General features: G+C 47.3%; 14 protein-coding genes, 2 long non-coding RNA genes, 2 other non-coding genes and 1 pseudogene across 38 annotated transcripts; 9 read left to right on the forward strand and 10 right to left on the reverse strand.

Annotated features, from left to right (window-relative positions):
* The first annotated feature begins 11640 nt into the window (after nt 1-11640).
* On the forward strand, nt 11641-211785 carry NTN1 (netrin 1). Of its 2 annotated transcripts, none has more exons than XM_060290120.1 (7): nt 11641-11665; nt 29052-30133; nt 147690-147878; nt 162800-162949; nt 166214-166267; nt 197881-197955; nt 211411-211785. In XM_060290120.1, the coding sequence occupies exons 2-7, from the start codon at nt 29116-29118 to the stop codon at nt 211737-211739; spliced, it is 1815 nt and encodes a 604-aa protein (XP_060146103.1). In that variant the 5' UTR covers nt 11641-11665; nt 29052-29115; the 3' UTR covers nt 211740-211785. The 2 variants fall into 2 exon arrangements, with proteins under 2 accessions (XP_060146103.1, XP_030717283.1); XM_030861423.3 differs by lacking the exon at nt 11641-11665 and adding an exon at nt 28304-28594.
* LOC115856234 (U6 spliceosomal RNA) lies at nt 45314-45420 on the forward strand. The gene has a single exon (XR_004040756.1). It is a non-coding gene; the product is annotated as a U6 spliceosomal RNA (small nuclear RNA).
* STX8 (syntaxin 8) lies at nt 209060-460794 on the reverse strand. 5 transcript variants are annotated; one of them, XR_009560247.2, is made up of 14 exons: nt 460665-460785; nt 453711-453810; nt 448442-448536; nt 439222-439332; nt 416063-416187; nt 396751-396843; nt 315870-315971; nt 215526-215691; nt 214391-214484; nt 213118-213246; nt 212788-212910; nt 210213-211552; nt 209974-210093; nt 209062-209750 (listed from the first exon to the last, which is right to left on the reverse strand). XR_009560247.2 is itself a non-coding variant. In XM_030861422.2 (8 exons), exons 1-8 carry the CDS (start codon nt 460679-460681, stop codon nt 220420-220422), a joined length of 711 nt encoding a protein of 236 aa, XP_030717282.1. In that variant the 5' UTR covers nt 460682-460785; the 3' UTR covers nt 220316-220419. The 5 variants fall into 5 exon arrangements, 1 of the variants encoding a protein (XP_030717282.1); XR_011377098.1 differs by having other exon boundaries at nt 209060-209750; nt 209974-210043; nt 212788-213246; XR_009560246.2 differs by having other exon boundaries at nt 209060-209750; nt 212788-213246; nt 214391-214553.
* Nucleotides 405235-405853, forward strand: LOC115856114 (ADP-ribosylation factor 1 pseudogene; annotated as a pseudogene).
* A 699-nt stretch (nt 460795-461493) lies between the features above and the next one.
* On the forward strand, nt 461494-497534 carry CFAP52 (cilia and flagella associated protein 52). The gene is made up of 14 exons (XM_030861420.2): nt 461494-461610; nt 467747-467946; nt 468333-468469; nt 471933-472061; nt 474611-474710; nt 475752-475868; nt 479204-479304; nt 482051-482221; nt 486696-486844; nt 489694-489839; nt 492466-492617; nt 493123-493225; nt 496184-496295; nt 497227-497534. The coding sequence occupies exons 1-14, from the start codon at nt 461532-461534 to the stop codon at nt 497400-497402; spliced, it is 1872 nt and encodes a 623-aa protein (XP_030717280.1). The 5' UTR covers nt 461494-461531; the 3' UTR covers nt 497403-497534.
* A 2201-nt stretch (nt 497535-499735) lies between these two features.
* USP43 (ubiquitin specific peptidase 43) lies at nt 499736-562147 on the forward strand. 4 transcript variants are annotated; one of them, XM_030861418.3, is made up of 15 exons: nt 499736-500294; nt 511361-511492; nt 519227-519330; nt 527577-527669; nt 529601-529736; nt 531813-531948; nt 533241-533376; nt 535505-535616; nt 539645-539748; nt 540864-540941; nt 541736-541862; nt 541967-542318; nt 544465-544623; nt 545583-545747; nt 560389-562147. In XM_030861418.3, exons 1-15 carry the CDS (start codon nt 499791-499793, stop codon nt 561432-561434), a joined length of 3384 nt encoding a protein of 1127 aa, XP_030717278.2. In that variant the 5' UTR covers nt 499736-499790; the 3' UTR covers nt 561435-562147. The 4 variants fall into 4 exon arrangements, with proteins under 4 accessions (XP_030717278.2, XP_030717279.2, XP_060146857.1 ...); XM_030861419.3 differs by having other exon boundaries at nt 541967-542303; XM_060290874.2 differs by lacking the exon at nt 545583-545747.
* Nucleotides 562148-568794: 6647 nt separating this feature from the next.
* Nucleotides 568795-586604, reverse strand: DHRS7C (dehydrogenase/reductase 7C). Its single transcript, XM_030862334.2, has 7 exons — nt 586534-586604; nt 586156-586315; nt 577902-578014; nt 575461-575674; nt 573477-573569; nt 570250-570405; nt 568795-569003 (listed from the first exon to the last, which is right to left on the reverse strand). The coding sequence occupies exons 2-7, from the start codon at nt 586307-586309 to the stop codon at nt 568795-568797; spliced, it is 939 nt and encodes a 312-aa protein (XP_030718194.1). The 5' UTR covers nt 586310-586315; nt 586534-586604.
* Nucleotides 586605-591101: 4497 nt separating this feature from the next.
* GSG1L2 (GSG1 like 2) lies at nt 591102-605321 on the reverse strand. Its single transcript, XM_030862333.1, has 5 exons — nt 605027-605321; nt 596723-596770; nt 595539-595691; nt 594162-594273; nt 591102-591360 (listed from the first exon to the last, which is right to left on the reverse strand). Exons 1-5 carry the CDS (start codon nt 605319-605321, stop codon nt 591102-591104), a joined length of 867 nt encoding a protein of 288 aa, XP_030718193.1.
* A 3652-nt stretch (nt 605322-608973) lies between these two features.
* Nucleotides 608974-659566, forward strand: GLP2R (glucagon like peptide 2 receptor). Its single transcript, XM_030861416.2, has 13 exons — nt 608974-609162; nt 615199-615286; nt 617223-617327; nt 620077-620198; nt 625390-625496; nt 627456-627609; nt 630767-630926; nt 631971-632031; nt 635217-635286; nt 645065-645153; nt 652442-652580; nt 656680-656721; nt 657726-659566. The coding sequence occupies exons 1-13, from the start codon at nt 608974-608976 to the stop codon at nt 658059-658061; spliced, it is 1662 nt and encodes a 553-aa protein (XP_030717276.1). The 3' UTR covers nt 658062-659566.
* Nucleotides 659567-663757: 4191 nt separating this feature from the next.
* On the forward strand, nt 663758-683275 carry LOC115855824 (uncharacterized). 7 transcript variants are annotated; one of them, XR_009560419.1, is made up of 6 exons: nt 663758-663983; nt 670221-672547; nt 672846-673231; nt 673682-673817; nt 674554-674720; nt 676511-683275. It is a non-coding gene; the product is annotated as an uncharacterized lncRNA (long non-coding RNA). The 7 variants fall into 7 exon arrangements; XR_009560423.1 differs by having other exon boundaries at nt 673688-673817; XR_009560424.1 differs by having other exon boundaries at nt 670221-670850; nt 672216-672547; nt 672846-673817.
* On the reverse strand, nt 664248-670840 carry RCVRN (recoverin). The gene is made up of 3 exons (XM_030861415.2): nt 670460-670840; nt 667310-667421; nt 664248-664363 (listed from the first exon to the last, which is right to left on the reverse strand). Exons 1-3 carry the CDS (start codon nt 670838-670840, stop codon nt 664248-664250), a joined length of 609 nt encoding a protein of 202 aa, XP_030717275.1.
* Nucleotides 675045-875491, reverse strand: GAS7 (growth arrest specific 7). Of its 7 annotated transcripts, none has more exons than XM_060290880.1 (15): nt 784955-785053; nt 784669-784755; nt 755049-755169; nt 732623-732703; nt 721803-721888; nt 712585-712638; nt 705712-705801; nt 701740-701855; nt 699133-699207; nt 694261-694339; nt 687261-687389; nt 686345-686468; nt 682763-682842; nt 681350-681448; nt 675045-680714 (listed from the first exon to the last, which is right to left on the reverse strand). In XM_060290880.1, exons 3-15 carry the CDS (start codon nt 755158-755160, stop codon nt 680601-680603), a joined length of 1239 nt encoding a protein of 412 aa, XP_060146863.1. In that variant the 5' UTR covers nt 755161-755169; nt 784669-784755; nt 784955-785053; the 3' UTR covers nt 675045-680600. The 7 variants fall into 7 exon arrangements, with proteins under 7 accessions (XP_060146863.1, XP_060146859.1, XP_030717274.1 ...); XM_060290876.1 differs by lacking the exon at nt 784669-784755 and adding an exon at nt 784505-784587 and having other exon boundaries at nt 784955-785035; XM_030861414.2 differs by lacking the exons at nt 784669-784755; nt 784955-785053 and adding an exon at nt 874943-875491.
* Nucleotides 736695-736767, forward strand: TRNAL-UAA (transfer RNA leucine (anticodon UAA)). The gene has a single exon. It is a non-coding gene; the product is annotated as a tRNA-Leu (tRNA).
* Nucleotides 875492-882009: 6518 nt separating the features above from the next.
* LOC132594295 (uncharacterized) lies at nt 882010-910027 on the forward strand. The gene is made up of 4 exons (XR_009560477.1): nt 882010-882099; nt 884488-884629; nt 892185-892330; nt 908854-910027. It is a non-coding gene; the product is annotated as an uncharacterized lncRNA (long non-coding RNA).
* Nucleotides 910028-946489: 36462 nt separating this feature from the next.
* On the reverse strand, nt 946490-991137 carry LOC115856196 (myosin-13-like). The gene is given in 37 exon segments (XM_070044509.1): nt 946490-946570; nt 948295-948406; nt 948408-948484; nt 949923-950018; nt 950113-950214; nt 950833-950835; nt 952320-952490; nt 952791-952916; nt 954762-954965; nt 955046-955348; nt 956230-956269; nt 956271-956352; nt 957557-957722; nt 958111-958295; nt 958630-958840; nt 960525-960643; nt 960733-960859; nt 961728-961925; nt 963968-964206; nt 966040-966299; nt 968239-968314; nt 969843-969921; nt 970016-970089; nt 973670-973979; nt 975918-976088; nt 976207-976358; nt 977061-977177; nt 979916-980054; nt 982749-982852; nt 982957-983055; nt 983147-983210; nt 984637-984729; nt 985762-985873; nt 986629-986656; nt 988463-988619; nt 988705-988848; nt 990877-991137. Coding segments are annotated over 37 exon segments (5082 nt in total).
* A 24541-nt stretch (nt 991138-1015678) lies between these two features.
* Nucleotides 1015679-1042867, reverse strand: LOC115855813 (myosin-8). The gene is made up of 38 exons (XM_030861397.2): nt 1042658-1042867; nt 1041821-1041964; nt 1041579-1041735; nt 1039202-1039229; nt 1038993-1039101; nt 1038817-1038909; nt 1038619-1038682; nt 1037856-1037954; nt 1037661-1037764; nt 1037144-1037282; nt 1035940-1036058; nt 1035713-1035862; nt 1034046-1034216; nt 1032842-1033151; nt 1032666-1032733; nt 1030940-1031027; nt 1030737-1030854; nt 1030253-1030376; nt 1030025-1030161; nt 1028288-1028543; nt 1026285-1026527; nt 1026016-1026192; nt 1025794-1025939; nt 1025619-1025709; nt 1025143-1025532; nt 1024585-1024711; nt 1024132-1024250; nt 1023809-1024005; nt 1022468-1022651; nt 1022218-1022383; nt 1021998-1022122; nt 1020744-1021052; nt 1019371-1019574; nt 1018264-1018389; nt 1018010-1018180; nt 1017721-1017825; nt 1017060-1017155; nt 1015679-1015828 (listed from the first exon to the last, which is right to left on the reverse strand). Exons 1-38 carry the CDS (start codon nt 1042865-1042867, stop codon nt 1015679-1015681), a joined length of 5814 nt encoding a protein of 1937 aa, XP_030717257.2.
* Nucleotides 1042868-1069391: 26524 nt separating this feature from the next.
* On the reverse strand, nt 1069392-1076233 carry LOC115855820 (histone-lysine N-methyltransferase SETD5-like). Its single transcript, XM_030861413.3, is given in 3 exon segments — nt 1069392-1072090; nt 1072092-1075587; nt 1075781-1076233. Coding segments are annotated over 3 exon segments (4401 nt in total). The 5' UTR covers nt 1075852-1076233; the 3' UTR covers nt 1069392-1071256.
* A 9608-nt stretch (nt 1076234-1085841) lies between these two features.
* On the reverse strand, nt 1085842-1105155 carry LOC115855815 (myosin-1-like). The gene is given in 42 exon segments (XM_030861403.2): nt 1085842-1085994; nt 1086790-1086885; nt 1086986-1087090; nt 1087175-1087345; nt 1087436-1087561; nt 1087890-1088093; nt 1088181-1088489; nt 1088863-1088941; nt 1088943-1088985; nt 1089077-1089242; nt 1089525-1089708; nt 1090459-1090646; nt 1090806-1090924; nt 1092726-1092852; nt 1093463-1093852; nt 1093939-1094029; nt 1094281-1094380; nt 1094383-1094422; nt 1094505-1094681; nt 1094774-1095016; nt 1097157-1097412; nt 1097508-1097644; nt 1097733-1097856; nt 1098155-1098272; nt 1098353-1098440; nt 1099508-1099578; nt 1099673-1099979; nt 1100075-1100245; nt 1100364-1100513; nt 1100604-1100722; nt 1100926-1101064; nt 1101218-1101300; nt 1101303-1101320; nt 1101416-1101514; nt 1102166-1102229; nt 1102368-1102460; nt 1102547-1102624; nt 1102627-1102666; nt 1103439-1103466; nt 1104442-1104595; nt 1104709-1104852; nt 1104952-1105155. Coding segments are annotated over 42 exon segments (5796 nt in total).
* A 6472-nt stretch (nt 1105156-1111627) lies between these two features.
* Nucleotides 1111628-1135508, reverse strand: LOC115855814 (myosin-2). The gene is made up of 38 exons (XM_030861401.2): nt 1135305-1135508; nt 1135072-1135215; nt 1133395-1133551; nt 1132378-1132405; nt 1132180-1132294; nt 1132001-1132093; nt 1131307-1131370; nt 1131089-1131187; nt 1130526-1130629; nt 1129813-1129951; nt 1129025-1129143; nt 1128787-1128936; nt 1127506-1127676; nt 1127071-1127380; nt 1126530-1126606; nt 1125584-1125671; nt 1125375-1125492; nt 1124601-1124724; nt 1124376-1124512; nt 1122290-1122545; nt 1120477-1120719; nt 1120187-1120363; nt 1119959-1120104; nt 1119785-1119875; nt 1119310-1119699; nt 1118050-1118176; nt 1117238-1117356; nt 1116900-1117096; nt 1115999-1116182; nt 1115752-1115917; nt 1115525-1115649; nt 1115049-1115357; nt 1114758-1114961; nt 1114304-1114429; nt 1114043-1114213; nt 1113855-1113959; nt 1113640-1113735; nt 1111628-1111780 (listed from the first exon to the last, which is right to left on the reverse strand). Exons 1-38 carry the CDS (start codon nt 1135506-1135508, stop codon nt 1111628-1111630), a joined length of 5826 nt encoding a protein of 1941 aa, XP_030717261.1.
* Nucleotides 1135509-1153433: the final 17925 nt, after the last annotated feature.

Genomic DNA, 1153433 nt, shown 5'->3' on the forward strand with positions numbered 1-1153433 from the left:
CAAAGTAGTGATAAATGTAAATGATATTTCTGCAACAACTGTAACGTGATATAAAAATACTTGTTAATTTATTGGTGATAAAGTCACAGTTTCTGTTTATTGGCACCCCTGTGGTTTGTTGCCTACATCCATTATTGAAGGAAATGCTCGATTTTAGTTGGCAGTGATTGAAAATGAAGATGTGTATTTTTCCCCTCTAAATTCAGCAACTCCAGGTTAAGAACCCTGAAGTGTGAATGGAGACTTACTCCCACTAGAGGGTGCTGGTATTTTAGAAAGAGGAGTTTATGCCTTTAGCCGAGGGAGAGTATAAACTACCCATGACAGAGTCTCCTGCCCTTTTCTCTGCCCAGACCTCACAGCCTCAGACCACCTCCTCCTCGCCTTCCACCCACCTCCAAACCCTCACAGGCACACTCTGTTGACAGTGGAGGTATAACTCTTGGTGTAATTGTCTGTGACATACACAGAGGCTTCCTGGGCATGAACCACCTGCCAGCCAGCACTCAGAGGGGTTTGCCAACACAGTGGGTGCCACTCAAGGCTGCCTGGGTCTAGGTCCTTGGCTGTAATGATAGTCCTGACTCCAGGCCAGCAGGGCCAAAAAATAACCCGTAGGAATATCACAGTCTCTGGTTCCAGTGCCAGCTGCTCAGGCCCTGCCATCTATCCATCTGTGGCTGGTGGGGTGCCAGGCCCCACAGGGGCAGCATCTGATGAAATCTAAGGAGGACCAGTAGCCTTCTAAGTGTTTTCTGTGTAACATGTCATTTAATCCACTAACAACCTTAAAAAGTCAGTACTATTATTATCTCCACTTTAGAGATGAGGAAATGGACGTCCAGAGGCTAAATAACTTGCCTAGATTCAAATGTTAAGTACATGGCAGGGCTGGGGTTTCTAAAGCAGGTGGGCTGGGGTCTGTTCCTTAACTACTCACACTGCCTCTCAAATGATTTCAAAGCTGATAAAGGCAAGATAAAGACTTTCCTCAAAAAACATAAACTTAGAGTGTTTATCACCACTATATCTGCCTTACAAGAAATGCTAAAAGGAGTTCTTTAAGTCAAAACAAAAGGACACTAATTGGTAACATGAGAACATGTGAAAATGTATAACTCACTGGTAAAATAAATAGTCAGATTTAGGATACTCTAATACTGTAATATGGTGGTGTGTTAACCACTTAATTCTAGTATAAAGGTTAAAGGATGAAAGTATTTAAGATAGCTGTGGCTACAATACTTTGTTGATGAATACAGAATATTACAATATGTAAATGAGGAAATCGAAAACTAAAATGGGGGGAGGGAAGTAAAAGGGTAGAGTTTTTGTATGCATTTAAAGATAAATTGTTAACAGCTTAAAATAAACAGCTATATCTGTAAGATGTTTCAAGTAAGCCTCAAGGTAATCACAAAACAAAATCCTATAGTAGATGCATGCAAGATAAAGAGAAGGAAATCAAAGTATACTACTCCAAAAAAATCATCAATTCACAAAGGAAGACAGCAAGAAAGGAAGAAGAACAAAAGACCTACAAAACAGCCAGAAAACAATTAACAAGATGGTAATAGTAAGTCCTTACCTATCAATAATTACTTTAAATATAAATGGATTAAATTCTCTAATCAAAAGGAATAGAGTGGCTGGATGGATTAAAAAAAAACAACTCTATTCTGCCTATAAGGGACTCACTTCTGCTTTAAGGACACACATAAGCTCAAAGTGCAGGGATGGAGAAAGATATTTCATGCAAATGGAAACCAAAAGAGAGCAGGGGTAGTCAAACTTATATCAGACAAAATGGATTTTAAGTCAAAAACTGTAACAAGAGACAAAGAAGATCATTATAAAATAACAAAGAAGTCAGTTCATCAAGAGGATTTAACAATTGTTAAATATATGTGCACCCAACATCAGAGCACCTAAGTATATTAAGTAAATATTAACAGACCTGAAAGGAGTAGTAGGAAAGAATACAATAATAGTAGGGGACTTCAGTACCCCACTTTCAACAATGGATCAATCATCTAGACAGAAAATCAGTAAGGAAACATTGGACTTGAGCTATACTTTAAACCAAATAGACCTAACAGTCATATACAGAACATTCCATTCAACAGCAGCAGAATGCAAATTCTTCTCAAGTACACATAAAACATTCTCCAGGATGTTATGTTACAAAACAAGACTTACCAAATTTTAAAAGACTGATATCATACCAAGTATCATTTCCAACTACAGTGGTATGAAACTAGAAATTACTAACAGAAAGAAAACTGGAAAACTCACAAATATGTGGAAATTAAACAGCACACTCCTGAACAATCAGTGGGTCATGATAAAATCAAAAGGGAAATAAAAAATATTGAAACAAATGAAAATGGAAACACAACATGCCAAAAGTGATGGGATGCAGCAAAAGCAGTGATAAGAGGGAATTTTATAGTGATAAATGCCTACATTTTATAAAAGCTCAAATAAAAAGTCTAACTTTACAAACTAAGCCCAAAGTAATCAGAAGGAAGGAGACAACAAAAATCAGAGTAGAGTTAAATAAATTAACTAGGAAAGCAATAGAAAAGATCAACAAAACTAAGAGTTGTTTTTTTAAAAAGATAAACAAGACTGCTTAGTTAGACTTACCAAGAAAAAAAAGAGAGAGGACTCAAAATTATAAATGAAAGATGAGACATTACAGTTGATACTACAGAAATACAAAGTCTCATAAGAGACTATGATGAACAAATTGAACAGCCTAGAATTCATAAATAAATTTCTAGAAACATACAACCTACCAAGTCTGAATCATGAAGAAGTAGAAAATCTGAACAGACCAATAACTAGTAAGGAGATTTAAGCAGTAATTAAAAACCTCCCAACAAAGAAAAACCTAGGACCAGATGGCTTCATGGGTGAACTCTACCAAACATTTAAGGAAGAATTAATGCCAGTCCTTCTCAAACTCATTTTATGAGGCCAGCATTACCTTAATACCAAATCCAGACAGGGATACTACAAGAAAAGAAAGAAATTGAAGAAAACACAAATAAATGGAAAGATATCCTGTGTTCACGGATCGGAAAAGTTAATGTTGTTTCAATATCCATAATACCTAAAGCCATCTATAGATTCAGTGCAATCCCTATCAAAATACCAATGGCATTTTTCACAGAAATAGAAAAAAAAAAACTAAAATTCTTATGGACCTGCAAAAGACTCCAAATAGCCAAAGCAATCTCGAGAAAGGAGAATGAAGCTGGAGGCATCACAATTCCTGATCTCAAAATGTATTACAAAGGTATAATAATCAAAACAGTATGGTACTGGCATAAAAACAGACACGTGGATGAATGAAACAGAGAGCTCAGAAATAAACACACACACATATGGTCAACTACTATTTGACAAGGGAGCCAAGAATAATCAATAAGGAAAGGATAGTTTCTTCAATAATAGTGCTGGAAAAGCTGGATATTCACATGCAGAAGAATGAAATTGGACTCCTATCTTTCACTACACACAAAAATTAACTCCAAATGGATTGAAGACTTAAACATAAGACCTGATACCATACAACTCCTAGAAGAAAGCATAGGGGAAAGCTCCTTGACATCAGTCTTGGATTTTTGGAAATTTTTGGATGATTTTTTAGATATGACATTAAAAGTATAAACACCAAAGCAAAAATCAACAAGTGGGACTACATCAAACTAAAAAGCCCAGCAAAAGAAACAACAACAACAACAAAAATAAAGGGCAACCTACAAAATGGGACAAAATATTTGCAAACCACCCATCTTTAAAGGGGCTAATGTCCAAAATATCCAAGGAACTCATACAACTCAATAGCAATAAACAATCAGATTTTTTAAATGTGCAGAAGACTTGGATAGACATTTCTCCAGAGAAGACATATAAATGGCCAACAGGTATATGAAAAGATGCTCAACATCACTAATCGTCAGGGAAATGCAAATCAAAACCGCAGTGAGATAGCACCCCTCATCTGTCAGAATGGCTACTGTCAAAGAGACAAGAGATAACAAATGGGGAGAATGTGGAGAAAAGGCAACCCTGGTGTACTGTTGGTGGAAATTTAAATTGGTACAGCCACTATGGAAAACAGTATTCAAAAAATTAGAAATAAAAGTACTATGTGAGGGGTGGGGGAAATGAGATTTTCGTCTAAGGGTACAAACTTTCAATATATGATAAATGTATTCTGGGAATCTAAGGTAGGGCAAGGTGACTATAGCTCTCAATACTTTATCGTATACTTGAAAGTTGTTAGGAGAGTAGAGCTTTAATTTTCTCATCGTAACAACAACAATAATAGCAACAAAACGGTAATTGTGTGAGATGAAGGGTGTGTTAACTAACCTTATTGTGATAAGTATTTCATGACGTACATGTATCAGACCATCACATTGTACACCTTAAACTTACACAATATTGTATGTCAGTTATATCTCAATAAAGCTGTGGGAAAATTAATTTTTTTAAAAAAGGATACAACTCAGGTTTCCCTGGTGGCACAGTGGTTGAGAGTCCGCCTGCCGATGCAGGGGACACGGGTTCGTGCCCCGGTCCGGGAAGATCCCACATGCTGCGGAGCGGCTGGGCCTGTGCTCCGCAACAGGAGAGGCCACAACAGTGAGAGTCCCATGTACTGCAAAAAAAAAAAAGATACAACTCTTAGAGGAAAACGTAGGAAAAACACTTTGACATAAACCACAGCTAGATCTTTTTTGACCCACCTCCTACAGTAACGGAAATAAAAATAAACAAATGGGACTTAATTAAACTTACAAGCTTTTGCACAGCAAAGGAAACCATAAACAAGACAAAAAGACAACCCTCAGAATGGGAGAAAATATTTGCTAATGAAACAACAGAAAAAGGACTAATCTCCAAAATATACTAACAGCTCATGGTGCTCAATATCAAAAAAACAATCCAGTTAAAAAATGGGTGGAACACCTAAATAGACATTTCACCAAGAAAGACATACAGGTGGCCAAGAGGCACATGAAAAGATGCTCAACATCACTAATTATTAGAGAAATGCAAATCAAAACTGCAATGAGGTATCACCTCATGCCAGTGAGCATGACCATTATCAAAAAATCTAGAAACAATAAATGCTGGAAAGGGTGTGGTGAAAAGGGAACCCTCCAGCACTGTTGGTGGGAATGTAAATTGATACAGTCACTATGGAGAACAGTATGGAAGCTCCTTAAAAAACTAAAAATAGAACTACCATATGACCCAGCAATCCAACTCCTGGGCATATACCCTGAGAAAACCATAATTCAAAAAGAGACATTCACTACAATGTTCATTGCAGCACTATTTACAATAGCCAGGACATGGAACCAACCTAAATGTCCATAGACAGATGAATGGATAAAGTAGATGTGGCACATATATACAATGGAATATTACTCAGCCATAAAAAGAAACGAAATTGAGTTATTTGTAGTGAGGTGGATGGACCTAGAGTCTGTCATACAGAGTGAAGTAAGTCAGAAAGAGAGAAACAAATACCATACGCTAACACATATATATGGAATCTAAAAAAAAAAATGGTACTGATGAACCTATTTGCAAGGCAGGAATAAAGAGATAGACATAGAAAATGGACTTGAGGACATGGGGTGGGAGGGTGAAGCTGGGGTGAAGTGAGAATAGCATCGACATACGTACACTACCTAATGTAAAATAGCTGGCTGGTGGGAAGCAGCAGCATAGCACAGGGAGATCGGCTCCGTACTTTGCGATGACCTAGAGGGGTGGGATAGGGAGGGTGGGAGGGAGGCTCAAGAGGGAGGGGATATGGGCTTCCCTGGTGGCGCAATGGTTGAGAGTCCGCCTGCCGATGCAGGGGACACGGGTTCGTGCCCCGGTCCGGGAAGATCCCACATGCCGCGGAGCGGTTGGGCCCGTGAGCCATGGCCGCTGAGCCTGCGCGTCCGGAGCCTGTGCTCCGCAACGGGAGAGGCCACAACAGTGAGAGGCCCACGTACCGCAAAAAAAAAAAAAAGAAAAAAAAAAAGAGGGAGGGGATATGGAGACATATGTATGCATATGCTGATTCGCTTTGTTGTGCAACAGAAACTAACACAGTATGGTGAAGCAATTATACTCCAATAAAGATCTATTAAAAAAAAAAAAGGATACAGTTTTCTGAGTCAAATGACCCGAGTCTAAATGCTGGCTCTGCCACTTTGTAGCTGTGGGACTTTGGGATAATGACTTAACCTCTCTATGCCTCCGTGGCCTCCTTTGTGAAACGGGGCTGACAATACCTTATTTCATAGCACTGTGGGCATTAGAAGAACTAATCCCTGTAGTAAAATTCTTGGAACAGGCTGGGCGCATAGTGAATGATCCGTAAGTGTTGGCTATTGTTAGGATTTTCTGACCACTCCAACCTGCCATCTGACTTCAGGCCTTCACCTGGGCTGTTTCCGCCCCTGGGAAGGCTCTTCCCCGCTCTCTTCACCTGGCTAACACCTTCTCATCCCTCAGGTTTCAATATGATGTCACCTCGTCCGTGACGCCCCAGTCCCCAGTCCCCTGTCCCACCCCAGCCTTTGTGATATACTCCTTCACGTGGCTCCTGTATTACTTGTAATGCTGATCTCAGCTGCAATCCCGTCGCTGTCTGTGTTATCGTTTACTGAATGCCTATCTTGTCCCCATAGACTGTACATCTTAGGAGAACAGGAACTGTGTCTGCCAGGTTCCCACTGCACCCAGAATGCCTGGCATACAGGAGGTGGTCGCCGAATGTCTAGTCACTGGATACACCATGAAGGCTTACGGCTGCAGGTGCATGGATGCCTCAGCGAGGAGCCATCTGGACTGTTTTCTGCAGAGCAGAAATACACCGAGTTACAGGCTCCTGACAGTTTCGTTTGATGACGGGAAGGCTCCTGGGCCCTTCAGCTGCCCTTTTAAGACCAGAGAGTCTGGGAGGGAATTCTTGAGGCGTCAAAACCTGTGTCGTAGATGACCAGCTGGCCCCGAGACATCAATCGGCAGGAGTGGTGGAATGTGTACGGAAAGATGCAGCTGCCCTGCTCAGGAGAGATCCAGTCCTGCTTTGCTAAACCAGCTGAATTCCAGGAATACCAGCAGCGGGATTGGGTCATGTCTTACCTGCCTCTTGAGACAAACAAGCTGAAAGCTGGGGTGGGGAGGCGGGGGCTGATGCCATAGCTGCCGAGAGAAAGGAAGGGCCAGATGCAAGGACCGGAAAATGCCCCGTAGCAGGTGGAGGTGGACATAATTAATGGAGCTAGTGAGCAAGCCCGCACATGCCAGTATGTCAGAAGCTTGTCCCCAGAAGCCCTGGGCTTGCTGGCCCCATCCCTGAGAAAGCAGCACAAGAATAGCTTGAGATTGACGTGCCAAGCAAATGTACAGCAGGAAGTTCTCAGAAGCCAGGGGTTTGCTCAGAGGCCCTGGCCCCTGTGGCTAAACTCAGGATTATGTCTCTGCTGATTTACTTCCCAGCTGGGTTTTAGGAAAAGCCTCAAACAGACCACTGGGTTGTGCCCGAGATTGGCAGGCGAGACCAACCTTCCTCCTCGGGCCTCCTCTTCCTGGACAAAGAAGGGAGACACTCAGAGGAAACAGCCGCATCCCACAGCCTCCCTCTCTCTGCAACCCCCTTCGAGTCCCCACTCTGGTCCCAGACAAGCGTATTTGTGTAGACTAGAGAAAAGCCAACGCCTTTGACAAGTTGAGCCCTAAGCAGATCGAGTGCTAGCTTTGCTGGAAATGCCCAAAGCAATTTTGACCCTGGACCAGTGGTTCTCAGTGGAGATGCTATTGTTCAATTGAAAATTTGTGGTGAAGTGGTTTTGGCTGTCACAGTGATGGGGGACACTACTCCTGTTTAGTAGTCAGAAGCCAGAGGTGCAGACATCTGCACTGCACACTGGGGACAATCACAACACAACTTCCCGTACAACTTTTAAATGTCCCACTGGACGTTCATAAAGACGAAAAACCATCTGTGCCCCGAGCCTAATTTTATTTTGTCTATGAACACAAAGGATTTGTTTTGTTTTGTCTTGATTCACAATTTTTACACATACTAACATTTCCAGGAAGGCAACTTGACCCACAACCGCTGACCACTTTGGAAAATCACGCTGCCCAGGGCAACGCTACTCTAGGTGTTTGAACCACCAGAGCAATACACCCCTATCAAGTGCCATTTGTTCCCGGGGTCCTCTTGGTAATTCTATTCAGAGCATTTGCCTATTGAAATGCAGTTATTTGACTCTACCTGACTTTCTTTTTCTTTCTTCCTTATATTACCATCAGGGCATGGTATTGACACAGAGGAGAAATTATGTGTTATTTGTATTGTCTAGAAATTTCATTTCAGGATGATAAGGGGGACTGTTACCAGATATGTGTAATAAAAAGGAGGAGGATGCTGTGAGGAAACACACATGGGCCTCACCGCCTTGGTTGGATGGCAGCACCTGAGCTGGTATGGATCTAACATTTTACCCAGACCATGCATTTTATTTGTACACATGCGCTGGTTTCTCTGGATAGGAGAGAATTTTTTTCCAGTGAGTGGCACTGATTAGAGAAATTTGCCGCACTGTAGGTGATATTACTATGTATAGTTCACAGATGGAATCGCAACCGCAGCTCTCCTTGCATGGTTTATCAAAGTCCAGAGTTAACCGTGCAAGGGATCCAGGGGGCCACTTTCGTTGTCCGAAGTGGTGCGATTGCGCCACCTAGTGTGACATAGGAAAGTAGCAGGTCTGTGCTTGACCCTGCCGATGGATAACAGTAATACCCCAGTAGTATCATCAGCTAACACTTATGATAGCCTACCACGTGCTATCATTTTACATATATTAACTCATTTAATCCTGCCATAATCCTAATTAAATAGGCACTGTTATCCCCATTGTGCACAGGGGGAAACTGAGGAACAGGGAAGGTAAGTGAATTGACTATGTCGGGTAGATAGTGAGAGGCAGGGCTGGGATTTGAACCCTGGAGGCCTGGCTCTACAGTTGCTACCTTTTTTTTTTTTAATTTATTTTTGGCTGCATTGGGTCTTCGTTGATGCTTGTGGGCTTTCTCTAGCTGCAGTGAGCGGGGGCTACTCTTTGTTGCGGTGCGCAGGCTTCTCTTGTAGTTGTGGAGCACGGGGTCTAGGCACGTGGGCTCAGTAGTTGTGGCGCACGGGCTTAGTTGCTCCGCAGCATGTGGGATCTTCCAGAACCAGGGCTCGAACCCGTGTCCCCTGCATTGGCAGGCAGATTCTTAACCACTGCACCACCAGGGAAGCCCTACAGCTGCTACTCTTAATAACTGTGCTATGGCCTTGCAAGTGACTGCTCTCTTGGGAGACCCTAATCTGAGAGTCAGACTACTGAGTCTGCAGGGCTACCTGCAGCCATTTGGAGGATTTCCGAAAGAGAGGAAGAAGAATAGAAAGTTAATACCTGTCTTAGGACAGATCCAGAAAAGTCTTGCCTTTGTCTGGCCACGGAAATCTTGGTGCGTAAGTGTGAAGAGGGTGCCTCGTTCCTTGGGCAGATTGTAGGGCTCTGAATCCCCCAATTATACTGTAAGCTTCATGAGAACACAGACACGGTAAGTATTTTGTAATAGAACATCTGTATTGAGATACAATTCACATACCATAAAATTCATCCCTTTAAAGTGTACAATGGAATGCTTTCAGTGTATTCACAGAGCTGTGTAACCATCACCACAATCAATTTTTATCCCCAAAAGAAAGCCCACTCCCATTAGCACTCCCCCCAACCCCCAGCCCCAGGCAATCACAAATCTATTTTCTGCCTCTATGGACTTGCCTATTCTAGACATTTCAGAGTAAATGGAACCATATAATATGTCACCTTTGGTGACATTTCTTTCATTTGGCATACTGTCTTCATCCATGTTGTCGCATGTATTAGTACTTCCTTCTTTTTATGGCTGAATAATATTGTATTATGTATTGTATTGTTGTATTGTATTATTGTATTGTATTATTATATGCCACATTTTATTTGTCCGTTCATTAGTTGATGAACATTTGGATTGTTTCCACTTTGGGGCTACTGTGAATAATGCTGCTATGAATATTTGTGTACAGGTTTCTGTGTGGAAGTATGTTTTCCTTTCTCTTGAGTATATACCTGGGAGTTGAATTGCTGGATCCTATGGTAACTGTCTGTTTAACCTTTTGAGGAGCTGTCAAGACTTTTCCAATGGCTGCACCAATTTTTTCCATTCCCACCAGGGATGCATGAGGGTTCCAGTTTCTCCACATCCTTGCCCACACTTGTCATTATCTGTCTTTTCTTTTATAGCATCCTAGTTGGTGTGAAGTGGTAGCTCACTGTGGTAGGACCATTGCTTTGTAGACTCCCGGGTCGTTGAAGCTGGATGGGACCACAGCAATCATGTAGCCCAGTTTGTTCATTTTACAGGTGACACAGTGAATGTGAAGAGAGAAGGGACTAATCCTAGGGCACAATTCGTAAAGAAGGCAGTAATACAGCCCATATATTATTTTTCTTTTAAGAAAGTAAACTAAAGCCAGCTGGCCCCCCAAAGATGACAGGCTCTGAATGATGTTAGTCTCTAAAACCTAGGAGAAATTTCTGCAACTATAAAAATCAGAAGATGATGAATCGGTTTCAGTTGTGTGAGAAATTAATCAAAATAAGCAACTCAGGAATGAGGAAGACGTTTACATAAAATAACGAAGACAGAAAACCTGAGTTAACTACTAATGCAGTTTGAAATCTCAACAAATGTCAAAAAATAATTTTTGAAAGAGAAGACACATGATGTAAAATTTTAATAATGGCCTTAAGCTAGAATCGCAGTTTATGCCTGCAAACGTGTGCCCTGCAGCGGCGGTGAGGTCGGCGGAGGGTCCCCAGGTGCCGGCCGCGCGCGTGAACTCGCCCCCCTGAGCTCGGAGGAGGCGCCGGGAGAGAGGGTTACTCTCTGCGCGTCCCGGGCCGACCCCTGCTTCTCGCCTGCTGAAGGTGGAGTTCCTTCAACCTTCCCTCGGGTCCTCTTAAACTTTTGTTTCAGGAGTGTGAATATCACATTTCCCTAGTTTCAAGTGGCGACAGTTCTCTATTTTATCGCTTCAGTCATTTCAGCGGTGACTGGGGGAGGCGTGTCACTCGCCATCTTGGATCAAGGGCGAGAGGACCAGTTTCGCTCGGACTTAAGGCGCGTCCTGGCGTGATGACAGTGAGGACCGAATCGGAAGTCCTCGGACAAGACTTCTCAGTCCTCGCCTCTCCCTCCCCCACCCTCAGCATCCGGCCAAAGAGAGATTCCTCCATCCACCATAGCTGGAGTGGGTAGGATGGGTGCCTTCCTCTTGAGCATCCTTGGGTCCCAAATCACACCCATCCTGTTCTCCGCTGGAGCGGGCGCGGCGGGGCGCCGAGTGGGAGCGAGCGGCTGGGCTCTGCCCGGGGCGGGCTGGGGAGCAGGGAGCCGGGAGGGCCCGGCCGGCTTGACACCACCTGGCGGAGTCTCGGGGAGGAGTCTTAAAGGCGCGCGCTCTCCGCGCCCAGCGCACTCCAGCTGAAGCCGCCGAGAGCTCGCCTCCCTCTCCCGCCCGGCGCCTCGGGAGGTAAGTGCGGTCCGCCGAGCCGGAGTCGGGGCCCGGTGGGGTGCCCGGGCCTCCGCGCTCGGGAAGCTTCGGCCGGGGCCACGGTGGCCGGGCGGTACCCAAGTTGCTTGAAGGCCTCGGAGGGCAGCTGGAGCGGCGAGCGCCTGGTAGGGGACGGAGGGGCGGCCTCGGGCCGGGGCCGTCTGGGGGCGGCCGTCCCTGGCGATGATGCCGGGGAGTTACCGGCGCGCGGCGCACGTTCCAGCCCCGGCCCCGCGCCCCGCTCACTTGGCGCGCTCCGGCCGCGCCCCCGGCGAGCCCAGCCCGCTGGAGCCGCCACCCCCGCTCCGCGCCTTGCCGCACGCCCCGGACCCCGGCAGCCCGCTCGCCCCGCGGTCGCGCCCGGTCACGCCGGCAGGTCGCGCTCGGCGGCCGGCCAAGCCCTCCCCGGCCCCGCCGCGCCCGCGCCAGCGCCTGCGCCCCGGGCCACCCCGCCCGGCCTCTCGGCGCTGCGCCCCTCGCCTTCCCCAGCTCCAGTCGCTCGCTATTTTCACACCTCCCGGTGCCCCGGCCCCGGCGCCTGATTCAGTGCTTAGTAATTAATTTGGCGTTTCAGAATGGTCAGCGGGCTGGATAATGGGCGCATTCATCCCCCGGGCTAATCTGAACAGAGGTGGGAAGAAAGGCTTTCACAGACAGAAAATGCCATTCGCTGAGCGCTCAAAGGGGCTGTCACTCCCTGAATAAATCGCCGCCGCGCCCGCCGGCTCCTCTGGCCATTTCCATACAGCCTGGCCCGCGCCGCGGACCCGCCGGCCTCGGCCTCGGCTCCCGGGAATCACTCACTCGACTGCCTTCGACGGGAAAGTCGAGCGAGAGCGAGACCCAGGCGGGGCCCTAGGGGAAACGGGGAAGCAGGGGGTTCGGGTTAAGGCCGCAGGGGACAAAGAGCTTGATTAGAAAATCAAATGCTAAACTAGAAGGAGGCGCAGCTAATCCGAGGCGCGGACTTTGGAGCTGAGCTGGGAGAGCGTCCGTCCCAAACCCCGAGGTTCGCAAAAGAGGACCCGCGGCCCAGAGCCGTCCGCGGCTGCCTGAGGTCACACAGCAAGTTTCTAGATCCCAAATTGCAAATGGAATCCAGTGCACAAGCCGAGATCCTAGAGACAGGGCCCGCTGGTGCAGTCGGGACCCTCACCAGACGTTTGATTTCGGGTTCCCCGCGACAACAGCTCTTCGCCTGCGGGGCTGGGGATGTGACACCGTGCCCTCCCCCGCCTCCAGCTTGCCACTCCTAATGGGACCCTAGGGTCTGCCCCGGAGCATCAGCTGAGCGGGTGACGGCGGCTTTATCCTCTCACCATGAGTCGCCCCGGCGAATGTTGGGCACAAACGTCTGCGCGCTCTGAAAGCTGGAGCCTCCTCCTGGCGGCGCCCCCTTCCTTCCGGCGAAGGAGGATTGTGCGCTGCAGACACAGCTCTAACCGCGACGACGGCGCCCCCAGCCCGGCTGCGGAGCCTCGGGGTGGGCAGGGTGGACTTGGCTCTCTCCAGGGTGAAGCTCCTGGCGCTTGATTTTCTTGCGGTGGGGGGGGGGGGGTGTCACCGCGCGTCCAGCTCGCGGGGCCAATTTGGCCCTGGGCCCTTCCGCCCAGTGGGACTTTCCCGTCGGGGGAAGAGAAGGAGCTCTGGCCCTAAGGTCCAACCTCAGCGGGGCTGAGAGGCTGGAACAACAAGGGAAGTAGCTAGCGCGGGAAGAGACGTTTCTGGAATGGCCAGATGGGTGTCCCAGGGTGTGTCTGGGATCGAATCCCGGCCACTCACCAACTTCTCAGCAGTCCCTCCTCCCTTCTGAGTCTCAGTTTCCTTGTCTGCAAAGCAAGGACGAAATGAGATCACCCTTGGCGCCAAGTGTAGGGCCCTCGGTGGAAGGGTTCCACACACCACTCACAGCTCCCCGGGCGCCTCCCCAAGTATTCACCAACACCTCTCCTCGGAGTTTAAGGACTCCGTCGATTTCTTCTCGGGCTGCTCCCACCTTTGCTGCTTCTGGGTTCTGGTAGCCAACTCTCCTTGAAACCACGCATTCTAAGAGCTGGAAGGGGCCTTTCGAAGATTCTTGGGCCATTGTACAGATGGGGATGCTGAGACCCAAAGTGGCTGGCAGGTGTCATCCAGCTAGTCAGTCAGAGGACTTGAACTGGTGGGGATTTTCATGCAGAGAAGTGAATCTCAAACCTTGAGCATCAGCTCCCCCATCCCCACCCGCAAGCTTCTGTAGGCCTGGGGAGGGGCCCAGAAATCTACATTTTCCACAAGCTTCCCAAAGCCTTTCCACCCTGGTGGGATAGAACCTATATTTAGGGAAATCCAGCCCAAACTGCACGCTTTCCTCAGCAGCCCTTTCCCTCCCAGGACCGCAGCCCCCGCCCCCCCCCCCCCCCCCGCTTTCTGTGGCTCATATTCAATGGGCAGAACAGCCTTTACTGTCTCCCACCCCCCACTGGAGGCCAGTGGTGGGTGGGGTGCACCTCTAGGAGTTGCCTCGGGATCCCCTGAATGTGCAGCCCATGCGGCATCAGCTGCGGGGGAGCTGAGTACCCCGCCAGACGAGGAATGGTCCAAGTGGGCCGCGGGCTGACTGGGCGTCGGACCCCCAATCCTAGGGGGCTCCTCTAACCAACGCGCTTTCACAGCTGGACCCAACTCTGTGCATGGCAGGCCCCACACAGACAGTACCAATGGGCCCAGGGGCCCCTCTTAGCCGGGCAAAGCCGGCCCACGCCAGGGCCAGAGCAGCCCGTCGAGCCGTGGCCCAGAACAGCCGACACCTGCCCTTCACCAGGCTGGGGCTCAGAGGAGAGAAGGCGTGAAGGGGCACAGGGGGAAGGCCTGGAAGAGGGGAGGAAAGTCGGGGGTGGGGGGCGGGGGAGAAGCTGTTAGGAACAGAGGGGGGCCGGGGAGGGGCCGAGTCCCTATTTATGTAAGCCGTTTGTAGCTGCGGACTGTAAAACTGGTCAGGATTCTCTGGAGTAATTCATAGTGTTTGGACAAGACAAACATTGTTCTGCTTTAAACAAACCTCCAGAAAGGTCAGGCTGGTTCATCCCTGTGCTGCGAGCTGCTGAGACTATCCAGATGATGAGAAAATCAGATCCTGGCCGAGGGGCCCAGGCAGAAGGCAGCGCCTCCCGAGCCCTTCGGATCCAGGGTGAGGGCACCCAGCCCAGGGAGGGTTCCCGCTGCAGAGGCCTGGCTCCAACTCTGCAGCCAGGAGACGTGGTGCGTGTGTGTGTGTGTGTGTGTGTGTGTGTGTCACAGGTTAGGGTATGTCGACGATGCCAGCATCATCTGAGTTCTTGAGCAAGGCCAACGTGACCTGAAGTGTGAATCTTCTTCAGGTGGGTGGAGAGTTACTGGGAATCAAAGGCTTATGGAGAGAGAATTCGATCCTCTGACCTCAGGTCCAGATAGGATCCTGGACACCAAGAAGTCTCCGCTCCTTCCCCAGGGACGCCCTGTCCGGGCCCCTCAGTGTTCCTTTAGCAAACGTTTCTTGAGTGTCCACTCTGTGCCAAGCTCTGTGCTAGGTGTTGGGCAAATAGTAGTGAGCGAGAAAGATGTTACCCCCAGTCGTGGAGCCTACGGTCTGCCTTTCCCTCCCTCCCCCGTATTCCCCAAGAATAGAATCTTCTCACAGTTTCCCTTCTAGCCTCTCCACCACCACCATAGCCTCAACAAGCTCCCTGGCTGAGACCCCGCAGACCAGTTCCCAGGCCAGGCCTGGCAGCGAGCACAGTGTTCTGTAAGTGCGAGCTGCAATCCTGATGGTGATTATGACTGTGGTCGTGACGATGGCTGTGGTTGTCATTATGGCTGTGGCTGTGATTATGGTTGTGATTACGACTGTGGTTGCCGTTACGAGACTCCTCTCTCGAGGGATCTACCTTGACCCCAAGCTGAAGTGGATACTTTTTATTGATACTTATTATTCATGCTTGTTGACTTATTATGAATATTAATTGGTAATTAGGAAAGGATTATTGATGTGCATTAACACCAAAGTCCACTCTTTCTGTAGTGCTAGTTGTCACCGTCCTATACATGAGCTTCTGTTGCCCGGGGCATTTTGTCATCCTCTCAAGAGGGTAGCATCCCTGTCATAACCATGGTGATGGTAGAGGCACTGGGTTAACTGGTTCCACAGGACTTTATGAAAATTATATTTGTCTAGGGCTTTGGACACTTCAGGGTCTTTTTTTTTTTTTTTTTTTTTTTGCGGTACGCGGGCCTCCCACTGCCGTGGCCTCTCCCGTTGCGGAGCACAGGCTCCGGACGCACAGGCCCAGCGGCCACGGCCCACGGGCCCAGCCGCTCTGCGGCACACGGGATCCTCCTGGACCGGGGCACGAACCCGCATCCCCTGCATCGGCAGGCGGACTCCCAACCGCTGCGCCACCGGGGAAGCCCCCAGGGTCTTTTGTATATGCTTTGATATCTATGGAAGAGATGGAAGGAAGGAAGGAAGGAAGGAAGGGAGGAAAGGGATAAATAATTTTACCATCCACATTTTTCAGAAGAGGAAGTCAAAGCTCAGAGGGGTGAAATGATTTGCCCACTGTCAGTTCAGGCTGCTATAAACAGAACAACGTAGACTGGGTGGCTAGAGCAACAAATGTTCATTTCTCCCAGTTCTGGAGGCTGGGAAGTCCAAGGTCAAGGTGCCGGCCGATTTGGTTACTGGTGAGGGCTCTCTTCTTGGTTTGCAGATGGCTGCCTTCTTGCTGTGTCCTGACATGGTGGAGAGACAGGTCATGTTTCTCATGTCTCTTTAAAAAAATTTTTGTAATTAAATTAAATTTTAAAAATGTAGATATAATTGACATGTCACGTTATATTAGTTTCGTGTCTCTTTTATAAGGACACTAATCCTATCATGAGAGCTCCATCTTCATGACCTAATTACCTCCCAAAGGCCCCACCTCCAAACGCTATCACATTCGGGATTAGGGCTTCAAATGAATTTGGGGGGAGGGACAGAACCATTCAGTCCCTAGCAACCGCTGTCACAGAGGTGTGAAGGTCAGGAAGTGTGTATGCCTGACGCACAGTCCAAGCCTGCACCCCCTACCGCCTACCCAAGCAGCTCCTGGCAAACAGGTCTAGGGACCTGGGATCCCCGGGATGCCTCATAAGCCAGGTGCTCAGCCAGAGGCAAAGAGGTAGCTCCCTAGGCTAGGTCATGTCCATCCAGCCTTGCGTCTAGTTTCTGGCATCATTCTGGGGGCTAGCATGGTGGTACTCCCTGCCTGATGGTAGCATCGGTGGAGGAGAGGTCACCTCCTTCCCCGCCACTCCTACTTTCCTTTAATACCTTATTTTAGTTCAATAATCCACGCGCTTACTCAATCTGTTTGGAATCAATAGTCCATATCGGTTTTCATCCCGCACTGCCTCTTGGAATTAGTCCCCTAAGTTTTCTCCCTGTGTGACGTGTAGACCAGTAATACCTCATTTTACTGACATTTGGGGAAAACAAGGTGTTCCACATCATTGATTTTTGCAGATAACAGAAGCTTACTCCTTGAAGCATAGAAACTTTTTTCTGTAATCATTTCCCCCTCCACAATCATGAATTTTTTGTCACTTCCCTGGTGGTCCAGTGGTTAAGACTCTGTGCTTCCAATGCAGGGGGCGCCAGTTCCATCCCCAACTGGGGAACTAATATCCCACGTGTGCGGCGCAACCAAAAAACAAACAAAACAAAATCATGATTTTTTTTCCCACCTAATTTAGATGAACTGAATTTAGCAGGTGTTCCCTAGGTGTGGTTGAAGGGGTGACCCACAGTCCATTCTGAGGAGTCATTCAGAAGACGTATTTTAGAGTATTGGCTCCTGGGCAATTCACTCAGCCTCCCTGCCTCAGTCTCCTTACTTGTAAACAGGGGAGCACGGGTGGATGCTCTCTGAGAGCTGCTCCCACGCTTTCCTAACTCCACTGGGCTCTCAGACGGTAATGCCCTTGGTAAGTTGGGTGGTTGTAAGACCTGCCCTGACCCCTGGGTGGTGGCTGGGATGAATTCTACTGTCAGCTGTCACTTCTCAGTGTGTCAGTGTCCCCCAGTCACCCATTCCCCTAGGATCCTGGTCTGTGGCTCTCTGTGACCCTGGAAGAACTGAAGATGCCTGACCTCATAAACACTTCTAAGTGAAGAACTCTGGCTTCACTGCAGACTGAAATCCCCGGATATCATGGCAACTCTTCTCTCAAAGGCCCGGGAGACTATTAACACAACCACAGCCATTCTGAATCGTAAAGGGATGCCGCAACCCTGGCCTCCAGAAAGGGGGGTTTATGCTACGTTAATACAGACGGCAAGCACCTGGCAAGCTTATGTTGGAGGCACTGAGCCCACTGGAGCCTTGTGGGCGGTAAAGAACAGGGCAAAGTGGTCACACAGCCCATGGGAAGAAGACCCAAAGGAAGACTTCAGGGGATTCCCTGGTGGCGCAGTGGTTGAGAGTCCACCTGCCGATGCAGGGGATGCGGGTTCGTGCCCCGGTCCGGGAAGATCCCACATGCCGCGGAGTGGCTGGGCCCGTGAGCTATGGCCACTCAGCCTGCACGTCCAGAGCCTGTGCTCCGCAACGGGAGAAGCCACAGCCGTAAGAGGCCTGCGTACTGGAAAAAAAAAAAAAAAAAGAGGATGCCAAAGGAAAACTTCAGGAATGTTTCAAAACCACACTGTTAGCGCTCCCTCTTTTTGTTCCTTTCATTTAACCCAAGCTCGCCTTTTAAGATTTGCAAGAGACCCGCTGAATCCTGGCATTCCTAGAATTTAGTGGTGTATTAGTTCCTATGGCCACTGTACCAAATTCCCATGAACTTTGGTGGCTTAAAACAACAGAAATTTATTCTCTCACAGTTCTGGAGGCCGGAAATTTGAAATCAGTATCACTGGATTAAAATCAAGGGCTGTGGTTTCTCCAGAGGCTCTGGAGGAGAATCAGTTCCTTGCTTCTTTCAGCTCCTGGTAGCTGCCAATATTCCTTGGCTTGTGGCCACATCACTCTAATTTCTGCCTCTGTCTTCACGTGGCCTTCCCTCTTCTATCGTTTCGGATCTCCCTTTCCCTCCCTCTTATAAGGACCTGTGATGGCATTTAGGGCCCACCCAGACAATCCACCGTGATCTTCCCATCAAGATCCTTACCTTAATCACATCTGCAAAGACCCCTTTTTGCCGCATAAGGTAACACTCAAAGGTTCCAGGAATTAAGACATAGATATCTTGGGGTGGGGGGTGGGGAACATTTTTCAGCCTACTGCAGTTGGTCACATCAACTGTCCATAATTTTGTGCTTGGATTAATTTTAATGAGTCTGTAGTGCACTCCTATTCTGTGCCAGGCAGTCTGTTAAACACTGGGGATTCAAAGGGAAAAGACACAGTTCCTGTCTCAAGAAGCTCATGGATTCGTCAGGGAAACAATATGATATTAAGAGCTATAGGAAAAGCCTCCACGGCCTTGGACGTACCCAGAATTCATCATTCAGAGTTCAGATTCCTTATCAACGTCTACAAGGCTCTGCATACTCTGGCCTGTACTGACCTCTCTGACCTTACTTCCCACCACTCCCCATCTCGCTCACCAAGCCCCCACCAAACTGACCTTCCTCCCGTTCCTTACACAAGTCAAGCTCTGCCTCAGGACCTTTGCACTTGCTGTTTCCTTTCCCTGGAACGCATGGTCCCCCTGTCCCCCCACCATATCCCCAAAGCTCCCTTCAGCACTCTACTGGATCCTTCTCAGAGAGCCCCCCCCACCCCCAAGAACCTTGTCTAAAATCCACCTCCCCTCCTGGCACTGTGTCGCCTCCCTTGCTTTATTTGTGTCCCTAGCTCTTATCGCCACCTCCACAAGCATTTTGAGATGTGATGACCAGAACTTCCCAGAAGATCCTAAACCCAAATGCATCCTGTTCGTATTGCCAGTTGTCTTACTTTTTTGGCCTTAGTGAGACATTGAGCTAAATTTCAAGTGGATCGGGCTGGGGCTGGGGCGGGGCCTCTTCTAGGAGGAAATTGTAAATGAAAGGAGCCATCTTTCATTGGTCACAATGACATGTGTGTGTGTAGGGGGGCGGTGGGATGTGACCGAGTGGCATTTAGTGGACAGGAATCAGGGATGCTGAATGACTATTCTGCCCCAAATGCCAACAGCACCTCTGCGGAGAAACTGTCTTAGGGAAAGAGTTTGTATTTGAGTCCTAAAATAGTACTTTTCAATTGTACTTGAGAACCTTTCACCCTAGAAGAGTATTTCAAATTATTTCTCCCCCAGTACATCACCTTCTGCTAAACCTGTCTGTGTCCCACGAACCACGTGCACGACTTCTAGAGATCCTGCAATTCACCATCCTCCTCCTGATGTCACTCCAGGCCCACCTCTACATTTGCTGGTTTCACTGAGGGGACCCCCTCCTTCAGATTTTGTGTAAATGTTCAGTGAGCCAAGCCCCAACTCTGGGCTCAGAGGTCCCCCACGATTTTCCCCACCCAGAGGATCATCCTTTTATTTGCACCCTTTGTTTCCCTCCTCCAAGGCCAGTCTTCCACCCAGGACAAAGCTTCCCCGGACGGTGACCCATTTTCTTTATTGTAACAGTGTTCAGGGTGGGACCTTGTCAAAAGCTTTGCGCAAATGAAAATAAATTACATCTGCTGGTTCCCCTTATCCACAGGCATTTTTCACCCCTTCAAAGAGCTCTGATAGATGAAAGGATTTGGCGGATTTGGGGTTTGTATGGGTTTCTCTGCCCAACTCTGGAATCCTCAACCAGGAAGCCGGCAATAGGGGAGGGCCTGAGCGAAGATGCAGATGAACAGCGCTGACGCAACGGACAAACCCCCCAGGAAACCTACACGCTATACCCGCTCGCTCTTACATGCTCTCAAACCCTTTCCGGAACAGTCACATCTCCTGACGTTCCTATCGAGGAACCTGGGATCCCTTGAGCAATCTCCATGAGGCTGATCAGGGGAGCTGGGCTCTCAAAGCCCCGAAATGAGAGGAGGCCCCTAAACTCTTCCAGGGTGAGTGATCTGAGGATTGAGTTAGTAGAAGACTAAAAAAAATCTCAAACACCCTCAACCATCGTATATTGAGCATCTACTCTGCCAGCTTCTTTCTTTTTACAGGTGCATCTTTCTAATCGCCCTGTCAAGCCTATAAGGTAAGTGTGATGACCCCCATTTCACCGTGAGAAAACGGATGGGTTTCCTCCTCGATGGCTGAAGCAACTTGCTCAGGGTCACACAATTAAGTTGTGAATTGGAATCAAGGTTTGTCGAAGTCAAGTTCTTTCTGTTTCCGAAAGTAACACAATCAGTCCAGACTCCATTGAACCTTCTGGGGAGGCCAGGTGCCTGTATCAGTTTCCTCTGCTGCTACGATTTCCAGTCTGTGTTGGAAGTCCTGGGAACCACTTCATTTAACGTGTGTTCTCTTAACCGGACCAGGTGTGCTCAGAAGCACTGTCCAGCCAGGTCACAGCTCATACTTCTGGTAGACCTGGATCCCCTCTCCTGTCTAGAGATGGCTGAGACCCATTTGTATCAGATAATGTCAGCCAAGCCCGTCTTACCCACAGGTGCTGACTAAGAGCTGCAAACACTGGAACCAGACCATTTCAGTTCAAATCCCTGCTCTTCTACTCATCAGTGATACGAGCTTCAGCAAGTTACTTTCCTGAGTCTCAGTTTCCTCCTCTGTAAAATGGAGCTAATAATATCCCTATCTCATAAGGTTCTTACACGGATTATGAGTTCATGACTGACAAAGTGCTCAGAAGAGGGCTTGGCACACAGCAAGCCTTATATAAATGTTTGACTTCAAAAGTAAAACCCTCAGTCATGCCCAAGGTGAAGGTCCCTCACGTCATCTCATTTCTCCAAAGCCCGGACTCTCCTCCTGTCCTCCTCCCTTGCAAACCATTAGCCTGTGCCATCTGGCGCCCCCCCATGATGGGATGTTCCCTCCCCTGCATCCTCACCCTGTTCACTGGTTGTCCCCAATTCCCCCGCCGCCTTCATGCTTACCCCCAAGCCTGGCCCTCCCCTGAGGCCCCACTCACGCTGTTCAGTGGGGCTGTGTTCTTCACCCGCACCACACACACCCAGTGCCCAGGCAGGGGGAACCGTTTTCCTCTTCAATCCCCATTACTCTTTCCATCTTCATGAAAACGACGGCAACCCCTGCTCCTTTAAGGCCAGAACCACACAGTTGTCCCCCCATCCACATCTCATCCATGCCATCTCCTCCCCATCGAGGTCACTCTTCTCTTTCTTTGAAGAGGTTGATGCCGAAAGCTCGGCCTCTGTGCACTGGTGCCGAATCGAATCTCGGAGACAGAGTTCTGGGTGAAGTAGCAAAGAATAGCTTTATTGCTTTGCCAGGCGAAGGGGGACATAGCGGGTTCGTGCCCTTCAAGAACTGTGTGTCCCAACCGGGGGAATATGGTGAGGAGTTTTACAGCAATGTTTCGAGGGCGGGGTTGCCGATAAGGATTAAAGGGCCTGTATTCCTTTAATCTGGCCTCAGGTGATCTGATCTCTGAAGAATGCTTCATCAAGTGGTTAGCGTCTTCCATTTGTTGGGGGTTTAGTTCTGCCAAAGAGCGAAGATATTGTTCTGTGTATCCCTTGAGGCGAAACCAGGAACCTGTCCCAAGGCTGCACTATTTTTTCTTGACTGCTACCCCCTTGTCTCTGCATCCCCTCCCTTCCATGATTAGCAACTGTTTGAACCTGCCCTTTGGAACTCAGAGGTCATGGAGGCTGAACAGAAAGGCTCTCGCGCCCAGGAGCCCCACAGGGTGCTGCTTGGTTTCAAGATCAGCATCTGGGTCAGCAAGCCCGGATGCTGGTCCTGAGGAACTTTTAGCCCCGGTGGGCAGGCCATCTGGTCAACCTCCCCATCTTCAGACACCTCCCCCTCTGCTTCCCAGCAGAAACCCCCCTCTTGCCCTTGGCGGGGCTTGTCATCACCCACAGCTCAGCTTTGTTCCACCTCTGGAATCCTCGGCGCAGGCATCCAGTTTGGGACCATGGTCTCCTCAGTTATTCCCACCTCATCACTTCTATCTTTCTGACCCTCTAGACCAGCTCTGTCTAACAGAACTTCCTGTGATGATGGGAAATGATCTTTTTTTTTTTTAATTAAAAAATTTTTTTTTGTCCACACAGCACATGGGATCTTAGTTCCCTGACCAGGGATTGAACCTGTGCCCCCTGCCTTGGAAGCACTGAGTCTTAACATCTGGACCACCAGGGACGTCCCAATGGAAAAGTTCTTTACTGGTGCTGTCCAAGTCAGGGGCAATGGAGGAACTTAGCTTTACATTTTATTGAATTTTAACTCATTCAAGCTGAAATGGAACATGTGACATGTGGTTATTGGCTACTGTCTTGAACAGCATGGGCTCTGGTCCCCGGCCTCTCTGTTTCTTCTCCCATCAGTGGCCTGTCTTCACCACCTTATCTCTTGAGCTTTGTCTCCATGGTCCATCACATCAGCCACATTGTCCCTCTGTCCCACCTCCTGGAAAAAACCTTCAACTCTGGATTAATCCAACGGTTCTGCTTTCTCCAGGTCTGCACAGGGGCCGCTGAGCACTGCTGGGGCATGACTTTGCTGGGTGGCATTCTTTCTTGTAGATGGTCACCAACTGCGATAGGTCTTTGAATTCTGCCCAGCAAGCATTATCCCCTTCTCCATAATGACCCAATCAAGACTTCCTGCCTTTCCAAATCTGCTCCCTCGCTCTCGGCAGGTGGCATTACTTCCTATTCTTTTGTAACAAGAGACGCTTTCGGACCACCTGACCACCTGTTTTACAAGGCTAGTTTTTATCCGTCTTCAACCTCCTTCTGCTTCCTATCAACATTCAGGCCTGTTCAAATAGCCTTATCTTATAAACAACAATAAAAAAAAATCCCAACCTTCCCTCAATCCCATGTCACCTTCCAATCACCCTATCTCTTTCCTGCCACTTGTTTTCACACTTCTGGAAAGTTGTCTATCCTTGCTATCTCCACTTTCTCACCTCCCATTCACTCTATAACCTGGGGTGGTCTGGCTTCTGTCCCCACCACTCCTCTGCCACTACCAGGCAAGGTCACCAAGGACTTCCTTGTAGTTCAATCCAAAGTACTCTTTCAGATCTTATCTTGACCTTGAAGGCATGCAACACCGCTCACCGCCCCTCCTTCCTTGGAACTTGCCCCTTGGTGTCTGGGACGCCTGAGTCTCCCCGTTTTCTCCCTCCTACTCTGGCTACTTCTTTGTGTTTTTTTTTTTTTTTTTTTTGCGGTACGCGGGCCTCACTGCTGGGGCCCCTCCCGTTGCAGAGCACAGGCTCCGGACGTGCAGGCTCAGCGGCCATGGTTCTCGGGCCCAGCCGCCCCGCGGCATGTGGGATCTTCCCGGACCGGGGCACGAACCCGTGTCCCCTGCATCGGCAGGCGGACTCCCAACCACTGCGCCACCAGGGAAGCCCCTACTCTGGCTACTTATAAGTTTTCATGAAACGGCCACATTTTTGTCTCGCACAGGCAATCCTCAGGCTTCCCACGTAAGGCTTGATGCCAAGAATGCTGGCTCCGCCTCCTGATCGCATTCCTGGCCCAAACACCTGGGAATGTGTTTTCTCACCCAAGAGCCTCACTGTTGTGTTTTGAAACACCAGTTTGTACTGTGACTCCTGCCACTCAGAGCCTGACACGCCTTTTTGGGTGTGTATTTATAACCCCCACTTTGAGAAGCTCTCACCACACTTGGACATCTGTTTTTTTGCATTTGTCCCCTCAAAGGGCAGTATGCTATAGGGACACTGAAGAATTAGAAGGCGTCAAGAGAGGCTGCAGAGCGGTTGGCAAAGTGTCCTGCAAGAACTCATTAAAAGAACTGCGGGGGCTTTCCTGGTGGCGCAGTGGTTGAGAGTCCGCCTGCCGATTCAGGGGACACGGGTTCGTGCCCCGGTCCGGGAAGATCTCATATGCCGTGGAGCGGCTGGGCCTGTGGGCCATGGCCGCTGAGCCTGCGCATCTGGAGCCTGTGCTCCGCAACGGGAGAGGCCACAATAGTGAGAGGCCCGCGTACCGCAAAAAAAAAAAAAAAAGAACTGGGGGACTTCTCTGGCGGTCCAGTGGTTAAGACTCCATGCTTCCACTGCAGGGGGCACGGGTTCGATCCCTGGTTGGGGAACTAAGATTCCACATGTCGCACGGTGTGGCCAAAAAAAAAAAAAAAAAAAGAACTGGGAACATTTTACCTAGAAGAAAGAAAACTGAGGGATGATAGATGGCTGATTTCCAACATTTGAAGAGGTGAAGAGGTAGAGCCTTGGTCAAGGCGGCTGTGTGGAATTGGAATGGAACCAACTGTACAAGTGGCAGCGAGGAGGGTTTTCCCAGAACGTTGTGGACCTCCATGATGCAAGGTGACAGTCCTACCCACCAGGATCCACTGCGGAAGATAAGCTTAGACCTAAGTGATCACAATAAAAGTGGAAAGTGCCCCACCTCCCATACGCACATGCTTCCTGAAGACCACTGACCTAAGCTCGCTGGCGAGGTGCACCCCAGGGAGGATAATTTCGAACTTGTTGCCACACAACGTCCATCAAAAGCTCTGGGACAGAAACAACATAGCAAGAAAAAGCTTCAGAACGCTGGGCAATCCAGTCTTGAAGATACTCCAAAGTAGACCAAGTTGGGTGGGCAGTGAGTGGGGTACCCCAGTGTACCTCTTTCAGACCCATCCTTGTCAGGATGTCTTCCTGACTTGTGTTTTGTTGTGATGCTGTTGGCTTACATTATGGCCCATCACAGAAACCCTCCGAGAGGTTTAGGGATGGTGAGGATGTTTGCTTGTTACCTCACACTGTGTTCTCTTTATGAGGCCCCCCAGGAGAAATTCCTGTCTGATTTTAGTACCAAGAGTAGTAATTCTCTTGAGTAATAGGTCTGTTTTTAACTCATGGACACTTGGAATTGTGTAACTGACATAGTCTCCTTTTCACTTTGGCTGTGGGAAAGCTTAGGGACAAAGTTGTGGCCCACTCCCAGAAGATGAATAGGGCATCCCAGGGAGGGTTTCACCTTTATTCCCGTCTCTACTTTGCCTTCCCTCTTGGTTTTTCTCCTCTTAGCTCTCCTTATTTTACTGTACACGATCAAGAACAGGAAGCAAAAATAAACAAAAATCACCAGTAATCTCACTATCCAGAGATACCCACAATTAGCAATGTTGTCTTTTTATGCATATTTTAAAAAAAATAAAAATGAGAGTATACTGTGCCTAGTGTTTTTTGGGGGGCATAGTGTTTTGTAATTTCCTTTCTTCATTTTATAATATGTCACGAACGTCTTTCCATGTGATTAAATGTTCTTCTTTAAATAACTTGAAATTTCTATGAAGAGCTAGCAATTTAATACTACCAATGAACATTTCTACATCCCCTTACTGTGTGCCTGGTTTTATGTACATTCACATATAAATTTATACGACAGTACACCCATGTAGATGATCTGAGTACAATATTTATTACACATATTATAAGCTATAATGTTCTTATGTGTTAACTCATTTGATGCTCACAACCCTGTGAGATAGAGATTGTTGCCCCCTTTTACAAATGAGGAAACCAAGGCACAGAAAGATGCAAAACTTGTCAAGGTCACACTCTGGCTCCAAAGCCTGTGCTCCTTGACTGCTGTGTTGCCTTTCAGTACGCCATTGGGATTTCACAGTCCACAGGGTTAAACATCAAAAAAAAAAAGAAACGTTTATCTCCTTCCACCTCACTTTCTAATTTATGTTATTTTGCCTTGTTTTAAGTACCTTGTAAGTCACCTGAAATCCCCCTCTGCCACAAGGCAAGGCATAGATAAATAGTGTGGAGAGTGGTACATGGCACAAGAAGGCATAGTTAAAATGTTACGCCAGGGGAGGGGATGAGTCCAGGCTGTCCTGCAATGGAATGGATTTCTTTCTTTGGGCTGCGGTGAACTCCCATCCCTGGAAGTTCACCGCAGCCCAAGGGTGCAGTGAACTAGGGTGGCTGTCTCTCAGGGAGGCTGGGGAAGGCCGTGGTCCAAAGAGACTGAGCTGGGCCAGGCTAGCCCTGAGGCCCCTTTTTAGATTCCCAGAGTTTATGAGAATACCAGTAAGACAAAATGAGGCACTCAGTGGAGTGAATGCAGCAAGTCAGCTGTTGGGCCAGAACCAGGACCCTGGGCTTTCAAGCCAGGTCTATTACTAGCTCACTCATCTAAAAGTAACAACCGTAATTCAGTTCCAAGCTCTCAGCCCCGTGTATTCTTTTCCCAAAGTGCTTTGGCTGCTGCTGCAAGATGGTCAAAGGATGCTATTACTGTCCTCCCCCCTTTCGTTAAGGTGGCAGAGAAGGAGGCAAGGAGAAGCTGGGTGGCCCCGAGGATGCCCCATGAGACTCGAATTGGGTGGGATTATCCATTTGACAAGTGTGAGGAGAGGAAGAAGCCAAGTTTCTATGCCTGGATTTGATGTTTACTAGCTGGCAGATCTTAGGCAAGTTTCTTCACCTCCTGAGACCTCAGTTTCCTCATCTGCAAAATGAAGCTTAATACCTACTCTGCAAAGCTATTGTGGGCTCCCACAAGACAGTATGGGCCACAGCACCCTTCAACACTGAGCCAGCAAGTACCTACAGGGCTGCCTCTGGATCTGGGGAGGGCTAGGCTGCCCCCAGCCTGAGCCTGACAGAGCCGTCTGGGAGGGGCGTTGGCCAGTGCCCAGGTGCCGTCCCGCTTTTTTCCCTCTTCACCCTCCAGCCCACCACAGCTCCCCGGGCAGGAAAAGGGCAGCTTTCCCGACAGATAGGCCCACCGCACGGTGACAACTGTGGGGAGGGGAGCGGGGGAGCAGCTCTTTCTCTCCGGACCCCAGGGGCTTCGGGCGGGAGGGGTGAGCCAGCGGAGGCTCCATCTTCCTCGGCTCTTCCTTACGATCCTGGGCTGTCTGCCCACGGGGCACGGCCCTGTGCGCGGTGCCGCCGGGGCCATCAGGCCGGGTTAGAGGAAGGCCCGACCCCGGCGCAGCAAAGAAAACAAACACAGATGTGTTTGCCTGGGACCAAGAGGGAGTAAATCGCCCCCTCCCCCCGGCCTGCGCGCTCCCCCGGGCGTGGGGCCGGCGGAAACCTGCGGGGCTCTCCGCGCAGCGCGGGGCCGGGGCGACGCGGACAGACCGCGGCCGGCCCCTCCTCCCTCCGCGGGGTGCGCGCCGGGCCCAGCCCCCTCTCCGGGGTTTCCCCGGGCGCTCTCCTTGCTTTCCCTTTGTCTCTGCTTCTCCTTCTCGGGCGCCCCGGTTCCCACCCGCTCGTGTCCTCGCTCTCTCCGGGTCCCGGGCCGCTTCCCTTTAACTTTCTTCTTTCCCGGGGTTAAAACTTTGCGAACGAGCGGGCGGCTGCTCGCCGACGTTATTGGCCGGCGCCCCGCCCGGCGGCCCCGCCCCCCGCCCCCGCGCTCCCCTCCGCCCCCCACTCCTTGCGCGAGTGGCGGCGGCGGCGGCGGCGGAGCCTTCGGGGGCGTGCGTGCGTGTGTGAGTGCGCGCCAGCCAGCGGGAGTGTGTGTGCGCCCCGGGCGCGGGCTGGGCGGCACTCGCACCGCGGCGGGAGCGCCGGGAGCCGGGCGGCCGCGTCGTCACTCGGGCGGGAGAGGCGGCGGCGGCGGCGGCCGGGCCGGGGCTGGGGCAGCGGCGGCCGCGCCGGGCATGGAGCTGGCAAGCCCGCGCTGAGGCAGGGCGCTCCTGCTAGCAGCCAGCGAGAGGCTCTCCGCCGTCCGGCGCGCAGGCTCCCCGGCCGGGGCCGGGCAAACTTTTCTTTCTCTTTTGCCCTCTCCTGAGGTAAAGTCCCGAACGCGGACTCGCCGGCGGGGGTGCGATATGGGACTGCTGAGCGGGACCCCGGGCTGCGGGAGGAGGGGGCTCGGGCCGTGCGGGCTCGGGGGGGCCCACGAGCTGTCCTGCGTCCGAGTTTGGGGTGCTGGCAGGCCGGCCGCGGACGGGCGGACGGGCGCGGGCCGGACCCTCGGGCGGCGTGGAGGCGGCGGCGGGGAAGCCGAGCGATGGCCCGCGGCCCCGGCTCGCCGCCGGCCGGGAAAGAGAGGCGAGGGTGGTGCGGGGTTGGGGCCCCCGGATTCGCCTGCCCCCCCGGGACGCGGGGGAGCGAGGCGGGAGTTCGTTCGGCCGCGGGCTTGGTGCGGGGGAAGCCGGGCACTCGCCCGCGCCCCCGCTCGCCGCCCCGCCGGGGGGTGGAGGGCGCGGGGCGGCCTGGCTGAGCGCGGCTCCTCTCTCTCCGCAGGCGCCTTCTGCGGCGGGCGGACCGACTCCTCGGCGCGGCGGGGCCGGGGCAGGCTGGACGCAGCATGATGCGCGCAGTGTGGGAGGCGCTGGCGGCGCTGGCGGCGGTGGCGTGCCTGGTGGGCGCGGTGCGCGGCGGGCCCGGGCTCAGCATGTTCGCCGGCCAGGCGGCGCAGCCCGACCCCTGCTCGGACGAGAACGGCCACCCGCGCCGCTGCATCCCGGACTTTGTCAACGCGGCCTTCGGCAAGGACGTGCGCGTGTCCAGCACCTGCGGCCGGCCCGCCGGGCGCTACTGCGTGGTGAGCGAGCGCGGCGAGGAGCGGCTGCGCTCCTGCCACCTCTGCAACGCGTCGGACCCCAAGAAGGCGCACCCGCCCGCCTTCCTCACGGATCTGAACAACCCGCACAACCTGACGTGCTGGCAGTCCGAGAACTACCTGCAGTTCCCGCACAACGTCACGCTCACGCTGTCGCTCGGCAAGAAGTTCGAGGTGACCTACGTGAGCCTGCAATTCTGCTCGCCACGGCCCGAGTCCATGGCCATCTACAAGTCCATGGACTACGGGCGCACGTGGGTGCCCTTCCAGTTCTACTCCACTCAGTGCCGCAAGATGTACAACCGGCCGCACCGTGCGCCCATCACCAAGCAGAACGAGCAGGAGGCCGTGTGCACCGACTCGCACACCGACATGCGCCCGCTCTCGGGCGGCCTCATCGCCTTCAGCACGCTGGACGGGCGGCCCTCGGCGCACGACTTCGACAACTCGCCCGTGCTGCAAGACTGGGTAACGGCCACCGACATCCGCGTGGCCTTCAGCCGCCTGCACACGTTCGGCGACGAGAACGAGGACGACTCAGAGCTGGCGCGCGACTCGTACTTCTACGCCGTGTCCGACCTGCAGGTGGGCGGCCGCTGCAAGTGCAATGGCCACGCGGCCCGCTGCGTGCGCGACCGCGACGACAGCTTGGTGTGCGACTGCAGGCACAACACGGCCGGCCCGGAGTGCGACCGTTGCAAGCCCTTTCACTACGACCGGCCCTGGCAGCGCGCCACAGCCCGTGAGGCCAACGAGTGCGTGGGTGAGTGGGGCACCGCGGGGACGTGGGCGGCGGGCGGGGACCCGGGCGGCTGCTCCCGGGCCTCGCGACCGAAGGTTCCCGAGGATTGCCCGCTTCGTTGATGTGGTGGGATTGGTGGGACGCGCGTACGTGGAAATCCTGCACCGCGGAGCGCAGAGAGCTGGTCCGCTCGCGCTCGTGGCGCCGGCCGTGGACGCTCGGGTTTGCGTTCACTGCGCTGTGCGAAGCCAAGATGCGGGGAGGGGGCTTTGCAGAAAATTTGCCGACCGGTCCCCCTAACCCCAGATCCAAAGGCGCACACTCTGTGCCTTCCCCTCAGTTTGGCGGGACCCTGGCGTCCACCTCCGCCCCACCGCCCCTCCCCTAGGGCTGCAGCTGCGCGCGCTGTTGGGGAACCCGGCCCGGTTCCCGGGAAGTTCCAGCTCCACGACCACAAATCCCTTGGGAGATGGCAAAGGGATTTGCAGTTTGGGGCCAATTCGGTACACGGCGACTATCACTCCTGCGTCCTCCATTTGTTTTTTATGGTTTGAAAATAGATATATATTTTTCTTTTGGACAGCCTGTTTGTGTTAGCAAAAGAATGATGTGATTTAAATTAATTACTATCTACAGATTACAAAAGAGAGTTCACTAATTATTTTAAACTAATTCAATCCCGCTGCAAAAAAGAAGTATACCAGATTTTTTTGTTGTTGTTAGCGTCAGGGTTCGGTGAAATTAAACAGTTCCGAATTAACTAAGGGCCCAGATTCTCGATTTCATGGCGTTTCGGTTCCTGAAAGAGAAATCTGACAAAACCGGCACTGGTGGATACTGGTTGGAAATGAGGCTTTAAAAAAAAAAAAAAAGGATCCGTTCTGTTTCTGAATCATACGACTTTGCTGCTGTAGAAACTCTGCGGCATCAGTTTCTCCCCAGGAGGACAAAAAAAAAAAAAAAAAAAAGGAGGGGAAAGGTAGTAAGACCATACTCTGCTTTTCCAGCATGAGATGTAAATGCCCAAATCTCATGTTTTATTTTAATGAAAATCATCAACGTCAATCGTCAATATAGTTGGTCAGTACGCCCTTGGGTGTTCATCTTGCGTGGAATATAGATGTTTCCTCCCCCTCCCCCCAGCCCCACACAGCCGGTGTGAGTCTCTTCAATTGCTTCGGCCTCTGAGGCACATTACAAAGTTTGCTGGTCCCCACAAACACACGTTTTGAGGTCTGGTTCTGATTAATTGTGTCATGTTGTTGTCGAATAGTTTGTGCCTCATGACTGTGGATGTAGACTTTTGGAATGGAAAACATGTTTTGGAGAAGCCCGGTCGGCGCTGAGGCCCAGGCAGGCGTCCTGGTCTGAAGAGGGCTGTTCTCCTGTTGCGTGGCGGGGCCTCCATCTTTGCACTCCAAGTGTACGCTTTTGCAGACCTAATTGTCCTTCCCCCTACTTTAAGGGATGGAACTGGTTGCCTGTTGGAAGAGACTTTTCAGGATTCGGTGGCGAGATAGTGGTTACACCCCGGCTTAGTCGTCTTGGAGAATTAAAACTCCTTTGATCTGCTCCATTCCTTCAGAACTGTTGGTTTTTCCCATTTCTTCTCTTTCTTCTCCCCTTTCCTCTTTTCTTTTCTTCCTTTTGTGCGTAAAAACCTTTTATTGAGATTTAAAAGACCTCCCAGGGTTTTGCTATCAGTTTTAGTATGTATGTGCATATGAAAGATAACTTCTCATTGTCACCAGCAGGGTCTGATTGGAAAAAACACAAGTGAATACATCGAGGCAGATAAACTGGCTATGACGGTAGCATTTTACTGGCTTGAAGATTCCTCTTAGCAGGGGTGGTATTGTTCAGATACCACCCACCCCCATCTCTCCCTGTCAGTTTATGTAACCCGCAATTGTTATAACAATGGCCGTGTACTTGAAATAATTTCTATAGTCGAGGATTTTGTCTTTTGACCAAAGCACTAACTCTGTGCACAAATTGGATTGACTGGGTTTTTTTTTTTTTAAACCAAATTGAGCAATCAACATATTAACTAACGTAATTAGTAAGCCTTTTTGTTCAAAAAGTTTAATTAGGCCTAATAAGTACATAATCTACATGACAAATAATCGGCTAGCAATATTTTCTGGTTTTTACTGAAGTTATTTTAATTCTCAGTAGTTAAAGTATCTTTAAATCTTGCCAATTATTCAGTCATCTCATAAAAGCCAAGCCAATTCAACGATGTTAAAGTTATTTATAGTTTCCTTTTTGAATAGATGTTCTGATACCTTGTAGATATAGCCTCGGGAATGTCAGGTTGACTTCCCATAAAGTCTTAATTGAAGTCTTAGTGATTTTTCCATCATTCCGCAAAAGAGAAAGCCAGCAAAGACAATTTAGAAGTGATTTACAATTAAAGGTCGAGCTTTTTATGAAAAGGCCCTGAAGTGGAGATATGTGAATGAATTAGTATTTGACAGGTGTTCTGAGACACTACAGGGCACTGTGCTAGGAAAAAGCATTAATGAATCCTTCAAACACTAACTTTTGTACTCTCAGCGGCTCAGATTTTTTTCCCCAACATAATCCCATCTTGTGAATTTCACACTGTTGACATATTAAGTCAAGCTACCCAGATTATTTACAACTAAGGCAAAGTCTATTTTTAATTCTCAAAATGAGTTTTGATTAAAAATGAAGCATTATCACGGTCTTTGCCTTTCTAAAATAAAAAGACATGACATAATAAAGTGGCATCGTTCCCTAGGTTAACCCTCTCATCCCCGCTCCCTCCCCCAGTCCTAAAACTTGGAAAAAAATCGATATTATTATTTGACTAAATGGTTCTACACAGGGCTGAGGTGCTTTCGGTTTACTAAGAAATGCATATCTCCTATCGGTTTTCTTTGGTCCAACTTTCTTTTGGGGGTTGTTTCAAGGTTAAGTTCTCTGTGGAATAAACATGAACTTTTGTAAGGTCCAATTTTATTTTAAATGCAATTTTGGACTTCTTCCGGAGAAGAAAAAACCCAAAACAATATGAAAGAGAAGACTATGTATAACGTTACGGCCTCGACAGCTCTCCGTGGAATAACTAAATACTTTCTTCCGCCCATATGTATCAGCAGCGTTCACATGCTCTTACACACATGTGCATTTATATTCATTGTGTAAAGAAGCATCCGTGCATGGTGGTGGGGGGTGTACGTTCAAGAGAAAATGCATGAACAGTTTTAAACCACCTGGGTTGCTAGGCCCTTTTACCCCTCTTCCTTTTTTTTTAAAAAAGAGCATCTGAAGACCATATTGTGTTTCATAAATTATTGACATCAGTTTTAATCAGTGTCCCCCTGACGTCGGAGCTGTGTTAGTATTTAGTGCCTGACGAAGCATGCTGTTTAATCTTACTGTGGGGATGTCAGCATGAACCCCTGCCTGGTTTGTGACAGGGTGAGCTTATGAAAACTCGTTTTGCGACTCACTCTATGGCTTGGCGTTGCCCAGCTGAAACCCAAAACCCACACAAAAGACGTCTCTGCAAGATGAGCACCGTGCTGGGCTGGCCTCCTATGGTCATGGGTACCTGCAACATAATGCTCGTAATTGTTTAAACATGGCTTTGGGAAGGGGTTCCCCAGGCTGTAAATGGCCCTGGTGCTCGGGCCTACCATCATCTTCCCCGGCAGGAGGGAGGTTATATGGGAGGCGTTGCCCTGAGAAATCTAATGCCCCGATAAAGACTCTTGCAAAATCAGAAGGCTAAAGTGATTTGCTGCCCAGTCTGGTACATAGGGATAGATAAGTGAATGCTTTTATAGTCCTAGTAATTATTGTCATAATAATTACATAATGTAATCATAATGTTAATTATGATAAACCCTCAATAATCATAATGTTAATTATGATTAACCCTTGAGGGCTTATTTTTTGCCAAACACTCAGATTAATTTAGTCATTTAATCACTGTGACTATGCTAGTAATAGGCCCTATCATTGTCCTTATTTTACAGAGGAGGAAACCGTAACTGAGAGATATTAAATGGTTTACCCAAAGCCACATAGCTAGTAGGTGGTGGATCTAAGACTCCAGTCAGATGCTTTGTGCTTGGTTTTATTGCATCCTCTGTGCTGCCTCCCCGTAGAACGGATGGATGGATAAATGAATGGCAGTTACATGTACAGGCCGACCTCAGAGATATCGCGGGTTCAGTTCCAGACCGCGGCAATAAGGCAAGTCACACGAATCTCTCGGTTTCCCAGTGCCTGTGAAAGCTGTTCACACCATACTGTAGTCTATCAAGTGTGCAATAGCATTATGTCTAAAAGAATGTACGTACCTTAATTAAAAAATACCTCATGGCTAACAAATGCTAACCATCGTCTGAGCCTTCTGAGAGTCACAGTAGTAACGTCAGAAATCACCGATGACAGATCACCATAGCACATATAATAATAATGAAAAAGTTTGAAATATTGCAAAGAATGACCAAAATGTGACACAGAGGTATGAAGTGAGCAAATGCTGTTGCAAAAACAGCGCCAACAGACCTGCTCGAGGCTGGGTTGCCTCACACCTTCAAGTTGTAAGAAACACAATATCTGCGAAGTTCAGTAAAGCAAAGTGCGGTAAAGTGAGGTCTGCCGGTAGAGGAGAATTCGAGGAGACTAGTCAGAACAGCCTGTTACCTAGCAAGCTTGTTACCTCTTGCTAGAATTGGAGGTGTGTTGTATTGCATGACGTTATGTCATATGATATCATATATCATACTCGTATTTATTATGTTCATACATATTTAAATATGAAATTGTATATAAGAAGTCGTCCTTGATTGTAGCCATCAGGCCTAGTGGGAGCTGGGAGTTGTTTGTTTTTTTTTTTTGCGGTACGCGGGCCTCTCACTGTTGTGGCCTCTCCCGTTGCGGAGCACAGGCTCCGGACGCGCAGGCTTAGCGGCCATGGCTCACGGGCCCAGCCGCTCCGTGGCATGTGGGATCTTCCCAAACCGGGGCACGAACCCGTGTCCCCTGCATCGGCAGGTGGACTCTCAACCACTGCGCCACCAGGGAAGCCTGGAGCTGGGAGTTTTTAGGAATGTAAGTGAAGAGGGTTTAAGCACCTTTGTGTGGGTTCTCAGCGTGCACAGGTGTTGCTTATGGCCAAGTCTTTCTTTTTTTCTTTTCTTTTCTTTTTTTTACTTTTTGGCCGCGCCGAGCAGCATGTGGGATCTTAGTTCCGGACCAGGGATCGAACCTGCACTGGAAGCGTGGAGTCTAAACCACTGGACCTCCAGGGAAGTCCTGGCCAAGTCTTTCTTGATTTCAGGGCCCATGATCTCTCTCAAAGGTGGTGGAACAGAGCTCGTAATCAGAAAATCCTTTCTAAGAAGCCCTTCTCCTTTGTCCCTAGTGTTCAGTATCCTGTTGTTTCTCTGGAACACACTGAAAAAAGTCTAGGAAGTGGCTAGGGAGTGTTGTTGTTAAAGAGGGGGGTTTAGTGGCGTATCCTGGTTGCCGGCGTGGTGCTGGTCGGTGCCGGGCATGTGTGTCAGCGGCACAGGACTGTCATTTATCGCTGTTGGCCCCGTGGCGGCTGGAGTGAGGGTCTCTGCTGGGGTCCTCATTAGCACCTGGTGGGCCCGGAGGCTGCTCCCCACTCTACCCAGAGAAGCCAGACAGAGCCGTGTCAACGTGCACCTTCTGGGGTGCGTCTGTGCCTTTCCAAGGCTTTGCCAAGGTCTCCTTTGGCCCTGCCCAGACTTCTCCCTGACTTCCTTCTCCTGTAGAAAAATGAGATCCTCGGAAAAGTATTTGAGACTTTATGGCCAGAGTAAACATTGGAAAGGCAGTGGGTTGAAATTCAGATGTTCCCTGGAAGGAATCCCCTCATTTTCTGCTCACAGCTGGTATCGATATTTCCTTCTTGAGATGAGTTGTGCTTTTCATTAAGTAAATTTTTTGTCTTGGGATTAAACCAACATTGTATTCTTAATAGACTTTTATGTTTACACTTCAAAAGTCCACTGGGTTGTTATTCGTGTTATCTTGATGGCTTCCACAGCGTCTGCTATGCACACTGGCCTCACCAAAATAAATGGCTCTCTAGGGAACTGGATTATAAAACGGTCTTATCTGTCGATGCTCTAGTACGGGTATTTTGTGAGCCAGTATTTTTTTTTTCTCTTCCTTTCAGAAGTGATAATCATACCTTGGGTTTCTGCAGTGCCTTTCATTAGAGGAAGACTGGAGGTCTCGAAGAGCTTTTGAAATGCTCAGGTTTTAAGCCTAATACTTGCAGAGTGGCCTACAGCATTTTGCCTGTCATCTGGAAAGACACACATCAGCCCTTGTGGTCTCCGAAGCCTCGGAAGATGTGGCATCGGTTTGGGCGGCCCAGGAGTTAGAATGCCTGTCCGGGGGGTGTTGGGTTGCATCCTGAAGGCAGACCACAAACCCCTACTAAGTGCCAGGCATCGTACTAGGTGCTTTACATGTGCTTTATGTCAGTGAATCAGATTTCCACGAAGGAAGCCTTTCGAAACCCGATGTCGCTGCCACCAAAGGGCAGTTTTTACACAAACAAAACTGAATGTAGACGGGGTACATCTTGGCTCGTTCAGTGGCGCTGTTGCATATACAGAGAGCAAGGGGTATCAGTGGCCCTTGTTTCGAGGGCTGATCACATAAAAGCCGTGTCCTATTGTAACCATCTCCGAGGGATGGTTCCGAACGGTGCCTGAAATCATTGAGCTGCCTGCGACAGTCCTTGGACACAGGGCTACCTGCCTCCACGCTGTCTGCTGTCTTGAGGTTTGATGTGTACAGCACGTGGGGAGTTCAGGATCGCATTTCTGTAGTCTTATTTCAAAAATGTAGCTCTCTTATAGACTCGGAATTAGATTTTCATTTGCCTTTGGAACATTATATAATTTATGTGAATTTCCCCTAAGTCAGAAGGCAGAGAGACCCATTCCACTTGTCAGTTCCTTGCCTGTAGAGATAATACTTCCTTCCCATCCCCAGCTCCTGGGAGGCCTTGGCTGGGTGTGTGTTCAGCCCTGACTATATTATTTTGTGCCAGTTCTGCTCTCTGACAGAGAGAAGGGACTGTGGTCATGGGATGGATGAGAAGTGAAATGCCTCTTGTCCGAGCCTTTTCCAACATTTAAGCGCCTGCCCCGAGCCTCCTTTTGCGATGGATGTTTCTATCTGCTGCATCCACTGGCACTCAGAGAACAAGGGAAGATGTCCTCAAGGAGACAGGTGTACCAGTCGTTCAGAAGTAGTGCCAAGGAATGGAGAAGTGTGGTCTGCCTTTGCCTCTGGCGGGGTCATTCCTGGAGATCCTGAGTCTTCTGCCATCAGGGTCATTGTATTAGCTAGAGGTAAGGTCATAATCACGTTGCAGTGCATTTGTGCATATAAAGACGATCCAGAAGAAAGATTTCCTCGTAGGTATGGCGGGCTTCTAGGTTATTTGAAGGGGTGAGTGGTTTTTCAGAGGTCAAAGTAAATTTGTTGGGTGAGAACCTTGAAAGGTAGAAAGTAACACTGAGAGGAACAGAAAGGTCACTATATCAACTGATAATCAATGAATCCTCCCAACCCAGCCTAGAAGGAGGCTCTAGAAGGCTGTCTCTGTGGGGCATTCAGGACTAGCCCATGTAAGATGTGCGAGGTATCAGCCTTCTGTGCAGGTGGTCCAGTTTTAGTTGAGGGCCCATTCATGCCCCTTCCTGGCTGGTGCTGTGGCTAGATTTTCTAAATTTTCCCTGGTCCTTTACCGCCTCCAGATAAGAGAGATTTTTGGTTGTCATGTCCAATTTTTCACACATTCCAGAGGCTCCACACCAAAGTTAGACCATCTGTAGGACCGCAGGCACCTTTAAAGGGGCTGGGTTTGAATAAATGAGTGTTAGGTAACAAGGAAATAAGGTAGATTCTCTTTTAGTTTCCTGAGCACCAGTATGTTGCATTACGTCCCATATTTGATGGAACATCCCAAAGGGATGGACACTTCCCACTGCCTGATTATGGTGGTTGCGGCTTCTGATTTCATCTGTTCCTGCTTGGAGTGGCTGTGGTGAGTACTTGGCAAACGCATCACCCCTTTCCAATTCTGAAACCAGGGCAGACATCACTAATCAATCACAGCACTCTTTTCTCCTAAGTCCAGAAATGGTCTTAGGGTATTAGACTCCTTTTCAATATAATACCTTAGGCAGCTGTTACTCCTTAGAGTTAGCCTAGGAGATAAAAACTAAGACAGTTTTGGTCCCGGGAGACCTTTCCCTGCTCCCCCAGCCTGCAGGCAGAGAAGTACACTGTAAGTAGACGTTTCTGGAGCAATCAGTGGTCAGGTGACTCTGTTGGGTCTGGGGATGTAAAGCAGTGGGAAGTGATGCCCTCCCCGCAGGTGGGATGCAGCCTCATCGGGCCTGAGGCTCTTCCCACCCTAGAAGTCGGGCCCTGGACCCCACACCAGGTCTGCGTGGCATCGGGAGACAGAACTCTACACAGGCAAGGACTCTGCTTACATTTGGGCTGACACAGAAAGTGCTGAACGATAACAGCGCCAGTCCCGGCATGAAAAAGGAAACACATTGTGTTTACAGATACGGAGCTTGGCCTCCGAAACGAGAAAGTACCTTTGGATCGGGTGCCCCAGGGCAGGGCTGTTGGACGGCGGCCCCCCTGCTTTGAGTCCTGCGGCCAACGCGTTTCCTCTCTCCGCAGCCAGACCTCAGAGGTGGGCAGGTCGATCGAAGCCAACTCCTTCTTCCCAGACCCAGCCCTGTCTCACTCCACAGCTCAGAGCTGGGGAGAATTCATTGTGAGAAAGTGCTCGACCTGCCCAGCTACCACGAGGAAGGAAATTGCTTCTCACTCCAATCCACAGAAACCCATGGGGCTTAAACCAGGAGTGGGGGCAGATCTGCCATCATTGCTACCCAGACATGCCAGGGGAGAATGGGACTGGACATCCTCTGTATTTCTCACCCCAGTTTGTTGTTGGAACCGAGGTGAGGGAGCTGTTTCTTGTTTTATCTGATTGTATTTGTTTTTTGTATTTTGGCCACGCCGTGCGGCATGCGGGATGGTTCCCCAACCAGGGATCAAACCTGGGCCTCTGCAGTGGAAGTGCCGAATCTTAAGCACTAGGCCGCCAGGGAATTCCTTGTTTCTTGTTTTAAATCGAAGGTGTCTGCGGAAGAATGTGACCCACGTTGAAGTGGAAAGCAAGCTCTGATTTTCCTGCTGCATAGAAATGGTTCAGTTCTAAAATCAGGATCAGAGAGCACAGCGTTCTACTGAATAATATATGAAATACCAAGATGTGTGTATTAGGCGCTATGGTTGAGAGAACCCACCTCCAGCTTCAGACTGCTTGGGTTGAAGTCCTGGCTCCACCCTTGCAGTGCGACCTTGGGCGTGTTATTGAAGTTCTCAGTGCTTTCAATGCCTTCTGTGCCCTGGGGGGCTCCACTGAAGACCACGCTGGTATATGGGGTACAGTGCCGAGTGAGAGGGGCCCTTGCATTGTGTTAGGGAGGGGGCTCAGAAGAGGGCCATAAGAAGGAGACCCCCGAGGCAGGGTGCTCCTTCTAGACTAGGGGCTTTCTTTTTTCTTTTTACTTTAAAAAATTTTTTTTTAATTGAAGCATAGTTGCTATACAATATTATATAAGTTACAGGTGTACGTATAGTGAGTCACAATTTTAAAGGTTATATTCCATTTGTAGTTATTATAAAATACTGGCTATGTTCCCCATGTCGTACAAGATATCCTTGTAGCTTATTTTATAACTAATAATATGTACCTCTTAATCCCTCACCTCCAAATTGCCCCTCCCCTTCCCTCTCCCCACTGGTAACCACTAGTTTGTTCTCTATATCTGTGAGTCTGCTTCTTATTTGTTTTGTTTCGTTATATTCACTAGTTGGTTGTATTTTTGTAGATTCCACATATAAGGGATCTCATACAGTATTTGTCTTTCTCTGTCTGGCTTATTTCACTTAGCACGATGCCCTCCAAGTCCATCCATGTTGCTGCAAATGGCAAAATTTCATTCTTTTCTATGGCTGAGTAATATTCCATTGTATGTATACATATATTTATTCATCTATCTGGTGATGGACACTTAGGTTGCTTCCATACCTTGGCAATTGTAAATAATGCTGCTATGAGCATTGGGGTGCGTGTATCTTTTCAAATTAGTGTTTTTGGGTTTTTTGGATATATACCCGGGAGTGGCGTTCCTGGGTTATAGGGTAGTTCTACTTTTAGTTTTTTGAGAAACCTCTATACTGTGTTCTACAGTGACTGCACCAATTTACATTCCCACCAACAGTGTACAAGGGTTTCCTTTTCTCCACATCCTCGCCGACACTTGTTATTTGTGTTCTTTTTGATGATAACCATTCTGGCAGGTGTGAGGCGATAGCTCATTGTGGTTCTGATTTCCATTTCCCCGATGACTAGCGCCGTTGAGCATCTTTTCACGTACCTGTTGGCCACCTGCATTTCCTCTTTGGAAAAATTAGACTTGGGGCTTTTTATCAGCACCCTCACTACTGCCATGCTCTGTTCGAAACATTCTGCAAATATTATCTTGTTTAGTCCTCATAACAGCCTTATGAGGTGGGTTCTGTTATGAGTATAATTAAGGCAGTTTCTTCACTGAAGTGTAACGTAATGTACAGAAAAGCACACGAATGCTTAGTGCACAGCTCAGAACTGTTCATGATGGTAGACACACCTGCATAACCAGCACCCCAGATGCTGCCGAGGGCCCCTCCAGTCACCACGCCCCTTACCCACCATGCGTTGAATTGACTGTTTTTGAACTTCACGTAAATGGAATCATATCCTGGCGGCTTAGGCTCAAGTAGTACGTTTGTGGGATTTATCCATGGGTGGTAGTAGTTTTATTCGTTTTCATTGCTATGCTGTAGTGTTCCGTGATACCCATGGATAAATTTATTTATTTGTTCCATTTACGGTGGACGTTTGGGTTGTTTCCACATTTTAGCTGTTAAAAATGGTGCTGCCGTGGCTGTACTTACCCATGTCTTTTGATGCCTATTTGAATGCATTTCTGTTGGGGATGTGTCTAGAAGTGGAATCTCGTGCCCTAGGGTAGGTATCCGTTCAGCTCTAGTACATTGTGTTTATCCGTTGGTCACACGTTTTGTAGAAAGCGGTCGTACACGTTTACATTTATGCACCATTTTGCAGGTGAAAAAATGGGGCACGCACAGGGTACAGGCCTCGCCCAGGGTCTCACAGCCGGCAGTGGTGGAGTTGGGGTTAGAATCTAGGCAGTGTGGTTCTGGCGTCTTGTTTTCCACCACTGTGCCTGACTGCCTGTCTCTTTCACCTGTATGTACCCTGTCAAGGAAAACCGTTAATACTGGGGGCAAAGGTGACTTTGGGCCAGTCCCTTCACTTGTCTGGGCCTTGGTTTTCTCTTCTGTGAAATGAGGGCTTGGGCCACAAAGACCATCTTGAGCACTCACATTTCTGTGCGCCAGTGGACGCACCTCCTTCCTGAGGACTTTTCCCAGCTACGTGACCCACCCCTTCCATTCCCATCTCCACCAGAGGCAGCTCTACAGTGTGAGCGATGTTATTTCCCACCACCTCCATTCCACTGGGGTGCCCTCAGGAGACCGCGCAGGCTCTGATTGGAGGACTCACTTGGGCCTGCCCTTCAGGACTTCCTGGAATTTCCAGGAAGGGGGAGGGGGAGACATGGGACCTTTGTTCCATCTTTGCCCTCTGGCATGTCAGCCACCCAGCCTTCTCTCTTCAGTCACGCGTGTTCAGCTGAATGAACGTTCACAAAATCAACTCCCTTGTGTAACTAGCGCAGCCGTCAAGAAATAAGATATTTCCAGAGGGCCTCGTCGTGCCTTTCACGCCACCACCGCATTGTGTAGCCAGCATCTTGACTGCTAACACCATAGAGTTCGTTTTGCCTGTTCTCGAACGTCACATCCGTGAAATCAGACTGTGTGTTTTCTTCACTACCTGGCTTCTTTTGCTCAGCAGTATTTCCTCGTAAGTAGTCGTAATCATAACTTATCCTCTGGTCCTTTTTAGTTTGATGGGTGAGCGCAGTTTCTTGGAGGTACTGATCCTTCTGCTTGTTCAGCCTGCGCACCTCTGCTCATGGTGAATGACTTTCCTCATGTGTTTGGCACTGACGGTGAGCTTTCCTTTATCTGGGATTTTGTGGAATTCCCACGGGTCTTAGTTCTGGAAATGTCCCTTCTGAGTGATTTCGCATTTGATTTTGCCAGACATCCTGGAGGTATCATTGGCTTGGGACCGCTTTTTCCATTAATTAATTATCTTAGAAATTCCTCTATCAAATGAGGAGTATGTATTTTGATTCCAATCATTTTCAGACCTGGGGTTTCATTTTCTCACTGAAGACTCTTTCTCCCTTTACTCAGGAGTTTTGAGGGGACTTCCCCGGTGGTCCAGTTGTTAAGAAGCCGCCTTCCAATGCATGGGATGTAGGTTTGATCCCTGGTCGGGGAACTAAGATCCCACATGCCGCAGGGCAGCTAAGCCCGTGCACCACAACTAGAGAAGCCTGTGTGCTGCAGTGAAGATCCCGCGTGCCGCAACTAAGACCCGACACAGCCAAAAAAAAAAAAAAAAAAAAAAAGTTTTGGGTAGAGACACACTTTTGCTGTCAGATTTTTAGTCCCCTTTTCACTTACGGTGCATTTGGAAGGTCCAGGCTTTGGCCACCTGGATTACTGACCCTAACGGGTCTCCCTGCCTCTATCCTTGTACCCCAAGCTCTTACTGGTAGTTCCCTCTGCCCAGATATCCCAATGGATGGCTTCCCTGACTCCTTCAAATCCTTGGTCAGCTGTCATTCCTCAGTGCAGCCTGACTATCCTATTTAATGATCCTAAAATAGCCCCCTCATCCGTGTCTGTCTGTCTCTTTCAAACACACACACACTCACAAACACGCACACTTATACTTCTCGTCACCTTTTTTTTTTTTTTTTTTTTCTCGTCACCTTTATCCTGCGCTACTTTCTCCTTTCTTCCCCCCACAATGCTTATATCCTTCTGGCATACTATGGGGTTGGCCAAAAAGTGTGTTTGGTTTTGTCCGTAAGATCTTACGAAAAACCCAAACGAACTTCTTGGCCAGCCCAATATTTGATTTAGTTATCTATTGTGTTTATTAACTATCTTCGCATCCTGCCACTTGCTCTGTTCTAAGGCACTTGTTAATTTACATAAGGGCAGGAATCCTTGTCTCTTGTTCACAGGGAGCCTGGCATATAGTAGGTGCTCATTAAATATGGTGAAGAAAAAGAATGCAAGGCCTCCTTTCTAACTCCTGGCCTTTTAAGACCCAAGGTCTCATCTCATGTGTGCAGGTGTTAAAAACTCAAGGCCAAAGCCATTAAGGCCTGTCTCCAGGTCTGATAGCCAGTCTTCCTTTCCCCTTATCTCTCTCCTCCTTCCCTTCCCTCCTTACTCACAAACACCCCATGGTTCCTCCAGCACTTGGGAATTTCCTTTTATTGCTTGTGAGATATACCATGCATTACATATTCTTAAAAATTATTTTCATCTAGTATTTCTGCAGTGGTCGGGCGTCTGCATTAGCTCAGTATACCTTGTTGCCAGAACTCAAAGTCTTATCTTTTAATCTTCGTCCACCTGGAATTAATTGTGACATACGGTGTGAGGTAAGGATCCCTTTTTTTCCAGCAAACATTTAGCCAGTTATTCAATGACAGTTGCTGAAAAAAAAATTATTCTCAGCCATTTGAGATGCCATATTATTAAATGCTTAAGTATTATATAAACTTGGATCTATTTTCTAGATTTCCCATTTTGTTTCACTGATCTCTTTTCCTTCCACTGCCTATCTGTTTGGATAGTGCGTTTCATTTCTGGTGGGCTCAGCATTTACTCATTTATTCTTTTTCATTTGTTCCTTTTGGTTATTCTCGTTGCTATTCTTATGTATTTACGTATGTATGCATGCATGTATAGGCTTTAGATGAGTTTATCAAGTTTCAGTACAGACACCATTGCTAATTTGGTGGCACTGTAGTTAAAATGAAGTTGGTGATAGTTGATAACTTTTTTTTTTTTTTTTTGGTCACACCGCATGGCATGCAGGATCTTAGTTCCCTGACCAGGGATCGAACCCGTGCCCCCTGCAGTGCAAGCACGGAGTCTTAACCACTGGACCACTGGGGAAGTCCCTGCATTTTAAAAATTGTGACCGTAATCAACATGACTGTTGTACTTAATGATTTCGTTATTTAAATGTCTCCATTAGGGTTGTTAGGATGCCAAAAGGGTAGGATGTTAAGTCTAAATAAAATCATAGATTGACTCTCTGCTGGATAAATTTTTAAAACACTGTTCGTTGAAATTCAGTAAATTGCACATATTTAAGGAATGTAGTTTGGAAAGTTTGACATATGTATTTACCTATGAAACCATAACCACAGTCAAGATAAAGAACGTATCCACCAGCCTCAAGTGTTTCCTAATGCTCCTGGGTAATTCCTTGCATACCTTCTGCTGTTTCCGTCACTGTGCTTTCTATCATTTTATATTAGTTTGCTTTTTCTAGAGTTGTATATAAATGGACTAATACGGTATGCATTTTTTTTGGTCTGGTTTTCCTCAGTTTTCAGGATTATTTTGAGACTTATCCATGATGTTACGTACCTCAATAGTTCACTCCTTTTTTCTGCTGGATAGTAGTCCATTGTATGGAAATACCAAAACTCATCTATTCATCTGCTGATAGACATTGGGTTGTTTGCAGTTTTTGGCTTTTACAGGGAAATTAGCAGCTGTGAACATTCTTGTACACATTTTTGCACGGACATATGCTTTCATCTCTCTTGAGTAAGTCCCTAGGAGCAGAATGACTGTGTGATATGGTAATGGATGTTTAACTTTTTTTTTTTTTTTTTGCGTTACGCGGGCCTCTCACTGTTGTGGCCTCTCCCGTTGCGGAGCACAGGCTCCGAACGCGCAGGGTCAGCGGCCATGGCTCACGGGCCCAGCCGCTCTGCAGCATGTGGGATCTTCCCGGACCGGGGCACGAACCCGTGTCCCCTGCATCGGCAGGCGGACTCTCAACCACTGCGCACCAGGGAAGCCCCTTTTTGTTGTTTTAAATCAAGAATATGTGGAGTGCTCGCTTCGGCAGCACATATACTAAAATTGGAACGATACAGAGAAGATTAGCATGGCCCCTGCGCGAGAATGACACGCAAATTCGTGAAGCGTTCCATATTTTTAAAGGAATTTTAATTTTTATTAAAAAAAAAAAAATATGTGGAATGTTAACCCTTTAGATATCAATCAAAATGATCATATAATATTTCTCCTTCATTATATTAAATAATGAATTACATTTATTGTTTTATAAAATTTTTAATAGCTTTATTGAAATATAATTTCCATACTATACAAGTCACCCATTTAACGCATACAATTCAGTGGTTTTTAGTGTGTTTATAAAGTGGTGCAACCATCACTAAAATTAATCCCAGAGCATTTTTGTCATCACCAGAAGAAACCTTGTACCCATAGCAGTCACTTGTACCCATAGCAGTACTTGTACCCATAGCAGTCACCCTCCCTCTTACCACTGTCCCAGCCCTAAGCGACCACTAATCTACTTTTGATCTCTATGGATTTGTCTATTCTGTACATTTCATATAAATAGAATCACACAATATGTGGCCTTTTGTGACTCACTGATTTCAGCTAGCATGATGTTTTCATGGTTCATCCATGTTATAGCATGTGTCAGTACTTCATTCCTTTTTATGGCTGAATAATATTTCAGTGTATAGACATGTCACATTTTATTTATTCATTCTTCAGTTAGTGGACATTTGGATTGTTTCCACCTTTTGGCTACTAGGAATAATGCTCCTACGAACATTGATGTACAGGTTTTTGTATGAACATGCGTTTTCATTTCTCTTATGTATGTACGTGGGAGTGGAAATGCTGGGTCATATGGTAACTCTATATTTAACTTTTGAAGGAACTGCCAGACTGTTTACCAAAGCAGCAATTCCATTTTACATTCTTACCTGTAACGTATGAAGATTCCAATTTCCCCACACCCTCATCTACACTTATACTCTTTCTTTTTGATGATAGCTGTTCTTGTGAGTGTGAGGTGCTATCTCATTGTGGTTTTGTGATTTTCTAAATTGGAACTATTCTAGCATTCGTGGAATAAAGTTTATTTGGTTATATATTATTCTTTGCTAATATTTTATTTTTGATTTTTGTATCTGTTCAAAAGTGTAATTTGTCTGAACTTTTTTCTCCGTATATTGCCTCTTGTATCAGGGCTGTTCTGACCTCATAAAATGAAGTGAGAAGTTTCTATTCTCTTCTATGCTGTGGTATCATTTAAGTAGCGTGAGAAATAACTGTTCCTTGAAGATTTGCTAGAATTAGCCCATCTGGGCCCTGTGCCATTTTTGGAAAGAGTTATTTGATAACCATTTCAGTTTCTTCCATGCTTATGTTTATTCAGGAATTTTTCAACTGCTTTCTGAGTCAAATCTGGTAATTTATTTTCCAAGAAAATGATGATTTACCCAGATTTTCATTTTTTAAGCATAGTTGTATATAGTAATCACTAAAAATGTTTTTTAAAACTTTCATATATGGCTATGTCACCGTTCTAATTTCTAACAATGAAATATTCTCACTCTCTCTTTGCCTAGATTTCTTGGTTTGTTTGACATTTTTGAAAATGATGATAATAATACCTGATAATATCTGTTGAACACTCACTGTGTGCCAGGCCCTGTGCTGAGTACTTTGTATGCACTGTCTAATGTTCAGAATCTTGACAACTTTGTGAGTTGAGTACTGTTATTCACATTTACAGGTGGTTAAGAAGTTCAGACATTTAACGTGCCTGATGTCACACAGTTACAAAGCCCAGAGTTGTAATTCAAACAGGATCTCTCTATTCTCAGTCAGAGCTCTTATATGCTATTTTAGTGTGCCACTTACTTATTAATGTTTTTTTTTTTTTTGTGGTACGCGGGCCTCTCACTGTTGTGGCCTCTCCCGTTGCGGAGCACAGGCTCCGGACGCGCAGGCTCAGCGGCCATGGCTCACGGGCCCAGCCGCTCCGCGGCATGTGGGATCCTCCCGGACCGGGGCACGAACCCGTGTCCCCTGCATCGGCAGGCGGACTCTCAACCACTGCGCCACCAGGGAAGCCCTAATGGTTTTTTTTAATTGTTTCTAATTTCTGTTTTATCTTTATTAATTTCTTATTTAGGCTTTTGTGGTCCTACTAATATTTTTAGTTGAATGCTCAGTTCAACTAATATCATTATTTTCTCATTCCTATTTAGCAGTACAACAATTTAGGCAATGACTTTTCATTTCTATAGTAGCTTTGACCACTTACCCTTGGTTTTGATTTGTACTGCTCTCATTGTCACTATTTTTCCAGTGACTGTGTCATTGTAGTTGTGATACTCTTTTTGTTTCTGGAGTTATTTATGAATTGGCTTTTCATTTCCAGGGTATTAAGTCCTCAAAATATATATTTTGTTATTAATGTCCAATTTCATTTTATTGTAACGAATACAATTTTTGTTTTGTTTCATTTTTAAATAATCTCATGTGTGTACCTGAGGTCCCTTCTGTTCCTGTTCCATGGGAACTGGAAGAGAACTCTGTTTTTAGGGTACAGAGTTCAATATATTTATTAAAATCCATCTTACTGATTATATTCTTCAGATACTCTGTATCCTTGTTTTATTTTTGCCTACTTGGAGCAAAAAGCCAATATTAGTGGGAGACTGACATACCACCCTAAGCGTTTTACAAATTAAGTGACAAAGTCATCCAACCTTTTAAAAATTAAGAGGTGGGCGAAGCCATATAAGGCTTTGAACACAAAGTAAAAGCAGGGGTCACAAAATAGTGTCTGAAATGTAGAGTTCTGAGCAGAATGCATTAGTAAGGTAAAGCTGGTTGTTCTATACTGATACCAGAAAAACTGCACCATATCATTGAACTTGAATGGAAATCACCTGGGCCTTGGTTTCGGTGGTGAAAAGAGATGATTTTTCAGCAGATGATTCCTAGTCTCCTCCAGCACTCTCATTCCATGAGGACGGTTTGGGGTTCCCTCCTAAGTGGCGTCAGGAAGGGAATTAACCGGGAGTTAATGACTTGAAGCAAAGAATAGAACAGGATGATTCCTAGTTGAGACTGGAGCAGTTTGAGCTGACAGCTGGGGCTGGGTTTATTGCTTTGGCTTATTCCTGTCTTTACAGGAGCATCTGCCTCATTGCCTCTTGGCCTGGCAAAGGAGATGTGCTAAAATAGAAATCAGTCTGCAAGGACAAGATGGTGAGGCCACAAGGACTCCCTGACATGGGGTGCCACCTCCTGTAATGAAATATGACCCTGATGGCTGGGTTTGGCTCTGGAATATGCCCCCTTCCCCCACCCCCGGGAGCTCTCAGCTCTCGGAAAGAGCATTTCCATAGACAGCTACCTGCAGGAAACGGGCAGGTTACCCAGCTCCATGCCTGCTTCTGTGTCCCCTCATCCTCTAGCCAAGAGATGATTAATTCATTGAACAAAGAGGGGAAGGTGAGGAGAGGCATGTGTTTCACAGGATACCAGGACCATGAGAAAGGCTGAAAATTAATGAGTTAAGTATCTAATTTAAGAAGTTAGGGAAAAATGAACAGAATAAGCCAGAACAAAGTGGGGGTGGGGAGGAGATTAAAAACAAGAGCAGAAGTCAATGAACTAGAAAACAGATATTCAACAGAGAGAACCAAAGCCAAAAGTTGGTTGTTTGGGAAGACTCATAAAATAAACAAATATCTGGAAAGATTGGTAGAGGGAAAAAAGAGAGAAGGCACAAATAAACAACATTAGGAATGAAAAAGAGGCATAACTAGAGATCTGGGAGAGACAAAACAAATAAGGTAATAACTATGAACAACTTTATGCTAACACATTTTAAAAGTATAACCTCTAGCATCTTGATCCAAACCCTTGGAGCATTTCTCATAGAATTGTAACTAGACGACCTGCATCACAGTCTTCTATGGAACCAAATCAAAAACAGAAAAAATAGACTTCATCAGAATTTGAAAGCTGTGCTTCGAAGGACACCATCAGGAAAATGAAAAGACAGCCCACAGTATGGGAGAAAATATTTGCAAATCAACTATCTGAAAGGGTCCAGAATATATAAAGAGTATCATATATAAAGAAATCTTAGAGCTCAACAACAAAAAGGCAAAATAAATTTAAAAACAGGCAAAGCACTTGAATAGCTATTTCTCCAAAGAAGATATACATACACACGGCCAATAAGCACATGAAAAGATGTCAGCATCATTGGCCATCAGAGAAATATAAATCGGTACCACTTCACACCCACTTGGGTGGCTAGAATCAAAAGAATAATAACAAGTGTTGAAAAGAATGTGAAGAAATTGGAACTCTCACGCATACACTGCTGGTGGGAATGTAAAGTGATGTAGCTGCATTAGAAAATAGTTCCTGAAAAGGTTAAACATGTGAGTTACCACACAACCCAGCAATTCCACTCCTAGGTATATACTCAAGAGAAATAAAAATACGGATCCACACAAAAGACAGTACACAGATGTTCATAGCAGCATTATTCATAATAGCCAAAAAGTGGAAACAACCCAAATATCTATCAACTGATGAATGGATAAAGTTTGGTGTACCCATACAAAGCAATATTACTCAGCCATGTGAAGGAATGGAGTACTGATACATGCTTAAACATGGATATACCTTGAAAACGTCATGATAATTGAAAGCCAGTCATAGAAGACCACATACTGTATGATTCTCCTTATATGAAATGTCCAGGATAAGCAAATCCATATAGGAAGCAGATTCGTGGTTGCCAGAGATTGAAGGGAGGGGTGAGTGGGGAGTTAAATGGGTGTGGGGTTCTTGTTGGGGTGATGAAAATGTTCTAGAATTAGATAATGGTGATGTACAACCTTGTGAATTGTCCACTTTGAAAGGGTAAATTGTATGGTATGGGAATGATATTTTTATTAAAAAAAAACTTGTGTGGAGTGGGAAATGTTTATTAAAGTGTGTATTTCCAAGCATTTCCCTGGATTAATGAAGTCACATCTCTGGGTGTAGGGTCTAGAAGTCTGCAGTACTTTAGATGCAACCAGTGCACAGAGAGGTTGAAGAGTCACTGTCCGCTTTTACTTTTAGTAGAATTCCCATTAATAAATGTAAAAAGGAGTGATGGAAATAGAAAATCACTCCTTGGGGAAAAAAATCCCTGTAATAGTCATAGAGAATCCCGATGTCTGCTACAGTTACTGAGTGAAAGTATGTTGAGACATAGAAAATTTACATAGTGTCAAAGTATCTCTCCACAATCTTAAAAGGAAAAATAGTAACGTTATAGTGAAGAAATCGGGCAGACATCACTTTAACCAAGTTATCAGAACTAAGAGAACCAATAGTGGGACAGACTGACATCATGTGTCACCCAATATACACACTGAGAGGGAAACAGCATTGCTTCCATGGGATCTTGCTAAAAATATGTAACCTGAATTTCATCCTGAAGAAACATCAAATAATCCCGAACAAGAGCCATTCTACAACGTAACTGGCCAGTACTCTTCAAGAGTATCAAGGTCATTAAGGACAGAGCAAAACTGGAGGACTGGCATATGCTGGAGGAGAAAAAGAAGACAGGAGACCTAAATGCAGTGTCCGATGCTGGATCAGATCCATCCTGGACCAGAAAAGGACATTAGTGGGGCAGTTGGTTAAGTTTGAATAAAGTTTATAGATTAGATTTCAGTTTCCTGGTTTTGATCATTATGGGATGGGTATGTAAGAAATTAACGTTTGTGGGAGCCGGGTAAAGGGGAGCTCAGCGGCCATGGCTCACGGGCCCAGCCGCTCCGCGGCATGTGGGATCTTCCCCGACCGGGGCATGAACCCGTGTCCCCTGCATCGGCAGGTGGACTCTCAACCACAGCGCCACCAGGGAAGCCCTGTTTTACAACTCTTTTGTAAGTCTAGAATTAATTCAAATTGAGAAATTAACAAGAAACCACCATCCTGGAGTGTCATGATTCTCAGTTTGAAAGCCATTGGTGTAGCAGGAAGATTTCTGGCTTTGGAATCAGACAGGCCTCAGCTGAATACCCTTACCATCACCTGCCATCTAGATCTTGAGCCTCTCAGTGTCAGCCTGTCATCTGAGAAATGGGATTAATCACGTCCATGCCCTAGGATTGTTGGAGGGTTCAATGAAAGGATGTAAGCAAAATACTAAGTACAGCCCCAGCCTGTATCAGCTGCTCAGGAAATGCCAGCCCTCCCCCCACGGTTCAGAGTGATTCTCCCACTCAATCAGCCTCAAGTCCTTCTCTGGACTTGGAGCGAGAGAATCGTTCCTCTGGGCTGGGCTGTTTGGCCGGGCAGGGCGTCTAAGCACCCTGGCTGGGCACCTGAGAAAAGGTGCATCATGGGAGGAGGCTGGGGGTTCGACTAAGGTTGAGATGGGGAAGGAGTCGGCCTGGGGAGCTTTCTCACAGGCTCCCCTTGGCAGGCTGCTTAAAGTTACAACCAACTTCAAACACAAAGGGTTTTCAGACACAAAGGAAGGCTCAACCTGGCCAGTGCCAGGCCTGGCTTGGCATTCGAATTCAGAAATCCAAGTCCTCAGAGCTCACAGACAGGCCAGACCATCCCAGTAGCTCTGCCCCCACTCCAGGAATGCCAAGAACCTTCCAGAGAGCTCCCCTCCCAGGCCTGCTCCCATCATTGACCCCCGGTCCAAATTAATTAGAGTAAAGTAAGAGCTGGTTCCCTGCAGGCGTTTATTCTGCTGACAGCTGAGACCTGGCCACAGGCCCAAAGGTGGTGCCCCTTCCACCTGCCTCCGTCTCTGACTCTCCCCACTTTGCAGCACGTGGGTGGGTTGTGCTGGCGTGGTTTTCTTAATGGCTTATTTTAAAATAAAACAAAGCAGGTCGTGTTAGTCTCCCATTGGGTCGGGAACTTTAGGTAGTTTTTCAGTCCCTGTTTTTACATAGAATCCTCCGTGGTCTGTCACTTGGGTCCCCCACGGGTGAGCTAGAGTTAAAGGCACCATCAGAGAACATTGGAAGGACTGAGGACATTTGAAATGTGCTCTCCCTGTGACCCGGCAATTCCATCTCTCTATGCCCACCCTAGAGAAACACACAGGGGCGCAGAAAGGTACCTGCAAGTGTTTGTCCCAGATTTATCTAGATCTGCATCTCTATCTATCTCTCATATCTATCTATCTATCATCTATCTATCATTATCTCTATCTTTATTATTTTAATCTCTATATATCTATTGTATATATCTAATCTATATCTATTTCTTTCTTTCTTTCTTTCTTCCTTCCTTCCTTCCCTCCTTCCCTCCCTCCCTCCCTCCCTTCCTTTCTTTATGTCTGTTTCTACATACACACAAAGAGAGACAGAGAGAACACAGCCTGCATGTCTATCAGTAAGGAAATGGCTAAATAAACTGGTCTGTTCACACCCTAGAATGTAATGCTGTGGGTGAAATCATAAATGTATGCATGCGCCCGGGGACAGGACTGCATGATATACGGTATGATACCACTTAGGTATCAAAACAAGATCCTGCCTCAGCCACCTCTGAAGTGTGGGTACCTCCTCCTCTGTCTAACCCTGTCATAGCTCTGGCGCTTTTAGAATAGCACTGGTTTCAGGAAATTTGTGACTTAATTGAGTTTGTTGTTATTATGTGGATTATTAATTTAATTTATTAAATTAATGAAGAACCAGGCCCGGAGGTGATTCCTTCTCGGTGCTGAACTGGACAGTGTCATTGGCGAACTGCAGCCTGTGGGCCTGTTGCCTGTTTTGTAAATAAATTCTCATTGGAACACAGCTACGCCCATTGGTTACAAGTTGTCTGTGGCTGCTTTCGGGACAACAGCAGAGTTGAGTAGTTGCAGCAGAGACCCTGCAGCCCGCCAAGCCTCCAACAGTTATTATCTGGCCCTTTCACAGAGAAAGTTTGTTGAACCTTATCCTAAACCCTTATCCCAGACCACCCCATTTCTTCCACGACCTGGGGGATATTGAAAGGAATTGGCCCTTCCCGCTGCTGCTGTATAACTCAGTGGGGTTTGGAAGAGCTGTTTGTAGAAGCCTAGACTAATGGATACTTTATTATGAATTAATCATTACGAAAGTCACTGCATCCCCTCGCCTCTCCAGCACACACAGCCCTGCAGCAACGCCTTATCCAGTGTAGGTCCTCAGTGGGCATTAGCTATAGGACTTCTGAAATGCACTGTTTCCTGGGTAGCCCCTTGAAGCAGACTCGATCCCTCCCCCAAGGACGGGCCTTTGGCGGTTATCCTTGTGTCCTCAGGGCCCAGCAGGATGCTGGCACGTTGCAGGTGCTTAATAAATTTATAGTGGATAAATCATCAATGAAAAGTGTTAAAAAAATAATCATCTTCAGTCTCTTGCCCCTGGGGTGGCCTATTCTGAGTGCGTTCAGCAGAAATTAAGGAACTCTGTTCCCCTAAATGAAATGACCAAGCAAATGGCTCACAGGGCTAGTGCTTCCTGGGTAAAAAAAGAAGCGTTTTGCCTCCTCTCCCCGGGGGGCAGATGAAGGCGGAAGCAGGCCCGTCTTGCCATGAATGCCTTGCCCCCCCCCCCACCCCAGGTCCAGGACACACAGGCTATCATGTTCTTCAAGGCTGCGGCCGTGCTTTCTCCAGGGACCTGTGGTCACCTGCTTGCTTTAGCAGGAATCCCCGTCAGGCACCTGACATCCTGATGTTTCAGGCCGGATATAGAAAATGTGAGGCTGCCATGAGAAAGGGGAACCCCACTGGATGGGAGCTAAGGGTCTCTCTCCCCGAGAAGCTAGCCACTGGGGCAGCCTTTGCAGAAGGGTGTTTGTCCGATCCTCAGGCTACTTTCAGCAGCAGGGTGGTTATCTAGAACAATGGGCCACACGGAGTGACGTCCCTGATGAGCTGACATGTCAACTTCGGGAGGAGTCACTTACTCAGACATCTCTGGAGCCTGGAGACACCGCTTACGTGTGCCTCCCGCCCAGGTCTGTCGCACCTGCCTCGAGGGGACGTGGCTTCTGCTTTCTCTTGGAACGGGGACGGAGGGCGCAGTAAGGGGGCGGCGAGAGAAGGATTAATCCCCTCCCCCCCGTTTGTTCTGTAATGAGGATATTCATCTTGCCTTGGCGGGGCGGGGGGGGGGGTCTTTCATTGGGATGAAAAAGTTTCCCTGTGCAGTATTTATCAAAAGACAGCGGAGGAGAGAGAAATTCTTCGGAACTAGAGTGGGAGAAGGAGAATACACGCTGCATATCTGAAATGAGAGCACCAGCAGGGTTTGGGGAGGGAGGAGGGAGATTCTGTCAAGTGGCTGGGGGTTCGGGGGCTGTGTTTCAGCCCGAGTGGCAGGCCCGGCCCCGAGGCAGCAGCTCACGGCCCCCCTTCCCCGGGGACCACCTCCAGCCGGGCAGCACACAAGAGCTTTGGGATGCTAATAGCCCTTTAGGAATGCTAAATGGAGCATTTCGGTCTCCACGAAGGGGCAAAATGAGCGGAGAAAGAAATTTTAGTTTTGAAGTTTCCTTGGGGGAGGACCAGTGAGGGTTTAAATGGACAGCGTACAAGTTTGATCTGTGCTGCGAAAAACGAAGAATCGAGGGCACATGTCCTCTTGGCAGCATCCTGGTTGGGTTAAGTGAGTACCAACGCGGATCAGCAGAGGCTGGAGCCGAGTCTGCTGGGTATCAGGGACCCCCTCCCCTACCCCTAGCGCAGGGCAGCGGGTTGAGCTGAGGACCACTGGGTGGGTGCCCGCCTGATCTGAGGCCCTTCTCCCTGCCTCGCTGCATTCATGCAGGCAGTCACCCATGCATGCACGTGTTCATTCTGCCCATTCCCTCACTTATTCATTTTCCCATTCACTCATCTGCTCCTTCATTCATTTGGCCAATGATTAGTTGCTGAACGCTGTGTCCAGGTATAATAGGGAAGAGCTAAATCGGACTCCACGAGGGATCTGCTTCTTTGACTTTAACCTTTGCTTCTCATTGCTTTTGTTATTAAAATCATACATAATGGCCGGGAACCCTGCCCCTCTGCTGTACCGCTCTGACCCTGCCCACCTGTGGATGGCTGCAAGAAAGAAGAAACTAACACTTACTCTCACCGAGGCTGGTCATTCCAGGAGATGTTTTGCAAGACCGATGGCCCTTCTACTTTACTTCCTCACCGCCTCTCCCTCTCTAACTCTGGAAAAGAAACTGGCGTCCAGACCCTGATAAGATGGTTTTTTGGAGACAGTAGTCTGCCATCTTCTTGGGTTTGCCGGCTTTCCGAATAAACTCGTCTTCCTTGCCTCAACAGCTCGTCTCCGATTCATTGGCCTGTCGTGCGGCAAACAGAACGAGCTTGGACTCGGTAACACAGGCGGTTCTGAAGGCTGCAAAAACCACAGTGGACAAGCAGGGTCTCTGCCCTCGTGAAATGAATGGTCTATGGGAGAGGCAGACGGTAAAGAAGTAAATGATGGGAGATCATGGCAGGGAGTGTGTGCAGGGCGGCGCCTGGGGAGGCCTCCAGAGCAGGAACATTGGAGCTGAGACCTGAGTAAGAGGAGGCAGCCTTGCGGAGATGGGCGGTAAGAGCATTCCACGTGAAGAGAGAATTCGGGCAGGAACTTGCCATGTTTGAGGAGCAGAGAAAAGACCAGCGGGAAGGAAGGGGGTGGGGTGGGAGCGGAAGGCAGGAGAGCCGCCATCAGGTGGGCTTTGTGGTCAGAAGCCTGGAGTTTATTCTGAGGGCTGTGGGAAGCTCTTGGAGGGTTTCAGGTAGCTGCTGGGGGAGGAGGAGGGCAAAGGAGAAGCAGGGAAGGGACCTGGGCTGGACAGTCCGATGGCTCTGAACCAGGGGCTGCTCAGCCTGAGGTGGAGGGTGGAGGGGGGCAAGCGATGCCGGGGCCGGCGTGGGGCACCATCGCTCGTGGCTCGGGGCACCATCTAGAGGAGGAGTGAGGCCATTAGCCCAGCTCATCGGGAACATGCTCGTGATCACGGAGTTTGAGACAGGCGAGCACTTAACCCAGCTTGCCTAGGCTCTGCCCAGAGTCCAGAAATAGGATTCCCACCCCGTGAGAAGCAGCCGCTGGGGCCAGAGCCCCCAGGGAAGACTTGGTAGGAGCAGTTATCAAGCATTGATGGAGGGAACCCTTTTGCTGAAAGTGAAGGGCAGGGTGATCCCACCTGCAGATCCAGCCCGCAGCCCCGTGCAACTCTCTCTTCACACCTCAGCCCCTGTTTCTATCAGACATCCCCTGCCCTACAGGGCACCCGCATGGGCCAGTAGGGAGGGGCTCAGGGCGCTTCGTGGAGCCTCAGAATGTAACTTGGACACGTTCTCTTCATTGGCCTTTCATCAGTTTCAGTGTGGGGCACCTGGGAGAAAGAAAATGCTCAGCTGCACTTCCCTGGCGGTCCAGTGGTTAAGACTCTGCTTCGAATGCAGAGGCCCCGGGTTCGATCCGTGGTTGGGGAACTAGGATCCCACATGCTGTGTGGCGTGGCCAAAAAAAAAAAAAAAGGCACAGCTCTCTGAGATGTGGGAATACTCGGAACACCTCTGCTCTTGGCCAGATGGTTGTTAAGGAGTTAGCCTGGTCCTGGTGCCCTGGGACCCTCTCTGAGGTCAGTGAGGATGCTTTAACCCTTTGGGTCACTCGTGACATCAGGAAAGCACGCTTCAGGCAAGTGAGGAGCATGGAGGCTAGACGGGAGGCCGGGAGAGCTCGCAGCAGGAAGGCTGGGATCCAGGAGATGGGCCAGGCTGGCCTGGGTCAGCGGCAGAAGGGCTGGGAAGGAAGACATGTGGTCTTTTGAAGAGGAACTGCTAGGATTTGGGGCCAGTCCAGTATCAAGGATGGAGAAGCTGGCAAGACAGTCCAGAAAACTGGGACAGAGCAGGGTTCTTGCTGCGGCCACGGCCACTCGGCCGTCAAGCAAAGACCCTCTGAGATATGATAGGTTTTGCCTTCTTTCCACACCTGCTTTTGGCCGTGCCAAGCGGCCTATGGGATCTCAGTTCCCTGACCAGGGATTGAACCCAGGCCCTCGGCAGTGAAATGGCAGAGTCCTAACCACTGGACCTACCAGGGAATTTCCCAGGATTCTTTCTTCATACAAAATCTCATGTGGAAACACAGTGTGGAAACCGTGTAAAAGTTGAGCTGCTCTGGTTGAAGGAGGTGTTGGTGAAGGGGGGGCTGGGGTGTATCATCCTCATTTCCCCTCCCCCCCATTCCCCCCTCCCAAAGGACCAAAGGACATGTAGGGCCCTGGGGGATATAGTTTGTAAAGAGAGGCCCGCCCGGGAGCAACTTATACAACCGTTTAATTTCGACCTCACTGAATTTACTGCGTAAACAGGCCCTGGGGTATGTTGGCTGAAATCATTTCAGCACTCGATCCTCGATTTGACGTGTGACTGGTTTGGTTGCGCACAGATCCCTGGCGACCCTCGAGTCTGTTTCCTAGTGATTTCCCAGGGACATCACTGTCTTGCTTGCTCTTTGCTTTTCTTGTCGGGGTAGGATCTGCTTCCCAGGGACAGTAGTGTGACCTGTCCGCCTCTTTCTGTCACTCTGCTTAACACATCTCCCTTCATCTCCCCGCCTTCATTGATTTCTTGGGTATTTTCCATTCCAGAAGACTTGGCCTGCTGTTCCTTCCTTGTTTTTACAGTTCACCTGCTGATTGCAGTTTACAAAACATCTCCACGAAGCCATCAGGTGGACAGGCAGGCTCACGACCAACTTGCCATGATGAGGTTTGAGAGCACCCATGTAGGAAAATTTTCTGGAAAATTACAGCCCCTTTAAGTGCAACACTTTTAATTTCATCTTAATCATTTTGAATAACAGTCTTTCTGAAATGCATCTTATACTCATCTGCCTTCTTGGACAGAGCCCCCCCAAACATAATCTAGCTTTTCCTAATGACTCAGGTCATCTGCACAGATGTTGTTTATTGCTTTATGTTGAATGCAGTGTACGGAAGCGTGTTGGACCCTAAAAGGTCCTGGATGGCCGTCTTTTATGTGTGTATGTATGTACGTATGGCTGCGTCGGGTCTTCGTTGCTGCGCGTTCTCTAGTTGAGAGCGGGGGCTACTCTTCGTTGCAGTGCATAGGCCTCTCATTGCGGTGGCTTCTCTTGTTGCAGAGCACAGGCTCTAGGGCACACGGGCTTCAGTAGCGGCACACGGGCTCAGTAGTTGTGGCTCACAGGCTCTAGAGTGCAGGCTCAGTAGTTGTGGCACATGGGCTTAGTTGCTCAGCAGCATGTGGGATCTTCCCAGACTGGGGCTCGAACTCGTGTCTCCTGCATTGGCAGGTGGATTCTTAACCACTGCGCCACCAGGGAAGCCCTGGATGGCCAAGTCTTAAGAGTTAGCGTTGTATGTTAAAAGCCTCACTTTTCCGATCCATAAAATGGGTATATTTATACCTGACTTACAGGATTTTTGTGAGGATTAGAGCCCATATAGGATACTTGACCCATGGTAGGCACTCAAAAAAAAAAAAGAAACGAAGCTTAAAGAAAAAGAATAAAGAATGGCAAGAGGGACTTCCCTGGTGGCACAGTGGTTAAGAATCTGCCTGCCAATTCAGGGGACACCAGCTCGAGCCCTGGTCCGGGAAGATCCCACATACAGTGGAGCAACTAAGCCCTCGCACCACAACTACTGAGCCGGAGCTCTAGAGCCTGTGCTCCGCAACAAGAGAAGCCACTGCAATGAGAAGCCCGTGCACACAATAAGAGTAGCCCCCGCTTGCCACAAGTAGAGAAAGCCCACGTGCAGCAACGAAGACCCAATGTAGCCAAAAATAAAATAAATAAATTTATTAAATAAAAAGAAACGAATGGCAAGAGATGCTAAGGAGGCTAGATGTTTTCCGTTGTGAAAACCAACTTACTGGTTTTCCATTTTACTGTGTTTGACCTGATTTTTTTTTTGAGCCCCAGGTATCAGGAACCCCAACCGAATCCCAAAGTGTTTGTCTTTTAGGAGTTGAGGGCAAGTGGATGTGAGACAGGTTGATGGTGTAGTGGCTTAAGAGCCCACACTTTGGAGTTTGACTCCCTGAGTTCTAATCCTGGCCGTGTCACTTCCTGGATGTGTGGCTTTGAGCAGGTTTCTTAATTTCTCTGCGTCTCAGTTTACCCATCTGAAAAATGGGGATAATGATAGTACCTACCTGGCAGGGCTATTATGAGCATTAAATTTGGTAATACACATAAAGCAGTTATCAAAGCACTTGGCACATAGTAAGGCCTCTGTATCACCATTCATTGTAATGCCTAGCTACTGTGTGGTAGTGCCTACCTACTATGTGGCAGGCCCAGGCCCCACTGGGTAGAATATGGTGTCTGAGGCATTGTTCCTGTCCACAAATAACCCTGGGGGAAACGGAGCAGTTCCAGATTGAGGAACTCATGCAGATATCTCAAACGATAAACAGAATTACCATGCAACCCAGCAATTCCATTCCTAGGTCTGTACCCCAAAGAATTGAAAGCAGGGAATCAAACAGAATCTTATACACTGAAGTTTATAACATTATTCACAATAGCCAAAAAGGAGGAAACAACCCAAATGTCCATTAGTGGATAAATGGATAAACACAATGTGGTATATATATATATATATATATATATATATATGCACACACACACACACACACAATGGAAAGTTATTCAACCACAAAAAAGAATGAAGTCTTGACACACACTGTAATGTGGATTGAACCACAAACATTCTGCCAAGTGAAAGAAACCAGATACAAAAGGTCACATATTATATGATTACATTTATGAGAAATATCCATAGAGACAGAAGGCAGATTAGTGGTTGCCAGGGGCTGGAGGGAGGGAGGGTGAAATGGGAAGTGACTGCTTAATGGGTATGGGGTCTCCTTTGGGCGTGTTGAAAATGTTTGGAACTAGACAGAGGTGATGGTTGTGCAATATTGCGAACGTTCCAAATGCCACTGAATCGTATACTTTAAGTGGTTCATTATATATTATATGAATTACACCTCAATTAAAAAAAGATTCATGCAGATGGGAGGACCCCAGAGGGTAAGTCCAAACCTCCAGGGCTGTGTGCCACTCCGTGAGTGTGTCTGTGAGCACTGAGGCCCAGGGAGGGGAGTGAGTGGCAGGGTGGCAGAATGACATTGGTCAGAGGAAACGGGACACACTGCACTCAGAGTGCACGTGTGTCAGTGTGTATGTGTGTATTTATATAAAATACTAGCCATTCGGATTAGGGTAGGATAGATAAGGAAAAACTATATTTTAATGCGGAAGATGTCAGTTGAAAAAAAATGCACAACCTAAAAGTTGAGAATTATGGGTTTTTTTCGGTGGACTGTCTAAGGATTTAAGCCCAGGAGACATCCTCTCAGATAGTTCTGAGTGACTGGTCCAAAGAGGTAAAGGAGGACTCAGGAATATATAGGAGTTTTTGCAAAAGAAACCCCAAACAAACTGGTAGTCTGAACATCAAAAGATAACTGCTAATTAAAGAAAAAACAGACACCTGAACTTAATGAATTTAGCACTTTTCTATGCACGGGAAGATGCAAGAGTCTGGGCTCATTGAAGTCATTCGTTTGATATTCACCTTAACCATCTAGGGCCAGTATTCTGTTTTTTTTTAAAAATTAATTAATTAATTAATGTTTGGCTGAGTTGGGTCTTTGTTGCTGTGCGCTGGCTTTCTCTAGTTGCGGCGAGCGGGGGCTACTCTTTGCTGTGGTGTGCGGGCTTCTCCTTGCGGTGGCTTTCTCTTGTTGCAGAGCACAGGCTCTAGGCGCGTGGGCTTCAGTAGTTGCGGCACGCGGGCTCAGTAGTTGTGGCACACGGGCTTAGTTGCTCCGCAGCATGTGGGATCTTCCCGGACCAGGGCCCGAACCCACGTCCCCTGCATTGGCAGGCGGATTCTTAACCACTGCGCCACCAGTGGGGCGGGTGGCTGCAGTGCCTGATGACTTGATGGCCGCAACATCCTTTGTTTACTGATATGGCAGGTAACATTCTCTGTCCACAGTTTGTTAACTGCCAAGTGAATGGTACCAGCAATGGGCTTTGGGACATGTGCCACCGACAACATAGGGTGTCACAGTGCTTTTTTTTTTTTTTAAACTTGTCTACTCTTGGATACGTCTCAGTTTTGTTTTGTTTTTAATATTTATTTTTTTAGGCTGCACCGGCACGCAGGCTTCTTAGTTGTGGCATGCAGGCTCCTTAGTTGTGGCATGCATGCGGGATCTAGTTCCCCGACCAGGGATCGAACCCAGGCCCCCTGCATTGGGAGCATGGAGTCTTACCCACTGGACCACCAGGGAAGTCCCATCACAGTGCTCTTTGCAGAACCCCGGGTTGCTCATGTGTTTTGTCGTCAGCTAGCCAGCCTTCAAGTGGGGAAGTGAGGAGCAGGCAACAAAGGTTTCAGAGAAAGTCATATTCAAAGCATAAAATGGAGAAAATTCATTTGCAACTAATTACTCTGCTGCATTTACCTTAACTGAGTCACCTTAGGTTGCTTTGCACTGAGGAAAGACGACCCCCCCCGCCCCGGGCCAACCAGGAGAGCCTCACGCTTCTCAGGGAAGTGGAGAAGGCCCGGGAGAAGCCCTGGGAAGGGCTCAGTCTGGGTGACTGAGTTCCCTTTCCTCGAACATGGAAGACTTGAGCGGCAGTGGGAGAATGGGCTGTGGAAGGTGGCGGATTCTAGGCAGGTGAGTGCAGTGAATGGGGATGGCCCCAAGGGAAAAGGTGGAGCCGGCAGTTTCAGGAAACATCCAGTCAGTGAGAGAGTCCAGCTATAGCACCTAGGCTGGGAGTGGGAGAGCAGTAGGGCTGAGAGCAGAGAGGTGGCACAGGCAAGATGGCGCAAGATGGAGGCCAGGTTAAGGAATGTGGGATTTACCTGGGCAAGTGGTTGCACGTGTCAGCAGGCATCGGACTCACAGATGGCTGGAGCCCTCCCCGGGATTCTGTAGGTCTGGGGTGGGGCCTGAGAATTTGCATTTCTAACAAGCTCCCAGTTGATGCTGGTCTGGGTACCGCACTTAGAGAACCAATGACAGGCAGTGTGGAACCAGGACCCATTGTTAGTAGGGGATAAACTTGGGAACCACTGGTGACCACTGGGTATGGCTGTGAGAGCAGTAACTTGTTAAATCAGGTGGTTTCACTGCTCAATCAATCTCAAGTCTCAGTAGATCTTTAGCCCCCAGATGCTCAACCTGCTAATGAAAAAAATCTCTGAGGCCGTTGTTATATTTTGACGACCACAGCCTTTCTTGGTATGAAGTTTCCCCAACTCCACATTAGGGGCTCTAGCCTCACAAGAGATTTTTATGTCCCTTCCAGGGCTGAAGAAGCAGTCTAGAAAAATGTTGTTTCTGTGCTTAAAGTGCTGAGACATTTGAACTCAGATCCTTTCCGGAAATGTCAGTGATTATTGGGTCAGAATGTTTCTCCAACTCTGGACACATTTTTAAGACCCCCACCCCCCATCCAATATCCTCCTACAGAAATACAGCTTCTCCAGGTGTGCATCGAACGCTTGCTTCTTTGCAGCCAGCCGAGTCTGCAGCTAAGGGAAAAAGCCGTCCTACCCTTGGTTTCAAAAGGTTTTGAAATGCTAATTCGCAGCCCTGAAATATTCTGACAGCCTTATTCAGGGCCATCAGGCACCTTGATTTCTTACAGTAGTATGAAAGGTAAATTGCTGCTACCCAGGAAGTCACCCTGCTTTTCATGAGAAAGCTCAGGAAAATAGCACATAAAATTACGTGCAGGCGTTACATTTCAGGTATCACGTGATGAGGATATCTGACACCCAGTGTATCTGTAGGTGTGACAGTGTCAGCTCATAGTAGAAATCTGATAGATTTGCCAGCATTGCCTTTCTGTTAGAAAAAAGATACAGGGTTGTGACGAACATTTTCAGAATTTGTTCCACGTTCTATCTAAAATCCGAAAGCGCATCTTTTTGAACTACTTTTCTATTTCCACTGAGAAATTCTGTTCCAGAGATGAGGCTATCAGGGCCTTTTTTTTTTTTTTTTTTTAAAGGAAAGACTCTAATTTTCATGCATCCTGCAGCCTTTTATAGATGTCATTAATGCCTTTTATAGATGTCATTAATGCCTTTTATAGATGTCATTAATGCCTTTTAAAGCTTTTTGATATTTTGCCACAAAAAGTACAAAATGGTGTTTCTGTATGGTCCAAGCTCAAAGGCGGGATTTAGTCCACAATCTAAAGGTTCCACTGCTCTGCTGTGAAGGAAGTTAGCCTGTGTGTTTAGCGGAGTAAAGACTCTCTATTTTTTTTTTTATATTTATTTATTTATTTGGCCGCGCTGGGTCTTAGTTGCGGCGTGTGGGATCTAGTTCCCTGACCAGCGATCGAACCCGGGCCCCCGGCATTGGGAGTGTGGAGTCTTAGCCACTGGACCGCCAGGGAAGTCCCAAGAATCTCTTTTAGCAAGACTGAAGGAGCCATTGTCATAGCCCAGTGCTCATGGGAACGAGAGAAATCCATCTGGTCACTTTGCCCAGGGGTTTCCAGTATGATTTAAGTATTTTTTTCAGTCATGAGTGGGATGTAATACAGAGCATCGTAAGTTACGAGACCCCTCATTGGGCTGTTTCTTGTTCAGGATCTAGTGGGTAGTTGTGGTTTGTTGCTGCCCTTGGTTGAGTAGGAAAGAGGGGTTATGTTGTCTTGTAGGGATGTAGAAACCAAGTCATTGGGGAGGAAAATGAGTGTACTGAGTAAATAATCCTGTTTACCTTGCTGATTACAGTAATGGGTTAGGGCTGTTTGCATATAAATCCATGCATACATCCATCCGTTTCCTGCCTAGCCGTCTCTCCTGGCTACTCCTCCTCTAACTGTCCTCCGCGTCTAGGAGTTCACCCCAGAGTTCTCTCCTCTCTGTGTGCCACGCCTTCTCTCTATAGGTGACCTCCTCCTTTCTCTTGGCTTTACAGCAAGCCGTGTAAAGCCTCTGTGTTACCTCTCTGGCCTGGCTTCTCTTCCAAGCTTCAAACCCCACCAACCCCGTTTTCTCACCTCCACTTGGCTATCTAATAGGGACCTCAGGTTGCTCAGACTACATAGGAGAGTTATCCTCAGTTCTCAATTCCTGGGAATTCCCTGCTAGTCCAGTGGTTAGGACTTCGTGCTCTCAGTGCCGAGGGCCCGGGTTCAATCCCTGGTTGGGGAACTAAGGTCCCATAAGCCACAAGGTACAGCAAAAAAAAAAAAAAGAAAAATCTCAATTCCTCTTTCTCTCTCACCCCGCACCCTCCAATCAAGTCAGCGCTGAGTCTGATCAGTACTTTCCAAAATATTTCTAAGCTGTCTATTTCATGTCGTCTCTCAGGCTACGCCCAAAGCCTCTTCCTTGTTCTCCTGCTTCCTCTCCTGCCCTGGTTTGATCCATTTCTACAATTGCAGCAGGGAAAATGTGAACCCTCTGCTTTAACCCCTGAGTGGCCGCCGTGGCACTGCCATTCAGACCCCTTCCCTGCTGGTGTGATGCCAGCCTCCGTCTGCTTGTGCCTTCCCCTCACTGCAGCCAGGCTGGCCTCCCGTCTTTAGACTCGCTGAGCTCCAACCTGCCGTTTTCTCTCTCCCTTTGGCTGTTTTTTCTTATTCCTTGGATTTCAGCTCAGATGCCTTACTAAGAGAGGCCTTCCCTGACCCCCACGCACCCAGATTGTCAGGGTGTCTCGTTTTCACCATCTGAAATGATCTCATCTTCATATTTGTTCATTTGATGCCTGTCTCCTGACACTAGACTGAAAGTGCTGTCAGGGCAGCCGCTGAGTCTACTTTGAGGTCTCTCTGTCCTCGTCCTGGGACCAGGCCTGGGTGCAGCGTGTGAGCTCAGTAAACATCTGCGCTCACCGAAGGAAGGGAAGGTGTGAATGGCCACGAGCAGGACGCTGCGCTGGGCGCCTGCCAACCTGTGGATTGTGCCCAAGTGCTAGGGAAGTATGTGGGCATTTAAACACTTTATCATTTACTGCCAAGTTCCAACCAAGGTGTGAGAGCCTGATTTAAACAAATCATGACAATATACAAAGTTGACCATAAATGCACAAACTTCTCATTTATCATTTTGCTAATCCCAGCTTCTCTGCTCAGTTATCTACCTTTAGCCTGAGATTATGTACATTCGTCTGTGTCTGGAGAAAGGGGGAGAATATATGTATACCTGTAGAGGAGTGCAGTACAACAGACACCTTAATGTGGAGGTATGCATGAGCCCTTAAAAACGGGTAAAGTGCCGTGAGATATTTTATTGTCTGATTAAGAAATTCGCTCGTTGTATTAAAGACCTCACAAGCTTGCACTGATGTTGGTTGCGTTCCGTGTGGCTCAGAGGAAATGCAATAGCAGATATTCAGAATGGTTGAATCGAACCCATGCATCGTGTAAGGCAATAGTCTGGAGAATGGAATATTGGCAGGGCTGCAGATGGACATGGCAGTGACTCTTAGGGTTTTCATTATAATAAAGACGTTTGTTAGCGGAGTAAGGCACGTTCGAGTGAATCACATGCTGCGTGCATTCATTCACACACCCGCTGTGCACTGGCACACTGCCACCTGAGTTGCCTTCTTCTGAGATTCTGATTCTCCATCCCAGTCTTTTACAGAATCACGTCCAAAGTCTTTTGTGTGGAATTGGAAGCCCTTTCCAGTCTTTCCCAAATGCCCATCTTTCTAACTTCATTAACTATCTCCTGTGTCCCACTGGGCTTGCGCTGCACAGGCCCCCTTGGTCCTGGGTCTGGAGTTCTTCCAGGCGGCTCTGCCTGGCTATAGCCCCTCAACGGGAGAGATGCGGGAGGGGGAAGAACGTGATGTCCATGGCCCCTCAGCCAGGATGCTCCTGCCCAGGTGCTAGATGCTCCGGTGCAAACGCACTCACTTTCTTGCCTCCGTGGAGCTCAGATTATGTCTTCCAGCACAAAATCTTTTTTTTTTTTAACATTTTTATTGGAGTATAATTGCTTTACAATGTTGTCTTACTTTCTGCTGTAAAACAAAGTAAATCAGCTATATGTATACATATATCCCCATATCCCCTCCCTCTTGTGTCTCCCTCCCACACTCCCTATCCCACCCCTCTAGGTGGTCACAAAGCACTGAGCTGATCTCCCGTGTGATGCAGCTGCTTCCCACTAACTGTCTATTTTACATGTGGTAGTGTATATATGTCCATGCCACTCTCTCACTTCGTTCCAGCTTACCCTTCCCCCTCCCCATGTCCTCAAGTCCATTCTCTACATCTGCGTCTTTATTCCTGTCCTGCCCCATGGTTCTTCAGAAGCTTTTTTTTTTTTTTTTTTAGATTTTATATATATGTGTTAGCATACGGTATTTGATTTTCTCTTCCTGACTTACTTCAGTCTGTATGACAGACTCTAGGTCCATCCACCTCACTACAAATAACTCAATTTCGTTTCTTTTCATGGCGGAGTAACATTCCATTGCATATATGTGCCACATCTTCTTTATCCATTCATCTGTCGACAGACACTTAGGTTGCTTCCATGTCCTGGCTACTGTAAATAGAGCTGCAATGAACATTGTGGTACATGACTCTTTTTGAATTATGGTTTCTCAGGGTATATGCCCAGGAGTGGGATTGCTGGGTCATATGGTAGTTCTGTTTTTAGTTTTTTAAGGAACCTCCATACTGTTCTCCACAGTGGCTGTATCAACTTACATTCCCACCAGTAGTGCAAGAGGGTTCCCTTTTCTCCACACCCTCTCCAGCATTTATTGTTTGTAGATTTTTTGATGATGGCCATTCTGACCGGTGTGAGGTGACACCTTTTTGTTGTTTTGATTTGCATTTCTCTAATGATTAGTGATGTTGAGCATCCTTTCGTGTGTTTGTTGGCAATCTGTATATCTTCTTTGGAGTAATGTCTGTTTAGGTCTTCTGACCATTTTTGGATTGCGTTGTTTGTTTTTTGAATGTTGAGCTGCATGAGCTGCTTGTATATTTTGGAGATTAATCCTTTGTCAGTTGCTTCATTTGCAAATATTTTCTCCCATTCTGAGGGTTGTCTTTTCATCTTGTTGATGGTTTCCTTTGCTGTGCAAAAGCTTTTAAGTTTCATTAGGTCCCATTTGTTTATTTTTGTTTTTATTTCCATTTCTCTAGGAGGTGGGTCAAAAAGGGTCTTGCTGTGATTATGTCATAGAGTGTTCTGCCTTTGTGTTCCTCTAAGAGTTTTATAGTGTCTGGTCTTACATTTAGGTCTTTAATCCGTTTTGAGTTTATCTTTGTGTATGGTGTTAAGGAGTGTTCTAATTTCATTCTTTTACATGTAGTTGTCCAGTTTTCCCAGCACCAGTTACTGAAGAGGCTGTCTTTTCTCCACTATATATTCTTGCCTCCTTTATCAAATATAAGGTGACCATATGTGCATGGGTTTATCTCTGGGCTTTCTATCCTATTCCATTGATCTATATTTTTGTTTTTGTGCCAGTACCATACTGTCTTGATTACTGTAGCTTTGTAGTATAGTTTGAAGTCGGGGAGCCTGATCCCTCCAGCTCCGTTTTTCTTTCTCAAGATTGCTTTGGCTATTCGGGGTCTTTTGTGTTTCCATACAAATTGTGAATTTTTTTGTTCTGGTTCTGTGAAAAATGCCATTGGTAGTTCGATAGGGATTGCATTGAATCTGTGGATGGCTTTGGGTAGTATAGTCATTTTCACAATGTTGATTCTTCCAATCCAAGAACATGGTATATCCCTCCATCTGCTTGTATAATCTTTAATTTCTTTCATCAGTGTCTTATAGTTTTCTGCATACAGGTCTTTTGTCTCCTTAGGTAGGTTTATTCCTAGGTATTTTATTCTTTTTGTTGCACTGGTTAGTGGGAGTGTTTCCTTAATTTCTCTTTCAGATTTTTCATCATTAGTGTATAGGAATGCAAGAGATTTCTGTGCATTAATTTTGTATCCTGCTACTTTACCAAATTCATTGATTAGCTCTAATAGTTTTCTGGTAGCATCTTTAGGATTCTCTATATATAGTATCATGTCATCTGCAAACAGTGACAGTTTTTCTTCTTTTCTGATTTTAATTCCTTTTATTTCTTTTGCTTCTCTGATTGCTTTGGCTAAAACTTCCAAAACTGTGTTGAATAATAGTGGTGAGAGTGGGCAGCCTTGTCTTGTTCCTGATCTTAGTGGAAATGGTTTCATTGCTTCACCATTGAGAATGATGTTGGCTGTGGGTTTTTCATATATGACCTTTATTATGTTGAGGTAAGTGCCCTCTATGCCTACTTTCTGGAGGGTTTTTATCATAAATGGGTGTTGAATTTTTTGAAAGCTTTTTCTGCATCTGTTGAGATTATCATATGGTTTTTCTCCTTCAGTTTGTTAATATGGTGTATCACATGGGCCCAGCCGCTCCGTGGCATGTGGGATCTTCCTGGACTGGGGCACGAACCCATGTCCCCTGCATTGGCAGGCGGACTCTCAACCACTGCGCCACCAGGGAAGCCCAACAGTTAGGTTGTTTATTTGAGATTTTTCTTGTTTCTTGAGGCAGGGTTGTATTGCTATAAAGTTCCCTCTTAGAACAGCTTTTGCTGCATCCCACAGGTTTTGGGTCGTCACGTTTTCTTTTTTTTTTAATAAATTTATTTTATTTATTTATTTTTGGCTGTGTCGGGTGTTCGTTGCTGTGTGCGTTGTTTCTCTAGTTGCGGTGAGCGGGGGCTACTCTTCGTTGTGGTGCACAGGCTTCTCATTGCGGTGACCTCTCTTGTTGCGGAGCACAGGCTCTAGAAGCATGGGCTTCAGTAGTTGTGGCACGCAGGCTCATTAGTTGTGGCTCCTGGCTCTAGAGCACAGGCTCAGTAGTTGTGGCACACATGCTTCATTGCTCCGCAGCATGTGGGATCTTCCTGGACCAGGGCTCGAACCTGTGTCCCTTGCATTGGCAGGCAGATTCTTAACCACTGAGCCACCAGGGAAGCCCCTCGTGTTTTCATTGTCATTTGTTTCTAGGTATTTTTTAATTTCCTCTTTGATTTCTTCAGTGATCTCTTGGTTTTTTAGTAGTGTATTGTTTAGCCTCCAGGTGTTTGTATTTTTTACAGTTTTTTTCCTGTAATTGATATCTAGTCTCATAGCACTGTGGTCGGAAAAGATACTTGATACAATTTCAATTTTCTTAAATTTACCAAGGCTTGATTTCTGACCCAAGATATGGTCTATCCTGGAGAATGTTCCATGAGCACTTGAGAAGAATGTGTATTCTGTTGTTTTTGGATGGAATGTCCTATAAGTATCAATTAAGTCCATCTTGTTTAATGGGTCATTTAAAGCTTGTGTTTCCTTATTTATTTTCATTTTGGATGATCTGTCCATTAGGGAAAGTGGGGTGTTAAAGTCCCCTACTATTATTGTGTTATTGTCGATTTCCCCTTTTATGGCTGTTAGCATTTGCCTTATGTGTTGAGGTGCTCCCATGTTGGGTGCATAAATATTTAGAATTGTTGTATCTTCTTCTTGGATTGATCCCTTGATCATTATATAGTGTCCTTCTTTGTCTCTTGTAATAATAGTCTTTATTTTAAAGTCTATTTTGTCTGATATGAGAATTGCTACTCAGCTTTCTTTTGATTTCCATTTGCATGGAATATCTTTTTCCATCCCCTCACTTTCAGTCTGTATGTGTCCCTAGGTCTGAAGTGGGTCTCTTGTAGACAGCATATATACGGGTCTTATTTTTGTATCCATTCAGCCAGTCTATGTCATTTGGTTGGAGCATTTAATCCTTTTACCTGTAAGATAATTATCGATATGTATGTTCCTATTACCATTTTCTTAATTGTTTTGGGTTTGTTATTGTAGATCTTTTCCTTCTCTTGTGTTTCCTGCCTAGAGAAGTGCCTTTAGCATTTGTTGTAGAGCTGGTTTGGTGCTGCTGAATTCTCTAGCTTTTGCTTGTCTGTAAAGGTTTTAATTTCTCCATTGAATGTGAATGAGATCCTTGCTGCGTAGAGTAATCTTGGTTGTAGGTTTTTCCCTCTCATTGCTTTAAATATGTCCTGCCACTCCCTTCTGGCTTGCAGAGTTTCTGCTGAAAGATCAGCTGTTAACCTTATGGGGATTCCCTTGTGTGTTATTTGTTGTTTTTCCCTTGCTGCTTTTAATATGTTTTCTTTGTATTTAATTTTTGATAGTTTGATTAATATGTGTCTTGGCATGTTTCTCCTTGGATTTATCCTGTATGGGACGCTCTGCGTTTCCTGGACTTGATTGACTATTTCCTTTCCCATATTAGGGACATTTTCAACTATAATCTCTTCAAATATTTTCTCAGTCCCTTTCTTTTTCTCTTCTTCTTCTGGGACCCCTATAATTTGAATGTTGGTGCATTTAATGTTGTCCCAGAGGTCTTTGAGGCTGTTCTCAATTCTTTTCATTCTTTTTTCTTTATTCTGCTCTGCAGTAGTTATTTCCACTATTTATCTTCCTGGTCACTTAACCGTTCTTCTCCCTCAGTTATTCTGCTATTGATCCCTTCTAGAGTATTTTGAATTTCATTTATTGTGTTGTTCATCATTGTTTGTTTGCTCTATAGTTCTTCTAGGTCCTAGTTAAATGTTTCTTGTATTTTCTCCATTCTGTTTCTAAGATTTTTGATCATCTTTACTATTGTTACTCTGAATTCTTTTTCAGGTAGACTGCCTATTTCCTCTTCATTTGTTTGGTCTGGTGGGTTTTTACTTTGCTCCTTCATCTGCTGTGTATTTCTCTGTCTTCTCACTTTGCTTAACTTACTGTGTTTGGGGTCTCCTTTTTGCAGGCTGCAGGTTCGTAGTTCCTGTTGTTTTTGGTGTCTGCCCCCAGTGGCTAAGGTTGGTTCAGTGGGTTGTGTAGGCTTCCTGGTGGAGGGGACTGGTGCCTGTGTTCTGGTGGATGAGGCTGGATCTTGTCTTTCTGGTGGGCAGGACCACGTCCAGTGGTGTGTTTTGGGGTGTCTGTGAACTTATTATGATTTTATGCCGCCTCTCTGCTGATGGGTGGGCTTGTGTTCCTTCTTGCTAGGTGTTTGGCATGGGGTGTCCAGCACTGGAGCTTGCTGGTCATTGAGTGGAGTTGGGTCTTAGCCTTGAGACGAGATCTCTGGGAGAGCTCTCGCCTATTGATATTACGTGGGGCTGGGAGGTCTCTGGTGGTCCAGTGTCCTGAACTCGGCTCTCCCACCTCAGAGGCTCAGGCCTGACACCTGGCCAGAGCACCAAGACCATGTCAGCTACACGGCTCAAGTTGACTGTGGAGATTTAACCTGCTGCTCCTGAGGCTGCTGGGAGAGATTTCCCTTTCTCTTCTTTGTTCACAGAGCTTCTGGGGTTCAGCTTTGGATTTGGCCCCGCCTCTGCGGGTAGGTCACCCTCTGGTGTCTTTTGGGAAGTCTGAGGTCTTCTGCCAGCGTTCAGTAGGTGTTCTGTAGGAGTTGTTCCACATGTAGATGTATTTCTGATGTATTTGTGGGGAGGAAGGTGATCTCCACATCTTACTCCTCTACCATCTTGAAGGTCCTCTTCCCAGCGCAAAGTCTTAGTGTTTCATTGGAGGCACGTAATAAAGGCATATTGGTTGGATAAAGGCCAAGGTAAAAAGGGATTGATGAGCTTATGTTAATACCTCTTTGGTGTGAATAGAGTCAGATTTATTCCCTAGTTAAGGCCTTTTTTAATAGGCCTTTTCTTTCTTTTTTTTTTTTTGTGGTACGCGGGCCTCTCACTGTTGTGGCCTCTCCCGTTGCGGAGCACAGGCTCCGGACGCGCAGGCTCAGCGGCCATGGCTCACGGGCCCAGCCGCTCCGCGGCACGTGGGATCCTCCCGGACTGGGGCACGAATCCGTGTCCCCTGCATCGGCAGGCGGACTCGCAACCACTGCGCCACCAGGGAAGCCCTAGGCCTTTTCTTACTCTAGAGCCTTGGGAAAGAACAGTGTGTCAACCTCAAGTTTTCAGAGGGTGATCTGAGATGCAGGAAGGGGAAGTGGCTGGTTTCCAGATCACGTGGCTGCAATACAGACAGATGCCTGGTTCTCTCTCTGGCTGATGCCCCACATGTGGACAAGTACCCACCTCTCTGTGACTAGAGGCGTAAGCGAGTCTGCCTTTCAGAGTAGGACGCTGACTTTTCCTATCTTCAGAAACAGCCTCTGACAACAAGGTCCTGCTGTGTAGCACAGGGAACTATAGTCGATACCCTGTGATAAACCATGAAAAAGAATGGAGATATATATATATATATATATATATATATATATATATATATATATATATATATATATATCTGAATCACTTTGCTGTACAGCAGAAATTAACACAACATTGAAAATCAACTATACGCCAATAAAACAAATAAACAAACAAACAGCCTCTGGCTTCCCAGCCTGGCTTCTTCCACTGCTTGGGAAGACCCCATACCAAGAGCTCCACGTTGATGGATTTCACAATCCTTTAGGAATTTTAGGCTGCTGACACTTTTTTCAACTGTTAAATTTGAACCTCTTAGAGGCCAAAACCTCACTTCCTCTCCCAGGAAACTTCCTATTAAAACGTTTGAAAGGGGTATTCAACTAGGTTATAGTTATGGGAATTTTTAAAAAAGTGAGTGGAGAAATCTAGAAAAGAGTGGATATATGTATACGTATGACTGATTCACTTTTCTGTACAGCAAGAAACTTACACAACATTGTAAAGCAACTACTCCAATAAAAATCACTTTAAAAAAATAAAATGGGATAATAATATGGACAAAAAAAAGAGTGGAAATTAAGTTTTTGGGAGATTTCTTTCTGGTCTTCTTGAAAGATCAGTTGAATTTCCACTTTACTGACTTGTTATTCCAAAGCAGAAGAATGAACATTCTTTTTCTTTCATATTTCGTAATTCAAAAGCCCTCAGCAGACTCTGCATATAAACTGTTTTGGTTTGAGTATGGATTAATCACTTTCACTTTGTTACAAACAAAATAATGGAGCCAAGGAGGTCATTTCCTTTTTGAGAAGAGTTTGAATCTTCTGCGTGGCATCCTTCCTGAAACTTCTCACGTTCTCCTTGTTGGAGGTCTTGCCTTGTCTGCATCTCAGGAACCTAGCTTCTTGTCACCAACAGGGATTTGGGGACAGAAGGGCCAAAAGGCATCTTTTTTTTTTTTGGCTACACTGTGCAGCACGTGGAACTTCCCCAACCAGGGATCGAACCCACACCCTCTGCAGTGGAAGTGCAGAGTCTTAACCACTGGATCGCCAGGGGATTCCCCAAAAGGCATCTTGAAGTAAGAATGTCTATAATGGAAAAGAATCTGAAAACGAGTATGTATGTATACACATATATACGTATATGTGTATATATATACACACATATATATAACTGAATCACTTTGCTGCACGCTTGAAACTAACACAGCATTGTAAATTAACTAGACTTCAATAAAAAATGAATAAAATAATTTTTTTAAAGTATGAAATAAAAAAATTATGAAAGTAAAATACTACTCTTAATTACTAGCATGAATTCAGTCCCCCCCAAAATGTTAAGGATAGTGACAAAAATCACTTACTTAGTAATGAGACTTCATGTGTTGCTCATAACAGATGAACATTGATTCTTTTTTCTTTTGTGGAATATTAATAAACGTATTAACAGAAAAAATAAATGCATGAACTCTTGGAAAGCCAAAATAGTTCAGGTATTAGCTCTTAAGCTGGAACCAATTTGTAAAAATGCCAGTAACTGCAGGAAAAGAGTAAGCCTAAGATAGGTACTAGAGGTTGAATATTTTGGTTTTCTTTACAGATGGTCTTAAATAAATTACTTAACATAGAAAAAAAAAAAAGAATGTCTAAGAATCCAAGCAGAAGTATTGCACGGGGCTCCCAGTTACTCCTGAGGAAGAAAGACTGGTGAGGTTGACCCCCCCGCAACGTTAAGAAAATGTTTGAAGTTTGCTCCCCTATTTATGGCCCTAATATGTTCCACCATTGCCTCCCTGGCTGAGTGCACCAAGACCCTGTGTCATGCCACTGGCAAAATGGACCATCCTCCTGGGAGGGGATTGGTGGACCACCGGCAAAATGGACCATCCTCCTGGGAGGGGATTGGTGGGTAACCCAGATAGAAGCCGGCAGCCTTTCGGGAGAAAAGAGCGAGCTAGTCCAGCTATGTTTCCACACACGTGGTCGAGAGCTGTTACGGCCAAAGCACATGGGGAATGTTATACTTGCATCTTCTTAGTAGGCTGTGTGGTCTCTTGGGCTTAGAGGTAGGACTTCTGTGCCAGAATGTCTAGGCTCGAACCTTACTTCTGTCACGTACTAGCTCTGTGATGTTGGGCCAGTGTCTCAGCTTTGCTGTGGCTCAGGTTCTCCTTCTGTCTATTGGAGGCGATAGTAATGCCCCCCTCAGATGGTTGCTGTGAGTTAAGTGAGTTACTGCTTGGGACAGTATCTGGTTCACAGCGAGCGTTCAGTAAATGTTGGCGATGAGACTTCTGGGTGGGTTTTACTTGAGCCGTTGGTTAGGACGACTCAGAAAATTTCGTCTGTGGTTGTTTCCCCCCTTCCAGAAAGGAGGTTTTGTCTTAACTCACTTCACTCTTTAGAGAGGTCACAGAGACAGGGGGATTGACACGCAGCAATCCCGGCCCCTTTAGCCCGACCCCCTGCAACTTTGGAAAAGTGCCTTGTGATGAAAAGTTGGCATTAGAACCTGAATCTCTCACCTCCTCGTCCAGCGTGTTTACCGCTGATCTGAGCTGCCACGGATTTGCAGCTCACTTTTCAGAGAAGGGTGCTTTGTGCATCGCTTGGTGGAGGCTAGACCCACCGTCGGGGCTTCGCCAGACTTCTGGGATGCTCTGTTTCAAAATGTCCCTGCTGTATGTGACAGCCACATGGCTTCCCCTGAGCGCTCTCCTGTGGTCCTCTGCTTACCCCGCACCCCACAGACGTCAGCTCCTCCAGCCTCTTGGAACTTTCCGTATGGAGAGAATTGCCACAAACCACTATGGCTGTAGGGCTCATGGCCCCAGCTCTTTTCCACCTCCGTCAGCTGCCGGAAGGAGTCTGCTCTCGGGGGACACAGATCTCATTTTGATGTAACATGGATTGACTGAACACAGATACCCTCGGACGGAGTGATTTTTCTTTAGTATTTCTCAAGCATGTGAAGGGCAGTCTCTGGAACCACCACATTAAGCTCCGGACATGGTCCAAGGTTTGCTCTAAGCCCGTTTTGATCACTTTTCTAATATAGTGATATCTTCACATTCTCACTAATTAGACTTCGTAATCCCTCTGTTCTACTCTGTTTGACCTTTATCTTAAATTAAAATTTTTTCTGTGAGGTGGGAAGACAAACAAAGCCCCTTTGAGGTGCCTGCAAAGACAAAAGTATATTAAAATGAATGATAGTTTCTATGTCCGGCGCTGTCATACCTCACAGAGGCCAAAAGACTTCGCTTAGCCCCGACTCTCGGTCTAAGGATGTGCCCACCTGCTTGCCAAGGCGGAGGGAGACCCCCATGCGTGCGCTTCAGCCAGCAGCCTGGTATGGAGGTTTGGGGGCGATGTGGCAGTCACACGGGGGCCGATTTCACTTGTGTTGTTTTCCCTACACCCTTGAAAGGGACATAAACTGCAAACATATGTCTCCAAAGTCACGTCTGGGCCTTGTTTCCCTCCAGAATTCCTGAGACACTCTGAGTCCCGGCTTGAAATCTGAATGGGTACTGGGGTTTGACCGAGTGGTGGGGTGTGAGAGGTTGCCTTATGTGGTCCCTCCGTGTCACAGCCCCTAGAAGATGTTGCCATTTCAGCACCCCTGAGGAGGGATCAGAGAACCTGGAGAGGCCTTGGGGCTGGGCGTGTGTGTGGTCTGAGCAGACAGGCAACTCTGAAAGATGGGAAGGAAGCCAGGGCAGACCCGGAGCTGTCTGCCCTTCACCCAGCCAAGGTCTGTGTCTCTTGGCCCCAAGGGGAGCACCTTTCCGTGTGACCCGTCACTTCCTGGGTGTCTGCACCCTCACCCCAGCTTTCCAGCTCTCCAGCCTCTCACCAGCCACCTCCCAGTGGCCCTGGAGCCTGGGTTCTTTGCTGTTTTTTCAAGCTAGCACCACACCCTTGGACTGTCTGCCAAGAAGGACCATTGTTCATGAGAATTCCTTGCGAGTTCCAGCTAACCCTTAGATGCACTGTTCTGGGGTTGGGCCCTGAGTTATTCCTTGTCTTTCCTAAGCCCCCCTCTTCCTGACTTACCTTCTCCGCAACCTGACGTCTCATCAAGCCTCCTTTGGTTGTCCGAAAAGCTTTAAGAGGCAGGCAGGGGTGTGGAGGTGAAGCCCTCCAGGGAAACCTAAAGTGGCTGCTTGACCTGGGCTCCAGAGCAGCTCTGCAGTCAGGCTGAGAAGGATGTCAGGTGGTTTCAGGGGAGGGGTCGGTGAGGAGCACCATGGAATGAGTGGAAGGGGGGGTGGGGTAGGAATAAGAGGAAGGTTAGGAGTGAAAACCAGTCTTCCCCCCCTCCCAGAATTGAGCTGATTAACCTGTAGAAATGGAGGCCCCGCCAAGCCCAACTTCCTTGTTTCCAGAAACCTTGACACAGAGGCCCCGTTTCTGGCAGAAGCCCGTCCCCATCAGAGGAACCGGCGAAGCAGCTGCTGTGATTTTCTTTTTCCTCTCCTTTCTGGCAATCCCGAGTGGGACTGTTTACTTTTTTCTTCCCCTTTCCTTCCCCACCCTCCCATAGCAGGGAGTTGGTTCTGGTTAATGTTGAAGATCATAACATGATTACCCCAAAGTCTCATGAAATTAAATCACTTTTCTTCAAAGAGAAACGGGTGGGGGGACCGTCTGGCTGGTAGGCCAGCGAGGGACGAACGGATATTGAAAGCAGGCTGGCAGCGGCGCTTTGCTCGGGAGGCCGGGCGAGGAGGAGGCTGCAGTGGCCATGCACAGGGCCCGGCTCTGCACACAGTGGCCTGGAGGGGCCAGCTCTCCCACCTGGGTCCCCGGCACCTGCCTCCCGAGTGCAGGGAACGGGGGCGGGAGAGGCCGAAGGAGCCTGCGGGCTGGTTCGGAGAGCTGAACCCGAGAGTGAGTCATCTGGGAAGAAACTGAACTCTTACAGCAAGGCCCCGTGAGGCTTCTCCATCACCTCCTGCCCTGGGAGTTCATTAGATCAGGGCACAGATTTGAGGGCAGCTTTCCCACCGGGAGAGCCTGGCATGGAAATCTCAGTCTTCTCGAGAAAGGTGCTGATGTCCCGTTGGTGTTAGGCTGGGGGCACGTATGTGTCTTTGCTTGGGTTAGATTTTCACAGACTCGTCACACTTTAGGGGTGGAGAGGTTGCTCCAGGTTCTCCAGCGTCTGACCTCGCACTCACTGCAGGAATCCGCTTTGCATTTAACCCCAACGAGGAACGCTCAGGCTTTGCCTCATCCCCTCCAGGGGTGCGTGTGTGCCCTCTTCTGAGGCCAGTTCTTGGAGAGAGATTCTGCGAATTGCACCTGTTGGTTCGGGCGTGCCTTCCGGGAACGTGGGGCGCAGTGGTCCAGGGTGATCAGGGACTGACACCAAGGAGGTGCTTGGCAAGTCGGTGCTTGCCGTGAACGTGGCCGCGCTTTGTCTTCTGTGTACCAGCCCGTTGGGGTTCTCAGTTTTCCTTGGTGCGGTGGGTTCAGCTCCCTCACTCCCCACCCTGGCTGTTTTCCTAAGCTGGTTCTCCCTCATTTTTCATGGGTCTTGCAAGGGAGACAGGAAAGAGGGAAGCCATTCTGAAACAGGACCTGGAAGACTCCTGATTCACGTTGCCAGGGGCCCAGGACCCTGAGTTCTTTGTTCGGGGACAGGGACCAGCTCGAGAGGCCCAGGAATGGGTGGAAATGTTGAGTGAAGACTTCAGATGGGTCTGCTGGCACCGAGAGCCAGAGGGCAACGCTGGGGCACCAAGGGGAGCATCACAGGGAAGGTAGTGGTGCCGGCTGCTCGCTCGCGACATTGACGTTGAACCAGCACAGGAAGGAAGGAGGCTGGCGACGGCGGTGGCATGTAAGTTCAGCAGTTGCATTTTCCAGAAGGATTAGGGATGGGACTCGGCCAGCTCACTCTGGTTGGAGCTCGGGGCTGTGACTCATTCCCGTCAAGGGTCACCGAGTGTCTCTCTGCACACGGCCTTGGGCTGAACCCCTCACCTGGCCGGCCTTCTCAAGACTGTGTCATTCCTTACGAGGCCGAGGCGTGGAGCTGGTGAGTGGGTGTGCACATCAGTGGAAATTCATCTCTGGTGCTGGAAAAACAACTCCAAGTTCATGACTCGTTGGCCTCAGAGGTGTGACTGTTAAGGAGGGAGCCGACTTTTTTGTTTTGCACCAAGCAGACCTGAGCTGACAGGTCCAGAGGCGTGTCCTGTCCCCTGGAGTGGTCCCCCCAGGAGGAGTCACACTTCTTCCACTGGCCCGGAGAGCCGTTTACCAGCCCCATGGGGCAAAGCCAATTTCGCACCTTTGTAGTCACAGTTAGGTTTTTTTTCTTTTTTTTTTTTGCGGTACGCGGGCCCCGCACCACTGTGGCCTCTCCCGTTGCGGAGCCTGTGCTCCGGAAGCGCAGGCCCAGCGGCCATGGCCCACGGTCCCAGCCGCTCCGTGGCACGTGGGATCCTCCCGGACCGGGGCACGAACCCGCGTCCCCTGCATTGGCAGGCGGACTCTCAACCACTGCGCCACCAGGGAAGCCCCACAGTTTTTATCCAACAGCAACTTCACCCAAGCTTGGTCCCTGAGCCCGTTCACTAGGTTTGACACCCAAAGCTCGGGGCTGGATGTGAAAATGCTGTCCAGCTCCCGGGGTTGAAGCTGCTGCTACCTGGGATATTCAGAAACCCCGAGGGCAGCTCCCCGAGACAAGTGTTGGAATAAACGAGCAGTCCTCACTCTGTCTCCCCCAGCCTCCAAGGATCTTACTCAAAGGAATGTGTGATTGTAGAATCTTCCGGCTTGTTAAAAAGGCCTCGCCGTGTTGTGGTCAGGCCTGGTTGGTTTGTGTACCAAGAATCGCACTGAGGGGCAGTGTAGCACAGTGATTAAGGATGTGGACTCCGGAGCCGGACGGCCTGCGTTCACATCCCAGCCCCATCACTTAATGATGGTCATGACCTTGGGCAAGTTATCTACTCTCTCTGTGCCTTAGTGTTTCCGTCATATAGAATGAGGCTCTGTAGGAGGCCTGTCTGGTTGGTATTAGGTTGAGTTGGCCTTGGTAGGTGACTCAGAGTTCCTTGGGTTGAAGTTAGGGAGACCCCCTGGGCTGGGCCATCCCTCAACCCCAGAGTAGCCGTCAGGATGATGCCAGCAAATCCTGGGGCCCCTGGAGGTATTCTAGAAACTGCTGGTCAAAGCGATGAAATGATTCCCCGGGTCACTCAGCTCGCCTCACTCACGGGGGCTGATGGGAGAGCCTGACACTGTGGATGGTGCCTGACCCCACTGTGTGCTTTGATTCTCGCAAGGGCCACGTCCTCCATGAATGAAAGGGGTCCTTCATATCGAAGTGGAATGGAATCAGCCCCGGTGAGCGGCCTGCAGAGTCCCCTGTCCACCCCACCTCACGTGCACATGCACTGGCCTCAGCTGGGAATTCCTTCCAGGCATAGCAATGGGAGTGCTCAGACCCATCCCCTTTACTTTCGACTAGTTCACAGTTACTCATCCTTCAGCGCATCTGACAAATAGAGTCCAAAACGAATACACAGCACCGTGCGTTTTGTGCTATTATTGGTGATACAAGTGATTTTTTTAGGGTATTTTGACAATCAGATATTTTCATCTCCTGTGTGACTTTATCAACCACCTGCCACCATCCAGGGCGGGGCCTCCCTAAGCTAGGGCTCAGGTGTCATGGCTTCACGCTGTCAGAGGTGCTTTCTTGCTGGGGAATGAGGCTCGCCTGCGTTTGTTCTAGGAGATCCGGTGTGGACCCATCATATTTTCCCGAACGGTGGTGATTTCAAGTACCCAGGTCAGAGTTTTGTGTCCCAGGTGCGGGTCTCAGCATTTTGTTCACATTGCATAGAACTCGGGTTGGGGGCAGGCGGCATTTTTGAAGCTGAAATGCTGGCCACACTGCTGCTTCTCCCCCTCTTTCCTGGAAGTGCTCCCTGCTCTGTTCTGCGGTAGGCAATGGTCACACAGTTGGGTGAACAGAGGATAGGCGGTGTTATCATTTTCTTTCCTGTTCTGGGCATCTTGGAATTAACAAAGGGAGAGACCAGAGGAAAGAACTGATAACAGCTGGAGATAAATTGTCTCCGAAATGTGGGCAACCAGCTCCAACTCTTGAGTTGGAAATGGAAAAAAAAAAAAGAACAGAAGTGGAAGAAATGAGGTAGATTTTGGCCAGGAAGGGGGACAAGGTTTGGGCTGCATGCTGTGCGAGGAGCAGGCCCAGGAGAACATAAGTTCAGATGCATTCGAGGTGACGGGGAGGGCATCCAGAGGCAACATGGTATTGGAGGTAGAGCCCTGGGCTGGGAGTCAGAAGACTTGGTTTCTGACTCAGGCCATACCACCAGCTCATGTTAGCATTTTGAGAAAGTCACTTCACCCTCCTGAGCCTCAGGGGCCTCACCTGTGAGATGGAGATAAGAACCCGCAGCTCCTTCATGAGGGAGAAGACGAAGACGACGCACTTTATTTTTAAGGTGTTACGTGAATAATAGTAAAAATAATGACAATGTATCTGGTAGAAACGAAGTGGGGAAAGGTTGGGCAGATGAGCTTTAACGGCTAGTAGAATATCCAGGAAGGTTGGTAAGATGGCGGAGGGGTCATTGGAGAAGATCTAAGGCAGAAGAAATGATGTATAAACCACCCATCTCTCTGGTCTTAGACAAGTCATCCAAACCCTCCCCCATACAGGAGAGCGGGTGTGGCAGGGCTGTGGCAGCCCCGCCATGGGCTGTAGGTGGTTAGTATTTGTGGAGGCTTTTGGGGCCCTGAGCTCCGTATGAGGAGTGTGAAAGTCATCCCAAGGAAGATGTTTTCCATAACAGGTTTTAGTATCATTACTCAACTCTGCATGCCCATTCCCAGACAGTGGTTAGGCTCTCCTTGTCAACACTCAGTATTCTGTTTGTACTTTTGCCCTTCCCTCCCTCCCTCCCTTCCTGTTTCCCTGTGAACCCTTTCTTGGGGGTACATAGAAACTGACTTGAGGGGGTCTGGGGTACCTCCAGCTGGAAAGAAATTGCACATCTAGGGATGCTTCTGGTGGCTTCTGTGGTCTTAATGGCTCCCCAGCGTCCCCACCACCACACACCAGCCTCAGGCCCTGGGAGAGGAGACCTGCCACCCAAAGCAGGGCCTGAAATGGCAAAGCAGCTCGTGGAATCCTTTGTGCTGCTGGAAGTGAGGTCCTGATGGAAGGGCCTCCCCTGCAGGCCCCCACCGCCTTGCTGGGGCTGTCACTCCTGCTGGAGGATGGTGGGATCGTCGTCTTCGGGTCAGCAGGGGCCCGGGCGTGAGCCAAGGGCGACTGGGCACCCCCGCCACCTCCCACCCCTCCCCACCCCAGCTGCCTCTTCAGTGTCTGAGATGCTTCTCCTCGAGCTCTGGTCCTGTTCCAAGGCCTCTGAAGAGTGTCCTGCATAGTGAGGTTGGCTGGGGAGCGTGGCTTCTCCTGCCACGTTCATGGCTGCAGGGTAAGCAGTGTTTCTTTTTCCGTGAACACCATCCCCTTCCCCTCACACCTTCTAGCTGCTTCTGGGCGGTGAAGGAGTGGTTCCCCCAGGCAGCCGTGACCCCTGGATCCAACCGAGGTATCCAGTGACCTTGATGACTAAACCAGGTGGCCCTGCTTGACCTCTCTGACCCCTTTGAAACTCCCCACCCTTGACCTCATGACCACGGTCTCTCCCCACACCCCTGCTCAGGCTTGTCTCTCTCCCTCCTTGTTGCCCTCGTTCCTTAACCCCTGGGTGTGTCCTGAGGTCAGTCCTGCTTCCCCCCTAGCCCTCCATACTTCTTATTGCCAAGACTCCATTTATCCTTAGAGCTGAGACAGAAATGGTTCCGAACTCTCCATCCATGTTCTGGCCTCTCTTGAAACATAAGAAATTGCTGTCTTGAACTTAGAACGTTTGAGATCTCATCCATAAACCAAAACGTACTTCCTCCGTGGTCGTCTCCATTTTTGCCAACGAGAGTCACCCAGGAGCCCCATGTTGGTCTTTGACCCCTCAAGCAATCCCCAGATCTTGTTGATCATCTCTTTGCAATGTCCCATCTGCACCTGTTCCTTTCCCCTCACACTGCCATCACCCAAGCTCTGTTTACTGGACATGTGACTACTCCTCCCCCAGCTAGTCTCTTTACCTGCCCCCTCCCCGAATCCCACCCCCTGCATCCCACCAAATCCCACGGGCCCGCATCCACACTCACGGTCATAAAGCACCTCCTTCCATCATGAGACATCAACGAGGAAGCAGACGTGCTGGCACAGAGTTCCAGGCTCAGCCTGCCTTTTCTCAACGTTTTTATTCCTTTGAGGAGAAGATGGATGACAGGCTGGTAAAGTTATGAATGGCAGGAAGCCGGGGTGTTGGGGGTGGGATGGCCATAGGGGAAGTCCTTTAATGTCCCACAGTGGAAGGCAGAAGTTGGCTGGATAATCAGGTAAGTCAGATAAACTTTTAAATATTTGATTTTAACTTCAGACTCGTAAATGTACGTCCATTTGCCAAGCTTTTGATGCGAGGCCAAGACGTTCTCTTTGAGGGTGCGTCTGCTGGTCCTGCGTTCTTTCTGACGTGGACGTTGCCCGTGGTACCTCATCTCCAGTTTCATTAAAGTGAAGGGATTCCTTAGAGAAGCTTGTGCAGTTATCTGAGTTCAGCATCTCCTGTTTTTCATAACTGCTCCCCAGTCTTTTCCAAATATCTCCTCCACAGCTCAGTTGACAGCACTTCTCTTGCAAACGTAGTGGCTTACTCTTGTGAGTCTTCCCAGTTGAGTTGTTCACGGCCCTTCTCATGCTGTTTTCAGTGGGCGGGGAACCTGCACATCTGGCCAGTGAGAACCAGGCCACCGTGAGCGGCGCTCACCTTGCCGTGGACGCTGGTTGGAGGGTCGCACGGAGAGAGCGCGAAGTGTAAGCTACGCCGGCGAGCGCACCGAGTCGAGATGGGTCGTGAGAGGTTTTCTGTTTTCTGTTTGGATGACAACCAACTGAGACAACCTGCTCAGATGGAACATCTGGGGGATAAATCTGAAGGCTTTGCCGTAGGTCCAAAAAATGAATGGCATCATTACATTGGGATGGACCCTTACGTTATCAGGGAGACTTAAGTATTTTAGTTGAAGGAAAGGTTGACGTGAGTCACCCATGGGATGTGGCTGCCCAAGGAAGCTAATGTAATCTTCGGTCACCGACCATCTCCCCAATACCTGTTCATCCCTCTTCCTCTCTGTACAGCCATGCAGCCCTGGGGAGATTGTCCATGCTTTGTCTAATCCAATCTGGGTGACTCCATCCTTCTTGGTACATAATCCATCAGCACAAAAAATTTCCCTGCCTGTAGGAATTGGTTCAGGAATATACAGGTGATCTGGTTTGGTCTGATGAAGCATGGGAGGACATTGGCTGGAGGCATTTATAAAATAGGTTACTCCTGTTTCTCTTATCCTCTTCTGGAAGAGATTCTGGAAGCTGGCCCTCTCTCTTACCTTGGATGGTATGATGTGTGGTTGTGAAGCCCGGAACTGCTGCATCTTTTTTGTCACCATGAGGGAAGCCCACCCAAGGATGATACTGGTACCACAAAGGCCAAGAGAACAGATAGAGGAAAATAGTCTCTGATGACATCCCTGAGTGAAACCAGCTCTACCTCCTGACCTTGCAGTCACCCAAACCCACAACATTCTCTTAAGCCATTTTGAGTTTAGTTGAGTTGGCACGTGGAGAATCTCGGTTGCCATGGAGATGAGAGCCCTTGCTTCCTACAGGGGTGACACATGTGTGTGGAATATTGCATTGGCTTCTGGGCCTTGGTCTTTCAGAGGCACATTGAGGAACTGCAGAGTGGCTTATAGAGAGCTTCTAGGCTGGGGAAGGGATATGGAATCCAGGTTTAAAAAGCATATACAATGGGGGTGACAATGCACTTTTATGTATAGATTCCTAATAGCACTTCTTTAAATGGAAAGCTCACCACATACAGTTTTTGAAAGGATAAGGTTTTGTAGCAACGCGGAATTGTTAGCTTTTCGAGAGAACATGTGTTGCATGAGACAAGATGTACTTGTAGCCTCCAGGAACATGCCGGGAATAGCAAGAGAACGTTTTCACAAAGGCATGGGATGATTTGAATGAAAAGAAGCTGTCTCGTCTAGTCATTTTGTGGGAGGGAAGCCCGAAGCCCAAAGCCCAAACTGTCATCATTCTAGTGTAGAAACAGCCACCGGAGTGTTGCTTTCACAAGATGCTGTCCGCGTGTGGCCCTTGAGGGAGCGGGGAGTGACTGGTTCTGGAGAGCTCCATCTGGGGAGTAGCATCCCTGGACCACGGGCTCTTCCTTCCCGCCGTGCTACAGAGCGTTGGTGGGAGGAGACCGCTAAACGTCCTACAGCTCATTCCCCAGGCTTCCTGTGGGCTTCTGTGGCTTCGGTCTTGTTCTCGGCACTTCGATGCTCCCTTTAGAGCAGCGTGGCTGCTTGTATCAGGGTGCTGTGGAGACGCGCAAGACGGATGAGCTACGTGACCTGGAGAGGGACCTCCTGGTTAGCTGTGAGCTTGGTGTCCGTAGCACAGAGCTCAGCACACACTGACTCAAGCAGAGCGGATGTTGATTTCTCTTTCACTTAATTGCTTGGAGGTAGCGGGTGAGCCAGGTTGAGCAGGCAGCTCTGCTCCATGGTGTCATCCAGGACAGCACCCAGCCTTCTGTCTCGCTGCTCCACCTTCCTGTGGGGTGTTGCCCTCACCTTCATGGTGGGAACCAGTCCCCCAGCACCCTGTCTACGTACCATTTCCACTCAACTCCCAGCTCGTCAGACTCTGTCAGATGGCCACACATAGCTGCAAGGTATTCTGGGAAGCAGGGTCTCTAGCTGGGTGGCCATGTGCCTCTATGACAAAAGGGGCAGAATGGGTACTGAGGGAAGTTGGCTTCTCTGCTACAGAGCCCCAGTTCCTGCATCCGCAGGGTCCTCAGGAGCACTCACAGTCCCTCCAGCCCTTGCCTCAACTCCTCTGAGCAAATAGGTTTGGAGTGCCTACTCGCTGTTCCAGGTTCTAGATATTCATCAGTCAACAAACCTGACAGAAGCCCAGTCCTCGGGAGCTCACACGCTAGTGGGGTGATAGTGGTGCCCACTCGGGGAGAATTGTCAGCTCTTCTAACCACACTCCTTCCTGGCTCTCGCTGTTACCAAACACGGTGTATCCAAGTCAGGGCTCCTTGTAAGAGTCTTCCAGGTGGTTTTTTGCAGTTAGTAATAGAGCCCATGTGAGATGCATTTCTGCTGATAATTTATTAAAGCCATTTCATAAAAACCGGGTAGCACCCCATTTGTATTCATTTTAAAAAATCACTATTTTCCTCATTCTTTTTATGAGGGCTATTTTTATGTTTTAATGGTAGCAAGAGAAAGTAGGTGTAAGGAGATGAATTGTCATGGTATTTCCATACATACAAACAAACAAACAAACATTAAAATCATTCAGTTACTATTTCTTAAGCATCTGTCTCATGCATTAGTCTCTGTGCTAAGTGATGGGAATACAGTGGAGACCACCACATGGGACCTGCCCTCATGGGAGTCACACTCTAGAGGGGCATGCATGCCAGCAGTTACAGTAGAGGGTGATAAGTGTCACAGGAGGGGTTAGAACAGGCACTGTGGAGGTAGGAAGAGGAGGCACCTGGGCCAGTTGTGAGGCAGGATGAGGGAAGCTTCCAGGAGGAAGTGAAAGCATCATGAAACAAATCATCACCATCACCATGTTCATTATCACCATCGTTGTCATCACCACCATCACACTCACTGTGAACATCACCACTATCACTGTCATCATCACTGTCCTCCTCATCACCATCACCATCATCACACTGCCCGTTGTCATCACCATCATCACTGTCCTCCTCCTCATCACCTTCACCATCATCATCACCATCATCATCACTGTCCTCCTCATCACCGTCACCATCACCATCATCACTGTCCTTATCATCACCATCATCACACTCCCCGTCATCATCATCATCACTGTTCTCCTCATCATCAGCTTCACCATCATCATCACCATCATCATCATCACTGTCCTCTTCATCATCACCATCACCACCATCATCATCATCATCGTCACTGTCCTTATCATCACCATCATCACCCTCCCCATCATCACCATCATCACTGTCCTCTTCATCATCACCATCACCACCATCATCACCATCATCACTGTCCTCTTCATCATCACCATCACCACCATCATCACCATAATCACTGTCCTCTTCATCATCACCATCACCACCATCATCACCATCATCACTGTCCTCTTCATCATCACCACCATCATCACCATCATCACTGTCCTCTTCATCATCACCTTCACCATCATCGTCATCAGTGTCCTTCTCCTCATCACCATCATCATACTCCCCATCACACTCCCCATCACCATGGCAGCTAGCATTCATTGAGCATCTTCTGCGTGCCTGGCACTGTGCTCTTTGCAGGCATTGTCTCATTTCATGTTCACTGTCACCCTAAGAAGTTATTATTCTTACGTCAGAGGTGGGGATAATGAGACCCATACAGGTTAAGCAGCTTGACCAAGGTCACATAGTGAGTTTGTCAGTGTCAGACTCAGCGTTCAAGCCCAGGCTGTCTGCCCCGGGGTCTTATCTGACCCTCCATGCTCGGAGGACGAGTGGGAGTTGGCCAGGTGGGATGGGGTCAGGAGCATTGCAGGGAGAGGGAGTCACAGGCACAGGGTGCGGAGATGACAGAGAGCTGGGGGCAGTGAGGACTCACAGAGGCTCTGTGTGGCTGGATGAGAGATGGGGCTGCACGGAAGGGCAGGGTCCAATCCGCAAGCCCTTCTTGGCCGTGTCTGGCATCTGGATTTTATCTGATGACAGCAGGCGGAAGGTATTGAAGAGTTTTAAACGAGAGGGCGTCATGACCGGCTTTGTGCTGTTGAAAGGACCACCCTGGTCGCAAAGTGAACAGTGGAGCCGAGGATGGGGGGACCAGGGCAGGGAGATGGCAGTCGGGGGAGCGTCTGCAGTTGTCTACCTGCCACATGCCAGAGTCCTGGAGCTGAAAGAGGGGGCACCCCTCTGAGTAGGCGGTCGTCCTCAGAGTCCCTCCAGGTGTCCTTCCCCACGCTGGGGAGTCCCAGTCGCCACTCTCCTCTCTCAGGGCAGCGGCCCCTCCCTTTGTATGGGGCTCTGGGCCTGTGCCCTGTTTGCCCAGTAAGCTTTCCAATGAATTCACCATCTGATGAAGAAAGCCATAGCTCTGCCTTCTATGTAACTTCCTTCGTGAAGGCTGAGGAAAGGGTCCACATTAAGCCAGGCTTGGGCTTCCTATAGAGTTGACCGTTTTGAGGATGGTGACCTCGTAGAACACGGGATAGAAGGGTTTAGATCCGGGTACTTCCCTGCTACTCCTGTGCTGTGGTCATGTGACCCTTGAACCTGGTCCTGGGTCCAGGGAGAGGGCAGCGCGTCTGAGCCCCTCCTCTGAAGTCTGAGGGTCTGGCCCGGGAGGAGCCAGCAGGGTCCCCGGGGTCCCAGGTCATAATGACGGCTCCTTGGACATCCTGCCCCAGGGAGCTTACCCTCTACTCAGGAGCAGATGTAGCAACCCCCCCACTGCACCAGGAGGCTGCACGAAGCCACTTTGTCCCTTGCTGTCTGCCACTGTCTCCTCTACCCCTGAGGCTGCAACACGGCTTTGGCTGACCCTGCAGGAGCATGGAAGCTGCTGTGTCCAGAGCTGAGGGCTGCACAGCCTCGCTGGATGGGTGAGCAGAACCCCAGCTCCGTCAGGCTGGCGTTGGTGGTGAACAGGCAGCCCCAGGGGGAGGCAGGGGGAAGGGGACAGCTGAAGGCCGTGCCGAGGGGGTCCCGCAGGCCCCAGGTGGGTGTCCATCTGCAGGCCGGCCTCAAGAGCCACCTGTTCTGCGACTTGAAATTTCCTGGCGTCCTGCTCTTGACGATTTGGAGGGATCCCTAGGAAGCTGGGGTCAGGAGTTCCGGGTCCCAGGCCAGGCTATATCCTGGCTGACTGGGTAATGCTGGGCCAACCCTTCGGCTCTCTGGGCCTCAGCCGCCTTTTTGAGAAACAAAGCGTTGGCTGTAGAAGTCGTCTGAGGCTCTCTGGAGCTCCTAGCACTCCAGTGACCATCCCAGGTAGGTGCCCCCAGACAGATGGGTGGACAGGCTTCTGGTCGGACCCCTTCACCACTCTCGGGGTGAGGGGGTGATGCGCATTTGAGGACTGAGACCTCAGGGCGGGCCCGCAAGCCTGGACCACGTTCAAACGTCGCAGATGGAAGCTTTTTCTGCTTCAGTGACCCTCTTTGCAGGTTTTGGGTTTTCAGGCCGGCTGGCAGCTTGACTGAGCCACGGTGACTGTTTCTCAGCTGGCTGGGAGCAGAGTGGAGGACCTCAGGGTTGCAAATCTGCTCCTGTCCTTCCGAGAGTTTGAACGATTTCAAATCCAGAGAAACGACCTCTCTCCGGGTTCCGTGTGGCCAACCATCGTGAAACCCTCTCTCGCACCTGTTCACCCTGCAAAGCGGGATGTGTCTGAATTATTTTAAACGGTTGGGTTTACTGATTAATTTCTCTGCAGCCCCATGCCTGGATCTTGGGTGGCCGCCACCGGAAAGGTGGTGACAGATGTGGAGTCAGGGCCCCCAGCCCGGGGGACGGGCTCTCCTCCGTTGTGGAGGACCGAGAAAAGCAGGCACAAGGAGTCCGATTTGCGCTCCAATTCTTTATAATTGAATTAATATACATACTCGGGTTACTCTGCAGTTTTATGCCTTGATAAACACATTGCGGCAGCCAGTTCTGAAGATGATCCTTCCTTGTCGAGAACACACCCTGGAATGAAATTTTTGCCTAAGTCTTTCTCACATGCTCCTCCTTCCATGTCCCTGGTGGGTTGCTCGCTGCTGGTTGACCCTAAGTGTTAATCGCCCCCTCTGGGAAGTCCTGCTGTGTCACCCCCCTGCCTCAGCCACGCCGGGACCCTCTCCCTCTGCTCACCCCAAATGCCACAGCGCTGGAGAGGGGGCCTCTGTTCACAGCTGCAAGCCGCTTGCCTGTGATCATCTTTTTCCAGTTGGGGGTTTCATCTCCCTTTTAGAACCTGGCTCGCCGCAACCAGCCTCCTGCCATTTCCGGCAAGCACTTGTTAGAGTGACCAAACAGATTTTTTTTTTTAACACTAGCAAAGCTATCTGGATACAGGCACTAGTTACTAAGCAAGACGAACACTGCTTCCTTCTGTGCCGAGAAATCCTGCAGCCCACGTGCCCGCCCATCCTTTTGAGGCCCAGTGGGGAGGTGGGCATTTGAGGACACAGTGGGGACCTGCCCAGGCCACAGGATGGGCCAGGGTCATGAGCAGAGGGTGGTGGTAATACCTGCCTCCTTCCAACTGTCAGGCGCTGATTCATCTTCTTGTAGGAACCGGGGGCCGCTGCCCTAGGCTGACTTGATTTCTCTCCCTTTCCCAAGCAAGGGAAGGACTCGCTCGGGGTCACTGAGCAAGGAAGTCACTTAATGTCTCTGGTCTTGATGAGCCGGAGGATGGGCCTGTCGGTGCTGGTTTAGGAAGGCGGATGGTGTGCGAACTCACTGGGGCTGGCTTCTTGCTGCCTGCCTTCTCCGGCCATCGGCCATCTCTGCCCGGGGACAGAAACCAGGCCAAGTGCCTGGGGAACATTTAGCTTTTTGTTGTGAGGAGGAAAGAATTAGAAAGTCAAATGCTCCTATGCACTGGGAGCCAAGAGAAGGGGGCAGGGAGGCTGGTGTGGCCTGGCGGAGGCTCAGCCACACCGGGGGCGGGGGAGGGGGTGCTGGCCCATCTTGGGGGGGGGTGACCATCCTGAGGCTGCTGCAGGGAGGGGGGTGGGGGTCCCTGCTCTCCAGTGGGACCTCTCAGCCCCAGTCCAGTGGGGCGGGGCTGACCGGAGGGAAATGGGTTGAAGAAATGCCAGCTCGAGCAGGGCACTTGGTGCCAGGCGGAGGAGTCATCGGTGCCAAATTAAAGGTCTCTGGAGTGTTGGTTATGTCTCACTTTCTATAATAACACCTCCTTTATTTGGCATTATCAGAGCGTGAGCTATTCTTCCTAAGCGACTTTTCTAAAGCACGGAAGCGCCTCCCCCAAACTTTAAAAATTGAACTATTTTGTGTGTCAAGTTTTTTTAAAAAAAACTGTGCTAAAGTACCCATCACATAAAAGTTACCATCCTAACCGTTTGTTTTTGTTTTTTTACATAAATGTATTTATTTATTTTTGGCCGCATTGAGTCTTCGTTGCTGCGCACTGGCTTTCTCTGGTTGCAGCGAGCGGGGCTACGCTTCGTTGTGGTGCGCGGGCTTCTCGTGGCGGTGGCTTCTCTTGTTGCGGAGCACGGGCTCTAGGCGCACAGGCTTCAGTAGTTGTGGCGCGCAGTCTCAGTAGTTGTGGCACACGGGCTTAGTTGCTCCGCGGCATGTGGGATCTTCCTGGACCAGGGCTCGAACCCGTGTCCCCTGCATTGGCAGGCGGATTCTTAACCACGGCGCCACCAGGGAAGCCCACCATCCTAACCGTTTTTAAGTGTACTTTCAGTAGTGTTAACGTGCATTCACGTTGCTGAGCAACCATCACCACCATCCCTCTCCAGAAGTTTTGTCACCTTCCCAAATAGAAACTCTGTCCCCATTAAACAATAACTCTCCATTCCCCTCCCCCAGCCCCTGGCAACCACCAGCTCTCCTTTCTGTCCCTGTGAATTTGACCACTCCAGTATCTCATAGGAATGTATGAATGGAATCATACAGTATTTGTCCTTTTGTGACCGGCTTATTTCACTCAGCATAACGTCCTTCAGGTTCATCCATGTTGTAGGAGGTGTCAGAATCTCCTTCCTTTTTAAGGCTGAATAATATCCTCTTGTGCGTTCATACAACATTTTATTTATCCATCCCTCCGTCGATGGACACTTGGGTTGCTTCCACCTTTTTGGCTACTGGGAATAGTGCTGCTGTGAATATGAGTGTACTCAAGCTTTCTTTTACAAATTAAAAAAAAAAAACAACCTTAAAAAAATCTTTTTTCTTCTTTCAGAAATATATTCATTTAAAACTTTAACAAAATGTAGACAAGTTAAAAGAAAAAAAATCACTCATAATTTCATAATCCAGGGAAGTCTTTGGTGTACATCTGTATACATTTTAGTATATGTACTTCTGTTTCACGTATTAATGCATATACACATTGTTTCTAAAAACAGGATTTTATATTGAAACATAAGCTATTTCGTAACTTGCTTTTTTAAACTTACTGCTATCTTGACTCTGGCTGCAACATAATTTTCACGATTGCTGAGCATTTTAAGTACATGAATGTGCCACAGATTCCGACCAGTTTCCTGCTACTTTTCCAGTTTTTCCCTGTTTCCAGCAGCCTGCGACATGCATCCTTGGAGCCAAACCTCTGTACACGTGTTTTTTCCCCCCCTTAATAAATAAATAAATAAATATTTATTTATTTATTTATGGCTGCATTGGGTCTTCGTTGCTGCACGTGGAGTTTCTCTAGTTGCGGCAGGCGGGGGCTCCTCTTCGTTGTGGTGCGCGGGCTTCTCATCGCGGTGGCTTCTCTTGTTGCGGAGCACAGGCTCTAGGTGTTCAGGCTTCAGTAGTTGTGGCACGCGGGTTCAGTAGTTGTGGCTCATGGGCTCTATAGAGTGCACGCTCAGTAGTTGTGACTCTTGGGCTCTAGAGCGCAGGCTCAGTAGTTGTGGCGCATGGGCTTAGTTGCTCCATGGCATGTGGGATCTTCCCAGACCAGGATTTGAACCCGTGTCCCCTGAATTGGCAGGTGGATTCTTAACCAGTGAGCTGCCAGGGAAGTCCCTGCACACGTGTTTAATTCTTTCTTTGGAGTAGATTCTTACAACCACAGTTGGTGGGTTAGAGGGTGTTCATGTTTTTTCAATCTTCTGAGTCATTTACGTGTATTGGCAAATTGCTTGTCGGATGAGTTTTGCTTATCTGTATTTTCATCAGCAGCACTGAAGAGGGTTTCCCCATACCCTCACTGACACTGAGTATTGTCCTTTAAAAATATCTTTGTCAGCTTGAACGGTGAAAAACAGCATCTTGGTTTAAAAAGCATGCATTTCTTTGAACGTTTTTTATTTATATATCTGTTAGCCATTTGTGTTTCTTCCCTGGGGAATTGCTTACTCATGGCCTTTGTGTATTTTTTTCCATGGGGGGATTAATATTTTCTTATTAATTTGTAAGAATCTTTGTATATCAAAGATGTAAATTGTTTGTTATATCAATTGCAAACAGTTTTACCCCAGTTTGCCGTTTGGTTCTAAGTTTTGCTTTTAGTGCTCGTTGATACTAAGAAAAAGCTTTTTACTTTCATATAGAGACATGTTTTCTTTTTAACTTCTGTCTTTGGTGTCATTCTTAGCAATGTACAGTGTTACAGATACTCATCTACATTTTAGTTTATTCTAGCACTTTCATAGCTTAATTTTTCACACTTAAATCTTGAATCCATTCCTACAATGATCTGATGTCTAATGTAAGGTAAAGAATTCAGCCTTACGTTATCTGAACATTGTCCTTTTCCTGTTGGTTCCATACACTACCTATGTCGTGTTAATTCTCACATATTCTTGGTTCTGTTTCTGGAGTTTTCTGTCCAATGATAGGAATCTATGTTCTTTTGCCAGTTAAACACTGTTTTAATCTTTTAATTATTTTAGGGCATGATTCCCACAATTATAAAATTTCTTTGGCTGTGCGCTTGCATTTTATTTCCAAATGAACTTTAGAATGATTTGGTCAACTTGGAAAAAAATTCCTCTGTGATTCTGATTGAAATTGCATTAAGTTTATAGATAAATGCTGAGGGAACTGGAATCTTTGTAAAATTGGATCTTCTCATCTGGAAGTTCAGTTTGTCCGTCAGCAGTTCACATGGTTTTCTCACGTAGGTCCCTGCACATTTCTTAAGCGTATTCTTGGGTATTTTGAATTGTTTGCAGGAAAGGTGAATGGTATCGTTTTCCAGTTATTTTCTAATTGTTTGCTGTTGGTGTATATAAAAGAAATTGATTTTCATATGTTTAGGTAGTAATTGGTCTGTTCACTGAACAGAGAGTCTCTCTTCCTGGTTTCTACAGGTAGATCGTCGTAGCACCTTCATAGCATCTTTTGTCTCTTTCTTTCCAGCATTTCTGCTGTTCAATCTCTTTTCTTGTCTTTTTGCATTGGCTACACTATCCAAAACAACTTTAAATAGTAAGGATGGTAGCAGGCATCCTTGTCTTTATTCTGACATAAATGGGAATGTCGCTAGTGTTTCAAATTTCTCTGCCTAAAGAGTGTTAAATGCAACCTAATCTTATTTTGATGTTTCAGAGGCATTAAAAATCGTCTTCTAATACAGTAATATCACCTGGGGTCAATGGATCTTACTTATCTATTTGACTTGTGGGTCCCAAACTTCTACTTTTCTCTTACCTTCATTCTCTTTCTTTTGCTTTACTGACTTACTGAAACTTTCCTTGGATCTCTCCCCTTGTTTCCAAGCTGTCTGTTATCAATTATTTCTGCTGTCACTGGCTCTGCTTCCAAAAGTTATCCATCTCCCCTTCTTTCTTTTTTTAAACCATTGTTTTAATTGCAGTCATAATCCATGAGCATGGAATAACATTCCCAGCACTACAAAAGTAAAAATTCAAAAGCAAAAGTTTTAAACACTGCAATAAAAAGTGTCTCCCCCTCACACCAAATACTTGTTCACTCCAAAAAAGGCAATGTTTTGTATCCTTACGGATATGTTTGATGCATGTACCAAGAGATATATGAATATATATCTTCGTATTTTTAATACAAATAGCAGTACACTATTCATACAATTAAGTGCCCTTTTTCACTTAATATGTTGTGACAATATTTCCAAACCAGCACATATGGATCCCTTATTATGCCACTGAATGCAGGTGATATAATTTATTTAGATAGTCCCTGATGTACCTAGGTTTTCCCAGTCTTTTGCTGTAACAAAAACAGCTACAGTGAACATCTGTATAAATATAAGCCTTTTCTCTCCTTTCCTGATTTTCTGCTCTTAATTGACTTACTCTGACCCCGTCAGGAAAGGAAATAGATGAACTATTCAACACTGAATGTAAACTGAGAATAAATAGGTTCTGAATGAGGGTCTGATGAGTCTGTTGAGCAAAGTGAATAGATTTTAGTCAAGGACTTTGTATTGTTCGTTGTGACTATGAAATGGATGTTGTGCTCATGTGTTAAATTGTCACCCGGCATTGTTTACTTCTGAGTTTGCCAGTTAAGTCATCCCTCCCACCCCCATCCCCAAAGATGAGGTCGATCTTGACCCAACCAGGATGTGACCTGCATCCATCATATTTGTCATTTATTCTCAGTTCCATCAGCATTATATACAAGGCAAGATGAGCCTTACCTGGCCGTGCAGCATCCCCAGCGAGGCAGCTGGGTACCCTGGGAGGCACCTGTGCAGTTGGAGAGTCGCGAATCACAGTGCGCTGAACCTTGAGCGACGCGGGATGAAGGGGAAACTGGAGTATGTCTTGAAGGATGTGGGAAGAGTCATTGCAGAGTACCCCACCTGATGCAGCAGGTGCAAACAGAGAGACTCGGGTGGAGCCAGAGCATCAGGCAGGAACCTCATCTACGAAGACATGGGGTCGGAAGATGTCTTCACAGGACCTGGGCTGGAGCAGCTCGTGAGATGATGCTGGGTGTTTCCAGCCACACCTGCACACAAAGAAAATAAGCACCGTCCATCACTTGGATGTGGACCAGGGATGTGGACCAGGGAGGTTTTAGTGAGATGCTGCTGGGGATCGAGGTCGTGGGGGAGCTTAGGGTTTCCAGATGGATAAGCAATTCTTTTCTCACTTTTCCCTCAGGCAGGACAGCTTTTGTTAACCACTAATATTCATTTCTTTCTGGTTCCAAAAGCAATGAGTGCTAATTTGAGAAATTTAAGAAAATATAGAAAATACATAGAAAAAACGAATCTGAAATCCTGTCCTCTAGAGAAAAAACACCGATAACATGTTGGCATACATTCTTCTGGTATTTTTTCCTATTCCTTTATACATGGATCTTTAAGCGAACAGAATTATACATATTTTTTGTAATCTATACTTTTTATTTGCTTCATTGGAAGTTTTTTCCATGATTTTAAATATTCTGTGACTTTTCAGTAGTCTCACACCATCTCACTTTATGAGAACTATAGCATAATTTATTTAAAACCAAGTCCCTATTATTAGATACTTAGGCTGTTTCCAGGTTTTTCCTCTCTCCCTCCCTCCCTGACTCCCTTCCTCCCTTCCTTCCGTCCATCCATCCTTCCTTTTCCACCTAGAAACAATCACCACTAACATTTTGATGAAAGTTCTTCAAGGGATCTTGCTGTGTGTAATTTTGCATACATTTAACTCCATGTCGTTTAGTAACCTGCTTTTGCTACTCAGCAATATGTCGTAGATATCTGGTCAGAAGAAGCTCTACATCATCATTTTAATGGCTTATTGTGTGAATTGCTAGCATTCACATAAACAACCCCCTTGGTTTACCTTATGATGCAAATAATTTTTTTCTAGTGTGATATTTGCCTTTGAATTATGTTTGTGGTTTTTTTAAATATAAAGGTTACTTTTTATATCATATCAGTACTTTTTTTCATGAGTTTTGCCTTTGTCATTCTACTACCAAGATAAAACTTTCTCTAGCCAGTCTCTACTACCCCGACCTCTTTGTTTTAGTTCATGCTGTTCCCCCTGTCCAGAGGGCCTTCCCTACCAGTTTCCAGCTGTTGAGATACCCTGCCTGTTGTTCAGAATCGATCTCAAACTCCTTTTTCTCCATGAAGCCTCCTTGATTCTCTGTAACCAGACATTTGCTCTCCATTAAATGCATGATGTCCCATCTGCATTCTGTACATACCTTACTTAGGACATTTATCTTATTCTGCCTTATGGTATAGTTATGTTCCTGTAGACTATAATCTGTCTGAAGGCTGCAATCATCTCCCACGTCTGTGACCCTAGCATCATGATCTCAGTGCTTGGTGCATAGTAGGGCCTCAATAATACTTGCTAGATTGAATCAAGTTGAATTTGGGTGGACCAACAGAGAGCAGGTCTAGCTCAGGGAGTTGGCTGGAATGACTCTTAAGCAAGACCAGACATGGGTTACTTTTAGTTCCTTTACTGATTGCGGAATTCTCCATATTTGTGGTGTGAGGAACTCATTGTTCCTAAGAATTGCACATTTATATTTGTTGGCTTTTTGCATCAGCCAGTGCCAACCCAGTGACATCTGGCACGTTTGGCAAGAGACCTGGCCCTTGGGACACTGTTATGAGCAAACAGTGATTGAGGAGCAGGCCGGCCGTGTCTAATCCAGCCCATGGCCCATGACAGTGACCTGGCCAGGTGAGTGGCGAACTTAGCCTTACCTTATGTAACACAGATCAAGCCTGGATTTCATCATGAGCCCTGGCTAGATGGGAGGCTTGGAGACCCAGCCATGTAAGACGTTGAGATCCCTGCTGTGTCTTCTCGTTGGGGGTTGTGACCTGTCCCTAAAACATAAGGCGGAAGAGTACATATGACAGGGTGCTCAGTTTCATTAGTCATCAGGGAAATGCAAATTAAAGCCACAAGGCACTCCCACTACATAGCCACCAAAATGGCTAAAATAAAGACGAGACTACCAAGTGTTGGTAAAGTACTCTGGTGGCAGGAGTATAGACTGGTCTAATCATTTTGGAAAACTGTTTAGCTTTGTCTACAAAAGCTGATATATGTATACCCTGTGACCCAGCAATTCCACTCCTAGCAATACTCCTAGGTATATAATCATCAGAAATGTGTACGTATGCTCACCTAGAGACGTGTTAGAATGTACATAGCAACACTATCTGTGATAGTCCCAATCTGGACACTGGCCATAACCCCCCATCAACAATGAAATAGAAAAATCAATTGTGAGATATCATATAGTGGAATGTCATACAAGAGTGAGTGTGAGTAACTCACAACTGCATGCAGCAGTCATGAAAACACAATGTTGAAGAGAAGTCACACACATACTATAGGATTCTACTTGTGTCAAGTGAAAAAACGGGGAAAGCTAATGTATGCTGTCAGGATATTGGTTACCCTGGTTGAGTGGGGGTAGTGACTGTGGGAAGGGGCGCAACCTGGGGGGGGGCTTCTAAGGAGGGGGGTGGTGTTCTGGTTCTCTGTCTGGGTGCTGTTTACACAGAGTTTTCAGTTTGAGAAAATTCCCGGAGCTGTATGCTTATCTGAGCAATTTTCCTTTTTTTTTTTTTTTTTTTTTTGTGGTAGGTGGGCCTCTCACTGTTGTGGCCTCTCCCGTTGCGGAGCACAGGCTCTGGACGCGCAGGCTCAGCAGCCATGGCTCACGGGCTCAGCTGCTCCGTGGCATGTGGGATGTGGGATCTTCCCGGACCGGGGCATGAACCCGTGTCCCCTGCATCGGCAGGCGGACTCTCAACCACTGTGCCACCAGGGAAGCCCTGAGCAATTTTCTGACAAATATTGTATGTCAGGAACAAGTTAAAACGTAATTGACAGGGTATATACCCCCCAAAGAATTGAAAGCAGGGACTCAGATCGATATTTGTGCCCCTATGTTCATAGCAGCGTTATTGACACTAGCCAAAAAGTAGAAGCAACCCCAGTGTCTGTTGATGGACGGATGGGTTAGCAAAATGTGGTCTCTATATATACTGGGATGTTATTCAGTCTTAAAAAAGGAGGCATTTGTGACACATGCTGCAGCTTGGAGGAATCTTGAAGACATTATGCTGAGTAAAATAAGCCAGACACAAGAGGACACATACTGTATGGTTGCACTTCTGTGAGGTGCCCAGCATAGTCAGATTCCTAGAGACAGAAGTTAGAAGGATGGCTGCCAGGGGCTGCGGGGACAAGGCGGGTTTGGAGAGTTACCGTTTCACGGGTTTTGAGTTTCAGTTCGGGAAGGTGCAAACGTTCTGGAGAGGGATGGTTAGTGATGGTTGCACAACGTTAAGAATGTATTTAACGCCACTGAACTGTGCACTCAGAGATGGTCAAGGTGGGCAATTTTACCGCAGTAAAAAAAAAATAGATGCAAATAACGATTGACAGTACAAAGCTGGCTTAGCTGAGGGGCCCGTGAGAAGCCCAGGAAGGGAGCTCTGAGCGCAGAGGGGCTTGGGAAACTGCTCCCGGGGTGGGGAAGGCCTGACATGACCTTGGAGGTGGCAGTAGGGTCAGAGCCGCCAGGCAAGCAGGCTGACATGTTGAAACTGGCACACTCGAGGGTGCTTGTGCCAGCCTGAGTGAAACTTCTCTCTCGCCGGCACATCTGGCCCAGTGTCGGCCCCCACGGCACCCGGGTCTGGCCGTGTTCTGACCTCAGTGTAGCATTCCCGGTAGGTCCTGGAGACTGGGAGACCTCAGAGAAGGTGATCTGGGCCGTGGCAGGGCAGGATTTCCCACGTGGGCTTTATTCTGTGGAGTGAGAGGTTGGAACCACAGTCCTGATGTGGTAGCCAGGGCCTGCTGCCCACAGGACATTTCAGAGTCAAGTTCTTCCACCCCAGGGCTGGACCGTGCCAGGCCCAGGCCCCGGTCACAGTGAGTGCCTCCAAGTGGGACAGGGCTGCGGTGACCCATCACTGGGTCTCACTGTGGGACAGAGGCCCTGCTGACCGTGTGGGTCTGAGCTGGGGGGCCCACTGGGGGCAGAACTCCTGCTTCCCATCTGGGCCAGAACCCTGGGGAGCTGTGGGCAGGTGTTTAGTTTTGAGTGTCCGCTTTGCAATGGGAAGGCGTGGTGATAACTCGTTCACCAGCAGGGACAGGGTTCCCAGAAAAGCTGCGTCCCGACACCTGGATTTCTGGGGCCAGCCTGGCAGGTCAGCTCAGGCCACTCTCCCGGTCCCAGGACAGCTGCCTCTCCACGGCCTTTTCTGGGGGGTCTCTGGAGCCAGGGGTATGGCATTGGTGGCCTGGAAAGGCTTAGGAACGTTTCTGGAATACAAAAGAACGCACTCAGCCAGCAGGTGGATGTAGGAGGCATAAATCCAGAATACTTTTTCCTGCTGAGACGGTTTTGTTATAAATCTATGGAGAAGTGGGAGGTCCTCAGTGCTCGTGATATTATCCCTGGCTTCTGTGTGGAAAGTGGCTGGGAGTGAGGGCTCCATGCTAAGGAGAAACAGGATTTGCACCTAAAAGATTTTTTTTTTTTTTGGTTCCTTGGGATCTGGTATCTCTCTCTCTCTTTTTCTATTCATGCTGTTGTTAGGGAACAGATAACCTATCTCTGGTTCTTTAGGAACTGTGGGAATCCTCCCCTCACCCCCCCAAACGCATGAGTGGGGTAGAAAAGGAGGCAGCCCAAAGGTGGAGGGGAGTGGGCTGGAGAGAAGGAAAAAGGAAAGAATGAATGGTGAGCAGATGGGCCCTTGTGTTCTGATCAAAGCTTGCTAGTCTGGGGGTGGGGGAACCGAGAAATCTTCTAGGCCATTGTTTCCCAAAGCGTGGTCTCAGGCTGCAGGAGCAGCACCTGGAACTTGTCAGCAATGCAGACTATTGGGCACCTTCTCAGACCCACTGAATCAGAACCTGCATTTTAACAAGATTCTCCAGGTGATTCATATGTGCCTTGAAGTTTGGGGGGAACACTAACTGGGCCACATTTCCTGGCCCAGAGATGTGAAATGGTGGTTAACCGCAGAGATGGGACTTTCTCCCTGCTGTTTAGATGAGATGGGGCAGTAGTATCTCACGTTTGGCGCTAAGGATTCCGCACCTGGATGAATCCATTTGCATTTTGTGGCTTGGGGACAAAAGTTTTGAAGTAGGAGACCTGCCTCTGAGTTAACACACACAGCTGAATACCCTAAGGGCTGTGGGCTTGGTTTTGATCCTTGATTTGACATCCAGTCACTGACATTTCAAAACATACTTTGTTCTTTCATCATCGTCATTACCAACACCACTACCATCATCACTATCATCACCGCCGTCATCATCATCGCCATCACCATCATCGTCACCATCACCATCACCACCACCACCACCACCCCATCATCGTCGTCATCATCACCACTGCCACTGTCATCATCACCATCACCATCACCATCATCACCATCACCACCACCACCACCACCACCACCACCACCACCAATCACCATCATCGTTGTCATCATCACCACCACCACCAGCACCACCGTCATTATCACAGCACTGACCCTTTATCAAGCGCTTACTGGGATCCATGCCCTGCGCTTAACACACAGGTTGTCTCACCTGTCACACCAACCACGTACTAATCTCATTTAAAACTGAGGAAACTGAGGCTCAGAAAGATATATACGTAATGTGCTCACAGTCACTCGTCTGTAAAATAGAAGAGATGGAATTTGGACTGGGGCCCATGTGACTCCAACATCACACTTATTTACAAACTCAGGAGGTTAGGTAAAACTGTAGTATGTTTTTGTATTTGTGACATACTCCAAAGTCTGTGATTCTGGGGCAGAAGTTATCCTGTAAGTGCCAAATTTGTTTTGTTATTATTACCATATGTTAAAGTGTATCAAGACATTTTATAATATAAACACAAATGTCTATGTTGGTTTACGTTTCCAAATGCAATTTTAATTGTATTTTAATTACAGACTGAAATGGAAATTCTATATATCTCAGCTAGTTGAGAGAAAAGAATCCTAAGTGCTCAAAAAAAATGTGATTTATGCTGTTGCCAAAAAAAATGTGAAGGACATGTGAGTACTATGTCCCTAGTTATGACTGTTTCCAGATTATACATTTTAAGAGAAAGAGAAAGTTGGGGGTCTGGGGGTGGGGGGAGCCCTGTGTGAACATGGAGACATTGGATTAGATTTATGACCCGTTCAGCTGGACATCGATGCCCAGGGTATGACTGACTTCTCTCAACTTCTCCACAGGTTGGGCTGATCGGCTTGTTGTATTTGTAGGCTATGGTGAGGTCAGTTGGCAAACTAAGTCCTTAGGCTTGATACCAAGAAACATTTGGTGAACTTGGCATTGGGCAGGGTTCTTAGTTGCAAATAACAGAATCCACTACTCAAGCACAAAGGGATTCATTAAAGAGTTTAGATAACTCTCAGAATTGTTGGGAGGGCTGAAGAAAAGATTCTAAGTGGACTTTCAGGGACAAAGACCCCAAATCTCTCCCAGAACAAGCCACCAGGGAGCCACTGTCTCTGCCACAATCAGGAAGTTGCAGAATCAGGCAGTGGAGGCATTGCTGCAGCCCCAGAACCACACCTCCCCTGCACTGCCCACCCCAGGGAAGGATGCCCCCTGCCCTGGCTCTCTCCCTGCAGATTCATACGGGAGCCTAACTGGCAGAGCTTAAATCACACACAGGCCTAGCTGCAAGGGAGTCAGGGAAGGGTTCCTGTTCTCCAGCCCCTGACTGTGGATCAGAAGATTTACAGCCACCACGTTGGTAACTTTGCCTTGAAAGATAAACAGAAAGTGTCCAAGTCTGTCACTTTTTATATTAAATTTGAGAACTTAAGACATTATTCAGTAAATACAGCAAATAGACTGACCCAGAGTGCCCAAGAGAGCAGGCCTAGGGTAGTATGGAAAACATTCTCGGACCTATCTCCAAATCTCAACCATCCCTCTTTCAAGGCTCTGTGCCACCTCCTCCAGGAAGGCTTCCTCCCAAGGTGGAGGTCTCTATCCTCTGCATTCTCAGAACACTTTATCTGCTCACTCTCTAGGAGGTTATGATAGTCTCCTTTATTTGATAGTTAATGTGCTTCCAAGTTTTTTCTTCCATGTCTTTCTTTTTGACTTTATTTTTTAAATAAGAGAATATTGCTGATACAGTACCTTTGAAGTACCTTTCATTCTCCTATTTAGTTCCATTAATCTCCGTTCCTCCCAGAGACAAATTGTATAGTTGATTTGTCTTTCCATGTTTTTTCAACTTTTACTACATATAAGTATCTGCACACAATACAGGGCGTTGTTTTATGAGTTAATGAGTTTATCTAAATGCTAGATGTATCATTTTATAACTCGCTGTGTTTTCGAGATGAATCCATGTTGCTTCCTTGGGCTCTACTTCATTTTTTAAAAAATTAATTAATTAATTTTTGGCTGCGTTGGGTCTTCGTTGCTGCACACAGGCTTTCTCTAGTTGTGGCGAGAGGGGGCTACTCTTCGTTGCGGTGCACAGGCTTCTCATTGCAGTGGCTTCTCTTGTTGCGGAGCGTGGGCTCTAGGCATGCGGGCTTCAGTAGTTGTGGCACACGGGCTCTAGAGCACAGGCTCAGTAGTTGTGGCGCACGGGCTTAGTTGCTCCGCGACATGTGGGATCCTGGACCAGGGCTCAAACCCGTGTCCCCTGCGTTGGCAGGCGGATTCTTAACCACGGTGCCACCAGGGAAGTCCTACCTCATTCACTTTAAGGGTTATGTGATATGACATTGTATAAACGAGCTACAATTCATTGATCCATTTCCTATTGTGGCCATTTAGCCTTTCCCCCTGTTTTCTCCTATTATAAACGTTGCTGCAATAAGCAGCTTTGTCTGTACTTCCTGGAGTCATGTGTGGGATTTTTCTAGGATGGACACCAAAACCCATAATTATTTGGCTCTTTCCAACGCTACTAGATGCTGCCCAATAGCTGTTCAAGATGATTGCACCAATTTCCGCCAGCTCTACAGGGAGGATTTCATTTCTCCCTGCCGTAGCTAACACTTGATATTGTCAGCCTTGTATATTTTTGCCAGTCCGATGGGTGTATTGTTTAAATTTGCATTTGCATCGTTCTTTAATTTGCATATGCCCGCTTATTAGTGAGGTTGAGCATCTTTTCATATGTTTTTTTGGCTGTTCAGGTTTCCTTTTCTGTAACATGCATATTCATAGCTCTTGTGTGTATGTGTGTGATCTATTGGTTTGTCTTTTTCTTGTTTATTTGTTGAGTTCTTTATATATTCGGGATACCAGTCCTTTGTTATGTGTGCTGCCACTGTTTTCCCCCAGTCTGTCGTGGTCCTTCTCTGCTTCTGTCCTTTGTATCCTCTGATGTGGTTTTGCCACATGCAAATGCTTGAATGAGGGCAGACTGATGTTTCCATACTGGCTGCTGCCTGGCTCAGAACCTCAGTGTCTATATCAGTGAGAAAACCTGAAATCCCTTTAGGAGCTGCCCCTTGAGGTGGGGGAAGCAGAATTCCTTTCCCTCCTTCCCACCCCCTACAGCTTTCTCTGTCTAGGTGTATTCGTTTTCCAGGGCTGCCCTAACAAATTACCACAGACTGGGTGACTTAGAACAGCAGAAATTAATTTTCTCACAGTTCAGGAGGACAGAAGTCTGAAATCCAGGTGTTGGCAGGGTTGGTTCCTTCTGGAGGCTCTGAGGGAGGATTCGGTTCCTGACTGTCTCCTAGCTTCTGGTGGCTGCTGGAGACCTTTGGTGTTCCTTGACTTGTGGCCACGTCATTCTGGTCTCTGCCTCTGTCTTCACATAGCCTTCTTTTCTGTGTGACTCTGTGTCTGTTCCTTTTCTGTTTCTTATAAGGACACCTGTCACTGGATTTAGGGCCCACCCTAAATCCAGGATGATCTCATATCAAGACCCTTAACTTTGTTACATCTGCAAAGACCCTGCTTCTAAATAAGGTCATATTCACAGGGACTGGGAATTAGGATATGAACATATCTTTGGGGGGCTATTCAATCCACTACATCTCAGAGAACAGCTAGGTTAAGAGGTTAAGGTCAGTGTGTGTGTGTGTGTGTGTGTGTGTGTGTGTGTGTGTGTGTAAGAGGGTGCAGTGTTGGGAGGATACAGGAGACGAAAAGTACATGCCCAGAGGAGCAGTATATTCTGTGAGGTACCATTCCCCAGAGAGGAGTGGCCGTACACGTCGGACATCGTAGTTTATCACATTTTCTATGTGTTCAGAGTCCCAGAAAACAGGCAGTGGGTATAAAGGAGGATGCCCCCTGGCTGAGCATCAAAACCTGGCCCACAACAGAGCTGAGCAGGTGGCCACACCCCTGCAAAAGTGGGCTGAGACGGGACCCAGCGCGGGTTACTCTGACCATTAACAGATATCGAACTTGTCCAGATCCTGCCCTTTTGAAGATCAGAGAAAACAAACAGGCCCCATAGAAAATACAGAGCAGAACCAAGGGAAAAAAAGGGTACCATTGATCGACCTTCGTTGTTTGAGGGTTCCTTACTACCTACTTGCTAAAATTTGTTTGTACCCCCAGAAACAGTCCTCACGGCCCTTTCACAGTCACCCTGGGATGAGCAGAGTGAGGAGGAGTCTGAGTCACCCCGAGGGCACATTCCCAGCTGAGGTTGCACAAGGCTACGCACCGCCTTCCTGTTTCAGCTCATGCTGTAAACATCGTCCTTCTTGCGGTCTACTTGGTGCCACATTTTTTGCATTTTTGTGCTTTTTGTTGACGATTTCACTGTTTAAAATGGCCCCCAAGTGTAGGGCTGAAGTGCTGTCTAGTGTCGTAAGTGCAAGATGAGCCTCACGGAGAAAATCTGTGTGTTGAATAAGCTTCCTTCAGGCATGCGTTACGGTGCTGTTGGCTGTGAGTTCCAGGCTAAGGACTCAACTATATATTCAATAGGTGTCTTTCAACAGGTACACGCATGCAACAAGGTTCAGCATTGATGGATCTGCGATAACGCTGCGGCCAGAGGCCCGTAGGAACCTAACGCTGTGCTTCCCTTAGGAGCAGTGGTTCAGTGTTTGCACATTCAGTGTTCCCGCAACCTTACAGAGCGTGACCGCCGTGAAGAAGAGAGGCAATTGTATCTGAAAAGCCCGCCTCTGAAAAGGATCAAACCACAAGATCCGGGAGCAAATGTCAGGAAGTTGGCACCCTCAAATGGCAAGGAGATACTCTCTGTGCAACCAAAGCCAACACTCCTCAGTCGGGGACAGTCTGAGATTAAAAGGCGGCAGGATAAGATGGACGTGGAGATGGAATATAGGGAACGATGATGAGAAAACTGAAATGTTCATTGCAGGATCCAAATCCGTTTAGCATGCAGTAAGGAGAAAAACACATGTCCAACAATGGATGAGTTAAAAAACTCTCCTATGCCTATAAAGTGAAATGTGTATGATTCAGCTATTAAGGTATTGTTGTATAATATTATATATAATATAATTTAATTCCACTATATCATATTACTTATTGACTTAAAAGGAGTAAAGGGAAAAGAGAGTATTTAAAATAGTAGAAGCATATGATAATTCTTAATTTTTTTTAAGATGTATATGTACTTACTTATAAAGGTCTGGGTGACTATATTAAGGTATTTAGGGTAGGATAAAGGTTACTTTTAGTACATAACATGCATATGTTTCTGTAGTGTTTGATTTATTGCAAATAAATGTATTGGGTTAATTAACTTGGGTTACAAGATTAAAGCTGGGAAGCACTTCATCCTCTGTTATCTCCTGGTTCCCACTTGATTGGCAGTGTTTATCCCATGGCTGAACCATCTGTGTCTGTGCCCGTCTCCCTCTTTAGACAGTGATTCACTTAAGGGGGCAGTCTTTGTATTTCTAGAAGCCGACACACTGGGCAGCTCACGTAGGATGCTCAGGACATTCTTCCTGGGGGAGGAGCCCCCCCCCCGCTCCCCCCCCACCGCGTCCTCCTGATGCTGCAGGCTGCCTCGGCCTCAACAGCCCTCCCTCCCTCCCTCCGCCAGCCTGAGCTTCTTCCAAGTGGGAGCACCTGGGCGGGTCCAGTGAAAGTGGGAAGATGAAGAACTAATGACTCGAGCTCATTCATGCTGGTGACCAGCAGTCGTGTAGAGGCTGCTTCAAGGCTTTTGAGAAAACCTTTGGAGTTTGGGATGGAGCGTGGGAACTGGAGGTAGTGTGGTGGGATTGGCCAAAGGTGCACTGTGTCGGTGTCGGCTCAGCCTGCCTCCCCAGGGACCGGGCACCCTGCTCACCTGTCCCAGAGCTTCCGAGAGAAGGTCATGCTGAAAGGGTGTCCTTGTCCACAGAGGTTCCTGGAGCTGGACAGATCCCGCTGAAGTCTGGAGCAGGGTTTGATAAGTGCTCTAAATGCTCCCACTCGTGTGTGCTGCAGTTCAGTTAAAAACCAGCTTCACAAACACAGTCAGGACGCCTCTGAGGGAGAGAAGGCGGGCGGGAGTGAGGTCTGCGTGCTGACTCATCTCCTCCCAGGGGTGGTGACACACGGCTCTGACATTTCCCGCGGCCGCAGCCCCCAGAGACAGCAGGCCTGGCTGTGCTGAGGTTCTGGACCCAGCAGCCTCTGATGGAGTGATGGAGGAGAGCCGGCAGGGCAAGTGGGGGCCAGGTACCCACTGGGCCCTAAGCCCTGCAGGGACCCCTGTCCTCCTCTCCCTGGACAGTGGGAGAATTTTCCTCCCGTAAACAAAACAAACAGGGGCTGATGGGTGGAGGCCCCAGGGACAGGCTGGGTGGCCCTTCCTTCAACCTCTGCATTTGTTTTTCTGGGGGGGCAGATCGTGGAAGCTTCTCAGAGGCCTGGAAAGCCGCCTGTGGGTCTCATCATCCCATTTGGATCATCTTATTTGGTTAACCGAGCGCCATGGCCTCTCGGTGCTGGCGAGGGCTCTGTTGTTTTTGGAGAAGAGGCTGTGAGCCTTTCAGACCCTTGTCCGCGCAGGCAAGCGGCCCTGCAGAGCTCGGAGCGAGGGAGCAGGTGCTTCCCGGTGAGGGCAGGCCGTGAGGTGTGGCGGGCAGGGCCCCTGCAGGCTCGGGAAGCATCCCTGAGTTGTGACCCACCTGCCCACCAACTAGCTGTGTGGCCTCTGCAGTCCTTCACTTCACTGGGCCTTGGCGGCCCTGCTTTTGCTCCATAAGGTCCAGCTAGATGGTCTCTGGCATCTCTGCTGGCTGTCTGCTTCCCTGAACCATTGCGGGGGCCGCTGGGACGGTGGGGGCTTCCTCCTGAGCCCCCCTCCTCCCCTGCCCCCCTTTCTCTAACCCATCTCTCCGACTTTCCCCTGTTTTATTTCCGAAGCTGAAATCCCAGGCTGTTCTGTGGAGGCGAGGAAGACGGTGCCTCTGCCTCAGCTTGAAAACCGGGGCCAGGAAACACTCCCCATCCATCACATTCCCGTTGTCACGTTAGAAAGTCCCAGAAGGTCAGCTTCCAATCGCCCCTCAGTACAGAGTCTTATTTGTATTGCCTGGGGGACTGCCTTTCACAGGGCTGGTGGAAAAATACCCCTTGTCTTCCCCAGAAAAGGTGTTAGAAATGTATTATTTTGAAGCTAGACAAGAAGTAGAAGCGGAGAGAACATTCCAATATATTAAAATACAAGGATGGGATATAAATATTTTTAAGTGTTGAGTGCATCCTATTTATTTATTGTTGATGGAGGATATCTTGTCTGCTTTCGGGAAGGATTTGTGGCCGAGGTGCAAGGGGTGGCTTCTGATATGAGAATGTGTTTTGTGACTCCCCGAGTGGGGTGTGGGAGAGAGGCTAGGGCGGCCCCCTCGCTTGACAGAGGAGGGGCCTCGGTCCAGCCCAGCCAGGAGCCACACTGGGGAAGCTGCAAGGCCTGAAAGGGTGCTTTTCGGAAAGTCTGGATCAGACATGATGTTATAGGAAAAAATGCAGCGTCTAAGGAAACAGCGCGTGAATAGAGAGAAAGCCGGGGGACAGGGCAGGGAGGCGGAGAGGACATAAAGCAGATTGTCATCAGGGAGCTGAGGAAGGGCGCTGCCTGGAAGCAGGGGCCGGGCTGCTGCCTGGAGGGGAAGTGGTAAAGGGCACTCTGCTCCCCGAGGGAAGGCCGGACATCGGGGTAGAGCGGTTGCAGAATAGCCGGTGATGCCAGGAGTCAGGCTCTGCATTTCTGAAGCATGAGGACTGGCAGACAGAGCCACTGGCCTTTGGTCTGTGCCCAGAGGAGTGAGTGACTGTGGCCTTGGCCAACCTCCCTGTGCAGGGCTCGTTGTGCCCCTTGACCCCCAAACCTTTGGGGTGGGGAACAGGGTCCACAGAAGGGAGCCATCTTGCCCAAGACCCCCTTTGGAAGGGACTGAGAAGGCTGGGCTCTGCCCCCCTTTGTCCCCTCCATGTTGCAGCTGAAGAGGGGTAGGTGTCACATCTCAGGCTGCAGGCAGCTTCCAGCAGGAGGATCATGGGTCATACCCCCGGCTCCAAATCCTGCTGCCACTTGCCAAGTGACCAGGGTGGGTGGGCAGGTTAAGCTTTATGCCTCAGTTTCCTCACCTGTACAAGGGGGTTAATAATAGTACCTCCTTCAAAAGGATGTGAGGATTAAGTGAATTCTTTTTAAAAACAACTTTGCTGAGGCATAATTCACATACCGTTGAATGAGCCCATTTGAAGTCCATAGTTCAACGGCTTCTAGTATATTCAGAGTTGTGCAACCACTCCGGTCAACTTTCGTCACCCCAGAAAGAAATACTGTGCTCACCAGCTGTCACTCCTCTTTTCCTCCCATCCATCAACCCCCTTTCCCAGCCCTAGGCAACCGCTAATCTACTTTCTGTCTATAGGTTTGCCTGTTCTGGACAAATTTCATATGAATGGAATTATATAGTATGTGGTCCTTTGTGACTGGCCTCTTTCATTTCCCATCCTGATTTCCAGGTTCACCCGTATAGTAGCATGTATTAGAACTTCATTCCTTCCTACGGCCAAGTGATATTCCATTGTATGGACATGCCATATTTTATTTATCTGTTTATCAGTTGATGCATATTTGGGTTGTGTCCACTTTTTTTTTTTTGAAGTATGCGGGCCTCTCACTGTTGTGGCCTCTCCCGTTGCGGAGCACAGGCTCCGGACGCACAGGCTCAGTGGCCATGGCTCACGGGCCCAGCCGCTCCGCGGCATGTGGGATCCTCCCGGACCGGGGCACGAACCCGCATCCCCTGCATCGGCAGGCGGACTCTCAACCACTGCGCCACCAGGGGAGCCCTGTTTCCACTTTTTTGGCTACTTATGAACATTTGCGAATAGATTTTTGTGTGGACATGTGTTTTCATTTCTCTGGGGTATATACCCAGGAGTGGAATTGCTGGGTCACATGATAACTCTATGTTTAACTTTTGAAGGAACTTCCAGACTGTTTTCCACAGTGGCTGCACCATTTTACATGCCCACAAGGAGGAATGCAGGAGGCTTCCACTTTCTCCTTATCCTTGCCAGCACTTGTTAATATTTGCCTCATCCGGGTGGCTATGCAGTGGTATCTCATCGTGGTTTGGGTTTGCATTTCCCTAATGGCCGGCGATGTTAAGCCTCTTTTCATGGGCTTATTGGTCATTTGTACCTTTTCTTTGGAGAAGTGTCTGTTCAGATCCTTTGCCCATTTTTAATTGGTAAGTTAGCTCTTAGACGTGCTTGGAGGAAGCTTACGGAAGTTATCGTTAGGGAGAGTCCCCGGGGCTTGGCATGCCAGACTCCTCACCTACCTGTGAGCAGGATTTGGGGACGGAAGGCGGGTGGTGACGCTGCATCAGTGGCCGGGTGTGCAGTAGTGGGTGGCTTTCTGTTCCCTTCAAATATTCCCCCACTTGGGGAGAGGCTGGAACATTTGCAACTCGCCACGGGCCACATACCCACCTGCCCCTTTCTGACTTGGTTTTCCCACATCCCTCTGGCAGGGCACCTGGCTGCCCACACTTGCTGCCTTCGGCAGTGACTTCCTTGCTGCTCTGGTTTTGGATTCTGTTCATCCTCAAGCCCCCAGGAGGCTGCTGGTAGGGGTGTTGGCAGTGATGGGCACCCCATCAAGATGCCCCGTCCCCCTCCATCACATCACGTTATCCCCGTGCTGTTGTGTACCAGCTGCTGGCTGCTCAGGTGGCCGCTGGGCTCTGTAGAAGCGTTCCTTTTCCTTTTCTTCTTGCTTAAAAATACTCAGGTTTTTCCGAGAGTTGATCCATCCTTGGTGATGATGGAACTCAGGTTTGGTTTGACCTCAGCACTTCAAGTACATCCTCTGTGCCTCCCTGGAGACCTGTGTGAACCTCAAGGGAGGAGCCCATCGGGGACCTTGAGGATTAAGTCCCCAGGCTATACGTCATCCCAGGTGGTGGGACCAGGAAGGAGGTCGGTCCTGTGTCAGTACAGGGCCACGTGGGGCTATGGGAAATTAGGACACCAATGGTCCAGATGGACACATCGGGCGGAGAGCTGGATGTCGTAATTAAAATTCCCATGAGTGAACCAGGTCCCCACAGCCAGCTTGTTAATGACCCCACTGGTGATGAAACTCCTGTCTGCTCCAAAGGATGGTTTTCTCCTTCTTTTCCTAGAGGCCATGTCTATTTAGATCCTAGTTCCCCGTGGCTTTCACTCCTTTTCCCTTTGAACTAGCACCTCCGCAGCAGCCGCTCCCTTCCTGCGCCGCCGTGCTGGGGAGAGTTAATTTTTCATTCCACAGTATAATATCTGACAGTTGTGTCTCATCCTATTTTTGGTTTCCTCCCCCATCTTCTCTGTTCATCCGTGCCTATTCCAAGCGTGCTTCCTCTGTGATTTCCCCCCGCTCCGTTCAGGCCCTCATTTTCTCTCTGGGACCTCTCGGCATTTTTATGATCATGATGATTCTGGCACCGGGATAATCTGTGCTCGCTCACGTGCGCTCTGCAGAGGCTCTGCTGCCTCCCCCCCTCCTTCTTGTGCCCTTGAGTCATTCAGCCAGCACCACCCCCCATCCCTTTATAGGAATGCGGTCTACAGCGTCCCACCCCTCTGGTCCGCCACACCAGGACCCAGCCCAGGATTGGCAGTTCTGGTCAGGAACCGTCTTTCCCTGGACACTTCGGAACAGCTGCTTCTGCTTTCACAAGACATCCTCCCCTCCACCGCCCCAGGCTTTTCTGCTTCCCCACCCTCCATGATCACACCTACTTCCTCAAACCAACCCTCCTGTGTGTGACCATTTCCAGACCTTTCGTGGTCTCAGTCACCTCCCCTGACACCTCCTAACGTGTCGGTGCCTCTCTTGATACGGCAGAGCTGGAATACGACCGACCCCGTCAGGGTCAAGGGCGTGTTGTCTTTCTTGTTTTGTATGCATTTGGGTTCCTCAGGAGTTTCAGAATTACATTCTTTTAGCAGCAACACTCACTCTCCCCACACCCCGAAATCCTCTCAAGTTTGGTTCATAACTAGCAAATGGTGACTTCGACGGGACAGTGGCTTTTATCTCCCAGTGGGCCTCCTGATCAGACTATGAGGATGCTGTGACCTTTGACGGAGAGCAGGCGAGAGGGTCCAGGGGAGCCTTACACACCAAGCAGTGGTCGGGTTGTCAGGGCATAACCCCAGCCTCCCAGTCTTGTGCTGTTGTTTCTGATTAAGCTATTTGTTTTACTTATTCATGTTACAAAGGCAATGCCTCTTCATGGTAGAAAACTTGGAAGACAGAGACTAGGAAAAGAAGAAGGACATGCAAGGGACAGTTAATCCCACCAGCCCGAGTGACTTAACATCCCAGAGCGTCTGTCACCTTGTAGACCTTTATCTACGCATGTATGTTTCTGTAATACGCAGTCATACTGCTTTTTAGTTCATATGTTGTTGCTGTCTTTCTATGCTGTTGAATAGTCCTATACTCCGTAGTTCTGTGTGGCTGCATAGTATTGGTATCTGTGGATGTACCACGACTTAATCAGGCATTAAAGTTGGACTTTTGGGCTGTTTTCAGATTTTTTGCACTCTAAGCTTTACTGCGTTGAGTATCCTTCTAAGTGGATCTCTGTGCCACTCTCAGTGTTCCCTTAGGAGAAATTCCCGGATGGGCCACAGTAAGTACATGTTGTAGCACGTGTTGTTTTAATACGTGCTGTGTCATAGATGTCCCCCAAATCATCCCAGTTTACAGCGTGTGGAGTGCTCGTCCTTATTTCCTCGTATGTATTGGGCACCAATTGCTCTAAAATATATTGGCCAACCTGGAAGACGAAAAGTGGTATTTGATTGTTTTAATTTGTATGTCTTCAAAAACTTACAAGAAAGGTTGAACATTTTCCCTAAGTTTATACTTTGTAGATTACCTATTGGGGCGTTCATACATTTTTCAGTAAGAGTTCATCTTTTTCCTTAATGTACTCTTTATATGCGAAAGATTGTAACGTTTAGTCCATCTTTTGTCTTATAGATATTCCTCTCAGGTTGTTATTGATTTTATTGTGATTGAAATTTTAACATTTGTGGTGCCTTTTGACATCGCGTTTAAAATTGTCACATAGTCAGATACATGTTTTGCAGTGTTTGCTTTTCGTGTCATCCTGTAGAAAAGTGATCTTGACCCCAAGAGTATATAACTACTTACTTTTTCTTCCAGTAATTTTTGCAGCCTCATTTCTTACATGTAACCTTAATCTGTCTGAGATACCTTGGTAGAAGGAAAGGGAGTAGAGTGTAGCCATTATACTTCCTGGATGGTCAACCAGTTGCCTCAACACCACTCACTCCCTAATCTGTCTTTTTTGCCTCGACTTTCTCCCCGTTTTTTGGATATAAACAGATCTTATTTTAGACTTTCTATTTGATTAGTTTTTCTTCTCTATTCTTATGCCAGTTCATTACCATTTTGACTCTCGGGGCTCACAATACACTTTAGGACTTCGGGAGGCTTGGTGACCTGTGCACCAGCACCAGGAAGCAAAGGATTATTCACGTTGTTGTACCAAGTTTTTGAATATACTTACAACCGCCAACCTTGCTGGTGAGAGTAAACATCTGTAGTTTTTGAAAGCTAGTCTCCAGGGATCCTGAGTAGTGACTTTGTCTTTTGAGCAGCGAGGGCTCGAATGTGTTGGCAGCGCGCGGTCCCCTGCCCCTCAGCCTTGCCCAGCGCCTGATGCCCAGGAAAGGCGGGTCTGCATCACCCCAGGTCCCTCAGTTCCCACATCTCATAATCACATCCGTTTTTCTTAAAAATCAGCAGTCCCACTCTGCTGACTCATGTTCTCTGACTCTTAGATGCTTTTCTTCCATAATTGGGTGTGCCAGGCACCATCCTTGCTTTTTCCTTTCCGAGGTGGGGAATCCAGGGTGGAGATGTGGTGGAGGACACGGAGGTCCAGTAAGTGAAGGATGCCCCTTCCCCGCTCCCCTCCCTGGGCCGTTGCCCTGACAGTCGGCAGGACAGACCGTCCCCTGGTGCCCTCCTCCCCAGGAGCCTCCCTCCGGATTCCACTTCCTGAGCTGCAGGGAGCTTGTGGGTGGAAGCCTGCTGGGTGGTTTGCCCAGACTCCCAAGAGCTCCGTGGCCACACCTTGGGCAGGGCCAAATGTGGGCCTGGGTCATACTCAGACTACGCTCAGCCCAGCTTTCTTTTCCGACAATGATGCTGACGATGACAGTGACCTCAGTGACGACCGGGCAGTAGCCGGATGATGAAGAGGAAATCCTGCGGAGGCCTCCTGTTCACAGATCATAGTTTAATGACTGAGCACCACCCTGTGCCCTTAACAGTGAGAGACGTGGTGGGGAGTTAAAGAAACCTGCTTGTACAGTGCCTGGTCCTGCTAGCTACAGCCAGACCCTGGGGCCTGGCTGCTGCGGCGTGAACCCTGACTCTGCCTCTACTGTGATACTCAGACGAATGACTTCACTTTTCTGTGCCTCAGTTTCTTCATCTGTAAAACAGGGGTGATGTGAGGATTAAATGAGTTGGTCTCTGTGGACGTTTTCCGGCGCCTGGCACATGCTTCGTGTCTACAGTTAGTATTATTGTGGTCGTTGTGTATATGCCTGTCTTTCCTACACTTCTAGCTACTGCAGGCTCTGTGAGAGCCTTTGTCCTTTATTTTTTTGTATTTTAAAAACTTTATTGAAGTAGAGTTGATTTATAATGTGTTAATTTCTGCTCTACAGCAAGGTGATTCATATATATACACACACACACACACACACACACACACACACACACACTTTTTCATATTCTTTTCCATTATGGTTTATCACAGAATACTGAGTATAGTTCCCTGTGCTACACAGTAGGACCTTGTTGTTTATGCATTTTATATATACTAGTTTGCATCTGCTAATCCCACACTCCCAATCCATCTCTCCCCCACCCACCCCTCCCCCTTGGCAGCCACAGATCTGTTCTCTATGTCTGTGAGTCTGTTTGTTTCGTAGATAAGTTCATTTGTGTCATATTTTAGATTCCACATATAAGTGATATCATATGGTATTTGTCTTTCTCTTTCTGACTCACTTTGCTTAATTGGATAATCCCTAGGTCCATCCATGTTGCTGCAAATGGCATTATTTCACTCTTTTTTATGGCTGAGTAGTATTCCATTGTATATATGCACCACATCTTCTTTATCCATTCATCTGTCGATGGGCATTTAGGTCGATTCCACGTCTTGGCTATTGTGAATAGTGCTGCTGTGCACATAGCGGGGGCATGTATCTTTTCAAATGAGAGTTTTGCCTGGGTGTATGCCCAGGAGTGGGATTGCTGGATCATATCCTCTGTTGTGTCTTGTATTCGCCATCACACAGCCTGCCGCAGGGTAGCTGCTCAGCAAGTATCTATGAATGATGACACTAATGCCAGTTATTGGCATCCCTTAGTGTGCTGGGCTCATCACATTATCTGATCCAATCTTCACAAAGTGTTTAAATTAAGTTTGCATCTGTTCTACAGATGAGAAGCCTGAAGCTCAGGAGAGTCTTAAGTCACTGGCCAGAGGTTGTCCAGCTGACAAGTGGCAGGGCCAGGAGTCGTCTGTGGTCAGCCTGGTTCCAGAGCAGAGTCAGGGTGAAAGGATGGGTGATGAATGGCACAGGGGCGGGGTGGGCGGGGGAGGAGCAAGGGAGACACGTTTGAAAGAGGTAGAGAATGATGTTCATTGAAGGAATTTTATAGGATCTAGTGAAGTGGGTGTCACAGGGGTGAAGGGCTAGTGGGCAGTCAGGAGGGGAGGTGTGTGGACCTCACGTCGTTTGGTTTGCTTGGGAAGTGAACAGCGAGGGGTGTGCAAAGAGCTTGGCATGACAAGGGGCTTGGACGGTGACTTTGGCCCCCACTTGGGCTTGTCTGGCTTGGGAATGGGGGCTGTAGCGGGGTGAGAGGTTGGAGGACAGCTCGGAGTTGGGCTCAGATGACTGACAGGAGATCTGGGGTCAGACGGGAAGGCGGGAGCCACAGGAGGCAAGCTCACACGGGGGGAAGGAGGGGACACCAGGGTGTCGCAGCCCCGAGAGCTTCCCGCTGCAGAGGCCACAGATCTCAGCTAGATGAGGAAGCTTGTGCTTAGGCAGTGCGAAGCCAGGGTGGGTGTTTGGGTGAGGTTCGGAGGGGCTCCTTTTCCCCCGGGGGGATGGGGCCGTGTAGCAGGCTGCGTGCATCCCACGTACACCCTGGAGGAGCTGGACACGACAGCCACGGGTGCAGCAGGTAGAAGGAGGGCAGGCAGGGGGACAGGGTCAGAGTGGTGGGCAGGGGCTGGGTGATGGGAGGCCAGAGAAGGCGTTTGGGTTTCATTCCAAGTGTGGAGGGAAGCTCAGGGTGTGTGTGGAGCTGAGAGGTGATCAGATCCTGTTTGCATTTTCGTAAGATCACCTAGCTGCTTTGGAGGAATCAGGGGAGAGGCCTTGGGGGTTTCCAGGTGAGAGATGATGGAGGCTAGGGGTGTAGAAAGGATGATAGGGAGAAGTGGATACATTTGGGACCCGTGTCCATTTGGCGGTCATGCCACCAGGACTTGGCGGGGTGCTTGTGGGAGCAAAAGGAAAGAGAAGGACCCGTGAGTGAGTCCTTCTCAAGCGTTTGTGTGACTCCGGAGCTTGTGACTCCGGTGCCACTTGTCAGAGGATGTGGGTCCCATGCAGAAGGGCAAGAGTATTGGTGTCTTTGTCCCCATTTTGTGGCCCTGGGAACATCGTGCAGGCTGGGGAGCAGGATGTTAGAGGGGGCAGCAGATGCAGAGAAGGAAGACCAGACCTTGTCACCCAGTTTCTCTGGCTGTGCTCAGCCTCCACTGGGCACACTTGACCTTAAAAACCACTGTGGGCTCCAGGGGTGGAGAGGCAAGTCTCGGGGACCCCAGGCTTTCTGCAGCCCGGCCCTGGGGAACGGTGGAAAGTCTCTTGAGAAAATGTGCCACCTATGATTTTTTGATGAGTGAGACAAGAGTGGCTTGGGACGGAGTTAATTTTCAGAATCAGGAGGAGAAAGCCCAAGTTCATCTAAGGGTATCCCAGCCTGCCCTGGCCTCTGTGGTCCAGCAGCAGGAGCTTCTGATCCAGTCCACCCACTCCAGAACTGTTCCTGCGGTTCACCGATGAAGTGGGAGGATGTTTAAGGATGGGCCGTGAACGTGGTGCTGCTGGCCACCACCCTGGACCGAGGGAGCCAGCGGGAGGGGAGCAGAGGTGAAGGTGGCTCCCTAGCCTGGCATCTCAACTTGGCCATGAATTTTCCGCTTGTCCCCTAGTGCAAGGCAGAGGAAATACTTCTCTTCCTCTCTCACATCCCCCCACCTTAGACTCTTGCTTTGGGACTAATTTTCTCCATCTAAACCTAAGGCTGCACCTGCTTGTTTTCCTCGGATTCAAATCTTGGGAGGAGGTAGAGCCCAGGGGCCTTGGCATGCCTGGTCCCTTTGGTATACCACCAGGGAGTCCTCTTACCCATCCCACAGAGCCTCTAGAATGTTCCATTTCCACCCTCTTCCCAAGGCGGTGTGGCTGACGTTTACATCAACCGAGTGCAGAGTCGTGACCAAAATCAGAATCTTCCTGGAATGTCCAGGCACTGAAAGAAATAGAGCAAAACAACCAAAATCCCATTGGACATTTTCAGAGATGCTCTAGACCAGAAGGAAAAGAATCTAAAACGTAACCAAGGGCCTGCAGCCCCGTCTTGGATGCTGCCCTGTGAGACCCTGGCCAGGGCTTGGTTTCTTCGCTTTGAAAGATCAGGGTGCTGGCTCTGTGATCCCCCAGCCCCTTCTGGCAGTAACGCTACCCGATGCCGTCCCCGCTCTCGTTACCTCGCGCCACACAAAGCGAGGGCCGAGGTGAACACCCTCAGTTACGTCTCTGCAGAACCCAGACTTGAGGAAATTGAAAAACACTCCAGCCAGCGTGGAACAGGGTTTACAGTGGGTCCACTGGAGAAACCATTCAGGGGATCATGACTTATAAGGCTCCAGAGCGGCCGGGGAGCCTGGGCCTCGTTAAAAGGCACTTTACCTGGAAGACCCCAGGAAGCCCGTCCTTGAGGAGGGAAGAGCAGAGTCAGAAATGAAGGTGGAGGGCTTCCCTGGTGGTGCGGTGGTTGAGAGTCCGCCTGCCGATGCAGGGGACACGGGTTCGTGCCCCGGTCCGGGAAGATCCCACGTGCCGCGGAGCGGCTGGGCCCGTGAGCCATGGCCGCTGAGCCTGCGCGTCCGGAGCCTGTGCTCCGCAACGGGAGAGGCCACAGCAGTGAGAGGCCCGCGTACCGCAAAAAAAAAAAAAAATGAAGGTGGAGCCGCCCGCCGCCTCTGGGCGGGCGCAGTGGAAAGAATGCCGCATTGTGGGTTTCAGGTGTGCCCCCGGGTCCCCCGCGCTGCTGCTCTCTGGTTACTTTCATTCCCCTGCCCGCTTTTCCTCTCTGGGAGGAAACGGTCCCTTCCAGCCCCAGCACGGAGTGACCTTGTGAATTTCACCACGCCTAAGGTTCTCTTGGGTCTAAGGTTTGTGCCTGAGCGATCAGGAAAATGCAAATGCAGTCGGGAACCCCCCAGACAGCGTCATGCTCAGCGTCTGTCTCCCCCAGTCTCCAGTGACTTCAGGTCTTTGGTGCCCCATCTTCTACACCATCACCTTCCTACCACGCGGCATGTTTGCACGCTCACGTGTGGCCTGTGACTGTGGAGTCGCCCCTCCTGCCTGATCGACGGTGGCTCCAAAATGCCAAAATGTAGAAAAGGGTGCATCTCAGCTTGTCGAAATACAGAAAATCTCGGTCCAGCAAGAGTTGGAAGCTGTGACTTGACTGGGCCAGCAGTGGTGTCTACCCCTCCTTCAGTGACCCCGCTGCTTGGGGGGTCCTAGAAGAAGATGCCTTATTTGTGAGGAGGTCCATATTTGTGCAGGTGCTCAGGGTCCCGGGGAAGTTATGTCTTTGTGCCTGAACGCCGTCGGGGGCTGGCTCGGACACCCACAGTGGGGGCCTGGGGACTCCTGGGTCAGGCCGGTCGATGGCTGTCTCTGCCGTTCCCTATCTTGACATGAGTCGAGCCAGCAAGTTTGGATTTCTCACCTCTGGGAGGCAGGGGCTGGGGTGGGACAGACCTGGGTTTCCTCCCCGCCCTGCCATTCCCACAGGTCAGCTCTGTGTGCTTGTCCCCTTGGCTATAGACGGAGGTTACCCTGAGGACTACGGGACATGGCAGGGAGACCCGTGCGTTGCTCACAGGTAATAGCTCACAAGGGCCGTGTGCATCCTCCCCTTACTTTCCTAGGTTCTGGGGCAGGTGGTGACAGATTGGGCAGGTGCCCGTCCTCCAGGAGTTTCTGATCCTGTTTGGAGACCTGTCTGTCCCCCAGACTCATAGCTGGGGTGGCCACCTGCCTCCTGGGCAGGCCTCCCACTGCTGCCTCCCAAACTCAGCCACTCAGGGCTGAATCTGCCTGCTGCCCCAGACCTGCCCCCACTCTGGGTTTTCCCTTGGTCCCTGAAGACCTCAGGGCGTCCCAGATCCTCCCCCTTCTTTACACGCTGACATCCAATGCCAATGCTGCTTAACCACCCCTACAGTGGCCGTCCTTCCCCATTCCCCATTGTCCCACCCTGATTCAGACCCCCGGCCCGCACCATCCCACCCAAGTTTGCAGGGCCTTGTGGCACAGTGGTTGTACTCACCTGTCATGGGCGTGTTATCCCCATTATCTCAGTGTCTTGAATTCTTTATTTTCCCATGAATATTGAATCTAGGCTCACAACCACTGAGGAGTTTTCTCTGTTCTCCCTCTGCGTGGGGCTGGGCTGGGTACCCCTCCTCTGTCCCTGCTGGAATCCCTTGTGTGTTTTCCAATTGTGGCCTCCTTGCCGTTCCTCCAAACTGCCAGGCGCACTCCTGCCTCAGGGCCTTTGCACAGGCTGCTGCTTCTCCTGCAGTGCTCTTCCCCTGTGCAGCTACATGGCTCACGCACCAGCTGTCTTAAGGTCTCCACTCACATGTCACCTACTGGGTGAGGCCTCCACGACCATCTCTGTGGCGCTAGCAGTGCTTCTCTCCGACACCCTGTCCTCCTTTCCTGCTTTATTTTCCTTCATAAGAGTTCCCATTTTCTCACACTCCCTGCGATCTCCCGTGTGCCTTGTGCCTTGTGTCTCCTGAATCCCTGGTGGCGGGGATTTTGTGTGTTCACGGCTGACCCTGTGCCTAGCTCGTGGGCTTTCAACAGATATTTGCCGAATGAATGAATGAATGTCGTGCATTTAGCCCATGTTTAAATGGTCCATTTTGGCCTCTCTACTAGATCCTGGCCTCGTGAAGGGCAGGGCCTCGTTCTGTTCGTTGTGGCCATCGTATTTCCCTGGTGCCTTTTTGATGGATGAATGATTGTTGCAGCCTCCGTCGGAATTCTCTCTCTGAATAGAATTCTGAGCATGCCACTTCGGTCTTTGAAAGGCCTACTTTTTGGGTGGTTTCTGTATACCCGCCCAGTCCCTTGTCACCTAGCCGCGGCTGGGTACCTGCTTCCCTCACCCCCAGCACCCCACACTCACACTCGGGGCTCGTCATGCTCTCGCTCTGCCCACCGATAAAGCCGTGTGCTTTCATGGACGTGATACCTTCCCACCTCCAAGCCCTGGTTCCTGCTGTTCCATCTGCTGGGCATGCCCTTGCCCTTGGCCTCCTGGCAAACTCCTAGGCATCCCTCACTTGCTTGGCACCCTTCTTTCCGGTGCGTCCGTCCTCCCAGCAGGGACCCACTCCCTAGATCATGCCTCCCTCCTTTGCTAGAATATGAACTCTTCAAGCCAGCTACCACATCCCGTGCTCCTTCGTGCCCTTGGGCCTGGCGCAGTGTCTGGCATGAGGCTGACCTGCATGTTTAGTGAATCCGCAAAGAAATGAATGATGCGTCCACATCGATAACACAAAGCTCCATGTGACCGAGGGTCAGAATGAGTGTGGTCCCACCCGACGCCTGGAGTATTTTAATTATTATTATTTTTATTGACGTATAGTTGATTTACAGTGTTGTGTTAATTACTACTGTACAGCAGGGTGATTCAGTTATACATTCTTTTTTTAAATATTCTTTTCCATTATGGTTTATCACAGAATATTGAATATAGTTCTCTGTGCTAAACAGTAGGACCTTGTTGTTTATCCATTCTATACATAATAGTTTGCATCTGCTAATCCCAACCCCCACTCCATCCCTCCCCAAACCCCTCCCCCTTGGCAACCACTCGTCTGTTCTCTATGTCCGTTTTTCTGTTTCTGTTTCATAGATAAGTACATTTGTGTCATATGTTAGGTTTCACGTGGAAGTGATATCATATGGTATTTGTGTTTCCCTTTCTGACTGACTTCACTTAGTATAATCTCTAGTTGCATCCATGCTGCTGCAAATGGCATTATTTTGTTCTTTTTTGTGGCTGAGTAGTATTCCATTGTATACATGTACCGCATCTGCTTTATTCCTGGAGTATTTGAAATGCCATTGGTCAAGGCATCTGGCCGAATCCCTGCAACATTATAAATGCTCACAGCCAGAGAGGAGTTCCCCTCCTCCCATACCGCTGACTACACGCTCACCACCAAGGGGGGCGCCAGCTTCTCCCAAGCCCTGGACAACTGTTTAGTCCCTTCCCGTCCCCCCAGGAGCCTCTGAGACCGCACCTCTCCAGTGGGGAAGTCGGAGTCCAAGGGGTACAGCGGATTGCGTCCTCTGGGGGCCTCTGCGAAGGCAGGTGCAGGCACTGAGCTGGCAGCTGTGGTGTCTTTCTGTGCCGACTCGGCCTCTGGGGAGGTGGTCTGGCTGCGGTGCTCACTCGCCGGGCCTGTTGAGTCGGGTGCCCGCCCGAGGATCTGGTGCCGAAGGCCCCGGGCAGCCCAGCAGGGGCAGGGCCGTCCCCCCTCATCCCCAGGCCTTTGGCTGTGTCTGGGCCTGGGCCTTAGGTTTATTCCACAGGTTTCCTCTGGACTCCAGGTGATCGTGGGGGCCTGTGAGCTGGGCCCTGGCTTCTTAGTGAATGTTTTTAAAGCCCCACCAATCCCGGAAACAGAGATCTCCCTAAGATACGTTTACCAGGACCTCTTTGTTCCCGAAAAGAGCTTTCCTCTCTCCCTCAAATGACTGATTTCTTGCCAGCCCCTCCCTGGCGACCGATCACTGTGCACGCCCTGCTCCCTGGGCTCTGCACCGCTAGGGGTGGCATCCACCTCTCCCGCGGACCAACCTCTCTGGATTACATTTGAGAAACAAAGGTTGGATGATCAGGGGGTCTCACTCCCTGTATTTTAAAATTACCTGGGAGCTTTTATTATTATTATTATTTTTCTTTTTTTTGCGGTATGTGGGCCTCTCACTGCTGTGGCCTCTCCCGTTGTGGAGCACAGGCTCTGGACGCGCAGGCTTAGCGGCCCTGGCTCACGGGCCCAGCCGCTCTGCGCATGTGGGATCTTCCTGGACCGGGGCGCGAACCCGTGTCCCCTGCATCGGCAGGCGGACTCTCAACCACTGCGCCACCAGGGAAGCCCACCTGGGAGCTTTTAAAAACTACCTACGCCGGGGCCACACTGGGACTAATTAATCAGAGTCTCGGGGGGTGGGGAAACCACACTTAAAAAACAAAGCTTCCCAGGTGATGGTAATATGCAGCAGAACTGGAGAACCATCGGAATAGATGATCGCTTTCCTCCAAAACCCAGTTATTCCTTCCGTGCAGCCCTGTGCTTTCAGGCGTCCCCGTCGGTGCACAGATGCTCGCGCCCATTGCCCTGCCTGGACTGTTCCGGGTGTGAGGGGAGCATGCACGCCAGTCCCTACGTCACAGCGCCCAGAGGTTAAGCCTGAGGCCTGGGGTCTTTCTCATGGTGTCTGCTTGCTGGCTCTTTGCAGACCTGAAATGAATCTTGCCAGGACCGTTCAGTGCTGGGTCCTGAGAGAGGTGAGAAAACTTGTTCCAGGACTTGACAGCAGAGTCTGGGGGGCTCCAGGCTCAGGGGGTGCTGTCTCCTGAATGGGCACTGCACCCACATGCTCCCTTCCAACACCTCTAAGCCTCAGAGCCTCAACCAAACCCACCCAGTTCTCCACCTGGACACTGGTGACCCCATATCCACTACGGGGACCCAGGAGAGCACGATGTCCCCCACTCCTGACTCTCCCTGGTCCCTCCTCTCTCTCCGTCCCCGCTCCTTGAGCTCAGGTCTTCATCGTGGTTCACCTTTGCCAGGCTTTTCATCTCCACCCACATCACCCACCTGATCTGGCCTTTACTCATCACCAGAGCACCAGTTGCAGCAGAAAGTGTGTGACAGCTGCTACCACCTGGGCCTGAATGTGCCCGGGCCCCAGTACCCCTTTGCCTACCTCTGTGCCGGTCTGCAGCCGCTGCCCCCATGCAGCCTTCCTGCTGACACACAGCACGGACATTCCTTCTCACGCGTGGCTGCTTTTTGCTTCTGAGCCTTTGGCGCAGTCACCCCTCGCCCCCCCACCCCCCCGCCCGACTTCTTGGAAGACTTAGCTTGTCCCCTGCTCGCAGAAGTAGTTAGTTCCTTAGCAACTCACAGGGGTCAACTATTGATACACAGTCCTTCCCGACGACCGTCAGACTCCCTCCTGACCCCAAAGCAGAGGATTCCTTGGAGTCATTACACTTCCTTTGGGGTACAGACCCCTGGCACTGCTGGGTTAGGTGGAGTTAGTGGAGCCCATTCTGTCTGTGGAGACAAGACTGAGTTGTTCTGGCACCATTGTCCCATCCACAGTTGAGGTTCTGCAGGCCCCTGGGGTACTCGCTTGGAGCCCTTGCCTGTAGATCACGCCCCTTGACAATCGATTTGGCTTCCAGAGTTTTCATGGATATGTGCATGCAACCCTTCTCTTCACTCCCTCCTGCAAGCTCTGAGCCTGATTCTTCACATCTTCCTGCTGCTCTGACCAATGCTGCTTTCTGGAATCTCCCTAGAGCCAGATCCCCCTGAGGAGAAGCTATCGTAGACCCTGGAAGGGACAGCTTTCCCTGAAAAGAGGGGCAGGAAGTTTTCCAGCTCCAGGCCACCGGCTGAGGTCAGTGGAATAATCACTCACCTCCGTGCTGCAGTCTTTACAAAACCAAACCAACCGAACCGAAATGTATTTTTTTTCCGAAATAGTTAAGAGGATAATATCACTGTTAGGAATAGAGGATGCTATGATAAATGCCTGTGTGCCCACCCTCCAACTTTATCAAATTGCAACATTGTGCTTTTTTTTTTTGCTTTATCCCTTTGTTTAAAAAAAGCATTTGGTCTTGATAAAGCCCCCACGTTCACCCCCGACTCCGGCCTTGGAAGCTGGGGGCGTGCACTGTGGGGTGAGGGTGAGGACCCAGCGGGCAGGCGCTCCCCTCTAGTCCTGCCTTAGAGAATGCAGGGTTCTTCTGCAGTGGCGGCCCAGCTCCCTATAACCCTTCCTTCCCAGCTCATCCCTGCGCTGCTCCTCACTTGTGGGCAGAAAATGGGCAGGGTGAGTGCAAAGGGAGACCCCATCTCTTTAGTGTGCAAAAAGGAATGTACGTGGATGGTAAGAAAAAAATACAGTGACTCCTGGCTCCATCTAATTCTCTGCTTCAGGGGTCAGGAGAGAGGCCAGTGGTCCAGACTCCCCATGTTGTTCTATATTTTTCCTGTACCATTTCCTCTGCCTGGAGAGCTTTCCTCCCCTCCCCCATAGACCCAGCTCCTATCCATTCCTTCAGACCTAGCTCGTATGACACCTCCTCCAGGAAGATTCTCAGCCGGCCCGTCGGAAATCATCTTTGCGTTTTCTAAGCCCTCTTTGCGCATAATCGGTGCCAGGAATCTGAGTTTCATCCACGCTTTGTCCCCTTCCCACCAGACTGTAGGCTTCTGGAGGCCAGTGACAGTGTCTCCTGTTCACTTTTTTTGTCCGCCACCCCCCACACCACCACCAGCCCAGATCAGTTATGACGTGAAGCTGGAGCGCAGGGAATGTTTGCTGAGTGAATATTTGTTTCCTGAGGGGTCCCCAGCACCGAGAGCAGATCCTGCACCTGGTGGGCAGTGCATGAAGGTTTGTTGAGCGAGTGAATGAATGAATGAACGAACACTCAGAGTGCCCTATCCCTGGGGCGGGCTTGTCTCCACTGGCAGGATTTGGTGAGCATTTCTGGCATATTCCGAGCTGGACTTGGATCTTTCCCCGGGTCTGATTCTGGAAGGAGTCGGGCGTTGTGGGATGCCTGGGCCAGGGGCCACGTCCCTGTAGTTAACTCACAGCGGTCCCCCTTGAAGTCCAGCTCCCCGTGCCCTCCCAGCCCAGCCTCCCCCACTCCCCACAGTGCGGCCAGTGGCCCCCTGAAGCCACAGGGCTTGCTGGTTTGCAGGAATGCCGGTGTGTTTTTCCCCAGTGAGTGGGTTTAAACCATCTTTAAAATGACTGCTCCACTCGCAGACCCCTGCAGGCGCGTTTCTGAGGTGATTTGGATCCCGCTAAGCATTTCATTCCTTTCCCCGATTTGGTTGTTATTTCATTTGCATAAATTTTAGCGGTGAGATACTGCCCCAGGCCTGGGAGGCTCAAACAGACCTCGTGGTGGGGCAGCAGAGACGGGCGGCAGGGTCTCGGTCTGGCCGAGACGTGTGTCTGCCGATTTTCTCAGGCCGGGTCCTTCCAGCTCCTGCAAGAGTGGCCGAGGAAGGAGGCTCAGCCCCGCCCGTCCCTGACCTTGGCCTGTCCCGCTTTCTCTGCACACGGTCACCCAAGGCCCTGCCCGGGAGGGAGGCAGAGGCCAGATGGACCCTCACTCCCACCTGGGCCCTGGCATCCCCGCCCCATCAGTCAATCCGTCCGCACGGACTTATTGAGACTGTCATACTGACGGCCAGGCGCTGGGTACTGCCGCCGGGAGACGGCGGAACGAAAGACGCAAGGAGATAAGACCCTTGAGTGGGGGGCAGTGCGGACAGGACAAGGCAGCTGTGTTAGGTGCCAGGGCCGGGGCCGGGCTGTCGGAGCTTTGGGGGCAGTGTGGGGGGTTGGGGGGAGAGAACTCGGGACCTGGGGGGTGAATCTGGGGACTTGAAGAGGGTCTTGAAGGTTGAAGAGCCAGGAACCCTGTAGGGCTGAGTTTCCCACCAGGTGTGCCCCAGGCGGCGGGTGGCTGGGAGCCCCGGCTGGCCTCCCACGGATGGGCAGACGCGTCCGGGGCTCCAGCCCCCTCCGGTACCTGACTGTCCTGTTTCTTCATGTGGCACGTGGTGGAGGAGTTTGAGCGGCTGCTCTGGGTCAAGTGTGTGGCCATCACAGAGGAGGAGGTTCAGTCAGAGGGAGGGGTCTTCAGAGGGAGTAAATAGTGTGGGCGGCACTGGCACCCAGCTTGCGGTAGAGGGGAGTCGTGGGGTGACACCGGCGCAGGGATCGGGGAGGTGGCGAGGAGCCTCGAACGCCGCACTAAGGAGTCCAGACTTGTCCTTTAGGTTCTGTGGAACCGGGCAGGTTTCTGATCAGACAAGAGTCCTGATAAAAGAGCCACTAATAGCCCCGTCGGTCAGGCAGTGGGTCCAGGAGGAAGCGGGGCGGCAGGAGCCCAGGCCTGACGCCACGGGGGTGAGAAGTGAGCAGAATGAGGGCAGAGGGAGACCCTCCCCCCGCCATGGGCAGCCCCGACCTCTCAGATCTGCCACCTGTGCTCACATCACCCTCCCCAGGGTTCAGTTTCCACTGAACCCTGGCTTTGGGGTCAAAGGTGAAGCTGTTGCAAGGTTGGACTTGGCCTTCACCTGGCAAGGTCCAGGTGCAAGGCTTTCTGGGACCGAGCAGATTCTAGTTCCAAGAGAAAAACGGTCCATGTTACACCTCGGGGCGTCAGTTTCCCAGTGATTCCCTCGCTCTGTCCAGAGACTCACTCAATCCCATGTCTCTCTGTGTTTGCCAAGAGTCCCCAATGAACCCAGCATGCTTCTATGCCCAGCAAGAGAATAGGAAAGAAGGAAAACACGGCCCTCGTCCTCACAGACTAAGCATGACCACATTCAACGGAATTTAAATGAAACATTTTTGGACTGTGACACACGGTGAAAATACATTTACCAAATGAATCATGACCCAATACCTCTATCCATCCATCCACCCGTCCATCCAAAAGAAAACTTTAATGAACGCTGGCTATGAGCAGTCCACCCTGATATTTTCTATTCGCTTTTGTTTCTGTAACCCTGTCCCACAACCCACGAAGCCCATCTCGTGATGCGCTAACGGGTTGTAACATCAGCGTGTTAGGAGTCCAGGAGAGTGGCGCGCTTCTTAAAAGATCCGTCTGGCGGGGCGGACTGTGTGCGCTCTGGGTCACCAGGAAAGGGAAGGTCCTCGCCGGACACATGGTGGCATCCCGTCCATCAGCGTATCTGCACTGCATATGGTGGAACGGACACCCTGCCTCTGAAGGCGACGGAAACAAGTACAGGATGGAATATTTTTTAAAGGAACAAACGAGGGGCTTCCCTGGTGGCGCAGTAGTTGAGAGTCCGCCTGCCGATGCAGGGGATGCGGGTTCGGGCCCTGGTCCGGGAAGATCCCACATGCCGCGGAGCGGCTGGGCCCATGAGCCATGGCCGCTGAGCCTGCGCGTCCAGAGCCTGTGCTCCGCAACGGGAGAGGACACAACAGTGAGAGGCCCGCGTACCGCAAAAAAATAAAAAAATAAGGAATAAACGAAAACACAAACTTAAAAAAAAAATGCACCACTGAGCTGGCAAGAGGAAAAAGGCATCTGCTGAGGCCCACAGAGTGAAAGTGGAATCATGGAGGTGTCTCTGGATGGAAGGTGTAGGTCAAAACCTGGTGACCTGGAGCCTCGGCTTCGTGGGACTCGGGACCAGAGATGCCGGCAGGGAGTCTAACAGGAGATGCACGTGAAGCTCAGACCCTGTAGGGCTACACTCTCGGTGTAAAGGCCCACGAGACACAGGCCTGCTGTGCAGAGGGGAGAGCCCAGGAGACCAGACTGTTTGGACCTTTTCATTGGATGGAGGGGAAAGATGGTCCCTCCAGAGAATTCGTAACCCCACACCAGCTCCCAGGTGGGTTTAAAGCCCAAATTCATGACCCCGGGCAGGTCAAGGAGGATGGTGACTTGGACTAAGGAATGAAGCGGAGGGATCTGGGGGAGATTTGGAAATTCAAAAGTAAACAGGACTCGGTGGTGGATTAGACTGTGCGTTGAGGAAACGGGAGGTGACAAAGGTGCCTTTTGCGTGTCTTGCTTGCCTTGGTGGGTGGATGACAGCATTGTGTCTTGGAAGACAACTGGATTTGGGAGGGAATATGAAGACTTTAATCTTGGACCACGCTAAGTTTGAATTGCCTTTAAGAGGTCCAAGATGTGGGGTGTAGAGTGAGATATATACATCCGACGCTCAAAGATTTCTGGGCCAGAACTATAAATCTGGGAGCCGTCTCTCCAAGAAGATGATCATTGAGTCGGGCAAAATTATCAAGGGAGATAGAATAGTCAAGTGAGAGGAGAGAAGGCCCACTTCTCCTAGAAGAGCTCCAGCTTTGACTCAGGGCAAGCCTGGAAGGGAGACAGGTCGAGGAGGAGAAAAGCCAGGCGCGGATGCTGCCGTGAACATCCGAGAAAGAGAGGGTTGCAGGGAAGACGTGGCGAGGGCTGTCAAAACTGCTGAGAGGGCTTCCCTGGTGGCGCAGTGGTTGAGAGCCCGCCTGCGATGCAGGGGACACGGGTTCGTGCCCCGGTCCGGGAAGATCCCACATACCGCAGAGCGGCTGGGCCCGTGAGCCATGGCCGCTGAGCCTGCGCGTCCGGAGCCTGTGCTCCGCAATGGGAGAGGCCACAGCAGTGAGAGGCCCGCGTGCCGCAAAAAACAAAACAAGACAAAACAAAACCAAACAAAAAACTGCTGAGAGATTGGGACTTCCCTAGTGTCCACTGCGCTTCCACTGTGGGGGGCATGGGTTCGATCCCTGGTCGGGGAACTAGGATCCCACATGCCGCGAGGTGCGGCCAAAACAGAAACAAAAACAAAAAGCAAACCAAAAAACTGCTGAGAGGTCGAATAGGAGAGATGGAAACATCGATTGCATTTGCAGTATCGCAGTTGGGGGTGGCCTTAGCATGGGTGTTCCCGTGGGACAAGGGGACAGAGAAGGCAGATGGAGAGTGAGAGGGAGGTGAAGCGCCGGCGGGCTGAGCTGCGAAGGCCAGAGGCAGAGCGGCTGCGGGGAGATGTGGGCTGGAGGGAGGGCTTTCGAGGGGGAGGGATGTGAGCGTCATTGCCAGGAGGATGGGAGGACGGGACGGACAGAAGGGAGAGGCTGAGTATCTGCGAGAGAAGGAACTCGTGATGGTGTGTGTTTCCTGCAGAGGCACCAAGGGTTAGGGTCCAAAACGCAGTGACTGGCTTGACACAGCGGGAGGAGGGAGGATGTCGGCCCTGATGGAGGGGTGCTTCCAGGTTGGGGGCAGTGGGTTGTGAGAGTTCTTGCTTCCATCTCCTCTGAGAAGCAGGAGGTGAGACCACCGACTGCACGTGTGGAGGTGAGGAAGGAGATAGTGGGGGCTGGAGGTTTAAAGGCTGTGGGGAGTGTTCGGAAAAGGGAGTCATTCCAAGGGGTGGGAGAGAGGGTTGACCTATCTCTAGGGCCCATTCATTCATCCATCCGTCCATTCATTCATTTCGTTATTGACTTGACAAATACGACTGTGTGTCGACTCTGTACCAGGCACTGTGTTCTAGGCCCTGGGGATACCTCGGTGGACAAAAAAGGAAAAAAAAAAATCCCTGCCCTCATGGAGCTTACCTTTTAGATGTGGGAAACATGGTAAATGAATGAACGTGTAAAGCGTCTACGTGCTGTAAGATGATATAAGAAGCAGAATCGATATGTCAAGTATGAGACTGCTGGTGGGAATGTAAGTTGGTGCAGCCACTATGGAGAACAGTGTGGAGGTTCCTTAGAAAACTAAAACTAGAGCTACCATGTGATCCTACAGTTCCACTCCTGGGCATGTATCTGGAGAAAACTCTAATTCGAAAAGATACGTGTGGCCCCAGAGTTCATAGCACTGTTTACAATAGGCAAGACATGGAAGCGACCTAAGTGCCCATCGACAGATGAGTGGATAAGGAAGATGTGGTACATCTGTACCACAGCGCCCCTCTGTTGCCCTCACACCTCATGTTGCTTTGGGTTCTTGCCTTGCCTGTTGTTCTGTCTTCCGCCTCCCTGCCAAACTCCAGCTCCCTCATCTTCGTGCTGTGATAGAATTCCGTGTAAACAAGAGAGAGAGGAGAATGTGGAGATGGGACCTTCTGGAACTAGAGCATCCTTCTTAGTGGAGAAAAGTGGTGACCGCTGTTTTGGCTGCTGAGAGAATTTTTTTTCCCTTCTGTATCGTTCTTGGCTCTGTTCTAGATAGTTTAGGTTCTAGAGAGGAAAGATGGTCACAGTGAGAATCCCTTAAAACTCTGGGTACACACCATGTCGGGCCACTGCTAGAACAGTCGTACCTTAAACCGCAAGGGCCCTTGGAGAAGAGCCGGCCTTGCTTCTCGAGGGACAGGGTCTCCCCTGAGGTGACCCCGTTGGTGAGCGTATTGCTCTCTGCTTTTGTTTCTGTCTCCCCACGAGGAGCCCACCCAGGGCTCTGACAGTCTCTTAACCTGTGTCCCTGCATCCAGATCTTTTATGGGTGCCTGGAACAGTTTGTCAGAACGATAATGGTAACTTCAGTTACTGGGCCCTCTGTGTCAGCTGCTGTTGACAGGTGGGCACCGTTATTGTCCTCATCCAGGTAAGGAAACTGAGACAGAGCGCTTAACAAACATGCCCACTGTCAAGTACACGTGCTAGCGTGTGACAGGCGGGATTTGACCTCCTGCACCTCACCCTCCTCACCGTGTTTTATGAGCCTTATCTCATCTGATAAGGGGATGCTCATAATTACTGTTCATTACAGACGCCACAAAGCTGGCCGGGAAGGATGCAGGCGTCTGGCCCAGGTGGTCCATGTGGAAGATTCGAGCAGGCCCCGAGCCCCTTCTTAGCACCCCAAGCTCCTGCCTCCGTGCTGCTGAGACAAACGGGTGGAAACCCAGTCTGAACCCCGGCCTAACGAATCACGGTGTGACAGCTTGTTTGCATTTGTTAGTTAATTCGTTTTCCAGACAGAACCACAGACCAGTGTCCCTGCCTCCTTGCCAGTGTGTCCATCCCGGGGGTCTGACAGCCGCCCCGGGCCGCCTCCAGCCCCCGGCTCAGCTGAGGCAGGAGAAGGGCTGGTGGCCAGGATGAGGGGCCCGTGTGAGGACAGCGGCCTCCCCTGGGGGCTGAGGGGGCGCCCAGCTCCCCGGCTGGAGCGGGCGCATGAAATCCGAACTCTGGAGGGAAATTTACTGCACAATAAAGGAAGAATGCCCTGCTTTGGGGACAATTAAAGCCACATTACTGTGGAATTACAGAGGACGCCTGGGGAATTAGCCAAATCCGAAGCAGCCAGAAGCACCAGCGCCAAGAAATGTGGGGCGTTTACACGCAGGTCCCCCTCCCACTTGAACAAGAAACCTGTCTGGTTCCCAAACCCCCTAATTTTAAGGCAAGAAGAAACATCCAAAGACTTCACCTGAGGGGAACTATCGTCATTAAACAACCCCTGCCCAGCCCAGCCCAGCTTGTGCCTTAAATAGTTCTCTTCTGGTTACAAGTCACTGGTGGAGGTCCAGGGGGCAGAGGTAAACCCCGCGGTTTGCAGCTGGGAAAGCAGGAGGATGCCGGGATTCCGAGCTGGAGCCAATCAGAGTTCCCTTCCAGTTGCCCCCTGGGAGCCATGGGGGCTCAGCCTGGAGCCTCGACGTCCTCACCTGTAAAATGGACGTGAAAGGCCCTGACTCATGTGCTCTTTGTGAGATGTCAGGTGGATAAAGTTTGTAAGATCAGGGACCTGGTCCTTCGCTTTTTTATTTTGTGACTTCCTTGTGTACATTGTGGGGCGTTTTGAAGAGCAAGCAGGTTTGTGTTAGTTTTCCGTCTGTGCCTCCCGTGGAGAGGAAGGGGGGTAAAGAGATCGTTTCTTTCTTTTGAAAAGAATTTTAGTGAATATAGTTGATTTACAATGTTGTGTGAATTTCTGCTCTACAGCAAAGTGATTCAGTTATACATATATATATATACATATATATATATACACACATTCCTTTTTCTATTCTTTTCCACTATGGTTTATCACGGGATATTGAATATAGTTCCCTGTGCTACACAGTAGGACCTTGTTGTTTATCCATCCTATATATAATAGTTTGCATCTACTAATCACCAAACTCCCCATCCTTCCCTCCCCCACCTCCCCTCCCCCTTGGCAACCACAAGTCTGTTCTCTATGTCTGTGAGTCTGTTTCTGTTCTGTGAATAAGTTCGTTTGTGTCGTTATTTTAGATTCCACATATAAGTGATATTATATGGTATTTGTCTTTCTCTTTCTGGCTTACTTTGTTTACTATGATAATCTCTAGGTCCATCCATGTTGCTGCAAATGGAATGGTTTCATTCTTTTTTATGGCTGAGTAATATTCCATTGTATATATGTACCACATCTTCTTTATCCATTCATCTATTGATGGGCACTTAGGTTGCTTCTATGTCTTGGCTATTGTAAATAGAGCTGCTATGAACATAAGGGGGCTGTATCTTTTTGAATTACAGTTTTGTCTAGGTATATGCCCAGGAGTGGGATTGCTGGATCACATGGCAACTCAATCTTTAGTTTTTTGAGGACCCTCCATATTGTTTTCCGTCGTGACTGCACCAATTTGCATTCCCACCAACAGTGTTGGAGGGTCCCCTTTTCAGGGAGATGGTTTCCTAAGTCACTAGTCGGGCAGCTTGGGCTGTCTAGGGCTGGGGCCCCTTCTGGAGGCCTCCACACCCCTGCACGCGCATCCCTCACCTCCATGGCATGCCTTGAGGGCAGTGTTGCTGCTTCACAGATGAGGAAATAAGGGAGACACAGCCTAGTAAGGTGCCAGGAGGGACTTCATGATCCGTGCCTCGGGGGACGTTGGGAAGAGTCGTGACAGCATGGGTGTCTGGTGTTACTTTGGTGCATAGACACAGCTCCAGGCGACTCCCCTGTCACTGTCGTAGTGGCCAAAGTGCTTCTCGATGGCCAGGTGGAAGCCGTTCCGTCTTTTGAGTACTGCCCTCAACTCCTGCCCCCTGCCCCCTGCGCCCCTCTGCCAGCGCGCCTCATCCTTCAGGCCGTGGCCTGGCGTTTGTTCTCTGGAGCTCCCAGGGGTCCCTCACCCCTTCTGGACACATCAGTGCTCTAGCACCCTCGTTCCTGCCCCACTTGGGGGTGAGGCCTGAAGGAGGGGACAGCCTTTTGTGTCAACACTGTGGGACTCCGTCCTGAAGCCAAACAGCAAAAGAGAGTCCAGCCACCTCCTGCTTCCTGTACCCTGCGGGTTAGCGGGGCTGGAGTTCCCACGGGGTTTTCGACACATCCGGGGGACCCTCCGCAGCCATGCCCTCTGGGTGCTGAGCCAGAGCCGTGCAGCAGAACCTCTTTGCTTGTTAGTGAGCTAGGCATTCGGCCACACTGTGGGCGCTGGAAACCATTTGGAGGAGGAGAGCGAAGGGGCTCACTTACCACAGCAGCCTCCCTTTTCCTGTGAGGGCCAGTCTCTTGTGTGATTCTCGCTTGGGAGCCTCAGTACGACAGAGCCAGCAAGCCACTGGGCTGGACTATTCCTAAATCCAGGGGAGGTGTTTAAAATGCACAACAGCCAGCACTTCCTGGCACCAGCCGTCACAGAGATGCCAGCTGCACACAGCTGCATTGGTGCCTTTCTGCAGAAGATCGGTCTGCCCTAAAGCCTTTGCAACCCCGAAAGAGTGGCTGGTTTTTAGATGAGCCGTTGCTGTCCTGCTGTCGCTGTGCTGATCCGAGAGCCCTCTCAGAAGGGTGCTCAGCTGTGGAGCCGTCATCCGTCCACGAGGAAGAGGTGGCCGTCATCCCCAGGCTGTTCTCCCTAGCTATAGCTGGTAACATGGGACCTCATTCCAGAAGGACCATTGGGATTTGTTTTCTGCAAATAAATCCGCCACGTTTGCTGGAAGTCCTTCTGCTGTCTCCTTCTGACTCAGGATCAGTTACAGACTGGAGGATTTCTCAGGACACCCCTTCCACTAACTCACACATAAGAATGTTAACAAGTCCAGTTGGAGCCTCAAACCTGGAAGCATCTCCCAAGCCCAGAGGTGGAACTGCGTCTCCGTTTAGGGTTGCTGAGTCGGAAGGGACTTTACCTGGTGCGCCCTCCTTCTCAGAGCCAGAGTCTCCTGTACTGTGTCCCTCTGCTTGAATGCCTCTACTTGCCTTGAAACGGCAAGATCACTCCCTCCTGGGGAGGGCCCATTCTAGGTCAGCTGGAATCAGCTGTTCCCTGTCACTCTCTCTGTCCTGTGGTAGGCCACCTACCTTCTCCAGTGACCTGGTGTTTATTTAAAGTCTTTAATTGTGATCTCATCAACTCTTGACTGGTATCTAAACCAATGATACCCACTGGTTTGATTAAAATAACTGGATTCAGAATTGGGGTCCAGAGTTTAATCGGTTCTACCACAAAGCATGTCCTGATGAAAACGGACTTTTTTGGGTAAAGAGTTTGGGCCGTTCTGATCATAACTGCCTTCTCCTCCTGTTTTTCCCTGGACGGTGGCGAGATTCCACGTGGGATCTTTGCATATGATATCGGGGCATGCTGGGGACCACCGGGCCCCTGGAGAGCCCGGTGGGGACAGAGCGGTGGCCTGTCTGCTCAGCATTGGTGGTGGTGTCCACCAAGAACACTTTCTGGGTCATCATGAGATAGGTGGGGACCTGGGACCTGGGACCCTTTGCTGCAGTCCTTGCATCTGGACTCCTCAAGCAACAAAATACAAAGAAACTCTAAGGAACTAAAAATAACTGCACGAATGCACAGCTGGGGCAAATTATGGACAGTAAGATACAAAAAGACCGAAAGAACCCAACTGCCGCTTCTGAAGAGTGGGGAGCAAAAGCAGGGCACTGCGCAAGCCCCCTCCACACAGCACCCCCAAAGGGATGGGCAGACTACCTAAGTCACCCCTCTGGCCCGACCCCTGGGCCCATCCCCACCCTCACCCCGTATGAGGAACCGGCCAGCCCTCCCCCTCGGGGAGCGAACAAGGGCACTTGTTACTAGTTTTCGATCCCTTGTGCTGCAGCGTGTGTCCCAATAAAGCCTTGCCTGAATTTCTTTTTTTAAACATCTTTATTGGAGTATAATTGCTCTACAATGGTGTGTTAGTTTCTGCTGTATAACAAAGCGAATCAGCTATACATACACATATACCCCCATATCTCCTCCCTCTTGCGTCTCCCTCCCACCCTCCCTATCCCACCCCTCTAGGTGGACACAAAGCACCGAGCTGATCTCCCTGTGCTATGCCTTGCCTGAATTTCTTGTCTGGCTTCTTATCAAATTCTATTGATTAAGGAGGCCAAGAAGCCTGGTAGGGGTTCAGGTGGGCAGGGTCTTTCCCTTCTCTCACATCTCCACATGGTCTCAGGCAGGGGATTTCTGTTCTCACGGAGCTGATGGAGAAAGAGAAGTGGTTAGGGCAGGACAGGCTGGCACAGACCACACAGGAACTGGAGAATCAGACAACCCTTGGAGTTCAGAAAAGCCCGAACAGCCCCCCTCCCTCCTGGTCCTGATGAATTGAGGGACCCTCTTAACCTTTTCCTGGATTTTCAGGTGCCGAGAAGATCAGAGCTACCTTTGATAAAAAGCTCTTGTGCCGAATCACACATCTTGGGCAAAGCACAAGTCTGACGGGGCTCCAGAAGGTGACAGGGACAGGACCACCCTGCAATACTTCGCACAGACTTCCACTCCAAAGGGCTTGTGAAATTCCAGTGGAACTGGGCGTCCTGTGTTTTTATTTGCTAAATCTGGCAACCCTTGCAGCCGAGGCTGGTCTCCGGAGCTTCTAGCCCAGGTCAAAGTTCACTGCAGAGTTGAATTCAGTAACTGGTCCGGCAGAGAAGTGCACGGCCGTGGCACGGTGGGGAAGGAAGTGGGGAAGGTATACCGGGAATCGCGTGTTTTCCTGCGTGGTGTCGGGGGAACAGAATCGGCTGCAAGTCATTAAACCGCCTTGCTGCCAGCCGCTGGAGTCTGCAGCCTGGCATGTGCCAGACTCGGCGATGGGACCCATTACAGATGGGAAATGACCCCGGGCAGTAGGGGCCAGGCTTGGCTGGCGCGGCCGGCGAATCACCCCTCGTATGTCTGTTTAGTAAAGGACAGCGTACACCACCTCTGGGGAACATGGGTTGGAAGGCAGCCCCCGTGCTGCTAGACAGGCATCTGGGCAGGGTGGGGAGGCCACGAGGAAAGAGAGCCCCCCGCAGCAAGCTGGGGGAGTTTCGCTCACTCTCTCCGCCTTTGAAAAGTCTCGGCCTTGGGGAATGAATTCCAGCAACCACGGGTTTATCGGGCTTCTTCCTGTCCACGGCCATGCCACCTCACAGCACTGGAGGTCTGGAAAGCGCTCCCTAACGAGTTCCAGGTCCTTGGCAAGGTCTCTCTGCCTGTTGAGGCCTCGTTTTTCTCATTTCTTCTGCGACAAGAGGGTAAACGAGTAAAACTTGGAAGCCCCCAGCAGCCCTTCGGAGGATGACATCTCCTTTCCCTACGGGGCTGCTGGATCTTGGGCATGGCCGGGGGTGTGGTGGTGAGGTGTTCATGCAGGGCCGGCCCTGTTAGAAGGGAGAAGCAAGACTCTTAGTCTCTGGACCTTTCTTTGGAAACCAGTACCCCTGAGGGCAAGGGAGCTGGCATCTTGTAGTCAGTGGGCAGGCGCGGAAGGTTCCAGAACAGGGTAGTGACAAGGTGAGAGGAGGGTTGGAAGAGGGATCTGGGGTTGGGAAGGCCACACAGTGGGCCTGGGGGAGCGGCCCGGGGCGGGGCCTTGGGAAGGGAGGATGTGAGGAACTGGGCTGCAGACAAAGAACTGAGACGACTCCTCCCGGCTCACCAAAGCGTCCCCGGCATTTCCTCCACCGAGAGAAGGATGTTTGTGCGGCAGGAGCCCTGAGTTATCCCTCGGCAGCAAAAAGCCTGGGGGACGTTGGGAGGGATCGTTTCAAAGCCTTCGGGGGAGGTGCGGCGGCCAAAAAAGGGCAGGGGAAAGAAAAAGCTACGATGTTTACAGAGAAAAAAAGTCAGTGGAAAAAATGACGGAGAGGTCAAGCTGATTCGGGGGATGGCCCTGTGCGGTCCCCTCGGGAGGGGCCGGTCGCCTGCACAGACCTCGGGGGAGAAAGCCACCAGGCCTCTCACCCTGTGACCCCGCATCCCGCCGGGGCCCCAGCCCAGCCCACGAAACGCCCCCTCCCGTCCGCTCACCATCAGCCTGTGCGCGGGGTTCTGTTCATCCGCCGGCTCGCTGTGAACTGGAGTTCACATTTCTGTTCGCAGACCTCAGATGCAGTCCACTCCCCCATCCCCCCATCCCCCCTCCCCCGCCGCCCCCGGCTCCCGCCCCAGGCCCTGCTCCAGAAGCCCAGGAGGGTCTGGCTGGGTGGGGACGACAGCTCCCAGCAGCTCTTTTGTCTGCTGTCTTGACAAAGGGGCCGGGACTTTCCCAAGCCCCACAGGTGTGAAGAGCTTGTTACCCTGGTGTTTGTTCAGCCCTATTAGTGGCCTGAAGGACTGTTGACAGAGGGTCCCTTTGTGTGCAGGCTCGGCTAAAGCTCTCTAAGCCCTTGACAAACACAGGCCACTTCTCTCCCGGGACTTTATCAGGAACCATCTAAAGCCTTCCTTGGCTGCTAGGAACTCCAGCCTCCTGGACGGACACCGGGGACTGGGTTTTGAAAGCATTTCCCAGTTTTTCTTTCCTTTTCATTTTTCCTTCCACCTTGATCCACCTCTTGTCCATTCTGTTTCTGATATCAGAGATAAAGCACAGGTCTGGAGTCAGAGAGTTTGTTTTCAAGTTGGAGCTTAAAAAAAAAAGTGTTGGGCTTCCCTGGTGGCGTGGTGGTTGGGAGTCCGCCTGCCGATGCAGGGGACACGGGTTCGTGCTCTGGTCCGGGAGGATCCCGCGTGCCGCGGAGCAGCTGGGCCCGTGAGCCGTGGCCGCTGGGCCTGCGCGTCCGGAGCCTGTGCTCCGCAACAGGAGAGGCCACAGCGGTGAGAGGCCCGCGTATCGCAAAAAAAAAAAAAAATGCTGTGGCTTTGCAGGCCTTCTGTCTCCCAAGAGGAGGTACCACCAAACAGACTTCCAGAGAGGTCGGTGGGCCCCTCCCTGTGAGAACTTGGCTTCGGGGGGGCTCTTGGCCACCCTCCAGGGAAGTTCCCTCTTGCTAACTACCCTCCTGGAAGTTTTTTCACCAAGGTCCCCCCATCAACCCACCACCCAACCCACATGCCCCGAAGTGGACCACCTTCTCCCTCAGAATGGTTTCCTCTGCCCAGTACCCTGGAGGTTCAGTCCTTCTGGGCCAGGTGGTCAGCACTCCTATCCGCTAGTCCCCTTCTGAGGCCGCTCCCCTGCTGAAGGCCCCCATCCTCTCTACCTTGAACTTGTGGAAATCTGCAGGATGACCCCTCAGGGCTGTGGTCCCATCATGCCCCATCTCTGACCTGCCCGCCAGCTGAGAATGGTCTTACTGCCCTTCCTGCCACCCTGCCACCCGCCCCACTCAGTCCCACACCTGTGGCTAGTTTGCAGCTGGAGCACACTCCTCCTGAACTCCTGAAAGCTTCCCTGCTGACTAGAATCTGCCCCTTATCTCCAGGAGTTTTGGTGTCATGCAGCCATAGACTTTTAGGGCCAGGAAAGAACTCAGAGATCATCAGACCCAATGTCCTCATTTTCCAATGAGAACACGGAGGCTCAGAGAGGCCAAGTGGGCTTTCCAGAGGCACACACCTGGGTGAGCCGCAGAGCCAGGACTAGCGCTTAGATCCCAGCTCTCCCACATCAGGTCCAGTTCTCTTGCTTCTCGTCCTTGCAGCCTTGTGGTGTTGTATCAGTTGTGTGCCATTTGAGTTTAATCATAACTACACTCACGTGTGAGACTCTAGGTCCTTGCCTTCACACATCTTTTTTTCTCCTCTGCACGTTCTGGACCAGTGGTCCTCAAAGTGTGGCCCTGGGACAGGCAGCGTCAGCGACATCTGGGAACTTGTTAGCAGTGCAGGTGTTCAAGCCCCACCTACAGCCTACTGAATCAGAAACCCATGGGCCTGGGGCTCAGCTGTCTCTCTTTTGGCAGGCGATCCGGTGATTCTCCGCACCCATGTTTGAGAACCATCCCACGTTGGGGTCTTGGGAGGGGATTGGTGGCTTGGATTGAAAACCAGAAGTGGAGAGAAGGAGGAGGCGGGCATAGTCTTGAAAGAGTGAAGTGCAGTGACATCAGCCCTATACCGGCTGTGCTTCCCGGCTCAGGCTGTCACATCGAAGGAGCTCTGTTAATATTCGTTGAATGAAGAAATGAACAAGCAATCGTGCGAAGCGTGCAACGTCGGGGGGTATCATTGGTGGCCCCGTCTTATGCCTTGAGGTGTCACGTCGTCCCTCTCGTGTTCTCTCGGGGAATTCCCTGGAGTCCCATGGCACACCCTCACCTCACCTGGGCACCGTCACACCCAGCATGGACATGTTGACTTTTCTTCTAGACAAGCGAGTTGTCCAGTTCTCCTGGCCATGTCTAGGTGGTGCATTCCAACACTGTTTCAGATTGAAGTTGACACAAGGCACTCCACAAGTGATTGCAAGCCCTTGAGCCTTGGCTGGAACCTAATGGCTCCTGTGAGATGCTTCTAGTCTCTTAGCGGCCGCCCAGTCTCTCTGGCTCACCCCAGCTGGTCACCGCTGTGTTATATGGGCAGCTGGTGTCTCTGGTGACAACCTTTAAGCCCTATTTTCAGGGGAAAGGGGTAGTCCTTGGAGTGAAGTGACAGTGACAACAGCATTAACCAGACTTTTTCGTACCAGGTATCTCTGCGAGGGTGGGGACCACCTCTGTCCTGCCCACTGTTCTATTCCAACACCTTGCCTGGTGCTTGGAACGTAGTAGGCGCTCAGTAAATATCAGCTGAGTGAATAAATAAACCCATGAGCTACCAGATTTGTCATTAGTAAAATGAAACCTACAGTCGGGGATTTGATTGTTTTGCAGATCTATCCACATGAGCGATCATTTCTCTTATGCCCAGCTCACCTGTAAGACACGAAAGGGTAGGGCCCCAGAAATGCTTGGGTGGGTCCTGCCTCAGCCCCTGTCCCAAAAGAAGCCCTCTGAGAGCCCAGTTCAGTGTCCGCAGGTGCTGGCGGGAGCCAGGTGTGTGGGGAGCGGTGACATCTCAGCCTGGTCATCTCACTAGACGCTGAAACTGGGCTCAGAGAAGCCACCACTGGGGCAGAATACTTAACATTTATAAACAAGGGTCAAACAACTTCTAAATAAACAGTATATTCCAAGTAGAGTAGCAAAATAATAAATAAAAGGAAATACAAACTGCCCCAAACTCTTAAAAATAACTCAAATATTTTTGTTATTCTGAACCAATCGTTTCAGAAGTCTCTTTTGAAACCAGACCTCTCTCCACTGCTCCATCACGTACGCCCCACCGTAAACTCTCCCCTTTACCTCCCCATGGGCTCTCTCTCCAAAGTGCCTTCCATTCCAACTGATTTCTTTTCAATTTAGTGCCAATTCCACCAACCTTAGCTGCTGACCTGTGGACCACCAGTGGCAGCGCAGACTCCCAGGCCCCCGCTCTAGCCCTTCTGAATCAGAATCTGCATTGGAACAGGTTTCCTAGGGGTCCCATCTGCATGTTGCAGTTGGAGCAAGGCCAGCAAGAATATTTGTCTGTGCTCTGGTTCTCTTCTCAGGCCCTGCCTTGTCCACCTGGTCCCAGCAGAACGGCCTCCCGACCGTCAGTCCCTATAGCTCTGGGCACAGTTGGAAATTCCAGGTCTACTGTGTGGTTACCAGACGGCTGTCCATCTCCCTTCTGAGGCAGAAGCACCCTGAGGGCAAGTGTCCGTCTTGTCTGCCGCCATATCCCCTGCACGCACACACCAGAATCTGGTCCTTTCATTTATTTTTATTTTTATTTTTTTGGCCGCCCCGCACAGCTTGGGGGATCTTAGTTCCCCGACCAGGGATTGAACCCGCGTCCTCGGCAATGAAAGCGCAGAGTCTTAACCACTGGGCCGCCAGGGAATTCCCAGAATCTGGCCCTTTTAAAGGCTTCAACTGGTGTTTGTTGAAGAAACAAATGGTCTGTCACTCCCTGGGCAGCATTTGAAGCTGCTGAGTTTGCCCTTAGAGGCAGCAGCAAAGGGTGTAAAGCTTTGCCTACCCTGCGGGGGGGATTCATGATCTCTCTAACCCAGGCTTTCTCCAACTTGGCACTATTAACATTTGGGGCGGGGGAACTCGTGTGGGCTGTTCTGTGCCTGGTAGGGTGTTCGGCAGCACCCCTGGTCTCTGTCGCCGAGATGCCGGTAGCACCTCCTTTGGCAGTTGTGGCAACCAAAGATGTCTGTAGAGACATTGTCAGATGTCTGCTGGGGGACGGAACTGCCCGTGGTTGAGAGCCGCTGCTCTGATCCCTCACCCAGAATGTTCTGAACATTCTGTGTGTGGTTGAGGAGGTCTTGTGGTCCTCATCCGGCAGCCACAGACCGAATTAGCAAAGGAATTGGTGAGAGAAGCGGCCCCTGTCCCCCACCCTGTAAGCTCCCCTCGTGTCCCCACCCGCCCCGGTGGCCTGGACTCGTGGCAATGCATCGCTGATCACGGTAGGTCTGAGAGCTGCGCTTACCCGGGCACTCGGGCAGCCCAGGGCTGGGGGCTGGTTTCTTGCCTACAAAGCCCCCAAGCCTGCAGATGGAGCAAACGTGGGCCAGTTATGTGGGGCGGTTCGGCTGCAGATATAGAAGTCCAAAGTTCCCTGCTGGGCGGCAGAACTAACCTGGGCGACCTTCTTGAAAGAATTGGCCTAGAAGGCAGGGGAGAACGTTAGGATCGATCCTGTGTGCGGGGAGGGTGGGCAGGACCCTGCACGAAGCCCAGAGCTCTGAGGGGGCCCATTGCCCAAGGCCCGTCCTGTTCCAGAAGAGCCCCTGAGCCACATGAAGTCTAGGGGAGTCAGGACCCGAGTGGCTGAGAGACGGGGCCAGGATCCGGCCTAGCAATGTCTGCCGATTCTTTCTGGGCCTGGGAGAGCCCTGGCGGGATTTGGGGGTAGCTCATCAGGCCTTTCGGGAGAGGGCCGGCATCTGTGTCTGGTAAACTCATCAAACCAGTGGATGCGGATTCAGTCCCCATTGTGTACGGGGTCCCAGGAGGAGTCCAGGGCATCCTAATGTGGCTTCTTCTCCTGCAGTCCGCTTGAGCAGACAGGAGCTAAATCAGTGAGTTAAAGGAGCAGGACAAGTTTAAAGTAGTTCAAAGCAAAAAAAAAAAAAAGTCACAGATGCCACGAGACTGTGCCTTGGTGGAGGGTGTCATCCTGGCAGACCACACAATCCTGCATCTGTCCTACGTTTCTACCTATCTACCTGCCTAATCTGTCCACCCACCCACCCGTTCCTCCGCCCACCCATCCACCCATGCACTCACCCATTCATCTACCCATCATCCGTCTATCCTCCCACCCATCCATCATCCATTTATCCATCTACTCAGCCACCCACTCCCCCGTCCACCTGTCCATCCATCCATCCATCCATCCATCCATCCATCCATCCATCCATCTTCTCTCTTGCTTTCTTATTTTTGCGCTCTCTCTCTCTCATTTGTATAATGAAAGTATATCGAGGTCTGCTCTGGCCTGGAGGATATAAGGGCAAACACTGTCCCTGTCCTCCAGGAACCAACACGGTTTAGGGGAGCATCTGTCCCATTTTATCTAAGAGCTGCTTCTGAGAGTGCCCCTCCCTCCCCTCTGTGAGACTGGGAGCCCCCGTCTCCGTCACGGCCTGTGGCACAGGACCTGGCACGAAGCCGGAGCACCTGCATGTGTGTTGCTTGAACTCCCTGGGGGTAGTGAGGGGGTTGGACAGTCCAGGTAGGTGGGAGAAGTTCGTAGACTCTTAAGGAATGGCGGTGACAGGCATATGTTAAAAGAAGACTTAGAGGACCTTTTGAGGGGAGAGGAAAGTCTCCTGGGCCCCTTTCCCTGCCAGGTTTCTGGTTGGGGGGATGGGGCGCTCGCTTCCCTCTCTCCTGACCCACGTTTTGCCCCTGGGTCTGAAATGCAGCCATTTCAGTGATGTGATGTGTCCTTGGTGATCCCCACGTGACAGCTGAAGGGGAGGGCACAGAGCTTGGGGGCCAGGCCAGATCAGCTCCCTCTGGGTGGCTGGGAGACCCCTGGACAGGACGCAGCACCTCGAGGGGCTCCTTATAAGCTGTGCTGCCCTCTGCCCTCCCTTCTCTCCCGGGCTGACCTCTTCGTTCTCACAAAGCTGCCCTTTCCTTCCCGCCTTGAAATCTGATAATGAAACTAATACCCAATATTTTTGCCTCCAAGAGAGGCAGGAGATAAACAGGAAGGCGTGAGGGATTAAGGTGTCTTTCCAAGGAAGGGGCAGGGGACAGGCTGGGAGCTGGGCGACACCCTGTGTGGAGCCAGGAGATCCAGATGTGAGCTGCTTTGCCTGACGCATTTTTCCATTTGTGCAGAGAAAATAAAACAAAGAGAAAAGAAAACAAGCCGTAAAATACTTTGCAGGAGGCTGAGCGTGGGCAATTGCCACTGATGTCCCCTGACAGCTCCAAGAAGAGGGGGACAGGGCGGGGGCGGGGGGGGAGCCCTGTCTTTTGATGTTCGGCCTCTGAGCTTTCTTTTGTGTGACCAGTTGTTTGGGAAGAGCTTTTGCCGGTGTAAGGTGCATATGGAAGAGAGATGCCAACCAGAGGTTCCCCCTGGGGTGGGGAAGGCGGGGTGCTGAGCTCCGAGGAGGGAATGGGGAACAGCTGGACTGACTTTACAGATGCGGATGCAGGCTTAGCATCTGCCTCCGAGAAGGGTCAGAAGATGCAGCTACTGAGGCCTTTCCCGTACCCGAAAGGCCTGAGGAAGTGACGCCCCGGTGATTCTTCCAGATCCCTGCGACTTCTGTCCTCGTAGGAAAGATCCAGATGCTAAGCTGTAGTCTAGGGCCAGCTGTTCTTTCCAGTGATGTGGGTCCTTTCCTCTGCGGCAGTGGGCCAGGAGCCAGGAGACCTGGGTTCTTGTCCTGGACCCCTCTTTACTGGCTCGGTGGTCCCTCTGAGCAGCCCCCTCTCACCCTAGTCTGGCCGAGTGATTCCACAGTGACAGTGAACTTGCATCTTTCCCCGTGCTGGTGGGCAGGGCGTAGCTGAACTTTCTTTGCACCTGACTGAACTCAGCCCCCAGGGCTGGAGGTGATGAGGGGACACTTGAAAGGCTCTTGGGGGTCATTCTCTGGCTTAATTTGGCTCCTGGATGCTTCTTCCAGACTTCAGGCATAAGCTGAGGTCTTTTCTCTTGTGTCACACACAGCATCTCCTCCGGAGCCCTCATCCATCTCTGCTTGTAAACTGTGTGTGATTTGGAGGGTGATTCTAGCAAGAATATTTAAAGAAGCTTGTCATAACAGAGAGAAAAATTACAGAGGCAAGATTTTTTTAAATCACAAAAGTAATATGTGAATAAGAAACGGGTAGAAATATTTGCAGCTCGGATATAAAAAAGACAAATGGTTTTTAATCCATCGTCTATAATAAGAGCACTAGACATCGTAAGAAAAGAACCCACCTTTTTTGCAATTTGGGCAAATGGCATGAACAGGCAATGCATACACACACAAAAAGAAATATAAATAGAAAAACAAACACGGAGAAATGTCCAGTCTCGCTGGTAATCAAAGACATGCCATGCAAATTAAAATTGTGTGTGTGTGTTTTCCAGATGAATGGGCAAAGGCTAAAAAAAAAAAAAAAAGAATGCTGATACCAAATGCATACTGTTATTCTCTTCTAGGGTGTGGAGAAATAGGAACTCTCATATCCTGCTGGTGGGAGAGTAAACTAGGACAGCGTTTCCTGAGGGCAATTGAGATCCCGAGTTGAGAACACCAAAATTTAACCTGGCGATTCTGCCCTGAGAAATTTACCGTACGACAGTCATCAGAGCAGAGTACAGATGTGCATGTTCACAGGTGGTTACCACTGTGTTGTTTGTAATAGTGAAAAACTGGAAATAACTACCCAACCTGGGAAGACCGTGCTTTTAACTGCATCCGCTTCTGATTCCAAGGAGCCCATTTCGTGTATGCATACAGTGGAGGACTTTCAAAACTATGAAGGACATTATCTGACATAAAAAAAAATGTTCATCATTATGAGAAGATTGGCTTGGAAGCGAGAGGTACAAGTATGATCCACGTGTGTAGGAAAGAATTAAATAGCTCCACAGCTGAGCAAATGTTAATTAAAGCCTGCAAGGAGAGACCCAGTATTAACAGCAGTGGGTGGAGATTTGAGTGTGGTTTTTTTTTTACCTTTCTGCTTTTGTTTTTCAAGTGTCTGGTATTAAGCGTGTGTTTCTTTAACAATTACATAAAATGCGATTTAAAGCAAGCTTAGCACAAAAGCAAGGGCAAATCGTGTCCTAGAGTGAGCGAGATTAGGCCAGATTTAAGCTGGAGGCATCCTGGAGTCAGAAGCCTAAAGGGGAAGCAAGGAACAGTGTCACAGGGTGATATGAAGAGGGCTGTGTAGGGGCTGTGCTGGATCCCTAGGGAGCTCAGACCCCCCTGAGTGCAAGCCAGGCTGGCCGGAGGCGAAGATGGGCCTGGACGTGACATTGAAACCAAGACACGGAGGTTGAGAAGGATGCAGGCAGATGAGGAAGGGGCTTGAGAGCAGAGGGTCCAAGGAGGCAAGGAAGGGCAAATGCAAAGCCACAGAGCGGACAGGTGACGGGTCCTCACACGTGGCATGCTCCAGAAACTGACAAAGTTTGATACAGCTTGAAGCATAAGAGGAGAAAGGGGAGTGATCAGAACGACGGCAGAGGGGCGCGGGGAGAAGCGGGACCCGTTTATTCAGAGCCCGGGAGGCCGTGTTAAATGATTTAGATTTTATTCAGTGGGGAGCCACTGAAAGATTTAGACAGGTGCTGGACATCTTCAGATACGTGCTTAGAACTCCTGCTCTGCTTACAGTGTCGGGAGCTTGGAGGGCTCAGCTCAGGTGACAGAGGGGCCAAGGCCTGATGGATGGAGAGCAGTGAATGGGTCTGGGGAAGGCGCCTTAGGGTCCACATAGAGTCCCCAAAGCAGAAGCCGGCAATGTGGATTTGGGAGACAGGAGCACAGAGGTGGGCACTGCCGTGGGGGGTGGACGAGGCAGACTGGGGACAACGTCAGAGTAGAGGGAAAAGGGTGCTGAGTCCAGAGGAGCATGTGGGGAACAGGTGGAGGGAAGCAGGATTAGTCAGGAGGAGGGCTGGGGGGAGGAGCTAAGGGCCTGTCCAGAGGACCCAGCAGCCAGGAGTGTGGGCCACCACGCCGTGGGAAGTCATGCAAGTTGATGGTGGGAGGGGAGACGGTGCAGCGGGGCCCGGAGCCCTCAGTGGCAGGAGGAGGCGTGGGAAAAGGGGAGTCCAGCCCAGTGGCTGGAGCTCAGGGAAGTGGGGAGCGTGCGTGGGTAGAGGCGCTGCTCAGAAGCAGTGCAAGTGTCTGCTCCGGCTGCGGTGATAAGTTGGCAGCCTCCGGGGTGCTTAACCAACACACGTTTATTTCTCATAATTCGGAGGCTGGAGTCAAGAGCAAAGTGTGGGCAGGGTTGGTTTCTCCTGAGGCCTCTCTCCTTGACTTGCACCCCTGCCAGCTCTCTGCGTGTCCAGACTTCCTCTTTATAAAAAGAGGACGCCAGTCAGATGGGACTGGGGCCCACCCTTATGTCCTTTGTTTGTTTTTTTGCGGTACGCGGGCCTCTCGCTGTTGAGGCCTCTCCTGTTACGGAGCACAGGCTCTGGACGCACAGGCTCAGCGGCCATGGGTCATGGGCACAGCCGGTCCGCGGCATGTGGGATCTTCCTGGACTGGGGCACGAACCGGCGTCCCCTGCCTCGGCAGGTGGACTCTCAACCACTGCGCCACCAGGGAATCCCTTATTATGCCCTTATTTTAATGTAATCATCTCCTTAAAGACCCCATTTCCAAGATAGGTCCTCTACCAAGATGTCTCCCAATACAGCCCCGTTCCAAGGTTCTGGGGTTCGGGCTTCAGCACATGAATGGGGTGGGAGGAGACACAGTTCAGCCCACAGCAAGCAGGATTTGGGCACAAGGAGGATGCCAGCCGCATCTCCCAGCTCTGACTCGTGTGATGGGTGTGTGGGCCGGGGGGAGTGGGGATCCTTTGAAGGAAATGAACCCTCTCCACTGGAGAGGGAAGCAGCCGGCTGGCGACGGTTCAGGTACTGCCAGGTGGTCAGTACCCGCTGATGAATGCAAACAGGTGAGCCAGGGAAAAAGCTCCCGGAAGAAAGGCTGTCTCAGGGTCGGCAGTGGAGGAGGGGCAGCTGGGGGGACGGGGTCTCCGGCGCCCCTCCCGACTCCGCTCCTGACCCGCGTCCCTGTCTCCCGTAGCCTGTAACTGCAACCTTCACGCCCGGCGCTGCCGCTTCAACATGGAGCTTTACAAGCTGTCGGGGCGCAAGAGCGGAGGCGTCTGCCTCAACTGTCGCCACAACACGGCCGGCCGCCACTGCCACTACTGCAAGGAGGGCTACTACCGCGACCTGGGCAAGCCCATCACCCACCGCAAGGCCTGCAAAGGTAGGCGGGGCGGGCCTGGGCCGCCCCTCCCTCCCCCCTCCCTCCCCCCGCAACCCTTCTCCTCTGGTGTTTCTTTTTTCTAGTCCCCACGCTGAGATCATCTCACGCACGCACGCACGCACGCCTCCCAGGTATCTGGAGGTGTAAGTCGGAACAAAGGGGCAGTGGAGAAACGGCTCCGGGAGAAGAAAGGAGGTGGGGTCCCCGCGAGGGTGCAGGGCTCCCGGGCCCCGCCCCGCCCCCTCCGTCGGCACAGGTGTGCCGCATACCACAGGGCGGGGGTCATGTTCAACGGGCTTACCGTCGGCACAAAGGACTCTCTTTCACCAAAACCAAGCAGATGCATTTCTTTGGATGTGTGCGCACCGCTCCCCCCGCCTCCAGCCCCCAACACTCACACAGATGCGCACCTTCACTGTGATGTCGGCAACTGGGGGGCTGGGGGGGGCGGGGCTCAGAAGGAACATTTAATCCACCTGCAAATAGTTTCACTTCTCAGGACAAAAAATTAAAGGGAGATGGGGGACTCTATTTTTTGTTCACTGAAGCAAGCAGTAATGTTTTAACTTTCTGCTGTTTGTTTTCTCCCACTAACAAAAATGAAGCGATGGTCGGATGACTCAGAGGAACTGATAAAAATGCCAGGGAATTTAGTGACATTGGGGGAGGGGAGACGTGCTCTCCCCCTACCCCCATTTGCTTTTGGGAATTCCAGGAACCAGGACTCTCCGGGTCCAAAACGTGAGGCCTAGCGCCACGGCTTCCTGTGAGCATGGCTTTCTGAGAACATATTTATCTTCTAGGGTTCTTGGGCCACAAGCCAGCATGGCTGGGGTCCTCACATGGGTCTGTAAAGACCCTGACACCGGAGAGACACAAGCCATGGGAGACTGATGCCCAGATGATGAGCTGCAGCAGGGAAACTCTCCTATGGCCACTGCTTAGCCTTGGATGAAGCCAAAGTATCGTCCTCTTAACAGGAAATCCACCAGATGTTGGGCACTTGTGTGCAGGACCGATTACATAATTCGTGGGCCCCGGTGCAAAATGAAAATACGGGGCTTCTTGTTCAGGAATTGCTAAGAATTTCAAAATGGCAAGCGGAGTTTCAACCAAGCGCGTGCCCTTCTGAGTGTGGGGCCCGTGAGCCGGCCCTGCTTGTGCAGGACGCTGTTCTCCAAAAAACAGCTTCCCAGTCTGTCTCCTCCTAGAGAAATCCCTTGGATTCCAAATGAGCAGAGATGAATAGGATGGCTTCCAACACACAAGCAAGCTCTCCTTCCAGATCCGTGGGCTTAAGGCTGCCTCTGGTGGTTGCCGAGAGAAATTTAAGCGTAAAGGTAGCTGGGCTGTTTCCACATTAAAGAACAACTGATCAGGTGAGAATCCCCCAGGAGGCTTTGAGCAGGGACTGAGAAAGCGACCTGGGCAAAGGGAATCCAAGGAACGTCTGCGGTGGCAGGAAGGCAGGGGCACCATGGAAGGAGGGCTTTGGGTTTTCAGAGAATGTAGTTGGAAGGTAGCCAACGCCTTGTGCCCAAGTGTTTGTTGTCTCTCTTCTACTGAAGAAACTGAAGTCAGGGTCTTGTAAACAACTGGTTGCACAAAGATTTCGTGGGGATTTGGCCAAGAAAATTTAATCAACAGGGGCCAGTCGGGTGGGCGGCCCTGTGCCCGCGGATGAGAAGGTCTGGGCTGTGTCTGGAAAGGCAGTGGTCACTTCCTGCCGTACCAGTTTCTTCTGTCAGAGCAGGAAAGGCACGTCCCCTGGAGAGTCAGGAAGGAGCAGGGCCTTGGTCATCTTGCCATCTGCCTGCTCTCCCTTTCCTCTGTTGCCGTGGGGAGGGATGAGGGCCGCGTGTGGCCCTTCACTGCTGGGAGCCAGCTGTCAGGAGGCCACAGGGTCTTGGGAACCTGCAGATCATCCTACAGGGCTCTGCCACTCTAGTTAAATGGTGTGGAGCTGCCGGCTTCCTTTGCTGGTTTCCAGGAGGGACAGATGCAGGCAGATGAGGGTGTGGTCCTGTCTTATTCCAAATGCTTTGGCCAGCCTCGGTGGCTGGGTCCTTTCTCCCAGCCCTGGACAGCAACTACTTTGGTGGGAACGCTGGGAGAAGAACCCATGGAAGAGGAGAAAATGTAAGGATGGAATCTGCTCAGAAGGACACTTGCTTATCCTTCTGGGGAAATGTGGCAGGAAAGGGCGGGACTCTCAGTGCCTACTGATTGGTGAGGAAAGACAGTGCTTCAAGGATTCTGCCTCCTGATTGGTGAGGCAGAGCATTGCCTGAAGGGCCCTGCTTTGTGATTGGTGAGAACATACAATGCCTGAAAGATCTGCTCTCTGATTGGTGAGAAGGAGAATGTGACCTGAAAGGTCTTGCCATTTCATTGGCGAGGGAAGTCATCTGTTGAAAGTTCCAGCTCTTTCCCCTCAGCTTTTTTTCCTGGTGTCACCCCCTTAGGGGATGTGGGAACTTTGAATCCACAGTTCCCCCACCAAAGAAAGACCCTGAGATCTTGGTGGGAACCAGCTGTAGGAGTTCAGATGCCGGCAGGGGGATGTGTACCCTTGAGATCTTCAGACAGGTGTCTCTCCATCACCCCGCCCCCGAGGAGTCCACTGTCTTGTCTTCCCAGGGCCGGATGGTTTAAGGAAATGGTTCCCTTAGTGGAAGCATTTGGTCCCAGCATGCTTTGCTCTCAGGGGCTTCCAAAATCATGGAGATGTGGAGTCACCCCCAGCCCTGGCCCCATTGTAGCTCTCGGGTGAAGGCTGTACTTCTTTGCTCTGTTTCAGATGCATTTCATGGGGAAATGGGACAAACCAGCAGCGCCTCTTGACTCAAGTTGGCCGTTGACCTGAGGGTGCTTGGGAATGGCTATTGGGGCCCCTTCACCCCCACCCCCGACCCGACTTCCCAGGGTCTGGGAGGAGCCCCGGGCAGGGGCTGAGGCCACCCATACACTGCTGGTGATTGGCTGACTCCCGACCTTGTTCAGCTGAGAGCAGGGTGGACCCAGACAAGGACAGCTTGGAGCAAGGGTATTCCATCCCAAACGTCATTATGCCGTTCCCCCATTTGGGAAGTTTCACAGCAACAAATTTGCTGGGTACTTTCTCCCCTCCCCTAGCTTACCAGACTGGGGCTGGCAGGGCCGGTGCACACAAAGGGCTGTAATCAACATGCCCAGGGAGCAGGCGGCTGCACTCTCCGCTATTCAGCGCGATTTCACAGCACTGGGAAGGCCTCATTATGGCGTGGGCTGTTGTCCTATACAAAGTCAGACGAGATGAATTTCTCCCCTTTCTCTGCGGAAGGGTGTGTGAATGATACTCGTTCTGGAATCTGTCAAAAGATAGGCGGTTTTGTTTACCATTTGTCTTCTTTATGGACTTGGGCCCCTTTCTCTTTAGAGCCGGCAAAGAAGACGTTACCATTTAACCATTTCAGCCATGCCTCCCTTTAAACGATATTAATTTATCATCTCCCCAAACCATCTGTGATGGATAAAGACATTCCAGGAGTCTCCCGTGAACCGAATTGTGATGAGAATGAAGAAATGACGCACCGCATCTAGCGCCCCCGCTCAGAGCGGCCTGCTTCCTTCCCTCGTTGACCTGCCCCCTTCAAGTCCACGGTCACCATGGCTGATGGCAGGCTGCTGAGAAGGTGCCCGAGTCCTCGGAAGATGCGGGTGGCAGTGGGCAGAAGCCTGAGATGGTCCACACCAGCTTTGCCAGGGCTTGCTGGCCGCTCCCATCCACCCGTTTCTTCCAGCAGCTCTGCCAAGGGTTGGGGAGGAATCGATCATTTTGGGCCACGCCCTGGCCTCCCCAGCCACTCTGATGTGTAGCCAAGGCTGAGAACCAGGGCGGTGGGAGAAAAAGAAATGAGTACAGTGACCTGCTCTTGTGCTGAGAAAGGGGATATTCACAGGTGACCTAGGATTTATCCTTTAGAGGGGAGAGCCTTATGTTATAATGGCTCTCTTGATGAAAACTGGGCAGAGGGGGGGTGTGTGTTTAAAATTGTGAAAATTTAAATCTTGCTGGTACAGCTGGGAGCTTAGTCATACAGTCTGATGCTCCAGTGTCCAGATGAAGGCTGGGATTGGACAGTCATTACTGCTTCATAGTGTGTGTGTGTGTGTGTGTGTGTATACATGTGTGTATGTGTCGATCTGGTGGTCTGAGGATTTAGTCACTGCACAGCTAGGAGCCTGGGACCTCCACCCCTTCCTGACTCTAAGCTAGTGTCCATGCAGTGGACAAAAGCGTAAAAGCCTCAGAGATGTCCTTTCGATGTGTGGGCTCCTCGTCACATTTCCTTTTCCTAGCATCATCTTGGGAGGTACAGGGAAAAGGTTTGGTCATCTTGGCAGGAAGGTTCTCAGTGGCTGGAGCGGCTCCCAGCTTACAGGGCAGGGACCACAAAGCCAGCACCCACAGCGAGAGAGGCAGTCAGAGGAGAGGAAATCCTCATGGAAGGGCTCAGCTCCAGCTGTGGCCTGTGTTGGTGCAGCCTTCCTTGTTCCCTGGGCACGTGGGGGTCAGGATCCTGATCTCCAGATTTGCTCCAGGCTCAAAGCCCGGAGAGCATCACGCAAGTCATGGGACCTCCCTGGACCTCGGTCTCCTCATCTATGAAATCATATTCAGATTTACGGTCTCTGAGCCCCATACAGCTTTGACATTCCACATAACACATCCTCTTTTTTTAAAAAAAAAAATCATAAATTAAAAAACATTTATGGGTCCCTGATCCAATAGGACAATGTCTTGTGTAAGTGAAGTTTGTGACCCGGGAACTTGGAAAAGCTGGCAGAGCCAGGAAATCGGGTGGAGGTGGTTTTCTCCTCAGGTCTCTACAAATGAAGAGAGTCTCCCATCTTGTGACTTGGCCCTTGCGGTGCCCTGCTCTGAAGTGGGGTCTCATTCCCCTGGGCCTACTTGGCCAGTTTCTTCACCTCCCTGGGTGTCAGTCTCCTTGTCTCTGAAGCTTGCTCTCATCCTGATTTTACATGAACTCTCCTAGAGGAAGCCCGGGGTCCCCGGTCCGAACAGAAAAGCCTCCTGATGTTTGCAGGCCCCCAGTTAACAGGGGCATTTTACTTGGGAAATACCTTCTGCTACTGGAAGAGCAGCAGGTTACCCCAGCCACAGGCTAGGGATGAAGAGCTTTTAAAAGCATGGAACTTGGAGTTATTGAGACCAGGGTTCAGATTCCACCTCAAGGCAAGGTATTTAGTCTTCGGTGCCTCAGTTTTCCCATCTGAAAATGGGGATAATAATAGTCCCTCCTCCCTCCTAGGGTTATGGTGTCGATTAAATGAGATGATGCAGAGGAGGTCCCCAGCACATGGCGTGCACGCCATACTGGTGAGCTGTTATGATTATTAGTACAAGAGGAGAAAAAGAGAGTAACCAGAGCCCCTGCCATTGCCAGTGTGCACACCAAGTGGATGGAGACCATTCCTTTGGCTCCCTGTGGCCTTAGTTCTTTCGGTGAGTGTGGTGCACAGGACAGCCGGCCCCTCTCCCCTGAGAGTCTCAGCCCTGGGACACGTGCACTTGAAGACCGATTCCCACCAGACTGGGCAGGGCCCCAGGCATTTGCCCTAACGCCGTTGCACACCCTTGATAAAGGATTTACACGCTTTGGGAGCAAAACTGACAAACGACTGGAACGGCAGAGATGGGTGTCCGGCAGCCAGCAGGCAGAGGCCCTGAGCGGAGAAGGTGGGGAGGGGCTGTGTGCATCCGGACGCAGTTCTGAAGGTGCTGCTAAGAAAGACCTGCAGCATCTGAGGGGCTCCCGATGGGTCTGGGGCTGAAAGGTGGATGCGAGGCCCGAACTGGTCCTCACTGTTGGCCATCAGGTGCTCCAGCACCTCCGCGACTGCGTTGTCCAGCCCCTGCCCGCCTACCTGAGCCTGTGCATGCAGACCACACACACACACACACACACACACACACACACACACACACACACACACACACACACACACACACACACACACACACACACACACACACACACACACACACACACACACACACACACACACACACACACACACACACCGGCCTGTAGGACCTGTGCCTTTCGCCTCAGCTGTAGATCAGGTGCAGGAGGACTGTAGTTAGCTAGATCACGGTGGTCGTAATCCAGTTTGGGATGATGGGGCTCCCCCTTTCCACTTCCTGCCGTCTGCACCTTGATCTGAAAGAGAGGTCGTGCAGCTTGAAACGTTTCTTCTTTTGTGCCTCGTTAGCAACTGCTGGGAGAAAGAAAAGCAGAGCCTCGGAGGAGGCGGACCCAGACAGCTGAGATGAAGCTTGTGGATTAATCTGTGGATTTAAATTATCCTCGCCCCCTCATTAGCACGGAGAATTTAGGAGTGGGGAGTGACCTCGGTTGTGAGGGGAAGGTCTTTGCTTTGTGCCCCTCCTACTTTCCTCCAGAGTCACAGGGTCCGTGAAACGGCCTCTTCCCCACGGAGAGGGCAGCACATCGGCTCTGAGCGTGTGCGTTGATTCAGCCCATGTTCATGGATCGCCTGCTCCACGTGGAACTGGGGGTACGGTGGTGACCAGGACAGACGCGTACCCCTGGAGCTTGTGTTCTGGAGGGAGGTTGATGATAGAGAAGAAAAAGTAAGCAGAGGATGATTACAGACTGTGGTGAGGTACGTGGAGGAAATAAGTAAGGTGGAAGGAGAGAGTGTAACTGGCGGCAGGGGAGGGGAGGGGGCATCCCGGGAGGACCTCTGGGGATGGGATGGACTTTGAGATGAGACCTGGGGTGTGAGGAACAAACAGCCAGGGGGGCACTGAGGGAGGAGCAGTACCATTGCCTGGAAGCAGGTGAGGGCTCTCTGTCAGAAGGGAGGTGACGAGGGCAGAGAGGAGGGGGCCCGTTCCAAGAGCAGTGGGTGCCACCGGAGGGCTGAGGATCAAGTGACTGGAGTGATGCGTCTGGCTTACCTTGTAAGAAGCTCCTGCTGTGAGACATGCCGCAGATGGGAGAAAACATTTGTGCATCGCATATCCGACCAAGGACTTGAATGCAGGCTGTGTAGAGGACTCTCAGAACTCCGCGATAAGGCAGCCAACCACTGACCTAGAAAGGGGCAGAATACTTGCACAGCTACTTAGCAAAGATCCAGGGATGGCAAATGAATACCCAGACCATCATTTGTCTGCATTAGGGAAATGCAGATTAAAACCACAGCGAGATGCCACTACCCGCCCGTTAGAATGTTGAAAATAAAAAGTCCTGACAGTCCCAGGCACTGGCGCGCGTGTGTAGCAACCGGAACTCTCGCACACGGCTGGGGAATTCAGAATGGCACAGCTGCTGCGGAAAACATTTGTCAGCGTCTTCCAAAGTTAAGCATAGACCTGCCGTGATACTCAGCAATGCCTCCCCTAGGTATTTATCCCAGACAAACGAAATCTGTGTTCACACCAAAACCTGCACACGGATGTTGATAACCGCGTTATTCGCAACTGCCCAAAACTGGAAACAACCCAACTGTGCTTCAGTGCGTGAATGGACAGCCAGCGGTGCACCCGTGCCGTGAAATCCGACTCGGCGATGCAAGTGAACGTGCTGCTGACTGACACAACATGGACGCATCTCAAATTCATTGGGTGTAAAGGAGGCCAAGCTCAAAAGATTACCTACTGTGTGACCTCACCGAACATACGGTACCGCCATATACTTTACATAGGGTACATCCCAGAGTAAGACGGTCTGAAAAGCTGTAGGGACCGAGAATAGATCCTGGGCCGCCAGGAGTAGGGACGGGGGCCTCACTGCAAAGGAGGAGCACAGGGGATGCATGGGAGACTTGGGCCGTTCTGTGTCCTGAGTGTGGTAGTGGCTACAGGACCCTGTGCATGTGATAAAGCCCGTAGGACTGGACACCACAGAAAGCGAACTTGACCGTGTGTGAATGAAAGGGTGATGATGACGGCGATGACGAGCTGCTTCCGTAGGGCTCTGTGATGCTGACTTTGGACCTCCTGGTCCCCTGTCTCCCGTTCCTCATGGCTCTGAGCTCACAAAGGGACCAGTCCCCCTGGGGTCAGCATTCACTCCTCCCTGCCCCACCCCCAGCCCGCCTCTCTGAGCCCCACCCACTGTCTGCACCTTACCCGAGGCCCTTCCCTTCGGGAGTCCCCAGCCATCTCGGCCAGCCTCCACGTTGCTCTTCTTGGGGTCCATCCTCCTTACCCTGCTGGGGAGCGGAGAACACCCCTTAGTGCCTGACATGTGTCCTTCCCCCAAGCGCCACCTCTGGGGGGGGGGTCCCACCAGGCTTCCCCAAAGAGGCCCAGCACACGTGCAAGAGACATGGGAAGCCTTTGTATCTGAACTTGATTTTCTCTGAAGATTCTGGCCCTTTCTGTCTTCATGCACAAACCCTCACCGGCACAGAGCACGCTGCTCTCCCTTCCCCTCCCCCCACCTCTCCCCCCCAACCCCGCCTCCCCCCACAGCAGCAGGAGCTCAGCCTGGTCCACGTAACAGGGCCCCGCCCGCCCCCGCTTTCTTTGTGGATGGTGTCCAGGTACACAGACAAGTGTCACTCCAAGCAGAGAAGGGTGTTTCACCCTAACCCAGTGCCACGGGCAGAGGAGGACCTCGGGCCTATAGGCTGCAGACCTTGGAGTCCCAGGGACCCCCTGACCGTCTCTAACGATGCTCACTGACGGCAGTGTCCCCAATTCAGGGCCGGGCGGTTTCTCTCCCTGACGCGCTCCTCTGCAGCCCCGAGGCCTTGTGGGCACTGGAAGGGGCGTTTCCGTCAGACCCTGGCTGGGAAGGGCTGCATGCAGCACCTGGCGTTCGACACTTTCTTCTTAAAGGAGGGAATGGCAGGCTCCCCGCATGCACGGGGCGGGCGAGGACGAGGCCGCCCATGGGCAGGGCCCCTGGAGAAGCTCACCGTGCAGCCTCGCTCCTCTGACCCTGTGCCAGCCTCCCGCTCAGCCCGGGCACCCAGCACGCTCCCCGCCTGAGGCCCGCGTGGGCCGCCCTTTCGCAGATGGCCCTCAGGTGGATGGGTCAGTGAGGAACTGTTGTGGGATCTGAGCTGGGAGGGACCCTAGCCGTCACGGAGGTCCTGATGTCTGCTCCGCCGGCCTGCTGGGGTGTCAGGGGCCCTCAGAGACGCGGCCTACCTGGAGAAAGCTTCCATCCCCCGGCAGAGGCAGCGACTTCCACAGGGGAGCCGAGGCGTGAGAGGGCCCCCAGGCTGGTTGGCCGAGTGGCAGGACAGTCTGCCTTCTCCTGAGGCCCGGGACGCGCCTGGGCAGAGCCCCTCGGGAAGAAGACGCTTTCCTGAGGCCGCACACAAGCTGTGAGCGTGCTCAGGGGCCCAGAGCAATGTCCCACAGGCCTGGAGCTCAAACAGCAGACATTGATTTCTCACTGCTCTGGAGGCTGGAAGCACAAGATCAAGGTGGCCGCAGGGCTGTTTCCTCCTGAGGCCTCGCCTTGGCTTGAAGACGGCCGTCTTCTCCCTGTGTCCTCGTGTGGCCTTCCCTCTGGGTGTGTCTGTGTTCTCATCTCCTCTTCTTACGCGGACACCAGTCATGCTGGATTGAGGCCCACTCCAGTGACTGAATGTTACCTTAATCCCCCCTTTAAAGAGCCTGTCTGCGAGTACAGTCACATCCCGAGGGACTGGGGTTAGGACTCCAGCATCTGAATTCTGGGGGGGACGTCATTCAGCTCATAACACGAGTTCACAACTGGCTGGAGGCCTGGGCGGTGGCCGTGAAGACATCTGAGGTGAGGTTCGGTGCTGTGGTGGTTTTCTCTCCCCCTCCTGTCTGGAGCTGCTCCAGAGGGTCTGGGTGCCAGGCCCACTCCCCTCTCCTCCACACGCATGTGTCCTGGGATCACTGCCATTTGAGGGCCCCTGGAGCTGGGTCCTCAGGAGAAGCAGGTAGATGTCCTGATAGGAAGCCAGGATGGGTTTCCAGAGCCAGGGCTTGAGCTGCAGTGGAGAGGGGCCAGCCCCAGGCATGCCTCTCCTCCTTATGGGAGCTGTGGGCCTTCAGGGATCCAGGACAGAGTGTCAGAGAGAGCAGGAAAGGCAGCTGCTCGGGACCAGCAACCAGGGATCAGAGCTGAGAGGGACCCTGGCCATCACGGGGGTCCTGAGAACTGCTCCACCGGCCTGCCTTCCAGGTCAGCTTTGCAGGGGCTCTCGGCAACCCTGGTACACTTCTCGTAGCTGACGACCCGCATCTCAGAGAGGAGATTCTGGCCCAGTGCAGCAGGTCGTGGTGTTGGGTGGGGTGGCCCATGGGTGTGGAGGCAGGGCCTGGTGTGTGCCCGGCAGCAAGAGCACTTTCCTAGACTCCTGGGCCAGGACACTGCAATGGACTGTGGCAGTCGGGGTGACGGGCCCAGGGGACAGGCCACTGCCCTGGATCTTAGCCTGTTGAGCTGGAAGCAACTTTAGTGCAAGTTATAGACCTCCTGCCTTAGAGATGAGTCACCCGAGGCTCAGAAAGAGTGAGGCACTAGCTCAGGGTCACACAGCATTACTGGCAGGGCAGGGTCAGACCCGGGTCTCTTGACACTCATCTGAAACCATCTGTGTGTCCTGAGCTGTCCGTTTCTGGCCGATGACCCAGAGCAAGGACAGTCTGTCTCCTCTGCGCCAGGAGGCCCTCCAGCCCACGTGTTCGTGAGAAACCTAATCCGGCCACCTTCTCAGGGGCCTGGGCTTCCGCTGGGTCTCACCTTCCTCTTCATGGAAAAACCCTCCAGTAGATTGTTTCCCAGGACCAGGTGCTGCCTGCTGCGTGCACACGGGTGACCTGCCGGGGAAGGGCCTGACCTCCTCCGTAAAGTAGTTGCTGACTTCCCAGGAAACGGGAGTCACCAAATGGGCTTCTTGTGGCAAAAGACATTCGGACCCAGACCTCGTTCTCGGAAGAATCAGAGAGGCTCTCACTTTGTCCCCTTAACCAGACCCCTGCCAAGGAAGAGCCTTCCACTTGCCTCACATCTGCATCCTCCCAGCTCAGCTTGTCCCCGTCCGCTCCCCTGCCCACTGTGGCGCTGTGTGTGCGTGCGTGTGTGCGTGAGAGCCTGTGGGAATCTACGTGTGTTTGTGTGTCTGGGTGTGTTTGGGGGTTGTAGGGATATGGCAGGATCCCTTTGCCTTTCTCTCCCTAAGGACCAGGGCTGGGGCCTCCTATGTGGGCAGCTCAGGCCCCCTTCCTGTGACACCGCTAGCTGGATTCCCTGGTCCAAGGCTGTAGAGGATCCTCTGTGGGCTGTTGTCATCCATCAGTTCTCCTCACACCTTGAAGCTCACCCTTCTTTGCACAGAGGGTATAAGTTAGGCTTTCCTTATTCATGGGCTTTTGGGAAAAGTCTTTACTTTGGGGCCGTTTAGCTTGGAATTGAGAGTGAGCGCAATGCAAGTCTCTGTGTTGGGACTGCATTCGGCTGCCCGTAAGGGATGTCACCTGGCCTGGGTTTTAACAGGGACGTGTGTTGTGTATTTCTCCTTGCAGAACAAGAAGCGCAGAGGGGCAGCCTAGAGGGTGAGGGCCCTCGGTGACGTGCTCAGAGGTCAGGCGCTTTCTGTCTCCCGGTCCGTGGCCGCCTCTGTAGGGTCTTGCTGATTTCACAGGCTGGTGTGAGGACCAGAAGCATTACATAAGGGAGAGTGGATGTGCTCAGGTGTTCCCAGGTGTCCGGGTGGCAGGCCAGTGCTGCAGGAGCGCTCCACCCCTAGGGATGGTCCCACCGCCCTGGAGGTGACCTGAGTAGCCTCCTGAGGCCCCCCACCCTGTGGGACCCTGCCGGCTTCTCTTCCTGGAACAGTGGTTTTCGAGGAAGCACAGTCAGCCTGCTGCCTCTGTGAGACCAAGGGCCAGTCGGTCAGCGTCTTTGCGGAATCCTGGGAGAAAGATGTGGAAACCACACAGCGCAATGCCCAGAGGATGGCCCTAAGGATGCGCCTGCTCCATGAAGCAGACGCCCTGCCTTGCCATCACCCGGGTGGCCCCCAGCCCTGCTGACCTCAGCTGGTGCCCGGCAGCCCACCAGCCTGGGGGGTTAAGGGGTCACCAGCTTCGAAGGGCCTCGGGTGAGGGCGATGCACGCTGCTCCCCCCAGATTCTGCTCCGGGCTGGCTCCTGCCTCAGTAAAGACGACCTGGGCCTGCGGGTGACTTGGCTCTGACCCTCCAGGGACCAAGGAACCTTTGGTGATCTCCTCCCAGCCAAGTCCAAGGCCCAGAAGTTACTGGCACGCAGCTGTGCTCTGTCAGCACGGAGGGGAGGACGTTTTGGCCCGGGTTTTAGGATTACCAACAGGCTTGCGAGCCCGGCCAAGCGAGGTCAGCTGGCAGGAGCCTCGGGACTCCACATCTGCCTGGTGCCCACAGCCGCGGCAGGGGCTTGGGACGCCAGGGTCCTGTGCTGTGGCCCTCTGCTGTCGCCAGGCCAGCTCAGAGACGCTGTCCGTGCCCCGTCACCCTTCCCATCACAGGGATGGATCGAAGGTCAGAGGTCGTCTCCCACCATCCGCTCCTCACATTATCATTCACAACATGCATCAGGACTGAGTGAAAAAAGGGAAGAAGAAGAAGAAAAAACCAATAGGAAATGAACTTGAATTTAGCGTAGATTTTAGGCACGTTTCTAACAGAAGGATTTGCTGCTGTCTACAAGGGCAGGATTGGGACAGTTCCACGTCCTCCCCCAGGCCTGTGGTCCCTGCCGTCCTCTCACCTGACACGGAGCACCCCGCGGCCAGGACCCCCCCCCCAGAGTTTCCAGAAGCTCTCACGTGTCCAGACACAACTTTGACAAACAATTCCTCACATTCCTCTCCCTTCTGCCCCCTCCCCACTCCTCCTTTCTCTCACTAACTCCTCCTCAGCCCCTCCTGGGCCCGAGGCCGGCTGGGAGAGGCCACATCTTCACCCACGGCCTCCTGCCCTCACGCTGAGCAGTGCAGCTGGGGAGGTGCTAGTTTAGCTCTTTGGGGAGCTCTGCTCTCACTTCTTCCCTAGCATATTTTTTTCCCATTGGGAACAGAAACAGAGCAACTCTGGCACCAAGTGAAGTTGCTGCAGGATGCCCTCCTGCAGACGACTCTCCACCCTCCCCAGGCTTCCCTGGGGAGAGGGAGTGGGGAGGGCAAGGGGGGCCCCAGGGATCCGGGGAGAACTTTGGCCTCCTTCATCCTGCCCGCGCTGAGTCCACCGCCTAGGTCCAGGGCGGCAGGTGACCTGTGTCTGCAGGTCCCACAGTTCTTGCCCGAGCATTGTGGAGTTGGTGGCAGTCTTACTCCACTAGCTGACATAGCAAGACACCACAGACCGGTGACTCGACAAGAGGTATTTCTCACAGTTTTGGAGGCGGAGAGTCCAAGGTCGATGTGCCTGCGGATTTAGTGTCTGACGACAGTTGCTTCCTGGTTTGCAGACCACTGCCTTCTTGCTGTGTAGAGAGATATCTTTTCTCCTTTCTCTTCTCGTAAGGGTGCTAATCCCATCATGACCTCATCTAAACCTAATTACCGGGGACTTCCCTGGTGGCGCAGTGGTTAAGAATCTGCCTGCCGATGCAGGGGACACGGGTTCAAGCCCTGGTCCAGGAAGATCCCACATGCCGCGGAGCAACTAAGCCCGTGCGCCACAGCTGCTGAGCCTGCACTCTAGACCCCGCGAGCCACTGAGCCCGCATGCCACAACTACTGAAGCCCGCATACCTAGAGCCCGTGCTCCGCAACAAGAGAAACCACCACTGCAGTGAGAAGCCCGTGCACGAAGAGTAGCCCCTGCTCAATGCAACTAGAGAAGGCCCGCACGCAGCGATGAAGACCCAAAGCGACCAAAAATAAATAAATACTTTTTTAAATAAAATGAATAAATAAACCTAATTACCTCCCAAGGGAAGGGCCCCCCTCCTAATGCCATCACATTGAGAGTTAGGGCTTCAGCATATGAATCTGCAGTGGGGACCCAGTCATTCAGTCCGTAATGGGGGGGATGTTCCCTCAAACTCCTCTGGCCATTTCGTCACTGGGATTGGGTCCTTGGAACACAGGGAGGGAGCCTCAGGGCGCGGTGTGATAGGGTGGGCAATCCCAGCTCTTCAGCCCGGTCCAAATTAGGAGGAGGAGTGTGGGGTACAGCAGCGGCTGGCCTAAGAATCAGGGCCTCGCGGCACCTCCCAGCTTGGCCATTCCTTTGCTGCAAGGTCCTGGGGGTTCCTTCACCTTCGAGTCTTCGCATTAAATCGGGGTCTTTCCATGATCGCTGTGACTCTTCCTAGCGCTACAGTTGACGGGCTTTGTGGTCCAGAAGCCTGTGTCTCAGACTCCGCCTGGCTGCCAGTCAGGGTGGATGGACAGAGCAGAGTGGAGGCCGCAGCCTGCGGGGGAGGTCACACCCCCTCGGTGACTCCCCTGACCTGGCAAACCCCGGGCCTCCATCACGTCCCACACTCTGTCCCTCCCACCCAGAGGGTCAGGAGCTGGCTGGGGCAGAGGAGTGACGGGGCACAAAGCAGCCTGTGAGGGGCAGGCGTACCCCCAGTTCTGACTCCTGCACTCACGCTCAGCCCGTGGGCTGTGTACATCTTCCTCCCGGGGCTTCGGAAGGGCTCCCCCACTTCACCCTTGCCCCCCAGATGGTCCTTTCAAGTTGGCCCCTTCTGATTCTCATTCCCCTGTTTCCAGGTAGGCAGGTGGTCAGGCATCGGAGCTTCTGGAATGTGTGCCGGCTTGGCTACCCCAGCCCTGCTCTTCCCCTGGGATGGGGTCCGGGGCGCCACTGGGTGGGGAGGACCCTGGGGGGAGGGTGTGCTCTGTCCACTCCCCACCCCCACCCCCGCCTCTGACCCCCCTGTCGTGTGTTCTCCACAGCCTGCGATTGCCACCCTGTGGGCGCCGCTGGCAAAACCTGCAACCAGACCACGGGCCAGTGCCCCTGCAAGGATGGTGTGACCGGCATCACCTGCAACCGCTGTGCCAAGGGCTACCAACAGAGCCGCTCCCCCATCGCCCCCTGCATAAGTATGCCAGGACGCCCTCCTCCTGCAGGCTGGGGTCGGGTGCGGGCTCGGGGCTGGGGGGCCCTTCCCGGACACGGGTCACCCGCATCCAGTGGGGGTAGTGCTCCCTGAGGTGGCCCTCTGCGCTCGGGGAGCCCGTGTGAGACCCCCAAGGCTGCGGGGGTCTCCACAGAGCCAGCCCATTTGTGGCTCTCTGTTCTGAAAAGACAGTCTCCTGGTCCCAGGGTGTGGGGTGAGGGGGGGGGAGCAAGCCCCTCTCCTCAGCCCAGGTCCTGTTCCCATGTTCCACCTTGACCCTGGGCCTGGGCCTGGGCCTGGGCCTGGGCCTGGGTTGGGGGGCCTGGGTCAGGGGCTGCCACTGCTGCTGCGGGAATTCCAGGATCCCCAGCCCCTGGCAGATTCAGAACTGAAAGGACGGACTCCACAAGGCCTCTGAGAGAAGGCGGCACAGCTCCCATGAGCCCTTCGGAAGGGTGGCAGCCCTCCATGAGGGTCCTAGAGGCCCTGGCAGGCCAGCTGTCGGCCCCTTAGTTGCTGGAACTTGAGGCGGGGCGTGAGCAAGATGTGGGGGTCGCTCAGGGGCCTTGGCTCGGAAGAGTTTTAACATCTTACAACGGGTAGGATTGCGCAGGTGTCATGAGCTGGGTTAGCCCTGGATGGAAGTCAGGCCTGGTTGGGTGCTGGCCCCCGGCCTCAGCCTCGTTGATTCCGTGTGCAGGGCTGACCCGCACCCAGAAAGGAGGGGGAGGAACGCGTGAATCCTAGCCTACTAGGCAGACACCGAGGATAAGGCTTTTTTTCTGGAGCAGGGGTTAGCACACTCTGCTCGGGGATTTGGCCCACTGCCTGTTTTTATGTGGCTCGATGGGGTTTTGGGTTTCTTGTTAACCTTTTTAAAATGATTGAAACAGAAATGAAAAGATGACTAGTTTATGACATGCGAAAATGATATGAAAGGAAAAGTTCGGTGTCCATAAATAAAGTTTTATGGGACCAGCCATGCCCGTGCTACCTGTGGCTGCTTTGGGGGTTCTAACGGCAGAATTGAGTAGTTGCAACAGAGACCCTACGACCTGCAGGGCCTGAAATCTTTGCGAGCTGGCCCTTGGCAGGAGAAGTTGGCCGACCCCTGCTTGTGGTTTTCCAGCGTCCTGTAGCTCTGGGTGGGCACTGGCTTCACAGGTCAGTACAAGGGGCTTGGAACAGACAACCCGAGGCAGAAGCAGGAGGGTGGGGACCCCTCAGCCCGGCACCTGCTTGGGGTCCTTGGAGTGACCCCCTAGATCTTGCAGGGAATGTTCTCACACCGGGCAGGAGCCTTAAACCCCCAGCACCTCAGCTGCCCGACTCGGGTGCGGCCTCACGTCCAGGACACGACGAGCCGTGTGGGTTCCAGCAGCTTTTCTGACCAGTTTCTACATCAGGAGATGTTTCCTTGTTGGCAGGGGTCCAGTAACAGCGGATAACGTAAATTCAAGCCACGGGAAATTGAGCTTGTATTCATCCAGGGCAGAGAAGGTTGAAATGAGTTTTCACGACATTTAATTGTCAGGGTCTCACAGCTTGCAAGTGTCTTTCTTTTCCGTCCATCCAAAAAGCTGCACGGTGAACATTTTTAGAAAGCTGGGAGGAAATTAGCACCACCATCTGGGCTTACGAAAACATGAAGGGAGCAAGTGAGGTCTCCCTTTTAAAGAGAGTCAGGAGCTGTTGGGTTTCCCAGAAATGGCTGAAACCAACATTTCAAATCCGCAGGGGGAAAGGCCTTGACATGGAGCTGATGTTTCAAAATTAGGAACAGAAACCTTGGGAGACTGGAACTGTCCCTTTCCAACATGCTCTGTACCGTCTCCCTTCCTCTCGCAAAGGGCGGGCTGACGCTGGGGAGAGCGTTCCCACCAAGGACCTGAGGACCCGGGTCTCCATCTGCCGGCATCAGGCTACAGGTGCCCAGACAGTGCCTCGGACACTTGTGTCTGGTTCGCAACAGCTCTGGGAGCCCCGGGGCCCTCTGCTCACGTCCCAGAGCCAGGCCGAAGGAGCTGGGCTTGGGCAGCCAGGGTGCCTCCATGGCCACTGGCCCCAGCCCCATTCCTGGACTTGTAAGATTAGGCTGGGCTGTCTGGATTTCTCTCTGGAATGTTCCTGCTGGGCCAGGTAGCTCAGGAAGGCTCAGAGAGGGCCTGCTAGGAGGCCCGGCTTCTTAATGAGCTGCTGTGACGGGGCACCTGTGGCTTGTCGCTGATAAAATCACCCGAGAGCAAGATTTGACTCCGAATTGAGGGCTGGGTCTTCTGCCTGTTCCTTCTGAAGGTGCAGAGGCTGGCTTCTGTGGGTGACCCTCACGTTTGCCCCCAGGCCCGGGTGTTCCATCTCGACCCCCCCAAGCCTCAGATCGCAGCTGATCTAGAGTCTGGGGGTCCGAGGGAGGTCTTACCCCTAATAGTCAGATGGTGGCCAGAATGAGTGGGATTCGTGGAGGCCTCTGTGACCGCCTGTTCACATGGTCACTCAGCAGGGGAGGTGAGCCCCTGTCCCTCAGGGACTTTCGGCTCGTGGTTTGGCCTTGTCTAGAAAGGAAGCCAGAGACGTGAAGCCTGGGTCTTCCCGGAGTCTGGCTGAAGTTCCTCACCTTTTCTGAGCACCGGGCGGGAGCTTGTAGAGGAGCTAGTTGCCCTTCTAGGTAGGAGAGGAATGGTCACGAAAAAGCACATGCTTCTGTCAGGCCCTACGGTCTTCTGTACTGTCAGTCTTTTCTGCCCACCGAGAAAATGCCTTAGCTTGTGAGATGCGAGATGTGAGCCCGGGGGAACTTGGGCCAGGGGTGCAGGCCCCTCTCTGCACATGGAAGACACCTCCCAGCCCCTCACATGCTACCCCTGCCATGGACCCCCTTCCCCACCAATGAGTCAAGGTCAGACCGGGCCACGCAGCCCCATCGTGATGAGCAGGGGGCCCTGGGGACCCCTCTCTCTGCCCCAGGGGCCGAGGTGAGTCAACAACACGCAGACAGCAGAGGGGTCAGGGTCCTGCCTTCCCCTCGCTCCTGTCCCTGCCAGGTGGAGGGATGGCTTCCAGAAGAGAACAGGTAGGGTGCCCGGGCCCTCACGCCGGCTTTCCCTTCCTCCCTGACCATCCTCTGCTGGGGCGAGGAGTGGGGCTGGGAGGGAGGGCCCAGGAAGGTTGGGAGGAGTCTGCACCGTGCTCGTTCTTCTCTAACATGTTCTTATTGTTTCCCCTTCCTCCCATCCTGAACCCCACAAAGAGATCCCCGTGGCACCGCCGACCACTGCAGCCAGCAGCGTGGAGGAGCCCGAAGGTAGGCTTCCCCCTTTGCTGCCTTCCTGCTTTCGCCGTGGGGTGGGGTGGGGCCTGGGGAAGGGGGTTAGAGGGGCCAGAGTCCTCTGAACCAGCATCGGGGTGCTGGTTGGTGTGGGTGGTGCCCCTGGGCTGGACTGAGGATGGTGGAGCTACAGGGCAGTTTTCTGCGATGTCCCTTCCAAGAATGGTGCCTAAGGCTAGCCTGTCTCCCAAGCCTGGGACCCTCAAAGCCACATTCCTCTTGCTCAGCCAGCGAGGCTAAGAAGCTGCCTTCCAGTCCAGGGCCACCTGAGCTGGGGGTGACTCCTTTCGGGGTTGCAGAGAAGGAAGGAGACGGGTGGTGGGGATGAAAAAGGCATTCTAGAGCACGGGGGTCCACAAACAGAATTGGGGGAGGGCATGAATCGGGACAGGAAGAGACTCACCCCCTCACGGTCCCTTCCTTCTAACTGAAATCAAGAGTTTCCTGGAAAAAAAAAAAAAAAAGAAGACTTTCCTGGTGGTCCAGTGGTTAGGAGTCCACACTTCCACTGCAGGGGGTGCGGGTTCGATCCCTGGTCGAGGAACTAAGACCCTGCCTGCTGTGTGGTGCGACCTAAAAAAAAAAAAAAAAGAGTTTCCTTTATTGCAAAGATGGGCCACAAACCATAGCCAGGCCAGCAACATCAGTGATTTGGCCACCAGCAGAAATCCCAGCCGTTTTCACATCACGTTAGAGTTGGTGCAGCTATCATGGAATAGTATTACGCTCACTAAATTGCTTCAGAGTGATGGAAGTTACCAGACCTGCTGCTAGGTCCTGACTTATAATCATTAATAAAGAAACACATACATTACGTAACTGTACCCTAAATCTGGGGTTTTGGAAAGATTTGGGTTAAGTGTATTTCAGTATTGATTAGTTTCCTTTGTAGTCCTATGGATTTTATTTCTGCATTTAAAAACATTACTGTGAGAAAGTAAAAATGTCACTGTGACGTCCGTGGACGTCACCAGTCCTTGGTACAAGAAGGGTCACCCAATCCTGGCTCTGGGTACAGAGAGGGCTCGGAGCCTGGCTGGAGGGGGCACCAGGAGAGCAGGCCATGCTGTACCCAGCGCCCTGGGCCTGCGGTCATATGGGGCTTTTGTGTACTGGTACTTGGAGTGGGAATGGGGGGCAGGAATGGTGACAGTGGGGCCCTGCAGGGACATCAGTGTCCGCTCTGGGAACCCCTTTGCTCCTCCCCAGATCCACCTGTTGGGGAGGTCTGTGCACCCATGTGGTCACCTGAATACTTTAGTTTTTAAATTTTTATTTTTGGCTACGTGGCACAGCCTGCAGGATCTTAGTTCCCTGAACAGGGATCGAACCTGTGCCCCCTGCAGTGGAAGTGCAGAGTCTTAAGCCACTGGACCGCCAGGGAAGTCCCCACCTGAATACATTAGAATAGACTGGATTTTTTTTGAATATTGGCCATGCGCTGGGAACTTGAGAGAAAACGGATTCAGAACTTGGATGTGCACCATCACCAAACAGCCCTCAAAGAGGAAAGGACAGAAAATTTCAGGGAGTGCTGGAGGCTACACTGGGGAAAACCAAAGATATTTTGGTCTTGGGTTGTTGGGCAGAGTCTTCTGTCACCTTTGGTTGAGCCCCGGGGGACACTTACAGGAGAAATAGTGCTGGGAAGGGGATGAAGGAAGCAGCATGACGGGTGCCTGGGAGGCAGGATGAGGAAGCTCTTTGGTAAAAACACAATAAAAGGAACAGCCCAGTTCAGCTCTCGGGTAGAGCAGTTTTGAAGCGAGAAGACACTTCCAGTTAATGTAGTCACGATTCGTGCTTCCTTGCTGTGACATGAGTCCCATCAGAACTCACCGGGGCTGAGAACACAGCTCATGCAAGGACAAGGCATATCTTCACCCTCTCTCTCTCTCTCTCTCTCTCTCACCTCCCATCTTTCTGGTCCTTGCAACCTTGTCTTTATGTTTCTTGCAGTGGTTTTGGCTTTTTCATTCCACCTTAGAAATGGGCAAATGGAAACAACAGTAGAGGAGAAGCAAAAAACAACTCATGAGATTTCTGTACACAAGAAGCTGGTATAAAACATGCAACGACCTCCGCTCAACCAGACAAAAGATTCCTGGGCAACTAACAAACACGTGTAGCATTTTTCTTTGAAAAGTGTTTATCAACTCCCAGTTAACTTTTCGGACTCCTTTTGATTTGATCACTGTTTATTTCCTTTCTTCTTTCTGGACGTTTAAAAACATGGTTTAAATGGATGCAAACAGTAAATGAACACCCTTTAACAAAGTGCTTTCTCCACAGAGGGGCTAAGTGAGCAGGTGTGATGCTTGCTGGGATGCTGGGTCCTTGGCCGGACCCTTTGTGACCTTCTCTGGGTCTCCGAATGGTCAGGATCTGTGCTGCTTTTTCTGGAGAACTCGGGCCAGGTCTAGACTACAGGCGCTGGGACTCTGGGGTCTGCCACCACAAAGAGGCCCTGCTCTCCTCATCTCAGCAGGAGGGACGTTGTGGGCAGGAGGCCAGGGGGCCCCCTGGGAAGCGGGGCCTGGGAGCTCAGTACTTCCAAGCCTGTCGATTCTTGCAGTGTTTGAATAGGGAAGGCCTCCGTGCTGGGCTGCCTGAGAAAAGCTTGTTTACTTTTGCCTGCGGAACAGAGGAGAATTAATAAGGCAAGAATTTGTCCTGAAAGCTGACGGACATAACCTCACCCTGAACCCATCCCCTTGAAGGGCCAGCTCACTCCGGGAATGCTGTCCACCTGCTCGCTAAGCTGGCTGGTACCCCGTCTCGGGGCAGGGAGGCGAGGAACCCTGGGGCCAGGAGGGAGATGGGGCAAACCGACTCTAAACCTATCTACTTGTGGTTGTAGAGGCCTCCACCGCCTGCCTTCCCTTGCCCTGCACCAACTCCGAGGTAGCTGTCGGAGTTTGGTTTGTGGGGGGCATATTGTTTGGTTCGTGGGGACCCCTTGGTATAGCAGCAGTACCGTCTTGGAGCCGGGAGATCTGGGGTTGGTTCTCCCCCGGCTCTGAGGCCTTGGACAGAGCAAAGACTTCTCTCTTCTGCTTCCTTGAAAGATGACGGGGTGGGACCAACAGTCCAGGGCCCTCCCCGCCCTGCCTCTCCTGGGAGGATTGAACTTCTGCTAATAAGCTTTCTCCTTCCTTGTAAATGCCTGCTTGCACCCCTCCCCCCTCTGCTGACCAGCTTCTTCCACGGGCCTTGCGGGTCCTCATGAGCAGAGGCACGCAGTAAACAGTTAACACCTGGCTGGGGCGGGGCCTGATGTATAGCATTTGCTGCTTTCCCTGGTGTAAACGGCTCCCACGTGAGAGCGCACGTGAGCCTCCCCCGGAGACGCGTGAGGGAGGAAGGGGCCGCCTCTGGGCGGGGCCAGAAAGACGTTGACGTCCGCTGGCCTCCTGGGCTGGAAGGGGTACCGCTGTCGTCCGCGTGGAAGCTGGACCCAGGATGCAGGTACGAGAGCGAACAACCGGCTCCTCTCCTCTGCCCCCACCTACCTGGGTCTGGGGGCCACCCTCTGGCCCAGTTGCACTCACCCCCTTTGGGGCCCCGAGTGGTGCCCTTTGCCAGCTGCTCCAGTGGTCCAGCGGGGGGTGGGGGTGGCTTCTGAGGCCCCCCGGCAGCCGTTCGGGGGAGCCTGGCGGCTGAACCTACGGGAGCTGCCCCGCCCCAGGTGTGGGGTGGGAGTGGGCTGAGAGATGTCACCTCTGGTGGCCTCGCAGCACCTCCATTTGTTGCATGGAAGACTATTGGGTTTTTATAGACCTGCTGCTGGATAAGCTTGGAGTGTTCTCGTTTTAGGCTTTGGTTTTCCAGGGTAGGGGGTAGCTTGGGTGAGTAGAGGAAACGAGCTGATAAGAGTTGAACGCAGTACTGGCCGAGTGTTCGGGCGGGGGGGGGGGAAGGGCAGTGAACTGGGAGTTCTGCTTGATCTTGTTTCCTCGCCTGTGAACTGGGGTCATGATAACCCTGTTGTGTACGGTTGTTGTGGGGATTAAATGAGATGCTCTGGATAAAGCCTTTGGTTCAGTGGCGGGCTTATTCTAAGTGCTCAGTAAAAAAGCAATGGAGGGGGCTTCCCTGGTGGCGCAGTGGTTGAGAGTCCGCCTGCCGATGCAGGGGACGCGGGTTTGTGCCCCGGTCCGGGAGGATCGCACATGCCGTGGAGCGGCTGGGCCCGTGAGCCATGGCCGCCGTGGAGCGGCTGGGCCCGTGAGCCATGGCCGCTGAGCCTGCGTGTCCGGAGCCTGTGCTCCACAACGGGAGAGGCCACAACAGTGAGAGGCCCGCATACCGCAAAAAAAGAAAAAAAAAAAGCAATGGAGGGACTTCCCTGGTGGCGCAGTGGTTAAGCAGCGGCCTGCCAGTGCAGGGGACGCGGGTTTGAGCCTTGCCGGGGAAGATCCCACATGCCGCGGAGCAACTAAGTCCGTGCACCGCAACTACTGAGCCTGCGCTCTAGAGCCCGCGAGCCACAGCTACTGAAGCCCGTGTGCCTAGAGCCCGTGCTCCGCAACAAGAGAAGTCACTGCAGTGAGAAGCCTGTGCACCACAACAAAGAGTAGCCCCTGCTCGCTGCAACTAGAGAAAAGCCCGCACACAGCAATGAAGACTCAATGCAGCCAAAAAGAAATAAAAAAAATTTTTTAAAGCAATGGAACGCCATGGAAAATACAAACACTGCAGTGTATGGAAGGGTTGAGCTGAGCTGAAGTCTCGTAGCTCCTCACCAGGGATGTGGGTTTGTGTGAGGACAGGTGGAGACAGCCAGAGGGAGGGCTTGTGAGAAGAACTTGATTGGGAACAGGTGGGGCTGCCCAAGGCAGAAGGTGGCCTCACAGACTGTAAGACCCTGTTAAAGACTGGAAATCAATTAAAGGGCTTGACTTCACAATAGCCAAAAGGTGGAAACAGCCCAATGTCTACCTTTGGGACAGAATGGATGGTGGCAGGATGGATAAACTCCATGTGGTATATCCAGAGAGTGGAATATCAGGCAGCCATAAAAAGGAATAAGTACTGACACATGCTATAACTTGGATGAACCTTGAAAATATTATGCTAATTGAAAGAAGCCAGACACAGAAGGCCACACAGCGTATGATTCCATTTATATGAAATGCCCAGAATAAGCAAATCCAGAGGCAAGATTAGTGGTTGCCCAGGACCGGGAGGCGGGAGGGATGGGGAGTGACTGTCTGATGGGTACAGGCTTTCCTTTTGGGGTGACAGAAAATTCTGAAACTAGAGAGTGGTGATGGGTAACATTGCGAATATACTTAATGCCACTGAATTGTACATTTAAAAATCGTAAATTTTATGTGTGCCTTACTACAATTTTTTTTTTTTTTTTTTTGCGGTACGCGGGTGTCTCACTGTTGTGGCCTCTCCCGCCGCAGAGCACAGGCTCCGGACGCGCAGGCTCAGCGGCCATGGCTCACGGGCCCAGCTGCTCCGTGGCATGTGGGATCTTCCCAGACTGGGGCACAAACCCGTGTCCCCTGCATCGGCAGGCGGACTTTCAACCACTGCGACACCAGGGAAGCCCCTTACTACAGTTTTTTAAAAGTTGAGTTTTTGAGGTCAGAGTGCAAGGGTGCAGGGAATCTGGTTTGGGGTGGACTGGGTGGAGAGCAGGAGCCCTGGGGACAGGGCGCTGGGGCTTGGGCAGCCGTGGGGAACATGCTTACCTTCCTGATCTCTTGCTTCCTGGGAGACTTTTGAGGCTGGGGGGCCACTTAGTACCTCCCCACTTCGTCTCCAAGCAGAAATAGTTCAGCCAACATGGGGGAATGGCGGACGCCCTCTGTTGCCTTCCAGACGTATGGCAGTGGCTGTGTTGCCTAGTGTTACGTTGAAAAGGTCTGACCTCACAGCCTGCATGCTTTTAGAGTCATCTGAGGAGGGTGTAGTTCCCTGGGCCCCAGATAAGGGAGCCATTGGTACTCCTGGTATAGGAGAAAGGGACCTGTGCGTCCATTGGGGGGGAGCTAGGATCACCGACCATAACACTTGCAAGCAGCTCGTGCCACTTGTGAGAAGGAGGTCTGTTAATTGACTGAGTGCTGATTGGTTTTCAAAAGATGGTGTGACACAGGAGGTAGGGCTGTCCGGGATCAGCTGTATGAGGAAATGGCTGTCAGATAAGTATTATCCCAGGAAGTGTTTGGACCAGACCAATGAGTAAAGGTAGATCGATTCTGGCTACATGAAGGAGACGACATTTATATAATGCTTGCTATGTGCTCAGCGCTCTTCCTGATTCTTAGCCATTTAATCATTTCTTCCATCCAGATGAGCTAGATACTGCTGTTAGCCCATTTTACATAGGAGAAACTGAGGCACAGAGAGGTCAGTGAGCTGGGATTCCAGCCAAGGTCTCCTGGCCTCAGGGTCCGCTAGTGACATTAACCTCCCCATCATCATTCTGCCTCTCAGTAGTCATGCTGGGTGGTCACTTTACGGTAATTTAAAAATATATATATATATTATATACACACACTTAAGTGTATACACACACACACACCTGACTCTGTGGTAACATCCTACCAAGAGAGAAGACAAACTTGTGTGTCCGCAGGGGACCTGAAACCAAGGTAGAGATGGAGTTTCGGCCAGTTAAAAAGCCACTGTCTTCCACAGGTGCCCGTTAAAGTGGCCCTTGGGAAGGAGGGTGGTTGGCTAGGGGCGCTGGCGTGGCTGAGGCCACAGGGTCTGGGCTTGGGAGAACCAGTTAGCAGTGACCCGTCCCTTCGGTCACAAGGCAGCCGAGGGAGACGGGCACACGGATCAGCTGATACCTGAAAACAGGTGGCGGGTAGAGGTGGGAAGGGCCTCTGTGCGTTCTCAGAGCCTTGTGTCATAACATGTGCCTGTAGAGAATCAGCTGAAAACTGTTAAAACTGGTGAGAGAATTCTGCAGGGAGACCATTACAGAATTAACCTACAAAGGTCAGTAACTTTTCCTGTGTATCAGCAATTACAGAACCATGTCATAGCAAGTGAAAAGCATAGAGTGGGATATCTGGCCTGTAGTTAAGTGTTCAATGAGTGTCAGTTTTTTAATGATAATGGAAACAAACTCCCAATTAGAACAGCAACAAAAATATCAACTACACAGAAATAAACGTAGCAATAAAAGTACAGACGGTATTTTTTTTTAAAGGGTAAAACTTTCCCAAGGGACACTAAAGATCTTCCCATGTTCCGGGAGGGCAAGATTCGAAATTGTGAAATGTCAATTCTCCCTGAAATCTGTAAGTTCAGCATAATTCTACTCAAAAAATCTCAGTAGGGTAGGATGTGATTTTTAATAGCCAAGAATGTTTTTAAAAAAGAAGAGTAATGAAGGGTGACTTGCCCTAACAGATTTTTTAAATATTGTAAACAGGATATTTACGTTAGTGTGATCCTGGCATAGGAATAGAGAAATCACGAAAGCTGAGTAGAAAGTCCAGAAATACACTCAAATATAAACATAAGAACTTGTGTATGATAAAGTTGTGATCGTAAATCAGTGAGAAAAGGGATGAGTCCATCGGTAAACGGTGCTGGGAACATGGCTATTTATTTTAAAATAATAATAAATTTCTACTTCATGCTGTGAACTCATAAATCCCAATGTATGAAATGTATCTTTAAAATGAATTCTTGGGACTTCCCTGGTGGTCCAGTGGTTAAGACTCCGCGCTTCTGATGCAGGGGGCGTGGGTTCAATATCTGGCTGGGGAGCTAAGATCCCACATGCTGTGGGGCGTGGCCAAAAAATAATAATTAAAAAAATAAATTCTTAAAAGTTCTAGAATAAAGCATGTCAGTATCAGTGTAATCTTGGGGTGAAGAAGGCTTTCTAGATAGGATACAAAAGCAAGAAATCATAAAGGGAAAGATTTTAACTAGATAAAAATAGAAAACGTCTATACTTCAAAAATCTCTATAAGCAACATGAGGCAAACTAAAAGCTGAAAAATATAAATTTTTAACATGGATGACCAGCGATTAATATCCTCAATAAATAACTTTTACAATTCACTGAAAAAGAGATCCTAATACAAAACTGAGCTGAGAAAATGAACTAGAAATTCAGAGAATTTGTACAAATGGCAATCAAGCGTCTGAAGTATTACACTTACTAGTAATAAAGCAATAGTATCAACAAGAATACCACTTTAAACACCTCATTAAATCGCCACTATTTAGAAAACAAAAAGTAATTCCCAGTGTTGAAAGGGTTAGGGAAACAGGCATCCACCTGCTCTGGTGATGGGAGGGCAACGTGGTGCCAAGTTCGTGAAGGGTGATCTAGCATCACGTATCAAAATGTATCTTTAGGCTCATCCTTTCACTTCTAGGAATTTAGCCTAAGGGAATAGTGATGTGTCGCAGGACTTTGCTCCGAGGTAGCTTATTGCAGCATTGTTCATAATAACAAAAGAGGGAAACGACCAAATGTCTTTCAGTAGCGTTTTAGTGACTCACGTATGGGATATCCATATAATAACGTTGTAGGAGAATTTTTGAGTATGAAATGAAAAGATACAGTATATGTCCGAAGCAGATTATACATCTAATTACACACGGAGGGTCAACTTTGGTGAAAAGCCTGGCTTACAGAGCATTTCAAAGAAACTCTTTCATTGTGCCCATATATTCCGGTAGTTCTCAGCCTGGGGCTGCTTTGCCCCCATGGGACATTTGGACATTACTGGAGATACTTCTGGTTGTCACAACTAGGGGGAGGGTGCTACTGGCATCTAGTGGGTTGAGGCCAGGGACGCTGTTAAGCATCCTGCATCGCACAGGGCAGCCCCCATGGCAATGAATTATCCAGCCCCAAATGCTAATAGTAGTGCCGAGGTTGAGAAACCCTGGTGTATATTACAGGATGACATCCATGTGCTCTGTCCAAAAGTATTAAGGCAGGATGCTACTGCTGCCTTGGACCCGCTCGTTTATTAGTTATGCATCGTATTGAAGTAGTTGCCGCTGAGGGCTTAGAGAGTGAAGTTTTCTGGAGTCAGCTGACGTCTCCTGCCTGATCACAGGAAGTGCTGTGCTCCCATGTAGCCAAGTGTTTGCCTGGTCCTTTCTCTATGGTGAATTTTAGCCCAGCCTAATACGACGTTTATCCAAAATTCTGAGCTTTACTATATATTACTATATTTCCAATTAGTGTGGTTTAATTGTGTATTAAAATTACTATATTTTCAATTAGTGTGGTTTAATTATGTATTAAAATTTTTATCATGAAAAATCTCGGAGCAGTGGTGAGAATAGAGTGGTTAGACCTCCACATTCGTATCGCTTCGATTTAACATCGTGTCCCATTTACTTCAACAATTTTTGTTTTTGCTGAAATATCTTCCAGGAAAAGCTTAGACGTTATGACATTTCACCCCTAAATATTTCAGAATTCCTCTTCTGAAAAAGAAGAACATTTCTTACATCTTCTCAACAGCATTATTACACCTAACGAAACTAACAAAAATTCTTTAATATCATCTGATGCCCAGTCCACCTTCCAACCTTCTTGGTCGTCCCCCAAATGTCTTTTACAGCTGGTCTACTCAATGGTTTAATTATTAAAACTTATGCAATCGTGAGCTACGCAAAGTATTATATTTAGAAGCGCATCAGAGTCCTCCTGGGGGGGAGGCTTGGGCTGCTTCTGAGGCTAGAACGCACGTGGAGTGACGTGTGGGATGAAAAGTGCTACCCAGGTGTTACCTATCGTCATTGTTAACTTCATGGTCTAAAGGAAAAGGCATGGCCACGTCTGGCCTGAACTTTGGGCTTTGGGGCTGGGGGTCGGGTGAGAGCTCTGGGCCTCCTTTAGGGGAGTGTCCCCAAGGAAGGGGCACCTCCACAGCCCCACAGAGGGGACAAGGGAACCAGTCACCATCATAAATCCTTGCCACTTCCCTCCGTGGGAAGCAGAGGGTGCTGGAGCTAAAGGCCGGTCAGCTGCGACTTAGGTGCCGGCGGGGCTGGAGAATTCTCGGTTGTGGAGCTGTCTTCTGTGTTGCTGGTGTGGCACGGCATTCTTGGCCTGTCCTCCAGACGGTTGCATTCGTCAGATGCGCTCTGGGGGCAAAACAGCCTCTGGTTGTTAAGCCCGGATTTCCTGACCTCAAGCCCAGTTCCCCAGAACCCTCCGGGAAAGGAACCAGAGGCTGAGCCAGGGCACATGGGGGCTCTTCTCTCGAGCGGGACCTGCCCACTCCACCCGCCCTAGCTGGAGACCAGATGGATCCGTATGTGTTGGGTTGGACCAAATGGAATTGTCATTTTATTCGACCATTTGTGACCCACAGAAATGGCGGTTTCACATGGTACGCGACTTACTCTTTCCATCCGCTCAGCCAGGAGACCCTGCTCTGGGTGGCCTGCATGAACCAGTTTCTCCCTCTGTCTGTCAGTCTGTCTGCCTGTCTCGCTCTGATTTTCGAGACTGTCTCTCTATCTCTGGGTCTTCCCTCTGCCTTTGTCTCTGTCTCTCTTCCCCACCGCCTTCCTTATTCCCTCACTTTCCCCATCTCCTCCCCCCTCCCCCTTCCCTTCCCTCCCCTCTTTGGGGCTTGCACAAAGGGCCAGGGCAGAGGTCAGGCTGGGGTGAGCAGGGCTGGGAGAGAGCCACTGGGGGCCTCCCCCGGGGAGCACAAAGGAAGCCATTTGCATGGGGGGTTTCAGGACCCGCATTGTTCCCCTGTGGCTGGGCTTTTGCAGGTGGAGCTGCCACCAGCCTTGGAGGAGGATAAAGGGATGAGCTGGGAGACCAGAGAAGCCTGGGGGAGGAATATTTAGCCCTTCTGGGAGCTCTTCCCACCGGGGACTCAAGAGGGATGGCAGATGGGAATGGGGCAAGTGACAGGTGTCAGTGAGAGGATTGGAATCCCCAGGACCCGCCCTGTGTCACGAGGACATCACAGGGTCCCTGACTGCAGAGGCTGGGGGTTGGGGGCGTGCAGGCTGCAGAGCTAGGCTGAGGCAGGGTGGACGCCGAGACCCCATCCCCACCCTGCAGGGTGGCCCCCTGCCCAAAGCCGTGCCCGGAACCTCCCTTGGGATTCCTGTCCAGGTCATGGGCTGGGCGCTGGTGGGAGGGGACACACAGTAACGGACTGTGCCGGCGTCACAGTCCGTCCCCTCTCTGGATTGCTGTTGGGCTCGGCCCCTGCAGAACCTCAGATGTTACTGAAGTTAGTTAATACCACCGCCCCCAACCCCAGAGGTGGTCCCTTTGATTTATTAAATACCCTGCCGGATTTAAAACTACTCCAGACTTGATAATAATAGTAGTAATGCATTAGCCCACTTGGGCTGCCGTAACAAAAGACCGTAGAATGGTGGCTTAAACAACAGAAATTTATTTTCTTAAAGTTCTGGAGTGTGTTAAGTCCAAGATCGGGGTGCCAGCATGGTTGGGTTTTGGCAAGGAGCCCCTTCTGGCTTGCAGACTGTCGACTTCTTACTGTGTCCTCACCTGGCGGGGAGAGAGCTCTCTAGTGTCTCTTCTTTCTTTCTTTTTTTTTTTTCTGCGGTACACAGGCCTCTCACTGCTGTGGCCTCTCCCGTGCAGGCTCAGCGGCCATGGCTCATGGGCCCAGCCGCTCCGCAGCACGCGGGATCCTCCCGGACCAGGGCACGAACCCGCGTCCCCTGCATCAGCAGGCGGACTCCCAACCACTGCACCACCAGGGAAGCCCTGGTGTCTCTTCTTATAAGGGCCCTAATTCCATCCTCATGGCCCCCACCCCCATGACCTCATAGAACCTTATTTACCCCTCAAGGGCTCCACCTCCAAACACCATCACTTTGGGGGTTAGGACTTCAACATGGGAATGTTGGTGGGACACAGTTCTGTCCATGGCAAGTGATACTGGCAACAATGTTAAATGCCATCGTTAAGAGCAGGGATTTTGAGTTTCTCATGACCCTCCCCCCACCCCAGTGACCCAGTTAAAGTGTCCTGCAGGCCGCTTGATAGCTTTGGGCTCAGTCTTCTCAGTGAAATGAAGGTGTTGGGCTAATGGTCTGTTCGGCCCCTTCCCGCTCAGTATTTCCAGGTCCCAGCTAGTTGGGAGACTGTGATCGCGGGGCCTTCTGGTCATAGAACCCAGGTGGTTGCCTTGGGGGCTCTTTCAGGGCTGTGTTGAGGGGACCCTGAGGGATTTGGACCAGGAATGGTGTCCAGACCCAGGGGAGGGAAGGCGAAGAGGAGGATGGGTGGGGCATGTTGCCTGCCCACTTAGGCAGGCGTCCTCCCTTCTGTGGACATGGACCTTCAGTGTTGGAAGGACCAACGTGGCCTTGAGGTGGACGAGGCTGCCAGCTGCCCCCTACCGTCTGATACGTAGCACAGACTGTCCCCACCCCCCAACCTACCTCCTGTCAAGCAGGACTCTTGCGGCTCCTAAAGCTATGGGTGTGGCCTATGAAACTAGGCCCACTCTGCCCTGAGGCGTGACCACACAGATCAGGGGCCTTGTGTCCTTTTCCCCCAGGGCAGGGCTTTATCTCAGAGCAGTGGATCTGCATCTGGGGAGGCGCAGTGGGGCACTGCCCCCTTCCAGTTCCTTCCATGGGAGAGGTCAGCCTCTCCCCAGCGAAGGTGATGGCCAGTGTGATTTGCACTGTTTTGTGGGCTCTGCTCAAGAGTAAAGTGTGTTGTAGGATCGAGGAAAGGAGAGAGCTGTTTCTTCTGCAGAGATGGGAAATGAATTGGCGTCTGAAACGAATTTATTCTGTGCTAAGAGGTACCTGAAAATCGGTGGTGCGCTGGGGCTGGCGCACACCTGCTCCCAAGAGCTGACGTTCGGTATCTCTTCCCAGCTCTGTGCTCAGGGCATCCTGCTGGCGGTTTGAAATTGGCCACGCTGGGAATATTTACACCTTGGAAATTGGCACAAGCTACGAATCAAGGCTTTTTCTTCCCAGAGAGCAGGTGGTTACACATTGCTCAGTGTTTCTCCTGAAAGGCCTCCTGGGAATGGAATTTTGTCTCTTGATACCAGTAGGAAACCTAGAGATAGCTCATCCGATCTGGCCTCCACATTGGACAGATGGGAAGACTGAGGCCCAGAGGAGAGCGACTTGGCCGAGGTCACACAGTGGGTTGATGGCAGAACCTAGGTGAGGACTCAGGTCTCCCATCTCCCAAGTTTCCATGGACCATGGTGCCTCAAGCCAGCATCCTTCCAAGTGGTAAGCTGTGGAGAGAAATCAGACATGGGGACTTGGAAAAGATTCCTCTTGCTGAAGAGAGGTGAGAAATTCCTAAGTGTTTGGGGCAGCAGATGTAGTGAAAGCTGCCTTAAAATTTCCTCCAAGCCGGGCTGGGTTAGATTTCCAGTCATTGCCATCCTGCCCGCTCCCCCAGCAGGTGGGACACAGCCTTAGTTTCCTGGCATTCCTTCTGTCCCGTGAGGTCACCTCCTTCAGTCCCAGGGTTGGAAAGTTGTACTTCATCTAAAATCTCCCTGCAGGCGAGGACATCTTCACCAGATGGAGAGACCTCGGAGAAGGTGGCGATCTACTCTTAGGCCCGATAATCTAGGATTGTCTTGGGTCTGAACTTCATCCCTGTCCCTCCCCCGCTTTGTGGCAAAGGTACTGCTGTGGATGGGGGAAGAGGTGCAGTGCCAGCCCTTCATTTGGGTTGTCAGGGGCCCCAAGACAGGGATTCTTGTGACATGATTTATTGAGAGGATGTTCTCAGGAGAAACTAGTGAGGGGGTGAGGTGGGCAGGGCAGGGGAAGAAGCTAGGAAAATGTGTGGGTTCACAAGTCTGGCCTCAGCCTGTTTCCATGGGCGGTCTAGACAGTGAATCACCCCAAAGAAGTTGCCCTGCTTACAAGCAGAAGGGCTGGGTGCCTGCCCACGTAGCTGGCCATTGGCTGTGGACTGCTCGCTGGGATGGGGCGTGTGGACGTTTCCAAGCAGAGCAGTTTCCATGAGCCAGGGGCAGGCCTTCAGAGGAAGTGCAAGTGTGAGCTGGTGGCCGCCACCTCCCACAGCAGCTCTAGGTGGCTGTACTGGTCCAGGAAAGGGGTTCTGGGCCAGGCACCCACCACGTCTGCTGTACTTGGTAAGTTACTTGGGGGGAAGGCAAGTTTTACTGGGTTTGGGAACCCCCTGTGGATTTCTGTTCACTCCCCAACAGCCCTGTGCTGTGGAAGGCCTGGTGGTTTTTCTCTGGGGCCCATGTCCTCCCTCTGATGCCACGCCAGTCACTCAGTAAAGACAGTATTGTGATCTCTCCTGTTATCTCTCTCCTCTGCCCTGTACACACCGCTGCTGCTGTCCTAAGTCAAACTCTCTTTACTTCTCACCAATGCTGTATTGGTCAGGGAAGGCTTCGTGCTGTAAGAAGCATCGCGACAGTCTATCGCAGGTGTTCGTGGCGGGGTGGCTCCCTTCCAGGCAGTGAGTAGGGGCCTGGGCTCCTTCAGTCATGTGGCTCCGCCATCCCCTGGGGCCTTGGAGTCATTGGTTTGGAAAGAAAGTGCCTGTGGGAACCCTTTTCCGGGCAGGACTGAAAGCGTCTGCATCGCTTCTACCCACGTCCCGTGGCCGGACTCGGTCACTTGGCCACACCTCACACAAGGGGTGCTGAGTAATGTAGTCTTGAAGCCCGGGAGGAAACTAAAATGGGGTTTGGAAACTATATACAGTCTTCGCCATAGAGCTTTTGTTCACTCTGCTGACTTCGGGGTGTCTGTGGCCACCTGTCGTCATGGTGCCACAGTTAACTGGCATCAGAAAGTGATGGTGAGCTTTGAGGGCCTTTTCTCTATCTAGGAAGCCGTTTAGCGCAGTCTTGGCCGGGGGGTGGCCATCCTGCCCGACAGCTGCCCAGGGTGGGTTGTAGCCCACCCAGGGAACTCAGCAGAGGCGTGACCTCGTCGGCACTGGGCTCACCGGCCAACCAGCCAGTGGGGTGGACACTGCAGGGCCACCAGCTTCCCTCTCTTTCATGACTTTCCCAGGAAGTCCAGCTTCGCCTCCTTCCCCCGTGCCACTGAATCACCCTTCAGCGCCGACGGCAGCGCCAGGCTGTGACCACTGCTGGCTCTTGCTGGAGAAGCGTGTCCATAGCCAACTGGATCCCCGTTGGGACAGCTTTGTTTCCCCTGCCGAACACAAAATCCCCTGTTCACTCGGAGAGCCGACAAGGAGACCCTGTGGGGCCGGCCCTGTGGGAGCAGAGAGCAGTGAATGCAGCGCCCCAGTGGCTTCAGCTTATTAAAGGCGAATACACAGGCTAACCCTGCCCTCCGGGCGGGAGACAGAAAGGAGGGCACAGAGCTGTTACAGCGGATTAGCGGCCGCAGACTGACGGAGGCAGGTGCAGCCTTTTCTGCAGTTTGGAGGGGTTTATGAAATACTGATCCCGTGCCCAATAAATCCTTCCCGTGGCCTCATCCGGGCTACAGCCTGAAAATGGGGATTTCTTGTTCAGCCAGGCTTGGGAGCGGTTTTGAGTCTCCCACCCCACCCCCAGCTCCTAGCGTTCCTTGGGAATTCCGACGTGAGGATTTGCGCACTTGTCCGTTTATGCATTTTCATTCATTCATCAGACGCACATTGACTGAGGGCCTGGTTTGGGGGCTGGGGTTCCAGAGACGATAGAACGTGGAGTCCTGAGTTCAAGGGACCACGGTTTACTAGGTGAGGAAGATGCCCGCATAGATGATTCTAAGTCAGACGGTTACCTGTTGGAGCGGAGCCAGGTGTGCGTGTGTCAGCAGATAGCCCCGTGGCTGTCTCCAGGCCCCCCAGTGTCAGGCTTTGCTAAGAGCCTGCTGGGTCTGTTCCGTACCCATGCAAAGCCTCAAGTCCCAGGCGGCTCGTCAGCCCTCCGGATGGGCTGCTGTTTCCTAGTGGCCCCGAGAGCAGATAAGGAGAACCGGTGACGTAGCTAGAAGTGTGGGGTCCTCAAGCACAACCTCTGAAGGTCCGTCTCACCCGGCAGAGCTTGCATCTTGGAAAATGGCCCGGGGCTGTATGCCTCTGGCTCTGATGACCGTGTGGTTTCCATGTCTTTCCCTCATAGCGATGGGGACCCTGCCCCCATCTGTCCCAGTCAGACATCCCTCATCCAGCGGGGCAGCGCATCTGCCACCCAGCAGAAACCTCTACCTGTGCTCTCCACCGGGCTTTACAGGCTTCACCTCCTGCAAGCGTGTGGGTCTTTGACAAAAGATGTTGGAACTTGTTACGTGGCTTGGGGTTTCAACGTGCACATTGTAGCGGGGAGAGAAGGAGGGGGGTGGTTGGGACCTCAGGGCTACGGTAAAGCCTGACGTCCAAGGGTGCAGGCACATGAGATTAGAAGGTTCTGAGTTAACTTGTCCCAGGGCCCAGGTAGCCGTTTCCCAGCTTCTACCAGGAGCTGGTGCTTGCGGGGGCCGGGAACACAGCTGAGGGGTGCCTCCCACAGATATGGCCTCGCCTGCAGGTGAGAGCTGGTTAGTCCGTTGACCACCAGAATTGTGCGGGAAGCTTCTCCCGGTGTGAACTTCCCAGGGGTGGGTCAGGGCAGCCCTGGGGGGATGTGTGGGAGTCACTGCCTGGCTCGAGCCCCTGAGACACACCCTTCTGTGGCTCCGGTACCCTTTGGTCTGTGGACGGTAGGTGCGAGTTCGGGCAGCACAGTCTCAGAGGGTGCCCTGTAAAATGGTGAGACAGATGGGGAGCTCCAGCTGGGAACCTTGTGTCTGGGGGGCTCCTGGAGACAGAAGAGATGAGTAAGAAACAGAAGCCTGGTATAAAAGATGACCTTGGCTGTCTTGTTAAAACCTAGACATGTCCAGGTGGGGAGGGCAGGGCAGGGGTGAAGTCCACGGGCCTTTTGGTGACCGTCATCCTCTAGGCCCTGCAGTGGCTCTTGGGGAGGACAGCCGTGCCTCTGCCTGGAACGTGAAGACTCCAGCCCCTTCCCTGGGGGACACGGGCTCTATGCTGACCCGAAGTATATCCAGAATTCTTTCCTTCCCCAAAGCAAACGTGGTACCTTCGTTCTCCACTTGAGAGGGTGGGGAGTCTGGACTTGACAGGGAGGGTCTCCGTATCTGCAGTGGTCCTTGCATTTTTGTGGAATGAGTGGCCCCCATAAATACGGTTTTCAGATGCCATAGTTTGTTGTAATGCTCCGTAACTTTTAACCATGTCGGATGGAAATCTTTCCCGAGTGTATTGCCAGCTTTCCTGCCATACTAAGTAACGCACATCGAGTGTGATTCAGCTCCTCAGGATAATGCAGCCATTGCAAAAAAGGGATTATACTGTAAACAAGCTTTTGCAGCCGTTTTAGGACTGTTGGCCTCTCTTCAGAATGGTCCTTATAGGTATTCTACATCTGCTTTTCACAGTTTCATAGTTTTCTGCCTCTTCCTTGCTCTCTGCTAGCCATTCCTTCTTCCTGCCAATGGGTAGCTCACCAGAAGGTCCCCCCACCTAAATACAGGTCCCAGTGTACTATGTTCTGGGAATGGTGATGACGACATTTCTTATCAGTGTTTATAAATAAAAGATAATTAAGCTGTGAATGAAGAGCTAAAGGGATTTCCTTTGTGATAGATACTTGGCTGCTTCTAACCTCTTCCTTCCTGCTTCTCACCTGTATCCCAGAGAACTGAAAGAAACAGACAAGGGACCTCCAGGTAGGTAGGGTTTTGCCGTCTGGAAGCATTTCCACACTCAGCATAGATGTCCGTAAAGTAAAGAGGATACTGGACTTGCCTCTTCAGTTCTCACATCAGACGGCTGAGGAACAGAGAGGCTAAGAAGTGGGACCAGTGGTGATAGGGAAAGCGTCCCCAGTGGCCATGACTTGGGACACTGAACATTGTGGTCCTGTTTTCTCATGTGTGTGATGGAAATGGCGGTCCTAATGCTACCTACCCGGCCTCCTTACCGGTCATTGTGCAGCGCACATGGGGTTGTGGGTGGAAAGTGCTTTGGCTGGAGCTGCCCAGGTGTATACATCACCGTCGCAGCTGTTCATGCTGAGGTCTGGTGGGAGCTCATGGATTGGACACACCCGCCCTCTGAGGCTGAGGCGGGATCTGCACACAGGGGAGAGGGGGACCCCAAGGCCTGTGGAGCTGGTGGCAGAGCAGGGCCTGGGACCATCTCCAGGGCAGAATGAATTCCCTCGGCGTAGTTTACCCCAGCTGGGAAGGACTGAGGATGGGCAGCTGAGGGTCAAGAGAAGATTCTGGATGGCCAGGCACTGGTTGAGCCAGCCGAGGTCTCCCGCCCCCAGTCGGGAGGGCTTTTGCAGTCCCCAAGGCTCTGGGCAAGAGGCTTTAATCTAATTACATGCTTTATTTGAGCCAATTTGTTTTCCAATCCATCTTGTTCAGCAAGAAGAAAGAGCGTGCTGGGGACTCCTGGCACCGTCTTGTTCCAAGTGGGGAAGAGAAGCTGCTGTCCTCACGTGGCCGGTGCAGCCCCCCGACCTCCCCAGCCCGGCCACCCCACCCCCAAACAGGCTGCAGGCAGCCCTGGCCGGCAGGAAGGGAGCTTGGGTGGGTCGACCGCTTTCCCCGGCTGCGGGAGGGGAAAAAGCCCGGCTTGCGGGTCCCCCTCATGAACGCCCAGCCCAGCCTGCCTGTTCCACGCCCCGCTCCACAGCCCATGCCCTTTGGGGGTCCCGGTGCTCCAGGCAGGACAGAAAGAGGAGCGGCTTCCAAGGCAGTGGCCTGGGATGAGGCTGCTCCTTCCTACAGGGCCCTCCCCACCCAGCTCAGCATCCCTGGCTTCTCCAGCAGGGGCTGCCCTCAGAATCCCAGGCCCGGGGTGTTCAGTCTGCGAATGCATTTTCATAATAAGGAAGCAGATTTCGAATCTCTGTTATTAAAGTCCAAACAAAACACCAAAGCCCTGCACACATCCCTGGAGAGGGAAGGTTTGCCGGCTCCCGCTGTCCTCCCCAGGCGAGGAGCCGTTCTTGCCAAGCTGCGGCTTTCTGTGTTTCGCAGCATTTTCCAAAACTCTTTTTCCACCCTTCTGAATCCTGCTTCAGGCCTTTGCTTTCCCGCTGTTTACACAGATTTGCTCCTCTGGGCCTGGGGTCTTCCACCCTTGGACTGGAGGAGGGGTGCGGGAATTGTCGGGGCCTCGGGTCACTTTGCCACACGGTGGGGGCAGCTTTGTCCCCCTTTTATTTGACAAATATGTATTGAGAGCTTGTAAGTGTCCTGGGTCCTGGGGAGAACAGTGGACAGGGCAATGGCCCTTGTCGTCAGGGAGGGAAGCAGACAATAAACAAACAATGCTGAAAAAATGTAAAACTGCCCTGTGACAAGGTGCTAGGAAGGAAACCAGATCCCCTAAAGATGAGTTTGCTTTTGGGAACAGCCGGCCGTCAGTTGGTACATGTAATACATTGAGTGAGAAATTAAAAAACAATTTTTTAAAAAAATCAGTATGCCAGGAGTATAGTGAGATTGGTTTTCTTGTCATGGCTCCTGAATTATAGGAAAAATAATGACAGCTGACATTTTTTAGTTTGTCAGGCTTCATCTCACTAGAACGTTGAAGGATTACACGTTCCTTCCCCATTTACTAAATGAGGAATCTGAGGTTCAGAGACGTGCAGTCATAAGCCCAAGGACACACAGCTTAAGAGTCGAGAAGCCAGTGTTTTGAGTTCCTCTGTAGCCTACCTGCCAACTGCTCCCCCATCCCACAGCCCTGAAGCCCATCCGTGTTCCCATCCGTGTTTTGAGATAGGCCATTCCCACCAGTGTACCAGATTGTATCCCAGCGTCCGGGGGGGCAGTCTGTCCCACGGACACTCCACACCCCAACGCAAGCAGGCAAAGACCTTGAGAAAAGCCCGCACGTCGAGAGGTCGGGGTGCTGCTTCCAGGTGTCAGCTGCGAGTCCCCACGGAGGCACCCTGATTTCTGGTGCCACTCAAACCCCCCCCCCCCAGCCCAAATCACGCCCTCGTTCTCGTCAGAGAGCTTAGCAGATCGAGAAGAGGCCTGAGCGCTTTACCCAGGCTTCCTCACGGTGTCCCCAGAATAATCGTGAGGGAGGCTGTGTCTTTGGCTTGGGGAGCCTGATCTGTAGGTCTGTCTGAGCGGTCTTGGTATCTCACAGGGCTTGTTTTTACACTATGTTTTTGGCCACGGGGGGACCCAGAGTTTACGTTCCAGCGTGTTCCTTGGGTGTTCAGTGGTGACCCATCCTGCGCCAGGTGCTGGGACCCAGGTCCGATTCCCCACTGGCTGAGGGGGCAGACGGATAACTCTGGACCATGGCCTGGGTTCTGAGAGGGTAGAGGGTGCCCCGCTGTGCTTGGGGGCCTAGAGGAAGGCCACACAGGGAGGTGACCCAGGAGTGGGGTCCAAGGAAGTTGGCCGAGGGGACCGAACCTGTGAGTGGCCCCCTGCGGAGCCTCTGGCTTCTCCAGCATCTGTGGGGTTAGGTCTCGTTCTTTCCAGATCCTCTGTGCATAATAGGGTTTACCCACTCGCACTCACATGGAGGAGAAGACGTTACAGAGAATGGAGTACATGTCCCCAGACTGTAGGCCTCGGGCAAAAACAAGGTCCTAGCTTTGGGCCCCGATACCCTCTGCATCCAGGCGCCTTCTCCCTCTGCCCGGCTCTGGGTCCATGGTACAGCCCAAGAAGGGGTCTTGGAGGCAGACGTGCTCCTGGTGGGAGACAGGGCTCCGTCGCCCGTATCTCGGTCAGCTGTATAGATTCTGCCAAGGACCAGAGCCGGCTCACTCCGCCTCAGGTCTGAGCTCTCCTCCTCTCCTCACGAGGCCCCAACTTTCCCACTGCTCCGCCGTCATTCACCCCCTCTTTGCGGTCACTGAGCCGGGGCCTCTGAGGCCGCCTGGAGCCTGGCATACCCTGTTGGCAGCCCCTTCTTATCCTTCAGGTTCCAGCTGAAAGGTCATCTCCTTGAGAGACCACCGCCAGCATCCCTTACCTGTCTCACCGCACCAAGGTTATTTCCTCCTGACTCCTATGAAGGGGCAGGACAGTTACTATCGGCATCACTACCCCCATGTTACTGATGGGGAAACTGAGGCTTGGAATGGTTAAGGGCCGCAGATCAGAGCGCGGGTGGTGGGATCCCTTTTTACAGGACACAGCTGCTTTCCCTGGCGCCCTTCGCAGGCGACTTCAGCTCACACCCTCGGGGCGAGAAGTGAGGGACGTGGCCGTGTGAGCTGCAGGGGAGTGTTGGAAGAAGATTTGAAGTAGGAAACACTGGGATTTGCTACTTGGGGAAGAAGAAAGATGGATACTGGGGTGGCCTCAGCAGATCTGTCAGACCCAGGCCTGATGGTGGTGGAGCTACCACAGCGGGGGCTCTTTAGGAGAAAGGGGGTGGGAGAGGGGGCCCTTGGTGGGCTGCGACAGCACGCCGTCCTGCAGGAACTTGCCTCCGCCCCGGCTGGCACGGCAAGGCGAGCCGCGTGGGAAGCTCTGAGTGAAGGTGGCCGTACTGGGGAGGAGCAGAAAGAAAGGACAGGGCTTCTCTGGGGGTGACCCAGGCCTGGCTAGAACCCTCGGGTGGCTTTGCATTACATTGAAACAGACTCCACACCTTATGCTGGCCCATCTGGCTGGTGTGCGTTTTTGTTTCTGCTCCTCCCCAACCTCAACTCTACATGAGGCTCCCTGGCCTGCATTCAGCCCTGGACTCTGCCAGGCTCGATCCTGCCTCAGGGCCTTTGCACGGGCCGTTCTTCTGCCGGGAACCCTCTTCCCGCAGATCTTCTTGCCCTGCCTCCCTCGCACTGTTTAGGTCTCAGCGCTGTGTTACCTCCTCAGGGAGCTTTCCCGGACCCTCGAGAGAGCAGCACCCTGTCTCCTAGCCACGTCACCACACACACAGTTCGCTGACCACTCACTCTTCCTTTGTCCCTTGGTATTAATGTTTGTGGGATTGGGAGAGGATGTAAAGAAGCGCACACACACACACACACACACACACACACACACACACACACACACACACACACACACACACACACACACACACACACACACACACACACACACACACACACACACACACACACACACACACACACCTCTCCTAGGAAGATGTAGTCCTTCCTAGGAGCAGAAGCCCCATGGATTAGGCATGCAAATGTCACCTCACTGAATAGGAACGTCGTCTCATTATGGGAGCCCTCCATTCAGTCCCCATCCTCACTGAAGAAGAGACTTGTCTCAGAATATTTTTAGTGTTTTTCTCCTTTTTTTTTTGGCTGTGCCATGCGGCACGCGGGATCTTAGTTCCCTGACCAGGGATCGAACCCGCGCCCCCTGCCGTGGAAGCGTGGAGTCTCAACCGCTGGACCGCCAGGGAGTCCCTGTTTTTCTCCTTTTAATACAAGAATGGTACATGCATTATAGTAAAATTAAATATACAGACAAGACAAAGCAAGAGTATAAAAACCAGCCACACTTCCTCCACCCCACATTTCGGTGCACAGTATATTCTTCGAGAATAAAATTCAAACCCCTGCCATGGTTGAGAAGAACCCAGGGGCCCCCATGAACCATGCAGCCTCATCTCTGGCCGCCCCCCCCCCTCCGCCAGCTCCAGGCCCCTCTTCTGTTGGTTCCTCACACCTGCCCGGCTTGTTCCTGCCCCGGCTGCTTCCCAGAGCTTCCTCCTCAGACTGGCCTTCCCATCTAAGAGGTCCCCACCTGCACCCCCATCCCCATCCTCTACCAGCGCATGCTGGCCTGTGTCTTCATTTTGTGAGTGTCACTCTTTGGTGAGTGTGGTTACACTCGTATCATTGACGTGTCCCCTCCTGCTATAAAGCCACCCTATCTGTTCCGTGAGCCCCAGGGTCCACCCACACCTCCCAGAGCCAGCCACGTGGAAATCTTGTAGCAAAACTTAAGTGGATGAAGGGGTGATAAATTCCTAGAAGTCGGGGTGTTCCAGCAAGGTGTGTGTTCTCCAGGGTTTCGACCTTCGAAGCCAGTTGCACTCAGGAAAGTTGGCATTGATTTGCACCCCAACTGCATTGTCTGAGTGTGTGTGTGTGCTTTGACACTTCCCCAGGCAAAAGCCCTACATTCCTGTTGATTTTTTAAAATAAGTTTACTTATTTTATTTATTTTTATTTTTGGCTGCATTGGGTCTTCGTTGCTGTGCACGGGCTTTCTCTAGTTGCGGCGAGCGGGGGCTACTCTTGGTTGCAGTGTGTGGGCTTCTCACTGCGGTGGCTTCTCTTGTTGCAGAGCACAGGCTCTAGGCACGGTGGCTTCGGTAGTTGAGGCGCGCGGGCTCTAGAGTGCAGGCTCAGTAGCTGTCGTGCACGGGCTTAGTTGCTCCGCATGTAGGATCTTCCTGGAGCAGGGATCGAACCCGTGTCCCCTGCGTTGGCAGGCATGTTCTTAACCACTGCGCCACCAGGGAAGACCCCTGTTGATTTTTTAAAAAAAATATTTATTTATTTGGCTGCACTGGGTCTTAGTTGCGGCATGTGGGATCTAGTTCCCTGACCAGGGATTGAACCCCATCCGCTGCTCTTAGCCACTGGACCACCAGGGAAGTCCCTCCTGTTGATTTAAGTTGCGTTTCTTTGCTTATTTGAGGTTGAGCATTGTTACATCTCCGTGTCCGCCTTCTTCCCTCTTTTGTGAATTGCCTGTTTGTCTTCTTTGAATGTTAGGGTGCTTGTCTTATTGATTCTGAAGAGTTCTTTATATATTAAAGACACCCACCCTTTGCTCTCTATGTTGCAAACACTTTTGGCTTTGCTCCCAAAAGTTTTACAAGGTACCTCGTGCCCATCCTTGCTTGGGGCTGCCTCATTTGGGGTGACCTTGGCCTTTCTGCCCCAGAGCCCAGAGCTGAATGGACGTCATGCCGTGGAGGCAAGGAGGGCTGGGAGGTGATGGGGTGGGTGAGACCAGCACAGGCCTGGAGAGACGCGTGGGCACTTGGGAGCTGCCTGTGGACCCTGGCTCTCTCCTGGGCGAAGTGCTTATGATGGGGGTTCGAAGAAGGTGTTTCAGCAGGGGGAGTGGGTCCGTCACCTACAGCCTAGGACCAGGAGGTGGGGGTTGGCTTAGTGGGGCGTGCCTCCTCGATCTTTAACATGCTCATCATGAAATCCACGGAGACCCACCGTGTGTGAAAGTGACACACATGGAAAGCTGGCCTCTGGCCTGAGGAGTTCCAGGTGGCTTTGTGAATCTGGGTCAGGGAAAGCCAGGACGCTCTGGGCAGAGTGGCCTCACCTGTCATCTGTCACCTGCTGGTGGGCAGGGTGGCCCAGCCGAAGTGGACAGAGCCGGCTGGGTGTCCTTCCTGGCGCCACCCCCTTGAGCTCTTCACCCGGCAGGGTTGGGGTGAGGGGTTCCAGGAGCCCCTACCCTGTGCCCAGCCAGTGGAACCGGAAACTCCCCCAGCCTCCAGGTCTCTGCCCTGAGAAGGACCTCCGTGGCTGGATGTCCCTCGTTCTTTATTCCCACTGCCCCACCTTCCCGAGCCGACAGCCCAGAAGCAGAGAGGCTGGGGTGCCGCCGGGAGTGAGACCCTGGCCAGCTCCCCGCCCTGCTCCAGGGGAGGCACCAGATGCAGCGCCCCTGGCTCCGACCAGGGGACGCTGGGCCCCGCCTGCCATATGCTTGGAGCCGAACCTCGATCGGCCGAGCAGGCCTGCCCAGCAGGACTTTTGGCACCTGGGGCACAGGAGGCAGAGCAGAGGGCAAGCTACCCAAGGTGGAGGAAGAGGAGGGAGGGGCTTGGCCGCTGGGATCAGGCCTGCGGGGGGGTCGGCTCTTGGCTTCGGGTTGGTCAGGGGAGCAGGTGGGGGGAATAAAGGGAGGGCTGGCTGCTCCCAGGAGGAGCCAGGATGCCAGCCAGCCAGGATGGGCCTGCTGCGAGTCGCAGATGGCGGCCTCGGGTCTCTGCACTCTCCCCGGGACAGAGTGCATCCAGGTGGGCAGCCAGGCAGTGCCAGCGTCCATCCCTGGCAGCTCCCCTCTCGCTGGGGAGGAGGGTGAGCTGGAGGGTGAGCCTGGTGCAGGGGCCCCAGCAGACCTTCAATTCTAGCCCCACAGGGTCTCCTGAGAGAGCAGGGCCAGCTTCCCGCTCACCCCTTCCTCCTCTGCGGGGGCCCTGGGTCCAGGGAGGATGGGGACCTTCGGGGCATAAAATATCGGATCCGATTAGTCAGTGAGGCTGACCAACTGGTCCACAGGGTGTGTGTGTGTGTCTAAGCTCATGCCAGCACTTGTTTAAGATCAGACCATATGAAACTGCTTTTTTCTTTTAAAGTTGAAGAATGATCGATTTTAGGTACTTTTATGTGGTTCATCCTATTAGTGTTCCTTCTTTTTCTGTTTTCTAACCAGATCAAATAGCGTGAAACATCCTTTCAGTGTTTACGTGGAGCCAGCCTCCGAAACCATCTGGATCCAGAGATGCTTAAGATTCTTTATCTGTTCAGATTTGATATCTCTTTAGTTCACTTTGGTCCCTTATGTTTCCCTCAGAAGGAATGCATTTCATTCAGATGTCCAAGATTTCAGTCTGAAGCTGTATACAATAGCCTTGTAATTTATAAAATCTTTAGATTGTGGTTACACCCCTTTCTCATTAGTTCCTAATGGGTCTGTTTTCTCTCTTTCATTCATAGTTAGACATGACAGTGTTTTGTCTGTGTGTGTGTGTGTGTGCGCGTGCGTGTGTGTGTGCGTGCGCGTGTGTGTGCGTGTGTGCGTGTGTGTGTGCGTGTGTGTGTGTGTGTTGGTTTGGGGGCTTTACTGAGAATCAATTCTTGGATGTATTTATAACTTTTGAGTTTTTTTCAGTATCCCACTTTATTAATTTCTACTCCTGTTATTAATTCATTCTTCCTGCTTTCTTTGGGTTTTATTTTCCTTATTTTCTAAATTCTAGAATTGAATGCACTTCATTTATTTTCATTCCCTTTTGTTTAATAATAATATTTATTACACTGTGGTCAGGAAATGTGGCCTGTGTAATTTTAGCTCCTTGGAATTAATTTAGCATTCTTTTACTGGTTACGTGTTTCTGTCTGTTCCTTTTTGTCTTTCTCACAGTTTTTTGCATAATGTGTTTCAATAAAACGTTATTCCACACAAATTTTTTTTATTACTTTTGAACTTCTTTGTCACCTAGTGACAAACTTAAAACTTCTTTAAAAGTTGTAAGCTTTTAAAAACTTGCTTTATTTCGTTGTCTCTCTTAAACAGTCTAATATTTTACGATCAGTTTTTCAGTAGAGGTGTTGAATCCATTTACATTCATTGTTTTGCTTTGAGATCGTGGCTCTTCTGTGATTTGAATTTATCCCAGTTGCCTCTACCCTGTTTCTTCTCTTCTCTGGTGTTTTGTGGTTATCTTTGGGTTTTTCAAAAGCACTGTTGGATCTAATAGCTCTTATTTATCAGAGTCAAGCATCAAATGGCATCTTTTGTGTTCTGCTTACTTAAGACAAAAGTTGTATTCCCCGCCTCGTTCTCAGTTTTTTTTAATATCATTTAAAGTTGCAGGTTAAATTTGTATACTTATTTATACATACCTATACATTGTCTGATGCTCCCTTTCAAACATTTTAAAATTATTTTGATCTTTGCCTTCACTCTTAGAACCAAATTGGAAACCTCTATGTCCGCTGGTTTCCATGCTCATCACCAGTGTGTTCATTCCATGACTTTCCCCTCTTACATTCTTATTTTTGATCCATTTCATAGTTGGTTGGAAAACATTCTCCAGTGTTCCTCTCAAAAAGGATACGTGGTTGAAAGCTTGCACACTAGAGAATGTCTTTGGTTTACTGTGACCTTCATACATAGAAGACAGTCTAGCTAGGTATAAAAATCTTGGATCTCAAAGTTTTCTCTCCTCACAACCTATAGACACTGCTCCATTGTCATCTGGCCAGCTGCTTGTTGATTTTAAATCTGAATCGATTTTTTCCTCATCCTGGTATTTCATATGTTTTGCAAAGATGTATGTGGGTGTGTTGGTCTTTTATCCTTGATTTTTTCCAAAAATTCAGCTCATCCTTTCCTTCATACATAGGTTGGCCTTCAGCTGAGGGATCCTATCTTTGGTCTCTGCTGCAGTTTTCTCCCAATTATATGCCATCTCTCCACTTTCCCTCTTCTATCCCTATCATTTCTCTTTCACAGTTTCCACGTCTTTATCCTTTTCCTCTAAATTTTGTGAGAATCTCTCCAGTTTACTCTCATGTTTCTGAATCTGTTTTCTACAGTATTATTTCTCTTGACTGCTTCCAAAGTCGATTTTAATTGTGCTCCTAGGCTTTTAGATTTAGGTTTTTCCAGCTCTTCCTTCTTTCGTGTGTCACCCTTTTTGTATCATCACGTGGCCTTTTCAGCTCGGCCTCGTTTTCCCATATGGCTTTTTCTCTCCTACTTCATAGAGGCTGTGTCTTTTTAGAATTTTTTTTTAGCCTGACACACCCATTCAGTTTCATATCGTCTACGGCTGTTTTTGAGCTACGGCGACAGTTTGAATAGTTGAGACAGAGACCGTATGGCCTGCAAAGCCTGAAATATTTACTGTTTGGGACTTTGCAAAAAGGTTTGCAGATCCCTGGCCTAGTGTGACAGCTGGATTCCCACTCCAGCCCCAAGCTGGATGGCAAGGGAATGCATCCAGCTCCCTCTGCAGTTCCTAATCCCTCCCAGCCTTTCTCCTCAATCCGCTTCTGCTCTGTGGAGGTGGTGTCCTTCTGTCTCCACTGCCTGACTTCCTTGTTCTCTGCATCAGTCATTTAGATAAAAACGTGAGTTCATGTACCCACTGCAAACACAGTCCTTCCCGTCCATCCATCCCCTTCCTTAAGCCTCCCTTCTCCGGATCTGGCTCCACCCTGGGGCCCCCACCCACTTCCTGCCCATTCTTTCTCCGGTTGTTGTCTCCCTGTCATCTTCCCTTTTTTTTCCCAGGATTTTTCTGTTCATCAGACAAAGAGCTCTGTCCTGAGGTAAGACCTGGACAGGTTTTGCTTGTTCTACCACCATCTGCCTTTAATTAATAGAGATTGCTCCCAGATTCCAGCGTTGGGTCATCTGTCAGTTTAGTTTTTGGCATTAGTGTGAATTTTCTTTTTTTTTTTTCCATTGTCTGTATAGCTATTTTGGAACAAAACAAGGAGAGGAACGCGGGTAGCTGCAAGTAGATGCCATTCTGAAGGAGTCAGAGATGCATTTTAAAGCTGCGTTTGGTCCACCTGGAGGCAGCCTCTGTAGCTGTGTGTGTGTGTGATGAAAGATGAAAATTCAGGAACACTTTCCTTATCCAGGGACCTCTTGTCCAGTGACCTCAGTTCTCTGGAATACACCCAAAGAGTCAGCACGCAGCCAGAGAGCTGCCATGGTGTCCGTGCTCTGAAGGAGCAGTTCAGTCTCTCATTCCAGGCCTGTTGACCCATGCTTTACCTACAGTTCGAATAACCTTAGTCTTTCTGTTTTCCTAGCTCACACCTAAATCAGAATCAGCAAATTGGAAGGGAGAGGGGACAGTTTACAACAAGCACACTGACCTGATGAGAATTGCTGGCTGACAGAAAGGAAAGACGTAAGACCCACATAAAAAATAAACAACAAACCGAATACAGCTGTAGATGTGTACATGTCGAGGCTGGTACCATTTCCCGCAAGGACGAGCGGCTGGAGGTTGCCCTGTGACCCCAGTTTGAGTCAGCAGTCACCCCTCTGAGCCTTTCCTCTGCCAGCCTGGGTCCTCCGTACGAGTCTTGGGTGCAGAGACTGTCTCCACCTCCTGCGACTACAGTTGGCTCAGACAGTGGTTCTGAGCCTGGTTGCACATTAGACTCAGCTGGGGAGCTTTAAACATCTGGACACGCAGGCTGCCCCCTAAACCAGTGAAATCAGAATGCTTCTGGGTCATTCCAGAAGCCTGGGTTGGGAGCCAGGCCGTCAGGAGCACAGGCAGGGGTGAGAGTGGTGCCACGTGCCTCTCTAGTGCCCTGTGAGTGGCTCTCGTTATTGAGGGGCAGACTTGGTATTCATGGGGGCAACTGTGATTGTCACATGGGGTCTGGAGCTGGATCTAACCGGGCAGTGACGGATGCCACGCATTCGAGGATGGTTTCTGGCCCAGGTGGATACTTGGCTCTGAATAGGACGGAGTGATGGAGAGGGAAGGGAGGGCTGGAGGTGCAGGGCCCGGTCCTCCCAGGGGCCGTCTCCCCTCCAGCCCACAGTGCACTTGGGCCTGGCACCCTGGCACCTTTGTCAGCTCTGCTGTCCTGTCTGAGGATGGGAATCACGGTGCCTTGCTTACAGGGCTGCCTGGAGGCTCTCTCCAGGGCTGAGTCTCCACACCACAGAGGAGACAGGGCAGGTGATTGACCGGAATGCAAGTACTGACGAGGGCCAAAAGGAAAAATAATGAGAAAGCGATGAGAGTGAGTTCAAGGCCGTCCCTGCAGTGACGTCACCGGCACCACTGGCATTCTAGTTCTGTCCCGAGTGGAAGACAGCAGGCAGGGATCCCCGCCAGCTTGCTGGGGGACGCCAGGACTTAGGTACGGCCTGCGTTCAGCCCCCGTAGTGGCTTTGCCGTGAGCGCCATCTGCCCCTGGGATGGCAGAGATGTGGCCGAGAGCGGCCGTTCCCAGCAGTGAAGTGTGCAGTGCCATGCGGGGCAGGGGAGCGGGGGGCGGTGCCCCTGCCTGTGGGTTTGGGCCACTCCACTCACTGTCACCTCGTGTGTCGACCCCCCGGGCTTGGCCCCAGTGGAATACAGGCCGCTCTCCCTGGATGCCCCAGCCCCTGCCTTCCACGAGGTCCTGACTCCAGTAAGCCACCAGCTGGCAGGAGGGGCTGGTACTGCGGACTCCATTGCCTCCAGACAGGGCATCCGGGTGTGGGGGGGAGAGGTCCAAGGACTCTGACCCCTGGGGGCAGGACGGGGGGCTGTTCTTCCCCACTTCCGGAGACTGGTTCCTAGTGGGGTGCCCCAGGAAGCTGGCTCGGGGGGCAGCAGAGGGCTGCCAGGCCTGCGGCTCCCAGGGCGACAGGATGGAGCTGTCTCAGCTTTAATTAGGACCTTGAAGGAGGCAGCCGCCTCCCATGGTCCAGAGGCTGACTCTGGGGTGATCTCTGAATATTCCCTGCAGATCTGAGTGATGGTTTGGGGGACAGGCGGCCCCCTGCCCTGGCCTTGTCCTGTACTCCCACACAGACCACTCCTCACCCCCACCCTGGCCTTGGTTTTCCCCTTTGCAGGATGGGGGGCTGGCCCCTGCTCCTGGAGCAGTCACGTGTGTGTGTGTGTGTGTGTGTGTGTGTGTGTGTGTATTTCCCGTCCCCTTGCCAGGACACACACCCAGCCCGTTTGCACCGTCACTACTCCTAGGACAGGCTGGGCCCTCCGCAGCCCCGGGGCTGGCCTGGCCGCTTCTCCGTGCCGGCAGTCTGGGAGTTGCTGGAATGCCAGGCGTTGTGCGTCCCCAGCTCTGAGCTGAACGCCTCGTGCTTATCGAGGGAGAACCCATCGGTGTTTACCGAGACTCAGCGTAGCATAACCACGAGTACAGTGATCTTGGCATCTCAGACTCGAGTGCAAGGCCCAGCCTCGCCACTTGCTAGCTGTCTGGGGTGCACTGGGCAGGCGGCCTCCGTTTCCTAGTCTGTAGAATGGGAATAATGCCCGCAGATCAAAGAACGGTTGTGAGAATTCAGTGAGAGCCAGCATGTTGAGTGGTGGTGCAGGGCGGGCTGGAGTGATTTATGGGGCCTCTGTCGTGGGCTGGCTGTCATGCCAAAAGCTGACGTGTGAACGCAGATATGGCAAAGCAATTGCATCACCTTATCTGAAGAGAAGGAAGAGCTGGCAGGGAGGCGGCCCGGGGGGACCGGTGTTGGAGGTTTGCATCTGCTGGGCCGACAGAGGCCACCCCCAGGGGAGGCAGGCCCCAGGGCGTCACACATCCTGCCCGGCTCGCACTGGGACGTCCCCGAACTGATACCCGGCAGACGCGGGCCCGGCGGCCCTGCCTCTCAGCAGTAGGGCCCATTAGAACTGAACTCTTCTTCGTGGGGCATTTTATTTGCACACTCCAGTAGAGTGGACACCAAAGGGGTTTTCTAATGCTTCATGGGCTGCTAATTTCCTCTGTGACCTCTTTTGTTGGGGCCTGACCCCAACCAGAGGCTGCTCGCCACGGAAGCCAGCGCCTGACACAGACCCGGGGTGCGGGGTGACAATGAGGCCTCTATTGGCTTTAATCAGGCTCCGGGCGCATCTTAAGAACGGGGGGAATTTGTGTGGCGCTGCAAAGCCCTGGGTGGCACAATACGGGAGCCCCCGGAGTCACTCACGGAGGCCGGGGGGCCGGCGGGGGTGGTCAGGCGGGGACCCTTTGTCCCAGCGCCTCTCGAGAAGGCCAGGACGCCCTGAATGGCCGCCCGCGCGGCCTGGCCCCTTGGGTATCGCAGGCCTCTGGGTATTTAGGGAGGTGGCCTCCCACCCGGCCTGGCAGCCTATTCTTCGCCCGCCTAATTAGGTTTTGTCTGTGCTCTCCCCTCCCCTGCAGACTGTGATTCGTACTGCAAGGCCTCCAAAGGGAAGCTGAAGATTAACATGAAAAAATACTGCAAGAAGGACTACGGTGAGTGAGAGCCCCTTGTCGGGAGGGGGAGGGGGAGGGGAGGGCACCACGTGACCAGCGAGGCGCTGGGGTTGGGGCGCAGGTGGCCCTGCGTGGGTGTTGCTCACAGAGTCCCTGGGACCCGACGGGAGCCGAGTGTGATGGGTCCCACGCCCAGGAACGTCCCAGCTCTTCCCCCTTGGCGGCAGGTGGTGTGAGGGGTCATAGGCGTGTGGGCAGGGTTCTCCCCCTGGCCCTGCAGGGAGGCATCCTGGCCAGTGGGGCCTGACAGGCCTGGGATTCCCAGGCTTCACTCTGCCCCTGAGGGGCCGTGTGGCTGTAGGCCAGTCACTTTACCTCTCTGGTCTTCGGTGCCCTCATGCGTACTCATGGGCATTCAGCCTGAGGCTCTGTAGCTCGAAGAGAGGTCCTCCGGGCATTGGAGAAAGGGAGGGCACTTCTGTGGTGTGTTTAAAATGCCGATTGCAGAAGCCAACTCCTTCCGAGGGTTGACTCCACCAGGTGGAGCTGGGTCGAGAATCTGCATTTAAGGCGGCTGGCTGGTGACTGTGAAGCGTGAACACAGCCCCGGGATCCCTGAGGGCCCTTTTCAGCCGGGAGCTGGGGGGCTGCAGAGAGTCCCTGTCACCGGAGGCCTCAGGCTCCCTTCCTGGGAAGAGGGTGTCCAGTCCGTCCCCCAGTCTCCCCGGGCGCCGTCCACCCTGGCACTGGGGGTGGGGACCCCTGCACCCCTTCTCTGAATCCGCGTCGCCAGCCCTGCACCGCGCGGTGAGGATCTGGCTTTGTGGTTTCTGGGCCCTGAGAGTGTCCGGCCTGCTGGGGGCCTGGGCTGGCCAGACATCGCGATCCAGCTGCACTCCCCTCAGGATGGGGTCGGAGCGGCCGGTGGGTTTGGCGTGTCAGTTCCGAAGCGGCCAGGCCGTGGGCATCCCGTCCCGGAGCCCTCTGGGTCCACGATGAATTCCTAAAAAGCCTCTTTTAAGTGCTTGCATCCCAAGGCGGTGCAGAAACTCCTGACTTTCACGGGAAAACCAACTTTGATTTTGAAAGCAAACGTCGAGCTGGTGTAAAGATAAAGGAAGTGTTGTCTCTGACCCAGGGTGACAGCAGCCCCCAGAGGCCCCAGGTGGCATTGGATTAGGCTTGTGTGGTCCATGCTCCTGGCCTGGGACCCTCAGCGTCTGCCAGGGACGGGAGGTGGGACTCGGGTGGGACAAGGGTGGGAGGACCCAAGGGTCGTGCAGTGTCCCAGGCTTAGGGCTGGGGGCCCATCGAGGCTGTCCAGGCCCAGAGAGCCAGGGTGACAGAGGAGAGCCCTGGGCCTGTCACTCTGCCACCGCTGCTCCCTTCCCCCGCAGAGCTGGGGTGGGGGTGGGTGGGTGGGGAAGGAACAGGTGGGCCGCCTGGGGGGAGGGTGGTTTGAATTGGGTCTTGAAGCATCCTCTGCAGACGCTGGGGAAGGGGCCTGGGAGGAGGGGCGCCGCGCAGACTTCGTGTGAGGTGTTGACTGCAGCTCCCCTACCCCCGTTCCTGCTCTTCCCGTGAAGAAAGGGAAGATAGCACCTTTGTTTACAGTTACCCAATGGCTCCGTCTGCCTCCTGGTTCCGTGGGACTCGTTTTGCTCTCTCTGACTTGTTTTCCTCCGTTGAATTCTGCCTCCCCTACCCCTGAGGTTGTGGGGGACACTTCGGCCCCCTCTGAGCTCTCCTGTCTCCACCCACCCCCAGCAGCAGGCAGGTCCCTCTTTCTGCAGGAGGGGGCCGGGCCCCCTCTTGTTATATTCCCAGAGGGGCCCCCCTGAGCCCTGCCCCCGCTATGGGCCCCCCAGGGAACAAGGGCGGTGGCGCAGGGGGCTCGGCCTCTGGCCTCCTCTTGTCCTCTGCTGCCTGACTCCATCCTGGATTATCCGAGGGAAGCTGGTGTCCTAGGTACGGCCCCTGGCCCAGCTGGCTGAGGTGACTTGCCCAGCAGAGGCCCGGCCTCCCTGGCCGCCCCTCCCCCATCACGTTTATCCCCAGGGCCCCATGTGTCCCAAAATCAAGAGGGCTGAGAAGCAGCCCGGCATGCCCACCTTCCCAGACTTCATGGCGGCTTCACGCCACCTTCCCCCCCAGCTCCTGGCCCTGCGCTGCTACCAGCACACCGCCCAGGCGTCCACGTTTTTGCTGCGGGGCGAGATTTGAGGAGAGCAGGTGCAGGGGAGAAGCGGGGTGCCCCCGCAGGGCGCCAACAGGGTCCGGAGCTGTTGTGCCGTCAGCTTTGATGTCCTCGTCACTGACCCCCCGGCCCATTGCCCCCGCCCATCCCCCAGAGGCTCTCGGAGGCGCGTTCTGGTCCCTAGCACTGTCCGTGATGCTCTCGGGGTTGCCTCAGAGTTGGGGAGCAGCCCACCCCAGCTCAGCAACTAGGCCTGCCTGTTCAGGCAGAAGACAGGACAAAGAGATGCCAGGAAGGGGATCACAGGGCCTTCCGCGCAGGGCTTGGCAGACCCCAGCAGGGTGGGGGCAGGCAGGGAGAGGCTTGTGGAGGAAGGAGTGAGTGGCACCCACAGGGGCTGGGCAGGGGGCATCGGGGGCTCAGCCCGGCAGCAGCCGCAGGCCTTGCTCTGAGGCCGGAGGCCAGGTCTCCCACCGGGGTCCACGGACCTTGTGGAGAATCTTCCTCGCATCCTGCTGGGCCCCTGGATGAGGTGTGAGTGGAGGTGTGCCTTCCACGCCCGAGCAGACCTGGGGCAGGTGAGCGAGGGTGGCGAAGGGAGCCGGCGGGCCCAGGAAGGCCGGGAGGGAGGCTGCAGGGGCCGCATAATCCCTGCTCTCTGACTGACACCCCGGCAGGGAGCCAATTAGGAAACGCGTTTCCTTCACTTTACAGCCGGGGCACTTAGACGTTCTAGAAGCTGCTAATTAGAACCTGGTGGGGGAGGGGGTAGTGGAGAGCAGGCCCGGGCCCCTTTCCTCCTCTGGGGCCAGCTCAGGAGTCTTGGTGTTGTACAGCGGGAGGGCCTGGGTCTGGGTCTCCGCTGAGCCGGGCGGTGGCCAGTGGGCGGGAGGCCGTGGGGAGCAGGGGCAAGGAATCACCCCGGCTGGCTTGGGGTCTGCTGGTCCTGCCCGTGTTCCTGGTGAGACAGGGCCCAGTAGGTGGGGGGAGGCCTCGGGGCCGAGCCGCCTTGTCTCTCTGCTCTGGGGAGACCCCGGGACAGGGAAGGGTAGCTGTTCCAGTCCCATCTGTAGGGAATGGGGCACTGGCCCCAGAATCCGGGGGCAGATTCCACACTTGCTCTGTGACTTTGGACCAGGCTGGGCCTGTTTCCTGATCTGTCCCGTGGTGGTGAGATCAAGGGGACACGACGTCCTTCTAGACGTGGCAAGGATGGTGGCCTCACCGGGCCATCTCCAAGGGGCAGGGGTCCGTGGTGGTGCTGTCGTTGACGGCCCCCCTCTCCTGGGCCCACCTCAGTCCTCTGTTGCCCTCTAGGGGAATCCGGCTCACCTTGCAGATGCTGAGGAAGCGCCCGTGGGAAGGCTCGGGGCGGGGCAGTTGCACATGGAAGACGGTGTTTGTTATTTCCTAGCGTGTTAGCATTTCCTGCCGACTTTCCAGGAAAACCTAGCCTAGAGGGGCCCTTCCTTGGCGTAAATGCTCCCAGCAGGCATGCGTAGGTGTGTGCATGTGTGTGTGTGTGCGTGCATGAGCGTGCACGCGTGAGCACATCCTCGAAGCCCGCATCCGCTCGGCGGCGCCCACGCAGGCAGAGCGCGTGCGTCCCTCCCGGAGCCGCGGGCTCCGCGGCGCGTCTACCCAGAAGCCCAGGGCTCCAGAACCTCGGTGGGTGTGTAGAGAGTGACGCCGTCCCCGGGGCGTTTACCGTAGGGATGGTGCACTCTTGGCCGAGGCCTGGCAGTGACTTCAGGCCGAGACACCCCTCGGCTGGTGTGGGGAGTGGACTTTCTAACCCCTGGCCCGCGTGGAAGAGGGGCCGGCCTGCCCCTGCCCCTCAGCCTCCCTCCCCCCGCTTCCTCTTCGCTGGTCCCTGTGCTTCTCGGGAGGCGCCACTGTCTGGTCCCCACTCACCTCCTGGTGTTCGCGCGACCTCCCCTCGGCTCCCGTGGCCACTCTGCGTGGGCACCGCACACACGTCCCAGGAGGTCCTGCCCCCTCACACGCGTCCCCACCTCAGCCAGTCCCTCCTCGGACACTCATTAGGGCTTGCTGCGTGCCCCATCCCGTCCCGAGTGCTGGGCTTACAGAGATGGAGGAGACACAGGCTCAGCCCTCCAGGAGTTTCCGGAATCAGAGGGGAGATGCGCACACAAATGACAGCATGGACGGGAGACGTGTGGCCAGGGTCCGGCCTGGGGTGGGACGAGAGTGGGGCCTGGTCCCTCCTCCAGGGAGGGTGTAGAGGGAGGGCTTCCTGGAGGAGGGAGCGCAGGTAGCCAGTGCTCACGGGGCAAAGCAGGGCTCCCAGGCAGAGGGAGCAAAGTGTCTGAGCACAGAGGGAGGAGCAGGCTGGGGAAACGGGAGAAGAGGGAGTGTGGAGGTGCTGGGTGCAGGGCTGGAGGCCAGGGAGGCTGGGCGAGACGCTGCTGTGGGCCTCGGCAGCCGGGCTCTCGTCCGCGTGCAGGAGCCACTCTGAGGCCACCGAGAGCCAGTCCCGCTCACGTTGGCACACAGGGGCTGCCACCCGTCTCTTCTTCCTCCCTGAGATGCAGAAGTGGGGCGGTGGGGGGAGGCGGGAGGAGACAGACAGCTCGCATTCTGAAAGGTGAGATCATCTCACTTTTGCCAGTTCTTGGAAAAAGGATTCGTTCCCAGAAATGTTTATTAGTCACCCCTTTTGTTGAACGACATTTTGGCACCAGCAGATGGAAAATCAGGATGCTTCTCATGAGATGGTTTGTCTCGAGCATTCCTCCCGCGCTCCCTCAAGGATGGTTTCTGAGGATACAGCTCGAAGCGGAAGTTCTGTTGGCATCTATGGGGAGGAGCTGGGTTCATGAGGTTGTGTGTGTGCACATGCGTGCACGCGTGTGCTTTCTTGGGGGCCCCGGCAGAGGTGGGCCTGCGGACCTAAGCGGATCCCCGCCCCCGAGAACCCTGTACCTCCTGGGACAGTGGAAACCCCAGAGAAGAGGCCTTGCTAGGCCGGTGTCTGTCCCTGCCCTGCAGGCCCCGGGTGGGCACCTCACAGCCTTCATTCTCACCCTTAGCGAATCCTCAGAAACGCCTGTGAGGGAGGGCTTTTCACTCCTGCCGTTGGGATGCTGAGACTCAACGAGGTAAAGAACACGCCCAGACCGGGGCCTCCGAGGCCTGAGGTCCTTGTGCTCCCAGCCTGCCCCCCGTGCCAGGGCGCTGAGTCTTGGGCAGCAGAGCGGGTGCAGCCCCCCTTCGAAGGCTCATGGACTGGTTCCCCCACGGGACCCTTGACTCTTGGCTCCTGAGAAGCTGCAAAGACGTCTCCGTGGGGATGAGCAGGCGTGGTCACCGCGGTGTTGGGGTGAGCGTCGGGCAAGCGGGGCTGTCGGAGACGAGACGTCGGGCACGGTGGCGGGGTGGGCGTGGCCATTCAGCCGTGGGCTCGGCTGTGCGGTGGAGGGAGGTCACGGGCGGGTCCGTGATGGAGGCTGGGGAGGCCGAGCCGGCAGTGGAGACGATGCTGGTGGCGGAGTGACCGCGGATTCGCGTGGAGCGGGTGTAGGCGGTGGGCACGGCCCTTCTGGGCTCTCGTCTGGCTGCTCAGGCCGGGATGAGGTGAGCGGGGGTGATGGGGAGAGCCTCACAGCTCAGGCCTGGACAGGGACACGGGGCCTCTAGGCAAATGATGGCCTCTTCCCCTCTTGACACCCCCTGCCCTTCCCCTCTTGACACCCCCTGCCCTTCCTTTTCTCGACCTTGGGGTCAATAGCTATTCCTGGTCAGGATCAGTCCCTTCGAGTAGGGAACACGGGCCCGGTTATCAACCCCGTCCTGGGGGCCCGGCTCCCGTGTCTGCAGCGGGCCGTGACATCAGGGCCTGGGGGTGGGCAGATGGTAGAGGGGCACCCTGGGGGCTGTCCCCCTCAGGGCAGTTAGCAGGGGCCGGGAGGCAGCTGGTGGTGATGGCCGGGAGGGGCCAGCTGCCCCAGCACTGTCCCCAGCTCCGGGGAGCGGGACGCAGCCCAGCCGGCAGCACGTGGCATGGCGTTTCAGGGGCTCACTGACCCTTCCCCGGGGGTCACCAGCCCCCTGGGGATCCTCCGATTTCCCCAGCCAGATGTGACCTCCCCCCTCAGAGTGCCAGCCCCATATGGAGGCCAGATGTGGAGCCGGGTCAGCATGAGTCAGCCTGAGGTCGCAGAATGCGGGTGACCACCAGGTTCGGCAGCGAGGGCCAGTGGGCTCCAGTGACAGCTCGACAGAGGCCCCTGAGCCCGCAAGGCGCTGCACCCATCGGGGCCTCCTGCCGCGCGAAGGGGATGACGGGCCGCAGCCCTCCCCATCTCCACAGACGGGAGCCCAGAGCCTGGGCCTCCAACCTCTGCCGCCCCAGCAGCTGCAGGGTGCCAGGCTCCAGAGGGACCTGCTGGGGCCCCGTCTGTCCCCCTCCCTGCAGCATCCTCTCCTCTGAACATCCTGTTTTTAGAAAGGAGGTGTGGGTAGGGAAGGCTGTCTAATGGAAGGTGTCTTCTCCCATCTCACAGACTGGGACACCGAGGCTCGGAGTCGGGGGTGGGGGAAGGCGGGGATCTGTCCAAGGTGCCCGGGGACACGGGCCGCCTTCCCCTACAGACAGGCAACACTTGTCTTGTCCCCGCTCACCAGCCACCTGTCTCCAGGATCACAGAGCCCTCCCTTCTCCCACTCACGGGGGGCTCGGATGGGCATCTTTCCCCAGTGGGATGGATCTCGGGGGTCTTGACACCCTACTTCCCCGGGGTTAGAGCCTTTGGCACGAGGCCTCCAGTACCGTCGCTATTCCTGGGGTCTTCCCACACCTGCCGCTTCACCTGCTTGTGTGAGGCTCAGGCTGACAGGAGGTGGGGACACCCTGAGAGTTCCACCGCCTCTGAGCAGCCTGGGCTACCTGCGGGAGGCAGGCCTGGCCTAAGGTCAGAACAGCTTTTCAGAGGCTCGCGCAGGGTCACCCCCGGAGTGGGCGCCTCCGCCAGCAGGGCTCTGGTTAGGGTCCTGCTTTGGCCCGTTTCCGGGCCTGAGGCCCCTTCTCTGGGTGTTCTTGGGGAAGCAGCTTCCATCCCTTGAGGGTGGTTTGACTCTTCGGAGCTGAGCGAGTGCCGTGTTCAGAGGGTGCAAGGGGACCAAAGTTGCTGCTGGACGCCCGCCCTCCAGGACAGGGCTCCACGCACGGTGTCCTGGGTGCCGGCCCAGCGCGGGAGGAGGGGCTGCTCTGTGTAGAGGGTTTGCTGCCGACGGCTGTGGCAGAACCGTTGCGCGGGGGCCCCGCTGAGGAGTGGGTACGAACTTGCAGCCAGGATGTGAGCCCTGGAGGCGTGGGGTCTGGGCTGAGGCCACGGTGGGGAGGCTGACTCTCTTGCCTGCCCTCTTCCAGAGGCCGAACCCCACTGATGATGGGAACCGACCTGGGGGACTCTCCAGCCCCACCGTTGCTGTGTGTGTGCGCGTGCGCGTGCGTGTGTGGCATGGGGGGCAGGTGTGGGAGGTGGGGCATCTCCTGAGGCGTGTGAGGCCCGCGGGGGAGGGCGGGGAGCCTCGGCCATTCTCCAGGGTGGCACTGTGACAGCTGGGGCCGTGCCCATGATGGGTGTGGGCACATGCACCGGATCAGGAGTTGCCTGGGCCGTTTCGGTTGCTTCTGGCTGGGAGGGGGCACCCGGGGCGTTCTCCCTCGGGCTGATTGCAGAGGAGACCTGCCTCCACGAGGAGGGCACCCCGCTGGGGCAGGGCAGGGCCCAGCTCCACTCTCCTGCCTGAGCCTCTCGCAAAGCCGGGCAGCCAGTCTCCTGAGCGCATCTCGCCTGGGGTCCGGGGGTGTTGGCAGGGTCAGACCAGGACCATCTCCTAGGGCAGAGGGCCAGTAGCCTCCCCGGAGCCCGGCTCTCTGATTCCCAGCTCTCCTGAGGACCCCTCCTCCAGGGAGCCCCCGGCATGCCCTCCCCTCCCCAGAACAGAGCCCAAGCACTGGGACCCAGCAGGGGAAGCTGAGGCCGCCTCTGTTGCTGGTGGTCTTAGAGAGAGGGGCATACCATTGCTGCTTAGGCTGAGGAGGGAAAGGGGGAGCCTTCACCAGCCCAGAGCTGGGTGTCCGCACTTAAGGTCTGAGGGTGGGGCCTTGGTGGGCGGGGCAGCCCCGGGGTTCCTGAGGACTCCGACTGGGGGGGGGGTCTGACCACAGCACGCCTCCAGCCCTCCACCGGGCGGGGCTGCCGTGCCCCCGCCACAGGTTAGCGTCCCCGCGAACAAGGCTTGGCCCTGCTCGCCCGTTTCTGACCTTCACAGGGGGCTGGGAAACGTGGTCAGAGCTGCACTTCACGAAAGCAGCTGCAACTCATGACACGCTTTCCGTGCCGGGAGATTTATGGGGCCGCGTGGTTTTAATGGTTTCTGTGGGGCTAGTATCCTCCCCCACTTCGTCCTGGCTGCTGTCTCAGAGGCAGATGGGCGACAAGCTTTCCCTGGCTGCACGGGCCCAACAGGAAGGTACGGCTGACCACCCAAGCCTCCTTGGGAGGGGCAGCTGCCGGGAAGCCCCCGGGGACCCACGCCGAGCAGCCCATAAATCTGGGAGACCTCCAGGAGGCAGGAAGCCTCTGTGCAGAGGTGTCCCAAGCTGGAGGGGAGAGGAGACGGGCGCCCCCCTCACGCCGTCCCCCCATCCCCCCGGGGTCTGAGCCTCGGCCACGGCCCCAGGCCCCACCCAGCAGGTCATCGTCTCGGGCTGCGCCCCAGGGATGTGCACTAATTGTGTACTCCTCGCTGCCCTAGTAGCTGGCCTAGAACCTGGCTGGCCAGGATCTCTGATTCCGGCAGGACGTCCCCGAGACCTGCAAGCGGGCGTGGGCATCAGTCAGCCCAGTGCTGCCGCCTGTCACACACTGTCCAAGGTGGTGGCAACGCCAGGTCCTCGAAGGGCCCAGAGCTGACAGACTCTCGGTCTCCTGGGCCGGAGCTGGGGAGGAAGGGAGGATTTGAAAGGACAGGGGCTCTGGACTGAGGAGGGGGCTGCCATGGGGCCGCGTGGCCCCCTTTGGGCCCTGGAGCGCCCCGCTTCTCAGCTTGCCTCTGCCGGCGCTGGGACTCAGTGGAGGTTGAGGCACCCCGGGAAGGATGGCCAGAGGTTTGCGCCTACGGAAGGACACACGGGGGCCTCGGGCTGAGCCACGAATGGGGCTGAGAGGACCCCCCAGGCTGGCTGAGGCCTGCGGCCTGCCTCCCCGCCCCCCGCCCCGTGGCCAGGACCAGCCCGGTGTGGGCACAGGCCGTTCTCGCTGGCCCCCGGGGCCTGGCCCTCTGTCCCCCCCTCTCCCCCTTGGAGTCACGGCTCGCCCTCGAGGGCCAGGCCTCTGCCTAGGGTTGGAGAGGTGCGTGCCCCTAGTAGCCAGGAGGCTGGCTGGAGGGCGAGCAGGGGAGATCAGTCCTCACGGCCCTGCCCTGGTGGCCGAGGAGGGCTCCTGGCACAGGAGGCCTTCCCGTGAGCCCCGGACTTGCTGAGGGGGGCAGCTGCTCAGGGCTGTCTGCAGCAGCTTCGCCGGAGCCCCGGGGCCCGCTGCAGGACGGTTTTCCTACAGAAACTGGCAGCCCAGGGACCCAGCCTGGCCCGTGGGGTCCAGGGGCTGACTCCTCTCGCTCTCTGGAGGCTGCGCACGCCCCTTGCTTTCCTTGGGCGCCCGCTCCATCCTGAGCTCTCAGTGTTTGGGTGCGCAGGGCTCAGAGGGAGGGCAGGCAGGCATGTAGGTGTGGACCTGAGACGGGGATGTTCATCCTGAGTGCGGGGCCCTGGCACCAGCAGGCGGGGGCAGCCTCCCCTCCCGGCCAGTCCCTCGTCTGCGCTTCAGAGTCTGGCCCCGGTGGCTTTGTGCTGGGACCCTCCCTCTTCTGTGGGGGGTCTCGGCACGCCTCTTACCGCTCGGTCTGATATGGTCTGATCTCACCGTTTGTCTTTCTGAGGGTCGTGTCATCTGCCTCGTTTCTGAATGAGGGATGGGGGATCCTCCCTGTGAGGCCAGTTTAGGACAGCGGTGCAGGGATGGGGACTTAGGACTGAGGGTCGTTGGCCTGGAGTGAGCGTCGTGTGGGTGTAAGGGGCACACCCTCGGGGACCATGGGTCCACGGCCGCTGCACCAAGTGCCCCCCGCAACCCCGGTTGGGCGGTGCCACAGGCCCCCAGGAGACCCCGGTCATTCCTGGCTCCCAGGCAGCAGGGATCAGAGGTGGCAGCCGAGCCCTGCGTGCTCCCCGAGGGGGCCGAGTGGGTCTGCCTGAGGTCACAGTTCCAATGTGTATTTCGAGTATTTTCAGCCGTGTGTGCACTGCGGGGACTTGGCCTGCGCACCGTGTGTGCAGCTCATACTTGGTGGGCTGTGTAATATGCAGAGGCGTTGCCAAGGGCAGCGGAAATGTGGCCTTTTTCCAGCATAATCCCATGAATCTACCACCACCCGCCCCTGCCCCCGGCCCCGTGCCGTCCCAGCCCGCTGCCAGGGCGCTGCTGGGGTGGGAGGACGACAAGGACCCGTGCTTCGTCCCCATCGACCTGTGTCCACTACTTCGGCCCCTGGATGCTTGAGGACAGCAAGGTGTCCAGGGCCAGATCCCCCTCCGGGCTGCGTCCTCAGTGCTAGGTGGGTCCCCCTTGGGCTGGGGAGGGAGAAGGGCCTCTGGGGGCCAGCCCGGGGCCTGAGCTTGTCCAGAGAGCTCTCTGGCCTCACCAGCTCTGCCTTCCCACCTGGCCCTGAGCTGAGGCCCAAGACCCCGAGTGTCTGATTCCAGTGACACGAGTTTGCTCACGCGGCCAGAACAAAGTACCCTAGACTGAGGGGCTCAAACAACAGAAACTCATTTTCTCCCAGTTTGGGAGTTTGGAAGTACTGGATCAAGGTGTCGTCAGGGTTGGTTTCCTCTGAGGCCTCTCTCCTGGGCTCGTAGGCGGCCGTCGTCTTGCTGTGTCTTCACGTGGTCGTCCCTCCGTGCGCGTCTGTCCTAATTTCTTCTTAGGAGGACTCCAGTCATATTGGATTAGGGCCCACCCTTTATAACTTCCTCTTAAAGGCGTTAAGAGGTAATTATCTCCAAATACTGCCACATTCTGAGGCACTGGGGGTTAGGACTTCAATGTATTAATTTTGCCGGCAGGGTGTGGGGGGGAGATACACAGTTCAGCTCTTAACACCAACATGTGATCAAAGCCACGTTCTCACCAGAGGTGCCTTCTGCAGCATCCTTGTTGGCCACCCCAGCCCACCCTGGCTGGGGGGACACTGTGGCTGGGCCGGGGGTCTGAGGTCCCGCACAGGCAAACAGCTGCATCCTGGGGGAGGCTCATTCTGTATTCAGCTCAGTCCCAAGGAGAGGAAACCGGGGCTCTCGGGGATGCTGGGGATGGCTCCCCATTTGCTTAGCTGAGGGGCACGCAGTTGCCACGGTGACCTCTATCTGCACAGTCAAACACATACAGAGCCCAGCCACTTCTCCAGGCTGGAGGGCTCCCCACCCCCACCTCAGAGTTCACACTGAGTGTTGAGTCCCTTGGTGACAGAAACATGGAAACGGTTGCCATGGCAGCCATTCTTTGGAGCCCTCAGACTGGAGTGCAAAGTTGAGGATGCCCAGGAACAGCTGAAATGAAAATATGGGAAAATGCACCACTTCCCTCGCCCAGAAGGATGAGTCAGAGGGCGTTCGGTGGAGGGCCCAGCCGTCCCTGCCCCTTCCCATCACCCCGGGGCTAAGTGTGGGCACAGGAGGGGAACGGGGAGGGCCTGGGGAGACCTTGAGAGAGGCCAGCCAGGCCAAGCTGTGGGTGGGCCCAGTGCCCAGAGCGAAGTGGGCAGGTGATTACCTCATGGCATTCCCTGGGGACATGTCCTCGTGGCTGGAGCGCACCTTATTTCGGTCCCTTCACCTGTAATCTGGGGAGACAAGCTCCTTTCTCAGGCGGGCTCAGGTCCAGATCTTCAGCCTGTCCAGGGGTATACAGGACGTGGTGGCAAGGGGAAGGCGCCATGTTCTGACGGGGGGGGGAAGGAGTCCAAGTTTCCCTCGGACGGGGGTTAGTACAGCAGAGACCTCTGCACTTACCCCTGGAATGGTTGTGTGTCTCTCCCACCATCACCACCACCACCAGAAGTTCCCCAGGTAGGCTCCATGGGGCTCTGGTGCCTTGAGATGCACCAGCCAAAGGGTCCTGCAGTCAGTTGTTTGGGAAGCAAACACACACGTGTCTGCACATGCTTTGTAGATTAAAGGCTCAGAAAAGTCCTGCACTAAGGCGACTTCCTTTGTTTAAGCCAGTATTTTCACATATTTGAGCAAAACCCCCCCCCCCCTTAAAAAAGTATGTCCTCCTTTTATGAAGTATCTCTTAATATCCTGCAGAAAGAACACCTGTTAACGTTTACTAGAGCACTGATTCTCAAAGTGTGTTCCCTGGACCCACAGCATCTGGGAATGTGTGAGGTGTGCGGTCCTGGGCCCCAGTCCACATCTATGGAATAGGAAATTGGGGTGAGGCCAGCCATGTGTTTGACGAGCCCTCCAGAAGTTTCTGATGCCTGCTCCAGCTTGAGAACCCCTTCTACTCAGGGAAGGAGGAGCAGAGAATTGAAAGGGAGGGGAAGGGCCTGAGGACTGGGGGAGGATCAGGAGGCCAGGGAGACGAGGCAGTCTGGCAGGGATGGGAGGCGGGCAGCACAAGGACCCTGGACTCTGGAGGAGACGCTGCAGCCACCCCGAAGGGCTGTTCAGCGTGCACTGCACCTGGGCACTGAGACCCCATTCTGGTTTTCTGAGATTGGATCAAGGGCAAGGCTGTATGTCTAGGGGTGTCATGAGGCTTGATGTTAAGTGACGGGGCCTTTGGAAATGCCCAGGGGGGTACCACCTGAGGAGGTTCCCCAGAGCCTGTGCCGAGTGGCCAGTGCTATGCTCATGGAGGGCACCTACCCCGGCAGCTGGATTCTGCCCGGAGTTCTGGGGATGTGGTAAGAACCTACAGCACCTTCCTGGACCCTAAAGGGGCTTGTCCCCAAAGACAGTGCCGGGTGGCACCTAAAACACAGGACATACGGCTTCCTGGAACAGCGGCCTTGGCCCCAGCATCAGCTTTGCCACCACACACCCATTCCTAGTCGGGTACCCCATGCAGTCACTTCACTGCTCCGGGTCTTCTTTCCCTTCTCCATCAAACAGGCTGCCCCATCCCTGGCCCTCCTGGTCGCAGGAGCTCGGGGTCCAGGCGGCACCCGTGGCCCACCCTCCTGCCTGTGCTTCCTTGCAGCCGTCCAGATCCACATCCTGAAGGCGGACAAGGCAGGGGACTGGTGGAAGTTTACGGTGAACATCATCTCCGTGTACAAGCAGGGCACCAGCCGCATCCGCCGCGGTGACCAGAATCTGTGGATCCGCTCGCGGGACATCGCCTGCAAGTGCCCCAAAATCAAGCCCCTCAAGAAGTACCTACTGCTGGGCAACGCGGAGGACTCGCCCGACCAGAGCGGCATCGTGGCGGACAAGAGCAGCCTGGTGATCCAGTGGCGGGACACGTGGGCGCGGCGGCTGCGCAAGTTCCAGCAGCGCGAGAAGAAGGGCAAGTGCAAGAAGGCCTAGCGCGGCGGGTGCGGGGGGGCAGCGGCGCGCCGGGCGGGCTGGGCGCCGGGGCCGGCGAGCGGGAGCGGGCGCCCCGCCACCGCGGCGGCGTGGACTTGGCCCGTGAGGGCTTTTCCAGCTGGGGGGAGGGTGGGGGCGGGGCCGGCGCGGGGCCCTCGGCGGCCCCGCCCCCAGCCCCGCCCCACTCCTCGCGCGCCCGGGCCCCGGCGGATTGAGGACGAGATTTAGCTACCTCACGGGTTCCCTCCAGAGCAGAGAGGCGCTCCCCCCGGGGCCGGGAGGGGGGCCGGGGCAGGCGGGCGCAGCAGCGCGCAGGTGGCCCACAGCGATGGGTAGAGAGGAGCACACGAGGAGAACTGTGAACCCCCCAGGCCCACCGCCTGGCCACCCCCCCATCCCCCTCCCCCCAACACAGAAAAACCCACACCCTTCTTCGGGAATTCCCACGGGAGCCCTGCTTGTGACAACTGGGGCCCCCTGTGCAGGGGCCCTGGGGGCATGCGGGGGGGGGGGCGGCAGGAGCCTGTCCCAGCAGCCTTCCCCGGGCGGCCTGTGGTCTCCACCGCGCCGCCTCGGTCCCCCCCCCCCCCCCCGGCTGGGGAAGCCCCCGCCCAGCTGACGGGTGGGCCCAGGGCCACCCCTGAGAAGCCCGCGGAGGTGCCTGACGGAGGCGGCATCGCGCACGCGAAACCTCCCAGAGAGCCTCCTTTCTGGCAAGCTGGAAGCGGCCCCTTCATGACATTTTCCGGGGAAGGGGCACGGGCGGGGTTTACGGCAGTGACGCTATTGTGTGATGACCTCAGCTCCCACAAGGCCCCGAGCAGTGTCCGCAGCTGGGCAGGGCCTGGAGCAAGGCCGTTGCGCCCGGCGGGGGAGGGGGCTGGCGTGCCCGAGCCGCGGGCTGGCAGGGGCAGAACCGCTAGGGTGCGGGGGCCGAGGAAGCCGTGGCCAGTGCCTGCTGCGGCCCTCACTCCTGGATCCCCCAGAGTAGGGACAGAGGCCGCTAAGCTGGGGAAGCCTGCTGGGGCCACCCGCCGGGGCTGCCTACCTGGCTGTCCTGGTACTGCCGGGCAGCACCCTGCCCACTCCTTTCTGGTGGCCCCCGAAGATGGCCTGTCGCCTGGGGGCGCCCGCTGCACTGGCCGCACACTGCAGTCGAGGCCCGGCTCCTCTGTCAGGAATTGGGTTTCATCTTCCCTGCTGGAGTCTGGCCGCTCAGAGGGGTCAGACCAAGGATGAAGCTCGGGCCCCGTGGTCTGGCTTCCCTGCTTCGGCCCCCATCGCCCCTGCCGTTTACCGCGCACCCGCCCTGTGCCAGGCACTTTAGCCTTGCGATCTCCTGTTAGCTTCGTAGCAGCCCTGAGAGACGGGTTCTCACCCCCAGTGTCCCCGTGCAGATAAGTGGCAGAGCCGGGCTGTCTGATCCTCCGCGGTTCCCTCGCAGGCCACAGGGGGTGCTTCTGGGTGAGTCACCCCTGAGATGCTGGCCCTGGTGATGGCATCAGGCCTGGAGCACAGAGATCAGGAAGTGGGGGCAGGGATGGGCACGGTTACATCTTCAGAGGTGGCAGCCAGGGCCACGGGTGAGGCCGGGTGTAAAGTGACCCCGGGGCAGCCCCTGGAAGCCCCAGATGGCGGGCGGGCAGGCAGGCCATGGCTGATCCTAAGGTGGAGGGAGAAAGGCTGCCTGGGGGTGTTTGGAGGGATTCCAGAGATGCCCCCAGGGGCAGGGGGAAGACAGAACTGCCCTGGGAAGGGGTATCTGCCTTGCCTGAATCCAAGCCCCAGGCTGGGAGCGTAGGGACCACTCCACGCAGTTGGCCCTCCAACGCTACCCAGGGTTGTCCGAGTGCACTTAGTTGGCCCACAGGCCTGGAGAGGCCCTGCCCTGCCCAGTTACCCAGCGTCTATTCATACTGGCCCGGCTTCTCTGCCCTCCGCCCAGAAGGGCCACGGCAGCCTCACCACCTCCCACCTGAGTGGGCCCGAGTCTCAGCCCCCATCATCAGGGGCCTGCACTGGTCGTCTCTGAGGCCCCTCAGGCGCTGGAGCCAGCGGCCTGCCAAGCAGCACTGCATCTTGCTTTAAATTCAACCAGCCTCCAGCCTCGCCCTCCTGCTCGCCACCCCGAGAGCAACGTAGCTTGGTCTCTAGGAAATGTTAGGGAATGCCAGGGTGACCAGATCATCCAGCGTGGGGTGAGGACGCTGTTGGGGTATCAGTCCTTGCAGGCTGCCCTCCCCACTTCACGGATCCAGCCAGAGCCAGCCCACTGCTCCTCTGAATCCAGCCACCAATTGGGGGTGAGGACCCATCCTTGGGAAAGCACCCCTCTTCCTCCCCTCGCCCCCCCTCCCCGGGAGGAGATGGAAATAGGAATTGAGGTGCTCCGGCTTGTACAGTTAGGAAAGGATATAAAATGGAACTAGATTTTGAAGAGTGTATTAACCAGAGTTGTGATATTGTAGGTGTTTGAAGAAAAACATACCAGAATAGTCTTTTTAGAAAAAAAAAAATTTCCAGGTTGCCCACTTTCTTACCTGCTGGGTGGTCTGGAGCCCCTGACAGCAGGGTCCCTGCGTTTCTGACACACAGTAATGCTATTGGGGCAGAGGGAAGTGGGGTGGATGGGGGCCCGCCCCTGGACTCACCTACAGGCTGGGGCTTCTGTCCTGAGCCAGCATCCTCAGGTCCTGGTCAGTGGGAGGCCCCTCGCGCCCGCCTGGCACTCTGCCTCCACAGTAGCTGCAGGAAATGGGCACAGACTGGCTTGGGGTTGCCCCAGGTGGGAATGAGACTGAAATCAAGGAGACCCTGAGGGATCGGGAGATGGTTCCTTTAAGAAACTGAAAAATGTTAGGGTTTCAATGCTCAAAGGACGACTGGAGAGTGGACAAACCAGACCCATGGATGGGGTTACCGGGCCACGGTTTATGGCCACAGCCAGGCCATACCCTAGGGGTATCGGAATGTGTGCTCGTGGGGCCTTGGCCCTGCCAGAACGAAGCCAGCCCCCCTCCCCAGGGCACCTCCCGTGCTCCCCCCGACTCCCTCCTACGTTCGGAGTTCTGTTCACTCAGAATTGTACATGTTTAGTTGTGACCATGACATATTGTTTGGGTCGGTGTTCCTCTCCAATGCATACTAATATATTATGGTTATTATATATGAATATATTTAATGACAAGGAGAAAGTTGTGGATTTTTTAAGTTTTTTTTTTCTTTTTGGTTAGAGTTGTAATGGACCCAGATGGAACTTGTAACGTGGGCCCCACATGATAGAACTTAATTCAGATATCAATTAAATAAACTCTTGTACACTGTTCTGTCTCCCAGTCTTTATTGGTGGCCTGAGCTACGGGTGGTCGGCCTGTGGGGAGAGAGGATGGTGAGTCCTCAGGCCATTTAAGGAATATGGCTTCTGGTCTAAAAACTCCCCAGCACGACAGAGCCCTGGGGTTTTCACAAAGCCTGAGATGGTGCCCTAACAACCCACTAAAATAAAAAAAATTAAAACAGAAACAAAAACAGGAAAAGGGCAGCTTTGCTTGGAAGGTCCTAGGGGCGGGCTGGCTCCAAGTGCGATTTGGACGGTCTCTAGTTCAGTCCCCAAGAGACCATCCCTGGGGTCCATCCTGGCCAGTCCCCAGGGCTCCGGGTCAGGGGGCCTCCAGGGGTGGGGCAGAGTGCACCTCTGAACCTCCCCATCTGACTCAGAACCTGCAAGTAGAGTTTCTGCCTTGCACGTAACCAGTTTCTTCTATGCACAACTAAGGGGAGACTCACCAGCAGAGACAACAGGGTTAGTGACGTTCAAGACTTTTCTCAAGCCATCGCTGAGGCTTCGTTCGGCGCAGGGATGGGGCCGGGGCTGGCGCCACGCAGCCACCAGGAGCTGAGCTCGCTGGCTTTCTGGAGGCTATATTTAAACTTCCAAATGGTTGTGATTTCTCTATTAAATAAACAATTCAGTCATTAGGAACATGTTGCGTTACCATGCAAAGTGGAGCCGATCGTCACCGGGAAGCTATAATTTCTGCACCCAGCTGTTGCGAAGACAAGTCTCAGCCACGCAGCCCGCCCCCGGAAGGCACGGGAAGCCTGTCCCCGCCGCGTGGAGAGCAGGCGGAGACGCTGTTCCTGCGGCGCAGGAAGGGACAGGGCTAGCCCAGCCTCCTCAGGGGGTCCGGCTCTAGGAACGGGAGGTGTGTTCTCGGAACCAGGGGTCAAAGCCCAGGTGGGTAGACCCAGGGGCGGCAGCACCGGACGCTGGGTGGGCAGGGACAGGCTACAGGCCTCAGGTGGCTGGACAGGCGGAGGCGAAAGCGAGCCTTTTCTGCAGGCTCGGGCTCCCCTCAAAGCCAGTTCAGACCCAGCTGGACTATTTGCAGGATTTAAGACATCTGCCAAAGCAGGAAATCAGCCAGCTTGCTGCCAAGTCCTGACCCAAGGTGGTTGGAAAAGTCCACTTTAGAGACTGGAATGCCGAGGTACGAGGAAACCGAGAGACTCCCATCAGGGACCCGGGGGCCAGCAGAGTCTAGTCAAAAATCCAGACCCCGCTGGAGGAGAGTTCCCCGGCGTCTGGCTGGCTCTCGGGGAGGCTCCCGCATTCGTAAATCCCTACCCTCTGGCCAGAGACAGCGCCTGGGGGTGGGGGCTGCCGGCTCACGGCAGAGACGCACCTAGGTTTCCGATTCTGTTGAACAGATTGCTCTGTCTATACTCTTTTGAGACTAAATAAAGACGTTTAAGAAATACGCCAAGAAAAACTAGGCGTGGAAGGACGGACAGGGACTTCCCTGGTGGCGCAGTGGTTAAGAATCCGCCTGCCAGCACAGGTGACAGGGGTTCGAGCCCTGGTCCAGGAAGATCCCACCTGCTGCAGAGCAACTAAGCCTGTGAGCTGCAAAGAAGAGTAGCCCCTGCTTGCCGCAACTAGAGAAAGCCCGTGCATAGCAACGAAGACCCAACGCACCCAAAAATAAAATTTAAAAAAAGAAAAAAAAAGGACGGACAGAGCCAGTGTGAGAAATAAAGCAATGGGTTAATCCATCCAAATACTCTATCAGACTGGAGTCTCAACAGGACAGCAAGTCACTTCTGGAAAGAGGCAAATGCTTTCCGTTACTGGCATGGAGGTGGGAGAACTCTGAAGCCATAAGAAGCAATTAGAGGAAAGACGAGTCTTGGCCCACTTTTCAAAATAAAGGGGGGAAAACCGCACTTACCTTCAGCAGGGCTAGGCTAGAAAACCCAACTAAAGATGATCTTTCACTAATCTACACAAAGAACTCTCAGTATAAGCCCGGAACTGGAGAGGCAGGAGTACCAGCTACAGGCCGGCTGGTGGTTCTCAGAGCACTGGTCAGGAGAGAACCTGACAGTCCTTGGAGCAGAGGGGCAGTCGGGAATCCTGCAGCAGCCCCGTGCGAGGAGGGTCCAGGGCTCTGCCGGGAGCGCAGCAGAGTGTCCTGGGGCTAATGAAAACTAAGGTTTGGTTACAGTTATTAATTATAATGACATTGCAGTGGAACAAAAGTACCCGTCGTAACCAGGTATCTGGATTTCTTTATATAGTATCCAGACTTTAAATGCTTCTAATTAATCATCAATTCAGTTAAACAGTACTTACGACGTTATTTTAATAAAGTTTACTTTCATCGAAAACGCACCCAAGGTGATGGGTCGTGCCTCTCTTCCCTACGCTTGGGGTACTACTAACTAACTGCTCACACCACCGATCCAGAGCCCTGCCGGCCGCCTGGCACCTTGGGCCTGACGCCATTGAAGGGGGAAACCAGGCCTGGCCAAACCCAGCTGGAAAATGCCACAGGACCCCAGGGTGGCTCCTGATGTAACAACAGACCCCGAGTGGCCCATCCCAGCCGCTCGGGATGCCTCGGCAATTTGGGGCTGCCCCTCAGTTCAGAGTGGGGTGGGTATCTCCCAAAGGGGGAGCCTCCCTGCCCGGCACCACCCCAGGCCTGGACGGCAGGTCCTCAGGGTCTCACCCGACCAGCTTCTTACCCCCTCCGCTGCCTGCAGGTCCAGGTCACCCGGCTAGGAAGGGCTGGGCCACGCCCAGAGCCCACTCAGTCGAAAGAACAGAAGCGCTGTGTGCGCACATCAGCTGAGCGTTTGGCTCGGAAAGGCCTTTCCGTGTGGCCGAGCCAGGCCGCCGTGGCTCTGGTTCAAAGACCCCCCACGAGTTGCCAGGGCTCCATGCTGAGCAAGCGGAGGTGAGAAAGTCAAACAGACCTTCAGCGCCCCCTCCCGTGAGCCCCAAAGTGGGGGGCTCCAAGGAGACGCTGTTTATACAGATTTGGGGTTTGGCACAAGACTGAACGATGTGCTCTGCGGATGCCTGATCTTCTGCTAGGAGATCCGTTAGCAACCGCCCTGCCCCCGCGGAAAGTGCCTCCCAGGGCGCCTTAGGGTGCGCAGGCCCCTGGCCCCCGTCCGGCCCGGCTCCTTCGGGAGCACAGCGCCTTTGTTCCCGACACAAGCCTGCCTCCGTGTTCTCTCCTGTGCTTCCCCGTCCCGACCCCCGACAGCGTGTCTCCTGCTCACGGCTGCCCCGCTCCTGCCCTCGTCCCTGGGCCACCGCCAGTCTGAACACGGCTCCCAGGGCCTCGCCTGCTCTGCACGTGCTGGCAGCCCTGGAGGTCAGCGGGCACCGGGTCGGAAGCAGGGGGTAGGATCCTCGAGCCCTGGATGCGGAGGCCGCCCGGGCCGGGGGTCGGTTGTAGGCTTGGGGTAGAGGGAGAACCCGCTGTCAGCTGGGGCCCTCGGGGTGCTCCGTGCTGCCACGTGCTGGCTCACGCGACCCTCGCAGTCAGCCCCGGAGGCAGGAAGCTGTGTTCTCTCCATTTTCTAGAGGAGGAAACGGAGGCACGGAAGGGTATCTGGCTCGCGCTCGCACTGCTGACGAGGGGCGTGGCTGTCAGCGGGTGGCACTGCCTAGCTCAGGCTCTCCGCCTCTGGGTGCCTCCCGGTCCTCTCGCTGAGCAGATCAGGTGAGTCCAGCCAGGGAGCTGCGAGCAGAGGCGACGGCTTCCCTTCTGGGCAGAGCGTTCCCAGAGTCCCCTTTCTTCTGCCACAGCCCGCGTGGCTGTCCCAGCAGCCCGGGTCTGGGCCCCCAGCCGACTTGCGTGGACGGGCAGCAGGAGGGAGGCACCGACGCTGGGGATGGAGTGAGGTTGTTCGGATTTGGGTGACTGTGACTGCAGCGCCGTCCCAGCTGGCCCGGAGCGGAGTCCAGGGCTAGACCACCTCCCAGAAGAGTGCCGCGTGTCACCGCCACACACACACCAGGTGGCAGCGGGGCTGCCCAGGTGGCCTGGTAGTGACCTGGCCCCTCTAGCGGGGAACTGCTGGGAATAGGGTCACCCAGCCTTTGCGGCGACTTAACAACTGACCAAGCACAGAACCTTGACTCCCCTGACAGAGGCCTGGGGTCTGGAGCCAGGTCTTCGCTGTGCGCTGGAGTCTCCGGGTCGCCAGTCTGCAGCGCGGTCCTCCTGGTGCCTATCTCGGCTCCCCGGGGAGGGAGGATGCGGTGAGATGGGTCAGGTCACGCCTTCTGGAGAGCAGCCGCCCACAGTCTCTAAGAAATCCACAGGAGACCCCCCAGGACTCCCCTCCCAGCTGCCCGATCTCTCCTCTTCCAGGGAAATCTTGTGCTTGGAAACTGCCCTAGTTTCTCATCACCAATTCTTTCCCCTGGAGCCACAGAGCGCAAAGCATGGCCCGCCGGCCCGGCCCGCCTTCCGCGTGGCCAGGAAGGCGGGCACGAAGCTTGGCCCGCTGCCCCTTCCAACCCAGACTCACCGCCGCTCCCGCGGGCCCGGCACCCTTCGCAGGCCTAGCCCACACGTCTGCCCTTGCCATCACGCACGTGCACACGTGTGCAACGCGTGCAGTACACACACACACACAAGGTTGTCAGGGCCAGTTTAGGAGCCAAATCAAGGTACTGTTCTCCTCCCTGCATAATCACACCTTCCTCTGAACCCTAAACGCTACCTTCCTGCCTGATCACATTCATCAGACTCGATTCCGGCTGCGTACAGGACGTTTCAGCCTGGGAAGATGGGTTTACTACACCGAGGGAGGAAACAAGAACGTGCTTCTGGGTCTGAAGGTGGTTCCTAAAGCAGAGTCCTGAGCTACTTCACCAGGAGGAGTGGCGAGCCTCGGGGGGGGACGCGGGCAGTGAGGCGGGCGGCAGTTGCCCAGAGACACGTGCCTGCGCGTGTCTCCTTCCTCCCTCCTGGACACACGTGGCCTTGTCTGTTCACTGGTCTCCCACATGGGCACGACTTCCCCGAGCAGACTAGACACTCGAGGTCACAAGCTGCGTAGGAATTCGCCATCGTCCCCCCAGGGCGCCCAGCACGCTGTGGGGTGGCCGGACTCCATCAGCAGCCACAGGGCAGTGACCACTGAGGGACCCTGGGCTAGCAGCCCAATGACCAAGGCAGAACCCACGAGGGCCACACTGCCCAGTACCCCGGCAGCTCTCTGGAGCTGCCACACGATCTGCCTTTGCTGAAGCAACGCACGTCAGGAGGTCAGAGCTTTGGGGGTATTTATTGAGTGGCTTTCGGGCAGCAAGAGGATGCTGAACTTGACTCCATCACCGGCAGGTGTCCCGGCTGTGGTCCCTTGACGGCCACTAGTCAGTAGGCCAGACTGCAACGACCACAATAGCCACGAGCAGCAACAGAATCACCATTATCATCCCTGAAAAACAGAAGCATACGAGACCCCCTATGAGGACTCACACCAGACGAGCATCACCCATCCCGTGAGACATCTTCTGGGAGACAGTGGATGCAGCTCTCCAGGGAGCCCCGGTGGGGGGGGGGGGCTGTCAGCGGCCTCTGGTTGTGCAGGCTGGAGGCTGCGGAAGGGAGGGGCTCCAGGGACACCGGAGAGTTGCCATCTCGCCACCTCGAGAGCTGTGCCGGAAGAGTGCCCGCGTTCCTGACCTGCTGGGGCCTCCCCTTTCAGGCCCCCGCTCCGGCTTCTGTGCACAGCTCGGCCCCGTTTTCTGTGTGCATTGACGAGGCCTTGATAAAGCAAAGGGCTTGGTGTCTATGAAGAAATACTGATTCTAGAATCCACTTTCTCCCCATCCACATGGCTTTAGCTTTCCTTCTTGAGCCCAAGATACTTGGCACCCCTCCGTAAAAAATTCTGAGAGACAGACTTTTTCTTTAAGTTTTTTTATATTAACACTTTCTAGTTTCACTTCCTCAACTTCTTGTCTGCGGACCACAAAGGAGAGCATCGGCCCTCCCGGCCAGTCTGCTCCCTGTGTCCAGCTCTGCCCGCCAAGCCCGCCCCGTCTCCCCCAGCTGACGCGGCTGGACTCACAACGCCCATCCCTGCACCGCTGACGAAGAGGGAGGGCCCAGGAGGACTCGGCCCCTTCCCCCGACGCGCTCACTGCCTTCCACGCTGACTTCCCTGGTGGGTGATGAGTGCCTCCTACACCCTGGAGGCCAGCACGGCGGTGGCGTGTCAGACACAGGGCCCGGCCACGATGGCGCAAGCGCTCGCTAAATGAAGGCCCCGAGAGGGGAGTGAGGAGATGAGGTGAAGCATGTGAAAATGCTCTACGAGTAACAGGGGAGTCAGGGTCACGTGGCGGTTTGGCCCCCAGGACTGCCCACCTCAGACTGAGGAGCTGTTTCGGGAAAGCTCAGGGTCGCCAGAGTTCAGCAGCTTATTCTCTTACAGGAAGCCGTTAACGTTATTGATCTTATTGGCTACCAGATAACCACTGGCCACGTCAGGCTTCCAGAGCTTAAGAGCCACATGTGGCCAATGGCTACCCTATCAGACAGACACCAGAGAACATCTCCATCTTCACAGAAAGTTCTGCTGGACAGAATGGACACAGCGTGTGGAGTTCTGATGATTCTATTTACGGCTGCATCGCCAGCTTTCTGCAACGGTGCCTGGTGTGGAGACTTAAGACACAATCGTTGAATGAATGAGTGAACAGCCGCTCAAGGTGTTTTCGACACTCACGCCACACTTGGACAGCTCCCCACGTTGGGAATTCTGCTTCCCCTTCTTCTTGAGTCAGTTTTGTTAAATTATATTTTTCTGGGAAATTGCCCATTTTTTCTGCGTGTCCAAAAGTACTGGTATAAGATTGTTCATTATATTCTCCTATAATTTAAACACTGCTGTATCTCAGTCCTTTTTATTTCTCACACCACCTGTTCATGCATCCATTTTTTTCCTCTAGCCTTGCCACAAGTGTGCCTCTTTCTTAAAAATATTTATTTATTTTGGGCTACATTGGGTCTTCGTTGCTGCACATGGGCCTTCTCTAGTTGCAGCGAGCGGGGGGCTACTCTTCATCACAGTGCTCAGGCTTCTCATATGCAGTGGCTTCTCTTGTTGCGGAGCACGGGCTCTAGGCGTGCAGGCTTCAGTAGTTGTGGCACGCAGGCTCAGTAGTTGTGGCGCACGGGCTCCACGGCATGTGGGATCTTCCCGGACCAGGGCTCAAACCCACGTCCCCTGCGTTGGCAGGCGGATTCTTAACCACTGCGCCACCAGGGAAGTCCCTTGTGCTCTGCTTTATATAACCCATGAGCTAAGAGTGGTTTTTGTATTTTTACCGGGTTGTCAAAAAAGAAAAAGGAGATGCGTCACACTGTCTGGGGTCTGCAAAGCCTAACGCATTTACTGGCTGGCCTTTCACAGAATCTACCAACCCTGTTCTGTGTCACTGTGGCCACGGATGGTCTCACTTAGGTGCTGGTCTCTGGCTCTCCCTCCATTTCTTTCATCTGGGATTTCCTTTCTTCCTTGTAAATTCAGCCATCCGTTAACGCTCTAGGGGGGGGTTGTAATATTTCATCTAGCATTTCAAGATGCTTGTAGTAGGGCGGTGGGGGTGTGTGTGGCTGTTGAGTGAACATTCTCTCAGTCCACCTTCTTGCCAGAGCAGAAGAACACATCTTTTCATTCATTTCTGCCTCCAGAAACATCTCCAGGCTGACTGAAGGCTCCACCTGGGCAGGAATCCCACTGCTTCTTGGCTGGGGGCAAGGTTTATATTGTGCAACATTTTTCCTTAAAAAACAGTGAAAACGAGGGAAGCAGACAGACCGAGGTGAAGCGTCAGGGGCCACTGCTGGCCCTCCGGAGCCCAGGCTTATCCTAAAGCCAAGGGGGAGGACTGCGTTTCTGAGGAAAGGGGAGAAGACGGGCTGAGTGGTGGCTCAGGAAGAAGTCCTGCCGCCGACGCTCAGCCAGGATTGGGGCTGCGAGGGCGCGTGGGGCTGAGAGGCTGCCTGTGCGGCCCGGGTTCCGGATCAAGGCTGCGATGGCCCAAGGGGAGGCCCATATGAGCGGCCCTGAATTTTCAAATCAGGGCGATTATGAGAAAAGCAGGACAAAGAAATCAAGAGCGGTAACTGGCTGGGAAGGAGCAACCATACATCGAGTTTGAGTTTCTACGCATGGTCTGATGGAAGCAGCCTCAGGCATCATAGTCACCACCATCTCCTGCTTGGGTCACTGCAAGCACTGACCAGCCGCTCCCTTTACCCAGTCCTTTCCCCACAATTGAGCTGGAATGGAAATCAGATCAGGTTGCTTCCTGGCTCAAAACGGTCCAACGGCTTAGAATCCCCACTCCTCATGGCATTTGAAGGCCCTGCGTCATCTGCCCCCTGCGACCCGTGAAGCCACACGGTGTCCTGTGCTCGGGCCATCCTGACTTCGGTTCTTCCAACGTGCCCTGCACCCTCCTGCCTCCCGGCCTGGACCCGTGCTGTCTTTCCTGCCCCTCTCAGTCTAATCCCTGTTCATCCTCTAAAACTCAGCATCAGTTTCCCATCCTCCAGGAACTCCTTCGTGACCTGCAATGGACCGTGTTCCTTCTGTCTCTGCAGTGACCCTTCTTCAACCATGATTTGGGTCCTCAGTCAGTTACTATCTATATCCGCCACTGGCACGTGAGCGTCTATGGCAGGGACTGTGTTCACCACCACGTCCCCTGTGCCTGGGGCAGGGCCTGGCACACGGAAGAGGCACGAGACATTCTTTTTGCTATAAACCAATAAATGCATTGAGTATCTGGAAGGAACATCAGGCACCAACGAGAAGGACACAGAAGAGGTAAAGCAACGGGGAGAGCGGAGCTAGGAAAACGCGTTGAGTCCAAGAGAAAGATGGTCAATCCCAATTACAAACCCCGCAGAGACCCCAGGGGGATGGGGAAAAGCTCCCGCACTTCGGAGACGGTTCACAGCGCCGCGTGGGCTGTGTGGAGGCCCTACGGGAACCATCGTCAATACGGTGATTCCTCTTTCAGCCGCTGATTATTCTACCACGGAAACCGTGAGTTCTACAGACGGTGCCACAGGAAAGGTACGACGGGGTCCACAAGACCTGTGAAACATGAAACGCCCTTCACCTGCTGACACCAGAGACCGTAACTTGATAATATGTGATAAACTTGGTTTCTTGTCCAAAGATGAAAAGTGGGACTTTGAGATCAACGACAAATAAGACTGACATTTCAAACCCTTTCAGAGCAAACAGGGGTCCTCTGGGTAGGAGGTTTCCAGCAGGTTTAAGTAAACCGGGGTGCGCGCAGGGTCAACTGAGGAAGTTATTCTGAGGAGGCAGGTGACAGGGATGAGCCAAAGCCAGCTGCAGCCCTGTGGATTCTTTTGGGTCAAAGAGTAGAGCTTGGGCTTTTCTGGGATGTGAACACAGCTCTAGCACCTTCCTTGAATGGAGTCTCTCCCCTCTGAAGGATGCTTCGGAAAGAGAAACCAAGGGTCTTTTCAAAGCCAGGGAGAGCTGAGCCACGGCGTGCGTGGACTGTTCAAAGCGGGCCAGGTTGCCTTGCTCGAGTCTCAGCAACAGGTAATTCTTGTCTGTTTTTTAATGAGGAAACTGAAGTTCTAGAAAACTAACTCTCTTACCTAATGCCCCACAGCTGGTGAGAGGAAGAGCTGGGATTGGAATCCAGGTGGGATGGAGCCCTCGGGCCAGGCTCTTACCCTTTCTTACCCCTGGGGCCCGTCTTAGGGGTGGGGGTGGGGATCCTGATTCCCGACACAGCACGGGGTTTATTGGAGAGAGAGAGAGAGAGGCCCAGGTGTCTTTGGGCTGGAAAACTGAGATAAAGAGTTTCTTCTCTTTTTTTTTTTCCTTTTCCCATTTCTTTCCTTCTTCCTTTGGGCAACTTTTTGTAGTGGGAAAATTGAAACAAATACAAGAGCAGACGGGAGAGTCTAAGGAGCTGTGATGAACTCTCACCACTCAGCTTTAACAGGGGTGGGTTCGTGGCCGATCTGGTTTCATCTATACCCCCACCCGCTCCCTGTCCCTGGTGTATGTTTTGGAAGCAACTCCCACACGTTTCATCTACAGATACTTCAGTAAGTATCACGAAAAGGCATCATCAGAAAATCCACCACACCACCACCACGCAAAACACAGAGGGATTGCTATTCCTTAAAGACAGAGGCAGGGAAGAGCCCCCAACACTTCAGATATAGGAAGGTAGTTCCAGCTTAGAGGACGAGGGAGACCAAGCCACCGATGGCCACTGGCCACGGGAAGAACAGGAAAAGCATTCCGTCATGTGTGACAGAGAGAACTTCTTTCTCTTGCCTCAGAGTAGGGCTTAAACCTCAGGGGGTCTAGTCATCCATCCCCCGCCCCTGCCCCCGGCTAAGGAAATGTTGGACATTTCAGACCCAGGAAAGACAGTGGAACTTCTGGGAACCTACCAACTTCTGAAACAATGAATGCTCTTTGCCCCCAAACCCAGCACACAAACACCGGGCGAGGCTGCGGACGCCGGCAGCCTTCCTGCACACATCACTCAGCTCTGCGCGGGGCCTGCTGGCACCTGGCAGGGCAGATTTTCCCTTCCAATCCCCAAGTGCCCCTTTCAGGGGCAGGCCTGGGATGCCAGACTTCCAAGAGTGGGAAAAAACCGTCCGTTTCCTTTGGTCAGTTTACCAGATAAGTATTACTCAACCACTTATAATATTTACAAGTCCAGCTCATGGCAATTACCAAAAGATGTAAGAAAAACTCCTTTGCAAACAGGGAAAGGATGTGAAACACGGTCTCTCAGGGACAGTGTTGTGTTTGCTGAAGATTGTCCATCGGGATTCATGGTCCATATTTTTTCCAGTGAAACACTGGAAACCAGCAAATTACGGAGGCTGTGATGCCAACACCTCTGCCACAGTGGAGTGTGGGTAACGGCTCCTAATGCTCACTGATGATGGGGGGGAGGAGGGGAGAGGAGTGAGGGAGGGGAGAGGGAGGGGAGGAGGAGAAGGGAGGGGAGAGGAGGGGGGATGGAGGGGAGAGGAGGGAGGATGGAGGGGAGAGGAGTGGGGGAGGGAGGGGAGAGGAGTGGGGGAGGGAGGGAGAGAGGGGGAGGGGAGGGAGGGGAGGGAGGGGGAGGGGAGGGAGGGGGAGGGAGGGGGAGGGAGGGGAGGGGGAGGGGAGGGAGGGGAGGGGGAGGAGTGTGGGATGGAGGGGCGAGGTGGCGGGAGGGAGGGGGATACAAAGGCCAGTTTTATGGAAGCCTTTTTATCTGGTTTTTGCTCATCACAAGGAAAGCCATACTGGCTGCCAGCTGTGGTTGGCTGTTTGGAACCAAACTGTATATCCTCCTATTGTCTGCTTTGTTCTTCACACTGGAAGGATCAGGGCCCACACACAGCTCTCACGCAGCCTCTGAGGACCCACAGAGGACATTTAAGAAAGGCCCCCGAGCTGTTTTCGCCAGCTGTGCCCATCGATACGTGGCATTTGCGTATGTATTGACCGGGTTCTCACTGATCACACAGATCTTTCTGCAGCAGGCTCCTGAGCTGAGGGAGGGAATCGCAGAAGAAGAGACAAAACTGGAATATTGGCTTTCAAAAGTTCATGTAAATGTTCCCTTTAATCCCCTTACTAGGCAAATATGCTGAGAAAAGAGTAGAGGCCGTGCAGAGACGGTGAACATATTGACATTCTGACTTTCTAACTGAAGGGCTGAAGAGTGGCAGTTTCCCTTGAGCTCACCCCTCGGCCCACACCTGCCCACTCGGGAGCCGTGTTTGCGTCTAGTCGGCCGCGGGGCGCGGGCACGGGCCGCCTTCCTCCAGCCCACCTGGCGACTCGGCTGGGCTGGGGGCCCGCGTTTGCACAGACACAGTGCGGAGACCAGCCTCTGTTCTCTCCCTGCTCGTGAATCTATTTCACACCACAGTTCCACATTTGAATTTTCCCCAAACTGTGCTTTCATCAAAATACTGTGCAAAAGTCATCTCTGATTTGCTGATTCTGGTTCTTTTCTTATCTGGCACTCAGCCCATCCCGCCAGGCTCTCCTTTCTCCGCTGGCGGGTAAACCTTCCTCTGCGGCTCCAGCGGGCTCCCCCATCCCCTCAACAGACCTTCCACCCATCATCCTGCCTCCTCTGCTTGCACCCTCATCCCTTTCGTACCCCACCCCAGGGCGGAGTCCACTTCCTCCACAGAGACCTCTCCACCCACAGAGACCTCGCCTCCCTGGGGTCAGAGAGGCGCTCACAGCCAGGCCACTGCTCTCCAAAGACTGGCCTCCATCTTTCAATTCTTATCTTACTTATTCACGCTTCTTTCCTTAGGTCACAGGGTCTCCAAAAGCAGGCACCGTGCGGTCTGATGTGGCGGAAGGGGCACTGGTTTGGGGACTCACGGAGACCTGACTTCAAACATGTCCACTTTCTAGCTATGAAATGTCAGGCAAGTTCCTTAACTCTGAGTTCGGTTCCACCATCTGTAGAACAAGCCTAAAAATATCAACTTCCTAAGCTTGCTGCGAGGATTCAATAAAATGAAGGATATAAAACTTGTAGATCATAACTGGCGCTCCATAAATGGCGGCTGTGAGGACAGTGATCTTGACCCCGTACAACCCACGGCCCCCAACCGGTGCCTTGCGCGCGTCCGATGAGCAAGCCGGCCCCCTGGCTTAACAACAGAAATAAAAAGCCATTCGTTCCAGAAGAGAAGGAAGAGGGTCAGAAATAGGGGAACGCCTGGGTGGCATTTAGTTGAGAACCAGCCCATCTCTAGCCGAGGCCCGGGGGCGATGACGGGGGCATCCAGGAAAGGTGGGACGCGAGTATCTGGCAGCATCCCTGTCGGTTATTAGCCACAGGAAGGGCGGCTGTGCCGGGCGAAACACTGGCTGTGGGCACCAGGCGAGAGAAGCCACGGGAGAGTGAAATGTGAAAGGCCTTGGAGGAAGGGCAGGGCAAGGGTGTGCGCTGAGGACAGGGTTGCCGGCAGCAGAGGGAGACGGTGAAAGCACGCCCAAAGGGGGACCCAGACGGTGTGCAGGGGCCCAAGGGAGCTCCAGAGACGTGCCCAACATCGGGAGACATCCCGCCACGCGGGGGGATGGGCAGAGCGGGACTCGGGGGCCGGGGAGCCTGGACACTCTAGCTGTGGTGGCACGAATGATGATGATGATGATGAAAATGACAGCATGGCAAGAAGTACAAACGTCAGAGCTCCCGTTCTGCCACAGGGCACACGTGCTCAGATCCCAATATTCTTCTCACCGTCGGGCAGAGAGCTGGTAGAACAACAATTTCCCCCAGTCTCTGCGTGAGAAAGTCGGGGCTCAGGGGTGAATGAGAGCCCGTGAGGGCGGGAGGAGCCGCAGGACCGGCTGGGATGGAGCGTCAGGGTGGGAGGAGGCAACCTGGGGGCCCTCGGAGGTCCTGCCGCGTGAGGGGGAATGCCAGGGCTTGTGAGCCAGCCGTGATGGCACAGCCCCTCAGAGAAATCCATCAGAGGGCAAAGAACATGCCTAGGATGTGCCTGTGTTTCGGTTCTGACTGAAAACAAAGAAAACTGGAATTGCACAGATCTTAACTTTCCCAGGGCTTTATGTCACGCCGACGGAATGTGTCTGTGACGGCGTTTGTGTCTCTGCCTTTCGACAAGGTCACAGCCTACGCACACGGCGCCGGGCACAGGGAGGACTTGCCGACCCCAGCCCGGCCCCTTGCTGGCCCGTGCGAGCTGGCCGCTCGATGCCTCCGTGTTCCACGTCCACAGGGCCGACACACGTGTCCCCAGGCTGCGGGAGGGTTACGTGACGTTCCCCGGCCAAGGGCCTGGCACACACGGGTGCTGACACTGCCTCCATTCTGGAAAGTACCAGCTTCCTGAGGGTGAGAGCTGGGGTCTTCTCCGAAATGAGTTTTTGGAGGGATGAACCTGGTTCCCCTGAGTGTGCCTGGGCTGGATTTGTGCTGGGGTGACGTGGGAAGGGGAGAGGCACCCTCCTGGCGCTGGCATCTCCCCCTGTCCTCTGAGGGCCCAGGCCCCGGATGAGCACCCCATTTCAATGCGGACAGGAGGTCCTGCTTTGTGTAAATAGAAAAACTCGACAAGAAGCAACTCTGAAGAGTAGGAAGCTGACTGGGGGGAGGAGAGCGGTGCAGAGACACATCTGGGGGCCAGAGGCAGCGCGGTTCTCAGCAGGAAGCAGGGAGGGTGACCTGAGAGGAGGTGTGGGGAGGAGGGAAAAAGGACTTGCCTAGAAACAGGAAATTAAAAAGAATTAGGACTGCAAGAGACAGGGCAGAGGAGCCGGATGGAGGCCCAGTGAAAGGCGGGCTCACGGGGTCTGGGCTCCAGGAATGAGGGCCTTGCTGGGCGTCAGGTGGCCCTGTCACAGCCATGGGAGTGGTGAGGCTGACACTCGGCTCGTGGACACCCAGCATGAGGACCTGAGAGCTCATCTCCCTGGCCCGGGGCAAATCAGGTCCCAACGGAGGGGTCAGACTTGCTGGTCAAGTGCCCTATCCGAGGGCACCGCCCAAGCGAGTTAGATTTACCCACACCAGAACCAAACTCAACACAATCTACTGAGTCCTCATTGCGGGTCAGGTCCGACAGGGCAAAGATACACGTCATCTCTTTACGGGTCTCCCGGTCTCATGAGAAAGGCAGAAAATCGACCCACCCCTGCCTCCCCAAAACAAAACTAAAACCCCCCGCAGAAGACACCGTTCCCTGGAGGGGCTGTGTAAAAACTCAGCCATTACTGTTGCTTCCTGCACAGAAAGTGCTGACTAGTTTCTAGGTCCCATCTTTGTTCTTAAAGCGTTACTCATTTCCCGTCCCTGAGATAAGTTCAGCCCGGCAACTGCCCGGCCATAATTCAACAGGATTCACCTGTAAGCAGATAACCCTTCATATCAGATTATGAGTTGTCGAGTCAATCACTTAATGCCAATTCTCCGGCGCACCGACATTCGCTAAGCAACACCCTCTCACCGTGCTGCACTGGTACCCCTGGGAATGTGAACCCGGCGAGAGTCTGGCAGAAACTCAAGTGTCTCTGAAAACACGGTCGGGAGCTCGGTTATGGACACCTTGTTCTGACAGTTCCCTCTCGATGAAGGATCAGAAGGTTTCTGTGGCTCCAGCCAGGCTATGGATTCACCATTGCAAACCCCTTCGTTTGGGCCCTACGGACTGGGAGGCATCACCTGGCATCCATTAGGGACAACGGGCAAGGCGCCAGGAAGACGCTGCTGCTCAAGTCCTAACCCAGGTAGAGAAACGCAGGGAGGGGCGGCCATCAGGAGGACGCTTTCTCAATACATCAAATGCTTACCCATCTGCTGTGTTTTGTTTAAAGCAAATCATTTGGCCAAGATGCAAAGGCTACTCGGTGGTAGACGTGAACTGAGTGTCTGCGTCTCAAACCTCAAAGGAACATATTATTGGCAGGGGAGGAAGCAGCGGCCATGGCTGTTCAACTTGCTCCTACAGACACAGCTGGTGGGTCTAGCGGTGGAGCCAGTGAGGCGAACCAGGCTTTCTTCTCCAGGAATTTTGTGACTTTGGACTGACAGAGTTGGGGTTCAGCCACCGTCAAGGGGACGCTCCGGAGGGGTACTCTACCAACTCCGGCTGGAAGGTCCCAGGCCTGCCCATCTTCTGACCCTTCCTGAGACTTGGTTGGCCCCATCATCCCTTAGATTCTTGCAAGTAACCCAACGTCGTTCAAATAAATTACATGTTCTTTAACCTAAACGAGCCAGAGTCATTTCCCCTTACTTGTAACCAAGATCCTTCAGTAAAGATACCATCAGCGAGAACAACTATTCGTCTCTAATTATTTGTGAAAGTATCAGCGTCACACGAGAACAACTTCGCCTTCCTGGCTGAGCGCTGGAAGGACGGTGCAGAGGCATAGCTCCCGGGAGCCTACCGTCTTGTCCTGCATCTAGCAGCTTACTCTGAATGGGCCGAGGTCCCACTTGAAACAGCTGTCACCATTAAGAGACCAAACTCTTCCCTTTCACAGGCACATATCCTATCACCTTGCAAGTATCCTCTGATTCACTAGAGATGTCCCGAGGAATCAAAGGGAAGAAAAGCTGCCCTCAAGTTCTCGGGCAAGAGGTATTTAGAGCAAAGGGCAGGGCAGGAGAGGCCCCGCTGTAAACAAGGCTAACAAGGACACCGTGGATGGGGTGAACTAGGTGTTCAGAGCCTCCCCCTTGGGGACCCCTCCTCCCCAGACACACCGTGTAGGGCCCACGGGCCGTCTGGATCCAGCAGGTCCCAGGCGAGCACACATGGTTCCTGCCACCACAGTCCTAACAAGAGCCACCTGTGCCACCATTACTGCTGCTGGGCACGCGTACCCTTTACACACGTTACACACGGAGCCGGCTCCGTCAGTGTTTAATCCGCAAATGAAACAGATGGTCCCTGCTCCCGATTTGGCGAGGAAAGCAGAAACGACGCCGATGCCCTCTGGGTTCTCTCTCTCTCGGCTTCTGATTTATTTAACAAACATTGATAGAACATGTGCAGGGTACCAGGCACTGGGGATACAGCAACGACGTTCCTGCCTTCACTGAGTTGCTATCTGTGAGAGTGAGTGTGTGTGTGTGTGAGTGTGTGTGTGTGTGTCGGCGCAGCAGCTGAAGACAGACCAAACCCCAAAGCTAGAAGGGGTTAAGTGCTAGAAAGGGAACACAGCCCATCTCTTCCTATCCTACAGGCTAAGGGGGGGCTCAAAGGCACACTCTCCTCTCCCTCAGCTTCCAGGAGCACATGGGGGAGGGGGTACTGATACCTTCCAGAAACCGGCCACGGTGGGATCTGGAAACACATTGCAGGTGAGATTAAGGTGCCTTCCTACATGGCATCAGGAAACTGCTATCCCTGAATGTTAATAATATGTAAGCTTAGAAATAACACATGACGAGAGTTTGCTGGAATGAAGGGTGATGTAATGACAAGTGGAAACAGAAAGGGGACTTATTGTGGAGTGTAGAAAAGGCGAGCTGGAGAGGAAGGACTTGCCAGGGCAGGGGGACCCCGGCCAGTGTGCTCCGTCACTGCTTGGTCTGCGGGGAAGTGCGGTCCGGGTGACTAGGCAGCGCACTGCTGCTTGGGTGGCCAAGCGTCCTCGGGGGGCCGGTTTTGACAATTCCATGCCCCACTGGAAAGTGTGCTTCTTAAACAGAGGTCTGTTGCCTTGGCCAGGGGCCCTCTCACTTTACAGAGTGCTGGCCACCAGCTGGGGGCTGAAGTCGAGAGGAAGCCAGGGGGTGGTGGTAGGAATCGGATGACAGAGTAGACACAAGATGTCACCCGAAGTTTGGGAGGAGCCGGTTCAATCCATTTTGGCTGACGTGGGGATGGCCAGCACTGTTCCTGGGGCTCTGGGTGGAGAGTCACTCTGTGTCTTGGAGGCCGTATCGGCCCCCTGCCTAGTCTCAGCATTCCTTTGGCCCCCAAGGTGACAGGGACTATATATAACCAAGAGCCACAGTGGGGAGGGCAGAAGGAAGACGACTGCTAAGAGCCGTGGCAGGAAAGAAAACTAAGGGCTGAGGAGAGCAGCAGAGGTGGTCCTTTAGCTTGAAGAGCCGAGTCTTTTACCAGAGAACCAGAACATATGTCCTGGTTCCTCAGTTTGGCTGTGAAGCCCGTCCCCAACATCGAGGCAGAAAAACGAGCCCTACTGTGATCTGACGGTCACCCCTGCTTTCAAGTGATCACCGCTAAGTGATCGTAAGCTCTCTGTTCCATCACCCCCCAGCACCGTGCGTGTCACTTCCCAGTGGTGCAGCAAAGGGATGGAAGACGAGCGTGTACACGCGTGTGCGTGAACACACGCTTTCCCTCCTTGGGAGGCCGCAGAATGTAACAGCCAGAGCTGCACGTGGGCTGAGACGCCAGATGGCTTGCGTTCAAATCGCGGCTCTGTCGCTTGGGGAAGGAACCCAATCCTCTGAGCCTGGAATCAGGAGAATGCGAACCCTGAGCTCCCCGAGTTGTCATGGAGACGCAACAAGCACGACCTGGCCCACGGCATGTTCTCAATTGACACTGGTTGCTGTTGTCACCTACTGGAGACTGCCTTCGCTACGAACGTGGCACTCACGGTCCTCAACCTTTGGACAGAAGGCCCTCTGGCCTGCCCCGTCCGTGACCCCTGAAGCCTCCAGTGCTGTCCACATCCCCCCACCAATGCACGCCACCAACACGCAGGAGAAAGGGGCCTCCAAGGGGTATGTGGCCAGCCACCTGCCCTCAGGCATGACCACTCAGGGAGACCCACATACGGCTCCCACACCATTCTTGAAAATCTTCTCTACGTCACTCTTCAGAGAATCTACCAGGAAAACAGATTTTGAAATTTACGCTCATGCAAAATTCTCCAACAGCGTGCATGCCTATATGCACAAACAGAAAAATACACTTATTAACAAATAATAGATTAAGAGCTCTTCGATAAAATGTAAGTCATATTCGCTCTATCAGAAGGGATGTGCGTCTTCCACCCAGAGCGCCCCAACGGCCTCCTCGTTCAGCTTTGGGGTGTGAATTGAATGAATTATCGCTGCAGTGAGATGCGTGGCTGCAGGGATGGGGTGGAAACTATCCAGCACCCGGGTCAGCTGCTAGCTTCTCGTTAGTAGAAGGAGAGGTGTGAGCCCACGGGCATCACCAGGATGGGTGGGGTAAGGACCACAAAGACTTGGGAGCCACTCTGCACTGGGTCATGGAAAAGGGCCCCTTCCCCAAAGCAGCAGCGGGCTTGCAGTTCAATGTAGGAAATACCCAGGACCGGTCGGGATGCAGAGCTCACACACCCAAGGCACAGTCTCACCATAGGACTCTTCACTCTGTGGAGTGAAGGTGCCCTTGCCGCCGTCTTGGGGACCCCTGCAACGATGCCATGCCCCCTCCACCCAGGACTGTTCTCTAACATTCTTCACGACCAAGACATCCTTCTAAGGACAGTGTATCATCTGAGGAGCCATAAAACTTGACCTTCACAGATGGAAGGCGCCATCTCAGTAGTGCCGACTGTCAGTGAGGCAGGAAACCATGGGTTCCTACGTGAACACACGGGGTGGTCACTGGTGCCCTCCAAGCCCCTATGCAGCTCTGACAGGTGCCCAGGGTCAATGAGGTCACCAATGAGCCGACTGAAAAACAAAAACAGGCGGGACTTCCCTGGTGGCACAGTAGTTAAGAATCTGCCTGCCAATGCAGGGGACACGGGTTCGAGCCCTGGTCTGGGAAGATCCCACATGCCGCAGAGCAACTAAGCCCGTGCGCCACAACTACTGAGCCTGCGCTCTAGAGCCCGCGAGCCACAACTACTAAGACTACTTGTAGTTGTTGCAACTACTGCCCGTGCTCCGCAACAAGAGAAGCCACCGCAGTGAGAAGCCTGTGCACCGCAGCGAAGAGTAGCCCCCGCTCACCGCAACTAGAGAAAGCCCGTGAGCAGCAACACAGCCCAATGCAGCCAAAAATAAAGAAAAGATCCGACTTCTCAAAAAACAAACAAATGGGCAAGATTCCCAGCCATACGTTCTAGAATACGGTCCGCCTAAAAACTGTTGAGCAAGGATTCTATTGGCAAGAAGAATGAACAGAAGTATCTGAGGCCCCAGGATTCAGGGCGGTAGAGCCCAAAGATTGGGAACCGGCTCATCTGAAGGACCGGCCTGCAGGGGTGGCCTACGACATGTGGCCCAAGGCCCTCTCAAGGATAAGGGAACCCAGGAGCCCGGGAATCCAGGTAGAAGTCCTTGCCTTCTTTCTTCCTCTGAAGGTGGTCAGGGTGTAAGGGGCTTAAGGAGACCACAAAACTGCAGTCCACAGAAAGGCACCCTGATGGCCACGGAGTGTCACGAGTGTGTTCAGGCCAGCGCCGGGTGTCTGCCTCTCACACACTGTCCACAAACACACAGGGTGTCTGCCTTTCAGTTGTGTGTTGTGAGCGCAGATGATAAAAGGTGTTTGAGGACAATACTGAAATGATGTCATCAACTTCTCCTTCTCCACTCTTCTGAAAAGAAGTAGAAGAGGCCATTCAAAATGTCGGATTTGGCTTTGAAATGTTCGTTGGCTTGCGTGCAACATGGTCTGTCAGATACTTCAGAAATCATTTCAAAGCAAAATAAAAAAGTGGAATTCTGACACACTCCCAAAGAAACGATCCGGTTTTCCCACCCTGGCCTCTCACTCAACATGCCGCCCTCGCTCACACCTCCGCACCTTGGCAGGGACCGTTCGCATCGCTTCGGAGCCCTCCGCCGCCTTCCACGCCGCCGGCACCCCGACACCGGTGCTGGGCCTCAGCTCAAAACCGTCCCCTCCCCCAGGGACACCACCTCTCCCGTGCCCAAGGCGGTCTGGGGACCGCTTTTCCTGGGCGGCTCCTGCATATCGAACACGTGCCTTAGAGAAATAGACTTAATACTTGGGGAAATGAACAACTGATTGGGTTCAGGGTTTACCTCCCTGATGGTCTGAAATGCTTTGAGAGGACAGATCCTGTGTTTCCATGTCTGTGTCCCCAGCATGCTACCCACGGATGCCCAGGACAGATGTCATTTAACACGTGCTCGACACGTACGCATTTTTGTTTTCGGTTGACTGGATAGCACCTCACTGTTTAGATTCAAATACTGCTTGGTGTTTTAAGCGTCAGTAGTAAGGATTTCAAATGCATTTTTACTTGGTGGTAGCTAACGTGGACATTTTAGCAGCTACAACAGTACTTGGCATATAGCAAGTGATCAACGTGTGTTGAAAAGAAATGAGTGAATGAATGCATGAAAGGGTATAAACTCAATAAAACAGGCTATTATAGAATATTGGTTCTAAAGAACTCCAAGGGGGTACAAGTAAGTACAGTCGGTACTGCCAAACTCAAAATCAATATATTGCCCATTAGTGGTCAGTGATCTGAATACAAACTTCTAGGAGAGAACAGATCCTATACTTATCTTTCCAGTAAATGAACAGAGGTACATTTTGGTGAAATGTTGGGATTTTACCAGATGCTCATGGGTTTCTTTCAACACAGATGATTCCGACTCAATTTTCAACCAAGTGGACCCTCTTTCTTTCACACTGAACAGCCCCAGTTCGCATTTCCTTCATGCCCTGGAACTTTTATTCAGCTGCCATTTGTAGATATTCCTGAGAGAGTTATTACCAAAAACTCCCTAACGCTGGAAATGCTGCGTTTCTGTTTAGAGCAGGGCCACTCGTGGCGTGCTCTCAGGAGCATCACCGAGAGCTGGTTAGAAATGCAATTTCAGGGGCCCCACCCTGCGCCTACTGAGTCTGGGTCTCTGGGGGCGGGAAGCTGGATGTGAACAAGCCCCGCACGTGATTCTTCCGGCGCTCACATTTGAGAACCACTGGCTTAGAGATGAGGATTAAAAGCTCGCTGGAAGTTCTCCACACCACAAAATCAAGTGTCATCTGTTAACAGCACAGGAAGAGCCATGGCTTTCTCTGGGTACCGCAAAGATGACGGGTCGGGGTGCCCAGCTGGCGACACACAGCCTCGTGGAGAAGGGGCGCAGCCTGGGATGTATCTGACACACCAGTCCCACTTGCCTACAGTCCCGCACCAATATTACTCGGCCTCCTTTCCTCCTGACAGAGAGCGCCACGTTCTGAGATCTGTGGGACCACCCCTGGAGTGGCCCAAAGACGACCTTGCTCAGAACAGAGAACAACTCAAAGCTCCATCTCACTGGTTTGCCAGACTTTTCTATCTAGAATCAGGTTGACCCAGATGGCGTTAACTGCTAAGGAGCTTCAACCCTCCTCCTTCTTCACAGAAACCTGAGGAAAGGCCCAAGAGAGGAAGAAGAGCCTCGTGTGATTTCAGCTTCACACGTGATCACTGGATGCCAGTGGGCCGATGTGGCATTAATTTCCCGTGTGTGGGGCGGGTCCTGACCTCGGATAACATTTGTATTTCTAGTGGACCCGAAGGACAGAGATTCAAGATGCTAAAGCACCGGATGCTGAATCAGTCAAAGGAGGCACTTTCTCAGGCACGCACAGCTGCCCCGTCCTGGAGGGCGCCCCAAAGCCGGGATGCTGGGGAGCTACTTACAAAGCATGGTGGCTGCTGTGTTAGCAGCCCCCTTCGAGAACTGTGGGTGAGGAGATGAGGGGGGGACATCTAATGATTAGTTCCTTATGGTCCTGGCATTCTTGAGGAATATTCTTTACACCCGCTGGAACAGTTCTGCATTCTGATTGCCGGCTTGCAATATACGAGCCTTCCCGTCAGAGTGCTGTCTTTTGTGGACACACCAACACGGCCTCAGAACAGGATTTGCCTTCCCACCCCCTCCTCACGCCCCTCCTTCCCCACGGCCACGCTCTCCACGCCATCGCCTGTGCTCTAAGAATGCAATAAACATTTCAGCACGATCTTTTCAATCCACATTATTTATAATATTCTGACCATCCATTGAGCCTGGCTAGAAGGCGAAGTAATAAATCAAACTTAACAACAACAAAAAAAGGGAGGGGGAGAAAAATCACCCTTTGGCTAGGCTAAGGCCTGAGACATTTCATTCCCCGAAGGGTTTAGTTATGTTAGGAAAAGTGAGATGGGGATGAGACTCCAGGTTTAGAATGACATGGAGCCAGGAACTCGAATCTATAGGCATAATCATAACTGTGCAGAAATCTCAAACAAACTTACCTCTCGGGGGCATCATGAGGATAAACGAGATACGTGGGAAGCACTCTGAGCACCTTGAATAAAGGCAGCTGGAGCCCAGTTACCCTTTCTGGGTCCAAAAGGTCATCTTCTTGGAAAGGAGAGGCTAGCAGCGCCCCTTCTCTCCTGAGCTCCAGTCTCCGCCAATCAGCGTCCCCTCTACAGGTTCAAGGGCGGGGTGGGGCTTGACGTGGGGCTGGGGACGGGGCCCGGGCAGGCAGTGAGATTAAGGCAGCCGGGCCACTGGGTCCGGCTCCGGTGGCCACCCTCAGTGTGACCCTTCCTCCCGCCAGTGAGGACCGCACCAGGCCACACACAGCCAGAGGTCTCCCTAAGGACGACGCTGCTCCCGCCCCTGGGGGTGGAGTGGCGGGACTTGTCCCGAGGAGGCCACACAGCGCGGCGCTAGGCAGGTTTACACAGTCTGACTTTCTCCTCACAGAGACAGACTTTGGCTCAAGAGCTCGCTGATGATTTCAAGTTTTATCTAAACAAATGCGGAGGCCGCCAGAGGCTCTTGGCTAGTTGCGTAATTGGCCTGAGGCCTTTCTGCTTGGGCGGGGCCCCGTTCAGCTCACGATGGAAACCTCAGCGGCTCGGCCGCGGAGCCGCTGGGGGTTCACGTGGCTGGACCTCCAGGCGGCCTGTGTGCCGTCTGGCAGCCTCTGCCATCTGCTCCAAGGGGTCCCTTCGGACAGTTTTCTGGATATGAGACGCTGTTCTCCTGTTCCTGCTGAATTCGGGCACCGAACGTAAGACTAGACTAAATGAACCACAGCCCACACGTTCATCCTCACGGCCTCACGCTGGCTCCGGGGAAACGACCGCGAGTGGCTGCTCGTGAGACTTTTGTACGAGAAAGTCGGGCAAGAGAGTAACTTTTCTCATTAATATTGTCAAACTTGCCCACTGATGTCACTCTGTCACTCTACCGTTTTGCATTTCAACCTAACTGGGTTTTGTTATAGGACAGAATGCCTTCCTGTTCAGATGTGTCACACCTGCCGCTGGACCGAATGACGTTAAGGTCTCGACCAACGCGTTAGAAGGGATCTGACACCAGCTTTGCTTTGTTCATCACTTCTGCCAGTAAGTGTCCAAAGGAAAACAAAAACAAATTTATGCATGAGATCCACATTGTTCAAAGTCCTCTAAAGCACAACAATTTATCTATAAGGTCCCTAGGTCAGGAACCACCAAAACCTTCATTACTTGACTGTTACAGTCAATGGGCTGTTTACAACGTCCATTTCTTCAGCTTCTGGTGATCAGACATCCTCTTTACTCCAGCGTATCAGGACTGAATGGTTGACCCAGATGCCCGGGGTCTCTTCCTCAGTACAGCCCACTCTCACTGCAGGCATCTGCGGGGACCTCAGCTCTGACCTCCTGGGCTGAACTCCTCCCCTGTCACTCCTCAACAGAGGCCTGACCCCATGACGCCGGGACCCACCACTACCCTCTGTCTACTCCTTTTTTAAAATAAATTTATTTATTTTTCATTTACTTATTTTTGGCTGTGTTGGGTCTTCATTGAGGTACACAGGATTCTTGTTGCAGTGGCTTTTCTTGTTGTGGAGCACGGGCTCTAGATGCACGGGCTTCCGTAGTTGTGGCACACAGGCTCAGTAGTTGTGGAGCACGGGTTTAGTTGCTCCACGGCATGTGGGATCTTCCTGGACCAGGGATTGAACCCGTGTCCCCTGCACTGGTAGGTGGATTCTTAACCATAGCATCACCAGGCCTCCTCCTTCAGTGCCCTCTCCCTGGTCATTCTGCCTTGCCCACCCTTCCCCATTTATGTGCCCCATATCTCCTTGTATCTACCCACGGTGTCAGTGACACGGAAGGACAGTTAAGCCCGTGGCTTTAGAGCCACACTGCTTGGGTTCAAATCCTGGCCACTCCACTTCCCATCTGTGTGATTACGGGCAAGCTACTTAACCAGTCTGGGTCTCACCCGTAAAATGAGATTCAGAGTAGTATATATAATGCCCTGGGAAGAGTATCTGCAACACAGTAAGTGCACGATAAACATTCACTTTTTCTTTTATTGTGGATTTACCAGACAAGTTTCCTGGTGTGCCGAGAGCCCCTTCAAATAGGATCTGTTTAGACCAAAGCTCTGGTGGAAGGGTAGCCCAAGTCAGCTGTGTACACCCCATGCTCCCACACATCAAACCACGGTGGCATGGGCATACAGAGAGGTCAGCCAACTCACGGGCTGGCCAGCAGCCCCTAACCCACTTTAGCCCAGCACATGAAGCTGAGTTGGGAAACAGGTTCTCTTCTCTGGAGCTACACTAGGAAATCCGGAGTAATACAGGCTCCCCAGGTCTGCCTTGCTTCCTAACAATAGTAACCCAGGTCCTTATGATAAACTCACCTGGATTTATTATTGTGATAATGTCAGTGATTCTGTTTGTTTCCCCCAACCAAAAGATCTCCCAAAGAACAGAAGTTTGAATTACTATATACTGATGTCTCATGCTAAAGATACATGCACTTTAAACAAAGGACGGAGTTTGACTAAAGGAATACATTTCTAGCTGAAACATTTTGGGTCACCAACAAGATGGCTGGAAGGCATTCTGTCCCTTTTGAAATTCGACTTTTTAGGCCATCAGTGAGATATCTAAGACATGAACAAAACTGGTTTTCATCAGAGTCACCTTTTAACATCCACCCCCATTTCAAATCCAGGTTCTCAGGGTCTGCGGGTATAATCAGGACTAAAGTCTTTGTGACTTAAGGTGAATGAAGAGCACACTCTTTTCTGGTTAACTTCCTTGTCACTCTGGAGAATATCCCTAACCACTATTTCTCAAATGAGAAATCACGGAGCTTTCTGGAGAGAAGGAAGAGCTGCTGTAGGCCAGCGAGGGCAGGACTTAACGTGGCTCATGACCGGGTCTCGGCTGAGCAAAGACAGGAGAAGCCAGTCGTCCTCCCTCCATCACGAACCTACACTGTACCGGATACCACGTCAGATGCTGGGAATACAACAACGGTCAAGACAGACGTGATACCTGGCGCCGCCGAGCTTACGTGCTAATGGAGGAGACAGATCGAAATGATCACACAATGAGACAATTACAAACCATGGATAAGTGCTAAGGAAACAAACAAACAAGGTGCTAGGATCAGAACTGCTTTACTGCAGCGCCTCCTTCTGGTGACCTAAAAGTTATGGATTCAGTCTTAAAAATTGGGCAAAGACCGTTCCAGTTGGAGAGAGCAGTGAGCACAGAGCACCTGGGGATTTCACAGAGTGGAAAGAGAGCCGCAGTAGCTAGGCTGGCCAATGAGAAGGAGAGAAATCAAGATGAGTTTAGTGACGGAACCAAGAGCTAAGTTCTGTAGGGCCTTGGGGGTCACGGCAAGGAGCTGGATTTTATAGGAGAACCACTGATGGGTTTAAGCAGGGAGCAGTGATATGTCATTTACGTTACACAGACATTTACACCACTGTGTGGAGACTGGACGGGAGGGTCCAGTCTCGAGGGACAAGTAAAGCCAACACGTCCTTTTCGAGAGAACTATCACGGCACCCAGGCAATACGGTGAGGGGGAATGGGGTGGCGGCAGTGGAGGTGGAGGGGTCGGAGATACACTTTAGAACAGGATTATCAGGGCTTCCTTGTTGATGAGAAAGGGGGCTGGGATGGCACAAGGAGAGGAAACAAGATTTCTACTTGAATAACTGGGTCAGTGGTATCGTTTACTGAGACAGAGGAAACTGGGGACGGGGTCGGTTCGATACACTGCAGAGCGGTTTGAACTGAGATACCAAATAAGCAGCTGGACCTGGAGCTCAGAAGATGGTCTTGGTCGGCAAGGCAGCGATGGTTACAGGGTGAGAGGCCAGAGGGAGGCTGAGAGAGGAAAGATCCTGGGAGGTGAGGGCAGGGCAGCAGCCGCAGGAGGGGGTTAGGACGGGTGGGGGCGGGGAAGGGGACTCCGGCTTTAGGGACTTCTCAGACGAGGGACGAGGGCCGGAGAAGGGGGACCGGAGGGGAAGTCTGGCTCTGCCTCGATCTGATGAGGACGGGGCGGCAGCAGCCACGGGGAGCGTCGGCTGAGGGTCTACCGTGTGCCAGGCACCCTGCTCACCGTCTTCTGTACAACACGCAAAGCCCCGTAACAACCCTGTAAACTGATATTATTATCGTGACGACAATGCTGACGGTGACAGAACCCGAAGTCCGGAAAGGTGAAGCAATGTATCTAAGGCTTCAAGGTTCCTGGGTGTTGGGCCTTGGGCATGAACCCAGGTTTGACTGTCCAATGGTCATGGTAAAAGGTCTGCAATAAGGTTAGGACTGTACAGAAGTACAGAAAGACCTAAGAATACCGACAACACAACTTCCACACCGTCTTCTCTGCTTCCACAGCCAGTTGCCCGGTTCAAGACTAACCTACCGTGGGACTTCCCTGGCAGTCCAGTGGTTAGGACTCTGCGTTCTCACTGCTGAGGGCCCGGGGTTCGATCCCTGGTCAGGGAGCTAAGATGCCGCAAGCCGTGTGGTGCGGCGGAAAAAAAAAAAAAACCAAAGACTAGCCTGTCGTGGATGCCTTGCTGTCTCCCCCGCTCCGGAACTACCCAGGGTCAACAGTTGCCCTTTGCTGCCCAAGTCAACCCTCCTCTTAACCGTGAATTCAAAGCCTAACCACACGTGTTCCTTGATTTCCCTTCAAGAACTAAAGGAGACAAAATGATCACCTGCAGAAAAGGAGGACGCCTAACCTGCAAATTACTAAACAGCCAACAGAAAACCTACATGAACTAAAGGAACGAGGCCAGTTAACAAAGAGACTGACACCAACCCTTTCGTAATGAACCAGTCACAGCCAGTCAGAAAACACAATGAAGAAAGCTGGTTAATAACTAAGCTAATAAACAGAGGACAAAGAAATTCGTAAAAATGGACAGGACTGCTCTCTTGAAAATGCCGTAACATTGAGGGGACATGAAAGGAAGATTCGAATAAAGGAGCCACAATCGTATGCCTGGATGGGAAGATCCCATGCCGTGTGCATGGCCCCTCTCTCCAAATCAATATAAACATTTAATTCGGTTACAATAAAAACAGCGACAGACGCTTCAGGAATCTGCCAGATTACTGCGAGGCCACCAGGACCATCCCTGATTTGCAGGTAAGGAAACCAGGGCTTAGACAGGTGAAGAAACACGTCTAAGGCGATCAGTGTGGAGGCACAGACCATCACCACCCGACATCTGCTGCTGCAGAGGGGGGGGTGTGCGCGCGCTCACGCACGTGCAGGAGATGAGGGAACAGTGGGTCCCAGAGGGCCCTGAGTGTCGTCACGAGGAATCCGGGCAATGCAGAGAGTCTCTGAAAGGTTCCCTTGGAGAGAAGTGGTGGTTGGGAAAAGCAAGTTCCCATGTTTCCAAAGCGCGCCCTGGCTTCAGTGTGTGAAGGGTAGGTTGGGAGGGAGACGGGGAGATGGGTCAGGAAACAACAGGAGGGACCCAGAGGACGGCAGGTATCTGCAGGAAACGTGCACGGCTTTTCCACAGACGCTCAGGAGGCAGAATCGACAGGGCTGGGCATCAGATTGGATGCAGGGGGGCGGGAGGGGAGAGCCAGCCACGAGTCCTGAGGATTTGGCTGGAGCAGCTGAGCACTTGGTGGTCTTGCTCATCAAATTAGAAAACAGAGAAAGAAGCGCAGGGCTGGAGAAGACCACGAGCCTGGTTCTGGACATCTTGGGTATTATTTCAAGCAAGTTTTGACAGCATAATATTTGCTTTTCTTCCACTGGGATTATATAAAACTTGTCTGTTGGACTCGCCAGTAATGGGGAAATTCCCTATTTTGGTGGGGCGTTTGGAGGCGGACCGACAATCTACTTTAAGGCTGGCAAATATGAAGCAGACAGTCTGTTGGAGCGATTTTAACAGTGGTAAAAAGGCTCAGGTATGGGTCTTGCATAGATGGCTGGTAGAGCTCCACCCCCTTCCCCTGGCAAAGCCCTCTCTGGGGTCCTGCCCACACTCGCATCAGAAACTAAGCCCCACGCTGCTTCCCCCTTTTCTCCCCTCTACCCCAAGACTCCCACACATTTATTGTACGTTTTTGTACATTTAAGAATATTTCGGTTGGTACTTGATATTTTCTCACTGTAATTCCTCCTCTTTGACATCCTAGGCTACGCACATTCATTCCATTACATTCCTTCAAACATTACATTGTTTTAAAGCTTGGTTAAGAAAGTTTTCAACAGGAAGGCATGTAATTGGAAGCTATCCTTTTTTTTTTCTTTCTTCTGCGGTACGCGGGCCTTTCACTGCTGTGGCCTCTCCCGTTGCGGAGCACAGGCTCCGGATGCGCAGGCTCAGCGGCCATGGCTCACGGGCCCAGCCGCTCCGCGGCATGTGGGATCTTCCCCGACCAGGGCACGAACCCGTGTCCCCTGCATCGGCAGGCGGACTCTCAACCACTGCGCCACCAGGGAAGCCCTATCCTTTTTTTAAATTAATGAAAGTGTCTCCAGGTGTCTGTTTTATTAACGTAACCATCCACCACATTTCCCTGATCCTTAGACTTAGCTGTTGATCAGAGTGTGAAGAAAGTTCAGCCGGGGGCTTAGCCGGTGGGGCAGTGGTTAAGAATCCGCCTGCCAATGCAGGGTACATGGGTTCGAACCCTGGTCCGGGAACATCCCACATGCCACGAGCAACTAAGCCCGTGCGCCACAACTACTGAGCCTGTGCTCTAGAGCCTGCGAGCCACAACTACTGAAGCCCGCATGCCTAGAGCCCGTGCTCCGCAACAAGAGAAGCCACCGCAATGAGAAGCCTGCGCACTGCAACGAAGAGTAGCCCCCGCTCGCCGCAACTAGAGAAAGCCCGCATGCAGCAATGCAGCCAAAAATAAAATAAATCTATAAAAAAAAAAAAAAGGAAGAAAGGTCAGCCAGAGGAAAGCTGTTTTCTCTATTCCACATGCCTCTGGCCAACTTCTCTGGCCAAGAAGAGCAGAGCTGAGATCCCCTGGCTCACCTATGGCAGCCTACCCAGGTAAACGAGAGATTCGGAGAGGAAATGCAAATTTGAATACATGAAATGAGAAAGTAGCTTTATAGAGATGAATCTGTCTTTCTTTACCCAAATAAAGAACTGCATGTTCCTAAGGGATGTCTAAGACACCAACCAGCACAGGCTGAAGCAAGAGAGCTTAGGTGCTTGATGTAGAAACTACTTAGGGGTGTCAGGGGATAAGGTAGTCCAGGAAATCAGACAGGTATCCTCAATAGGGAAAAAGGGGTGCACAGTCAGACCCCCAAATGGAACGTGACCCCGGGTGATCAGCATCTGAGAGAATGTATTTTATGAAGCTCACATGACTGCCTGTAGTAACTTCTAAACCCGCTGCCATCAAATAATATCTTTTACTCTGACAACAGGTTGTGGATAAAGAGAAATGACTTTTCTTAACTGAAGGAGGTTTTTTCCTTTCGATCAATAGTCAACCTTCTGTGTTTGAAACAGAATTCTCAGAGTTTTCATTTCATGGTGTTAAAAGTGTAAACGCAAGAAAAGTATTCACCAGACCAGCTTCAAATGTAGAGCTTTTATAATGGATAGAATATACGCTTTTCACTTCCTAAGCTTCAGCTGTACTCATCTTTTAAAATTAAAAACGATGTTCTTAAGCAACTAGATGTTTCCCACAACTTCTGTCTGTAGGGGTTACGGTTCCTTTTATTTTCTGGAATTATTTTATTAATCCAACACAAAATTATTATCATCTATTCAGAAAAGTCTGATGGAAACTGCAACCTGAATAACATTCAAGGATTTTTCTTTTGAAGCGGAAAGCCAGCAAGTACCGCCCTGGAGAAGGCTATTTTACGATGGTGCGTTTCCTCAGGAGAGGAAATGATTTTTGAGAATACTGAAGCCTTTTTTATTCTAAAGCAGGCTAGTAACACCTGTACACAATCTTTCTAGACAACAATAAGACTTTTCTGAGGTTTCGTGTCATGACCATTTAATTTAATAGCTCTGAGAGTTTAAACAGGACACTAATACCTCAGTTAACTGGCACGATTGGTGAATTGGGGATTCCAGTTAACTTAGTTTTTCCATCAACTAATAGTAACCCATTTATGCAATGAAATTTCCTCGGCAGGATACAGGGGATCTGGACATCTCTTTTCAGGTATATACAATTTTGTGTTTTGTCTCTCAGGTTCACATTCTTTTAAAAGAAAAATCAGCATTTTGCCACCCATAAATCTTCAAATTAAGAAACCAATAATCAACCACATGTCAGAGGTCTCACAAAAAAAAAAAGGTTAACTGCGATAGTATTAGCTAAAGAAAATAAACTTAGAAGCTCACGGTTTACATATTGATGAAGTCGAAGACATCAGAAGATACGAGAGATGACAGGTGTAGAAAAATTTTTTTCCTTTAAAAGCATAAAAAGCGATGCTTGCTTTTGAAGAATCACAGCAAACGAAACATACTTTTTGAAATAATTCGTGAAAAGAAAATAAATTTAAAGTTGCCCCTAATCTTTTAACCAGGAGAATAAGGACTGATTTTAGATCCTGACTTCAACTTAGCAGAATTAGAAAGCTTCAGAAGTTCTTAGAAATGGGACAGGTAAAAGTAACTTATGAAAATTTCCGATGTGACTTGCCTAGGGCCCAAAGACCCTGGGTCGTCCTCAGTCTTTCGCTGGTTTTGTTTTGATTTTTTTTTTTTTTTCCTGCATTGCATGGCTTGCAGGGTCTTAGTTTCCCAACCAGGGACTGAACCCGGACCTGGCACTGAAAGTACCGAGTCCTAACCACTGGACCGCCAGGGAATTCCCCATGCTGGTTTTATGTTTTAATTAACAGATGCAAAGTCTTTCAAAGGCACGGATGGGGCTTGGTTTCTTCCCTCTGATGGTTTCCAGCAGGCAACTTTGGCCTTAGGATTTGAAGTTTTCTGGAATACTAGGTTCCGTTCTCCCTGCTTCCCAGGCCCCACCCCTCTGGCGATCCTGATTCAGTGGTTCCGGGATGGGGCCCAGGAACTTGTATTTTTAGTAAGAGCATCATGTGACCCTTATCAAAGAAAATTGGAAAATATGGCCCTGGATAATAGGATTTGCCTAAGAACCTGGGTGGAGGTCGTTGGAGCTGGGAGGGATAAGCAGGTTCCCAGGCCCCAGGATCCGGAGAGCCAGCCAGGTTCAGGAAAGCATGGGGTTGGACTCAGAAATCTGCATTTTTAATGAGCACCTCAGGCAACATCTGGTCAACAGAAACATCTCTCTGGTTGCTAGTAAGTTGCCAAACTTGACTCTGGATGAACATAAAAAACAACCAGAATCAGGAGACACCAAAGTAACGATTCAAAGGGGGATATCGGGGACATCTCGGTCTCCCCGGGCCCAGGCTGCTTCCTGAGGCTCCTGATCTACCCCGATGGGCCACTTCTCAAAGGCCTGCCTCCAGGACCCAAGGTTCAGCCCAAAGCACTCTGGACCACAGGGTGCCCGCCTGTCCCTAGATGAGGCAGAGCGAGGACGCCTACCGGTGTACCTCTGGCACTCTGCAGCAGGAATCACCTTAGGGAGACACACAGTGGCAAACTCTCTCTCAGGAAGGTCGTGGCCTGGTTATATCACGCCTGTGAATTGCAAACGAGACCATTCCATGTACCATCGCCTGGTCATAAACGAACACCCTTGTTTACCACAAATTCTGCCGAAATAAACCTGTCTTCACGTACAGTTGCTAAGGGATTTGTGCTTAGAAAAACAAACACTTTAAACACAAACAATACCTTCACATTTTCCCTTCAAAAGTGACTACCGTGCTCACTACTGAAAAGTTGCAACCAACTTCTTCTGTAATCCCCGCATCACCGTGCTTCACACGGGCCAATAACGATCCGGACCTCTTTGAGGGTGCCAAGGGAAATGCCAGACCCAGGGAAGGCTTGGAAGTAAAAGTCAATAAATAAATAGGGCAAGATCATACGTGGGATGAAAAACTCCACTTGAGTGCTTCCCCGTGAAGTCAGTTTATGTTTCATCCAAACGGCTGAACGTGAACTCCAGAAGTACCTTTGGCAGTTCAGCTGTCTTGATTTCAAACCTCTGCCCGTGTGGCTCACATCTGCAACTTAAATATTCGGTATGAAAACAAAGTTATTTAACCGTTAGCACAGGATTCTTCTCCAAAGGAGAGAAGGAAGGGGTGTTTGGGCCCACACACATATACTGATCTTTGACTCTAAATACCAGTGTACGACACGCAATTACTTTGGCTTCGGAAGACTATACTGTTTGCTCTATTGGGGTGGGGTGGGCAGTTACCAAAACAATCTTGTCTTGAACAGCGCCAGAGCTGAAGATTTTTATGTGCGTGAGCTGCAGGGTTTTTTAATGCATGTATAGTACAAATGGTTCTTTTTCATTTTGGAAAGAAAAAAAAAGCACTTAAAAAAAAAAAAGGTTTGGTGGGGAGGCTTTGCAGCAGTATTTCTCCTCAATACATCTTTCAAGTTTGATGGCTCGTAAGCTCGCGGCTTGGTTCTTGTCTTCAACCTTCAGACAACTCTAAGCTGTCCGCAGCAGCTGCGGAGGCCGAGTCTTTAAATGAAATAAAGAAATAATTGCTTCAGGGAACAAAGGGAAGGAGGAAAAAAAAGCCCCGTTAACCGAACTACATTGTCCCTTGGGATTGTGCGCGGTATGCAGTCCTGATGAATATTGTTCAGTGTGCTAAGAAGGAATCCCCGAGCAATCCTGGAGAATCAGAAGAAGTGTGATGTGGGCGGAGGAGTGTGAGGTTCAGAGGCTCACCTGGGTTGAAATCTCTGCTCGGCTACTGACTAGCTAAGTGACCGTGACAAAGGGTCTTCGCCTCTGGGGGTTCCTGGTTCCCTATCTGCCTTATGGGAATAACACTACCGACCTCAGGGCTGTAATGAAGACTGTAGGGTGCGATTATGCGACATGCTGGTTCCGTTAAACACAGCAAATCAAACACCCGTGGTTACCTCTGCCCCTTCCCCGACTCCACCTCGAGGGGGACAAATGGTATAAACCCATAACCCAAAAGACTAGGGGAGAAAATGATATCCAAACAGACGTATCAATACAGTGTTGGAAGACAGAAAGCACAGGGGTAAATGATGGATGAGTGAGAGTAGGTGCTGAAACAAACAAACTGCGGGGGGGGGGGGAATCCAAGAGGGCTTTGGCTGTTGGGCCAGATCTTCGGCAAGGCTCAGGGATGGGAGGCACCAGGTACTTCTGAAAGCAGAGCCAAAAACAGGGGGGCTGCTTAAAGACTACACGAGGACCAATTACACCTCAGACCTCCTCCATTGCCCCACACAACCAGCCACGCTACCTGTGCACTGTCTTCTCAGGAAAGAGGGTCAGTGGAGGAATGGGACCAGAGGAGTTCTGAACATGGGGCAACAGGTGCAGAATTAGGAAGGGATAAGGTGAGAGGCTGAAAATAGGAGACTAAATACACATTTTCACATGGGATGGTGAGTTTGCTGCCCCCTCCTGCATTAGGCTCCCAAATGCTAGCAGCTACGCCTCTATTCTCCAGGCACGAGACCACAGGACCCCTTCTCAGCAGAAAGGGACTAACCAAAGAGAAAAGGCCTACAGACACTAGCATTTGGGGCCCCCAATAAAATGACTAGGTCCTTCCTGTCTGATAATCGCTTGTGAAACCTACAACTCAACACATCCTACCCATGCGTATAAAACTTTCAGATGTCTCCTTAGTGCTTCATTCTTAAAAAATTAATGGGTAGCCAAGCATCACTGGATATTTGACCAAAAAGAAGAAACCCCCCCAATCATACCCCCCCACAAAAAAAAAAAAAGAATTCAGCAAAAAGATACAATGCAAACAAGAAAACTTCAAAGAAACACTAATATGCTCAGAGATATAAAATGTTTTGTATCTATAAAACTAGAACAGAATAACTTTTTTTTTTTAATTTATTTTTGGGTGCATTGGGTCTTTGTTGCTGTGCACTGGCTTTCTCTAGTTGTGGCGAGCGGGGGCTACTCTTCATTGCGGTGCACGGGCTTCTCATTGCGGTGGCTTCTCTTGCTGCGGAGCATGGGCTCTAGGTGTGCAGGCTTCAGTAGTTGTGGCATGTGGGCTCAGTCGTCGTGGCGCACAGGCTTAGTTGCTCTGCAGCATGTGGGATCTTCCCGGACCAGGGCTCGAACCCATTTCCCCTGCACTGGCAGGCTGATTCTTAACCACTGCGCCACGAGAGAAGTCCCCAGAATAACTTTTAAAAATCAGAAAACTTGGGCTTCCCTGGTGGCGCAGTGGTTGAGAGGCCGCCTGCCTATGCAGGGGACACGGGTTCGTGTCCCGGTCCGGGAAGATCCCACGTGCCGCAGAGCGGCTGGGCCCGTGAGCCATGGCCGCTGAGCCTGCGCGTCCGGAGCCTGTGCTCCGCAGTGGGAGAGGCCACAACAGTGAGAGGCCCGCGTACCAGAAAAAAAAACAAAACAAAAAAAATCAGAAAACTTGAGAGTTTAAAAATAAGACAGCAGCAATAAAGAAAATCAATGGGAGGATTTGAAGATGCAACTGAAGAAATGTCCCCCAAATGAACAAAAAGACAGAGGAAAAACAGGAGAGAAAATAATAAGGAAGTGAGAGGACTAAACCAGAAAGTCCAATTTCCAACTAAGGAATGTACCATAAGAAAAGAAGAGAGAAAACAGAGGGGGTAATTATCAAAGCTTTAATGTAAGGAAAAATGCCCAGAACTGAAGGAAATGAATTCCAGACTGAAGGGTCTACAAAGTACCCAACACAATAGTGTAGGGTGAGGGGAGAAGTTACCAGATGGTTTCTCTTTTGAAATTTAGACTATTGAAGCTGAAGGGAAGCTCTCTCAAAAGCAAAGCAGGACAGATAAAGAAGTTCGGGAATCAAAATGGCACTGGACTTCTCAATATCAACAAGGAAAGCTAGAAGACGATGAAAAATGCCTTCAAAATTCTGATCACAAATTGTTTCCAACCTAGAATTCTATATATGCAATCACTCCGCCGCAAGTAGGATAAAGATATTTTTCAGCTCCAGGAGGGCCGACCCCCAAGGAAAACATTATAAAGACAGAGCATTTCATGTGCTTTTCACCATACCCACAGGAATTTCTTAGCTCTGAACTAAGTTAGGGCAAGAATTATGATAAGCAAGGGGAAACAAACGACAGTAAGTTTAGGAAGAACAAACTACTGTGTGAGAAAGGAAATCTGATTCTAGTAAGCTACATGGCTCAGCTAAAAGTATTGATAGAGTCAAGATGAAAATGCTGAGTAACGACTTAACCATTGTGATTTGACTCCATTGGTCGCATAGAGGGAAAGCGTAAGTGCAAGGTCTTCCACAGCAGGAAGTTAACAGATAACACCCGACACTGCCATCGACTCAAGTCATATTAGTATAAGCACGTTGTTTAGAAATAAGAAAGTAAAATCCCCAAGAAACAAGTGAGAGAGCGGAAAGTACCTTCCTCAGAAGAGAGGGAAGGCCAGCAGGGCGGGCAAAGGGGGGGTCTCCTTTCCTGCTGTGAAATGCACCCGGTACCACTATTTGTCTTTGTAAACTACGCTTAGGTGTTATTTTGACTCATCGCCAGGCCGGAGTCTGCGTTAAATGCCTCCCACTGTGGCCTGGCACGGGGATCGAGGGCAGGTGCGGATGCACCGGGGATGAGTGTCACCGGCATCTGGACCACATGGAATAAGCAGGTATCGGGGGCGAGAGAGAGAAGAGGAACACAGGTCCGTGACAGCCTCCCCTGGGCTGCTCAGCCACCACACGTGTGCCTGTGCGCACAGACCCACAAACATCTCTAAAATCACAATAATCTAACACCACACACGTCACAATACGAGCCTCCCAAGTGCAACCCAACCTGCATTCAATTCCTTCCCAAAGGGAGAAAAATCTCAAATCACATCTTGCTACCATGCACAGAGGAGCAGTCGTGGAAGCTCTGCTCTACGAGTCCCGGATTTCTGGTTGACGGGCATCTTCTCAGTCTAGGCCGTACACAGTTCTCCGTATTGTGACTTGTAATTAATCACCTCCCATACGTCCAACGTATACTTGTAGATAAACACCTTGACCGTCTACCGAAAGCTCCCATTTGGGAAAGGGGAGATGGGGAACAGTCCGGAACACACACCCTTGTCAGGCTGTGCTAACTCTTCCCGGGCATCCCTCTCTAGGGTCCTCTGCTGCGGAGGTTCGGGGGGTTTCCCCACTTGACCTGAGATCTCAAGAAGGAGATGCTACACGGTGTGGTGGGTATGGAAACAAATTCCAGGAAGATGTGAGGATTTCGTCAGATCTAAGTTATCAACCGAATGGAAGAGTTTCTGTGTGTTCTGTAAAGTCACGGTTGAATTATATGCTCCGGTTACTGTGATAAATATTCCGTACCAGGAGCAAGCTTGCCTTTCTTGGAAAAAGTCTGTTTCTTTTCTATTAGATGGCGTCCATGTGTCACACATCCTGTCTCCCTTTTTGTGTTGGTTTCCCCGGATTCTGGTCTTGGCGCTCAATTTGAGGCTCCAACGTGGTCTTTGTTTAGCAATCTGATATATCCTATTTATATTCTCGCCTACATTTGCACATTTTTAATTTCTTCTTTAGCAGCTTTGAGATTTCACACAGCTGCGTACACCATTTTATCGTAAGCCACTCCACATCTTCTTCGGAACAGAGGTTACAAATTACACATAAAATCTATCCTGGGACAGAAGCTGGGCTATCTTTGTTCGAGTTTGCTCTGCGAGATTCTTAGATTCCAAGGTGGGGAAGAAATTAGGCTTTGGATCGTCTGCGAGCCTTGCCAGCCGGTCTTAACTGCTCACTCTTTTGCTATTTTATCCCCAAGTCTTGGTCTGCAGGCCAATCTCTGAACTTATCCACCTCTTTAAACTGTTGTGTATATTATGCTGTTGTCTCCAAGGAAGAGTTCTTTTTGAAATCCTCCAGCCTTGCCTTAGTTGAACTCAGGGGAAGCAGGGTTGTTTTGCTCACATGTCTACGTGTTCCTGAGTGCTGGGTGCTGCCAGCTGAGCAGACCAGAACCAGAATCCGGGAACGGGCCTTAGAGCTGGGGGCAGAGGCAGTGTGAATCCAGGAGCTGCAGGACCAGGCCAGCGGGGGGTGGAGGCTGCCCCTGCCCACTGGGCAATCCCGCTACGGGGTCAAAGGAGAACATCAGACAAATAACTGGGCACGGATCGTGAATCTTAGAAGGGTAAGAGCAAAAAGCATCTTGACGGTCAGCGACACACTCTCACCCTCGGTGCCCAGTGCTGGGGCTTCCGTGTTAACTGGCTTTGAGACCTGCCCCGTGGCTTAGGTGTGTCACCACCGTGTGGCGGAAGAGAGACTCACAGGCGCGCAGGACAGAGATGGATCCTGGTTTAGAGATTTCAGAACGCTTGCCCAAGCCGTGGCTCCGGACGAAAATAGAATCTGTTTATTCAACTTGTCTCTTTCATAACACAACACAGACTTCAGAAAGATAATCATGTAGCAGACGCAATAAAGAGAAGGCACTCAGAGGGTTCTCGACCTACCTGCGAAGGCTAAGCTCTTCGTGCTTTAGGCTGAGGCCTACAGGAAGAAGTTTCCTCCTCCCATCCCCAGCCAGAAAGAATCCCCCCCACTTCTTAACTTGGCCACTGAACCCCTTGGGAGCACAGTTCTCACTGCTGGCTTCAGCTGACCAGGGCTTGCAAAATCATCACGCTTAACTCACCCCAAGCTGGTCTGGAAAAGGCAGAATTTCCTTCTGAGCCAGCAAAGCTTCCCCTCGCTGGCCATCCTCGGGCTTTTTTTTTTTTTTTTTTCAGAATTCTCTCCTCAGTTCCTATGCCCCAAATCCTCGGACACTGCTAGGTATTCAAAGGCCGCCCCCCCCCCCGCCCCTCTCCCCAAGCACATGGCCTTACCCTTGGCCAGCAAGCTCTTTGGAGACTATTTTCAAGACAGATGAAAGTAATCCGACACAGAGTGGAATCAAACATGAATGCCTGATAGCTTTCACGTTGAGTACTGGTGGGTTAAGCAAACTCACATTCAATTCCCCAACGTTATTGGATTGAGTCAAATCCCTAAATAACCGTTGGGGGACAGTAGCCACAGGCCTCCATGTCTACCGGACAGAAGGGGGAAAATAACAAGGAACAGTCAGCACCTGTTACATGACAAGCCTTGTTCCAAGGGCTACACGTTTAACTCATTTAATTCCCCACAAATCTCCCAGTATTAGGGTATCATTAATATCCTTGGTTTCCAGGTAGGAAACCGAATACAGGAATACCTAAGGTCCCAGAGCTGAGGTCAAACCCAGGAAGAGACCACAGAACCTTCACCCATAAGCACCACGTTGCACCGTCTCCCAGGGAAGGCGTCCACTACTCTCTACTCAGCGTAGGAAGCCTTCACAGGAGGCCTGGAATTATAGGGACTCTTGTAAAAAACGAGAGCGTGAAAACCTGGGCATGGGAGAAGGATGGTTTATGGTTGAGGCAGCTTCGGAGAATTCTCAGTAGCCCGCGATATAACTGCAGTGAGACAGGAGACGTGAGAAGCTCCGGCAATCCACCCCAAAAATGTTCGTATAAAAATAAAACATTAGAAAAAAAATAAAATAAAAAAATAAATAAAACATTAGGATTATTTTGAAATGAATACTGCACTTTCTACTTCACCTGTATTATCCATTTTGAGCTCTGCGGTCACTCCAGGATGTCACCTTTAACTCTTTAATTTGTCACAGCCTCTTGTTGCAAGTCTTTTGTCTGACAGACGAAGATCATGTGGCCGAGGTGGACCAGGGTTTGGTCTTCTGACATCTAGTGCAGCGCGCTATTGGCCACTATGGCTCACTGACCTGACCCCAGGGCCAGCAAAGAACTGTGAGTGAGGGGCTGACATAACACAAGAAACAAGGGCCCAGAACTCCAACTGGAGGGCCTAGGGGTGTGACAGGAGAAAGGGGAGGAGAGCTCAGGTTTTTGCTACGTGCAAACTCTCTGCTGGGCCCTATGGCTCAGGAGAGCCAGAGATAGAACAGAATCCCTGAAAGAGAGGACTCCTGGGTGGAAGGGCAGCTGCTGCTTCTCCCTCCTGGTCAGATGGTGGCGGAACATCTGAAGGCCAATGTTTTGTAAATAAGAGTTTCAGCAGTTTCATGCTCTTTAGAACAGACGTCAAGGAGCAGACTGGAAACATTGCACTGCTCCTTAAAGACTTCTTGGGGCAGGCAGGATGCATGGGAAAGGACTCCTAAAAGGCATGGATAGAGGGAATGTGGGGTACCTCAGTGAGGAGGGCTCAGGGGGAACTGGGGGGCCAGGGAATGTGTGGGTAGTGGTGGTATGGACTGAATTGTGTCACACACCCTTGTTCACATGTTGAAACCCTAACCCCCAACGTGACCAAATTTGGAGATCGGGCCAAATTAAGAAGATAATTAGGGTTAAATGAGGTCATAGGGTGGGGCCCTAATCTCACAGGGCTGACGTCCTTAGAAGAAGAGGACTTTGCTCTCTCTCCCCGCTCGCTCACAGAGGACAGGCCACGTGAAGATACAGCAGGAAGGCAGCTGTCTGCAACTCTAGAAGAGAGCCCTCAGCAAACACCAACTCTGCTGGCACCCTGACCTTGGACTTCCTGTCTCCAGAAGCATGAGACCACACACTTTGTTTGTCTAAGCCACCCAGTCTGTGGAGTTTTGTTATGGCAGCCCAAGCAGACTGATACAGGGAGCCTTGACCTTGCCACGCCCTGGCCCTCGGCCAGCACTTATTCACCTTTCAACGCTCAAGAGTTACCTCTTCTGTGAGGTCTTGCTCCTCTACCCTGGCCACTTCCTCCCCTTGATGTGCCCCCTACCTAAATTGATTTCATCTTAGAACCCGTAACATTTTATTGACTTAATTTTTTTTTTTTTAAGTCTGTCTGCCCCTACTAGACTCTGAACCCCTTGAAAGAAGAGACATTTCTTAGATAACGAAGAAATGACCAAATGAAGGATTAGCTGTCTTTGGGGGACTAAGGAAAGCAACCAAGTAAGATGCGTGGATTACGGGGCTAAACTGTGTTAACCTCTCTTTCCCCTCACCTGGGGCAAACCCCCGCCCCACCCATGCCAGAGTGAAGGCAGGAGAGGGATTCTGTGATGGAGATAAGAGGATTCTAAGGAGGGTGCTCCCGGGAGGAGTGGAGAGAGCTGGAGTAGATGGGTGAGTGGTGGGAGGTCCTGCTGCTTTAAGACCAGCCCCACTCCTTCCCAGAGAAAAGTCTACTTTGAGTGGGGCAAATCTGAAGAGTTTAGGGGAAAAAAATATTGCCTGGAAAGAAACCAGCCCTCAGGGAGGCACCTCTGGCTTCCAGAAAGTGCTGATGTTAATAAGTATACAGGACCAGGGGCATGGTGGTCTCTAAGAACCAAAGGAGACTTACTTCAAAACCTCACCCAAAAAGGGAGTAGAAAGTTCCAAAAATGGTTAGGTTCACTGTGATTGTAACTATGGAAAAGAGTGTACACTTGTGGAAAGCAGTAAGTAAAAATTAAAATAAATTGTGGGGGAAAAAAAGATTAGCTGTGTGAGAGCAGGCAGATAGCAGTTATTTGTGTGAACTATTTACCAGGTGGCATGATTACCACCTACAATGAAATGTGAAGGGTGGTGGAGGGTAGGGGCTGAGTGGACTCCAAAGTGAGATGTGGGGGCTGAACCCTGCTTCTGCAAACACCGCTTAGGCGACCTTGGGAAAGTTACTTCACTTCTCGGGGCTGAAATGGCCTCCTTTTTTTAAACACGAATTCTGCTGAAGTATAACACATATACAGAAAAATACACAAGTTGTTAAGCACTCGCTGAATTTTCTAGTTGTCCTAGCTTGTCAGTGGGGGATAATAACAGTATCGGTCACACAGGGTAGGTGTGAGGGTTTAATGCCAAAACACTCCTGCAGCACGCAGCCAGGTGCCCGGGACACAGAGGGCCTCCACAAGCGCCAGCTCTCCTGCGGTTATGGGCGCCTCGCTTACCGGAATTCTACCCTTGATTCAGAGATGCTCAAACCTTGCATCACTTTTCATACCGCCTGATAGTATATACCTGGACGTAAGGGGGGTAAAGTGAATACTGCTTCCAATACGCTTGTCAGTAGAGAAATTCACCAGCAGAACTGAGCACCAGAATCTCACTCCTGCCACCCTACCTGCCACTCCAGTTTAGTGGAGGGATTCTTCAGCTGCTTAAAATGTCAAGCAAGCTGAGAGCTATAAACGGCACTAAAGGAGGCAATGGAATAGGCTTGGAACATCCTCCTCGGCTGGTATGTGTGTGAGAGGGGAAAACCCTTTCAATTTCAGCACACGTGACTTCTCAGCCCCGCAGAGCAAGGCTTCCAGTGCCGGGCAAGGTCCTCAGCCACGCCTACTAGCAGGGAGGTGATCAGAGACACCTTCCGAAGGAAGGACCATTGGGACCCCAGTGTATGTTCAGCAGCACCCCTATCAACAAAGCTACCTTCACGTCCCTAACAAGGCCAGGGCGAAGGGTCACCCGACCCTGGAGAGGCTGATGAGTAAAGAGTCCTTTCTGCTCTCAGCTGTCTTCTCGGCCCAGGTCAGGTTACCCGAAATCCCACCACCAGAGGGTTGTGGTTTATGTCATGGTCATTCTCTCACTCTGCTCCCATCTGAACTAGGAAAACACTTTCCGTCCCCACAATCTGAGCGTGAATGAACTCAGAGGAGTCCTGTGCTCTAGAGCAGAAGAGGGTGGACAGCTCAGGCTGAAACGGCTGACAGGAGCGTCTGTGGGTGAGTGGAGGGGTGTGGGGACCGGCTGGACGCAGGAGAGGAACTTCCTGCTCTGTCCTTGGCCCTGGGCCAGCCCTGGAACCCAGGGTCACAGGAGAGTATCTGGCCGTGGAAAGGCGGGTGGAGCAACGGACCCAGCTTTTCCTAAGTGCCTTTCCGACATCTCCCTCACCCCGCCCCACTCCTGCCATTTTTTCCTTCTAAGTACCTCTCTGTGAGCAGACATACTTCTGTTTATCAACTTAAAAAAACCAAAAAGCCCCCCAAGCCTCAATGGCACCCATCCCTGCAAACATCTCTCTGCCACTCCTCTGAAGATCCAGGTCCTTCTCAGGAGCGAGGGCAGATGCGGCTTAAGAGAAAGATGCTTGCCGGGAATTTACAGCCTGTGACCAATTAGCCAGATGGGCTCACCTCCCCACCTGGTTTTTTCTCTGGTCCGTGTTTTGTGAGCTCTCTCCTACTTTCATTCGCTCCCCATTAGCTGAAGAAAGTCACCTCCCTTGGGCCTGGGGGTTCACTGTCTGAGACCACCTTGCGTTCACATCTGCACTGGGACTTCAGGTGGCCTGGTGGCCGGGAAGGGCTTTCTCCGATGTGCGTTTCAGAACAGGCCCCGCGACCTTTTCTCCTGGATTCAGAATCTCACCAGGGTTGTCCACATTTTCCTGATCTCCAACTTGAGGCCGGGGCAAATGTGGTTACCTGATTAATTCCAAACATATGCTCCACAGAAATGCGGAATCTTACCATATCTGCCCTTCCTTTACAACGGAGGAACTGAGTTTTAGCTGCGAACCCCCCCAGGGTTTGGGAAGAGGAGGGGGGCTGCGCGTTTCTGTATTCATTCTTAACGCTGTTTAACACTGATTATACTACTTCTGCTTCCAGTCAGTGGAGCAGGGTTACTTCTCTTTCTAGAAGCCCTCCTTTCAGGTTCTTTGTTGCCCTGAATGTAATGTAAACTCCTTTACTTTGCCAACACCTGGAGATGAAGAGACCCTGAAGTGGTTATCTAGTTGAGAACTTTGAACCCAGGCACGGTATGAACATAAACCGCACAAGATAAACATTTATCCTGCCTATTTTTACAAACTTCCAGAGTTGAAAAGTCCCCAATGGTTTCAAGAGCCAAAGAAATGAGACCTGACATGTATTTACAAAGGCATTTTCATGTATTACACATCCGCTTTCCTTTTCAATCATGGGTTTACTTTCCCAAGAAAGCACCGTGTGTAAATGCAAAACAAAATCACAAATGTCAGGTTTTCTGACCGGCATTTATTTCCCAGGCAAACACTTTTTGAACTGACATTTCCTCTCCATCTCTTTATCCCTCCTTTGGCTAGGGTGATCAGTACATGCTGTCCGGCTCAAGTCAGCTCCAGCATCTTTGAAACTTTTGTCCAACTTCAGGTTCTTATTACTATTCCACAGATATCTTTGTTTAAAACCCACGTTATCCACCACCCCCCCAACTCCACGGTGTGCAGTAGCTAAAGCTCTTCACCAACCAACCCCCAAGTTTTTTTGTCTACTTGTAATTTCATACTGGATCCTTTCCATCTTCTTTCTGCTCTTTTCATTTTGGCAAACTTATTCCCTGACTCGTATTGAAGAATGACAAACTTCAATGTCTAATACCCTTCTTTGGTTGGAAAAGACTAATATAAGTAGTGGTGGGTGGGTCTAATGCAACCCCACAGCACTTCGTGCACAGCGGATACACAAAATAATCTGAGCGACGTTAAGACTATCATGTATTAGATCTCTGGATACCTCATTCAGAGTTCCCTGGGTTGTATAAAAATTGTTCAGGGAGAAAGCTTTAAAAATTTGGGGTCAACACAGGATCATATTGAAAGCCCAGGATAGATGATAAAATAATACTGAAGAAAACATATAAATTAAGGTGATTCCCTTTCACTGGGCAGAATTTTCCTAGCTATTCTCACCACGTATGTCTGTTTTTCCAGACAAACTTGAGAATCGTGATGTCAAGGAGCCCCAAAACTCCCTTTGGAATTCTGAATCAAATTATGTGGAATTTATATATCGACTTGGGGGAAAAGCTACATCTGCAATTTAATTTAAGCCAACCGATGTGGGACTACAGCTATTCCTCCATTTATTCAAATCTTCTCTGTCTGTAGCTATCATTTTTCCTGCCTAGCAAGAGTCACCCCAACCAACCTCTACACCCTTCAGAGAAAACAGCCTGCCTGTGCTCTCTGAACCATGGGCTAAGTCAAACATAATAACCCATGTTTCGGGGATAGATACAAGACTAGATCAAGGAGAAACTTTCCCCACGACTTTCCTCATCGTCCTAAGGAGGGAACCCTTCCACAGAGCGAGAAGGACTTGAATGTGGGGCTTGGTGGTCATGTTCTCCGCCAGGAGGAAAAGGCCAGTCTGTGGCTGGAAAGATGAAGCCAAAACAGAGATGAAGGAGGGGTGGGATGCAGCCCCGTCACTAATCCGAATGGTGGCTTTGTGTGTGTTAGAAACAAGTGCTCCTTCCTATGACAACATGCCATAAATCTGCTGTCCTAAATAAATCTGTGATGACTGCCTATGAATTGCAAGCCCGGAGGTTTAGACTTGCTCAGTGCACGCTTTGAACAACTGAACCTTGCAGTCCTAACGGAAAGAGTCCTGGGAGCTTTGAGAATCACGTGCTATACTGCTTAAGGCCTCAGAGCTGACCTGATTCCTACAGTTCTTCCTTTGGCTTGTGACTTCCCCCAATTAGAATTATAATACCTCGTCCCCTTTTGCTTAAGCTAGTTAGAGTTAGGTGTTGAACCTCAGTAACGTTTTATAGTTTTCTTCCTAGGTTCTACTTCGTGTTGAGTGTGTGTTAATGCGGCCTTTTCTCTGTTCTCTGACATTTTCTAACTGGTTATGGGTGCTGTGTGAGAAAATAACTTTGGCATACTTATTTTATAATGGGCAAAGGGCTTGGCTTTCTTTTTAGTTTTCCAGTTCATTCTCTTGCAGGTTCCACGTAGAAGACTGTAAATATTCACAAACATGATGGTCATTTAAATTTCTCCTTATAACTAATTTGCATACTGCAGAGGTTAGGTCTTCAAAATTAACGATGTGTATCAGCAGTGAGAGGCGACATTCTGATTTTATCACCGAGCAGATCTTCTAATTTTTTATCCTCTAGCAGAATGGTAGCCTTTAGCTTGTGATGGTTATTATTTAGCAGGATAATGAAGTACCCTTTAATTTATAGTTTGAAGAGTTGCTTTTTAAAAAATCTGCGGACAGACACTGAGTTCTACTGAATGCCTTCTTGGAGTCTACTAAGGTGATCATCTGGCTTTTCCCCATTTATTAATGTGATGAATCATGTTAATGTATTTCCTAGTACTAACCTCTCTTTGCATCCTTGAGATTCACTGGATTCAATTTGCTTGTGTTTTACTTCAGGTTTTTCTTTTTAGGATAATTATACTCATAAGCAAGACTGACCAACGGAATTGTGAGTGTACGATATCTTCGTTGGGTTTTGACATCAGAGTTATTTTAACTTCATAAAGTGAAACGGGAAGCTTTCCTTCTTTTCCGTATTCTTAAACAGGTTACCTAACATGAAAGTTATTTCTCCTGAGAAGTTGGAAAGAATGTGCCTACAAAACTGCCTAGCATCTTTCAGGAGATATGCTTTTTCTCTTCTGCCGTTACACGTGACATACATTTACTTATTTAATTAGCCTTTTCAAATAGACAGGTTTGATATTAACAGATTTACTATTTGTATGTTTTCTAATGCACTGAATGGTCATGCTCCTTAAAAGCTATCAATTAGCCTTTTTCTTTTTTTTTTTTTAAACATCTTTATTGGAGTATAATTGCTTTACAATGGTGTGTTAGTTTCTGCTTTATAACAAAGTGAATCAGTTATACGTATACATATGTCCCCATATCTCTTCCCTCTTGCATCTCCCTCCCTCCCACCCTCCCTATCCCACCCTTCTAGGTGGTCACAAAGCACAGAGCTGATCTCCCTGTGCTATTCAATTAGCCTTTTCTGACTGAGAATTATTATGTTTACATTCTCCATGCTGTTGTATCTCATCTGACCTATTCTAATACTAATCTCTAAAGAAAAGAGACTTGGTAAATACTGTATCTTCTCTGTCTTCACCCATTTTTATAGTGCATTTATACCACTCTGTCAATATTCTATATCCCTTTCCCCCCACCAACAGTGCTGGCAGTGCTGATTTTTCTGCTGTTCACAACGTTCCCTTATAGGTTTGATTTTACAGGTCTGCTTTTTAAGGAATTTATTCACACCCACCCAACTTAATCCTGAAAATTAGGTGGTAGGAATTACTTAACAGTTCCCTATTAAAATAGCTGTAATAATACATATTTATATGTTTCGAGGTAACGCACATGCAGTAGTTAAAGAGATAAATGCTTATTCCTAATTTGTTAACTTTTAGCAAGCCATTACAAGGAAGGGATGAACTCAGGCAAGAACTGGCCAATTTACGAGCAGACACAGAAGGAGAAAGTCTAGAAAACTGGTTGGAAAAGCCAAGTACTGCTGTACCTCAAACAGCAGGAGATGAGGCCGGGGGTGTTCAGAAACTTTCTTTCCCATGAAGCCAAAGAAAGGGGCTGAGCCCCATGGCAGAGACAACGTTTACTGTCCTCCCTCCTAAATCTATCATTTCAGCTAACCCCAAAGCAGCTGCTTTTCAAATGGGGAAGACCGTACGAGTCTAGTTGGAAGTCGGAAGATCAGCCACGGACTTCCCTGGTGGCGCAGTGGTTAAGAATCTGCCTGCCAATGCAGGGGACACGGGTTCGAGCCCTGGTCCGGGAAGATCCCACATGCTGCGGAGCAACTAAGCCCGTGAGCCACAACTACTGAGCCTGCACTCTAGAACCAACGAGCCACAACTACTGAAGCCCACGTGCCCTAGAGCCCGTGCTCCACAAGAGAAGGCACCTCAGTGAGAAGCCCACACACCGCAATGAAGAGTAGACCCCATTCACCGCAACTACAGAAAGCCCGCGTGCAGCAACAAAGACCCAATGCAGCCAAAAAAATAAATAAATAAACAAGTAAATTTATTTAAAAAAAAAGAAAATCAGCCAGAACTATGTAAAGAAGTGGAACTCGGATGTGGTTCCTGGCACACTGAACGAGAGTCCCATCAATTTTGAAACAAACTATAATCCTGGGAAGGAGACAGTTGGGGGAGAAACAAATAGCTTGTGTTTTAGTTTTGAGGTCATAAGACCACGGGGAGCCACCTCGAACCTACTGGAGAAGACCCTCCATCACTGGCCTTTGAGAAAGCCTGGTCTTTGAGTTGGATGCAGTAACTGGATGGGGTCTCGGGTCGTCTCCTTGGGGGGAGGGTGTGTCCTCTGTGTGGACAACAGATGGCTGTGGACATGTGGGTGGCCAGGCTGCAGGGCGACTGCTAGATCAGCCCATCAGAAGTCACTTTCCTTTTCTTCAATAGTAACAGAGTACATTTCCCAGGTAGGTGGGCATCAGCTAAATTCTCACTGATGGAAAACGAGTAGAAGTGATGGGTCCCATTTCCAGGCCTGAAATTAGTGATGCATGTTAATGCTCTTTTCTCCTTCTCAAGTGTAGCCTGATGTGCCCATGACCTTGCTTTGACCACATGGGTGAGGATCCATACAGCATAGGGGAGACAAGACAGAGGGAGGGGGCCGAGAATGACCCCATGAAAAGAAAACACCACTAGGGACAGAATTCAGATCAGTGATTGGGAGTGGGGTGTGGGGGAGGACTGACCACTGAGAAGTATGCGGGAACTATTCGGAGTGGTGGGAATATTTGGTATTTTGATAGTGATGGTGGTTACACAGCTATATTATGTTTGTCAAAACTCATAGAACTGGTCACATAAAACTGTTTCATTTTAATGTAAGTTAAGCCTCAATATAATTGACTAAAAAACAGAAAACAAACAAAAAACCAAACAAAAACAAAAGAAGAATGACCCAATGGAGAACAGACCTCCCTTTCTAAGCTAGACTGCTCAATTCAGGGGCTGTTTCATGAAACAGAAACACAGTTCTATGTTGTATAAGCCACTATATTCTTCCAATACGGTTGTCTAGTAGCTTTACTTCATGTGTGTGTGCATGTGTACCTGTAAATCATATACATATAAAAATATGAACATTGGTAAATAATAGAATTATTTCATTTTCTAAGTTTTGTTCATCTTATTTATTCAGTAAATATGTATTAATTCTTTCAAACATATTAATTTTACAACATGTAAAATAAGATATATATATATATAAATTCTGTGACATTCCTTAAAATATTTCTAGCCAGGGGCTTCCCTGGTGGCGCAGTGGTTGGGAGTCCGCCTGCCGATGCAAGGGACACGGGTTCGTGCCCCGGTCTGGGAAGATACCACATGCCGTGGAGCGGCCGGGCCCGTGAGCCATGGCCGCTGAGCCTGCGCGTCGGGAGCCTGTGCTCCGCAACAGGAGAGGCCACAACAGTGAGAGGTGCGCGTACTGCAAAAAAAAATATATATATATATATGTGTGTGTGTATATATATATATATATATGTGTATATATATATATATATATGGCGCCAAAAAGTTAAAATAAATTGCTAGGATTTAAAATTAATCTTCCAAGTTAGTATATGATCATGATGACCTCCATAATCAGTAGGATTAAGGATGGACTTATTAAATAAATGGTTTTGAAACAACTGAGTAGCCATCTGGAAAAAGAAAAAGTTAAACCTATACCTCTTAACAGGATAAACCAGAGGATCAAAAGTTTAAATGCAACAAACAAAACCATTAAAGTTCTAGGAAAAGAATCCATAGAATTCCTTCATGTCACTGGAGTGAAGATAACCTTACCAAGACTCAAAATATAAATGTCATAAAAGATTGATATTTAGTTACATAAAAATTAGAAACTTTTATAGTGGGAAAAAAATCCTAAGCAAAGTCAAAAGACAAATAAATTAGGGAAAATATTTGAAACTCATTATCACAAAAGATTCTTTTCCCTAATGCATAAAGGGCTCCTTAAAATTGATAAGAAACAGACCAGCAATAGAAAAATGCACCAAATCATCAACAGACTGTCAGAAGAAAAAGAAATACAACCGTAGTTAAAATATATCAAAATATGTTGTTTCACTCATAAGAAAAATACACAATAAAGCTGTTAGGTCGAACCATATGAAATTACTGATGGACTACCATTTCTGACCTACACAAGTTGCAGTTTCACGTTGTTCAACCTAACACAATGAATTTGTGTTCCCCCAGTCGATCAGATTGGCAAAATTCCAAAAGTTGAGCAAAATTCCAAAACACACGCTTTCAGCAAGGCTGTGGGTAAATGCTCTCGTACAACACTGCTGGAAAAACTGAACCACACAGTCCTTACAGATATACCTATACACAAATAAAACAATGTATGTATTAGGTGCACTAGACATTGGAGGAACTAGGGATATCCCATATATATATATTTTTTTTTCATATTTGCTTGTACCTGCAGAAAGACACACTAGGAGGAGACATGGGAAGAAGCAGGTGAAAGTGGTTACCTCTGTGGGGAAGTGGGGAGTGAAGCAGATAGAAGAGTGAAATTTCTAACGGTACACCTTGTTCATTGTACTGGTGGTTAAAATATATATTCAAAAGAAAAAGTAAATTGAAAAGTTAAAAAGTAAAATTGCAGGTAGGTATTTGGAAAAGTTGACCTTCATAAAAACAACTCATCTGACACAGTCCTAAATAATCAATGTCACTACAATATATAATTCTGAGCTTACAAAGATCTTTACCACTACCAACAAAGTGAACAAAAAACCATGAGTCTAAATTCCCTCACCAGGCTGGTTATTTTCCACTTGCCTCTCTGGATCCCTTTCCCACTTCTTCTCTGCACTCTGGATTGGGGGGTTGGGGGCGCTGATCTCCACATACCACATCACCTGGGTTCTCCCGTCTTCTGGCTTCCTGTTGGGTTTGGCCGACGGAGGCACTGGCTGGATCCGAGGTCAGGGGAGACAGAGGCTGGCGTATTTCTCCTGGCTTCAGCACTGCGGTTCTGGCAATGGCGGTATCCCCTTAGAGCCACACTCCTCTGCTGCCCTCTTCCACGGTTCTGGCTCTTACTCAGTACGCTTCAGGAGCACTGTTTGCTCCCCTCGCTCCTTTGGGATGGGAGTCAGTGGGTGTGGGTAACGGTTTTCCACTAGTGCTGGTCCCTAGGTGCCCCAGTGCCTCTTGCTGGTTCCCTCATCCCCACCTACATCCCTGTAAATCACCCAGAGGAGCATGCCATCTGTTTCATGCTGGAAACCTGGCGGATACATCCAGTCCTCTGTTTCTTAGACACTCAAGTTAGTTCTTTTTTCATCTTTATATCCCAAGGCCAGTTTATTCATGGAATATGTCACACACACACACACACACACACACACTTCTTTTGCCCCCAAGTATCTTTCTTTTTTTTTTTTTTCTTTTTTTGTGGTACGCGGGCCTCTCACTGCTGTGGCCTCTCCCCTTGCGGAGCACAGGCTCCGGACGCGCAGGCTCAGTGGCCATGGCTCACGGGCCCAGCCGCTCCGCGGCACGCGGGATCCTCCTGGACGGGGGCACGAACCCGCGTCCCCTGCATCGGCAGGCGGACTCTCAACCACTGCGCCACCAGGGAAGCCCTCTTTCTACTTTTGAGGTTTGTGATTCTTTGCTTCCTCTTAACAAGCCTCTTAAATGCTTCCTGTATAGTCATCAGTTAACCCGTGGACTCACCCGGAGAATCTTCACTGAAATACTTTTTTTTTTTTAAGTAAGATTTTTAAAAAAGTAATTAATTTTTGGCTGTGTTGGGTCTTCATTGCTGTGCGCAGGCTTCCTCTAGTTGCAGCGAGCAGGGGCTACTCTTCGTTGCGGTGTGCGGGCTTCTCATTGCAGTGGCTTCTCTTGTTGCAGAGCATGGGCTCTAGGCACGCAGACTTCAGTAGCTGCGGTGTGCGAGCTTCAGTAGTTGTGGCTCGCAGGCTCTAGAGCGCAGGCTCAGTAGTTGTGGCGCACGGGCTTAGTTGCTCCGCAGCATGTGGGATCTTCCCGGACCAGGGATTGAACCCGTGTCCCCTGCACTGGCAGGTGGATTCTTAACCACTGTGCCACCAGGAAAGTCCCTTCACTGAAATACTTCTAACGACTGTACTCTTATTCATCCAGCCATTCATGCAGCAAGTATTTTTTGAGAATTCAGATACTGAGATTATAATGGTACGTAAAAGACAGACATGGTCCTTACGTACTCATGGGAGGTTAAACTTTGTGGAGACAAAGAGATAATAATTTGACCATACAAAGAAATGTGCAATTACAACTGTGAAAATGCTATAAAAGAAAGACGGAAGAGCACACAAGACTCCCTAGTCTGGGAATCAGAAAGGACTTCCTGGAGGAAGTGATGTGAGAGAGAGATCTCAAGGATGGGAGGGCACTGACCAAGCAGAGCAGGTGTGCAGAGCGCAGAGCAGGTGTTTCTGGTTCTTCCCTCTTCCGGGGGCTTCTTTTCACCAGGAGCTTGCCCTCCTCCATCTAAACTTTCTGTAGTTATGTAGTTTTCGTAGTCATGTAATGTGAGAAACACAGTATCTTTGCTCTGACCCAAGTCTGATTCAATTCCATCACAATTCCAGACCCTCAGTAAGACGGCGTGCAACCCTCTCTGTCCTGAGAATACTGTGCGGAACCTCCTGGTCCCCTCCTTTCGAAACTGTATTGTAACTTTTTTCCTAAATAGAAAATCCATTTTGTACTTGCTGGTTGATGTGTTATGATACTAAAGACTTCAAAGGATAAATGTGAAACATACCTTAAAAAATACAACCAGAAAATACTAGGAAGCGCATTTTACTTTTTCCCAAGTGATTATTTTTCTAGTTGTTTGCTTGTAGCGAGCAGCTTATTCTTCAATTCTGACTTAACCAGAAACAGAGGGGGTGGGGGCAGACGAACGGGATCCACTGGAAGAACAAAAACAAAAACCTCCCAACCCCTCCCAGTCGCCAACCTCCAGAGCTATGTGCGAAACTGCTAGCCCTATCTTTGGAAGGACATTTTTCTCACCCATTTAAACGGCAAGGGAAAATATCTTCCACGAAGCAAACATTTTTAAGATTTCAGCTTTTCAGATGCGTGGTACTTGTGATAAAGGGTGTTTTCAAGCCCTCTTCTTCACTTAACCTGCCAACTAACATGGGAAACCATTAGCTCAGGCTGCTACAATTAACTCAGGGCTGCTTCTTGAAAGGCTCACACAATTCCCAGCTACTTATCATGCAAACAACCTGGGAGACTCATTTTCCTTGCAAGGCAGTAGGAGGGGTAAATTACTGAGATAAGTAGATTATTGGGGAAAAAGTCACACTCAGAGGCCTTATGAAATGATTAAACCCTGGGAAATTCATCCCCTGAAATCCCTGGCCTCTGATAGTACACATTCATTACTGGCTCCCGGATAATCGACAATGAAGAACCTTCTCTGGAAGCAGTACATACTCCGACTCTGCTGAATTTTCATTTAACTTTCCAAACAGTGAGTTCTTTAGTTTTGATAGGGGAGATTCACCATATAGGAAGCAAATGAAAGGAAAGGGGGATAGGTTATCAGACTTGTAAGATTTTTAAAAATTTCTAAAATAGTAGAGACAGACACTAAAGCCAATGGAATGATTACTCTAGGAGAATACGGTCTCCCTGACCTCCTTGCATTAACTTTATAAACTCCATATCGGTACAAGTTATTTCATATTCAATTAATAGCCATGAATAGCCATGTTCACGTCTACTGTGACAAGATACACCTTCCCTGTTGGAAGTATTCCTTCCAGCACACACTAGTCAATAACCAAGTTGACCCTTATTAGTCAAGTTGATGAAGAGCCTGAAATGATGTTTCAGAAAAAATTGCCCAGGAAAGTAATGTAAATAAATGTAACCATGAGCTGGAGGCCAAAAATGAACCCTTATTGTCTGGCAGGAGGGAAAAACGAACCAACCAACACACCGACCGGGAGCTCTGATAACCAAAATCTAAATAAGAACTTGGCGGCGGAGGCTGTTAGCATCGGTACTGACTTTCTGCTCCCAGCAACTGAACTGTGAACGGCCGGTATAAACAGGCATGACATTTCCCTTTGAGGAGTACAGCTGCAACCAGAGGCATTCCAAACCAGAGCAGTGTACTCACTCATCTTTACTCCTGGAAACAGTCAAGGAACTATGAACTCTCTCAGTCAAGCTTCCAGTGGAATAACTTAAGAGAAGAAGTATTTCACCCTATTATCAATGAATCGTCATTGACTCCCGGGAATTTAGGTTCCCTCCCACCTGTCTGGAGAGATTCTGCCTGAGCCAGGGTGAGCCAGGAGGGTGACGACCAAGGAGCCCAAGGGGGCTTCTGGGGAAAGAGCAGTGGATGACAAAGCAGTGCCTTTTTTTTTTTTTTTAAGGTAAGATCTGCTTTGCGGAGTGCAATGCAACCTGTCCTGTCTCAACCGGAAACCTTCAGTAAATTCTATAATTTATCAAAGTTCTTGAAGCTGTTATGTGTGTGTGTGTGATGGGTATGTGCTTGTTTGGGGGAGGAGAGTGTAGTATGATGTGCTGGGATTAACTGTGTGTGGGCTGGGGATGGCTGGGAGGGCTGTACCATGGTGATCTGTTCACATGCAATTTACAATAGGGCTACCCCCATTTTTATAGATGGAACACTTGGAGCTTGGAGACGTTAAGTAGCTTGCCCAAGGTGTCTCAATGCTTGAGCTGGCGTTCAAATCTCCACTGTCTGATTTTGGAACCCAAAGACTAATCCGACTACACTAGACTTATCTTGAAGACAGTAGGGGAAAGAAGTACTAGTTGATATCCCAATTTGCTATACTTCATTTATAAGAGAATGCGTTGCTGGTTGTAGCAGAATTGGTATTCTGAAAGAAGAGGAGTCAGTAGGGTCGTATAGACAATCCATCACTCTAGCTATTCAACAGCTGCCCCAAACTTTTATCCGCAGTAGCATGACACTAGATTTCACAACAGAATTGAGACTCAAAATACACAGCAAGGAAATAACATGGGAGAGAAAAAGGAAATTTTTTCATTAAAAAAAAACCTGGCAGGGGCTTCCCTGGTGGCGCAGTGGTTGAGAGGCCGACTGCCGATGCAGGGGACACGGGTTCGTGCCCCGGTCTGGGAAGATCCTACATGCCGCGGAGGGGCTGGGCCCGTGAGCCATGGCCGCTGAGCCTGCGCTCCGCGATGGGAGAGGCCACAACAGTGAGAGGCCCGCGTACCGCAAAAAAAAACAAAAAAAAAAACCTGGCAGATATATTAATGGGATGCAGCTTTTAGAAACCACAATTTGTGGTATTAACATTGAGATAGTAATCACGCTTATGGTTAAATAGAAAAAAATGTTCTTGATATCCATGTAAAGATGCACAGATATCTTGGCATCCTTTAAAACAGACTAAGGGAATGCAAACGGAGTATGGTTATTAAGAACACGGACAGTCTGAACCCCAGCTCAACCAGTTACTAGCTGTGTGGCCTTGGGTGTATCACTTAACCTTTCTGTGCTTTGGTTTCTTCATCTCTACAATGTGGACATTAAATGTCCCCATCTCCTTGGACTGTTGTGTGGATTCAATGAGTTAATATATTAAAGTGCTTGGAACAGCGCCTGGAACATGGTGAGCACGTTCTAAGCATTAACTGATATGGTATTCTTGTTAGTGAATATGCACTGGGGAGCCTGTACCAGCTGGGCACATTTTCAAGGTTATTGTAAGAGACAATAAACGTACAAGTAGGTCCAAAGGGAGAGAAACTGCGCACTGGTGAGAGCGTAGTCGAAATGAATACCCGTTGGGTTGAGGCTTCCAGGGAAAGGAAGCCTCCCCTCTCTTGTCAGAACAGAGAGGGTTGGTGAGACTGAAGGTCGCTCTGGGGTTACAGGGCGGGTCTGAATGGAGCGGGAAAGTGGGATAAGAGGAGGCTGGAGTCAGACAGAGGAACTTTTAGAGGTGATCAGCTCCAGATATGTGGACTCTGGGCTGTAGCCATGGAGACGGAGAAAGCATGAAGCTATACTGTTGGATGGAGCACCAAGGCAGAGTCTTTGATCCCCTCTCAGGATGGTAGGAAGCAGAGTGCGTGGGAACTGGGAATCAAGCGTCCAAATCCTCAAGCAACAAGGGTGGGTGACTGGAAAGTCCAAGCACGTCACATCAGGGGGGTTTCAGCTGTTGATGACAACATCCAGTCAAGCTAGGTGAGGCAAAGGGGGATTTTTAAAAAAGGGTCCTGGGGAGCTTAGCAAACCTTCAGCACAACCAGAACCAGCAGAGCCAAGCACACAAGGGGACAGCTGGGGACCAGTGCGGCGGTGGCCTGCCACGCGACACGCAGGGCAACAGGAACTGGCGCCACAACCTTCGCTGAGCTCCCCGCCAACAGCCACACGCTCCCAACCCCTGCGCCCACCAGAAGACCTGGTCTCCCTGTGCTTTGCTGACACCTCACGGTGGTCACTGCCATCTCCACGTCTTCTAAGGTGGAAGCCAGGCCACGTGTGGAATCTCTGAGCAATGTCCCTTTTAACTTTCCAACCTCTGTAATTCAGGGAGGAAAGTTAGGAGGGGGCTGAAGTGGGTGGTGAGGAAGCCCATCCAAACCACCTGCTGGAGGTGGCAGGGAGGAGGCTGGAAAGGAGATGCTGACCTGACTCGGCGCGGACCTCCTGGGTGGAATAACAGGAGGACCGGGGCGGGGGCGGGAGGGCTGTATTTTTATGGTTCTGAGACATGAAGCTGGTGGAAGAATAAAGACCCTCAACTGAACAAGGTGTGGTCAGAGGAAACCTATGCTTCAATTAAGAAGCAATGTTCTATGGAAGGGATATTACTTCATGATGACATTTTACGAGCATCTTTGAAATTCTGGCTCCAGTCGAGATGAATTTCTCCTTGTACCCTGGACTCATCCGAGTAATTCCCTCTCCTCCCCTTCATCTCCATTGTCTAAACCTGTGGTCTTTCAATGAGCCATTTTTCAATGAGCCTGTTTTAATTTCCTTTACATGCCCACCTGCAGGAAGTAATCTCTCTAGCTTTTACTTTAAATTCCTGTGACGTTTTACCTGTATTCCTCTTATACCATTTACCTCATTTTGCTGTGTATTAAAGAGTTAACTTAGATATGTGTCTTATCTCCTCTACTGAACTATTGAGATCCATGTCCGAGCTCTCCTTGAGGCAGGTATGTATCTGATGAACTTCTAGTACAGTTCCTTACACTCTAAAAATCTTGGATGAATGAAGAAGGAATGAGCTATCACATGCCCTTCAGTGTATACCATTTGATGACTCCCAATTTCTATGAGGAAAAGGATTGCCGGGTTTGATCCTGGCAAGCCTTTGAGGTTCATTTTGACCAAAATGCAAAATGCCTACAGACGCCCATAATTCTGGGCCTTGCCCTACCTGAACTATGGGCTTCCCACTAGACTATGAGATGGGGAATATATCTTTTACATCTTTATATACCCCATGACCCCTACTGTAGTACACACTCAAAGAATGCTTGCTGGCCTAAGTCCCAGATGTGGATGGGCCCTGAACTTTATCTGACTCGGGATGTCTTCCTGCTAAGATCTCTGTATGATATATTTGGGCAGATGAATAGCAACAACAGGTACCAGATCGGATTTACTCTGGAGGAGACGCTGTTTAAGAGGAGAGGCGTAAGAGAGGCACAGCTCCACCACAATGAGGAGAAATGGAGAGGAACCACTGGTGAGAGAGAGCTTTCCACAAATTTCTGGATGACAGAAGACAAACGCGGAAGGGCTAACTACTCAAACTGAGGGGGAAGCAGTGGCTTAGAAGCCATGAGGCGGCGGCAGAACTGAAGAGGGTGCCAACCTGCGAAGCACAACTCCCGGGAGGCTCCAGGCAGAGAAACAGCAAGAGAGTGAGAAATGGAACTGAAGACAGGACCCACTGAAGAGCTTTATACGGACCCTCCCACTTACCAACGGACAAAACCACCAGCAGCCAAGTGTTTTCACCTACGTAAAAAAGTGGAGTGTTTTCTCGAAAGAAATCAAGCAAACGCTCTCTGGAGCACCAGAGCTGCTAGTGTGGGTGCTGCTGTCCTAGAGTAGAGTCCTCTGCTTTTTGGCACATTGTGGGGGGTTGGGGGGGTCCCCAGCAACCTGGCTATGAGGGCTGTCAGTCAACCAGGTCCATCCACTTACAGAGAGCTTCCCAGCAGCCTTTCTACTTCCAGATTCATACAAACTCATCCCCAAGACTCATCAAGCATTTAAACAAAGCCCATAGCATGACAAAGGAAGCACAGATAAACAGAAAAACTGACCCGAGAGGATACAGAGATAATTCTGATAAGAGAAGAGAACTTAAAAATGAAACACAACATGATGAAAGACTCTAGTTAGTATTCTTGAAGAGATTTGGGGAAAACATTGCACCCATAAAAACAAGAACAGAATCCAACAAAAAAGGAACAATCGAGAAAGAGCTTTTACAAACTAAAAGACCCACAACCAGATGCACTGTTCTGTTAGCAACAGTAAAAGACAGACCCTAAAAGCTTCCAGAGTAACAAACGCTATGTCAATGACAAGATAAATAAAAGCAGGTCATGAACAAAGGAACAAGAATAGACTGGGTGGACTTCTCATCAGCAACAGTGGGTATTACTAGATGTTAAAGTGAATTCTCAAGTAATGTAGAATTTAGAATTCTACACCCAGACAAGCTACCATTTGAGCATGAAGATGGAATAAAGCATTTTTACATGTGAGAATTTATAAGGCATACCATTTTTGCCCCTTTTCTTAGAAAGTTGACGGTTGTTCAGCAAAACGAGGGCTAAAATTTTCGAGAGAGACAGAGATCAGAGAAACAGTATACGAACACAGAATAACAGCAAATAGAAATACCATGATGACAAACAGTGCAAAAAGCCCAGAAAAAAAAACAAACAAAAATAACTTAGCTTAGATTAAAGCAGAAAGGGGGTCTTTCAGAAGGAAAACCTCCAGGAAAAACAACAAACAAAAAGCAAACAACAAACCAAAAGATAAATAAAAAAAAAAACCTTGAGAGATTATCTGGTGAATTTTCCATCGTGGAAATTAGTATTGTGAGGCATTTTAAAGAGATGTTGACATATTGGGAAGAATTATCCGCAAGTGCATTGAAAAGTGAACAAAAAAGGGAAATCACCAATTATCTGGGAAATCAAAAAGTTATATATAAAACAGAAAATAGAGCAGTGGCATACCACTTGATTCAGCAGTAAACACTACTTATAGAGTCATAATCCTATCCAGATTGGAACAGGAAGCCTGAGGGCTTGAGGATGTAGGTTTCCAGGAAAAAAGGGAGATTCGGTTTAGAAAAACTTCAAGACAAATAAAGAGAAAGAATGTAAGGAAAAAAGAAAAGGCAATTAGAAACTCCAGGAAATATGAAGGGCAGTATTAATTTTGTTTGGTGCAGGTAAGAAGAAATTTAGAATAAGCAATTAAAACAGGAAGTTTGTGGGCTTTTAGAAGAATGGATTCAAAAGATATCAGGGGTATGGTGAAAAAGACAGGCTTCTTCTCCTGACAAGAAAAAAGAAAAAACGATCAGAAGAATTACAAAAATAACCAGAAAAAAAAATCTGAAAAAAATTTTTAGCAAGCCAAAACGTGGCATGGTTTTAAAGCAATGATGGAATGTCAGGAAAAAGAATAGACTTGAACTTTCTTCTTTGACTAGCACATGGATTATGAGTTAGGAATTAGAGATGGAAATATAATCAACTACAGTGCACTTCTTGGGTTTTCAGTGTACAGTATTCATGCAGATACAATAATCTGAAAGCTATTTACTCACTTTTAACTTAGAAACAACCTAAAATCACAGTTTAGAAATCTTAATTGTGGTCAAAATGGAAAGTAAATTATCAACACCTGACAGAAGTGAAGGGCCGTGAGATGAGAAGAGGTCGAAAAAAGGTGAGGCAAACATACTGTCTATGATCAATGGAACTGGAAATGGAGATGTAAGTACATTACTGAAAGTTACGATAGTAATACACAGAGGAATTAAAACAGTGATATTAGAAACAGAGAGGTGCGTACAGAGGGAGTGAAACCCTATGTATCAGATCAGGAAATCAATAGGTAATGTCTGAAGTTTAGAAATAAAAAGTGGTGTGTATCAATACATCATTTAGTAATATGCAAGTAATCACCTGAAGAAGGACAAGCAAAAAACGTTCTTGGGATCAGGACAGGAGATAAGAATGGACGAATCAGGACACTGTTTTTTTGTTTTGTTTTTTAACTGTGTACATGCACTATTTAATTCTTTTAAAGTAATTATTTACTCTGGAACCTGAATATTTTGGCTCATGGCCGCTAAGAAATTAACCTTTGACATGTACTGCTGGATACACTTAATTCTACTCGTTTCTGTCTGGGTATCCAGACATTGGCTAGCAGTACACGAGTTCCGGGCAGTGGAGGGCGGGGGGAACAGAACACAGATGGCATCCCACAGGGCACGATGTAAAGGAGGTAGGAAGTATAAACTGTGGATTACTGGTCATCTTAGGGAATTTCGAGTCATTACAAAGAGGAAGATCTCCCCCAGGCTTACTGCCGGAATAACCCTGGGTCTTACCAGACTTCCAATGCTCCTGCTGGACAGAGTAAGTAAAATGTCTTATATTTCCCTTTTGAAAGCACTAGGAACAGCTCGAGGATTTGCACAGCAGAATGAAAGAGGAGCTGTCACGGAGTTCCTTAGGACTCACAGCTTGAAAGGAAAGAGGAGGCCCACAGGGGGCCTTCGGACCATGCCCAGCAGGGGAGACTGAGCGAGCACTTCCACAGCCCAGGGGGTGGGACCATAGCTCTTAAAGCCACAGATCTCCTCTGTAGGCACAGAGACCCTCACAGCAGGAATCCATTCACACCAGTCACCCTTGGAGACTGCTATTTGTGCTAAAGAAATTTATCCCACTCCATTGTATGTTTCTTGTCCAGAGCTCTCTTGGATCCCTTGTTTACGGCCTTCGCCCCATATTGTGAGCGGAGGAATGGACGGGCCATTTGAGAGGGCAGGGACGGCTAATGATGGGTCTGTTAGCTCTGCAGTCAGTCTTTCCTTTGTGAACCAAACGCAATTTGGGTGCATTTGCTTTAAAAAAAAAAAAAAAAGCAAAACCCCATTTGAGGTTGAAGAAATGTTAGTTGTGTTCCATTCCTTTTACTGGGGGGGGGAAAAAAAACCACTGGAAGAAACTTAAAACTTTATACTATTTATTTATAATCCATCCTTTTGGTTGGTTGAAATACACATCCAATTATCTCAGGTATAGGTGCAAATGCCGCAGCTGCAGCGCCTTAAGATCGGGAGGATCTTAAAAAATCGTGGGCCTTTTCATCACTAGAGAGATGCTAATTTTTATCTCGTGGAAAGTAAGGGGAAGCCCCTTCTGAAATGTTTTTCTTTTGAGGCAGAACTTAAACATATGCTACCGCTTTCATGAATCCTGTGAGCCAAATCCTTATAAATCCTTTGAGTTGACAGATCAATTATTCCTTCTAACAGCTAATGAACTAATAATCCTTGGAAATTTCTCCTTCCCTGGGTTTAAAATAGAAAAAAAAAATCCTTTAAGAGGAAAAAAAATCAATTAAAGACTACATAGCAATAAAAAACAAATTCATAATAGCTTTTTAAAGAGCTATATTTTGTTTGAGAGCTATGATCTTTAAATTAAAAACACGTCAAATAATCTTGTATTTTTATAAACGTGATAAATATTCTTTAAAAAAAAAAAATGCCTTGATCTCACATTGTGTCCAGGGAAGGGAACTGAGAAAGGAGCAGAAAAAAACAGAAAAGGAGAAAGAGACAGTGGAGGAGACAGCAATAGCACGGTGGGATCGACCCCGCTCTGTAGAAGGCACCGCGGCAGGCCCTCCCGGAACCAGGAGGGGAAAGGACACACACAAAACGCTGGAGAGAAAGGGAGAAGGCGGAGGAAGCTGGAAGAGACCGTGTTCATCAGGGCTGTGAACGCAGGAAGCCTGCACCAAGTACTTTACGGACAGACGGGGCACTGGGGCAGTCCCGGTAGGAGCTCGCAGGTAGTACAGGCTGGGCATTCAAGGGGTTGCACCCAAGGGGCACACTGAGGGCCAGAGCAGGTGGCAGAATGGGAGAGGGAAGAGTGGGAGGGCACGTGGGCCCTGGAGGGGGCGCTGATCCCAAGAATGAGATGTCTGCTGGGCAAGCAGGGCAGAGAGGCATCAACCCTACCTTGTGAAAGAAGGTCAAGGATTTTCAGAGATGAGAAAACTGAAGCCCTGGGAAGCTGAGTAAATGACTTGCTCAAGGTCCTACGGCATCAATCTCTCTCTCTCTCTCTCTCTCACACACACACACACACACACACACACACACAGATGTACCTGTATGTAAAAGAAAGCCTGGGTGTGTTTGTTTTAATTAAGGAACTGGTGCACAGTGGTGGTCTGGCTACTGGCTGGTGGGCACTGCTCTCCTTTCCTTCCTTCCTTCCTTCCTATAATGCAGTTCTTGAAAGTGAAAAACCAAATTTTATTTTACGTTGAGTTAGTGGTCTTTTTTCCACATTAACAATTCTGGAGACGATGCCCCAAGGGCATATATTCCAGGGAATGCCACACAGCTCTCCACTTGGTAAGCTCCTGGTACACAGTGTGACACGGTATAGAGACAGGGGAGCTTAAGAGTCAGAAGACCTGGGTTGGAAACACAGCTCTACTGTTATCCAGCCCCATCTGCTCTAACTGGAAAATGGGGGAAATCATAATCACACCTCAAGTTGTGGGTAGGAAATAAAATAACACTGACTAATCAGAATCCATTTACAAAACCTTAACAAGGGCCCCAAGACCCAACCGTGGACCCATGGCCCTGTTCACGTAAAGCCACCTGAGCAGTAACACAGGGCCCCATGCTTAGAAGGGCCTCCATGCTGTCTCCATCTTGAGATTCTTAATAATCTCAAAACAAGGGGCCCTGCATTTTCATTTCTCACTGGACCCCACAAATTACACAGCTTGTCTTGGATAAAGCTCCGTGGATCAATGAGAGGAGTCCAGGAGAAGACATCCATCTTTGGCAAATAACTCCCAGTGGAGCTAGAAGTCTGTAGTGGATACAAGTTAGTTTCTCAGCTGCTCAGCATCTGAACCCTTCTTTTTTGTTCTTTAAAAAAAACAAAACAAAAAAAAAAACAAGGGACGAATTCTTAGCTATAGGAGTCTTGGTAGGAGGCGAGGCCAGAAGGGCCAAACGTTGGCATTGCCCTGCCTGAGAGCACCAGTGCACAGCCAGGCTCATTTTGGTAGTGGTGGCAGCAACTTCAATACTCCAGGGACATCAGAGGCAGCCCTCGTAGCTACAGCCTCTGCTGACCAGCACCAGCTGGGCTAGCTAATGGGGAGCCGTCCAGCAGTTGCGGCAATGAGATCTTCTACTAGATGGTTATGTGGTGGGATTGTGGTGATGGTTCCAGCCACTTGTGGTTTCTCCCCACGTTCTAGCCTGATTTTTCAGCCTTCTCCATGATTGATTTTTCAGACTACTCAATATCCTTTTTTAATAAATTCCTTTTGTACTTCAGTCATCAGAGATGGTTTCCGTTGCTCATGACCAAGAGCTTTTTCCGTTGTAAAGCTAGACTCCGTCATGGAGTCTACCCCGATGCCCCCTCAGCTGACAGAGCAAATGAGTCCTGTGTCCCAAGGCAAAGCCTGTGGGAACACGTGCCCCTGGTGGTGACAGGAGTGCTGGGGCCTGCCCACATGGAAGGGACCTCGCAGGTCATGTGGTCCACACTCCTTCTGCAAGCAGGGATCCTTTCAGAATGATTCAGAGTCAAAATAAGATGCAAATGAAGATGCTCCTGATAACCAGAGGGTATGCTAAGCAGGACGCCTCTATCATGGGGTGACAAACCTTGAGACTGGCCACCTCCCCTACCTTTGCAGGTCAGTGGTCCTCTTGGGGCTTCCTAGGACATCCCTAACTATCGTCAAATTGTCAGGGACGGAGTTCAGGGAAATTCCGTATCACTCATGGCCAGAAGATGAAATGTCATTCATTCAGAGGATGTAATTAAGATGGCAGCTGAGTTCCTAATGGAGTTCTGGAGCACGATGGGCCTAAAGTGCTCTGGGATTCTGAACACCAAGGACCACATTCGGAAGACCCCATACAAACACGACGGCCACAGAAAAACACAGAAGTGTCGAACGTGGTGATGCTGCTTCCGGCACGCGAGTCAAGGATGCTCCGGGACATTCCCCCGCGTTTCCAGGTGTGTTCTATCAACGGCAACAATATTCTACATTCTGCCACGGGTTGGGAGACGAGGCGTAAAGAGAGCTCTAACAAGCTTATTTCCCAACACTTGACCTGAACTCCCGGCTGCAACAGAATCACGTGATCGCTGGCACTACAGCTCTATTTCTACAGTGCCACTTGGCCGTCTGGGTGATTTTCCAGTCACTGGGTGAGTGACACTGGTTCCAGGACAGGGCCATTAGTCTGCGACGGCAGAAAGGCCCCGTTATGAGGAGCCTCACTAGAAAGCCCGAGATGCAGCCCACCCAGCTGTGTGTGAACAGCAGGCATGGGAGGAGGGGGCAGAGGGGCTGCAGGGAGAGAGATGTGGGGAAGATGCAGAGCCACTTCGAGGCCCATCAGACCACTCAGGTCATCACAAAGTGGGTGTCGGGGCAGGACACCTAATGCCAGAGTCATGAGGAGGGCCCCTCCCATCACAGCCAAGCAAGTGGCAACTGGACAGAGTTGGCCGAAGGCTGCCAGCTGTCACAGATCAGGAGAGGCGGAGATGGATGAATAAGGCGGTTATCAGGCATTTGGGAGAGAAGAGACGGGCTCTCATCAAGTCGATAAGGTGCGGGACAGCGAGGACAGAGGGTCCAGGCAGACGAGGGCCAGGGCTGGGGTTACTGGGAGCAGCAAAGCCCCAGCGGTGCCCGCTCCTGCCACAGAGGGCGCAGCTGGCCACGTTCCAGAGGAAGGTGAAGGTCTGCAGGGCTCTGCTCAGAGGGAAGACGAGGGTGGAGGTGCAGGTACCCTGGGAGGTCCCGACAGCTTCAAAGGGAAAGGGAGGAGACGGGCAGGGAGAGAAACAGGAGGGAGAGCCGCTCGGCAGGCTTTCCAGGGTGAGGAAAGCACTCATACCCGGGGCTTTATTTGAATTGATCACCTCTTATTAGTGTCCTTTGAAATGCGAATTAGCTGATTAACCACTGCTCACAGCCTTCCCACTGTTCTTTATCCTCCAGCATTCAGCAACTTTGTTCTAAATAGGGTCGGCCACAGTAGCCCACCAGGGAGAAATTATTCTCAAGGTTACGAGAACAGCGACCAGGCCGACTTTCTTCCCGGGGCTGGGTGGAAGCAAGCCGGGGAGAGGTGGTGCCGAAGCCGGGCTCTCGCCAGTCCGGCTTTGCAGACCCAGCGCTCGTTCCCAGGACGCCGTCTGCCTCCCGCGTTCGCCCTCCAGCCCGTCATCAGGGCTCCAGCCACCTGTCTGCTCACGAGATTCACCCTGTAAGAGGCTCGTTTGGTCCAGGTCCCCAAGGGATGCCAGCGCACTGCACTCGCAGGGCAACAAGGGATGGCCTCTGGCAGAGCCCCGTCCCCACTCGCTCCAGCCTCCAGTTTGGCAACACGACACAAAGGCGGCGTGGCGTGTATACACTTTCCAGGCTGAGCCCCTATTCAGAGGGGGCTGCAGCTTGCGCGTAATGGGCCCCCTGCAGACAAAGCCAGCAAGTTTCTTAATTAAGCCCAAGTGAAAGACAGATCCCGCTCACATCTTCAGAGAACCTTCCTTCGGAACTTCAAAAACACCCTGCGCTGCCTATCAAATCAGGGCGCGAAGAACTGGAGAACCATTTTTTCCTCTCTTTAAATATAGAAAGCCGAGCCTCGGGAGCCCACTCTCCGGCCCCTCTCACTTTTCCCTGCAATTTTAGACAGGCCTCTGGTTTATAAGACAGGAAACAAAGGGACTTCTTGTGTGGAGGAGAAGCCCTCCGAGGGTCTGCATTTCATTCGGCCTTCCCCCAAGCGCTGCTGTCTAAAGAGCCCCTTTAGCTGGTTTCGTCTCATTAACATTTCCATGAGGTATCAAAGGACGAGCTGCAAAACCAGCCCCGGTACGGACAGCAGGGAGGACGAGTCCGTGGATCGAGTGATACTAAAAACTTAATTATTAGCTCACTGCCTTTGCAGAATTGTGATTTTCACAGCCCTCCCCACTCCCCACTTTCTAGCCTAGGCTCAGCGACCCTCTCTCAGACAGACTTTTCTGCTTTCCGGGCTGTGCTGTGATAATGTTCTTTGCAAACGGCAGCCAATTATCCGGCAGCAGTTAAGTCACCGGGAGTAGGAACGGCTCTAATTCTTTCCCCCCGGTAGCAGCTGCCCGGGGTGGGTAAGTAAGGTGGCCGCAATAATGCAGCTGGGATGAATGCCTAAAGTGGCACTGAGGCTGGGTGTCCTGCGGGGAAATTAGGCTCAGAAATAAAAGTGCGTTTTTGTGGCAAGAAGCTAATCAATGAGTTGGCTGTTCCCAAAACTGCTCGTTCCACTCCGCATTTGCATCCCGGATGCTGTTGTCCCCGACGAGTCCCGTGCACCTGACTAGCTTGTAAAAATGTCACCTTGCCGTTAAAGTGCTAAACACGCCCTGTGTTTCCTCTCCTGTTTTCCTCTCCACGCCTGTTTTCTTCTCCCTACACCGCCCCCCCTCCCCCCGCCCCTTGCCTTTTTCCTTCTGCAATTCTTTGCTCTCTCATTAGAAATGCCCGGCAACGTCTGGCAGACAAAGCCACTACAAACAAAGTGTATGGCAAGGGGGGAAAAAATTAAAGAGGAAAAAAGTGCAGAGGAATTCTTCATTCACTGATCTCTCGAATACATTAATATCTGAAACTGTTGGCACAGCCTGAAATACTTGGGCAGCTAACAATGCGAGCAAGGATTCGAAGTCTGGGATCTTCAAATAAACCCCAGCGCTGTCATGGCCACCAGGAAGGAGAATAATGGCCATATTAGCTGACCTTCATTTTGTTGTTGCTTCAGAACCTGACTGCTGGACCTCTGTTTGCTTGTTACTAGGATTTCTTGGCTGAAAAATTTTAGCATTTCCCAGGCAATACAAGAGCCAGTTTATTAGGTAAATAAACCAGGCCTTAAGCAGTCTTTTCTGCTTCATAATGGGAACAGGGTGAATTGGAATACGGGTTGGGCTGGAGTCAGGGAGAATGCGACTCAGATCGCATCATTTTTCCTTCATCCAAAGCACCAATGGACGATGAGGACCGATTTTACATGTCGTCAATTCAAGGCGCTGCTAGCTTGGGTTAACTTAACCAGCATCATCCACGAAGGCAGGGGGACAAGGCTCACAAAAGGGAAGAACAAAATGAGCTTTCTTCTGCTAGCGATCTATTATAGATCTTCAGCGACATTCCACTTGCTCACGTTGACGAGGAACTGAAGACAATTTGATGACACGTTCAAACGGAGCTAATGGTACTGGATTTCATTCACCTGTCATAATTACCTAAACGCACTTGTGGTGTCCAAACCACTCTCTGGTGACAATCTTAGTGATGCTAATAAAATCAGTAATGCAGAACTGGATCCTTTTTCAGAGCCTTTCGATTCAGAGGGACTTCTGGCTGTCTAGACTATCACAAATGGTAGTTATTGCATTTATGTGTCTGTTGACTGGTTACTGTCTCTCCTCCCCCCACTCCCACCCACTACAAATGCAACATAAGCTCCCGGAGGAAAGGACTACCGTCCTATCCTGTCTCACCCAGCACAGCACCCAGAGTCCAAGACTCTTGCCGAACGAGGTGATATTATTTTTTGTCTGCCTTTGGGAAAATACACCATATCTTTAAAACCTTTCAGCTGCCACTCCCCAAAGGAATGAGATGCAAAACTTCCTCAAGGGCAGTATTTCTCCACTGAGAATGAATACAAGAGTTTGTTTTCCTGTGGTTCCCAAATTCCAAATCAAAATGTATCTTATAATACATACAAGTGCATGATAATATATAATAATGTAAGTACTAGAAATCTTTACTCTTGCTTAAAAAGCAGGAGGTCATGTAAAAAGATAATACACACAGTTTTTCAAAAAGTTATACAGTCATCAGAGTTGTTTTGGAAACTATGTAAAGACAGGGAAATTTTTCAGACTCTGGGAAGTGAAAAGCAAGTTACGTGGCATGTAAAATATAATCCCAGATGGGTTAAAAAAGTAATACATGGGGCTTCCCTGGTGGCGCAGTGGTTGAGAGCCCGCCTGCCGATGCAGGGGACGCGGTTCGTGCCCCGGTCCGGGAGGATCCCACATGCCGCGGAGCAGCTGGGCCCGTGAGCCATGGCCGCTGAGCCTGCACGTCCGGAGCCTGCGCTCCGCAACGGGAGAGGCCACAGCAGTGAGAGGCCCGTGTACCGCAAAAAAAAAAAAAAGTAATACATGTATACATATTACATGTATGCACAGAAAAATGACTGGAAAGATATACCCAAAATGTTAATAGTGATGGTTTGCAGGTGGTGAGTTTTTATTTTGTTTAGTGTTCTCTATTTTACCATTTTGCTACAGTAAATCTATTAAAGTTAAAATCAGAAACCTTCAATAAGCATTTTTTAAAAGGAAATATATCAGTAAATGAGCTAAATCTGCCTGAAGAGTTTTGAAAAATAAGTTATAAATTAATATAGCAGGCACCTAACTGGTGTGTCTTAACACACACACCCACACACCCACATACACGCTCCCTAGATGTACATGCCTGGAGCTATACAAAAACATTGTGTGTGTGTGTGGGTGTGTGTGTTGTGTGTGTGCTGGGCGAGGGGCTGTGGTTATTTATTTATTTTTGAGTTTGAGACAAAATTGCTATAGGAGTCTGGAAGAACTTCTCTCTCTCAGCTGGAAGCAACCTGGTGTCACATTTCTGGGTTTTAAAAGAGCTTATATTCAAGGATGCTCAATTACTTTGAATAGGTGTGACATTCCAGGGTGATGGGTATTCATACCTGTCAACAGCTGTGCATTAGCATTTCAAAACCCTTCTAACTTCTTCAGTAGGATTCAGCACCTTGCAGAAAAGCAAAGGCTGAGTGCAAACCAGGGTGAAAACCCTTTTCTGTTAGGGAGTGGTAACCAAAAGGGACGTTAAAGACCCAGCTGCAAAAATAGAGTCCTACAGGTCCCACACTACCGCGTCAGGAAGTAGGAAGAACACTGCTTTAAATGTCTAATTGGGCACTTAGAGGGGCAGGGACCATATCTGGTGCAAAGAGCATGAGGGCGAAATGGGACATTTGATAATATTTGCTCATCAAGGTTTTTCCCCTTCAGCATCACTTGTTTGTTCATTTCCACTCATTCCTACAACGGGAGGCAGGGAGATGAATCCAGAACGATGAAATGTCTACTTCAAACCAGGCAGCCCCCTGCCATCGTTCTTTCATTCAATAAATATTAGGTTCGGGTTTTTTTCTGTAACATCTTGCAAAAACCCAAACGAACTTTTGGGCCAACCCAATACTTATGAAGGGCCCACCATGCCACGCACTGTGCTGAATGATGGTTTTCCTTCTATACTGTAGATTCTCTGAGTCCAGGGACCAGGTCCGTTTTGTATCCTGGGTACCTTGCACAGTGTAGAGTACAGAACGGATGCCCCTTCCTGAACGAACGGACGGACGAAAGAACAAACAACACAACCCCTGCTCTCTCAGGCAGCTAAGTGTCCGGAGGAGGGACACAGTGGGTACGAGATTGAGGACGAGCACGCGGTGGGTGTCCATCATAACGCAGACCTGGGGAGTCAGGGAAGACTTTCTAGTCGTATGGGTTCTCAACTTGAACATTAGAATCCCCTGGAAAACTTGAAAATCCCAATGTTCTATGCTCCAGAGCAATTAAATCACAATTTATAGGGAAGGCGAACCCAGGCACTGGGAGTTTTGAAACTCTCCAGATGATTCTGATGAGTAGCTGAGTCAGGAACTGCTGTTCTAGACCCGTCCTGCTCAGTGCAGGGTCCTTGGAGAAGCAGCGTCCACATCTCCCGGGAGTGAGTTAGACATGCAGACTCTTGAGCCCTTCTCCATACCCACGGAGTCAGAATCTGCATTTTTCAGGAGATCCCCAGGGGCTACGTATGAGCTGCTCTGGAGGACGCGCCATCAACACTGAGCGCTGAAGGCCTAACGAGCTAGCAAAGGGGAACGAGGAAGAGGAAGGAGCACGTATTCCGTGGGGGAGAGAGTGCGCGCGCACGTGTGCTTGGGGCGGGGGCGGGAGCACGGTGGTTGAAGGCCTGGGACCAGATCTGCTAGGCTACGAAATCATGCTCTGGAGTCTGGACTTTATCCTGAAGGCCCAGGTGCCACTGAAGGGTCATAAGCTGGGGAGAGACTTGATCAGATTCCCCTGAAGACCCACTGCTCTCCCCGCCTCAGTGCTCCAGCCATTCTACTCCCTTAGCCTGAAGTTCCTTACTCACTGCAAATCATCAGAATCCCACCCATCTTTTCTGCACTAACCCAAATGCCTTCCAGGCACCGAGGCTGAAAATGAGCTCTCTCTCCACCCTCAACCTTCTACAGCACCATGGATGGACCACCATTTGGCCCTTATCACAGCTGCTGTACATTCTGCAGTTCCATTTTGTCTACTGTCTTATCTCTTCCATTGTACTTGTAGACCAAAGCTTTTCGAAGAACAGTTCCCAAGGACCACCTATTTCAGGACATCGGAGGTGAGAATCGGAGTATAAGACTACGGTCTCCTTGAGATCCGGGGCCATCCCAGGAATCCTAGCACCTGACTCTGCACCTCTGCGTACAACCTTGGCATGCCATGAGTCAGGAGGATGAGTAAAGGAAGCGTCTTCACTTCCCCTGTCTGCTGGTTCACGATGAAACAACAAACCAAGAAAACTTACTGGAACTTAATTAAATACAGTAGAGAAGTACCCCTTCCTTCCTGATTTGTACTCATTCTGTTGGTCAGTGCTCAGAAGGGCTTTTTCCCCAAGAGCCAGGAATGTGTCTGGGTTCTCTCATCATGGATCTAAGAGAGACAAGACTGGGATCAAAGTTCCCCACAGAGGTGACATAAGGAGTTTACGAGAGATTACGTATCTTTGAGAGCACTGTGGAAACTTCTTCCTCCTATTACTATTAACTTTTTAAATCGGGCATTTAGGAACTAAGAAACACTCATCACATTCTCTCTTGTACTACTGTGGTTGTAAGGTTTCTTTATCACTCCCACTAGACTTTAAGCAACTTGCAGGCCGGACTACGGCCGACACATCTCGGGATCCTCCCTGTAGCTCAGCATCGCTGAAGGGACTCAATAAAAACGTGACAGATGGATGACAGATGACTATGTCACAGGAGCCCAAATGCAATACATCATGGTTCATTTGGAATCTGCACCTGTGTGGGAATTCTCCGAACACCTGCCGAGGCCGGCTACTCCTGTTTTCTCAGCCTATGAATCAGGGCAGCTGCTTCATCCCTGCCTGTGACCTTCCCTCATTCATCTAACCTAGAAGGGGCTGTGATTTTCCCCAGGATACTGACACTCTCGACACAGAATAACGCCCCTCAACAGACCTGGCTCCTTCAAGGTCGATCTGGAAAAATTCCATTTAAAACTCTGTTGCACTGGAATATTTTCATAAAATGAACATAACCAGGAGCTCTGAAAGGCATCGGGTTACGTTAATTAACAGAAATGTTACATTACTAAATTCATCTGTAAAAGAAACGACTGAAACCACCGTCATATTTTTCTCCTATCATTTAAATCCCAAGTTCAATGGATGAACATTCAATACTTTTACAGATCCCAATTCCTGATTTCCCAGAAAATCTCCTTTACAGATCCCAAAGCCATCCTGAAAAGCAGAACTGTCAACTCCATTTTGTATTTGTACACAGAATGTATTACTGTTTCATAACCATTTTGCATGTGAAATAGCCTTTAAATTGTCATTTTAAGGGACGATGTTCCCCTGGTAGGCACCACCTTTAAAGCATGACGTGAAAAATGATAATGAAGCAATTTCACATGGAAAATTGGGACTTCTGGCTTTCCTTAAAAAAAATCAAGGTGGGCCCACCTGGCTACCTCACAGTCTCGGCCTGCGCCAAGCCCTCCGAGAGAGCCCTCCCAGCCCAGGCTTGCTCCTTTCTGCAGCGGCCTGATCCCGCTGCCGCGTGGTGACCACACACAGGAAGGGATGGCCCCTTCCCCACAGAGACTTATGTTCACAAATTGAAGAGAAAAATACATGCGTGGGGACTTCCCTGGTAGCACAGTGGTTAAGCATCCACCTGCCAACGCAGGGGACATGGGTTCGAACCCTGGTCCGGGGAGATCCCACGTGCCGCGGAGCAACTAAGCCCGTACACCACAACCACTAAGCCTGCGCTCTAGAGCCCACGAGTCACAACTACTGAGCCCACGCACCTAGAACCCGTGCTCTGCAACAAGAGAAGCCACCGCAACGAGAAACCCGCGCACCGCAACCAAGAGTAGACCCCGCTCACCGCAACTAGAGAAAGCCCGCGCACAGCAACGAAGACCCAACGCAGCCCAAAAACAAACAAACAAAACAAAACATGCGTGCCCTAAAGGGGAAATAGAGTATTAGCTATAATCAGACCCAAGTCTTAAGTGGAGCTGGAGGAAGATGCTTGGAACGAGGACAGCAGCGAGGCAAGGCCACCAGTGCGAGTGCCCAGAGGCAGAAACCGACAAGCGAGGCCTAGAGAAGGGAAGGTAACTGGTTTGGCTGGAGTGGATGGTTCCCAAGGGGAACAGGATGAAGGCGCAGACGACATGAAGGGCAGACAGACTGCGGAGGGCCCGAGGTCCAGGGCCGAGGACGGCGTGCTATGTCCTTGGGGCAGGCTGGGGCTCTGGAAGGTTTCCTACCAAGGGCCTGGCGAAAACGAGAGCGGTGTTTCAGAGTGATCAAGTGGGTGGCCGAGTTTAAGCCGCATAGGAGAGAGGTGAGGGCAGAGGCGGGGACGCTGGGGGCCCTACGCAAGAAGGTACCGCGGCAGCAGCTCGGCCTGCAGGCGAGCAGTGATGGAGAGAACGCAGAAGGGGGCGACCGAGCACGTGAGAAAGGCCGTGGCCTGTGGAGCAGATGGCCCGGGAGGAAGTGGAAGGGCTCAAATAGGAAAGCGACTGTCCACTTGAGCCGCTGAGGAGCAGTGGTGCCGACCACGAGTACTGGAGAGAGGTCGGCTCTTTGTTTTGGTGACAAGTGTATCTAAGTGTGTGTGCGGTGTGTGTTGGAGGTGGCGGGTACGAGGTCGTAAATTATGAGCGTGTGGTCTGAGACGTGAAGTGCCAGGAAATGACAGGGCTGTCGAGAGGCGGGAGGGGCTTGGATAAGGGGCCACACGCCGGAGGCACGGAGTGGCGCGGACCACTGCGACCGAGGGGCAGAGGTGATGTCTGAGAAAGGAGAACAGAGGTCTGAGGACGATCTCCACCACGGATCGTGTACTGTCTCTGCTCCATTTCAAGGAACACTGGAGATCCACTTCTTGCATATGCAGCCTTACAAACCGAATCAAACTGCCGGAGACTCCAAACCACTCTAGGTTTTTAACCGAGCCTCTGGCATGATGGATGGGGCTCAGTTTACCCAGAGACGGTAAAATCAGATGAAAGGGGTTAATGACAGCTGTGCTCTCTACTGCTGGGTGCAAAACAGCTACCATGAGGCCGTGATGAAGCTCTATTTAAAGAGCCAAGTTGATCAGTGTAACTGGTTTTTTCTCTTGGGGGGGGAACTCCACACATTTTAAGCCATATTCCTGCTTCTCAAAGCCCCTCAGGTAAAGAACCCCAAAGTGAAAGATGCCAAAAATAATCCTAGACCTCAAAGAGGCCCTGATTTATCATTTTACAACTGGTTCCCACGCACCACCCCCCTTTTCCATGCCCTTTCCACATTTTCAGAACTTAACTATAAATTCTGCCATCAGATCAGGAGAGACAGGCCTGGTGGTGATGGATGTCAGACCAGGGGTGGGAAGAGCAAAGTGTGGTCCCCAACTGGGAACAGATAAGCACACACACCGCAGATTCTCACTCACCCAGCGACCGACCGTCCCTCCCTCCCTCCCCATCTGCCAACTCCAGGCCTCTCTACCAACTTCTAGCTCTGCTCACTCCTGTGTTGGGGGAACAATGCTTCCACTCCTGTTCCATCTTGGTTTGGGTTCTTTTTTGAACAATATCACAATCAATGCTATCTAGTTAAAAAATGAAGTGAATGTTCACTGGGGTTCCCTTAACGTTTAAAAAAAAAATTGTTTTTTCAGGAGCAGATAAACATACATGAGCAACAAATGATGAGGCCCAACACAAGAACTGATTAGTGCCACAACGAAATAACTTACACAATGTAAAAATAACAACTAAAAGCAAAGTTAGCCTACTTGTTCATGCCCAGGGATTTGTGCTGCACAGCTATAGGGCTAGGGCTCTCCCTTGCACTTCTGTGTAGGTTTCACCTTTAAGCAAAGGGTGTGTTTCCCACTTGACTGGGGGAATGGTGGAGCAGGAGTCTGGATGACGAGGAGGTTCCAGGGAAAACGCGAAGTCGGACAGTCTGTCTTCGATACCAAACTTCTTCCTTTCTGTACTCTGTTCCCACCATCTGGTCCTCCTCTGCCTAGCACCAGGCACCCTGAGACCCCAACGCTGTTGTCCCTGGCCTGCTAAGGTCTGTAGTGTCCCACCGCATCCAGGCCTGCCCACTCCACCCACCCTCCCCCACCCAGGGTACAAAATTATTTCTCCATCAAAGTGCTACTTTCCCTAAAATGGGTAACTTCTGGTGATTTTTTTAAAAAATCAAATTATGTTATTCTGCAAGGTGAGCAATGAACTCTTTGATCTCCCCTCCCCGCCACCATCACATCCAGCCTTTGCACCTGATAATATTAGCAATCTGTGGACTTAAGTCACTGGCCATAACTCAGCAGCCAGGGAGCCAAGTCTGGTCTGCAGTTATGCTTTGACCTGGGCAGAGGTTTTAAAATTGGCAAATTTCACATAAAATCAGTTTCTATTTTTCTTTAAAAGAGAGAGAGAGAGAGAGAGAGAGAGAGAGAGAGGGAAGGTGGCAGCTGACCTGGGCACCCAGGGACCATAGTTCTAGAGGCAGCAAGCTGCAGGGGCTGAAGGGCAAGCACGCCGTCCGGACGGGCACATGTGCTCCAGCACATGGTGGTACCTGTCACTCCCAACTGTTACATAGCCTGGACTGCAGCTCTCATTTTCTTTACCTGTCTGGAGTTTGGATTTGTGACACGTGGCCTTCATGGCATTCTAAGTGATGGCACAACTAATGAAAGGATTTCACGGAAACTGAGAAGATTTTGAGGTCCGTCTTTCCTAGTTTCTGCTACAGACTTGGCCATCTGCAATGCCTCATCTAAACATCCATATTTTTTACATTTACAATTGATTCAGGGAATCTACAAACAACGGTTGGTTCCTCCACTACTAAAACAAAGAAAAGGAATCACGGTCAGGAAGTGGATTCCAAAGGGGTGCACAGGAGGCTTTCCAAACAGGGGATCTCTCTACTTGGCCTTTCAATACCACTCTTTCCTACGCCTCATCTCTTACATTTCCTTTCTTTCGCCTCTCCTTTTACCCTGCCCTCCCCATCTCTCTCCCCCCTCCCCCCTTCCCTCCCCCTCCCTCACACCTTGACTGAGCCTGCATTGCCGCAGGAGCAGTCTGCCCATCCCTCCTACTGAACTTCAATCTCAGCACTGAACCTCAACCTCAGCACTCTGGTATGTCATGGAAAATGAAGAACTTACGAGAAGCACCACGGGAAGAAAAAGTTTAGCAAGCACTGAACACAAACCACTAACACTAGCTGTGCTTGGCTGCTGTTCTCTGCAAAACTCAAAAGCTTTATGACACACTCACTGGGGGCCTTCTAGCTGATGCGGGTCTAAGGGTGGATTTCACATGCCTCCAAATCCAGGATTTTAGGAAAAAGAAAACAAACTCAGAAACCAGGAGGCCAGGAAGTAAACAGGCTCCCCGGAGCTTCTAAACTTGCTGACTGGCAATAGTGACACCACAGGAACAGCCTGAGCTGGACCCAATGTTCTGACTGACAAGGAGGAATGTCCTCAGAAGGAAATGCCTCTCCTCGTGAGCAGCTTCAAAAGTTAAATGTGCGTGCTTGCCATCATTGGTGGATTGGTATTTTGGTTTGGTTGCTCTCTTCTTTCTTTCTTTTTTTTTTAAATTACTTTTTACTTTTAATAATTATTTTTTAATTTTAATAACTTTATTTTATTTTTTCTTTCTTTATTTCTTTTCCCTCCCTTTTCTTCTGAGCCGTGTGGCTGACAGGGTTGTGGTGCTCCAGCCAGGTGTCAGGCCTGAGCCTCTGAGGTGGGAGAGCTGAGTTCAGGACTTTGGTCCACTAGAGACCTACCAGCCCCACATAATATCAAACAGTGAAAGGTCTCCCAGAGATCTCCATCTCAACACTATGACCCAGCTCCACTCAATGACGAGCAAGCTCCAGTGCTGGACACCCCATATGCCAAACAACTAGCAAGACAGGAACACAAGCCCACCCATTAGCAGAGAGGCTGCCTAAAATCATAGTAAGTCCACAGACACCCCAAAACACACCACCGGATGTGGTCTTGCCCACCAGAAAGACAAGATCCAGCCTCATCCACCAGAACACAGGCACCAGTCCCCTTCACCGGGAAGCCTACACAACCCACTGAACCAACCTTACCCACTGGGGGCAGACACCAAAAACAACGGGAACTATGAACCTGCAGGCTGCGAAAAGGAGAACCCAAACACAATAAGTTAAGCAAAATGAGAGGATAGAGAAACACACAGCAGATGAAGGTAAAAACCCACCAGACCAAACAAATGAAGAGGAAATAGGCAGTCTACCTGAAAAAGAATTCAGAGTAATGATAGTAAAGATGATCCAAAATCTTGGAAATAGAATCCAGAAAATACAAGAAATGTTTAACAAGGACCTAGAAGAACTAAAGAGGAAATAAGCAATGATGAACAACACAATAAATGAAATTCAAAATACTCTAGAAGGGATCAATAGCAGAATAACTGAGACAGAAGAACGGATAAGTGACCTGGAAGATAAAATAGTGGAAATAACTACTGCAGAGCAGAATAAAGAAAAATAAATGAAAAGAACTGAGGACAGTCTCAGAGACCTCTGGGACAACATTAAACGCACCAACATTCAAATTATAGGGATTCCAGAAGAAGAAGAGAAAAAAAAAAAAAAGGGACTGAGAAAATATTTGAAGAAATTACAGTTGAAAACTTCCCTAATATGGGAAAGGAATAGTCAATCAAGTCCAGGAAGTGCAGAGAGTCCCATACAGGATAAATCCAAGGAGAAACACGCCAAGACACATATTAATCAAACTATCAAAAATTAAATACAAAGAAAAAATATTAAAAGCAGCAAGGGAAAAGCAACAAATAACATACAAGGGAATCCCCATAAGGTTAACAACTGATCTCTCAGCATAAACTCTGCAAGCCAGAAGGGAGTGGCAGGACACATTTAAAGTGATGAAAGGGAAAAACCTACAACCAAGATTACTCTACCCAGCAAGGATCTCACTCAGATTCTATGGAGAAATTCAAACCTTTACAGACAAGCAAAAGCTAAGAGAATTCAGCAGCACCAAACCAGCTTTACAACTAATGCTAAAGAAACTTCTCTAGGCAGGAGACACAAGAGAAGGAAAAGACCTACAAAAACAAACCCAAAACAATTAAGAAAATGGTAACAGGAACATACATATCAATAATTACCTTAAATGTAAAGGATCAAATGCTTCAATCAAAAGACACAGACTGGCTGAATAGATACAAAAACAAGACCTGTATATATGCTGTCTACAAGAGACCCACTTCAGACCTAGGGACACATACAGACTGAAAGTGAGGGGATGGAAAAAGATACTCCATGCAAACGGAAATGAAAAGAAAGCTGGAGTAGCAATTCTCATATCAGACAAAATAGACCTTAAAATAAAGACTATTATAAGAGACAAAGAAGGACACTACATAATGATCAAGGGATCAATCCAAGAAGAAGATGTAACAATTCTAAATATTTATGCACCCAACATGGGAGCACCTCAACACACAAGGCAAATGCTAACAGCCATAAAAGGGGAAATCGACAGCAACACAATAACAGTAGGGGACTTTAACATCCCACTTTCCTCAATGGACAGATCATCCAAAATGAAAATAAATAAGGAAACACAAGCTTTAAATGATACACTAAACAAGATGGACTTAATTGATATTTATAGGACATTCCATCCAAAAACAACAGAATACACTTTCTTCTCAAGTGCTCACGGAACATTCTCCAGGACAGATCATATCTTGGGTCACAAATCAAGCCTTGGTAAATTTAAGAAAATTGAAATTGTATTAAGTATCTTTTCCGACCACAACGCTATGAGACTAGGTATCAATTACAGGGAAAAAAATCTGTAAAAAATACAAACACATGGAGGCTAAACAATACACTACTAAATAACCAAGAGATCACTGAAGAAATCAAAGAGGAAATCAAAATATACCTAGAAACAAATGATAATGAAGACACGATGACCCCAAACCTATGGGATGCAGCAAAAGCAGTTTTAAAGAGGGAAGTTTATAGCAATACGATCCTACCTAAGAAACAAGAAACATCTCAAATAAACAACCTAATCTTACACCTAAAGCAATTACAGAAAGAAGAACAAAAAGACCCCAAATTTAGCAGAAGGAAAGAAATCATAAAGATCAGATCAGAAATAAATGAAAAAGAAATAAAGGAAATGATAGCAAAGATCAATAACTAAAAGCCAGTTCTTTGAGAAGATAAAATTGATAAACCATTAGCCAGACTCATCAAGAAAAAAAAGGGAGAAGACTCAAACCAATAGAATTAGAAGTGAAAAAGGAGAAGTAACAACTGACACTGCAGAAATACAAAGGATGATGAGAGATTACTCCAAGCAACTCTATGCCACTAAAATGGACAACCTAGAAGAAATAAACAAATTCTTAGAAAAGCACAACCTTCCAAGAATGAACCAGGAAGAAATAGAAAACATAAACAGACCAATCACAAGCACTGAAATTGAAACTGATTAAAAATCTTCCATGAAACAAAAGCCCAGAACCAGATGGCTTCACAGGTGAATTATACCAAACATTCAGAGAAGAGCTAACATCTATCCTTCTCAAACTCTTCCAAAATATAGCAGAGGGAGGAACCTCCCAAACTCATTCTACAAGGCCACCATCACCCTGATACCAAAACCACACAAAGATGTCACAAAAAAAGAAAACTACAGGCCAATATCATTGAGGAACATAGCTGCAAAATCCTCAACAAAATACTAGCAAACAGAATCCAACAACACATTAAAAGGATCATACACCATGATCAAGTGGGGTTTATTCCAGGAATGCAAGGATTCTTCAGTACACGCAAATCAATCAATGTGATACACCATGTTAACAAATTGAAGGAGAAAAACCATATGATCATCTCAATAGATGCAGAAAAAGCTTTCAACAAAATTCAACACCGATTTATGATAAAAACTCTCCAGAAAGTGGACATAGAGGGAACTTACCTCAACATAATAAAGGCCACATATGACAAACCCACAGCCAACATCGTTCGTAATGGTGAAAAACTGAAACCATTTCTACTAAGATCAGGAACAAGACAAGGTTGCCCACTCTCACCACTATTACTCAACAGTTTTGGAAGTTTTAGCCACAGCAATTAGATACGAAAAAGAAATAAAAGGAATCCAAATCAGAAAAGAAGTAGAACTGTCACTGTTTGCAGATGACATGATACTATATATAGAGAATCCTAAAGATGCTACCAGAAAACTACTAGAGCTAATCACTGAATTTGGTAAAGTAGCAGGATACAAAATGAATGCACAGAAATTTCTGGCATTCCTATACAGTGATGATAAAAAATCTGAAAGAGAAATTAAGGAAACATGCCCACTAACCACTGCAACAAAAAGAATAAAATACCTAGGAATAAGCCTACCTAAGGAGACAAAAGACCTGTATGCAGAAAACTATAAGACACTGATGAAATAAATTAATGATGATACAAACAGATAGAGAGATATACCATGTTCTTGGATTGGAAGAATCAACATTGTGAAAATGACTCTACTACCCAAAGCCATCTACAGATTCAATGCAATCCCTATCAAACTACCAATGGCATTTTTCACAGAACTAGAACAAAACATTTCACAATTTGTATGGAAACACAGAAGACCCCGAAGAGCCAAAGAAATCTCGAGAAAGAAAAACGGCGCTGGAGGAATCAGACTCCCTGGCTTCAGACTATACTACAAAGCTACAGTAATCAAGACAGCATGGTACTGGCACAAAATAGAAATACAGATCAATGGAACAGGATAGAAAGCACAGAGATAAGCCCACGCACATATGGTCATCTTATCTTGGATAAAGGAGGTAAGAATATACAATGGAGAAAAGACAGCCTCTTCAATAGTGGTGCTGGGAAAACTGGACAGCTACATGTAAAAGAATGAAATTAGAACACTCCCTAACACCATACACAAAAGTAAACTCAAAATGGATTAAAGACCTAAACGTAAGGCCAGACACTACAAAACTCTTAGAGGAAAACACAGGCAGAACACTCTATGACATAAATCACAGCAAGATCCTTTCTGACCCACCTCCTAGAGAAATGGAAATAAAAACAAAAATATACAAATGGGACCTAATGAAACTTAAAAGCTTTTGCACAGCTAAGGAAACCATCAACGAGATGAAAAGACAACCCTCAGAATGAGAGAAAGTATTTGCAAACGAAGCAACTGACAAAGGGTTAATCTGCAAAATATACAAGCAGCTCAATATCAAATAAACAAACAACCCAATCCAAAAAAGGACAGAAGACCTAAACAGACATTTCTCCAAAGAAGATATACAGACTGCGAACAAACACATGAAAGGATGCCCAACATCACTAACCATTAGAGAAATGCAAATCAAAACTACAATGAGGTATTACCTCATACTGGTCAGAATGGCCATCATCAAAAAGTCTACAAACGATAATGCTGGAGAGGGTGTGGAGAAAAGGGAACCCCCTCTTGCACTGTTGGTGGGAATGTAAATTGATACAGCCACTATGGAGAACAGTATGGAGGTTCCTTAAAAAACTAAAAATAGAACTACCATATGACCCAGCAATCCCACTACTGGGCATATACCCTGAGAAAAACATAACTCAAAAAGAGTCATGTACCACAATGTTCACTGCAGCTCTATTTACAATAGCCAGGACATGGAAGCAACCTAAGTGTCCATCAACAGATGAATGGATAAAGAAGATGTGGCACATATATACAATGGAATATTACTCAGCTATAAAAAGAAATGAAATTGAGTTATTTGTAGTGAGGTGGATGGACTAGAGACTGTCATACAGAGTGACGTTAAGTCAGAAAGAGAAAAATACCGTGTGCTAACACATATATATGGAATCTTAAAAAAAAAAAAGGTTCTGAAGAACCTAGGGCAGGACAGGAATAAAGACACAGATGTAGAGAATGGACATGAGGACATGGGGAGGGGGAAGGGTAAGCTGGGATGAAGTGAGAGAGTGGCATGGCCGTATATACACTGCCAAATGTAAAATAGATAGCTAGTGGGAAGCAGCTGCATCACACGGGAGATCAGCTCAGTGCTTTGTGTCCACCTAGAGGGGTGGGATAGGGAGGGTGGGAGGGAGAATCGAGGGAGGAGATATGGGGATGTATGTATATGTACAGCTGATTCACTTTGTTATACAGCAGAAACTAACACACCGCTATAAAGCAATTATACTCCAATAAAGATGTTAAAAAAAAAGTTAACTGTGCCCCACCTTACCCTAGTTTACTTTAATAACTTACTGTCATTTTATATAAAAGCAGGAAACCCTCAGCCTTGCCAAATTGCCTGTGCTGCTTGCAACCATGATTCCAGAGAAATTACTCATCTTTAATGGTTTTTTTAAAAAAAAGCATCGTGGTGAAATAACATTTACCATTTTAACATGTATATTCGTTGGCATTAATTACATTCACTAGGTTCTAACCACCACTGCTACTATCTTCTTCCGGAACATTTTCACCATCCCAGAAGTTAACCTCATACCCATCAAGCAGTCTCTCCCACTTCCTCCCAAATCCTGAACCCCTGGCAACCACTAATCTGCGGTTTGTCTCTATGTATTTGCCTGTTCTAGACATTTCCCATAAATGGTCTTCGGGGTCTCGCTTCTCTCCCTTAACGTAATGTTTCCAGGTTCATCCACAGTGTAGTATGTATCAGTACTTCATTCCTGTTTCTGGTTGAATACTATTCCATTGTACGGTGTGTGGGGGACCTTTTGCAAACTGGATAATGGTGGCTGGGTAGCCTGTGGCTGCAAGCTACTAAACTTAAGGACCTATGTGACAGGTGGCATTTCGTTTTAATAGCTCTAGACATCAAAACGGACCGGAAACTAACACAACATAGTTATCAACTACACTTCAATAAAAAAAAAAAACTAAAGAAAATCCTCCTCCACATGACTTCAGTTCCCCTTCAAATAAATCCCATTCAAAGTCCATCACTGTGCTACTTGCTGGGAATCAGAAGTTAAAGATACAGTCAAAAGGGCTCAGGAAGCTCAAGGTCTAGTGAGAAGATAAACATCAAACAGCTTCACCACAGCGTGATGACTGTCAGGACGGGAAGCTAAACTGTGCTGTTTCAAGTTCACCAAGTATTCCAGCTGAAGAAGCACATGAGCTTAATATGCAGGGAGGCGATGCTTCGGTTTTGCTTCTTACCTCCTTCATGGCCTGGGTCTTCAGAGAAAAGCCACAATGAGACCAGTGTTGCTTTCCCGCGTAGCTGGAGCCTCACGATCCTGTTATGTGCAGCACCTACCATGTTCGCCTAATGCACCATCTTGCTCACACTAAGACGCCTTCATCTTTCAAGATCTTCCTACGGTTTCGTACTTGACCGGAGAGAGCTTAGTAGTGGCACGCCCAGACGTTTCACCAGGTTTTCATCCCCTCCTTCGACAACACATTACAATGTGAACTAAGACACTAATCCAGGGGAAACGTCACTGTTTATATTTTCCCCCATCCCAACCTTTTATTTTGAAAGATTTAAAACCTACAGAAAAGTAGGAAAAAACACCCCTGATTATCCCGATAACATCCTTATCGGGATCCTTTGATCCAGAAGCCAGTCAAAACCACAGACATCTGGTTGTCATGTCTCTTCAGTCCCCTTTAATCTACAACAGTCCTTCCATCTTTTTCTTTCTTCACTGACACTTTCAAAGGGCCCGGGACGTTGTCTCATATACTGTCCATCAATCGGAACCAGTCTGATCGTTTCTCTCGATTAGATCTGGAGGTGATGATGTGTCGCTTCATGTTTGGAGCTCTACAATGCGAGGTTGTCACTCACGCTGGTGATGCTGAGTGTGATCACTTTGTTCAAGTTTCTTCCCTCCTTTGTAATGAGTAATTTGATAATTTGAGACTGTGAGTATCCTACTGCCCACAACCTTCCACCCAACAATTTAGTATCCACTGATGATTCTGAAAAATCACACTGGTGGTTGCAAAATGATGATTTTATCATTTTTATCACTCTTCCACATTTATTGGCAAGACGACCCTCTCCCTCAGCCTCACCTCTGCCTTTATTTCACTACTGATGTGGACTCATCAATGCATTTTTAAATATTCAGTGTTTATTACCATCATCATTATTTTTATTGCTTCAATTGCCCCAAATTTGACCAAGAATCCCTCCAAGCCAGCACCTGTGTCCTTTTGCTATGCCTGCACCATTGTTTACATGCTTGACTTCTGACACAAGAAGTTCTGGCCTTGCCTTATAATTTCTCTGCCCCAGACCTGGAATTAGTTGTGTCTGCAAGGAACCTTGGTTCTCTTTCGTGGTGAATAGTATTTAGAACGTAAGATCTGGGTAACTAACGGTGCTCAAATACTGGAGTATCATTGCTTCCAGGCTCTTTCGGTGGTTAAAGGTAAGATATTTTTTAATCATAAACCTACAATGATACTTCTGATTCAGATCTAACACCATAAAGTTCGTTCTCACTTTTCCCATTTGCTATCTTACCCTCTCCTACTTACCACACGCAGTAGATTCAGCATTTCTCTACCCGTACCGTTCCTGACAACAGACCTGCTTAGGAGTGTTAGAGATTTCTGCAGTTCATCATCTTGGGAATACTTACAACTAAAGGTATGCACAAAGAAACTTCAAAGTTACTCAAATTCTTTTTTACTGAATAAACTATTATTTCAATTCACAGATTTCTGTTTACTATTTACAAGCTTATCCCTCAAGTGGTAACAGAACCTACAAACCTAAAGAACTCAACATTAGAGAAAATTATTGCATCAAAATGATTCATGACAAATAATTCTAGAAAGGTTTATAATAATTATTAAACAGGAATCTCTGCCCTCTCCTTCTGACTACTGCATCACTAACCCTTCCCCATTTTAAAACGACTTGCTCACACTGTGATCTCTCAATTCCATCTATTTTACACTGTCATTTCCTCTTTCTACCTCTTCCTTCTCCCGTCTTCCTTATAGCTAGATCTTAACAACTAATTAACTAATGTCTACATTACCTTGGCTATCTACATATTCAGTAATGTGTTATAATTATGTTTCCTCATTTGTGTTACTTTTCGTTTTCCTGGAGGTTATAATTGCCTTTCTTTCTCCATTGTTTAGATTTCCTCCTACTAAATCTCATTCTCTCCAAGAGCCTCTCAGTGCAGTTTTTTTCTGCAGGAAAACATATCATTTTATTTTCTCCCCTAACTTCCAGCTCTATTGGGGAATGGTGGTTCTCTCAATCGGTTGCACCATTGATATCCTGGGTCTTCCCACTGCTATCATCCAGGGAATTCTCTTTACTTCTCTCCCTCATTTCTGGCATCACAGATCTCTTTTCTAGAGTTACTTTCTCATTTAGGGAAAGTACATCTGCTAGGAGCTTCCTGCAATACTCCACTACCCTCCACTACTTGAATGGGTCTTTTTTCATCTATTAAGCTGGGTACATAATGGACTCTTTCAATACGGTCACTTCTGTCCCTCAGTTCTAGAGAAATTTGCATTGTTTCCTTTGAAAATGTCCTTGGTTCTGTTTTCTCACCGTGACATTCCTATTATTTGGATCTGGAACCAATGCTCTAATTTTTATATCCGCCCTTGTCTTTTGGTTCTAATTTCTGGAAGATTTCTTCAACTTTACCTTCCAAACTTTAAAACTGCAGGGGTGCCCAGTGGTCCTTTCTATTTGTCACTTTTTTCACAGGTGACTTCTCATAGTTCTTTCTTTCACAAAAGGATAGGAGCTAATTGAAGGCCGGAAGTCAATCTAATTATCAAATACTAAGTCCAGCTGTTGCACATTTGTTCATATCTGTAATCATTTACTGCGAAGGTGGTAAGTCCATTGGCCAGTCAGGGGAAACGGCATCGTTTCTTCCAGTGGTTTAAGGTGACAATGGCCCTGTTTCTTCTGTTAGTGACAAACTATATGTTTTGGGTTTTCTAAGGCTCATATTGCCTGGGATAAACAGCTCTAACCAAACAGTCCTTTAGAGTACGTACAACCCTTTCCCAGTTCAACAAGTTCATGAGGAACCTAATAATTCTGAAAGAAACAGCAAAGGCTGGGGTAACATCTCAGATGATCTCCAGTGAAATATATACAGAACATCTCAATGGTCCCCCTGTGAAGAGCTGTGTACCAGGTACTACCTGCTATCTCCCAGCTCCACACCTGCCTTTCTCTGCTCTGGCATTCTGGGGCTTGGAGTCTGCAAACTACTTTTCCCAGGCTCCCTCGCCAGCTAGCTCCCTGTTACGGTCTGCCAGGCGAAGGTCCTGGTAGGAGTTCAGAAGGCCAGATGGAGGATGAAGCTGTTCTTCCCCTTCTCTTTCCCCCTCTGCTTCGAGCAGGGTCTCTGCAAGTGTCTACATTCCCTCAGTGATCCCGGCTGCAGCCACGACTGCCTCTCTTTGGCCATCCCAGAACCAGCAAGGCAGGCCTCCTCTGGTCTGGGGGCATCTCCATGTGGTCGAAACACCAGCCCAGGGGGCCCCTCTGAGGCAGCTCCGGCACTGGCTGAGTGGCGGTCCCAGGAGCGCAGCAGTGACTACGCTCCCGGGGGCTCTGGAACGCACTTCCTTCCCTCAGGTCTATGGGTGGTAGCTGCTTCACACAGCTACTCACGTCTGGATCACTCTGCCCTCCTCTTTTTATTCTCTCGATCCTTCCAACAGTATTGTAACAAGTGGGTTGTTCTCCTTTTCCCACTCCCTTTACATATAAAATTATATCGTAATCATAGTGTTCACTTTGCAAAATGCTTAGAAATACATTTATTTACTACTGACAGGCTAAAGGGGCTTTAGTTCTGAAAAATGGGCCCAAGGTACGGCGTTTGACACCACTGGCACAACCTGACTACTAAACTGATTGCAGCCGTCACATGCCACCAAAAATATCCATGCAAGACACGGCTTAAGAAGTACCTAAGAAGCAGTCCCGGATCACAGTTTTTTAAAAAAGAAAGAAAAGCAGAGTTGAAAAACCGGGAAAAGAGATGTAAATGTGGATCGCAAAGGGAAGAACCATTTTTGGGAAAGACTGGGAGCTCAGTCTTTCTTTCTAAGGAACAGAAAGTATAAAACAAGTCCAGTATCACAGGAAGATGTGCCTGCTGTCTACCTAAAATGAAAAGCACGCCCCCTAGAGGGACTATTAGAGGCTTCATTACCTCTAAACAAAATGGAAATAGGACTAGTGAAATGGATTAAAACAGACCTGATTCATCATGGGTATAAATATGCTAAAAAGAGTAGATGTTACTGAACTTATACAAAAAGTATAGTGTCAGAAAGCGGATAACAGGAATAGAGAAGTCTCTGCAAATCAAATATTCCAAGCGTGTGACTCTCCTTCCAGGTTTCAAAAATAAACTGCCAATATTTTGGACGTAGGAATATATCAGTGATCAGTTAACTGTGCTTTACTAGTATTACTAAGAACGGCAAGAAGAAGATATAGCAACCATGATGCTGAATTCACTTATATTTATTTTTGAGATGCCTCTAGTTTTTGAAGCTATCTTTGTTCCTATTTCTATTTTGCCTGGGCAAAGCTATATAGATATAATTAAGCTTCCGCTACCACATCACACGAGAAATGGCTGTATGGCACAATACTGCACGTTATTTTACAAAGATGCCAAGGCGTTTTATTCTAACTTTGCCATAATTTACTGGGAAGGGGTACACCAAGTATTTACTCGTCTTTTAAATAGAAAAAAACATTTTTTTACTGTGGTAAATACACATAAAATTTACCACCTTAATTTTAAGTGTACAGTTCAGTGGCATTAAATATTATTTCACATTATTGTGCTGCTACCACCACTGTATTCATTCATTTTTAAAAGTGACCCTTTTCGGGCTTCCCTGGTGGCGCCGTGGTTGAGAGTCCGCCTGCCGGTGCAGGGGACACGGGTTCGTGCCCCGGTCCGGGAAGATCCCACATGCCGCGGAGCGGCTGGGCCCGTGAGCCGTGGCCACTGGGGCTGCGCGTCCGGAGCCTGTGCTCCGCAACGGGAGAGGCCACACAGCAGTGAGAGGCCCGCGTACCGCAAAAAAAAAAAAAAAAAAAAAAAAGTGACCCATTTCGTACTTCCCTGGTGGTTCAGTGGTTAAGACTCTGCACTTCCACTGAAGGGGTACGGGTTCCATCCCTGGTTGAGGAAGTGCCACATGCCACGTGTCGTGTGGTCAAAAAAAAAGAAAGAAGTGACCCTTTTCAATTTTATTTCCATTTCTCTGTGGATTTACAGGTAAGAAGTTACCGGACAAATGCCTACACAATGACAAAGAATCTTGGCTCCATATTTGCAAAAATTTTTTTTAAAAATAAGACTTTTCAGAAATCCAAGTCATTTTGAAAGGAACGATCGCTTGGAGGGCCAAAAGAGAAAGAAGGGCTCTATCACCATAAATCAACTGGTGGAAGAATGGGGTGGGGGGGAGGCGGGGGGAGCCGTTCAGCAGACACGTGCCCTCCCGAGGCCACCGAAGTGCGTCCTGCTGGCTGCAGTCTGCTCGGAGCAGCAAAATGGGAGACGCAGGAGAGCCTTTGTACTGGGCATGCGCAGAGGTCAGTGTCGTGGACCACTGATGCCCAAGTCCAATACAGAGATCATTTTGCTGCTAATCCGGAGAAATTGATCTCAGTGTTCACACCCTTGGACAGAGAAAACCCAACAGTGATTTCAGATGAGCCCCAAATCAATTTTTCTTAGGAATTTAACGCTGGTTCAATGACTCCAAAGTGGCATGACTGCTTGGCTCTGAGATAGATAGAAAAGGTGAGCCGAAAAATAAAAACCGTGGGGCTGATGAATGGATCCCTGGGGCTGATAAAAACTTTCATGAATGCAACAAGGTCCAGAATCAAGTTCTTTAAAAGATGTCAGGGCTCTGGACTGGAAGCACTGCCCTGCGACCGAGCAGCTTTGCACACTGGCGCCACTGTGAAGTGCGCTGTAAGGTGAGAAGTACGGGCAGGGACCTACCCGTGGACAGACCGGCAGATGGGGCTGACAGAGATGCTTTGCACACTGAGAAATGGCTGCAGCCAGGTATTAATTATTATGATTTCCCAAGGTATGACAACTCCTTTAATTTTGCTTGTGTCTATTCAACTTTATTTACCAGCGTTTTTTGTTTCTCAGAAGCGTGCACACTGGGCATCGCAGCTGATGTCGAAGTAAAACGATCTCATTCTCTGAGCACACACCAGTAACTGGCCTGGGCTAGGGCGCCTCTTCAACAGAGTAGCAAGCACTAGAAGCTCAGGAAGGCCAGCTGATATCTGAATTTCCATTGTGATAATACACAGAGAAGATAATCCACTTGTGAACCATTGTGACTTTAAATAACCCTAAAACCAGCTACGTGCCCATTTACTCCATTTTATAGTTACAATTTTTGATGGGCGAGAGGCACGAAAACCTGTACCCAAAATGTAAATTGTAGGGATGTTTTCCAAAAAATACAGCTCACTTAAAAAAAAAAATTAACTAATTAACTAAAAATAGTCCTAGAGCTATAACACCAACTTGAGAGAAAAGTGCAAGGCATCTCTACCAACTACTTATGAACAAAGAACCCAGGAGTTACGCTCAATAACCACATTTCTTTATTTTCCTAAAGAAACACACACTAAAACCCAACAAACGTTCTCTGTATCTCCCATTAAAACTTTTCTCTATTTTCCTTGTTTTTGTTCTAACACATGTCTGTTAAAATTGTTTTCAATCAAACAGGAATATGTAACACTGAAGGTCAAGGTCCCTGTTCAGGTAGGATTTAACTCTGCAAGTATCTAACCTGGGGCCAACCACCCTGAATGAAATGAGATCAACAAAGTTCTGGCCTAGACCCCTGACTCATATTTGGGGGGTGTGCGTGTGCAGGGTAGAAGGAAGTGTCTAATTCTCTTCAAAGGGGTATGAAAAGAGGATAACAGAGTTGGATGGAACCTCAAAGACCATCTAGTCTAAGCCATTAACCTTTTTCCCCCTGCCTTTCCATACTGACCTCATGAAGATGTGGATGAATTTATCAGCTAAAAGGAAAACGCCCAACTTCTTTTGAGGAAGTCCAATTAGAATTGGATTACAGCCCAATTATAAACCCTTGTAATGTTGACCATAAACTCATTGGACTCCAATTAGTTTATGGTCAACATTACCAAGCCATTGATTTCACATGTGAAAAAGATATCAAGCAACTTCCCAATGTGGGTAATTTCGGTCACAACTAGAATCCAATTCTTCACTTCATTTCAATTTACAGATACAATCAAATCAATGTATGAATGAGAAGTACTGGAGTATAACGGTGAACTCCTGAAGAATCAGGCTGGGATGGCGAAACACCTTGAGGACGCACTGGGGCTCTGGCTCGCTTAAGCAGTGGACACACAACAGAGGTGAAGTATACTTCGAGTAAGCAAAACATGCTCTGTCCCAAGCCCACCGACGGGCCTTCTAAACCTAGCCGATACTTGCTGGTCCCACACAGCCGGCTGAAAGCAGATGAATGCAGTGGCGAACACATATTACCAGAAAACACGCAGGAACACGTACGGGGGCGTGGTATCGGCCAAGTCTGCTCAGCGTAATTATTACTCCGTAACAACAGGAGCTGCTCTTGGAAAGCACACCTTATCTTTCCAAACCACACCGAGCAAAAACAATAATCAAAAAATGATTCTCCTTTGTGATCATTTCTGACCCCTTGATGATTGCGAAAGTCACTGCCTCGTAACGGATTAGAAGAAGTGTGGCAGCCCCAGAGGCGGTCATGGTGACAGTGCTGAGGCTGTCAGCCCTTATCAATCACTTTCCATTAAATAAAGCTTTTCCAATTTGGTGCTTCTCTCAAAGGCTTCATTTTGCCTGGATTAAGCCGAAGCATCAACATTGGAACCTCCTGCTCCTATTCTCACTCCCCAAATAAATGCTGTGAGCAGAAAGCCAGGCTTTTCCAGGGTAGGAACTCAAAACCAAAGCAGACGACGGTGATGTGGTCACATATAAAAGACATCTGACCACAAACGTGTCACACCTGCATCATACAAAGGCCACGAGCACCCACAGGGTCCAGGAGGGGGGTGTTCAGGAGCGCCAAGAGAAGGGCAGGTCTGCGAGTTGTCCACTTTAGCTCCTAAAAGGAATATCGAGCAATTCCAATATATTCATCGGAGCGCCCCAGTACTTGCTTGGATTTTAGAAGCAGGTCTCCCAAGAATTTTATGCTCTATGGTTTCACTGCCTGGTATCTATTATCTCCGTAATGGAGAAAAGTCATTTCTCTAAAATCTATAGCAGATATGTCTCGGGAGGGAAACAGTTTTAAATCAACTGAAAGGGGCATGTTTACAAAATAAGGGAGCCCTACAGAGAGGGACTCATTTATCTTGGTAATACTGGTAGCCAGGTAGACGTTAGCTGCATTCCGACACCAAATTCACAAGATGGGAGCAACGGCTTACATAAATATGGTCAACGTTACAATCACGCACATGTTTCTGTACCCAGTAAACAGACTTCTTCATTATCATTTGTAATGGCTACATAAGCGTGACAAGAGCCTGAGACAGAGTGGTGAGAACACAAAGTGATGAACAGGGAAGAGAGAGATTTACTTCAGAGTTATTCTCAAACAGGCCTAGGGACTGACCAGAGAGAGGTGAAAGAGAGGCCCCAAAGTGCAGGACATCGCCACGTGTTTTATTTGGCCCACATGGAATTTTTAACAAGGTTCATTTATTGTCAACACTAAAATACTGGGAGATTTCACTTAAAAGATCCAGATTTCAGGCTTCCCATAAAAAAATAAACACAGAGATGATCTGGTGTTGCATTCCCATTCGGCAAAGCTCTGCTGTTTCCTCTCTTGTTTGCCACTGGAGAGAATCACAGGGGCCCGCTTCAGTCATGAAGGTTTCCTGTCTGGCCCCCGAAAGCGTCTGAGGGGATGAAGGAAGTTTTTAGCCGGAAGCAATGGGAAGAGGGAGCTTATGGGGGGCCAAAGATAATGAGCCTATGAAGAGCATACACAAATTGAGAGCATGTTGGGGGCAGTCAAGAGAAACTGAGTGGTAGTGGAAGAAGACAGAGACTTTGCGATTCAGGTGAAGCTGGGGTCTGAGATGCAGAGCTGTGAGGTGCCCATGAAACCATCCAAGAGTCAACAGAGTAGGTCAAAGAAGAACCACCCCCCACCACACAAAAAAGAGCAAAGGACTGAGCCCTGAGTATGTCTTCCATAGAAGATGGAAGAGGAAAAAAAGAAAGACGAAGGGGGACGGGATTAGCCCCTTGGCTCTCCACGAGCTGGTCTCATCCTGCCCGAAGAGCTGCTCTAGGGAATATCACAACCAAGTGAGTCATGCACATTTTTGGTTTGCCGGTGCATATGAGTTATGTTTACCCTATACTGTAATCTATTAAGTGTGCAATAGCATATGTCTACAAAAACAATGTACATAACTTAATTAAAAAAACACTATTAAAAAAAAATGCTAACCATCATCTGACAACGCAGGGTTGCCACGAACCTTCAGTTTGTAAAAAAAAAAAAAAAAAAAAAAACAACAACAAACCAACCAAAAAAACACCCACATCATCTGTGACGTAGAGTAAGAGCAAAGCGCAATAAAATGATGTACGCCTGTACGCTGAAAAAAGCTTAACGCTGCTCCCACCTTGGGTCTAAATAAGTCTACGTGAGAAATACATCTGTAATAGATAACGTGCTTTGTTTTGTTTTTTCCCCTGGATGTCCAGATCCAACCCCCATTTCCATTCTGAGGGAATGCCCATCCTGTGAAGTCTAACACCAGATTCTTCCTCTGCCCAGCCTTGGCAGCCAGGCCTGGCCAGCGCGGCACTCTTCCACTGACCCAGAGAGGCAGAGACGGTCAGAGGCAGCGGCGTCACTCGGTAGCTCTGGCGGTGGCATCCCGACCTCGCTCTCCCTGCCCAGGGACGGCAACTCTGCCCCCGGCCCTCCAGCTCCCTGTCACTGCTCTGGGCCTCAAACAATCCTCCACTCAGGAGCCCGCTGATATACGAAGGAGACTGTTGATATAAGACGGCCAGAGCTGGTCTCTGATCCTGACCCTGGAAGCATCCGAACCAATACCCAAAAGTCCTAAACGTGGAAAAAAGCTCTATGCGTCTAATAATCTAAAAGCCCCCAAACAAGAGTATTTAAGTAAATGATGGGACGGTACTAATAGTATTAAAAGAAAAATAGGTTTATAAGACATTAGCTATAACTGAAAAGAGTCTGAAAGAGAATATATATGCATGTGTATATATCTATATATGAATCACTTATGCTGTACACCTGAAACATTGTAAAACTGTTCTTCAACTTAAAAAGTTTAAAAAATACATAATAAAACATTAAAAAGAACGGTTAAAAATACAGGATTATCATAATCTTGTCAAAATACTATGTATAGGAAAAATGACTAGAAGTACCAAGATATTAAGGGACTTCCCTGGTGGCGCAGTGGTTAAGAATCCGCCTGCCAATGCAGGGGACACAGGTTCAAGTGCTGGTCCGGGAAGATCTCACATGCTGCGGAGCAACTAAGCCCGTGCACCACAGCTACTGAAGCCCGCACGCCTAGAACCCATGCTCTGCAACAAGAGCAGGCCCCACTCGCTGCAACTAGAGAAAGCCCGTGCGCAGCAACGAAGACCCAATGCAGCCAAAAATAAATTTTTTTAAGTTTATTAAAAGAGTACCAAAATATTAATAGTAAAAGTATATTTTCCTTAAAATTTGAATTAATTCTCAAATTACAAAGTAATACAGGCTTATCATAAAAACTTCTAAAGCTCTGTAAAGAAAACATCAACAAGCTCGCATCACCCAGCTCCAAGCCTGGCCCCCGTGCACATCCCTGAAATAACCGATGTCACCTGCACCTGCTCCTCCACACCTGTTGTCACGCTCTAATCAACAAGTCTACACAGCACCGATGTGGATCCTTCTGTCTTTCCCTGTTTCCCTCTCTCCCTCCCTTTCTCCTTTAAATGGCATCACAGTGTACACATCCTGCTTATTTTGGTTTGTCATTTGACCGGACCCAGAAGAAGCTTCTCCTACTCATCCTTCAGACGTCTGCTCCTGTGTTGTGTCCTCCTAGAAACCTCTGGGCCCCTAGGCTGATTGAGAGCCTTTTCTGCCTGTGCTACTGCAGTCACTAGTGATTTACAGTGTGTGTCCCCCCTCCTACGCTCCAAGTTCCCCGAGGGCGGGAATCGTGTGCCCCAGGTACCTTTCAGCTCCAGTACCGAGCCCAGTGCCTGGCACACACAGGAAATGTGCGTGATTGTAACGTTGACCATATTTATGTAAGCCGTTGCTCCCATCTTGTGAATTTGGTGTCGGAATGCAGCTAACGTCTACCTGGCTACCAGTATTACCAAGATAAATAAGATGAGCCCCTCTCTGTAGGGCTCCCTTATTTTGTAAACATGCCCCTTTCAGTTGATTTAAAACTGTTTCCCTCCCGAGACATATCTGCTATAGATTTTAGAGAAATGACTTTTCTCCATTACGGAGATAACAGATACCAGGCAGTGAAACCATAGAGCATAAAATTCTTGGGAGACCTGCTTCTAAAATCCAAGCCCAGTAACTGTGTTGGCATGGAGGGAGAAAAGAGTGAATGAATGAATGGGAAAGGCAGCAGTAAGGTGAAGGATCAGAGGGCTCTGGGGGCAGATACGCCATTAGTGAAGGATTGGGCATTTCTCCAGAGACCGAATGAAAGGTGACACGAGGGTACAGAGTCAGGCACACACGTATGTAAAGAATAAGGGAGCGGGCTTCCCTGGTGGCACAGTGGTTGAGAGTCCAGTCCGCCTGCCGATGCAGGGGACACGGGTTCGTGCCCCGGTCCGGGAAGATCCCACGTGCGGCAGAGCGGCTGGGCCTGTGAGCCATGGCCACTGAGCCTGTCCAGAGCCTGTGCTCTGCAACGGAATAAGGGAGCTGAGGAATTCAACTAGCTTATCTCAACGAAGAAGGGTAAGAAGGAAGGAAACAATAGCTAAGAATATTCTTGATACACAGTAAGATAAATAAAAGAATTCGCAGAGTTATTCTCTTGCTCCAAATTAACTGTTTGTGTTTGTGGTAAGGTTTTGAAAACAATTCCTTGAGAGATTAAGTTGTCTCTAAGGTCAGTTCAATAAGCTAGACAACCTGGAATTCAGTTTCTTACCTATTTTGTGTTCAGTTCAAAACAGCTAACATAAGAAAAAGTGGGTTTTGTGCAATACAAAAGTAAGGCAGCCTCACCACCATCCCGCATATGAACTAGAGGTGGTTTTGACTAACTTCATGACTGGTAATGGCTTCAGCCACAAGATTATAAATTTCAGTTTATTTGAAAAAAAAAAATCGACTCCATTTCTGATTAAATGAGGTTGCAAACCTCCTAGCTCCGTAATATTCCTGCATAACTTACTCAGATCATCACTATTCTCCTTAAAGACCTTTCTAAGCTGGCTTCAAAGAGAGGTAAGAGCCTCTGAGCCTTACTTATTAAGGTGGCTCTCGACGACCAATTTAAAGCCACATTTTAACGTCGGCTGGCATTTACTGAGGACTCACTAGCACAGTCACGATACCGCCCAGATTGTTCTCATGCAGTCTGCAGAAGAGCCATGGGACCCTCATTTTGAGCCACGGAGAGGGCAAGCGGCTCTCCAAGTCACCCAGGTTGTAAGTGGCTGAGCCCCAATGGTGACCCCCCCTTCGCCTGGCTCCACGCCCGTGCGGTGCGCTGTCCTTTCTCAACCACTGAACTCTTCCACCTCCTTAAGACGACCCCATTCCAAGGAGTGGGAGGCAAATCCAATGGTTCCAGAGAGAGAGACCTTGTGAATGCAATGTCAGTTGGGCTGATTCCTAACCACATCAATGAGACGCTGCTAAAATCACAGTGACTCTGCTTCGACAACATTATGTAACAGTCAGTATACTGAGAAGCAGTACTGTCCCTCAACCCGAGTCATTCAGAACCCTTCGTCTGGCCTTTCACAATTGGCTGCGTCCCTCAGACTCAGACGAGGCTCTATTTTGAATTCTAATGAGGACGAGGCACAATGAATATTTAAACTGCAATTACAAAGATCCCGCTTTTATGCGGATGTCCTGAACACAAATAACAGATCTGAAAGTATGCATAGGTGCCGATGGAAGATATCAGTCTAGTAGTTTGCATTTAGAAGCTGGAGACAGACAATAATACTGTTTTCTACTTGATGCTATTATTGGGGTGGGGGCAGGAGAAGAAAAGGGAGGAAAAACCACCCAAAGATCCCAGTAAAAAAATTTTTAAAGCCCAGGCTTCCGAGTGAAAGGTTCACAAAGAGGTGCTTGAATCCTTTGTTAACAACTGAACAAACAAATTCATCATCGGGCCGTTCTGTGTGGCCCCCTTGCAATTGGGTCTGTCCTTTTAACAAGAAATTTCCTCACTGGGAAAGCATCTAGGACTGATATATCAGATGGGCGAGGACGATATGGTGGCGGAAGGAAAACAAAAGACCATTTCACGGTTCACAGCCTAGTTTTGCACTCCCTTAAGTAAAATGATGATGTGCCGCTGCTATTCTCAGCTTACGCAAGTTCTCTTAGTTAAACAGCCATGGAGTTAACAGTAACTGAGTTACCCTGAGTGAGTTGCTTAATCCCCACCCCCCAGATAGTTAAAACATACCCTGCTTGCAGTATCATGTACTATGTGTTTGTGTTTACATATCAGTGATCAACCTGGCCTTGCACTAGGGAAGAGCAAGTGATTAACTCTTTGTTATGTCGCGAGGCTCTTGGACCAAGCCTTTGCCCCCAGACCGTAATTTAACTTCCATGGCGTTTGGACATCCTTTCGTAAATGTTAGCATTTATGGAAAGGGAATATGGTTTGTTTTCTTCTTACATGTCCTCTGGTTGAGTTTCTCTCCTGCTGGTACCAAATATGCCCACTGAGACTTGAGTTTCAGTTACCTTTTATTTATAGAAATTCTGTTTGATCCCGTTTCAAATCTTCTAGGTTGTTCTTTATAGTTCCTATTCTCTGAAGATACTTTCAAACTTGTCATGTCCTTCTTTAAATATAATCATAATTGATTTTATAATCTGCATCTGATAATTCTAACACTGCAAGTCTACGCAGATCGGTTTCTGTGGTCTGTTGCTGATCCTTGCTCGTCTTGTGGGGTTTCCCAATATGCCACGTTATCTTTGAGTGTGTGCTGGTCATTGCCTTGAAAGTTTTTTTTTGGTTGATTCCTAGAGACCAAGGATAAACATGCTGTCCCCTCCAGAGAGGTATTTCATTACTTCTGCCAGGCACCTTGAGCTACAACAGGTAAATACAGCTACCCAGGATACAAATGCACAGGAAAGCCTTTCTGTGACCACAACTTGTCAGGAACGATAGTTTTTCCTTTTTCTTCTTCTCATCTCTTCAGTGCCAAGGCTGCCTTCTCCACAATCCCCAAGGACAATTTATTTCTGGTATACTTTTATCCCAAGGGTTTGGGACCCTACTTTAATGGGAAAAGGGTCTCCTATTACACTTCCCAACTAGGGTGGGCCCAGGACCTTACCTTCCAACTCCACTTGCCTACCCCTCTCAGGCTGCAGAAGTCCCTGACTCATGCCTGCAAGTGGGCTTTATTAGATTAAAAAAAAAAGAAACTACTAGAAAGTACCTAAGAGTTTAAAGGCTGAAAGCAAAGCAAAAGGTCAGGTCAGTACTGTAGCTACCCCACGAAAATTAAAACTGAATTACAATTTGATTCAGCAATTCCATTTCTGGGCATGTACACAAAAAAGCAGGGACTGGAACTGATACCATACACCCATGTTCACAACAGCCAAAAAGGTGGAAACAACCCAAGAGTCCACTGACAGATAAATGGGTAAACAAAATGTGGCATAAACATAACAGTGGAATAGTATTCAGCCTGAAAAAGGAAGGAAATTCCTGACACATGGTACAACAAAGAGGAATACTGAAGATATTACACTAAGTGAAATAAGCCAGATACAAAAGGACAAATACTGTACGGTTCCACTTATATGAGGTACCTAGAGTAGTCATGTTTGTAGAGACAGGAAGCAGAGTGGTGGCTAACAGGGGCTGCTGGGCGAGGAATGGGGAGTTAGTGTTTAATGGGTGCAGACTTGCAGTTTGGGAAGATGAAGAAGTTCTGGAGATACACGGATGGTGGTGGTAAATGCACAACAATGTGAATGTATTTAACGCCACTGAACTGCATGCTTAAAAAGACTTACAAGGGTAAAGTTTATGTTAGGTATACTTTACCAAAATAAAAACTTTTTTTTTTTTTTTTTTTTAAAAGGTCAGGCTAATGTTGCTAAGGGCTGCTAGACCTAATCAGTAAATTGCACAATATACCCTGAGTTCCAAGGCTTAATACTAATCAGGGGAAGACTTAGAAGTTAATTAATGGGGGTCATGAATACAAGTCTAACCTCCCTAGACCTTTGGAGCCACACGCTGAACCTCCATCAATATGCAAAACTAGCACTGCTTGTCGACAAGCACATACATAATTGCAAAGGTCCCTTGAACAAATACAAATGCAAAACATTTTTCTTTAAAGTTATCAGGCACCACAAATGATATAAGGATAGTTATGTGGTGTTGCTATACTATCGATAGAACTGCTAAATAAATATTAGGGGGGAAATTGAAGAGATAAGAGAAAGAATTCTCTAAAGTATTTCCATTGAAAAAAATTGGAGAAATTTCTTCTTTCAGCATCTGTTGTACTGTTGTACCTCCCCCTTCTGAATCACTACATATAATTCTAACACAGATAATATAGATACTTATAAGTAAATATAAAGGGGGCATGAGATCAATTCACACTTAACACATTTTAAGATACCAACACATGTTTAAAAAACATGCATTTTAGTAATTCTGGGCATCTCTAAATTTCTCCTGTTTTCAAAAAAAATTAAACAGCTCAGCTCAGAAGATTTTATGGACATTTATGGCTATGAAGAGCAACACCAAGTAAAACTACAAAATAAAAACTTGGCAACAGTAGAAGCCATATTCTTCATTATGACGTCATGAATGGCATGTGGTGAGGGCCTCTATGTTGCAAATACAAAATCTTACTTGCTTAGTGCATGATTGCTTAGTGCATGAAAAAGACCTCAGGAATGTTGTCTCTTAACTGGAAGATTCTTCCTACTTTCAACATATAAAGATAATGGCTAATACTTGCTCACTGCTTATTATTTGCTAATAACTGCTGTAAGGGCTGTATATCCCTACCTATCTATCTACTTACCTACCTACCTCTATATCATCTATATCTTTACCTACATTAACTCATTTATTCCTTACAACAACCCTCTAAGATATGTACCATTATTATTCCCATTTCAGAGATGGGAAAATCGAGGCAAAGGGGAGCGGGTTTTCACAAGGTCACACAGCCAGTGAATGGCAGAGCTGGGATTTGAGCCCAGGCTCTGGGGCCCAGGCTCTTAACTATCGTGCTCTACTGCCTGTCTGCATAAAATATGGAAATTCAGGGACGATGGCGAGTGTCGGACACTTTACATATTTTATACAATTTCATTTTTATAACCAGGTCATCTATTTTTTTTTTAACAGCCAAGGAAACTAAAGTTCAGAAAGAGTAAGTTTATATAAGAATCGAAGATAATAACAGATGGAGGTGGGAGTGAACCCATCTATCTCTGTCGCCAAAGTTTCAGGATCTGGTGCAAAGAACAACATCCCTACGGTTAGAAGTTATGAGAAGGCCGATAAAGCAAAATCAAGGAGGCTTTGCTTTGCGCAGGAAGTAGAAAGAAGCACATGCCTACAGGCGCAGAAGCACAGAGTGGCTTGCTATCTGGTGGATGAGAACTGCCAGGTTACAGGGAGGAGACAGGTGATAAAAGGGCAGCAGGTGGGCACCTCCAAGTTCCACTTCCTCTGAGATTCCAGAGTCCATATTTGCCCGGTCCTCCATCGCCCTGTTGCTCTAGATTTCTGTTTAACCACACACACAGGCAAGGAAGGTAACACTTCTCAAGCTGTGCATCCCAGATGAACCTCACACAGAGATCCTTGTTGTAAAACTGGATAGGTGGGAGGGATCCAGTATATTTTTCATACTGAAAGGGCTAAAAGTCAGGCAAAGCATGTGCTCAGATCGTTAGGTTTTTTTTAGTGCTACTGCACTTCTATTTATAACAAAGTTATTAGCCTTATAAACGTGGTGCATCTTTGTGAAATGAAGGATCAAATAACCATGACTGTGATTACTGCTAGTGTCACCACCATTCAATGTCACTTACCTGTGGGCAAGGCACTGTGCACAAGCAATAATAGATCATTGAAACCCCACAAAAACGTGCATCAGAACTTCTGCCGAAGAGCAAGGACCCACATCGGGATTGCCTGGTGCACTTGTTAAATGACGAACACTCTTGAACCCCAATCTAGCCCTACTCAATCAGAATCTCGACGGGAGGGCCAGGGAATCAGCACTTTAAGAGTCATTCCCAGTGATTCTTATTTTGGCCCGTGTTTCCTCATTTTACGTACAAGGTATTAAGAAATGATAACTTCACTAAATAACAGGATATACACTCATTTGGACTTTAGAATCTGTGCTCTTACCTGCTCTACGGCTCAAGCTTCAACAATGAAGCCTGTGACTAAAACAGGCACAAAACAAGCAAGATCGCCTTTAAAACCCATGAGATCTGCCACCACCAGTCTGCAGGATGTCATAGAACTTCCCAAACTATTATTCTCGGTAAGCATACAGGAAGGTTTCTTACTTTAAATTAAAACAAAATTAACAACGCATTATACTTCCCCTGCCCTCATAACAATTCATTTCACTTTAACAAGATTTAGGGATCTTCTAGCAATTTCAATGCTTCATCACATGAAACTGCCTGTACTAGAAGAGCAACCAAATCCCTGCGGTGAAATGAGACCAACGTGGGAAGCTTATCCGCAAATGATTAAAGAGGCAGAGCTATAACTACAGCAATCTCTTACCACAAGACGTGGACTTCCTGTCCACCAGATTCACACGCCTGGTTTCGGTGCGAAGTTTCTCATCGGTATTCTCCACCAGGTTGGCAAGGTCATCAATTATCTCTATAAAGGAAAACAAAGATGCATGGTTAATACTCCAAAAATACCTTGGCTCACATCAGAGTCTCATAGCTGTGGTGGTCCTTCCTAGTAATAGTTCTCTCAACTGCAGTGAGTGAGAAGGTTTTAAAGAACTCATGTATATTCTCTGAAAACTGCAATTCTGATTCATTAAAGGTTGGGGGTGGGGTCGGGAGGGAAGGAGTAGTAAAGAAAAAAACTACTTTGAGTTCAACACAATTCCAGGAGACAGAGGAGAAATGTCAAAAGTTCAGGGGAAAGAAAGCATGACCCAACAAATTTATGCCCAGCCAAGTTGTCATTGGAGTATAAAGACGGCAGACAGACGGTATAGAGGACTTCAAGGACCACTGGGATCCTTCTTAAGAAAACTACTTGATGATGAAATCTAGGCAACCAAGAGGTGAATAAAAATACAGAACTCTGGGCTGGAGAAGCCAGAGGCCATGACATTAGAGATGACAGCGAGATCTAAATCCATGTAAATACTGAGCTGAGAACAAATATGGATTAGGTTACAGAAAAGTAGACAAACATAATAAACAGTGACAATGGAATTATAGGTGAAAATCAGGAAGCAGTTGGGGGGCGGTGGCAAGAAAGGTAAGGCAGCAGCTAAGATGTTAATTTCTTCATCACTCTCAGCAGAGTCACATCAAGCTGTTGGAAAGTAAAACATATAGAGACTTACAGCTTGTAAAAATCACTAAAGCTTCAATGTTTTATGTTATTATTTTGTTAACCTTAAATGGATCTTTTAGTAATTACTACCTCTTGGAGAGAGCTCTTCATGTGAAGTTTTTGTTTGTTTGTTTGTTTTTCCGGTACCCGGGCCTCTCACTGTTGTGGCCTCTCCCGTTGCGGAGCACAGGCTCCGGACGCGCAGGCTCAGCGGCCATGGCTCACGGGCCCAGCCGCTCTGCGGCACGTGGGATCCTCCCGGACCGGGGCACAAACCCGTGTCCCCTGCATCGGCAGGCGGACTCTCAACCACTGCGCCACCAGGGAAGCCCCTGAAGTTTATCTTTTAAAAGTGAAATTAAGCACTTAATATTAAAATAGCATATATAATATGACCCTAATTATGTAAAATTATTTCTATCCCTCCTTTTATACATATGAACCTGTAAGGATATATCCAGACAGTGTTAACCTAATGTTAATAATGACTATTTCTAGGTGGTGTGATCCTGGGTGATCTTCCTTGTATTATCTGTTTTATTTGAATTTCTTATAATGAGCTCTATATACTATTTTTTTTCAATTTTGGTTCTTTTTCCTCCCTCCTTCCCTCTCTCCCTTTTTAGTGATTGCTTTAGAGATATGTTGTCCAATACGTTACCATTTTTCTTAAAGAATGAAATAAAACCCACAAGGAAGTCAAAGAAAGCTTTCAGAAAGTTGTTTGAGCTCAGTTTTGACGGCCATGTATGTGGGTGAAGAAGCAGGAATAGTGCGACTCATGTAAAAAGAGTAGCATGTGAAAGGCACAGAAGAGCTGGGAGGTCTTTCTTCCAGCTCCTACAGCACTTCCTACAATCTTTTTACTTAGAGACCCTTTTTGTTTGTACTGAATTATCTGTTTGCATGTCTTTTACAGAAAGAGTATGACAGACACTAACTTTTATTCATCTCTGTATCTCCTATCCGTAGGAGAGTGCCTAATATACAGCAAGATAAACACTAAAAGATAAAGGCCGTGAATGAATGGAGTGTAAAAGATAAAAGCATTGAATAATTTCAAAGCATTGAATAATTTGCTGCTTCTTAGAAAAGTGGAACTAAGTCAAATTTGCCCAATATTATGTGTACAACACCTGCCTAGAAAATATTTCACTATTATTTAACGATCCATTCATAACTATTTCCTTGTATTCAATGACATACTCTCCCAGTTTCCCTTTCACTTATCTGTAAGCTCTGTCTAGTCTCCTCTTCCTCTTAAATGTTGGTGATCCCCAGAATTCTGTATATTTCTATTCTATTTTAGTTTTAAACTTAAAATTTTAATATTTAAATTTAAAATATTTAAATTTAAATATTTTTAATATTAAAATTTTAATTTAAATATTTTTAAATTAAAAAAAATTTTTCTGCTCTACATAGCTCTCCAAAACTCCTTGACTCATATAGCCAACTGCTTACTACTTATCTCTACCTTGAAGTTCCTACAAATATCTGACTCTCAAGGTCTCTAAAACTAAACTCTTCATCTTCCCTCAAACTGGACTCCCCTATCTTCACTGCCTCAGTTAACGGCACCACCATTCATTTTTGCTTGCCCAAGATGGAAATCTTTTTTTTTTTCCCGCTGTGTTGGGTCTTCACTGCTATGCACAGGCTTTCTCTAGTTGCAGCAAGCGGGGGCTAACTCTTCGTTGCAGTGCGCGGGCTTCTCATTGTGATGGCTTCTCTTGTTGCAGATCACGGGCTCTAGGTGCACGGGTCTCAGTAGTTGCAGCAACCGGGCTCAGCAGTGGTAGCGCGCAGGCTCTAGGGCACGTAGGCTTCAGCAGTTGTGGCGCACAGGCTTAGTTGCTCTGCAGCATGTGGGATCTTCCCGGATGCATTGGCAGGCGGATTCTTAACCACTGTGCACCGCAATCAGTAGCCCCCGCTCGCCGCAACTAGAAAAAGCCTGTGCATAGCAACAAAGACCCAACGCAGCCAAATATAAATAAATAAATTTCTATTTAAAAAAATTGACAATACTAATTGTTGGGGATGATTTGGCACAAAGTTAACTGAAGAAATATTTGTCTGTTCTACTCCAGCTAAGCATATATCTACTCTATGACCCAGAAATTTCACCCTTAGGAATTTACCAAACAGGAATAGAAACATGTTTCTCAAAAAGACCTGTACAGGCCTTCCCTGGTGGCACAGTGGTTGAGAGTCCGCCTGCCGATGCAGGGGACACGGGTTTGTGCCCCGGTCCGGGAAGATCCCACATGCCACGGAGCGGCTGGGCCCATGAGCCATGGCCGCTGAGCCTGCGCGTCCAGAGCCTGTGCTCCGCAATGGGAGAGGCCACAACAGTGAGAGGCCCACGTACCGCAAAAAGAAAAAAAAAAAAAAGACCTGTACAAAAATATACCCAACAGCGATACTCATGAGAACCCAAAACTAGGAACCACCTAATATCCATCAATAGGGGAATGGATAAGCAAACTGTGGTATCTGTACTGTTCAGTAAAAAAAAACAAAGAGCTTCTTATAACTGTAACAACTGTTACTTTGTTGGCTAAATAAAAAATAAATCTCAAAAGCATTTTGTTGGCGAAAATAAGAAAGTAATATATACTTAATAATTCCATTTATATAAAGTACGAGGACAAACCTAATCTACTAGATAGAAATCAGAAAGCAGTTGCCTCTGGGGTGGGGATGGAGGGGACTGACTGGAAAGGGAGAAGAGGGAATTTTCTGGGATGATGGAAATGTTCTAAATATTCTCACAAACGTATGCAGTTGTCAAAATGCATGAACTGAACACTAAGGTCTGTACACTCTGTTGTATGTAAATTATACCTCAATTAAAAATGTAAAGCAGAAACAACAAGGACCTGCTGTATGGCACAGGGAACTATACTGAATACCTTGTAATAACCTACAATGGAAAAGAATCTGAAAAAAAAATATAAAACTGAATCACTTTGCTATACACTTGAAACTAACACAACATTGTAAATCAACTATACTTCAATTAAAAGTTGTTTGAAAAAAATATATATATATATAAATTAGAAAAAAAAATTGAAGTTTACAATATCATGATACTTGTAGGATTTTCCAGAAAGGAAGAAAAAAGGGAGGGAGGGAGGGAGGAAGGCGGGCAGGCAGGGAGACCTGCTGCGAAGACAAAGCAAATGACTTAGAGTAACAAAATTTTCCAGCTGCAAGAAGTCAGGGGATCATCTTGTAGCTCCTCCCCCTTAACAATCCCCCTCCCACCCAGCTCCCCACCCAACCCCGTGCCAGTAACACGGAAGCTCATGAGAAAATCAATTTCATGGCTGAGCTGGAGGGTGCCTGTAATTATAAGTTTCTATATTTCGAGCTGAAAATCTGCCTGCTTTTAACTTTCACCTTCTATTTCTAGAACAACACAATTCCAGTGTTCTTCCTTCCAGAAGACAATTCTCCTCGTATAACTCCTTAGTCTTGTCTTCTCAGCTACAGACACTTAGCTCTGAACATTAACAGATTGTTCAGAGGAAGCGATTTCTAGATCTCGTGACATCTTGATGCACTGGACACTGTATTCATCCTAAAATGTGACGCGAGGACTTGGATCCATCGTTTCAGGTTCTGTCCAGTCAGCACAGAACACACTGAGTTTAGACAGAGTAGCACATATAAAAGTCAGTATTTTTAAGTTCCATTCCTCATGTCCTATCAGGATATTCCATAGTAACAGCTATGCTTCCTAGAGTTGCTTGGTCCATTGTTCTCATGCAAATGATTGCAGTTGAGATTGCATGGTATGTTTTAATGTCTCAACATGTAATATAAAATTTAGACTTAATAAGCTTCTAGCACTATAAGGAAGTGCAAAATACTCCTTGTCAGATACTAAATACAATATGTCAGCTGTTATATGTTAACTGGGTTTCTGGATAGAGTTCTCATTAAATTTGTAAATATTCATAACAGAGGTAAATACAAAATTGGTAGAAGATTAGCTAAGCAAAAATCAGTAGTCAACACTGAAGGGGTTAATGTTTTCATTTCAGACCAAACACAGAGTTTTTCATATTGGTTGGTAAACCTCATCTGATTACTAGTTTGTTTGCTTTAAAAAACAAACAAAAAACCCTCTATTTTTAGGTGATAAAAATCATTTAATAGCAGTTTATAAATGAGAGGGGGAAAAGTATAAGATTATCCACACACCCCAGTAACCACTCCTATGGATTCCCTTCTAAGATTTGACATAAACATATGTATTTTTTTAATTTATTTTTTTTTTTTTTTAGCGGTACACGGGCCTCTCACTGTTGTGGCCTCTCCCGTTGCGGAGCACAGGCTCCGGACGCGCAGGCGCAGCGGCCATGGCTCACGGGCCCAGCTGCTCCGCGGCACGTGGGATCTTCCCGGACCGGGGTACGAACCCGTGTCCCCTGCATCGGCAGGCAGACTCTCAACCACTGCGCCACCAGGAAAGCCCTGTATTTTTATATAATTGCAATATATGAGCCTTTTGCCCCCTGTTAACATATCATTTGTACGCTTTCATGTTGTTACACAGTCTTCACAGTTATAATTTCTAATGGTTACAAAATATTCATTCCATTAAAATAAACATTCATTAGAAATAGCCCATTATGGGATATGTAGAATGCTTCTATATTTCCACATAATGAGTCAATGAATTCTTTCCTCCATTATCATCTTCCTTCTTTTCTATCGTTTTCTTAATTAAGCGTGATTCTGACTGCCACATGGACTTTGAAACATACCGCCAAGTCAGAAAGGTTTGCACTGCCACTGCTGTTGGTTGGTTTGATCAAATTCACTCGTCAATATGACCTCAGAAAGCGATTTCCAAGGGCAGGGAGCCTGGGAGAATTCCCACCTTGCAGCCTAGTAGCTTCTAAGGGGGGAATTTCCCCAACCACAGTCAGTTACGAGCAAATTAAACACAGGTTTCAGAATACAGGTTAAGAAAGAACCAGCTGACTCTTTCAGATCCCTCCAAGTACAGTCTCCAAAGAGCAACTGGTATTTTACTTCCCAGTAAGTATTTGCACTTGGTTTCGAGAGGAACTTATGTTTCTATCACATGTGGACAATAGAAAGTATTTTCTCATCAAAAAGCGGTGAGAAATATTATACAGTGCCAACACAGCTGGATCCAAATATATTTAATTTTCTTCTAGGCTCAGTTACAGTCTCAGTAAAATCTGTATAAGGGCAGAGAGTGTGCTGCGTATTTTCAGATAAATTTGGTGCCTTCTGCACTCAAAATGGATCCTGGCACTTGCAAAGTCATTATGTTGTTATGCCTTTCACTTAATTGCTAATGACATTTGAAGACAAGCATTAAAAAAACCAAACGGTGAATAAAGAGCTTTTCTTGAGGGCATTACTTTAACTCCCTTTATTCCCTACAATGGAAACTAAACATGGGGTGGGTGATAACCTCTAATAATACACTTTTCTGTACACTAGGAAACCAGGAACAGAAGGATAGACCAATCTGTGACTCAGCAAAGGAAAAGTAACACGTTGGCCAAGGCACCCTATGGCAGGGCAGCAGGCAGGGAGTCCCCGCACACCCAAGCAGAGCCTCTGGGAGCACTCAAGCTTCTGAGGCCTAGGAGAAAGCCCCTTGGCCATACCTGCTCCCATTTTAAGCAGGAACAGGTGGGCCAGGCTGGGCAGAAAGCACAGGCTCCTTTCCTTCTTCCTCCCCACCAGCAATCCCACGGCCTTTCAGTCTTCCTTCCTCCAGGCTGAAACGTGTGTAACAGAGGCCTATGCTGAGTTAGAACCCTTCCCAACTTCTAACAGACAGACACTGACATGTGTGTGTGAAGATGAGCAAAGAGCCAACAGGTGTAAATAAAGAGGGAGCATCTGCTCCCCCTCCCTCACCCCTTTTGCCCTAGAAAACACAATTCCTTCCAGAAAAGGACAAAACCTGAGAAACTGGTTTCTGTTTTTAAAACAAGATTCAAGAGGACACTAAATCAATACGACAGAACAGAGAGCCACGATGAGGGACTGACCTAAGTTACTAGAAACAGTGCTCCAGGTAGAAACACACTTGTCAAATTAAAAACCGCAGTGAAGGCAGTTAAACAGATTGTAATCTAAATAAAAGATTCAGTTAGAAAACAAACTGGAATAGTCTCCCAGAAGTCACAGAAGGAGGTTACAGAGGACAAAATATGGAAGGAAAAGAATAAGAGACAGGGATAAACACCCAGGAAAACAGAAGGAGAAACAGTGGCCAAGTAAATAATACATTTTCCTCTTAAACCAGAACCCGAGTCTCATAATAATCAAGATCAAATCCAAAATTACTCAGTATATGAAGCACCAGAAAACCTCAAGATGCATCAGAAAAGACAATCGGCAGATGCCAGGGCTGAAATGACACAGCTGTTGGAATTATCTCACAAGGACTTTAAAGCAGCTATAATATAAATGCCCCAACAAGTAAAAGTGAACACTCTTGAAACAAAAGTTTCAGAAAAAATTTTTTTTAAAAAAGCAGAAAATACAGAGAAGAACCAAATGTGAATTGCAAAACTGAAAACTACAAGAATCAAAATCAGAAAAACTCACTGGATGGGCTCAATACCGGAATGGAGATGACAGAGCAAAGAGGCAGTGAACTGGAAGACAAGTCAACAGAAACAATCAAATCTGAACAATGAGGAGAAAAGGCAGGGGGATGACCATAGCCTAAGGGACCTACGGGACAATGGCCAAAGGTCAAGCATTCATGTCATCAGAGGCCCAGAAGGAGAGGAAAAGAGTGTGGGGCACAAAAATATTTGAAGAAATACGGCTGAAATTCTTAAGTTTGACAAAAAACATAAACCTATACATTCAAGAAGCTCGGAAAACCCCCAAAAAGATAAACACAGAGAAGTCCATGTCTGGACACATCAAACCCAAACCGTTGAACACTAAAAACAAAGGAAAAAATCTTGAAAACCACCCCCCAAAACGACATATTACTTCTAGGAAAACAAAGATTTGAAAGACTGTGGATCTCTCACCAGAAATCATGGAGGCCAGAAGAATATATAACAACATTTTTAAAATGCTGAAAGAAAACTGTCAACACAGAAGTTTATATCCAGCAAAAATATCCTTTGGGAATCAAGGTGAAAGAAAGGTATTCTCAGATGAAGTGCTAAGAGAATTTACAGACCCCACACAAAAAAACTGAAGGCACTTTTTCAGACAGAAAGGCAATCACACCAGCAGAAAATCTGGTACATCAGAAATGAAGAGCAACAGAATGAAAAACATTTGGGTAAATATAATAGATCCTTCTCCAATTAAGTTCTTTAATTATCTGACAGTTGAAAGCAAAACTTACAACATCTGGTTTTCAATGAACATAAGTATCATACACCATACTGACGGGAAGGAAGGGTAAAGGGACCTTTATGGTGGTATGGTTACTATACCCCACTAGACATGATAAAATATTGATTCTAAGCAGACTGTAGAATGTTAAGTATATATATTGTCATCCCTAGTAACCACAAATACAATCTGTACAAATATATACAGCAAAAAGCGCAATAGAAAAATTAAAATGGAATACTACCGAAGTTCATATGTGTGATTCCATTTATATGATAGTCTCCAAAAGACAAAACTATACTGATGGAGAACAAGCCAGTTGGTGATCACCAAGGGTTAGGGATGGGGGAGGGAACGACGGCAAATGAACAGCACAAGGGGTGATGGAACTGTTCTGTGTCCTGTCTGTGGTAGTGGTTACACACATCTATACATGTGTTAAAATTCACAGCACTACACAAACACACACACAGTCGATTTTTCTGTATGTTAATTCAAAAATTCAAATGAAAAAAGATATAATGAACAAAGAGAGGTATGGGTAAAGGAAGAACATCAGAGAACGCTAGTGTTTAAAGAACAAGAGGAACAAAAACTAGAAACAAAGGAGGAGGGTGAAAAAGCAGAAGAGAATGCTGTCCTAGAGGGCAGCGCTGCAGAAAAGAGGGTGGCATATACTATGTCTATGGACTGGTAATTGGGCCACTGCCGTGGACTGTGCTGAGAGCTGCTTTGGGTGGGGGAAGAAGGGGGCAATTTGCCTGAGCTGCAGGACTGAATGCAGCCGAAGTGTGGGGAAAGGAAGATGGTAAGAGGACCCTAGTGTGTTACTGAAAACTCCTACAATGTAAAACCAGAACACTAACTACTAATATTTACTGAAAACTTGCCAGGTGCTAAATCACTGTTTTTTAATCTTGAGTTGTATCTAGTTCATTATAAAGTGAAAAACAATTCTTCTATACCCCACAGTATTAATATGTTATTCTATTTAAATTACTTAATTAAATATAAACATCAATGGTGGTATATGTTATTTATGTTTATATTTCTTTATTCCATAGTTCTAAAAATATATATTCATATTAAAAATAAAAACTAAAATTCTGTTTAATAACAATAATTTCATGCTGATAGAGACAGCCTGTTTTCTGAGTAGTAAATTGTTGCTTGAAACATGAATATGATACAGACTGAAGTATGGGTCCTTTAGGGTGGTCCTGCTATTCTTTCTTCCAATTGTGGAGACATCTTTTAGACATTGCACAGTGACAGCCTTTGGCCTTCTCTTGCAAGCAAATATATCATTACATATTAAGTATACCTTCTTCTCTCATCAGCCAAGGATTGCTAAGACAATTACAAATACAAACGTGGGCTAGAATTGCACGGCAACACACAATACAGTGGTCATCCCGACAATATTTAAAAGTCAAAAGGATTTTCTGGATTATCAACAGTAGAGAGAGACAAAATTTTAAGTCATTAAAAAAAAAAGAGTCCCACAGAGCTCAGAGAAGGCCCCATCGTTCCTAATTTGAATATAGAATGCTAAAAGCATAACATTTCTTACCTTAAGTTACTCATTAAACAGCTCTACAATAGGCATAAAAATATTGCCTCACCAGTTTTCCTAGCCCTTCAAGAAAAACATCTACTTAAAAAAAATGTTAAGGAGGAGACCTTCAAGATGGCAGAGGAATAAGACGTGGAGATTACCTTCCTCCCCACAAGTACATCAGAAATACATCTACATGTGGAGCAACTCCTATAGAACACCTACTGAACAGTGGCAGAAGACCTCAGACTTCCCAAAAGGCAAGAAACTCCCCATGTACCTGGGTAGGGGAAAAGAAAAAAGTATCAAGTATCTTTTCTGACTACAATGCTAGGAGACTAGATATCAATTACAGGAAAAAATCTGTAAAGAATACAAACAAATGGAAGCTAAACAATACACTACTAAATAACCAAGAGATCACTGAAGAAATCAAAGAGGAAATAAAAAGATACCTAGAAACAAATGACAATGAAAACATGACAACCCAAAACCTATGGGATGCAGCAAAAGCAGTTCTAACAGGGAAGTTTATAGCAATACAATCCTACCTTAAGAAACAGGAAACATCTCGAATAAACAACCTAACCTTGCACCTAAAGCAATTAGAGAAAGAAGAACAAACAGAATCCAAAGTTAGCGAAGGAAAGAAATCATAGAGATCAGATCAGAAATAAATGAAAAAGAAATGAAGGAAACCATGGCAAAGATCAATAAAACTAAAAGCTGGTTCTTTGAGAAGATAAACAAAATTGATAAACCATTAGCCAGACTCATCAGGAAAAAAAGGGAGAAGACTCAAATCAGTAAAATTAGAAATGAAAAAGGAGAAGTAACAACTGACACTGCAGAAATCCAAAGGATCATGAGAGATTACTACAAGCAACTCTATGCCAATAAAATGGACAACCTGGAAGAAATGGACAAATTCTTAGAAAAGCACAACCTTCCGAGACTGAACCAGGAAGAAATAGAAAGTATAAACAGACCAATCACAAGCACTGAAATTGAGACTGTGATTAAAAATCTTCCAACAAACAAAAGCCCAGGACCAGATGGCTTCACAGGTGAACTCTACCAAACATTCAGAGAAGAGCTAACACCTATCCTTCTCAAGCTCTTCCAAAATAGAGCAGAGGGAGGAACACTCCCGAACTTATTCTATGAGGCCACCATCACCCTGATATCAAAACCACACAAAGATGTCACAAAGAAAGAAAACTACCGGCCAATATCACTGAGGAACACAGATGCAAAAATCCTCAACAAAATACTAGCAAACAGAATCCAGCAGCACATTAAAAGGATGATACACCATGATCAAGTGGGGTTTATCCCATGAATGCAAGGATTCTTCAATATACGCAAATCAATGTGATAAATCATATTAAAAAATTGAAGGAGAAAAACCATATGATCATCTCAATAGATGCAGAAAAACTATCGACAAAATTCAACGCCAATTTATGATAAAAACCCTCCAGAAAGCAGGCACAGAGGGAACCTACCTCAACATAATAAGGGCCATATATGACAAACCCACAGCGAACATCGTTCTCAGTGGTGAAGAACTGAAACCATTTCCACTTAAGACCAGGAACAAGACAAGATTGTCACTCTCACCACTATTATTCAACAAAGTTTTGGAAGTTTTAGCCACAGCAATCAGAGACAAAAAAGAAAAGGAATCCAAATCGGAAAAGAAGAAGTAAAGCTGTCACATGATACTATACATAGAGAATCCTAAAGATGCTACCAGAAAACTACAAGAGCTAATCACTGAATTTGGTAAAGTAGCAGGATACAAAATTAATGCACAGAAATCTCTGGCATTCCTATACAGTAATGATGAAAAATCTGAAAGAGAAATTAAGGAAATATGCCCACTAACCACTGCAACAAAAAGAATAAAATACCTAGGAATAAACCTACCTAAGGAGACAAAAGACCTGTATGCAGAATACTATGACACTGATGAAAAAAAATTAAAGATGATACAAACAGATAGAGAGATATACCATGTTCTTGGATTGGAAGAATCAACATTGTGAAAATGACTATACTACCCAAAGCCATCTACAGATTCAATGCAATTCCTATCAAACTACCAATGGCATTTTTCACAGAACTAGAACAAAACATTTCACAATTTGTATGGAAACACAGAAGACCCTGAATAGCCAAAGCAATATTGAGAAAGAAAAATGGAGCTGGAGGAATCAGGCTCCCTGACTTCAGACTATACTACAAAGCTACAGTAATCAAGACAGCATGGTACTGGCACAAAAACAGAAATATAGATCAATGGAACAGGATAGAAAGCCCAGAGATAAACCCACGCACATATGGTCACCTTATCTTTGATAAAGGAGGCAAGAATATACACTGGAGAAAAGACAGCCTCTTCAATAAGTGGTGCTGGGAAAACTGGACAGCTACATGTAAAAGAATGAAATTAGAACACTCCCTAACACCATACACAAGAATAAACTCAAAACGGATTAAAGACTTAAATGTAAGGCCAGACACTATAAAACTCTTAGAGGAAAACACAGGCAGAACACTCTATGACATAAATCACAGCAAGATCCTTTTTGACCCACCTCCTAGAGAAATGGAAATAAAAACAAAAATAAACAAATGGGACCTAATGACACTTAAAAGCTTTTGCACAGGAAGGGAAACCATCAACGAGACAAAAAGACAACCCTCAGAATGGGAGAAAATATTTGCAAACGAAGCAATTGACAAAGGGTTAATCTGCAAAATATACAAGCAGCTCAATATCAAAAAAACAAACAACCCAATCCAAAATGGACAGAAGACCTAAATAGACATTTCTCCAAAGAAGATATACAGACTGCCAACAAACACATGAAAGGATGCTCAACATCACTAATCCTTAGAGAAATGTAAATCAAAACTACAATGAGATATCACCTCACACCAGTTAGAATGGCCATCATAAAAAAAATCTACAAACAGTAAATGCTGGAGAGAGTATGATGAAAAGGGAACCCTCTTGTACTGTTGGTGGGAATGTAAATTGATACAGCCACTATGGAGAACAGTATGGAGGTTCCTTAAAAAACTAAAAATAGAACTACCATGTGACCCAGCAATCCCACTACTGGGCATATACCCTGAGAAAACCATAATTCAAAAAGAGTCATGTACCACAGTGCTCACTGCAGCGCTATTTACAATAGCCAGGACATGGAAGCAACCTAAGTGTCCATCAACAGATGAATGGATAAAGAAGATGTGGCACATATATACAATGGAATATTACTCAGCTATAAAAAGAAACAAAATTGAGTTATTTGTAGTGAGGCGGATGGACTAGAGACTGTCATACAGAGTGAAGTAAGTCAGAAAGAGAAAAACAAATGCCATATGCTAACACATATATATGGAATCTAAAAAATAGAAAATATGCTTCTGAAGAACCTAGGGGCAGGACAGGAATAAAGACGAAGATGTAGAGAATGGACTTGAGAACACGGGGAGTGGGAAGGGTAAGCTGGGACGAAGTGAGAGAGTGGCATGGACATATATACACTGCCAAATGTAAAACAGACAACTAGTGGGAAGCAGCCGCATAGCACAGGGAGATCTGCTCGGTGCTTTGTGACCACCTAGACGGGTGGGATAGGGAGGGTGGGAGGGAGACGATATGGGGATATATGTGTATGTGTAGCTGATTCACTTTGTTATACAGCAGAAACTAAGACACCATTGTAAAGCAATTATACTCCAATAAAGATGTTTAAAAAAAAGGTTAAGCCATATTAGAACCCTTGCTAATAATGTAACAATAAAAATACACTTCCCGTTATTTTAGAAAACTGGAATCCTGGTGATAATGTGCTCAGCTCTGACTGAATAATTTCAAGATAATCAACACGTTTCTTTGCACCTTGAATAAAAAGTCTATATACTGTATGAATCTAATCATATGACCTCCTGGACGAGGCAAAACTATAGTGAGAACACAGTGATCAGTGTTTGCCAGGAGTTTAGAAGGAATAGGGAAGGGATGAACAGGTGAAGCGCAGGGAGTTTTAGGGCAGTACAAAATTCTGTATGACACTGTAATGGTGAATATGTGACATTATGCATTTGTCAAAACCCATAGAACTTCACATTCATTAAGGTTCACTTTTTGTGCTGTAAATTAAGAAAACAAAAATCATTTAGGAGGCTGGGGATTCCAGGAAGGAACATAGAGTGTGATACGAGCATCTATCTGTACTGTAAATGTATCAAACAACATCCCTGAAAAGGGTGGAAAGAACAGGTGCTGACCTAAGTTACTCTGGGAATGAGTGGAGTCTGTAAGACTCAGGCAAAAGCACTGCATATAAGCACAGAATTCTAGTGGATGAAGTGGATTTCCCTGGTGGTACGAGTTAATTACAATAGGGCTTACACACGTACATGGAAGTGAGCAATTATGGAAATGGATGATGGATGGTAAGGGCCAGATTCTCACTGCTGGATTGGAAATTTAAAGATAAGCAAGAAGAGGAGGCTAGGACAATCCATGTGGTTAACAGATGAGAGTTAGAGACGTCGGTATGACCTTGACATAAAGACGGTTACATAGGGATATGTGTATATACACAGCTTAGTAAACAGACATGCATTTCTATGCTTTGTCAACTGAGAAGGCGTTGAAAAAACCAATACCCCAGGAGCAACAAGCACACTTGGCACCCAAATCTTGGTTTTAAGGCCATTCTCCAGTAAAGAAAATAGATGACTCTCAGACTGGCACAGGAGATACACAAGAGGAACCTGAAGTATCTGGTAGGACCAGAAACGGAGGAAGCGCTTTAAAAGACAAACAACAACAACAACAACACAACAACCTCACCAGTGGGGATATGTCAAAGGAGCATAGGAGCCAACCGACAGAGCTCCCCATGGCCAAAGCTGGAATAATTTGAGCAACAAAATAAAGTAGCCAAAAGTATAAAATAATATCCATAGGGCTTCCCTAGTGGCGCAGTGGTTGAGAGTCCGCCTGCCGATGCAGGGGACACGGGTTCGTGCCCGGGTCCGGGAAGATCCCACATGCCGCGGAGCGGCTGGGCCCGTGACCCATGGCCGCTGCGCCTGCGCGTCCGGAGCCTGTGCTCTGCAACGGGAGAGGCCACAACAGCGAGAAGCCCGCGTACCGCAAAAAAATAAAAAATAAAAAAATAATAATATCCATAGTAAATATCCATTAATTTTACACTAAATATAAATATCTGACATATACTCTGATAAAAACACTTGACTGAATAAGTTCATAAATGAGGGAGAAGAGACAAATCTCCCATGAGAAATTCCCAATAGTTTAGGTAGCCAGTCCGTCTTCAAGGAGGGGGGAGTATATGTCTTCACCCCTTAGGTGTGGGCTGCAGGTACTGACTTCCTCCCGAGGAGCTGAGCATGGAAATAAAGGAAGGAAAGGGAGCACCTTTACAGGGGAGAAGCCCAACAGACACTACCTCAGCCAGATGATCAAGGTTAAGGTGAATGGTCGCAGATCATGTGGACCGTAGGCACCCTTGATCTGGTGTGATGCGAACAGCACTTGACCTCTGCGGACTTCGTCCTAATAACTGAGAACTCCAGTCTTATCATGAGGAAAACATCAGACAGTCTAGCTGTGTAGTATCTTACAGAATACCTGGCCAGTATCCCCCAGAACTGTCAACATCACCAAAAACAAGGAGTCTGAGAAACTGCCACCACAGCCAAAAGAAGCCCAGAGAGACATGACACTGGAATGTAACGGGGTATCCTGGATAAGACCCTGGAGCAGAGGAGGGACATCAGGTCAAAACTAAGGAAATCCGCATAAACTGTGGACTTCGGTATGTATCGATGCTGGTTCATTAAAAGTAAAACATATACCACACTAACGTGAGAAACTAGGCACGGGGTACATGGGAACCCTCTAGTATTATCTTCTCAATTTTTCTGTAAATCTGAAACTGTTCTAAAGAATAAAGTCTTATTTTAAAAAAGCCAATAGCTAACATCATATTTAAAGAGGACTCATTAAACACTTTCCCCTAAGATCAGGAACAAGACAAAGATGTCTATTAGTTTTGCCACGTCTAATCAATGTTTTGGGGGGAAAAAACCCCAGAGTTGGAAAAGTCATACGATCTGATTTCAAGCGATCAAGAGCGTTTGGATCGGACGAAAGAAGATCAACGGAACAGAAAAGAGTCCAGAAACAGATTCACACAGATGGCCAACTGAGTTTCCACAAAGGATATCCACACAAGCCTCGGATCCCATAAGAATGTCAGCAGGCCTATTTTTTTCAATTTTCTTAGGATCCCTACTTATATGCAGGCGTGAGAACATATTAAGTGAACATACGAATTCTCCACTGGCTCCTGACAGGCAGGTACTATTTCTGCTCATCCTTATGACAACCCCATGAGGCAAGTCTTCCTAGAGGCAAAGGTCAAAGAGGTGAAATGATGTGTCCAAAGTTACGCAGCTGCTAAGTGGCAAAGCCGGTCTGACCTGCAGTCTGTCTGATTCCAGAGTTATGTTTTTCGTAACATTCAGAAAGGAAAAGGGGGACAGCAGATCAAACAGTCCAAGACTGCCTTGTTTGTTCTGTTTTGTTTGAAGATGAGATCATTCAAATTTTCCCTATAAATACCTTCTAAACTATTGCTGAGTAAATGTTTATTATTTAGTACAATGAGTATCTGAATTTCTTAAGCCAAATCTATGATCCAGTTGAGTGTTCCTTTATGCTATGTTACAGACACTACAGCTGTCTGCATAGTCGGTGGAATTATTTAAATACTATAAAACTAAAAATGTAATCTTATTTGTAACTGTTATAAGAATGTACAGTTCTTACTTGTGACGCTGTATGTTGTTGGTCATAATCATGATTGTCTATGTCATGACAGACATGACATAGACAACGTCATGACTTTGGTGGAGAATATAACCTCCAACTGGGAGCCAAGGCCATTGCCAACATTTCCTCTTTCACAAGTGATTACAGAAAATCATGGATAATTTCTACCTACCTCCATTTTATCACTTAAGCTTCTAGACAGTCTCTCATGAAATATCTAGACCCAAACCATTAGATTTTTGCTCCCTTTGAGAAACAGCCTACCTTTCAAATCCAACAGGATTTGCCTGCCTGAGCAATTACTTTTCCTCTGGGACTCAAAAATGCGAACAGGATCACAGCCTTGCACTTCCATATCTGCCCCAGCTACTGAGTATTTACAGCATGTTCAAGTTCTTATAACACAATAAGCACAAAATAGATAAATCCAAAAAGAAAACGTGAGGAATGGAGAAAGTCTTAAACACTATTTCTGGGTTCTTCCTCTTAGAGCTCAACAAAACAGACAAGCTTTTCATGAAATCCATAAAACGGCATTATTTCTAAGTTAGGGCTTACATTCCCTGTTTCAGTCTGATTTCATATAAATGAAGAGTTTTAAAAATACTGTATTAATGATGGTAATACAGTTTTAAAGAACCGTAACCATTTATTATCTCGCCTGATCCTCCTGACAATCCTGAAAGGTAGATAGGGAAACTGTCAGAGTATTTTATAGATGTCCAAACAGGCCCACACAGATTATGCAACTTGCCTAAGTTACCCCACGAATAAGTAGTAGGACACAAAGACGGGTCTCTGGATTTCAATTCAAAAGCTTTACTTGGTAGCTCATGCCTCTTATGTCTCAAATTTCAGGTCTGTGTCTACCTCCAGACTAAACATAGTCTGCATTTTTCCCATTCCAGAGGACCATCACCTTGATTTCTCTGTGTTTCCCTTTCTTACAGGAGATGTCTGATGAAGCCCAGAGAGGCGGTTAAGACATAGATTCTGAGAGATTCGGTACCATGACATCTATCAGTCAGAAAGCTGAAACTAACCATGCCCTCTTGTTTTAAAAAAACAAATAACTTGAAAAAGAAACATGTTTCCACTTTAGAAGAGAACATTCCTCGTTCACAAAAAAATTACCTCCCTTTATTCCAATCAGTTTTAACACTTTGGACCTATCTGAGGTGTGCATCTCCATTCTTAAAAGGGGGTGTAAAGGTCCAGGGCAGGTATCTACAAACAGGTCCCCTGGAGCCACAGTTCACCCATTTATCTTTGCTATCTGATTATATAGACATTTTTAAGAATCCTTATGTTTTACCTTATATGTATCTTTAAACTCTCCAAGTACAGAAAAGAAATGCAAACGCAAAGTACTGTATAAAGCACAACACAACTGAAAATGGGGGGTGGGGGAGTCCCGTTAATTAAACAACAGCTTAAAACGGAAAATGTCCCAATTTTATACAATGTGTCAGTAGGCTGACACTCTGCATCATATTTTACTCCTTTATGCCAGTTACCAATGCACTGCCTCTCAGCTCCAGATTCACCCTTCAGTGCTAACTCTGCACCGGCGGGCTAAACTCTAAGCATCTCTCCTTTGTAGTTCATGTGATGTTAAGCCTTATCGGCAGAGGGCGCTGGAGGGACCAAGCCAGAGGCAAGTGCCACTCCAGGATCAGGTGTGCTAGTGTCTTTTCTTCTTCCTGCTGCTGCTCCTGTCCCAGTGACCATGGATACGGACAACATCCAGTGGTGCTGGGTCCCACCTGTGAGCCCAGAGCAAACGCCCCCTCAAGTGAGCTCAGAGTCCCGGCCTCCAGAGTCGGACACCACATACCATCCTGCCAGGGAGCCACTCCCAATGCCCTGACTCCTCTGTGTCCACCCCCCAGCCCCCAGCCCTGAGGGGTGTTTCCTAATTGCCCAGCTTCACTGTGGTTCCTCAGTCTGCTGGCCCCAAGAGCAACGTTTTCTGTGGACCAGCTCTGGCAACCAGTGGGCTCCCTCTGCCATCCAGCAGGCTGTGGAGAAGCCCACACCTTCTCCAGGGAGGCCTGAATCCCATTTGGGGAGCTCTGGGCCCGGGATGCTGGGCCCCACTGAGGAAGTGGGTGTGGTGTAGTAAAAAGAGGAGTACTGAATAAAAGTGTGCCTACTGAGATATGAGCTCCAGCCCACCACCCCTTCTCCCTGAATCTCTCCCCAGCCAGCATCTGGAGGCTCCAGCTGCAGATATCCCCCAAGAGGAGACTGGAGGGTCCAAGAGAAAAGATGCATACACTCTGATACTTGAAACTCCTATAATGAAATGTTTGGGTCCCCCCCCTCCACTGCCCTAAAGTAAGGCCCACTAGTTAAACTTCAGCCAACATAAAGTCCTTCCAATCAACTTTTGGTGCCTCACCTTCAAACATGAACATTTAGAATCATCAGGCATTTGAAAAATGATTCCAAAGCAAATCTTTCTTGGAACAAACAAAACACACGCACACACCTCCTTAGAGAGTTAAAAGAAGACAATGTATGTACAAAACTATAACACACAGGGTAAAATAGGAACTTCCAGGGAAGAAGAAAGAGTTCTCAGAAATTAGGAGAGCAATAATAGTTCGGATTCTTGGTTATGGTAATGGTTACATGAAACTACACTTGTGATAAAATGATATAGAACCAGACACACACTGTACCAATGTCAAATCCCTGGTTTTGATATTGCACTATAATCATGTAAGGGGTAACAGCTGAGATAAGCTGGGTGAAGGACATGGGACCTCTGCACTATCTTTACAACTTCCTTTCATTTTTTCAAAATGAAAAAAGACAGGATAGTGAGGGAGGAAGAGGGGAAAGAAACAGAAGGAAGACAGAGCTGAGGACATTATTCAAGAAATCAAGCAAACAAAAAAAAAATAAAAAATAAAGAAATCAAGCAAACAGATAAAGCAATGAAAAATGAGAGAAAAAATTTAAATTAAATGGAGGATTAATTCTTGTGGCCCAACACTGACAATAGGAACAGAGAGAGAGAGAAAGAGGGAGAGAGAGAGAGAGGAGAAATCAAGTGGAGGAAATAATACAATAAGGTTTCCCAGAATTTAAGGACAAGTTTCCAGATGAAAAGTGAGTACCAAGTGCTCAGAGCAATGATTTTTTTGTTTGTTTTTTTTAAAAAAGGGACTTCCTTGGTAGCACACTGGTTAAGAATCCTCCTGCCAATGCAGGGGACACAGGTTTGAGCCCTGGTCCGGGAAGATCCCACATGCCACAGAGCAACTAAGCCTGTGCTCCACAACTACTGAGCCCGCACGCCACAACTACTGAGACCGCATGCCACAACTACTGAAGCCCACACACCTAGAGCCCGTGCTCTGCAACGAGAAGCCACCGCAATGAGAAGCCCGTGCACCGCAACGAAGAGCAGCCCCTGCTCGCCGCAACCAGAGAAAGCCTGCACGCAATGAAGACCCAATGCAGCCAAAAATAAATAAATAAATTTATTTTTTTTAAAAAGTCACATCCTTGGGCTTCCCTGGTGGCGCAGTGGTTGAGAGTCCGCCTGCCGATGCAGGGGACGCGGGTTCGTGCCCTGGTCCGGGAAGATCCCACATGCCGCGGAGCGGCTGGGCCTGTGAGCCACGGCCTCTGAGCCTGTGCTCCACAACGGGAGAGGCCACAACAGTGAGAGGCCCGCGTACCACAAAAAAAAAAAAAAAAAAAAAAAAGTCACATCCTTATCATTGTGAAATTTCAGAACACTATACATGAAAAGATTCTAAAAGCTTTCAGAGATGGGAGTAAAACAAATAGCTCATATACAATGGGAATCAGAATGGCAGATCTTCCCAAAGCAACGCTGAAGGCTGGAGGCTAAAGGAGGCAGGCCTTGAAAATGCCGAGAGAACAAACTCCAACCCAGGATGCAGTCATTCTTCCAATCAGACATGAAGGGAGAATGAAGTGATTTTCAAATGTATACGGTCTTTTTTTTTTTTTTTTTAACCTCCCATGCGCCCTCGCTTGGAAGTTCCTGGAGAAAGAGCTGCACCAAAAAGCGGGTGGGGGAAGAAAGAGGATGACTTGAGATCCAGAAAGCAGGGAACACACATCAAGGAGGGGCAGAGGGCGCTGCGCTCCCAGTGTGGAGATGCAGGGCACCCCAGAACAATGTGGACGCATCCTGAGCACAGCCAGCCCAGATCAGAGCAGGGAGACAAAGGGCTCCAATCAAAAGAGGAAACTGACAGGCCTCTGAACAGTAGTGTCCCCCCAACATTCATATGCTGAAATCCTAACTCCCAACAGGATGGTATTAGGAGGTGGGGCCTTTGGGAGATGCTTAAGCCATGAGGACAAAAGCCTCCTGAACGGGATTAGTGCCTTATAAAAGAGACCCCACAGAGCTCCCTGGGCCCTTCTGCCACTTGAGGACACAAGGAGAAGTCTGTGACCCAGAGGAGGGCCCTCACTGACCCTGCTGGCACCCTGATCTCAGACTTCCAGCCTCTAGAAGTGTGAGAAATACATTTCTGTGGTCTATAAGCCTCCCAGTCTGTGCTGTTTTGTTACAGCAGCTGGAACAGACTAAGACAGCTACCAACAGAGTTTGTCTATATTGAAAGGAATTTCAAAATTCTGTTAACTGGGGGCAGGGATGAAAAAGCATCAATAAAGACAACTAAGCAAATAAAAAAGAGGCAATTGGCGACTTTAGAGGAAAAGGGTGTAATGAAATAAAATCTAATTCTAGAACCCACTGTGGTTCGGTCACGAACAACAATTACATAGTCATGATTCCATCAACACTGACTTAACTAAAATGTGTGAGCAATGGGGGAGAGGGGACGTGTGTATGTACAGGATTGCTGTGGCTTCAATTAACATCTTCCTCAGGAGGATGTCGACAGGGGCTAAGATTGAAAAGAAACAGGAGCACATTATTTTGAAATATAGGTATTGTACTATAGATATTGACACATAAACCCCTAAAAGAATTAGAAGCACTTCATCTGGGGGATAGAACTTTGAGGCGAGGAAGGCAGATGGGGAGGAGTCCTGCTTCTCTTAAGTCTTCTAATTCTGATTTTTAAATCAAAATTTATTATTTTGATAAAAATAAAAATTTACTTAAAAAAATTAAGTCCAAAGAAGAACTTTAAATGACTAACACTACAGGTGAATATGACAAATTTTCTGAAGATTCTGGAAACACTGTTTAGGCAAAGAACCACTGGAGGGTTTTAGCAAGGAAGTGACATGATCGGAACTGTACAAAGAAAGTTACTGAGATAGAAAAAACCAAGGATGGACTGAAAGAGGGAGAGTTTTAAGGTTAAAAAAAAAAACAGTGAGAAATTTCTGATAGACACCCATACTAGCACTCTGGGCTCCGTTTGCAGTAGGAAGATCAGAAGGGTGTAAGTGGTGACCACTACAAGGATGTCTCAATTCTTTTCTGTCTGGTAGTTATGACTATAAATTAGCATTCAACACAAGGAAGGGATGAGCCAGTCCACTAGATGTGACTATTATAGTCTTCCTTGTAGAACACCCTCTCATATAAGGATAAAGAACCACCCTGGGTTATGACTCAGTCTTTCAGGAGACTTCACCTAGTGTGGATTTTAACCATGCCCCAATCAGACCACCCCTAAAAGCTGACCATCAAAGCCCTGAACCTCAGAGCCTGAGGGACCAAACCTTGAAAGTAACAATGCCTGGTTAGAAACCACAAAGCCACTTATTCATACACCATTTCACTCACCAGGGCTCTGGCCTCCATGTTTAGGGAAAGAGCCCAAAGAACATCAGGTTAACTTTTTTTTCCCCCCTTCTTTGTAACATGGCTACAAAAAGATGGACTGGAGAAGACCAGGTAGACAACGTACCTGGATTTCAGAAGACACATGACAGAAGAACTGAAGCTATTATCTCCTGCGATTAATCAATCAGAAATGTTTCCTATTTCACATAACAGTCCGGGGAGGAGGGGCGGCCCTAGGGAAGTCCAGGAGAATCAGGGATTCTGAGAAATAAGTAAGAATACACCAAGAAGAAAAGTAAGAGTCATACCTACCGAACACACACAGAGCCAAGCCACCAAGTAGAAATCGAAGTCAAGTCCAGGTATCCTACCCCCAATATACACCCCACTGCTGCTTAGAACCTGGCTACTCCAGGTGCGGTGCTCCGGCCAGCAGTCAGGGCATCATCCCCTGGGAACTGTTAGACATGCAGAAGCTCAGGCCCCACCTCGGAACTAATGAATCAAAACCTGCATTTTAACAGGACCCCCAGTGATACTTATGCCCATTTAAGGTTTGAGAAGCAAAGGTTAGGAAGATAGAGAAAGAGTCCTTCTGGCTTTGTATTCCCCATGGTTCCCTGGCTGGTGCTGGATGGGTGTCTAAACCCACCCAGGCAGCAACAGAGACACGTGTGCAGTGCGAAAGCGGTAAAAAGGGCCTGGCAACTACACCTCTTCTAGGAAATGCACCGATTCCCGGCCACTCGATTATTTCTTAGCCGCTGGATTTTAGGCTCAAATAAACACACAAGCATGAACCAGATTTCCCTTTATAGCTGCCTCTTTTATTTAAGCAAAAATTGCTAAACATTAATTTTAGTTGTACTTAATTGAATAATTTCTCGGGGGAATAGTTCAGGGAGAGTTTAAAACTGCCTGCTTCCAAAAGCCATTACAAATTGGCAGATACTACAATGTCACTGTGCCAACCCAAACAGCGCACTTCAATGCCCCTGGGGCTGCCTTCACTCCAGATGTGTTCGGAACTCCTAGTAACAGAATGCAGGCAAAAGCCATATTTACACGAAGCAGTATTTTGAATCTCCTTTTCCAATGATCTGGAATGAGATAATAGATCCCTAATTGGAAGCACGGCGGGGGTGGGGTGGGGGGCGGGGCGGGGGTGTGTGGAATCGGTCCGTGGTTTCTCTCCAGTGAATGCTTTTTATTAGTAAAAACTAAGAGAGTCTGTACAAGAGCCAGAGAAAATCTCCTTTGCCACATTTAATCTGAACATCTATAAACTGACAAACTGTCCCGTGATCGCCCCTAATTAACTAACTGATCGTTAAAAGACTGATCTTGTCTTTTCCTGGGAAGTGTACATACGGAAGGACTGGGGTTGGGAGAGGGAGAAGCGGAACTCGAGTGAAAGAAATCCAAAAACACTTTGGCAGGAGAACAGACCCAAGCGGTTGGTGTGGAGGTGTTGCTCCCCGCCGCCCTTGCGCCCAAATACCTTCAGTTCTGCTTCACGTCTGCGTGACTAGCACTGAATCAGAACTTCTCTTGTATTTCTGATACTGGTCATAACAATGCTGCCAGGTAAGCCATCATTGTTTACTACTGATTTGTTAACTCCCATTCCAAATCAGATTTATTGCTAAGAAATCATCTTTTTATTCTCCAAATTAAGCACGTAAAAACCAAAATTAAGTACTGTAGTTTACACTTCTTGTTAAAATTGAAGTTTCCAACCTTACCGCTGATTTAACACAGGTCAATTTAGAATTCAGGTGGAAGTCAAATTAAGTATTTTTGTACAGGTCAGCATACTGTCCAGCTACAGAGGGTCTCTGCCCCCCCCATATCATAAAACGCTGTTACGTGCCATGCGATCACGGCATGCGTAGTTACTGAAGCTGTCTATTTTTACAGATGTCACAGAGAAGCCGTTTGAAAACTGTGCATAAATGCAGCTGTTCTTGGCTGTTAGCGAGATACACTTGGAAACCCTGTTCCCTAAAATGTTCATAATTGGAAAGGGTTTTCTAAATATAAATTAATTACCAAATTCCACGTGTTGACAAGCAAACACTCTAATGTTTATGCTTCAACTTGACAAGGGAAATTGAAGCACATACCCAGAAACCTCTAAAGGAAACAAAGTCCACGTATGGTTATTTACTTCGTGACATTTTCTCCTCAAGTGTTTAAAAACATTTTTATCCTGAAACGCCATGTACAAAGAGAAGAAGCAACTGACTGACATGTACAGGTTAACAGTTACAAAGCAAAAACTGTATCACCTTCAAATACTCGCCCAATACTATACCCATCAACCTCAGAAAATCTAAAGCCACTCACTCAGCCAGGCAACCAACAAACCATATGCCAGGCACTGTGTTATGTGCAAATTTAAACCCTTCAGCTAGTAGATTTCTTCAAATAACTACCACAAAGTCTCCAACTGTTACCTACCTTGAGTTTCAAAGAAAATAAATATATAACTTTATCATATGGACAAGGGGCATTTTCCTCTAATAAATCTATACTAGAGGTTTGTGCTCTTGGGATGCTGGACAATATATCACTTCTGAAAGGACCACAGGAAAGGGCTTGGTGGTCAGTAACACCCAGATGTGAACTTTTCTCTCTGACCTACACCAGCAGTGAATGATGGGCCCAGCGTCCCTCCGATTCACCCCTGAAGTCAGGCCTCTTCCTCCAGAACAAAGGCCTCCCCGCTTGGGAACTACTTAGAACTTTCCCAAGCACCTTGCAAAGAGTCTTATTTTTCATACTGTGTCTAGATCTGAAAAAAAGCATTTGTTCCGGTATAAAGACACTGAAATCCCTGGTTGTAAGACGAATGTTCTCTTAACCCTAAGAAAGACTTAATCCATAGCTCTGCTTCAAGAGAAATAGCTCTACCTTATTAATCACAAAGTTCTCAAGTTCAAAGTTCTCGGTTTGTGCGATTCTCAGAAGCAGTTCAGCTGTTTCCAAATCGTGCATTAGAAAATTCCTACGTTACACAGTCCCAGATAGTCAATGTTAAAAAAATATACATAACCGCATCGCCTTCGCACTGGGTTCCATTTCTGTTGGGAAAGGAGGGAGAAATTTAAGCCAGGACCGTCATTTTAGCCAATAATCTACAAACCGGGGAGCACAAAACAACTCGTTAGAATGTAGAAAGGAAAAACTAAAACTTCTATGAATATGCTGGATTTAATCTCAACCTTTTCTAATTTCTAATTTTAGGAGCCATATTTATGGAGAACGGAAGTATATATAATTTTATAAATGCAGTTATTAAAACGAATTCTGGAGGGTTGCTCATAATTTTTCCTAATGCAATGCATGATCTAAAAACGTTGGAGGCCACTGTGTTCAGAGCAATGTATTGTAGATTACCTATAAAAGAATACAAGTATATGTAACCCAAGAGTCTAAAAGTTCAACATCTTTGCCTTATTCAAGAAAACATTAAATAAGTTCTGAAAGTAATAACTGAGCATTCGGTGAACTTGAGTTAAAAACCACACAAATACACGGTCTAAGGAATACAGTGGGAAGATGTTATATTAGAGAAAGTGGAGTGAGGGATCTAAGGAAACTCTTTGCATTGTTTTTACAACTTTTCTATAAATCTAAAATTAGTGGAAGACAAAACACTTAAAGTAAGAGTGATTTGTAACTAATCACAGCACCAAAATTTGCAAATTACTTTTCATAGAGCAGAGTAGAGGTTAGCCCTGAAGCGGCCCACTTCCTTGCATTTCCTAACACCCAGTGTGTCCCTTCTGTGCCACGGATCACCGTAACCAATGCATCCTTCACGGGGGCAATTTAGTGTTATCTCAGAGCTCCACTTCCCTGAGCATTCTGAGAGCTTCTGCCAAAATCGATGTCTGCTCGTAGAGTGCTCTTTGCATGCAAACATGATTTGTCTTTGGAGTTTCGACAGAAGGTGACAGAAGTAGGTTGAGAGCAGCTGAACCACAGACTAAGGGGTGTAGAGGAAGTAGGGAGAGGGCACAATCATGGAAGAGCTCATGAAGGGGCTTCAGGACGTGATGAGATGTTTGTTCTAGGGGGAAAGACACCAGGACAAACGGCACCTGAACAATAAATAGGTGTTGGACCCCAACGACGTGTCAGACACTGGACTGAGGTCTAGGACTACAAGAGTGACCGGGGCGGACACAACCCCTGCCCTCAGGAAGCTTACAGTCTATCCTGGAGAGCAGCAGACCAGCAAGCAGGCTGAGCAAGAGCCCTGAGAAGTAACGGGGGCTGAACCGGGCCAGTGGCGTGCAACGGGGGAGGGCGGCCAATGAATGGGGAGCAGAACTCACCCCCCCGTCACAATGGGAAGAAAGTCTCTGCTCAAAGGCAGAGTGACCAAGGCTAAGTGGATCCTTTCCAGGCACTGGGAACGCTTACACTGTGGCTGTACGTCAACTACTGAGCGCTGTCCAAAGGGCGGGTGTGGGCGGCGTGGCGGATTAGATTCGGAGCCGTGATCTCGGGAGCGTGGGTGTCGCTGGAGACCTGCTTCCAGAGATCTGGAAGTCAGTCACATCCAAGCACCCAGAAGGGGCCTTCCGGAACCTCAAACTGTAATTCCACAGGCCGGAGCTGAGGGTTTTGGAAGGTAGCCTTGGTCTCTCCACTGTTTTCTTTACTGTTCCTATCTACCTCGGCCAGGGCCTTCCCAGACCCAAAGAAACAAGCCTCAGTGCCAAAGCAACCACCACCAAGTCTCCAATGGCTCCAACTAAACTACCCCAACACCACATCTATCCGTGGAATACCTGCTGAATGAACAGATGAATACAAAGCAGCCCAAGGACAAGAGTGAGGACGGGGCCGTGGGCTTGTGGGAAGGGGGCTGCCAACGTAGACAGAGGGCCATGCCCCTGTCCTTCCTTCCATCCAGCCCTCCATCCATCTACCCACCCATCCACCTATCCACCACCCATCCATCCATCTATCTATGAAAGCAAATGCCAACATCCAAGAAGTGGTGAAAATTCAGCACAGATTCCTCGACATAGGTGATAGCTACAGAGTTTCCATAAAAGGGGCATAAGAGCATCAGTCAGACTGGAGCAGGGGGGCTGGGACTCTGCTTCTCAAACTCCCTGTGGTGTAGGATTTTTTAAATTTTTTAAATTTCCAGTCTGTCACAGACCAATGCTTGTATAAAATACAATAAAACTGAATTACAAGTAAAATGAAAATTTTTTTAAATCCACAAAGTGCAAGCCCACTAGTAGAGCATTTGGAGGTCATGGCAATGCCGAAGTGCTGTAAGTCTGAATTCCTGTACTTAACCTCACTGTGCACTGGTAACAAACAGTTGCAGGACAGGCTCTGCTCCCGTAACTACAGTTTGGGCGAGGTGGCCTGCTTGAAGCCGAGTTTACACAAAAAACACTCTTGGTAACTTCTGAAGTGCTCGATTAGAACTCCGGCTGACGTCATGGGGACAGACAGCTCTAACCAAGGTTGACCGTGAGAACCAATGAGACACAAATCTGTCTAGGTCTTTTGAGATCTTCTCCTGTCCCAGCTCTTGACGCTTGTGTTGTCACCTGGTGCCAGAATTCTGCATCCGTCCCTTCCCACACCCTGAGGAGAGACAAGAGGCCTCCGTGCAGACTTGGGACAAGGTTGGTGCGCCACAGCCTCTTTTTCTAGCGTCTCTCATCTTCCTTTCCTTTCTCCAGGCACCTCTCCTTCTGCCTGTAGACGCCCACCGTGGTCTGGGTTCCCCTCCTTGTCTTAATCTTATGATCAACCAAACCTCAAATATCCTTCACTCACATTCTCTCCTGTCCTGGTTTGCACCTTCCTTGCACTAACAGGTTCCTGGCCCCTGGGGTTCACTCCTGTGACGTCTGTCGCCTCTTCAGATAAGGAACCGAACCCGGCTTCTACCCCAACACACTCTAGTGAAATTGGTTCCTCATCAGCCACCTTGAGATACAACTATTAGAAAAGCATTGGTTTCTCTTCTTCCTCACTTTACACGCCTCTCCACGGCCTTTCAATCACGTTGCCCACCTATCCTCTACAAATCCCTTGAAAACGTACCACCTGTGTCTCTGCCTTAGCCTTCTAACTTCTTCACTGGCACCTTTTCTTCCTTTGGGGTTTCCCCAAGTCTGTGTCCTAGGTCCCTCTTGTTTGCAATGGTAACGACTCTCCTGGATTTATTAACAACTTGACAATGGCCCTCAAGTGGAAAACTCCGGGCAGTCTTCTCCCTTGAGCTCTGATTCCCTATCTCCAAGTCTCTCTGAAGCCATGTCTAAGTGAAGGAGCCACTGTTGCCTCTTACATGCTGGCCTGGTTGCATGTTAGAAGCACCTGGGGCTCTTGGAAGACAGACCATCCCTGGGTCTCACACTCAGCGACTGATTTAATGGGACAGGAGGTGGGGCTAGGCTTTTTTTCTTTAACACTAAGCTTTTAAAACCGCTGTCCGAGAACAATGCTTCTCAAACCTGGCTGCACACAGTGGAATCATCTGGGGGAGCCGTAAAAATAAAGATGCCTGGTTCCTACTCCCACACATTCTGAATGAATTAGTTGTAGTATAATGAAAAAGACATTTGGTTTTTGTCCTCAGTTTCTGGCACAGAGTTCAGAAAGGAGGTGATTCTTGGTGGCCCCCCATAGCTTCAGGATGGGGATGGGTCACCAGAAGGAATCATGTGATTAGATTTCAGTCCCACCCTTGGAAGGGGGAGTTGGGGCTGGAGACTGAGCTGAATCACCAATGGCCAAAGATTTCATCAATCATGCTTAGGCAATGGGACCTCCATAAAAACCCCTGAACAGGGCTTCCCTGGTGGCGCAGTGGTTGAGGGTCCGCCTGCTGATGCAGGGGAGACAGGTTCGTGCCCCGGTCTGGGAAGATCCCACATGCTGCGGAGCGGCTGGGCCCGTGAGCCATGGCCGCTGAGCCTGCGCGTCCGGAGCCTGTGCTCCGGAACGGGAGAGGCAACAGTGAGAGGCTCGCGTACCGCAAAAAAAAAAAAAACAAAAACAAAAAACAACCCTGAACAACAGGATTCAGAGAACTTCCAGATTGGTGAACGCATGCACCTGCTGGGAGGGTGACACACCCAACTCCACAGGGACAGAGGTTACTGCGCTCAAGACCCTTCTAAACCTCACCCTACGAACCTCTTCAGCTGGCTGTTCATCTGTATCCTTGATAATAAATTCTAATAGCAAGTATGGCATTTATCCTGAGTTCTCTGAGTGTTTCTAGCAAATCATCAAACCTGAGTGGGAGGAGGTTGTGGGATCCCCCGAATTTGAAGCCAAGCTGGACAGAAGTGCTGGTCACCGGGGGATCTGATACTTGCAATTGGTGCCTTAAAAGTGAGGACAGGGCTTCCCTGGTGGCGCAGTCGTTGAGAATCTGCCTGCTAATGCAGGGGACACGGGTTCGAGCCCTGGTCTGGGAGGATCCCACATGCCGCGGAGCAACTAGGCCTGTGAGCCACAACTACTGAGCCTGCGCGTCTGGAGCCTGTGCTCCGCAACAGAGAGGCCGCGATAGTGAGAGGCCCACGCACAGCGACGACAAGTGGCCCCCGCTCGCCGCAACTAGAGAAAGCCCTCGCACAGAAATGAAGACCCAACACAGCAAAAATAAATTAATTAATAAACTCCTACCCCCAACATCTTTTAAAAAAACAAAAACAAAAAAAAACTGCACAACTCAAATGGGATTCGAAACCAGCCAAAAAAATCCAAAAAAAAAAAAAGTGAGGACAGTCTTGTGGGATGGATCCCTTAGACCTGTGGGGTCTGATGCTAATTAGTGTTAGAACTGAACTGTAGGACACCCAGTTGGTGTCAGGTCAGAGAATCCGAGAACTGGGGTTGGGAAAGACAGCACGTATTTGGTGTCAGGAGGAAAAACCTCTCGTTGGTACTGGATGCAGTCTAGACACAGGGATTTAAAGAAACAACCCACCAGGTGATTCTAATACTCAGCAAAAGTTGAGAACCACTGCCCGAAATAACGCGCTACATCCGAACTCGCCTTTCACGCCAACTGAGATCCTCCCTTTTAGCCTCAACTCTATCTTAACTTCCCAGCTACAGTGATCTTGTTTAAATTAATGTACCCATGCGACTTTGTGCTTAACTGTACAGCCCTGTATAACGTGCTGATTGTTTCAAGTGTACTAGTCTTCCCTGACTGTAATGGAAGCTTTTGGAAGATTCTGACCCCATTTTATAATTCTCCCCCAACACCCACGCCGTCAACTACCCTGCGAGGCACACAGCAGGTACTCAGCATATACTGACGATTACAAATCCCTTTTCAGGTGGCAGCATTAAATCTAACCCCTAATCCCTTGCTATGTGACGATTTCTTGATGGAAAGTACTGAATCGAACACTTCTTCTCTCCTGTGATAGCTATCGTGGTTCTTTGTGGTTTTTTGTTTTTACACTGATCAAGATTTATTAACTATGGCTGCAGAATCCAGAAGAGCAATCTTAATGTAGATATTCTTCCCCCTGCCCAGAGAGAAATCTGACATTTCTGAAGTGTCTGCTTTGAAAAAGAAAAATAGTTTTCACATCATAATTGATAAAAGTGACCACTCCCTCCACTAAGCAGCATCAACTTTTTCAGAGTTCTAAGAATCAAGTCAATATAACAAATATTATTCTAAAGAAAAATGAAGCACTAAAAAAAAAAAATGTATAGGACAAATCCACATTAGGAGATGGTTCTAGAACTATACCAGGAAAGACAAATCCAAGAGTTATTTAAGAAATTAAACACGATGGATTATCTTCTCCTCAGAGCTCTCTCTTTTACCACGTTCTTCCCAGTTTTCTGGAAAATGGGAAAATGTTTTAATTGAGAGTTGTCTTGAGTGTTAACAGTGTCTAGCTTACTTTACAAAAGCCTGTTAATCATCATCACCTTTTTTTTTTTTTTTTTTGCGGTACGCGGGCCTCTCACCGTTGTGGCCTCTCCCGTTGCGGAGCACAGGCTCCGGACGCGCAGGCTCAGCGGCCATGGCTCACGGGCCCAGCCGCTCCGCGGCATGTGGGATCCTCCCGGACCGGGGCACGAACCCGCGTCCCCTGCGTCGGCAGGCGGACTCCCAGCCGCTGCGCCACCAGCGAAGCCCCATCAGTCACCTTTTTAACAAGGCGGGTGTGCTATGGATTATGCACTGCCCCCCCACGGGAAATGCGTGGCATCAGCCGGGATCATTCATAGGCGGGAGGAGGAGGGAGGACACAATTCCAGCAGCAACAGGGATAACAAACAGGGGTGGATCTTCAGCACCAAGATTGCTCTATCCAAGGATGCTCACCCTGGGCAATGAAAACCTTGCTGTTATCAGAGATCTGGTCGCTGGGCCCTAAACAGGCAACGGCCCTCAGGCCGCACCCCAAACTTAAAGGGCCACTCACACCTCCACAGAGAAGACTGGTTTCTGAGCTCACAGACATCTGTCTCGCTCTTACGGGACCTGATTTTTGCTAAAGCAAACAAACAAAACGGGGGGAGGGAGAGAGATGAGAGGAACACATGTGCATTCCAGCTGCTCAGTCGCATGGGATTCACAAAACTCCAGATGCACAGGAGTTATCTGTCTGTGAATGAGGAATTATCTTTTGTTTTAGTATAGGTGAACTTTTCCACAATTGTGTAAGGGCTGCCCTGTTGTCCACTGACTAAGCTCTGGTAGTTCTGTACAAAGGAACTAAACTATTACGAATCAACCCAGTGAACCCCCTGCTGTGATAAGAGAGTTGGGCGGCATGGACGAAGAATTAGTAACAGTTCCTGTATTTTCTCTCACATTTCTGATGTAAAATTAGAAAAGCACCTAAGAACACGGATCCAGTGTTCTTAGACGCGTAAGCACGCGGCACACTTTGCACACTCAGCAGACGTCTGTTGACGGAATGAGTCCTCGGAACTCATCAATTGGATATCAGCTACGAGGGACGCTGGGAAATTCCCGCCCACAGCCGTTGCCCCTAACCTCTGCCACTCTCCTAAGCCCCTGCTCTCACACCCACCTCCTTCCTCGTTCTCAGCAGGGGTTCTCACCCATTACTTCAGAGAGAGGTCCTTTAGCAAAACCTCTAGCAAGCTCTCTCCTCTACCTCTACGTTTACCCAGAGGCACCCATCAGTTCTGTCTACACGTCCACTCTCCTCCAAGAGAGCCCTGCCCCCTGCCTGCTGGATCCCAATATATCCACCTTCTTTGGACCGTGCCCCACCCTCAGCTCTCTCCGGCACCTTTCAAGGAGATGAAGGTGGCCCCTTCCGCAGCCTGCGAACGTGCTGAAATCTTTCCCTTCCTATTAAACACCAGCTCTCAGCTCAGGCTTTTAAAGCTTCCTTCTTTCCTTTACTGCCAACCCTCTCGAGAAGTTCATCCACAGGGCCGCCGCCACGGCTTGAACCCGTAACTCGCTCTCAACCCGTCACAGCTGGGCTTGTGGTACCATGACTCCTGGGACACTGTTCCTGCTGAGGTGAGTCAAGGGGCTGAGAATTCCAATGGCTTCTTTTCGGTCTTCAGCGTATTGACTTTGCTACAGAACGTGAACTTCTCAGAAGCCTGGACTCCCCACTTCCTCACTGCGGTTCTCTGGAGAGTCTGAGCCCTCGCCTTCTCCAACCAGAACATGGGCTTGTGAACAGGCATTTTCATGAACAAAATGTCTGCGTGCACATAAACAAATCTGGGGAGGGGGACCAAGAGGCCCATAGCTTCACGAGCTTCTCAGGACTTGATGACCTGCCCCTCCCACAACGTGAAGAATCGCTCTTGGACCATGGTAATAGCCTCCCCACCTCCCATCCTTACGCCCACTCAGCCCTTTTACCTACCTAATCCCTACCTGATCCAACCTTCACATTACGATCATTATTCAGATTATACCAAAGGCTGGCACATCTGGCCTGCCTGCTCTTACCATAAAGTTTACAATACAATGTACTGGAATTCAGCCATGCTCACTCACACATATACTGACTAGGGTGACTTTTTCCCCTGAGGTGTGAATTTTTTTTTTAATTGAGGTGACATTCATATAACCCAAAATTAATAATTTAAAAGTGACCAATTCAGTGGCTCTTAGCACGTTCACACCGTTGGGCAACCACTCCACCTAGTGCCAAAGCACTTCCATCACCCCCAAAAGGAAACCCCGTGCACAGTTGCTTCCTGTTGCCCCCTCTCCTCCCCAGCTCCTGGCAACCATCAATCTGAGTTCTGTCTCTACATTTGCCTCTTCTAGGCATTTCATACAAAGGGAATCATATAATACAAGGCCTTTATGTCTGGCTTCTTTCACTTGGCCTAACTTTTTTGAGGTTCATTCACGTGACAGCTTTTATCAATACTTTGTTCCTTTTTATAGCTGAGTAATACTCCATTGCATACACTATAATCTGTTTACCCAACTAGAGCTGCTTGTGCACTACAACTGCAGAGGTGAGTAGTTACAAGAGATTGTATGGCCTGCTGTAAAGCTGAAAATATTAACTGGCTCTTTACAGAAAAAAAACTTGCCAACCCCTGGATTATACATGCCCTGAGCTTCAGAAGCAGTGGTTTTGAGAGTCAGTTTGTTAATGGTCATTGCAGCAGTTTGGAACAGAGAAATACCGGAAACAAAATGTCTACTGTTAGACATTGGACTGGTGTAATTACGGTAAATCCATACTATGTAATACTGTGCACCTCCTCAGAAGGATCAGGTAAACGCATACATGCTGACAGGGAAAGATCTCTGGGTTCGATTAGGTTAAAAAGCAAAGAATTACAATATGTCTAGTATATACTCTCCTTCTCTTAAAAAAAATAACCCATAAATACGTATATATATACATATTTGCATAAAACTTCCCTGAGAGTCAAAAGAAACTTTCACTTACCAATATTGTACCTTCCTGTACTGCCTGAAATTTCCAACCTTTTACATGCATTTATCATCACTGTCAATAGACGTTAACTACCAAGAGGGAGGGGATGTGTGTATGCCTATGGCTGATTCACTTGGCTGTGCGGCAGAGACTAACACAACACTGTAAATCAATTGTAATAACAATAAAAAAAGAGATGCTAAGTAATTTCCTAAAGAGGAAATTATGGCCCATTTATTTTTATTCTTGATAAATCTGTATTTACATATTATAATGAAAGATCAAAAAATATGTTTCTGAAGAGGAAATTTTAAAAAAAATCAAAACAAAATACTATGTTAAAACCTGCTATGAGTTATGTTTTTTTATGAGATTTCACTTTTTTTTTCCCCTTGCAGGTCAGTGACCCTCCAAAGAAAAAAGAAAAAAACCCTACCACAGGCTGGCTTTTTATCTGCCAGAAAGCTAGACACTGCACGAGATGATCTTTTCAGATGCTGCCCATGTCAGTCCACGAGGTCTGATGCTAGTTTTCCGCTGATTGTTACTGGAAAGCATACCGTATGTGTCAGACACAGGACACTGGAATCTTCTACCGCCACAGAGCTAGGTACGGTGGTGACCTGGGCTGCAGCACACAAGTCAGCCCTGACAGGTGGGTTGGTAGGGTTTCTCTATGTATGCTGATGGCCCCTAAACATGTTCCAGATGTGCTGACCTCATAAAACTGCTACCTACCACAGGCTGTGAAAGAACTGCTCCAAGACTGTTTTTCCCATCTCTACGGTAACGCCCCTGGGCTCCCGGGTTGGGTCACCCCCGAAGTTTTGAAGCCGACTGGGTGCCAGTCCTGAGCCTGGACGAGAGAACAATTAGTGGAGCCCAGCAGCAGGGCACTTTCTCACCTGTCATGGCCCGGCTATCTGTGCCCCGGTGTTAGGAGCCTGCCCGATCTTTATTCCCTGGGATTTAAGCTTCTGCTTTGTTCTGGGTCCCCGCAAGGGGGGAGCTGTGCCTGGTTTCCCAACCAGTCTGCTCCCTTTGGTCAGGTCCCCAAAACTTGCTGCCGAAGCTCCCTGTCAACCGTCAAGCCATCAGAGACGCCCAGACGGACCAACACTGCACGGCCCGTGCATCCCAGGATCTCTGTGTGCCTGGGGTCCCCTGTTAGAGGCCTCAAGTACGGCGGCCGGCCTTCTTCCCTCGGCCTACAGCTAGGAGCTCCTTTCTCCTCCCACTGAAACTCTGCTTTCTGAATCCTTACTCCTCCTCCCTCTGGATTAATTCTGGCCAATTATGGAGAAAGACCTAATGAGCCCTGGTTATCAGCTTGCTCGCAGAAGCACTCCGCACACATCACTGGGGCACCGTGGATACTTGTGGTGTATCTTCTTCAAAGTTACAAATAAAATGAACTGAGGAACCAACCCCAAACTGAAAATAGTACCTTTCTAGATGTTGCCTATGCACAAGGCACTTTGTATCTCTTTCTAAGGATGCAAAGATACACAGTTCTTTCCCCTTAACGAGTTGGAAATTAGCAAAAAAAAAAAAAACAAACAAAACCCCACCAAATTCAGAAATAACTATAAATAACCCAGCACAAAGCATACTCCAGGACACAGAGAGGTGCAAAGTGCCATGGGGTATAAAGGATGAAGAGATCATCTCAGGCTGGGAAAGCACAGGAAAAGATTCATGAATGAGGCAGCCTCTGCGGTTGATACTGATGGATGACCAAGATTTCTACGGGGTGGGATGCAGGCCATCGTTTCTAAGAAAATTTGAAAAATAGACTTTCTCCCAGTCTACTTTTCAAACCCCGTGTATAAGTAATGAGCCAATCTGGCCTCTTGTCAATATGTTCTTTCTAATCAGCTGAAACACTCTATCATCTGAAGTTGCGCAGAGGGAAAAAAAAAATCTTTTAGGGAGTTGGCATTCAACCCTTTATGAAATCTCAAAAACTTTCAATGTATCACACACTCCCCCATCTGGGTTCTTTCTTTTCAAGAGCCTAATTAACTGTATTTCATATATTCATTGTATTTTTAAATTATGTACACTATTAATATCTGTATGATAAATGCCGTGATTCCTCCGGATGTCATGAAAACAAAGATGTGCGCCTGAAATGGGGCTGGGGCGGGGGAACTCTGCACTTAACTGCACTTAATAATGGTAACAGCTGCCAGCTAAACATTACCACCTGAAGGTTCTCACAGTGAAAAGTAAACCGTTTTTCAAAACGTCATTACCATCCATTATGATCAAAGTTTTAATTTCTTAAGCTGTTACCTGCAGTCATACTTGCAACATAATTGTAGTGCAGGATTTCATTGTTCCTTCTGGTTAAGTGACAGGTAAATGGTACACCTTCAGGAGCTCTACTAAGCCCGGTGTGCTAGGGCTGTCAGCTCAGATCCCCAGCGCCCCTGGGTGATGCAGGTCGGCCCCTGCAGGAAGGCTCAGCACATCCCCCGAAAGGCCAGCACTGCTATGGATAAGTCAGTCTCCATCTCCGCCCCTCTTCTCTTACACTTCCACACACACACGGAGCTGAAATACAGCTTCAAGGTCACAGGCTTTACCCCGTAATACTCGTTCCCTCTCTTCTCAAGTAGGATCAGCCAACCCCTGAAATCCACCCTAAGCAGAACCCAGACAAGCTGTCACTTAAGTTGATAAAGCGCCGAAGCACCCCAAATCTTGAATTGTGACATTCTGAAGGATTTCTCCTACGTTAGGAAAGAGCTGGGGTGGGAAAATCTATTCCCTGAGTATTTTCAGAGGTTGTGACCTGAGAATACAGAATAATTCAATGTAAGTTATGTCTCGATGTATTTATTAGCTAGGAGGTGGGGAAGGCAGTCTGAAATTCATATTTTACCACTGACGATCTTCTAATTTCTATGATTTTCACAACTCCCTTCAGCTTCCCCAAGTGCGCATCTCCTATTTTCTCCTTACTCAGTGGTGATGGAGGTGAGTGTTGTTTTCTAGAGGCTTACAGGCATTTGCCAACCTGCAAAGAGAATGAGTTCCAAAAGGGTATTAGCTAGTTGGTTGCTTTGAAGTCAAGGATGCTAGAATACACTTTCCCATGGAGATAATGCGTGTTTGAAAGACCGGTTCCCAGGCAGCCCACAGACTTACATCCACCACATCTTAAGAGGAATGGTACTCATCCTGCCATACTTGATTGCCGTATACAATGGTCTCAACCTGGGGCTACTGTGAAACGCCAGAAACACACCTTCCCAGTGTGGCAGTCACCCTGGCATCCTGAGACTCGTCTACCAAAGGAGCAGGACTAAGTTCACGTGGGTGTTTCTGCTATACTGTGATGGACGCGTTCCTGGAAAACCTCACGTCCTGCAAAAATCGCACTCTCGAAATAACAGGGCTGATGGTGGAAAACCCCACTGGGGCAGAGCCCTTGAAACCCGTGTCACTTTGTAACCAGAGCACTAAGCAAAGGAAGAACAAACACCTGGGGAAAATGACTTAGGACAGCCCAGGCAAGCAGCTCGGCCGTGGCTACAGCTGCCTCGGGGGATATCAAACCCGCACAGGACAGCAGAGTGGGGAGGTTGGCTGGCAGACACAGCAAGGGTTGGAGTTAGGGGGTCACTGGTGAGTTGGACGCAGAAGGGTACCCTTCCAGGAGCCCAGAGTCCTACAAGGCCGAGGGTGCCCTCCCTGTGGAGGGGGCCCTGGGTGCAGGTGCTCATTTTTTATTTTCTTAAAATCCAGTTGAGAGGCACCTGCAGGCTGTGAGGGCTCTTTCCCTTCTCTCCTGGTATTCTTGCTCCTCTGGCCAAAGAAAAACTGCCTCTGAACCAATCCATCCTCCAGGGTCTACTGACATCGCTCCTCTACTTTTCAACTGAATGAGCTTGTGTTACGGATCCTCACGCTGGAGCAGATCCACTGTACTAGGACCAGGGATTCACCGACCCCCCGGCGCTCTCCTCCTGGTTGGAGAAGGACCTTCCCTAGGTCTGCCATTTCCAGAACCTCTGCATTGAAGAAGAGGCAGCCACCCTTTGGGAGGTAAATTCCCTTGACGCTCATGCCAATTCAGGGAATTCTTCTGCGTTCTGCTTAGTCATCAGAAGTGATTCTTTGTCTCAAAGCATGTAAATCCTAAGTGGGTAGGTGTGATTTCCAGACCAGCCTGTCCCATTGAAACATAATGAGTAAAGCAACTATACTCCAATTAAAAAAAAGAAGTAGAACAGCAAAAAAAAAAAAAAAAAAAAGACAAAAAAAATACAATATGAGCCACGTAGGCAATTCAAAAATTTTGAGTAGCCACATTAAGTGAAAAGAAACAGAAATAAATTTAACAGTATATTTTATATAGCCCAACATATCAAAACTATCATCATTTCAATGTGTAATTAATATTCACAGGATATCGTGCATTCTTTTTTTTCGAAGCAAATCTTCGAAATTCCTTGTTACTCTGCACATACAGCACATCTCAATTCAGACTAGTCACGTCTCAAGTGCTCAATGGCCATAGGTGGTCAGTGGCCACTGTATTGGACAACACGGTCCTACTCAGATGCTCCGTGGAGAGCAAAGTGTCATGTTTCTAATGATAAAGAAAAACAAAAGAAAAAAACAAAAAAAAATAACTTATTTCTAAAGACACATAATTAAAAGCATATACAACCCAGTGAAGAACAAAAAATGTTTGTCAAGTTCATATTCTTATATCCCACAAAAGGGTACCTTTCACTTGTTACTTTCAGTGCAAATGTACTTAATCCTTCATTAACGTCGAACACGCAGTTAAGCAGAACACCCCGCTCCCACACTCAGGTGTTGTTTTTTTTTTTAAAACAGCCCGAGATGTAATTTATGTACCATAAATTCACCTATTTAAAGTGTACAATTCAATGGGTTTTGGTATATTATTCTTTTTTTTTAAACTGCGGTAAAACATAAAATTTCCCATTTTAACCATCTTTCAGTGTACAATTCAGTGGCATTAATTACGTTCCCAACGTGGTACAACCCTTACCACTGTCTGTTCATCACCTCAAACAGAAACGCTAACCATCACACCTCGAAGGCAGGCCTCCTCTCCATTTTACCGAGAAAAGTGTTAAGGCCAAGTCAACTTCAGATGAAGAGGCTAACAGCAATAATAACGCCAAACATCCTGCCACGAACATCATGGTGTCAGGACCAGGGGTGCTGCACTGCGCTGGCAGAAATTTCCCAGCAAACTCCCTTCCTACCCCTTTCTGAAGCTGGAAAGTTCCTAAGATAAGATCTAGTTTCACAAAGTGTCTTGTAAGGCTGCGAGCACCTCAGCACATTGTCTGCTCCCCTAGACGCAGTCTCCTGCTTTTCTAACGATAACATCAAACGTTTTAAAGATGCCATTACTATAATGGATGAAAGGGATATAACTCCACTCTAATTTTAAGCTAAAAACCAAGATGGGAAGAAATAAAATTCAAATTCTAATGCTCTTCTTCAACATTTGCTTCAAGTAAGAAAACGCTGCTTTACAGATTCTTTTTTTCACCAACCTTTCTTTCGTAAGTTCTCAAGGAAAAATAAAGAAGTTCCAATTGATTTTTGTAAGTTTTATTACGGTAAAACGAGATGTGGAGGAAACATGTCAGAGTACCAAACCGGGGTAATTAATTCCAGTGTAACCTCCTCACACCAGGCCAGCACTTGCTAGCAGATGTGTTGGCTAAGTATTTCAGGTCAACCTGAGCACAGTATTGAAAGTAACCTCCCATTCCTCAGAAGTCTGGCACGCAGCTTGCAATCTACAGCAGACAGCTCCGACACGCGGAAAAGTGGAATTTAACATCTCCTGATTTCCACTCTCCATTTATTTCCAAATCTTTGCATCAAAATAGGGGGGAAAATGCCCTCATAGTCACACATACACCATGGTAAGTATTAGCCACTAAAATAAAAGATGAGGAAGCAATTTTAAACCCAGTTACCGCAAATGTGTTTTGGGAACTTTCACCTTGTTTCTCATAAACTAGAAAGTGTACTTCGTGTTCCTTTTGATTGCTAATGACCGATGCATTTAAACTATTAACAATTCATTTCCAACACGTGTCCAATTCAGAGCTAGCAGCTGGACTATTTATTTTGCTAGCTGGTGATAGAATTAAATACAGAGTCTTTGAAAACATTTACAAGCTTTCCCTCTAACCTTCTGTGTACTTTCCAAACGAGGCTACTCTGATTTTTATTAGCTAAAAGCTTACATACTGCAATACTAACACTGTTACCTTCAAAATAAATTGTTTATAGCTCAGGTGAGGTTTAAAGCATTTTCCTCCCTGGAAGACTCTTGAGATGGAGGAGGAGAACCGCTGAACTGGTTCACTCTGGATCAACGATATTCCTTTGGGAGTCAAACAATATTCGGGCCACACAGCTATGGATGCAGTCAGGGAGACCAGTTGTAAAAAGAGTTCTAGTCCTTTACAAAACCACGGGTTTCCTTCGCGAGCTCCCAGTGCCTTATCATCGCAGAGTCACTATCCTTGTGGAGGGCCTAGGAACATCCTCCTAAGATTTTTTTCTTTTCACACTAGCATTTTGACGTTGGAAGACAAGACGTGAGCTTGGACCCCAGACCAATCTGGGTTCAAATCATGACTCCTTTGCTTATTAGCTACATAGTTGTGTGGGTTTTTTTAACCTTACAAAAGACTTTTGTTTAGAATACACAAATACACGCTTAGAATACACAGCTCAATAAGAAGGCAAACAACCCAGTTGAGAATGGGCAAAAAAGCCTGACAGCCACTTCACAGAAGATATATGAATGGGCAAAACTCACACGAAAGCTGCTCACCATCACTAGCCATCGGGGAATCGCAAACCAAAACCACAATGAGGTACCACTAGACACCCATCAGAACGGTTAAAATTAGAGATACTGAGTGCTGGCAAGGCTGTGAGGCAGCTGGAACTGCTGTACAACCCTGGTGGGAATGTCAAATGGTACGACCACTATTAGCTACATAGTCTTAACCAAATCATTTAACCCAAGGCTTTGTTTCCAGCTCTGCAAAATGGAAATACTTTTGCGGAAATCATGCCACCTCATGGGTTTACTGCGAGCGCTTGCACTGAACAGATGCTTGACTAGTGGTTTTACATGGGAGTCAAAGACCACCCATCACAAAGCCTTTCCCACAATGTTGCTCATGACACATCCGTTCATTCACTCAGTGCATCTACTGGCTTTCCTGGAGAGGAAAAGACAAATCAGGTAGGGTCCCTTCTGCTGAGGATCACACCAAGAGCTTCTGAGGGTTGCAGATACCAAAATGAGGGGGAAATCCAAAATAGTGAATACTTTAGTGGCTGCAGGGAATATCGTGGGGCCCCAGAGAAAGGTGCCAACGGGGAAGAGTTTTATGGAGAAGATGACATTTGAACTAGGACTGTGGCCTGTAGCTAAGGAAGGCAGGAAGAGCACCCCGGGCAGAGGGAACAATGTGTGAGAGGGCGGAGGTGTGAAATGGATTGCGGTAGCCACTGTGGGTACCCACAGGTGAGGCTGCCTAGGGCTGGAGACGGGCTGCAGCGTGCCAGCCTCTCAAAGTCGCTATTTTATCCTAAGTGTGACAAGGTGCCACTGGAGATTTTTTTTTAGCATGAAGAAAACACGCTCAGATTTGCTTTTGAGAAGCTAACTCTGGCAGCAGGGGGCAGGCAGACTGGAGCACAGAAAGACCGGGGGCAGGAAAACCTACTGGGCTATCATCGCTGTTCCCAAAGGGAGAAGACGGGCCTCAGAGGAAAGCAGAGGTGGTAGAGGTGGGAAGAAAAGATGTGAGAGACAGTTTCAGAGGTGAAATCGACTGCATTTAGTGGCTGGCTGCAGATGTCTAACCTTGAAGATAAGCTGGATGATAAAAACAACAACTAAGAAAGAATGTAAGGAGTGGAAGAGGTTTGTGGGGGAAGAAAATGAATTGAGTTTCAGACATACTACACGGAAGCACCTCTCCCCGAGAAGATGCTGTGTGACGCTGGAAATGCAGATCTGGGACTGCAGAGAAATACAGCCTGAAACGCTCAGCACCTACGCAAGGCTGAAGCCACGGGAATGGATGAGGATACGGATTAGCCAATCGGAAGAGGAGGTGAGGCTCAGCAAGTGCACACAGAGTAAGAGAAAACCAAAGACAGGACCCTGAAGAGCCCAGGATTTAAGGGATGCTCACCTGTATGCGTCAGTCTGTACTCAATTCTATGCTGCCTTTTATCATTATTTATTGGCAGCGTGAAAACATACTGTCTCCCCAAGTAGATTAAAAACATAATGCTTTATACCCGCTGCTCAGAGTGCCCAGAACAGTAACAGGTATGTAAAAGACACATATAGAGTTGAAACAGAAGAAACTAACATGGAGTTGAAAATTAGGCTTGGATTAAAAACGGCCTGAAATATTGACCTTAGGAATTTTAGTGTCATCCATCAGATAATAAGAAAGCAAAGTTTTTTGACTACTGAAGTCATGCAACAAAAATAGTATCTTTAAAAGATTTATGAGGGAGTGGGTAGTAGGTTGGAAGAAAAATAGAGATTCCGTAGCAACGGAACCCATTAGGAATTAACTGTGGGAATTGAGCCACTGGTCCCGGAAGAAAACTAAAGCCGAAAGGGATATAATCCATCCAGTTAACTGAATAGATAACCATAATAAAGCCAAGGACTGCGTGAAAGGTGAACAAGCATGGGAACAGGATATCTGCTTAGCTGCAAGAGAGACCTGGTACCCACATGGACAGAAGGAAGAGGGGGTGGGCATCTAAAAGGATTATGATGTTGAAAAATATCAACACACGCACACCTGCTGAGGGTAAGATCACCTACATGCCTAGGACAGAATCTAGACCCTCTGTGCTACACAGGTTTGAATCATCAGGATAACAATTATGACGGCAATGAACATAACACGGTGGATGATGAAGGAGGGTCTGAAACGTCTGAGAGCTGAGAGATGTTTGGCCTGTATCACCGCGGTCGAGCCCTGGGACGTGGGGATACAAGCGGATTTGTGAAAGAAAAATAGGCATTGCGTGGATGCTGCCTCCTAAAATCTGTCCCTCCCCCACGTTAGCAGAAATGAAACGTACTCTCTGCGCGAGATATTGGTTCACGTTCTTCACGGGCTGACTCCTGGTTTGAATATAGAGCTGAGGTCAGAATTCTTGCGTCCTTTTCCAGCCAAACTGATTTTAGGACAGGCAGGCAAGCACAGAATGCTCTTCCGTGCAATAAATATGAAAAGACTTAACCTCCCTGGGGTATTAGGAAGCATAAATCATGTCTGTAAAGGCCCGTGACAAGCTGAAATGAAAAGCGTTAGAAGTTGAAGAATGCAATGAGGCCACTACGACAGCCCAGCACCAAATTCTGCGCGTACAGCTGTACTATTAACTTAATGAGTTTTATGGTTTTGAAGGTATTCCTCAATAGCTAAGTATCAGGTTGCTTCAAGGGTCCATGACTCACTCATCGGTCAAAATGTGCTACAGACTCCAACATTTATCCGCTGGCTCAAAACTGCTAGTTTCTTTCCTATTTATTTTTTTTAAAGTACTTCTTAGAGGAGCCATTAACAAGAGGATTCACTAGTCAGGGCCTCAAATGACTTGCAGCTGGGAGATCCAACTGCAAGCATGGATTCATTTGTAAGGTATTAAGGTTTACAGGGAAGGGATGTGGGGAGAAATGGGCCCAAGTGGAGAGTAAGAAGCGTGGGGATTACCTTTTAATTGCTTTTTCAGTGAAGAATAAAACCGTGCGAGTCTGAAAACAGCAGCCTTTTCGGCATACACCAGAGCTGACTCAGGTAATATTAAGTACAAGTTATATAGATCGTAGCTAAACGTTTACTCTTCACAAATTTATTTCACGTTAGGCCTGGTTAGTTTGTCACACCTGTTACACAGGTAAACTAACTACTGTGCCCTTTAAGAGGTATTAATCCAATGAATGCTGTATCTGTTAGACCAGGCCTTGAACCTAGGAGCAATCAGTTCTGTCTTTCCAATTCCATATTCTCTCTTCACCTTTTCACTGTCGATCAAAGAAACAGCTGGAAGGGCTCTGAGTCATCACTTTGCGACTTTGGGAAAGTCCAGCCACTTGCCGAACCTAGGAATCTTCTCTCAAATGCTCCCAGCTTCCTTTCCACTTGCAGCCACTGCAATGGTTCTATGATTACCTTTAATCATTAGAAAGTGCTTCCTAAGTAAAAAACCAAAGCTGGTACCCGTGGGTCCTGCCCTGGCTTCTGGAGTAAAGTAAAACAAAGCCTATTTCTACTTTAAAAAGTTGAGAATCCCTCCTTCACAATGCACTCCCCCCACCCCCACCCCCCTTAAATACGTGGGCCCTTGCAAATCAAAGTGTGATCCAAGGATCAGAAGTTTTGGCATCTCTGGAAGCTTCTCAGAGATGCAGACTCTCAGGCCCCGCCCCAGACCTCCTGACTCAGAATCTGAATTTTAACAAGGTTCCCAGGTAATCCACATGCACGTTAAGGTTTGGGAGACACTGCTTTAGCCCAGGGGTCGATCAACATTTTCTGCAATGGGCCAGATGGTAAATATTTTAGGCTGTGCACACCACATGTCTCTGTCGGAACTACTCGACTCTGAGTAGTTATAGCGCAAAAGCAACCACAGATAATGTGTCATCAAGCAAGCAAGGCTGTATTCAAAATAGAAAAAAATTTATAGACACTGAAGTTTGAATTTCATATAATTTTCACATGTCATGAAAGAATATTCTGCTTTTGGGTCTTTATGACCATTTGAAAATATAAAAACCTACATTCTTAGCTTGTGTACTGTACAAAAACGGGCAGTGGGCCTTGGTTTGCTGAGCCTTACCCTGTGCCCTGGTGCTTCACAGCACATCATTTGCCATTTCCACCAGGGCGTGGTCCCCAGCTCTAGGTAATGCATGTCAGTTCCTCAATGTGGCACGTGTAACAATCAAATACAACGAACGATTTTGTCAACGACACAGAGTAGAAGAGCAAGGCCATTATTTCTTTTGATTCTCACAAGGTATTTCTTCTAATGTAGACCAATGCTCAACACAATACTTATTTTAACGCAGCAGCATACAACACAGCTGGACGATAAAGGCTTTTATCATTTTGCAAAATGCACTCTTATCTTCGACAGCCATGTCTTCGCCACACTGTAATAACTGATGGTTCCTATCACGACTATATTGTCCTCCATGTAAATTCTATAATTTTTACCAGGAAAGCACCATCGATATTCCTTCCTGATGGGATGAGAGGGAGGCCTGCAGCTGGAATGTACTGTCATACAAGTACCATTAAAAAAATTCTCACCAAAACGTCCCCCCCCCCACCGTGTCCATGAAAAGTAAAGACACATGGCAAAGGGTATTCTGTTAAGTTCCACTGCACATGGGATTTTTTTTCACACCCTGGTCAGGATGGATAAGGGAAAGCTGGAGGCTAAGTATGGTGCAAACATAAACTAGCCCATGTCCAGAACCCTGAAAATCTCAGCAGGAAAGGGACAGAAGGGACCTCAGGAAGGAAAGAGTTGAGAGTTACTTTCACAATCTAATGGCTTCCCAACCTGAGTTGCTCCATGAGATCTTAAAGGGGGAAACACTGCAGTAGATGACTTTAAAGATATTTTCTAACTCTGAAGTGGGAGGATTTGACACCAGTACTGTTACGTATCTAGTTAGACGGGCTTAGAATCTGGGAGTGAGCTCTTATTCATCCCTTGCCCTTAGACTTCCCTTCGGATCCATCATCAAAGCTTGTGGATTCCTTTTTCTCCCTCTCAAATGTACCCCTCTTTCCATTCTTACCATCATCCTAGTTAATCCTTCACCCCAAATTTACTGCAGTTGTCTCCAACTGAACACTGGTGTCCACAGTATTTCACAACACTGCCCAATTAAATCTGCAATAACCCCTTTTTTCTTTTTACTGTCACTGTCACTCTAAACAATCTTCAGTAGTTTCCCAATACTTAAAACATTAGCCCCGTGTCGTAGGTACTCTCCAGTCTTCCCAAAGCCATCACCCCGTCCTCCTTCACAGCATTACGACTGACCTCCTCTCCATCTCCAGCACCCAGGGGCAGATTTCACTCCTGTGCCTCAATCCTTCCCACTCGCTTCCCTCACCCCAAAGCTGGGCTCAACATTTCCACCTCGGACCAAAAAGCAGGCACAAAGACATATTCAAATAATTAACAATCCTGACCAGGGAAAGGCAAATGCTAACAGGGGTATGACAGAATAGAACAGCTCAAAAAGAGAAAAGACATAAGAAATTTAATCATCATTGGACCTCGCTCTCCTGATTTCCCTCAAACCTCTCTGGCTGTGGCTCCACACCGTCCACCCAACAGGTAATGGTGACCCTCAGAACTCTGCCCTATCTATGTTCAGTACCGTGACCTCGATCACCATGCATACAATGACCACCCCCCCAGATGTAAATTTCAAGTTCATAGCTCCCCCTTGAGTTCCAGACTCAAGAGAAGCTCATACTCTTTCTGACATCCCCAACTTGAGAGCAACTCGAGCACCTTGGAACGCAATGTCTTCTCCCTCTACCTCCATGAAACTTCTCCTTCCCGTGTGCCCTGGATCAGAGCACACGGTACCGGCTTCTCTGCAGCTGCACGAGCCAGAAGCCAGTCAAATGCTGACTTTATCTCCTTTCAAATCTGTCCACTTCTCTCAATATCTTCCCTCAACCTCAATCATTCCAGGCCAGCCCAACCTCAGCTCATGATTAAACTATTTCAAACCATCTCCGAACTGGTTTCCCTTTGTATAATCCTGACCCCCTGCTGCCCACCATCCATGCTACCCGGAAGTCATCTTCCCTTTATGGTCATCTTGGAGCAACAGAGGAGATAAAGTCAGGGTGGTGGGACGTAAGCACATTGTCTCCACGTGGTATAAGCAAGCGGCAGCAGTGGTGTATTAGTGGATCGGATTCCCGAGGACATATGAAATATCCTCTTGGGACTCACCAAAATATTTAAAGACGGGAGTGAGGGAGATTTGGACATTAATGTTCATGTAAATTCATTTATACTCAAAAGCTGGTGAAACTGGGAGATGTTCTGGCTAGAGACTGGTCACTGTTTAGATAATCCCATAGATGAAAGAGCCAACGGGGCTATGGAGAGTTACCTGGATGTTTGCTAAGATACTAACAACCCCAGCAGTTAATACTGAAGAAGACAATCAATCCCTTCTGTAATCCTTGTACATCACCTTCAGAGGGCAGGCTTGGGGGCTGGGAGGGTCATATAGCCCACCCCAGAGGGCAACACCACGACCCTTATGAGTTGGGAATATTCGTGTTTGAATAATTAAATCAACTACTGAAAGCAGCTGTAGGGTCTTCGATTCTTTTCTCTTGGCCAAAACAGAACTAAAGACTGATTCGTTCATTTATTAAGCACATACTGGGTGCCCACTAAGTGTATGTGGAGAGAACAAAGATGGGCCGCACAGTCTCTACCCTAAAGGAACGTGAGATCGAGCAACGTGGTACAGTCTGCTTCAGTCTCACGTGGAATATGCTACTGGAACGTACGAGAAGCCCCTCTACGGCTCAAGGAGAATGGCTCAGCCGAGCAGAAATTTGAGGCCAAAGTGATTTCTACTCTTCCCAGAGTACCCCCCCTTCCTTCGATCCCATCTACCTTGTTTTTGCTAGCTCCTCCATGGGTCTGGAGTGCCCTACTCTCTAGGGAGTAATGAGGTACCCCCACTTACACTGACCAAGGTGCAAAACATCCCACAGTGTGCTAACATGATCATAGACAAGAAAGAACAATAGTATGTGTTACTAAATTCCCCCCCACAAAAGATAGACAGTTTTTGACCCTTCTTCAAAGTTTTCCACTTTGCTTCCCCCATCCACGAATATTTTCCTCACTCGTTATCATTCATTCACTCACACCTACCCTAAATATACCATAGCATCGCAGCATCGCTAGTGCAACCCCACAAGACCTTCCTAACGCTTCCGCTCTCCATCCACAGGTCCTCACTCTGTTCCTCATTCACATAACCTTTCCCACGTTCTTAGCTACTCCTTCAGTTCTGCCAACTCAGAGCCCTGCTCCTCTGCCTGGTTTCTGGGCTACACTGGCACCTCTTTGCCCAAGTGAACTTGAAAGAAAGGTCTCTTAAAAGTTCACAACTGCTAACACACATCGTTTCGATTAGCACGGATCCAGTGGAATTATTTGCTGCCTACACCTTGGTCAGTCCACCTTAATTAATAATCATAATAATTAATAATAGTAAACCTCAAAAGTTTTGTAGCCATTTTCACAGCATTATCACAAAGCCTGCCTTCACCTGGAGCCTGGGGAAGTTAATTAAAATCTTAAACCCCAGGATCTTTTTATATTGAAGTGGAAGTCTCCAGAGATGCTATAACAAGTACCATGAGCGCATCATCTTGACAAAAGAAAAACAGAGGTTATTTACTGCGTTGGTGCGGGAATACATACACAAATGGATTCCTCTTCTTTGACAGTAACTTCCTGACAGCTCAGAACAATTTCCTTAGGATACCGGCTATGGATATCTGCCTGGAGTTTTCAATAGCTGGCTGTGTAAAGGGAGACAGACTTTTTGTCTCCCCCCACCCCCGAAAAGAATGGAAACAGACTCTTTCAAAAGTTGGCAGAGATACGTGGCAGAGGGGTCCAGCTCATTTGTAGAGGCAAACATGCTGCCGTCCAACACAGATTGATCACCAGCTGGGAAGCAAGTCATTCTGCTGTAGGTTCACAAAAACTTAGGCTCTTTACTGCTCTGCTGACCAGATTGACGTGCAACTCTCTGAGCGGAGAAGCTGGCTACAGAGGAGAACTCAGGGACGCTATGCAGGTTGCAAGTATATTATTCACGCACTCCCTGCCTGGAAAAATGCAAGTTCCCCACCTTTCTGACCTGGGCTTGGAGAACCGTGAGGGCCTGAGTTTGCTTTGTGACTTGGAAGGCTGCTTACGAAGCCTTCCAGAGCAACGTAAAAAAATGAATACCTACTGGCACTTTCCAACGAAATGCCAAAATCCACGAAGAGAAATGACCAAGGACCAGTTTTTTTTTTTTTCCTTTTCCCACTGCGAGTGAGAAAGAAAAGACAAGATATTTCATGTCCCTGTTAAAGAGTTTGCTTTGCAAAAACAAATGAAGAAGTACAGCTTGTTATGCCCTTTGTAGCGAGGGTCTGGAAAAAGAACACACGTTGCTGTGATTCCTTAAGGATGGGGAGGAGGGTCAAACTCCCCAAAAAAAGAGCTTTAAAGCACCACGCAGCAAGCGGGCAAGGCATATTTACTTGTTTAAGAAAACTGCTACCCAAGTGACACACTGGAAAAATAGAGCAACCTGCTGATGAGTTTTATTTTGTGTAAGTTTATTAAATTTTCTAATTATTTTGCACTTTTAAAAAACTGTCACATGCTTCCCACCTACTACTTTTTAAACCACAATGATACTTTAGGTACCTTAATATTTCAAGAGTTGTTTCCTGTACTCGTTTTCCATCAGCTTCCAATAACAGACATTTTAACCAAAGACAATGAGCACAAAAAAATGCTGTCGTTACAGGGGTAGGGATTCTCTCCTTCACCAGAGTACGGCTGAAGCCTAGAAGAATGCCTGGCATGGAGTAGATCCTCACTGAATATTTGCTGACTGACTGTTTGCTGGAAGCCAACTTACAACACCATTACTTACTAATGGATGGTTCACCAACAAAATTCCGTCTGCAATTTTCCCACAAATTTCAAAAGCCATCTCAATGAAGAAAACACCATCACGGCCGTACCGTTTCTGCTATGACCGCTTGGTCCACTGTTGAAACTACTAAATTAAAGCTGAATATAAAGAAGACATTTAGCCCATGGGATTCGTTTCTGCAAAGCTAGGGGGAGGGAGGAAGCAAACTACTGTTTTCCTTTTCATGGGAGTGCTGCACGGGTCTACTCTGCACAAAGATAGACAGGAATAAATATGCAGTAGTTAATGATGGGGAGAAGCAAGAGCTTTCTGGCAGGAGTACAAAGCCAGGACATTTAGCAGTTTCCAGAGAGCTGCATATGCTTTTCAGTGAGAAGCTTTGTGATAGCACTTCCTCATGAAATGCCAAAATCCACACCGAGAATGACCGAGTCGTTTTTTTTCCATTTTCCCACTGAGAGTGAGATAGAAGATACATGATGTTTCATGTCACCGCCAAACAGTTTGTTTTGTAACAACATATGAAGAGAGACAGCTTATTACACCACCTGTACTATACTATTTGTGAGCATTTTAATAGGTAATTAATCTTGATTGGATAGGCTTTAAGATTTTTATTTTTTGGCACATATGCTCAAGCTATTATGTTATAAATCTCAAACATTTCAGCAAATGTCATCCTGATCATTCCCTACTGCATAGAACACTACCAGTGAAATATTCAAGGTCAGGAACTTGGATTCTTTACCCACTGTATGCAGGAAAACCAATTTATTGTTCTGTCTCAGTAAAGAGGGGTGATTTCTTTGGGGCCTATATCATATTGGCAGTCTATCTAGAAAACTTATAATTACTTTTAGGCAATGGGGGTTTGGTAAGTGCATTAATCTGTCTCTGTGAATTTAAACACATCTACTCTAGCTGTAACTATGATAAAATTCCGAGTTCAACATTTTATATTACTTTTCAGGAATGAAGTGTGTCCGAATGGCGTGCAAAATCTAACATAAATCAAGAGTGTGTCTTCGCAACGGGGGTAAAAATCTTAGGAAGGTCTTGAGGTGTTTTCAAAGCAGCCTTCATGCTGAATGGCCCTGGTTTGGCAAGTTAATTATTAAAGCAATATTTAGTCGTGTTTGGTAATTACTACAAATCATTATTTAAACTAAACTAAATTTAAGCACTTTCTAGAGTATAAAAATATAGGTGAATCTGCCCACTTGCTAAAATTTACTTGTAACCCCCCTGCACCAAAACAATATTCAGGGCATGTCCCCAGTCACTCCTGGACATGCACAGAATGAAAAATCTGAGGCATGTGACATGCACGTCCCCAGCTGAGGTGGAACAAGACGATATTCTGCCTTCTTGTTTCAGCTCTCATACCATAAACCAGCGCCTGCATCCTGGTCTACCTAGTGCCACGTTCTCCACACGTTTTGCACTTTTTGTTGGTGGTTTTTGCTTGTTTGGAATATGGCCCCCAAGCATAGGCTGTGATGTGCCTTCTGGAGAAAATGTATTAGATCAGCTTTGTTCGGGCTGTTGACCGTGAGTTCAATGTCAATGAATCAACAAAATATATTAAATAATGTGTCTTTAAACAGAAACATACTGAAGACAAGATTACATGTTGATCAGCTGACAAAAATGTCGAGACCAGAGTCTCCTGGGAACCTTACCTGGTATTCCGCACCCCCCCCACCCCAGCGGCAACGGTTCCGTAATCACCATTCGGTGTTCATGGTGACTTTGTAGACCACAAACACCATAAATACGGTAATGAGAAATGATCTTAATACAAAATTTTCACCTTTAAGAGAAACGTTTTGCCTTTGAAGGGTATGGGTAAGTGCTCTACATTACAAAAAGTATTAACAAAACCAACGTTTAAAGACATTAAAAATGGTTAAAATTTTTGTAAAGAGACAATACCAAGTGCTGGGAAGAATGAGGTGCAACTGAAATTCACACACGTGGGTGGGGATGCAAATGGTTCAGTCACTTTGGAAAACAGCTTGTCAGTTCCTTTGCAAACTAAACATATGTTTAAGGGTATAAACTAGAAATCCCAAGAAAAGTAAAAACATTCATTCACAGAAAAACCTAAATGCAAATGTTTGCAGCAGCTTGATTCAAAGTTGTCAAACCAACCCAATGTCCTTCAACTGGTGGATGAAAAAACAAACTGTGTGTTCACAGCAGCACTATTCCATAGCCAAGACAGGGAAGCAACCTAAACGTCCACCAACAGATGAATACTACTTAGCCATAAAAAAGGGGAAATAATGCCATTTGCATCAACATGGATGGACCCAGAGATTATCATACTAAGTGAATCAGAGAGAGAAAGACAAATACCATATATCACTTATATGTGGAATCTAAAAAAATGATACATTTTTGTAAATGTTATTTACAAAACAGCAACAGACTTACAGACAGAAAACAAACTTATGGTTACCAAAGGGGAAAGGGGAGGGGAAGGATAAATTAGGAGTTTGGGATTAACAGATATACACTACTATATATAAAACAACAAGGACCCACTGTATAGCATAGGAAACTATATTCAATATCTTGTAAGAACTTATAATGGAAAATAATCTGAGATATGTATATATATGTGTGTGTGTGTATATATATATATATATATAAAACTGAATCACTTTGCTGTACACCTGAAACTAACACACCATTGTATATCAACTACACTTCAATAAAAATAAATTTTTTAAAAGAGAAATTGTGGTATAGCGATACAGTGGGATACAATGGAATACTCTTCGGCAGTGAAAAGGAACAAACTACTGATACAAGCAACAGCATGGAGGAAGCTCAAATGCCTTTACGCTCCATGAAAGTAGCAGATACAGAAGCTACACACTGCACGATTCCATTTATATTCCAGTTTGGAAAAGGCAACACTGTAAGGACAGAAAACGCATGAGCGATGCTCAGGGGCTGGGATGGAAGGAGGAGCTGACCATAAAGGGGCACGAGAGAATGTTTTGGGGTGATGGACCTGCTCCGTGTCGTGACTATACATGTTTATCAAAACTCAAAGAACTGCTGTCCCCAAAAGGACAAAATTTACTATATGTAAATCAGTACTCAACAAACCTAACACACACACAAAGGTAACAAAGGACAATAATGCTTTAACATTAGACATTCCTTCAAATTCTCCTCTGATTTTTACCAGTGTTCACAGGCACACTTTACCTAGCATCACACAGATGGACGCTTTGTTTTTTTAAAAGAATCTGATGCACTTTGCCACTCCAGCAAAGACCAGCATGATGATTCGGCAAGGTAAGACCCCTTTCATCAGCTTCAAATCCACATCTCTTTTAAGCTCCTGCAGCAGCACTTCTCACGAAGCAGTTTTATTTCCTGGGGGCCTCAGTATTTCGTGCATGTATCTGCTCTTAACCGCCAATGGATGAAACCCAACTGACACCCTGAAACAAAGGCCTCTTAGGGGCCTTCCACTATGAGAGAAACCTTCGCCCTGCTTCCAACAACAGAACAAACATTTGGAAGCAGAGGCTGTGTACCAGGCCTGTGCTCAGCACTGGGGATTCGAGAATGAATCAGACAGCCTGCCTTTTTCACTTCCTCACTGTATCTTTTTTTGTTTTGTTTTGCGGTACGCGGGCCTCTCACTGTTGTGGCCTCTCCCGTTGCGGAGCACAGGTTCCGGACGCTCAGGCCCAGCGGCCATGGCTCACGGGCCCAGCCGCTCCGCGGCATGTGGGATCTTCCCGGACCGGGCCACGAACCTGTGTCCCCTGCATCGGCAGGCGGACTCTCAACCACTGTGCCACCAGGGAAGCCCCTCACTGTATCTTAAAGCAAGGGTGACCTTCATCCCTCAAAACTTCTGGCGTGAGTTAGATTTTAGAAATCTCTCCTTTGTTTATACTATCTCCCCCAGCATTTATCTTCTGAATTATTCCCTTTTCCCAGATCTAATTCTCACTGTAATCCCATTTAACTTCTTTAAGTTTGACTCAAAGTAGTCCAAGCTGATTCTGGTTAAATTCATCTTCTTGTGGAGAAAAAACAGGGTCACACAAGTCAATGTCATCTCATCTTTTCATCTCACACTTCGTCACTATGGAGATAGACAGTCCTGGTTTGAGAACTTACACAAGGTATTATTTTAATGTTTGATGGAATCTCCAAACTAAGCACTAATTCCCTTTGGGTACAATGGTTTTCATAATTTTTCTAAATAAAATGGTGCCTCTGACATGTATCTGGCCCCTGCTAGAGTTCATGGTTTCTAGTGGCTTGTAGAACTTAAAATATTATATACTTTCTGACAGGTAAAAGTAACTAGAACCTCTATTCCAAGAGTTATAATTTAGTTCCCATAATATATATGTCCAAATTATTTTTATAATTCTATAAACAAACCCATCTCTAAGTTTTCCTTTCAATGAGAAATGAGTATTTAAGGAAGAATGGAAAAATAACCAAGGTGTTAGGTTTTTCCACCAAACAAATCGATGACTTATGATTACTTCATAAGAAACAAATGCATAATTTAAATATACACATACATACATACACTCACAGATACATACACACACAGTCCCTGGATTCTTAAAAAAACTAAAGTTTCAGGGCTTCTTTGGTGGTGCAGTGGTTGGGAGTCCGCCTGCCGATGCAGGGGACGTGGGTTCGTGCCCCGGTCCGGGAAGATCCCACATGCTGTGGAGCGGCTGGGCCCGTGAGCCATGGCCGCTGAGCCTGCGCGTCTGGAGCCTGTGCTCCGCAACGGGAGAGGCCACGACAGTGAGAGGCCCACGTACCGCAAAAAAAAAAAAAAAAAACAAAACTAAAGTCTCACTGCTTAGACAATTTGAGTTGGATGGTTTGCTTCTTTTTTCTTATTTGGTTTAATTCAAGCTCTATTTGATTCATGCTTTTCTCTTAACCCTATTAAGTTACCTTGATGATTCACCTTTAAAATACAGAAGCAACTGACTGCGATCTCTCTTAACACAAGGGGCATGAATTGTTCTGTGCGGGTCAAATAATAATGAGTAACTATAAGATACGTCCTGGTGGCAATTTCATCATTATGACCGGGCTGGTATGTGACTCAAATTCTAGTTACTCAGCAGTAAATATAACTCAATCTTGTGTCTTCTTTGATGTTTTATTCTAAGTATCTTAAATCATTTTTACCGCAGACATTCCTGTATCTGAGAGCTTCTTGGTGGAGCCTTTGTCTTGCCAAGAAATACCTGAAACGATTAGCTCTATCTTCCCTTCTTTCAAACACAAGAGTGCTTGTGGGGAAGAAAACTGATGCTGGAGGAAGGCGGGATAAGACGGGAAAAAATTCTCTTCAATCTTGAGTGGAATTTAGATACCAAATACAGAAGAAGAAAAAATGTCTCTGCTCAAGTAGAAGTTAAATATAAATGTTTCTATTTCTAAACACTGGTTCTTAGTCAAGTATGATGCTTCCTGGGAGAGGGAATTAGTCCTTTAAAACACACTGCAGCTCTGTAAGGTTCAGAGGGGTGGGAGTACCCAACTTTGGGGGTTGATGCTGAGCCTGATGAAGTACAAGCAAAGAAACGGACACACGGGGTACACGGCCCTGCCAGATGACAGTGGCTCTCTGGATGACAGCGGCAGACAACTTGGGCCTATTGGATATAAGTGAGCACGTAGAAAGATCAGCTGGTACAAGGGCCCGTTCCCTGATGAGCATTCCCGATGACTGAACTTCTGTGCCCCTTCAGCTGTCGATGACTTCAAGTTTAAAATCCACTTGGGGACTTCTCTGGTGGCACAGTGGTTAAGAATCCGCCTGCCAATGCAGGGGACACGGGTTCAAGCCCTGGGCCGGGAAGACCCCACATGCCACAGAGCACCTAAGCCCATGCGCCACAACTACTGAGCCTGCGCTCTAGAGCCCACGAGCCAAAACTACTGAGCTCGTGTGCCACAACTACTGAAGCCCGCGCACTCTAGGACCCGCGTGATGCAACTACTGAGACTGTGTGCTGCAACTACTGAAGCCTGTGCGCCTAGAGCCTGTGCTCCACAAAAAGAGAAGCCCACACACTGCAATGAAGACCCAACGCAGCCAAAAATAAATAAATTAATAAATTTTTTTAATAAAAAAAAATAAAATCCACTCGGGAACTCTCAAATCACTAAGGTTCCCAGCAGGGTGGGCTGGACCTCATTTCTAGGGCCCAATGTGGCTAGAAATGGGGGTGGGGATTCAAAGTTAATTTCCTAAGCCCTGAAAATCACTGATACTGTTTCATCGTGTAGGTTCATCCAATGCACTGTAAAACTCAGGGAAAACCAAGAAAGGTAACCGTAAATCTGCTTAGCTGCCACAGCAATAGTAAAAAAAAAAAAAAAAAAAAAATGTTGACTCCGTGGAGAAAATATCAACACTATTAACACTGACGATGCTCTGGTGGTCACACAGACCGTGAAAAATATACACGTTCAGATCTGAAGCAGATAGGAAGATGGACACTACACAGAACTTTCAAACAGCACTTTATAACTTCTATTATTCTCCTTTCTTAGAAAATACTGTAATTCTCTGTTCCCAATGCTGCCTTTGCCACTAGAGTGTAAACTCCTTGGAGGAGATGTGGGTAAGAAGGGCAGAAGGACATATTCCAATGTACCTGTGTACCCAGCACTTAGCACAGTGCGACTAGTGGATGTTGGATAAATGTTTGTTGCGTCAATAAATAAAACGTGCCATGAGTCTCTTGCTCTCCTGAAAAGACTTGCTGTTAAGATCCGCCAGTTCCAACCAAGAGGGATGACGGGGGAGTGTGAATTGCAACTGAAGAAGGATGGGTTGGCTGAAAGACACTGCTCTACTATGGTTTTTGTGACAAAACCGCTGATGTCAAAGATGCAATGGAGAAGCCTGAGTAAGACTGTTTCATGAAATTAAAGGGAGAAAGACGACATTTCTAAATATTCTTCCAAGTTATTTCACATATATATAATAAATTTAATATCATAAGTAGACAATTGATTATTTCAACTAGAGCCCTAAAATATATATTCCAAGCTGGGCAAGAAATTTGGTAGGAAGGTGGGGTCTTCTTTTTGGAAATACAGGAATTATCTTATATTCAGGGATACAAGCATAGATAAATGAGAGTGAAAGCTCTGGGGGACACCAGAGAAGGCATGGCAAGGAAAATATTTTGACCTGTTGGTAGGGGGAAAAAAAAAACACAAACGAAAAGAACACAATGTAGTAAGGAATTAAAATAGTAGTTGAAGAAAAAAATAGGACGATTTTGACCATGGTACCATGAAGGGAAGGATAGGGGAGGAGGAACCCAACATGGACAGGAATACAGACACTCCAGTAACACAGTCAATGTACTCTGCAGACGCCACGTGACAACACTGTTCACAAAGTGGGATAACTATACACACACAGCCTTTTATTCAAGACGCTCTTAAAATTATTCACAAAACTTCACAGCCTGCAACGAGAAGGGAAAGTCTATGACCACTGGGTCTAATTATGGTTCTGACCATTTCTCATATGAAAAACGGTAGAGTCCTCTGTGGGACACTGCTCCACCCCCCATCTGGGATTTAGGGGTACAGTTTGCTATCCCCAGCACAGCCTCCTCACTGCCCTAACAATACAGCGGTGGTCCACAATGAATCCAGATCCTGGGAAGGACTGTCACGACCGAGGATGTGAAGTATTGAATATATTAACCAAGCAACCTTTAGAGGAGGTCCTTGCTAGACAGGCAGGGCTGGGCTCCGTGATACGAGAAGTACTGTTCGCCCGTGGATGGATTTATCTGCCATAGAAAACCAGTTCCCTGGTGAAGGGGGGATGAGGAAGCACGTGTACTTGGCGGGGGGCGGGGGTGGGGATGAAGCGAGCGCAGAGGGTTGTGGGTCTCAGGATGGTCTTGGGAGCAGCAATGACAAACACTAATTTGAAACCCAGAAGTGGTGGAGAAAAGGCTGGGAAACCAACCGAAATAGCATTTGATCTTTGGCCTCTCTGATCTTAAACTGGGCTGAGCCCCCAGCTGAGTTCACTGGGGCCACTGAACAGCTGTCCAACGATAACCGCTTTCATAGCTGTCAGCAACATTTGGTTAGAGCCAGGACTGGGGCTGTTCCCACTCTGTGGAGATGGAAAAAGAGCCTATGTTTCCTTTCATTTTTACCTCTGCTGGAGCTATCCTAAATTAGGAAGTCATCTGGATTTGTAAAAATAATCACTTCTTGGCATGTTCACAGAGTCTGTTGAAATGTTATTTCGGAAACGAGAATTTGGATGCCCGGAGGTCACAGGAGGAAATGAGTCTGGCAATTTGAAAGTGCACCTGCTGAAGTTCCAGGCCCTCTCAGTATTCAAATAATTCATCCATCCTTCCAAACATCTTTTGTGTCTTTTATTTAAAAAAAAAAAGTTCTAAGTTATTACACTTAGTATGAATCAGAAGAGAGCCCTGCTTTTCTTTACATGTGGATTCTGGGGGTTTCTCCAACATTTTTTCACAATTCAACAAATGCTCACTTAGAGTCTACCTTATACACAGCACTCTGTGAAGCATGTGTCAATCAGGACAGCTTAGGCTGCAAGAGGCAGAAAGTCCTACTCAGACTGGATTAAACGCAGAAACTTATCTCACGTGATGAGAAATTCAGGAGTACCTCCAGGGGCAGCTGATTAGGTTCAGAGAAGTCACTAAGTAACCAGGTTCCTTCCATCTCTGTGTGAGTCTCCTATCTCTGCTGTAACAAGTTACCACAGACTTAGTGGCTTAAAACAACACATTATCTTACAGACCCGGAGGTCAGAAGTCTGACCTGGGTCTCGCTGGGTTAAAATCAGTGTGTCCGCAGGGCTGCGTTCGTTTCTACAGGTTCTGGGGAAGAGCCCATTTCCTAGCTTTGCCAGCTTCTGGAGGTGCCTGCACTCCTTGGTTCGTGGCCCCTTCCATCTCCAACTCCAGCAATGGCTGGTGGAGTCCTGTCACACCACACAACTCTGACACTGGCTCCCTTGTCTCCTCTTCCACTTTTAAGGACCCTGGTAATTACACTGGGCCCATCCAGGTGGTCCAAAATAATCTTCTCATCTCAGGGCCCATAGCCTTAGTCACATCTCCAAGTCCCCCTTTTCTGTGTAAAAGTAACATAGTCTTAGGTTCCAGGGACCAGGACATGATCTTTGGGGCCATTACTCGGCCTGCCACAATCTCTGCTCCTCCAGCCTCAGCGAGGGCTTTGGCCTCCAGCCGGTTCCTCTCAGAGTCACAGAATGGTAATTAGAGCAGTTCCAAGTATCACACGCAGACGGTACCTTCCAGAGGAAGGAAAGAGTGAGCCACCTCTTTCTTAGAAGGGAGAGAAAACCTTTGCCAGAGGCCCTAGAAGTGCTTCTCCTTCATGTTTAACTGAGACGGGTCACTGGCCCATTATCAATCCAATTTTTGACAAGGGGAATGGGTTCACTGTAATCGGCACAGACTGATAATTTGGGATGGCTGTCAGAGTCAGCCATCACATTCGCTACAGTGTAGCAAATACCTAGAAGAGAATATAATCACTAGGTATAGAACACTTATAACTAAAGGTCCAGCCCTGAGCTAGATATTTTACGTGTCACCTAGCTTAATCTCCCATCAACCCTGTGAGGTAGGCGTTAACTCATTCTTACCAAGAAAACCAAGGCTCCGTTTGAATTTTACTATTTATTCTAACTATAGATATTTCTGTTTATACTATTTTATATAGAGATGTAGATGTAGATTTGCTGTCTATTAAGGACAGGAGAGTTGAGTTGAAATCTGTGTTTCTACTTTGATGCTATGACAGTGTCGTCCAAAGTAACCGTGACTTTAAGAAGTTCACCCTATGGCTTGCTGGAAACCAGACTCCAAGTCCTAACTTCGAGTCCGTTGTCATGCCCTCACTCCTCAAAGGCTGTCAGAAATTTCCGATGCGGTGTGCGCATGCCTTAGAGACTGCTTAGAGAATGAAGACGATGGCACATGAGGACGAGAAGCTCAGCTAAGCACCGGAAGTCTGAATTCTATAGGTCTATCAGTCAAAGTCCAATCAGGAGACAGAAACCATACCAGCTATTTTAACAGAGAGAATTTAATAGAGAGAACTGTTAACACGATAGAAACTCGTGAACTAGGAACTTGAAAGGGTAAACGCACAACCCTAAGGTATCACGGAAGCAGTATCGGTAGCAAAAGGAATAAGTTAAGATTATTAAAATTAGGAGCCTAGAGGTGGGCTCTATGGAAACGAAACTCTAAGTTCTGCGGAGGAGGTGCCCCTCAGCTGGTGCAAGTGTCTGGAGGGCACCCGAAGAGGCTGACCCTGTGACTGCGGGAAAACTGCCAACTGCATTCAGCTGCTGCTACCAGGGTGCAGAGGCATAGCTGGTGCGATGCGACAGACAGGAAGTAAATGGACGGGGCCTGTCCCTTTCTGTCCTCCAACCTTGCAGCATCCTTCTAGCACTTCCTACTGGCACAGCTTAACAGGAAGCCAGCTGGCAAGGCAGAATGTGGCTCGCAGAGTGCCAGCTCCAGCATCACAAAGGAGAGCCCAGGACGGTGTGTTTGGAGATAGTTATCATATGTGCTCCACAGCTTTCTTAAATCTGACTCTTAAAACTCAGCAGCTACGAGAGGCAATTATCAAAGAGTAGAAAATCATTTTCTAAAGCAATGAAGGCATTCCTATAAATAGAATGGTGTGCTGAGGGATTTAAGTTAGGATCTGCAATTCTGATCTTTCAATGATGGCGTGCAATTATTCTGGGAACATAGCTACGACACAAGGCAAATGTTTACACCTCTAAGTCCACTGCTCGGTGTGATCTTAAAGCGAGTCTCAAACTTAGCTGCATGCCTTAACACAAAGTAGGCTGTACTTTTCCTTTAGATTTACAAAGCAGCACAAGAAGGAAAGAAAAGTACTTAAATATGAAGTTAAACCATGATCTCTGGCCTCCAGTACTGCCTCAGTACAACACTGAGATTCCCGGACGGCTCTATGTGCCGAAAACTCAATCTCAAGTGCGTGTCTTAAGCGAAGAGTGTCAGCAGTGGGCGCGTAATAAATGTTCAAAACAAGCTCGGTGGCCGGACACCGGAACCAGCAATGGAGCCTAAGTGCCTCTGATGCCAATCTCAGCCTCTTAAACACACACGCTGGGTCACGCCTCTGAGCTGTACAGGTTTTAATGTATTCTCCACCACGATGCTCTTCAGAATTAGTCTTCTCCCCTAAGTCATCCAATTTTCTGTCCTTTCTCACCAAAAACACTTCCTCGGTAAAAGGCAGAGGATTATTTCTCCAGGTTGTTTTTCTTTTTTAAACTGTAGAAATGTCAGGCGTGTTATTTTCAGAGTGATTTAAACAGCGCTGGTGTTCTAACGGAACAGCAAGAACAAAGATGCTCAAATATTAATCATCCTCCCCGGCTGTCCGCTGGGAGTCGCTGAAAATGGCAACATAACGCTGTCTTCTGGCTTCGAATCTCCGTTACTGCCCGTGCGGCTCGCAAACACTCCCTCCCTTTCCAGAACATATGGAACGATCTCGGCAAAGAATTTGCCTCAGTGAACCCTGACTGGCCAATCAAAACCAGAAGGCTCCAAGTTCAATGACTAATATTGGGAATGAATTGTGCGCGGTGAAAAGGAAATTCTGTGCGCTGGAGAAATTTATACCCTGAGAGCAGCCGTATCACAGGTGTGCAGGATCACCTGGAGAAACTGAACTTTCAAGAAGGCAAGTTCAAACATTTCTTCAGGCCGCACGCCTGTCATCACCAAGGATGAAAAACGGAGCGGCCCGCGGAGGTATCAGCGCTGCCGGGGCAACAAGGGCTGCCCTTGACGGAGGGCTTCCAGGGCTTAGCTTGGGGCCATCGCTGGGCTAAGCCCCGCTGATGCAGGATCCTATTTAGTTTAATCCCACAGCCCATAAGGTAGGTGTTATCATCCCTTCTCTACATATGGGGGACGAAGCTTGGAAAGATTAAGAAAATTGTTCTTGGTGCCGTAGCTAGAGGGGGGGCTCCCCCTCCAATTCCAAAGCCTTTGTTCTTAACCACTGTACTCTTCAATATTCTTTCCCCCTTCCTCATGCCCTGATGTTTGTAGAAAAGGAGAGGGGAGGAAAACTAGATGCAAGAAATATTAAAACCTGGACAGATAGAGGTTGTACAAAATGGTCTTGGAAAATATGTGGGGAGCACCTATTTCTAAAGAATGGACGAAATACATTAATCACCTTGGGCAATAAATTAAGGACTATTTCCAAGCTGAAAGACATGTTGGCTGCTGAGACGTTCTAACAGTGACCTTTCAACAGAGAGCGTGGAAACAAGCATTGCAGAGACATTTGCTAGCTCTTCAAATTCTAGGTAAAACAATGAAAACTCAAAAGGGGTATTACAGACTTCTAATCAGTTTCATCCTAAAAAGCCACTGGGGATTAAATCCCCAGCTCGTTTCCAACAACAAAGTGACACCGACCTGTGTGCAGTACGCCCTCATCCCATCTTCCTCTGCCTGAGGGGTAATGGGGACAGCAATCAGGGTGGCCTGGCGTCTCCATGAGAACCCACAGAGACTCAATTCAACCAGCCTTCACTGACCACCTATGAAGCATGAGGCATCGTAATGACGACTGACGAACAGCTGTTGAGCGCTTGCTATATGCGAGGCAATGTGCCCAGCATGTGTTTTATCCCATTTAATCCTCACAGAAACCCTGCGGGGTGGGCACTATTATTTCCCTGCTTTAAAAACCAGATGACTGAGGCGTAGAGAGGAGTTAGGTCATTTGCCCAAGTCTCTGGCATAATCACTAAGGCTACACTGCAGGCTCTGCCGGGTGAAAGAGCCCCACCCTTCCAGATGCGACCATAATGGAAAGATAAAGATACACGTTCCACTCCCTCTTGCTTCCCTGAAACGCAGGACACCCCTCCCCGGAGCAGGGGGAAGCCGGGGTGCTGACCCCACTCTCCAGAGGGGCTCAGGGCGTGGGAAGGCTCCAGGAAGCCACTCCAGGTCTTGGAGCCCAGAGGTCACCTGCCCTGACCCTCCCAGCTGTCCCGGTCACGTCAGGGCCTTTCATCCAACACGGTCGTTACTGCCCCCTCGCGCTTTTAACCGACGTTCATTCAGAATGGAGCTTGAGTTGATGTGAGATACAGAAAAAACACTTCTTGAGAAGGAGTTATTACTTTGTTCTATTTTAAAAGGCAGGTCCCCGGCATCTCCACCAAAACAAAAGCAAAAACAAGCCCCATAAAAGGTAGAGAGAGCATACACACTAATTCCCAAGGAAAACCATCTTATTTCCCACGGAACTGAGAGAGCCGAGTTCTTTCAGTGGTTTCTCTCTCCAATTAAAAATCTGCCCATTTCATCTTTCCCTTAATTAATTAGTTAATAGTAAGAATTACCCATGAAGTGTGAAATTTTTAAAAGAATAAAACTATGAAGTCTGCAACTGGTTTTCTTTAAGTAAAAGAGGTATGATGCTGAAGGTGCCGTTAATAGGACATTGGTGCACATAAAACAAAGCACATCACCATTTCTACTGGGTTTGAGTTTATTATTTCCCAAGTTCTTGAAGAGAACCCTTTATATCTGACAGCTTCCAGTTATTTCTGAACAAGCTATAACTGAACAACAGTTTTTAAAGACAGAAGGCCCTAAAATATACAGCGCCCATAATGATACACATTTAACTACAAAAGGTGAAAAGACTCAATGTTCCATATTTTTATCCTAAGTACGAACAAAGCCATGGTTAGAAATAGGGTAGAAGCAATATACTGGTTGAATTCCAAAGACTTATAAACATCATCTGAAAATGCTAGGTATGGGTCAGTCATCTCCAGAGACTTGCATTCTAGTTAACACACATCCCATCTGACCCGTTCATTTCTTATTCTATAGACCTAACAATTTTCAAAGACTTAAAACTGATCCAACGTGTGGTGGACCCAACAGAGATGTACCACACCTCGGTCCTCCTTCAAGGAAGGACTTGGTGCCCCAGCTACTGGGAGTGCTTTCAGCAAGTGGCCTTTGGCCATCAGCCTCCTTAGGGATTGTCCCAAGGGCACGGAGCTGTCTTGCCCAAGGACATGCTCCTCCCAGGGCAGTCCACGTCCAATGACTGATCAAGATGGGGGTCTAAAGGCCCCGTCACGTGAATTCAACATGGGCCAACTCTCACAGGCCATTTAGGCTCCAAAGCTTCCCACGGTGTTGGCTGAGGCTGTCTTCAAAAACTCAGCTTCTCCCTCCACCCATCCGGCTTCTGTGGCCTCCCTCGCTCCCACAGATGCTGACCCCCCAGGAGCTCCCTAATACACATCCTGCATAGTAAACTCCCTCCTGAGGCTGCCCGGTATCCAGTCTGTGACTCGATACCTCTATGGATAAGAAAAAGATATCCAACTCTCAAGGTAAGTGACACAAGAAAAGAAGCTGGGAAAAAAGCTTTCATGATTACCTTGGTACTTTCCCTCCTCTATGTGACCTACGCTCCAGAGGCCTTTAAAACTCAGCCTAGAAAAAGACTGAGCAGCTCTACCTGGGTTGGTCTTTGCATTACTGCAGTCAGACAAGAAGCACAACAGAACTCTGGGCGAGATAAGCTGAGGTACCTGGTCGGCCCACAAACTCCCTTGAGTGGTACTGCCACCTGGTACATAATACACTGTGAACTCCCAGACCATCAGACATATTCCTATTCACATCCGAGTCTAAGCCCACACGTCTTTCTCTCTTGTACACAGACATGCACGCACACACTCACACACACACACACTCCATGTCTCTCTTCCTTCATGTGGAAAACTGAGGCCTGACTATAGTGGTGGCAGGTCACAGGTACATAAGTGAAACACACATACAATCACCTCATCAATTTACATCCCAAACCACCACCTCAAGCCCAATCTCTCCATGAGCCCAGCTGAAACATCCCTCACAATCACAACTACTCCCCAGACTCTCTGCCCACTTCCCGCAAGTACAAGTTTTTTAAATTATTTTTTAAAACAAAGAAAAACAAAAATGGCTACTCTTATGCTCTTTGATTGGATGATGAAAGAAAGCAGTAAATGAGTATTCAGCTCACTCCCACCTCTAAGACCCACCAAGCTTAGGATGAGTTCAGTAGCACAAATCCCACGAGTCAGGAGTGAATCCAGAAACAGAAGTGAGGGTCCCTTCTCAACACGGGGCCTCAAATGATCCTACCCGAACGACCCCCAGGGTACAGAAACACACTGGGCTCTCCTTAAGTTCACTTATTGGTGGGTACACAACACTTAACGCTGAAACACGCTTCAAAGGCTGGTTAATTCTTCAGTACACAATAGAAATTTTTTTTAAGTTGTGTTTATGGATTTCAAACTAACCAAACTGGCTGACAGAGCTACTTTGCCTTTGATGTCAACCCAGTTCCTTAACTACCATTAAAATAGTTAAAACTACTGTAATAACAATTTAAAAATAGAAGGTCTTTATCACTGCATTCAGAGGATGTTTCCTCTAAAATTCCTCTCCTGGCGGGTCTGTCCAGAAGGAAGGAGAACATCGCATTCCTCCCCCAAAATACACAGTCCAGACCGGGCTACGTTCGTGCTCCAGCTCCTTTAATGATTCTGAACCGCCTAAAAGCACCGCCCTGCAACCTCAGTTCCTTTCCTGCGGTCTCCCCCAGCCTAAGCACTTGGTTCTAATCAGACCACTTCCTTCCTGCTGCTTTGGTTTTTATTACCCAAGTGCTTCAATCCTTTTCACCACCCCAGATGCTAAACAACTTCCACTTTGAAAAGCACATTCTCTGCGACCCCTAAAGACAGGCCAAGCTCAGCAGGTCTTCCATATCAGAGCCGGTCTCACACATTCTAGGTGAAACTGAGGCGCAAGGATGGGTCCCCGGCAGCTTCCACCTCCTTCCTGTACCCCCTTCCCTTCTGAAGAGCACACGTCTATCCAACTCAGAAATCAAGCATCGTCACTCTGCCACAGATCGTCCAATCAAAGAGAAGTGTAGTGATACGATAAACAAACCACACTGGGTGGAGGCCTCTGTGCGGAAAACAGTTAACATGCCAGGCTCGACTGCTTTTCTTAGGAAAGGCCTGCTTACAAAATTGGCTGGTGTTTGGGAACTCGGATCTGGGGAGGGTTCCCACCGTTAACTGATAAGTGTGGTCACTAGTCCTAAACTGTATAAACAGTCTGGTTTATGCTGAATGCCTGCTTTCCTTCTGGAACCGGGGAACGCACCAACTCCCTCAAAACAAAACAAAACAAACCCTGGGCCCCCACTTCCTCATGAGCTTTCCTGGTTGGCAACACGTTACAGGTGTTGTCACAACTGGGGGACGCAGGCGCATCCTGTGCGCCTCCACCTGCTGGAAGAGGCCCGCGGGAAGCTTGTGCCTGGTTTCCCCTGGACTTTGCCCCTTGTGGCTTTTCTCCGATTTTGCTTTGTACTCTTTTCACTGTAATCAATTGTAATAACCTTGAGTATAACTAGAGTCGATTCTTGTTACTCATGGTAGTTCTGTTCTACAAAGTCACCATGAACACTGAATTCACGAATACGGAACCACTGTCCCTAAAGGAAATGTGTACACGTGCGTATATATTCTATACAGATATAACGCAAACTGTATCTTAAACCCTGAAAACGACTCATCCTGGGAGATTCTATTTTATTTTTCAAAAGAGAAAATGAAACCGATAACCAACAAGGGCCTACTGTATAGCGCAGGGAACTATAATCACTATTTTGTAATAACCTATAAGGGAAAGGAACCTGAGTAACTGAATCACTGTGCTGTACACCTGAAACACAACATTGTAAATCAACTACACTTCAGTTTTAAAAAAAGAGAGAAAATGAGGTTCCTAAGTGTCAAGTGACTTGCCTGAGGCTGCCCCACTAACAGGAGGCACAGTTGGGATTCACACCCATCCCACTGGCCCCAGAGCCGCAGTCTCCACCCTTTGGCCACCTCTGCATGCGAGCAGAGATAAAAAGGCACAGCGTCACCTGGTTTGACCTTGGCTGGGAATGTGTTCATCAGGTAACCCCAAATTCTCACCTCTTTACACATGTCCGTTAACTGCCAGTATTGACGAGGCGGGGGTATACATAAATGTTAGTGAGCGGCCGACGATCTGCTGAGTCCTGTGAGTCCTAGCAAAGCACCAAACCCGAGGGAGTGGTCTTGGAGGCCTCCCCCGCAACCCCGCATAACCTCCAAAGGGAGCTCTGGGTTCCCCTTTCCTGCAGAGGCACCAGGGAGCAGGAAGTGCATGATCACTGGGTCGAAGCGGCAGAAGGCAGAGCTCCCAGTGTGACCTGCTCCTGCATCTGTGACTGCTTTGCTCTTCCCTTTGAGATTCTCTGCGGTCTCTGGTTCTGGCCTTTCTGTCCTCTACTCTCCACTCCAGCTGCTAATGTTGGTCCGACAGCCTCCCCTCTTGGAAGTCAACGAGGAACTGTGGTGCAGCCCAGCGGAAGGGAAGCCTGATGAATCACATGGGCCAGCTGTCCTAGGGCCTGAGGATAAATGACATTTCCCCCGACAACTGTTTCCACAGCTTTTCCTTTGGAAAATCCTCGCCCCTCTCTCTCAACAGATGACCTCTCAGCTGACTTCACAGCCAGGTAGAAACCAAGACACTGACCTAGAAGAAAGGGGTAAGGAGGCACTAGACCAGAGAGAGGTCAACAAAATAAGTCCTTGTGACCCCAAGTGGGCCCAGCCCAGTTCACCAGAGTTAAAGCTAGCAGCGAAGCCAGGTGACAAACATCACGCGTGTGTCTGAGTATCCTTTCTGCAGAGCCAGCAAATTCAAAGAATCTGGGTTCCTCACGTGGCCGAAGGTTTAATCAATCACACCTATTTAACGAAGTCTCTGCTTATGTAACGAAGCAGCGATAAACACTCCTGAGCAATGAGGTTTGCAGAGCTTCTGGGCTGGTGAACACATGGACGTGCTGGGAGGGGGATGTGCCTGGAGAGGGCAGGGATGCTCTGTGGGCATCCCACCCACACCCCTCTGGCCCTCTTCCATTGGCTTTCCCGAGTTGCATCCTCCATAACAAAACTGAAATTGTAAGTCAACATTTTCCTGAGTTCTGTGAGTCAGTCTAGCAAATTATGGAATCCTGAAGGGGGGAGCGGGGTGTGGGAACCCTGTATTTGCAGCCAATGGGGCAGAAGTGGTTAGGGATCCTCAGTGCAAGTGAGGGCAGTCCTATGGAGCCCCCACACCTGTGGAGTCTGAGTCTGACGTTAACTCCACATAAACAGTGTCAAAATGGAATTAAATTATTGGACACCCAGCTGGTGTTGGACAATTATTGTTGGAACGACATACTTGCTCTCACTGGTGTTCTCTCTCTCTCTCTCCCCCCGCCGCCCGTCAACTAGCCCCACTACTATAAACTAGCCCCTTCCTAGAGATGAATAATGAATGTTCTGAGAAAGAGCTGATCTTACATTCACCAAGTATTTAATACCGTAAGTGCATGGAAAATAATCACCTTCCTTCCATATCTCTAATTGTCTCATCTTTAGGCAAATCCATCTATAAACACATCAGATGATAACTTATAGCTATCACTCCAATCACAGATGCCCTAGAAAACAACTTTCACAGACTGTATTAAAAACTTGTTTAATTGAAGCTTCCAGAACACTAGCTGTTTCAGGAAAACGATTTCTATAGATACTGAGACCTTGTAAAAAAAATATATATATATATAAAAAAGAGACTTTGAGCTCAGGACAGCAGAGCAAGCACACATGGCTTCCTTCCCAAGAGCACAATGAAATGCCAGTAAAAATATTTTTTGAAAGAATAAATCCATTCCATGGTGGCCCTGAAAACACGAAGGAGTGCTATCAGTGAATAAGTCATTTGAAAGGCTTTCTTTCAAAAAAGAAGACTGCTGGGACTGTATTGACAAATCAAAACTGGGGAGGGGGGGAAGCAACTTGAAATACACATTCAGGGCTACAGATAGGAGCTCTTTCTTCTTGATAGAACCCAGGAGAAGCTCTGAGCTTGGAGTCAATGGCTATTGGGAGCCGAAGAATGGCCTACAGAGAGATGGCTGTGAGGCAGGAGCCAGGGCATCTGAGGGGAGAGCTGTCTAGAGAACAGCTGAGCCAGGTGGCCCTGGCCCTTGCCCCTGTCCCATGGGGACTGGAGTCTGCAGTACTGGATCCCAGCTGCAGCCCCCAGGACAGCTCTCTCTAGAGAGGAGGGTTTGCCTAAGGAGCGCCCATGGTGTTGGTGTCCAGGCTAGCAAATGAGTCAAAGAGGAGCCTCTCGGATAGACACGGAGGTGAAAAAAAATAAAAGACATAAAAAGATGTCACCCTGAGGTTAAAGTTCCCTTTCCCTTAGTGATTTGGGGGTAAGCGTTATATAGCAAAAGGTCCTGAATCTGCTGTGTCCTCTTCTACCCTAAGCACACACCCTAAAGGGAAAGCTGCCTGCTGGTATACCCTGCCTGCCCATATAGAACACATTCAAGAGAGAAGATCTGGGGGTGAATAAACCTGCTGAAATACCAACAAAGCCTACATCAGCTACCTATACTCATCAATATGATCCTTGACTCATGGACCTGCCTTAACAAAGTACCAAGACTGCAGGGGGCTTCAACAACAGACATGTATTTTCTCACAATCCTAGAGCCTAGAAGTATGAGATCAAGGTGTCAGCAGAACTGGTTTCTCGTGAGGCCTCTCTCCTTGACTGGCAGGCGGCCGTCTTCTCCCTGTGCCCTCACATGGTCTTCCCTCCATGTGTGTCTGTGTCCTAATTTCCTCCTCTTATAAGGACACCAGTCTTATAGGATTAGGGCCCAACCTAATGACCTCATTTTAACTTAATCACCTCTTTAAAGACCCTATTTCCAAATACAATCACATTCTGAGGTTCTAGGAATTGGGACGTCAACCTGTGAATTTTGAGGGGACATAATTCGCCCTATAGCAGCGTGAGAAAGACTGAGATGAACAAACCAAAACTTACCTGGAGAACACAAACTCTGCAAAGAGCAGAAGGAAAATGTAAAGTTCTGATTGGTACCACTCAAAGGTTTAAAAGACTTTACAACCTTAAAAACATACTTCTGTGGGGGAAAAGCAATCGTAAGCATTAAAGCATAAGCTTTAATGGTGTTTAAAAGTATAGTTCTCAAAATTTAAAAAAAATCTGTTAGAAGAGCTGAGTCATAGAATAGATAAAATAACAGAAATCAGTAAAACATGTTGGTAAATCTAAATAAAAACACTGACCATAGGGGAAAAAAGAGAGCTTCAGTTTAAAACATTATAGAGGAAGACTTTGAAGCAAAGTTAAGAATTCTAAACTTGATTGAGTCAGAGATATTTATTTGCTCTAGACTTTGTTAAAAATACGTAAACTTAAGTCTACATGTTAAAAATATAAGAGTGGCTGTGGCCCGAGGTGGGTGGCCTCGCTGAACATTTCATTCTTGGGTGGAGATAGGGGAAATTCGTTTTCCCATAAAATGGTCATTTCTCAGCTCCTGGCTTTGTATGGAGCCCGTTTTCAGGCCCTCAGAACGCGCAGGAACCACAGCCCCGGCTCCCTTCTCTGCGTGGGTGTTGAAACATTAGTCCCTAGTGTGCATATCCGCTCAGTTACCTCTGAGGGCCACGAGGCTTCCATTCTGCTCATGGCTGTGGGTTAATAAAATACCTTCATTTCTGACACCCGGAGAAACTTTCTTGCTTTCAAGCTAAGAAGTATAAATCGATTTTTTTAAATGTTTCATCTAACATTTCCATGTGTTTGGGAAAGGGAGGGAGGGGCTCCCCATCAGCTCAGTCTACCATTTTGATCGACAGCCTGTACTGTGAATAAAGAGTTAATAACAGAAAACACTTTTCGATCCCTTACAATGTGAGGCCCAACTCTCGGAACTTCACACGTGGCCATTCATTTCACCTTCACACAACACTCTAAAATAGGCACTAAAATCCCCATTTTCTAGACAAGGAAGTTAAGGACAGAGAAAGAGGAGGGTCCCATGGCTAGTCAGTACCAGAGGCAGTTTGGCGCCCCTGTGACGGTCATTTGTGTCATCTACCCAGTGTGTCCAGTCCTCCCCCCTGCAACCAGACACAGGGGTAGGATAACACCTCCTAGTGGTTTTAGCTCTGACCGAAACTGACTTGTCACTTCTGGGCCAGAGCACTTAACTTCAGGAACAAGAGCCTCTAGAGCTCTCTGACTCTCTGGCACAGTGACCATCAATGTTTGAAATGGTGGCTATTCTATCTATCAGGGATCTTAAGTAACCGTGCCCACCGAAGACCCCCGCAACAGATATATACCGAAAGATAAAAAAAATAAAACACGTATTTTCTACTTTAAGCTACTTATACTTGGGGGTTATTTTTCATAAAAGTTAACTTATTTCTGTTAATATGTAATGGCTTATTGTTATTTTCAAAATGAATATTTTTTAAATATTTTAAATTTCTAATGCAATTAGTGTTGATAGATATAACCAATGTAAACAAAAGCTCTGAGGAGTTCTCGGTGATTGTTAAGAATACAAAGCAGCCCTCGACCACAAAGTCTGGCAATCTCTAGATGAGGTAAACACCAACCAAATAAAAGCCTAGATTGTGATATTACTATCTAGTCAGTAGGCCTAAAGGTAAAAAGCAGTAGAGATAAAGAGAGATATTTCTATAAAGATAAACAGATAAAATCACCAAAATAAGATTAAATCATCCTGTATATATGTACCTAATAACCTTTTCTTGAAATTTATAAAATAAAAAATTGACCCAGTTACCTGGATAAATTGATAAGTTCACAAACCCTGAAGGCAATTTCATCACACTTCTTTCAGAAACTGACTGGAGGAAGCAGAGGGGTAGTAAAGACACCTAAGCCTGATGTATTAAGTGCATATGAAGCCCCGTCTCCCCAAACTGGTGACCACCCATTCTCCTCAGGCACACAGAGGGGTGACTCGCCACAACGGTTACTAAGCCTCAGAGGAGATGTTAACACGTTCAGAAGAACCAGTATCATATAGAACATAATTCTCTGACCCTTATGCAGTTCAATGAGAAAATCAACAATAAAAAGATGGTTTAAGGTAGTCATTCCAGTTACAAGCTAAGTACGCACTAGGGATGTCACATACAACATGGTAGTTAGCACTGCTGTGCACTGTATATGAAAGGTGTTAGGAGAGTAGATCTTAAGAGTTCTCATCACAAGGAAAAGGTATTTTTTTCCCTGCTTCCTTAATGTTGTATCTCTCTGACATGACGGATGTTCACTAAACCTATTGTGGTAATCGTTTCATGATGAATGTAAGTCAAATCATTACGTTGTACACCTAAAACTCATACAGTGCTGTATACCAATTATATCTCAATAAAAGTGGAAAAATATTTTAGAAGATGGTTTAAAAAACATGTTTGGAAATTTAGAAACAATGAGTTAAAAAGCAAAATCAATGGCAATTATGAAATGTAATGGAGTAATTTAAAATAACAGCACTAAATATCAATATCTGTGGAGGGTAAAAGTGGCATTTGAAGGAGGATGTACACAGGCTTTCGTATGTTTGAAAAGAAATGGTATTAATTAGCATGGAGCCATAGTGCCGTTCAAAATTACTGTTAACAGGGAGCTCCCTGGCTGTCCACTGGTTAGGACTCCATGACCTCACTGCTGAGGGCCCGGCCTTCAATCCATGGTCGGGGAACTAAAATCCCACAAGCCGGGCTTCCCTGTGGTGCAGTGGCTGAGAATCTGCCTGCCGATGCAGACGACACGGGTTCGAGCCCTGGTCTGGGAAGATCCCACATGCCGTGGAGCAACTAGGCCCGTGAACCACAACTACTAAAGCCTGGGCGTCTGGAGCCTGTGCTCCGCAACAAGAGAGGCCGTGACAGTGAGAGGCCCGCGCACCGCGATGAAGAGCGGCCCCCGCTCGCTGCAACTAGAGAAAGCCCACACACAGAAAGGAAGACCCAACACAGCCAAAAATAAATAAATAAATAAAATTAAAACCCACAAGCCGCATGGTGTGGCCAAAAAAAAAAAAAAGAAAAGAAAATGACCATTAACATAACGGCTTCTTGACTCAGACTGTTGATTGTCCTTCCCAGGAAAATACAAATTCTCCGTAATTTTCAGGGCTTACTAGGTGTTCACGCTGTGAAGCATCCCAGCCCTGCTCGGAACCCCTCTCTGCAACTTCATCTTGGAACGTCTGCCTCATCACCCACCCTACCAGCGACAAAAGCTTTCTTCGGATTTCTCAAACTTGCAAGGCTCTCCGCGACCTCCGAGGCCTCACGTGAAAGGTCCTGGCACTACCTGGAATGCTTCACCTGCCCTCCCCGCTTCACTGGCCCACCTTGGCCCAGGTCCTGTAACCTCAGCCACCAACTGAACCCAGACCTCCCTGTCATCCCCTGCCCGGGCAGCCTGGTCTCTGCCTTGACAGCACATCCCACGATGTGAGAAAACACCTTGATTTGGGGGAGTGTTCGTTTCATGTCTGTCTCTCCCAGCTAGACTTAAGAGCAGTAAGGGAGGGGCTCTGGTTTTGAGTTGTAATTGTTGCTTTTCCATATAAAGGGCCATACACACAGCTGGTACTCAGTCAGCATCTGCAGAATAAACGCCCCACTGCCAATGTACTTACTTCTTCTCCCTAAAAGTGGCTAAACTCTCAGTTTAGACGCATTAACTGCTACGGGACAATGCAAACAGTATAGAGATAGAGCTGTATCTCCCTTTTAAAAAGTAAATTATACAGATGAAATTACAGGATTGATAAAGTAGAAAACAGTAATTTTACATAACAGATGACACCAACCCTATGGATGTTTAGGTCACTGTATAGATAGGTCGAAGGTCGCACCTACACAGTGACTCCCACCTTCCCCTCCAGCCTGCTAACAAGTTCTCATCTCCCTGGCTCTCTGGACTCTGGGATCAGTGGCCTTCTCCCACGTTTCTCAACCGTGTTACCCGCCTTTCCATATACGGGCCTTTGCATATGTTGTTTCCTCTGTTAGAAATGGTCTTTTAAATCTCAGTACATAGATCATGTCCTTGGGGAAGGCTTTCCTAATCCTAATACACGTCAGGGTCTTCTGTTCTATGTTGTAATGGTGCCCTGTACGTCTCTAACTGGGCATCTATGCACTTAGCTGTCTAACGTCTGCCTCTCCCTCTAGAACAGAGGGCAGAAACCGAGTCTCACCACAGCTGATTGATACGTGGGTTCCAGCACAGAGCTGAGCATATAGTCGGCACTCGGTATTTGCTGAATGAATAGAGAATGTACTAATAAGGAAGGAAAAATATTACTCTGGATTTGGGGACAGACCTCACTAGGCTTAATGAGGTCTCTTTTTATTAGGAACAAGATTATTTAATCCAGATAAAGGAAAGATACGGAGCCAATGAGTAAAACGTGCACATGCGTGTACAGATGGGCTGCGGCTGCCGCTGCTTCTGCACAGGAGGGTTTACAGTGCCTCCAAGTGACCAGAGGGCAGCAGAGATGGCCGTAGGTCGGGGCGACTGAGTGCAGTTCTTCCCGAAGATGAAGAGATGGCAGGGGGCGGGGGAGGGGAGGGGAGGGACCTCACAAGCTCCTCTCCATCCTAAGAGTCTCTGAGACTAAGGAACTCACAGATCTCTATGAATGAAATGCAGCCTTGCGAAGCTACTCCACGAACCCCAGCAGCCGAATGAATCTCAATACAGGAAACCTGAACCCAGATCAGCACAGCCACTTAGAGAAAACCCTTCCCCACCAGACAGGTATGTGTCTATATCCCAAAGTTGGGGGCGGGGCGGGGCGGGCCGCGGTCAGGCCCCCTCGTCAATCCATAAAAGCCTGCTTGGTCCGTAAAGTGTCCGATGGCACGGAGACATGCGCTCCAAGTCCTAGGCTCAGCTCTCCTGGGTCAGAGCTCTGGGCGGTGGGATCGGGGTGTGGCCCTGCTCACTTACCACTTGCCAAGCAGTACCACAAACTCCCTGGACCTCAAACCATTGTACATTTCCTTTAAAGGAAAGCAGTTTCTGTCTGTCTTCCTTCCTCCAAAGGGCAAGCATATTGGAATTCTGGGGGTGCAGCATCAGACGACATCATCCCCGCCACAGCCACCATCTGACACACTGGCAGAGCTGGGAGGCATTGTTTCAGCACATCTTCTGATCCCTGAGCTCGGCTAGTATATGATCTCACCATCAGGAAGGCCAAGTGGAGAAGGTGCCTGTGTTACATCACAGAGCACTGAACCAGGACAAGGCCCAAAATGAAGTACTCTACAGCGCCCTTGGCTTGAACAAGTCGTCTTCTTACAGCGATGCTTCCCGACTGTCAACATTTCAAGCGCCCCCCCTTCATAACTTTCTGCCGTGCTCATGCTTCACCTGCACCATTTTTGCTCAATGTTTTTCTTCTTATCAACTATCATTTTCCTGCTCACACAAGTTAACTGAATAAGGAGATTCCGTAGTGCTGTGAAATCAGATTTCAAATGCTAGTCACTTTTATTTCTACCACACCTTATATTTTAATAGTTGCATATTTTAAGTTTAAACTGCTTCTCTCCGTGCTACCTCAAATCAGCTGGCCTACTGGACTCTGGGAAATTCTGACACCAGATATTCCACAAAGAGATTCTTTCGCCCAAATGCCCTCACGTTTCACCAGTACAAGACTAAAGTCTGCAATTAAATTCTGTTATTAAAGTGCTACGCGGTTTGAGAGGTTGACTGGGGCCCCAGAACTGCAAACTTCCTTCTGTGAAGCCCGCTTCAAAGAAAGCTCCTCAAGACGGAAGAGGAGTTAGACACCTGGAGGAGTCAATACATGTTTTCTAGCATAAGAGGGGTTAACCTGAGTTCGCTGACAACTGACAAAAAGACAATGATTACCTACGTTAGTTTCCTGTTGCTGTTCTAACAAACGATTACACACTTAGTGGCTTGAAACAATATACAATCGCTCTCTTATAGTTCTGGAGATCAGAAGTCCAAAATCAGTTTCACTCAACTGAAATCAGGGTGTCCCTCCAGAAGCTCTAGGGGACAGGTCACTTCCTGGCCTTTTCTAGCTCCTAGAGCTGTCTTCCCTGCATCCCCGCCTCTATCTTTGAAGCCAGTATCACAGCACCTTGCTTCAGTCATTACACGGCCGCGCTTCCATGCCAAAGCTCTCTCGGCCTCTTTCTTTTTGAGGCCGCGCCTGGCGGCATGTGGGAACCAGGGATTGAACCCACGGCCCCTGCAGTGGAAGTGCAGAGTCTTAACCACTGGACTGCCGGGGAAGTCCCTTGGCCTCCCGCTTTGAGAAGGACACCTGTGATTACATTTAGGCCCCAACCACATAATCCAGGATAAGCTCTCCGTCTCAAGATCCTCAATGGATTAACACGCCTGCCAAGTCCCTTGTGTCATAAAAGGAAACACGGATTCCAGAGATCAGGATGTGGGTATCTTTGGGAGCTATTACTCAGCCTGCCACATTGCTTTCAACATGAAAATGCAGCTAGGAGCTCTAACAGACCCTTACAATGGTAATTCACTGACGTGTACATGAAATCTTTGATCATTTTGTCTAGCTCTTTCAAAGGACACCCTGGTCTCCTCAGTCCCAGTACTTATGCTGTCGGTAGAGATGAGTGGCCTTCCCTGTCACCGTGGATTCTTCCAGAAAGCAAGGAAAGGTTTAAAGATGGACAGAGAAATGTCGAAAGGACTGGCCGAATTGGGGATATTTGAACATCAGAAAGAATGAGGAGGACCAGCACACACTGGCAGAGGTTAGCGACGCAGCATGTTCCCAGTGCTGTCTCCTCCCTCGGAACCGGCTTCACAGCTTGGCCAACGCCCAGATCGGGTCTCAGAAAGACCTACACTTCAGTCAAGTCAGTCCCATTCATTTTCTTGTTTTAGTGTTCCTTTCCAAAGGCCCCGTCCTCTTGAGCAGGAACTTTAAGGGGTTTTTCAGTAAAACTGTACCACAGCTGCACTTCGGAACAGCATCTGGGCAGTCAGCCTGACACGAACCCTTCGCCCCCAGCCACCCGTATGGTTCACTGTGGACCGTGGTCCCACGGGGCAATCTCCCTGGCTCGGCCCTCCACCCACCCCTCTCTCCTGCATCCCCCCACCTTCAGCAGATGCCAACCCCCCAAATCCACTAGACCTGCAGGTCTCCCATCACCCGCCTTTTCACTGAGCTGCCTATCCTCTTCCTCATTAGGCTTGGTCACGGGCACGGGAACAGGGTAATTACTGGTGTGGGCCAGGCCCTTTTTAACTCTCTCTGAGAAGATTCCTACAGTGATGATAACTCAACCCTTCGGCTTTGTGGTTACCCTCTCAGTACCATGTACTGTATTTTGTTAGTAAGGTCTGGATACTTGATTCCAAAAATGGCCTGGCTGGCCAGTATCTTAGCCTATTGTTTCTCTCGTTTAGTGAAAACCAAAAGGATAATTCAGTAGGTCAATAAACCAAGCAGAGATATGTACAACCACAAGTGGAAACCTCCCGGGTCCCAGCCGCCTCATTATGTGCTCGGGTCACAATAAAAATCCAGATGGGGCTGCAAGCCTGTTCTCAACACCTCTAGACATAATGGCCTTCTTGACTTTGACAAAAGGAATAAAGGCTGATCACAGTCCTAGCAGGAATATCATTTTTACCCTCAGAGAGTCTCTCTGTCCCTATGAACGAAAATGGCTGACTCTGCCCTATTTCTGAGGAGCAAATGTGCACGACAGAAAACCACCAGCATAGCTGCCATCTCAGTGGGAGGCCACCACAGAGAAAACCCAGCTAATCTTGGCAACTCATGGAAAAATACCTCATGTTTGTCTATGTACCCATATGTGCATCCGGGTCTGGAACGGAGATGAGGGCCGGGGAGGCACAGAGGAAGAGGTGGAAAGGATGGGGGTAAAACGTGTGATGGGAAGAGAGAGTCTCCGTGACTAGGATGGCAGATGTGCACTATATAACCAGGCGAAGGGTCTGTGCACGGGTGGGCTTTCCATCTGTCATGTGAGCATACGAGAGGCAAGGGAACAGTACCGTACTAAATACATTCTCTCAGCATATTCAACAGGCGCACTGGTTCCCAAACCTGGCAGCCTACTGAAATCATCTGGGGAGCTTTAAAAAAGTACTGATGCTTGGGCAGAACAGCGCCCCCCACCCCCGAGACATCTACATCCCGGAACCTGAGAATGTTAGGTTGCACGGCCAAGGGGCATTAGGTTGCAGATGGATTAAGGTTGCTAAATCAGTTGACCTTAAATAGGAACACTATTCTGGACTATCCGGGTGAGCCGGACATAATCACAAAGGTCCTTAAAACAGGAAGAGGGAGACAGAAGCTAGAAGTCAGAGTGATGCCATGCGAGAAGGACTCAATCCACCGTTGCTGGCTTTGAAGGTGGAGAAGGGGGCCACAAGCCAAGGAATGCAGGCAGCCTCTAGACACTGGATAAGGCAAGGAAATTAATTCTCCCCCACAGCCTCCAGAAAGGGATGCAGCCCTCCCAACACCTGGTTTTAGCCCAATGAGACCCATAGCCGACTTCAGAGCTCCAGAACTATGAGGAGGGGGTTGCGCTGTCTGAAGCCACTAAGTTTGTGGTAATGCGTTACAGCAACAACAGAAAACCAGCTCAGGTATGGCCTGGGATTTGGAGGCTGAGAAGGTCCTCAGGTGATTCTAATACGCAGCAAAGTATGGTGCTTACTGAACAAGATAAGGACGTGCCAGTGTGATTGCTTATGCAAGAAAATGCACGGAGACCTCATCCGGGAAGTCAGCAAGTCACCTCACCAAAGTAGGCACCATCCATCCTTGACCATGGACCACGGTTACTAGACATGGCTTATCTGAGCACATCACAGGATGCACGTGCTTTACCAGTGTGTGGCTAGCGTCCTTTCCAGACTGACCCACTCAACAGGCTAAATTTCCTTGGGATAAAGAACAATTATACCTCTGACAGGCAGATTTCCTACAGAGCTAATTTTCTTATGAATACTGTCTTTCAAGGAAGGAACTGGCCAATAACTGAGTTAGATGCAAGTACATGAATTAGTACATTCACATCAGCACCATCAGGAAAGGACTGAATTGTCCTCCTCTCTGCCCTTAAACCATTAAGAACCTCTATTAGGATGGTAGAGCTAGAGGGTTTCTCCATTTGCTTTGGTGATCTATTTATTTATGACAGATGGCAGATGGATAGAATTAACTTTTTATTCATTTATGACAGATGAATGGAATAGTACTGTGGCAACAGATGAACTCAGTCTTTGTAGAGATGAAGAAAAGTGGGACTTGTATAACCTGACAGGTGCAGCCCTGCTTTGGAGCGAGCACGTGCCCGCTCCCAGGGCTCCAATGCTCGCCCATACAGGGTAACCTTTCTTGAAAGCCGTTCCACCGTGAGCCTCCATGATACTATGACACAAGCTGAAACCTTTTACTTTTTACTTTTCTCTCCCCATTTTGTCTTCCTTAGAGAGGAAGCTAGTGTGAAATTTCATTTCTATCCCTTACAACTGAGGTGACGTTACGGGGTCCCTCAGCCACTCTGGGCTTCACCTCTGACAAACAGCAATAACATCACCTTCCCAGTGCTATGCGCTGATTAAATGAAACGGCACAGATTAAAGGGCTTAGCACCTAGTAGGGGCCTTCGATAAACGCTTGCCTCGCTGAAACTCAACTATTCTGCTTCCACCCAGCACCTCGCTGCTGAAGCTGCTCACATCTCTTCCCTTTGGTCCTGTCCTCTCGCCGAGCTCTAGTACCTTATCTCCCACTGTCCACTTGACGCTGTGACTCGGATTCCTCACTGGCATCTCTCATTGGACGGGTCCAAACCAGACTTAGGATCTCCACTCACAAACCAGCGACCCCCCCTCCCCCATTCCCCTGAAAGGGTCCATGCAGTAAAAGCACCATCAGTCCCCTGCCTCCATCCGCTCTTCTCCACTCCTACTGCTGCATCTTCCATTCATGCCCCTGTACCCTCAACCGCATACCTCAAGCACAAGAGCCTTCTGGGTAGGCTCCTGACTGAAAGCTCTGTCTCTCCCAAGCCATCCTGCTTGTGGGTTTGCAAACTAATCTTTCTCCAGCCAGGTTTGTCACATCAAGCCCTGAATAAAAACATCTTCAAGTATTTCTTCGCCCTGCAGCCTGGTATTTATGACAGAAGAGGAGCCAACGCCCCCCCCCCACCACGATGTGTGGAGGACAACTCAGTGTGCCCTGCCTCTGCACTGGTGTACGACGCACTGAGCCACTTCACCCCGTGACCACATAAGGAGAGCCCACAGGACAAACAGATCACAAAACAAAGCATTTTTAAAAGCAGCTACAGAAAACTGGACATCTTTCAACCGAATTTCTTTTCCTAGTGTTTAGTAACTACAATCTAAATCTGCCACAAACCACCCTCAATTGCATTAAACTATCAATGTAAAAATCCATTGTTGTTCAACTACTTCAGGTGTTTTGTAATAGTAAAATCATTTAACAATTAGACAAGGCTTTAGCATTTATATTAAATGGCAAATCTGGTCAATTTCAGACGTGTTCTTACCATTTTGTTCATTCAGTTCATTCCCAATTTCCTGCCCCATTTGTTTCTGGCGACTTATGATGGAGGAAAGGGCATCAAGGCCTGCGTCCTGTTCTGAAAGAAAAAGTGAGACAACTCACTAAAAACCAAAGGAAAACAATTTAAAGTCTAGAAATAGACACAATTCAATATATGATCAAAGTAACATTTGAAATCAGTCAGGAAAAGAGGGAAAATAGTTAACATTATTGGAACAATTGGAACAAAATTAAAAAGTTAAACACTTATAACCCTCAGACCTTAAACTAAAATGATTTCCAGATGAATTACATTTTAAACATTACAAATGAATGTAAGATTTGACTATATAACCATTTAAACATTCTGATACTTGATATATAAAGAGCATGTACAAATCAATAAGACAATCTTCCAATTTTTTAAATGGGCAAAGGATATAGATAGGAAACGCCCAAAAGAATAAAAAAGGAAAAAGCTCTGACATCGCTAATTTTTTAAAAATATCAACAAAAAACAATACTGAGGTGTTTTTTTCCTGACTTATCAGATTTGTAAGCATTAAAAAGAATGCTAACACCCAGGGTTAAGTAAAGTGTGAAGAAGCTCTAAGTGCTAAATCACAGGAGGATAGTTAACACATCTTTCTAGAGAGCAAATCGTGCCTACCTCTTGATCAAAACATCTGGATGGTATGCCATGATGTATATACAAGGATACTCCTTGAAACACTGCTTCCTTTGCCGCTTTTCAATTTATCGTCTCTCAGCTCCAGGCTCACCCTTTTCTGACTGCTCTGTGAAAATGGATCTGGGTCCTTTAAATAATTTTTCCTTTGCCAGCTTCGGCGGTGGAGGAGACTTCAGAGATACTGCAGGGGAAACGGGTTTTGCTTCCTGGCTCCAGTGCTCTCCTGACAGACTCCTGCCATGCTGGCAGCTCCTTTGGTGTGCAGTGGCCAGCAGCACCCCAAGGCCAGCAACGTCTCCCAACACACCCCCTCCTTGGGCAGTTTTGGAATAGAGTGCCTCCAATTAGACGCCTCCCTGTGCACTGTATTCCCTAGTACCCTAAGGACCGATCTCCAGGCAGTGCCGCCAGCTCGGCACCACAGCGACTTCTCTGAAATCCAGTGAACCCCAGCTGTGCCCTCTTCTACCTGATCTGCACCTCAACCCTGGGGGTACTGCTGTGGGTGCTCTGTCTCCACAGGGGAGTGACTACACCTTCTACCTGCTATTTCTGTCTCTTTACTTCCTGCTGGCTAACCCCTCATTACTCTAACCCCGTTATAGTTAGTAATTCCGTACACTACATTTTCCATGTTGAAATTTCTTTCTCCTGATTGGACCCAGATAGATACACTTATAATAGTGAAGAATTAGAAACAACCTAATGCCCAAACACAGGGATTGGTTTAAAAACGGAGTATAGGGACTTCCCTGGCAGTCCAGTGGTTAGGACTCCACGCTTCCACGGCCGGGGGGCCCGGGTTCAATCCCTGATCGGGGAACTAAGGTCCCACTAAGCCATGCAGTGAGGCCACAACAAACAAGCGAAACACGGAGTACAGCCGTAGAGGGAAACACTATATGGCCGTGAAAAGTGATATTGTACAGGTATATTTTGATTTCAAAAGAAGTTCATGACACGTTATTGGGTTAAAAAAGAAAGCAGAATACAAAACAATGTATAGTAAGATAGCATTTTTGCTTTTAAAAATTGTGTTACCTTTCTAAATTTTTGAAAATTTAAAGAGAAAAGAACTCAAGTTACTCAAGATCCTTTATTTAAAAAAAATTTTTTTTAAACTCTAGACAATCCCAATCTCTTTATAAATACTTTATCCCTTTGCTTGCAGGTGCATTGGAAAGAACATTCCAAGGCTGAGTGTAACGACTCTTTCCACCAAGCGCTCTGCTGGGTGAGGGTAACATGCCATTCGTGGCTCCACTCGTTGATGGGTTGTTTTTTTTTAAATGTCTGTTTCACATGAAGGGCGATCTACAAAAGCAGAAATCATAAAGGTCTTCTTGCCCCGGATCACATTAACATCTCCTTATGTAGTTTTTCCTAGTCTTTTTATGGGATTAAGCCATTACACAACTTGTTAATTCATCTGGAATTTATTTAAACTAATGGTGTGCGGTAAGGACCCCTTAGTAACGATTTTTGACACTACATGCTCTTTTAACTGTACAAATGACCTGCTGTCTCTAGGGATCATTCCAAGGGACCATTTTATAGCAAAATCACTTTATAATGAGGTCCTTTTGGTCTTCAGTAACAACCTCTTGGATGGCCTCCAAGAAAAATCTATCATCAACCTAGTGCTGCTATAGGATGACCGATGTTACAGTAAAATTCCAAATGCATCCCCCAAATAAACTATATATATTGTAGAACTGAGGGGCAAGTGTCAATGCGAATTAAAAGGTAAAACAATATAAAAAGAGAAAAGGAGATTCCTCTATGGTTTTCAATTAGGGAAAAAATCATTAAAGTCCTGAAGTTGCTTTACCTAGTATAGACATAGATTACGAATGAAAAATACCTATGTTACACTCTTCACTTAACCCTGACTCATTATCTGCCTTACTACCTAGAGGTTATCTTGCTAATGCAAAACAAAAAGAGGGCTAAAAATCCTGCTCTACTCAAATCATTTCTATAAGAACTTACTACCTCCTCACTATGTTTAAGTGCTACAATAAATTTTCATCCTATAATTCAGAAACACAGAAGGTCCAGATACAGAGATGCTGTGTATGTAATAATATTGATGACTTGGGCTTCTATAAGTCTTTAAATTTTTATTGCAGTATAGTTGATTTATAATGTTTAGTTTTTGTTGTACAGCAAAGTGAATCAGTTATGCATATACATATATCTACTCTTTTCTAGAATTTTTTCTTTTTTTGCGGTACGCGGGCCTCTCACTGTTGTGGCCTCTCCCGTTGCGGAGCACAGGCTCCGGACGCGCAGGCTCAACGGCCATGGCTCACAGGCCCAGCTGCTCCGCGGCATGTGGGATCTTCCCGGACCGCGGCACAAACCCGCGTCCCCTGCATCGGCAGGTGGACTTCTCAACCACTGTGACACCAGGGAAGTTCCTTTTTAGATTTTTCCCATATAGGTCATTACAGAGTATTGAGTAGAGTTCTCTTTGCCATACAGTAGGTTGTTATTAGCTATCTATTTTATATACAGTAGTGTGTATATGTCAATCCCAGTCTCCCAATTTATCGCTCTTGGTAACCATAAATTTGTTTCCCCTTGGTAACCATACATTTGTTACAGTTTGTTATCTGTGACTATGTTTTGTAAATAAGTTCATTTGTACCATTTTCTGAGCTTCTACAAGTCTTAAAGCAGCATTTCTAAGGGGAGGCAGTGTGGTCATCTTAGAGCCAGTGAACCAAAGAAAATGCTGCTACCTGCAAAAATATCAACGATTATCAAGACCCATGCAGACAGCCACCCAGAACCATGTAAAACTACTACGATGTTGTAATCACAGCTCATTACTATAATCTACCCTACCTTATCGATACCCTAAATCATTATGATATCACAACAGATCATCTGCAACATACCATACTCTATTAATCATTCTTCAATTTTATAATGGTATTGACTTTAAAAACTGGATGACCACTGCACTACATAGAATAATGACCCCTAAAGATGTCCACATCCTCATCCCGGGAACCTGTGAATATATGACCTTAACTGGCAAAAGAAACCCTGCAGATGTGATTAAGGGGAAGGAATTGGAGATGGGAGGGGACGCTGGATTATCCAGGTGGGCCCAGTTTAATCACATGAGTCCTTAAAAACAGAGAATCTTTCCCAGCTGTGGTCAGAGGGAGGCACGAAGAAGGGTCAGAGAGATGCAACTTGCTGGCACTGAAGACGAAAGAAGGTGTCCAGGAGTGAAGAGATGTGGGTAGCCTCTAAAAGCTGGAAAAGGCAAGGGAATGAATCCTCCCCTGGAGCCTCCAGAAGAGAACCCAGCCCTGCCAACACCTTGATCGTAGTCCAGTAGCATCTGTACGGAACTTCTGAGCTACAGAACTATAAGATGATAAACTTGTATTTTAAGTCCCTAAGTCTGTGCTAATTTATTATAGCAGCAGTAGAAAACCAATACAAACATTTTTTGAAAAATCGCTTCAGAACAGTTAGGTGTTTGACTACTTCCTATCTTAAGACATGCAGAAAAACCATCTTCTAACTAAATACCATGTAATTGTGGGAGGACAATCTGGTGGCTGTAGATTAAAAATAAAGGGACAGTCATCATAATGTATTCTTGTCGAAAGTAACAGACGTCATTCTGATCAAGCCACTGAATCTAACTACCAATTTACAGAAAATATGTGGGACAGAGGGACACATTAAACAATGTGTGTGGATACAAACAGCAATTCTAGATAGTGGGAAACTACGGGGCAAATGCCCTTGTTTTGTCAACAAAGAAACAGCAAGGAAAAAAGAGTTGGCAAAGGCACCTACCTACTAAAGAAACTTAAGGGGGGCTTCCCTGGTGGCGCAGTGGTTGAGGGCCCGCCTGCCGATGCAGCGGACGCGGGTTCGTGCCCCGGTCCGGGAAGATCCCACGTGCCGCGGGGCGGCTGGGCCCGTGAGCCATGGCCGCTGAGCCTGCACGTGCGGAGCCTGTGCTCCGCAACGGGAGAGGCCACAACAGTGAGAGGCCCGCGTACCGCAAAAAAAAAAAAAAAAAAAAAAAAAAAGAAACTTAAGGGACACAACAATTAGTTGCAATGTACAAACCATATTCAGATCCTGAATTGAACAACCTGAAAAAAAACCCATCATGGGACAATCAGGGAAATCAAATATCCAGTCGGTGTTCAGATTAAGAATTGTTAACTTATTAAGGGTAATAATGGCATGGTGGTTATGTTTTTGTTTTTTAAAAACAGTCCTTATCTTTTGCAGACATGCTTTAGAGTTATATTCTGGAATATTCACCAATGAAATTGTACAATGTCTAGGATTTGCTTCAAAAACAATCCAGGGACGGATAGGTGGGTAGACATATAGATGAAACGAGATGGGCTATGGGTTGATAATTGCTGAAACAAGTGATGGGTAAGACGGAATCATTATCTTACTTTCTCCACTTTCATATGTTTGAAACTGTCAAAAGCAATAAGTTACCAACATTTTAACAAGTAAATAAAACCAAGGAACATTCTTAAGAACTGTAACCTCAGGCCCCCGACTGAGCACATGACAAGAGCCCCAAGGGCTGGGGCTGTGTCTTCTTTTCCTATGGTTTTGCCCAACTGGTGGTACAGAGCAAGTATTTAATAAAGGTGTTTAAACCAAGGAATGACCACAGAAGACCCTCTAGGTCTGTAGAAGGAAGAAATACAGTCTCTGCTACACATATATGGAAGGACTCCTCGTTAATACTAGACAGCTCTCTGAGTTTAGGTAATAGAAAAAGTAGCTGATGCTGTGTTGTCCAGTGCCCAGAGAGGAGGGATGGAAATTCCCACATGTGATATATAGGAGCTCTCCTTGAAGAAGGGGAAGTAGATAAGGTCAAGCTGGGTAAAGATAATCACTATATTGGAAAGACTCTTAGAGCAAGTTCTAGGAACAGATGTTTTTAAGATCTGAGGGGGAAGGAATGTTGGTCTAGGTGACAGCTGCAAGAAAGGTTATCTTGAAAAATCTGTGAGGTTATGATTGCAAGTGTTCAAAGATGAGTTGCTTAGATGTGCCAGGGTACAACGCAGCCCGGCCGGCCACCTTCCCCACCGCTATTTCTATGAAAATACTTAGAGACCTAAGAACACAGAAACCCAGAACCAATGCACAACTTTCTGCTAGAATCTAGAAAGAACGTCTATAGACTACGGCAAGAATAGTTGGAACTAATTAAGAAGCCCGAGCAACAGAGACTTCCTGGGGAGAGGTAGAACAATTCTCCAATGTTTGCCACCCGCCAGCTGACTCAGAAACGGGTCTGTACTGACCAAAAAAGCACCTCCCCTTGTTTTAGCACGGGGATTTTTTTTTTTTTTTTTTTTGGGCCACAACGCACAGCTTACAGGATCTTAGTTCCCCGACCAGGGATTGAACCCCAGGTCCCAGCAGTGGAAGCGCCAGGTCCTCACCCCCGGACCACCAGGGAAGTCCCTCTCACAGGGATTTTTGAGGTGATCCAGTTATTGTCATCACCTCACCCATCTTCTGCTGAACGTCCCTTCGCGCCTCAAATTATGGCAGCACAGAAGCTGAGGCCGGCTAACTGGCTGTAACGAGGCCTAGCTTCCGGGTCAGGGAAGGAAGGCATTCATTGCCTCGAGTCTAAGCTCTACCAAAAAAACTGTCATTCAGGATGATTTTCCAAGTGTTTTCTAAAGGTCAACGAAAGTACAGAAAGGCTAACAGATTCCATGGGCAAAAGGAAGTCAGAAGCGACGCTCTGTGGTTGTGTATTTTTTTCCAGTGCGGGACCTGGCCAGGAAGCAAAGCCATGGTAACCTCAGCGCATCACCAAGGTTCCTGGGGCAGAGAAAAGACTAATGAGGGTTTCGTGTAAAGATGACTTCCATTTTTGTGTTTATCCCTGAAAAACAGCTTGCTAGGAAATCAAGTGGGGGGGGGGGGGCGGATAGAGCATTTCAAAACACAAAGGGAAGAGTAGAGAAACATCCTGACCTATAATATATGCTGCTTCTCTCCCTCCATTCCTTTACTCCCCCCCCCCCACCAAACCCCAAAAGCCAGCCGGCTTCCAAAGGGTGGGCATCTCAGTAAGGGTGCTCTCGGTTTTGGAGACAATACAAACACTTGCACGCAGCGTCCTCTCACACCTAGCCTACAGCAATCTCTGAATGAGGCACCTCCTCGGGGGCAGGGATACTTTTCCTGACCGAAAAGTTTTTCTGGGTACAAAGCAACCACGCCCAGAAAATTCATTAGTACTGGCTAGTAAGACATTCCTTTCAGGAACCATGAGTCCTGAAAAGTAAAATCGGCCTTGTTCTTAATTTCTTCACTTTATTTCCGAAAACGGGTGACATACGTAGAGTTAGAGTGACCTGGGAGGAACAGGGCTTCCTTCCCTAGATGCTTTCACTGTGAAAAGGGAGTTCAAAACAGAGTTAGACTTCTGCTTCTAGCCAAGAGGGACGGACAGGGACCAGATTTACTTCTGGCCCCAAACAACTGGAGAACAACACACAAAACCACAGGCAAAATATACAAAACAACAGTTTCAAGATGCAGACATGAGGAAATGAAGGACAGTGGTCCCCGAGACATGGGAAACAGATGAGAGGAGCTCTCTGCCCCACACCACCGCCTTGAGAGTTCCCAGGCTATGGTGTGGGGAAGGCAGACCCCAGGTAGAGCCCAGCAGTCTCCCCGAATTAAGAATGCAAAAAAACAGGTCCAGGTGGCTACAGTACGTAGGGCACAGTACCAGAGAGCTGCACAGAGAGAGAATGCTGGGGATTTGCACAGGGTCCACCCTGAGACTTCAGGTGAGCGTTGATCAGGGCAGATGTGTGAGGAAATTAAGGCTGGGGAAAGAACCACCTGAAAGCCTTAGAAGGAATAACTCTCTGAGCTCACAGGAATTGCACACGTAATTCCTATCCCTACCCACCAGGTCACCTCATAATTCAAAGGGCATCAGAGGGTATGCAGAATGGCTCTGGCACAGAAGTGAGGGAAATCACCTCTTGACTGGAGTCTGCAGACATTTTCTATCAAGGGCAAGAGAGCAAGTACTTTAGGCTTTCTGGTTCATATGGTCTCCTGTGCAGCTACCCAACCCTGCCATTGTCACAGGAAAGCATCCATAACTAATAAATGAATGAGCATGGTTGTGTTTCCATAAAACTTTATTTATGGACACTAACCTTTGAATATTATACAGTCTTTACAAGTCATGAAATATTCTTTGACTCTTTTCAACCATGTAAAAATGGAAAAGCCATTTTTACCTTGCAGACCATACAAAAACAGGTGGTGGGCCAGATGTGGCCCATAGGTCATGGTTTGCTGACCCTTACTCTAAAATAAACACTGCTGTGGTCCACCTGACAAAGCAAGACCCAAGTAACTGCATCCCAGCCAACAACAACAACAACAAAACCTCAAGAATATTTTTAGAAAGAAATATCTAGTAACTGAACAAAGAAAAACTCACATCTGGCTTTCAAATGAATACTTCCTCCAAAAGATTAGAAACCAGGCAAGGATGTCTGCTCTCATAATTCCTACATTGTACTGGAGGCTGTAGCAAGTGTAATAAGGCAAGAAAGAAAAAAGACATCCAGACTGAAATGAAGAAGTAAAACCACACCAATTAAAAGACAAAGACGGTCAGAGTGGATCAAAAAACAAGAGTCAACTATAGTTGGCTATAAGAACCTCACTTTAAATATAAAGAAATATATGGATTAAAAGTAAATGGACGGAGTGGGAGCGAAACCAATGCCTGCCTTCAAGCAGCAGCTGCGCCACGGCCGCCAAGGGCTTCTGTGCCCAGTGTCGCTCCCACCAGTCTACAGCACAGGGCATATCTTTGCAAACCTCTTCAAGAACCTTTCTGGCAAAAAAGGAACGTCTATTCTCATGGTGGGCCTAGATGCTGCGGGAAAGACCACCATCCTGTACAAACTGAAGCTGGGTGAAATCGTGACCACCATCCCCACTACAGGCTTCAACGTGGAAACCGTGGAATACGAGCACATCAGCTTCACTGTGTGGGACGTGGGCAGCCAGGACAAGATCCAGCCTCTGTGTGCCACTGCTTCCAGAACACACAAGGTCTCACCTTTGTGGTTGATAGCAAAGACAGGGAGCGTGTGAATGAGGCCCGAGAGGAGCTTATGAGGATGCTGGCAGGAGACGAGCTCAGGGACACTGTGCTGCTCGTGTTGGCTAACAAACAGGACCTCCCCAATGCCACGAACGCAGCTGAGGTCACGGACAAGTTGGGTCTACACTCAGGCACAGGAACTGGTACACTCAGGCCACCTGTGCCACCAGTGGGGATGGGCTCTATGAGGGACTGGACTGGCTGTCCAATCAGCTCCAGAACCAGAAGTGAGCTGTACTCCTCTCTCCTCCCCATTCACTCCCTCCTCCTACCCTCGCTTTACTCTCATGTGGCAAATGTGCCCCTGGGGTGAGAGTGCCAGAAGCTGTCTCCATGCTGGTCGGTCACGGTGTGCTTCACCGTGCTGTACATGTGCAGACGCTGCCTGCAACTGGGTTTTTATTTAATCCAAATAGTTTTTGTCTCCAATGAGGCAGTTTCTGGTACTCCTATGCAATATTACTCAGTTTTTTTTTTTTAATTGTAAAAAGAAAATCAACCCACTGTTTAGTACTGAGAAGGGATTTCAGGCACACGGGTCATCCAGGAGTCGCTATTGCAGACAAGCCGGACGCTCCTCCTCTTGGGCTTTAGATCTGTGTTGAGATCCATTTTGGTGGTTGGTTTTTAACCCAAACTCGGTGCATTTTTTATAATAGTTACAAGGAGAACACTTGAACACACAGAAGGGAGAAATGTGCCTAGTGTAGGTTCTGTAGTAATGGCCTGAGTCCAGTCCACCGGTGTGGTCTATCTCCTGTTGGGAATGTGAAGTGGGGCAGAACCAGCCATGATCCATTCTGCATGGTCACAGTAAGGTCCCTGTGATTTGCTCCGTCTCGGGTCATCCCACACCCCATAGCATTTGTGCTCACGTGGCTGCCCAGGAGATGGGCTGGAGGCTGCAGCCACTTCTCTCAGACCCCTTGGAGGAACCCCAGCCTTTCCTGGGTCAGCATGGGGCACTTTGGCTGGAACGCTCTGGTTGGAGCAGGAGCCCTGCCGTCTCCTTGCTTGCCTGCTCCGGGCTCTCTGGGGTCCCACCAGCATGAGCACAGGTGGTCATCCTTGAACCCCAGCCCCTCGGAGCCCCAGTGCTTTCACTCCCTCAGCCTGCAAGGGTCAGATTTGCCATTGAAAATAACCTCTACTTTTTTCTTTTGTATTTTGATAAACACTAAAGAAGCTGGAGCTGTTAACCTTTACCTTGGGGAAAACCTCAGAACTGCTTTACTTTGGTGTTGCAGAACCTCTTACTGCTTTCAATACACAATTAGTAATCAACTGTTTCGTATACTTGTTTTCAGTTTTCATTTTGACAAGCAAGCAGTGTAATTATAGCTATTAGAATAAAATCTCTTAACTATTAAAAAAATAAGGGTAAATAGATGGAGAAAGATAAGCCATACTAATAGTCATCAAAAGAAAGCAGGAGCTGCCATATTAATTTCAGACAGAGCAGACTTCAAAGCAAGTAAAGTTAGCAGGGTTAAAGAGTATTATGTAATGATAAGGGGGTCAATTCTCCAAAATGACATAACAATCCTTAATGTGTATGCACCTAACAGAGCAAACTACATGAGACGAAAAGCTGATAGAGATGCAAGGAGGAAGAGATAAATTCACCATCATAGTTGGAGACTTCTACACCCCTCTATCAGAAATGGACAGATCTAGCAGGCATAGTTAAACTCAACACCACTATCAATCAGCTGATGTAATGGACATCTACAGACTGTTTTATCCAACAACAGCAGAATACACATTTTTCTCAAGCTCACATGGAACATTCACCAAGATAGACCACATTCTTGGCCATAAAACATACCTTAATAAATTTAAAAGAACAGAAATCATACAGTTCTGCTCTCGGAATACAACGGAATTGAACTAGAAATCAACAACAGAAAGATAGCTGGAAAATTCCCAAATACGTAGACATTAAACAACATTTCTAAATAATACATGATCAAAGAAGTCTCAAAAGAACTTTAAAAATATTTTGAACTAAATGAAAATGAAAACACAACTTATCAAAATTTATGATACAACAAAAGCAGTGCATAGAGGAGAATTTATAGCAGCAAATGCATATATTAGACAAGAAGAAATATCTAAGATCAATAGTCTAAATTCCCACCTCAGGAAACTAGAAAAAGAAGAGCAAATTAAATCCAAAATAAGCAGAAGGAAAGAAATATTAAGAATTAGAGCAGAAATCAATGACACTGAAAACAGGAAATCAAGAGAGAAAAAAAATCAATGAAACCAAAGCTGGTTCTCTGAAAAGATCAGTAAGTTCAGTAAGCCCCTGGTCAGGCCAACTATGAAAAAATAGAAAGGACACAAACAACTAAAATCAGAAAAGAAAAAGCAAGCAGAAACACATCATCGTAAACAGCACTGATGTCCACTTTTTCATTTCTGGCAACTTTTAAAAATTAATTTTTATTGGAGTATAGTTGATTAAAATGATTTCCTGGATACACCAGGAAACTCAGACACCAGCATCTCCACCACTTGCGGGGGCAGTGTGTGGGGGGTGTTTGTTTAGAGAGAAGCTCCCTGGAGAATGCAACAGGAACAGTACCATAAAATTTACAGTAAAATAGGAACAGAGGCAGCCAGTTGGTTTTGCACAGGTACATGCAAGCACTTCAAACCATCCACTCTTCTCGAACCCTGGCATGCCAACTGTCCGTCACAGCACCTTTAAAAGCAGAGGCACAAACATCACAAATGTTTGACCATAGGGCTGTGTGGTTCAGGATTTTATGAGAAAGCCATCTTTAATATACAGGGTTATAAAACATTGCCAGGTTATAGACCTACAGATTTCCTTTTTATACAAGTTCAAATGCTGCAACCATGACAAATCAGTGTCATTAAGGCATCCTCATGTCTCCAAAATCATCTCATCAAAATTGTACCACATCAAAGGAATTTCCCCATCAACCATCAGCTATGACATGTGGTGCTTTTTAGGACACAGATGTATTGTTTACAGCTAATGGGTGAAACCATGGACCAACACGTAGGATTTCAGGATAAACAAGAAAAATCACATGATCATATCACCAGATGCAGAAAACATATCAGACAAAATCCAACGTCCCTTACTAATAAAAACTCTCAGTAAACTAGGAATAGAGAGGAAGCTCCTCAACTTCATACCTACAAAACCCCCACAGCTGGACTTCCCTGGTGGCACAGTGGTTAAGAATCTGCCTACCAATGCAGGGGACATGGGTTCGAGCCCTGGTCCGGGAAGATCTCACATGCCGTGGAGCAACTAAGCCCATGCACCACAACTACTGAGCCTGCACTCTAGAGCCTGTGAGCCATGACTACTGAGCCCTCGTGCCACAACTACTGAAGCCCATGTGCCTAGAGCGCATGCTCCGCAACAAGAGGAACCACCGCAATAAGAAGCCCACATACTGCAACAAAGAGTAGCCCCGACTCGCCACAACTAGAGAAAGCCCGATCACAGCAACAAAGATGCAATGCAGCCAAAAAAAAAACAAACACAAAAACCCCCACAGCTAACAACATACTTAATGATGTGAAACTCAGCTTTCCCACTAAGGTCAGGTAAAAGACAAGATGTCCCTTCTCACCACTTCTTTCCAGCCTTGTACTAGAAGTTCTAGCTAATGCAATCCGAAAAGAAAAGGCATACAGATTGGGAAGAAAAGAAAACTTCATTTGCAGGTTATATGATCACCTAAGTAAAAAATCCAAAAGAACTGACAAAAAAATCTCCAGGAACTAAAAAGCCATTATAGCAAGGTTGCAGGATACAAGGTTAATATACAAAAGTCAATCTCTTCCCTACATACCAGCAACGAATGGGTGGAATTTGAAATTAAACACAATACAACTTACACTAGCACTCCCAAAAGTGAAATACTTAGGTATAAATCAAACAGAATATGTACAAGATCTAAATGAAAAAAACTACAAAACTGATGAATGGAAGCAAAGAACTAGATAAATGGAGAAATATTCCATATTCATGCATAGAAAGACTCAATATTGTCAAGGTATCAGTTCTTCCCAACTTGATCTATAGACTCAACACAATTTCAATCAAAATCCCAGCAAGTTATTTTGTGTATATCAACTGATCCTAAAATTTATATGGAGAGGCAAAAGACCCAGAAGAGCTTACACAATATTGAAGGAGAAGAACAAAGTTAGAAGACTGACACTACTCTACTTCAAGATTTACTATAAAGCTACAGTAATCAAAACAGTGTGGTACTGGTCAATGGAACAGAACAGAGAGCCGAGAAACAGACCTTTATAAATACAGTCAAACAATCTTTGATAAAACAGCAAAGAAAACACAATAAAGTAAAGACAGTCTTTCAACAAATGTTGCTGGAACAACTGGACATTCACATGAGAAAAATGAATCTAGACCCTACATTCTTGACAAAAATTCAAAATAATCATAAATCTAAAAGTAAAGCAAAGCTATAAAATTACTAGATCACATAGGAGAGAACCTAGATGACCTTGAGTATGGCAATGACTTTTTTTCTTATCACTTCATTCCTTCTTCATGCTCTTTTATGTAGAAAGTTTCTAATCTATATTATTTTCCTTCTCTCTAAATAACCTTTAAACCATTTTTGCAAGGCAGATCTACTGGCAAATTTCCTCAATTTTCATTTGTCTAAGAAAGTATTTCTCCTTCAGTTTTGAGGGATAATTTCACAAGGTACAGAATTCTAGATTGATGAGATTGTTTTGGAGGGGTTTTTTTGGCAACACTTTAAAGATTGCACTCCACTTTCTTGCTTACATGGTTTCTGAGAAGTCAGATGTCATCTTTACATTTGTTCTTCTAGAAGTGAGGGGTTCTTTTTTGTTTGTTTTGTGTTGTTTTACTTCTAGATTCTTTTGGGTTTTTTTTATCTTTGTGATTTTCTGTACTTTGAAAATGACATGCCTAGGTGTAAATGTTTTGGTATTTATCCTGCTTGGTGTTCTCTGAGCTTCCTAACTCTGTGGTTTGGTGTCTGCCATTAACCTGGGGGAAATTGTCAGCCACTGTTTCAAATATTTTTTCTGTTTTTTCCTCTCTTTTCTCCTTCTGGTACTCCCATTACACATCTACTACACCTTTTGCAGTTGTCCCAATGTTCTTGGATATTTTGTTCTGTTTTATATCAATCTTTGTTCTTATTGCTTTTCACTTTTTGAGGTTTCTATTGAGATATCCTCAAGCTCATAGATTCTTTCCTCAGCCATGTCTAGTCTACTAATAAGGCCATCAAAGGCATTCTTCATTTCTGTTACAGTGTTTCTGACCTCTAGCATTTCTTTTTGGCTCCTCCTCTCTGTTTCCATTGCCCATCTGTTCTTCAATGCTGTCTACTTTATCTATTAGAATCCTGAGCATGTTAATCATTGTTTTAAATTCCTGGTCTGATAATTCCAACATCCCTGGCATGTCTGGATCTGATGCTTGCTGTCTCCTCAAATTATGTTTTTTTGCCTTTTGGTGTGCCTTGTAATTTTTTCTTATTAGACAGGATGTATGTGGTAAAATGTACTGCTGTAAAAAGACTTTTAGTAAAAGGTGGTGGTAAAGTGTGGGCATTAAGGGAGTGTTCTACAGTCCTATCATTAGGTCCCAGTCTTTAGTGAGTCTATGTCTCTGGGCTGTGAACGTCACAAGGGTTTCAAAGTTTTTTCCTCCCCTTGCCACTTAGGTGGGACAGGATGGCTAGTGGGCTAGAGAGTTAGGCATTTCCTTTCCCCCAAGTCAGTTAGACTGATATTACTTAGCAAGTTAGGTCCTGGTTAAGTAGTTTCTCCTGAGGATGAAATCTTGTTAAGAACAGAGTGCTCTAGCATATTCCAAAATGGTTCCTTTTCCCCTCTCTCCACCAGAAACAGGAGGGGATTTTTCTCTGGTATTTACTGTGAGAACCTGGTAGAGCTCCCAGAGGTGAATCTCACACAATTGTGAGGACCCCACTATGACTGGGTCCCCTGGAGTTTTTAATGCTCAGATTTGTCCACACTGAGCCTCCAGCCACTCATCAATGACAGTTCAGATTTTCCTACCCAACTGGTTCCCACACTGGCTTCTGCTCAGAAGTCTCTGCTCCAGTAAGCTGTGACTCCCTGTATTCTCCTGTCTCTCCAATCTTGCAGGAAGTGATTTGCCCTGTGCCCTCCTCTCTTACAGATCCAAGAAGAGTTGGTGACTTTTTCAGTCTGTTCAGATTATATTACTGATTGTTAGCATGGAGTGGTGACTTCCAAGGTCCTTACAGGCAGAACAGGAAACGAGAAGTCTGGCAATGACTTTTAGATACAAAACCAAAGGTACAATCCACGAAAGAAATAATTGATAAGCTGGACTCCATTAAAATTAAAATCTTCTGCTCTGTGAAAGATACTATCAAGGAAATGAGAAGACAAATCATAGACTGGGAGAAAATATTTGCAAGAAACATCTAATAAAGGACTGTTACCTAAAATATACAAAGAACTCTTAATGGACCAAAGGTCTTAACAGATACCTCACCAAAGACAAATACAGGGCTTCCCTGGTGGCGCGGTGGTTGAGAGTCCGCCTGCCGATGCAGGGGACACGGGTTCGTGCCCCTGTCTGGGAAGATCCCACATGCCGCGGAGCGGCTGGGCCTGTGAGCCATGGCTGCTGAGCCTGCGCGTCCAGAGCCTGTGCTCCGCAACAGGAGAGGCCACAACAGTGAGAGGCCCGCATACCGCAAAAAAACAAAAAACAAACATACAGATGGCAAATAAGCATATGAAAAGATGCTCCACATCATAAGTCATGAGGGAAATGCAAATTAAAGCAAGAGATACCACCACACATCTATTAGAATGACCAAACCCTGGAAACTGACAACATCAAATGCTGACAAGGATGCAGAGCAATAGGAACTCTCAATTCATCACTGGTGGGGAGGCAAAGTGGTACAGTCACTTTCGAAGACAATTTGGTGGCTTCTTACAAAACTAAACATTCTTACCATGTGATCTAGCAATTGCACTCCTTGGTATTTATCCAGAGTTGGTAAATTACATGTACACAAGAACCTGCACACACATGTTTATAGCAGCTTTTTCATAATTGCCCAAATATGGAAACAATCAAGATGTCTTTCAGAAGGTGAATGGATAAACAAACTTGGTCCAAGAGGTGAGTGGATTATTATTCAGTGCTAAAAAGTTAGCTATCAAGCCTTGAAAAGGCATGGAGGAACCTTAAACACGTACTAAGTGAAAGTAGCCAATCTGAAGTCTACATACTGTATTATTTTAACTACTGATATTCTGGAAAAGGCAAAACAATGGAGATGGTAAAAAGATCACAGGTTGACAACGGTTGAGGGAGGAGGGAGAGATAAACAGGCAGGGCACAGAAGATTTTTAGGGAAGTGGAAATACTCTGTATGATATTGTAATGAAGGATGTGTCATTTTATATTTGTCCAAACCATAGAATGCACAACACCAAAAATGAACCCTAAAATAAACTATGGACTTTGGGTGATTAGGATATCAATGTAGGTTAATTCATCATAACAAATATACCATTCTGGTGGTTGATAATGGAGGAAGACTATGCATGTGTGGGGAAAGGGGTTATATGGGAACTCTCTGTACCCTCCTCTAAATTTTGCTGTGTACTTAAAACTGCTCTTAAAAAAAGTCTTTAAAAAAGTAAAACTGTCTTTATCCACAGATGGCACTGACCATTGTATAGAAAGTCCTATAGATTCTACCCAAAAGCTGTTAATAAATTAGTGAGTTTATTAGCAAGGCTGCATGATCCAAGGTCAGTATACAAAAAATCAATTGTATTTTTATACTAGCCACAATCAGAAGTAGAAATTTATAAATGCCATTAATAAGAACAAAAAAATATGAACTACTTAGGGATAAATCTGATAAAAGATGTATAAGACGTACAGTGAAAACTACAAAGCACTGCTGAGAAAAATTAAAGAACTAAATAAATGGAGAGATATGCCATATTCATGGATCAGAAGACTCAATATTGTTAAGATGTCAATTCTCCCCAAATTAAAGATGCAGTGTAATCCCAATCAAAAGCCCACGAGGCTTTTTTGTAGAAATTGAAAGCAGTTTCTGAAATTCATATGGAAATGCAAAAGATCTAGAATAGCCAGTCACATTTTGAAAAAGAACAAAGTTGGAAGACTTATATTACCTGACTTAAAGACTTGTGGCAAAGATACAATAATGGAGACAGTGTGGCACTGATGTAAAGATAAACAAATGGACAAACGGAACAGAACGGAAAGTCCAGAAATAGGCCCACACCATATACGGTCAATTGATTTCCAAGAAGAGTAAAGTAATTCAGTAGAGAAAGGATGCTCTTTTCTTTCAAATGGTGCTGGAACAAATAAATATGCAAATGAAAAAAAAAGAAATGCATTTCATCTTGCTATATTAAAAAAAAAATCAATTCAACGTAGACCATACACCTATTGTAAAACCTAAAACTATAAAATTCCTAGGAAAAAAAAGGCAGTAAATCTTTGTGGCTTTAGGTAGTCAAAGATTTCTAATTGGACTTCATTGAAATTAAGAACCTCTGCTCTTTAAAGGACATTGTTAAGAAAACCAAAAATATAAGCCACAGATGGGGAGATAATATTTCTAAAACATAAATATCTAACATATAAAAGGATATGTTTTATAAAATTCTTAAAACTCAATAACAAAAGATGAACAACCCAATTAAAAATAGGTAAACAATTTGAACACACACTTCATCGAAGAAGACACGCTGATGACAAATAAGTGCATGCAAAGATTCAGTCATTGGGGAAATACATATTAACACCACGATGAAATGCAACTACACACCTACTTGAATGTCTCAAATTAAAAAGACTGTCTATAACACTCTTTGGCGAGGATCTGAAGCAATTGGGACACAAATTCTTCTGGTGGCGATGTAAAATTGTACAACCACTTTTGAAATGAGTCTGGCAGTGTCTTTAAAAGTTAAACATAATGAGGATATACGTATATGTATAGCTGATTCACTTTGTTATAAAGCAGAAACTAACACACCATTGTAAAGCACTTCTATTCCAATAAAGATGTTTAAAATAAAGTTAAACATACACCTCAGTCATTCATGAAAATGTATGTCCATACAAAGACTTGCACATGAATGTTCATGGCAGTTTTATTTGTATAATACAAAATACGCATCAACAGGTGAATGGATGTGCAGACTGTGGTCAATTTAGGCAAGGGAATACTATTCTGTAATGTAAGAGAATGAAATACTAATCTATGGAACAACGCGGATGAACCTTAAAATAGTTACACTGACATAGAGGCCAGACCCCACCCCATCCCCAACAAAAGAGCACATACTGTATGATTCCATTTATACAGAAAAAAAAACTAATTTATAGCAACAGAAGACAGATCAGCAGCTATCTGGGGATGTGGGAGGGACAACAGTAAGATTTACAGACAGACATGAAGAAAACTGTCAGGAGTAATGATTATGTTTATTACTTGGATTGTACTGATGGTTTCACAGGTGTATACACGTATCAAAACTTACTAAAGCATACACCTTACATACGTGCTATTTACGATGTCAACCACACCTCCATAAAGCTGTTTTTCAAAAAGTAGAACATCTGTAACACTGACATGAAAAATGTCTATCACACGTATTAAATTTTTTAAAAAGCTGTGGAATTATCTATATCATGATCTCATTTACGTAAAATATATGTGTGCTTACACTGAATATACAGTATATATATAGAAAAAAGCCTGAGGAAATATACTGTTCATCTGTTTACAGTTTGAGATCGGAGAAACAATAGATACAGCTTTTCATCTTATATATCCCTATATTGTTTGAACTTTGTATAACAAATAGGCGTTACTTCTGAAATTAACAACGAGAAGAAATTAGCAGTTTTAAAAGCCACTGGGCAAGATGAACTTGAAGGTAAAAGCCAAAATCACTTCTTTGTACAGCAGAAACTAACAACATTGTAAAACAACCATACTCCAATAAAAAATTAAAAAGTAAAAAATAAAACAAATTGACTTATATGTGAAAAAGATGGAGTCTTTCTTTGGAGAATGATCCCCAATCGTGGAGAACAGGGAGGGGGCACATGCCTCAGAGTCACCTGGACTGATCAGACTCAGAACTGCTCTGTCCTTCTCCCAGGAGAGAATCCCTACTTCCATGAGCTACCTGGATGGACAACAGCGTTTGTCTAATCTTCAGGTACCCTGAGGCACAAAAGCGCCAAGAGCTCTCCGAGACCAACAGTCTTACCTCCGATTTTCAGTGGGTATGAGGGATATCCCCAAGGCTATGGTAACAAATCTGACAATGTTTCTGAGCCCACGCTCTTGGGGTATTTAGTACCTTGGATAATTTTCTGCTGCTGTTCCCGGATTTCATCAAAACCCAAGCCTCTGGTCTCCTCCGGCTCCTCGAAGAGCCACGGGTTGGGTCCTCCTCGCTTGGCCCCTCCAGTCATCAGGCTGGACCTGAGAACAAGATTACAGGCGTTACATAACTCGAAAAACATAGCTCTGCTGCAAATCACTCCCACGAGTGCCGAGGGGGCTCGCCTCACCTGCTTTGAAAATTCAATTCGACTGCAATTTATTGCATGCTTAGTTTATGCCAGCAACTGTGTTCAGTGCTGGAAGAGATACGCAGATAAATAAGGCCCAAGCCTGGTCCCCAGGAGAATTACAGCCTGTAAAGGAGACGGTGGCAGTGCATAATAGTTTTACTAATCCTCCATGAGACATCTGAGTCAATAATCATAAATGAAGGTCTTAAATTTCAAAACACAAGGCCAAATGGAAGTGGCCTTTCTATTCGGACAAAGTCTGTCTCACAGGTGGCACCAAAGGCACAAGTATTATTTCTCGAGAAGATATAACGTTGCCCCTACAGGTTATAGCATTAAAAATGACCACTTACTTTCTTATTTCATATTTGGCTGCTCAGATAGAAACACATGCAGGGTTTCAAAACCAAGTCTATGAATATAGCATAGCATTTATAACACCAATTCTGAATTATCCATCCTAATCTTGACTCCCTCTCATAACCCATAGGCTCCTTCTGCACGAGACATATTGGGCTCCTTGCTGGCCAAGGAACACAGAACACACACTTCTGGCCTCAGTCCCATGTTTACAGGATCCTTCTCACTCCAGGTATCTCCCCTTCTGCCTCCACCTGCCCACATTCTGTGCAAACTGTGAGGAGCATCTTGTGGATGAAACCATATCCGACCATTTCTACCCAGATGGGAACAGCCACTCACTCTAGTATGTATGAATAGTATAGTATGTATAGTATAGTATAGTATAGTATGACTCATAGGATTTTTAAAATGATGGTAATGAGGGGCTTCCCTGGTGGCGCAGTGGGTAAGAATCCACCTGCCAATGCAGGGGACACGGGTTCGAGCCCTGGTCCAGGAGGATCCCACATGCCACGGAGCAACTAAGCCCGTGCGCCACAACTACTGAGCCTGTGCTCTAGAGCCCGTGAGCCACAACTACTGAAGCCCGCGTGCCTAAAGCCCGTGCTCCGCAACAAGAGAAGCCACCGCAATGAGAAGCCCGCGCACCGCAACGAAAAGTAGGCCCCGCTCACCACAACTAGAGAGCCTGTGAGCAGCAACAAAGACGCAAAGCAGCTAAATATTAAAAAAAAAAAAAAGAGAATGGACCATGCTCACCAGCTCTACTTCTTGACCCTTGGGGTTCACTCTTCAGCCCCCGTGATCCAACTTCTACCCCATCACACTGCTGAGACTTTTCTCAACCATAACCTCCTTACTGACAAAACCTCGTGCCAGTTCTCACTTCCCCCGTCCTCCAGGCCTCACTGGCCACTGCTGACCTTCTTCCAGTATCCAGGAAACCCCTCCTCCCTCCGCTCCTTCCATGCCACTCTCTCCCACGGGCAGGTCCTTCTCTGTAACTTGCAGGTACCTCTTCTTCCATCTGCCCTTTAAATAGAAGTGTACCTCAGGGATTCTAGTTAGATCTTCTCTTCTTGCTATACTGTCTCTCCCTGGGCAATTTTACCTGTGGTTTCAGGCTGTAAGGACAGATGCTAGCAGTGCTTACACCATTTTTACTCCCCAATATGAATGAAACAGGCCATATTCTCGAGTCATCATGGTGGTGGATTCTCACCTGGGGGCTCCCGCCCTGGCAGGGCACTATCAGAAATCTGACGGTGGGGGAGGAACGGCGTACAAATAGTTAAAAAGAAACCCCACATATCACAATCCAGGGCAGGCAGGTCCTCCCATCCCTCATCCTGATTGAAAAATCACCGACTTTCAAATTTCTCTACCCACACCATCTCCCTACAGGCTCTTCTATCTACATTTATGGATTTTCCTTTAGGGCTCTCCAGCTGGGAACTCCACTCCAAATTCAACACACCCAAAATCAAATTCACTACCTTCACCTCATAAGCTGTTTCTTCTCCTATCCTCTCTAGCCGCATCACTGTATTCCCAAGTCATCCAACCCCCCCTCACCTCCACACCCCGGCCACATCTCATCAATTCCCAAGACCTCCCTTGGAGCTGGTTCTCAAGTCCATGCCCCATTTCATCATCTCTCATGTAGAAGAAGCTCATAGCCTCCAACCGGTCTCCTTGTTCCCAGTCACCCCGATTCAAATCCCCTTACACTCTGCTGCCAGAACGATCTTTCTAGACCAGAGATCTCCCCTATTTTAAAACTGTCACGACTCCCTAGAAGCTACAGGTCAAACTTAAGCTATACAACATGGCCCCAGTGATCTCTGCAACGTCATCTCCCGACACCCCCTTCCATAACCCTACTCTTCCTTCAGCCTTAAGACTCTTACCACGTCTCAGACAAAGGCACAAACTTTCACACTCTCATGTTTTTGTATGAGTCTGGAGAGTCCCCACCCCCACACCCCTTTGTCCATCTGGCAAAATTCTATTCATCCCCCAAGGCTCAACTCAAATGTCACTTCTGCTGTTTAGTCTTTCCCGATTCCCGTCCCCACCCCCTCCTTCCCTTAAATCCATCACTCCTGGTGCTCTCACGGCACTTCGTGCAAAACCTCCAACGTGGCATTTATCAAGCAGGATTGTAGTTAGTTATTTACTCACCTGTCTCCCTTCCTAAATTATGAGCTCTGGAAGGAAAGAGGCCACATGACAGTCATGTTTATATCCCTAGGACCAGAAAGACAGTTCCTCTGAGTATGCTGGAGAAGCATTCAGTACGTGTTTATGAAACAGAACTAAGACGACCACTGAGCTTTTTAAGCGAGAGACAAAATGAGAGGGATATTTAACATTTATTTTGAGATTAAAGGAAAAAAAAGTCAAAAGAAATCTTAACTGCTACCTGCCTTCAAGAGGTTAGCAGCAAAGACTGACATTGTTCAAGCAGATGGAGAGAATTTTAACTTGAACGGGAATTCTGTCACTAAAACACCTTGCAGCTCAAGCCCACTTTTGGAAGGACAATGAAGGAGTGTTTCTCCTTTGAAAAGTCAGTTAAAGAAAGGAAATGCTAAATATTATGCTTCTGAGGTTAGGGTAGACTTGAAATGTTTTTAAAAATAAATCCATCATTTTTACCCATATTTTCAAGATGGAACTTATCTAATAAAATGGAACTTGTCAAATGTCACATTACTAAACAGGTTAGATATCTGTCTTAAGATTTTACCAAAAAGTTTTAGTCCCTTCTGACACTGTAAAAATATTTCATTTTTATCCCCAAAAGAAAGTGATACACATTATTAAATTATGACAATATGGGGGGGTTGCAGTTAATCCATGTTTTTCTGCTGACAAATGTAGTTGAAACTTGTTAGAGTTCACAGGGAGGGTGTTCTTATCAACCGAATATAGAATTGAAAAAGCAGTGGATTCCAAGAAGCAGCTTTTCTTAGCATTTCCAAAAGATGTCAAAGTGACCATAAACATGTGTGTTTTGTCTGAAAAAACATCGGTGTTTGAGTATTCACAGGCCACAGAGAGGTTTGCAGTCAGGACTAGAGATGATATTTCTAGGGTGTCAGTGAATTGAATCGAGTCTACAGAGCTTTGTAACTAGACTTGCCTGTAGATGTGAAATGCTACTATGGTCTGAAAGGGTGATTTCCCTTCTCAAAGCTTTCTCAGCTAGTTTCTTTCCATGAATATAAAGATGCACAGAGGCTCAAATTTCAATCAGAAATAGTTTCCTTTGACATATATTCTTTAAAGGCAAAATCTGGCAACAATATCCAGGCTGGCTTACACTGAGGAGAGGCCGCAGTCAGGGAGGTAGACCAGAAGGCTAGTACAATTTAGGCAGAAGGGGATGGGGGTCTGGATGAGGGAAATGCCAAGATAGAATGGCAGGGAAGGGACGATTCACCCAGCAATTCAAAGGAAAGCTCCACAAGTGCTGGTGAGTAGAATGGAGACAGAGGATCAAGATTTCCAAACTGGGTGACTTGGAGAATTGACACAACTTAGGGAAATGTTTCATTTCCTTTCGGAATTTTCTCAGATTTCGACATAACTCCCGTAACAACCCCAAAGTAAAACTGCTGTCAAGATCATAAGCTATGGATTTGTGGCTACTTGTGGCCATATTTACTAGACAGCTAACTTCTTTAAGTCCAGTACCCTGCCCAATTGTGTTTTTGTATCCCATCCACCTATTCATCCAACCATCTGTCCTACACACACTTACTGAGTTCCTTCTATGTGCCAGCATGAATCTAGGGGCTTGGAAGAGAACAAGAGAGACAAGTACCTGACCTCAGGAAGCTGGTACTCCAGGGACAATAAATGCCTAACACTGAGCCTTTTGCAAAGTACTCAAATTTTTGTTGTTGTTAACTAAGTGAATAAAGATTATTCAATTTGTTTAGACTAATTAGTATTAGTCCAGAACAGTAAGACCTCAAGCAAGGAAAATCTCTTACTTACATGTCATTCAAGGCAAGTCTCACAACAGCATCTTTAAAATCTACCGTAAGCAAATAATTTTTTAATTGTAAACCACTCTCATTTTTCTCCCTATTCACTGCTGGCTAAACGTTACCAGTAAGAAGTTTTAAATGTAACAGTAAAACTTAACAAAACAGCTCACAGAAGAACACAAGTGCAGGGGGGGAAAGGCCATCAGAAATCATTATTTTGGCCTCTGACCTGAATTTGAGAAACCTCTGTGTGCTATTCTCGAGTCATCCAGGCAATCTAAAATCAAGCAAATAAAACCAAAGGGAACAATTCTTTACTTTTACCTTAATGTCACTGTCATGGTACCTGCAAAGTCGAAGGAGGACAGGAACGGGTGATTGAAAAAAAAAAAAAAAAAACCACAGAATTCTTAGGTTTTGTCTTTTTTTAAATTGACATATAGTTGATGTACAATGTTGTGCTCATCTCTGCCGTACAGCAAAGTGACTCAGTTATACACATGTAGACTTTTTATGTTTCCATTATCGTTTATCACAGGATACTAAGTAGTTTTCTGTGCTATATATTACGACCTTGGTGTATAAAAACCTAAGAATTCTAAGTGAAAGATGAATTAGCTGCTCTGCCAGATGTCTGGTGACTGAGCGCCATCTGCTGGTTAGCGATTAAAGTACAAAATAAATGTTAACCAATAATTACCATTTATTACAAGCAGCTCCTTACTTTATTACACAGTGGAGTCTTGAAAACACGTTTAGAAAGAGAAAGAGTGAAAGTCAACAATATGCTTCCATATTACAAGGGAGTTTCTGTTGTGCCTTTTCGACACTCATTTCAATAACAAATGTTCTACATCTTCTTTCACTTTGTTCTGCAGGACCAAACACACTTAAATGATAAATCCAATGAGAACCCAATGAGGCTGACAATTTGCATTTAGGCATTAGGCGTGCCCAGTGATTTCCATCTTTGCCTCAACCTGTTTTCCCCTTTATATGTGTTTCCATTCTCACTCATTTAAAGATACAAGGCACTAAAATATTCAATTAGTTGTGCAAATTAACACTGTTCTCTGGACAAAGATGCAAGTCCAGTAAAATGAAATTGGCTGGAAGGGAGTAGAATTAAACACTGCAATGCTCTACGGTGTTAAAAATTCTATGCTAGAATTTTCTATTTGTCAGCTGATGTACAAAAATCCAAATTTGGCACTGAAACTGTTGAAGGGTGTGAACAAATAATGTATATGCTCGAGATGCACAAAAGTACCACCCATACAGCCGTCATTTCCACCTCAATAACCTTGTTTCTTATCAATCTAGTTCATATCCAAAAACTCAAATTCATAATAACCACGGCATCCTCTCCCTCTGGAGCCAAGGCCCAGAAATCTGTAGTCTCCCTCAGGTGAAGTTTTATGCCACCACCCAGGCACCAATACACAGATGGGTATGGAAATTACAGGTCTGGAAAGATTAGGGTTAAAGGAGGGAAACCGTAAGCGGTACAAACCCTACTCACTCCACAATGGCGATCTCAAGTCTCATTCCATCCAGTTCTTCTCAGCTTCCTCCACCTCACATGGATCTCTCTCTCCTCCAATCTCCTAGACCATTTATGGCCCAGGCCACATCATTTAGCACATACTTATAAACCATCACGGACTGTTCTCCAATTGTGTTGAGCAGGATAGAAAGACGTGCCACCTCTGAATTCCCCTCTGCTAAGATCAGTGACAGCAAGTGTTCTGGAATGTTTATAGACCACTTCACAAAAGCACAAATATACACCGTCACAAATATTTCTCATCCAAACTTCACAACGTTTTGAGGAGTCATGATTATTTTCATGTTACAGAAAACGAAATGGAGTCAAGATTCACACCCAGGTTTTCTAATTGTAAACCCTTTGCTCCATCCACTGAATTACGTGTGCAAAGTTAGCAATCCTTGGCTGGATTCTACTAAGTGCAGTGAACAGGAGGGCAAAGTACTCAAAGCTAGTGAGACGGAACAGATGATGAGGGTCCCTGCAAGGGACCACAATTCAGAGAAAGGGAGGCCCGAGAAACGAAACCCATAGCCAAGGTCAAGGAGATGAGCTCTAGTTCTCCTTCTGCCATTAACCCACCCTGGGCACAGTGAGTTTCCTCATCTGTAAACCAAAAAAGTAATCCCTTCTCTGCTTACCTTGGAGATTATTATGACGGTCAAATAAAATCATCTGTATGAAAGTGCTTGGCAAATACAGAAGAGGGGGAGGGAGAAACAGCTTCTTTAAAAAATTTATTTTATTTTATGCTGCATTAGGTCTTCATTGCTGTGCACGGGCTTTCTCTAGTTGCGGCAAGTGGGGCCTGCTCTTGGTTGTGGTGCGCGGACTTCTCATTGCGGTGGCTTCTCTTGTGCAGCACAGGCTTCAGTAGTTGTGGCTGGCGGGCTCTAGAGCGCAGGCTCAGTAGTTGTGGTGCACGGGCTTAGTTGCTCCGCGGCACGTGGGATCTTCTGGACTAGGGCTCAAACCTGTGTCCCCTGCATTGGCAAGCGGATTCCTAACCACTATGCCACCAGGGAAGTCCTTCTTTTAATAGACAAGAAAATTTTCTTTTTTCAGTTTCTTTACAATTTTCACTTATAAGAAGCACAAGTTGGAAAGTATTATAGAGGCTTTATAAAAAATAAGTCAACATAACTTACAATACAGTGTGTATAGATAACTCCTTTCTTCCTGTTTATTCACTGCCAAGAATTTGCTTCCTTTTTCAATTCCCAAGTGAGTTTTATCATTTAAAAGTAATGCATGAGGACTTCCCTGGTGGCGGAGTTGTTAAGAATCTGCCCGCCAATGCAGGGGACACGGGTTCGAGCCCTGGTCCGGGAAGATCCCACATGCCGTGGAGCAACTAAGCCCACAAGCCACAACTACTGAGCCTGTGCACCGCAACTACTGAAACCCGCGCCCCTAGAGCCCGTGCTCTGCAACGAGAAGCCACCGCACCACAAAGAGCAGCCCCCGCCCGCCACAACTAGAGAAAGCCCACACCCAGCAAATGAAGACCCAACGCCGTAAAAAAAAACCAAATAATAAAAGTAATCATGCAGAAGTAGGAAATCTTTTTATTTTCCCCATCAAAAGTCACAACTGTACCAGTAGTTAAGGACTGCAATTCAAAACAAGATACCATTTCTCACCCATCAGATCAGCATAACCCAACCAGTTCTGTAACACCCGCCGACACCTACGGTGTAGGGAAATGGGCTCTCCCATATACCGTCAGAGGAAACGTAAAGCACTATAACTTTTAAGAAACAGACATGGCAGAACCTGTTACATTTTGAACACCCATACCTTTTGTCCCAATAACCCCACTTAGGGGAAATCTGTCTTATAGAGATAGACGCCACAGTCTTCATGGATATTTACCACGTCATTGTTTGTAATGGCAAAAAACTAAACCACCCAATATTCATCAAATGGGGAGTGGCTGGAAAAGTGACTGCCTATTTCTATCGTGAAATAATGCAGCTATTGAAGAGAATTTTGTTAAATCTGTTTGTTAGAGGAATGCCCAAATTTAAATGAAAAACACTAAATTACAGAGTAATATGTAAAATTCTTTTCCACAAAATAGGAAAGGAAAATGCATATTCATGTAACTACACTTGTAAATATTTGTACAAGCACAGATAAATGTGGGGAGGTTAACACAGGTTACATCAGGAGAATGACACTGGAGGGAAGGAAGGGGGAGAGGGTATTAACTTTGGGTCATACCTCAGTGTAGACTGACTTGTTATCATGAGTGTGTATCGTGTGGATAATTTGTTTTAAATTCAATAAAAGATGAGTCATTTCCCCATAGGGCGGGAGAACCAGGGAAGGAGAGCGGATAAGGCAGCAAAGACCTACAAAAGTAAAGGCCATTTCAGTGAAGACTATCAAAGGCACTGAAAGGGTTCCTCTCTTTCAAAATTAAGAATGGGAAGCAGAAACTAAAACCAAGAAATGCCAAAACCAAACACCTTCTTCCAGGGGGAAAAGAGCAATGGAAGAGAAAGATGTGACAGGAAAAGGCAGGAAGATGAAAGAGGGGGAAAGAAACAAGAATAAGCAGCTTGCAGATGGACGGGGAAAAAGTCTACAGAGAGGCCCTGAGGAGGAAGTTTAAACATGACAAATGGGTTTGCGGTGACACAGAGGAGGGGGGGAAAGATGAAAGAGAACTGAACGGTAAGCGATTCCTCCTCCAAAGTTGGACAGTCCAAGCAATCAACCCTTCTCTCCTCACTCTCAAGGGAGGAGAACCCTAACTTTTAAAAATCTAGACACTGGAAAGGTCTGAGTATGTCTCCCCTTCTATTGACTTACATCTCCATCTTGTGGCCTGTTCAAGACATAGCTGTGTATGTGTGTGCATACATACATACACACACACGTACGGATAGATACACAAGCGTCTCAGTGTATATATGCATGTATACTTATACATAAGTATACATGGCTATATACGTATACATACACATACATATGTAATATATACACTAAGCATATATGTAAAGTATACATTATGCTATATATTGTAAGTATACGTGTATATGTAAGTATACTTATAAGTATATATACATATGTATTACATAAAAGTGTATATACATGTGTATTTACGAATTTTTAAATTCAAGTAGAACATACAGGCAAAGAAACTGAAGCGTAGAGCTCAAAGAATTCACAAAGTGAATCACTACCCAGGATAAGAAACGGAGCGTAAGCAGAACCCCAGGACCTCCCATGCCCCCTTCTGGTCACTACTTCCCCCAAAGGGAACCACTTTCATTACTGATAACACCATATACGAGGCCTGCCTTTATAGGAATGGAATCCATACGGTGCGCAAGCTTCTGCCTGGCTTATCTCACCCAGTGCTGTGTTTGTGAGGTGCATCCAGTGTGTGGTGTGGCTGTAGATCGTTTCCTCTCATTAGAATCATTGTATAAAATACGCCATCATGTATTTATCCGCCACGGTGTTGGTGTTCAGTGGTTGTTTCCAGGTGGGACTATTTGGAAGGATGCTATCAACACGTACATGTCTTTAGTACAGTTTTCAGAGAGCTTTCCAGAGTGGTTGTAAAATGATGGTCCCTCCAGCAGGACATGAGAACTCCAGTGGCTCCACATCTTAGTAACTCCTGAGACATCTGTAATTTTAATTTTAGCCAATCTGGCAGGCGTAATGGTATGACAGCATGGCTTTAGTTTGCAATTTCCTGATGACTGGAGAGGCTGAATACCTTTTCATGTGTTCAGCCACTGGACATCCTCTTTTGTCAAGTACAACATCAAGTTGTCTGCCTATTTTTTCCCTAAGGAGTTTTTCTTGATTTATGGGGGCTCTTTATATATTCCGTGTCAAATATATCTTACGTGCCAGATATATTCACTGCAAATCTAGATTCCCATTCTATGGCTTGGCTTTCACTCTCTCTGTGCTATCTTTTGATACACAGAATTTATTTTAATGAAATCCAATTTACCATGCATCTCCTTCACATTCAGTCTTTGTGTTCTGTTTAAGAAATCTTTGCCTATTCTCAACGTCATAAAGATATCTTCCTACATTTTCTTAAAAGTTTTAGTTTACCTTTCACATTTAGGTCTACAATCATTCTGGAATTGATTTTCATGGAAGGTTGACTGTAGAGGCTAAGATTTGGTTTTTTTCCATGTGGACATTCAGCTGACCTAACACTATTTATTGAAAAGATCTTTTCTCCACTGCACTGCAGTGTCACCTGTCATAAATCATGTGACAACATGTGTATGGAGGGCTGTTTCTGGACTCTATTTTGATCCACTGGTTTACTGGCCTGTCCTTGTGCCAACACCACACTGCAGCTTTACGGTTAAGTCTTGATAAATGATCACGTGAGTGTTCAAAACTTCTTTTCTTCAAAATTGCCTTGGCTCTTCAAAATTACCATATATACCTTAGAATCAGCTTAAGTGACAACAAAAAAAACTGGCTGGGGACTCTAAACGGGTTTGCTCTGAACCTACAGATCAATTTTAAGAGAACTAACATCTTTACAGTACGGAGTCCTCCCAATCTGTGAACATGGTTATCCCTCTATTAGGTTTTCCTTCCTTTCTCTAAATGCTTTATAGTTTTTAGTATAGAGGTTTCATACTTTCATTTGACTTATTCCTACGTATCTCCTGTTTTTAAAATACTGTTATAAATAGCACCTTTTAAGTTTGTTTTCATTTGGTATGTCTTTGTTGTCCAGCTTTCAAGACCTTCCTAGGAGAGGAACTCCCAGGTTGCTGCTGCGAGCTCATGGACAGACCATGCTGTATCACACAGTGGTAACTGGCCACCTTCACTGACTTGAGCAACAGTGTGGGATTGCAACGACAGATATTTACCTAGGTCTTAACGTCTCTGGGTTCACTCCCTTGATCAGTCATCCAAATGGATAATCCTTCTTTACCATTAGTATCTAATTGGAAGTCAAGCTGCTAACAGAGCTTCCTTTCCTAGCCCACGGAGAAAAAAAAATCTGGGCTAAATGACCTTCAAGTGATAATCAGTCTTGTTAGTATACATAACTGAAACACTTCAAAAGAGCTATTCTGTCAAGTTTGAGACAATTTCAAGATATTTAAGAGTACTATTTAAACATCCTACTTCATAAGCCCCAAGATACACTGCTAGACAAAAAAGGTAACGCACAGTAAAGAGGACATTTTATACTATAATTCACACTAAAAACTGAAAGGGTGAGAGTGACTGGAGATGTGTATCCTTATACATGTGTATTACCTTTCTAGAAGGATACACAAAACTGTTAGAAGTTGCTGCCTCCAGGGAGGAAAAGGGAAAATGCATGCCAGAAGTGGGAGGGCACTCCAGTTTTCATCGGTAACCTTTTTGTACAGTTGGGTGTTTATATGTGATAAACATCTTTAAAAGTAAATTTATGTTTTACATGTTTTCAAAAGCAAGTATTCTATTCGTTCCCATTAACCACCGGAACATCCCAAAGCATCAACATTTTGGCCTGACACCATCAACCAAACTGCCTCTTCCAGAAAAGTCAAAAGAAAAACTTGGTCATATGACATATCCAGTTTTTCCCCCAAGAAAACATGGTCACCGTAAACTTTGCATGGCTAGTATCAGACCAGTAGTTAATACAGAAAAAAAACTGCTAAGGCAACATATATTCCAGATTTTTCAAGTCGGCCCATGTTTCAAACACTCCCTCTTGTCCCTAAGTATCAGTCCCCGCAACAAATTAACCTATTTAACCTGTTTCTCCAGAACATGGAGACAAAGTCAGAAGCTGTTACCTCCCAAATGGAATTAAACAATAATTAACAAAATGCACGAGATCATCTGTCCACAGAAGCAGCCGGTTCTATGAAACTGTATAAATGTGTTGCTGTTGAAACTGGGTTCTGCTTCGAAAGCACTTCTCCTAAACCTCTTCAGGAATACAGGTAAGAGTAAATAGCCCAGCTTCTTTAAACAGTGAACCAGAGATTTAAGGCAATTATCCAAGTTCCACTTGAACCTAAATAAAATAACCCAGAAGGCCAGTGAGCTACCACTTCTCTGGGATTTCAAGAACTTACTGAGGTCACAGTAGTGAGGAACCTGGAGTCTCTGGTGTCAGAAGAAACTTCAAGATGAAGAGAGTCACTGTTGCTAAGGGAACACAGAGGAGGGGTGGTACAGCGGTCCCACCCAACATCTCTATGTCCTTTCTCCCTTGTTATCAGAATTCAATTTTGTTCAAGGCTTCACTGCTCAGGGAACATAAGCCTGTCCTCAGTTTCAGTTCAGGGATGTATCTATCCTGAATAAACCAAGCCAATCATGGCAACTCCGTTCCACCATGGCTCTTGGTATAACATAGCATGTGATACAATCCTAGCCTACTTCTGTTTTGAGCCAAAGTCTACTGTGAAGCTTCCAGGAGGTGTTTTTTTCCCCCTCTTAGAAAATAACTGGAAAATACAAGAGAATCAACAGAAAAACTACTGAAAACAATCAGAATTAGACTGTTTACATATAATAGCATCCAGATATCCAGTTTTCATATAAACATCAAAAAGCATGACGAAATGAAAAACAATTTAAAACTACCACCAAAACTATAAAATACCTCAAAATAAATTAAACCAGAAATGTGTATTTGAAGAAAACATTCTGAAAGGCCTGAAAGATGGCTTGAACAAACAGAAAAAACCCCCATATTCTTGGGTAGGAAAATTCAACATTATAAAGGATTAAGATTTCATGTAACCCCAATTTTTAAAAAACCAACAGTTATTTCTCTTTTTTGGAATTAGATTAGCTGATTTTGAGGGTTTTTTTAAATGAAAATTGTTTAAGTAGTACAATGACAGAAGACTAGCCCTATCATGTACCAAAACTTATAATAAAGCCACAAAATGGTATTAGCACAGAGATCAATGAAATGCCTTACGAAGTCCAGAAATAGATCCAAACATATATGCAAATGTATTATACGATAAATCTCATCTCAGAATTTGTGAAGATGGATGACTCAGTAAAAAAAAAAAAAATGTAGTCAGTCACAAAAATAGTCAAATAGGGAAAAAGTGTGATTCATACTTCAAATTCCAAATGGATCAAATATTTAACAGAGTAAACAAATTTAACAAAAATTTAACATCAGATCTTCATATACTAGATTGGAATAGGATACAAAATTTAATAACACTCTTTGGAGAAGACTGTACGGAAATAGGCAGTCACATAAGTTGCTAGCACAAGGTTAAACTGGTTCTATGAAAATTATAAATGCATATATCCTTTGGCCCAGCCATCCTTCTTCTAAGAACTTATCTAGAGATAGACCTAGACCTTCACACATATGAAATCCCTTATGTATAAGGTTATTCACCACTATATCTTTGTAATAGGAAAAAAACTATGTAATATATATACACAAATGTAATAGAGTGGAAACAATACACGTATCAATAGGAAACTAGTTAAATTACAGTAGTGCATACAATGAAATATAAGGCTATAAAAAAAACTAATGACAGAGGATTCAATTACAACATCAACCCTCATATTTCAAAAAAAGAAAAAAAACCCAAAGCTAATGACAAAACCTCATGTGCTGGTTTGGGAAGATCTCCAGGATATTTAGATGACAAAAGAATGCTGTAGAATAATTTGTGTAGTATGCTACCGTTTGTGTAAAAGATGGAGGGAAATAAGAAAATATTCCTATTTGCTGGCATATATTCAAGAGAACCTTGGAAATATATACCAAAAATTATTAACACTGGTATTTGTTGAGGAGGGGGGCACACAGGAGGGAGGCTTTTCACTGAACACTGGTAAGTGCTTTTAAAATGTCTCAGCCACGGGCTTCCCGGGTGGCGCAGTGGTTGAGAATCTGCCTGCTAATGCAGGGGACACGGGTTCGAGCCCTGGTGTGGGAGGACCCCACATGCCGCGGAGCAACTAGGCCCGTGAGCCACAACTACTGAGCCTGCGCGTCTGGAGTCTGTGCTCCGCAACAAGAGAGGCAGTGATAGTGAGAGGCCCGCGCACCACGATGAAGAGTGGCGCCGGCTTGCCACAACTAGAGAAAGCCCTCGCACAGAAACGAAGACCCAGCACAGCAAAAATAAATAAATAAACTCCTACCCCCAACATCTTCAAAAAAAAAATAGAAAGTTTCGGAAAAAAAATGTCTCAGACACGTGAATACATTACTTATGCAAGACATACCCTCCTTCCTCTCCTACTGAAGTCTGGAGTGTGGCTGGGAACTTTCTACAGGTATTCTCGACCAAGAGGAGTCGGTCTGAAGACGAAGGCAAAACAAAGACATGGCCAGAACCTGGATCATCACCGACTGTGGAATTAACCATCCCTCTCAATTCTCTAACTTGGAATTTATTAGACAGAGGTATTTTTCCTTATGTAAGTGGTTTTGCATAGGGTTATCTGTTCCCTGCAGCTGAGGGCATCGTGACTGTAATACTAATGCGTGAGCTAAACCAGGCACCCCCTTGGTGAGGGTAAGAACAATAAACACCGTCTTCTTTTCCAGACCTTTTAGATGCTTTCCTTGGTCCTTCTCCTCCTCTGACTGCTGCAGACACAACCTCCCTTTCTAGTCTGCACTGTATATACCCATTTGCACTGAATTTCTGTCTTGTTTCCCCTGCCTGCCTGAACTCTTTCAGAATGAGCATTATAAAAGACGAACAAACCCCACCAGGGTCGCCTCTCAGCCCACCTCATGTGCCTCTATTAACTTCTGATTCTAATCTCCGCTAATTAAGAAAGTAGGCAGACTATGTACCAAAGTTACTTATCTTTCCATCAAACCACCCCAAATAATCAGTGAGGCAGACACAAAAAGTGAGGGGTTGCCCCAAGTCCCATTTCATGCGCCTCTTTGTGAGTGTAGTCAAAGACTACATTTCCCAGCCTCCCCGGCAGGCAGGTTAGAGCCATGTGATTGGTTACGGCCAACGGGCTGCTACGTACGCAACTTCTAGGCGATGGCATGAGAGGGGGTGAGGCCTCCACACCCTCTGTCTTCTCCCCTCACAGCGAGCATGCAGGTCTCGTGTCAAAGACAGCACAGCCACATGGTGGGAAACCCTGACTCACCCTTTGAAGGGAGCTGCCCCAGAGAACCACCAGACTTTATATAAGGCAGGCAAAAAATGCTTTCATCTGGTATTCCCCTGAGGGTCCCAGGTTTGTTTACAGAGCCCAGCCTATCACATCCCGACTCAGTCTACCTTTCAATCAACAGAAATCTGCTGAGCGCCTGCTATATACCAAACTCCCACTAGGTATTTATAAAAGATACTGGAAAAGCAAAAGATTTTCATTCAGTGAGCAAATAGTTATTAACCATTGTGTTAGGTTTTGGTCCCCGTCCTCAAGGTATTTAAAATTTAGATGGAGAAACAAAATATAGGCTTGCAAAAAATATATATATATATTAAAACCACATGGCTTCCCTAGCTAAATCAGCTCCCCACTAATATTCCCTCAAAGCACAATATATTTTTCTGAACTGATTTTACTTATTTGTATGAATCTTTAATTCTTGTCTTTCTTGCTGAACTGTAAAGAGCTCAAATGTAAAAATTAGACTTTGTTCGTTTGTTTTGTTTAGGTTTTGCCACCACTCATAACAGGCACTCAAAAGAAAAGCTTCCATTTACCACATTTTTTATTCCTTAACTAGTTTATTAAATTAGAGAAATTTAATATTCCTGACTGCACTTAATACCACCTTAGTTCAACTATCCTTGGGGTCACTCAAAGAGAGAGAGAAGCACACCTTTACTGATTTCAGCATATCCTTTACATGCCAGATGACCCAGAAAGTTAGTGTATTTCTGGGGCATAAGTAAAAAGGATAAATTATGGCTTATCCATTGTCTCACAGCTAATGATGCAGGAGTATATTCCTCAGAGATTTCCTCTTCTGGAAGAGTCGGTTCATCATGTGTTCATAACTTCAAGCAACAAAGTATAAACGAATAATTTTTTAGGAAATCTCAGTACTATCGGATGGCAATCATCCTTCTTATAAATCAAGCTTTAAATTGAAAGAAAACATTCAATGATCTAAAATGGTAGAAGGGCAATACTTTTAATGGAATATTCAATGCAAATTTTTCTTTTGCCTGCCTTGGCTGCCAATACAGTGAAATGAAATATAAATTGGAAGTATATATATATATTTTTTAGCAGCTCCAAGGAAAAGTAAATATCTGAAATTAAATGTAAAGCTCACTCGAAGAAAATGTGAACATTTCATTTTCTTCTATTCTTTTGATGTTAGCAGTTGGTCTGCTTGTTAATATAGGATTCCTGACACATTACCGTCTCAACCTCTAAATAACTTCCTATTTCCTATAATCCTCAATATACTTGGTGGTGTGAAGATTAAAGCTTACCCAATTAGCCACCCACTACAGCCGAGTTAATCACATAATCTCTGAGATGGTCACAGCGCACTGAAGTATACAATGATTTTTTTTTCTCTCTTTACAAAGATTTAACTAATCATGAGAATTGGCAGTGCTCTCAAATATAAAGGGCAGCAGGGTTTTCAATCAGAAGCTGTGTCACTGCTTTATAAATTAGGGCTTATCTTCTTCCAAGAGACATTGTTACAGAGACTTCTTTAACAAGTTTCCAAATGTCCTCAATTAGTCAACCATTGCTTACTGAGACCAGGTCTCACATCAAGGCTTACTGCTTTAGAATAAGGATTAGTAATCCGTAAGGTAAAACTCAGACTCCGTCACATGACAGCTACGCGTTCAACTATGGGATTCCTACACTCGTGTCTGTTTAAAGGAAATGCTAATCCAGACTGAAGTTTGACAATACTCTCCTCTGCTTAAGTCCACATATGACGAGGAAGAGGAAAGAGGAGGAAAGTTTTGGGGGGCAGGGGATGGCAAAAGGACTCCTGAGAATGAGGGATGGGGGAGAGAGAGAAAGCAAAGACTTGGGGTGAGAAGAGGGAAGAGCTCAGGAGGACAGGGAGGGTCGACAGTTTTCAGGGAGTCCTGGTTGGGTCAACTGATCTTGCGGTGTTGCCGCCAGTTATTACGGGGCTTCGAACTACCGATTAGCAGATCACCCCCAGTTCTCCAACAGTACCTGTGGTGATGGTCTAGCATGAATGACAAGATGTGCCAGAGAGAGCAGGTCTATAACATCTTCAAGTTCTGATAAGGCTTCCTGACCAATGTGTTTCTGTAGGTTGTGACCTAAAAGCAAGACGTGAGCCACCCCCAGTGACAAAGCAACCCACAATGATATCAAGAATGAGAGAAGCCATCAAAACTATTGGAGGAATCCAGAGATTAGGGAAGCAAACAAACGATGGAGGAGCCCAGAACTAGGAATCCGCAGGACTGAAGAAATCTTTGCGAGTCACCGGAGACCCTAAGAGCAACCGATGGGCAGGGGAGGGAATGAGGTTTCTCCAGGGACACAGCTGAAAGGTCCCCAAGGTCTCAGAAATGACCGGGCAGCCTGACAGTCAGGAGGTGGGAGGGCAAGATCGAACTGGGAACCCAAATCCAATTCATGTCTACAACTGAATTCAGATCCTCAGAAGGCTAGGTCCAAGCAAGAGTTATTTGGGTATGGGAGGTTGGGGAAGGAAGGGGAGGCCTCAAAGGTGGGGATTCGGGGTTAAAAAAAAAAAAAAAAAGGCAAAAGTAACTCTGACATGGGCATGTGGGTGAAATCAAAGACTGGAAACTCTGACCTCAAATCTAAGACAGTCTACTTCTAGCAGTTTCCTTGAGTTTAACCTGTGTTCGTGCACACACTCATCCACACACGCACTGCCTGCCTCCAACAACTCTGCACTGCTGCCATCCTCCCTGACGAGCTGGGCTTGGGCAGTGCTATGTAGGTGTTCATTTCACAGCCCTTGAGCAGATTTCCCAGGGCTTCCTCTACATAAGAATTTGAGAATGGTTTTACCTTGTATGCATTTCCTTACCGATCAGATTCTCCTAGAATGTGTGTAGGACTTACTTTTTGGACAATTATGGGCTGAACTGTGTCCATCCCTCCCAATCCCCACCCCCGGCAAAACTCATTCGTTGAAGTCTTAACCCCCAGTAATCCAGAATGGAATATTTGGAGATAAGTTCTTTAAAGAGGCAGTTAAAGTGAGGTCACGAGGGTGGGCCCTAATCCAGTAAGAAAAGGAAATTTGGACACGGACACACACGCGGGTATGACAGAGGAGAAGACAGAGGGGGAAACGGCCATCTACAAGCCGAGGAGAGAGGCCTGGAACAGATCCTGCTGTCATGGCCCTCAGGAGGAACCGACTCTGAAGGTGACACCTTAACCTTGGACTTCCAGCCACCAGAACTGTAAGAAAATACATTTCTGTTGTTTGAGCCACCCGGTCTGTGGTACTTCATTACAGTACCCCTAGCAAACTAATACAGACAGGTATACAGACATGGGTCCAGTGGGTCTAAAGCAATCCTAGCCCGACAAGGATTCACCAGTAATTCACCTTCCAGGCCACCTACCATTGCCTTTCCTCTTTCATACCTCAGTGACTTACGGACTTTCTTCACAGGGAGCGACATCTAATTGCCGCACTGGTTTCTCATTCTCGGGCGCATTCCGTGGTGCCTGGAGTGGACCACCACGGTCTGCTCTATCCATTTTACCTCATCAAGCCAATCCTCAGAAGTCATGTCTCTCTACAGGGCTCACACACTTGTCAACTCTTCTGCAAGCTTACTTTGAATTACTCCAGATTTCTGTGTCTGAATAAAACATCTATGGTTCCCTCCAAGTTTCATCTTGAGGGCATGGAAATCAGCCTGGCCGGTTACCTTCATTATTGCAAACCCTCAGGAATTAGTTACCCCTGCTTCAGTTTCCCCTCAGGCTGGTCTTTCTGTCCCTGGCCAGCCCAACCATTCACCCATAAGCAACACCTGCAGGCCCACCAGGTGGATCAGCCTTAAAATAAACAGGAGGAGCAGGGGGCGTCCTGGTGATAGGACTTCAGAGGCCTTGGTGGGCCTCCATCCGACACACCTCTGCTACTGACCTGCTGAATTCCCTAAAATCTTCCTACTGCTTCATTTACTTTGGGCTTAAGGAGGCTTCAGCTAAAATACATCCAGGAAGGTAAGTCGTTGCCATCATGGATTCCATTGCTAGAATCAATGTGCGACTGTTTACCATCAAGACCACAGCCAGCAAGCCGGGCACTGAGGAAAGGGACACAGAAGGAGCCGTGGGAGGTGAGAATAGGAGGGAGGAGAACCAGGTGCAGAACATGAAACGAGACTGGTCAGGGAGGCCAGGTCCCCCTCAAGCACTCATCTTGTAGTGGTAAAGGCTTTAGAGCTTACAAAGCCCTTCACGTTCCAATCACCTCACCTGGTCCAAACAATGAAAGAGGCAGAACACACACACACCCATTTTCAAGTCAATGATTCTGAAGCCCAGATGACTGACTAGGAGGCAACAGAGCCGAGCGCTTCTAATTCGTGGTCCAGCTCTTCTTATGGTGCAACGGTTAAGAGTTCCCATCTGAAGACACACAGATCCAGAGGAAATCCAAACTCTGAGACTGATTAGTCTTAGAATCATGTGCAAGTTACCTGACCCCTCCAAGCCTCAGCTTCTCTCCTGTAAAGTGGGATGTTATGAAGATCTAGAGCGCAGGCACGTACAGCTTAGCATAGCGCCCGGCACACAGAAAACACGCAGGTGTAAGCCGTTAGCGCTCATCTCTCAACCCCGTGAGAGAAAGCAGTGGTTCTCACCCTGCCACCCACCCCCGAGGAGCTCCCCACCGTGTTACGGCTACCCAGGCCGCCCACCAGACACTCGTTCAGACTCTGCAAGTATATGGTCTGGACGCTTGTTTTTTATTTTTTTTAAAGCCTCGTGGGTGATTCTGATGCTGAGTGCCACAATTAAGAACAAGTGATATAAAGCACTATTTCAAGCTGGAAGGGGCATTCAAACCACCTGAGGATCTTGTTCAAATGCAGATTCGATTGAGTAGGGCGGGGGTGGGGTCTGAGACTACATTTCTAAACACAAACCCAGGTGATGCTGAACGTGAACAGGCAGGGCTTTAAGTAGCAAACAGATTATCACAGGAGAGAAGAGCGGTGACCAAAAAGAGATGGGGGTGACAAGCAATAGGAGTAATTTTGACATACTGAGATCTAGAGAAGTCATTCTGGCTTATAGACGAGTTAACTTGAATTTTACGCTACCTGAAACAGCCTGTTTGTGGCCTATCAAATATACACTGTACACCTGTTTTAATCACTAAAGGAAAGGGCACACTAACCAGAAGTAAAGACCGTCCATGTTAAAAATAAAGATTAAAGGCTCCTCTTCCTGGGACGCCAATGTTAATCCTCCTTTGATAAGATTCACTTCCCAGGTGCCAAGTTCATCCTGTACCTGCTGTACGTATACATCCTGGTCTGTTTTTTTGAAACCTTGAAGAAATGTATCCCTGACTTGTTTAACGTACTCTGTTCTGACAAGATATAAAACTGTGCTAAAAACCCTGCTTCTCTGGAGCTATTTCTTAGAGTGATCTGGGAAGCACGCTTCCGGGCTAGTCCTCAGTTTGGCTCCAATAAGACTCTTCTATTATTATTTTTCGTCGACCCAAGTGGAGGGGGGGGACCAAAAATCAACCATACCCCCCAGGAAGACCTAAGGCCCAGACTCAGCAGCGACCACTGCGCAGGCCGGACCTCGCTCGCTGGTAACTCGCTCCTCTTCCTCTGCAGCCACGTCGGACAAACCCGATGGGGCTGAGATTGAGAAAGTCGGTAAGTCGAGATTGAAGAAAACAGAAACGAAAGAGAAAAATCCACTGCCTTCAAAAGAAGCGACTGAACAGGAGAAGCAAGCAGGCGTGCCCTAAGGAGGCGCCGCCAACATGCACTGTACATCCCACAAGCATTGCCTTCTTATCTTACTTCTTGTAGCTGTTGAACTTTGTAAGATGCAAAGAGGTTAGATCAAGTTTAAATGACTGTGCTGCCCCTTTTCACATCAAAGAATGGAAAACTACTGACAACGAAGGCCGCGCCCGCCTCTCCCATCCACCTGTCTGGCTGGCAGGAAAGGAAAAGAACTTGCATGTTGGTGAAGGAGGACGCTGGGTGGGACGGCAGTGAAATCTAGAATAAAGAGTAAGCTGGTCTCAAAGTGTCCTGTGGGCTGTAAAATGCAGTTTAATCAAGGTGCCATTTTTTGTTGTTGTTCAAATGATTTGAGTTATTGGAATGCACAATTTTTTTAATATTCAAGTTTTAAAACCTGGGGGAAAAAAGACCTAAGCCCCAAGTGGGCCCCTTCAATATCATTAAACGACAATGAAGAAAAGCAGAGCCTGACACACAGGAGGCTCTCACCCAAGAGTCACCGTCACTAGTCATCAGAACGGCCACCTCCACAACAGAGAAGGACGTCTGTGTCTTCTCCTCCTCCAACCATCACCTCTACTCGGCCCCTCCTCCCCTACGAAATTTGCTTCTCCCGCCCCACGCCACCTTTACTACATTTCTGGACTTCGATGTGAAGACCCGCCCTGACAGAGGGCACTCTCTCCTCGCCCTGGATCCCCTTGCTCACCGGTTCTTTTTCACCAGCCCTGAATCCCCACCTTCACCCTCCCACTTCACTCCTGCATCCGCCCGAGCAGTGTCCGGCACCACGATGGATCAGCCAGCTCACCGGAGGCTTCGGCGTCCGCTTACAAACCCTGCCCAGGACACAGCTCCTCCTTCCCTAACTCCTGGCTTTTATTTCTCCAAACGAACAGCTCCAACGTTTCATCTAGCTTCCCAAATTTCAACGTTTCTTTCCACAAACCTTGGATCCCACGCTCCACAGAAAGCTAGGACCGACCGGCAGCCGCTTCATCCTCTTCGGCTCGCCCTTGGGCTGTGGTTTTTCAAGACTGGCTGCAGATCAGAATCACCTGGGGCCCCTCTAGGACCACGCCCTCCACGCCCCTGGATTTAATTGTCTGAGGCTGAGCCTCGTTAAAACCTCTTAAAAAAAAAACACCGCCCCTAGGAAGCAGTGTGACTCCTAACCAGGAACAAGCTGCCGCCCCACAATGAAGGCATCATCACCTCTCCTGGGGAAGGCGGGGAGAGGAGGGTTTTATCCTCATCTCATCTGTGATGGTTCCCACAATGACGTTAAGAGAGTTCTAGAAGCCGGGGGGAGGCCAGTTCTAAAGATGTCACAATTTATACTTCATTAACCTCAGCTGGGAAGGCCGGACCGCTTCTCTGGGTTTTTCCAGCAGAGCCGGGTACAGAGCAGCTGACAACTCTGTAGAGTGTGAATTACTCTCCAGCAAAGAACAGCGAGAAGAATCCAACGGCCCCACACCTCTAATTCCATAAGCCATGGACTACAACCTTTAGGACACATTTTTATAACAAGTCAATTTAAAAAAAATCATTTTCAGGGACTTCCCTGGCGGCCCAGTGGTTAGGACTTCACCTTCCAAAGCAGGAGGTGCCGGTTCATTCGATCCCTAGTTGGGGAGCTAAGATCCCACATGCCCCGTGGCCAAAAAACCAAAACAGAAGCAATATTGTAACAAATTCAATAAAGACTTTAAAAATGGTCCACATCAAAAAAATCTTTAAAAAATCATTTTCCAACACAGATAAGAACATGACTTCTAGAGTTTAAAAGGCAGCTAACATAGCAGAAAGCTCAACCTAAAGAATGAAAAGACATTTTCTGACTTTGTATTTTACCTAAATAGCCTTCCTCCAAGATGGGATTCAGCTGAACATATCTGGTTTACTAAATCTAGAAATTTAATGAAAACTACATTGCATAGAAAATAACAAACACTATAAATGAACAGACTATATTTTACTAGTTAAAGAAATTTAAAAAAAAGAAATTAAGCCATTCAGGAAATAGCTGTAATCTCTGCAAATAAATTTCACCCACCACATAAACCCTGTAAAGGAAAACATCGTACCTGATGAGATCTGGTTCTGCACCCTCGTTCTTAAAGGATGTCAGAAGTAGTCTCTCTCGAGTTACAAGATCATCCAAAAGGTTTTGTCTTCGGTCTCCTTCGAGCTGTGTTCTGCAGGCATCTCGTTAAGGTCCAAGAGCAGGTGAATTACCTCATTTGACCTGTTACGTTAAGTGAGCTCTCCAAGTCAGAAAGGACTGTTATAGGCTCTGATCAATCCTACCCAGAAGAGGCCTGAACCAACCTTCTCCTCCTGCTCTAACCTCAGACTTCACTGATCCTTCCAGTAAAGGACCTGGACAGAACCATCACAGAGGGACTTAACAAACACTGACACAGATCCGCCACACGAGATCCTTCACTGAGAAACACAGTTGGTAAACACGATTTTCCTCCCAGCGGCCACCCCTGAAATGTCCTTCCTCTCAACAGGGCAATGTGACTCAGGGAGTCATCAGGCTTTGAGTTTTAGGTCACGGTGGTCAAGGGTTTTTCCTGGACACTAATACCCTAAGATACTCTTCTAAAAAAGGAAAAAGAGAAAGAAAAGTTTTCTATGTTGCCCCCTTTCTTCCACGTTAATGAACACCTACGAACACACCTGGAATATATTTTGTAAAGGGCTACTTCATGCAACAGATTTGCTCTAAAAAGCTGTTACCATCGGCTCATTAAATACATTGCATGAGCTTTAATTCTCAACAGAATTACAAAGAAATAATCATATTTTTATGTGTTAATCTACTAAGCACGCTCGACTAGGAGTCCAAAGGCCAGCTAGTCCTATTTTGATCCTTACCTACGATCCTGAACCAATTACTTCACCTTTTTGAATTTGCTTCTTCATGTGGCACCCAGATCATCTCTCACACCTCCTCCGGCACGATCCATGGCCACAGTTTTCCTGGTTCCAGTAAAAGGGAGACCACTACTTTGGACTTCTGGATTTATAGATACTTGTCCTTTCAAGAGGGCATATTAAACCCTGCATTTAGGTCCCAGAAGTTTGAGAACTTGGCAGAATCAAGTAAGTTTCCCTGGGTGGGAAAACCACGGCCCAGTGAATCTACTTTGGTTGATCATTTTGAATAGAAAAAGCTGGCCAGCTAGCAAAAAAAGCAAATAAACCCATCAAAAATGTTCCCCAGTAGCAGATATTAGTTAGAAAAATCATAAATCCCCCCCAAACCAATGTAACTAAGGAGTGTTAGTGACTTTGACTACTTAAAAAATAATAATGGATACATTCTCTCAACATTCCAGAACGCCACGCTTTCCTGAGAAAAATGACTACCATCGCTTTTCCGTTTCCTGCTTGACTACAGTCATTAAGAACCCATCTTGGAAACCGTGAAGTAGCAACTGTAACTAAGAAACAGTGAACTTAAGTCCTTCCTCTGTACTAATAAAAGGGCCAAATATTAGCCTTCTGATCAATGCAACACCAAGAATAAATATCAATGTGTTTCAAATCAGTGGCAAATTGTCAATAAAGCAGAAGCCTCTTCTATCTAAAAAAACGCTCCTGGGGGTGGGGAGAGACAGAACCTGTGTCATGAATTATACAGGACAAAACTGAATTTTAATCATGGAAAACTATTAACTATATCACAATGCTGATTAGCCTTGTCTTCTGTTCTACACTCAACCTACTCTGGCAATCTGTGGTTTTGTTGGGATTTAGTTATCCAACCATCCAAGCGAGCATAAGCCGAACGATAATCCAATATTATAATTAAGCACAGATCTGACTGGCTCAGGGTTCAAACATAAAAAGTAAAATTCCATATCATTAGAAGATGACTTTGGAGAACTTTCTAATACTCTTAGAGTAAGAAAGATCTTTCTAGTCAAGAATGAAAACCCAGAGGCCATGAAGGAAACACTAAATCTGGCTCTATAAAAATTTTAAATATCTGCAAAGTAAAATTACAAGTGACAAATTAATAGTGGCAAATTTTAAAACAGCAAAGGATATAACGGGGCATAGAAAAAAGAAACAACAATAATGCTAATCAAATGAAAAAAAATGCAGTTTCACATTAGTAAAAGAAATGCAAACTGAACCATGCTATCACTTTCACCCATCAGGTAAGAAACTACGACAGGGCGGTTCTGGAAAGGGGCAAGGAACCAAGCACTCTCAGACATCCTTGGTGGGAATGGAAATGGGTTCAACCAATTGCCACATTGCCTTCTATATACATAACAAAATTTAAAAGGCACATTCTTTCAACAGGAATTTCTCCTACAGATATATTCACATGTCTATACAAAGATGTAGGAACAAAGATGTTCACTGCAGCATTATTTATAATAGCCAAATACTGGAAACATTCTGAGGTCCGTCAATAAGGAACTAGCACACCTCTACAGTGGTATGTTTTGCAGCCCCCAAAAAAAGAGAGAGAGAGAAGAGGAAAGCTCTTTATGTATCGATGATAATGATAATTAACATTTCTGAGCACTTACTAAGTGCTACATAAGTTATTTGGTATGGAATAATCTCCAAAATAGTGTTAAACAAAAAGAAGCAGCAAAGAGCTAAACAGTGAATAGTATGCTCCCACTGCATACATTAAAAAAAAAAATCTAGGGCTTCCCTGGTGGCGCAGTGGTTGAGAGTCCGCCTGCCAATGCAGGGGACACGGGTTCGTGCCCCGGTCCGGGAAGATCCCACATGCCGCGGAGCGGCTACGCCCGTGAGCCATGGCCGCTGAGCCTGCGCATCCGGAGCCTGTGCTCCACAACGGGAGAGGTCATAACAGTGAGAGGCCCGCGTACCGCAAAAAAGAAAAAATAAATCAGAGAAACATATATGTTTGTATATACACTTAAAATTTATGGAAGAATACAGAAAGAGTTGCCTCTAAGGAAAGGGAACTGGGGATTCAGGGTGTAAGGGAGACTTACTTCCCATCCAATATTGTTTTGGACTGTTTGACTCTATCAAATGCTAATTAACAAAAAATTTCAGAACCAAACGTATAATATGATCCCTCTGTAGTCAAAAGCATTTTATATTTACATGTGTTTATATTTGTTCATGCCTAGAAAAGTCTGTGATGGCAGGTACCAACCACTAACACATTAACTATGAAAGAATGAGCTGGAATAGGATGGGGATGGAGAAGAGAGAGAAGAGTCATTGGTTAAAAATAAGAACTATAGGGCTTCCCTGGTGGCGCAGTGGTTGAGAGTCCACCTGCCGATGCAGGGGACATGGGTTCATGCCCCTGTCTGGGAAGATCCCACATGCCGCGGAGCGGCTGGGCCCATGAGCCATGGCCTCTGAGTCTGCGCGTCCGGAGCCTGTACTCCGCAACGGGAGAGGCCACAACAGTGAGAGGCCCGCGTACCGCAAAAAAATAAAATAAAATAAGAACTATACAGGTAGAAAGTACTTTTTTAATAAAAACAATAAAGGCAAGTTTTAAATTTAGCAGATATTAGATATAAACTAGTTGAGAATAAATTAACAAAGAACATCAATTTTAGGAGCAATAAAACTTGGTGATTATGTTTTGAAGATTATAAGTGAAGAACAGAATCACAGACAGCTGATGCTAGGAGAGGCATATCCAAGTCTCTTGTTCTTCTGACCAGGAAACCAGGGCCCTGGGCAGCTGGTAATGACAATAGTGGGCTAGAGCCCAGCTCTTTCCAGTCTAAGTCAGGGCTTTCCTACCACCTCGTGTGGGGCTTGACCACCAAACGTTCCAGGGGCTCCTCCATCCTGAGGCCCCAGTACTGCTCACTCAACTTTGCCACTTCTTAGCATCCTGTTAATAACAATACTGGTAATATTAATTCAGAATATTCACAGAGACTCCCTGTAAATCCGGGACAACTGGAAAACTGTCCAGTTAGGAACACTCACTCTACCTCTTTGTTCTGTTTTTATTTTAACCTATTAAGAGAACAGAGCATAAGGAGATGGGGGGAGGGTAGAGGAGGTTGAAGAGGATAGATGCACAGCCCTTCTGCATAGCACACTTACCATACAGAAGTTGTTGTTAACGAGAGGTCAAAGAATCGTCTGGGCAGTGGTGACACTGCACGGATGTGGTCTTATGGTAGTTGGAGGAAGCGACGACAGGGTAAGGAAGGACAAGTAGAACACAGGGCACACAGTCAGTGGCCAGAACTGGGACCTCCTCTTCCACCAACGTGGTGAATAACCAAGGAGGAAGGTCAGAGAACAGACAAATAAGGAAACAGAAGAGCTAGCTACCATAGTACTTTTTCATCGGCTAGGCTGATGTTACATGTAATTAATTATAACCAGTTCATGGCAATGCAACACTGCAAATGAAACTGGTCCTGATTTCGTATCACCAATACCCATGACCAAAGTGCCTCAGCCCAGTTTCTCTGCTATAACCTGGGAAGCACTTCCAACCTACGATGGAGTGGGCTGAAGATGGTGCTGGACCCAGGGGACGCCCCACCCCCACTCTAGCTCCTGGAGTTTCTCCTTATTTGGTAGAAGGCTTAAGAATTTAGGCAAGTCTTACGTGCAAATTAATTGCTCTGGAGAAGCATAATTACTTCCCACTGCTGCAAGAAGGGCTGCACAGAGACAGTTTAAGGTCCCAGAGGCCAGAAGATTTTTCTGGCTCACATAGTACTTCATCCCTTTCATTTTACTATTTTGTTTTTTTAAGTTAACAAACTCTGCTGAATATCTATTATGTACCTGACCAGGTCCTTATCTTCCTCAAAGCACTGATCGATCATATTTTGCAAGTAGTATCTTAATACTATCACTATCTGTGTGCTTTGATATACCCTTCTTACTTGATTATAAACTCCATAAAAGGACTACCTGTAAATTCTCCAAGATGGCTGTAATTTTAACAATGATAAAATAGTAAGTAGCAGCTAATCCTCGAGGAGGGCTTACTTTATGTGAAACACCTTCTATGCATATAATTTAATCCTCCCAACAATCCCATAAGCCGGGTGTACTTTGATTATCCCTATTTCGCAAATGAGAAAACAGGCACGAAGAAGTAACTTGCCCACGAAGGGTTAATAACTATCTTTTATTTAACACCCACAATTATGGGGGTGGCTTGTCCTGTGAGATGCTTTAAATATATTTTCTTCAACTTTCACAACAACCTGCAAAACAAGTATGATTATTCCTACTCTACAGATGAATGAAACTAAGGTCAAGAAAGGCTACGTTGCTCTCTGGCCTTGGGGAAGTGATGGGGCTGGTCTTCCACCTCAGTTCTGTCTGGCTCCAAAGCCAATGTTGTTCCCAGTATTCCAACAGTGCCCAGACTTTTGGATTTCATGGAGAAGTATTTCCAAACAAACTGCGGGGATGGTGATGGGGGGATTTATATAGACCAATTTTGCCATCTATGGACATTCCAAAACCCACAATAGACAAAACTCTCATCTACTTTTACTATCATGATGAAAAAGCAAGCAGATGTTAATACCCAAAACTAGGGAGAACCATGTAAACAGACTATAAATCAGAAAATTTCTACTGAAACAAAAATTATCTTGTCCTTATTTTTCTCTCAATAGCAGACACCAGTGAAAACTGTCATGGCCAGGTGCAGTGTTTTAGAACCACTTCACCTCCACTGGAGCCCTGAGGGGCTATCCCTAAGATCTATCCAATGAGCCTCTCCACACCTACATGTATCCAGGTTTGTTACACGGTGATTGGGGCATCTATCCTGCCATCTACCTATCTGTCTACACATCTTTTTTTCCCCAAAAAATACAAAGTGGAGCAGAGTTATTTATGGATTAAAAAAAATTATTTCTAGAGAATTCCCTGGTTGTCCAGTGGTTAGGACTCGGTGCTTTCACTGCTGGGGGCCTGGGTTCAATCCCTGGTCAGGAAACTAAGATGCCACAAGATGTATGGCACAACCAAAAAATAATAATTATTACTATTTCTACAGGACTTCTCCCAAGAGACCAAAATACCTTTTGATACTGAACCTCTCTGTAAAGTGATTTTTTAAAATTCTTTTTAAAGTACCAGAAGTGTTGCCTTTGAAAAACCCAACAAAAAGACAAGCTTCATTTAAAGCTAATTCTAAGAATAATTTTAGCATTACCTGAAATTTCCTATGCGCCCTCCTGTAAACCCACCTTTTCTCAGCTGGTGAGGCCATTATAATCCCCATCTCCAAGAAGCACCGTGAACAGAAGTTAATGTATTTCAGCAATTTTCAACTCTCTGGCTGCAGGACTTTCAATTATGAATTGCAAGTTAACCAATTCGAAAGCACGCCACTTTCATTTTAATTTCACATTTATTCTTGCCAGAGAAAAATACTTTTTTCAGGAAAGAGCAGTAACATCTTAGGCCTAACCTCCCAGAATTTAACTGTTTGGAAGGCATTTTCATAGGACTTATCTTTCTGGCAGCTCCTAGTGTTCTCTGGAAAACTTCACGAATGCAGAAAGGCATAAATTTATTAAGTAAGGTACCATAAACTCAACTACCCAACACAGTAAGGAAATGTGGCTTTCAAATATTCACGTTAAAAAAGTCACCCAACATTAATTATGCCTCAAGAAAAAGGATTAAAAAGTCACTCTCCCGGCGATTTATGGACACAAATTTTTCTAAGAATTACAACATCATAAAGTATACCTAATAAACCACGGTGAAGACTGTTTAATCTTTCTGATGATTAAGAAGGGTCTTGAGGATTTGCATTATAAACAAGATTTGTCTTGGCATTACAGCAACATGCCAAGCAATAGGGAACTCTAGTTGAAGACAGGCCACGTGACAGTGGACTGTATTCTATCACTAAAGTAGAATTCAGCTTTGAAACAAGTGGCTTGGGCTGCCCTGGTGGCACAGTGGTTGAGAGTCCGCCTGCCGATGCAGGGGACACGGGTTCGTGCCCCTGTCCGGGAAGATCCCACATGCCGCGGAGCAGCTGGGCCCGTGAGCCATGGCCGCTGGGCCAGCACGTCCGGAGCCTGTGCTCCGCAACGAGAGAGGCCACGACAGTGAGAGGCCCACATAACGCAAAAAAAAAAAAAAAAAAAAACAAGTGGCTTTGGGTTCAGACAGCCCTGCGTTGGAATCCTAGCTTTCCATTTCTTAGCAGTGGGGTCTGGGCAAGTTACTTAAGCTCTTAAATATTCTTCTCGGTGTGAAAAAATTTCCTCTGCTGCAATGCTGTCCTTTCTTTCCAACTTCATCAGTGACTTGAGGTGCAAGTTTGCTTTGGCCTCAATACCTCTTTTGTAAAGAAGGTTCAGCTGCCTCCTTTCCATTCTATCTAAGAAATGGTCTCCCTGAAAATACAGAGGTTTATGAGCGCCCCCATGGGGTGGATTATCTGAATTCCATCCCTAGTTTTGGTTGCAGTAGAAATAGACCCAATTATTTGAAAAAACTTATTAGATTTTAAAGAAAGCTGTTATATTCCAGACGAGTTTTTGATTTCTCCTGGGAAATTCTAAATTATTCACATGATGGTCCTTAAATATTTTCATAAATGTTTCATATTTTCAGAGTAGTTAGTAACTCTGGTGTTTTCAGATGCCTGGTGTTTCATTCAGCAAATTCTGAGATGACCACAAAACCAGAGTCTATGAAATTTCAAAATATGGTCAGACTGCAAGCATTTAGAAAAACAAAGTCGATTATGACTGTGGCGTGCTTGGCACACCCCATAATTAATAACTAGCAGAAATTATTAATAGAAAAAAGTAAAAGTTATTAATTTATATCTTCTTGCCCTATAGGCTTAGCACATAAATATTATGATGAATAATAATCAGTTACCTATCAGCAAATAAAGTTATTAATATTACACTGGGAAACAATATTTAACTACGTTTCTAATACATGTGATTTAGGTAATATTAAAATGAGTTTGCACACCTTGATCCCATGTGCAGAATTCCAAGTACTTAGTACTGAAAGTGGAGAACACAGTTCTGCCAACTTGAGGTCTATATATTAAGTCTTGTGCATTTTGATAAAATAAAAACTCCTTATATAATAGACTGTGCAGTAACAAATGATGCCAGATGGAGGGTAAAGTTACAAACTAAACATATCAGAATATTCTAACTGTGTCAAAAATAAGGGCCCAATTGTTTACTGAAATTAAACTTATATTTAAAACCTTAGTGTTTTAATAAGTGCACACTGGAAACCATGCAACTATCTAAACCACCCTCCCTGGTGACATACAGTGGTGATACTTGGAGAAAAATAATTTTTAAAACATCTTCTATTGTTTTACCTAAAAAGCTATATTCCTACATTTTCCCATGTTTAAAATTGGGCAATAACAACCATTTCCCGAGACACCAAAGTTTGGTACAAACTAAAGACAAAAAGGTAAGAGAGGGCCAGTTTGAGGTCAGTTTTAAACTCGGATTTAAAGGATTAGTTTATGTAACAGGTCAAGTGTATTTTCCTAAATTGATCAGATTATGAATTTCTTAAAAAAAGAAAAGAAAGAAAGAAAATATTTGGGGGAGTTCTCTGGTGGTCTAATGGTTAGGACTCCACACTTTCACTGCCGGGGCCCAGGTCGGATCCCTGGTTAGGGAACTAAGATCCCACAAGCCACTGCATGGCGCGGCCGAAAAAAAAAGAAAGAAATATTTTAATTCTCGACATTGTTGGTGGGAGGCTGAGGTGATGACATAACTTGCTTCAGGCAAGTGTTTCCTACCCCACAAAACTCCCAAAACAGGGGTACTGTCTGGACCACTAGAACAATAAGGCAAAGAAGTAACATCTCAATAATCTACATAATTGGGGGGAAAATGCATCGTTTCTACTAGTACTGGCTTCTCAGAAAAGAAAACGAATCGTTCAAAACTCTGGGAACTACAGAAGCAGAATCACAACTCAAGGGTGTCATGGAAGTTCTCCTGCTGGACCACCTTCAAGGCAGTCTAGACAGGTAGCAACATGGGGCTCGGTGTAAATACAGCACTGACAGAAAGCATGAGCTTCCTGCACTATTAAGGTTACACCCAACTAAGTTAACTCCTGCCGCGTGTCTTGCATCGCCAGCATATTCACTGTAAAACATGTAACAGATGCTTAAAATAGAAATTGAGATTATAGGCAATATTTTGGAAACCAGGTCTTCCTCAAGCTGTGGAAAAATCTGGGTGGCCCAGATTCCTTCCTTTCTTAAAATAAGACTGCTTGTCCTCCCACTCTAGCAAGAGGTGGAAATGTTTACATGGATACATCTGATGTGTTGACACAGCTCTTAGCAATAAGTCCTTCAAAAGGGCGATCTTTTCCTTCAGTTTCTGCAACAAAGCTCTGATTGTCACGGTAAGCTGAAAAGAAAAGAACACAGCCTGAGAATGCTAGTCCAGAGGTGTGAGGTCTCCTAAAAATATCATGTAAACGCTGCTTTACAAACTATGATTCAATCAGAGAAGGGCTGCAACGACAACCTCAGGGCTGTACGGAATCTTAACAGTCACCTGCGCCAGCCACCCACCTAATGCTCACACCCAGCCCTATGACCTGACCAGCTGGTAAGCCGGTCCACACCTGAACCCTGACATTGACTGGAAACTGTCACTTTGCCCTCACAGTCAGCTGAATTCTGTCCCTTGAGCATCTACCCTCGGATCCTATTGGTCTACCTCGGAGCCACGCAGGAAACTGCATGTCCCCAGTCTTTGTTCACCAGCAAAAGCCCCACGGTTCCCTCAACCATGCTGCAAAGAACAAAACGTCAAGTCCCACTGCCATCCCGGCCACTCCTCCCTAAACACACTGGTACACTTACAACCCCTTAAAAGTTTTATAGCTGGGTGTCCTTTTTATACAAGAGGAGTGTTGACCACATGGGACTCTTTTTCCAGGAGGTGTGAATTTTCTCCAATTTACAAACTCAGAGTAAAGTTTTGTTTGTGACTCTAAGTGCTGCCTTTTTAAAGGATGGTGGAGAGGTGGGGAGGAAGCCTCTTAGGAATTTAAAAATATGAAAAATAGAATCGCCCGTGTAAAGTAAACATAGTCAACCACGGATATAATTGGAGATATGTTTAAAAAGGCACTCTCACAAGTTTGCTACCTTGTTAAAAGAAGCAATTATACAACTGCAGTGGAAGCAGGGGCTCTCTCCTTAGATTAGCAGGGTCACATAAGGAAAATACAGCACAACAGCAGAGGCTGGCCAAGGGCTACACACATCAAGCAACCCTCAAAGGTCTTACCAGCCAAGAAAAATCTCACCTTAACTATTCTAATACCCCTGGGAACCACAGAAAAACCACCCACAACGTTTATGGGGAAACGCCAAGGAAAGCAGATCCCTCCTCACTCAAGAAGTAAAGAGCAAAACAAACAAACAAATGAACAAAAGAACAACACACACACACACACACACACACACCAGGTCTAAGAAGAATCTACGAAATTAAAGATCAAAAGCATTCAACAGATGAAAGAATATGTAGCCATTAAAAAGTATGACTGGGGACCTCCCTGGCGGTCCAGTGGTTGACACTCCATGCCTCCAATGCAGAAGGCGCTGGTTCAATCCTTGGTCGAGGAACTAAGATCCCACATGCGGCACAGCATGGCCAAAAAAAAAAAAAGTATGACTGAAATCTATATTTGTTAACATAGAAAGATACCCATCATAATTTATTAAAAGAAAAAGAAATCAAGTCATAAAAAGAAGTGTCATCCACATAGAGAAAAAACAACCCAGGACCTAAAGACATCAAAACATCAAGGGTAGTTATCTCTAAGGAGTGGGATTTCTTAATATTTTATAAGAAAACTATTACTTTCATAATCAGAAGAAACGTCCCATTATGATAATTTAACAGAAGCTTTCCAAAGCACAGAAAAGGATGGAAAGCCTAATTCATATTTTAAGCTAACACAACCCTGGGAACAAGCGCTGACAGAGATAACAGAAAAAAAGAAACCACTCGCCAATCTCCCTTAAGGATTATACATGTAAAAGTCTTCAAAAAATTTTAGCAAAGCAAATTCAGAATTACATTAAAAATGACAATATACCATCACCAAGTAGAATTTATCTGAGTAATTTAAGAATAGTTTGATGTTAGAAAATCTAATAATAAAGCTAACAGTGTTAATTACTAAAAACAGACTACACATATGATTAACACAGCATGGGAGAAATTAATTAAAAACAAAACAAAAACAAAGAAAACTAAAAATCAGTCAGTGCTGCCTTAACTACAATATTATTTAACTTTGGTCTAGAAGTTCTAACCCACATGATAAGACAAGTTAAAGAAATACATAAGGGCTGGAAAGAAGGAAATGAAATTATCATTATTTGCAGACGGATAACAGTCTGTTTGGGAAAGTTAAGAGGATCACCTAAAAGATGACTAGAAACATAAAGAATTCAGGATGGTGATTAATCACAAAACGAAAAAATCGAGGGCATTCCTAAATTCAAGTAATAGGGAGAACTTTTAAAAATTATTTTAAAACATCATTAACAATATCAACAAAATCTAAAAAATATCTAGCACAGTGCCTGGTGTATAGTAACTGCAGGAAATACTGCTGATGGAATGAGTGAAAGGAAACACTCAATACAGCAAAAATGTAAATGCTCCCCAGTTTAGTCTATAAATATACTACACATCTACCCAAAATCCTATTTGGAGTCCTTTTATTGGAGAGGAGATGGTAACTGAGGCACAGCACAAAATTCTTTTTTTTTTTTTTTTTTTTGCGGTATGCGGGCCTCTCACTGTTGTGGCCTCTCCCGTTGCAGAGCACAGGCTCTGGACGCGCAGGCTCAGCGGCCATGGCTCACGGGCCCAGCCGCTCCACGGCATGTGGGATCTTCCCGGACCGGGGCATGAACCCGTGTCCCCTGCATCGGCAGGCGGACTCTCAACCACTGCGCCACCAGGGAAGCCCCCCAAAATTCTTTTTAATAAAGCTATGCAAAATTGCTCTAAAAGGAGGATAAATGAAGGGAAATATAGAAAGATCATGGATATGTGTAACTAAGGGGGCCTTAAACAACTAGATATTAAATCTTTACAAAAAACTACAAGAGTATGATGCTGGCAGTTACCAATGGCTTCATTAGTGCAACAGAACAGAAGGTCCAGAAACAGTGCAGTTGTGTAAGAACTTAGTGAATGAAATATGGACTATTTCATATTTGGGGGGGATTAATAATTTAGCAAATGGGAAAAAAATAGATGCCTACAATACACGAAATGAATTTCAAATATTATAAAGATTTATGTGTTTTAAAAAAAGATAAAAAAGAGGAAAATTTAGATTATTAGGCAAAGTACTTCTATAATCCCTGGGTGTGAAAGGCCTTTCTAAGCAGTATCTCCCCTTCTCCTATAAGAAAAGGCCATAAATAAAAAGAGTGATAATTTCAAATAAAATTTTTTAAAAGTGTATACATATATTTTAAAGTCATTTATAAAATCAAAATCCAAATTAATAGAAAAAATATTTGCACCAAATATGCCAGATCAAAGCTTAATCAAAGCTCAGTTAACATATATATAAGGAACACTTGGAAATTAAGAAATAATAAGCTAGGTTAAGGACATGTATATAACAGGCAATTCATAAAGGAAGAAATACAAACATCCAATAAATACATGAAAAGATGTTCAATGGCATAAGTGATTTTAAGAATGCATATTGGGCTTCCCTGGTGGCGCACTGGTTGAGAGTCCGCCTGCCGATGCAGGGGACACGGGTTCGTGCCCCGGTCCGGGAAGATCCCGCATGCCGCGGAGCGGCTGGGCCCGTGAGCCATGGCCGCTGAGCCTGCGCGTCCGGAGCCTGTGCTCCGCAACGGGAGAGGCCACAACAGTGAGAGGCCCACTTACGGCAAAAAAAAAAAAAAAAAGAAAAAAAAAAGAAATATCAAATCACTATGCTGTATACCCAAAACTAATATAATATTGTAAGTCAATTATGCTTCAATTAAAAAAATGAAGACACTAAAATATTTTATCTCACTTATATAAGGTTGGCAAAAATTCAGAGAATTGACAGCGCCCTCTGCTGGCCAGGCTGTGAAGCCAAAGGTGACAACTCCTGTGGAGGGGAATTTGGCAACAGGTAAAAAAAAAATCACATATGCCCTGGTTCTGAGAATTCACCCTTAAAAGAACCTCCACAAATACAAATACAAAAAAAAAAAAAAAATCACAAAGCTATTTATTGCAGCATTATTCATAACTGCAAAAGACTGGAAACACTCTAAATGCCCATTCTTAGGAGACAGGTTAATGAACTAGAGTATACACAATAGAGGACTATAAGGCCCAAAGAAAAACTGAGAAGATCTCAGTGCATTAATATCTCTATCATATATTATCAAGTGAAAAGAGCAAGATACAAAAGAGTAACTTTTGTGTCAAAGGAACAGAAATGAGAATACACACACACACACACACACACACACACACACACACACCCCTGAATGCCTACTTCTGCAAGAAGTCACACAGGAAGAATAAATGAGAAATTAATTTTAAAAAAGGTTACCTCTAAGAAGCAGGTGAAGAAGGCATGGAAAAGAGTGGGATGGGGACAAGACTTTGAGTATACCTTTGTATATAATATTGACTTCTGAACTATGTAAATGTTCTACATATTAAAAATTGTATCAGCAAGGGTAGGGAAGAAAAGCAAACCCTGAAAATGAATATCAATAGATACAAAGGAGAGCATAAGACACAGAAAAAAAAGAAACAATTCTAATAGCTTTAGAACAGAATAACCTCAGTATCCTTAGGGGGATATTCTAAATTTAAAAAAAATAATAATGAAGACACAAACTCAAACTTTACTTATTGTCTGTAGTGGCCCTTGTGTAATGATTCTGAAACTACTTTCTGTAAACTCTAAGAGAGACCAAATGAGCAAAAACATATCAATGCTTCTGGAAACCTGGGTTCTCACTGCAGGAGAAGGAAGGAAAATACTAATTTAGAATGGGGAAGTTACAAAGAAACCTGTGAATGTTGGATTAGAATCAAAAGTATTGGCATGGACTCACGGTTTTCTAAAAACCATATATCCTCGCCAAATCCCACCATTGTTTTTTACAGCCCACAAGCGAAGGATGATTTTTTACATTTTTAAATGTAAAATGTAAAAAACCAAAAAAGTTTATTATCCTTTTGTCGAGAATGGGTACTCAAAGAGGTGAGAACTTGGCCTCTTGTCCTGCAAAGCCTGACAGATTTACCATCTGGGGGAAAGTGTGCCAACCTTGGAACTACACTATGAAATTGTTAGAAACTTTTTAAGGTAAAGTAGGAGAAATTATAGAGATGTCATGCTTCATTTAGTCCTAGTGATTAAATAACTATTAACTGATTGGTTGTAATGTCAATTCGACATGTGTAAGCATAAAGGCCATTATACACACACATACACACAGAGTCAGAAAGGGGAGGGTTTTCAGACCTCAGAGCTCAAACAAATCATTTGAAGTACTCATTCCTGGTCTTACCTTGGTTGTATTTTCACCATTTCTTTCATACTGATTTCGTTGTTGAATTTTCTCAGCAATCTCTTGTGCAATTTGGCAGGTAGAATCGTAGGTGGAGAACCTGCATCAAAGTCATAAAGGGAGAAAAATGTTGAAGGTTCTTTAAAGGAAATTTCTGCATAATCTAAGTTTCAGTTTGTAATTCTAGTCACAAATGCAAACAGGAAGGGAGGATGAAAATTGTAAAAGTAATGGCAACAGGGGTTGAATGGTACTTAGTACAGGCTGGGCTCAATTCTCAAAGCTTCCTTTGTAATAACTCACTTAATCCACACAAGAACACTGGGAGGTGGGTCACCATCCCCATCATACATGTGAGAAAATGAGGCACAAAGAGGTAGAGCGACTTGCCCTATGGGTACCACCAGCTGCAAACCAAGGCTGCCTGGCCCTGAGCCTCTGCTCCTAGCCACTGTGCTATCTGACCGCTGATAAAGCATACAGATTCGTTCATTCACAAAACATTCAGCAAACATTTCTGGAGGGCCGCCTCTGTGCTGAGTACTGCTCCAGGCACTGGAGAATAGAGCAGGGAACAAAATGGACGAAGTCCCTGCTTTCAAGGAGTTTAGCGAAGGGAGAAAGGCATCAAACAAACCAAAACATAGTATGTCAAGTGTTGCTATGGGCTAAGAAGGAAAATAAAGCAGGATAAAGGGATGGAGAGTGGCAGGCCAAGTGAGCAGCTATTTGGGGAAGAGCTACACAGATCAGCAGGTAAGACGATGCTCTGGGGTCAAAGGACACACACCCACCTGACTCCTAAGCTTACCAGAATTCTCTCAAAGCAGGTCCTGAGCTTCCATTTGTTATTCAACAGTGTTGGGGGTTTTGAAGGATTCACAATCAATCCCCAATAGTCCCTTATTTTTCCCTTCGCTTACAGCCTTTTTATCTGTTTTACAGAAAATACTTAAGTGTGTACACACACTTCATCTCTCCTAAAGGCAGGGACTATGAATATACGATGAACCGATTTTCCAGGAGTGCCCAGTAAAAAATATTAAAATCTGCTGTTTAACCTAATGTTAAACACCAAGGCGGGAAAGCCACGGGGTGGGGTGGGGATGGTGGTGTGCTGAATTGGGCGATTGGGAATGACATGTGCACGCTGATGTGTATAAAATTGATGACTAGTAACAACCTGCTGTATAAAAAAATAAATACAATTAAATTAAAAAATTTAAAAAAAACTAATACTAAACTTTCTTTGGGTTATTTGTATGGAAATACGTTAATATAAATGTTTCAGACATTACATGAAATTCCTAAAAATCTTATATGTTCTGGTATAATGTTATAAGTCATACTTCTAGTTATTACTTTAAAATGTATATCTCAGAAATAACTAAATTTCCTTGTCAATTGCATTATTATGAACTTTCATCAAATCTTTAACCGTGGTCATTTTTAAGTCTTTTGTTATTTACAGACAGTTCTGGGTGTACTCTGATGCTTTTGCAAAAATGTTCCTATAAAAGGGTTTCATCTTCAAGGAATTCATGGAAAAGACTCTGACAAGTACAGGTTTCTGGTAACTGACTATACTGCTGAACTGAATGAATAAGCATTTTCAGAACTCTAATGGAAAACTGATGAATTCATAAAAGTGTTAACAAAAGATCAAGATGAAAAAAGAATTAATTACATGGGACTGAGTGAACTGATGAGGATGATTATAATTTTTGTGACTTTCTGTTTGAATAAAAAAAAGTTATGTAAATTTATGTAAAAAGAACTTAATGTAAAACAATGCCACTCTTCTCACTTATTTTCTCTTGTTTTGGAAAATACAGATATTTTCTGTTAAAAACATGATTTATACTGACATGTAATAGGTTGATTATTGTTATTATAAATGAATTAATAAATATTTTTAAGTTTCAAAAAAATATTAAAATCTGTTTAACCTAATGTTCCAATTTTTGTCTGAAAAAATAAGCAATCCATTTCTTAAAATCTCTGAATTCCCACATATCACTTGAACAATGAGGCGACCTGGCAAATGTCTTTGAATGAAGGAAAAATAAACAATCTCCAGTCGTTTCCCTTAGGAGTCTTACTACAGTGATTACAGCTACGGCTAACAACTGAGTACCTGATCTGGGCCAGGTCCTATGCTAAGAGCTGTACATTTTAAATTTAATAAGGATCCGATGAGGTAGTGTAACTGAGCAGAACCCTTTGGGGCCTTCCTGGAACAGATCCCCATCCCCTTGTCCTCCTCCTGCCTCTCGTCTATGGAAAAGCTTTAGTCTCCTAGGGCTTCCCTGAGTTCCAAAGAGTAAATTTAATCAGAGAAGTGAGAAGCAGGAAAACAGTCAAGCAAAACAAAATAATAATAGTTTAGCCATTAAAGTCAAGGACCTTTGGTTACTCCTCAAGGGCTGTAGATAATATTCTGAGCCGTGTCCTTTGAGCTGCTTTGCAGATACCGAAACCCCCGCCGGGTGGGAGAAGTAACTGTATGCTGCCCAAAAGGCACGTAGACCCCAGACCAACGGGAAACAGAAAGTGACTCCCAATTACCCCTCCACCAACCAATCAGAAGAGTGTCCACGAGCTGATCACGACCCCACAACGCCCCTCCCTCACCCGTTTTTTTTTTTTTTTTTTTGCGGTACGCGGGCCTCTCCCTGTTGTGGCCTCTCCCGTCGCGGAGCGCAGGCTCAGTGGCCATGGCTCACGGGCCCAGCCGCCCCACGGCATGTGCGATCTTCCCGGACCGGAGCACGAACCCGTGTCTCCCGCATCGGCAGGCGGACTCTCAACCACTGCGCCACCAGGGAAGCCCCCTCACCCTGTCTTTAAAAACCTTTCCCTGAAGGCCGTCGGGGAATTCAGATGTTTTAAGCACTAGCACTAGACTCCTTGCTTGGTGCTCTGCGATAAACGCTGCACTTTCCTTCACCGCAACATTGTATCAGTAGATTGGCTTTGCTGCATGCGGGCGAGTCAACCCAAGTTTGGTTCGCTAACAGTAGGATCCTTGGCAACTCACCGCTATAATCTAAAGTAGCATCATTCATATACATATATTCATGCATCCCAAAAGACAGCAGGTGATATAAGACAATACACAATTAAGAAAGTAGGAGGGGAGACTTCCCTGGTGGTCCAGTGGTTGAGAATCCGCCTTCCAACGCAGGGGATGCGGGTGCGACCCCTGGTCAGGAAATTAAGATCCCACATGCCGTGGGGAAGCTAAGCCCGTGGGCCAACAACTAAGACGTGAGGCAGCCAAAAGTAAATACATAAATATTAAAAAAAAAAAAAGAAAGAAAGAAAGAAAAAGAAAGTAGGAGGGAGGCTGATAAGAAAAACTGGGTCCTGGTCTCAGCTTTGCCACATTTTCCTCTTTTTCCCTGCATGTTGTCATCTATGAAAAGAGGTTCTGAGGTCTGGCTCTGTGGTCCCAGACCACACCTATGAAAATCAATAACAAGGTACAACACACCTCCTGCCAAACGCGGAGTATAAATGGCGAGTGCATATTTCCGGAGTTCGGAAATGAGAGAAATTACTGTTGGCCGAGACAGATCTGATAAGGCTGGGCCAAGAGGTTACACCTTGGGCTGAACCACAAGGTCAAAGCAGGCCTCTCACTCCCACAAGAGGGAGGAGCACATTCTAGACGAGGTGAGAGGCACAGGGAACAAGCAAAGATGAAAGGGAGGGTAGGAGCCTGGCACGGTCGGCTGAGTGGTGGTCCTGGGTAGGAGGGTAAAGTATAAAATGGTACTGATGAGTCGAAGCTAGTTTCTGCAGAGCCTTGAACAGCAGGACAAGCTTTGACTTTTAGCAGAGAATTTGAGAGGTGCAGGGGATACTTGTACACATAGAGTGAGGCCTGGAAGAGGTTACACGGAACGCTGATGCCCAAACCCCAGATGTCTTCCTCATCATCCTCACGCTTTCATTTGAGCTCTAAAGAGCATTTCTGAAGCTTTGCTACACAGTTGAATCACCAGAGAAGACCTAAAAAAAAAAAAAAAAAAATCCCGGCTCCTACCCCAGGCATCATTCTGATTGAATTGGCAGGGGGTTTGACCTGGACGTGAGGAGTTGTAAAGTTCCCCAGGTGATTTCAATCTGTAGCAAAGCTTGCGAACCGCTGGCCTAGCTGTAATGGGCAACCTCATGATGGCATCAAGCACCCAGGTACCTAAAATACTAGTTTAGGAAAAGTAACCTGAACTCCACGTACATAAATCACTGGGGGGATGAGAGGAGAGTGGCAAGAGACCAGTAGAAGACTTCTCCAGCCATTCAACGCAGTAACCAGCCACCAATATTTACTCTCTGTAAGCCATAAGGCTATAAAGGATTGGGCTACGGCAGAAAAGAAAAGAAAAAAAAATACTGGAGATGAGTGAACAATCTGATAGGAAGAGTGAGGAAAAAGTAGATGATTAGAGTTTTTAGGCCTAAGAGGATGGTGATGCCATGACAGAGGCTGTGGAACTGGAACAGAAAAAAGTGGTAAAGCTGATTAACTTTAGCAAAGAACCCATTCAGAGACAGTCACCACCGGCTGTTTCTATTACACAGTGAGCTTACCACTGGCTTCGATATGCCATTAAGAGAGTGACAGCCATATTCCATTTCTAAACAGTAGAACGCTACTCAGGAGTAACGCATCACTGAGCTATGCTATTTCAATAGTAGGAAAGCAAAGCTGTAGTCAAGTCTGTTTTATAGATTTTTCCAAGTCCTATTCCATACTCCTTTCCGCTCCCGTGAGCAGCAACCTACTTTGCAAGGAAGCTGACCTAGCACAGCACAGTCCCTCATTGTTTCACTTTCAGCAAATGAGAAAGCTGCTGAGTCAAACTACTTGAGAGGAACAGGAAAACTTATCAGTGCTTTTTCAACATTAACTGTGGAAGAGGCCCGGGGTTCAGTGATAGCTTCTACCAACCTAAATGGATACCCTGGGGCCTCTACCTTATTGCTAAGCTCTATTTCCTACCTTATGTGTAAAATGAGGGAGTTAGCTTCCAGGAAGTGGAGGGCAACTTAGCCCTTGGACCCAGTAGTTCCACTTCTAGGGAGTGAGCCAAGGAAATAAGAGATGGAACAAAAGGGCAGTCTTTGTAATTAAAAAAAATAAAACCCAAAAAATCCCTCACATTTTTTAAAGGGTACAAAGAGGGGAATGATTAAATCAAGGTCATTCATATGATGCACTATTAAGCACCATTAAAATTGTGTCTTCAGGGCTTCCCTGGTGGCGCAGTGGTTGAGAGTCCGCCTGCCGATGCAGGGGACACGGGTTCGTGCCCCGGTCCGGGAAGATCCCACATGCTGCGGAGCGGCTGGGCCCATGAGCCATGGCCACTGAGCCTGCACGTCCGGAGCCTGTGCTCTGCAACCGGAGAGGCCACAACAGTGAGAGGCCCGTGTACCGCAAAAAAAAAAAAAAAAAAATTGTGTTTTCAGTGAATATTTAATGATATGGAGGAATGTTCCCTGTTTTGTAAAATATACAGGGGTGTGTGTATATGTATACACACATATATATAGACACACACATATATTATACAAAGTAATGAATTCATTTTAAAAATCAACAGTGCCAGGCTTCCCTGGTGACGCAGTGGTTGAGAATCCGCCTGTCAATGCAGGAGACACGGGTTCGAGCCCTGGTCCGGGAAGATCCCAAATGCCGCGGAGCAGCTAAGCCCGTGCACCGCAACTACTAAGCCTGCGCTCTAGGGCCCACGAGCCACAACTACTGAAGACCGTGCCTAGAGCCCGTGCTCTGCAACAAGAGAAGCCACCGCAGTGAGAAGCCCGCGAGTAGCCCCCGCTCGCCACAACCAGAGAAAAGCCCACGCGCAGCAAAAAAGACAGAGCGCAGCCAAAAATTAATTAATTAATTTAAAAAAATCAACAGTGGCAATTATTCCAAATGATAAGAGTTAAAGATGGGGGTTTTTTCCTTTGCAAATTTTCAATATTTTCTAAATTTTCTATCGGGGTGTTAAAATAAGGTGAAAAAAAATTAGTGTTAAATCAATTAAGCCATTGGCCCAGATAATCTAGATCCCAGGTAGATTAACTTTGATTTTTCAAAGTTAATCTCTTAATATCCAGACTATCTGCAACTTAAACAATAAACTATGTTACAAGTTACTAATATGACATATTCTCCAAAAGAACCGTGTTGAGCTATAGCATTTTAAATTAGTAAGCAAAAAGCTCAAGTCCAATACACTATAGGAATAGGTTCCTCGTATCAGAACTTGTGTCTTTCATCATCCAGTCAGTCCTTGGGACTTAACTGTTGAATAAAAGGCCCTTATCACCTATTGTTTTACTGCAGAAGTTGCTGCCATAGAAAGTCTTCGTGGTACTAAAATACCTTATCAACGGCATAATTTCCCTCCCAGATTCCTCTAAGTTTTTTGAAGGGCCCACAAGATCTAGATGCTAGCGCCAACTGGTTACTAACTCGCTGATGACCATGAATTCTGAACCTCGGTTTCTCCACCTGGGAAATAAGAAGGTTCACCAGATACACTGGCGTTCCACAAAAAGGTCACTCGGACTTCACTTTCGCAGGAGTCCAGGGAAGCCTGCATCAGCCATCTCCACAACCACGATGGGCGGGAATCCGGGAGATGCAGCCAAGAAGGGCTAAAGGAATGCTCAGAGATTCGGCACTGGAACTCAGCTCCTCAGGGGTCCGCCGGGTCTCCCGCCCCGGCCACCCCTGTCAAGACCGAGGGTGTCGGGATGCGGCAGAGCCCAGCCCCTCAAACCCCGTCCCCGGCAGCAGGGGAAGGGGCCTTGCTCCCCTCCCCTCATCCCGAAAGGCCTCCAGCCCTAATGCCTAGCGACCGCCCGTTCCCCAGCAGCACGGCCTCCCCCGGGCCGGTCCGCGTGCAGCCTCCCTCTCCCCGGGCTCACCAGGGGTCCGGGGCCATGGTGCAGTCTCCACCCACTCCTCGGACACTTCCTGCTCGCAACAGCTGACTACGGCGGCCCGCGCGGCTCACACCCCGCGGCTCGACCCGTGCGCGACCGGAACCTGAAGTTTGCACAGTGAATATACGTACCCCAAGGCCTCCAAACTGTGATGAAGAAAGGAAAGCGCTCCCCCGGGGAACTGTAGGTTGGAGCAATCGGGTCCCACTAAGAGACGCGAACAGTTGGGTGCAAGTAAAATAAAATTGTTTTTGAACAAAATCTAAGCATTTTTCCCAGGTAGGTGGGAGCCCCTCAAGACCTCTAGCAGTTACTTAACATTTTATCCTGCTTAAAACAAAAACAAACAAACAAACAAACAAACAATGGATTGTGGTGATAGTTGCACAACTATATAAATTTACTAAAGCCCACTTTAAGTAAATTCTCTATATAATTTATACCTCAGTATAGTTAAAAAAACCTTTTTGTCCTGCTTCAAACATGGGACCCAAAGAAGTATCAATTATATATTGTCTTATAGCAGCCTTCCCATCAGAGGCAATTCTTCAATTCTTAAATGCCATTAGGAGCTTAATTATATAGTTACCCCAAAGGTCACACACTCTTTACATGGGACAGGAGGGAATTAGTTCTGTGCATTTAGTGCCCCTTAAATTTCCAGAGAAATACTAGAAGGTAGAAAGAACGGCTCTTTCCGTTTGCAAGAGGGCAAAAGGACTCGAACTCCTTCGGCTGGGTTTCAGCGCAGGCGTTGATCTGGCGCGCATGCGCAAGTCCGTTACCATAACGACCGGAAGACGCTGCACCTCTGGAGGCTGAGAGTAACGTAAGCGGAGTCTCCGGGTGATGGAGACCCAAACTTCGCCCAAGGATGAGGTGGCTGAGGTGGCCGAGCTGGAGCTTGAGGCCGTGATCGGATTCAATGGTGAGACCTAGAGCACGTCTGGGTTGGGCGGTTTAGGAACCCCAGGGACACGTAGTGCAAACAGGGAGAGTGAAACCCCAGGTAGCACCTGGAAGGCAGCTTGGGACGCTGGCATGGGCGAAGCACTGGGGACCCAGAGAGCTCCTCCTCCCCAAAAGTCTTAGAGAGTCACATCCTCCTTCCAAGCCTCAAAGAAAGGGATGGGTTTTGCCTAAAAGGAACGAAATGCCTCCTCCTCCTTAAGGATAAGTAAGTGTGACTTGAAAGCCTTCTCCCAATAGTCAGCTCTCCCCTGGCTCTAAGCCCCACACAACCCGCAATACTGCCTGCCCCTCGGTAACCACCTACAGAATCCGTGTAGGCCCCTGGGACCACCTTCTGATGTACTAATGAGAAGGGGCTGGGGGGGAGGGGGGATTCTAATGGTGAGGATTTCAGTCCACGACAGAAGGCGAAGAGGACGCCAGGGGGAGCTGGAGAGGAGAGATGCTTTGGTCAGAGGAGGCCTGGTTGTTCTGCCTAAATCTGACTTATGACCCCCTCCTATTTGCAACATGAAGGGGGGAAATGCTGTTTGGTTTTCTGAGAAGGATGAAAACAAGCAATGGGTTGCATTTTTTAAAAAGCAAACTTTTTATGGCTGAATAATATTCCATTGTATATATGTGCCACATCTTCTTTATCCATTCATCTGTCGATGGACTACTACTCAGCCATAAAAAGAAACGAAATTGAATTATTTGTACTGAGGTGGATGGACCTAGAGTCTGTCATACAGAGTGAGGTAAGTCAGAAAGAGAGAAACAAATACCGTATGCTAACGCACATATATGGAATCTAAAAATAAAAAATGGTACTGATGAACCTAGTAGCAGGGCAGGAATAAAGAAGTAGACATAGAGAATGGATTTGAGGACACAGTGGGGAGGGGAAGCTGGGGCAAAGTGAGAGTAGCATTGACATATATACACTACCAAATGTAAAATAGCTAGTGGGAGGCAGCAGCATAGCACATGGAGATCAGCTCGGTGCTTTGCAATGACTTAGAGTCGTGGGATAGAGGCTCAAGAGGGAGGGGATATATGTATGCATACGGCTGATTGACTTCGTTGTACAACAGAAACTAACACAGTATTGTGAAGCAATAAAGATCTATTTTTTTAAAAAAAGCAAACTTTTAAAAAAGTGCATTGTGATGCCTGAAATCTTTAAAATTGTGGTAATGTAGACACAGAACAATCAAAGGCTAAAGTGTTAGCACATTCTAGGACTTGGCTCTTGAGTCTTCGTTTTAGGTTAACAGTCTCTGATAGAAAGTGGGCATTTAGTGCATCCAGATACTGGCCCTCTTTAGAGCTGATCACCAGGTCATTGGTAAAGGATGTGGATGACCTGCTATGAGGGCAAAGGGTCACGATGGTGACCAGCAGAGAGCCCTGCTACTGAATTTGTGCTGTTTTGTGGCACTCAAAGACCAAATATATGGTCAATTATACCTCAGTGTCTCCCATGGCAATTATCTCGGCCTTTCAAAATTGAATAAAATTAATTGAATTGTTTCTACCTTCTTGATTTTGTGACAATTTATATTTTTTCAGAGTCAAATATGCATTTATCTAGAACTACTCTATGCCAAATAGTATGCTGTGCACTGAGAATACAGTGTAATACGGGGGTAAATCCATGGCCATACTTAAGAACAAGAATTTAGAAAATTGGAAAAATACAGCGAAACGGAAAAAAAATCAGCCATCATTGCATTTCCTAAAGATATCACTGTTAAACTTTTGGTATGATCCTTTGAAATATACATTGACATATAAATTTTTTCCACAAAAGTGGTCTCATGCTGATATATTCTCTTATAATCAGATTTTTTTTCCACCTAGGGTGCCATGCAAATCTTTCCTTAGCAGTAAATATACTCTATGCCATAATTTTAATATAATATTCTGTTGCATAGATATGCCCCAATTTATTTAACCAATGTCCTGTTAAAAATTTAGTATACCTTACATTTTTTTGCATTTATTTTTAAATGCTACAAAGAACATCTGCATAGCTAAATCTTTCAACTCTTTAACTTTTTCCTTGGGATAAATTCTGAGTACATCTTAAAGAATTTTGATGTATCCTCCAAATGCCATACAAAATGTATACCAAAAAGACATATATGCGAATGGTTATAGTAGCATTATTTCAAATAGCTAAAAACTACAACCAAAATGTCCATCAAAAGTAGAAAGGACTAATAAATTGGTATATTCATAGAATGGATTACTCTGAAGCAATGAAAAAGAATGAACTACATACAGAGGGCAGAAAAATCTGTCCGCGGTTGGCAGAACTCACGGATGCCGAGGGCCGACAGTAGTACACACTTCTATGTAAGGAACTCGCGCATCCGCGTGTTTTGGTATCCGCGTGTTTTGGTATCTGCGGGGTTCCTGGAGCCAATCCTCCACCGATGCAGAGGGACCGCTGTAGTGCTACACGCAACAATGTGGATAGATTTCACAAACATAATGTTGAATGAAAAAAGCCAGATGTGACAGAATACGTACTGTACAGTATAATTCCATTCATATAAAGTTCTAAGATGAGGAAAATTAATTTACAGGAATAGAAGTCAAAGCAGCAATTACCTTTGGGGAGATGTAGCCTGGGAGAAGGCAGATGGGAAATGTCTGGGGTGTGGTTATAATCGGCTTCTTGATCCGGGCTGTAGTTATATGGGTTTGTTGGTAAAAAGTGACTGAGTTTCCCGTAATTTTGCCTTCAACGCAACACGTTTACGTAAAAAGGCTATACTACTTGTCGGAAAATAACCAAAGTTTTATGAAAGTGTGGGAGAAAGCTTCTATTCTAGGTTTGAATGGGGTCAAAGGTTAATTCAAGTAGTCTCTTTTTTTTGTTTTTGTTTTTTTTGGCTGCATTGGGTCTTCCTTGCTGCGCGCCACCTTTCTCTAGCTGTGGCCAGCGGGGCCTACTTTTCATCGCGGTGCGTGTGGGCTTCTCACTGCCCTGGCTTCTCTTGTTGCGGGTTGCGGAGCCGGGCTCTAGGCGTGCGGGCTTCAGTAGTTGTGGCACGTGGGCTCAGTAGCTGTGGCTTGAGGGCTCTAGAGTGCAGGCTCAGTAGTTGTGTTGCCCAGACTTAGTTGCTCCGCGGCATGTGGGATCTTCCTGGACCAGGGCTGGAGCCCGTGTCCCCTGCATTGGCAGGCAGATTCTTAACCACTGCACCACCAGGGAAGCCCTCAAGTAGTCTTTAAAGTTGGGTAGGAGTCGGTGAATAAATATCCCAGGGAACACATATAGGGTGAGCCAAGGAGGAAGGGGGAGAGTGTGGGGTCAGTTGGGGAATGGCAAACACTTGGCTGGCTTCAGTGTCATGGACTGGCAGGATAGTACAGTAAAGAGAGCCTGGGATTCTATTTTGGAGGCCTTAAACACCAGGTAATGGAGTTTAGTAGCTCTCACATGGAAACAAATCAGAAGCAAAAGCAAAGCCCCTTTTATCATGGTGACACTAGCACTCATTGTAGAGTTACATGATAGTTTATGGGTTTTAACTTGAGGGTGTAAATATGTAAGTGTACTTGAATCTTCCAGGCACTGTACATTTTCAGTTCTCTCTCCTATAACACTGTCTGATTCTTTCTCCCTCTAGAGAGACAACCATTATCCTGGAGTTAGTGTACCCTTCCCAGCTATGTTTTAAAATTTCACTATATATGTAAAATATTAAATATACTATATGTGATATACTATGTATAAATTGTATATGTTTACATGTTCTTATATTTTATAATCTTTTAAAAAGATTAATCTTCTCTTTTATTGCACATTTGAAACCTGCTTTTTTTCACCCAACATTACTTGGGTGATGATTTAATTTGCTTTAAATATCTATTTCCCTGTTGATGGGCTTTTATTCATTTACCACTTTTTACTAATATAAACAACGGCACAGTGAACACCTTTGTACATGGCCCATAAGCACAACTGCAAGTATTTCTCTAGGTTATATACTGAAGAGTAGATCTCGGTCCTAGGATACGTACATGTATTCAATGATGCTCAATACGGACACATTTTCCAAAGCAATTCTACCAATTTACCCTCCCATTAAGCAGTCTGTGAGTGTTGCCTTTGCTGCACATCACTAATGCCTGGCACTGTCCGCCTACTTAATTTTAGCCATTAGGATGGAAATGAAATGGTATCTCGTTTTGGATATAATTTGCATTTCCCTGGTCACTTGTGCAGCTGCATATCTTTCTATGTGTTTTCTGGCTTTTGAATTTCCTCCATCATAAATTGCTTCTTCATAGCCTTTGCTCATTTTTCTGTCAGGCAGTTTGTATTTTTCTTATTGCTTCATGGTAGTTCTTTATATATTCTGCTGGGTATGATTCTCTGTCTGTTATTACGGACATTGCAAATATCTTCTCCTGGTTTGGGTTTTCTTTTCATTTTGTCTTTTGTCATTAGTTTTTAATTTTTTTTTTTTTTTTTTTTGGCTGTGCCACGTGGTTTTCAGGATCTCAGTTCCCTGACCAGGGATTGAACTCGGGCCACGGCAGTGAAAGCCCAGAATTCTAACCACTAGGCCACCAGGGAACTCCCAGGAAGTTTGTGATTTTTAACATAACTGGATGCACATATTGGCCTCCGCTGTTAGGATTTGCTCTTTTGTGTCACGTTCTAGTCATTTCATACGACTTGTATGTACATTAAGTCTTGTTTTTCACATTTAGGTCCGTGATCTATCTGGAATGTATTGTTTGTGGATGGTGTGAAGTAGGGATCTAAGTTTACTTTTACCCTATGGATAGCCATATGATTGTCTATAAGGAGGCTGCAATGAGAAAAACTAAGTATACATTTCACAAGGACAAGATCACCCCCAGACACAAACCTTAGTACTATGAGAACTGACTGCAGAAAAAAGGAACGATGATCACAATGAAAGTGAAAGAAATCATTTATTCAATTAATATATTTGGCTGTTTGAAGAAAAAAAATCTGTCTAGCTACTGGAATCACATTATGCATCAAACTAAATTCCAGAGGGAGTTAAATATAAAAGCTGAGTTCATTAAGGACCAGAAAACTATATTAATAAATATCTGTGACTCTTTTGATGGGGAAGGAAATAGCAATTAAAAAAAGATGTTAAACTACCAAGAAGTAAACAAAATAAATGTGTGAGATCTTTATGAAGAAATATTAGAAATGTCGCCAGGAGCATAAAAGGAGACTTCATGGAAAAACATATCCTGCTTTTAGAAAGGAAATATAATGTATTATTATAAAAATTGTTTTTCCTTAAATTAATCTATACATTTAATGCCACTCCCCTAAATACAAACATGAGTTTTTCAAGTACTCAAGCTGACTTTAAAGTGTATATTGTAAAATAGATATGAAAAATAACCAAAACAATTCTGACCAAAGATGAGTAACAAGGGAGGACTCATGTCTATTTCATATTAGAACATATTACTAAGATTTATAATTGTTGAGGTGGTTCTTGGCAAATATCTGGAGGATTGGGGTCTCACTATGAGAAGTCCTGGGATTCTTCAGCCTGCCAGAGACTTAGGACGAAACCCCAATTTTTATCTTTACCAAACTTCTGCCCAAGGTAGTGAATTCACGTTCTCCCTATGGCTATGTGCTCACCCAGACGGGCTTCTCCTGCTTCATGTGCTCTGTGCTTATCAGAATTACAAACACTGGACCTAGGTCTGAAGTGGGGTTCCTGGACCAGCAACAGCAACACCAGCATCACTTGGGAGCTTGTCGGAAATGCAGTATCTCGGCCCCTCCCCAGACCTAAAATCAGAATCTGCATTTTAACCGGAGCCCCTGGGGACTTTTATGCACCTTAAAGTTTGAGAAACATATATTATTAGACCAACCTTCTTGTCAGTGGAATAAAATTACCTATCACCCCTCCCTGACACACACACACACACACACACACACACACAGCACACACACATTTTAGTTGAACTAAGGCTTATTTCAAAAGCGTTCTTTTGTGCTCAATTTAAATAAAAACCACCAGCCACTTCTGCCCCTGACTTATTTTTTAATTTTTTACTCTTATTTTTAATCTCTCTTTTAGGACATGTCCCCGCTGGTCTAAAATGCCATCCCGACCAGGAGCATCTGGTTTATCCTCTGGGTTGCACCATCCTCATTCAGGCACTAAATACTCAGGAACAGAATTTCCTACACGGTCATGGCAACAATGTCTCCTGTGTGACCATCTCCAAGAGCGGAGTTTACCTTGCTTCCGGACAAGTCACATTCATGGGCTTCAAGGTGAATAAAGTAAAAAATCATTCATTCTCAATAGATTTAGCAGTGCCTCCCAAGAAAAACTGCTCACTTCAGAATAGCTCTGTGCTACCCTGTTTACACCCTTCCTCCTCTTCCTTTGAACCCTCTCGGAACTCATTTTCATCCTATCAGGCTGAGAGCGGAGGAACCTGGTGGTTTTATACCCCATGGTGCAACTTGTGACCGGTAATGCTCAGAAACAAACGTCCCTGATTACAGCTGTGTCCATCTTGTTGCTGTCGTGTTTGTAAGACCTGCTCTAATTTCTAGAAGAGTGACGAATGATTATTTCTCACCGAGAGGGGTAGCTATCTCTTGCAGTTCTTTCAAAGCCTGTCTGTGATCTGACAGTGTATTCTTGCTCCCAGGCGGATATCATTTTGTGGCATTATAAGAAAAGGGAGCTGATTGCTCGGCTATCGCTTCACAAGGGCAAAATTGAAGCTCTGGCCTTTTCACCAAATGATCTGTACTTGGTATCACTAGGAGGCCCAGATGATGGAAGGTAATGAACTAAGCATACTTACCTATTTTCCGCCCTGCATATTTCTAGATGTGTTAAGTACCCTCTCCTTTCTAACATTCTCTGTTTGCCCATCTATAGAGCGTGTGTGGTGTGAAAACGCTATGACGAAAATATTATGGGATGCTGATTCTCAAGCCTGGCAGTGCATTGAAATCAACTGGGAGTTTTAGAAAATTACTGAGGGTTGGCTCCACCTTCAGAGACTTTGACCACTCGGCCTTAAGAGTTAGAAAGACTTCCCAGGTGATTCTAATGTGCAACTAAATCGAGAACCATTGCTGTAAAAGATGACATCATCTTGTCACCATAATTCTCATCATAGACAACAGCTGATTTTTTTTATTGAGCACTTACTATGGGACAGGTGTGTGCTGAGTCACTTGACTTCATTATCTCATTTAAGCCTCATGACAACTCCATGAGGTGGGAGCTATTGGGACCATATGACTGATGAGGAACTAAACTCACCAGCTGCTAAGTAGCAGAGCTGGGGGACAAACCCTGGCAGTGTGACTCCAGAGGTGGCATTTTAAATTTTTTAACTTGCCTCACCAAGACATGATCTTGGCGCTCAAGGATCTCACAGTCAAGTTTAGTAGGGAGAGAATACATACAAATGAAATTGTGGGGGGAAAAATATTTCAAAGCCTTATATTAGGAATAAAAATCAATGTAGTACCTATTCCTGTGTTAATGCTAAAGGAACATCATTTATAGAAGAAAAATAACACCTGAGGTTTGTGTAGGATTTAATACTTTGGTGCACTTTCACAGATATTTTCTTGTTTGAGATCCACAGGTTAATTACAATGGAAATTTACATCTGTGTGTACTTGTATATTGACCGTTCTCTTAATATATAGCAAATCAACAAAATCATCACGAGATTTCCTCCTTTCACGGTCATTCTCTTGCTGTGTAAATAATCAGACTTCCCTGGCTTATCCCCATTTGACTGTTTTGGGGTTTTTTTTTTGTAAGAAATGCATCCAGAAATCAGCTATTAACATTCTTAGCTCAACTTAAGGCAGTTGTTCTCAATCTTGCGTGCACATTGAAATCACCTGAGGAAATAAGACCCCTGATGCCTGGGTCCCAGCCCCAGAGGCTTTTCAAGCCTGGCAATTATCACCCCCCACCCCCAGACCCTGCTGAAGAGTTGCTAAGGCTAGGCCTTGGGGGGAGAATAAAACGGCTCCTTAACCAAGACTAATCTGCAAAACTGTCATCTCCTCTGTAAGTTTAAGCTTGATTTTAGGCTCTCGAAGATTTGCCTACGGAAAACTGGAGATGTTGAGAAAAACATTCTCAAGAAAGTTTCTTCTCGAAAGAAAAACAAATTTTGCTGTACTAGGAAAATGCAACATGCCCATCCCTGAATAGTCACGGTGGTGAAGAGCGTGGGGTCCTGTTGATTGCTTCTGTATAGTCATGGGTCAACCCTGACCGTGTGGGAGGGTCCATTCTACCCAAACCACCTGGCGTCTCCACAGAGGGGGAGAAACAGAAGGGATGCTGGGAACTAGAGTGGACACTCTAGAATTTGCATATGCATACATTTTGAATATTTTGTAACCTATCTGCGAAGCTTTTGCATTAATGTTATTGTCCTATCAGTGTTGTACTACAACCTGCTTTTGACTAACTTTATACCAAGGGTATCTTCTATGTGTATATATGTAGACAATACCTATCGCTCTTTGCAGCAACTGTATGCTATTCAATTGTATGGATCTGCTGGAATTTATTTGGCCAGCTATCTATGTTGGTGCCTTTTATTTATTTTTAAATCTTAAAATTGTTTTTGAAAAATTAAAGCTATACCTGTTCATGGTTTATAAAGCAAGTGTGTTGTCCTACTATGCAGAAGGATTCAAAATTTGTATCCCCTCCACCATGAAGAGTTCTACTGTCCAGAGGCACTTGGATTCTTTTTTTTTTTTACAGCCCTATTGAGATACATTTCACATACCATGAAATCCACCCATTCAAGATGTACAGTCAGGTGGTTTTTAGTATAGTGGTTAGTTGAGTGGGTTTGTTTGTTTGTTTGTTGCCAGAATACTTCCCCAAGGACATTTTTTACGTGTTATATTGTACAACCTTTGCCACAAAGGTTTTAGACCATTTTCAACACCTCAAAAAGAAACCCAGTGCCCATCAGCCATCACTCCCAATTCCTGCTCCACCACTGCCCCTGCCCCAGCCTCAGGCAACCACTAACCTACTTTCTGTGTGTATAGATCTGCCTGCTCTGTATGTTTCACGTAAATGAAATAATACAATATGCGGCCTTTTGTGACTGTTTTCACATTGTGTGGATATACCACATTTTCCTTACCCATTCATTAATGTATAGACTTTTGGGTCATTTCCACTTTTAGGCTACTATTAATAATGCCGTTAGCAACATTTGCGTACAAGATTTTGTGTGGATGTACATTTCTATTTCTCTTGGGTATGAGGTTTTAACAGTCTTTTTTGATATTGGTTCCTCTAGTTTTTTACAACTTTTAAGTGACATGCATCTCAATTTTTCCACGTTAGGTGGTATCTATCAACTTCCTACTAAGAAAAAGAATTCATAGCTCTTATACTATCTCCTTCCCCCTGCCTGGCGATCTTGGTTATACCTTTATTTAGACCACCTGTGATAATTCATTCCACATGTAGAAAATTTGGGGAACATAGGGAGGCATGTTTTTACATTAACCAGGTTTGTACCATCTGCATTCTTTTTCTTTAATACTCTGACCCCAGTGTTTAATGTAACACCCCCCACACACATTTTTGATATCATTAAGCAAACACTACTCAGTTTAGGACTAAATTGTATGACTGTACTCAGAAAGATGGAAAGGTAACCTACAACCGCACTTCTCAAAGTGTGGTCCCCAGACCACCAGCATCAGTGTCACCTGAGACTCTCAGCCTCCACCCCAGACCTACTGAATCAGAAAGTCTGGGGGTAGGTCCTAGCACTCTCTGTTTTACTAAGCCCTCCAAGTGAATCAGCTACATGTTCAAGTTTGAAAACACGCCTATGTCATCCCCTTTATTGCTTCTAATTAATGAATTTTTTTTTTTTCTTTTTGCTGGAGTACTTCCCCAAGGAAATTTTTTTACAAGAGATAAATGAGTGGTAAACTTTTACGCCCTGCCTGTCTGAAAATCTCTTTAGATTTAGCATCAAACTTGATTGATAGGCTGATGGTTTTCCAGCCTCATAATCATTTTCCTTCAAAACTTTTAAAATGTCACCCATTTATCTTCGAACCCAGTGCGATTGAGGAGACGTCTGGGGGGCAGGGGGGCGGTGTAATTCTTTTGTTCCTCTGTAAGTAACCTTTTCATTTTTTTCCTTCTAGAACCGCTAAAAGAGCCGTTTCTTATTTTGAAAGCCTGTTTTCCCCTGACTCTCTTTGTCCTTTCGTCTGGGCAGTGTGGTGGTGTGGAGCATAGCCAAGGGAGACGCCATCTGTGGCAGCCCTGCTGCCGGCCCCAACGTCGGGAATGCCACCACGGTCATCTTCTCCAATTGCTGCGATGAGATGTTTGTCACTGCTGGAAAGTACGCATCCGCCGTCAAGGTGTCCAGAATTTGTAAATCACTCCATTTGCTTGCACAGAAAACATGGTCATTGCAATTAGGGTGAACGTGGCTTTCGTCCTGGAAAAAGAACTTCCATCTTAATTTTCATGATTTGGGAATCATTAAAAATCCTTTTAGCTGAAAGTCTTTTTAAATATGGTTATTTGACCATTCTGGGCTTCCTACCGAAAAGGTTCTGCTGATCTGCTAAACCCATTTCAGGCTCTGGTCTGTTTGTGACAGATAACACATTGCCCTCAATCAGTGCTCGCAGGGTCATTTGCCCAGTTGCACCGATTCACTTACTGGTTGATGTTTCTTACCACCTGCGCTTAATTTAGATCTCGTGAAATGAGAGTTTGCGAAAGAACTGCACCAGCAAGTTTCAAACATTTGACTATCAGCCATATGCGATCATTTCTGGTAGGGTCAGCATCGAGCAGCTAAGCGGGTGGGGTACCAAGCTGAAGGTCTGAACAGAGGCCTGCATCTGTCTAACAGAAGAACTTAATTTACAGGTTCACCTATCAGAGCCCTGTTTGGAGTTTGACATGAAGGTTAAACCTACATAAAAGCATCCCCTTTCATGTCACATACCAATTCGCAGGTCAGAAATCTGAAGGTAGGGTTGAAGCATATGTTGGTTGGAATGATCCTTTTCAGCCCACCTGTGGTCTCCCATCTGTGAAAGGCGCATGTCATTCGTTACTTTTCCAGCCAGAATAAAGAACCTGTGCTGTTTCCTGCCCCCACCTTGTGACATCCGGCATGCATCTGTTCCGTGGCTAATTACGAGGAAGGATTTATTCAGAGGCCATGAAACTAACTGGCTGGCATGAAAGCCACCCCTAAGGAGAGAATCTTATCAGGACAGTTCTCTGATCCTAAAGAGGCTGACCACGTCCTACCCTGACTTCAGGGGGTCACTGGTGGCCGTGAAGCTCAACTCCCTTCAGGTTTGCAGAGTCATTTGCCTAAAACTTTTATGGCGGGGGGGGGGTCTATCTGCTCTTCCACAGGTGATTGAGCAGCAGGTATCAGCTAATTCTGATGTCTGCTGATAATGTTTCTCCAGGAGTCAAAACCTGAATTTAAACCAAAAAAAAAAAAAAATTTTTTTTAGGACAATCTTTATTATAGGTCTGCTTTAATTTCTCGTGACATTGGCACCTGAGAAAAAGTTAGCACTCTTAAATAATATTTCTGGTATGTACCCATATACACTGGATTCTCCGTGATGGTCCCAATTTCAGGTATTCCATTATACTGACCCCCATGAGATGTCCTGCAAATTCCAGTATTTCAGCATCCAAATGACGTCTACCAGAGAGGCCATGGAAAAGCTGATTTTTTTCTTAGTTTGCAAAGTACATTCAAAATATCAATACTATTGAGCACTTACTAATATGTGTGTGACTCTGGGTGCTAAAAAAAAAAAAAAAAGGGAAAACTAAACTTGATGAACTGTATTTTAGCATTAATCTTTTCTGCTTTAAGATATTAGCTGAAGTCTTTGTGATGTTAACCATGATATTTTTAAACAGGTGTTCAGAGTAACTTAACATACAATGATTAAGTAGCGAGTATGTGCCGAGTCTCATCTGAGGTGCTGATGCTGTTTGGCATTTAGTTGCCCTGTCTCATTTCTCCTTCCTTGTAGACAGGACTCTCCATAAGGTAGTCCTTCCCTTTAAAATTTTTCCTCACAGGCCTCCCTAGTGGCGCAGTGGTTGAGAGTCCGCCTGCCGATGCAGGGGACACAGGTTCGTGCCCCGGTCCGGGAAGATCCCACATGCCGCGGAGCGGCTGGGCCCGTGAGCCGTGGCCGCTGGGCCTAAGCTTCTGGAGCCTGTGCTCTGCAATGGGAGAGGCCACGGCAGTGAGAGGCCCGTGTACCGCAAACAAAAAAAAATTTTTTTTCCTCACAACTCCATACCTTGAAAGAAACATCACTTGATGAATTTTGGTTTGCTTTGCTTGTTTATTCCTATGTCTCTGTTTTCACCAGTGGATAGAGTATTTGCTTCAAAGTGAGAGAGAGCTGGGTGTGAATCCTTGCTCTGCTGTGTGTAGGCTCTGCGTTTCCTCATTTGGAGAGTGGGGGATCATAAAACCTACTTCGCAGGGTGGTTGTGAGCATTGAATGGAATACAATCATCCCTCGGTATCCCTGGGTTATGCATCCGCAGATTCAACCAACTGTGGATCACGTACCATGTTTAGATCTGCAGTTGGTAGAATCTGCGAGTGCGGAATAACGAATGCAGAACCCGCGGATACCGAGGAGGACCACCTGTGGGCTATGAGCATGCGCGAATTTTGGTGTCCGCTGGCGGGTCCTGGGACCAATCCCCCGTGGATACCAAGGGACGACTGTATCTTGGGTAGATCACCAGGCTGTAACAAATCCCCCGAAATACCTAGTTCTCTTCCTTTCAGCTTCTCCTTCAAGGCACTGCAGGAAACAGAGAAGAGACGAAGTGTCTATTAAATGGGTATCCATTTGATTGCGGGTTTCTTTTCTCCAGTGGGACAATTCGAGTATGGGAACTGGATCTCCCAAACAGAAAGATCTGGCCAACCGAGTGTCATACAGGACAAATGAAAAGAATAGTCATGAGTATCTCAGTGAGTATTACTCTAAGTGTTATTTTAGGTAGCTGTTAGTACAAGTTCCTATTAACAGTACCGACCAAGATAGGTGTCTGTGCGTGTATGCATGTGTGTGTACGTGTGTGTAGGTACACGTACCTAGGCTTAGGGGTGGGGAGGTGAGGTCTGGACATGGGGGACATTGACTGAGGAGGCACAGGTGAGGGAGCTCCCGTGAGACACTGGAGAGGCTGCCTAGACGCAGCTATGGGGAAATCTGTTTCAGTGGGACCTGAACTGCCATCAGACCCCAGGAACCTGCCTCACCTGGAGGGAAGCAACGTAGCCAGGAGGTACTCAGAGCCCCCAGCACCTCCCTTTGCCACCTATGTTATTTCTGCACCGGAAATAAAGTTTCTGACAATGAAACTCCTTGTTGAAATGCAGTTTCCTCCATAAGGAGGAATTATTCGTATGTTTTTAAGGTGGATTCAAATATTCATGCATATAACCCCATTCTCCACTTCCTCTTTTTTAATGCATACTCATTTTATGAATGTAGACTTTGAAATAGGAGATAAAGCAAATGCACATTCTCTCTGGAGGAGCACTGTTTCTCCCTAGGAGCCCTTCGGAGGTGTCTCGGGATGTGCAGGCTAACAACAGACACAGGTCAACTTCCGGTGAAATGCACAGGCTGCTTGGAGTCTAATGTTTCCTCCAGTTCTGAGTTTGGCCCTATTGTGCTCCCCTCGAAGCTGTTCTTACCCATCTTTGAGTCTGAGGAAACAGGAGTCGCCATAAGGACCTTTGTAGGTCTTTTTTTTTTTTTAACTTTTTATTTTATATCGGAGTATAGTTGATTAACAATGTTGTGATAGTTTCAGGTGTACAGCAAAGTGATTCAGTTATACATTTTCCCATTTAGGTTGTTACATAATATTGAGCAGAGTTCCCTGTGCCCTTTGGAGGTCACAGTGGGGTTCAGAGAAGGCTCATCCCCTCCCTGATCAGGGGCTCGTGCACATCACCGGGGAAAACCAGGTCTTCAGATTTCGTTTTCCCTCTGATCCCCAGATGGCCCATGATGATAGCTTTTTCTACCTCGGCACCACCACTGGAGATATTCTAAAGATGAACCCTAGGACCAAGCTGCTGGCAGACACTGGGCCTGCCAAGGACAGATTCAGTCTGGTGAGTAGAGACCATCAAAGTCTGCTCTGCCCTGACATTTTCTAGTGATTTCTTCCTGCCACTGTGAGCACAGACTTCCGTTAAGTGTCTGTGGAGAAAAAATGACGAGTCTGTGATGGACCCAAGGCCACACCTAAATTTGCAAGGTTAAGTTGATTAGTTCGCTCAAGCCCTCCTCCTTGGTTTATATTCAGGGCAGAGGTATTCCTACGTGTCCTCAATTAGGGATCAGAATCACACCTTTCTTTCCCTCATCTTCAAAGCTCAGGGCCTGTGGCTTTGTAACCACGTTGGTTCCAGCATTTGGGCAGCCTAGTTGCCATGTGTAAGAGACATGTGCTCTTTCATTTACAAGACTATATATCATTTTATTTTCTAATCGAATAACCAGATCTTAGATTTTAGCCTCAGCTGACATTTTAAGTCATGAGCAAGACGTAGAAATTGTTCATTGTTTATATTTGCAGAATTCCTAACAATTCAGATTAAAAGTCCAGTGAGAGATTTTGATATTTAAACCAAAATAAAAAGCCTACAATCAAAGGGTAATTGGACAGAATAAGTGCTGTTATTTCCAGTGTCCCGGAAAGTTACAAGGGCTGTTTCTACTAAACTTTGAATTTGAAAGCTGCCAGGTTCTGCACCTGCCTATCTCATGTCTGGTAATAGAACAGAAGGTTCTAACTAAGCTTAGATGCATTTCCACTTAGCCAATAGTCCCAAGAAGCTTTGAAATATTGCATCATGTTCCCGGGAAGACGTTAGAGTTTTCTTAATCACATAACTGTTTACTATTCCAGCTTTTAAGGAGGTGCATAAGAATGAGAGAAAGCTCTAGTATAGGTAGAGAAGAGTCTAGAAATAACCCCACAGGAGATCAAGGTATAGTCCAAGCCAGTGTTTTTCAAATTATTTTTAGGAGAGGGATTCCAATATATTCAACAGATGAAAGCAAAGCAGATCAGGTTAAAGGAGTGAAAGGCTCAGAGCCCTGCCAGTTCTGACTCCTGAGATACCTCCAAAGGGCTCCATGAAACACTATGGGAGGGGCTTCCCTGGTGGCGCAGTGGTTGAGAGTTCCGCCTGCCGATACAGCAGATACGGGTTCGTGCCCCAGTCTGGGAAGATCCCACATGCCGTGGAGCAACTAGGCCCTTGAGCCATGGTCGCTGGGCCTGCGCGTCCGGAGCCTGTGCTCCGCAACAGGAGAGGCCACAACAGTGAGAGGCCCGCGTACCGCAAAAAAACACTATGTGAAAATTCTGATCTGGACATTTTTGCCTCCCCACGACCTGGGATGTAAGTGCCTCTCCAGAAAAGATGCTGACTGTCTTAGTGTTCCTCAAACCTGTGGCACTTAAGTCTCCTATGGATGCTGTAATACCTAATTCAGGTCCAATGGTAAATTCCATAAAGCAATGTTTCCAAGATGCCTTTTACACAAGCGGAAAGAAAAGAATTCTTTTAGGACAAAGGGATAGGAGGTATCACTGAAGACATTTGGTTTGAATATCAAGTAATCTCGGGCAGTTACCCATTTTGAAACTCTACCGAAATGTTTGCTCTATGTGTTGTAAGTCAATTATACTTCAATAAAAAACAAAAGACTAAACACAAACAAACAAAAAAACGTTTGCTCTGTGGTTAGAGAGATAAAGAATTGGAATGGTTTCAAATGGACAGACAGCACTGGTAGGCATACAGCACTGAAATGAAGAAGATGATTATAATAATAATTTAAACAACAGTACATACTCAGTGAATGTTGAGGGGTCAGACATGGAGCATAGCACCTTTCTTGTACTCTCATTGGAGAGGGTATCTGATGAGATATAGGTACCACTGCAACTGTGCTTTACAGATGAGGAAAACTAAAGCACATGCCATGTGAGATCTCATGGCTAACAAGTAGTAGAACTGCTACTGGAAGCCCAGCAGACTGGCTCCAGAACCTGTGCACTTGAACAGTATCATCTATAGTTGCAAAAAAGTTTATTTAGAAATTACACGTATGTAACTTCGAAGCTCTGTGAAACTCTATCCCTCGCTTCCCTAAGTCCCTAAACAAATGCTAAAAATATTTAGCATTCAGGTTTGTCTCCTCATGGGCCAGGCATTCATCCCATGGTCCTGCTCCAGCACTTTTGGAGCTGGGGGTGGGATGCAGGAGAGGGCAGCATGCAATTCTGGTTCATGCCTTCATATTCCTGAGCCTTGGTTTCCCTTCTCAAGCATCATGGAATGTCTTTTGAGCCAGAACAGGCAAAATTCAATTTAAAGTAACTTGAAGGGACATAATATTTGTTTTGTAATATCCAAACTTCATTAAGACACAAACCTCTCAAGTCACTAGCTATATTATTATTGAGTGTTTTAAAATAAAATATTGGGGGACTTCCCTGACGGTCCAGTGATTAGCACTCCACGCTTCCACTGCAGGGGGCATGGGTTCGATCCCTGGTCGGGGAACTAAGATCCTGCATGCTGCGTGGCTTGGCCAAAAAAAAAATTTTTTTTAAAAGAAGATATTGGTCGCGCACATTTTCAGATTAGAACTTCATAGAAGGTGATACAAAATGACCATCATACGTCCCCAGACTTTGAAGATGGCTTTGACTTTAAATATGTTTCCTATTACAGGTAAGATCACAGACGGAATGCTTTAGTTCAGAAAATACAGTCACCAAACCATAAGGGGTCTCCTGTGCTTTCTTTGGATTTCAAATACAGTCTCTTTGCATTCTAAGGGTTAAGTTCTGGTGAAAACGGTGGCACCTGAGGAACTGACGTTGCTGGGGTCGTGCTTATGTCTCTGCGCTAACTGCATTTGGGTGGATGTAAAGTGTTAATTTTTAATATATTCAGAATGCACAGGTGGATTTAAAGGCAAGAAGCTTGGTGCAGCGTGTTTGCTGCTTCCTGGCACACGAGCTTGTTGTTGGCACCGAGGCGTCTTAGCCAGCCTGGGGGTACATCACAGGCCACACCTTGCTTAGCTTCATCCAGGGCAGCAACAGCGTGGCCCTGGCCATGCCCATTGTGTCAGGTCACACATAGATTCTTTTTTTTTTTTTTTTTGCGGTACGCGGGCCGCTCACCGCTGTGGCCTCTCCCGTTGCGGAGCACAGGCCCCGGACGCGCAGGCTCAGCAGCCATGGCTCACGGGCCTAGCTGCTCCGCGGCATGTGGGATCTTCCCAGACCAGGACACGAACTCGTGTCCCCTGCGTCGGCAGGCGGACTCCCAACCACTGCGCCACCAGGGAAGCCCATCACGCATAGATTCTTAATGCTGAAACCGTTTGGCCTTTTTCTTAATGCTCTTTCTCCCCCTAGGGAGTGTCAGCTATCAGGTGCCTGAAGATGGGGGGTTTATTGGTGGGCTCCGGAGCCGGATTGCTGGTCTTCTGTAAAAGCCCCAGCTACAAACCCATCAAGTAAGTTCCAGACTCCACAGGGTTTGGAGGGGGAGAGACCCTCTAGAGGGAGGTTTGCTTAAAGCCGGGAACTAAGTGATATTGGCAAAGTGATATTTGGTTAAAGAATCTCATCTTAGAGGGAGGAGAGATGGGGATATATGTATATGTATAGCTGATTCACTTTGTTATAAAGCAGAAACGAACACGCCATTGTAAAGCAATTATACTCCAGTGAAGATGTTAAAAAAAAAAAAGAAAGAAAGAAAAGAAAGAAAGAAAGAATAAGATGTGTCTTTGCCCTTCCAGAACTTACAGTCTGGTTTGGGGATAAGGTAGACAAACATGAAAATGTCACTATAATATGAGATGATATATAAACACAATCTCATGGTCCCAACAAAGTAAAATATATAATGAATGTTGCAGAGAAGATTACAGAAGGGAGTGATCTTGTTGGGATGGAAAGACACGTCCCAGAGGAGCAGAGGCAGCTCCTGAACTTAGCTTCAGCAGAAGCCAGATATCCCTAGACACGCTCCACGTGGCCTCTAGCTCTATGTATATGGATAGACATTGGAGAAACGAGTATCACCTGTTTTCATGCAGATGAATCTGTATTGAGCGCTTGCTATGTACCAGGCATTATTTTAGGTGCTTGGGAAATCAATGAATAAAGCAGAGAAAAAAGAAGGAAAAAAACCATCCCTACCCTCATGGAGTCTACGCTCCAGCAGGAGGGAGACGACAATAAATAATAAACAAAATAAACAAGTAAAGTACACGGTATTAGAGAGCGATGAGTACCATGGGGATAAATGAGTAGCTTGTGGAGGAGGGGGGTTAGGTTTTGAAGCAGACGGGACAGGTTGCAACTTTAAGGTTGCAACCTTAAACGGGGTTAGGTTTTGAAGCAGACGGGACAGGTTGCTCAGTGTAGGTCTTATGGAGAATATATTGGGACCAGTTTTGTGTTTGTATGAAGGGGAATAAAAAAAGGGGGAGGCAGCTTCAGAGCAGTGTTGGGTAGACTCTGGACCCATGAAGTGAGTATAGGAAATTAACCCTTTCATTTTTTAACCCCTTGTTTTTAATACACAAATGGACCCATTGTAATGAAGATAATTAGACTCAGAGTAATGATTACAGGGTCGGTGCTATAAATGTCTGCAGGATAACCCTGTGTACCAGCAAGGCTCAAATTGGATACTGTGATTTCCTTCTCCTTGTGTTTGTAGGTTGAGGAAGCAGCCACCAGGAGAGGTCATGGAGGTTAGAAAGGGAACTCGGATGCTTGTACAGACGGCTGGGGGTCAGAGGTCCTGGCCTTGCCCCTGTAGCCCTGGGAACACTAGCACCTTGTATTCTTTGCAGCCCAGATGCCAAGGGTCAGTGTTTCTCAGCTGCCCTGTATGGGCTCATGTAGGGTTACCTCCGTTATCTCCAGCTGCAATCCTGTAAAGGAGGAATTATTCCGTGGTTGAGTAAACTGAGGCCCAGAGGTTTCTAACTTATCCAAGAGTCACAGAGCTCTAGTTAGTGAAGGAGCTGGGATATGACTTGGGTTCTGTCCCTTCCCCCTTAACTGTTCTGTGTCCCAACAACAGATGACTCTGTAAAATACTGCATTTCCCATGCTCGTTCCCTGCACAAGAACCCTCACTGTATTTTCATTGTCAAAACTAAGTTAGTTGCAGAGCAAGGTTGGGTTTCGAGGGCCTCGTTCATTTATATATTCTTTTTTTAAGAAAAGCTCATACTCAGTAAACATTTGGGGAGCAGGGGAATCTGAAATACCTGAAAGGTGGAAGAAGAAAAAATGACCCCTGAAAGTTCTGGCAAACATAGCCACTATTAACACTTTGTTATTTCTTCTTGCCCGTGTTATTCATATACATTTTAAAAGAATTGTACTTTTTTAATATATAAACTTTTGTATTCTTGTCTTTTACTTAATGCAAACATCATAAATAGTTTCAGTATTACTACATGATCTTTTATGGTGGTAAAACATGTATACTCCATAACCTTTTTTTTTTTTTTTTGCCGTACGCGGGCCTCTCACTATTGTGGCCTCTCCCGTTGCGGAGCACAGGCTCCGGATGTGCAGGCTCAGCGGCCATGGCTCATGGGCCCAGCCGCTCCGCAGCATGTGGGATCCTCCCGGACCGGGGCACGAACCCGTGTCCCCTACATCGGCAGGCGGACTCTCACCCACTGCGCCACCAGGGAAGCCCTCCATAACCTTTTAAACATGGTTTTAGTGGCCAGGCAAATACTTTTTGAAGTCACTGCTCCATAGATCATTTAACCATTCCAACACAATTGGATACTTAGGTTGTTTCCAACTTTTTACTCTTTTAAATAAGGTTATACTGACATTCTTTGACATAAAGGGTTTTTCCCCTGATTTTAGGATTATTTCCCAGAAACGGAATTAATAAAGTGTTTAATTAATTGGCATGGTCATTTGTGCCCATTTGCTTGCCTAGAATGTTCCCTCTATCTAAATCCTACCTGTGTTACATGACCCATTTCAGACCACATTTCACAGATAAGGTCCCCTGACTATAGTAGGCCATGTGGGCCTCTCCCTTTGCTGACCATGGGCACTTAATATTGTAACCCCTGCCTTTCCAACTATGCCGCCTCCTCAAAGGTATGTCCCAGGTCACACACCTGATATGTGTCCTCTGTAATGCTTCGGACAGTTAATAAATACACATCGATTGAGGAAATCTGCTTCTCCTCTTGCTTCTCCTTAAAGGAAAATCCAGTTACAAGGTGGCATCACTTCTATCACACTTCGAGGGGAAGGACACCAGTTCTTTGTTGGAACAGAAGAATCACACATTTATCGTCTCACCTTCACAGATTTCAAAGAGACTCTCATTACAACTTGTCACTTTGAAGCTGTTGAGGACATCGTCTTTCCATCGTAAGTAGAAGACAGTAAAAATGATAAGAACGTGGAGATTTGGTGCTGTGTGTAAGGACATGTAATTTTATTAATATACTTTCAATACCAGCTAACATAATCGATCATGATAAGTCATAATAAATTATTTTTTCTCCTGAACTGTTTCTATTGTAGCGAATTATTTTAATAGGCTTTCTATTGCCTTTACCAAGCAGCTACCTTCGTTTCATAATTCAAATTTGGGCCTCTTTAGAATGTTGGCTTTTCTAGTAAATCCATCATGGAAATGGTGAACAGACTGGCAAAACTTTTCTATGTTTTCCCACTGCTGTCTGGAGAAAAGCTTAGTAGTGTCTTTTTTCAAACATCTTTCGAGTCATTTGTTTGCACCTCTTGGGTCTTCCAGATTTGGCATGCTCGACGGCAGTGGTCATAAGATTGAGTTCTTCTGGATCTCGTTGCTGTATATCTTGGTGAATCCCTCATAAACCCAGTGAAACAAATAACCATCAGCAGTTTTAATATCAAAAAGAGCTACAGTCAGAGTTTGGCATTATTTGAATTTGAAACCTCTTTTGTCTTTGGTGAGATTTGTTCCATGAGGTTGGTCACAGTTTTTGCTCTGAACTTCCTCAGTGTTTCACTTGAATTTACAAAACTCAAAGTCATTGTTCTATAGGTAGCAAGACTCTCTTTGAAAACTTGATCCTTAAGATCACAAAATGTAGTTTTGGTTCCATGAGTCTTTCCAAGTTTTTTTTTTTTTTTTTCTTTTTTTTTTGCAGTACGCGGGCCTCTCACTGCTGTGGCCTCTCCCGTTGTGGAGCACAGGCTCCGGACGCGCAGGCTCAGCGGCCATGGCTCACGGGCCCAGCCGCTCCGCGGCATGTGGGATCCTCCCGGACCGGGGCACGAACCCGCATCCCCTGCATCGGCAGGCGGACTCTCAACCACTGCGCCACCAGGGAAGCCCTCCATGAGTCTTTGTGATTAGGTTCTCCCAAATATTTCTATTAGTGAAAATAGCTGGTGCCTCCCATTAGGTGAATCTTTATTTGAAAACTGGTCATTTCCTTTCTGTATCACTTTTCCTCTCTTTTTCTAAGGAGCTTGGTAGAATCAATCTGTAAAATTATTTGGTCCTGGTGCCTTTTGTAAGGGTAAGTTTTTAAATACCTTTTCAATTTCTTATGGAGTCTTTATTTAGGTTTTGTACTTTTTTCTTTTTTTTTTAACAGCTCTATTGAAATATAATTTACGTATCATAAAGTTCACCCATTAGAGTGTACAGTTCAGTGGTTTTTCTAGGGGCATATTTACAGAGTTCTGCAACCATCACCATAATCTAATTTTAGAACATTTTATATCCCCCAGAGAAACACACTAGCAGTCACTTTAAGCCTATAAGGTTCAGCTTTCAGCCACCCAAACTGAGCACAGTTGATGAATGTACTGTGCTCAGCTAAAGGTAAAAAACTCTCTTAAAAAGGTAAAAAAAAAAACGCTCAAATTGATCCCCTGAGCTCTGTCCTCAAAAACAGAACCTTAAAATTAAAAAAAGAAAGAAAAAAAACAGTAGAATTTTTAAAAAGAAAAATAGTATATCCTCTCTGGTCTCTGCCTGCTTTTTCTTCCTTTTGAGGTTTCCCCCCTACATGTAGAATGCAGCTGGCACACAGTAATTTGGGCAGTTTTTAAATTTTAATTAATTAATTTTTTGTTGCACCACACGGCATGTAAGATCTTAGTTCCCCAGCCAGGAATCGAACCCACACCCTCTGTGGTGGAAGCGCAGGGTCTCAACCACTGGACCGCCAGGGAAGTCCCTGCATTTCTTTTTTAATAAATACATTTATTTATTTATGGATTTATGGCTGCGTTGGGTCTTCGTTGCCGCTCTCGGGCTTTCTCTAGTTGCGGAGAGCTACTCTTCGTTGCGGTGCACGGGCTTCTCTTGCGGTGGTTTCTGTTGTTGCGGAGCACGGGCTCTAGGTTCGCGGGTTTCAGTAACTGTGGCTCGTGGGCTCTAGAGTGCAGGCTCAGCTGTTGTGGCGCACGGGCTTAGTTGCTCCGCCTCATGTGGGATCTTCCCGGACGAGGGCTTGGGCCCGTGTCCCCTGCATTGGCAGGCGGATTCTTAACCACTGCGTCACCAGGGAAGCCCTGTCTTCAGGATTTTTGGTTCTTATTGTTGTTCATTTTATCTGGCTTTTATAAACGTTATCTGTGGGAAGTTTGTGTGACCACTTCACTGCTCCAACATCACAAGCATATGTTTCTGGATATATGCCCAGGAGTAGGATTTTATTTTATTTTATTTTTTTGACTGTGCCACGCAGCTTGTGGAATCTTAGTTCCACGACCAGGGATTGAAGCTGGGCCACGGCAGTGAAAGCTCTGAGTCCTTACCACTGGACTGCCAGGGAACTCCCCAGGAGTGGGATTTTAGCTGGGTGGGAAGGAGCACACATACTTAGTGTACCATCTTGATCCAATCAATTTGGAACTTAATCTCTCAGATCCTAAACTCAGGAGGTTTTTGGACTAGGCTTAATTCCTGAGGAAGTGGACTGTCCATCTCGGGGAGGGAGAATTTGGTAAGTTCTCTAGGTAGATTCATTCCATGATACTTGATTTTCATAGGAGTCCATATGCTTCTTTAAGAGCTCATGTTGGGACTTCCCTGGTGGTACAGTGGTTAAGAATCCGCCTGCCAATGCAGGGGACACGGGTTCGAGCCCTGGTCCGGAAAGATCCCACATGCCGCGGAGCAACTAAGCCTGTGCACCACAACTACCGAGCCTGCACTCTAGAGCCCACGTGCCACAACTACTGAAGCCCTCGCACCTAGAGCCCGTGTTCTGCAACAAGAGAAGCCACAGCAATGAGAAGCCCACACACCGCAACGAAGAGTAGCCCCCGCTCGCCGCAACTAGAGAAAGCCCACGAGCAGCAACGAAGACCCAACACAGCCAAAAATAAATAAATGAATTAAAAAGAAAAAAAAAAGAGCTCATGTTCCCCCAAGGAGGAGCTCATTCACTGAAGGCAGTGTCTGACATAAAACATTTCTTATTTCAATAAATATTACCACTCCAACGTTGGTTTGATTTGATCTCTGTTAATCAGAATTGCCAGGAGCAAGGAGCTCCTGCTTTCCTGTTCCAGCACTTGCTGTTTCTTTTTTTAAAAAAATACTTATTTATTTATTTTATTTGGCTGTGCCGGGTCTTAGTTGTGGCATGCATGCAGGATCAAGTTCCCTGACCAAGGATCGAACCCAGCCGGGCCCCCTGCATTGGGAGCGTGGAGTCTTAACCTCTGGACCACCAGGAGAGTCCCAGAGCTTGCTGTTTCTAGGTGGTAGTCCAGCATCATAATTTTACCTCTGAGTCCCAAAGCTAAGTATGTGGAAATGATCCACTTATTTTTCCATTCATTCCAAAGTGAGTAGATTTTAACCTCAGAGAGAGGGACTCTCTTTTTATGGATGTGCTTATGCTGATAGGTAGGAATTTCTTGAGAGGTATTTAAATCTAAAAGCCCAGTCTCCACAAGGACTTTAGCTAGAAATGCATACTTTATTTTTCTGGACACGCCCTGTGGCATGTGGGAATTTAGTTCCCCCAGCCAGGGATGGAACCGTGCCCCCTGCAGTGGAAGCGGGGAGTCTTAACCACTGGACCACCAGGGAAGTCCCTAGAAATGCATACTTATAAAGCAGATGGTCTTTATTGTACCGTGGTATGACTCCTTTTTCTCAAATTGGAATAATCTGTAATTTTTTGGACGTTTTTCATTATATTTACGAGTTGTCCATTGGGGGGAAAAAACCCAACAGACCAATTACTGTGGGTTTTTCTTCCTTGTTCACAATCTCATATTTTCTCATAACTAAGCAAAGAAGTATTTTGGGTTGTCTGCAAACATGAATTCTAGAACCCTTGTCGTTTTCTTCTTTGAAATTTTAACAAGATTGTCTCCTTTACAGGAAAAGGTTTGTTTAGTCTCTTTTAATATAAATATTCCACAGATGTATTTCTTCTCATGTGTTACTTGCGATCAACAGGACACTGAAAGACTTTTAAATTGGCATTTTCCTTTTGAGCAACTTTGTCCCAACGCTTCGTAAGAAAAAAGACTATGAAAGATTTTTTTTTTTTTTTTTTGGCCGCACCGCGTGGTTTGCAGGATCTTAGTTCCCCGAATGGGGGTTGAACCCATGCCCCCTGCAATGGAATTGCAGAGTCCTAACTGCTGGACTGCCAGGGAAGTCCCAAGACTATGAACGATTGTCCACAGGTGGTTTGAGGGCATCACATGCCATTTTACACAAAAAATCTGTAAGGCCATCAAGCTTGAGATAATAGGTGTCTAAAGGCATCCTTCCCTCCATCCTCGTGAAGGCCATTTTAGTGTCAGACTGGCACCTGAGAAACACTGTGCATCTCGTATGGCTGCATCCCTTATCCTCTTGGTGGCTTCTTTGCAGTGGCACCGCTGAGCTCTTTGCCACCTGTGCCAAGAAGGACATCCGGGTGTGGCACACGCTGTCCAACAGGGAGCTGCTGCGGATCACTGTGCCCAACATGACCTGCCGTGGCATCGATTTCATGAGGGACGGCAAGAGCATCATTTCCGGTAAGGTCGGCGTGCCGGGGTTTGGCTTCGGGCTCCGGCTGTGGCTTTGGTTCTCGTCATTCTTATCCTACCAGGCGCGACACGGGGATGACCTGGAACAGACTCCCGCTGTCCACTTGCTTCTCATCTAGCCTCTCTTTGGAATTCCCGTCCATCTGGGATTCCTTCTGAGCTAGGAATTACCAAGCCGCAGTCTCTCCTCCCCCACGTTGCTGCATAGAGCGTGTTGCTTTCTCTCTAGCAAGGAAATTCAGCGAATCATTTAGAAAGTGGATTTGAGGCCTTAGCGAGTCCAGGGCACTTGAGTGAGAACCCTTTTTGTTGTTCAAGAGATTAAAAACTACTTAAACTAAGTTATAGCTCCAAGGTAATTTATTTTTAATTCCGTTGATTATGTGATGCCAAAATATTTTAACATAAATTGTAGACACCATGATATTCTACCTCTAACTACCTCAGTATGCATCTCTAAAAATGTTTTCCTATAAAATCCTAATTTCTTAATATTGTTTATGTTCAATCCATATGCAGATTTCCCCAATGGTCAAAAGTGACTTCACTGGTTCACATGAATGAAAAGTCAAGTGGGTCTTTAGGGGCAGCTATTTAAACAGTGATATCAGGAGACTTCCCCAGCAGGCCAGTGGTTAGGACTCTGCACTTCTACTGCAGGGGGCAGGGGTTGGATCCCTGGCTGGGGAACTAAGATCCCACATGCTGCGACACCACCAAAAAAAAAAATAATAATAATAATAAATAAAATAAAACCCATCTCATCCCCTCTTTCCTTGGTTCTGTCTCCTCGTGTTGGATTCTCCCCTGGGGCGTGTCTTCTCCACAGAGCGGTCACCGGAAGCTCTTGACTTACATTACACTTAGAACTAACAAACCCCGGGGTCAAGAATCTTGGAGTCCCCATCACCTGCTCTTTTCCTCTAATACCCCACCCCCTTTTCCCCCCAATGGCTCCCCCTTCAGAGTATATCCAAGATCCCATCCATCTCATCATCTCCACCCTCGTCTCAGCCACCACCTTCTCTCTCCTAGATTATTCTAGAAGCTTCCTACCAGGACTCCCTGCTCTGCTCTTGCCCATTACTCTTCTCCCCCGATCTGCTCTCAACACAGATGCCAGAAAACTCTTTAAAGTGTAAGTCAGATCGTGCCATTTCTAGGGCTCAACGGTCCTTTCCTTTTTAAAAATAAAAGGGCTTCCCTGGTGGCGCAGTGGTTGAGAGTCTGCCTGCCAAGGCAGGAGACACGGGTTCGAGCCCTGGTCTGGGAAGATCCCACATACCGCGGAACAACTAGGCCCGTGAGCCACAACTACTGAGCCTGCGCGTCTGGAGCCTGTGCTCTGCAGCAAGAGAGGCTGCGACAGTGAGAGGCCCGTGCACCGCGATGAAGAGTGGCCCCGCTCGCTGCAACTAGAGAAAGCCCTCGCACAGAAACGAAGACCCAACACAGCCAAAAATAATAAATTAATTAATTAATTTTTAAAAAAAGACAAAGTCCCTGCAATTGCCTGCAAGGTCCCCCCTGACTTCTCTCCCCCCAAGCCCCACCTTCTTACCTCTGACTTTGTCTCTTACTGCTCAGCCCCCCCGAGCCATACGTGCTTCTTTGCTCTTCCTATGTTACACATAGGGCCTTTGCTATAGCTGTTCAGTCTGCCTGGAATGTTCTTTCCCCAGAGAGCCCCATGACTCATTTCCTCACCACCTCACCGCCTCGAATCTTGGCTGAAATGGGATCCACCTTGAGCATCCTATTTAAAATTGCTAAGGTCCAGAGCTGATGCTGGAGGTGATGAGGGGCAGCCAGCCAGGTGAAGAGCTGGGTAAAGAGCACAGCAGGAAGAGGGAACGGCAAGTGCAAAGGCCCTGAGGTGGGAAATTACTTGGTGTGTTTGAGGGATAGAAAGAGGACCAGTGTGTCTGAAGCTTAGAGGGTAAGGTTGGGGTCAGGGTTGAGGGAGAGTAGTAGTAGAAGAAATTGAAGGGGTAGGGAGGGAGCAGAGACTAGTTACTCTAGAGAATTAAGGAGCTGGTTTTCATTGTAAGTGCAGTGGGGAAAAGCTTTTTGAAAGTTCTTCCTCAAGGAGGTGAAATGATTTTAAGAAGTTCACCCTGGCCCCTGCATAAATAATTGATTGCAGGAGGGCAAGAGTCTCAGGCTAGGGAGAAAGCTGTTATAATAATACAGGAGAGAGATGCTGGTGGCTTGGACAAAGGTGGTCCCAGGGGAAGGGTTGAGACGTGGCCAGATTTACTGTGTTCAGACTGTAATGCTGATGGGACTTGTGATGGATCGGAGGTTGGGTTGGGTTGGGTGGATGGCATAGAGAGGAATCAAGGATGGCTCTGAAGTTCTTGGCTTGAGCAGCTGTTTGGGTGGTGGCGAGTTTTATTGAGACGGGGAAGATGATGGGAGTGGGAGAAGAAGCATCAGGTTTAAAGTGGGGGCGAGGGATGGGAAGGCAACATTTATTTGCAGGTGTTAAGTTCTGCCTCCCAGAGGCATGATCGACCAGCCGCTTGAATGTGCAAGTTGTGCGGCTCATGGGAGAGGTGGGACCTGGCCTCCCGCTTCTCTCTCCTGGGATGGGGCTCACCTGGAGGCAGGTTCAACTAAGGCAAGTCGCTCATTTCCCTCAGGAGGTGTGGCCAGTTTGGGGAATCAGGGAAAAGGGGGCTATGATTCCTGGCAGCTGGTGGGAGATCGGCCTCTTCCCTCCATCACCACCACTGCCCCCAGTCCTGTCTCTCACTTAAGATTTAAGAGAGCCGCAGTCTGCAGAGACCACAAGTATACTCATCCTGCCTGCCTTTGTTTCCCTTTCGTGCCAGCGTGGGACGACGGTAAGATCCGAGCCTTTGCCCCAGAGACAGGCCGGCTGATGTACGTCATTAACAACGCCCACAGGATTGGAGTGACGGCCATCGCCACCACCAGTGACTGTAAAAGGGTCATCAGCGGCGGTGGGGAAGGGGAGGTATTATTCTCGAAGGCAGAATCTTTTTAAAATAGCCCTTGGTTTAGAGCAACTGCCTCATAGCAGGCCACTAATTTGATTTTTTCACCTGTACTAGGAATCAGGCAGGACCAAATTAAGATTTTTGATGAAACTCTGAAATACCTCATAAATTAAAGTTCTAATAATATAAATACACATATCAATATTTTTGTTCCCAGAAAGGACATTTAGGATACAGACATGAAATCATTCTACAGGGAATTGAGCTAGGAATCCAAGTTGGTGTTTTGCCAGAGTTCTAGAATACTTTTTTTTTCTCCTTCAAAAACCAGTTATATCAATTGTCTTTATCTTATCTTGTAAAGGAGATGCTATTTTTAGAATTGATTCTTTCATCTACCCAGATGCTTCGACCATCACTTCAAAATTATTACACTCGACCTTTTCGTTCCATCATTTCAAGGAGCCTAAAACATCTTTTTAGGGAGAAGAAAGATACAGCATCTTCACGTAGCCTTTGGCAGAGTTTGGATCGAACCCGTTAGTGGCTGAATGTTCGGGTTCTGGGGCCACACTGCCTGGGCTCCGATTTCACTTCTGTCACTTCCCAGCTGTGTGACCTAGGGTGTGTGCTTTAACCTCTCTGTGCTTCAGTTTCCTGTAAAAGTAAAGTATAAAGTGAAGATAGCAACACTCCAATTAGTGAGATTTTTTTTACACTCTTTATTTTGTACGAAGTCTTCAGAATCTGGTGTGCATTTCAGGTTCAGAGCACATCTTCATGTGGACTAAACCCTGCAGATGCTCCACAGACACACCTAGTCCTAGACCATCCCCCTGCTCTCTGCCCATTATCACCCTCGCGGCTCTGTTCCCTTCCCTCATCCCTTCAGCCACGCTGTTGCTAACACCCACAGCATCTTTGCTTGCTCCCTCAGCCTTTGGGGGCATCGACCTTGCTGAGGAGGGTTACAGGAGGGAATCGCACAAAACAGATTCGTCGCCCCCAGCCCTGATCGGCAGTCTTTTCACAATGCCCGCTCCCATTCCCCACAGCTACTCCAGACCTTTTCTTCCAAGAACATAGTCTTCAAGGTCTTTGTAAGTACTAGAGACCAGGGCTGCTGGTCCGCAGGGGTGCACCGGTCTGAATCCTGGGGTTGCTAAGGTACTCTTAAGTATTTTATTTCCACTTTCATTGGCCGTTACCTGAGTTTATACCCAAACCTCCCTGCCATCCCCCAGCTAATGGCCGGCACATCCAAGGCTCCAGTCCTGTGCTGTTTGGTTGGTGCCCACACCACACTGGCTAGAACATCTGCATCTCACCCTGGCTAGAGAGCCACTGCCTGCCTCCATACATTCAAGATTCTGGAACTGTTTGTTTTCTCTGGCAATAGTCATCACCCTGTCCCATGTCAAGACATACTGAGTGGGCTTCCCTGGTGGCGCAGTGGTTGAGAGTCCGCCTGCCGACGCAGGGGACACGGGTTCGTGCCCTGGTCCGGGAAGATCCCACAGGCCGCGGAGCGGCTGGGCCCGTGAGCCATGGCCGCTGAGCCTGCGCGTCTGGAGCCTGTGCTCCGCAACAGGAGAGGCCACAACAGTGAGAGGCCCACGTATCGCAAAAAAAACAAAAACAAAAACAAAAAAACATACTGAGTTATTTGAACACCATAGCAAGGAAGATGGCCTGGCTCATTTGGGATAACCTCACGCTTCCTCATCTTCTTCACTAAGAAAGTGTCTTTGAATGTTTTTCTTACTTCATTTAAGGTTATTTTCCTCTTGTCAGGTGCAAATAAGTTAGTCTGTTATTACTGATCCCAACACTAGTTTTCAGTTTAGTGTTCAACTAGACCGTGGCTCCTCTGTTGTCTTATATCACTTATACAAAATAATTTCTGCTCTTCTTATGTTTTAGAAGTCCAACACGTTCATTATAAGAAGCATCTGACTACATTACTATGTTCTCTGGTATAGTTGTGACGGAGCCGTTTATCCATTACAGGACCTACTGTTATAACCAAATAACTTTCCTTTTTACTTACCCTTTGTATTACAGTTAGGGCATCATACTGCCAGTTTTGAAATTTTGTGTGTAGGTAGTTGTATCACCTCTGCATTTCATTTCAAGATAGCAAAGGGATATTAGACAATATTTGTCACTGCAAGTTGGGTGTTGGCTTCCGTGGAGTTGAGAACCACTGATTTTAAATGATTGAGACAGCAGCTGATGTGAAAGTTTAAATATGGCTCCGGGTACCCAAGAGATTCCCTGATGGAGGCAGGACTTTGAGAGCAGTGCTCAGCAGAAACGAGCAGACATGTTGTTTCACTCGGTTTAGCAGCACCCTCAGCATTACTGGTTTTAGCAGCGGGTGTCTGATATATTTCTCAGTCCTAAAGTAAAAACAGGTGTAGGCTCCCTGGTAGGCATCTCCCTGGCTCCGTGGAAGAATATTCCCAGCCTGCAACTTGGCATCCCTACCTCACTCAATTGAGATGAGGACAGGGAATTAGAAAAAGCAAGTCAGCCCAGGAGGTGAGAAAGCTCTTGGAATCTTTTTATTTTTTACTTTTTTTTAACCCCCTTCAAAAATTCCCAAGGTGGAATTGAGAGCCTGTGCTTTGTGGCTTGCAGGTGAGGGTGTGGCAGATAGGCCACCAGACCCAGAAGCTGGAGGAGGCCCTGAAGGAGCACAAGTCCTCCGTGTCCTGTATCAGGGTGAAGAAGAGCAACGAGGAGTGCGTCACGGCCAGCACGGACGGCACCTGCATCATATGGGACCTCGTGTAGGTACCAGTGATGGGGAGGACCAAGTGATGCAGAACTCAATCCCAGCATTTTATTGAACTCAAGGGAAGACTCAAACAAAGGATAGAGGGCTTCCCTGGTGGCGCAGTGGTTGAGAGTCCGCCTGCAGACGCACAGGACACGGGTTCGAGCCCTGGCCCGGGAAGATCCCACATGTTGCGGAGCAACTAAGCCCGTGAGCCACAACTACTGAGCCTGCGCTCTAGAGCCCGTGAGCCACAGCTACTGAAGCCTGTGCGCCTAGAGCCCGTGCTCCGCAAAAAGAGGAGCTGCCACAATGAGAAGCCCATGCACCACAAAGAAGAGTAGACCCCACTCACTGCAACTAGAGAAAAGCCCGCGTGCAGCAACGAAGACCCAATGCAGCCAAAAATAAATAAATAAATAAATAAATAAATAAATAAATAAATATATTAAAAATAGTAAATAAGCTTTCTCAGGAAGAGAAAGTCATGTCTCACAGCTCTGGAATCTATTTTTCAGACGTCTTAGGAGGAATCAGATGATCCTGGCTAACACCTTATTCCAGTGTGTTTGTTACCACCCTGAAGAGTTCCAGATCATCACCAGCGGGACAGACAGAAAGGTAAGAGTCAAGATCTTTCTGGTACAAGAGAAGAGCAGTGACGTCTCGTGGCTGAGGGTACAGGCTCTGGAGTCAGGCCATGCCAGTTCAAACCATAGGTTTGCTGGTGATCCGCCGTGTCAGTTTGGAAATGCTACATAACGTTTTGGGGTGCCTTTGCTTCCTTTTCTGCAAAATGGAAGTGCTGACACCACTGACCTCATGCAGTTGCTGTGGCGATTAAAGTCATGATTGAATATGATGCTAAAAGCAGGGGGCCTGGCACATCGCGGGCCCTCAGTAAGTACTGGTTTTGATTATGAGGACATTTCTAAGGCTGGAAGTGTTGTGCTCAAAGGAGCTGCCACTTTGATTAAATTCAAATTGAATGACAATAGAGCTCATCTCTCATCACCCTACTTCGTCAATATATTAAAAATCTCTTAAGCTAGGGAGTCCATGTCCTTCAGTGAAAATTGGCCATTATTTGGGGGGGCACATTTCCCCCTTGGAGCAAGCAGGAGGCTTCAGGAGAGAGACACATGGAAGGGCAAGGAAGCTGGGGTGTCTCCCACCCCGCCAGCCACATCGGATCAGCCAGATCTTGGCCTGATTACCTGCACATCCAATTACTGGGTTTGAATACCCCTAATGTAGACTTTGAGATAATTGAAGAAGAGTTTGCATATTTATTGTTTTGCCAGATACAGGCTAAGTTCATGGAGTTAAAAGTATTGAGGGAAAAATACAAAAGGTACCTTCCCTCCCCACCTCCACCCCCCAAATTAGAATCTAGGAGTGGGGTTTTTTCCTGTTTAAGCTTCCCAGGTGATTGGGAACGACTGCCTGAGACACTTTGTCATAAAAACCCAAGGAATGCTGCCTGATCCAACCGGGATCTGCCCGACACAGACAGAATGTTCTGGGAGGGCGTGAAGAACTGCCTCTGTGTTCCAGTCTCTGTAGATTGTTAGGTTTCTTTGTGTCTCATCTGCCCAAACTGGCCTATGCCTGCCCATCCCCCAACCTGTGCTTGACCTGTGGTCTAAGCGGGCTTCCTCTTGGCACTGGGGTGGGATGGATATTAGGGAGTTAATCACCACGTCACTATAAATGCTTTGATGGACGGTTCATATTGTTTCTAAATTAGTGTGATATCTGCCATATTCTAGGTTTCAGCTTTTGAGGCTGGAAACAATCTATTTCCCTCTTATTTGAATCTTGACCAGAATATTCCAACCATAAATCATAAATCTGTCCAACTACTCTAAGTGCTGGGGACATGACAGTGTCCCTGCTGTCATGGAGCTTACCTACCTTCTGTATTAATTTTGGGTGGGAGGGGATGGAATGGGATAGTACACATGTAAATGAGTCCATGAAAGAGCAATGAGTAATAAGTGAACAAGATGATACGAGATGGTGAAAGAGCTAAAAAAATATATAGAACAGGCTACAGGATAATGGCTGGGAGAAGGAAGCTGTTTTAGCAAGGATGGTCAGCGAGGCCTCCTTAAGGAGGTGGCACTTGAGCTGAGGCCTGAGTGCCAGGAGGACCTAGCCATGCTTTGATCTCAGGGAAGACCATCCCCGGCAGAGGACACTTGGGAAAGCCCAGGGGAGGCTCACTTTGACTTCCCTGGTCAAGGAAGCTGGTCATCAAGCACCAGTGACTTACATCGATGGGATTCCTGAGAAACTAGGATTTTGGCATGCTTTCATACTCCTTTATGTTTTTACTATGAAATCAGAACTTTATTGTTAAAGTGACCGAGCATCGATAGAAATTATAAAGCAAAATAAATAAATAAAAAGAAAAGAAAAATTTTAAATAGCATACACCATTTCTAGCTAAATTCAGAGGAATACAGATTCCTGGCGTAATGACGGGAACACAGGAAGTTGCCACCAACATGAAACAGAGAGAAAGTTCTGGGCGAAATACCCAAGTTCCCACTCCTGATTCCTGGTCAAGGGCTCTATGTTTAGAAAGAAATTTTTTTTTTTTTTTTTTTTTTGCGGTACGCGGGCCTCTCACCGTTGTGGTCTCTCCCGTTGCGGAGCACAGGCTCCGGACGCGCAGGCTCAGCAGCCATGGCTCACGGGCCCAGCCGCTCCGCAGCACGTGGGATCCTCCCGGACCGGGGCACGAACCCGCGTCCCCTGCATCGGCAGGCGGACTCTCAACCACTGCGCCACCAGGGAAGCCTTAGAAAGAAATTTTATTTGTGAATTGGTTGTACATTTACAAAGTTAAAAAAAAAAAAAAAAGCATAAAACCAGTATATTCAGAGAAAAATCTTCCTTCCTTGAGCCCCTGTCTCCTTTCCACCCCTAACCCAGTTCCTTGGCCCAGGAGGGGGCGGGGGTGTGTGTGAGGATGCGGGTGGAATATATGATCAGTCTCTGTTTAAACCCAGCCCTGCGGAATGTTCTGTTGCTTTGAGGCAGAAGAGAAGGTTTGGAATAAGGGTGGGGTGAGGAAGAGGGAGGGCCAGCCGCGCGGTGAGAGCTCACTTTTTAAGGCCCAGTCTCCAGAACTTTCCAGAACTGCTCATTCCCCAAGCTGGAGGAAGGAAATGCTTTCCCCTCCCGCCAGGCCTAAAGAAAGCTTCACTTTCCTCCTCTTAAGAGCAGAATTGGGAAAGTGGATGCAGTGGCCGCTTCCTTCTCTCCTTTATAGCTCCCTTCAGGCTCAGCCTGCGCCATCTGACCAGAAGTACTCTCTGTCTCAATCCAGTTTACCGGCATATCAACACCTCTTTAAACTGAATGCAAATTTTAAAGCCACTACACTACTAAAAATATTAAAATGATTTCTCCACCCCCTGCTTCAGCCTATTTATAATTTCAGCTGGTGTATCATCCCGGGTGTATTTTTGCCGTCTGCTATATCAAGTAGAACCTTCTTTTGTTAGCATGCGTGTGGATGATTTCACTGAGCTGAACCCCGCCTCATGCTTCTTTCTTGAATTCCAGATTGCTTACTGGGAAGTGTTTGATGGGTCAGTAATCAGAGAGTTGGAAGGTTCCTTGTCCGGGGCCGTCAATGGCATGGATATCACCGTGGAAGGAGTGCATTTTGTCACAGGTCAGTCCTGGGATAAGAGAGGAGAGCCAAGCCCAGCTTATTTAAATGGGAAAGTGGAACTCCCAGGCGGGAGGCAACTGGAAGTGACCACGAAAGGGTCTAAAGGGCAACGTGGTTAGATTCAGGCCTGAACACGGCAGCCGGTGTGGCTGGGAAAGAAAAATCCAGAAGCCGCATTCCAATGAGAGGAAACATTTGCTCACGAGCCTTAGGGACACAAATATAAACCTAAGCTTCCACTGCGTGGTTTTTCTGTGGTGGGCAGCGATGAAAGAAATGGGCCTTTACACGATCTTGTAAACCAATTATACTTCAATTTAAACAAATTAATTAATTAAAAAAGAAAGAAAGAAAGAAATGGGCCTTTACATGGGCTGGGCTGTCCAGCCTGCCTTGCTCTGCTATTTCCTACTGAAGTCTTAAATGCCAGGCTTTTCGGTCAGCATTTCCAGGGGGCATTTGCCACACAATGTGCCCATTGCAACAGCATCAGTCCCATTTCTTGCAGCCTCTTTGATTCTTCCGGACAGTAACCAGTTCATGTTCCAAATCAATAAAAGTTTCACAAACACATTTATGTAAAGCATGATATAAAATTAGACATGGTATGATCCTAATCACATATTCAGATGTATATCTGTGTAACTTACAGAGAAAAGACCGGAAGGAACTAAACCAAGATGTTACTAGTGGTTCTTTCTGGATGGTGGGATCAGGGGTGATGTCACCTCTTTACATTTTTTCCCCCCAAATTAACTACAACAGATCTAGATTTTTATAATCAAGGAAAAGAGTGTTTATAAAGATAGGTTTTTCTTCCTTTAAATCGGCACATGGGGAATGTATTGAAAACGATCCAGTAATTTAAAATCAGGACTGTTTCTCTCTGTTCTGTTGCAGCAGTGCCATGTAACTGCTTTGTCATTTTCAGGTGGAAATGACCGTCTTGTCAAAGTTTGGGATTACAATGAGGGTGAAGTGACTCACGTTGGGGTGGGACACAGTGGCAACATCACCCGCGTCCGGATAAGTCCAGGAAATCAGTACATCATTAGCGTGAGTGCCGATGGGGCCATTTTGAGATGGAAGTACCCATTTCCCTCATGAAACGTTGGAGACCTCCTGGATTCACAGCATTGAATACCGTCCTGTTGGAGGCTGAGCTTAGATAACTCCACGACTAGTCTTGCTTTCTCACACCTGTGTGTCTGTGCTTTGGTCAAAATACTTTATCTACAAGTTTCTCCTCTCCTTTATAGAATGCATTTTACATTCTTGAATTGTATATTAAAACTGAGACGTGTTCAAGAATAATTCGTCCAGACTGTAAAGTTTTTTTATTATGAGTAAGTTCCCAGTTGTTGGTTTCCTGTCATAATCTCCCTTCTATGACTCTGCAAAACCCACAGCCCTTCCTCATAATTTGTCCACAGATAACCATTGCTGTTAGTCTCTAAAAATAAGGAAGGTGAATTTACCTTCTTTTTTTTTTTTTTTTTGCGGTACGCAGGCCTCTCACTCTTGTGGCCTCTCCAGTTGCGGAGCACAGGCTCTGCGGCCATGGCTCACGAGCCCAGCCGCTCCGTGGCATGTGGGATCTTCCCGGACCGGGGCGCGAACCCATGTCCCCTGCATCGACAGGCGGACTCTCAACCACTGCGCCACCAGGGAAGCCCCGAATTTACCTTCTTAATCAGCATTTCATTGGTCAAGCTGCCTGCGGCAAGACGTGGGTTTGGATCCAGATCTTGGGTAGGGTTTTTGTTTTGTTTGAACTCTCTGATACTCCGTTTTGTAAAGCAGGAATACCTGCTCAAAAAGTGATTGTGAGAATTAAGTGAAATAATGTATTAAAGCGTCGGCAGCGTTCATGACACAGAGTAGAAACTTCAATACGAATTATGGTGCTTTCTCAAAGAAAATGTGTGTCGGGGATCTTGGGGGTAATTATCAAAGGTGAAATTTCATAGATGTTTTTCTGGAGTTAACCATAAAATCTTTCTCCTCTGCTTACCATTAGAAGAGCGATGGAATGGACCTTGTGTATTGACCGTCCAACCAGGGACGGTGTCCTTTTCCAGGGAGCATAAATAACGGTATTTCCCAGAAACACTTCAAGTCTCTAATTCACAGGACAGTCTTTTGTTCTGTGCATATTCTTTATCCTTTACCTAATGCTTTTTTTTCCCCCCCTGCATCAGGTAACCAACCTGCTGCTGCCCTATTTGACATATCAAGGTGGATATTTAATAAATGATGACCACTTTATTCATCAGATAATAAGTAACATTTCAGGGCATTCATGTGATAAGCCTCCTGCTAATCTCTTGTTGAGCTAGAAATTGATGAGAAATTCACTTTGCGAGACTGCCGGATTAACGTGACAGTTACAAGATAAAGTGAGGGAGGTCCCCAGGGAATCAAGGGCAAGGCAATGCCAAGTCAACTCTTATTGGGCAACAATTCAGCTGGGATTTTGCGTTAAGGAGTGAACGTGAGACCTCCTAGGAGGCGCGCCCGGGAGCTGGAAAACTTCCTAGTGAGCAAATACTGAGGCTGGAAAGATCTAAGCTGCGGGGTTGTCAGTCCACAGACCCTGCTCGAGTTCCGGCTTCTCTGCTTACGGGTCGTGTGGCCTCAGCCCATTGCGTTAACTTCTCTGAGCCCGTTTCTCCACCAAATAAACCGAGGACGGTCAAGCCTCGCTTGCAAGTTTTGATAAACGCCCTAACCTAGTCTGTAATTTAAACAAGCAAACCACAACCAATCCCGGGTGTTTGTACACGCGCCTTCCAGTTCGGGTCCCAGGATGGTGGGTCCCGCAAAGGCTCTGCCTCCCCTGCGGGGCAGACGGGCTGGAAGGAGGTGGCGCCATCTGTCCGCACACACCTGAGCCTGCGGCGGAACCAGCGGTACCAAGGTACTCTCCACCCGTTCACCGCCCCCAGGGCGCGTCTCTCGCTACGCCGGAGGCTGCCCTCTGGGGAACCTTCCTTTCCCTTCTTTTCACCTTCGCCTGGAGGTAATTACAAGAAATTTAGCAACAGCCACGGCTTTGCAATTTACTAGGGCGTTCACATTTATCATTCCTCTATTACTTTCACAGCTTGAAGGCTGGGAGCGGACTAGGAGCAGAGGTTAAATTCAGGTCGGTAGGTTTAGGAGAGGTTAGGAAATGGGAGGGAACCTGAGCTCTGAGCTCCAGTGCTTTTATTCCTGGTCCGAGCGGCGGGGGCGGGACCCGACGGGGGTGGGGGCGGCGGGGCGCTGCCCGGGGCGGGCCCTACGGCCTGATGCCCGCGCGGGGCGGGGCGGGGCGGGGCGGGGCGGGGCGGCCCCGCCCTTGGCTCCGCCTCCGCCCGATTCCCGCACACCTGGCCCGCAGGTAGCCGGCTCCCGGGTGCCTTTCCGAGCCTGGAAGGGCCTGTTGGCTGCTCGTCTGTCCGGCGCCTGGAGGCTGGGAGCTCCGCTCCGGGAGGGGCGCCGGCGGGAGCCATGGACCCGGGCGTGGGGGCCGCGACCGGAGAGGGGCCGCCCGCGCCCCGGCCCCGCCGCCGCCGCTCCCTGCGCCGCCTGTTTGGCCGCTTCCTGCTGGCGCTGGGCAGCCGCTTCCGCCCCGGGGACTCGCCGCCCCGGCCCCAGCCCCAGCCGGGACACGGCAATGGCGACGGGGAGGGAGGCTTTGCTGGCCCCCCGGGCCCGGATCCAGCTGCTCCCGGAAGCCCCGGGGAGGAGCGCCCGCCCCGACCCCAGCCCCAGCTCTCCGCCGGCGACGGGGCGCGGATCCCGGGAGCTCAGGGCTTGAAGAACCACGGCAACACCTGTTTCATGAACGCCGTGGTGCAGTGTCTCAGCAACACCGACCTGCTGGCCGAGTTCCTGGCGCTGGGGCGCTATCGGGCGGCGCCGGGCCGCGCCGAGGTCACCGAGCAGCTGGCGGCGCTGGTGCGCGCGCTCTGGACGCGCGAATACACGCCCCAACTTTCCGCCGAGTTCAAGGTAGGCAGCGCCGGGCTGCCTCCAGCCTTGGCCGCTCGGCGGCAGCCACGTTCCGGCCTTTAGGGTTTCCCTTCTGGACCGTTGGGTGCTCCATCAGGAAAGGGGTTTCTTGGGGACTTCTCTAGATGGCATTTGCCGGTTAAGCCTCGGATTATCGCTTCTTTTTAAAATTAAATTTATTTTTACATTTTTATTTAGTTTTGTCTGCGTTGGGTCTTCGTTGCGGTGCGCGGGCTTCTCATTGCTGTGGCTTCTCTTGTTGCGGAGCACGGGCTCTAGGTGTGCGGGCTTCAGCAGTTGTGGCACGCGGGCTCTAGAGCGCAGGCTCATTAGTTGTGGTGCACGGGCTTAGCTGCTCCTCAGCATGTGGGATCTTCCTCGACCAGGACTGGGGCCCCCGTCCCCTGCATTGGCAGGCGGATTCTTTTTTTTTTTTTTTTTTTACACGTTTAAGTTTATTCAAATTTATTCAAAGCAATCTGGTTTCATATGTATTATGCTATTGGAAATAGTCTCATGTTTTGTTTTTTTTTTTAACATCTTTATTGGGCTATAATTGCTTTACAACGGTGTGTTAGTTTCTGCTTTATAACAAAATGAATCAGTTATACATATGTTCCCATATCTCTTCCCTCTTACGTCTCCCTCCCACCCTCCCTATCCCACCCCTCCAGGCGGTCACAAAGCACCGAGCTGATCTCCCTGTGCTATGCAGCTGCTTCCCACTAGCTATCTACCTTACGTTTGGTAGCGTATATATGCCCATGCCTCTCTCTCACTACCACTGCGCCACCAGGGAAGCCCACAGCCTTTGTTTTGAGTTGATTAGTGTGTCAGCGCTTGAGGCGGGTGAGTGCAGGGAGCTGGTGGATTTGAGCGAATTCAGCATTTCTGCACTCAGCAAACATTAGTTGAAGTATCGGAGGACTGTTCTAACGCCAGGGATAGAGGGTTTCCACTCTAGTTTCCAGTGCGGTGCGGGGAGTCGAACTTCGAAGGCCAAGGTCTAGGAGGAAGGAGGTGAATGATGAGAAGGACGCAGCCAGGCCAAGATCTAGGAGTAATCCCCACAGGGGGAGGGAACAGCAGTTGCAAAGACCAGAGGCCTGAAGGAGCTGAGAACTGGAGGCATGAAGAAAACTCGGGTGGCTCTTGCCCAGAAGAGTAGAGTGGGGAGGAGATGAGGTTGGCCAGATCATGTAAGGTTTGGGAGGCAACGGTAAGGAGTTTGGCTTTTATTCTAAGCCCATCGAAAGCTGAGAATCTGTGTGCCAGGTACTGTGCCGAGGGCCTGGGAGAGGCAGTGGGTGTGCTATATTGGAGGTGGCATGCTTTTGCTTAGTGTGAATGAAATCCCCTAGGATGCGTTAGCGTGGGTTTGTATCCTTTGTTCCTGGGGTCACGGTCTACTTACTGGGTATGCTGCAGGGTCATGAGGCTTTGGAAGTTATGTGTATCACTTCACCCAGGATTAAAGCGGGGCATTTGTTTGGGGTCCCAGTTGGATTAAAGAGTGCTGATAATTGACGCGCATGGCTGGCTTCCTGCTAAAAAACCACAGTTCTGGGCAGAGAGCTGAAGCTCCCCAAAGACTAGGGATTGTTGTTCTTGGGGGAGAGGGAACTTGTCAGTGTTCATTCCACAAGCATCACCGCTCTTGAGTTTCAGCCTGAGAAAGCAATCCTTGCCATGTGACCCACGAGGATGCCAACCCCTACCGTCCTCCCTCCTGCTTCCACTAGTGAAGCACTGTTCTGCCGGCGTCAGTGGGTCAAATGGGTGTCAGTAATATCTCCTTTTGGCATCATTTGCTTTTTAAATGTGAGAGGCAGTATCCTTTAGTGGTTCAGAGCAAGGTCTTGGTTACCTTGAGCAAGTTACTAAAATCTCAACTGTGCCTCAACTTTCCTTATCTGTAAAATGGGACTCTAGAGGTACCTACCTTCTTATAGGGTTGTTCTGAGGGTAAAATGAGCTAATTATAATTCCTCACTTGCAGAGACCTGGAGGGAGGGAGGTAATCCTGTGTACCTTTTCTATTGCTCCATGCATTCTCATCCAGTTACTGCAGGAATGGGAGAGACGGGAGTAGCTTGAAAAGTCTTCCAGATTAGTAATCACCTTCCATGACTCACCAGCGTTTCCTGTCTCTCTCAAATCCTGCTCTCAAACCCCTAGAGCCAAGAATCTCCCTGTGAGCCTCGGGGAGCTGAAGGATAATCAAACTGTTAATATGTTAGTAAGGGTGTTATAAGCCAGGGGTTCCTGGAACTTTCCTGGTAGGCAGCCTTGGAGACAGTGGGGAAGGATTCCAGAATCTGTGCTTTTAAACCTTGGGGATTGAAATCTAGGTGGGCACCTTTTATTTTACAGATGAGGAAACATTTATTCATTCAACAAATATTGAGTGTCTAGATACTATACAGGGAGCATGGAACACATGTGGGGTGATGAGTGCAAAACCTGATCCTGGGGCTCCTCTCCTGGAGCTTACGGTCCAGTGGGAGAGATGGATGTGAGTGAAGTAATACCACAGGCCCACGATTAGAACTGGTGACAAGTGCTACAAAATAAAGATGCTCTATTTACAGTAGCCAGGACATGGAAGCAACCTAAGTGTCCATCGACAGATGAATGGATAAAGAAGATGTGACACATATATACAATGGAATATTACTCAGCCATAAAAGGAAACAAAATTGAGTTATTTATAGTGAGGTGGATGGACCTAGAGTCTGTCATACAGAGTGAAGTAAGTCAGAAAGAGAAAAACAAATACCGTATGCTAACACATATATATGGAATGTAAAAAAAAAAAAAGGTTCTGATGAACCTAGGGGCAGGACAGGAATAAAGACACAGACGTAGAGAATGGACTTGAGGACAAGGGGAGGGGGAAGGGTAGGCTGGGACGAAGTGAGAGAGTGGCATGGACATATATATACTACCAAATGTAAAATAGACAGCTAGTGGGAAGCAGCTGCATGGCACAGGGAGATCAGCTCTGTGCTTTGTGACCACCTAGAGGGGTGGGATAAGGAGGGTGGGAGGGAGACGCAAGAGGGAGGGGATATGGGGTTGTATGTATGCATATAGCTGATTCACTTTGTTATAAAGCAGAAACTAACACACCATTGTAAAGCAATTATACTCCAATAAAGATGTTAAAAAAATAAAAATAAAAAATAAAGATGCTCTACGGCAATTCTGGCAGGAGGACGTGATTGTTTGGGGAAGGTGGTGTGAGAAGGTGGGCTAGGAAGTCTTCCCAGGAGAGGGAACCATTGAGTTGAGTTTTGACGGATGAAGGGTCAGCTAAGGACATGGGAGGGTGGGAAAGTGCATTATAGTTCCTGAGACTGAAACTGCCAGTCCCTGAGGGGGTGGGGCTGGGCAGGATAAATGCCTGATAAAATGAATTGATGAAAGCCTATGTGGCTGGGGGGAGGGGCTGGAGAATGGGTTTGGGAGAAGCCACAGAAGATTGTGTAGAGGAGTTTGGTCTTTAAGAGGGATTATTAGCTTCACACCGAGGAAGGGAGGAAGTTGAGAAGCAGCCAGCAGGCTGGAGTGAGTTACTCCAGCGCAGCCACCCAAAAAGGATGGGTCTGTGGTGTTCCCCCTCCCTGGGCCCTGAGTCACCCAGCTTCCCAGTGATAGTAGGACTTAAGAGCAAATGAATAAATACATTTTAAAAATCCTGTCCATGGTATTATCCATAATACTTTGATTTCTAATGATGTAATTCAATGTATATAACTATAAAAAATTGGAAAATGCTAAAATGTAAAAAAAAAAAAAAAAGATCTGGAACTGCACCCCCTGGAGGTAACCATCACTGCTGTGTTGATGTGCTTCAGATCATGTACAAACAATTGGAAATTCTAGTTTTGTATCCTGCTGTTTTCAGTTAAGTATTATCATAAGACTTTCTCCTGGTCATTAAAATGTTTTATAAAACTTAATTTTTAATGATTGTGTAATATCTCATTAAATGAACCAATCCCTAGGGAGAGGTTTATGTACTGTACAATTTTCCAGCTATCATGCTACATTGAAAATTCTTGTATTTAAATCGTCGTCCTCAGCTCTGATCATTTCCATAAGCTTAATTCCTTGAAGTGAAACGACATGGTCAAAACAAAGATGACTGTTTTGTCCTTTTTATGTTTCTTGCTTTTTTTTTTTTTTTTTGCTGTCCGCGGGCTTCTCCTGTTGTGGCCTCTCCCGTTGCGGAGCACAGGCTCCGGACGCGCCGGCTCCGCGGCCATGGCTCACGGGCCCAGCCGCTCCGCGGCATGTGGGATCTTCCCGGACCGGGGCACGAACCCGTGTCCCCTGCATCGGCAGGTGGACTCACAACCACTGCGCCACCAGGGAAGCCCTGTTTCTTTCTTTTTAAATCAATTTTTATGAGGTATAAATTATGTGCAGTGAAAGGCACCCATTTTTAAAAATTGAGTTATATGTGAGATATAACACTGTGTAGGGTATATAGTACATTGGTTTGATACATTTGTATTGCAGTATGACTGCCAATAGTAGCATTGGTTAACACCCTTATCTCGTCATGTAATTATCATTTCTTTTAGCTCTGGGAACAATTAAGATCTAGTGTCTTAGGAAGTTTATCGTTTATAGTACAGTTTTGTTGTCTATAATCACTGGACGGGTACACTTCATTTCATTGTACTGTGCAGATATTGCGTTCTTTACAAATTGAAGGTTTGTGACAACCCTGCGTCAGTCAAGTCTATCAGCGCCCTTTTTCCAAGAGCCTTTGCTCACTTTGTGTCTCTGTCACATTTTGGTCATTCTCACAGTATCTACAACTTTTTCATTGTTATTATATTTGTTATGGTGATCTGTGATCAGTGATCTTTGATGTTACTATTATAATTGTTTTGGGCTGCCGTGAACTGCGCCTATATAAGATAGTGAACTTAAATGTGTGTGTTCTGACTGCTCCACCAACCGGCTGTTCCCCCACCTCTCTCCCTGTTCTTGGGCCTCCCTCTTCCCTGAGACACACAATATTGTAATTAGGCCAATTAATAACCCCACAGTGACCTCTAGAGTTCAAGTGAAAGGAGAGGTCAATCCATGCGGCAAATGTCATAGTGGTCTTATTTTCGGAAATTGCCCCAGTTACCCTGACCAGTCAGCAGCCACCAACATGGAGGCCAGACCCTCCACCAGCAACAGATTAGACTCGCTGAAGGCTCAGATGATGGTCAGCATTTTTTTAGCAATAAATTGTTATAGTTATTTATTTTTGCCATTTTATTTTTTTTGAATTTTATTTTATAATCAATTGTTTTTTAATTAAGGTCTGTAGGTTGTTTTTTTTAGACAATGCTATTGTACATTGTCCTACTGTAGTGTTAAGAGACTACAGAATAGTGTGAATATAATTTTATATGCCCTGGGAAACCAAAAAATTCACGTGACTCGCTTTATTGAGATATTTGCTTTATTATGGTGGTCAGGAACTGAACCTACAATAACTCTGAGGTCTGCCTGTACCATGTATCAGTCTCCAGGACTTATTTATCTACTAGTTACAACTATGTACCCTTACACACCATCTGTCCCATCTCTCCACCCTCAGCCCCTGATAACCACTGTTTTATTTTCTGCTTTTCCAATTTCAATTGTTTTTTAGATTCCACATGTAAGAGGTATCATACACTATCTGTCTTTCTCTGTCTGACTTATTTCAGCATAATGCCCTCAAGGTCCATCCACATTGTTGCAAGTGGCAGAATTTCTTTTCTCGGGGCTGAGTAAAAATTTTAAGTGTAGAATCTGCTGAGTTTTGACATGTATGTACCTGTATAATCACCATCCCAATTTTAAGTATTTATTGTTTTTTAGTTTTTAGTTCAATTTTGTTGGGCTTGATTATTTTTAGTACCCACACTGACAAATTTCTTTGCAAATGATTATATCAAGTTGTAGATACATCAGCAATGCGTATTTTCCTAAGTAGTGGTTATTCTCTCTTATTAATTTATTGAACAAAAAGAAATAGCATCTTGTTTTTACATGTGTTTTTTTGATTAGGAGTGAGGTGTTGGATTTTTCTGTGCTTTTTTTTTACTAGTTGTAAGACTGCTCTTGGAATTGTCTGCTCATGTCGTTTGTCCGTTCTGCCTCGGTCTTAATGTTCTTTTTTCTTGTTTCTGTAAATTCCTTAACTCTAGTCATATTTGCTACACATATTCTCTCCCAACTCTCTCCTTCTCCCTACGGAAAGTTTTAGATTTATTTATCTCATACCTTTTGATAAACATTCTATGTTATGTACTTCTAGGTTTTCTATGGCTATATTAAGGATTTCAGCCATCTGGAATTTATCGTAGCTCACGTGCTTAAGGATCAATTTTAGACTAACAATTTTAGACGTACAGTAGGCCTCAAGCGATACGGCGGAGGCATTGCTTTTTAAAAACAAGGATACCTTCATCACTTGTATGTTTTGGAAGTGCTGGACAAACCCAGTAAGACATGAAGTGGAAATGGAAAAAACAATATGTGGAACAGAAGGAAAATTACTAAGTCGTTCTAGAAATCCGTATTTTAGAATGCTTGCTGTCGCTAATGGGTTCAGGTACAACATAGACAGTCCAAAGCAAGACCCATTTAGAAACATATAAAAATGAGATTTCATACCTAAAACCAACCCAATGTATGAAATAAGTAGGAATACTTCTTAAAACAAATATGTTATAAATTATCAGTGGTGAGAGGAAGAAACACACACACACACACACACACACACACACACACACACGCACACACGCGCGCACACACGCGCGGATAGAGCTATGCCATATTGCAGGGTAGAAATACCAAATATTGCCGTTCATCTCTCCCAAGTTAAATCCCAAGGACTTAGCTTTTATGCAGTTCTAGTTACATTTCAATAGACTTTCTATGGGAATGTTTTCTGTAGAATCAGTAGGTAAAGTTATCTTAAAAAACTCTGTAAAATACCTGACAGATACTGTTATAATTGGGAAAAGACCAATAAAGAACAGTGTTCACTGTTAAAAAAATTCACAATGTACAAGTTAAAATGAAAAAGAAAATTACCTGTGGTCCCATCTTTCTATAACCATTTGTTAATGTTTTGCCAGACATTTTCTGGTCTTTTACCTTTCTATCTATAAATATATTTTTAAAATCTCAAATATACATTTTTGTTGTTTTTTTTTTAACGACAGGATTATTTATCTTCTTTTCTCATTAGTATTTCCTGAAGCATAATTTTTAAGGCCATCTGAAATAAGTGTGCAGTTAAGTTCTCCCCAGATAACTTTGAGATATCTTTGCTTGGATCTCTCATTTCCTTAGGCTAAACCTCTTAAGGTGGAATCACTGTGTTTATAAAGAGGGACATTATTAAGGCCTTATCTTGTCTGTCTTCTTGAAGTTGTCAAATTCTTTCTGGAAAGGTTGTGTGGCTTTATGGCCAGACTAAGAAGACAAGAGTGTCAGTCTTAAAGGATCAGCCTGATTAGCAGGAGAGGAATGGATCTCACATGGAAGAAAGAATAAGTAAAGGTATAGCCCATAGAAGTGGGAAAGTATGTTTGGGGCACCCGAGTGGCTCACTTACCTGGAGCTTTGAAACATGAGATGGAGTGGTGAGTGATGGATGGGGCCAGACTGGAGGAATCTGGATTATTAGGTGGTGAGTCAGCGAGTCGGGAAGGGTTTGGGTGGGGACGTGACATTACCAGCTGGGCTGTGGGAAGAAGGGTCTGTCCTGTCCTGCAGGCAGTGGGTGGTCAGGGGGAGGTGCTGGGGGACGGGCTCCCCTCGAGGTAGGCATCGCAGTCTGGGTCAGCGGGAGTTAGGACTCAGCAGTGGGAATGGGACTCTGGTGAAGGGGTGGGATGGAAACAGTTGGGAAGGCAGACTCAGAATGCTTGATTGACGTGGGTGTGAGATGGAACCTGCAAGAGGACCCTGACACTAAGAGGAAGAGCTGATTTTAGAGATTTCAAGCCGGAGGGGCTTGAATGTTGGTACTAAGGATGTAGGTGTGAGGGAGGCTGGGAGGTAGGGTTGCCAGGTAAAATACATGATGCCCAGCTCCATTTGAATTTCAGATAAACAATAACTTGTTAGTAGAAATATATTCCCAATATGGCCTGGGACATACTTATACCACAAACATTACCATTATTTACTGCTTATTCAAGGTTCATTTTATTTGCTAATTGGGCAGCCCTGCTTGGGGGTCAAAGTGCAGAGAAGCCTAGACCCTCCAGTGCACCCAGGCTAGTGTGTTTCAACTAAAGACTCAGAACCAGCATTTCAGTTAATTAAATCTTGGATTTCGCTTCGGCTCATCCTAAAGTTTCCTTTAAGTCTCAAGGAAAGACGAAAAAAAAGGAAAAGAAAAAAAGCCCAGGGCCTTTGATGAGATTGGCCTTGGTGAGATCTGCTGGGTTCACAGCTTTGCTCACACAGCTACCTTGGGTGGGCATGAACAGAGGACAGACCTACAGGGGACAAGGCCTGCCCTGTGCACTCACACAGAAAAGGGGGTTTGCTTACATTCAGATGCTCGTGCTTGCACAAAAAAGACCCTGGAAGGATGCTACGTAAGAAAATGTTCAAAGTGTCCTCCCTCTGGGGAGGGGAGGGGCACCCAGGCCTGGGAAGACTTTTCGTTACTGTTCTTTTTATATTTTGAATTATTTTTTTTTAAGTAGGTGCATATATTACCCTTTGAAATAAACTTTTTGAAAGCTGGAACATGCATTTACCCAGAAAATGACAAAGCGGTCACCTTGTCTAACAGGACAGCATGAAGGGCACAGGAATGTGGGTGTCGTAGCCCCAGGCCCTAGACTAGTGCCTGGCCCCTAGTAGGCACTCAACCAATAAGTATTTATTAAAGGGATTAAGGACTGGCCCAAATATTTTGTGATCTAACCACAGAAGGATGTTTGCACTTCTCAAGTTTCATTCATTTTAGGAAGAGGCAGTGAGGGAACCACAGGCGTGGTATTTAAGGAAGCCCACTTCGCTGGGCCATGTGGTCATTCTCAAAGAGGAGAGTTGACGCCGTGGGAATGAAGGAAACCACCGTGGAGAGAGAAGGACAAGAAGCTGTCCACCTTTGGGGTGAACAGAGAGAGACAGCGTGGAAATAGACAGAGGGTGTGGGTGGGGGGCCAGGTGAGCGTGCCCCTCAGCAATCCAAGGACCAGAGCTTCAGGGAGGAGAGATGATCACTCTATCAAAACAGTCTACCATGTGATCCAGCAATCCCACTCCTGGGTATATTTCTAGAAAAAAATGAAAACGCTAGTTTGAAAAGATACACGCCCCCCAATGTTCATAGCAGCACTATTTACATTAGTCAAGACATGGAAGCAAACTAAGTGCCCATCAACGGACAATTGGGGGCTTCCCTGGTGGCACAGTGGTTAAGAATCCGCCTGCCAATGCAGGGGACACGGGTTCGAGCCTTGGTCAGGGAAGATCCCACATGCCGCGGAGCAACTGAGCCCGTGTGCCACAACTACGGAGCCTGTGCTCTAGAGCCCGTGAGCCACAACTACTGAGCCCACGTGCCACAACTACTGAGACCACCTGCCACAACTACTGAAGCCCACACGGCTAGAGCCTGTGCTCCACAACAAGCGAAGCCACCACAATGAGAAGCCCACGCACTGCAACGAAGAGTAACCCCCGCTTGCTGCAACCAGAGAAAGCCTGCACGCAGCAACGAAGACCCAACACAGCCAAAAATAAATAAAATTAAATGTTAAAAAAAATCTTAATCATTAAAAAAAAAATTGGATTAAGAAGATGTGGTATAAACGTCCAATGGAACATTTCTCAGCCATAAAAAAGAATGAAATACTGCCATTTGCAGCAACGTGGATGGACCTGGAGAATATTATGCTTAGTGAAGTAAGTCAAAGGCAAATACTATATGATATCACTTACATGTGGAATCTAAAAAATAATACAAATGAATCTATATTCAAACAGAAACATATAGCACAGGGAACTCTACTCAAAAGAATCTAAAAAAGAGTGGATATATGTATAACCGATTTACTTTGCCATACAGCAGAAACTAACAACATTGTAAATCAACTATACTTCAATAAAAATTAAAATAAAATAAAATAAAAAAGAAACAAAACAAAACGGAAACAGACTCACAGACATAGAAAACAAACTTGTGGTTACCAAAGGGGAAAGGGACAAATTAGGGGTATGGGATTAACAGATACAAACTACCATACATGAAATAGATAAGCAACAAGGATTTACTGTATAGCACAGGGGATTATACCCATTATGTTGTAACAACCTATAATGGAATAGAATCTGCAAAAATACTGAATCACTACGCTGTACACCTGAGACTAACACAATATTGCAAATCAACTATACTTCAGTTAAAAAAAAAAATATATATATACATATATTCAACAGACAACCCTGTGGGTTTTCAAAGGACAGGATACACAATGGTAGTCTTTCTGGAAAAAACGATGCCTCCTCCTATACAGAGAACCCTCACAGCATTTGGGGACACTGCCCCCCAAATGACAGGCTTTAGCAGGAAAGACCATTTCTCGCCCCACGTTTCTGACTTGTCATCCTGGTCAAGGCTGAAGCACGACCATGGGTAGGCTTGGTGCTTCCAGGCCCTTCTTTGGATGTTTGAAGGGCCAAATTGCCCCTCAAAGTGCGGGCTTCTCACTGCAGTGGCTTCTCTTGCTGCATGGGCTCTAGGCGTGTGGGCTTCAGTAGTTGTGGCAGGTGGTCTCAGTAGTTGCGGCACGTGCGCTCAGTAGTTGTGGCTCGCGGGCTCTAGAGCTCAGGCTCAGTAGTTGCAGCGCACGGGCTTACTTGCTCCGCGGCATGTGGGATCTTCCCTGACCAGGGCTCGAACCCGTGTCCCCTGCATTGGCAGGCGGATTCTTAACCACTGCGCCACCGGGGAAGTCCCCAGTTGTCCGTTGATGGGCACCTAGTTTGCTTCCATGTCTTGGCTAATGTAAACATTCTTCTGTTCCTTTCAGAACGCTGTCTCCAAGTATGGCTCTCAGTTCCAAGGCAATTCCCAGCACGACGCCCTGGAGTTCCTGCTCTGGTTGCTGGATCGTGTGCACGAGGACTTGGAGGGCGCGGCCCGGGGGCTGGGGTCCGACAAGGTCAGTCGCCCTCGAAACAACACGTGGTGTTTGATTTTCTTTTTTCCCCTTGCGCGTTTACTCAGCTCTTCAAAACTCAATCTTGAAATTCAGATCCGTAGATGTTTGCGTATTCTGGCCGCTGTTCACACAGTACCGTTCCCTGCTTCTTCCTCTTTGCCCCTTTTGTTTTAGACCAGACGTTTCCTCCCATTGCAGTTCCTCATCCTCTTTAATCCCAGTGACAGGGTGAATAGGGTTTCTGTTTGGTTTAAAGTTTGAAAAAAAAAATCTCCTTTTTGTCAAAAAAGTTTGGTCATCTGAGGCCATGGGTGCCATTGCTTATTATTTTTAGATGCTTCCATTTTAACTCCACCCTTGCTTTTTCAGTTACTTATCCTACAGAGCAAGCGATTCCCAATCTTTTTTTTCAAGACACAGGATGGATGATCTTGACATGTGGGCACACATCAGTCCCAGATTTGGATGAAACCTCAAACCTTTGGGAGTAAGAAAGCCCTACGATCATTCGTCGTAGCCACCGCTAGTTGATAAATCAGCTGTGTTCTCTATGGGCTTTGCTAACCCAGTGATGGGTTCTACTCTAATCCTATCCTTTTATCTCTCTCTTAAGAAAGTAAAAACGAGTGAAGTTATGATTCCATGAGTGAGCAGAATTATTACAACAATATCCATGAATAATCTGCTATAATTTAAAAAATGTTTCACAAGCTTTGGTAATTAATCAGTCGCATATTACTTTTTATGTGTCTCAAAACTGATCCAGATGCAGCTATAAGAACTGCTGTACTTGTTTTTTTTTGTTTGTTTGTTTGAATTCTGGACATTTTATTCCCATCCCCCTCGTGAATCAATTAAAAAGCCCTTTGGAAGTGTTTCAATCTTTCACCCGTTACCTTCCCATCCTTACATTATCTGCTCAGAGACCATTATTCTAGAGTAATAAAGTTTGAATGGAAAAATGTGACACAAATGGACCTATCTACGAAACAGAAACAGACTCCCAGACGTAGAGAACAGACGTGTGGTTGCCAAGGGGGAGGGGGTTGGGGGAGGGGGTTGGGGGAGGGAAGTATTGGGCGTTTGGGATTAGCAGATGCAAACTAGTTTATACAGGATGGATAAACAACAAGGTCCTACTGTAGAGCACAGGGAACTATATTCTATATCCTGAGAAAAATCATAATGGAAAGGAATATGAAAAAGAATGGACATATATGTATAACTGAATCACTTTGCTGTACAGCAGAAATTAACACAGCATTGTAAATCAACTATATTCAATAAAATAAATTTTAAAAATAAAAGAATAAATAAATGGGGGGGAGATTGAATGGCAGTCACAGTTTGTAGGATGAATGAATCGAGATACGTAATGTGCAGCATGAGGACTGTAGTTAATAATACCATACCGAGTGCTGGAAATTTGCTAAGGGAGTCGATTTCAGGCCCTCTCACCACACATAATAAAAGGTAACTACATGAGGAGGTGGATATGTTGATTGGCTTGACTGAAGTAATCATTTCACCATGTAGATGTGTATCAAATCGTCATGTTGCACTCCTTAAATACATACGATGTTTATTTAAAGATAAAATGGCTCAAGAAGCTGAGTCATTTTTTTTTCTTAACTTGTCCACACAGCCAGCTGTTGTCTTTGTTTCTTTCCCTTTTAAAAATGACAAGCGGCAACTTTAAGAAAAGGAGGGCATAGCCGTATATGTCTTGAATAAAGAATAGACCTCTTTTAAACAACAATATAATGTAGAAGCTAAGAGCTTGACAGAGCTGCAGAAAGAGTACTCATGTCTGAGACAGCAGGTTGCCCAATGCATGGAACAGGGAAGATAATGATTGTACAGTGTTCTGTACTCCTCAGAGCACATCTTGGAGTGTTATACACGGTATGAGTAGCTACTATCATTTGCGGGGTGTTGTTAGAGTTATTATCCCCATTTTATATATGGGTAAACCAAGAATCAGAGAGGCTGTGTAACCTTCCTGAAGCAGCACAGCTTAAGAAGAGGTAGAGTCAGGATTCAAATCCAAGGGAGGTCTGGCTTGAAAGCCTGTTTCCTTATCTTAAAAGGAACCATCCCAGGACTTCCCTAGTAGTCCAGTGGTTAAGACTTCACCTTCCACTGCAAGGGGCACAGGTTCAATCCCTGGTTGGGGAACTAAGATCCCGCATGCCAAAAAGATAGAAAAATAAAAAGAACCACTCCATTCACCCCCAAAACACACAAACGAAACAAAGCAAAAACTTCACCAAACAGAACCTGGGAGGACCAGACACTTAAAGGTTATGGTGGTTTCTCTGGGTTGTGGGATTGTGGGTGATTTTTCTTATACGTACGATGATTTTCTGTTTATCTAATTCAGACCCTTTTAGTTGCAACTTGGTCCAACTTAAGGAGAGGGCATTTATTGTCTTTTAGAACTTGTGAGTCCAAGGGTTGATCCAGCTTCAGGTAAGGCTGGATCCAAGGTCTCCTTATCTCTTGTCTTTCTCTTCATTCTCAGACTGACTCTGCCCATCTAGTGGCAGGAGGGGCCCCTGCAGTGCTCACAGAGCCTTTTTCACTTGGGATTCCAGAAAAAGCCCAGGCAAGAGTCCGATTGTCTTAGCGTGGCTCACATGTCCACTCCTGGGCAGGTGACCAGCAGGATGGAATATTCTGATTGGGCACATGGGTCCCATGCCTGTGGGGTGAACTCCACCCAAATCGCATGGGTAAGGAAGGTTTCTGTAGAGCTGGGGCACGTTGGAAAGGAATGCTGAGATGACAAACGTGTCACTACACTGTATTCCATAATCTTAGCATGAACACATTTTGAAATCAGAATGATGTATTAAAAAGAGAGAGATGTGGCTTCCCTGGTGGCGCAGTGGTTGGGAGTCCGCCTGCCGATGCAGGGAACACGGGTTTGTGCCCCGGTCCGGGAAGATCCCACATGCCGCGGAGCGGCTGGGCCCGTGAGCCATGGCCGCTGAGCCTGTGCTCCGCAACGGGAGAGGCCACAACACTGAGAGGCCCGCGTACCGCAAAAAAAGAAAAAAAGAGACACTGTTTATTGAAGTGTGTTACATGCCAGACATTTCATATGATGCTTTTCATGACTTATTTCACTGATGCATAGGAGACACTCAATAAAACCCCTGAATGGTTGAATAAATTAAGTAGTTATCATGCTTTAATATTTGATAACTCATAATAAGGATAATAGTAAGTAACTCATAATAAGGTTAATTCATATATTACAGTTAATGGAAATTTAGGTTAAATTGTGCAAGGTTCTTCAACTTCTACCTGTGGAAAGAGAATCAAACCTGAGTCTGTCTATTTCAAAGCCAGTGTGCTGGATCCCTTTCCTTATCCCGAGTTTCTTGTGCTTTCTGTTTCCCACCAGAGGGAGGGAGGAGACCTGGGTGCCTCTTCCTTCTGGCTGCATCTAGAAAAGTCTTCTTGGGAGTTTCCTGGTGGCCTAGTGGTTAGCATTCCAGTCTTTCACTGCCATGGCCCGGGTTCAATCCCTGGTCAGGGAACTGAGATCCCGTAAGCCGTGTGGCATGGCCAAAAAAAAAAAAAAAACCAACAACAGCAAGCTTTCTGTCCTGTGCCAGGCAGTGCTTCCTACCTGGAAAGTAGGAGGGATAAACAGCCTTCCCAATTACCTTTCAGTCTTCCTCTTTTGTGCCTTTGTGGCAGGAAAAGGCTTTGGACTTAAGGATGAGGAAAAGCACAGAGAGGTTAAGTAACTTGCCCTAAGTCACACAGCAAGTCAGTGGGAGAGCAAGGATCCAGATCTAGAAAATTCAACTCTAGAACAGGGCTTCTTAGCCTCAGCACGTTTGACATTGGAGCTGGGTAATTCTTTACTGGGAGGGGTGTTGTCCTGTGCGTTGTAGCATTTGTAGCGCCCTTCTACCTACCAGACGCCAGTGGTACCCCTAACTGTGATTGATAAGCAAAAATGTCTCCAGACATGGCCAAATGTCCCCTGGTCGGGGGAGGGAAAAGCGTTTCCACATTGAGAGCCTCTGCTCTGGAGCCTTTGCTCCCAACCACAGTTCACCACCCCCAAACCTTTCTTTAAGACGCCTTTGAGTTTATTTAAGCCAATAATCCATAACAACTTCAAAACCCACATAAAAGCAGCCCGAATTGGTCTTCCAATTTCCAATGTGCCCCGCTACTATATGTATATGTTCTCCACGCTGCAGCCAGAGTGATCTTTTCAGAGAGGAAATAAGATCACGTCACTGTCCTGCTTAAATTCCCCTGGTGGCTTCCTGTTGCACTTACAACAGAATCCGGACTCCTATGCGGCTGACGGGGCCCTACCTGACGGGCCCACCAATCACTCCACCTGGTTTCAGCCCCCTCTGCCCCTTGCTCATCGTTCTCAGCCACGCTGGCTGCTTTCTGTTCCTTTAATGGCTAAGGGTGTCAGGAGGGCACCACAACCCAGCAAGACCAGGGGTGCTTGTTGGTCGAAGAGAGGAGCTTGGCCCACTCTTCATTTGATCTGACTGAAACCAGAAAAGATCTTTTTCTCTGTCTGGGGTCAAAACCTCTCCTGAAATTCACTCTTAGAAAATCGGGCTGCCTGCGGAGGCCTGGCTGTGAACGCTTGAAGGTGAAAGAGCAGAGCTATTGGACTATTTGGCACAAACTTGATTTTCTGTTTCCAAGAAGGAAAGGGACTGTCCCCTGTGTAACTCTGAACAATTTTTCTTTCTGAGGTTATTTCTGTTTCAAAACATATGAAAGCCATGTAGTTCGATTTATTTGAAACTAGAATAGAAAACATAAGGACCGCTTTCTTCTCTGTTAATGCAACGACAAATGTTTTTGTCTGGTGAATAGGGCATCTTTTTACTATCCGGTAGACACTGTGACACTAGCAACCTTTTGGGTAGTTTATCATACAGGAAATGCCACTTTTGCAGAATTAAGAAAGGGATGAGGGTGGGGAGAGGACCAGGAAGCTAACATTTATTAAGCATCTACTATGTGCCAGGCAGGATACCCACATCTTTTTTGGTTCAAATGATGGCTCCGTGAGGTGGATGTAATAGTCCGATTCCTTTTAGATGCGGAATGAGGCTCAGGGAGGGTTTTAGGGTCACTTGGTTAGCAGGGTAGCGCCAGCCGGGTCTCACCTGATAGACCATGCTTTGTGAGTGACCCTCTGCTGCCTCTTACCCCAGCCTTGTCTGGGATTTTCACTTTCCATACCCATCCTTGGATGGTCACGTCCACAGCCTCTCTCAACGCGTGCTGCCTTATCGTCTGGGTGCAGACGCAGCCCGGATCATTGTGAGGTCTTTGGTTGCGAGGAACGGCAGCCAACCAGATGCCTCAAACAAGAAGGGGATTAGTTGGAAGGCCAAGGGGGAGTGTGCAGAATCGAAGGGGAGGCTGAAGACCAGGCTTGGAACCATCAAGAACCAGACAGCTCTGGGGTGAGGGTGTCTCAGTGGCAGGAACAGCTCAGTCCTCCAGCCTGGACACTAGAGTCGGTGTTTGCAGGCTTTGGGTCACTCCGCCCATGGTTGACACGCAGGGCAGGAACATCTCATCCGTCTAGCTTGGGTCATGTGCCTGCCTGTCTCTTGGTAAGGGAGGACAGGACCCCCGAGGAAAGAGCCTCCCCCACCTCCCCGTGGACTGAGGCTACTCCCAAAGAAGAAGGGTCAATCCTGAGCAGGCCCAGATGCCAGTGTCCACTCTGTACCCAAGTTCTCTCTCTCCTCCGAGCCCTTCAGTTACCTGCCGTAGGTGTCTCTGCCTCGAACTTGGCTTGCCCTCCCCTCCTCCCCTGACCCACTTCTCCTTTTGCCTTTCCCTCTTCTGTTAATGGAAAGTGGTTCTCCAGGCATCAGACTGGAAGCTTGGAGCTGGCCCTGTGTATCCCTCCTCTGTCTCCGTTTCCTTCCCCAGCAGGTGCTCAGTTAGGAGCTGTGCGCACAGGGTGTCTTGATTGAGTTCCTACCTCCTTTTTATTTTCATGGCTCCTACTCTAGTTCACCCTGTTGGCACCCGGACCCTTGAGCCTCATGATTTGTGTCCTAACTCCAGACGCCCCCTCCTTCATCGTGCCCACGCCTGTCAGGTTATAGCGTGTCTCTGTGCGTGTAGCCACCGCTTAGGTTCAAAACCCACTAGACACTCCCCTTCATGTAACAACAGCAAACACTTACACAGTGCTTGCTGTGTGCCAGGCCCTATTCTAAGTGTTTTATATACATTAACTCTTTTAATCTCAAAATATCCCTAGCACATTGGTACTATCGTTCATTACCCCTTTATGAAATTGGAAAACCATGGAACAAAGAGTTTAAGTAATTGATTTAGCTGGATCAGAGGTTGAGAAACTCTCACAGCTAAGTACCAGTGCAGGGATTTGAACCCCAGCAGTCTGACTCCAGCGTCTAACCCTTAACCCTGGTACTATGCTGTTTACTGAACCAGGAATCTTCTTTAGGACATTTAAGGCCCCATCCAACATGGTACCAGACGCCCTCTCTAGCTCTGTTTTCTACTCCCCTTTGTACATCCCGTATTCTGGTCAAATTGGGTTTAATGAAATAGTGGGACTGACTCTTCTTAGTATTTGTCACTCTTATTTGTACCAAAATTTTATTATGAAAAATTTCAAACATGGAAAAGTTGGATTCCTTATACAGCGAATATCTCCTACCCACCACCTAGATTCTATAATTTACATTTTACTAAAATTGCTTTATCATGTATTTATCTACCTATCCATCTGTCTGTCCACTCATCACTCCATCTTTTTCTCATCTTTTTTTTTTGGATGCATTTAAAATTAAATTTCAGACATCAGTACATTTCTCCCCAAACACTTCCCCTGTGGTCCTTTCTCCTGGCTCTTTGCCGGCCTTAAAGACGGGAGTGATGTGGCCATAAGCCGTGGAATTCCCGCAGCTACCAGAAGGTAGAAGAGGCAAGGAACGTACTTTCCCCCAGAACCTCCAGAGGGAGTGCGGCCTTGCTGACACCTTGGTTTCGGCTCCGTGATGCTGATTTTGGATGTCCAGTCTCGAGACCTGTGAGGGGACACATTTCTGTTGTTTCAAGCCACTAGTTTGTGGTCGTTTGTTACAGCAGCAACAGGACACTTATATGTAAGGGAATGTAGAGAAGGATACAATAGGACAGATTGTGGAGGGAGGAGGCTCAGGCGTCCATTATTCTAAGGTGCAAACCTGGTCTGTCTGAGAAAGAGAATGCTCGTGTTAGACTGGAAAACGTGGACAGAAACAGCTTAGCAGGCGGAAGATGGGCAGATTTGGTGTGGATGTATTTGAAGTGATGGCAGCTCACCCAAGTGAAATGTACAGAAGGCATCTAGACACAGGGGGCCTAGAAGGATGGAGGTAAAGAACGGGGTTCTCCACCAAGGTTCATGCTCTTTCAGCGCACACACGCACACACACACACTCTCATAGTCTCTCTCCCGCTGTCTCTCTCTCCTCTCTGTCTGTCTCTGTCTCTGTCTCTGTCTCTCTTGGAATTGGGGAGGTCCAGGGATCGAAGGGGAGGCGGATTACGGTAAGACAACATGGAAGGTCCTGGTTCTGCAGGTTTAGGTCCATAGAATGGTGCTGAGGACCCAGGAGGAGGTGTAGGTTCGCTGGTCTGAACGCAGTGGAGTGATGAGAGGCACATCTGATCTTGCTTCCTCTCCTCATTTCTTTGCAGCTTCAGCCTGAAGCCAGGAAGACCTCCGAGGACCTCCCGTCGCCATCAGCTCAGCTTCCTCTAGGCCAAAGCTTTGTGCAAAGCCACTTTCAAGCACAGTACAGGTAAGAATGGGGTGTGTTTAGAATCTGGCCTTAAGGGCTCAGCAAACTCCTATGCTGGTAACTAACCTCCCTTTGCCAGGTTTACCCCGAGATTACAAAACAACAGAAACCATAAACACCCTTCTCTCTCCCATTATAAATCCCAATTAACCACTAACTTCTATTGTCTCTGACCGTCAGTATTTCATTTTTTTGTGTTTTTTATTTTATTTTTGGCTGCGTTGGGTCTTCGTTGCTGCGCACAGGCTTTCTCTAGTTGCGGTGAGCGGGGGCTACTCTTCGTTGCTGTGCGCGGGCTTCTCATTGCGGCGGCTTCTCTTGTTGCGGAGCACGGGCTCTAGGCACGCGGGCTTCAGTACTTGTGGCTCGCGGGCTCTAGAGCGCAGGCTCAGTAGTTGTGATGCACGGGCTTAGTTGCTCCACGGCATGTGGGATCTTCCCGGACCGTGGCTTGAACCCGTGTCCCCTGCGTTGGCAGGTGGATTCTTAACCACTGTGCCACCAGGGAAGCCCCCTCAGTATTTCTTTTCTTTCTTGCTGTCTCCTGGGCCTTCCATCCCCCCCTTGAAGGAGAGGTGATGCAAGCATGGTTCTCCAGAGTATGAATGTGGAGGCCAGGATCTCCCCAGCAGGCCATCATTGAGAAGTGGATGAGATCTTTCTGGTTTGTTCTTTATTGCCAGAGAGCCAAGTTTCACACATTATTTCGAGTTCAAGATTTCCCAGCATAATGGAGGATATAAAAGATATATAATTATGTAGACTCTGACTTCAGAAAGTATATGTTCTCTTTGGGCTTTTATATATGACAGTTCAGAGATTCACATAAGGCAGAATATTTTCAAGAATGACAATGTTGTAGTGAAAGCACTAACCCCCGGGGCTTCTCGAAGGAGGTATGCCTTTCCACGGGCTCTGCAGGATGAATAGGGTTGAAAAGGGTGGGAACATAGTCAATGAGAGTGACATCCGCTTCGAGGTGGGAATGAGCGCAGTGATCAAGATTGAGGGGAAGCCACTGGTTACATATATGTTCGCCCAGATAGTTTTTGATTTAACTTAGAAGAGCCCAAGGAGATGAGGTACAATCTGGGGTCAGGCATTTCGCGAGGACACATAGTAAATGGCAGAAGCAGGATTTGACCTCTGAAGCACAAGTCCTGTTTCTGCTTCTTTGTAATTCTTCCTCTTGGGTGGCTCTTCCATCTGACCTTGTTCTTTTCCTGTGAGGTTCTGCTGTTACTTCATGCACAAAAGCTTTGCCTTCCTGTTCTCCATTATGGATACCAAAACTTTTTTTTTTTTTTGCGGTACGCGGGCCTCTCACTGTTGTGGCCTCTCCCGTTGCCAAGCACAGGCTCCGACCGCGCAGGCTCAGCGGCCATGGCTCACGGGCGCAGCCGCTCCGCGGCATGTGGGATCTTCCCGGACCGGGGCACGAACCTGCATCCCCTGCATCGGCAGGCGGACTCTCAACCACTGCGCCACCAGGGAAGCCCCAAAACATTTTTTTAGATTTTTCTTTTGGATGTTGCATTAAATCACTTTCAAAGGTGGGCTTTTCTCTGAGTCTTCTGCATGCTCTTCTCTTTCCTTTGCCCTGTTGTCTTTTTCATAAGCTTCCTGTTGGTTTTTTATCTCTTATTTACTTCAAACAAAGTAACGATTATTCAGCCTTCTAGAATTCACTCACAGCCGTTTACTTCCATACTTTTGGGAGATTTGTATTCTTTGTATTTAGAAAGGAGAAGATGACTTAAAATTGCCCAGCAGTTGTGCTAATTTAGGATTTATGTTATATTCATGGATCGCCCATAATATAATTTGGACGTGATCACTGTCTTTGAGGTGATTATTTATTTAGGAAGAGCAACTAGTTTCGGAAACCCTTTGGAAGAATGCCAAAGCTGCTTTCCCACTGGAACGGAAAATCCATAGCACTTGAGAAGTTCCCTCACCCTGCCCCACCGGGGAGAAGGACCTCAAAAGACCTTGAATGACAGCCACAGTGACCCTGGGACACTCCCCTCCTGCCCTGGCTTGCTTACATTGGGTAATTCAGATCTCTTCTGGATGAGCCCCTGTCTCATCGTTGTCCATGAAGAAATGCCCACTGGAAGCAGCTGCATAGCACAGGGAGATCAGCTCGGTGCTTTGTGACCACCTAGAGGGGTGGGATAGGGAGGGTGGGAGGGAGGGAGACACAAGAGGAAAGAGATACGGGAACATATGTATAACTGATTCACTTTGTTGTAAAGCAGAAACTAACACACCATTGTAAAGCAATTATACTCCAATAAAGATGTTAAAAATAAATAAATAAAATAAAATAAAATAAAATCCCCCCCCCCCCCCAAAAAAAAGAAATGCCCACTGATTTCCTAAGAGAAGTGGTGATGTACTACGAGATTTACATGCAGGAAACCTAGATTTCGTGTCTACTAACTCACCTTTTAGCCATGAAAGCTGCTTGCAGGGCATCTGTCTTATCTCCAGGTACTCAAAGCAGAGGCTGCTTGAAAGCAAAATAAGGAGACAGAGGAAAACAATAGAGGAGGAGGGAGAAGAAAATCTAGAAGGAGGGAGGGGGAGGCATAAGGCAAGGGCGGGTTAGATCTTGGGGAAGGGTCAGCGTGATTGGCTTCAGGTGCCCCTCCTCTGTGTCCCCGTACCATAGATCTGCCTCCTTTCTCCACTCACTCATTCTCTCTACCTTCTTCCCTTCTTGTCCACACATCCTCTTTTCCTTCTTGCACATCCTTGAGCATCTGATACTGCGCTTGGTCCAGTGGCTACAACGAAGGGTGTAACTCCTTGCCCACAAGAGGAAATACTAACCAAGCAGATCCCTTTATTCTCTGGGTGTTTAATCCATGCCTACTACGTGCCAGGTCCTCTTCTAGGTGCTGGGAATTGAGCTGTGAAAGGAGTCAGCCCCTGTTCTCAAGGAGCTCACATTCTACTGGGGGAGGTGTTAGATAATACACACATAATACACACGCAACAATTTGCGATGATGATGAATGTCACCTGGGAGGCGGGGTAGGCCGCTAACCTTAGATAAGGTGTTCAGGCCGGGCTTCTTTGCAGAGGGGACATTTGAGCTGAGAACTGAGTGACAAGGAGCCAGCCGTTGAAATACTTGGGGACAGGGTATTCCAGGCAGGAAAAGCAGCAAAGGGTCTGGGGTGGGAGTGATCCAGGCAAGTTCAAGGAACAGAGGGCCATCGAGTAGTGAGGGGTGGGAGGTGAGGCTGGACAGGTGGGCGCGCACCTGGTCGTGTGGGTTGTAGCCTCAGGGGCAAAGGGAACCACTGCAAAGTTTAAGGCAGGGTGTGGTCTAATTTTCCATTCAAGCAATTGGCTGGTGGGGACTTCCCTGGCAGTCCAGTGGTTAAGACTCCGCACTTCCACTGCAGGTGGCACAGGGCCGATCCCTGGTCGGGGATCTGATCCCACGTGCCCTGCGGTGTGGCCAAAACAAAAAAGAAGAAAAAAGAAAGAAATTGGCTGGTTGTTTTGGTGATGAAGGGAGGCAGGGCTGGGAGCTGGAGCAGCAGGTGATGTGCTGTTCTCTCAGTGGGAGAATGGTGGTGGCTGGACCATGAGGTAGTGATGGAGATGGAGGGATGTGGGCTGGTGGGGAACAGAGTCAACAGGACTTGCCAGCGGGTTTAAGGGTCAGGGGCAGAGGGACCAAGGAAACAATGAGCATCTAGGGTGACTCCCGGGTTTTTACATAGTTGTATAACTGGCACGTGCTTTGATGGAAAAATGGAGGGAGCTTTGAAGGGCACGTTATGGATGTGAAAGCGGAAAAAAACTCTTGTTTCCCTTTGCATTACTCTTGACTACTTCCACACTCACAATCCTTCTGACCCCAGATGTGTGGGTGTTTTTCCCACACTAAGCAATTCTGCGATTCTCTCTGGACGCCAACTGAGTGTCCTACAATTTAACTCAATTCGGCACTACCTACTTAGAGCGGGCACGGACCCCGCAGGTTAAGGGCTCAGTCCCACCGGACTGCCTGCCCGCCGGACACCAATTGCAAGTCCCGGGTCGTCACCTGCTCTGCTGACCAACTGGCTATAAATTGGAGGTTTCCACGGCCCCCTCCTCAGGTTCAGTGATTTGCTAGAGTGGCTCACAGAACTCAGGAAAACCGTTTACTTACCGGGTTACCAGTTGATTTGGAAAGGCTATAACTCAGGAACAGCCAGATGGGAGATTCATAGAGCAAGGTCTGTGGGAAGGGGCGAGGTTCCGCACCCCTCGCTGGGGGCACCGCCCTCCCAGCACCTCCCCACGGTCACCAACCTGGAAGCTCTCCCAGCCCCTTCTGCCGGGGTTTTTATGGAAGCAACATTATGTAGGCATGATTGATCCAATTATTGGCCATACGTGGTTAACTCAACCTCTGACCCCCTTCTTTTTTTCCCAGGAGGTAGGGGTGGAGCCCTCTAATCCCATGCTTGGTCCCTCTGGCGACCAGCCCCGCTCCTGTGGTTTTCTCTGGGGGCTTTCCAGGTATCACCTCATTAGCATAAACTCAGGTGTAATGGGATGGGGTTGGTTATGAATAGCAAAAGATGTTCCTTTTACCTTCATTCTTGCTCTTATCACTTAGGAAATTCCAAAAGCTGTAGGAGCTCTGTGTCTGGAACAACTGTTGGAGACCAATTATATATTTCTTATTATAAATCACAGTATCATAAGGCGTGAGTCAGGGGAGGATTCGTGAAGAAGTGACTTTTGAGCTGATCTGAGACTAAAGACCACAAGGACCCTTTGTCGATTACTATAGAATGATGAGTAAGAAGCAAGATATTCATGCTGGAAAAAAAGACTGGTGACAGCTAAAAATAGCTGCTTTCTGCCTGCAGCAGAGTTAAGAAAAAATGTAGTTAGAGACGTCCACCTAGGCTAGGACTTTTGAGGTCTGAAAAGTGATTTTCTGTAGCCGTCGGTGGGCATCAGCTCCACACTGGAGCCCCTGAGGGTGATACTTGCTGTCCTGGACCCTCTTCAGCCTCTTTTCCTCGGGGGGAGGTTGCCTGGGATGGAGGACCGCCCTGGCATCGGCCTTTATGAAACTGAAAGCTGGAAATGTTATTATGGGTTAATTCAGAGATCCCTGTTCACCAAGATTCTCCCTCCATCTCCCTTGTCCTCCTTTTCAGGGGGCTGAGTTTTTGCCTTTGGCTGGAGGAGAGAAGGAAGAATAGTACTGGAGTGCTGGAGGTTATAAACTAGAGGACAAATAATTCGTTATTCTATATGATTATTACCACAGCCTGAAAACATCTGCAAGTTTAATAGCCAAGGATTGTTGCAACGTTGGAGTTTGGGCTACAGGTGGGATTGTGCGTGTGCGTGTGCGTGTGCGTGTGTGTGTGTGTGTGTTCATCTCTTCACAGCATTCATAGCTTTTATTCACAGAAAGCCTAATCTGGTCCCCGTTACAGGCAGCATTCCCTTTTAGGCAGAGTATGTTTTGGGAGGCTTCCTCAGACCAGATCTTGGAGAGGTGACATCTTGCTTATGCGTCATCATAATTACCTTGCCGACTTGGACATCCGTCTCGCCAGCCAGGGAGCAGGTGAAGCTGGCCAGGTTGGAGGTGTCAGACGTATATTCAGCAGCAGTGAGAGGCCAGAATGTGAAACGAGCAGTGCCATTTGGGGACATTTGTAACCAGTGGAGAGCAAAGAGCAGTTCTGAGTTTCAGCAGCAGGTGAGAGGCTGGCTTTGGAACAGAAACAATTTGACAAGGAGGATGAAATAGCTTAGGGAGATGGGCAAGTGAACATTGAAAGGCATTGGGGTGATTTTCTGTCTCTTTCCTCTGTGAGTACCTGAGAGATAGTAGGACAGGACCGTGAAACTCTGGGGGAGATGGCAAGGACGAAAGGACCCCCAGGCCACATTTGAGGTGTAGGTGGAGCCTGGTAACATCTGGAGTTTTCTGTGAAAGTGACACTGTCCTTCCCCCTGATCTGTTGGTCGCACTCACTTTCCTCATTTCTCATCCTTTGAGGAACAGGTGCATTTCATGTCCTCTGTGTGGTTTATTATGAAAACAATACATTTTCCCCATCCTTTAAATACAAAATTAGACCGTTCTGTGATTTCGCCAAACTACACATCTCTTGCTCCCTGCCAGAGATTCATGGCTGAATCTAAAGGCCATATCCCTGAATCAGTTGACTATGATGTATCTGCAAGAAAGATGCAGCCTCGCTTAGTTTTAGTAGCTTTAAAGAAAAAATGAATAAGTCAAAGAAAAATATTCCTTCTCATTTGTTCACTTAAATATAAAACAGGGATTTGGAAATTTCCCAGGGACAAAAATACATGTTTCAGGCCTATGTTACGCCACGGTACGTGACGGGTGAGGGGAGGAGAGGGGAGGGAGAGAAGCTGCGGTGGCAGAGGGGCCCCCACAAATGGCAGGTCCCCGTGCTGGTTGGAGCTTGATGTCTGATGCCTTCTTTTTACCAAAATATCGTGATGGTTTTCCCAGAGGGAAATTCACCAGAGAGTGATTGAACATTAAATACTCCGGTCTGTACTCGGTTCTGTTTTCTAAAATCATGGTTGGCATTCTATGAACTTGTATCCAGGAAAGCCTACTTGCTATGAGCAGAGCACTTAGGATTGCCTGGGACAACACCCTGAAAACCTCAGGGGTTCTTGCTGGGCCCTGGCTTTTTCTATTTTGTCTGCTCAACGGAAAACCAATCCAGCAGGACTGGTGCTTTCTGTCGAGATTCAGGAAACCTGATTCTGATCCCAGCTCCGGTTTTCTTGCTGGCTTACCCTAGGGCTGTCCAGTGCTGAGAGCAGGACCTGTGGCGGAGTATGCTTCCCTATTCCCAAGGAAATTCATGTAGATTTTAGGAGAAGGAATGTAGCATCCAGAAACCCCTTATATCTTGGAAGAATATGGAGCATTATATGATGAAGGAAATAAAATAAGAGCACCCGGGTGGAATATAAAACTCGCCTTTCCCTCTCAGAGATGCATGCTAAATACGGGAGTGTTAAATTTCAAAGAGCTTAAAGAATATAAATAAACTATGTGGATCTACTTGTACTCACGACATGATGATGGGCATGGGCTCTGGAACCTGAGCCAGCTCTGCCACTTAAGAGCTGTGTGTCCTTGGGCAAGTGACTTAACCTCTCTGTGTTGCCGTTTTTTCTTCTGTAAAATGGGGATCATCCTGGTTCTTATGGCTAGCACACGGGTTAATCCATGCACAATGCCCAGTTTTTAGTAAATTCTTTCACCGTTAGCTGTTACTACTAGCTGCTATTTTCTGAACTTTGTTTCCTTTAGCCGTCCAATGAGGCAGGTGGATTGCATCAGTGGTTCTCCGCCTGGTTGAACACTAGAGTCACCTGGGGAGCTTTTAACATTCTGATGACTGTGCCTCTCTCTCCCTGCTTCCCTTGAAACAGAATCTCAAGGCGTGGGGCCTGGACCTCTGCATTTGAAAAAAGCATCCTATGTGATTCTGGGGCCCAGTGAGACTGAGACCTTTGAGCTTGAAAGCTGTCACAGTATCTTTCTATTTGGAGGGGTTACAGCCTCCCTTCCCATACTCAGTGCACTCCTACATGTGACTATATCCTTTTTAAGAAATTGAGATGAGTCACATAACATAAAATTAACCCTTTTAAGTGTGCAATTCAGCAGAATGTACACCCACCATGGTGTGCAACCACCAGTTTTTTCTGGTTCCTAACCATTTTCGTCACCCCCAGAAGAAAACCTGGTACCCATGAAGCAGTCACTCCCCAGGCCTCCTCTTCTCAGCACCTGGCAACCGCCAATCTGCTTTCCGTCCCTATGGCTTTTCCCACTCTGGATTTTTCACATAATTGGAATCAAAAATGTGTGGCTTCGGTGCCCGGCTTCTTTTCCTCACACGATGTTTTCGAGGTTCATTCGTGTAACAAGTGTCAGGACCTCGTGGCTGAATAATAATCATCGTGTCTGTAACATTTTGTTTACCCGTTTACCCATTGACGGACACTTGAGTTGTATCCACCCTTTGACTATTGTGAAGAATGCTGCCATGAACCTCTGTGTACAAGGGTTTGAATACCTGTTTTCAGCTCTTTGTGGTACAGATCTCGGAGTGGAATCGCAGTGGTGGCTCTCTAATTAACTTTTTGAGGAACCGCCAAACCGTTCAGTGTGATTAAACTTTCATGTGTATCCTCTACCCTCACAGATCTTCCTTGACCTGTCCCCACTGCCTGAAACAGAGCAACACCTTCGATCCTTTCCTGTGTGTGTCACTGCCTATCCCCTTGCGACAGACGAGGTACGTGAGCATCATGCCCGTGAACTTGACTTCCATCCTTGGGAATCTTTTGGGCTTGCAGCTGCATTTTCTCCTTTGCTTCCCAGCCAAGCTTTGCAGCTTGGGGACATTCAAGGATTGAATGGGATAATGAACGTGAAAGGTTACAGAGTCCCTTCTTTAGCCGAAGAAGGAATTATAAACATGCTTTTGTTTATCAGCCCCGTTGCCAGGCTTACGTCTTTAGCCCATTCAGAAGCCGGCACCAGCCAGTTGGTACCACTCAATCAGACAGGGGCGAACTGCAGAAAATCTGTCACCCTCTGCTTTGCCCTGCTTTATTTCCAAATCCTTTTTCCTCTTAGTGAAGGTGTAGGAAAAGGTTTATTTAAGGAGCAAAGAAAAAGGAAAAGGGTTGTTGGGAGATATGAGGAAAAAAAAGAAAAGAGGAGGCAGGGTTAGGTAGGAGGTGTAGTCACTGCAAAAGTAAGAAGCATATAGTGCAAGCATCCCAGAAGTCCAGGGCTTGGCAGTGACTGTTAAGGCGATGGCCCGTGTCAGTCTCATGGAATTTTAGCGAACTATATGGGGCGCCTTCACTGTCATGGAAGCTGGCATTTCTTCCCTGGGTTCCTCACCTTTGTAAAAACCATTTCTCTTGCCCTCTGTCTGTTGGCATCCTCCATCTTTAGGATGCAGTGAAGACATGACGGCTTTGTAAAGCCTTTCCTGGCAACTTAATCCCCCTTTCTGCTCTGAATTCCTGTGCTGCTGACTGTCTATGCCACAAATATAACACTGGCTTATCCTATCATCAGATGATGGCTACTGATAGATATGAGCTGTGATACCTGGCCTGAGGCAGCATAGCACAGTGGTTAGGACCACTGACTCTGGGGCCAGACTGCCTGGGTTCAAGTCCCAGTTCGGCTAACTAGTTGTATGAATTAGATAATTACTGCAGTATAGAGCAGGGGAAACAGGAGCTGGAGGGGTGAGCCCTGGTATGCTGCTGGGGGTAGTAGGAAGTAGAACCAGAGAGAGTCCAGAGAGGTTGGGGGGCAGAAGGGCTGTATCCAATCACCAAGGGAGAACTTCAGGAGAGTCTCATCAACAGGGTTGAGTTGTCCTGGAAGAAGCTTGACTGCTCTACTTCTCAGACTTTGAGTTTCTTTTTGCTTAAGCTTATCTATTTAACAAACAGAACCTGGAGACTATATAGATCTGTACAGATGGTCCCTGACTTATGATGGTTTGGTATACAATATTTTGACTTTACAATGGTACGAAAGTGATGAGCATTCAGTAGAGACGGTGCTTCACATTTTGAATTTTGATCTTTTCCCAGATGAGCGGTATGAGGTGTGGTCCTCTCTTGTGAGGCTGGGCAGGGGAGCACCACAGCTCCCAGTCCAGCCTGGTGATCACGAGGGTAAACAACCGATACACTTAAAATCACTGTTTTTCACTTTCCATATAGTATTCAATAAATTACATGAGCGATTCAACGCCTTATTAGCACGGAAGCTTTGCGTTAGATGATCTGGCCCAACTGTAGCCTAATGTAAGTGTTCTGAGCACGTTCAAGGTAGGCGGGGCTAAGCTGTGCTGTTCCGTAGTTTAGTTTTATTAAATGTATTTTCGATTTAAGATGTTTTCAATTTACAATGAATGGGTTTGTCGGGATGTAATCCCATCATAAGTTGAGGAAGGTCTGTATTGTGATTCTTAATCAAATATCTTTTATTTTTAACTTGCTGGAAAAGTACACTCAGCGGAGACCCTTGGAGATTTGGCTCTCCACTGCCACCTGGTGGCAGCATACTTAAAGGGCAATGACCCGACCAGGAAGCAGAGATTTTGCCTAAGTGCTGAACTTGATCCATTATCAGTGATGGTGGCAACAATCCATGTCAGTCCTTTAAGGATGTGGCCTCTTTCCTATTTTCCAGATTCTTGAGCGTCACCTTGGTCTTCCCCTCTAAGAGCCAGCGGTCCCTGCGGGTTGGCCTGGCCGTGCCAATCCTCAGCACGGTGGCAGCCCTGAGGAAGATGGTTGCAGAGGAAGGTGGCATCCCTGTGGATGAGGTGTGATGGGACCTGGTGATGGGATTGATGGATGCTAACTGGGCCGGCTGTCTAGGGTGTTTAGGTTAATTTCTGGCTCGCGGTGATTCCTGAGTGACTCCTGAGTTTCTGTTTGATTAATAGTCCCTGGTGTCTGTGCTGACGGGGCCTTGACCTCTCCCTGCATTTTCACAAAATAACCAGAAAAGGATACCACCTTTATCTTACAATCAATCATCATCATTTCAACAATAGCTGACTCTTAGTAGGGCTTACTAAGTGCTGAGTACCATTCTATGAACTTTATAGCTAATTTACTCCTCACCACCATCCTGTGAGGTAGATATTACAATTATCCTCATTTTAGCAGCAAGCACCGAGAAGGTGAGTGACTTACCCAAGGTCACACAGCTGGTAAGTGGCTGGGCCAGGATTTGAAATCAAACGCAGATGGTTTGATTTCACAACCACTATTCTATACTTTCACTCCCGGGAATATAAGCCAGGAGACTGAAGGGACAATAAATGAAATATAAGGAACTACTGAAGGAACTTGTGGTGTATATATGAGAGAGGCAATTTGGAAGAGAGTGGGATGGACGTGCTCCAATTTTTTTTTTTTTTTTAGCATCTTGGTAAAGAGTTTGGATTCACTTGACTTTGGAGGGCAGACTCCTAACAGGGACCCCCATGAAAGGACAGGGTAGAAGTGATGGTGGTGAAAAGCAATGCGGTATGATGAGAAGGGCCCGCAGTGGGGTTCTAATTGTGATTCAGTCCCTTCTCGTTTTCTGACCTTGGACAAAGTAATTGGTCCTCTGTTTCTTTAACTGTAAAATGGAAATTTTACACTTCCCTGGTGACCTTGTGGGATTGTTTTCTAATTAAAGAGTATTTTTAACCATTTTGTTAAGGAATAACATAGGTACAAGAAAGTGTCCATGTCTTAGGGTTATAACTTGAATTTTTGCATGCATGTACATACATGTAACCACCATGATTATTGAGGCTTTCCATCACCCCAGTGGACTCCTTCCTGCCCCCACCCAGTCAATCCCTCTGACCTCTCTCACCATTTTAATGAGGATCTCAACTGGGGAAAAAAAATGTGTGTATCTTGCTTTGTAAACCCAAAGTGCTATATGGGAATCTATAGTGAGGGAGAGAGTAGGACAGTGGGTGAGAGAGTCTTGGGGGAAAAAATAGCAGTAATAAAAGATCAAAAGGGGAGAAGTCTAAGAGAGGTAGAGTTTGAAACTTTAAGAGAGTAAAAGGACTGTCAGGAATTTAAAAGCCATGATGGGGACTTCCCTGGTGGCGCAGTGGTTAAGAATCTGCCTGCCAATGCAGGGGACATGGGTTTGAGCCCTGGTCCAGGAAGATCCCACATGCCACGGAGCAGCTAAGCCCGGGTGCCACAACTACTGAGCCTGTGCTTCAAAACCCCCGAGCCACAACTGCTGAGCCTGTGTGCCACAACTACTGAAGCCCGTGTGCCTAGAGCCCATGCTCTGCAATAAGAGAATCCACCACAATGAGAAGCCCGCGCACCACAACAAAGAGTAGCCCCCGCTCGCCGCAACTAGAGAAAGCCCACGCACAGCAATGAAGACCCAACACAGCCAAAAATAAATTTAAAAAAAAGAAGAAGACTTATAGGGGACTTCCCTGGTGGCACAGTGGTTAAGAATCCGCCTGCCAGTGCAGGGGACACGGGTTCGATCCCTGGTCCGGGAAGATCCCACATGCCGCAGAGCAACTAAGCCTGTGCACCACAACTACTGAGCGTGCGCTCTAGAGCCTGCGAGCCACAACTACTGAGCCCACGTGCCACAACTACTGAAGCCCGTGCACCTAGAGCCCGTGCTCCGCAACAAGAGAAGCCACCGCCATGAGAAGCCCGCGCACCGCAACGAAGAGCAGCCCCCGCTTGCCACAACTAGAGAAAGCCCGCGCGCAGCAACGAAGACCCAACGTAGCCAAAAATAAATAAATAAATATTTAAAAAAAAGACTTATAAATAAATAAATAAAGGCATGATGTGTTTGTTAAGTTCCCTTTGAGAAACTAGAGGGAAAGTGATCCTCCTCATTCCAGGTGATCTTGGTTGAACTTCATCCCACTGGACTCCAGCGGTCTTTCTTTGATGAAGAGGACTTGAATACTATTGCAGAGGGAGATAATGTGTATGCCTTCCAAGCCCCTCCGTCACCTGGCCAGGAGATGCTCTCAGGTACAAGAGTGCTTTGCATAATGTTATTTGGATATTATGAGTCATAGGTTTGAGAGGATACTCATTGGGTGCTAAGGCAAAAGACACTTCATTTTAGTACTTGGAAATATCAGGCTTATCTTCTCCGATATTTGTTGTACAGATGGTTGATTATAAAAGTTAATCAACTAAGACAGGGGTTCCTGAAACCTTAGTATCAGAGTCACCTGGAGGTCTTGTTTAAACAGATTTCTGAGCCCTGCCCACGGTGTTTTTGACTCCGTAGGCCAGGGGTGGGGCCTGAGAAATTACACGTCTAGCAAGTTCCCAGGTGATGCTGACGCTGCTGGTCCTGGGACCACGTTCTGAGAACCACTGTTCAGAATAGGTGCTGGGGTAATCTTTGTCTTCAGGACTCTTATGGTTCAAGGTCAGTGCTTGAAGTAAAACTGTTACAAACTGGAGCATAGATGGCCAAAGAGATGATTAAATGACTTTTTGTTAACAGTCCCGCTTCCCTATGTTAACTTTTCCTAAACTTTGGATAGGCAAAGATGGTCAGTTTCTGACAGCCTTTCGTTGTAGGTCAGTATCCATTTCGGTCCAATTAGCCAGTCAGTAAGGCTCATATTTAGGGGACCTTGTGCCACGGTTACACACACACCCCAGATGAATCCTATGCCCTGGACCATATCCTCGGCCAGCCTAGGTGGCAGGCAGCCTGTGGGAACCAAGTGTCTGCCGTGGCTCTGAGTCATCAGAGAGACTCTGGGCCTGGAACAGGACATCGACAGGCCCTGATTATGTGAGAACTCAGTGAAATAGCCCTCATTTCAAATTCAATCACAGGACACATCTGTGCCTTAAAAGGAAAATTTCAGAGCTGATTGGAAATTGAGGATGGTCCAGTTCCTCTACTTCCTCAACAATAAAGATTCTTACCTTCTCTCTGTACCCCTTACGTTGGCGTTCTAAGAGAGCGGATACTCTACAGCTCTCTGATCAAAGCATACAAGCAACGAAAATCATTTTGGTGTATTTTTCAGATTGGCTTTGAAAAGTATTAATTAAAATCCCTGCCTATACTTTAAAATTGGCTGACCACAACAGCAAATTCACTACCATGTATATCATCTTATGCCAGGTGCCTGATGGAACAAGTGCCATGAACCTTAATAGCACTTCCCCTGAAGCCCTCCAGTGTCTCCCAAGGGTGGTTAATGGATGGTCAAAGAGACGAGGGGCTAGAAGCCAGGGTTCTGACCCAGCGCAGCAGCTCCTTTAAGAACACAAATGTAATTCTCGCCCTTCAGCTCGTCCATCTGGTCTACCCATCTCCCCACGCTTGGCAGTCTGCGAGGGTCAGCGATTATCCCTGCCCGTCCACAGTGAGACCACGGTGCTAATCCTCTTCTGTAATTTGGTGGGCTCAGGCCAGCAGGCCAGCAGGTATGTTTAACTTCATCCTTCTTTTACATGATGTCTGGGTTGTGTCAACATGTACTTGGAATTTGCGCTAGAATAATTCTAATTTGAAAAAAAATATATCCATTCTCAAAGTTGATCAACAAGGAGCGGGGAGTAAGGTACTTCCTGATGGAGAGGATCAGAAATAACGGCCTTCAGCAGATGGCTAACATTGTCCTTAACAATTGAGCATCGGAGGTTTCCCTATTGGTTTTAGGAACAATGATTTTTGCTCTCACCATGTGCTGCAAGGCCTAGGCAGTGCAGTAAGACAAAGGAAAAAGAAACTGGCTATTGGACAGAGGAGGTAAAATGACCACTATTTGCAAATTATATTATTTTCTATCCAGAAAACCAAGAACTTGAAAATAATTAGAACTAATGAAAGAGTTCAGGAAAGTGACTGGTTGCATAACAGATATACAAAACCAGATAGCTTTCTTACAGAATGCAAATAAAATGTGTAAAAGACATTACTCCAATGAAAAAATTTTAGATGGATAAAATGTTTGTAAAATTTACCTGGAAGAACAAATTCGTAAGAGTAGCCAGAAAATATTGGGGACAGGAGAAAGAAGGAAGAGGGATTTTTCTAGTAAAACAGAATAAAGTTTTAATTATTAAAATATTGTGATATAGGCGGAAGAGTATACACTTAAATCAATGACACGGAACAGGTCAAGCGTACTTCAGTATTTGTTAGATGATAAAAATGGTGTATTTCATATTAGTAAGGAGTGAATGAATTATTTACTACTAAGCCTGGGCTGACTGATACTTCGCTTTCTTTTTATTTTAAATAATCAATTTTTTTACTCCCGCCATAAATTCTCATGTATATATTGATTGGAGAGGTAATTACAGAAAAGGAAACCATAAAATAACTTGAAGGTAATATAGGGGAATATTTATATCTTTGAGTTGGGGGCTATTTGAACACCTAAGGCAGGAGGCTATCAAGGAAAAGTCTAATGTTTTCAATACATTTAAAATGCTAAGCTAAGAGCACGTTTGAAAGGCAAAGCACAAACGAAGAAAAGTATTTACATCATGTGACAGCTGAAGGATGCATATCCGTCATATAAAACCTAGCTCTCAGATTAGGGACAGAAATAGTATTCTTTTAGTAAAATGAGCCACAGAGATGAACGTTAATTCACAGAAGAAATACAGGCATAGGTTAAAATATTCAGCTTCGTTAGCAGTAGAAGAAATTCTGATGGCAATAGCAAGGTGCTATACTTAACCTTCCAGACTATTAAAAAACTTTAAAAAATTGATAATACTCATTCTGGGCAAGTGTCAAGAGAATGGGGCACATGCTTCACGGGTAAATTGGTGTGGCTCTTCTAGAGGGCAGGTTGGAAATAAATAGCTTTGGTCTTATTTCCACTTCTGGAACTTTATCCCAAAGAAACAATGAGTCATGTGCACCCAAAGGCGTAGGCAAAAGAACGTGTATAGTTCCTGCCATGAGCAAGCATTGCTTAAATAAAAAATTGGAAACAACCCAAATGCCTAGTAATAGAGGATAAGGTAAATACACCCATCTGTCGATTCAACAATTGACGCCCAGTGCCCTTGCCCATCCAGTGCACCAGCTCGTACTTAACTTTCGCAAAGTTAATTCAACAGTAGCACATTCTTTCCCCACTGGATCTTCACGCAGCCTTGCAGGTGGGGCCAGAGAGCAGTCAAAGGTCAGTGATTTGTCCAGAGGTACCCAGGGCAGAGCTGGAATTGACAGCAGGCAGTCTAGGCACCACAAGCTCACTGCTGCGTGCTCATCGGATCGGGATATGGAAAACATTCCCAGTTGCGAGAATATTCCTGATACACAAAGCCATCGATGTGTCCACTGGGCTTATCTCTGCCTGGCTTTCCTCTGGGTCCTGTGCTCTTTCTCTGGGGAAGAGGGTTTCCCAGCCACCTCTTTACACTGCCACATCTCCATTCATAACGAGGGTCTCAGTTGGGCAATTTTGTATTGTGTTTTGTGCTCAACTCTTATCCAGTTGAGAGAAGCCAATGAGTAGAGCCAATCCTCTTGACTGTTGGGTATTGTTGGTTTTTCTTTTGCTGAAATAACCTCATTTCCTTGGATTTCCAGGTTTGGGCCACCTTTCCTGATTAGGGAAGACAGAGCCATCTCATGGGTCCAGCTCCATCAGTGCATTCTCAGTAAGGTCCGCTATCTCATGAAGAGCGAGGCTTCTGTACAGGTCAGTGTGTCTGTGTGTGTGTGTGTGTGTGTGTGTGTGTGTGTGTGTGTGTGTGTGTGTGTGTTGTCGGGGGGTGGGGTGTGGAGAGAGGGATGTAGGAATCTAGTGGTAGCTCAGGAGAGACAAGCATTTGCTGTCAGTGACAGTGTTCACACTGTCGTATCAAACAACTTTGATTTATATGCAAGAAAATCACCGTTTTATGGTCCGTGCTGTTTCTCTCTTTGTGGCATTACAAAATACCTTTCATGGACGGAGCTTTTGCTCGTTAAATCTTTCGAAACATCATTGGAAGAAAGAGTGGGATTTACATCATTCATCTCAGTTTCGTATATTTATGGCTTCCCATAGTTCTTCTTGGAGGGGAGCTTATTGTAATAAACTGTAACTTATACATTTGGATCAAAAATTTCAAGGGACTTGAGGTATAGCTTCTGTGGAAAATTAAAATCGATGTTTATGTCCAAATATGAAAACCTAGGTATTAAAACAGTTTTGTCCAGTTTTCGAAAAACAGGTTAAAAACTCAAGGGGAAACACCTTTTTGCCTTGCTCATTTATTTATTCTCAGACTGGTAGTTTCCAAATAAAAACAACAAATTCTAAAACCATGCCTTTCAGCCCCGATAGAATCAGAACCTGTTCTGAGGGCTGCTTGGCATAGAAGACTCTAACATGTTTAGGGACATGTCGGTAGCCTCAGAAATTTGTTTTCCCCCAGCTACTCTCTAAGTAAGAACTTTTCATTTGGGGGATGTACCAAACATTTCAGAGGGATTTCTGTATCGTTCTTCATAATTCATGTTCCTTCCTGCTTAGGGAAAACCGTACATCTGATTTGGGATTTACACGAAATACCAGTTTGTTTAAGACCTTTTCTACATTTGCACCAAATCTTTATCTCCAAAGGCTTCATGAACTGCCCAGCATATCTGCCGTGGTGCCCAAATTAGAAACTCGAACTTCTCCCTAAGTAGGTCAGAATATCTAGTAATAGCTTTAGCTTTCCCCAAACCCTGTGCTCCTGGCTGTTGAGAGTGGATGAAACGGCTTTCATGCAAACGTTGAACTCAGCTGTTCTTATTCTCCCCCTGGTCTCCCATGTGCTCTTGCCTCTGCATCTCTCCGGTCATTTCAATTTTAGAGACCGATGAAGCAGTCAGTGGGGCCTGCAAAATTCGAATACAGGCAACCTCCAACTCAGCTACGGACGCTTGTCCATAGATACATTGACACATGTGTGGCTGCCCATGGTTTTATGTAAGAATAATGTGTTCTAAGTGGTTGTGAGGCTCCCAGGCTAGCTCACCCATCTAACCCACAGGCTTTTATATTTTGGGTTTTGTTGTTGTTGTTGTTTTGGCCGCTCTGCGTGGCTTGCGGCATCTTAGTTCCCCGACCAGGGATCGAACCCTGGTCCCAGCAGTGAAAGCGCCGAGGCCTAACCACCTGACCACCAGGGAATTCCCAAGGCTTTTATATTTTGAAGAGTTTGAAAAGAATTTGAAAAGAATTGGTAGTAATTTGGAAAGAATCCTGTCAGCCTTCTCAACATTGAACCAAAGAGATTAAAAGCAGTGAACATACATTGAAGGTTCCAAAGTGAATTTCCCTAGCCAAGAATGAAGGACAGGAAAATGTCTCTTACGAAAATGACCAGTTAGCTCGATGGGATTAATTTGCAATGAATTATGAAGAAAAGAGATTGATCACTGCCTAGGAATTTTTCTGGTTCCTTTGTAAATTTTGTTCGTGGGCAGGCAGGGCGAGCTGCTTCTCTGCAGTGTAGGTGCCTTATTATGTTGCCATGCAAACAGCAAGGCTCCATTAGGGTGCCAGGAAAAAGAGCTTTCCCCCCCAGATTTAACTAACTTCTCCTTGGGAAGTACACCCTCCCATGGCCAGCCCTGAATCCAAGCCCCTGAAGTCAGCTTGCTTCCAGCCATCAGTTTTGTGTTTGTTGAAGCGGCAGGTCAGCTAGAGTGTAGGTATAGTCCAGTGAGGTGTCCACACTCCCCAAATGTCACACTTATTGCCCCTCCCCCATCAGCTACCACAGCCCAGGAGTCGGCTTAGAGCTCCCTGACTATGTTTTGGGTCACACGGTCTTTGCCCTGTTACTGTTTCTTTGAATTATAATGTTTTCCTTCTCTTCTCCTGCCTGAATTCAACCTACATTTCATCAGTGTTTTTTTTGTTTGTTTGTTTTTTGCGGTACGCGGGCCTCTCACTGTTGTGGACTCTCCCGTTGTGGAGCACAGGCTCCGGACACGCAGGCTCAGCGGCCATGGCTCACGGGCCCAGCCGCTCCGCGGCATGTGGGATCCTCCCGGACCGGGGCACGAACCCGTGTCCCCTGCATTGGCAGGCGGACTCTCAACCACTGCACCACCAGGGAAGCCCTCATCAGTGTTTTTTTTTTTTTTTTTTTTTTTTTTGCGGTACGTGGGCCTCTCACTGTTGTGGCCTCTCCCGTTGCGAAGCACAGGCTCCGGATGCTCAGGCCCAGCGGCCATGGCTCACGGGCCCAGCTGCTCCGCGGCATGTGGGATCCTCCCGGACCGGGGCACGAACCCGCGTTCCCTGCATCGGCAGGTGGACTCCCAACCACTGCGCCACCAGGGAAGCCCCATCAGTGTTTTTTAAGTAGAGATTTCTGCCACTTATCTTTGTCAGACTTTGTAAGAACATTTCATTTTTTTCTAGTCGTGGCCAAGGTCATCAGTGACAATTTTAAGAACTGTATTTCCATTGCTTGAAGAGACCATTGATTTTTTTTTTTTTTTAGATATTGTGGTAAAATGTATGTAATGTGTATTGTAACCGTTCACAAATGTACATTAATTATATTCACCATGCTGCATAACCATCACCACTATACTCCCCAGATTTTTCACCATACCCACAAAAATTATACCCATTAAATAACAACTCCCCATTGCCCCAACCCCTAGCCCGTGAGAACCTCCATTCTACTTTCTGTCTCTATGAATTTGGCTACTCTAGGGACCTCATATAAACAGAATCATAGGGCTTCCCTGGTGGCGCAGTGGTTGAGAGTCCGCCTGCCGATGCAGGGGACGCGGGTTCGTGCCCTGGTCTGGGAAGATCCCACATGCCACGGAGCGGCTGGGCCCATGAGCCATGGCCGCTGAGCCTGTGCGTCCGGAGCCTGTGCTCCGCAATGGGAGAGGCCACAACAGTGAGAGGCCCGCGTACCACAAAAAAAGTAAAATAAAATAAAAAATAAAATAAAAATAAACAGAATCATACAATATTTGCCCTCCTGTGTCTGGCTTATTTCACTAAGCAGAATATTTTCAAGGTCCATCCATGTTGTATCATGCATCTGAATTTTCTTCCTTTTGAGGGTTGAGTAATATTCCATTGTGCGTATATACCACATTTTGTTTATCCATCCATCTATTGATGGATACTTGGGTTGCTTCTACCTGTTGACTATTGTGAATAAGGCTGTTTAAGGCTCACTTCAATTTCAGAAAAGTTAAAATATGAAAAAAGTGTCCATCTTAGAATAACAACATAGGTGGTATTTCTTTTACGCAGCTTATTTCGACATGTATAAATACTTATTTAGCATTTGAGACGTAAAATGCACACTAACTTGTTTTTAGATAATTGCCTCATTTTGGTAATCTGGTGACGTTAATCATCATCTTAATAAAGTAAATTAGCTGCTAATAATTAATGAACAGAATTGGTTTAATTCCCTATTAACTGTGCCAACATTTGTCCCAATTAAACCTGTGTTATTTTAAATCACTGTGTTCATTGTTTTGGAGAATTTAATGTGTTACACGGTATTAGATCACTATGTTAAAAGGTATAGGGTGTATCTTCTATAAAAACTGAAGCCTTTATATCTCTGGATTTGGAATAATTATTAAGGGCATATTCAAAATACACTATAAGTAAAAGGTTACATTTTTTGAGTAACTTCTTTGCACTTAACCGTCTGATTCACACCAACATGTGGGATGACCTGCTTCCTGTTCTTGGCCTGGCAGAACCTGGGGTCACTGTTCTCCATCCGGGTTGTGGGGCTGTCCCTGGCCTGCAGCTACTTGTCCCCAAAGGACAGCCAGCCCCTCTATCACTGGACAGTTGACAGGTAAGGGGATATTCCAGACGTGGTAAGAGAATGCATACGTTCCTACCTGACTAGACTCCTTCAAGGCTGTGTATCAATAAGACTGATGACAATCTTAGCTGCCTTTGGTCTTCAGCACCAGCGCCTGGGTTAGGTCCTTATACACATTCTGTGCTTTCAACCCTCATGTCTAGAGCGGGACTGACGGCCACTTCAGAGATAGGGAGACACTGAGGTTCCCAATGATTAGTGAATTTACGCACATTCACGCGGCTGGTTAAGGACTGTGTACTTCCGTGAGCTCAAAACCTGTTTTTGAATCATCTTGGTGACAGTTGGGGACTCATGTGACATCTCCACTTTTTTCTTGCAGTACATTCAAAACCTTCTTTTAGGTGCAGACCCTCCTGTCACTCATATATATGCTTCTTGGTTGTTGGTTTTTTTTTTTTGGCCACACCACGCGGCTTGCAGGATCTTAGTTCCCTGACCAGGGATCGAACCCATGCCCCATGCAGTGGAAGCATGGAGCCCTAACCACTGGACCGCCAGGGAAGTCCCCATATGTGTCTTGTTGATTTCACATCTTCCACTCTCTCCTTGTCCTGTCTCTTCCACGTTAAGGCCAGACAACCTCTTCTGAGATGGGCTGAGCCCAAGCAGCTGGAAAGAGCGATGGGTTGATTCACACTGAGATTTTCTGGGTATGGGAGGGTCTGGAAGGGGAAGACCTTTTAGGTCGTGGAGGTGGACTGGAAGGTGCTCCTTTCACTGTGCAGTGGAGGAAAACCTAGCAGCTCATTTGAGGCATCATCAGAACTGGGTATTTGCTGAGGACGTTCAAGCAGAACGGCCTCCTCGACACTGAGAAGATGGCTGGGGCTGCAGTGGGAGGGCTGAGTCGTGGCCTTGCAGCCACCAAATCCTCGGAGCTCACCAGCTCCCAGGGGAGCTGGGACAGAGCCTTCAGGGGTGGATTGAGGACCAAGTCTTCTGCAGACAGCACCTCCCCAGACCCCCGACCTCAGTTTCCATGCAGCTTTGGACATTTCTGTTGGGAACATCAGTCCTGGGGGTGGAGGAGAGAGTGGGAAGCAGGCTCCATGCCTTTGATGGGCTCCCTGTTCTCTCATCAGGGCTCTGCACCTCAGGAGGCCGGGAGGCCCCCCGCACATCAAACTGGCTGTGGAGTGGGACAGTGGCACCAAGGAGCAGTGAGTCCAGCAGAGCCCAGCTCTGACAGAGGAGACAGGGCCTGTCCGTGCAAACGGACCTTCCTGCGCCAGTTCCCCTGATGCGACAGTGGGGTGTATGATGCCCCCCGGATGCCGTGTGGCCCATTCCTCAGAGAAGCCCCGATGGCAATTGTCTGTATATAAACAACAGCGACAGGAGTAATAATAACGATGGCTGTGGGTGGTGTGAGTGGTGGTAACAGTCACAGTTGGAAATGGTGAGGTGACACTTACCCACTCACCCCGTGCCAGCCACTCCTCCGAGCCCTTTACATCCATGCAGTTTATTTCATGCATCAGTTCCTGTGCGGTAGGTCCAACCCGAATCCACATCATCAGATGTGGAAACTGAGGCACAGAGAGGTTAAACGGTTGCTCAGTGTCACACAGCCCGTGCCTGGCAGAGCCGGGCTTTGAACCCAGACTGTCGCCTCAAGTCCATGCTCTTAATCACTCAGCGTGGCTGCTTCTCTAACACCGAGTGCATCTGCCCGACTTCGGGAAAGGACACTGTTCAGTCCGGCGAGTGTTTATTAATCTCCTGCTAGGTGCCAGGCCCTGCACCACGACATGAAACAAAAATGAGTAAGCCAAGGGCTCGGTCCCTATCTGGGTCCGTGGGGGCACTGAGAAGTCCAGTAAAAGCGAGTGGGTGCCCTGGGAGCCCTGGGAAGGGGGCCTTTGCCTCCCGGGCGGATGCTTTGCACCCCGTTAGCTGGGAGTAGGGCCCCCTCAGGGGTGAGACCCCGCGTGGCCTCTGTCTGCTCCTGCAGCCTGTTCGGGAGCATCCAGGAGGAGCGGGTCCAGGACGCGGACAGCGTGTGGCGGCAACAGCAAGCCCACCAGCAGCAGAGCTGCTCCCTGGACGAGTGTTTCCAGTTCTACACCAAGGAGGAGCAGGTCCCGCCCTGGGAGTCCACGCCCCTTCCGGCCCGGGGCCTGTCAGTGGGTGGGTCACGACCCCGGGGGGGCGTGGCTTACGGTCCTGGTGGCTTCCCTTCCAGCTGGCCCAGGACGATGCGTGGCGGTGTCCCCACTGCCAGGCCCTGCAGCAGGGCGTGGTGAAGCTGAGCCTGTGGACCCTGCCCGACATCCTCATCATCCACCTCAAACGGTTCTGCCAAGTGGGCGAGAGGAGAAACAAGCTCTCCACGCTGGTGAAGTTCCCGCTCGCCGGCCTCGACATGGCTCCCCATGTGGCCCAGAGAAGCACGGGCCCCAAGGCCTCCCCGGGCCCCTGGCCTCCTTCCTGGAAGCAGCCGGCCTGCCTGCCCACCAGCTACCCACCAGACTTCCTGTACGACCTGTACGCGGTCTGCAACCACCACGGCAGTTTGCAAGGTGGGCATTACACAGGTGAGCCTGCCTCACGGCCCGTGGCTGCGGCCCGGGCCTCCAGGTGCCCGGGGAAGGGGCACCCCTGGGATGCCGAGCTCGCTCGGGCCCTCGGCACCAGCTGACCCCTGACCCGGCGCACACCGGGCACCTGCCGGGGGTGGGGTGGTGGCGTCTGGTCCAAGCGTCCAGCGGAGTTCCGTGAGGGGTTGGAATAGAAAGTTAGTTACAGCCCGAGTTTTTGACCGTGTCGGATACCAGAGGGTAGCTGTTGGCACCCAGAGAGTGCCATTGATCCTCGTCTGTGATTCAGCACACGGACTCCTACTTAGCAGATTCGGTATCTTTTATTTCTGTGGGGTACCTTTAATTGTTAATCCCTCGGAGGGACTTGGAGAGAATGAAGGCTGGAAGGACAGAAACAGACAGCTTGGCAGCTCGTTCAGTTGTTCATAATCGTGTCCCCTGGTCTCTTCTAGAATAATATAAAGTATTTCATTTTTGAAAAAATGCTTGAACATATTTCATTTTGGGGAAAAATGCTCTATTCCTAGTGCACTAATGAACCTGCAATTTGGAAAGCACCAGACTGTATAAAAATCCAGGATCATCACTCATTCATTCATTGAACAAATGTTTATGAAGTCCCATTCTATGCCAAACCCTGGGCTAGGTGCTGGAGTCTCAGTGATGAACAAGACTGATAGGAGACCTGCCCTCATGGGACTAATTTCAGACACAGGCAATAAAAAGATGCTTGTTCCTTTAGTACTTTCCCTACTTGGTATCATGAAAAGGTGATGGTTGATGTGTCTGAGATACAGATAAGGCCTCCCTGAGGATGTTACCTTTTTAGGTCAGGAGCTGAAGGATGAGGTGGAACTAGCTGTGTGAATAATGGGAGGAAAACATGGGCAGAGCTACCAGCCTGCGTGAAGGCCCTGAGGCGGAGTTTGCGTGTTTAAGAATTGATGAAAGCCTGTTGTGGCTGAAGGGGAAAGTGACCTAAGATGGAGCTGGGTCCGGAGGCCCTGTGGGCCACGGACAAGAGTTTGCACTTTTTTCAGAGGGTGATGGGAAGCCATTCAAAGGTTTTAGGCAGGGAAGCCATTCAAAGGTTTTAGGCAGAGGAATAAAGACATAATCTAGTTCACAAACTGAGGTCTTAGCTCGAGCAGAGAATTGGGTAGCGCAAGAGTGGAAGTGGGAATTCCAGTTAGGAGGAAGTTTCTGGGGCTCAAGTGAGAGATGGTGTTGGCTGGGACTTGGGTGATGACAGGGTATTCAAGGCATATTTTGGAAAGAGGATCAGTGAGACTGGCTTTTGGACTCAGCGTGGGGTGGAAGAGAAAAGGAGGAGCAGAGACGACCTTCTCTGTGCCCCCTTGGGCTGGTGCAGGAGCCAGGAAAGTGTGGCTTGTGGGCCACATCCAGTCTGGCACCATATTTGTACAGCCCATGAGTTAAAAGTGGTTTTTACATTCTAATAAGTGGTTTTAAAAAAACCCAACCAAAACAACAAGAATACATGGCAGAGACCGTATGTGGCCATCGGGGACCTGCACAGCCTAAAACGTTGTCTCTTTGGCCCATTACAGAAAAATGTTGGCTGACTTCCGAATTATGGTTATGGAATGGTTGTGGAATAGTTATGGAGCCATTTACTGAGGTGTGGAGGGAAAGGAGAGGACTATTTCTCGTACTTGTTTAGAAGGTGGTGAGAATCTTATTTATGAACATTTTCTTAAATGTTTGACTGCAGTTCTTAGGTAGGAAAGAAGTGTACCATAATCCCAACTGCATATTTTCCTTGCGTACTGAATCAGAGACATGCATTTTGAAGGTCCTCAAAAGAACGGGGGTGGACATTGGCCTTATTGCCTGGGACTCCCATAAGTGTTATAAATCGGGACTCCCTCTTATTGGAGATTTTGCCTGGACGGGCTCTACGACGTAAGGATTCAGCTTGTGTGGTAACAGCTCACTGGATCAGTGAGCATCTGGGTGTGTAACTGGTTATCCTTGCTGATTCTGCCACATTCACTTCTGGCTAAAAATGGTCCAGCGTTTCTATTACAAACGTCCGTTTTTCAGCCACGCCAGTGGGAAATGTCTTCCTGCTTTGGGGGGCTCCAGTAATGGGGACTTGGGGTTTGGACCTTCGCAGCCTACTGCCGGAACTCTCTGGATGGCCAGTGGTACAGTTATGACGACAGCACGGTGGAACCGCTTCTAGAAGATGAGGTCAATACGCGAGGGGCTTACATCCTGTTTTATCAGAAGAGAAACAGCATCCCTCCCTGGTCAGCCAGCAGCTCCATGAGAGGTAGGTTTTGCTGGTCCTTACAGGAGGGGGGAGGATTGGGAACGGGGAGGATGCTCTATCAGACATCGAGGCCCGGGAGAGGTCGGCAAGGATCTGAAAGAGGAAGCCTTGCTGCTACAGAGCGTGTAGAGCCCTACAGACTAGTGTCCCGTTTGCAAGGACGTGGGGGGACATACTGAAATGCAAGAACGGGAAAAGGAATAAGATTCTGTGTCTGTGGCAAGATTCTGTATCTTGGGAGCATGGGATTCCATATTTCCGCTCCCACCCATGCTGAGCCAGGCCTTAATTAAAGTTGTGCAGTAGAACCCTGCATTAGTCCTGGTAGAAAGGGAAGGGCAGGTATAAGGGATGAGGGACCTTCATAGGAAATAGTTACTTAACCGCACCCCAGAGATAAGTTTATTAGACAACCTCCAGCTTGCTTGGCAGTCTGGAGATGGAAGAGAAGGGTCAAAACGCACCTTTTTGTGCGCCACATTTCACTCTGTGAACTAGCCATCCTTACTTAGGAGCGAAAGAACATTTTTTAAAAAATGACTCAGATCTTCTGCACCCAGATGGTTGGAAAATGGCCAAGGAAAACCAGATGCCCCAGCAGGTCTAAACCCCCCGTCATGCAAAGTCTGCCTTCTTTTCCCAGAAGGTAGACGTGGCGAGAGTGAAAAACATGCCATATTTAGAAAACTGGACTTGGCGACCAGTAATTTCACGAAAAGCCTTTCAGTTCTCATCAACATTCTGTCCTTTCTGTGCCCGAGTGCCTTTCCCTAAGTGTGCAGGCTTGGTCTCGTGGTTCGTCAGTTATAGGTTCTCCTCCAGAGATTCAGTCTCGTTTCTGTAATTCTGCTCTGGTTCTGTAGCTCCGGGCTCGGGGATGGGAATCTGGCCGTGAGAGGTGCCCGGGGGGCCCCGAAGGATGGAGGTGGGTCCAGCCTGCCCTCTCTGTGCTCCTACAGGTTCCACCAGTTCCTCCTTGTCCGATCACTGGCTCCTCCGGCTTGGGAGCAGTGATGGTAGCATGAGGGGCAGCCTGCTGTCCTGGAGCCCCACCCCCGGCCCTGCCCGGCCCCAGCTGCCTGGGCCTGCCTCCTGCACCAGGAGCCTCCCCAGCCAAGGAAAGGGTACGTTCGGTCACGTTGGTTAAACTCGCTGAGCTTACTTTCATTCTCTGTAACGACCGTCACTCCTCAGCTCTATGAAGGTGCTCGCACTTCACGGCTCGGAGCGTACAGAGTCCCTCGGTACGAGAGGTTTATTGATTTCCCAAATCGGGGCTCTCAGGACCTGGCCCGCCCCCTGCCCGCTACCCTCTGGCTGCAGGTGCCTTCTTTCTGTGCTCCCCGGAGCTGACCATCTAAAGGGGGCTGACAGCGCATCAACGAGTGAATGAATCTCATGATGGGGTGTAAAGCAGGGATGAGGGCGAGGAGGTAAATCATCAAGGGAAGAAGGTATCTAGGCCAGGGGTGGGGGAGAAGGGATGCAGAGGGCCCGTTAGGTAGGGCGGGTGGGGAAGGCCTTTCCCAGGAGGTGAGTTTGGAGCAGAGGCCTGAGTGCGAGTGAGTCCTGTAGTCTGGGCGTGTGCTCCGCACGGTCAGGGTGAGGGCTGTGAGGTGGGAGTGAGCGTGGGATGGGGGGTAGGGGGGTGCAGGAGAGACCAGAGCTGCGGCCGGAGCGACAGGAGGTAGTTGGGAGCGTGCCTTTGTCATATGGTACCAAGTCTGCATTGTATGCCAATTGCGGGGGTGGGTGGGAGCTACTGGGAGATTTGAGCAGCAGGTCATCAATCTGATACTTTCGCAAAGCCTACTTTAGCTGCTGTGTGAATGCGTCACAGGAGGCGTAGGAAGCCAGAAGGCCAGCTGAGAGGTCTGGCTGTGGTTTTCCAGGCGAGAGCGGCTGGTGGCTTGGATTAGTGAGGTACAAGGTGGTCAGATCCGGGGTATATTTGAAGATAGAGCTAACAGGATTTGCTGGTTTGGGGTGTGAGGGAGAGAGGAACCAAGGAGGACTCTTTGCTTGGTGTCCACATAACTAGGTGACCAGTAGTAGTACAGGTAGGAAGGGCTTGGTTGGCTAGGATGCAGGGTCTATTTTAGAGGGAAATCCAATGTTTGACATGGTCGTTTTGAGACTCCGGTAAGACTTCCAAATCAAGATGGTAGCTAAGGAGTGGAGAAAAATATTTGAGGGTCATCACCACACGGATGGACTTTAAAGCCACGGGGCTGGCTGAGCTCTCGTAGGGAAATTATACAGATAGAAACAAGTAAAGACCTAAGACCAACCCTGGAGCTCTCCTACATCTAGAGGTTGAGCAGAGGCAGAGAGGACAGCACAGAAAACAGAGGAGTGGCCTGTGAAATAGGAAGAAAACTGGGCAAACATGGGTCACAGATGCAAAAAAGGGGAATCTTTCAAGGAGGAAGAAGCCAACTGTGTCACATACAGTTGAGAGGCTGAGTAGGATGAAGATGGGTAAGTGACCATCGGGCTGGAAGGTCACCAGTGACTTGCCAAGAGCATCTATCACGGTTTGGAAAGAATGGAAGCTGTCAGTAACAGGTGGAAAAGAGCCTGGGTTAAAGAATTGACGGTGGATATGGGTTCCATCAAAGACTGTGATTAAAGAGGCAGTAGCTGCAGAGGAATGTGGGCTGCCAGCACTTTGGGGTTTTCTTTGCCAAATGAGAACTCATGGAGCATGTTAGCATTCAGATGGTCCCGACTAGAGGGAAAATGTGATGATCATGCAGGAGGCAGAGGCAATAACTGCAGAAACAAACGTTTTCAGAACAGCACACGTGTGTCTGTCGGTCCGTCTGTGCATCTTTGGCCTCCGTGTCCCTTCCATCAGAAGGCGGCAGCACGCTCCAATCACTTCTAGTTTCCATATTTCCTATTAGCACCTGATTTGGTTTTATAAATAAAAAAACTTTAATTGAAGTGCCACGTATATACAGTAAAGTGTACTGATCACAGGTGTATATCTGATGAATTATCATACAACATACCCACGTAACTATCACTGAGATTAAGCAATGGAAAGTTCTAGGTCATCTCTACCTCCCCCGACCCCAACCCCGTATCCTTCTCAATCTTTACTGTTTCCCTCCTTTCCGGCAGGAAGTATTATTCTGACTTCTAACACATTGATTAGTTTTGCCTCGTTGGAAACTTTATATAAATGGAGTCACACATTCTTTTTTTTTTTTTTTTTTTGGTACATGGGCCTCTCACCGCTGGGGCCCCTCCCGCCGCGGAGCACAAGCCCCGGGCGCGCAGGCTCAGCGGCCATGGCTCACGGGCCCAGCCGCTCCGCGGCACGTGGGATCTTCCCAGACCGGGGCACGAACCTGCGTCCCCTGCATCGGCAGGCGGACTCCCAACCACTGCACTACCAGGGAAGCCCACACATTCTTTTTTCTTTGACTTCTTTTGTTCAACATTATATTGGTGAGACGTATATTTGTGGTATGTATCAATGCCTTTTTCATTTTATTCCATTTAGCAGAAACAAAAAAACAGGGCTTCCCTGGTGGCGCAGTGGTTGAGAGTCCGCCTGCCGATGCAGGGGACGCGGGTTCGTGCCCCGGTCCGGGAAGATCCCACATGCCCCGGAACGGCTGGGCCCGTGAGCCATGGCCGCTGAGCCTGCGCGTCCGGAGCCTGGGCCTGTGCTCCGCGGCGGGAGGGGCCACAGCGGTGAGAGGCCCGCGTACCGCAAAAACAAACAAACAAACAAAAAACACAAACCAACCCAAAATAACTCAGACACATAAAGTTTGTTACCGAGTCTAAGCTTGTACTGCTCACCGCATGACAGGCCAATAGATCAAGAGACCATAGTGTTGGCGCAAGGAATAGCGACTTTATTTGTTAAGCCAGCAGGCCGAGAAGATGGTGGGTTCGTGCCGCAAAGAACCATCTACCCAAGGTAGAAATCAAGCTTTCCTTATACTAAAAGGGGAGGGGGTGTGGCTGGTCCTTGCACACTTCTCAGGGCAGGAATCCTTTGTTCTTGCAGCTGCCCAGGTAGGTCTGGTCACAATGTTCCTATAAACCTCCAACAAGAGAATTGTTATTTTCTGTTCTGCAACTTTTTATCTCTACGTGAATGAGAAATTGTTATACCTTTAAAGGTCAGCGCCTTGAAAATGGGCTATATTTCAGGCTCTAGGCAACATTCTTTTACAAAAGGTGCAGAGCCAGCATGACTGAGATAGGCAACAGAGCACAAGGGTTACAGCTAAAGAAATAGATCCAACATGGAGTCGTGTTTGTTCTCTGTTACAGGTTCTCTGCACGGCAAGTTTAATTGTACATATCAGAGAGAGAGAGAAAGAGAGATTGCTGTCTATTGACTGTTGACCATTGTCAATAAAAAAGCAAAAGCAGGCATTTGGAAAAGAAATCATGATGGGTAGGGTGGGGAGAACCACCTTATGTGCGAGGGGTTCACAGATGGGCTGGATTTGATCTCAGAGGCTGACCTGGAGAAGTTTGGCTTGATCGTCAGGGGAAGCACTTTGAGTCGTTAGTGATTTCCGGATTCTTGAGTTATTTGTGGATTCTCCAAAAATCCACACACGTTTTGTGGTGAAGACACGTGACGGACTGTCTTTGGGAAACGTCTGCTGGTGTCCTTTTGCACCCTGATGGGGTGCTCCACTTGCCTCATCAAAACCTCCCACGCTGTAGGAATAGATTACATTTTGCTTATTTATTCCACTGTGGTTGGATATCGGGGTTGTTTCCGTTTGGGGCTATTACTAGTAGTACGGCTATGACCATTTTTGTTCATGCCTTTCTGTTGTACGTACGTCTGCATTTCTGTTGGCTGTTTACCTGGGAGTGAAATTGTTGGGGTGTTTGTGTGTTTCTTCGTCAGCTACTTATTCCTTTACACTTTAAGTTACTGTTCTATCAAAGTAGCTACCACAGTTCCTGGTGTGTCCCAGGCTCTTGTTACATATTTGAGAGGGAATAAATATGATGATAGAATTTTTTTTTTATAAATTTATTTATTTTTGGCTGCGTTGGATCTTCATTGCTACCGGCGGGCTTTCTCTAGTTGCGGCGAGCGAGGGCTACTTTTCGTTGCGGTGTGCGGGCTTCTCACTGCGGTGGCTTCTCTTGTTGCGGAGCACGGGCTCTAGTCACGTGGGCTCAGTAGTTGTGGCATGCAGGCTCTAGAGCACAGGCTCAGTAGTTGTGGCGCCCAGGCTTAGTTGCTCCACGGCATGTGAGATCTTCCCAGACCAGGGCTTGAACCCGTGTTCCCTGCATTGGCAGGCAGATTCTTAACCACTGCGCCACCAGGGAACTCCCCTGATGATAGAATTTTAAAGCGGCAGGTGGTTTTAGATTGTCATGGACTCCAACCCTCTGGTTATTATGGTTTATGTATCAAATTTTGGTGAATTATTCCTCCATGTTCAGCATCTTGGCTCCCCGTATCTCACTATTAGACAGAAGGCTGATTGCACCACTGCCCCCTGCAAATCACAGCGGTCTGATTTCCTTAGGATCCGCTCTGTGTTGGCGTACTATTTCACGCATTATATTCTGACTCACCCTGTCTGGGCGTTTCTTTTCCCTTCACATTTTTATGACTGCACATTTAGGGTAGTGTCTGGTGAACAAAAAAAGGCATTCCTTCCCCAGCTTGTCCATCCCCCATCAGCGTGAGCCACTGACAGGCTCATAAATTCATCCCAGTTCTGTCCAGAGGCGTAGGACCTTGGGCCATTTCTCAGTTCTCCCAAGAAGAGGCCCCCCTTAAGGAGGCAACTTCAAAAGATGGCCAACTTTTCAGCAGGGTACTCAGACAGGCGTCAGGCATAGCTCCAGAAAACTCCCCAGAGAGACAGAGAGGGCTGGGATGGGAGGAGAAGTAATATTGCAGAATAACTGTCCTCCGGACCCTTGCAGGCATGTTACTTATCTCACCTACTCATTCAGAACTCTGGGAGAGGTGAAATGATAGCCCTTTTACCAAGGAGAAAGCTGAGCCCCGGACGTAACGACACCGGTCACAAGCTCACCTGGGAAGTAACCGGGCTGCACATAGACCCGCTCCCTCCGGCTGCCAGAGTCCTGGCTCTGTGGCGCTTAGCTTTTGCACAGCAAAGGAAACCATAAACAAGACCAAACGACAGCCCTCAGGATGGGAGAAAGTATTTGCAAATGAAGCAACTGACAAAGGATTAATCTCCAAAATATACAAGCAGCTCATGCAGCTCAATAACAGAAAAACAAACAACCCAATCCAAAAATCGGCAGAAGACCTAAATAGACGTTTCTCCAAAGAAGATATACAGACTGCCAACAAACACGTGAAAGAATGCTCAACATCATTAGTCATTAGAGAAATGCAAATCAAAACTACAATGAGATAGCATCTCACACCAGTCAGAATGGCCATCATCAAAAAATCTAGAAACAATAAATGCTGGAGAGGGTGTGGAGAAAAGGGAACCCTCTTGCACTGCTGGTGGGAATGTGAATTGATACAGCCAATATGGAGAACAGTATGGAGGTTCCTTAAAAAACTACAAATAGAACTACCATACGACGCAGGAATCCCACTACTGGGCATATACCCTGAGAAAACCATAATTCAAAAAGAGTCATGTACCAAAATGTTCATTGCAGCTCTATTTACAATAGCCAGGAGATGGAAACAACCTAAGTGTCCATCATTGGATGAATGGATAAAGAAGATGTGGCACATATATACGATGGAATATTACTCAGCCATAAAAAGAAACGAAATTGAGTTATTTGTAGTGAGGTGGATGGACCTAGAGTCTGTCATACAGAGTGAAGTAAGTCAGAAAGAGAAAGACAAACACCGTATGCTAACACATATATATGGAATCTAAGAAAAAAAATGTCATGAAGAACCTAGGGGTAAGACGGGAATAAAGACACTGACCTACTAGAGAATGGACTTGAGGATATGGGGAGGGGGAAGGGTAAGCTGGGACAAAGTGAGAGAGTGGCATGGACATATATACACTACCAAACGTAAAATAGATAGCTAGTGGGAAGCAGCCGCATAGCACAGGGAGATCAGCTCGGTGCTTTGTGAGCACCTAGAGAGGTGGGATAGGGAGGGCAGGAGGGAGATGCAAGAGGGAGGAGATATGGGAACATATGTATATGTATAACTGATTCACTTTGTTATAAAGCAGAAACTAACACACCGTTGTAAAGCAATTATACTCCAATAAAGATGTTAAAAAAAAAATTCCAAATTCAAGGCTATTCCTTTTAGACATTGCCAGAGCCTCCCTTCCAAAGAGAGCATTCCCTCTTGGAGTCTGAATATAATGGTGATAGATTTGAAACCTGTTTGAGAAGCTCTGAGATGGTTGAAAATCCAGCTTTATTTTACTGTTAATACTAAGCCCGGGGCAAGATCAAAATCCAGCACGTAGGCTTTCAACAATGATTGGTACTAACTCCTCTCCCCACGAGTATGTGGGAGACTTTTTTTTACTGTCAGAATGAGTAGAGGGCATGATTGGCATTTAGTCCCCAGGGGGCAGGGATGCTAAATGTCTTGCAATGCCCAGGGATGGTACCATGTGGTACAGACCTGTCCTTCCCAAAGCCAGCAGTCCCCTGTAGAGAAACACTGATAGCTTGGCAACTTCATCCTCCTGGTAGCTCAGGTTATGGGGACCTCATAATAACGAAGGCATTTTAAAACAAAAATGAACAGATCCAAGTTTTGTGGGGTATGCAACTTAAGTAATTGGGGATGGGTATTGGGAGAGGCTCCATAAGAAAAAGGACAAAGAAATACCTTACTTTTTCAATTGTTATAAAAACATGACCATGTGAAAAAATTGCTAAAGGCCTTTGCAGAGGAGGAGCCCTGAGACTAAAGCGTTTCGGTGTCAGTGCTCCTGATGGTAAATTTCCTCTATGGCTTTATTGAGCCGCAAAGGTTTTGTTTTTCTTTTTCAGTGCTTTCCAAATAGTATGTTGTTTCAGTTTTGATTTCCTCTTTGATCTAAAGGTTATCTGGGTGTCAAGTATTTAAGAGGTTTTGGTCACCCTTTTATTCTTTATGTCTAATTTTATGACTTGTGATCCAAAAATGTGGTTTTCAAAAACGATTCCCTTTTTGTGATCAAGTAACTGCGTGATGGTTATTTTGTCAGTGTTCCGTGTATACACAAAATAAGGTACATTGTCTTCTGAGGAATGTGAGCTTTATTAAATTAGGTGGGTTGATTGTTGCATTCCATTTCCCTATGTCTTTTTGTTTTTTAATTGATGTACAGTTGATTTATAATGTGTTAGTTTCTGGTGTACAGCAAAGTGATTCAGTTTTAAATATACATATATATATGTTCTTTTTTATATTCTTTTCCATTATTGAATATAGAATAAGATACTGAATATAGTTCCCTGTGCTATAAAGTAGGACCTTGTTGTTTATTTTATATATAGTAGTTTGTATCTGCTAATCCCAAACTCCTAATTTATCCCTCCCCCACCCCCTTTCCCCTTTGGTAATCATAAGTTTGCATTCTCTGTCTGTGAGTCTGTTTCTGTTTTGTAAATAAGTTCACTTGTGTCATATTTTAGATTTCACATATAAGTGATATCATATGCTAGTTGTCTTTGTCTGACTTACTTCACTTAGTATGATAATCTCTAGGTGCATCCATGTTGCTGCCAATGCCATTATTTCATTCTTTTTTATGACTGAGTGGTATTCTATTGTATATATGTACCACATCTTGTTTACGCATTCATCTGTCGATGGACATTTAGGTTGTTTCCATGTCTTGACTATTGTAAATAGTGCTGCAGTGCACATAAGGATGCATGTATCTTTTCAAATTAGCTTTTACTCAGGGTATATGCCCAGGAGTGGAATTGCTGGGTCATATGGTAGTTCTGTTTTTAGTTTTTAAAGGAACCTCCATACTGTTCTCCGTAGTGGCTGCACCAATTTACATTCCCACCAACAGTGAAGGAGGGTTCCGTTTTCTCCACACCCTCTCCAGCATTTATTAAGTTTTTAACGATGGCCATTCTCACCAGCATGAGGTGATAGCTCATTGTAGTTTTGATTTGCATTTCTCTGATAATTAGCGATGTTGAGCATCTTTTTTTTTTTTTTTTTTTTTTTTTTTGCGGTACGCGGGCCTCTCACTGTTGTGGCCTCCCCCACTGTGGAGCACAGGCTCCAGACGCGCAGGCTCAGCGGCCATGGCTCATGGGCCCAGCCGCTCCGTGGCATGTGGGATCTTCCCGGACCGGGGCACGAACCCGTGTCCCCTGCATCGGCAGGCAGACTCTCAACCACTGCACCACCAGGGAAGCCCTGCTTAATGCTTTTAATCATAAATTCTACTTTGTTTGAGATGAATAATTCCACCCCTTCTTTCTTTCTTCTTGCTTGCATTTGCCTGGTGTCATTTTGCCCTTCTCTTTTACTTTATAAACCTCTCTTTTTGAGTTAGTTTTAAGTGGTTTCTGAGAAATAGTATGTTGCTGTGTTTTGTTTTGTTTTTTAAATGTGAAAAATTCAAAGCCTGTCTAACAAGGGAAACTTCAGTCCATTCATACTTAAAATCAACTACCAAACTTGATTTCATGTCATTTTATATTTTTTTGTACATTTTCTCATAGAGATTTTTTTTTATTTAAGTAAAGTTGATTTACGGTATCGTGTTAGTTTCAGGTATACACAGCACAGTGATTCAGTTATATATATATGTTCTTTTTTTAAAAAATAAATTTATTTATTTATTTTTGGTTGCTTTGGGTCTTCGTTGCTGCGGGTGGCTTTTCTCTAGTTGTGGCGAGCGGGGGCTACTCTTCGTTGCAGTGCGTGGGCTTCTCTTGTTGCAGAACACGAGCTCTAGGCACGGGGGCTTCAGTAGTTGTGGCACATGGGCTCAGTAGTTGTGGCTCTTGGGCTGTAGAGCCCAGGCTCAGTAGTTGTGATGCACGGGCTTAGCTGCTCTGCGGCATATGGGATCTTCCTGGACCAGGGCTCGAACCTGTGTCCCCTACATTGGCAGGCGGATTCTTAACCGCTGCGCCACCAGGTAAGTCCTATATATATACATATATATATATATATATTCTTCTTTGGATTCTTTTCCCTTATAGGTTATTACAAAATATTGATATAGCTCCCTGTGCTATACAGTAGGGCCTTGTTGGTTATCTATTTGATATATAGTAGTGTATATACATTCATTTCATTAAAAAAATATTTCTATCACCGATTCTTTTTTCTTATTTTTACTGATTTGATCATGTTGCTGTGTGTTCCCTTTTTTCCCCTGGTTCAGTGGGAAGTGCTATTCTTTCCCGTCTTGTTAATTCTTACCTTATGCTTCCCTATATTTAAAATCAAAGGCATTTTCCAATTATCATGTGGATACGAGAAGCCTGCTATTTCCTGCGAGTCATTCTGTTTCATCACTGCCTTTTCTCTTTTCCCTGATGAGACCTTTTAATGCTTCCGTGTCATTCCCCCCAGATGAGAGCTTTGAGACGCTTTCCCAGGCTCTTTCTGGTCTGTTTCAACAGCACCCCCTCGTCAGTCCCCAGTTCTTAGATTTTGCTGAGATGGTTTCCAACTCTGTTCCAGACTGTAATCAGAATTACTCTTGCTGTCCCTTTCCTGTCCCAAACACACCAACTTAACTTCATGTAACACATCCTAAGACCACCTGTCCCCTGTGAGGATGGATGGTACACGATTGCACTGGACACCGCTGTCTGTCTTCTTTTCATCACCTTCTATCTTCAGGTCTCGGTGCTGATTTTTAGTGTTTGGTCAGAATTCATTTCAGGTATGCATAACATGCTCTTCCTCTGCAGAGCCAGAAATATTTTCTTTTCCCGGGGAGTGAATGGCAGATTGACTGGTGAAGGGCTCTTGGGTTGCAGTCCTTTTCTTTTGGGCATCTGTGGATGTTTTCCCACGGCCTACGAGGCCCCAGGGTTGCAGGTGAGAAGTTCTTCTTTTTCACATGAGAGTCACTTGTTCTTTCTGGCTGGAAGCTTTTAAAATTCTGTCTTTGACCTTGGAGTTTAGAAATTCTACCAGAATATCCCTGGGTCTGTGTTTTTTCCTCAAACCTGCCTGGGACTTGTGGAGGCCTCTCCTTCTACAGATGCAGACTTTTCTTTAGGGAAATGCTGTTTTTGTTTAATTATTGTCTTGCCTGCTTTTCAGATCCCTATTATTTGCCTCTTGGGTCTCCTAGATCTGTCCTCCAAGTCTCTTAGCTTTTCCCTGTGATTTTCTATCGCTTTGTCATTTTGCTCTATGGCATGAAACATTGCTTTCACAATTATAAAATTTGTGAAATTTACCAAATGTCATAAATTTCAAGATCGCTTCAGGCCACTAATATGAGTCTTAACAGTGACCCTGCCTGCCTTCAGTTCATTTACTGAATTTTAAAACCTGGAAGTCACATTCTTCAGTCTCCTGTTGTTCTGCACTTGAATCTCCTTGACAGTTTTATTTTGTCTCTTTTTCTTTAACGGCTCAAAAGGGCCTGTTCTGATGGTTCCGTTCATTCTTTTTTTTTTTTTTAAACAGAGAACAGGAGTATTTATTTTTAAATTTATTTATTAATTTATTCATTGTTGCTGTGTTGGGTCTTCGTTTCTGTGCGAGGGCTTTCTCTAGTTGTGGCAAGTGGGAGCCACTCTTCATCGCAGTGCATGGGCCTCTCACTATCGCAGCCTCTCTTGTTGCGGAGCACAGGCTCCAGACGCGCAGGCTCAGTAGTTGTGGCTCACGGGCCTAGTTGCTCTGTGGCATGTGGGATCCTCCCAGACCAGGGCTCGAACCCATGTCCCCTGCATTAGCAGGCAGATTGTCAACCACTGCGCCACCAGGGAAGCCCCTGGTTCTGTTTATTCTTATTCTCTGACTGCCAGACCCCCTTAGGTGTGTTTTTATTTTTCTGTTTCTGCCTGTCGGGGCTTCCTTCCACCCTCTCCTGAGTGGCCGTGGTTCTTGGAATGATGGACGGGGCAGTGGCCTTGGCTCCTGAGACAACCTTTCCCCTCGCCAGCCTTGTCCTGCCAGCTCAGTCACAGAAGTGGACAAGGCTCAGCTGTTGTGTGCAGCTTCTCCTCACTTTCTGGGGGACCCGAGAAAAGTTTAGGGGTCAAGCTTGCCCCAGGTTGCACTGTGCAACCAGAGACAGAGATGTCTGCAAATACAGGTTGGGGCTTAGAAAATGAAGGCCCCTAGTTAGGGCCCTTTTGTCCCTCGGTTACAGCCCTGGAGGCCCCTTTGCTGCTTCCCTGACCTGCCGAGCTTGCCTGTGCCTCAGGGCCTTTGCACTTGCTGCTCCCTCTGCCTGGAACCTGTTATCCCCAGGTCTCCACGCAGCTTCCTCCCTCCTCTCAGGTCTCTCCTCACTGAGGACCCCCTATTTCCCCCTTACCCTGTCTTCTTCTTCATCCTAGCTCTTATCTGTACATCCCATGGGATGTATTTTTGCTTTTTTGTCAAGCCCAATAAGGAATAGGCACGTTGTACTTTATCCCTAGCTGTATCCCCAGCACTGCAAACAGTCCTTGGCACCCAGTAGGCTCTCATTAAATATTTATTGAGTGCATAAGTCGGGGACACCCTTGACGGGACGAGGAAAAGTCTTGTCCTGTTGCAGGTGGGCTGAGGATGGTGAGAAGAGCCCCCACCCCCTGCTCACAGCACACATAGTGAGGCCGGGTCGGTGACCGATTTCATTAGCCCAGGAGAAAAAGTCACAGAGGAGCAGATGTGGCATTTCCCAGCGCAGCGTCCACCGGCTCCAGGGCCCCTGTGTGGTGGGGTCTGGCTCCCAGGCTGCCCCGGAGCCATCTGTGTGAGCAGGGCTCTGGGGGACCTGGGAAGCTCCTGTGTATGCCCTGGGGCTTATAAGGAAGCACTTAACCATTCATGTCCCCAATGTGGCTTCAGCTTCTAGGCCCTTCCTGGTTCTCAAGCCAGACTCGGGGTGAGCAAGGCCACGGATTCCATGGTGGGAAAGGAAGCATAGCTCAGGGGTCTCTGAACTCCACCTCTGCCTCTAGCTCCCAGCATCCCTGGAGGTCTGGCTCCCCAGGGGAAGGGCTTACCATCCCCCCCCCCCCAGAAGCAAGGTACTCGGTGAACAGTAAGTGCTGCGTCTGCTTGGGTGCTTTCCCATTCATTTCTCCTCGTAGCCAAAGCGCTCGCTCCCTCTCAGATCCAACAAACAGCATGAAATAAAATCATGATGGCCAAGGTGCTTTCTCACTGCATCTTGCGCAAGAGGAGCTGGGCGCTGCTGGGCACCTGTGTTTCCCGTGACATGAGCTGCCGCCCGGTGCTGGGTGCCCGGGGAGAAGGATGGAGAGCGGGTTAAGGCCGTGGCCAAGCCACCTGCCAGCTGCCCGGGCTGCAGGCTGGGCCTCCCGTTCTGAAAGGCTGAACGTCACCGCTTTGTGACTCCTAACACAAAGCTGCTCTTTTTCTGCCCTTCCCAGGGCTGTGGACCAGGAACAAAACCTTCCCACGTGTCTCAGCCCCCAGAACGGTTTTTTTTTTTTTTTCTTTTCCTTCCAAGGTGTGGGAATTTAATGATGGAGCAACGACGTCAGTTGGGACTGGAATTACAAAGTGTTTGGGGTGAGATTGTGTCTGTGGATGGCTAATCTGAAGAAGTACTTTAAAGAAAAAGAAAAATACCGAAGATTATCTGTGAAAAACCTGAAAGGCAAGATCCTCGGAACCTCAGAGATGCTATCAGATGCCTCGTGGAGCTGATGGGCCTTCCACGCCCTCGCCTCCTTGGCACCTCTACTGGCTGACGTCTGTGCGCTTTCCCTGCCGGCGCCTTTGACCTCCTGAGCCCCCCACCTGTGCCTCCGAGGACCCCGGTCCCTCTCCATACAGCTCAGAGGTTGGCTTTGGTGGCTGTGGTCCTGGCTCGTTTTGGAAGCTGACACGTGCTCCGTGATGAGAGTGGAGAGGCTGGTGCCCTTGACCCAGGCTGACTGTCCTTGTGCCACGTGGGCTTCAGCTGAAGATTTCTTTCTCAGTGGTGGCAGGCATCTCATAAATCAAGTGTCTTAATGGTACAGTGGCCAATGACTTTTTAACTTTTTTTTTTTCTTTTTAATTGTGTCAAAATACACATAACAGAGAATTCCCTGCCGGTCCAGTGGTTAGCACTCTGCTCTTTCATTGCCGAGGTTCCCGGGTTCAATCCCTGGTCGGGGAACTAAGATCCCACAAGCCAGGGGAGAAAAAAAAAACACCCCAAAACACATACCAGACTTTGTTTGCCATCTTAACCATCTTTAAGTGTACAGTTCAGTTGTATGAAGTACATTCACGTTGTCGTGTGGCCTGTAACCACCACCATCCCTGTAACTCTTTTCATCTGTAAATCTGGAACTCTATACCTGTTAAACACCAACTCCCTATTCCCTCCTTCCCCAGCCACCTTTATACTTTCTGTCTCTCTGATTTTAGCTGCTCAGAATACTTCATGGAGTGGAATCATATAGTATGTGTCTTTTTGGTGACTGACTATTTGGGGTCCCTTGAGATTCCATACGAATTTTAGGATGGGTTTTTCTGTTTCTGTTCAAAACCTCACGGCGATTTTCATAGGGATTGCATCGAATCCATAGATCGCTTTGGGTAATATTGGCATTTTAACAATATTAAATCTTCCGATCCAGGAACACAGGATGTGCTTCCATTTATTTACGTCATCTTTCGCTTCTTTTGGCAATGTTTTCTAGTTTTCAGTGTACAAGTCACCTCCTTGGTTAAGTTAATGCCTAAGTATTTTATTCTTTTTGATGCTATTGTAAATAGAATTTTTGGGGGTAACTGATTGACTGTGTCTTAAAAAAAAATACACAACCTGGGTATATGTCTGTTCCCTTTAGAAATGTTGAAATTGAGGGAAGAATTGAGAAGAAAATCAGAAATACACGGCACCCCCATGGTTCCCTCTACGCCTTCTCATTTTCTTTATTTAAGTATGGAGTATTTATTTCTCCATACTTCTTTGTATGTTTACACATGCACGCGTCATGCATATACACACACATCTACACATATACGTGTGTATATATTTTTGCAAGTTGGATTACTCTGTGTTTTTCTAGACTCTATTTCGCCCTTAGCAATATATATCAAAAACATCTTTCTAACTATATACAGATGTTGCAAAACACACAATGGAGGTATAGCTGGCAGTTCTGAGAGAATTAAACACACAATACTTTTCTTTTTCTCTTCTTTTCTTTTTCTTATTTTGAGCCCAAGGTAGAATATCTGAGACTTGTGCACTGGATAAGTACAAGCACCTAATTTGACCTGAAAAAGCAGGGACTTTTGCTGAGCGTTCTGTTTCACGGCCATATATAAAGATGAATGAAAATGGTGTTAAATCTTAGGCTAGCTGCCTCAGAGACTGAGTATTCTCGGGAGTCTGCACTGCCTGGCATGCAGCTACCTTCGTTGGCACTGGCTTGCCCTGTGACTTCACATATATAAATGGGTTCCGTGGAACAGTGGGTACAAACAGTGTTGCTCCCGAGGGCAGGAACCATAACGTCTTGTTCACTGCTGTGTCTCCAGCACCCAGGACAGTGCCTGATCCCTCAGAGGTGCATGGTCAGTGCTTGTTAGACAGACTGGCCTTGCAGCTACTCTTAACTGCGGCCGGAGGGATACTAGGGCACTGATGCTCTTGGTGTCTCTTTCAGGAGGCTTGGAGTCCAGGCCTTTGGCACGGGGTGTCCAAGGCCGCAGCATCAGCATGAAGGTGCCCACCCCTTCCCGAGCCAAGCAGGGGACCTTCAAGACCATGCCCCTCCGGTGGTCTTTTGGCTCCAGGGAGAAACCCCTGGGTGCCTCCGTCGAGCTGGTAGAGTACTTGGAGTCCAGACGGAGACCTCGGTCCACGAGCCAGTCCATCGTGCCGCTGCTGACGGGCACTGCTGGTGGGGATGAGAAGTCAGACGCCACCCTCTCCGCTAAGGGTGAAGATAGTGGGCGAGCCGGCGACAGAGTGCTGGCCGAAGCGCCCTGCCCCTCGGGCCACCCCGGCCGCTGCACGGTCCCTGGCAACTCAGATGGCCCGAATGCAGCAAGCAACCTCAAGGAAAACGCAAGTCAGGATATCAGGCTGCCCAGACAATGTGACCTGCCCCTCACAGTGATGTCCTCAACAGACGGCGGGAAACGAGCCCGGCCGGAGGGCCAAAGGACCACAAGCTGTAAGGGAAGTGGCCTGGCGGGGAGCAGTGGCCAAACACCCTCCCCCAAGAAGGCTCCCAGCGCTGCGACGTTATCTAGAAACAGTGCAGACAGTTGCCCAAATACCTTTGGCAAGATGAGGGCTAATGTGGAGAGAAGGGACCCCGCAACAGACAGATTCCCACAGGGAACCCTCCCCTTTCTGAGGTCTGTGTTTTGGAAGAGGGAGAGCAGGAAGAGTGACAGGGCAGAGGCGGTGAGTGGCAGGCAGAGCCCAGCTGTGAATGAGCGGGCCCGGGGCTCGTCTCCATCCCTCAGGATTCGAGAGAGCCTGGCCAGGGGCCCCGCCAGCCCCCTGGAGAGGGACGTCCGGTCAGCGCCCAGCTCTCTGCGCCTCCCTCGCAAGGCCGGCAGGCTCCCGAGGGCCACTGCCCTTGGCACATCACAGAGGAGTGTCCCCGGGGAGCAGACTTCTTTCGGCACCTTGCCAAAGGTGAAGTACCACACGCTCTCCTTAGGTCGGAAGAAAACGTTGCCCGAGTCCAGCTTCTGACGGTGTGTGTTCCAGTGACGTGTGGAGCTGGCATCCTCGTTGACTCTGCACTGAGCTGCACCTGTGGGCAGCCTGTGTTGAGAATGGGATTTGGGGAAGACAGTTGTCTTGTGACCCCTGAAAATAAAAATGTTTTGGTCTCCGCATCTAGATTTCCAACACCTCATTCCAAAAATACCTTGTTGGCTGCCTTTATGCCACCAGGCCACAAGAGGGCTTTAGTGGGTCAGCATAACCATTTCGAGGCAAGAACTGCTGTTTTGTTTAAATTTCAGGGCCTGAGTACTTTTACTAAGGAGTGATTGGATGTGGGCAAAACATAGAGCATAACTCTGTGAGGAAGCCTCGTTAATAAGAATCTTCAGTATCAAATCAAATATTGTTATTGGTTTCTCCTATTTAAACTTTTTTTTTGGGAAATAGCGGACTTAACAGGAACATCTTCTTTTCCTCTTGACGCTTCTGGGGGATAAAGCATTAAGGATGCCAAAAAAAAAAAAAAAAAAAGGGATAGTGACACTAAAGCAGGATTCTAGGATAATGAGGTGGGAGAGAAATGATTCCGATTTTAGGAAAGTATTTAATATATAACAAAATAATTGTATTAAAAGTTTTTCAAGGTATTTAAAAAAGATAACTATTTTGATACTGGGAAAAAAGGAAGTTCTTTTTTAAAAAAAATTAACTATGGGATCTATGTACAATTTTAATAAAAGCTCATCTGTGGAACATGCAAATGACTGTCTGAATTATTCAAGTTGGACAAATGATCTTGTTTTGTTTCTGCTGCATAAACTTAGCTCATTGCTTTTTTTTTTTTTTTAACCATTTAACCATTTTTTAACATTGGAGTATAGTTGATTTACAATGTCATGTTAGTTTCAGGTGTACAGCACAATGATTCAGTTATACAGATAGATAGATGATAGATAGATGGATAGATAGGTATATCCTTTTTTAGATTCTTTCCCCTTATAGGTTACTACAAAATACTGAGTGTAGTTCCCGGTATATACGGTAGGTCCTTGTTTGTCATCTAACCTCGTTGCTGTTGATATCAGAAAGCCATCGATTGAGTTGTCTCTGAAAATTTTAAGTACTTTTCATTAAAATGATTTGCTGTTCTCTAAGGAGATAGAAGTCTCCCCAGGTCTCTCTCTGGAGGGCATGTACTTTCAAGGACTAGAGAGTCTGAGCCCGTCTCAACGGACCATCCCTTTGTTACCGACTAGGGTCCTTGGACTCCTTAATCAATAGAAGTTGATGAGAGGCCAGAGGAGGAGTTCAGGCAAGGCTTTATTGGGGCTCGTGCAGCAGCAGGAGGGAGTGAAAACAAGCAACAGGTGCCCTTGCTCGCTCCCTGAGGTGGGGTGAGCTGGTCCCTTAAATGGGGTGAGGGGGGGTTGGACCGGAGCGACGGCTCAGGTGGTCTGCCCACCCGCTTGGTGATGCCGTGTGCAGGGATCACATGCAGGACCCTGCTTTTCCTCCCCGCCCCTCCGAAGTGGCAGTCGCGTTTTGGCCTTTTTGTATCTTCTTGTTCATAATTTGCCCCAACTGCGCCTGCGTGCAGGTATTTTTAGTCTCTTATAGTTTCTTTGTATTCTGTTGCTAGAGGAGACGTTTGTCCAGGTGCAAGCACTGCAGTAGAGGGTCCCGGGTCCCAGCCTGTCTCAGGTTGACTGTCCCCTGTTGCCTAGAGCTTTGCACACTTTTCAGTAGCTCTTCTAACAAATATCCCCTCACTTCTTACCAAACAGCTGCTAAGGCTGATCCCAGTCCTGGGGCGTGACAGGTGAGGTTACTGGTGAGTCTAGTTCAACAGTCCATTTTCTAGAAATACTTCCTTTCTGATAGGAACCATTTGTTTAAGACACCCGACTCCAAAAATTAAGTTTTTCCTCGTATACACGGCATGACTCATTGGTGTGTCTCTGCTACTGTTCTTTTCTTGAGGAAGAATGAGGTTCTTTTTTATTCCCCATGAAAAAGGCTACGTAATTTTGAGCAACAGTTCCAAGATAGAAGGAACCGAGATGACAGAAGGAGAAAGCAGGGGGGCCTGCCACCTGACCCCAGAGGGCAATGTGTGTATCAGTAGACCCACGTGCTTGCATTTCAAAAGAAGTCCGTGCTTTCTTCAAGTCTTAACTGCTGCTGGGGAAGACGTAGCTGTCCGTGCCCTCTTGGGGGATGGGAGTCTAGGAGTCCTCCTGCTGTATCTGGTTCTTTTTCCTCTGTTGACACTCATTTGTCATCTTTCACTCCCATGCTCTTCCTAAGCCCAGCCTCACTTTCTTTGTCCCCTAAGGCATTGGGTTGTGACTCCGATGTGCATCCCCAGGCTTCTCCCTTTCGAATACCCTTGGATATCATGAGCAGGTCCCAACTGTTAGCAGCTTTCTCTGTAATACACCACAGATTGGAGCATTTGCCCTAGGCTATGAATTTGGAGTAGAAAGAGGCAATTACACATAGACGCTGGTAGTTGTATCTGCCATCCCACGTCTTCAACAAGGATGCCTGAAGTTCCTTGGTAACGCTTTCCCTGAGGTTGCTTCCCCGTCTACAGGGACCTGGTAGGGAAGGCTGGGAGAACACAGCATGGGAAAAGATTGGGTTAGATTTCTGCCCAGATTGGGGGCATGGTTCCAACCTTGACCGTGCATCTGAGTGTACGCTGTGGCCATCTGGTCAAGGGATGTTTCAGGAGGCAGCATGGCAGAAATACTTAGATGCTTTTCTCAAACTACAGAGCTGCTCTTGGACATGTGTAAATTGGAGTTTGAGGCAGGTTGAAAGCCATTGAGTCAGATACAAGCATGGTCAGCGATTGAGTTAGCTCAGCGTGGCAGAAATGGTCTCCCATCCTCCTCTGGAAGCCCAGGTACCCTGCCTGGACCTTTCCCTGCTCCTGAGGTCTGGACCCTGGTCTGGTGGTGATAACTCCCTCCTGACTCCCAGCGTGTCCTCCAGGTCTGGGACTACTTTGCTTTATCCTCCACTCCACTCTCTTCCACTAGCGGAAGGAGGGGTTTACAAGTCCAGAATCTTGGGCTGGGAAGTCATACTGGCCGTGTCAGAAGCTCCAAGGGCCAGAGGAGATCGAACATCTAGAGGAGAGGAGATCGTAATCTATACAAGTTACAGAATTACAGTTCTGGGAACAAACAGAGGTATATGCTAGCCCCATCCTGCTTTCCAGATCCCGTCAGCAGGACACCACCTGTCGTGAACAGACACGGGGATGGTGAGTTAACCAAGCTCCCGTGACTTGATTACATCTCTTACTGCAAAAGATAACATGTTGCAGCTAACGAACGTTTCGATGGCACCTGCTGTGTGTGCAAAACACTTCTTCTAAGGTACTTCCGATTTGTCCTCCGAAGTGTGAGAGGTTGAGTCGTTGCCCACCAACTCCTGTCCCCTGCTGGGTGAACAATGCCCCCCCAGGGACATTAACTCTTGTGCAATTCAAGGCTGCACCTACAAGGGTTGAAGGGACCCTCAGGCCTTAGAGAAAGCCCCCCAGGGCAGAGAAGTGGAGAGGTGAGCTGGATTGCTGTTGGCAGGTGTGGGAGCCTTCCGTCATAGCTACCGCTGACACTGGGGACGGGGGTGGGGAGATGGGTCACAGGGCACCAAAAGCATCTGCTAAATCCTCCAGATTCCTCTACTGTTTATATACTTGGACATTTTCCTTTTGGGCAACAGAGCACCACCAAATCCAGACCAAACTTCCCCACTGTACCTCAGCCTTTGTAATGGAAACTCCTTGACTGACTTTGCAACCCAGAGTTCCCCCAATACCACTGTTGACCAGGGTACACCAGGAAGGTGGGGGTGATCTGACCCTACATTTGGAAACCTCACCCAGTTCTAAGACGAAAGGGACTGATAGGTTATTGGTCATCTTCAGCTGCAAGGGCTCCAGCCATCTCCACCCACGTCCCAGCTCTGCCATTGACCAGCTCTGTGATTTGGGCTTAATTACCTACCCAGCTTTCTGAGCCTGTTTTCTTCACCAGTAGAAATGGAACCATTAATATCGGTCTTGGAGGCTTGCTGGTAGCATTGCGTAAGGTGACGTGTTAAAGTTCCTCGTAAGGTAGCAGGTAGGTGGTAAATGCTCAGAAGTTCCCTTGTCTTCTCCAGAGATAAGTGTTTACAAAGAAAGGCTTGTTTTGCCCGTAAGTGTGTTCTCCCTTCTTGTAAGAGCATCTTTTTTTAAATTTTTTTTAAAAAATTATTTATTTATTTTTGGCTGTGTTGGGTCTTCATTGCTGCATGCGGGCTTTTCTCTAGTTGCGGCGAGTGGGGGCTACTCTTCGTTGTGGTGTGCGGGCTTCTCATTGCAGTGGCTTCTCTCATTGTGGAGCACGGGCTCTAGGCACACAGGCTTTAGTAGTTGCGGCACGCGGGCTCAGTAGTTGTGGCTCACGGGCTCTAGAGCACAGGCTCAGTAGTTGTGGCACACGAGCTTAGTTGCTCCGCGGCATGTGGGATCTTCCCAGACTAGGGATTGAACCCGTGTCCCCTGCATTGGCAGGCGGATTCTCAACCACTGTGCCACCGGGGAAGCCCGTTGTAAGAGCATCTTGATTTTCTCTTGGGAAATCACTCCCTCCCCACTCTGTCCATCAGACAGAGCTGCCCCACCTCTCCAGCCCTGGAATGGGCACGTGGCCCAGGCTTGAGCAATCAGACACACGTGGTGGTTTCAAGATGGCTACATGACGAGGGGGGTGTTGGAACTAGGCGGAAAGAGGAATCTTTTTCTATCTGGCTTCTCAGTCTATAGGATGTGAGCCTGGAGGTATTGGTGTCCATCTTGCCGTGAGGATGGGGAGAGCCTGTTGAGAATGAAGCCCACCCAGTAGAATATGTTGTTGAGAAATGGCAAAACAAAACAAAGAACAAACAAAACAAACAAAAACCCTGAATCCTGGTGGCATCCTTTGGACGCCTAGATCTAACTATACCTGAAACAGGACTTTCTAGTTACTTGGGTGAATCAGTGTTTGGTTCACTCTGTGGTCTGGGACGGTCACTGGCCTCTGAGGTCCAGTCCTTCTGTGTCCCAAGGGGCTAACCAACCGCCTTCAGGCTGCCCTCGTTCTGCCAAGAGTATCCCACAGAGCATGACCACCCTCATTTTTCTCATCGTGAAATGGATTTGTCGGCTGTTCCAGTGACTCAGGGTTGATGTGAAGACCAGATGGGATCTTGGAGGGGAATGCTCGTTGGAGATGATGAATTGCATGCAATTCTGTGGGCTTGTTACTGCTGTGCTGTGCTGGATTTCTGTTCCGAGGAGGAAGCTATAAAATAGGTTTGGAGCCACAGTGACACCTGGTGGCCATTCCTCTTATTGCATGATGCTTCCCCCTCCCACCCGCCCGCAACTTAAATAAAATTTTCCATATGTTTCAGTCTAAGGGTTGTAGGTTTTCTCATTTGCTAGGCTGGTGAGATGCCCCATCCTGAGAGGGAAGCGGGCCTATGTGGACACAGGGACATCCTAAAGGCAATAGGGGGTATCCAAAGGGAGACCAAAGTCCACGGACAGGAAATTCAACTTAAGGGAGCTTGGGGGGCCAGCCACTCAGTCCTGCTGTGGCTGCGTCCACCTGCAGGTCTCTGACCCTGTTTGGCTGCAGGGACAGCGGAGCAGACCCACTGACACGAAGGTCCTTCTTCCTGAGCCATCATTCAACGTGGCTTTTTTTGGGAAATCCCAGGGGTCTGAGGTCTTCCCCCACCGTGGAGTCTTCCAGTCTTTGCTTTCCCAGCGTTTGGCTTGGTGCCCCTGTGGATGCTTCCCAGAGGCGGCCCCTCTCTGCCCATCCACCCCTCCTCCCACCACCAAAGAATGGTCCCCTCAGCCCCGCTCCAACCTGAGAGGAGGCAGAGCCCCAAAGAGAGCAGGTCAGGACCCCAGGCCCGGGGCTGGGGCGTGGCGAAGCTAGACCTGGAGCCCAGCCCTGGTGCGACCCCAGGACTGGCTACGCGCGGCCCTTCTTGCCCCAAAGCTGCCGTCTCTGTCTCTGGCCACCTATCACCTTTCAGTCGTTTTCCCAATGCCGTTGTCCGTCCCCCACCTCCCAGCCCCTACCGACCCTCCATCATTCTGGCCTAGGCACCTCTAGCATCCCAACACCCGACAGCAGTAATAACATAGAAGGTCATCTTGCTGACCCTAGGCCTGCCCTGCCTCAGCTGTCCCTCCTAAATTCTGGTGACACACCCCGACCAGCAGCCTTATCCTGAGGTAGCCTGGGTTCCCTGGTGATCACGTGATCCTGGACATTTTGCTTTTTAAATTCAGGGAGATATATATATATATGCAGACATGTACCGTGTGTGTTAATTTCGTAAGTGGCTTGGGTTCAGGGAGGAAATTTGAGCCCTCTTTCATCTGTAAATATTAGAAAAGTTTGAATCAGTAGGTACAATTATTAGTGCAAACAATGTACCCTACACTTTCCAAGATTTCACGAATCATTAACTGTTCTGTTTAAGAAACACTAAGAGAAACACCCACCAACAATAAGGATGGCAGGTTTAAATGAATTTTGCTTTGAGAATGTAAGAAGAGGCTTGAATGCGCTGGATGCCCCGGGGCAGAAGTTCTCAAGATTTGTTGCACCTTAAGCAGCTGTGCCTGGGCTCCTCTTTGGACCAGTTAAATCCAGGAAAAGGGCTGATTCTGATATGCTGCCAGGACCGAGGATTACAGCTCTTCTGTGTTGCCAACCTGGGAACCGCTGGCCCCATGCAGCTATTTAAAGTGAAATTAATTCAAATTAAATAAAATTGAAAATTCTGTTGCACAGGCCACATTATAGGTATTCAACAGCCATACGTGGCTAGTTGGTTGCCATATTGGACACTGCAGATGATAGACTATTTCCATCATTCCAGAAAGTTCAGTTTCACAGCGCTGCCCTAAGGAATTGCCAAGTTCAGCTTTTGTGGCTGGGGGCAGAGTGGGCAGGTCACCCTTGTGTAAAATGGAGGTGGTTTTCTGAGGTCCTCGGCAGGCTGATGGCCACAGTGGGAGTGCGAGTATTTGGGAGTTGGACCCGTTATGGTTCCTGTTTTTCTGCCGGGCTGTCACTCTATAGGGTCGAGAAGCTTCTGGAAGTGTGTCCTGGGAAAGTCACGTGGGAGACACCCAGGGGCCCAGGGCGACTGGACTGAACGCCAGGCCATCCTCACTGGGGTGCTGCACGTCTCCCACAGGTGGTGGGCAGGTTGGGGAATTGTTTGGGGCCCCAAGTGCTGAGAGAATGGAGGATCCCGCAACTGCCCCTGAAGCCTTTATTCCCCGCGGGGTGACCCTTTTGGCCCCCTGCAGTTAACCCTCCTCTGGGACGTTGAGTTTCTCCTTCACCCCACAGGCCACCACGGCAAAAAAAACCTCAGGGAAGAAGGTGCGGAGGTACACGGCGGCCTTGGGGATGGGGTTGGCCAGGAAGACCTCTTGCTTCTTGCGTCTCACCGTGCGCATCACCTCCTCCGCCACGTCCACGGGGTGCACACCGTAGGTCAGTCTCCTGAAAAAGACTGAAAAGCCCCAGGAGGGGCAGGGCTTATAGCCTCGGGGGGAGGGGTGTGGTCAGAGCCCCGCCCCCCCGCCCCCTACCCCCCCGGGGTGGGGACGGGTGTGCACTTCTGGAGTCCCAGTCTCGGGACCAACTCTGCCGTCTGCTAGCCGTGCGCCCTGGGGAGGCACTTTACCCGCTGCGCCTCAGCTTCCACATCTGTAACGCAGGCGCAGTCTCCTGCCCCGTTAACATCCCAGGATGGTTATGAGCCGTCGGAGGGGATGAGGAAGAGCTTAGAAGATAGGAAGCTGCCGGATGTGTGAAGGGGCTGTTGTTTACAGTTGTTGCGAAGCTGTGTTTGTCCAGAGCCTCCTGGAACCTCTTGCCCACGTCTTTTTTTTTTTTTTTTTTTTTTTTGCGGTACACGGGCCTCTCACTGTTGTGGCCTCTCCCGTTGCAGAGCACAGGCTCCGGACGCGCAGGCTTAGCGGCCATGGCTCACGGGCCCAGCCGCTCCACGGCACGTGGGATCTTCCCGGACCGGGGCACGAACCCGTGTCCCCTGCATCGGCAGGCGGACTCTCACCCACTGCGCCACCAGGGAAGCCCTTGCCCACGTCTTGATTCATCTTGATTCCCTAATGTAGATAGAGCCTCGGGCAGGGGGGTAGCTGCTCTGTGTAGAGCATTCTAGAATACTGATCATAGGTGCATTTACAGACCGCTCAGGTTGTGCTGGTTGCTGTTCCAGCCCCTCTATGAGCTGGAACTTTCAGTCTTCCCTATGAGTCTACAAGTTAGGTATTACCATTAGCCCTCATTTTCCAAAGGGGAAACAGAGGCAGAGAGATGAAGGGAGTTGCTTAATATGTGACTGAGGTGAACTTCACATGCAGGCAGTTAGGGCCAGACTCTGAGTTTCTCTGTGCTGCCTTCTAGAGCAAGGGGAACAGGAAGTTCTCGAAGACCAAATCCTGGCTATTCCACATGGGAAACTGAGGCCCAGAGGCGGGCAGTCCCAGTGGCCAAGGTCACAGAGCCTGTGACTGACGGAGCCCAACCTGGCTTCGGTCTGCTGATTGCAGGCTAGGATTCCATCTACCTGGTGCCTCAGGACCTAAGTTTTGGGGTCCCTCCCCACTGTTAGCTGGGTGCAGGGGCCTCACCGTGCCCAGTCTCATGCTTCAGGAACACCCCCCTGGACCCCCCCCTCCTCCAGAGCCCTCCGCGGCCCCTGTCCCTCTGGCTGCACTCTGAAAGCTCACATTTCCAGATGGAGTCCTCCCAGTTTCCTTGGCCTGGATGAACGCGGTAGGAGCGGATGAAAGAGGGGCTCACGGTGCTGACGATGACGTCGTATTCCTCCACCTCGGCCCGCAGGCAGTCGAAGAAGCCGAGCGCTGCGTGCTTGGCGGCGGCGTCTGGAAGAGAAACCATCCGGGGGTGGGCGTGGGTCCCGCTGTGCTTCCCAGGAGGGGCCTTGGGGACACACATCCCTGCAAGCTCCGTTGGGAGAGGCCTCAAGTCACCTGCCCCTCACTTCATAGATGAGAACAGAGAGCCCTTGTGAAGCAGTGGACAGATGCAGAGATGAGACGGAATCCAACTTAGCCACTTGCCCGCTGTGTGGCTTTGGGCAAGTGACTCATTTTTACCTAAAGAGGCTCAGTTTTCTTATCTTTGAAATGGGCATAATACACAGGGAACTCTATTCAATATCCTGTGATAAACCATAATGGAAAAGAATATGAAAAGGAGGATGTATATGTGTAACTGAGTCACTTTTCGGTACAGCAGAAACTAACACAACGTTGTAAATCAACTATACTTCAGTAAAATTAAAAATCGATAAAATGGGCTAAATAAATAAATAAAGCGGGGATAATATCACCCTATCCAAGTGAGAAAATGTATATAAAACATTTCAGCCGGGAAGGCTGATTCCCTGAGATAGTGATTTCTCCAAGGTCCTGAGGCCATCAGGGTTAAGAATGCAGGAGCTAGGACTTCCCTGGTGGCGCAGTGGTTAAGAATCCGCCTGCCAATTCAGGGGACACGGGTTCGAGCCCTGGTCCGGGAAGATCCCACGTGCCTCGGAGCACCTAAGCCCGTGCGCCACAACTACTGAGCCTGTGCTCTAGAGCCCGCGAGCCACAACTACTGAAGCCCGCGCAGTGAGAAGCCCATGCATCACAACCAGGAGTAGCCCCCGCTCTCCGCAACTAGAGAAAGCCCATGGGCAGCAACGCAGACCCAACGCAACCAAAAATAAATAAATAAATTTATCCCTGTTAGTTGGAGGCCAAAGGGCCACTTGTGTTGCCCACACCACATTGTATCATGTCACTGCTGTGTCCCCAGCACCTGGTTCTAGGCATTCGATTGCTGTTTGTTGAATGAATGAAGGCAGCGAGCAACTGGAAAGTAATCCACCTGCTGAAAATGACATGTATGTTTGTGAGTAGGAGGAATAGTGGTGAGGTTCTAGATGGGCTGGGGCAGAGACGGAATGAGGTACGTGGCAAAGACTGCCCTGTGCGGACCCAGCTCTATTCGCCCCATCCTGGGCCCACAGGCGGACTACAATTCCCAGCATCCCATGCAGTGAGGGGGTAAGCCTGTGACTGGCTTCTCTACAACAGGATGTGAGCAGCGCTGTATGGGCACGACGCCCTCTTCTTGCCAGCAGGAACCCACGTGGGGTGGGAACTAGCTTTGACCACGTGGAAAATGATGGCAAAGCTGTGACTTGGCATGACTCTGCGCCCCCGAGTGACCGCGTGAGGAACAGTGATGCCCGCTGAGCTGGGCCATCCCATTTAGACAGTTATACGGAGGAGGAGTAAAGGTCTTTACAGCACCGTCAGCTTAGCCTAACTAATGCAAACGAGAAAAGGAAAGTAAAACACTATCAGGGGAATGTGATGGGCTGAATTGTATCCCACCCCCAAATTCATACGTTGAAGTCCTAACCCCAGCATCTCACATTGTGGCTGTACTTTGAGATAAGGGCCTTTAAAAGGTAATTAAGTTAAAATGAGGCTGTTAGGGTGGTGCCCTAATCCAGTCGGACTGGTGTCCTTATAAGAAGAGCAGGAGACGGCAGGGGTGCCCACACACAAAGACCATGAGAGGACCTGGGGAGCAGGCCATCAGCAAGCCATGGAGAGAGGCCTCGGGAAACATCAAGTCTGCCCACACTTTGATCTTGGACTTCCAGCCTGCAGAGCTGTGAGAAAACACATTTCTGTCGTTTAAGCCACCTGGTCTTTTTTTTTTTCTTTTAATATTTATTTATTTATTTGGTTGCACCAGGTCTTAGTTGTGGCAGGTGGGCTCCTTAGTTGCGGCTCGCCGACTCCTTAGTTGTGGCCTGTGAACCCTTAGTTGTGTCATGCATGTGGGATCTAGTTCCCTGACCAGGGATTGAACCCAGGCCCCCTGCATTGGGAGCGGGGAGTCTTAACCATGGTGTCGCCAGGGAAGTCCCTGGGGTATTTTGTTGTGGTGGCCCCAGAAGACTACATCAGGCCACCCCACCCACCCTTTCTTCCTTCCTCTCTCCCTCTCACCTTTCTACCCCCCAGACACTTACTTACCCAGCTCCGGCTTCGTGCATGGTACTTTGGGCCATAAGGAAACGTATGAGACACGTTCCCCCACCCTCCCACATCCTACCTCACGGGAGGTGGGAATGTCTGCAGAATTTTCCCAGTTGGGCCCCAGGAACATACACCGAGAAGTCCTTCTCCTCCTTGGACTTTTTAGAGGAGTCTCACCTTTGGAATTCTCTCTCGCGCCTCCCCTGGAATTGTGTCCCTTTCCTTTTCTCCTTCCTCCTTCCTCAGAACCTCTCCATCCCTCTCCCCTTTAGGGATGTGCACCCCTCCTTTCTTTCCCAGTTGTAATCGTTCCTGTCTCTCCAGGGGCATCTTTACAGAGAAGGGGGCATCTGAGCTGGGGCTGTGCACCCATGTCAGGAGCGTGACCTTGATCTGGCATTGATCGTGTCCAGCCAGGACGTGTCCTGACCGCCTGTCAGACGTGAGCTTCTGGGGGCTGAGGGGAGGGCTTATCTTTATCTCCCATAGTCACCTGTGTGCTGTAGATGGTCAAAAATAGGAGCTGAAGGGATGAAAGAAAAGCCAACAGATGCTTTCATCTCTGGACCCTCTTCCCCAACGTAACCCCATGCCTAGTCCTAGACACACATCTCTTGTCTTATAAGATACATAACAGGGCTTCCCTGGTGGCGCAGTGGTTGAGAGTCTGCCTGCCGATGCAGGGGACACGGGTTCATGCCCTGGTCCGGGAAGATCCCACATGCCGCGGAGCGGCTGGGCCCGTGAGCCATGGCCGCTGAGCCTGCACGTCCGGAGCCCGTGCTCCGCAACGGGAGAGGCCACAACAGTGAGAGGCCCGTGTACCGCAAAAAAAAAAAAAAAAAAAGACACATAACATAGGACGAAACATGTTTGTCTTAGCAACTTACAGGCTGTACGGAATGGGATTCCAAGCTTCCCTTGAATGTTATTCACTAACACGATTTGTCCGGTCCTCCGGGAAATCATGTTGGGGAGCAGCGCTGGAAAGCACAGGACAAAGAATCACGGTTACAAATCTGAGACTGAGTCAGACAGCATCAGGCAGAGCCCTTCCCTTCATCACGGGGGGCTCCCCTACCTCCCTGACAGTTAGATTACAGTGGGACACAGATGGAATGGACCCTGGTTACCACTCATCCAGTGTTTCCTAAGAGTGGGCTGGGCTCGACTGGGGAATTGCTGGGTTATTTTATTTTATTTTATTTTATTTTGGCCTCGCTGCATGTGGCATGCAGGATCTTAGTTCCCTGACCAGAGATCGAACCCAGGCCCCCTGCAGTGGAAGTGCAGAGTCCTAACCACTGGACCCCCAGGGGAGTCCCTGGGTGATTTGAAATGACCCATCCCTGTGCATGGAGTGACACTGATTTCAATAGTGAGAAGGGTAATCCCTTTTCAACTGTCCTATCGCTTCCAGTAGGAAAGTTGGTTCCAATGGGTCTTTAATACTACTCTTGCATGTGCTAATCTTTTTTAAAAAAAGAGAGGAAAGACCTCAGCCCTTTGTCTTGGGAGAACTTACTGCTTTGTTCTGATTTCAGGTTTTCTTGTATTGATGGAGAGGGAAAGGGGTTTTTAATTTATGGTAAAGATTTTCTCCTGAATTGAATTAACTTATAAATGAGGAAATTTAGAAAAAGATATGGAGTAGTAATAGCATAGATTGAATAGGGAGATGGCAGAAAATATCAGAAGACTTAAGTTTGCATTCCTCACCGTGGTGCCAGGGACCCTGAGCTCTCAGAGGTTGAGTGAAGGACACACCTTGGCTGGCCTGCTTGGTGTGTCCACAGCGACTGGGCTGGAGGAAACTGTAACCTCTGGGGCATCATCTTAGAAGCTCTGGGGAGTCATCTTTCTGCTCCCAGTACTTCTTTCCCTTCAGCTGTCACAGCTCTCAGAATCCCATCATCATGGAGACTCTGGCCGTGGAGAAGGCAGCTCTAAGATCATGCTTTCTCAGCCTTTGCCAAACACACTACTCCCTACATGTAGACGTTCTCCCTGCTTGTGTTCTCCCTTTTGTGCTTCTGCTTGGATAAACTTTATTTGGGGTGGGAGGAGGGCTTCAACTCTTAGATCTATTCCATGTCATCTCTAGCAACACCCCTAACCTCAGCTTCAGATCTGCATTTGAACTTGACCCTTAGAAATCTCCACACAGGAACCACCATTTTACCTTTAAAAGGGAGACATCCTCCTGCCTTCCTGTTTCTGCAAAGGGATTGACAGTATTCTGGGTCTCTTGCAGATAAACTCCTTTTCAACCTTGGACCAACTGTCATGATTAGGAGCAGATCAACCACAAGGTCGATATAGTAAAAGATCTGCAGGGGGGGCTTCCCTGGTGGCGCAGTGGTTGGGAGTCCGCCTGCCTATGCAGGGGACACGGGTTCGTGCCCCGGTCCGGGAAGATCCCACATGCCGCGGGGCGGCTGGGCCCGTGAGCCATGGCCGCTGAGCCTGCGCCTCCGGAGCCTGTGCTCCGCAACGGGAGAGGCCACAACAGTGAGAGGCCCGCGTACCGCAAAAAAAAAAAAAAAAAAAAAGATCTGCAGGGGATGAAGACAATGGTCCAGAGATGTGGGATGGGATTGGAGGGGAGCCATGGATATGAGTAAGAAAGGAGGAGAAAAGGGCAGGGCTTGGGGAGGGAGCTTAATGGAGAGGAAGGTTGGAATATACCAGTCAGAGACTTTCACAATCCCTTTTCTTTCATCAACATTTACAGTCAGATGCTGAAAGCTTTCACCAAATAAGCAGGGATTTTTCTGAAAGAGGGGCTGGAGGCTCCATCCAGAATTGGGTGACTGTCTGGAAATATAACAGAGCCCTCTCTAGCAGCCAGTGGGAAGGTCAAACTCACGAGACCTTTGGTCAGTGTGATGGGTCCAAAGTAATTGGCATCCATGATCTTTTTGTCGAGTTCCAGAGAAATCTTATGGGCAGGCCCCTTCACCTTCATGCTGGCGTTGTTGATGAGGATGTCCACGCAGCCATAGCAATCCAGGACCTCTTTGGCCACATCCTGGACACAGCTGATGTCTGAGAGATCCAAGAGGACCAGCTTTGGGGTGAATGTCTGCTGGACCAATGAGAGAGTCAAGACACATGTGGGTACATCCCCACAGACCTTGGGACCCTTCAATCTGAGAGCCACCCATCTTGAAACTCAGAACTCATGGAATGACTGCAAACAAATGATGAGGAAGAAGCAGAGATGACTCTGGGAGGAAGTAAATTGATGGAGAAAATGCATCCTTGGGGACCAGAGCAACAACACCATTCCCAACATGCAAACATGCAGTCATAAGTCTGAACTTCTGGTCAAGGGGCCAGACCTGAGAAATCCAAGTGGAGGTCATGCATTGATTTTGCTGGTGATGTCATTTCTTATAACACTTCTGAGCTCCTTTTTGGAAATACCTTTCAAACTGGCTTCCAAGCCACAAGAGAATCTGCCCAGTGCTTTGTAGCCACGTTTAATATTTGGCCAAAATCATACAGTCAGCACAATTTTTTTGGAACACCATCTATGTGCCAGGCATTTGTGTTCAGCCCTAAACATTTGATATCGTCAAGATTCTCATGGGTTAGAAGGGATACAGATGGAAAAATTGATGTTACCATATGGTGAATGCAATCCCGGTATTTGACAAACACTAGCCCTGAGATACGGCCTTAAAAAAAGGTTCCCTGGTCAAATTTGCTTAGGAAATGCAGACTATCATATGTTCTTCTTGGAGATAACACAATGCACATTTGCATAGCAAAGGCCCTGAAAAGTCCTGCAGTAAAGAAATTAGTCAGACAAGCTTGGCCTAACTCAGTATTTGCCACACAATTGACTTCAGAACCTCATTTTTACTACTTAATAACCAACACCTAATAAGATCCCAAGAAACATACCTTGGAGTACATTGTGTTACCCTGGTCGCTCCATCTCCTCAAATACCAGAGTTAGTTCTGAATGATTTTTGGCTATTTCCAAAATCAAATTCAACATCAAGGGAAAAGATAAAAAAAAAAAAAAAATCCTGAAGAGAACTCTCTGAAGGCAATGTCTTTTTCTTTTTTCCAAATAAATTCATTTATTTATTTATTTTTGGCTGCGTTGGGTCTTCGTTGCTGCACACAGGCTTTCTCTAGTTGCGGCGAGCGGGGGCTACTCTTCGTTGTAGTGTGCGGGCTTCTCATTGCCTTGGCTTCTCTTGTTGCGGAGCACTGGCTCTAGGCGTGCGGGCTTCAGTAGTTGTGGCACGCGGGCTCAGTAGTTGTGGCACACGGGCTTTGTTGCTCCGCGGCATGTGGGATCTTCCCGGACCAGGGCTCGAACCCATGTTCCCTGCATCGGCAGGTGGATTCTTAAGCACTGCGCCACCAGGGAAGCCCCTGAAAGCAATTTCTTAAACAATGCTCCAGAAATGCTTTGAAAACCCCAGCTGCATTGAAATGTGTTCACCTCCTGTGTAACTTCATGGAAGGGGACTTCACATCCCTGATTTCTTTGAAGGAAAAAATTGTTTTCTTTTTTGGCTGGCGGGATCTTAGTTCCCTGACCAGGGATTGAACCTGGGCCATGGCAGTGAAAGCGCCAAGTCCTAACCACTGGACTGCCAGGGAACTCCCTCTTTGAAGGAAATATTATTTGAAGTATTATTTAAAAAATCAGCCATGAGTGTTTATAAACAGAGCCCATATCTGTGACCTACCATATTTTCTGGATCCTCTTTGAGTCTGACTTAAATAGAATGGGCGGGGGGGGGGAGGCTCAGAGGCTAGAGGTACGATGAGGGGTCAAAATGAGCCAACCCCCAAGTTGGCAGACTTACCTGTGTCAAGATTATGTTTCCCCAGGACTTCCCTGGTGGCGCGGTGGTTAAGAATCCGCCTGCCAATGCAGGGGACATGGGTTCAATCCCCGATCCAGGAAGATCCCACATGCCTCGGAGCAACTAAGCCCCTGCGCCACAACTACTGAGCCTGCGCTCTAGAGCCCACGTGCCACAACTACTGAAGCCTGCACGCCTAGAGCCCGGCTCCGCAACAAGAGAAACCACCGCAATGAGAAGCTCGTGCACGGCAATGAAGAGTAGCCCCCGCTCGCCGCAACTAGAGAAAGCCCGTGTGCAGCAACGAAGACCCAACGCAGGCAAAAATAAATAAAATTAAATTTTAAAAAATACATTAAAAAATTACATTTCTCCAAAGCAAAATTTCACCCAAATTTCATCGAAAGAGCTGCCCTGTAACAAGCAACGACGGCTAAGGGTGTCCAGGGGTTGCCCATGCCGGCTGCCAGAAGGCCTTACCTTGCTGGGGTCAGCCACACTGATCAGGGCATCGTGTAGACTCTGAAGCCTCTCCCAGTTCTTTCCGCACAGCACCAGCCTGGCCCCGCTGGTATGGAACACCCGAGCACACTCTGAGGGGAAGAAGGAAGGAGGACAGGACGCACTGTGGGTGAAACCACTGATGGGGAGCCCCTCCTTCTTACAAATTCAAGGATTCAAAGAATTCAAAAGCCTTAGAGCCATGAGTTCCTTTAGAGCTCATTGCATTCAACTTCCTCTGGAATTTCTTCTTGTTTCCAGCCTCAGCACGGTTGCCTCCTGTGAAGGGCATCTCACAGGGGTGTGAAATAACCCCTCCTCCATTGGGTAGTTCTGATTATTAGGACATCCTTTCTTAAACTGGACAGAAAGATGACTCCATCAAACGAGACCCCCAGAAGCACAGCTCTAAATATATCTCAATCTGAAGGTATTGGAGACAGCTGCCATGTATTTTCAGACCAAATGTCACTAGTTTCCTCCACATTTTCTCTGTGGGTCGATACTCCAGCCAGGGTTCTTTTTATTAAGAAAGGAAACCTGCCTGCTGTCTAGTAAGTTTTACTCTGGATGAATTTCTGACTCACCCGATGTCCCAGTGTTCTGTTTTTTTTTTGGCCATACCGCACGGCATGCAAGATCTTAGTTCCCCAACCAGGGATTGAACCTGTGCTCCCTACAGTGGAAGTGTGGAGTCTTAACCACTGGCCTGCCAGGGAAGTCCCTCATCCAATGTTCTTAACTGGGAAGTAGTTGGTAGATACAATTATTCTTATGTGGCAATAACAGTGATATTTAAGAACAATAAAAGCTAACAGATTTTGACAGTTTACTTGCTTGGGTAGCTATTGAAAGGGATTCACATAGATTAGCTCATTTAATTCACAGTCATCCCATGCAGTAGTTTCTTAGGTTGGGTTCCCTAAAAGCAGAATCTAAGACAGATTCAGGCGGCCAGGATTAATTCAGGGAGAGTGTTCTTCAGAGAAAATCTGTCAGGGAGTAAGGGCATGGGGTAGGGTAAGGGGAAGGATAGAGTCTAGCTTTGGCTGGACCCAAGGAAGGCTCTGGACTGTAAACCCAGCTGCAAGACTGTCCCACCTGGATGCAAGGGGACTGTCTTTTGTACACGTGTGTCAACCAGTCACTGATGGTGGGCTGCCTCCCTCCGGGGGTGGGTACAAAGGGTGTCTACTGGCAGAGGGCAAGTCTATGAGCCATGGCCACCAACACTCATAGGACCTGGGGATGGAGGAACTGGCCAGGTACAGGAATCTAGGAGGGGCACCAACAACACCTACTACAGGGGAGTAGCTATTACTGTCCCATTTTTACACCAAGCGCTGGTGACCCGGGCTGCCTGGGGATGCCGGAGGGTAGTTGGGCAGTACTGGGTGCCCACTAGGGGCTGGAAATCCTGTGTGCCATGGCTCTAAATGATCTTATGTTTGTGTGATTTTCTCCTGCAAGTCTCTCAACAGCTGGAGCAGGTGTAGAGAAGGGGGCCAGCTGGACAGGACAGTTGGCAAGGGTTTGAGAAGTGGGCATTGTGGGCAGGGGAATTGTGGTATTGGAGAGGTAGCAATTGATGTGCTGGACCATTCAGTCTAAGCCAGATGAGAGCAGAAGTGAAGGCAGGAGGGGGCTGATGGAGAAGGAAAGGAGGAGGCTCTAGGGAGGGGAGGTCTCAGTGAGGTCTAGAAACAGATGTGGTCGGGGAAAGCTGTGGTCAGTTCTGCTGACAGACGGAAACTTGAATCAAGAAATAACTGTGTGGGGCTTCCCTGGTGGCGTAGTGGTTAAGAATTTGCCTGCCAATGCAGGGGACACAGGTTCGAGTCCTAGTCTGGGAAGATCCCACATGCCGCGGAGCAATTAAGCCCGTGCGCCACAACTACTGAACCTGCACTCTGCAGCCCGCGAGCCACAACTACTGAGCCTTCATGCCACAACTACTGAAGCCCGCGCACCTAGAGCCCGTGCTCTGCTGCAAGAGAACCCACCACAATGAGAAGCCCGCGCACCACAACGAAGAGTAGCCCCCGCTCGCTGCAACTAGAGAAAAGCCTGTGCGCAGCAACAAAGACCCAATGCAGCCATAAATAAATAAATAAATAAAATTTCTAAAAAAGAAATAACTGTGTGAACAATGTCACCTTGAATTGTTAGGATCATAGAGAATGGAAGATTTCTCTAAATGTAGGTGTTTTATTGAGAAAAGGGCTGTCCCTGATGATTCTGGCTGTCAAAATTCACTACAGATGTCAGTCCATCTCCAAGTGAATTTGATGCAAATCAAGATCCCAGCATGTCTTGGAAAGTGACAGAAAGATCCTAAACTTTATTTGGAATAAGTTACACACTTTACTTGGAATAATAAATATGCAAGAAACCAAAGAACATTTTGATAAACAATAATGGGAGTGGAATATCAGTTACTAAAATATATTACAAGGGCTTCCCTGGTGGCGCAGTGGTTAAGAATCCGCCTGCCAATGCAGGGGACGCGGGTTCGAGCCCTGGTCCGGGAAGATCCCACATGCCGCAGAGCAACTAAGCCCATGCGCCACAACTACTGAGCCTGCGCTCTAGAACCTGCGAGCCACAACTACTGAAGCCCACGCGCCTAGAGCCTGTGCTCTGCAACAAGAGAAGCCACCACGATGAGAAGCCCGCGCGCCGCAATGAAGAGTAGCCCCCGCTCGCCACAACTAGAGGAAGCCGGCGCGCATCAATGAAGACCCAACGCAGCCAAAAGTAAAAAAATAAATAAATTTATATAAAGAAAATAGAGCCGAGTATTCATAAGAATTTAGCATATGGTAAAGTTAGCACGTTGAATCAGCGGGAAAAGAACATATTATTTAAAAGAGGTTTTTGGCCCACTGGATAACTATTTGAGAGGGAAAAAATCTAAGTACAATATACCAAATGTATTAAATAACTAAACGTAAAAATAGAACCATAAAAGACCTAGAAGAAAATAGAGATATATTGCTTTGGGGAAAGATCTTTTAAGCACAGCACTGAAGGAAGAAATAATACAAATTATTTACAGGTTTTTATCCTTAAAAAAAAAAATCCTTCCTTACAGAAGAAAACATAAATAAAAATTAAGAGGGAGATAAATTGAGGAAACCTATTTATAATAAATATGGTGGAAAAGGGGTTAATTTATTTAATCCACAAAGAACTCTTGTAAATCAATAAAGTCCCTAATAAGGAAATTGGCTAGTGAGATGTGTAAGCAATTCATAAAAACACAAAGAGCTAATACACAGAAGATAGAAGTTCAATGCCAATAATAAAGAAATGCAAATTAAAAGATGACAATCAAAACAAAATTGGTAATAATCACATATTCACTGCTGGTTGTAGTGTAAATTGCTACAGTCTTTTGGAAGAAAAATTAAAAGAATCCTTAAAAGTAAGCATGGCTCAGTTATTTTATTTATGGGCATTTATTCTAAGGAGATAATTAAGAATGCATGAAATAGTTAAAATATTATTTATCTCAATATCATAATAATAAAGAGTTGGAGATGTTGGTTAGGTAGATGATGGTGTATCTATATATCAGTTATTTCAAAGGCTTTAAAACTGATGTTGCAGAAGTGGGTCTACCAACATGGAAATCTCACAATATAGTAAGTTTTTTTAAAAAGATTCAAACAGTGTGTCTAACACTGTGCCATAACACTTGACCCTGTGTGTTATTGGTTGTTAAATTGCACCTATGATTATGTAACAAGGTTTAAAATTGGGATTTCCAAGATCAGATATAAAATTCCAAAGTGACAGTCCAAGATGCAGATTTTCAAAGAAAATTACTGAAACCCTGTTTCATGAATACCCTTTACTCCTAATAGAATGCAAACGGATAGGGCAGAGGAGAGAGGGGACTTGGGAAGAGGGCGTTTGTGGAGAGAACACCGTTAGGTGAGTTTTTGCCCCTTATCTCCATCCTAGAGAGAAGAGAGTGACCATTTGAACACACACTGTGAGTTCCCCGCAGCCGGGAGCCCGGAGTGATGTCTGAGTTGCACCTGGGGAATCTCATGGGCGTCACCAACTATCCCAGAGCAGAGGGAGGAGAGCTGGGGCTGCCCCAGAGGTTGCTCTCTTTACTGAAGGACCCTCCCATCCACCACAACCACTTGGACCAGAGGTGAATCATGAGCTGGCTGGGAGCTCTTGAATTCTGCCCAAGAAGTCCTCTGAGAAGGGCAGTGGGACTCTAACACAGGGCGTACGTGCACAGACTGCCCCAAACCAGGGGTGGCACGGGAACCGAGCAAGGGGAGTGCACCTGCCCCGCGGCAAGTGCAGGTGAATATCCCAGGGGGCGCCTCTGAAGGACCCACAATAGAGCCCATGAGAGAAAGAATCCACTCGGTTTTAAATGTGTGCCAGGCATGGAGCTCGAAGCCGGCTTCTAGGAGTGTCAGTCAGCTGAGAATTTTTCCTGTCTTCCTTCTCTCCTCTCCTTCCTGCCCCTCCACCCGCAGAGGGGTCAGAAAGAGCAGCAAACTGGCCGGCAACTCGCCCTAGCTGGGGGCAGGTATGGGAAGGGAGAAGGAAACTTGAACTTCAACGAAAACGGACACGTTTATCAATGTATTGGACTGGGCACTGCAGTTTCTGAATCAAAGCTATGTTTGGGAATTTATCGTGACCAAAGGGTTAGGTATAATCTAATAGTGATCAGAAAAGCTACGAGACTGTCTGATTTTTTTCTTTTTAAATCAAGATGCAAAGGAAGACTTTCCCTTCTGCATGAGAGCCCGGGGTGGGCTGTCTCCCTATACCCCTCCCCCCCATGTGTGCTTGCCCCCTGATGGTAATACATCTCAGCATCATAACGTTGCTGGAAGGAAATGGGATGAAGAATTCCCGAGTGGGTGGGGTTCTGGGTGTGTTTTCGGTTCTTTTTTCTTGAAAAATCCTCTTTAATATATGTGGCTCCTATAATGACACAATTCGCTAAAAGAAACTTCACCTGGGGGGGAACGCGTAGCCTCCCCGCGTTTGGGCTGTAATTCTGAGTGGCGGCAGCAGCTGCGCTGGGTGTGGGCATTCGTGGAGGTCGTGTTTCACAAACCAGAGGGGCGTGGTTCAGTGAGCGGAGCGGAGGCACCCACCACCCCGCCGCTGGTGAGTGGTGAAGCCGGGAGGGACCCCAAGCGCTGACATTCCTGTTGGGTCCCTTGTTCCGCTGCTGACAAAGGAGCGGGTTGGGGCTCTACTGTCCCTGATGATGGGCACTCTTACAGGCTGGTCACTGGGACAGGGTGAGGGTCTGTGGCCAGGAGCCAGACTAAACCCGTGGCCTTGACCTCCTTAGGAGAGGCAGCCATGGGTGTTTGCTACCATCACCCACTTCCCCCCCTTCTCTGCTGACACCTCACCTTTGCCAGGTGGACCCGGGAGGCCGGAGCCCAGTGGTGCATCACTGCTTTGGTGCAGCCCAAAGGCACGCTCCCAAATGGGTCCTTTCCGCAAGGCCAGGCATCAGGTATAATACCCAGGTGTTCTTATTTTATTCTTCATCAGCTCAGCACAACCTATATCTTGTATCAAGCACGTGGACGCCAGGCTTGTTCTTTTTCACTCAGCAAACATATTAATACATGGAGCCCTTACTTCCATAGTTCCTCAAACCTAAGATGCCACCCGCCTGCAAGAGGCTTTCTGATTTCAGAGATATTAAAATGCACAAGGATGGCCCGTGACAATTGTAAGATGCCGTTGACTGAGAGACAATTAGCTCAATTTCAGAAACGTTTAAAGGGGAAAAACCGTGCATCTTAGAGGTGATGAAACATAGGCAGGGTCTGTGGTCTCTGAAACAGTTCAAGTACAGTGGTTAAGTATTTTGAGAGTCACTCTTGCTGCAGACACAGTGGGTCCAAGGTGACCCCATCCGTGACTTGGCCAAATTGTGTGGGTTTGGGGTGAGGGTTAGAAGTCCTGATCTCTATCTGTCTGGTTTCCCTAGGAGACAGCTTGGAACTGGGTTCCTTGATGCTGTCCAGAGCTACCCGCTGAGTTCAGTCAGGTTCTGTGGGACTGGGCATGTACTGTGGGCTGTGTGTAGCCTACATCATCCGCTTGGTGCCCCTCACTTTTTTCTTGCCTTGGACCTGAGAAACGGAGCACTTTGAACCCAGAATTGCTGCGGTCAGCAGCATGTCCTGGCTAAGCGTTTATTTAAGGTCACCCATGCCCAGCTTCTCAAGCTACTTCTAAATACTCGGACTTTATGTTTTTCCTCTTTGCATTTCTTTCTAGGGTGAGTCCGTAAGAGACAGTGACAAAGGGCAGTGACACAAGTCATGACAGAGACTAGACCATATTCCTCTGAAAACGCCATTGTGCTCCTGAGATACATTTCCTGGGCACCTGATTTGTACAGTGTTTGCTTATAATAGAATGAGACTTTTAAAAATAAATAAACAAGCCTACTAAACCAAATATACATCTCTCAGCAATAGATAGAAGCCCTGTCTAGTAAGACAGAAAGTCAGGACAGTTACAGAGCAGCCTTCTCAACCAACAGGATCGAATCGACATTCGTAACTCACTTCATTCATGAGCGGTAGAATGCACATGCCTTTCACACACCCATGGATCAGTCACCAAGAGAGTCCGTGCCCCGGACCAACTGAGAAATACCCAGATACGCCATTAACGGTAGTGTATTTCTGTGAGGAGCCGTGGGACCCAGAAACCAGCGCCTTAGGGACCGTCCAGAAGGGAGGAGCCATGGAGGTGCCAGGGAATGAAGGTGATGAAGGGATCTCGGGTTGGCAGCTGTCCCGATGCTAGGTGGGCGTGTTCTGCTTGAAGAACGGTCTTCCCCAAGGACTGACTCTGCATGTCTCTGGGTGGGTGTCTTTGCTCCATTTCCCCAGGGCACCCACTACTCCCTGTTGTCTTGTGTCTGGTCTGACTGGCAAACGTGTGTGCCTGGTTTGTCCCCGTGGAAGATGGAATTTGTGTCGCCCTGTCCCTCGTGAGTATTGAGTCTAGTGATTCTGGATCTCCTCCTTGGGAACTGCTTCTGGGACCCACATAGGGGCCACATAAGAACCTAGTTTTACTGCCTTACTGTTTCTTTTTTATCTCATGTGGTGAGCCCAGGTCGATCACCCACTGAAATGGAACCCATTCTTGAAGCATGCAGATGGGCTGCTGTTGGGGTGCCCAGGGGAAGGAGAATCCGAGAGAATTCCCAGATGGGAGGTTACAAATGTTCTCGTAATGGTAGCACCATGGGAGTGGGTGCCCAGCCCACCAGCGGGCCTCTTTGGAAGGGGCAGTGCTCATTTCAGAATGTAGAGGACTTAACAGATACTGGTTGAGTGACCTAATGAGTGTTTGGCTGGTGGGTTCGACATTTGATTAAAAATAACAAAAACAACAGCAAAAATGATACCCAAACTATGTGACACATGGGGCTGCGCTACCATTGTCAGGGATGAGAGAGAATCTTAAAAACCTAAGGGCATTTACTCTCTCTTATGTCACACATGCAGCCAGCAGAAGGGCCCTCTGAGACCATCTAATTCAGGAGTTGCAAACGTAAATGCCTTCAAGGCCAGGAGGTGATGTGGTTGAGAGAATCAGGCCGAGTGTGAGACACTAGGGATTAGTGGGGTGTGCGGCACACTGGTGTTTGCACGTTCTGCATAATTATCACCGTTGCTAACACTTGAGAGGTGCCCACTCTAGTTCCAGGCGCTGTTCTAAGTGCTCTCCATCTATTAATTCGTTTACTCATCACAACAGCATTATGAGGCAGAAAGTATTAGTATCCTTGCTTTCAGATGAGAAACCCAAGGCTGAGCAGTGCATCACCAGCTGGTAAGTGGGGGAGCCAAGACTCCAACCCCACCCCCAAGTTCGGCCTCATCACCAGTTCACTGCCCCAGCTGAGGGCTTTGCATTTCGAAGTTTCTAGAAACCCCCCTGGAGGCAAAACAAATCTGCAGACCGATTCTGGCCCTTAGACTGTGAGTTTGCAACCCCAGGTACTCCAGTCCCCTCACTTCTCAGGCAAGACAGCTGCAGCCTCCAAGAAAGAAGACCCTTGCTGGTTAGTGACAGATGCTGGGAGAGAACACAGCCTCGATCCACCCCCGACCTGCCCAGCGGGCTCACCCACACGCCACCCTGTTGCCTCTCATCCTTCAGGGCAGGAGTGGGCACGAGAGGGGGCAAAGTCGCTTACCCTTGCCCAGTCCTGAGATGGCATCGGTGATGACCACCACCTTGTTCTGCACGGCTGACTTGGACCACAGGTTGGACACCTCCTGGTAGATGAAGAGGAGGCCGCTGATTCCCAAGAGCACCAGGGGCAGCATGAGGACAGCTGGGACTCCCATCTTGTGCTGGGGGAAAATGGGAAGAAGGAATCCGCTCTGCAAAGAGACTCTGATCGGGACACGGGGCAGGGGGAGGCCTGAGGCTGCCGGCTGCGCCCATGCCCCGAGCCCGGAGCCCGCTGTCCAGGGAGCCGGGCTCTGTGCAGACTCCCAGAGGGCTGCTTCCTAGAACACCTGGCTGGCACGCTAATCCCCAAATGGCCAATGAAGAGAAAATTACTCACAGTGTCTCCAGAAGCAGAAGGAATCCGGCCTGCCCTCCCAAAGGTTAATTACAAATTTAATTAAAATGGGCCTGCATTTTTGGAAGGAAAGCCATGTGTTAAGGCCACTTGCTGGGGCCCTAATGGCTATTTATAGCTCTCTGTGCACTGCAGGGCTTTCGGGGTAAATATAGTGTCTCTTCTGATATTCAGGAACACATGCTGGCCGGGTCTGATTTCAGAGTTCCTGCCAAGCCTTTTAAAGCTCTGCCGGGTGCCTCACTATTAGAGATTCCTCTGCAGTTTGGGGCTGGGCATCAGGGATTGGGACCTGGGATTTCAGCACGAACACCCTCGCCTTCTCTTCCTATAACCCTCCCATCGGGTAGCTTCCATGTAGCTCAGACCGGTGTGGCAGTGAGCCGTCTGGCTTTCCCTTTCCGGTTGGGGTTGAAAAGCACAGAAAATCTGTTAAACGGAATGGAGCCTGTTGCAGAATGAAACACTTGGAAGTGTGACATGAACTATGGGAAAGAGCAGTTTGGAGCTGTTCCTCTTTGGTCAAGTGCTTCCACGTTTCTGAGCCTTAGCTTCCTCATCTCTAAAATGGGCACAACGGTCTCATCTTGCAGGACTGTTGGGAGAACAAAATAATATACTGCATCTCAACAACAGACTCTGAGAAGATCACTCTCGTTATCTTTAGTGATTGAGAATACTAAGAATGTGTCCCAACTGTTAAATATTTTAATTACTTAAGGAAACTCAGTAGGATTAGAAATGGAGAGAGATAGTAGCTACTATGGAAAACAGTATGGAGGTTCCTTAAAAAACTAAAAATAGAGCTGCCATGTGATCCAGCAATCCCACTCCTGGGTATATTTGTAGAAAAAAATGAAAACACTAGTTTGAAAAGATACATGCACCCAAAATTCATAGCAGCACTATTTACAATAGCCAAGACGTGGAAACAAACCAACTTCCCATTAACAGGCGGCTGGCTTAAGAAGATGTGATATATATAGAGAGAGAAATATTGCCATTTGCAGCAACATGGCTGGACCTAGAGATTATTATGCTTAGTGAAATAAGTCAAAGACCCATACCGTATGATACCGCTTATATGTGGAATTTAAAAATAATACAAATGAATGTATATACAATACAGATTTACAATCCTAGGAAACAAACTTGTGATTACCAGAGGAGGCGGGGAGGGACAAATTAGGAGTATGAGATTAACAGATACAAACTACCATACATAAAATAGATAAGCAACGAGGATTTACTGCATAGCACAGGGAATTATGTTCGATATCTTGTAACAACCTATAATGAAATAGAATCTGCAAAAAAAAAAAAACAAAACTCACAACTGAATCACTGTGCTGTATACCTGAAACTAATGCAATATTCTAAATCATCTATATTAAAAAAACAAGGGCTTCCCTGGTGGCGTAGTGGTTGAGAGTCCGACTGCCGCTGCAGGGGACACGGGTTCGAGCCCTGGTCTGGGAAGATCCCACATGCTGTGGAGCGGCTGGGCCCGTGAGCCACAACTACTGAGCCTGCGCGTCTGGAGCCTGTGCTCCGCAACAAGAGAGGCCGCGATAGTGAGAGGCACACGCACTGCGATGAAGAGTGGCCCCCGCTTGCCACAACTAGAGAAAGCCCTCGCACAGAAACGAAGACCCAACACAGCCAAAAAAATAAATAAATAAACAAATGTGGGGTTTAAAAAAAAAAAAAAGAAAAAGAAAAAAGAATTTAAAATTAATCAATACAATCATAAATAGCATGTAGGTCAAATAATAAAGCATAATTAAAATTAAAAAAAAAAAAGAAAGATGCCTGAAGCTTCACCTAACCCTGAAATAATGGTATTTTCTAGTCCAAGAATTGAGAACTAAGACCAGTGTGAATGCATTTACGGGGTCGGGGACCATTCTGGGAAACCTGGGGTGTGAAAGTCACAGTCTGGATCAGAGCTAGTCCCAGCCTGCCTTACCTCGGGGGCCTCTGCCGCCTCCTCGGTTCCACGTAGAAGCCACACTTGGAACCACATCTAGTTTCAGGCCGCATGTAGCTTGCACTCGCCCTAATCCATCTGTGAATCAGAGAAGAGTGTTCCCTCCACGGCTTCATCTCAGCGTTTACAACCCCTTTACTCCTCCATAAAATGCCCCGGCGCCCTGCCCTCTGACAGCCTCACTTAGGGAGGGAGAAGGGGAGAAAAGAACGTGGCTCCCACTGCGCCTCCAGAAAGGCAGCATGACGGGTTTGAAGTTGGACAGCCCTGAGTCTGAACCCCAGTTCTGCTTCTGACTTGTGTGTAGCCTCAGGCACACACATAAACCTTCTGAATGTCATGGCCATCATCTGGAAATGAGGATACTAATGCTATTGTCTTCCTCGCTGCACCACTGCGTAGAGTTAGAATATAAGAGGTGACGTGTGGACAACACCCAGGATGGCTCTGTTCCATTGCTGTGCCCGATGGTTTTGGTTTCTCTCTTCTTTCTGACAATTTTTTCCTAGTCTGTGTTGGTTTTCCTTGTTGTCTTTCCTTAATGCATATCGAGACCCATTCCTGAGGACTCTGGACAGGATTCAGAGGTGAAGGATGCCAGGGCTAAGTCAGGTAATGTGTGTGCACATACTTGTATAAACATACATGTGTATGTATACACATACCTATACACACATGTGTGTTGGGGGTTCTATTTGCCAACGATTGTTTTAGATGCTGGAATGTACAGAGGACAGTTCATGTTGCAAAGAAATAATTTATAATTCATAAGAGGGGAACAGACCTGTAAACAGATTATTTCAATATACGGAGGAATTAAAATCCACCCAAATTTGTTTTATAAGAGGAAAGATAGATGGAAATGAGACACCTTGAACTGAGGGATGGTTACACAGCTGTGTTCATTGTCTGAAAGTTCCTTAAGCTGCACACTTAGGGTTTGCGTACTTTTCTGTATATATATGTTGTACGTGAATAAAATCAACACAAAAAATATAAAGGGAGATACAGGGACATATGTATACGTATAGCTGATTCCCTTTGCTATAAAGCAGAAACTAACACACCATTGTAAAGCAATTATACTCCAATAAAGATGTTAAAAAATATATATCTATAAAAGGAAGCAGAGGGCCTTGGAAACTCAGAATGTAGCCAAGAATCAGTTTTTTGACCCGAGCTTCGGGAACAGGCGTCTCCTGCCCTGCCCGGGGTCTAGTTGATCACTGACTCCCCCAGCCCCAGACATCAGCGACACAGGATTTACCTCCACAGACACCCAGGGGTGACAAATCATATAACAGAACATGTACACTGTGGAGGGCAGGGGTCACTGGGTACAAACCCTTCTGCTCCAGAGGCTCTCAGCACGGCTTCTCTGCACTGGGCTCATTCCAGTGAAAATCCGTTTACTATCCCTTCAGATATGCGTGATTCAGCAAAACACAAAATTCCACGGGCCCATCATTCATTAGGCAGGTACTCAACTGGAGCCCCAAACGTGAAGAAGTTAGCTGAACTGTCCCTTATTCTATGACAATCTAAATGTTACAGTTCAGCATAAGCAGATTGAGTGATTTTATTTGAAACATTCAGGGTTTTTTTTTTCAGAAATGATATAGTCACTAAACATAAACACATTTTTGAAAAATGAGTCTAAGCTGAGATGCATTTAGGGTTGTTAGAATATGACAGTCCTTTTTTTTTTCAACAACCCAAATTCTGTGTCTAACAACCTGTGGCCTCAATAACATGTTCGTTTAAAATACAAGATAAATTTATGTAAAGTTGTAACTGAACAAGTTAGGAAGCATCCAGCACACCACTGTTTCACACAAGACTTGCATGTTTTGCAATGTTTATTTTTAGAAGCAGAAGCGCCTGGCAATTTCATTTAAGCACACCAATTCAAACATTTGTTCCACTTAACTGTGACAAGATGTCATTCCATTCAACCGTTCTCATTTTGTTTTATCATTTGATTATCCTTCCAGACTGATTTTCCTGTAGGTGGAAATTAGAAAGTTTAGAAGAAAATATGTTTTAAAAATACCACAAAACTAATTTTTAAATTCGTTTCTTCTGGATTAAAACAAAAAAGAAAATATGGGATAGTCACACATACTATCAATTTGTGTGTGTCAGTTAAGGAAAAAACGTTCTGGACTCTTCTATCAACAGAACTGTGTGGGCAATAAATTTACATCCTTTGGAGTCAAAGCCTGTTTTCCCTTTTCTTCAGCTTCTCTTACTCTTAGCACCCACATGTTCCCCTTTTTTTTTTTTTGTCACCCTTATTAAACTCTCAGGAAAGCGTGAGATGCTCATTTATACTAGAGTATCAATGGTTGATATAGTCTATAAATATTATGTCACTTAAAGATACTGACATGTTAACAGGAATCAGAAACTGAAGCCAAAGGTGTTTAGTGAAGGGTAAGATGGCAGGTGGAAGGTTTACTTGGACCACAGCTTTGGGAAGCCCACTCCAAAGATGTTCATTGTGGACATAAGTGCCTGGCTTGTCTGCCTGTACAGATCTGGCAGCCATGAACCCTGGCTAGCACACGGACACCTTGCCTTTGGAATCTGATGGCAGGTGCTCAGATATATTGACGAGGGTACGCCCAGCGGGGCTGGGAGCAGCTTCTGTTTCCCACACACTTTCTGAAGACTCGGGTTCCTGGAAGTTGTGTTGAGAGAGCTGACTGCCCTTCCGCACGCTTTTCTTCTCTGCCAGTTCCACGCGGGCTGCCGTGTATCTGCTCGTGGCCGTGACCGATGCCACCATGCACAGGGCAAAAGAACCCCATGCGAGGCTGTCGACAAAAGGCACAGTTAGGAAAGGGTGTAGGGCTATGATTCCAGGGCTTCCTGCTGGGGTGGAACATTAGCTGCTGGTTCTACCCAATTTGGATCTCAGAGAGCAGCCAATGTGTTGTTGTAGGCAACGTGTTGATGGTTAAGAGAAGCGATTCTGGAGTCATTGTGCTGAGTTTGCACTGTGGGTTTGTACCCATCTCTTACTAACTGTGGGACCTTGAAGCGGCGACTTCATCTTTCTGGATCAGTTTCCTCATCTGCAAAAGCGGAATGATAGCAATGCTGGACACCAGATGGTTGTGAGGAATTCACATGGGCATGGGAAGTACTCAGCATAGTATCTGCTGACATATGTATTACTTTTTGTTGTTGTCTCTAACCCAGGACACTGGCACTGGGCATGGTTATTTTTATATCCCTATCCTCTGGAAGCCTATTGCGTTCTGAGTTGATAGTCTACACTTTTCATCTTTCACAGAACCCAGAAGAGTGGCTGCTGAGAACCTCTGCAAACTGACATGTGTGTATGTTTCATGGGGTGGAATTCCCAGGTAAAATAAATAGCTCCATATCCAATCAGCTACAAAAACCCTACCAGTTATTAAGTTCCAGCCCCACTCCAGGGTTTCCAGTCATCCTTAAATATGACTTGACAATCAAGGATACCAAGATCTAGGAGAAAGGCCCAACAACAAACAGAAGAGAAAGGAATCTGGGGACTTCCCTGGTGGTCCGGGGGTTAACACTCCATGCTTCCAATGCAGGGGGCACAGGGTTCGATCCCTGGCTGGGGAACTAAGATCCCACATGCCATGGGGCACGGCCAAAAAAACCCCAAATCCTCCCCCCCCCCGCAAAAAGAAAGAAAGGAATCTGAAGGAAAAAGATAAAATGAGGAAGAGAAGAAAACAGCAACAAAAAGAAAACTCTTTGATTAATATCCTCAGAGAAATATGAGAAGATATTGCATCAATAAAGCGATACCAGGGTATATGAAAAAGGAACAACTGGAAAACAAGGAAGATCTTGGAAAGTCCAATAAGATTCAAAATAAGAATTCAATAGAAAAGTTGGAGACAAATAGAAAGAAAATTTTCAGAAATACCAAAAAGAGATAGAAGATATAAGAGGTGCAACAACATCTAGATAATTAATCCAATAGACCCGATATCTAACTCATAAAAATTCTCTGAAAAGAGAGCAGAAGACTGAGGAATGGAAAAATCAAAGACAGAATTCTCAGAATTCTAGGACGTGAATATTCAAATTTAAGGGCTCACCAAGCACATGAAAGAAGAATGAATGTGACGGAAAGAAGATCCCCTTCAAGGTACATTATCATGAGTAGAAAACAATAGATTACCTGTAATAGAACATGAATCAGAATGGTATTGGACTCTTGATGGAAGCAATACATTCTAGAAGGAAACAGACACATCTTCAAAATTCTAAGGGAGAATGACTTTCAACAAAGAATTTTACATACCACCAAACTATCAATCAAGATGGAGCATTGAAAAGATACATTTCCAGACATGCAAGGAATAAAATAATTTATCTCTCATTGAATCCTTTCTTCAGAAGCTACTGGAGGATGTGCTCCCACAAAAAAGTGGTTGTAAACTAGGATAATGATACAGGACCTAGGACACAAGGAAACAAGGGACTAGCAAAGGGAAATCTCCACTCGACAGCTCCATTCCAGAGCGGAGCAGGAAGACAGAGGGTTTTGGTGGGTTGGAAGAGTAGAGCAGGGAGAGATGGGACTGAGAGATTGTTATGTTTAATACCATTTGAGTTTTAAAAACTAGTATGTATTTCTTTTATTGAAAATTAAGAAATTGAAAGCAATAGGAAACAAAATGGCATTGGAAACAAACAGACCATTTTTCAAACTCCTATGATGTTTGGGATTTGCTTTTACATCCACAGCAGTAGGACCTCAATATAAATTGGCCACAGATCCTGACCCACCTGACATCCCTCTCAGCTCTAGAGCAGCTGTACTCCTGACTGTGTGCAGTGCTGGTGAGGTCACCTCAGGACCAATGGCACCTGCTCAGAGGGAGACAGCTAAAGTGACAAACAAGTGGAGGAAATGGTATAAAGAGAAACATTTGTAAAAATTAACTTCTTCAGATTTCAAAGACGAAGAAGCGTTCAAAATCTAATAAATCATGAAGTTTATAGATAGTCATAACATAGGTGTATTTGCCAAACGCTGGTATATAGTAGGATGAGGGAGTGAGCCCTGAACATGACACTTGTTCTACAAAGAGAAAGTAACACAAGACGTTGTTATAGAGGAGGAAAATGTAAGTATATGTATATATATATTTTAAGATGCAGCCAGGATTCGGAGTTCCACATCAAAGAGAACCCCTGTGGACTTGTGTGACATGGTCGAGTCTTTCTGGTAGAGCTAGAACTTCTGTGTCATGGCCTGTCTTTCCGTTAGAATCAGGGGCTGGGTCTCTCCTCATTGAAGTATTTATTAGGAATTATAGCAGGACTTTTCCCCTTAAGCTGTGTTTAAGAAAGTAACAGCACTATCTCTATTTCTTGAGCACTTTACTCTGTGCCAAGAATTTTATAAACATAACCTCTTTATATTCCCATAAGCACAACTGAGACAGGTACATCATTTTACAGATGAGGAAACTGGGCTACAGAAAGATTACGAAACTAATCCAAGAGTAGCAGGTGGCAGAACCATGACCAAGGTCAGTGGTCCTACAAAACCTGTGTGCCTCCCTGCTGGTCCTTCGGGGCTTGAGCACCGTGGCCAGCAACTCACCAGTATGACCAGCCATAGTCCCACGTCTGAGGCTTCCAATCTTCCGGTCCAACGTTCACAGTGATTTGAAAAATGGTTGTGTACATCATGTGGGCCACCATGGCTAGGAGCCCTGCACAAGGAAAGCTTGTGAGCCACAGTGAAGAATGTAGTTTCTCTACGGTACATGAGGTGGATGTCCAGAGCCCACTAGCATCCTCCTTGAGCCCTTCCAAGCAGCCTTCATGTTTTACATGTACACTAATTTCTTAGAGTCACCGATCTACGCAGTGGTATAGGTTCCTTTGCCATGTCATCCCTCCCAAGACCACATCTTTCTGTTTTATCATGTCCCTGTGTCGCTATGCTCAGAGACATCAATCTTCTATCCTCTCTTTCCCAGCACACAGGGGAGGTCCTTGAGCGACATTTGGCCTTAAGCCATACTTGACCAAGTTCTGTCCCGTTATTCTTTAGAATGTGGATTGTTCGCTGACACATAAAAACTTTGCATAAAAATCTGAACATATTCTGGCCACAGTAGACTTGCATAGCCAATAATTAGTGGGAACCGAAGTCAGTTGCCAGTGTGGTTTTCTGTCCTTTGTAGGTGAATTGGTCTTTTTGCCTGGAGAGCCAGAGGATTTTTTTTCCTTGAACAGTTTTAATGGGATGTGTCTAGGACTTGAATGTACTGTGTCATTTTGTCAGGTATTTGGAGGGAGTTTTCTATATACAGATTTTGGTCTTTGGTCCAGAAAATTTCCTTGAATTTTGCTTTTAAATATTAGTTGTCCTATTGTTTTGTCTTTCTTTTTCAGGGACTCCCATTACATTTATGTTTTTATTTAATAAATGTATGGCAGGCAGTGACCAACTGGGGATCATCTTCAGTGGGATATTGACCCCAAACTTGGATAATCATTCTTAACAAGCTACCATTTTTTTGAGTACTTACTATATACTAGGTGCATTCTTATTTAGTCTTCACCATAGCCTTTTGAGGTAGCTAGCTTGCAGAAGTTAAGCCACTTGCCCAGGGTCACACAGCCATTAAGTAGGAGAGATCTGAACGCAGGGAGGATTTCTCCACAGACTCATGCTTAACCATCGTACTAAACAAAGCAATCTCTGTTCTAGAGCCAGTGGACCCCCTTCCCAGGGTTGTGACAGAGACATACTGATAAATTTTATTCTCCATTTGTGCCTATCCCCCTTTTATTTTATCAGTCACCCATTGCTTCCACCAATGGGATTAATTCAGTAGCTTCTCCCGCGGACCAGATGTCCTGCTGAATGGGCTAGCGACAGGAAGAGCCAGCCTGGAGCTTTGCCAGTTCCCTCTGGGGCAGGCTGTGGGGGATTTGCCTGTTCTGATGATGCGCTTGGGGAACGTACCTGCAAGCACCATGAGGATGGCTACAGAGGCATCCACCTTGAGCCAGTGGAATCCAGAGCTGTGATAACTCACTCTGGAGCCCAGGACGATGGCGCTTGTCAACGTCAGAAGGATATTCAGGACCTCAGCCCCAATGCACAGCCACAAAACACCTGCGAAATGTAAGGATGGCAGAGACGCTGGGAACTTAGAAGTACTAGGATATTTAGTCCTTTGAGTTAGTTCACTTCTAAAACAAAAAATACAAAACCAGCACCGCGGGGTGAAAAACCACAGATACCTCTGCAGAGTCTTGGAAAGCTGACAGTGAAAGGGGGGTCCCGGGGCTTGAAAGAGAAGTTTGTAAAGATTGTTGTTAGCTGGAAGGGAAAAAGCACTAAGCAAAATTCTGATGTGGGGAGCTGAGGGGTACTGGAGGTCCCATGGCCTAGTTCAAAAGTTAAAGTGTTATTTTGATTCCACCAGAAGACATTATCTTTGTCTTTTAAAGGAGAGGATCCACTTAACCAGGGTGGGCAAAGGAATCTGAGCATTGAGGAGCCCTGATTCGAGATACCAAAATCTCATTTGTTTCTGTGTGAGCCTATGATTTACCCTTTGGGTGGGACCTCATCTGCAGCTTCAAGAAACTGCGTTGGATGTGGAAGGGAGTGAATAAAGGGGACAGGGAGAGAAACTATTATTTGCAAAAGGCCTCCTATAAGGTAGTTAGGTACTGTGTAGACACAGCAATAAATGGAACAGATGTGGTCCATGCCATCACAAAAGCTATATTCCAGCTGGGAAAACAGATACTAAGAAAGTAAGTACAAATTTGATGAGTGTCATAGAAAAGAAAAAACGCTATAGGAAGTGATGAGCTAGACTCATCTCTTTCCTGTTCTGTGGTCACCTCACATCGGTAGCTTGAAATCAGCCATGGTGGGAGCGTTTACTCCCTGGAAAGTTCCAAACACTACCAATCAGGGCTTCCCCTCTCCTCCGCAAAGTTGGTGGTTTAACATTTTCTAGCATTACTGACTACAGGGCACATGAAAAGAGCCAGTGGTTCTGGCTTTTGGACTTGACTTCGTAGAAAAACCGTAAATAACTCTTTCCTCTTTTCCCCCAACCCAACCAAAACCATAGAACTTGTCCAAAGTGCGAGGAGGGCTGGTGGTCAGAACGTGAGGAAGGTATTTACCTCGTTCTTCAGCTGGTATGAGACTCTGGAAACTCCTACACTTTTCACCTAGAAGAAAAAGAGGACAGAAGCCCAAGTAGGGTGAACCTTGACTATTAGGGGCAAACTGTGTTTCTAGATCCCTTGAGTGTATCCAGGTCATTTTGAACAAGGATTGGGGAGTGTGGCTTTATTGCTCCCCAACAGGTGGTGCACCTCCCTGGGGGATCATGATATAGGTCTGCTCCAGTGAATCCAGGCTAGGCCGTGTGCCTTTCTTCAGCCAAGAATTGGGAGTGGAAATGGGGGGAGGAGGTCACTTCTGGTCAGAAGTTTTAAGAGCCCGTGTTTTGTCTAAAGGTTCTCATCTTCTTGCTTCCATGGTCACAGAAGCCCAAGTCCAGATGGAGTCTCTGTCTGCCTAGATCCCTGAGTGGCTCCAGTGAGGAGACGCTGCTTGCCGACCTGAAAAGTACAAACAGCAAGAGCTAGAAATGAATTTGTTGGCTTAAACTGCTGGGACTTGGGGCTTGTCTGTTATTATAGCATAACTTAGCCCATCTGGACTGATGCTGCAAGCCTTAGACCAGGGGTACTTGACTTCCCAAACAGCACCATGATGATATGAGTCTGAAATAATTTCTTTCTGGGTAGAGAGCAAGTGACAATGTTCGTAATCATTAAAAAAAATGAATTAGAGCAGATATCAGAACTATCTCTGCTACCGAGTGAGCCAATTACTCGTACTCCATTTTGCTTTCTGGAAGGGAAGCGAAAGGAAGCAGTTATTACGTGTGTACCAAGTACAGGGCAGAACCCACCACCAGGCTTCTTCTGTGCTCTGGGGGGTGTGCTTTGCCTGTATCATCTGTCACGTTGCGCAGATCGGCTAGAAAACCTTGCGTTGCTACTTTTGATGTGTAGTCCCTTTGAAGGAGCTAAGTCCTTAAATATCTACTGAGTGGACGGATGTCACCCAATTCTGGTTTGGGGGTGAGTGACAGATGGATGATTGAGACCACAGCAAATCACCTTCTGGGATCCTGTCCCAGGTGGGTGTGCCAATTTCTCCATACTTCAGCCCCGAAATGAATCATGGGTGGCAGAGTGGGAGGAGCCTGGGAAATTGCCTGATTCTTCTCTGCACAGTTAGGAAGAGTGGGTCCAAGGACATCTGAGAGGAAGAAATGGTAAAGAAGACACAGGTAGAGGCATTTTCAGCACTAGAACTGGGCTTGCAGGGGCCCCGCCTGTGCGGTCCAGCCATGTCGCTGATTTAATGCAGCCCAGCCGGCTGTAGCGGAGATGCATCCAGCTGTTTCCAGTCTGGGCTGGTCGGAGCTAAAAGAGGCGAAGTTAGGGGCATAGATCATTAACTCTTCAAAGGAATGGCTTTCCCATTGCTAAAATCTGTTCAACAGTCCCCACACTAGCCTTGCTTTGAAGATTAAATGAGATACTAGGTAGGAAGGCTGCTCTCCTAGTTACTGTGCACTTAAACCTTAATGGAATAAAATGAGTTCTGGGACTTCCCTGGTGGCTCAGTGGTTAAGAATCTGCCTGCCACTGCAGGGGACATGGGTTCGAGCCCTGGTCCGAGAAGATCCCCCATGCCGCGGAGCAACTAAGCCTGTGCACCACAACTACCGACCCTGTGCTCTAGAGCCCGTGAGCCGCAGCTACTGAGCCCGCGTGCCACAGCTACTGAAGCCCGTGTGCCTAGAGCCCGTGCTCCGCAACAAGAGAAGCCACTGCCATGAGAAGCCCTCGCACCGCATCGGGAAGAGGAGCCCCCGCTCGCCGCAACTAGAGAAAACCCGCGCGCAGCAATGAAGACTCAACGCAGCCAAAATAAATAAATAAATTAATTAATTAAAAATGAGTTCTAATGGGGCCTTTTTGCTTATGGTTAGCATAAATTATTATTTATCACTAGACTGTAAGCACCTTGAGGGCAAAGATCACGTCAACTAACTTTTCTGGAAGTTTTCAGGGAGAGAAGTAACGTTGAGGAGCATCTTTGGACTTTAGAAAATATATTTTCTCTTATAGAAGAGAAAATTCCAGATCACTTTCCTATTCAAGAACTCATACAGCCTCCCCCCATTCCTCCAGCCTCACGTCTAGATCTCTCTTCTTCTTTCATGTCCTCTCTCCCGCAAGCTGACTTCCCGATGCAGAACCCATTTTTTGCTTCCTTAGCGCAAGCCAGCATTCACCTTCTGCTTCATCAAGTATGCTATGTATGGCCAGGTGCATGTTTTGAAGGTACAGATGCCCAAAGGCCATAACCCTTGAGATTTGCCATGCTCAACCTCCAAGTACCCTTGGGCCTCATTCCTTCATGCTTCTGCGTTGCCCCTCTGCTGGGCTATAGGAAGAAGAGAAATAAAGTTTGGGTTTATGATACCGCCATCTGGCTGAGCTGCCCTGCTGGGCTTGATTCGGAAGCAGGGATTCATCTGTCACCTAACTGTCCACAACAAGTGGCCCGAAGGAGCGTATTTACACTGCCTGGGACCAAGCGCAACAGAATCAGGGAGCTAGCTGCCAATCTACAGCCACACTGGCCTCTGCAGCCTTCTCATTAAGTCCGTTTTGGATTGTGCAAGGGGACATTTTTCCTGGTTGATTCTCTGCTTTTGGTGGCAGCAGTGGTGTGGACAGAGAATGTCTCTTGCCGTATCAGTCAACAAAGGATGTTGCGGAAAACCGGGATACTGGCCCTAGATAGTGAAGAGGCACATCAAAGGAAGAATTTCATTAAGCCCAGACTCTTGCGTCTTCCCATACATGGAAAAGTGCTGCGCTCCTTTCCTTGAGATGCCTGGTTTTTCTTTAATTAGCAGTAATCTTTTGATGTTTGATTACCTGTTTTTTTGCAAAAACTCCTATACATCCTGGCTCCCCCCTTTCCTCCTTGGAATGGCCCCTCGGAGCTCTCTGAGAGGCTGTCTCCCAGGCTTAAGTCCTCAGTAATGCCCCAGATAAAACATAATTCTCAGCTTTTAGGTTGTGCATTTTTTTTTTCGGTTGATAGCAGTGTTATGGCCACGGTAGCTCAACATTCGTCCTGGTCGCCCCAGTTCTACTAGGGAGGTCTACAGCCTTGGGGAAATCTCAACACTCGCACCTGCTCTCTTGCAAGGCACTTTGGGGCTGATGGGGGTCCTTTTTTCACATCATGTCATCAGCTCCTCACTAGAACCCTGTGAGCCAGGCCTGGAGTGAGAGTAGCAGATGGACATCATGGACAGAATGCGGCATTTAAATCCAACAGGACTGGCTTCTATGCCAGTTCTGCCCCAGTCAGGAATCATAGGAAGTTCCTTGACTTCTCTGTGCCTCGCTTTCTTCATCTGCAAAATGGGTTTTATCAAAGTCCTCCAATGAGAAAGTTATGAAAGTATCTTGAGAGCAGCCTTCCACTTTTTGGTGTGTTTAATTATTGATAAAGGCAAGTACAGATGTCCGTAGTTTACAGACTTGGAGGCCAGGCTCAAACAGATTGGTAGAATCAGGAGTTGAAACTGGATTTTCTCACCCGGGACCCAGTGCCTTTTTCAACATCACCACCTGCTGTCTTTATACTTAATACACGGAGGCCTAAGGGTCTATCTTGTCTTCTGAAGAGGGCTGCCTTATCTCAGCAGGAGTAAAGAGGAGGCCAGGTACAGAGCCAGGGGCAGGGCAAAGTGAAAATGGAGGCCGGCCGAGGAGATTAAGAGAATTCCCAATAGCTTAGGAGGGTGAGTTTAGCCTGGGCGAAGGGTCAGACCACAGTGACCCCTTGATTAATATGAATCCTCAGAAATGATGTTCCTTTTGAATAAGCCCAGCAGGATTAAAAGGAAAAATCTTTATAAATCCCACAAAGCCAGACAGGCAGGTGTTACATAGCTGGACAGAAGTTTACCAGCCAAGCCGTACAGCCAGCCAGCCTAGGAAACGGTGTCGTAGTGCTGGGGACAGACTCTGGAAACCTGTCTGCTGTTCTCCCCAAGCCCCCACCCACTATGGGGTGCCCAGGTCCCTCTGTCCTTGAACTTTCTGAGTTTAGCAGAACAGCGTAGTATTGGAAATCAACACATTTTGTTGACTAATTCATTCGTCCAAGAAGAAGAACAGTTAGTCGAAGCGCTGCCCCAACCAGGAGTTTTTGTTTTAAATCTTCACTTCGGAGGATGCGCTCTCTCTTTAAAGGCATTAGGAAGAAGGTGCAGAGCTATTCGGTGTGACTTAACAGAGGATCACCGGAAATAGCACTCCAGGTAGGGGATCCCCGGAGGGTCAACTTTTAGGGGGATGGAGATGGAGCTGATTCAGAAGGAAGATATCCAGGAAGCCTCAGGGGGCAGCAGAGCTGGGGGTGGCCGGACAGCCCGAGGCTCCTCTCCTGCACATCCTCCCCAGGCTGGAGTCCTTACGGCCAGATCTACTCAGCCCCCCTCACCTCTCCTGACCCTCTCTCTAAAGCCCCGGGTGGGTGCCTTCCATCCACCTCCAGTTGCAGTCTTTTCCTGTTTTGCCCCCAACTCTCCCAGGCACTTGTGCTAAATTAGACTCAATAGCAGAAATTTGTACGGAGTAATCTCCCCGAGGGGGCCCCAGGCTGCGGTCCGCTGCAGCCATGCTTTCTTGGGCCTGGGCAATGTGTTTTCACATGGAAAGCTAGATAGCTTGCTCCCCTGAACAACCAGAGGAACTGATGACATTGAGCTCATAAGCCCACAAGCCCGTAAGGCTGAGCTGAGCAAGACGTGCCCCCTTCAGCTAAGGCTGAGGCTTCAAGGTCACTGGCATTCCCCGCTAGCCCTTACCACCTTCTGTAGGCATTTATTTGCAACCTAATGTAGGCCTTTTGCTTTATTTCCTTATACGTTTGCTACTGTTTTAGTTATTATCTAGTAAACATTTAATTCTGACCTTTTTTGTTTTCGGGGCATCTTGTAGCACAGTGATCACGTTTCTGGGGAGGGGGGAAGGTGTTCTGAGGACAATGGCCTCCTTTCTTCCTTCTTAATAAAGTGATGACAATATTTAAAGACCTCGGTTTACCTGGACGACCTTATTATATCAAGAAATATGTAGGATGTGAGGGCGATCTGGCTGCCACCTCTGTCACCCCTTTCATCGCCAGCGTTCATTCAGCTGATCTGGCTGGCTAGGCGGGCGTCCCCTTCCTCCCTCACCGCTCCATCTGTGTCCCTCCCGAAGCTGCACGCTCTGTCGAAGAGGACGACCTTCCCCGATAGAGGAGGACCGTTCTTTGGTCGAGGGTATACGAGTAGCTGTGCTCCCCTGCTAGAACCTCCAGACAAGCTCTCAAGGTCCATTTATAGGAGAACGTAGGGTAGTCAAGCTTCCGAGACTCCAGACACATCCAAATGAGGCGCTGCACGTGGCAGTCTGCCTTTAAAAAAAAAAAAGAAATAAAAAGAAAAAAAACCCCAAATATATAAAAGTGTGAGTGGAGTATTCTTTTTAGATGGATGGGCACAAACTTATTCATTGACAATTATAAGACCATTGCCCTTCAGTTAAGTTTTGGGTATTGTGGGTTTGTAGGGAAAGTCTGGGCTCAGGGTTAAGAAGTTTGAGTTGCATGTGTAGCTCTATCAGAATCTAGCTATACAATCCTCAGTGGGGCCTGTCTACCTCTGGAACTCAGTTTTCCCATCTGTGAAATGAGTCTGATGTTCTAGATCAGCCTTTTCCAAAGGGTGTTCCACTGAACACTAGTCTCACAGGATATTAATCCTTATTCTACACAGATATTTTTTTTACTACCTCAACTAATTTTAGGAAACACTGGGATATGTAAGAATAAACAGGTTTCTTTATTGAGATTTTAATGTGCTAATGTGCATTGTGAATTTCCAAGAAGGAAAGGCAGTCTACGACATCTTCCAAATTTGTTTGACTATCAACACATTTAATTTTACAAAGAGTACCTTAAAAGGCACCTGTGTGGAGTAATCGTTGAGGAAACCCAGCGAAGCCCTTGGTAAAGCCTCCTTCTGGTTGGACATCAAGCATATAAGATAAACGTAAATCAGAAAAGGGTCAAGAAATACATTCTTTACTTTTCCTTGGCTTTGTCCATGAATCACTGAAAACATCAACCCTCCTTAGAATTCAGCACGTCTTCCTGATCATATACGAAAAACCTTTCAGTCATGTGACCCGTGAGAAGACGGGTGTGTGTGTAGTAAACACTCTGTGTGTTGACAAAAGTGCCAAGGGAGAGGCCACAACAGTGAGAGGCCCGCGTACTGCAAAAAAAAAAAAAAAAAAAAAAAATGTTATGAGGATGGGGAAATAAAAGACAATTAGAAACTACAGGAAAAGCAAAAAGCTGTATAAGAAGTTTAAGGTAGCGATAGCACCCTTCTTGATTCTGTGATGAACAATCCGTGTATAGTGTAAATAAATTATTGGTTTGTTGATTTAAATAAAATAGCAATATAACTATATTAGAAGGATGGCAGATATGGGATGTGGTGGTGAGAGAAATTTATCCTTGTCTATCATGACAGGAAGTCAATAGATACTATCTAACATGATACTATCTAACATCTAATAGATACTATCTAACATAGCAATATCAGCGTATTGTTTAGAAATGCAGAGGCAAATACCAGAAGAAAGAACTAAGCTAAAAGTGGTTTCCCCTGGGTATAGCACTAGGTTATGAAGTAGGAAGCGGCAGGAGACTGTTAGTTTTTCTTAGAAGCCTTTCAAAATGATTTGATCTCTTACCTATGTGTAAATATTACCTTGGTTAAATATTTTTTTAAAGGGAATGCAGGTTTATAGACCGCATCCCAGACCTGCTGAATCAGAAAGTCCAGGGCTGGGTATCTGGATTTTTACAAACTCCCTGGGTGATTGTGATGTGCACCATTTGATAGCTGGTGTCATGCTTTCTTTATATGCAGCGGTGGAAACAGAAATAGGCGACCCTCAGATGGGGACTTGGAAAGGGAATGGTAATTCTCAAGCAATTTGCCTAGGGGTATGATGATTGTATTTTCCAAACCACAAACCTGAGACTATCTTGAGGACCCTTCAGGAGGCAGGGCCATGAGCCTCCTGCATCTGTCCATGAGGGTAGAGAGAGTGGACGGATAGGAAGAGAGTGCACTTCCCAGAGGAGAGAGGTGGGGAAAGCCCCGCCGGTAGCCTGAGCTCCTTGTACTGCTGCAGTGTCCTCACCACACTTAGAGCAAAGGCCACAGGCACTGGCCTGTGTACATGGGAGGGCAAGGCTTGGCACCGCCCCTGTGCAGTGACCACGGGGGCAGTGATGGGGAGGGGCACACAGCATCTTAGAGGGTTCCTTCTTGTTGCCTTTTACTTAGACCTCAGGAATAAACTACTAATGCTACGGGTATGGGGAAAGAAAAGGCAATTAGAAACTTCAGGAAAAGCGAAAAACTGTACAAGGATGTAATGTAATAAGCCTGAGGTCAGGGTGGGCATGCTGAGGGGTGGGGGTCCTCTCCTTTCCACCTTGAGGGCCGTGTTCTCCCAGCAGGAAGGGAAGAACATCCTGGCCCCGAGCATGGGGTTGGGTTTGCAGCCAGGCTGCCGAATTCCTCCTTCCTCGGTTGCTCACGAGGTAAAAACACTGTTCTCTGAAATACGTCCTCCAAATTATAACTTTCTCTTTCCTCTTCTCTGTCCTCTTCCTTCACCACTTCCCTCACCACCACCCTGTCAAGCCCGTTGAAGTTCAAAAGACATCAACGAATCAGGGCTGAGTAATGGTGGTGGTGGAGGGCTTGCTCCTGTGTAGCTTGAAACTCAGTTTCCTCATTTGCGAGCTGAGAAAACACTATTTACTTTGCTGGGGTTATTTCAAGGTTGCCTGAGATAAAGGTCTGACTTGTTCATGGTTTTACTTCTGGTATGTGCTCCGTACAGGGGATTCCCTTCCCACCAATGATGATGAGTGTGTTTCCTAAGAGAACCTTCTGTTCCAAGACCCCTTAAACGTGCGGGGATGCAGTTTAGGGTTGGGTGGGGGGCCACTTGAGATTCACCAGAGACTGAATGACACTAGGAAATGGTAAAAGCTAATGTGTAATAAACACTTATCCTGTATCTGGTGCAGTGTTTAGTGAATTCGGTCATTTCATCTTTATGGTAACTCTAGAGATGGGTACAGCTATTGTTCCTGTTTTATAGGTGAGAAAACTGGGGCTCAGAGAGGTGGAGAGCCTTGCTCGAGGACACACAGGTAGTCAGCGGCAGAGCTGGGGTTCAAGCCCTAGTGGCCATCCCGCACCTGTCCCCCCGGGCCCCCCAGGCCATGCTCACCTGTGCTGTCGAGGCTCTCCTCGCATGACTGCCAGAGCCCCAGGTGGAACCTGCGCCAGATGAACCTGTCGTCTCCCGTCTCCCAAATGTACTGGACGGCCTGGGTCCCGTTGTCCCTGCTGCCACTGCTGTAGTGGATGCAGTGCAGCACCTCCGGATGGTCCTGGCACAGCGGCTTTGCCACCCGCCGGGTCCCCTCACACCAGTAGCTGCTGCCCACGGCCGTGAGGGAGAAGGCGAGGGCGAGGCAGACGGGGAGGAGGGCCAGTACCCGCTGTCGCCTGGCCCGGTCCATGGCCGAATGCGGGGTGCAGAGGCAGGTTGAGCCGTGGGGCCCCCCTCCCCTGCCTTGTCATGGTACCTGCCCCTCCTCAGCCCGCCATCTGGCATTCTTACATCTTCCCTCACATCCCCCTGGGAAACCGGTGCTCTCCAGCGTGCAGCATCCTCTGAGCACCTGTACCCTGAGGAGGCATAGCGCTGGGACGCCCCCGCTTTAACAGTGTCAGCCCTTCTGTCCCGCCCACGATGGAGAGGTGCTGGAGGTGCCAGTTTTCTGTTTCTGCTCAACTGTGGTGCAAATACGCATAACACAGAATTCACCACGTTAACCGTTTTTAAGTGCACACTTAAGTACATTCGCGTTCGGCCACCGATCTCCAGAGCTCTTTTCATCTCACGAAACTGAAACTCTGTCCCCATTAGATGCTAACTGCCCATCCCTCCACCCCCAGCCCCTGGCAACACCCACGATACTCTCTGTGAATTTGGTCACTCTAGCTATACGTGGAATTTGTCTTTCGTAACTGGCTTTTTTCATGTAGCATAATGTCCTCAAGGTTCCTCGTGTTGTAGCAGGTTATCAGAATCTCCTTCCTTTTAAAGGCTGAATAATGTCCCATGGTGTGGACACACCGCAATTTGTTTATCCATTCATCCACTGATGGATAGACACTTGACTTGTTTCCGCTTGCTGGCTGTTATAAAGGACGCTGGGTTCTGACGGAGGTCCAGGGTGGTCTGGGTGGGTGTCTGGGTGAGACTGCTCCACCCTTGTCTTTTGCTTTGGTCAGGGTCCTCGGGCTGAGGCCTGCCCAGCTCTACAGAGAAAGAGACTGCTGCGGAGAACAACTTCTGGCCCAGGGACTGAGACGCTCCGGTCTAGGCAGCCTGCTTCAGGGCCTGAGTGCTACGCAGAGGGGAGGGGGGCATGCACCCCACATGGGTGCATTCAGCACCACCCTGGGGCCTCCATAGCTGGCAGGCAGGGGCCCTGGCATATTGTTGCAGGAGAAGGGCGGGGGCGGGGGGGGGAGGCGAGAGAATGGTCACATCCCAGGTCTCAGGGGAGTCCCTGGGATGGGCGGCCAAGTTAGGGTCCTTGGCTTCGCACAGGAAAGAATTCGAGAGCAAGACAGAGTGAAATGAAAGCGGGTTTGTTTAGAGGGATACACATACCGGATGCAATGCGGACCTTCTCAGAAAGTGAGAGGGCCTTGGGGTGCGGGGTTGTTAGTTTTTATGGGCCGGGTAATTTCATATGCTAATGAGTGGGAGGGATATTCTAAGTATCTTGGAGAAGGGGTGGGGATTTCCCCTGCATTGGGACACTGCCCACTTTGTGGCTTCTTATGATCTGCCTCGGAACTGTCATGGCGCCGGTGGGCGTGTCATTAACATGCTAATATATTACAATAAGCGTATAATAAGGCTCAAAGTCTGCGGGAAGTAAAGTCTTCCACCATCTTGGTCGTAACCAGTTCTTGTCGTATGCTCAAAGGCTGTGGCATTCTTTTAACGGTTGTGCCCTGCCCCCTTCCCTCCTGTCTCATCATCACTCATGCCCTTGCCCAGGGGGCACTGCAGGAGCGGCGTTGCCGAGGAGACTTAAGCTGCTTCTTGGGCAGAGGACATGGATGAAACAGTGAGGGCCAGAGGAGGGTAGCAGAAGTTTCCACATGGCATCTGGAGCACACAGGTTCTCCATCCCATGTTAGACACCTCCAAAGACCCTCAGATATAATGGAGAATATGCCAGCCTGGGCAGGTAGGAGAAAAAGGCCAGGGTCATTTGGGTCCATATTACTCTGTCTGGACTTTCCTGCTGGTAAAGACAGAGGACTGTGGTCTGTGCTGTGGGTAGCCTGTGAGCTGTGTCTGTTTGTCCTGGTTGCCAACCAGTCTTGTGGGAAGAGGAGTTACCTCGTTATAGCACTAGATGGCATCCATCCAACAGGTTGGGAAGTCGTGTGCAGTTCCCCAACCCCTGTCCCTTCAGAAAAAAGATGTTTTTGAGAAAAAGTTCAAAGAGGTCAGATAGAATATTCTTATCAAACAGGCACTGTCTTTGCCAGCAGGCAACTTGGAAGATAGTCTGCAAAGTGCATTATAGACTAGCTTTACAGCCCCACACAGGATCAGAGCTATCACGTGAGCAGTTTTCCTCCTCTTGGTCACTTCATCCCTCTCTCTGCTGCCCCAAAGAGATGAACACATGGACGCCAGAGTTCACATCATTATATGAGTCCATCTGGCGGGAGGTGGCGTCTATGTTCATTACGGGCGTTTTACTTCTGACACTTAGAGTCTTGCCACTTTTTTTAAGATTTCCATTAAGTGACGCTCACCTGTTTTTCTCCAACTGTTCAGAATTCACTCACTTGGGTAAGTTAACCAGGTTAAGCTCCTCTGGTTCAACTTATGGGGGGGGAAAATCCCTAAATGGAAACATGGTATTCCTGTCTCTTGCTGACCAGCGTTTCATCCAGTCAGGACATCTTCTGCTGGGACTCCAGTTCAGGAGGCTGGAAAGAACTTGCAAGCGGCTGCCGGGAGCTGGACAGGGAGGGGAGGGTGAGAAGGGCCAAGCAGAGCCTCTCAGAGACACAGTGCTGAGCCTACTAGAGAAAAGGAACTCACTTAGAGGGTTAGGGTCAGATATGGCACCTGACCAAGTAGCTGTGGTCAGGTGACTGGTCAGAAGACCTGGGTATCCTGGCTCTGCCATTTACTTGCTGTGTGGCCTTGGGCAAGCCGCCTAACCTCTCTGAAACTCAGTGTTGCAGCTGTCAAGTGGAGAAATCATCATACCCCCACAGGGTTATCGTGAGGATGAATGAAATAGGATGCCAGGTGAAAAGATTTTATATATATGAGGTGTGGTGAGAAAGGACACACACGTTAGTTGGCAGTCGTGGATCATGGGTTCTGACAAAGGATCTGCCAGGTGGACTGAGCAACCTTTGCTCACAACCAGTAGGGGCAATCCAGAGGCGTGCCCGTTTTTGAATTTTTAGGATGTTCTTTGGCTGTTGTGTAACAGGAACTCGAGGTGCTGAGTGAGGTTTTGCTTCAGGCCCTGGGTCAGGAGCTGCTATCTCCTGGGCTGGGCAGCTGTCTTTCTGGAAGTCTTGGCATAAACAGGGCCCAGAGGAGACTCTGCCTTTGTGGCTGGGCTCAGCCCAACCTGGACAAACTTAAAGCCGTAGCAAGAATTGTCCCCCTCCCAAAGCTGCCCACCTCAGCACTGGCTAGGGGCCCATCCTCCCTGCCACGGGTCCTCAGCAGCTGGAACCCAAGCCGGTCCCACCCTGGTCCTGTGCACAGAGCGGGGCTTCGGGGGGTGGAACCCACTGACCGCTTTGCCTTTTCTCCTGGGCGGCCTCTGTCCAGGAAGTCCCAGGAGCACAGCTGACTTGGGGGAGGTCTGGGAAAAATCTCCTTGCTTTTTGGGGGGGCCGGGGCGGGGGATGAGTCGTCACAGATGAGAAACTTTGGAGATCTGGTAGATGGCTCTAGACTGGGGCAGACGCTCTTGGGGCGGCGTCCAGAGGGTTTGTGCAAACATTTTCTCGCCGTAGGAAGAGGAATGCAAGAGGAGGCCGCCTGTGGTACATCTTGGACCGTTCAAGCAATGTGCCAGCACTTGTGACCGCACGGCGAGGAAGATGAGGCCGGAACCGAGGCGGGCAGGGCCCAGGAGTAGGAGAGTGGGACCCCTGCCCGGAGCCCACACAGTGCCCGCGGGCATCCCTGCCACCCGGGGGGCCAGGCCTCCCCCCTCCCCCGGGAAGCGGGCTCTCTGGACCCCCGCGAGGCCCTTCCTGGCCCTGCTGCTTCTGGTTTCCATCAAGCAAGTAAGAGCCGTTTGTATTGTTATTGTTACTGTTATTATTATCAGTTGTATGTATTTTCTGACCGTAGAAGCACTTCAGGCCTCTTGTAGGCAATTTGGAAAACGTAAAACAGTATTGAGACATAACGATCCCCCGTAATCCAAGCATTCAGAGGTAATCACTGTTCACATTTTGGCATATGTTCCTCAAATCCTTTTTCTATGCATTTTATTTTTACACAGATGGAATTAGGATGCAGACAACATTTTGTATCCTGGTCTCGCCTTTACATCATATCATAAGCATTTTCCCATGTCAGCGTGAACTCTGCAAAGAGCATTTAGAATTCCTGCATGTTTCCTCCTGTCCACTTTCATCGTTCTTTCAGGTTTGAGTTATTTAAATTGAACGGGTGGATTTTTTTTTTCCCTTCCTTCCTTCCTTCCTTCCTTCATTTCTTCCTTCCTATTATAAAAATACAGAATGCTCATTTTTTACAAAAAGGAACTTACCAAATCCAGAAAAGCATAAATACAAACTACACACCACTGTAATCCCACCACCCAGAGATCACCCCCATTCACATTTTTTGACTTATCCTTAAGACATTTTTCTACCATTTATTTACATATAGCTTTTTTTAAAACAAACATAGACTCATCCTATAAATATTTTCTTGCAATATGCTTTTTTCCTTAACAAAATACACTAATATCACAAACTAACACTTCCATGAAACGGTTACTATGCCCCAGGTCTGGTGCCAGGTCCGGGGCCCTTATAATCTCATTTCATGCACTCAGCAACCCTGGGGAGGGAGGTTCTCCTGTTAACCCCATTTTACAGATGAGAAAACTGAGTCTCAAGGAAGTTGAACTTTCTTCCTACATCAGAAAATGTAGCTCCGTGGCATGATGTTTAAGGTCTTCAGGGGTGTATCATAATGTATGTAACTATCTTCTTTAGTTGGGCGTTCTTGGTAGTTTGTTTTATTCTTATCCAAGGAGACGAGATCTTTGCCCCTTCCCTTTTCAAGGTTCCTTTTTTATACCGGGCCATGATGTGAAGGAAATTCTGTTCCACTCACCTGAGTAAGGAAGTGTCTTGAGAAATGCTTCTCTTCTTCCTTTGGTCCACGGGCAGAGTTAGGCTCTGTTTGCAACCTCGGAATTCTGAACGCCTACTGCTCCCATGGAGGGAGGGCTGGGTGCCGGCTCTCATAAGTGTTCACCTTATCAGACTTTCTTTGGTGCTGGTGCAGAACCAGACAGGCAGAAAACCCCTACCAAATTCTCTGTATCCAAGTCCTCCCAGAGGCTGGCTTCAAACCCTCACAAAGGGTAGATGTGAGCGCAGACCGTGGTTTCATGGGATTCTTGCCATGGTGGCTGCCTCTCGTGAGTGACCAGAACCTTCCTGAGGGGACGTGGCCTGGCCTGCCGCCTGCCCCGAGACTTACTTAGTGGCAGGGCCATTGTTGGGAGAGTTGATACAGGTCTCTCACCCTTGCTTCAATTCTCTACCTCATATTCAAACGGAGTATATTCAGCTAATTGCCTGGTTTTGTTCACCTCCTATCCACAACCATGTGTCAACTGTCTATTAGGTGCCAAGCTCTCCTGCAGCACTTGGCATTTTATCCTAAATCATCTTGCCCAAACTCCCACAATGAGCCTTTGAACCCATTTCACAGATGGGGAAGTTAAGATTCACAGGAGTTACACAATCACCTGCAATGGTATAGCTTGTGAGCAGTGGAGCCGTCGCACCTACCCCCATCTATTTGCAGTCCTGTGTTCTTTCATCCCCAGCATTCCTTGGAAGCTGTTGACATACGAATATTTCTATGTGACAACCGCAGAATCTGCAGTGCCTCAGGCCGGCTTATGACACTGACCAAGCCACACCTTGGTATTTTCATAATTGATAACGTGCCTGTGAGCAGTGTCCCCTCCCCGCCTCTGCCACCCCATCTGTTTTCAGAACCTCTTACCCTCCGTCTGTCCTGTGGTGTGTGTATGTAATCCCGAAGACCCTCCTCTTGGTTACCCATCTTAAAACCCATCTTCTTTCTCCAGATGTTTATGTTACAAGGCTTTGCATAGATCGCCACGATGAGTTTTGCTCATCAACGCTGGCCCTGCATGGATATAAATGACCGCAATGTGCTTTTGCCTGGAAGTCTTCATAAAATTCACTTAATGAGAAATTCTCAGGGATCGTTTAGTTTCTAAATTCGAGCTGGGAAACGGTGCTATCTTCTCACTTCTCCTACCCCTCCCCACAACTCAGTTAATTAGCAGTTGCTTTGGCATCAAAAAATATAAACTCTCTAAGGCTCTTTAAGAAGTGAATGTGTGGCTGTTTCATACTTTGCTGATGAGAGTGTAAAAAGGTGAATATTTTTAAATAAAAATTATTTTTTTGGCTAGGATAGATAGTTTGGCAGTACATTGTCAAAACCTTTTAAGAATGTATAATCTATGAACCAGAAATTCCAATTCAAAGAATTTTTCCTAAGAAAACAAAGATGTGCTCAAATTTTTAGCTGAGACTATTTTCATTACAGCATCGTTTATATTACCAAACATCTAAAACAATGTAGATGTTCAATGCTAGAGGATTTAAAAAATAAATGATATCACATTCATCCACAGAAAATCATGGAGCTCTTAAAATGGTGTTTTAGAAGTGTAGTTCTTGAAATGGAAATATAGTCATAATATATCTTCAAGTGGGAAAAAAGGCTACAAAACAGTATGATTTCCTTTTGGGTTAAAATGAAGAAGAAAAGAAAGAAGAAAGAAAAAGGACGTATGTGAGTGCAGAGAGAAGAGTCTGGAAGGAGATGGTTATTTCTGACGAAAAGGATTAAGATTCCATCTTCTCCCCGTTTTGCTTGTCTGTTCATTTTTATTTTATTTACAGTGAAGTCTGTTCCTTCAGTAACAAAGAACAGTAGAAGTTTTATTTAAACCAAGTCAGCAGCGGCTTTTCCCTCCTTTTCCTTACTCCCTTCTCAGCCAACTGTGTTGTGATGCTGGCTGCCCATGCAAGGAAAAGGGGAATCACTATCAAGCTGAACTTTTCCAGTTAGAAAACATCCACCCATCATTACTTTATTTGGGTTTGGCTGTGATTGAACTTGGATTTGCCTCCTGTGTTTTTGGTGTCGTTAGGACAAATACCTGGGAAGACAGTCTGAGTCTGTCCAGCTCTTCTAGACTGACCAGATTCAGTGCTTCTTAGGTTTTATTTTTTTCTTCTGACCATGGCTGTTAGTCGTGGCAAAGAGCAGGGGGATAGGAGAATGTTAGCCCAGGGACAGCTCACGTCTACAATTGATTTTATTATCTCTTCCTCTGCCGGGTCCTGGTGGATATAAACAGCACTTTATCCAAGAAAGCGTCTTTCTTTGGTGGCGTGGAGGAACGTGGAAGCTGATGATGTTGTTATCAACTTCTCTGCGGAATTTGTAAAAATAATATAGTCAGTTATGGTCCCATTAGGATGTGTATTTCTTTAAACAATGTGGTCTTTTGTTCCATTGTGCCTCTTGGGCCATAACTGAGAGAGAGATTAAAAACTCACTGGAAACTGAAACCAAGGGGTAAATGCCAATCATTTCATCATCGTTACCATCCTGATGACTACTTATTGGCTAATCCCATGGTTCCCAGGTTGTGTGCTAAGGTGCCCCAGGGCACCGCTGTGAACTCGCTGGGGTGCTGTTAGATCTTTTAATTTTTTGAGGGAAGCAGCGCTTCATTATTATTATCCATTCCTTCGGATGACGTTGTATCTTTGCAAAGCTGGGCTTCTTTGCAGTTGCTGTGATAAAAAGCAAGCACTGCGCAAAAATCAGTGTGGGACAGGAGCACAGGTGGTGATGGCCAATCTGCTTCTCAGGTCTGAGACGTCTTACAATCCCCCGCAGGCACTAAGTTTGTTCGGGTCTACCTACTTAATGAGTGGAACTTTAGATATTTCTTTTGGCCTGGGGATGCTGTGGAAAAATTATTGAGACACGAAAGGCACTGAGAGCTGAGAAAGTTTGGACACCTCTTGTCCGAGGATGGCCATACTAGCTCTTTTTCAGAAAGTTGGCTATGTGATTCTCTGGAAAGATTGCAAAGCAACTACTCACAGACCCTAATGTGAATGCCATGGGATCGGGCAGGGGGGCGTGCTGGGCAGAGGAGGGAGGGGGTAGATTGGACTAATTACTCAGGAGGTGAAAACTAGCTACCTGTGGGGCTCATAGATGGTTTTTGTTTGTTTGTTTCGTTCTGTGTGTGTGTGTGTGTGTGTCTGAATGCCTTTTGGTGGACTGTCTCCCCAATTTACAATAGCCCCACCATCACCTGTCCCACCTCATTCTTTCAGGTTACCTACCTGGCCCAGAAAAGCACTGAGTTTGTTACTCCTTGTGAGAGGAGACAAAGCCACAAAGCTCACTGATTTGCTGGGTGATCTTAGCACAGATCACATGTTTAACCCCTGCTGGATTCATCCCAGCCCCCTCCTCGCCCCATCTCTGAGCCTCTGTTTCTTTAGCTAGAAAATATGGGAGAAAGAGGACAGTAGCCCCTGTGCTAAGGGTTGGTGTTCAGAGATGAAGGGCTAGCTCGGCCCTCCAAGAACATACGCGTAGTGAGCGAGATGAACGTGTGACCCGCCGATGACAGTACAAAGTGATGGGTTGTGTGTGGGCTCCCGGGGCACCGCAGAGGGTTACTAGCTCCAGGCTTCAGTGAGAGACGTGGCCCGATGGGACCAGCGGCCATGAGCTTGAGTTGAGCATTGACACGTGAACTGGGAGCGAGCCAGGGGAAGCGAGTGTGGAAGGGAGGTGCCGACGGGAAGGGCAACGATCCCAAGTCATGGGAGAGCAGGATGGGGGTTGAGAGACTTGGGATGGGTGTGGCTGAGAAGTTCATTCTTGAGTCAAGGGGTCCTGAGGGGAAGACTAGGCAGGGGACCCCCCGTTCTCAGGTCGGCCCTGGGGACCTGTCCCCCTGGAACAGCATGGAGGGGGGATGTGGCACCAGTGAGGAGGTGAAGGGAACGGGAGGCCGGCTTGGACAGGAGAGAAACGCAGGAGGACAGACTCGGGTGCATAGGTGGATAGGGGGGTGGGGGGGAGGGGAGACGTGGGGGACGACTCCTGGCCTCTGGTTTGTGTCTGAGAGGACGATGGTGCCAGAACTGAACCACTAGGGGAGGGGTCTGTTTGGAAGCAGAGGAAGACAGGGTGAGACTGTCACTCGACCTAGGCCAGCTGCTTATATAATCGCCTTATCTTTAGCAGACACTGAGTCCTTTAGGGCAGAGACTGTGTCTTGCCCCTCTTTGTACCCCCTTAATTCCTTCCTAATGGAAAGCCTGGCACACAGGAAGTTCTCAATTCAAATGAGTAAGTTGAAGAAGGGAAAGACCCTTTAAAACCAAAACAAATGGTTCAGCTACACAATTACAAGTTGTTAGACAACCCAGTTATCTGGAAAGCCCTGCAAAATGCATGCTGTATATCCAAGGTTCTACGGGATGTTGGAAAGAAAAAAGATCCCGAAACCGCGGTGCCGTAGCAGAGCATCTGCGACCCAATGTCTTCAACTCTGGGCCCACAGCCACCTGGGCGGGACAGCACAGGCCCTGCAATTGTTCTGGCTCTTCTCTGACCCCCGTTGAGCCTTCTTAGTGTGCTGCTCCTCTCTTTGAGATGCACAGGGTCTTAGAAGCATGCAGCTGTTCTTCTGGTTGGTTGTGAAACGTCAGGATGGGGACATTGCGTCCTCTTGAAATGTCAAGCTCATTGAAGATTCTGAAAAAAATCTTTTGTGTTTGTTTCAAACCCAATATGATTAGATTATGGAGTGCATGTGAAATGTGTATGTATCTTGAAGGTAGGACATAAGTTACCAAAGAAATTGTTTCGAGGTGCAGGCCATTATGGACTCATCAGTGGGAAGGTTTGAGAATCGTGGTGTGAGATGATAACAAGGCCACCTCTGTGCTTGCTGCTAACTGGGGGTCTCCATGGTTTTCTCTGCTCAGGTTACGGGATCTCTCCTCGAGGAGACAACTCGGAAGTGGGCTCAGTACAAAGAGAAGTGTCTGAGAGACTTACTCAAGGAAACTTCTGGTAAGTACATGTATCAGTTATCTATGGCTGTATAACAAATAGCCCCAAAGCTTAGTGGGTTAAAACGGTAATAACAATGATTTATTATCTCTCACAGTTTCTGTGGGTCAGGAATTCAGACAGAGCACACTGAAGATGGCTTGTGTCTGCTCTACAATATCTGGAGTTTAGCTGGAAGACTCAAAGGCCACGGGTTGGATTCATCTGAAGCCTGGTTCACACCCATGTGTGCGGGTGGATGCTGGGAATCAAGCCGGGGCTGTTGGCCGGAACACTTCCATGTGGTCTCTCCATATGGCCTGGGCTTCCTCACAGCACGGTGGCTGGGTTGCAAGGACAAGCATGACCAGAGGCCACGTTGCCTTTTGTGACCTTGCCTTGGAAGTCACTTCTGCCATGTTCAGTTGGGTCAGACAGTTAGAAAGGCTGCCTGCCTCCATTGTAAAAGAGCATGCGAGACGGGATATATATGCGTGTGGCCATCTTTGATAAAAGCCATCTGTCACAGCACACTGACCACCTAATCACATGACATGAGCCGCTGTTGTAGATTAACCCAGGAATCTACTGTGTGTTGAGGGGTGTGTCCTTCCGTCTCCCGTGGTGTTAACACTTCTCTTACCCCGGTCTACATTAGGTTTAGAGCATTCTAGCTAATATGTTAATAGTTTGGTCAGCCCACAACCTCTCCTGCCTACATGCTGACTCTTTGGGTACATGCAAATTCTTTTTTTTTTTTTTTTTAAAGAAAAGAAAGGAATAAGGAGCCTTGGCCCACTGCCTCTGAGACTGGGGATTGTGGGTGAAAGCTACCTCCTCCTTGTTCTCCTGGCTTCTTTCAGATCATTTCATTCAGGGACCCGGAGGTTGACAGGACACTATAAACTCTCTCTGCGTTTTCCTGACCTGAAGGCAGTCCCAGCCTCCAAGCTATGCCCCGCTCCCTCCTTCAGCCAGGTGGGCGGCCACCAAGGCTTGATTCATGGCAGGAACCACTCCCACCTAGAGGAATATTGCTTTCTGAGGTCAAAGTAGGGCAGGTCCTCCTGATCAGGTGCCACGCTTTGGGCAGCTCAGCCAGGTAAGCGCCCACACACTGGGTGCTGACACCTGGCCACCAGGTCCATAGGGTGCCCCGAGCCAGCCCGGAACCCAGCAGATCTGCGTTTGCAGGGTCCCGATACCAGCAACCTGGCTCTTCACCTGAGTGGCCGCCGAGTTCTAGCTTAATAGGGAGCCAATGGTAGGAAATGACGCTTGGTAACCAGGAGTGAGGAGCTTGCAATGCGGATGTTTGGGGTCCAGCCTGAAACCCCTCATTTGACTCTGGGGGCCCATAAGGGTGGGGCTAATGTTTGTAGTATCTCATTGCCAAGTGCCAGGATGTAAATCACACCCTGAGCTTGAGGGGCCCAAATATGTCATAATGATCATTGGATTAATCTTCAAACAGAGAAATCCGACCAGGTAGTGCTTGCGTCAGGTACACATGACCAAGAACCTGGATCCTGCAAATCCCCTTATATCCACTGGTCATTTTGCACATTTCATATTAAGGGTGTTCCGGGATCTAACTGGTGAAGGTTTGACAATTATTTAGTTAATTATGGGACAGAAGATGCTGGCTGAACATCCAAGTGTCCTCCTGACCCTGAGTTTCTGTGAGAGTTCAGCTCATGTAAAGTAAACCAAAATCAGTGTGACGTGCACATTGACATAAAAGACTGGACCACCGCCAGGGGTCAAGTTGGGTAGACAGAGCCCCAGTGTGGGGCTGCATGAAGCATTCCCGTCCTCTCCACGTGGTTCCTCATCTTTGGCCTGTCTGGAGAGTGCGACGCCCCTTGCTGGTCCCTGTGCAGCCCACACCAGCTTCTGACGCCAGAGAGGTGGGTTCTGGGCTCCATCAGTTTATTTTGTCCTCTTCTTTCCGCAGGCACAGTTTGTAACGGGACCTTTGATCAGTATGTGTGCTGGCCTCATTCCACTGCAGGAAATGTCTCTGTTCCCTGCCCTTCATACTTACCTTGGTGGCGCAAAGGTAATAAGTCTTATTTTACCAATTTCTAACATTTCCTTTATGGCCGGTCCATCCTGGGCAGCCCAGCCAAGGGGTGGTTAGAAGGCTCCAACCAGGTTCTTTTCTCCAGACCGCTTCTCCCACGAAAGGTCTCCTTCTAAGCTGTCAGTAACACATCTTCCTTTTCCTCTCTGCTTCTTCTCTTTTCTTCCTGCAAGTCTTCTGTGTCTGGAGGTTCTGTTTATATCAGAGTCCTCTTTTCTTTGAAGAGCTGAGAGTCCAAGTCTGGCTACCACAGACTTTGCTGCAGTGAGAGTAAGAGTTATCACCGTCATGGAGAGGAGAAAGAGATGTGGGGCAAGACGGGGATGCTCACATCCATGCAGTTCTTGCTTCCCAGATGGAGAGGAAGGCCATCAAGACTACCCCTGCAGGGGCTTCCCTGGTGGCGCAGTGGTTGAGAGTCCGCCTGCCGATGCAGGGGACGTGGGTTCGTGCCCCGGTCCGGGAGGATCCCACATGCCGCGGAGCGGCTGGGCCCGTGAGCCATGGCCACTGAGCCTGTGCGTCGGGAGAGCCCACAACAGTGAGAGGCCCGCGAACCGCAAAAAAAAAAAAAAAAAAAGACTACCCTTGCAATAGCGTTGGGAGGAATTGGTGCTTTTCAGCCCCATGGGACTTGGATGGAGAATTTTACCCTTAGCTTGCCCTGAAGTGACCATGATTTAGAACCCACCTCCACCTGCCCCAGCAGCCCAGCCTCCTGGTTGGGAGTGAAACCAGGGTGGGGAGTGAAACAATTCAAATCTAAGAACGGGCCGCTATTCTCAAGGAACATCAGTGATTACAAAGTTCCAGGCCAAACAAAATGAGAATGGCTTTCTTGCTTTCTTTCTTTCTTTTTGGCCACACCGCGCGGCTTGCAGGATCTTAGTTCCCCGACCAGGGATCAAACCCAGGGCCTCAGCAGTGAGAGCATGGAGTCCTAACCACTGGACCGCCAGGGAATTCCCGAGACTGGGTTTCTGAGAAGCCAAGATGGTGATATTTTGTACTTAATTTCAGCCCAAGAAATCATCACATCAGTTAAAATTTGGTTTCAATATTTTGATGCCTCCAGTACAAAGAGAGAGAATTTCGAAGGAAGATGCATTTCTGGATGGGAGCAGTAGTGGCGTATTCTATGGAACTGTCATCTGGGGGAAATTCAGTGGGAATCAGCCCAGAAGGCCTGAGGATGTGAAGCTGAAGGGAAGATACTGGAGAGTTTGCTGGACCAGCGGGGTCAGTTCAGTGGAGAGGAAAGAGCTTGCTCAAGTCAGGAGCCCTAAGGGAGGACTTTATACTCTGAGACTCTGGGAAAGTTCCCAGCGCCCTCTAAGCTGTGGTTTCCTTGTAAAGTGAAGTGAATAACAGCCGATTCTTAAGGGCATTTTGAGGCATGAATGGGAAGGCACACACTGGGTCCACCACACAGTAGGTGCTTCGTAAGTGGGAGCTGAGGCCGAGCCCCACTAAGGTCACACTCCTTGGATTCCTTCAGGGCTTTAAGGACCCGAAAGTCTGCGACGCCTTGAGCGCACATGGAACGGATCAGCATCGCCCAGCTCTACGGTCTACCTGTTCCTTCCCAAGAGCTAAAAACACAGGTCGATTCCACTTTAAGAGAAAAAGTGATCAAAAACCCAAACTTACAAAGAAGTTGAGTTAAAGGCCTTTTAAAAAAAATTTGGGTCCTGGGCTGCTGAAATGTACTCAAGGGAGTGTGAGTCCCAAAAGGTAGGAAGTTACTCTTCCCCTCGACACTGTGTGCATCGAATGTTTAGAATCCAAGTGGGGCGCCTGACGTCAAAGGAGGACGTGGCACCAGTGGAGGGGTTTGGAGAAGAAAAGATGGAGCAGAGCTCCTGTGGATGAGATTAGAGGAGCAGGAGCATTCGAATATGAGGAGGGAGAGGGTATACAGGCACAGAAGACTGACCACGTGGCTGGGGCCTGATCGCGAAGCCAACCGTGCTTCACGCTCCAGGCTTTAAACTCCCCTCTGTAGATAAAGATTACGTGGAGCCAGAGAAGGCGTTAAGGCACGAGAAGGACGTCGTAGGGTTTGTGGTTTGGGGAGATGACGTTGGTAGCCTGTGGCTGATGAACTGAGGGATGGAGGGGGATCGGGGAGGTGAGTCCGGAAGCTCCTGCAGTGGTCCAGAAAAAGAGAGGCTATGAGGATGTGTATACAGGCAGAGGCAAGAGCTTGGGAAGAAGAAGAAAGAGTAAAGAAAAATATTGGAGGTAGAATCGTCAAGACTTGTCATCAGAAGCAGGAATGGAGGGACAGAGAGGGGTAAGGCCCTGCCCAAGGCCACAGAGCTCATAGGTGGCAGAGCTGGCTTGGTCCAGCGCCCTCTCTTCTTCATGGCACGGCCTCCTGGGCATCAGGAAGCCCCAGGTCTGCGTCTCCCAGCTGGGCCACACCTTGGGGGGCTGTCACATCTCTGAGTCACCAGGGACCGTTCCAGCTCCAGGGACTTTGGGTAAACACAGCAGACATTAACAGAACATGGTTTGTTATGAGATGGATGTAGAGGCTTCCGTGTTTTTCTTTCCATCCTAAATAAACAGCAAGGATGCTGTGAGCCCCCAGAAGGGGAAGTGAAAATTCCTTTTCCCCGGGATTTTCCACAGCTTTGCGGTGAGGATGAGGGCCTTCCCACGTGCTCGGGGAACGGGCTGCGTGTTCTGACCTTTCCCCCAGAGCTGTGTTTACTTTCAGAGCACTCAGGAAGGGCCTACAGATACTGCCTTTCTCAGGGCACTTGGCAGACGCTGGAGAACTCCACAGATATTTGGCAGGACAACTCCGAATGCGCTGAGGACCACAGCTTCAAACAAAAAGTGAGTCAGCTGGGCTCGGTGAGGACGGGCCCTGGGGCCCGAACCAGCCTCTGCCGGGGTCCCCGCAATAGGGGCCGCACAAAGAGCCTGCTTCCAGTGCACCTGCCCCAGACTCACCTGGGAAGGTCCTCCGTCACCCCAAACAGCAACCCGGACGGCAGCCACAGAATCCCTTCTGCTGCTGGGATGCGATGTGAACCTCCCAGGGAAGGCGCCCCAGCCTCTGTGCTTGCCGTTCCATCCGCCTGGAACACTTTCCCCAGCTCTTCTGTGGCGCCTCCTTCCCATTAGTCACGTTTCAAGCTCAATGTCTCCTTCCAGGTGAAGTCTTCCAAGGCCACCCCATGGAGAACGGTCTCCATGGTCACTTTCTACCACTCCCCCCAGCCTTTACAGCACCTGTCACTCTCTGAAATTCTCTGGCATCCGCCCCCTCCTAGAATGTAGACTTGGTGGTGGCAGGAGACAGTGTGTCCTGAGGGACACACACCTAGCAGCCGGGGTACAAGCTCAAGGCCAAGGGCCTGGCAGCCCGACTCACGTCCAGAGTCTTTGCTCCCTCGTTCCTTATACCCCACCCTTCACTGCTCTGTGCCTCTGCTTCCCCGTCCATCCCCAGCAGAGTGTATTTATTGCATGTACCGTGTGAGGGTTGAAAGAGTTGATAGACATACAGTTCTCTGGAGAGAGCCTGACCCCTCGTCACCACGACGTAAATAAGAGTGCTGGCTCCGTCACCAGGATCCAGCCCATTCGCTGGGCAGTAAATCGTCATATCGTGTCTGTGGTTCCTTCCCAGTGGGAACTGGCCCATCCTTGCCTCTCTTGTCTATCACATCTTCCCATCAGGCATGAAGAACCTTCCATCAGATCCTCTACCTCCTCAGGGAATTTTTTCTCAACCTCTTTTTAACTTTATTCCTTGAGTTGGCAGAAGTCCGTGTTCCCTAGACCCTGTGACAGGTCACACCTCTTAAAGGTATTAAAATCATACCTGTGGTTGGGATGGATTCAGCTTATCTCAAGGATGTGTCTTGACGTTTCTCACAGCGTCAAACTCATGCTAACTGCATGCCGTGAACTGGGCACTTTGTTTATATTTCTTATCTTCCCTCCTGGATGAAGCTGCTTGAGAACAATGACAAAGTCAGAGTTATATCAGAATGCATGCCACCCCCTGGCCCAGTGCTGCTAAAAGTGCACAAAAGCCTTTACATACAGTGGGCACCTAGGAAATATTGAATGAACGGTTTCACAGATTCTGAGTCAGTGGGCGTGTGGTGGGGGTCTAGGTGTCAGTACTGGTGGGAAAGCTCCCCAGGTGACTCTGAAGGGACTGGAAACAGAGGTGGTGACAACGAATTCACCAGCAGGTGTGAGGCGCCTGCTGCTTGCTCTGGGCTGAGGTCTGCCGACAGGGACAGCAAAGCAAGATGGGAAAACTGCACTTTCCAAGACAGGAAGTAAAGTTTTCTCTTTTTAGAGCAGTGAGGACACGGGCATTGCCTCCCCCTCTCTGCAAATGGCCATATTTCCAAGAAATCAAATACTTAAAAAAAAAGTTTCTGGCCATGTTTACCTGTGTTTCTAGTAGAGGGCTGAATTTTTGCCCAAAAAAGGCTAGTGTTAGTAAATCTTTGCCCTTTGGAGTTTTGGCAAACAAGGTATGTTATGTTCTTCCAACTGACAACTCACTGGGGGTCCTTATGCATGTTAACTGGTGCCTTTTTAAGGAGATTGTGTATGTGTGTGTGTGTGTGGGGGGGTGTGTGGGTGTGTCTCTGTCTTTCAAAATTGTACACACTATGTCTTTTCCGTCTTCACTGTGCGCTCATGCACTGTGGCCGTAACTTCTGCAGTTTAAAGTGTGACAGCAAGAGTAGCACGATTCTCTAAAATTTCACTGATAGCAGATTGGTTCTTACTGTAGATCTTAGCAACCTCAGCATATGATTTTTTTTTTCTTTCCTTATTAACTCGAGAGCTTTCATCTTTTCACTTAAAGGAAGCACTTTGTGGCTTCTCTTTGGCACATCCGAACTGCCAGCATCACTACTCTTTGGGGCCATTATTAAGTAAAATAAGGGTCACTTGAACACAAGCACTGCTGTACCAAGAAAGTCTAGCTAATAACCAAGAGGGGTACTAAGTGACTAACGGGCAGGATATGCTGGACAGAGGGATGATTCGTGGCTCAGGAAGGACAGAGCAGGGCGGTGTGAGATTTCACCACGCTACTCAGGATGGCGCACAATTTAAAATTCATGAATTGTTCATTTTTGAAATTTTCCCTTTAATATTTTTGGATCGAAGGTTGACAGCAGGTAACTGAAACCACAGAGAGCAAAACCGCAGATAATGGGAAATGACTGTAAAAGAAAAAGTTGATAAATTGGACTTTATCAAAATTAAAAACTTATGCTCTTTTAAAGGCACTGTTAAAAAAATTAAAAGGCAAGCCACAAAATGAGAGAAAATACTGGCAAAACATGTATCTAACAGATTTATATCTAGAATATATAAAGAAGATTTACAATTCAAAATTAAGACCAACAATCCAATTTAAAAGACGGCCAAGGGCTTCCCTGGTGGCGCAGTGGTTGAGAGTCCGCCTGCCGATGCAGGGGACACGGGTTCGTGCCCCGATCCGGGAAGATCCCACATGCCGCGGAGCAGCTGGGCCCGTGAGCCATGGCCGCTGAGCCTGCGCGTCCAGAGCCTGTGCTCCACAACGGGAGAGGCTGCAACAGTGAGAGGCCCGCATACCGCAAAAAAAAAAAAAAGACGGCCGAATATTTGAACAGATACTGTACTAAACAAAATGTACAGACGGCAAATAAGCACGCGGAGTGATTCTCAAATCATTAATCATCAGAGAAGTGCAAATAAAGCCACCATAAGATACTGCTACACACCCATTAGAATGATTAAAATTTAAAAGACTGATTGTAGGAAATGGTCGTAGACCCTCAAGCAGCTGGCCCTCTGGTGGGAATGTCAATTGATACAACTTATTTAGAAAACAGTTTAGCAGTTTCTTGAGAAGTTAAAACGTACACCATGCTACCGCATCATTCTATTTCTAGCTATTTATCTGAGAGAAGTGAAAACCCATGTCCACATAAAAACTTGTACAGAAATTCTCAGAGCAACTTTATGTGTGAGAGCCAAACTCTGAAAACAGTCCGAATGTCCAACAGTGGGTGAGTGCGTAAATAAATAGCGGTGTATTCACAATGGAATACTACTCAGCAATAAAAAAAGAGTAAACTATGAATTTTTTTTTTTTTTTGCGGTACGCGGGCCTCTCACTGTTGTGGCCTCTCCCGTTGCGGAGCACAGGCTCCGGACGCGCAGGCTCAGTGGCCATGGCTCACGGGCCCAGCCGCTCTGCGGCATGCGGGATCCCCCCGGACCGGGGCACGAACCCGTGTCCCCTGCATCGGCAGGCGAACTCTCAACCACTGCGCCACCAGGGAAGCCCCAAACTATTAAATTTTTTAAAATTTTAGATTTACTCTGTATTGAGTTAATATTGGTCTACAACATTATTTAAGTTTCATGTAGACAACATTCTATTGCTACTTCTGTATACCCTACAGTGTGCTCGCTACCAAAAATTTACTTTCCATCTGCTGCCATATAGTTGATCCCCTTTACTCTTTTCACCACCCCCTGCCCCTCCCCCTCTGGTAACCACTACCCTGTATATACGTGTTTCTTTTTGTTTGGTTTGATCATTTATTTTGTTTTTTGTTTTTGTTCATTTTTTAATATTCCACGTATGAGTGAAATCATACAGTATTTGTCTGTCTCTGTCTGACTTATTTCACTCACCATAATACCATCAAGATTCCTCCATGTTTTTGCAAATAGCAAGATTTCATCTTCTTTATGGCCGAGTAGTATCCTTGTATATATTTACCATACCTTCTTTAGCCATTCAACTGTTGCTGGGCACTTAGGGTGTTTCCATGCTGTTGTAAGTAATGAACATAAGAGTGTATATATCTTTTTGAATTAGTGTTTTTGTATTCTTTGGATAAATATCAAGAAGTGGGATAGCTGGATCAAATGGTAGCTCTAGTCTTAATTTTTGGAAGGAATCTCCATACTGTTTTCCATAGTGGCTGCACCAGTTTGCATTCCCATCAACAGTGTAGGAGGGCTTGCTTTTCTCCACATTCTCACCAACACTTGTTATTTCTTGCCTTTTTGATAATAGCCAAGGAATGAACTATTGGTACGTGCTATGACATGGATGAATCTCTAAATAATTATTCTGAGGGAAATAAGCCTGACAAAAAATAGAATACTTATAAGATTCCATTTATATAACATTTTAGAAAATGCAAACTACCCTCTAAAGGCAAGGGATAGTGAGAGGGGGTGAATTACGAACGATCACAAGGAAACTTTCGGGAGGTGATGGAAATGTTCATGATCTTGAATGTGATGATGAAATCACAGATATATTCATGTCCAAATTCACCAAGGTTTATACTTTAAATAAGTGCAGCTTATTGTCCCCCAATTATACTTCAGTAAAGCTGATGAAAGAGTTATGCAGAGAAGTTTAGGCATAACCTAGCAGGTAATACGTATTTACTGTGGGTTCTTGTGCAAAAATTTATTCAGAAACATAATCTTGATGGCTATATGCACAGTGGATTGAGTGAGAAGATGGGATTTCCTTTGGAAAATCACACTTAATAACAGAATTGCCAGTAAACTAACCTCTGTTCGCAATCAGGGTATCCTGGGACTCAGGGAAAATATTCCAGTGTTTAAGTGGGTCTTTGTTAAAGAGATCATCTGTGAAAAGTTACTTTAGGAAGGAGACACATCCAGATGGAAACCCGGCCCTGTCTTCCAGAGACAGGGACCCCGATGCCCTAGGGACAGCACGCTTGGGGGCAAAGAACCTGTCCTCATTCCCAAGATGTCCTCTTGTCCTGGGCACAATGCTCTTATGATATCATGAATCTCAGTGCATCACTGCTGGGCAGTGGGACCAGCCATGGAGGTGAGACCCCCAGTGGGCTCTTCACTCATGAAGGTTCCTCGAACTCTGAGATGTGCCAGAGAGCTGTGGTATAAACAGGTCTGCTAGGGTTCGGGGCATGGAGAGGGGGCTGGACACCGTAGCTGCCGGGCTTGGCGGTCACACCTGCTCTTTCCCTGCGTTCAGGTGGAACACCGTGCCTTGCTGTCGACCTTGCAGCTGTTGTACACTGTGGGCTACTCCCTCTCCATCGTCTCCCTCTTCCTGGCTCTCACCCTCCTCTTGTTTCTGCGGTGAGTGGAACTTCTGCTGTCCCGTGTGCAGACAGGTACCCAGGCATGTGCTCGCTGGCTCCCTTTAGAAGGCAGGAGACTAGGCTGGATGATTTCAGGGCTCCTCAGAGCTGGACGGGATCCGAGAGAGTCTCCAGTCCATCCATCCCATTTTGTAGGCAAAGGAAAGGGATCTCAGAGGTCCAGAGAAAGACACTGAGTCATGCCAGGTCGCAAAGCACAGCTAGGACTGGAATCTGGGACTCCTAACTGCTTTTGCCTCTTGGATTAGATGACCTCTGCCCAGCCCTGGTCTAAATTTCTAGTTACACCCATTACTACCACAGCCCCTTCCCACCACAACTCTACCAGATGCATTATTTTTATGGACGAGATTAAAAAACAAAGTAGTGAGCGGGAGAGCTGGGCTTTTAATCCAGGGCCCTCGGACTCCAATTAGCCGTCAATCATTGGAGTGCTTCATTGGTGCCAGGCACTGTTCTAAGCACGTGACGTGCATTAAGTCATTTAAGTCTCTTTGTAATCAGAATTAAGATGAATTCTAATCCTAGGAGATTAGCCTTATTATTACCCCATTTTATAAGCGAGTTAACTGCAATATGGAGAGATGACGTCACTCGCCTACCATCACACAGCTGGCAGGTGACGGAGCCAGGATCGCAACCGGGCGGTCCAGAGCCTGAGCATTTTCACTCCCTTCTACTGTCTTTCAGAATCCAACACCTGAAGGCATTTTACTAAATCACGTTTTTAGAAACGACCCAAGTGAGATATTTATAGACCCCCTAGGGAGCCCTCCAAGGCCGTCTCATGGTCCTGGTCCGTTCAGGAACATAACGGAGTGTAATGTGGCAGAATGAGCGTTGGACGCAGATGCGGAGGCCTGGATGGGGACCCTGGAGACCTGGATGCTAATTCCAGAGCAGCTCCCACCTGGGCTCTGCGAGGCCCAGGGCTGGCCCCACCTGACCCCTCAATCCCATGATGCTCTTGAGGCCCTAGAGCAGAGAGTGGAGTCATGACCAGTTACCCCGCTGGGAGAACAATTACTGAACAATGGGAGAGAATTCCACGGCCTGTGCCCACTGCTATCTGTGACCTCCTCCACTCACCTTCCCAAAGTCCCAGAACCAGGCCAGGAGAAAATAACTTCCTGGCCCTGGAGGAAGTAACTTTAGCAGAGCCTGGGTTGACCACGTGCCCATTTTGTTTCTGGCTCTGGGGATGCATAAATAGCAAAACACAAGGACCTGCTCAGATCTTTTTGGAAACTAAAAAAGTAATGATAGCTCTAAGCAAGGCAGGACTGGACGGACATAGGCTGCACAGGGGCATAGGCAGGGCTGTGAGAGCACAGTGCTGGAGAAGGGTCCTTTCGCTAGAGAGACCGAGGATGCGGAGTTTTACATCAGCCGGCACAGGAGGCTCCAGCTGGGTGAGGGAGGTCATGAGAGCTCTTAAGTGCCAGGTACTGTGTGAGCACTTTTCACCCATTAACTGGTTGAATCCTCCTGTAGCCCTTTGTGGTGAGTGCCCTTGTTCTTACAGGGAGTAGAGTCTCGAGAGCCATATACTGACCTCAGAGTTTCTGGGTCTAAATCTCAGCTCTGCCATTTACTGCTCTGGGACTTTGGACTTAAGCTTTCTGCCTCAGTTCCGCCGTTTGTAATGTCGGGAGCTGTGAGGAGTAAGGATACCCGTAAGTACCCACAGGCAAGTAGCTTGGAACATAGCCTGTCATGTTGAGCATTCTATAGATGATAGCTGTGATTTTCTCCATCTTACACGTGAGGAAAATGAGGCACAGAGAGGAAAGATCCTTTAAGGCAGCTATCCAGCTCTGGAGACTACACTCGGAACCTGTGCCCCTCAGTGGCAGATACACAGGTTTCAGGCACACACCTGTTGGTCTGAGCCGTTCTTTTCTGAGGGAAGACACCCGGTTTTCTCCTTGCACAGAAAACTCCACTGCACACGCAACTATATCCACATGAACTTGTTTGCCTCTTTCATCCTGAGAGCCCTGGCTGTGCTGGTGAAAGACGTCATCTTCTACAACTCTTACTCTAAGAGGCCCGACAGTGAGAAACAGTGGATGTCCTACGTGTCAGAGGTATGTCCTTCCTTACCGTTGGCCTCGACCTGGTGGATCAATACTGGAACTGCAAGAAGGTGAGGCTGGGCAGGAGAAGAGAGAGATAAAGCGGTGTCAGTCTCTCTGGTTAGAGATGCATCACCTAACTTAAAAAAAATTCAACCTCCTGAGAATGGGGCAGGTAAAGGAAATCAGTAGCAGAAAATTTCACCGAGAGGCGCGTTATACGCAATGGGTGGAAAATCTCTTCACCTGTAGACAAAAGAAATGGACCAGATCAACCTTTTAAAATTATTACTGTGTTTCACAGCAGTAAAGCTTTTCTACATCTGTTGAGATGGTTTTTCCTTTATCCTGTTAATAATGAATGCAGTAACCTCTCAAACTACCTTGCACTGCTGGAAGAAATCCAGCTAGGTCCTCATATAGTAATCTCTCTCCCCTCCTGCTGGACTGTTTGCTTAACACTGTGTTTTGTTTAGCAGTTCCTCATCTACATTCAGGAGTAATTTTCTTTTCTTGTACAGGCATGCCCTGCAGATACTGTGGTTTGGTTCCGGACCACTATAGTGAAGCAAATATCGCAATAAGGCAACTCACATGAATGTTTCGGTTTCCCAGTGCATATAAAAGTTATGCGTACACTATACTGTAGTCTGTTAAGTGTGCAGTAGCATTGTGTCTAAAAACATAATGCACATCCCTTAATTTAAAAATACTTCATTGCTAAAAAATGCTAACCATCATCTGACAACATGGGGTTGCCACAAACCTTCAGTTTGTAAAAAACACAGTATCTGAGCAGCCCAGTAAGGCAGAGTACAATACACGAGGTATGTTTGTACTGCCTTTATCAGCATAAAGTTTCTGCTGACTTCTCAAGACAAATGATCTCTTTCTCACTTCTCTGGAAGAATTTGTTTAAGATCGGTATTATTTCTTCCTTAAATGTTTGATAGATTACCCTAGTGAAGCCATTTGGGCCCAGAGTTTTCTTTATCGCAAGGCTTTTAATTATGGATTAATTAGGACTATTACATTCAGATTTTCTGTTTCTTCTGGTGTCAGCTGGAGTAATGTGTTTCTCTAGGAATTTGTCTACTTCATTTAGCTTTTCAAATTTATTGACATATTGTTTATATTCCTTTAAGATCTTTTTAAGGTCTGTTACATCTATCGTGGTATTCCTTTTTTCATTCCTGATACTGATTATTTTACCCTCACTCGCTTTTCTGCCCCCTTGATAATCCTTGCTAAAGTTTCTCAATTTTACTGGACTTTTCAAAGAACGAACTTTTGGCATTGTTGATTCTCTTTATTTTATGTCCTCTATTTCATTGATTTCTGCTATTATCTTTATTATTTCCTCCCACGTACTTTCTTTGGCTTTATTTTGCTGTTCTTTTTCTAACATTTTTGACATACTTAAGGTAAGTCACTTTCAGCCTTTTTCTTTCTTAATAAATGCACTTGAGTTGGTAAATTTCATTCTAGTTGTAAAATTCATCCTAGCTGCCTGCCCCAAGTTTTTTTTTTTTTAATTTTTTTTTTAACATCTTTATTGGAGTATAATTGCTTTACAATGGTGTGTTAGTTTCTGCTTTATAACAAAGTGAATCAGTTATACATATACATATGTTCCCATATCTCTTCCCTCTTGTGTCTCCCTCCCTCCTACCCTCACTATCCCACCCCTCTATGTGGTCACAAAGCACCGAGCTGATCTCCCTGTGCTATGCGGCTGCTTCCCACTAGCTATCTATTTTACATTTAGCAGTATATATATGTCCATGCCACTCTCTCACTTCATCCCAGCTTACCCTTCCCCCTCCCCATGTCCTCAAGTCCATTCTCTAGTAGGTCTGTGTCTTTTTTTTTTTTTTTTAACATCTTTATTGGGGTATAATTGCTTTACAATGGTGTGTTAGTTTCTGCTTTATAACAAAGTGAATCGGTCATACATAAACATATGTTCCCATATGTCTTCCCTCTTGCGTCTCCCTCCCTCCCACCCTCCCTATCCCACCCCTCCAGGCTGTCACAAAGCACCGAGCCAATATCCCTGTGCCATGCGGCTGCTTCCCACTAGCTATCTACCTTACTATGTTTGTTAGTGTGTATATGCCCATGACTCTCTCTCGCCCTGTCACAGCTCACCCTTCCCCCTCCCCATAACCTCAAGTCCATTCTCTAGGAGGTCTGCGTCTTTATTCCTGCTTTACCCCTAGGTTCTTCATGACTGCCCCAAGTTTTGATATGCAGTATTCTCCATACATTCAGTTCAGGAATAATTTCTAATTTCTATTATCATTTCTTCTTTGATTCATGAATTATTTAGAAGTCTATGTCCTCATTTCTAGTCATATGAAGATTTTTAAATTATTGATACCTTGCTTAATTGAACTGAGATCAGAAGACATACCTTTCAGTGCCTTCTTTTTAAACTTTTTTTTTTAACATCTTTATTGGAGTATAATTGCTTTACAATGGTGTGTTAGTTTCTTCTTTATAACAAAGTGAATCAGCTATACTTACACACATATCCCCATATCCCCTCCCTCTTGCGTCTGCCTCCCACCCTCCCTGTCCCACCCCTCTAGGTAGTCACAAAGCACCGAGCTGATCTCCCTGTGCTATGCGGCTGCTTCCCACTAGCTATCTGTTTTACGTTTGGTAGTGTATATATGTCCATGCCACTCTCTCACTACATCCCAGCTTACCCTTCCCGCTCCCCATGTCCTCAAGTCCATGCTCTAGTAAGTCTGTGTCTTTATTCCCGTCTTACCCCTAGGTACTTCATGACCTTTTTTTTTTCTTAGATTCCACATATATGTATTAGCATACGATATTTGTTTTTCTCTTTCTGACTTACTTCACTCTTTTTTTAACGTTTAAAAAGTTTTTTCAGTGCTTTCTTTATGGAAATTGCTGATGATGAATTCTACTTGTCTTTGTCTAAAAATATCTTGGATGTCAAGAAGCTGGGCTTTAAAACCTACATGAAGCCCCCATATTTTTATATTATTGCCAACCTGTCTGAGATGGTCAGCAAGGGTTTGGGAGAGAGGGGAGCTCAGAGGGAGGGGCTGTGCATGTGGAGGCCCTTCTCCACCCTGGTGGGGTCCAGATGCTGAGGGAGCCTGGACTCACCCCCATGTGCTCTTGTCCTCTGCAGATGTCCACTTCCTGCCGCTCGGCCCAGGTTCTCCTGCACTACTTCGTGGGTGCCAATTACTCATGGCTGCTGGTTGAAGGCCTTTACCTCCACACGCTCCTGGAGCCCATAGTGCTTTCGGAAAGAAGGCTGTGGCCCAGATACCTGCTGGTGGGTTGGGGTGAGTGACCTGAACCCCCAGCCTCTTCTCCTGGGGACCTATCAGAACGTGGGAGCCCAATAGAGCTTTTGGTTGGAGTTAGGGGCCAACTGGAGTGAGGTTTCTGGGACAGATAACCTCTCAATCACAAGAGACTCTGAAAAGAGGTGTGTGTGTGTGTGAGTGTGCACGCACTCCCATGCACATGTGTACATGCATGTAGACATAAGTGTTGTAGACCCAATGCACACATTCGAAACTTGGGAAGGTTTTGGTAGAATCAGATGACATTCCTCCTACCCTGTCCCCAGCTGTATCCATCTACTAGGGCTGCCATAACAAAATACCATAGTCTCTGTGGCTTGAAACACAGATATTTATTTCTGGAGGCTGGGAACTGTGAGATCACAGTGCCAGGATGGTTGAGTCCTGATGAAGGTCCTCTTCCTGGCTTGCAGACAGCTGTCTTCTTGCTGTAGCCTCACATCACGGTGGGGGGAGAGAGAGCGAGAGAGAGAGAAAGAGAGCTCTCTGGTCTCCTCTTATATGGACACTAATCCTATCACGATGACCACCCCTACTACACACACCTCATCTAAACCTGATTACCTCCAAAGGTCTCGTCTCCAAATGTCATCACGTTGGGGGTTAGGGCTTCAACATATGAATTTGGAGGGGATACAAACATTCAGTCCATGTGCCAACTAAGTCTCCAAGATGAGGTCTGGAACCCCTGTTGCCACAAACTCTTGGGGACGTTGAGGCTGCAGCATTCAGAGGGCATAACTTTGGCCGGTGATTCAGGAGGTTTGATAGTTGTCTTTGGATTTACTCTAAGCTGCTCTGTGACATGTGGCAAATCTGTCCTCCTCTCTGCTTCCTGGTTTCTCAAACAGTCAATGGCCCTGTGCCCCTGTAGGCCTCTCCAGCTGTCACAGTCCACAGTTCTATGATGTTCGGGTTTGTATAAGTTTCAACCAGTTGTGCTTGGCCCATCGGGGTAGTGTAGGCAGTAGGCAAGTTTGGTCAGCCAGCCCTTGACTCCATTTCCGTGTTTTCTCCCAGCTTTCCCGGTGCTCTTCGTTGTACCCTGGAGCATTGCCCGTGCTCAGCTGGAGAACACAGGGTAGGTAATTCACCTCTTTTTACATTTCCGTGAGCTAGCCGTTCCCAGATAGGCCCCAATATAAGGAAATATACTATTTTCCCAAAGAGAATATCCACTCCCTTCCATTTTGGCCATCCAGGATACACTTAAGTATGTAGATAAAAGAATCAAATACCTTTCTTGTAGAAATTAGTCTATTAATTTAGTTACACATGCAGATAAACACAAAATTAGCACAAATCAGTACAAAAATTGGCTGCTTAGGTTAACAGCGACCCCTGGGTATATACAAATATAGGTACAAGAATGCTTATTGCATTCACAGTGGGGGAAAAAAGGCAAAATCAATCAAAAAAAAAAAAACCCTGAACATCCATCAATAGGGGAATCATCAAACAAATTGTGGCATACCTATATAGTGGACTACTATAAAGCTACTGAAAAAACAAGTTAGTCCTGTACCTTTTAGTTTTTAGGGACTAAACCTCAACAGCGTGTCGTTAACCTTGCTGCTGAATAATGTGTGTCAGTGATTCCATTTTTTTCCCTCCAAATAGTTACCACCAAAAATCCCCTACACAGACATACCTTGGAGATATTGTGGGTTCAGTTCAGGCCACCACAATCAAGTGAATATCTCAACAAAGCGAGTCATGTGAATGTTTTGGTTTCCCAGTACATATGAAAGCTATGTTTACACTATACTGTGTATTTGTTAACTATTTGTTAAATAGTAAGACTTGAAAGTAGCAATTACTCCTTGATCCATGGGCTACTGTATACTATTAAGTGTGCGGTAGCATTATGTCTTAAAAAAAAAATCTCGATTAAAAATACTTTATTGCTACACCAGGCAATTCCCAAGACTTCTGTTTTAAATGACTTTTTTTCCCACTCTAATTCATTCCTGGGATCAGTTTCACGTTTGAACATTAAACCAACCTTGCATTACTAGAATAAAGCTACTTCGATTGTGATACACGATTGTTTTACATACCGTGGATACAGTTTGTGCTTCTGTTTACACATTTTGCATGCGTGTTCAAAAGAGAAACTGGTCTGTGATTCTATTCTTGTCATATTCTTTTTAGTTTTGATCTGAAGCTTATGTTGGCCTTATAAATATTTTGAGCAATATATACTTTTCTGTTTCCTGGAAGATTTTTATGTAAGATTACCAATATTTCTTCCCTAACTATTTGGAAGAATTTACTTGGAAAGCCATGTATCCCTGGAAATCATTTTCTGTAAAGGTACTTAATTATACAAACAACTTTTGGAGTAGATGTAGGTTTTTTAGACATGTTTTCATTCTTGGGTTAGTCTTGTTAGCTTGCATTTTTTTAAGAATTTGTCATTTTGGATGAATTTTCAAATGGATAAATATAAAATTATCGTAATTTTAACAGCAAAAAAAATACTTTATTGCTAAAAAAATGCTAACCATCATCTGAGGCTTCAGTGAGTCATAATCTTTCTGCTGGTGGAGGGTCTGGATGGCGGCTGACTGATCAGAGTGGTGGTTGCTGTAGGTTGGAGTGTCTGCAGCAGTTTCTTAAAATAGGACAAAATGATGACGTTCGCCACATCTGTTTTTCCTTTTATGAACGATTTCTCTGTAGCATGCACGCTCTATGATAGCATCTTATCCACAGAAGAACTTCTTTCAAGATTGGAGTCAATCCTTTCAAACCCTGCTGCTGCTTTATCAACTTACTTTATGTAATATTCTAAATCCTTTGTTGTCTTTCCAACAATCTTCACAACATCTTCACCAGGAGTAGATTCCATCTCAAAAAACCACTTCCTTTGCTCCATCCATAAGAAGCAAAACTCCTCATCGGTTTAGTTTTATGATGAGATGGCAGCAATTCAGTCACACCTTCAGGATCCACTTCTAATTCTAGCTCTCTTGCTATTCCCACCACATTTGCAGTTAGTTCATCCATTGAAGCCTTGAACCCCTCAAGGTCATCCATCAGGGTTGGAATCAACTTCTTACACAGTCCTGTTCATGTTTCTTTTTGACCTCTTCCCATGAATCATGTGTGTTCTCAATAGCGTCTAGAATGGTGAATCTTTTCCTGAAGGTTTTCAACTTACTTTACCCAGATCCATCAGAGGAGTCAGCATCTAAGGCAGCTGTAGCCTTACAAAATGTATTTGTTAGATAGTAAGACTTAAAAGTAACAATTACTCCTTGATCCATGGGCTACAGAATGAATGTTGTGTTAGCAGGCATGAAAACAACGTTAATTTCATTGTCCGTCTCCATCAGAGCTCTTGGGTCACCAGTGCATTGTCAATGAGCAGTCATGTTTTTGAAAGGAATGTTTTTTTTTCTGAGCAGTTGCTCCCAGCAGTGAGCTAAAAATATTCAAGAACTGTTTGGTGCAAGGACCGTAGCTTTCAGCCAATCTCGGCTTTCGACATGCCTTCCTCGCTAAGCTTAATCATTTCTAACATTTGATTTAACATGAGGGATGTGTGTCACTCTTCCTTTCACTTGAACACTTAGAGGCCTTTGTAGGGTTACTAATTGGCCTAATTTCAATATTTCTGTGTCTCGGGGAATTAGGGAGGCCTGAGGAGAGGGACAGAGATAGGGGAACAGCCGGTTGGTGGTGCAGTCAGAACACACACATGTATTAAGTTCACCATCTCATATGGGCACAGATCATGGCACCCCAAAACAGTTACCACAGTAACATCAAAGATCGCTGATCACAGATCGCCATAACAATTATAGTAACAATGAAAAGCTTTAAAATATTGCAAGAATTACCAAAACGTGACACAGAGACACGAAGTGAGCAAATGCCGTTGGAAGAGAGTGCCTACAGACTTGCCCGACGCAGGGTTGCACAAACCTTCAATTTGCAAAAAACGCAATATCTGCGAAGTGCAATAAAGTGAAGCACAGTAAAGTGAGGTGTGCCTGTAGAATTAAGAATTCGTGTTTGTACGAACACGGAGAAAAATGTGGAAGGCTACACACCAAGCTGTTAGCATGAAGACCACTTTCCTGGTTAAAAAAAAAAAAAAAAAGTCCACAGTATCAACCCAATAGGAAGGGGTTTGGGCCCTCCCTCCCCCGTCCCAAGTGAGTCTTGAGTGTGAGCCTGCTTCTTCCGAGGGTGCAGGCCCTTTACCTTCAGCCTTGTTTCGGACGTAAGTCTCTTACTGCTCGCTCTTTGCCGTAGGTGCTGGGGAACCAACAGGAATAAGAATGTCTGGTGGATCATTCGGGGACCCATGCTGCTTTGTGTAACGGTGAGGACCGCCCCACCCGCTCTTTCTCCTCTCTGAGCTCAGCCGCTGTGGAGGACCCTGTCCCCTCCCCTGCCACCCGCCAGATTCTCTGGTTCAGAATGAACCTGGGCCAGATCCCTTGAGATGGAGACGCTGAGCTGTGAGTAAGATCTGTTGAATGAGAAGAAGCAAGTGAGAAACTTCTCCTTGTTCTGGTTCAGTACCTAAACCCAGGCTTACACTCTAAGCCTCCTACTCTCTGGGTTTTCGAACTATGTAGAGAAACCCGTAATCAGCTCAGTGACCTCATGTCAGCCGGCTGTGATGTGCACAAAGCCTGGGGATGCAGGAGCCTTCGGGCGTGGACGAGCCCGGGGACAGCAAAGCTACGGGCTTGGACTTACCACCATCAGCAGGAGGGAGGGGAGACTAAGGAAGCGTCTTTTAGAGGAGGAAAGCATGCAGTCGCTATTACCCCAAAGCTGTGATGGGGGTTCGAGTCAGGAGATGATGCTACTCTGAGACCTTGTGGAAGAAGGCCCTTTATTCCTTAAGGCCCAGAATTTGGGGGATGCAGAGAGACTGCTCAAGCCGGAGTCCTAAAGCTCCTTTAGCTCGTAGCATGTGAGGAAGACATCTGCCAAAGAAGTTCGGGGGAGGGGCAGGGAGATAGCAGACAGTTGGAAGGATGAGCAACAAGGTCCCAGAGGAGGGCTTCCCTGGGGGCGCAGTGGTTGAGAGTCCGCCTGCCGATGCAGGGGACATGGGTTCGTGTCCCGGTCCGGGAAGATCCCACGTGCCGCGGAGCGGCTGGGCCCGTGAGCCATGGCCGCTGAACCTGCGCGTCCGGAGCCTGTGCTCCGCAACGGGAGAGGCCACGATAGTGAGAGGCCCGCGTACCGCAAAAAAAAAAAGATCCCAGAGGAGGCGGGAGGTCTTCCTGCCTGCACGCAGGGCCAGCAGCCCTGGGCGCCCACTCTCCTCTCCAAGGGGTTGCCGGGCATTCCGTTTTTGCCATTTTATGGAAATAACCTGGCATTTGTGGTTTCGTGAAAGCAAAAAGGCTTATTTTTAGAGAAGAATGTCAATATTTGTCAATAATTGAAGGGCACTCTCCGCCCATACCAGAGCGTTGAGTGTGCCTGGGAGGGGAAGATGTTCGTAGAAAGGGCAGGAAAACCAAGAGCGTGGAGATGCTCTAAGCGGTGGCCTGGGTGCTACTGGGGATGTCCCCTCCGGTCCTTCCACACGCAGCTGAGAGCGGATGCTCAAAATGACCTCTGACCACGCCCACTCCCAGCGCGGCCTCCTGCCCTGCCTCACCCACCCCATATCCCTCCCTTCCCCACATCCTCTCCTCTCCAGCCGCACTGACCCGCTGCGGTCCCAGCCGCAGCTCCTGGCTGACCACCTCCGCTACAGCCGGCTGACATTTATTGAGTGCCTCCTACATACCTGCTCTTGTGAGCGCTCCGTGCGTATTAACTCATTTCATCTTCCCAACAAACCCATGAGGTAGGCGCTACTATTATGTTGCTTTTATTGGTGACGATGCTGAACACTGTCACAGAGTTACTCAGTGGGGGTCAGACCGCGGTCTGATCGGGTGACACCGGCACTTGTAACCACAGCATCGCGCAGCTGCCCCCAGATACTTATTGCCTCCAGCCCCCATGCCTGGAGGACTGTGGGCTTCTCACGCGTTAGTACCTTGCTTTGGCCCCTCCTCAGGTTGGAACCGCCTCCCTCCGCCATCTCATCCACCTGGCCACTCTACCTGGACACCCACCCCACAAAGTAGAGATGGTCACACCCTCCTCTGTGTCCTTCCCAGATCCCGTACCAACTTCTGCTATGGCCCCAGCAATGTTTTATTGCAAGTATTTGTCTAAAGCCTGTGTGCTGTCACTATAAGCCCCGTGTTTTATGCGTCCTGGCGGCCAGCCCAAGCATACGGCAGGCTCTGCAGAAACTTACTCAGTAAATGCTTGTGACCCACACTCCCGGGCACTGGAAGGTTCTCATGCACCAGGCAGAATGAAGCAGGATGGCCTTCCCTAGGATGGAGTTCAGACTCGCTCCAGCTGGATCCCTGGTGCTTGCCCTGCGTGCGGTCTTCCAGAGGCTACGTCACTGGTTCTCCATCTTGGTTGCTCTTGGGATCACCTGGGTATCTTGAAAAGTTCTTCTTGCATGAGAGTTGTGTTTCATTGATCTCAGATGTGGCTTAGGGATTCTAAGGAGAAGCTCAGGTGCGGTCTCCTGAGTGCTTGTTCCGAATTCAGGTTCCCAGGCCCCACCCCGGACCTGCAGAATCAGAATCTTCATTGTAACAGGATTCCTGGGCACTGGGTGCACAATAATGTTTATGAAGCTCTGTGCCCACACACCAGCGGTTCTCAAAACTGGCTGTGCATTAGAAACATCGTGGTGGCTCATACCCCAGAGGATTTCATCCGAAATTCTGGAGGTGGTACCTGGGCAATGATTCTAATCCGTGGCCAGGGCTGGAACAATTGCTCTGGACCTCGCTGCTTGGTTGTCCATGGCTGGCTGACCTGTGTGCTGGTTTCTCCAGGTGCTTCCTAGTTCCTAGAGCCACCTTTTCTCCTGCCAGGGCTAGAGAATGTGCTCTGTCTTTTCCTCTTGGATGAAAGGACCTTCCCAGTCGTGGCCAGCTCCACAGAAATGGCCAGAATCACCTTAGCTCAGGGTGGTTCCTTGTCCTCCCATCCACAATCCCTCTTCCTCCTGTTCACCCCACGGTGAACGACACCACCATCCACCTACCAGGCACCCAAGCCGGAAACCTGGGCGCCTCCTAGCTTCTAGCTCCTGCCTCACTACAGCCTCCAGCCAGACTTCAAGTCCTGTCAGTTCTTCCTCTGAAGGTCCCTCCAGGCTTTCTCCTTCTCCTCAATCCATTGTCATTGTTCTTCTTCAGCCCCTTGGGGTTTCTCATGCAGACCTTTGCAAAAGCCTCCCATTTGGCCTCCCTTGCTCATTCCTGCCCCTGGCGATGCATCCTCTGTATGGCACCCAGAGTGGTCTTTCTCGAGCTATGTTTGGCTGTTTCTCTTCTACGTGTGACTTTTTAATGGCTCATTACTGCCCTTGGGCGTGGTTCCAAACTCCTTCACATGGTACGTATTGTCATTCCCATCCAACCACAAGCACCCCGTGCTCCATTTATATGGAGAAGTGCACAGTTCCCCCGAATCCATGCTGATGTTCATGCCTCCCGTGCCTTTGCACACGCTGCCTCTCTGCCTGGGATGCCCACCTGACGGCCCTACATTGCCTGGTGAGCTCTTCTTCCTTGCAGACTGAACCCTTATTAAGGCTAAGTGCATGTGCCCTTCAGCAGGGCTTTTGGGGACGGAGGGTTTTAACCCAAAGGAGTAGCTCTAATATGGGCATTTTTGTCTATATAGCGGGCCAGGGGAGGAGGGGCTTGGGGGGAAGATGGAGGAGTTAGGGGTACACGAGACCTACCTCCGAGTCCCCACTGTGCTGGCAACCACCTCTGCCAACTTGTAGACCCAGATATGAGCATGGCAGCTGGCGTGGTGCCAAAGAAATGTCACCAAGATTGGTACATCTGATCATACGCATTCTGTATCATCTAGGACCTGAAAAGGAGCCTTATATGTTTGGGGTCCTACGTGCCCCACATCTGGTCACAGAATCCAAGAGGAGTTGGCTGGGTTCTTTAAAAATTTCCGACACTTGCGCAGAACGAGGATTTTTGTACCTTTTTCCAATCGCCTTTCTGCGCACTCCCCAGTCCTCAGACCGCCCTGCTTCTTTATTGGTTATCCTGTATAAACACCCCAAGCTTCTTGCCTTGGGGAGATGGATTTGAGATGTGTTCTCCTATCTCCTTGCTTGGCTGCCTTGCAAATAAACCCTCTGTTTGCTGGAAAAAAAAAAAATTCCTCCTTCATCCCCTTTCCTGCTGGAACACAAATCACGAACAGCCCCATCCAAATGTGATTGCCGACCCCTGTCTTCTGGGGCACTTGGATGGATGGAGGTTCCGTGGTCCACCAGGCTGGTGTTCCATTCCATGGCAGTGAAGAAGTGCTTCCTCCATGTAGCCCAGTGGTTGATGCCCATTTTCTCTTGTCTGGTCTCTGGAAGACGCAAAGAACAGGGAATCAACACGCTTCTCATCACAAGCCTTCATTTCCTAGGAGACAGTCCTGGTTGAAATTAATTTACTGAAATGTGCCTTTCCCGTGTCAGGCTTGCTTTGTAAGAAAAACGCCTGAGTTTAACAAGTCACTAAGCCAAGGACACAGCGTTTTCTCTTTGTGATGAAAAACAGACATCCCATTAAATGGGATAAATTGCTTGGTTACACTTAGTTTGTATCTAAGTGTTCTGTTACTAAATAGTTTTGGCTGGCGATCTCCATTATCCCCGCTGGCTTGTGGATTGGATGAATAGCCTCTTGCCTGAAACTCTGTCCTCTCAGCTTTGTGCATTGATTCTTCTGAGGCCAATAAGACAAGTAATAACAGGTACGTGTTGGATTCTGCAGCTCGTGTTTCAATCTGTGGTTTAAGACAAGGACATCAGTGTTGTGCTGGTTCAATGTCTGCAGAGACTTTACTCCGTTAATTGCCACCCAACCACCGTCCCTATGGGCTCTTTCTCCATTGCATAGAGGCACTTTGAAGTCTTTTCAATTTTAAAAACAACTGTACCCCCAAACCACTGTTAGCCCCACAATTCAGTTGAGAGACATTATCTCCATTCCGCAGCCCTTGCCAACTACTGTTCTATCCGTCTGCTTCCTTTTGCAGTCAAGTCTCTTCAATGTGGTCTACACTTACTGTCTCTTGTCTCCTGCAGCTTCTCTTAAGTGAGCTCCCTGTCGCTAAGTGTGGTCTTATTTCGCCTTCAGATTACGGTAGCACTTAAACCTTTTTAAAATTCTACCCATTGTGAGCTTCCAGGAAACCACGTCCTTGTGGCGCACTCCGACTGCCCCGGCTCCTCTTTCATAACCTCCTCTGATGTCTCCACTTCCTCTACCTTTCCCTTCATTACAAGGCAATTCTCAGAACCCTCTTTTTCTCCCAGTCTCCACAGCCTCCCTGGACAATCTCACCAACTCCAATGGCTCCATGCTCTGACTGGGACCTCCTTGCTGAGCTCCGGACGTAAATATCTCACTGCCTTGGGACATCTCTTGTGTCCAAAACTGCTAGGTCCCCGTCCCCCCAGTGCCCTTCCTTCTCTGTGTGGTCATTCTCTTGGGGAATGGCACGACCACACATTGAGATCTACCATGAAACCTTGGGGTCATCTTTGATCTCCCATCCAGCCGGTCACAAAGGTCATCTGACTCAAACTCCTCAATAATTTCTAATCCATCTCCTCTCCATCGCTGAACCACCAGGGCTGCTCTTTACGTCACCTCTCCATCATCCTCCCCAGGAACTCTGAAACTGCCTCCCAGTTGGTCTCCCTTCCTCCAGCTTTGCCTTCCTTCAATCTAGTCTCCACGCTTGCTGCTAAAATGAGCTTTCTGAAGCGCAGAAATGCAAATCTGATCAGGTCACTTGCCAGCTTGAAATCCATCATCCCTGTTTTCAGAAGAAAACCCAAACTCCTTAGTGTGGCCATGAAAGGCTCTGCAGGACCTGGCCCTCCCTCCCGCTCCAGTGTCTCACGTCTCATAAACCCTGTTCTCGTTCTCCAAGCCCTGCTTACATTTGACCACTTGCTGTTCTGCGTTTCCAGTGGTCCATGACCTCTCATGAGGTTGCTGTCTAGAGGTTGGCCAGGGCTGCAGCCATCTGAAGCCTGGGGCTGGAAGATCAGCTTCTAAGGCTGGCAAGTGGTGCTGGTTGTTGGTCGGAGGACTCAATCTCCCCACATGGGTCTCTCCACGGGCTGCTTGGGCGTCCTCACAACATGGTGGCTGGTTTTCCCCAGAGGGAGAGGGAGAGAGAGAGAACCAGGTGGAAGCCATCCTTTTGAGCACCTAGCCTCAGAACTCACAGCATCACTCCTACCATATTCTTTTCATTACATGCAAATAACTGAACTAGTTCACATCCCAGAGAGAAAAGGCGAATTAGGCTCTGCCTTGTGAAGGGAGAAGTGTCGAAGAATCTGCAGACATTTTTTTGTTGTTGTTGTTTTTTGTTTTTTGCGGTGCGCAGGCCTCTCACTGCTGTGGCCTCTCCCGTTGCGGAGCACAGGCTCCGGACGCGCAGGCTCAGCGGCCATGGCTCATGGGCCCAGCCATTCTGTGGCATGTGGGATCTTCCCGGACCGGGGCACGAACCCGCGTCCCCTGCATCGGCAGGCTGACTCCCAACCACTGCGCCACCAGGGAAGCCCCTCCCTATGCAGACATATTTTAAAATTTCTACCAAAGCTGATAATCAAGGGTCGAATTTTCCCAGTTCATGACAGTTGTGGAAAGTCATCTAGAGAGTAGAGAACGTGTGCTTTCCAGTGAATTCTGTGGCAGCAACAGGTCCTCAAGTTCAACACCAATAGACCTGGAGTTCTTTACAGTGGGAGGCAGTGTGGGATTCTGTTTAAGTGAAGGGAGGGTTGTAATTAGACAAATCTGAATTTAATTAATTACCAGCTCAGCCACTTACTAGCTGTGCAAGCTTGGGAATAGTACTTGTCTCCTCTGTGCCTCTGTTTTCTCATTGTATCATGGCATTAAAATAGTGTGGCTTCCTCAGAGGGTTGTTGTGAGGATTAAACAAAATAATGTATGGAAAGTTAGCCCAGTGCCTGGCATGGTAAGTACTCAGTACCTGTTAATTACAAATAATAATGGAGAAAGAGAAATTAAGGAAACACTCCCATTCACCATTGCAACAAAAAGAATAAAATACCTAGGCATAAACCTACCTCAGGAGGCAAAAGACCTGTATGTAGAAAACTATAAGACACCGATGAAAGAAATCAAAGATGATACAAACAGATGGAGAGATATACCATGTTCTTGGATTGGAAGAATCAATATTGTGAAAATGGCTATACTACCCAAAGCAATCTGCAGATTCAATGCAATCCCTATCAAACTACCACTGGCATTTTTCACAGAACTAGAACAAAAAATTTTATAATTTGTATGGAAACACAAAAGACCCTGCATAGCCAAAGCAACCTTGAGAAAGAAAAACAGAGCTGGAGGAATCAGGCTCCCTGACTTCAGAAAGCTGCAAAGCTACAGTAATCAGGACAGTATGGAACTGGCACAAAAACAGAAACATAGATCAGTGGTACAGGATAGAAAGCCCAGAGGTAAACCCACGCACATATGGTCACCTTATCTTTGGCAAAAGGGGCAAGAATATACAATGCAGAAAAGACAGTCTCTTCAATAAGTGGTGCTGGGAAAACTGGACAGTTACATGTAAAAGAATGAGATTAGAACACTCCCTAACACCAAACGCAAAAATAAACTCAAAATGGATTAGAGACCTAAATGTAAGACCCGTCACTTCTGCCTATGTTAGAGGAAAACATAGGCAGAACACTCTATGACATAAATCACAGCAAGATCCTTTTTGATCCACCTCCTAGAGTAATGGAAATAAAATAATAAACAAATGGGACCTAAGGAAACTTAAAAGCTTTTGCACAGCAAAGGAAACCATAAACAAGACAAAAAGACAACCTTCAGAATGGGAGAAAATATTTGCAAATGAAACAACTGACAAAGGATTAATCTCCAAAATATACAAGCAGCTTATGCAGCTCAATATCAAAAAAACAACCCAATCCAAAAATAGGCAGCAGACCTAAATAGACATTTCTCCAGAGTAGACATACAGATGGCCAACAAACACGTGAAAGGATGCTCAACGTGACTAATCATTAGAGAAATGCAAATCAAAACCACAAAGAGGGGGCTTCCCCAATGGCGCAGTGGTTAAGAATCCGCCTGCCAATGCAGGGGACACGGGTTCGATCCCTTGTCTGGGAAGATCCCACATGCTGCGGAGCAACTAAGCCCGTGTGCCACAACTACTGAGCCTGCGCTCTAGAGCCTGTGAGCCACAACTACTGAGCCCACGTGCCACACCTACTGAAGGCAGTGCACCTAGATAGAGTCCCTGCTCTGCAACAAGAGAAGCCACCACAATGAGAAGCCTGCACACCACAACGAAGAGTAGCCCCCGCTCGCCACAACTAGAGAAAGCCCACATGCAGCAACGAAGACCCAACACAGCCAAAAACAAATAAAATAAATAAATAAAATAGATATAAATAAATCTATTTGAAAAAAAAAAACCACAATGAGGTGTCACCTCACAACGGTCAGAATCGCCATCATCAAAAAATCTACAAACGATAAATGCTGGAGAGGGTGTGGAGAAAAGAGAACCCTCTTGCAGTGTTGGTGGGAATGTAAATTGATACAGCCACTATGGAGAACAGTATGGAGGTTCCTTAAAAAACTAAAAATAGAACTACCATATGACCCAGCAATCCCACTACTGGGCAAATACCCTGAGAAAACCATAAATCAAAAAGACACATGAGGGCTTCCCTGGTGGCACAGTGTTTAAGAATCCACCTGCCAATGCAGGGGATTGGCAGGGACGTGGGTTCGAGCCCTGGTCCGGGAAGATCCCACATGCTGTGCGGCAACTAAGCCTGTGCACCACAACTACTGAGCCTGCGCTCTAGAGCCTGCGAGCCACAACTACTGAGCCCACGTGCTACAACTACTGAAGCCCGTGCGCCTAGAGCCCGTGCTCCGCAACAAGAGAAGCCACTGCAATGAGAAGCCCGCGCACCACAACAAAGAGTAGCCCCTGCTCACCACAACTAGAAAAAGCCTGTGCACAGAACGAAGACCCAATGCTGACAAAAATAAATAAATAAATAAATTAAAAATATATATATATATACGTACCACTGTACAATGTTCACTGAAGCCCTGTGACAGGACATGGAAGCAACCTAAGTGTCCATCGACAGATAAATGGATAAAGATGTGGCACATATATACAATGGAATATTACTCAGCCATAAAAAGGAACGAAATTGAGTTATCTGTAATGAGGTGGATGGACCTAGAGTCCGTCATACAGAGTGAAGTCAGAAAGAGGAAAACAAATACCGTATGCTAACACCTATATGTGGAATCTTAAAAAAAAAAAAAAAAAACGGTACTGATGAACCTAGGGGCAGGGCAGGAATAAAGACGCAGACATAGAGAACGGACTTGAGGACACGAGGAGTGGGAAGGGTAAGCTGGGACGAAGTGAGAGAGTGGCATGGGCGTATATATACACTACCAAATGTAAAATAGATAGTGGGAAGCAGCCGCATAGCACAGGGAGATCAGCTCGGTGCTTTGTGACCACCTAGAGGGGTGGGATAGGGAGGGTGGGAGGGAGGGAGATGCAAGAGGGAGGAGATATGGGAACATATGTATATGTATAACTGATTCACTCTGTTATAAAGCAGAAACTAACACACCATTGTAAAGCAATTATACTCCAATAAAGGCGTTAACAAAACAAATTAAAAAAATAATAATGTAAATGTCCATCTGCCTTTCTCAGACAGCTGTTGGGTCTCCTGGAGGCAGAAGAATAAACTAGGTGGCTTTTTAGCGTCCTTTCTAGGCTCTCAGTTGAGATGGCCTTAGGGAGAGTGGGGATTACCCTGACCACTTGCCACCTGACCAGCTGACTACCAGACTGCCCCTGATTTCCCTGAACAAGGATCTGATGGCGGGTCCAGGGTGACCTTGATATTCCTAGCCACATCACTTACTCATACCTGTGTTTTTTTCAAGGTCAATTTCTTCATCTTCTTGAAAATCCTCAAGCTTCTCATCTCTAAGCTCAAAGCTCATCAAATGTGCTTCAGAGATTATAAATACAGGTGAGTGGCCTGAGGTCAGTACCCAAGAGCCCAAGATTATTTTTACCCCTTTTGGCCCTTCTGGCTAATGTCCCAGGAAGGGGGTAACATTGCATTAGTACGTTTATCTCCGGACACAAGGGTGTCAGCAAGAGCCCCTCTGAAAAAGGCGCCGTGGGATCATGTAGGGCTTTTGCCAAAGGTGAGGACCTTCCGAGCCCATGCAAATGAAGTCAGTGGTGAGTAGTGAAGGGCACACACATTCCCCAGCAGGACACTGTTAAAATGCTCCTAAGAATGGGTGCTTTACGGGGACAGGAAGGAGTCACACGAAAGGGAGTTTGACCGTTGCCTTCCTTCGGGAAGGAGTTGAGGCAACAGAATAAAGGGTATATTGTAACTCAGGAGAGAGTATTTGGGTATTTGTAAGACCTTGAGTAATACAGCCACAAACTTTTGGAGTCCAAGGGAACATTCTTCACACAGTCACGCTTTCTTTGTGACTTGCCATTGCTGCATCCCGTGTTCTGCTTTCCGTGGTGACAGCGGTCCCATTGCAGAGTAAGTCAGATCCTGGGTGTTTATTGAGCTCTGCATTGCTGTCACTCAAATGATGCATGAGTGAGAGAGAAAGGGCTCCCTCCCACCTTTCCCAGGTACTCTGCTTTCTGTAGGACGTGTGCACTTCTTGGGGACAGAGGGTTTTAACCCAGAGCTCCTCTCCCATGGTAGAGATTTTAGTCCTTGTGGTAGGGGTGGAGGTGTGAGTGAGGGCGGCTCTACCTCAGCTTCTCCCTCTCTCAGGCCAGAACGGGCCCCGAGCCGGGTGTGCCGGGGAGGTAGTTTGTCCATTTATCTGACAAACATTGAATGAATGTCTAAAATGCGCTTGGCACCGTGCTTCAAACAAAAGGTGAATAGGATGGGGGCCCCATCTGTGAGGAGCACACTTTCTAACTCGCCAAGGACCGGGATGTGGGTGTGGAACATGAGTCGGGGGGCTGATGCTGGCGTTGACCCCACACTGACCTTGGGCAAGTTGCTTGGCCTCCCTGGGTCTGCCTTCTAGTACGTCACATGGGAGCGTCACCCCAGACCCATCCTCTGCCTGTGATCAGGATTAAAGGAGGTCCTAGTTACGCCTGTCCCAATCTAATCAGATGTGGTGCGTGGTATTTGCCCCGGGTGTCCAGACCCCAAATCCTGTCAACCTAACCCCCACCACCCCCGGGAGTTCCAGAAGGGTAAACACCCCATTCAGGACCAGGCAAATATGCACGGTATTGGCTCTACTGTTGCGTAACCTGCCCCTGGCCCTGGGACACTTGGGCTGGCCTGGACCACACAGAGCTACGCCGTCTTTCTCGGCGCCTCTGGCCGAGCCTGCAAGTGGCTGACAGGCTCTCTGGCCCTTTTCCCAAGGCTCAGCCTCTCACCACTCTGTGAGGATGGAGGTCCAGGGCCAAGAGCAGGGCTTCTCCCACCTACCCTGCCTGGGTCCATTTAGTGAGGGAATCCTCTCACTAACCAGGCACCGTGGAAACCCAACAGAGGACAGCACTCCCGGGAGACAGAAATGGGGCAGACGAACGCCAAGGCACCACTTTCCACACAGACTGAGAGCCTGAACCCTGCCATTTTGTGCCTCCAAAGCCCACCAGGTACTGCTGGGGCCATGCCCGAGCGTCAGACCCACAGTGGCCCCTACGATAGTTTTCCATCCTGGCTATTTTAAGCATCACCAGACAGCCGGCCAAAAGCCCTAATGTGTCAGCTCTTCTACTGGATGTTTGGTTCAGTAACTTAGGGTTGGAGCCCCACACAGGGACTTCTTACAGGAGAGTTCCTAGAAGATTCGGATACACAGCCAGAGTGGGGGCACCACGGGGCCAGATGTTCTAGTGAAATAACGCATGGAGCTTTCTGGTCAGCCGTGGCAAATGTGTTTCTAAGCAGGCTTGACAGCCTCTTTTCCAGGCTCTTCTCTAGAGTTATCCAAGACGGTGGCTCTCAAACTTTTTTTAAAAAATTAATTAATTTTTGGCTATGTTGGGGTCTTCGTTGCTGTGCACGGGCTTTCTTTAGTTGTGGCGAGCGGGAGCTACTCTTTGTTGCAGTGCGCGGGCTTCTCATTGCGGTGGCGTCTCTTGCTGAGGAGCGTGGGCTCTAGGCACGGGGCTTCAGTAGTTGTGTTGCGCGGACTCAGTAGTTGTGGCTTGCAGGCTCTAGAGCGCAGGTTCAGTAGTTGCAGCGCATGGGCTTAGTTGCTCCGCAGCATGTGGGATCTCCCAGGACCAGGGCTTGAACCCGTGTCCCCTGCATTGGCAGGCAGATTCTTAACCACTGCACCACCAGGGAAGCCCCTTTCAAACTTTTCTGATCACGTGTCTATTAGTAAAGAATGATGTCACTCATCATATATATACATGGTTTACTGAACTACTACACACGTGATACACCAAAATAAAGAAAATTATAAAGGATAGATAAAAATGTAACACACACAGAACTTCTATTCTCTATTCTTCCAACACCAAATGGATTTCCTCGTACAGCCCTGAAGTGTGCACACCCAATTAGGAGGCAATTATCTCCGGAAGTGTAACTCAATATACTGGGGAGACCTCCATGGCAGAGCAGTGATTCAGGACAGCTATTTTGGGGAGAGACAGAGTAACCCTGCCTGGCATAAACGATCTGTCTGGAAACTTCCCCATCCTTCTTCAAGGTAAAATCTGGAAAAGAGGAACCTGCCTACCTGGAGGCCTCCCAGCGTGAGACACCTCCCCTTGGCGAGTTTGATGTCTACCACCTGGGGACTGTCCTGGGGAGACTTCGGCTAAGAGTGGCCAAAGTGGCTGAGACTTTGGAGGGCTAAGTCTAACTGAACTCTAACTTAGTCTAACTTAGTCTAACTAAGTCTAACTGAACAAGAGACTGATCTACAAACCAGACTATACAATTATTCATTCTTAGCGTCTGTGAAAAGTGGGAGTGGGACGTTCCTGCTAGTGCCTGCACTCCTTGTAGAGTTGACACCAGAAGATCCAGAAAGCCAAAGCCGTCACCAGAATGCTGCTTGGTGATCATGTCATCAAAGTAAAGGGGTTAGTGTTGAAGGATCACTGACGGTGGCCTGAGAAACCACCACTGCCCTGTGGTGCACCCGTCCCGGTGAGAGGGAGGTTCATTCCCCAGAGTCTCCACCCCTAGGGCCGGATGAGTACTGAGAACGTCCTGCTTCTTTGTGACTTTTCCTGCCATTTTGGTTGGCCATGTGCGTTCTGTTTATTCTTTCTTCACGCAGAGTGCAATACAGTTGATTAGCTTATGCTTATTAATTAGCAAAAAGTCAGGGCTCTGTCTCTTAGGACACACCCAGGCCACCTTATTTTACTCTCTGGGCCAGGGAATCCTACAGCGTCGAGAAGCACGTTTGCCCATCTCCTTGTCACAGCAGCGCTAACTTCCTCATTTCTAAGTTCTGGGAAGGCTGCTTCCCATCACCCCAACGGATCATGAGCGCCCCCAGCTCACACTGCCCTCCTCCACGTTGAAAGGTTCTCCTCTTCCACGTCCCCTTCCATTAGGGCCCCCTGCTAGGGGGGAAGGAGGAAGGGGCAATGGGGCCCAAATGCATTTTGTCCTAACTGGTAGGAACAGCCCAGCCTACAACTCTCCCAGATTTTGAAAACTTTCAGAATGTAGTTCTCAAGATTTGTGCCCCCCCCCCCCCGGCCCCGAGGAGTGTATTTTAGGAAAGTTTAAATTAAACACACTTAGTCCTTGCCAAAGAGGCAAGTGGCTAGGAGCTGGAGACCTTTTGCAGTCCTAGCCCTCAGCCCCTGGCTTCTGTCATTCAAGAAGGAAACTGTAACCAGCCCAGCTGCCTGCCTGGTCTGGACAGGGACAGCTGAGCCAAGCCTGGAGAAAGAGCAATGTCCCTGGATCGTGGACAGACACCAGTGGACCCTCAGCTGGGAGGGAGTTCTCTGTTCTTTGTGGTTCCCGGCATGGAGGTGACTCTCTCCTCCTAGATAAACGATCTTAACTTTCCATGTGATGCATGGGGCAGAGCTCTTAAGGAACTTATAAAGGAGAATCATTTCTTAACATGCTAAACCCCAGACCCCTTTCTGAAAGAACTTTCAGAAAAATGGGAGAAAAATAATCCAAGTCACTGAGGTTGTGAGCAACTTTGAGGACAGGGACAGATGCTTTAAAAACGGTGATAGCTAAATGTTATTGACTGCACATGATGTATCGGGTACCATTTATTCTGAGGGTTGGCCCCATATTATTTAACCCTTACAATGACACTGTCAGGAGTTATTGCTACTAATATTTTTATAATTATTTTAACATTTCAGATGATATTATTAGTAGTATAATCCTCATTTTTACAGAGAGAGAGGTTAAATAATTTTCCCAAGGCCACATCGCTAGTAATTGGCGGAGCTGGGATTTGAACCCAGGCCCCAGGTTCTGCCCCGTGTCCCGTTGCCTTTGGCCCCAGATCCTCCTGCTTGATCATATGTCCAGGGCAGATGCCCAATATCTGTTGAAGAGCTAACCGACGGCAATAAACTAAACCATTTAAATAAACAAATGACTGTAGATGAGAAACAGGCATAAACACAGTTCATAAGAGGATGCTGCTATAGATATTTATGGATTTTCATCTGAACAGAGACGCAAATAGTCCTTTGTCCAAGGAGAATTGAGAATCAGGTGAGGAGTGGGAAATTCCTTCTGACATCCACCCAGAGAGGTGGCAGGTATTAAAATGGCCCAAAACCTCATAAGAAGATGATCATTCCTTAAAAATCCTCCTGTACTAAGTGTGGGATCCTGGATTCTGGAATGTGAAAAGGACATTAGTGGAACTGGTGAAATCTGGTTAAAGTCTGGAGTATGGTTATTGGCCATATGCCGACATTAGCTTCTTAGCGTTGCCGAAGGTACCATGGTTCTGGAGGGTTTTCACGTTAGGGGAAACTCAGTGAAGGGTATGTGGGTACTCTCTACATGATCTTTGCTACTTTTCTGTAGATCTAACATTATGGCAAAATGAAAAGTTTATTTTAAAAGCATAATGTAGTAGCATGGCCCCAAGAATAAGCTGATGGTAAGACGTGGGTCTGCGTGTAAGTATGTGTCATTAAAACCCACATAGCGCAGAGCAAGGGTCGCAGACTCACACACTTGCAAGGGCCAAGGAGGCTGGTTGGGTTGGAGAATGCGGGTTCCCTCTAAAGGCTGTAACCGACGATTGCCAAGCAGGAACTGGGGCCTAGCATGGCCAGATCTCCCCATTTTTCAAAGGAAGCTGAAGATCTGGACCCCTTTGCTTGAAATCACCTTTTTTTTTTTTTTTTTTTTTTTTTTTGCGGTACGCGGGCCTCTCACTGCTGTGGCCTCTCCTGTTGCGGAGCACAGGCTCCGGACGCGCAGGCTCAGCGGCCGTGGCTCACGGGCCCAGCTGCTCCGCGGCATGTGGGATCTTCCCGGACCGGGGCACGAACCCACGTCCCCCGCATCGGCAGGCGGACCTCCAACCGCTGCGCCACAAGGGAAGCCCCACCTTATTTTTTAAGGATGGCTCCAATAGCAAAAATCACTACCTAGCGTAAGCAAAGACTGTCTGCAGGTCAACTATAACCCACGGTTGCCACTTGGCAACCTCTGAGCTACAGGGTTTTAAAACACTCCTGGAAATTAGACAGACAAGCAAAACCCAGAACTCTTGAAATAGTCTCTCCTTGGGAACACCTTAATGTTGCTCAGCTAAGTGAGTGTGCACGGGTGAGTGTGGATGTGCAAGTAGGTGTGAGCTCGGCTCAGGAGAACCACGTAACCAGGGCCTGTGTCTCAGACTCCCCACTCCTTGGCCTCCCCTTGACCATCGAGGCCCTGGGACGCTCAGCCCATATGCTCCGGGGGAGTCCCTCTCCTTGGTGACTCCTACTCAACTGTTACAGGCTTTAGGTCCTTTTAGGGCACGAAGGTGAGTTTTTTTGTTTCATTGATAACACTGCATCTGAATGACTCTCACAGATGCAAGTTTCATAGTAAGCACTTTCTCTTGCAGAAAGTTAAACCTTCTTGAAGATACTGCCCATGAGGGGCTGCTGACCCTCTCTGTTTCCACATCTTTAATTCCACGGGGTTTTTATTCAGTGGGGAGGAAACTTCTCCTAGTTTGGCCCTTTAAGACAAGGACTTGGGCTAAAAAAAATCATCAAATTTAAGCTCTTTTTTTCCCAATGTGTATCAGACAGTAGCTTTGTGTATGCCCTGAATAGGTCACCTGTGCTAATGTAGTTTGAAATCAAGAAGCAGCTCAATGGTGAAGAGCAGTTGTTCCCAAACGTGGCTGCTTGTCAGTATCCTGTGGGGTGTCCCTTAAAGATTCTCATTCCCAGAATCCAACCTCCAGAGGTTTTGATTCAGGGGGTTGACACTGGGGCTCAGGAAGCTATAGAGAGAGAGAGCCAACCAATAAAAATATATCTATTTTAAAAGCTCCGTAAGGAATTCTAATAGTCTGTCCACTTGGGAACCACCAGTATGCGGTATGGGATGTTTGGGTCCCAGCTGTGCATTTGCACGTGGGCGGTACAAAGGAATGTTTGTCTTTTTTGTGTAGAGTGTATACAACAGCAAGCTTCCACACAGGGCTTTGTATGAGGAAGATCCGTTTCTCATTTCCTGCTGCCCTTGCTATCACCAGGGTTGGGGGCAGCTTGGGGCAGATGATGAAATCCTGCTTGGAGTGTGCAAGGCCTGAGTGTGAGGTCAGAAGCCCCACTTCCAGGCTGGGAGGTACCACTTAGCGGCTGCGTGACCCTGGGCAAGTCATTTTCTTTCTCTTCTCAGGCTCCGTAAAGCACTGACACTGGAAGTCCCAAATAGAGAAAGAGGTAGAGGCGCCTGCTAGCTAGGTAATAGGAAACTTGTCAAACCTGGTAAGGGATGTAATGTCCTATGGTGACAGCCATGTGCATGGAAATCTATCCATCAAACAAAACATTAAGATCTGTAGGTATATCATTATATGGAGGAATCCATTCATTCATTCATTCATCCAATTCATGTTTTCTGAGCATCTTCCATGAGTCAGGTGTGGGGATGCATCAGTGGACAGGACCACACCGGCCCTTAAGGCATTCAGCGTGTAGCCAAGGAGACAAAAGGGAAAATCAGCTATTTATCAGTGCCATTAGGGCTAAACGATGCACAGAAGAGCAGGAAACGTTGCCCGTTCCCAAGGCGGCTTTCATGACACGTATTTGATTGCTATTTGCAGATTGGCCAAGTCCACGCTGGTCCTCATTCCTTTATTGGGTGTTCATGAGATTCTCTTCTCTTTCATCACGGACGATCAAGTTGAAGGATTTCCAAGATACATACGACTCTTCATTCAGTTGACTCTGAGCTCCTTCCACGTAAGTTGATGTCTGAACAAGGACGCCTTTGGCTTTGGAGAAAACAAAATGCCCTTGATCCAAACACACTGGAAATTGCGAGAGCCCGAAGAGGGAAAGAGAGCTCTGGTTACCAGTAGGATTTATCGGCTTTGGCATTAGAAGGGGGTGGAGATGGAAATGCTGCTTTAATCCTGCCAGCGTGACTCGGTGACTAAGAAGGGAAAAGTGGTTTGTTTCCGGCACTCTAATAGTTGGTGTGACTCACAGTCATATTCACCGTGTCAGCATGAAGCCTTTTATTAAGCGCCTATTTTTGCTGGGTTCTCTGCACAGTTTGTGCAAAATGAACAGTGAGTAGAGACCAGGAGGCTCTCGGACTTTGACAGGTGTGTGTGGGATGAAACTAGAAACAGGAGGCCACCTGTGGTTCAGGTACCTGGGTGTTTTGGTTATCCGTGGCTTCAATTGTCATCCATTACTTAGCAGATTAAAACGACAGTAATTTTTATTATTTCTCATGATTCTGGGGGTCAAGAATCCAGGTAGGACATAGTAGGCATGTCTCACCTCTGCTCCAGGGATGCTTGCTGGGGCTGAACTTTCTAGATGACTTCTCCACTCGTATGTCTGGAGCCTAAGCTGTGGAGGCTCAGGTGGCTGAGACTGGCTGGAGTGGCTTTATTTGGGTCAAAATAAATTTCATCGAATCCCCACACTCACCAAAGGCCCAGGGGACAGAGCCTGAGGTATGGTAGGGGCAACTGGACAGTGGCTCTTTTTACCTTCTGTTAGAGCTGAATTGCACGTGGCTTTGAATGGAGACAGAGCGCCCACTGGTAACTTTTTGTCATTTTGAAACCATGTTTAATTTACTTCAATCTTTTGGGGGATTTCAAAGGCTAAAGTTTAGTCACTTGGGTTTCCTATGTTGCTTGGTCTTAATCTTCTTTAAAAAGTAATCCCAAATTAGAAACAACAACAACAAAACAAAAAATTACAGCTGTTATGTCAGTAGTATTTCGTGGCCTTTTTTCCTCCGAGGACTTGATCGGTCATGTGACCCCTTGATCAGCTGATCTCACACACCCGAGGCCAGCTGAAGATAAGACGCTCCTGCAGAGCTTTGTGGGACAGATTTCTTTGTAGGACAGATCCTAGCCTACCAGACTCCCTGGCAAGGGAGCATGTTTGGGTCACCCATTACTGTGTAGCAGACTCCCCCCAAACTTCATGGCTTGAATCAGAAACTACGTTATTAATCTCGAATGATTCTGTAAGCTGGGCTGTCTGGACTCAGCAGGGTGAACCTTTTGAAACATGTCATCTTTGAATGGGGCTGCAAACATCTGAAGGCTTGATCTGGGCCAGAACATCCAAGACAGCTTATTCACACGGATGGACGTTGACATGGGCTGTTGGCTGGGAGCTCAGCTGGGGCTATCGATTAGGAACCTAAGTTCTCCATGTGGCCTCTCCACGTATCTTGTGCATCTCAGAGCATGGCAGCTGGACTCTTAGGTGTATCCCAAGAGCAAATGCCCTAAGAGGGAGGAAGCAGACACTTCCAACCCTCTTAAGGCAAAGGCTCGGGAGTCCCAGAACGTCACTTCTACCACATTGTGCTGGTAGAAGGAGTCACAAGGACATCCCAGATTCAAGGGGAGGGAAGATACGGTCCCTCTCTTGATGTGAAGGGTCACATATGCCTACCAGGAGGGGAGAAATCCTTGGGGCCATCTCTGGAGACCAGCTACCACACTGATCGTTTGGTCCTGCAGCAACCTGAGCTCAGGCACCACCGAGGAAGGCGAGGAATCAGAGCAGCTCTGCAGATGGAGCTAGAAACACACTTAGGAGCTTGTGCCTGGACAGAGGCCATGCACCTTCTAAAGACCCCCACGCTGTTCCCCTCCAGCCCGCCAGGCAGAGGTGAGAGCACGGGTGGGCAGGTGTGCAGGTGCACGTTCAGTGGGTCGTATCTTAGTGACTCCACCATAGAAATTAGCACTGGACCCAACAGCTTCCTTTCCCTGCTGCTTTAGGGGACCCTTCACTCTCCCAAGGGCCTATTGCTTAGAGAATTTCACCAGCCTCCTGCTGTCAAGGGGTCTTTGGAGAGACCGCCAAGTGGTGGTGACACATGGAGTGAGAGCCATCTGTTCGTGGGACCGCTCCCTTCACACTCGCTTCATCTAGAATGAGAGTCAACCAGACTCCAGGATGTCCCTCCAACCATGACTCAAGGACCTGACGAAGTGAAAGACACACTTGTGATGAGGAATCCTATTTCACCCAACTCATTTGTGAGACTTCCGGCACGCCGAAAGCACGCCCAACCCCTTCCAATATCTGGCAGTGAAAAGAGCAGATAAAGGTGGTCTTCTGGTTGGGGGAAGGGGGCGGGGAGGGACAGATAATAACCAAGTTGACAAATGAAGAACAATTCTGGTTATTAATATTCTGAAGACTATGAAATAGAGAACTGTGACTGTGACTGGAACGGCTACCAAAAATTGAGTGGTGGGGAAAGACTTCTCTTTTAGGAGATATTTGAGCTACGACCTGAATTTTGAGAAGCCAGTTAGGCAGAGATTTGAGGAAAGAATCATCCAGAAAACAGAAAGTGTGACAACAGGACCTGAGGAAGAAATGAGCTGATAGCCGGTCTCCAACATGACCCCCGGTCATCTTTGCCTCTTGGCTTTCACAGACTTGAGTAGTGCCCTCTCACACAGAATAGGGTTGACCTGTGCAACCATTAGAGTATTGTGGGCATGAAAGTGTGTGATGTTTGAGGCTAGGACGTAAAAAGGGTTGCAGCCTCCGCCTGGCTCCCTTGGGTCACGCCCTCTGGGTGAAGCCAGCGGCCACGTCCTGAGGACACATAAGCAGCTCTGTGGAGGGAGGTGGAGGTTTCCTACCAACAACGAGCACCAACTTGCCAGGCATGTGAGCTGTCTTGGAAGCAAGTCAAGCCTTCAGATACCTGAAGTTCCAGCCAACAACTTGACTGCAACCAGAAGAATGACCCTGAGCGGGAATACCCAGCTAAGCCATGGCCAGATTCTTGGCCCGTAGGAAGTATGTGAGACGATAAATCTTTATTGTTTTGATCCACTTAGTTATACAGCAACCTAATCCATTAGCTTGAGATGCTGAAGGCACCCAGAAGGTCCGTGTGGCTGGAATATAGTAGCTGAGGGGAAGCGTGGTACAAGGTGAGGTCAGTGACACAGACACAAGGCCACATCACCTTAGCTCCTCCTGCGGTTAGGATATTGTATTTTAATCTAAGTGTGATGGTAAACCCCAGGCATGAAATGATCTATCTTTTCAGAAGAAATATTCTGACACGAGAAAAGGGTATTTACTATCTCACAAAAATGAAAATTTCAGGATCAGGTATAGCTGGATCCAGGTACTCAAACAATATCATCAAAATCTGTCTCTGACCATCTCCAGCCTCTGCTTTTCTCTATGTTGGCTTTATCCTCAGACGGGCGCTCTCCACGTAGCTGGGAAGATGCCCTTGAGTGTCTCCAGACTAACTTTGACTATAAAGTTGGCAAAAGCAGGGAAGAGGGTGTAACTTTCTCTTCTTTCCTGCTGAAAAGAACTGGGGTTGGGCCTGCTTGGGTCACATGACCATTTGGGCTGTTGATTGTGGGGATGGCCCTCCTAGAACATGAGGACCAAATGATTGGCAGCCCTGCCAGAAGCCCAGGGAGTAGGGGAGGGTCAGGAAAGGATGCAAATCAGGCAAAAAAAATTAGCCATTGCCCACTATGGACAAATAGAAACGGGACAGTCACCTTGTACAGTATTTATATAATTGAACGAATGATGGAGAACCCTTAGGGTTTAATCACCATTGACCTATGAGCGTGTAAGCAAACGCCTAGGCTGATGTGAGTGGTGAGTGTCAAAGTAGGAAGAGACCCCGTGGAAATCCGAGTTAATGTACTCATTATGACTGACTCTAGTTAGTACAATCGAGTAGCTGCCTGCCTCTTGTAGGGGCTACTAGGACTAGGGCCGGGCTGTGGACTTGCCAAGTAACCGTCAGACACACCTTCTACTGAGTCAAGCTTCACGCCACCTCTTCCTTTCATTCCAGGGACTGCTTGTGGCCTTGCAGTATTGCTTTTCCAATGGAGAGGTACGTTTTCCACGCTGCCATCCCAGCTCCCTGCGAGGCTGGGGCCGGCATCCTACTGCCCCTGGAGAGCTCGGTTGACATGACGGTGCCATGGGGGGGTGTGCAGTGACCAGCACGTCCTGGGACAAATGGGTACCACAGACATCCAGTAGAGAGAGCAGCAGGCATCTTAGACGGATGGGGAAAGGTATTGGGATGAGTTTTCTTTCCAGAGCCCAACCGTGGCCCCGCTGGAGCCGCCCTGGGAGTATCAAAGTGTCATACAGTTACCAGCTGTAACTCTGGAGTCCAAAAATCTGCATTCAGGCCATGACTCACCCACTTAGGAGATCTGCATTGGTCAGGTCACCGTGGCTCTTTGAGCCTCAGTTTCCTCGTCCGTAAAATGGGAATAACAGTGGTCCCTACCCTGCAGTGATACCCCAGGGATGCATGGTAAAGGTCCTATGCATGGTAACAACGATTATTTTTATTGTTAATATTATTGCAGAGCCCCCAACCGACTCTCTGCTCCCCCAGAAAGAGGCTTGAAAGGGGGAGGGGAAGAGGCCAGAGCAGTTTTCTCCTGACTTGAGGAGTTGGTGGAATCTCTGGCTCCCTGTCATCTTCCCCTCCCCCCACCCCAGGTTTAAATATGGATTTCTGTCTCCTTCCGCTAGAATGTAAGCCTCTTGACATCAAAACCTCTTCCGTCTGGCTCACTGCTGCCTTTTCTGTATCTTCAAGCAGGGACCCATGATCCACCAGGCAGGTTTCAAATGTCACCTCGACACAGTCCTTTTCTGAACACCCTATCTCAGATTTTAGTCTCCTCACCCCACTGTCCTGCTTAAAGGCCTCGCGGTGTCACTATCATCTGCTCTGCTTCTCTTTGTTCGTTTCCCCTAGTGAGAAGGTAGGTTTCCCAAGGGTGGTCCGGAGTAGCCACTCAATACACATTTGCTGAGTGGACACTGGACTCAGGGACTCCCAGGCAGTAACCCCGCCCTCTTCTCACCTGGCAGGTGAAGGCCGAGCTGCGGAAGCAGTGGGCCCGCTTTTTGCTAGCCCACCACTCGGGCTGCAGAGCCTGGGTCCTGGGGAAGAACTTCCGATTCCTAGAGAAATGTCCCAAGAAGCTCTCGGAGGGGACTGGCTCCAGCAAGCTGCAGAAGGCGCGGCCCTCGCCCCACGGTGGGCAGCTCCTGCACTCGACTGAGGAGGGCCTGCGGGTGGCGGGCACCCTGCCCCGCCAAGGCCACGCAGCCTGGCCCCGGGGCAGCAGCGTGTCGGAGAGCAGCGAGGGGGACTTCACCCTGGTCCACACCGTGGAGGAGATTCTCGAGGAGAGCGAGATCTAGGCAGGAGCCCACCTCTCTGGCTCCGCTCCCCGGAGACTCCTGAGATGGGCGAGGGAGGAGGCGGCCAAGCTGTACGTTGCTGACCTTGCGGGTGCAGAGTCAGCCCACTTCCCGCACACCCCGCCCACTCCGACGTGACATCGCCCCGCCTACTTTGGACGTCTCTTCCCGGCTTGCCCTGCTCTGTGCGACAGAGGCTGCGTGCCCTGTCATCCTCATCACCCCCGCAGGTGTGTTTCCCAGAGCGCCACCAGCCTTCCGGGCTGGGCCCATATTCGAGTGAATGGAGCCCTAGGATACAGAGAGAGGTCTGCTATGAAATAGAGGCGAGCCGCTATCTTTCCTTTACCCTTCATGGTACAAGGTGTCTATCTGAAGTCGGGTTCAGTGTGTCCAAGGACCACCTGCGAAGTGTTTTAAATGCAGTCTGACTCATGGCAGAGATTCTAAGAGGGTGCACCTGGGACGATGGCCGGCGATGGGAATTGTGTAACAAGCATCCCAGGTAATTCTGATGCGAGCCCACATTTTGAAAACCTGGGGCAGGATAGGCAGCAGCCAGAAGTCCCCCTGAGCTGGCCGCTGGCGGGAGAGACCGCCGGAGTCCTGCATTCAGCAGTGCAGCTGTGACACGCCTGCCCTCCTCTGACAGGGTGGACCGCACTCTGCCCCCCAGAGCCCTCTCCTTCCCTTCTCTCTTCTTCCTCTCTTGTCAAGTCTTCCCTCGCTCTCTCCATCTCAGTTCTCATCCGTGGGCAGCAGCAGTTCTGTTTGATCTGTAACGAGCCCATCCTTCCTCGGAGGGTTGGCCCCAGCACCCAGGGCCCCTCTGAAAGTTGCTGTTGGTCATTTTCTCACTTTTCTGGTTCCGCCTGCCTGTCTGAGCTTGGCTGCTTCAAGCCTTACTTGCCTACCGTTCTCTGCCATTTTTGGTTTGCCGTTGATACCTGGATGGCCGTACCTTCTGCTCTGGGAGGTTTGCCCACTGTTCTCCCGGCCCTGAGTCCCCCACTGAGAAGAGTCCCGCTCCTCGTATGGAATTGGATGCTGAGAGCTGGAGGGGACCCAGCTGAAACGAGAGGACTGTGGCTACGCCGAGGAGGCACCGAGGGGGCCGGGGCTGTGGACCCGGTCTGCAGGTGGGGAGTCAGTTGTGCCCAGACCCTGAGTGGAGGGTGCTTCTGGAGGCTGAGGAGGGCCCAGGCGATTAGGGTCAGGCTCAGTGGCTGCAGCTGTAAGGCAAGAGGCTGAGGAAGGTCAAGGGAGGAACGTTCTATGGAAACAGGGTGTCAGTGCTCAGGAGCGTCACTTTTACAGCGTGTAAAATGTATGTGTACGTGGGTGGTCGGGGTATTATGCTGTGGGACCAAGGCCTGCCTTATGTTAGGGGGAGGCGCGATATGATGCTTATCAAGTCGGGGTGCCAGATTTTGCAATTAAAAATACACAATTCGGATGTAAGTATACGTAGAGCTGATTCACTTTGTTATACAGCAGAAACTAACACAACAATGTAAAGCAGTTATACTCCAATAAAGATGGTAAAAAAATCCACAATTCTCAGTTAAATTTGAATTTTGGATAAATGAATGTTATTATTGTCTAAGTATATCCCACGGGACATACTTTACGTGAAATCCAAACCCACTGCACGCCTGTGTTTCACCTGGCAGCTCCATTGTCAAGGACACTTCGCAGCAGGACAGAGACCAGGTGAGGCAAGCAGACCTCAGTTCAGGTGCAAAATTTAAGAGAGCGCTAAAAACCCACAGTCGTCAAGATGAGTAATACTTTAATGCAATATTAAAAAAAGTCAAATCTGCAAGCTACAGCCCACGGGCCATTTATAAAAATGACATTTCATTGGAACCAAGGCTGGGATGAGGGTGAAGTAAGTGAGGCCATGAGATGCAAATGAAGGGTCTGGTCCTGACTATGTACAATTTTGATATTTTGCTCATCATGGACGTTTTAACATTAATTTTCATTTTTAAACAATTGCATGAAAATATTATGTATCTTGACCACTGAGCTTTTTGTCGCTTACCTTCAATTTCGCACCTGAGGCCGGTGCCCATCTTCCCCTCCCCCCAGTCCTGGCTCTGCTGTGCAACAGGGGAAACTGAAGCAATGACATTAGGCAAGTACGTAACAAAGCAAAGGTTTGTTTTCTGGTGTCCAGATTGTCCACAATTCAATCATTAAAATATATGTCCTACTTTTTCCTTTCTGCAAAAATCTCTGCCGTTTCTCATCAACCCATTAGCACCTAGAAAGCAGGGCCGTGTCGTATTCCCAGCTAGTGTCCAGCATAGCCAGTTCAGAGCAGGTTCAGAACACATTCATCAAAGGAGACAAGACAGAAGCGTCTTGGGAGCATCAGATGCTGTCGAGGGTCAGCTACCCAGGACCCGGCCACGAGTAGAAGGAACTTTTTTTTCAAGCACTTGTATGTATGCCCTCCCCGCTCACTCCACACATGGGGTGGCACACACACACACCACACACACACACTGCTGCTTGCTCTTGTTCTGCTAATGATTAACATAAGTTTATTTAATTTGATTTGTTGATTCTTTTACATTGGTTTCACACTGGAGCTGAAGGTCTCTGCCCCTGGAGAATCTGGTGCACTGTTCCTGGCCAGAAGTGGGAAAAAGAGCTGCCGTATTAAGCCTGGGAACCTGGGTGGTCCATTGTCTCAGGGACCGAGAAGAGTGGGCAGAGAGGTCGGAGAGAGAAGCAGAGGTCAGAGGTCAAAAGGGTGGAAGGCAAGTGTCTGCCTTCTTCTAGACCACTCCCTAGATCATTCACTTTGCTGTTGCCTTAAAGATCCAGCCTCGTGGGTCTCAGTCCTGGCTTTGCAATCACCTGGAACACTTTCTAGAAACATCGATGGCTGGTGAGACCAGAAAGCACACCAGCAGCCCAGCACACAGCTTGGACACGTCAGAAGCACTGTAGCCTTGGCTGTGGTGGAAATGTGACCAGTGGCAGCAATGGTACCTGGCACTGAGGGACCTATTGATGAATCTGTCTGGGGTGCCTCCTGGGGATGCTAAGAAATGCCCAAGGGCCACTGCACAAGAGGCTGGGACCCTGTGAGAGCAGTTTGGGTTATTGTTCTTGACGAGTTTGTTTCTGCCCTTGAGTTTCCATGTACATGAGGAAGCAGAAGTTCAGAGGTGTGAAGTGACCTCCACAAAGTCTCTATAGTGGACATCTATTGTTACAACCCACCCCTCTTATACTAACAGCACCAAAATTTTCCTTTTGGAAATCACACATCTCCCACTCTCAGTCCTTGATGTTTGAGTCATTCCAACTCGATCCTCAGCCCCACGGATGGGCATGAAAATCTGCTTGGCCAGTCTGAGCATGACATCCTCCTGGCACCAGATATTGGGTCAGGGATGGACATAGAACCAATCAGAGCCAGTGAGAGACAGTCCTGGGACTCTTGACAAAAAAAAGCATTTTTTCTTTCTTGCTGAAATTGGAACCACAAAGAAGTAAGCCTGGATCTGCTGGTAGCCCTCTTGGGGGAAAAGCCTGGCTGGGAATGGAGACTCCACAGCAGCGAGCAGAACCAGGAGATGGAGGAAGAGCCCTGAGACCTTGCTGGAGCCCTTGGATTAAGCCTGACCTTAAAGTTGGTGCTACTCCTGGAATTTCAGTTACATGAGTCAATAATATTTGTGCCACAGCAACTGGTGTTGGGTCTTCCGTTCCTTGCATCTGGAAGAGTCTTGATGACATAGCTCATTACCTCCCCTACCTCCTTCTCTTCTCTTCCGTCAAGTTGGACTTGGCACTGCCTCTAAGTTCTCTTAGCATCTTGCCCACAGGGTGCCCTAGAGCTGTACAGGATCCCAGCCCAAGTGGCCCTGCCACCCCAAGCTAACAGAAGATGTGCTAATTAGGTTATGACCCTTGGGTCCTCCATTGGCCAACAGAAGGTCCAGTGGCCCCTTTATGTCTCTTGTTGAACCACAAACCAACAAGGTTATTATGCAGTGTCTATCCTTTTAGACTCGAGTGACAAGGATACCTTGACCTCAGAGAGACGTGAAAAGCTCCCAACTTCACACCCCAATCAACCAGATTGAGTCGTGGAGGGCAGTGTGTGTGGAAAGAGCACTGGAGTGAGGCATTGAGCCCTTTGGTTCTGTCCCTAGACCACCCTGGGTCTTTCGTCTCCCTCCCACATGGCTCCTGGGTGGCCCGCTGTGTCTGATACTGGAGGGGTATCTTGGGCAGGTTATTACTGTCTTCCCCCCAGAACCACTGGACCAGATGCTGTGTAGCCCCCTCTCACTTCCAGCTCCGATGCTGTGCAATCCCAGAATTCTCTGTCCTGTCATGTCCAGGTGAAAACTATTGAGGCAGCCTGGTGTAATCAAAGGGACTCCTGTTTGAGTACCAAATCCTACTCTTACTTCGTGGCCTTGGTGTCCTCATCTACACTATGGGGATAATAACACCTCCATCAGTGAAATAATGCCGAGCCTCTAGCAGGATGCCAGGCCCATAGGAAACGCTCCATCCGTAAGTGTTACGATGACTCTCCAGTTCGCCCTCCACAAAGAGCGGCACTTTCTGGCGGCGGTGATTGTGCCATTGCTGTTGCTAAAGCTGGGGTGATCCCCCCACACCAGCAGATGGAGACGCCCCAGCCTCAGAGCGTTGCACACAGGTTGCTCAAGTGTCCAGGACATCTGCATGTCCTGCATTTTTCTAACCTCATCTTGGAACTTAGGCCTGGAGAATAAATGAACTTTCAAAACTGAACACAATGCTCTCGAGAACCCGCCAGTGGAGCTCTGAGGTGTTCCAGGCCCTAGAGCTCTGATAAGGCAGTGTGGGCCAGTGGGCAGTGCTGGCCTGGCATCTGCTCATTAGCTGACCCTGGGCGACCTGCTTGCTGTCTCTGCGTCTCCTTTTCCTTGTCCCTAGAAATAGGGGCCTCAGGGCCATCTCTCTTCACCTTGCAGCGTATCAAAACTGAACTTGTCATTATCTCCTGAAACCAGCATCTCTCCCTGGTGTTTCCCATCTCGGTGGATGACATCACCACTCACCCGGCACCCAAGCCACAAACCTGGCTGCCATCCTTGCTCCTCCCTCCTCCCCTGTACCAGTCAGGTGCATTCTACCTCCTAAATATCTCCCGAGCAGGTCCCATTCTCTTCATCCCACTGCTGTTCCCCTGGCCCAGGCCACCTGGGCGACTGTAAGAGTGTGATCTCCAGGCCTCGGGCTTGCCCCTCTGATTTATTTCTACCCTGCCAGAGGGTCCTCTTACAAACAGAAATCCCTCCTACTTGGAACCCCACACGGTACCCACCACCCTCACCTCCCCTGGGCTGCAGGGAAGGCCTTGCATGCGCTGGCCCCTGTCTGCTTTGGAGGCTTACCTTACAATCCGCTCTCCCTCTCTGCTCTCTGGCTACACTGGCCTTCTCAGGGCCCTAGAACTCGAAACGCTCATTCCTGCCTCAGGGTCTCTGAGACACACTGCTTCCCCACCACCACCCTTCCCCCACGGCAGTCCACTGGGCCTTAATTGACATGCCTCTTCATGAGGAACACCTTCCCCATCTCTGGGCAAGTCGGCCCCTCCCATTGTCTTCCCACAGTGCTTTGCGTGTCTCCATGGTAACCTCACCACCTCAACCGACTCCTTAAAGGTCTGTGGTCTCCTCTGCGCCCTGAGTTGCACGAGAACAGGGCTGTGCTGTCTCTCCTTCAGCACCACAGTCCCCGCACCCTGGCCTACGGCTGCGACACATCCTTGTCTTTGAGGCTGAGCCGACAGAAATTTCTTCTTCCAGTTTGAGAATGACCAGTCAGCTATGTTCCCGGCTCCTCTTGCATTTATTGGAACCTGCTTACCCAACAATCCACAAAGGAGCTTACACGGTACGGGGTGGGGATATTTAGGCCTCCTGTGACCTAATCCTGGGATTACTGCGGAAGCCTGGGCTGGCGGGCAGGGGGAGGGGAGGCAGGCAGGTATAGTGGTTGGGACTTGGTGAATTGCTAAAGACGCTTCAGTTTGGCAGGAAGCCGTGCTGCGGGGTTAATGTGCTGCGGGTTGGAGGCTCTCCCGCCCCGGGGGCGCGTGTGCACGTGCGTGTTTACGTTGGGGCGTGGGGGACGGGGAGGAGACCTGAGCAGTTGACGTCAGGGTTTCTTTTCCTTAAGCTTCTCCTTCACTTTTTGCGGCTCAAATTGGATCAGTCGTAGAATTTCCATATTGGCTAGGGTTCCCTCGATGAACTCTTTCTCTGTAAGTTTATCTGTGCACAGGGGGGAAGAAATTACTACAGTCAGGATAGGCTGTGATAAAGCTGACGTCGGCCAGCATACCCAGTACGGATGGATCTATTATGAAAATACTGAGTCTCAGTGCCCCGGAGGGTAACCCCACCCCTGACTCCACCCTAGGACCCCTGGACCTCCCCAGGAACCAGCAACAAGAGGGTTAAGTTCAGGCACTGCCGGGCCTCGAGGAAGTGTGCTGTGTCTCTTCTGACTGGCTGGTGATCCTTTCCTAGGCGTCTCTGCATCCGTGATCTACCTTCCCATTTAGGACAAGAGAGATCCTTGTCCCCAACTATTGAATTCAGTTCTATCCAGTGAAATGCACTCACTAAGCCCTTCCTCTGTGCCAGAGTCACTGTGTTTGGGGCTGAGGTCATTGCAGGGGGCAGAGGGCAGGGTGTGGCGTGGAAAGGAGTGAGATAATGCTCCCTGGCCCAGGAAACTGTTTGTCTGATGGAGACAGTCACCTGTAGAAATGACCCTAGAACGAGGCAGCTGTTCCTTCCTGCTCATGGCTATGCTCATAGTCCTGCACGTAGTAGGTGCTCAGTAAAGCTTGGCTGAGCTATTTGGGTTTCGCCATTGGCTTATGTTCCAGGCCTTTTCGGCAACCTTAATCCTTCCTGGATTAGGATCCAGCCTGTTTCCCTGTGCAGGTCAGGATGGTGAAATTTGGGTTTTAAAGTCCCAGCCGCCGACTTCCCTGGTGGTGTAGTGGTTAAGAATCTGCCTGCCAATGCAGGGGACGTGGGTTCGAGCCCCGGTCCGGGAAGATCCCACATGCCGCGGAGCAGCTAAGCCCGTGCGCCACAACCATTGAGTCTGTGCCCGGGAGCCACAATTACTGAAGCCCGCGCACCTAGAGCCCGTGCTCTGCAGCAAAGAGAAGCCACTGCCATGAGAAGCCCGGGCACCGCAATGAATAGTAGCCCCCACTCGCGGCAACTAGAGAAAGCCCGTGCGCACCAACAAAGAACCAATGCAGCCAAAAATAAATAAATAAATTTATAAAAAAAGAAGAAGAAGAAGTCCCAGCTGCTCTATCAGCCTCACACATAGCTTGAAACTCCTCCCAGGAGTGAGGCGTTGTCTCCAGATGGGCCATGTGAAAACACAAATCACGTGGTAGCAGTACTGTCTCAGCCTCCCTGTGAGTTTCACCTGGGTCAGTTTGCAGTTTAGCACGTAGCAGAACAAGGGACTCAGCACATGGCAGACCCAGAAGGGGGTCATGAAGCAGGTGAAAGAGCCAGTGGGGTAAGGTGTCACCAGTCTGCATCCCAGAGAAGGTGCGCTCAAAGGGGAGGTGACATCTGAGTGAGGCAAGGGAGGGGCCTACCCTCCAAAATTTAAGGAGGCTCTCACTTTTAGGGTCCTGCAAGCACAGGGCTGGCACCTGAGAATGGGTGCCTCCTTAAATTTTGTGCCAGGGCACCTCCCTCGCCTCGCCCTAGTTCTGGCCCTAACGTCAAAGATCTGGTTGCTAATCTGCCTTCTTCCTAGACCGCAGATTAGCAGGGTCCTTATTGAACAGCCTGCTCAGGCCTGTGCCCGGGAACCTTGGGAAGAGACTGCCCCAGAGATCACAAAAGGGGCCAATACCGGTTCCTCAGATGTGCTTGGACCACGCAGTGTTTCATCAGTTGAGGCACTTCGGATTTTAAACATCTCGATTGCTGGCCTCTCTTTTGAACAAATCAGATGGTGGGGCCCCAGTGGCACTGTATTCCAGCGTGGCAACAATTGACCAGAGGCCGTAAGACCAGACAGGCCCTCACGCCCCACACTGTTCGCCAGTCCCTATCTATCACTTAGTAGGGCCTCTGTCCACTTCTCTCTCGTTCATCATCACGGCCCCTGTGGTCATTCAAGCTTGCAGCCCCCATCTGACACCAGCCCCTCTCCTGTGTCTTTCCCGAGTTGGACATGGGCCTCATGCACCGGCAGCCCTCACTGCCCAGTTGTGGAATCCATCTCCGCTTACAATGCAAGGCCGTACTCCCCACAGGCTGCTCCCAGCCAGACCGAACAGGGCAGGGAGCCAAGACAGGCCAGCTCCTGGAAGAAGGGGGCTTGAGGACACCCCCTCAGCTTTGCCAAGACTGTCCTAGCCCAGCACTGCAGTCTAAGACTTTTCTTACCCAACCTGCTTACCTTGCCTCTGCGCATAAACGTTTCATCTGCTTTGCAGTCTGATGGCTTATCCCTGCCTCTTCCAGACCCCTCCCCATTTTTTCCTCATACGCCTTCCCCCCATCAATCTCTTGAAATCTAATCGAACTCTAATCCCATCTGGCCATGCTTCTCAAGGGACCCAAACTAACTTCCTAAAGGAAAAACCATGTAAATTGAGATCCCACTTACTTGGGACTCCATGCTTTCAGATTATTCTGAAGTGAGGTTTACCCTGTCCCAACCGTGCAGAAGGCATTTTTGCAAACAAGTAAACCAAAGTGTCTAAAAACAACAGGCACTCCATTGGAAAAGAAAGTGGTTTGCTTTGCAAAGCCTCTAAACTTGCCGTTTGCATGTTTGCATACAAACTGCTAATGGGCTGTTGCCTTGACGTTTTACTATTCCTTCAACGTGGGTTAACTCTGTCATAACAAAAGATGTTTTCTTCTTCCAAAGCACACCATCATTTAGAGCCTTCCCCCTCCCCCCAGAGATCTCAGGCAGGGATGGAGTTTTATGAGCGGTGGGATCTGGTGCCATTTCCCATCAGCTCCAGAGGGGTCCCACAACTGCCCACTGACCATTCTGCGCAAGTCCCCACAGAAGCCCTTCCGACAGCCCCGCAGCAGGAGGAGGGGTCCTCGGTCCTGCGTGGGCACTGGACTCGCAAGGGTCGATCTTGTTGGGATCTCTAGGACACAGCCCATGACTGTGAAATCAAAGGCTAGGAAGGAGAAGTAATTCACCATCATCCTTCTTGCCAAAGAACCCCCAGATCTTCTCAGCTCGCTTCTCCGGGGTGTTCTCATCTTCCGGAAGACACTTCACATCCTCAGGATTGATCATCTTGAAAATAGCCTACACCAAATCAAGAGGGAGAACCCATGAGAGGGAGTAATTCTGGGGGAAGCCATGTCGCTTACCAGGATGCCCCACAGCAGAGGTTAAAATGCAGATGCTCAGGCCCCAGCCCGCCCTACTGAATCCAAGTTCCTGGGGGTGGGGAAGGGGCATCTGTACTTCTGAGATCCTCAGAAGGGACAGGGAATGTGGGGGAGGGGTGAAGACAGCTTTCCCTTCTTATTTTGTCCCTTTCTGCACTGTTTGGATTTCCTGCCCCTGTAGACATATGACTTTCATCTTATTAAGAAAATGAAAATGAGAATCAAAAACTTCCTGGTGATAATCCCATAGCAGCCCCGAGGCTGCAGTTTGGGAACTGGTACCTTTAACCCCACTCCCCAGAAGTTTTAGAATATCAAACGGCTTCTTCTGGGTCCAGGTGGTACCTTGGTTGTAAGGGCTAATATTTGTCAAGTGATTAACGTGTGCCACTTTTCTAGGCGCTTTTTACCTGTAGACTCATGACAAGTTTATGAGGTGGGGGTTATTGGCCCCGTTTCACAGAGGAAGAAACTGAGTCAACTAACTTGTTAGAAGTCACCCAGCCGGAAGCAGAAGAGTGGAGATTCTAACCCAGGCACGTTTGGTTCCAGAACCTCTGTACTTGCATCGCGTGCCATTCTGGAATGTCTTGGAGAGCATTCTAGGCGCTGGGGAAGGTCTCGGGAGGCCCCTCGGTTACCCTCCTGCTCAGGGAGGGATCCAGAGAGAGATTTAGCCTAAAGCTCAAGGATCTGTCTCACCTCCCTCTAGTCTCATTAATAAAGGAGTTGGATGGACAATATCCAGCAAAGAAGGATATGTGATCAGGGAAAGGGACAAGGTGGTCTCGATGTGCCCTTTCAGCTCCAGGTTACTAGGATCCCACCAGGCCTTGGGGACATCGGGGAGCCAGCCAGGCAGGGGCAGTAACGCCTGTGAAATTAACCTGGGGGGAAGGTCAGCAGCTTTAGAAGCCCCCTTTCAGCTCCCTGTGCCGTAACAAGAGAAGCAAGGAAACCAAACCCGGCCGCTGGGGCAGCAGCCTTGCTGACAGCGCTCAGAGCTCAGAGGTTCCCGGCGCTGAAGTGCAGTGGCTCCCTTAACTCCTCCGTCTGTCCTGAGCCAGGGAACCATGTGCAGGCTGGACGGCTAAAGGCTGGGAGTGGCTGGCTGCCGGCCAACCCCGCTTCTAATGCCGAGGACGGACTGTCAGGGCCTTGGTGAATGGACCGAGAACGAACAGTTGCGTCCTCACCCTGGGCGCTGGGAGATTGTATGGTTTTCTCGAGGCCATGCAGTTTGGTGGTGAAGTAGTTGGGACCAGAATCCTTAACTTCTGACTCCCAGGCCAGTGACCTTGAACCTGGTGAATAGTAGAGGCTCGGCATCATCTTTTTTTTTTTTTTTTTTTTTTTTGCGGTACGCGGGCCTCTCACTGTTGTGGCCTCTCCCGTGGCGGAGCACAGGCTCCGGACGCGCAGGCTCAGCGGCCATGGCTCACGGGCCCAGCTGCTCCGCGGCATGTGGGATCTTCCCGGACCGGGGCACGAACGCGTGTCCCCTGCATCGGCAGGCAGACTCTCAACCACTGCGCCACCAGGGAAGCCCTCGGCATCATCTTGCATAGCCTCAGCTGTGGATGCCCCCCTCCTTCTCTCCTCCCCCAACTCCTCCTTTCCCTGAAGGAGCACCAACTTGTAGGCCTCTGCTGGGCCTGGCATCCTTTAGGTGGTTCTGAGAGAGTGGTCCCCATCCCAGGCCACCTGCCAATCCAGGGGAGCTTGCTCTACAGGCCGCGCCCAGAGGCCAGCGAGGTTCCCACACACACCTGCCCCTAATGGGAGGCCCAAGCAGAGTCCACTTACCACAAGCTGCATGCTTAGCTATTTTATTTATGGTTTCTCCTAATAAGGGTGGAAGAACTGTGCAAATGAAAGCAGGATTGCAAATGCATCAAAAATTATATAAAATAGGAAAAACATTCTCTCTCTTAACAGGAATGGAATTAGAGAAATAAAGCTAGTGGCATGGGGTAGTGGGGCCAAAAAAAAGATCTTGTAAAACGATACTAAATGAAGGGAAATAGAAATGATATAATAGGAAAAAACAGAAGCGTCTTCATTGTCCAAAAATATAGGGATGGTTAAATAATTTTACGGCATGTCCATAAGATGGAATTCTAAGCAGCTATTAAAAACAGTTTGATATTGAAAACATTCATAATAAAATAGTGGCTGAAAAAAGTATACTAAAAACCACGTGAATATGTCATAGTTCTAAAATTATTTTTAAATCTACAGATAGAAGACTGGAAAGGTATATGCCCATATGTTGACAGTAGTCTTCTCTGGATAATGAAATTAAAGGCGATTTTCATTTTCTTTTGTGTAGGTTTCTAAGTTGCATGAATTCCTTATATATTAAATGAAACTCTTTTTCAGACATCTAAAAATCTAATCAGATATACTTATCCTGGGCCAATGTATTTGAAACATGTGTCTTTAAAATGACTTGTGAGGGACTTCCTTGGCGGTCCAGTGGTTAGGACTCCATGCTTCCACTGCCATGGCCCTGGGTTCAATCCCTGGTTGGGGAACTAAGATCCCACAAGCCCTGTGGCTATATATATATATAATGACTTGTGAAAGAATCTGAGTACGTCCTGTGGAAGGTTTTGAAGGACATTTTAATGAAGAAAGGAAGGAAGGTGGGAGGGAAAGAGGGAAACAATAAAGGTAAATAGTAGGCAATACCCAGATTCTTCTTCTTTAGGAGGAAAGTGAAGCTGTGGGAACGCGCCCAACCCTCTATTAATACTGGTCTATTGGAGACCCCTCCTGGCCACGCTGTGAGAGCCACTGACTCCCAAGGCCCGGGTCCCCACTCCCCCCTCCGGCCCCGCCCCCAGCCGGGCCCCCTGTGCGGAAGCAGCAGCAGGGGGTCCTGATCCCGGGTGAGCCCCGTGCAGCCCAGCCGGGAGCTGAGCCGGGAGCGCAGAGGCTGCCACTGACCGTGACGATCTCCAGCACTTCGTTCTTGCTGATGCTGCCATTGCCATCTACATCGTAGAGGGAGAAGGCCCACTCCAGCTTCTGGTTGGTCTTGCACATGCTGGTCATGTGCAGGGCGATGACATACTCCTTGAAGTCCAAGGTGCCATCGCTGTTGGCATCGAAGCTGCGGAACACGTGCTGGGCGTAGGCCTTGGGGTCGGCGTCGGGGAAGAACTTGGAGTAGATGGTCTGGAACTCCTGCTGGGTGATGCGGCCACTGGGACACTCCTTCAGGAAGGACTGGTACCAGGTACTCAGCTCTTCCTCTGTGAACCTGGTGTTCAGCTGCAGCTCCTCCAGGATCTCCTTGGACAGGGCTCCGCTTTTGCTGTTCCCCATGGGTGAGCAGGTGTGGGCCCAGCCGGTCTGTCGCCGCTGGGTGGGTGGGTGTGTGGGAGGAATGGGGTCTCCGGGCTGCCTGGCTGGGTGCTGCTGGAGGCGGTTGCACCCTGAGATGCTGGTGGATTAGGCGGATTTGTGTCTGGTTCACCCCTGTACTTGGAGGGAGGAGGGGCCCGGAGCTTGAGTGGGGAGACGAGCTCCCAGAAGCCCCCTGAGATTAAAATAAAGAGCTGACAGCAGGAGGTCAATCCCTCTTGGCCTTCTGGGAGGATAGGACAGGTGATCCGAATCTTCAGAGCCGCAGCCTTGAGCCGAGGCCTTTCCCACTGCCCCTCACCCATCCCTGCGCCAACTTACCCCACCAGCTCTAGCTCTCTAAGAGCAACGATGTTCCCTGCCTGCCTTCTGAGGGTCTCAGCGACAGGGATGGCCCTGTAATGCAGGGGTCAGGAGTCAGGCTCTGGAAGCAGCCCAGCTTTGCAATTCACTTTGCAATTTCAAATCTCAGCTTTGCAATTCACTAGCTGTGTGACCCCAGGTGCGTTTCTTAACGTCTCTCTGCCTAGAATTCTCTTCCCCTAATCTTTCACCTCCTTCATGGCTTTCCTTAAATGTCGCCTTCTCAGCCAGGCCTATAGTGACCATTCTGTCAACAAGAGCACCCCAACCGTCAGGCTGTTTATCCTGCTTGACTGCTCTTCCTTGATCGCACGTGCACCTTCTGACTTACTGTTTACGTATTCTGCCTGCTGCCTGGGATCGCACCAGAATGAAAGCGCCATGAAGGCGGGGATTCTATCTATTTTGTTGCCCGCTGCATCTCCATCGACAGAAGGGTATCTGGCGGGTTTGGGCCCTCAGTGACTATTCTTTGAGTGAACAGGCATGATAATAGCGTCTCTCCCACTGTTATTGTGAGGCTGAAACGAGTTAATACGTGCAATGCATTTAGAACAGAGCCTGGCACGTAGTAAGAGCTGAACGCATGTTAGTTTTTGCCATTCTTCTTCTATGACAGGGATCAAAAACTAAACTGCTTACAGGGGCCAGCAAGTGGAGTGTGTGAGTGAAGCCGGGGGTCAGGGAGGCAGTAGGCGTGGTGAGGCCCACGCCTGCATGGCAGGGGCTGCCAGTGTTTGACTCCATTTGAATGTGGTCAGATGGGATTATGGCCTGGTGTTACTAGATTTTTTGGTAAGCCAAAAGAAATCCAGAAATCAGATTTTCAGGTTTGAAATTTCCAAATTTGGAAATTTGGAAAAAATTGGAAATTTGCAATTTCCAAACTTTAAGAGTGATTTCCAAATTTTCAAAAATTTTCAAAAGCATAGGGTGGGATAAATATAACTTATCTGTGGCTCCGTTTCAGCAGCAGGTCATCAGTTTGCAACCAAGCCTGGTGCCAGGAGCTGGCAGACAACATGCTTGTTGAGTGAGTGACTGGACAAGCAGGGGACAGGGAGCTCCACCAGGGGAGGCTTCCGCCGCTGCGGTCAGCTCGGTCAGCAGGACAGGCCACAGGGAAGAGCCCTTGTGAGTAGGTCTGCACCTGAAATCGCATCACCCAAAGGAGAGGTCGGTGGCGCCCTGGCTTGGCTGGCATAACGCCTGGAACCCCAGAATCGCCATCTTGGACAGGAGAGATGTCTCTTCTTTGTCCAGGGGTGGTAACCATAAAGAATGAAGCCCACAGTGTCTAGGCGGGTGAGTCGGGGTTTTTGTCCTTTTTCGTAACAGGCTAATGGCAGGGGAAAGCAGGTCCCCGCTGCTGGGAGAAAGCCCCCTGCCAGCCTCCCCTGGTGTTGCTCAGAAAGGACCCGGAAGTTCAGGCACAGATGTGCTGACCTCTCCCTCCTGCCCACCCCACCCACTGCGGGTCCAGAGTGTTTCTCAGGAGGCCTTCATGTTAGGGGGTGGGGTGCGTATGTGTGTGTCATTATTTTTTCCCATCAGTTTGTGACAGCGTATCGTTTCTTGAAAGGAGCCCTTTCTCTTTGTCTAGACTTTCACTATCTTGCAGCATTTGTTCTCCAGAGCAGTTGGAAACAGGACAGTCACTGGACTCAAAAACAAACAAACAAACAAAAGCCAGGCCATGAAAGTGAGGCCAGAGGCCTTCACCCTGGCCTCTGAACCTGGCATGGGAGGTGATTAGAAGTGCCTCCTGGGTATCCACACCGAGACTGCAGGTGAGGCGAGGCCGATGTCACAGGAAGAAACCAAGCTCCAAAAGGATGTCACCTGCCTGTGTCACACAGTTGCCAAATGGCGAAGCCAGGAGGAAAGCCCAGGGCAGCCTCCCCACTGAGGGCTCTTTCCAAGACATTACAGCCGCCTCCCTTCTCAAGGAGGCCTGAGCAGAGGGGTCAAGAAGCCGCATTTCTGAAGGTGAGGACCTGGGTTGCCATGACGACGGAAGAGGCGGGTAAGGAGGCAGGGCCCCGGCTTAACACAGAAGGCAGCCAGAGCTCCCTCAGTCCCTCTGCCCTTCCCAAGGGCAAGGAGGAAGGCGCAGGTACTGTCCACATTCTTCAGGTTGCTGTGCCCAGGAGGGGCCCAACCGTGGGAGGGGACCACAGGCAGCTGTGTTGATGCTGCCGAGAGAGGGGTCATGACCTGGAGGTTTGTTTGAAAACCTGAATAAACATCTTCTATCAGAGGGAGAGTTTATGCTCCTTAGCCAAACAAGTTGTTGGGGATGATGTATTGTGAACGGATTTGTTAAGTCTGAGCCGGGGCCATAAACTCTCCCCGAACCCCTAAGACCACTGGGGAGAAGGCCTCGTCTCCAGCCAGTGACTCTGTGTCTCCCTCTCCCGGCCTGGCCTTCACTGAAAGACACAGGCTCTTCCCAGGGGCTGGCCCTGTTCCACCCCAAGCTGGGAGTCCCCCAGCTCCCATCCCGTTCCTCTACCTTCCCCTGCGTGAGCTGAACGGCAAGCGGACCCTTCGACCCCGGCCAGGAAGCAGAGAGGTAAGGGGCTTTGGAGAGGGCGGGTGGGAGGCTGAGAATGGGAAGGAACGCCCCTCCCAAGGGCGTCCCCATTGCGGTAAATAGCCATCCATCCTTCGGGTTGCTTGGACCGACATCCTCGGCGTCATCACCAGCGCCTCTGTTTCCGTCACCCCCCCGCCTTTCAATCTGGCTCGAAATCGTGCTGGCTCCACTTTCAAGGCACGGCCAGGACCTGAGCATTCTCCCCACCTCCACGTGGCCACCCCTGCAGGCACCATCCCCTCTGCCCGGGTTATGGCTGCCCTGGTCCCCTGACCCCCTAGCGAGCCCCACAGCAAGGAAATTAGGCTGCACGCGCTACCCGGCTTGGACCACCCCACGCCCCCAGAGTAAAAGTCCTAGGCCTTGCAAGGCCTTCCAAGCTCTGCAGAGTCTGCCCGCCCTGCCCTCCAGCCACACTGGCCTCAAACCATTAGGTGCCTCCGGCCCTTACAGGGGCTACCTCCTCTGCCTGGAACATGCTTCCCCCAGCTACCTGCCAGGCTTCCTCCCAGGGAGGGACTTCAAAGTCCCAGGTCTCCTCGACTTTGGTCAAATGTCACCTTCTCAGTGAGGCCACCCCAATCACCCTATTTCATGTTGCAACTCACCCACCCTCACCCCTGAAACTACCCATCCCCGCCCCCCGCCCTTTCTCCATAACACCTAACATCTTCACACACACTGTATCATTTCATTACTCTGTCTCTTTCAGCTAGAAAATAAGTTCCATGAGGTCAGGGTTCTTGATCTGTTTTCATCACTGATGTGTTCCCAGTACTGAGAGCAGTGTCTGACATACAGTGGTGTTCAATAATTATTGGATGGATGGATGGATGGGTAAGAGAAGAAATAACAGCCAGGAGCCTCTTCCGTTCACAGGTACAGAAGTCTCCAGGGGAGGGGACTGGGGCCAGGGGTGTGGGTCTGACAGTGTGATACCCATCGGGGGGTGGGGGGGGGTCAATGCCCAGGTGCCCTTTGTCCCTCTGCTAAGTCATCGGGGGTAAAATTATCACCAAGCCTGGGAGTATGGGAGGAACGCTGAGCCCATTTGTACAAAGGCGAGTGTGGCAGCCCTCCAGGGAAGAGGGTTGCCCAGTGGGACGACTCAGTGTCTCTGGACAGTTTATTTTACATGGGATGAATCTAAGCATCTCAAGTGTACACACAGCGCCGAAGGAAAAAAAAAAGAGAACATTTAACTAACTTCCTGAAAATGCTTTATAATAATGCAGAACAATTATATATAGCAAACGCCTTCAAAATTTAAACCCTTTAAACATTTAACTTTTCAGCATTAATACACACAAATGCTATTACGGGGCTGGGGGTGGGGTGGGGACAGGGTGGGAAGGGTGGATTACAGCCTCCATAGGGATCAGAGTTTCAAGAGTGTTACTTATAAATTATAGTACGTCAATTTTATTTACTGATCTAGGCAGCCAGGGGACGGGAGGATATACAGTGTGGAGTAAACACATTCATTCTGGGAGGAGGAATGCTGGAGGAGACACCGCTGTTTAACGTTAAAAATGTATAAAGTATTTAGCAAAAGTTACAGAAAACAGAGCAAACAAGCAAGTCTGTTAGAAAATTCCACTTTCATGGGGTTTGCTGATGTGCTCGTTTGTGAAAGGGCTGCCCACCCCCTTCATCTCCTTCCTAAGGGCAGAGATGCAAATTTGGGGCCCCTGTCACCAAGGATGGCTCGTGTCCCTTTGAATGACTGTCCCTGGGTCCACATGGCTGCCTGGAGGCCACAGTCCCGAGAGCCAGTCTGCTGCCGCGTGTGGCGCCGGATGGGGAGCAACTCCACTCGGTAACACACGGGTCCCGGGAGGGGAGGTGACTTAACTTCAGGTTATGGGACAAATGAGACAGCAGAGCAGGGCCAGTCCGGTGCTCTTGCCCTGGTACCATATGCTTTCCTTCCTCATCCCCATGTCACACTGTCCCCAGGAGAGCACGCATGTGTCTGAGCCCCTGCATCCCGCCGCTGCAATCCCATTAGGAATTTCCCTCAGACACAAAGGGTCAATTCCCCTGAACAGCGCATAGAGATCCAAGTTCATCACAGCCCCTCTTCCCTCAGAGGCACCTCCCAACAAAGGCACCCAACAGCCACGCCCCAGCATCTAGGGGGTTAGGGGAAATGGAACATTGGTTTTTGTCCCTTGTCTTGGTCTCACCCAAACCAGGAAAGGGGAGTTGGGTCCCTCACTTTCAGGAAAGGCCCGACAGGAATGACTTTCATGGTGTGAAAGTCTTTCGTGGTCCCTGGCAGCGTGGGGCCCTGTGACTTGGGTTCCATGGCCCATACCTTCACCTGGCCTGGACCCAAGAATGTCTTCCATTTGCTGGGAGAGGTGCTGGTTGCCTTCCGGGGCTCAACTTTCACTGAGCAGGGCACGATCAGGATGTGCCTGGAGGAGTTCTTACCTTGGGGGTCAGGCCCAGAGCTGACCAGTGTCAGCTGGGTGTGGCCCTCTCTCTGCCACCATCCAGTACGGTGAGGGCACAGGCCAGGTGAGCAAAGTTCCGGCAGCGACAAGCACCTGAAGGGAGGGGGCCGTGTCTTCATGCCTGTTTATTATGCTCCTTGGAAGTGACTTTCAGGACATGGTGTCAAAACTTGGTGGAGGAAAATTAATGGCTTCTGCTTTCTTTAGGGGTCCAAGGAGGAACTACCTCATTCTCAACAGCTCACGAAACTCGTAAGTTTTTGTGTCTGAACAGAGAAGCGCCTGGGTATCCCTCTCATGAGGGTGTTAGGTGACATCACGCACAGCCGTGCTGACGGGACACAGATTGGGCATGACGTGGGCACAGGGTACAAAACTGGAGGTGCCAAGGGGAGGAGACAGAACGCAGCAGCTGGAGGAGGCCTGGGAGACCGTCTAGAACGAACACCTTCAGTTTGCCGATGAAGGAACAGAGATCCAGGAGAGGGTGGTGATGGGCTCCCTGTCTTCTCATCCACGCTCCCTCCACCCACCTTCCACACCCTCTAACCCTCACCAAATGGCAGGGACTGGGCGAGTTGAAGGGAGGGTCCCCCGAAGCAAGCAGAACTACCAGCTGAGATGCCAGCGGAAATGGAGGGCAGTGGAGACCCTGCCCGCCCCCTCCCCCCGCCACGATCCGAAAACGCAGGCGTGAGCCCCAAGAACCGCTCGTGGGCGCCGCTGGCTGAAAGCAGCTGTGCAAACGAGCTTAAGACCCCAGGCCAGGAACTTCGGGGGCAGACAACTCATTTTAAAAGCAAGGAAGCAGTGGGGAGCACCCATGCAACGGACCGCTACTCGGAGATAGAAGGGGACAAGCTCCTGACATCCAGCCACAAGGTGACTCAGAGGCAACGGGCCGAGTGACGGAGGCCAGACTCTAAGGCTGCTGCAGTGTGGCTCCACTTCTACGACATTCTAGAAAAGGCGAATCTGCAGGGTCAGAAAATCCATCAGTGGTCACCAGGTGCTGGGGGTGGGAGGAGTGGATGGACATCAAAGGAGCCTGAGGGGATGTTCTGGAGTGATGGAAATACCATGTTGATTTCGGTGCTGGTTACAAGGCTGTGTACCTTTGTCAAAATTCACTGAACTGTAGACTTCAAAAGGGTGAATTATACTGTATGTCAATGAATCCCCGATACCAAACGTCAAAGATCTCAATAAACTTGTAAAAAGAAAAGGCAGGGGGACTTGTAGGGGCGGGGAGGTTTATGGAAATAAGACAGTATGCCGGCTAAGGAAGCCGGCCGCTGGTCTGCGCCCCACTTAACATTTGTCCGAGGCTTTCCCCACCTACATAGTCAGCAGCAGGTCTGCAGAATCCTGTTTAAACTCTCCTTGTCAAGGCCACTCACAGCTGCAAGTAAAATCACTTAAACAAGCTGAGGTCTTTGACGTCCTTTGAATTTCATGGCTTGAACTGCCAAGAAGGGGGCTTTGGCTCCACCAGGATTTCTCTGCACCCATCCCCTAATCTCGTAATGGATTGGTTTTCACAAAGGGAACAGAAACAAACCCCTGGTTCCTGAGTTTGCTTCGATCATTAATCAGCCCCAGTGAAAGGAGGCCCAAGGCGGTTCCACGGGCAGAACCTTGGGGCAGCCGTCCCTGTGGCTCAGCTGGCCAGGGCTTTGCAATACTGATCAAAAGCAAGAGAAAAAAAAAATGGAGAGGAACAAGTAGCTTTTCCTGGAGGTTTTCGTGGCAACTCACTTTTGTTTTAGAGACTGTTTTGTAAAAAATCAGGGCTATCACAGACAAAACGAAGTGCACCCGTGTCTCCCAGGTAGAAGAGGCTCACCTGTCCTCAGAAATGGAACAACGGATGTGCTCAAGGATGGCCTGGGGCCACTCACCCTGAATCAAGCCAGGCAGACCCTCCTATAACCTACGCGGAGTAGGCGGAGTGCCTGTCTGGTACGCAGCTACATTTCTAGTACCGGCACAATGCCTGGCTTGCCCCAAGTGTCTGCCGATTAAATGAATGAATGAGTGAATGAGGGAACGAATGAAAGAAGAGCTATCAGCACAACAGACAGTGTCTCTGCAAACCTAAATTCTGCAGCGAGTACCTGTATGTGAATGCCAAAGTTACTGACCTGCAAGACCCCTGGAGAAAAGACAAGTCTATACCAAACAAGAGACTGTGGGCTTCCCGGATGACAGGGCCATACCTTGTCCCTAGATCTTAGCACATTGCCCAGGCTCAGCTAAATGCCTGATGAATGAATAAACGAGGGAAGAAAAAAGAAAAAGATGTGGAAGGGCTAACGAAACCGAGAGAAAAGGATGAGGGGGAAAGAATGACTTCAGAAAATAGACTGGCCCACAAGGGGCCAACTTGGGCTACCCTGAGAGAGGCAAGAGAGCCCCAGGGAAGCACAGAAGACTCCGGAATCCTCAGATGGGGATGAGAAAACAAAATCAACGAGCGATATCACACTTAAAGTATCTGCGTTAATAACAAGGCTGTTGGCTTTGAATGTCGGGAAATCGCCCACAAATTAGTTTAGCAAGCCACAAAGCAATTACTACTAGCACCGATCTTTGACAGAGAAACCAAAGAAATGATATCCCCAAGCTGGCAGCTGGTGTCATGGCCCAACTTCAGACCAGGAGTGGTTCTCCATGCCAGACACACATCCGTCCTGCTGGCCTCCATGTTGGTGAAGGCCTTCCTGCTGACCTTTCTGGTTGGGATGTTTCAATAAAGAAACTGGCAAAGCTTGGTTTGCTTTAGGCTATACGGCATCTTTCTACCGTAACTACGAGGCCGCCACAGTGACTCAAAAGGCAGAGGTGCCAAAAGAGTCAAGAATAACAAGTCATCGGTTACCAGCATGGACGGCAGAGAGAAGGACCAGTGAGTTACCTCAGACGTCTGCCCTCACGAGAAACACGTGAGTCCTGTGAATCCAAAGTAATCAAGGGAAAGATTAACGGGAAAGATGGGTTCTCAGGGTGCGGGTTCCGGGCCAGAACGTGCCCCTTGCAAGCCGTCTGACCTCCTTCAGCCCTTTTCTTCCTCCCGTGGCCTCGAGCTGCTTCTCAAGATTTAACACGTAAGGGAGAAAGTGATGAGTGAGGACCCGATGGCGGTGCCAAAGCTTCCCAGGTCACGCTCAGACCAGGCTCTCCCAGGAATGGGGAGGTGGGCAAAGGGCAAGGGGGTAGCAGCACCAAGCAGGGGCTCCGTGCGGGGATTTGAAACGTGCAGGAGCTGAGAGGCCAAGGTGCCAGACTGCCTGGTGACACGTACTGCGGCTACGAGAGTCTGCGATGCCTGCACAGTGCCTGCCAGTGAGAGCCATACACGAGACGGTGGTCCCGACCCCGCTGTGCCTAGGCAGGTGGGGCCATCTGGGGGGCGACAGACACTTGCCCCAACCCATCTCCAACACGGGACTGACCCAGCCCCCAGGACAAGCGAGGGTGGAAGAGGGAGCTCACCCGAGGAAGCGGCTGTGGGCTGGGTGGACGGGGCTGCCCAGAGACAGCACGTGACATTGATGCCCGATCTAATAGGAAACACGATTCAATGCTCCAACTTGGGGCGAATTTGCTGAATGAGGTAGTTCCCTCCTGACCTCTGCAGGCAGGGTCGGTCTGGGAAAACAGGAGGCAGGCATTCTTCCCAAGACTCCCAGTGATGAAAAGCAGCAGAGAAGAGCCAGGATGTGGGCTCCCAGAATATGCAATGGGAAAAAACAAAGAGGGAGGGCTGCTGCAAAGGATTCTGGGTGCGGGCTGTTGAGCTGAAAGGTGCCTTCTATCCACGATTCTGATCCTGACACTTGGCTTGGAGACAGAGACCTCTCTCCCCCGCCCTTCCAAAGCCCTGGAGACAAGCGGGCTGGCTGGAGGAAGGGCCTTGGGGCTTCCAGGGGCGTGAGCGTGTGACACAGCTGGCTCTGGGTGGGGAGGGGACCTCTCTGGTGCTCAGCAGGGACCACAACGTTCCAGCCTCGGTTTGTTCTCGGAGTGGCAAGCACGGCATGGGACTTGGGGGGGCTTCAACCTCGGAGACAAGGGCAGGGCTGTGGATCCATCTTCTCGGCCTGGGAACACTGAGGAGCTCCCCACGGGGCCATCCGGGCCGCCCTTCTGGCTTCACTGTCCCCTCTCCTCAGTGGACCAGGAGAGCGGGTGGGAGAGCAGCCCCGCTTGGGAGCAGGTCCCCCCCTGGCAGGAGTGCCACCTCCTCTGCGTGGGACCCCAGCCCCTCCTCGGCAGGACCCCCCAGGCCGTGTGTCTAGATCTCCATGTCCACGGGGCGGATGTTGCCCGTCTTGTGCTCCCTGACCCACAGCTCCCTGTCTTTGGCTGGGTCCACTTTTCGAAGCAGTTGGTCCACAGGCTCGACTGTCTGCAAGGGATAGAGAAGAGGGATATCTTCAGAGGCAGCGGCCGAGCCAGGGACATATCCTCTGAACCACGCTGCTTACACCCTCGTGCCCGTCAGAGCAGCCTCTCTAGAGGGCTGTGAGGCCCCGGGGAGGCCCGTGCGAGGGACAGACGTGGCAGGGGCTGGAAGACCCGGGGGCCTGAAGCTCTGGCCTCTGCCCTGCTTTCCCTCGTGCATGTGACCCTCCAGACGTCAGGGTGGATGAAAGGGCAGGTGGCCCAAGGGTCTGTGACCTGTTTCTCCTTCCATCAGTCTCCACATTTACCACCTGAGAACAGGTCAAATGGAACGTCGGCCTGAGAGGTTTTGAATAGTTCCAGCATCGTAAGAAATTCGCCAGGGGAGGCAAGGACATCTCCAGCTATTTTAACTATCGTGACGCATCTACGTGATGCACTCGGGATGGATTCACGTGGACATCCAGGGTAACTGACATGTCCATCCCAAGAGGTCACCCACAGGCCCGAGCCCGTGCCCACCTGCCAGACAGATTCACCTGTAGCAGCTCCTTGACCTGCCACCACGGCACAGGGCCATGGCTCTCCCCGGCCCCATGCCCCCCAGGGGCCCCGCTGGCCTCGGCCCGGGGAACTCACGCTTTGGTTGAACATGTCCGTCTCGTGCCGCAGCTGCGTGTACTGGCACAGATGCTGCCGGATCATCTCCACCCTCTCCACCTCCAGCCGTTCCAGCTCCTGCAGAGGAGGAAACCGGCAGAGACCTCTGGGGGTGTCCCTTCCACCTGGGGACCTTCCCCACCATGCGGGTCCCACACCCCCCTATACACAAAACACAGATGCTGCCTGCTTATCCCCCATCCTGCCTGACCCTCTGGGGTCTGACGAGGAACCCACCCCGTATCTGGGAGTGAAGGTGTAGCTGACGGCACAGCAGTTACTGTCTCCTGACTCTCGTTCTGCCAGGCGTGGTGGGTGCTAAGGGCTTTACGGGCACTGCTTAATTGTCCTCATCATAACTATAAGAGGTTCTCTTCTTACCCACATTCTCCAAACAAGGGAATGAACACCTGCAGAGGTAACATCGCTTGCCCACAGCGACAGGGAATTATGGGAGCAGCGGCATTTGCACCAGGGTCTGTCGTGCCCTTAATCACGCGTCTGCACCGGTGCAGCCCCAGCCCCAGCCCCTGATGGCGTGGAGAGATGGAACACGTGCAGAAGCTTCTGCACCTCCAACTCTTGGGGCTTTGTCCCCGGGCCTCTGCTGAGCGGCCTCGTCTCCTCTGTCCACCCCAAGCGCTGAGGGGCAGGTCAAGGGAGCCAGGAGGGCCGGGAGCAGGGTGGCCACTGTCAAAGGGAAGCGCGGAGTGTTTGCCCTTTGGATCCTAGGTGGCCCCGCATCTTTGGAATTTAGGAGATCTGGCTGCTCTTCTGTGCACAACTAGGTCACTGTTCAGGTGATTAACCTGGGCGCAGGAAGTAAAGCAGGGAGTTTAATTAGGAGATTAACCAGGAGGAAAACGAGGTCACTGTGCCCGGGGGAGGCCTCTAATCTGCTCTGGTGGACTGGCACCTGGGGAAGGCGGAGGGTTAGTCTCATGCTGGACAGACAGATGGACGGCGGTGGCTTGGGGGCCGCGGGACGGTGTGGTAAGCACCTGGCATGATGCCTCCTTTCTCATCTGGCCCCACGACCCACGTGCCAACCCCGCTTCACCCCCTTCAGCGGGTGCTGACTTCACAGAAATACTCAACTTGGTTATTTTTCCTAAAGGGACCACTGTCTGCTTGGTTGACGCTGACCCCTCGGAGGATGCAGCACGAGCGCATCGTCGCCCGTGTTCACACAGCTAGGAAGTACCGGGGCAGGGATCTGAGTCCACACAGGCTGGTCCGGAGTTGAGGTCTCAGTCCCAACACTAGAGCAGATCTAATGACCATCTCCACGGTCACCTCCACCCCATTGCCTGCACATCCACCACCATCCACCCAGGGATTCCTGAGCGCCCGCCCCTGCACGGACAAGCGTATGCATCTCTGGTCACTCACCAACGTGGTGGTCACCATCTCTTCAAACCACTTGGACTGGGCCTGGTTGTAGAGGTCCACACAGCGCATGAGGTCATCTCCTGGAAGGGCCAAGGCCACTGTCATACTCTGTCCTGTCCTCACCATGGCCGCCTTCTCCCACCTGCACCCCACAGCCAGGGTGATGGAGGCCACCGGAAAAGTTGCGGGGTGGAGAGGATGAACAGAGCAAGAGAAGGGGGCAACCCAGCCTTACGAGAGGCTGGCTTCAGAGTGTCTATCTGAACTAGACTCCAGACACCAAAACTCAGGAAGGGGTTTTCTCAGTAAGAATATATATATGGTAGGGGTGGGGGGGTACTCCTAGGACCCCCAACTCTATCATGAGCCCAAGAAATGCTTCCTCTTCTAAAGATGGGAGTTTCATTTCACATTGGAGAGTCCTGCTTGGTTGACACATGTGTCTCAAGCAACTTGCTACTAGTTAGAGTTAAAGAAGGGAAGTTTGCAAATCACGTGTGTGTGTGTGCGTGTGTGTGCATGTGTGTGTGCGCGCATGTGTGTACATGCAGCAGCAAAGGGTGGGTGGGAAGGGAATGAGCTCTTTCTATAGTATTTTATTTCATAAGAGAGAGATCTGAAACAAACTATTTAACAAACTGCAAGTCATTGCAACATTACTAAGGTCCCAGCGTCCCAGACCCTTGCTACACAGAACACAGTTCCTGGGCCAGCAGCATCAGTACGCCCTGGGAGTTTGCTCAAAATGCAATCTCAGGATGTTTCCGAGACCTAGTGAATCAGAAACTATTTCCACAAGATCCTCAGGTGATCCCTGTGCACATCACAGTTGGAGAAGCACAGCTTGGTCTGCATGTAATTTCCTGATCATCACAGGGTGCCAGAGAGAGGAAGTCATCGTGGTCTCTGCTCATGATGGGAAAACTCATGAGTGAACCCAGAGATAATGATGAACTCTTCAAAGGGATTCCTATAATGGCATCACCTTGCTCATGTGGGTTCAGATATGAAAGTGAAAGAAAGTGGGCAGAGTTATGCCCACATGACCCAGGGCCTGGCTCAGGGCCCCCTCCCCAGTGAACCATACACCATTAGCTGGGAGCTAAGCCTTGAGTAACAGAACCCCAAATCAAGGCTCTGTTCATTTTTCCCTTGGTTCAAGGCCAAGACTGGGCCCTTGATCCCAAGAAAGACTGAACTATAGGGAAGAAAGTGGATATTTCATTGCAGATGCATTCCCACCAAGAGCTTGTGCCTGACCGTGGGCGGGGTCACCCTATAAACACCGTGTGAAACTCCCAAAGCCCTATTTGTTGATCCTGATTTTGACGACATGCTTCAGGAACTTCTGCAACATCAGGAAATAGTATAGGTGAAGGTAGGTGTGTCTCTTCTCTAGGCATCCCAAGGGTTTGAAATCAGGCCCTTTTGAACAGTACAGGTTAAGGACATGGATTCTGGAACCAGATCTGGGCTGTCACACAGCTCCACTGTTTACTAGCCGTGCAATCTTGGACAAGTTGATTCACCCTGCCTGTGCCTCAGTTTCGTAATCTGTAAAACGGGGATAATAATGGTACCTTCATAGAGCCACAGTGAAGATTAAATAAGCACACACCCCCCCCCAAAAAAAAAGAAAAAGAAAACACAAAGAACAAAATAAAAAGATAAACAACTTACGAAAAATATTTGCAATTCAAATGACAAAAAGTTAATTTTCCTTATCAATCAATCAATAAGAACAAGACCAGCCATTTGACATAAAAATGGGGAGAGCATATGAATGAATCATAAAAAAAAAAGCCACGATGATTTATAAAAGTCTAGTTTTAAAATGCTCAACTCCTCTCAAAAAGCGTGTAAATTAAATTAGAAACAAAATACTATTTTTCACCAGATAGTTTCGATGTCAAAATCTGAGAGCAGTCCGTGCTGTCAAAGAGTTTAGGGGACAGGCGTTCACAGAGCTATTGGTGGGCGCCCCTCGCTGGAAAGCAACTTGGAAACATCTATCAACATGGATACGAGCCTCTGACCCCGAAAGCCCGACCCCATCTCTACACTGTCTATACACAGGTTCTGTTCCCCCCACCCCTGAGGTGCATTTACAGTAACAGCATCGCTGGCATTGGCAAAAACTCTGAAACAATCTAAAAGTCTTATAAAAATCAATTGGGGGAATGATGAAAGAAATCTGGATATGATCATATACCTGCACGCTGTTCAACTATTTAAGAAGTACATGAATGGATGGGGAAATAAATTTATGGGGGATGGAACAGAGCTAGCTCTAAGATATATCAATTAAAATATAAGTTCAGAACACAGTGTCATATGATTTTATGTCTATGAATTTTTTTTTTTTTTTTTTGGGGCTGTGCTGTGCAGCACGTGGGATCTTAGTTCCCCGACCAGGGATCGAACCCGGGCCCCCTGCATTGGACGCACGGAGTCTTAATCACTGGACCGCCAGGGAAGTCCCTATAAATTTAAATATTAAAAAACACTAAAAAAAATTAAAACACTAGGATGTGTTGATGGTGATTATATCTGGGGAATAAGATTTTATATTCTTACGTGTTGATTAAAATTTTTTGTGAAGCAGCAGTATTGTCTTTGTAATATAATGTTATGTTTTAATAGTTTAATGAATTAAACTAATTTAAATGTGCCTCTCCCATCCTTGGGTTCCCTTTCCTACTCCCAACAAGTATATTGTGGCTTCCGTTTCTGCATCCAATACTTTACCACTGTGCATTAAAGATCTTTATATAAAACGCTGTATTTATATTACGCTATTTTGTTATGACATGTTTATACCACCTTATTTCAAAATGTCACGAAGGTGGCTGTTTCATCCTATAATGAACTAATTATACCAGGTCCACCAGAAGTTGGGGTGAAAGGGATTTAGAGACCATCTAATCCAAACCCTAGTCCCACAGCACACATTTTAATCCCAGACAGCAAAACGCTTTGTCCTTGTACACCATGAAACTGGTTTTTTAGAAATATTTAACAATTTTCTTTTTTAGATTACTGTCTCTCACTGGTTTTTCTCCCCCTTCCTTGTGCATTAGCTAATTTTTACCTCTAGGTGGAAGCAGAAGCCGACTCATTGGGAAATCTTTTGTTGAAAATCTGAAATACGGTTATTTCTTTAAACAAAATGTTGACTTCTGTTCTGGGGCAGAAGCCCATCACCAGAGGTGAACCTTTGGAGTATCACTCCCAGGGGAGGTGGGACAGCTTGGGTGGGTGTGGTTTGCACTTCCCCTAGGAGCTCCACGCAGCGACAGGACCCCTGAATTCCGGGTGCCTGGAAGAGTCTGTCCACCTCCTGGCCAGAGATCCAGGGCTTGGACCAGAAGGAGCCCTCTGGCCCAAAGGGAGGGTGTGGGGAGCCCTGTCCCCTGCCACGGCCTGGACACAGCCGGGTCTGCTCCCCGCTCCACAGTCCCCCCGCCACCCCAGCCTGTGGGGTGCACGTTCACGGGCACGCCATCTCTCAGCCCCTCCTGTCTGTGTTTCTGTGACCAGGTGAGGATGGACGGGGGCAGCGGGCGACGGTGCCTCACTCACCCGCCTGTGTGGACTTCCTCCGCGCCTTCTTGATGTCCTCCTCCGTCTTGTTGCTCAGCTTTATCTCCAGCTGCTGGGTCTTCATCTCCAGGTCTCTCTGCCGCTCCGTGAGGGCTTTCCGGGCCTGGGGTCCAAGGACGTGAAGCTGTTCATGGGCTCAGAGCCAGGAAGGGCCTATGGGGCACACGGGGCCTGGCTTCCCCTTTTCTAGGTAAGAGTCCTTTCTTTTCCCTGCTTTTGTGGACGAGGCCACAGTGGCTCCGACAGGCTAAGCAGCTAGACCAGCATCATCCAGCCAGTTGGGGACCACGTGGGGGCTGCAAAGCATCCTCTCATCCCCATCTCTTGGCCCAGAGCAAGCCCCTCAGAGCGTGTTTTCACTGGAGCATGCACACGTCCTGGGGACCCAAGCGGTCCTAAAATCACAGCTTCTCCGGGGTGGCAGGGACCACAAAGGTCGACATCACTTCCCAGCAGCGCTTAGCAGCTGGGAGCGCCAGGCTCCCCATTCTGGGGCAGGATGGGCCCTTTGGTGGTAGCTGCTGGCAGGGGTGGGGATTCCGTCAGGAGGGAATCTGCCAGGTGAGACCCAGGCAAAGGGGGGCCCCATGTGGACCGACAGCACATCCAGGCTCCGAGACCCACAGAAGCAGGGTGTACCTTGTCTCATGTGCCGGATGGAGGCCCCCATGCCCTCCACGGCAGGTGCAGCCACGCCCACTCCTACTCAGAATCTGAGCACCGGGGGGAAGCGACCCACCTACCCTTTGGCTGGGGGAGGGGGATTTCATACTCCCCACCCCTCCAGATCCTATCACAGGGGGACAAACCTCTGCCTCGGCACACGGAGCCCCTGCTGGTTCCCAGCCCCCTCCCCTCCAGCAGGACCCTCCCACCCTGGCACCCTGGGCCTCACCTTCTCCACCGCGGCATAGCGGCTGGCGAGCTGCTTGCGGAGGTCTGCAATGTGGTGGTCACACTTTTTCATGTCCTTCTTGAAGTTCTCGCGGAAGTTCATGAGGGGCTTCTCCACCTCACTGTGAAGCTGTCGATGGGGGAGACACACTCAGGACCCCGGGGCAGCAGCTGCAAGTGGAGGGAGGGGGCGCTGCCCCCGACCCTGCAGGCAAGGATGGGGGGCCTTCCCACCGGAAGGTCAGAGACAAGTGGCTGCTGATCTGGTAGCGGTCGAGGAAGTCACGTCAGCTGGCCACGTCCCAGCGTTCACACCAATGGACGGGTTAGCACCTGGAGCCTTCGAGTCCCTTGTGGGCACCCCCTTCCTGCGCTAAGTCCCCAGAGCTTCCTCCAGGGCTTTGCTCAGGTGTCCGGCTCCCTTTCTTTCCAACCCGGGAGCTTTCTCGGGGCAGAACCCAAGCCACCATCTCTGTGTCCCCAAGCACTTAACACAGGGACTGCTGCGTGGGCGACATTTAATCAGGTGATCTCGGGGCAGCTCTACTTATTGGACAGCTACTACGTGCCACGTGCTGAGACCGCAGAGCATCTGCTCACGGTCTGGACGTCGAGGAGGTCTTGTTAAGAGCTCAGGGCCACCCCCCCACTTCCTGAACTGTGCCTGCTGGTCTCTGCATGGAGGCTGGCGCAACCCCACCGCACCAGAATGAACTGGCCTCGCACCCCCAGGGACAGAGAAGGGTCCTTTATGCTCTGAGAGGTGCTGGGTGAGGATGCTTTTCGAGCTTTTTCCTTCTCTTCCATTCCTTCCCTCTCTCCCACTCCACTCTCTTTGCAAGGAGAACTTTTACTTAAAACTTTTGCGGGGGGGGGGTGTGTGAACATGAGATGTATCTGATAAGAAAACAGACAAATGTGGACCTGCTGTGGTCAAAGTCACAGCCTAGAGCCCCCCGACTCAGCCTCTCAGAGCCCCACCCATTGGCCCCCTTGGGCCCCCTCAATCTGCCTTCCAGGGTCCCTCAGCCTCCATCCGCCCCTCTGGGAAGCAGAGCTGAACTTCCCTGGATGGACGACATCCCACCTCGGGGGTTCTGTGATCGCTCTCCTCCTCCCCTTCACTAGGCCCCTTCTTCCTACATTATCTTTTCCCCAGAGACCTCAAGGACAGATGTGTTCCTGGTCCTAAAGCACCGATTACACATCACTGTGAGCTCTAGGAGGGTGGGGGCCACGCCGGCTTGGTCACTGCTGTGTCCGCAGCCTCCGGCCGGAGCTGGTGCACAGTGGGTGACCCTTCTTCTACTTAGATCTTCAGGGCCCAATGCCCCGGGTGACAAGACGATGCTTTGTTGGTGGACAACCTTCAAAGACTAACAGAGAGCGGGCTGCACAAACGCCCTTCTCTTCCTCCTGTTGGTTGTAACGTCCGCTATCATTTTTTTGAGCCCTTGGAAGCTTCCTTGCACAGGAAAACACCCCCATCTGGTGGCAGTTTGTAAGATGCCACAAACTTGAGCGCTGCTGAGAACAAGAAAACACCTTCCCCACACAGATTAGGCTTTGAGGGAGGAGGGGGAGGGGCTGCATCACTGGCTGCCGTGGGAACCGGCTCCTGCCGGGGGGCTCTACGTGGGTTAACTCAGCCTGTTGACCCAGTAACTCCGCGGTCTCTTTCTGAGGGATTTCCATACTTCATGTACCCAGGAGTGACCTCGCAGAGGTTTATCAGTACTCAGGAGTCCTGGGCGCTGGCCCCAGATTCTGTGGTCTGGAGAAGGGCCCAGGATCCTGCCAACACACCCAAGCTCTCCCCCAATTCCAAATGACATTCTGGAAACATCGTGCTACTGGCTGTCAGAAGCGTTCAACCCCGTGGATGGCAGACCCATGGATTCTCCCTCTGTATTTTAAGTACTTTGAAAATAAGGCTAATTTTTTCTTGAAGAAAGTTGGCTGGGTGTTTTTTTATACTCATTCTTAACGTTTAAGCATCTCTGGCGAACCAGGAGGCAGAAGCCCTCCCCGGAAGCTTGTCCGCGTGAACTTGAGCTGGCCTGGCTTGGATGCCACAGGCTACTGAAGCTGTTTGGTTTGCCTTTCAGAATTCCTGTCTCCTCCTTTCATGTCACTCATCAGAAGAGAGTAAGAGAAAACTCAAGTTGGCAGGAATTTCAGAGACCACAGGGAGACCTCGGGGACACTGTGGGTTTGGGGCCAGACCACCACAATAAAGTGAAGACTGCAATAAATAGTCACATGGATTTTTTTGGTTTCCCAGTGCACATAAAAGTGATGTGTACGCTATACTGTAGTCTGCTGAGTGTGTAATAGCTTTATGTCTTAAAAATGCACATACCGGGTCTTCCCTGGTGGCACAGTGGTTAAGAATTTGCCTGCCAATGCAGGGGACACAGGTTCGAGCCCTGGTCTGGGAAGATCCCACATGCCACGGATCAACTAAGCCCGTGTGCTACAACTACTGAGCCTGCACTCTAGAGCCCACGAGCCACAAGTACTGAGCCCCCGTGCCACAACTACTGAAGCCTGTGTGCCTAGAGCCCGTGCTCCGCAACAAGAGAATCCACCACGATGAGAAGCCCGCACGCTGCAACTAGAGAAAGCCCACGCACGGCAACGAAGACCCAACGCAGCCATAAATAAATAAATAAATTTGTTTTAAAAAATGCACATACCTTAATTTTTAAAATACTTATTGCTAAAAAAAATGCTAACCATCACCTGACAACGCAGGGTCGCCGCACACCTTCAATTTGTTAAAACAAAACAAAACAAACTACACACACACTAAAGCAAAGTGCTATATTAAACAAGGTATGCCTGTATCTAGTCCAGTGGGTTACTAAGAGTTGTGAAATCATTTTAGTGGGTCAGGACCTGCTTTTAGATGAGCATAGCCCAGACACGAAAATATCAGAGTGCATTTTAGGCAGAAGGATAAGTAGTTTCACCAACAGCTGTTTTAGCCACGTACATGTGTATCTGTATGCGGATATCTGGAGGTGGATACCTGTGTGCTCCAGGTGGCCATGGAAAATGTATAACGGTGGGTCACAGTCAAGTAAGGTTCAGGTCACTGATCTGGTCCAACCTCTTCATTTCACACATGAAAAAAACGGAAGCTCAGAGATGCTAAGTGACTTGCCCAAGGTCATAAAGCTTGTTAGTGATGGCACTGACATAAAAGTCATGTCTCCTGAGGCTCACTGTGCCCCCCAAAATCTTCTGGCTGAATGCATGGCTTCGATTGCAGGATTAGATTTTCTCCCATCAGAAGGCATTTTTCTGTTCTCCCTTCTTCACCCAGAAGCGGGCATAAATTCCTTTATATATAGCAATCTTGTTTCTCTACCAGCCTGTTGCTATGAACAATGGCTCGAGCTAGGAGACTAGAAAAGCCTAAACGATTCCTGAAATGAAATTGCGTTTCTTAAAGAGCTCTCGCCCCCGACACAGAACATGCGGGGTGGAATTTTTCAACGAGCCTTTTGGAGCAGACGGTAGAATGGATGTCGCACACACGGAGCCGTATTATCCAGGGCGGACGGATACTCTTTGGAGCCTTTTCAAGGAATTGTCACACAACCACTGGGCTGCCACCATGACTGCCCGAGGGCACCGACACCGCCCGATGGGCTGGAGGCAGCAGACATTCTTAGAGAAACATCTATGTGTGAATTTTGTGTGAACCTTCTTCAGAAGCCTCCCGTCAGCTACCTGAAGTCAGCCCTGAATTAAAACATCCCGGCATTTGGAGGGCCGGACTGCACTGCCCTGGACAGTCCTTAAGAGAGGGCAGAGTGCTCTTCAGAACAGGGTTCTGTGTTTTAAATGCCACTGGTCCGCCCGGAGAAAAGGTCTGGGGGTCAAAGCTGCAATTCACTCAGTCCTCTCCTCTGCTTCCTCAGCAGCTGAGCCCACTTGGCTGTGTGACCACTGGCTGCGATTTAACCCCTCTGTTCCTTCTCATTTGTGAAACGGAGATGCTGTCTTGAACAGTAGCTGATAAAATTGAGGGAGATGAATTATATCCTACACCTAACACTTACATCACCGTGATACTGTGATATAATAACCAATATATATTTTGCTTTTTGTCCCCAGCTCCTGGCTGGAGTTCCTAGAGCCTTTGCAATTTCCTAAACAACAAAGGTCCCAGGAGCATCCTTTGGTCTAATATTTGGTCTCTGACCCACTGTTCCTGATACCAAGCTCCTACATCCCTTGGAATTTCCTGGGTGATAGGAGGGTCTTTTGTTCGAATGAGGTGCCTCTGCCTGGGCTCCTGGACGGGGGCTCGTCACCACAAAGACCAAGCCATGATTAGAAGCTTGTAACTTTCAGCCCCCTCCCCATCACTTGGTAAGGGGGAGAGGAGAGGGGCTGGAGATTCAGTTAATAATTGATTCTGCCTATGTGATGAAACCTCTATAACAATCTGTCAATCTCAGGGCCCAGAGAGCTTCTGGACTGGTGAACACACTCAGACGTGAACACACATCTCTAGCCTTTATCCTATCCTTTAATATATAATAAACTGGTAAACCTAATAAGTGTTCCCCTGAGTTTCGTGAGCTCTTCTAGCAAATAATCAAACCTGAGGAGGGGGTCACGGGAACCCCTGATTTGCAGCCAAGTTGGACAGAAGTTGTGGGTAACCTGGGGACCCACTTCTTATGATAGCCATCTGAAGTAGGGTTGGTCCTGTAGCACTGAGTCCTTAACCTGCAGGATCCTATGCTGACCCTGGGGGAGTTAGTGTCAGAACTGAATTAAATTGTAGGACCCCCAGCTGGGGTCAGGGAATTGGTTGGTGTGGGGAAAACCCACCCAGTTTGGTGACCAGACGTACTGCTGTGAGCAGCAGTAGTAAAAGGAAAGATTAGAGGAAAACACTGCACGGGGGGAGTGCTCTGTCACCCGCTGGGCACCTTACGAACGATCGAGAATCAGACGGCCTGCTGATGGAGAGTAAATGCCACCAGGATTCCTGGGGCTGCGGCAGGCGACCCTTCAGAAGCTCGCAGACCCGGCTCCCAGTCCCATCACAGTGGCAGCCTCTGCATGCATCTCACAGTCAACGGAAGTTTCCACCACCGCAGAAGCTGGAGCTGCTGGGGGCTAGGAGGGAGAAGGGAGACCTAAAGGGAACACTACCGTGATCTACAGCTTAAAAACAACTCCCTGCTTTGTACGCAAGGCTCAAAAGAGACCCATTCACGGAGCTCCCTTCTCTCCCAGTACTTGAGAGGCAAGTTCCTTGCCAAGTGTTGGTGTCTGCGGTTAGTGTGCCACTGCTGGCCCAGGAATTCTCACTCACATCTGGGTGTCAACTCAGTCTTGGGGCTCCAGCATCCTTCAGGAGCAGGGAGCTGGTAACGCACTGTTTTTCCTCCCAGCCCAGCTCTTTATAAAGCTCCTTCACACATCTCAGCCGTACGAGTCACTCATCCTGCCCTCGGCGTGCAGAGAACCATCACGGGGTGGGGTGGAGACCTGGATACAAAGTCAGTTTCCTGGCTTCCAATAGCGCACTAAGCCCAGAAATACAACTGTTGTGGAAGAAGTGCTAGAAAAGACATAAGACCTGGGAGCACTGAGTGCGGAAGTCGCGGGAAGGGGCAGCCATCTTTGCGGGATGCCACGTTCAAGTGGCATCCTCCTCCTTTACACCCTGATGTTAAAATGTGGGTTCAGGGGCTTCCCTGGTGGTGCAGTGGTTGAGAGTCCGCCTGCCGATGCAAGGGACACGGGTTCGTGCCCAGGTCCGGGAAGATCCCACATGCCGCGGAGCGGCTGGGCCCGTGAGCCATGGCCGCTGAGCCTGCGCGTCCAGAGCCTGTGCTCCGCAACAGGAGAGGCCACAGCAGTGAGAGGCCCGCGTACCGCAAAAAAAAAAAAAAAATGTGGGTTCAGAGGGTTTAAGCGCTTTGTCCCAGTGTCCTCTTGGGCTCGTGACTGTGGGAGGGCAGAAGGAAGAGCGTAGACCCAGTAGGCAAAGGTCACCGGGAATGATGCCCCTCTCCAGGGGCTCTCGTCCTTTAGAAGGCAAGCATCCTAGTGGGCGGCCCCATCAGTCACGCACACTTTAGTGTGAATTTCCCCCTTAGACTCTTGGGTTTATTTTCCACCTGGAAAGTAGCTAAGAGCCTGAGAGGGAATTTGGAGACAGGAGACAGGGAGTGGGGAAAAGAGGGTTGTTTGGAAACACGGAGAAATCTTGGCAGAAAGTAGGCCTCAAAAGACTAGGGGGTCGAGAGGAGATCGTCATAACTTCAGAAAATATTTATTGACATCTACTGTGTGCCAGGCACCACTCTGAGTCCTGAAGACAGAGTGAGTAGGAGAGAAACATCACTGTCCAAGGGCACGGTGCTAGAGTCTTTTGGACCAATGGAAAGAAGGGTCAGCTACCTAGTCTGACATTGGGTAACAACAGACACAACAAAACAAAAAAATTCTCCCTTCGAAATAGTCTAGTCTCTCCCGACACTAAGAAGAGATAGAAAATGCCAATGCATTCCTTTGAAAGCCAAGCAACACAGAAGTGCAGTTTCATCACTCAGGGGCTCACCCGAGAAACTGAGGGGCATCTACCCTCACCTCGCAGACGTGTGCTGGGGTTACTCGCACCAGCTCATCAGAGCCCAGCGTTAAATTTGGAGGAATTTTGTGAGTTGGTTGTTAAAGACAGCCAGTATTAAAAATTAAATGATCTAAACTTAAAATTAACAAACTATATTAAAAACAAAGGTAATACATATCCTCATATCCTCCTAACTCCATCTGACTCTTATCCACGCTCTATGATTACTGATGCTATTTTGTTGGTACAGGGGGAGCACGGTCTAATGGTAGCATCTCTTCCCGACTCGAGATTTACACCATGGAAACTGTGCAACACCACACCCTGGAGAGACCGTTGTTAGACGTTCAGCAGCACATCGGTGCGTAGGACCAACCCAGGGAGGGCTTACCTTGGCGGAGAACTTGAGGTGAACTTCAGCCTCGTCGGCAAGGCTCTTCTTCACCTGCGCCCACGCTTCTCCCAGGGAGCTGCAACACCAAGGAGTCGATGAGCTCGGGGAGGCCACACCGACCTCAGGTCAGAGGCCACGGCCCTCCCTGAGACAGGATGGTGGGTCTCGACCCCGAGTCCCGGGGGAGCGTACGACACAAGAGACCGTGGACTTGGACGAGGCAGAGGCCAGGCACAAAAGAAACCTGAGCGCCACGCCTCGACCTATGTGAGCAGAGGAGCCCTCCCGAACCAAGCTGAGAGAATAGATGGCAGCAGACAGTCGAGTGCCTGGGGAAATACCCAGAAGCCCAGAGGACTGGGGAGGTGTGAGAGGGAGCTGGGGTACAGTGCCGTGAGGACCCTACTACCTGGCCCATTACTGTCTCTGGCCTTCCTGTCGCTCCTCCCTGGTTTACTGTTGAGGGTTGGAAACGCCCGCTGGCAAGCCAGGGAAGGAGAACGGATGCCTTTTCAGGGAGAAGCTCTTCTCAAACAGAAGGCACCACGCAGCCCTGCTTGCGGGCGAACCTCCAGCGGCCTGACTTCCAAGGAGGGCAAAGATGGACCACCTGGGTCTAGGAGCCTCTTAGGGATGCCCACACAGCAGAGGAGGCTCGCCAACACCATCCTCAGGAGCATGGCCCCCCACTAGTACCTATTCTGGATTGTGAACCGCGGTGCTGCCCACAGCCGACCAGAGAAGGGCAACATCCTCTAAGCTTAGTAACTTTTCCACTGGTAGGAGATGTTCCAAGTAGAAGGAATCTCCTAAGCCCCCCGGACTCTTGAACGCGGCCCCCGCGCCCCTGTGTCCCTGATTGGGAATTCCTGAACCTCGATGACCTTCAAAACGACACTCCTGCACGTCTGCTCGAGACCTCTCCAGCCAGCTGGTAAACCCGGGCTGAATGGTCCGTTGACTTAATTTCATCAAAAAGCCACTTCCCCCAGAGAATTCATTACACTTGAGGGGCAGAAAGCTGATTCAAAGACAGCAGGCTGCGAGGCTTCTGGGTTGTGAGCCGAGCGGCCAGCAGCTGAGAATTACCCAACAGGACAGAACAGAACCGATCTCTGTGGTCAGAGTCCGGGCCTGTCTGCTCATGGTGCTGGCTCAGGCCGAGGCGGCTGTATATGGGAAATGACGGATGGATTTTATCTTCGAGTCCGGCAGCAAAGAAAGGTCCCCTCAGGTGATCCCAGCTGGGGGGCCACCCGAGAAGAGATGCAGTGAGAATCGGAGCGATCCAAGCTGCTGGCATTTGTCTTGGCCTGAAGGGCCTGGGCTCCCGGGAGCTGGGCTGGGCCCACACTGGGTGGCCTGGCTCCTTACCTGACTGGGCGGACGGGTAGGGGGTCCAGGGTGGGGGGAGGAGGGAGTGGAAGTGGTCACGATAGTCATACAGATACGGGATTGGAACAGCAGGTCCAGAAAGAGACTTGCCCAGATGCAGGCGACGCGCTTGCAGCAAAGGTGCCAAGTATCTCAATGGAGAACAGACAAGCCTTTCAAGAAATGGCCCGGAGACAACTGTACATCCACAGCGAAGAAAGGAATCCCGCCCCTGACCTATGCCACACACAAAGATGATCTCAAGATGGATCACACAGCTACAGGGAAAGCCAACAAGCTTACGGAAGCAGTCCCAGGAGGGGGGGCAGTTTGACGAAAGGGGGCTGCAGGGGGCTTCTCCCCGCAGCTGAGCTATCGCCAGCCAGCAGGAGGTACACACGAGAGCCCAGAAGCCCTGGTGGTGCCGAGAGACTGTAAGTCTGCTGTCAGCAGAGCACGTGGCCAGTAACTGGCCCAGGGACAGTGACAGTGGCCTGAGACTGTCATCTGAGGGTCATCGGGAGGAAAGGGCAAAAGCACAGTTTCACGCTCAGGACAATGTCCTCGGCCCCGCCTCCAGGCTGGGCCCTCATCAGTAGGAGGACGTCCCTCCAAACACTCAGCTGGGCCTGTCTGGGCTGGTCCAGCCCCGAGCAGGCCTCTCCCCTCCCCATATTCCAGCCGCCTTGGAGACACGTCACAAGCTAGAAAAAAAGGCCATTTAGAAATTCTCTCACTGAAGAGAGATTCTTTTTCATCTGATAAGAGGTTAATGAAAGAACAAAACAAAACCCCAAACCCGAGATATCATTTCTCACGCGGTTCCAGCTGACCGTCTGAGCCGAATCTAAACACATGTTACTGTCACAACTACCACAGGAGCGCAGAACTGGAGGCAGGACGAATCATCTGATGCTGTTTATTTACCAATGTGCACACACCCTGTGGCATCTAATGTGGACACAGCACAACTCAAGTCTCCCCGTCCGCACCTTCCGAGGCTGCCCCGCATTTCTAGGCTCCGGCGTCGCGCTTGGAAAGTTTCAGGTGGACGGGCTGGCGTGCAAAGCTGTGGGTGAATGCAAAACAGGGTAGCTGCAGGTTGTGCGTAGGGGCGGCATCAGGCGCCTCCGGAAGGAGCGTGTGTCTGGGGGTGGTGCGTGCTCGCAGGGGAGATGGGGGGTATGTGTTCCTGGCTGTGTTGCACGTGAGCAGCGCCGATGCTGGAACGTGAGCGTGTGGCGGGCTGCCCCGTGTTTGGGGGCGCACGTGTGTACGGCATGATGGCGAGGGCCGACTCCTGGCTCGTGCAGCCGGGAGCATATGCTGTGCGTGTTGGCCGGACGGAGTGTCCCTGGCAGCAGCTCAGGCTGAGGAGGTGGAAGCCTCTTCCAGAGCAGCTCTGCATTGCAGGGCATGGGGGTACTTAGGAAAGCCCCCTGCCCAGGCTGGAGGGGAGACTCCCCGACAAGCTCCCTTCCTGCCCTGTCTCAGGCCCGGTGCAGGGAGTAGGAGGAAGCCGGAGGCAACTTCATTTATGTCCCTGGAAGAGACACTGGCCGCGCAGGACCACCCAGTGGCCTGCTGGGTCAATGAAAACCATTCAGAGGCGGCCTCTTGGCTAGACAGCGAGCCCACACAGAGGCCCTAATCAAAGCCACATTTGGTTGGCAAAGCCCCATCGCCTGAAGGATTCAAGCCATGCAGGCAGATTTGGCCTTGTTCAACATCACAGCTCTCTGACGACCACAGCCATCCCACGACAGAATGTCTTCCATCCCCGGGGGCTCACTTCCCCTTGTAGGAGGGATTCGAACAGAGGCTGCACTGGAGGGAGGTCGGATTAGAGAGAGGACCTCGGGGGACCTTTCAACTCTAACCTCCTGAGACTCTGTATTTGTTTCAGTATTGAGGTGAAATTCACATAACACAAGATTAACCACTTTAAAGAGGATAAGCATTTACTACATTTGCCATCTTGTGCAACCATCACCTCTAGTTTCAAAACATTTTTATCACCCTGTGATGGACTGAATGTGTTCCCCAAATTCAGACGTTGCAGCTCTAACCCACGGTGTGGCTGTTATCTGGAAATGGAGTCTCTAAGGAAGTAATTAGGGTTAAATGAGGTCATACGGGTGGGGAAGAAGTGACACCAGAGAGCTCTTTGTCTCTCCTCACTGAGGAAAAGCCACCTGCAACGCAGAGGGAGCTCTCACCGGACACCAACCCTGCCAGCACCTTGACCTTGGACTCCCCAACCTCCAGAACCATGATTAATTACATTACTGTTGCTTAAGCCACTCAGTCTATGGTATTCTGTTACAGCAGCCCAAGCAGATGAACACACCCCAGAAGGAAACCTCATACCCATTAAACAGTTAGCAGTCCCCTTTTCTCCCAGCCCCTGGCAATCACCCATCTTCATTCTGTCTCTGTGGATTTGTCTATTCTGAACATTTCATATAAATGGATCATACAGCATGCAACCTTTGTGTCTTGCTTCTCTCACTTAACATAATGTTTTCGAGGTTCGTCCACATAGTAATGTGGATCAGTACTTCATTCCTTTTTATGGCTGAATAATATTTCATCATATACCCGTATATCCAACGTGGATAGACCACAATGTGTTTATGCATTCATCCTTTGATGGACATTTGGGTTGTTTCCACCTTTTGGCTATAGTGAACTGTGCTGCTACGAACATGCGTGTACATGTATTTGAATATCTGCTTTTAATTCTTTTGGATATAAACCGGAGTGGAATTGCTGGATCATACGGTAACCCTATGTTTAGTTTTCTGAGGCACTGCCAGACTGTTTTCCACAGTGGCTGCGTCATTTTGCATTCCCACCAACAGGATGAAACTCTTTGTTAACAGGTGGAGCGGAGAAGGCTACAGTCTTTCCCCAACTAGGGATCTTTCTGTGGCTGGGAGGGTGGGGCTGAGCCTCTCCCAGCCTGGGTCCCACCCAAGGAGGTCTGGACTGTCACAGCAGGAGGGGGAGGGGAGCCTGGGCCTCAGGCCCACAGGAGAGAATTCTAAACAAGGGGGCTGGGTGTGGAATCCTGTCACACATAGTTTCCTACCAGCCTGCTCTCAGCGAAAGGGGAGCAGGGGTTGGCATCTGGAGGCTGGTTCCCAGCTACCAGGTGACAGGGCAGAGGGGGTCCTGACATACTCCAGCATCTGGCAGGAGGCCCTTGGCCGCTAGACAGTAGATAATAGGCAAGTACCAACCTTGAGGGTGAATGCCCACACCTGGGGTCACGGCTGGCCAGCTGGAGCCATGAATGCCCACTTTGAACCATGAATGTTCCCCTTGAACCATGAATGCCCACCTTGAACCATGGGCACTCCCCTTCAGCCGGGTCTATGGAGACCTCCCCATCCCTATGGGACCATGGCAACGATCAGCGATCAGTGAAAAGGGACCCCCCCCAAGTGTCCCCTCTCCTTCCCCACCCCCGTCACTGTCCTCCCTACTCACCCCTCCTCCTGGGCAGCCAAGGAGTTCTGAGACAGCTTAGCTAAGTTCTTTGCATATTCTTCTTCAATCTTTATCCTGCAAAGGGAGAAAATCCAACATGTCAGCTCCCCAGCACTAGACTGTGGGTCTGACCTGCAGCCCTGCTACTTAGTAACGAACATGTAAACGAACCCGCCAGACCATAAGCTCTGCGAGTACGTGGCTCTTGTCTGTCCACCTGACACACAGTAGGTGCTTAATCAATACACGTTGAATGAATAAATGAACGAAATTGTCTGAACCTCATCTGCAAAGCGAGGCATATGCACCGGTGTCCTAGGCTGTGCGGTTAAGAGTGGTCGTTTGCACAGTTCCTAGCACAGGGCTGGACACACAGCAAACGCTTAAACGAAGAAATGTAACTCATGATGGACCACGGCTGCCCCCTCTCCCAGCCCCAGAGCTCTGGGCTGAGAGCCTGCAAGGTGGCGTCGGCCCCTCCGAAGCAGGAACAGAACCCCTCTCTACGTTCTCCCAGACACCAGGGCCCCCAACTTCCAAGCCTGCAGGGTGCAGGCATTTCCATGGAAACCAGCAGTGCCCAGCTCTGCAGTGGATTCCACTTCCCCAGAGAGGGAAGTTGCCTTGGATTTCGCTTCCGGCAGGCAGGCCCTTGACACACTGTCAAGGCAGCTCTCCGGGGAGCGTTCAGTATTATCTGGCACAACCGTGTAAAATGTGTTGTCATGGTATTAGTCACTGCCTAAGTGGTCCCCCGAGGAGCTGCGCTTGTGACGACCAGAGCTGGCCAGAGGGCTGGGGCCTCAGAGAGGCCCCTGGCCCATCACTGGGCAAATGAATAAAACCCCAGAGCTGTGCCCAGGGCTGCAGCATTTGCTTCCAGGCTGATCAGGAGCTGAAGGGCGGCCTGACAGAGTCCCAGGGCAGTGTTCTGAGTCATGATCACTTCCTGCTTCGGTGCTGAGAGGCTCAGTCTCGCTCCTCCTCTCACTACCAGCTCCACCGTCTCCACATGCTCTCAAGCCTGCCTCCATCACTGCCTCTCCATCCACTCAGCCTTTAGTCCCTCCCCTCCCCAGGAGGACATGGACGGCCAGCCTCCAGCCAGGATTTCTCTGGAGAAAGCAGATCTCACCATGTCACGCTCTCAGCTTCAAACCTCCAAAGGCTCATCAATGCCCACCGCACGCACCGGGCACGAGGCCCGTCCCCTCCAGAGCCGGCATCACTCCCCTAAGCTGTGGCCACGTGGTTTACCGGATGTCTGCCATGCCCCCACCCCCACCCCACTCCCTAGCCCCGGCCCAGCTCTCACCTCTGCACCTCAGCTCCCACCCCTCCCGGCTCTGAAAGGTCCCCCTCTACAAGACCCCAGGTGGACTGAGAAAAGTCACAGGAGTCCACCTGTCCCAGGGAAGACCAGTGTTCTCATGTGGAAGGTTCCAGTTATTTGTTAACACGACCTCTTTACTAAAGTGTAAACCCTAAGCTAGGGTTTTCTAGCCGTTTTCCTCTTGGCCTGTTTCCTACCGTCGTTTTCTCACACCTGAGCTACAGAATCTCTCAATCTCCTACCGGTTTAATGGGTCATAAAATAAAGATCTGATTATACCAACAGAAAATGGGCCTCCTAAGGAAAACAGACACCTTCAAATGCCAGAGAACTGTTACTGGATTATTGCTGCTATAATTAAAAGAGAAACATTTAAAAAACATATTGCCATTTACTATCAATATTTCCAGTGTGCCTTGGAAACTCCAGACGGCACACATGTGGAACAGGGGGGTATGTGCACCTGTGTGAGTGTGCAGGTGTGTGGGTATGTGCTTTACAGGGTCTCAGAACTTGGAGAGACTGAGGAGGGGGGAGATGAAGAAGGAACTTCTCTCTCTGTAGCTCTCCCCACTTCCATTAGGCTGAATTTATTGTTTCATCTACGGGCAGGCAAACCACTATTATAATCCCTGCACTTACCGTAATGACCTTATCTGACTCTCCCAGTAGGCTGAGCTCCCTGAAAGCAGGAATGGGAGGGTGGGGGTTTCTGGATGCCCAGGCCTGGGACATGGCTTTGGCTCAAAGATGAATTGAAAAGGTAACAGTCTCCTTTTTTGTTACGTTAAGGAACGGCTCTTCAAATGAGGGTGGCGCATGCGTAGATAAGCAAAGGGGCCAAGCAGTCTGCGTGGGGAGACATTAGGGAGCAGTGGGGACTGTGGCAAACTGGAAACACACACTCCCTGTACAGGGGCGGCTGCTCTTCAGCTCCAGCCAATTGTTGCATGAGGGATGCAAAGCCATGGAGCCAGACTTTCTTCTTTCCCCAGAGATGCCAGATATGCAGACTTTAATGTAACATCCACCAATTTCTTTTGCTGTTGTTGGTTCATATCTTTAAAAACATCACACAGGCCAAAGCAACACATCTGCTGGCCAGACGTGTCCCAAGGGCCATAAGCCTGTGACTCCCGTCTTGCGCTCCCCTTAGCGCTAACCAAGCCCAGTGCTGGCGTGCAGTGCTCACCCTGGCTGCTCACTCCCTCGGGCTCAGGGACCGAGGTGGGTGCTGTCACCAGTCCCCGGAGCTGGGAGGGCCCAGGCCTCACCTTTCCCGGATGAACTCTGACATTTCCTTCTGCATCTGTTTGCCCTTCAGCTGTTTCTGAAGCAGCAGTTCAAACCCAGCCATGGTTCCGTTGCCTTGGGGGTCCTTCTTATCAGCCTAGGAAGGAAAGAGAAGCAGCAGCGTTTAGGTGACATCAGCGTCTGGAGCCAGAAGGAATGGAGCGCAGGGAAGACAGACCCCAGAAGGGACCCCGATGTGCCTGGTAACCCTGTCCTCAGCCCCAGAGGCAGGACAAGGGCAGGAGTATTGGCTGCCCCAGCTCGCGCCTCTCCTGGCGCTCCTGTCCCCACGTGCTCTCTGATGCTTAAGCCCTGATCGCTGCCGCCACCCCATGTGCGTGCCCCTCAACCCCACAACCTGGGAAAGAAGAGGAGGAAGGGTATGCGGCCAAGAGCACAGGCACCAGGCAGCTGCTGGGGCTGGCTAGACCCTCTGCGGAGTCTTGGCATCTTGATTAAGCTGGGAGACAGTGTGTAACCTCAGGCGCAGGTACCCCCAGCCCTGAGCCATGCCATCCTCTCTTGCACTGGCTGGGCAGTGGCATCCTCCAACGCACATGCATAAAAGATCGTAGTGACTTCTGGGGAGAAGCTGGATTGAAGGGCAGCCGCAGTGGGAAAGGGCCCGCTTCCAGGCTTGACATCCCAGCCGGGGAATCCCAAGCAAGTTCCCTCACTTTAAATCTGAGCTGCTCCTTCCGTGAAACTGGGGAAATAATGGCAACCACCTGACGCGGTCATGTCAGGACAAATGACACATGGAAACAGCTTCGCCTAGTGTTCGGCAAATACCAAGTCTTCGGTGGATGGTATTTAAATTAGTTACTTTAAAGAAACATCAGGACTCGGGGAAGATGGCCAAGTCATTGAAATGGGAATTTAGTACCCAATTCATTTTGCAAGCAAAGATTAACATTTCAAAATTAAATGCTTTTTGTTTTGTTTCGCCTGACCCTCCTCAAAGACGCCTGAATCTCTCTCTCCTGCTCTCCCCCGGCCCTCCCTGCCTCCCTGGTTCCCCGAGCATGGCCTTCCCTGCCAGACAGGCATCCAGCAACTGTTCCCACAGCTACGGCTGCAGATCAACCCTCAGAGCCTTCCTGGACCCTGGCGGGCGCCACTCCTAGAGCTATCCCCCCTCCAAGGCAGCCTTTCCCACCAGGGATCCAGAGTCAAATGCTTTGATACTTAAAGGGAGGAGTCGGAAACAGGTCAAAATAGGGCTTCCCTGGTGGCGCAGTGGTTAAGAATCCGCCTGCCAATGCAGGGGACACGGGTTCGAGCCCTGGTCCGGGAAGATCCCACATGCCGCGGAGCAACTAAGCCCGTGTGCCGCAACTACTGAGCCTGCGCTCTAGAGCCCGTGAGCCACAACTACTGAGCCCGCGTGCTACAACTACTGAAGCCCGTGTACCTAGAGCCCCCCGTGCTCCGCAACAAGGGAAGCCACCGCGATAAGAAGCCCGCGCACCGCAACGAAGACCCAATGCAGCCAAAAATAAATAAACTAAAAAAACAACAAAAGAACAACAACAACAAAATAGGTCCTTTGCCACCACAGAGAGGAGCATTAGTGAGAACCCTGTCCCAGGATCTGGAAAGACCTGGGCTCTCTCTCAGCTCAGCCACTGGGCACAGCGGTCAGGTCCTTCCAATTCTAGGCTGTGTCTCCCACCACTCACCCTAAAATAAGAATGGATTGCACCTCTAACATCCCGTTAGAACAGCTGTTTTACGAGAGGGGAAAGGAAAAGGGCTGGTGACGCCTGGAGAACGCCACTTACCTCCCCACTCCCTCCCAGTGCAGGATCCCTTCCTCAGCTGCCCTGACCCAGGGCCCTCTGAGCCACACTGTAATACCTCTCTTGACGGGGAGCTCATCACCACACGGGGCACACCATGTCACAAGGGGGCTGCTCTGGCCATTGAAAAGTGACTCCAAGTACATGTAAGACGTGTGCCCTCCACTGTATGAATGCTACCTCTTGACGAAAAAGCCAAAGAAAAATTATTTGAAGTACTGAGCCCCAATCTGCCTCCCCGAGAGGGAGTATGTGCTGAGTGATCTGCCCACACTGGGAAAACCAGCCCGAGGAAGTGGGCTTTAATAACCGTGTGAGCAGAAAAATTTCTGTGAGGGGGAAAAGGCCTTGATGGTCCGAGAGATAAAACCCTGGGGTAAGTATCAGAGTCCCAGGAGGGCTTGAATCAAGATGGGACCTGGGTGATGCTGACCGGCAGCAGGATGAGCCACTCCCCCGGCTCCCTACCATCCCCCACCATCCGCCACCCGCTGACCTCCGGCTCCCAGGGTGCCCATTCCCGGCGCTTGAGCTGGTCTCCCCCGCATGCTCTGTTTCCTGCTCCCCTCTTTATGGATGACGTCTCTCCTGCACCCACCCCCCTTAAGGATGATGTCTCCAACCTAGCTCTTCCCCTCCATCTCCACAGCTGCCACCATCTTTCCTGGCCTCCCACAGGGTCACGGGCACTTCTGCCTGTTTACAGCCCTCCTTGCATGACACAGGCACATCAGATCACATCCGACTCCTGCTTAAACCCTCCACCACCTTCCCGCTGCAAACAGAATAAAACCCAGCATCCTTATGGAGGCTGCGAGGTCTCGTACCCTCGGATTCCCCGCTCACTCTCACCCCTGGGCTCACCCCTGCCCCCGAGGTGTGTCTGCCGCCAAAGCCAGAGCCCTTTCTACAGTATTTGCTGCCTCTGCACATATCTCAGAAGATCTGGAAGAAACACAGCAACAGGAATCTTTGGCTACCTTCTGAAGGGCAAGAGATCTGGTAAAAAGACAAAAGCATTTTTGTCTAGTACTTGGTTAGCAAATCTAAAAAAGGGTAGGTAATCCATTCTGACTGGTGGTTAAAAAAAAAGTTTTGATTTTTTAAATTTCTCGTTCCTTGGGGCCTCTGCCAAAGTTTACTTTTTTTAGGTGTACAATTCACTGGTTTTTAATATATACACAGGTCGTACAACGATCACCACTGTCTGATTCCAGAACGGGGTGATTTCATTTTAAAAGCCATTGTGAATTTTAAAATGAAAATGTCCAGGAGTACTCCCAGAGTTTCTGAGTAGGACTCTGAATCTGTCAAAAGATATTTAATTTTGGAGAACTTCACACAAAATTTACCATCTTAACCATTTTTAAGTGCACAGTGCAGTGGCATTAAGGACATGTGCACTGTTGTGCAAACATCACCACCATCCCCCTCCAGAACTTTCTCATCTTGCAAAACTGAAACTCCGTACCCATGGAGCAATACGCAAAAGCCTGGAACCATAGAATTATTCGAACTGGAGTCCCCTACAGGTTGTGCCTAACCTCCTTGTGACTTTGATGGAAACAGGGAGGCTGTCCAGGGTCACCTACAAGAGTGACAGAGCAGGGGCTTCCCTGGTAGCGCAGTGGTTGAGAGTCTGCCTGCCGATGCAGGGGACACGGGTTCGTGCCCAGGTCCGGGAAGATCCCACATGCCACGGAGCGGCTGGGCCCGTGAGGCATGGCCGCTGAGCCTGCGCGTCCGGAGCCTGTGCTCCGCAACGGGAGAGGCCACAACAGTGAGAGGACCGTGTATCGCACAGGAAAAAAATAAAAAATAAAAAATAAAAAGAGTGACAGAGCAGGTCTGAAGCCCAGGTTGGAGCCGATTCTGGTCTCCTGCTACCACTGAGCGGCAAGGGGACCCTCCAGCTTACCTGCATTCTGCCTGGAGTTTCCATATTGCCCTGTGGACTTTCTGAGATTTATGGAATGATCGAGACTCCAAGTGGGACTTAAGTTTCCAGCCTCCAGTGCTCAATCGACTGCCAGCCCGTTGGGTTTCACCCGGAGAGGTCGCTCTGCTTTGAGCTCAAGCCACCGCCCCCCTCCCGGGTGTCCAGTCCTGGTCCCCAGGGCCGCAGTGCGGGGACGCCGAGGCACCACTTACCCAGAAATAGTCACAGTAGCTCCATTCGGTTGGTTTGAGCAGCTGCTGCTCCGGCATCGTGTCTGGGTGAGGAAATGTCACGCAGTTTATCTGGAGGACACAGAACAGGAAAGAACACGGCTTGGCTGGAGGGTTGGGAGAAGCTGGAGGGGCTTGGGTCCTAGGACACGGCACTGAAGAGGTCCCCCTACAGGGCTAGCTTGACAGAGAACATGCACTGGCGTCCTGGGATGCTCTGGCAGTCGGCCTTTCAAATGAGGGGAAACCGGCACTCACCCCCACCCCAGCGGGGCTGAAATCAGTCCAAACTGTCTGGAGAGCAGTGCAACAGAAGTTAGCAACACTGCAAATGTCCACAGCCTTCCACCCAGAGGCTGCACTTGTAAGATTCTGTCCTACAGATACCTACACACGGGTGCAGTGACATACGCACACGGTTTTCACCACGGCTCGGTTTGCAGTAGCAAGAGGCTGGAACCCAACTCCACGGTCTGTCAGCAGGGGAATGGTTAAAAAGTATGAGACAGTCGTGTATGGGCATCATATCCATGGTGAAAGACATGGCAAGAACATTCTTCTGTACTGATAAGGAAGGTGTGGCAGGATACAGTGTTAAGTGGGTGGGTGGCGGGAGAAAAGGTAGACTAGTATTTACTGTTTGCTATCTTAGTGTAAAAAATTTTTTTAAATTTAAAAAAAAAAAAAGGAGGGGACTCCCCTGGTGGTGCAGTGGTTAAGAATCCACCTGCCAATGCAGGGGACACGAGTTTGAGCCCTGGTCCGGGAAGATCCCACATGCCTCGGAGCAACGAAGCCCCTGCGCCACAACTACTGAGCCTGCGCTCTAGAGTCGGCGAGCCACAACCACTGAAGCCCGCGCGCCTAGAGCCCGTGCTCCGCAACAAGAGAGGCCACCGTAATGAGAAGCCTGTGCACCGCAATGAAGAGTAGCCCCCGCTCGACACAACCAGAGAAAGCCCGCGCTCAGCAACGAAGACCCAACGCAGCCAAAAAAAAAAAAAAAAAAAGTTTAAAAAAATAAATAAAATTTAAGAAAAGAGGAGGAAGGAATAGACACCCGTCTGGTATGTTTCTGGAAACTGATAACATCATTCGCTTCCAGGGAAAGGAATGAAGTGGCTGAGCATCCTGGGTGAGAAGTTACCTTGTGAATTTTACCCCATGACGTATATTCTATGAACAGAGTTTAAGTGATAATCCAGGGTGCGTGCCTGGGGAGGGCTGGCCCTGGCCCGGGACAGAGCAGCACACAGATCCCTGGGCTCTGCCTCAGACTTTTCTGCCTGAGCACGATCGCGGTGCCCCTGGCTTTCCCTGCTCGGCAGAAGTGGCCTCGCCGCTGACCCCGCTGGTGTCGCTTCAAGCCCCAGATCCGCTCCTAGAGAGTCCGCTCATTTGTTCTGGGAGCCGCAAGGCCTCAGGAAGGCAAGGCCGGAGCCCTGGCAGTCTTTAACCCTCGTCACAGCCCCAGCATCTGCCTTAAGTGGGAGCCATCAGACGTTCATGGCGAGAACAGTGCAGAAAACCCCTGAGGTTCTGAATCTAAGTCACAGACTCCAGGGCCAGGCAGCCATGCAGAGAAGTGAGGGACCCGCACATCATGGAAACTGAAGCTTGGGCTGGTGGGGGGACCAGCCTCCACTTCGGGAAGCGGGGTGGTGTCTGCGAACGTCTGACTAGGGGGCAGATTCCTCTCAGCTCCCGCCAACTGATGCCAAGCCAGAATGAGGAGTCCAGGGTTGTCAGCTTATGTGATGACACGAGAGCAGCAGATCAGGATTTGTACGTGAAGTGTCTCAACGCTTAAATGTTAGCAGCTCATTCATGGTTATTAACAACAACAACAACGATGACACCTTGTAAGCCAAAGCAGCCCTCTGCTAGCGGAGTCAGGCCCGTGGGCCCCCAGCCATGGCCTCTGGTTCAGGTGCTTGGGGGCGGCTAGAAGTAAATCCAGGCCCCGCCGGCTCCCGGGGGCACAGGCCTCGCTTGCACTCCTGGGGGGAGAACACAGGAGAGATCCCAGCCAAGGGAAGGGCCCCCTCCTCCCAGATACTGGCATCTGGCCGCCGTAAGGGCGGGGATTCCCGCTCTGGAGGGAAGCATGACGACACAGGAGGAAGGATCAGGGCCAGGAATGACCCCGAGAGCCCTGGAGACAGGGAGCATGGAATTCCACCAAGGTCAAGGTAGAGGCCCACGGAACCCCTGGGATGAGATGTTTTCTCCCAGTGCCCCAGCCCCCAGCCACCCGAGGTATCACTGGCCTGCAGGAGTCTGCTTGGGGGTGGCCAGCCTCTCAATGCCTAGCTCAGGCAATGGTCTCCCCAAACCCTCTTTTTGGGCTGACACCCCCAAGTCTGTCCAGAGATGAGCCTCCTTCTGGAAACCAGGGCTGGATTCCACAGTTTCACATACTCCTTATTTCCCGTTCCAGCTATTCTTGCCTCAACAAACAATGATGACCACAGCCTATCTTTATTTGGTTTAATAATGTAATCCATGAAAACGTCAAGCAAATTTAATGATAAATTAACTATGACATTACACTGGGCATTAAGCATCGTGGAGGCAGGTACTCAGAAGTGGATACAAAGGTCTTCTAGAGTGCCTTGTCTGGGGTCTAGGAGACAGGGGAGGGGCGTACCACGAGTGGCCCCTTAACAACCACTGAAGGTGAAAGCTAGCGGGGCTGGGGGGAGAGAGGTTGGGGGAGGACAAGGCTTCATCCCTCTCGGGGCTCCTGCCACTCTCTGAGGACACCAGCCCTTGGATGGACTGGCCAGTGGCCCCAGGGTGCCCGTCTCCATCCCTGTCAACTCTGGTTTTGGGATTTCGCAGCCCTGGCAATCCCACAGGAATTTCCCTGAATCCTGGCAGAGCCCTGCACCCCCCTGGTGGGCATCTCGAGAACTACACCTCACCGGCCCCATCGTGGGAGGCATCCTGGGAGAATTTCTGCAAAAGCTTTGCGTACATCCTCACTTCATCCTTCCGGCAGCCCCACAAGCTGGGTCACACTGGTCTCATTTGATTAGCTGAGGATCACAGAAGTATTTGCCTCTAGTCTGGGCTGACGGCTCGAGCCCTCACCCACGATGTTGTGCCATGGAACATGTGCTCGGTCCATGCAAACGTTTGTTGAACGGCTACTTGGTGCCACGCGGTAGGCTAGACCTTCCCAGCACTTTGCACAGGTGCATTTGTATTTCTCGTGACTGCTTATTCAGCATCTCTCTTCCTTCGCCAGACAGTCTGTCCCAGGAGGGGAGGAAGCCCACCTCCTCCCCGCTGTGTCCCTAGTACCTGGCCCAGCACAGCCATGTGATGGGAGCTGGAAATGTTTCTTGGTACAGTGAACGGAGGCTAGAGGTAGAAGGTGTAGTCTCTGCCCTCGACGGTTTTACAGCCCGATGAAGAAGGCAGACAAGTAAATATGTAATTGCAATTCTCTGTGTATAATGGTGGAGCCAGGGTCAGAAGCCAGCAATCTACGTCACACTCAATCTATGTCATGCTACCTTCTAACACACTTAGGCGTAGCCATGCCATGTCCCCACCCGAGGCAGGGGCTCAGGTAGGAAGGGGTGCTGGACAGGAAGCAGGAGACGGGGGAATGCCCCCACTATGTACTGTTTGGGGGAAGTTCCAGGAGCCCCTCCCACTCTCGCTCCCAAGCTCACCATCCTCAAGCAACAGCGTCTTCGCTCTGGCACCAACTCTGCTCTCTCCAGCCCTCAGTAAATGGAGTAACACCCGCTCTGCCCCTGACGGCCAGGGGGCCCCCTGAGCAGCAGAGGTTCTGCCAGGGCCGGCCTGCATGGGGGCAGGCAGAACCACAAGAGCTGCCCTCAGAAACTCTCTTGCGGGGGCTACAGCCACCACTCAGGCGCCTGGCCATGGCACAAGAGCCGCTGAACACAAGTGCGACCCACCCAAGGGGGCTGGCGTGGGGAGGCCCGGCGCAAGCCCCGGCCCCAGCACAGCACGGAGGCCTCCCTGGAGGCAGAGGCCGCAGCTATGTGCCCTCCTCTCTGACAGCCGCCTGCAACATAGAAGAGAAGGTGGTTTCACAACCAAGCGGGCCCTGAATTTCCTCCTGGTGGGAGAGGCTACTCTGGGAGGGGGTGAGAGAGGCAAAAGCCAGAGCTGGGACCCGTGGAAGCAGAAGAAAAATGCCCTCAAGCACTCACACCGTCCCCGAGCTCCCACCCGCGGCCCCCAGACGGGCCATGCCGGCAAGCTCAGACTGAAGATTAGAGCAGTCCCCAGACTCTTCCTTCTAGGACAGGAGTGTGACTAGGTGGCTCTGCTGTCACCTTTTCTGGAATCCTCCAGATTCTGACGCATCATATTGGTGCCGAGGCTGTGAACTGCCATTAGCGCCCGTCACTTCCAATCAAGCAAGCAGCCCACTCACTGCCAGCCCTGCCCGGGGCCCCGCGGCTGACGAGCAGCCCACGTGTCGGCCTCTTCAAAACGTGTTCCAGGCCCGGGTCGGGGAGCCGGAGCGTCGGAACCAAGCTCGGTCCTTGCTTCTCGGCCACACTGTGAGCCAGACTCGGACGCCGCCTGCAAATCTCTGCTGCCCAGGTGAGACCAGGTAAGAGGATGCTCACCGCATCCCCGCACACCGGGGCGAGGGAAGCTTGGGCCCCAGCCTCCCCCACCGTTCCCCCCAGCATCTCCTCCCAGGGAAGCCACGAGCTCTGCAGGATCAGGACTCAGGGAGGGGCCGCAGTGGGAGAGTGACTGCTCCGTGGAAGGGCAAGAGCCACGGTACAGAGCTCTGCAGCCCCACTGGTCGGCCGGCCGGCAAGGATGCCCATCTCCAGCCTGGAGAGGAGAAGGGCCGCATGGGCTGGCAGTCAGCAGACCTGGGTTCAAGTCCGGGGCTCTGGTCCTCACTCACTCTGTGCCCCTTCTCAGTTTTCCCAGCAAAAAGTCCCCAAGGCTTGAGTGCTTATTTAAAACCTCCGGGGTGTGGGGGTGTTGGTTATAACGCAAACTTTCCAGCCTCGCCCCAGAGTGACCAACAGAGGAATCTGCATTTTAACAAGTATCCCCAAGGCTTCAGATGAGAAGCACTGCTGTAGGGCAGCGGGAAGGAGGAGGGAAGGCAGTGAAGCAGGGATGGAGGAGGTGTGTTGCCAGGAGACCCAGGGCCACGCCCACGCTGACAAAGCCCCAGGCTCCAGCCGAAAGGTAGACCAGAGCGGTGACCCGGGCCGCACCTCGGTGACCCGGGCCGCACCTCGTGAGCTGGGCTCCATCACCCATGGGAGGCATAACACTCAGCTTTTCACTTTTCATTTCTCTTATTCACGTTCCTTCTACAATGCAGTTTCTTCTCCCTCTTTCTCCATCTTTCAGGGAACTTTGGGAGCTCCTGCTTTGCCCCAGTACTCTGGGGCTTTCTGTGAACGTGAGGACTGTGTTCTCAGGACGTCTGCCCCGGGGACCTGTCCACGCCCTCCCCATCAGCTCCAGTAACAAGGAAGCTGCTGCTGGCCCAGGGTTGAGCCGCCTGGTCCCATCCTCAGGGGGGCAACTTGCACCTGGGGCATTGCTGGTGGGTAAGAGCACAGGTCTCAAGTCCTGATGCTTCCCAGCTGTGTGACCTTGGGCGAGGCCCTGCTCTGTGCCAGGTCCTGCCCTGTGCCTCAGTTTCCTCATCTATAAACACGGTGATGAGGAGACTAGTGTGAACTGAGCACCTACTGTGTGCCAGGCTGTTCTACGTGCTTTCCACACCATCCCTAGGGCACACATGCCCATCGTCTCCCCATTGTACAGATGTGGACACTGAGACCCAGAGAGGCCGGGTCGCTGCCCAGCTGGTGGGTGCTGTGCTGACCCCCTTGGCTTAAGAGCCCGAGTTCCCAGTCCCCACACTACCCTGGTCCAACCACCTGCCCTCCCCGCAGTGAACGGAGAATGAAATGGGTGCTCAGAACCCTCCTGGTGCCTAATAAATGGACACACAGGGGCAGCAATTATGACTGTTGCCATTGTTTGCCTGCCGCTTTTTCCTCCCCAAATCCGTCAAAGCAGGATCTGCAGCCTGCATGAGCCGGGGCAGGGGACCCCGTCTTGCTTCCATCTCCGAGAACTGTGTGACAGAGCCTGAAGGAGCCTATCTGCGGCCCCAGAGCTGCTGCACTTGGGTCGAAACCGCACACCTAGGACCACACGTCTCCCAGCTCCAAGTTCTTAGCTGAGCAGATGGGCGAGTTGTTTCTCTACTTGGAGGGGGAGGGACATCCAGCGCCCGCCTTCCCCGAGCACAGGGCTGATGTGGAGCCGGAGGCAGGGTGGCGTGGGGACTCGGCGGGCTTTTGGAAGAGCCCTGGGAGGCTGTCTGGCCGCTCTGGGCACAGGCTGCCTGCTTCCCCATCAGCAACTCCCAGGAACTCTATTCTTAGGGCGCTTTCTCTTCCTTTTAACTTTGATGTCTTCCAGAAGTTACCCTGCACAAAAGCCACCCTGCCGTGGCTGTAATTTACACGTCATGTCACTTGCGAGGAGCACAGCCCACCCCCTCCAACCCACTCCTGCACACGTACCTTCCCCTGCCTGCCCTGCAAAAATGGCTTCTGCACCATTCCAACCACAATCCTTCCACTTGTTTGCCCCAAGAGAAAAAGTGAAATAAGAAATCAACAGAAGAAGGGCCGGGGGGAGGCAAGGGGGGAACCCTCGGCAACATCCAAGCTTTGGAACTTCCCAGGTACCAGGCTGGGCATCGCCTCAATTCAGCGGTCCGCATTGCCATGGCAACAGCCGAGGCATGGACCAGAGACAGCCCCAGCTTGCCACCCAACATGCGCGCGCTCCGCGGGAGCCGCTTACCGTGATGGTGTTTTCCTTGCTCTGCTTTTTGCCTGGTGACGAGGATCCCAGGTTCTGGGGAGAGACACAAGAAATATCGTCAAAGCTGTCCTCCATATCGGACATCCTCTTTCATTCGGGTTCCCTGAAGGTGGAGGGACTGGTTAAAAGCCTCGGGCTGGGGAAGTTTGGGGATGCTCCGGCTGCCGTTAACCCCCAAGTCACCATATTCTGGGAGAGGGCAGGCAGGAGCCTCCCGCGCCCCGGCTTGAAAACCAATTGGAGGAAGCCTCCAGCACAGGCTCTGAGAAAACTGCTCCAAAGCAGGTCTGCCTCCTCTTCTCCCCGTCGGTGGCTGGGGGAGCTAACCCCTCAGCGGCCCTCTGCTGGTAAGTGGTTCTGCACGCTGCTGGCTGCCTTAACCGGCAGAATCCACCCGGGGAGCAGAGAGTTAAGGCCACCACCTCCTTGCACTGAGGATTCAGAACATGACATCTTATTCCAAATCCCCCGGGGCCGACATCACACCCCAGATACGTGCAATGTGGCCCGGGGTGCTCAGCCACATCCGTGACATGTCACCTTCCCAACCCAGAGAGCAGGGGGGCTCTGTTTCGGCTTCCATTCGGACTTTGGGGGTCTTCCCTTTGCCAGCAAGAAAACCACTGTCCCAAGGACCACCAAGCCCACAGGACCTCAGCAGCTTGCCCCAGACCTAGGATGGTCCTGGAATGGAAAGTAAGGATTGCCAGATGAAAACACCACATGGGTCCTAAGGGCCTATGACCCTAAAGGGGAGGGTCAATTCTGGGTCTTTGTTGTGCCATCAGCAGTTACGTCAGGGACTCTATAGGGTCCCTGAGCAGGACATGGGATGCCCACTCCTGTCCTGAGCCACATGTCGAGCTGGGAAGCAGGCTCGCCCCTAAGGCACTGCAGTGGCATCGCATGTGTGTCCTGGGACTCGTGGCCTTATTCTGTCTCTAGTGGGAGGGAAGAAAGTGGCTGCTAGGACTTTACAGAGAAAGGCCCAGAAGAAGCACGAAGAGCCTTCTCCAGCAAGCCTCAGGGAACCAGCAGTCCCCATCCCCAGGCCAGCACAGCTCTGGACCACCCAGCAGGATGAGCGTTTTGGGGGTGGGGTGTGTTCAGCCCCTGCCTCAGGAACCCAACTGCTCATCAGACAAAATAAGAAGCTTGATGAGTTCCTGCCCATGGTCCCCTCGTTCCCTGCCTCCCCCCCACAAAACCCCCCCTCAGTCCCTCGTTCCCAACGAGACCTACTTTGGCAGGTAAGTAAAGTAGGCTAATGAAAACTGACATCCCCGGACTGTTCAGCTAAAAGGGACCTTTACGTGTCATCGTTTCACAGACAAGAAGATGAACTCGCCAGCCTTGACATCCTGCCAAGTTAACTTGAGCCTGTTTCACCATCTGTCACCAACGGTCCTCAGGCTCTGGAGTGCATCAGAATTAGCTCTCCCCCATCGGGTCCCCCCACCCACCTCCCAGAACGGCTGATCCGGCAGGTCTCCGGGGGCCAGGGTCTTTAAGGCAGAGTCTGGGGGCCTTCATGGAGGATGTCTGTTCTGTCGTTGCATTGAGGCCCCCCTAACTACAGCACTTCTGTTAGCAGACCCAACAGGTTCTGGGGCAACATCATGCTTGTGACCAACTATAGCTTCCTTAGATGTGTTAAATGCATCAACTCATCCAGCCTGCCCACCCTGGACCCTCCCCAACTATCGATTCTGCGCAGGGCACTTGCCAAGATGGGGCTTTCTTCGAGGAAGGCAGACTGAGGCGGCACGGCAGGGGCCCAGGTACCAGTCTCCAAGGAGAACAGACAGGTGCTGGGCTCTTCCTACAGGTTCGTCCATGCAAATACACACCCGGGATGGGCAAGGAGAACCTTTGGGATGGATTCACTTTTTGTTTGTTTGTTTTTGCGGTACGCGGGCCTCTCACTGTTGTGGCCTCTCCCGTTGCGGAGCACAGGCTACAGATGCGCAGGCTCAGAGGCCATGGCTCACGGGCCCAGCCGCTCCGCGGCATGTGGGATCTTCCCGGACCGGGGCACGAACCCGTGTCCCCTGCATCAGCAGGCGGACTCTCAACCACTGCGCCACCAGGGAAGCCCTCGTTTTTCTTTTTTCTTTTTTTTTTGGCCGCGTAGCATGTAGGATCTTAGTTACCAACCAGGGATCAAACCCATGCCCCCTGCATTGGAAGCGCAGAGTCTTAACCACTGGACAGCTAGGGACGTCCCTGGGGTGGATTCTGCAGTTTGCAGGGGTCTCCCTACCACAGACACACATCATCACCACCAGGACCACCACAGTGCTCCCATTACACCCCCCAGGAAGTGCAACCAGGACCACCACAGTGCTCCCATTACACCCCCCAGGAAGTGCAACCAGTGCTCTGGCAGCCTTGGCAATAGCCTTCCAGGGAGGAGGGGGTGAACTCCGGGGGAAGGATACACTGGGAGAGCTCCTGCCCTGAGTGCTGCCTTGTGAGGCAGCCGTGAGGCAGGCATTTAACACACGTCATCTCACTGAGTCCCCACAACCCCACCAGGTTACTGGCATCGTCTTCATTTTACAGATGAGGAAGCTGAGGCTTGCAGACACTAAGGTGTCCAGGGTCACAAGGCAAGTAAACAGAGGAAACTGATCCCCAAACCTGCATGACTCTTTTCTCTGTCTCCCGCTATCTCTCCACTTGGAGACCTGGGACAATCTCTTGTTTTTCCAGGTATCTCTGCAGGGGCCAGAAAACATCTCCGTCATCCACAAACACTGATTTGGGGGCCACTGTGTCCAAGGCTGTCTGGAATGAGGCTGGACACAGAGGTCACCCTCCTCCCTATAATCTGGGTCAAGACAGGAGTGCAAGTAACAGCATGTGGGGGTGGGGGTGATGTTCTGAGTGTGGGTGCCAGTCTCTACTCTCCTAGTTGTGCAGTTTCAGCCAGAGCTGCACACGGGGGTCAGAGGCTCCTCCCAGGTGCTCTCACGCTCTGTTTGCTGCTGAAGACCTGTGTCCATTATTTGAACGTCATATACATAAACATTATCATATATATATACACACACACACATCACTCACACACTCACACACACACACATTCCGTAGCACTCCACTGAAAGGTCCCAGAAGGAACAACACCTCAGTCACAGTGACAACACCTACTAGGTAGAAGTGGTTTCTAATATGATTTCCCACTAAAAGGGCCCCAGGCTCCTTGGAGAATTGGCTAATTCCAAATGCCAGGTGGACCTGGAACATCTGTGCCAGGAGGTAAGAAAGTGCTTAACAAATGATGTGACATAACAAAAGGACACAGACGCCAACTCAAAGAGGCTCCCACAAGCCAATCTGGGAAAACCACCACTGGCAAACCCCAATGTCAAAGACTCAGGCCCAATCATCAGGGATGCTCAAAGCTCTGCGCGCAAAGGCTGTTGGGAAACAATGTGCACATGGCCCGACCCTATTCACCCCACAGATCTAATATATACATATTGGATGATATTAATGAACTAACGTTTTCTTAAGTGTACTGATGGTATTATGTTATGTCTTCGCCCTTAGACATACATTCTGAAATACTTACAGTTAAAACAATATGTGAGGAATTTGCTTTAAAAGAATCCAGTGGGAAGTTAGGGAGAGGTGATGGGAGTTTATTTAAAAAAAATTTTTTTTTTAATATATAACCCATTCATTTTATTTATTTTATTTTACTGAATTTTTTCAATTTTTGGCTGCACTGGGCCTTAGTTGCAGCACGTGGGCTTCTCTCTAGTTGTGGCATGCAGGTTTTCCCTCTAGTTGTGGCGTGTGGGCTCCGGGGCACGTGAGCTCAGTAGTTGCGGCGCACAGGATTAGCTGCCCCGCGGCATGTGGGATCTCAGTTCCCCGACCAGGGAGCGAACCCGCGTCCCCTGCCTTGGAAGGTGGATTCTTTACCACTGGACCACCAGGGAAGTCCTGTGATGGGAGTTTAAATGAAACAAGATTGGCTGAATAATTGAAGTTAAATGATTGGTCCATGGTCCTTTATTAAAATAGTCCTTCTACTCTTATAAATGTTTACGTGTGTCCATAACAGAAGTTTTTTTTTTTTTAATTTCCTTTTCCTATGATTCTAGAAGGTTTTTCTCCTCTTTTTAAAAACCCCTCCCCAGCCTGGTTTCCTGGCCTCGCCTGGGCTGCTCTGCTGTCACTGTGAGGACCCACTGAGGGTGGTGACAGACGAGGCAGTGCCTGGGAGAAGGCAGTGTGTCATTCCCAGCCAATTCAGCGAGCCCCTGGACTCTGCAATGTCTTCCTGACCCTGTCTCCTTACCCTGTGAAGAGTCTGGGTCCCACACCCTCAGAAAGTGGGACATAGTATGAAACCTCTCAGTGGCTCCCAGCACTGTTAGGACAAAACCCAAGGTCCTCACAACAGCCTTGAGGACTCCTCCAGCCTCTTCTTGTGCCCTCCCCACACCTGCTAACATAGTAAACCACAGCCCCACTCGGACTCCATGGCTTCTTTGAAATTCTGCCTCTAGGCATCCACATATGCTGTTCCCTCCACCTGGAATGCTGTTCCCCTACCACTACCTCTTCACCAAGCTAAACCCTTGCTCATCTTTCCAGTCTCAGCTTTTCTTTTTTTTTGCGGTATGCAGGCCTCTCACTGTTGTGGCCTCTCCCGTTGCGGAGCACAGGCTCTGGATGCGCAGGCTCAGCAGCCATGGCTCACGGGCGCAGCTGCTCCGCGGCATGTGGGATCTTCCCAGACCGGGGCACGAACCCGTGTCCCCTGCATCGGCAGGTGGACTCTTAACCACTGCGCCACCAGGGAAGCCCGAGTCTTAGCTTTTCTTAAAAAGGCCATCTCAATGTTTCCACCACCACCTGGTCATGTCCTCAGAGCACACGTTCCCTCCAGCCCCTATCATTGCCAAAATGAAATAAACGTTTATCTCTTTCTCCAGTCCCAGCTATTAACTCCATCAAGACAACGGCTACCCGTGCACCACAACTACTGAGCCCGCGTGCTGCAACTACTGAAGCCCGCATGCCTAGAGCCCGTGCTCCGCAACAAGAGAAGCCACCGCCATGAGAAGCCCTTACACTGCAACAAAGAGTAGCACCCGACTCGCCACAACTAGAGATAGCCCGCGCACAGCAACGAAGACCCAATGCAGCCAAAAATTAATTAATTAATTTTTATAAAAGACAAGGGCTACATCTGTCCATGACTCAGTGCCTCGCAAATAAACAGATGCTCGATAGAACATGTGCTATTTACCAAGTAGGGGAGGGGGCGCCCAATTAAGTAAATGAGCTCTCAGAATCTCACCGCCAACGGGTTCCTTAAGTTTCCAAGCTCGCAGTCCCATTCCCTTTCCTCTCCCCTGTGTCTAAAGATAGCCTTCCTGGGGGGCAGTTCATGGGAATCTACAACAGTTGAAAGGTGGGTCACTAAACGGCCTGGGCTCTGGTGGGCAGGTTCCTTGCCCTCCCAGTACCTGCACAGGGAGCAGAGGGGGCTCACACCACCCTAGCCCCGGGCGGGCGGGCGGGCAGGGGACAGGCTCAGATGTGCTTCTGCCACGGCCAGCAAGACTATCCTCAGCCTGTGATCCCCCAACCTCCGATCAGGCGGGCCCCGTGCATCCAGCCCCCAGGCAGCCCGCCCCAGAGCTGCAGGCTTGCAAACCTCCACTGAGTGGCACCAGATCACTATCACCTGCGCCTGGCCCTCCGGGTCTCCCAGAACTGGGTGGGCACCACCCCTGGGGTGCCGGGCACCCAGCCATCAGTCCCACCCACGACGGTACAGACACTCCCGGTTTCCATGAAGATTAGATAATCTTCCTACCTGCCCAACATTCTAATTTTCCTGATCAGCTTGCTGGAGGAGGGGGCAGGTAGCAGAAAACGAACACAACAGGGGTGTGACAAGCTACCTGATCCACCCCCAACCCTGCCTCTCAAATGGCCATGTGTTTGTTCATCCGTTCATTCCTTCATTCACTCTTCCTTTCTTTCAATCTTATTAGGTGAGAATTGTCACTAATTAGAGTTGACAGCCTGGGATGGGGTAGTAAATACTATGCAGGCTGAAGTGTGCTATATCTACTCTGGGGACCATCTGTCAGTAGTGCTCTCTGGAAATATCAACCCTTCTTAACCCATTTCTACGACTGGCCTCTGGCGCCTTTTAGGACAGCCAGCTCTGTAGGTTCGCAAACGCTTTCACAGCTGGGGAACTAGTGAACGAATGCATATCTGCTCTCTCCATGCACCGCACTGTGTATTCTCGTGACTTTGATGATACCTCCCCCCTCGCGATGTCATCATCCAAAAACAGTGCACTGGACTCCACCTGTCCTGAAGCAGTGCCCAGGCCTGGCCTGGGTCTCCAGAGCTGACCTTCCCTGCATCCCCAGTACCTCGCCTCGAACTCCTTGTTTTATAACGCCTTCTATGACAGTAAAATGTGTTCATTTTAGGAAATTTTAGAGTGGGATAGGGAGGGTGGGAGGGAGGGAGACGCAAGAGGGAAGAGAGATGGGAACATATGTATATGTATAACTGATTCACTTTGTTATAAAGCAGAAACTAACACAGCATTGTAAAGCAATTATACCCCAATAAAGATGTTAAAAAATAAATAAACCAATAAATTTTAAAAAGGCAAAAAAAAAAAAACACCCAAAAGTCTAAAGAGAATAAAAATCACCTTAGACCAATCATCTTTTCAACCTGGGTAATGCTTTGTGGTGGAGGCTGTCGTGTGCCTTGTGGGATGCTTAATGACATCCCCGGCCCCTACTGACTAGATACCACCAGTAGGACCCCCTGCCCAGCTGTGACAACCAAAATATCTCCAAACACTGCCAGACGTCCCCTGGTTGAGAACCGGACAGCAACGCCACCAATGTTCGGGTTTATTTTTTCTTCACATGTGGGTAGGTTTCCTCCCCCCAAATAAGACTGACCATACATGCAGTTTTGTTCTGCTTTTCTCACTCAATATCATGTCTCAGCATTTTCCGGAATCACGACATTTTCTTCGGAAGAAGGAGTCTTCGCGGCTGCGGGGTCTCGCTGGCCAGACGGCGTTCAGTGCCATCAGCCGTTTTACCCATCCCCTGTCGTTGGATAATCAGGTTGGGTCCAAGGGGGCAGGGCTGTAAATAATGCTTGAGTGAACAGCCTCACACACAGATCAGAATCCCTGAATGTATCCCAAGAACAGATGCACGAAAGGAAATTCATGGGCCAAAGGCTTACGGTGGCGCACTGTCCAGCTGGCTTCCCAGGAGGTTCTATGTATCGGGATACATTTTGTTTTAGATGGTTAAGAAACATCTCCACAGTATTTCGGGATGGGGGAGCCATGTTCCATTAGGGAACGAGAGAAGAATGATGGGGGGTGGGTGCGGGGAGGAAGGGGTTGTTTCCAGTATTCTTGCCCAGGGTAGACCAGCTTTTCTAGTTGCCGGGAGACCACAGCAGAGCTTGGGCTGACGTCTTAAGAAAACACTCCATAGTCAGGTGGCAAATAAGCTTCATTTCAAACGGACTGAAAGAGGCTGTTCTGCAGGAAACACACGGAGCCAGGGCTGTGACGTGTGCCATGAGCAGGGGGTAAAGGGGACACACGCGTGCTGGCACGACTAACCGTGCCCGGATCCTCGCCTGTCCTGCCACGGTCCACGCCCCCCCACACCAGCATCAGCATTACCCAGGGGGCTCATTAGAAACAGGGAACCTCCGGCCCCTCCCCAGACCTCCTGAATCAGAATCTGCATTCTAACACGAGGCCCGGGAGATTCGTCAACCCATCAACATGGAAGGAGCCTTGGCCCACCTAGACGTCCCAATTCTCTTCCAGAGTTCGACCTGAACTGACCTGTGCCCAATGCCCAGCCTCCTGAGACAAGAACATAACTAGGTTTCTGAGGTTTAACCTTCTTGCCTGCATTAAAGCTAAGTGTCACACTGAAGCCGCCTGCTGTCACAGACCACAAGGTCTCTCTTTCAGTGACTGGCACAGAGAACCCACTGTTGTTGACAACAAGCAACTATTGTTATCACACCATCATCATCACCACCACCACCACCATCACCGCCACCACCATCCTTGGGGCCTGGCATTTTCACTCCTGGAAAGGGCTGGTTTGGAGGCTTCTGCTCAGGGACATCTTCTGGATAATTCATGGATAGACCACATAAGACCAGTCCTCAGTTCCTCAGACACAGCTTAAGGACACCGGAAGAACTCGGCATCAAGTCCAGTCTGACCACCTGGTAATCGTGTCAACCCTCATGAGTCGCTTAACCAGTCTGAGACTCCGTGACCTCATCTGTAACACGGGAATCGTACTGACACCTCCCTCCTGCGTTTGCACAAGTGTCAGCTGAGATGACAAATGAGAACGCAGTTTGGGAATCTTAAAACACCCTCCTCCTGGTGGGAGGGAGGGAGACACAAGAGGGAAGAGATATGGGAACCTATGTATAACTGATTCACTTTGTTATGAAGCAGAAACTAACACACCATTGTAAAGCAATTATACTCCAATAAAGATGTAAAAAAACAAACAAAAAATAAATAAAAAACACCCTCCCATGTCCTTCCACATCGTAGCTGTCCCTCTGTTAGATGATTAAATGTGGTAAAATGTCTGACTCAGTTTCCTCCTGGGTGAAGTCAGACGGTGGGAAAAGGGCGTGCAGAAAAGGAAAATGGCCGGCCTCACCCATGTTCTTAAAGCGGTGGGAAATCTGGACTCTGTATTAGGAATCCAGACAGCAGGATGGAACCTTCTGCCCCAAGAACAGTTATAATCCCATCACCATCACCCCATCAAAACCATCCTCAACTTCTAGGGCCTTCCCTGGCGGTCCAGTGGTTAGGACTCTGTGCTTCCACTGCAGGGGGCACAGTTTCGATCCCTGGTCGGAGAACTGAGATCCCTCGTGCCATCTGGTGCAGCCAAAAAAACCACTGAAAAATCAATCTTCAACTTCTACAGAAAACCAAACCACAATCGCCTGCTCTCCCACATCACGGTACGCTGGAATGACCCAGAGACCGACCACTTTCTACCTGGGGCAGGACTGGGCTGTAGCCACCTGGACCCCCAGGGCATCCCCATCCTAAATGACACCTCCCTGGGCCTGCCTAAATGGCTGCCCCTACATCCCGGAACAGGACCCCTTACCTGGGAATCACCGGTGGATTTTCGGACACTCATGTGGGCAGTCTCAGGAGGGTGCGCTGGGGTCCCTGACGTGTGGTATCCATTCACTGCGGGGACAGAAACACCGCTCAGATGCTGCACTGGCCACAGGCAGGCCCCTCCGACCTTGCGGACCACAGGGGCAGCTGCAGCCCCTTCTCCCCCCTCACTGCCTGGTTCTGAGGGGTCATGCATGGCCAGGACCACCTCTTAGGATCTCATCCGTATCTGCCGAGCCGGAGGCGGGTTGAGAGCATCTCTCTAATCCCCAGCACCCAGCTACCTATCTCTTGGGGGACCGAGTTTCTTTGCCAACCAGAGAAGAAAAAGAAAGATGCTTAGTAGGAGGCGAGGCCATCACAGTCCAACAGCCATCGCTGAAAAGACCTCATCAGCTGTGGTCGCCGGTGCTGGTCAAGGGTCCAATCTCTCTGCAGAGTCAGAGGGCCCCACCCACAGCTTCCTACAAATCCTGTCCCCGCCCCGTCCCCAAGGACCTTCTCGCCCTCACCCACTGTAACATAACTATAATGGAAAGAGAACGGGCTTCACTGGTTTCCATGAAATTTGGTTTTGCCATTTAATAGCCAGGGGATCATATGACATCCTTCTCGAGTCCCAGTTTTCCTAAAGTCTAAAAAAAAAAAAAAATTCAAGCCTCTAAAACTCTATCCCTATGACACTCACTCATGCTCCCAACACGAGCTGATACACCTGCCCTTCAAGGGGGGGATGGGAAGCTCTGGTCTGTAGCATTTGCCAATTTCTGTGGCCTCAAGGCTCCCATCGGGGCTGATCTGAAGCCCCCGACGCTGCTGCCGGGTCCTGACATCACACGTACACACCGCAGCCCATGCATCCTCAGTTCCCAGAGGTGGCACTGCCCTCTCACGGATATAGTTACATGAGCCTCAGCTTCTGTATCTGGAAAATGGGGACAGTTCTACCTAGTCTCTGCCTACTTTGTTGGGACGAAAATCCAACGAGACAATAACTGCAAAAGAGATCTGTGAAGTTATAGAGTACTTCATGAACAGAGAGGGGAAGGCTGGAGAGAGGGAAGGCCACTGCTTCGGCTCCTAAATCTCCTGGCCTTGAACCCCAAGCCTGCACTGATCTCTGGACACCAGGAAAGCATGCCTTCCTCATGCCCCAGGCTTGGAGGATTTGCTACAACACAGACAACTGCAGGTCGGCCTGGAGAAAGATGCAGAGACCCATGTCCAGCTCTTGGTGGTTCCTGCTGACACCACCCTGCAGGGAGGGAGGAGGTGACGGTGAGGCCGAAATTACTACCACCTGCCCATTCACAGAGCAAGGGCTGCGGGCAAGCAATGGGGTATGAAGGTCACCCCAGGCAGAACCTTTTTCATGCTGGGGAGTGCCCCCCATTCTCCCCCAGTTGCAGCGAAAAATCCAGGGCCACCTGTGAACAGAGGCGCACTCAGCAGATTCTTGTGGGTAGCTGGGTTTCTCCCGATCTGCCCGTTGGCCGGACACTCCGGAAGAAGGGTGGGCACAGACACACCAGGACAACAAAACACCGGCCACAGAGCTGGCCCCCAGGGCAGTGGCTTTTAGGGACACAAGGAGAAACAACAAATTAACCCCACGTGGCCAGCCATGCTCCTGGTCTACACCCAGGGCCCTCAAGAGGCTGCTCAGCTGCTGATTCTATCCAGGAATCCTCTAGGGAAAAGGGGGGTGAGGAGGGAGGGCCAGGATTCCAAGGGCATCAGAGAAGCTGTGGCTGCCGAGGGGAATCTACTCAGGTCAGCGCAGGCCACGCCAGGAAGGGCACTAGACTGCTGATATACAACCCACAAGGCAGGCAAAACATTGGAGAAATCTCCCTTATCAAGGAGCATAGCGCTGAAACAGATAAAACACAGATGCTGGAGAACCTAAAGACAACAGTAGGAAATCTTAATATACTGCTTTCAGTCTAGGACTGATTCGTGGCCAAAAGTCAGGATGTGGAATATCTGAGTAATTTAATTTAAAAGGCTGATTGAACTAGATGGAGTAAACATCATACCTTATAAACAGAGATGATATCTTTTACCAAGAATCCATGCAACATAAAAAAAAAAGTGTTGGGCCTATTTAAGCCACAAATAAAGTATTGATAAATTACAAAAGGCCTAAATAACACAAGGCACATTCTTTGACCAGAAAGCAATAAAAGTAGATACTAATAATGAAAGGACAGAATATACAAGGTCCTCATCCCCCCCCCGCCCCGACTCCCAAACACTTGAAAATTTAAGAAAATACCCTCTTAAATAATCTCAGGTCCAAGAGGAATTTAAAACTATAATTACACGATATTTTGAAAATAATGAAGAAGAACCTATCAAAACAAATGGGATAGGGCCTGAATTATATTTGGAGGAACATTCATAGCCTTAATTATTTCATTACCAAAGCCAAGAGGATAAAAAGAAACAGACTAAACATTCAACTTAAGAAATTAGAAAAAAAAATTTTAAGCCAATAAAATAAATCAAAGGAAAACATGAGAAAAGGATATAAATATGGTAAGAGAAATTAATGAATTAGGAGACAGGATAACATTTGCAACCCTGGCTGGTTCAGGGCAGGTCAGTCGCGAGGGGGAGTAGAGACTAACGGTGATTAAAAAAGGCAGATCAGCCTAATTTGAGAGTGAGAGGAAACACAAATGCTTAGAATCAGGAATTAGAGAGCAAACATACACATGGCAAACAGACTTGAGTTTTTTTTTTTTAATGTAAGAGCATATTATTTATAATTCTATGCTAATAAATACAAAACTTTCCATACGATTCAAATGATCAAAATGGTTTCAAAGGATACCAGAAACATCAAAATGAGTAAAACCTTTGAAAAATGACCTCCCCTCCAAAAGGCACCAGACCCAGATGGTTTTACAGGCAAAGTGGTTCAAACTCTTCAAAGAAATACATAGGCCCAGACTGCACAGTACAGAAACACCTGGTGAGTTTCCCAGTTTATTATACAAAGCCAGCATCGCCCTGACCCTAAAATCTATCGACAACCAAAAAAATGCGACCACAGTTCAGTTGATTACGAAAATGGAATACGTAAGTTCTTACCTGAACAGGCCTTAGTTTAGAACCAGTCACTACCTTTGATGGTGCTGGGTCCCTCTAACCCAGGGTGGTCCCCATCTTCTTGAGGGCAGAGGCTGCCCTTCCGACCCCCGTCCTCTCCTTCCACAGCACCTCAAAAAGTGCACCCTCAACACACCCTTCTCTTATTTGCAGCCTCTCCCAGCCTGGCGGCCCCCATGCTAACGGCTGCTGGGAACCATCTAACGCAGTGGCATTTGCCCCTAATCCATCCTCTTGTTCTCACTTCAGTTCTGGTCTGTCAGCTGTTGGCTAATTACCGCTCATGTCAAAACAATTACTGGGAAAGAAAAACTAATTTTCCATTCAACCATTTCTCCCCATACAGCAGCTCTCCCCTGACACCCTGTCTCCCTGCACTTTATACTTCAACAGTTCCGGCACCTTTGGAAAAGTCCTCTGTTGGGATCTGAACAGTTACAGCTCACCCACGACGGTCCCAATGGGCACTCCCACATCGCTGGGCCCTCAGCTTACTGAGGGTGAGACCCAAACAAACAAGGCCAGAGGTGGGTGCTGTAGAGGCCTCCAGCCTCCCAGGGGAAAAGATAAAATAAAATATGGTCAAGGATCACTCATAATCATAAGGACCATAATTCAGTTGGGGATACAAGAAAAAAACGTAAAATCCCAAATTCAGCTGTTTTTAAGATAAGAAAAGAGAACAGAAAGCTCTATCTAGTAACTTCAGTAAGTTCAAATATAAAAACACACACGTACACATTTCATTCCTCTTTATGGGCAGTTAAACAGACAAAGAGAGGGCTTGGGAGATACATAATGAGAGAAGGCGTCAGATATTTGGTAGAAAGGAGAAGTCATTTGCTGGGGGCGGGGGGGATAAAAAACGGAAAATAAGAAGACCAACAGAGAGTTGCCAGCATCTTTCGCTGCCCAGACCTCACCCTCCCTACAGCTCTGACCCCATCGCCCAGCTCCAATCCGCCCTGTAAGACAGTCCATCCTCCAAGCCCCACTGTCTAGGTTCTGTTCTCTAAAAACTCCAAAGACAAGACTTTCTTCTTCCAAACAAGAAAATCAGCTCTGGGCACCTTCCTTCTGCCTCCTGTGGGTCCAGCCTCATCTCCCTTCTCTCTGGAAGAGACGAGTAACTTCCTTCCTCAACTCGAAGAAACCTGGGAGCTCCAGGGCCCTTGTTCTGGAAATCCTTCTTCCCTCCCTGCTACGACATTTAAGCCTGGCGGAACGGAGCCCCTCCCCAGGCATGTGATGCGACAACCACCAATTCTGCAGGACGTTCCTTACAAGTGTTCTGCAGTGACAGTAAAGGGCAGAGTCTGATGGCCCAAAGAGTCTGGGACAAATGCCCCCGTTGCTCAGATTCAACTTGGTTTCTTTACAGAAGGCCTTTTAAAATATGCTGACAGGCTCTGTGAATCTCAGTCAAGGAAGCAGTGTGGTAGTCCACACTTACATAGACAAAGAACCCAGATGGGGGCGGGAAAAGCAGGGGGTACTGTGGAACCCACTTTGGGAAATGCAGCCGGGTTTGTTGGAAAGCACGTTTCGAAGTCAGGCTACCAAGGCAAACACCGGAGCCAGATCTGTACTCGGCATCTCTGAAGGCACAATAGGCACCGTCTCTGCCTCACTGCCCCACCACGCCCTGTGGGGCCTTGGAAGGATGCTCTATGTCGTCTTCACCTTCCCAGGTGTGCGCTGCACCTGCCGGGGTCTGCTCAGGGGAGTGGTTTTACATTTATAGTCTTCTGGTCTGGAAACCCTTCTGGGTCTTGAAATTTCTGTCTGGCTACCCAATCCCTGCTGCCTCCCTGGTTGTCTAAGATGTAAACTGTATTCCCCCAAAGAGAACTCACAATACCTGTGTGCGTGGTGGGTGTGAAGAGCTGGAAACCTGCATCTATTATTCTCCAGGGCGTCAAAGGTTCAACAGGGCCTGTAAGGGCCCCTGGGGCCTCAGCCAACAGGCACATGTTCCTAAAGGGAAAGGCGGCCCCCTATGGCCTTCCCTGGGGTCAACAGTGATTCCTAGTTGAGGGCCATGGCAGCCACCCTGGGCCTGGTAACTTGCTAATTCTGCAGTAGGTGAGAGTCCCTGTTGGCTCCTAGGTGGGAGTAGCCGGGGCTTCCTGATCTGGAGAAGAAAGTGTGTGGGTGAGGGCCCTGGGTTCTGGAGCCCCTTTCCTGGGGAGCTCTGCTCAGGGGAAGTACAGCTGTCTGTCTGCACAGACTCCAGACTCAAAGGCAGGCCCTCCCTGACCGACATCAGAACTCACTCCCCTGTGACCTGGCTTCCCTGGAGGCAGGCTGTTTCTCCAAGCATGAGCCCTCAGCGGAGTCAGGCCCCAGGCCAGGCAAAGCCAGCCTAGGAACCCAGGTTTCCCCGACGTCCCCACTCCCAGGGGAACTCAGCAAACTGAGATAGATTTCCTCCATCCCAAAGGGAAACACAAATGCAAACGTAATGCACGTCCAGGCCCAGAAGCTCAGAAAGGATCTTACTCTCCACACCTGCCCAGCCCGGTGTGATGGGGCAGCTGTTAGTCACAGGTCGCTATTCAAATTCTAACAAGTGAAATTTAAATAGAATCTAAATGCAGGGTGGTACCCAGGATGGGATCCTAGAACAGAAGGAGGACAATACTGGAAGAATTGATGCAATTGAATGAAATCTAGTTTAGTTAATAAGACTGTACCACAATGATTTCTTAGTTTTGACAACTGGACCGCGGTGATGTAAAACGTTAACGTTAGAGGAAACTGAGTAAAGGGTATATAAGAACTCTCTGTACTGTCTTCACAATTTTTTTGTAAACCTAAAATTATTCCAAAATTTGAAAAGTACTTAGTTAAATAAAATTAAAAATTCATTCCTCAGGCAGAGTAGACACATCCACTGGTCAGTGGCTACCATACTGGATGGTGTAGATGTACAACATTTCTGTTAGCGCAGAAAGTTCTAGGGGACAGAACTGGTCTATGGTGTCATCTGGTGTGACCCAGTAACGCATAACATGAAAATCCCAGAACCTCATTTTTCACTCGTATTTTCTTTCCATATGTCTGTTACTATTTCTCTCCATATAAATCATTACTGTTACAGTGTATGTTAAACCGGCCCAAAGAAGGTTTTTAACACGTGCTGAATAGAGCCTTCGGTATTCTGTCTGGGTTTCAAGTTGACTTACGTAGACCTTCCCCAGGAAGCTGGCATTAAATGACTCCACTAAAGTTACTGAACAAACACAGGTCCCACTGTGATCTGAGAGGAAGCCACGTAGGGAAAGTCCTGGGCCCAGTGCTGACCCCAACATGCAGAGAGTGGAATCCCATTTGTGGGGGCACTGGCTGTGTTTCCAGATCTCTCTCCCCAGCTGGTAACCTGGCTGGCTGTGCTTCAGGCATCTGACAAACCTGCACTGAGAAGAACGAACCGGTCCTGTTCATGGGTGGCCCTTCCAACTCTCTCCAGAAGCTCGACTCAAAAGTAACCCTGAGCCCCATGGGTAAACCCTCCACCCCTCTGCCGCCTCAAAGGGGACCTGCCTAAGCCTGGCTTGGCTGGGTTCATTTGTGGTTCCCGCCCACGTTCTTTTTGACCTGTTTGTCCCTGATCTTCAGGAACGACCATATGGGATGCTTGTGGTGAATACATGTGGTCCAGTTTTCCTTCCACATCGTCCTTACCACTACCCCCCCCCACCTCCTTGCAGGGACCCCCCAACCCCACCACTGCTAACCAACTGCTTCAAGAAGGCGGCTTCCCAGGAAGACAAGACACTTCCACTGCATTTCACTCTCACCCCCATCCCAACCATCACGCTCAGAATGAAATCCCAACACCTTCCTCTGGTCCCTGCTGACTCCCCTCCCCTCATCGCCTACCACGTTCCCTCTTGTCCCCCACCCCCCAGCCACAGCAGTCTGCTTTCTGTTCTCAAACATGCCAAGGTCACTCCTGCCCCAGGGCCTTTGCACTAGCTGTTCCTTGGCCTAGAACACTCCACCACCACCCCACACACATACTGTCTTCTCCGTGTCTTTAAAGCTTTGACCGAAACATCACTTCCTCACTGAGGCCATCCCTCACGCCCCAGTCACACACTCTGTCCTGCTGCCCATGCAACGAACATCTGACGTATTCCATGTCTGCCTGTTTGTCCAACTCTGCCACTAGAATGTAGGTTCCCGGGAGCAGGGACCACCCAAGGACTGGCTTGTCTATGGCTGTATCCCCAGTACTGAGAACAATGTCTGGCATATTTTTTGAATGAAAAGGTTTGCAAGTCCACCACTGTTGCTTTGCAGAAGCAGAAGCAGAACAAAAGAGGCTGAGATTCAGGGCCCTGAGTGGTCTGCAGGCAAGGTGCCCACAGCCCCGGGAGCCCAAGGACGGGGACAGTCAGTTTTTGAAGCTACCGCATGTCTTCATCAAGTCTATTTCTCTCCCCACAATAAAATTCAATCTCCTGAAAGCTGCTTCTAAAACTGAAGGAAAGAATGGCTGGAAAAATTCTAGCACTCTCCTGTAGAGAGAAATACCAACACAGTTATTCTTCTATTCTTTAGACAGAAGGTTCAGTTCAAAAACCAGAAAAGATGATGTCAAAATACCTCGGATCCTGCTATACCCTCACAGGTGGGTTCTCTTCGCTTCCATCCCAGAGGGTGGATGGAGAGTTGACACGTGTGTTCATGCCCCAGGGTAGAGAGGGCCACAAATCATAACCACGGAGGGCTGGACAGGACCTCAGCCGTGGTCTTCCTCCCATTTACAAATGGACAAAGTGAGGCCTGGCAAAGGAGAAGGGGTGTGCCCGAGGCCCCTGTCTAAGGAGTTGCAATTTCACAAACCTAGGACATCACTGACTGTTAGAGGCACCCTTATTTTAAGTACTGCTGAGAAAGAAAAAAAAGATGCTTCCAATTAGACTAGGATACACCATTGATTTCCAAGATGTTAAAACTGGGAAACAAAACGTGGGTCTGAGAGTCAACGAGCTGGGGTCCTGAATGTCTTGCGGCCGCTTCTCACTGTCATGGGTTGTCGTCCATCATCCGACAGAGAGCAGTGCTGAGCCGGGGTTCTGAGTCCTTCTAGAACAGAGCTTCTAACCCCGGCGCTGCTGACGAGCACGGCTGGACGGCCCTTTACTGGGGGGCTGTGCCGTCCCGTGCGTTGTAGGGCGTTCGGCAGCATCCCTGGCCTCTACCCACTAGACGCCTGTAGCTCTTCCCCCCACTGGTGACAACCACGAATGTCCCCTGAAGGCAAAATCGCCCCCGAGTGGACAACCAGAGCCAGGGAGCCTTAACAAGTATGTACGCGTGACGCAGACAAACACACACAAGGACAGAAGCACCAAGTTAAACGGGGGCTTCAGCTCAGGCCTTCTCTGAGCTGATGTGTGCTCTCCAAAGGGAAGAGAGTAGACAGGATTTCCAACTGTCTGTGACTACAAAGCCCTTTCTCACAGAGAAATGGACAGACTTGGGATCCCAGGGACGTGGGAAGCAGGTGCCCTCGGGCCCTGGGGGTCCACCTAAGTCTGTCCGATGCCTTGGCCACCTTGGCAATTCTCATCCCCGGATCTGACCCTCTCCACCATCTCCTGCCTTTCTCGGCCCCTCAAGAGTCCCGGCACCCAGCGCAGTGCTGGGTTATAGTGGCTCTCGTGCTAGACGTGAAGGCAGGAATTTGTCACGCCGGGGCCTCTGGGCTGGTGACCTGAGCCAGCTTCTTTCAGTCCTTCTGGGGGATGGCCCCACCAAGAGGATGCTGCTGGGGCCAGTGACAGTGACAGCAGGCTTTGGAGAGGTGACCCCGCTGACCCAGAGGGCAAGTTCCCTAACCAGCCCCAGCAGCCCCGTGTAGCAAGCCGTGCAGGGTGGCAGGCTGGGCCATTGTCACCTGTCATCTCACACGACCCAGCCTCCCACTGCCTGTGTCCTGCTCCGTGGACCCCCTCTGGCCGGAAAAGACAGCTGGGTTTTCTTTCTAGCGTCTGGGTGGCCTGGAGCCAGCCAGGATAGAGGGCCACACCTCACATTATTCACACTACCATTTCTATTGTTAAAAAAAAAATCACAAGAACAGCAACAAAAGACAAGGCAGCGTGCCAGGAAATGCTATTGTCATATGACAGCTAGGAAGGCCGAATGGCCCCATTTCTGAGGACTTGGTCTGAGAATGCAGCACTGGCTGCATACTTAGGAAACCGGGAGGAAATGCCCCATTTCCCTGCACCACAGGGGGTTCCTTTTTAAAAAATTTAATGAAAAAAATGTGTGTGTGTGTGTGTGTGTGTGTGTATACATGCATATACACACACACAAATATAAACAAAAACTTTTAAAAGTCTAGAAGAACTTTCCGTGGGAAGCATCCCCCCAGTCCCCTCTCCCAGACCTCAGTTAATTCTCCAGGTCTGTTCTGCCACCACTGGGGTTCTGAGTTCTGTGGCTGGCAATCTTCACAGCCCTAAATAACGTGCTTGGATCCCACTTTGATTTCTCAGTGGTGGAGGAGATTGAAAGACACTCCACTGGGAAAGGTGAGGCCTGACCCACTCACACTGGGCACGGCTCCCTTCCCAATCCAGGGTTTAAGAGTCCTCTTACAACTTTCAGCTCTTCCTTTGGTTTCCTGTGATGCGTTCGGTAAATTATTCCTGTTCCGAGAAGGGTACGGGGCTCTCATCTCCCCTCCCCTCCACGTGAGCAGGGGATGTCACTGCTGCTTTTGCCCAACCCCCCTCCCCCAGCCCATGCCTCCCCTCCTCTGTCCCACACTGTCAATGCTACTGATGTTCAAATTCCAGGTCTACACACCCCGTTTGTGAATTCACTCAAAGCTGAGGCCAGGCTCCATTTGGAGACGGAGGAGTCCACAAAAGAAAAGGAGAGACAGAGTCCCCACCTCAGGGAGCTTACAGTCTGGGGTGGGAGAGTGACAACCAACAGGGAGGAGTACTCAGGACAGTGCAACAGCAGGAAGCGGGGATCCAGAGTGATGGGAGAGGACTGTAAATTGAGCCATCAAGGAAGGCTTCTCAGAGGAGGTGACATTTAATGCAAGGTCTAATCCACAAGAAGTCAGAAGGTGTTCTCCCCACTGGTATGTCCTGCAACCCACCTCCTCGGATTCCAGAATGAGATGTATCCTGAGAGTAATAACCCCTCCACCTATTACAGGAATGTCTACCTTGACCACCTCTGCTTCATTACCTATGCTGATGGAGAACTCATATCCTTGCAAGGAATCCATTTGCTTTCCAGACATTCTGTTTGAAAGCTGCCCTGTAAACACCTGCCTCCTTAACTCCTATTCCTTGAGGCCTTCGGGAACCACGTGGACCGAGTCTGCCCCCGGTTTGGGTCCCTACACTGGCAGACAGCTAAGAGCTCTGACGCTTCACCTCACCCAGCCATGCCCTGCCACCTCCCTGAGCACCTGAGAGCGAGTGAGAGGGACCAGAGCTGCTGCCGGCACTACTAGAGTGTTGCCATCCCACGGGGCAACAGGCTACGGGGCCTCCAAGCCCTCTAGACCCCTCCCCAGGTTTGGCCCGTACGATCCGCAGGCAGGTTTCAGACCCAGGCTCCAGAGCCGTGGCCTCCCCCTTGAAGGTGTGTGTGGTTCCCAGCCGGCCCCCAGGGTGCCCCGAAGTAGTGCGTGGACGGTACCTGTCAGAGGCAGAGAGCTTCTGTGAGGGCCAGGGCTGGCTGGAATCCCAGGAGAACTGCTGGGACGCTCCCAGGTGGTCTCTGGTCAAAGAAAGAAAAAAACACAATCGCGCTGAGAATTTGCTAGGGCAGAAGCTCCAAGTGTCACAGAGCAGAACTGGGCCACCTCCCTCCCTAAACCCGGGAAGCAGGGGTCCGCCTTCTGCTCCCATATCCATCTCCTCTCCTGCCCTCCCATGACAACAAAGTTTCTCTCTGCTGGGGACCTTTCTCCATGCAGCTGGGACCAAAAGGAGGTGGCCTTCTGGCTGGGATCCTGGGAAACAGCCCCCATTGTCCCTCTCCTCCTGTGAGGCTGCCAACTCATGCATCTCCACTTCGGTCCCTCGTCCTGGAACCCCAGCTGTCAACCGGGCATCACTCCCCAAATGCCCACTGTCATCTGAAACCCCAAAGCCCAGGGGAAGGAGCCCTGGCCGGGGGTCTGTACAGAGACCTGGGTGATTGGGGGTGACTTCCTTCCTGGTTCTGCAACTCCACGTCTCGTGTGAATTACAGCTGCTGTGTCTGATTGAACACTTCTCTCTTCCAATATCCAGCCAGAAATAACGCTAAGATTGCAGCTATACGATCATCCCCCAAACGCTACTCTACCCATCTCACTGCTGTGAGCAGAGACTTCTCATAAAATTGTCTAGTGATAAAAATAATACTTTCTCACTACGTACAACGTGATGATGTAGAAAGAAGTGCAAAGAAGAAAAAGTATCATCCGTAGTCCCACAGCGCGGAGGTCGTCACTAAACATTTGGGCACCTGTGTGCTGATTTGTTTTCTAGGCCTATGTACATCTTTGGAACAAAACAAAATCATACTGTACATTCTTTTCACCTATGGACTTCTGTGGGTATCTTTCCAAAACCATTAAAAGGGCCGGAGAGCACAGGGGTTAGGATCTATTAACAGCAGTGAGTCTAGAGCCAGATGTCTGGGTTTGAATCCCAGCTCTGCCTCTCACCACAAGTTTAACCTTGACCAAGCTAATCGTCCCCTTGGTTTCCACCTCTGTAAAATGAGATCGATAATGGCAGCTGTTGTGTTCATGCCAAATTCCCATTTATAAGCTTTTAGCATCAAGTTATTTTTAAAGTTAGTCCAATATATGGATATGACACTATTTAGTCCAAAATTCTCTTACTGAAAATTCAATTGTCTCAAATATTTAAAGCAAAAACGAACACAATCTTTCAATGGCTTCTGTGAATTAAGATTCGAGAGAACTGGGGTTTGCCCTCAGTTCCGACTCTTATCTGCTGTGCAGCCCTGGGCAAGTCACGCTACTTCTCTGGTCCTCCAATTCTTCATCTAAAATGAAAGGGTCGGGCTGACTGGTCCTTTAGGCCCCAATACTCTTGCCCTCCAGCTTTGATTGGTGGTCTCAAAACCTTAAGATCTACTGTTTGGGTTTTAGGATCTTACGGCTCTAGGAGTCGGGTGGTAATACGGTCCCTGCATGTCTTAAGGGAGAGAAAAAGGAGGGTGAGCAAAAGGCAAGCAGCAGGGAGGATGTGACCAGGAACAAGAGAGCAGAGGGGTCTTCCAGGAGGGGTGACCAGAGGGCAGCCTCCCTGGAGGAGGAGGGACGCTTGGGCGGTGCTGAGAGCACCAAGACTTGGAGAATCTATATAAAGACCACCAGACTGCTCAGAGGCCAAGGGCAGTGGAAAGCATCCTAGGCCTGGCCGCTCAGGAGCTGAGTGACCTTTGGAAGCCATCTAACCCTGTGTTTTGTTTTTCTCAACTGTACAATGGGGATAAAAATGGTACCTAATTAGGGCTGTAATAGCATGACATGGGTTAGTACATGGAAGGTGCTTTGGGTGACAGGGGCACACAGTAAGTGCTTTATCAGAGTTAAATAAAGCAAACAGACTAGCGAGGCTGGATGTAGAAATGGGGGGGAATTCAGATGAGAAAGAAGCCTTCCTACAAAGTGAGCTGGGCTCCAGCAGAGACCAGACGCGGCCTGCAGCCTCCATCTCCTCCCTAAAGAGGCCTCTCTTCCGTCCGCTGGATCGGCCCCACCTGGAGGCCACACTGCTGTCTCCACATCCACAGCGCCCAGCTCAGGCTCTCCCCTCCAACGCAGCCCCCTGGGGCTCAGGGGACCAACCTCCACGGCTTCACCAGCTCCTCCCGGGTCCCACCACCCACATGCAATCAGTTCCCGGGGCCTGGAGGTGCCCCTCCATCACTTTCCTCACCTCCTCTCCACCTCACCCCTAACGTGTCTCCCCACTCAGGGTCAGCGCGCACCTGGAGAACCCCTTGCGCCTCCTTTCCAACATGGCACAGAGAACAAAGTCCAAGCTTTGTCATCCCCACGCCCACCTCTCCGCCAGCGAGGCTCCAGCACAGCAACCTTGTCTGTCTGTCCAGACTGACTCCCACTGACCTCACTCCAGCCCAGGTAACTCACTTGCTGGTCTCGGAACATGTCTTTGCTCTGATTTTTACACACCCTCACCACCTCCTGCCCCCACCATCCCTGGATGTCAGGATCGTGTTCGTTTGCCAAGTTCCAACTAAAACGCCTCTTCCTCCATGCAGCCTTCCCAGCGGACTGCGGGAGAAGGCTCTGAAATCACAGGGAGATGCTGCCTGCAGTCAGAACCATGCTCTAGTTGCTGGGGCACGAAGGAAGGCCCCTTGCCCTGTATTCGCTGGCCTGGGTCACTCACAGGCCCTCAGAGGCGGGAATCTCTTCTCCTGTATTGCATCTCTCTATCCAACCTCCGCCAGGACTCCATCAGGGACGATGCAGATGCCTGAAGGGTTCCGCCCAGCCCACCTCCTGGTCTTAGCCAGCTCTGGTCAGTCCAAAGTACAAAGCCACTGTGAGCCTGGGGCAGGCCAGGCGGACATCTGGAGAGAGCCCCCGGGGCTCTGGCTGAGTGACCTCATCGGCAGCAGGAAAAATCACCCCAGATGACCACACCACACACAGGCAGGAAACCATTTCCAGGTCTTTTTCAATAAAAGACTCCCTAATCTATTTACAGCACACCAGGCTCCCCGATAGCGCCAAAGCAAAACTGAAGTGGCAGCTCGGGGCTCAGGCTACCCTGGATTGAGGCCCCCTTGCATTCTCTGGGCTTCCAGCCTGGGGTGCTAGGTCATTCCAGGTGACCACCCAGACTGCTAACAGTCACTGCCATGCAGGCCCCAAAGGCTCTGGGTGGGGGGTGGGGGCCAGTGAGGACAGAGCGGAAGGAGCGAAACCCGTGTTTGGAAAGCCTCTGACCGTCCAACCCAATTCAGGAGAAACACATTGTTTCCTAAAGGCAACTCTAACTCAACTCGAACCTCTTCCGCTGAAAACAGGGGAGACAGATACACACACAAATGAGCTGACTGCTGACCGTGGATCAAATCGGACCAAGGGAGGTTGCTATTCTAGCCACCCATGTGAGAAGCCAGAAATTTCCATTTCCCCATCAGTGGATTACAGTGCCTGCCCATGTAGAATAAAACTTCTAAAGAGAGAGTATAGTTGAAAGGTGGAAAGTGATGTCAATGTGATTTCAGAGCACAGACGCCCCTTCCTTAAAATAAGAATAATTATTATTATAATTATTTTTAAAAAACAGTAAGCAAGGCAGGAGTTATTAACTTTAGAGTCACTTGTAGACTTCGTTTCCCTTTGTTAAAACTACATCCTTCATGCTTTGCAAGGTACGAGCTTGCACTGGGAAAGTCAGTGAGCCCCTGGACCTCATCTGCCTTGGGGGAATCTGTGAGCCTTGTCCCCCACCCTTTTCCCCCTCCCCTTCCCACACTCTGCCCCACCCACCAGTGGACTCCTGGATCATGATTGGTCAGTTTTCTTGGTTGAGTAGTAGCTCTCTGCTGCCCCCACTGGCTATCAGGTGAAATAACCACAGGTACCAGCCTAGGAGGAACTGGGTTCTTGGGTCCTGATCACGCACACCCCGGATGCCCTTGGCAGGGACAGAGCATGTGGAAACAGAAGGACGCAAAAGCTCCTCGCAAACACTCTTTTGCAGGGAATTCCCTGGCGGTCCAGTGCTTAGGACTCTGCACTTAAACTGCAGAGGGCCCGGGTTCGAGCCCTGGTCAGGGAACTAAGATCCTGCAAGCCATGTGGTGTGGCCAAGAAAACTTTCACAATCGCAAGAAGTGGACATGCCTCCAAAACTAGGACTTTAAAGCACCTCTGTCAAAACTGAAAAAGGAAGCAGGTACAAAATTTTTAAAATGACATCAAAGAACTGAAACACAGGATTAACAAATTCCATGGAAACTGGAGATATGTAGAATACTGTACCTAACTGAATAAAATATAGCCTTGTACATTTAAACAAACAAACGAAAAAACACAACACCCTCTTGGAGGGGCATGAACTGCTCTGCAGGATCGTCTAGGTCTGATCACCAGCGGGAGGGCTTCTGAGCCTGGGCCAGACCCTGAGTCTCAGGCAGCCCAGAAGGGTTGCAACACGGCCACTGGCCCCAGAATCTAGTCTATTTCCTGAGCTTCAGCAAACATGGACCCCAGGCTGGGAGACCTGAGGTCTTCAGCAGGAAATGCTGGCTGGAGTCAAGCCTGGGGGGTGGGGATGGGGGTAAGTAGGTGGCAGCTAACACCCCACCAACTCCCAGCCTTCAGGCAGCACACACGGCCCTGGGGTGCTCCCCTGAGCACTGCGGGAGAGGAGAGCTGGGGACACCAGGACTCCACTGGCACAAGAAAGACAAGAAGTGGAAAGGAACCTGGACCGGGTGTTTAAAACACCCCTCAAATATTCTGAGGCAGCCTAGAGATGTTCCTAAGAGCTCAGGTGTCACACAGACAGAGGTTCGAATCCCAGCTCCACCCCTTACTACTCGGCCTCGGTTTCCTCACTGTAAAGTGGGGATGACACGACTGCAGCCTCGTGGTCCTGGGATGCACGGTCAGTGGGCACATACAGCTTCCAGCACAGTCTCGGAGACAGAGGAAGCCCTCAAACACATTAAACAACAACACTAATAATATGAATGAAACAAAACCCTCTGCATTCCTTCCTTCCTCTTTCCTCCTCTCTGTTTCCCAACTTCCACCCCACCAGCTGCCTCCCTGCCCCACCCTCCTCTTCCTGCCTTCACAGAACACAGCTCCCAAAGGGAGAGGGAGGGCACGGCTCCCTCTCGGGGGCTGGGGGGAAGAGATGCTAGAAGGTCTTCGTTAGCATGTCTGAGCTGCAGGGGGGTCCCCGCACAGCAGCCCACAGAACACTTATGCAACCCTGTGATCCAGGCGGGGCAGGGGCCCTGACGCCCGCTCTACAGATGATACAGAGGCTGGTGATGCCAATGGATGCCAACGGTCAGTGCCCTGGCCGTTGGATATTGGCCTGAGTCAAGCTTCGGACTGGCTCCAGCTGGCACAAAGGGCCTGCAAGAGTAGGGTGGGGAGCTCCCAGAGAAATTCTAGTAGGGAGGGTGGTCCGCCTGGAACACCCCGAGCCTGTCCTTCAACCCCTTTAGGATCCCCGACATACCAACCTCCTCATAGGGTGCGGACTCGGTCAAACACACCGGGAACCCCTGAACGTGGGCTGGGGAATGATGAGGGCTGATGCAACACAGGAAAAAGGGGGTCGTGTCACTGAGCCAGCAAGTATGGGCAGCTGACTGCCAGCTCACAGATATTACAAGCCCTGCTGTATGGCTGAGAAAACTGTAGATGGGTCCCCAGAAGGAAATCTTATCACATCAAAGCCTGAACACTCAGGACCCAGACCCTAAGCACAGCTATTAAGCAAAGCTCCAGGTCTGTTTCCCAAACTTGGTCTCTCCTCAGGATCATTCGATCTGAAGCTACAGATTCCCAGACCTTGCGCCCGAAGACTCTGCTTTGGCAGGTCTTGGGTGGAACCCAGAAGTCAGCATTTTAACAAGCAGGCTCAGGGGTTAACCAGATGTAAGAAAAACGGGTAGAGTCCATAGTAAACCATGATGGGAACCAGCCACAGAGGGAGAGGTACCTGGATGAGACAAAAAAACGCCAGGGGAGCGATCAGACACAGGATCAGGCATAGTACGAGGCAAGATGTGTGAGAGCAACGTAGGGGAACTTAAGGAACCCTCCAAAATGTCACGTCTACCCCAATGTTCTAAAAATATCAGGTTCATAACATCCGTCCCCAAGAGCCTCTGCTTTGACTTGTGGCTTTGTTATCTATTTTAGTGTCTGAGGGAGCCTTATGAATTACAGTGACTGTCACAAACCCTTTGGCACGACTGAGTCCTTAGGGTTTTATGCAATCCTGGTCCCAGGTGGTTGGCAGGGACAGAGCTGACAGGTCAGCGCCATCAGGATATTCTCAGCTGGAAATCTTATCAAATCAAAGCCCGGGACACTCACAGCCCTATGTGCTCTCCGCCAACATCATTTAGGTTTTCTGAGCCCTGTGAACAGGCACCAGGCTGGGGAGGGGCTCTGAGAGCTCACAGCGTCATCCCTGCCCTCAGGGAGCTGACGGCTGGGGAGCTGGATGAGGTCATCCTAAATCAGCTGTAACACCTGCTTTCAAATCCGATCCTCCCAGAGATGTGCTCTAAGGGCTGGGACTGTATCAGATAAATGTATCTCTGTCTCCCTGGTCCCCGGTACAGCAGGCACTCAATAGATGTTTGAGGAATGAATGGAGGCTCAATTCAAAGCACTGTCAGAAGCAAGTCTAGTTACATTGCCAATGGCTGGCTTTAAAGATGAGTGAGTGAGTGAGTGAGCGCGCGCGCGTGTGTGTGTGTGTGTGTGTGTGTGCGCGTGTGTAGATAAAAAGATAAACAGACAACAGAAAGACATAGAAGGGGCAGGGGGAGCAGACGGGTCACCAAATCCCTTCACATAGTATGAAGTAGACATCAAGCAAGCTGCTTAATCCAAAAAGAGCCCAGAACGTACAGGTGGGTCACAGGAAAACAACTGCAGATGACCAATAAGGAAGAAAAGATGCGGATTCTCACTCAAAATTGGAGAAGTGGGGCTTCCCCGGTGGCGCAGTGGTTGGGAGTCCGCCTGTCGATGCAGGGGACGTGGGTTCGCGCCCCGGTCTGGAAAGATCCCACATGCTGCGGAGCGGCTGGGTCCATGAGCCGTGGCCGCTGAGCCTGCGCGTCCAGAGCCTGTGTTCTGCAGCGGGAGCGGCCGCAGCGGTGAGAGGCCCGTGTACCGCAAAAAAAAAAAAAAAAATTGGAGAAGTGCAAATGAAGATGACAGGACACTATTTTTTTCACCCACTGGATCATTTTCTGCTAACTGGCTACTAAAGAAAAAAGGCAAGTCTGCAGAGAAAAATATGTATGAAACAGACCCAGAAATGGGCATAAGACATCAGGAGATCCCAGGAACCCAGGACAAACAACGCGCCTGATTTTCCTTCCGGTCCTTAAGCGGGGGCTTCTGTGAGATGCCCCATATCCTTCTAATAAAGGTCCTTTTTTCATAAGCTACTTTGGGTGGGCTTCTATTCCTATAACAAGGTACTCCCTGCCCTTGGACAATCCCCTACATGCACTGCCCTATAATGGTCAACGCCAGCCCCAAGGCCATTAGATCCACATCTGGAATCTCCTTCTGTGACCAAGCTGAATTGTGACTTCTGAAGTAGGACTTCCATAACTTCTCCTGGGAAAAAAATCACACCGCTCAACGGTTCAGAAGCTTCTCTACCCACGAAGTGGTATTTTCCACCCATACGTCACCTTTCTGTTTTGTTTTCTCAGAAACTCAGCATTTATGGACTTCAATCGCTCTGCACTGCTAATCCAGATTTAGAAGACTTTCCAGTAAAAGGCGTGACTTTACATTTTATAAATAATGCTCAAGATCACTGAGAGTGTTGCTTTTCACAAGCCAGAGGAAACTGTCAGAAAGAGCTCTGGTTATTCTGGGAAATAGGAATAGGCAATCATCTCCCTGAGGTGCGGCCGCAAAGGCACTTCCAAGGCCGCTGGATGCCCGAGGAAGGCCGGCCAGCCCCTGAGGCACAAAGAACCAACACTGGAAAACAGGTATAGAAATGCTGGGCAAAATGAGCTCTCCTCAAACATTAAGAAAGGGTATTCCGGGTAGAGAAGACTACACAAAATGGGGAAGGAATGGGTAGAGCTGAACGAAACAAGATTCCTTAGGAAAGTGCATGAGTAAGTTTAAAAAAGAAAAAAGCAAACAAAGAAAACCCTCTCTGCAAAGAAGCCTGAAAGCCTCATCCAATTAGGGAAATGCTAAAATGCTGGGGGCAGAGGCAGCCTCCTGCAACGTTAGAGCATAGGAGCCTCACCTGCAGGCCTGGTTAAACCACAGATTGCAGGGCACACCCCCAGAGGGTCAGATTCAGGAGGGCCAGGGTGGGGCCTGAGACAGCATTTCTAACAAATTCCCAGGTGATACTGACGCTGCTGGTCCAGGGACCCCACTTTGAGAACCACAGACGGAGAGAAAGACAGGACGAAGAGCATTCTCTGCAACAGTTCACCCTGCCTCCAGCGGTTGGAGGTAGGGCTATAAAAAATAATTTTTTTTTTGAAAGGTACAACAATCAAACCAAGCCACGAATTACTCCTGACTTGAAAGCATCCACTGCTCACCTCCTTTCCTCTGAACGGGTGTCGTTGGCTGAAAACTGCAGCAAATAGTCAAGTTGGCCCGAGAGATGCGGAGAGAGAAAAGTGAACCCCACGGGGCAGATGCTCTGAGAGAGCAAAGAAGAAATCCTCCGGGACCACAAATGTTTGGGCTGTTATGCACGCCTCTTGAGGATTTCCTCTCCATCCCTAAAGCCCGCTAACTAAGAAGGCTTCGCATTTGCACACCTGGTAAGAGGAATTCACGCTCTGTGCACGAGAGTTGAGCCAGCTGGGTGGGGACGCGGTGTCCAAAAGCACTGCGTGCTCCCTGGCCCCTTCTGTTCTATTTCCCAAGACTGTGCCCCTGTTCTGTCCTCTCCGTACGTTTTCTGCAGTGTCTCCCCCATCAGCACATGTTAATTTTACATACCGGCAGCAGAAAGCAAGTGAAGTCTCTATCCGTGGCAGAGAGGAAGAGAAGGGAGGGGGAGGAGGGGATGGGGGTCTCCTTGACTCCCAGCCCAGAACACACCTCCTTCTGTGGCAGAGATCACGTGGCCCGGCATCCCTGGATGCTCCTTTGCGCCATAGAGAAAAGACCGGGGGCCTTTCAGGCTCCAGTTTGTGCATCTCAGCCCCAGAAGGATCCCCAGAACACGAGACCACCTCTCCAGAGGAACCGAGGAGGGTGGGATGTCGTGCTGGGGAAGGCGAAGCAAGAGAGAACCTTGGTGCTCAGCTCCCATCCGCTCCTCTATTTCAGAGAAGCTAATTTTACCTACTTGTACAAGTAATACAGGTCCAAGGGAGAAAACACCGGAAAACGGCAAAGTCAAAAGAGAACATAAAAATCCTCCCTGATCCCACTGCTCAGGGAGAACCCCTGCGTACAAGTTATCTCCCTCCACATCTAAATGCAATGGTGTGTCATGAGAGTGGAGGGCACCCCAGGCAGCAGGAATCAGGGACAGAGGGAGGTGGTGGCCGGGAGCTGGGTCCTGTCTGCACGGCCACAGGGCTCTGTCTTTAGGAAATACAAAGCTTGAAAGGCTTTCCAAAGCAGCGCAACCTTCTCTTTTCAAGATGGGGGCTCAAGACCAGGATTGCTGGGAATGCACCTAGAATCTGGCTTAAACCGGAGATGAACATGACCTCCAGCCAAGTCCTCTCTGGTATGCTCAAGAGAAGCCTCACAAGTATCGGGAAATCAACTGCTTCATGAAGTGTCTCAATTCACACCGCTGTGCACCTGAAACTAACACAACATTGTAAATCAACTCTACTCCAATTAAAAAAAAAAAAAAAGGAGTGGGAAATCCACTTAAATGGGGAAGAGAAAACAAGTGTCTCTTTTCTGCAGCTCGTATTAAAGCTTTCCTGCACGCACATCTCTTGGAATTACTGGCGTTCTGGTACCCTGGCAGCTATCCTAAGCCGGAGCTCATACCTCACATTCGCTGATCGGCTGGCGATAGGTTGGCAACGTAACAGGAAGGCGGGCCACCCTTCCTGCTGCTGGTGCTAACTGCCCCGTAGGCCAGGTGTTCTGAGACACAGATGACAGATTGCTCCTGTCCACAGCATTGCGGAGGACAAAACACCGCTTGTTTGTTTTAGCAGTGCCCGAAGAGACCACAATGGCGTGTTACTCTGGGCGTGGGAAATGTATTGGTTTCCTGGGGCTGCCCTAACAAAATACCACGAACTAGGCAGCTTCGACTACGACAGAAATGTATTGCGTCACAGTTCTGGAGGCTGGAAGTCTGAGACCAAGGTGTCAGCAAGATCGCTTCCTTCTGAGAGCTTGTGAGCATCTGCTCTAGGCCTCTTCCCTGGCTTCTGGTGGCCTCGGTCATTCCGTGGCTCATAGATGGGCTCCCTTTGTGTCTTCACATCGTCTTCCCTCTGTGTGTGTCTGTCTCTGCATCCAAAACGCTTTTCGTAAGGATCCGACGTATTGGATGAGGGCCCAGCAAGCGCCGGGATCTTAACCTGATCGTCTGCAAAGACCCTATATCCAAGGTCACATTCAAGGGTCCTAGGGGTTAGGACTTAAACTTCCTTTGGTGGGGTCGGGGGGGACACAGTTCAAAAGGCTGCAGCTGGCTGGGAACAGTAGGAGGCAGGGATGGAGGTCACACTAACCTATGGAGTTGATCTGGGGAACAGAAAGTCTGGACAGAGGAGTCCAGGGATTCAGAAGCAGAGGGTCCGGGTCTGTGGCAGGGCCCAGAGGGGGAGCAAGGAACTGGACCACCAGGGACCAGGGGAAAACTAAGCCCCGGCCCTAGTACATGTCCTAGCAGGCAGCCACGCAGAGCACGAGTGCCGTCAGACTGGTTGTTCAAACAGTGAAAAATGTCTGTACCAGTTGGAAAACTGCTTCTGCTCCGACCTCCCTACCCCAAGTATCCCCAGTCCCCGAGACCGCCCCACCCCCATTAGATCCCCACAAGGGCCATTAAGGCTGAATGCCTGGGGAGCGGGCGGGGGGCAGAATCCCCTTCCAGCATGTTCTTCGCGCAGTCCATCCCTGTGCTGGACCGCTCGGTAACTTCCTCTGCTCTCACCCATTGCAGGGGCTATTCCTTCTCGGGCTGGGTACACAGGTGCTAATAAGCACAGCCGGCAAGAGGGCAGCGCATCACTCCACAGGAATGTCCAGGAGCCCCGCCAGGTACAAGGCCCAGCCCATGACCTTCCAAGGACAGCAAGACCCTTCAGGGGAGGCTCCCAGAGCCCCGTGCCCAGCCCAGCACCCCGCTGCCGGGGAGCGCACGCAATCAACACTCATCCCGCGCCACTAACTTCTCACCCCATCCTCCTCCCACACCTCTTGGAAGAGCACTGCCTACTCCGGAATCCATCTTGGACTGAAATTACAAAAAGGCTGTTCCTCAGCTCCGAGACCTTCCTCCAACAGTGAAGATCTGATCGCCGGGACGCCACGCCAGCTCTCCGTACGAGGCACGTTCCCCAGCAGTGGTGGGTGAGGAGCACGGCGGTGTGGCAACTCCCTGTTTTAGGATTTTAGAGCCGGAAGGGACCTGCAGAGGTCTGTTCAGGCAGGAAAGAAAATGGACTGCAACCCACGAGGAAAGTCTCCTTTAACAATCTCATCTCCACTGGGAGGCGTTCTCGAAGCCATTTGCATTGTGTTCGCCCACACCACCCCTGCAAGGAGCCATCCAAGTGCATAATGAGAGACGGGCACAGAGAAGGCATTGAGCAAACACTTGTGGCTTGATAATCCATTCACGTGGTCCTGGCCCACTCACTCATCAGAATATAACCTATGGATAATTTCCATTTTTGCCAGGAGTTCCACTGACTCCGTGGGACCCAACTCTTTAAACAGCATTGATGGCTATCTCTGTCCAGACCGCCCTTCCCTGTGGACCCCAGCTTCCTGCTGCGGCCACGTGCTCCCACTGCCCCACCCCCACCCCGCACACACACAGGCTTTACAGAAGCCCCCAAACGGCAATGCTTCCTGCACTAATAGGTCGGGTGCACATAAAAGCTCCAGGAATAAGGCAGAGTATGGGATGAGTCTGAAAGTTCTTCCTGAAGTGGACCGGTCAGTCCTTTCTCCCGATTCTTTCATCTCTTGCCTGGTCCCCTTTCATAATCTCTTATTTCCAAGTGCATTTATAAAATAGATTCCTGATTTTATGCCTAATGCTCATTTTCCCCTGCAATACTTGCTGTCAAGCCATGAGGCTATGTCCAAACACAGGTCAAAGCTCAAGGCCCCACGAGCACTGGACATGTAAGATGCTTGCATGAAGCAGACTCGAGTAGAAGAAAAGTCAGGAGTGGTGGCAACCTGCCCAGATCCACCGGTGGCGTTCAGGCAGGAAGGCGGGTCGCATGCGGCCATACCTCACAATTTTTCAAAAGGAGACAAGTATCTGGGTGGGTATGAAACATTTCCCAATTTTTCAATGTTGGCAACTCATTCAACATCTTTAAGGATGGTGAACACAAAATAAAATCCTTCTGTGGACAGCCTCTGGCCTCCAGACCATCCCCCGTGAGACATCGACTCTACCTGAATCTCTGCAGGACAGCTCACCTGGATCTAGAGGTCCTGACCCTGCCTTGCCCCACCGCCACCACAGGCACTACAACTGCCCTAGAAATGCAGTCATCACACACCAGAGTTCAACCCAAGCAAACGTCATTCCTTATGGATACACAGCTCACGATCACCTTGTACTTTTCTTGGCCTGTAATGAATACAGGTCGATCTAATGCCTGGAAAAGATCCTACCACTTTATATGGATGGACTAGCGTGACAGGGCTGGATTAGTCATTGGATACGATCCGATCCCACCACACTCACTAGGCCACTGGGCTCTGCAAAGTGATGATGAGGGCAAGGTGACCCTACACTGGTACGTATGTCCTAAGCAAAGCAGAGGCCAGCTAGGACATTCCGGGATAACGTTCTCCAGAGAAGAGAAATATGAAGGAAGAAAAACTTTACAGCTTTCTTACATCTCCAAGGCCTAGAACTCTTTCACTAGACTCCAAGTTCCTTGAAGGCAAGGATGGTGTTCAGATGTCTAGATGTCAGAGTGCTACAGAGAATGGGAAAATGAAAACAGTAGAAGCCCCAAAGCCTTTGACTTAGTTGCAGCTAGAAACAAAGTTGAAACCAGAGTTCATACGTCTTTTATTTTTTTAATGGCAAAAATACTGAGATTCAAAAAAAAATGTTTTTTGAGCTATTGACTCAAAAGCTGTGAAATGATAAGAACTGCCACTACATCCTGTTATGTAGACAAGAATAAAGGCTAGAGATATCTGCAAGTCTGCTACCCTGACAACACAAAAGTATAAACACAAGCCAGGTGAAGGGCCTTTCTTGGTATTTTATTCTCATTCTATATCCTGTCACTGTAAGATTGAGTTATTTGTCTTCAAGTCGTTTTTCCGCGAGATTCTACTTTAACGACAATGGTTTATGGTTATATAACCATAAACCATTTATTTAACCTTGGGACTATAATGCACGTTTACTTGTTCGAAGAAAATTGTATTTTCTCATTGAATGTCCACAAGAGAAAAACTGGATTTCAATGGACTCTTCAGCGTCAGAATATTTGATCCACTGACCATGCCATCATCAATCTGGTTGTCTCCTTAGACGTCAAAAACAGGTGGTGACTATCAGAAAACAATTAAAGATATAAAGCAGAAATTTTTACTCGCTCCAAATAGTAGATTCCAATTCAGTAGGTCTGCGGCAGGACCTGTGTGTCAATATTTTTAAACAAACTCCCCATGTGCTTCAATGCCCACCAAAGTTTGGGAATCGGGCAGAAGGAATGCCCAACTGAAGCATCAAAGGACTTGTTCTAGAAGGACACCAGGAAAGTCACCAACTCACCCACCTACCTCTATATGCCTGTTTTTATTGTGATATAACTCATATACCATGAAACTCACTCTCTAAAAGCATACATTACAGGGGTTTTTAGTATATTCACAGAGATGTGCAACCACCAACACTATCTAATTTTAGAACATTTTCATCACCTCAAAAGGACACCCCTTACCCGTGAGAAGTCACCCCTTCTCCCCAGTCCCTGGAACCACGAATCTACTATCTGGGTCTATGGATTTGCCTGTTCTAAGCATTTCACATAAATGGAATCACACAACATATGGCTTTGTGTGTGTGGCTTCTTTCACTTAGCACGATATTTTCAAGGCTCACCCATGCATGTTGCATGTATCCATTAGTACTTGCTCCCTTTTTATCGTTGAATAACTTCCCATTGCAGGGACAGACCACATTTTGTTTCGGATATTAATTTTGGTGGGGGGGGGGGCCCACACCGAGCAGCTTGTGGGATCTTAGTTCCCCAACCAGGGATTGAACGCAGGCCCTCGTGGGTAAGAGCGTGGAGTCCTAATCACTGGACCGCCAGGGAATTCCCAGACCACATTTTGTTTATCCACTCATTCGCTGATGGACGTTTGGGTTGTTTCTGGCCATCATGAATAATGCTGCTATGAACATTCATGTATAAATTTTTGTGTGGACACGTTTTCAGTTCTCTTGGGTAGATATCTAGGAGTGGAACTGCTGGGTCCTATGCCATACATTCTATTTTATTCCAGATCTGAACCACTTGCTGCTAACTGGAGACCCCACCTAACATCCAATGAGGAAAGTTCTTACACTGTTGACCAATAAGTTGTCTTTTTCAAAGTAACACTAGCAAACAATAAAATTCTGTCTGCTTTGTGTTTTGATTTTTATGGGACTTCAACTTCCTGGCAGCGTGAATGACTCTCTAACCCACCTCGCACCTGCCAAAATTCCAGGAGAATTTAAAACTGCTTAAAAACTGCTGAGAAATGAGAGATGTGTACTGAAATGTTACCTTAATATTACAGATTAAAATGAATTCTCTGGAAGGGAAAAACGCAACCCCACGGAAACAGATGAATAGTAAGATTTAAGGGCTCACAGCTTCCCATTAAGAAAGAGTCCATGAAAGAAAAATAATACAGCTAAAATAAAAAACATGAACACACACGCACGCACACACGCGCGCGCACACACACACACACCTATTTCAATCAACTGAATGTGCCAAATAAAAGCATCGTTTTAGTCTCACATTTGTTCAACACAGATGGACAGATGAAAACAGACTGATGTTTTTGGGTGCAGAAGTTTCTCAGGGCAACTTTTATTAACTGCTAATTATCAGGGCTGCTCTCTCAAGTATTCCAATTATTTGTAACAAAGAGAAGCTCAAGGAATGCTTTTAAAAAGGGTTCTACTGGAAAACTTATCCAGAAACTCACATTAGCTCCTGCTGTAATAAAGTTAGATGGGAATCTACTCATTTAAAGAAAAATTAAAACCAGAAATCAAGAAAAGTGCCTATTATTTGGTAAATGAATCCAAAAGCTCAAATCCTGGTTTAATCCTCCACGTTTGGCTCACAAACATAATAAAACATTTATACATATGAATTCTTTGTCAAAAGAGCTTAAAAACAGTTCCCAGCTCTCCTGGGTTTCAGTTGATGCTCTCAGAAGATAGTTGTGTTTCCCTTAAAAATAAAAGTTATCTCGGATTGTTTTTGCTACTAATCCATGTACTCAGTTATCCTTATTGCAAATTAAGTCACTGCCCTCCCCCATGCCCATCCTCCTGTATACTGAGGTAAAAAGGAAAAGATTAGAAGACAGGGGATCCAAGCATAGCTTGGTCTTTGAATGGGCAGGTAACTTTAACTGAGTCCCTTTACCCCATGGGGGACTCCCTTCCTCGTGTGTAAAATGAACGGGTTCTATCTGTTAGGCTGGGGATCATCAAACTTTTTCTTTTAAAGGCCGGAGAGTAAACATTTTTGGTTTTGTGAGCTATATGGACCCTACTCAACTCTGCCATCTTTGGGCAATAGCAGCCTTAGGCAATAAGAAAATAAAAGAGGGGCTTCCCTGGTGGTGCAGTGGTTAAGAGTCCACCTGCCAATGCAGGGGACGTGGGTTCGAGCCCTGGTCCGGGAAGATCCCACATGCTGCAGAGCAACTAAGCCCCTGTGCCACAACTACTGAGCCTGTGCTCTAGAGCCCACGAGCCAGAACTACTGAGGCTGCGCTCTGGAGCCCGCACGCCTAGAGCCCGTGCTCTGCAGCAGGAGAAGCCACGGCAATGAGAAGCCCACGCACCGCAACGAAGAGTAGCCCCCGCTCACCACAACGAGACCCGCACAGCAACAAAGACCCAACGCAGCCAAAAATTAAAATAAATATATATTAAAAAAAAAAGAAAAGAAAAGAGCACGCCTGTGTTCCAATTAAACTCTATTTACAGAAACAGGCTGCAAGCTGAATTTGGCCCAAGGGCTGTAGACTGCCAACTGCTGTGTTCAATGATTTGTAAGGTTCCCCCTAGGATGACTGAGTAAAAGTCATCGGCCACCGAAACCCTGTAAATAATCAAGTCATCAAGGCCTGACAGCGGAGAGAGATGTACAGCCCAGCACACAGTGGGACAGGAGCCTCCAGGCTGGGACAGACATTGGGCTCTTCCTCACATTTCCATCGACTGCCTCCTCCTATTTTGGTGGGTACCTCACCCACGCTCCACTGACCATCGCCTTGGGCTTGGCTGAAGCATCACTCTGTGGGCGTGGAATAAGGCTTTCCAAGAGGCTGCTGGGGGTCAGATGCTACACCCCAAAGTGGGGGGAAATGGCTCTCCAAGCAGAGAAGCGTGGCCAGTGGGAAACAGGAGATGAGAAGGAGGGGAGCAGATAAAACACCTCTGCTCTCCCGTGGACTACTCAAAGGCATGACTCCTCTCTGCAAACCTGGTTCCAGAGAAGCGAACACACTTGCTGAGCAACCCGCTGGCTGTCAGTTCACTGTCAAGGCTAGCCAGCATCTTCCTTTGCCTCTCTTCCCCCCTCACCCACCCTCACCATTCTGGGCTTATACCTCCCAAATAAGGTGTTAACACTTAATCCTTGCCTCAGGCTCTGCTTTCTCGGGGAAACAGGACTAAGGCACCCTCTTCAAATGATCCTCTTTCTTTAGAAATGAAAGACAGATAAATGAAACTATCAGATTTAAAGTATATAAAGATTAATCTATGTAAGAGATAAAATACTGACTCATACACTAAGCAAAACTAAGCTTGGCCTTCGTTACTGGCTTGAAATATCCCTTCGAGGTCCAAATAGTAAAAATATATCTTAAATAATATCTAAAAAGCCAGCATCTCTCCAAAAAGAAGACCTGAATATCTCTGACCCTGTTAAGTGATTAAATGTGCATATCTGGGCTTCCAATGATAAACGGAACAAAACAACTTTGTGCTGTTTTCTTGAAATGCAGTTATTTGTTATGCAAATAAGAGGTCCCGCTTAACACTAGCTTAGGTCCCTGAATAGGCTGGCTACTGATAATAGCTCAATAACCAGAAACTAAACACACTCTCATTTTTGGCAATAGAGTCAACTTTGGGTAGAACGGAGCACTGCAGCACAAGCAATTTCCTGATACCAGAACCCTGGGGCCTGAGCTCAGTACCACCCTGCCCGACAAAATGCCCCGGAGAGCCATAAACCGTGAGGAGATAAGGGGAGATGGGTGGGAGGAAGATGCCTCCCAAAGTCTCATGCTCTGATGGCCTTGCTGAGTTTCTACGAAAACAAGAGTGTCATTGCATTAACTTACCCAACAAAATTTGCTGCGAGCCATCTGGCCCAACGCCACTTATTAGATAATGTGTGCTTTCCCCAAAGACTTGCAATATCCCCTCCCCCACCATAAATCTGACCTGTATTTCAGTCCGTCTTGACAATCTTTTCTCCTTTGCCATTCAGGACATTGCCTGCTCCTGGAAGCCTCACATCTCTGACGATCCTGTCCGAGCCCCCTCTGCCCCTCCCTTAAGCGTAGTTCTGCAGGGCTCTCTTTCCCCTGGAGGCTTGCCCTGGGTGACCTCCTGCACGCTCCTGATTTCAGTTCTCTGCCGATGAAATGCAAGTTCTGGGCCGCTACCTGGGCTTGTGCAGGTCGGTCCCTGTACAACGGAGTCAGACCAAGGGACAAGTGGGGGTGTAACCCAGCCTGCTCTCTGCCCACCATGCCGTGCACCCACACAGCTCCCCAGCGCCTCATCTTTAGCCCAGATGACGACCCCTGAGTCACAGACCCATCCGTCCAACATACACTGCCCATCTCTCCCTGAATGTTCCCCAAGGAACGGTATGCTCAATGTGGAATCATCTTCTTTCTTCCAAAGCCATTCCTCCCAAGTTCCCTGTTCTCACTGAACAGCTCCGGCACACAAGGCAGAAAAGGAATCTGTGCGTTCTTCTTTCCTGGACCTGCCACACCCCGTCTGACAGATCGTATCTCCTCCTCTCCGGCCACACTACAGACACGGAGCTGACCTCATTACTTCTCTTCTCATTGAGCCTGTCAGGTTCCTGCTCACCATCCTATAACCCATCACTCTGCTGCACGAGCAATATCGCCGCAATATTCTGAGGATGTCAAGCCAGCGCTTCCATCGCTTTCCACGCCCACAGGGCAAAGCCCCAACTCTTCACGGTGCCCCATTGGGGTCTTTAGTGGATCAGACCCCCAAGTCCCCCCCTCTCTGTTCCTCACCCACGCCAGCCACATCAGCCTTCCCCCTGCTGCCTCCCCTCTGCTCCTGCTGCCACTGCAGCTGAAAACGCCCAAGGCAAGGACCCCGCATCCCTGCTCTCAAATACCTGTCTGACACCCAGATAAAGCTGGCGACCCCCTTCCTTGGGCCTGCAGGTTTCCACGTTAACACCCGAAACACTCATTGGCTTCCGTGTTTCTGACTCCATCACACCTGCAGTCGCTGAAGGCGGAGATGGCCTCTGGTTTGATTTTGTACCCCACAGCCCAGCACAGCAGCCCTGTAACAGTCCCCATGCAGAAAATCCTAAACGGATTTGAAAATAAGCAGATGAGCCAGAGCAGGGTAATACAAATGTAAATTGGGCTTTAAACTCCTTGCATTTGTACATGGTGTAAAAACGGGGACAGCACGTCTATGGTACCCCAGCGCCCTCTGCAAAAGCAGCGATTAGGGATTAAGGGAGACCAGGAGAGCTTGGAAGCAAGGTGGACAGACAGAAAGAAGAAGAAAGAAACGGCTCACGGTGCCTGCGAGAAGGGGTCTGCTTCCTGGACAGTGGCGAGCGATTCTGGCCAGAGTCCCAGGGCAGCAGAGATCCAAGAGTTGGGGCGGAAAGGTGGGTGCAGCTGGCCCGGCTGTGAGGAGACACATGCTTCCAGGAGTCAGGGGTCAGATAAACGTGGGTGTGAGAAGAGCGAGAGGCTGCTCTGATAAGCACCTTCCTGCAGAAAGGCAGTCAGATTAAAAAATTTACAAAGCAGTCCAGCAGCCAAACAAAATGGGGCTAAGATTCCAGAGGAGAATCAGAAAGATATCTGGTCTTCCTAGTGCCTTAAAACTAAAAAGCAAAATCTTTAACGTGATGTTCAGGGTCTGCATGATCCCTCCAAACATGACCGATATTGTTGTCATGCTTCTCATCTCAGCTGAAGGGAACCTCCTCCTCCAGGAAGTCTCCCCTGACCTCCCAGGGTCTCTCTGGGACATGCTCTCAAAACACTGTGGACTCCTCCTTCACAGCCCTGCTCTCGACTGCAATCAAATATGGACTCATTTAAAATCTGCTTCTGGGAATTCCCTGATGGTCCAGTGGTTTGGACTTGGCGCTTTCACTGTCAGGGCCCAGGTTTGATCCCTGGTCAGGGAACTAAGATCCTGCAAGCTGGATCAAAAGTTTAAAATATGGCCAAAAACATAAAAGTACAGCCAAAAATAAAAATAAATAAAATAAAATCTGCTTCCATTAGTAGAAGCTAAGTACTTTGAGGGCTGAGGCTCCTTCTTTTTTATTATTATATCCTCAGCATCCAACACTCTGCCTGGAACATACGTGAGGCCCAACACGTGTTTGTTGACTGAACAATTCAATCAACCAGATGAAGAATGAATTAAACAACGAATGAATAAAACTGGCATGTGTCTAGCGCCCTGTAGGATATTCATCAGCATCCCTGGCCTCTACTCACTAGATGCCAGTATATTCCCCAGTTGGAACAATCAAAATTCTTTTCAGACTTGCCCCCTGGTGAGCAAAATTGTCCCTATTGAGAACCACTGTTATACTGGATTGTTGAGTAGGCGAAGTAAAATTATTTATGGGTAATTTAAAGCATTTTGACATATAATATATATACAGTAAATGTAATTGTTTGATTATTGATTAAAAAAAAAAAAAGCTGGCATGTGTCTAGAATGCGAGACCAAGGAGCCAGGAATACAGCAACCAATATGGCCCATGGGCCAACACATGCATGTCATCATAGAGCTCGGGAACTCCTTAACTAAGATCGACTTTTACATTTTTTTTTTTTTTTTTTCCAGTACGCGGGCCTCTCACTGTTGTGGCCTCTCCCGTTGCGGAGCACAGGCTCCGGATGCGCAGGCTCAGCGGCCATGGCGCACGGGCCCAGCCACTCCGCGGCATGTGGGATCCTCCCGGACCGGGGCACGAACCCGTGTCCCCTACATCGGCAGGCGGACTCTCAACCACTGTGCCACCAGGGAAGCCCGACTTTTACATTTTTAAATGGCTGAAAAAAGAACCCTATTCTTTGACATGCAAGTTATTGGAAATTCACACTGCCTGGTAACATAAAATGGGATTTAACTATCCCCTTACTAAAGAGAGGGCTAGTTAAATGATTGAGAGCATATACTAGCAACGGACTGTTTGTTACACGGCTATTTTTAAAAGATCAGTTAGATTTTAGAAAGCTACTTTTACCCTTCTGCCCCTTTGCAACAGAGTGGCTAATTCAGGACAAGAATGGAGCCGAATTCTTGATGATCTCAGGATCATTTGGTCCAACTTCCGCATTTTACAGATGGGGCACTGCCCATAAACACACTCACCTCCGAAACTTCAAAGTCTGGTAACAGTACAAAGCTGCTCTGTGCTTATTGTGAGGAAGCTTCTGATTAGAATGGTCAGAAATAGTTCTGCTTCCCTTTTCCTAGAAACCCCTGGTTACCTCTTCAACTAGAACACCCCTCCTTGAGCGGAAGGCCAGGTTGCCAGGCAATATAAACAAACCAGACGCCCCAAGTGGCAGCTGTCAGCTGCCTTCTCTGTTGCTTCCTCTAGACAGCAGCTGGCTCTCCTGTCACCAGTTCCCCACCCCGCTCCCGCCAAGTGCAGGTTCATAAACATAGACCATATCAATGGTGCTGTCGGGAGGGAGGAGGTAGCCGTAAGTCAGGTAGGCACAGATGGGGGAAGTGAGGTGCCGAAATCCTACCCGAATCCACGTTCTGCCTTGGCACACACATCTGTGATTCCCACCAGATCTAACTTTCTGTGTTTCCATCCTCTCCGTTCTCTGGTGGCAGTTTCCCTGGGGTCAAGAGACAGAGCTGATGGCTGGCTTTGCTCTGCCCAGCCCGAGACCACAGCCTGTACACTGCTCTGTCCACCTCGTTATAGATGCCGCCACTCCTTCTTGTATGACCCTGCTCCAGCCTTCCTGCAGGTCATCCTACAGCCTACGTGCTAGGATCCTGGAGTTGTTGTGAAGGCTCAGGCGGCCTACAATAATCGGAGGCAAAGAGCTGTGGTCCTGACCCAACTCAGAAATGCACAGGGAACCTCTAATTACCGGTTAGAATAAATAATCCATAACTAGCCCCAGAATTTCCCAGAAAACATCCTAAGAAACTCCAGCCAGTGAGATACTTCAGGGAAGAGAGAGCGACGTTGTGATGTAATTAGGGAAACCCCACTCTCATAACCCTTGTTTGGGTATCAATCAGCGCATTCCAAGTTCCAAGAAATCACGCAGTAGCGTAACCTGTTTGATTTGATTTAAACCAGCTGTGGACCGCAGACCCTCTGGCGATCTCAGTTTGGAAAACACAGCCCCAGACCATGAGGCTGGGTTCCACAAAGATGCCGGGTGGTTGTGAGGTGCCAAGGATGACCCCAACTTTGAAGGGCAGCTTTCCCCACCCAGGCTCAGCCCCCTGCCACCCAGCCCTGTGAAGAAGGCAAGATTCCCCTGCAGCCTCTGAGGTAGATTTTGGGAGGAAAAGTCTAAAGCCCAGGAGGTGAAGGAAGGAGGAGAGAACCACCCCTCCAAACGGACAGGACCCCGGGGCTGGCGCAGGACGCTGCCCAGAGCGGGACTCACCATTGGTGGCCGTGTTGACATAGTAGCGCCGGCCCTGAGGGGACAAGTAGCTCTGCCAGCCTGGTGGAAGGACAACGGTCTGGCTTTCCTCTCCCGGTGGAGGGGGGACCATTCCCGGCTTCTGTGGAGGAAGACAGAGAAGGTCACACACATGTGGCATTTTTGCAACTGTCTTTCGACCAGGAAGTCAGAGGCAGATGGAGTCTCCCTGGAGTGGCTCGACACTGGCGGGGGCGTGTGGCCCACGGGCCTCCCTGGGGGAGGTTACGGGCTGCAGGTGTGATGTCGGGGATTGCCTGAGCGTGAGGTGTGAGCAGCCCTTGATTTTCAGAACCACCGCAGAAGGGACAGCACCCCCCAGAGGACGGGGGAGGTGCCCATCAGTTAACACAAGAGCTGGGCTTTCTCCTCCCGGGCCCCCAGAAAACCACTCACAGGGTCGCTACACCTGCCTGGAGGAGGCGGGTCACTCTCCAGCTCCCACTGTGGAATCTGAAAATCCTCAGGACCACCAAATACAGCAGCAGACAAGGCCCAGGGCCTGCTGTGGGAACTGACCAGGAGTAATGAATGCAAGTCTCAGCAGAGCGAGATGTTCAACCTTCCATAATAAAGCCAGGAATCAATGACGATCTAGGTGGGGTTTTTCTAGTCAAGTGTCCAAATCACTCTCGCAAAGAGAGCTGGGAATCTGAGTCGAAACAGACTTCCTTTCTATCGTACGCACTGATGTGCGGTTTAATTCTTTAAACTATGCACGGCAGTACTTTGAGAAAAAAAATCAGAGAAAAAGCATAGAACAGAAAAACAAGATGCAGACACAAAGGCTACAACAGAGGCGATCTGTGGTGGTGGGGTTCTGGGGAATTTTTATTCTTTTCTTTCTGCTTCTCTCTCTCATCTAAATTTTCTTCAATAAACACAAAAGCAAAAGTTGTTAGCTAAAGAACATTGAAAAATAAGAAGGTCCAAGTTAGCCCGTCATACAATTGCTGTTCCTTGTGAAGAAAGTAAATTGACTAAAATCAGAATTCCAGCCACACGAGGAGAGGTGCTGTGAACTTCTTAACAAAGCTGGACCCTGTTCAGACATATTAAACCGCGTCAGCTCCTAAGTGCCCTCAGCATCCCCCAGCCATGCCCACGGAGGCAGGTTCTGATCACTGATGACCACCGCTTAGGAAGATAAGAGATTGAAAGTGAGCAGTAGAGACACACAGCTCCCAGACTCCTCTCAGCTTTTCTGAAGCTGCAAAGCCACGTGCTTCTGCTTCCTGCGGTGCCCTGCACACCCTCAGCGGGATGGGATCAATCCTAGCTTCTCCTGGGACTTCGGTAAACACAGTCACCCTATGGCCCTCTGAGTAACGGCGGTGTATGTTTCATTATGAATTTTCACAATTTAACCAAAAGCTTTCCCCCACGCCCCGATCGCTTCTGTCTCCCACACCTGTTAGCTTACGGCTCCTCTCTGATTCCGTGCGCTGGCTTCTAAAAGAACTACCAGGGGCCAGAGAGCAGCCAGGAGGCCTCCTCACCAGCAGAGCATGTCCACTGAGCCCAGGCACACCGCTGTGCACGTTTACCTAGGCGTCCAGACACTGCTCCGGCCTCTTGCAGACTGGAAGGCGGTCGAAACACATGCAAGCCCTGTGCTGAGTACAGTGTCTGTGTGCATAACATATCCCACAGGCAGGAGACAGACATTCTGGCTGAGCGGAGTTGGGAGTAAAATACGAGCGGGGAGCTCAGGAGGTTGGCTGAAGAGAGGAACATTCTATCAATAGAACCAGGTTGCTTCTGCTTGAGTTCAGGTAACTTAGAGCATCCAAGAAGGGAAGGCCAGATTTCAGCTTGTCTAAATAACCTGGTAAGAAATGAGACATTGTTAAGAGGTATTAACCAAGGCTCAGAGACGGACGTGGCCAGAAAGAGGTTGCAGAGGAGAGAGGGACCCGGAAGCACCGTGAAAACCAGCCCGCCTCAGGCTCACTCAATCCTGACACGGCCCCTGAGCTGCCACGTGACCTGGGGAAGTGACTCAACCCGCTGTGTCTATTGCCACATCTGTGAAACATCAGCCCAGTTGTGGCAGATGCCGTGGAGATTAATAACAAACTGGCCACCTAGGACAGTGCCTGTCACCAGTTGTGCCCAATGGGCGTTCCCAGCGGAATGGGGGCCGTTCAAGGCGGAGCAAGACCAGGCTTCACACAGCCTCTGCCCCCCATAACGTGAAGTTCAGGGTCACACACCCGGCCTCCGCCCCACCTGCCCCATCACTGCGGCTGAAATGTCCCCGTTAACAGTCCCTCCTCTGAGGTTTCTGTTTCCAGGACTCCTCAGCTTAGAAGGCAAACACAGACCCTGCAGGGGAGGCCACTGGGTCACGATGCCGACTCACATACTCTGGTGAAAAGACCTCTCCTTAGCTGGGCTGGTGGAGAGCGTGGACCGAACCTTCCGCCCCTCTGGGTCCCCCTTGTGAAATAGCACCAGTGACATCTGTCCTGTCTCCACAGCTGCATGGTGCTCTTCTCTTTAGAATGACTGGTTAACCTGCCTAACTCTGTAGGGTCAGAAGAAGCCCGGGTTTCCGTCTGAGGACACTGATGGCCAGGTAGGGGCCACGATGGCTCTGAGGTCTCCCCCGTCCGGGAAACGCAGGACCCTTTGGAAGGTACCTGGGGGAGGCATCCCTGATGCTGAGCCCAGAAGGGCCAAGAGGTGCTGAAAGAGGGGAGGGGGGCACCCGGGCCAACTCAGCCAATTTCCTAATTTGGCCAACGTGGCAAAGAGGTCTCCACATCCCCTCCAGCATGGCCACGGGGCCCCGCTCTGCCCACCATCTGACTGTGTTCTGCCTCCGCCCTGCCCCCCAGGCAGCCACAGTCCCCTTGTTTTCTCCCCTCTTCCAGAAAGAAGTTCCTCCCGTTGGCTGGCCTGTAGTAAGTCAGGAGTCAAAGACACGTGGACAGGGACTTCCCTGGTGGTCCAGTGGTTAAGACTCCGCGCTCCCAATGCAGGGGGCCCGGGTTCAATCCCTGGTCAGGGAACTAGATCCCACATGCATGACACAACTAAGAGCCCACATGAGGCAATGAAGATCCCACGTGCCGCATCTAAGACCCAGAGCAGCCAACTAAATAAATAAATATTAAAAAAAAAAAAGACGTGCAGACAGCTGGCTACATCCCCAAGAGAACTGAAAACAACACTCCAACACAGAATTGGTACGCACATGTTCACAGCAGCATTATCTACAATTACCGACAGGTAGAAACAACCCAAGTGTCCGTCAACTGCTGAACGGACCAACGAAATGTGGTGTGTCCATAAAAAGGAATATTCAGCCATGCAAAGGAATGAAGTACTGATACACACTACAACACAGATGAACCCTGAAATCATGCTGCATGAGGTAAGCTGGACACAAAACCCCACCACATATCGTACAAGCTCACTGATGTGAAACATCCAGGACAGAAAAGTCCGTAGAGACGGAAAGCAGATTCGTGGTTGCCAGGGGCTGGAGGGAGGGGGAAATGGGGACAGGGATTCCTTTTTGGGGTGATGAGAATGTTCTGGAACTAGACAGTGGTGATGGTTGCACAAAACTGTGAAGGTATAAATGTCACTGACGGTAAATTTTATGTTAGGTGTATTTTCACACACACACACACACACACACACACACACACACACACACACACACACACACACACACACACACACACACACACACACACACACACACACACACACACACACACACACACACACACACACACACACACTTGGCCTTCCCACCTGCGGGCCCTCATCTAAGAGGCCCAAACCACCACCATTACCTCATTCCTCGTGGTCATGGAGGGGCAGGCCTCCTGGGAGAGCTGCCCCACAGCCAACAAGAGGATTCAGCGTGAGTAACTACCCAGTAATTAAGGTCTCTGCCAAACCTATTCTTCTAATTAGTTTCCTTCCAACTTAAATCCTTCCCTTGCCTTCCCTCGTCCTGTGGCTTCTCCCCTTCCATTTCAGCAGCTCTTTCCCATGGGAATAGGAACTAGAAGCAGGGGTGAGGGGTGAGGTTGGGGGCCCCACCTACAATGAACATGAGCTGAAGGAGTGTGAATCGGGGGAGATGAAGCCAGTTTCTTCCAACTAAGAAATTCTTAACCTCATGCACAGGACTGCTTTGTGGGAATGAGAAAATGCTGCCTCTTCCCCAGATGGGCCAGACCCGAGTGCAAGGCTGGGTTTCAGCTGTCCCTGACTCCCCGCCCCCCCAATCTGGGTCCCCTTGTTGAGTAAACAACCTCTTCAACTGTATATGACAGCCCATCCTCTGAGAATCTAAAGAAAACTATGGCTCTTCTGCCCCCAAAATGGAGGCACGTGTGCACCTACTCACTCACCCTATCTCCTATGGAACATCGAGAATTTCTAGACCACTTCAGAACCCTAGTCTAGCAGGTCCTCAAGAAACATCTGAGCTCAGATCCCATTTGCGCTCATTGATAATGACTTTCACCAAATGTTTACAGTGCACCAAGGACTGGGCCAGGTGCTTCACAAACTCGTCTCTAATCATTACCACAAGCCTGCCACAGAGATGCCATTTTTTTTCCCATTTTAAAAGGAGGAATCTGAGACTCACAGAGTTTAATATCTCACCCAACACTGCACAGTTAATTAATTGGTGAAACCAGTTAAAAATATTAGCTTTGTTTCTACCCAGTTACCCAAATCCTAGTTACCCTCAGCTCATCTCTCCCCAGCTGTCTGTGATCAGCTCTGTATCTTCACCTGGACCACCTGACATCCCAGCACCCGGGCAAGGAGGATGGCAACTCAGGTCTGCTTCTCCTGCCTGTCTCACGGTCTCCAAACGAGCATATGCCTTCCCAGGAGACGTGCAGAAATATCACCACCCACGTCCAACCAGTCACGTTCCCCGTCTGTGGGCTGACTTCCTTGTCTCCCTACATAGAACAACACAACCAAAGAAATTTTCCTCTTAATGATGGCTACTGATCCCCTCCTCGGAGGGGGAAAATAAGAGCAGACAAAGGGAAGTCACCTAGAGATTAAACACAAATCCCCCTACCGTGGTGTTTCTCAAAGTGTGGTCCCTGGGACACCCCGTCCGTCACCAGCGATGTGGGTTAAAGTGCAGATTCCGGGGCTCTGACTCCACAATCAACCTTGAGCCTAGAAAGCTGCTTTTTAACATGTACCCTTAAATCTCATGCTCAATGAACTCAGAAGAGATGGTCTGCAGCTTTCTTTAGAAGGAGGGATGGAGAGAAAACATCACTTCTGAGATCAAAACTGGGAACAGAAAATTAATAATGTATAAAAAGACAGTGTTTGGCTGCCTTACTTATAAAGAAGACACTCCTGTCCCGTAGCCCAGACCCTTCAGATAGACTATTCTAAGAGATCTTATCTTGCCTCTGTAGCCTCCAGGCAGTACGAACCCCACACTCAGACGCCCCCCAGTTTCTTCAAGTTCAACCCAGGACTCCTTGCCCCTTAGGAGACTTCCGGAAGCACCTGGTTCTTACCTTTCCGCAGGTGTGAGCAAACGGTACTTGCCGGTGGTAATGGGGGGCCGTCAGACACTTGATTTTGCAGCCGGATCGGACGGTTTTAAGGTCCCCCCATTCCGCGTCTTCTCACACCCCAAACCCAGAAGCAATAGGAGCGCTAAAGAAAGGCATTGCCACGGCCCTCACAGCCCCCCTCCCCCACACCCAGATCTATATATAACAGCGCTGAAGTTGTCAGCCTAACGAGCCACTTTCTGGCAGACCCGTTGCCATGGCAATGACTGCTAATGAGTCCGGTGCCGTGACTGGCAGCGCCTGAAGGCATCTCCATAAAGAACTCGCCAGCAAGTTCTCCCTTCCCAAGGACACAGCCAGCTGGGACACCGGGGAGCAGCCAGGGCGTGGCCAGGTGTGCCTGGGAGCCATCAGCCCCAGGGAACCAGTTTGTTACAGATGCGCGCTGAGCAGTCCCCGACCCGGAGGCCAATAGGGACAGGGTTGCAAGGGCGCCACCAAGAAGCCCAAGACCTGGGGCTTCCCTGGTGGCGCAGTGGTTAAGAATCCGCCTGCCAATGCAGGGGACACGGGTTCGAGCCCTGGTCCGGGAAGATCCCACATGCCGCGGAGCAACTAAGCCCGTGCGCCACTACTACTGAGCCTGTGCTCTAGAGCCCGCGAGCCACAACTACTGAAGCCCGTGTGCCACAACTACTGAGACCACCTGCCACAACTACTGAAGCCCGCACACCTAGAGCCCGTGCTTCACAACAAGAGAAGCCACCACAATGAGAAGCCCGTGTACCTCAACAAAGGGTAGCCCCAGCTCGCCTCAACTAGAGATAAGCCTAAAATGAAGACTCAACGCAGCCAAAAATAAATAAACTTAAGACAAACAAAGAAACAAAAGAGCAAAAAAAAAGAAGCCCAAGACCCAGCGGGGCTGGAGACTGGAGAGTCACGTCCACCCTACACCTTTCTGCGGACACCTGTTCAGGGTGGAGAGATTCCCAGACAGAGCTGGGAAGAGCTACCCAAGGAAAGATCATCTCTGGCTACAGGGTAAGAGAGAAGGCATGAAGCCGGGCCCCACTTCCCACACCGATGCCGCCAGCCTCAGGGTCTGTGTCCACAAGAATACTGAGCACTTCTCCTCTGTCTCACAGGTGAAAGTATTGTTCTCTGTGGCTCTGGCAGCCTTTCTATCCATGGAGAGTGACTGAGAGAAAATAGCTGGGGAGGAAGGAGGGGACCCATGACAACAGCACAGTGCATTCTGGGAAATGTAGTCCTCCCAAGTAGTTTCATAGGCTGGTAGGAAGAGGATGGGCATTGACAGCATCTTCATGTTCTTCTAGGGGTGAGAGATTTGGAGACCCAGCCACAAGGCAGAGGAAGAGGAGGGGGAGGAGGAGGGGCCACACAACAGAGAAGCAGCGTGTAAGATTCAGGAAGGCAAGGCCATGTCCATCTTGTTCTTAGTCTCAGCTCAGTACCCAGAATACTGGATAGATGGATGCATGGATGGAAACTGGGAATTGTAATAGAAACTGGGCTTCAAACAGATTTGAGAGGCTATTTCCCCAAACAAGTAAACAGAGAATGGCTGTCCAAGCAATGCATGTACCCCACCTGTGAACAAATCCCAGCTCTTCATGGACTGACTGAACGGACTGTTCAACTTTGAGTACAGGGAGGTGGGGGACACAAGATAATACAGTGTTTCTTGAAGTGCAGAAATTAAATTGAGGAACAGCATCCAGACGCCTCAGGAGCAGCACAAACGTCTACTCATGAGCTCATCTGGTCTCCAGAAGAAAAATTCCAGGAAACCATTTAGCAACCTCAAAAGAGGACAGGAAGATACAGCATCTATTATACAAACGCCAAAGTCATAACGAGAGAACGAACTAATGGAAAAAAGGCAAGCTGGTTTAAAAAAATGATATAAAAAAAGGACAGGATGTGCTCAAAACTGTAGGGAAATTTAAAAGGTAGTGATAAAAGGAATATCCACATTGGTTGCAATAGAATATAAAATCAGTATTGTAGCAAGAAAAAAAAAGTCAGTTATGTACAAAACAAACTGAAGAATTTTTTTCCCAGAATGCAAAGGAAATGGGAAAACATGAAAACGGAATCGACAGAAGAGATGCTAGGTGTTCCTGAAGAAGAAACTAGAACAAAAGCCGTAGCAGAAAAGAAACTATAAACATAGGTTGATTGGGGGGGGCCCCAGGGAAGAAAACTTCCCTCAGCTCGTAGAGACACAAAGGAAGGTCCCGCACTGCTCCAGGCAAAATGGGTTTTAAAAGCCCAACAACAAGCTGACACCCTCTAACAATACATTTACACAGCAAAGAAAGGATAAAGTCCTACAACCCTTTAAGTGGGAGGAGGGTGTCTCTGATAAAGGAGCATAAATGAAGCTGCTCTTGGCTCTTCTGTGACCACATTTCCAAAGACACCCCTGGACCGCTAGGCAGAAAATGCTAAGCCCATTCTATGTGGCCACAGCTGTCTTTCATGAGTGAAATCGATCGAAATACACCGCTCTACGGACAAGGGTTCAGGATATTTACCAATCAAGTGCTTGAAAGATGTACTCCAACTGCCTGAAAGATTAAAACAATTACAGGTGAAGAATGAAGGCCTCGAGGTAAAAAGGACCAGGGCTGAACACTGAAAGCAGCTTATAAAAAATGTGTAAATAATCATCGTAAACCTAGTTACAGAACATGTGTAAGGATGACTATTCTCAATACATAGTGTAAAAAAAAAAAAAAAAAAAAAAACCCAGATCAAAAATTCCAGAAAATACTAGAAAAGATCAGGAGGTAGGAGAAAAAAATTGTGGACACCGAGAGAAAGGAAGCAGAATCCCACTCTCCCTTCCCATCCTGATAAAGAAAGTCCCCTTCTTCCTCTCCTCCCTCCTGCCAAGACTTTCAGGTACCTGCGCAATTCGCTACCATCCTCTGGCATCTGGTATTTGCCCTCCTCTATTTTCTAGAGAAGGACGGGTTTCCAGCCAGAGGGACCACGGCAGAAGGGAAGGGTCCCTGGAGACCACAAACCTTCTTCCACAGGGAGCCCTGAGCCCTGAAATCCATGAAGGCGGACAGGGTGGGCCCAAAGCACTTTGCTGGATGAGGGAAAGCTCAGGAACCCAGGGCTTCTAGAAGATCTCATTTGTTCCTCTGTTTGCCTTTGGAAGCCCTCAAAGCCAGAGCCGGGCTCAGCACTCAGAGAAGACTGTCACTGCTGCCCAGCCTGAGTCTGAGCTTTTCTGCTTCCCTTGATCCACTCTGGTTGGACCCCGTGTGAAAGGGGGTCAAACCATAAGGCTCACCTCTAGCTTTTACCAGTCAGGAGCCACAGAGCCGCAGGATGTCTTTCTCCCTTCCACTTCTCTACGTGCAGAGTTTCTCAGTAAATGTGACCGACTCGTCAGAGGTTTTGCCAGAACCCTCCATGAGTATACTCACACCCCTCTTACTGAAATCACCTGGTTGGCAGGGCTGCTTCTCTGAGTCCATTTTATTTTATTTTATTGCACCACATTTACTTTTTTTTTAAAATAATTTTTTACTGAAGTATAGTTGATTTACAATGTTGTGTCTTTGAGTCCATTTTAAAGGAAATTTCCGAACCAGGCTCTAATCACTTAAATGCAAAAGCCCCCAGGACTCTTCTAAACCTGATACCCAAGTGTCCTCAGGCCTCATTGCTCAGAGTAGGTAGATGAATGGATGGATGGATGGATGGATGGATGGATGGATGGATGGATGGATGGATGGATGGATGGGGTAACTTTCACATCCCTCTGGCTGGACTCCCCCGCTTGATCACGCCAGACCTGTACCCACCCCATCCCCAAGAAGCTCCCAGGGTGATATCTACCAGTGGCCAGAGGGTGACGCACCTGGACTCGCCAGCCCCGTTCTCCATTGGCGTCTGCCTTGCTTTTCCTTGCCTGTAGCAGCGACCTTTCGCAATCCCCCCACTGGCTCCAGCACTGTCCTCCATCCATGACGCTGCTAGAGGAAGCCTGGCTGCCACTGGTATCCACTCCGAGAGGTGGACATCAGTGCCATGGGGGTTTTCTCCCGGCACCTACAAAGCCGTCAGCCCTGGGCCTGGAGGCTGAACTGCTTTGAGCACTGCAGGCGTGTCTGGCTCCTGAAGAGTCAGCGAGAGTCCTGGCCACTCTGAATATCCATCAGCAAGCCCCCCAGTGCCTCCCTGGGGGCCAGTCAACTCACTGGGCATGTTTCTTAGGACTGAACAGGCAGAGGACACAGAACAATAAACTCTGTATTTTCTGACCGTGAAAAGGAAGGGAGTGATCTGGTGAACAGGAATTTTGATTAACACAATTACAATGTAGCCCATGCAGGGATACAGGAAGTCAACCCTAGCAGGAAAACTTGCTCAACTGGAAACCACGGGGTCTCCAGCGGGGCAAGGATGGAAGAAAAGCTTTGCAAGTGATACTGCGAATGACAAGAAAGCGTTGGATGAATGAACCCTCCTGGTTCAGAGGCCACTTCATGGCCTTGAAGTGTCTGGGGGCCAAGCAGTAGAGGGTGGAAAGTGGTTTCTACGTGGGCCCGGCACGCATTCCTGCATGGGCCCCACTTCACCAACCCTGGAGGAAAGAGATTTTGTTATTGTTGCACCGTCATACAGATATAAGACAGAAGGGCCAATTAACAGGGTTTAAGAGGAGACAATGCAAGGAACGAGGAACTCTGGATGGCGGGTACTTTTCCTGGTGACACCATCCAGCACGACAGGGATCTGAGAGGTGCGCTCTCTTCAGCAACTCCCGGGAGAATCTCCACATTGACCAAACAGCATAAACATGCCACTGAATATCACAGTCACTCTTGCTGTTTATGAGGTTGGGAGCAGGTACTCAGAGGCCTCATGGCCGTGTTGAGGGCCACGGGGGGAAAGGGGTTCCCGTGGATGTTCCTGAAATACAGAGAACAGCTCCGGGAGTAAGATGGGAAGCCACAGCTGCTTCCCCACCTTGGAGTCTGGAGGGGCTTGGGGAACCCCAGAGAAAGCCTCTAACTTTTGTCCTGTTTCTCAGGTGTGTCTGATCCTGACGCTTCAAAGCTATAAAGGAAGAGGCAGTGAGCTCCCAGCAGCCCGTTCCAACTCCTGGCTTCTGAGCAGGAAAAACCCAAGAGATTCTGCTCACTTGTGATTAACAAAGACATTTTTATTCAGACTCAGCTTCCTGATGGGCTGTTGAGAATGTTGGCTCCCTTCCTCCTACCCCTCCCCTAGCAGATAAAAATAGCAGGGGCTGTTCTGACATCCTACCTCCATCGGGAGTGTCGGCAGAAAGCACAAGGGTCTAGGCTTAAAGAGACTGTGTTCCCAGGCAACGAGCTGTGATTTACGCAGTCCTCTTTGCCTCTCTGGATGTCTGTCTCCTCGTCTATAAAACCAAGGGCTGCCAGCCCTCAAACACTGGGGTGCGGACTTCCCTGGTGGCACAGTGGTTAAGAATCCGCCTGCCAATGCAGGGGACGCGGGTTCGAGCCCTGGTCCGGGAAGATCCCACATGCTGCGGAGCAACTAAGCCTGTGCGCCCCAACTACTGAGCCTGCGCTCTAGAGCCCACGAGCTACAACTACTGAGCCCGCGTGCCACAACTACTGAAGCCCACGTGCCTAGAGCCCGTGCTCCGCAACGAGAAGCCACTGCAATGAGAAGCCCGCGCACCGCAACGAAGAGTAGCCCCTGCTCGCCGCAACTAGAGAAAGCCCGCGCGCAGCAACGAAGATCCAATGCAGCCAAAACTAACTAAATACATTTATATAAAAAAGACCACTGGGGTTCCACAACCTGAGGCACGTCTTTCATAACAGAACCCAAAACTTCCACAAGGGAAATTTCGAGGCATTTAAATGACCAGCGCAAACTTGCAAAAGCAGCTTCTGTATAAAGAGGTGGCAGAAACCTCCTGACGAGGAACATAAACGGTCATGAAACATTACCCTTTTTTTTCCTGCATGATTCCCCCAAACTCTTTTGGGGTCCAGAGAGGAAGCAGTCTGAAACTCTTTTGGTCTAGAGATACCGCTTCATTCACGCCAGACTCAGGATTGGTGGGAAAGACAGCAGTGAAGTGATTAACAAAAATTGTAGATCATTAAGTTTATGCCCAAACCAGGATACTATTATAAAAATTGTGGGCATTAGACCTCAAACCACTGTGGGGAGACTGAACACTGAATTCTCCTCCCTTTTGCTCCAGGCCGCTGCTCTGGCCTCTTTAGGGCTGAAATGTCCCTATTTGTGAGAGGAAGGACTTGGGGTAAAGTTTCACCATGTCCATAGTTGTAAAGGATCTCAAGATACATCCTAGGAGAGGAAAAAAAAGACCAACAAAAAAACGCATCCTAGATTTTCTACAGTAGTTTACCTCCATAATGATTATCAATTATCCTGCCCTAGAAGACGCTTTTTGCAGGACATTTTGAGACTCACTCACCAGAAACACTCTCCCTAGGGAGCTCCTGGTAGGGTGAAGACCCCTCTAGATGATTCCGGGTCCAATTTCCCTTTGCAGAGGAAAAAGGCTGGGAATAAGAGAGTTTTGCCAACACTTGGTATTGGGAGGGGAAAAAGAAACTTGGCCTTTCTTTAGTATTAAGGTGCAAAACCCCCAAATGCCTATGCCATTCCTGGCACTTACAGAAGTTGTTATGACTCTGAAGAAAACCCCATAATCAAATTTCCCAAGCATTCTGTTCTGTTCGCAATGGATTTAAGAAGCTCAGAAGTGAGGTAGGGCGTTGAAAGTTGCTAGCCCGGGGAAGTCAGAGGCTTGGGTACCTCATGGAAAGCAGCCTGCCCGCCAGAAAGGAACTTCAAAGACAGGTGACACAGCTGTTGTCCACAGCTGCTCCAGGACTAAAAGCAGGCTTCCTCGTGGGGAGTGGGTACCGTTTTAAAGGGAGGCAGACTAGAGCTCGCTAGGGCACAAAGATGGGTGTCTCTGACGGCCAGTCTCTGGCCGAGATCCAGCTGATCCAGCTTTACGGATGCTACTCGCAGGCCTGCAGGCACCACAAGAAACCCGGGGCGGCCAGTCTTCTCACCATGGAGACGCATTCCAGTTACTCTGCAGTGCCAACGGCCTGGGCTCCCCGTGATTCCAATCAAAGACTTCTGACTCTGCGAGCTGGTTCCCAGAGATCCCTAGTTGGCTCTGAACCATGAACACCGGAGGGAGATTAAGGCTAAGAGGGGCTGGTGCTGTTTCTATGAGTCAGAAGGGGTGCGATTCTGACCAACCCAAGTCAGCTGCCCTTTCTGGAGCCTGAGCTCCTGGTGCCTATAAAACTTAGACAAATGGGACAGCTGAGGACATGGCCATCGCGGTTCCGGATCTACCACTGCTCTGGGGCACCAGGCAGAGAACACGGACTCAAGAGCTGCCGCTGTCTTGCTGTGAGAATTTGAGCAACATACTTCATCTCTGCTGGTACAGAATTTCCTCATCTCAAGAATACGGAAGTTGGACCAGATGGTCTCCAGGGTTGTGTTTTTTGTTCGTTTATTTTTTGTTTTAAAGGTATAGCCTAATGCTCAATGATTCTGGATGTTAGTATCTCTCTCTTAAGGACGTGCCATTTTTGTCGGAGGGAAAAAGGCACATTCAAGTGCAGACACGGGATTCAGAAGCGGTCCTGGGACGCTGCCTGGGCCCCAAACACCTGGGCTTCTGCCTCGCTACCTTGGAGCTCAGTGCCTCCGCCTCTCACCATGGGGAGTTCTGGTGAGGTCTTCTGTCCTGCTGGCCCGTGTCCGCCCCTTCCCTGTCACTCCCAGAGCCACACACGGTTGCTCTCTATTTTGCCAAGAACCAGACATCCACCTGGCGTCCTGGTATTCCCTGTATCCGAAGTTAGAATTCTCCCCGCACCTAAGGCAGGCTCCGGAAGAAGAGTTCCAGACCTCCTGGCACACAGCGCCTCTGCTCACCACTCACGCTGCACCCCGCCAACGGCCCGCACCCCCTACACCTCAGCCTCTGCCCAGAGCTTTCCCGGGCTCCTCCCTGCTCCCCGAATGCCCCTCAGCGTTCACCTCCTTGCTAATCCCATCTTGCCCGTAAACCTCCCTGCCGCCATCCACAGCCAGGGCCAGACCTGCCCGGTGCTCTGCAGTCAGCTCGTGGGCAGCTGTAACTGTCAGCACTAGATTGATTGGTCTGGGTCCTTTACAATAGCCACCATCCCAGTGTGGTCCCTGCACCGGCAGCCCAGGCATCCTCTGCAAGCTGGTTTGAAACGCAGGGCCCCAAGCCCCACCCTAGAGCCGGGCTCTTCGTCTGAAAGGTCTCTGGGCAATTCAGATGCACGTTAGGCTCTTTAAGCCCAGCTGGGAACTAGGTCACCTGGCTGGTCAGAGGATGCTCCAGGAGGGTGAGTACCATCTCTGCTCCTGGTATAGGTTCAGGCCTCGATCAGAAGCCACGCCACAATCAGAGAGGCTGATTTTGACCCAGCCAGTGGGATAGAATGTCCTGGAGGAAGGTTTTGTGCAGAGATAGATGGGACTTTCCACAGAAACTGGACCTCCTTCAGCTGTCCAGAACCTCAACAGAGAGGTCACTAAAGTCTCAGCTGACCCCTCTTGGTTCCTCTTTCCAAAGAAGGGGGGAGGCTAACTTCCAGAGGCAGGACGGTTGGCAAAATAAGGCTATTCTCCTCTTAAGTCTCCAGAGAGCGTCCATCATCTTTAGGGTGGCCACGGCTGCCACCACCGAACTGGACAGAAACATCCAGCCCAGCCTGGAACCCCAGTGCAGACACTGGGTTAACTGGGCAGAGATACTCAACAACCTTCTGGGGAACTGTGTCCTTTAATGGGCTTTCACCATCCAGTGTCCCATCTGGAACTGGGCCGTAGAGTAGAAAGTAGGTGGGTGGGTAGAAGCCAAGCTTTGGACGTGGGACAAGTTACTGGGAGAGGCAGATCTGGACTCCAATCCCCACCATAGGAAAATCCACACGTCACCACTCTGCTTCTCCGTCACACTGAACTTAACTGCTTCCCCAGGTAACCGAGGGGGACCCAAGACCCTTTCCCTCCACAAACATCCCCTTTTCAATCTTTTGCCCCCTCCCTTCCTGGTTTCTCCAACATCAGCCCGCATCTTCTCCCCTCCTCTTGCCTCGGGCCCGGGAAAGGTGCCCCCGACACACCAGACTTTGTAAGCTCAGCAGTTGGGAGCCCGTATCTCGGAGGGTTCTCAGAAATGCCTCTTTAAAATGCTAAAGCCATCTCAGGAGCCTGCGGAGAAAGGAGAGCTGCACACACGCTGGCAGGTAAGCAGAACGATTCTTACCATTGGAGGAGGGCTCATCTTCTTTGGGGGCCGCTAACTCAGAGTCGTGGGTCCTGTCTGCAGTGCCCGGGCTGCTGGCCAGGCCCCTGCCAGCTTCCTCTCCACGGGCCCCTCTGCGGGAAATGAGGCCCAGGCGAACAGCTACCCCAGGGTCAGGGCTCTGGGCACCCCGGAGGATGTTTCTGTGGCTTTTCTCATCGCTGTTCTTTCACAAAGAACCCACTACATTGCACAGTTCCTTCCAAATCTGCCCCAGCTCCTGTGGGGAAATCAACGATGCCTTCTGGACTTTCCAGATACAAAGGATCTGGGGGCTTTCTTTCTGTCTCTCTCTCTCTCTTTCCCTCTCTTTCCCTCTTTCTTCTTTCCTTTCTCTCTCTTTCTCTCTTCCTTTCTTTCTCTTTCTTTTTTTCTTTTTTGCACGCTCCCTTTTTCTCCTTCCTCAGCTAAAAAAAGCTGGCTGAGGTCACGACATACAATGGCCAAGCCTGTGTCACTGACCAGATGCCTTCCACCCCCAGGGCTGTGGACAAGAGCTCCTTTGTCCACTGTATTTTAGGCGGGACTCCCTGGGCCTGCCCAAGCCCTGCTGGGGAATGTTCCACCTACTTTTTCCCATCCCGAAGTCACAGCTCTGGCCCCGGCTCCGGCCCCAGCTGTGCGAACCCAAGGCCAGATAAAAACCAACATAAAAAGGATGGAGAATGCTCCCCCAAAGAACCACTGTGCTGGACTCATCCAGGGCTGGAAAACTGCTGCCCCCAAAAGGGCAAGGTGAGGGTCCCCTGCCTTCACTCAGCCCCCGTCACCTCCAAACCTGGACAGACAGCGGGAATAGAGGAGGCAACGCCGGGCATCTCAGATGAAAACAGGCTGGGGATCACAAAACTGTCAGGTTCACGGGAAGAAAGGACTGGACCCTGAGCGCAACACTGCCTCCACCAAGGAAATGAGTTTCAGCACGGACCCGGCTCCTTGGTGAATATATCCCATCCCTCCGCTTAGAAAGCTTTTCGGGGCAGCTAAAGGTTTAGCACTTGAAGTGCTAAACCTGCATTTCTGGGTTTGCTTTCAGATGCAAACCTTTGGGATTTTAGGAACTGATTCTTCACATCGAAGTAAATATGGTGTCCTGGAGGAACAGAGGTCCTGAGGACTGCGTGGCTTCCTATAAACTATCACTTCTCTCAAACGCATGGATGAAGTGTCTACCTAGGAAGGTTTCAAGGCCAGCTCCTTGGATGGGGGCCCGGCCATCAGTACTGTCATTTAGGGACAGAGTCAGATCAGGGTCAGGGCTTTGCTGGTTCACCACTGTGATACGTAGGGCAAGGTCTCTAAGCTTCAGTTTCTTCAAGGGTAAAATGGAGATTATCTTTCCCAAAAGGTTGTTGTGAGGATTAAAGGGGAAAAGAGCAATCCATGTAAACACTTAGTATAGTGCAAGGGTGATGCGAGTTACTACTGTTGATGCTGTTACTAACAGCAGGGGCTGAAAGAGCAGGTGCTGCTGTTTCCCTGGACACAAAAAAGTTTAGACTCAAGAACAAAAACAAACAACCCAATTTTAAAATGGGCAAAGGACATTTCTCCAAAGAAGATGTACAAATGGCCAATAAGCACATGAAAAGATGTCATGTGTCACTAGTCATTAGGGAAATGCAAATTCAAACCACAATGAGACAATACGTCACACCTATGGGGACGGTTACTATCAAAAAAACCAGAAAAGAACAGATATTGACGAGGATGTGGAAAAACCGGAGCCCTTCTGCGCTGCTGATGGGAAAGTAAAATGGTGCAGATGCTATGAAAAACAGTAAGGCAATTCCTCCAAAAATTAAACACAGAATTAGCATACGATCCAGCAATTCCACTTCTGGGTATACACCCAAGAAAATCAAAAGCAAGGACTCAAACAGATATTTGTACACTCCTGTTCATAGCAGCATCATTCACGATAAGCAAAAGGTAGAAACAACCCAAGTGTCCAGCACTGGATGAATGCATTAAAAAAAAATGTAGTCTATACAGAGATCTATATATACGCTTAAATCCACAGTTGTAAAATGGTCCCAAAGCGGCCACTAAGAGAAGAAGTGAGCACCGTACGTATCCAGAGGCGAGAGTCCTCCAGCGGCTGCTGGGTTATCTTCTCCCTGGTGCGGGAAGGGATGCCAGGTGCAAACTCACACCCTGAGCTGTGGGACCAGCCATGCCCTGGAATACACAGCAAGGTCCTTCTCTGCTCCTGGAAATGGGCTCCCACCCAGGAGAAGATGAGAACAACACTTCATCTGCATCTAGACTGCCAAGACCCTCATCTTCAGGCCCTCTGGTTTTGTGGAATTAAAATGGCGATGGAAGCTTTCACTGCCCATGACTTCTTGTTTTTAATAACAGCAAAGAGGGGACGGTTTTCAGGCTGGTCAGCCTTGACACCACTCTGACCCTGCAGCACACAGACGAGTAGATACAACCAAAGACAATAATGCCCTGCTGTAGGCAACACAGAAATCACCATCATGGTGGTTCTCTGTAAGGCCTCCAGCCAATGGCAAGGGGCCTTTCTGGGCCATTACAATCCAGGAGGCTGATCTGCGCTGACCTGAACTAAAGCAAAACAAACCAGGACTGCAGAGGTTTTATTCTTTAGGATTCACCCAAGTTAACATTTCTGGGCGTGTTAAGACTCGCATATACATTCCAATGGGTTTACTGTTTGGGGTTATCCTAGTGTTCTGATCCACAAGTCACTTCCGTTCTGCTTTACTGATAGTACTCTATCATTACAGTTGGCTGGGGAAAAGCACAAATCGTTCACCTCCTTTTTGGTCTCTGAAAACAGGTATGTTTCTAACTATGGGGCCACGTGGACAAACAAAAGACATCAGGAGACCCATGATCCAAAAGCAAAAAGACTAGGCAATCATCTCCACTAAGCTTCATTTTCCCAAGTTGAATGGAGTCAGATGCAACCAACCCTCCTGCGACTGATTATTCTTTGTTTCAGTTGAGTTGAAAACTGTCAGCCAAAAATAGGCCACGTTTGCTGTGGGACCTCATCCTCCGTTGTCTTATAATGATAATTAAGAAAGAACATCTGGGGATGGCGGTGACTCACTTCTTCTAAATGCTTCAGAGGAATAAAGGGGAAAATTATTCACCAGCCCGTGCAGTCTCCAGGGTACAGGGTCTCAAAGGCAGCCCCACCCCCTGATACGCAGCCCCTTGGCTACACAATCAATCAGCAACTAATAACTAATCAACGAATCAAGTTACTAACGACCGCTTTCCTGAATGCTGTGGAAGATACAGGCAAGTCTTATATATATGACTTGACTTCTAAAATTTGGAAGATAAGGCATAAACACAAGTGTAAAAAAAAAAAAAGGGATAACCATACCCATACAGACGAGTCTGCAAGGAATGCTGACTGCTAAGTAGGAAGACAATAAGCTTTCAGAGTCCTGAGGGCAGAGCCCTTTCAGTTGGGACAGGCAGGGGCAGTTCCTCAGAAGATACAGAATTTGCCCGACAGCAGGGATGAAAAGAAAGGGCTTGACCAGAGCAGAAGAACACTAAGTAAGAAGCAGAAGAAGCCTTGGCAACTGGTGAGACGCGGGGGGGGGGGGGGGGGGGGGGGGGAATGAGACGCGGTGTGGGGGGGGAATGAGAGAAAGTAAAAGTCAACTCCAAAGGGAACGAGAGAAGCTAGAACCCGTTGCCCAGCGCTCCAGCTATGGTGGGAGCCATTTGCGGGGATGTGGTGGAGTCTGTTGTCTGCACATCCAAGTTCAAAGTGATCACTGGGCAACTGGGGTGAGTCTGGCCCTCGACACATAGAGCTGGAGCATCTGCACGGAGATGGTGGTGAAATCCTAGAGGTCAATGCTGAGTTCATGCAGAAAGGATGCACAGTGGAACCTATGGAGGGGGTGGGTGCATTCAATTAGCAGGAGAGTGAATCCATCCCACCCCCATGCCCTCCATTCATGCAGGCAGCACCCCCCGGGCCCCTCTCAGTACTTTTAAAGGCAAACAAACAAACAAACAAACAAACCAGGTCTTAATCTGTTTCCCCTCCAAACCAGTCATACTCAGGGACTACGTGATGGGGAATGAACGGAGGTGGGTTCTGAGAATCAGTCACAGGAAGCAAACGAGGATGGGATCGTAAGAAGAAATACATAGTTAAGTGTCCACACGAGATAATGAAGGAAATCCTTACTGACTACAGAGGGGAGGTTCCCCCACTAATCTCAGAAAGGAATATGGAAGTACGGTGGGCGTGGAAATCTGAACCCAAGCGCACAAGGGGCTGGGGAGTGTGAAGAGGTGCAGGGAAGCAGGGGAAGACATTCAGAGAGATGCCCATTCAGAAGAAAGCAAGAAAGGGACGGGGCTGTATGCACGTAGTGGCCGGATCTGGCCCACCAGGCCGAGCGATGGCCCCTGGGAAGTGACTGGTAGCCAGTTTCTTGCACTCAATGTGGTGGGGGCCAAGGCCCCTCATAAGGTTTCTACGTGTCCCCATCATAAAAGAGTCCCAAGATCAAGTGGACATATCAGAAATGGCACCTGGTTTCAAAAGCCTCCTTACAGGCCCCGTTGCAGACCTACGGGATCCCCTCCTCAGCGTCGCCCAGACCTCAGTCGCTCACGTTCTGCTCTCAGAACTTTCCCACCGTCATGCGTCAGCCACACTATGATTTACTTGTTTTTTAACTGACTTACAGGGAACTTGAATTAAGCCTGGCCCTAAGCAGTAATATCTATGAAACCATGGATTTGATTGGTTTTTTTTTTTCTATTACACACGAAAATAAATGGAACTTAAAAACTGTTATCTCCATGTGTTCTAAGATCATCTCACATATCCCCAGTCGTAAACTCAGCCCACTTGGAGAAACAGTCTCAGGCTATGTGTAAAACTATCACGCAGCATCAGGCAATGGTTTACGAGGTTCTTCTTTCAATCCCAGAAAACCAAACTTGAATTTGTTACTGACCACATACCTACAACTGCAGGAATGAGGTCCCCAGTGTGGGCCTGAATCACCACGGGGAGGACCAAGAGGACAGTTAAAGGGGTACAGAGGGACTTCCTGTGGAAAGGGGCACCGGGCGGTAGCCCTGTGGACACCTCTGTCGAATCCCGGTTCGAGTGGCATTAAGAGGAAAAGATAAAACTTACCACGCTACAAAAAAAGCAAAAATAGTGCACAATCAGAATCTGAGGGAAAAACGCTCCAGGACCTTTAAGGCCAGTGGAGTAAACAGAGAAAATTTTACAAAACGGAGACTGATTGCGAAAGGGTTAACAGCATTTCACACCTTCACTGCTCTCCTTGCCTAATTTGAGATGCACTTGGCACCTTCGCCCTTCTCAGACCCTGATGTGAGATACAGGATCTGCACCCACCCGAGCACTAAACAGCCAGCCCCTGTGGCTCAGAAGCAGCCTGAGATCTGCCCCCCCTCCCTACCACCCACTTCTGCACAGCGATGCCTGGAAAACAAGCCAGCGGGCAGTGCAGGTGGGTGCAGCGCCTGGGGAGGGGTGTTAGTCCTTCAGAGAGGTACGGACCCCACAGGTCAAGTCTGGAGAATGTCCTGACAGCAGTGAGTGGGGATGGGGCCAGGAGAACTGTGATTTCTCACGCACTTCACCCATTCGGAATATCAGCGAGCCAGGCAGTAAAAGAACAATGCACCAGGTGACAGTCGATTTGAAAACAAGAGAATCTACAGGTGAGCAAATGTGAAAAGGACTCAACCTTCCCCCAAGTGCACAGAGTGCCAAAGCCAGTGACAGATGCCCTATACTCTTCTCGTATAATGCAGTGTCTACGTAGATCCTGCCTTGTTAAGAATGAGTTTGGGGCTTCCCTGGTGGCACAGTGGTTGAGAGTCCGCCTGCCGATGCAGGGGACACAGGTTCGTGCCCCGGTCTGGGAAGATCCCACATGCCGCGGAGCGGCTGGGCCCGTGAGCCATGGCCGCCGAGGCTGTGCGTCCGGAGGCTGTGCTCCACATCGGGAGAGGCCACAACAGTGAGAGGCCCGCGTACCGCAAAAAAAAAAAAAAAAAAAAAAAAAAAGAATGAGTTTGAAAAGCTGGGGGGGAGGGGCGGAACACATGGGAAATGAGTGAGGAAACACCATCCTAAAGGCTCAAAGGAAGAGCACATCTCAGAAAGTAATTCAGAATATAATTTAAAATGTCAGGAAACTGCTGGAATGTAAGAAGTTGTGACCTCTTAGAGGAACAGAAAATTCGTAATGGAAAAAAACAGGCAAAAGAGAAAGGTTGATATAAAGAAGAAAATAGATAAGGTCAGTATTATATGAAAATTGCTCATTTAAAGCCACATTAACAGTTGTGGATAAATAAAAATATTAAAAGTTAAATCAGTAAAGTACAGAGTAAACTTAAAAATATCTCCCCAGGGCTTCCCTGGTGGCGCAGTGGTTGAGAGTCCACCTGCCAATGCTGGGGACACGGGTTCGTGCCCCGGTCTAGGAAGTTCCCACATGCCGTGGAGCGGCTGGGCCCATGAGCCATGGCCGCTGAGCCTGCACGTCCGGAGCCTGTGCTCCGCAACGGGAGAGGCCACAGCAGTGAGAGGCCCGCATACCGCAAAAAAAAAAAAAAAAAGTGTCTCCCCAAATTGCAAACTAAAAAAAGCAATGAAATAACGAATCAATGTATGTTTAAGTAGTATTCCATTAGAAAAGACCACATCAAATACACTAAAATCAACAATTAATGACAAAAATAATAAAACATAATAAAAAATCATGCACACCAACAGGCAAAGAGAAAAGTTATCTAGGAAATCACTCCTTCCTCAGACTTTTCCTCTACTCCTACTAACAGCTAGAGAGCACTTCCCACTAGAATAAAAGCTCTGTGAGGTGGGGACTTTGTTTTGCTCACAGCTCATCAGCACTGGGCATCGCCCATCTGAAAGCGCTAGAAGACAAATGCCACTGAGGTCAAAGCTTCAGGGGCATGGCCATCATCTTCTTCATCCCTGTGGGTGTCTATAAACATCTGCTGAACGATGAACAGGCTGAGCTGCAAACATGAGTTTCTGTCCAAAAAGGTTGACATCCAAGACATACATATCCAGCCAAGTCATATTACTACTTGACATGAAAGAAACAGGAAGGTTCTTGTAGGCATGCAAGTGAAGAGACCACGCACTTCTGTTCAGACACTGAGAGAGAAACCAAAACTAGGAAGATGATGCTGGGGAAGTAACCATATAAATGCATTGCTTAGTGCACTCCCCCAACTCAGACATCCAGCAAACAGTACTGCCTGGGGTTAGGGTCAGGGTTAGGGTTGAGGTCTGGTGCCGAGTGTTTCCCTGGGTCCTCCTCTGCTGCTCCCCTCCCATCCTAGAACCAGGATACGCGTTTCTCCTGCAACATCCAAGGCCAGTACAGACGAAGCCTCCAGCCATGTGTGGGGCGCACTTGTAACTTCTTGCTTCCTTTTCTGTCCAAGAACATGCCGACCGTGAAGGGACTGTTCAAGCTTTGTGGATTCTGTGCTGGGAGAGTCACCGAACAAAAAGTCTTTGTTTCCTTTGTCCACGCGAGCAATGCTGCACTATGCAGAACATCATAGCGGCCACTTTCTCTGCCAAAGAACTTGAGTGATGATTTTTTGTGTATTTAAAACTCATACTGAATGAACCAAGTCTTCCCCCCACCCCCTCAAAACAGGAAAGACTAATCAACCACCCAGTAGCCAATGCTTTCTGCCATCAAAACCCTCCTTTATAACATCTTCTAAACGCTCTTTTATATCATCTTCTAAGAGTGGTTCCTGTTTTAGAAACGAGAGTACGCAGCATGATCTCAACTATGGAAAATAATGCTCTCCCCGCCCCAGGCCAAGCACGAAGGAAACACACGAAAATGTTAACAGAAGTTATCTTTGTACTGTGGGACTCCTCTGGCTGTTGTCATTGTATTTCTTTTATCACGTTTACATTTCTGAGTTCTTTTTTAATTTTAAAAATGAAAATTTTAATTTTTCTTTATTTTATAAATGTATTTGTAAACACTGCCCTTCCCCTGAATCAGCATGGACAATTCTAAATATACCATATGATCCCAATTATGTAGACAAATGTGCCCCGAAAAAAAAAAAAAGACAAGCATGCTAAATATTTTTTCTTATTTTTGCTTTTCTGTATTTTCCAAGTTTTCTATAATGAGCATATTCATTTTAGTGCATTCTTTTAAAACAATCTTTAACTTGGATTCCATTAGGAGCTAATACATGAATATAGCCTTATGTAAAATATTTAGATAATATTTGCTAATAAAATCCCCCTTGACATATCCCATTTCACTTGCCATCCCCTAAAATGAACACTGTTTATCAGATTAAGGTTCATTGTATTATCTTTCAAACGGCAGGGAGACTGGGGGGGGCTTTATTTTTAGGAAAACTAATTGAATTAAGACAAAATGATCAACAGTAAAGAACTTAACCAATGCAGTGCTGACACAAAAATTAGGGATGGAAGGGACCGTAGAGATCACTTGATCCCATGTTGCCATTTTACAGATGGGGAAACTGAGGCTCAGAGACAGACGGGGGTTGGTTGGACACCAAGTCTCCCAGTCCTAATGCAGAGTCTTCTTCTCCTCACTCTTTGGCCCTAAACCTTGGTGCTGATGTTGCCACCATGGCTGGAGGAGTAGCTCTGGCCAGCTGGCATGGCAGAAACCAAGCCCCACTTAGGACCCCTCCCCAGGCTGACCCCCACAAGGCTCCGTGCAAGGCGACCTTGGCCAGTAAGTCTGGCTCTCAGCTCAACCATGAGCCACTTCCCATCTGTTTGTGGCCAGAGAGCCCCCGCGAAGGGGGGCGGGGGTGACCCAGGGAGGAAACATCTGTGCACACAGAAAGGAGTCATAAACGCACTTGATTTTCTCTTTTGGCAAATCCTCTTCTGCTTATTTTTTTTCCACTCATTGAAATGCAAAGCTCCATTCCAACAAGGGGGCCTGGAAGATTCCAGAGGCTTCGAGGAACCACAGCCTCTGCTCTGCAGAAGGGGCTCCCAAAATAAGGTATGCACGATGCGTAGGGATGTGGGCGGGGATTAGAAACAGAAGAGGCAAGCCCCACTAGCCACTCGAATGCCCACAGACATCCCTTTGCTTGTCTCCAAACCCAGCTTCTCACCTTCAGCCAGGGCAGAGGAAGTTCAGGTATAGGTTCTACCTCGTACCAGCCATATAATCTCAGGCAAGTCACTTCACCGCTTTGAACCTCTTTTTCTTTTCCACATGTAAAAATGGAAATACCACCACCCACTGCACAAAATTCTTGCAAAGACTAAATACGAGGGCCGAAATGATGGAAGAAACTCCGTAAGTATTAGCTGTGCTCCATACCGTCCCATCTCCGTTAAATCACTGAGCAGCCTTTAGGAGACTCATCAGCTGAGGTCCCCAGTGCTGAGTCACTTGTGCTGCATGGCCTGCGGGCTAACCTCTCAGAGTGACACCTTCTGACCTTCCTGACACAGACCGGAGAAAGAGGAACAGCATGTGACTTGGAATCAGGCCACTCTGTGGGCAAGACTGGGGTTTCGGGGAGCAGCAGAAGGGGCCAGAGAACGTCCACGTCCACCGGGGCTGCTGGGAAGCTGGTGACCCCCTGCAAACCAGACCGAGACACAGACACGGCCGTGCACAACAGCCGTGGACCAACCAACGCAAAGCCTGGCAACCTTCCTAAAGCAGCCCGCGTGTGACTTCATTTGAATCGTTGCCCCCAGCAAGGACACCCCAGCAGAACACTCCCACCCCTGACTTCAAGCTCCTAAAAATGAGGTCGGATAATCACGAGGACAAAGGACAGGATTTCTTCTTCCCACCGAAGCCGATTCCCACTGTCTGTACTTCACCATTAGTCCCAACCTTTTCCGCGGTTCTCCCTTGCTGAAGTGCTTTCTGTCTATTGTGGGCCAGTAACTTGTATCTGTTGGAGCTTATTGGACCTTTACAAGAGCACTGGGAGAGAAGTATTCATTTTATAATCAAATCATTTTCATTTTATAATTGAATAAACCAAGGTCTTACCACCAGCAAGACAGAACTGGTTTGAACCCGGTGTTCCGTCTCCAAGGCTGATGGTTTTGCTCCTGACCCCAGGCCATCCCCGAGTTCCTCCACGAATCAAGGCTCAGCCTGGGTTCGATGCTCCAGCCGGGATGGGGCTCCATCTTGCTCTGTCTGGTGGGCCAGGCTCCTCACTTCTTGCTGTCTCCCTGGGAGATGCAGCCCCCTGCCCCACCAGCCCCACCTGCCCTCCCCCTGGTACCTCCACAGCTGCTCTTGTTCGGGGGCCAGTGATGAGTGGTCCTCACACCCCGCTCACCTGAGCTTCCTGAGAACATGAACAGTGTCCTACCCAAATCTGTCCCCAGACACAGAAAACATACCCAACAAGCATGTGTTGAATCAGTGGAGTTCCTTCAGTCTCCAAGTAGCACTGTCAGCCCACTAAGAAAGCGGGTTTCTTACTTTCCCAGGGTCACCGGGGCCCCAAGGCGAGAGGACAGGAAGAGAGAGAGGCAAGAAGGTAGAGGCAGAAGCACAGCCCGCGTGCTCATCTAGTTTTTACTGGGAGGGGTCTTACATACCGAAATGCCCTCAGGGGGCCCCCAAATCACAAATGAACTAAATGGGCCGGGGCGTGGTGGGGCAGGGGAAGTCATCAATGGCTTGGTCGAGGTCTCTGAAACAAGCCTTTCACGGGCCTAGGGCCCTTCAAGTAAATACACTCGGAAGAAATGTACTCTCTTGGCTCACCTAGACTGTCCACTGAGGTCATTAAAGCCTTTAGCCAGAGAGAAAGTAGGCGGAAGCTAAGGGATCATCTATGATTACAGCAGCCTGAGTGACCAAGGGCAGATCTGAAATGTACATAGGTGATTGGCTCTCACCTCTAAGTATGTTAAAAACTGGTAATTATTTTCACCTAAGAACTCCTAGCCCATGAATGCCTGGTCATCTTTGATAAGCCTGAGCAGCCAACCTGGTCCCTCTCCATGTGATGCATTCCCCGGCCTTGTTTGCTAGGGTCACACGCTGCGGCTCCCCTGGGAAGAGAGCCCGGTGACCATCTATCTCCCCAGGACTGTCAGAGACACCAGGGCTCCTCCACCACTGCTGCACCGACGGGACCCACAGATGTAAGCACTGGACTAAAGCGAACTGGAATTTGCTGAGCTCCCGTAGCCAGAAGTACTTCTCCAGCCCTCAGAGCGTGAACAGAAGTCTGCCTGGAGTGGTGTCGGGTGAGAACCTCAACTCCTCTTTGGCTAGGGATCCCCGCCTTTCCTCCCCTCTGGGTCTTAAAAGGATGGAAAGGGACAACAGAGGGTGCTGGCATCCTGTCTGTGCTCTGAGCCTCAGAGCAGTGGTTCTCAGCCTTCGCTCCTTCAGCTGCATCAGAAGGGCCATCAGAACACAGACTGCCAGACCCCACCTTCCGCATCTCTGAATCAGCAGGTGTGGGTAGCACCCAACAGTCTGCGTTTCTAACAGGATCCCAAGTGATGCTGCTGCAGGTTCAGGCATCACACTCTGAGAACCACTGATTTCAAGGCAAAAACAAACACACAAACAAAAAGACACAGCACCTGTTCTAAATCTACCGCTATTCCTTAAAACTTAGTTTTTAGGAGACCAACAGATTCACTTTCAGAAAGAGATTCTTTAACGTCTTCTTGAAAACTGCAGCCCTCTCACTTTCCCTCTTTTCACAGACATGGGCACCGGGTCTATTTCATATTTCCTAACCGTAAGAAAGACATCACGAATCATGCGAATATCGGCAACGGTTCCATCCCTGCTCTCCATGCTGGTGATGGGTAGGGACTGTAGCAAACTGAAAGCCCGCCATTCATCGTCAGCATACTGCTGCCGGGCAGGACAGCGGGCTCAGTGTCACCAAAGCTACTCATTTTTGCCAGAGAAGCTGGAAATCTGAATTTTTAATGTGAAATCTGCTCATTTTTAGAGGTTGGCAACCAACTCAAAAAATTTTAAATGAAGCTATGGGCAAAAACGAAAACAAAACCACCACCAAACCCCCCTGCAGTTTTGCACTTGATTTTTCCCAGTGGCCACCAGTGTACAGCTCCTGGTGTTAACTGCTGGGGATCTGCATAAGCAGTCATTTGAAGAGAGGGTGCCCTCGTGTTAAAGAATTGAATACCACCGTCCTAGACCAAAAGTATAATCAGTACCTTTACCCTCTATTAACTATCCTCTTGCTAAGACCTCTTACTACCAACATCTCCTGGTGGGTGAGCTGAATACCAGCTTCCGGGTATCAGGACACACCTTCCAAGGGCTGCAAACGTGTGGCCAACTCCATCTCACCCCGGAGCTGAGCGCCCCAGCCTGGGTCCAACCTTCCTTGGAAGGGAAGCATAGGACAAGGTTTGGGGGCCAGAAGGGACCCTGGAGAGTCTGTCCTACTCTGTCTATGGAAGAGTGGTGCCTCAACAGCTGATGAGAAGGTTTGGAAGGGGAGGCGGTAGTGAGGAAGCTGATATAGCTTAAGGAGTGAGGCATGCACCACCGGCTGGGCAGGGAGGCAGAGAAGGTGGTCAGAGGCAAAGCCGTGCACAGAGCGGGAACCAAGGAGAAAGAGGGTCGGGCACAGCAGCCACGGAGGACAGACGCGCATCCATGGGGTGTAAAGGTGAGACGACACAGCTGCCGCAGTGAGCAGAGAGATCCCCACGGGACTGCCGGTGCTGAGCAGCTGGAAGCCAGCACCCTTGCAGCACAGTGCCTGGGGGGGAGGACGGCTGGGTCCATCCCTCACCGGAGCAGTGTAGGGCTCCAGGGCAGGGGAATGTGTGTTTGGGGACCGCTGGGGAGGGTGCACGGGGAGCAGGCTGTCGCTGCAAGAATCACAGGCCCTGGGAGAAGGGGATGCCCCCTCTGGTCCCCAGACCTCACGCTTCCCAGCCAGCCTGCTTGTCCCTGTCCGAGCTGCACGCTGCATCACACCAGCTTCTCAAAACGGTGCTTGCGTGAGGCTCTCCCCCACCGAGAACCCTTCCTTTCTCCTTCCAGCTTTTTCTTGGAAAGGAAATCCCCGGCCATCCACAGAAGATTTCAGGCTCACTGGGTCACCACTCTAGGCCAGAAGGTGTCCTTTTTTGCTTTCGAAAGTCTGACCCACGGTAAAAAGCACGTTTTGCTCCACAACCCAATCTACGTGCAAAGCAAAAGTTTCACGCAGCATTGCGTGCTTTACCACGGGCAACGCGCTCTGCTGTTTTCCCACCCTGTGTTCCACGCTGCTTAATACGGATTATAGACACATTGTGGCTGGTGACTCCTGCTTTAAGAAACACCACTTTACCTGGTCCCGATCTCCGTTTTTAAAACTCCCCCCTTTATACCCCTCCCCCCATTCTCCATCATAAATTCCTGCAAGAGATTCCTTCCCTTTGCACTTTCCTTGGCCCGCCCAGGCAGGGGTGAATGCTCCCCATCTCCAATCTTCCAGCCCCACAGACTGTACACAGGCCCTAGATTCCAACTGTACACATTTTCTCTTTTCAAGAACAGGGTCGGCACTTTGCTGTACAGCAGAAACTAACACAGCATTGTAAAGCAACTATACTCCAAGAAAAATTAAAAAAAAAAAAAAGAACAGGGTTAGGAATTCGCCGGCCATCCAGCGGTTAGGACTCCGCGCTTTCACTGCTATGGGCCCGAGTCTGATCCCGGGTTGGGGAACTAAGATCCCGAAAGTCACGTGGCACGTCAGAGAAGAAAAAAAAAAAAACTGGGTCCAAGTCTTTGGAGCCAGTGCACTTAAAAGAACTGTCGAATGTTTGATATTATAGAAGAGGGGGCCCGACTGAGACTTTTCTAAATGATGATAAAACTGTAGCATTTCAAGGCACACCCAAAACCCAGTCTCCAGAGAAGCCCTCGGGTGCATCACACCCCCATCAGGACCCAAATGCCGCTGCTGACGGTTTCACACTGGCTGTGACACTGACCCTCCACCACAGTGCTGGGGAAGAGATTCCAGGACTCAGTGGGGAAACTGAGCCTCAGTGAAGTGGACACAGTTGTCACACGGGAAGCGGCTGAATCCACGTGAATCCGTTTTCCAGACTCTAATTCCATGCTCTTTCCAGCAGCCTTCATGGCTTCTGATCCTGTTACATAATCCTGTGTTCCTTACACGCCCTCCAACTTGGGACGCAAGAAAGGAGCGCCCCCGAGTGGGCCACCCTCTCTGCAGCCCCCGTACGTCTAGTGTGTACACCCACGGCTGTCCTGACCCCACCACACAAATGCCCTCATGAGGCAAAGGGGCCCGAGTCAGAAGTCCCCTGGGGACCTGGTTCCCGTCCCACTCTCTCTCTGGCTGGCTGTGTGACATCTGGCAGAGCGTGTACCTCTCTGGGCTTCTCCCTCATCTAGAGCCGGGGGAGCTGAACCTACCGACTCCCAAGGTCCTTCCAGGCTTCTCCTGAATATTCTATCTGCACCATGTGAAGCCATCTGGCCCCAACCGGGAGCCACACCTGGGAAGGAAGAAAAGGCAAAACAGAGGAGGCGAAGATCCAGACCGGGGAACCAAGTCAAAGGAAACAAGGAAAACTCACTCTGCACTCAGCTCACTTCAGACACCACCCTGGCCAGTGGCTTGCTCCTCTTTCCGGAGCCTCCGGTCCCCGGGCGGCCCAGACGCACTGAAGGAGTGAGGAGAGGCGACCCGTGGGGAAACAGAAGAATCACCCTCCGGCCCAGCAGGAGGCCATCCAAGCAGGGCTTCCCTCCCTCCCTCCCGCCCGCAGGTGTGGGGCTGCCTTTCCCGCTCTCACCCTGCTCCAATGAGCTTCGAGCAACCTGCCCTATGGATCAGCGGCCACGCCCCGGGCGCCCACTCACCTCAGCCCCGCAGTCCCTCCTCTTGCAGAGCTGACCCACTGGTCATCTTCTGCCACCGTTTCCACATCCGCTGCTTCCCCCGTAGCATCAGCTAATTCACTGTGCAGAGCAGCACTTATATATAGAAAGTTGCAGCCACGCAGGTTAGCATTAAAATAGAGACTTGACGTTGCTGTGGCAACCAAACAAATGATATTCAAAACGAAAGAAGCATTCTGCAATCGGGTAAGCATGTCCACAGCTTTCCAGCACAGCCGCGCCGTTTCCCCCGCGAGGGTAGGTGGGCCTGGTCCTCCATAAACCTCCTCCCTGTTAAGTCACCAGCTCTGGTTTCAGCTGTGGCCATGGCCCCCTGCACCAGCTCCTTCCTGAAGCCAACTCCTTACCCAGAACAGACCTGAGGCCAAGACACTGAAGGAGTACGATGACCCTGACCAGGCATATCAGTTTGCAAAAGCTCTACTCCTCAAGCGCCAAGGGGAAGCAGCCTGTGGCCCTGGTGTTACTCCCAAGGATGCTTCTGGAAACAAAGGGGGTTTCTGCCAACCGTAGGCCACAGGCAAAGACTCAAGAGGCACCAGTGAGCTGAGTGACATTTGGCAGGCTGCTTTCCCTCTCTGAGCCTCAGTTTAAAAATAAGGGAGCATACTACTATCTATACAATAGATAACTAATAAGGACCTACTGTATAGCACCGGGAACTCTACTCAGTACTCTGCAGTGGCCTAGATGGGAGAAGAATCTAAAAAAGAATGGATATATGTATATGTTTAACTGACTCACTTTGCTGTACACCTGAAACTAACACAACACTGTAAATCAACTATACTCCAATAAAAACAGAAATAAAAAAATAAGAAGGGACAAGGGATGGAGAAGTAGCCTAGTGCCTCCCACCTCTGTGATTCTAGGATGTGCATCTTTTCTCTGTTTTCGTTTCCCTTTTTTTCACTTTCCTTGTTTCCCTAGTCCCTGGGCATATGCCTTAACGCTGCCACATATGCCCTGACGTTGCTGCAGCCCCCAACCTCACGCAGAAGCTACTGGTTCCTAGTCTGCCACGTGGAATAAGCCTCTATCGTTCCTGTTCAGCACAGCCATCACCCAGAATGTACACAGCCGTCAAGTCGAAAGGTTTGGATTTTAGTTATTCAAGGAGCCACCAAGAGCCCAGGGGCCTTAGACAACCCTCTGAGCCTTTCTGAGACTCGTTCACACATTTCAAAATCAGACATGACCTAGAGTGACAAAAATTTAAAAGGTGGACCATACCACGTGCTAGCGAGGTTGCAGAGCAACTGGAAACCTCGTCCACTGCTGGTGGGAATGCAAAATGGTACAGTCACTCTGGAGAGCAGCTTGGTAGTTTCTATGAAGTTAAACATACACTTACCATATGCCCCAGTAATCAATCCCACTCCTAGGTAGGTACCCAAAAGGAATGAAAATACAGGTCCACACCAAGTCTTATACACGAATGCCCATAGCAGCTTCATTCATAAAGACCCCAAACTGGCAACAACCCAAAAGAAATCAACAGGGATTAAGGAACAAACGATGCTACATCCATGCAATGGACTACTACCTACCAACACAAAGGAACACACTACGGACACAGGCCACAACCTGGGTCCATCCCGTACACGTTACATTAAGAAGCCAGTCTCAGAAGGTTACCTACTGTATGATTCCCTGTATACGACATTCTCCAAAAGATAAAGCTACAGGAATGGAGGACCCATGAAGGGTCGGGTCAGGGAGGGTGTGAAGGCAAAGGGAGGGTAGGAGGGAGGATCTTGGGGTGATGAAACTCTTCTATGTCCTGGTTGAGGCGGTGGTTACATCAATCTATAATATGTGTTAAAATTCACAGAACTGTACACCCAAAAAGGTCAATTTTACTGTGTGACAAAAATGAAAATAAATGCTATTTTCATCTTCAAAAAGTAAAAAAAAAAACCACAGATGATGATACTATCTCCTCATAGGATTATTCAGATCAAAAGTTGGGTCCTCACAAGCAAGAAGGATATACTGTACAGCACAGAGAAATACAGCCATTATTTTGTGATAACCTTAAATGGAATATTATCTATAAAAATAGTGAATCACTGTGTTGTACACCCCAAACTAATATAATATTGTAAATCAACTACACTTCAATGAAGAAAGTGGGGTCCTCACCAATAAACTGTAAAATCCTGATAATTATTAGTTATTGGTACCACTTTTTTTTTTTTTTTTTTTTTTTGCGATACGCGGGCCTCTCACTGTTGTGGCCTCTCCCGTTGCGGAGCACAGGCTCCGGACGCACAGGCTCAGCGGCCATGGCTCACGGGCCCAGCCGCTCCGCGGCATGTGGGATCCTCCCGGACCGGGGCACGAACCCGCGTCCCCTGCACCGGCAGGCGGACTCTCAACCACTGCGCCACCAGGGAAGCCCAGCACCCCTTTTAATTACAAAGATCCTCTTCTTGTTCTAGACCAACGGTTCTCAACCTTGGACTGTCAGCACCCGCAGCAGCCGGGAATTTGTTGGAAAGTACAAACTTTTGGGCCTCACCCCAGCCCTCCTGAATCAGAAACTCTGGGGGTGGGGCCCCGCAATCTGTTTTAATAAGCCCTCCGGGTGAGTGATTCCAATGCAGGCTGAAATCTGGGGACCACTGGCCTCCATACACCCATTAGACCCAGCTAAGGCCAGCCCATCATGGAACCGTCTGGCCCTTTAATATGAAAAGCATGGATACAGGCGATGTCTTTCTCCACATCCCCCCTTGTTCACTGACTTCTCCCTCTTTTTTCTTCTCTCCCTGCCTCTGCCTTTACTCTGCCCCCAGGCCAGCAGCTGCCCTGAACGGAGGAGCCAGGGGCCACAGCTCTGTCTGACCACCCCGAGGCGGCAACTGACATGGGCTCACGTGCTGTTTCAGCTGAGATGCCTGGAAGGAAGCGTCCCTGTGACCTCAGCTGAGGACCAGGGAGCAACCCTGGGCTGCACAAATCCCCGGCAGGCTCTGCAAACGCTCCTCCCTTCTGACCCAGCCGCCCGCCTCCCAACTCTCAACTCCTAGAGCACCGCTCGAATCAAACCCTGGAAAAGCAGCATGTCCCACTTACCCCAGAACAACAACTTCAAAGCCGCTTCGCGTGGATCCTGGCTCCGAAGCCACACAGAGATGACGGATCACAAAGAAGAAATCGGAACCATGTGGATTTCACAGTCGGCAAAACAAACAGAATTACAGCATCGGGGTTGGGACGAAGAAACCTGGGGGCTGTGTGTTTGGCCCAGAGCCCGGGCTTGGCGGCCCCCAGCACGGGCTGAGCTCCCCGGCCTCTCGTTCCCGCCCACGACACCCAAAAACAGTGCCAGGGGTGCCCGGCGTGCTGGCCTTCCTTGCCGAGAACTCTGTGAGCAACGCTGCTTCGGCTGACATTTATTGAGTTTTTATGGTCTCTTACGGTGCAGTTGAAGATAGTTCAGCTTCTTTTCTAGTATCGTACAAACATGCACAAGCACACTCTGCCACGGGTGACAGCGCCGGGAGCCTCGGGGAGGGGCGGCGGGGAGCAGCTGCGGCCCCTACCCCCACTCCCTTTTACACCACTGGTTCCTTCCTCCCAGAGAGAACCATGCTGGGTGTACAGCCAACCGTGCTGGGTGCACCCACTCCTGGCCTCATTCTCATCACAGAGACTCTTGCCCAGTTTCTAGGGAAACAGCATGGTGGTCCCCGTAGCCAGTGTTTCTGCATCAGGGGCGATTTTGCCCCACAGGGGACACCTGCCAATGTCTGCAAACCTTTACTGGTGGTCACAATGGGGGTGGGAGAGATGGGCAGGTGTACCCGTTCCCTATTGCTGCTGTAACAAATGACCGCAAACTTAGTAGCTTGAGACAACACAAATTTCTTAGAGTTCTGTATTTCAGAAATGGATCTCACTGTGCTAAAATCAAGGTGTCCGCGGGACCACGTTCCTCGTGGAGGCTCCAGGGAAGGATCTGTTTCCCTGTCTTGATTTTTAGCTTCTAGAATCCACCTGCATTCCTTAGCTCCTGGTCCCTTCCTCCATCTTCAAAGCCAGCCATGGTGTGTCGAGTCTCTGTCAGGCTGCCATCTCTGGTTTTCTCTCTTCTGTCTCCCTCTGCCATTGATAAGGACCCTTGTGATTATACTAGGCCCACCTGGATAATCCAAGCTACTCTCCTCACCTCCAAGTCAGCTGATTTGCAATCTTAATTCCACCTGCAACCTCGAGTCCCCCTGACCATGTGACCTAACATACTCACAGGTTCCAGGAACAGGGACGTGGACACCTGGGTGGGGGGCATCTAGTGAGTAGAGGCAGGGATGCTGCTACACGTCCTACAATGAACAGGACCCCCAGGCCCACAACAAAGAACGATTCATCCCCAAACGCCAATAGCGCCGAGGCTAAGAAACCCTGGTACAGCCTACCACTGAGCGGGTCTTAGTTGGTTCCCAGTGACCCTGACTCAAGTCTATTTCCACGGAGAGACTAACCGTAGGACTTTTGAAGGTCATAGAGAAGCTCTGACACATGATTAAGGAGGAATATTTACCATCCTGTTAAACATTTTAAAGTAGATTCTGTGACTATTTCAAAATCTTCCTCAAATGATTCTTCTTTGATACACAGAAAATATACACAGGCTTTTAAAACAAATAAAATACGTCTTGCCCACTGAAGGCATACTGGAACATACTGGACATAGATCACGTAAGTCTCTTTGTGTAAATAACTTCAAATAACATGGCTAATTCTGCTTTGCTGTCGGGGATGCGGTTTGGTCTCAGAAATCCCTGAAACAGCAAACCAGAGCTGCTCACAGCCCCAGGTCCTCTCTCCCCTCCCGCCAGGGAGGGCTGAGCCACCAGCAGCTGATGAGGATTCCTAACGACCCTGCAGATCTCAGACCCCACACCAAATGCCCTCCAGCCCCTGGGCTCCTGTGGGTACCCAGGGGGACCCCCACATGGGCGAGGCTGCAGGGGGGCCCCATCCAGCCCTGCAGATGGCAGGGGCCACCCAGAAAGGATGCGCCCCAGCCAAGGCAACCTCCGCCCCGCCGCGTGGGCCATCTGCTAGCTGGGTTTTCCAGAGTGGGTCAAGAAGAGGCAGCAGAGAGCGAGTCGGTGATGGTTTCTTGGCAATTCCCCGGCGGGAACAGGCAGGAGAGGAAACTGAGCTTCAAACAGCCATCTGCCCAGGGGTGGGCATGCATTTACAGCTCCCAAGTGGCAGCGCTTGGCGGGACTGGACCCCAGGTGGCCCTGAGGCTTTCTCAGGGTGACAAGCCCAAGGTCGCACCATGAACAAGACATGACACTGAGGGAGGGCTGACCTGCACATCTGGCTCTGGACCTCTTAGCCAGTCAGCTTTCCTCTCACCTGCTCACTGTGGCAGCTTCCTGAGCACCGCCCAGCACAGCTCAACTGCTGGGCATCCTCCCAGGCCAAAAGCCTCCTTCAAGACCCGGGGCCCACGGCTCCCACCTCCAAGGGGTGCAGAGGGGGCAGGGGGAGTGCTATTTTCACGCGGCCACAGCAGTTCCTCTGTAGTTCAGTCCCCACCGTGAGTCTCCTCCCTCCACAGACCAGAGAGCCCTGTTGTAGCAGGAGCGCCCACCCCCGCTTCCCTTTTCCATTTCCCAAGAACGGCTTTCACCAGATCGAACATTAGTCATGCAAATGCCAAGAGAAGTTCAAAGATGCTTTGATAATGGGATTTTCTAATACAAGCAGCTGCTGCTGCTGGACCCAGACCTTCTCAACTTCTCCACTCTCTTACTGGATCCCCCACCTTTTGGGGCCTCCGGGGTCAGCTTTTCCATCTCCTGTAACGTGTGGGGCTGTTTTTCACACTTGGATTCTTGTGGCAGAGGGAAAGCCTCAAAGGCATGACCTGGCATCTCCAAGCGCAGTGATCTAGGGGCCTGGAAACCACCATGGGCTCCAATGGCACCTTCCCAGCCTCAGCAACTACGAGGCCAGAAGCAACTCGTGACAGTTACCCACTCCGTGTGCCTGTCCCACAGCTACACACACCCCTGCTTCTGGTGAGAGCACCCTGATTTTTTTGGGGGGTGCACCTTTCCCCCACTCTGTCATCACGGCTTGTGGGGACAGGTAGCCCTCACCTCTCCAAGGAGCCTAGTCTATCCCCCTGGCCATAGTGACTAGAGCTCTGGGATGGGCAGGTGACCCAGAGGCTAAATCCCTGAACTCTGGTTGGAATTATTGGAGAGAAGAAGCAGTGTTATATAGACTATAAGCCTGAAGCTACTGATGGTCACCTTGACACCCTACAGGAAAAAAACCCCACAAAACCTCCCTGACAATAGAAGCCACACAGAAAAGGAGCTGGTGAGGGACAGAGGGAAGAGATGGGGATGGCGGAAGGGGAGACATCAGACTGCTGACACTGTGTAAGCCCCTTGATCAAACCATGCCTGAAGCTGACATCCTGGGACTGTTTCAGTTACACCAACCTATAAATTTCTTTTTCGTCTGAAGCCAATTTGATTGGCATTTCTGTAAGATGTGATAGAAAGAGTTGTGCCTAACATTCTCTCGGCACAGGCCAGAGCATAATATCAACAGCAGCAAAATTTAAACAACGTAAAGCAGAGAGTATGAGAGATTCAGCCCCTTCCATCAGCCTGCATCTGTGGTAAAGTCTTCTCCCAAAGACATATGCATTTCCAAAGATGCTCTGTACTAGCTTCCTATGGCCACTGTAAAAAATTACCACAGACTTGGTAGCATAAAACAGCAGCAGTATATTCTCTCTCAGTTCTGGAGGCCAGGAGTCCAAAATCTGTATTACTGAACTGAATTCAAGGTTTTGGCAGGGGCCACGTTCCCTCTGGAGGTTCTAAGGGAGAAGCCGTCCCTTGCCTCTTCCGGTTCCTGGTGGCTGCCAGCCTCCCTTGGCTTGTGGTCACATCACTCTGCCTCTGCTCATACCCCTCCTCTTCTGTGCAGAGCAAAATCTAACCTAATCTCTGCCTCCCTCTAATGAGGGCAACTGGGACTGCATTTAGGGCCATCTGGATAACCCAGGATAATCTCCTCATCTTAAAATCCGCAACTTGGTCACATCTGCAAAGACCCTTTTACCAAATCAGATAACGTTCCCAGGTTCTGGGGATTAGAATATGGACACATCTTTGGGAGCCATTCTCAGCTGTCTCCCCCAGACCCCACCCCCAGTCTGGCCAAGTCAGACCCTTATGGGAAATGCGAATGAGACAGGTCACCATTCACAGCTCCGAGGCCTCACAGGGTCTGCTCGGCAGACCAAGTGGCACTGGGAGAAGAAGTAACCAGAGAGTCGTTAAAACGGGGTCAGAGTAGAAGACATGCAAGGGAGCAGAGCGCCAGGCCCCCAGGATGAGGTCCGTTCAGGGACATTTGGGGCAGCTGGAGTCAGGGGCCTGTCTGCTTGAGGGTAAAATGCAACTTGACCTCAGAGCAAGATGAGGATAATGAGAAGACACCCCGCACGTGCTATCCAATGTCCCCAGTGAGCAGGAGGGATGGGGGCGGCATGGGGGGAGGGGTTCCCTCTGTAACGGAAGCAGTAGTGATGGAGGTAAAATGAGGGAGTATGATGTGTGATGGGAAGCCACGTCCAGATGGGCTGTTTCTCACAGCTTCGGTGAGTCTGGCCTGTACCTGTTGTCCAGGGGGCCCCAGCACCAGAGAAAAGGAAGGGAAAGACCACCAGCTGGAGAGAACGGAACCTGGGGGTGCAGGTGCTCACCAGCCGGGCAAGGGTGGGGCCTTGCCGCTGGGGTGTCCCCGCGCCCCACTGTCAGGAGAACAGAGGCTGGCCACGCCCATAAGGGTGTCTGGGTGGACCCGGATCCACGTGGGGTGTCCACTGCTGCCACCCGCCTCCCCCGCCCCCAACAGGACTCGGGCAGCTGGGGAAGGTCCTCCAACCCCCACTGACCACAAGCGGAAGCAGCCTCCCGCCACGAGGGGAGTTGCGTCAGGACACGCCCACATCTCTAGGGAAACACGATGAGCAAAAGGGACTTTTGAGCTTCCCTTGCGGTCTGCAGACCTGGCTCATGAGGCAAAGTAGGGTTCCCCAAAGCGTAGGCATTCCCATAACACTACCAACACCCAAGATGACCCCGTAGGTGGTGCCCAAGATGACCTGGCAGGGCTAAGAGGCCCGTTTTTAAACAGTGTCGTACTCATTTTAAGGACTATTGGGGAAACCCATATACAACCAGCACATACGGAGTGTGTGGTCTCTGTCATTCTGCACGGGCAGCAATGATCCGCTTTGACTGGCTCCTTGGGGGGCTCACTGAATGCCTCCCTTTTGCTTCTTCATGCAGACTAGTGCCCCCGCCCCCGAGTTTATCTCTGGCTGAATACCCCCCTGGAGACCCACACAGAGGACCGGGCCACCCTCACCAGCCTCAAGCGAGGACGTCTGTTTACCCGCAATCATGTCAGTTCTTTGAGAGTACAACTTGGATACTGCCCTGCTCTGCCCTGGCTTGCGGTGACGTTCATCTGAGGTAAGAAACCATCCCCCCGTAAGTCTTTAGAGAGACCCCAAGTAGTAGGCGCTGATTCTGTAACTGAGGGAAGCTGACAGCAACGTCCCTTAACCTTGATGCTGACCCCGAGGTGTGGTCACCTCCCATTTTGTAAAGAGCCAGGGTGTGTTGTCTCTGACACTATCTGTACCAAACAGTGGTCTTGACCTTGGTCACTTCTGCAAGAACTAGTCTGGGCCTGTGATCTTTCCTTCAGAATTTAACACACCCCACAGTTGAGACTGAGGCCTCACGTGAAGATACCCACCAGTTCCTCCCAAACCTCTTGAGCCGCCACATGAGAAGCGCAGTAACGTCACACCAGCACCCCCGAGGGGCAGCCCCCAACACTTGATAGCCCAGCTCTACCTGTCAGCGGCATCAGTGCCCCCATACCCCTTCCCTCAAATGGCCAGTGGAGCCTGGGCTCTCCTCCAACTGGAAGGCAGAGACCGGCTGTGTCAGGGTTCCCAGGACCACCCAGGTCTGACCATTCACTAGGAGGACTCCTAGCGCTGGGTATGCAGCCATGATCTATTACAGCAAAAGGATACAAGAAAAAGCAATAAAGGGAAATGGTGCCTGGGGCCAAGCCCTGAGGAAACGGGGCACAAGCTTCCAGGAGTCCCCTCCCAGTGCAGCCACAGGGATGCACTGAATTCCTCCAGCAATGAGCTGTGACAGCTGTGGGAAGGGTGTCTACCAGGGACGCTCAGAGACTCAGAGTCCAGGGGCTCTGGGGGGGGCTGGTCTCATAGGCACCCTCTGCCGGACACACAGCAAAACCCCGGACTCCCAGAAGGAAAAGCAGGTGCTCAGCGTAGGCCACAATGTCTTTAAGAGCAGTTTCCATAAGAGCCACCCTTATCATTTGGGGAATGCTGGGAACCCTCCCTGACTTCAAGGTCCCGGACGTCAGCCAAAGACCAACAACGCAAGCGAGCTTTGTAAGAGAGAGCGGTCTCAGGCCGGCTCTGTGAACGGTCTTTGCACACTGGGTATACTGATAGAATGTTCCTTAGAAGGGACCTCCCCCGCTGTCTCTGGCCCATTCAGTGGTAGATTCCTGCCACGGACGCCTAGGCAGGTGACAAGTCTCTGAAACGCTGGTGGAGAGCTCACTCCCTTACAAAGTGTGCTGGTCCATGGTTGGCCTGTGCTCACCGACAGCACTTTTCTCCCCGGAACACCGGCCTGCAAGTGCAATATTTCTCGTTGATGAACACTTCATATAATAACCACCACTACTTACTATCGCTGTATGTCAGGCACTGGGCCCAGCACGTGACACACATGAGCTCATTTAATATAATATTCACGGTTTACAACGGCATCAGCTATGGCTTAGACGCATGTGAGGACGTGCCCAAGTTTCCATTTTAATGGGCGTGAACTCTGCTCTATTTGCCCCTATAGCTTCCCCGGGGAGCCTGTCTTTCACTGACCACATTATCGTTTTCGGCATGACATCATACCACTGTTTCTCTTGTTTACTTAATATTTTTAGTTGACTCGCTTCTTTTTACTTTCAAAAACATTTTATTTCTCAGAAAATTTTAGAGTATTCTCTGAATGGAAAATGAGTAACACCTGCCAGAAATCCACAGCACAAAAATAATTACAACCAAAAAACCAAGCAATGCTATTCAATCCTAGGTAGACAGTACTACCTGCTGAGGCCTGTTCTCACCCAGCACCACCCGAAACTCTCCTTAACTGAGAGCACTGCAAAAGGAAAACCCTTCTCCTTTTCTGATTCAATGGTACTGAAAGCCTTGCCCATAGACCACTGAGACCCACCTTTGCCCAGCCTTTTGGGAAACGCTACACAATTACCGTACGCACTACAGGAACCTGCCCTGCCGGGCTCACTGTCAGGTAACAGGGAAGCAGGGGCTCCCTGCTACCTGTGTGCCCCACCCCTGATCCCACATCTGGAGGCAGGATATTCCAGCTCCTTCCTCCCCATTGGCTCCTTCGCTCTCCGGCCTCTGCGGCCACTGTGCCCTGGAGTCACGCGCCATCGGCATCCACCTGGGTCAGCTGCCCCTTCCGCTCCCAGCCTGGCCCCCTGTTCACCCTCATTCCTAGTTTCTGCTCCCATGGCTCCACTCAGCTGGCCTGACCTTGGGGAGAGAAAATGCCAGCAAAGACTCTGTCCCTCTGGCCCATTTCCTAAATCAAGAGGAGGCCAGGAGAGAGGGGCAGAGGGACTCTCGGGGGCAAGTCATAATCTGGAATGTAGGAGTGGATCTGGGATGGGGGAAGAGCAATCAGAAGTTGGAAATGTGCCATTCGTCTCAAACAGGGGACTACATCCAGATTCCCCTTTTCCCAATGACCCTCTGGTCCGGCCCCACCATGGACGGGCTCGAAGGAGTCACCCAATCGGAGGCAGAGGGCCCCACTCAGAAGCCATCCAGGGTGGCAGCCCAGAAGGCATCAGAGACCCCTAAGCACAGAAAGGCAGTGGGATGGCTGAGAGCTGGGGCTTGTGAGACAAAGAGACCCGAGTCCTGACTCCACCATCCCCCTGGCTGAGTGACTTTCCACATCTGAGACATGGGATCAAAATCATACCTACCCCACAGGCCTGTCGTGGGGTAGCGGGAGGCGCCCAGGGTCTGGCCTCAGGAACATTATTTCTGTGGAGCTGGGCTCTGAGTCTGAGGCCAAGAACCAGAATAGGAAACGGCCGAAGGTAGGGTGTGTGACGGCGGGCGTACTCACCCCCGTGTGCAGAGAACAGCCCGACAGGTGGAGCCCAGCCCCACAGGTGTTTGTGTCAGACAGGTGAGGGCTCAGCCTGCAGGTCAGGGGCCTACATGTAAAAACCAGGAAATTTCCCATGAAAAAATAAAGTCATCTCATGAAAACTCAAAAAGGCCATACTGAAGTTGGCCTGACAGGGTGAGGATAAACGTTGCCATCTTCCCTGCCGTCCTCTGATGCAGTGGTTTTCAGCCTGGCTGCCCGTGAAAATCATCTGGGAGATTTTTTCTTGTTTTTTGGCCACGCCATGCAGCTTGTGGGATCTCAGTTCCCCGACCAGGGATTGAACCCGGGCCCTGACGGGGAAAGCCCGGAATCCTAACCACCAGGGAACTCCGCATCTGGAAGCGTTAAAGCCACCTGGATGCCCAGTAATCCCCCGGCCCATGAAACAGGATGTCCCGGGGAGAGACCTGGAGGTGGCTGCCCTGCAAGCTCGTAGGTGATTCTAACATGCGGCCAACAGGGCTGCCCGACTGTCTTCACGGCCACCACCTGCCTCATGGGGGCTGCTATCAGACATGACCCAGCCCACAGCTTGTTCAACCAAGGTTAATAACAGGAAAGGCTGGGGCCCCAGGACACAAAGCCAGCACGCAGACCCCACCAGCCGCCCCTGCTCTGACCGTCAATCATTCCACAGCAGCAATGCTGGCCGGCGTGGTCCCCGGGTCCTCTCAGGGCTGCATCACCTCTGCCCATCCTGGGAAAAGCCAAAGGCCGAAGCTTACTGAGGGCCAGGAGTGCGCTGGAAAAGCGCATAGGGAGGGTTCCCCTGCCCAAGGTCTGGGGACGGCCCCAAAGGCATTCAGGTTTCGACTTTCCTGCTGGGGAAGAGGTTCTTCTGTCTTAAAATACACTTTCTGTAAAGCCCTGGAGCCAGACCAAGCCCACAGAAACCCCAGGTTCCATCACTCACTGATAGAATGATCCTTCTGTCCACAAGCCTCCCAGATCCACAGAAGTCGATAATGAACGTAAGGGAAGGAACAGAGCAGACCGCTTGCCAGCGCTGTTTCTGAGACGTGATGGGGAGAGCCAGGGACAACGGCTCAGGGACGGACTGGCACCCGTGGTCTGTCTGGCCCTAGGATTGGCGCATTACTGGCTTACAGGCAATCTGGGGCGCTGCCCACTGGTTTTGGGCCATTTCTCTAAAAAGCGGGGCCTAAAAAGAAGAAAGCCAGTGTCGGGATGTGACAGTTTGCCAGCCTGTATTGTGATTCTGGGTGTACGGAGTGACACTGCGCCTGTCTTGCCCAGGGCAGGAAGCACGATGGAGACGTAACAGGAGACGCTCCCTGCCCGGGGACCCAAGTGAGAGCAAGGCGAAGGCTCGCGGGAATGAGGCAAGGAAATGGGATTTTGATTGCACAAAGTGTGACAGGGCCAGAGAACAGTGACAAGTGACATGTGAATCACAAAGATGAGAGCTTCCCAGGATGCAACATGTCCAAACAGGCCAGGTGGCTCAGCCTGAGAAACAGGAAAATGGGGCAGAGTGTGAAACACAGTTTGAGGCCAGCAATACCTCTCCCCTGCCAGCGTGGGCTGGGATCTGTCACAGTCGCTGGTTAACAATCCTGGAAGTCAGAATGGTTTTCATTTGAGCCTCTTCTCTAAGTATCGGGTCTGTCTGCTATCCCCGTGGCCCGGGGGAGAGCCGTGGTATAGATGACGAAACGATAGCACGGACCCTCGCTCTATAAAGCGTGGTCCACGCACCAGCAACGGTGAGCTTGTTAGAAACGTAGCATCCAGGCCCTTCCCCAGATCTCCAGCGTCTGCATCTGCGGTTCGCTAAGCACCCCAGGTGAACTGTGCTCCGGTTAAGGTTTGAGAAGCTCTTACCTGCAGCACAGGTTCTTTTACTGCCGCACAAGGTACCTCTCAGGGCACTAACCACGTGATCAAGCACGTAACAGTCACACAGACAGCTAACTTTATAGGTGGTTTCCGTTTAGGCATCTTACACTGAACTTTTTCCCCATCAAATTCAAGGCTGCAGCTACTTCCTCGGTTCCCGACTCACAGATCAACTGAGGTGATCGCTGATTAAAATGTCTCCCCACAGCCACTGAACTCGACAGAGTAACCTTTCCAGATTTATTTGCCCATCTGTTCACTTATTTATTTACTTGTTTGCTGCGCTCATTCAAACACTTCGTGGGCACCTACTATATGTCAGGCACTGAGAAGCAGAAGATAAACGACCCGGCCCGGTCCTGGGAAGAAGAGTGCCTCCCGCAGAGAGAGAAAGACGGCGGACAGGCAGTCACGGTGCAGAGTGACGGATGTGTGCGCTGCTAAGGGGAAAAACCAAGGGGTCCACAAAGGCATCGTGGGAGGAAACGCTGCCTACAGGCCATCATAACCACATGGCTTTCTCTTTACCGGGCTTTTCGCTTTGCATTTTCTGCTCCCTCCTGTCTTGCATTCTATCGGATTGATTGCATTTTCTTTATTCTCCCTCCAACCCCACAAACTTGGTATTTATAGAGTCTATTTATACTACTTAGGTGGTTACACTGACGTTTTTTAACACGTACACTTGACTTCAAGCATCAAGTTGATCAATAGCTCTTTTCTCCTTCTGAATAATACAAAACGCTGCAGTGCTTTCATTTTGATCTCCTCCAGTGACCTTCCAGGTGTCCGGAGTTTGAATCAGTGGAAGGTGCTGTTTTCCCACAAGTCCTGGGGCTACCTGGTTTTCTGCTATCTCCTGCCACTGATCATTTTTCAGAAAAACTAAAAATTTCAAATTGACTCAGGCAGAAATAGAAAACCCGCATAGATCTATAACCTTCAAAGGAATCGATTCTGCGGCCTAAAAGCTACCTTAAAAAAACGAGAATGGGTTTATGTGGTTTTACTGACAAAGTTTTCTCAAACCTTTAAGGAAAAGGCGACACTTAATACAATCTCTCCCAGAAATAGAGAGAAAAACCATCAGTTCCTTTTTATAATACCCTGATACCAATCTTCAAAGGAAAACAATGTAAGAATTCAAAGCCTAACCTAACCTCACAGAGCACAGGTATAAAAATCCTAAATACACATTAGCAAATCCTGGGGATGGAAGGACCGTCTTATGCCCTCAATAAAGTTTTCCTAAATAAGAAATTAAAAGCACAGTCTATGCAGTAATAAATACGTTTGACTAGACTACCATTTAAAAATTCCACATGACAAAATATGCCATTTTAAAAAAACGAAAAAGCAATGCTTAAAAGACAGCGTGACGGAAAAGTGAGCAGAGTACGAACATGAAATTCACAGGAGAGGAATTCTGAAAGGCAAATACACATACGGAAATATACACAACCTCACTAGCAATGAAGGAAACGCAAACACAAGTTAAATCTGAGGTGCAATATTTTACACGTTCAGATGGCAAAAATAAGCGTGCCTTGTTGGCAAGGGGAGTGGATATTGTAATACTCTGTGGGTAGCAGTGTCTATATATTTGCAAAACCTCTTTGGAAAATATAGTGGCAAAATCCGAAGGTACATCCTCATACCCAGATATTCTCCTTCTAGGTATCTGCCCCAGAGGAATACTCACACAGGTGCACAAGGAGAAACGCACAATTGTTTCTAAATGTCTAAAATGTCCACCCACAGGAAAGAAACTATGAGATACACATGTGCTAGAAAACTACAGGGCAGTTGAAATGAACTAGGTGTACACGTACCAACATGGATAAACTTCAAAAACACCTGTGAAGAAAGCCAGTCCCAACAAGAGAAATATATTTCATGTAAGTTTCAAAATATACAAGACATTAGTGAATGCTATTTTAGATGCATACGTGCTCATAAAAGTTTTAAACATGCTCATGGGAAAGATACACCAACAACAGAACAGTGGTTACCTCCGAGGAGACAAGGAGAAAGGGGAATAGAACTGGAGGAACACTCAGGGATTTTTTTTTTTTTAATGTCGAGTAATTGTGTTATTTTTGACTGACAGTTGACAAGTGTTGATACTTGTGGAATCCAGAGATGGTGATAAGCACATGAAAAATGTTCAACATCATTAATCCTCAGGAAAATACAAGCTGAAAGCACAATGAGAAACTACTTCATACTCACTAGAATGGCAAAAAAAAAATGTTGGCAAGGAGCTAGGATCATTGAAAGCTCATATGCTGCCGTGAGCGACGAGTGAGGTGCAGAAAATAGTTTTGCCATTTCTTATATAAACATACACTTACCATATGATCCAACAATTTCACTCCTAGGTATTTACACCAGAGAAATGAAAACATGTCCGAAAGACTTATACACAAATGTTCACAGAATTACTCGTAACAGCTAAAAGCTGGAAACAACCCAAATGTCCATCAGTTGACAAATGGATAAGCAAATTCTAGTATGCTCAACCAGTGGAATTCTACTTAACAATAAAAAGGAATCAACAACTGATACAACAATACGGATAAGTCTCAGATGTTATCCTGTGCAAGAGAGGCCAGATTCAAGGGTACACACCGCATGATCCGTTTCTATGAAAACCTAGAATAGGCAAAACTAATCTATAGGGTAGAAATCAGAGGTGACCTGAGGAGATGAGTGGGAGGAGAGAGAAAGTGACTGCAAATGGGCAAGAGAGAACTTCCCGTAAAGATGTCCACCGATGACAGTAGCAGTTGCACAGGTGTATCTATCTGTCAAGTCACTAACCTGTACATTGAGAATGGGGGCATTTTACTTTCTGGTAAATTATAGCTTATGGTAAACTTTCTTTTATTTATTTGTGGTCAATTATATACTTTATGGTAAAATATATAAATTACAGTTGATTTTTAAAATAGGGATAGTAGATACATTTGTTATAATCTCCTGTATTTTGTAGACAGATTTTATTAAAAATTAAGTGGATTTTAGAAAGTACTGATCATTAATTGCATATACTGTGGAGCAGGAGGCTTCAGGGGGAGAATAAAGAACTAAGAAGGACACTAATGCTAAGTCCTAACCCTTCCCAGTGGAAGAGCTGTCTATCTCATCATTGGAGCAGTCTTATTAGAAACCCAATGGTCCTTTGAGATTATCAAGTTCAAGTCTTTCATTTTCAGAAAAGCAGCTCAAAGTGAGATTTGTCCAAGATCCCTGCTGCAGACTTAGGCTGTCCAGTGTCCTTTACCTGTAACTTAACAGCCCCACTCCTTTTTTTAGGGAATTCTCTCTCTCCCACTAGGCCCTTTCTCTGCGCATCTCTTAATCCAGGTGCCAGCCCTCCCCCTACAAGCCCTAAGGGGTCTCAGGGGGCCCCTCCCCTTTCACAGGGCAAAGGTGTGTCTGCCTCCAGGTGGTCTCTGCTGACACCTGGGGAGATGCTCCTCCATCACCAAGCACACCTGACTACACTCTGTTTGCTTCATACGATCGTTGCTATTAGTCCTACCTCCTGGCTCCACACAGCTGAGCATCTCGGTTTCTATCTGCTTTCAGGAGGTTTCCCCAGCCTCCCGTCCATGCTGTGAGCTTCCAGTATCTTTGCAATAAATTCCACTCGGCTGACATCAGCCAGAATCGGTTTCCGAAGTGTGCAACCAAAGAACCCCACGTGACACATCACCCAACCGGCGCAAGGTAGACGGGGCCCACAGCCCAGAGTTCTGAATTCTCCAAGATGTCCCTGGGCGTGGCGGCCACCCAGCTAATGCCTCAGGATCCTCAGCGGCAATGTCTCAACCCCCCGAGGCTGCTGGGACATAGCGTGAGAAAGTGATCCCGTATTGAGTGATACATGAAGCGCTCTGACACGCTTTAATTTCGTCCTTCCCACAGCCTGGTAATGTAGGGATTACCCCACTTTATCTATGAGGACGCTAAAGAGGAAGAAAAATACTTTCCCAAGGTTACAGAGCTCCTTAAGTGACAGTGTCAAAGCTTGAGCCAACTCTGTTCAACTTTAAAGCCTGGCTCTTGTCATTTCATCAGGCTGCCTCGCCCCAAGGAAACATTCAGTCTTCTGCACCTCCTACTTCACAGTTAGGTCACCGGGACTTCAGATTAGGCATCAGAGGCACAACTGGTTGCTGGCTGCACCCACAAAGTAGCGGGCGGTTTGGAGGGGGCAGGCAACGCATGCAGTGGGCCAGGACACCCACCCAGGAGAGCATAACAATGGATGGGGTGGTGGCGGTGATGCGGTGCGGGGCTGAAGAGGACCCTGCAGCCTTAGGGAGAACACACGTGCCCGGGGAACAGTGTGGGAAACATCCACATCCCTGAGGAGCAGAAGTGAATTCTTTCTGCCTTGAGATGAATACATGTTCGCGTTCCCATGGCAATGGAGCATGCTCACTGTGGTCTATACCTGTAAGTGACTGACTCACGTTTTTTGGCATTGTACGAGCCCAGTCCTAAGTCATTAGCTAATCAGCTGAGAATGCATACACTCTTGGGGTGGGGTGGGGCGCGGGGGGGGGAGGAGGCGGGTAAATAGAGTTTCTGCATATCCTTCTGAGGCCCCGAGAGCAGGGATCACATTTCCTTGGGTTTTGCGCAGCGACTACAATACCTGGCACCGTCCCTGCTCCCAAACTATCGTAAAGAACCTGAGTTTGTTGTGGGCTCTCTAAGTAGAGGGGGATGGGAGCAGAGTTTCAGTTAAAACCAAGGGTCGGGAATTAAACATGATGAGAAAAGTGAATCAACTGGGGTTGCACAAGCCGTTGCAATAAGTAAGAACTGCTGGTCGGTGCAGAATTCCAATTTCAGACGAAAACTTGTTAATCGATACGGAAGGGTGGCCTGAGCGATCCTGCTGGGGGTCGAGCATGATCTCAGCTTGAGATCATGAGGTTCGGTCATACACGTTTCCAGGAAGGAGGAAAAGGAGTCTTCGAAGATACCTAGCTCCTGGGAATGCACCACGGCTACTTGAACTATAAGAGAGACTGGCGAGGGGGGCAGGGTTAAGAGCTGCAGCCTAGATTCCAAAGAGATCCCAGTGCCAGAGTCTCTGTAGGAAGAGGAGGCCTAGAAACTACAAGGAGTCCTCCAGACCAACCTGGGAAACCTTCAGTGGCTCCCAAGTAACTAAAATGACCCTATCAGTTTAACAAAGGACCTCTACAGGGCACCAGCAGATACAGCGAAGGGTTACATGAAAGGGTTTTTTTCCCCTCTAAACGTAAAGAGAACGCCTATGGTCCCACTTAGTTTCAGGAGAGTTCATCAAGAGGCTCAGGTGTGCATGGGGAAAACCCAAAAAGGAAAATCTATTGGGGAGGGAGAGTCCAGAGAAAGGAGACATCCCACCCACCCACCCACCCAGATTTCAGAGGAAGCTGGGCCTGGCTTCCCCAGGAGGGCTGTACACATAAACTATCCCGATATCTGATAAGCAGGCAGCCCTCCCCCGGAAGATGGGATTACTGGTAAAGATGCGGACCAGGATGTTTCCTGAGGGGCATTCATCACCCCCACCATGTCAACGGCACTTGCCAGAAAAGGTTTATACTGGAGTTTGGCACCTGCTTGTCCCAGCTTGGCGATGAGCTCGTCAGCTCCTGGGACACAGGGGGCCAAGTGTCCACACCGGGTGTCTACACTGCCCACAGCACCCATCAGACGTGCCTTGCACACTGAAGAAATTCAATGAAGGTTCACTGAATCATGATGGATGGATGGATGGATGGATGGATGGATGGATGGATGGATGGATGGATGGATGGAAGGAAGAGGGCTTTCTGAAGGGTTCCCTCAAGCAGTTCGGAAGACTTCATTACCATAAAGAGGACTGACTCAGGGAGCTCTACCGTCTCAGAAGGCAGCCAGCGCGCCCCCGCCGAGCTCGGACACGAGGGCCCCTTTCTTTATGGCGCAGAAGTGGAAGCAGGGCTAAATTCTGAGGTCCTCGCAGTTCTGAAATCCACAGGCCCCTAAGCATCCTCTGTTAAGAAAGTAATGGAGGGAGCTCCCTGGTCATTCAGTGGTTAGGACTCAGCTCTTTCACTGCCGCGGCCCCAGGTTCAATCCCCGGTCGGGGAACTAAGGTCCCCACTAAGCTGAGCATCGGGGGCCAAAGCGACCCCCCCCACCACAAAGAGAAGGTAACTGCAAAGAAAGCAATGCATCCCCTGTTAGGGGGTATACCCAGAAGGAGGGGAGGCAATAAAGTCCTGATGGGCTGTGCCAGGAGCAGACAAGTCCGCTGGGCAGGGGGGCTGCTGGGGCTTTACCCCATCTCACTGTCAAGAGGCAACCGCACCAGCTACAACTTAGTAAGACTGAAGGGGGGAAAGGGACGTGCTGCTTCAAAAGACAGAAAAAAGGAAGAATAAATGACTGAGCCAGCCTGACTGCGGCTCCGTTAGGGGTACCAGGGAGGTGGGTTGGGGTCGGAAGGATGATGGAGATGGGTCCAAGATCCCAGGCAGCCCGGCTGCTGGCATCCTTCCTGCCTCTAACCGTCTGGTACCCTGAGCCCCTCAGCTGAGGCGACGAGGGTTCAGGAGAAGGGGACCAAGCGCGCCAACACGAAGCTCCTTGGCCTCCTGCCGGCTCTCGTTAAACCAGCACAGGCCCGGCCGAGGGCGGCTCCACGCGGCCCTGATTACCGAGCATCTTTTTACAATGCTCAGCCCGGCGCACTGAAGGGACTCCAGGTAACTCCTCATCCAGCCCGGTGTCTCTAATAGGGAAGTAAATCACCCTTAAGGACCCAGGGCAGGCCGCCCCGCGTCCTATTTCTGGAGTGGTTGCTTCCCATGCTGGCAGCGGGGTGGGGTGGGGTGGGTGGGGGGAGTGCAGTGTGGGCACAAAACCCAGAGGAGGGAGGTCAAGTTCGGCAGGTCTGATTTCAGAGCGGGGAGAGGCTGGGAGGCTGGCGCGGAGGGGAGAGAATTAGTGAAAGTCCCCAAGCCACATTTCCCTGATGCAGACCCCGAGAGGGCCAGATTGGATCCAGAGAAAACAGGAGCAGAAAAAATGAGATGACGTCTGGCTGAGGTCAGGGACCTCTCCAGTCCAATCTCCCGGCACGAGGTGGGGCGGAGTGGGGGGCAAATCTGGCACAGAGCTTTGCAGCCAGAGCAAAGAGGAAAATGTGTTTGGCTAAAGGGTCCTCTGTGTCCTTAAGATAAAATAAGCCACCTGCTCAAGGGAAACGCCACTCCTACCCTAAAGCCGAAAGAAATTCCTCCAAGGGGTTCAGAGAAAGAAGACAGTTAAAAAAAAAAAAATTCTTAAAAGACCATGAGTTTCATAGGGCTGTTCATTTTAACCCTTGGTTTGAACCAGGTCCTTAAAAAGCAATCCCTGGGTATCCATTTCCCAGCTGTAGCTTCTACCACCCAGGCGTCAGTGAAGACCTGGGAAAAGGGCAGGTAGAGTGTAAACAAGCCCTCATCTTCATAACAGGGAACCAACAGACAGCGTTAGAAGTTAACAAATTCCGAAACAACACGTAAGCATTTTATTTAAAATTGTGGAAGTAGCTGCCAGGAGAACTAAAAATCAAAGGCGACTGGAAAGGAGAGGCGTGGGCGTGAGTGTGCTGCTTTGCACTCTGGGCCTTCCAGTACTACTTGATTTTTGTTTTTAACCACATGTATGCTATTACTTTTGCTCCAAATAAAAACAAAGGCTTTTAAGCGTACAGCATGGAAAATGAGGAAGGAACGCATACCAGAACGCAAGGCCAGCGAGAGTGTGCTGTAACGGGGATAACTTTGAGTTGGTTCAGATTTACACACGAAAGCGGCGACCTCCCTGGTGGTCCAGTGGTTAAGACTCTGCGCTTCCACTGCAGGGGGCGCGGGTTCGATCCCTGGGTGGGCAACTAAGATTCCCGCGCAGGCTGCGCGGCCAAAAGAACCACTTATACACAAAAGTAAATCTCCCGCAAACTTCAGAATTATTAGGAACAGCTCTGTGCACCTCACCTCCCACCCGGGAGAGACACAAGCACATCACGCAACCGCATCAGAGGACCGCTCCTCCTAACAGTCCCATAAAATCCTGATGCCCGCCACGAGGCAGGCTTCCAACACCTGACTCTTCCGCTTTCATAGAAATTCGATTTGCCTAAGAACGGTAAGTCCTCCTTCCTGCTCGATTACGCCAGCTCTGTTTATTCTTGGCTTTCAGAGCCAGCGGAGTGGGGAGAAATCCAGGTGTGCTGACACACAGACACCCACCTTCCCCGGACGCAGGAGCATCTTCACAAATATCGGTGACCTATCCTTGGGCAAGAAACCACTGAATTGCGGAGTCCGGCAGCTACTCACTGTCCTCGGTTTTTGGATGAGGATGCCCGCATGTGAAGTGAGACAGGCCTGAAGTCTTAAAACTATGAGGCGGCAACCTCAGAACCTGCTTCTCCAGAGTTCCGACCCAGTACTGTCTCCACTATATCACGTCTTTTCGGACCCTGCGACGTGTTGAATAGCTATCTGAAATGGGGTTCTGCTGTCAAATGCAGATGAGCCTGAGCCTTCTCAGAGGCCTGAAGTGATGATGTAACATCCTGAATCCAAGCCTACACACCGTCTTCCTTCCCCACCTCTACTTTCGGCCACGGCTCACCCCAGCCACCTCTCTCAGCCAACGGCTCTCCTGGTTTTTAATTGGGGCCACCACCTCCTACTCATTCTCTACCCAGCAGTCACGATGATTTGTCTTAAAAACCCATCAAAGATCACGTCACAATAGATAATCCACAGAGACTGAGAGTAGATGGGTGATTGCCCTTGGCTGGGGGAGCGGGGCCTGGGAGGTAACGGGCAGTGACTGCCCGATGGGCATGAGGTCTCCTTCAGGAGTGACGAAAATGTTTTGCAACTAGACAGGCGGCGGTCACACAATACTGCAAACACACTAAAATATCAGTGAATCATAGTTTAAAATGATTAATTTTAGGTTAGGTGAATTTTATCTCCATCTTTAAAAAAAAAAAATCATGTCATGCCTCCAATCAAATCTCTCCAGTGGATGCCCACCTTCCTCAGAGTTAAAGCCCCTCCTCCCTCTCTATTCCAGACCCTGTGTGTCAACTCTTCCTTCCCCTGGGACACACACTCCTGAGACAGCCACAGGCTTGCTGCCTTATTTTATTTGGGTCTCTGTTCAAATATTAGCAACCAGCGACTCTTCCTGTTGACCTCATAGAAAATAGCAACTCCTGTTACCCTCTGCTCTGAGAGGAAAACAGAACCTCATTAGCCCGGTATTATGTCATATTTGTTTTCTATTGTCTGATTTCCCCAGAAGAATCCAAGCAGTGTCGGCAGGGACTGTGTTATAAACGCCCAGCACTTAGAACAGGGTCTAAAGTGCAACAGGTGCTCAAAGAAAGTGTTGAATGAATGAATGAACGTTCATTTGTTCCCGGTTCAAAGTTCATTGACCAGGGATCACTTTTCCCCCCAAGGGGCCTCTTGACAGGCTGACTTTGACAAATGCTCACTGTATTAGTCTCTTGCAGCTGCTGTAACAAATAACCACAAATCTGGCAGCTTAAACCAACACCCATTTTTTTCCTCTTACAATTCTGGAGGCCAGAAGTCTGAAATCAGTTGCACTGTGTCAAAACCAAGGTGTCAGCAGGGCTGCACTTACCCTGCAGGTCCTAGGGGGCTTCGTTCCTCGACTCTTCCAGATTCCCGGGTGGCTGCAGGCATTCCTTGGCTTGTGGCCACATCACTCTAATCTCTGCCTCTGCAGAGAAGTGCGAACACGTCCTTCACCATGGACTAAGGGATGGGCGTGTGAGCTCATCAAACCAGCTTGCAAATGTGGGACAACTCTGGGCTGCCTCTCCCCTTCCAGGGTATGGATGACAGCCCAGAACAGCAGCCATGAAACCAAGGAGAACACAGCCCACGGACCGCAGGCTGCTAATCACTAACGGAAGACAATGTGCCCAAGATCAGCCTCTTGCGGCCCTTCCTCTGCATCCTCGTGGACCACTCCCAGATCCCCACTCGGGTTCTGATGTGACAAACCACATTCTGCTTCAGAGACACAGGCCACTGACACCTCAAATTCAACATGTCCAAAACCGAATTCCATTCCCCACTCCATCCCTGCCATATATATATATATAATCAAAGAAGATTATATGAGGGACAGAGTGTGGCCCTGGGCGTTGAGGTGAGCGATGGGTCCCGTGTCCCCCACTTCCACTCACTTCTCCAGGACCTTCCCTGAGCCCTGTTTCCAAAATCATGCTTGTGAAATAAGCCTGCTGGATCAGACGATCTATCTCAGAGGCCCCTTCCAACGTCGCAGCCTGTGAGTCATCGGAAAAAGCAGAGGGAGCTGGGGACCCGCCCGTCCAGCCCTCCCCCTCCGCCACACCCCTGTTTACCAAACAGCGCCTGCTCTACCATCCCCTGCAAAGTCAGGATGCATTCCTGCGGAGCTCCAGGAAAGGCGATGCAGAAAGCCCTGCTAGGTTTCCACCACACATGCTGAAGTGGGCAGCCTGAGCAGGTGGGCACTTTGTCTTAAATCTCTCTGGCCGGTGAAAAGTTTAAACCGGGTCACAGTGTCAAGTGATCTGACAGAGGCATCTTTCCACTGCCCTGGGGTGGATTAGGTAGAGACAGCCAGCTTTCCCCATGTGGGTGCCGGACGCGAGGAACGAATTCCAGCATTTCGTAATTTCTCCTCCAACACATTTTTCCCTCAGTTTTCCTGCTCAGGTGGCCAAGTCGGGTGGTCAGACAGGAGCTGACTCCTCTAACACCCTGCAAGCCTGCCCTATGAGATACACCTGATACAACAGGGGAGCGAGCCATCCCAGGCAGTTACAACAGCGCCATCATGCCTACACACACGACCCCTGGTCTTGAAAAGAAAGCTGTGTCTTCATGACTTTTGCAAGATGAGTCACCCTGGATGCACTACCTAAGGGTGACCAGTCCATGTGGTGACCTCTGCTAGATCCTCCTCCCAGAGCTATTCTCTTGCAAACCAAGCATAGCTCAAATCTGACAGCGTGATCAGACTCACGATCAGACTCCATTTCACACCAAAAGGCATATCATGGGGACGGGGACAGGCCAGGACGTTTCTCTTCTCTCCTTCTTATTAATCCAGCTCCTTATCACCTTCACAGGAGACCAGGAAAGACAGAAGAAAAGAGGTGGCTAGGATCCAACTAGTCCTCTCCTTGTCAGGAGTTCTGAAGGCTCAGAAGGAGGAAATGGAAACTTTAGGTTAAAAGAAGACTTGGGGGGAATAACTCACGTTTAACAGATGACGAAAGGAGTGGTTTATATGATTCCTGGCAGCCTTGCCCTTTGGTGATTAATTTCATTATATTTCTAGCCCTGCAACCGGCAACCTTGTCTCCTATTAACAGAGGAGCAAAATCTTGCCGCTGGACTTCTCAAAAGAATGGTCTCTGCCTGCCTGCCCGGCACCTCACCAGCGTGTTCTCTTCTTAATGCCCTCACGCGGGCATGGACAGTTAAAATCTCGCAGTTAAAACGGGGATCACCATCTCTCAGCGCCTTTTCCCAGACCTCATTCCCCCAAGCTCCTTGAGATTTTTCCCTTGATGTCGGTGACACTAACCATTCGGTCCTCTCTCTGCCTGAGAGCTGGACCTGTTCCCTCAAATCCCATCCAGGCTCACATCAAGGATTCCCTCACTGCCACATCTCGTCAGTTACCATTTGGGGGTAGATTTCCATTCTCCACCCTCTGGAACCAACTGACCTTGATCCTCCTCTGGGTACCACTCTTGTCCCTTCCTCAGTCTGTGTGGTTAGCATGACCCCACCTCTCAACTACGTCATCCCAGGCTCCACTGGAAAGCTGCCCAGTGCTTTTCCTTTTTTCTCTTGGAGTTACTGAGAGTTTCTAGAATCTTTCTGAAGAGGTGACTAAGCTAGAAAATGACGCCGACACAGAGGAAAGTAAAGCCAAGAGATGGAGAGTTTTGATGAGACTGCCTTCGTCTCTTCTACTAGTTATTTACTGCTGCGTACCAAGTTAGTCCAAGGCTCAGGGTCTTCAAACAACAAATATGTGGTCTCAGTTCCTGCAGGGCAGGGATCTGGGTACAGTTTACCCAGACTTTGAGCCTCACCCGGGGTTTCTCACAAGCCTGCAACCCAGGGCTGCGGTCATCTCAAGGTTCAGCTGGCAGAGATTCCCCTTCCAAGGTCATTCGTGTGGGTGGTGTTTGCAGACCTGGGGTCCTTGCTGGCTGTCTAGGTTTAGTTCCTTGCCACATGCAGAGATCCTTTAGTTCCTGACTTCCATCGTGACTCCTGTTATGAGTTTTGGCAACTGGATGATAGGTTTCATCTTTTAAGTTGGGCTCTCAGTTTTTGAACTGTTTTTCTCCTCTGCTCTTGTTCATGACCAGGCTGGATGGCTCAAGGGACCCCACCATTCGAGTGCCTTTGTCGAAATTTTTTAAGGAGCCTGGGACTAGCAGGGATTGGTAGAAGCTTTGAGCAACACCCTCTACATACCCAAATGTGTCCCTCCCCCCACCCATGAAGCACATACATGAGGTAGACCAGATGCACCCAGGAGCTCTGAACTGTGTGCCAACACAGTCATCCCAGGACCCTATGAAGATTCCAGAACAGCCTGGTGAGCAGATTGCTCCTGCTGGCTGACGTGGAATTTCTCTGGTGGGACTATGTAAGACTAGGTGACTAGAATAGCCTTGGCATGCTGATTTGGGGTGACTCAAGTTGTTTATACAGACGGGGCCCACACGTCCTAAGGGCAATTGTGCCACCACCCCACTTTGGCCACCTACTCCCATGGTCATCCCCTTGACCTGGTATTTTAAATCAATGCTTCTCAAGCCTGGATGAACGCTAGAATCACCAGGGGAGCTTTTAAAACGTAGGGTGCCTGGGATCCACCCCACACAGATTAATTCAGAATCTCTATCAAAATCAAAATACCCAGGCTCTGGTGGGCTTTTTTGTTTGTTTGTTTTTGCGGTACGCGGGCCTCTCACTGTTGTGGCCTCTCCCGCTGCGGAGCACAGGCTCCGGACGCGCAGGCTCAGCGGCCATGGCTCACGGGCCCAGCCGCTCCGCGGCACGTGGGATCCTCCCGGACCGGGGCACGAACCCGTGTCCCCTGCATCAGCAGGCAGACTCTCAGCCACCGCGCCACCAGGGAAGCCCTGGTGTTTTGTTTTTAAGTCCTCCAGATAATTCTAACGTTGAGAAGACCCACTTTAAATAATGGTCACAAATCTCAAACTGGTTCTCAACCCTTGCTGCTCTGCCCTAAAAGTAAATTCAATGAGCGAACAGTTTAGGCATCTCCTGGACACATAAGAAATTGTCTTCTTAAGCTTCCCACTGCAGAAGTGCTATGGAGTCTTGCTACTCAAAGTGGGATCCAAAGCCAGGAGCATCACCACCACCCGGAAGCATGTTAGAAACGCAGAGGCTGCATTTTAACAAATCCCCGGGTCATTCATTTGCACATTGGTGTCTGAGAAGCATAGGTCGAGCCATCTAGCAACCCTACCATGGTTACGCAATGATTTGTTTTCCATCTTCAAAACAACGATTTCGCTCTTTCTCGTGAAAGACAAGAGCCATCTGACAGCAGTTGCTCATCAACCCAGTGCCCAAACTCCATCCTACCCACGTCAGTACCCATGTTCTTAGCCTGCCCTCCCATTACAGTGGCTGAAAGGCCCTCCTCCTATCAAAGGCAACCTACCTGCTTTCTACCTGTCAGCATATAACACCTGGCTTTAAAAAAAAAAAAGAGAGGATAAACAACAAGGTCCTACTGTATGGCACAGGAAACTATATTCAGTATCCTGTGATAAACCATAATGGAAAAGAATGTGTATATATATATATAACCGAACCACTTTGCTGTACAGCAGAAATTAACACAACGTTGTAAATCAACTATACTTCAATCAAATAAATTTTAAAATATATAAATTTTAAAATACATAAAATTTTTTAAAAAGAGAGATAAATCTATCCTTTGACCCCACTCCTCCAGGCCCTGCCTATTCCTCTGCTTCTCATCACAGCGAATATTTTCACCGAAAGACTTACTTATAGTCATGACCCCTGCTTTCTGACCCCTGATGCTCTCCAGCCCAACTCCGCTGAGCCTGATCTCCAGTATCACTAATGACCTTCATGCTGTTACCAAATCCAAGGGCACCTTGGACTCTTCTAGGCCAGTCCTTGGCCAGGCAGCAGCATTCAACGTTCCCTCCTTCCGGAAACTGTGACTTCTCATGGCTCCCATGGCATCTCACGTTTTCTCTGGTAGTTGCCTGTCTGGATCTTCCCCTAAGCTCAATCTTAAATGTTCCAGCCATCTCCTGCCCCTACCCTTCTTTCCTATCTGCTTATTCTCTGTAGTGGCCCGACCCTTCCTGTCCCATAGCTTTATACACCCTCTACTTCCTGATGACCCTAAATGCACTTCTCTAGCCCTGACCTTTCCCCATGTCCACCTGGCTACTTGCCAGCGCTACACCGATGCTCGGAGGAATCTCTAACAGATCCAGAACAGAGCCCATCTTCCTCGCTCCCCCCCGCCAAAGAAAGCAAAACCAAACCTGTTCTCCATGCCTCATGTTAGCAAATGGCACCATGATCCACCCTGTTGCTTAAGCCCCAAATCTAGGATCGTCAGCTTCTCCACCTTCCCAATCCAGCCCCTCTCAACTCCTGTCAATCTGCCTCCAAAGCTCATCCAGAATCCACCCACGTTTCTCCGTTTCCACTGCTGCCACCCTGTTCCCAAGGCCCCACCACCACTCCCTATATCATTATCATGGTCTTTGAATTGGTCTACGACTTCCCCTCTTCATCCCCTACAATCCTTTCTCAACACGGTAGCCAGAGCGAACTTGCAAAACATTAATCAGGTTATATCACCTTCTAATTAAAAGCAACTAATTAAAAGCACTCCTTCACAAAGGTGAAGGAATGAAGTTCGCAATCCCTTATTGTACTCCTCTTTGCAAAAAGGACTCCGAACGATTTCGCCTAATTCACAAAGCAATAAAGTCTGCCTCCTATTTACCTGATCCTCCATCATCTTATACCACTTCCCTTCCAGCCACACCAACTTTCTTGCTCTGTGCCATTCGACGCAGTGTGGACCACAGCCGTATCTTGCTCTTTAAGGTTAGATTTAAATTAATGACAACTAAAATGTGAAATTCGGTTCCCAAGTCTTACCAGGCACCTTTCAAGTGCTGAGTTGTCACACGGGGCTGCTGGCTGTGTGACAAGTGCAGATATAGAACATTTCCATCACTACGGAAAAGCTTGGACAGCGCTGTTTGAGCTGTTCCTTGGATGGGGAAAGTCTGGTCCTGCCTTATGGCGTTGGCATTCACTGTTACCTCTGCGCAAAGTGCCCTCCCCCCAGCAATTCATTCCCACGGCTGGATCCAGACATCGGCTTCAATGGGAGGTTCCCCCACGAGCACCGATCTAAAGAAGCCACCGTTTAGTTACTCCCAAGCACACACATGAACCAATTTAATTCTGCACAGCATTTACCACTGGCTAATGCTCTTCTTGTTTATTTGGGTTTGTCTGTTTATTGCTCAGCTCCACACGCCTCCTCACGCCAAAGCAAACTTCCAAGATCAGGGACCTTGTCCGTCTGGCTCACAGCATTCCAGCGCCCGACACACCTGCCCAATTAGTATTAACTGATTGTTAGGCCCATGCCATTCATATTTCCTTTGAAATCACCTTTTCTCCACCTTCCCTGCCACCACCCAGCCTGGGCCTTCATGCAGGCCACCCCGACGGCACTACAAACAGAATCCTGCCTCTGCCCTGCCTCGAGCCTGCGAACACCTGCAGGGGAATGTTAGTTCTCCTCCTGTCAAATCAACTCCCTGTCCCTGTCCATTCTGGCTCCAAACGGCCTCCGTGTCCCCAAAGGCGGCAATGCGCTGGTTCCTACCTCGGCGCTGCTGTCAAGTCTCTCCCTCTGCCTGGAGCACCCTCCCCGTTTCTCGGGGAGGCTGCACCTTCTCCTGTCTCCCAGGTGTGGCCCAGGTGGGGGTGCTCTGCAGACACTGGCCCCTCCTCCGGCCTCCTCCAGCACTTCCTGTCTGCAGCCCGGCTTTGGCACGCACAGAGGACAAGACGTTCCACCTTCCACGTACACACACACAGACCATCCCCGAGATGACTCCTAAGAGCAACGCTTCTCAAGCTTTACTGAGGGGCAGAGTCACCTGGAGAGTTCATAAAGGGCACACAGGTCAAGGCTTATGGGAGCAGGATAAGATCGGGCCTCTGTCCTTTTCCCACATTCCCTGGGTGACTCAGAGACCCACCAAAATATAAGCTGCACTGCTTTTCTTTTTAAATTTATTTTATTGAAGTATAGTTGATTTACAGTGTTGTGTTAATTTCTGCCATACAGCAAAGTGATTCAGTTATACATATATAAACATCCTGTTTCATATTCTTTTTCCATGATGTTTTATCACAGGATATTGAATATAGTTCCCTGTGCTGTACAGTAGGACCTTGTTGTTTGTCCATTCTATATATAATAGTTTGCATCTGCTAATCCCCAAACTCCCCCTCCATCCCTCCCTCATCCCTCTCCCCTTTGGCAACCACAAGTCTGTTCTCTACGTCTATGCATCTGTTTCCGTTTCATAGATAGGTTCATCTGTATCCTATTTTAGATTCCACATATAAATGATATCATATGGTATTTGTCTTTCTCTTCCTGACTTACTTCACTTAGTATGATGATCTCTAGGTCCATCCATGTTGCTGCAAATGGCATTATCTCATTCTTTTTTATGGCTGAGTAGTATTCCATTGTATATATGGACCACATCTTCTTTATCCATTCATCTGTCGATGGGCATTTAGGTTTCCATGTCTTGGCTACTGTAACTAGTGAGCTACACCGATTTACAACATCAGATCTTCAACAGGAATGGTTCAAGCCTTGTCCATTTCCACCAATCGGGAACACCTGGGAAGGGCCCGACTTGGCTAATGACCTTCTCTGACCCAACTTGCTCTCCTTCAAGTATTGAAAGCTCCCCCCTGGGGCAGGCTGGGAAATGGCCCCTCCCAATGGAGCCACATCTTAATCCCTGGAGCCTACAACTGTCGCCTTATATGGCAAAAGGGGACTTGCCAGGTGTAATTAAACTAAGGATTTGGGGATGAGAAGGCTTTGCTGGATTATCTGTACGGGCCCTAACGATAATCACAAGGGTCCTTATAAGGAGACAAGGTCAAAGAGAGAAGCAAAGCCAATGTGAAACCCGAAACGGGGAGAAAAGGTCACAGGATGTGCAGCCATGAGCCACGGAAGGAGCCGCTACAAGATGCGAAAGGAAAGAAACGGACTCCCGCCAGATCCCCCAGAAGGAGCCAGCCCTGGGACACTGACTTTAACCTCGTGACTCATCTCAGACTTCTTCAGATCTACGGAAGGGGATGCGTTCTTTTAAGCTGCTATGTTGGTGGCAATAGGAAGCTAATTCACTTCCTTTCCTGTAAGCATCCTGATTTTCTACTTAACTCACTATTGAAAGATACAAGAAGCTCCGTTCAGACAGGGCGGGCTTGCTTCGTTCATCGCTGTGTCCACAAGGCCTAGCTCAGGGTCTGCCGTGCACATCCTCAAGGAAGGCCGATATTCCAAGTTGGAATTTGGGAACCTTCCCCGATGCGCCTGGCAGCCTAACCCCATTGGTGTTTCCCATAAGGGAAATACATGAAGTTCAGAAATGGGTCACCAAGCTCGAACATCTTGGGGAAGAACTGCTGTTGTATTCTGACTCGAGGAAACCTAGGCAGATACACTCTTCTTCTTAGACTCTTACTCTCATCCTGAAAAGCGTGTGGCTTAGAGCTGTGCTGTCCAATATGGTAGCCACTAGGCACATATAAGGATTTAAATATAAATACAAATTAAAATGAAGACCCAGCCTCTCCGTCACACTAGCCACAACTCAAGCGCTCACCAGCCACATGTTAGTGGCTACGGTATTGGATGGCACACACAGAGACCATTTCCACCATCGCAGAAAGTTCTACTGGACTATGCTGTCTGAGAGCATCTCTCCAAACACGCTTGGCTCCAGCTCTAGACCCCAAACTAGAAAACCTAAGGGGAAGAGAAATGCAGCCACCATACCCCATTCTACCCTGGAATTCATTCTTGAGCGTGCGTCCTAAGATACACAGCTTGGAGTGGTGTCCAGAGATTTTCGTCCAAGTCTGATTCTTTGTTGAAAAGACTCTGTCGTTGGAAAATGAGAAGGAGAAGTAGCAGCTGAGGAAACTGCAAACGAGAGATCGGACCCATGCAGGGGTGAGGTGGGGAGGATGGAGATTAGAGAGGGTAGAAGCAGGGGAAAGTAAGGGGAGCAGCACGTAGGAGATGGACTCTAGTGATGTGATCACGAGCAGAAAATTCAAATGTCGAAAAGGAGGCCTCCCTAGAGATCTGAAAGCACGTCAAGGAACAGCCAGCCTGCAGAGGGGCTGGACCACTGCTCAGAGAAGGGTCTGCAGGACAGACCTTCATCTGCCGTGGATACCCTGGTACCCACTCACCATCCCCATAGGGCAGCAATAGCGTGTGGGGAGAGATGGGGAGAGGAAATCAACTGAATGCAAAAACACAGAACTTTTCCATACAGAAAATTAAAAACTGGAAAGTGGGGGGGCTTCCCTGGTGGTGCAGCAGCTAAGAATCCGCCTGTCAATGCAGGGGACACGGATTTGAGCCCTGGTCCAGGAAGATCCCACATGAGGCGGAGCAACGAAGCCCACGCACCACAACTACTGAGCCTGCGTGCCACAACTACTGAAGCCCGCGTACCTAGAGCCCGTGCTCCTCAACAAGAGAAGTCACCGCAATGAGAAGCCCGCGCACCGCAACGAAGAGTAGCCCCCGCTCGCCGCAACTAGAAAAAGCCCGTGCGCAGCAACGAAGACCCAACTCAGCCGAAAAATAAATAAATAAATAAATTTATATTAAAAAAAACTGGAAAGTGCACAGTGCTGCCGAGGCTGTGGGTCAATAGGCGCTCGTAGATGTAGCTGGTGGAAGGATAAATAGATCTGTCTCGCTGGAGGCTGTCTGGCACTTTGTATCAAATTTACAAACACACTCTTTGCTCCAGGCTTTCAACTTCAAGAACGGATCCTTCCCTGACACTCCCCCGTGTGCAGAACGATGGACACACAGGGTATCCACAGCGGGCAGAGGTAACAGGAAAAGATGAGAAGCAACCTATACGCCCATCCGTGAAATGAGTCAGGAAGGTATTAAAAAAAACGAGGACACTCCTTCTATTGACTAAACTCCACGATATACTGTTACAGGGTTTAAAAAGCAGCAGCGGCAGCAAGGTGAAGAAGAGAGAGGAAGCCAGCACAGGTGTGAAGGGAAATAAAGGCACACGTATAGTCGCAAATATCTGCACCATTTCCTCTGTACCCACAAGAAACTGGTAACTTGCTCACCTCTGGGGAAGGGAATTAAGAGGCAGAGGACAAAGGGCGGGAGGCAGGCCAACGTTCACTCTCTATTTTTTAGTGCCTAATAAATGACAGAATTCATCTATATGTGACCTATTCAGTAAGAGTAAAATTAACAAAGATACGCTTCCGGATATGTACCCTCGACAAAGAGTTTAAAACTTACCGCATGAACACCCTTCTGCATGGATGCTACAACCTCAGTGGGAAGACAGCACCTGCCTGGTGAGTGGGCCCAGGGGACCAGCTGCTGCACAGCAGCCTCGAGCCCCCGGGTGCCACGGGCGCCTCTGTCCCCTCGCCCGGTAGCAGGTGTCACCTCCCCTGTGGTCCCGGGCCTCCGAGGAGGAGTTCCCAAAGCCCTGGCCCTCAGCAAAGCCGGGCTGTGTTCCAGCCTTGGAAATGATCAGGAATAGCCCTGCTCCTGCCTAAAGCCCAGCTTCTGGGTCCATTTCCGACCGGGGTTCCACCCCGCCCCAGGGCGCCCACTGCCCGGGCAGTGATACCCCGCCAGCCTCTCACGCTAGGGGAGCAAATGCAAGCGGGTTGCAGGGCTGCGTCTGATAATCACTATGGACACCAGCCTGAATCAGGTCTGTGTCCAATTAGCCACGCCTGCAACACCACCATAGCAACGAAGGTAATATTATTGTTCCACGAAGAGAAAATGAAACACACACACACACGCACGCACACACACACACACACACGCGCGCACACACACACACACACACACACACACACGATGTGTTGTCCAACAGCCTCCAAAGCCACAGACGTAACGCTTCTCCACGCCCTACAACTTGTGCCTCTCACTTCCCCGAGACGATGCAGCTTCTCTGACGGGAAGTCACAGGCTCGGGCAATTACCTCTTCACACCCTCCACGCCGGGTGCCCTTCACAGGGCTGCACTCCTCCCTCTGCCCTCTTCCTGCTGGAGACAGAGCGGCCTCCAGGTGAAGCTCCAAGCTGGCTGGCTGGCTGGCTGGCCGCTTTCCCCAGGCCAGACCCAAGCTGGGCACTGGTGTTTCGGTGGCTGCAGGCATGAACCACACACTAATCTTCAGACACAAATGTGGAAAGCATTAACCCAAATGGAAAGACATAAATCAGGAGGGGAGCTATGGCACGGAGGAAAACAGCTCCGCTCGGAGAGCCCGGGCCGTTGCACAAGAGCAGAGTTGAGTCACCCTCCAGCAGAGGGAGGGGAGCGCCGGTGGGACTGGTGGGTGGATGAGCCCGGGGTGGGGGTGGGGGGGAGCAGTGCAAAAGCACAGCTGTAAGTTCATCACCAACCACACTTCATCAGCAGCCTGGGGAGAGGGGGGCCAAACGTCACCTCCCCTCCCCAACTCAGGAAGTGTTTCAAAATGTGTCCTCTCCGGAGGAGACAGCAGCAAGGAGTCTTCCTAACAGCCAACCAGTCACCCTTTACAGCCTGCAGCTGTGTCCCGGGGAAACAAATCCCAGGCCCTTCTCCTTCTTTGCTTCTCCCTGGCCATGAGCCATGCTGTTTTGGGGTCCTCAGGTCTAGGTGCCCATCGTGGGCACACAACGCTTGCCCTACCTGCTTGCCCATCACTACCGTTTCATATCTTTTCTTCCTTTCCTTCTTCCAAACACCCCATACTCCACACAAGCTGCTGGGGACAAGACAAACCTATCAGCTTCCCCATCCCTGCTCCCTGGGGAGAACCTCCCAGCTTCCTGTAAGACATTGCCTCACCCACCAACTCCTCGGCCAAGACTGATTCCCAACCTTCAAGTTCTAAGCACCTGCTCTGGGGCAAGGCCCTGCTGTCCCTGGGTGTGGCAGTGGGGGAGGAGGAGGCCCAAAGAGATAGCACAGCTGGAGAGCAGAGCAGTAGGAGGTCTGAGCCCTGGGGGCTCTAGAAACTACCATGGAAATGCCCTAGCTTTCAGCAGGACCCTCCCCGTCTCCAGGCCATCTTCATCTTGCTCTGATGAAATAAGAGCCTGCATTTAGAGATCAATGGGGTCCCTTAGACTCTGACAACGCTAGGTAATGTAGTGGAACTTACACCCCCCACCCCCCACCCCCCCCCGCCGTGAGTACAGACACACGACAGCCTGAGAGACGGTAAACGACCCAGTTTTGTTGGAAGGGGACAAGTGATGGAGAAAAAGAGCAGAGCAGTGTAAAGGGGTGGGCATGACAAGGAGGACAAGAGAGTCAAAAGAGATCAAAGAGTGGGTTAGTTTCTGGCGGCTCTGTACCAAATTATCACTAACTACGAAGCTTAAAGTCACAACACAAATGTATTGTCTTCCAGTTCTGGAGTCCGAAGTCTACAAAGGGGTCTCACTGAGCTACAGTCAAGGTATTAGCAGGGCTGGTTCCTTCGAGAGGCCCTGGAAGAGAATCCGCTTCCCTGCCTCGTTCAGCTCCTTGAGGCTGCCCGCAAGTCCCTGGCTCGTGGCCCCCTCCTCACATCCTCCACCTCTTGCTTTTGCTGTCACATCTACTCCTGACCTGACCCTCCTGCCCCCCTCTTATCAGGACTCTCTGTCCGTACACTGGACCCACCTGAATAATCCAAGATCACCTCCTCCTCTGAAGAGCCTTAATTTAATCACACCTGCAAAATGCTGTTTGCCTCGTAAGGTAACATCCACAGGCTGTGTGGCTTAGGACACGGACATCTCTGGGGGACCATTACTCAGCCCGCCACAGGGCTTAGCCACGTGGGCTGCCAAGGCCCTAAGGAGGAAGCATGCCTGGAACACCCGCAGGAACGCCAGAGAGGCCGGTGTGCAGCAGAGGGATGAGTGAGGTGCAGGGGAGGAGAGGCCCCCAAGGGCAGGGAGGTCACGGGCCCGACCACGTCGCACCTTGCCAGCTGCCGTGAGGGCTCCTTCGGCTGTTACTCTGCCATCGTGGGGGCCCATCGGGATGTTCTGAGGAGCAGCGTGATACGATCGCACTTATCATTTGAAAAGAACAGACTGGGGTCCGGCAGAGCCGTCAGGAGGCAACTGCACTAGTTCAAGGGCACAGGGCTGGTGGCTGTGGCTCAGAGCAAGATGACAGCAGTGGGGGTGGTGACGAGCGGTTGGAGTTTTTAAAAAATCAATTTGGAAGGAGAAGCCCACATGTTTACCTGACAGACCGAACATGGGACGTGAGACAAAAGGCGGGGGGGGGGGGGGGTCAAGGTTTTTGGCCACAGCAGCTGGAGGGACGGACTTCCCATTTACTGAGCTGGACAGGCTGCGGGTGGCGTGAGGCTTGGACAGGTTGAACAGCAATGCCAACTGGATATGGGTCAGGAGGTCAAGGGCAAAACTGAGCAAAGACTGGAAATGGACTTGCCGACCACAGCTGAAGGCTCTCACTGTGGCAGACATGGGGGCGGCGGGGGCGCTGCCAGGGGTCTGGGCTGGGTCCAACCACCAGGTTGAGAACTGGTGTCTGGACTTGACCCTGAGAGTAATGGGATGCGCCTGGGCCCCGCGGCAGCCCGGGGTGTGGAGTCAGCCAGGATGACCCGGATTAATTCTGTGGGTCGGGCACCAGTTGCAAGACAAGAAGGCAGAGGCTGAGTCAGCAGGGATTGCGTCTCAGCCCTCGATTGCTCAATCCGGCGTTTTCCTACTTCTCACAGCCCAGAGGGTGGGAATCCCAGTCGTGGGGAAGGTCGGGGGAGCGGGGCGGGATTCAGGAACGGGGTCAAACGCCAGGCTCCAGGATCCTTGGACAGCTCACCTCACTACCCAGTCGGTCTCCGCCTGGCCCTCGAGGGCACTCTGCCCTGCCCATGAGTCCCGGAAAGCCTTCCTGTGTCCAAGCTGCTGGACGGTATCAGCGTGGTCCCACCTGAGGGGCCCAGTAAATCAGAAGGACAAAGCAGGTCAAGGGCAGGTGGCCAGACTGTGGGGCACCTCCCAGGGGACAACGTGCTGAAACATCTATTGCAAGCAGGATTCCCATGGCCCAACGGCACAAGCCAGGCCCTTTCTGGGCACTTTCATCCATTCATTCATTCGACAGATATTTAGTGAGGACCTGCCCAGGGTCAGGCGCTGTTTCTAGACATTTGGGGCACGGCAGTGATCAAATAAAAGGGGAAAAAACCCCTGCGTTTGTGGAGCATTGATTTCAGCAAGGGGGTAAGGGGAGCACACAATAAATAAGTAAACTATAAAGAGTATTAGAAGGTGGTGGAGGAAAAAAAAAATAGAACAAGGGGAACCAGGAGGTCAGGGTAGACCGGGAGGGTGGGCAGCAATTTTAAACAGTTTGAAATGTTACAACTGCTTCCAAGTCACAGCGGACAATCCTTCTCGCTCTTCAGCCCCTTCCTTCCCTCCTTCCCTCCCTTCAACAGTCACTGGGTGCTCACCCCAGGGCAGCCCCACGTGCTCCCCGCTCTCATGAAGATGTTTTATTTTACAATTGATTACATTTTATTATACATTTTATTCAAGGAGACAGAAGTTAAGACAGCTAGTAATTCCAGAAGGGTGACGAACGAGCAGAAACTCACCATCTCCCAGGATTCCTGCAAGCACGCCCATCACAATGGGGGACCCTCCCAAGAGTGTCTGATTCTTGGTCCAAGTCCCCAGCCCACTTCCTCCCTCCTACTTCATGTCCCCATCACCACCATGACCTGAATTAGTAGAAAGCACAACTCAGTGGTCTCTCTGGAAGCTGCCCACAGACTGTCCTTACACCTGGCCCAGTCACCATCCCAAAGCATCGACTGGCTTTAGGGCCTCTGGATGAACTTGTCTGTTCCGTGTTTCAGACTCAACATCTTCTCGAGGAGCACCGCCCCCCCCAATACCCCCCAAGGGGGCCCTGCCAGCCCTGCCCTCCCCTCCGCTCTGGGCACCTCTGTCGGGCAGGTTCTGATTCCTCTCGCCCGGCTGTGCTCACTCCCGGGGCCATGGCGGCCCGGGAGCAGAGGATGACAGGGGAGGATGTCACATGTGGGCTGTCTGGGGGCAAAAGGTGTTGGGCAGCTCACGCCTCTGACCACAACGTGCAACTCTCTTATCAGTGGCGCTAACCACTGGGGAACTACAAGCGAGCTGAGTACAAAGGCTCTTCCTGTTTGGAGGGAAGTCAAGGCTGGCCCCTGAGGCACATCCCTGACAGTCTTTTGGCGTCTGCACCCTCCCTCTCCTCCCACACTGCATCCAGCTGTGAGCCAGCTGGACCAGTGCTGGCCCCAGGCCCGGGTGGACGACACAGCCACCAATGGGGAGAAGCAGCCACCAGGAGCTGGCCCAGCCACTGTCTCACTCCCTCTGCCCTGCCACAGACCCTCCAGTCTTATTTCCCTCTAAAACTCGGGGGCACTGGAGAAGATAGGGCACCATCACTTTTCCTTCCTGCCGTGTTACTGAGTCTCCCCTAAATGGTTCAGCTAGACCAGGACTCAATCCGCAGACGACAATGATGGCGCTCAGCAGAGATGCTCTGAGCTCTCCACACCTCACAGCTGCACAGAGCTTCGGGGGCTCCACGGCCCTCTGTGGGAGGCCGGTACAGAATCGGTACAGCAACCAGTGGGTCAGATCACGGGCCCTGGAGAGAGATGGTCTGGGTACAAACCCTGTCGCTGACTGGGTGACCCTGAAGAAATGATTTCACTTCTCTGTGACTCAGTTTCCCCGTAGGTACAATGGGCCTGGTAGCACTCATAGGTTTGTTGCAAGGATGAAATGAGTGAGTACATAAAGATACAGCATCTGGAATGGCACCTGAAAACATAGCAAGTGCTACATAAATGCTGCCCAGTATTATTAAATATTTTTGATTGGACAGATCTGTTTTAAAATAAACTAACCACGGGACGTCCCTGGCGGTCCAGTGGTTAAGACTCCACACTTCCACTACAGGGGGCTCGGGTTTGATCCCTGGTCAGGGACCAAAAGAATAAATTAATTTTAAATTAATTAATTAAAAAACAGCCTATCCACCTGTGTGGCCACAGGCCCGTTCATTAGTTGAGAAAATATAGGTACGGGGAGAGTACTGACGATCTAACCGGGTACCACTGACACTGCTTGCTTATTCCTTGTCAGCCTCTCCCAGGCTTCTCCAACCCCATGCTTTCCATCAAAGTCTCAGAAGGCCAGGGGATTCCAGGGTGCCTCTAGCACCCCAGCAAGGAACTCAGCAACCCTCCCACCCAGGGCACAACACAGACATCTCAGAATCCACGGAGACCCATTGTCTTAGGGGAGGACTTGGGAGGCAGTGGACCCAGGGCCGCCTGGAGCTCTGTGGGCCCCTGACACAAAGCCCCCCAAAGCACGTGGCACGGCGTGACACGCTAACAGCCACACAACATCTGCCCTCCACCAGCACCATCAAAGCCCCGTGCTCCAAAGGCCATCAGCACCATGGCTCTTGCAGGTGGCAAGACGGAGCGAAAACACATCAGGGGACACCACTTAATGATGAGCCGTGTGACCCAAACCCCAAGAGTGGGCCTTCCCATCTGTGAACTGTGGTGGTCTGGCTCTCCCAGACCCACCCTGCCAAGGACAGTGCTTCGCAAACAGTTCAGGCCGCTAGCCCTCATCCTGCCCTCCTGCTGAAGACTTACAAACAGTGCCTTCTCCTGGGAGGAGCAGCCAGTGCCTTAGCCAGCATCTCTTAGAAACCCTCACGTGTGGAGATAGGGACCCAGACATCCTTCACTGGAGGCATCGTCCCAAACACTTGGGTTGATGTGTGTGGCGGGTTTGCTCAACAGCCATGGGCGGGGAGGGAGAGTGGAAAGCCCCCAGCTCAGAGTGGAAAACCCTGGCTCCCGACCACGTCTCCACTGCACAAACCAGTTACTGATTGCCATCAGCCTTGGCTTTCCTCACCCGGTAAAACCCAAACACGACCTGACATGCTGCAAAATCAACTGAAATACCTGTCAACGTGCAGGCTGAGATCTGTATCATTTTAAGGTTCAGTGGGGGACTCCATATTTAAACACGTTTTAATATCTCTTTACCTGGATATCTCTAGATGGGGCTACGCCCCCCAGGTTACCACAGCCTCAACACTCATGAGTCACCTGTTGGACCCCGGAAAGCACTGAAAACTATTTTGAGCAGGGGTCCTGGGGTTCCTGAATTCCCTGGAAAGCATGTTCAACACAGATATCGGGGCCCCACTCCTGCTTTTTGACTGAGCAGGTCTGGGGGGTGATGCTGGTCCAGGGGCCACAGTTTGAGAAGCCCAGCCTTAGAATCTGAAGACTAGAAAGTACACCAGGAATCACCCAACACGACCACAGAAGAGCCAGGGGACAGTCCATGCCCCGCGCCTGGTTAACAGCTCCTGGTCCAGTCCTGCAGTCGGCCTGAACGAGGCTGTTCCAGCTCCCACCTCAGACACAGGCGGGGCTAAGGTGGAGGCGTGGCCCCCGGCTGCTTCCTGCTTCCTGTCCCTTGGCCCGGGGCGGGGGCGGGGGGGGCCCCCGAAAGAGACCACTGGGTCCCCGGGCTGCTGCCTTCAATGCCCAGCCCTCTTGATGATCCTATCCTTGGTCCCAGCTCCTCCCTTCCAGGAAGAGGCAGGTCTGGCACAGGAGGTCTCAAGGCTGGGAGGGTGGAGTCCTAGGCCCCAGGGAAGGGAAGGGGCACAGCAGGGCCCTGGGGCAGCTGATTCTAGGCCAAGCCCCTCCATCCTGAGCAGAGCCTGGAGACAGTGGGCTCTGAGGGGCGGGGAGCCGGGCAGGCGCGCACACTGCACCCAGTGTCCCGGCCACACAATGCATAAGGGGCCGGCAGGGCAGGCGGCCAGGGCCCACTCATGCCAGTACCATCTCGAGCCCTTGCCAGGCCTCAGAGGGCCGGTGAAGAAGCTGGACTCTGTCCCGGGGCACAGTCGGACTCTATTCTTATCTCAAGGGGGGAATGCGTGACTCTCCTTGCAGTGAACGGGGGGCCCCCCCGGCGAGGTGGGAGAGGAAACAGGGCCGTCACTGTGCCCGAGAGGGCTCCCCACTCGGCCCCCGGCTCCAACTGGCCCCTGGTGCCAGGGCCTTGCACAAGCCTCCGACAAGGACAGGCCGGGCCGAAGGTGGACAAGGAAAAGTACAGCCCGGCACAGACTGGCCCTCACCGACCGCAGGACTCAGAAACCTGCACACACGGGTCCTAAGTGAGACCCAACAGGACGGGTCCGAGCGGGAAACACAGCCTCCTGGACACAGTTACTTACCGAATCCCAAAGGAAAGGGTCCAGATACCCTATGCACCCCACACACAGGCACAAGTTCCTGCTGGCAGATACGGGTCCCTCTCTCACCTAGCCCAAAACATCATTTGCAGGTGGCAACAGATCTCATTAAGACCTCCCTTTAGTCTGACAGAAGGAAACACAATGATTTTGACACGTATTCATCCCACTTTCTAGGTGTCTGAGGGCCGAAAAACAACCCACTGAAGAGCCTGGGTTACTACCATGGACTCAAAGCCTCAAACCACTCATACCTTAAGTCTGCAAGTATAAAGGTGCCCCGTGGTGGATGAAGTGACAGATGAGGGTGACAAGGGAGGTACCAGGGGTCAGGGGGATGGAAGAGAAGTTACGTGCACTGAAATAACTGAAGGATGATTAAAAATAAAGAAATGAATATTTAGTCATCACCCACTACGTGCTAAGTATGTAATTCTGTAAGGCAAGTATCAGCTTTTTTTTTATTCCCTTTTTTTTTTTTTGGCTGCGTTGGGTCTTTGTTGCTGCACGCAGGCTTTCTCTAGTTGTGGTGAGCGGGGGCTACTCTTCGTTGCGGTGCATGGGCTTCTCCCTGCGGTGTCTTCTCTTATTGCAGAGCACGGGCTCTAGGTGCACGGGCTTCAGTAGCTGTGGCTCGCGGACCCTAGGGCACATGGGCTTCAGTAGTTGTGGTGCAGGGGCTTAGTTGCTCCGCGGCATGTGGGATCTTCCTGGACCAGGGATCGAACCCGTGTCCCCTGCAGGGGCAGGCAGATTCTTAACCACTGTGCCACCAGGGAAGTCCCAGAGTTCCCAATTTTAAGATTAGAAAACAGAGTCACTGAGAAGTCAAGAGATGTTCCTTAAGCAGTTATGTACAGAGCCAGGATTCAGACCTAGGCCTTCACGTCCAGCCCTCTTTGCATTAGAGCAGCCCACTTCCTGGGAGTGGCAGGGATGGGCAGCAGCAGTGTTGGAGAGGGAGAAGGCATCTCAGGCATGAGGGCGTTGCCAGAACGCATTGCCACCAATTTTCCTTCACATGCTTCTCCTTTAGGCCTGCAGATCCGAGTCTCGGCCAGTGAAGGGGGCGGTGGGCATTTTCAAGGGCTGTAAATTGGTACCACCTTTCTGAAGAGCAACGATAGAATGGGTCAACATGTACACCACAGATGTAACTGCAGAGCATGCTTCTTTCCAGGAGAGGATGCCTCACTAGGAATGTTGGCTTCAGCGATTTTAACAAAAGCCAAAAAGAAAAAAAAAGGAAAAAGAAGAAAGCAAGCTCAGTGTCCATCACTAGGGGATTATAAATAATACCTAGTTCATCCAAATGATGAACTAATAGCGAACACTAAAAATAATGCTTTAGATACATCTACTCATCCAGAAAGATATTTAACATATATTAAGTTTAAAGAAAAAATGCCGCAGAGCAACTAAGCCTGTGCGCCACAACTACTGAGCCTGCGTGCCGCAACTACTGAAGCCTGCGCACCTAGAGCCAGTGCTCCGCGACAAGAGAAGCCACCGCAATGAGAAGCCTGCGCACTGCAAGGAAGAGTAGCCCCGCTCGCCACAACTAGAGAAAGCCCGTGCGCAGCAACGAAGACCTAACGCAGCCAAAAATAAAAATAAAAAATTTTTAAATGCCTTAAAAAAGAAAAGAAAAAAAAAACAGGTTGCACAATTGCATATATAATATGATTAAAAGGGGGGAACAAGGGCTTCCCTGGTGGTGCAGTGGTTAAGAATCCGCCTGCCAATGAAGGGGACACGGGTTCAAGCCCTGGTCAGGGAAGATCCCACAGGCCGCGGAGCAACTAAGCCCGTGCACCACAACTACTGAAGCCCATGTGCCCTAGAGTCTGCGAGCCACAACTACTGAAGCCCGTGCACCTAGAGCCCGTGCTCCGCAACAAGGGAAGCCACCTCAGAGAGAAGCCTGGGCACTGCAAGGATGAGTAGCCCCTGCTCGCCACAACTAGAGAAAACCCGTCCACAGCAACGAAGACACAAAGCAGCCAAAAATAAATAAATAAATTTATTTAGAAAAGGGGGCGGGGGAACAAGGAGATTGTTCTTCCTTTCTCAGTAGGATGAAAGAGAGGGGTGAATGGTGACAGGGTGATGGGGGCGGGGGTGGGAGAGTCAGGGTGGTGCTGGGAAGGAAACCAGTGGGTGAGGGGTCAGCTGAGGGTGCGAGCCGGTAGAGAACTTAGACTAACTCCTGTTTGGCCTTCCTCTGGACCAGTCTTAAAGGACCAGGAAACATTCAGAAAATACTGAACTAGTAAATCTTTTAGAAGCCCCTCCCCCCTGCTTTACTTATTAATACTCCCCCCCGACTCCCTTCCCACCCTGGTGTTCCACCTCAGTTCCCATCACGGACGAAGCCAGAGGGGCCTGGACAAGGGGGACGCGGTGAGCTCCCAGGCTCTGCCCGCTGAGGGTGCTGCCAGTCTGTGGCCTGGACTCACGTGACACCCGCCTCTCCATCTCAGAACAGTCCTCTCAGCCGCGGGGAACCCACAGCAGGCCCTGAGGTGACACTACTCGGGTTCCCCGGACACCAGCTCGCCAGTAGTGACCGACCCAGTGACTCAGGGAGGGCACAGTTAATCGGGCCTTTCCCGCAAAGGGGGAGCCACTTCCCAGACAGAGAAAAGTACAAGCAGACCTCGGAGAGATGGTGGGTTCCGGTTCCAGACCACCGCAATAAAACGAATCACAAGATTTTCTTTTTTCTTTTTTGGTTTTCCAGTGTGAATAAAAGATGTTTACACTATAGTCTATGAAGTGTGCAACGGCATTATATCTAAAAAAAAAAACATACCTTAATTTAAAGATGCTTTATTGCTAAAAAATGCTAGCCATCATCTGACAACGGGCCACAAACCTTCAATTGGTTTAAAAAAAACAAAAACAAGAACGCAATACCCGAGCTGTGCCTGTATTTCCTTTCTCTTTCAACTCTCCAGTTCTCTTCCTTGGAGTTCTCAGGGAGAAAACCCAGGAACAATAAATGGGTGTGAGGGAGAAGAGGGAGAGAGAATTCACGTGCCCCCCCCCCCCACACACACACCCGCAGCCCTGTTTTGAGGGTCAGGACCAATCCCAGGGTGGAGCTCTGGGAAGAGAACGTGATCGGGACCAAAAGACCCCACCTCCCATCCCAGTGAGAGCAGCATGGCCAGAGCCAGCCAGTTCTGGGTTCAAACCCCAGCCCTGCCCCTTTCTAAGCTGGGTGATCTTCCTTAACCGCGTTGGCCAGACACAGACCAGAGTCTGGGCTTCTAGAGCCAGGTGTGTGCAGGCTCCTGACCAGCCTGGCAACCTTGGGCGGGTCACCCTGTCCCTAGAACCCAACATCTTATGCAGGGAGACGGCTGCAAGCAGACAGAGGTTGGTTAAGTTCTGGCCGACACACTGGGTTGCTAGCCGTTGTTTTCAGTTTCAGTCAATTACCAACATTACAAAACGGGGTGATTTCAAATTTCCAGCTGGGCACACACTCCCTACGATTGGCTGTAGCTGCTGTTTCCGACGGCACGTCATTCCTCGGCGCTTAGTGACCTACCGACATCTGAATCTGTCACCCCCGCTCGAGATGACGCAACATTCCGTGACCCTGGGCACCTCTTTGCTCTGAACACTGGGGTTAACTCGGGGAGCCCTGGAAAGAAGGCCGCAGTGACCCCCACTCCGTACATAATCCCCTTTCTGGACCCAGCTCCAGCTTACACCAGGGGGACTCGTGGTTTCCTGGGGTTGGTGGGGGGACTGCACAGCCGGCAGTTGGGGGCTGCAGGGGGAGGGCTGGTAAGGGGGCTTTTGCTACTGGCTGCGTGGTCTTGAGGAGACCTGGGCTTGAAGTACTACATGAAATACTCACTTTTTCTTTGTTCCAGAACCCTCATCATCAACAGCTCCACCCAGCTCCCCCGAAAGCATTTCAGCTGTCAGCTCACAGAGGGACAGACTCCAGGCTGGAGGACATGCCGCTTACTTGAGAACTTTGATTTTAAAGACACTAACCTGACCCTGGGAAACACAGGACCTGAGCAGAGAAGTCCCCTAAGCCCAGAGCTCTGACCGGATTCCCTTCCAAGACCTGCGCCTCCACCTCCCTGCCCCAAACCCCCCGAGATTGGGCAAGTTCCCACCAGGCTGAGCGGACCAGGGCAGAAAGCTCTGAGCAAATCCTGGAACCCGCGAGCCTCTCCCTAGAAACGGGGATGAAACACGAGAACCACACAAAGATCTGAGTGATTCCAGGACCACCTCCGGGGCCACATAATCTCTCCACAGAGCACACACAAACACTGAGCCAGGGTTCTAAACATCTGGGGCTTAGCTAATCCTCGGCTCTGGGGCCTTCAGCTTGGGTGGACTCCCAGAAACAGCCGAGCCGGAGGGGGATCCGGGTCCAGTTTCCAGGGAGCTGGGCCAGGCCTGGGAGCCCTGCACCTGGCCCTGCCCCAAGCCGGGGCCCCGAGTCCCCACAAGGCCATGCATGCATCCTCCTGGCCCACACCCGCAGTTCCGGGGCGGCTCCACCTCCCAGCCCACACGTGGAAGGCAGAGGCCTCAGCGCTCCAGGATTCCATTCTGCGGTGGAGGCTTCTAGAGGAAATAATTCCCTAATCCCCTTCCTAAATCAAGGCCAAGAAACAACTTGCGCAGAGTCCGCCAGACGACGGCTGCCCAGCTGTCCCTGCACTGACCTCCTGTAGCTAAGGAGGAACTGGGGGAGCCTGGGGCGGGGCAGGACGTGGGGCCCCTCGTGCTCATGGACCCACACTTGATGCAGTCGGCTCTGATTTTCGGTCCACAGACCATGGGATTCCAGAGTGAGCAGAGGCCAAGTGCTTCCCCTGTTCACCCTTAACTGGGCCAGAAGACAAAACTCTGCGTTTCATGACATATTTATTCAACTGCATTGTCTGTTGCCTATTTTCACTTGCGGTGAAAGTTTTCATCAAAATCTTGTTTAAAATTCCAAAAAAGGCATCTTTTAATGTCAGTGATCCTTGACTGATTTAATTTCTCCCTGTGGGTCAAGAGACAGACATGGGACATTTCCTTACCCGATGACTTCAATACATAAAATGGTTAAAAGATGCCTCGATGACAAAAGTGCCAAGACCATAAAACAGAGACGGGACAGTCTTATCAACAAACAGTGCTGGGACAAGACAGCCACATGCAAAAGAATGAAGCTGCCACCTTTCTCTCACCATTTACAAAAATTAACTCAAAACAGATCTAAGTGGGCTTCCCTGGTGGCGCAGTGGTTGAGAGTCCGCCTGCCAATGCAGGGGACACGGGTTCGTGCCCCGGTCTGGGAAGATCCCACATGCCGTGGAGCGGCTGGGCCCGTGAGCCATGGCCCCTGAGCCTGCGCGTCCGGAGCCTGTGCTCCGCAACGGGAGAGGCCACAACAGTGAGAGGCCCACGTACCACACACACAAAAAAAGATCTAAGTTCTAAATGTAAGAGCTACAACTATCAAACTCATAGAAGAAAACAACAGTGTAAATCTTCATGACCTTGGGTTAGACGCCAGTTTCTTAAACAACAAAAGCACACGGGACAAAGGGAGAAAAAACAGACATCATCAAAATTAAAACTTTTTGTGCTTCAAAGGACACTCTCAAAGAAAATGAAAAGACAACCCATAGAATGGAAGAAAATTTTTGCAAGTCGTCTCTCTGATAAAGGACTTTTATCTGGAGTACATGAACACATACAACTCAATAATAAAAAGACATTTGTTATTTCACTCAATATGAGGAAAATGGGCAAAGGCTTTGACAAGACCTTTCTCCTAAGAAGATATATGAACAGCCTATAAGCACTTGAAAAGATCTTCAACATCATTAGCCTTCAGGGAAATGCAAATCAAAGCCACTTCACACCCGCTAGAAGAGCTGTAATCAAAAAGATAGATAATAACAAGTGTTGGGGCTTCCCTGGTGGCGCAGTGGTTAGCGCAATGGTTAAGAATCCGCCTGCCAATGCAGGGGACACGGGTTCGATCCCTGGTCCGGGAAGATCCCACATGCCGCGGAGCAACTAAGCCCGTGCGCCACAACTACACAGCTGGCGCTCTAGAGCCCGTGAGCCACAACTACTGAAGCCCAGGTGCGGCAACTACTGTAGCCCACGTGCCTAGAGCCCATGCTCCGCAACAAGAGAAGCCACCGCAATGAGAAGCCCGCGCACCGCAACGAAGAGCCTGTGAACAGCAACGAAGACCCAACGCGGCCAAAAAAAACCCCCCAAAAACCAAAAAACAAAGAAGCAAATAACAAGTGTTGGCAAGGATGGGAAGACCCTGTACAGACAGCAATGTAAACTGTGCCCCAGCTTTGGAAAATCCTCTGGCAGTTCCTCGGAAGGTTAAGCACAGTTACCATCTAACCCAGCAATTCTGAATTCCTGATTATCCACCCCACCCACGCTGCGTACGTGCATCCATGTACATGTTTGCGTGCATACACAGATAACCGCCACTCACCATCAAACCCCTTGTCTTCACAGCCACGACCTCCCTGTGGTATCACATTTGAAGAAACATCACCAAGGCAACGAAAAATTGTTATAAAAGCGATTTGATCTTTACTGAAGTCTCTTTTTAAAGGAAGAAAAGGGCTTCATTCACAACACGTAGCAAAACTTAAAATCTTCCCCTCCCCTCCCTTTCAATCTGACTCGCAGGCAGCGGCCAACGCCCGAGTCTCCTTCCTACTTTCTCCAGAGGACTTTAAATTCCTCCCGCGCCCCCATGGCTTGGGTCATTCCCCACTGCAGACCTCCTTCTCCAAATGACAGACAGACTGACAGACGCTCATACACAAGCCCTCAAGGTCAGTCCTTTCTCTTTTCTTCCTAAAACTACCCTTCCAGACTGCTCCAACTCTGTCCCTCTCTGCCCATTGCTCAGATAGGTTCTCCACAATGAAGGCCAGGGACTGAGCTGGCCAGATTTCTCCTAAACTAATAAAGGCAGGGGGGAAGCTATGAACATTCCATCACGCTCTGCTGGTTTATGTTTGTTTATGTTTCCGACTTGGCCTTTCACAATTATTTTTACGTGTGCTTTCCTGTCTCCACGTGGCGGGAACAAGCCCGGCAGTGCAGGCACGACGCCATTCTCTTTCCCGTCCACCCACAGCTCTGGTACCACCTTCCGAGCTCCATGCCCCATGAGCACAGAAGACGTAGGCTCAGAACTGGTTGTGGGGATGGGGGTGTCCGCCAGCCAAGGCGGGAGGTGGTGTCTGCATTGCTCAGAGCTGGATGCCTCAGCTCTGGGAAGGAAATAAATTTCCAACAGAAGATCAAAGGAAGGAACACTAGCAGAAAACCATGGGGGAAGACTTGAAGCCGCAACATTTGAGGAGAGATGAGATTTTTTCTGGTTCAGAGTTGCAGGGAGAGTTTAAAGGGCAAGGACATAAATTAGCAACTTGGCCCCAGAGCAGCACGGGGTGGCTGCAGACAGGACAGCACAAAGGACGTCTGCAGGAAGACTAGACGCCCTGAATTAAAGCAAATGCCTCCCAAACACGGTCTGTCTTTTATTAATCACGATGTCACCCGTGGCGGAGTATCCTGTGACCACCGCCAACCGTGACAGGGGGCGTGGCACCAGCTTGCTCAACTTCCTTTCCAAAGGAACCTCCCTCCGGGAGGCGGAGGCTTCTTCCATGGATCCGATCAAACTGTAGCCTGTGTTTCTGGGCTCGGCCTCAGAACAGGATTTCTCGTGGGGACATCCGAACCCCTTGGTTATTTTCATCTCTCGGTCCAGCCAGAAGTTTGGAGAGTCGCTGGGGTTTCTCCCAACTCAGCACAATGCTGCTGTGGAAAATACAGGCCAGATTTCCAGTCTTGGAGAAGGGGAGCTTGACACACTTCCTTCTCATAGGAAAAGTCAAGGAGCTGTCTCTAAGATGAGGCTCGCAATTCATCAGCAAATCCGTCAGCGCCTCCTTTGACGTGGACGCTAAATCTAACACTCCTTACCACCTCCGCCGTATCAGCCCAGGCTGGACCTCCATCCCCTCAGGTCTGCTGGCCTTGGCTCACAACCGGCTTCAATCCATCCTCCACTGGCAGCCAGAGTGACCCTTTAGGATGGAAAGCCTTACCATGTCACTCACAGCTCACCCACCACACCCCCCCAGAGGCATCCCATCTTACTTAAAAAAAAAAAAAAAAAGAACAGAGCATCTATGACAGACCCACAAGGTCCCGCATCATCTGACCTTCCTCGACCTCTCAGCCCCCAAATCTTCACCCTCTCCCACCAGCTCACCCAACTCGGGCTCCATGGGCACGGCTAACCATCCTCAGGGCCTTTGCACATCCCTCCCCCAGATCTCCAGGTGGCTCATTCCCCATCTTTATTTCATTCTCTGCTCAAATGAGAGAGGTCTTCGCTGACCACCCCACTTAAGGTAAACCTCCCCCCTCAATCTGCCTCACTCTCCACCCCCTCCCCCCGCTTCATAGAGCTTCACATTACGTATCACTCAGCTGACATACGTGTGAAAGTGTGTGTTTATTGGGATGTCAGCTCTACTGCGCAGGGAACTGGTCTACTTCGTTGACGGCTGTATTCCCAGCATCTGGAACAATTCCTAGCACTTTGCAGTTGCTCCATAAATATTTGTTGGAGCAATGAGTGAATGAACACGTGAATTCCTGGTTGATGATGGTCCAGTAAGGAACATCGTGAAGCCCCTCATTTTACACTTGTGTCATGGTTCAGATGAGAAAGCATTTACATAAATGTAAAGGAAAGAACTATTGATCCACTGCGATCCTTCCAACTCACTAGCAAGAAAGGGAGGAAAACAGAACTATGCCCACGTGACAGAGAAGGAAACGTTGGGATACTGTTAGAGGGAATAAGGAAGCATATGGGCCGGTCCAAGGTCAAATTTGTAACCAAGAACCAAACTAGAGCCAGAATCCGGCTTCCCAGACACTCTGTCCCATGCTCTTTCCAGCAAGTTGTTCTGATTTCAACACTGTCCTGCTAGAAAATCTATTAATATCATTAACCATATTAATATTTCAAAAACCTTTTAAAATATGATTATCTTGAGAGATGCTATAAGGCATCATTTGATAAATTTCCACATCTATCTGTGGCTTCAAAAATAACTCTTCTTGGGACTTCCCTGGTGGCTTAGTAGTTAAGAATCCGCCTGCCGATGCAGGGGACACAGGTTCGAGCCCTGGTCCCGGAAGATCCCACATGCTGCGGAGCAACTAAGCCCGTATGCCACAACTACTGAGCCTGTGCTCTAGAGCCTGTGAGTCACAACCACTGAAGCCCGCGTGCCTAGAGCCCATGCTCTGCAGCAAGAGAAGCCACTTGGTACCAAAGATCAGGTGTGTTTTCCAGAGATGCACAGCCAGGTCTCGAAAGGGAGTTCTCAACTGTGGCTGGCCATTCCATGGCCGTTCCACCCAGATGGCGCAGGAAACACTGGTTGCCCCAGGCAGAGGGTGGGAGACCAAAAGAAAACCCTCAGCCCATCCCTGGCAGAAAGCCTTGCTCAGCTGAAGGCTGCAAACACCCTGGTGTCCAGAGCCATCTGCCAGGGGCGTGAGGACAAGTACTGGTAAGGAAAGTTCAAAGGTGCTCACAAAGCAAAGAAAACAAACTGTATTTCAGAGAAGTGCTGGGAAGGGGGTGCAGAAAGAATGACAGAACTCCCAGGTTTCTCTGGAGCAAGCCATGCCCAGCTTAGTCCAAGGAAAAGGTGCCCAGGGAAGCTCAGGCAGCACGAAGACCAGAAGGGCCCCCCATCCGATCATTAGAAAACTTAGTTAAGGGAGGAAGCAGCAGAGGCTTGGAAGAAACCTTCCATAAAACCAGACGCTGAAGCCCTGCCCTGGCCCTGGGGGGTCTATCACATAGGTGGCATTGAGATGAAGCAGGGCCCAGGGCCTCTAGGACCAAGTTCCGAGTTCCTACAGGTGTAGCAGTCCAATCGGCAGCCTGGTCCTGGTGTGGGGAAGAGAGGCACCCGTGGGTCCTCTGTTCCTGCCGGGGACACCATCACACCTGCTGCTGGACAGACAGTGGCTGGGTCAGGACCAGCAGCCAGGGAGTCAGTGTGTGGCCGGGGCTCAGGGAGGGGGTGTGAGAGCAACGCCTTCTAAGACCCCCAGAAATGAGGGCCATCTCCCAGCCCTCAAAGGAGCACAACCCTGGAGCAAAGCCCCAGGGTTCAGTGAGGTGGAGAGATACATTTTGTCTCTGTGGGGCAGAGCAGTCACCTCGATGACAGAACTTGCTCCTGCTGGTCTAAAGCCAGGACTTTCTGGGAGGGGCCCAGAGTGTGAGCCCCAGGCCCTTTGAACCAGCAGGCTTTGTGACCAAAACCCCTATTAAATAGAAAGGATGGATAAGAAATGGAATGTTTTGCCCATCCCAGCCTACTTCCCGGGTCAAGCCGAGAACAGATGCCCCAGGATGGGGTCCTAGCCAAGTCTCCCACGTTGGGACTGACCTTCACATCTTGTTTTACAAAGCAAAATCCTCTCAAGAGACAGAAAGTGGATTCCCTGCTACTCAAAGTGGGGTCCACAGACCAGCCTCACTAGGAACTTGCCAGCAATGCAGACTCCCAGGCCCTCCCACGGGCTCCGAGGCCCCATTCTGCTTTGATGCACCCCGGCTGGAAACTGACCACCTCGGTATGTAACAGGCTACATCACGGTCAAGGGGTAACAGCCTAAAGAACACTCCTTTCCTACAGTGAGACAGTAAAAATTCCTTATTTTAGGACCTACTATTTCAGAATCCATGCTCCTTTGGGCACGCTAAATTGAGATCTCCCTATTAAGTCAAGAATTTCTACAAGTAAGGAGGAAACCAAAAAGCCCTCTTCACATGCTTAGTCACCCAGTTTACATTTTTTGTTAATGTGTTAATGGCAAAATACTTATTCTTACCTTCCCAATTCAATTTAAGACATTTGAAAGTATTTTGCTCATCTTACTTGTGCAAGATCCCCTACGTGCCTGGGTTTTGGCTCATGAATAAATAGTTATCCCACTTTCAGGCAAAGCCAAGTAGTGAGGTTTGTTTTTTTTTTTTTTTTTTGAGGGGAGGGCCATGTACGTGTCCCTGTGTTTAATCACAGCAAAGTATAAAGATACAGCTGCGTCTCTGAAACCCGCAAAAACTCCCAGGCAACCTCAATTAAGCAGATTTTTTAAAACACTCAGACAAAAGGAAACAACCCGAAAGTTTCTGTAAACGGTGTTTGATCCCAGCTGAACCTATCTCCCAGTTTGGAATTTACTAGCTAGTTAAAATAACAGGAACATCCTTCTATTTCCTCTTAGAGCTCAAAGTGAGACACTAAGACCAGCCAAGCAGGGTAAGAAACCTCACATAAACATAGAAAATAAACTTGTAAAAAGATATTGGGTAACTGTGTTTGTACACACGGGATGGGACTGGGGGTACACACGGCCACCCCTCTCCCTCGTGCCAAAGATGCAACCGGAATTTTATCAAAGCTTCCTCAAACCAAGCTCAAACTCTCTAACTTGATTCTTTAAAAAAAACCACAAAAAACAGAGTACCTTTATCTAGATTTTAAAATGAGTGTGAACACTGCCAAGAGCTCGTAATAAAAGAGTACAGAACTCTGAGTCAAAGGGTCTGAATGCTAACTCTGTTCTTGACTAACGGCCACTTCCTAACCTGGAGCAAATCGCAAATTCCTCGCCTCTCGTGTCCTGGGCTGTAAAATCAGGAGGATACGAGGAGTCACCGCTCGCCCAAGTTCAAGGTCCTGCTGAGGACCCACCGTGAGTGACACGTGAGAACACGACAGACCTTAAGGCTCACGCAAACCTTAATTACAGTAAGTCCCCTACATACGAACCTTCAAGTTGCAAACTTTCAAAGATGCGAACGTGCGTTCACGTGTCCAATCACATAAATTAGTTCACGTGTCTGGCGTACACCGTCATGTGCGTGCATCCTCTACAAGTGGTTGTGTTTTGGTGTACTTTACTGTACGGCGCTGTATAGAGTACAGCAGTACAGCATCTTTATTTCAAGCCCAGGTTGTCCGTTAGCGTGCGTAAAAGCAGTGGTGATGTAGCTGGTACTGCGGAGAAGCGCCAGCTGTTGTACTGCACTGCTGTGCTTCTCAAGGTACCGTCCTGTAAGATTAAAAATGCTTTATCTTGGGATGTCCCTGGTGGTGCAGTGGTTAAGAATCCGCCTGCTAACGTAGGGGACACGGGTTCGATCCCTGGTCGGGGAAGATCCCACATGCCGCGGAGCAACTAAGCCTGTGCGCCACAACTACTGAGCCCGCGAGCCACAACTACTGAGCCCGCACGCCTACAGCCTGTGCTCCGCAACGAGAAGCCACCACACCACAATAGAGTAGCTCCTGCTCACCACAACTAGAGAAAGCCCACACACAGCAACGAAGACCCAATGCAGCCAAAAATAAGTAAAACTTTTAAAGAAATTTTTTATTTATGTTTGTTTTTTATGTATTATTTGTGTGAAAAGTATTATAAACCTATTACAGTACAGTCCTATATAGTCATTGTGTTCGTTGGATACCTAGGTTAACTTGGTTGGACTTAGCGAACAGATTGGATTTACAAATGTATCTTGGAACGGAACTCATTTGTACGTAGGGGACTTAAAAGTACTGCCAAGAACAGGCATTTTTGACTGAGCAGCTTGGGAAAGAGTCAGGATCACCTGTTTCAGGGTTTTCTTTAATGTCTTAGTTGCATCTTGGTATTGGGGGGTCACTTTTGTGGGATGGGGAGTAGCTTTGTCAGTTTGGGTTAACCTGGGCCCTTCTCCATCCCTCTGATGACCCTTTATTGCTGGTCACGAATCACCATGGGGGAAGCGGTGATCCTCCCTCAGGAGATTGCATCCCCAGGTGGCCTGGAGGAACCCACAAGCCAACCTCCAGCTGCAGAAGGTTGGCACATGGCATGTCAGCTTCAACGGAAGAGGGGCCATTTTAAAGGGCATACCATAACCCATCTCACAGAATTTAGGACACTGCAGTCAGAGAAAGCAGCACCAGGCTACATTTTTACAACCTTCCATAAATGACAGTTAAGGATTAGAGGTTAAAGAGCTAGGAAAAGTTTGGCAATTCCTCAAAAGGTTAAGCAAAGAGTCGCCACGTGACCCCACGATTCCACTCCTGAGTATACACCCAAGAGAAATGAAAGCTGTCCACACAAAAGCCGCTACACAAACGTTCACAGCAGCATTATTCACGATGGCCCCAAATCAAAAACAACCCAAATGTCCATCAATGGATGAATGGATAAATAAAAGGTATTCTATTCACACAGGGAATATTATTCAGTCGTAAAAAGGAAAGAAGTGCTGACATGCTACAACATGGATGAACCCTGAAGACATCATGCTAAGTGAAAGAAGCCAAACACAAAAGGCCACAGTGTATGATTCCATTTATATGAAACGCTCAGAACAGGCAAATTTTGAGAGACAGGACATTAACAGTTGCCAGGGGTGAGGGAAGGAGGAAGAAGGGGGTGACCATGAATTGGGTACAGGGTTTCTTTTTGGGGTAACAGAAATGTCCTAGAATTGAACAGTGAATATACACTGAAGTGCACACTTTAAAAGGGTGAATTCTGTGTTATGTGAATTATATCTCAATTTTAAAAATATATTATAAAAACAAAGAGCTAGGAGTAGTGCTTCATCAACTCATTAAAATGTAAAAGGACAGCCCTAACAGGAGATACTCACTACTGCCCAAGAGAAAATCAGGCGTGACATATACACTTGATGTCATCTTACCTTCAACCTCCTAACCCCACGTGTACTTGGGCATCGTTTAACCTTTTCTTTCCGTTTCTCCCTCCCACCTCCTCCCTCCCGCATCTGTCTTTTCTTCCCTTTCTCTGTTTTTCTTCTATTTCTTTCTCTCCCTTAACTGGTTACGTCCTTAAGAAAAAAAATGAATGATTGAATGCAATCTAGGTGGTAGTGGGCTTTTTAAAAAATAACTTCTCAGGACTCCCCTGGTGGTCCAGTGGTAAAGAATGCACCTTCCAATTCAGGGGACACGGGTTCAATCCCTGGTAGGGTAACTAAGATCCCACATGCCAAGGGGCAACTAAGCGCGCGCGCCACAACTACCGAGCCCGCGCGCACCTCAACGAGAGAGCCTGCGTGCTGCAACTACAGAGGCCACGTGCCCTGGAGCCTGCACGCCACAACTAAAGAGAAGCCCACATGCTGCAACGAAAGATCCCACATGCCTCAATGAAGATCCCGCGTGCCGCAACTAAGACCCGATGAAGCCAAAAAAATAAAGAAAATAAATAACTACTTAAAAAAATAATAATAACTCTCTCCTTTTAGACAGCAGTTAATAAATGACTGTGAAAGGCAGCATCCTGGGACTGATGAGTATGACTTGGGGGAGAGGCTGCTGGGCTTCAATCAGGCACCGCTGTGACCGTGGACAAGTCACTTTACTCCTGGGCCTCAGTTTCCTTACCCGTAAAATGGGGGCAATCGTAGAAACTACTTCATGAAGTCTCTGTTAGGATTAAAAGAGTTAGAACAATGCCTGGCACGCAGCAAGTGCCCTATGAGTGTTTGATAAATAAGAAAATGAAAGAAAGAAACCTATCAGCTAGGGCTGGCTCTGAGGTTCTCCAGACCTGACTTAAAAGCACTCTTCCTGATGCAAAACTTCTTTTGCGTCAGTTAGACTGTTTTCTAATTGCAAAACTAACACGTGTTCATTGTTCCTTGGTGATACTTTGCCTTATTACATATTTTTCTACATCATTCCGTGGCAGCATAGCATTTGATTATAGGAAGATATTGTAGAAACCTGTTAAATAAAATCTTCCAGTTTTGACTTTTTACCTGCAACACCCTTTCTCTTTCCCTTTTGTTAATGGGACAAGAGAGACCATGGTTGCCTTCTAGGATGGAAGGAAAAGAGAGCCAGGGCTTTCAGTAATCCACAAGTTTAAGCCAAAAAGGATGGGGAGGGCGTCGGGGGAACGGGGCTTATAAGCTCCTGTTACTGGGTGGAGTTCAGGGATGACTGGCTCCAGGGGCTCACACAATGTCAACAGGGCGCCATCTCTCCCCTCTAATTGGCTCTCCTCTGAGGGTGGACTCTCCCTAGTTTAGGGGGCCTTGGTAACTTCCTCCTGCTTAGCAACCTACCGTGGTTGACAAGCCCCACCAGGACTACAGGGTTGCGGGTGAGGGGGAGAGTAGGGGTGACTCCCCCCAAAAGATGAGAGAAAGGGCATCATGAGAGGCAGATCAAAACCAACGCTATAGATGTGGCACAAACATACAAAGGACTATTACTCAGCCATAAAAAGAAACGAAATTTATTTGTCGTTAGATGGATGGACCTAGAGTCTGTCATACAGAGTGAAGTAAGTCAGAAAGAGAAAAACAAATACCGTATGCTAACGCATCTATATGGAATCTAAAAAAAAAAATTGTTCTGATGAGCCTAGAGGCAGGGCAGGAATAAAGACACAGACGTAGAGAACGGACTTGAGGACAGGGGGAGTGGGAAGGGTAAGCTGGGATGAAGTGAGAGAGTGGCACGGACATATATACACTACCAAATGTAAAACAGATAGCTAGTGGGAAGCAGCCTCATAGCACAGGGAGATCAGCTCGGTGCTTTGTGACCACCTAGAGGGGTGGGATAGGGAGAGTGGGAGGGAGACGCAAGAGGGAGGAGATATGGGGATATATGTATACGTATAGCTGATTCACTTTGTTATACAGCAGAAACTAACACATCATTGTAAAGCAATTATACTCCAATAAAGATGTTTAAAAAAAATAGAAATATGGAAAAAAAAGGTTCAGCAATACACTTTGGAAAGCAATCAACTGCTCAAGAGGCTTTTACTGGGAAACTATTACATGCTCAGCACTGGCTACGGCATCCTGGTGGAATACAGGAGGATGGATAACAGTACCCTGGATTTCTGTAATTTCACTTCGCAGTGAAGAGGTGGTTTCCCATACATTGATCTCTTAACCCTTACAGCACTCAGTATTATTAGTTTAACTTTACACCTAACAAAATAAGGCCCACCTAGACCGAGTGACTCAGTCAGGTCACACAGTCAAGATGTGAACCCAAGTACAAATTCCTCGAATCTCAGGGCTTCATACATCACTGCCCAGGTACGAGAGACCATATCAAAAATCACAGGAGAGAGTCAGCTTCTGCCTTCAAGTGAGGACCTCTCTATCTTAACGTACATGCTTTAAAAGTGCCAATTCAGGGCGGTGTATGGAAGATGCCTCTTAGGTACTTCCTTCCCAAGGAAGGAGAGACTCGAGGGCTGGATGAGCAGCTAGACTTCCTGGAGGAGGGCCTTCCTTGTAGGATGCAGGATGCAGGGAGATGGCGAGCAGGGCCAGACAGGCCGAGCCAGGGTACAAGAGAGGTCATTTGTTAGACTCCTTCAGAACGTTCTCCAAAGAAATCAGTAGGAAAAAAGATAACAGAAGAAAATCTATGAACTGCTAAATTATTTACATAGACTAACTCCTTTATTGAATGCTCCCCACTCTTCTATGACACAAGTCCCATATTATTGTGCCCATTTTACAGATGAGGATGTGGACGCAGTGAAAGGTTTGAAAAGCCTGCCGCAGGCCAGAGGGACCAAGCAGGGATTCAAACCCAGTTTGAGCCCCTCGAGTTCCCAGGGCTTTTAACAACTGTAAGATGCTGCCGATCCGTGATGCTCCAACCCACCTAGAAAACGTCTTCGTTACAGCTGAAAAGAGATGTTCATTGTTTCATAAAAGTGGAGTCACCGTCAACCTCTACCCGGGTCTGTCTGTCTGTCTGTCTGTCTCTCTCTCTCTCTCATACACACACACACACACACACACACACACCCCTAATACCCATCTCCACAAAGCTTCAGGGAACCTCTACCACTAAATCCTACTGACCACTGACTCTTCAAGATGAGAAACAAAACATTTCAGTAAAAAGTTTTCCTCTCCCTCCACCTCCCTCCCCCCAACACTCTTCCTTCTGTTACCCATGCCCTCAAGCTGTCCCCCAATTGCACCCTATTCAGAGCCAGAAGGTCCTAGTACCTTTTCATACTAAAGTGTAAATGACTGCTGAGCTTCAAATAGCCGCCTCTGTGACAACTGATCAGCCTCCAAACAGAAGCTAACTCAAGCCAATTTCCTTGGCTCACTCCCCACCGCTATCTGAAGGATCAATTTGGATTACGGCTTCCTCCCACTCTCCCCTCTCTGGTGGGACCACTTTTCCCCACGCCCCCCACCCCAAAACTGCTCCACTCGGTCCTTTCCAGTTCAGAGGCCGCCTTTGGGACAACAACAGAGTACCTGAAGACCAAATCACAAAGCAGTGGCTTATGGTTTCTGGCTACTCACTAGAAACACCCAGGGAGCTTTAAAAATATGCTGATGCCTAGGCTCCACCTCCAGGGGATGCTGGTTTAATTCACGGGGCCCGAGCAATGATATTTTTTAAATGACAATCGTATTAACAGGTGACACTAATTACCTGATGACTCCGTGCCGGGCATTATTTTAAGGTTTATGTCTACTGACTCACTGGAACTTTAACACAACCCTATGAGATGGGTATTATAAGGGTCTCATTGCCAGATGAGAAGTCTGAGACACAGAGAGGTTAAGTGATCTGCCCATGATCCCACAGCTATGTGGCAGAAGAAGCCAGCATTCTGAACCATTATCCTCCACAGCCATGGATAAGCATCACCCGGAGTCGAGATCCTGGGGAATAACCTTTCCCACCAGCAACCGGCTTCAGCTCAGCCCACTCCACAGCCTGTGCTCCCGGCCCTTGTCTTTCTTGTTCCACAAGCCAGCCTGTAGACCGGGTTCTCGACCTCTGACCTGGCCGCTTCTCCACTCTGAGTTGACTTTTCCTTCTTGTTCGGTACACCCTAGGCTCTGCCACGACCTCCCTCCTCGCCATCTCTTTCTGGTGTTTTGTTTTGTTTTGTTGTTTTTCGGCCACGCCGCACGGCTTGCGGGATCTAAGTTCCCCGACCAGGGACTGAAGCTGTGCCCCCTGCGGTGAAAGCACCGTCTTAACCACTGGACGGCCAGGGAAGTCCCTCTCCATCTCTTTTTGATGATGCGATCATACTTCCCAGGTACCTCCACCCCGAGGAGCTCGTTCTGGCTCCCCCCACCTCCTAGACCCACAATTCCTCCGAGGTGCCTCTGCTTCTCCCAGCCCCTTGGCGCCATGGCCCACCAGTGCCCCTCTGCCACCATTTCCTGACTTAAAGGCAAGCAGAGGAAGGATCTCTACGTTCAAGACCCGTCCCCCCCGTATTTGCACTTGATCTCACATCGGTTCCTAGGCCAAAGCTCCCTTCCAAATTCTCCAAGAGGGTTTTTAAATGCCCTCCACCGAGAGCAAACATGTTGCCACTTTAACATGGGACAAAGTTCTGGAAACACCTCCGGGCTGGTTACTCTCCATCTGCCCCTGGGGATCTACACCCGGCCCTTCTCCTGCCTGCTCTGTGCACCAGGAGGCCGGCCTGCATGGACTGCAGCTAAGGACTCCCTTGTCCACCGGTTAACAAGTGGGTTCGGCCAGTGGCGGAGACAGGCGGGAGGTGAGGGTTCAGGAGGAGAGCAAGGTCCAGGCATTTCCACCTGCTCCCTCTCTGCAGGCTGCGGTTGGCTGTAATATCTTTCCACCAGTCACCCCTCCAGCTACAAATCTCTCTCTGGCTTCCTGTCACTGCTCCCTCCCCCGGGCCTGTTTTACCATCCCCTAACCCCACCAACACCTCTGGAAAAAGTCCCTTCTTTAAATTCCCCTCGAGCTCCACAATTATGTTTCTTTGCCCTCCAGACCCTGATGGATACACCCTCGAACGGCGCAATTCGGACACAAGTGCCACCGAGAACAGGGTCCTTGGGGGACATTTTGGCGACCACCGCCTTCACAGAATGATGGCTGATAAGAAACGAAAAGCTAACCGAGGATGTGGGTGACCTCACTTCTCCCCCAGTCCAGCCCACTCTTCGTGACAAGGCCACATGTGCCCAGCTGCAGGATTAGACAGACGCGGCCAAGGAGGAAGAGGGGGAGATACCCACCGCGTACAAGCCTGCAGCAAAACAGAGTCCTCACCCACGAAGCGTGGGACAAGGGCTGACCAGGGAAATTCTTTTTTTTTTAAAAAAATCCCTTTCTGTCAACTTCCCTGAGAAGCTCCACCCCTGCACCAGCACCCTCGCTTTGCAATATGAGGACAAGCCTGACACCATCAGAGCCACACTTCCTCTGGCAGCTGCTGGTCGAATCTCTTTATGAATCTGCTAATGATTTTGAGTCCTCCTGCTAGCCTGACACTCATTGGAAGGAAAGTTATATAACTGGAAATGATTAGAAGAGAAGGCTTCGAGGGACATGCTTCAAATTTTCACTCCTCTAACCGATGTTTGGATGAGTTTTTAACGTATCAGCATTTCCTCGTTGGGAAGTCTTACAGGGTATGAGAGTCGACCTTCAATTAATGGCAGACACCTTGGAATTATATTGTTACAGGAATATACTCTTGGTACCCCCGCCGATCAACTGGGCTCTTTCCCTCATCCCTTCCTCCCCCCACCAAATTAAAAGTCATCCTTAGACATGTTACAAGAGAGGAAACCCCAACGTCCCGTAAGCGTATTAAAAGGTGCTCAGCATCATTAGTCATCAGGAAGATGCAAATTAAAACCACAGTGAGGGCTTCCCTGGTGGCGCAGTGGTTGAGAGTCCACCTGCCGATGCAGGGGACACGGGTTCGTGCCCCGGTCCGGGAAGATCCCACATGCCACGGAGCGGCTGGGCCCGTGAGCCATGGCCGCTGAGCCTGCGCGTCCGGAGCCTGTGCTCCGCAATGGGAGAGGCCACGACAGTGAGAGGCCCGCGTACCGAAAAAAAAAAAAAAAAACCCACAATGAGATTCTAGAGTGGAAAAAAAGATCAGAGCCATGGTTGCTTCTGGTGGGTGGAGGCAGGGACTAAGGGGAAGGGGCTTTGGGTGACAGTCATGTTCTGTAACTTGATAGGGTCTGGGGCTGCACAGGTATAGGCAGTTGTCAAAACTCAACAAATGACTCTTACAATATATGCACTTGACGGTATGTAAATTAAACCTCAAAAGAATGAAATAATGGCCAACACTGTACTGTGGTTAGTGCTGTGTATGCTGAGGTGTTTAGGGGGAGGTGTCCTGATGTTCTCAGCTTACCCTGAAATGCTTTCCCCCCAGAATACGATTGACAGATGGACAGAAGGATAGACACGTGATAAAGCAAACATAATAAAATGCTAATGGCAGACTCCAGATGAAGGTGCAGGAGTGCACGCTATGAAATTCTTGGCAACTTTCCGGTACGTTTACAATTTTTCATAATAAAACACTGAAACTGTTCAAATTTAAAAGGTAAAAATAAAACACACAGCATGAGACTACTACACACTCACCCAAATGACCAAAAGTCCAAAGGCCGCGGCCAGCGCAGACTAGGACACCGGGCAACGGGGACTCAGATGCTGCTGTTCCAAGTAGCTAAACAGCAAAAGGTCCCAGGGAGAGAGGGATCTCCCTGGGCCAACCTGGGGCACATGGCCGCTCCTGGGTCACTATGGCCACGGAAGTCAGGTCAAGTCTGGTTCACATGTCCCTCCTCTTAGGGTTCACGGGTAGCACCAGCTCCAACAAAAGCATTTGTTTTCTATGCCTCCACTGCACCTGTGGTTCTCCAAAGACAAACTGAGGTGCTATGACCGGAATAAGAACAAGAGACAACAAAGAACAGATATGCACATAGTCACCGGCATCTTTGTCCCCAAACTCAAGCATCCCAGCAAAATTCTACCATGGCCCTCAGACTTTGAACTTGAGTTTCCCAGGGGCTCATACATTTCAGCTGTCAATCCACTCAGTGACTAAGTATCACATTTAAATCAAATATGCCCTCTGGTTAGCCAAAAACATCCAATGATAGATGAGGAAGCCAAGACAGGCAGGCAATGTGCCCATCGGCCTCCTACAACTTCCAGTCTCCCGCAGAGTCTTTCATGGGCTTCCGCTCTGAGCGCTAACTCCCCAGGCACACTCTGGTCCCTCTGGGGATGCAACTGATGCAGCGCCTTGGCCGAGGACCATCCCTACTCTGGCAGCCGGGCCAGGGGAGCGGGCGCTGCCCCATGTTAGAATGACACAGTCTGTGTTCAGAGGGCTGGAGGGACTTGTTTCAGAAGAAAAAAAAAAAATCCCATGAATCCTCTCTCTCTAGGAAGGAGCTACATATTTTATGAATGGTGTGAAACCACGCCTGCGTGTCATTTCCTAAATTTATTTCAAGGGCTTAATTTACCCTTCAAGTTTCCTGGGGTCCCCCTCCCAGGCACTCCTGACAAACATCCTGGGAGAGTTCGTATCTTCTGTTTGTTTGGTTTTTTTAAAGAAGAAAAAAAAACCTCAAAAAACTGCAGAGGTCCCAGTTTGCTCCATGGTCATTTTTTTTTTTTTTTTTAAGTTCAATCTTTTCATGTCACTGACCATTTTGACCATTTGTCACATTGCTTTTCCCGATAGGTACAAAGTAAGAAAAAACAGAGCCAGACCTGATCAAATCTGTATTTTTCTATGAATCCACAAGGTGGTATAAAAGAATAGCACAAAGGATGTTAAAAAGAAAAAGAAACAGGTCCAAAATGGAGTCACTTGTGCTAAGCCCCACGGCAACAAACCAAAACATAATGCCTAACCTAACTGGAGTTGCAGCCTCTCCCAGGAGTAGAATTTTCAACCAATCAGTCTGGAATTTCCTGATCAACACTAGGGAGGTAATCTGCAGGACAGAGCCCAGCCCTCCCGGCAAAGGATGGTGACCTTGCCCCCAAACAACGCTTTTCATTCGTTTATGGCTTCCTTGTCCTACGCACACCCTGCCTATAAAAACCTCCCCTTTTGTACAGCTCTTCACAGTGCTTTTCTATTTGCTACCTATCAGGATGCTGCCCAATTTATGAATCGTTTAATAAAACCAATTAGACTTTCAAATTTACTCAGCTGAATTTTGTTTTTTAACCATTATTTACCTACTAAAAATGTTTTAGAATGCTAGGTGAAATAAGCCCATCGCAAAAGGACAAACACTGTATGATTCCTCTTATAAGGGGTTCCTAGAATAATCAAATTCATAGAAACAGAAAGTAGACCGGTGGTTGCCAGGGGCTGGGGGGGAGGGGGGATGGAGAGTTATTGTTTAACAGGTACAGAGTTTCAGTTTTACAAGGTGAAAAGCTCTGGAGACGGATGCTGAGGATGGCAGTGCGACCAAGTGAAGGTACTTAATGCCACTGAACTGTTTAAAAAGGTGAAAACAGTACATTTCATGTTATGTATATAGTACCACTTTTTTTCATAGGTAAAAAAAATGGACAAGGAAAAAAATATTTTACATAGGAAAACATACACAAGAACAAAGTTTAAAGAAATAAAAATATTCAGGTATAAAGAAAATGCATTAGAGAGGAAAACACTCTGTTCTCACCCAGCTAAAGAGACCTTGTGGCACCAACGCAGTTCATCCATTGACCTCCACAGCCTCCTCGTTACTTAGCAATGCCTTCTGCCATCAGATTCTATAGCCTGCTCATCACGTCGGCAAGCTTTGTCCACCAGCTGAGTTTTTGCCAAGAGTACCTTTAAAAAGTCAAACCTGGGCTTCCCTGGTGGCGCAGTGGTTGAGAGTCCACCTGCCGATGCAGGGGACGCAGGTTCGTGCCCCGGTCCGGGAAGATCCCACATGCCGTGGAGCGGCTGGGCCCGTGAGCCATGGCCGCTGAGCCTGCACGTCCGGAGCATGTGCTCCGCAAAGGGAGAGGCCACAGCAGTGAGAGGCCCGCGTACCGCAAAAAAAAAAAAAAAAAAATTGAAGTGCACTTCCAAAGTAAATACAACCGAAGGGTCTACCACTTGCATCTTCGTACTACACTTACCCTTCCCACACAGAGCCCCCGAACTCCAGTTCCTCCCACTGCAGCCCCCAGCAAGGTGGCGATCCAGGTCTGGAAACAGGACGCCCAGGTGGGCCTGGTCAGACATCCTTTCACCTTGTCCCATCCCAGGGCCTCCAGACACCCTAATATCACACAGAAAGGCCATTCTGCCCTCAGCCAGCCTCCCAGAGCTCTAAGAGCAAAAAGCATCCAGGAACACAGGGCCATGGCTCCTTTCTAGGGGCTGAGGTCCTGAGGGAGCCCCTTCATCTCACTCCCCGGGAGAATTTAAACTGTACAAATGGGCACCAGAGTTTGCACCATACCAAGGTAGGGACATACCTTTTTCCTTTCTCTGGTTTCCTTCCTTTTAATTTTTTTCAGTTTTATTGAGACAGAATTGACATATTGCACTGTATAAGTTTAAGGTGTACAGCATAATGATGTGACCTACATACATGAAATGATTATCCCATAAGTTTAGTGAACGTCCATCATCTCATATAGATACGGAACTTAAAAAATAGAAACAGGATTTTTCTCCTTGTGATGAGAACTCAGGATCTACTAACAACTTTCATTTATTATCATACAGTCGTGTTAACCATAGTTATCCTGGTGTACATTACATCCCTACTTCTTATTTATCTAATAACTATGTGTACCCTTTGACCACCTTCATCCAATTCCCCCTTCCTCAACCCCTGCCTCTGATAATCACAAATCTGATCTCCTTTTGAGTTTAGTTTTTTGGTTTGGCTTTGTTCTTTTCAATTCTACACAAGTGAGATCATATGGTAGGTGTTTTTCACTTATTTCACTTAGCATAATACCCTCAAGATTCATCCACGTTGTCGAGAATGGCAGGTTTTCCTTTTTATGGCTAAATAATATTCCTGTGTGTGTGTGTGTCTGTCTGTCTGTCTTGCATCTCTCTTATCCAGGCATCCATCGATGGACACTGAGGTTGTTTCCATGTCTTGGTTATTGCAAATAATGCTTCCATGGACGTGGGGGTGCACATCTCTCTTCAACATAGCTTCCTTTATTTACCTTTCTAATGAAATACGGACACTTCTCTTTTCATAAATTTTCAGGTGTTTCTCCGATTACGATATCCACACACGTTATCTGAAGGAAATTGAGGAGAGGGGCTAACTGGAAAAAGACCAAAAAGCAACTATCCATTCCCTTCAGCCAGCAATAACCGTCACTCACATTTCGATCAATCTTCTTTCAGACTTTATACCCATACACATCTTTTTTTACACAAATTTAGAATTTTACTGTACATATTTTGTAGCCTTTTATAATATGGTGAACTTAATATATGGTGAACTAATTTTTTTTGAAGAAAAATGTTGCCTATTCTGCTTAGTCAGGGAAAAGCATCAGACAATAAAAACAACTTCAAGCACTCTCATCTCTGAAAAAATAAGGAACCCCTGACTGAACAAAAAAGACTAGCATCTTGATAAAGCCAGGACCCAGCCTCCCATGAGCTCTGGCCTGGGCAGCACCCCCAGGCAGGCGATCACAGACCCCAAGGACCCCAGAGTCCTTCTCACCTGCCAGCCCATGAAATGGGCAGGGGCTCAGCCCCAGGTCTTCACTTTTCCACTACCTGCTGTGAGACTTTAGACAAGTTATCAATATTTCGCTTTTCTAAGTTTCAGTTTTCTCATCACTAGAGTAGGCCATGAAAAAGACTCTCTTTCTGGGGTTGTCACAGAGATATAAGGAGACACCGTGCTCCAAGGACCTGGTACTGAGCCTGACGCCAGCTGGGTGTTCAGTCTTCCCTTTCTCCATCCCTCGTCCCTAAGACTCCAGCCTGTGAGAGGACCATTGGTCCTGACACCTAGGAAGTCCTCGTCTTCCGCTACCCTCGAGAGTCATCAAGCATGCGCACGTGTGCAAAAAATGAGCACTACGACGGGATTCCCTGGCGGTCCAGTAGTTAGGACTCAGTGCTGTCACACCGGGGCCTGGGTTCAATCCCTGGTCAGGGAATTGAGATTCTGAAAGTTGGCGAGGCACCGCCAAAAAAACAAAAAAAGAGCATTACAAAGGTATATATATATATATATATATATATAGTTTGTTTGTTTTTTGCGGTACACGGGCCTCTCACTGTTGTGGCCTCTCCCGTTGCGGAGCACAGGCTCCGGATGCGCAGGCTCAGCGGCCTCATGGCTCAGCAGCCATGGTTCACGGGCCCAGCCGCTCCGCGGCACGTGGGATCTTCCCGGACCGGGGCACGAACCCGTGTCCCCTGTGTCGGCAGGCGGACTCTCAACCACTGCGCCACCAGGGAAGCCCTACAATGGTATTTTTAATAGCCAAAACAAGGGGGGGGGACGGGGGAGAAGGAAAGAGAAACTCAGAAACACCCTGAATATCCATCAACACAAAATATAAAATGAACTACAGCATATCCATACTACAGAATATCACACGGCTTTTATAAATAACCATTGATGTATATGTACCAACAGGAAAACACCTTCAAGATGTATTATTGAGTGGAAATGAAAAAGAAATAAAGAACTAATACACTCTTGTTCTTAAAAGAGGAACTAAACCCACGAATCATTAGCATCTATTTCCACAAGGGGCTGGGGAGGTCATCAAAGGGGGGGCGCTTAGTCTAATTCGGTTTCTCATCCTTTTTTTTCAGGATCACCCTCTCTTAGGTGCCTTTGAGGACGTCTTTCCTGATCACTGCCCCACCACCATGAAATTTTAACACTTCAGCTATACTTGTTGGTCTGTATGTGTATTATGACCCTTTGGAGGGTCACAAACCACAAGTAAGACCCAGGACATCCTTGCCGTCCAAGAACCAATTCCCTCCCACCCATTGTGGATGTATAGTTTAATTCATATGTGACTTGTGTGGTTAAAAATGAATAATTAGGGACCTCCCTGGTGGTCCAGTGGGTAAGACTCTCCGTGCTCCCAACATGGGGGCCCGGGTTCGATCCCTGGTCGGGGAACTAGTTCCTGCATGCAGGCTGCAACTAAGAAGCCCACATGCCACAACTAAGAAGACTGCATGCCACAACAAAGATTCCGCATGCCACAACAAAGATCCCGCGTGCCACAACTAAGACCCAGTGCAGCCGAAAATAAATAAATAATAAATAATTTTTTTAAACACTATAAAATTTTTTAAAAATTAATAATTGAAAGTTCCTTCCCCAAACTATTTGTAGATGGGGCCGCCAGTGAGGCCTGGGAGTACAGGAAATGCAAATATGACTTCAGCCATACTAAGACGGCTGTGCTTATCCCAAAAGGATACAAAAACCAGAAGAAAATTCTAACCATCCTATAAACTGCAAGTCTCACCTCAGCTACTGTTTGGGATGTACCTAGTGTCCCTTAATGCTGTCTAGTCCTTGAGAGCCCTGATGTCCCAATGACCCTGAGCTGCTGTCTCAGAGCCCAGTGAGATTGCTCTGGTCTTCTGGTTTCCCTCCCACCCACCCTGTGGCTGAACCATCTTCTTTGCAGTTGGTTTCCTCCTTGCCCCCTCTGGGTTGCCTCTGGGCTCCAACCCTGGCCCTCTTCTCTTCTCTATCCACTGGACTCCGTGGGTGACCTCATCCAGTATGGCAGCTTGAAGACCTACACCAGAAAGACTTCAAAATTTTAACTGCAGCCAACTTCACCCCTGAACTCGAGCATCCTCTTTCCAAATGCCTACTCAATATCATGACTTGAGTCTATACAGGAATCTGAAACTTGACACGCCAAACCGAACTCCCGACATTCTCCCAAGACCCAGGTCTGCCAATCCTCACCTTCTCATTTAGTACCGGCTCCTTCCTTCCAGTTGCTTAACCCGAAAACTTTGGAATTATCTTCAAGTTCTCTTCAAACCTTACACATCCAATCCCTCACCAGATCCCATTGGTTTTACCTTCAAAATACAGCCCAAATCCAACTGTACTACCCTGGTCAAAGCCACCATCACCTCTCACTTGTGTTACTGCGATAATCACTCTACTCATCTCCTCCTTTCATCCTCACCCCCCACTCCATCTGCATCCCCCACATCCATTCTCAACAAAGCGGCAGAGTGACCCTTGCAAACAATAAATCAGGTCACACCAATCCTCTGCTCAATGGCTCCCCCTGGCACACGAAGTAAAAGTTAGGATCTCCTGAGGGTCTCCAAGGTCCTCCGGCCCTGGGCCCCTCCCACCCCTCCCTCGAATACTCCCCACCCCACCCCCACACACCCTCGCTTGGCCCAGCCACACAGATCTTGCTGCTCTGAACTGAAAGTATGCACAGGCCACAGGGCCTTTGCACTGGCTGTTGGCTCTGCCTTCTGGCTCTTCTCCCAGAAATCTACACTCTTACTCCCTCTTCCAGAGGCCTTTGCTCAAATGTCCTCTCCTAATAAGACCTTCCCTGCCCATCCCATTTACAATTACAAATCTTCTTAATCACTACACAGTTTAGTTTATGGTCTGTTGCCTTCAACTAGGATGTAAACTCTATGCTGCCTTGTTTACTACTGTATCTCCAGCTTTTATGTGGCACCTTACACACTGGAGGTGTTCAGCTCTCAGTCAATGAATGAACTTATCTTGTTCATGTGCCAAACGGTTCCAACGGGAGGGAAGTGCCTTTTTATTATACCCAGCAGTTCTGTCACCTCAGGGAAGGTCTCTAAGCTTAAAAACACCACCTCCCCACCAATACATACCCACAGGTCCCTGAACAACTCAAAGGCCAGTGGGCACTTTCTGTGGCTGAACCAGCAAACACCACCGGTTCATATGTTTTCTAAGCTCAGCAATTTGCTGAGGGCCCAGACAAGCAGAGGGCCCCTCCTAACTGCCAGGCACTGTTTTTCTCTCCACAACTTTACCTGAGCCACGAAGAATCTAGGCTCCGTGGAGCTCTGAGCTCCATTCATGGAAAACCCTTAAACTTCCTTCATACCTTAAGTCAGAATATTTTCCTTTTCTGATTTGGAAGAAAACCAGAGGTGTTAAAACCGTACATCTTGACCCAATTTCCTCCGGGCACGCTCTCCCTGGGCTCACTCACTCCAGCACAACCCGTCCCTCCCGCAAGACCCAGTAGGAGCCAGACTTCTCAGCGACTTCATCCAACCCAGAGCTCTGGCAGTGAACCCGGAACCCAGTTCCAAGCAGCAATGTCATCCAGAGCTGGCCCCACGCCTGTCACCAGGAATGACAACAGTTCTTTAAATCAGACCCTCTGCTAGCAAATGAGGAACACACCAAGATAGAAGGAAATCAGCTTTCCTTGAAGCTTCTCTGAAGTCTGTTGAGAAAAGAGGAATCTGTACTGATTGAGTAATAGGGAAGGCCACCTGCAACTTCCACAGAACTTCTTCTGGACTTGAAAATTCTATGAGGTCAAAAAAAAAAAAAAAAGATTTCCAAGATGAAAGTGGTCCAACTGTACAAGGATTCATTTCTCATCTCCCTTTATAAGTGCTGCCACATGGTTGTAAAACCCCTGCGAGGGAGGGGGAAGCAGTGGGGAGCGCTGGTCCCAAGCAGGGACCCGCCCCCCGCTGCTCCTCCAGCTGGCTGTGTGTCCAGAGCAAGTTCCTTAACCTCTCTGAGCCTTAAGTCTGTGGATTTGAGAAACGGAATCCACCTTGCCAGCCTGCTGAAAAGACAGACAAGAACTCCTGAGTGGAAGGCCCATTGCAACCATTATAGGACTAAACAAACGAAGCTCTTATCACATACATTCAACACTACTTATGTCCAGAATAAGTGAGCAAGCACCGTGAGCAAGCACAAGGGGGGAGAAATAAAAGACAGCCATCGCCCTTGCCTTCAAGAAGCTTAAACTTCACCTGGGAAAAAAGCACACACAGGACTGCAGAAGAGGTAGCCTTTGCAAAGCAAAACACCAAGAAAAGCAAACACCTCCATCTGTTGCTTTCCTCCAACTGTCCCTTGGGTCTGCTTATTTGGATCTAATATCTGCTTAAGGGTCCATCAATCTGGCTACTTCCTGCACTGCTAAAGGCCTCAAAACTGACTGTAAATGAAGTCTCTAAAGCCAAGCCCAAGGGAATGGCAGGGCCATCTCGGCCCACATTCTCCCGCTAAGGTCCAGCCGTGGCTGACTTCACCCCATCACCCAGCCAGGGCTGCCAACCGCCTGCCCCTGTCACCCATCCCACCCTTCCCAAGGGTGCCCGTACAATGTCCATCATCCTGCTCATCTCCAGTATAGCACTGGACAGAAGACCACCTGCTACACCCCCAGGCCAGCTGAAGAAAGAGGAAATGATAAGAAAGGAAAAGGGAATCCAAGGGCAGCCATTAGTAAAAAGAGAAAAGAGGAAGCAGAGGGAAAAACAGAAAGCAAGAAAAATCATAGGAAAAATGAGGAACGTCAGTAACTCTCACTTGACATCTACCTTTGCAGCTTCGGAAGGGCTTAAACTTACGTTCTATGATTTGTGCCTCACACAACATTCTGGCTGAGGAAGGCGGGCAGAGAATGCTACCCCCATTTTGGAAATGAGCCAACTGGGGCTTGACAAAACCTCAGAGATGGAGGAGAGCTAGGACCGGGAACCTGCCTTCTCATTTTACAAGTGTTTTTCCCACCACCAGTAACCTGTGCAGCCTGGATGTAAAACTAAAGTGCATTTGGAGGTAGAAATGGAGACAGAAAAAGAAGTGAATGGTACTAGGCACGACAGCCAAAACGTGGAGACAACCCACACTCCCATCAGCTGATGACTGCATGAGTACACGTTTACGGTAGAATACGCAGAATATTTACGATAGAATATTATTCAGCCATGAAAAGGAATGGAGTCCCGACGCGTGCTGCAACGTGGATGAACCACGAAGACATCACGCTAAGTGAAAGAAACCAGACACAAAAGGTCACACGTTGTTTGGTTCCACTGATATGAAATGCCTAGAATAGGCAAATCCACAGACAGAAAAGAGACAAGTAGTTGTCAGGGGCTGGGGCGGGGGGGCGGGGTGAGGAGGGGATGGGAAATGGCTGCTTAATGGGTATGGGGTTTCTTTGGGGCGTGATAAGAATGTTCTGGAACGGGACAGCAGTGATGGCTGCACAACACTGTCAATGTATTAAGTGTCACTGAACTGTATACTTTAAAATGGTAAATTGTGATGTGGTATGTGAGTTTTATCGCAATTTTTTTAAAAGGTGGGAATATGAAAAGAAAAATGAGAAAACTGGATGCAGAGTAGGAAGAACAGAAAGTAGTCAGAAATTCTTGGGCAAGTCACGATTTTCTCCAAATCAGGGACCCTCTCTGCACGTCAGACCAGGGGAACTCTGCCGTATCAAAGGAGACATCTCTTCTTACACTGAGGAGGTAACAGACGCCTTACCCAGGGGCTGCAGACAAAGAACCACCAGCAACAGCCTGAGAAGAAAAACAGCAGTGAGCAGAGAGGAAAGGGGCTTTGAGGCAGTGGGCGGGGGGAGGAGAGGTTCCTGCAGAAAAACTAGCTGGATCCCCCCGGGAACTGCCGAGCATGTACTATTTATCCGCACTTTATACTGATGCAACTGTTGATTCCCCAAATATAAGTCCCCAACTCTGGGCCAGCCACTGTCATCGGTGTCAGGGATGCTGCAGTGACCAAACCCCTGGCCTCACAGAGTTAACCCTCTGGGGGGTAACAGCGCTCAAACCCATTGGCTGGTATGACCCAGCTTAATATAATATGTGGCTCAGCCCACCAAGTGTAAAGAAAAACGAATAAATGAACTCTTCTTCTCTGATTTTTTAATACATTTTAATCACATCTGGTGGCTGGGTAGACATTAGAGAGACAAGGGACACAGTCTGTAGAAAGAGCGGAAAGCCACCTCACAGGGGGGGCTCCAAGCAGAGACCTGGACGTGGAAAACCAGCTATTTTAATTAAAAATTCTTTGAGGCCCAGAGTGAGGAATTTGACTTCAGGCCATTGTTTCAGACAGAATTCATCCCAAAGACATGTTCCAATGCCTACGTGGGCCCTCACTTGTCCTGGATTTTAGGGACCCTGCAGTGAACAAACCAGAAGCGCAGCTCTGCCCTCGTGGGGCTCACAGTCTACTGAAGGATCTGGAACATAACGTATTCACAGGAACACGTGTGTAGGAGAAAAACAGGACAAGCACAGTGTCCAAGGTTTTGATCCCAAACTTATGACACAAATGAGTCTCCCACCCAAATCCAGGTTCAGGGCCCTGTAGGAGTTGTCTCTGGCGGCCAGAACAAAGTACCACAGGCTGAAGAGACAAGAGGAATCTGTTGTGTCCCCGGTCTGGAGGCCGGAAGTCCAAGATCAAGGTGTCGTCAGGGTTGGTTTCTCCTGAGACCTCTCTCCTTGGCTTGCAGACAGCCGTCTTCTCCCTGGGCCTTCATGTGGTCTCCCCTGTGTGTCTGTGTCCTAACCTCCTCTTCTTCTAAAGACATTCTAATGACCTCGTTTAACTTATTACCTCTTAAAGGACTCTATCTCCAAATACAGTCACCTTCTGAGATACTGTAGGTTAGGACTTCAACATATGAGTTTGGGGTGGGGGGGGCGGGGACAATGCAGCCCATCACAGGTCCCAAGTGCTCCCAGCACCCTGGACTGCCTCCTAGGGCCCCTCACTCCTCGGGGCCTATCTCCCTAGCCACTCACCTGGTTCCCCATGGGTGACGAGCCCTCTGACCACCGGGACCCGTGAGTGTTGGACAAGACGCCAATCAGTCTCATTCTCAGCTACATCCCCAGGGCCTATAGAACACGCACAGCTGGTGCCTCGGAGGGGCCCAGTTAAAGGCCACAGGGATGAACCTGATGAAGCTCTTACTCCAAATGCTTAAAGCTTGTCTGGGACAAGAATACTGAGTTTTTTTAATCACCCAAGCAGGGGATGAGGAGGTGGCTTCAAAAATAAGTTCAAAGGGGGCTTCCCTGGTGGCGCAGTGGTTAAGAATCTGCCTGCCAATGCAGGGGACACGGGTTCGATCCCCAGTCCAGGAAGATCCCACATGCCACGGAGCAACTAAGCCCGTGCACCACAACTACTGAGCCTGCACTCTTCTAGAGCCCGCGAGCCACAACTACTGAAGCCCGCATGCTTAGAGCCCATGCTCTGCAATAAGAGAAGCCACCGCAATGAGAAGCCTGCGCACTGCAATGAAGAGTAGCCCCTGCTCGGCGCAACTACAGAAAGATTGTGCACAGCAACGAAGACCCAACACAGCCACAAATAAATAAATAAATTTATTTTTTAAAAAAAGTTCAAAGGGTCCAGTGCAGAAAGGACCAGAGCAGAGGGCTGAGTGGTTGGGACAAGGCCGAAAGGGAGAGTCGGGACTTCGGGGTCCAGGAGCTCCAGACCCTCCCCCGTCACCACCACTTCCTGCGTAGCCTCTGGTAACAGGCCTCACACGCATCACCAGCTCACCCTGAGTTTTAAAGCATGTTCACACCCACCATCACCTTGAAGATTCTTCCAACCTAAGAGGCAGCAGAACGGGGGTCACCTCCCTTTTGCACAGGTGAAGAAACTGAAAGTCAAAGATTTTTTAACGAATTTTCAAGGTCAAAGATCCAAGAAGTGTGTGCGGGTCCTACAACTAGAACCCAGGCCTCGCGACCACTGTCCACAGAGCCCTCAGCTACACCTAACCGTCCCTGCGGCAGCCCCGCCGAGAAGCGAGACGGGCAGAGAGGACCAGCCCACAGGACACCTGCTCACCCTTCCCCCTGCCACTCCAGGGTGTCATGTCCTGTGGCCCAAAGTGCCTTGTTCTCCAGGATTCAGTGGCCTGACTTTGATGCTCAGTGCCAAGCTGACCTGGCTATCCGCCTTCTGACCTGGGCCTTCCCATGACCCCAGTCCTCACACCATGACAAGGCCATTCACATCTTTTCAGAGAAAGACCGCTTAGGCCATGAACCAAAATCACAGCAAGATGTGCCCAATTCTCTAGGGCAAGCTCTCTCCTCATCCTTTTAGTTCATCCATCCATCCAGCCGGCCGTCCAACAGTTACCGAGCCAGACCTCATGGATGCCAAGCACTGTGCCCTTGTTGGTGGGTGGGTGGGGGGGCAGGGGGGATGGACAAGGACGAGCAGAGATTTGGGAAGCAGGTTTCCTGACCTGGAGGAGTTCAGAGTGCAGGAGGGACGTGACTGCAGCCCAACGTGGTCAGTGCCATCACAGTGGGAGGCCCTATGGAAGCCAAGGAAGAAGGACCAGCTCGCCAGGGGAGAGATCAAAGGCCACGCTTGGGCCGGTTCTGGAGGAGTATCATTCCCCAGGCAGGCAGGAGGGGGAAAGGACCCCAGACAGAGGGGCAGCCACGCAAAGGCACAAGGGTGTAGAGGTGTGTTGCCAACAGAGGGGCAGTGAGGAGGTCAGGCCGGGAGGCCAGCTGTGGTCTGTGAAGGCCCGTGTTTGTCCCTCAAGAAGCATCCTGACACCAGGACAACAGGGAGACAGCGGAGGGCTCTGTCAGACTCAGGTTTTAGAAGTTCACTGCGGACGGTCACGCAAGGCTAGGGGAGAGAGGGGACACTGGCCCTAGCCTGGCATTCCTGTCTCGGTGGAAATACAAGGAATATTTACTAAGAAGCAGGTTAACGGAAAACTTGTCCACTGCCAGGGGGGTATCAGGCACCTTCAAACTGCTTCCCTGCAGCCGTGCCCCTTGGGGTGCAGCCCTCCAAGGACAGCTGTTACTCCTCCTCTCCTCCCTCCCCGACAAACCAGGGGAAAGCCAAGTGCAGGTGACTCTGTGACCACCCACCATGCCAGCCGCAGGTCCCCACGGTGACCCTTTCCAACTTGCCTGCATTTCACACCGGTCCTCGTCTGCAAGAGACTTGCCACTGTAGCTGAATATATAGAGAGTCTTGAAGATTTGCAGGGAAGCATAATTTACACCTTCTGCTGCTTCTCCGAGGAATCCTCTCCCCAAGACTAATAATACAGCAGACCTGGCACCTACAGTAACGAAGCACCCCAACCAACCCCTGGCACTCAATTCCAAAACAAACGAGACTGGCACTCGCGCTGGCATCTCCCAGAGCCATGCTGACGGGCAAAGAGGAATGCTGGCGTTCAGCGGACCATGATACTGGGCTTTTTAAACCGTCTCCCCGCAGAGCGCTAGGGTTTCCTGGAGGCATCCCCGGAGTCATCTGAACAGCATGGTGATCAAGGTCCCCACCCACCCCCCCCACCACGGTCCCCGGAGGGCGTGTGGAGCCAGGAAGGCAGCACTTGTGTCAGACCCCCCCCAGGAGCTATAGCACCAGTGACCCCGGGTCGGGGTGATTTGGAGACTTCAGGCCAGCTCTCTTCCCCCTGCCCCCATTCACGCCTCATCCAAGCCATCTTCTTGGGCCGGGGACATAGTCAAAAGCAAAAGGCAAGAGGCTCAGGCCAGAGGTGGCTCCACAACCCCCCCGGGGTGGCCGATGATGCTTTGGCCAGGCTATTCGCCACACGTGCCCCACTGGCAGGCCTCCCCCCCTGCCAAAGGTGCTCGGCATGGCTCCCCTGGGGACTCTGCCCAGGTGAGGAAGAGAGCCGGCTACGCTTCTACTCTGGCCATCTTCTCCTGGGGGTAGCAGAGGAAGCCCATCTGAAACCCTCCACACCCGTGGCATCTCCGCAGCCACGCCCACCGCAGGGCTCCTTAAGGGAGCAGGTCTCGTCCCACCGCTGTCTGTAGGAACCCCCCCAAACCCCAGCTCGCTGTCTCTCTGATCCCAAATTCCCAATCCACGTGCCTCAGTCGTCCGGCCTGAGTAGCAAGAAGAATCCTTTAAAAGATCCACACCAATATTTTTTTTTTTCCTGAAGACCAGACTGTCTCCTCTTTTCACAAGAGAGTCGAAAACAGGAGACCCTCCCTGCTCTCTCCTCTGGGTGGGCTGTCGTGAGCCCAGAGAGATGACTTCTCCTCTGTGCCCTTGTTGGTGGGTGGGGGGGGGGGGGCAGGGGGGACGGACAAGGACGAGCAGAAAGCCCTACAAGTGCCACCATGAACAGTCAGATTCTAGGGCCGGGGCAGAGGGGAACAGGGGCACAGGCAGAGTTTCCCGCTACTGTGCTCCCTTCCTGCCCCCAAAGAACCTACAACAGCCATGCTCAGAAATTCGGCAGCTGGCGGGCTGAAAGAAGGAATCAAGGGCCCCACGGCCACATCACAAACACATCAACTTGAAAATACCCGTGGGTGCTGTGACCCCACCTCACTCTGAGCAGTACCCTACCCACAAGGCCTCAGGATGCAATCTTCTGCAGAAAAATCTGCCTTTACAGGCGGGTTTATCCGCCACAGGCTCTAAGATAAAATTCCCCTCAATTACTGACCTGCAGCTAAGATTCCAATCTTGGTCACACCCAGGCAGGTTTATCACACTCGGGGAGGGTCTGGATGGGAAGAGATTCAGACAACTGTGACATTTCAAAAAAAGGAATTTCTGGCTTAAGTTTGTGGTCGAAATACACCACGACAAAGCCGTGGGTCCATCCACAGTAGGGCTGTGACTTCCACTGGCAAACACACCTTCAGTGATGATGCAAAACCTGACGGAAAGGGACTTACTTGGAAGAACCAAGATGGGAACTGACGTGAGGTGACAAGAGCCAGAGAGACAAAGTCTCTACCAGAAATGGTGACCAAGAGGTCTGGCTTGATGATCAGGGGAAACAGGTTTTTTTTTACTAAGAAAATAATGGCAAGAACGCTGAGTAATGGGTGGCCACCAGCATATCCGGAACCTTGACACCAGGCTCCCTGCAGAGCATTTACAACAAAGGACACAATTCTAACTTTCACAACGACTCTCTGATATGGGTCTTAAAGATATGGAAACTGAGGTCCAAGGTCAGGTAAGCAAGGGGGCCCAAAGTCTCACACAGCCAGCACCCAAGCCCAGGTCAGCTCAGCTCTGAACACCATTACACCAGACTGTCTACAAACTGAGGACAGTCCCACTGGAGGATTCCAGGATTGTTGCAGAAAAATGGGGTCATCCTGGAACATGAGACAGGCCCCAGGGTGTATGGGGTTGTTAGAGTTTTTATGGGCTGGGTAATTTCATATGCTAATGAGTGGGAGGAATATTCTATCTTGGAGAAGGGATGGGGATTTCCAGGAATTGGGGCACCGCCCACTTTTGGCCTCGAACTGCCGTGGTGCCAGTGGGCGTGTCCTTAACATGCTAATATTACAATGAGTGCATAATGAGGCTCGAGGTCTAAGCACTGGAAGTCAAATCATCCGCCATCTTGGGCCTCGTAGGTTCTAACCAGTTTCTGTCGTATCCTCAACGGCTGTGTCACTGTTTTAACGGTTGTGTCCTGCCCCCTTCCCTCCTGTCTCAGCCTTATGGACAAGATGACGTTCCTACTTCCCAGCATCACGCATCCGGAGAAATGCTAAAAACAGCTAAAAACACGGCTGGGGAGGGAGGCAGCGGCCAGGTTATAAAGGGCCTTGTAAGCACAGCTAAGTCATATTATATCATAAAGGCAACCAAAAAGCTAAGGAAAGTCTTCAGCAGGAGCGTTCCGTGGTCAAACTGGCTAGAAAAATCACTGTGGCGTCACTACGGAGAATGGACATCACCAGGGGACCAAAGGAGCAGCCACTGCTGTTAGGGACCACGGCAGTAATCCAGGCAAGAGGAGAGAGGCCAAGTGCAGAACAGTGTAGACCTGAGGGCTCCACACAGGGGCTGCGGGGGACGCCTGCTTGGCGGCACCAACCACCATCTCCGGTTCCGAGCCCTAGAACACCGGCCCTGTTGTCCTGAGCCCCATAACAACGCTTTCAGAAGAGAATTTCCAGCCAGGCCCTTGAAGCAAACCTTGCCTTTGGCCCAGGACCAGCAAAGATGAAAAGGAATGTCGAAGTCCTTTAGCAACCTCCTGCATGTCACCTCTCCCGACAAACAGCCTTTTTCTCATTATGAGAGCCTCTTCGGGGTGTGTCCGGGCAGCCGGAGGCCCATCTGACCCAGGTAAGAAGCAATTAAGACTAATTAGCCCAGCCTGAGCAGTGGCAACCATCATGCAGCAGTTCCTGAAACACCCCCAGAGGTGCTCTCCAGTTGTGCTACTCAAAGTGTGGGCCCAAACCAGCAGCATCTCCTTGTCAGACCTTTTGAGAAATGCAGGCTCTCAGGCCTCACCCCAGACCCTCAGAATCCAAATCTGCATTTAGTAAGATGCTCAGGTGATCTGTACCCATGGGTCAGAAAGCCTTTTTTTTTTTTTTTTCTTGGCTGTGCCGCACGGCATGTGGGATCTTTAGTTCCCCAACCAGGGACAGAACCCATGCCCCTTGCACTGGAAGCGCGGAGTCTTAACCACTGGACGGCCAGGGAAGTCCAGAAAGCCTTGACCACGGCGCTGCAACCAGGCAGCCTTGTGCTTGATCTCAGAGGGGCCCAGGGAAAGAGGTTTCTCTCACCCAGCAGCACCCCATCCATGGAAGCCCAGTTAATGAGCAGCTCTCAGCATGCAACTTGGCATGATCCCTAGAACATGTGGGATGTAAACTCCACTAACAGAGTGTATACGAGATGCCAGCTCCCCTCACAGGAACCCTAGGAAACTTAGGAAGATTCTGCAACTCGCCCAGGCAGCAGGGGCTGAGGCAGGATTTGAACCCAGAGCTGCCAGACTCTTGCTCTGAGCTCTGCGGCCCACATGGGGGGTTGTTTCTGCCCCCGTCTCTGAACACAGTCAGAGCAGTGCACACCAGTGGTAGCTGCAGGGCTCACGTTCCAGCCCACAAAGCAAACCACACAGTGCATCTAGCATCCCCTTGGAACCGATAAACCGCCTTGAGATGTGGTGGCCACACCCCCACTGCATGTTTTTCCTAACACAGTCGGTATCCGGCAAGACCACCCCGGGCTCTCTCTCTGCCATCAAGTTCGTACTGCACTCGAGACCCTGGGCCTACTACCATGCCCACGTCACTCACCACTCAGCCCGCAACCTCTCTTCCTCATCTGGCCATGGTAAAACGTGCCTGAGCCCCACCTCCACCCCGTAACTGTGATCAAGGGACCCCTCTGGGCAAACTGGAACACCAGCTACCACCCTCCCCGATCCTACCTTTTTACCATCTCCATACTTCTCTTCTCGGATGAAACAGGCTCCAAATGAGGTCTAATTCCAAAACCTGTGTTCCTTCCCTGACCCTGCGTAGCCTCACATAATCCGTGAAGGAAAAAGAAAGTAAACTAAATCCAATCTAATTCCAGAATTTAATCATGACTTGCAAACTTTAAAACCCCTTAGGGTAACTCAAATGCTTTCCCACTCAAATTGTGGCTCAGAGGCCAGCAGTATCAGCATCACCTGGGAGCTAGGTAGACAATGCAGTCTCAGGCCCCACCCCAGAGCCAGTGAATCCAAATCTGCATTTTAACAAGAACCCTATGTGATTTGCATGCACCTTAATACGTGAGAAGTGCTGTCCTTAATGTCCTACATGGTAATGTTGTACAGGTAGCTTCTATGCGCCCACACCAAGCGGGAGGCCCCAGGCATCCAGGACCTTCTTTACAATACGAAAATATTAGACTGACTACCAGATTAGTAGATTTTGTGTGAAGTATGTCCTTGATTATCCAAAACTCAACAGAGTTTTATTTTTCACTCCAAACACCACAAAGGCTTGTAGCTATTTATCAATAAAACACTTGCTAAATGAGAACAGTGGCCTCCAACTTCCTATTTCTATTTCTACATTATATTGTGAATCAAAAACAAATGACACTCTTCCATGAACCACTGCTAAAATAAGGAGCCTCTGTTATGATTAAATTAGGACAAGAACTCATTTCTGTAGAATTTTTGAAATATCATCTCTAAAGAGTTTTTACAACTTAATTTGGTTTTTTTGTTGACTAATCCGGGAGTTCCCTGTGCATCTGAGGAGCGAATGAGAAGGGTGGAGGAATGAAGGCATTTGAGAAAGAACAATGGATGCAGAATGTCTGGAAGGGCTTTCATTCCAATAGAACAAGTGTGAAACTGAAGTCTCTTAGAGAAATCACCTGCCAGAGTCACCTGGAGGGGCTGGCGCATCCCCGAGGCACACTCCAGAGAAGACCTTGGCTCCAGGTCTCGACTTATCCCCTGAGACTTGCTGAGAGCCTGGCATACACAGTAGGTGCTCAACTATAAATATTTGTTTTTGTTGAACCAAACGTTGACAGATGTATTTACCGCAAAGAAAAAAAAAATCACAGGAAGTCTGGGATCAGGCCAAGTATCACTGGTGTGCCCAGCATCATGCTAGATGCTGGGAGAGCTTGCGGGAGGGGGAGCTGATTTGAAAGCACAGTAAGCACTCATCCTGGTCTCAGGAGCCATGGGCACCTGCTGAGGCTGAAGTCATCAGACTGCTGCAGAGTCCCAAGCCTCACCCCAGACCTACTGAGCCAGAATCTGCCTCCAACAAGGTCCAGAAGCCTTGCTCTAGAGGCATCAAAATCAGCTTGAGAAGCACCACTCTAGGCATGGCCATAAAATACTGAGATTGAATTGGAACAGGAACGGGGCATCCCCCTGAGTCAGGACACACCTGGTGGTCACCAGAGCTGTCCACATACATTCAGCTCACTCCTTCTCTCCTTCTGGGCACATGGCAGGATCGCATTTCCCCACCCACTTGAAGTTAGGTGTGGCTGGGCTTTCATCAATGAGAGCTGAGCACAAATGCCATGTGTCACTTCCGGGAAGACGCTTTAAGAACCATGTGCTGTTGATCAGCAGCAAGATTATAGACAGTGGCTGCTCCCTCTTCTTGGGTCCTGGTCCTGCAGCCCCAAACCAACTGAGATTTGGGGGCTGTTTGTTATGGCAGCATTTCCTAACCCATCCTGACTGACACAGCATGTAAGCCCCCAACACTGCCATCTTCAGAGCATCTCTGTTACTCCCCCATCGAGATCTGCTTAAACGCAGCATGACTTGAGGATAGGACCTCTTTTTAAATCCCAAACAGCATTACTTAACTCGATTACCTTCCACACTCTTCAGACTCCAACCATCATCTTCTTTTCTCCTTTCCCCAGATTTCCCCACATACTAATGCTTTTATCTTACCATACCGTATGCTTTTTGGTAAGCTGCTTTACATCCTTTTCTCAACAAGGTGATAGACAGACAGTCACACATACAGACACACCAGACGTGGCTCCAAATGAATTTTGGCTGTTTCCAAAAAAATCAAATTCACCCCTCGAAAGACAAAGATTTGCTGTTACTAAGGATATCTAAAAGAACGTGGCCCTGGGCCAGGCAAGTATTCCTTCAACCTGTTCTTTGCACAAAAGGATGCATGGGACACAGTCTCTGCTCTTAAAAAGCAATTCATTCTTGGAAACACCATCTCTTTTTGCCTTGTCATAAGATGAAATCCGAACCATGCTAACTCCATGAAAACGCTTAGCATCACTGACAAAAACGTTTTATTCTTAAAATTCTGCTGAGCCCCTTTTGCGTGGCTGGCCTTGTGTGATGAACAGGTGAATCTTATTTTAACCAGTTCCTCTTGGTAGGCAGGTAGGGTGTGGCCAGTTGAGCTATATTAGAAACAGGCTGCAATGGGTATTCTGAGGCTTACAGCTTACCTACCAGATGCTTTCTGAATCCACATTTCTAGATGTGGAATTGCTGGATCAGAGGGCACGGTACGCTGTTAAGGTTTTAAGGTATATTGCCAAATTACACTCCAGGAAGCCCATGGCAGTTTTCTTACACCCTTGCCGATACTCATTCTTTTTTTATTTTGACACTTTTCATTAAAGCTACCTTTTTAAAAAATGTGCAATACTTTGACTACTAGTGAGACTGAATATGCTGATGACTTTGCATCTTCTACTATAAAGTGTCTATCCAAGTTCACTGCCCATTCTTGTACTGATGTGTTCCTTTTGGGCTTTTAAAAATAACTTGTAAAAGAACTTTCTGCATTAAGGACGTTAAATTTTTCACAATTTTAATTTGCCTTTTACCTCATTTTTTTTTTTAAAGGAAGAGGTCTCTGGTGGCAGAATGGGCGATTCACAGATGAGGACAATACCACAGGGACAGTGCATCACCACTCACCTGCAGAGGTGAGGCCCCCTCGCCCTCCCCAGTCAATCTACCAGCAAGTCCTTTTGACTCAACCCTCAAAATACATTCCAGTTCCATCCACTTCTCTCTCAGCACCTCCACTCCCACCAGCCTGCTCCCAGCTTCCTAACTCGTCTGCTTTCTTCCCTCCCTACCCTCTGCAAATCCATCCTCCACACTACAGCCCAGGTGAGCTTTCCAGAACAAATCAGAGCACGCCAACCTATCAATCAAACCGAAAGCTACCAACCACTAAAAAGGAAGGATAATTAGGGAATGTGACAGAGGTGCTAAATATCGCTATCATATTACAATATATACACGTATCCAATTAACACGTTGTATACCTTAACTTTACACAAGATGGCATGTCAAATGTATTCAATTAAAAGAAGCCACTGGTAGCTTCAAATCAGCCATGGCAGGAGTACTTACACCCCAGAAATTGGCAAACGCGACAAATCAGAACTTCTCTCACTTCACCTCCCACCCTCCATCCGCCAAAGCTGATTGTTAAACATTTACCAACACACCAGTGGAGGCAAAAGAAGCTTCAGTCGGTGTCAGAGAATGACACTCCAATTTTGTCCTCCCAAAACTGCTGAGGAGGAGGAGAGGGAGGGACCCTTCAGACGGGAGACTGTCTCTGGCAAAAGTATGGATAGACAGAGACCCACGCGGAGAGCACAGCTCAGCAGATGCCCAAAGGACATCAAGGAACAGCTGGGCCCTTGGAATGATGATTTTGCAGTTAAGCCCCCAGACCATAAATGCAAACCTGGGGAAAGGCAAGCAACCTCAAATTATTCGACAGTTCATTTCTTCCGCCATGCAGGATAGCGATTCAAAATACAAGTTCGTAGAGAAAAATCAAGTGACATATATGGGGGCGGGGGGAGAGACAACTATCCAACTTACCTGCCTCCCTGTCACATCCCAACCTCTCTTGTCCTCGCTCCCCGCTCTCTAACCATTCTGGAATATTCTGGTTCTCTCAAATCTATCAAACATGCACCGCTCTTCAGGGTTACCTGCATCTGTAGTGCAAATACTCACACACACCCCCAGATCCTCACACAGCTGGCTCCTGTGCCTCACGCAGGTCTCTGCTCACACACACCCTCCTTGGGGAAGCCTTCTCTGACAGTTTCTGGAACCCCTCCCTTCCTGCACCCCACACCCCTAGTTTGTCACAGTACCCTGTTTCCTTGGCCCCATACCACTTTAAAAGTATACATACATATATATATATATTTTTTTTTTTTTTTTTTGCTAGTTTACCATCTCCCCAACTAAAAGGTAAGCGTCTTTTCTATGTCTTATCACTGCTTCAGCTCCAGCAGTGCTCACAGCCCATCGTCGGCACTCAATTAGGGGTTGTTGAACGAATGATCAACTTTTGAACAGGGACTGGCAAACTACACACAGCCCATAAGCTAAGAATGGCCTATCCATCTTTAAATGGTTGAAAACAAAGCGAAAGAAGAAGGATATTGCATGGCACAAATTCAAACCTCAGTGTCCATAAATAAAGTTTTATCGGAACACAACCACACCCGTCGGTTTGGGGCTCCTCTCTAGCTGTTTCGTGCTCCGCGGGCAGAGCTGAGCCACTGTGACAGAGACCATATGGGCGCTCTCACGGCTTCTCACTGCCTGCAGCGCACTACACATCGCAGTGATGCAGCTGTAACTCGAGTGTGCCTCTTGGCCTGCAAAGCCTAACATGTTTCCCGGCCCTTTACAGAAAAAGTTTGCCAAGGCAGGTGAAGAAGGAGAAGGCTCTGAGAAACGTTTCTCAGGGAGAGCAGACCAGGCTTGCCACCCGAATGAACAGGAGAGAAAAGGTAAGAGGCGGGCAGAGTCAGGTGACGCAGTAGAGAGATGGTGGCGACATGCACAAGGGTTTGGAGGGTGGGGGGAAAAGAGGGTGAAAGGAAGGGAGCGATTAAGAGTTTAGCTTGGACATGTAAGTCCCTGGGGACTGAGTCTGGCGACCAGCTCAAGAACCGAGGGGAATACAGTGAACCGGGAAGTTAACCTAATAAAACAGATCTTTACCAGATGGAAGACAGGAGAGACACTAAATGCGGAGGGAGGAGGTGGGTGAGTCCTCTGAGGAATCTACACGAACCTGGCACAATTCACACACCTGTCGCAACTGAACCTACACAGTGTCACCCATGCTCTGGTCCTCCAAGGGACAAGCCAGGCCGAGCTGCTGGCCACCATTTCTACTTCTCTCCACGGGGCAAACACCACCCAGAAGCCTTGCCGCCGTAGGCAAGAGCGGAATCTACTCATTGTGCAATTAAGGACCGGGAGACCCGTGCTGACATTCTGGTGGAAAGCTTGTCACGTGCCGCCTGCCTGCTGGGAGTGATAAGCGGGCAGCTGGGAGAACACCGTCCCCTGGAGCGGCCCGACAAAGATCCCGACACCTAACCGGTATCCAAGCCTTCCTGGTTTACCAAACCTTTTCTTCCACCGGCCACGTAGGGACCAGCATCCGTCCTCGTAGACGAGGTCGACCAGGCTGTCAGATAAAAGCTGGGCTTTTTCAGGCTGGGAAGAGTACAAGCGGGTCAGCGTCCCATTCATGTTTCCAGCTGGTAATGGACTGCAGGGATTCATGTGGTGGTTAACAGATGTCAGGGATTCCTGCCGACTTGTTGCTAAGGGGACTTTTGTAAAGATGCCCCGAATCCAGAGACTCCAACAAGCCCGGCCGACTGCTTTGAAGTCCTGAGGGGTGGCCAGTTGACCAGACCAGCACAGAGCAGTGCAGAGGGGGGACGCCCCTCCGGATCAGAGGCAGGCAGAGTATGGGCCAAAGGGAGAGTTTCACACAGCACAGGAGCCACAAACGCGGGCCACAGCCCCCAAGTCAAAGGGCAGGATGACTTCGTGAAGATGGCAGAAAGCACCATAATCTTTTCGATCACAGCTACATGCTCTGCAAACCACCAGCCCTAATTATGCCTTTTGTGAAAGAGCTGACGACCGCCTTAAAAAATACGGGTGTGAGGAACAAGGTCACGTCCATTTTAGGTAATTTCCACGTAACAGAAAGAAAGGCCCTGTATTAAAATCAATTTGTATAACACATCAAGCATCTACTAGATGTCAGGCAGCTCGGAGGCACCCTGTCCATTAACAACCAGCACCAAACAGCCCCGCCCTGAAAAAGCTGGGCTGGCCTGTCAGTGGCCCAGGGGACAGACCCAGGCTTCAGGGACAGGAAAATCTAGTTTCAAAATCAGCTGCACCATTTATTGTGTGGCCTTTATAAAGAAATCCCTGGCGACTTTAAAAACAAAAACAAACAACGAACAACAACAAAAACTTGCAAGGATGGCGATGGAGAATTTCCTAGCAGAATGGCCAAATCTGTTCGTTCTACCCCCACCGCCACCCCAGGCTCTCTCTAGGGTCTGGCCTGGCGCTGCTTCCTCTCTAATGGATCATCTGTCCCAGGGTGTTCTCCCTACCCTTCTGAGGTAGCTAGTCTGCAAAACAGCCTCAATGAACCTTGCCTCGCTGTATACACACCTGTATGCACCTCCCTCCCACACTGTGACTCACTTTACCCGTGGAATGTGGTAGAAGTGATGCGCCAGTTCTGAGCCCACGCCTTAAGAAGACCTGGCAACTTGCACTTTTGTGTTAAGAAGCCTGAATGTTAAACACTCCAACTGCCCTGCTGAAGAGAAAGGCCATGCAGAAGGCACCCGAGGATGACACCACGCAGAGAGAAAGGCCAGATGGAAGGCACCAGGCATGTGAGTGAAGACACCATTTTGGAGGTGCCAGCCCAGCTGAGCCTCCAGGACCCCAGCTGCGGCCACCATCTAACTGCAAATGCATGAGAGACACCAAGATCGACGGCAGAAGAAGCGCCCAGCTGAGCCCCGTCAACCCACAGAAATGTGTGAGATAATAATAAACGGTTGTTTCGCGGTGGCTTGTTACATAGCAATGGATAATATATTATCCCTTAATGATCCACGGCACAGCCCACCTCCCCAGCCCCACATCTCTCTGCCCCAGCCGCACCTTGTAAACTCCTGCAGCACAATCACCTGAACCCAAAAGGGGAGAACAGAAGGTGAAGAGAAGGAGGTGCAAGGGTGACCCTCTGCAGCTGACTAGTTCAGCTGGCAGTGTCATATTCCGTTAGTACCTCTTGAGTACCTTGCAAGTGACCTTGCAGCCAGATCGTGGATCCAGAGAACAGCACCTCTGTCAAGGAAAGCTCTGTTGTGTATGCATTCCAGTCTTATTACCCTCCAGAATTATTTCCCAAAAGCTCTGGTGGTTTTTGCAGATGCCTGACAGTATCTTCCAGAGCCCTAATTTCTTCTCTTCGTTCGAGGGAAGAGCATCACCTCAGCTCCTCCTAGGCCACGTCTCTCTCAGATCCTTGACCTCTTCGTGGCTGAACAGACCCTCAAGAAAGATGTTCCTGGCTGCTTTTATCTAAGGGCCTTGATAACTCCTGGGCAGCTGTGGGTCTTATCTGTTAGGCTTCCTCCCTTCTCTGGGAGGAGCTGGCTCCCCTCCACCTGGCACCCTCTGAAAGGCTGCCCCACTCACTGAATAGCAGGATCCTTGTGGCCAGTCCTTGCCCACCAGGGCTCCCCCCAGCTCTGCTTGGCAGAGGTTTTCCTGGAGGCCGCCCTCTGTAAGCCAAGTATGCTCTGTCCTGTCCCCCCATTTCCTTGGGGTCTTGACCAAAGAGATTTCCCCAGGAACCAGGACCAGAACCTCCACCAAACTGGCCTCTCCGCAGGGGCAGGCCACCAGGGTGGATCTTTGGGCCGTCTCAGTTAGCTCGCAACTCCCCGCCACGGGGTATGCTTCCTGCAAACCAGGGCCTCTCAGTTCCCCTTTTTTCACATGAACAAGGAGGAAATCCTTGGGGCGTGTGCATTTTGCACACACTGCCCTCAATCTTTAGCACACTCTTGCCAAGATGGGGTTTCCTGACATCACTCTTTCCGCCAGAGAGCAAACGGTGCACTGGGGTGGGGGTTATGCTGGCAGTGCCATTCTCAGCTGTGCACCCACCATCGCACTCCTGCCGCAGGAGTCTGGTGGAGCCCCTCCTGTCTGTACTTGTATCTGCGACAGCTCCCCTGGCCTTCTGAACTCCATGCCCCCAGCAGGCTCAGTGCCAGGCGCCCACTAGCAGAAGCTTCCCAGCTCTAGTAAGTGGGCCCTTCTCTGGCCTCCTGGCTTCTGCACTAACACCTGGCTGGCACTCCTCCAGTGCCATATGCTGGCCAGCCCACCGCCGGCAACCCCCTCAGGAGTTCTGCATTCTCCCCTAACCCAGCCTGTCTCTGGGGAGTCACCCCATTCCAAGGGACCCTACCTGCATCTCCTCCATCCCTCCCCAGCCTCAGCCTCGAGGTCCAGCCTGCTCAGGGAAGAGGTTCCCACAGACAAAAGGGCCTGATCTATGATCCTCCCTGTGGAAGATGCGTCTGCTTTGGCCCTGAAAAGAGTCGCGGGGCTCAGGCCCACTCCTGTCTCCACCTGTGGGAAAAGCAGCGGGCTCTGAGCGCAATCAAACTCCAGGCTTCGCAGGAGAGATGCTCCAGGTAGGAAGGAGCAGCTGCCCTCCTTGGAGTCCCAGCATCCCTGCCTCCCTCATGGATGTGGTCACTGCTAGGTGGACCTCGGGAGCTGCACTGGCCCTTTCCCACAGGGATCCAGACCCTTTCTTCACTTGCCTTCTGGTACAGCTGGGTTTAAAAGAGACACAGGCACAGAGGGTAGCATTCAGCCAGCTGAGCTGCTAACCAGCTACGCAAGCATTACTCCCTGGCCAACTGCCTTCACCTGTCTCACATTCAGTTTGCCTGCCTGTAGAATGGGGATAGTGCCTCCCCCTTCCCAGGGCTGTCTGGGGAATTGGTGACACTGTATGGACCATGCCTGGTGCCTAACAGGTGCTTAACAAACGTAAACCCCTCTAGGGGTACTACTCACACAGATGGGTACTTGTCTGAAAGCACCTTAGGCAACACACATGCCACGAACTGTGACTGACACACCCACAGCTGTCCTAGCTGATCATTCTGCTTGTCCCCTGGGTGGTCTGATTCACGCTCCCTTTCCCCCGGGAAGAAAAAGCAAAGGCACTTCACTCTTGCTAACACAGCCGACAAACCCACCAGTCTCACCCCCACCCAACACACAGCTGGCTGAGTCCAGCCAGGGACACTCCTCACCAGACATCCAACAGCCAAATTTCCACATCAGTGTTTCCTGGAAAAGCGTGGCCACCAGAGGACTCTACGACAGGAGTCTCTGCCAGGGCTGCTGGGCTAGAAACAAGGAGGCTCCGGGTCTTCGTAAGAAGCAATTCACTTGCTTTCTTCCACACCTGAATCTCAGGAAGGGAACTACGAAAGCTGAGGAACACCTGAACCTCTCCTAGGCAGCCAGGCTCTCAAATGACAGAACCACGAAGGTGCTCGAATACACTCAGCTGACAGCCCAGGAAGGCTCCTTCCAGCCTCAACTTGGTCAAATGCTACTAATCCATGTAGGACGGATTTTGTTCTCTGGACCTGAAAGAAACATCACGTACCTCTAAGAGGCCAGGCTCTATTTTGATAAGGTTTCCACAGGATATTTCTCAGGCAAACTCGCCCATAACCGTTTCACCTCTATCTAGCTTTCTTTCTGTCTTTTTTGAGTTGCACAGAGCATTTTCAGTCAAAATTTGCTACTTTGTTCTTTGTGAAGTAGGTGGGGGGGAGGGTAAATTATTAATCAGTTTAGTCTCTATGATTTGGACAGTTTTGCCAGAATACTTCCGTCTACTCACAGCCTTCACAACAATCTTGGGGTCGGGCAGCCTTTCACTAAAGGGGACACCCTGTAAAAGCCCACCCCGCACGCCACCAAAGGACTTGGGGAACTTAGAATCCCACTCAGGCTATGACCATGAGCTCGGCGACGAGAGGACATCGAGGCCTCCCAACTGTCACCCAGACGATAAACAGCCAGCCGACTTGGCTCAGCAGGTCCTGTGAAGCCCGGGGCCAGGCCAGAACACCAGGACAGGCCACTTTTCAGGCTCTGAACCCTGGCCTCGGGGAGCTGGGCCAGGGGACGGGGCGCTGGCCGGGGGCTGCAGCACCCCTGGATCAAGCCTGCTGACGGGGCTCGGGCTGGTGGCTAGCCAGGCTCAGCTGACCAGTAAGTGGGCGGCCCGGAGGCGGCCAGGCAGCTGACCCGCCGCAGGACGACCGTCCACGGGTCGGTAGGCTCGGGGCTCCGGGGCCCAAGCGGTGCCACTTTCCCCAGCCCCATCCTCCGTGCGTCTTCCCTGGACCGCCGGACGCCGCAACCCTTCTGCGGCCCCGGCCACCGCCGGAACGCGCCCGCCAGCTCCCGAACTCACACTGGCAACAAGTTCTCGCTTCCTCAGGGCGGCCTCGATGTACTCGGGAGGCCCGGCACGGGGAGCGCGCGGAGGGCGAGCCCCGCGCTGCCCACGCCCGGAGAGGCGCCCGCCGCCTCCGCCACCCCCAGGAGCGCGCGGCTCTGGGTCGGGCGCGCATCGGCGGCCCACGGGGCGCCCCTCAGGCAGGGGCGGCTCCGGCCTCCCGGGCGCGGGCAACAGGTATGCGAGCGCGCCGGTCTCCCAGCCCCGGCCCTCGCCCCTTACCTCCAGCAACTGCACGTAGCTCGCCGGGAACCAGCCGCGGAGCCCGTCCTCCTTCTCGCCTTCCCACCAGCCGCCGTCCGGGACCTGCAGCAGCGTGATGAGCTCGCCCGCGGCGAAGCGCAGTCCCTGGCCGTGCCGCTCCCCGGAGAAGGGGTACAGGGTCCGGCAGCGGGCGCCGGACATGGCCTTGGCGCCCGGGCTCACAGCGCAGCCTGCATCCCTGCCGAGCCCCGCAGTCTGAGCAGCGGTTCCGCAGGGTCCCAGGCGCCCGGCGCTCCGGGCTCCCGCGCTCTGGGCGCGCGCCGTCTCGGGGGTGCGCGGGGGTCCCCGGCTAGGCGGGGGACGCGCGCCCCGCGCAGGGAAGCTGAGACTTGCTGGCTTCGGAGCGAGCGGCAACGCCCCCGGGCCGGGCGGCTCGCGGCTCCCAGCTCGGGCCGGGGGGGGCGGGGCTCAGGGGGAGGAGACCCAGGCGCCGCGGGCTCCGGAGACAACTTCCCGGGGACGCGGAACGCGGGCGGCCGCCGCGAGGGCCGGCCAGAGCCGGGGCCGCCCTGGCGCGCGGAAATGCGCAGCTCCCCGCGGAGGTGGGACCTGAAGCATCCCCCTCGGCCCCGCTCCGCGGCGAGGGAGTGGCGGCGGACGTGGAGAAGGGGCTGGCGGCCGGGTAGCCTGCCGGGGGCTCTCTCGGCGCGAGGGGGCGGGACTGGGCGGGGGCTGGACCGGGGCGGCCACGCCCTCTGAGGGCCGGGCGCTCCCTAGCCGAGCGGGCGGGTCACTGGGGAGGGGTCTCCCGGCTCGCACCCGCACCACCGAAAGCCGCGGGGATAGAAACACCACTCTCTACGCGTTTTGTAGGCCTCGTGGCTGGTGGTGGGCGGGCGCCTCCTCTGGGGTGCCTGTGAGGGAATGTGTTTGTGGCCGTCACTAGGGGTTGAACCTGGGGTTGAACTTGACTCACCGGAAACTGGACAATGGGTGAGAGACAGATTTGAAGCCGGGCGCCTGAGCCGGGAAGCCAGGTGGCAGCGGGTTACACCGGAGGGACCGAGCGGCGAGGCGACGGAGTCGGAATCCGAGTTGGTAGAATTGGAAGGAGATCACTACGGATAAAAGGAGAAGAGGGGAAGGTGAGAGGAGCAGGCCCCGTCGCTTGTGCGTGCAAAGGGGAGGCTGGCCCAGGGTACCAGCTCTCCTGAAATCGAGATGGGCCAGGCTGAGGAGTCTACACTCGTTTACTCAGTCAACAGATATTAGTGGGAGGCTGCCACGTTCCACGCAATGTGCCAGGTACCTACAAAATTCATTTGGGACAAGCTCCTGCTCTGCTGGTACCAGTGGACCTGGGTGCTGAAGGAAGCTGACCTTGAACTGATGGGCTAGAAGTAAAAGAAAGCTTTCTTTGTTCGCCTACTCTATAGGAAAACTTAAATTGCATTTCCTACACTGTAAATAGCCGAACCCTTTAATCTCTCTGTATACTCCTAATTGCCTGCCCTTACATCCTGCTCAGTAACCTTCCATGGCTCCCTATTACCTTTTACATTAAACTTAGACTTCTCAGCCTGTGCATTTCAGGCCCTCCACAATACCTCCCCCACCCTCATCTCTCACTGTGCTTCCGTAGATACCCTTTACAAAACCAGCCCAGCTGGGCTACGAGAGCCTTAAGAGCTCTTTCCACACTTTGAATCAGTGGTTCTCATTAGAGTCACCTGAGTAATGTTAAATGCTCATGGCCAGGCCCACCCTAGCTTTGAGAATCACCGTTGAGCCAAATTCTGCCTTTAAGCCATCTGCCCTAGCAGCCTCAGCCTGGCCTCTGGCCATGGGCAAGTTGACAAACGCAGATTGTTTATCATATTCCATCAATTGCAAATTCACAAACCCTTGCTTGTCTACAATCATGGGGAAACAAACTCTTGACCACGGTCACCACTAAGAGTCCCTTAAAGCAGAGCTGCAAAATTTGATACAGAAAACAGTCACTAAAAGTAACTGACCAGGGCTTCCCTGGTGGTGCAGTGGTTAAGAATCCGCCTGCCAATGCAGGGGACACGGGTTCAAGCCCTAGTCTGGGAAGATTCCACATGCCACGGAGCAACTAAGCCCATGCGCCACAACTACTGAGCCTGCGCTCTGGAGCCCGCGATCCACAACTACTAAGGCTGCGTGCCACAACTACTGAAGCCCACACGCCTAGAGCCCATGCTCCGCAACAAGAGAAGCCACCTCAATGAGAAACCCTCGCACCGCAACGGAAGCTGGAGAAAGCCCACGCACAGCAACGAAGACCCAATGCAACCAAAAATAAATAAAATAAAATAAAAAATTAATTTTTTAAAAAAGTAACTGACCTAATCAAAGTCTTAAACGGGACTAAAATGCCCTATATCAGGGGCATTTGTGCAGGCTGACCTGAGGTTTCATATCTGATGATATGGCCCAGTTCAAGTTAGGATGGCTGGTCCAGAGCCTTCCTGCAATCCAGACTCCTCTGGGGTACCTGTAAACAACCTGTGATCCAGTCTGGACTTGTGAAATTTCAGCTGACACAGCATGCCATACACTTCAGTTCCAAATGACCGGCCCCAAACAGTTCTGCAGCACCAAAATTGATCATGGCTGTCAACTTCTTCAGTTCTCTCATTTTATTCCTGTAGTCCTATGAGCTGGTGTAGAAAAACTACAAGTACTACTTTTCTACTTTTTCCAAGTAGAAAAACTGGGCTCAGAGGGCATGACTTGCCCACCATTATATGGCTGGTCAACAGCAGAGGTCAGACCTGGCTTATTGTACATGGAGCACTGCTTCCTCTGGTCCACTCTGCCGGAGTCAGAAAATGCATTGTGGCTCATCCACAAATAGCATCTTAAAGGACTCTCTGGTGATACCCAATGTCACTCTCGATACAAGTAAGACTGCACTAGCAGTCAGTGGAACTCCTGTCCCTGATCTCAGATAAATCCCCTGACACCTCTGGGTCTATTTCCCCATCTGTGATTGGAGACTGAATCCAATAGCTGGACTATAGGACTTGAGGTGGTCAAATGTATAGGCTCTGGACTCCCTGTATCCAAAGTTCAGTTCTGCCATTTTCTAGCTGCGTGCCCTTGGGCAATGTACTTAACCTCTTTGAGCCTCGTTTTCCTCATCATTAGAAGATGATAGTAGTATTTCTATCATAGAGTTATTAAGAGGATTGAATGAGTAAAAATGTAAACTGTTTAGAGCAATGGCTGACACATGAAGTACTCAAATATTAGCAGTCATTATTCTCTACCTAGCCCGATGGTCCTGGCTAGTTATTATCCAACACTTCTTTTTGAACTAAGATTTCCAGGGCAATAATAGAAGTGGAAACCCTTACATCTTTGGAATGCCAAAAATTTTAAAGGAACACACTCTGGGTTTCTGTTTTCTCACAAGATCTTGAAGGAAAGATGAGTTCCTCCCTTATCTATTTTCCTCCTTGCCTTCCTCCCCCACCCAAATCTTCTGTTATTATCTTGAACTTGTATTTAAATCTCTAATTATCTAACTTCTTTGATAACTAAGTCTTACATTACTGATTAGATGCTTAGTAACTCAGGGGAAGGATACCATGTTTGTTTTAAATTTCCGTCTATCCCTCCTAAAGCCTAACATTGCAAAAAGTAGGCATTCAGTACTTCCTCAATTCGTTTTGCACAGGTAGTTTGGACCTTTGTGCAGATTCAGATTTTCCATATTGCCAAGTTACTCTATAAACACATGTGTTAGAACATCTGGATTAGACTGTCAACTCCCAAGATCAGGCTTTGCTCCCTTTTTCTTAGCTTTCTCTCAACACTGTGCACTTGATAACCACGTGCTGGTGGATATTTCTTTTCTACTTGAGACAGTCTCACATGCCCTTGCACCCGCAGCCTATGGATGGCAGAGAAATACAAGGATTTCAATTTCTTAAAAAATTAAACATAACTTTACCGTATGACCCAGCAATAGTCCTAGGTATCTACGTAAGAGAAATGAAGACAACCACACAAAAACTCGCAGTGGATATCCACAGCAGCACTATTTCTAAGAGCCAAACAGTGGAAATCATCCAAATGCCCATCAACTGATGAACAGAGAAGATGTGGTATACCCATACAATGGACTACTCACTCAGCCACAAAAAGGAATGGAGGTCTGATACAGGATGCATCTCAAAGACGTCCACCATGCCGAGTGAAAGAAGCCAGTATTGTGTGATTGCATTTATGTAAAATGTCCAGAAAGGGCAAATCTATAGAGACAGCAAAGAGATTAGCAGTTGCCTGAGGATGGAAGTGGGAATAGGGAGTAAGCAAAGGGGCAGGAGGTTTCTTTCTAAAATTGGGCTGTGGTGATGGTTCTGCACAGTTCCAGAAATCATTGAATTGTACACTTAAAACAAGTAAATTTTTTGGTATGTAAATTATACTTCAGTAAAGCTGCTAACATAAACCAAAAAAATAAACAAAAATATGCAAAGGCCTCATTCATTCAACAAGGATGCCCTGGGACTTCCCTCGTGGTCCAGTGGGTAGGACTCCGTGCTCCCAATGCAGGGGACCCGGGTTCGATCCCTGGTCGGGGAACTAGATCCCACATGCATGCCGCAGCTAAGAAGTCTGCATGCCACAACTAAGACCCGGAGCAGCCAAAATAAATAATAAATAAATATTTTAAAAATTAAAAAAAACAAAACAAGGATGCTCTTCCATACCCATGGGCCAGTTTATTCAGCAACGACCTGAAGAGCTATTAAGGCTGTGCTATCACATGGACAGTGTGTTGGGCCTGGGATAGAGAGACAAGTATGGAGCATATATAAAGAGTTCCTATCAATCAAGAAGATAAAGATGGATGACGCAATAGAGGAAAGGGAAAAGACTTGAACAGGCATTTCATGAAAGAAGACATCCAAATGGCCAATAACATTAAAAGGTGCTCAACTTCATCAATCATCAAAAAAAAAGCAAATCAAAAGGAAGTAACAATATACACTCACCAGGTGGTAAATATAAAAACAAAATAGAAAATACCAGGTATTATGAGGCTCTGAGGCACATGGGGTGCTCATGCACCGCTGAGAGGAGCCCGTTGGAAAATGCGATATTTAGCACAGCTGCAGGGAGCATCCTTTATGACTCATCCATTCCCCTCCTAGGTATAGAGCCAACTGAGAGCTGTGGTCATATGTTCATGGAAAGACATATACAACGTGCATAGCAGCACTATTCATAAGAGCCCCAAACTGAAACAGCCCAGTGTCCATCTACAGTAGCGTGGGTAAAATGATGACATAGTTATACAATGGAAAACTTTACACTTCGAGAATGAACAAACTATTGCTACAGGTAAGTGAACCCCACAGATGCAATGTTGGCCAAAAAACCCACTAAAGAGTACGTATAGCATGATTCCATTTATATGAAATTCCTAGCAGTCAGGAGAGTCGTTATTTGAGGGACGGGTATTGAGGGCGGGAATCTGGGCTCCTGGTTGATCTGGGTGTGAGTCACACAGGGCTACTCTCCGGGCTGTACACTTACCTGTGCACTCTTCTGTGTGGATGCTATGCTTCAGTACAGTTGGTTAAAGAGAATAACATAGTCCCTGACCTCAAAGAATATATAGTGTCTTGATTCTAGAGCGATGTTCTCCAAACTTTATTGACCGTGCACCTCTAGCAGTAAAACTCCCAAATATATGTATTTCTATTATTTATAAATTAAATACATGAACCATTAAACTAATGTATCTTATAATACACAAGATTAAAATTTTTAAAGTTACATTAGGGGCTTCCCTGGTGGCGCAGTGGTTGAGAGTCCGCCTGCCGATGCAGGGTAAACGGGTTCGTGCCCCGGTCCGGGAAGATCCCACATGCCGCGGAGCGGCTGGGCCGGTGAGCCATGGCCGCTGAGCCTGCGCGTCCGGAGCCTGTGCTCCGCAACGGGAGAGGCACAACAGTGAGAGGCCCGCGTTCCACACACACACAAAAAAAGTTATATTAAAATATATATTATACACAATTAGAGATTCTAACATTGTCTTCCTGCATTGTAGTGGATGTTTTGTGCATTTCTTGGGAATCGGTGATCTTGAGAATCAGCTTTAAGCAGACACTGGGAAGGAAAAGAAAGTTAGTGTACAGAAAATAAGCATTTTGAAATCATGACTTTGGAAAAAAATAAATGGGCCCAGTTCTCTTGGAGTCCGGGAAAAAGCTGGCATTGGGCCTACAAGGAAGAGAAAGCATTCAGAGCTGCATCTATCCTCGCCTCACTTCTCCCATGTGGAGTCTGAGCCAGAGGTGCAGCCAGAGATTCTGAAACTTCAGTGTGTATAAGAATCACCAAGGGGACTTCCCTGGTGGTCCAGTGGGTAAGACGCTGCACTCCCAATGCAGGGGGCCCGGTTTTGATCCCTGGTCAGGGAACTAAGATCCCGCATGCCGCAAGGAAAGAGCCCACAAAAAAAAAAGAGAGAAAGAAAGAAAGAAAAAAGAATCATGGAGGAGCATGTTAAAAGTGATGCCTATTCCTGGAGATTCTGATTTACTGGGTCTATGATAGGACCCAGAAATCTGTGTTTTTAATGAAACCTCTGTATTATTCTACCGGAGTCCTTACACCGTACTTTGAGAAACCCCATCCTTAACACTAAGGTTGCCAGCCATTTTCAGGTAGTCTTCGTACCACTGGAGAACGTTATAATTTATAAGTCGGAAGCGTTTGCATTTGCATCCTATTTGGCCAGACACCACCAATTAAAAAGATGTCGAGGGAAGCAGAAGCGGAGCCAGAGGCAGGCAGAAAATGGAAGGCAGAGACGTCATAGATAAACGAGGAGAGGAAGCCATTGTGGGGAATGGGAGAGACGGAGGCTATAGAATAAGAGAAAAGGGATGGGATAGAAGCGAGAAGGGGAGGGGGAGAGAGACCAGGGAGGGAGGACGGAAGAGAAAAGACAGCCCTGCTTTCCCTCACTCCGTCCACCACCCACATGCACCCACCCACCAGGCTCTGAAGGCAGAGCAGACTCTGGCCAGACCCCGCTTCCCTGGTGAAATTCATTTGCAAAAGAAGCATGAAGAGAAGAAAAGAGAAAGGGGAGGAGAGAGGAAAAGAAAGGCCACAGAGAAATCGTAAGTTGTGGGACCAAAAATAACATTTAGAAATAGAAGAAGTCCATCTTTATAGCGGTCCTTGGCAGGTGGGTGGCAAGGGAGTGTCTGCCCCATTCCCACAGGACCCTGGCGGCAGCTGGAAGTAAGGAAGTGATATTCCCCTTTGGGAGTAAATAACAACAAAATATGCACGGAGGAGCCCAGCAGAGAGAGGCAAAGCCACATTAAAGAGACAGCAAGCCTCCAGGGCCAAGACCCACCTCTAACGCGATGGAGGCTATTAACATATGTGAAGCCTGGAAAAATCCACCCAACGTGGGCTGGGCTCTCTGGAAGCTTAGAAAAGAAATTTGAGAGGTTTCTGAGAACTGCTGCCCCTCCTGGTCTCTGCTGCCTTTGAAGTACACAGACACACACACACACACACACACACACACACACACACACACACACACGCACGATAGGCTTTTGATTACCATCCAGCCTGCTTCTCTTACCCCAAAGATAAGCTAGACCCTAATTCCTTTTCCCTAGCAGCGTGGCTGAGGCTGGGGTTTTCATTTGGAGGTGCTGCCGCTCTTATCAAGGTGTGAAAATAGTTCTCCAAAGTCGCTTAGGCGGACACAAATCCCTGGGGAATCTTGAGCTTTGAAAAAATGCACCTCGCTGCTGGTTGTTGGTTTCCTCGTGGGAAAGGGGGCTGGCCTGGGAAAACTGTCAGGAATAGCACGTTTCTGGCTCAGAACAAAACCCCACCACGAGTCTCCATTCTTTTGAAGACTAAAAATAAATTCGGAATTAATCACAACAGAAAAGGAACAGTCTCTTCAATGACTATAATTATTAGGCTCATCCGAGTCCCAACTTTTTTGCTTACTAATTGCACGGCTGGGACAAGTGACTTCACCTCCCAGAAACTCCATTTCCTCATCTGCAGACGGCGGGAGTGGGAAATGGGGTGGGTGGTGATACCTGTTTCAGAAAATCATGGGAAGGATTGGCTCACAGGAGGCCATCTGGTGAATGTTTTCGGTCAAGAGTCCATCTCTAGCAAGTGTGCCCTGGGCTGGGTTCAGACTGGAAGAGACTTTACCCAAATTTGGGATTTGAGAAGGCAGAGAGTGGTGTGTGGAAACTTCTAGGCTTGGTGTCATAAGCAGGTGGAATTCATACTTATTTACTCTCTAGAATAATAAAAATTCCTTCCAGAACAACCTTGGGGAGGAAACAGAACACAGGTGTACATTCCTCCTGACTTCCCCAGCAGGATTTCCCAGTCAGGCAAATGCTCTCCTGTGGTCACCTGGAGGTCAGAGCCTGAGAAGCGTGAGGACCCTGGGTGCAGCCTGGAGATGGGGCAGGACTCAAGCTGCTTCCTGAGAACCTTGTAGCAAACTGCCCTTCAGACCTGCCCATACCAGCATCTTGAGTGACAGCTAAGAAATGAAAGGGTGCATGACAGGGGTCCTCTGTGGGTATTCAAAGTGATAAGAATGGTACAGGAATATCCAGATACTTCAGGAATCCAGAATTCAACAAGAACTGAGCAAAATGGAATTTTGAACAAACAAGGCAAGAAATGCATGTACCATGTTAATTGTAGAAGGCGGGCTGCTTCAGCGGGGGTGGGGGTGGGGTGTCATTATTCTAGTCTCTCCTTTTTTATAAGTTTGAAAAGTTCCATAATAAAAAAGGAGGTACAGTCCCCGAGCCTCTTCCATATACCTAACTCTTAGGAAAGTCCTTCAGAATCTCAGTGAGTGCGTATTCACACCGTTTCCAAACAATTCTAACAAACTAATTTTCCTTCGCTAGTTTTTCAGTCCATAGTATATGGGACAAGTATCTCGGCAGCGGGAGGAAGTGCCAGGTGACAGCTGACACTGGCGGGGAGAGGGATCTGGGAGAATCACTAAAAAAGGCTCAAGAAAATAAAGAGTGCCTTAGCCCAGAGGTGTTTCTAAGACGTTGGTGAGGGTTGTTCATTAACACACAGGGCAGCACAGACAGCGGTGGGGGGGGGGGGCAGAGCTGAGTAAGCAGATCCTGAACTAAGCTTGAAAAGCAAGTGATGGGGATGGTAGCCCAGGCTCTGCTCTTCTAGCCAGAGCCTCAGTTTCCTCATCTGTGTCTGCCTTATCCTGCAGGAAAAAAGGCGTCTGCCTTATCCTACAGTCCCGTTGGAAAAACCAAAGTAGGAAATGCATTGAAAGGTGGCTGCTGAACTATAAAACACTCTCCAATATGAAGTTTTGTAAGAGTGACAATGACCCTGAGCCCTTCCATTTCCAAAGTCAAGGCACTGTGTACTACTTTCCGGAATGATCTTTACCTGAGCCCATTTCGGCTGCTATAACGGAATACCCTAGACTGGGTGGCTTATAATCAGAAATGTATTTCTCGCAGTGCTGGAGGCCAAGGTCCAAGATCAAGGCGTCAGCAGATGCAGTGTCTGGTGAGGGACCCGCTTCTTTGTTCATAGACGGCTGTCTTCTCACTGTGTCCTCACAGGGCAGAAGGGACAAGGCACCTCTGTGGGGTCTTTCTGGTAAGTGCATTAATCCCATTCATGAGGGCTCCATCCTCATGACCTACTCACCTCCCAAAGGCCCCACCTCCTAACACCATCACACTAGGGGTAGGTTTCAACATATGAATTTTGGGAGGGCACGTTCAATCTATGGCAACCTTCATCCACAGTGCTTAAACTATCTCAAGTTATTTCAAGTGTTTGCAAGTAAAAGGGACAGGGTTTTTCTTTAAACTGAAGTATAGTTGATTTACAATGTTTCAGGTGATTCAAATTTTCAGATTCTTTTCCATTATAGGTTATTAGAAGATATCGAATATAGTTCCCTGTGCTATACGGTAAATCTTTGTTGTTTATGTTTTATATAGTAGTGTGTATCTGTTTTTTTTTTTTCTGTGGTACGCGGGCCTCTCACTGTTGTGGCCTCTCCCGTTGCGGAGCACAGGCTCCGGACGCGCAGGCTCAGCGGCTATGGCTCACGGGCCCAGCCGCTCCGCGGCATGTGGGATCTTCCCGGACTGGGGCACGAACCCGCGTCCCCTGCATCGGCAGGCGGACTCTCAACCACTGCGCCACCAGGGAAGCTCCAGTAGTGTGTATCTGTTAATCCCATGTTCCTGATTATTCCCTCCCTCTCCCCTTTCCCCTTTGGTAACCATAAGTTTGTTTTCTATGTCTGAGAGTCTGTTTCTGTTTTGTAAATAAGTTCACTGGCATTATCTTTTTAGATTCCACAGATAAGTGATATCATATGGTATTTGTCTTTTTCTGTTTAACTTACTTCACTTAGTATGATAATCTCTAGGTCCATCCATGTTGTTGCAAAATGGCAATATTTCATTCTTTTTGTGGCTGAGTAGTATTCCATTGCATATGTATACCACATCTTCTTATCCATTCATCCGTTGATGAATGGTTGCTTCCATGTCTTGGCTACTGTCAATAGTGCTGCTGTGAATATTGTGGTGCATGTATCTTTTCAGATTAGAGTTTTTGTCTTTTCCGAGTATACACCCAGAAGTGGGATTGCTGGATCATATGGTAACTCTTTTTAGTTTCTTGAGGAACGTCCACACTGTTTTCCATAGTAGCTACACCAATTTACATTCCCACCAACAGTGTAGGAGGGTTTGAAAAAAGGGACAGTTTTGATTCCAAGCCTCTGGAAGCAGTTGTCTCCTAGTGAGTTGGTATTAGATTGAACTACACAGAAACAACAATGCCAGATCATCTTTGGTCTATACAAATAGCAATCTTAACTTCACAGTTGCAGTGCCACATCCCCCAGCCAGACCTACCCCCAAGAGGCAATGTGAGGCCCACAGAAGTCTCCAATCCATCCCGTTTCTCCCACATTCCTTGTTGACCCCCCACTCTACAAAGTTTTGCCTGATGTTATGCTGGATTCATGATATGAAATGCCAACAGTTCTCTGGAATCACTGGGAACTTGTGACAAATTCCGATACCTGGGATTAACTATGGAGACTTTCATCATTGAGGTCTGGGGTGTGTGCATGCTTAAGTTCCCTGGTGGTTCTCATGCACAAACCTGGCTGAGACCCTGGGCTTAGTGCAAGGCTTCCCACCCTCTGCTGTATATTAGATTCACCTGGAGATCTAACCCATCCTGATGGCCAGGCTGCACTCCATACCCTTTAAGCCAGTATCTGGGAACCGGGCATCAGCATTTTGTAAAGATCTCCAGGGGATGCCAATGGGCGGCTAAGTTTGGGAACCACTGGCACAGTGAATGATGGGCTTTGCTGACCTTTATTTGCAGATGCAGGAGTCACCTGCATCCCAGCACTGACCACATCATCAGGGAGTGAAGACAGCACAGGGAGGACAGAGACCTGGCTACGTGGGGCTCCGGTTAGGGCCTGGGTCAAGCTTACCTGTTCACCGAGTGCCGCACTCGCTGGCTTTGTCACCTGGCTCTATGCCTCTTGAGATGGGATACCCACTAAGCCTTGCTGCCTCCGCCCCTTCTGTTTTCCCCGGGCAGCTCGCCTTCTGATGCCCACAGTGACAGACACATTTGGGAGCTGCTTCCCCTGCCTGGGAGTGCAGCCCAGGACCCGCCAGGGAGCGTGTTGCCATGGCGATCACGGCATACTGCTCCCTAGCCCCTTCTGCCACTGTAAAAGCCCTGTGAAAAATTAGAATTCACAGGGCTTTTCAGGCTGCCTGGACTTCTCCACAGGAAGGGGATGTGGGAGATTTTTGCCCTCTGTGCTTTGGGAAGATGGGGCAATGAGGGAGGGGAGAGCAGCCTCAAAACAAAACCCCAGGTTTCCTGGTCTCTTGGGATATATGAAGACATCTACTTTCTTAGAGCAAGGGTTGTCAACCGTAACCGCTGCCAGGATGTTTGTCAAGAGGAAAACGAGTGGGGATGTAGGAAGCAGAAAGAACCATTTCTTCAGGTGGAGGAGGAGGGCAGAGATGGATGGAGGGCGAGGAGGGGGGGCATGGGGGCTGCATCGAAGGGGGATCCGTAGAGAGAAAACCGCAGCTGAAGAAAGAGGATGAGACTGAAGGGCTGCATGGAGCAGTGGTGGGTAACCTGGTGAAGAAACCAGGGAATTTAGCCAGGAAGAAGAGATGGATTGGAGAAGAGAAGACTGATAAGGAAGTGTGCACTAGTTACCTATTGTTCTGGACAAATTCCTGCAAAACGTAGCATCTTAAAACAATGATAGGGGCTTCCCTGGTGGCGCAGTGGTTGGGAGTCCGCCTGCCGATGCAGGGGATGCGGGTTCGTGCCCTGGTCCGGGAAGATCCCACATACCGCGGAGTGGTTGGGCCCGTGAGCCATGACCGCTGAGCCTGCGCGTCTGGAGCCTGTGCTCCACAACGGGAGAGGCCACAACAGTGAGAGGCCCGTGTACCATAAAAAAAAATCCAAAAAAACCCAAAAAACAATGATAAATATCTATTACCTCACAGTTTCTGTGGGTCAGGAATTCGGAAGCAGCTGAGCTGGGTGCTTCTAGCTTGGGGTCGCTCATGAGGCTGCAGTCAAGATACTAGCAGAGGAAATTCCCTGATGGTCCAGTGGTTAAGACTTGGGCTTTCACTGCCGTGGACCTAAGTTCAATCCCTGGTCGGGGAGCTGAGATCCCACAAGCTGTGTGGTGTGGCAAAAAAAAAAAAGCTACTAGCAGGGGCTGCATCATCTGAAGGCCTGACTGAGGCTGGAGGACTAACTTCCAAGATGACTCACTCATGTGGTTGACGAGCGGGTGGTGGCCGTTGGCAGGAGGCCTCCGTTCTCAACACATGGAGCCTCTCCAAAGGGCTGCTTGAGTGTCTTCATGACGTGGCAGCTGGCTTCCCCCAGAGAGAGTGATCCAAGAGCCAGTAAGAGAGAGCCGCAGTAATATTTGTGACCTAGCTTCAGAAGTTATTCATCTTATTTCTACACTATCTTATTGGTTACACAGCCCTACGTGGGGCTGGGAGGGATTATACAAGGGCGTGAATACCAGGAGGGGAGCCTCACCGGAGGCCCTCTTGGAGGCTGGCTACAATAAGGAGAAAAATCCTTTCTGAGTCATGGGACTATCGAGTATATTGTGCAACTTAATCCCTGCACAAGGACACCAGGCATATGGGACAAGTGGGGTTTGCAATCCAGGCTGAACCCTGATAGGCTGGCCATGCCCCAGCCTGAGCAGGCAGGTATGCCTTTTTGCAATGTGCCTCTCTAGGAGAGGTACATGCACTATTCCTACAAAGGTATAGCTTGTGCCCCAGTCTCAATTTATCAGGACACTTTTAATTGTAAATAACAGAAAATCCAACAACAACAAAAGAAGAATGTGTGGTATTGATTTCTATAAATGAAGGATGCAGGGATATGAAGCTTCAGGCACGGCTGGATCCAGGGTCTCAAACAGCGTCCTGACCTCTCTGTATCTTAACTCTGCTTTCTTTTGATTTGATGTAACTCTGTCAACTTTATTCTTTATTCTCATCATGGCAGCCAGCATCTCCAGTCTTACTGACTCTCAGGTTCAGCCTAGGTATGGAGATTCTCCAAGTATTTGAAATAGAACTTCTGACCCTGACTCTCTTTGACCCCTGCCTTGAACATTCGCTGGGGGCAAGCAGATGGGACTCGCTGGTTGGCTTAATCTGTAATATATGGCCACCCCTAGAAACTAAGGGGGCGGGCTCAGCTCCATCCAGCAATTTCAAAGAAGTCTTCCCAAGAGGAGGTGCTGGATGCTGGTGCCAGAAAAAGGAGGGATAATGCCAGGAAGGTAAAAATCACAGTGGTCTTCCATAGCTCCAAGGCAGTATTTGACTGAATCAGGAAGGAGAGTGTTCCTCCTGGAGCCTTGGGGTGATGCTAATGATCAGAAGATGGGCCAGATTAGTGCTGAGATATGGCCGTAAAGGAGGAAACATGTGACTGCTCCCTTAGGTGAAGTCAGAGGCCTTGGCTGGTGGAACCCTGGATGATAGGCTTGTGATCTAAACTACAGACCTTTTAGAATTAAAAAGGAGAATTTTATTTTCAGATTACTTTTCCCAACAGTAGCATATAAACTAAAAGAGAGAATCTATCCACTTATCAGCTTTTCCATCAAACACATTTGAATTGCTTCCTCCTCGCCATGACAACTTGTGATGAAACAATGCTTTAAAAAAACTGGGGAAATATAGGTGCAAATCCAGGACTGGCCCGGTTTAGAATTTAACTGTCAGTACCCACTGCTTCTCCATCCATATCTACTCCCAGGCATGAGCTAGATTAGCCCGACTCTCTTTCTGGAGTTGGAGACCTCCCCAGATACGCCCATGTGGGCAGTTCCAACTTTGGTGATGAAATTGTCCTGCTCTGTCTGTTCCCCTGCTTGAGTCATGGGAAACTTCCATAATCGACATATTCTTCTCCAGTTGGGGACCTTATCAATTCTACCACCTTACCATGCCTCAGCGTTAAAAATCCTTGCCCCTTCCCTTGCGCAGCAATTCCTGGTTCACTACGTATCCCTCTGTCCCGAGGCAGAGAAGAGAGAGAAACACATGGAGACCGGCAATTCCGGTTCGAGCTGGAGAAACAAGATTCCTGGTAGCTAGATGCTGCCATCAGATCCAGCCTCCTGCTGGCACACTCTATGGCTCTCTCCTTTAAAGGTCCTTATCTATATGTTAGTAACTCTACCAAGGATGATTTAAGATTCTGCTAAATTCTGCATTTTAAAACCTGACTCTGCGAAAATTTGCTGGAGAAATGGCTTCTATTTTTAAAGGGGCTGATTCTTTCTTTTTTCTGATTATTTTCAAGTGGAATTTGAATTTAACGGAGCAGTTTTGAAAGCCCAGCTGCACCGTGAATCCTCCCTAAGCTGTGCAGAACTGGGTCAGTGTTTCATAAGTGAGAGGCACTTCTACTGGTGGTCTGGTGATTTAACAGATAATTGTAGGGGGCATGGGATGAGCATTTAAAATGATGTTAAACTGAAAATTTTATGAGTATCAAACTTAGGATTTCATGAATTTTTTTTCTAGCACGAGGTGAAAGTAGAAAGCTATATTATTAGCTCAGAATTTATTTGAAGACAAATGTTAGTAAACAATTACACTATTGGTGTGCAGACTTGGCAAAAGTCATGAAGGTGACTCTACTAATCTCCCATGGCTGCTGTAACAAACTACTACAAGCTCGGTGGCTTACAAGAACATACATTTTTTTCTCTCACAGTAGTGGAGGCCAGAAGTTTGAAATCAGTCTCCCTGGCCTGGTCCAGTTTCACGGCCTCCAAAGGCTGCAGGGGAGAATCTGTTCCTTGCCTCTCCCACCGTCTCTGGTGGCTGTGGACATTCCCTGGCTTTTGGCCACATCACTCCAATCTCTGCCCCTCTGGTTACATTGCCTCTTCCTCTTCTGTGTGTAGCAAATGCTCCCTCTGCCCCTCCTTTTATAAGGATGCATGTGATGGCATTTAGGGCCCACCTGGATAATCCAGGATAATCTCCCCATCTCAAGATCCTGAATTTAGGCTAAACAAGAAGGTCCTGCCGTATAGCACAGGGAACTAGATTCCATATCCTATAATAAAACACAATGGAAAAGAATCTATGTATATGTATAACTGAATCACTTTACTGTACACCAGAAATGAACACAACATTGTAAATCAACTCTACTTCAATTTAAAAAATATCTTGAATTTCATCACATCTACAAAGCCTTTTGGGAATTCCCTGGCCGTCCAGTGGTTAGGACTCAGTGCTTTCACTGCGGAGACTTGACCCCTGGTCAGGGAATGAAGATCTCACAAGCCACGAGGCTCAGCCAAACAAAAAACAAAAAACAAACAAAAAGTCTTCTTTTTTTTCCCCCCCCAAACAAGGCAATGTATTCACAAGCACCAGGGATCAGGGTGTGGATATCTTTGGGGGGAAGGGGGCTATTATTAAGCCTATCACAGTGGCACAGGAATTTGGAACAGAGCAAGTTAAGAAATGAGGCTTCCTGCCTGCAGAATTCATACACCCACCTGCGGGTCTGCACCTGCTGCAATGGATGTTGCCCTCTGTTCCCATCTCCCTCTCACTAAGGACACTAGAGGAGAGGGATGTACAGGGGGAAGGACAGTCTCCAGGCTCCTGTTGCCTTTGGAGAAGAGACACTTGTGGGGGCAACCCTGGACCCATTCATTCCCCACAGCCTGTGATTCTTGGACAGATTCCCTGGTGCACACCTCGGCAACAGCTACCCTGAAAAATAGGACTTTAAAATTTCCCAGGTTCCAATGAGTGTGGTTTCGCTCCATACAGATCCCTACCTTGGGGCCCCCTCTCAGACTTGCACTGTATTTATTTAAATTGCTTTTGAAATGTTAATCACCGAATGTTAATAACACAGTAATTATTCTTGATTTTCCTTATGCGGTCCATTTATTAACGGGAACTGATACTATTCATGATTTCACAAGGAAGCATGAGCTCTAGAAGCAGGCTAACGGGCTTGGCTTGTGAAATTAACGAAGACATCTTCTTATTGCGTAATCAGTAAATTCGACACGGGATGATGGCGTTTAAGGGAAAGGTGTGGGAACAGCTTCTCGCGAGATCTGATTAGTGCGTTCACAGCGAGAGCTTGCTCTTGGGAGCCTTTCTGGGAGGAGGGTTTATCAACTGAACTCCCGTAATTCAGCAAGTTGAGTGAAAGTGTGCAAGCGAGGCAAGTGGGACGGACAGTCTCTGTCTCCATCAGCTTTGATCCCATCCGGCCTGCTCCCCACTCCCATGCCCCCGCCGCCCTGCGGGCATCTGCATCTGCGCGGGCCTGTAACTGCTCTGACTCCAGTGACACCAGCAAGTGACGTCTCCTTTGGCCAAGCAGACAAGAGCTGACCAGAGGAGCCAGGGAGCTCCGGGGCAGAGGCCTGACGGTCTGCAGCTGGCGAGAAGGAAGCCAGACCAGTGTTAGGCATTAGCTCTTCCTCAGAGCAAAGACTGAGAACCTTGCCAGGGAAGAAGCTTGTTCTAAACCCCCCAAAGGTGAGAGGCCTGAAGATGACCTTCCTTTTTTTTTTTTTTTTTTCTGGCAGCGCCCCACGACTTATGGGATCTCAGTTCCCCTACCAGGGATTGAACCCTGGCCATGGCAGTGAAAGCCCGGAATCCTAACCACTAGGCCACCAGGGAACTCCCCTGATGACCTTTCTTTGACCTTGACCTTCTTGGGGCTTACCAGGTGAGTGAGAGATGCTGGCGCCGGACACCCCGCGTTTTCCTGCTCAGCTCCTGGGGCTCCCAGCGATCCTGATTCAAATCCCAGGGTGGGGTGTTTTCCCTACACAGGGTCCTTTTAAATGAAAGAGGTGCTGTTCAGGAAGATAGGAGGGCCCTGAGGGCTTTGGTCAAACACAGAGCAGACCTCCTCAGGCAAAGAGGATGAAGTGGTACAGAGGCTGGGGTCCTAGCTTACAGGGAGACAAAGTTTTGATCCCAGCTGGTTAGAGACACGTGGGGAGGGACATCTTGCTGGATTTATTCACAGGACCTTTCACTAGTGACCACTAGTTAGAAGCAATAAAGATAGGCCTCAAACGATAAAATTTTAAAAAAGAAGCTTGAACCTTATCTACATATTTACATATAATAAATGGGGATTGATCTCATTATAAATTATGCAGGAAGCATATAGAATTTTTGTTTTACCTGAAGTATAGCTGATTTACACTGTTGTGTTAATTTCTGCTGCACAGCAAAGTGATTCAGCTATACATATATATACTACCTTTTTTTTTTTTTTTGGCCTAGCTGCATGTGGGATCTTTGTTCCCTGACCAGGGATCGAACCCATGCCCCCTGCGTTGGAAGTGTGTTGTCTTAACCACTGGACCACCAGGGAAGTCCCTATACATTCTTTTTCATATTCTTTTCCATTATGGTTTATCACAGGACATTGAATATAGTTCCTTGTGCTATACAGTAGGACTTTGTTGTTTATTCATTCTATATATAGTAGTTTGCATCAGCTAATCCCCAACTCCCAATCCATCCCTCCCCCATGCACTCCCCCTTGGCAACCACAATCTGTTCCCTATGTCTGTGAGTCTGTTTCAGTTGCATAGATAGGTTTATTTGTGTAATATTTTAGATTCCACATATAAGTGATATCATATGGTATTTGTCTTTCTCTTTCTGACTTACTTCACTTAGTATGATAATTTCTAAGTCTATCCATGTTGCTGCAAATGGCATGATTCCATTCTTTTTTATGGCTGAGTAGTATTCCATTGTATGTATGTACCACATCATCTTTATCCATGCATCTGTCGATGGGCATTTAGGTTGCTTCCATGTCGTGGCCATTGTGAATAGTGCTGCTATGAACATAGGGGTGCATGTATCTTTTTGAACTATAGTTTTGTCCAGATATATGCCCAGGAGTGGGATTGCTGGATCATATGGTAACTCTATTTTTAGTTTTTTAAGGAACCTCCATATGTTTTCCGTAGTGGCTGCCCCAACTTACATTCCCACCAACAGTGTAGGAGGGTTCCCTTTTCTCCACACCCTCTCCAGCATTTGTTATTTGTAGACTTTTTAATGATGGCATTCTGAATGGTGTGAGGTGGTACCTCATTGTAGTTTTGATTTACATTTCTCTAATAATTAGTGATGTTGAGCATCTTTCCATGTGCCCATTGGCCATCTGTATGACTTCTCTGGAGAAATGTCTATTTAGGTCTTCTGCCCATTTTTCAATTGGATTTTGTTTTTTGTTGTTGTTATTGAATTGTAGGAGCTGTTTGTATATTCTGGAAATTAAGCCTTTGTTGGTCACATCATTTGCAAATACTTTCTCCCAGTCTGTAGGTTGTCTTTTCATTTTGTTTATTGTTTCCTTTGCTGTACAAAAGCTTGCAAGTTTAATTAGGTACCATTTGTTTATTTTTGCTTTTATTTCTATTGCTTTGGGAGACTGACTTAAGAAAACATTAGTATGATTTATGTCAGAGAATGTTTTGCCTATGTTCTGATCTAGGAGTTTTATGGTGTCATGTCTTATATTGAAATCTTTAAGCCATTTTGAGTTTTTTTTAATATGGTGTGAGGGTGTGTTCTAACTTCATTGATTTACATGAGGCTGTCCAACTTTCCCAACACCACTGGAAGCATATAGAATTTGCCTTATTATTTTTTTGGATAAATGTTCTCCAAACTATCATGTTTATAACAAACAGCATTTAAATAAAATAAATTTATTTTCTGACTTAGAATATTAAAAAAAAATCCCAAGTCCAGTGGGGTGATGAGGTCAGAGACTTTAAAATTCCCTCCAGTCCTAGGAGTCTGAGTCCTTTATGAGTCTCTCATGCCCTCCTCCTGGGCAGAGCTGTGGGGTGGACAGAACCTGGGCTCTGGCATCCGGCAGCCCCAGGTTTGAATCAAATCCCACTACTCACAGCTGTGCGGTCTTGGGTTTGTCACTTCACTGGTCACTTGTCCTTGTCCACAAAAGTGGAGATACCGTGTCCCTTGTGAGGTTGTTGGTAATTACGAGACAGAAGGACATTGGGCCAGGTTCCTGAGTCCTGACAAGCGGCCTGCCCCCTGATGTCGGTTCATGAAGTGGCCGTTGAGTCCCCCCAGTGTGTTCACTGAAGCTTGTGGCCAATCCCAGCTTGGACCTTCCTGTCCCTTCCCTACCCGGCCTCACCCTGCCCCTGCCTGGTTTTGCAGGTGGACACTGTCCAGGTGCATCTGGGCGCCTAGGGTTGGAGAGGCAGGAATCCAACTAGAAGAGCCAGAAAAATTCCAGTACAGGGAGGGCCCGAGAGAAGTCCCAACAGAGGATGGAACAGACCTGGCCACATGGACCCCAGAGCCATGGAATACTTTGCTTGTTACACCAGTTGCGCCTCCCTTTGGGGACCTCCAGCCAGTGTTTTCTGGTTAGGGTTCCATCAACAGTTTCCTCTGTGGCGGTGGAGACCGGCCAGGTGTGATCTGAGGGGAGGTAGTGGGGAGCCCCCCCTAGTGGCCATCGCCGAGCATGTCAACCAGGGGCCTCTTGAGGCTGTTTGTCATCCCCACCAACCCCTTCTCCATCCCACCTTCTCAGTGCCTTGTCCTTTCTGAGCATGTTTTCCCAACCTGGCCACTGCCTCGCTGCACAAGGCCAGAGACCATAAATTAGAGATCCAGGGCTCTAATTTACTTGGCCAGCACAGTGTTGTTGAAACATTTTATTACATGCCAATACTTAAACATCAGATTTGACATAAAAATCCAGGTATGTCATTTCTCTTGAAAAATCAGAAGCTCTGGCAGCACTGAGCTTGGGCGTCTGCCTGGCAACAGTGGCGAAGGCAGTTTACAAAACAAGCAAAAATCCCTGCCCTCTCGGAGTTTACGGTCTGGTGGGGGAGGGGAGAGAGAAGGAGCCCTTAACAAAGCCAATTATGATGCATATATAGAGACAGGGGAGGTCAGACCAAGCAGGGCTTATAGGCCACTTAAAGCAGCGGTCCCCAACCTTTTTGCCACCAGGAACCGGTTTCGTGGAAGACAATTCTTCCACAGAAGGTGAGGGGAATGGTTTCGGGATGATTCAACCGCATTACATTTATTGTGCAGTTTATTTCTATGATCATTACATTGTAATATATAACGAAATAATTGTACAACTCCCCATAATGCTGACAGGAGGGGAGCTCAGGCGGTCGTGCGAGTGACGGGGAGCGGCTGTAAGTGCAGATGAAGCTTCGCTCGCTCGCCCCCTGCTGGGCGCCCTGCTTCCTAACAGGCCACGGACCGGTGCCGGCTTGGGGACCCCTGACTTAAAGGCCAAAGGCTTTCACTCCGGTAGACTGGGAGTCACAAAAGCGTTCCGGGGAGGCTGATGTTACTTTCGACTAGGTCGTTCTGGCTGCTGTGTGGGCTGTAGGGCACAGGAACAGGGGCAGAAGGTCCCGTTAGGGGGCTGCTGTTATCATTCAGGTGGAGGTGACTAGGATGGTGTTAGTCAAGGAGATTGGAAGTGGTTGGTACGGAAGAGAATTAAAACCTCCCGAGTACATACAAAAGCATCTCCCCGCCCCCGTATCTCCTGACCTCTGTTCCCACCCAGGCAGAGGGTCCCTGGTTGCAGCCCCATCAGCTGTGGCCTGAGCCACTATCCACTGGACTGGAGGGTTACCCTCCCCCCAAGACTTCACAGGTAGCCCATGTTGGTACAGCCCCAGGGGGTCATTCACCAGGACCCAGAAGAATACCAGTCTGTACCCCCAACATTTAGAAGACACAGGCAAATGCCAGCCCCCAGTGTGGCCAACGGGACAGTGAATTTTGTTAAAGTGACTTCTCTCATTGAGTCCTGATAATGAGGGATCTTCTGGAGAGAGCAGAAAGGTCGTAACAAGCAATACAGCTGCCACCCATGTGGAAAACTCTGAAACTTCTGAAGTTTTCAGCTATAAGCAGCACAGCTGTCCTGAGGCCGCCATGCTGTGAGGAAGGCCAACGTCCCATAGATGGAGAGGCCCTGAGACTAGTTGAAGAGAGAGGCCCAGCCAGCCCCCAGCTGCTCTGGCCACTGTCTGATTGCAATTGCATGAGACCAAGGCCAGAACCACGCAGCCGAGAACTTCCTGAATTCCTGACTCATAGAAATGACTATCTTTATTTTAAGCCGCTGAATGTTGGAGTGGTCTGTTATACAGCAGGAGATCACTAGAATAGCTCTTGACTTCAAAGAACTTAAAATCGAGTTGGAAAAAAGCCAAGAGGTAAGTGAACTTAGCCAAGTTTATTAGACAGTGCCAGCAGTCTGGATGACCAAGGCCCAAACTATAAAGCCCTATCTATGTAAATATAGTAAATATAGCCACCCTCGCACCCCACCTTTTCTCTCCCTCCACCTATCTTACTCCTATATTTGCACCTATCTTGCTCCTATATTTGCTCCTATCTTGACTGACCTTCCAAATCCTTGATTCTCATCATAGGTTTGCAGTTCTCTGCAGGGCTGACACTTTCTCAAACTCGCAACCTGCTAAAGCCCTAAGTTAACAAGCTACCTGGTCTCCCCAACTTCACTTTGGATATACTGCCAAGAGTGGAATCAGGGATGTTTAGACCACAAGTCCCTGGTTCTGGTTCCTAGTTCTTGGCAACAGTCATCACATAAATTTTCCAACAAGAGACACATCCGCATAATTAGACCAACGATATCGCAGACTCAGACACATGCAAAGAGGGCAGGGCCGAGAGAAGGGTACTATTCATCAAAACCTCATCATAAATTCAGGTTGAAGGACTGAAAAGAAACAAAACATGGACACTCCCCAAACCCGGCAGCTGGACCTCTCACTGAAATCCTGAAATCACTGCCGCTCAACTCAACATCTGGGAGAGAATAAAAAATAATAAAGATTTAAAAAGAACAGACGCTGGACAATTACCAATTGAAGTGCGGATTGGGAATATAAATTCACCAAGAGCCTAAAGACAGAAATATACATTGGCATGTGGGTCTTAGGACTGTGAATTTCATCCAGCTGTGGCCACCGTTCTTTTTTATTATGGCTAATATTTAGTTAGCAAATGCACTTTCTAAGCAATGAACATAATTATGTTCAGGTTGACATGACCTGAATTAGGGTTACTGAATTTTTTAAAAAAATATTTATTTATTTATTTGGCTGCGCCGGGTCTTAGTTGTGGGATCTTTAGTTGCAGCATGCGAACTCTTAGTTGCAGCATGTGGGATCTAGTTCCCTGACCAGGGATCGAAGGGGAGTCCCCTGCACTGGGAGCGTGGAGTTTTAACCCCTGGACCACCAGGGAAGTCCCAGTGTTACTGCATTTTTACTTATTCAGCACTGGCAGTGGAATACAATGTCCGAAAAGATTTGTGTGCTGAGCAATAGCCCCAAAGAACATTGGGAAGAATGTTGTATTTACATTTGAGAGACCTGGGTTTAAGTCTTGACTCTTCCATTTACTAGTTGCATGAAATTGGCATTTTTTAACCTTCTGAACTTGTGAAGATGTCAATAGAGATAAGACTTGCCTCACAGGTTTTTTTTTAAATACTTTTTAAATTTTAATTAATTAATTAATTTATTTTTGGCTGCACTGGGTCTTCGTTGCTGTGCGCCGGCTTTCTCTAGTTGCAGAGAGCAGGGGCTACTCTTTGTTGTGGTGCATGGGCTCTAGGCACGTGGACTTCAGTAGTTGTGGCACACAGGCTCAGTAGTTGTGGCTCACGGGCTCTAGGGCGGAGGCTCAGTAGTTGTGGCGCACGGGCTTAGTTGCTCCGTGGCATGTGGGATCTTCCCGGACCAGGGCTCGAACCCATGTCCCCTGCATTGGCAGGCTGATTCTTAACCACTGCCCTACCAGGGAAGCCTGCCTCACAGAGTTTTTATGAGGATTAAGTTAGGTAATTTAGCTTCAAAACTCCTGCAACATTGCTTTTAGCTTCTTCACCTATGAAACATGAACAATACTTCTGTCACAGAATTGAGCTACATTGTAAGGATTCCTTAGCTTATGATACTACTTAAGCTACTTTTAAGACAGGTAAGAAACTTTTGGTTGTAAATAACAGAAAGTGAGACATAACAGCTTTAAAATGAAAGGTTTTGAACTGTTTTAGTCAAAGATAAGGCAGGAGGTAGGTGGTTCCACGGTAGGATCAATGATGTCAGGCATTGAGTCCAAGTCTCTGCTCTCCATGTGCCTCTCCCCTCATGGTGACAAGATGGCTGCTTCAGTGCCAAGCATCACATCTTCACACCAGAACATCCAAAGCATGAGAGGAGAGGAATCTATTCAGACATCTCTCTTATCAAGGAGGAAACATTTTTTAAACACCTCCCACAGATTTCCCTTTTCATCTCATTGGCTAGAACTGGCCCATGGCTGTCTCTTGCTGGGAGGGAATCTGGGGAAATGAATGTCCGCATTTCCAAAAGCTAACATGGGAAGCCACTTCTACCAGCAAGGACGAAAGGAGAGAAACATAACTTTGGGGTAGGAACCACACATTCTGGGCCTTTCACTGTAACATGCGTGAAAGTGCTTACTATGAGGGGACCCATTAAATGGAGGTAGCATTTATGGAGTACTTACTGTATACTAGGCATCATTCAAAGTGTTATACATGCATCACTTCATTCCATCCTCTCAACAGCCCTATGAGGAGGAACTGCTATTATTCTTGTTTTATAAATGTGGAGACTGAGGCACAGAGAAGTCAATAAACTTCCCCAAGGCTACGCAACACATGAGGGTTGGGCCAAGATGTTGACCTGAGTCAGAGCAGATTGAGTCTTCACGGCAGGACCAAGGTGGATGCTCAGCTCACCTCTAACATCTTGCTTTTCCTGATCTCACCTCAAGGTCCAGTGGGTTTGAGTTGTCATGTGGTTGTTGGATTACCTATTTATCTATCTTAGAAGTGATCACGTTCCTGAAGCATTACCATAAAGCAATGAGATCTTTGAAATTGTCCAGAATTTACATGTTTGAATTGTGGTGGTCACTGGGGGGTGGGGACCTCATGGTTAGATTCACCGGGTCAGTGAGGTCAGCGACCCCGACTCATCCTGGGATGGATTTGCACTCATCCCTTTACCTGGGGGCTGAGAGATCGTCTCCAGGGATGGGGACAGCAAGCTGGGGGACACCTGGGCTTTAGCTGTGCTCAGGAAGGTCCTGTGACCTGGGCTTGGAAGGAAGAGCCTAGCACAGACCACGGGGCCCTGGGGAGAGGGTGAGAGCCTGGCCTGAGGAGCAGGACCCAGCCGCGGAGCCTGAGGTTCTGGGTACAGCACCTGGATCTTCCCTGAGGGAGAAGGTCTTCTGTAAACGTAAAGAAGCATCTCTAACCCTGCGTGATCCCAGGCCGGGGAGCAGGACAGTGAGGAGGAGAGCTCTTTCCCAAGCTGTTCTGGCGATAAAAGCCAGCCCAGCATTCCAGGGCAGAGCAGAGCACAGCAGGGCCGGCCAGCGTCGGGGGCTGGAAAGCAGCAGGGCCGCTGGTGCTGACGCGGAGCCCCCTGAGCCTGGGGAGAGACAGCCCAGGGCACTACCAGCTGTGGACAGAGGTCTTTCTTTGACCTCCTATTTTGTGCCAGGCCTGGGCTGGCTCAGCCCATGCCCTCTACAGATTCATTGACCAGTGAAAAGGAAATGAAAACAGTGTGCTAAATTCCGGGACGGGGAAGTGCAGGGTGCCAGAAGTGCCCGCAGGAGGGGCAGGTCCCAAACAGGCTTCTAGAAGCTTCTTACTAGGGCTTTCCTAATCTCTGTCCCGCTTTCTCGTGCTTGTTCTTCCCTACAGCACCCCAGCCTGCAGAGGGCAGCCAGATTTGTCATCCCGAAGCAGTGTTTTCTCAACCTTTTTACCATTACCACCCCTCCCCCACCCCATGAAATTTTAATACTGCAGATATATTGTATGTCTGCTTATGTATTGTACACATATCTGTGCTTTACACATACAAAAGGTAAGATTATTCCACCTCCCGAGAACCAATTTTTGATCCCTCATTGGCAGAATCACCCCTAAAAGAAAAAGCCCATTTCCCACTGATTGGCCATAGGGTGGTCCTTGGCTACGCTCCAGTGTGTCTTGTGTAAAGCCCTTCAGTCTTTTCTGAGGGGTGTGTAGTAGAGCCCTTTAATCTGCTGCTGGAATGTTAAGGTGCGGATGAAGGGCACACCCAGGAAGACAGTAGCCAGTCGTTGGGCTGGTAATCCGTTGCTCCGTGACAATTACTCTGAAATGAAGCCACTCAAGACACACATGACCTTTTGGTTTCTTTGGGTTGGGAATCCGGTGAGGCTTAGCTGGGTCACCCGGCTCAGGGTGTCCCACAGGCTTCAGCCAAGATGTTGGCCAAGGCCAAAGTCATCTCAGGCTCAACTGGGGAAGGATCTGCACCCAGGCTCCCTAGTGAATGATCACTGGCAGGCTTCAGTTCTTTCCAGCCTACTGGACTAAGGACCTCAGTTCCTCAGCGGCTACTGTCTGGAAGCCCCCCTCAGTTCCCTGCCATAAGGGCCTTTCCGTAGGGCAGCTTATAACATGGGAGACAGTGGGTGGGTGGAGGGGGGCGGGAGAGGAAGAGGGGGAGGGAGACAAAGGGAGAGAGGCGGAGAGGGCAAGCAGGAGAGAGAGTGCGTGTGAGCGGAGCAGGAATCAGTCCTTTGTATCTCAGGAGCATCACGTTTGCAGTGCTCTTTTCCTTAGGAGGCACTGGGTGGGTCCCAGGAGGCAGAAACTTTGGGAGCCATTTCAGAAGCTGCCCACTGCAGCGGTCAAGCTGAAATCAGGCAACAAACAGGTCACAAAAGTCAGGCCGTGGGTGGTCTAGGGAGGGCGGAGGGTCAACATTCCAGGCAAGCAGTTCGGGACCTGTTATTAGGGCAAAGCCACGGGCCAGTACCAGAGGAGTGAACCGGAATCAGGCATCTGCAGGAATCAGAATTCCAATCGAGGTGTTGGGTCAAGTTGGGAAGGATTCCCCTGGCCCCAAGCAGCCCAGGCAGCAGAGATGACGCAGGGCAGCAGGAAATGTGTAAAACTTGGTGATGGCTACCTCAGCCGGGAAGCTTCTTACACGCCATCTGCCTGATGAAGATGCCCCCAGACCTTGGTGGGTCCAGGGAGCAGTGATGCTCTATAGGAAGGAGAGGAATTGGGCAGCTAGAGGCAGGGCTCAGAGCAGACAGGGAAGCAGCACAGGAAAGGCTCTGGAACTAACCTGGTGGGCCTTGCATCCTAGCCCAGCTGTTGCTTGTTGTGGGACCTTGGGAGAGTAAATTTTTCTTTTTTATAAATTTATTTATTTTATTTTATTTATTTATTCTTGGCTGTGTTGGGTCTTAATTGCTGCGTGCGGGCTTTCTCTAGTTGCGGCGAGAAGGGGCTACTCTTTGTGGCGGTGCGCGGGCTTCTCATTGCGGTGGCTTCTCTTGTGGCAGAGCACGGGCTCTAGGTGCACAGGCTTCAGTAGTTGTGGCATGCGGGCTCAGTAGTTTTGGTGCACGAGCCTAGTTGCTCCACGGCATGTGGGATCTTCCCGGACCAGGGATCGAACCCATGTCCCCTGCATTGGCAGGCGGATTCTTAACCACTGCTCTACCAGGGAAGTCCCTGGGGGGAGTATATTGACTTCAACCTGAGTTTTCTCCTCTCTAAGATAATACCTAACTCACAATGAGGCTGAGAAGATGAAGTGAGATACTAAAAACCCTTAGTACAGTATCTGCTGCAGGGCAAGCACTCAATAAATGTTCATTATTGTTATTATCATTATTATATAAAAGTAGTACGCTTAGAAAGGAAAATGAGTTCATTCCTTAAAATCAAAGCAACAATAACAAAAAGAGCTGAATCTTTTATGGTTGAGAAGATGCCACTCGAAGGTCTAACACAATTTCGTATTTACAAATGTGGCAGGCATGGTGAGAACTACAGCTGTTGAGTGGCTATTCCATGTCAGACATTGAGCGAGGTGCCTTATAAATTATCTTCGTGCCATCCTTTCAACTCACATAAATGATGGGTTATTATTCCCATTTCACAGATGAAGCATCAGAGATCCAGAAAGATCCAGTATGTTGCTGAAGGCCATGCAGTTAACAAGAGTCAGCTATAATTTACATTATAATTCACATACCATAAAATCACCCATTTTAAGTGTACAATCCAATGATTTTTAGTATGTTTACAGAGTTGAGTAATCATCACCACAGTCTAAGTTTAGAACATTTTTATCAACTCCCAAAGAAATCACATACCGTTAACTGTCACTCCCCTTTCCTCTTCTTCCCAGCTCCTGGAAACCTGTAATCTTCATTTTGTCTCCATAGATTTGCCTATCCTAGACATTTTATATAAATGGAATCATACAGTATGTGGTCTTTCATGATTGGCTTCTTTCACTTCACATGAGGTTTTTCTAGATTCATCCGTTTGTAGCATGTATCTGTACTTCATTTTTTAATTGTTGAATAATATTCCATTGTATGTATACATCACATTTTGTTTACCCATTCATCTGTTGATGGGCACTTGGGTTATTTTCACCATTTGGCTATTGTGAATAATGCTGCTTTGAATATTGGTATAAAAATATCTAAGTTTCTGCTGTCAATTCTTTTGGATATATACCTAGGAGTAGAATTGCTGGATCATATGGTAATTCTATGTTTAACTTCTTGAGGGACTGCCAGACTGTTTTCCACAGCAGCTGCACCATTTTACTTTCCCACCAGCGATGCACAAGTGTTCCAATTTCTCCACATCCTTGCCAGCACTTGTTATTTTTGATTCTAGCCATCCTAGTGGGTGTGAAGTGGTATCTTATTGTGGTTTTGATTTGCATTTCCCTGATGGCTAATGGTGTTGAGCATCTTTTCGTGTGCTTATTAGTCATTTGTATATCTTCTTTGGGGAAAATGTCTATTCACATGCTTTGCACATTTTAAAATTGTGTTTTTAAAAATATTTTTAATTGAATTGTAATAGTTCTTTATATATTCTGAGGGCAAGTCCCTTATCAGGAAAAGAATTTGCAAATATTTCCCCTCATTCTGTGGGTTGCCTTTCCACTTTCTTGAGGGTGTTGTTTGAAGCACAAAAGTTTTTAATTTTGATGAATTCCAATTTATTTTTTCTTCTATTGCTTACGCTTTTTGTGTGATATCTAGGAAATCATTGCCTGAGCCAACTTCATAAAGATTTACTTTATGTTTTCTCCTAAGAGTTTTATAGTTTTAGCCTTAAGTTTAGGTGTATGATCTATTTTGGGTTAATTTTTAGATATGATGTTACATAGGGGGGCCCAATTAATTCTTTTGTGTGTGTGTGTGGTACGCGGGCATCTCACTGTTGTGGCCTCTCCCGTTGCGGAGCATAGGCTCCGGACGCGCAGGCTCAGTGGCCATGGCTCACGGGCCCAGCCGCTCCATGGCATGTGGGATCTTCCCGGACCGGGGCACAAACCCGTGTCCCCTGCATCGGCAGGCGGACTCTCAACCACTGCGCCACCAGGGAAGCCCCCAATTAATTCTTTTGCATGTGGATATTAGTCTTTGTTGGTATATATTGAGAGTTTTCCACAATAAAAAATTAATTAAAAAAAAAAAAGACAATGACAAATCATATACCAGGTAGGAACTGTGTTTAGCTGCTAATAACAACTACTTAAAATAAGAGTGGCTTCAGCAAGATATGTTTGGGTTTTTTTACTTATTTATTTTCGGTAAAAGAAGTTCAGAAGTAGGTACAGCTGATATGGCAGTTCTGTAATCGTTATTGAACCAAGATCCTGCTATCTGTTTGTTTCAACATTCCTACATGTGGCCTCCATCCTCAAGATTACCTCATGGTCACAGGGTAGTTGCTGGAACACCAGCCAACACCTCTGCATTCTGAGCAGGAAGGAAAAAAAAAAGGCAAAAAAGGCTCTTTAAATAACTACACCTGAAACCAATTTAAAAACTTGGGTTTTCATCTCACTGTTGACTCCTGGGGTAGGGAGGCTGGGCACCTTAGCATACCCATCAATATAAGGACTCTGAAGGTAAGTCAACTGCGTATGCACAGATATCAAGTAGCCAAAGCAACAGGCCATGGTGGAGAGTGGCAGTTGCCTACCCAGTATCTGTTCTTCAGCATCCTTAGGGGCAAGTAGGACTGAGGGATCGTGAGCTCGGTATTGCCAGAGCTTCCAAGTTTTACAGGCTTGGATTCTCCATTTTATGAGCCCTCCAGATTTTTCAGTGTTGGCAATTAACCAAAACAAATATTTAACTTCGCCTGGGCCAAACACAATACATCTGCGGCCCATATCCCATCTCTGTGCTGCTCGTTGGCAACTCCTGCTTTCAGGTGAACGTCAGAGCCCTTTAAACACCTGAAGGGCATGGGAGCCATATTACACTTCCTCTGTGTGGCTCTGAGCCAGTGCGTGGAAGTCACGAGCACGGAGGTTTTGGCTCCACAGTAGGAAGAGCTCCATCCGCAGAGCCGTCAAAAACAGAAGGAGCTGCCTGGGGAGGTATGAAGTTCCCTGTTGCTGGAGGTGTTTGAGCAGATGCTGGAGAACTGCTTGGCAATGACTTCTAAGGTCTCCCCAACCCCAGGAATCTCTGAAAATTACCACGATGACTACTGCTGCTGCGATGACTTGCTGAAAGGAGATGAAAAGAACGCAAGGGGCTCTGCATCTGGATTGTTAGGGAGCTGGCAGCCCCCCAGCTGCTGTGTCCCCACCCTCTCAATGACAAGGAATATGCCCTCACCATTGAGATGACCTCTAGTCAGTTTCGCCTGTAGAGACAGCAAAGGTTGACTTCCTGATATTCACAAGCGTGATTTGACTCTTCTCCACTCATTGTATAGTATACAACAGATATGTGGCTTTTCTTATGGAGGATGATCCAGGCTATTCAACTCAATTCATTTATTTATTCAGACTTTCAGGGCTGGTTTCATGGGCATGGGACCTGTGCAGGTGCACAGGGACCTGCATTCAGGAGGACCCCATGTTTGGCTTGATGCTTTCTTCCTTCCAATTATTAATCCTTTTGGAACAGGAAACTCCACATTTTCATTTTGTAATGGGCCCTGCAAATGGAGTATCCTGTCCTCCATACTTTTACTCAAAATGTATTCACTGTCTAGCAAGTGCCAGGCATTGAGGATACAGAGCCACAGCCAATGTGTTCATACTCCAGCTGGGGGCAGAGAGATGGGAAAAGCTGAGAGGTAAGAAACTACTGAGAGAGCCGCTATGGAGCACACTGTTTGCAAGAGGGACATCTCACCTAGACAGAGAAGTCAGGGGGTAGAGAAGGTTCTTCAGAGGAATCAAGGTCTGAACTTCAATTGTTTGTTGACATTCATGACTCTATCCTCAGAGAACTACAGGCAGGCACATGGCTGCTTAACTAAGGACTACATTTCCCAGCAACCCCGGCAGTTAGTTGTGGTCACGTGACTATGTTATCACCAATAGCATGAGTGGAAATGATGTGGCCCACTTCTGGGTCTGGACTGCAAAATATCTCAGGGTTCCTTCTCCAACCTCTCTTTCTCCTTTACCACATGGAATCCACATGTGGTGGTGACCCAGCTTCCAGCATGCAGATGACCTGAGGACCTGGGGGTTGGCAGAGTGGAGACTGGAAGGAACCTGGGTTTCTGAATGACCACAGGGAGCAGAGCTTCCCACTCACCTGGACTGCTCATCTCAGAACTGCTACCTGAACAAAAAGAAACTTATATTCTTTAAGCCGCTGCATTCTGGGGTCTTTGTTAGCCTACTCTACCAAATACAGTAAGTACACAGGAGCTAGGCATGTGGGAAAAGGGAGACAGACGCCAAAGCACCCAGTCAAGAGAGGACGTGGTACTTCAAGATCCTGAAGTGGTGGCTGTATTCAAACACCTCAGACTGCATGGCTTAAACAACAGACACTCATTTCTCACAATGCTGGAGTCAGGGAAGTCTACGATCAAGGAGCCTGTAGCTTCAGTTCCTGGTGAGAACTCTCTTCCTGGCTTACAGAAGGCCTACTTCTCATTGTGTTTTCACTTGGTGGGGAGACGAAGCTCTGGTCTCTCCTCCTCTTCTCATAAGGACACTAATTTCATTAGTAATTTCATCACTAATTTCATAATTTCCACCCTCATGACCTCCTCTAACCCTAATCACTTCCTAAAGGCCCCACCTCATTGGGAGTTAGAGCTTCAACATATGAATGGGGGCAGGGGCACAAACATTCAGTCCATCACAGGTGGGAGGAAGGAAGACTGGGCCACATCTTGGACCTTGTGTGCCGGGCGGCCCTTGCCTTGGATGTCATCCTCTGGGCTGTGGGGAACCAATCAGGGAGTGACATGATCAGGTTAGCTTTTTGTTCTGTCAGCTTGAGCTGGAACCTGCAAATTTTTTAATTTATGAAGTATTTCAGAAGACCAGCCAATAGTATTGGGCTGGCCAAAAGGTTCGTTCAGTTTGCTCCATTAAGATGGCTCTAGCAGTACTTCATTGTCTTTAACTTCATTCAAAACAATTTTGTTAGATTGTATGTGACAGCTGTCATATCAGTGTGCATTTAAAAAAAGACATAAAAATTGATGAAGTTTTGTGTAGCCATTTAATATTGGAGATGAAAGAAAAAAAGCAAAGTTTTCAGCATATTATGCTTTATTATTTCAAGAAAGGTAAAAAATGCAACTGAAATGCAAAAAAAGATTTGTGCAGTGTATGGGGAAGGTGCTGTGACTGATCGAACGTGTCAAAAGTGGTTTGCAGGGACTTGCCTGGTGGCACAGTTGTTAAGAATCCATCTGTCGATGCAGGGGACACGGGTTTGAGCCCTGGCCCAGGAAGATCCCACATGCTACGGAGCAACTAAGCCCGTGCGCCTCAACTACTGAGCCTGCGCTCTAGAGCCCACACACCACAACTACTGAGACCTGTGTGTCTAGAACCCGTGCTCCGCAACAAGAGAAGCCACCGCAATGAGAAGCCCGCGCACTGCAACAAAGAATAACCCCCCGCTCGCTGCAACTAGAGGAAGCCCGCGCGCAGCAACGAAGACCCAATGCAGCCAAAAGTAAATAAATAAAATAAATAAATTTGTTTAAAAAAAAAGTGTTTACAAAATTTCGTGCTGGAGATTTCTCGCTGGACAATATTCCATGGTTGGGTAGACCAGTTGAAGTTGATAGCGATCAAATGGAGACATTAATTGAGGACAATCAATATTATACCACTCGGGAGATAGCCAACATACTCAGAATATCCAAATCAAGTGTTGAAAATCATTTGCACCAGCTTGGTTATGTTAATCACTTTGATGTCATGGTTCTGCATAAGTTAAGCGAAAAAAACCTTCTTGACCACATTTCCACATGCGATTCTCTACTTAAACATAATGAAAATGTTCTGTTTCTAAAACAAACTGTGACAGGCAATGAAAAGTGGATACTGTACAGTAAAGTGGGATGGAAGAGATCGTGGGGCAAGCAAAATGAACCACTACGAACCACACCAAAGGCCAGTCTTCATCCAAAGAAGGTGATATTGTGTATATGGTGGGATTGGAAGGGAGTCCTCTATCATGAGCTCCTTCCAGAAAACCAAATGATTTATTCCAACAAGTACTGCTCCCAGTTAGACCAAATGAAAGCAGCACTCGATGAAAAAAGTCCGGAATTAGCCAACAGAAGACGCATAATCTTCCATCAGGATAACTCAAGACCGCGTGTTTCTTTGATGACCAGGCGAAAACCGTTACAGCTCGGCTGGGAAGTTCTGATTCCTCTGCCGTATTCACCGGACATTGCACCTTCGGATTTCCATTTATTTCGGTCTTTACAAAATTCTCTTAATGGAAAAAATGTCAAATTCCCTGGAAGACTGTAAAAGGCACCTGGAAAAGTTCTTTGCTCAAAAGATTAAAAGTTTTGGGAAGATGGAATTACAAAGTTGCCTGAAAAATGGCAGGAGGTCGTGGAACAAAACGGTGAATATGTCGTTCAATAAAGTTCTTGGTGAAAATGAAAAATTTGTCTTTTATTTTTACTTAAAAACCAAAGGCACTTTTTGGCCAACCCAATACAATGAGCACTCACATACCCAACCACCTAGCTTGAAAAATATATTACAGATAAAGTCCCCGGTATTCCCGTCCCAATCCCATCTTCAGCTTTTTTTTTTTTTTTTTTTAAAGGGCACTTGGAAAAGGCAAGAGTGGAAACAGGACGTGCATCATTGAACATCTAGTGTGTCCTCAGCACCGTGCCAGGTACTATCCTTCTATACGTATAGAAGCAGCCACAGCTGGGTGGGAAAAAACAACAACAACAAAAAACGAAAAACTTGTGCATTCCCAGAACAAGGTGACTCCCTTCTGAGACCAGATGTGGCATGCTTGGAGAAACAAGATACAGGATTTTCCCTGGATGGAGCACAGATACAAGATGTGATGGGATATTTGCTCAGCATCTCCAGCCCTGGCCCACTTCTTGTGATTCATGTGCAGATAAATGGTGCAATAAAAAGAAATCTGGAATACGTCTCTGGAAGTTTTAAAGTTCTCAGAAGGACTTGGAAGGTTTTGAGTATACGGGCGGTATTCCATTTTTTCATCCAGCTGATGGCTCTGACTTTGGAAGAAAAAGGAGAGGATACTGGGAGTGAACAGCTGGGGATGTTGATGGTGTTGACGAGGGTTTCATTTCCTGGGCAAGAACCCAAGATACTGGAATAGGAGGCTCCTGGCAAAGGACAGAGAGTGTCACAAAGACAGGGAAGAATGTGTTTGGCAGGAAATTTCCAAATGGTATCAAAGGGCATTTAAAAAGATGGTCATGGGATGTGGAGGGGACAGCTGCTGTTTTTGTCTGCTCAGCAGCCGTTTGCAATCTTCTCTTAACAGCTTCTTTATCTTTGAAGGGAAACCATCCATCCTCAACTCACAGTTCATGTGGCTAAAGAGGGTTGATCCCAACCTTTGGCTCCAGAAAAAGTCAATCACAATCTCAAAGGCTGTTTCAGAACTTGGCTACATGACCGGATCTGGATCAGTGAGAGTGGTCGCCAGGACTTTGCTCAAATGATTGGTAATGAGGTATGCTTTCTTTCTCGCTTAGAGATGGTACATTATAAGCCTGGAGCTGCTGAATGCTACCTTGTCTAAATGAATCTGAGAAGGGAGTCAACATAGTGGAAAGCCAAGTCTAATGATGGAGAGAAATTCCTGAAAACATTAGAGTTCCTGGATTTAACCATGTTTGCGGCTAGCCCTACCCCTTGGACTTCTCAGTTATGTGAACCAATATTCTCTCCCCCAGCCCCCCAGCCCTGCCTCCCGGTTTAGTGTAGTTTCTGTGGACTTGCTACCACTGATAGGAGAAAATGGAAAATAACATTTGTGATATAGACAGAAACACAGTAATAGAGACAGTACCATTATTCTTGAGCAAAAATAAAGACAACTGGGCCAGAACTTTATTTATGGTCCTGTATGTCTATCTCCTAATGCAAAGAGTACAGGGAATGGATAAGGCAAGATTTTCATGGTACCCAAAGAAGAGAAATATAATTTCATAAACATCACTTTTGCTTGGAGGGGATTCCTAAATAGAAAGGAACAATGGAAGGATATATATTGCTCAAAAAAGGCAAATCTAATAGAAAGGGAAAATTATGTAGCGTCATCAGCAAAGAAGGTCTGTCCGTCAGGGAGGAGGGCTTTTTGGTCAGGATGAGGAGAACCACAGAACAAGGCCCTACTTCACCTCCTCCTACCCAGACCAGAGGAAAATTCCAGAACGTGCTTTCCTAACACATATCACAAAGGCCACAAAACAGGGTTTTCATGGGGAATTCCACTTATTCAGACATAAACTGGAATTCTCCTTTAGCTAAAGTTTAGACCATCTGATAACTTATTAGCTTTATTGCTAATATTTGATATAATTATTTGCTAACAGTTTCTCAGAACACAGGAGTAGTAATAGAAGATGTTCTTTTATTTAAAAAAAAAACTTTCCCCCTTGAATATAAAAGGAAGACGTCCCTTTTATGAAAAATTGGATAATATGGTGGTCCAACAGCAAGCACTTATAAATCTATTTCCAGGTGTTAAGTGATGGGACTCGTGTGTCAGATGCTGGCTGAGTATTTCATAAATAGGCTCATTTAATCTCCGCAACAATTTTGTTTTTTCTTTTCTTTTCTTTTTTTTTTTTTTTTTTTTTTTTGAGTTACGCGGGCCTCTCACTGTGTGGCCTCTCCCGTGGCGGAGCACAGGCTCCGGACACGCAGGCTCAGCGGCCATGGCTCACGGGCCCAGCCGCTCCGCGGCATGTGGGATCTTCCCGGACCAGGGCACGAACCCGCGTCCCCTGCATCGGCAGGCGGGCTCTCAACTACTGCGCCACCAGGGAAGCCCTCCGCAACAATTTTAAGAGGTCCATGCTTGTACGGTCCTCATTTTGTAGATGAGGAGATTGAGGTTTAGCAAAACTAAAAAACTCCCCTGAGCCAAGCGGGTATCATAGAATCTGAACTCAGCCGTCTGGATCCTAACCCCTACACTATGCTGTGTATTTCTTCCGTTGATATAAATTCCCCGTTTGATTGTATATTTATCATCTTATAGCTTGCTTTTCTTCCTTCCACTGGGTATTATAATATAAGCACTTCCCCATTTTGTTAAAAACTCTTATTAAAGTTTTCCAAAAAAATAAGTAAGGAGGCTAATCTAAGGGATGCCCATGAACCCATCACCCAGCTCCAACAATTAACAAATCAAAAGCAAAAAAAAAACAACAAACCTCAATTATCAACCCACCTTGTTTCCTCCATCCACTCCCCACTCCATTATCTAAAGCAAATTGCAGATGTCACATCATTTTATCTGTAAATATTTCAGTATGAAATTTTAGTAATTCTTTAATAGTATCAGATATTCAGTCTGCGCTCAAAATTTCCTGGTGTAAACATTACTGTAAATGCTATTCTAAATTTGGTTCTGAGGATGCATCAGGAGGAATTGGCGGCTGGTGTGGAAGTGTCAGAAACCTTGCACCAACGTGATCCTGTCATTTGGGGGTTTGCAGTAGCAAATAAAGTTGCCCCCGAAATTTAGGAAACCAGATTTCCAAAAGTTCAGTAGAAAGAATTGTGTACAACTTCATCTTGAACTGCATTGTCAATGCAGGACCACTAACCACACGTGGCTATTTACATTTACGTTAATTAGAATTAAATAAAATTTGATGGGCTTCCCTGGTGGCGCAGTGGTTGGGAGTCCGCCTGCCGACGCAGGGGACGCGAGTTCGTGCCCCGGTCCGGGAAGATCCTACATGCCGCGGAGCGGCTGGGCCCGTGAGCCATGGCCGCTGAGCCTGCGCGTCCGGAGCCTGTGCTCTGCAACGGGAGAGGCCACACAGTGAGAGGCCCGCGTACTGCAAAAAAAATAAATAAATAAATAAAAAATAAAATTTGAAAGTCCATCCCTCAGTTGCACTGGCCACCTTTCAAGGGCTTGATAGGCACGTGTGGTTAGTGGCTGTCCATCATCTCAGAAAGTTCTATTGGGCAGCTGGTCTAAGAAGGAATAGTATTTATCAATATAAGGGCAGGAGATTCTAAACAGTTTTAAAATATCTTCATTGATAATGGTGGAAGGTCTTGAAAGTTCGCCACGCATCTGCGTGGGGCACTTGACCAGCTTAACGCTCAAGAGGAAGCAGTGTACACACCTCAGGTCTCATTGTTCATTTCTTGAACTGCTCTGATTGAACTGCCCCCACTTAGCCATGCACCAGTGAGGTTGGCTTTATTTTTATAACTTACTTCCTTTTTTCTCAAGAAACCCTATTCACGCTCACCAGTGGAAAAACTGAAGTTAGCCCAATCTTATAAATATCAATTCTGCCCAGCCGCTTCCAGTTTAAAATAGTTTCATTTCAAGGAAACATTCCATCACATTCAGATGTTGCTATTTTGTATCACATTTCGGTTGAGAGCCCCTGTCCTGGGCTTGGGAAGCCTAAGACAGCTTTGTTTATTAACGCTCCCTTCCCTTCCTCCTGGCAGCCCCTCAAGCCGGCTCCAAGGGTGTCCCCGTGGGAGGTGGAGAAGCAGGACCTCTCCTTTCTGTGCCAGGCCATGCTTCTCTGCCCGACCAGGCCCTCAGTATCCACTGCTGGCTGTGTACTTGGCTGGATCCACCTACATGGGGTCCCAGGGAGGATCTGGCTGTGATGCTTGGTACAGGCTGTGGCCCGGCAGTGTGTCTCTGTCCAGGGTCCTCATCCCCCTTTGTCCCCCTACCCTTTTCCTTACTTCTCCTTGGTGCTGAGAGCTACTAACTCAGTTTACAAGGGTACGTTGGTTACCCATTGCTGCAGATCAAATGACCCCAAAACGTAGCAGCTGAAAACAACAAACTGTTATTCTCTCACATAGTTTCTGAGGGTCTGGAATCCAGGTGTGGCCTAACTAGGTGGTTCTGAATCACGGGGTCTTGTGTGGTTTCAGTCAGGATCTCAGCCGGAGCTGCATCGCCTGAAGGCTTGACTGGGGCTGGGGAAGCCACTTCCAAGATGGCGCACCTACATGGCCATTGGCAAGAGGTTCAGTTCCTTCCCACATGGGCCTCTCCACGGAGCTGCTCACGACAAGGAAGCTGGCTTTCCCCAGACCAGCTGATCCAAAAGAGAGAGAATGACCAAGATGGAAGTGTCTTTTATATCCTAATCTCAGAAGTGACATACCATCTCTCCTGTCATATCCTGCTGGTCTCATAGACCAACCCTCACACAATGTGGAAGGGGAGCTACCTAAGGGTGAGAAAACCAGAAGGTAGGGATGCTGGGGGTGGAGGGAGGCTGGCTACCATGTTGAGGTTCATCCAGTGTGAGAATTTAGCTGGAAATCAAGCTCTCTTTTAACTTGTTCTTTTATTTTATTTATTTATTTTTAAAAAATATTTATTTATTTGGCTGCGCCAGGTCTTAGTTGCAGCACACGGGATCTTCGTCGCCGCGTGTGGAATCTTCTTTGCCATGTGTGGGATCTTTAGTTGCGGCATGCAGGATCTAGAGGGATCTAGTTCCCTTACCGGGGCTTGAACCCGGGCCCCCGGCATTGGGAGCACGGAGTCCTACCCACTGGACCACCAGGGAAGCCCCTAACTTGTTCTTTTAGAATTAGACAAGTTGTTTTCACCATGCATGAGCTTTTCCAGGAAAAACCCAGGACGGGTCCTTGCTGCAATTACCGTGGATACACCTACTTATAAAATCTGTTTTTATTAGATAAGTAACATGTATTCATTGTTGAAAAGGAAAAACAAAACAGACAAGTGAAAAAGAAGATAAAAGTCATCTTTTAGTTCACCCTTCAAAAGTAAACTCTGGGGCTTCCCTGGTGGCGCAGCGGTTGAGAGTCCGCCTGCCGATGCAGGGGACACGGGTTCGTGCCCCGGTCTGGGAAGATCCCACATGACCCGGAGCGGCTGGGCCCGTGAGCCATGGCCGCTGAGCCTGCGCGTCCGGAGCCTGTGCTCCGCAACGGGAGAGGCCACAACAGTGAGAGGCCCGCGTACCGCAAAAAAAAAAAAAAAAAAGAAAAGAAAAATAGTAAACTCTGACATAGTTTTACAGAATTTTCTTCTGTATGAATGTTACTTTTACAGACTCTTTTCTGTCCATTCATGCTTTTAACAACTATTTTTTGAACATCAATTATGTGTCAGTAATTCTACTTCCAAGGATTTCTTTAAGGGAACATTCAAGGCCGTGAGCAAAGAGTTAGATACAACCAATTTAATCCAACACATTTACCCAATAATCTTGATGCTGTTTTACATTTGTTTGTATTTCAGACTTTTTCTTTTTCCTCATGGTTTCTGGTTCTGGGAGTTCTTATCCTCATCTAAGTTTACGTAAATTCATTTTTAAGTGGTGGGATTTTAAAAAATCTTTCTACTTTCTTTGTGTTATAATAAAAAAAGGTATAATTATGGCCATTCGGTGTCCTCCATAGACACACTTTTCTGTCATCATTTTTTGTTTCTTTGTTCTTTTTCTCTGAATTTTGAAAACTTTTTTCAAGATGGTCCCTACACATGAATATTCCCCTCTTTAAATTTTAAAATTCTTTAAAAAATATTTAACCAAATAATTAAAGCAGACAAAATAATATTCACAACATACATATATGATATAAACTACCATCAGCTTAGGAAATCAAACAATACCGGTATCTTAGATGCTTTTTCCTCCTCTCTGGTAAGCACTATCCTGAAGTTTGTGGTTGTTCCCTTGCATTTCTTTATAGTCGTACAGCAAACATGCGTATCTTTGTTTGTTTGTTTGTTTTTGCGGTACGCGGGCCTCTCACTGTTGTGGCCTCTCCCGTTGGACGCGCAGGCTCAGCCATTCCACAGCATGTGGGATCTTCCCGGACTGGGGCACGAACCCACGTCCCCTGCATCGGCAGGCGGACTCTCAAGCACTGCGCCACCAGGGAAGCCCAAACATGCGTATCTTTACACAGTACATTGTCTAGTTAATGCATTTTTTCTGATGCAAGTGCAATCAAGTTGTATACGCTCTGCTGTGAATTGCTTCCCCTCCCTTCCTAGCATAATATTTGTGACACTCATCCACACCGATGGATACGGCTGCAGTTAAAGTTTACTGTGCTGTAGTGTTTCATTGTGTGAATGCACCCCATTGTGTCAATTCTGCCCATGGACATTGGGAAATTCCTGGATTCTTGCAGTTACAAACAATGCTGCGGTGAACATTCTAGTAGATGTCATCTGTTGCACACACACACGAGGATTTCTCTAGAGTATTCATTCCCAAACTTGGCTGCACGTTGGAATCACGTGGGAATTAACAAAAAAACAACCTATTGATGTGTGGCTCACCTCCCGCGCCCCCCCCCCGCCCCCGCAAGACATTCTGATTTAATTGGTTCAGGGTCTGACTTGAGCATCTGGGTCTTAGAAAGCAGGTTTGGAGCCATTACCCTAGTGTATCTGCCTGGGAGAGGAATTGCCAGGTTACAGGCTATGTGCATCTTCCGTTCTACACATTTTCTTACGAGGAATGTGGGAAAATTCCGGTTGCTTTAGGTCTTCACCAATATATGGTATTGTCTGATTCAAAAAATGTTTTGGTAACATCAGTTCTACCGTTTGTGAAAGGAGTGGTGATGTGAGTTTTCATCTGCTATTGTTTTTAGTTTCCTTATACTCCTTCCTTTATCCCCCTTTTAATGCTACTTTTATTTATCTCAGTCTGTTGCCTTTTCACCTGAGTCTGTTTCTCCTTATGATCCTATATTTCAGAAAGGCCGTGTCTTCTTGTATCCTCTGGTGGATGCAAAAAAGTCTCCCGGAATCTACCTACTGATCCGGCAATGGCTGGTTATCAATGCCTTGCACTTCCTCTAAGTCGTCTTCTAATGAGGCATATGCTTTTTTTTCCATTCCTTTCTGTATTTTTTTCATGGACCCCATGCTGGTTTTGTGCTCTTAATTTGCTCTGAACAACACATGATCTGATGCTCGTCAACAGGTAGAAGGCAAATCACCTGTGGTCTCATGGGGGCAATGGTCCCATGTCCTTCCCAGTCTACAGCTGAAGTGAGGCTTGATCAGTACAGATCCTGGTCCATTTCCTTGATTAAAATAGGCTCTCACTTGGGATTCCACAGCTCTGTGGGGTGGCATCTTCTTCTTGCTCCCATCATAGGCTTTGGGGAGGGGTCAGATTTAACTGATTCAACACCAGGTCTTCCTGTGTTAATAGTGGGCTAGGAGAAGGTTTAAGTGCATGTGGTCTTTTCTGAAAAATGGAGATGATAATAGCGTCTGGGGATTAATTGCCCAGAAAGGGCTTAGCATAATGTTTGACAGACGGCAAACGTTTAATAAGTGTAGCTGCCATGACTATTTTATTGTTGGTATATTATTAGTATATTGTATGTTCCTGTGTATATTATTGACATGCAGTATTATTACTGTTCATCTCTTTGGAATGAAAGTTACAATGAAGGTAAGGATTTTTGTCTATTTTGTTCATTTCTTTATCCTCAGCAACTAGAACAGTGCATGACACATGGTACACACCCAAGAAATATTTGTTGGATGACTGAAACTTTGAGAATTTGGAGAGGCTATAGTCGGAATTGCTCACCATGGGCTATTTTGAATCAGAAGTTGGCAGTGTTATTTCTATTAGCAAACAATTTTGATCAACCTACAGGTCAAATAGCAAGGGTTAGTTGAATAAGTTACAGGACATCGTATGCTGGAATGCTGTGTCCCTGTGGCAAATTATGCTGTGCAATACTTTTTGATGGGGGAAATGTTTACTTATATTGCTGGTATGAAAAAAGTAGTTACAGAACAGTGTATACAGTATAATCTCAAATATATAAAAAGTGTGTATATGTAGAAAAAACTGAAAGTAATATAACAAAACACTCATAATGGTTGTCTCTGGTGGTAGGATTAAAAGTAATTGTGAATTTGCTTCTTTGAGCTTCTTGGTATTTTCCAAATATGGTTACGATAAGGATACATCATTCTGGAAGCAAGAAAAGATCATACTTTTTAACAGACATGTACCAAAGATGAATTAAGTGGCATATATTCCAGGGATGCAATACTGTTAGTGCAAATCTGGAAGAATAATGTCAGGAAGGTTAAAGCTGAAAATGGTTTAGGGCTCAAAGGAAGTTTTAAAAGAGAATAAAATGGGTACTAGGTCAGCTAACAGTCTTAGTTGCAAGCACCAGAAACTAACTGGCCAATTTAAGCAGCAAGGCAATCTATTAAACGGGACCAGAGTAGCTCATAGCATTGCCAGGAGGGCTGGAGGACCAATGTCAGCAGCCGCTCAGCAAGAAACAATGCTCCAAATCCCACTGCAGAACTAGCCCAGCTTCCCCTGCTGACACTGGGTACACTGTCAGTTCTGTTGCCCTGGGACCCAAACTCGCCCCTGCTGATACTGGATACCCTGTCAGTTCTGCTGCCCTGGGACCCAAACTCGCCCCTGGGAACCACAATCATCATTGTAGAGGTTGCTCTAACTCAGGGAACTAGCGTGGTCCTGGGAGCATTAGAAATGCAAATTCTCAGGCTTTACCCCAGACCTGCTGAGTCAGACTCTCTCAGGGTGGGACCCAGCCATCTGCATCTCCGCAAGACTTTTAGGTGATCTTGAAGACACTAAAGTTTGAAAAGCACTCTCCGTAATTGCTGGTGATTCTTTGCATTCAAAGTCCAAGAGGAATGTATCTGATTGGCAGATCCTAGGTCATGTGCTCACATCCTTGCTGCAGGAGAGGCTGGGGAAGTGGGTGTCAGCAATGATCAGCTCTGCTTTGTGCTGTGATTTATGGGGTGTGAGGTTCTCGAGACATAGAGAAATGGTCCAGATGCTGACCCACCAAAGGGATGACTGGTGTCTACATCCTATCCCAATGTTTGGAGCAATCAAAGAAGCAAGAAGGGATAAGGTCATTGTGTCAGCAGTATTGCTTGATAATCGTTTTGCTCCGGTCTTCTGAAAGAAGAACAGAACTTCAAACTGAAAAATGCACAACAAATTCTTTTTTTTTAATTTATTTTTTATTGAGGTAATGTTATAACATTATATGTTTCATGTGTACGGCCTTATATTTCTACTTCATTGTACTCTACGGAGTGCTTACCACCAAAAATTTCATTACCATCAGTCACCGTACTGTTGACTTTCTTTACCTGTTTTGCCCTCCCCCCTCCCCCTTCCCATCTGGTAACCACTATTCTGTTCTCTGTATTTATGTGTTTGTTTTCATTCGTTTTGTTCATTTATTTTGTTTTTTGTTTGTTTTTTAGATTCCACATATAAGTGAAATCGTACAGTATCTGTCTTTCTCTGTCTGACGTAGTTCACTTAGCATAATACCTTCAAGCTCCAACTGTGTTGTCCCAGCTGGCAGGATTTTATCTTTTTTTATGGCTGAATAGTATTCCATTGTGTGTATACACCACATCTCCTTTATCCATTCCTTTGATGGACACTTAAGTTGTTTCCTTATCTTGGCTATCATAAACAATGCTGTGATGAACATTGGTGCACATATATCTTTTCAAATGGGTGTTTTTGTATTCTTTGGATAAATACCCAGAAGTGAGATAGCTGGATCAGCCAGTAGTTCTATTCTTAGTTTTTTGAGGCGTCTCTATACTGTCTTCCATAGTGGCTGCACCAATATACAAAATTTTCAAATGAAAAAAACCTCAGTAATGTGCATTGTTTATGGATGCATATATGTGTACTAAAAATACAAATGGCAAAGGAATTACGTACTCCTTCTTTTGGGGATGGGAGGGGCATGGGAGTGGGGCTTTAGCTGTGTTTGAGACACCTCATTTAAAGATAGCTGAGACAAATATGGCAAACTACTAGCATCTGTTTCATCATGGTAGTGGGAACATGGATGCAAGAATGATATTAATAATATTTAACCACTGACACACCCTGGGTATGACCAGAAGAGACACTGACTGCAGGGTTGGAACCCTATCCTGCCGTGCCAGCCATCACCTCGTTAGTTGCTGGATTGGGGATGGGTCCTTGAGAAAGACTGGGAGAGACATAAGCTGTCACCAGAGCTTTTAGATAGGTTTGTAGATGATTATCTCTCAGGCTGGAGACATATCAGCAGATTGCCATGGGGCCCAGCTCTTGGTTCTGTTCTATCCAACAATGTTATCTGTAACTCAGATGAAACCATAGCAGGGACATTAGTCAGATGTGCAGGTGATGCAAAACCAGGATTCATGAGAGATCCCATACTTGACTCAATCTCAAGATTTCATATTTGACGCTCAAGAGACAAGACTGAATCTCTAGTGTAACCATCTCAACGGGGGAAGGAGAAACTAGAGTCAATAAAGTACAATGAAAGAAGTATAGGGCTTCCCTGGTGGCGCAGAGGTTACGAATCCTCCTGCTAATGCAGGAGACACGGGTTCGAGCCCTGGTCTGGGAAGATCCCACGTGCCGTGGAGCAACTAAGCCCATGCGCCACGACTACTGAGCCTGTGCTCTAGAGCCCGCGAGCCACAACTACTGAGCCCATGTGCCACAACTACTGAAGCCCGCATGCCTCGAGCCTGTGCTCCGCAACGAGAGAAGCTATTGCAATGAGAAGCCCATGCACCGCAATGAAGAGTAGCCCCCACTCGCTGCAACTAAAGAAAGCCCGTGTGCAACAATGAAGACCAAACGCAGCCAAAAATAAATAAATAAATAATAATTTTAAAAAAAAGAAGTATAAATACAGTATATCATTGAGCTTAAAATCAATGACTACTTACAGACACCTGGCTTGGCAGGCTCTCGTGAGAAAATTCCAGGAGCCTTAAAGGCTTTTATAATCTGCTGATGGGAATGTACATTGATTCTGGAGGGTAACCTGGTGATAGATAATTAAAAGCCTCACAAGAAAACACATGTCTTTTGACCCAGCAACTCAACCTCTAGGAATTATTAAGAAATCATCAGATATGCTAAGTGAAATAAGTCAGATAGAGAAAGACAAATACTGTATGATCTCACTTACATGTAGAATCTAAAAAAACTGAACTCAGAGAATCAGAGTAGAGTGGTGGTTCCCAGGGGCTGGGGGTATGGGGAATGGGGAGCTGTTGATTAAAGGGTACAAAAATCCAGTTACAAGATTCACAAGCTCTGGGGATCTAATGTACAGCATGGTGATTGTAGCTAATGCTACTGTATTACATACTTGAAAGTTGCTAAGAGAGGAGATCTGAAATGTTCCCCCCCACAAAAAAGAAATGGTAACTATGTGATGGGATGGAGGTGTTGTCCAATTCTATGGTGGTAATCATTTTGCAATATTTAAGTGCCGCAAATCAACATGTTGTACACCTTAACCTCACACAATGTTGTATGTCAGTTTATGTCTCAATAAAGCTAGAAATAAAAGAAGTCATCAGAGAAATATACAGAGATGGATGTATAAGAGTGTTTATCAAAGCATTGTTTACAATAGCAAACAAAACAAAACTGTACAGAACCCATTCAGAGGGTACTATTTAAATATATACCATACTTGGAATATTAAACAACCGAGAGAAAAGACAATATAATAAGCAGATAAAATACTCCGGAAGCTTTACAAGAATATGTTTTTAGTGACTATCCCTGGGTGGTGGGTTGTGAGAGTTCTTAAATGTATCTTTTGTTTATTTGTATTTTCTCATTTTCAAAGATTATGTGTTGCTTGTATGATGGAGAAGTAATGAGTTTTAAAATTAGGGTTTTTTCCCTAAAGATTCTATACTTTATTTTTATGTATTTATTTATTTTTGGCTGCATTGGGTCTTCTGCATTGCTGCATGTGAGCTTTCTCTAGTTGTGGGGAGCAGGGGCTACTCTTTGTTGCGGTGCGTGGGCTTCTCTCTTGTTGCAGAGCACGGGCTCTAGGCACGTGGGCTTCAGTAGTTGTGGCACGTGGGTTCAGTAGTTGTGGCTTGCAGGCTCTAGAGCACAGGCTCAGTAGTTGTGGCACACGGGCTTAGCTGCTCCGTGGCATGTGGGATCTTCCCGGACCAGGGCTCAAACCCGTGTCCCCTGCATTGGCAGGCAGATTCTTAACCACTGTGCCACCAGGGAAGCCCTAAAATTAGTTTTAATTGAATATATATTATAATGTAATCCAACAATGTAATTCTGCTGCTAAAAAAAAGTGACCATTTATGTAATTAAGGAGAAGAACGAGATAAATAATGATCCTAGTATACCCTTCATGTTCCCTGGATGGGGGTCACATTTTAAGCGTCCAGAGGAGTGGCACCAGGATGTTGATAGACTTGGGAAATTTGTTCTACAGGTAACTGTTGAGAAATCAGGGCTGTATATTCCAGAAAATAGGTGACTAATGGAAAGTGTATTGTCCTCAAATATTTGAATGTCCATCCCACAGAGAATATTGGCTCAAAGTTTCTCCAGGAGCAGGAAACAATTGCTCTAGAAAACAGTTGCTCTAGCAAACCGAATGGGGTAGAAGTTGCGTAGAGGAAGAGTTACGTTTGCAATAAGGAAGAGCTTTCTAACAGCTATGGATGTTACTGTTGCCACAGTGAGTTAAATCAGGGTTCTTTGGTTGCAAACAATAGAAACAAACTCCAGTTAACACATATGCAGGAAAAAAAAATATTGGAGGTTGGGACGTCTCAGGGAGAGAAGCCTGGGGAAGCAGGCTTGGAAACATGGAAGAAGCAAGAGATGTCTAGGATCCTAGACAGAAGGAACAACTCAACAGGACACTACTGTTGGGATAAATTAGCACCCCCTACCCCTACTTTAAAGGTTTGGCAAAGACCTAGACTTCATGGAGGAAGAGTCTGATGAGCCTGGCTTGGCCAGGGAAAGGCAGGGTCTCTTCATTGACAGTCCCTCTAAGATCTCATACAGTGGGCAAGAGATCATTTCAGAGAGACAGGCGGGGGGGCAGGGTGGAGAGCACTGTTTCCATAAGAAGAGAGAATGAATTCTAGGGACCAAACAACTAATGCCAATACATCATTTTACTGGGCTAACCATTTGCTTCATCACTGAGGGACTTTAAGCAGAGCCTGAATGGCCACTGGCTGATAACTGTCGGCTGGGGAAGGGGGTGCTGTGGACTAAATGAGTTCTGTGGTCCCTCAGCAACCCAGTCAGCCCAACATTCTATCTCTGAGTCACACTGAGGACGTTTTGCGGAAACCAGTGGCAGTTTTCATCCAAGGATGTTAAGGACGTACTTCTTAAAACTCCCCACTGTCTTCTTTACCATCTGATATGGTTCCATTACCCATGAGTTAAACAAACCTTTCGTGAACCCAAATATTTTGTTATACTCTACCTCTTCTGGGGACTTAATTGGTCCATCAGCTTATGAAGTCCAAAAGATCATTGCCATATAAATGAGTACTTCTGTTTCTTGGTCCTCAAATTCTGCATTCATAGGTATCTGTTATTGTCATGTTTTGGGGTTTAGTGAACAAGTTTATGTTTGCCCTCAAAACTCATTTTATCTTTTTTTTTTTTTTTGGCGGGGCCACGGTGCAGCTTGTGGGATCTTAGTTTCCCGACCAGGGATTGAACCTGGGCCCCAGCAGTGAAAGCACCGAGTCCTAACCACTGAACAGTCAGGAAAGTCCCCAAACTCCTTTTATTTTAAAATTGGCAATTTTAGAATTGGCCCTGCTGCTCACCCCTACCCTCCACCCCAGATTTATTAGCCCGTGGAATGATCTTTTATGGGACCTAGTGGAGCAAATGATTATGCATAGAGGGACTCTATGTTTTCTTTACATGGGAGAGGTTTCCCCCCCACTGATCAGAGCATCATGTAGTCAGAAGAAAACGTGCATGGAAGGAAAGAAGCTGGGAATAAGGAGCCCAAAGGAGAAAAGAACCAATATGACATTCCCCTTCCGTGCCAGGCATCATGCTATGCACTTGTGTAGTCCGGATTCCTAGTTATAAGCACAGAAAATTACTGACACAGATTAAAGCAGGAAAAACATTATTTTGAGGCTACTGGGTCATTCACAGAATTCTCAGAAAGATCAGATAACCAGACAGAGCAAATAGGCAGGAACGAAGCAGGGCTTTGCAGTCAAAGAACAGCAAGAATCGTGCCACAGAACTGGTTTGGGAAAATAGAAAATAAAACCTGCTGCCAGCACCACTAAATTCCAGAGATCAGAGGCTGCACTGCTGAGCCCTCTGGCCTGGCACCATTACTACTCAGACACTACTGTCCCCCAGCTCCACCCCATTCCTCTTTTCTAGCTTCAGTTCCCCTCCCTCTGCTCATTCAAAGCATAGGAGCCTGTGCATCGGATTGACAGAGTCTAGGTCACCAGCCATGCTTGAGCTTCACGGGAGCTCGGAGAGGAAGATCCAGAATGTTCTACGTATCTAGTTACTGCAGGACTCTGCCCCTCATTCGGACAGCCAAAAAAACACCAAAGTCCACTTTAGCGCTTGACATATTTTCCTTTCTTTCTCTCTCTTTCTTGATGGAAGTATAGTTGATTTACACTGTCATGTTAGTTTCAGGTGTATAGCACAGTGATTCAGTTATACATATATATATACATATATATCTTTTTCAGATTCTTTTCCCTTATAGGTTATTATAAAATATTGAGTACGGTTCCTTGTACTATACAGTAGGTCCTTGTTGGTTATCTATTTTATATATAGTAGTGTGTATACATTAATCCCAACCTCCTAATTTATTCCTCCCCCAGCCCTTTCCTCTTTGGTAACCATAAATTTGTTTTCTATGAGCACTTGACATATTTTTCTAATCCAGTTTTCTTAGCAATCCCGTGAGCAAGTATTTCCCCCATTTTATAGATGAATAAGTTGAGGTTCAGAGAGGTTCAGTAACTTGTCTGAGGTCATAGAGTCACTGAGTGGCCTAACTAGGGCTTGAACCCGGGTCCCCTCCTTCATCTATTATACCATGGTGTCTCTTATATGCCAGGACTATGTTTAGCCCTTGACACAACAACCCTACAAGCTAGGCGTTATTATACCCATTTCACAGATGAGGAAGTAAAAGTTGACTTGAGGTTCTCAGCTCATAAGTTATGGGAAGCAGGTGGCATGACTTCAGAGTCAGTCCTTCAACTGCTACGCTGTACTGATTCTTGGGGAAGGAGAGAAGTGGAATGTCTTTCTTTCTCATGCTTTCAGTCTTTTTCGGACAGGCCTTGGTGTAGGAAACATGCCAAGTCACCACCCAGACACCCATCTCAGGCAATAGGACACTGATCCCATTGTCACCTAAGGTTGGAAGCTTGGAGCATTCTCAACTCCTGGTTTCTCACTCCACATATGATGAGTTGCCAAGTTCTTTTTCACGTGCAAGATGTGTCTTCAATTTCTCCTCCTCCTCCGTGCCCATAGCCACATCTCTGGTCCAGGTGTCTGGTCCAGTAATCTTGCACTCTCCCCTCAGTGTGTCTCCCTGTCTTCAGTCTCCCCTTGGAGCCCATCTGCAAGCTGGCAGCCAGGGTCTCTGTGGTAGACATCACGGTGGATGCTCCAGTGTCATTCCAGCTCAGATGATTGGTGCAAGCCAGGCATAGCACATGCCTCTCTCCTCTGACAGCGCCATGTGACCCAGTGAGACGTGGGGAGAGGTGCCTCCTGGGAGGATGCTTTAGGATTTGTTTGTGCCTGAATGTGTTACTGGAACGGCCATTTTGCCACCACCCCTGAATAAGGCAATAACTAGAGTTTGCACAGTGGAGACATGGAAAGGTCATGGGTCTTTGGGGGGCTGATTGTACCATGCCTATAGCCTGCCTATCCTTGAATTTCCAGTTAGGTGAGATAATAAATGTCCTTATTGTTTAAGCTAGTTTTCATTGGGGTTCTTTTATTTGCATCGGAAAGCATTGTCAGTGATAGTCATTTAGCCGGAATACAAATCTAATCATTTCCCTTCTCTGTGGGTTTTCTAAACATAAATTTATTTATTTAATTTATTTATTTTTGGCCATGTTGGGTTTTTGTTGCTGCGCACGGGCTTTCTCTGATTGCGGCGAGGGGGGGGCTACTCTTTGTTGTGGTGCACGGGCTTCTCATTGTGGTGGCTTCTCTTGTTGCAGAGCACAGGCTCTAGGCACGTGGGCTTCAGTAGTTGCGGCTCACGGGCTCTAGAGCACAGGCTCAGTAGTTGTGGCGCACGGGCTTTGTTGCTCTGCAGCATGTGGGATCTTCCCGGACCAGGGCTCAAACCCACGTCCCCTGCATTGGCAGGCAGATTCTCAACCACTGCGCCACCAGGGAAGCCCTTCTCTGTGGTTTTTGCATTGTCTTTGGAATCAAGTTCATGTTCCTTAACACGGTTCACAAAGTCCTTGGGCTGTGATCAGATCATCCTGCTTCCTTTTCCCAAACACACCTGGCACTTCTACTCTGTTTCTTCCCTAGAATGTTCTTTTCCTTTTTCTCTACTTTTTCTCTTCTTTTTCTTTTTCATCTACTGGACTTCTGTTCACCTCCCAGGGTCAGCTCAAGTGACAGCTCTTCTTTAGTTTTTCTTAATGCCCCAGGCAGAATTAAGGAACATTTTAAGTGTCTCCGAGCACTTTGTGTCTATATAATGGAGCTTTGTGCAGCCTCACACACAACCACAGGCGCTGCTGTTTCTGCTCCTTTGCTAAAGTAAGAATTCCTTGAAGCCTGGGGCTATGTTCCATCCACCTTGTTGCTCCAGTACCTCGCGTAGGACCTAAAGAGTCTATAAGTAGTAATGAAATGTTTGTTGAATACATCCTTATTCATTCAGCTTGTAGATAACTTAACATATGGCTATTAACTTTTTATTATTTTTATGAGAAATAAAGCAATATTATCATCAATAATAATGTCTTTCGGACTTTGCTGTTTAAGAAGCTCTTTAATATACACTGTCTCAATTAATCCTCACAGAATTCCTATAACACCAGTATTATCCCCACTTCATAGACGAACTGCGCACCCAATCAAAGTATATTTGTTGAGTGCCTGCAATTTGCATAATGTTATGCAAAAGGCCAGCTGTGGAGGGAGGTGGCAAAGAAGTAAAAACCATAGTCTCTCTCCTCACAGAGTTTACAGTTTACTTGGGGAGATAAAAAATAATACAGAATGTTTCAATCACAAGAGACAAGAGCAATGCAATACAACAGTGCAGAGATGTTGAAGGCAGTAATCTATTACATAATAAGAGAGGAATACAAGACACAGTTACCATAAGAATTAAGATAACACTGTGGGCTTATGGTGGAGGTCCATGGTGCATCTTCCAAAAGAGAATCGACCCTGGATTTTAAGTGTCAGTGGGATTTCACAGAATGAGGAAGGGGGAAAGGCATACCCTGTGAAAAGTGAAGGCTAAACAGGGAGAAAGTACATCTCTACGAGGCCAGGAAGAAGGAAGGATAGCGAAAGTCCCACAGAAATGAATGAGTACTTGTTGGATGAATGGACGGTGGTATGGATGGGTGGATAGATAGATACCTAGGTTGGAAAGATAGGTGGATAAGTGGCTGGGTGGCTGGATAGATAGATGAATAGCTGGATAAATCTGCAAGTCACAGAGGCTGGCACTCAGTTTACTAAGAACATCTCCAAACACAGCAGCGTGATGATGAATCCTATTCTCTTCACAAAGTAACTTGGTTTAGCTAGTCCAGATGAAAGAAAGACATTGGAGATATTCAAAATCACTTGCTGAATTGAAGCATTTGAATGTGGTCAGAGCTACATGGACAGGCCTGGCTGGGCTTAGGATGTCATCACACCAGTGTGGCCTTTTAACATTATGTGTGGGTGTGTTTTCTCACAAACACATGTACAGAGACATACACAGAACTTTGTTTGGGGTTTCTCTTTTCCTTTTTACTGCATTATGCCAAACTTCTGTTTTGACTGAATTGTCACTTTCCAACTTCCCATGAGTGGGAGCCCAAAGGCCCATGAATCAACATAAATGAGACACTTGGACCCATAATAATGGTCATAACAAGTGTTTATGTAACTCGGGTAAAGGATACAGTTCAGCCAGTTTGGGAAAAGGATATTCTTGATGGGAGGAAAATGGACTTGGTTCCTCTGTCCCGTCCTTACTCCTGACATAATCATGTCCAAGGTCGATGGGCTTTTGTGATCAACTTGAGATGAGAGTTGCCCCCCTCCTCTAGCTTTTGATCCCTAACTACTGATGAAGCCGCATTATTAGCATAATATGGTCAAATTTCTGCCTACTCCACAGTGTAACCCATCACCTGGCTTCCTGGAATAGAATTTCTGGCTGTGCCCCAGAGCCGGGAGCCATGCATTCTGAACACATGGGCTTTTCCTCCAGCAGAGGGGCTTTCCAACCTAGGGTTTTTCCTAAGACAGGTCTAACTCGGGTCTAAGTCAAAATGTTTGGACTAAGTCTGAAATGTGCCTTTCTTCTCAGCTTTTAAAAATTTCCCAGCCTAAAATGGCTTGAGCAATCTTCATTCAAACGTCTTGTGATTCCTCTGCGAAGGCTTTTCTGGCAGACAGTGTTGTTTGCCTACACAAGCCATTTCTGGCCCCCTTTTTTGCTCTTGCTGCCTCCAATTTCAGAAACAGAAAAACCAAGTACAGAATTTCCCAGAGGTAGTCATGTGACCTGATTTGGACCAATGAGAAGAAGAGGAAGTCTACCTGGGACTTCTGGGAAAATTTTTCTTCCTTATATAAGAGACAAGTTGAGATGCTCCGTGATGTCACCTTTCCCTCCTTTTCCCCATCTTGAAGGCATTCATGTTGAGATATGACTTGAGTAGTTAAGGATGTTGGATTGGTGGGTTGAACAAATTCTGCAGATATTTACTGAGTCTCTACTGTGTGCCTGACGCTATCCCAGGTACCAGGGATGTAAGTCTCGAACATGACAGGATGGGTGCCTATCCTCACTGGGTTGACAGTCTGGTCCCTGGGAGGGTAAAGTCGTCATAGAAGAAAAGAAATCGATGGACCAATATTGACTGAAATTGGGCATCAGAAAAGAACTTTCCCGGTCTGAGGAGGGAGAAGGGGTGGACCCTCCCAGAGGGTGCTTCTATTAAAATACCGCAGACAGGCAGGCTGAAGATGAAGGAACCATAGCAGGGAGCTTCATAACACCTACTGGGCAGAGATCAATCTTCACCATGAAAGGGAGGACGGAAGAGGGGAGAGCAAAGCAGGAAAAGCAATAGGGGTCTGAGGAGCACACCTCCAGCTGCAGGCAGAGAGAAAGGTGGTTAAAATAAAAGCCTTAAAACTCTGTCAGGGCAAAGAGGAGTCGCTGGTAATGAAAGGGATTCTCACAAGTGCCTGGAAATAGGCTGGTGAGGATTGTACAGACTAAGCCTTAAAAAGGCTTTGTTCTTCTGTGGGACAAGGAAGGTGATTGTGGTCCACAGGTACACAGGAAATAAGGAGCTCCGGGACTCGTGTGTGTGTGTGTGTGTGTGCACGTGCGTGTGTGTGCGTATGTGTGCGTGCGTGCGTGCGTGTGTATGTGAGATTGGGGGTTGGGGGAGCAGTCTCTAACCCCAAACGCAGAATGATGGTCGGTATCTCTTCTGGATCTTGCACCTGCCTGAGCAGAGGGCTAGAATTGTCCCCGTGGGGACCCGATGCAGCCAGGCCCTGGGGTAGGAAGGTTGGGGTGTCGCTGTGTGTCCGAGTCACAGCACATGACTTTCTATGAGCCAGCACCACCCTGCTGAATCAGCGTCGGGGCATGGAGCCCCTGCTTTGGGGCCCCAGAGCCCATCAGGTGGGGTGCAGATGCAACAGGGAGACGCGGGGACTGACTGTAGCCTGGAGAACCTGCCCCAAGGACCTCTGGGTAAGACAGAGAGCCAGTGAATGCAGGACCACAGCTGCCCTGAGGGTGCCCCCACTGTGACCCCGAGCGTTAGGTGGGTCCTACGGTCTGGCTCAAGCCAAGTCTGGAGAGTGACCGGAGAGCTGCGGAGAACACCAGGCTGGGATTTTCTGCCTTCCATCAGAGGAGCCAGGTACTGAGGTCCAGAAGAGTGTGGGCTCCAGGGTCACCCCCAGGGTCAAATCCAGGCTCCAGGGTGGCTTTAGGCAAATTTTAACCTGTTTCTGCACCTACAAAATGGACACAGTGGTACCTCCCTCATGGGGCTTAAGGGGGAGTGAAAGCTTAAAAAGTGTGTAGGACGTAGAAAGCACTCAATAAATATAAATAATAATAATAATATTATTATCATCATCGTCGTTGTTGCCTTTGGGAGTTGTTTGGCAAGGGAAGGGCACACACTCTCTGGAATATACCATTGCCCCTTGTTCCTTAGTTTCAAGGGCAACCAACATTTTTCAGTACAGGGCGAAGTCTAAAGACACACTTTAAAACGAAGTCCCAGACCTCTTAGCTGTCACTTCTCTCCTCTGCCCGGGCAGCGGTGAGGAAGCCTCCCAGGGTGGTGTAACCCTGGCTTAAGAACTGCTGGGAACCCAGCCTGGAAACACACAAGCTCAGTCGTCCTTCCTCCCCAGAAGTTCTAACAGCTGACGACATGAACTGGGTGATCTGGACATCAGCTGCTCCTGCCACCCAAGGTTGGACTTTATTAAGGAGACGTGGTAATCGTTCCCCGGGCACCCCACCGCTGCCCACCCCCCCCCACACTGCCTTCTAGACTCTGCCCAGGGCAGCCCTCGCCCTTCCTCTGCTCTCTGCTCAGTTTCTCCTTGACCCTCCGGGTGCACGGGGTGGGGGTGGGGATGATTTATGTGCATAACATTTGAAAACAGAATTGTGGCAGCTTTTGTTAGATGCCAGGGGTCTTCTGAAGGGCACAGAGGCCAAAGATGAAAAAACAAAAGGAAATATTCTGGAAATTCCCAGTTAGTTCTTAGCACCAGTAGGAATCTTAACTCACTAGGAAGCTTTTCTCTGCGTCTCAGTCGCCCCCCACCTTCCTCCTAACACTTTCAGAAGCTTTGTGAGTGAGTGCCTGGGGCCAATTTGAGCCTGAAACGAGCCCTTAGAGGTCCCAGGTGGTATCTCTGGGTCCATCGCTAGAGGTAGAGTTTGTAGAGCAGGTGTGCTCAGATGGGGAGCTCAGTGTGTGTCCCAGTCTCTCTGGAGTGCCTTGGCAGCCAGAGCCCTTTGGGAACCGGGGATTCCACTGTGGGCCTCGGCCATGGCCTTGTTCTCCGTGGTATTCCTAATAATGGTACATGGGATAGGAACAGTAACTACCTCTTTGAACTGTTGTGGGGATTGAATGAGTATATACACAAAAAAGGTTTGGGACAGCGCCTGGCACATATGAACTTTCAAATCTTAGCTATTTTCTATAGTATACTATTTGTTAAAAGTAAACTGCTTTTTTTAATTTTTGAATTTTATTTTATTTATTTTTTTATACAGCAGGTTCTTATTAGTCATCAGTTTTATACCTATCAGTGTATATATGTCAATCCCAATCGCCCAATTCAGCACACCACCATCCCCACCCCCCCGCCGCTTTTCCCGCTTGGTGTCCATACGTTTGTTCTCTACATCTGTGTCTCTATTTCTGCCCTGCAAACCGGTTCATCTGTACCATTTTTCTAGGTTCCACATATATGCGTTAATATACGATATTTGTTTTTCTCTTTCTGACTTACTTCGCTCTGCATGACAGTCTCTAGATCCATCCATGTCTCTACAAATGACCCAATTTCGTTCCTTTTTATGGCTGAGTAATATTCCATTGTATATATGTACCACTTCTTCTTTACCCATTCGTCTGTCGATGGGCACTTAGGTTGCTTCCATGACCTGGCTATTGTAAATAGTGCTGCAATGAACATCGGGGTGCATGTGTCTTTTTGAATTATGGTTTTCTCTGGGTATATGCCCAGTAGTGGGATTGCTGGGTCATAAGGTAATTCGATTTTTAGTTTTTTGAGGAACCTCCATACTGTGCTCCATAGTGGCTGTATCAATTTGCATTCCCACCAGCAGTGCAAGAGGGTTCCATTTTCTCCACAACCCTCTCCAGCATTTGCTGTTTGTAGATTTTCTGATGATGCCCATTCTAACTGGTGTGAGGTGATACCTCACTGTAGTTTTGATTTGCATTTCTCTAATAATTAGTTATGTTGAGCAGCTTTTCATGTGCTTCTTGGCCATGTGTATGTCTTCTTTGGAGAAATGTCTTTTTAGGTCTTCTGCCCATTTTTTGACTGGGTTGTTTGCTTTTTTTAATATCGAGCTGCATGAGCTGTTTATATATTTTGGAGATTAATCGTTTGTCCGTTGATTTGCTTGCAAATATTTTCTCCCATTCTGAGCGTTATCTTTTCATCTTGTTTATGGTTTCCTTTGCTGTGCAAAAGCTTTGAAGTTTCATTAGGTCCCATTTTTTTATTTTTGTTTTTATTTCCATTACACTACAAGGTGGATCAAAAAAGATCTTGCTAAAAAAAAGAAGAAAAAAAGATCTTGCTGTGATTTATGTCAAAGAGTGTTCTTCCTATGTTTTCCTCTAAGAATTTTATAGTGTCCGGTCTTAAATTTAGGTCTCTAATCCATTTTGAGTTTATTTTTGTGTATGGTGTTAGGGAGTGTTCTAATTTCATTCTTTTACATGTAGCTTTCCAGTTTTCCCAGCACCACATATTGAAGAGACTGTCTTTTCTCCATTGTATATCCTTGCTTCCTTTGTCATAGATTAATTGACCATAGGTGCGTGGGTTTATCTCTGGGCTTTCTGTCTTGTTCCATTGATCTATGTTTCTGTTTTTGTGCCAGTACCATACTGTCTTGATTATTGTAGCTTTGTAGTATAGTCTGAAGTCAGGGAGTCGGATTACTCCAGCTCCGTTTCTTTCCCTCAAGACTGCTTTGGCTATTTGGGGTCTTTTGTGTATCCATACAAATTTTAAGATATTTTGTTCTAGTTCCATAAAAAATGCCATTGGTAATTTGATAGGGATTGCATTGAATCTGTAGATTGCTTTGAGTAGCGTAGTCATTTTCACAATATTGATTCTTCCGATCCAAGAACATGGTATATCTCTCCATCTGTTGGTATTATCTTTAATTTCTTTCATCAGTGCCTTACAGTTTTCTGCATACAGGTCTTTTGTCTCCCTAGGTAGGTTTATTCCTAGGTATTTTATTCTTTTTGTTGCAATGATAAATGGGAGTGTTTCCTTAATTTTTCTTTCAGATTTTTCATCATTAATGTATAGGAATGCAAGAGATCTCTGTGCATTAATTTTGTTTCCTGCAACTTTACCAAATTCATTGATTAGCTCTAGTAGTTTTCTGGTGGCATCTTTAGGACTCTCTATGTATAGTATCATGTCATCTGCAAACAGTGACAGTTTTACTTCTTCTTTTCCAATTTGTATTCCTTTTATTTCTTTTTCTTCTCTGATTGCCATGGCTAGGACTTCCAAAACTACATTGAATAATAGTGGTGAGTGTGGACATCCTTGTCTCGTTCCTGATCTTAGAGGAAATGCTTTCAGTTTTTCACCATTGAAAATGATGTTTGCTTTGGGTTTGTCATATATGGCCTTTATTATGTTGAGGTACATTCCCTCTATGCCCACCTTCTGGAGGGTTTTTATCATAAATGGGTGTTGAATTCTGTCAAAAGCTTTTTCTGCATCTATTGAGATGATCATATGGTTTTTATTCTTCAATTTGTTAATATGGTGTATCACATTGATTGATTTGTGTATATTGAAGAATCCTTGCATCTCTGGGATAAATCCCACTTTATCATGGTGTATGATCCTTTTAATGTGCTGTTGGATTATGTTTCCTAGTATTTTGTTGAGGATTTTTGCATTTATATTCATCAGTGATATTGGTCTGTAATTTTCTTTTTTTGTAGTATCTTTGTCTGGTTTTTATATCAGGGTGATGGTGGCCTCATAGTAAGAGTTTGGGAGTGCTTCTTCCTCTTCAATTTTTTGGAAGAGTTTGAGAAGGATGGGTGTTAGCTCTTCTCTAAATGTTTGATAGAATTCACCTGTGAAGCCATCTGGTCCTGGACTTTTGTTTGTTGGAAGATTTCTTTCTTTTTTTTTTTTTTTTTTTGGCGGTACATGGGCCTCTCACGGTTGTGGCCTCTCCCATTGCAGAGCACAGGCTCTGGACACGCAGGCTCAGCGGCCATGGCTCACGGGCCCAGCCGCTCCGCAGCATGTGGGATCTTCCCGGACCAGGGCACGAACCCGTGTCCCCTGCATCGGCAGGCAGACTCTCAACCACTGCGCCACCAGGGAAGCCCATGTTGGAAGATTTTTAATCACAGTTTCAATTTCATTACTTGTGATTGGTCTGTTCATATTTTCTGTTTCTTCCTGGTTCAGTCTTGGAAGGTTATACCTTTCTAAGAATTTGTCCATTTCTTCCAGGTTGTCCGTTTTAGATTTGCTTGTACTAGTCTCTTAGGATGCTTTGTATTTCTGAGGTGTCTGTTGTAACTTCTCCTTTTTCATTTCTAATTTTATTTCCCTCTTTTTCTTGATGAGTCTGGCTAATGGTTTATCAATTTTGTTTTTAGCTTTATTGATCTTTGCTATTGTTTTCTTTGTTTCTATTTCATTTATTTCTGCTCTGATCTTTATGATTTCTTTTCTTCTGCTAACTTTGGATTTTGTTTGTTCTTCTTTCTCTAGTTCCTCTAGGTGTAAGGTTAGATTGTTTATTTGAGATTTTTCTTGTTTCTTGAGGTAGGCTTGTATAGCTATAAACTTCCCTCTTAGAACTGCTTTTGTTACATCCCGTAGGTTTTGGATCATCGTGTTTTCATTGTCATTTGTCTCTAGGTATTTTTTGATTTCCTCTTTGATTTCTTCAGTGATCTCTTGGTTATTTAGTAACGTATTGTTTAGCCTCCATGTGTTTGTGTTTTTTATGTTTTTTCCCCTGTAATTCCTTTCTAATCTCATAGCGTTGTGGTCAGAAAAGATGCTTGATATGATTTCAATTTTCATAAATTTAGTGAGGCTTGATTTCTGACCCAAGATGTGACCTATCCTGGAGAATGTTCCGTGCACAATTGAGAAGAAAGTGTAATCTGCTGTTTTTGGATGGAATGTCCTATAAATATCAATTAAATCTATCTGGTCTATTGTGTCATTTAAATCTTCTGTTTTCTTATTTATTTTCATTTTGGATGATCTGTCCATTGGTGTAAGTGAGGTGTTAAAGTCCCCCACTATTATTGTGTCACTGTCGATTTCCTCTTTTATAGCTGTTAGCAGTTGCCTTATATGTTGAGGTGCTCCTATGTTGGGTGCATATATATTTATAATTGTTATATCTTCTTCTTGGATTGATCCCTTGATCATTATGCAGTGTCCTTCCTTGTCTCTTGTAACATTCTTTATTTTAAAGTCCATTTTATCTGATATGAGTATTGCTACTCCAGCTTTCTTTTGATTTCCATTTGCATGGAGTATTTTTCCATCCCCTCACTTTCAGTCTGAATGTGTCCCTAGGTCTGAAGTGGGTCTCTTGTAAACAGCATATATATGGGCCTTGTTTTTGTATCCATCCAGCAAGCCTGTGTCTTTTGGTTGGAGCATTTAATCCATTCACGTTTAAGGTAATTATTGATATGTATGTTCCTATGACCATTTTCTTAATTGTTTTGGGCTTATTTTTGTAGGTCCTTTTCTTGTCTTGTGTTTCCCACTTAGAGAAGTTCCTTTAGCATTTGTTGTAGAGCTGGTTTGGTGGTGCTGAATTCTCTTAGCTTTTGCCTGTCTGTAAAGTTTTTGATTTCTCCATCAAATCTGAATGAGCTCCTTGCTGGGTAGAGTAATCTTGGTTGTAGGTTCTTCCCTTTCATCACTTTAAGTATATCATGCCACTCCCTTCTGGCTTATAGAGTTTCTGCTGAGAAATCAGCTGTTAACCTTATGGGAGTTCCCTTGTATGTTGTCATTTTCCCCTTACTGCTTTCAGTAATTTTTCTTTGTCTTTAATTTTTGCCAATTTGATTATTATGTGTCTTGGCGTGTTTCTCCTTGGGTTTGTCCTGTATGGGACTCTCTGCGCTTCCTGGACTTGGGTGGCTATTTCCTTTCCCATGTTAGGGAAGTTTTCGACTATAATCTCTTCAAATATTTTCTCAGGTCCTTTCTCTCTCTCTTCTCCTTCTGGGACCCCTATAATGTGAATGTTGTTATGTTTAATGTTGTCCCGGAAGTCTCTTAGGCTGTCTTGATTTCTTTTCATTCTTTTTTTCTTTATTCTGTTCCACAGCAGAGAATTCCACCATTCTGTCTTCCAGGTCACTTATCCGTTCTGCCTCAGTTATTCTGCTATTGATACCTTCTAGTGTAGTCTTCATTTCAGCTATTGTATTGTTCATCTCTGTTTGTTTGTTCTTTAATTCTTCTAGGTCTTTGTTAAACATTTCTTGCATCTTCCCGATCTTTGCCTCCATTCTTTTTCCAAGGTCCTGGATCATCTTCGCTATCATTATTCTGAATTCTTTTTCTGGAAGGTTTCCTATCTCCACTTCATGTAGTTGTTTTTCTGGGGTTTTATCTTGTTCCTTCAGCTGGTACATAGCCCTCTGCCTTTTCATCTTGTCTATCTTTCTGTAAATGTGGTTTTTGTTCCACTGGCTGCAGGATTGTAGTTCTTCTTGCTTCTGCTGTCTGCCCTCTAAACTGCTTCTTTTTTAAGAAATCCATCCTTTCCTATGCCCCTTGGGTCCCTTTTGGTAGAGCAAGCAAATCTTTTCACTTTTTTTTTTCTTCTTCAAGAATACACTGGAGATTCTTGATCTTTTGCATTTCCTTATAAAATGGATTAACTTGTTAACTTCTGGCAAAGGAAGGGGGGTGGGGAGAGGAAGGGTATGAGGGAGGAAGGAAGAAAGAAGGAAGGCTATAGAAATGTTTACTTTGGATTGTACTGAGTCTATAAATTGATTTGGAAGGAAATGATACCTTTATTCTATGGAGTCTTCTCATCAGTTAACATGCTGTATCTCTGTTTTAGGGGTTTTTTTAGTAGTTATTAATGATCTAAGGTCTAATAGTTCTATAATTTTCTCTGTAGAGGTCTTGTATGTGCTTTGTTTTATTTGCTGCTAGGAAATTGATTTTTAAATTTCAATTATAAATAGGATAATTAAAAAATCCTTTTCTACCTGTTTGGTGCTGGAATATACAAGTATAATTTACTTTTGCATTTTTATTTTTAAATTTTTATAAATAAACTTTTAATTTTGGATTAATTTTAGATTTAGAGAAAGGTTGCAAAGATAGTACAGAATTCCTGTATACCCCTCATCCAGTTTTCCCTAATTTTTTTGGGGGGGTCACACCATGTGGCATGCAGGATCTTCATTCCCCAAACAGGGATGGAACCCTCGCCCCCTGCAATGGAAGTATCTTAACCACTGGACCTCCAGGGAAGTCCCTACATGTCTTATTCTTGATCTCAAAGGAAAATCTTTCAATATTTTACCATTTTACCATTAAGTCTGATTTTTTTTACAAGCATATATTTACAAGCGTGTATAAAAACTCGTTGTACAATCATAGACATTCCCTTTTATTTATAGTTTAAGAAGAAGCGTTTAAAAAAAGGTATATGGAGGGACACTAGTAATAGCACATGCTTAACATGGTAAATGGGTGTTGAATGTTTGTCACACACTTTTTTTTTCTGCACCTGTTTCAGGGAAAAGTGGTGGGGTGCGAGAGGATGATCACGTCCCAGGTCTCTGGCGAGTCCCTGGGATGGGCTGCCAGTGTGGGTTCCTGGCTTCGAGTAGGAAAGAATTCAAGAGTGAGCCGTAGTAAAGTGAAAGGTTTATTCAGGGAGATACACACTCCATAGACAGAGTGTGGGCCATCTCAGAAGGCAAGAAGCCCCAGGGTACCAGGTTGTTAGTTTTTATGGGCTCGGTCATTTCATAGGCTAATGAGTGGGAAGATTATTCCAACTATTTTGGGAAAGGGGTGGAGATTTCCGGGAATTGGGTCACCGCCCACTTTTTGGCCTTTTATGGTCAGCCTTGGAACCGTCATGGCGCTGGTGGGTGTGTCATTTAGCATGCTGTTGTATTACAATGAGTATATAATGAGACTCAAGGTCCACTGGAAGTCAGATTGTTCGCTATCTTGGTCCTAGTAGGTTCTAACCAGTTTATGTCTGTCCTCCATGGCTGTCATTCTTTTAACGGTTGTGCCCTGCCCCCTTCCTGTCCCACATGCATTGAAACGATCATATGATTTTTCTCCTTTAATCTGTGTATGTAGAGTGTTAACACTAATTGATTTTATAACGTTCCATCAAATTTACAATCCTGGAATAAACCCAGTCTTATCCCAGGATACACTATCTTTCTTATATGTTGCTGGATTCCGTTTGATAATACATGTTTTAGAATTTTTTGCATTGGTGTTCATGTTCATGATTGAGATTAACCTATAATTTTTGTTTTGATATCAAAGTTTATACACTGACTTCATAAAAGGAGCTGGTGTGTGTGTGTGTGTGTGTGTGTGTGTGTGTGTGTGTGTGTGTGTGTGTGTGTGTGTGTGTGTGTGTGTGTGTGTGTGTGTGTGTGTGTCTTCCTCTGGAAGGGTTTGGGTAAGTTTGGAATTATTTCTTCCTTAAATATTTCACTCCCATGAGTGTCTACGGCCAGGAAATACAGGATCCTGACTTGAGTGTCTCACAACCATTTTGCTGTATGTTTCTCTCCAGAGCCCTGGAGCACCCCTCGTGAGTTACACTAACCCTTTACAGCCAGGAGGAGAGCATGTGTGGCTCATCCTCTCTGGGCTTTGCAACACTGGAGGCAATGGGCTGATCGCAGATCATTTACACCAGTCAGTCGTTCCTTAGGCTGAAGATATGTGATGGGTGGGTGGGGAGGAGATGGGGGATTACAGAAAGCCAAGGTGTAGAGCCCCAGGCACCCAGTGCAGCAGGGAAATTCACCTAGACTTCAAAGCTATTCCTTGGATGTTTGTCCAGAAGCAGCAGAATCAGTGTAGAAGCATGGAGGACAGACAGTCGTCCACGCTCTCCAGCTCCGCTTCCTCCCTTTAACCCTCTCTTCTCCCACTGGCCAAGGCATTCTCAGTATCATCTTCCTTGATGGGGGAACCTCCAGGGGCATTTGTTTGGAAGGACAGGGTGTGACACCAGTGGGGAGGCTGGCGGGGCACATTCCAGGAAAGGAAGCAAGAGAGAAGGGTTCCTTTTGCCTCTTCCTGTCCTGCATCCTGGGGAGGTTTGCTGTCCTGGAGGCAGGTTGAGGTTGTGCTGGCAGAGGAGTAGAAGGAGAATCTACCTTCCTTTCCAAAGCTCTGTCCTCAACAGACCCCTGAAGGTTTAGCTAAAGTCCTATGCTAGCCATTCTCAAAAGTCTTGTTCTCTGGACCTTTTAAAAAAATTAATTAATTTTTGGCTGCGTTGGGTCTTTGTTGCTGCGCACGGGCATTCTCTGTTTGCGGCGAGCGGTGGCTACTCTTCGTTGCTGTGCACGGCCTTCTCACTGCGGTGGCTTCTCTTGTTGAGGAGCACGGGCTCCAGGCACGCGGGCTTCAGTAGTTGTGGCACGCAGGCTCAGTAGTTGTGGCTCGTGGGTTCTAGAGCGCCGGCTCAGTAGTTGTGGCGCACGGGCTTAGTTGCTCCGCGGTATGTGTGATCTTCCCGGACCAGGGCTCGAACCCGTGTCCCCTGCATTGGCAGGTGGATTCTTAACCACTGCGCCACCAGGGACGTCCCTGGACCTTTTTTTATACTTTAAAAAATTATTGAGGACCCCAAAGGGCTTTTGTCTATGTGGATCCTATCTAGGGATATTTACTGTGCTAGAAAATAAAACTGAGGCACTTAAAAATATTTAATTCATCTAAAATAACCACAATTAACCCATTAACAACAATCACCCCTGTAGGGTCTGAGGCTCACCGTGGTTGAGCACTTTAGTCCAGAGCCTGACCCCCAGTGAAAGGAGAGCCTCAGCTCTGGGGAAGAAAGGATGAGAAATCTGCATGAGCTCCAGTGAAGCCAGCTGGCTAGAATTCATGAAAGAAGAGGCCCCAGTTTCTTTAAGGTAGGAGGGGTCTTAAAACCAGCAGACCCAAACGCCCACGCAGGCTCCATCTGAACCACCAGGTGATGTGGACCTGTTCTGCCACTTGACCTTGGACAAGTCAGTTTCCTCATCTCTAGAATAGAAATGGTAATGTAACAACTTGGCCCACAGGGCTATCGTGAGGTCCAAGGGAAGTAAGGAATGTTAAAGCATTTCATCAACAGTGAGCTCACCTGTTTCTGCGCTACACAACATTGTTGGAACTTTCTTCTTTCTCTTGAGCAAGGATATGGGTCCTGTAACTCTTTCCCACTGGTCGGGACCTGTCTTCTCACTATGTGATCCCAGGACCAGCAGTGTCAGCATCGTCTGGGGGTGTGTTAGAAATGCAGACTCCCAGACCTCACCCCGGAGCTAATGAATCAGAAATGCTGGGCATGGGGCTCAGCTGGCTGCACTTTAACAAGCCCTCCTGGTGATTCTGAGCCCTACCGGGCAGGACGAGTCCTCCACTCACACCAGATGCAACTCATCGCCCCGGTTCTGCAACACCAAAGATGGTCAGAGTGTGGTCCGCGGATCAGGAGATTGGCTATCACTGCAGTTGTCACATGGCTTTAGAAGCCTGCAAACACTCTCAATTTCTGTACTTGTCCTGCGGGAGACCGTTAACAAACAGTTCAGAGATGGGCAGTGGCCTCTGAACCACAATGAGAGTCGAATCGCTCCAGATCTGTGCTTCTCAGATTGAATGTGCTTACAGATCACCTGGAGATCCTGTTCAGGGGCACGTTTGGATCCACTGCATCTGGGAGCGCCTGGGATTCTGCACTTCTGAGCGCCCAGGGGATGCTTTTGTGACCAAGTTGACACTTTTGTGACCCTCTCTACAAGGATCCCCCACGCCCACCGCCCGGAAGCCCCCTCCTCCATCTCTCAGGACCCCCCCAAAGCTGGCCTTCAGCCAGGGCTTTGTTTCAGAAGATCTTTGTTTGCTGGGAAGGAGCAGAACTGAGTCAGTCTCATGTCCTAACATCTCAGCCAGGATTCGTCTATCAAATTAGGGAATAGGTTGCCCAGCCCCCAGGACATAAAACTCACAGGTAGATAACTTTAAAAAATTATACACAGCTTAATAGAAAATGAAACCTCAAAGATATGAGAAACTCCATTTCATCACCCTGATTGTGGGCTTGTCTGACACAGGGCTGTCATCAGCATGTATATATTAACTTAAGCTTCTTTCATTTAACTTCTTTGAGTAAATATGTTAATATCTACATCTTCATGTAGTCAAATGCTGTTTGTGCTGTTGCCTGTTAAAGGATACATAACCCTCCAAGTAATCCTGGACTAGCGTGGTGATTGCAAGCTCGGGCGCTACCACTTACTAGCTGTGTGACATTAAGCAAATTCTTAACCTCTCTGAGCCACACTTATAAAATGAGGAGAAAATAAGAGCCAGTAGCAGAGAAGTTTTGTAAGTATTAAATGAGATGATGCATGTCAGTTTCTTAAAACAGCGTCTAACACATAAAACGTGCTCAATTAATGTCAGCTGCTGTTATAACTATTCCCATAAGGTGTTCAGGGAGCCCTCGATTAGTAAGCGTTTTAGGTTATTTGCAATTATTTTATTATTGTGAAAATGCTGTTATGAATGTTCATCCTTTCCAGCAACCTCTATGGACTGCCTCACCTGCACTAGAGGATTCTAAGATGATGAAGAGGGTGCTGGCCCTTGAAGAGAGGGCAGTTTAGTGATGCTGAGAAACCAGGAAGTGGAGGATTACGATAATTCAAGGGGCCAGAGAGGAATGCGAGAGGGCAGGTGGGGCAGGTGAGAGTCAGGAGCTGCTCGGTGGAGCGCTGGAGGTTTGAGATGAACTTGTAATACCTTTGGGAGGAAGGCACTTCTCAGGCTTGTTGTTTATTTCCCCACTTTGTTCCCAGAGCTTAGAACAGCTCCTGGCATGTCACGGGCCCTCCGTCAATTCACTGTTGGCTGGTTGCGTTGTCTGCTTGCTCTCCAGAAGGAGCAATGCCCCGGCAGTGCCACCAGCCTGCTGTGGGCTGGCCCTGGGTCCAGATCCCAGCCGTGTCCTGATCTGGGTCCAGATGTCTTGTCTGGCTCCACCCAGAGCTCTCCCCCCACCCCGACGCGTGAGACAGGAAGCTCCTGGCCTTTGGGCAGTGCCTCTGAGCTCCGGGCTTTTCCTTCTCCCGTCAGCAGTAAGAGGCCCTAAGTGGAATTCAGGTCACTGGTGGGGGAGGAAATGATGTGATGTTACGAGAAGCTGCACTCTAGCAGAGTGTTGAAGGACGAGGGGTGTCTGCCGTGCCAGCTGGGTCCACAGCGAGTGAAGAGAGATCCTATACATACCCTATGACTGAGAAACTTGTGTCAGCAGTGGTTCCTCTTTGGTGGGAACGCGATAAGTAAGGAAGAAAGGAAAATGCCAACTGGCATTTTAGAAGCGCACTTTGTGCCAGGGGGTTTACAGCTGTTGTATGGGTTTGTCCACACAGTGACCCTGTGGGAAGGCAGCCCAGTTCCGAAAGCAGAAGCAGACTCAGCAAAGCCCGTGGCCCTGTGCTCGTGAGCCCTCGTAATGAAGAGTCGGTGCCCTTTTTCCCCCGACACCGCTTCTGGGAATAGGAGCTTGACCTAGTAGGAGGAATAGGAAACACCCCTCCTGACTCTGGGTTCATGGGGTTTGGGTGCAGCTGGTCCCCCTTGACTGAGAACTGACCAGTCAAAGCCTCACATCCTCCTACCATCTCCCGACCAGGGGCCTGACCATCCGGGCAATTACAGCCAATGAAAACCAGCCCTTTGGCTTTTGCAGGAACTACTGGGCAAGAGAAGCTCTGGCATAAGATGGTAAGATACAGGATATAAGCCTGGCCATTTTGTAATCACAGAGGGGCAGCCTTCCTGGGAATAAAGTTAATTTAGAGGAAAGCAGAATGGAGAGATGGAAAGAGAAAAATAAGTCATCTGAAAACCTAGATCCAACTACATGTCTGTGGGCCCAGTCAGCCTGAAGATTGACTACCCTTGAAATTTTCATTTAGGTGAACCAATAAATCTTCTTTTTTGCCTAGACATTGGAGCTGAACTTCTGTCACAGCTGAATGAGTTCCTATGCCCTAGCCGTGGAATTGGGACTTGGATGGCAAGGTCCACATTGCCTTCCCGTCCTCCCCAACTTCCCTACACTCTGCAGGGTGCAGTTCTTAGCCCCGAGAAATCCTCTCAATTTGCTGCCTTGAATCAGTTGACCTGGTAGGACCTGTGGGAACATGGAGGGTGGGCTTGGCCCTACATACTCCAATATCTTTATATACAGAATTGCACATTTGTTTTTACTTGGGTTTCATGGGTTCCACTTAGTGGTGTGCTGGTAAATGTTTAACAAGCTAACAAATAAAAAAAGCCCTGCATTGACCTGTTTGCCAGTTTCCGTGGTGTAAATATTTCCACCACGGCCAGGTTCAGGATCCCCCGTGACATCACTGAATGCGGAGACAGGAAGAGATGTTAAGTAGCACCCCATTGGAGAGTATTTCTACCACACGGATGTAATAGTCATAAATCATAGCTCGTAACAAAATGTAGTAAATTAGTTATATGTATTGATTTTTTAGTCCCTTTGTTTTTAGTATACAGGTCCTCCCTGACTTAAGATGGTTCGACTCACAGTTTTTCAACTTTAGGAAAGCAATATACATTTAGTAGAAACTGTGCTTTGAGGTTTGAGTTTGGACCTTTTCCCCGGCCTAGTGGAATGCAGTCTGATCCTCTGGTGATGCTGGCAGGGCAGCAGCCACAGCTCCTAGGCAGCCATGCAGTCACAAGGGGGAACAACTGATACACTTACAGCCATTCTGCACCCAGACGAGTATTGTATTTTTCGCTTTCAGTACCATATTCAATACATTCCACGAGACAGTCTACACTTTACTATCGAATAGGCTTTGTGTTAGATGATTTTCCCCAACTGTAGGCTAATGTAAGGGTTCTGACCGCGTTCAAGGAGGGCTGGGCTAAGCTACAATGTTTGGTAGGTTTGATGTATTAAATGCATTTTTGACTTAATAGTGTTTTCAATTTACAGTGGGTTTACTGGGATGTGACTCCATCATAAGTCGAGGAAGATCTGTAATTTATCTCATTGTAATATTACAAAATTTAATTTTAATAGTAAGTGAATTATGAAATTTAATTGTAAGAACTGGTTCACAGAATTCCTAAAAAGTTTTATAATTGGCTCTTGCGAACCGGTACGGGCTGGTTCCAGGACACCACCGATGCCACTTAGATCTCAGCAGGAAAGGACTGCTTCTTCCTGGGTTTAAGAGCTATGAGTTTAAATGAAAAAAAGGACCTGGATGCAATCCTAAAAGCGTCATTTGAGGGGAGGTCTGCATCAAGTGGAAGTGTGCAGTGACACGGAATGGGTCATTAGCGATCCGAGTGGGATTTATGACCTGGAGATGTACGCTGGCCGCAGCGAGGTAGTGGTGCTTTGCATGGTCAGCTGGCCCCGCTCCATAGGAGGGCCGTGGAGCAGGGAAATAGATGTGCAGGGCAGGGTGTGTATCAGCCAGGGCTCCGGCAGGAAGCAGGCGACACACTCAGATCAGCATAATGTGTGGGGTGTTTGAGGGAGAGACTCTTTAGGGAGGTGTGGGCAGGTTTAGGGAGGCCACAGGGGTAGGGCAGAGCTCCAGGTGCAAGCAAGGTGAGGGGACCGGTCGCTGGAGATGGACACAGAGAGGGCTGGGGAGTGCGATGCCTGAAGGGAATGGGACCTTTGCTTGCAGGGAATAAAGGGCCTCTCTCTCCTCTTCCCTCTGCTTTTCTGTCTCAGCTCCCTGTTGGCTGGATCCACCCAAAGGCCAGAGGGCAAGGAAACCCGTTGTTTCGACCCCTTTTGGGACAGGAGAAAGGTGGGAGGGGTGTGAAGGATCAGATGGCAAAGGTCTTGACTTGGGTATCTCACTGTGGAGTGGACGCCCTGGTTCTTTGTCTTGGGCCTAGGAAAAGGGCCAAGAGACTCACTTTTGGAAACTCCACGGGCCACCTTCGTCCCAGAGAAACCCGGGGTCTGATCACCCACCCCTGCTAGGGGCAGGGGGCTGTTTGTGGAGGTCCACTGCCTTCCACTCTGGGGCCAACACTTCTCTTGCAGTCTGGTGGTTCCTGGGATGAGGTCTGGGAGAAGACCCTTGGCCATGGTTCCACCCTCTGCTGCCAGGGCCATCGCTGGGGCCCGCTCGCTGCCTGTCCGGTCCTAGGCCTCCATCTCAGATTCTGCAGGGTCCTCTTCTACGGACACTCAGTTGAGGGGGCCCTGGTCTGGGAGCCCCGAGACCTGGGCGTCTGGCTCTGACACTTCATCCTGTGGGGTTACCAGATCCTATCACGAATCTGAATTTTCTCATCTGCAAAACCAGGGGTCTGGATGGCATGATCCTGATTCCCAAGGACACCTCTGAGTCTGAACGTCTAATGTCAAGACTTCAGGGGTGCAATCCCTAGGTCATTTGCAAAATGAAAAGCATGTCTTTCCATAGCCAGGAGGTGGCAGCAAAGCTCTGTTTTGAAGAGGCCTGTGGGTCAGGGTAGGTTCTGTTCTCCCAGGCCCCAGAACTCGAAGCCCAGGTTCGGTGGCTAGGTTTCACTGCTGAATGATGATAATAACAACAACAACAACGATCTCATTATTATTATCATTCTTGTCAGTAAAACATCTCCAATTTGCGCGGTACTGCGTTTCTGGGGAAGTCTCTTGCGCAGCACCACGCGGGAATGTTTCAACAACTTCATCCTGAGGTAGGAAGTTCCAGGACTTCCTACCCCATGTTGGGGCTCAGAGACATTCCCTTACTTGCCCAAGGCCTTCTGGAAAGTATGATGTGCTGGAGATCTGAGGGCCCAGGGTGGGGAGGTGGGGGACCAGGTAAGTGCAGAGATGCTAGGCAGCTCCAGGTGACCTGGGGAGTGTTTGAGCAGATGGAATCCAGATCTGCTTTTGTTGGGGTGTCAGGAGTGATTCCACAGGAGATTTTTTTGATGACCCTCAAATGCATGGTGTGTTAGCCCCTCAAACCAGAGGAAGCTCCTTAGAGACACAGTGAAAGCCCCAGCCCATCTGGGCCCCTGTCTTACACTCCACCTGTGCCCTTAGACCATGTGTTACCTCTGCCCACCATGATGCCAGGCTACCAGGGTACAAACTGTGTGTCTGGCTCCAGACCAAGGGCGTTCCTTGCATATTCTTACTTACTTCTCAGTATAACCCTCTAAAGTACATTGTTACATCCCGTTTTATACGTGAGGATGCTGAGGCTTAAAGCCATGGAGTAACTTGTTCCCAATCACACAGCTATGAATGGCAGGGCAAGACTGGGACCCCGGCAGGTTGGCCCCAGGGCTCTCACCACGAAAGCCCATGCCCACACAGAGGGAAAGGCCACTGTGTGAGACTCCGTGCTGCACGGTGAGTCTGAAGAGCTGCCATGTCAGTTCCTCCTCAGCATTGGAAAAGCCACAGTCCATCTGCAGCCCCGTCAGAAAGTGAAGGTATTAATATCTGCCTGACCTCCTGATGGGCTTGTTGGGAGGCCAGGATGGAAAAGAGGAAAACGGTCCCATAAATACTCAGCATCATACAAAATTGTTCGTGTATTTGAAATTGTATTACTTTTATTGGGAGGGCGATGCAGTAGGGTGGCAGAAATGTAGGATTAGGATCTGGTATCTGGGGACTTTGAGAACAGCCTTGGTTTCCTTGCCTGTAAAACTGAGGAGATTGAAGAGATCATTTTTTTTTTTAGCTTTTTAAAATTTTTTATTTATTTATTTATTTTATTTTTGGCTGTGTTGGGTCTTCGTTTCTGTGCGTGGACTTTCTCTAGTTGTGGCGAGCGGGGGCCACTCTTCATCGCGGTACTCAGGCCTCTCACTGTCGCAGCCTCTCCCGTTGCGGAGCACAGTCTCCGGACGCGCAGGCTCAGCGGCCATGGCTCACGGGCCTAGTTGCTCCACGACATGTGGGATCTTCCCGGACCGGGGCACGAACCTGTGTCCCCTGCATCGGCAAGTGGACTCCCAACCACTGCGCCACCAGGGAAGCCCCCGAAGAGATCATTTTTAATGACCCTTTCAGTCCTCAAGTTTAGCCATGATGATGGTGATGATGAGAATGGGGATGATAGTGATGATGGTGGTGGCGATGTCAGACATCTGAGATCACCCGACCTCAGAATCATTTCCTGCCACCACGACTGGTGCCACCCATCGTTGACTTCCAGCCCCACTGTGTCAAAGGCACAAGGGGTGGGCTGGTGATGAGATGGAAAGGAGGACCTAGAAGGCCAGAGAGAAGGGACGATCTCAGATGTTAGAGGAGAGTGCATCTCAGTGCCTGGTACATAGTAAGCCAGGAGCCCTGCACGCCTTGCCAACACCCCAACCCCCCATCTGTCCCGGGAAAGCTGGGATTTTTATTGGTATCTCTGCCTGACAGAATAAGGAAATTGAGGCTCAGACCGTTAGTCTTAAGTTGCCCGAGGCCACACAGTTGGTATGTGATAATATTGGGATTCCATCCCGGTTTGCTGGAACCCAAAGTCCATGCCCCTGACCACATGGGTCAGTCTGACCATTGAGGCAACTCAGGTTCAGAGAATGTATGCGGCCAACCCAGGCCACACAGCTGCTGCTACGAAGGGGTCAGGCCGAGGCTCAGATTTCGTCTCGGCTTCTGATCCTGTCCTTGTTTGTCCTGCTGCTTTACGACCCTTCAGGGTAAGCAAACCAACATAATGACACTCAGCAAGATCTGGCTGGGATCTGGGAGCGACCCTGAGACTAGCTGCGCCCCTCACCCTCGGCTCAAGCACCAGGGGGAGGGTCCATGTGCGTGGAGAGGAGGGACCCGAAGGAGGGGCAGGGCTTGCCGGACAGGCCAGCCCCTAGGCAGTCCTTCCCGAAGCATCTGTCCTCCCAGGAATGCATCCCAGGTTCAGGAGCGCCTACTGCCTCCAAAGATGTTCTGGGAGCTGTGGGTGGTCTGAGAGGAGTGGAGACACGGCCGCTGGGGGGGGACGGGATGGAAAAGCAGAGCTGCTTGGTGGAAAGAGCCCTGCTTGGGGGGCCTGGGATCTTGGGGTCTAGTCTCCCACCACCCTGGACAACTACAGTCAGAGTGCTTAGTCTATCTGGGACCAGTTTCCCTGTCTGTAAATTTAGGGGAACTGAATTGGAAAGAATTATGAGTTCCTAGGCAGAAAAAGGGGTGTGCTTATCTGAAAGGGTTTTTATTTTTAACTGCTGGGGAGCTGGTGATATATCTCCAGATGGTTGGATTTCCACCTTTCCTTCTCAGGGCCAGGAGGGTCTGCTTTCACGTCCCTTACTTTCTTTACAGTTTATAAACAGACCTGGCAAGAACTGAAAACCACCCCACAGAGGAGGAATGGACCGTGATGATAAACACAGCAGAGCCAGGGACCCGAGTAGTCCGGGGAATTTACTTCTCACACCTTCTCTCCGTTTTCCCGAGGTGTCCCATGGCAACGGGGGGGAAGGGCTCATTCTTCCATCTTCTGGGGGAGAAAAAGAATCGTACACAGGAAATGAGTCAAACCAAAGGTGAGGCTGGGCGCTGTCTTCAAGCGGGGGCAGCTGGAGCCTCAGGAAAATATTCAGGCGTGGCTTTATCTCCCTTCGCGCATTGTAAAAACAAAGCAGTCGAGCTCCCGGAGTTGGGGTGAATCCCCCCCAAAGCAGAGGCTTCTGGGGCAGCGCCTCTTGCAACAGGGAGGGGCGGGGATGATAGGGTGGTCTGGCCCCTGGTCCCGCACTGCTCCTGTGAGCCTGGAACCACGGGGTCCAGGCTAAAGCAGTGACTTTTGTGGCTGCACGACCAGCAGCGGGGAGGGTGCACCGACAGGCACCCTCCAAACTCTGCTGGGTGCTGCCTGGTCCTGGGTCCTAGGACGTCTGGGGAGGAAGTCTGCTCTCACCTGGGCCCCCATGTCGCGGCTCTTGGCCCGCAGCTTGTTGACCTGGGACTCGGTCCGCCCGTTCCTCGGCCTCCTCCAGCCCGCGCTGGGCCCTCCGGCACCTGGACAGCTGTGTGTTGGCCTGCTCCTCCTGAACGGAAGGTGGAGGGGGCAGGAGGCTGAGGAAGTCCCTCACTCTGGCGCTGAGGCCCCCGGTCCCTGGTGGCCTCTGGGGAGCTGCAGAACCATGAGAGCTTGGGCCCCCAATTCCCTGGCGGCAGAGGAGGGAAAGCTGAGCTCTGCACCGGTGAAGACGATGCCCCTGGCGCCTGTGTGCACTGCCTGGTTACCTTGCGGGTCTGCTGCCCCCAGGATGCCTGCATGTTCCCCTGCACCCCGCCTCTCTGCCATCCCCCCAACCCCGGAGCTCTTGGGAGGAAATCCAAGTGTCCCAAGGCATGTGGAGCTGTCAGACACCAAAGGGCCAGCCCCCGCCCCCCCCCCCACCCCGCCTGGGCCTGCTCCCCGTACTGTCTGCCTGCAGCCTGGGCATTGTACGGGTCTGAGAGCCATCCAAGCGTTTCTGATGAAGGTGGCCTCCCGGGGCCCCTCCAGCCTGGCCAGTCCTGCTGCGACTGTACTGATCCTCCCCAAACTTAACCAGTTCAGATCTGCTTCCCAGAGGTCAGGACAGAAGCACCAGGCTCTTGGGCGGGGAGTAAAAAGGACAGGGGAGAAGCCACACCCTCTGTCATTATCTAGGCCAGACTCCCCCAGGTTTTGTTCCTCAGGACACTAGTCCTGTGGGAGGCTCTGCCTCCAATACAAAGATGCCAAGGTCCACTAAAGGGTGGGAGATGCTACAATCTAGAACGCCTTTTCCACTATGGAGTCCATCCCGTATTCCCTGCAAAATCTGAGAAATCCTTTAAGTAAAGCCACCCATCGTCCAACTTTGTGTAACCCAGAGTTTCCCAAACGATTTCTTTTCTGTAAAATACCTCCCCCTCCCCCCACCTGCTGCCCCAACTTCCTGCTATTAACATCCTCCAGACCTAGTGGCCCCAGAAGATATTTGGGAAATGTTGGTTTCAGCCCAGACTATTTCCTCACTGTTGGTTTCACCTGTTTGCTCAAGGGCAGATCAAAAAGGATGAACTGGAGGGTGGGAGCTAGGGAGGCCAGGGAGGGATGGATGTGGTAGAAGCCAGGGCCAGGGCTGAGATGGGATGATGTGAATTAAGGCCAGGTGTTCAAGGTTAGCTCACAGGGCAGGGAATTCTGAGTAAGTTGGGGGTGGGTGGAGTCAGCCAGTGTGGGTGGGATTAAAGCCAGGTGGGCTGAGGCAGAGGGAAGGGATGGAGGGGCAGGGCCAGGACTAGTGAGGCAGGAGGCCCAGGGGAGGGGGAGGTGGGGCAGGTTTGCATAATGCAGACCGGGGAGGGAAAGGGCAGGCGTCCTGAGCTTGTGTTTATAGCCTAAAAATGAAAACTCAGGCCTCAGCTGCCGCGGGCGCTGTGAAACAGGGACGGACTCCTGCTCGGGGCCAGGGCGCCTCCCCCCCCCACTCCCCAGGACCCCCTACTCACGGCCTCCTCCGCCTGCTTCCTGGAAGCCTTCACTTTGGCCTGCAGCTTGTCCACCAGGTCCTGGAGCCTGAGTATGTTCTTGCGGCCCTCCTCGGCCTGCCAACACAGCGTCGGTGCCAGGGCCCCAGACCCCCTCCCCCGCTGCTTCTGCCGGGTCAGATCCAGGGGATGCAGGAGAGCCGTTGCCTACCTGGTAAGTCATTTCCTTGACCTTCCGTTCGTGTCTGTGCGCGCCCTTCAGGGCCTGGGCTCCCCTCTTCTGCTCAGCCTCTAGCCCGCTATGTGACTCCTGCTCCCAGAAGAGAGCACAGAGGTCAGGTCACGCCTCCCAGGCTTTTCTCACCCACTCATGTGCCGGTTGTTTTAGGGTAAACTCAAGATGCTCTACTTATATTTTGCGCAGATGACTCCTCCTAGGGCTCAGGAACACATGTGGTTCCCAAGGCCGCCACTAGTCCGTGCCGTGGCTTTGTGCCAGTGACAACGAGACGCCGTCTTTGGGCAGGAGCACCCCGGGTGCACGCGCCTCACCTAGTGGACCGGGCTTCGCAAAAAAGTGACGCCTCCCCTGGGGCCATGCAGCTCGGTGAGGGCTTCCTGATCAAGGAAGGTGGCAGGGGTCATGGAGAGAACCTGGGCCAGGTAGAGTCCAAGGTGTGTTTCAGCCCCCCGTCCAGCTGATCCATCCAAAGTAAGCCCGTTGTCATCACTGAGTATGAGTTTCCGTGTATTTAGAATGGTGATGATAATTCCTGCCCAAACCACCTTGAATGTGGGGATCAGATGAGACAAAGTCTGTGGAAGTATTTTTTGATGATAAAGCACTACACAGGTATTGTTGATTTCATAGCTGTGTCTGCGTTTCCTGAAGTCGTGAGGGGGCAGGACAGCCACTGAGAGTGCAGGTCACCACCTGGGGCCCGATTCCTCAATCCAGGGAGAGCCCAGTGGTGGAGCTGGCAGCCAATCCCTGGGCATCCCAGTAGCCACAGAGAGGGCGGCTCTGGGCCTGCAGACCCACTGGATCAACCTTGAAATCTACCAGTGGAACAGGCAGCTCTGGGCACTGTTCCAGAGAAAACCCCACCCACCGGCCCCAGGAAGCTGTCTACCATCGGCTTCCCTGGGAATTCTCTCTAGGCCTCTGTAAGGTTCATGGAGCTAAGATAACTGGGCAGCTGGGGATTGGAGGACAGTCAAGGTGCCTCACCACGACAGAGGGGAGGTTGGAGGAGGGTTCCCGGGCAACCCAGGAATCAGAGTATCAAAGAGGGTGGCATGGGATCTAATTCCTCCGTCCAGGGAGGGGTCCCTGTGAAGGACAAGCCCAAGTTTGTTTTAATAGAAGAGGACTGGGAATAATTAAAAATAAGCATTTAAAGAATTCTGGGGGGAGCTCTGACTTCCCTGGTGTTTACTTTTGTTACTCATGTGTCTACAGCCTTGTAGTTTTTAGCCAAAAAATTGTTTCACATTTAAAGTGTACAAGTGCTGGTGACCACATCCTTGGGAGGCTGGCATGAAGAATGTGTTCGGGTCTTTCCTGCTGGGAGAAGTTGTTTCCCTCTCTTCTCCTCCCCTTCATCCTCTTTCCCTCTTTCGTGCCCCTTCTCTGGGGGACAGCAGAGACAGTTTAACATCCTCTTCCTCTGAGCCCTTCTCCAAACTGCAAATGGGTAATGCAGCCTGTTTAGAAAAACAAATAAAACAAACCATCCAGGGTCTAACAGGAAAAGCAAGGGGTATAGGAAACAAAGGGAACCACCAGCAAAGAAACTAAAAACTAAAAACTACGCTCCCAGGTAAAGAAAAATCAGGACTGTCCTGTGTGTGGATCGCACTTTGCTGGCGAGTTAGCCCGGGGGAAACGCCAGTCACCCTGCATTTAGGATGGAGTTGAGGAAGGCAGCAGAATTGCAAGTTGTGTTTCGACATTAGGAAATCTGGGAAGGGAATGAGATCCCGGAATGGGAGGGCAAGGGAGACTGCGTATCTTATGTAGGATGGGCCATTGTTTATCAAAGTGGAGCCTGGTCCAAAATGTAAATTGCACCAAAATGTGTAATCTTATGATTGTAAGGTATGTTTCCCCTTCCATTTATGTAGATCTGAATCTGTATAAAAACAGAATGTGAGCATTTGAAATGTCCTTATATTGTAGGTATCGAGGGATACGCGTTCAAAAATGGGTTTGTGTGTGTCTTGGGGCGTAGGGACCGGAGAGGGAGAAGTAGGGGGGACATTTGGCTCACAGCGAGTTTCACAAGTGGTCCTCAAACTGAACCTACAGTCGACTCTGCCCAATTCCCCGCCACCTAAGTTTCTGGACTGTGGTTCTGCCAGAGGCGGCTGAACTGGTGTCCCTCTGGGAGTGAGAGCCTTCTCCCGCCACTCTACCCGCGCCTCCAGCTTCTGGATCTGCTTCTTCCCGCCCTTCAGGACCAGCTGCTCAGCCTCGTCCAGGCGGTGCTGCAGGTCCTTCACCGTCTGCTCCAGGTTCTTCTTCATCCACCCCAGGTGGGCGCTGGTGTCCTGCCCCTTCTTCAGCTCCTCGACCATCATGGCCGCCTGGTTAGGTCCACAGGAGCATCAGTGGGCCACCCACCCCTCCTATGCGGGCACACGGAGGATGCTGTGCGGCTGGTACTAGGCATGCTGATGCTTTCCTCCTTCCCGCAGCCGCCGCTGATTCTGCATGGCTCCCCTCCCGCTTGGCCTCTGCTGAGGCTCCATCTCCTTCCGTCTCTCCAGGAAGCCACCGCTGACTGAATGCAGGGGTGAGGAGAGGAAACCTACTTGCAGGTCCCGGCTTAGAAGCCCCTTTCTCATCTCCAGACAGCATCTCTGATAAGAAAGAATGGAGCTCACATCCGTGATGGCCTTCCTGGCCTTCTCCTCTGCATTTTTGGACTCCTGGATAGAGTTCTCCACCTCTGCCTGGCATTGGGCTATGTCAGCTTCCAGTTTTTTCTTGCTATTTATCAGGCACGTGTTCTACAAGAAAAATTAGAGAAGAGGTTCGGGCTACCTTTGGACACGTACAACGATTGGAAGGGAGAGGGTTGGGTGGGGAAAGAAGTCAATCTCGAGAACGTTCCATTTCTTATTTTTCACACAGGTGAAAAAAATGAAAAAGACGCTTTCATTTTTGATAGGACAGATATCCCAAAACAGGCCCGAGAATTGTACAGAAAAGAACTGAGTAAATGATAAATGTGGACATTCAAATATTTGAGGAAGGATAGATTATTTAGTTAAACGTGCTGGAACAAGGAAATGGTGGACATAACTGTGAAATGAAAAATAATTCTCATGATCAAAACATTGTACATAGAGTTGTTAGGATGATGACAAACGAGAAAACATTTGCAGTGTGCATTACTGAAAAAATATTTCCTTCCTTAATATGTAAAAAAGACAAATCATTAAGAAAAAAGGGCAAAAGTGAAAATAGCTAAGACACACCAGAAGAAATACAAGTAGCCAACAAATACGACAAAATGTTCCACCTCATTAGTAATCAAAGAAACAAGAATTTTTAAAATGAGGCCTTTTCGACCATAAAATTGGTGAAGATTAAAAAAATAATAGCTAAGCACGCTCACATATTTTCCCCATGGGAATAAAAATTGGGACAACTTTGTTTAAAGACCAGTTTACAACATATCATAAATGTCTTTGCTGTTTTGACCATGAATATATACTTTCAGGAATATTAAGGAAATAGTAATCATGGATATATGTGAAAATTTAGTTATGAAGAAGTTTGTCATACAGTCTTCTAATCATAAAAATTTTTATTGGGAACAGTCTAAAAATATCCAACCATAGAAGACTGATTAAATAAAAGTGTCATAATACACAACTAAAGTGGACTGCTTTTCTGCCATTAAAAAACTGTAGAAAACTTGTAGAAAACTATTTTAAAATATAGAAATATGGGCTTCCCTGGTGGCACAGTGGTTGAGAGTCCAGTCCGCCTGCCGATGCAGGGGACGCCGGTTCGTGCCCCGGTCCGGGAAGATCCCACGTGCCGCGGAGCGGCTGGGCCCGTGAGCCGTGGCCGCTGAGCCTGCGCGTCCGGAGCCTGTGCTCCGCAACGGGAGAGTCCATGACAGTGAGAGGCCCACGTACCGCAAAACAAAAACCAAAAACACCCCCAAAAACCCCTAAAATATAGAAATATGTTCACAACACGTTGTTAAATGAAAAAAAGTTGCAAAAGGATTGATCACGTTTACAAAAAATATCATATTTATGTATAGAAACAAGAGCCTAGAATAAGAGATCCCAAAATGCTAACAATATGGTTGGTACTTTTCTATTTTTTTGGCTAATTCAAAAAATAGTTTTTAAAGCAAGGAATTTCGGGGGAATTCCCTGGCGGTCCAGTGATTAGGGCTTTGTGTTTCCACCACGCAGGGCGCGGGTTCGATCCCTGGTTGGGGAACTAAGATCCCGTATGCCATGTGGCGTGGTCCAAAAAAGTAAAAAATGAAACAAGGAATTCTTCAACTTTCCTAAAAGTAATTATTTCAAAAGACAATCCTAATTTTCTAAGCTTTCAGCTTATATGTTACTGCCTCTGTGAAGCCTTTTCCAGCCCTTTTATGCAATAATTCGTCATTCCTTGCTCCGATTTCCCCATGATCTTTTATCTTCAGATAAAAGAAAGCTTAGCAATCTGTCCATCTAGAGACAAAGTTATTCCAAGAACTAGGCCTAATGAAAGTTTGTCTTGACCACTAGCCTGGAAGGAGTGGTGGGAACTCCTTTCCATCAAGCCTGGGTCCTGCCTGCCTCCAGGGTGGACCCTGGGTGGAGTGAGGATGGACACACCTGGGAGTGAAGAAGCTGCACGCGGTCGCTGCCCGCCAGCAGCCCCTGCTCTGACAGCTTACGGGTCCGCTCCGTCTGCTCCAGGGCCACCTTGCTCTCCTCCGGCTCCTCCGGCAAGAGGCCATTCCTGCGCTCCACGATGGCCGGCTGCCCCGTGAGGTCCTCATTGCCCCTCAGGGCATCATCCAGATGCAGCTGGGAGTCCTTCATGAGAAACCAGGGGTGAGACCGGAGCCCAGGGCAGGCTGAGGTCCCGCCAGGTCCTCCAGGGGCCGTGCACTCACCTTGAGCTGGCTCCGGACTGAGCACAAGTGTTTCTGGGTCTCTGCCACCTGGCGGTTGGAGTGGCGCAGCTGAATCTCCATCTCACTGAGGTCCCCCTCCATCTTCTTCTTCAGCCTCAGAGCATCATTCCGGCTCCGGATCTCAGCGTCCAGCACGCTCTGCATGGCCTCTGTTGCCCGCTGGCTGTTTCTTTTCAGCTCCTCGATTTCTCCGTCCTTCTCAGTGATCTCAGGCTCAGATTTCACCTGGTTCAACTCTAGCTGGACACGCAAAATCTTGCTCTCTTCGTGCTCCAAGGAACCCTGATAAAAGTCAAGGAGTGCTTGGGATTGCCGGGGGCAGCCACCTTCTCGAATGAGGTTTTTCATCCGCATTATAAGATGGGTATTATTAGACTCATTTTACAAATAAATAGAACAGTACTCAAAAAGGTCAAACAGTTTGCTTCCAAGTTGTTACTAGAAATGAAACTAGAACTGAAGCTTTGTTGTTAACAATCTTATGTCTTGAGGAGGACAGAGCATCGTTTTCAATTAGTAAAAATTTTGATTACTGAGTCTTTTTAAATAGTGACCATAAGTCAGGAGCCAACCTCTTCTCAAAAAAGACAGAGAAAGACAGAGGAATTGCTCTCCTGTTATCCTGCATAGTGCAGATTTCCCTAGAATGTCTTAAGATCTCAAAGTAAGTACTTTGATCTCAAAGTAAGTTGAATTAACTTTAATGAAAAACAAAATTCCTTTTGGAGGGACTGTCACAAAAGTAAAGAGACAGCGCAAAGCCCCAAACCCCTCACTGGCCACAACTGATGATTACATCAGGATACTGCACTCTTTGGACCACACAGAATTCCCAACAGCCAAAGATGACTGTGTATAACTCTCTGTTTAAACTAAGGCATTCTGAGCTGGCTCTCAGGATGTTTGGTGATTGAGTTCTTGCTTTCTGAGAGGAAGACGTTGAGGACATAATGAACAAGTTTATTTATTCAGTAGGAGAAATATGATGGACTAGAGGACACCCAGGAGACGAAGCAGCAGAGAGCAGCTGGTCCCCCCCCCCGGCGGGGGTGGGGCTGGATTCTTCCCATTGGAGCCCCAGTGCCTCCTGCAGGAAGGGCCCCTGGGGGTGGTCTAGTCCCCTTCCTCAGTGCCCCGCCCTCCTTCACATCCCAGACACTTGCCTGCACCTCTTCTAGGGCAGCCTGGAGGTCTGACTTTTCTTTCCACTTGCTTCTTGGTCTTCTCCACTTCCTGAAGATTCGTGCTCATTTCCGCAATCTGCATGGTTAAGTCGGAAATCTCTTCTGCAAAGGACAGGCCTGATCTAGGCTGTTTTCACAGGCTCTGTCTGATAGCACAGGCATTTGCCAGGGAATTTGGGGATTGGTGATTCATTCGTGACATTCATATAGGAGAGAACAAGTACAGTGAAACCTTTCGGGGAAGGTGTGGACAAGACCCAGGTGTGTGGCCTCACCTGAAGATGCATGGGGAGAAGCAACAGAACACCTGTATGACCCTGAACCTTCACACAGGACACAGAATGGGCACAGAGAGGACCGGGGGAGAGAGCTGTGGAGAAAACACATCGAATCATGGTCTCGGAAACAGAAGGGGCTTTAGGGGGCACTGGGTCTGGTCTAGTTTTATAGTCAGCAGTCTGAGATCCTAAGCGATCTAGTGACAGGGTCAAGGACACAAAGCCATGTAGAGACAGAATCCATGGAAGATGTGTTCTGTAGAAGAGCAGGGAGCTTAGCAGCCCAGGGAGCCCTCTGTTCTCAAGAGCAAGGCTTGGCTGTGAGTATGCCTCACATCGGGGGAGTTTGGGTCTCAGGGTAAACTGAGTAGATGTGAGGATTTTGTGGGGCAGCAGGAAGGAGGATGCTGTGGCCAAATGGGGGAGGGGTGGCCAGAAGAGAAGGGGGACTGTCACACACCTGTTGGGGGGAGAGAGCTGGGGGCTGTCACCTGTTGGGGGGAGAGAGCTGGGGACTGTCACACCCCTGTGATGGGGAGAGAGCTGGGGGCTGTCACACCCCTGTGATGGGGAGAGAGCTGGGTACTGTTACATACCTGTGATGGGGAGAGAGATGGGGACTGTCACACACCTGTTGGGGGGAGAGAGCTGGGGACTGTCACACCCCTGTGATGGGGAGAGAGCTGGGGGCTGTCACACACCTGTTGGGGGGAGAGAGCTGGGGGCTGTCACCTGTTGGGGGGAGAGAGCTGGGGACTGTCACACCCCTGTGATGGGGAGAGAGCTGGGGGCTGTCACACCCCTGTGATGGGGAGAGAGCTGGGTACTGTTACATACCTGTGATGGGGAGAGAGATGGGGACTGTCACACACCTGTTGGGGGGAGAGAGCTGGGGACTGTCACACCCCTGTGATGGGGAGAGAGCTGGGGGCTGTCACACACCTGTTGGGGGGAGAGAGCTGGGGGCTGTCACCTGTGATGGGGAGAGAGCTGGGGACTGTCACACCCCTGTGATGGGGAGAGCTCACCTTGCAGAATTTTGTTCTCCGGTCTCAGTGTCTCTAGCTGACCCACCACCTGCTCGTAGGCATTGCGCATCTTGAAGATTTCAGTACTAAGTGACCCGGACTCTTTCTGAGCAGCTTCCAACTCAGCTTGACTCTCATCCAATTTTTGTTTCCACTCTGTGAGGACCTAGGAGGTGACAGAGGGACACGTGAGAAGCCGAAAGGGCCAGGGACTTGGATGAGTCATGTCAACAAGGGCCGTCAGCAATGACAAGGTTGGACCCTTCTATCCTTAGGGACCAAAGAAACAGGGTGAGCCCCAAACTCAGGGGTTCCAAACTCTGATATCACTACAGAGATCTGCTGTATTCTTGAAAGATATGTTGATCTCAAAGTAAGTTGAATTAACTTTAACGAAAAATAAAATTCATTTTGGAGGGACTGCCGCAAAAGTAAAGAGACAGCGCAAAGCCCCAAACCCTCCACACTGGGAGTTGATGCTCGAGGGCCTCCCCGAAGGTGTGCATCTCACACATCTCTTGCATTGTGGCTGCCGTCAAGCGGTGGGGAAGGACCTCATCGAAGTTCCTCCGCTTCTTGTCCAGGCAGGCGCAGGCGGTGTTGGCCTGCTCCAAATCCAGCATCAGGTCGTCCACGTCTCCCTGGAGCCTCTGCTTGGTTTTCTCCAAGGAAGCACACTTGGAGCTCACAGCCTCTGTGTTTTCCTCTGCTTCCTGGAGCCTCTGGGCCAGTTTTTTTCCTGAGAGAACCAGGTTTGTTGTTGTTGACAAAGGTGGACCATTTCAGAAGTAATTATCAGATCGGAAGGGAATTGAGCCATCTATAAAGGACTGGAATTTGAGAAGACCTAGAGTTTGACGATTGGACAGTACGTATCACCTGAAGAGTCCCCAGATGGGCAAAGCAGTCACCTAGGAGGCGCCGAGGGGACCAGGCGGAATGGACAGTACCCTGGGAGAGGGGCAGGGAGACCAGGTCTGCGTGTTTAAGAAAACTCAAAGGCCTGGGGAGGAAGAGAAGGTCTGTCCTCTGTCCCTTCCCTTGTGTCTTAGGGTCGACTCTCCTACCGTAACCTGGGAGCCCCTACTTGGCCTCCTCCAGCTGCTCCGTGCGCTGGATGGCGTCCGTCTCGTATTTGGTCCTCCACTGGGCCACCTCGCTGTTGGCCTTGGACAGCGCCCTCTGCATCTCGGCCTTGGCTTCCTGCTCCTCCTCATACTGTTCCCGCAACAGGTCACAGTCGTGGCGGGAGGACCGCAGGGCGTGGGCCAGGGCGCTCTTGGCCTGCGGAATCACAGTGGTGACAGATTGCAAAAACGTGTGGCCATTTTCCAAGTTAAGGTATTTTTGTTTCAACCAGTGTTTCCCAACTTGTATCACTCCCTTGCTGCCTTCACAAACTTTGCTGTAGCAGTATATCTCCTGTTTTATTTACTTCATTTTTTAAAAAGTTGACTCCTTTATTATATTTAAATATATTTATTTAAATGGAAAACCATTAACATTTGCCATAAACAGAAGATAACTATGATAAATGCAATGGAGGTAAGGCGGTGTTTTCACCTTCTAATGAAGTACTTTGCTGCTGTGCCTCTGTGTCTGAGGCCTACTCTCTGCGTCTTAGTGAGGAAGATACATCAGTGTTAGAGAGATGGTATCCAAAGTGAGACCTTTTCCTTATTTAATCAGAAGAATTGAAGTAGAATTGGAAAGAGAATACTTTTCTCACTACTTAATGCAGTGTTATGGAGTACTGTGACCATGAAAACCCCAAAAGCATCTTTTGGTGTCACCAGTGGGCTGTGTCCCCATCCGGGAACTCTGACATGAGCTATGCCGTTTCCACAGCTCTGCCACCTCTTCCCAAACAGGAGGGGGACATGCCCAGAGGCCTCCATCACTCACTCCCACCTGGTCGGGAAGACAATGTAGCTCTCATTATAATGGTCACAAAATACTTTCTGGTCAACCCGGTGCAATAACTCATACATTTTTATCCTTTTAAAGACACAAATAAACAACAAAACTTTGCCCAGGAAGGAAAGCTTAGCTGTATCCTGGCCAGAGGACAGCCTTGCTCCTGTAATGGACCTTCTCAGGTTCTGGTTCTCTCCACTCCCCCTGCCTCCATCCAGTCCACCAAATACCCCTACCCTATAATAGGAAGATGGGAGACTAATATAGCACTTCCTTTTTGGAAGGGGCAGATGGAGCTTGGTGGAGTTCCAAGAGACTGCCCTGTAAGTTTTAGCTGGCACATGGTAACCTCAGAATTACACTCATGCAGGTTTGCGGACTTCTAGATTCCTATTCTAGTGCTCGAACACCCATCAACAGCATTTACTAAGCACCTACTGTGTGCACTGTTCTGTACTTACTGTTTACTGTTACAGCGGGGCAAAATAATTCTTGCCCTTTAGAAGTTTACAGATTAGTGGGGAGACATGAATTATAAACGTAAATAGCTTGATATTGACGTCAAGAAGGTGATAATGGTGTCCACGTTTATGCAGATGTCCCAAGGGTGCTCCAAATGTGGTCTCTTGGAGGAGGGGGGCTTAAATGTGGGTGTTGTAGCTGGTGATACACAAAGAGTGATGAAGGAGAAAGAGGAGGGCCTTTCAAGGGGCTGGGATGAATTGCTGGGCAGAGTGAAAGAATGCACAGAGGCAGAGATGCCCAAGCTAGTACAGTGATGGGGAGGGGATGCTCCTGGCTGGGGAGGGGCGTTTATCAGCCCCTCCAGGGGGGCACAGAGGAGCTCTGAGGATGGAGCACCCTGGTAGAGTTTTCTAGCTCTGAAGAAGGAGATCCAATGCCAAGGTCCTGTAACCTCCAAGAACAGGTTCCTTCTACTACAAGGAAGAGGAACATCACGCTTCATGATGCAGCAGTGCCCCCAGCCGGCCTGGTGACTTCTCAGGTTCCACCTGACTCTGCCTTCCTGAACAGAGGCAACCACCCTTACCTTGGTTTCTTCTTCTAGCTGCCTCTTAAGCTCCTCCAGCTGCTGGGTGAGGGCCTGCTTGCTTTCGGTTAGCTGTGAAATCAGAGCCTTCTTCTCTTCCACTTGGTGGCTCAGCTCCCCTGGCAAACAGATGTGGCCCCACGTCAGAGTTTGGACCACCCTCTCCCACGGCCCAGTGGTCCCACCACCGGGCCCTGCCCATCCTCACCATTTTGGGTCTGCAGCCTCGCCTTCTGCATGTTCAGATCATGGATTAACTGTGTCTGTTGGTCATCCTTGGCTTTGACTTCATTAAATTGGTCTTCCACAGTCCGGCACGTTCTTTCCACGTTACTCTTTAAAAAGAAAAGAAAAGAAAAAGCCAACGTGAATGGGAAACATGGGTCCCTGGTGCCCAGTATTGAACCGTTTGACAGTTTAGCTTCTCATTAGGTAAAATAAGAATAAAAATACAGAACACATAAAGGTCAGTTTAAAAAATTGGTCATTTCAGGTTTTCTTTATTTTTATGTGTGATTGCTGCTTAATCACCAATATCTTAGACCATCAGCTTTTAATAGATAAGTATTTACTGGTTTGTAAACAAACTTTTGAGAAGATGACACTCAAAGGAACCATGGGATCTTCTTACAGTATAGCAATTTTTTTTGTTTTTTTTGCGGTACGCGGGCCTCTCACTGTTGTGGCCTCTCCCGTTGCGGAGCACAGGCTCCGGATGCGCAGGCTCAGCGGCCATGGCTCACGGGCCCAGCCGCTCCGCGGCATGTGGGATCTTCCCGGACCGGGGCACGAACCCCTGTCCCCTGCATCGGCAGGCGGACTCTCAACCACTGCACCACCAGCAAAGCCCTGGAACTCACTTTTAACAAAATTAGAACAGGATTGGAGCTTTCGGAACCCAAAGACCTACATTCAAGTGGATGCTAGTGATGATGATGACACTAGCAGCTAACATTTTACTGAACACCCTCTACGTGCTGAGCTTTCCACGCATACCCTCCGAGGTAGAGCTAATTGTATCTCCATTTCACAAGGTGGGGACTGAGGCTTCATGAGTTAAGTGGCTCACTCAGCATTCCAGATTCATTTGGAATGGGCTGAGATCTGAACTCAGGGATTCTGGCTCGAGTCGGAACCCTCAACCCCTGCGTCCTGTGTAGACCCCATCCTGCCTGCGCTTCCACAAGTAATCAATGTTAGGGCGTAGTAATAAAATATCCTCATGTCGTCTGCTTGCTGCTCCAGCCTGACTTTTATTTTGGTGAGACCACTGGCTTTGTCTTCTTCAACCTGAAGATCCTCCAATGTTTGCTGATGGGCTTCCTGCAGAGATTTCTTCTCTTTGGTCAGTTTGGAAATGTTTTCTTCAAGCGCTGTCATTTCTTCTGAAAGATTCTTTACCTAAGAGAGTATCAACACCAATTGAAAGTTCAGACAATTAAACCAGAAGCTTCTGGCAAAGGCTGTTGATTCTTTTTTTTCCCTTTTCTGTGACTTTTTTGTTTTTTGGCTACTGCTTCTTTGCCTCCGCAGCAGGTGCTCACAGTGTTGGCTGCATCATCCTGAAATTGGCAGCCTCTGGGTTTTTTCAGTCCTCACTGGCCTATCACAGAGCCTCAAACCCTCCCCTAAAGGCTGATTCCTTTAAAGAGGGTGTTATATGGTACAAGGAAGGACTCTGATAAATGCAAATATGCCACCTCTGGAAGGAACACAACAGTCTATATTCATCGCAATACATCCATGGGGATTTGTTTATTAGCTGACCCGGGGTTTAGAATGAGGCAGGAAGGGGAAGAAGGACAGGCATGAGGTGCTACGCAGGAAAATCCAGAACAGGAGTCCTGGGTGTCAGGAAGCAGGACAGCGGCACCAACCGCAGAGATTTTAAGGCGTTAAATTGAACTTTTTTCCATGTATGACGCTCTGCCAGCTCAGAGGTTGGTAATTCCTGACCTATGGGCCGAATCTGGCCACATAATAGTTTACAACTTTTGAATAAAAGTTGAAAAAACATGAGATTTCACTTAAAATCTGGGATGTCTGGTTTCTCAAGGAAAATTGGAAGCTCTGGCAGTGCTGGACTCACATGGCTACCGGGCACCAGCTGGCTGGCGCTGGGCTCTGGCTGCCACCTGGGGGCAGGGCAAGTGCTCTCCAGTTCGCCGCAGTCCCCACCCCTCCCTATCACCTCCCTATCAACGCCCGGTTGTCTGTCCCACACTGACGCGGGTCATCTCACACCTGGCCAACCTCATCCTTGCCTCTGTCTCACTGGCAACCATTATGGTGTGAATCATGGATTGTGTTTTTCATTTACTTTTGTAAAGTGTATGTGATTTTGTGTGCGTGTGATTTTAGTCTACATAAATGGTACCATGCTGTATATTTCTCTTTCTTCCTTTGTCCTCTTTTGCATCCATCTTGTTGCCCTGATGGCTGTGTAGTATACCCTGCCATGCGTCCTCTGCCCCGTACCTCTCCATCCCTCCAGGGTGGACCCCAATCTTGCCTCCAGCACCCCCCACCACAAGCCACACTGCCATGAACATCCTCATACATGTCCCCTCGTGGACCTGGCAGAAGAATTCCCTGGTCTGTATACCCAGGAGCAGAATCACTGTGTTGAAGGATTCTTTTTTTTTTTAATTAATTAATTAATTTATTTTTGGCTGTGTCGGGTCTTCGTTGCTGTGCACGGGCTTTCTCTAGTTGTGGCGAGCAGGGGCTACTCTTCGTTGCAGTGCATGGGCTTCTCATTGCGGTGGCTTCTCTTTGTTGCAGAGCACGGACTCTAGGCGCAGGGGCACAGTAGTTGTGGCACGCGGGCTGCAGTAATTGTGGCTCGCGGGCTGTAGAGCGCAGGCTCAGTAGTTGTGGCGCACGGGCTTAGTTGCTCCACGGCCTGTGGGAGCTTCCCAGACCAGGGCTCAAACCCGTGTCCCCTGCATCAGCAGGTGGATTCGTAACCACTGCGCCACCAGGGAAGTCCGGATGTGTGGATTCTTCATTCGACTAAGAATTTCCAGATGGCATTCCCGAAGGCCGCATCAGTCTACATTCTACCAGTAATGCACGAGGGTCCCTGTGCCTCTAACCTCCCTGCCAATCCCTGGTGTGGTCCACTTTCTGCCTTCTTCATCACCTCCTTCCCTCATCATCTGCCTGGCCCTGTAGGCACATTTGTCGGCTCCCCCTGTGCCACAAGCTTCTCCTGAAGCATCTCTTGGCTTGTGGAGGAAGGGTTAGGGCTAGAAGTTTGTGGTGCAACCAGGCAGGCAGCCGGAGCGGGGGAAGAGCCTATGGGGTCTAGAACAGGGCAGAGGCGGACTCGCTGGGATGTAACTGCCCGTCCACTGGCTCCCCTCTCACTTCTGGACAATGTTGGGTGAACGGGCTCCTTCCCCGCCTCTCTCCTCCTGGCGGGGGCTGGGCGTGCTCACCTTGTTCTCCGTGGCGTGCTTCTCCTTCTCCACCTCGGTAAGGGTCAGCGCCAGGTCGTCAGTGTCTCTTTTGAGGGAGGAGCATTTATCTTCCAGGTTCCTCTTCTTGACAACCAGTTCAGAATTCATCCCCCCCTCCTCTTCCAGCCTCTCATTTAGCTCCTTCACTTTGGCCTCCAGCTGAATCTTCCTTTTCATGAGCCCCTCGCACCGTTCCTCGGCATCCATCAGGCTGTTTCCTGAAAGAACCAGATCGTGATGTCTTTTAAAAAATTGAATTTATTGAAGTATAGTTGATTTACGGTGTCATGTGAGTGTCTGCTCTACGGCAAAGTGATTCAGTTATACATGTATATTCTTTTTCATATTCTTTTCCATTATGGTTTATTACCAGATATTGAATAGAGTTCCCTGTGCTCTACAGTAGCGTCTTGTTGTTTACAGATTGTTATTTTTGGATCAGCCTCTTGACCAACCCCAGAAGGGAAGGGCTTTGCCCTCCAAAAGGCCATTACCTGGGCCCAAGTCAAGGAGTGAGTCATGGCCACGCACACACTCGCACATATATATCATCCAAGTCCTTTTTTTATTAACCACTAAGGATGTCATCTACTGAATAGAAAATCACCTAAGCTAATCTCAAGCAAAGGCGTTCATGGCATTCATAGAGCCTCTGCAAATTTGCCACTTTTGGACCCCCAGCCATTTTACTCTTCCTTCTACCAGGAGTTGAAAAACAACTCATCTCCTCTGTGCTTTCACAAGCTAACTAATAGTTCCCAACCATGACTACCTTTTTAGAGTCTCCACAGAAAAGTGCACCCTGTGTCTCCTCAGCCCTGCCTCCTCAAGCCACGGAACTGAAAACTCCAAATAGACAAAAATGAGTGATTGTGTCATCGCTTAATACATACATGTCCCAGAAGACTCTGTATTGAGTCTCTTGGAGTGGCCAGGGTTAGCTAATTATGCTCTTAAACGTAATGGGACTGTGTCTTCTCCTACCAGAGTATTGTAAGAACTGGACACACATTTCGAGGTAAAGGATGAAAAGAGTCTGGCGGGAATAGCCTCTGTGTTTGTTGAACGTGTGCTGTGTGCTGGCATTGTACAAGCACGAACTCACCTGATCTTCCCAGCAACCCTGCGAGGTGGCTACTCTTGCTGTGCCCATTTTACAGAAGACTGAGGCACAAAAAGGATGTCACCTGCCGAAGGTCACACAGCTCCCAAGTGGGGGATCTGGGATGTAAACCAAGAGATCTGATTCCAAACCTTGTTCTGCCCGCTGTGCTTGGGAAAGGGTTCCTAACAGCTGCACGTACTGACTGGGAAAGTGAAAAGGGGAGCAGTAAAATGTTGGGGGTTTATTAAAAAGGGCAAACGATCAATGTCTTAACTCTGTGAAAAGAGACCATTATGCTGCCAGAGTGTTACCTACTGGTTGTATGGTTTCATTTTCCCTATTTCTTTGATAAAAAATGCATATCTTTAAAGCATTTTTATTTTATTTTATATTTGTTGTAAAGGAAATGAACAGTAATTTATGAATTACGTATATATAAAGCATTTTTAGAGTATAATTATTTTCTTGAAAATCACGTATAGAAAGTTACTGTTTCTACATTGAATTGAATGATTTAATTTTAAACATTTGTTTATTTATTGCCGCGCTGTGCGGCTTGCAGGATCGCAGTTCCCTGACCAGTGATTGAACCCAGGCCACGGCAGTGCAAGCCCGGAATCCTAACCACTAGGCAACCAGGGAACTTCCAGTGATGTCTTTTTATTTACAGTTTTTAAAAAGACCTGGTGCATTCCTGACAGCTTTTTATTCTGATGACAGACACATCCCCCTCATGCCCACAGCAAAATACATCTTGCTCCGCTATGGAAGACAGGGAGAAATCAGAGAGAGCAGAAATTCTCTTTGCAGATGTGTTTTCCAGGGTGATCTGAGGGCTGGCCTCCTTCCCTGGCAGGGTAGTCATGCAATACGCTGTAGGCCCACTGAGTGGCACTGCTGTCTCTTGAATAGACACTGGTGGGGCCTCCTGGTCTCAGGGAGATACTCACAGACTGGAGGTGCAGCTGGAGGTCATTATTTTCCTGCCGCAGGGACACCATTTTCTCCTCCAGTTCCTTCCGATGAGCCTCAGCTGTGGCCAGTTCTTCGTTGGCTCTCTCGAACTCTTCCTTCATGGTGGCCATCTCCTTCTCGGCCTCTGCACTCTTCATCAGGGGCTCGATCTCGAAGAACAGGTTCATCCAGGGCCAGTGCTTGACGTTCATAAAACATCAGATGTTGTGCTGGATGCAGAAGATGGAGTCCCTGTGCATCGTTAGGACTGGGGTTAATGGGCCATAGCAAGGCCCAGTCTCCGCTCACCTGCCCCCCAGGCCCCATGACCTTCACCTTTCCCGTCCAGGTGGGAAGGAGGTACAGCCAAGCTGTGCAGCTCCTATGGACTCCAGAGTCCCTTCTGCAAATGAAAAGCAGAGGAAACAGCACATGCAAATCTGGGAGGGGAGCGAGGGTCCAGGGCCACTGAGGGTCTCCCATCCACCTGGCCTCCATCCCCACTACCCTACTGAAAATGCTCAGTGTAAGGTGGTCAGTGGCCTCCAATTACAATGTGATGAGCTTCTTTCATTCCCATTTTATTGGGTCTTTCTCCCACATTTGAGTTGTTAACTCTCACCTTTTTTTTTTTTATGAATTTTTATTGGAATATAGTTGATTTACAATGTTGTGTTAGTTTCTGCTGTATAGCAAAGTGAATCAGTTATGCATATACATATATCCACTCTTTTTTAGATTCTTTTCCCATATAGGTCATGACAGAGTACTGAGTAGAGTTCCCCATGCTATATAGTAGGTTCTTATTATCTATTTTATAATATATAGTAGTGTGTATATGTCAATCCCAATCCTTTTGCCCTTGATTCCCTGATAAGACAGTTTTCTTGTTTCACTGTGTTTTGCCATATGGGTTCCTGCTTCCTGCTGAAGTGTTGGTGTCCACCTAGGACCTGTCTCCAGCCCACTGGTCACCTCCCAGACTCTTGCCTTTCTAGGACTGATCTTTTTTCCGAACTTAGACTGTAGCCTACGTCCCAGTGACACAGACACTGTTTCCTAATCTTCATCCTCCACAGCTTCGTATCGAACTCAGGTGAACCTGAAAACTCGCTTTTCTTTCCATTAAACTGGTCCCTTCTCTGAGATTTTTTTCATTTCCATGCTGGCTTCCTTTCCCTTCGCCGGGACAGATGCCCGGGAGGTATTCTTGACTAATATGTAATGGTGACGTGTTACGGCGATGACAACGGTAGAGCCGTATGGGATGTCGGGGAATCGGGACAAGGTGCTTCCATCAAATTCCCCTCTGCCTGACATTCCCACACAGGACCAGCCATCAGAGCTGCTGTTCCTCCTGTTGAATTACTGAAGGCCTAAGGCCCTTCAAGCTTTTTTCAGTGCCTCCCCTTCTCTCCCCCATGATCTGTTTCCTAATTCAGGTCCTTGTCATCTTTTATTTGGACTTCTGTTACAGCCTGGTCTTGGCCCCTGTTGTGCTCTCAGGCCTGCTCTTCTTGTAGCTGCCAGAGCAACCTCTCAGTGTGTGTGTGTGTGTGTGTGTGTGTGTGTTTGGCTGTGCCGTGCAGCACACGGGATCTTAGTTCCCCGACCAGGGATCGAACCCATGGTCCCTGCCGTGGAAGCGTGGAGTCTTAACCACTGGACCACCAGGGAAGTCCCCCAGAGTGACTGCTCTGAGCTATAAACCTGATCCTCTCACTCGTCTCCTCCATGGCTCCTCATCAACTAGAAGATTTAACCTGGGCTCTTTAATGTGGCATGTGGGGACCTCCACGCCTCGCCCCAGGCATGTGACCTGCTTGTCGGTCTCCTTCCCCCCAGGCCACCTTTTCTCAGGCCATGCAAAGCCTCCTTCAGAAAGTTCTTTCTTGCTGACCCTTTCACGCCAACCCCAACGAGTCCCCCCCGCCCCGAATATAACTGACGTTGCGCTTGTCATAGGCGTTAAAGCTAGCCACGCACGTGTCTGCTTTCTGCTCCTCTACGGGTTCCTGGAGGCCAGGGCTCATTTCTGCATCCCCAGTGCCAAGCAGAGGCCCTAGCACAGAACTGCAGCTCAGTAAATGTGGGTTAAAGGGGTGACCGAGTAAATTAATATCCCCAGACAAGAGCAGGAAGCCATAGTCAGCTCCAAGGAAGAGGGTGGGGAGGTGAGGGTCTGCGTCACCTCCTCTTCATAATCTTTTTTTTTTTTATTTTTTTTATTTTTGCGGTACGTGGGCCTCTCACTGTTGTGGTCTCTCCTGTTGCGGAGCACAGGCTCCGGACGCGCAGGCTCAGCGGCCATGGCTCACGGGCCCAGCCGCTCCGCGGCATGTGGGATCTTCCCAGACCGGGGCACGTGTCCCCTGCATCGGCAGGCGGACTCTCAACTACTGAGCCACCAGGGAAGCCCCCACTCTTATATATTTTGGTCTACCTCTTTAATCATGAACTGACAGAGTTTATTTAAATTCACCTACAGCTATTGTTGTAGTGCTGTCTACCAGCATTTAAAAAACATTGAGGTGTAATTGGCATGTAACATTTTACTAGTTTCAGCTGTACAACGTATTGATTCGATATTTGTATATATTGTGAGATGATCACCAAAATAAGTCTGGTTAACGTCCGTCCACATACATAGTTACAATTGTTTTGTTCCTGTGATGGGACCTGTTTCAAATGCTTTACGTGTACTGGCTTATTTAATCCTCACAACAGCCCTCTAAGGCGGGTTAAATGTGTTAATATTTACAAAATGAGTCAACACTTTATAAGCGCTCACTCAATAAATAAATGAATTAATAACTAAGCGAATGCCTAAAGAAAATGCCATTTTAATCCTCCTTTTATAGACCAGAACTCAGCTGTGGTCCCTTGGGCAGTAGTAGGTGGAGCTGGGATCTTTTCTTTGATCATCTAATTCCTCTGCTCTCCTGTAACATTGCTGAAGCAGGACCTTGATGCCAGAAGCCCAGCCTTTGGGATTCAACAGCTTGGCTGGTGAGAGAGCTGCCTCGTAGCCACAGTCTGTGTGATGGTTTGTTCTTTCCTTTGTGACAAATGGCCCTGAAACTCAGCCATATCTGTGCATCCAGGATTGTTGACGGTTAAAGGTCTGCTGTACCACATGGTGTTCTATGTCTATATATCTGGTCTCTGACTCTCAGTTTTCTCATTTATAAAATGGAGATGATTATGTTTTTCTTGCAGTGAACTGCTGTAAACAGTAGAGATAACATAATAATGGGACTGCATTAGGCTCAGAAAACAGTTGTTATTGATGCTGTTTTTATTATGGAACACCTAAGCTGATTATTTGCCAAATATAGTGGCTCTTCACTTTGGGGGGAAAGGTTTTTAAGAATCTTATGAAAGGTATGGATTTAATGCACCTATATATGTACATAACATTTTGGATATAATTTCGTAGTAGGGATGCCAGATAAAATATGCCCAGGCTGCCCAGTTGAATTTGAATTTCAGAGAAACAGTAAATACTTTTTTTTTTTAGTATAAGTATATCCCAAATATTGCATGGGTCATATTTATACTAAGAAATTTTTCATTGTCTCATCTGAAATTCGAATTTAATGGGGCGTCTCGTGGTTTTAATTTGCTAAATCTGGCGGCCCTGTTTCATAGACTGAGAAGTGATAAAGGCTATCATGATCCTGTCCCCAGGGAAACACACACGCGCGTGCACACAGACACATGTACACCCATACCCACACCCACAGAATTTTGCATACATTTCAGGGAGTCCTGCTCTGAGGGATTCTCGCTCACCAGGAGTCTTGGGAATCAGACATCGCACAAAGTGAGGACGGGTGCTTCTTAAACTGGCCATCAATTTGTTTAAATTTTCCTGGGACACAAACCAGAAGAAGCACATTTACCTTAGCAAACGCCGTTGCACTGGGCAGAAAACAACCGAATGTGGAAGTCGCCAAAAAACAAACCCTGAACACAGCGGACACGGTCTGGAAAGAGGAGCCCTTCTTCTTCCCGCCCTTCTCGCTCCCCCTGGCGTCGCCTGGAGACGGACACAGAGGGTGTGTCCGGTGAGTCCTGAGGACATAGTGGTGGCCTTTCCTACCCACCTGCCCCACCAGTTTTATTGAGATGTAACTGACATAGAACACTGTATATGTTTAAGGTGTACAACATAATGATTTGATATATGTATATATTGCAGAATGATCACAGCATTAAGTCTACTTAACATCTATCCCTTCACTTACAGTTTCTTTTTCTTATGATGAGAGCTTTTAAGCTCTACTCTCTTAGCAACTTTCAAATATACAGCACAGTGTAATTAACTACAGTTACCATGCTGTACTTTACAACCGCAGAACTTACTTATGTCATAACTGGAAGTTTGTACCTTTTAACCCCTTTCACCCAGTTCTCCCACCTCTCACCCGCCACCTCTGGCAACCACAGATCTGATCTCTGTTTCTATGAGTTTGGTTTTTTAAGATTCCACATATACATGAGATTATACAGGATCTGTCTTTCTGTGTCTGATTTATTTCACATAGCATAATGCCCTCAAGGTCCATTGTTGCCAATGGCAAGATTTCATTCTTTTCTATGGCTGAATAATATTCCATTATATATGACCTTTTCTTTATCCATTTATCCATCAATGGACACTTAGATCATTTCCATGTCTTGGCTATTCTAAATAATGCTGCAGTGCACATGGGGGTATCTCTTTGGGATAGTCATTTCATTTCCTCTGGGTATATACCCAGAAGTGGAGTTGCTGGATCATATGGTAGTTCTATTTTTAATTTTTAAAGGAATCTCCATGCTGTTTTCTGTAGTGGCTTCACAAATTTACATCTCCACTAACAGTGCGCCGTTTTGTCAGTGGTGGCCTTTCTAAACCACTTCCTCCAAACCCTGAAGTGAGAGTTTGGTTTTCTTTTGACATAGGAGAGCTGAGGGTTTTTTGGTTTGTTCATTTCTGTATTCTGCTTCTTAAAATTCCTCCAAACTACTCAGATTTGGGAACACTGATTTTTATCACTGTGGGAACGGAGTGGGGTGGGATATGGGTGGCATTTAACTGGGAGTATAATTTAGACTCTCTGTATCCAAGGAGAATCTTTTCCTTTAGACCTCAGACATGAAATCCAACTGAATAGTTGGCAAGATTGAGATGTTCCTCTTGGTGAGTGTGGTTTCTTTCATGAGTGTCCCTTTTAAAAATTCTTGAGTTCCTGTTTATCTCTTCCTGAGGAAGTAACTGAAAGTAATAACAACTGAAGTTTCTCAGAATATTCTACAAGTCAATTTTTTTTCTTGTCTAAAAGGAACAGCCCAACTTAATGAGGCATCAGTGATATTGGGTCTACTTTTTCTGAATGGCTCAATTTCAGATTTATCTTCTGATATGTAATCAAGATTCAGCCCTTGGGGAAATTTCATGTCTCATTTCCCCCACCCTCCTCTCACTCCACCCTTTTGTCCCCAGGGTCTAGCATGACCATGTGTTTGGGTGGGGAGGAGAGGCAGGAGAGCCACTTCCCCAGGTTCATGCCTACACAGGAACTTAGGTTTAGAGTCCTGGCATCATTGCTAAGTCAGGTTATGCAATACAGTTATAGAGATGCCCTAATTAGATTTGAAGACGATGGTGTTCATCATTCAAGTTTAAAGTTATGCCCATGTTTATATTATACTGCCCAATACACTAGACATTAATTGTAAAAAATTATCTAATGAATGATTATATTGCATGAATTAAAAGCATTAATTTGTTAAATTAATGCATTTAAAATAGTCCATAATTTTTAAACCTTATTCTGGAAATTACTTTAAAAATATATAGGTAATCTTAACAAGTGATACTGGCTTGTGCAGCCATTTGGGAAAATGGTCTGGAAGTTCCTCCAAAAGTTAAACACAGAGTTACCATATGATTCAGTAGTTCCATCCCCAGGTATGTACCCCAAAGCATTAACAATGTCCACATAGAAACTTCTATAAAATGTTCATAGCAGCAGTATTCATAGTACCCAAAAGTAGAGAAAACATAAAGGTCCATCAACTGATGAGTGGATAGACAAAACTGTGCTAAGATCCACGCAGTGGAATATTATTCACCTATAGAAAGAAATGAATTGCTGACACTTGCCGCAGCGTGGACAGCTGAAGAACGTTAAGCTAAGTGAAAGAAGCCAGACACAAAAGACCATACAGTGTATGATTCCACTTACATGAAACATCCAGCATGGGCAAATTCATAGAGACAGAAAGTAGTTTGGCCACTGCCACAAGCTGGGAAGGAGGCAGGTGGAAAGTGACTGCTAAAGGGTTACTGGTATGATGAAAATGTTCTGCAATTACGTAGTGGTAATGGTTGCACAACCCATAAATATACCAAAAACCGCTGAATTTTTTTTTTGATAAATTTATTTATTTATTTTATTTTTGGCTCTGTTGGGTCTTCATTGCTGTGCACGGGCTTTCACTAGCTGTGGTGAGCGGGGGCTCCCCTTCATGGTGGTGCGTGGGCTTCTCATTGCGGTGGCTTCTCTCCTTGCGGAGCACGGGCTCTAGAGTGCAGGCTCAGTAGCTGTGGCGCAGGGGCTTAGTCGCTCCGCGGCATGTGGGATCTTCCCGGACCAGGGTTCAAACCCGTGTCCCCTGCATTGGCAGGCGGATTCTTAACCACTGCGCCACCAGGGAAGTCCCACCACTGAATTTTTTAAAGGGTGAATTTTATGCTATATGAATTATATCTCAGTAAAAAAAAAACCTTTTAAAGAATGTGGTATTGGCTATTGTGTCCACTGGGAGGCCCTGTTCACCTCCGTAGAAGCTAATCTCTTTAAAAAAATTTTTTTTCCGACTTAAAAACATTAATTTATTTTTTATTGAATGAAAATTTCTTTAAATTCTACAGTGCTTTACAATTTTCACACGTTTCACAACGTGATTTCATATAACCTCATAATAACCCTTTTTCCCTCCCGCCCTTGTATTGCCCCTCCCCCTTCCCTCTCCCCACTGGTAACCACTGGTTTGTTCTCTATATCTGTGAGTCTGCTTCTTATTTGTTTTATTCATCAGTTGGTTATACTTTTTAGATTCCACATATAGGTGATATCATACACTATTTATCTTTCTCTGTCTGACTTATTTCACTTAGCATAATGCCCTCCAAGTCCATCCATGTTGCTGCAAATGGCAGAATTTCATTCTTTTCTATGGCTGAGTAATATTCCATTATATATATATATATATATATATATATATCACATCTTCTTTATCCATTTATCTGGTGATGGACACTTAGGTTGCTTCCATACCTTGGCAATTGTAAATAATGCTGCTATGAATATTGGAGTGCATGTATCTTTTCCAATTAGTGTTTTTGTTTTTTTTTGGATATATACCCAGGAGTGGAATTGCTGGGTCATATGGTTAGAGCTTGATCTCTTAAGGAAGAGGAAGAATAGAAGTAGGAGAAAGAAAAACAGAGATCAGAGACAGACAAATAAATCAAGCTCAACCTGAAGCTCATGTCCAGCTACTGGTTCTTCATGAGTTATGAGTAATTACACAGAGTTTCCACAGGGGGAATTAAAAAAAAATTTCACCTGCTTCTGCACCAGCATAGTTGGAAAAAAGGAAGGACAGCAGCTTCAGCGAAGACTTCTGGTACAGGCCGACCACCGTCTCGTTCAGGGGTTCCTTGTTCTGGTCCAGCCACCCGGCAACGTTGTAGTCCACAGTGCCTGCGTAGTGGATCAGGGAGAAGTGGGCCTCAGCCTTGCCTTTGGCAGGCTTGGGCTTCTGGAAGTTGTTGGACTTGCCCAAGTGCTGGTCATACAGCTTGTTCTTGAAGGAGGTGTCTGTGGCCTTGGGGAACATGCACTCCTCTTCCAGGATGGAGAAGATGCCCATAGGCTGGAAGGAGGATAACAGATTATCCTCAGCGTTTACTAGTACATCCCAATGACTCTGTCATCTGTAGGAGTCAAGGACAACTTCTTTGGTGCTGTCACTCTGTTACTAGGAACGCTGGGATGTAAGTACTGTGAGAACAAGGCTGTTGGTCTGTTTGGTGCGATGACAGAACAGTGCTCGACATATGGTAGGTGCTAATTTAGTATTTGTTGAACAAAAGAGCATGGAATGAAATTGCATGTATATAAATGTAGCTCATTGTGAGGTAATAGAAAATATATATATTGGTCTCTGTCCCTGTTTCCTGGCACAGAACTTCTAAAGCCTTTGTAATTTTCCTTAGTGATAAGCGTACTAGGAGCATCTGTTGTTCTGTTGAGGTGACTCTGGGTGCGCTCCTGGATGGGGGCTGGTCACCAGAAAGACCAAGCCACGATTAGAAGCTTGGGATTTTCAGTCCTCTCCTCGCATCCTCCAGAGAGGGGAGAGGGGCTGGAAATGGAGTTAATGATCGATCGTGCCTACATGGGAAGCCTCCATAAAATCCCGATCGTAGGTGGTTCTGAGAGCTTCCGGGTTGGAGAACACATCCACATACCGATAGGGTGACACGCGCCAGCCCGATGGGAACGGAAGCTCCTGCACTTGGGACCCTCCCTTGCCCCCTGTATCTCTTCATCTGGCTGTTCATCTGTATCCTTTATCATATCCTTTAATAAACTGGTAAACGTGAGTGTTTTCCTGAATTCTGTGAGCCCCTTTAGCAAATTAATTAAACCTGAGGACGGGGTTGTGGGAACGTTCGATTTGTAGCCCAGTAGGTCAGAGGTTGTAGGGCACCAGGGACCTACTGCCTGCACTTGGCATCTCTGGGTAGATAGTGTCCGAATTGACTTAAATTGTAGGACACCCAGCTGGTGTTGCAGAGAATTGCTTGTCGTTGTGAGGAAAAACCTCCACACATTTGGTGACCAGAAGTATCAAAAACGAAGCGTCTATGTGAGTGGTAAAGGAAGTTCACAGGAAAGAAACACGCAGTAGGAAAGAACTGGGTTTTTCCCTACGTAGGAAGGAAAAAAGCTGAGTTTTCCCCAACTTACTCACTTTTAGCAATAGATTTACCAAAAATGTAAAGTTGGATACTTAGACATAAAATCACATGAGTAATAGTTTAAGCAATAAAATCTGGGTTTCTCAGTAGCCACCTTAGGAAGATAGGCTTCCAACATGACCAGTGCTCAAAATGTGATGGGAATTCCTTTTTAAAAATGTATGTCATCTGCTTTTTTTTTTTTTTTGGCTGCGTTGGGTCTTCGTTGCTGCGCATGGGCTTTCTCTAGTTGCGGCGAGCGGGGGCTACTCTTTGTGGCCGTGCGTGGGCTTCTCTTGTTGTGGGGCATGGGCTCTAGGCACGCAGGCTTCTGTAGTTATGGCACGCGGGCTCTAGAGCGCAGGCTCGGTAGTTGTGGCGCACGGGCTTAGTTGCTTCGCCGCATGTGGGATCTTCCCGGACCAGGGCTCGAACCCGTGTCCCCTGCATTGGCAGGTGGATTCTTAACCACTGTGCCACCAGGGAAGCCCTTGCTTTTTTCATAGTAACATTCCTCCAGGAAGCCCACTGCTCCATGGTCCTCCTCCTGGGGTCTTTGGACAAGTCAGGTATGTATGAAATGCCCAGTCACCCCTGGGCTCCATGCACATTCTCAGGGGTAACTGAGCCCTGGAATCTTAATCACCCACACACCTCTTTAAGTGTCTGAACAGATTCTGTGCTTTCCAAACATTTACCCTTTCTGCACAGGGAATTCAGCTATCTGAAGGCTCAGAGCCTGGGGGAGTGGGTTTAGGGGAGCCAATCCATTAGCAGAAAAGAGTTAGAGCAAAGAGGTGGTCGTCCAACCAAGGCGGAGCTGTCCCTGGAGAGCAGCGTTTCTTTACCTTCTCGAGGAGCTCCATGCAGGCGGCCAGGTCCATCCGGTAGTCGATGAACTCCCACTCGATGCCCTCCTTCTTGTCCTCCTCCTGCTCCAGCACGAACATGTGGTGGTTGAAGAACTGCTGCAGCTTCTCGTTGGTGACGTTGATGCACAGCTGCTCCAGGCTGTTGAACTGGGTATTTCGAATACCAAAGAGTTGGAGTGAGTTTGGAAAATCCAGTGGAGACTCAGCAGAGCAGACACAAAGCGGAAGGGTGCTTTGAGGCTTGTCATTGATGCAAACAACTCGCGTCAAAGATCTCAAAGCCAGTGATGTCCAAGACCCCAGTGAAGTACTGCCTGGGATGCTTGGTGTCCAGCTGCTGGTTGATGCAGGTGACCATCCACAGGAACATCTTCTCGTAGACGGCTTTGGCCAGAGCGCCCACCGAATTGGTCACCTTGAAAAAACGAACATCCACTCAACCCTCAAATGAATGTTTTTATGGTTGTATTAAGTTGAAACAGACAAAGTTCACAACTTGAAAGTCAAAAGCAGCTGGAGATTGGCAATTTCATATATTTCAGTCTAATAGTACATCTATCTTGAGACATCTGCTCCGTTCCATGAGGTCTATCCCATTTACAAAGATCGTTTTCTACCAACCTTGGTTATAACACGTGACTCTAGCCCCGGCCACACCTCATTGAACCAGAGGTGGACATTTGGTCCAAGTTGGGCTAAACAGAGTGTCTCTCCTGAGAATTTGGAATTGGGATCAAAAGATGCTGGTCTCAGTCTCAGGATGAGGCTGGAACCACGGAGATGTAAACTTGGGAGTTCTGGGGTGGCCGCGGGCAGGAGAGGTGGAGAAAGCTTATCCACCTAGTGAGAACACAACAGAGCAGGAGAGAGAAGACAGCCTGGAGCTGTGTTGCCGGAGAGGCTGCCTGGCTCTGGAGGGCTCTTCACTTCCTGGCTGCAGACCCTCATGGCACCCAAGGCACTCCTTGAGTTACCCCTGAGGCCTGAGAATGAATTCCCCCTTCATGGTGAGGCCAGTTTCATATGTGTTTCTGATTCTTGCAACCGAAAGAACTTTAGGATGGTGGTTAAAATAGCAAAATACGTGAGTCATTCGGATACAGAGCATCTCCATTATCTGCTGGACATTTTGCCCTTTAGTGACATATTCGTTCCCAACCTTCACCCTTGGACAGCACAGGCCTTTCAGCATTTCTGCAGAATTCAGACCCATCAGGTACCCAGCTTTGTCAGCCACTGAAGGAGGAGGAGAAATGGTGTCACACAGACAGCAGCTGCTAAAACAGCCAATTAGGCCCTCGGTCCTCCTAGAAGTATTTTCTATAATCCTTTTGGATGTTTTTATGTTTTCCTACATGCCCCAGGCCTGGACTTGACTAATGGAGTTTCAACCCCATAATCCAGGGTCCTGGGTTTTCGAGAACTTTCACTTTGCCTTCTAGATACAATCTTTAGAAATAGGTTGATCTTGACTTACTGATATTTAAATTTCATTAAAAAACATATTGTTATGTAGTATTGTTGGAGTCTGATAATACAGCAACATGGTATATGAGTAAAGGAAGTACCATTTGGACAGTTAATATAAGTTCAGCACCTTCCTAATTTCTGCAAAGTGCCCTGCTAATAGCTGAGAGAGAAGTACGAAACCTTCACCCCACCTGCAAGTATTTGGAGATGGTCAAGCTCAGTTGAATATGGGCAATTTCATATAGTTCACTAGGAGTTCAGTTGACTTTGGGATGGACCGGGCTGCCTGCATTGAGCTCATAGAAAAGGTAAAGAAATGCTGCTTCCCAAGGACAGCTCCTCCTTGGTTGGGACCGTCGCCTCATTGCTGGTTAGGGAGCCAAGATAATAAAAATCCAGGGCAGTGTTTGTGAAGGACTTAGTAAGAGACCAGTTGTGTGTTCTACTCTTTGCTCAAACCATCCCTTCTTCCTACTTTGCCCATTAACCATTATTCTTCTGGTTACTTAAACTTGAAAGCTTGGGGTGGCACATCCTTCTTTTTCACCCCTGACACGCAGTGTTGAGAGAGGCATCTAAGTCCTGCTCATTTCACCTTAAAAATAGCTTGCATCTCTATGGTTTCTAAGACTGTAGAATAGTAAAGTGGCAAAGAGCCTGGGTTCAAATTTAGGCTTTGCTCCTTTATGCCTCAGTCTTGCCATCTGTCAACTGGGGGACAGTGACAGTACTTATGTTACTGGGTGGCTGTGAAGCAGTCCTGGTATACAGTAAGCACTCAGCAAACACTGACTTGGGTGGGTGGCATCATCAGAGGAGCTCAGGCCCCGGTTACAGCCACCGTTTTCCCCTTTGCCAGGCTCTTTCTGCTTCTCAACACTGCACACGTGGCTGCCAGGGCTGGAAGAGGGTGTGGGACCAGGGCTGGAAGAGGGTGTGGGACCTTGCCGTGATACGTATCCATATGGTCCGCCTGCGCTGAGGAGCCTGAGGCATTTTTTCCCTACATTCCACACTCTGGGTGAGCATGACTACAGATGGATTGATTCCAGGCTGTCACACATACCCCGCTGCTGCTTGGAGTGTCAGCGGCTTCTGGTGTCTGTCACATACATTCTAAACCATTTATCCTGGCACTCAAGGCCTTTCCAAACTGAGGCCAAAATAATCGCTTTTTAACTCCCATCTCTTACAAATCCACTACACATATCGTCTTCTATAGCCAAAGTGGACCACTCTCTGCTTCTCTGTCCCCATCACATCCCTTCCTTAGCCCCCTTGCTCATCATTTCTTCTGCTTAGACTGCCTGCCCCCCCACCTTTTAGGATCCTACCCATCTTTCAAAGTCCAAGTCAATGACCCCACCTCCCCCAGGAAGCCTTCCCTGACTACCCCAATCAGAAGGGCTCCCTGCTCTGAACACGTTGAATTTTTCTCCTGTTACTTCCCGTGCACCATTGGGAGGACAATGCACCCGTGGGTGTACATTTCCTGTGTAATCCCCTTCACTTGAGTGTGGGTGGAACCTGTGAATGTAATGAGATATCACTCCCATGATGAGGTTACTAATCAGTTGACTTTGAGTTAATAACAAGGGAGACCATCCTGGACAAACCTAAGCTGATCAGGAGAGCTTTTATGGACAGTGACAAAGTCATGTATATTTTCCTGGCCTTTAACTCATGGCTATCGTTCCTTTTTATCAGCTGGGGTGCCAGACGCACTGCTTCACGCAGTGTGGGGATGTTATCAAAAGGTAGAATTATTAGGGATGAACCAGCCTTTGACTCTGGGAGCTTGTAAGATGAAGTGCTGGAGGCATGCGGCATGCAGGGTATATGGCGATGGGTCTGGCCGTCGGTCAGCCCCTACACTGCCCTCTACTCTGTTTCCAGGCCTCTTTGGGATGAGGCAGAGGCAGGCGGTGAGATCATCCAGGTGAGAGTCATGGGGAGGAAGATTTGTTCACCAGTCCTTGGTTCAGGGTCAGTTCAACAGATGTAGGAGGCGGAAGAGAAAGAGATAGGAGGGAGAAATTTATCTGCCACCTAAACTGGCAGCTAATTAATTCAGGTTAATTAATTTATTAACCTGAATTAATGGCTGCCTAACCAAGGTTCTTATTTTAGGCTCAGTGAGTAGGACGATATTCTGGATATTAATAATGATATGTAAGCACAGAAAGGAAGTGAAATTCACTCAACCATCATAAATGTCCACCCTAAAATAACAGGTAAACTGACGGTGAGAGATAGTGGACAGAGATTATTCATTTATGAGATGATGCTCTTGTTTTCGAAGGAATCTCCACTAAATGATTCCTTGACCAAGGGAATGGACTTCCCCAGCGCATGTTCAAAAAGCTCTGGACAACCCAAATTCAGTTTGTATGGTTTTCCAAGAGCAGCTCTTGAGATGAACACAAGGTTTATCTCCTGTGGCCCAGTCCACACGTGAACGCAGGGGGAGAGGCAAACCTCTGTCCCCTTCCCAGATGTGGTACCTTCGGTGCCGTCTGGCTCTGCCTGCACTTCCCGCTGTTTCTGCTTGAATTTCATGTTCCCGTAGTGCATCATGGCGCCTGTGAGCTTGTAGATCCCAACTTCCTCCTCTGAGCTGAGGCCCAGGATGTCAGTGTCATTCTGGGAGTTAGAAAAAAAGGACAGCCGTCACAGCAGGCCTCAGGGACCCAAATGCTGCTTTTCCCCGGCATTTTGTATAGCACGTGAGACAGCATTTACCCCAGTAAGTGGATGACAGGTGGGGTATGACAAGTTAGGGCTTAAAAACCGTGTCTTAATTGAACATGTTTGTGTGGGTGGGTGAAGACTATGGGAAGAAAATGTGAATAATCTGATTTTAATCCTTTCCCACTGTGCATAGATGTGGGCACTGTTTCCTGGATGAGAACACTGGGAAACATTGTGTGATGCTGGGAGGATGTACTTTCACGGCCCCATACCAGAGCTTGCGAACTCTGCATTGCACCCCAGGAATTACCGTGTAGTTCAGCATGGAGATAATATAGCGCCGTAGACTATTAGAACTGGAAGGGAAGATAGTTTTCAAATGAGAAAGGAGCTAGGTAGGGGGCTAGGCCCTGAGAAATGGAATATTTCCTGCCATATCAGTAAACAGAGGATGTCACAGTCATCAGCGATTGCAGCCCTCCAACGATGGTGCCACCTAGTAGCCATCAGACGGCAGCCGCTCCCCGGGTGAGCCCTGAGGAAACTCAGGATGTGAAAACACGGGATACTGGCCCCAGATGGCTGAGGTGCATATCGAAGGAGTGATTTCGGTGAGCTCAGACTCTTGCATCTTCCCACACACAGAAAAGTGCTAAATTCCTTAACTTGGGATTGCTGGTTTTCTTTAACGAACAGTAACCTTTTGATGTTCAGACTACCTGCCCTTTGTGGCAAAACTTCTGTATAACCTGGCTCCCCCCTCACCTCCTCGGGGCACTTCTCTCAGGGTTACTTGAGATGCTGCCTCCTGGGCTTGGAAGTCCTAAAAATTCCCACCAAATAAAACATAACTCTCAACTTTTAGGTTGCGAATATTTTTAAAGTCGACAGCACCATCCCTATGTTATCTCATTAAGTCCCTATGAGAACCTTATAGGTGTGCAGATTTTTTCCAAATTTCTGGGTGAAGAACTGAGGTTCTGAGGGACCTCCCTGCAGGGAGGATGTGATAAAAAGGGGATGGGAGCAACGCTGGGTCACTTCAAAGCCTATAGCAGATGCTGATTGATTTTATAACCTCTTGTTCTGCCACAGTGGTTTAAACTGGAAAATCCTTCTCTGGGGTATACATATGATTGTGTAGCAGGGTTTGCAGCCCAAGCCTAAGCAATGCCCAGGGGTGGAGTTGAAACATGTCTGGATGTGTCGGGTAAGCTGGTGGGACAGACCATGGTATTGAAACGTGAGGCACTCTTGGGGTGGCGCCCCCTTGTGGGGGAGGGAGAGTCCACGCCAGGAGCTGACAGAGGGGAGGAGAGATTCTGAGGCCCTGAATTGTATCCCATCCCAGCTGATGCATATCTGTGTCCTAGGAACGGGCGGCTGCGGGAAACTAGAGAAAGAACTTTCTTTCGCTAAGTGCTGAAAGGAAGCAGGTGAGAGTGCGACTGCGTGGGAGCCTTCTGGAGAACGCAGTCACTCGGAGGCAACAATCCCCCTCCATCTGGCCGTAAACCATCACCCTGGAGAAGCTCCGTGGGAGGAAGGAGCAACAGAAGCCCTGACGGCAGGGATCTCTGGTGAGGACCTGAGATACTCTGGGGACTTTGAGAATTCCTTAGGAGGGCCTTTCGGGGGGGTGGGGGAGGGTGGCTGGAGGCCTTGTATCCGTCACTAACCCTCCTCCCCAGCTGGTAAAGACTGGGGAAAGCTGGTTAAGAATATATAATAGCCAGACTAATGTAAAATGAAGTTTGTTTGACCATGAACATTTTCTCCTTGCCTTAAAACAATTAGCATCACCTGGAAATGTCACAGAATGAAGGCCAGGGAGCTGGGCCCTGGGCAGGAGCCCCTGGGGTGTTGGGCGAGACTGCTTTCCAAAAGCTTTTAGAGCTTCCGTGAGGGCAGAGCCAGCAGGGGTAGAGATTAATTGCACTGAGATGGTGTATTTTAGTTAAAAATGCAAGTTCTGGGGTTGGGCAGATCTGGGTTCCGACTGTCGTTTACAAACTGTCTTTGAGCAAATTGTGTGTTTTTTTCCTAAGACTCAGCTTCTACCTTTATGAAACGGGGGTCACAGTGGTGCTGATGCCAGAGGTTTCGTTGAGGCAAAGCTCTTTTCTCAGTTCCCAGCGCGCGTAAGTGCTCAGTGCACTTAGTTAATATTATAGTTATTGACCCTGGAGATACTCCCCAGAGCTAAAGGCCAGAGGCCTGACAGGTGTGTGAGCCCGAGGTGGCAGGTAGCCGGAGGAATGGAACGGCTGCTGCAGGGCGGGACTCTTTTTCTCCTGCGTTAGACTTTCCTGTATTTTCTAGATTTTCTTAAAGAGCCATGTAGATGGTTTTGCGCCCTGAAACCTTCCAACAAAACCTTTAAAGACCTTATCCATGCAAACATTTACTCTAAAAAGCTGGCGAGTGGAACTGAAGGCCTATTTTGGAGAACTTTCCGTATTCCCATTTCTGGAATCTTCTGAAATGGAACCAAGTGGGGGAGGGGTGTGATCTGTACTAATTCTCTGAGCTCTTGGGTCTAATCGCTGAGCATCCCTGCATCCCAGCTGCCTCCTGAGATCATGGGTACCTCTCAGTTCATAAATTCAACAATTCCTTACTTAAGTAAATAAACACACAAAATACATCAGTGGCCAACAGTTCCTCACTGTCGTCAATAGTGGCCACGGTGACCTCTCCTTGGCTCACAAAGGGGACGTCAAAGGGGTAGGTTGAAATGAGAAGCAGGTCTGTGAAGCAGAAGGATCCCTTTAGCCTCTTATGCACAACTGACTCTACGTTTTTTTCCAATGTGATCGATTTGGAAGATGAGAATGATAACCAAGGAACTTACCGATAAGTTCCGGCTTCTTGTTTGACATGATTTGGTAAAAAATATGATAGCTTCTCTCACGGGATAACTGAAATGTCACCCTGGATTTTTCTAAGAGATCTGAGGTAACAAAAAACGATGTGATTTTAGGGTCCCCAGGAGATGCCTCTGTGGCCAAGTCCAAGGTGCCAGATAGAGTGTTTGGACTCACAGGTTTCAATGTCTGCTGACGCCAGCTTTCCCGTGGCCCCAAAGTGAATGCGAATGAGCTTCCCCCGTCCAAAGACAGATTGAAAAACACAGTTACTTTCTTTATATGGTACTGTAGCCAGCTTCTGTTAGGTACTACTGAGGATGGGTGGGATGGGTGGGATGTGTCGGGTCACGGAGGAGGTGATGCCAGAAGCATGAGGTCTTTCCTCTTCTCTGTTTGCTTGGCATCTGGTCCCCACGCCGGCTTAGCTAAGACTCAGGTAGCTCTGCCCAAAGCACCTGGCCCTGTTCCTACAGCTCTGAGGATGCCTGCAGGCTCCCTCTCAAGTCTCTGTTCGGGACTACCTCGCACCTGTCTGTCTCCTTTGTCTTTATCCCGCTCAAACGCTTTATAACACCTTTGAACTGACAACCTGGTTGGACTATCTGACTTTTTTTTTGCCTCTGAATGTTACTTCTGAGATTTCTTGCCTCAGTTTTCCTTACTACTTACTACATGCAAACCTAGCTCCCAGGCCAGGCCTCCTGGCTCCCAAAAGACCCACTCAGCCCTTGGGTTCCCCCAATCTCGGGGAGTGAGAGGTGAAATTACATAGAGTATATGTGTGCGTGTGTATACTCCCTTCTTACATCACCCGCTTAATTGGTCGCTACCACCCTGTGAGCCAATATGAGGGCAAAAATATTGCCTTGCTTGTTCACCCACAGACCCTGGAAGGTAGTACGTACTCAGTAGTTTTCTCAGTATTTTCTGAATGAAGCCTAAGAAGAATTAATGAAGAATTAATGAAGGACCAGTGGAGGTTGATGTGAATTATGTGTTCGCTCTTCAGGAGTTCTAGCTGCTGAATGGAAATGCCTCTGGGTACCTGCTCTACTGGCCGGTGAAATTAGATAGGAGACTGGATACTTGTTTATTTGCCAGTGTCGGAAGTAAATGCCTCTTTGGTTGAGCTAAACCCAAGTGAAACGTTGAAGGATGGGACGTATCCTTCAATATCTCTAGTATCAACTTCTTCCCAGTTTTTGAGCTCTGCTGCCTCCACCAGGTTTTCCCTCCTCCCAGCACCCCCTGACCTGGAGAAGGTCAGATCTGCTAACTAACTTCACACTATGTCTTTCATGGCTAATAAGTCAGTGGATACCTTTCAACAGACTTAGGTATTTTAAAATGCTTCCACCTGAAGAGACCAATTTTAGCACAGAGAAGTCATTTTGTACTTGTGGAATTTGAATCTGGAATCATTGTACCTTCAGGATGCTCTGAGGCGATGCGGATTAGTTAGGGAAGGACAGCTAAATCTTCCTTCGGCTGGGAATAAGACAAAATGTTCTTTGAAGGGTTATCAGAATATCCCGGTATAGTCAGTCTACTTGGGGGTAGACTAAGGCCAGGTATATCCTAGTTTTTGTGGCCATTTTTCATATGCAGCATTGGAGGAGAGCGTTTTCTTTCTGGGGGTCATTGACAATTGGACCGAGTCTTACGAATCTCGAGGAGTTGTCGTTCCTCACGGTCTTGGCCTTTCTAAAGGCCTCCAGGAGGGGGTTGGCCTGCATGATCTGGTCTTCCAGGGTTCCCTAATAAAAAGTGAGAAGAGGAAAAGAGAGGACTTTGGACGTCTTCTGAAGTAACTTCCCAGTGACTCAAAAGTGTGGATGCTCTGGGAAGGACCCAGGGAGGGATGTCGCCCTGCTCAGGCTGGTGGCAGGTACAGTTGTGCTGAGTACCCACAGGCCCATCCCCACCCCACCCAAGGAGGTTTCAAGGTCCCATCGTAGAAGGGGTCTTAGCACAGCATCAAAGTGGCTTCTGGCCACACCAGATTCCAGGTTGGAGCACTACCTGCTACATCTCAATCTCCCAGACGGCCTTTCTTCTCTGATAACATTTTATTATAAATCATGGATTTGTAAAATATAGACCTCTGTTCCTGCACGCACCAGGACCCATTTATATAGATATTCGGGTTCAGAAGTAGAAATAGACTGTGAGCAATGAAAGTGACCCATATGATAGAAACAGTGGTTCTCAAAAAAATTTTTAAGTTGCATAAAATATTTTGTGAAAATTATTACGTAGAAATCCACTTATAGAAAGCAGAGTTTTCACCTTCCCCCCCTTCCCCACATGAGTGCTTGCCTTTCTGACGTCAGAGCTGTCCAGCCCAGTGGTTCTCGAAGTGTGATCCCTGGACCGGCAGCATGAACAATGGGAACACGACAGAAATGCAACATGCCAGGATTTTGAACATGAGATAGGAATTTCAGTCAGAAATTCTGGGCCTGGGGACCAGCAATCGGTTGTTAACGAGCCCTCCTGGTGATTCTGATGTGCACTCCAGCTTGAGAACCACTGGCCTAAACCATTCCTTCTCCAAAGGAGGATGTGGAGTTGCTCAAGGTCACTCGGCTGTTGTTGATGGAGCTGGTGCTAGAGCCTGAGTCCACGAGGTGGAGCCATTTCCCGCCTTGCCCCGTAAACACCCCCTGGGGCAGGACCTCGTGCTGTGCATCTCTGCTGGGCACAAAGCCCTGCAAACACTTGGTGCTCACCTGGGAGTTAAGGTATACTTATTCCAGCAAGCCTTCCAGGTGCAGGAAGCTGCTCACCTGCATCTTGCCCGGCCGCTGCTCCTTCCTCTTCTCCCCAGTGACCGCAATTGTTGCAAAGTACTGGACGACACGCTGGGTGTTCACTGTCTTCCCAGCCCCGGATTTTCCGCTGTTGATTTAAAAGTAAGTGAGAGGGACTTCCCTGGTGGTCCAGCGGTAAAGAATCCGGCTTGCAATGCAAGGGACGCGGGTTCGATCCCTGGTCAGGGAACTAAGATCCCACATGCCGTGGGGCAACCAAGCCCGCACGCCATAACTACTGAGCTTGCGCGCCTCAATTAGAGCCCACGTGCCACAACTACAGAGCCCACGCACTCTGGAGCCTGCGTGCCACAACTAGAGAAGAGGAAACCCGCACGCCACAACTAGAGAGAAGCCTGTGCACCACAACGAAGAGCCCACGTGCCCCAACAAAAGATCCCGAGTGCTGCAACTAAGACCCAACGCACCCAAAAATAAATAAAATAAAGTAAAATAAAATAAAGTGAGATACACAAACATAGGGAACAGACTTGTAATTGCCAAGGGGACCAAGGAAAGGGGGAATGGAGGACAAATGGATTGAGAGTTTAGGATTAGTAGATGCAAACTATTATATATAGAATGCATAACCACCAAGGTCCTACTGCATTGCACAGGGAACTATATTCAATACCTTGTGATAAAACGTAATGGAAAAGAATATGAAAAGGAATATATATGTATAACTGAATCACTTTGCTGTACAGCAGAAACTAATACAGCATTGTAAACCAGCTATACTTCAATAAAATATTTTTTTTTTAAAAAAGTAAGTGAGGTAAAGGAGAGCAGAAGGAATGGACAGCCCCTTCCAAGTCATCATGGCAAAAACAGTTTACTCACGTGACGAGGATGGACTCGTTGTCTCGATCTAGAAAAGCAGAAGGAAGCAGGATGGAGTAAATAAACAACATATAGGCAGGATATACAAATCAGGCAACATTGGGGGTAGACAGAGCCCATGAGTTCTAGTTCTGGCTTCGCCATTAACTAGTGGTGTGATGATTTGGTCATGTCTAGTCTTCTCTGAGACAATTTGGGCAGATTTCCCAAATGCTGGATGTGTAACGTGGGCAGCATGGGAAGTGAACGGTGAGTCCCACAGTGTGAAAGTTATTCACGTTCACAGATCTTTACCTCCTCTCTAGCACTTTCTTATCTCCCTTTTCAACAAAGAAAGCAAGTCTCAGACTTAGAACTTGTAAGAAGCCACAGCTTCTAATTAGAATTTCTGGACACTGGTTTGTTGTCATTGCATTTTTCTGTCACCTTTACTTTCTACTAGTGGATAGTGACCGCGGTTTTCCATTGACAAGAGTGTTATAGGTTGAATTGTGTTCCCCCCAACAAATTAATATGTTGAGGCCCTAACTAACCCCCAGTACCTCAAAATGTGACCTTATTTGGAAATAGGGTCATAGCAGATGTAATTAGTTAAGATGAGGTCACACTGGGGTAGGTGGGCCCCTAATCCAATATGACTGGTGTCCTTATAAAAAGACAAATTTGGAGACAGGTGAGAACACAATGTGAAGATGAAATTGCAGATCAAGGTGATGATTTTATAAGCCAAGGGATGCCAAAGCTGGCCAGCAAACCGTTGGAAACTGGGAGCGTGGCCTGGAACACATTCTCCCTCTCGGCCCTCAGAAGGAACCAACCCTGCTGACACCTTAATCTCAGACTCCCAGGCTCCAGAGCTGTTGTCACAATGCATTTCTGTTGCTTAGGCCACCCAGTGTGTAGTACTTGGTTACGGCAGTCCTAAGAAACTAATACTAATAGTGATATTATTCTTCCTTTTTTTAAAAAAATAGTTTTCCTCCGGATCAAAGGGCAGATTTGTTCGGTTCCTATTTTATTTTTATTTTTGGCCACGCCGTGTGGCAAGGGGGGTCTTAGTTCCCTGAGCAGGTATCGAATCCGTGTCCCCTGCAGTGGAAGCACAGAGTCTTAACCATTGGACCGCCAGGGAAGTCCCTATTCTTCCTTTTTGAAATGGACGGAACTTCAGTCACTATAAGGAAAGATTTTAAATATGCAGAAATGGCCAGGATCGCGAATGTGAAATTGACATGGCTGAAGTTTGGGCAACATTGTCCTGGATGACTTTTAAGCATCTTCAGATCTCAGATGATTGCTTCTACTTCTTCTCTCTGCACCAAGTCAAATCAGGTGAGAGTTGAACAGACTGAAGTGATGTTAGGCATGACAGGGTGACGGTATTACCACATCTCTGCTATTTCATCTGCTATTCTGGGAATTTAAGGAGGAGAAAGAGGGAGCCTGAGAAAACAGGTGAAGGGAAGTTGCTGTGCCCGTTTCTCCAACTTTGCTTTCCTAGTGGCTACTAATATAGTCTCTCTTCCAAGTGTGTTCATGTTGGGGGTTTCTTTGGAGGTGGGGGCAGCGCATGTCCTTGTGCTCCACATCCACCCCCAGAGAAGAATGTACTTAGCGTGGCTTCAAGAACCGTGACTGGTAATGGAAGATGCTGCGCCCCTGGCTTTCCATCCTGACATCCTCTGAATCTCCTGAGGTCACTTTGGTCATGGCACCATTTGGATGACCAAAGCCTGTGACGGGCTCGAGTAATGAACTAAGAACCAGTACAGGTAAAGGACTTGAATGCTTCACTAAAACTATTTTTTTAATATGCATTAAAGAAATGACTCACCAGTCAGCATGAACTGATAGGCGTTGTCAGAGATGGAGAAGAGGTGGGGCGGGGCCTCCTGGCGCTTTTTGCCTCTGTAGGCCGTCACCACCTCGGGGTTGTACACCAGCAGCCGCTTGTAGGGGTTGACGGTGACGCAGAAGAGGCCCGAGTAGGTCTGAGAAAATCAGAATATTCAACATGTGGGATTTGTTTTTACTTGGAGAGATAGGTGGAATAAAGAGATGTTGAAAGGCGCTCACATAGATCATCCAGGCTGCGTAACGCTCTTTGAGGTTGTACAGCACTGCTGGCTCGTGCAGGTGGGTCATCATGACCATGTCCTCGATCTTGTCAAATTTGGGAGGGTTCATGGGGAACACCTGTTCACTGTTCAGAGTGAGTGTCTGGATATTGAGAGGAAAATCACGTGATGAGTGGGAGAGCCGATGTGGTGAGCTACCAGTGTGGTGAAAACGGTGAGATATTGTGGTGAGATTACCCCATTACTGTGGTTAACTTTATGGATCATTTCTGTGCCCAGAGATGATCCGTAAATAACTGTTCCTGATAAATCTAAGTCTGGTCAAAGTGTGTAACCAATTCTGGTCTGATGCCCCCACGTCAGCGTGCCATTCTGTGTGCCAGAAGCGGGTTAGAGGTGTGCAACGTTGAGAGCCCTTCAGCCTCAGGGTGGCCGGTGGAACTCAGCATGGCCAAGGCCACGGCAGCTTGCCTGTGTTAACCCCATTTGCTATGAGTGCTGCAATGAGCTCAAGCTTGGAATATTGGAAAAAACTCTTCCAGTGTATTCTGTGCATCTCCACCTCAATACCTCTGCTCATGTGGGTCCCTTTGTCTGGAATATATCTACATTGAAATTACATCTAGCAACCTTCAAAGCTCTTCTTAAGTGCCACCTCTTCCATGACCTGTTTCTGCTCTCCCCTGTCTTTTCAAGGCTTCCAGAATTCCTTGCACCGCTGCTCTAATAGTTAAAACACTTGGACTTGAAGCACGGTCCATGGCTGAACAGTATTTTGAGACTATTACCTAATTTTCCCCTCTCTGCTTTCCCTTCCCTTTAAGCATACAACTGGCACTCCATTACTCAGGAAAGGTAGAAAATAAGGCATAAAAGTAAGAAAGCCTGTAAGCCTTTCTAGCGTTTGTTTTCCAAAAGCCCAAATCCTTAGGAGAGCTTTGAGGGTTTTACCGAAAAGATAAAAGGGAGATTTGTTGATATGGACCAAATCTCTTGAGGAAAGGAAGCCCTTCTGCCCCACTGCCCTAAACTAGAGAGAGAGAGAGAAACACCCAAAATAGCATAAGGGAGATGGAACTGTGTGTCCTGAAGATTCAGAAAATGGGGCTTGTTTCTTAGTACATCCTTCAGGGGGGCAGTGACACCCCACGTGGTATTACTGAAAACGTGGCATGGCTCTGGGGAGGGGACTCCAATAGTAACTCCAGAAAATTTATTTCTGGCCCTGTGAAAAGGGGCTGACACCAGAGGTTAAGTTTAATAATAACAATCATCATCGTCATCATCATCATCATCATCATCATCATCTGTCTCGTATGCTTGAATTTGTGAACTGCGATTCATACCCACCATGTACTCTTTTTTTAAAAAACTATTTTATTAATTTATTTTTGGCTGCGTTGGGTCTTCCTCGCTGCGCACGGGCTTTTCTCCAGTTGTGGTGAGCGGTGCGCGGTCTTCTCATTGTCATGGCTTCTCTTGTTGCAGAGCACAGGCTCTAGAGCGCAGGCTCAGTAGTTGTGGTGCACGGGCTTAGTCGCTCCGCGGCATGTGGGATCTTCTGGGCCCAGGGATTGACCCCATGTCCCCTGCATCAGCAGGCAGATTCTTAACCTCTGTGCCACCAGTGAAGTCCCCATACCCACCGTGTACTCTTGATTCCTACACTAGATGATAAACTTTGGGGAAGCAGGACTGAGATGTGCTCACATTTGCAAAGTGATAGACACGGTGACCTAGACATGATGGGTGTCCAGTAAGTGTTGAATTGAATGGTGCTCTGTAATTCTCTGCATTAAATTAGGCATTGCCTCTGGAGCTCCCTCTGTAAGTCCCTCTGCAGCCTAGAGAGTTCTATTCGGTATATTCGCCCATCCAGCAGCAACCTGTATCAGTCTCTCCCTTAAACAGTCCAAACGCTTCCACCACCACCTTCCCCTTTCTCCAAAGCAAACATCATAAAAACTCTCAAAGCCCAAGTCCTCGAAGGAAAGAGCCAGAGCAGAGGTACGTGCCATGGCAGTTTTTACCTGCGGCTTCACTCAGAGGAGGTCAATGAGGCTTGTGCTATCTTCAGATTCCTGTGGACCAGCGTGCAATTTCTACTATTCTACTCCAAAGGAAAAGGAGGATGCCCATGTTAGCAAGGACATCTGAGATCAACACTTACCCGGTCGTCAAGGGTCTTGACTGTGACTTTGTCATCTTCCTTGCTCTGGATCATACCTTTCACATAAAATTCCTTATCATCCACTGCAAAGCAAGCCTTCTTAGAATCAAATGGGCGATTTTGAGCCTCGATTCTCTCCTTCTCTGATTTCCGCGGGTAGGGAGCTGCTTCTCCAAAAATGACCATCTCCGCATCAGAGCTCGTGACTGCAGGGGCTGGGAAGACCAGGGCTGCTGAGTCTGGAGCTTTGGGGAGCTCCATCCTGTATTTCCATTCAGACAGGGGGCCAGATTCAAAAGTTCCTGGGGTTAACCTACGTTCTGAGGAATCCAAGACCTGGTATAGGGGCCTACAGTGGGCAAGTGGGGGTGAGCTAAAGGGGATATTTTACTCCAAGAAAAAGGTTTGAGGGGACATCTCTTAGTCCAGCTCCAGGTGTGGAAGTCTAAACCAATTAGAGGAAGCCAAGCTGAGCCTAATAAAGGAGGCCTCAGAAAATACTTCCTTAATCACACATCACATGTGAGCCTCATGAGCTCGGTGGCATTCCCAAATCTTAAGGGTGTCTGAAAAGAATGATTGGAATGTTGATAATTCCTAGTAGAAAGTTCAGATAGCCCAGTGAAAAGTAATGACTTGAACATAAAGTACTGCCACACTTGTTTAGCCAATTACAGGCAACAAGGTGATAGGAGACATTATGGCCTAGTGCAATGGTTCCAAACTTTAATATGCACCAGAATTACCTGGAGAGCTTGTTTAAACACAGTTTTCTGGGCCTCACCCCCAGAGCTTCTGATTCAGTAGGTATGGGATGTTGCCTGAGAATATGCATTTCTAGCACGTTCCTAGGCAATGGAACTTGTGTGTGGTCCTTGTGATCCTTGAACATGTTGCATCCGCATCACGGAGGAGTTGTTAGACATTCAGCATCTCAGAACCACCCCGCATTACAAAACCAGAATCTGCACTTTAACAAGATCCCCAGGTGATTTCTAGGCACCGTAGAGTTGAGAAATCCTGGGCTTAAGGCAGGGGTCTCCAAACTTTAGTTATGTGTAGCAGTGTCAGGGTGTGACAAACAGTGTTTAATTAAACACCTGCTTTAGAACTCACTGCTTAGCGTGTGTGTGTGAGTGTGTGTGTGTGTGTGCATGTGCGTGTATTTATGTATCTTTCTGCCTCTCTCTCTCTGTCCACCCTCCCGCTCATCCCTCCCATCACTTCTTTCCAAACCATCCCCTTTCACAGACCTTCTCTTTATGTGTTTTCCTTGCTTAGAAGCTAGAAATTTTGGCTTAAAGTCCCGGCACTGAACTTGGTCAAACCACTTACCTTCTTTGGGCCACTAATTTCACTTAAAATGAAGAAGCAAGCCTAGCTCATTTCTAAGGCCCCTGCAGGTTGTGTGACCTTTCTGGTTCCTTTTCCTCATCTGCATTTGCTTTTCCTGTTCCCTCTGGGCCTCTTCCCGCATCCTTCCTGACCCTCTACTTTTTTTCCCCACAACTCTCCCCCTTCTCCCTTTCTTTCTCTGCTTTTTCTTTTACATACATTCTTCTGTAAGTGACCATAAAATGGAGTTCAATTACACACATGTATCCCCATATCTCTCTTAAGAAGTAGTTCATATGTTTTGAATAAGGCCTTTTATGTTTCCTATTAAAAGTGGGAAAATTGAACATTTGATAGTTGTCTCTTGGAACTTCCCCTGCCCCCAATCTTACACTTTATGAAATTACTCTTCATTGGTAACTGACTGTTGTTTCAATATCCCTCCTTGAGATTCTGGGGGGATCTAGTCCTACAGAAAGAGGAGCAACTGCTTCCCTCTGGATCTTATTCAGGATAAGTTGCATTTCGATTTTACTTTGGCCAGCGGCTCTGCTGAACCATCTGTGTGCTCGTGGTTAAGTTTTCATAGTTAAGAGATTGGAGCTCAATATAGCACCACAAAGAGGACCTCTGGCTTGCAGGCTTCATGGTGGAGAGGAAGAATTCATCCATATTGTTTCCTCATCTGTGAAGATAGTCCCTTCTTTTGTGGCTTAAGTGAGTTTTACGACAGTAGCAGTTCTCAAACTTTGTTCTCTCAGAACCCCTTCACACTCTTAAAAATCATTGAGAACCCAGTGAGTTTGGTTTATGCAGGTCATATCTACCAATATTTATGATATTAGAAGTCAAAATTGCGAAAATCTAATTCATTTAAAATTCCTATCAACTTCATTGCCTGTTAACATTAATGACATATTTTTATGAAAATGAGTATATTTTCCAAAACAAAAAAATTAGTGGCAAGAGTACCATTGTTTTTCATTTTTGCAACTCACTTTAATGTCTGCTGAGTAGAAGATGGATGGATTTTCATGCCTGCTTCTGTATTCAGTCTGTTGCTGTATGGTTTTTTTGTTTTTTGTTTTTGTTTTTTGGTTAAAGTAGATATAGAAAATCTTTCACAGATATATAATTTAGAAAAGGAAAGAGTATTTTAATTGCCCTTTCAAATAATTGCAGATATTCTTTTAAGATACTATACCAAATCTTGACACGTGGTAGTTTCTGTGGTAGTTCCTTAAAGGCTAGTTTCAATGTGGAATCTGAAACCATATCAGCAAACATTATGATCTGTTGGTCTGTGTTGAACTTTGAATGAAACTTTTACCCATGTGTAAACATCATACATTGATCATTTGGAAAATATTGTTCACTGAATTATACGGAACTTCCAAATATTGGCACGTTTCATTATACAGTATAAAAAAATCACAATCATTAATATAAGTACTGATCTCATTAGAAAATTCAAATATTAGGAAGTTGTCAAGCTAATGATAGTAGATACAAGTCTTCCAAAATTTTAATTTTTGCTTGAAAACTCAACTATATCATTAGTAAAAGATACTGTCAGTAGTTTTCCTTGAAAGGATAAACACACTTCACTGCTTTTTGAGAAACTGTCTGGCAGCTATCCAAGTCTGAGAAGCAATAGTTTGTCCGCTTGTCGTTCTTTCAAGTAAAAATGGTGCTTCATGAATCAAGTGGCTGGTTCATCTTGCAGCTCAGACAACTGCACATGTGTTTTTCCTTGAGAGAAATGTCAAAGTCCAGTGTGCAGAGGGAGTGATTTTCATGGACTTCCTGTTTGATCATGTAGAATATTATAAAGATGTGGATAAAATTGAGATGTAATGAAATTAATACTTTCCACTGCTGCAAATTTTAGGTCATTTTTCAATGAAGCTGGCTTTTTAAAAAATTTATTTATTTATTTATATTTATTTTTGGCTGCATTGGGTCTTCGTTGCTGTGTGCGGGCTTCCTCTAGTTGCGGCGAGCGCTACTCTTCGTTGCGGTGCGCGGGCTTCTAATTGCGGTGGCTTCTCTTGTCGTGGAGCATGGGCTCTAGGCGTGCGGGCTTCAGTAGTTGTGGCACACGGGCTCAGTGGTTGTGGCTCACGGGCTCTAGAGCGCAGGCTCAGTAGTTGTGGCACACGGGCTTAGTTGCTCCGCAGCATGTGGGATCTTCCCGGACCAGGGCTCGAACCCTTGTCCCCTGCATTGGCAGGTGGATTCTTAGCCACTGTGCCACCAGGGAAGTCCCGAAGCTGGCTTTTTAAACTAAAAAAAATGTTTTTTCACTGTCAGTGTATGGCTGTGAAGAATACTATGACTACTAGTACAGCTTGGTGTCATGTCTTGATTTGTAATAAAGTGAACTTTATTACAGAACTCCTATCCATCCTTGCTTTTGCATCATTAAGTCAACACAGTGAAGAAAGCACATGGCATCTGGGTATTATTATGAAAATTGTTTTGACCTCATGTACCTCTTGAAAAGTTCTTAAGAATCTCCAAGGATCCACGGGCCACAGTTTGAGAATGGTTGCACTATAGTGTGAGGGAATCTCGTCAGGCCGCAAGTTTACGATCTGATGTCATTTAGCTTGACTTAGTGTTCAGCCTGCTACCCAATGTGTTGAAAGTTGACCCACATCAAAATCATCTGCAACAGAATCTCTGTGGTTGGGACTGAGGAAACTGAATTGTTCTCAAGGGCCTCAAACACAGTGATGTTTGGAAGCATTAATTTGCTTTCATAAAGCCACTTTTTCCAAAACCGTGGCGTGGTCCCAATGGTCAAATACAAAATGATTATAGGCAACTATTTCTTAATTTTGATAGTTATATTAAAGTCTATTACCTTATTTTAGCAAAATGTAAGATGCCATCAATTGTAAGATAAACTATTTTGTGTCCCACTAATAAAGGAAAACACCCTGCTAATTACAATACTCCTTTCATTGATTATAAGATGCATCCCAAGTTTAGAGATAATATTTTGTGAAAATGTGAAGAAAGTTAGAATAAAATAGAATAATATGTGCTAACCACTTAGAGACAGTGAAATATCTGTTTATAGTGGTGATATAAAGCAGTGTTTCTCAAACTTTGGTGGATATAGGGAATCTAGCTGGGAATCTTGTTGAAATAGATATTCTGATTCAGCAGATCTGGAGTAGAGTTTGAGATTTTGAATATCTAAATGTCTCCGCTGATGCTGAGATAGACGGTCCAGACTTTCGTAGCAAACATATAGGGTAACTTTGAAAAACACATCTAAGAAGAAAAAGGAATCAAGGTAAATCAAACTATTAAGTGAATTAGCAGTACTGGTCTTAAATGGGTATTGCAAAATTTGTGGTAGTAGTGTAAGAATGAAGTCTGAAGTTGGGGAAAGCCTACAGTGACTCACGGTCAAACTATACCTTTAGGTCTCTTAGAAAAACAAGACTTTCCGTCTGGGATTCAAGTCACTGCGTGTGTTGAGGTGGAGATTTTTCTTCTTCCACCCACAGCTCTAACCATGACTCAGAATCCAGTATCTCCTAGTCTTACTGCCTAGATGATGCCTGAGTTGTCTCAGCGATATTCTTGCAAAAGTGTTGTCCAGCCTACTCAGATGCCTTCAAGGTGACTTTTTTCCCTTTCGGAAATTTTGGAAAATCATTTGGGGTAGTTTCTGGAGGCCAAAGATACTTCCTGCTTGAAACTGAAATCTGGCTCTCTGTGATTCAGGATGTTTGATCCTCCTTTCGGCTCTTGGTAACAACAGAAAGAGTTCAAACCTTCTCCCCACAAGACAACTCTTCACCCATTTGATGGCTCCTCTGGGTTCTCCTTAGCTGTTTTTTTTTTTTTTTTTTTTTTTTTTTGGTACGTGGGCCTCTCACTGTTGTGGCCTCTCCCTCTGCAGAGCACAGGCTCCGGACGCGCAGGCTCAGCGGCCATGGCTCACGGGCCCAGCCACTCCACGGCATGTGGGATCTTCCCGGACCGGGGCATGAACCCGTGTCCCCTGCATCAGCAGGCAGACTCTCAGCCACTGTGCCACCAGGGAAGCCCAGTGTGGACCATTTTTAAAGTCTTTATTGAATTTGTTACAGTATTGCTTCTGTTTTACGTTTTGGTTTTTTGGCTGCAAGTCATGTAGGATCTTAGCTCCCTGACCAGGGATTGAGCCTGGAAGGCGAACTCTTAACCACTGGACCTCCAGGGAAGTCCCTCCTTAGCTTTTTCTTTTCCAGCTAAGTAGCCCCAGTGCTGTCTTCATCTGTTTCTTCCGTGATATGCTTCTGCATCTCCTTTACCATCACAGTGAGCTCACTCCTGTTAATCTCTTAAGTGTGACATCCAGGCCACATGTTGTCCTCCATCAGCATGTACCCTCACCTCTCCTGACCTAGGTGTCATGCCCGAGGTGGTGACTGCCCTCACACCGATGACTCACCACTCACTGTCAAGCAAAGCCCCTCGACGCACGCTGCGTGCGTGCGGTTGCTAAGTCAGATCTTGTCCCCATATTTATACAACTGGACTCTGGGACCCAGGGCTAAAACCATTTACTCTTGGCTGATAAAACTTTCCCTTGTTAGGTCTCATCCAACTCTCTTGGCATGACTCATGGTGTCCCTGGAAACTCTACCCCCAGAAAGTCCCCTAATTATCTTCTTCTTGGTTTTGAGAGCTTGACCTCCTTCCAACCCTACACAGCTGTGTCCCTCCAACCATCCCCTCTGTTCCTGTCTTTAGGGGTCTTCCAATGGGGATGGCCATCCCAGTCTACCTAACCTCCAGCACCACCTTCTGATTGCCCCCCAACCCCTCTTTCTGCTGTCAGTGCTCTATGACACTGCTCTCAACTTTCATCCCTCTCCTGGGAAGTTCTCAGCTACTGCATCTTGTCAGCAATGGTGTGGTCATGACTTAATTATACTTTGGTTTCCTTGGTCCTAATTCATCTAGAATTACTTCCAATAAACACAGATTTTGAGGTGGGGGAGTAATTTTTTTTTATTACTACAGTGGACATAGGTTTGAATCCATTTCTCCTTATTCTCTCAGCATTATTTGTGAGTGAAGACACAGCTGAGTGGATTCAGGGGTGCGGACTCTGCTCAAAAAACAACAAAGTTAGACTTGTGTGAAGACTGAATCTTGAGCCTACGAACATCATGTTTGGGGCCAACCTAAGTATATTGACCTGGAGCTTGTGTGTCACAGTTCTGCGGTGTGTTTTATTCCTGTTAGTGTGATGAGCAAATTTGGGAAGCCCTTCTTCCTTAGCTGCATATTTTGTAATCTGTCTTTAGAAATACTTAAGTAATGGATTTTAATTTCATCAATTTCAGATTCCTGTGAGTGTGGCAAGAATGAGAATGTGTAAAACACTGTTTGCTAATTTCAATGATTGTATTCCCAATCAAGATGAAAGTGACTCTTACCTTCTTGGTTTCCAAAGCAATGGTTAGTGTCTTTCAGGAATGAAGTGGCTTCTGAGAGAGTGATTCCAGAAATCAAAACCAAACCAAACGAAGAACAAATGAACTACGAAGAGTTTAAATAAATCTAGAAGTTGTACTTTTCTAAGTTTAGCTACATTTAAATAGTACACAGTGGATGGTGTGGGCTGGAAATAAATTTTCCATCTTTCCCTTCGGTTAAATCATCATTCTTTAAATAATTGGGTAATTACAGCATTGATTAACAATTTTTTTGGGTATCTTCTGTCTGTGCAAAGTACCATGTCAGCTCCTTAAGGGGGTATAAAAAAGGATAAAGACAGTCTCTACCCTAAAGGAAGGCAAAATTTAGGAACAGTTAAGAGAAATGCTCAAATAAATCTTTGAACAAGGAAGAATAATACAAATTCTGTAAGCATCTGAATCAAGTGTTATGGGGACTTAGAGAGATGATGCTTCCGGCTGAGGGTAGGGGGCTGTGAGGGGTCAAAAAACAAAGGAAGGACGGAGGGGAATGATCCGGATTGTAACTTGGATGCTTTTAGACCAGAAGTTGAATTCTTTGGCAATGAGGGAAAAGTTGTGAATTATGGGCAAGACTTCTTTAAGAGGTCTAGGAAGGGCACTCTCTTAAATATCCTACATTCTCTTGGAGAAGATGAAGGTAGGGTAGCTGATAACTTATTTGGGACTAAGGAATCTCAGTCCAGAAGTTTATAACCTACATGAAGATCTCAGGATACCATAAGAGTCTGAATAATTTTCAATATCAAATTTAACTTAAACTTCCCATTTGCCACACAGTACTTTTATGGAACCTGGGGAACATGTCGTGAAATACCATTTAGTCAGGAAGAGACATTTCAACACTTGCTTTCCTACTTTGGTTGCCTACCCTTGGTCTCTTCCTTTTATGAGTCTCTAATAATCTCCAGCTATATCCTGAAATTCTCACAACTTTCTCAGGAAAAGATTAAATGATTAAGTATCATATTCTGAATCCTTGGTTCAAACGAAATCACACTTGGAGGCAGAACCTCCGTTTTCTATTGCCAGCTCTGTAAAGTAGCTGTTGTAATTTCTTTGAGCTTTGGTTTCCTTCTGTAAAATGAGGCAGATGGACCAGAAAATCCCCAAGATTTCTCTTAGCCCTGTGAATGTATGACAGAAGGTATTCTGGTGAAGATGATGGCCAGAAGCCAAAGCGTCGCAAGTCTCCTAAAGCTATTAGAATCGCTCTGAGGGTTGCTCCTGCAGTGTCAGACATGACCCAGCCCAAAGTCCACAAGGCATGCCATGCATGAGCAGTCTGGAAACTGGCCATTAGTAAGCAAACTAGGATGCATTCTGAGATGGATAAAATGCATGAGAGGATTTCTTCCCGCAATCATCTCCCAGAGATCCTAAGAAAAAAATTTACGTAACCACAAAAATTTCAAATAATACTTCAAGGCAATCACAGAAGAGAGATCACAAATTAGCATGTTTATTTGCTAACTGCAGTTATAATACTGACCTAAACAATTAGAGGGGTAATACGCATTATATTCAGCTTTATATCCTGCAGGTTAGTTGTGGGTTTTTTGGTGTCATAATTGCTTAGATTCTTGTCTTTTTACTCTTTGTGGAAGCTTCTTGAAAGGCCTCGCCATCTTGTCTCCCATATTGCCCTTAACACAGTTCCTTACGCTTAGTAGACCCTCAGCAAAGACTGCTGTGTTGCATTCTCTCCTCTCCAGGTAACCTGATCAGGTATGATCACAGCTACATGGAGCAGAAAAGCGGGCACTTGTGAGCACTTACCTTGCGATGCTGCGGTCGAAGCAGTTTCGAAAGTGTGGTCCCCCCAGCTCCCTTTATACTCCCCAATGTGCAAGCCCAGCACTCTCACTTGGCTGTATTTGGGGGATCACCATTTACTCCTTAGATGTAAAGGCGTCGTAGCCCTGATCTCTCACTCTTGTTAGGTTACTTGGATAAATGACCAGCGGAGGCTGTATAATGCCAGGTCAGCTGCGAAGGGATTTTGACGTTGGACACAGATCTTTGAGACTTAGAGAGTCCTAGAGGCTGAGCAGAACTGGGGCAGAGTGTGCTAAGAAGGTCAGTGAAGGGCAGAGGCACAGGGTGAATTGTCAAGCGATGGGTGATCAACAGCATGGATGCTAACTACATCTCCTTTACCCAGCATCGTAAACGTGAGGTGGTGTGCGCCTCTTCTCAGAAATCTCCGGAAAACCTAAGATTGGCCATTTAACACATCCATTCTTTTTTTTTTTAAATGTTATTTTTTAATTGAAGTATATTTGATTTACAATGTTGTGTTAGTTTCAGGTGTACAGCAAAGAGATTCATATATATATATATATATATATACACACACACACGTATATATCTATATATTCTTTTTCAGATTCATTTCCCTTATAGGTTATTACAAAATATTGAGTATAGTTCCCTGTGCTATACAGTAGGTCCTTGTTGTTTTTCTATTTTATATATAGTAGTGTGCATATGTTAATCCCAAACTCCTAATTTATCCCCCCCCTTTCCCCTTAGGTAACCATAAATTTGTTTTCTATGTCTGTAGGTCTATTTCTGTTTTGTAAATAAGTTCATTTGTATCATTTTTTATTTTTTTAGATTCCACATATGAGCGATATCATATATTTGTCTTTGTCTGGCTTTGTCTGTGATAATCTCTAGGTCCATCTAACACATCTATTCTTATCCATTAATTTATTTTGTTAAAAAAATCCATTGTAGATGGAAAACTTTCTAAAATGTATTATATATTATCTTGATTTATTTAATCTAGTATCTTGAATAGACTTTAACTTTTCCTTGATCACTCAGGGGCCTGGGAGGTGATGTAATAAAGTTGTCAGGGATATTATAGTTTCTTCGTGGATTTTACCCTACACTAATTGTTCCTAGGTTGCAATGAATTTTTGTCACCTTTCTAGTTTTTATATCTACACCTTCACGGCAAGTTACTCGGCTGTATTCTGTCTGTGGTTAGTGTGTTTGCCTCTGTGAGCCCAATCTTCCTTTTCCTAATCTGCTATAGAATGGGAAACAGATGAGCAGACTACAAGAAAAAAAAAAAAAGAAAAAAGGAGTCAGAAGTTCCATGGGAAGTTCTAGAAGTTCAATGAAAAGACATGGTCTTTGTGACAACTCTTACAGTTGCTTCGGGTTGTTTTTTGGCTGAAACATAAGTAATGTTTGACTAGGTAGGAATTACCATACATTTTAGAAGTTAGAGCCATTTACAGCAATACAGTTTGACTTGTTTATGTTGTATATGATCAATGTGTACTGAATTATACTCAATATTTTGTAATAACCTATAACGGAATATAATCTGAAAACAATATAACTGAGTCACTTTTCCATACACCTGAAACTAACACAATATTGTAAATCAATTATACTTCAATTAGAAAGAAAAAAAGATACTCTAGTTTCCCAGTGGGTAGTCTCATATAGGTGAGGCATTTCCAAGGACAGTTTGCATTAGTCAAAATGAAATTGTGGACAAAGGAGAAACAGACGGGGATAGGACTTCCACGTAGCATTTTCCGAAGTAGATTTGACAGAATGCTGACTCTGAGAGAAACTGTGAAATAAAAGGTCCCGTGTCTAAATGAGTTCAGGAAATGTGGCCAACTCTATTCCCTGTTGTTGGAGATTCACCATAAATACTAGCATGTTAAGGGGCCTGAGAAGCCTTGCATTAAAAACCACGAAGCACTTTTTTGTACCTGGTGATTTGATGTTGGAACACCATCTTACTCCCTGCTTGAGAAAACAAGAGGAGAAGGCTGAAGGCTGCAATCCACAGAGAACTTGTCTCATTCTTAATATCATTTGGCCCAGAAGAAAGCAACAGAGAGTGATCAGGCATAAACACAGCTGCTTTTATTCAAGGGACAGTCTTTTGTATGTAACAGATGCTCAGTCGATTTTGTTCCTGTGTGTAAATGAATAAGGACGATTCATGGGGAATCTGTGTTGAAAGATGGCTGAAGTGATAAGGCAGAAAAGAATGGAATCAGACTCAGTCTCACTTAATAGTAATAGTTTATATTTATTAAGAACTCACTACGTGCCAGGCTTTATCCAGATTGGCTCACTTAAGCATCATAATAGTTTTGTGGGGTAGGTGCTAACATCATTCCCATTTTTTTTTTTTTTTTTTTGCACACTGCTCCACAGACTCATTTATTTATTTATTTATTTTCAACATCTTTATTGGGGTATAATTGCTTTACAATGGTGTGTTAGTTTCTGCTTTACAACAAAGTGAATCAGTTATACATATACATATGTTCCCATATCTCTTCCCTCTTGCATCTCCCTCCCTCCCACCCTCCCTATCCCACCCCTCCCATTTTATGGCTGAAGAAATTGGGTCACTGAGAGTTTAAATAAACTGCCTAAGGCCACACAACTAGTAAGTGACAGAAATGGGATTCAAATCCTCTCTGGCTCTAGAGCCAATGCCTATGACCTTTCACTTTTGCAAGCCCATCACTTTGGAGTGCTGGCAATGGGGAAAGGAGATATGAAATAGGGACATTGCTCCAAAGGAGGTGATAATGGACATGGGAAGAGAGTACATAGACACGAAAAGATAAATTACTTTTCCAAGGTTAAGTGCCAAGATGAGTGAGATGCACAGTGGACTAGATGTATGGACAAGGTATTTAAAACCCACAAGGTATGTTGTGTATGTAATATATTCTCAGAATTGTTATTAATGATAATGATACTGCTTTGGAGGAGATAAGAGATCTGAAGGGGATGGTGACTGTGGAGATAATAATAATGCTTTTCGTAATTCTTTCCAGTTTACATAGCATTTTTGTATATTTTATTATGTTTATTTTTCTCTGCAAGCCTTAGGGGGTTATACTGTTTATATTCTTATTATTCCCATTGTCCATATGCGGAACTGAGGCCTAAGGGAGTTAAGTGATTGACCAAAAGGCCCCACAGCTAGTAGGCAATGGAGCCAGAATTGGCATCACAGGTTGCTGATTCCAAAGCCTCACCTTTTCCTCTATCCTCTACTCTCTCTTAAAGGAGGCAGATTTTAAGAGTACAGGGAGGAGGTTCCAGGCTTAGGGAACTTAGGGATTGTGGTTAGAAACGAGACTTCCCAGGGTGTGTTTCAGGAAGGTGGACTGGGCAAGCCTGGGTGGAAGGGTTGGGGGTAACATGGAGGTGAGGCTGGAGAAGTAGGCTGGGCTTGTCTGTGATGGGCTCCCAATGCCCATGGAAGGAGTCAGGACATTATTCTGAGATCATTGGGGAGCCTTTCAAGGTTTTAAGCAGAAAAGTGAACGTGTGTGTGTGTGTGTGTGTGTGTGTGTGTGTGTAGACACACACATACATCTAAGATTAGTATAGAACTGATGGTAGAATAGAATGGAGAGGGAGAACCTGAGGTCCTAGAACCACTTAGCAACTATTTAGAAAATCTTGGTATACAACTTGCCAAGATGATTATACGGGCTCTGATATGATTTATGGGAGTAGGTGGGCAGTTAGAATTAACCCCTGGATGACCCTATAAATTCAGATCTGTGTTAAAACTCTTCATGGCACCAGAGGGCTGGCTTTCACAGTGATTGTGCCCTGGTATCTCCTGGTCCATCCAGTAGATTCAAGAAGCGTATTGTGTGGGCTTGAAGTTGTCTGCCTCACTGTCCCGTTTAGGCCTGGCAAAAAGAGAACCCCAGGAGGTGAAAGGAATATGTTTAGCTCATTTAAGACCTCTCTGAGCTCTAGACTTATTATTATTATTTTTAATATTTATTTATTTATTTAGGCTGCTCCAGGTCTTAGTTGTGGCATGCGGGATCTTTAGTTGTGGCATGCACGTGGGATCTAGTTCCCCGACCAGGGATCGGACCCGGGCCCCCTGTGTTGGGTACGTGGAGTCTTACCCACTGGACCACTGGGAAGTCCTCTAGACTTATTTTTTGAGGCCCTATCCCACATTAATATATTAAAATCCTCTCAACATATATTAAACATGCAAGTAATATCTATTTGCATTGAATATAAAAATAATCGTGGTGTCAAATGAAGAGGGCCTTGATTAAGCAGTACAGAAATGAGATGTAAAAGGAAAGAGAAAACCCAAGGGATACCCTGAAGGCAGGATCCACAAGACTTTGATGATGCTGGGTTTGAGGAGGAAAAAGGAATCAGAGGATCCTACCTTTTGTCCAGCCTTCATTGCAGCCTAGAAATCTAGGGGCATGATAGCAGCCCAGGAGAAAGACTGAAAGGGGAGAAATATGAATTTAGATTTTGGACAGATTGAGATGGAGATGATGGTGATATCCAGCTAAGTAGGTAGAGATAAGGGTTCAGAGTTTACAGGAGACATTAAGACTGAAGATGTAGGTCTGTGAGTGTGAGGGTGTCACCTCTATGCCGTTGGTTGAACTTATTAAGGAAGTTGGGTTCTCAGAGAAAGGCTGCATGTTGAGGAGGTGAGAAGCGGAAATGAAGACAAAGAGAGTGGAAAAAAAAAAGGTTATTCTTCAGGTAAACAAATACCTGAGTGAGATCTTGTTGGAGTCAAAAGAGCCACGTGGATCCACATGTCACTTCTGTCATTTACTGCCGTAAATGGCAAGTCCCGTCACCTCCCTTCGCAGCTGTGATGTTTTCCCCTTCCGCTGCAAAATCAGAAACATAGTTCTGTTTCTGCCCAAGTCACGAGGATAGTGTGGTGATCCAATGAGGTACTGTCAAGATGTGGCTGTCTCCGCAGGCAGTCTGCTTCCAGCCGGTGCCAAACAGTATGCTTCAATCTGTAACAACCTTGACACAGACCTTGGCAAATAATCCACTAGCACAAAAAACGTAAGTGAGCAATGCAGACATTACTGGAGATTTTGTAGAGCAGACTAGAAGAGGATTATATTACATCCCCTAAAGTATTCAGTTTCCAGCAGCAATGACTTCTGCGAAGTCCGTTTTCCTTCACACTGATGCAGGTGGTGATTTCCTTTCTTCCCCTGAGGTGTCTGCCCGACCCCAACGGGTACTCAGTTGTTCCTCTGTTACATGGAGCCATTTAGCTCTGCCACTGACCTGCATTCCTACTCATCTGGTTACTCAACAAAATAAAAGTCCTCAAGTAAAGAACACCACTTTTATCCTTAGAAAGTTTGGTGATCACCTATTTTTACTCACATATTCCCTTTGGGAGCTTCATCTTTATCCCACCACTATGCCCTGTAGTCCACAGCTCACACCCCACACCATCATTCCATCTCTCCCAGCCCTGAGAGGAGTTCTGTCAATGAGCGTTTTCTCCAGTCTTGTTACAGAATCATTTTGTCAACTCTAAAGTGATGGGAACTTTATTCTTAGCGTCAGAAGAAGTTAAGGGAGGTGGTATTTTCGAGAGGGTGGTATTTTCAAGAGAGAGGATGTAGTAAAAAGCTCTACAGAGAAGATGGAGAAAAGGAGGACCATGAAAAGGGCATTGGGTCAGTCAGAGAGGTGATCCTGACATTAATGTCAGCAGGATGGTGGGGGTGGAAGCTTTGAAGGCAAGGATTAAGGAGTGAGCAGGTGTTACGGAGGAGGAAAAAGTTTTCCTGATTTCCCTGGGAGCAAATCTCTCCACCAATCGTTATATAAGGTGCATTCAGAGGAAATGCAGATTTGGATGGAGAAAGCAGCAGCAGGGCCAAATAGAGAGGCCCAGGAAACAAGTGTAATCAATCAAGTTCATTCCGCAGAGAAGAAAGGGCAGTTAATTGTGCTGATAGGAGGCTCATCCCTTACCCTTTACAACTATCTAAGAGCTTATGTAACAGATGAAATTTCCAAAAGCAGCAAGAAGTTCCCCAGCCAGAAACAGACACTTCTGGGCAAAAGTCACAGGACAGGTACATTAGTGAATGATAACAAATTTATATTTAATCGCCTAATTAAAAATATTGAGTGAGAATATTAGATTCCAGAACTAGAGGGGAACCTTGAATATTACCTAATCTAACCCTGATGGTACAGAATCAGAAACTGAGGCTCTGGACAGGTTACCTAATTCATGCTAATTAATTAGACAGACCGCCCCCCCCCTTCCCATTCTACTCTCAGATCCAAGAGCGCTAGTTCAGAACTCTTTCAAGTGCAATACATAACCTTCCACACTGCTGGCATTTATACACTACAATTTTGCAAAGCAAAAAGTTGATGGGGGATTATCCAGAGAATTATTTCAACTGATTTTCCTTCAATCAGTGAGGACATAAATTTATCAGTTTTACAGGTTGGAAAACTGAGGCTTGGGAAGATCGACTAGTCATACGGCTAGTAAGCGGCAGAATGGGAGCTAGAACAAGTCTGGTTTGACTCCAAGTCCAGTTTGTGTTTTCACTACAAGACAGCTGTTTCTGGCTTTGCAAGATCCTGTTAAGACACTAACGCTCTCAGTATTATACATGCTTCTCAGCATTACACACAAATGAGGCATCCTTCTCTGAAAACATCATGGAGAGAGTGTGTGCATGGCGTGGGAACACTGTGTTCAGAGGAGAAATTCTACCAGTTAGGTCTGGCCAGTAAACTGGAGACTTTCTTGTCTTGCCTCATAATCCTGACTGATGCCTGTGAGAGTTAGGGTCTACGTCATTTGCCCTTTTTTGTCTAGTAGTTGTATTTTGGTTTCTTCAGTGCTTAAAGTCTCATTAGAACTAAGAAAAGCGTGATCAATTACTTTTAATTTCAACTGTTGGGGTATGAAACAACATAGCCTAAAAAAAAAAAAAGATTTATGCCCTTGGCTAGGCATAGCCCAAATGTATATTTACATTGTTAAGAGCTGCATGATAATGTAGTGACTAAGAGTGGAATTTTTTTTTTTTTTGGTACTCGGGCCTCTCACTGTCATGGCCTCTCCCACTGCGGAGCACAGGCTCCGGATGCGTAGTTTCAGCGGCCATGGCTCACGGGCCCAGCCGCTCCGCGGCATGTGGGATCTTCCCAGACCGGGGCATGAACCCGTGTCCCCTGCATCGGCAGGCAGACTCTCAACCACTGCGCCACCAGGGAAGCCCTAAGAGTGGACTTTGAGAGTCAGAATACTGAGGTTCAAATCCTGACTTCACTATTTAAACTATTTGAATTGGCGCAACTTATTCTACTTTTCTGAGCCTCAGTTTCTTCATATGTAAAATGGGGATAATAACAATACCTAACTCATGGGGTTCTTGTGACAACTGAGTTAATAAATGCATGATAGGCTACTTTTTGAAAGTGACATGGAGTGGGTGAGGCCATGTCAACAGCAGAGCCTGAGACTTAGAAGCCAGGAACTTTCTCTAGAAAACGTACCAACCATTGCCTGTGCCAGAGGGCTCTGGAAGCCAGGACAGCATCTTCTACATTGTTCTTTCATCTCGTTTTTGTTTCTGTTTGGTAAGGCCCATCAGCTGACCACAGCCTGACTACTGTCCATCCAGTCCTCCCATTCTACCCACTACATATAGCCAATTTCCTCTCCAGATGGCCCAGAACACTTTTAAGTCACTGCCACCCCCCACCTTCTCATTCCACACACTCACAACCATAAAACAAGACGAGGAAGATGGAGCCTAGATACCTCAAAGCAGGGTTGACCAACCTTCCTAATTTGCTTGGAATTGAAGAGATTCCTGAGACTTCAGTTTTAAAATCAGGACAATCCTGGGCAAACCCAGATAAATTTATCACCCTACCCAAAAGGTGGTTGGGGGTATGATGGCAAAATCCTCAAACTTGACCAAGATGGGGCTAGATGGAACCAGCTTGAGATCTCTCACAAAACCAGGATGGTGATGAAATTCACATATGGAATTGCTAATTTTGAAGCTGTAATGCACAGAGCCGGTAACAGGGAGCATGCACTTATTCAATTGTTTATTCATCAAACATTCATTGAGGGCTTACTACATGCTGGGAAGATTTTAAGCACTAGGGAACAGAACAGGCAAAGTCTCTGCCCTCATGGAAATTTTATTCTAGTGTGTGCCTATGTGGGGACAGACAACAAACAAAGATATCAAATGTCAATTAGGGATAAATTCTCTGAAGGAAAGGACAATTAGGATAAGGAAACAGTGGCTGTGTGGGTTTGAAATAGATCAATCAGGATAAGTTTCTCTAAAGAGATGATATTTGAGCACTTAGAGAAAGAGCAAGCCAGGAGAATGTCAACGGGGCACAGTATTCCAGGCAGAGAAAACAAGTGCAAAGGCTCTGGGAGGGGAACGTGCCTGCACAGGAACAGAATAAAGGCCAGTAGGGCAGGGATTAAAGGAGCCAGGGATACAGTAGCAAGGAATGAAGTGGCAGAAGCGGCTAGGGGCCAGATGCTTAGAGCCTTGCAAACTAAGGTAAGGATTTAGGGTTTTAAATGCCAGCTGTTATTATAAAGGTAACGCTATGCTTCCATATTCTCTGCTGAGGGTTGGCTCTGTTATCTGCTGTTTTTCTACTCAGCTTTGCTTCGTTCTGTCAAACAAAAAGTTTAGCGTCTGCTCTTCATTTAACAAATGGCTTATAAAGACACTGTTCCAGGCATTGTGAATTAGAAATTGGTTCTCTCAAACAGCTTACCATCTAGTTAGGGGAGGGTGGGTGGAGCACATTATTGAAAACACGTGAAAAGCATCAGCAGCCGTGGGCTTCCAAGGAAACACCTGATAACTACCAAGAAGAAACCAGGTTTCAATTTCCCAGAGAGGTGAGGAGTTGCTTCCGGTGCGCCCCAGGGCATCATGGGAGGAGTGCGCCACCGGGGAAGGGAAGGCTGGACGGGATTCCGCCATGGTTGGGACCAGCTGGGAGACGCTGAGGGGCCGTAGCCGGTGAGTGTACGTTTGGAGTTTGTGAGAGAGGCAGGCTTTCCTGGTGAGCTCCGCGATTCCAGAGCGTTACTGTGTGTGTGGTGGGAGGGTGTGAAACTGGAAGTGGTGAGGGAATTCGAACCCCCGGCTCTTGACGTGACTGGGCCGCGAGGAAATTTCTGAAAATTCTCAAGTCGCCAAATTCCATTTGAAGTTTTTCAGTACGTTTATAGGCATTTGATTACATTGCATATACATATACTTAGGGCTAAATCCATTTTGGGGTACTAAAAACTGTGGGTATCAATAGAATTATTTTTCAGAATATACCGGAAAAAAATATGATTCTTTTGTTCCAAAGATACCACCTTCCCATCCATCCTCTTAACATTTTTCGTAATTTGAGGGCTCTTTCTGTGTTGTACCTCAGTTTCCCCGAGAGAGAGCCATAAGCCATTATTTCTGTGAGGAGCTGAGGAAATAGCCCCACCTCTTGGAAAGGTCAGGCTACTATAATATAAGAAAAGCCCTGTTTTGGGTGTGTTCCCCAAGGGGAATGTTTTTCTCCTTCATCTGCGAAGAGGCTTTTTTTTTTCTCTCGTGGGCTCCGGAAGCAGCATCTTGGTGGCGCTTGGAGCCAGGAGGGAGGAATCAGGCTGGTAAATTCCATCCTTAAGTAAGTTGAGGTTCTTTCCATCTGCCCACAGCTGATTCTTCAGCTTCCCACTTAGGAAAATGTGACCGGCTAAGTCCACAGTGAAGGTGCCTGGGGACACTGGTGTCAGTGTAACATGTGCCCAAACCTCTGTCACAGCCAGGAGGCAGAATTTAAGTTTGCTCACTGACAGCTGCTGTGTTAGCCCCGGAATGTTAATGCTTACCGAAAACTTGGATGAAAGGCAACAAACAGCTTTTAGTGGTTGTGCTAATGGTCTCATCCATTAAATGACCCTTTCCTCTTCACCTTTCTATTGTCAGTTATACCCATGTCTTTGATGAGAATTGGATATGAAGTCCTGTTAAGAAGCACGTTACTTGTAGTTATTGTATTTAAAAAATATGAGCCTTTAAAAAAATTCCCAAAGTGAGGAACACATTGTAGAAAGATTGAAAAACATAATCAGACATACTGAAGGAAAAATTTAAATCACTTCTAAGATTTTAGCATAGAAGTAATCTCTACCTAAATTTGGATTAAGTCCTTTTACACCTTTTTTTTTATGTTTGTAAACACATACACACTTTTGTTTTTTTTAAACGTGCTTTAAACAAATACACAATTAGGGTATCAGCCTGTAAGCATGATTTTGTGTTCTGCCTTTACAACTTAACAGATTATGGGAAATTTTATAATATTAACTCTTCTTCTACATCATGATTTTTAATAGTTACATATCGTTCCATCCTATGACAGTTTTCTATTTTGGGGCATTTAGGGTGAGCTAATTTGTTTTTCTTTTAAATATTCCTGTAAACATATGTGTGTATATGTTTATGCATATCTTTATGATATTTATAGAATAGACTTTCTGGGCAAAGGCTATGACTGTTTTAAGGTTTGCAGTAGTATAATGCCTGTTATTAGAGTCTCCACAGTAGTGATGTGGCATAAGAAAACAGTAAGTATTCTCTAATGATTGTTGCAGAACCCAAGCTCATATTGCTTGCCACACAACAGGTCAACAAATCAAGAGACGAGTTGTTGGGGCAGGGAATAGTGACTTTATTCGGAAAGCCAGCAGACCGAGAAAATGGTGGACTAGGGTCCTCAGGTGAGATGGTCCAGAACCAGCTTCCCTGAGGTAGAATTCAGGCTTTTTTTTATACTAAAAGGGAGGGAGTGTTGTTAGCTGTTGCAGACTTGGTGTCAGAATCCTTTGTTTTTGCAGCTGTCCAAGTAGGTCAGATCATGGTGTTTCTGTAAACCTCCAACAAGACAAATGTTATTCTCTGTTCTGCAACTTTTTACCTCTATATGAATGGAAAAGTGTTACACTTGTAAAGGCCAGAGCCTTGAGAATTGACTCTCTTGTATATTTCAGGCTATAGGCAACAATTAAGTTGTAGCAAAAACAATAGAGTACAAAGGTTAAAGTAAAAGAAAGAGATCTAATATGGAGTCAGTTTTGTTATTCCCTAGTACATGAGCATGCTGATTTTCAGCTGTTGTAAATATGCAATAGTCAGTGCAACATGACTGCAAAGTAAAATGACAAATACTGCCAAATTTTCAGAATTTAATGAAGTTGTTGAAAGTGGTATTAGAAAACTGCTTGAATTTTGCAAAGCCACTGGCCAGGGTGATGCAGCAGCTCTGAACTAGTTAATAATTAAAGTTCTGAACATTGACAATGATGATGATCCAATAAGTGCTTCAAGAGAGTGAGTTTAGGATCAAAGGATTAGGAAGACCCTTAAAATATCAATGAAGACATCATACAGGTTTTGCAAAAAAGGACATTCTTTATGATTGCATTGCAAAAGTTAAACATAAAGGGTGCCACATCATACAAGATTGTGAGAACGATGTTCCTTTCCTCTCAACTCCAACATTGATTCATTCTTTGTTCTAAGAATTAACAGAGATGCAGTTATAACGTAAATCTTGTGACGTGTAAGAAAATAAATTTATTTCAGTACTTCTGGCTTTTTATGATAAAATCCCAATCAGACTTTCCCCCCACAATTTACTGTGTAATTTTGGACTTCATTTTAATTAATTTAGATTCACCTTAAGTGGTTGTTTTCTGAGGTACATGATTGTTGATGTAGAAAATCACAAAGAATTTCCCCCCAAACTCAGAACTATGAAGTGAGTTCAGTAGGGTTTCAGGGTATAAACATACAAATATAAACAAATATAAACATACAAAAATCAGTTGTATTGCTTTATGCTGTATGCTAGCACTGAACATGTGGACACCAAAATTAGAAATACAGGGACTTCCCTGGTGGCGCAGTGGTTAAAAATCTGCCTGCCAGTGCAGGGGATACAGGTTTGATCCCTGGTCTGGGAAGATCCCACATGCCATGGAGCAACTCAGCTCGTGCACCACAACAACTGAGCCTGTGCTCTAGAGCCTAAGAGCCACAACTACTGAAGCCCGCGCGCCTAGATCCCGTGCTCCACAAGAGAAGCCACCGCAATGAGAAGCCTGTGCACCACAACAAAGAGGGGTCCCCGCTCCCTGCAACCAGAGAAAAACCCATGCGCAGCAACAGAGGCCCAATGCAGCCAAAAAAAAAAAAAAAAAAGAAATACAGTACAATTTACAATTACTTAAAAACAAAAAGAAAGAAAAAGAAGAATTTAGATGTAAATCTAACAAAACATGTACAGGACTTGTATGCTGGAAACTGTAAAACAAGGAAGAAAGAAATTGAAGAAGATCTAAATAAATGGAAAAACATACTTTATTCATGAATTGGAAGAATCAACATAGTAAGTAAGCTAATTTTCCCCAAAGTGATAAATAGATTTAATGTAATTCCTATCAAAAATTATAACTCTGGCTTTAAAGTTTGACATACAGTATCCTAATTATTATTTTCCCAAAGCACTATAATTGTAGTATTTCCCCCAATGAAAAATTTTAACAGCTTTATGGGGATATAATTGATGTATGACGAACTGTACATATTTAAAGAGTCTCGACATATGTATACACTGTGACACCATCATCTGAATCAAGATAACGAACATGTCCATCACCCCCAAAGTTTCCTCCTGGTCCTTTGTAATACATCCTACTGTCCTTCTGTGCCTCCCATAAATCCTGCCTCTCTATCCCTAGGCAACCACTGGTCAGCTTTCAGTCACTATAGATTCATTTTTTTTCTAGAATTTTATATAAATGGAATAATAGAGTCTACACTTTTTTGGTCTGACTACTTTTCAATCAGCATCATTATTTTGAGATCCATCCATGTTTTTGTGTGTGTTAATAGTTTATTTTTATCATTTAAAAAAATTATTTTATTTATTTATTGTTTCTGGCTGCGTTGGGTCTTCATTGCTGCGGGCGGGCTTTTCTCTCGTTGCGGCGAGTGGGGGCTACTCTTCATTGCGGTGCGCGGGCTTCTCATTGCGGTGGCTTCTCGTTGCGGAGCACGGGCTCTAGGTGCACGGGCTTCAGTAGTTGTGGCTCTGGGCTCTAGAGCGCAGGCTCAGTAGTTGTGGTGCATGGACTTAGTTGCTCCGTGGCATGTGGGATCTTCCTGGACCAGGGCTCGAACCCGTGTCTTAACCACTGCGCCACCAGGGAAGCCCAATAGTTTATTTTTATCATTTTGTAGTATTACATTATATGGATTCACCACAATGTATTTATCCATTCACCTGTTAATGGCCATCTGGGTTGTTTTCAGTTTGGGGCTATTACAGATAAATATGCTGTGAACATTTGTGTTCAAAGTTTCTGTGTGGACATATGTTTTCATTTCTCTTGAGTAAATACCTAGAAGTGGAAAGACTGGAACAAATGGGTAATTTCTTAACTTTTTAAGAGGCTGCCAAACTATTTTCCAAAATGGTTATGCTGTTTTACATGACCACTAGCAGGTGTGAGAGGTCCAGTTCCTCCACCTTTTGGCCAACACCTGGACTTTTAGTCATTGTAATAGGTGTGTTGTGATATCTCATTATGTTTTAATTATTATTCTCCTAATGATTCATGATGAGCATTTTTCATGTGCTATGTGTATATCTTCTTTGGTGAAATGTTTGTTTAAATCTTTTGGCTCTTTAAAAATTGGGTGATTTGTTTTCTTTTTAGTGAAGATATAGATTTCTATATGTACTCTGGACACAAGTCCTTTATCAGGGGTATAATTTGCAAATACTTTTTCTCAGTCGGTGGCTTGTCCTTTCATTTTCTTTAACAGTGTTTTTCAAAGTGCAGAAACTGAATTTTGATGAAATCCAGTTTATCAATTTTTTCTCTCATGGCTTGTGCTTTTGGTGTTGGTATCTAAGAAATCTTTGCGTAAACCAAGGTCACAAAGATTTACTCTTATGTTCACTTCTAGAAGTTTTTGTGATTCTACTTTTGGTTTCCTCTTTGATCCAAAATTTAATTTAGGAGAGTATTTTGAATTTTTTTGTTTTAAACTTATTAATTTTAGACATTTTTACGATTGAGGCCTGTGCAGTTTATACTGTAAAGGAATGAAGCTGATAGGGGTTGGGAGGCAGGGGAGTGTGGATGGTAGAAGGTGGAAGAGGGACAGGAGTGCATAAAGTACAATTTTTGTCTAGATTGCATTTTTGTTCTCCTGTGTCCTTTCTTTCTAGATACCAAACTCCTCATGTTTATACTGCACTAAATCTTTCTTGTCTTATTCTTCCTCATTTCGTAAGTCCTTTCTCTCTCTTTCTCTCTCTCACCCACTCATCCATTCAGTCTGTCAGAAAACCCTATGTGCACTACCTTCACAGTACATCTAGAATCCATCTGCTTCCCGTCATCTCCCAGTGCCTATCTCTCTGGTCTAAGCCACTGTCATTTTTTATCTTTTATTTTGCAGTAGGCTCCTAACTGGTCTCACAGTTTCTACCTCTGCCCCCTTCAGTGTATTCTCAATGCAGCAGAGTGATTCTTTTTTTTTTTTTGAAGACTTATTTATTTATTCATCTTGGCTGTGTTGGGTCTTCGTTGCTGCACATGGGCTTTCTCTAGTTGTGGCGAGCGGGGGCTACTCTTGCTTGCGGTGCAGAGGCTTCTCATTGCGGTGGCTTCTCTTGTTGCGGAGCACGGGCTCTAGGTGTGCGGGCTTCAGTAGTTGCGGCACGCGGGCTCAGTGGCTCGCGGGCTCTAGAGCGCAGGCTCAGTAGTTGCGGTGCATGGACTTAGTTGCTCCACAGCATGTGGGATCTTCCAGGACCAGGGCTCGAACCCGTGTCCCCTGCATTGGCAGGCAGATTCTTAACCACTGTGCCACCAGGGAAGTCCCCAGAGTGATTCTTTTAAAATGTGTGTTAATATCACTCCTCTGTTCAAAACACTCCAAAGATTTCCCATCTCACTCTGAGTGAAGAAAAAAGCCCTCAGGTGGCCCTGAAGCCCTGCATGATCCCTGGGGTCCCAGGTTCCTCTCTTATGCCATAACTATCTTGCTCATTCTCCTCTAGCCCTGCTGGCCTCCTTCCTGTCCCTGGGACATGCCAAACTGCCCCTGCCTCAGGGCCTTTGCATTTTCTTTTGTTCCCTCTGCCTGGAATACTCTTGCTTCCTTCAGGTCTCAGCTCAAATGTCTTTTTATTAGAGAGGCCTTACTTGACTCCTCTCTACAGAGTACTAACTGCCTCCCTCTTACTTGTTTTATTTCTCATGAGCACTTATCTGACACATTACACAGCTTCTTATTTTTTTTGTAGATCTTTTAAAAAATTTATTTTATATTGGAGTATAGTTGATTAACAGTGATGTGTTAGTTTCAGGTGTACAGCAAAGTGATTCATTTATACCCATACAAGTATCCATTCTTGTTCAAATTCTTTTCCCATTTAGGTTATTACAGAATACTGAGCCGAGTTCCCTGTGCTATACAGTAGGTTCTTGTTGATTATCTATTTTAAATATAGTAGACACAGCTTCTTATTTGTTGACTGCCTTGCTTTCCTTGCAGAATATAAGTTCCCAGAGGGAGGGAACTATGCTTTGTTCACTGCTATTCCCATAGTACTGAGAGCAGTGCCCGGCGCATAGTAGCTGCTCAGCAACCACCTGTGGAGTGGGTGCATGAGTGTGCCCTGTCTGAAGGGGTAACCTCAGTGAGTATTTTCCTTAGTAATTGGTATCAATCTAGAGAGATTTAATAAAATTAAGTCCAGTGAAAGATAATTGTGTGTGTGTGTGGTGGAGCTGGAGATTGGGAAAGGGATGCTGGGTGGTGAGAGAGGTACAAATATTGAATGTTCCACAAAGCCATATATAATGTTAAAAAAATAATAGCTAGGTGAGAACTGTGTTTGAGAATAAATAATTTTGGAAATAACTGAGTCTGGTTCAGTTTATCAGTTCACTGTAGTTTTTATTTATTCAGCATTAAGAGAAAAACATCACAAAGCAAGTGACCCAAAATAGCACATTTTCTGCATTTCTTCAGCCCCTTGGCAGCATCATGCAGATGTGTTCACTCTGGACTGACTTTTGTGTGAACCTCCCGGCTCTTCACCCGCAGCTTGTTGACCTGGGACTCGGCAATGTCAGCCCGTTCCTCGGCCTCCTCCAGCTCGTGCTGGAGCTTGCGGAATTTGGCAAGGTTAGCGTTGGATTGTTCCTCCTAAGAAAAAAGTTGTGAGAGTTAGACTTTGTGGTTCTCATTGCACTTGTCACAAACAGGATTATTTCCTCAACTCAGATATTTCCTTCTTATGGTTTGTTTGTCATATCTGATTTCAAATCCAGACAGAGGGCTTCCCTGGTGGCGCAGTGGTTGAGAGTCCGCCTGTCGATGCAGGGGACACAGGTTCGTGCCCCGGTCCGGGAAGATCCCACATGCCGCGGAGCGGCTGGGCCTGTGAGCCATGGCCGCTGAGCCTGCGCGGCCGGAGCCTGTGCTTGGCAACAGGAGAGGCCACAACAGTGAGAGGCCCGCGTACCGCAAAAAAAAAAAAAAAAAAAAAAAAAAAATCCAGACAGAACTTGTAACTTCAATTACATTTTTCACTCTAAAGAATGAAAGAAGAAACAGTTTTGAAATGGAAGAGACAAGCTCATTATGTCAAATCCATGTATACGTGAAATCTATTTATGATGTATGGACTGGGTGGAAAGGAGGAAGAGACCCACGTACGCTTGGTCACAGGGGTTAGAAAGTAAATGTAAAGTCAAAGTCTAACTTTGGGAAAATGCCAGTTGAAATGTTTTTGCCATATATTTTGATTCTGGTATACAGAGATGCTGTGGGTGGGGAGGATGGGGATAGGAAGAAAGTATGCCCTCTGTTGGTTGGACTTACTACCGTTCGTGCCTCTCCCTTTCGTGTTCCCTTTTCTTACCTCTTACCCACTACATTGTGTCTGGGAGAGTGGGGAACAACCAGGAAAAGTGAAGCTGGAGAATCTTCTAGCGCATCCTAATTTGCTACAGCGAATGTGCAGGGATAAGTCCCTGCTGATGACACTGGTAGTGAGGGAAGGAGTCAGCTGGGGTGAAAGATTTCTGTTTGGCTTTTGGGAACAGTTGATTTTGTGCATTTCTAGAGGGAGAGGAATATTTATCATGGTGGTAGATTTTCTGCTGGATGTTCTTTGCAGCTATCAAGTAAGGTGGGTTATTTGGAATTTTCTTTTTTTCCCCCGACCCCTACAAATTGCTTAATAATAAAAATGTCTTGAAGTCTTATTCTATAATTAGGATTTGGGGGGAAATTCATATTTATATCATCTCTTTTAAAATAAGAATGACGTATTCTTACTTGGTCTCTTTCTTTCTCATTAACACATTCTCTTAATACACTTTCTACCCTCAAAGAAGTTTTCTTCTTCCCTCAAGGGCTTAAAGATACTTACAGCCTCCTCAGCTTGTCTCTTGTACGATTTCACCTTTGCCTGTAATTTATCTACCAGGTCTTGCAGCCTGAGAACATTCTTGCGGTCTTCCTCAGTCTGGAAGTTTGAAAAAAATGGTCTGCATTGAATCCAGCGAAATAAACCCACTACAGGTGGTGAAGTAAATCACTTTGATATGATGGCAGGTGGGCCTGGGGTAAATGTGGTCAACTCTGAGGCTTCCTTCGTAGTATTAACAGTAGCCACTCTTGTTAAATGTCCACTGTGTGCAGGCACTATATTGGAGAGTTATACACGTCTCTAATCCTTACCTCCCTACTCTGGTGAGTAGATGTTTTTATTCTGTTTTACAGGTGATGAATTAAGGTTTAGAGTGTTAGGTAACCTATCCAAGTTTATAAAAGTAAGAGAGGCCAAACCAGGACTAATACCAGTTCATCTGTCTTTGAAACCTATATTCTTTCCTCACTTACACTGTTTTCTAAAGGCCTTCCTGATTTTCCTAGCTTAGGAAAGGGTCTGTGACAGGTGATTGTGCCATTTGCCCCTTACATATATATCAAGTTAATATGTAGCTATTTGTGAGTACCACATAGTCACCAGGTTTTCAGTTTCCCTTTGTGCAGGAAGTCTGGATATTCTAGAAAGCTCTTCCCCTTACCTGGTAGGTGAGTTCCTTTACTCTTCTCTCGTGTTTCCGCAAACCTTTAACAGCCTCAGCATTACGTTTCTGCTCACTTTCAACCTCTCCTTCAAGCTCACGTACCTACAATCAAGAAAGATATTTATATAGTCAGTCTTGGGGGATGTTAATTAACTCAGGACCTACTGAAGATATTGGGTGGCTGTCCCCAGCCATAGGATAAGGATGGGAGCCAATATACAAGAAGAGAGAAGGATGGGGGAGTGCCGTTTTCACTTCCCGGATTCAGAGAGATTGAGAGACGCACCCTGGCCTCCAGCTTCTGGATCTGCTTCTTCCCGCCCTTCAGGGCCAGCTGCTCAGCCTCGTCCAGGCGGTGCTGCAGGTCCTTCACCGTCTGCTCCAGGTTCTTCTTCATGCGCTCCAGGTGGGCACTGGTGTCCTGCTCCTTCTTCAGCTCCTCGGCCATCATGGCCGCCTAATTAGTAAATAAACCAGTATAATAAACCTGGTAATGGCAGGTAACACACAGTTTCATGAAACAAATGCTCATTTGCTCACATCAGTGATGGCCTTCTTGGCCTTCTCTTCTGCATTGCGCGATTCTTGAATTACTTCTTCCACTTCACTCTGGAGTTGTGAAACATCATTTTCCAATTTTTTCTTGGTGTTGATCAGGCTGGTGTTCTGTTAAAAGTAGTGGAAATTTACAAGACCTGCAGTTTGCACACTTGGGGTTTTACAAATGTATTACTGGTTGGCTTATGCAGGGGACCTAATGGCAACATTTCACTGAACTTTAAATATTTGTTCAGTGCAAAGTGTTAATCATTTGCACGGTTGGTTCCCCCCGCCCCGCCACTGCCCCAATGTCCATCTGATTTATGCATAAGGACGTGGAGGTTCAAGAATGTCTATATTAGTTAATTGCTCTTTCAATTATATGTCAACCAGACATTGCTAGTGCTCTGTCCTTAAAAGGTTGGAAATATTAGAATAGAGTAGATTCTTTTTGTGAGAGCCTGGTACTGAGAGTTTCTCAGTTAGAAGGAATCTATTCTCTGTTAACTTGACCAGTTTGCTCCCTTGGGGAATACTGAATTACTCTTACGAAAACACTTTCTTAAAATTTCAACCCAGTGGTTCTCTAAGGGAAGCAATATCACCTCAGTGGGTATTTGGAAATGTATGGGGGTGGATATTTTTGGTTGTCAGAATAACTAGGGCGTGCTGCTGCATTTAACGCCCAGGCTGGTCAGTGACGCTAAATGTCCTGCAAGGCACAGGGACTGTAGACATAGCAATGGTAAACGCTGAAGTGCTCCTGATGAGAAACACTACGTGGAACATTTTCAGATTTTGGAGTCAACAGATACCTTTATTCAAGTTTATTCCACACCATGGTTTTCAAAATAATCTAGAGTCAAATCTTATTTTTAAATAAAAAAAGTAATACCCCTGCCCCGTTTTGGTAGAAAATCTTAAAAAGAACACACAGCAAAAAATCATCTATAATCGCATCGCTTCAGGGTAATTGCAATTAATATTTTAAAGCATCTCCCCGATCCTTTTAAATATACACATATTTATAAAAATAGAGTACTTCCATATTATAATTGAGTCATCACTTTACGGTGCACCAGCGTTTGTTTGATGTGAGGGTCTCACCTGGGTGTGCAGGAGCTGGACGCGCTCGCTGGCGTCCAGGAGCTCCTGCTCTGCCGTCTTCCTGCTCCTCTCCGTCTGCTCCAGGGTGGCCCGCAGCTCCTCGATCTCAGCCTGCAGCAGGTTGGCTCTGCGCTCCACGATCGCCAGCTGCTCCTTCAGGTCCTCCTGGCCCCGGAGGGCATCATCCAGGTGGAGCTGGGTATCCTGTTAAGTTAATAAAAGACTGAGACACCCTGAAGAGGATGTGCACATCCCAGGAGATGAACTGGAAGAATGGGTTGGTGCCAGGAGCGGGAAATGACAGGCCTGTCATTTGAATGAGCATGAAAATGGGGATGTCACCTGCTTAGGTGAGAGAGGATTATCAGGAGACTGATTCTTGTTGTGTTTTATGCCATCAGCTGGTTATTTTTCATGTGCGAGTCACCAGTATCTATAATTTATGGAGCATTTTCCATATGCTGTACCCAGCACTTGACATCTGTCTTCTCACTTCATCCTCACAAGTAACCCTATGAGGTGGGTAGTTTCATTCTTAATTTGTAGAAGAAACAGAGGTTCTGAGAGGTTATAATAACTTGCCTAAAATCAGGCAGCTAGTAAGTGACAAAACTAAGACTCAACCTCAGGCCTATTGGTGCCAAAGTCTTTTCATTTCACGCGTATCATAGCTTATCTCTGGGCTTCTGTTTGTTCTTTTATATAACGTTTCTTTAAAAGTAATATATTCGGGGCTTCCCTGGTGGCGCAGTGGTTGAGAGTCCGCCTATCGATGCAGGGGGCATGGGTTCGTGCCCCGGTCCGGGAAGATCCCACGTGCCGCGGAGCAGCTGGGCTCGTGAGCCGTGGCCGCTGAGCCTGCGCGTCCGGAGCATGTGCTCCGCAACAGGAGAGGCCACAGCAGTGAGAGGCCCATGTTCCACAAAAAATATATATATATATATATATATATTCGGACTTCCCTGGTGGCACAGTGGTTAAGAATCTGCCTACTAATGCAGGGCACATGGGTTCGAGCCCTGGTCCGGGAAGATCCCACATGCCACTGAGCAACTAAGCCTGTGTGCCAGAACTACTGAGCCTGAGCTCTAGAGCCCGTGCTCCGCGACAACAGAAGCCACCGCAATGAGAAGCCTGCGTACCGCAACGAAGAGTAGACCCTGCTCGACGCAACTAGAGAAAGCCCGCCTGCAGCAGCCAAAAATAAATATATATTCTATGTGTATTTATTTTTAGCTACCTCCATACTATGAACTGTATAATTTGTTAAAAGGAAAAAAAAAAGATGGTGTAACAAGAAGGTGTTGTGATGAATGGGAGATGGATGGGTCACTTCCCTGACTTGTCTGGGCTGTTAATGTGGACCCATCTACCTTCAGGATCCCTTGGGTGTTTCTGTAGTTCCTCAAGCTCTCTGCTGCCAAGCGGTTGGCGTGGTTCAGCTGGATTTCCATTTCATTCAGATCTCCTTCCATCTTCTTCTTGACTCTCAGGGCATCATTCCTGCTCCGGATCTCAGCATCCAGCGTGCTCTGCATGGTCTCCACAACTCTAATGTGGTTCCTCTTCAGCTGGTCAATTTCCTCATCTTTTTCAGCGATTTTCTTATCAACTTCAGACTTGACTTGGTTCAACTCCAGCTGGATACGCAGGATCTTTCCCTCTTCATGTTCAAGAGATGCCTTAACAAAACAGTGATCAATTAATTAATAATCAATTAATAATGGGAAATGAATATTTGGAGGGTATTCCCTTGTGAGCCAAACTCTTACTAATATCAGTTTGTCTAATATTACAAAGTACAATAAAAGAGCTCTAGGACCCTACTAGGTAAATCATCCTTTAATTTATTCAGTCATAGACTTTATTGGGCAACTCTTTAATAAGGGTGCTTTGTAAAGTATAAAGGGCTATACAAATATTATTCATATGAGTAGTAACGAAAATTATATGATTAAACTTATGTGTAGTAAACAGGAATTCTCTCCCGTTCTATAAATTAAAATGTTCACGTGATATACTAATTCCTGTTGTAGAAATTCTCAGTTTTAAAACATATATATAATTTTGATTACAAAATATGTGTCCATTGTAGAATGTGGGGTAATTTATAAAAACAAAACTTTCCTATTTTTCCTCCACTTAGAGGCACAATTTTAATGTGGTACATTTTTTTTCTAGTTTTTTTCCTATTTATATATATTTATACATGATAAAGTTATATTGTATATGCAAATGTGTGTCTTGCTTTAAAAATTATCCTCTACCATAAATATTTCCCCATATTAACTACATTTAATGGCTGTAGAAATTTGCATCATATGGATGTTCTATAGTTTGCTTTACCTTGTTTTTGGATTGGACATCTTGTGTTTAAACTTTGCCTCCATTTAGGATAATTTTCTTGGGATAGATTCTTAGAAATAGAACTGATAGGTCATATTATTACATTTTTAAGACTTTTGATAACTATTGCCAAATTGCCCTTCATAAAGGTTATATGAGTTCAGATTCTCACCTGCTCTGTAATAATGGATCCATCTCATAGTACCATTGCCCAATGAAAACAGTGGTGTTTCCACCAATGTTTATCTTTGATTTTCCCCCCACAACATCAATATACGTACCTCTGCTTCCTCTAAGGCAGCCTGAATTTCACATTTCTCTTGTTCCACTTGCTTCTTTATTTTCTCCAGTTCATGGATTTGCTTCCCTCCCTCAGCAATCTGCTCAGTGAGGTCAGAAATCTCCTCTGTGGGTGAACAGAAGAGAGAAGTGGTCAGACTGATATAACATGGAAAGGTCTTTCCAGGGCCATATAGGGTAGGGAAGTTCAAGAGCACTCACGCTGCAAGTTCTTATTTTCTCTCTTTAGCATTTCAAGGTGTTCCAGGGATTCCTCGTAGGCATTCTTGACCTTGAACAGCTCCGTACTGAGAGAACGGGACTCCTTCTGGGAGCTCTCAAGTTCAGCCTGGGTTTCCTCATACTTCTGTTTCCATTCTGATAGGACCTGAAAAGCAGTAAATTGTCAGCTAATGGAAGGAGAAAGGGAGACTAAGTAAAACATTGATGGAGTTTGAGCAGGCTGGGCCACCTTGTCAAAGTTCCTTTGCTTCTTATCGAGAGCTGCGCAGGCAGCATTAGACCTCCCCATGTCAAGCATGAGGTCCTCCACTTCATTCTGGAGCCGCTGCTTGGTCTTCTCAAGGGAAGCGCATTTGGCGTTCACGGCTTCTACATGTTCCTCAGCTTCCTGCAGACGCTGGGCCAGCTTCTTCCTAAAAAGTTAGCCAGGCAGTTAAGGAGAGAGGTCAGCAACAGGGGCAAGTGCTAAACTCCTCAGCCCCCTTTCATAGTCCTTTTTTCTACAATGTCAAGTAGCATGGTTTTCAAAACTGTGGTAGCCAGAACTGCTTTCTAGATGGATTAAACTGTGAAAAGGTCCAAAGCGGGGAACAGCTGGACTCAAGTCCTTTTAGTTGTTGAATTGTTAGAGGCCGTTGTTGGAGCTGACACTGTGTGTATGTATCTTACAGACATTGTATGTATGTATCTTACAGCATATGATTTCAGGATTTTCAGGGCTTCTGATTGAGTACGGTATGGAGAATGATTAGCCAGGGCAATTCTATTGATTGATTTATATCTCATCTCATTCCAAAAAGGATTTGAGACTAACTAGATATTTTATTGGTCACAGATATACTGGGCATATTCTTTTGCTTTGTCAGACTTTCCATTTTATTTTATATACTTTTCTTCCTAGAGAAAAATAGTCAGTTTCTTCTAATAATATATATTTGGTCAGTCTCACCTGAGAGGAATGGATAAATAAATCAGGATAATTCAGGTAGTCTAAGCAAAGGCAGGGTTTTTCTTTTTATTCCTTCTGAATTGTCTACGTTCTTGCTTTACTCCCAATTGTGTGCCAACTATACATGCCTAATGTACACAAAAACCTTTAGCCCTAATGCTCTAGAAGATCTACCTGAAGGTCTCCTTTGGTCTGTACCCAGACTAAGGCTTTGCTTTATTCAGACTAACTCTGAACATTATGCACAGTTCGGATGGCCTCCAGCATGAGTTTTAAGAGATCTGTCTTTGTACTACAATACTTAAGAAGGTGGTCTCTGGAATCAGAATGTCTGGTTCTAATCCCAGCTGTACTATTTATTAATCATATGGTCTTGTGTTAGTTGGTTAACCTCTCACAGTCTCAATTTCCTCATCTGTAAAACAGGGATACGAATAATAATGCAATGTAATGTTGCTAAGAAAACGAAATGAGTTAATATACGATAGTATTTGACACACAGCATGCACTTAGGGTAGCTTCTGCTTTTGTTATCATCATCACAGCTGTTTTCTGGGAGTTGCTGAGCTGGGCAGCTAGGAAACCATGTCATGTCCCTCCTCTAGAGTTCACAGCACACACTTGGCCTCCTCCAGCTCCTCCGTGCGCTGGATGGCGTCCGTCTCGTATTTGGTCCTCCACTGGGCCACCTCGCTGTTGGCCTTGGACAGCGCCCTCTGCATCTCAGCCTTGGCTTCCTGCTCCTCCTCATACTGTTCCCGCAGCAGGTCACAGTCGTGGCGGGAGGACTGCAGGGCGTGGGCCAGGGCGCTCTTGGCCTGTAGAGGTATGAGTTCAGTGACTTAATTCATTTCTTCAGTGATATTTAACTTACACACTTAAAGGAGAACCTAACTGAATATGTTTAGATTTGATCAGTCAAGAATACTTTTGGTAAAACTTACTTTAGTTTCTTCCTCTAGCTGACATTTCAGCTCCTCAATCTGCTGCGTAGATGCTTGTTTGGTCCTTGAAAGCTGAGAGACCAAAGCATCTTTCTCATCCAATTGTCGGGAATATTCACCTAAGAATTACCGAAGTAAAGGAATTTGTTTATGGCATAAACAAACAAGCCTAAAGTTTGTATATATAATTATACGTACATGACAAATATATACTTTATCTAATTATAAATATTGTTACAGAACTGGCTAGATTAAAAAGCAGTATTGCTATTGTAGTGTAACAAATAAACTAGTCTGCTGATTCTTTCTTGCTTTTTTAAATTTTTTCTAACCCGCTCAGTAAATTCCTATAGTTGATTACTCCCCTCTAATATGGGAGTATTGCTATTAATTCAGAACCCCCGGAATTGCTTTTGTCTAGGCCATAATCGCGGGCCTGAGGGAGATCTCTACCCGCTTCCGTCTGCAGGCGCGCTCTCTGAGCCGTCAGGTCACTGAGCAGCCGCTGCTGCTCTTCCTCCTTTGTCTTGAGTTCACTCACTTGGTCTTCTAGAGCGCGGCACATCTTTTCAAGGTTTCCCTGCGGCACAGGTACCCGTGAAAGATGAGACATTGAATACAGTAAAAAAAAAAAAAAAAAAGTTACCACTGGATTCTTAAAGTATTTTTAGAGTGAATAAATTTACGTCAAGTGTGAGTAGAAACTGATGGCGCCAACTCTGTGGAGCATGCTAGGATTCAGCTATGACGGGTGCGTAATCTCCCCAAAGTGCTCATTGTTGGAACTCATTCATTTATCCCAATGATACTTGACACTGACAAAGTAGATTTTGAAATAATCTTAACAGATTATATCCAGCATTTAAAAAAAATGAAATAAAATGGAATATATTAGAATACAAAATTTTAGATCAGTGCTATAAACTGCCTACAAACAATGTTTAACGCCAGAGAGCAATGAGGGTTCTTACAGGTTATTAACTCTGCTCATTTGAAGACAGTATTGGGTACCTTGGCTTTGGAAATGGTCTCTGCATTACTGCTAAGGTCGTCGATCTCCATCTTCAGCTCACTCTTCTCCTTCTCCAGCTTCTGCTTGACCCTCTGCAGGTTGTCAATCTGCTCCCCCAGCTCGGCCACACTGTCCGCGTGCTTCTTCCTCAGCGTGGCCGCCGTGGCCTCGTGCTGCAGGGTGGCCTCCTCCAGGTCCCTGCGCATTTTCTGGAACTCGGCCTCCCGCTTCTTGTTCATCTCAATCTGGGCCGAAGTGGCCCCGCCGGCCTCTTCTAGCCGCTCGCTGATCTCCTCCAGCTCCCGGGAGAGGTCCGAGCGCTGCTTCTCTGCTTTGGCGCGGGAGGCCCGCTCTGCCTCAATCTCCTCCTCCAGCTCCTCGATGCGGGCCTGGCAGTGACACAGCACATTTACATGAACTCACCTCAATTTCAGTGTTTTTGGGTGCAGAAACAAATGGAGGTGAGATGACTCACCTGCAGCTCTTTGATTTTCTTCTGTAGTTGAATTTCTACTGCCTGCTCATCTTCAATTTTGCTTAGCAGATTGCTGATTTCAAATTCTTTCCTTTAGACAGAAGAACAAGGTGTATTAGTGCCCATAAGAATTGAAAGATGATGTCCCGTAGAATTTTTTTTCTGGCGTTCCTACTTTTTAAATTTCTCATCAAGTTGCTGTTTGTCATTTTCTATATCTACTATGGATTCTTGGGCCAATTTTAGGTCACCCTCCAGTTTCCTCTTGGCTCTTTCTAGATCCATTCGAAGTTTCTTTTCTTGTTCTAGAGACCCTTCAAGCTAATGAGAAAATAAACTTTGTTAAAAATTTAAAGTATATTAAAAAAAACCTTTCAGATGGATATTAAAAACACACATCATCCACTTGCTGTTCTAGCTTGGCTTTAGCTTTGTTCAGGGTGTTCACTTTGTCCTCTTCTGCCTGCAGGTCATCCAGGGTCTGCTGGTGGGCCTCCTGGAGGGCCTTCTTCTCCTTGGTCAGCTTAGCTATGACTTCGTCCAGGCCTGCCATCTCTTCTGTGAGGTTTTTCACCTAGAAAGGTTAAGGAAGAGATTATCTCTGCTCTAAAGCAGCTTAGTTAGATGGCAGAGTCTCTATATGCTGTATACAAATATATTTCATACTTTGTTCTCTGTGGCATGTTTCTCCTTCTCAACCTTGGCCAGTGTCAGCTCAAGGTCATCTATGTCTTTCTTCAGTTCCGAACATTCGTCCTCCAGTTTCCTCTTCTTGGCCGTCAGCTCAGAATTGATCTCTTCCTCATCCTCAGCTCTCTCAGTCACCTCCTTGATCTTTGCCTCCAGCTGGATTTTGTTTTTAATCAGTTGCTCACACCTTTCCTCTGCATCAGCCAAGGCGTCAGCTTCCTGTGGAGAGATTTGCTGACCTGGTTAGAGAATTTGTTGCTTATTTTGAACTTGTTCTTTGCACAAAATAGTAGTGTTTACTGAATGCTAATGAATTTTTCAGTATGAATATAAATTAATTGAACATCATTCCATTGTCTGGAGAAACATAGCTAATTAGATATGGCACTATAGATTTAGAAGCAAATTAGCCTGAAAAATGACTGGATTGAAGCAATTGACTATTTTAAAAAGTATTGTGTAGAAGAGTGGAAGGACCAAAGGAAGCCTGGGTTCTTGTCCCAAATTTGCCTCCATATGTATGACCTTGCACAAATTGATTTACTCCTCTTACCCTCAATTATCTCATGTAATTAAAGAGGATTGGAATAAGTGATTGCTAAGAGCATTTCAACTATATTATTCAAAGATTTTTCCTGCGCGTCCGGAGCCTGTGCTCCGCGGCGGGAGAGGCCACGGCAGTGAGAGGCCTGCGTACCGCAAAAAAAAAAAAAAAAAAAGATTTTTGACTTAGTCAAATTGCCTCAAACAACTAGTTGCTACATTGAATTTTAAAAAGAAAAACTATGTAACATTATGCCTATAAATACATTTCCATGAAGCATTTTTCATATACTCAAAACCTCCCTGATAGACCATAACAGTGCTGTATAATTGCCCAGGGCTTCCATTTCCATTTCCATTTTAAGAATTACCTATTAGTCTCCAAATGAATATTAGACTGTATAAGAACTTGTAATTTTGAGAAACTACATAACTCAGTGAGGTTTTTATAAATGATTAAAGGACTCATAAAAATCAGTTCAGCCACGACCTTATTACTCTGGGCTGGGGAATTTCTTTAACTTCTCAGTGTTTGTTTATATCTTAAGTTTTTAAAATGCTTAAACATTTGATAATGAGGACTTCGAGGGTTCCTTTGCTTTTATTTTTAATAGTCATACACTCAGTATATATTTACTCACTGACTAATGATAATACCTATGAAAAGAGGTTAAGATGAAGAGGCTGTGATTGGGAAAATGTAACCTTCATATAAGTGAGCTTATCAGAAGGAAAAGTTGAAAATAGCTTAAACATTTTAAGAAAACTATCCTTTTTTTTACAGATTTCTTCATGACATTGTTGGGCTTGTTGGGCCAAGGAAATGGGAGGTTGTATTTGGCCACAGTGCTGATGCCAAGCCTGCCCCCACTCTGCTTACAACTTCTTCTTTAACCAATAAACAGAGGCCTTGAGAACTCAGGATCAGTATCACAGGAAGAATCACAGAGATCACCAGCTCTGTCTTCCACCGTGGTAGTTCAGTTCAAGTAACTGCAAATGAATTTATTGAGCTAAATCCTGGGGGTTGAGGAAAAGAGATACAGAGAGCAATAAGAACAACTGTCTTTTATGAGTGTAAATACAATCTCATACACTTGTATTCAGGAAATAGGGCCCTTAAGACTGGGATGAAGCAGGCAGGGCAGATGAGTAAAATGACTGAGATTTGGGGGCTTTGCCTTTCAACTGCTTCCTTCATGCCTGTTAAATTTGTGGTATTGTTAAATAAATTCTTCAATCTCCCATTTTCCATTTGCAATTTGGAAGTAGTTGGTGCCTTACTTCTTCACAGGAATATTGAAAGTTAAGTGAAATACTGAAAAAAGCAACTAGAAATTTTCTTTTTCAAGAAAAGGCCATTTGTAAATCCAGAGTGTATGTGAATTCCAGAAAAGCTTCCGTGACATGGTGCATTCAGCACACAGAGTACTCACAGATTGAACCTGGAGCTGCAGCTCATTTTTCTCTTTCAAGAGAGTCACCATTTTTTCCTCCAGTTCCTTCCTTTTGGCCTCTGACTTGGCGAGTTCATCTTTGGTTTTCTGGAACTCTTCCTTCATGGTGGTCATCTCCTTCTCGGTTTCTGCGCTCTTGAGGAGGGGCTTGATCTTGAAGAAGAGTTTCATCCAGGGCCAGTGCTTGACGTTCATGAAGGCACGTACATTATACTGGATGCAGAAAAGGGCTTCTCTGAAATGACGGAAAAGTATCAGTGTAGGTTGATCCATTAGAGACAATGTTATTGTTAGCAGTATTTTTTTACATACAAACTCCCCTTTTAATGCCCCCCCCATGTAAGTGATGTGTCAAATTCTGTATATTTTATATGCAGGACACACACACACATAACACACACACCCTCACACTCAGAGCGGTCCTCAGTATGACCACTTTGCTAATGTGCACTGCTCATACTGAACTATTGTGTTCTCAAGTCCCTGTCACATTAGCAAAGAAGCTGACTTTAGAGGAGGAATCCTTTGTATATATGAGCAACACATACCATTTTAAGAACATTTGAGAAATCACAATATTAGTGACTTGGGAGTGGGTGTGGCAGGTGTAAGTTAATTGTGCTGCTTGGCCTTTGGCACACTGATGTGACCTGTGAAAGGGCATGGCTTGCTTTCCTAATTGCCCACCTAAATTGAGCTTATGCTTTACCCTGTTTTCCTTGAAACCTCTCCTCTTATTTTAATCACTGCCAAATTATCTACTCCATAAACAGCTTTTGTTAGTTTCTTCACATAATAGACTGGCTTTTCTCAAGTCCTTTCAAATGCCTACTTCTTACCTGCTCAGTTAGATTGTTAATGTCTGCAGAGCATTTAGCATGGATTGAGCTACGAAATTTGTTTTATTTAAATAACATTTTAAAATAGTAATAAGAGATATTCCTTCTGCACACTGTAGCAATAGACTGGCAAGGTTTACCTGCCTTATAACAATGTGTGTGCCTCTTCAGGCTTGTTAAAATGGAGATTCTATTTCTATAGGTCCAATTTATAAGAACCATATCTCTGAGAAGGCAGATATCATGCCATAAACCATAATGTTGACACATGGAAAAGACTTGGGAACACTTACACCACAGAAGTAAATGAGTACAGATGAGCAAAATGAATGCAAAACGTGTGTGTAAGGACAGCAGTAGTACTGGGTGGATGGGTTGGATGAGGTTAATTAGAGGAGGCGGAAATGGAAGTCTTGAATTGGTAAAGAGATAAATTAGGCTGAGAGGGGAGCACTTGTGCAAACAGGAGAGAAGGAGATAAGCAAATTGTTTAGCCTGGCTGGAAAAGGCTGTGCAGTAGGAGATGATAGATGAGGTAGGGAATAGAGAGTGGCCTTGATAGACACTCAGGCAACTTGGATTTGATGTGGGAGACCGTGGGGAACTGCAAACAGATACGGTGTGATGGAAATAGTGTTTACTGCAAACGATTCCTGCTGCTGTATGTGAGATGAATGAAAGGGAGAAACTGAGGGAGGAGAGACGTTTTGAAGAGAATCCCAGTGTGAGGGGTTAAGCAGAGGCTGATGTGTTGTAAGAGTGAGTTCGGAACTGGTGAGAAGTGCATATTAACCACAAGATGAAAGAGTTAATGAATAAGGAAGAGTGAGGTAAAGTCCCTAAGAGACCTTACAGTCCTTATCCTCTGCATGGTTACCTCATTTGCAACATCTTCTGATATTCTGCCCTCATTAGGAATCCCCTACAGATGGCTTGAGTTCTTGTTATAATCTGGGCCAACTTTTCATCTCTCATTTCTTCCAGAAGACCCAGCAGGCCAGCTTTGAAGAAAACCTGGAGAAAGAGGAAGGTACAAATCATCCCTAGACTACAGGAGATACAGCTATGGCAGAGGACTTGGATCAGGTGTAAGTAACAGCCATACCTTTGTATGTCCAAATTTGTACTGGGTGTGATCAATATCAATAGAGGCAAGAAGTTTCTCAGAAGCCTTCTTGCTGTCAATGAACTGTCCATCTGGAATAGCGCTTGCATTTAAAACTTTGTATCTGTTCAGTCGAAGAAAGAAAGAATGATTAGGAAGGTGTGATCATATATGAAAACCAAACGACACCAAAAAAAAGTCAGTAAAAAGAGAAAAAGCAAAAGTAGAAAATCCAACTGTCCTTTTAGGTTCAGATAGTAAAACAATATGATTTTTCCACAAGCTAATACATGCTTCTGTCCTGTTTTTAAGAAATGCCACCATCTCTAGCCTGTATTCTGTTCTAGCACCACAAGACTATATTATTTGACTTAATTTCATCATATTGACGAAGCAGGATGCATAAAAACAATGAACAGAGGGCAACAGTGAAAATGATTAGTTAGTCACAGCATTCAGTGAAATATGACAGAGGGAGACTGGCCTTTGTTTAAAATCCCCATATAAGATTCTGCTTGGGAACCCCTTCCTGCAGATGCGGATGCCCTCCAGCACACCGTTACACCTCAGCTGGTGCAGGACAAGCTCATGATCCATGGCGCCTAAAAATAGATCAGAGTACTTACTACTGGGCACTGAATTTTCAGACCTGTGCCTGTGTGATTATTTCATGCTCTTAGATCTTACCAGGAGTTTTGGTTTCGTTGGGAATGATGCACCGTACGAAGTGAGGGTGTGTGCTCCTCAGGTTGGTCATCAGCTTACTTAAATTTTCCTAGAAAACCAGGTAGAAGGGACTTGATGAGAAAGTTCTATTTCAGATTGCTTTTTTTGGTAATTATATGGAACGAACCTAGGCACTTTCCTAACTATATTAGGTAAAAGTCTATGAGGCTTCAGTTGCTCTGTGTTTTAAAGGTCTCAAGAGTTCTAGCCTGCCAAAAACTGAAAGGCTAAAGTGCTGGGAAGAAATGCAGCTCTCCCTGGTATTCATTTATGACACCTAGGATCTATCCTGTAAACAAACTGCAAATTCAGTAGCCTTGACACACAGGAAGTATTCTTGACCGGGAATCAGAGACAAAGGACTACAGTCTCACTTTGCCACTAATGAGCTGCTTGACTCTATAAAATCCCTTTTCTCTTTCTGGGCCTCATCTGAAAATAGTTGAGATTACCTCTAAGGCCTCTTTCATCTCTCTCAGTGCTAATATTTTTTACAGTAGTAGTTTACAGTGGTAACCTAGGTTAGCCACTGTCCCAATGTTTGCCATTCCTTCCTTGAGTGTATTATTCCCTGGGACCTGTAACCTCTTGGTTTTTGTTTTGTTCTGTTTTGTTTTTTTCTGAAGAGTCTAAAATCATAAGACTGTATGACCTTGTGTGAGTGGATCTTGAGTACCTGAGAATGATCACAGTCTGGAGCATATGGGGGGAGTTATTCCAGAAATAGAGTAACTGACTATGACACACGGTGGTGTTTTACTCCACCACAGAAAACTAGCAAGTAGCTATTTCTCAGTGTTTCTTAGGTATATTCGTTGAGAAGGCAGAGTTGCTTTATTTTTCATATCTCAGTTAACTATTAGGAAATAAACAAAATAAGTAATGTGAGTTTCTAATCTTGCAATTATGTACAAGGATAAGTTGATGAAACACGGGCATATTTGGTGAAATAATGCAAATTGGTAGTGAGAAAAAAAGAACAGGGCTGTTTTCTTGTTTAGGTCATACATAGTATCTGCATTTTAGTCTTAAAAAGAACGAGACTTAGCCACGGAAATCCTGACAAAGCAGCCAGTAGACCAGATGCTCCATATGTTCCCCTGTAGAAGAGCCAGCTGTTAAGCCATCTAAGAGAATCACATTATTTGCAGTAATGTTATTATTACTGTTATTCTTAAGAGATATTTTTCTACTTTAATCATCCATCTAAATCACTAGGTTTGGCTTTAGATAATTTTCAGCTATTAGAAAAAATTAAATCCATCTCGGAGGACAAAGATGTGATTTGGTGGAAGGATGTCCTAAAGGGTGTGTCTCGGGCTCAATTCTCAAGGGGGGAACTCAGGAACATTCTCAAAGGGCAACATTGGTGGCTTTCCACAGGGAGACCTTTGAAGTTCAGCTGTGCTTCCTTAAAAATCGGCCTTATTATATAGCGAGAAAGCTTCTAAGGGCATTTTGGAATTCCTGAATACATTAGATGAGCATAGTAAGGAGTAAGAGGTAAACCATTCAGCCCTACAGGAGGAGTATTGCTTTGGCTGTGCCCTGACAAAGAAGGAATACCTGAAGTCATTCCTATTAACGTTCCACTCCCTCCTAATTTATTCTAAATCCTTTATCCTTATCCTAATTATGATAAGTCATAGGAACTGAATAGATCCTTCAAATTAAATTTGTACTTTACCCTGAAAAGGGCTGACACAGTCTGGAAAGAAGAGCCCTTCTTCTTAGCACCTTTCTTTGCGCCGCTGTCTAAGATAAAAAGAAAACCCATCAACGAAAGTAGAATCCCAGAGGCTGGAATGGTATGTGAACATTCTGTGGGGATAGGTTAATTTAGATCAGGGGCTCAGAAAGTACCGGCTTCAGCACTAGCATATGTGGAAAAGAGACTGGCCAGAGTCTTCATTGCAGACTTCTGGTACAGCCCAACCACAGTGTCGTTCAGGGGGTCCTTGTTCTTGTCCAGCCAGCCGGCAATGTTGTAGTCCACGGTGCCCGCATAGTGGATCAGTGAGAAGTGGGCCTCGGCCCTGCCCTTGACCACTTTGGGCTTCTGGAAGTTGGCAGACTTGCCCAGGTGCTGGTCATACAGCTTGTTCTTGAAGGAGGTGTCTGTGGCCTTGGGGAACATGCACTCCTCTTCCAGGATGGAGAAGATGCCCAGTGGCTGAATTCAGAAAAGTAGACATTGGTGTCAACCTATCTTGTCTCAAAAGATATAGACACAGTGGTTGTCATTTGATTGAATTATGAGCACTCCTAATTAAATACATTTATAAAGTAAACCAGGGTCATAGCTCAAAGAGGTCTTTTTGTTGTCACTAGAATGACTTTTCCACCATTCTTTCTCACATTCAATCCATAGCATTATTTTCAATTAAAAGAGTAGCTGGATATAAACTCCAAATGTCAGCACTGCATAAGTGGGGGCGACTTATTAAAATGTTCTGTGATTACCACATTTTCCCCCGTTTGGTGAATTAATCTATTGTCAGAGTTTTGTTTTTCTATGCAAAGGACTTACTGACTTAGAAGGATGTTTACTTTATATGCAATAACTTAACGGTATAAATAATGCAAACCTTATTTAAGACATTTTGTGCATTTAATCCCTTAAAGATAGATTATGAAGAAGCATAGCAATTTGACTCTTGACTTCCAAACAGATTACCTTTGATATAAGCCCTAGCTGTGTTACCTGTGCATTAATTTTGATTTAGAAAGTAGTTATTTCTATTGTTGACATCTTGGATCATAGTGGAGATAGATTTAGAACAAATGAGGTAGTTCTTCTGGTGAAGCAGACCATCTCAATAGAGATGCTGCTTTAAACTTGGATCTGAGCCAGTGTTAGAACAGAACTTATTACGACATAGTGAAGCTAAACACTCTCTGATTCTTCTTACGTAAAAGTTGAAAAGAGAAAGTCATTTCTAAAGTAATTTTCTAACTTGTTCTAATATCAGTCTAGTTAAGATTACAGTAATACATTCTGGAGTTGCTTAAGGCACTTGGGAAAGTTATCCTTTCAGTTCGGGTTTCCTTTAGAAGTCAAGCGGACCTTCTCGATGAGCTCAATGCAGGCGGCCAGGTCCATCCCGAAGTCGATGAACTCCCACTCGATGCCCTCCTTCTTGTACTCCTCCTGCTCCAGCACGAACATGTGGTGGTTGAAGAACTGCTGCAGCTTCTCGTTGGTGAAGTTGATGCACAGCTGCTCCAGGCTGTTGTACTGCACAAAACCAAATTTCCAACATTAAGTGGATTTTTATAGCAGTAGAATTCATTACTGAAGAAAAATCTTTTATCGAAAATATGTGGAATACAGTAATGAAATAAAGTTTAAACTGATTGTTGTCTCTTCAGAAATCCCAGGGAAAAAAATGATCATTTTTGACATGAACCCTTTTCATGATTTCTGAGCATTATTTAAAGGCACAGCTGTCAATCACATAGCAAGAGTTCTGGTAGAATCTACCTCTTTCCACCTCTGAAGACTGCATGGGCAAAAATGTGCATTAAAAGTATAACCATGATCCTATGAGTTATGGTTCAGATTTAAGGGTGAAAGTAATTCATTGCAAAGCCTCACTTCTTTTACCACCACCCCCCCCAATTCAAGATAAAGGTCACATTTTCACTTTTGGCGTCACATTATTAAGGAAAGCTTTTCTTAAGACCTTTAGTTGATGTGCAGAGTGAAATTAATAGGCTAATTGCTCTTCTATTCATACCAAACATTTGGTAAATCCTCATTGTCAGGTCTGTGAAAGGGGGGACCTGATGTGGTATAGAAATTGAAGATCTGATGGAGTCTTTTTTTAAAAATTTATTTATTTAATTTATTTTTGGCTGTGTTGGGTCTTCATTGCTGCCCATGGGCCCTCTCCAGCTGCGGAGAGCAGGGGCCACTCTTCGTTGTGGTGCATGGGCCTCCCACCGCTGTGGCCTCTCTTGCTGCGGAGCACGGGCTCCAGGCGCACGGGCTTCAGCAGTTGCAGCATGTGGGCTCAGCAGTTGTGGCTCACGGGCTCCAGAGCACAGGCTCAGCAGCCGTGGCGCACGAGCCTAGCTGCTCGCGGCATATGGGATATTCCAGAACCAGGGGTTGAACCCGTGTCCCCTGCGTTGGCAGGCGGACTCTCAACCACTGTGCCACCAGGAAAGCCCCCTGATGGAGTCTTTATAATAATTGACACCCTCATTTTATAGATGATAAAGCTGATGGCCCAGAGGGGAAATGGTGTGTGTCAGATGAATCTGGAAGAGGGAAGACTATGAACTGTCACTGCGCTTCTACCTCTAGGCCGTTTCTCCTCCACGGGAGGTGCCTTGTGTATGGACCAAACGTTGCATAGCCAGGTTCCTGTCGTGGCTTTGCCTTATATGGCTGGAGGATCTTTAGCAAGTGTTTTGATTTTCTTGCATCTGTTTCTCCACATGTAATTAGAAGTAATATTAGTTACTCCTTCATGGGTCGTTGTGAGGATTAAATGAGGTAATATTCTGAAGTGCTTAGCAGAGTGCCAGAAATACAGGCTTCGTGATAAATGTTAGCTATTATTATTACTTCTGTTATTATCTAGTTATCTCCTAGCTATTTCGTCCTAGGTGCCATGCTGGAGAAAGCAATGTAGACACTACAAGTGTAAATGAATAATAATACTCAGTATATCAAAACCCAAATTGCCTTTCTCCCACTTTTTATTAATATGAAGATAAACTCACATCAAAGATCTCAAAGCCAGCGATGTCCAAGACCCCGATGAAGTACTGCCTGGGCTGCTTGGTGTCCAGCTGCTGGTTGATGCGGGTGACCATCCACAGGAACATCTTCTCGTAGACGGCTTTGGCCAGAGCGCCCACTGCATTGTACACCTTCATGGACAGAGTAATGTTTGTTGGCACTATGAAAGGCCTGGGATGTGTGTGATTCATTGAGGTTGTGCACTTACCTGCTGCACAGTCTGGCCTTTGGTGACGTATTCATTGCCGACCTTGACCCTGGGGTAGCAAAGGGCTTTGAGTAGATCAGCAGAGTTCAGACTCTGGAGATAGGCAGCTTTGTCAGCAACTGCAGAGACACAATTCAAGGAATGTTTAACAGCAGATACTTCTTCAAGGTAGTCTTTCCATTTTCCTCCATCCACTTTCGTTATTATTTAAATAGAAAGCTTTAAATAATTCTAGAGAAGATCAGGTGAGGCTCTCTGTATGTTAGAGCATATACTTGCTAATAAATGGTCAGTCAGTTACACTGGCCTTTGGTGATTTGTTGCAAGCAACTCCTGAGAAATTTAACAACAATAAAAATATGTCCAGTGTTTATGGAAATAATTTATGTAACACAAAAGCCAGAGTCCCTGCTCTTAAGACACAGTAGGTGGGGGTGGAAGGTAAGATAAATACACCTTATCTCAATTTAGCTCCTCCCAATTTAACCTCAGCGAATTAGTTTCTTTATCTGAAAACGTGAGGATTAAATTTTAGTGCATGATTCCCACAGAGTCCCCTTCTAAAATTTTGTCAATGACTATGATGTAAATGAGGGAGAGAGAATGTCGAGCCAGGGTGGTCAGGAAAGGCTTAAAGGAGCAGATAACTTTAGCTTCCGTGGTAGATCCTGTAAGTTCCATGTTCTTTCCATACATAGAGTATATGATTTTTCTTTCTCAGTTTCTTTTTTATCTTGTTGCCTAGATTGTCTGAGGGTTAAATGCAGACAACACACACACACATGTGCACAGATGTCCTCCAACCCCAGCTCTGTGTTTGGGCAAGACCCTGTATCCCTCCACTAGGTTTGCCCAGCTGGTGCTGAAATAGACCAATATGCCAAGTTATCCTATATACCTTCTCGCCATTGCTAAGGCAAAGCAAGCTCACGGTTCTGTCTCATTCCCTCTCTAATGATCTGGCCCCAGGTTGTGCTTTTTAGATATATCCTTACAAGTGACTGTTAGGGTTCATTTGGGCTGCATAGAAAGATGGAGATATGGAGATGTGAGGAGGGAAAGGGGGTGAGGAAAGCATGCAGTGTGTGTAAATGTGTACATGCCCCTCAGAAGTCCAGCTACAAAGGAAATGTGAGTTTAGAATAACCTGTTTTTTTCTTGCTGTATTCTCTAATTTAAACCCAGATGGAGGTTCATTTGGTACCTTCGGTGCCATCTGGCTCCGCTTGCTCCTCACGCTGCTTTTGCTTGAATTTCATGTTCCCATAATGCATTACTGCCCCTGTGAGCTTGTAGATGGACACTTTCTCCTCGGGAGTAAAGCCCAGGATGTCAATGGCTCTCTGCCAGGAGAAATGACAGGACAAAGTTAGGGCAGAAGAGACTAACATATTTTGGAGAATTTACACTATATTCTAAGGTAACCACACTTATGGTGTGGTTGCTATTGTCATTTCCATACATAATGGATTTTTTTTTTTTTTTTTTTTTGCTGTACGTGGGCCTCTCTCACTGTTGTGGCCTCTCCCGTTGCGGAGCACAGGCTCCGGACGCACAGGCTCAGCAGCCATGACTCACGGGCCCAGCTGATCCGCGGCATGTGGGATCTTCCCAGACCGGGGCACGAACCCGCGTCCCCTGCATCGGCAGGCGGACTCTCTACCACTGTGCCACCAGGGAAGCCCCATAATGGATTTTTTAAAAGTGAGTGTGTGTCTTACATCAGTGGCCATCAGCTCTTCTTGGTCATCAATGCTAGGGACTGTGATCTCCCCTTGACTGACGAAGGCATAGTCATACGGGTTGGTGGTGATCAGGAGCATGTCTGGGTGCATAGAATTCAGGGTGTATGGTTTACATTAGAAGTTGTTAACAAAAATATTAACTTTTGTCTGTGAATTTAAGTTCATCCTTACCAATCAGATCTGGTTTCTTATTGGAAGTGATCTGATAAAAAATATGGTAGCTTCTTTCTGCCTTTAACTGGAAAGTAACTCTAGACTTTTCTAGAAGATCTGGAAAGAGAGGGAGATAGACACTGAATTAGAAAAAAATATCAATGCTGCTGAGATATTAAATGAACTTCAGTGTCTTTGGCTAAAATTGGGGCCTAAATTACGTTAGGCTCCATTGAGATTTCAACGTGATGATCGATCCTGTTGGTACTACATGTAAGAATTCCAAATACGTATGGCAATTACTCAAGGTTCTCACCATCTAAGAGCAGAGAGTGAAGTATGCATGCTCTAGTAAAAATCAACTTTGCACATGGATGACCTCTGTATTATAATTGATCCTTAATATCCCCTCCTTCCTCAGATCACCTTAGATTCTTTGGTGAGGGACTACCTTGGAAACACCTACCAAAGCCCAGATCAAGAGCAAATCACAGAAATGTATTGTAAGCCTATAGATAACTCATAGGAGTCCATAGATAGTCCTACTGCTTTCCCTGGAGAAAATGTCATAGTTGCTTCTGAGGCAGGAATTGCAGAATGTGTTATAGAGCCATCAGTCTGAGACTGAGGTGAATAGAGCACACAGCGATTATGGATAAGTCTGGCATTAGCTCCCGGGCAACACTGCCAGCAGGCTCAGTGCTCAACAAGTGTTGCAAAATATCCCTGCAAATGACATCACTTGTTTCTCTGTTTGATTTTCAATGGTCCTGTTACTCACATGTTTCGATATCAGCAGAAGCCAGTTTCCCTGTGGTACCAAAGTGGATCCTGATGAATTTACCCTTGCAAGTGAGAAAGATGATGTTATATACAAAACTGTTAGCACACGAGTAAGAAGAGATTGAGTTAATAACTCAGACATGCCTTTTGGGGCATTTAAGGCCTGAGAAAACCCTTCTGTGACCCAGAGACTCACAAAGCGAGAGGAGTTGTCATTCCTCACAGTCTTGGCGTTGCCAAAAGCCTCCAGCAGGGGGTTGGCACTGATGATTTGATCTTCCAGAGTCCCCTGTAAAGGCAAGAGCAGTCCTCACATCTGGGGCTTCCTGTGTGCCCTGCCAGTCTTGATTCTGACACACCTGTCAGACCCACCTGCATTTTGCCAGTTTCATCCTTCTTCTTCTCTCCAGTAACTGCAATTGTTGCAAAGTACTGGATGACACGCTTCGTGTTCACAGTCTTTCCTGCCCCAGATTCTCCGCTGTCAAACAGAAACCAGAGAAGAGATCAGAGCTACAGCTCACATTGTCGACATCTAAGACAATCACCACAAACCAGAGAAGAAGAAAAAAATCACATACGTGATCAGGATGGACTGGTTCTCACGATCTGTAAAAGAGAAATCAAGACCATCAGTTTTTAAAACTAGTACGCATTCAATACAAAGATTATTGACTCTGTAAAGATTAATCAGTTTATCCTTTTTAACATTTTGAAGATGTTGCCTGTGATCTTGGTTTTGTGTGTAGCTCCCAGATAGTACTTGCCTCTTGGAGTAAAATTTGTGAAAATAAGAGGCAAAGAATCATGTGTTTCTTCTTAAAATATTATTAATTTTAAAACTTATGGGAAGTTTCAAACGTATACAGAGGTAGAGGCAGTAACGTGTAAAGAGCTCCTATGTACCCATCATACATACAGTTTCAACAGTTATTATTTGGCCAACTTTGTATAACCTGTACTCCCATCCTAAACTCACTTGGTTATTTTAAAGAAAATTCCAGGCATCATATAATTTCATCTGTAACTACTTCAGTAAGAATCATACAATTTTGAAGTTTCATTTAACAGATGAAGAAACAAACCCAGAGAGAAATAAGTGACTTTTCTAATAGTTACATAGCTTATCAAGATGTTTAGGTCTATTTGACTTCCAGCTTATATATTTTTCTGCTACCTGGCCTCCTCCCGGTTTTTCATATTAATTTGACAGCTGGTAATACTAAAAAAGGAAGGGATCTGGAATTGTAAATGTTGGTGTTCATTTACTTATTTTCCTTTTTATTTTATACACGTTTCTAAGTAATGAAAACAAAAATTGTCACTAGTTATATGACTGATATGTTGGATATATACCAATTTTCTGATTTGTTAAATCTTTAATTCTATACTGATATAGATTTTAGAGCATTCTCAAATCTAAAAAAATCTATTCAGAGAAATAGATGCTAATTTGGGTGCTATTTAGATGCAGATATAGACTTTAGAGAACTTCAAAGCTCTATTCAGGGAAGTAGAGACAGATTTTGGAACATACTCAGATTGATTTCTTTTTCCAATAGAAGAAAAATCAAGAAAGATCATATCACATCTAGTGGGAGCATAGATAAGAAAACAGTGTTCTAGTCTCTAACCGGTCAAATGCCACAGTTTTGGGTGTTTTTTTTTACAAAAATCATGTTTGGAGATAAGTAATCTTGAATTCGGAGCAGGCCCAAAACTTGGGGGAGTGGGGACCTCTGTAGGGGTGGTGGTGTACATAGCAGTGTAAATGCAACTGCTAAGTGTTAAAACCTCTGGAATGAGCCCACATTTGGATAATTTCTGGAAGGTAGCTAGCTTCTGCTGACAACCAAAGAACAGGTTCCTGGTATGATATCCTTGTAGAACTGCTGGCCAATTTGTAATGGAAGATTCCTATTTTATCCCTTTCTCTTCCCTCTTCTCCTTTAAAAGACAATTTAAAAACAGGGCATAAAAACAATCAAATAAAAAAACAAAAAGGAGCAAAATCCTCTCCAGTTTCTAATATCTCATGGAAGAACAGGAAACTCAGGAATTTAGAATATTTCCAAAGGCAGTACATTTGGTGTGTGCCGATAAAAGGTTTTCATGCTGTATTTGGGCCTACATTTTGCATCAAAGCCATTTGTTTATGCTTTGATAAGACAGGAATAACAGACTTTGATATAATTTTTAAAAAATATTTTCAGGACTTCCCTGGTGGTCCAGTAGTTAAGACTTTGCCTTCCAACGCAGGGGTTGCAGATCTGATCCCTGGTCAGGGAGCTAAGATCCCATATGCCTCGCAGCCAAAAACCAAAACAGAAGCAATATTGTGACAAATTCAATAAAGACTTAAAAAAAAAAATGGCCCACGTCAAAAAAAAAAAAAACTTAAAGTATTTTCAAAGAAAGAGGGATTTCTATTTTCTTCTATTCTTGTAGGAAAATGCTTCAAAATCTTTGAGAGGAAAGTCATGGCTCGCTCTTTACTCCTGTTCTACCCCAAAGGCTAGTGATATTAGCTGTGTCTTTTAAAGATAAGGAATTCACAAAGCTTTCCCACTATGGCTGGTAACTGTTTTCCTTGATTGCTGTAGATGTGGATATTTAAAAAAAATCTACTTGAACTTTTTTTCTGTCCAAATCAGAAAGTAAAAAAATGTGAGAAAGCAACAACAAATACGTTTACAGAGGTCTACTAATTATTTCAACAAGGCTTCTGGTTACCAGCTGGGTTAGCTTCGGTAGGTCAGTGAATTCAGTGAGCTTCACTTTACTCATCTATAGAATGGCTGCAGGGAAGAATATGCGATATTACAGCTCTGAAAGTTTCTTGAAAGCAGTGAAGCCCCATGTGGCTGCAATGTATTATTGTAATCAAAGCCCAAAGTCTGTTTGTTTGTTAAAGATTCTATTTCCACATTTCTGTAAATAGATGCATCACTCACTCACCAGTCAGCATGAACTGAAAGGCGTTGTCAGAGATGGAGAAGATGTGGGGTGGGGCCTCCTGGCGCTTTTTGCCTCGGTAGGCAGCCACCACCTCAGGGTTGTACACCGGCAGCCACTTGTAGGGGTTGATGGTGACGCAGAAGAGGCCCGAGTAGGTCTGAGAAAATCAGAATATTCAACATGTGGGATTTGTTTTTACTTGGAGAGATAGGTGGAATAAAGAGATGTTGAAAGGCGCTCACATAGATCATCCAGGCTGCGTAACGCTCTTTGAGGTTGTACAGCACTGCTGGCTCGTGCAGGTGGGTCATCATGACCATGTCCTCGATCTTGTCAAATTTGGGAGGGTTCATGGGGAAGACTTGGTCTTCTCTGACAGTTAGAGTCTGGCAAGTAAAGTAAGAGACAAGTTTGTATTAATGGTTGGAGGGAGGATTTATGTTTATCTGCTTTAATTATAAGACTACAGTTGTGGACACTTTCCATTATATTATTCGGTGTCCTTTAAATAAAGGCATGAAAATACATTCATCTTAGCGTTTGATGGTAAGAAAATCTGTTTCCTCTGATGAGCTAGAATACGTACTACTCTTTAAAAATTACTTTTCTCCTCCCACATTTCCTTGTCCCAGGTTTATTTATCAGTTTATATCATTTTACTTAAATGGGTTAAAATTTTCACTTTTCCTGGCCATTTATTACAAGAAACTTCAATTTGGGGGGAAGTAATGGGGATATTAATACATTGTTTATCTAATTAGATAGTAATTGTTTTGATAGGAGAAGCTAGTTTTTATTTCTCCCAAGTTTGGGGATTTAGACTGGGAAGTGAGGAATTGAAGGAAGATGCTGGAGGCCAAGCCTAGTGGCTTTAAAGTCCTTTGGGTAGTTGGGAAAGGGAGAAATGAGGTTACTGCTGAGAATTTCTTTTACCTCCCAGATCTGATGTCTGTTAATGGACCAGAAGGGTGTCTGTATTGGCAATAGGCTTAGAGATTCTGAGCAAGGAAGGCTTCAACTTGAAGCGAGGAGGTGGAGGAATAGGGCGGGGAGTATTTTCTCCTTATGTTTTTACTTACTGCTCCACATTCTGTCTTTACAGTTACTTTCCCTCCTTCTTTGCTTTGTATGATGCTCTTCACATAGGATTCCTTGGGCTCCACCGCAAAGACTGATGATTTAGCATCGAAGGGCTTGTTTTGGGCTTCAATCCGCTCCTTTTCCGATTTTCGAAGGTAGGGAGCAGCTTCGCCAAAAACAGCCATCTCGGCGTCCAAACTCGCACTCATGGCTGCCATTTATTTAGAGAGAATTTTGCCTTGGGGAAAAAATCAGGGAGAGGAGACATAGAAACCGGAAGTTATACATGTGAGCTAGGATTTGAAATGAAAGAAATGTTGAGGCTCCATCGCCTGCCTGGGCTGTAACTGTTCTTCCAAGCTGTTGCTGACCAGTGGTTCTCATACAGTAACTCTAGCGCAGGGCTGCTTTGGAATGAGACTGCAGTCTGAGGCTGCACTTTCAGGGCTTTGAAAATGTCCTTCCCAGATGGCGTGTCTTGATCTTCAGGGCTAGGGCATCGACAACTGAGTGAGAACGGAATCCTTGCATGTTTTATTCTCTAGACTGTAACAACAATATCTATAGCTAAGACTGTTGTTGATGGATTGTTTTATAGCAACTGTCATTCTTTAATCCCCACTTTTCCTTCTGCATAATGTTTGCATCTGCCATTTGCCAGGACAATCATAGAGTTAGGAGGGAAAGTTTGTTTTGTGCAAATGGAGATTGATATTTTCCAAGCTATCGAAAACATCTTTGCCTTTTAGGTGGCCATTTTTTCTCTCATAAGCCAAATAATTATTTTTAACATCTACTTTATGTTGATATTTGGTGTTATATCTCTCGGTGGGTCATTAAAAACCCCATACTAAATTCTTGTCATTCTAGGTTTTTTGTTTTTTTTTTTTTATCATTTGGCTTGTTACCAAGAGACTTAGCATTGCCTTAATTCCAAAATCTCTTTTAACATTCTCCTTTTGGCATGAGAGATTTCAACTGTCAGTTAACAGATCTAACCACAGAGAAATGAGAGCTTCAGCACGAAGAAGTTTCTTCATCCCACATAAATTCCACAGGCTTCTTTTCTTTCCGTCCAGAAAAAGAAAAGAGGCAAAAATTTAAGAGTTCATCGCATGTATGTGAGCCACCGTCCTCCGTTGATAGATGTGTCTCTCAGTGTTGGCGTGTTACTTCGGTTGGGTCTTTCCTTTGCTCTCAGGCAGTGAATTACTTGGGGGGAGGGCCAGGATCTCTTCTAAATTAGGTACGATATTTAGCCCTCTGTGGGTGTAATACTTGTGATTTTTTAAACGAACAATAACAAACCTTTCTAAAAACTACAGTGAATCATGAAAAGGTAGGTAAAATACTATGGTTTTAATAAGATGTTTGTTTTTGTTTACATTTTTAGATTAAGAATTTTTCTGGGTATTTAAAAAATATTGGTAAAGTGTATAAGTATTCATTGCTTGTCAGGAGGGGGAGGTTAGCATGGAATAGTCCATTGCCCCTGGACAGTTCTAAGTGCAGCTGAGAACTCACTGTCAAAATTCATTCTTTCCTAAATGGTCCTTTAATCCTGGAATTCAGATGAGGGTGGTCTCTGAGAATAAGACATTCTGAAAAAATGATTTCCCAGCATTTATAAGCAGACATTTGGAAGCACAATCTATTTACATAACTGCAAAAATATGGAAATGCTGTACAGTGAAGAGCTGTTCCCAGCATCGTTAGCCTAAATAAATCTCCTCTGTCATCAATAAATGAATAAAGCAGAGTCTTACCTCTGGATTCCAGATGAAGATGCAGGTTCAGAAGCGTCCACACTGTAAAATAACAAGTTTCTTATTAGTGAAGCTCTGAAATTCCAGTAAGATAGTTATAGAATTAAAATATTTCCCTGGTCTAAAACTTGGCTGTATGAAAATAAAAGTCAAAGTTGGGAGGAACAGTCTCATGCTCAGAGATGGGCCACGGGGTAAGCTGTTTCTGCCCCCAGAGTCCTTCAGGTCCCAAGGCCCCCATCACTTACCTCTGGGTTCTTGGTGGAGATGAAGCAGGAGGGCTTCTTCATGCTTATATAGGGGCTGATGTGCTGATGCTGCAGCTACCTCCTCTTTGTTAGAGCAAGACATTTGGCAGCATGAACCCTCAGAATAATTTGTACTGACATTTGTCACGTTTGGATATAATTAGAAGTATTCATATTATTTTGAGTATGTGAACCAATCTCCTATATATAACTTGACAGCGACCAATATGCTGGCAGAGAATGCTTTCTAGTGTGCTGGGAAGGTAATCTTTGACAGTGCCTGGTGGGGCCTCCTAAAAGCTATATTCGTTTTGGCAAACTCTCTCGCACATGCCTGTGGTGACCCAGTGATCACATACTCAGCGACGCATTGCTTTCAGGACCCTATAACCACTTTTCCTTCTTTGGTACCACAGGAACCCCCACCTCCTCCACACCCTTGGGCCACTGCCAAGGCTCCCCCTTGGAGTCTGGGCTCAGGCAGCAGGGCCAAGGTGAGAGGAGATGCTATCCTGAGTCTCTACCGTCGGGTCAGTGCCCATCCACCCAACACTGAAAAAAATGATTATTTATTACAAAATAATATGTATTCATTGTAGGAAAAAATACAGATAAGCAAAGAGAAAAAATGTCTATAATCCCAATATGCAGAGGTAAGATATAAACATATAAGTGCATATATGTATAAGATATAGACATATAAGTACATATATGTCTTACAACCTACTTTAAAAATTATATCACAGGTAATTTTCATACCACTAATGAAATTTATACCCTTATTCTTTCTTTTTTAAAATAATTAATTAATTAATTTTGGCTGCGTTGGGTCTTCGTTGCTGCGGGCAGGCTTTCTCTAGTTGCGGCGAGCAAGGGCTACTCTTCGTTGCAGAGCACGGGCTCTAGGTGCGCGGGCCTCGCTAGCTGTGGTATGTGGGCTCAGTAGCTGTGGCTCGCGGGCTGTAGAGCGCAGGCTCTGTAGCTGTGGCGCACGGGCTTAGCTGCTCCGTGGCTTGTGGGATCTTCCCGGACCAGGGCTCCAACCTGTGTGCCCTGCATTGGCAGGCGGATTCTTAACCACTGCGCCACCAGGGAAGTCCCTACACCCTTATTCTTTAAACAAATTATATTATGATCATTCTTTTAAAATTAGAATCTTTTCTTCTTTTAATGGCTAGGGATATTGAGGTATAATTTATATACGGCAAAATTGACTCTTTTTAGGTGACGGTTATATAAGAGTTTTTCTGCTGCTATTTAAAAAATATTTTTAAATTTACAATAAAATTCACTTCTTTTGTTTTATAGTTCTATGAGTTTTTGCATGTGTACTCTTTCTTGTAACCACTGGCATAGACAGGATGCAGAACTTCATTTCTGTGAGTTTCGATAAACATGTGCTGTTGTGTAACCTCTTACGTTCTAATTATATGAAAAATTAAAGCCTTGTAGATTAGACAGAAATTAATTGGATTGCATCTAATGTCTCATAAAATATGATATTTGATGTATACTTTATATCTGGTTTTCGAATAATTGTAATCATAAATGTGAATTAAACTGTTCCATTCGTAGATATGAGGCCAAGAGAATTGAAAACATACACTTATACAGAAACTTGCACATAAATGTTCATAACAGCATTATCCATAATAGCTAAGTGGAAACAACCCACATGTCCATCAACAGACAAATGCATAAATAAAATGTGGTATATCCATACAGTGGTATATTATTCAGCCATGAAAAAGAATGAAGTCCTGATACATGATACAACATGGATGAACCTTGAAGACACTAATGCTAAGTAAACGAAGCTGGATGCAATGTGTTCATATTTGAATAACAAGAACAGGCAAATCCACAGAGACAAAAAGTAGATTAGTGGTTGCCAGACAATGGTCTGGAGAGGAGAGATTAGGGAATGACCGCTAATGGGGTTTCTTTTTGAGGTGATGAAAATGTTCTCGAATTAGGTAGTGGTTATGGTTGCACAACTTTGTGAATCTACTAAAACCACTGAATTGTTCATTCAAATGGTGAATTTTATAGTATGCGAATTATATCTAAAAAACTGCATTGGATTTTACCAGTGTTTTTTCTGTATCTATTGAAATTATATTTTTTTCTTCTCTCACTCGTTAATATAATGAACTGTGTTAGATTTCCTCACTTTTACTGTTCTGCAATTCATGAAATAAAACCTATTGATGTAATGTTTAATTTCCTGCTGCTTTTAAGTTTAAGCATTTTTTAAAAAAAATGTGGGATTTCTGCATCTGAGTTCATATGGGACTAGGCCATAGTTGTCTTTTCTTGTGCTATCCTTTTCTGGTTCTGATATAGGATCGTGCTAGTTTTGTAAAATGAGTGCCTCCCATTTGTTTCTGTTTTCTTCAACAGTGTGTTTAGGATGTGAATAATCTGTTCCATGAAGGCTTAGAACAGTTCCTTCAGGAAACTCTTTTTGCCTGTAGCCACTTTGGAGGAGAAATCTTTCACTCTAATTTAAGTTTTTTCATGACTATTGATTAGTTTGTTCAGAGTTTCTACCTTTTTTTTTTTTTTTTTTCCCATTTGGAGAATTTATATTTTCCTAGAAAATTGCCCATTTCATGTGGGTTTTTAGATATTTTTATGCCTTTTTATAGTTAAAAAACCTCCTGTGTAGGCATTTATTCCTTATAATTTTTTAACGTATTTTAATTTTTTTCTTTTTATTTTAAACCATATTTGCCAAAGTTTTGTCTTTTGTGTTGGTCTTTTTAATTTAGATTTACCAAATAAGTTTTTTTCTATTTTATTATTTTCTGCTTTTAATCTTATTCATTCCTTTATTTCTTTAGGTTTATTATATTGGTCTTTAATCTAGCATCTTGAACTGAAAGCTAACTTCATTTATTTTCATTCTTTCTTATGATCTTGCATGTTTATTTATGGTTATGAATTTTTCTTTGGTTACTACTCTGGCTAAATCCCATGGGTTGATATGTAGTACCCTTGTATGATTGTCCTTCAATTATAGTTTTTTTAAAGCTTCTATTTCTATTTCAACTCCCAAATTATCTAAAGTATTTTTTTTTTTAATTTCCAGATGTATAAATTTGGGCTTTGGGAGGAGGATTCTCTTTTAGCTGATAGTTCCTTTTATCGTATGTGTGTGTGTGTGTGTGTGTGTGTGTGTGTGCGCGCGTGCGTGCGCACATGCAGTTTATTTCCTGGTAGGTCCAGTAGGAATGAGGGATCTCATGTGTTTATTTTTGTGCATGTAAGTAACACAATAATTCAGATAGCATCCAGAGCAGAATATTATCAGCACCCCATAAACCTCTCTTGATCCTCCTCATTATAACTCTTATTTCCCTCTCCTAAAGGTAACTATGATTTTTACTTTATTTTTTATTAAGAAAATTTTTTTTACCATCTTTATTGGAGTATAATTGCTTTACATTGTTGTGTTAGTTTCTGCTGTATAACAAAGTGAATCAGCTATATGTATACATATATCCCCATATCCCCTCCCTTTTGCATCTCCCTGCCACACTCGTTATCCCATCCCTCTAAGTGGTCACAAAGTACCGAGCTGATCTCCCTGTGCTACGCGGCTGCTTTCCACTAGCTATCTATTCTACATTTGGTAGTGTATGTATGTCAATGCCACTCTCTCACTTCGTGCCAGCATACCCTTCCTGCTCCCCGAGTCCTCAAGTACATTCTCTACATCTGTGTCTTTATTCCTGTCCTGCCCCTAGGTTCTTCAGAACCATTTTTTTTTTTTAGATTCCATATATATGTGTTAGCATACAGTATTTGCTTTTCTCTTTCTGACTTACTTCACTCTGTATGACAGGCTCTAGGTCCATCCACCTGACTACAAATCACTCAATTTCATTTCTTTTTATGGCTGAGTAATATTCCATTTTATATATGTGCCACATCTTCTTTATCCATTCATCTGTTGATGGACACTTAGGTTGCTTCCATGTCCTGGCTATTGTAAATAGTGCTGTAATGAACATTGTGGGTACATGGCTCTTTTTGAATTATGGTTTTCTCAGGGTATATGCCCAGTAGTGTGATTGCTGGGTTATATGGTAGTTCTATTTTTAGTTTTTTGAGGAACCTCCATACTGTTCTCCATAGTGGCTGTATCAATTTACACTCCCACCAACAGTGCAAGAGGGTTCCCTTTTCTCCACACTCTCTCCAGCATTTATTGTTTGTAGATTTTTTGATGATGGCCATTCTGACCAGTGTGAGGTGATACCTCATTGTAGTTTTGATTTGAATTTCTCTAATGATTAGTGATGTTGAGCGTCCTTTCATGTGTTTGTTGGCACTCTGTATATCTTCTTTGGAGAAATGTCTATCTAGGTCTTCTGCCCATTTTTGGATTGGGTGGTTTGTTTGTTTTTGTTATTGAGCTGCATGAGCTGCTTGTAAATTTTGAGATTAATCCTTTGTCAGTTGCTTCATTTGCAAATATTTTCTCCCATTCTGAGGGCTTTTTGTCTTGCTTATGGTTTCCTTTGCTGTGCAAAAGCTTTTAACTTTCATTGGGTCCGATTTGTTTATTTTTGTTTCCATTTCTCTAGGAGTTGGGTCAAAAAGGATCTTGCTGTGATTTATGTCATAGAGTGTTCTGCCTAAGTTTTCCTCTAAGAGTTTTATAGTGTCTGACTTTACATTTAGGTCTTTAATCCATTTTGAGTTTATTCTTGTGTATGGCGTTAGGGAGTGTTCTAATTTCATTCTTTTACGTGTAGCTGTCCGGTTTTCCCAGCACCATTTATTGAAGAGGCTGTCTTTTCTCCATTGTATATTCTTGCCTGCTTTATCAAAGATAAGGTGACCATATGTTCATGGGTTTATCTCTGGGCTTTCTGTCCTGTTCCATTGATCTATATTTCTGTTTATGTGCGAGTAACATACTGTCTTGGTTACTGTAGCTTTATAGTATAGTTTGATGTCAGAGAGACTGGTTCCTCCATCTCCGTTTTTCGTTCTCAAGAATGATTTGGCTATTTGGGGTCTTTTGTGTTTCCATACAAATTGTGCAATTTTTTGTTCTAGTTCTGTGAAAAATGCCATTGGTAGTTTCATAGGGATTGCATTGAATCTGTAGATTGCTTTGTGCAGTATAGTCATTTTCACAATGTTGATTCTTCCAATCCAAGAACATGGTATAGCTCTCCATCTGTTTGTATCATCTTTAATTTCTCTCATCAGTGTCTTACAGTTTTCTGCATACAGGTCTTTTGTCTCCTTAGGTAGGTTTATCCCTAGGTATTTTATTCCTTTTGTTGCAGTGGTAAATGGGAGTGTTTCCTTAATTTCTCTTTCAGATTTTTCATCATTAGTTTATAGGAATGCAGGAGATTTCTGTGCATTAATTTTATATCCTCTTTACCAAATTCATTGATTAGCTCTAGTAGTTTTCTGGTAGCATCTTTAGGATTCTCTATGTGTAGTATCATGTCATCTGCAAACAGTGACAGTTTTACTTCTTCTTTTCTGATTTGGATTCCTTTTATTTCTTTTTCATCTCTGATTGCTGTGGCTAAAACTTCCAGGGCTATGTTGAATAATAGTGGTGACAGTCGGCAACATTTTCTTGTTCCTGATCTTAGTGGAAATGGTTTCAGTTTTACACCATTCAGAACAATGTTGGCTGTGGGTTTGTCATGTATGGCTTTTATTATGTTGAGGTAAGTTCCCTCTGTGCCTACTCTCTGGAGAGTTTTTATCATAAATGGGTGTTGAATTCTGTTGAAAGCTTTTTCTGCATCTGTTGAGATTATCATATGATTTTTATCCTTCAATTTATTGGTATGGTGTATCACACTGATTGATTTGCGTATATTGAAGAATCCTTGCATTCCTGGGATAAACCCCACTTGATCATGGTGTATGATCCATGGTGTATGTTGGATTCTGTTTGCTAGTATTTTGTTGAGGATTTTTGCATCTATGTTCATCAGTGATATTAGCCTGTAGTTTTCTTTTTTTGTGACATCTTTGTCTGGTTTCGGTATCAGAGTGATGGTGGCCTTGTAGAATGAGTTTGGGAGTGTTCCTCCCTCTGCTATATTTTGGAAGAGTTTGAGAAGGATAGGTGTTAGCTCTTCTCTAAATGTTTGATAGAATTCGCCTGTGAGTCCATCTGTTCCTGGGCTTTTGTTTGTTGGAAGTTTTTTTGTGTGTGTGTTACGCGGGCCTCTCACTGTTGTGGCCTCTTCCGTTGTGGAGCACAGGCTCTGGACGCACAGGCTTAGTGGGCATGGCTCACGGGCCCAGCCGCTCCGTGGCATGTGGGATCCTCCCAGACCGGGGCACAAACCCGTGTCCCCTGCATCGGCAGGCGGACTCTCAATCACTGTGCCACCAGGGAAGCCCTGTTGGAAGATTGTTAATCAGAGTTTCAATTTCAGTGCTTGTGATTGGTCTGTTCATATTTTCTATTTCTTCCTGATTCAGTCTTGGCACGTTGTGCATTTCTAAGAATTAGTCCATTTCTTCCAGGTTGTCCATTTTATTGGCATAGAGTTGCTTGTAGTAATCTCTCGTGATCCTTTGTACTTCTGCAGTGTCAGTTGTTACTTCTCCTTTTTCATTTCTAATTCTGTTGATTTGAGTCTTCTCCCTTTTTTTCTTGATGAGTCTGGCTAATGGTTTATCAATTTTGTTTATCTTGTCAAAGAACCAGCTTTTAGTTTTATTGATCTTTGCTATCGTTTCCTTCATTTCTTTTTCATTTTTTTCTTATCTGATCTTTATGATTTCTTTCCTTCTGCTGACTTTGGGGTTTTTTGTTCTTCTTTCTCTGATTGCTTTAGGTGTAAGATTAGGTTGTTTATTTGAGATTTTTCTTGTTTTTTGAGGTAGGATTGTATTGCTATAAACTTCCCTTTTAGAACTGCTTTTGCTGCATCCCATAGGTTTTGGGCCGTCGTGTTTTCATTGTCATTTATTTCTAGATATTTTTTGATTTCCTCTTTGATTTCTTCAGTGATCCCTTGGTTATTTAGTAGCATATTGTTTAGCCTCCATGTGTTTGTATTGTTTACAGTTTTTTTTCCCTGTAATTGCTATCTAGTCTCATGGTGTTGTTGTTGGAAAAGATACTTGATATGATTTCAGTTTTCTTAAATTTACCAAGGCTTGATTTGGAATCCAAGATATGGTCTATCTTGGAGAATGTTTCATGAGCACTTGAGAAGAAAGTGTATTCTGTTGTTTCTGGATGGAATGTCCTATAAATATCAATTAAGTCCATCTTGTTTAATGTGTCATTTAAAGCTTGTGTTTCCTTATTTATTTTCATTTTGGATGATCAATCCATTGGTGAGAGTGGGGTGTTAAAGTCCCCTACTATTATTGTGTTATTGTCGATTTCCCCTTTTATGGCTGTTAGCATTTGCCTTATGTATTGAGGTGCTTCTATGTTGGGTGCATAAATATTTAGAATTGTTCTATCTTCTTCTTGGATTGATCCTGTGATCATTATGTAGTGTCCTTCTTTGTCTCTTGTAATAGTGTTTATTTTAAAGTCTATTTTGTCTGATATGAAAATTGCTACTCCAGCTTTCTTTTGGTTTCCATTTGCATGGAATATCTTTTTCCATCCCCTCACTTTTAGTCTGTATGTATCCCTAGGCCTGAAGTGGGTCTCTTGGAGACAGCATATGTATGGGTCTTGTTTCTGTATCCATTCCGCCAGTCTGTGTCTTTTGGTTGGAGCATTTAAGCCATTTACATTTAAGGTAATTATCGATATGTGTGTTCCTATTACCATTTTCTTAATTGTTTTGGGTTTGTTTTTGTAGGTCTTTTCCTCCTCTTGTGTTTTCCTCCATAGAGAAGTTCCTTTAGCACTTGTTGTAAAGTTGGTTTGGTGGTGCTGAATTCTGTTAACTTTTGCTTATCTGTAAAGGTTTTAATTTCTCCATCGAATCTGAATGAGATCCTTGCGGGGTAGAGTAATCTTGATTGTAGGTTTTTCCCTTTCATCACTTTAAGTATGTCCTGCACTCCCTTCTGGCTTGCAGAGTTTCTGCTGAAAGATCAGCTGTTAACCTATGGAGATTCCCTTATATGTTATTTGTTGTTTTTCCCTTGCTACTTTTAATATTTTTTCTTTATATGTAATTTTTGATAATTTGAATAATATGTGTCTCAGCGTGTTTCTCTTTGGGTTTATCCTGTATGGTACTCTCTCTGCTTCCTGGACTTGATTGACTATTTCCTTTTCCATGTTAGGGAAGTTTTCGACTAAAATACCTTCAAATATTTTCTCAGACCCTTTCTTTTTCTCTTCTTCTTCTGGGACCCCATAATTTGAATGTTGATGCGTTTAATGTTGTCCCAGAGGTCTCTGAGACTTTCCTCAATTCTTTTCATTCTTTTTTCTTCTGTTCCACGGCAGTGAATTCCACCATTCTGTCTTCCAGGTCACTTATCCGTTCTTCTGATTCAGTTATTCTGCTATTGATTCCTCCTAGAGAATTTTTAATTTCATTTATTGTGTTGTTCATCACTGTTTGTTTGCTCTTTAGTTCTTCTAGGTCCTTGTTAAATGTTTCTGGTTTTTTTCTCCATTCTCTTTCCAAGATTTTGGATCATCTTTATTATCATTACTCTGAATTCTTTTTCAGGTAGGTTGCCTATTTTGTCTTCATTTATTTGGTCTTGTAGGTTTTTACCTTGCTTCTTTGTGTGTAACATATTTTTTTGTCGTTTCTTTTTTTTTTTTGATGGGTGGTGCTGTATTCTCGTCTTACTGGTTGTTTGGGCCGAGACATTCAGCCCTGGAGTTTGCAGGCAGTTGGGTAGAGCTGGGTCTTAGTGCTGAGTTGAGGACCGCGGGAGGCCTCACTCCGGGGTCTCACTCTGATTGATATTCCCTGGGATCGGAGGTTCTCTGTTAGTCCAGTGGTTTGGACTTGGAGCTCCCACCACAGGAGCTCGGGCCCGACCTCCGGCCTGGGAACCAAGATCCCGCAAGCGTGCGGCAGGCGAAGTAGTGGTCCTCCAAAGACATGGACATCTGTATCTTTCGAACTGCCTGGCTGATGCACGGCGATGGGGACCTGGCGCCACTGGAGGGTCCGGGTGGTGGCCTGAGGCACACAGGGTGGCCTGGTGTCCTCGGGGTCAGAGCCGGGCCATCTGTGCCGCCCGTGCTGACCAGCGTGCCAGGGACGCTGCATGAGCTTGACAGGCATCTGCACCCCGGATTCACATCCGATGCCCCGGATTTGCTCTTAACATTTTCTTAATTGTTTAGGGTTTGTTGTTGTAGGTCTTTTCCTTCTCTTGTGTTTCCTGCCTAGAGAAGTTCTTTTAGCATTTGTTGTAAAGTTGGTTTGGTGGTGCTGAATTCTCTTAGCTTTTTGTGTCTGTAAAGATTTTAATTTCTCCATCGAATCTGAATGAGATCCTTGCTGGGTAGAGTAATTTTAGCTGTAGGTTTTTGCCTTTCATAACTTTAAATATGTCCTGCCACTCCCTTCTGGCTTGCAGAGTTTCTGCTGAAAGATCAGCTGTTAACCTTATGGGGATTCCCTTGTATGTTATTTGTTGCTTTTCCCTTGCTGCTTTTAATATGTTTTCTTTGTATTTAATTTTTCATAGTTTGATTAATATGTGTCTTGGCGTGTTTCTCCATGGATTTATCCTGTATGGGACTCTCTGTGCTTCTTGGACTTGATTGATTACTTCCTTTCCCATGTTAGGGAAGTTTTCAACCATAATCTCTTCAAATATTTTCTCAGTCCCTTTCTTTTTCTCTTCTTCTTCTGGGACCCCTATAATGCGAATGTTGGTGTGTTTAATGTTGTCCCAGAGGTCTCTGAGACTGTCCTCAATTCTTTTCATTCTTTTTTCTTTATTCTGCTCTGCGGTAGTTATTTCCACTATTTTATCTTCCAGGTCACTTATCCGTTCTTCTGCCTCAGTTATTCTGCTATTGATTCCTTCTAGAGAATTTTTAATTTCATTTATTGTGCTGTACATCACTGTTTGTTTGCTCTTTAGTTCTTCTAGATCCTTGTTAAACGTTTCTTGTATTTTGTTCATTCTATTTCCAAGATTTTGGATCATCTTTATTATCATTACTCTGAATTCTTTTTCAGTAGACTGCCTATTTTCCCTTCATTTGTTTGGTCTGGTGGGTTTTTACCTTGCTCCTTCTTCTGCTGCGTATTTCTCTTCTTCTCACTTTGCGTAACTTACCGTGTTTGGGGTCTCCTTTTTGCAGGCTGCAGGTTCGTAGTTCCCGTTGTTCTTGGTGTCTGCCCCCAGTGGGTAAGGTTGGTTCAGTGGGTTGTCAAGGCTTCCTGGTGGAAGGTATTGGTGCCTGTGTTCTGTTGGATGAGGCTGGATCTTGTCTTTCTGGTGGGCAGGACCGCATCCAGTGGTGTGTTTTGGGGTGTCTGTGAACTTAGTATGATTTTAGGCAGCCTCTCTGCTGATGGGTGGGGTTGTGTTCCTGTCTTGCTACTTGTTTGGCATGGGGTGTCCAGCACTGGAGCTTGCTGGTTGTTGAGTGGAGCTGGGTCTTAGTGTTGAGACAGAGATCTCTGGGAGAGCTCTCACCAGTTGATGTTACGTGGGGCCAGGAGGTCTCTGGAGGTCCAATATCCTGAACTCAGCTCTCCCACCTCAGAGGTTCAAGCCTGACACCTTGCCGGAGCATCAAGACCCTGTCGGCCACATGGCTCAGATGAAAAGGGAGAAGAAAAAGAAAGAAAGAAAAATAAAATAAATAAAGTTATTAGAATAAAAAAATTTTAAAAATATTATTAAAAAAAAGAGCAACCAAACCAATAAACAAATCTGCCAGTGATAACAAGCACTAAAAACTAAACTAAGATAAACATATAAATCAGAAAGTAGTTAGTCACATACAGCAAACCGCAAGTCTACAGTTGCTCCCAAAGTCTACACCTCAGTTTTGGGATGATTTGTTGTCTATTCAGGTGTTCCACAGATGCAGGGCACATCAAGTTGACTGTGAAGTTTTAATCCGCTGCTCCTGAGGCTGCACGGAGAGATTTCCCTTTCTCTTCTCTGTTCACACAGCTCCTGGGGTTCACCTTTGGATTTGGACCCACCTCTGCACATAGGTCGCCCTCTGGTGTCTGTTCTTCGCCCAGACAAGAGGGGGTTAAAGGAGCGGCTGATTAGGGGCCTCTGGCTCACTCAGGCCGGGGGGAGGGAAGGATATGGACTGTGGGGTGAGCCTGTGGCAGCAGAGGCCAACGTGACATTGCATCAGCCTGACACGCGCCGTGTGTTCTCCCAGGGAAGTTGTCCCTGGATCACGGGACCCTGGCAGTGGCGGGCTGCACAGGCTCCTGGGAGGGGAGGTGTGGATAGTGACCTGTGCTTGCACATAGGATTCTTGGCTGCAACAGCCGTGTTAGCATTTCATGCCCGTCTCTGGTGTCTGCGCTGATAGTCGCGGCTCGCTCCTGTCTCTGAAGCTCGTTTAGGTGGTGTTCTGAATCCTGTCTTCTCATGCACCCTGAAACAATGGTCTCTTGACTCTTAGGCAGTTCCAGACTTTTTCCTGGACTCCCTCCTGGCTAGCTGTGGCGTCCTAGCCCCCTTCAGGCTGTGTTCATGCAGCCAACCCCAGTCCTCTCTCTGGGATCTGACCTCCGAAGCCCGAGCCTCAGCTCCCAGCCCCCGCCCACCCCAGCGGGTGAGCAGACAAGCCTCTCAGGCTGGTGAGTGCTGGTCGGCACTGATCCTCTGTGCGGGAATCTCTCCACTTGGCCCTCTGCACCCCTGTGGCTGCGCTCTCCTTCGTGGCTCCGAAGCCCCCCGCCCCGCACACCCCCCATCTCCACCAGTGAAGGGGCTTCCTAGTGTGTGGAAACTTTTTCTCCTTCAAAGCTCCCTCCGAGAGGTGCAGGTCCTGTGTCCCTATTCTTTTGTCTCTGTTTTTTCTTTTTTCTTTTCTCCTACCCAGGTACATGGGGAGTTTCTTGCGTTGGGGAAAGTTTTGAGGTCTTCTGCCAGTGTTCAGTAGGTGTTCCATAGGAGGTGTTCCACATGTAGATGTATTTGTGGGGAGGAAGGTGATCTCCACATCTTACTCCTCCACCATCTTGAAGTTCTTCCCAATTTTTACTTTTATGTTAATAGTTTCTCTGCTTTTCTTTATAGTTTATTATTTTGTATGCTTCCATAAACAATGCATATACATTTTCCTTGCCCCCACCCTATGCATATACATTTTTTTACCTGTTCTTAAGCTTCATATGAAGACAACTTTATTTATTCTTTAGTGTCTTGCTTCTTTTGCCCAACATTATTGAGAGATTTTTTTCCGTGAAGTTACATGAAACTATTTTATTTTCATTACTGTACAGTATTTGATAATATAATTTATTTATTCATTCTACTGTAGACAGAATTTGGGGTTGTTCCCAGTTTTTTCTATAGTTTAAATTTTATTTATATTTTGCAAGATGAATAGTGACCGTCATGTCTGTGATATTTTGTTCTAGAAATAGTTGATACTTCTTTTGTGGCTTTGTACGTGGGTCAGGTGTTGTTCCTCCCCTTCCTCCTTCTCCTCCTCTTCTTCTTTTAACAGGTTCATTCAGGTAGAATTTTATATACCTTAAAAGTCATTAATTTTAAGTATATAGTTCAGTGAGTTTTAATAAATTTATGCAGATGTGCAGCCATAACCACAATCCAGTTTTGTTTTTTTTCACAATCCAATTTTATAACACTTTCATCAACTGAAAAAGTTCCCTTTGCCCATTTGTAATCACATTCCAGCCCAGACTCCAGGCAACAACTCATATGCTTTCTGTCTCTATAGTTCTTTTTCTAGAAATTTCATATAAATGGAATCCTACAGGGTGTAGTCTTTCCTGTCTGGCTTCTTTCCCTCAGCATGCTTTTGAGTTCAGCCATGTTGTTGCATGTATCAGTAGTTCATTCATTTTTGTTGCTAAGTAGTAGTCTATTGTATAGATGTGCCACATTTTCTTTATCCATTCAAGTTGATGGACATTTGAATTATTTCCAGTTTTAGGTATTATGCATAATGCTAATGATAATATTCCATACAAGACATTGTGTGGGCATTTGTTTTCATTTCTCTTGGGTAGATAACTAGGAGTTGAATTGCTAGATTGTATATGGCTACTTTCTTAAGAAACTGCCAAATTCTTTCCCCCCGTGGCTGGACCATTTTACATTTCCACCAATAATATGAGGCTTCCAGTTTTTTTACATATTCACCTACACTTGTATTGTCCTTCCTTTTGGTTATAGCCATTTGAGTGAGTGTAAAGTGGTATCTTACTGTGGTTTTAATTTGTATTTCCTTAATGAATAATGATTTTGATTACTTTTCATGTGTTTATTTGCCATTCATGTATTTTCTTTAGGTGAAGAGTCTATCCAAATCTTTAGCCCATTTAAAAAAATTGGATCATTTTCTTATTTACTTATTAGAGGTCTTTATGCATATATACATATATAGATATATGTTTTGATATAAGTCCTTTATCAGATATATGATTAACAAATATTTTATTTCAGTCTGTGGCTTGTCTTTTTCTTTTTCTATTTATTTATTTATTTGCATCTGGTCTTAGTTGCAGCAGGCGGGCTCCTTAGTTGTGGCATGTGAACTCTTAGTTGAGGCATGCATGTGGGATCTAGTTCTCTGACCAGGAATCGAACCTGGGAGCACAGCCTTATCCACTGTGCCACCAGGGAAGTCCCTTCATTTTCTTAAGGGTGCCTTTTGAAGAGCAAAAGTTTTAAATTTTGATGAAGTCCAATTTATCAATATTTTCTTTTATAGATCATGCTTTTTGGGTCATATCTTACAAATATTTCCTAATGCAGAGTCACAATATTTTTCTTGTATGTTCTTTTGTATGTATTTTATATTAATAGCTCTTACTTTTAGGTTTATATACCGTTTCAAGTTAATTTTTGGGTCTGGTGTGAAGTAAGGGTCTAGGTTCATTTACTTTTATGTATAGATGTCCAGTTGTTTTAATACCATTTGATGAAAGACTGTCCTTTCCTTACTAACTTACCTTAGTATCTTTGCTGAAAATATTTAATGACTTTTCTTGTTTTAAAATTGAAACTATTTAGTATGATAAAACTACTGAGTTTTCCTCCCCAGAGTCAACAACAGTTATCAGATTCTCGTGTGCCCTTAAGAGGTATTTTATGCATGTATAAGCAAATATAGTTATGTTCTTTTTCTCCCCCTACATGACTCAATTTTTGTGAATGTTTTAGATCAGTGTTTTTAACCTTTTTTCATAACTGCCCACTGAAGGGAAAAATTAAATTAAATTTATTAAGTTTAATTTCTCTTTAAGAAATGAATCCTAAGTAATAAGATTTTAATTAAATGGATTTAAATTTAAACTTTAATTTCTCCATAGCGAAAGAGATTAAGCAATAAGGTTTTTTTCAGATAGGCTTGAGCTTTTTTCCTGGGGGAGAGGAGCAGCACAGACTATTATAAGACTATTATATTATACTAAGACATTTTTGCTCCCTTAAGTACTAATTTTTACTTTCTAAGGAGTGATGTCACCTCCACTGAGAATGTATATATTAGATGTTTGAAAAGCATTTATGTTCCCTCATTGTTGGCTACAAAATTTTATTTATCTTTACAACTCAGCTTATTATTTGCTTTTCAAATCATCTGTATTTTAGTTTTGTCTGCTTGATCTGTGATTTTTCTAATAGGTGTAAGTTAAAATACTCCACTCTGATTATTCTCAGATTGTTCACATTTTTTTGTGTGTAATTCAAAGATAGTTGCCAACTCCAGAGAAATTTACAATAATTTTATTTTTCTGGTAGATCGTACCTTTTAAAAATGAAATATGAACTATCCCTGCTGCTTTTAGTATTATTTTGCTTTGAGTTGTGTTTTTGCTAATACTTTGCTATACTGTGTTGCTTTTACTTTTGGGTAGCATATATATGGATTATCTTTTCCCATACCTTTATTTTCAGCCTTTCTGAATATTTTATCTTATGTCTAACTTTAAAAAATTAAATAGCTACTTTAAAAATTCATTATGCAAACTTCTTTTAATAAGTAAGTTTTAGAGGCAGCAAACTGGCTGGTGTGCGCATTTTATGGTGTGCACAGTGTTTTAAATATCCATGTAACTAGCCAGATGTTATTTTTGTATGATTTTAGGCAAGTCACCTAACCTCTGTAAGTTTCAGTTTGTTCATCTGTTAAAGGAAAATTATAATAATTTCCCACCACCTCACAGGATTAATGAGAAATATAATTAATCCTCACAGGATCAGTGAGAAATACGTGTAAAGTACCTAGCATAGTATCTGGCACTGTAGAAAGTATTTGATAAATATTGGCTATTACCACTCTATTTAAAACCATGTAAAAGATAGGGCTCTATCACCATGGGTCATGGGATATCACTGGAGTCTTTTAAACAAGGAACTGATGTTATAAGATTTCCATTTTAAACACAGTTATGGTGGCATCATGGAAGATGGATTAGAGGAGTGCAACAAAGATAAAGAATCTCTGCAGTTGTTGTACTATTTTAGGAAAGAGCTAAGAACCTAAACTAAGCCGGTAGCTCTTGGAAAAGAAAAGAGGTGGGGAGTGGGGAATTGTAGACTTGACTGTGCTTGTTGCTGGTGACATAGAAATAATTTTAGATGTTTAGGAATCCTTTAAATTTATCCTACCCCAAGACAACGAAAACTAAACTGAATTTCCTGAGATTAGGGTAATGTTTCTCAGTGGAAAGGGAACAGACTTGGAACTAATAGGCGAAGGATAGAGCTATAATTCAACGGCAAATTGCAATATTAGAGTTTGTAGTAAAAGAACGAAAGTTTCCAGGAATGATAAACTTTTACCAGACGATGAAGTAGCAAGCCACCCTACCTGACATCAAACATGTTTTAGAAATGTGGTGATGAAAACAGTGTGAAGTTAGTGTAGGTGAAGACAAGTAGATCAGTAGAACATAATATAGTCCAAAAATGGGTTCTTGCACGTATAGAAATTTAGTATATGAAAAGGTGGCTTTTCAAATCACTTGGAGGGAAAGAAAGGACTATTCAATAAATGGCATTGAAACTTAAAAAAAAAATTAAATTAGGTCCTTGCCTGACACATTTATAAAAATAAATTCTAAATGAACTGAAGTCTTAAGCATGAAAACAAAGCAAAACCGTAAAAATCAAGAGGAAAGGGAGAGACAAGCAAATAGAAAAAATAGCCAAAAGATACAAATCGACAGTTAATGGAAGAGGCAATATAAGTGGTCAATAAACTTGAAAATACTCAACCTCAGGCAGTGTAAGACCAAATAACAGCTGGTATATTTCACCTCTCAGGTTGAACAAAACCAAAAACAACCAAAATTTCAGAAATGGAGACTTGATTGAAATAAAGAGGCATTATCTTGGGATTTACTAGGGCTGTAGCCCAGGAGACACAAATCCAAGAAGCACTTGAACGGTGTTCCGCTGGACTACACAATGGGGCCGGCGTGTATAGGCAAAACCCCCACAAGGTCGCATAAATTGTTTGTCAGGAAGTAGGATTGGAGAGGTAAGAAGTAAGGTGCTTGTTAAGCAAGGATTGGTTGGGGTCTGAAATGATTACATGGTGGGGAGAGTACTTTGAAACTCTAAGGTTGTAGCTAGTAGCTGCTAGCTGGTATTGTTTTGAAAACGCCTGTTGGTGTCCTTGAGTTTGATACAGTTCAGAGAAAATTCAGGTTCTTTTGTAGGAATGTGTCTGAAACCACATCCACAATGTCTGCCTGGCTCCATCTTGGATGCCTGAACCATGGTTACTCCATTTTAATTTTTCAGTGATCTTAAATATGTCATCAAAATTGATAGTAGCAAAGGATGGTGTGGGGGAGTGGATGCTGTCGTATCCTGTGGATAAGGGTGTAAAATTCCAGGGCGATTTGTTATATCTTTTGAAATTTAAAATTGCAATAATTTCCCTCTTACTCTCTTTTCTATGGAAGCACAGGGGGACAAGAGGTACGCCAAGGTTATGCATTTAGCATTTCTTCTAATAGCAAAACTTTAGAAACAAATGTCCTTTCAGTTACTTTGTAATAAATTAAGTGGCCACCTGTTGAGTGGTGGTGCTCTGGTTATGTGGTGAGTGGTTGAAACCTAACACTTTAATCTAGATTTGGATCAAGACAATGTATTTTCCACTTGTTTTCTTTGAGATACAGCCCTGAAAATAGAAAACCTTATTTAAAATGACAAACGATAAAGTAAAGAGTTTTAATGGGCAATGTTTAAGAAAACTAAACTATGAGCTATATTTTGCTAAAGCTTATTTATTGGTATATTCCAATCTTTCTCCAATGCAGATCTCTCTCTTTTTTAAAAAATTTGTTCATTTATTTATTTATTTTTGGCTGCGTTGGGTCTTTGTTGCTGCATGTGGGCTTTCTCTACTTGCGGTGAGCCGGGCTACTCTTGGTTGTGGTGTGCAGGCTTCCCATTGCGGTGGCTTTTCTCATTGCGCAGCATGGGCTCAGCTGCTCCGTGGCGTGTGGAATCCTCCCGGACCAAGGCTTGAACCCGTGTCCCCTCCACTGGCAGGCGGATTCCTAACCACTGCGCCACCAGGGAAGTCCGCAGATATCTCTTATATAATTCTTGTGTGACAAGTCATTTCTTTTAACTTAGAGCAAAAGCTCTTCCAGGGTCTGGCTTATATCCCTTGTCCTTGCTCTTCTCGCTGGTATGTGCTTACAGTTAAGCCCAGAGTCAGCATTAGGTTACTGTATCTAATGATCCTTCTGCTCTGAGAGCCCTTGCCAAAAATTAGTTTACAATTTCCAAGACTCTCTTTGCCCTAAGGATTTCTCTGTATTTCTCTCAAGTGAGGAAAAGCAGAGGAATTATAGCCACTTAAGGCATCTCTACCTTTCTGATATGAGACTGTAGTTATCTCATCTTCAGCCAAAGAAAACAACTACTCTCTTTTCATGACTCATGCCAAAGAGGGATGTTCTTTAGATACATCTATGTTCTTCCATGTAGTTCATTTCTTTTTATTGGTGAGTAGTTTTCCATCGTGAGGATTTACCGTATTTTTTTCACCTATTCTCTTGCCAATGGATATTCTTCCTTTCTGTGGACATATGTTTTATTTCTTTTGGTTGAATCCAAGGAGTGGAATAGCTATATCAAAAGGTGTAAAAGTATGTATTTAATTTAAAAGAAATGGCCAAACAATTAAAAAATACTTGAACCATTTTACATCCTCACTAGCAATATATGAGAAATGTAGTCGCTCAGAATCCTTGTCAACATTTATCATTGTCAGTCTTTATAATTTTAGCCATTCTTATGGACGTGTAGTGGAAGCTCCTTGTGGTTTATTTTTTAAATTATTATTTTTTTACATCTTTATTGGAGTATAATTGTTTTACAGTGGTGTGTTAGTTTCTGCTTTATAACAAAGTGAATCAGTTATACATAAACATATGTTCCCATATCTCTTCCCTCTTGCGTCTCCCTCCCTCCCATCCTCCCTATCCCACCCCTCTAGGTGGTCACAAAGCACCGAGTTGATCTCCTTGTGCTATGCGGCTGCTTCCCACTAGCTATCTATTTTATGTTTCGTAGTGTATATATGTCCATGCCACTCTCTCACTTTGTCACAGCTTACCCTTCCCCCTCCCCATATCCTCAAGTCCATTCTCTAGTAGTCCATTCTTTATTCCTGTCTTACCCCTAGGTTCTTCATGGCATTTTTTTCTTAAATTCCATATATATGTGTTAGCGTATGGTATTTGCCTTTCTCTTTCTGACTTACTTCACTCTGTATGACAGACTCTAGGTCCATCCACCTCATTACAAATAGCTCAATTTCGTTTCTTTTTATGGCTGAGTAATATTCCATTGTATATATGTGCCACATCTTCTTTATCCATTCATCCGATGATGGTCACTTAGGTTGTTTCCATCTCCTGGCTATTGTAAATAGAGCTGCAATGAACATCTTGGTACATGACTCTTTTTGAATTATGGTTTTCTCAGGGTATATGCCCAGGAGTGGGATTGCTCGGTCATATGGTAGTTCTATTTTTAGTTTTTTAAGGAACCTCCATACTGTTCTCCATAGTGGCTGTACCAATTCACATTCCCACCAGCAGTGCAAGAGTGTTCCCTTTTCTGCACACACTCTCCAGCATTTATTGTTTCTAGATTTTTTGATGATGGCCATTCTGACTGGTGTGAGATGATATCTCATTGTAGTTTTGATTTGCATTTCTCTAATGATTAATGATGTTGAGCATTCTTTCATGTGTTTGTTGACAGTCTGTATATCTTCTTTGGAGAAATGTCTATTTAGGTCTTCGGCCCATTTTTGGATTGGGTTGTTTGTTTTTTTGTTATTGAGCTGCTTGTAAATTTTGGAGATTAATCCTTTGTCAGTTACTTCTTTTGCAAATATCTTCTCCCATTCTGAGGGTTGTCTTTTGGTCTTGTTTATGGTTTCCTTTGCTGTGCAAAAGCTTTGAAATTTCATTAGGTCCGATTTGTTTATTTTTGTTTTTATTTCCATTTCTCTAGGAGGTGGGTCCAAAAGTATCTTGCTGTGATTTATGTCATAGAGTATTCTGCCTATGTTTTCCTCTAAAAGTTTGATAGTTTCTGGCCTTACATTTAGGTCTTTAATCCATTTTGAGCTTATTTTTGTGTATGGTGTTAGGGAGTGATCTAATCTCATACTTTTACATGTACCTGTCCAGTTTTCCCAGCACCGTTTATTGAAGAGGCTGTCCTTTCTCCACTGTACATTCCTGCCTCCTTTATCAAAGATGAGGTGACCATATGTGCGTGGGTTTATCTCTGGGCTTTCTATCCTGTTCCATTGATCTATGTTTCTGTTTTTGTGCCAGTACCATACTGCCTTGATTACTGTAGCTTTGTAGTATAGTCTGAAGTCAGGAACCTGATTCCTCCAGCTCCGTTTTTTGTTCTCAAGATTGCTTTGGCTATTTGGGGTCTTTTGTGTTTCCATACAATTTGTAAAATTTTTTGTTCTAGTTCTGTGAAAAATGCCAGTGGTAGTTTGATAGGGATTGCATTGAATCTGTAGATTGCTTTGGGTAGTAGAGTCATTTTCACAACGTTGATTCTTCCAATCCAAGAACATGGTATATCTCTCCATCTATTTGTATCATCTTTAATTTCCTTCATCAGTGTCTTATAATTTTCTGCATACAGGTCTTTTGTCTCCTTAGGTAGGTTTATTCCTAGATATTTTATTCTTTTTGTTGCAGTGGTAAATGGGAGTGTTTTCTTGATTTCACTTTCAGATTTTTCACCATTAGTGTATAGGAATGCCAGAGATTTCTGTGCATTAATTTTGTATCCTGCTACTTTACCAAATTCATTGATTAGCTCTAGTAGTTTTCTGGTAGCATCTTTAGGATTCTCTATATATAGTATCATGTCATCTGCAAACAGTGACAGCTTTACTTCTTTTCCGATTTGGATTCCTTTTCTTTCCTTTTCTTCTCTGATTGCTGTGGCTAAAACTTCCATAGCTATGTTGAATAAGAGTGGTGAGAGTGGGCAACCTTGTCTTGTTCCTGATCTTAGTGGAAATGCTTGCAGTTTTTCACCATTGAGGACGTTGTTGGCTGTGGGTTTGTCATATATGGCCTTTATTATGTTGAGGAAAGTTCCCTCTATGCCTATTTTCTTCAGGGTTTTTATCATAAATGGGTGTTGAATTTTGTTGAAAGCTTTCTCTGCATCTATTGAGATGATCATATGGTTATTCTCCTTCGACTTGTTAATATGGTGTATCACGTTGATTGTTTTGCATATTTTGAAGAATCCTTGCATTCCTGGAATAAACCCCACTTGATCATGGTGTATGATCCTTTTAATGTGCTGTTGGATTCTGTTTGCTAGTATTTTGTTGAGGATTTTTGCATCTATGTTCATCAGTGATATTGGCCTGTAGTTTTCTTTCTTTGTGACATCCTTGTCTGGTTTTGGTATCAGGGTGATGGTGGCCTCGTAGAATGAGTTTGGGAGTGTTCCTCCCTCTGCTATATTTTGGAAGAGTTTGAGAAGGATAGGTGTTAGCTCTTCTCTAAATGTTTGATAGAATTCCCCTGTGAAGCCATCTGGTCCTGGGCTTTTGTTTGTTGGAAGATTTTTAATCACAGTTTCAATTTCAGTGCTTATGATTGGTCTGTTCATATTTTCTATTTCTTCCTGATTCAGTCTTGGCATGTTGTGCATTTCTAAGAATTTGTCCATTTCTTCCAGGTTATCCATTTTATTGGCATAGAGTTGCTTGTAGTAATCTCTCATGATCTTTTGTATTTCTGCAGTGTCAGTTGTTACTTCTCCTTTTTCATTTCTAATTCTGTTGATTTGAGTCTTCTCCCTTTTTTTCTTGATGAGTCTGGCTAATGGTTTATCAATTTTGTTTATCTTGTCAAAGAACCAGCTTTTAGTTTTATTGATCTTTGCTATCGTTTCCTTCATTTCTTTTTCATTTATTTCTGATCTGATCTTTATGATTTCTTTCCTTCTGGTAACTTTAGATTTTTTTTGTTCTTCTTTCTCTAATTGCTTTAGGCGCAAGGTTAGGTTGTTTATTTGAGATTTTTCTTGTTTCTTGAGGTAGGATTGTATTGCTATAAACTTCCCTGTTAGAACTGCTTTTGCTGCATCCCATAGGTTTTGGGTCGTCGTGTCTCCATTGTCATTTGTTTCTAGGTATTTTTTGATTTCCTCTTTGATTTCTTCAGTGATCACTTCGTTATTAAGTAGTGTATTGTTTAGCCTCCATGTGTTTGTATTTTTTCCAGATCTTTTCCTGTAATTGATATCTAGTCTCATAGCGTTGTGGTCGGAAAAGATACTTGATACAATTTCAATTTCCTTAAATTTACCAAGGCTTGATTTTTGACCCAAGATATTATCTATCCTGGAGAACGTTCCATGAGCACTTGAGGAAAATGTGTATTCTGTTGTTTTTGGATGGAATGTCCTATAAATATCAATTAAGTCCATCTTGTTTAATGTGTCATTTGAAGCTTGTGTTTCTTTATTTATTTTCATTTTGGATGATCAGTCCATTGGTGAAAGTGGGGTGTTAAAGTCCCCTACTATGAATGTGTTACTGTCGATTTCCCCTTTTATGGCTGTTAGCATTTGCCTTATGTATTGAGGTGCTCCTATGTTGGGTGCATAATAGGAGCATAAATATTTACAGTTGTTATATCTTCTTCTTGGATCGATCCCTTGATCATTATGTAGTGTCCTTCTTTGTCTCTTCTAATAGTCTTTATTTTAAAGTCTATTTTGTCTGATATGAGAATTGCTACTCCAGCTTTCTTTTGGTTTCCATTTGCATGGAATATCTTTTTCCATCCCCTTACTTTCAGTCTGTATGTGTCTCTAGGTCTGAAGTGGGTCTCTTGTAGACAGCATATGTATGGGTCTTGTTTTTGTATCCATTCAGCCAGTCTCTCTTTTGGTGGGAGCATTTAATCCATTTACATTTAAGGTAATTATCGATATGTATGTTCCTCTTCCCATTTTCTTACTTGTTTTGGGTTTGTTATTGTAGATCTTTTCCTTCTCTTGTGTTTCTTGCCTAGAGAAGTTCCTTTAGCATTTGTTGTAAAGCTCGTTTGGTGGTGCTGAACTCTCAGCTTTTGCTTGTCTGTAAAGGTTTTAATTTCTCCAACAAATCTGAATGAGATCCTTGCTGGGTAGAGTAATCTTGGTTGTAGGTTTTTCTCCTTCATCACTTTCAATATGTCCTGCCACTCCCTTCTGGCTTGCAGAGTTTCTGCTGAGAGATCAGCTGTTAACCTTATGGGGATTCCCTTGTGTGTTATTTGTTATTTTTCCCTTGCTGCTTTTAATATGTTTTCTTTGTATTTAATTTTTGACGGTTTGATTAATATGTGTCTTGGCGTGTTTCTCCTTGGATTTTTCCTGTATGGGATTCGCTGTGCTTCCTGGACTTGATTAACTGTTTCCTTTCCCATATTAGGGAAGTTTTCAACTATAATCTCTTCAAATATTTTCTCAGTCCCTTTCTTTTTCTCTTCTTCTTCTGGAACCCCTATAGTTCAAATGTTGGTGTGTTTAATGTTGTCCCAGAGGTCTCTGAGACTGTCCTCAGTTCTTTTCATTCTTTTTTCTTTATTCTGCTCTGCAGTAGTTATTTCCACTATTTTATCTTCCAGGTCACTTATCCGTTCTTCTGCCTCAGTTATTCTGCTATTGATTCCTTCTAGAGTATTTTTCATTTCATTTATTGTGTTGTTCATTGTTGCTTGTTTCATCTTTAGTTCTTCTAGGTCCTTGTTAAATGTTTCTTGCATTTTCTCTATTCTATTTCCAAGATTTTGGATCATCTTTACTATCATTATTCTGAATTCTTTTTCAGGTAGACTGCCTATTTCCTCTTCATTTGTTAGGTCTGGTGGGTTTTTATCTTGCTCCTTCATCTGCTGTGTGTTTTTCTGTCTTCTCATTTTGCCTATCTTATGTGTTTGGGGTCTCCTTTTTGCAGGCTGCAGGTTTGTAGTTCCTGTTGTTTTTGGTGTATGTCCCCAGTGGCTAAAGTTGGTTCAGTGGGTTGTGTAGGCTTCTTGGTGTAGGGGACTAGTACCTGTGTTCTGGTGGATGAGGCTGGATCTTGTCTTTCTGGTGGTGTGTTGTGGGGTGTCTGTGGACTTATTATGATTTTAGGCAGCCTCTCTGCTAATGGGTGGGGTTGTGTTCCTGTCTTGCTAGTTGTTTAGCTTAGGGTGTCCAGCACTGTAGCTTGCCTGTTGTTGAGTGAAGCTGGGTGCTGGTGTTGAGATGGAGATCTCTGGGAGATTTTCACTGTTTGATATTATGTGGAGCTTGGAGGTCTCTTGTGGACCAGTGTCCTGAAGTTGGCTCTCCCACCTCAGAGGCACAACACTGACTCTGGCTGCAGCACCAAGAGCCTTTCATCCACACGGCTATGCGCACATTATGGGAAAAGGAAGGCTTTAGACACCGAAACTCGCCCCTGCTGAACCCCGCAGGCCCTCCTTGGAGAGGGATGGAAAGGGGCGCTCGCTCGGGGGTGGGACGCCTCCAAGTCTCGGGCTGGGGGCGGAGCCTGCTCCTTGTGGTTTTAATCTGTATTCTCTAGACCAGTGATACTGAGCATCTTTTAATTTGGTTATTGGACCTTCACATATCTTTTTTTTGAAAGTGTCTGTGAAAGTCTTTTGCCCATTTTTATTGGACTGTTTGCTTTTTTATTGGTTTATAACATTATATAACTTTTATGTGTACAGTATTACATTTCAACTTCTGTATGCACTATGGTGTGCTTACCACCAAAGGTTTAGTTTCTATCTAGTCACCATATAGTTGACCCCCTTTACCCATTTTTCCCTCCCCCAACCCCCTTCTCCTCTGGTAACCACTACTCTACTCTGTTCTCTGTATCTGTGTTTGCTTTTGTTTATTTTGTTTCGGTTTTTTTTTTTTTTTTTTTTAATGATTATTATGGTTAAGAATTTTATTATCAAAATTATTACATCTCTTGTGAAAGTTCAAATGTTACAGCAAGGTGTAAACACTCCACTTGAGAAAGAAGTGATACTTCTTCCCTTCCAAGAGTCCCCCCCCCTGCCCCCCCCCCCAGAGGTCTGGTCTTGACAGCACCCTGCCCACACAGAGTGGCTGGGGTCTCTGCACGTGCCAGGCAGGGTGAGGGCCGCCTGCCCGCTGGCCTCTCCCCTCAGTCAAAAGCCAAGGGGAGAATGCAAACCCCAGCCCAAATGGAGAGACATTTACATACGTTTTATATAATACACAAAGAAACCAGCATCCCAGGCAACATGATTTCCACTCCCAACGCTCTCCCAGACTGATGGGTTTGTGGGGGAAACAAAAAGAAAAGTATTCTGCTGAAGTCTCAGCATTAAAAAAAAATCTCCCCTCATTTGAGCAAACACCTGATTTCAATTTTGAAAAAGTGAAATTTTGTAACAGTCACACACAAAGAGAGAAGACTGTGCATATGATAGTTGTAGGAGAGGGTAGAAAGAAAGGGGATGTAAGAGGCTGAGGGAAAAAAGGAGAAAACAAACTGGAGGGAAGGAAGGAGGGAGACTCACAGTATTATCTTGTCCAAAAGAAAGAAGTAAGGTCCACTGCAGCACCAGGGATTACACCTGTCAGATATCTGCTACCCCTACCATGGTTATAACTGAATACAAAATTAGATAAATAAAAACACGCCGGATATTACAGTAAACAAGTGAAAGAAATAAGCTGGCAACCGTATGGAATTTAAAAAGATTGTGTACCCCACCTGGCTGGCTCCAGGGCTCCTGCAGGGGTGTACAACAGGCACAATGCACTGATGGGGAGAAGCCAGTCTGCTCTCATCTCTCATCCAGAACAGTGTTATTAGGTATGTGGGTGGCTTTATAACACTCTCACCTGGGCCACTCTCAAATAAGCATCTCCCAAAGAAACGTGGGACATGCCACACACAATCACAGCCCTGTCGGTGCCATTCCACAAATGTATCTTTCCACTCTTACCCTGCAGTCACGAGTGCATGCTCCCCAATCATGGAGGCAGTCCTACTCAGGGGATCGTCAACTCCTGATTAATTGGGAGTAGAAAAAATAAAATTCAAAGAATTCCCTAACCACCTGGGACCCTTCCTAATCAAATTTATTGCCAAAAGCTGATAAGTAGCAATGCAATTGGCCCATCTCAGTTATATCTCTTTTCTTTGCCTACTTACTTCATAGATTACTGAGCTGTGAAATAGCTTGGGGAAGGGGAGTGGGATGGTACCAGCTGGGGGCTCAGACAATCTACTAGGACAGTCTGCTCCTGAATAATCAAGAGTTGACCATGAGCTCTTCCTCAGAGATCCAGGCACCCCTCAGTCAAAGCACACTCCAAGCTTCACTATCCCCGCCTCTTTCTTGGTGTTTCTAAGACAAAGGTAAGGAATATTCTTGGGTGGACACATCTTGGCCAGATAACTGCTTTTGGAATGGTTGTCTTATATACCTACCTTTTTTCTTAAGTGCATAAAACCCTAACACTACTCAGATGGCTTGGGGCTTTGAGATTTGCTCTTCTCACCATTTTTTCCTTTGAAAACTTTTTTTTTTTTTGATTTAAAAAGATGTCCTCACTGCACAAGTGACTACAGGATACAGGCAAGGATGGGAGACGGAGGCTTCAACACAACTCATTGCACTTAGAACCATTACTAACCGAAACACCATTTGCTTGTCAACAATGTACCCTTAACAGCAGGGAGAAACTTCTTTATAGTCTCTGCTTCAGACAAGATTTACATCTTTCTCCAAGGCCAGAGCCAGTCACGACCACAAGTCTTGTTTCTTGTTGACCAGACCCAATCCTCTGGCACCTTGTACCCCCTCCCCCAGCAATATGCTCGGCCTAGGTTCCAGAGGCAGCTGGAAGGAAGCAGCTATGGGCTCATTCAAGTTCTGTTTGCCCAAATCCAGAAGCCCTAGGAAAGTCCTGTCTGAGTCTTGACCCCTGACCCCTGCAGTGGCTGGAGCCGGTACTGGTGCACACCCCCACTCCCTCGATGTGGGTAGTGCTGTGAATTGGAAACCGCAGATACCCTGGAGGCCTGGTAGGCAGCTGACTGCCCAGCACTGGGCAGACTGATAGTCCGGAAGTCTGATGGCAATGACGACCTAGAGTTCTGAGGAAAGGAGGTGGAACTCATAGTTCCTGTGCTGGACTGGGAAACCGAGTCTGAGGTCGGCGAGTCTGAGGGGCCCTGCGGGGTAGGGCTAGCAGCACTAGAAGGGCAGCTCCTCCTTGGAAGACTGCTGCCGGTGCTGTTTCCAGAATGTGGCTGGCTGCTATAATACCCTGGTGTCCCCGTAAATGGGGCCAACGAGTCTGTGGACACAGGGTGGGCAGGGCTGGAATAGGACGTGGAAGAGAGGGAGGATTCTGAAGAACCATGAGAAGGGGGGTTCCCAGGTCTCAGTGCAGTAGTTCGATAACTGTATCCCGGAGACTGGGTGGGATGTCCTCTAAAGGGGGAGGAACTCTGTTGAAGGAGGCTTTGTGATTCTGTCCGTGGACTATCACACTGCAGGAGCTGGTAGCTGTATCTGGAAGGGCTGTAAACGGCTGCTCCTTTAGAGAGTGCTGAGCTCAGTGTCTCTGGGCCTTCACCATCTGCAGGGTCTGAGTCTTTTTCTGTGATGTTACTCTCCCACGTGGGAGAAGGCTCTCCTTTTTGGGCCACCCTCACACTGCTTCGGAGGACCTTGGGGATGCTCCCTCCTTCTCGGAGTCGTTCTACTGATGTGGGAACCATCACACACCTCACAGTATCAGCAGTATCACCTACTGCTGATACTCTCTTGAGGTCTGCAGTGAGATGAAGTGCCCCTGGAATCCGATGGGCTTACGGCCTCCAAATGAGACATAGAGGAATGAGATGGGGAGAACTTTTTGTGAGGGGAAGATGGGGTTCGGGCTGAGGATCCCTGCACACCATGGGCACCAGTGTCAGAAAGTGAGTTACTGCTGCCTTGCCCAGCTCCTGCAGACTTGCTTTTGCTCTGTGTAGAGTCACCTCCCCCACCAGCAGAATTTTCCTTGGCTTCCTGTTTCCGTTTGCGGTACTCCAGCAGGGATACCTTTTTCCTCTGTGGTGGGTTCTGTGGGGCAGATGGGACTCCCTCACAAGCCCTTTCGCCACCAGGTGACATGGATCCACGAGAGAGGTCTTTCATAAAACCATGCTCATATCTGCTGGGAAACCCTTCTGCAGGGGAACAATAGCCCCCATCCAAATGTAAAGGCTTCCTATCCCCTACTAGGGGAGACCCTCGATACAATCCATCTGCTCGAGGCATAGCGTTCAATGGGGAGTAGGCATACATCAAGTTAAACTCTGTCCGAAATGTCTGGTCCGAGTTTCTCACAAGGGTCTGATGTCCATCTCCACTCCTGCTTGTAAAGCCAGTCTCAGAGGTGGGTCCGACAGAGGGATGAGGAGCCAGGTCAGAATGACCCGAGCTTATCAGGGAAGGTCTGTCAGCACAGCTGTTAGTGTTGGAGTCAAGGTAGCCTACTTTTGTCAAGTCCAGGTCTTTTCGGTGACAAAGCTCAAATTGCAGAGGAGTATTGCAGCGACTAGCAGTAGTAAGAGACGTGACTGGTGAGAACATGAGGCTGTATCCATTTCGACACTCCTCTTCTGGGTGAGATGGGCCAGGTGTGGTCAGCTGGGGGCTCTTTGAGCCTGGATTGGGAGGGGGTGGTGTGACTGGAGAAAGAGGCCGCAGTAACTTGGTAACATTCTGCTCCATCAGATAGCGAGATTTCCATTTCTTTAATGGGCTCAACAAGTCTGCATTGTCTTTGCAGATACTAGAAGAATTACTATTCTCATTACTTTGGTATAGGTGCTGAGTTCTAGTCTCTTGGGGTACAGATGATGTCTGGGTCATCCCTTCTTCCAAGGCTTGCTTTATCCAGCGCTTTTTACAGGAGCTGAACATGCCATCAGGCAGAAGCGGCCTTCGACGCCTCTCAGGGATAAAGGGTGAGCCAAAGCGAATGTAGTGTTTGGGGGTGGTGCAAATTAACGGGGAATGGATAAGACCGGGTAACATGTTCAGGGTCGTTGCCAGTACAGTTGGGTCCGTGGTGATACGTAAAGGGCACTCAACAGGGCACTCTTGCTTCTCTGCTTTGTCATTCAACCACTCTGTAACTAGATACTTTTTGGTTTTGGGGTATTTAGATGCAGCACGGTTGACATGGGATCCAGTAACTGACACCACAGTTGGGTCAGACCCTGTTAATTGCCTGTTTTCTCCTGAACTGTCTACATTTCCAGCTTCAGTAGGAGTTACTGAGCTGTTATTTCCCCCCTCTTCCAAGGCAGCTTGTGATAACTCTGCCTGCTGTGCAATGGCCTGCTTCTGACGCTTTAGTCTTTGGGCTGAACTGGTCCGGTACCGAGAAATTCGACTCTTCGGTCGGGGCCTAGAAGGCTTTGCTGGAGGTGGTTTGGGGACTGGTTTTTCGGCAGCAACATCCCCTGCTTGGGAAGACCTCCGGGTGTTCACTCCAACACTCTGTGGGTTGCTTGGGACGGCAATGTTTGAAGCAGGGTTGCTAACTTCAGATTCAGGGGCTTCAGTTTTTGTCTCCTCTCCCACAGGAGTCTCTGAGGTGGTGGTAGTAATCTCTATGTCAGAGTTGCTCTGTTCCAAGGGCTGATCCCGCCGCTTCTTTCTTTTTTCTAAGTTTTCAAAAGCATGCATGATGGCTTCAACCTTCCTATCTTCCCGGGTCCTCTTGCTATGAGCTGGGTTCTCCTGGTCATCTGTAATCTCTCCTTTCTCTTCTTCTGCTTTTTCTTCTGGATTGTCTATTGCCTCATGGTCACTGGATACAATTACTTTCTCAGGAATTTGCTCTGGCTGCTGGTTGTTTTCCTCTTCTGGAGCCTCATTTTGCTGCTCCATCTCTAGCTCTTTCCGTCGTGCTTTTCTACGTCTTGTCTCTGCTCCGATGGTGGGCAGGCTTGGAGGAGGTGGAAGTGGCGGTTCTGCAGCACTGGGATTCCTTTTCTGTATAGGGCAATTCCGGTTCCCCTTGTGACATGCACAGTCCACTTTATAATTACAGTTACTGTACTCATAGTCAAATGCTATGGTGACCTCAGCATCCTTGGTGATGGCAGACACAGCATAGATACAGAGGTGAATCATCCCATCTGCAATCATGTGTCGCACCTCTGCATTTGGTGTACATGATCTTCTGATGAACCGAGCATCATTACCGAAAGTACGTGCATCCACACACATCTCTACACCATTGAATTTTGAGTAGAAGAGCACAAAGGGGTATGGTTTTTTGAAGAAATGTCCATTGACCTCAAATTGCTGCCGTAACATGACTTTGCCTCGATACTCTATTATAAGAGTGTCCAAAGCCAAATCTCTTGCAGCCCTCAGGATCTTCCGGTGCTTCTGAACACGAGTGACTCTTCCCAACTGTAGCTGCATTTGGGAACCAATAACTGTATTATTACAGGCCAATTCAGTCTTATTAATAGTGTCTAAAATAGCAGGTTTGCCCACAAATTCCTTGCTAGAATGTAGATGTTGTTCAAGGGCGTTCTGTACATCTGCACTGTACTGATTAGTGAAGGCTTCTTCATATTGATCAGTCCATAGTCTTATCCGATTTTCCCATCCCTCAGTTGTATTCTCATCTAAATTCTGTGCTTCAGAAGGAGAATTCTTGATTTTCTTCGTCTTTGGTGCTGCACGACCCTTTTCTGGACTCTTTTTCCGCTTCTTGGGTTTGGTTCTTCTGACAGTTAAGGTGATGCTTGTAGGTGTGTGCTGTGTTGCTGTATACAACACAGTGGAAGGAGAAAGCTCCTCATCCCAGCTTTCTGTTGCACTGCTATCCCCACCTGATATGTTGTCCTGCTTCCGCCGATGAAGTCTAATAACCTTCCCCCTGCTCATTCCCCTGCACTTGTCACAGTTGAGAAGGAAGCCATCCTGAGAAAGACCACAAGGACACCAGGTAGGAACAGTCTCTCCTTCAGAGTTCGGGCTGTCTCCACAGCGTTCCTCTACGGGCGACGGCAGGCCATTCAGGTCAGAACGGGGGATGATCGTCTGGACAGGGGGAGAAGCAGGAGGTGTCGGAGGAGGAGGGGCTCCGTAATTATGATCAGCATAAGACAGTCCTCGACACCCATGTCTCTGAGTGGTCCCATAATTATGAGTGGAATACACGCTCTTCTCATTAACTGCTGGACTAGCCTCCACAGATTCAGGGCAGCTGAGCAGGGAGTTTCCCCTAGAGAAGCCACTCTGGGCTGGTTTAGACTCAGAACTATTCTTCTTAATTGGATCTCTTAATACTTCCATGAAACCTCACATGACATTTGCAGTGAGTGAGATGATGAAAGTGCCTTCTGCACTGCCCCAGGGACCAGGCCCTCTTCCATTCACTACCAAGACAGGATACCTCTGATCCAGCAGCCATATCTGAGTAGGATGTATCTGGTGTGGTGACTCCCAGAGGGATTGCAATGCTCATGACGTCCAACACAGCAGAGAGTGGAAATCACGGGGTCCAATTATCAGAGACTGGCCACTCTGAGAGTGGGGGTGAGCTGCAGAGCCTCAACCAACATGTTATGGACATGAGGAATCCTTTTTATAGACCTCTGAATATGAAGTCCCCCAAAATTATCTGCCAGTAGTTCTGAAGACCTTGTCCCAGGCCTGGGCCCGGGCTGCGGCGCACGGCACTCCCGGGAGGCAGCAGGACTCGAGTTAGGCCCAACGCGGCGCCACGGCGTTTCCTGGCCGGGAATGGCCCGTGCCCGTGAGGTGGGGGTGGGGGGCAGAAAGGCGGAGCGAGCCGAAGCCGGGGAGGGGGAAGGGCCAGGAAAGGAAGGGGGGCCGGCACTACAGTGTTGGCGAACTGGCGGGACTGGGGCTGCGTGAGTCTCTGAGCGCAGGCGGGCGGCGGCCGCCCCTTCGGCGGCCGCCCCTTCGGCGGCGGCGGCGGCGGCGGCGGCTCCTCCTCACTCCGTTTCGGTTGTTTTTGTTTGTTTAGTCCACATATTAGTGAAATCATACAGTATTCGTCTTTTTCCATCTGATTTATTTCATTTAGCGTAATACCCTCAAGGTCCATCCATGTTGTTGTATATGACAAGATTTCACCTTTTTTATGGCTGAGTAGTATTCTATATATTACCACATCTTCTTTATCCATTCATCCATTAGTGGACACTTAGGTCATTTTCATATCTTGGCTGTTGTAAATAATGCTGTGATGAACATAGGAGTGCATATATATATATATATATATATATATATATATATTTTTTTTTTTTTTTGCGGTATGCAGACCTCTCACTGTTGTGGCCTCTCCCATTGCGGAGCACAGGCTCCCGACGCGCAGGCTCAGCGGCCATGGCTCACGGGCCCAGCCGCTCCGTGGCATGTGGGATCCTCCCAGGCTGGGGCACGGACCCGTGTCCCCTGCATCGGCAGGTGGACTCTCAACCACTGCGCCACCAGGGGAGCCCCGCATGTATCTTTTTTAATTAATGTTTTCATAATCTCTGGATAAATACCCAGAAGTGGGATAGCTGGATCATATGGTAGTTCTATTCTTAACTTTTTGAGCAATCTCCATACTGTTTTCCGTAGTGGCTACACTAATTTACATTCCCATCAGCAGTGCATGAGGGTTCCCTTTTCTTTACATCTTCACCAACACTTGTTACTTCTTGCCTTTTTGATAATAGCTGTTCTAACAGGCTTAAGGTGATGTCTCACTGTCGTTTTGATTTGCATTTCCCTGATAGTTAGTGATGTTGAAAATCTTTTCATGTGCCTGTTGGCCATCTGTATGTCATCTGTGGAAAAAATGTCTAGTGAACTCCTCTGCCTATTTTTTAATCAGGTTGTTTATTTTTTGGTTGTTGAGTTGTATGAATTCTTTATGTATTTTGGATATTAACCCATTAATGGACATATGATTTGCACATATCTTCTTTCATTTGGTAGGTTGTCTTTTTCTCTCTCCTCTCTTTCTGGTACTCCCATTACACATATACTGGTGTGTTTAATGGTTTTTCATGTTTCTCTGATTTTTTTTTTCCATTTTTTTCTCCTCTGTTCTTTGGTTTGCATAGTCTCTATCACTCTGCCTTCAAGCTTGCTTATTCTTTCTTTCTGTTCAAATATACTGTTAAGCCCCTCTAATGAATTTTTTTTTTTTTTTTTTTTTGCGGTACGCGGGCCTCTCACTGTTGTGGCCTCTCCTGTTGCGGAGCACAGGCTCCAGACGCGCAGGCTCAGAGGCCATGGCTCACAGGCCTAGCCGCTCCACGGCATGTGGGATCTTCCCGGACCAGGGCATGAACCTGTGTCCCCTGCATTGGCAGGTGGACTCTCAACCACTGCCCCACCAGGGAAGCCCCCCTCTAATGAATTTTTATTTGTTATTGTGCTTTTCAATTCCAGAATTCCATTTGGTTCCTTTAAAATAATTTCTGTCTTTAAAAAATATATATTTATTTATTTATATTTTGACTGCACTGGGTTTTTCTTTTTAATTTATTTATTTTATTTATTTATTTTTGGTTGCATTGGATCTTTGTTGCTGTGTGCGGGTTTTCTCTAGTTGCAGTGAGCGGGGGCTACTCTTTGTTGCAGTGCGCGGGCTACTCTTCGTTGCGATGCACCGGCTTCTCACTGCGGTGGCTTCTCTTGTTGCAGAGCTCGGACTCTAGTTGCCCGGGCTTAAGGAGTTGTGGCTTGCTAGTTCTGGAGCGCAGGCTCAGTAGTTGTGGCGCATGGGCTTAGTTGCTCCATGGCATGTGGGATCTTCCCGGACCAGGGCTCAAACCCATGTCCCCTGCATTGGCAGGTGGATTCTTAACCACTGCGCCACAGGGAAGCCCCTGCACTGGGTTTTAGTTGCGGCATGCAAGCTTCTTAGTTGCAGCATGTGGACTCTTAGTTGCAGCAAGGGAATCTTAGTTGCGGCGTGCATGTGGGATCTAGTTCCCAGACCAGGGATCGAACCCGGGCCCCCTGCATTGAGAACGTGGAGTCTTATCCACTGGACCATCAGGGAAGTCCCAATAATTTCTGTTTATTGATAGTTTCTATTTGATGTGAAATTGTCATCGTGCCTTCCTTTACTTCCTTTTATCATGATTTATTTTATCTCTGTGAACATATTTATAATTGCTATTTTGATGTGTTTTCTGTTAAATCCAACATCTGGTTACTGTCACAGGCAGCTCATGTCACCTTCTTTTTTCAGTGTACAGGTCATAATTGTTTCTTTGTATGCCTCATAATTTTTTGTTGGAAACTAGACATTTTAGATAATATGTTGTAGCAACTCTGGGTGCTGCCACCATTCTCAGGGCTTGTTAGTTTTATTTGCTTATTTATTTTTTTTAACTGGCTGACTTATTTTAATGAAGTTTATTTCCTACCGATAGGCTTAAACCTCTGATGTTACTCCCCTTAGAAGTGCAGTTTTGGTATGCCTACAGTCACCTTAGGATGGCGGTGGTTTTGATAAAGCTCTTTTTCTGTCTTTTCCTGACCACATCTGGCTGTTAAACTCCACTAATTTCTGGCTGATTACTTTATTGTTTTTAATAATGCCCTTGGGCATAGATTGTTCTACAGATTAATCCAATAAAATTCTGGCTCCTTTAAAAAAATAGCTTCTGAGGTCAGTGTTTGATATTTGTTCTTACACCTGTAGGATTCCTCCTAACTAGTATTCCATAGTGTCTCCTGAATGCTAGCTGGCCTACAGGTTAACCTGTATCATGCATCTTTCCCAATTTCCTTTCACAACTTCTGCTGTCCTTGAGAGTGAAGTTAGGCTTGAACTTCTCTGCCCTCTTTTGCAAATGAAATCAGTTCCTTTGGGCAAATATTAGGAGCGCTCTGTTTTATGACCTGCTTCTCCCCTCAGGCAAAGTCTCTGAGCCAAGGCTTTGGAGCTGGTGGTAGGCACAACTGTTAACTTCTCTCCTAGTGACACTCCTACTCTAGGAGCTGAGCACTTGCTGGTGCCTGAGGTCCTTTTGGCTTATCCCTCTTGGAGTGGAACCAGCACCTTAGAAAGCAGATGTAGGTTTAATCAGGGCCTCAGTGCTCTAAGCACACTGGATCCATGAAAGAGCCTTTATTCCATGAGGGATGGCTGGGAAGGAGAGAGCCCCCACCTCATGACTGCACTTTCCAAGGAGTTAGCCTCAGAAACTGGTAGCTGGAGGGAGAATGAGAAATACTGATGTCTTGTCCTTCCTGGGAAGAAAGTGCTCTGTCTGGGAGCAGCCTGTGTTCTTCTTGGCTTTAGTAATTGGGAGTGGAGTCCCTTTTTCTCTGAGCTGGGAGGGTGGAAGAGAGGAAGTGATCTTGATTCAAATATTGCAGACCCTTAGGGACTTCCCTGGTGGTCCAGTGGTTAAGACTCCACACCTCCAATGCAGGGGTCGGGGAACTAAGATCCCACATGCTGCGTGGCAAAAAAAAAAGTCACAGACCCTTACCTTTCTTACAGAATTTTTATAGATTTTCTTGATAGACATTTCTTCATTTGCTGTTTTCCCTTAGGACCATTTCCGAAGGCTTTCAATATTGTTGTTTTGAAAGTAATTTTCACCAGTTTCACTGGGCAAAGGGTCAGTGGGACTCCTCAGGCTGTCTTACCAGAAATTGGTCCTTCCTATAGTATTGGGGTGTGTGTGTGTGTGTGTGTGTGTGAGAGTGTAGGTGTGTATTTCTTTGCATGTCATTTTTGTAGTTGCTTTAGCTATGTATATAGAAAACTTACCATTGTCTTCTTTTGTTGTCATGTTATCAGTTCAAGTGAAATATAGAAACTTTACCTCCCTATAAGTCCCTTTACTCTCCCCTATTTATTGATACAATTGTCTTAAATATTTCCTCTCACATACATTTATAGCCACATCAGACAGTGGTATATTTTTGCTTCAATCATTAAACATAACTTAGAAAACTTAAGAAGAGAAAGCCGGTTGTATCTACTACTATTTTTGATTCCTGTGTTCTTTCCTTTTTGATGTTCCAGGGTTTCTTCCTTTATTGTTTCCTTTCTATTTAGAGGACTTTCTTTCGCCATTCTTTTAGGGTAGGTATGCTGATGACAATTTTCTTAGTTTTCACTTTTCTGAGAATGCCTTGATTTTCCTTTCATTCCTGAAGCATATTTTTTTTCCTGAAAACAAAATTCTGGGTTGACAGTTCTTTTCTTTTAGCACCTGAAAAATATCCTATCACTTCTTTCTGGCCTCCCCGGTTTCTGGTGAGAAATTCTCGATTATTTGAATAAATGGTATCTCTGGCTGCTTCCAAGGTATTTTTCTTTGCTTTTAGTATTCGGAAGTTTATGATACGTCTTGCTGTGGATTCTCTGAGTTTATCCTATTTGGATAAACTCCTTATTAAATCTGTAGGTTATGTCTCTTGCCAAATTTAGAACTTTTCAGCCATTATTTCTTTGAGTACTTTTTCACTCTCTTCCTTCTCTTTATCTAGCACTCTGATAACATGAATGTTATATTTTTTTGTTATGGAGCCACAGAGCCCTTAGGCTCTGTACATTTTTCCTTTCCATTTTCTTTCAGTTCTTTAGATTGAGTTATTTCTGCTCTATATTCCAGTTCACTGATTCTTTCCTCTGTCCCCTCCACTTTTCCATTGAGCCCATTTATTGAGTTTTAAAAATTTGTTATTTATTTTTCATTTCTAAAATTTCCATTTGTTATTTTTAGATCTTCTGTTTCTTTGCTGAGACTTCATATTTTTACATTTGTTTTAAGCAGGTTCATAATTGCTCCTTGAAGCAGTTTTATTGTAGATGCTTTAAAATCTTTGTCAGATAATTCTGATATCTCTATCATCTTGATTTTGGCTTTTTCCATTCATTTATCCTTTTTCATTCAGTGCGAGATCTTCTTGAATGGTGAGTGATCTTCAACTGAAGCCTGGACATTTTTGTATTACGTTCTGAGATTTTGGATCCTATTTAAACCTTTTATCTGGTTTCCTGTGACATTGTTCTGTCAAGGTAAGGGGGGTGGTAGCACTTCAATACTTCCGGGTATGCGTCCAGGTTGCCTTCTGTTGACACCTGAGAGGGAAGTCTCCTTATTATTCCTGAGTGGGGATGGGTGGCTCCCATGTGTTCTCCTCTGACACCACAGTTGGGAGGTGGTGGCCTCATTACCACTGGGCAATGGTGAAAATGCTGACTTTCTACTAGGCCTCCTCTGACAGGGAGAAGGACAAGAGGTGCCTTGTTGTTGCCTGGTGGTTGAGAGTCAGGGATCCCCATGTCATTTCTTTTTTTTTTTGAAAAATATTTGGTAGCATGGATACATGTTCACAACACAATCTTAACTGAAAAACACAGCATATAACATTCTTTATTTATTTTCTTTTTTCTTCCTACTATAATGCATGCTCACTGTAGTAAGTCACATCACATGTTGTAGTAAGTCAATATCACCCCATGACCCAATTAATATAGTCAGTGTTAACAATTTGGTCAGTTTCCTTCACACCTTACTTCATGCTCATATAAACATACACAATTATATACATATATACAATATGTTTTTAATTTTATAAATCTATTTATAGATTTTAAAAGTACTGGGTGGAATCCAGTACTGTATGGAATCCAGTACTTTTAAAATCTATAAGTAACTTGGATGGAATCCAAGTTATTTCTGAGAAATTGGATTAGGAAATATTTTTTTATTTTTCTGTATTTTCCAAATTCTCTCTATAGAACATTAAAAAAACACTGAGTGAAGCCATACCTGAGTTAACCAGGTATTTTTTGTTTTGTTTTGTTTTTTTAACATCTTTATTAGAGTATAATTGCTTTACAGTGGTGTGTCAGTTTCTGCTTTATAACAAAGTGAATCAGCTATACATATACATATATCCCCACATCTCTTCCCTCTTGCATCTCCCTCCCTCCCACCCTCCCTACCCCACCCCTCTAGGTGGTCACAAAGCACCGAGCTGATCTCCCTGTGCTATGCGGCTGCTTCCCACTAGCTAGCTATTTTACATTTGGTAGTGTATATATGTCCATGCCACTCTCTCACTTTGTCCCAGCTTATTATCCTTCCCCCTCCCCATATCCTCAAGTCCATTCTCTAGTAGGTCTGCGTCTTTATTCCCGTCTTGCCCCTAGGTTCTTCTGACCATTTTCTTTTTTTCTTTTAGATTCCATATATATGTGTTAGCACACGGTATTTGTTTTCCTCTTCCCCATGTCATCTTTACTGGCACCATTTGTGGGGTCCCATTACTGGCTAGCAAGCATGAAAGTCTCATCTTCCGTGAATGCTGTGAAACTGTCTAACTCCCTCAGTGCTCTTCTGGGCCTTTCTTTATACCACTGTTGGAACCCTGCTTTCATTCTGCGTTCTTATTAATTTCTGTCATTGTCATCTCTAATGTGGGGCTGTAGTACATTATATGTAATTCCCTTGTGAAATACTTGGGCATGATATAGAGCTGTGGTTTTCAGAATGTAGTCCCTGGACCAGCAGCATCAGCATCACCTGGAACTTGTTAGAAATGCAGATTCTTGGCCCCAACATGGACCTACTGAATTAGGAACTCTGGAAGTGGGACCCCAAAATCTGTGTTTTACCAAGTCCTCCAGATGATTCTGATGCATGCTACACTTGAACACCACTGATGTGGAGGTTCGCATAATCCCTTGGCTCATGAGGAAGGATGCTGGAGGTCTTAATGCTCAGAGTCACCCCTCAGCAAAATTGTTAATAAATGGCCTTTGTGGACATATTTTCTTATCTCCCCCTTGCCCTCCCTCAGGGTTGCCTTCCTTCCGGCACATCTCAAGAGACCTCTTTCTTTTAGATACTTTCTTAGTTGAATAGCCAATAATTCTAGCTAGGGTATTAGCTGAAGTTAGTATATTTTCAATTTAATAAGAGATTAAAGTGAACATCCTCCAAGATGCCAAGTATTCAGTCTCTAATAGGAAGCTATTTAGATATAAGATTGATAGACAGGGAGGTAATGTTTTGGAGTAATGTTTGGAGGTAATGTTTTGAGATTTCTTCTGTTCTTGGTATCTCTTGGTTATGTGAACAGTTATGAATTGAGCCGAGGGAAGAAGATTCATGGTATTTCCAAGTATCAGTATGTCAGTGGTCCCAGATTTTGCTTTCAGTGACCATGGCCTTTAAGGCCTCAGAACATAGAGTGGTAAAGAAACTGGCCTTAGTATAAATTCTTAGGAGATTTTATTAGTTTAATGATACCTGGCTGGATACCAAAAGCACTAGGGCATGGTTGTCTCTACCTAGTTCCCTATGTGTATATTTTAAATAGGTTCATCAATAAGTTAGGGAAAATGTCCCTTGCCCTTTGTAACTTTTCACAGTCTTCTCCCAGTCTCAATTTCTTTCCAATACAGTTAGTCTAAGAGCTACTTATCAGGGAGGAATCACTTAAACTACCTCTATTTTTCCTGATTTAAAGTTGGTTTTGGAGTCAGCCTCCTGCTCTCTCCTTGCTTGTATCCTGTTTAGATTCTCTTATCCAGTATCAATAGTTTAGAAACAGTTCCCAAATCTCAATGATCCCTCATATCAATTAAAGAAAATACAAAGAGTGTTATAAGTATTTATAGATGATCATGTGTGGTTTTCTTGTAAGATATAAGGAAATAGGTCTATGAATCACTTAATCTGTGAGGAAGATGAAGAAGAATATTAACTAGCATAGTTGTGACTCCAAATCCTTGCTGCTTTAATCAGGGACACCAGAGTAATTGACCCCTAGATAATGAAATCCACTCTCAACTCTCTACATAAGCAATTATTTAAATAGTTAGGAGACAGAATAATAAAGCAGTTGCTCATTGCTTTTGAGGTCAATAGGTTAACTCTGCAGAGTTTAATTAAAATTTGATAATAAATGCCTACTCTAGGCAGGATATTTCATTAGTCTTCATCGTGGCCTAGGTAAACTATTCCTTATAATTATTTTCTACCCCTTTTAAATTCTCTTCTCATGAAGCAGGCTTCTTACTGCTAATTAGGATTCTCACACCGGGGAAAGAGATTCCCCAAAAGCAGCCTCCTCATTAGCAAGGGGTATCCACCACTGTAAAAGAATAAATTGGTATTCAGCTATGTTATTTTTAAAATGTCTACACAACGAAGCCAAATTGTACGCTTTAAACAAGTATCACTGCCCCCCATCCCCCACTTTGGCAACAGCTATGATAAAATTTCAGTCACATTCTTTTTGATATTAAGAAATTATTTGTCTGGTTCCTGCTTAAAATATGTATGGTACTGAGAAAATTCAGGTTCCTTGGTAAGCAGAATTGTATGTAGAAATTAGGTCAACAGGAAGATTTATCTAAAAAGTTCTGTCCTTTTTGTTGGAGAGGTATGTGGTTCAGAGGAAAAAAATTACCCCCCAGACAGAAATAAAAATCTATAACCACAAAGTAACTGGGAATGCTGTCAAACTGTCTAACCTCCCCAGTGCTCTCCTGGGCCTTTCTTTATACCAGTGTTGGAACCCTGCTTTCATTCTGCGTTCTTGTTCATTTCTGTCACTGTCATCTCTGGTGTATCTCATTTAAAAAGCCTCCATAGTATTTCTAGGGTCTGGTCTTTCCTATCCTCCTTCATCCTCCACGCTACTGCCAGAATTGCGTCACCTCTCCTCCTTGTGAAATTTGACCGGTTAGATACGTGTCCTAATTCCTTAGCCCTGCATGTGAGGCTGAACCCCTCATAGTCAGGTCTCAGCTTCTATCTCTGGCCTTCTCGGATGCCCTTTGTTCATGGAGCCTCTGCTTCAACTACTCTGAAATCTCATGCTTGTTTTCTCTTCTTAGAATGGCCATCTCCTTTTCTCTTTCACATGATAACTATTTACTCATCTTTTAGGAGCTAATTCCATCTCCCTTGAGAAACCTTTCTGGATTCCCCAGGTTCACATCTCACGCTATGTTATTACCACACTTTGTTTTCATGCTTCTCTCAGAGTACGCAAATTGTACCAGCATCTGTTTGAATTGCTATCACTTGCTGGCTTGAGCTCTTCAAAAGCAGGGATGGTTGTCATATCCTTGGTACCAATTTCTGTACAGACACGTTCTTGACACTCAATAAAATTGGTTGAATGGAATTGAGTATCCCATTAACTACCTTTGCATCCTCTTAGACCACTTCATTTCATTTGCCTTCTATTAAAGTTGGTTCCCTGACCACATTCGTTTTTTGTCATTGCCTCTGACTGCACACAGTAGGAGCATAACAAATGTTGAATAAATGAATTAGTTCTAATAGCACTATTGAGCTTGTAATTAAGAGACACATGTATTTTTAGATTGCAAAATTCTCTGCAGATTTATTTCCTTGACATTACAATGACATATGACAGTGACAAAGAACTTCACATTTTGTGCATTTCTTTGGTCACCTTTCAGCATTTGAATGAATTACTCTTCACTTATGACTTTTGTGTGAACCTCCTGGCTCTTCACCCGCCGCTTGTTGACCTGCGACTCGGCAGTGTCAGCCCTTTCCTCGGCCTCTTCCAGCTCGTGCTGGATCTCGTGGAATTTGGCAAGGTTGACATTGGCTTGTTCCTCCTGAGAAAAGAAATGCATTTGAGAGAACAAGAAAATTTGACATTTTCTGATTCTTACTGCCTTTGTTACTAACAGCAGCTATAGAATTTGCTTCATGAGTGAGAAAGCAAAAGGTTCTGTTCTTTGGTGATGTACCTATTTGGGGTAGGGCATCCCACATATTCACCTCTGTGTTGGTGGGCTTACAACCCCCTGTTCACTCTCTCTCACTTGACTCTCTTCCTGACAAACTTAAGATGCTACAGTGACAACAGGGATATCAAAGTAGCAGGAATTTGAGTCAGCCTTGTTTCTGTGGAACAAACTTTAAAAAGTAGGTACTGTGGTAGTATTGGGTGTGGAGAACCTTAAGGAAGGTTTTAGAATTAACAGGATGAGAAAGATAACTACAGCCAAATGGAAAAGAAATGTTCTGAGGTCGATTCATCATGTACTTAAATAAGGCTTAGATTCAGAGTGCTCATTTGCACAGCCCCTATGGGTGCTGGGAATTGCTGGGAGTAGAGTGTTCTAGTTAGGGAGGGAGGTGGGTTGTAACCAAGATGCATCTCTACACTGCTTTGTCTGGAAAACTGCTAGAGGTCTCAGAAGAAATGAACCCGAATCTCTAAGGATCCAATAATTAGTGGTACGATTTTTTTCATTCTAAATAAATACTCATTTTCAAACCTAATTTTGTGTTCCCAATTTAGTCTTCTTTGCCTTAATGAAAGCCTCTTAAATTCTATGAGCTTTAGTCTCCACAAATCCTGGCCCTGCTCCTGAACCTTTCTCTCTCACTGGGGAGGTACTTACAGCCTCTTCAGCTTGTCTCTTATAAGCTTTAACTTTGGTTTGTAATTTGTTCACCAAGTCCTGTAGCCTGAGGACATTCTTGCGGTCCTCCTCAGTCTGGAATGAAAGAGGTAGCAAATAGTGTCATTGTTTGAAAACAACTCATTTTTATTTTCTTGAAAGCAGTAGGCTTGAATTATATGGAAAGGCTGATCACCTAGTAAGTAAGTTCCTTCACTCTTCTGTCATGTTTCCAAAGACCCTTGACAGCCTCAACGTTGCGCTTCTGTTCATTTTCAACCTCATTTTCAAGCTCCCTCACCTGGAAGAGGACAAAGGTGTTTAGCCACTTGGCTGTAACTAGCAGCATGAACAGGCTGGGAATTGAACAGGCTGGGAGACCCACCCTGGCCTCCAGCTTCTGGATCTGCTTCTTCCCACCCTTCAGGGCCAGCTGCTCAGCCTCGTCCAGGTGGTGCTGCAGGTCCTTCACCGTCTGCTCCAGGTTCTTCTTCATCCGCTCCAGGTGGGCGCTGGTGTCCTGCTCCTTCTTCAGCTCCTCGGCCATCATGACCGCCTAATTAGCAGTAAAATAAAACCAGTAGAGAGAGCTGAGACAGCCCATCAAGATTCTAACTTGACCACCCCCGTGTGGCCCTCTGCTCACGTCAGTGATGGCCTTCTTGGCCTTCTCTTCTGCATTGCGAGCTTCTTGGATAATGTCCTCCATCTCTCCCTGGATTTGGGAGATGTCTGTCTCCAGCTTCTTTTTCGTGTTGATCAGGCTGGTGTTCTGGTTAAAATATCAAATTTAGAAATACTGAGTACATGAGAGCAAAATTACAATGTCCAATGTTCTAATGAACCCACAAACTAATTAATTAAGGTAACTAATTAGTATCCCTTCTTGTTCCATAAATTATCTGAGTTGACAATATACTTTTACAAGACAGTCAACTCTGAATGTCACAGTTCATATAAACAAAAATATTGTTAATCCAAAGATATTTTAAACTTTAACCTCCATAAAACATTATGAATACATTTTTAGATAGTACTAAGATTTGAGCAAGAATTTCATTTCCAGTCCACTGTATTTTTTACTTTTATGTTATACTCACCTGGGTGTGCAGGAGCTGGACGCGCTCGCTGGCATCCAGGAGCTCCTGCTCCGCCATCTTCCTGCTCCTCTCCGTCTGCCCCAGGGTGGCCCGCAGCTCCTCGATCTCGGCCTGCAGCAGGTTGGCTCTGCGCTCCGCGATCGCCAGCTGCTCCTTCAGGTCCTCTTGGCCCCGGAGAGCATCATCCAGGTGGAGCTGGGTATCCTGTGGAATGAATGATCATTGAGACACCTTGTTCTCAGGGCTGCAGTCACCCCAACTGCCCTGGGACCATCTCCTGAGCCCATTTACCTTGAGGATGGCTTGGGTGTTCCTGTAGTTCTTCAGGGCCTCAGCAGCCGTGCGGTTGGCGTGGTTCAGCTGGATTTCCATTTCATTGAGGTCTCCCTCCATCTTCTTCTTGAGCCTGATGGCATCATTTCTGCTCCGGATCTCAGCATCCAGCGTGCTCTGCATGGACTCCACGACTCTAATGTGGTTCCTCTTCAGCTGGTCAATTTCCTCATCCTTTTCAGCAATTTTCCTGTCAACTTCAGACTTGACTTGGTTCAACTCCAGCTGGATGTGCAGGATCTTTCCCTCCTCATGTTCAAGAGATGCCTTAATGACAGCAAGGGGTGACATTAGCAGGGAATGGAAGTGCATGGTATTCTAGAGATAGGAATTAGTTCCTACCTTTGTGCTACTATAACGCATCTTTTTTCCATTGTTACAGAAATTTCTGCCATGTGGTGTTGTTGGTTTTGTATAATTCTGTCTCCCTAGCTAGCTAATGCCCATGGAGGCAGGGCCCTTAACTTATTCATCTTTGCTTTCTCGGTGTCTAGCATACCGATGTCCAGTTATGTTAGTTGTATGCATGGTCAGTTTTCCATCCTCATATTTATTACCCAGAGTAAAAATTATTTTTCTTTTCTCTTGATTCTTGCATGTATTAGATCTTAATTCCTCTCAAAATGGTTTTAGAGTCTACCTCTGCCTCTTCTAAAGCAGCCTGAATTTCAGACTTTTCTTGTTCCACTTTTTTATTTATTTTCTCCAGTTCATTTATGTTTCCCTCCTTCTGCAATCTGCTCAGTGAGGTCAGAAATCTCCTCTGTTCATGAAAAAAAAAAATTAAAAATTCATTCAGTGAGGGAAAACATTCTTTCAAATCTTTTGTTGAAGAAAAGGTAAAGTGTCCTCACGTTGCAAATTCTTGTTTTCCCACTTCAAGGTTTCACGTTGGTCTAAGGATTCCTCATAAGCATTCTTAACCTTGAACAGCTCTGTGCTGAGGGTGCAGGACTCCTTCTGGGAAGCTTCAAGTTCAGCATTAGTTTCTTCATACTTCTGTTTCCATTCTGATAGGACCTGAGGGGCAAGGAATGGTCAAGAAATTGAGTGGAGAAAGTTTGATGGGATGAAAACCATTTATTCTGGCAACTTTCAAACAGAGTTGAGATGATCGGGGACTGAAAAATAATTATGAATGAGAAGAGTAGAAAGCACAGGAGTCCCCACTCCTCCCCACCTACTCGTGGAGCTGGAGCTGCTGAGAACAGCCCTCGGATGGTTTGAATAGGCACATGGAAGGTGGGAGGCTCTCCTTAATCACATGTTGAATGCTGAGACAGAAACTGGTGCAGAAATTACCTTATCGAAGTTCCTTTGCTTTTTGTTCAGGGCTGCACAGGCGGCGTTTGTCCTCTCCACATCAGTCATGAGGTCCTTGACCTCATTCTGGAGCCGCTGCTTGGTCTTCTCAAGGGAAGCGCATTTGGCGTTCACAGCTTCTACGTGTTCCTCGGCATCTTTCAGACGCTGGGCCAGCTTCTTCCTAAAAAGTGAAATAAGGACAATAGAAGTGAATGGTCACTCAGAAACTCTTCTAAGGCATCCACCAAAACATTATAATTCCTATCTGGCTCTACATTATTCGCAGAATAAATGACTAGATCTCTCCTGAAACTTTCTCTTGAATGAGAAGGTCCCTTCCTTAAACTTTCTGTTGAATAAGATTCTCCCTCTTAAGTTCAGTGTTGAACCTTTGATTGCATTGAATATTTAGACCTTTAACAACAATATGTGTTATTTCTTATTACAGAGCTTAGTGTCTACTTTTTAGTCTTTAACACTGTATTCTTTTTTCCTCTACAAATAACCATGTTTTTACATCTCAAAAGGAGGAGCTGTGCTTTAAAGTCTGATTATTTTTCTCTTACATATCTGTCACCCTGGACCGATTTTTCCATTAATGGCTAAGACGGAGGAGCAGCACGGGAGAGTATAATTGACTCGTATTCTGTCTACACCTGTATGGATAGGATGATGTCAGAAGTTCCCCTTTTAAAAAATAATCATTCAGCTTCCTCTTGCACTATGTCCTTTTTCCTTCTACCCTCTAACTTAACTTCTTTCCCTAGACAACCTAGAGTATTTGTTTTTCTTGCTTAGGTTTATGTCATGCATGATTTTTCGTAGGTTTTTATTTGGGGAGCAATGGACATTTGCCCATGTGGTATTTAATATCAGGTGCACTTTGATTGTTAACAGAGCTATTTTCATTTTAGGTAATTCTAGAACATACTTAGCCTCCTCCAGCTCCTCTGTGCGCTGGATGGCGTCCGTCTTGTATTTGGTCCTCCACTGGGCAACCTCACTGTTGGCCTTGGACATTGACCTCTGCAGCTCAGCCTTGGCTTCCTGCTCTTCCTCATACTGTTCCCCCAGCAGGTCACAGCAGGACTGCAGGACGTGGGCCAGGGCACTCTTGGCCTGAGAACATAGAGATTGGTGACTTAATTTTATATCTTTAAGGTGATGTTTAGTCTCTAAGCTCCTGTAGGCCACCAGAATAAAATCTGTAGAAGTAAGCAGAAAACAATCTCAAAAGCAAGGATAATGACAAAAACAACAGCTGTAAGTAGGGCTAACCTTTCTCTCCTCTTCAAGGTGCCTTTTCAGTTCTTCTGTCTGTTGTGTGAATGCTTGTTTGCCCCTCGAGAGCTGAGAAACTAATGAGTCCTTTTCATCTAGCTGTCATGAGTATTCACCTATAAAGATCAAGAACCAGAAAACTCAACCTTACTTTGGAAGTTAAAGCTCTAAATTACAAACTGGAGGGGGAAAGGGAGCTGGGTTTGAAACGTGATGGAGAGTGTGGCTTTTAGCAAACCACCAATTTCCACTTCAACCCTGGTGAGGACATCTATGTGAAAATGAGAAGTAGGGAAGACTGAGGCAGATTACACGCTTCTGAACAACACAAAAGATTTGGGGAGCTATTTCAAATTATTTGATCACAGTAGAAACTGGTGAAGAAATATGTGAAAAAAAAAAAGGTAAATCAAACCAACAAAAACCATTCCAGTGTTTTTTGTGTAAGGCAACAGTGTTGTACTAGTTTACCTTTCACTGAAACTTGATTGAAACAGAATTTATTCTTTGGAAAATAGGAGACTTTGAGCAGTTCCCTCTGAAATGATGTTTGAAGGAAAATCCTGGAAGAATTTTTATATTAAGAAACAATCAAGTGTCTTTCCACCCCAAGAATGAGTTGGTTTGTGGATAACTAATTAGTTCTTAAACTAAGTGGCATTTAAATTTGTCTCCCATTCTTTAAGCACCATAATTCAGAAAATACACTATATAGTTGACCCTCGAACAATCGGGGTTAGGGGTTTCGACCCTCTGCACGGTTGCAAATCTGCTTATAACTTTACAGTCAGCCCTCTTTTTTCACATCCATGGATTCAACCAACTGTGGATCATCTAGTACTGTGGTATGTTTTTATAGGAAAAAAATCACGTATAAGTGGACCCACACTGTTCAAACCTATGTTGTTCAAGGGTCAACTGTATTATGTTAAAAAGAGAGAAAACACTTTCAGCACCATTTTTGAACTGGTTACCTGTAAGCCTTATCTCTTTAACATTTAATAAGAATCACAGCGTTCATTTTTTTTTTCATACCACTAAATTACTAGGAGTAAACATGTAATGAGGAAAAGGAACTACAGGGAGCATTCTGATTATTTGCGAATACAGTTTTTCTTTTTCATAAAGTGTACTTATCAACTGTATAACAATAATAAAAGCCTTACTTGAGCTTTGTTCTAGAAAGAACAATATTTGAATGAATATGAAAGAGTAAAGTGGTTCTCCAACAATTTGATCTACCTATTACGTTAATGGTCCAAATGACCCACAAAACAATTTCCATCTTGTTACCTCTCACTTGGGGAGAAGAACTTTGGTAGAAAGTTGGACAAGTTGATAGGGGGAGGAGTAAATGCAGAGACCCTCCAATTTGGATAATCAAAACTCTGTGTACCTCACTTGAATGCTCCTGGCTGGATTGTGGTCCTGAATATTTCCCTACTTAACTGTGGTGCTACCGGCAATTGGCAAGACTTCAGGGAAAAGACTGGAGTAAGCGTTCTTGGACAGGTCATTTCACCACTACCATAATCCGACATCTTTAAAATGGAGATAACATTACACAGACTAATGAGGGTAAAAAAGTAATTAACTTGTGGAAGCACTTTGAAAAGCAAAAGTAAATACTGTCAGGATACACTTTTTTATTAGATAACTTTTAGATTAGAGTGAAATCTGCTTTAAAGTGTTAAAAAATAAGAGAGCCTGGGTCTGTATTTAAAAGAAAACAAACCCAAAACCAAAAAGACAGAAAGGAAGAAAGTAGTCCATGCTGGTGGTCAATAAGGTGTTCATATGAGCGGCTCCTCCCAGGGAAGTCATATGTGAGCTCAAATAACTCAGTGTAGAGTTTTTCAGCAACTGGATAGCCAAGATAAATTTATCATTCAAGGTCAACACTGGTAGATGGCCCACCTGATTCCGTCTGCAGGTGCGCTCTCTGAGCCGTCAGGTCACTGAGCAGCCGCTGCTGCTCTTCCTCCTTCGTCTTAAGTTCACTCACTTGGTCTTCTAGAGCGCGGCACATCTTTTCAAGGTTTCCCTGCATTCAAACAGTGGTAAATGGCATCTTAAGCAAGTATTTGGACCATAGAAATTTGCAATAATCTAAGCATTCCATAGAAGCTGCAGTACTCACTTATTTTGAGAATAAACTACCTTTACAAAACAACAACAACAACAACAACTGAGGCCTTAGTTTGTGATGGAAAGAGTAACAAGACACATAGTCTAAACCTACTGCCACGAAATTGCTTTGTGAAACTAAGCCTTTACTCAGTTGGCTTATCTGTGATATGAGAATAGTGATACTTGATGACTCAGCTCATGAAATTTCTTTGAGAAGCAGGTTATGTATTTGTGCTTAAGGGAAAAACAAAAAGCCTAGACAAGGTGAGGTGTTTCAAAAATTTCAAAATACATCATTGAATTGTATTTTTTATTGGAAAGAACTTGAGTTTTCAGGATGCATATTCTTTGGGGACAGCTCTTCTCCTGTAAAGAGGGAGCACTTGGCCCCATGACATGGGAGTTGCCCTTCCTGCGACCAGCCTCCTGCCATAATCTCCTTCTGCCAGTTACTAGTGATTCTTGAAAGGCTCACTCACACCTGTCCTACAGAAATCTCTACAAGACTTAAATCATGATTGTACCTTGGCTTTGGAGACAGTCTCCACGTTGCTAGCAAGGTAGTCGATCTCCATCTTCAGCTCACTCTTCTCCTCCTCCAGCTTCTGCTTGACCCTCTGCAGGTTGTCAATCTGCTCCCCCAGCTCGGCCACACTGTCCGCGTGCTTCGTCCTCAGCGTGGCCGCTGTGGCCTCGTGCTGCAGGGTGGCCTCCTCCAGGTCCTGGCGCAGCTTCAGGAACTCGGCCTCCCGCTTCTTGTTGAGCTCTATCTGGGTGGATGTGACGCCGCCCGCCTCCTCTAGCCGCTCGCTGATCTCCTCCAGCTCCTGGGAGAGGTCCCAGCGCTGCTTCTCAGCTTTGGCGTGGGAGGCCCGCTCTGCCTCGATCTCCTCCTCCAGCTCCTCGATGCGGGCCTGGCAGTGGGGAAAAGCTCAACGTCAGCTCCTTTGTGTTAGTATTTTGTCATGTTGAATGAAACTGATGGAAATCATGGACTTACCTGTAACTCCTTGATCTTCTTCTGCAGTTGAATGCCAGGTGTTTGTTCATCTTCAATCTTGCTTTGCAGGCTGCTCATTTCAAACTCTTTCCTGTTAGGAGAGCAACGCATTAGCTCATACTCTGTCCTCTTGCCAGTCTTCTTCTCTATGTGTAACTGAACGTTTTTGTACTGCTGGTGTTGAGGAAGTGCTAATTGCATGTTTTACAAGTCAGTACTATACCATTTTCATTAAATACAAAAGTTAAAGATGTCATTATTTGTTTTTTTCTGTGTGCTGCGAAGTAATATTTTTGAGATCCAGACAACGAGCAGGTTACAATTGAACTCTCTCATACTCACTTTCGGAGTTTTTCATCAAGTTGCTGCTTATCATTTTCTATATCCATTGTGGATTCTTGGGCCAATTTTAGGTCACCCTCCAGCTTCCTCTTGGCTCTAAGTCCATGTGCAGTTTCTTTTCTTGCTCCAAAGACCCTTCAAGCTAAATACAAATAATGTTGAGTCAAAAGGATTGCTTAGCTTCCTTTCAAAGAAAATAAGTTCCTTGCTAATCCTAGACTTACGTCATCCACTTGCTGCTCTAGCTTGGCTTTAGCTTTGTTCAGGGTGTTCCCTTTGTCCTCTTCTGCCTGCAGGTCATCCAGGGTCTGCTGGTGGGCCTCCTGGAGGGCCTTCTTTTCCCTGGTCTGCTTAGCTTTGACTTCGTCCAGGCCTGCCATCTCTTCTGTGAGGTTTTTCACCTAGAAAGGTTAAGGAAGAGATTATCTCTGCTCTAAAGCAGCTTAGTTAGATGGCAGAGTCTCTATATGCTGTATACAAATATATTTCATACCTTGTTCTCTGTGGCATGTTTCTCCTTCTCAACCTTGGCCAGTGTCAGCTCAAGGTCATCTATGTCTTTCTTCAGTTCCGAACATTCGTCCTCCAGTTTCCTCTTCTTGGCCGTCAGCTCAGCATTGATCTCTTCCTCATCTTCAGCTCTCTTAGTCACCTCCTTGATCTTTGCCTCCAGCTGGATTTTGGTTTTGATCAGCTGGTCACATCTATCTTCTGCATCAGCCAAGCTAGCTGTTTCCTGAGAAGGGACAGTAGACACTTTTAGATCTTGTTCTGTGGACATTTTCAGATTTTATTAAGATTTTGAAACCAAACAAGTAAATGGTGCTTTAAAGCTTTTGGTTAATTTTTATTAGCTTTCCATTATTTAGGAAATATTTATTGGGCACTCCACTTATGGCACTGGAGATTTTTAAAAAAGGAATTTGTCATAATTCCTGATGAATTTATAATAAAATTATACTTATTAATGATGGGGTTCAGGATAAACTATCCCAAAGTATGGTACCTTGGCATAATGAATATCTTAAGCTAAAGGAGTTTGAGAAAAGAGCAGAAATAGGAAGCCCACCCTGACCCATTCCCCTCACCCTTCTTCCCTGAAACAGGTCATAAAACTTCCATGTGGAAGGTCCCCTCCCTGTACTGGGAGGAAAGAAGACATTCTTATCACAAGAGGTGGGGAATTTAGGACTGAGAAGGCTGTATAAACAAACCTTGTTAAACTAACCCTTATCTTCCTAGTTATTTCTTCATCACTTACTACCCCAGTCCAGACCCCTTTGTCTTGTCAGTTCTTCACATATTTATCATTTCTTTGTCTAAAGGGTATAAAAGCTCCATGCTCTGGCCACTTCTTTAGGTCTTTATTCTCTTGGAAGGCTCCCATGTACACATAAAAATTAAATAAAATTTGTTTGTTTTTCTCCTGTCATTCTTTGTCAGTTTAAGTTTCAGACGCAGCCAAGGAACCCTAAGAGGGTCAAGGAAATTCTTTTACTCCCCTGCATGATAACCTGTGTTTAATGTGTTGGTATATAACTTCAGTTAGTTTTCTTTATTTAATATTATTTTCCAGAACAGTTTAGTATATGGAAAGCAAAGGAAATGGTTGGATATTTAGCAGAAAAGTGAATTAAAGGGAAGATACATGCTGCAGTGACAGAGTGGGTGGAATTAATGGGAGCATGCGGAAGAACTGAGGGGAACGGAACATTTTAGAAGGTGGTGCTAGAGAAGTAGCAAGTGTGTTTCTTAGGAGAAGAAATAGGAGTTGGAATATAAACCCTCTGAGGGCAGGGACTATGTCTCTTGCTCAAGGTTGTATCCCTAATGTTTGGAACTTCATGAAATATTTATTAAATGGGTAGTTGATAGAATAATGTTGAAAAGAAGTCATATTATTCTGAGAAGAGCATACTTAGATCAGTTATACTGATTATACTTGGATCATACTATACTGAGAGAAATTAACTTCCATACAATTATCTCTTGATTCTTAATGGTGTGATGAACCCCTCCTCAATTTGGAAAACCATTGTCTCCATAAACCACAAGGAAAGTCACAGTGCCAGCCTAGGTAGTTATAATTCATTTTTCTTTAATTTTTCTAGTTATCTGTCTAAAACCTGTGCGCCCACTGGAACCAGTGCAGATTCCCTTCTAAATTCAGAGAACTAGAGAGTAGCTTTTAATGTTTCTGTTCTTGATTTCAGTGGTGGCAGCTGAAATTTTCTTGTCATTTGGGTCACAGAAATGGGTTAGATAGTGGTGTTGATCAAATATTTCTTCTCAAGCCTTTGGATATTTCTTGGGACATCAAAACAAGAACACCAGTACTATTTCTCATGCTTTGCCTAATTGACACTATTTATAGAAAGTATTGCCATTTTCTTTGCGATGATCTTATTCTTTCAGGTCCTAGAGACTTTCTAAAGATATAGTTGAGAGGGAAATTGCCAGGGGACCATAGATTTTAAAATTCAGAATATGGGTTTTGAGTTGATACATTCTCATCATAAAGTCTCCTCGCTCTTCACTGTCAACATTGTTCTTTCTTCACTGTTCTTATTTGCATTTTTCAGCGGGGAGAATCTTAGGGAACAAAGATCACTTTCTTTACTGCCCATATTTTGGTAGGAGAAACAACAGGGGGAAAGGAAAAATGCTTTTATTTTTCCCTTCTCAACAGAAAGGAATCCTACCACAGAGCTTTTTAGTAATATTGTATATGAAATTTTATGGAACATTCAGAGGAGTTGTGAATTAAGAAAGATTGATAATCAGTCCCTTAATAAGGTGGAATTTAGACTCTCCCCTAGCAACTGCTGAATTGAAATTTTAGCATTAGATTGCAAGCAAAGGCTTCTGATACTCACAGATTGAACCTGGAGCTGCAGGTCATTTTTCTCTTGCATCAGAGTTACTATTTTCTCTTCAAGTTCTTTACATTTTGCCTCTGACTTAGCTACCTCTTCTTTGGTCTTCTCAAATCCTTCGTTCTTGGTGGCCATCTCCTTCCCTGTCTCTGCACTCTTGAGGAGGGGCTTGATTTTGAAATACAGCTTCATCCAGGGCCAGTCTTTCACATTCATGAAAACACGAATATTGTACTGGATATAGAAGATGGACCCTCTGTGATAGGAACAGAAATGTTCAAAGTCAGGTATAACAGGAAACAGAATTAAAAGGCCTAGGCTGATGGGGTTTAGTAACATTTCCTATTTTACCTCCCCTCCACCATCTTCTGGTACTCCACTCTTGCCAAGAACCCTCTGCACCTGGCCTGGGTTCGAGTAATCAGATGGGCCAGCTTGTCATCTCGCATCTCCTCTAGGAGCCCCAGAAGGCCAGCTTTGAAGAAGACCTATGCGTGGGCAGAGTTGCAGATCAGAAACTTTACATAAACTCCAAAGGGACAGGCATAGGGTCTGGTGGGCCTTAGAGACTATTACCTTGGTGTGACCAGATTTATACTGGGTGTGGTCAATGTCGATGGACCCAAGGAGCTTCTCAGAAGCCTTCTTGCTGTCAATGAATTGTCCTTCAGGGATTGCACTTGCATTTAATATCTTGTGTCTGTTTAAGCCAAACAAATAAATGATAGAGCTGTTGTCACCAACAAGAAATCTTCCTGCCTTATTATAGAAACAACTTAACTGTTGGGTAGTCTAACACAGATAAACAAGCGATCGTATCTATCTCTTTATCTAGTCTTTGTATATTCAAAGGGTGTCAAACTTTTGGTATATCAATACGGAGTCTGTTAAATTTGTTGCTCTTCAATTTTAATAGAAGTTATAAAGGATAGGATTATTTCATTGAAAAATGAAATAACAAGAACCTTGTAAAATAATTCACAGTGAGAAAGTCTGACCTGTGTTTGAAGTCTGCATACAGGATTCTGCTTGGGAACCCCTTCCTGCAGATGAGGATGCCCTCCAGCACACCGTTACACCTCAGCTGGTTCAGGACAAGCTCATGATCCATGGCCCCTAAAGAGAGATACATTTTCCATATAATAGTCTGATGAGAAATTACACTAGAGCTTGTCTGGATATCAGAAGTGTCTTACCAGGGGTTTTGGTTTCACTGGGGACGATGTACTGTGCAAAGTGGGGGTGAGTGCTTCTCAGGCTGGTCATCAGCTTACTCAAATTCTCCTGTGGAACCATGTGAATATTTGGTTAAAAATACACTATTTTTGTACATTCATATTTATAGACATAATTATCATGGTCCATGATACTGTTTTAATTTCAATGATTAGTATCCAGATTGAATTTGCAGAGGGTTATCTCTGGAAATATCTCTATTTTCCCTATCTTTGTGTATTATAAACTCGCTGTTGAAGTGGTTATTCATTCCTGTTGAATTTCCTAGCATATGTTATAAAGTTACGGCATTTTAACATATGGAAATACTCTACCCATAATCTTTTGCCTAGATAATATGGTCCGATTTACAAAAAACTCAAAATCTTCTTCCAGCTCTCCCATTTCTTTCTTTACCCAACTTTCAATTGTATCTGCTTCTCTAACAAATGCTTATTCCTTATAATTACGTAGCTGTGTCTTCCTGCTGGTTTCATAGAAAGGGGCCTTTTAATGCCTTGTTCTGCGAATTGGCAGAAAACGGATAGCCATCTTGCCAATGTGAGAGGTTTTCCACCCTATGGAAATCCTGAGTTTTCAGAATAACTAGAACTTCAGTTATTACAGATAGGATTGTCAAAAGATAAGTAAATTTTCCTTAAAAAGCTATTTCTTATCACACCTGATTTCTTATTTTCTTCTTTAGATCAGCCTCCAAATCCTACCACTATTTTTCTATCCTCACCTTTCACAATCTACTCATTTCAGTTTTACGCCAGTATACACCTAAGCACCTACCCCATTTGGACGCTCCCAAAGAAAATCTCATGTTTTGCTTAATCTTCTCCCAGAAGAAGCTTTTAAGTGTCAAATGACCTTATTTCCCAGCCCCAATATTGAATTTTACCGTCTCATACTGACTCTGACCTGGCACCTGTGTCTCCTATATACTGAGCTATCTCTTCCAAGCTACCCCACACCTTCCTGTGAGAGTCAATGCTACCACTACCTGCTGACCTGTCTCCTGGAGCCACATTTAGTTCTAGAATCCTTGCAAGATTATTTACCCTTCCCCACATAGTAAAGTAAAATTTAACTTCCTGAACCTAATTAAAGAGAGAAAGTGAAGTTTGTACCCTGAAGACAACTGACACGGTCTGGCAAGAAGAACCCTTCTTCTTGCCACCTTTCTTTGTACCGCCACCCTCTAAGGGGAAGAGAAATCACAAGCACTCATAGTACAGGCTTTCTCTGCCTCAGTTTTATACATGAAGTAAAAGATTAATTCTGTTGATAATTACCTGCTTCAGATGTTTCCTCAGAGAAAAGGAAAGCCAGAATCTTCACTGTGGAATTCTGGTACAGCCCGACCACCATCTCGTTCAGGGGGTCCTTGTCCTTCTCCAGCCAGCCGGCAATGTTGTAGTCCACAGTGCTGACGTAGCGCACCAGGGAGAAGTGGGCCTCAGCCCTGCCTTTAACCACCTTGGGCTTCTGGAACTAGACAGTCTTTCCAAGATGCTGGTCATACAGCTTGTTCTTGAAGGAGGTGTCTGTGGCCTTGGGGAACATGCACTCCTCTTCCAGGATGGAGAAGATGCCCATCGGCTGGACCAAGGCAGAGTGCATACGGGGCGGGTATGAGCTGCAGTGTCAAGCAGCAGGTCGGCGAGGGGCGGCTGCTGAGTGCACACAGCAGGTACCTTCTCGATGAGCTCAATGCAGGCGGCCAGGTCCATCCCGAAGTCGATGAACTCCCACTCGATGCCCTCCTTCTTGTACTCCTCCTGCTCCAGCACGAACATGTGGTGGTTGAAGAACTGCTGCAGCTTCTCGTTGGTGAAGTTGATGCACAGCTGCTCCAGGCTGTTGAACTGGGTATTTCAAATACCAAAGAGTTTGAGTGAGTTTGGAAAATCCAATGGACACTCAGCAAAGCAGACACACAGCGGAAGGGTGCTTTGAGGCTTGTCATTGATGCAAACAACTCGCGTCAAAGATCTCAAAGCCAGCGATGTCCAAGACCCCAGTGAAGTACTGCCTGGGCTGCTTGGTGTCCAGCTGCTGGTTGATGCAGGTGACCATCCACAGGCACATCTTCTCTTAGACGGCTTTGGCCAGAGCGCCCACTGCATTGTACACCTTCTTAGACAGAGTAATGATCGTTGCTGTTATTAAAGACGTGTCCTGAAGACCTGGGAAGTGTGAGATTCACAGAGGTTGTGCCATTACCTGCTGCACAGTCTGGCCTTTGGTGACATACTCATTGCCGACCTTGACCCTGGGGTAGCAGAGGGCTTGGAGCAGGTCAGCAGAGTTCAGACCCTGGAGAGAGGCAGCCTTGTCAGCAACTGCAGAGACACAATTCAGACATCCAGTATGACCCACTATGACCCCACCGTTCCTAGAGGCAGAGTAAGGAATGAATCATTCCTATGTGGGGTTATATTTGTATGTGGCCATCATATGCTCAGGTGCAAAGGAGCCATGAGTTTGGAGTGGGCTTATTTGCCTCTATTCTCTCATTTAACCCAGATGGAGGTTCATTTGGTACCTTCGGTGCCATCTGGCTCTGCTTGCTCCTCACGCTGCTTTTGCTTAAATTTCAAGTTCCCATAATTCATTACTGCCCCCGTGAGATTGTAGATGGACACTTTTTCATCAGAAGAGAAGCCCAGGATGTCAGTGGCACTCTACCAGGAGAGATGAGAGGGCAGAATTAGGGCAAAAGACACTAACTTATTTAGAAGAACTTATACTGTGTCCTTATTCACACCTACAGCAGGTTGTCGTTGTCATTTCCATACACAATGACTTATTTTTAAAAAACTTCATGTGTAACTGACATCTGTGGCCATCAGCTCTTCTCGGTCGTCAGTGCTAGGGACTGTGATCTCCCCTTGACTGATGAAGGCATAGTCATACGGGTGGTGGTGATCAGGAGCATTTCTGGGTGCATAGAATTCAGGGTGTATGGTTTACGTTAGAAGGTGTGCTAATAAAAACATTGGCTTCTAACTTAATAAATGTAAGCTCTTTTGTACCAATTAGTTCTGGCTTCTTGTTAGACATGATCTGATAAAAAATATGGTAGCCTCTTTCTGCCTTTAGCTGGAAAGTGACTCTAGACTTCTCCAGAAGATCTGCAATGGAAAGTAGACATTGGATTAGCGGGAAAAATTATAAAGTTCCTGGAATGATTTTGGAACTTGGGGTCATAAGCTCAATCTCACTGGCCCCATGAGATTTCAGCTGAATGGTCCCGTGGGATATCACATATTACGTCTCTACCACTGTGGTTGCTCTTGCCACCTCTAGAAGGAAACTGAAGTTGCCTGGCTCAAGACATATTCATTTCTCATACAGAAGATTCTTGACATTTCAAATATAATTGATTCTTGATAACCTGTTCCTCTTCAGGGTCTCTTCTCGCTTTATAACAGGGGTTACTAAGAGCAACATTTATCAAGGCTCACACTAGGAAGAAATCACATACACTAAACCCAAGTTATATACCCCCAGTCTTAGTTTTTTCTTAGAAAAATTTGAAATTTCTTCTGAGGCTGGCATCCTTCAGATAAGCCCAGCAACTCCTGGCAGTTTCTAGAGCACCGTTGGCTCCTGACTGAAGTGGATGAAGCACACTGTGGGCTCTGGTTAAGACTGGCATTACCCACAGGCATGTTTGGCAGTGACTGGTGTTTCACAGGCTCCAGGCTCAGCAGGAGCTGTAAGATGTTCCTCCCAACCATCATTTGTCATTCTTGGATTCTGTTTAGGAGGTCCTGTTACTCACGTTTCAATATCAGCAGAAGCCAGTCTCCCCGTGGTACCGAAGTGGATCCTGATGTATTTACCCTTGCAAGTGAAAAAGATGATGTTATATACAAGACTGTTAGCACACGAGTAAAAAGAGATTGAATTAATAACTCAGAGAGCCTTCTCTGGCATTTGAGAGGACACCTGAGAAAACCCTTCGGTGACCCACAGACTTACAAAGCGAGAGGAGTTGTCGTTCCTCACGGTCTTGGCATTGCCAAAGGCCTCCAGCAGGGGGTTGGCACTGATGATTTGATTTTCCAGAGTCCCCTGCAAAGGCAAGAGCAGTCCTCACATGTGGGGCTCGGGAGTTTCTTACTTGACGGCTTGGATTCTGACGTGGCAATCAGACCTGCCTGCATTTTGCCAGTAGTAGCTTCCTCCTTCCTCTTCTCCCCAGTGACTGCAATTGTTGCAAAGTACTGGATGACACGACACACTTCATGTTCACAGTCTTCCCAGCCCCGGATTCTCCGCTGTCAAGCAGTGATCAAATATGTGTGAGAAATTAAGCTCTGTGACAAAGGAAACTACTTCCTCCATTAGCATTTACTCTTATGTGCCTGTCTTTATATGTCTTTGTCAGAGTCCCCTAGATCTTTCTCTTCAGGCCACATTTAGCCCATATTATTTCTGTTGCTTTGCACTGATAAGCATCTGAGACAGTCGATCATTAACCATGTAGCACTTATTTCTTGAGTGCTTAAAATGTGTCAGGCTCTCTTCTAGGTGCTGAGGCCGGGCTTCAGGGGTCCAAGAAGCAGCTCCTCAAGTACTATGTAGTAAATGAAACAATTAGTAAAAAACTCTCTGAAGCAATGCATGTGTTCTTCAGCTTCCTTAGACTAAAGATATCCCCAAGTTAGGTCTTTGAAGGAATAGACATTCCTCAAGTAGGCCTTGAAAATGAACCCCTGGTAACGTTCGCAAACTGCCCAAACTTCAGAAGGTGTGTGTGCTCATGGTCCGGTACTGGGTTCTGGCCATGTGTGGACATGGTGTTTTATATCTCCTAATCCCTGGCAAGCTCTGGAACTTTCAAGAATGGGCTAGCAAATGATGTAATTTGCGACATTGTTATTTCATATTTGGATGCAATCCGAGCCCTATAATAAGTGATAGCAATATTTAGTTCCAGGCTGATTATGCCATTGCTTTACTATGGGGCATGAACTAATTTCTTCTTTTGGATTGTGATTTTCCCAGTGAAAATAAAATAGGAATAGGTCTCAGAATAATAATACATATGTGATTAAGGTAGACTGATTCTCTCGATCTAGAAGAAAGACAGTGGACAGTCAGCATATCTACTAGTTACACAAACAAAACTTTCTATAGGGAAACACTGAGGGCATTGAGTGTAAGTGTCACACTCAGTGGGGTTTTTCCATATATTATTGTAAAGTTACATGTGGTGTTGTTATTATGTCTCTTAAGTTGGGGAAGAGAAACATTAAAATGTGTAGTGTTTTAAACTCCTTATGCCCCACAGGAAGTGTGTCCTTCTGGTTTAAAAGAAAGAGCAATCCTTTCCATAGACACATTCCCTAGTTGTCATCTATAGGTTCCAGTGGCCTGCTCTTTGCTAATGAATGCATATAACTGAAAAATGTACAATATTCTAAGGATTTGGACTGTATTTCATAGTTCAAAATAGTGTTAATCAGGCCAAGATTGAGATTTAGTTTCTAAATGGATCAATTGCACACACACACACACACACACACACACACACACACACACACACACACACACACACACACACACACACACACACACACACACACACACACACACACACACACACACACACACACACACACACACACACACTGTCTCAAGGTCCCAGACTGCAGCCCTAATTCTGATCAGCTTCCCAAAAGCATGCTATGGGGTCAAAGAAACATCAGGTAAGAGAGGGTGCCTCAATCAGAATAAAGTCCTTTTAAGGGGGGACAGTGACAACTTCCTTTTGAATGAAGTAGTCCCCGAATACCATTTTCATTCAGAGAGAGGCTATTATCTCTGAAATGGGTTCTGATGACTTTAAAGACGTAACAATACTTCTTAAAGTATCTAATTCAAAATCAACAAGAAACATAGGTACTAAAATGATTGAGCTGTGCTTTAGTCACCTCTTGTGTGCACCTAAGGGGCTGGATTTGAGTATTCCTAAAGGTCTTTTTAACTTTTCCATGTTGTGATTATAGGTGGTGAAATAATTTGTATGAAAAACAGTCAGGCCACTCACCAGTCAGCATGAACTGATAGGCGTTGTTAGAGGTGGAGAAGAGGTGGGGCGGGGCCTCCTGTTTTTTGCCTCGGTAGGCAGCCACCACCTCTGGGTTGTACACCAGCAGCCACTTGTAGGGGTTGACGGTGATACAGAAGAGGCCTCAGTAGGTCTGCACCGTAAAGGAAAAAAAGGAATATAATTATTTCATGGGGACCTTCATAACATACTATTTTTCAGAATATTAACCACCTGCATGAGCAGAGGTCATGAGAACAAACTCACGTAGATCATCCAGGCTGCGTAACGCTCTTTGAGGTTGTACAGCACTGCTGGCTCATGCACGTGCGTCATCATGACCATGTCCTCGATCTTGTCAAATTTGGGAGGGTTCATGGGGAAAACTTGGTCGTCTTTCACAGTTACTGTCTGTCAAGTCAAGTAAGAGAGGCCAGGTCGACAAAGGAGTGTCAGCTCCCCTAACTGGCAGTGGGGCCCAGTCTAATCCCCTCCAGTTGTTTTGCTCACAGCTCCAGCTTCGGTCTTGGCTGTCACCTTCCCTCCTTCTCTACTCTGCACGGTTGCTTTCACAAAGGACTCCTTAGGGTCTACCATGAAGATTGAGGACTTGGCATCAAAAGGCCTATTGTGGGCCTCCATGCGCTCCTTTTCAGGCATTCGGAGGTAAGGAACAGCCTCCCCCAAAATGGCCATCTCAGCGTCAGAACTCATGGCTGTGGGTTATTGATGGCAGCCGAATCAGAGACACTGCCTGGCAGAGGAAGTAAAGATATTATAGAAAATCAGCAACTGGGCCATTCGATTCACGTTAAAAAAACCACGACATTATTCCTTGACAAGTTGAGCACTAGCATCTTTTTGGGTATGGTCAACTCCCTGGCTTGGCTGGAGGTGAAATGTCAGTCTCCGTGTTCTGTGCCAGTGGTGATAGATACTTATTCTTGCATTTGGAAAGAGACAGTTGTTTCTGGCTCATCTACTGTATGATATTGTAGCTCCTTTCTCTGTTTCGTTTGCATATTAATCTTAAGAAGCCTCCTATCATCAGCTTATACAGAACGCCATGCTAAGATGACTGCAGGATTTCTCCAGCTCTTTCACTTGTAGTTCTTATCTTCCAGTGGGATTATAAGCACCTTGCAGACAGGGAGTGTTTTCCTTCTACGGCACCCTTCACACCTCTTAGAACACATGTTGGGTGTGGGGAAGGACCAAAGTTGGCTTTATAAATTAAAACATCAATAGAAATACGTTGCTAAAGTTATAGGAACTATTTAGTACCTGGTGAAAACCTTTTCATTATAGATTTGGGATTTACAAGGACTACCTAATAAAGGAAAGCAGAAATGTGAGGAGCCTTGTTTTGCATTGTTTAGTTAAAAATATCCTATTCTACATCAACTTCTCTTGTTCCTGTGTCATAAGTTTGACAAACTCAGTTTCTTCACCTGTCTTTAGTATTTCTCAAAGGCATTATAAAATGTTATTACCTATGTTTTCTTGCTTTATTACTAGTATTCTCATAAAAATTTCAGAAAACTTTTTCTTTTCAAGATCTGTCTCCTGCCACTTTAACATTCATCAATCCTGTGCATAATGGTCATATATAACCTATTTTATAATAAAGATCTTTTTTTAACATCTCTATTGGAGTATAATTGCTTTACAATGGTGTGTTAGTTTCTGCTGTATAACAAAATCCATCAGCTATACATATACATATATCCCCGTATCCCCTCCCTCTTGCATCTCCCTCCCACCCTCCCTATGCCACCCCTCTAGGTGGTCACAAAGCACCGAGCTGATCTCCCTGTGCTATGCGGCTGCTTCCCACCAGCTATCTATTTTACCTTTGGTAGTGTATATATGTCCATGCCACTCTCTCACTTCGTCCCAGCTTCCCCTTCCCCCTCCCTGTGTCCTCAAGTCCATTCTCTACATCTGCATCTTTATTCCTGTCCTGCCCCTAGGTTCTTCAGAACCATTGTATTTTTGTTTTTTTACATTCCATATATGTGTGTTAGCATACGGTATTTGTTTTCCCCTTTCTGACTTACTTCACTCCGTATGACAAACTCTAGGTCCATCCACCTCACTACAAATAACTCAATTTCGTTTCTTTTTATGGCTGAGTAATATTCCATTGTATATATGTACCACATCTTCTATATCCATTCATCTGTTGATGGACACTTAGGTTGCTTCCATGTCCTGGCTATTGTAAATAGTGCTGCAATGAACATTGTGGTACATGACTCTTTTTGAATTATGGTTTTCTTAGGGTATATGCTCAGTAGTGGGATTGATGGGTCATATGGTAGTTCTATTTTTAGTTTTTTAAGGAACCTACATACTGTTTAAAAAGATATCTTTTCCAGGAAAACTCAAAAGCACTTGGTTATCCTCTCAACATTTTTCTATTCAAACTACAGTGATTTGGATAGCATAATTAAAATCCTTTATCTTGCTAAAAAGGCTCACATTTTTCATATTATATATTTTAAAATGTCCATTTTACAGAGTGTGAAACAATATGCAGTTTTCAGCCACTTTTCCAAGGCAAGGATTCAATCCATTCTATTAATCCATTTAGACAGCATCTCAAGGTTTTTTATATTATATACAGTGGTGAGTAAAAGCTGTGTATAGGAAATTTATTGATTTGGCCAAAAAGTTTGTTCAGGCTTTTCCATTAAGATGTTACGGGGGCTTCCCTGGTGGCGCTGTGGTTGAGAATCTGTCTGCCAGTGCAGGGGACACAGGTTCGAGCCCTGGTCTGGGAAGATCCTACATGCCGCAGAGCAACTGAGCCCGTGAGCCACAACTACTGAGCCTGTGCGTCTGGAGCCTGTGCTCCACAACAAGAGAGGCTGTGATAGTGAGAGGCCCGCACACCGCGATGAAGAGTGGCCCCCGCTTGCCACAACTAGAGAAAGTCCTCGCACAGAAACAAAGACCCAACACAGCCAAAAATAAATAAATTAAAAAAAGATGTTACGGAAAAAACCCGAACGAACTTTTTGACCCACCCATACATTTTCTCCGTAAATGAACAGTAACATTGTGAAATGTTGTATTGCATGTTGTAATTCAATTATTTAAAATACAGTCTACAATGCTGGAAATGGAAAAAATTGTATCTAAAAACTCCTAAAGATTCTGAGAAAGCATTTCATTTATTTCAAAAGATATAAATTAATGAGAACGAGTTTCTAAAGTCTCCCTCAGAGTTTTTCAAGGGAAGCATGAACAGCCCTGAAATTGAAATGCTTTTATTTTATATCCTCCACCCCTGCCCCCGCCCCCGACCACTCTCCAAGCCACTGCAGATTTCTTGCTCCCTGCGAGGAATGAGAAAAATCAGTATCTTACCTTAGAGGTGCAACCTTGAAGTGGGTCAGAACTGTAAGAAAAAGAGCAAATTTCTTCTCATTAAATGCTAACAATTCCCAATAATAGCATGAAGCATTCTGAATTAAGCAGGAAATGACTGGGAACAGCAAAACATCTAATTAAAATTGCCACGTAGTAAGTTGGTAATTCCCTGGAAGGGCTGCCATGGGCAGTGCGGGCCAGGATGTGTGGCATGCGTGCAGGCAGCCAGGCATCCCTGTTGGCCCTTCAGACAGAGCCCTGTCCTCACACACACTTACCTTGAAGCTGTATGAGGAAAGACAAATCATACTCATTCCAAGTGTACTTTTATAGGGTCAGATATGGAAAACACGTAGCTTCCTCCCCTTTCTTAAATCATATTTGGCAAAACCTGTTTTTGGCGATGAAGGTCTCCCAAGTATAATTCCCCTCATATTAAAGATGTTTGGATATAAATAGAAATATTTCTTCTCACATTGGGTTGAGTGTATAAATCAATCTACTATAAATAATTTGAGTTGTTGGCAACCTGGAAGTGACTGCCTTTGGAATAATGTAAGGTGTTGTTTCAAACCAGCTGTGATCTGTATTCCCTGAACTTCGCTGCCTGCTGCTCTTGTGTTTTGCTGAATTGCCCACGTGTAGTCTTTTCAACTGCCCACACAACTGCAGATATTATACTAGGGAGGAAAGTTTCTGCTCTTTAGCAGAGAGTCAGAAAAAGATTGTTAATTTCTTTCAAGAAACCATGATTTTTCCCCCCATTCATTGTACTTTTTCAAGGATGCTTGGAAATTTAATTTTAAAACTTGCTTCATGAAGAGCAGCTAAAGATAGACAGCTTCTTTGTTTCCTTCAGTCAGTCGCCTCTGATTCATTGTCAGATCATTCCAGGGCTTCGCCAAGCTGGGTGGTCCTGCTTCTTGCACTTTTGTTTTTTAAATGTAAGTTGCTTGTGAAATCTCTTTTCCTCTGTGAAACTCAACATAGGAACAAACTAGAAAACAGGGTATTTCTCTGTCTAATTATGCAGCATCTGTGACTTCTCCATCAGTTATCCATGGTATATATTTCACATTTTGCTTGTAAACAATACCTGCACGTTATTTTCTATTCTGATGTTTAATTTAAAAAAATATTTGTTTTATTGTCTCTGTGGTCTTGCATCTCTTATGTCAGCATTGTCTATCTGGGACTGAGACAAAATTTGCTTAATATACCCTGTATTACAACCATTCATGTATTATTGTACTTATATTTCAGTTGATTTAATGGAAAGAGGCTGCCTTCTGAAAGCAGATATCTGGAGACACTGTTTGTAATGGTCACAGGATTTTATTGCTGTAAGGGACTATCTAATCCATATTTCTCATTTCACTAATAAAGTAACTGAGATTCAAAGAACAGAAGAGAGTTCACAAATCACACAGCAGTGTAGACCTTGGTCGCCTGATTTGCAGTGCAGTGTGCTTGCTGGTAACACTCTTCTACCTCAGTAGGTTAAAGCTATCAGGAAGGGTCTTCCAGGAAACATGCGTCTGAGAGGGGCTTTCGTAGCCAACTCTTAACCTGCTTTGTGACCACAGGTACATCATTTTATTTTCTTAGACACTTTCTTTATCAGGCATCTGCAAAATGTCACAGTGTTCTCAGAAAGAGAGAACATTTTAATAATGCTCTCACTAGGATTTGATGGGAATTTTAAGACAGCCTTTTGACTGCTCTGGATAGATTCTCCAATAAGTAGAGAATAGATGTTGGTTTTGGTTATTACTGCCAAGTTCTGAGGCACTTAAGCATTTACGGGTGACATGGGAACACAGTGAAGGGGGCCAGTGCAGCGAGGAGCAATTCTAGTCCCTTCCTAAGGCCAATGTGAATCCAAATTATCTGTGAACCTACTTCCACACATCTAATTAAGTCATTCTCTTGTAGGGCCATTTAAACCAACATGCTCTTGCTTTCTATTCAGAAGGGAAGTCACCATTCAGTTTTTCCTTTACGCTGTCCAGGAAGGCTATACTTTTGGCTATGCATCGCCACTAAATCCAGCTTAAAAAATCTTGATTCTCAGGCTTCCCTGGTGGCGCAGTGGTTAAGAATCCGCCTGCCAATGCAGGGGACACGGGTTCGGGCCCTGGTCCAGGAAGATCCCACATGCCGCAGAGCAACTCAGCCCGTGCACCACAACTGCTGAGACTCCGCTCTAGAGCCTGTGAGCCACAACTACTGAGCCCGTGTGCCACAGCTACTGAAGCCCACACGCCTAGAGCCTGTGCTTTGCAACAAGAGAAGCCACCACGATGAGAAGCCCATGCACTGCAACGAAGAGTAGCCCCCACTCGCTACAAGTAGAGAAAGCCTGCGTGCAGCAACGAAGACCCAACGCAGCCAAAAATAAATAAATAAAATAAAATTTTATTAAAAAAGAAATCTTGATTCTCTCAGGAAGCTCCTCTGAGTAACTCAGGTTGCTACCATAGCTAGGTTTTGCACCAAATTCATATCATACGTATCATTATGTGGGTTTAATATACATTTGAATAATTTATTTGGGGATCATATTTTATCGATACTTTTTTTTTTTTTTTTTTGCGGTATGTGGGCCTCTCACTGTTGTGGCCTCTCCCGTTGCGGAGCACAGGCTCCGGACGCACAGGCTCAGCGGCCATGGATCACGGGCCCAGCAGCTCCTCGGCATGTGGGATCTTCCCGGACCGGGGCATGAACCTGTGTCCCCTGCATCGGCAGGCGGACTCTCAACCACTGCGCCACCAGGGAAGCCCTATCAATACTTTTATTCATTTATTTTGGCTCTTTACCTGATTACAGGGGGCCATGAAGTCTGAAAACATACTTGCCTATTGATAATAATATATAGAATAATAGTTCCTTTGTCTCCAGACTTTATAGCCACTTTGTAGCTTTCATATGGAGAAAGGTCACATCTCACTGTTTCATGTGGTACCTATTATCCAGTGCATATACTATGAATATATTGTATATATTACATGTATTAATGATGAAAATCTTCCTGTGCTAATAATACTACATTGAATTTGTATTAGTTATTAAGCAACGAGAATTAATGATATAGTTCAGGAGGCATCCCCTGTGTGAAAATGTAACTAGTGCCATCCTTTGTATAGACCTGGAAAATAGGTTCATGTTAGGGGAAGCAGAAGCTTTCTAAGATCCTACTATACCCCACTATTAGGGAAAGGTTAGAAATAAAAATAACTTCCGTATTTCTGTGCATCCGGACAGGCTTCCCTGATCAGTGACAACTTTATGGTCTTAAAGTATTACTATAGACCTAAAATAAAAGCAAGTACATAATTCCTTCTTAGTGGCAGGTCAGATGTGATTGTTTGATAGTCTTGTGATTATTCAAGTTTTTTTTTTTGTTTTTTTTTTTGCGGTACGTGGGCCTCTCACTGTCGTGGCCTCTCCCGTTGTGGAGCACAGGCTCCGGACGCACAGGCTTAGTGGCCATGGCTCATGGGCCCAGCCACTCAGCGCCACGTGGGATCTTCCTGGACCGGGGCACGAACCCGTGTCCCCTGCATCGGCAGGCGGACTCTCAACCACTGTGCCACCAGGGAAGCCCTGATTATTCAAGTTTTGATGTCGCTTCAGGAAGAGAGAGAGAAAAGAAAAGACCAGTCTAAGGATATTGCTTGCACAGTGCCCTACGCTCTTTATTTCTTTTGCAGTAGGGCAGGATAGACAATAATTACAGAGAGAAATGACCAAAGACTTCACATTTTGTGCTTCTCTCCAGTCATTCCATAGCGTCAGGACATGATCACTCTTCACTTATGACTTTCGTGTGAACCTCCCGGCTCTTCACCCGCAGCTTGTTGACCTGGGACTCAGCAATGTCAGCTCTTTCCTCTGCCTCCTCCAGTTCATGCTGGAGCTTGCGGAATTTAGATAGATTTGTATTGGATTGTTCCTCCTGAGAATAAAAATGGAATTGTGAGGCACCCATACCGGGCATCTTTCTAGACTCTGTAGGCCTAAGGGAAGAAAGGACTTGCCATCTGCAGAAAAGTTAAAATACCCAGTGGGAAACCTTATTGTCTTACCACCTTCTGAATTTTGCTTATCATTAAAATTAACTTTATGATTTATTTGGGGCTTCATGTCTCATAAATAATCGCAACTCTACTTTTGCAACCAAAAGGTGGAAAAAAAATATGTACTACAATTAGAGTAAGAAAAATATAAGAGCAGAGAAGAAGGCAAGGATAAAATCATGCTTGTTAATGCTTGCTGGAAGATGACTATTCTCTTGAATTAGATATTCTTTATCATTAGGATGAATTTCTTAATACCTTCTTTATATTGAAATAAATGTTGAATTTTATCATATATCATTTTGGCACATTTCAAAACAATCACTTTTTTTCTCCTACTTTGGATGTAATGATTCTATTGACAGACTCCTTAATATTAAGTAATCCTTACTTTGTAGGAATTAAGCCTATTTAATCACTGATGGACAGTCTCCTTAATATTTATTTATTTATTCTTATTTGGTTGCACCGGATCTTAGTTGCAGCAGGCGAGCTCCTTAGTTGTGGCATGTGAACTCTTAGTTGCGGCATGCATATGGGATCTAGTTCCCTGACCAGGGATCGAACCCAGGCCCCCTGCATTGGGAGCACAGAGTCTTAACCAGTGGACTGCCAGAGAAGTCCCGACAGTCTCCTTAATAAAAGTAAGGGTTGCTATAACTATACTCATGAATAAAACTGCCTTTAGTATCTTCCCCCCTATTCTCTTTTGGACAGGTTTTGGTATGCAGGTTATGCAAGCTTCTTAAAATGATTTGGAAATCTTTTCATCTTTTCCCATGCTCTGGAATCAGGGATTATCTGTTCCTTGAAATTTTGAAAGACATATCTGGACCTGAGTCTAGTTTCAGAAGTATTTCTGAAATAACTTATTCAGCCAACTTAATAATTTATATTCTCTTATTTCTTTAAGATTTTAACTGTCTTAACAGATTTATATTTTACATTTAAAAATAACCTTTCTACCTGTATGGTTTGTCCCATTTCTCATTTGTAATGTTGTGAGTTTGTATTTTCTCTCACTTTTTCCTTGATTAATCTAGTTATAAGTGTATTTATTTTATTAATTCCCTAGATGTTAGTGAGATTATCAAATTAGAAAATAGAATACTCTAATCTAATTCATTAATTTCTACCTTTATCTTTATCAACACCTCTTACTTTTGTTATTTTATTATTATTTATGATTTCTTTATTGGACTGTCAGTTTTCTTCATTTTTTAAAATTCTTGATTCATAATGAAAGCATATAAAGCAATGAATTGTCCTTCAAGGACAGCTTTGGTTACATTCTAGACTTATAAATTCTAGATTTCTTCCTTGAAATTTTATTTACAGTTAAAAATCATTCAGTAATTATGTTTTTATTTAATTTAATCCAAACATTTTTTAGGAAAGTTAGTTTTTTAACATTTAAGTGCTTGGAAATTTTTGTTTATATGTTCTCGTTACTTTACAAGTTTATCACACTGTGGCTAGAGAATGTGACCTGTATTATTTCTGCTTTGAAATTTTTTGATTCTTTGTGGATTGAATGTTAACTTTAAAAATCAATCTATTAATATTACAAATAGTAAGCAATGAGTTAAAAACATGCAAACGTTTTTAAGAAGTACACAGTCTTCTATGAAGCAAACAGCTTATTTACTACAAGAAGTAAATAGTAAATCTAATTATTTATTTATTAGTTTTTCTTAAGAGAGGACTTCTCCCTTCCCTCTGTCTTAAGGATACTTACAGCCTCCTCAGCTTGTCTCTTGTAAGATTTCACTTTTGCCTGAAGTTTATCTACCAAGTCCTGAAGCCTGAGTATATTTTTCCGATCTTCTTCCGTCTGAAAGATGATAAAAACCACAGGGCCTTACTTCAAAAGCACATGACTGTTGGATCATCTCATGTGAGTGTTTCCTGTATATGCAAGGAGTGTTTAGCTGATAAAAACGGTTGCTGTACCTGGTAGGTGAGTTCCTTCACTCTCCTCTCATGTTTGCGCAGGCCCTTGACAGCTTCCGCACTACGCTTTTGCTCACTCTCAACCTCTCCTTCCAGCTCACGCACCTGCGAATGAGTAGGCTCTTAAGAACTTTGATCCAGTAAGGCATTGGGAACAAATGGAAATAGATAGATATTGAGAGACCCACCCTGGCCTCCAGCTTCTGGATCTGCTTCTTCCCGCCCTTCAGGGCCAGCTGCTCAGCCTCGTCCAGGCGGTGCTGCAGGTCCTTCACCGTCTGCTCCAGGTTCTTCTTCATCCGCTCCAGGTGGGCACTGGTGTCCTGCTCCTTCTTCAGCTCCTCGGCCATCATGGCCGCCTAATTAGCAGTAAAATAAAACCAGTAGAGAGAGCTGAGACAGCCCATCAAGATTCTAACTTGACCACCCCCGTGTGGCCCTCTGCTCACGTCAGTGATGGCCTTCTTGGCCTTCTCTTCTGCATTGCGAGCTTCTTGGATAATGTCCTCCATCTCTCCCTGGATTTGGGAGATGTCTGTCTCCAGCTTCTTTTTCGTGTTGATCAGGCTGGTGTTCTGGTTAAAATATCAAATTTAGAAATACTGAGTACATGAGAGCAAAATTACAATGTCCAATGTTCTAATGAACCCACAAACTAATTAATTAAGGTAACTAATTAGTATCCCTTCTTGTTCCATAAATTATCTGAGTTGACAATATACTTCTACAAGACAGTCAACTCTGAATGTCACAGTTCATATAAACAAAAATATTGTTAATCCAAAGATATTTTAAACTTTAACCTCCATAAAACATTATGAATACATTTTTAGATAGTACTAAGATTTGAGCAAGAATTTCATTTCCAGTCCACTGTATTTTTTACTTTTATGTTATACTCACCTGGGTGTGCAGGAGCTGGACGCGCTCGCTGGCATCCAGGAGCTCCTGCTCCGCCATCTTCCTGCTCCTTTCCGTCTGCTCCAGGGTGGCCCGCAGCTCCTCGATCTCGGCCTGCAGCAGGTTGGCTCTGCGCTCCACGATCGCCAGCTGCTCCTTCAGGTCCTCTTGGCCCCGGAGAGCATCATCCAGGTGGAGCTGGGTATCCTGTGGAATGAATGATCATTGAGACACCTTGTTCTCAGGGCTGCAGTCACCCCAACTGCCCTGGGACCATCTCCTGAGCCCATTTACCTTGAGGATGGCTTGGGTGTTCCTGTAGTTCTTCAGGGCCTCAGCAGCCGTGCGGTTGGCGTGGTTCAGCTGGATTTCCATTTCATTGAGGTCTCCCTCCATCTTCTTCTTGAGCCTGATGGCATCATTTCTGCTCCGGATCTCAGCATCCAGCGTGCTCTGCATGGACTCCACGACTCTAATGTGGTTCCTCTTCAGCTGGTCAATTTCCTCATCCTTTTCAGCAATTTTCCTGTCAACTTCAGACTTGACTTGGTTCAACTCCAGCTGGATGCGCAGGATCTTCCCCTCCTCGTGTTCAAGGGATGCCTTAATGACAGCAAGGGGTGACATTAGCAGGGAATGGAAGCATTCAGAAGTTTTTCTGCACATGTTCCTTCCACTAATTTTGTGCTATTTCTTTTTCTGTTCAATATATGTGGCTAGTCCTAATTTTTTTTTTGAATCTGTTTACAATGCACATTTTTGACATGTACCTCTGCCTCTTCTAAAGCAGCCTGAATTTCAGACTTTTCTTGTTCCACTTGTTTCTTTATTTTCTCCAGTTCATGTATATGTTTCCCTCCTTCTGCAATCTGCTCAGTGAGGTCAGAAATCTCCTCTGTTGTTTGGGTAAAAGACAGGTAGAGGTTTGATGAGACAGAGGACATAAGAGGAAGGTTCCTCCAAGGCATGAAAATTATTGAAAGTGAAAGGGACTCACGTTGCAAGTTTTTGTTCTCTCGTTTCAAAGTTTCTAGCTGATCCAAGGACTCCTCGTAGGCGTTCTTCATCTTGAACAGCTCAGTGCCAAGAAAGCGGGCCTCCTTCTGAGCGGCCTCGAGCTCGACATGAGTTTCCTCATACTTCTGTTTCCATTCTGCCAGGACCTGAAACACCCACCAAGAGTGGTTACCTCCTGGAAAGGATAGAGGACAATGGTGGAGAGCAGAGACTGCTGTAGAAACTACCTTATCGAAGTTCCTTTGCTTTTTGTCCAGAGCTGCGCAGGCAGCGTTTGTCCTCTCCACATCGAGCATGAGGTCCTCGACCTCATTCTGTAACCGCTGCTTGGTCTTCTCAAGGGAAGCGCATTTGGCGTTCACGGCTTCTACATGTTCTTCAGCAGCCTGCAGCCGCTGGGCCAGCTTCTTCCTTGAAGATTATGTATGTTTGTAGAAAGAAGTGAACCAAACCAAGAATTATGAACTATTACCATGCTGAAAAGTATGGGGAACTTCATATTAAAAATATCCAATCATTCACTCAACAAATATTGATGAGCTTCTTTTATGAACCAGATGCTGAGTACACAGCAGTGAACAGGACAGAAAAGGTCCCTGCCTCGTGAAGCTTCCAAACAAGTGAGAAACAATAAGCAAGTGAGAAAATGCATAACAACATCTTGCAGATATAAGTGCAGTGAAGGAAAATAAAATGGAGTATGGCGTGGCCAACTATTCTAGATACTCAGGGAAGTCCTCTCCGAGGAGGTAATATTTGAGTCAAGATCTAAAAGAAGTCAGAGTGAGCCAGAGGGAGATCTGGGGGGAGAGTATTCCAGACACAGAGGGGCCAACAACTGCAAATACCTGAAGCAGCAATGAGCTTGGTGTGCTTGACAACCAGCAATAAGGCTGATTATCTGTATAATTACTTGTTATTCTTTGTTTCCTAGCCTAGAGTTGAGGCTAGGAGGGTAGTGATGGTGTTTGCTTTATTCATGTCTTATTCTCAGGGCCTGATAGTGCCTGGCAAGTAGGAGCTAATTAATGAACGTTTATGGGCTAATTCACTGAATCTTCAAAGATTGTGTCTTTCTGATTCAACATCCAGTGTTCTCTGCACATTTTCTCCTATCTGTGCACATACTTGGCCTCCTCCAGCTCCTCCGTGCGCTGGATGGCGTCCGTCTCGTATTTGGTCCTCCACTGGGCCACCTCACTGTTGGCCTTGGACAGCGCCCTCTGCATCTCGGCCTTGGCTTCCTGCTCCTCCTCATACTGTTCCCGCAGCAGGTCACAGTCGTGGCGGGAGGACTGCAGGGCGTGGGCCAGGGCGCTCTTGGCCTGTGGAGGTAGTTACACCTTCTTTTTACTGTACGTTTAATTGTTTAATTATTAAGTTTCAAAACCTTTTTAAAGTTGGTGTAATGGACTCCAGTTAGGGTCAGGTTAGGGGAAAAAAATGAGTCTTAGAACGATAGTTACCTTTATCTCCTCTTCAAGTTGCCTCTTTAATTCCTCAGTCTGTTGAGTAAATGCTTGCTTGCCCCTTGATAGCTGAGACACCAAAGATTCTTTCTCATCTAGCTGACGTGAAAGCTCACCTGTAGGCAGAAGGAATGGCACCACTTTTTAAAGCAAAGGAAAAGTTTTGCAAAAGCCCATATTAGAAATAAGTTTAAACTCTCAACACCGCCTTCCAGTTGAGTACCCAGGTGATTCAATTCTCTGTTGACACCTTCATGCTAGTGTCAGATTTCTCATCTTTATGGTGAAACTTACATATTAACCTGAATGAATAAATACAGCTTAAATTCTCTTTGTTCTCTCCATAACTGATTCTTTCAGGGTTATATAATATCGTGCAAAACCTGTTGATAACTGTCAAAGACGGTAGCTAAAATGTCTAATTCTACATTGTCCCTGTTTCATAAGACATTTGAGGGACTGGGTTATCCATTGCCCTATTCAGGAATTTGGTTCACTCTGATCTAGACAAAAAGAAGCTTAGTCTAAAACAGAAGCCGTGGACCCATGCTGGAGTGACTCCTGATACCAAGCATCCCCTCCATGTGACCAAATCCTCAAGGCCTTTGTGGAGCAGAGCTTGACCCAGTCCTGTGGAAGTCTTCATCTCCAGCACTGTCCCCAAGTGACCTTGCATGTAGGATGAGAGCCTGAGCTGTTTGGTGAATCACACATATTCTCAGTTGCTTTTATTAGGCTCTCACATCACGATATCAGTTGTTTTTGACCACATCATCTCCACTTTTAGGCCTCATAGAGGAGAGAGTTACCAGATTCTGTCTGCAGGCGTCCCCTCTGAGTTGTCAGGTCATTGATCAGCCGCTGTTGCTCTTCCTCCTTCGATTTCAGCTCGCTCACTTGGTCTTCCAGGGTGCGGCACATCTTCTCTAGATTTCCCTGCGAGAGAAAAAGTAGAAGAAGCAAATGAAGACATTTTAATAATATTTTGCTATTTCTTCTAAAACAGAAAAATATTTATTTTGACATATAAAATAAATTTTCTTATATGTAATACGATATATTAGAATTTTTTCTATATATTTTATGATTGCTGTCCTAAGTTGAAACTATACATTGGGGTTTTTAAAAAGCTAATTGTGAAGCTTTGTTCAGTATTCCAGGCATACCTCATTTTGCTGCTCTTCACAGATAGTGTGTTTTTTTTTGGTTTGTTTGTTTGTTTACAAATTGAAGGTTTGTGGCAACCCTGTGTCCAATAAGTCTGTCAGCGCCATTTTCCCAATAGCATTTGCCCACTTCGTGTCTCTGCATCACATTTTGGTAATTCTCACAATATTCAAACTTTTTCATTATTGTATTTGTTACAGTGATCTGTGATCAGTGATCTTTGATGTTACTACTATGACTCGTTGAAGGCTCAGATGATAGTTAGCACTTTTTTAGCAATAAAGTATTTTTAAATTAAGGGATGTATATATTTTTTAGACATAATGCTACTGCACACTTAATAGGCTACAGAATAGTGTAAACATAACTTCTATATGCACTGGGAAACCAAGACATTTGCGTGACTTGCTTTATTTTGATAGTTGCTTTATTGTGGTGGTCTGAAACGAAACCTGCAGTATCTCTGAGGTATGCCTATAATAAAAAAATTAAAGATCATGTACTAAATTTAAGATTTTTTGAGAATTGAATGGCACGTTTTCTAAAAGCATGTTTATAAATACTTGATTGTTTTTATGTACCGTGAAACTTTGCTTATTGGATAATTGAGAATTTTGGAGACCTGTGTTCTCCAGTTGGAGAAGAGAACACTCACAACCGATGCTCACTGCTGGTGCTGTCATTTGTTAGTAGTGTCATGGGGCCGATGCGCTTATTAACTTCTTTGAATATTAGTTTCTTCATATGATTAAGTGGAAATAATACAAATACTAACATCTTTCTTGCTTACCTCCTGGATTACTACAAAGAACAAACGACATGTGTGTAAAGGGCCCTGTGCAAACTGTGACATGCACATAAAGGGTCATTGTTGTTAATAACAATTTCTCAGACTGCGGTACCTTGGCTTTGGAGACAGTCTCCACGTTGCTAGCAAGGTCATCAATCTCCATCTTCATCTCACTCTTCTCCTTCTCCAGCTTCTGCTTGACCCTCTGCAGGTTGTCAATCTGCTCCCCCAGCTCGGCCACACTGTCCGCGTGCTTCTTCCTCAGCGTAGCCGCCGTGGCCTCGTGCTGCAGGGTGGCCTCCTCCAGGTCCCTGCGCATTTTCTGGAACTCGGCCTCCCGCTTCTTGTTCATCTCGATCTGGACTGAAGTGGCCCCGCCGGCCTCTTCCAGCCGCTCGCTGATCTCCTCCAGCTCCCGGGAGAGGTCCGAGCGCTGCTTCTCTGCTTTGGCGCGGGAGGCCCGCTCTGCCTCGATCTCCTCCTCCAGCTCCTCGATGCGGGCCTGGCAGTGGGGAAAAGCTCAATTTTAGCCTTTTTATGTCGTAACTGTGCCTCTTTGAGCCAGACTGATGGAAATATGAACTTACTTGCAGCTCTTTGATCTTCTTCTGCAGTTGAATGCCAAGTGCTTGTTCATCTTCAATCTTGCTTTGCAAATTGCTGATTTCAAACTCTTTCCTTTTTGCAAAGTAGCAGAGGATAACAGTTGAGTTCATATGCAACATTGGAAGCAAGTTCATAAGCAATTCTTTCATACTTACTTTTTGAGCTTTTCATCAAGTTGTTGTTTCTCATTTTCAATGTCCATTATGGACTCTTGGGCCAACTTGAGGTCACCTTCAAGTTTCCTCTTAGCCCTTTCTAGGTCCATGCGAAGTTTCTTTTCTTGCTCCAAAGACCCTTCAAGCTAAATACAAATAATGTTGAGTCAAAAGGATTGCTTAGCTTCCTTTCAAAGAAAATAAGTTCCTTGCTAATCCTAGACTTACGTCATCCACTTGCTGCTCTAGCTTGGTTTTAGCTTTGGTCAGAGTGTTCACTTTGTCCTCTTCTGCCTGCAGGTCATCCAGGGTCTGCTGGTGGGCCTCCTGGAGGGCTTTCTTCTCCTTGGTCAGCTTTGCGATGTTTTCATCCAGACCTGCCATCTCTTCTGTGAGGTTTTTCACCTTAGGAAGTAAAAACACTTTGCATTACATGTTACATTTTGGTGGCTTCAGTTTTATGCTTGTATTCCCTAATAATAATAAAAAAGTAAACTTTCCTTGTATACGTTTCCTACCTTATTTTCTGTGGCATGTTTCTCCTTCTCAACCTTGGCCAGTGTCAGCTCAAGGTCATCTATGTCTTTCTTCAGTTCCGAACATTCGTCCTCCAGTTTCCTCTTCTTGGCCGTCAGCTCAGCATTGATCTCTTCCTCATCCTCAGCTCTCTCAGTCACCTCCTTGATTTTGGCCTCGAGCTGGATTTTGGTTTTGATCAGTTGGTCACATCTTTCCTCTGCATCAGCCAAGCCTTCAGCTTCCTTGAATTGGCAACAAAATCAAAATTGGGAAGTAAGAATGAAGTATTTCACAATGATAACAGTGTAAATCACCACTATTGGTTCTTTGGCTTAAACTTTTATGAACCACCTGCTGTGTGTGATGCAGGACGCTTCACATTGTGAGAAAAACAAAATGTATCAGATATTGTCCTGTTCCTTTAGAAGAGTATATTCTACAGTAGATTAGAAAACTTAACCCCAACAAGCTACCATTAATTCAGAAACCAGTTAGTGACGTAAGAGATCAGAGAAGTTATATCAGATATGGTTTCATGAATGAAGTGGCATTTGAGTTGGGCTTTGAGAATGGGTAGGATTTGGTCTTGTAGAGATGAATATATTGGGAGAAGGATCAGGGGGAGAGAAGGGGTTCCAGCGGGAGAAACTCTGGATGGAGCTGCCACTGGATTATTTCCCTTCGTAGTCTTGGCAGATGATCCTGGTTAAGATGCCCTAAATTCTATCTGAGGCATACAGTGATCAAGAAATTCCTAGCAACCTATGTTTCTACTTAAGAGGGTTGGGGGTGGACAGGAAATGAGAGAGAAATTGATAGATACATTCATCAGTGAGCCTCCATACCAGTCTTTGAATACATAAAAGAATAAAATGTGCCGCACATAGCCAGGTAGTGAGTATAGTGGTGTAGGACGGAGTCTAAGTGATTATCTAGGGACAAGAGAAGAGAATTCAGGATAGATTTGAAAGGGGTGGGGACAGAAAAACAGCTCTTTTCCCCTCTGTAATCTAAAAGAAGGAATTATTACACTGCCCAAACTTGACAGAAGAGACCAATCTTAATCAGCAGGAAACACATACGATTTTGTGATGAGTAAATTATACCAGACCAATTCAGTTCACTCCAAATGAAAGACAGTCTCATAAATTACATTTCAGAGTTGATGGAAGCAATTCTAAAACACTTGGATTGGGAGTAGCAGCAGGCTGGATGGAGGGAGAGAGTTGGGGGTAGGCAGAGCGAGTTAGGTACTGATGCAGCAACCCGGGTGTGATGTGCTACAGCACTGACTATGGAGACGGATTGGAAAGAGCAAATCTCAGTTTTGGAGATCAAAAACAATAATTCAATAAAAATTGATGTAGAATACTGTCATTTGTCAGCTATACAGCTGTGATTTAAGACCCATAGACATATAGACATCTAGAAGTTCAGGGAAGTTTCAGAGAAAACAAATCACTCTCTCCATGCTATCCTCTCCTTAATATTTTATTTGGGCTAGCTTCATGTTAAAATCACTTTCAAGGACTGTCTTCATAGGGAAAAGAAGTTGTAAACCCTGTAGTTTGATGAAATTGTACAGAATGGAAGAAAATGGTCAGTTCTAGCTCATTGCCCTGGTTCTGGTTTGGGGGCATTTATTGGGTGATGAAGGAATAAGGACTTCATTAGTACCATCAGAGTGCTTTAACCTTCTCCCTCCAGTGAGTGTCTCTCACACTGACTACCCAACTCCCTGCCTCTAGTTGTGGCTAGAGTCATAGCGCTTGCGTCCTGATTAGCAGTGCACAGGATGATACCACTACTTACAGCCTGAACTTGGAGCTGCAAGTCATTTTTTTCTTTCAACAGTGACACCATCTTTTCTTCCAGTTCCTTCCTTTTTGCCTCTGACTTGGCAAGTTCTTCTTTAGTTCTCTCGAACTCTTCCTTCATGTTGGCCATCTCCTTCTCCGTCTCCGCACTCTTCAGCAGGGGCTTGATCTTGAAGAAGAGTTTCATCCAGGGCCAGTGCTTGACGTTCATGAAGGCTCGGATGTTGTACTGGATGCAGAAGATAGACTCCCTGAAATTTAATTGATGCAAATTAGATATTGTGTGGATGATGAAATGAGATGAAATCTTGGCAGTGAGAGTTGGAGGTTCTGCCTTCCACCATGTTCCTCACCTACTTTCAAAAGCACAGATGAAAGAAATTATATTTGGGGATGGTGGTCAAGGACTCATTAATCATTCCTTTCTCTACGTTGGTGCTTCTCAAACTTTGGTGTGCATAAGAATCATTAACCTCTTTTTTTTTAATTTATTTTATTTTTTTGGCTGTGTTGGGTCTTTATTGCTGCGTGTGGGCTTTCTCTAGTTGTGACAAGCAGGGGCTACTCTTCGTTGCGGCGCGCAGGCTTCTCATTGTGGTGGCTTCTCTTGTTGCGGAGCACAGGCTCTAGGCGCACGGGCTTCAGTAGTTGTGGCACGCAGGCTCAGTAGTTGTGGATCGCAGGCTCTAGAGCGCAGGCTTAGTAGTTGTGGTGCACGGGCTTAGTTGCTCCGCGGCATGTGGGATCTTCCCAGACCAGGGATCGAACCCGTGTCCCCTGCATTGGCAGGCGGATTCTTAACCACTGCGCCACCAGGGAAGTCCCTCATCTAGTGTCTTAATGATCTCATCTCATCAAATACTGGTTCCTGGACCCTTTCCCCAGAGATTCAGATTCTGCAGATATGAGGTGGGGTCTAAAATTTGCATTTTTAACAAGTTTGCAAGAGATGCTGATGGTGTAGGTCCAAGGACCACCCTCTGAGAAGTACTGCTCTGCTTTAGTTCTTTGCAAACTTTCCTACGTGAATGCCACTGAGAGCAGTGAAGGGGGAACCAGACCCCTCAGGGATGTGGGGCATGGGATAAAGGGACTCATTAAAAACTCAGAATTTCTTTGAAAAATCTCTGGTTTTATATTTTAATGTTGTGTGATTTTTGCATTCTACTCTAATCTCATCACATTTGTTTTCATCTAAATTATTTTTAAAAATTAATTACCTTCATATATGGGCAATTAATTGCCCCAATATATATCTATATATATATCTACATATATCTCTCTATATAAATATATATATACGTTCATCACCAAACTTATTATTTTTAATGAAATAGAATACAGTAAAAGATATTAGCAGAACTACAGGTGATAGAAAATCTGTTCCATGTAAATTATTTATATATTTACACACACATACATGTATGCATGGATATACAGGTGGCAATATAAAATGCATTTCTCCCTATGGATCCCGTTCATATGCGTCCTGCAGTTTGAGACACCTGACTCGTAGTCTTAGAACTCTGTCCCTGCATCAAATTAGATCACTAAAAAGCCAGGTACCTCAGTGAAATTGTATTAACTTACTGAAAAAATATTTTTCACCAATTTTGCCCTTAATAATTTAAATCATAATAATTCAATAATAGAAACGATCAGATGAAGAAGTTGTTTCTGCATGTTGAGTACAACCACTGTTGAAAATACTGTCTGCTATGCAGTTCAGTGTATCTTATTTAATGATCTACCCAGTAAATTCATATTAGAACCAAATGCTAGGGCAACACTTTGTCTCTGCTTACTCAATGGTATGTTTTCTCTTGTTAGATAAGACCTACACATCTCTCTTTTTTTATTATGCTTCCCTCTCTTTTTTATTTTTTACCCGAGCATTCGATGTATTCTGTGGTGATGATTCCTACCTTAACTTTTCTGGTACATGTATATCTCCACTTCAGCATCAGACTCTTATTCATTCCTTCTTACTCTGGTGGCCTTATCATATCTGAGCCTTAACTGTAAGCCACCTCAAATATGCTTCTGAAGGATGTGAGTAGACAAGCAATATGTTTGTATACCTCCTCTCCACCATCTTCTGGTACTCCACTCTTGCCAAGAACCCTCTGCACCTGGCCTGGGTTCGAGTAATCAGCTGGGCCAGCTTGTCATCTCGCATCTCCTCTAGGAGCCCCAGAAGGCCAGCTTTGAAGAAGACCTGTGTGTGGGCAGAGTTGCAGATCAGAAACTTTACACAGACTCCAAAGGGACAGGCATAGTGTCTGGTGGGCCTTAGAGACTATTACCTTGGTGTGACCAAATTTATACTGGGTGTGGTCAATGTCGATGGACCCAAGGAGCTTCTCAGAAGCCTTCTTGCTGTCAATGAATTGTCCTTCAGGGATTGCACTTGCATTTAATACCTTGTATCTGGTAAAGTAAATATAGTTTTTTAAAACTTGGTTTATTGATGAGACTAGTAGTAGCTAAGTATTAAATGATCCTTTAAAAAAACCCAGAGCTTTAAAACAATTATTCTTTCTTCACAGGAAGGACGTTGTATAAATAGATGGTCAATCTAGTATCTACTGTCTATTTTTATTCCATTTTACCTTCCTGCACAGTTGCAACTTTCCTTTCTGCCTCATCAGACCCTGTTCTCAGGAAAGTATCCTACAGTTTTGTTCCCATAGTGTGTAGATGAGCAACACAATGTAACATATTATCCTTGCTAGATGCATTTGCTGTTGATAGTGCTTCCCTCTACTGAGGTTTTGGAAGGATTAAATGAAATAATCCAAACATATCAAGCACTCAAAAATGGTTGTTCTCATAATTATTGACGTTAATGTAGACATCTATGAGCTAAGCCCAGGAGCATGGTAAATCCAGTGAAAAGTCTCTAGAGTGCTTAGTATGTGGTATATCTGTGTTTTAAAGGTGTTTTGAGGCTTATAATTTTTTACTCTTTTTGTAGCAAATTAAAAATAACAAAGGCATAGTTTTCACTAAATTGTTTTGCTTGCACTAAATATATTTACACTAAACTCCAGGAAACACCATAATTAGGAGAGTCTGACCTCTGTTTGAAGTCTGCATACAGGATTCTGCTTGGGAACCCCTTCCTACAGATGCGGATGCCCTCCAGCACACCGTTACACCTCAGCTGGTGCAGGACAAGCTCATGCTCCATGGCCCCTAAAAAAAACCCATATTTATTTCACTGCAGAGTTTTGTTAAAAGGAGGTATGGCAGTCATGCTTTGTGCTTCCACTCTAGAACTTCTTACCAGGCGTTTTTGTTTCATTGGGGATGATGCACCGCACAAAGTGAGGATGGGTACTCCTGAGGTTGGTCATCAGCTTGTTCAGATTCTCCTGTGAAATCAGGGAAAATCCTGTTATCTAAGATTTAGACATGGTTATGAGCATGTGGTGATGTCTGTAAAATCAATGTCCATGGCTGAGTTGAATGATCCTTCTGGACCATTTTAACTTAAGGTACCACTTTGGTAAACTTTTCCTGAGATGCAGTTTCCTCCTCAATACCTCTTTCTCCACTTGAGTTGGCAGGAGTTACACATATAAAGCAGGCTGTCAGGTGATTCTTCTCAGTGTATGCAAGCACCGTCCTCCTTCCTACCCTTGTCCCTGGCCACCCACGTACATTTACAAAGCCATTGCCTTCCCATCCTGGATGGTCACCCTTCTACCAAACTCTGTGGTTCTCCAGGAAGGAAATACAAGCCTACACTACATTTGGACTTATTCTCATAAATATAGCTTCCCCTTTCCAACTCTGTCAACTTCTAGGGCATAAAGATTATCTATAGGGGGAACAGTCCTACCAGTTAAATTGAGAATTGACTAGATTATGAACATGGATACCATATTAGGTTCCTTAAGGCCTAGCTGTTAGATTTTCATTAGTCCTACTGATGATTTAGTCTCTTGGAGCACGTGCCATTGCTTATTTGCATGACTCAACTAGATTATGCATAGCAGAGCATTACGTTTTATAACATTTCCTATAAAATATTTTTTATTATTTGGCTTAGCATGAAAGATGACCTGATAATTTCTGAGTAATTTAAAGCTCTTCTCTTCAAAGCTAGATGAACAGAAGCCATTAGTTAAGGTCAGTCCTTTCCTAAATGACTTGTGGAGAGAAGGCTTTGTGCTTTTAAAAACTAATTCCCAAAATAACAAGAGTGTCAAAAACAGTTTGTTTCTTACTCTGAAAAGGGCAGACACGGTCTGGAAAGAAGAGCCCTTCTTCTTACCACCTCTCTTGGCACTCCCGCCACCCGCCTCTGGAGAACAAATAAGAAAAGTTGTCATTCAAACATAGTTTTGAATTGACAGGGCTATTTCTTGCCTATTTGTTGATTTCTGTGCTCACATGGAACATTTTTCCAACACAGATGACCTCTCTGTTTGAGCCTGAATGAATCTTATATGTCAACTAAGTTTGCATCCACTTTTCAGTGGTACTCAATAACCAGCAGATACGGAGGAAAAAGCAGGAGAGAATCATAGAAGCCAAGCCTTTTCATTGGTTGAGATGTTGAAAGTTCCTTTCTGACTCTTTGCAGTAGGGCCTCCATCAGTGCTGGAGTGAATGTATAATCACAATGCAGCCTACTTACTCAGGACTTGGAGGCACAATAGATTTGGCCCTGCAACACTTCAGCCTAGGCTATGATATCACTAGCCTCAATCTAACATCACATTTTGTAGTATCAGGAGAACATGTTGGGATTTTTTTGAGCATTACCTGCTTCAGCACTCTGAGCCCCAGAGAAGAGGTAAGCTAGAGTCTTCATTGCAGACTTCTGGTACAGCCCGACCACCGTCTCGTTCAGGGGGTCCTTGTTCTTGTCCAGCCAGCCAGTAATGTTGTAGTCCACGATGCCGGCGTAATGCACCAGTGAGAAGTGGCCCTCGGCCTTGCCTTTAACCACCTTGGGTTTTTGGAAGTTGGCAGACTTTCCAAGATGCTGTTCATACAGCTTGTTCTTGAAGGAGGTGTCTGTGGCCTTGGGGAACATGCACTCCTCTTCCAGGATGGAGAAGATGCCCATCGGCTGGAAGCAGACCACAGCACAAAGTTACAATTCTATATAAGCATTTTTCTTTGTCTATAGAATTAAACAAGGTGCAGTGAATAATTTAGTTCTCACAAAACATAGTTTCTAAAATTGAAACGGACCTTCTCGATGAGCTCAATGCAGGCGGCCAGGTCCATCCCGAAGTCGATGAACTCCCACTCGATGCCCTCCTTCTTGTACTCCTCCTGCTCCAACACGAACATGTGGTGGTTGAAGAACTGCTGCAGCTTCTCGTTGGTGAAGTTGATGCACAGCTGCTCCAGGCTGTTGAACTAAATAAATGGATGCGTTTACTTTTCTCTTAGCAAATTGAGCAGTTTAAGATATAGGGCTTCTTAATTTAAAAATGTAGACTAGCCTTTAGATTATGGGTATCAAAGTCCTTGGGGGGCTGTGAAATCTACTGTTTCCTCTGCTGCCATTTTATACAAAATCCTAAATCATCATCATTATTAACTCTCCTTTCTTGCACTTGCTTAAATTGACTCAGGTGTTTTTCTGAGTTCCTACTTAATCATTCCATGTTTATTCCCATCATCTTCTGCATTTTCTGTTGACTCATTTAACAGCTAATTTGAAACCCATTAGAAGCTGACTGGGAGGAGTCTTGTGTGGAAGCCATCATGGTCAGCATTGCAAGGGAGCAATAATTGCCACCCCTACTCTTTGATGTGAAGCGAAAAAAATCAAGATTCCAAATATTATGTACAGTATATTAACACACACTCATATTTTTTTAAAAGCCAAAATGTTAACATTAACTAGATATAAATAGCAGAATTAATATGGACTCCTTTTCCTTCATTTTCCATAATTTCTGCCATGCCTAAGTTTTGCATTTATAATTAGAAAAAGATAAACTTCTTTAAAACTATAAGCAGGAAAAATGTGTCTTATAATCAAATATGAGTTTTTATCCCATATCACATTGATGAGAATTAAGAGTTCCTTGCATTGAATTTATTAATGCTGACTCTAAATTGCTGACCTTTTCTCAGCTCTTATTATCTGCCTAAGTGTTTCTGAATGGTTTCCCTACCATATATTCAGAGCATATTATGCACTGCACAGGTTTATTTTGATATTTTTATATTAACTCCACTTTGCATTGTGGGATTTTTAAACCCCTCACTACAACAACCTAATTCCCAACTCCCTTTGGATCATGTAGCAAGTTAAAGAGTCCTCAGTAAGTAGCTTATTTCTTATAGAAGTGGGATTGCCACTACAATAAATGATTAGCTGCCCAATCAGTGTCTTTTAAATTTTAGCATAACTTTTTGACATTGGTAATAAAAGGTTATAATATTCACAGATTTCTTCTTATTGATGTTTCCATTGCTTTACTGTAAAAACCCCTTAGCAGCGTACTACCAACTCACATCAAAGATCTCAAAGCCAGCGATGTCCAAGACCCCGATGAAGTACTGCCTGGGCTGCTTGGTGTCCAGCTGCTGGTTGATGCGGGTGACCATCCACAGGAACATCTTTTCATAGACAGCTCTGGCCAGGGCGCCCACTGCATTGTACACCTTGAAAGACGAAGGTGTATCCCTTGAGGTTCATAGAGGACCATAAAATGCTTGCATCCCTGGCTGTGAATTTGAATTATGTACGTACCTGCTCTACAGTCTGGCCTTTGGTGACGTACTCATTGCCGACCTTGACCCTGGGGTTGCAGAGGGCTTTGAGCAGGTCAGCAGAGTTCAGACTCTGGAGGTAGGCTGCCTTGTCAGCAACTGAAAGGAAGAAAGGATAGAATGATGTTATGGCCCAAAGCAACCCGCTTCCTCAAATAAAAAAAAATTTTTTAAGCTACAGGCATTTTGTGCAGTGTTTTCAGAATATCTTTTTGAGTATTCTTGCCCATTTTTTTCACTAACTTCAAGACCTTGGTTATGGGTAGTGTTCCCTAAAGAACTTCAGAAATTGTAGGGACATATGTCTAATACCCGTGCCGCACATATCTTATATAGGTATACTTTCAAATGCAATTCTTGGAAATGAATTTGTCTTCCCAGGAAAGCTCAAGGGTAACAAGTTAAGAATGTGATTTTCGGGCTTCCCTGGTGGCGCAGTAGTTAAGAATCCACCTGCCAATGCAGGGGACACAGGTTCGATCCCTGGTCCGGGAAGATCCCACATGCCGCGGAGCAACTAAGCCCTTGAACCACAACTACTGAGCCCGCGTGCCACAACTACTGAAGCCCGCGTGCCTAGAGCCTGTGCTCTGCAACAAGAGGAGCCACCGCAATGAGAAGCCCCTGCTCACTGCAACTAGAGAAAGCCCGCACGCAGCAACGGAGACCCAATGCAGCCAAAAATAAATAAATTAAATAAATAATTTTTTTTAAAAAAGAGTGTGATTTTCAAACAGACATGAAGTCAGGTGGATACTCAGTTGATACCTTCAGTGCCATCTGGCTCCGCTTGCTCCTCACGCTGCTTTTGCTTAAATTTCAAGTTTCCATAATGCATCACAGCCCCCGTGAGCTTGTAGATAGAGATCTTCTCATCATTAGTAAAGCCCAAAATATCAATAGCACTCTGCCAACACAACCAATAGAATGACTGTCAGGTTATGATCCATAACCTGGTTATGTTGTTATGTTAATAGTTAACATGTTTATAGTTAATATGTTTACTATTAATAGTTCACATTTGGATAATTCCTGATTTGTTGGTCAGACTGAGGAAACTACCAGTACTGATGGGAGCAAGGAACTCCTTAGATTGGGTGTCTAGGGAGCTAGTCAACTGGAAGCCAGCACAGAGCATTGGAATCACAGGCGCATACTCTCTGAAGATGCAAAAAGTAAACTTAAAATAGAGAACAAGGATAGTAAACTTATTATTTTGAGAGGTGGTATGGATTTAATGCAAGTAGATTATTAAAAAATGGTTTAGGGAAATTCGGAAAGGATAGTTCTTTAAAAGACTATCATGGGCAAGTGAGATGTTGCAGGGGCACATCCCAGTCTTTTCAGTTGACTCCAGGTGGCACATCCACGCCCATCTTTGAATCTTCTTTTGTGATTTCTACGAGAAACTGAGGATTTATCTAGCGGGACCGTTGCTCTGACCCCAAATAATCATTCTAATTTTCTTGTGTTCTACTTACATCCGTGGCCATCAATTCTTCCTGATCATCAATGCTGGGCACGCTGATCTCCCCTTGACTGACGAATGGGAAATCAAATGGGTTGGTGGTAATCAGAAGCATTTCTAAGTACATGGAACAGAGAAAAGGTAAGCAGAAATATCCTCTTCATTAAAATAACAGATTTCTAGACAAATTCTAAGGCACTAGGATGGAAAAAGCCGTGATATGTTATTGCCCAATGAAAAAAAGAGATTACGGAAGAGCATGTAACTGTGATTCCAGTTACTGTATGTATGTATCTATTTGTAAAGATATATCTACAGAAAATGACTGGAATGATATTCATCCAGGTGTTTATAGTGATTATTTTCATAGTGATAGGATTTGGAGGTGTTATTTTCAGTTTTCCCTTTGAATTTTTATAATGAGCACACATAAATTTTTACCAAACTTACAAAGCTGTTTTCAAAATCAAGACAATATGTACAGTTGACAAAATTCCATCGTGGAATACTGAGTTGGACCAGGCATTGCTAGGTGCGGGTGTAGTAATTTTGGAAAGGAATTATTACGTTTCTTACCAATTAGTTCTGGTTTCTTGTTGGATGTGATCTGATAAAAAATATGATAGCTCCTTTCAGCCTTAAGCTGGAAAGTAACTCTAGACTTCTCTAACAGATCTGGAAGGAAATAAATGACAAAGAGGAAAAATGTAAAAATTCATATGAGATGCAAATTTTAGTCAATATTATAGGTCATAAGAAACAGAAATTATTGTAAGGTATATGCAAGCACTTACATGTTTCAATATCAGCAGAAGCCAGTTTTCCTGTAGTGCCAAAGTGAATTCTAATGAATTTACCCTTGAAAGAAAAATTAACATTACTACTTTGTTTTTGAATCATATCAAATCTTTGAGAAACTCAGAACACTTGAAGTGCTGACATTTTAATATTAAATCAATTCAGAGACAATTTGTTTCAGGTAGAAAAAGGTGTATCTCCTATTTTTTAGGTAAGATAATTTTATCTTTAAAATTTAAAAATTGTGGATAATTGTAAATAGTGAAAGATGAACTCAGATATAGGGTCATATATCTTTTTTTTTTTTTTTTTTGTGGTACGCGGGCTTCTCACTGTTGTGGCCTCTCCCGTTGCGGAGCACAGGCTCCGGACGTGCAGGCTCAGCGGCCATGGCTCACGGGCCCAGCCGCTCCGCGGCATGTGGGATTCTCCCGGACCGGGGCATGAACCCATGTCCCCTGAATCGGCAGGCAGACTCTCAACCACTGCACCACCGGGGAAGCCCGGGTCATATATCTTTTTAGACAGAACTTGGATCCATGTTATTACATGCTCAGAGGAAAAGGAAAGAGCCATGGTATAATATAATTAAATTAGAATGGAATGAAAAAGACTCAGAGAATGTTTTCACAAACATCCCATAAATTTTGACCAGTGAGCAGTGTCTGTAATAGTGTCCAAGAGACTTACAAAGCGAGAGGAGTTATCATTCCTCACGGTCTTGGCGTTGCCAAAGGCCTCAAGCAGGGGGTTGGCACTGATGATTTGATCTTCCAGAGTCCCCTGCAAAGGCAAGAGCATTCCTCACATGTGGGGCTCGGGAGTTTCTTACTAGACAGCTTGGATCCTGACGTGGCAATCAGACCCACCTGCATTTTGCCACTAGTACTTTCCTCCTTCCTCTTCTCGCCAGTGACTGCAATTGTTGCAAAGTACTGGATGACACGCTTCGTGTTCACAGTCTTCCCAGCCCCAGATTCTCCGCTGTCAAATAAAAACCAAGTCAGTAGGGGTCCCACAGCTGGTAGCTATTGCAGTCATGAAAAGAAAGCATCAAATCTACTTACGTGATCAGGATTGACTGATTCTCACGGTCTACAAAAGAGAGATTAAGGACGGTCAGTACTGCCTAACATCTTACGGAAAAACCTGAACGAACATTTTGGCCAACCCAATATTTGTAAATGGAGAGTACATAAAATGGCATGGACTTAGTATTTTTTTTTTTGCGGTACGCGGGCCTCTCACTGCTGTGGCCTCTCCCGTTGCGGATCACAGGCTCCGGACGCGCAGACTCAGCGGCCATGGCTCACGGGCCCAGCCGCCCCGCGGCATGTGTGATCTTCCTGGACCGGGGCACGAACCCGTGTCCCCTGCATCGGCAGGCAGACTCTCAACCACTGCGCCACCAGGGAAGCCCCATGGACTTGGAATTTTTCAGCAGTCCCGAGGACTTGGCGGCCCTAGGCCTAGCACCTTTGCCAGCACTGCTCTCTCCTGCTCCCTGTGCCCACCCCCGCCGCACATTAGTGTACAGACTGCCATTGAAACAGAACGCTGCAAAGAAGCAGCAGACTTTCTCTTTTTATACTCCACCACTAAATACTCACTGAAAGTGGACTTTGGGGTTTTCAGGTGGATTTAGATGACAAGTTAGTAACATGTTTATTGTAGGTACAAGAAGTAATGAAAAATAGGCATTAGAGATATTTTTAGTGCGTGAGAAGGAGTAAATATGGTAAAGGTGGTACCTTTGGAAATAATCATGGCCTTAGTCATATTTTTAGGGAAAGTAAAAGTTCATTTTGATGTTTTACTCTCTCTGAAGGGGAAATCTTTCAGCCCTTTCCCCAGGTTACCTTTGTACCTTAGACTGACCTAGCTGAGACAATATTCTAGGAATAAGATGTACGGTATAACTGTTTTAATACCAGATACACCTTAAAATCTGGAGTGTGTTTAGGTTGGTTCTGGGCAAAGGGCAATAGCATTTAGGGGACCACCTCAAAGAGTGTGCTGAGACGGGTAGAGTCTCTTTCTCCTATGGTTCTGTTCTAAAAAGATGCACAAAACATCCAACTCACCAGTCAGCATGAACTGGTAGGCGTTGTCAGAGATGGAGAAGATGTGGGGCGGGGCCTCCTGGCGCTTTTTGCCTCGGTAGGCAGCCACCACCTCAGGGTTGTACACCGGCAGCCACTTGTAGGGGTTGACGGTGACACAGAAGAGGCCTGAGTAGGTCTATGCAAGGGAGTAAGAAAGAATAACTAGCTGAACACCTTTCCTGTGATTTGTGCAATTAACTCATTAAATGAATTTTCACTAAAAGGAACACTTTAATTAAGTGCTCTACATGTCTTCAAGGCATCAGCACAAAAACTAGTTGAAAGGTTCAACAAGACAGCAGAATCCTTGAGGGAAGGGACTATAGCTTAGACTTCTCATTATTCCTTTTGGGATTTGTCACAGTGATTTTCACATAGCAGGAGCTCCAAAGTTGTGGGGTTTTTTAAATGTAGTATAAGACATTTTTTACTGTAGTTTAGAAAATGGGCATATATTTCCTTTGTAGCATTAAGATATTCAAATTCATAAAAACATAAATTTGGTACCGAAGTACTCAACAATATGGAAAATCTTCTTAAGATACTGTGATCCAGTCATTTAAAAAGGCACACATGAAGGTATGCAGCAGTACTGGGGAGATATTTGTAAAATACTACTGAGTTATAAAGATACAGAACACAAAATGATGTAAATACGTTATGATTACAACAGATGGATTTCCAAAATCTTTGACAACTGGTCTAGGATAAGTACAAACCAATCAGAATGGATGCTGACTCTAAACACCAGGTACACTTGTGTAGGTGTTGTCCAGCTGACTAGTAGCAGTGGCTAAACTATACAGAAATGACAGGAATTCCTTGACGGTCCAGTGGTTAGGACTCTGAGCTCCCGTTGTAGGGGGCGCGGGTTTGATCCCTGGTTAGGGAACTAAGATCCTGCAAGCTGTATGGTACGGCCAGAAAACAAAAAACAAAAAACAAAAAAACCCTGTACAGAAATGTCAGCCTAACATAATAGATTCAATTAGAAAGTACTACTGAGTTTGTATTATGTGCAAAGCCTCTGCAAGGCCCTAAGAATGAAACATAAATGAGATGTTGTTCCTTGAGGAACTTTCAGTCTATGTAGGAGACAGACACGTAAATGACTGATGGTGGAAAAACATTGTCAGTGTTATTGCAGAGACAGAAACAACAGGACATGACATCCAACTTTGCCTGGGGAAGTTGGGAAGTTTTCATCAAAGAGGCATTCCACCCAGAAGGGACCAGAACACAGAGATACAAATTGTGGTTATTTTGGAGGAGTGAAAATTGGTCTTTAGAAACATTATTTTTAAGTGTTAATACATGAGTTTATATTTTCCTTCTGAATGATTCTGCATCAGGAATGGGGATGAGGGGAGATGTAAGCACGTGGTTGAGATATAAACAGTAGCTGCTCTAGCGTTTGTTCAAGGGCTCTCTGGCAAACCCAGTCCTTGTGGACAACGGCCTTGCCTGGCTTTGGATGAGAAGACAAAGGATTAAGTGCCAGCTGTTGGGTTGAGCCTTACAGCAGCAACCGTGAGCCTTTTAACTAGTGACATTACTAGTGAGAGCGCAATGAGTCACTACTTGTAACCCATTTATACTATAATGGGCTGACAGGGTCCAGTGATAAAGCCCACTTTGGGGGTGGGGGGCACTCACGTAGATCATCCAGGCTGTGTACCGCTCTTTGAGGTTGTACAGCACTCCTGGCTCGTGCAGGTGGGTCATCATGGCCATGTCCTCGATCTTGTCAAACTTGGGAGGGTTCATGGGGAAGACTTGGTCATCTTTCACTGTCAGAGTCTGGTGAACAGGAAGGGTAACTGTTTGTCAACTGAGTGACCACACAAAATAATCAGTAGAATGTGGTTGGCTCCTGGGACTCTACTCACTGCTCCTCCTTCGGTCTTCACTGTCACTTTCCCACCTTCTCTGCTCTGGATAGTCCCTTTGACAAAGGATTCCTTGGGCTCGACCACAAAGACAGATGACTTGGCGTCAAAGGGCCTATTCTGGGCCTCAATGCGCTCCTTTTCAGACTTTCGGAGGTAAGGAGCGGCCTCCCCAAAAACGGCCATTTCCTGGTCTGAACTCATGGCTGCTGAACTCAGAGGTCCTAAAGGAGATGAAACATTTCATACTAGAGATTCCGGATTGTCATCTATATCCATAAATCTCTATCTTGATGATATTTCAGAGGCCCAGTTGAAAATTCCATCAGGCAGGTGCACTGTACTCCACGCTACAGTTATTGAAACAAACATATTACAAGGACTCAGAGGCATCAGGGGTCACTGTGTACCCAGCATTGTACACAGTGGCTTTTTTCTTCTTTCATCCTTCAAGAATGACATTCTAATAAGAGGGCTGGGTGGTGGATGCTGCTAAGGAGCTTGTGATCTGGGCTTGCACCTGATCTTTCTGAACCTCAGTGTCTCCATCTTTAGAATAGGGATTATAATATTGCCTTTCTGAATCCACAACCCATGAGATAGAGTGAAGACACTTTGAAAAAGAAAAGTTAAAATAATGACTGAGAAAGCAAATTGAAATAGTTGAGGCTACTAGATATAAAATGTCATTTATTATAATGCAAGAGAATTCTATTTCCTGCCATATAACGTAAGAGAACTTTATGTTCTCCGTGAGACGTTCAGCTAGAAGTGCTCATGTTCAGTGGACTTGGCGGCGAGTCGGATTATAATTGTGTTTACTATTTTTTTTTTTTAGCTGGGTGCTTAGTAGAGTTTCTCTAACATAATTTCTTTGCATATTAAATCCCGTTAATCAGTTTAACCCAGTTAAACTAATTGAGGATAAAAGCCACAGCAGACATTATCCTCATTCTTCCACATTAAAGTCTCCCTCTGCTATTCCACATTTCCTTCCAAAACAGGCAGGCTCCGGCTGCCCCATTCTGTGTTGTCAGCAGGTTGCCAGTGGCATCAGTAGAATGAAAGGTTTAGCAGAGGATGCTACTTCAGTCATTACGTGATCAAATTACTTGAAACTCATTTTAATCATCTTCCCACCAGTCTCTCTCTTTAGAAATGCAGTGTGTCGTAGTGGGGCAGACTAATATCTTTACTATCTATGTAACAAAAATTTCATAGTGTTTTGGTTTCATACAGCACTCAGCACTGGATAAAGTAACTTTTTAAAAGTCTTTAAAGAAGTAAAAGAAGCATTTTCCTAGGTACTTCTCATTTGTTAGATATCATGTTTGCTAAATGAATTCTAAAAGCAGGACACATTTTTATCAAATTTGAGATTTTTAGCCAGGGAATCTTAGCGCAGATTTTTTTTTCCTACAGAAACAAAATAATATTCTATTAACAACTGTTCTCTTGTAAAAATATTGTCCCACCAGTGCCTGAGTCCTAAGACTAGGTGCATCAATCTAAAAGGCAAGTCCTCCGTCTCCTTCTCCCACACCTTTCCTGAAATACAGTTGTTAAGGTATATTTCCTGAGACAATCACTTTCTCAAAGGTTGCTAAATGACACAAGTCTCTTCTAGAGGTTCTCGCCTTCTCCTCCAGGGACTGGTTAGTCCAAATCTTACCTTGTTAGCAAGTGAGAAGATGCAGCCTGGAAGTGAGACAGTTCTATAAAAGAAAAGGAAAAAGTACTTGATTAGTTAACCAAAAAGAAAACAAAGCAAAACAAAAATCCCATTTGTGGCATTACTTGCTGTTGTAAACAGAAGGCAACAAAAGTCATGGACGTAAAATGTGCAGTATCAGAAAGAGCAGTACCCCAGCCAGCAGCTGCAGCTGACACTGGGCGGTGTAGCTAGCCAGTGTTCCTCCTGAAAGTCCGGTCCTGTTCCCACTTACCTTGGAGCTTTTTAAAGCAGGACGAGTCAGCCTTATTCCAAGGGCTCCTTTATATGGATAGCTATGGAAACAATGCAGCTGCTTCTTCTTTCTTAAGTCAAAAGGAATTGTTTGGCAAAAAAAGTCTTGGCAGTCTTGTATCCCCACATAAATCTCATTCATGTTAAGAATGGTTGGATATAATTAGAAATATTTTTCTTATTGAGTATGTGGATAAATCTCTTATGGATAATTTGAGAAGATGATCTGAAAGGAAGGTTCACACTGGTGGTTAAAGGCAGTGGCGGGGCAGCGAGAATACCTGGCTTCTCTCATAAATTCCTCCTGGCCTTGCTGGGCATGTCTTTTGGGGTTGTGTTGCATCACTTTACATACTTAACAGATGAAATAATAGAAATAAAGGACAAATATTTATTTTAATTTTGTGAGGGTTAATTTTTACCTGTCGATCTTTTTCTTCCAGCCCTGCAAAATTAAGCTATGTGCCTTGAGCGATTTAAAAAGAAAGTCCTCCCTTCCAATATTCTTGTAGTTTTGGGAATACCCTTACTCTCTCACTGTTCTGCTTTTGCCCAAGCTAGTCCTTACACAGCACACTATTTCCTGTCCACCTACTCATTTGACTTGCCTGCAAAAAGAAAGGCTGAATATTTAAAGGTGCTTTTAGGGAGTACTTTTCAATATTTTTCATGTGAGCACACTGGAGAAAAAAATGATAACCTTCGTGTAGCGTGCTAGAAAAACGTGGGCGTGATTTGGTTATGTATATAAATAAAGGCCGTGGTGAGAACGTGTCTTTATTTATGTAACATAAATATAATATACATAGCATTAAGGAATATATTAAATACTGAATGTGTCTAACACTTCCAATTTTCTTTTTTTAAGGAGAAATTTCAGCTAGGTGCCATGAACAAAAGTTATTTATATCTGACTTTGTACTTGAAGTAATGACACGTTTCCTGATCAGAGGCCTTTTTAAAGAGGGCATAGAGTATGTGCATTCTTAATAATTACCACTGTGGAGAAACTTTGCCCAAGAAGGCTATAAAAATGTAAAACCATATATATATATTTTTTACAACTGTTGAAATTGTATTTTAAAAATTTATAGTTTTTCCTTCATTGACAAATATAATGCTGAAATTTGTAGGATAATGAGAATAAATTTTGAATCCACTTGAACTCTTTTTTTATATCAAGTATTTCAAAAGATGATGAAGCCCTAATCTTTAAAACATCCACGCGTTAGAGGATTCATCCTGCATCTAGGCTGGTCACTACTGGAAGGGCACATGACCACAAATACACAGAAGTGTCTGATAGAGTCAAAGGCCCAAATTTGGAGCTCCCACTGTGAGCTGTTTGCACTAAGACAACCCACTTGGCCTTCCTATACCCCTGCGTGGTCTGGCTGCGCTCTGGCTGCACGCCTTGTTCCAGGCATCCTGGAACATCAGCCCTCCCAGAAACTCCAGGGGTCTCTTGCCTACAGCTGGCAGCATCACACTCTCAGCTGGCTTCTGATGTACATGCCTTCTTGGTTCCACTCAGCACATGCTTAATGCCACTACTGTGCTTGCCTGCTTTGAGGATTGTAGAGTACGCTGTCATGTCAAACTCTAACTCAGCCCAGGCTACCCTCTGAGGAACCCCTGGCTAACTTCTCACAGCTAGAGAGCACCTCCCAAGGCACTGGCCTCTCTGCCCATCAGCCACCCTGTGACTGATGGGATCAACATTGCCTGGCACCTCGGTAACCTTTTTGATGCTAAGATTCACTGGCTGGCAGCTCTGCTTTGAGGTGAGCTGTGGTTCTATTTCCCCATACTAAGCAGCCATTTTTACTGCTCAGACCAATATTTTGATAAGTCTTGTTCTATTCCTGATGCCCGTGGGCATTTTCTCTATGCTTTATTAAATATTTCCTGTCTTATGTTGTTTACAAAATGCCCTCCATTTTTAAGTCATGTCATGGTTATGTATTCTGCTTCCTCGGTTTGTAAACTCCTTTGGCAGATACCGTATTTACTCACAAAAGTGTCAAACATATATATATATATATATATGTTACATATATATATATGTATATATGTATATGTGTGTATATATATATATATATATATATTTTTTTTTTTTTTTTTTTGCGGTACGCGGGCCTCTCACTGCTGTGGCCTCTCCCGTTGCGGAGCACAGGCTCCGGACGCGCAGGCCCAGCGGCCATGGCTCACGGGCCCAGCCGCTCCGCGGCATGGGGGATCTTCCCGGAACGGGGCACGAACCCGTGTCCCCTGCATCGGCAGGCGGACTCTCAACCACTGCGCCACCAGGGAAGCCCTAACGTATATATTTTAATGTAAAGAAGCAAATGCAAAGCCTCATTGCCATTGGTTGAGAAATACTTCTAATTATTCCCTTTGCTATGTGGCTCATGACTTGTCCCTGGTTGATGTTCTCTGCGAACTAGGGCTTAGGGAATATGTCAGCCAGGATAATCTGCTTTTCCGTTCCGCAAACAATTCAAAGACACACATATTCTTCTGGAATTTTTCTTGATTTCACCAATATTTTGGCCACTGTTCTAATGTGTCAGGAGCTTTTGACTTTGTTGCTTACCCCTTGGGATATGTATCACACTTAGGAATAGTGACAACTCGGGAATAGAAGGAACTCAAGAGTGAATACTTAAAGAAGGTCCCAAGGGAATGGCAGCCACTGACTGTCTTCAGAAGGTTATAATTTAGCTGGGAAACTAAAAAAGCATAATGAAGTGGCTTGGGTCACCTTCTAAACAGTGATTGCAGGTTTAAAAGTACAGTGTACAAGTTATTTGCAGGGAAGGAGCCATATTTTAGGCATCTGTTTGATCTTCATCAACACCTAGAATGGTGCAAACATACAGAACGTGACCCCGGTTCCAGCTTACAAATTCCCGATGTTCCAAGTTTCTTTAACCTGATCATTCTTGTTCCCAGCAACAAATTGGAATCTGGATTTGACTTGAATACACACAAGCTGGGTATCGTTGGGTATTTACTAAACCTCCCCAGTAGACTCCACTTCCTGATCTATAAAATGGATAATGAAGGATACCTCATAAAGGTGTTTGAAGAATAAATAATACAATGCCTTAAAACTTAGAACAGTGTCTGGCACCCATTATTAATTCCATAGATATTAACAATTGTGATTTCTATGCCCCCATCTTTTGTTACTTCTTACTGTGAACTCTCTGTTGCAGTGAAGTAGTTTCCTTTCTGATTCATGTATGAAACAAGACATGCTTGTTTCACCGATTATTTCAGCTACCCAGTAAACATTTCCAGAACATTCCTATATGCCAGGCTCTTAGGTAAGCTCCCCACTGCCACCATGGAATGTCTGCCTCTCTTTTGTATCATTCACATATCTCATGTATAATCAAAATCCAGCTCAGGACTTACCCAGACATTTTTTTGCAGTTATCCTACCTGCTAGAGGAAGGGTAGTTGGCCTGGAAAGAGACAAGCTGTTACATTAAGATAGTTGTGAAGAAATGAGAGTCCAGTCTAGAGAGTTGGTGGTAGAAATGAAAAGAAAGAATGCTCAAGAAACTGGTTAACTGGTGCTTTCCTGGGGGAGGAGAAATTAACGTTTGGTAGCAGTGTCGAAGGGAGACTGAGGTTTCACACTATACCTTTCATACCTTTTGAATTTTTGTGCTGGGTGCATGTTTAATTGCTTTAGAAATAAAAAGTGATGATTTGTCAAAAGTGGACCCCTCTAAAAAATGTAACAAAGAACGGATGTAATTGAAAGAATTGCAACCACAGAATTAAAGAGATAAGAGACAGAGGAGTCGAGATCCAAGAGGTAAGTGTTCAGTGGCCACTTCTCTCTCTCTTCTGTAGATTAGGCTCTATCAGTCAGCATGTTGAAAACTGTGGACGCTGAGGTGGTTTTCTAGGAATGTGTTGGCTTTCTGGTTCAGATTGGTCCCTTTGTACTAGCAACCCACATGTGTAAAGTCCCATCAGTAGAAATCTGCACTTCCAAGTGTCTAGTCATAGAATTCCCTGAGAATTTGCTTTATAAAGAAAAAAGGAAATGGCTATCAAGAGGCCTATGGGAGTGCTCATAATTCAAAGTTATTGAGAGAGATGGTGAGGGTCATTCAAAAGCCGTTTATAATTTGGTTTTGTCACGTATTACATGGCCTCCTAAAAAGAGGATTGAGTTTTGAAATAATACATTACTTAGTCCTAATTTAAAAGTGTGGGAGAGGGAAAGTTTGTATCTGTGAGCATTGGTGGGTAGAATTGTTCAGGAAGTTGCGGGAACTGTGCTGTGCTAAAACGCAGGAATCCAAAGGCTTGTATGTAAAGCATCCTGTTAAGTGCTTAGCAGAGAAGAAGGTGGGCTATATTTGGTGCCTGACACCCTGCAGTTCCACCAGCACAGAGCATGTAATCTGTGTGTGGATAAGGGAGTTTGGTGACCCTTCGTGGAGAAATTTCAGAGAAGAATAACTAACTCCCTTAAGACTAAACCAATGTTTGTTTGTTTTCCTAATGACAAAAGTTAATATCGGTATGTGGACATTCTAGAAGTTTGGAAAAAGAACAACAAAAGAATGAAAGTCAAGATAATTTCTTAGTGGTGGAATTAGAGAAAAATGTATTCACTTCTGCACATCTCAATATTCACTTACCAACTTGTATCAGGTTAATTTAATTATGCAATTAAGAGGTGTAATAAGTATGTTTTGGTCTCAATTATCCTCCTGTTTATCAAATAGTAGACATCAATTCATGTTAGTCAAATGATTAAAAATAAACGAACATTATTTTCGTAATGCCACTATGTTCATAGCATTTTACAGCCTGTAAACATCTTATGGGCATTATCTTACTTTTGTCTTTCAAAGCTCTGGCATGTGGATGGGGCAGATAAACTCTCCTCATTTTATATTTGAAGAACCACGATTCAGAGGGTGCATGAAATGGCTTGCCTAAGCAGAGTGGAGCTCAGATCAAGATTTCCTGCTCCACTCTCCATTGCTTTTAATGCCTAATATATGTAACTCTGATTGCTGTTCATTCTAGAACTGCTCTAACTCCTTTAGGTGGACTATTAGGATGTAAGTCAGTAAACTGCTAGCCTTCACCAGACATCTTACAACGTTCTGGGGAAGGTAGGAGGATATACTAAAATAAATTTACCAGTAGTTATTCTGGAATGCAGACAGTTTTAAGTGTGCACCCCCAGAGGAGATGGGATGGAATAGTCCTTGCCCCCAACCCTTTGCTACCCTGTTCTCTCAGTCACCTGGAAGTTACTGCACTGACTGTAACAGTACACACACATTTCTTTAGTGCAGGGATGGGATCTGGTAGAGGAATGAGGGAAGGCTTCATAGAATTGACATCTGAGATGGTCCAGGAAGGAGTGGGTAGGATTTGACAGGTGGAAATCCAGGAAGAAAGAAATTCTGGGTGCCAGAACGGAAACAGAAAGAACAGAGGCGGGAAGAGGGGAAGCCTGAAGTCTGTCTGAGGAAGAGGGAGCTGTCTTGTCTGATGCCAGCCGAACAGATGTGTAAGGGAGACGTCGAGGAAGACAAACTGAGACTAGATTTGTCCGAAGCTGTTTCTGCGACTAACCCATTCAGAATGAAATGTCTTCTAATCCCAAACTGAAAACGAGGCTGTGACCAGAGCACCTGCTGCAGGAGCTCTCTGCCTTTGTCCCCAGACCACTGAGCCCCTGCCACCCCGTTTCCTTATTTTTCATTCAGTTCTGCACTGTCGTTGGTTTTCCATCCCCCATATCCATACTCACCACAATAGCCTTTCACTGTTGGGCTCCTCTTCTGCCCTTGATCTGCCCTTGCTCTCTTCCTCCCTGGACCATGCTGGCTTATACTGTCAGGACACCTAGCTCCTCACCCTCTCCCTTGACTAGGGACGGCCCTTTCGCCCACTGAGGCCTCTCAGAGCTGGAAACAGCTGTGACTACTACTCAGCTCCTACGCTGTCTTCCCAAACCCACTCACAGCATGTGACGGCAAGGGGCCTTGAAGGCTAGACACAAGAGTTTGACTTGAATAAAATAGATATTTAGTCCCCCAAGTATGGGGCTATTAACCAAAACAATACTCCATGAATTTAGAATGCTGTACCATTGAGTACTAAAATCATCTCACACATGGTTTAAAGTAAAATCTACCCAATGTTTCTCTGAGAAAGTTTTATTTTATTTGACTGTGAAAAGATTTCTAAAGTCAATTTTTAGGAATGGAAAACGTATTCAATTAACCCAATCTTGTTTTCCTTTGTACCAGTTGCAAGGAAAAAAGCTCAATCAAAATAATTTTTATTCTGTCCTACCAAGATCATCCCCCTCAAAAAAAAAAAAAAGAAAATTTAAAAAAAAGTGTGAGTTTGGGGTGGGAACAGAATCCTCATGGTCAGAGGAGGAAAGATTCCTGCTCTTTCTGTGAACTGGACATTTCGAGGAGAACCTAATGTGATTCAGCTTCCTCAAAACTGCTGCTTTTTGTTTGCTCTTAGCTTGTCCCAGTTGAGCAACTGGTCCAGTGGACAGGCGTTGATGAAAACAAGGCTGAGCTCCAAGGCTAAGGAGTATTTTTAGGTCTCGAGGTAGCAGGTTTTTTTATTTGAAGGAAAGGATGATAATGTCATCCAAAGCACTAGTCCTGTGCAGAAGCCGGCACTTGGCAGGACTCGGGAAGCATACTTCAAAAGGAATGCAGCGAAAGGCCAAGCATTGAGAGACCGAGTGCTGTGGAGGAGACCAAGTTGTTCTTCTGGCCTGTCCGAAAGACTTGACGGCAGATGTTTGAGTGGATTTTCTCATTCTTTGTCCCTTTTATAAACCGTCAATGAACACAGGCATTTGCTCTCTTTTGATTGCCCCATGGGAGACTGAAGCCTCGTGTCCTGTATTTTTCCCCATTGAGCAATAAGAATAAAAATAACCATTGAAACCCCCAAGATACATCATATCCTCATGGAAAGTGTTAGCTGGCCAATCTTGAACAATCCTGAAAGTAAAAATTATATGAATGGGTTGAAGATTGGATGCCGGTGTGTGTACACACGTGGGTGTATTGTGTGTTTACATGTACCCAGCATGCATGCATGTGCTTAATAAAAAGTGCCCTGTGCAGTCAGGAAAAAGGCAGGAATGAGAGCTGTTCAAGACTCATCACGGGGTAGCTGGGTGTTTAGATAGGCCTTCTCCCCTGAGGTCTTACTAGAACAAATGATTCTAACTTAGCATTCAGGAAAATCAATAATGTAGGTGAAATAAGGAAATTGAGCTTCTGGGAGCTGTCTTCAATTGAATCTTCTGATGTTTGTTGAGCTACTCAGGACCCATAGGCAAAGGCTTATGAACAAAAATTCTTTATCTGCAGACTGCTTTTAACAATCTCTGGTATCGTGGGGAAGTTCTTCCAAAGGTGCCATAGACCAGCTTTACTCAAAATGTGTCCTGAGTCCAGCACGACTGAAGAGAAAGGGACTTTGTGGTCACATAAGCTTGGGACACGCCGCCTTCCATGCCCTTCTCCTGAAGAGTGACTGTGCACATTGGCATGGATGAAGGCTCTTAGCATAAGTGTGACTTTATTGTTCTAAGTTTTTCATATACTTATTTAGCTATGGGGCTTTTTTCTTTCCCACTTTGTACTTGCACCATACTGCTAATGGCAGAAAGTATTTACACAACACGTAGCTGTTCCTGAACTTGATTTTTCTGTGTGTATGTCATTAATTACATCAGAGGTAATCAAAGTGGAGTCTGTGTGGACAGACCGCTGTATGTGGTCAGAGTCACCTGGGAGCTATTAGAAATGCAGACTTGCCCCCCCCCCCCCCCCCCCCCGCCGAGACCTACTGAATCAGAATCTCTGCAGGTGGGGCCCAGGAATCTATATTTTCATAAACTCTCCTTGGATTCTTATCTATACTAAAGTTTGAGAAGCCCCAGGGCAGCTGTTCAGTTAGAACTGAGGCCGACGATTACGTGTCTTAATGACAACCAATCCGCCATACCTTATGGATTCTCTCCTTGGCTTTTAAGCCCTCACCCAACCAGTCCAAACTTAGTTTACTTTTATCCCCAGCTCCACACCCTGCTTCCCTGTCTTCTGTGTGTACTCTGTTCTCACAGCCACCAAGCCTTGCTAATGCTGTCTTCACCTATTTTTATGCCATAGACCCCTTCTCAGAATGTTTTTAAATGCATACAGTGAAATACGTAAAATTTCGAAAGAAACTTATACTAAAGTTATACTGAAATAGTTATCAAAATATTTTGAAAGCTGTGTTGCTAAAAGAAGCAAATATATTTGCACTTCATATAAAATCTAGAGGCAGATCTGTAACTTATAATTTCAAAGTGGTGATGTCTATAATATCTTGTAGATATTTTGAAATATCTGCAACCACTTAAGTATGATATGAAAATATCTATGAATTCTTTTGGTGACAAAGTCACACGTACTGCTACTAGTAGTGCGGTTTGTCACCATAGTTGAAGGAAATGGACTCTAAGTTAATTTTCCATGATTAACTTGCCAATTTCTGACTACCTCTCCAAACACCACTTAGTTTTCAAGATCCAGCAGATTTTTTCACCCATTCCAACCTCCACTGAGAACACATATTTCTGGAGTTTTTGTGTAAATAATAACACCCAGCAAGGCACTGCAGCTGTTCATAAAATTCGACTTTGTGTTTTATCTCTCCCGTCTCAGTGTAGGTTTCTTGGAAGCAGGGACCGGACTTGTGCTTCTTTTGAAATTCCTTGATCAGTGGCAACCAACCTGGTGATGGGCAGATGTACTCTAGTGGTTCTCAAACCTGGACACACATCAGAATTATGTGCAGATGCTTGGGTCCTATGCCCTAGGCCAGTGGTTGTCAAAGTGTGGTCCCCAGACCAGCAGCATCAGCATCACCTGGAAATTTGTTAGAAATGCACATTTTTGAACCCAACCCCAAACCTCCTGAATCAGAAACTCTGGAGTTGGAGGGGACAGCAGTCTGATTTTGATTTGCACTAAAGTTTGAGAATCACTGCCCTAGGGATTCTGATTCAGCAAGTATGGGGTGGAATTCAGGAAACTGTATGAAAAAAGTACCATCATTCAGTAAACTCCATGAGGTGAAGGGTACGGTTTAGTTTTGCTCACCATTCTTTCTCCAGTACCTGTCTCAGTGCCTGACATATGGTCAGGACTCAAAATTATTTGTCAAATAAAAGAAAGAAATGTGATGTTTTTGAAGCCCACTAATTAAGTAATGAACAGCTGTATGTCTTAGTGTCTGGGGACTTTTATAGAAATTAGGTCGAGCAAGCCTTTTGGAAGATGAATATTCTCTCCCTGTCATTTATTGCAGGGCAGCATCAACTGTTTAATAAATGATGCACTTGTGACTCATCTAATAGTTCTAGCTACTGATTTAAGTTGTGGGAGAATTTTGAGAAACAAGACTTAAAAAGTAAAAGTGTTCAGCAAGTTAAATTAAATTTTGCATTTTTTCTTTCTATCAGGAGAACTTGCCATGTTGAGCTTGTTACCAAACCAAACTGGGTCCATCTCCTGACGTGCAACAAAGCCACTCTTCTGACACCAGACTGTGATGAAGGTAAGGACAGCACTTACTGCAGGCACCAAGCAAGGAGGATGCGCAGCTCGTGCTCAAAGACCTGAACTCCCTGATGACTTTCAGGAAAGGGTTTTTAAAGACAGTGTGAAGGAGGGGGTCGCAGGTGTGTGATCAGCTCATGCACAGTTCTCTCATTGGTTGATGGTGAGGTAACAGGGTGATGTTTCAGGAATCTCAATCAACCTTCTGGTTCCAACCTTTCTGAGGTCTGTGTGCTAGTGGTCAGCAGTTTTCATCTGGTGGGAGTTTGGTTTCTGTAAAAACAACATATATGGCTCAGGATTTTATCTATAGCCCTTGAGGAGGAACTAAGATTCCTTGACTTTGTTTTATGGCTAAACTATTATCGATTTGTCTTTCTTGACTGCTTTCCTTTGTTTTTGCATTTTGTCACTTCTCTGATTAAATTTGCTCTCTGGAACTCAGGGAAGGCCTAGGAGGCTAAAGGTTTTCTACAAACAAGAGGTGAGGGACAGAGGTTGGGGGCTTTTCCCCAGGAAGGCCCCATAGGGTCCTGCTCGTTTCAAACTCTGGGGTTTTCTGATCTTTCTGACTACAGTGAGTATGATATGAGCTCTTGTACCCTATAGAATGAAGGAGGAAAATCCTTCTGCATGCCACCTTCAGATATAGGTAGAATAAACTGAAGCTACAAAGGGGTATAATTTCCAGATAAACCGTAATTTACATTCAAATAAAAGGTCATCAGAGAGTATACTTTGCTCTTTAAATAGTGTGTCACTGATGTGTTGATCCTACTATGTGCAAATCATTGTTTAAGACCAATCAGGGAAATCTGAAATGTATTCCTACTCTCCAAGAGCTCAAACCCAGGAGAGAAGGTGGGGCAGGAATACAACTAGAATCCCTCCTCATCCTCAGTAGTGCTCGACAGAGCCCTTATCCAGTGTATTTCTTTTTTTATTTATCTGTTCCCTTGTTTGTGAGGTTATTGTCTAGTGTCTTTACACTAGAATGTAAGCTCCAAGAATCTCATCCACCACTGTATCTGACCAGCAGTTAGGGTATTTCCTGGAGCCTGGTGGACACAATAACTATTTCGTTAGTGAAATGCTTATAAAGAAAACACAAAGTTAAATGTGTGAGTTACCAATTTTCAAGTGTTAGATCCCACATTTGGGTCTTTATTTTCACCAAACTCTGGATTCATATGGCTCTGCGAGGTTCAAGTCTTGGTTCTGAAATTTACTGCCATGTGGCCTTGACCACATTTACTTAACTTCTGACAGTTTCTGTTGCTTCCTTCGCTGTAATACTGTGCGGACTAAAGGACATAATGCAGATAAGGCTCTTAGCACAATGCATGGTAATTATTAGCGGTTATGTAAACAGAACATTTTAAGCTTTGTCTTCTTAAATTCAACCCTAACTAGAAATTATAACTGAAGACAGAAACTACAGACCCTGGATGGCAGTTTTAAACAAAAAAGTGAAGGGGCTGGGGGGCTGTGAGAAAATGAGCTCTCACCTGGTCATCACATGCTGTCAGAAGAAAAAGATTAGCACATATTTACGTAGGATTTAAGATAAATCAGTAGTCCCTCTGCACTGTCCTGCTGACGTTTAATTTCTCTCTAAGTCTCTTTATTAAGATGAGCAAAGAGATTTCCTGTAATATTTAAAAATGTGTTTTGCTAGTTCCAAGGATCTTTGACTCATAATTGTGAAGCTATGAATGTTTTTATAAGAAACTGTATACATTACAAAAATTTTTTTTCTTGGTGCAGCCGCTGTGGAGAACAGTATGGAGGTTCCTTAAAAAGTAAAAATAGAGCTACCATATGATCTAGCAATCCCCCTCCCGGTCATGTATCTGGAAAAGATGAAAACTCTAATTCAATAAGAATTATAGGGCTTCCCTGGTGGCTCAGTGGTTGAGAGTCCGCCTGCCGATGCAGGGGACGCGGGTTCGTGCCCCGGTCCAGGAAGATCCCACGTGCCGCGGAGCGACTGGGCCCGTGAGCCATGGCCGCTGAGCCTGCGCATCCGAAGCCTGTGCTCTGCAACGGGAGAGGCCATAGCGGTGAGAGGCCTGCGTACCGCAAAAAAAAAAAAAAAAAAAAAGAATTATATATACAATAGAATGTTAGCCATAAAAAAGAATGAAATTATGCCATTTGCAGCAACATGGATGGACCTAGAGATGATCATACTTAAGTGAAGTCAGACAGAGAAAGACAAATATCATATATCACTTATATGTGGAATCTAAAAAAATTATACAAATGAACTTATTTACAAAACAGAAACAGACTCAAAGACATAGAAAACAAACTTATGGCTACCAAAGGGGAAAGGGTGGGGAGGGAGGGATAAATTAGGAGTTTGGGATTAGCAGATATACACTACTATCTATAAAATAAACAACAGGGACCTATTGTATAGCACAGGGAACTATACTCAGTATCTTGTAATAACCTATAATGGAAAAGAATCTGAAAAAAATTAATATATATATATATCTGAATCACTTTGCTGTACACCAGAAACTAACTCAATGTTGTAAATCAACTATACTTCAATTAAAAAAAATTAAAAAATTTTTTCTTATCATTGTTTGTAGAAAGCTGATTTAGCTCACTTCAAGTGGTAAACTGTGTCATAAGAGGAAATTTTACTCAATGACCTTGTGATAATTAAACTCACCATGACTTCCAAATATGACTCCAGTTTACTCCAGCAATATTAAAGGACTTTAAGATTAGGAGGGCAGCTAAAGGAATTCCCTCCTGAGGCAAGGTGTTTTACACATAAAATTAAAGTGACTGAGAATAAGTTTAAAACACAAGGCAGGGCTGAATTTACCTTGAGAGTATTATTGTTTATTCTGTTGAAGTAATTTCAAGTTCTAGTCTTATTATTTGAGGCTTCAATAATTCTACCAAAGGGAGTTTTTATGTGTCTGCATAAATATATGTGTTATATAATCACTAAATAGCATTTTTCAGAGCCATGTTTTTCAAACTGTTTCTTTCCATTGCTGAGGTGAGATGGACTTTTCTGTGTGTTTTTCCAAAGAAGCTGCAAAGTCCCCGCTGGTGTGTTCTGTGAGGTGCACCTTCTGGTGGTGCAGGTACCTCACCTATGCTGGGGCACCCACTTGGGACGGCCGTGAGACCTGCTGAGAGAACTGTCAGATCATGAAGCTCTTCAAGCTTCTAGTTTCTCATCTGTCAAGTCAGGATAATAACACCTGTCCTCCTTTAAGGGTCACATACAAAGTTGTGTGCAGAGGGTTTTGTAAATGGCAAAACACTGTATATAGCATTATATGTACGTATGTGTGCATGCATATGTATGTATATACATGTATACATACACATTACATATATGTAAACTATTAAATATACACGTGTAAGTTATTTCTGCCAATGTTCTTTAATGGTTTACTTTTATAAATCCCTCGGGAGGTGCTCATCAAGGGATTTCTGTGGGTCTAGAACTTGCTGTTCACTCTCTAAACCTCAGTTAGTAACACTGAATATGACTGGTCCTCATCTTTAAGAGCACAAGATAGAGCATTCTTTTCACAGTTTAACACTACCTTGCTTTTTTTTCTCTTGCTTTTCTTTTTCTTTTTCTTTTTCTTTTTTTTTTTTGCGGTACGCAGGTCTCTCACCGCTATGGCCTCTCCCGTTGCGGAGCACAGGCTCCGGACGCGCAGGCTCAGCAGCCATGGCTCACGGGCCCAGCCGCTCCGCGGCATGCGGGACCCTCCCAGACCAGGGCACGAACCCGCGTCCTCCACATTGGCAGGTGGACTCTCAACCGCTGTGCCACCAGGGAAACCCCTTGCTTTTCTTTTTCTTGCGAAAAGTATTGGGAAATGCAAATTAGTAAACACTTACTAACCCTGGATCTTCGCAAGAAGAGTCTTCTTACTCCTTGACAACTACTTCTTACTGGGGGAACTGGGCCTTGGATGGCAAAGGGACAGGTCTGGCCTGAACAAAAAGCCCTGCTGGCCAGGAAGGATCCGGCTGTCACTTGGCACAAACGTCTCTTCTCTTGTGATAGCCTCTCTCAGACTTGATGAGCCTGTCTCCAGACTTCCAAGGCTCTTCTCTCAGACCTCCTTCTTCCTGCAGCTCCAAGCTGGTGAAGTTAGTTGTTTCAACAGTAAATAATACATCACTCTCTGTAGTGATAAACTGTTTAAAATGAAGTGTGCAGAGTAAACACGAACCACGCCCTCCCCTCTGTCCCTTCTATCCCCCCGTTACTTGGAGCACGCCCTCCAGACCAGTTGACGTGCAGCTTCAATATAAAGACATCTTTCTGTACATTTTGCTCTACGTTTTCCAGATCTTTTCATATCAGAGTATATGTCGATACACCTATTCCGTAGTATGACTGTATATCGTTTAACTTCTGATGGATATTTCTTTGTCTTCTTTCTCACTGTTTCTCTTTGCTGTTACAAATGATGCTCCCAGCAGACATTCTTGTACACACACGCGCGCACACACACACACACACACACACAGATTTCTGAAGAACATTTACAATCTTGTTTTATGCAATTTGTTATTTAATGTAGCTAAATTTTATTTTAATACATAATGTGATGTAACTGTACTTTGAAAGAAATAGGTATCCATTCGTTCCCAAGCATTTATTGAATAGACCATCTTGTTCCTGTTGGTCTAAGACGTTAACTTTATCCTGAGCTAAATTTGCACATATACCTGCTTCTGACTCCCCTGGTGATTTATTTGTCTTTCTACAGATCTGTTTGTCTGTACCAGCCATACTTTCCATGTCATACAGTGAGGATAATCTTATAGGAAGTTTTCAAATCTGGTGGGCCAGGTCTTCAAACACTGTTCTCAAAATGTTTTCATTATCCTTGTTCATTTTTTTTCTCCTGGCTGAGCTTGGGTGTTAGCTTCTCAAGTTCCATTTTAAAAATTACATTGGAAAATTTTTTAAATTAACATATAGTAGAACTAACTTTGGGGGGAATGTACAGTTCTGTGAGTGTTGACGTGTGTAGACTTGTGTAGGCAGCACCACAGCCAGGATACAGAAAATTTTATCAGCCCTTTTATTGTCAGACCCTTCTCCAGGCATAGCCCCTGACAACCACTGTCTGTTCTCTGTCACTATAATTTTGTCTTTTTGAAGATCTTATATACATGGAATCATATAGAATGTAGCCTTCTGAGACTGATCTCTCACTCAGCATAGTGCCTTTGAGATTTACCCAAGTTCCTGAGTTATTGTTAAGTAGTATTCCATGGCATGGATGTACCCCAGCTTATTCATTCTCCTCTGCTGAAGGACATTTAGGTTGTTTGCAGTTTGGGGACACTACAAAGAGAGCTGTCTTAGACATTCATATACAGATTTTTGTGTGAACATAAATTTTCACTTTTCTTGGCTAAATACCAAGGTGTGGGATTGCTGGGTCGCATGCTGAGTTTATGTTTAATTGGAAAAACTGCCAAACCCTTTTCCCCAGCGGCAGTCCTATTTTGCATACCCACCAGCGATGTATGAGAGTACACGTTCTTCCGTATCCTCGTCAGCAGTTGGTGTTGTCAGTACTTTTTATTTTAATCATTCTGATCAATGTGTAATGGTATCTCATCATGGTTTTAGTTTGCATTTCTCTAATGATTAATGTTGAACATCTTTTCTTGTGCGTATTGGCCATCCTCATATCCTCTTTGGTGAAAGTGTTCAAATCTTCTGCTCATTTTAAATTTATTTATTTATTTATTTATTGGCTGTGTTGGGTCTTCGTTTCTGTGCGAGGGCTCTCTCCAGTTACGGCGAGCGGGTGCCACTCTTCATTGCGGTGCGCGGGCCTCTCGCTGTCGTGGCCTCTCCCGTTGCGGAGCACAGGCTCCAGACTTGCAGGCTCAGTAGTTGTGGCTCACAGGCCTAGCTGCTCCGCAGCATGTGGGATCTTCCCAGACCCGGGCTCGAACCTGTGTCCCCTGCATTGGCAGGCAGATTCCTAACCACTGCGCCACCAGGGTAGCCCTGCTCATTTTAAAAATGGTGTTTTTTCCCCTTACTTTGAGTTTTGAGAGTTCTTTATATATTCTGGATACAAATCGTTTTTGTGTAGTATATATGATTTAGGTTTTACATTGGAACTTTGATTGGCAATGTATTTAATTTGTAGATTAATTTAGGAAGCACTGAGATCTTTACAATGTAGCATCTTTATATCCAGGAACATGATAGTGTTTTTTAAATGATTCAAGTCTTTTATGTCCTATGAAGTTTTATAGTTTTATTCATATGCATCTTGCTCATTTTTAGTAGTTTTATTCCTAGATATTTTGGAGTCTTTGTTGATACTCGAGTGAGATTTGTTTTCCATTATATTTACTAATTCATGTATAGTTGATGAATGTAGTTGAAAAGAAAGCTGTTGTTTTTTGTGTGTTGATCTTGTGTCATAACTACTTACTAAAGGGTCTTACTAGTTGTTTTCTTTAGGCAGGTTCCCAGAGACAACTCCTTCC

Source organism: Globicephala melas, chromosome 20 (genome assembly GCF_963455315.2).
Source record: "Globicephala melas chromosome 20, mGloMel1.2, whole genome shotgun sequence".
Lineage (NCBI taxonomy): Eukaryota > Metazoa > Chordata > Mammalia > Artiodactyla > Delphinidae > Globicephala > Globicephala melas.

Excerpts from the sequence above, each read along its gene's own strand:
- LOC115855814 (XM_030861401.2), bottom strand. The coding sequence starts at position 1,135,508 with ATGAGTTCAGACCAGGAAATGGCCGTTTTTGGGGAGGCCGCTCCTTAC. Across the intron at positions 1,125,493-1,125,583 it reads CAATGAAACAAAAACGCCTG|GGGCCATGGAGCATGAGCTT; the intron begins GTAAGAAGTTCT and ends GGTTTTTTTTAG. Across the intron at positions 1,116,183-1,116,899 it reads GAGGAGCTGGAGGAGGCCAA|GAAGAAGCTGGCCCAGCGGC; the intron begins GTATGTGCACAG and ends ATAATCTTCAAG.
- GAS7 (XM_030861414.2), bottom strand. The coding sequence starts at position 875,125 with ATGTCCGGCGCCCGCTGCCGGACCCTGTACCCCTTCTCCGGGGAGCGG. Across the intron at positions 712,639-721,802 it reads AATCCACCGGTGATTCCCAG|AACCTGGGATCCTCGTCACC; the intron begins GTAAGGGGTCCT and ends GTCTCTCCCCAG. Across the intron at positions 686,469-687,260 it reads GCTATGCCGCGGTGGAGAAG|GCCCGGAAAGCCCTCACGGA; the intron begins GTGAGGCCCAGG and ends CTTGGACCCCAG.
- RCVRN (XM_030861415.2), bottom strand. The coding sequence starts at position 670,840 with ATGGGGAACAGCAAAAGCGGAGCCCTGTCCAAGGAGATCCTGGAGGAG. Across the intron at positions 667,422-670,459 it reads AAGTGCTGGAGATCGTCACG|GCTATTTTCAAGATGATCAA; the intron begins GTCAGTGGCAGC and ends GATTTGGTGTAG. Across the intron at positions 664,364-667,309 it reads CTTTGGCAAGAAGGATGATG|ATAAACTTACAGAGAAAGAG; the intron begins GTGAATTACTTC and ends CCCTGTGCACAG.
- STX8 (XM_030861422.2), bottom strand. Across the intron at positions 448,537-453,710 it reads ATGGTGAAAATACAACCAAG|CTTACCGTGACAATCAGAGC; the intron begins GTAAGACCAGGA and ends TTTTCTTTTCAG. Across the intron at positions 439,333-448,441 it reads GCTGTGTCAACACATCAGAT|AACACAGCTCGAAGGAGACC; the intron begins GTATCCATGTAA and ends AGATGCCTGCAG.
- GLP2R (XM_030861416.2), top strand. The coding sequence starts at position 608,974 with ATGAGGCCGGAACCGAGGCGGGCAGGGCCCAGGAGTAGGAGAGTGGGA. Across the intron at positions 609,163-615,198 it reads TTCTGGTTTCCATCAAGCAA|GTTACGGGATCTCTCCTCGA; the intron begins GTAAGAGCCGTT and ends TTCTCTGCTCAG. Across the intron at positions 615,287-617,222 it reads CTTACTCAAGGAAACTTCTG|GCACAGTTTGTAACGGGACC; the intron begins GTAAGTACATGT and ends TTCTTTCCGCAG.
- GSG1L2 (XM_030862333.1), bottom strand. The coding sequence starts at position 605,321 with ATGGACCGGGCCAGGCGACAGCGGGTACTGGCCCTCCTCCCCGTCTGC. Across the intron at positions 596,771-605,026 it reads GGAGAGCCTCGACAGCACAG|GTGAAAAGTGTAGGAGTTTC; the intron begins GTGAGCATGGCC and ends TTTTTCTTCTAG. Across the intron at positions 591,361-594,161 it reads GACTATGGCTGGTCATACTG|CCTCGCATGGGGTTCTTTTG; the intron begins GTGAGTTGCTGG and ends TTTTGTCGACAG.
- NTN1 (XM_060290120.1), top strand. The coding sequence starts at position 29,116 with ATGATGCGCGCAGTGTGGGAGGCGCTGGCGGCGCTGGCGGCGGTGGCG. Across the intron at positions 147,879-162,799 it reads CCACCGCAAGGCCTGCAAAG|CCTGCGATTGCCACCCTGTG; the intron begins GTAGGCGGGGCG and ends TGTTCTCCACAG. Across the intron at positions 197,956-211,410 it reads ATACTGCAAGAAGGACTACG|CCGTCCAGATCCACATCCTG; the intron begins GTGAGTGAGAGC and ends GCTTCCTTGCAG.
- USP43 (XM_030861418.3), top strand. The coding sequence starts at position 499,791 with ATGGACCCGGGCGTGGGGGCCGCGACCGGAGAGGGGCCGCCCGCGCCC. Across the intron at positions 527,670-529,600 it reads ATCCCCTTGCGACAGACGAG|ATTCTTGAGCGTCACCTTGG; the intron begins GTACGTGAGCAT and ends CCTATTTTCCAG. Across the intron at positions 540,942-541,735 it reads GACAGTGGCACCAAGGAGCA|CCTGTTCGGGAGCATCCAGG; the intron begins GTGAGTCCAGCA and ends CTGCTCCTGCAG.
- DHRS7C (XM_030862334.2), bottom strand. The coding sequence starts at position 586,309 with ATGGGAGTCCCAGCTGTCCTCATGCTGCCCCTGGTGCTCTTGGGAATC. Across the intron at positions 573,570-575,460 it reads ACCCATCACACTGACCAAAG|CGCTGCTCCCCAACATGATT; the intron begins GTCTCGTGAGTT and ends TGTGCTTTCCAG. Across the intron at positions 570,406-573,476 it reads AATCCCATTCCGTACAGCCT|ACGCCGCCGCCAAGCACGCA; the intron begins GTAAGTTGCTAA and ends TTTCTCTTCCAG.
- CFAP52 (XM_030861420.2), top strand. The coding sequence starts at position 461,532 with ATGGAGACCCAAACTTCGCCCAAGGATGAGGTGGCTGAGGTGGCCGAG. Across the intron at positions 474,711-475,751 it reads GAATAGTCATGAGTATCTCA|ATGGCCCATGATGATAGCTT; the intron begins GTGAGTATTACT and ends TCTGATCCCCAG. Across the intron at positions 496,296-497,226 it reads AGGAGTGCATTTTGTCACAG|GTGGAAATGACCGTCTTGTC; the intron begins GTCAGTCCTGGG and ends TGTCATTTTCAG.
- LOC115855813 (XM_030861397.2), bottom strand. The coding sequence starts at position 1,042,867 with ATGAGTGCGAGTTTGGACGCCGAGATGGCTGTTTTTGGCGAAGCTGCT. Across the intron at positions 1,034,217-1,035,712 it reads CTGGCTTTGAGATCTTTGAT|TACAACAGCCTGGAGCAGCT; the intron begins GTGAGTTTATCT and ends GGTTTTGTGCAG. Across the intron at positions 1,015,829-1,017,059 it reads AGAGACAAGCTGAGGAGGCT|GAGGAACAATCCAACGCTAA; the intron begins GTAAGTATCTTT and ends CTTTTTTCTTAG.